The 886,825-nt window shown below is 42.5% G+C and overlaps 5 protein-coding genes and 1 long non-coding RNA gene across 13 annotated transcripts; 3 read left to right on the plus strand and 3 right to left on the minus strand.

The window, feature by feature from the left end:
• The first annotated feature begins 39,990 nt into the window (after nt 1–39,990).
• Nucleotides 39,991–130,590, plus strand: LOC132379136 (annexin A4-like). The gene is made up of 15 exons (XM_059946744.1): nt 39,991–40,147; nt 77,660–77,783; nt 84,194–84,291; nt 86,354–86,740; nt 94,494–94,581; nt 99,591–99,685; nt 100,480–100,593; nt 101,545–101,635; nt 103,162–103,241; nt 108,451–108,507; nt 118,227–118,320; nt 121,371–121,466; nt 127,475–127,533; nt 127,983–128,105; nt 128,760–130,590. The coding sequence occupies exons 2-15, from the start codon at nt 77,669–77,671 to the stop codon at nt 128,817–128,819; spliced, it is 1,557 nt and encodes a 518-aa protein (XP_059802727.1). The 5' UTR covers nt 39,991–40,147; nt 77,660–77,668; the 3' UTR covers nt 128,820–130,590.
• Nucleotides 130,591–132,079: 1,489 nt separating this feature from the next.
• Nucleotides 132,080–214,421, plus strand: polr3a (polymerase (RNA) III (DNA directed) polypeptide A). Of its 2 annotated transcripts, XM_059946745.1 has the most exons (31): nt 132,080–132,239; nt 133,541–133,676; nt 135,415–135,552; nt 138,045–138,216; nt 145,728–145,882; nt 147,513–147,752; nt 152,718–152,880; nt 154,261–154,397; nt 154,481–154,584; nt 158,464–158,605; nt 158,916–159,056; nt 163,121–163,190; nt 164,469–164,596; nt 165,552–165,690; nt 168,898–169,062; nt 170,057–170,229; nt 170,953–171,064; nt 180,274–180,392; nt 180,502–180,639; nt 182,190–182,360; nt 185,297–185,410; nt 193,450–193,536; nt 193,748–193,830; nt 198,099–198,269; nt 200,398–200,491; nt 205,938–206,030; nt 206,644–206,808; nt 208,696–208,860; nt 212,262–212,393; nt 213,433–213,565; nt 213,678–214,421. In XM_059946745.1, the coding sequence occupies exons 1-31, from the start codon at nt 132,196–132,198 to the stop codon at nt 213,824–213,826; spliced, it is 4,173 nt and encodes a 1,390-aa protein (XP_059802728.1). In that variant the 5' UTR covers nt 132,080–132,195; the 3' UTR covers nt 213,827–214,421. The 2 variants fall into 2 exon arrangements, with proteins under 2 accessions (XP_059802728.1, XP_059802729.1); XM_059946746.1 differs by lacking the exon at nt 133,541–133,676 and having other exon boundaries at nt 132,106–132,239.
• A 408-nt stretch (nt 214,422–214,829) lies between these two features.
• LOC132379139 (2-hydroxyacylsphingosine 1-beta-galactosyltransferase-like) lies at nt 214,830–244,939 on the minus strand. Of its 3 annotated transcripts, none has more exons than XM_059946747.1 (6): nt 244,670–244,939; nt 231,430–232,261; nt 219,931–220,070; nt 217,882–217,958; nt 216,268–216,487; nt 214,830–215,295 (listed from the first exon to the last, which is right to left on the minus strand). In XM_059946747.1, the coding sequence occupies exons 2-6, from the start codon at nt 232,258–232,260 to the stop codon at nt 214,968–214,970; spliced, it is 1,596 nt and encodes a 531-aa protein (XP_059802730.1). In that variant the 5' UTR covers nt 232,261; nt 244,670–244,939; the 3' UTR covers nt 214,830–214,967. The 3 variants fall into 3 exon arrangements, with proteins under 3 accessions (XP_059802730.1, XP_059802731.1, XP_059802733.1); XM_059946748.1 differs by lacking the exon at nt 244,670–244,939 and adding an exon at nt 244,202–244,329; XM_059946750.1 differs by lacking the exon at nt 244,670–244,939 and adding an exon at nt 233,267–233,623.
• A 10,862-nt stretch (nt 244,940–255,801) lies between these two features.
• nolc1 (nucleolar and coiled-body phosphoprotein 1) lies at nt 255,802–298,768 on the minus strand. 4 transcript variants are annotated; one of them, XM_059946751.1, is made up of 14 exons: nt 298,610–298,768; nt 292,685–292,740; nt 285,464–285,597; nt 281,622–281,746; nt 280,260–280,407; nt 279,915–280,027; nt 277,706–277,880; nt 275,952–276,269; nt 266,422–266,526; nt 264,785–265,507; nt 261,679–261,776; nt 261,463–261,495; nt 259,855–259,941; nt 255,802–256,378 (listed from the first exon to the last, which is right to left on the minus strand). In XM_059946751.1, the coding sequence occupies exons 1-14, from the start codon at nt 298,715–298,717 to the stop codon at nt 256,220–256,222; spliced, it is 2,382 nt and encodes a 793-aa protein (XP_059802734.1). In that variant the 5' UTR covers nt 298,718–298,768; the 3' UTR covers nt 255,802–256,219. The 4 variants fall into 4 exon arrangements, with proteins under 4 accessions (XP_059802734.1, XP_059802735.1, XP_059802736.1 ...); XM_059946753.1 differs by having other exon boundaries at nt 256,241–256,378; nt 259,855–259,915; XM_059946752.1 differs by lacking the exon at nt 261,463–261,495.
• Nucleotides 298,769–412,587: 113,819 nt separating this feature from the next.
• Nucleotides 412,588–881,353, plus strand: camk2g2 (calcium/calmodulin-dependent protein kinase (CaM kinase) II gamma 2). 2 transcript variants are annotated; one of them, XM_059946757.1, is made up of 20 exons: nt 412,588–413,000; nt 413,461–413,555; nt 594,424–594,483; nt 650,383–650,437; nt 704,048–704,113; nt 728,788–728,860; nt 733,229–733,331; nt 744,370–744,453; nt 749,910–750,004; nt 764,880–765,002; nt 767,506–767,589; nt 785,711–785,753; nt 798,968–799,008; nt 816,156–816,224; nt 821,896–821,940; nt 825,813–825,861; nt 856,605–856,680; nt 875,622–875,716; nt 877,219–877,464; nt 878,957–881,353. In XM_059946757.1, the coding sequence occupies exons 1-19, from the start codon at nt 412,936–412,938 to the stop codon at nt 877,449–877,451; spliced, it is 1,554 nt and encodes a 517-aa protein (XP_059802740.1). In that variant the 5' UTR covers nt 412,588–412,935; the 3' UTR covers nt 877,452–877,464; nt 878,957–881,353. The 2 variants fall into 2 exon arrangements, with proteins under 2 accessions (XP_059802740.1, XP_059802739.1); XM_059946756.1 differs by lacking the exon at nt 412,588–413,000 and adding an exon at nt 413,194–413,330.
• Nucleotides 695,862–711,215, minus strand: LOC132379142 (uncharacterized). Its single transcript, XR_009507310.1, has 3 exons — nt 711,122–711,215; nt 708,610–708,791; nt 695,862–696,106 (listed from the first exon to the last, which is right to left on the minus strand). It is a non-coding gene; the product is annotated as an uncharacterized LOC132379142 (long non-coding RNA).
• Nucleotides 881,354–886,825: the final 5,472 nt, after the last annotated feature.

Below are 886,825 nucleotides of genomic sequence, written 5' to 3' on the forward strand. Positions count from 1 at the left end.
TCTGCTCCTGGTCTGGCCCCCCTGTCAAATTTTAGAACCCTTTGTGGCCCTCAAGTCAAAAAGTTTGCCCACCCCTGTCTTAGACCATGCCCACGGATACGACACAACCATGACCTTAGACCATGCCCACGGATATGACACAACCATGACCTTAGACCATGCCCACGGATACGACACAACCATGGTCTTAGACCGTGCCCACGGATACAACACAACCGTGACCTTAGACCATGCCCACGGATACAACACAACCATGGTCTTAGACCATGCCCACGGATACAACACAACCATGGTCTTAGACCATGCCCACGATACAACACAACATTGACCTTAGACCATGCCCACGGATACAACACAACCATGGTCTTAGACCATGCTCATGATACAACACAACCATGGTCTTAGACCATGCCCACGGATACAACACAACCATGGTCTTAGACCATGCCCACGATACAACACAACCATGACCTTAGACCATGCCCACGGATACGACACAACCATGGTCTTAGACCATGCTCACGATACAACACAACCATGGTCTTAGACCATGCCCACGGATACAACACAACCATGGTCTTAGACCATGCCCACGATACAACACAACCATCAGCTTAGACCATGCTCACGATACAACACAACCATGGTCTTAGACCATGCCCACGGATACAACACAACCATGGTCTTAGACCATGCTCACGATACAACACAACCGTGGTCTTAGACCATGCCCACGGATACAACACAACCATGGTCTTAGACCATGCCCACGGATACAACACAACCATGGTCTTAGACCATGCCCACGATACAACACAACCATCAGCTTAGAGCATGCCCACGGATACAACACAACCATCAGCTTAGAGCATGCCCATGGATGTGACACAACCATCACCTTAGACCATGCCCATGGATACAACACAACCATCAGCTTAGAGCATGCCCATGGATACAACACAACCATCAGCTTAGAGCATGCCCACAGATACAACACAACCATGGTCTTAGACCATGCCCACGGATACAACACAACCATCAGCTTAGAGCATGCCCACAGATACAACACAACCATGACCTTAGACCATGCCCACAGATACAACACAACCATGACCTTAGACCATGCCCACGGATACAACACAACCATGATCTTAGACCATGCCCACGGATACAACACAACCATGACCTTAGACCATGCCCACGGATACAACACAACCATGACCTTAGACCATGCCCACGGATACAACACAACCATGACCTTAGACCATGCCCACGGATACAACACAACCATGATCTTAGACCATGCCCGCGGATACAACACAACCATGGTCTTAGACCATGCCCACGGATACAACACAACCGTGACCTTAGACCATGCCCATGGATACAGCACAACCATGGTCTTAGACATGGTCGGATACAACACAACCGTGACCTTAGACCATGCCCATGGATACAACACAACCATGGTCTTAGACCATGCCCGCGGATACAACACAACCATGGTCTTAGACCATGCCCACGGATACAACACAACCGTGACCTTAGACCATGCCCACAGATACAACACAACTGTGACCTTAGACCATATATGGTGGTACAATAATACAACTGTGAGCAAAAATATAAAATTTGACATCCCTCGTATTTACATGCATTCTCAGTGACCACTTTATTAGGTACCTCCTGCACTTATATATATAGTTGCTGAGTGTTTGTGGACTTTGACTGATGTAGCCTATCCTCTCCAAGGTTTGAAATGTTGTGCATTCAGAGATGCTTTTTTGTATGCCACTGTTGTAACTCATAGTTATTTGAGTTATTGTCACCTTCCTGAAAGCTTGAACCAGTCTGGCCATTCTCCTCTGACCTCTCTCATTAACAAGGCAATTTCTCCCTCAGAACTGCCACTCACTGGATTTTTTTTTTGTTTTTCTTACCATTCTCTGTAAACTCTAGAGACCATTGTGCATGAAAATCCCAGAAGATCAGCAGTTTCTGTGATACTCAAACCACCCCATATGGCACCAACAATCATTCCACAGTGAAAGTCCCTTAGATCACACTTTTCCCCCATTCTGCTGTTTAGTCCGAACAACAACTGAACCTCTTGACTATGTCTTCCTACTTTTATGCATTGAATTGCTGCCACATGATTGGCTGATTAGATATTTGCATTAATGAGCAAGTGTACAGATGTACCTAATAAAGTGGCCACCGAGTGTACTTTGCTCATTAAGAAAGTAAATCTTGAGTTGTAAGTTTAACCTATGAATTGGGTTTCATATTCTCTATGATCTGTGTAATTGCTGGTTTTATTGCTGCTGGTCTGAGAGACTCTGCAGATGTTGGTGCAGCTGCTGGACTCATGAGTGATCACATCTTGTCACTCAATTTCTGTGTCGACATGACCTTTCAAGTCACATTAATTTCGGACTCTCAATCCTCCTCACTGTTTCTTTAGATGCCTGGCTGTGAGGTTGAGTGTGACCCTTTCCCAATCCCTCAACAATTCTAACAAACTGTTTACTGGAGAAACATGAAGGAACTCAGCACGTTGAGCAGTGGGGGAAAGGAATTGATTCAGATTCAGATTTATTTATCACAGGTACATTGAAGGTTGCAGTGAAATTTGTTTTAACAATCAACACACCAGAGAACTAAAGCGAAACAAGCCCCTTTGAGACCCTCTACCTTTGGACCTCTGGTCCTTGGCCTCAGACTCACAGATATTAGGTTTTCAACATATATTCCCTGACCCAGACTCAACCTTCAAGCTTTTACCTCCAGACTTGCTGACTTCAATCTTCGAACTTATGGGCTTTCTATCTCTGGACCTTCCAACATTGTTCTTCAACATTTTGGGCATCCTATCTCCAGACTGACTAAGCTCTGAAATTTAATCTTCAGATGTGCCCTCTGGACTTTACTGACCTCTGGGTATCAAACCCAGGACTCACCGATCACGAGTTTGACCTTTGGGCCTTGCTGGGAATCGTCAACGTTTCAGGTGAAAGTCCCGGAGCAGGACAGTGTTTCAGCCCAACACATCAGCAGTTCCTTCCCGTCAACCCACTGAGTTCCTCGAATCGGTTATTGTAAATGCACTGTCTTGTGTCTCCAAGATATTTCTTGGAAACACTTCAGACTTTGGAGTCCACGTTCAAAGATCCCTCAAAGTTGTAGTGCAAATCGAGGGACAGATTAAGAAGTCCTATGTTGTGCTGGCCTACATAAGACCATAAGACAAAGGAGCAGAAGTCGGCCATTTGGCCCATCGAGTCTGCTCCGCCATTTCATCATGAGCTGATCCAATCTCCCCTTTAGTCCCATTAACCCTCTCATTCCTGGAATCATTCTAGTGAATCTTCTCTGAACCCTCTCCAACGTCAGCACATCCTTTCTTAAATAAGGAGCCCAAAACCGCACACAGTATTCCAAGTGAGGTATTACCAGTGCCTTATAGAGCCTCAACATCACATCCCTGCTCCTATACTCTATTCCTCTAGAAATGAATGCCAACATTGCATTTGCCTTCTTCACCACCGACTCAACCTGGAGGTTAACCTTCAGGATATCCTGCATGAGGACTCCCAAGTCCCATTGCATCTCAGAACTTCGAATTCTCTCCCCATTTAAATAATAGACTGCCCTATTAGATGGGGATTGAGTAACATTGCAGCTATATAAAACTCTGGTTGGACCACACTTGGAGAATTGTGTTCATTTGTGATCACCTCATTGTAGGAAGGAAGTGGGGGCTTTAAGAAGGGTGCAAAGGAGATTTATCAGGTTGCTGCCTGGATTAGACAGCATGTCTGATAGGGAAAGATTGAGTGAGCTAGAGCTTTTCTCTTTGGAGTGAAAGAGGATGAGAGGTGATATGATAGAGTTGGATAAGATGATAAGAGGCATAGATCGAGTGGATAATCAGAGACTTTTTTTCCCAGTGCAGCAATGGCCAATATGAGAGGGCATCATTTTAAGGTGATTGGAGAAAAGTATAGGCAGAATGTCAGAGAATTTAAAGGTGATTGATGGCAGATTGATGGAAGGTATGAGGAGGGATGTCAGAGGTAGGGTTTTTTTTACACATAGTGGTCAGGGCATGGGACATACAGTCAAGGGTGGCAGTAGATGCAGATACGTTAGGGGAATTTAACAGACTCTTCCATGGATAAAAGAAAAATGGAGGGCTATGTGTGAGAGAAGGGTTAGATCGATCTTAGAGTGGGCTGAAGGGCCTTTCCTGTGCTTTGGTCTTCTGTGCTCCACAGATGCTCTGACATTCCATCTCTCACCTGCCTGGAAATCAATATCATCTCATCTAAATTCCTTCCTGCCTCACAGGACCCTTCAGGTGACTCCAGTTCACAGTAAAACTCCCTTGATGAGCAACGGACCCTATCAAGTTCCCTTCCTCTGCTTTCCTTTCCCACTTTGGCTGTACCTGTGGCAGTTCCCTACGCATCAGCTCCTCCCTGACTCTACCCTGTGGCCGTGTGATCTCACCATCCGTAACACCGAAGAGGGTGTGGGAACAGATGTTTCGTAGCAACATTTGATCTGATTTTGGTAAGTCTCTTCCACTGTTCCATCTGCTCTCTCCATTTGAGGCTGGATATTGGGAAGATATGATCCCATTTTGTGTTACACAGTTTAAATGTGTGAACAGGATTGTGCTCTACTTTCTAATATAATCCCCTTGGGGAGATTAAGTGTAACTAAAGTGAATTGAGTCCATTATTGTTCAAAGTAAATTATTATCCAAGTACATAATGTATATGTCACAATATACTATCCTGAGATTAATTTTCTGGCAATTATTCACAGTAAAACAAAGAAATACAACAGAGTCGATGAAAATCTATACACAAACAATTAATGTGCAAATGAAATCTGTCTAAATACAAAAATAAATCAATAATGCTGTGAACATGAGTTGTAGAATCCTTGAAAGTGAGTCCGTAGGTTGTGGAATTAGTTCAGTGTTGAGGTGAGTGAAGTTATCCACGCTGGTTCTGGAGCCTGATAATTGAAGGATAATAGTTATTCCTGAACCTGGGGGTGTGGATAATAACAACACGCACAAAATGCTGGTGGAACGCAGCAGACCAGGCAGCATCTATCAGGAGAAGCACTGTCAATGTTTCGGGCTGAGACCCTTCGTCGGCCCGAAACGTCGACAGCGCTTCTCCCTATGGACGTTGCCTGGCCTGCTGTGTTCCACCAGCATTTTGTGCATGTTGTTTGAATTTCCAGCATCTGCAGATTTCCTCGGGTGTGGATAGCAACCAGGTTAGTAACCTAACTACTGATTACTTCTACATGGCCGCACCCTCGCTGCTCCCGGGTTGTGAATGTCAGTCTGCTGGACCTCACCTTCCTCACTACCCTTTGTAGACGACTGCCATGAGCTCAAAGGGAAAATGGAGTTAGAGAGAGTGAATGTAAAGTACATCAGGTGTGAAAGAGCAAAGAGAAGTGCTGAGAGAGTGAAAATGTTAGGGACAAAGGGTCATTATCCTGGGCACCAGATGTAGAACAGAGACTGTAGAGGCCAACCATGTCTGTGCTGACCATTGTGACAAATCAAACTAATCTCATGTGCACATAATCTGGGTGGTGGTTGTTCACTGAGTCCAACAATGACAGGAAATCTGTGCCGGACAGTTTTTAAAGTAGAAAAGCCGTTGTATTGGGGCAGTTCCACTCTCTCGACCTCAGATGTACGGGTGCAGTGGTACAAACAGGTGTCACAAGCCAGACTCTTCCTTGGTCGCAGTGGATGACCGTGACGCCTTCTGTGCCTTCGCTCTCCATGGAGTGTTGCATTACCACCTTCCTGGCCATTGGATCTCACTGTAGATCTCATCTGCCCCGTCCACTGGAGCTCACTTCACCTGCTCCAACAGGCATGTCCCTAACTCTCACTGGGGTATGAGGCCCGCCAGCTACCCTTGCCTGTGGTTGCTGTCACATGCAAACAGCTACTGGGAGCCATGGGAGAGCTGAGTGTCCGGTGGGGACCAAAGCTGAGTGGGCTTCCTCAGAATGAACACAACAAGTCCCTTCACCAGAGGGGCTACCCCTCCCTGGACACCCCATACACCCCACACTTTATCTATATAGATCTTACCTATATTGGTTTTACAGCAGAATGAGGTTGAGAGGGATAATAAATCAGCCGTGATTGAGTGGCAGAGCAAGCTGACTTTGCTGAATGGCCACATTCTGCTCCTCCGTCATATGATCTTATATCCCCCTGTTTCTGGCATAAAGGTGAGAGAGGAAAAGTTTAAGAGGAACTTCAGGGGGGAACCTTTTTACACATAAGGGTGGTATCCCTGTGGAATGAGATGCCAGAAGAAATGGTTGAGGCTGGTACAATAGCAGCTTATAAAAGGCAGTTGGACAGGTGCGTGGACTGGAAAGGTTTAAAGGTCATGGGTCAAACATTGGCAAATATGATTAGCTTGGGTAGGCATGGTCAACATGCATTAGATGGGCTGAAGGGTCTGTTTTCGTGCTGCATGACTCTGTAACTCAATTCCCAGCTGGCTGAAAGGAAAAGAGTAGCACACAAACTGCTGGAGGAACACCGAGCTCAGGCAGCATCCGTGGAGGGGAATAAATAGTCAACGTTTCAGGCTGAGACCCTTCATCGCGGTAGCATAATGGGTAGCACGATGCTCTACAGCATGGGTGACCCAGGATCAATTCCCGCCACCGCCTGTGAGGAGGTTGTACATTCTCCCCATGACGACGTGTCTTCCACCGGGAGCCCCGGTTTCCTCCCGCAGTAAACTGTCCCATGATTAGGCTCGGATTGCTTGAAGTGCTGAAAGTGCCTGTTTTATTTCAATAAATAAAACTCAGGACTGGAAAGGAAGGGAGCAGTTTGTTTCCCAGGGTTGACGGATCAAGAACAAAAATGCAAACACGAGGAAATCTGCAGATGCTGGGAATTCAAACAACATGCACAAAACGCTGGTGAAACGCAGCAGGCCAGGCAGCATCTATAGGGAGAAGCACTGTCGACGTTTCGGGCCGAGACCCTTCGTCAGGACTCGGAATGAACACACCTCCCTGGTGTATGGGGTATCCAGAGAGGGGCAGCACCTCCGGCAAAAGGGCTTGTTGTGTTTATTCCGAGTCCTGACGAAGGGCCTCGGCCCGAAACGTCGACAGTGCTTCTCCCTATAGATGCTGCCTGGCCTGCTGTGTTCCACCAGTGTTTTGTGTGTGTTGCAAGAACTAGAAAGCATGGGTTTAAGGTGGTGGGGGGGAAGATTTAATAGGAACTTAAGGGACAATGTTCTTGTATATGGAGTGAGCTGTCAGAGGAAGTATTTGAGGCAGGGACACTAACATATTTTCAATTACAGTTGGACAGGTAGATGGATAGGAAAGGTTAATGGGGTGGCAAATCTTTCAAGGAGTGTGTGCCCAAATTGGTGATAGTCCAAAAAATTCTCTCCCATGTCCTGGTAAATTAGAGCAGTGATCATCATTGATTAATGAATTAGTAACAATAATTACGGATTTGTTTAAGGAAGAAGGATGGGTCCTGCTGCTTATTTACGTGTATTCATTGTTTTACTAGAACCAAAAGAATTACAGAGACAGATTGAAATAAAGGAAGCATTTTAGAAAACCTATTGAAAATTTAATCTTTTAAAAAGAGAATTGGAAAATAAATATTCATGGAGGCACTAAACACAATATAGCTTCTGGCCTCTATCCTCTTTCTTCTCAGTCTTGATGAAGGGTCTTGGCTTGAAACATCAACTGTTAATTTATTTCCATCGATGCTGCCCAATCTTCTGAGTTCCTCCAGCACTCTGTGTGGTTGCTTTGGATTACCAGCATCTGTCGACTTTCTCGTGTTTGTACATACAGTACTTGCCAATGTTATCACTGACAAATCATTCACTCACAAATCACAGAAGAAAACATGGAAGCAGAGTGAAGCGGATACCGACTGGTCCAACCATTTGCTGTCTGAATACATACATAAGGTCTGTGAGGATTTCAAATTGTCCCCTCTCACACAATTGCTCAGGGTGAACTGCAACACAGACCCTTGCATTTTTAGAATTCTGCAACACAAACTGGCCCTTCAGCCCATCTAGTTCATGTCAGATTATTATTCTGCCTAGTCCCATTGACCCACATCTGGACTATAGCCCTCCATACCCGTCCCAACCATGTACTTATCCGAACTTCTCTTAAATGTTGAAATCGAACTCTCATCCACCACTTCTGCTGGCAGTTCATTCCACACTCCCACCGCTCTCTGAGGGAAGAAGTTAGCACAGCATTTACAATAGCAAGCTATTACAGCTTGGAGTGTCAGAGTTCAAGTCCGGCATCCTCTGTTAGGAGTTTCTATGTCCTCCCCGTGGATTATATGGGTTTTATCCAGATGCTCTGGCTGTATCTCTAAATAACTTAAAAAGTTCCCTTTCATGTTCTGGTTAAACATTTCACCTTTCACCCTTAACCCATGATTTCTAGTTGTAGTCCCACCCAACCTCAATGGAAAAAGCCTGCTTGCATTTACCCTACCTGTACCCTTCATAGTTTTGTATACCTCTATCAAATCTTCTCTCAATCTTCTAAATGCCAGGGAATAAAGTCCTAACCTATTCAACCTTTCCCCAAAACTCAGGTCCTCAAGTCTCAGCAACACCCTTCAGTAGAAAAAAGAGAGAGAAAGGGGGGAATAATAAATAAGGGATGGGGTAAAAAGGGGGACCCCACCCCTTATTTATTTATTTATTATCCTTTCCCCTTCCCCCCCCCCCCACAACCTATGGACTTAACTTCAAAGATTCTTTGCTTGCTTATTTATTATTATTTTGTTTGTGTTTTTTTTCTTCTTGTATGTTCAGTTGACCTTTTGCTGTTTGATTGTTTTTGTCACACATAGTTTTTCATTGATTGTATTGTGTTTCTTTGTTCCACTGTGAATGTCCATAAGACAATGCATCTCAGGGTGCCATATGGTGACATAAGTACTTTGATCATGAATTTACTTTGAACCCAGTTTGCGTCTCAGGACTGTTATAATACATACAAGTACTCATGGGTACCCTCGTGGAGGAGGCTTCTGCATGTTGTGCTTTCCTTACTGATTGGCATTGACTCAATGCAGATGAAAAAGAAGCAAATAAATTCGAGGTTTACTTGGTCATCGAGTTAATTGAAGGCACACCAGTCTATCAACCCCACATGTTTTCAGTTTAAACACATGACAGTATCTGATTACTGGAAAAGGAAATCCCACATCTAATCTGCCTGAGTTCATTATGAACTGTTATGTGAATACATTCATGTCTAGACAGATCGAAGCCCCTTCATATGATTTTATTGAAAACAAACTAATTGATCTCAGATTTATTTTTTTTTAAGTGCACTTTTCCCCTAACTTTGTTAGCTGCTACTTTTGAGATGCGACCCCACCTAACGAATGGAAAAGTTGAGGGAGAAAAGCGAATTGTGTGGCCAAAATGGTGGGGGTTTGGGCAGCTTTTAAGTGGACAACATGTGGCAAGGCAGAGGGGTTGGGAGAGGGTGGCTGCCACCTCTACTGAAAGTGAAAGGAGGAGGATGGGGGGGGGGACTCTCACTGAACCAGTGTCGAGGAACAACACCCATCAGGATACAGTAGCAGAGAAATTACATTCTAGGGCTGAGAGGCAGGAGTCTAGAGTAATGATCTTGAGTTGAGATCCCACTATGGGTTGCCATGGTAGGATAGTGGTTAGTGTGATGCTATTACTGTGTCAGAGTTCAGAGTTTAATTCAGGTGTCTTCTGTAAGCAAGTGAGCTATAATTTACAATAATAATTATATATACAAAAAATTAAATTATATAGTGCAAAGAGAGAGCAAAAAATGGTGAGGTAGTGTTCGTGGATTCATTGTCCATTCAGAAATCTGATGGCGGAGGGGAAGAGGCTGTTTCTGGAATATTGCATGTGTGTCTTCAGGCTGCTGTACCTCCTCCCTGATAGTGGCAATGAGAAGAGGGCATGTCCTGGGTGGCCCTTAATGATGCCACTTTTTTGAGACATCACCTTTTGAAGATGTCCTCAGTGCTGGGGAGGCTAGTGCCCATGAAGGAGCTGGCTGAGTTTACAACTGACTGCAGCTTTTCCTGATCCTGTGCAGATGCCCCTCCATACCAGATGGTGATGGTAGTTAAAATATCCTCCTGTAAAAAAATTTGCAAGTGCCTTTGGTGATATACCAAGCGTCCTCAAACTCCTAATGAAATATATCTGCTTTTGTGTCGTCTTCATACTGGCATCAATATGTGGGACCAAGGATGTTGTTCCCTGATCGGGTTGTCAGTCAGCTGAAACAACAACCACTCAGCACTGCCCGTGCACAGCCATCCCTGAGCTCAGGATGGTGCCTATCGACGTCGAACACCTCAGCTTGAAAGGTATGGACCAATATCATCAACATGTGTCACCTTGACGCAGTGGAAAAAGAAGGGAGATCTTGGGGATCTTTGAAAATCGAGCCAATGTTGTTCAGTAGGAAAACATGGCTCTGTGTGTGTGTGTGTGTGTGTGTGTGTGTGGAGGATATCCCAACAATATCTATGGAAAGAACAGACGGTCCTCCAGCTTATCAGGGTGGAGGAGGAATTAGCAGCCTGGAACAAACATAAGAAGGAAGAGATATGGGAAGAAGGCAGGAGATTGGGGCTGAGAGGAAAACTGGATCAGCCATGATGGAATGGCAGAGGAGACTCAATGGGCTAAAAGTCCTAATTCTGCTCTTGTATCTTATGGATACCCAGGAATTTGAAACTGCTCACCCTTTCCACTGTTGGCCCCTCAATAAGGATTGGCATGATTTCCCCCAGCTTCTCCTTCCTGAAGTCCGCAATCAATTCCTTCATCTTACTGACATTGAGTTCAAGGTTGTTGTTCCAACACCACTTAACTAGCTGATCTATCTCACTCCTGTCTGCCTTTCTGCTCACCAGCTGAAGTTTTCCTAACCATGATTGTGTCTCAGCAGATTTATAGATACCACTTGAGCTGTGCCTAACCACGCAGTTGTGGGTGTGAAGAATGTAGAGCAGTGGGCTATGCACACATTCTTCAGGTGTGCCGGTGATGGTTGTCAGTGAGGAGGGGATGTTATTTCTAATTCGTACTGACTGTGGTCTCCCGGTGATAATGTGAAGCATCCATTTGCAGAGGGAGGTACAGAGGCCCAGGTTTGGAGCTTGTTCATTAGAAGTGAGGGTTTGGCTGTGTTGAATTCTGAGCAGTAATCAATAAACAGCAGATTAAGGTATTGCCCAGGTGATCCAAGGCTGAGCCAGTGAGATTGCATCTGCTGAGGACCTATTGTGCTGCTAGGGGTCCAGATCCTTGCTTACGATGCAGTTGATTCTGGCCATGACCAACCTCTCAAAGCACTTCATCAAGAAAGTCACTGGGCCCTGTTCGACTTCTTTCTGGAGCGGGAGATCACAGAATGCTTTGGAGACACCTCTTTGCGGGATTTACTTACCAGTTTTACAAGGTAAGCAGGGCCTGTTAGTTCTTGTCTTTGGAGCAGGAGATTGCTTGGTTAATAGTAACCAGAGTTAATTAGCAAGAGCCATTTTTAAAAGGAAGCAGAGTTTGTGTGGAGTGGCCAGCGTGTGACTGGACAGTGGTCAGGCTTTGGCTGAACTGGCTCGCTGCAAACAGGTGCAGCATAGAACTTGCCCCAGGCACGTATATAGCTCAGGTGCCCGAGACTTCTGCACAGTACTGTACCTCTAGTTACTAATTCTATGTACCAATTAAGGAAGCTTTGCTGAACACATTTGACAAACTCTTCGCCATCCAGCCCTTTTGCAGTGTATGAATCCCAGTCAATACATAGAAGATAGAATACCCTTCTGTCACAATCTTATTTTTCATATAACAGTCTACAAACTTGCTCCCCTTTGTCCTGTGGACTGTTGGGTGGTCTATAATATGGTCATACATTCCTTATTCGTCAGTTCCACCCCTAAAGCCTCAGTAGACAGGTTCTCCAGTTTGTCCTGACTGACTGCCTTGACAACAATAACTCCTTGCATTGAAGTATTTGTATTCCCTCTGTGCCCAACCTGTTCCTGACTTTGTATAAAGGCTTAACTATATCTTTCTGCACAACCACTCAACTTTCTGTACTGGTACTCTGGTTCTCACCCCCCTGCAACTTTAGTTCAACCCTCCCCCCTGCCCATGCAGTACGAGCAAACCTTCCCACCTTCCCTGGAAGAGAGCCCAATGATCCAAAAATCGGAAGCCCACCCTCCTCCTCAGCCATGTGTTTAAACTGTATGATCTTCCCAGTTCCAGCTTCACGAGCACTTGGCAAGGTTAGCAATCCCGAGATCACAGTCCTGCAGATCCTGTCCCTTATCTTGGCACCCAACTCCCTGAACTTGCCTGCCTACCCATGTCTTAGGTACCGATGTAGACCATGATTTCTGGCTGCTCTCCCTCCCACTTCAGAATGTTGTGGACTGTCTCCAAGATGTCCCTGACCCTGGTACCCAGGTGGCAACATGCCATCTGGGAATCTCGTTCTCATCCATAGAACCATCCTATCTGTTCCCCAACCAACAAATCCCTAACAGCTCACCTCTTCTTCCACTGCCCCCCCCCCCACCTTTCCTTTTGAGTCACAGGGCCAGACTCCATGCCAGAGGCCTGACTGCTGTGACTTTCCTCAGCTAGGTCATCCCCACTCCCCCAGCAGTTTCCAAAGCGAAACACTTGTTGATGAGGGGAATGGCCAAAGGTGTTCTCTGCACTGGCTGCCTATCACCTTCCCCTCTCCTGATGGGGCATTTGCACCTTGTGTTTAACTAGCCCCCTATATGGCCTATCTGTCACCCCCTCAACCTCCTGAACAATCCAGAGTTCATCCAGTTCCAGCAAGTCCTTAATACCATTGGTCAAAAGCAGCAAGAGTACATCTCCCTGCCTTGTCACAAAATCAGAACCAGAATCCAGTTTGATATCACCAGCAGCAGTACAATGCAATACATAATAATGGAGAAAAAATATGAATTACAATAAGTATATTAGTTAAGTAAGTAGTGCAAAATGCAGACTTTTAAAAAAAGAAGTATTGAGGTAGTGTTCATAGGTTCAATGTCCATTCTGAAATCAGTTGGCAGAGGGCAAGAAACTGTTCATGAATTGTTCAGTGTGTGTCTTCAGGCTGCTGTACCTCCTTTCTGAAGGTAGCAATCAGAACAAAGGATGATCTGGGTGTTGGGGTCCTGAACGATGGATGCTGCCTTTTTGAGGTATTGCTCCTTGAAGATGTTCTGGATATGACAGAGCCTAGAGCGGAATAAGTTTACAACTCTCTGCAACTTATATACAGGAGCAACCCCCCCCCCCCCACCCGCCCTTTACCAGATAGTGATGCAGCTTGTGTCTTTGGTGACATAGCAAATCTTCTCAAACTCCTAATGAAATACAACCAATGAGATGCCTTCTTATATATTGGATTCTCGGAGATATTGACACCCAGGAATTTCAAATTGCTCACTCTTTCCACTGCTGATCCCTTTATGAGGACAGGGCTGCCTGGGGAGAATGCAGAGCAGTCAGGATACAGGAGGACCCGGATTCAGTTCCGAGGAGGTGGTCTGGGTGCAGACCGTGCTGCTGCCTGATGCTCAAAGGCACCAAAGTTGGTGAGTGAAGGCAACATGCAGTGAAACCGTGAGAGATTGTCTTGGATATTTCTCGTGCAAATATAAGACCCTGTTGGACATTGACTGCTGCAGGCCTTCTCTCCTTGTTTAGTGGAGATATAGGTGGAGAGGCAGCAAAGCAGCCTCAGTTGTAGCGAGGATTAGGCCCCAAGACGCGGGCTTGCCTGTAGCTGCAGTCCTGCTGAGAAGACGCCGGAGGCTGGTCCAGTGTGTTTGGTTGGGAGTTGGCCTGTCCCACTGGTGCTGCCCTCTAGTGTTCAGTTGATGGAATGATAGACTGGATTGCGGGGAACCATCAATTATGGGACGTCGCTGAGGGTCTCTGATTTTTTAAAAAAATGTTTTCTTACGAGGCAATGTTTTTCTCCACTCTGTTTTGAATGTGTGTATATGCTTTTGCACCTTGGCCCCAAAGGAATGCTGTCTCGTTCAGCTGCATCCATGTATGGTTTGAATGACAATTAAACCTGATTTGATTTGGTGTGTGGTCCCTCTTCTTACCTTTTCTGAAGTCCACGAGTAGCTCTTTGTACCAGTAACATCAGGGAGAAAGAGTATGAGAAGCTGGAGAAATACCAGGACTTGAAAGGGCAGATAGAAAGGGTGTGGAATGTTAAAGCCAGAGTAATTCTGGTGGTGATAGAATGTATAGATACATAGAAATGTATAAAATAGTTAAATCTCAAAAATAGCAATAAGAAAGTAGTGAGGTAGTGTTCATGGGTTCAATGTCCATTCAGAAATCAGATGTACCTGAATCATTGAGTGTGTACCTTCAGGCTTCTGTACCTCCTCCGTGATGGTAGTGATGAAAACAAGGCACGACCTGGTTGTTGGGGGTCCTTAATGATGGACGCTGCCTTTTTGAGTCATCGCTCCTTGAAGATGTCCTGAGTACTACGGAGGCTAGTGTCCATGATGGAACTGACTGAGTTTACAACTCTCTGTAGCTTATTTCAATCCTGTGCAATAGCCCCAGCACACCATAATGCGGCCAGTTAGATTATATGGATGGATAACAGCAGTAGTTCAGGTGGACACTGTATTTGATGGTCATTCGTTTTCAGTCATACAGAACGGAAACTGGCCATCTGGTCTCAGTAGGTCACATTCAACCCACGACCCTCCAAGCCCCTCCACTCCATGTACTTACCCCAATGTGCCTTAAATGTTGTAGTTGTGCCTCGACCACTTCCTCTGGCAGCTCATCGCAGTTGCCCACTACCCTCTGTGTAAAGAAGTTACCACTCAGGTCTCTTTTTAAATCTCTCCCCTCTCATCTTGTATCTAGTTTTTTAATGCACTTAAACAAGGGAAAGTACTTAAAGAAATTATGAAGTATTGACAGAGGGCTGGAGTCCCTCCCTGCTAAAGATCGTGCCCAGATTAATGTATGAAGATACCTGCACCTTCCTTCAAAGGTCATGAAGGAGTCACTCAAGAACAACATTTGCAAAAATAAAACTTTACTTCAATAAAGAGATTGTTCTCTTGGTTTGCTTTCATGTGATACTTCATTTTGGATCGAGAGACATTTTCCTTGGAAAACTTTTTTCTAAATCTTGCTTCACTAAGAAATCTATTTCCTGTTCCCCATTGCTGACATGTGACCAGGGCCCTAGGAATGAATCTCGGGTCTGTGGAAGCTAAATGAGGAGAATAATTTTCCTGACGTGATTTCAAGGGAGAAGTATAGTTTAGAATGGAGAAACATTGCTTCTTGGCACGTTCCCAAGGGCAGCGAAAAAGGTTGATAAGAGTGAAAGGTGCCTGGATTTGTAATAACAATCCTCCAGACGTTTATTTGACTACTTTGCACACAACTGTTGCTTTATACTATACTTTCTCAAACTTTTATCTGCAACAAAATCTTTAAAAGCACACCCAGACTTCATAGTTTGTACATCTTAAGATCTGAACAATGTCAACCCCACCTGCATGCTTCAAAAGGGTGGCATTCATCATTGAGGACCCCCATCACCCAGGACATGCCCTCTTCTCATTGCTGCCATCAGGGAGGAGGTGCAGGAGTAAGAAGGCACAAACTCTATGATTCAGGAACAGTTTCTTTCCCTCCGACATCAGATTTCTGAATGGACATTGAACCCATGATCGCTACCTCACTACTTATTGTACTACTTGTTCATTTTAACTATTTGTCACATGTATCATACTCCACACACAAAATGCTGGTGGAACACAGCAGGCCAGGCAGCATCTATAAGGAGAAGCACTGTCGACATTTCGGGCCGAGACCCTTCGTCAGGACTAACTGAAGGGAAAGATAGTAAGAGATTTGAAAGTAGTGGGGGGAGGGGGAAATCTGAATTGATAGAAGACAGGAGGGGGTGGGGTGAAGCTAAGAGCTGGAAAGGTGATTGGCGAAAGTGTTACAGAGCTGGAGAAGGGAAAGGATCATGGGACGGGAGGCCTCGGGAGAAAGAAAGGGGGAGGGCGGAGCACCAGAGGGAGATAGAGAACAGGCAGAGTGATGGGCAGAGAGAGAGAAAAAAGAACAAACAACTAAATATGTCAGGGATGGGGTAAGAAGGGGAAGGAGGGGCATTAACGGAAGTTAGAGAAGTCAATGTTCATGCCATCAGGTTGGAGGCTACCCAGCCGGTATATAAGGTGTTGTACCTCCAACCTGAGTGTGGCTTCATCCTGATACATCATACTCACTGTAATTCAACTTTTGTTATGTATTGTAATCATACTGCTTCTGCTAAGTTAACAAATTTCATGACATATGCCGGCGACATTAAACCTGATTCTGATGAAATATTGCCATTCCTGAGCTCAACACTTAAGAGATAAAATTGGAGTGTAGCCCACAGACTTGTCTAGCCCATTCAATCCTTTTAACTGAGTGGAATTTCAGCTTTACATCATAATAGCTGTGACAACAAATTCTCTCCTAATTGGCTGCCTAATGTATGTGTGTGTGCAAAAGTTTCTCCAGCATTACCTCAAATATAACACTTGCATTTCCAGAGTACTTCTCAAAAGTGACATCAGAGGTGTCCCCCTCCTTCAAAGAATAGGGTCAGGGTTCCCCTCTCTACCCCCACCACTGATGCTGCCCTCTTCTGCATCTCCTCCACTTTCTGGACTTCAACACTCAACCCATCATCTCACCACCTTGACAGAGATAGATTTCCTCTTGTCCTCATCTATCACACGATATGAGCCTTCCCGTCCAACACATCATTCTCGGCAACTTCCTCCATCTTCAATGGGATCCTACCACCAAAGACATCTTCACTTTCCCCCTCCCCTCAATTCTCTGCGAATCTGTTGGGGCTGTCTATTGCGTCTGGTGTTCCCAATGACCAGACAAAAACAGGTCACCGTTTTGCTTTGACAAGAATCCTCACTCCATCTGCCAAAAACAGAATTTCCTGGTGGCCAACTATTGTAATATCCAACACCATTCCCATTCTGACAAGTGTCTATTGTCTTTTATTCTGCCATGAAAAGGTAATCCTCAGGTTGGAGGAGCAACACCTTGTATTTCGTATGGGTAGCCTCCAACCTGATGCTGTGAACATCAGATTGGAGGCTCATTTAATTTCCCCTCCCCCCTCCCCTTTCTTCTATTCCCCACTCTGGCCTCCTTGCCTCTTCTCCTCACCTGCCTATCTCCTCGCCCTGAAGGACCCCCTTCCCTTTCTCCTACGGTCTTCTCTCTTCTCCTATCAGATTTTTTTGTCTCCAGCCCTTTACCTTTCCCACTCACCTGGCCTCACCTCCTTCCAATTATTCTCCTTCCCCTCTCCCTCATATTTTTATTCTTCCCCCTTCCTTTCTAGTTCTGATGAAGGGTCTTGGCCTGAAACATCGACTGTATATTCCTTCTCGTAGATGCTGCCTGACCTGCTGAGTTCCTCCAGTGTTTTGTGTGTTGCATTTTTCAAAAGTTCTGGACTTTCCAGTTCTGTTTTTTATATAACCACTGGGGTATGTAATGAATTGTCATCCTCTCTGTGATGAACACACACACACTCTGCACCGTGTGGACTTCACCCATAGTCTGTGTTAGTTTATGAAAATTAACAGAGCTTCACTCTGAGACTTCGTGTGGACTCTCTGTGGGCTAATTGGTCTCCCTCCCCACCTCTTTGTCTCAAGAAAAGGCCCTTGAGGCATTGCTGTTCAAACAGGCTTTGCACACGCCACCAAGTGCCGAGATCCGCTGAGTGTTTAAAGTCAGAATGAATGCTCAGTCTTTTCCACAGAAATGGGGAATCTAGAATGAGCGGGCTCAGGTGTAGGGTGAGAGGGAAGGGATTCAATAGGAGTGTGAGGGGCAAATTGAGCAGTCGGCTTATTGAATTAGCTGCTAAAGGATGTGGCTGAGACAGGTACATTAACAACTAAAAGGTACTTGGACAGGTACGAGGATAGGAAAGGTTCAGAGCAGGGGTTCCAAACCTTTTTTATGCCATGGACCCCTACCATTAACTGAGGGCCCCAGGTTAGGAACCCCTGGTTTATAAGGATGTGGGCCAAACACAGGAAATGGGACTGGCTGAGTTGAGGATCTTGGTCAGCATGGATCAGTAGGGCCGAGTGGCCCGTTTCTGCACTTTATCACTGTCACTAGCCCAAGTGGAAGGCAGACGGAGAGAAGGAGGGAGGAAGAGAGGAGGGGAAGTAGGAGGGGGAGCCTCTCATTCTCTGTCCTTGGTTAACATGGTATGGATGCAAGCAATGTGTGTGAGTATTTCTGTTTAATAATATTTTCCTTCTAGATCTTGTTCACACCAACTATTATTTAAAATAGTTAGCTTTGAAGTCCACTTATTTTTCATTCAATTGGATGATGTGTTTGATCACTATTCAGCAAAAAAATGTTTCTGATTATTCAAAAATCATTAATTTCAAGTTTATTTTCATTGTGCAGACATACTAGGGTATTAATGCCATGAAATTAGTTTTATTTACAGCAGCAGCAGCACATGCATTACTAGCCTAAATCACATAAACTTAAATAGTATAAATCATACATAACTTACATGAAATAATAAACAAAAAAATAACATAATGACATAAATGAAAGTCAGGGGAAATATAGCCTGAGGTAGAATGAGGACTTTTCAGGCCGGTTCAAGAACCTGATGGCCCTGGTGAAGAAGCTGTTGATGAACCTTGGGTCTTCATGTTCCTCATTTGGTTGGTTTATGAAGTTTCCATAATGCATCCATTTTAATGTATAACTGATTCATAATTTGAGATTGGTGATCAATGTTCAATCTTGATCAAAGGTCACTGTGGGAATTGGTGGGTTTATAGTAAATGTCAGTAGATGGTTTTGTCTCCTGAGATGGAGACATAGAGATCCAGAGAATCATGATAGGTGGCAGAAATGGTCCAAGTGAATTTGAGGGGGAGGTTTGTAAATAAAGTTGATGAGTTCCTCACAAAAGAGGGCACATCCCTTTCAAGCCTGCTCCGTCATTCAATAAGATCATGGCTGATCTGGCCATGGACTCGTCTCCACCTACGTTACTTTTCCACATAACCCTTAATTCCCCTACTATGTAAAAATCTATCCAACCTTGTCTTAAATACATTTACTGAGGTAGCTTCCACTGCTTCATTGGGCAGAAAATCCCACAGATTCACCACTCTCTGGGAAAAGCAGTTCCTCCTCATCTCCATCCTAGATCTACTTCCCCAAATACTGAGGCGATGTAATGAATCAGATTCCTTATCTCTGTCCTATGACATTAAAGTTTTTGTTTTGGAGCAGCAGTGCAATGCAAAGAAATAAAATAGCTATAAATTATAAATAAAGATGTAAATAAATGTTCCTTTCTACAGGAGTCAATAAGATTGAAAGCCTATAGAGAAAATTTGCAAGGCAGCTGCCAGGACTTGAGAACCCAAGTCATTGGGAAAGGTTGAATAGGTTATGATTTTATTCCCTGGAACGTAGGAGAATGGGAGGAGATTTGATAGAGGTATACAAATTATGAGGGTTATAGAAAGGGTAAATGCAAACATGTTTTTTTCACTAAGGTTGGGTGATTCCAGAACTCGTCATCGTGGCTATCCCTTGAGGTCAAGGATGATGGTCTTCGTTCCGTTGATCTATCACAGAGCGAAGACGCCTGTGCGTGTATTTGTTTAACGTGTACTTGATGTTGCATCCCAAGAAGCACATGATACTTCACAAATCAACCAACTGATTCCAATGGCGTGGAAACCATGACGATTCCAGAACTAGAGGTCATAGGTTAAGTGTGAAAGGTGAAATATTGAAGGGAAACCTGAGAAGGAACTTCTTCACTCAGAGGGTGGTGGGAGTGTGGAACGAGCTACCAGCAGAAGCGGTGGATGCAGGTTCATTTCAACATTTAAGGGAAATTTGGACACGTTAATGGATGGGAGGGTATGGAGTCCTATGGTCCGGGTGTGAATTGATGAGCCTAGGTAGAATAATAGTTTGACACACTTGATGGACCAAAGGACCTGTTTCTCTGCTGTAGTGCTTGGAGTCGGTGACTATGACTAATTCTATCCCATTGCATCAGTTCTCTGATCTGTCAGTAATACATCTGCCTCTTACTTGATCAATGTGGCTTCCATCGTCCTCCAGTGTGGAGAATTTCACAGATTCATCACCCTCTTGCACCTCAGAGGAACTTAACTGACAGTTGAGCAATTTAAGACCTCGTGAGAGAGATGAAATTCAAGTCTGATGTTTTCAAGGTTCAAGTTTGCTTCATGTCATTCCCAGTACACAAGTGTAAAGGAGAACAAAGTAGTCACTTTGCATCTGATACAGCAAAAAGATAGAGAACACAATAATAATGAAAAAAACAATTGTTGGGAAAAAATAGTGAATTCTAAGAATTAGTAAATAGGGATGTGGTTTGTGTTAATAAACACAATGTGGTTTGGGTTGTGATATTCCTAATATCAGGGAACTGCAGACAAAGCTCAGAAGGAGAGAGGGTATGAGGCAGTGTTGATGTGAAAGGTTCAGGAGTTTCACGATATAGTGTGCACCCATTGTTGCAATAGAAAATTGGATTCACTATTAGACCAGTGGATAATTATTTTACTCTGTAATCAGGACCTAGTCTGCTACTTAAGTTTTCCTGTAGCCACCATTCTGTTATCAAAATGTCGTTTTGCTGGTGATCTTTTGTATGGAGAATGTAAAACTTGTGCCAAATTCATTCTCAGGTAGATCAGCTTTGACCAGTCTCCAAATTTCCCACTAATTTTTTTTTTAGTTGTGCGGACCAGTCATTGCTCCGAGCAGGAAATTTTTATGCGGCCCGAAATCTGCCAGGCATTTAATATGAAAGAAAACTCCAGCTGCACAGCAACAAAGGCTACGTGTGTGGGGGCTCTTCAGTTATTGCGCTGCCATGCAGCTGCGAGGAAACAGAGCTGGTCTGCTGCTGAACACCAGGTTTTAATAAATTACCCATTATTTGGAACACCAACTTTGTGTGATCTTCCAGCTTGTTCCTACAACAATAACTATAAATATTTAAGTTAGCTTAAAAAAATTGATCATACATCTATAAAGTGACACAATACAACTTCTTCCTTATTAGGCAATCTAAATCCCTAATTATTTTGTGGAAGAGCGGAGCTGAACTTGTGGCACTGGATGTTGCGTGACCTCAGATTCTCTGGTGAATATGAAGAGGCTCCCTGTCAAATATAAGTTTGAGGAAGTGGGCATCTCTCAGATCTGAAACGGATGCACACATTGTAGATCTGATGAAGGGTCTCAGCCTGAAACATCGACTGTATTCTTTTCCGTAGATGCTGCCTGGCCTGCTGAGTTCCTCCAGCATTCTGTGTGCGTTGCTCTGCAGTTTCTCTTGTCTGACGTTGTAGATCTAAACGGCCACTAGATGACGCTGAAACTCCAGATAATAAACTCTTGAGAATTGAAAGACAAGATCCGTGTCTGTTCCTTAAATAAAGATTAAAGATGAACCTTTATTTGTCACATGTATATCGAAACATACAGTGAAAAGTTTAGTTTCTCTCAAATCAAATCAGAGAGGATCGTTCTGGATGGCAGTGACCACAGTTTGACTATGAGCAGCTCGTATAACATGCTGACAACTACTAAAACTTACAAAGTAAATTTCATTATTAAAGTACATGTATGTCACCATATACAGCCCTGAGATTTGTTTTCTATCTATTTGATTTTGAAATGGTTCAGAATACTATCTCACTACTTTCCTCTTTTTAAATTCATTTTATCTTGGCCTTTAGTTTTTGTAAAACTTTTCAGCATGAGTTAGATCAGGCACAGTACTGCTGCACAAAATAATAAATCTTACAACATATGTCAGTGATAATAAACCTGATTCTGGCCCTCTCACAACTCAGAATCGTACTAAAGCATTTTGCAACCGATGGATGATTTTTTGAGGTCTAGAAACTAAATTATTATTATTATTATTATAAAGGATATAGATAGGGTTAATGCAAGCAGACTTTTTCCACTGAGATTGAGTGAGACTAGAACTAGAGATCATGGGTTAAAGGTGAAAGGTGAAATGTTTAAGGGGAACATGAGGGGAATTTCCACTCAGAAGATGGTGAGAGTGTGGAAGGAGCTGCCAGCAGAAGTGGTAGATGCGGGTTCAACTGCAATGTTTAAAAGAACCTTGGATAAGCACATGGATGGAAGGAGTACGGTTCAGGTACGGGTCGATGGAACAAGACAGAGTAGCATTTTGACATGGACTAGATGTGCCAAAGGGCCAGATTCTGCACTGTTGAGCTCTGTGACAGGGTGAAGCAGGGCTGCTTGTTTATATACAATATCCCACAAAATCATCTGTTTCAGAGATGGACTTCAAAGGATTTATTTTTGGCTTCATAATATTAGGATAAATTCCTGAATCTACTTTCAAACTAATTTGATGTACAGTGGATTCCAGTTAATTGGGACACATCAGGACCAGTTTGATCCATTTAAGCAGCTGCTTAACTGGGCCAAAATGTACTAGAAATGGTTAAATTAAAAGGCATAACAAAGAGAGACTATCATTTATTCGAGTAACAAATTGTGTATTTAAATGAAATATAGAGCACAGTAGAGCACTACCCATAGTACTACAATACTATCAAACTAAACGTTAGGAACTAATATACATTGACGGGAATTCGTCAATGTTCCACATGGAAGGTTAGTTAAGAAGGTTCAGTCGTTAGGTATTAATGCTGGAGTAATAAAATGGATTCAACAGTGGCTAGATGGGAGATGCCAGAGAGTAGTGGTGGATAATTGTTTATCGGGATGGAGGCCGGTGACTAGAGGGGTGCCTCAGGGATCTGTTTTGGGCCCAATGTTGTTTGTAATATACATAAATTATCTGGTTGATGGGGTGGTAAACTGGATTAGTAAGTATGCCGATGATACTAAGGTAGGAGGTGTTGTGGATAATGAGGTGGGTTTTCAAAGCTTGCAGGGAGATTTATGCCGGTTAGAAGAATGGGCTGAACGTTGGCAGATGGAGTTTAATGCTGAGAAGTGTGAGGTTCTACATTTTGGCAGGAATAATCCATATAGAACATACAGGGTAAATGGTAGGGCATTGAGGAATGCAGAGGAACAGAGAGATCTAGGAATAACTGTGCATAGTTCCCTGAAAGTGGAGTCTCATGTAGATAGGGTGGTGAAGAGGGCTTTTGGAACGCTGGCCTTTATAAATCAAAGCATTGAGTACAGAAGTTGGGATGTAATGTTAAAATTGTACAAGGCATTGGTAAGGCCAAATTTGGAATATTGTGTACAGTTCTGGTCACCGAATTATAGGAAAGATATCAATAAATTAGAGAGAGTGCAGAAACGATTTACTAGGATGTTACCTGGGTTTCAGCACTTAAGTTACAGAGAAAGGTTGAACAAGTTAGGTCTCTATTCATTGGAACGTAGAAGGTTGAGGGGGAATTTGATCGAGGTATTTAAAATTTTGAGAGGGATAGATAGAGTTGACGTGAATAGGCTGTTTCCATTGAGAGTAGGGGAGATTCAAACGAGAGGACATGATTTGAGAGTTAGGGGGCAGAAGTTTAAGAGAAACACGAGGGGGTATTTCTTTACTCAGAGAGTGATAGCTGTGTGGAATGAGCTTCCTGTAGAAGTAGTAGAGACCCGTTCAGTTGTGTCATTTAAGGTAAAATTGGATAGGTATATGGACAGGAAAGGAGTGGAGGGTTATGGGCTGAGTGCGGGTAGGTGGGACTAGGTGAGATTAAGAGTTCGGCACGGACTAGGAGGGCCGAGATGGCCTGTTTCCGTGCTGTGATTGTTATATGGTTATATGGTCTTTTGATTGACTGTAAGTGAGCAAACTCAGCACAGACACCTGGTGTAGATCATGGACGGCTTTCATTGCCTCCAAATAAAAAACAAAATTATTGAATCAGTTGTCTCAAAGGAATAACAACACAAGTACATGCAACTAATAGTATTTAAAAACTCTGATGTCTTACTGCTGTTTCTGGCAACTCCAAACCTGAATACTTTAAACTGTGGTGAGCAAAACAGTTCTGAATTGTCTTGCTGCTTATTTATAGAACATAAAATAGTACTGCACAGTACATGCCCTTCGGCCCACAATGTTGTGCCGACCCTCAAACCCTGCCTCCCATATATCCCCCACCTTAAATTCCTCCATATACCTGTCCGCTAGTCTCTTAAATTTCTTGCCAACTATCCTTGACAAAAATTGCTGCTTTCTGAACACCTGACACTATTTAAAAACTGTTGACTCCAAGCATGGTGCAGTGTCTAACAAGTCTTAGCAGCTGATGTTAGTTAGAAACTGTTAAGTAACAGTCTTCTGTCCCAAATGAAAGAAGGGAGTCCCGGCTACTTTCTTGAATTATTTTTTGTTCTTTAGGAGTTGTCTCAAAAAGGTGGCTGCCTGATTAACCAGAATTCACTGTATTTCTCTCTGGCAGAGGGACAGCGATAATTGTTCAAAACTTCCAGCAGTGTGTAAGGAGTTTGTATGCTCTCCCTGTGACCACGTGGGTTTCCTAAGGGTGCTCCGGTTTCCTCCAACATTCCATAGATGTACGGGTCACATTGGTAACTTGTGGGTATGCTATGTTGGTGGAGCAAGCATGGCAAAAATTGCAGGCGAGCACATCCTTGGACGGGGTTGGTTGGTTGGTGATGCATTTCCCAATGTATTTCGAAGTTTCAATGTGCACGTAACAAATAAAGCTAAGCATAAGACATAGGAGCAGAATTAGGCTATTCGGCCCATTGAGTCTGCTCCACCATTACATCATGGCTGATTTGTTACCCCACTCAACAGCACTCTCTTGTCTTCTCCCCATAACAATAGACAATAGGTTCAGTAGGCCATTCGGCCCTTCGATGTGATCATGGCTGATCATTCACAATCAGTATCCTGTTCCTACCTTCTCATATCCCTTGACTCCGCTATCTTTAAGAGCTCTATCTAACTCTTTCTTGAAATCATCCAGAGAATTGGCCTCCATTGCCTTCTGAGGCAGAGCATTCCATAGATCCACAACTCTCTGGGTGAAAAAGTTTTCCTTAACTCTACTAAATGGCCTACCCCTTATTCTTAAACTGTGGCCTCTGGTTCTGGACTCCCCCAACATTGGGAACATGTTTCCTGCCTCTAGCATATCCAATCCCTTAATAATTTTATATGTTTCAATCAGATCCCCTCTCATCCTTCTAAATTCCAGTGTATACAAGCCCAGTCGCTCCAATCTTTCAACATATATAAGTTATGAGGAATGTTGACGAGGGTAAGGCAGTGGATGTAGTCTATATGGACTTCAGCAAGGCCTTTGACAAAGTTCCACATGGAAGGTTAGTTAAGAAGGTTCAGTCGTTAGGTATTATTGCTGGAGTAATAAAATGGATTCAACAGTGGCTAGATGGGAGATGCCAGAGAGTAGTGGTGGATAATTGTTTATCGGGATGGAGGCCAGTGACTAGCGGGGTGCCTCAGGGATCTGTTTTGGGCCCAATGTTGTTTGTAATATACATAAATGATCTGGATGATGGGGTGGTAAATTGGATTAGTAAGTATGCCGATGATACTAAGGTAGGAGGTGGTGTGGATAATGAGGTGGGTTTTTAAAGCTTGCAGGGAGATTTATGCCGGTTAGAAGAATGGGCTGAACGTTGGCAGATGGAGTTTAATGCTGAGAAATGTGAGGTTCTACATTTTGGCAGGAATAATCCAAATAGAACATACAGGGTAAATGGTAGGGCATTGAGGAATGCAGTGGAACAGAGAGATCTAGGAATAACAGTGCATAGTTCCCTGAAGGTGGAGTCTCATGTAGATAGGGTGGTGAAGAAGGCTTTTGGAATGCTGGCCTTTATAAATCAAAGCATTGAGTACAGAAGTTGGGATGTAATGTTAAAATTGTACAAGGCATTGGTAAGGCCAAATTTGGAATATTGTGTGCAGTTCTGGTCACCGAACTATAGGAAAGATATCAATAAATTAGAGAGAGTGCAGAGACGATTTACTAGGATGTTACCTGGGTTTCAGCACTTAAGTTACAGAGAAACGTTGAACAAGTTAGGTCTCTATTCATTGGAACATAGAAGGTTGAGGGGGGATTTGATCGAGGTATTTAAAATTTTGAGAGGGATAGATAGAGTTGACGTGAATAGGCTGTTTCCATTGAGAGTAGGGGAGATTCAAATGAGAGGACATGATTTGAGAGTTAGGGGGCAGAAGTTTAAGGAAAACACGAGGGGGAATTTCTTTACTCAGTGAGTGATAGCTGTGTGGAATGAGCTTCCTGTAGAAGTAGTAGAGGCCAGTTCAGTTATGTCATTTAAGGTAAAATTGGATAGGTATATGGACAGGAAAGGAGTGGAGGGTTATGGGCTGAGTGCGGGTAGGTGGGACTAGGTGAGATTAAGAGTTTGGCACGGACTAGGAGGGCCGAGATGGCCTGTTTCCGTGCTGTGATTGTTATATGGTTATATTGTTATATGGTTATATAACAGTCCCACCATCCTGGTAATTAACTTTGTGAACCTATGCCGCACTCCCTCAATAGCAAGAATGTCTTTCCTCAAATTTGGAGACCAAAACTGAACACAATACTCCAGGTGGGGTCTCACCAGGGCCCTGTACAACTGCAGAAGGACCTCTTTGCTTCGATACTCAACTCCTCTTGTTATGAAGGTCAACATGCCATTAGCTTTCTTCACTGCCTGCTGTACCTGCATGCTTATTTTCGGTGACTGATGAACAAGGACTCCTAGATCTCGTTGTACTTCCCCTTTTCCTAACTTGACACCGTTCAGATAGTAATCTGCCTTCCTGGTCTTGTCATCAAAGTGGATAACCTCACATTTATCCACATTAAACTGCATCTACCATGCATCTGCCCACTCACCCAACCTGTCCACGTCACCCTGCATTCTCCTAACATCCTCCTCACATTTCACACTGCCACCCAGCTTTGTGTCATCTGCAAATTTGCTAATGTTACTTTTAATCCCTTCATCTAAATCATTAATGTATGTTGTAAATAGCTGCAGTCCCAGTACCGAGCCTTGCAGTACCCCACTAGTCACTGCCTGTCATTCTGAAAAGGATCCATTAATCCCTACACTTTGTTTTCTGTCTCCCAACCAATTTTCTATCCATGTCAGTACCATACCCCCAATACCATGTGCTCTAATTTTGCCCACTAATCTCTTATGTGGGACCTTATCAAAGGCTTTCTGAAAGTCCAGGTACACTACATCCACTGGCTCTCCCTTGTCCATTTTCATAGTTACATCCTCAAAGAATTCCAGAAGATTAGTCAAGCATGATTTTCCCTTCGTAAATCCATGCTGACTCAGGCCGATCCTGTTACTGCTATCCAAATGTGCCACTATTTAATCTTTTATAATTGACTCCAGCATCTTCCCCACCACTGATGTCAGGCTAACTGGTCTATAATTCCCTATTTTCTCTCTCCTTCCACTCTTAAAAAGTGGAATAACATTGGCTACCCTCCAATCCTCAGGTACTGATCCTGAATCTATAGAACATTGGAAAATGATTACAAATGCTTCCACAATTTCTGGAGCCACCTCCTTAAGTATCCTGGGATGCAGACCATCAGGCCCTGGGGATTTATCAACCTTCTGTCCCATCAGTCTACCCAACACCATTTTCTGCCTAATGTGAATTTCCTTCAGTTCCAACATTACCCTAGGTCCTCTAGCCACTATTACATCTGGGAGATAGTCTGTGTCTTCCCTAGTGAAAACAGATCCAAAGTACCTGTTCAACTTGTCTGTCATTTCCTTGTTCCCCATAATAAATTCACCTGTTTCTGCCTTCAAGGACCCAACTTTGGTCTCAACTAATATTTTCCTCTTCACATACCTAAAGAAGCTTTTACTATCGTCCTTTATATTCTTGGCTAGCTTACCTTCATACCTCATCTTTTCTCCCTGTATTGCCCTTTTAGTAATCTTCTGTTGCTCTTTAAGATTCCCAATCCTCTGGCTTCCCACTCATCCTTGCTGTGTTATACTATATTTGTCTTTGACATCCTGACTAGTCAAGAACCTATCAACTTCCACTTTAAATCTACCCAGTGGCTTGTCATCCACAATATCTGTTGCAATCAATTCCACAGGTTCATCACCCTCTGGTTGAAGATGTTCCTCCTCACCTCTGTTCTAAAGGGACACCCTTGTATACTGAGTCTGTGCCGTCTGGTCCTAGAAAACATTGTCTCCATGTCCACTCTATCTTAGTCTTTCAATATCCAATAGGTTTCTTTACCTCTATCTATACTAAAGGCAGAAAGGTTTGGGACAATATCTTGATGATAAATAGTGACTGGAGCATTTTGTGTCCACGACAACCTTGAACTAACACTAAAAGTCCACCTGGTGATTGAAACACAACACTCCCCTCAGTTTATGAATGAACGCTCAGTGGTGACTGTGAGGTGGCGTTATTAAATACTTATAGAAAAGCAATATTTTCCACCAGTCACTGAAATATGTTTCCTTAAACAACCTCAAGGGTGTATCTGGTTTATGATCTGGAAAAAATAAATCAGAAATGTCAAAGGATGGTTTAGAACTCAGGAGGTAACGTTTAGATTTGCTTGTTTGGGATTGTGAGTATTTGTACGTAAGTTTCCGTATACATTCCAACACCTACTCTGATGTTCTGTTCTGTTGAGCAGATGCACCTCCCCTCTGTGTCATTGTTTCTGCTGTTCTGACTCATCCTTGACTAAAGTTCCAGCAATGATTCCAGCACTCTGGCCTTTCTTTGGCAATTTAATGTTAACGTCCACTCTTAGCAACAAAGTGGAAGTCAATGTCAAAGGCTGGTCGATCGTCAGATGCACAAGTACACATTGTACAGATGCAATGAAAAACTCACAGCAACATCACAGGCACAAATTAGACATAGGCGCAAAATTCGGCCATTTGGCCCATTGAGTCTGCTCTGCCATTCTGTTAAGACTGATTTATTATCCCTTTTAACCTCATTCTCCCACCTTCTCCCCATAAACCGTGACACTCTTATTAATCAAGAACCTATCAACCTCTGCTTTAAATGCAGTATACCCATTGACTTGGCCTCCACAGCTGTCTGTGGCAATGAATTCCACAGGTTCACCATCCTATGGCTGAAGAAATTCCTCATCTCTATTCCAAAGGAAAGTCCTTCTATTCTGAGACTGTGCATCTGGTCCTAGACTCCGCCACCATAGGATAAATCCTCTCCACATTCGCCCTTCATCAACATTCCCTCTAAGGAACACCTCTTTTGCTACTAGTGCACGAAGGAATTTAAATCACACACAAAAGTTTGTCACCCTCTACCTCGTTGGTAGGTGAAGTATATTTCATGATCATACACAATCACATTTTCTTTTCTGGTTTCTAAGGTGAATGGTGATTACATTACAGAGTTTGGGATGATTTGTCCACTGAGTTTAGAACTGAATTATTAAGCCAGTTTTTATTGATTCGCTACGTTGAAGTGCAAGGAAGCAGAAGGTATGAAAGGGTAAAAGAACTGCTCATTCATTTATTGAGGAATGGCCAAATGAAACAGTAGGAACTGCGACACCAAATGCTTGTGAGGTCAGGAACGTGTAGATATGAGAAATATTTATATACGATACTGAAACTGGTGTTACCTGAATGTTTTGTCACAAGGCAAAAGTTGCTGGAGAATTTGCAAGTGCGAAGAAGAGGAATGCTATTCTGAAACTTGACTTTTTAAAACGTTGTTTAGCAAGCAAATCACACATGGACAGTGTGCAAAAGCTCTGGTGAGAAAACTCTTCAATACCTGCTACAAGCCTGCTATGTAGGTTTTGTGAGAGTGCAGATGAATGAGAGCGAAAGCAATTAAACCCAAAGGAGATCAAAGTTCTTATCGACAGTGTTTTGCTAGCTGTTAAAATGAAAACCACTATATATAAAATCCAGTGCACACACGTTGTTGTCTGCACAACACAAGATGTTTGTGCACACTGGTCATTACAAATTAGAGGGAACATTGCCGCTCATTCTAAACTCCAGCAAGTACAGACACAGAGCCAGAAAAAAAGGCATAAATTATACAAAACTTTTGCAGAAAAATATGACAAATCTATTTTAGTGTAAAGCGGGGAAATTAACCAATTGTCACTATGGCTTTTGCCATATTCTTTACCTTCCACTTTAGAAAGTTGTTTGACGAGGGTGTTGAGTACCGGAGTTAGATGTCAGATCGTTGGTTAAAACTCACTAAGTATTGTGTGCAGCTCTGGCTGCCACACCACAGAAAGGGTGTGATTAAGCTGGAGAGGGTGGTCAAAAAGATTCACAAGGAATGTTGCTGAGTAATGAGGATAGGCTGGGACTTGTTTCTCTGGAATGTTGGAGGTTGACAGGTGACCTTATCGTGGTTTGTAAAACTATGAAAGGCATCTGTAAAGCAGGTTCTCATAGTGCAGGGGGGGATTTTGACCTTTTTTGTGCCTTGGCCCAACACCATTAAAGCAAGGGATCTGTGGAGCCCATGTTGAGAACCCCTGGTTTAGAAGAAGGAATCTCTTCTCCTTTACACTAAGTTTCTAGCAGACTACAACTTTATTTTTAGTTGCATTTGTTAGCGCTTAAACTTGATAGCTCATGTTATTCCTCATGCCAGATTTGTTGAACCTTGGTGATATTTATAGAGGATATTTTTAGAATGGGTTTTGGAAACTGTTTCGTGATTATGTGTCTTTCAGTAACACCACATGTCCAACCCCTACAAAGCATCCCATTCACAAGACCGATGGAGATTTCTTTCCAATATATTTATACTATTGTTTTTACAACCTGATGGCATGAACATCAATTTTTCCAAATTCTGGTAAATTTTGACCCCTCTCCCTTCCTTTCTTTTTCAGTCCCCACTCTGTCCTCTTTCCTCTTGTCTGCACCTGCCTATCACCTCTCCTTGGTTCCCCTCCTCCTTCCCTTTCTCCCATGATTCACTTTCCTTTCCAATCAGATTCCTTCTTCTCCAGCCCTTTGCCTTTTACAATGATCACCTCCCAGCTTCTTGCTTCTTCCCCTTCTCACACCAGCCTAGTATCACATATCAACTCCTCGTTTGTCCTCCTTCCCCACCCCCACCCCCATCTTCTAATTCTGGTACTTCCCCTTTCATTTCCAGCCCTGAAGAAAGGTCTTGGCCTGAAACATCAACTATCTATTTCCATGGATGTTGCCTGACCTGTTGATTTCCTCCAGCATTTTCAAAGTTCAAAATAAATTTATTATCAAAGTGCGTATATGTCACCACATACAACCCTGGATTTATTTTCTTGCAGGTGTGCTTAGTAAATCCAAGAAAGACAATAGAATGAATGAAAGACCAAACCCACAAGGGCAGACAAACAACCAATGTGCAAAAGTTAAAAAAGTACAAAAGAAAATAAAGAAATAATAACAATAAATAAATAAGCATTGAATATTGAGAATATGAGATGAAGAATTCTTGAAAGTTGGTCCATAGGTTGTGAGGACATATTCAGTGACGGGGCAAGTGAAGTTGAGCAAAATTATGCCCTCTGGTTCAAGAGCCTGATGGGTGAGGGGTAATAACTGTTCCTGAACCTGGTGGTGTGGGTCCCGAGATTCGTCTTCCCACGGACAGCCACAAAACAAAGAAAACCATTAGACCATTCAAAGAAAAGACATCAAACACCCCCTGTCCCTGTGTGCGAAAAGAAATTGCACAAATGGCAACAAAAAAACAAGTGAAAACACAGAATACTAAACACAAAATCAAAAGGCATATTACAGTTCAGCTCTGTGTTCACTACCTGCAGGCTGCCCCAATTCAAAAGCACCCTAACTAGCAACAGAGGAGTGGCCAGAAAAACTAGAAGCCCGTCATACGTGAATTAGAGTCCACAATCCACAAACCGCGTCAGTTAAACCTTGCCCTGTCACCATCCTCCAATACCATCAAGGAGGGAAAGATCACTCGAATGCAAGGAGCTTTCCTCGGGAGCACTGACCGAGGAGAGAGAAACCCCCCAACACAGACACCTTCCTCCATCAGTAGTGAGTGAGAGGCTAGCAGATAGTGCTGAACTCGCCTCGATGATTTCAGTCTTCCTCAGCACTGTAATCGGCGAGATTGGCAAGAGACGGACTTGAATATGGGCTCGCGTCCTGTCTCCAGGCTTCCAGGAACCCTCTCGGAGACGGCAAAGTGCCAGATCACCCAATCGGCCCAAAATCATGCCGCCAGAATGTAGATCGCAGGCTCCAACAGCAGCAGAAGCACATCTGAAATAAAAAGAAGTGAAAGGAGTTGCTTCGTGACGCGCCTTGAGGTCACCTCCTTTGGCAGCATTGTTTGCGGTTCTTCCACCCACCTGAGATACTTATCCAGAATGCTGTTCACGCAGGGCCCTTAACATGCCAAAAATCCCTCCCGTCCGTCCAACAATCTCCTTGACACCCTATCAACTGCTAGAATGCAAAACAGCTTCCTCCCCCAGGCCATAAGGCTTCAGCACTCCCTGCCACCACCCAGGTCTCATCACGTATGAAGTGCCAGCAGTGTTTTACTGTTTGCTTTTTAACTTGTGCTGTAACTGCACCTTATTATTAAATTATTTGTGGTAATATTACTCTATGTGTTTTGCATGCATGTTGTACGCACTGTGTCGTGCACCTTGGTGCAGAAGAACACCATTTCATTTGACTGTACTGTTCAATGGCAATAAACTGAACTTGAATTTTGACCCTTAGGAAAATATTACTCCAGCAAAAGGACTCCGGTCATAAATTCCTCGGTTCTGAGATGTACCTGTATCATAGACTATCTTTTCATGGGTACAATGTAATTTAAATGCCATTTGCATAAAGTAATGTAATAAAACTGATAAAAACATTTATTAATTGTACATTTTTTTAGGATTGGTTAATAATATCTATACCTACGTACTTCTTGGAGAGTAGCTTGATTTATGAAGTTGGGATCTTTAATAATTCTGGAATTTGTATCTTTGGATGCAGAGAAAGCCTTTGATAGGGTGGAGTGGCCTTATCTATTTCAGGTTTTGAAGAGGTTTAATTTTGGTCCAGGATTTATTTCCTGGATTAAATTGATTTATCATGCCCCGGTAGCTGTGGTTATAACTAATAATCAAAAGTCTCCTTATTTTAGATTATATAGAGGAACCTGTCAAGGTTGTCCCCTTAGTCCTTTATTATTTAATTTGGCTTTAAAACCACTTGCTATTGCTCTTAGGGATTCTAATTCTGTGCGGGGTATTAAGAGAGGGGATAAATTACATAAGGTTTTGTTACACACAGATGATTTATTAGTTTACATTTCAAATTCTAGGAAATCTATTCCTTTTATGTTATCTATATTTATGGAATTTGGTATTTTTTCTGGATATAAACTTAATTTACATAAAAGTGAATTATTTCCTATTAATAATTATTCTGATTATTATGATCAAATACCTTTTAATATTGCCAAAAACCATTTCACTTACCTTGGTATCAAAATTACTAAAAATTTTAAAGACCTATATAGGTATAATTTCCCCCCGTTAGTTGAATATACTCAACAGGCGCTTTCTAATTGGTCGCCTATGTCGATGTCATTGATAGGTCGAATAAACACTATAAAAATGGTTATTCTACTGAAATTTTTATATTTATTTCAAGCAGTTCCCTCTTTTATTCCAAAAACATTTTTTGATAAACTAGATTCTATGATTTTGTCTTACGTTTGGAATAATAAAAGCTCTAGAGTGAATAAACTTTTATTGCAAAAACCAAAAAAAGATGTAGAGGAATGGCCTTACCAAATTTTAGATTTTACTATTGGGCAATTAATATTCGTTATATTACTTTTTGGATTTATGATATAGATGACCAAGATCGCCCTTCATGGTTACAGTTGGAGGAATATTCAGTAGTGGGGTTTTCGTTAGCTTCTTTATTAGGAGCTCCCCTTCCGTTTTCATTCTACAGAATAGGTAGACAAACTCTCAACCCTATTGTTAACATACTTTAAAAATTTGGTTTCAGTTTCATAGATTTTTTGAATTAAATGATTTTCTACTTTCTAGTAATATTTATTCTAATTTCTTTTTTAAACCATCAATTTTGGATAAGGCTTTTTTAACATGGAAAATTAAGGGAATAAAAACTTTTTTAGATTTGTTTTTACAGGACTGTTTAATGTCCTTTTCACAGTTAATGAATAAATATGATATCTCTAATACACATTTTTTCAGATATTGACAGGTTAGGAATTTTTTACGTGATTTTTTTACTGAATTACCCCTTGGCCTGCTCTTTAAATTTGGCTTATGCTATTTTTCAACTTAAACCTTTTCAAAAACAATTAATAGCTATCATTTATAAACAGTTAATGAATGCTCACATGTCGCCTAATGATAGGGTTCAACGCACCTGGGAAGTAGAACTTCAACATTCGCTTTCAGACAATCAATGGAGTAAAATTTATTATCTAGTCAATAATTCATCTATCTGCGCACGCCATACCTTAATTCAGTTAAGGTATACACAGGGCCTATATGTCCAAAGATAAATTGGTGCATATTTTTCCTAATATATGCCCTATTTGTGACAGATGTAATGCAGAAGTGGCTACTCTAGCCCATATGTTTTGGTCATGTGTAAGTTTAAATAATTTTTGGAGGGATGTGTTTGGAATATTATCTAGTTATAGAGATGGATGTTCAACCTAATCCACTTACAGCAATTTTTGGGATTTTCCCAGAGGAAGCAAGCAAAGTGTCTGCCTCTGCCCAACATGTGATAGCTTTTTCAACTTTACTGGCTAGGAGAGCTATTTTGCTACACTGGAAAGAATCTAACCCACCTACTGTTTTTTATTGGCTCTCCTCCATTATGTCATGTCTAAGCTTGGAGAAAATTAGAAGCCAGACATATGATACATCCTTTAATTTTGAACAAGTCTGGTGACCCTTTATTCAATATTTTCACATGATTTAATTTATTTTTTTATTTACTTATCTTTCTTTATTCTCTTTGGGGAAAATCCTTATCCGTGAAGGTTCGGAGATGACTGGAAGGATGTGTTTTTCTCTCTCTTTTTTTTAAATTTTATCCTCAATTGGACTGCCCAATCTTTCTTTTTTCTTTCTCCTTTTTTTGTTTCAGTTTAGTTAGTGGGTTTTTTCCCCTTTATCAAATCAAATTTCCAATCTTTTTTTATGATTGCTATGAGGAGTTGTAGTTTTTTTTGACTACTGTATATATAACAGCGTAACATTTTACCTATCTGATTTTGACATTATATACTTTCTGGTTTTTTTATTGCTGTTTATATGTCTTTTATATTATCTGTTTGCTAAACTCCTCCTCTGATTTGTATATTCTTTATTTGAAAATCAATAAAAAGATTGAAAAATGAAATAATTCTGGAATAATTGTTGATTACTTATTGTAATGCCTGCACTGTTTTGTGCACTTTATACAGTTCTGGGTAGGTCTATGGACTAGTGTAGTTTTTATGTAGTTCAGTGTAGTTTTTGTACTGTTTCATGTAGCACCGTGGTCCTGAAAAATGTTGTCTCGTTTTTACTGTGACTTGTACCAGCAGTTATGGTCGAAATGACAATAAAAAGTGACAACTTGAATATTGAAGTTTGGATTGAAGACCTGTTGTATTCTAGATGGTGAGTCATTTGAATGGGAACGTGATGAAGTTTTAATTATCTTGTTACCCTTCCTGTTCTTATTGGCAGAGTGTGTGAGGAAGTTTCCAGGAAGGCTCAAACATCCATGCTGACACAATGGGCCTTCAATCAGTGGCATCCAGTGAGAATCAAGCCAATCTCTTCCTTTTCTCTGGTGATGAGGGAAGCATACCTGATTATTTACCCTCCCATACACTTGATTTGTGAAAGAATGCCCCTGTATTCTGAAAGAGCCAAGAGTTGGTTGAAGAGAGCCACCTTTGAGTACATTTGCAAGGATTGCTACCACAAGAAAGTGGCATCCTTCAGCAAGGACCCCCACCATCCAGGCCATGCTCTCCTCTTGTAGTGCCATCAGTAGGAGGTACAGGAGCCTCAAGGCTCGCACCACCAGGTTCAGAAACTGTTAGTACCCTACAACAATCAGGCTCACGATTCTACATCCTGAACGTCCAATCCACAGCCTCAATTTCAAAGACTCTCTGCAACTCGTGTTCTTAGTGTTATTTTTATTTGCAGTTTGTCTTCTCTTGCACACTGGTACTTTGCCAGTCTTTGTGTGGAGTTTTTCACAAACTTCAGTTGTATAGCTTCCTGTAAATGCCTGCAAGAAGATTGATCTCAAGATCATATATGGTAACAAAAACATACTTTGTTAATAAGTTTACTTTGAACGGGTGCTGCATTCAAATTGCTTCAGAGCAGAAGATGTAAGTCCTCAAATATTAGGATTTCAGGTCACCTGACTCCCAACCCCATTTTTGGAAGGAATCCAGATTGGACGGGTTTAGTTTAGAGGGATAAAGATCAAAAGCAGCCAATGTGGCTCACTAAGATAGGCATTATGGTAAGTACGGATCGTTTGACTCTATGACTAATCCCACCCTGGGCTCTCTGGCCCTCTTCTCACTGGTCCTGAGGAGATCTGGTTTCCTGATTCTCGATCCATCCTTTCCTGCTGTAGTAGAGCAATCACTCATCAAGTGTGATGTTCTCCTAAAGCAGGGGCTCCCAACCTGGGGTCCATGGACCCTTTGCTTAATGATATTGGTCCATGGCATGAAAAAGGTTGGGAAGCCCTGTCCTAAGGGGTTGTCTATTGGTGGTTTGTAGAGGCTGATCCGGGACCCACATATTCTGGTGCAGCGTGGATACAGGTAAATGGCGGTTGTGGTTAGTGTTTTGCTTGTTCAGTCTCTCCTTTGGTTGCTGCTGCTTGTTCTCCATGGCACTGTGGAGATTGCTCATGCAACACAGCTCCCTCTTAAATAGATTTCCTCCAGGTTTATCCAATGAGTGCAAAGCCTTCCCGGTTTTTAGATGTTTCCTGTATAGATTTTTCCAAAGGAATGCAATTAACAGCAAGAAAGTAACAGTTTCCTACCATTATCATCCACAATTCAGCCATAACCATTTGAAGACAATTGAGAACTTAAGGATTTCTGTATTTTGAATTTGAAACCCCAGCCTGAGAGCAAAGGAAATAATTAGATTTCCTGGCTGAGCTGGTGACAAATGAGGTGTTGTTTTTGAAATGTTGGTTTGGGCTTTGTTTTTTTTATCCACGCCATCCCAACAACATTTATAGAACAGAAGAGTACAGCACAGGAACAGGCCCTTCAGCCCACAATGTTGTGCCCAACCAAATAAATTAGTGATCAAAGGGCCAACCAAACTAATTGCTTATGTTGTGCAATGTCCATATCCCTCCCTTTTCCTCACATTCATGTGCCATGTCACTTCAAAGTTTAAAAACTACTTTGACCATACATGGAATCGGATGGCTAGAGGTCAAACAAATGCAAATGGGGGTCTTGGTCAGCATGGATGGACTGTGCTGAAGGGCCAGGTTCCATGCTATGGTGAACTACATATACCTGTCTGGACACACCCCTCTGCTGACTGCTCCTGTGGCTCCTCCCACAGACCCCTGTATAAAGGCGATTGGAGGCACTGCTCCTCCCTCAGTCTCCAGGATGTTGTGTGGTGGTCTCTTTCTGCTGATAGTGCTCTCTTCCAGCCAATAAAAGCCTATCTCTTGCCTCACATCTCCGAAAGTTATTGATGGTGCATCACAAGCTGCGATTCTATACCACTCTTTCACTTTCAAACTGTGGATCTGTAAATGAAGTTGACTTCCTCTTGTTGACATTCAAGATCTAAGGTAACTCATGTCACAACATGTCTCCTTACCCCCTCAAAACAAACCACAACTGAACTTCCTGCCTCCACTCAGCTGCCATAGTGCCAGCAGTTACTTTAGAACTTGTGTCATAAATGCACCTTATGCTAAATGTCAATCTTTTGGAATGTATTTGTTAATTTATTTGTAATATTACTGTATGTGTTAAGTGTGAGTTGTATGTACTGTGTTGTGCACCCTAGTCTGGAGGAACATGTTTCATTTGGCTGTATACATGTGTATGGATGAACGACAATAAACAAACTTGAACAGCTGCCAAATTGGAGTAGCACGCACTAAATGCTGGAGGAACTCAGCAGGACTGGCATTTTCTCCCATGTTCCACAGTCCCCTCCTATCAGGTTCCTTCTTCTCCAGCCCTTTACCTTTTTCACCTACCACCTCCCAGCTTCTCACTTCATCCTCTTCCCCACCCACCTGGCTTCACCCATCAGAAGCCACCTTGTATTCCACCTCCCCCACCCCCCCAGCCAACTTCTTATCCTGACCACTGACCCTTCCTTCCCAGTCCTGATGATAGGTCTCAGTCTGAAACCATCTGTTTATTCCTCTCCATAGATGCTGCCTGGCCTGCTCAGTTATAACCATATAACAATTACAGCACAGAAACAGGCCATCTTGGCCCTTCTAATCCATGCCGAACGCTTACTCTCACCTAGTCCCACCGACCTGCACTCAGCCCATAACCCTCCATTCCTTTCCTGTCCATATACCTATCCAATTTTACTTTAAATGACAATACCGAACCTGCCTCTACCATTTCTACTGGAAGCTCATTCCACACAGCTACCACTCTCTGAGTAAAGAAGTTCCCCCTCATGTTACCCCTAAACTTTTGCCCCCTAACTCTCATGTCCTCTTGTTTGAATCTCCCCTACTCTCAATGGAAAAAGCCTATCCACGTCAACTCTATCTATCCCCCTCATTATTTTAAATACCCTATCAAGTCCCCCCTCAACCTCCTACGCTCCAAAGAATAAAGACCTAACTTGTTCAACCTTACTCTGTAACTCAGGTGCTGAAACCCAGGTAACATTGTAGTAAATCTCCTCTGTACTCTCTCTAATTTGTTGATATCTTTATGCAGTTCAAAACTACATCAAAATGCAGTTCCTCCTGCATTTTGTGTATTCCCAATCATTTCACTTGTCAGATCTCACCCCAACATTTAACATAGTTTCTATGCACTATGTCTTAGGTTTTCAAGTGATAAATTAGTTTATTACTGTCACATGTACTGAGATACAGTGATAAACGTGTCTTGCATACCGTCCATATGGAGCAATTCATTACACACAGCAATGAGGAAGTAAAACAATTAACAATGCAGAATAAAGTTCAAAGCTAATTTATTATCAAAGTACATGTGTGTCCGTCACCAGGTGCAGTCCTTTGATCCGTTTTCTTGCGCGCATACACGGTAGAAACAATGAAAAACTGCTAAACAACCAATGTGCAAAAGACAAAAAGTTAAAAATAATAATTAATAACTAAGGAATAAACATAGAGAACGTGAGATGAAGACTCCCTGAAAGTGAATCCATGGTGTTACAGTGTTCACAGAGTTGCAGAGGAAGTGAATTTCAGGTGCAGGGTTATGGATTGTGAGGCCGGGAGCTGGTGGGAAAGGCGAGAGTGGATGGGTGGGGTCTTTGACTGCCTCGTCGTGGCAGCGAGAAGTACAGATAAGATGCAAGTTCTCCTTGCACTTTTACACGGAAGTGAATAATAATAATAATAAACAGATTTTTTAAAAATACGCTTGCAGCTTCGGGACTTTTTTTTCCCCTGTTTTCCTCGGCTGTCTTGACGTTGCCAGTGGGAGGGTCTGATTGAGCAAGAGGTCAACACGCCTCCCTCTAGCCCGGGGGAAAGCAGCGCGGGACTGGGCGAGAAGGAGGAACTGCTCTCCTCACTTTGACTCGGCTTAAGGGGCTCACCGGGAGGTCGGAGCGCAGGTAGGTCGCAGTGTACCTTGTGCCTTTGCAGACGGGCGGTTCAGCTGAGGCTTGGCGTTACCTCCTCCATCTTCCACTCCCCAAGTAATGGCAGGGAGCCACAGGGGGAAACAACTATCCGGGGCAGATACTCGGGTGCCGCCTCGGTGAAAGTCTCTAACGGGGGTTGAACTAATTGATTAGAAACTCAGACGGAGGGAACGCGAGATCTTCGGACATGTTTTGTACGAATATGCCCCCCATGGCCAGAGTTCGGGTTGTATTAATGGGCAATCGGGCCACTTAACGCTGATTTTGATCAGCCGAGTGTCGGTGCCAGGGAACACTGCGGTGTTACCGAGGTCGCACTGCGGTCTTAATCTTTCCAAGTTCATCTATTTCTGCGCAATTAAGTATTTATTTTTAATCTCTGCTTCCGGTCCTATGCAGAAACAATAAATTTCCTAGTAGTTGCCACTTCCTGGTTTTATATTTTGGGCATGTTTATACCGCATGCGGAGTAGCGGCCAACTGGTGAAGAGAGCTAGGAACTTCCAAACTCACACGGTAGGTCAGGCAGCGTCGAGCAAAGGGAAATAGGGGTTAATCCTTCCGGTGACACAAGAAAATCTCCAGGTACTGGAAATCTTGAGCACCGCACTACAAAAGTTCGGGATGGGCTAGATGGGCCGAAGGGCGCAGTGCGCTATGTCTGTAACATGCACCAAATGCTGGAGGAACTCAGCAAGTCAGGCAGCGTCTGTGGGGAGGAACAACAGACAACGTTTCAGGCTGAGACCCTTTGTCAGGACCGAGAAGGTTCTCGGCCCCGAACTGTTGATTTCCCGCCATAGGTGTTACCTGACATGCTGAGTTGCTCCAGTATTTTGTGTTATCTTGTAATCACTTGCTAGAATTGTCCCTGACTTATTGCTGTTGAGAGAAGTTGGAGGTGAGTTGCACACCAGAACACCTGTACTCCCACGGGGTGAAGATTAGCCAGCAAACACCAGGAAATCTGCAGATGCTGGAAATTCAAACAACAACAGACACAAAATGCAGGTGGAACACAGCAGGCCAGGCAGCATCTAAAGGGAGAAGCCAGGGCAGGCTTGTATTTTTATCAGGCCTCCGTGGACTGTTTATTTCTCTCCTTCGCTGCTTCCTGACCTGCAGAGTTCCTCCAGCATTTTGTGTGCTGTTGTATAATGTTTCAGTCTAAATCTGTCTGTTTACCCTCCTGGTAGTTAAAATCTACACCAAGTCACCACCATCATCCTTTATGGTGTTAACGAATTAGATACTCGCATTATTTTGCCATCACCTCCAGTAAGTACAGTAATCTTGAATCGTCGTTTCTCTGTCACCAGTGCTTCCATTTTCCCGTGACTTCCTATCAGACGCAGATTACTATTATCAGTTACCTATCCAAAAGGTCAGGCTCATTAAAGAGTTTATTTTGATGGCAAATCTAAAAGTGAAAAATGATTGTAGCTGGCATGGTTGCGTAGCAGTTGGCGGTGCACTTCACAGTGCCAGCGATCGGAAAATCAGGGATCATTTCCTGCTGTATGGACGGGCCTGGGAAAACTTGTGTGGCCTGGTGTGTCATGTGGAGGGGAATCCGCTGCTGATAGTGATCCCATCCGCTCTGCTGTCTCTGGTCTCAGAGGCTGTGAGTTGGAGAAGCCTAGATTAGTTACATTTCAAAGTTTAGAGAAAATTTATTATCACACTGTGTATATATACCATTTGCTACCTCGAGATTCATTTTTGCAGGCATTTACAGGAAAATGAAAAATACAGTAGAATTAACGAAAAACTATACATAGAGTGATAAAAGAAGACAAAATCGTCATAGAATTATAGGGCACTACATCACAGAAACAGGCTGTTCAGCCCATCTAGTCTGTGCTGAATAAATAATACTGAGAAAGAACATGAGCCTGAATTTGCGGAATCATTTCAGAGTTGAGTGAAGTTATCCATGTTGGTTCAAGAGACTGATTATTGTAGGGCAGAGTTTCCCAACCTGGGGTCTGGGGACTTCTTACTTAATGGTGTTTGTCCATGCCATTAATAAAAAAGGTTTGGAGCCCATGTTGTTGGGTAATAACTGTTCCTGAACGTGGTGGTGTGGGACCTCGGACCCCTGTACCTCCTAAGTAATGGTAATAGCGAGAAGAGAGTATGGCCTGGAAGATGGGGGTATTTTAAGATGAATTCTGCTATCTTGTGGCAGCATTCTATGTAGGTGTGGTCATGGTAGGGAGGGCTTTGCTTGTGGAGGACCTGGGCTGTATCCACCACTTATTGTAGATTTTTCCCTTCCTAGGCACTGGAGTTCCCCTCTAATCAAAGCTGGAGCATTTTGTACATGCTGCATCTTGGTGGAGGAGTTGAATAATTATGAGGTGGTGAAGGAGCAGGTTGCTTTAACCTCACAGGCTTGAGCTTTGAGAGTTTTGTTGTGTTAGGTGTGGCGAGTGTTCTATAAAATCTCAATGAGCTCTGTTGATGGTGGAAGGTGAACCCCTTCCCACTGGATTCTCAGGACCTCGATTGAGAGCGGGACATGAAGGAAGCCCTCAACAAGTCAGACAGCATCTGTGGAAAGAGAAACAGTTAACTCTTCAAGTTAAAGACTTTCCTCAGTGCCTTGCATGTGGTTTTGTAAGTCAAAGCTGAGCTTTTTGTCACACACGTATCTACATGCACACGCAGGTGCAATAAAAAACAGACTTGAAACAGCATTAGATTCACAATAAAAACATAAACATGAATTATACACAATTTTTATAGGAGGGAATACATTTAGAACAAAAACAAGGTCCATTTTAGTGTCGAGTGGTCATTCTGTGGCTAAACTTTCAAGATTTGGTTGAGAGCACAGAAAAAGGAAACTACAGGCCAGTTAGTCTGACCTCAGTGGTGGGGAAGATGTTGGAGTCGATTGTTAAGGATGAGGTCTCAGGGTATTTGGAGGCATGTGATTAAAAATAGGCCATAATCAGCATGATTTGCTCAAAGGAAAATCTTGCCTGAAAAATCTGTTGGAATTCTTTGAAGAAACAACAAGCAGGATAGGAAAAGGAGAACCAGTTGATGTTGGGTATTTAGATTTTCAGAAGGCCTTTGACAAGGTGCCACACCTGAGGCTGCTTAACAAGCTGTGAGCCCGTGGTATCACAGGGAAGATTCTATCACGGATAAAACAATGGCTGGTTGGCAGGAGGCAAAGACTGACAATAAAGGGAGCCTTTTCTGGCTGGCTACTGGTGACTAGTGATGCTCGCCAGGGGTCTGTGTTGGGACCGATTCATTTTGTGTTTCTTTTCAATGATTTGGATAATGGCTTTGTTGCAAAGTTTGCAGATGATATGAAGATAGGTGGAGTGGCTGGTAGTTTTGACAAAGTAGGCTACAGAAGGATCTGGACAGATTAGGAGAACGAGCAAAGAAATGGCAGATGGAATACAGTGTTGTGAAGTGTATGGTCATGAACTTTGTATGAGAAATGAAAGGGTTGGCTATTTTCTAAATGGAGAGAAAGTAAAAAACCTGAGGAGCAAAGGGACTTGGGATTCCCTGAAGGTTAATTTTCAGGTTGAGTCAGTGGTGAGGAAGGCAAATGCAATGTTAGCATTCCTTTCAGGAGGAGTTGATATAAAAGCAAGGATATAAGTTGAAATTTATAAAACAGTAGTGAGGCTTCACTTGAAGTATTTTGAACAGGTTTTGGCCCCTTATCTTAGAAATGATGCGCTGAAACTGAAGAGGATTCAAAGGAGGTTCACAAAAATGATTCCAGGATTGAATGGCTTGTCATATGAAGAGTGCTTGATGGCTCTGGGCCTGTTCTCTGGAATTCAGAGCAGTGAGGGGTGTTCTCACTGAAACCTATCGAATGGTGAAAGGCCTTGATAGAGTGGATGTGGAGAGGATGTTTCCCATGGTGGGAGAATCTCAGATCAGAGGACACAGCTTCAGAACAAAAGGGAGTCCTTTTCAAGTGGAGATGAGGAATTTCTTTAGTCAGAGAGTGGTGAATCTGTGGAATTCTTTGCCACAGACAGACATAGAGGCAAATTCTTTATGTACATTGGTTGATAGATTCTTGATTGGTCAGGACATGAAGGGATACAGGGAGAGGAAAGGACACCGGGACTGAGAGGAAAATTAGATCAGCCTTGATGAAATGGCGGAGCCAAATGGCCTAACTCTGCTTCTATATCTTTTGGTCTTGTACCAGTTGGTTCAAGAACCAAATTGTTGAAGGGAAGTAGCTGTTTCTGAACCTAATGGTTTGAGACTTCTTCAGGCTTCAGTACTTCTTGCCTGATGGTATGTTCAAGAAGATGGTAGGGAACTTTGGATGTCACATTCTTGAGGCAGTGCCTGTTTTAGATACTGCCAGTAGTGGGGAGGGGTGTGCCCATGATATATCGGGCAGACTTCGCTACTCCCTGCAGCTCCTGACATGATAACAAATCCCTTAATCTTTTTAAGATAAAAGTGTGGGTGCTCTTTCCTTATGAAAGCATCCATAATTGAGCCCAGGGCAAGTCATCTTGTACGTTAATCCCCTGCAATTTAAAGCTGCTGACTCTCCCATCATTGTGAGTTTGCAATATATTGATTGCTTCCGACTGCAAAATCCAGCTGAATTTTCAGCAGTTGGATTATTTCATGCAGTCCATTAGAAAGGCAAGTTGGAACTGGTGAAGTTCACTGGCAGCTCTGTTCAGGACAGGAAGGAACCTGCTCAGAGCCAGGCAGAAGTCATTGAGTTGTTGCTGTAAGCAGCAGTCGCATGATAGGAAACTTACCGTGTTTTCCAGTGATCTCTGTATAACTTTACATTCTGTGCTCAGTCTGGATAGTTTGTGACCAAGGTCAAAGTAAAATTTATTACCCAAGTGAGTGTATTTTACCATATATTACCTTGAGAGTTGTTTTATTTTGTAGCCATTTACAGGAAAATAAAGGAATACAATAGCATTTGTGAAGAACTATACATAAAGACTGGCAAACAACCAAATTGTGAAAGTAAAAATTATAGTATTGAGAACATGTTGGAAAGGATCCTTGAAACTGAGGCTGTTGGTCATAGAATCAGTTCAGAGTTGAAGCGTTGAAGTTGTCCACGCTGGTTTAGGAGCCTGATGGTTGTAGGGTAATAACCGTTCCCGAACCTGAGACATAAGCTTCCTGCACCTCTCTCCCAGTGGCAGCAGTGGCCTTGGATGGTGGGGGGTCCTTGATGGATGCTGCTTTCTTTTGTCAGGGATCTGTGTAACTGTCAGTAATGGGGAGGACTTTGCCTGTGATGGACTGGGCTGTACCACCACTTTCTGTAGCCCTTTGTGTTCCTGAGCATTGGTTTTTCTAGTCTGGATACCCTTCACTGTACATCTGTAGAAGTTTGTCAAAAGATTCTTGGGACACGCCAAATCTACACAAACTTCTAAGAAAATAGAGGTTGTTGTGGTGGTATTTACAAGCTAGTCCCAGGACAGACCCTCGGATATAACACCAAGAAATGTACAGCTATTAAACCTCTCCACCTCCAATCCCTGAATGAGGACTTTGGGCTTCTTTCTCCTGTAGTCAATAATCAATTCTTTGATTTTGCTGACGTTGAGTGAGAGACTCTGGTTGTGGAACCCATCAACCAGATTTTTGATCTCCTTCCTTAATGCTGTATAGGTGGCGTCATGGCATCCATACCCGGACTTCAGGGTGAAAGGTCCCACGTTTGAATCCAGCCAGCTCTTCGCATGAGTTCCATCCGTGCTCGGCTGGGCATCAAGCTGGCAACTTGGCTTCGTGAAACAGACAAACGCTAACGAAATAGAAAAGTTGCCGCCCGATACCTGCCAAATGAGGCATGGGAAGAACCGTACCTTTCCCTCCTAGTTGTATACTGAGTCATCACCATCTTGGATTCGGCTTTCGATCAGTCATCTCCTAAAATAGACCACTGCAGCACAACACGAACTTTTCTATCTGTGGCCCTTCCTTGTGCAGCCATTATTTTTGTGGCATGCTAGTGTGAAGTTTCAAACCTTGTAATTTACTCAATGACTTCCTGTAAATTACTAATATTAGTCTGTGTATAGTTCAGCATGTTGGAAATTGGAAGGCCTGTGCAACCAGTCTCAGAGCAAACGTTGTTAGAGTTTCTGCTGTATGGCATCAGATTTTCCTTTCAGCCGATGATTTTTATTTGCTTAACAGCTTGAGAAAATATATGAACTAGAACAGCTCCTTTATTGAGCTGGAATGCAATTGCACATGCAGTTAAAGTTGATGACTCTTGCTAAGTTCTCTTTTGAGTACGCAACGGTACTTTGTAGTAAATGAGGGACCTATAAAGTAGAGATTACAGCTGTAATATGTAAGAAAACAGTAGACATTTTTAACACTAAGTTCCCATGAGCAGCAATGCTTAGTATGACTGAATAATTTGTTTTAAGAACTTGTAATGGACAAATACTGCCACGGGGACTCCAGAGAGACTTCCTCTCCACCCCCCACCCCCACCATCACTGTGATACTGTGGCTCTTAGCAATATTAAACATACAACACTTCAGCACAGTACAGGTCCTTTGGCATGCAGTGTTGCGGGCTAATCCATGATCAATTGAATCCCTCCTTCAAACACGCACCATAGCTTTCCATTTTCCTTTCATTCATGTGCCTATCTAAGAGTCTGTTAAATGTCCCTAATTTATCAACCTCAACCACTGTCTGGCTCTGTGTTCAATGCCCTCACCCATTCTCTGTGTTTTTAAAAAAGATAAGTCTCTGACATCTCCCCCCTAAACTTTCTCCAGCTCAACATAAAGGGATGTTCTCTGGTATTGGCCTTTGTTATACTGTGGGGGGAAAAGAAAGTGCTGGCTGTCCACTTTTCTATAACTCTTTCCATCTTAAACACCTCTATCAAGTCCCTTCTCATCCTCCTTCACTGAGAAAAGCTCTAACTCATTCAACCTCTTCTCATAAGATATGTTCACTAATCCAGGCAGCATCCTGGTAAATCACCTTTGCATCCTCTCCAAAGCTTCCACGGCCTTCCTGTAATGAGGTGACCAGACTCTTATAGAGCTGCAACATCACCTCGTGGCTCCAATTCTATCCATAAGATATAAGAGCTGAATTAGGCCATATGGTCCATTAAGACTGCTCCATCGTGGCAGATTTATTACCCTCCGAACCGCATTCTCCCTGTACATAACCTTTGATACACTTACTAATCAAGAGTCTATCAATCTGTGCTTTAAATATACCCACAGCTGTCTGTGGCAATGAGTTCCACAGATTCACTTACCCTCTGGCTAAAGAAATTCTTCCTCATCTCTGTTCTAATGAGATGTCCCTCAATTCTGGGGCCATGCCCTCTGTTGCTAGACTCACCCACTGTGGGGAAACATCATCTTCATATCTGCTGTACTAGGCCTTTCAATATTCATTAGGACTCATTGAGATCCCTCCCCCTGCATTCTTCTAAACTTCAATGAGTACAGGTCCAGAGGCATCAAATGCTCCTCACATGTTAAGCCTTTCAATCCCAGAATCATTCTAATAAACCATACCACTGTACCCTGAGTAATGAAGACCAACACTCCATAAACCTCCTTAACCACCCTATCACCTTGAAGGGCAACTTTGGGGGCATACAAAATCCTTCTGTTCCTCCACACTGATAAGAATCCTGCCATTAACCCTACATTCTGCCTCAAGTTTGATCTTCCAAAGTGAATCACCTCATATTTGTCTGGATTGAACTCCATCTGGTACTTCTTAGCTGAGCTCTGCATCCTGTCTGTGTCCCGTTGTAATCTGTAACAACCTTCCTACACTATCCATAACATCATCAACCTTCATGTCATCTGCAAACTTTTGCCTTTGGCTTTTCATATTCTGGATGGAGAAGCAGGAGGATACAAATGATAGAGTTTCCAGCAATCTGGAGTTGATCCTGGTTTCAGCTGCTTTCATTGGCGAGTTTGCATGTTCCTCCAATGACCATGTGGACCTCAAGTCTTGGAGTTCGGTAGATCTAATGATTTCTCCAGGTGAAAGTGAGTGGTAGAATCTGGGGGGGGGGGGAGTTGATGGGAGGGTGAGAAGGCTACAGCAAAAATGAGTGGAAGCATAACACTGCTGTGTGATTGACAGCATTCAGGATTTCCAATTACTGACTAAAGCTTTAGCTAACGCTATTTTATGTGAAGAGAGAAACTATAACAAACACGTTTAACAACCTTAAGCAACACGCACACAATTCTGGAGGAACTCAGCAGGTCAGGCAGCATCTACGGAAATGGATAGATAGTCGACTTTCAGGCCAAGACCTTTCTTCAGGACTGAGGAGCTGTGGTGGCAGGTCTGGGTGAATGAGTTGTTGAAGAGTCAGAGGGCAACAGTGAGAGGGTTTCACTAAACTTCCATCAAAAATTCTTCAGGGTGGGCATCACTCAAAGAGACTTTGCAGTGAAACTGCAAATCACAAGGACAAGAAAGTCAGTCAATCCAGAGCAGCACACACAATCCAGGCAGCATCTGTGGAAATTAATAAACAGTTTTGGACTGAGACACTTTTTCGTGACTGAGCTCAACCTTTTGTATTTCTGGAATATTGCTAAAATATATACAACTTTATTAGCTACACCTATACATTTTGTTAATGCAAATATCTAATCAGCCAATCGTGGCAGCAACTCCACGCATAAACGTATGCAGACATGGTCAAGAGGTTCAGTTGACCAAATGTCAGAATGGGGAAGAAATATGATGGAAGTAACTTTGTGGAATGATTTTCGGTGCCAGACGGGGTGGTTTGAGTATCTCAGAAACTGCTGATTGCCTGGGACATTCACAAACGCCAGTCTCAGAGAATAGTGTGAAAAACAAAGAAAGCATTCTGTGAGCAGCAGTTCAATGGGTTTTCTCCGGGTGCTCCAGTTTCCTCCCACAGTCCAAAGACGTACCGGTTGGTAGATTAATTGATCGTTGTAAAGTGTCCCGTGATTAGGCTAGGTTTAAAACAGGGGTTTCTGGGTGGTGTGGCTTGAAGGGCTGCTATCACATGCTGCATCTCAATAAATAAATAAATGCAAACTAGTTTTTGTGTCTCTGGAAGTGGAAGCTGATTAGGGAGTTCTGCTATTTGGTTTAATTCACCTACTGGCAACAGGGATTCATGCTATTTGATTGGACCAGTGTACCTACTGTGAATCTGAGAAAACAGTGGAATCTGTGGCAACTTCTCCTCAATATTGAGCAGTTATCAATATTTATTGTCCCTTGCTTTGCGGCCTCTATAAAGTACCAAAGGGTTATTAGTGCTTATGGGGGTATCCCAGTGATATGGGCCAGCTGTTAGGGTAAGGCAACTTCCAGTTTATTACCTTTCACTGTACATGTATCCAACCAAACAAAACAATGTTCCTCCAGACCAGAGTGCACACACGGCTTATAAAACAAGATATTACCCAGAAATAAGTTAATAAAAGATAATTCGAAGTGCATGCAGTGCGCAGCACAGGTAAACAGTAAGCAGCTCGCTGTCCTGGTGACGAGACCCCAGTGGTGGCAGGGTGTTCATGCGTCCCGTAGCCTGAGAGGCTGTTTCCAACCTGGTAGTCCTAGTCCTGATGCTCCTTTGTCAAAGACAGATCGACCCGATGCCATAACGTAAGGTACCAGGATTTCAGTAAAACCATAAGACAAGCGATACTTCGGCAAACTGCACTCTTTATTCATAGGTAGGGGAATTACAGACTGATCTCCCAAAGAAACAGTCCGGACACTGCCCTGTCTCCGAAGCACAATTCCACACAATTTACAACAGCGATCATTACAGGAAATATTATAATTACACAAGTTAATAGAGTTTTAGTATAGTTTCGATCACATGCTAAGATACAATTAGATGTAAAATCATTATTGGTTACTTATAATTATTTCTGCCAAGACTAGCCTGGGTTCAACCTAAATTCTTCATATTAGCCCCTCCCCGTGACACTTGCCCCTTCTCTCGAATGTTTTGGCCCATATTTAGTTATACCTTGAGATGCCCCTTCAATCATTCTATGTCCATATTTAGTTGTGCTTCACACTTTTAGAGAACAATGCCTAGTGTGTCACCTGTTGCCGGGTAGAGTTTCTTTTTGACTGCCCAGTAACATAAGGTACCTGTAAGACAATTTATCATAAGCTAATCATACCCCTTAATCCATTCCCCCATTTACCCATCCCTCTACCTAAGTTTACCTTTCCCTTCATCACCTGAACCTCCTTCCTGACGGCAGTAGGTCAAAGAGATTGTGAGATGGTACAACAACAGTGATATCCTGCCATTGTCTGTAAGGAGTTTGCACATTCTCCCTCTGTCATGTGAGTTTCCTCCAGAGTCCTCCCACATTCCAAAGGTCTATGCTTAGGACACATGCTGTGTTGATGTTGGAAGCATGGGAATGCTTGTGGGCTGTCCCCAGCGCATCCTCAGGCTGTGTTGGTCGTAGACACAAATGACAATTTGCTGTATGTTTCAATGCATGTGTAACAAATGAAGCTAATCTTTTTTTCTAATTTTTTTAATTTGTTGTTATTTGTGGAAGAATGGAGAGTTAGCAGATGTAACTGCCTGGTTATATTACGGGAACGGAAAGGGGTGGGAGAATATACTGAGTATAGCTTGTACCCTCTCAGAGTCATAGTTCAGTAATAAATTATAAACGCAGTTGATGAAGGGCCTTTATATCCCCCATTTGGCTCCCCTTTACCCCTTATCTTCTCCTCACCCGCCTACCACCTCCCTCTGATGTCCCTCCTCCTTCCCTTTCTCATGTGGTCCACTCACCTCTCCTGTCAGATTCTCCTTCTTCAGCCTTTACCTCTTTCTCCTATCGCAACCCAGCTTTTCACTTCGACCTCCCTCTCCCATCCACCTACCTCCCCTAACCTGGTCTTGTCTCTCACCTCCCAGCTTCTCACTTCATTCCCCCTCCTTACTCTCTCTCAGCTATCTTCCCCCTCACCTGATTTCTCCTATCACCTGCCAGCTTGTCTTCCTTCCCCCTGCCTCCACCTTCTTATTGTGACTTCTGCTCTCTTCCTTTCCACTCCTGTAAAAGGGTATCGGCCCAAAACACAGCCTGTTTATTCCTTCTATGGATGCTGCCTGACTTGCTGAGTTCCCCAGCATTTTGTGTGTGTTGCTCCCAGTAACAAATTACATATTTGCCTATCTTTGCTCACCCTTTGTTCTCTTTATATCTACAAGGAAGTTGAAATCAAAGACAAATATTAGCTTTCATCTAATCTATTGATTCCAGTGATCTCTCTGGACGCCTTGCTAATAGGTCAGTTTTTAAAAGACATGAAGCCCTTTCCATTACAACTATTTTCAGGGTTATTTCCACCAATTTAATTTGAACGATGCTTCAGAGGTGGTGACTCTTGTCCCATCTTGTCACTTTCTCCGTCCTGAAGGAGAGAGTTTGCAGAGAGTGCTAGGCATCTTGCAGAGTGCAGGTGAAATTCATGGTGGCCTGGATATGTGTAGGTTCTCGAGGTTTGGCCACAAGGTAAGTGACCTCTGTGAGCCAATGATTAAACTGCCATCCCACCTCTCGTATGTTAGAATCAGAATTTGGTTTAATATCACTGGCATGTGTGTCATGGGAAGTGTTGTTTTGTGGCAGCAGTACAGTGCAATACATAATTAAAAACTATAGTATAAATTACTATAAGAAATATATAAATTAAATAAGTAGTGCAAAAGAGAGAGCACAATAAATAGATTGATAGTGAGGTAATATTCATGGGTAAATTGTCCATTCAGAAATCTGATGGCGAAGGGAAAGAAGCTGTTCCTGAAACACTGAGTGTGTGTCTTCAAACTCCTGTACCCGCTCGCTGATGGTGGCAATGAGAAGAGGGCGTGGGTGTTGGGGGTTCCCAATGACAGATGCTGCCGTTCCAGGCTTTGCCTTCTGAAGCTGTTGGCTGTAGTGACGATGTACAATTGCATGGATTCCAGGAATCAGTGACATCTGGAGATTAAAACTGGGCACTAGGAAAGGCAGGGGAAAGATCTTTATTTTTTCAACTGTTCTGTTCTTCGGTTGGATCATAAAATAATTGGTGTTGAGGACAGGGGCCACTCTGCTGGGCCCCCAGATTGGAAGCTGGATGTAACAAGGTGAAATGTATCCACCTGCACTTGGCAATGCTTGTAATAACACACACAAATGTCGGGGAAACTCAGCAAGTCAGGCAGCATCTGTGGAGGGAAATAAACAGTCGATGTTTCGGGCCAAGAATTGAATTGAATTCAATTGACTTCATTTCTTGCATCCTTCTCATAAATGAGGAGCAAAAATATTTACGTTACATCTCTGTCTAAATGTGCAACATTCAATCAGTAATTTATAATAAATAGAACAGTCAATGTAATATAGAGTACACTCAAATCAACGTGAGTTCATCAGTCTGATGGCCTGGTGGAAGAAGCTGTCGGTCCTGGCTTTTATGCTGCAGTACCACTTCCCAGATGATAGCAGCTGGAATAGATTGTAGTTGGGGTGACTCGGGTCCCCAGTGATCCTTCGGGCCCTTTTTTCATACCTGTCTTTGTAAATGTCCTGAATCATGGGAAGTTCACAACTGCAAATGTGCTGGACTGTCCACACCACTCTCTACAGAGACCTGCGATTGAGGGAGGTACAGTTCCCATACCAGGCATTGATGCAGCCAGTCAGGATGCTCTCAATTGTGCCCCTGAAGAAAGTTCTTAGGATTTGGGGGCCCATACCAAACCTCCTCAACCGTCTGAGGTGAAAGAGGTATTGTTATGCTTTTTTCACCACACAGCTGGTGTGTACAGATCACATGAGGTCCTCAGTGATGTGGATGCCAAGGAACTTGAAGCTGTTTACGCGCTCAGCCCCAGATCCATTGATGTCAATAGGGGTTAGCCCGTCTCCATTCCTCCTGTAACCCAAAATCAGTTCCTTCGTTTCTGTGATCCTTCATCAGGACTGGAAAAGAAGCCAGAATAAGTCAGTGGAGGGAGGAGGACAGGGTGGTAGGTGATGGGTGAGGGGGAAGGAATGTGGATGGGGGAAGGTGGATGAAGTGAGAATCTGGGAGGTGACAGGTGGAAAAGGTAGAGGGCTGAAGAGGAAACCTGACAGGAGAGGAGAGTGGACCATGGGAGAAAGAGAAGAAGGAGGGGCACCAGAGGGAGCTGATTGGCAGATGAGGAGAGGAGAAAGGGCAAGAAGGGAGCCAGAATGGGGAATGGAAAGAGAGAGAAGAGGAAGAGAAGAAATTATTGGGAATCAGTGTCAGGTTGAAGGCTATGCAGATGTTGTAGTCCTGCCCTTCCAGGCAGAGTTCCTTGGAGTAGAGAATGTAGAGGAATGGTGGTAGCCGAATATGAACAGAAAACTCTTTCAGCTGTTGTGCCTCCGTCTGATATCTCCATTAGCCAGTGCTCAGTGAGTAACTATCTTGCATTGGAGTCAAGCCATTGCGTGTTCCAGTACAGCTCCTGTGCAGCATGTCACTTTGTAGGAGGGTGCAGCCCTGTGGGCCTACTAGTTGGTAGCAGGGTTTAGCCCTGCAGGCCTACCAGTTTGTAGGAGGTGTTACTATTCAGATGTGCTAAATCATGACCTTGTCCATGTTCCCATGGAGAAATACAGCATAGAAACAGGCCCTTTGGGCCATCTTGCTAGTCCCATCTCCCTCCTCCCGGACCATACACCTCTTATCAATTTGCTTATCCAAATTTCCCTAAAATGTTGAATTTGAACTGCATCTACCACTTCTACTAGCAGCTCATTCCACACTTGCAGTACCCTCTGAGGAAAGAAGTTCTCCTCATGTTCCCCTGAAACATTTCACCTTTCATCTTTAACCTATGACCTCCAGTTCTAGTCTCACTCAACCTCAATGGAAAAAGCCTGCTTGGATTTACTCTATCTATACCCCTCATAATTTTTATATATCTTGTCAAATCTCGCCTCGTTTTCCCACAATGCCAGTGTTGAATCCAATTTACTATCTCACCTTGAATGCCAAGCGACTGGATCTTCTCCACCAACTCCCCATGAGGGATCTTGTCAAAGGCCTTGATAAAGTCCATGTAGACAACATTCACTGCCGCTCCTTCATCAACTTTCCTGGTAAGCTCTTTGGAAAAACTCCATAAGATTGGTTAGACACTATCTGCCAAGCACAAAGCCATGTTGACTTTACAAACTCCTTCCAGACAGTAGTGGGGGTTGAACCCCAATCTTGCTGCTGGCTGCTCCAATTGCTGCAATACTCTTAAAGGGAGTTCTCCATGATCGCCTGCCCAGTATTTTTCCCTCAAGCAAAATCATCAAGGCAGTTGATAATCACACAAAACAGGAGCTTGCTGTGCATAAATTGTTGGAATTCCTATATGTACAGGTAACTGCTACAAAGAACTTAATTGTACAGTTTAAGGGGAAGGAAGGTCTGTCACACAATACGTGCAATCGCAAAGCTTCCTCATTGATGTGACTACTTGTTTCCATTTCTATATTTCTCTGAGCATTGTCATTGCTTCCAGGAAATTTTTGAAATGACTCTGAGTTTTTCCTGCTTGTACAGAATGTTTCTCCTCTGCCTGACTGTAGCTTGGCATCAGTGTTTGTTTTAAATTAAATCACAGTAATTGCAACAGTTGCAGATGAATCATTGAATTCAGAACATGGAACACTACAGCACAGTCCAGGCCTTTCAGCCCATAATGTTGTGCTGTTCTCCACTCCACTCCAAGAACAGTCGAACCCTTCCCTCCCGCAGAGCTCTCTATTTTCCTATCATCCAAGTGCCTGAGAGTCGCTTAAATGTCCTGAATGTGTCTGCCTCTTCCATCCACTTACCACTGTGTTTCAAAAAGAAACCCTACCTCTGAAATCCCCCTTTACTTTCCTTCAATCACCTTAAAGTTATGCCCTCTTGTGTTAGCCGTTTGTTCATGAACATTGCCTTATTATTCCTCCTCTTTTGTTGAATTTCTTTTGCAATTTATAGTAATTTTATGACATTGCACTGTACTGCTGCCGAAAAACAACAAATTTCACATCACAAACACAAGGAAGTCTGCAAATGCTGGAAATCCAAAGCAACGCACAAGATGCTGGAGTGCTCACATTATAAGACACTGATAATAAATCTTATTCCTTTGTATGCATACTCTGGTGTGTTTGGCCAATATTGTGACTCGTTGTTTAGATGAAGTCAAAGTGTCTTAAAATACAGATAGTACAAAATTCAGGCAACACACACAAAATGCTGGAGGAATTCAACAGGCCAAGCAGCATCTATAGAAAAAAGTACAGTCGACCTTTCGGTGCGAGACCCTTCAGCAGGATTTCCAGCATCTGCTGATCCTCTCTTGTTTGTGCTATCTTGTTCACAGTAAGCTCTCCCGATTGGCTCTATTCCATATTTGTATTTGGAAGTGAGCTGAAGTCATCAGATGATTCACAATAAGTGAAATAAAATCCAGCTCACTGTAAATGTACCTTAGGGTAGGGACAGATCTCTGAATAAATGTCATTAAAATGTCAAGTCCTGTCCCTTAAATAGCAAACAGCGTGGCCTTGTGGGTCGTTTATTGGTTCAAATGGAAGCATACTAGGTCAGTAAGGATAACAGAACAATAATTTTGTCTTGGTTTTTGATTTACAAACCCTATTTCCAGAAAAGTTGGGATATTTTCCAAAATGCAATAAAAACAAAAATCTGTGATATGTTAATTCACGTGAACCTTTATTTAACTGACAGAAGTACAAAGAAAAGATTTTCAATAGTTTTATTGACCAACTTAATTGTATTTTGTAAATATACACAAATTTAGAATTTGATGGCTGCAACACACTCAACAAAAGTTGGGACAGAGTTAAAATAAGATTGAAAAGTGCACAGAATATTCAAGTAACACCGGTTTGGAAGACTCCACATTAAGCAGGCTAATTGGTAGCAGGTGAGGTATCATGACTGGGTATAAAAGTAGGGTTCATCAAAGGCTCAGTCTTTGCAAGCAAGGATGAGTCGTGGCTCACCCCTTTGTGTCAAAATTCATGAGAGAATTGTTAGTCAGTTCAAAAGGAACATTTCTCAACGCAAGATTGCAGAGAATTTAGGTCTTTCAACATCTACAGTACATAATATTATGAAATGATTCAGAGAATTCAGAAACATCTCAGTGCGTAAAGGGCAAGGTTGGAAACCACTGTTGCGCGTGATCTTCGAGTCCTCAGGCGGCACTGCCTAAGAAACCGTCATGCTACTGTGACAATTATAGCCACCTGGGCTCGGGAGTACTTCGGAAAACCATTGTCACTTAACACAGTCCGTCGCTGCATCCAGAAATGCAACTTGAAACTATTACGCAAGGAGGAAGCCATACTTCAACTCTATGCAGAAACAGCGGCGAGTTCTCTGGGCCCGAGCTCATCTCAAATGGACTGAAAGACTGTGGAACCGTGTGCTGTGGTCAGATGAGTCCATATTTCAGCTAGTTTTCGGAAAAAATGGGCATCGAGTTCTCCATGCCAAAGATGAAAACGACCATCCTGATTGTTATCAGCGAAAGGTGCAAAAGCCAGCATCTGTGATGGTATGGGGGTGCATCAGAGCCCACGGCATGGGTGAGTTGCATGTATGTGAAGGTACCATTGACTCTGAGGCGTATATTAGGATTTTAGAGAGACGTATGTTGCCATCAAGGTGAAGTCTCTTCCCGGGACGTCCATGCTTATTTCAGCAGGACAATGTCAGACCACATTCTGCACGGGCTACAACAGCGTGGCTTTGTAGACACAGAGTGTGTGTACTTGACTAGTCTGCTGCCAGTCCAGATCTATCTCCTATTGAAAATGTATGGCGCATCATGTAGAGGAGAATCAGACAACGGAGACCACAGACTGTTGAGCAGCTGAAGTCTTATATCAAGCAAGAATGGACAAAATTTCCAATTGCAAATCTACTACAATAGTATCCTCAGTTCCAAAATGATTAAAAAGTGTTATTAAAAGGAAAGGTGATGTAACACAATGGTAAACATGCCTCTGTCCCAACTTTTGTTGAGTGTGTTGCAGCCATCAAATTCTAAATTTGTGTACATTTACAAAATACAATTAAGTTGGTCAGTAAAACTATTGAAAATCTTTTCATTCTACTTTTGTCAGTTAAATAAAGGTTCATGTGAATTAACATATCATAGATTTTTGTTTTTATTGCATTTTGGAAAATATCCCAACTTTTCTGGAAATGGGGTTTGTAGACTATGTTCAGTTTGTTTTGGGTTTGCTGAAATACTTTCATGGAAATGTTTAAGTCCCCGTGAGTGAGTTGCTCGCACTCGTGTGGAGCTGAAGTTATGGTGGTTAATAAATATGCTGGTGTTTTTACCCACACAAGTTTGTCTTTATTAAGAACAAACATTACAAGTTAAATTTTGAAATCCATTAAATCATCAAATTTTGAAGATTGCTCTTCAGCAATGCCAGACTTTGGAGAACTTTGAACAACTTCCAGCTATCGTCCAGCTGAGTGCTGAAGCAGCTATGTCACAATGTAAGATGTACGTACATCACCACAACTAATAATTTTAGCCACTACAGTAATGTTCCATTAATCCATCACACATAGGATTTTGGTGGTCAGTTTTCAGATATGTCTAGACCGTTGGATGTTATTCCTATTAATACTCCTTTTAATTCACTTTTTATTCATATTAATACACTTTTAATTCATACACAAAGTGCTGGTGGAACTCAGCAGGTTGGGCAACATCTATGGGGAGGAATAAAGAGTCAGCATTCAAAGTACATTTATTATCAAAGCATGTACACAGTATACAACTCTGAAGTCCGTCTTCCCCACACACAGTCAAGAAACAAAGAAAACCGTGAACTGACCTGTTCAAAGAAAAAACATCAAACCTCCCACAGGCCACCCCCAATTAGTAGTAACAATAAACAGAGCAACCAGAACTAGAACTAGAAATGGAACACGTCATAGAAATTGAATTAGTGTCCAAACCTACAGTCCATGTCAATTAAACCTTGATTCAGCCCATACTCTGACAGTATCGAGGGAGAGAGAGTTTACTCGATACAAAGGACCTTCCTTAGGGAGCAGCAGGCGAGAGATCACCACACAGAGACACCGGCAGCAGCAAGTGAGAGACTGGCAGACAGTGCTGAACACTCGCTCACCTTCTGCACCCGCCTGGATGATTTCAGTCTTCCTTGGCGCTTTAATTGGCGAGATCGGCGAGTGATGGAGTCGATTGTGGGCCTGTGCCCTGTCTCCGGGATCCCTGGCCTTCATGCCACATGTTTTGGTTGCAGCCTCGTGGAACACCCTGGAGAAAGCAAAGCGTCAGATTGCCCGATCAGCCCAAAGCTGCAATGCCAGAATGTAGTTTACAGACTCTAACGGTAGCAGAACCATATCTGAAATAAAAAGGTGTGAAGGGAATTGCCTTGTGGCCTTTGGTGGTGGTGTTTGCTGGCACATCTTCATCAGTACTGGATGCTGCCTGCTCTGCTGAGTTCCTCCAGCATTTTGTCTGTGTTTCTCTGGATCTCCAGCATCTGCAGAATCTCTTGTGCTTGTCACTTTTAACTCATGTTATGCAATAGAATACTAAACTTTGCAATGAACTCTGTAAGTTTACAAGAAACATGGAACACTAAACTTGGTGAGCTCGAAGTGAGCCCAGGATTCAACACCAGATTGGCTAGATCCTGAACTATTGGGCTTTTTAAATAGTTGGATAGTGGATTTTTGGAATTTTATGGTGGCCCCTTTTTAAAATGAGTCAAAAGGTTTACTTTTTTAAGCTGCAGTGGATCTGGAGTAACAATTATTTTGCTTTCCTTTACACTTGTGTATAGGGAATGATGTTAAACATTTTTGAATCTTCCATTATAAAATGATGGACCCGCACCTTCCTGAATTTGTGTATTTTCTGTCTGCTGTGAAAGTGCTTCTCCTCTTTGATCTCCAATGATTTAGGAAAAGCAGTAACAAGTGAGATGTTAAATAAAATCAAAGCTCCTGTTACTGATTTTTTTTTTAAAAAATGATTTTGTGGGAATGTTATGTTGAGCTTAATGTGTGGCCTACAAGTGTTGCCACAGATTCAGCTAAATATAGCATTCCCACAATGCTTGGCAGAACAATTTAGCATTCCCACAATGCTTGGCACTCTACACAATTTATGAACATGTGACTTTGAGGCATGAATAGGCCACATCCCCTTGGGTTTGCTCCATCATGGCCAGTTTGGTTATAGCCTCATCACCTCATTCTCATCTCTCATGGTAATCTTTCACACTGCTGGTTTAGTTATAAAGACTTATGCCCCCTCAAAAATTGTTTGCCTCCCCTCTTTCTTAAATGGATAATCCTCTACTTTTAAATGCTGTCCCGAATTCCCAATTCTATCATGAGAATTCTATCTGCCCAGCTGTTGTAAGACAATTGAATGGTTCCCTTAGTACAGGGGTTCCCAACCGGAGTTCAAGAACCCATTGCTTAATTGTATTAGTCCATGGCATAAAAACAGTTGGAAATCCCTGCTCTAGTATAAGATAGACTCATGACTTCATCGTCTACCTTGGTATGATCTTGTACTTTATTGTTTACCTGTCTTACTTCTCTGTAGCTGCAGTTTTTTTCTCTCCCCAATCTGTTACAATCTTCCCCATAGTATACGAGAGAGTATGTCCTGTGAGGATTGGTTTAGTGACCCTCGGGTTTCTCTTTGAAGTCAAGGAGATTGAGAGGTAACTTGATAGAGGTGCTTGAGGTGATAAGAGGCATAGATAGAGTGGACAACCAGAGATTTTTCCCCCTTGCTTATACAAGGGGTATAACTTTAAGGCAATTTGAGGGAAGTATAGGGGAATGGCAGATGTAAGAGTGTGGAACTCACTGCCAGGGTGGTGATAGAGGCAGCTACATTACAGATACTGAAGAAACTCTTAGATAGGCACATGGATGATAGAAAAATGGAAGGAAGGGTTTGATTCATGTTGGAGTAGGTTAAATAGTTGGCACAACATTGTGGGCCGAAGGATCTATACTGTGCTGTAATGTTCTGTGTTCTCATTCGCTTTCCACTGCGCATTAAGATTGTCTTTGGCTGAGTCAGTACTTGCCCTCTTCCTGATATGTTGTTCCTGAACTCAAGATTCAATATTCAGACTATAGTTATCTTTAAATGGGTCCAGAGCAATGTCAGTAACATCTGCTCATGACCAACAGATAATATTGGCATGTGAGTGATCCCAAGGAGTGTTGCTTCGTGTTGATGATAATGTGAAGCCCTTAGCCCAAAAAATGTCATTGAGGGCAAGGCAGGTGAACAGAACATGGTGGGATCATGATAAGCAAGAATGTCAAGTTCAAATTCAAGTTCGAGTTTATTGTAATCTATCTATACAGTTATACAACCAAACTAAACAACTTTCCCCTGGTGCACCCACAAAACAATGTTCTTCTGGACCACAGTGCGTTCACAAAATGTGCAGTACATCAGACACAGCACGTAAAACAAAATATTACCATAAATAAGTTAATAAAATATAATTCAAAGTGCATGTGTAGTGTGCAGCACAGGTTGGCAGTAAACAGCTTACTGTCCTAATGACGAGACCTCGGTGATGACAGAGTATTCATTAGTCTCACAGCCTGAGGGAAGAAGCTGTTACCCAGTCTGGCAGTCCTCATTCTGATGCTCCTGTCCCTCCTTCCCGATGGTTGTAGGTCAAAGAGACTGTGGGATGGGTGGTAGGGATCCTCAATAATGATTCGGACCCTTTGTCTACAATGCTCCCACTAAATGTCGCAATTTTTTTCAATACTTTGTAGGATCTTGCAGTCAGATGCCTTGTAGCTTCCGCACAACAATGATGCAGCCAGACAGGACACTCTCGATGGTGCTCCTGTAGAAAGTTGTTAGAATGGGACAGGCTTTAAGGCAAAGAGGAGGAATCTAGTAGAGCCCTCAGGAGCATGAATGCCTTTTGCTAATGCTGAGATGGACTACTCAGGAACCACGTGAACACAAGGAAGGAGTGTTTGCTGCAGGCAGAGTTCTCGATATTTCGATGAGTTAGTTGTTGTGTTGTGGCATTGAGCACTTGGTTTTCTGCTGCTGTGTGAGCCATAGGTTGTGTTAGTAGGTGTTCAGTGCTGAACTGAGTGGGCACTGTTAGTGTGATGGTTGATTTAATGATGTTTTCCTTAAGTGAGCCAGCTGCCAAAAGAGCTGAGCAATTTTCCAACCTTTACCACAAACTCACTAAGCCGATGGAAATGTCAACACACAACTGAAGCCATGTTGTCAGGCAATGACTCATTCAGTCAACTAACCAATCGTTACTGGAGTTGTACTTGCATCTCATGATGTAAGCGGTCTCAAATTAAACTCTGTGCACTTACTCCTTCGACATTTTATTCTGCAAGTACGATAATGTATGTCTGGCGCCACAGTAGTATTGTGGTTGAATGATGCTATTACAGCTCAGGGTGCCAAGCGTTCAATTCCGGCATCTTCTGTACGAAAGTTTATATGTTCTCCTCAAGTGTGCGAGAGCTTCCTCCAGGTGCTCCAATTTCCCCCCAGAGACCGAAACATACCAGTCAGTAAGTTAATTGGTCATAGTAAATCACCCTGTGATTAGGCTAGGGTTAAATCAAAGTTCGAAGTAAATGTACTATCGAAGTACGTGTATGCCAACATATGCAGCCCCGAGAGTCATTTTCTTGTGGGCATTCACAATAAATCCAATAAACATATTAGAATCAATGAAAGGCTGCACTCAAGTAAAACAGGAGGCCAAGCACACAGCCTTGTGGTTCACCTGTGCTGCTGGAGATTGTGAAGGAGATGTTGCTGCCAATCTATTCTGACTGGGGTCTGCAAGTGAGGAAATCAAGGACCCAACTGCACAGGAGGTATTGAGGCCAATGTGTGGGAGCTTATTGATTAGTTTTGAGGGAATGCTGAGCTGTAGTCAAAAAGTGCTAATCCATGTAACCAATTAAACTATTAACCCGTACATCTTTGGACTGTGGGAGGGAACGGTGCACCTGGAGGAAACCCATGTGACCTTGGGAAGAATGTACAAACTCCAAGTTCAACACACAAGTACGCCAAGTTCCTGGGATGATCTCACCTAGTCCTTTAATACCACAAGAAGGCACAGCAGCCCTCCACTTCCTAAGAAGGTTGAAGCAAGTTATGCTCCCTCCCCCCATCTTAACTGTGTTTTACAGGAGCACCATTGAGAGCATCCTGACACGTTGCATCTCCATCTAGTATGGGAGCAGCAGTGCATTGGACCAGAAGTCCTTACAAAGAACTGTGAGAATGGCCGAGAGGATCATAAAGGTCTCCTTGCCGTCCACTGGGGACATTTATCTTGAACGCTGTTTATGCAGGGCCCGTAGTATTACTAAGAATCCCAGCCATCCATCCAGCATCCTCTTTGACTTTCTACCATCAGGCAGGAGACTCCAATGCATAAAGACAAGAACGGTCAGGACGGGAAACAGTTTCTTCCCTCTGGTCATTAGGCTTCTGATCTCCCTGCCGTATTGTATTCGAAGTGTCACTGGTTACTCTGTTCCAGTGCAATATTTAATTATTAACATACTTTAGTTGTTATTTATGTGAAATTCCTCCGTAGATTTTATCCTTACCTTCATAAGATATTGTGTGTTATTTGTACTACAGTGCTTTACACCCTGGTTCAGAGAAACACTTGTCTCGTTTCTATATCCGTTATATACATGTACATAGATAAATGACAGTAAATGTGACGACTTCAGACAGTGGTGGCTGGGTTGCTGGTGCTGTCTTGCCACCCCCAGCTGAGAGACAGAGGGAAAACAAAAAAAGTAGTTCAAGGTAGTGTTGGGGTTGGCCAAGGGGAAGAGGCTGTTGCTGAGCACTGAGGTGCCTCCGCAGTTCAGGGGTAGTCACGAATGTAGGAGATGTCATCCTACGAATGGTTACTTTGAAGAAGGTGAACAAGAATGTGCTTCCCTGTCAAGTGCCCGTATTTTGTCAACAGCCACTAATTCGAGTGTTTGTGTTAGTGTGTGGGTCAAAGCAAAACTTCCCTGCCCTTCGCTGGCAGGATCCTGACACTGTTGAGAGGAACACCCAGCATAAGTTGCTCGCTGGGCCGTGCGCATGCCAACTCTGGTATTTTGGCAATAAGCCATCAGTTTAATGAGTTGTATCTGTATCAATAGCAGTTGTTACTTTAACATTCCAATGGCAGCAGTAATTGTATAAAAGTAACAATAGCAGTTGTTAGTATTACAATGAACTCGGGAACATGACCTCCTATTCCAAAGATTCAAAGTACATTTATTATGTAAGAATGTATGCAGTGTGCACTCTGAGATTCGTCCTCCCACGGACAGACACAAATCAAAGAAAGGAAATGACGAAACTCATTCAAAGAGAAATATGAAACCCCCAGTGTGCAAATCATGCAAACAGCAAAAACAAAAAGCGAGAAACACAGGATATAAAACAAACCACAACTCAGTGAACCAGTCCAGGCATCTTCAGTTCAATTTATATTTCTGCCATTCATTAACTTCAGCTCCCTTTTGCACTATTTATTCAATGTTTATATCCCAGTATATACACTCAGTGGCCACCTGTGCACCTGCTCATTAATGCAAATATCTGATCAGCCAATCATGTGGCAGCAATTCAATACATAAAAACATGTAGACACAGTCAAGAGGTTTAGTTGTTCAGATCAAACATCAGAATGGGGGAGAAATGTGATCTAAGTGGCTTTGACTGTGGAATGATTGTTGGTGCCAGACGGGGTGGTTTGAGTATCTCAGAAACTGCTGATCTCCTGGGATTTTCACGCAGAACAGTCTCTAGAGTTTACAGAGAATGGTAAGAAAAACATCCAGTGTGTGGCAGTTCTGAGAGTGGAAAGACCTTGTTAATGAGAGAGGTCAGAGGAGAACGGCCAGACTGGTTCAAGCTGACAGGAAGGTGGCAGTAACTCAAATAATCACGTGTTTACAACAGTGATGTGCAGAAGAGCATCTTTGAATTCATAACACATCGAACCTTGAAGTTGATGGGTTACAACAGCAGAAGACCACGAAGATAAACTCAGGGGCCACTTTGTTAGGTAGAGAAGGTAAATTATAATTTACATCCTGTAAAAATAAATTAAACAATTTTATAAGAACATAATGAACAAAAAACAGTGCATTTAGTGCAAAGTGGTCACAGTGCTGTTAAACTGTTTTGTAATACTTGTTTGAAAGATGAAATAACAAATGCTTCGAATAGAGACTAAAATGACAACGTTTGCGTTTTTGTTTTCCACGGCCTTGGGGCCTGGCAAACACCTTGTGGCCATTGAAGCCCTTTCATCAACACCGGGTAATTTACACGGAGCGAGCTATCATTGAGTGTCTGTGCCTGTGACTCTGGACTGGGAATGCGAACCACACCCATCTGGTCTCGAGGCAGGGGTGTTTCCACTGATCTGAGACAGACTCTGGCAGGAGTCGGCTTTGCACTAAACTCACAACTTTAATTGTGATTATTCAGTGAATCGGTAGAGTTTGAGAATTACTCAGCGCAAAGTTAAAAGTAAATTTATTATCAATGCACATATAGGTTACTATATACCACCCTGAGATTTATTTTCTTGCGGGCATTCACAGTAGAACAAAGAAATACAATAGAATCAATGAAAAACTACACACAGAGACAGACAAGCAACCAGCATGCAAAACTAGACAAACTCTGCAAATACAAAAAATAATAATAAATGAATAAGTAAATAAATAATATTGAGAACGAGAGTTGTCTTGAGGGATATTTGCACAGTTTGTTGTTTTTTACACACTGTTGGTACGGTCTTTCTTTGAATCTATTATGGTTATTCAATTTCTTGAGTATTCTGACAAGAAAATGAATCTCTGAGCAGTAAATAGTGACATACATGTAGTTTGATCATAAATTTACTTTGACTTTGAATTTTATAGAGTCCATAGGTTGCGGAACCTGACTGGTTTTGAGGTGTGAGAAGTTATCCACGCTGCTTCAGGAGCCTGATGGCTGTAGGGTAATAACCGCTCCTGAACCTGTTGGTGTAGGACCCAAGACTCCTGTACCTCCTTCCCGATGGCAGCAGAGAGCATGGAAATGTATAACATCTGAAACAGGAAAACCGTGAGGAGCTAATAGAACAGAAAACAGAATCTGTTAAATGTCCTGGATGCATCAGCTTCAACCACCAGCCTCAGTAGGGTGTTCCACCCACCCACCCACCACACTGTGTAAACATAAACTGCGTTTACCATCTCACCTATACTCTCTGCCAATCCCCTTCAAATTATGTCCCCTCGTATTATCCATTTCTGCCCTAGGAAAAAGTCTCTGGCTATCCATTCAATCTATGCCTCTTAGTATCTTGTACACATCTATCTAGTCCCCTCCCATCCTCCCTCACTCCAAAGAGAAAAGCTGTAGCTCCCTCAGTCTATCCTCAAAATGTTCTATAATCCAGGCAACATCCCGGTAAATCTCCTCTGCACCCTCTCTAAAGCTTCCACATCCTTCCTATAATGAGGTGACCAGAACTGAACACAGTACTCCAAATATGGTCTAACCTGGGTTTTACGGAACAGCAACATTTAATTTTGAATGTTTACTGGGAAATTTAACATCACGTGCATGGCATGTAAAAGAGAAAACTGTGAGGTGTTAACAGGGGCAGCATCCAGGCTTCTGGAATATCTGCCAGTCTGGCACTACCAGGTCCTGAGAGTGGCGGGTTATCAATATTTTACAGCCTCCCCTGGAGTACCCACTTCACTTCTCTACATATCACTCTTTTCAGTCCGTCACTGGGTCAAGGGTTCACACCACTCTCTAGATGGTTACTCCCACATCTCCCCAGAGGCCTGCACTTTGGGGGAGCGCTGAGGGTTGTGTATCACTGTTGGGTACGTTCAACCTACAGTATATTGCCTCAGGTTTGCAGGAAATGAACATAATTCTCATTGTCATGTTGTTTGATGTAGAAGCTTAATTTGTGCAAATAGGCTTTTTGCTGGGAAAAGGCCAACTTGTGGTTCATGAGTTTCTCCGAATCTGCCACAGATTTCAGACATCAACTCCGGGTAATGTGGTGCCTACCCGAAGTCCTTCCACCATCTCTGAGGCTGAGTGGATTTTTTTTTCTTGTCTGGATGAAGACATTTCCAACACTCTTTATGATTAACACAATTTTGGACTAGTTGACACATTTGTTTGACACACTGTCTGTGACCTTAAAACATTCAATCTCTCCACCATACTGCTGTGTGTACAGTGTACACAGTATACAGCAAAAAAGCTCGCTGGCTGCGGTCTACCATCGCTGCAGGACTTGTATGTGTCGAGGGCAAAAAGAGAACAGGCTGGCAAAATCATTGTGATACTACCCACCCTGTAAAATGACTTTTCCAGAAAAGCTCACTTCTGGAAAGTGCTATATAATACTATTAAAACAAAAGATGTTGGGATACATGGATGTTACTCCGGTTGGCAATCAGTGGTGAGCGGTGTGTCAAGGGGTCGGTGCTGAGCCCACAACTGTTCACGATATACATTAACGATCTGGAAGAGGAGACTGAGTGCAGTGTATCTAAGTTTGCTGATGATACTAGATTGAGTGGAAAAGCAAATTGTGCAGGGGATATGGAGAGTCAGAAGAATATAGATAGGTTAAGTGAGTGGGCAAGGGTCTGGCAGATGGAGTACAATGTTGGTCAATCAAGGTCATCCACTTTGGAAGGAAAAATGGAAGTGCAGATTATTATTTAAATGGTAAAAAATTGCAGCATGCTGCTGTGCAGAGGGACTTGGGAGTGCTTGTGCATGAATCACAAAAGGCTGGTTTTTGCAGGCTGTCGAGAAGGCAAATGGAATGTTGTCCTTCATTGCTAGAGGGATTGAATTTAAGAGCAGGGAGGTTATGCTGCAACTGTACAGGGTACTGGTGAGGCTGCATCTGGAGTACTGCATGCATTTCTGGTCTCCTTACTTGAGGAGGGATATACTGGCTTTGGAGGCAGTGTAGAGGAGGTTCACCAGGTTGATTACAGAGATGAGGGGGTTAGACTCTGAGGAGACATTGAGTTGCCTAGGACTGTAATCACTGGAATTCAGCTGAATGAGAGAACTTATAGAAACATATAAAATTATGAAAGGGATAGAAAAAATAGAGGCAGGACAGTTGTTTACATTGGTAGGTGAGACTAGAACTAGGGGACAAAGCCTTGGGATTCAGGAGAGTAAATTTAAGATGGAGATGAGGAGAAACTGCTTGCCCCAGAGAGTGGTGAATCTATGGAGATCTCTGCCCAGGGAAGCAATGGATATTTTTAAGATAAGGTTGGATAGATTTCTGTTTAGATGGGGAGTTGAGGGTTATGGGGAAAAGGCAGGTAGGTGGAGATGAGTCCACGGTCAGATCAGCCGTGATCTTATTGAATGGCGGAGCAGGCTCGACGGGCCAGATGGCCGACTCTTGCTCCTGTTTGTTTTGTTTAATGATGTTCTGTTGACTTCACTTTATGCTCTCCCAACTCGACTTGTGCTTCATTCTGCTGCTTCAAAGTTCAAAGTAAATTTTATTATCAATGTACAAATATGTCACCATGTACAACCTCGAGATTCGTTTTCTTCAGGGCATACTCAGCAGATCCAAGAAACACTATAGGATCAATGAAAGACGACACCCAAAAGGACAGACAAAAAAAATCAAAGCCCTCTTTGACTATCACGCATCAACTTTTGTCTGTGCTGATTTTCCCCTTGAGATCCTGGTCTTGTAAGCTGTCTGTCTATAATTGTGTTCCAATTGCTTTGCCTTGTATAGTTTTTTAAATTTGTGGTTACTTTTATGTGAATGTTGGCTGTAATGCCACAACAGTCTCTTTGTTACACATGAGCATGCATCTGCTTGGGATAATAAAGAGGACTTTGACTTTAGAATATAGCACTTAATCAGTACAGCACAATACAGACCCTTCAGCCCACAAATGATGTGCTGACCCTTTAGGCCTCCTCCAGCTGCTCCAGTCTTCATGACTATGGACTCACTTTTATTCTAAATGCTATTTGTTTGATTTTATTATTTGCATGATTTGGTTTTTTTCTCGCACTACACGTTGGGTGTTTGACAGTCTTTATGGGTTCTTTCAGGCTTCTTTGCTTTGTTGGCGGCCTGTTAGGAGACGAATCCCACGGTTGTATAATGTAACCCTAATGTGCCTATTGACAAGTCTTTTAAACGCCCCTGATCATGGGGTTCCCAACCTTTTTGATGCCATGGACCCCAGATTGGGAATCCCTGCCCAGTCTCTACCACCCCTTTGGCAGTGTGTTCCATACACCCACCACTCTCTGTGCTATACAACCTACCTCTGAAATCCCTCCAGCTCCATACTTCCCTCAATCCCTGCACCCTCTCTATAGCTTTCTCTAGAGCAGGGTTTCCCAAACTGGGGTCTATGGACCCCCAGTTAATGGTAGGGGTCTATGGCATAAAAAAGATTGGGAACTTCTACTCCAGAGAAACTTCTTTCTCCCCACTGGAGCTACATGTATTTTTCAGGACTATAATGGGCTTATCTTAAATGTCAAGGCTCGTTATTGTGGAGTAAAGTTTTCTCCCAGTGGACAATTGCTTTGTTAATCACTATCTCAATGGAAAACCATTTCAGACTGTGGTACAGCAGGCATTTTTTCTCAGCTCAGGATTTCAGGTTCAAATCCCGTTCCAGATATTTGAGTGGAAAGACCTAAGCTGGAACTCTGCAAAATGAGGCACCGCCAGAGGTGGTGTTTTTGTATATGACGTGAAGCTGTGGCCCCATCTAAGCCCACCCCTCAAATGGCGTACAAGTTTCTGTCCTGATGAAGAGTGTTGGGCTGAAAGGCGGGCTTTATTTCCCTTCACAGGTGCTGTCTGAATCTCTACAGTGCTTTGTGTGTTTTGCTCCAGGGCTCTAGCATCTGCAGAACCTCTTGTGTCAGGGTTTTATCGGCTTGCCAATGCTTGTTCCAAATTCAGCATCGCAAATCCAGATTATCCGTGCCTCATCATGTTGCTGTTTGTTAGAGCTTGTTGCATGTACATTGGCCTATAATATAGACGAATCTCATTGGTGTTACACCGTTTTAAACATATGGGTTTCCTTAGCGATACAAAGCTTTTCAAAATAGTGTGCCTTTGTACATGTGTGATTGTTCTGAAAGCTCTGCAAGGTTACAAATCTGCCTGCTCAAGCCTGCCCATACAGTGGATCTGAACGTGATGAATGAGGGTCAATCTCTACAATGTTGTACAGTTATTTAGAGATGCATCGTGGAATGGTTCCTCCTAGCCCAACGGGTTGCGCCATCCAGCAACCCACCTATTTAACCCTAGCCTGACCACAGGACAATTTACAATGACTGATTAGCCTACTAACCAGTCCATCTTTGGAATGGGGAGGGAACCAGAGCACGGGGGAAAACCCAGGTGGTTACGGAAAAGATGTACGAGCTCCATAGAGACAGTATCGGAATTGAACTCCGAACTCCACCCTGAGATGTAAAAGCACCACATTAACCACCACACTACTATGCAAAAACAGTTTCTGTAGAGAAAGTTTTTATTTGGATTTTCTGGCTAATTTTAGGGTCAGTTCAGATTTATCCATGGTAAATTGAAGATTAACAAGAATAATTAAAAACATTCAGTAGCCTCTTTTTTAAAAAAAATTTTATTAGTTTTTCAAAACATTTTACAAATTAAAAACCCCAAATCCCAATGAGGAACATTAAAACAGTGCAAAATTAAGCATACAATAACAATATGCTACAAAGGAAGAGAATTTAGCAAAAAAAAAGCACCTGAATTAAAGACAAGTAAGCTTAGTGTCTTCCCCAAGCCCCACAACACAAGAAAAAACAACAGCAACTCCAGACCAACCACAACACAATATAGAGAGTATAAGTCAGGACAGCCAAACTCCCAGACTGTGAATACACTCAGCAACAGAGGGTAATAATGCCTTCTACCAGAAAAAAAAAGGAGCTGAAAGCAAGGGACCGAAAAGAAAAAAAAACCCTAGTCAAGAGGAAGGTTATGAAAGTACTCGATAAAAGGTCCCCAGACCTTATGGAACTTTAGATCCGAATTGAGAACTGAATAATGAATTTTTTCGAGGTCCAAACAGGCCATGATGTCGTTAAGCCATTGAGCATGAGTGGGCAGGGCAGCATCTCTCCATCTGAGGAGGATCAAGCGTCTAGCCAGGAGAGAGGCAAAGGATAATATTCGGCATTTGGTCGGACCCAGACATAAATCTGTCTCGCCCCAAAAACCGAACAGAGCAATTAAGGGGTTTGGTTCTAGGTGCTGATTCAGAATACACGATAACGTAGTGAAGACATCTTTCCAGAATTTCTCCAAGCTAGGACAGAACCAGTACATATGGATGAGAGAGGCCACGCCCCTCTTGCATTTATCACAGAGCGGACTAGCTAGGGTAGAATCGAGATAGTTTAGATTTAGACAAATGGGCTCTATGAACAATTTTAAACTGTAAAAGGCAGTGGCGAGCTCAAAGAGAGGTTGAGTTAACTGATTTGAGAACTGAATCCCAGCTCTCCTCAGATAAGGAGATATTTAAATCCTGCTCCCAGGCCATTTTGATTAGCCTCTTTATTAGGTACACCTGTACACACACTCGTTCATGCAATTATCTAATCAGCCAATCACGTAGCAGCAACTCAGTTCATAAAAGCATGCAGACATGGTCAAGAGGTTTGCTTGTTGTCCTGACCAAACATCAGAATGGGAAAGAAATGTGATCTGACTGACTTTGACTGCGGAATGTTTGTTGGTGCCAGATGGGGTGGTTTGAGTGTCTCCGAAACTGCTGGGATTTTCATGCAGAACAGTCTCTTGAGTTTACAGAGAATGGTGCAGAACAACAAAAAACATCCAGTGAGCAGCAGTTCTGTGGGCGAAAACACCTCGTAAATGAGAGAGGTCGGAGGAGAATGGCCAGACTGGTTCAAGCTGACAGGAAGGTGGCAGTAACTCAAATAACCATGCATTCCAACACTCATGTGCAGGAGAGAAGAGAATCATCAAACCTCGAAGTTGATGGGTTACGGCAGCAGGAAATCACGAACATAAACTCAGTGGCCATTTTATTAGGTAGAGGAGGTAAAACATAATTTACTTGCTGTAAATATAAATGATACACAATTTTTATAAGGACATAATCTGGTGCAAACACGTTGAACCTGGAAGTGGGTGAGCTATAGCAGCAGATGACCACAAACAAGTCTGCAAATTAGGTACAGGAAGTTCCTAATAAAGTGGCCACTGAGTGTAATTTAGGAACAAATCTTTGGCTTTACACCAATCAGTTTCCATAGCAATTTGAGTCTTTCCAAAATAGAGTGAATTTGTGAATGTGTGCTTATTCTGAAAGCTTTGCAGTGACACAAACCAGGGCCTTCCTGCTTAAGCCTGCCCATACAGTAGATGTGAATGAAACGTAGTGTGATGAATGGGGCTCGATGTTTCATTAATTACTCTGTTCAGATCCACTCTTTGGGTCTATCCTCCAAGAGAACCACAACTTAGTTGTAGGGTGTGGAGGCTTCTGTGCCACAGTGCTCTGGAGGGCCATGTTGGCTGGAGTCTGGGCCTTGTGCTTTGGCTGTTTGTGGGGTCACCCATGCTGAATCGGTCAAAGAGTAGAGGCCAGGCTGAGAGAGCTCCACCGGTTCTTCAGGTTTGAGGGCTTAGCTCAGGGCTGACAACACTGATTGGTCAAAAAAGAATTGTTATAGAAACAGCAATGAAGGATCTTTCTGCATCTGTGTGCAACGGTGTGGACAGACATTGATGAAGGAGCTTCATTGCTGCCCTAAACACCAGCAGCATAATGGGCAATGAGTATGGGTATAGAGTGGATGGGCATTAGTGATGTAAAAGCCCACTGTTGGCTTTTAGTGAAAGTTTTTACTTGGATTTCAGGTTTATTTAAGGCTTGTTACAATGAATCCATTTAAACTGAGAATTAGTGATAATTCCTCCCACTGTCCAGAGATGGACTGGGTAGGTTCATTGTAAATTGTCCCATGATTTGGTTAGGGTTAAATCAGGGTTTTCGGGGGTTCCCGGGGCTGAAAGGGCCTGTTCCTGCACTGTGTCTCTATGTAAATAAATAAAAGATCTATGCAGTCAAGTGACCTGATGTAAATAATTTTAACAATGTAAAGCATTAGGGTGGATGCTTTTATTATATTGGTTTAACATAATCAGAACGGTCTATGGGTGAGTCTAACACTAAGCATGTGGTAACTGGTTAAACAGGTTTCTCTGGTGCCTTAGTGAACAGCCCTCTTACCTCCTCGGGGTCTCCTTAGGTTACTGAGTAACTTGCTTCCACTCTGGGTTCTGGAGGTGGAAGGTCTCTGAGACACAGGGTCTCCAGTCTGGGTTCTGGAGAGGGGAAGGTCTCTGAGACACAGGGTCTCCACTCTGGGTCCTGGAGGGGAAAGGTCTCTGTGACACAGGGTCTCCACTCTGGGTTCTGGAGGGGGAAGGTCTCTGTGACACAGGGTCTCCACTCTGGGTTCTGGAGGGGAAAGGTCTCTGTGACACAGGGTCTCCACTCTGGGTTCTGGAGAGGGCAGGTGTCTGTGACACAGGGTCTCCACTCTGGGTTCTGGAGGGGAAGGTCTCTGTGACACAGGGTCTCCACTCTGGGTTCTGGAGGGGAAGGTCTCTGTGACACAGGGTCTCCACTCTGGGTCCTGGAGGGGAAGGTCTCTGTACACAGAGTCTCCACTCTGGGTTCTGGAGAGGGCAGGTGTCTGTGACACAGGGTCTCCACTCTGGGTTCTGGAGGGGAAGGTCTCTGTACACAGGGTCTCCACTCTGGGTTCTGGAGAGGGCAGGTGTCTGTGACACAGGGTCTCCACTCTGGGTTCTGGAGGGGAAGCTCTCTGTACACAGAGTCTCCACTCTGGGTTCTGGAGGGGGAAGGTCTCTGTGACACAGGGTCTCCACTCTGGGTTCTGGAGAGGGAAGGTGTCTGTGACACAGGGTCTCCACTCTGGGTTCTGGAGGGGAAAGGTCTCTGTGACACAGGGTCTCCACTCTGGGTTCTGGAGAGAGCAGGTGTCTGTGACACAGGGTCTCCACTCTGGGTTCTGGAGGGGAAAGGTCTCTGTGACACAGGGTCTCCACTCTGGGTTCTGGAGAGAGCAGGTGTCTGTGACACAGGGTCTCCACTCTGGGTTCTGGAGGGGAAAGGTCTCTGTGACACAGGGTCTCCATTCTGGGTTCTGGAGGTGGAAGGTCTCTGTGACACAGGGTCTCCACTCTGGGTTCTGGAGGGGAAGGTCTCTGTGACACAGGGTCTCCACTCTGGGTTCTGGAGAGAGCAGGTGTCTGTGACACAGGGTCTCCACTCTGGGTTCTGGAGGGGAAAGGTCTCTGTGACACAGGGTCTCCACTCTGGGTTCTGGAGGGCGAAGGTCTCTGTGACACAGGGTCTCCACTCTGGGTTCTGGAGGGGAAGGTCTCTGAGACACAGGCTCTCCACTCTGGGTTCTGGAGAGAGCAGGTGTCTGTGACACAGGGTCTCCACTCTGGGTTCTGGAGGGGAAAGGTCTCTGTGACACAGGGTCTCCACTTTGGGTTCTGGAGGTGGAAGGTCTCTGTGACACAGGGTCTCCACTCTGGGTTCTGGAGGGGAAAGGTCTCTGTGACACAGGGTCTCCACTCTGGGTTCTGGAGGGGAAAGGTCTCTGTGACACAGGGTCTCCATTCTGGGTTCTGGAGGTGGAAGGTCTCTGTGACACAGGGTCTCCACTCTGGGTTCTGGAGGGGAAGGTCTCTGTGACACAGGGTCTCCACTCTGGGTTCTGGAGGGGGAAGGTCTCTGTGACACAGGGTCTCCACTTTGGGTTCTGGAGGTGGAAGGTCTCTGTGACACAGGGTCTCCACTCTGGGTTCTGGAGGGGAAAGGTCTCTGTGACACAGGGTCTCCACTTTGGGTTCTGGAGGTGGAAGGTCTCTGTGACACAGGGTCTCCACTCTGGGTTCTGGAGGGGAAAGGTCTCTGTGACACAGGGTCTCCGCTCTGGGTTCTGGAGGGGAAAGGTCTCTGTGACACAGGGTCTCCACTCTGGGTTCTGGAGGGGAAGGTCTCTGTGACACAGGGTCTCCACTCTGGGTTCTGGAGGGGGCAGGTGTCTGTGACACAGGGTCTCCACTCTGGGTTCTGGAGGGGGAAGGTCTGTGTGACACAGGGTCTCCACTTTGGGTTCTGGAGGTGGAAGGTCTCTGTGACACAGGGTCTCCACTCTGGGTTCTGGAGGGGAAAGGTCTCTGTGACACAGGGTCTCCGCTCTGGGTTCTGGAGGGGAAAGGTCTCTGTGACACAGGGTCTCCACTCTGGGTTCTGGAGGTGGAAGGTCTCTGAGACACAGGGTCTCCACTCTGGGTTCTGGAGGGGAAAGGTCTCTGTGACACAGGGTCTCCACTCTGGGTTCTGGAGAGGGGAAGGTCTCTGTACACAGAGTCTCCACTCTGGGTTCTGGAGAGGGGAGGATGTCTGTGACACAGGGTCTGCACTCTGGGTTCTGGAGGGGAAGGTCTCTGTGACACAGGGTCTCCACTCTGGGTTCTGGAGTTGGTGAATTTATGTATTTAAAAAAGAGTCAAAGGTCCAGAGATGAGGGACGAAGGGAACATGTGCATTGTTGTGTGAGGAAAGCTCCAATCAATCATTGTGTTCTTATGTTCCCTTTTGCCAATGAGCAAAATGAAACTTGCCACGCGTTAATATTTACAGAGGTATGAATGTCCTGCATGCACACACACTCCTTTACCACACAAAGAACATTGAATAGGAAGGGCCTGAAGCATTGTGGAGGACCTGCCTTCCATCCTATGATCTTTTTGACCCAGCACCATCAGGAAGGAGGTACAGGACTAGGACTGCCAGACTGGGGAACAGCTTCCCTCAGTCTGTGAGACTAATGAATACCCTGTCCCCACCGAGTTCTCGACACTGGGACTGCAAGCTGTTTACTGTTTACCTGTGCTGAATTACGTATATTTTATGAACTTATTTATGGTAGTAGTTGTCTTATGCCCTCCAAGAAGACCCCAACCGGCTGGTGGGGTAGTGGCATCTGCACCAGACTTGAGGCGAATGATCCTGAATTTGAATCCAGCCGGCTCCTTGCACGCTTTCCATCCGTGCTGGGTTGAGCGTCAAGCTAGCAACTCAGCCTCATTTTAAAAAAAAACAGGTAAAAATAAAGCTAAAGAAACGGCAAGTCTGCCACCCCATGAGCCGCAAGGCGCAGAAATGAACAACGAGAGGAGCACAACCTTGTTGTGGTTTGGAGGCTTGTGTGCCTCAGTGACCCAGAGAGCCATGTTGGCTGGAGTCAGGGCTTTATGCTTTGGCTCTTGATAGGGTCACCCATCCAAACAGGTCAAAGGGTAGAGGCCAGACTAAAAGTAGTTCACCAGGTTCAGGAGTTCAGCTCAGGGCTAACAACCCTGACTGGTCAAATATAATTGTGACGGATACAGCAATGAAAAATCCTTCTGCATCTGAGTGTGACGGTTTACCTGAGTCTGCACCTGGGACTTGCATGCCTGACAGTCGTGGCAACCGAGAGGAAGTCCTGAACACCACCAGAGAAGGAGGATCTTCATTGCTTTCCGAAACGCCAGTGGCGTAATGAGCAGTAAATTAAAAAAAATAGTTTGAAGTGCTGTGTGTTACAGTGCTACAGTATGTTTTGTGGTCTGGAGGATCTCCACTCTGAGTTCTGTAGAGAGAGAGAGATGTCTGGTTTCATTTGGTTGTTCATATGTACAGTCAGATAACAATGAACTTGAGCAAACATTCACAGTGCAAATTGCACAGGGTCAAAATCAATCCAGAGGCAAAAATCAGTCGAGGTCGCGAGCACGGCAGAATGTCACTGAGAACTATCTTTATCACTGATGTGCTGAGGTAGTCAATGATGCTTAATGTCAATTGTATCGGTTGCCAACGCAAACAACACATTTCACTGTATGTCTCGATGTACGTGTAAGAAATGAACAGTGATTAAAGTCACAGAGCACTACAGCACAGTAGTGGCCCTTTGGCCCATCTAGTCCATTCCAAATTGTCATTCTGTCTAGTCCCATCCATTTGCACCCGGACCATAGCCTTACATACCCTTTCCAACCATATACATATCCACATTTCTCTTAAGCATTGAAATTAAACCCACTTCCATTAGCAGCTCATTCTACACTCTCTGTATGAAGAAGTTCCTCCTCATTTTCCCCTTAAATGAATAAATCTGAAATCTGAAAAAAATGCAGAATGAAGTGCAACCAACAGCTGCAGAGGGAGTGCAGTGCAGGCAGGCAAGAAGGTGTAAGATAGATTGTGAGGTCAAGAATCCAATTTATCATACTACGGATCAATTTAATAGTCTAACAGAGGCGTAAAAACTGTCCTTCAGCCTGGTGGAATGTGCTCTCGGGCTTTTGTAGCTTCGAGAAAACTTGGGGAGTCCTTCCACGGGTCCAAGCCAATATTTTCTGGTGATTCTATGTGGAGTCTTCTGGGGCTGAGCTGAACTGTCTGTTTTCTTGGATTGGTAAATGAACCTTTAAATGCAAGAGATTCTGCAGACGCTGGAAAGCCAGACTAACACAAAGAGTTTGATAGATTCTTGTTTGGTCAGGGCATGAAGGGATATGGGGAGAAGATTGGGGCTGAGAGGAAAATTGGGTCAGCCATGATGAAATGACAGAGCAGACTTGATGGGCCAAATAGCCTAATTCTGCTCCTATATCTCAAGTTCGTAAAATGGTGAAGGAACTCAGCAGCTCAGGCAGCATCTATGGAAATAAACAGTCAACATTCTGGGTTGAGACCCTTCATCAGGTCTGGAAAGGAAGGGAGAAGAAGCCTGAATAAAAAGATGAAGTGGGTGGGTGGAAGAGGTAAAGGGCTGGAGGTGGAGAAATTCGACAGGAGAGCAGAGTGGACCATGGGAGAGAAAGGAGGAGGACAGGTGCTGGGGAAGTGATGGGCAGGTGAGGAGAAGAGGCCAGAGCTGGGAATAGAAGAGGGGAGGGAGAGGAAAAAGGGAAAAAAAGGAAAATTAAAAAATTACTGGAAAGGGAAACTGATGTTTATGTCATCAGGTTGGAGGCTAACCAGATGGAATATAAAACTAACCTTTATTTGCTTTAGAGTGTCCTTTCTTGAGCCTCAAAAGTTCAAGTTCATTTTAAATTGCACATGTTTGTTGTGAAAACTGTGTGGCCGAGAGGAGCATTTAAAGTTGTTTTTCTTTACAGATCTAGAAGATGAGTTATCCAGGATATCCACCAGCTCCAGGGGGATATCCCCCCGCACCAGGGGGTTATCCACCCGCATCAGGAGGGTACCCGCCAATCCCAGGAGGATACCCACCATTAACAGGTACTTCTATATTCCACACCATTTCTTGTGAGAGAGGCAGATGCAGATTTACTTACCACATGTACATCAAAACAGTGAAATGTGTCATTTGCATTAACTACCAACGCAGCCGAAGGAGGTGCTGGGAGCAGCCCTCAAGTGACGCCGCAAATTGTGGCGCCAACATAACATGTCCACAATGCTCAGCAGATCAACGCAAACAACAACAAAACAAAAACAAACCAAAAACACCCTGTATTCCGTCTGGGTAGACAACGACCTGATTGCATGAATATCAATATCTTCTTCCAGTTAACAAATTCTAGCCACCACCTTCCTCTATTCCCCACTCTGCCCTTTCACCTGCTTATCACTTCCCCTGGGTCCCCTCTTCCTTCCCTTTCTCCTATGGTCCACTCTCCTCTCCTATCAACTTCTTTCTTCTCCAGCCCTTCACCTTTCCCACCCACCTGGCTTCACCCATCACTTTCCAGCTGGCTTCCTTGCCCTCCCCTTACCTTTTTATTCTGGCATTCTTCCCTCTTCCTTCTCCATCCTGAAGAAGTGCCTCAGCCCGAAATATCGACTGTTTATTCTTTTCCATAAATATTGCCTGACCTGCTGAGTTTCTCCAGTGTTTTGTGTCTGTTGCTCCTAGCAAAAAAAAAGTCTCCTTTCACATTTGCCACCCACTCCCACAGACAGGCTAACTTTCAGCTGAAGTACGGGCTACCGCCAGAGACCTTGGCCATGGATTACAGGCCACCAATTCCTGGGCATGCCAACCCAGGGGCTTTGACTTTCTGGCAGTTCCATGCTGAAGTCCACATTGGGCACTAAAAAGAGTTTGAAGGTGTTTGCATTTCTTGAGCCTTTCTTCAGCTAGAGGGTGGTGAATCTGTGGAATTCATTGCCACAGGCAGCTGTGGAGGCCAAGTCATTGGGTATATTTAAGGAGGAAGTTTGCAGGTTCTTGATTAGTCAAGGCATCAAAGGTTATGGGGAGAAGGCAGGAAAATGGGACTGAGAGGGATAATAAATCAGCCATGATCGATGGGCGATAGGCAGAGCACGCAATGGGCCATTCTGCTCCTATGTCTTAAGGTCTAGGCACTTTACAGGACTTGAATGTTTGACGTGGAATCCTGTTTGAAGATTGGGAGTGATTACCATAATCCTGATCAAAGCGGTAAATGTTGTACCTCAGTGAAAGCCTCGGTTACATGCCTTTTTACTAAGTAAGTTACCCCAACGAGGTTAAGATAGAGAGTGGACCCGACAGGGAAGTTTACACCTACCCTGACCCAAACTTCTCTGGTTGGGTCCTGTGGAATTCCAGTGGGATGGAGATGCGTCGCAAACAAAGGCACTCCTTCCCTCCACTAGCCTGCAGGTCACCCTTCGTCGAAGCGTAGCACTTGTTTAGCCCCGATCAGGGTCATGTGAAGCCATGGGAGCAGTAGCTGAATGGTCGTACGAGCAGCTGGTCCTGGTTATGTGACCATTGACCCCAGGCAGCCAATCTCTGAAGAGTATTGATAATGGCTGGGGTCACTCGTCTTGTAAAGACACTGCACAGAAGAAGGCAATGGTAAACCATTTCTGCAGAAAAATTTGCCAAGAACAATCATGGTCATGTGATTGTAAAACCTGACTTGATTCTGAAACATCATCTGTCCATCTTGCTGCACAGATGCTGAATTCTTCCTGCAGTTCATTTTTATTTTACTCTTTTCTGTATCAAGTTGTTCAGGTTTCCCGCTTCCCAAGTGTGCAGACCCGTATCTGTACCTTTCCTGGCTTTAAAAAAGCTTCTTAGCAAGCCCACTTTGAAAGAAATTGCAGGTGAAAGCATAGAAGCAAGCACTGTGTCAGACAGACATACTTTATTGATCCTGAGGGAAATTGGGTTTCGTTACAGTCTACCTGTGACGTCAATTTCAGGGAACCCATGCGCTGATACATCGTGTAGTGGTTAGTATAATTGTTACAGTGTCAGCAGTCAGGGTGCAGTTCCCACTACTGTTTGTAAGGAGTTTGCATGCTTCCCTGTGGCCGTCTGAGTTTTCACCAGGTGCTTCAGTTTCCTGCCACAGTCCAGCAGTGTACGGATTAGTAGCTTAATTGGTCACATTTGTGATTTGGTGGCGTGGCCCAGAAGGGCCTGGTCCTACGCTGTATCTCTAAGTAAAAATAAAAAATAAATAAATGTACTTCCTAGGTCCCTCTTTTCCACAATATTCCCCAGGGCTTCTCCTTCACTGTAAAAATCCTACCCTGGTTTTGACTTCCCAAAATGCATCACATTTTGTCAGCTGAAGGATGACGGTCCAGTCTGCGTCATCTCTCTGCTGTCCCAATGTAAATAAAAATAGAGAGCTGTGAAATAGCTGCAGCCATTGGACCATCTTCCCTGCACCCACAAAGACACCACCCTGTCTGGGACTGAGTTACTTCTGCCCTCATTCATTAAAGCTGCAGCCCACTCGTTTCCCTTAACTGCAGGCATTCCTCTTGAATAATTTCCTGAAGTGCTCGTCATCCTTAAAGACCGACTCTCTATGTAGTTATTTTTTCCACAGCCCAGACAGCAGTTTGCCTTTTCATGATTTTATTGAATGCTGCTTTACATCAGCACTGTGAACCAAGTTATTTCTGTCTTACGATTAATCCCTTGAGTATGGGTCACTTCCTGGAAATGAACACAATTTGTGCTGAGGATTTCCTGATATGGGAATATGTTTTCTGTCTCTGACATTAATAACCGGCTGTTTCTCATACTACCCCAGAAGCTAAGGGCTCAAAAGTCCTAAACTTGACTCCTGTGTTGTCATTGGAATTGGAGAAACAGGTAAGATAATCTGCAGATATTGGAAATCTAGAGTAACGCACACAAAATGCTGGAGGGACACAGCAGGTCAGTCAGCATCTATGGAGAGGAATAAAATGCCAGCATTTCAAGCCAAGATCCTTCATCAGGACAATGAAAAGATTAGCTTTATTTAAATATTAGCTTTATTTGACGTTCTCATTGTGTTATGCTACTGCTACACTGCTGTGCCACCGCAATGTAGCAAGCAGGGCCTTTTACACTATGTCCAGAATGAATGACCAAGACCACATTTCTCTCCCCCACTTGAGCCAGACCCGGTCAGTATTAGAATTGGTTGATTATTGTCACATGTACGGAGATAGAGTGAAATGCTTGACTTCCCTGCTGTTTATACAGATCAGGTCATTACACAGTGCATTGAGGTTGACCAAGGTAAACTAAAACAGTAACAGAATGTGGAAATTCTGTGTTGGCACCAGAGTGGGTGGCGAAGCTTGCGGGCTATCCCCAGCACATCCTTGGGTTTTGTTGGCTGTTAACGCAAAATATGCATTTCATTGTGCGTTTCGATGCATGTGTGGTAAGTGATTGGATTTGAAGTCTTGAAAGAATACAGAATAAAGCTATGGAGAAAGAACTGTACATGTGGCAATAAGGTCAGAACGAGGTAGACTGTGGGGTCAGTATAATACTCAGGAACTATTCACCTCGGTCTGGACTATATATATGCATGTATTTTACGTAGTTGTATTTAGTTGATAACCTGTATGTGCTTGCTATCTTGTACATGTGAGCACTGGGCTTCAGGCCACGGTGCTGCCAGGAGAGAGGTGTTGCTGCCAATGCTCTCCTGTAGGAGGTGGTGTGGCATGGCACCCAGGCTGGACTTGGCACTCTTCTCTTCCCCCCCCACCGGTGTTCGCTCAGCAGAAGGCAGGCTCTGTTGTGGCTCGAGTATGGGCTGTTTTACTGCCTGGCTGTATCTTACTGATACCTTTATGTGCTTTCTATCTTATACATGCTATGTCTGCTGTGTGACTGTTGGTATTGGTCGGTACCGTGTTTTGCCCCTTGACCCCAGAGTAACACTGTCCAGTCTGGCTGTATTCATGGGTATTCATGTATAATTGACTGAGAGTTAGAATTTAACTGAACGGTGGGATAGAAGCTGTTCTTGACCCTGGTGCAATGTGCTTTCAGCCTCTTTTATCATCTGCCTGATGGGACAGGGGAGAAATGAGAATATCTGGGTGGGTGGGTCTTACCAGGGCTTTGAGAAGTAGAGACAGAGTCTATGGAGATGAAACTGGTTCTGATGATGTGTTGAAGTGTGTCCACAACTCTGCAGTTTTTTGTGATCACAGGTGGAACAGTTGCCAGTTCCTTAAAAGGTTTTCTGTGCCTTTTGTACTTGGAGCCATAGAGCACAACAGCACAGAAATAGGCCCTTTGGCCCATCTAGTCTGTGCTGAAATGTTATTCTGCTTAGTCCCATTAAAGGAATCAGATTACAAAACTTCCAGCTCTGATCATGACTCCCAACTCTCCATCCAAGTCCCTTCAGAATGGAGTAAGACCATCCAGGGAAGGTCTGCAGTGTGTACCCTGCTATCGTAGTCAACCTCTCCCTGATATCCGTCACTATAGGCACACTCAAGCTTCCTTATTTGAATCACACTGCTTTGAATATCTCAATTTCAGCAACCAAACATCACTGCATATATACACATTCCTCTATGCATATTTTCTTCTTCCAGTACCGCACGGGTTGTTATATCCACAGTGAATTTTGAAACCTTGTGTCCTGTTGATCTTGTCTTTGGTCTTTTCCTTTAACATCCATCCTTGGCCTCATGCTGTTTTAGGAATTCTTATTACATTAAATGTGGGTCAAAATGTTGTTCAATCCCCTCGTGAAGGTGTTTAATTTTTCAATAAGATTGAAAGAGTGCAGAGAAAATTGAGAAGGATGTTGAGGACCCGAGTTACAAGGAATTGTTGAATAGGTTAAGACTTTATTATTTCCAGTGTAGGAGAATGAGGGGAAATTTGATATAAGTGTACAAAATTATTAGGGGTATAGGTGGGTAAATATAAGCAGTCTGTTTCCAGTGAGGTTGGGAGAGACTACAACAAGAGGTCATGAGTTAAGAGTGAAAGGTCAAATATTTAAACACAGCCCAAGGGGGCTCTTCTTCACCCAGACGGTGATGAAAGGGAGGGTGAATGAGCTGCCAATGGAAGTGGTGGGTTTGGGTTTGATTTCAACATTTAAGAGGTTTGGATAGGCGCATTGATGGGAGGGTTATGGAAGGCTTTGGTCCAGGCGCAGGTCAATGGGACTAGGCCAGGGGTTCCCCTCTGTTTTTATGCCATACACAATACAAATAAGCTCTATGATCCTATGACTAATTACATTGACTAGATCAGGCATGGAGGATCAGCGATTTTGCCAACAAGGTGACATCTCTAACGAATTCTCTCAAACACTTACCTTCTATAACAGTTTTCCATAGACATGCAATTCCCTGTTCGTGAATCGGGGTTTGATCCCCACCAATATCTGTAAGGAGTTTGCACAATCTCCTTTAACCATATGGTTTTCCTCTGGCTGATCCAGTTTCCTCCCACGTCCCAAAGATGTACAGATTAGGGTTTGTGAGTTACAGGCATGCTAAATTGGAACTGGGATCATGGGGTTTTGCAGGCTGCCTAGCACAATTTTCACTGATGTGATTTGATGCAAACAATACAATTCACTGTACTTTTCAATGTACATGTGACACATAATGCTAATCTTTAACTTATCTCTCTCTTCTTTAACCCCCCCTTCCCCCCTGGTTATCCAGCTTCCAATATGTGATGGTGTTATAGAACATAGAATAGTACAGCACATTACAGGCCCTTCAGCCCACAATGTTGTGCCGACCCTCAAACCCTGCCTCCCATATAATCCCCCACCTTAAATTCCTCCATATACCAGTCTAAATTTCACTTGTGTATCTGCCTCCACCACTGACTCAGGCAGTGCATTCCACACACCAACCACTCTCTGAGTGAAAAACCTTCCTTTAATATCCCCCTTGAACTTCCCTCCCCTTACCTTAAAGCCATACTCTATGACCACTTTATTGGGTACACCTGCTTACTGATGCAAGTATCTAATCAGCCAATCATGTGGCAGCAACTCTGTGCAGTCATGGTCAAGAGGTTCAGTTGTTGTTCAGACCAAACATTAAAGTGGGGAATAAATGTGATCTAAGTGACTTTGAATGTTGAATGATTGTTGGTGCCAGATGGGGTGGTGTGAGTATCTCAGAAACTGCTGATCTCCTGGGATTTTCACACGTAACTTTCTCTAGAGTTTATAGAAAGTGGTGCGAAAAACAAAAATCATCCAAGCAGTTCTGTGGGTGAAAACACTTTGATCATGAGAAAGGTCGGAGAAAAATGGCCAAACTGGTTCAAGCTGACAGGAAGGTGACAATAACATGTTATAAGGGATGAAGAGTGTCTTTAAATAAGATGTCGGGTTATTAGAGCACCATTTTTTTGAAGATGACTTAAACGATGCTTGTTGCTTCTGGTATGATTTCAGGTGCACATCCCTGGGGTACCAATCTGCCTCCACCAATTGGAATGGATGCACTTTCCAACATACAAGGACACCTCAATACCTCCTACTTTGAAGGAATGGTAAGTGCGCTTTGGAAACATGTTCTGACTGGCACTGTAAGACCAGTCCAGATTTATGCCTAATTCTGCTGTAATTGTCAACCCTACAATCAGAAATGTTTGCTTTGTGTTTGTAATCTGTATTCCCACCTACAAAGGCATTTTATTAGGTGAATATTTTGTCCACACAGTAGCATGCACAAATATTAACCCCTATCTCTGCTGTACTTGACCCCTCAGCACTGCCTCTCTGCCTTCTTGAAGATGGTGAGACATACAGAGGAGTCTATCATTTGTATTAATGACCAACACAGTGGCAGGGTGTGCTGGACAACCCACAAGGGTCACTATGCTTTTGGCACCAATTTAAAGTGCCCACAACTCCCAAACTCTAACCCATATGTCTTCAGAATGTGGGAGGAAATGCATTCTGTCACAGGGAGAACATACAGACTCCTTACAGGCAGTGGCAGGAATTGACCCCATTTGGTGATTGCTGGCACAGTAAAGCACCATGCCATTCGAGCCTTTCTTTTTGTCAGATGCTGTCACTTTGTTTAACATTGATTGCCATCCACAGCTCAGTAAGAAATGTCATAGAGATGTTATTAATCTGGAGAAGAGCACAAGTTCAAGGTTAGTTTTATGGGCATACATAACTAGGATGTAAATTCCATGGAAATTAGCTGTTCATGTAGCAACACAATACATTACAAACAGCCAACATAAATTAACATAAAATAGTACAACAAAATGACATTGGTGCAAGTTGAGGGAAGTACAATCTGAGGTAGAACCAGGGTCTTTCAGGTTGTTTCAAGAACCTGATGGGAGTGGGGAAGAAACAACCAGGAGAAAAGTTTAAAGCAGGGTCTATTATGACACTTCAAAGTCAAAATCAGAATCAGGTTTAATATCACCAGCATATGTCACCAAACTTGTTAACTTAGCAACAGCAGTAAAATGCAATAGGTAATAATATAGGAGAAAAACTGTGAATTACAGTAAGTATATATGCATATCAAATAGTTAGATTAAATAATTAGTATCAAAACCGAAATTAAAAAAGTAGTGAGGTAGTGTTCATAGTTTCAGTGTCCTCCATATCGGACACAACAGATATGTGCATGGACAAGAAAGATTTAAAAGACATGTGGATAGTGTTATGGTAGTTAATAGATTAATCCTATTCCACTCAGTTAGCTACTTCCACATGGGAGGATTTCACATATTGTACAAGCAGCATTATCAATAAAGCTCAGTCGAATATCCTGCAAGGCTGGGGTCTTGGTGTACTCTGCACTGTCCCTTGGTATTGAACACAACACATGGGTATGTGGACAGGAAAGGTTTAGAAAGATGGGGGCTGAATTCAGGCATTTGGGCCTGGCTCAGATGGGCATCTGGGTTGGTGTGGACATGATGGGCTGAAGGGCCTATTTTCCGTGCTGTATTGCTCTATGACTTTGAGAGATTAACCAATTGGAATCGAGCATTAATCATTTCTGATGACAGATCTAAAGCCCCTGGTTTCTCTCTCCACACTCTCTCTTGACTTGTTGAGGACCCTCAACTACCCAGGCCATGCTATCTCCTCGCTGCTGCTATTGGTAAAGAGGTACAGGAGCCTTGGGCCCCAGGTTGAGGAACAATCATCCAGCTCCTGAACCAATGTGGATAGCTTCACTCCTCTCAAAGCTAAATGGTCTCCACAATCTATAGACTCACTTTCAAAGACTCTACAATTCATTATCTTGATATTTATTGCTTATTTATTATTATTTTCTTTTTGTTTTTGTATAATTTGTTACATTTTGCTCAGTTTATCTTCTTCGGGTGTGCTTTTTCATCGATTCAATTGTGTTTCTTTGTACTTACTGTGAAAGCCCACAAGAAAATGAATCTCTGGGTAGTATGTGGTGACCTCTGTGTACTTTATAATAAATTAACTTTGACTTTTACCTATATTAGAAAATTGATTATTCTGTTCACTTTGAGCAAAATTGAAACAAAATAAGAATTTGGCATTGCTTTGTTGTCTTGGCTTTCTAATTCCATTGCCTTGTGTATGTTACTGTTGTAGGCTCAAAACGTAATGGGTGGGTTTGGTTCTGGACCACCGAATATTGGTTTTGGGGCACCTCCCAGCCAGCAGCCAGGAGCTCCATATGGAATGTATCCAGGCCAGTCCAACCAGCCTGGTGCTCCAGGATATCCCGGATCCACACCTGGATACCCGCCAAGTTCTGGCCCTGCCCCTGGATACCCCTCCGGCCCCACCCCTGGATACCCGCCCAGCTCTGGTCCTGCCCCTGGATACCCCTCTGGTCCGACCCCTGGATTCCCGCCAAGCTCTGGTCCTGCCCCTGGATACCCCTCTGGCCCAGCACCAAGCTATCCATCCAATCCACCACAAGGATATTCAGCCACTCCTGGTTCGACAGTAACCCCCTCTGTAGCTCCTGTGAAGGTAAGGAATGTCGAGATCTGAAGAGGGTGTTTATGTTAATGTTCGGTATGAATGTTTTAGATTGACATTTTTCATCTGTTAAGTGTTTTTATCCCAACTATTGAAAGCATGAACGGTTTATGTAACAATGCCATTTGTTGTGAGAGGGGAGTGGACCTAGAAGTGGGCAGTGGCTGTCTGTAATGGGACACACATTTTAACTGCTGTGGAACGTGCACTGTCAGCACTTGAATTAATTTATTTTTATTTATAGATCCAGCACAGTAACAGCCCCTCCACCGCCAGCCCAACAAGCCTGTGCCGCAGAGTTACACCAATGTGACCAATTAACCTACTAACCCTTATGTTAGGAGCACCCTCGGGAAACCTATGCGATCACGGGGAGAACGTACAGACAGCAGTAGGAATTGAACCCCATTTTCCCAGCGCTGTAAAGCATTTGTGCTGCCCTTGATGGTGAATGAACCTACGATCACCCCTAGCTCATCACAGCAAAGGTCCACGTCCAAACACCGGGGAGTGGGGGTGGGTCGATGGGAACCTTGACTGATGATGCCCTTAAGGAGTGGTTTTTTATGCCATGGAATGAAACCATCAAGCAAGGGGTCTGTGGATCCCAGATTGGGACCCTTTGATTTAGTGGCATAGGAACCAGACTTGGGCAAGTGAAACCTTCTAGGATAGGAATTTTGGTCAGCATGGACGAGATGGGCCGAAGGGGGCGGCTTCCATACTCTGTGACCCTGACATTATGGTAGCCCTGGTGTAGAGTTGCTGAGATAATGAACAAAAATCCCTTGCATGTTCTCTCTCATGTTTCATACTCGGGAGCAATATTGCTGGAAGTGGGTGAGATCCGAGGGTATCGAGGAGATTGATGAGTGTTCATCCCTGCTCAGGGATAATTGGGAGCCCTTGAGAAAATGTCTTTCCAAACGTTAACTATGTGGGGTTTATGATTTTCTGTTCCTTGGTGTTTTATCCCAGATTGACTCAGAATTTGAGGTAAGCGTATGGACCTGTCTTTTGGATTGATTCTCTCAAACAAGTGCATGCTATGCTGTGCCAAGTCTCTGTAGGCTGATTCCCTTGTGTGCCTTCTAACTCTGGCTGAAAGGTCCCTCTTCTCGCCAAAGCAGTTGCATGAACATCTGTGGAGAAGGGGAGGGGAGCAATGTACTGCACTCCTGATGTTCCTCTAGGATATCTGATAACTGAGGGGATTGGGCACAGAGACCAAGATTGGGGAATTCCCAAAACACAGGAGATTCTGCAGATGCTAGAAATCTAGAGCAAAATCAGACACAGACACACAGGAAACGAATAAGCAATCAACACTTTGGGCCAAGATGATGTAACTATGAAAATGGACAAGGGAGAGCCAGTGGATGTAGTGTACCTGGACTTCTAGAAAGCTTTTGATAAAGTCCCACATAGGAGATTAGTGGGCAAAATTAGGGCACATGGTATTGGGGGCAGAGTACTGACATGGACTGAAAATTGGCTGGCTGACAGGAAACAGAGTAGCGATTAACGGGTCCCGTTTGGAATGGCAGGCTCTGACCAGTGGGGTACCGCAAGGTTCGGTGCTGGGACCGCAGCTGTTTACAATATACATTAATGATTTAGATGAAGGGATTAAAAGTAACATTAGCAAATTTGCCAATGACACAAAGCTGGGTGGCAGTGTGAAATGTCAGGAGGATGTTATGAGAATGCAAGGTGACTTGGGACAGGTTGGGTGAGTGGGCAAATGTATGGCAGATGCAGTTTAATGTGGATAAATGTGAGGTTATCCACTTTAGTGGCAAGAACAGGAAGGCAGATTACCTAAATGGAGTCAAGTTAGGAAAAGGGGAAGTACAACAAGATCTTGGTGTTCTTGTATATCAGTCAATGAAAGCAAGCCTGCAGGTACAGCAGGCAGTGAAGAAAGCTAATGGCATGCTGGCCTTTATAACAAGAGTAACTGAGTATAGGAGTAAAGAGGTCCTTCTGCAGCTGTACAGGGCCCTGGTGAGACCCCACCTGGAGTATTGTGTGCAGTTTTGGTCTCCAAATTTGAGAAAGGACATTCTTGCTATTGAGGGGGTGCAGCGTAGGTTCACAAGGTTAATTCCCGGAATGGCGGGACTGTCATATGGTGAAAGATTGGAGTGACTGGGCTTGTATACACTGGAATTTAGAAGGACGAGAGGGGATCTGATTGAAACATATAAGATTATTAAGGGATTGGACATGCTGGAGTCAGGAAGCATGTTCCCGCTGATGGGTCCGACTGAAGGATCTCGGCTGGAAATGTCAATATGTCCATTCCTCTCCGTAGCTGCTGCCTGACCTGCTGAGTTCTTCCAGCATTTTTTGTGAATGGAAAGTCTTTCCCTCTTGCCTCAAGTGTGGAATCTTAAAAAAATGTCTTAATGCCTTCAAAGAAGAAATGGAGAGAAGTTTTGGGTACATGACCGCATGTAACAAGTTGTGAGGAAGTCTGCTTTACTGTGGGATCACTCCATGCATGTCAGGTGTTAAGGCTGTCTCGCCATTAATAGAAGAGATTGCTTGAGATGTTACTAAGTAGTCGTGGTTATATTTGAGAGAGTTTCTCATGCATGAGTGTATGTTTGTGTGTGACGGACATACAGATACACCTTGTGAATGTTTCAGAATTAGGCATTGGCACTTGCCATAAAAATTGTTGTTTGGCCGCAACAGACTTAATAATAAAAAATAGTGGGGTAGTATTCATAGGTTCATTCTCCATTCAGAAATCTGATGGCGGAGGTGAAGAAGCTGTTCCTGAAACACTGAGTGTGTGACTTCAGTCTCTTGATGGGGGAAATGAGAAGAGGACATGTTCCGGGTACTGGGTGTCCTTAATGATATATGTGCCTTTTAGAGGCATTGCCTTTTGAACTTTAAGCTATAGTTTAAGGAGCTTAGCAGAACAAAACACAGCAGATGCTGGAAATCTGAAGTTACAACAAAAAATGTTGGAAACACTCAACATACCAAGTAGCAACATGGAGATAGAATCTGTCAGTGTTTCTAACAAGAGATCTTTGACCTATTGTAGCAACTCTGCTGCCCATCATCCTCTGTTTTTACCCAAGGAATCACTGTGCTTTCAGAATCAGAAGTCCGTAGTTCAATACCAGATCTCTTTGGTGAGGAGGCTGATGATAGCAAAATGTTAGCTTACGTTTAGGAAATGAAAATGTATCAGATTTCTTCCCTCTAATCACTAATTCTTGACTCAAGCTGATGAATGTGGAGGGGTAATGTGCTACAGTAGCTCTGGTGCCACCTATAATGATTAATCTGGGCCATCAGATGAAGAGGAACTTCTTGAGCCAGAGGCTAGTGAATCTGGATTTCATTGCCAGACACGATTGTGGAGGCCAAGTCATTGGGTGTACTTAAACCGGAGGTTGATACATACTTATTTGAAAGGGCGTGAAAAGCTTTGGGGAGAAGGCAGGAGAATGGAGTTGAAAGGGATGATAAATCAGTCATGTTCAAGTGGCAGAGCAGACTCAATGAGCTAATTGGGCTAATTGCTAACTGCTCCATTGTCTTATGGTTTTATCATTCTGATATTGGACATTGGTCTAACCCACGCGCATGAGTCAGCCCTATCCACGCCATTGGCCAGACCCATGCTTATCATCCCCATCCATGGCCATCAGTTTCATCCACGGTCATAGTGCCATGTGTGTTTTTATCTTCTCGAGAAACCCATTTGAGTTTTTAATCTTCCTGAGGAATTTAAAGTTCTTAGGGGAATGAACAGAAGGAGAAAGGACACTAAAGAAAGAGAAGAGAAATTTCTTTAGCCAGTGGTTATGAATCTTTAGAATTCTCTGACCTGGAGAGTGGTGAACACTTAGTCAATGAGTGTATTGAAGACAGAGATCACAAACGCAAGAGTTTCTGTGGATGCAGCAACACACACAAAATGCTGGAGAAGCTCAGCAGGTCAGACTGCATCTGTGGAGAAAGATAAACAGTTGACTTTTTTAGCTGAGACACTTTGATTGTTTTCTTTTGTACAGTGAGGAAATGGGCATCAGTTGAGAATATGGACAAAGCTCTGTTGTGATAATGGTTGGCTACGAGAGCAGGAGTCGAGTACCCAACACCTGCTATTTGTTTTTACCAAATCTACAAATCCTGGAATAACATAAACTGCTGGGAAACTCATCAGGCAGCATCTGTGGAAAGTGGAGCTGTTTACATTTTGGGTGGATAAATCATTTAGATGAAATATGAAATGTTGCCTTTTTTCCTCTCTGCACAAAATTTTCCTGAACTGTTGTGTGTTTTTCCAACAAGTTGTGTTTTCCTTTCTGTTTAAAGCAGATGTTAGTAATGCAGTGGTAAGTCCCAGATAAAGATCAGATTCAGTGAATGTAACTGGCCAGTACACACCTAACGTGATAGGAACACGTCTGAAGCTTGTTCACACAGTGCATTCTCACTTCCTCGATCCTCACATCAGTGTAAAATTGTGCAGTAACCACAATTCTTGGAAGGATACAGAAATTGCGCACTGCAAGAGCAGACCAGATCACTGATGTCATCTCTTTATTCAGTAGGTTTTAAAAGGTTAAGGAACTAAATAAAGTGTGATGTGAATTTTCTCTCTTACCTAAGTGGCCTGCCACATTTTGTATTTTTGTGAATTATCTCCATCACATTGCTCATCCTAAATACACAAGTTAGTTCAGGTATGTACACCATTAGCCCCCTTATTCGGTAACTGAGTGAATATTTGCAGTCTTCTGCTGCTGCTGCAGAGGCTAGTCATGTGTAGGTGAGGAGAAGGGGAAATCCTATCCTTGTTATGTCTGTGGGGGATGGGGTTAGGGTGAGATGAAGGCAGATATGGGGGAAATACAAGAAATGCAGGTGTGGGCTGCATTGATGGCAGTGGTGGGGAGGCCTATTTTCTGCAAAAAGAGGACATTTCAGATGACCTGGAATGGAGAACCTCGTCACGGGAACAGATGTGGAGGCGGAAGAACTGAGAAAAGGGAAGTGGTGTAACCAGGGTCACTCTGGGAGTTGGTGGGTATGCAGAAGACGACTGCGTATGGCTGAAGGTAAAGGCCAGGGATGGATAGGACAAGGGAAATATCTGTGTGGGGTCAGGGTTACCGTGGAGATAGTTAGAAGGTAACAAAGAAGAGGGATGAGTTGCAAATGCTGGAGGAGCTCAGAAAGGTCAAGCAGCATCTATGTAAACCAGGGGTTTCCAACCTTTTTTATGCCATGGACCCCTACCATTAACTGAGGCGTCGATGGGCCACAGGTTGGGAACCCCTGATGTAAAGTGTCAATGTTTGGGACAAGACACGTCATGAGGATGAGAACTCAAGGTTTCCAGCAACTGCAGGGTCGCCTGTGCTTATGAGGAACTGCAAATAGCAGGTTAGCGTGCAGTAGTATGTATAGGGGAAGAGATTACACAAAAAAAAGTAATTGGGAGCTGAAGAATTTGATATGGAGTCCAATATAGTAACGTGCCTAGGCAGTAGATGAAATGCTTCTTACTTTGGGCCCTATTAGAACATTGAACACTACAGCACAGTACAGTCCCTTCAGCCCATGATGTGCTGACCGTTTAACGTACTCCAAGATCATTCTAATGTATCCTTCCTACATAGTCCTCTGTTTTTCTGTCATCCTTGTTATAACAATGTAGGAGGCTACAGGTACACTTACAAAAGTCAGGCGGCATCTATGGAAAGGGAATAAAGAGTCATTCTTTTGGGCTGAGGCCTTTCATAAGACCTTAAGACGTAGGAGCAGAATTAGGCCATCTGGCCCATCGAGTCTGCTCCGCCATTCAATTATGGCTGATTTTTTTTCTTCTCTCCTCCTCAACTCCAGTTCCCGGCCTTCTCCCTGTAAACTTTGGTGCCATGTCCAATCAAGAACCTATCAATCTCTGCATTAAGTATCCCAATGACCTGGCCTCCATAGCTACACTTGGCAACAAATGTCATAAATTCACCACCCTTTGGCTAAAAAAATTTCCCCACATCTCTGTTTTAAATGGATTCCCCTCTATCCTGAGGCTGTGCCCTCTTGTCCTGGACTCCCTCACCATGGGAAACATCCTTTCCACATCTACTCTGTCTGGGCCTTCCAATATTCAAAAGGTTTCAATGAGATCCCCCCTCATCCTTCTGAATTCCAGTGAGTACAGACCCAGAGCCATCAAACCTTCCTTGTATGTTAACCCTTTCATTCCTGGAATCATCCTAGTGAACCTCCTCTGGATCCTCTCCAATGCCAGCACATCTTTCCTAAGGTGAGGCCTCACCAGTGCCTTATAAAACCTCAGCATCACATCCTTGCTTTTGTATCCTAGACCTCTTGAAATGAATGCTAACATGGCATTTGCCTTCCTCACTACCGACTCGACCTGCAAGTTAACCTCAGGGTGTTCTGCACAAGGACTCCCAAGTCTCTCTGCATCTCAGATTACTGGATTTTCTCGCCATTTAAAAAATAGTCTGCACATTTATTTCTACTACCAAAGTGCACGATTGTGCATTTTCCATCAGTCCTAATGAAGTGTTTTGGCCCAAAATGTCGACTCTTTGTTCCTGTTCCATAGATGCTGCCAGAGCTGCTGAGTTCCTCCAGCATCTTGTGTGTTGTTACTCCAGAAAATATTGATGCGTTTTATAATACTAAGTAATTCACAAACTGGTCAGCAACTCCACTAATTCACTCAGTTCTTTAACATTGTGATCTTAGTGCAAACTGTGTCTGTCTCAGATCAGTGGTCACACCCCTCCCTCCAACACCCCAGAAAGGTGTTCCTCTGGATTCCTAACATCCCTTGTGTTTTTGTGAGAGAGAGTTTAGATTGCGAGGGGGGTGTTTAAGTGGTGAACAGCAGGAAGCCTAGTGTTTTGAACACCGACCATAACTTCCAACATAACACTGAACATGTAGCAACTCTCGCTTCCATGGCCTTGCATTCTGCCTCTCACCTAGCCCAACACTCTCTGGGTGAACATAAGGTAATTATTTTTGATGCATGTGAACAGTGTGTTGGAAATTGTTTTATACAGTGTAGGGCAGTGGTTGGGTAGGGGACTGAAATTATCCCCTCTGTTTCAAGAGCCTGGTGGTTGGGGGGTAATAACTGAACCTGGTGGTGTGAGTCCCTAGGCTCCTGTGCCTTTCTCCTAATGGCAGCTGTGAGAAGAGAGCATGTCCAGGATGGTTAAGGTGCCTCGATGGTGGATGCTGTTTTCCTGTGACAGCACTCTGTGTAGATGTGCTCAAGTGGTGGAAGGGCTTTACCTGTGATGTACTAGGCTACATCCGGTACTTTCTGTAGGATTTTCTGTTCAAGGGCGTTGGTGTTTCCATACCGGGCTGTGATGCAGCCAGTTAATATACTCTCCGCCACACATCTGTAGAAGTTTGTTAAAATTTTAGATGACATGCCAAATCTTTGTGAACTTCTAAGAAAGTAGAAATGCTGCCAAACTTTCTTCATAATGGCACTTGTGTACTGGGCCCAGGATAGATCATCTGAAATGATATGTGAAGATCCATAGTGTTTGAACAAGTTTGAATGGCTGAATGGACCAGCAGATAAGGTTGTGCATGCAGCCCGAGGGGGTGAAAATCTTCCCCACAATCTCAGCTGGGGTGTCACTAGTGCTTGACGTAAACTTGAAAATGCATCTGCCTTCGCTGCTCCCTGACGTCCATGTTTTGTGTTTAGCCTGTCAACCGGGGGACTGTTAGAGAAGCAGCTGGATTCGATGCTCTGCGGGATGCCGAGGTTCTGAGGAAAGCCATGAAGGGGTTTGGTAAGTGAATTCCTATCTGTGTGTTTTCAAATTAAGCTGCAGACCAGAATGAGAAGTTGCTCAGCCTCTGTGCTACAGCAGGAAATGTCACCTGCCATTACACCTGTTGAAATAAGGTTAGCACTGTTATTGAGTCACTGACACCACAGCAAAGAAACAGACCCTTCAGCCCATCTAGTTCTTGTCAGACCATCATACACACTGGGACCACAGCCCTCCAAACTCCTCCCATCCATGTACTTAATCAAACTTCTCTTAAATGCTGCAATCAAACTCACATCTACCACTTCCGCTGGCAGTTCATTCCACGTTCTCACTGCCCTCTGAGTGAAGAAGTCAGCATAGTGGTTAACACAGCTCTATTACAGCTCAGGGTGTCAAAATTCAGAGTTCAATTCTGTCATCTGCTGTAAGGAGTTCATATGTCTTCTCCATGCAATGTGTGGGTTTCCTCTGGGTGCCCCAGTTTCCTCCCATAGTCCAAAGACGTACCTGTTAGCAGGTCAATTGTTCTTTGTAAAAAAAAAAAAAATCCCCCCACGATTCAGCTAGGGTTAAAACGGGTTGCTGGGTGGTGAGGCTCAATGGGCTGAAAGGGCCAGTCTTGAGCTGTGTCTCTAAATAAATTTTATAAAGTTTCCTCTCACACTCCCCTTAAACATTTCACCTTTCACCCTTAACCTATGACCTCTAGTTCTAGTCTCATCCAACCTCAGTGGAAAAAGCCTGCTTGCATTTATCATATCTACACCCCTCATAATATTGTAAACCTCCATCGAATCTCCCCTCAGTATCCTGCCCTCTTATAATTTTTCTGGTAGTTTAATCTTTCCTATGTCTGCTTATATTTTTATATAAATTATACAGTATACATGTATTTAGTGAAAATCTCCAGTAATTACAGTATAGCTGTTTCTTCATTCTCTCGAAGCTCCGCAGTTTTTCTGCAGCAGGGTCACACCACTTGAATCTGGCTGTTTCATAGGTTAATTGCTGTCACTGGGATGTTAGTATCTCCAGTCTGAGTGCAAGAAGGTCACACCTTTCTTTTTCTTTGTTTGTTCTTTGTTTAATGCCAAGTTTAATGTCTCATTCTTGCTTTCCAAAGAACTTCTGGATCAATATCACCAGATCCAACATCTCCTAACGATGTGCTGTGAGGTGGGGCTTGTGGATATTAGTGGGTTGGGTGTGACGCCTCCCATGGTTGAATAGCTGTTTATAACTGCTGTCAACTAAGGTGAAAGGTAACAATATAGGAAATCCTAGTGCAGGCAGTTTCCTTGGTCAGACAGGGAAACACTACACAAATCTCCATAAAACTGTACGACATAATAAGGGCAGAACTAGGCCATTCAGCCCATTGAGTCTGCTCTGCTACAGAATATCTGCCACATGAGTACAGATCATTGCCACAGAAAGCTGTGGAGGTTAAGTCATTAAAATGCAGATTGATAGTTCCTTGATTATTAAGGGCATCCTAGGTTATGAGGAGAATGAGGTTGAGAGGAAAAATAAATCACGGTTCTATAGTAGTTAACATAATGCTGTTACCCCAGTGGCCCAGGTTCAATTCCTGACACTGTCAGTAAGGATTCTCCCCATGACCATGATAGTTTCTTCTGGAGGCTCCAGTTTCCCCCCACATTCCAACGAGGTGGGTGTAATGGGCACCACAGACTCATTGGGCCTGAAGGGCCTGTTACAGTGATATATGTCTAACTGAAATAAAAATAAATAAGTCAGCCTTGACGGAATGGTAAAGCAGACTCGTTAGGCCAAATGGCCTAATTCTGTTCCACTGTCGTAGGGTCTTGTACTGTTGTCTGTGTTGATTAAATGCTAGTCCTTCTGCCTTACTCATTACCTCACCTACCGCAGTTTCTCTCTTGTGTTAGGAGCAGAAATGGATCTTCCAGATCTTGGGAGAAAAACCTATTCTATTTCTCAGTGACATTTGCATCTCACTTGTCCACACCCAGCGAGATTTCCTCTGCATTTACCTTTAATGTGTCCTGAATTGTTTTGGCATTGGGCTCGGGAAAGTTCAGTTCTCTTTGATGTTTGAACAGCTGACAGGGAGAAGTGATTTAGAGTTCAGGACGTAGAGGTGAAATGATGTGGACATTCACCACTACCCCACATTCCCCTGATCTCAACCTTCTAACAAAATACTAGCAGAGAAACAGGCCATCAGCTGACAGATGTTCTCTTCAACCCTCACTTTAACTAATCCTGCTAGTACTTCCTTCCATTCCTTCGCCTTGAAATGCTGTTCCCTTCAACCACTGCCTGACATGCTGCATTCCAAATCCCAACACTCCTTGGACAGGGAGGCTTGTGCTGGATTCTCTAACGAGTCTGGTTTTCACGATGCTGCTGAGGTCTGATGTGGAGTTGTGTCCTCACGTCATCTTTCAAAAATGCAACAATTGGTGTTCCAGGGCTCATGATACTGTAGTGGTTAGTGCGACGCTATTACAACTCAGGGCACTCTGGAGTTTGGAGTTCAATTCCAGCACTATCTGTAAAGAGTTTGTACGTTCTTCCTGTAAAGCTCATGAGTTTCCTCCAGGTGCTCCAGTTTCCTCCCAGAGTCCCAAGATGAACAGGTTGGTAGGTTAATTGGTCATATTAGGCTATTGTTAATAAGCGGGGTTGTTGGGCAGTTGGGCTCATTGGGCTGGAAGGGCTTGCTCTTCGCTGCATCTCGCAATCATCAACTAAAGGAGCTCCTTGTGGATGTAGCACAGAGGTTATGAGGCAGACATAGAACGTGGAAGTGTTGCAAAGTTGTGTTCTTCTGCATTTATGTAATTTGTTGCGATTAAAGTCAAAGGAACTTGGCCTGTTTTTACTACACTAAGTTTTGTATGTGGTAGTGTAATGCTTCACAGTGGTAGTGACCTAGCTCAGTTCCCACCACTGTCTGTAAGTTCTCCCTGTCCACCTGAGTATCTCCCGGGTGCTCCAGGTTTCTTCCCCGTTCCAAAGGCATGCGGGTTGGGTTAGTAACTTGTGGGTGTGCTATGTTGGTGCCGGAACATAGCAACAATTGCAGGCTGACCCCAGCGAATCCTCGGACTGTACTGGTGGCTGAAACAAATGATGCATTTCACTGGAGGTATGATTTGATGTACATGTGACAAATAAAGTTTATCTTTGATCTTGTAAATATTTCTACATCTGATCAAGTTAAAGTCTGCTTGTATCTGCTTATGTAACTGGATAAGGTTTGCATTCAGTTCAATAGTTAGTGATGCTGGTACTTTCTATAAAAAGGGCTTTTATCAGAGGAACTCTTCCTAGTTTTAAACCCCATCAGCCCTAGTGGGGCATGGGCCACCAACAGCATCTTGCTGGAGTCCTCTGTGGCCTGGTCTTTTCAAGTTACCCCAGTTGTGGTCCATCTTACATCTTCTAGACAGAGATCCTTGCTCTGCCAGGAATGAGGTCTTTGGAGCTTCTGATGGTGTTTCGGTAACTCTGAGTTTTTATAGGGTGGAGTTGCTAGCACCATGCCCAATCCTCCTCCTTTCGCAGCCGGGCTTGGGACCACCATGGCGGAATTCATAGGAATTCTACAGCAAGGAAAAGGATCAATTGGCTCCACCACATCCATGCAGATCAGTGGGCACCCATCCATGTTAATCCCATCTCCACACTCTTGACCTCTGACCCTTGTGATTCCATTGCTCATCTCAACACTTCCTTAAGCTGTCAGCAGCTCTACTGCCACCACACCCTCACGCAGTGTTTTTCAGGTATCTGCCGTTCTCTGGGTGAAGGTGGTCCCCTTTGTATCACCTCAGAATCTCTTCCCACTTACCCAAAAATCATGTCCTCTGGAACACAAGAAGGAAAGGGAGAGAGGGCATCAGGGTAACAACCTTTCCCTCAATGGCAGCAAACAAAAGAGCTGTTCATTGGCCTCAGGAAGAGGGGGTGGTGCACATGCTCCTGTTTACATTAATGGTGCTGAAATGGAGATGGTTGAGAGCTTAAATTTCCTAGGTTACCATTACCAATAACCTTTCCTGGTCAAAGCACATAGACGCTGTGACCAACAATGTGCAAAAGTGTCTTTACTTTCTGTTCTGCCTGGCATTGGTGGTTGCATATCTAGGACCTGTAATATACACCAGCTGCTCCCGTGGCTTCACGTGACCTTGATCAGGGAGCTAAGGACATGTTACACCTTGCCCAAGGGTGACCTGCAGGCTTCCAGAGGGAAGGAGTGTCCTACACCTCCTTCGGTAGAGACGTATCTCCAGCCTGCCACCCAGCCTCTGTTATGGGACTACTAAGTAGCTGGCAACTCACAAAAAATGCTGGAGGAACTCAGCAGGTCAGGCAGCATCAACGGATAGTCAATGTGTTGGGCTGAGACTCTTCTTCAGGACTGAGGGGGGAAAATGCCAGAATAAAAAGGTTGGGAGAGGAAGGAATGTAGCTGGAAGGTGAAGGGTGAAGCCAGGTGGGTGGGAAAGACAAAGGGCTAGAGAACAAGGAATCTGATAGGAGAAGGGAATGGACCATAGGAGAAAGGGAAGGAGGAGGGGACCCGGGGGGAAGTAATAGGCAGGTGAAGAGAGTTAAAAGGACAGAGTGGGGAATAGAGGAAGGGGAAACTAGATACTTCCCTGGTACTATAAGATGGACTTTTGACCTTACTACTACCTCACTGTCTACCTGCACTGCACGTTCTCTGTAGCCGTTAGACCTTATTCTGCATTCTGTTATTTTCCTTTGATGCTCTGTTGCAATGCACTGGTCTGCATGGACACCATTCAGTACAAAAGGGTGAATTGGTTGATGTACTGAGGCGCAGTTTGTCACTGTAGCTTGATACATGTGACAATAATAAACTAGTTTATACAGCTGCCATTGCAGAGTACAGCGCAGTTCACGTACAGCAGTCGGCAGTCATGGAGATTTTCTATGGGTTGTTATTGTGACCTGTTGATGGAGTTGTTTCCCTTCCTGATATTGAATTCTTCTGTTCACAGGCACAAATGAACAAGCCATCATAGACGTCGTTGCTCATCGGTCAAATAAGCAGAGACAACAGATTGTCCTCTCCTTTAAAACTGCCTACGGGAAGGCAAGTACCTTTCATCAGCATCAAGTCATTAAAATACACCTTTGTTTGCTCTGTATTGATACGAGTCCAACATGGATCTTTTTTTGTTACTGTAGTGGGGAATAAAGGGAAGTAACTTCAGTTCTATCACGTATCTTCTCAGATAGGTATTTTGTTCAATGAGGGGGATCTCATTGAAATCTACCAAATATTGTAAGGCCTAGTTAGAGTGGGCATGGAGAGGATGTTTCTTATAGTGGAGGGAGTCTAAGACCAGAGGACACAGCTTCAGAATAGGATGTCCCTTTAGAACAGAGATGAGGAGAAAATTCTTTCGAAGGTGGTGAATCTGTGGAATTCATTGCCACAGACAGCTGTGGAGGCCAAGTCATTGGATGTATTTAAAGCTGAGGTTGATAGGTTCTTGATGAGTCAGAGCCCCAGAGGTTACAGGGACAAGGCAGGAGAATGGGGTTGAGAGGGGTAATAAATCAGCTGTGATGGAATGGCGGAGCAAACTCCGAGGCTGAATGGAGAGGTTCTGTTCCCATGTTGTATGGCCTTATGGAAATGGACAGTCCATGTTTTGGGTCATGACTCTTCATTTAGACTGAAGGACTAATATCTTATTCATAGTTATATAGCTCGTGAATTGGTACAATGCAACAGGTCACTGCTGTTCGAATGCAAGACAAGCAGACCAGCCTACATCATTATTGTTGGCTTGACGGTATTAAAAAGCAGCTTGTGTGGTATTATGGGTTTATTTAGGATCTTGCTGTGCACCATTCTGACCAATCTCTTCCCCAATGTAGGACTTGATAAAGGAGCTGAAGTCCGAGCTATCGGGAAACTTTGAGAAGGCGGTACTGGCCCTGCTGAAGCCCCCCGCGCTCTTTGATGCAACAGAAATGAAAGAAGCCATCAAGGTTGGTGAGGAGCTGTACACACGGACCCAAGGGCACCACCGTGGCAGACTCAGGGCTCGCGGACCTGAAGCATGCTATTCAGCTCAGTGATGTCGATGCTCACACAAGTTCCCAGCCCTGCATTCTCCACTATTCCTTCCTCTCCTGCATTTGTTCTTTTATTTTTGATTAGATTTACTTATCACATGTACATCGAAACATACAGTGAAATGTGTCGTTTGTGTCAGCAACCAGTAGAGTCTGAGGATCTGCTGGGGGCAGCCCGCAAGTTTTGCCATGCTTCTGATGCCAACCTAACATGCCCACAACTTACTAACCCTAACGCTTGTGTCTTTGGAATGTGGGAGGAAACCCACACAGTCGCAGGGAGAACATACAAACTCCTTACAGACAGCGGCAGGAATTGAACCTAGGTCGCTAGCACTGTAAAACGTTATGCCAACCAGTATGCTACCACAAACAAAATTCGTTGTAGTAAAAACAGTTCCTTTGACTTCAATCGCAACAAGTTACAGAAATGCAGAAGAACGCAGCATTGCAATATTGCATGGTTGAAGCTATCCATGCCACCTCAGGAGTTGGCAGTGTTTGTTTATTTACTTAGAGATACAGTGCGGAACTGGTGCTTTCAGCCCAACAAGCTGCACCCCCCAGCACCCCGTCTATTTAACCCTAGCCTACTCACAGGACGACTTACAATCACCAATTAACTTACTAACCGCTACGTCTTTGGACTGTGGGAGGAAACCAGAGCATCCAGAGGAAACCCATGCAGACACGGGGAGAAGGTACATACTCCTTAAGGACAGCTGGGATGGAATTCTGAACTCTAATAGCATCACACTAACTGTGGCGCCCCAAAGGGTTGCAGGGTAATAACTTCCTGAACCTGGTGGGGGGGGGGGAATCACATCAAAAAAGAAGGGTGTTGACTTTTATTTTTGTCTATAGGGAGCTGGGACGGACGAGCAGTGTCTAATCGAAATCTTGGCATCTCGCTCGAACGCTGAAATCCATGAAATCAATAAGGTGTATAAAGCAGGTGAGTTGCAAGCAGTATTCTGCACAGTTACAGCCCTTCGCTCGGGGCATCAGTACACATTATTTACAGTGATGACGAATCATTCTTTGGAACTGGATTTGGATCCGTACCTGGTGGAGTTTAGAAGATAAGGAAGGATCTCATTGAAACCTATCGAATATTGAAAGGCCTAGATAGAGTGCACGTGGAGAGGATGTTTCCTATAGTAGGGGAATCTAGAACCAGAGGGCACAGCCTCAGATAGAGGGGCATCTTTTTAGAACAGAGCTGAAGAAGAACTTTTTGAGCCAGGAGGTGGTGAATCTGTGGAATTCACTGACACAGATGTCTGTAGAGGCCAAGTCATTGGGAATATGTAAAGTCGAGGTTGATAGGTTCTTGATTAGTAAGAACATCAAAGGTTACAGGCAAAAAGCAGGAGAATGGGGTTGAGGGGGGATAATAAATCAGCCATGATGGATTGGCAGAGCAGATTCAATGGGCTGAATGGCCTAATTCGGTTACTATTTCTTATGGTCTAGTGGCCAGAACTAAACAGAACACAACAAGTAACAAGCCAACAGCAAAACAAGCCCCTTTCCACCCTCCCACTCAATGCTCATACTCTGTCTTCCATCTGTAATCTACTCAACAATAAATGACTACCCCCTCACAGCAGAGGAAAGCCGTTCCCTGCAGAACACAATCTACGGCTCAAATACCCACATGATTTGTGGGAGGTTCAGGAGTGAGGCGGTCATCCTGTGGAGAGGCCTGAATGCAGGGAGGTAACTGTTGTCACATTGACTGAAGTCTTGTTCAGCCAGTCCCTCTCCCCGTGGCATTACTAAGTCTTTCCTTGCAAAACTTCGTCATTTCCCTCCCAGGTGTTATGAGTGTGCCTTCCTCCACTTCCCACTTGACAGTACATTCCCCACCCCAACCACTTACCGTGTTTAAATTTCCTCGTTCTGTCTCAGATTTCTGAATGGCCAATGTATCCATGAAAACACTACTTCCCTATTTTTTTGCTTATATTTTTAAATAAGCACATATAAAACATACTTAATATTAAATGTGTTCAGTTATTTATTTAAAAAGCACATATATATAGTGCATGCAAAACATATGTATTGTTGCAACAAATTTCACAATATATGTCAGTGATAATAAACCTGGTTCTGTAATCCAACTCTGGTCTAACATTAGTGGAGCTACGCCCTTGAACTGTTAGCTAGGCAGGTACTAGAGTTATTTTTTAAAAAGTATTAATTAAAATCTGCATTCTTAAAATGACCCAGACATTAAACTGTTAGAAATAAAACAAAACATTCCTGTCCATTTTGACTCTGAATCCTGGTCCAATCACGCACAGAGGAAGTCGACCAACTTGTAGGCCTTTTCAGAAGAGTAAGTAACTGTGGAATGAGATTGTTCTTTTGGAATCGATGGACTGAATTGCCCTCCTCCTCTATCACAAAGAGTTGAGGCAGTCGTGTTCTTCAGTGCAGCGTATTTAACACTGAACACCATGATTGTTCTTGCAGAGTTTAAGAAGACTTTGGAACAAGATATTAAGAGTGACACCTCTGGACATTTCGAGCGGCTGCTGGTCTCCCTTGTCCAGGTAATTGTGGAGGATGGGAGACACTGCTTTGATCTCTCAGTGTTGATCCTTAAGGTAGCCAGTTTACATCAACAGCTTCTATTTCAAAGTTAAAGGTAAATTTATTATCAAGGTATATACATGTCACCAAATACAACCCTGGTACGCTCAGTAAATTCAAGAAGCATAACAGTCAGTGAAAGAGCACAAGCTAACAGGACAGACAAACAAGCAGTGTATAAAAAAAACAACAAATTGTGCAAATACAGAAGAAAAAATAATAAATAAATAAATAAATAGATGGATCAATAGATAGATAGATAAATAAATAAATAAATAAATAGGCAGGCAGACAGACAAGCAAGCAATATAAGAAATAATCAATATCAAGAACATGAAATGAAGAGTCCTTGAAAGTGAGCCAGTTGATTGTGGAAACAGTTCAGTGATGGGGCGAGTGAAGTTATCCCCACTGGTTCAGGAGCCTGATGGTTGAGGGGTAATGAGTTTTCCTGAACCTGACGGTGCGAGTCGTGAGGCTCCTGTACCACCTTCTCCATAGCAGCAGTGAGAAGAGAGCATGGTCTGGGTGGTGAGGTCTCTGAAGATGGATGCTGCTTTCCTGTAACAGCACTCTGTTTAGATGTGCTCAGTGGTTGGGAGGGCATGACGCACTGGGTCGTGCTGGTATTCTTTGTGGGATTTTCTGTTCAAGGGAATTGGTGTTTCCATACCAGGCTGTGATGCAGCCAGTCTCTTCACCTCATTTATAGAAGTTTGTCAAAGTTTTACATGTCATGCCAAATCTTCACAAACTTCTAAGAAAGTAGAGGCACTGCTGTGCTTTCTTCATAAATGCACTTATGTGCCAGGACAGGTACTCTGAAATAACATTCAGGAATTGAAAGTTGCTGACCCTCTCCGCCTCTCATCCTCCAGTGAGGACTGGCTCATGGACCTCTGCTTTCCTCCTGCTGAACTCAGTAACCAGCTCCGTGGTCTTGCTGACATTACGTGAGATTGTTGTGGCACCACTTGGCCAGATTTTCAGCCTCCCCACTATATGCTGATTTGTCATCACCTTTGATTCAATAGACAATAGACAGTAGGTGCAGGAGTAGGCCATTCGGCCCTTTTAGCCAGCACCGCCATTCACTGTGATCACGGTTGATCATACACAATCAGTACCCCGATCCTGCCCTCTCCCCATATCCCTTGATTCGGCCCACAACCATAGTATCATCGGCAAACTTGAATATGGCATTGGAGCTGTGCTTAGCCGCATAGTCATTGGTATAAAGTGAGTAGAGCAGGGGGCTAAGCACACAGCCTTGTGGTGCACCTGTGCTGATTGAGATTGTGGGGGAGATGTTTTTAGGGAACACAAGAAATCTGGCAGAACACACTCAATTTGCTGAGGAAGTCAGCAAGTCAAACAGCATCTATGGAGGGGAATAAACAATCAATGTTTTTGCCTCTGTCATTTCTGGAAATAAACAGGACAGATGCTGGAATAAGACGGAAGGGGTGGGGAGGAGTATAGGTTGGGAGGTGATAGGTAGAAGAGGTAAAGGACTGAAAAAGAAATTTAATAAGACCATATTATACAGGAGCAAAATTAGGCCACTTGGCCCATCAAATCTGCTCCAACAATTCATCATGGCTGATCCAATTTTCCTCTTAGCCCCAATTTTCTGCCTTCACCTTGTATCCAATCATGCCCTGACCAGTCCTGAATCTGTCCAGCTCTGCCTTAAATATGCATAAAGACTTGTCCACCACAGCTGCCTGTGGCAAATAATTCCACAGACTCACCACTCTCTGGCTGAAGAAGTTACTCCTCACCTTTATTCTAAAGGTGGTGTCGTCTGGTTTTATACTCTCCCTTATAGGAAACATCATCTCCACATCCACTCTATCAAGGCCCTTCACCATTTGATAGGTTTCAATGAGGTTACTCCTCATTCTTCTGAATTCTAGTGAATTCAGGCCCAGAGCCATCAAACGCCCTTCATATGGCTAGCCATTCAATCTTGGAATCATTTTTGTGAATCTCCTTTGAACTCTCTCCTATTTCAGCACATCCTTTCTAAGATAAGGGGCCCAAACCTGCTCACAACACTCCAAGTAAGGACTCACCTGTGCTTTATAAAGTCTCAATATTATACCTTTGCTTTTATATTCCAGTCCTCTTGAAATAAATGCTAACATTGCATTTGCTTTCCTCACTACAAATCAGCCTGCAAAACAACCTTTAGGGAATCATGCACAAGGATTCTCAAATCACTTTATACCTCTGTTTTTTGTGTTTTCTCTCCATTTAGAAAATAGCCTACCCCTTTCATTTCTTCTACCAAAGTGCAAGACCGTACACTTTCCAACACTATTCCATCTGTCATTTTTTTGCCCATTCTCCTAAACTGTCCAAGCCCTTCTTAGCCTCTCTACTTCCTCAAAACTATCTTCTCCTCCACCTATCTTCATACCATCTGCAAACTTGGTAACAAAGCCATAAATTCCATTGTCCAGATCATTGACATATAACGTAAAAAGAATTGGTCCCACACAGACCCCTGTGGAACATTACTAGTCACTGGCAGCCAGCCAGAAAAGGCTCCCTTTATTCCCACTGTACCTTCTGCCATTCATCCACTGCATTCTCCATGATAGAATCTTTCCTGTACTACCATGGGCAGCCTCATGGGTGGCATCTTGTCAAAGATCTTCTGAAAATCCAAGTACACAACATCAAGTGATTCTTCTTTGTCTATCCTGCTTGTTATTTCTTCAAAGAATTCCAGCAGATTTGTCAGGCAAGAATTCCCTTGAAGATACGGTGCTGACTATGTGCCTACAAGTACCCTGAGACCAATTCCTTAATAATCGACTCCACCACCTCCCCAACCACTGAGATCGGATTAACTGGCCTATACAGTGCCTATAAAAAGTATTCCTCCCCCTTGGAAGGTTTTTGTGTCTTATCATTTTACAACATTGAATCACAGTGGGTTTAATTTGGCTTTTTTGACACTGATCAACAAAAAAAGACTCTTTAGTGCCAAAAGTGAAAACAGATCTCTACAAGGTCATCTAAATTAATTACAAATATAAGACACAAAGTAATTGATTGCATAAATATTTCACCCCCTTTAATATGACACAAGAAATCCTCACTGTTGTCACCAGTTGGTTTTGGAAGTCATATAATTAGTTAAATGGAGATCACCTGTGTGCAGTCAAGGTCTTCAATTGATTGTGGTAAAAATACACCTGTACCTGGTGAGTCAGTATCCTGGCAAAAACTGTACCATGCAGACAAAAGAACACTCAAGCATCTCCATAAAGAGGTTATTGAAAAGCACAAGTCAGGAGATGGATACTAGAAAATTTCCAAGTCACTGAACATCCTTTAGAGTACAATTAAGTCAATCATCAAGAAATAGAATGAATATTGCACAGCTGTAAATCTGCCCAGAGCAGGCCTTCCTCAAAAACTGAGTAACCGCACAAGAAGATGTGTAGTGATGGAGGCCACCAAAAGACCTATGACAACTCTGGAGGAGTTACAAGCTTCAGTGGCTGAGATGGGAGAGACTGCACATACAGCTGTTGCCCAGGTGCTTTGCCAGTCACAGCTTTATGGGAGAGTGGCAAAGCGAAAGCTGCTGTTGAAAAAAACTCACATGAAATCTTGGCTAGAGTTTGTCAGAAGGCATGTGGGAGACTCTGAAGTCAACTGGAAGAAGATTCTATGGTCTGATGAAACCAAAATTGAGCTTTTGGGCCATCAGACTAAACTATGTTTGGCTTAAGTCAAACACTGCACATCATCAAAAACACCCCATCCCTACCATGAAACATGGTATCATGCTGTGGGGATGCTTTGGTGCAGCAGACCCTGGAAGGCTTGTGAAGGTAAAGGGCAAAATGAATGCAGCAAGATACAGGGAAATCCTGGAAGAAAACCTGATGCAGTCTGCAAGAGAACTGCAACTTGGGAGATTTGTTTTCCAGCAAGACAATGACCCCAAGCATAAAGCCAAAGCTACACAGGAATGACTTAAAAACAAAAGAGTTAATGTCCTGGAGTGGCCAAGTCAGAATCTAGACCTCAATCCAATTGAGAATTTGTGGCTGGACTTGAAAAGGGCTGTTCACTCATGATCCCTATGCAATCTGACAGAGTTTGAACAGTTTTGAAAAGAGGAATGGGAAAAACAGCGGTGTTCAGATGTGCAAAGCTGATAGAGACCTATCGACTCAGACTCAAGTCTCTAATTGCTGCCAAAAGTGCACCTACTAAATACTGACTTGAAGGGGGTGAATACTTGGGCAATCAATTATTTTGTGATTTATATTTGTAATTAATTTAGATCACTTTGTAGAGATCTGTTTTCCCTACAAAGCGATCTAAATTAAAAGTTCCGTGGGAGGGGTGGGGGTGAATACCTTTATAGGCACTGTATGTCGTGAAACTCGTTGTTTTGGGACAGCAGTACCGTTTGTTCACTATATGACATTGCCGATCATGGTCTTTCCATTGTCATGATCTTTTTCTATAGAAGTGGTTTACCATTGCCTTCTTCTGGGCAGTGTCTTTACAAGACGGGTGACCCCAGCCATTATCAATACTCTTCAGAGATTGTCTGTCTGGTGTCAGTGGTCGCATAACCAGGACTTGTGATGTGCACCAGCTGCTCATACGACCGTCCACCACCTGCTCCCATGGCTTCATGTGTGGGGCGGGGGGGGGGGTGCCTAAGCAGGAATGACACCTTGCCCCAGGGTGACCTGCAGGCTGGCAGAGCACCTTACATCCCCTGCATAGAGATGTATCTCCACATGCAACCCTAGCAGTGTTTTTTGTAACATGTTTAATGAAAACCTAAAACAGAAGAAATGTATATTTAAAATTAAATTAAATAGCGCATAAAAGAGAACATAAATTGAGGTAGTTCAAAGTTCTGAGTACACTTATTATCAAAGTATGTGTACATTATACAATATTGATTAGGGTTGGGTTAGAAGAAAAACATTCGTTGTCTGCACAGAAATCTGATGATGGAGGGAGAGAGCTGCTGGTGAAGAGGTTATTTTGAGAGTCTGTAGAATGCACTGAGAATTCAATGAAGAATGTTTGGAATCGAGAAGGTGACTCTGTTTCATGTTCATGAGCCCTGAGCAACCCAGTGTTCTCAGTAACTGACCTTGCTTTCCTCCTGGTTTCCAGGGCAACCGAGATGAAAGTCAAAACGTGGATATAACACTGGTCAAAAAAGATGCGCAAGTAAGTCAACCGTTTTTGTCACTATCACTTTTCTAATTGTTGTGGACAATGCTGTGGTGGTCAATGCAGCTAGAACTTCATCAAATGCCCCCCATCATTCCATGTACATGACGTTCAAAGACCTTTGCCCCATTCCCCTACCCTAATGTTGTCTTCAAAAATTCCAAGCAGCTTTGTCCAGCATGACTAATCTTACCTAAACCCAAGTCGGCTAAGAATTTGTCAATGCGTTTATGTCTCTGTCCTTAATTACAGACTGAGTTTGTGTGTTTTATCTGATGCGGTGAGTCTTCGATCACATTGATTTAGTCAGATGGTTGAATTCCTTGTTTCCAGGGCTACAAGCCAACTTCAGCTGATGTTATAAATAACTTACTGGAGTTCCAGATGAAGGGTCTCGATCGCAAAGGCCAACTGTCCCTTCCCCTTCAGAGATGGTGCCTGACCTGTTAGGTCCCTCCAACACTTTCTGTGCTGCTACAGGGAATTTGGTAGATCAGGCAGCATCTGTGGAGGCAGAACGATGGTCAACGTTACAAATCGAGACCCTGGATCAGGATGAGATCTGTAGAGCAAACGTTGAAAATAGAAGTTAGAACAGCATAGCCAATTGGTTCCAGCCTTTTAACCTACTCTAAGATCAATCCAACCTTGCCCTCGGGCATAGTCTCCATTTCTTTGCTTTCATCCACTTGCCTATCTAAGGATCTCTTAAATGCCCCTAATATATCTGTCTCTACCATGCCCCTGGCAGCACATTCCACACACCCTCCACTCTCTGTGGGGAGCAGGGAATAAAAGACTACCTCTGATGTCCCCCCTCTATACTTCTCTGCAATCACCTTAAAATTATGCCATTCCACATTAGCCATTTCTGCTCTGGGGGAGAAAGTCTATAGCTATCACCTATCACCTGCCAGCTTGTGTTCCTCGACCCTTCTGTCTGCCTTCTTATTCTGGCTCCTTCCCCCTTCCTTTCCAGCCCTAATGAAGGGTCTCAATCTGGAACGTCAACTGTATTTTCCCCTTCCTAGACGCTGCTTGACCTGCTAAGTTCCTCCAGCACTTTGTGATTGTTTCTCTGGATTTCCAGCATCTGCTAAATCTCCTGTGTTTATAAAACCCAAGTGTTTTCTTTAATATTAAATTTTCCAGCTGTCATTGAGGAGCCATGATTAGGTTTATCAGTAAGCGTTTTGAATTTTTCAAATAGAAAGCAGATAGACACCTATCTGTAATGCAGCCTGTACGTGGTGCTATGTTTGACTTCCTTTTCTGTGTTCATTATATCCTGGAGCTCATTCTAATACGGACAAACTTACTGCAGTGGTGAGATTGTTTTATGCCAATTCAAAAATATCCAAACACCCTGCAGGAAGACACTAATGCAGTGTTGGAGACACAAGAGTCTGTAGGTATTGGAATCTGGAACAATAAAAGACAAACTGCTGGAAGAACTCAGTGGGTCAGACAGAATCTGTGGGAGAATCAGAATCAGGTTTAATATCACTGGCATATGTCATAAAATTTGTTGTTTTGTGGCAGCAGTACATTGCAATACATTAGAAAAACAATAAATTACATTAAAAATTGTGTATTTATAAGTCATAATCATTATCATCATCGTGTGCTGTGCTGTAAGACGTGGACGATCATGGTCTCCGTGACCATGATTGTTCTTGGCCAGTTTTTCTACAGAAGTGGTTTGCCATTGCCACCTTCTGGCTTGTATCTTGACAAGACAGTGACCCCAACCATCAGACAATCTCTCAATACTCTTCAGAGTATTGTGACCTGGGTGAATGGGGGATCCTTAATGATGGATGCCGTCTCTTTGAGGCATCGCTCCTCATCCTGGATGCTACAGAGGCTCGTGCCCATGGTGGAGCTGACTAAGTTTACAATCCTCTGCAGCTTATTTCAATCCTGTGCAGTAGTCCCCACCCCCTCCACAGTACATTGGTAGAAATTCACTAATGTCTTTAGTGACGTACCAAATTTCCTCAAACTCCTGATGAAATCTCGTTGCTGTTGTGCCTCCTTTGTAGCTGCGTCGATATGCACGTGGAACAGTATGGTGCAGTCCGTTTTGGCCCATTTTGTGCCAACCTCTATAAACCTACTCCACGATCGATCTAACCCTTCCCTTATGAGTTATAGCCCATAACCCTCTATTTTTCTCATATCCTTGTGCCTATCTAAAAGTCTTTTAAATGTCCCATTTGTGTCAGCCTCCCACCACCCCTGGTAGTACGATCCAAACACCTAACGCTCTCTGTGTAAACATAACTACTCTGACATCCCTCCAGTACTTTCCTCTAATCACGTTAAAAGGATGTCCTCTTTTATTGGTCACTACCACCTTGAGAAAAAGCACTGCCTTCCACTCTACCTGTGCCTCTCATGGTCTTATACACCTCTTATCAAATCACCTCTCAAACAACAGATTTTGCAGATGCCGGAAACCTTGAGTATCACACACAAATGCAGGAGGAACTCAGCAGGTCAGGCAGCATCTGTGGAGAAGAATAAACAGTTGATATTTCGGGTCTAAATGTTTATTCCTTTTGACAGATGTTAGCTGACTGGCTTGCAACATTCACTCTTTACTCCTCTATAGATGCTGCCTTAGCTGCTGAGACCCTCCTGTACTTTGTGTGCTCGCCTCAAACTCTGTTCCAAAGAGAAAAGCTTTTGCTCACTTAACCTTTCCCCATCATCAAGTTAAAGATGAAGTAACTTTATTTGTACCATATACTTGAAAGCATCAGAACCTTCAGCGAAATGAATTGTTTGCTTCAAATCAAATCAGCGAGGATTGTACTGGGCAGGCCACGAGAGTCACTGAGCTTCTGGTGCCAACGTACCATGCCCACGTCTTACTAGCCCTAATCCATAAGTCTTCAGAATGCAGTAGAGACCCACGTGGTCACGGGGAGAATGTACAAACTCCTTACAAGCATCTTCAGGAATTGGACCCTGATCGGTGATCACAGTTGCTGTAATAATGTTACAGTAACTGCTACACTATCACGCTGTCCTGTACTGTTAGAAAAGACTAATGACCAAAAGTCATTTGAAACGTTTAAAGGGACAGAGAGAGTCAGAGACTCTGAATCTGTGGGTACTGAGTCCTGAGACTATCTCAGGGACCTGAGCGAAGAATCTCCTTTCACGTTCCGATGAAGCACTGCTGAATTTGATGACATTAAATGATTCACATGCTGTCAAAGATTCCATGGCACCATTTAGAATTTGAGCAGAGGGCTCTTATTGCCTGTGTCTTGGCCAATATTAGAGGTGGCACGGCAATGTTGCAGTTAGTGTAGCACTACAATGGGGATTCAGTTCCCTCTGCTCTCTGTAGTGTTTGTACATTCTCCCTGTGACTCCATGTGTTTCCTCCACTATATATATACACACACACAGTATTCCATTTGTCTTTGTGGAGCGGAGAGCAAGTTTGTAAATCTGGTGGGAACAAAGATGTTTGGAATGGTAAGGGTGGAGCGCTGTGGGACAGGTGACAGAGAAGGAGTGCCAGGAGCAGGGCACAAGTACACACACACCTAGCCTGAGACACCAGGCAAGGTCATTTGATTCCAAACAATTGGTTTATTGATCATTACAAAATGTCTCTCTGGTGCTTCCCACTCTCTCCCTCTCTCCCTTCCCCTTTTCTAACCAAGATTCCCCTCTCCCTGTCACCTTCCCATTCTCGTTCCCACTCTCAGTCCACAATCAGAATCAGGTTTATCATCAGTCACATACTGTATGTCATGAAATTTGAATTTTGCAGGAACACTACAGTGCAACGCTTATAATTACTACAGTATTGTGCAAGTTTCTATATATAGGTGCCTAAGACTTTAGCACAGTACTGTACATGTGACAAGTATATTTGGCAATTATCACCATGTGGTTTATGGGACTTTGCGTGACTCACTTTCTGATTCAAGTTTATTTATTACGTGCATGTCTAAGCATACGTCATTGGCTTTAACGACCAACGCAACTAAGGATGAGCTGGAGGTAGCCCACAGGCATTGCCACACACTCTGGTGCCACCATGCTCAGCAGAACAATGGAGAGCAGAGCAGAGCACAACAAGCATACAGCAAAACAAGTTTTTATCCACCCTCCCAGTCACGCCGACACACACAGTCCTGTAACTCCAGGTCTCCAACCTTCAGGCATGAAGTTGGCTGTTGCAAAGCAATCCTTGTGGAGAGAGTGAGCAGTTCCTGGGTGTCAGTATCTCTGAGAGCCTAACCTGGTCATAACATATCGATGCAGCTATAACGAAGGCAAGGTAGTGGCTATATTTCATTAGGAGTTTGAGAAGACTTGGTTTGTCACCTGAAACACTCCATAAATCCACAACTTCCACAAATGTACCATGTAGCATGGAGAGATGGCTGCATCATCATCTGGTGGCTGAGGAGAGGAGGCAACAGCCCGTCCTGCTGAAGGGTCTCAGCCCGAAGCATCGACTGTATTCTTTACCATTGATGCTGCCTGGCCTGCTGAGTTCCTCCAGCGTTTTGTGTGTGTTGTTTGGATTCCCAGCATGTGCGGATTTTCTCTTGTTTGTGATTGGAACACATACAAAATGCTGGAGGAGCTCAGCAGGCCAAGTAATATCCATGGAAAAGAATACAGTCAGCATTTCAGGCTGAGCTCGGGTCTCGGCCCAAAACATCGACTATTTACTCTTTTCCATAGATGCTGCCTGGCCTGCTGAGTTCCTCCAGCGTTCTGTGTGCGTTGTATGTATTATGTTGTACTGCTGCCACAAAGTTAAAACTTTACGATATATGCCAGGTACTATTAAACCTGATTCCCTTCCTGCGTCTTGTTGCCAGTAAGATATGTTATGTTCAGAAAGGGACAACCAAATTGAGAAATGTTAGTCTTTCTTCAAAATGAGGCTTCTAGCTTTCTGGAGGACAAGGCAAGCACACTGGCTTAGGGACAGCCTTGGAAGAGGAAAAGAGGAAGAGACTGCAGTCAGACACTCCCTCCCAAGGAATTGCATAACTCTTCAGATCCAGGCTATAGTGCAGAAGAACCAGCAGAAACCTGGCCTTTGCCCAGCCTGTGGATTTGCTGTGCATCGGGAGGGAGCCAGAAACTGCAGCCTTGCCAAATGGGTCGACTTAAAAGCACCTCCTTTATTGCAAAAATCAGGAAAGATTCATTTTTACACAACTTACACAACTCTGGGATAAAGGTGTAGAATATCAGTTTGAATACTGTCAGTGTAGAAATATGAAAGAAAGCCATAACTGGATGTGATCCCAAATGGCAGATACTTTTGTTTCTTGGCAGTATTTTTGAATGCATTCATTAATGAAGGGAGAGGTCCAAGATTTTTTCAGTCTGCACTTGCACATTTTAAATACTGTTTCTTTTTAGATAATTATTTCCTGATTGTTGCATGGGTTTTTAGCACTGCTCAGCTATTGCATTGGAAATGATTGCAACTAGCCAATCCAGCTCCTTGTTGCTGTTTTGATAGGTAAGAACATAGAACAAGCAGGCAAGGTGAATGAGAGTCATAAGGGCTTCTACAGTTATATTAAGAGCAAATGGATAGCAAGGGACAAAATTGGTGCACTGAAAGATCTGAGGTCATCTATGTTTGGAACTGAAAGAGATAGGGGGAGAATTAAGTGGATGTTTTTCAACTGTATTTACTTGGGAGATGAGCATAGAATCTTCAGAACTGAGGCAAAGCGGCAGTGAGGTCATGGACCCTACGGTTTACAAAGGAGGAGGAGTTTGCAGTCTTGAGGCAAATCACTATTGATAAATCCCTAGGGTCTAACAAGGTGTTCCTTCAGACAGTGTAAAATTAATCTTACTGAATTTTTTGAAGAGGTTACGAGGAAAGTTGGCGAGGGTAAAGCAGTGGATGTTGTCTATATGGACTTCAGTAAGGCCTTTGACAAGGTTCCACATGGAAGGTTAGTTAGGAAAGTTCAATCGTTAGGTATTAATATTGAAGTAGTAAAATGGATTCAACAGTGGCTGGATGGGAGATGCCAGAGAATGGTGGTGGATAACTGGTCAGGTTGGAGGCCGATGACTAGTGGTGAGCCTCAGGGATCTGTACTGGGTCCAGTGTTGTTTGTCATATACATTAATGATCTGGATGATGGGGTGGTAAATTGGATTAGTAAGTATGCAGATGATACTAAGGTAGGTGGCGTTGTGGATAATGAAGTAGGTTTTCAAAGTTTGCCCAGAGGTTTAGGCCAGTCAGAAGAGTGGGCTGAACAATGGCAGATGGAGTTTAATGCTGATAAGTGTGAGGTGCTACATTTTGGTAGGAATAATCCAAATTGGACATACATGGTAAAATGGTAGGGCATTGAAGAAAGCAGTAGAACAGAGTGATCTAGAAATAATGGTGCATAGTTCCCTGAAGATGGAATCTCATGTTGATAGGATGGTGAAGAAAGCTTTTGGTATGTTGGCCTTTATAAATCAGAGCATTGAGTATAGGAGTTGGGATGTAATGTTAAAATTGTACAAGGCATTGGTAAGGCCGAATTTGGAGTATTGTGTACAGCTGTAGTCACCGAATTATAGGAAAGATGTCAACAAAATAGAGAGAGTACAGAGAAGATTTAGTAGAATGTTACCTGGGTTTCAGCATCTAAGTTACAGGGAAAGATTGAATAAATTAGGTCTTTATTCTTTGGAGCGCAGAAGGTTGAGGGGGGTCTTGATAGAGGTATTTAAAATTATGAGGGGGATAGATAGAGTTGACGTGGATAGGCTTTTTCCATTGAGAGTAGGGGAGATTCAAACAAGAGGATGTGAGTTGAGACTTAGGGGGCAAAAGTTTATGGGTAACACGAGGGGGGATTTCTTTACTCAGAGAGTGGTAGATGTGTGGAATGAGCTTCCAGTAGAAGTGGTAGAGACAGGTTCAATATTGTCATTTAAAGTAAAATTGGATAGGTATATGGACAGGAAAGGAATGGAGGGTTATGGGCTGAGTGTGGGTCAGTGGGATTAGGTGAGAGTGAGCGTTCAGCACGGACTAGAAGGGCCGAGATGGCCTGTTTCCATGATTTAATTGTTACATGGTTATATATGGACCCTGTGGGAGGCTGGTGCAGAAATTGCAGGGGCCCTAGCAAAGATATTTAAAGCCTCTTTAACCACGGGTGAGGTGCCAGAAGCCTGAAGGATAGCTAATGTTGTTCCATTGTTTAAGAAAGGCTCTAAGAATAAGCCAAGGAGGTACTCTGACATCAGTAGTGGGAAATTTCTTCTAAGGGACTGGAAGAAATATAAGTGGATAGGCAGGGGCTGATTAGGGATAGTCAATGTGGCTTTATGTATGGTAGGACCTGTCTAACCAATCTCAGTTTTACAAGGAAGCTACCGGGAAAGTGGATGAAGGCATGGCAGTGAATGTTGTTTACATGGACTTTAGCGAGGCATTTGACAAGATCCCACATGTGAGGTTGGTGAAGAAGGTTCAGTCGCCTGGTATTCAAAGTTCAAAGTAAGATTTATTATCAGATGTCGCCATGTAGAACCGTGATATTCTTTTTCTGTGAGCATACTTAGCAAGTCTACAGAACAGTATCTGTAAACATCAGGAACTGTAAACTGTAACCAAACTCTGCAAATACAGATAAAAATACATAGCAATAAATAACAAGCATGAAATAACATCCATCAATATAACAAATCAACAGAGTCCTTAACTGAGTGTAGTTATCCCCTTTTGTTCAAGAGCCTGATGGTTGAGGGGTAGTAACTGTTCTTGAACCTGAAGGTGCAAGACCTGAGGCTCCTCTACCTTCCACCAGATGGCAGCAGCGAGAAAAGAGCATGGCCTGGTTGGGTGGTGAGGATCTTTGATGATGAATGCTTATTTTCTATGGCAATGTTCAGTGTTTGGGAGTGTTTTACCCATGATGTACTGGGCTGAATCCACTACCTTTTATAGGATTTTCCACTCAAAGGCATTAGTCTTCCTATACCAGGTCATAATGCAGCCAGTCAGCACATTTTCTACCACACATCTATAGAAGTTTGCCGAGACTGTTGATGACTCGCCGAACCTCCGCAGACTCAAGATGAGGGAGTAAATTGGATTACACATTGGTCTTGCAGGAAAAACCAGGGAGTGGTAGTAGATGGTTGCCTTTCTGAGTGAAGGCCTGGAACTAATGGTGTGCTGCAGGGCTCAGTGCTGGGTCTGTTGTTGTTTGTCATCTACGGGTATATCAATGATCTGGATGATAATGTGGTTCACCGGATCAGCAAATTTGTGGATAACGCCAAGATTGCAGGTGTAGTGCACAACGAGGAAGACTTTCGAAGCTTGCAGCAGAATCTGGACCAGCTGTGAAAATGAGCTGAAAAAATGGCAGATGGAATTTAATGCAGACAAGTGTGAGATGTTGCACTTTGGAAGGACTAACCAGGGTAGGAATTACACAGTGAATGGTAGAGCAATGAGGAGGACAGCAGAACAGAAGGAATACAGATCCATAATTCATTGGAAGTGCCGTCACGGGTTTATGGGTCCTAAAGAAAGCTTTTGGCACATTTGCCTTCATAAATCAATGTATTGGAGTACAGGAGATGGGATGTTGTGTTGAAATTGTATAAGCCAGTGGTGAGACCTGATTTGGTATATTGTGCACAGTTTTGGTTACCCACCTTCAGGAAAGACGTAAGTAAGGAGAGACGTAAGGAAAGACGTAAGTAAGGAGAGACGTAAGGAAAGACGTAAGTAAGGAGAGACGTAAGGAAAGACGTAAGTAAGGAGAGACGTAAGGAAAGACGTAAGTAAGGAGAGACGTAAGGAAAGACGTAAGTAAGGAGAGACGTAAGGAAAGACGTAAGTAAGATTGAATATTCAACCAACCACCCCTGGATTCCAGCACTCACACACTTTGTGTATATACAAAAAACTTACCTGTGACATATCCCCCCCCCATTCTTTCCTCCAATTACCTTAAAATTATGCCCCTCTTGTTAGCATTAATTAAATTAATTTGAGAAATGATAATGACACATTTAAAACCAACATTGTGCCTGCCTGTTGTAATGCCTTTCTCATTGCCCATCACAGTGTGTTCTATCAACCACTTCTGCTGGCAGCTCATTCCATTTATTCACCACCCTCTGTATGGAAAAAGTTACCCCTCAGCTTCCCCTCTCACCCTAAACCTGTGCCCTCTAGTTTTATCATCCCTTACCCTGGGGAAAAGACTTTTACCATTTGCCTTATCAAAACCGCTCATAATTTAAAGACTGAATGTAAGAATGAAAAGGAATTAAACTGTTTATTCTTGTCAGTAACTTTTTATTATGAATAAAGTTTATTTTGATCATTTAAAAGCCTGATACGAGGTCATCCCTCAGCCTCCTACATACAAACCGAGTGTCTTGGGTTAAGGATGAATCCCACTGGCACAAGCCAAAATATTAGATTATTTTCTGTGTATTTCAAACACTTCCTCTTCAGTGAAAACTGGCTTGAGGTTTCACCATTTTCCTTTTCTAAGGTCAGAGATTAATTCCTTGACTTTGATTTGACCTTTCTGCATTAATGTAACCATTGTGGTTAAAAAGGAGACTTCCCAGTAAGTGTTGATGCTTGTTTTCTGAATGCATTTCAGTCCAGCGGTGAAGAGGTTTATTACAATGAAGGCCCAATCTGTTTTATATTTCTTTCTCAGGATCTGTACAATGCAGGAGAAGGACGTATGGGAACAGATGAGTCGAAGTTTAATGCTGTTCTCTGCTCCAGAAATCGATCCCATCTGAGAGCAGGTAGGAGGCTTCATCAACAGCTGTACACAGTGCAAACTCCTGCGCAAACTAACCGGAATCAGATTTCGCATCACTAGCGTGTCGTGAAATTTCTTGTTTTGCGACATAGTACATGGCAAAACATAATTTTTAAAAACTATAAATCACAATAAGAAATATGAATATTTCAGAAAAAAATTAAGTAGTGCACAAAGAGAAGAAAAACAGCGAGGTAGTGTTCAGGGGTTCATTGTCCATTCAGAAATCTAATGGCGGAGGGAAAGAAGCTGTTCCTGATGGTAGCAATGAGAAGAGTGGATGATGGGGGTCCTTATAGATCAGGAGTGGCCAACCTTTTACATTCTATGCATCAATTTTTTCATGCATGAGTTCAGATGCACCATACAACTCTGGTACTCCCATTCAATTCTTGTAAAAATATTTTAATATAGACATATTTAGCATTTTACATGATATATTGATTTGATATAAAATCAAGATAAACATTACGTACCTTAATGAGAATTTTAACAATTTTGTCTTCTTTTGATTTCTTACTTTTTCTTAATCACATATTCTTTCCATAACTCAATCCCAACCACTAGCTTCAGTTTTCCTTCTATTTCAGTCTGATGTTGTGTTTTATAGTGTCTATTAAGATCATAAGACAAAGGAGCAGAAGTTGGTCATTCAGCCCATTGAGTCTGCTCCGCCATTTCATCATGAGCTGATCCAATCTCCCCTTTAGTCCCATTCCCCCGCCTACTCACCATAACCTTTGATGCCCTGACTACTCAGATACCTATCAATCTCTGCCTTAAATACACCCCATGACTTAGCCTCCACTGCCGCTTGTGGCAACAAATTCCATAAATTCACCACCCTCTTCTTTCGCATCTCTGTTCTGAATAGGCACCCTGCAATCCTCAAGTCATATCCTCTCGTACTAGACTCCACCCACCATGAGAAACAACTTTGCCACATCCACTCTGTCCATGCCTTTCAACATTTGAAATGTTTCTATGAGGTCCCCCCCCCCCATTCTTCTAAGCTCCAAGGAGTACAGTCCAAAAGCAGTCAAACGTTCCTCATATGTTAACCCTGTCATTCCCAGAATCATTCTGGTGAATCTTCTCTGAACCCTCTCCAATGTCAGCACATCCTTTCTTAAATAAGGAGCCCAAAACTACTCACAGTATTCCAAGTGAGGTCCTACCAGTGCCTTATAGAGCCTCAACATCACATCCCTGCTCCTATACTCTATTCCTCTAGAAATGAATGCCAACATTGCATTCGCCTTCTTCACCACCGACTCAGCCTGAAGGTTAACCTAAAGAGTTATCATGTCTTCTATTATGTGAGAAAGTGTTTTCACAAACAATGCACAACGGTTTTCCTGACGGACCCGCTACAAATAAGAACTCATTTTCCCACAGTTCATTGAATTCACGCTTACTATCACTTTCTGCTTTTCTTTTGCTCATTTTCTTTTGCACTGTGATGGGTAACTGAATGTAAAAGCAAGACTTAATCTTCAAAAAAATACAAAACTGCAAATGTTCACAAAGGACAAACAAAGCGCAACTCTGTAGCACCCGATTGTCAATCGTAAACTGACTGGCAAACACCTGCGACACACAGCTGGTGCAGACCAGCTCTAAGCTACTTGAATTCCTGTTTTAGATTTTTTTTCTACCAATCGGTTTTTGGCTAATACTTTCTGTATGAGTAGGCTTCCTTTTTTTTTATTATTATTATCACTGGGGTGCAATGTGCCACTTCTAATCATCCAATGCACCACTTCCGGCGCATGCGCCATAGGTTGGCCATCCCTGTTGTAGATGGATGCTACCTTGTCGAGACATCAGGTTTTGAAGGTGTTCTCAATGCTGGGGAGGCTTATTCCTGAATTTACAACTCCTGGCAGCTTTTTCCAATGCCCCTCCATACCAAATAGTGATGCATCCAGTTAGAATGCTTTCCGCAGTATGTCTGTAGAAATTTGTGAGTGTCTTTAAAGACACACCAATTCTCCTCAAACTCCTAATGAAATGCCGTGCCTTCTTTGTAATTGCATCTGTATGTTGGGCCCAGTATAGATCCTTAGAGATGTTGACACGCAGGAACTTGCAACTGCTCACCCTTTCCATTTCTGATCCCTCAATGAGGACTGGCATGTGTTCCCTTGACGTCCCCTTCCTTCAGTCCACAATCAGTTTCTCCATTGGATTGTCACACTAATTTCTTGTTTTGCAGCCTTTCTCTTCACTGTCTTGTCTAATCGTGTGTAATAAATGACCTGAAGGTTGTCTGTAATGCTTTAAGGTTCAGGAACAGTTATTAACCCTCAACCATCAGGCTCCTGAATCAGAGAGGATCACTTCACTCACCTCAACACTGAACTGATTCCACAACCTACAGACTCTACAATTCATGCTCCCATATTATTTGTTTGCACAATTTGTCGTCTTTTCCACATTGTTTGTCAGTCTTTGTTTACAGTATATGTAATTTTTTTCATCAATTCTGTTGTATTTCTTTATTTTCCTGTAAATGCCTGCAAGAAAATTAATCTCAAGATAGGAAATGGTAACATATACATACAGTACTTTGATAATAACTTTTATTTTGACTTTGACGAGACAACAATGGTCTTTTCTTCCCTCAGCACTGTCTTGAATAATTTATGTATAGTTTATATTCTATACCTGATCTGTACTGAGGTGCCTGTGATCCTGCTGCAAGTGATCTTTTCGTTTTTCTGGAACTACACTGTACTCGTGCACACAACAATTAGCTCACCATCCGCTAAGATCTCAGAACTATCACCCACACAACGGTACACACACACGCACACTCCTCACTCATTCATTCCTACCTCTTTACGTTCACGTTAACCGACTCTTGCACACGTGCTCGTAAAGATTAAAGGTTGGAACTGGAACTTCCGTGTGTGGCCCAACACTTGCAATATAAACCATCTTAAGATGATTTAAGATGGTGTTTGCTTTTCATAAATATCATTTTAAGACGTTCTGTGACTGAAAATTCTGCTTTTATTTCTATTTCAGTGTTTGAAGAGTATCGCCAGGCGTGTAAGTACGATATTGAGAAGACAATCGCCCGTGAGATGTCTGGGAATCTGGAAAGAGGCATGGTGGCAGTAGGTGAGGAGTCCTTGTCTGTACCATCAGCGAACCCACACCGTTCCCTTTATTTACTCTCTCTGCTGCGATGAGATTAGGTAGATAGAGAAGGTCTTCAATCAGTAGGCAACAGCAGTCACATGTAGGTTGGAGTTGGGAGTAGGAAAATTTAATTCATTGAGATGACTTCCCAGAATCCAGAGCACAAAAGAAGGCACTTGGTCAACACAGATGAGTTGGGCTGAAAGGCCTGTTTCCATTCTATATTACTCTATTAAATTCTCAGTGGAGTTTTCACATTGCTTGTTGCTTCAGATTCCAGCATCTGCAGTCTCTTGTATCTCCTTTTCATATGTTCCACACCCTGCAAACTCATCAGGTTCAGTCCAACAGGCTCCCTAGTTACTGAGCTGAAGTGTTAACCCAAGACAAGTTGTGGAGCATGATTTCAGAGACTGGAGTGCAGTCACATTGAGCCAGTCTCACAATTTTATTTATATCTGCATTTGCATGTCCGTTGTCCTTAAGAACAGTAACCATAAACTAGGTTTGCTAATTATGTCCGCAGAAAAAGAATCTCAAGAAGTGTATATAGTAACAAGTATGTATACTGATAATAAATTTTACTTTGAACTATGAATTGCTGATACACAGGCAGATATTTTCCTTGCTGAACGATCCTGATGAAGGATCTCAGGCCAAAACGTTGGCTCTTTATTCTCTTCCATAGACGCTAGCTGACCTGCTGAGCTCCTCCAGCATCTTGTGTGCTGTTCAAGATTTCCAGCATCTGTAGCAACTCTTAAGGCGTTTTTCTTCATTTTTCATGAAGTCCTGTTGAAAGAGGGTTTTGAGACTGCAGCACTGCTGTCTTTCCTGTGCTATCATTGAGCCTGGTAATACAGAGTCCCAGTTTAGAATGAAGAGCACAATTGTTGACCTGCAATTCGGTAGACATTCCCCTCCAGCCACTCTGTGCAGCTGTGGGACAGGTTTAAGAGCAGGGAAGTTATCAAGGTGTTATTAATCAATTACACGTAATGCTTTTGCTGGTGTTGTTCCCTCTCCCATGCTTTCTGGATTCACAGTTTGTGGGTTAGTACAGTATTTTGATACTGCTGGCCTTCTGTTTGTCCACATGCATGTGTGTGTCTTCCTGTCTGTCTGTGTGGCTGTCTACAACTGGGATATTTGAAGGGGTATTCCCCTTGTGAAAGGATATTTACAAATCAAACGAATTGAAATAATCTTCACAGTTGAACAAACTGTGGATTGTAACAGTGTATGTTGCATCTTGCTCCTTTTTTTTGCTTTCTTTTCACACTAATTTAATTATATGCAGAGGATTCCGGTTAATTGGGACACATTAGGACTAGTACATTTTGACCCAATTAAGTGGCGGCCTCAATTAGCTCCAATTTCATGGAAATAGTTAAAAATGTGTAAAAAAAAAGGCAAACTACCATTTAACTGAGTAACAAATTATGTAGTTAAATGAAATATCGAACAAATTAAAACACTATCAATACTGTTACAGTAATATAAAACAACATGTCCTAACAGTTAACAGAGAAATTATCCAGTGTACACTGTCACGTTCTTTTAATTGACTGTAATTGAACAAAATCAGTGCAGACACTATGTGTAGATAATAGTTTGCTTTCATACGATGCTCTCGATTATTGCGTCCTCCAACTCTTCATTTTCATTGTAACATTTAAGATGATTATTAATGCCTTCAAATTTTTCATAGCTCCTAACTTATTGAAGCAATGAAATCGTTCCATTTTCACTCTGAGCTGTTTCTGGCATCTTCAAGTCTGAATGCTTGAAACCGCAGTGAACAAAACAGTTCTGAATTGACTTGCTGCTTATTTCTCACCAACTATCAGTGGCAAAAATCACTGCTTCTTGAACACAGACACACACAAGTGTTTTAAAAACTTTGCTGTAACAATGGTGTAGTGTTAACTGTGACACAAGTGCCCACGACTTGCAAGTTTAAAAACTGTTGGCTAACAGTCTCCTGCCAAAATTAAGCGACGCTGTGTCCCAAATAAACAAAGGGAATTCAGGATATTTCCTCAATTAGTTTTTGGTCTTTAAGAGTTGGATTAAATAAGTGGCTGTCCTGATTAAGAGATGGTCCAGTTAACTGGAATCCACTGTGTGTATGTGTGTATATGCATAAGGCCTTTGTAAAAGTATTCAGCCCAACCCTATGTTCACATAACTGAGTATTACCACCAGGGATTTTGATCAATTTAACAGAGGTTTTTTATTTGTGATCACTTTCTCCCTTTTTACACAGTAGATCCCAAAAAAAGCAGGGAAAGTTGTAAAAGTAAAATTTCAAAAACTGTTATGTTGGCAGTTCAAAAATATCCATTCGTCTTTGGTCAGTACTTAGTTTAAGAACCTCCAGTAGCCAGTCAGTGGTCTTCTAGGATAAGCCTGTATTGGCTTTGCACAATGCGATGGAATAAGATTTGCCCATTCCTCCTTACAAAATTGCTCAAGCTGTGCCTGGTTATTTGGGAAGCAACAGTGGATAGCAATCCTGAGGTCTTGTCAGAGATGGTTGATCATATTAAGGTCCGGACTCTGACTGGGCCACTCAAGGGTATCAGATTTCTTAATTTGAAGCCACTCCATGGTCCTGGCAGCATGCTTTGCATCATTGTTTTGTTAAAAGACAAACTTCCTTCCCAGTTTAAGCATTCTGGCAGAGACTAACAGGTTTTTAATCCAGGATCTCTCTGTATTTAGCAGTGTTGACCTCCCTCTCAATCCTGACCAGATTTCCTGTCCTTACTGCTGAATGATGCTACACCCACCATACTTTGCAGTAGGAATGGTTTCCTGGCAGTTAGACCATTAGCATTACTGTATTAGACTGTGCTGCATCTCCAGTTACAGCTGTTGACTTCTGCAGCTCACTCAGAGTGACTGTTGGTATCTTACAAGTGCCATTCTTCTCTAGCAACTAAGTTTAGAGGGGCAGACTGACCTAAGCAGTGTGGCTACGGTTTCATATTTTTCCACTTTTTACTGAGCTCCGTGGTATGTTCAGTGCCTTTGAGATGGTCTTGTACCCTTCCCCAGATTTGTGCTTCTCTCTTATCATTTCCCTGATTTGTCTTGAATGCTCTTTTGTCTTCATTTTGGTTTGACCTGTTGAAAATCTACCATACTGTTGGACCTTAGAGAGAGAGGAGATATTTGCAGTATTCTTATGAATTCATTAAAAACAATGTTGGTTTTAAATTTTTAGTAAATTGGTAACAGGTTTTGGAATTTTCTTTGCATTTGATATGATGCACAATGTTTTGAAGATTAGCTCAAAAAAGCCTACTTCAATATATTTAATATTTAGAAAATGAGACAGTTAAATGTGGAGTAGAATATGAGACCAGCCGAAGGGGTCTCAGCCTGAAATGTCCACAGATGCTGCCTGACCTGCTGATTTCCTCCAGCATTTTGTGTTTGTTGCTTGGATTTCCAGCATCTGCAGATAGAATTTATCTTGTCAGTAAAATCTAGAAATAGTTATAGGGCCTGAATAGTTTGTTTGTTTGTGTGTGTGTGTATTTCTTCTTGTAATTTATAGTGTATTTTGCACTTTACTGTGGCAACAAAACAACAAACTTCACAACACATGTCTGTCAGTGTCAATAAACCTGATTCTGATTCCCATGTTTGTAGCTGGGTTCAAGTTAATTTATTAGCAAAGCACATATGTCACCATACACAATCCTGAGATTCATTTTCTTGTGGGCACTCACAGTAGAACAAAGAAACACCATAGAATCAATGAACAACTACACACAAAGATTGACCAACAACCCATGTGTCTTAGAGGGAAACTACTGGCTGCAGATTGCAGGTTCTTTCAAAGATTGGAAGTACATTTATTATCAAAGTATATATGTAGTATTCAACCCTGAGATTAGTCATTCTACAGGCAGCCGCAAAGCACAAAAACAACATGGAACCATTCAGACAAAATATGGAACACCCATTGTGCTGAAAAAAAGAACAAATTGCACACATAGCAAAATAAGTGAGTGAATAGCACATAGAAATTAAACAGGAAGCCACAGTCTAGCAACATTCAGGGCTGTTTAGCATTTGTTGACTGCAGGTCGCGGTGGCTGTCTGAGTCAAAGCACCCCAAACAGAATCGCTCAGAAATAGTATATCTATATCGTGGTTTTGGATCACTGGCATCAAGTCTCACAGCTGCAAGCCCTACCCAACATTTTAAACCCTGGTATGAAAACACCAATGTCTTTGAACAGAAAATCCTACAAAAAGTAGTAATGGATTGGGCCCAATATGTCACTGGTAAAGCTCTCCCAACTATTGAGTACATCATCTTCATGCAGTCCTGTCGTAGGAAAGCAGCATCCATCATCAGGGATCCAGACACCCAGGCAGGCCATGCTCCCTTCTCCCTGCTGCCCCCAGGTAGAAGGTGCTGGAGCCTCAGGGCTCACACCACCAAGTTCAGGAACAGTTACCACGCCTCAACCATCAGGCTCCTGAACAAAAGTGAATAACTACACTCACTTGCCCCATTGTGATGTTTCCACCACCAATGATCTCACTTTAAGGACTTTCTACCTCATGTTCTTGTTATTTATTTATATTTGCATTTGTATAGTTTGTTGTCTTCTGCACTCTGGTTGATCTTTCATTAATCCTGTAATAGTTACTATTCTATATTCTATGCCTCTGGTGTTGAGAGACAGAGTGAAGTTGGGGTATGAGCAACCCTCTGGTAGTTGATTTGAAGGAATTGCCTCATTCGAAAGCTAGCTCAACCAAAAAGGGGCATAAGAAAAACTGTGAGGAGCTGGGGCTCTTTTCCACACTGTGGTCTGGGAACTGATTGGATTGCTCACTGGTTGAAGACTAGTATATGCGATGCTGCAGTCTAGCACCAGTTGACACCCACAGCCTTGGACAATGACTCCCTGACCTCATTAATGTAATGAGGCCCCCAGCTAATGCTGACTCCTTCAGTAGTTCTCTAAGCCCTCCCAGACTAACCTTTTCTACCTGTCCTAACAAATGTTTTCATCTATAATCTATCAGCAAACGGATATTAGTTGTTTGTGCATGTTATACCGTGTGTGTTGTTGAGTGTGGTATAACACATTTTCATATGTAATCTATCAGCAAATGGATATTGGCTGTTTGTGCATGTTATACCGTGTGTGTTGTTGAGTGTGGTATAACACATTTTCATATGTAATCTATCAGCAAATGGATATTGGCTGTTTGTGCATGTTATACCGTGTGTGTTGTTGAGTGTGGTATAACACATTTTCATCTGTAATCTATTGACAAATGGATATTGGTTGTTTGTGCGTGTTATACCGTGTGTGTTGGCTGTGGTGTAACGTTTTCATATGTAATCTATCAGCAAACGGATATTGGTTGTTTGTGCATGTTATACCGTGTGTGTTGAGTGTGGTGTAACGTTTTCATCTGTAATCTATTGACAAAGGGGATTTTTTTGGTGTGTTATGACAATGTTTCCATCTGTAATCTATTGGCTGCGTATGTGATTATATACATCGAAACACACAGTCAGAGTGTTGTTTACGTCAATGATCAACATAGTCTGAGGATATGCTGGGGGCAGCCAGCGAGTCTCTCCACACTTCCGGCACCAATGTATCACACCCATCACTTATTAACCCTGGCCCGTACATCTTTGGAATGTGGGAGGAAATCCACGCAGTCACAGGGAGAACTTAGAATCTCCTTACAGACAGCAGCAGGAATTAATCGTACAACAGGCACTGTACAGCATTCTGCTAACCACTACACTACTGCACCGCCCCTACGCTTTTTTAGGTCAATTAATTAATAGAGAGGGAGAGCCAAGTTGACTGCATTTCGCCTCACTGACCATGAGGTGTGTGTTAAAATGTTTTTTTCTGTATTCTCTTACCATACTGATATTGGGTGTTTGAGTGTGCCCTACCCTGCTGATGACCAATATGTTCTCTTTGCAGTGAAGTGCCTGAGAAACACTTCGGCGTTCTTTGCTGAGAGGCTGTACAAGTCCATGAAGGTAACTTCCAGCGGCTCTCACTGCTGGGGTTGTGCATCCAGGTAGTCTTCAGGAGAAACGGGTGTTGGGAGGGCAGGACAACAGCCGGCTGCTTCCTTGTCACGCACCAGAAGCTGAAGTCTCCTGTGCTTTGAAACCCCAAGGGCAAAAGATAATACATGAGCTTTACTCGTCACGAGTACATGGAAACTCAGTGAAATGTGTCGTTTGCATCAACGACCGACACAGTCGGGCATGTGCTGAGCGCAGCCTGCTGGTGTTGCTGTGCTTCTGGCACTGAAATAGCATGTCGACAACTTTCTAACCTTAACCCCTATATCCTTAGAATGAGGGAGGAAACTGGAGCCGGTACTGGGGGGTATAGGATCTGACGGAAAGAGTGTACTGGGGAAAGGGAGGTTCTTGAATCTCATGTTGAGGTGTGACTCTTCCCTCCCTTCCTTCTCTAGGGACTGGGTACAGATGACAGGACCCTGATTCGCATTATGGTGTCCCGCTGCGAAGTTGATATGTTGGACATAAGGGCTGAATTCAAGAGGATGTATGGGAAGTCGCTGTACTCATTTATAGCGGTAATTATATTTCTATATTTAAATGTGCAAAACAAAAATTAGCTTTGTTTACCATGTGTACGTTGAAAGGTACAGGGAAATGTTGCTTGTATCAACACATCCCAAGTACACTAAGTTCAACACCTGTACTCAGTGCCCTGATTTGATGAAGGCCAAGATGCCAAATTCTTTCTTCACCACCCTGCAGGCCTGTGTCCCCACTTTACCTGTACCTTGGGTCTCCAGATTATTAATTGGACATCTCCTAAACTGCTGTGGGATTTGACCTTGTAGGTTTTCACAAATAAAACAGCAGAGACATTTTATGCTTAGGAAAAAAAACTCAAAGCAAATCATTTATTGAACACCAAAAAACTGAACACAAAATGCGGTAAAAGTACGTAATTACCTCATCACGTCAGACCAGCCCCTTGAAGTGAACCCCAACCCAATGTCAGCGGTTGTGAACTATGTACGGTTACACCCGTTACATTACCCTACAACCTCAAGCCTCTGAGTGGTTTCTGCAGGTCCCAGTGAGGTGGCTTGGCCTCTGCAGTCCGTAGCACCAATGCAGCCCTGCAGTACAACTGACACCGCTCGGTCTAGGTGTAGGTTCAGGCTGTGGCCAGGTGTTTTATTGTCTAATCATTCCTTTGTTTCTTCTGTTGCCAGGACGACTGCTCCGGTGATTACAAGAAGTTGTTGCTGCAGCTTTGTGGCTCAAATGACTGAGGGAGGACAGCGGGGTTTGAGCTGGTGGAGCTTTGAGCTTCCACCTGTCATAGAGCAGGGGTGTCCTCAGCTTTCTTTTGTTTAATTTCCTTTTCTGTCAGCTTGTAAATGTAATCCTGTGCATTGCCATGTTCAATATGTATTTGTTCAGCTGAAGTTTGAGATGGTATTGGGGGGCTTGGTAGAGATTTGCCCTATTGTATTTCCAAGGGCAATGTTTGTTTGAGGGTTTTACCCCCACCAACTTGCCTCTACTAACCTTTGCCTCTTCTGTAGAACTCTTCAGTTTGATTTGATCTCGGAAAAGATCACACTCATTTAAAGTTCAATGTACATTTATTATCGAACATTTATTATAGGCCATTGACAACCTTGAGGTTCACCTTCTTGCAGGCAGCCACAAGACGAACAGACAATGGAATCCACAAAAAAAATCCCACACACTGCTAATGACAAACTCCCACCCCATTGCGTTTCACTTTTTGAACTTTCTCTGACTGCCTAGACAATCATTGCCGTCAATCAGCCCTTTCATGGCTGAGTTGAAATGTAGATAAGGTTCTTGGTTTCCTCTAACTTCCAGCAATTTCTTCCTCCTCCCCTTCTTACTTTTTCCATTTCCCACTGTGACTTCCCCTTACCCCTCACCTGCTCCCTCTGGTTCACTGACTGCTTCAAGGCTTGGAACAGTTTGCGTTACTTGTATTTTATATCTTTTTTGTAAATTTGCATATTGCGTGCCAATATAACCGGCATTCACCTTTTGCCATCTTGTCCAGTTCTTAGGAACTGTCAAATACAAAGTGTTTCCTTATCACCCTTAATTAGTGATCAATGTGCATTGACAAGGCTTATAATTCATAACTCGAACAACACACAAACTGCTGGAGGAGCTCAACAGTTTGGGCAGCATCTGTGGAGGAAATAAACGGTCAGTGTTTTAGAATGAAACCTTTCATCAGGACTGGAAAGGAAGGGGGTGGTGGAAGAAGCCTAGCTTCAAGATTTCCAGCATCTGCAGAATCTCTTGTGTTCAGTCAATAGTCTTAAATTGATCTTTCTAATTTCCGGTAATCTTCTCCTCCTCCCCTTTTCTTTTCTCCATTTCCCACCGTGACTCCCCCTTACCCCTCACCTGTTGCTCTGGTTCCCTACCTCCTTCCCTTTCTCCCATGGTCCACTCTCCCTTCCTATCAGATTACTCCTTCTTCAGCCCTTCACCTTTTTGACCTATCACCTTCCAGCTTCTGACGTCATCTCACTCACCTGCCAACTTGCACTCCTTGTCCTCACCCTACCTTCTTATTATGGCATCTTCCCAGTCCCAGTGAAGGGCCTCATGTCGAACGCCTCTCTATAGATGCTGTCTGACCTTCAGCACTGTGTGTGTTACTCTGGATTTCCAGCAGAAAGTCTGGATTTGTTAACTCGAACCAGCAGTGAGGCCATTTTTGGTGGCCAAAATCAGGAATTTTCATCCTGTGTACAACTTGAGGGTGATGTTTCCAATGCAAGTATCTGCTTCTCACACCTTCAGTCTTACTGACCAAAGAATCCACACGTGCCCCCTCAGGCTTCAATAAGGCCTCAGGACTACAATACGAAGATAGAGAGTTGGTGTCTCTGAATTATCTGTGAGACACTGTCTGTCCCAAAGAGCCGATTGCTGGCAAAGGCCACCGTCAGGAATTGGAGCGAATGGAAGAAGGCAAAATATAATATGCTCAGAAATGTAAATGAATAAAGATAAATACTATGCAACTAATCTACAGCTGTGTCTCATTCAATCATTTTTTAAATATCCATGGAATTTGTTAAGGTAGAGGTTGATAGGTTCCTGATTAGTCAGGACATGAAAGGATACAGGGAGAAGGCAGGAGAATAGGGCTGAGGGGGAAATGGATCAGCGATAATGAAATGGCAGAGCAGACTCAATAGGCCAAATGGCCCAAATTCTGTGACGTTATCAGTAAATCTAGAGGAGATAGTGAGATTTTGATATTCTTATAGTGATTTATCATTGTTACACCATACTTGGCATGCAGGCTCTAATGCTAAGGGGTTGGTTCTCTATCACTGCACAACCCTTCCCACCATGACATCTCCATGGTGGTATCCATCACTGAGGGCATGTCCTCTTCTCATTACTACCTCCAGTCAGGAGGTACAGGAGCCTGAAGACCCCACACTCAAACATTCAGGAACAGCTTCTTCCCCTCTGCCATCAACCCATGAACACTTACTCTTTTTTGCACTGCACCATGTATCTAAGTGATAATAAACCTGATAATTGCACAGTGAAAAGCTTTTGTTTGTGTGCCATCCAGTCAGACCACTTATTTATTTAGAGAGACAGTAGTCTGCCGAGCAGTAAATCTGTTTTAACCCTAACCTAATCACAGGACAATTCACAACGACCGATTAACCTACTGGCCAGCACGGTTTTGTTTCGTGGGAGGGAACCGGAGCAGGTGGAGAAAACGCACACGTTCCGCAGTGAACTGAACTCTGAATTCTGATTTCTGGCTGTGATAGCGTGGTGCTAAGCTCCCGAGGCCATACCGTACACAGGTATACAGAGGTGGTAAAACAATACGGGAGATGTGGAAACGAGTTTGGGGTTTGGATTCTTCCGAAGAAGTTTGAGCTCCTCCTTCTGATCAGTGTTCAAGTAGTGCTTCTGTCTCTTGTCTCCCTCCAGTGGTAGACATTTATTAAACGGCAAAAAAAAGGGTTTTTGAGGTAAAGCCTATTTTGCATTAACTGCTCAATGGATGAGCTATCATACCTCCGAAAGTTATTCCTATAACATCTTCTTCCTTCCACCATTTAAAATTCTCTTCAAGACTTTGACTTTAGTATGTAAATAATAGACAGTTATTGGGAGATCAGTTATTGAGTATTTTTTCACATTAAAATTTTTCCCATTTACACTTGAAAAGGAAAGAGGACGCGTGGTAGTTTAGAGTTTCCCCCGATGGTAGCTGAGATCCTACAGCCCTTGGTGTTAATCCAACACACTGTAAGGACTTGCAGTGAACGCCGGGCGCGGGCGGTGCCGCTGTAGCGGGAGGGTAGGGATACGAGGTGGCGCTGTAGTGGGAGGGTAGGGATACGAGGTGCCGTCTGCGGGTGGCGCTGCAGTGGGAGGGTAGGGATACGAGGTGCCGCCTGCGGGTGGCGCTGTAGTGGGAGGGTAGGGATACGAGGTGCCGCCTGCGGGTGGCGCTGTACAGGGAGGGTGGGAGTGCGAGCCGGTGCCTGCGGGCGGTGCTAGGACGTGAGGGCGGAGCTGGGCCGTGAGTTGGGCTGTTGGTGGTAGGTGAGGTGAAGGGGGTGTTCGGGGAGACCGGGCACTCGTTCGGCCGTTGCCACCATGGTGAAGGAACAGTTCCGGGAGACGGATGTGGCGAAGAAAATGTGAGCTCGGGGTCAGAGCGACGGAACAGTGGGTGGGGAGGGGTGGTGGTGATGGGGTACACGTGGAGCTGGGTGTGGGGTTCATGTGCAGGGAATGGTGTTAGGGTATTAATGTGGGGAATTGCTGGGTGTTAATGTGGGAGGGGAGTCGGTGTTTGAGGGGTTAATCTGAAAGTGGTATTTGGGGCTTAATATGGGGTCAGTGTTTGAGTGGTTAATCAGGTATTTCGGGGTAATATGGGGCCAGTATTGGAGGTTGGCTTAATGTGGGGTTATGCGGTGGGGAGACTACAGGGGGAGTCACTGGAAAGAGTGAGGGGAGTTAATGAGAGTGAGATGGTTTCTGTGTGGGGTTAACCCGGTTAAAGTGATGGGTGTATATGGGCAAATGATGCAGTCACAGTCTGGAGCAACACACACACACACACACACACACACACACACCCACACACCCACCCACCCACCCACCCCTGGAGGAACTCAGCAAGCGGTTTCAGCCCAAAACATCAACTTTACTCTTTTCCATAGATGCTGTCTGGCCTGCTGAGTTCCTCCAGCATTCTGTGTATGTTGAAGGGGAGCACTTGAGGTATTTTCAGAAGGTAGTCATTACTTCTTCGAGAATCATCACCTTCTTGTGGTGAATCCTGGATCAGTCTCTAACCACCTAAAGACTTGCTAACCCCTTTCGAAAACACCATACTCTGCTCGAGTGATCCCACTATTACTATGGTTTAAGAGGACTGATGCTGGAACAGTAGCAGAGAATATGCAGATTCCGCATATTGATGACTGTTTTGGGGTGACATAGAGGCACCGTGGTGTTCAGTACCTGCCTCGCTGCTCCCGAGGCCCATTCTTTCTCTGTAGCTAGTACTCTCTCTTTTTATCGTGGATTTTGCCTGGTGCTCTGCGTTCATCCCACATGCCAAGGGTGTGTGGGTTGGTAAACTCATTGGCCCTGTAAATTTGTCGGTGGTGTAGATGAATTGGCGGGTAGGGATGGCATGGAAGTCAGTTTGAATGTAAGAGGGAAAATGGATTTAGTGTTGAGGCCTTGAGTCTGTGCTGTGTGGCTCTTTGGCACACTTTCTTTCCTTACGCCCACTTCCCAGAATTAGCTAGAAGGTTTGAGCCATGAATGGGATATGTGTATGGAGAACTTTGGCACGGTAGTGTAGGTGTTAGCGTAACATTGTTACATCTCTGACACAGGTTCAATTCTGCCACTGTCTGTAAGGAGTTTATATGTTTAATCTGTGAAATTTATATAACTGCCCCTGATTTGGTTCCTCACATAGAAGCCACATCTGCTTTGGAATGAAATCAGCAAAAGAGATGCGACAGCAGGCGCACATTCAGGTGGTCAGTAAGAATCTGTACAGTCAGGATAACAGTCACACCCCTTTGTCACACGGTGTGCTGGATCATCGCATGGTAAGCATGGGATCTCTTCACTCTAGTATCGGGGCAATAAGATAGACTAAGAAGTTCAAAGTACGTATATCTCACCAAATGCTACCCTGAGATTTGTCTTCTTACAGGCATTCACAATAGAACAAAGAAATACAGTAGAGTCAATGAAAAACTACACAAACAACCAATGTGCAAAAGGAGAGACTCATGCAAATACAAAAGTAAAAGTACATAAGTAAGAAATAATACTGAGACCATGAGTTGTAGAGTCCTTGAAAGTGAGTCATAGGTTGTTGCCAAGGCCTCTGCTTGAGAAACAATCTCCATCATCACAGGGCTGTGAGGTTAGCCCCCTGCTCTACTCGCTTTACACTTGTGACTGCGGAGCTAAGCAGAGCTGCAATGCCATATTTAAGTTTGCTGATGACACCACTGTTGTGAGCCAAATTGAAGGTGGTGACAAATCAGCATATAGAAGGGAGATTGAAAATCTGGCTGAGTGGTTCCACCACAACAACTTGTTACTGACTGATTGACTTTGGAAGGAGGAAGCTGCAGGTCCACGGGCTATTCCTTCAGCAACTTTAAATTCCTCAGTGATATCATTTCAGAGTACTTCTCCTAGACCCACCACATAAAGTGCAATTATGAAGAAAGCATGGCAGAGAAGTTTGCAAAAATTCAGCTTGACATCTAAAACTTTGACAAACTTCTATAAATGTATGGGGGAGAGGAGATTGACTGGCTGCATTGGTATGGAAATACTAATGCCCTTGAACAGAAGTTCCTTCAAAAGTAGTGGATACAGCCCAGTCAATCATGGGTAAAGCACAAGCACATCTACATGTATGTTGTCACAGGAAAGCTGCATCCATCAGAGACCCCTGCCATTTAGGTCATTTTCTTTTCTCATTGTTGCCATCAGGAAGAAGGCACAGGAGCTTCGACTCTCACCAACAGGTTCAGGAATAGTAATCAGCCCTCAACTATCAGGCTCTTGAATCAGTGGCAGTTAAGTTCATCGGCCCCATCACTGAACTGTTCCCACAGCCTATGGACTTACTGTCAAGGACTCCTGATCTCATGTTCTCAATACTTGTTGCTTATTTATGTATGATTTCTTCTGTTTTCTTTTGTATTTGGAGTTTGTTGTCTTTTGCAATTGGCTGTTGTCAGCCCTGGTGGGTGCAGTCTTCCATTGATTCTGTTATGGTTCCTGGATTTACTGGGTATAATTGCAAGAAAATGAATCTCAGGATTGTATATGGTGACATGTATGTACTTTGATAATAAATTCTACTTTGAACTTTGAGGGAAGCCTGTTAGTGTCGCTACTCATTTCAGTGCCAACATAACATGCCCACCATCCTCAGCAGAACATAACAACAGCAAAACAAGCCCCATTTCTTCCTTCCTTACACACACTCATGCATGCATGCACACTCCTTCAATCAGAGGACAGGCTGTCTTCAGCCTCCAGCTTTCAGTAGACTCAAGCAATGGACCTGAGACTCGCCAAGATTCACAGGCTCGGGGGGTGGGGGTGGTGTCTGGTATTGACTGCAAAACTGGAGTTCATACTTCTTTAAATTACAACACCTATGCACGTGGGCATGTTATCAAGAAAATAGTGTTTTGTATGTCCAGGAAGAAGTTGCACTTGCCTTACTGAATTTTCTGATATAATTGATCTTAAACATGTTCTGTGCATGAACAGTTATTAATTGTTCTGAAAATTGTAATTCTTATACATCAATAGGGAACCAGTGAGAAAGACCGTCCATGTGAAACGTGTGGGAAGAATTTGGCTGACTGCATTGGACACTATGGTTATATTGATCTGGAGCTGCCTTGTTTCCATGTTGGTTATTTTAAAGCCATTATTGGAATATTACAGGTAAGCAGAAATAGCATTCAGCTATGAGACGTACTAATACTACAAATGATCACCAATGCACTGTCATTCTTTGCTATAATTGTCAGAGCGACACAGTAGCATATTGGTTAATAAGCATTATTGCTATTTAATTATCTTAAAAAATCGAATAAAAATATATTAAAAAACATAAGCATTATTACAATGCAGCTCATGTCTGTAAGGAGTTTGCAATGTTCTCCTGTTACCACTTAGGTTTCCTCTGGTGTTCCAATTTCCTCCCACTTTCCAAAGGCATACAGGTTGGTAGTAGTCCCATGGGTGTAATAGGGTGGCACGGGCTCGTGGGGCTGGAAGGGCTTGTTACCGTGCTGTACCTCTAAAAAATTTTCATTGATTCGTTTTCTTGATTTAGTGTGTTTGTGCAGATGCCCATGTGTATGGTGGTTATACTATTTGGAACATTGACTGGTTGTTCATGAGTTTCTCAGGTTTTGTAGGTGATCGTGTTAAATGCGGCCATTTCATTTCCTAGAGGTTATGTTTAGGTCTGATCAGCAGCTCTGTGAGTTTTGATATTTTTCTGTAAAGTTGACTAAAATTGTAATTGTGCATCAGACTAAACCAGGTGAAGATGTCTGTCTTGAGAAGGTTGATAGAAGTGAGATGGTGTCAAATATATAATGCTGATACTATCACCCGGTTAACTTCCTAGAATTTCAGAGATATATGGTGTAGTTCACAGATACCTAAAGGTTGGTAGTGTAGATTGTGTAGTGGGTAACAACAGAACATTGCAGGATGCAGAGTTGGTCTGAGATGTGTGAAGTGATCACTTTGAAGTGAATTTCAAGGCAGAATACAGGATTCTTAGTGGTGTGAAGGAACAAAGGGATCTTGGGGTCCATGTCCTTAGATCCCTCAAAGTTGCTGCACAAGTTGATAAGGTTATTAAGAATGCATGTGGTATGTTGGCCTTTATTAGTCAGGGGATTGAATTGAAGAGCTGTGAGGTAATGCTGCAGCTCTATAAAGCCCTGGTTAGACCACACTTGGAATATTGTGTTCTGTTCTGGTCGCCTCATAGGAAGGATGTGGAAGCTTTAGAGAGAGTGAAGAGGAGATTTATTAGAGTGCTGTCTGGATTAGAGAGCATGTCTCCCAAAGAACGTGTTGAATGTTTTTGCAATGCAAAGATTCGTCAAAACTCAAGAATGAGGGAAAAACTCGTTGCTTATGGTCATTTTATCAAGTATTACAATAGTGAAGAAGCCTGGTGAGAGACAAAGGAAAGAGAAAGATTAAAAGTATTGTGGTCTTTTCATACCAGACCACTGGTAACAAATTCCATTGATAACAGTTAACAAATTTGACAGCCAGATTCAAGAAATATGACACCCATCACTGAAACCACAAAATTTCTAGAAAAATACACAGGCAACTTGCACTGCATTACTGCAACATTTGCTGAACAATCATATGTACCTAGGTGATTATATACAAATATAATTCAGGTCATTTACATGGACAGGTGTGTAAAAAGGACCCATAGGATCATTGGAGACCCAAGTCACCCCAACCACAATCTATTCCAGCTGCTACCATCCAGGAAGCGGTATCACAGCTTAAAAGCCAGGACCAACAGGATCCAGGACAGCTTCTTCCACCAGGCCATCAGACTGATGAACTCATGCTGATTTGACTGTACTCCATATTACATTGACTGTTTTATTTATTATAAATTACAATGATTGCACATGCCACATTTAGATAGAGATACAACTTAAAGATTTTTACTCCTCATGTATATGAAGGATGTAAGAAATAAAGTCAATTCAAATACAAACAAGCATAGGAAAGATCATCTTCTTAAGCCCATCATCCCTATTGGAGCATAGTCCTCCGGCAGCATCTGTCCTGGGCTAGTCTTTCAAATTGTCTCCAGGTGTAGCCCATTTTCTAGATTACTCTCTCAGGGACGAAGTTTTGTGGAGCTTTTGGCATTTCTGTAGCACTTAAAAAACAGCCCCATGCACAAACCTCCTTTCACAGTCAGGCTTGGGACTCCCCATGGCAGAGTTGACAAGAAAATTAAAGTTACAAGATAAACAATTCTATATCTCAACCCAACAAAGGATTGAGCTATCTAGAGCTTTTCTCTTGATACTTGCAGACGTGTGTTGTGTTTTAGATATAGTGCAGGCATTCAGCCCATGACGTTGTGCCACATAAACTTACTCCACCTAGCCCTTCACTCCTGCACAGCCCGTAATCCTCCATTTTAGACTGCAACAGAGTACAGTGCTTGGAATGCTGGCATTTGTTTGTCATGAGCTGAAGTTTCATGGCATCTCTTAGATATTTTGCCAAGTAATTTGGTTTCTTTGATAAGAGTCTGGTGTTGGTACTGTACAGGTTTGTATCATGATGACCAACAAGTGTTGAGGCAGTTGCAAGTGATTTTAGTTACAGTGTTCACGGGTGCCCCTCTGCCCTCGTTTGCTTTTCCACAGATGATCTGCAAAATATGTTCTCGTATCATGCTGTCACAAGAAGAGAGGAAAACATTTCTGGATGCGTTAAAAAAGCCTGGCTTAACCTATCTTCAGAAACGCGGCCTAAAAAAGAAAATATCTGAAAAATGCAGGAAGAGGACGTACTGTCTATTCTGTGGATCATTTAATGGTAAAAGCTCATTACAAAAATATAGCTGCTATTTAATAGATAAAGAACAAAACACATCACTTGCAAATTGTGTGTCTCACTTAAATGATGCATAGATGTTGAATGGAAAAAAATGAGTATTTACTTTGTTTTTCCTGCTGTAACCTCTGCGTTCTAGCTGGGTAGTGGTGTATTCTGCATAAGTGGAAATATGTGTTAGTATGTTTGCAGATGACACAAAAGCTGATGATGTTATGGATAGTGTACAAGGTTGTCATAGGTTACAGTAGGGTACTGACTGGATGCAGAACTGGGCCAAGAAGTGGCATGGAGTTCAATCAGAAAAGTGTGAAGTAATACTCTGGAAGGTCAAACTTAAAGGCAGAGTACAGGGTTAATGTCAAGATTCTTAGCAGTGTGGAGAAACAGGAGATCTTGGTGTCCAAGTCTAAAGATCCATCAAAGTGACTGTGCAAGTTTATAGGGTGATTAAGAAGGTATATGGTGTATTGGCCTTCATTAGTTGGGAGACTGAGCTCAAGAGCCACAAAGCAATGTTGCAGCTCTATAAACCTTTGAGATCACATTTGGAGTATTATGTTCATACCTAGTTGCTTCATTATAGGAAGAATGTGAGAAGCTTTAAAGGGTGCAGAGATTTACCAGGATGCTATTTAGGTTAGAGAGCATGTCTTATGAGGATAGGTTGAGATTGCTGCGGCTTTTCCCTTTGGGGTGAAGGATGATGAAAAATGACTTGTTAGAGGTGTACGAGATGATAAGAGCATTGATAGAGTGGACAGCCTGGAACTTTTTCCCAGGTGAAATACAAGGTCTGTGTAAGATGATGAGGGGCATTGATTGTGTGGATAACCAGAGACTTTTTCCTAGGGCTGAAATGGCTAACACAAGGGGGCATAGTTTTAAGGTGCTTGGAAGTAGGTACCAAGGGGATATCAGGGTTAAATTTTTCATACAGCGGGCGGTGGGTGTGTTGAATGCACTGCCGGTGGCAGTGGTTGAAGCGGATACAACAGGGTCTTTTAAGAGCCTCTTAGATAGGTACACGGAGCTTAGAAAAATAGAGGGATATCTGCTAGGGAAATTCTAGGCAGTTTCTAGAGTAGGTTACGTGGTTAGCACAACATTGTCGGCCGAAGAGCCCGTAATGTACTGAAAATTTCTGTTTTATGAGATGGCTAATACAGTTAGGTATAATTTTAAGCCAGTTGGAGGAGAGTTTAGCAGAGATATCGAAGTTGGGCTTTTTAACTTTTTTTTACACAGAGCCTTGGGTAATTGGAGCATGATGGTAGGGTTAGTGGTTAAGGCAGATACTTTATGAACATTTGAGTCCCTTTCATAGGCACTTGGATGAAAGAAGAATGGAGGGATATGTGGGAAGGAAGGGCTAAATTGATCTAGTAGTAGGTTAAAAGTTCAACACAACATTGTGGGCCGAAGGGCCTGTACTGTACTGGTCTATGTTCTATATACTTTAAATGTGAACTGCATTGAAGGTCATTGTGTTGAACTGAGGAAGAACCTTGCACAAGACAAACTTACCCATAACTTCAGGTTAATTAGGACATTTGTGAGATTGAAGAGCAGATTTAGAATGTTGGAAGTGTAATCTGAGCTCATACAAAACATTTTCTGCTGAGCTAAATGATTATAATTTGAACACAGTGTCCTATTGACTTCATGTCTTCAATTTTGACCTTTTAGGGATGAGCTGACCAAGGTGCTATCAGTTTGAAGGTGATCATTTCTGGTGTGTAAGGAAAAAAATCTGCTAGGACTTCAGGAATAGTTGAAGGAAAAATGTTTTCAGTGTGGACTTAAAACTATTTAAAAACGAGTGGAAGGTTTTAAATTAGGTGTTTCACCTCAATCAAATTAGGGAAGTTCTAAATGTAAACTGGTAATCTATTTTACACAAAAAAATGGTGGAGGTTTTCAGCAAGTTAGGCAGTATCGACGGAGGGAAACAGTCAAATTCAGTCCCTGAGGAAGAGTCTTGGCCAGAAATGTTGATTACTTATTCCTTTCCAAGTTCTTCCAGCATTTTGTATGTGTTGCTGTGGATCTCCAGCATCTGCAGAATCTCTGAGTCTCATATTTACTTGTGCTTGTGACGTTGAAAGCCTTTATCTGTTGTAGCCTTTGTAACAAAAAGTTGAGGCAGACACATGCGATGAGCTTGATCTGCAAACAATCGGATGTTCTTAATGTGTTCATAGGATCCCTGCTTGAAAGCATACAATTTGGAAATGAATAACAATTCTGATAGAGTATCCTTGACTTTATGAAGTTTCATTGTAAAGTGATCGTTGTTTCTTTTGTTTCTGAACCAAAAGGGTAAAGGGACCTGATCACCCAGGTCATGTGCCACCATTGGGGAAGAGGTACAGGAGCCTGAAGGCATGCACTCAACAATTCAAGAACAGCTTCTTTCCCTCTGCCATCAGATTTCTGAATGGACATTGAAACCATAAACACCACCTCACTATTTTTTTCTATTTTTGCACTACTTATTTAATTTAAGTTTTTTATATATCATGCCTATCAGTGTATTCAACCTCTCCCACAAAAAGTTTACAACATTGAATCACAGTGGATTTAATTTGGCTTTTTTGACACTGGTCAACAGAAAAAGACTTGTGTCAAAGTGAAAACGAATTTCTACAAGTTGGTTTAAATTTATTACAATTATCAAACACAAAATAATCAATTGCATAATTACTCACACCCTTCAAGTCAGTATTTAGTAGTGGCAGCAATTACACCTTTGAGTCTGTGTGGATAGGTCTCTTAACAGCTTTGCACATCTGGACACTGCAGCTTTTCCTCATTCTCTTTACAAAACTTCTCAAGCTCAGTCAGTTTGCATGGTGATTCTGAGTGAATTTTTCAAGTCCAGCCACAAATTCTGAATTGGATTGAGCTGTGGATTGTGACTGGGCCACTCCAATACATTAAATTTGTTGTTTTTAAGCCATTTCTGTGTAGCTTTGGCTTTATTCTTAGGGTCATTGTCTTGCTGGAAAACAAATCTCCCAAGTCGCAGTTCTCTCACAGACTTCATCAGGTTTTCCTCCAGGGTTTCCCTGTATCTTGCTGCATTCATTTTACCCTCTACCTTCACAAGCCTTTCAGGGCCTGCTGCAGTGAAGCCTCCCTGCAGCATGATGCAGCCACCACCATGCTTCATAGTACGGATGGTGTGTTTTTGATGAAGTGTGGTGTTTGGCTTATGCCAACCGTAACATTTAGTCTGATGGCCAGAAAGCTCAATTTTGGTTTCATCAGACCATAGAACCTTCTTTCAGCTGACTTCAGTCTTACATATGCCTTCTGGCAAACTCTAACTGAAATTTCTTGTGAGTTTTTTCTCAACAGTGGCTTTCTCTTTGCGGCTGCCCCAATTGGTTGAAGTTTCATGAGAATAGCTAAAAGATACTAAAAAAAAGACAAACTACCACTTAACTGAGTAAGAAGTTACGTTTTTAAATGAAATATAGAACAAATTAGAATGCTACCACTATTTCTACTATGCTATTAAACTATATTAGTGCCTATTAGCTAGGAACAGAGGAATTCATCTGCTATAACACATGCAAAATGCTGGAGGAATTCAGCAGGCCAGGCAGCATCTATGGAAAAGAGTAAACAGTTGATGTTTCGGTCCGAGACCCTTCATCAGAACACAGCTGTATTCGTTTGATTGGCTGTAAATGAACAAAATCAGCACAGACACCTGGTGTAGATAATGGGCTACCTTCATACAATACTTTAGACCAGGGGTCAGCAACCTTTACCACTGAAAGAGCCACTTGGACCCGTTTCCCACAGAAAAGAAAACACTGGGAGCCGCAAAACCCGTTTGACATTTAAAATGAAATAACACTGCATACAACGTTTTTTTTGCCTTTATGCTATGTATAAACAAACTATAATGTGTTGCATTTATGAAATTGATGAACTCCTGCAGAGAAAACGAAATTACATTTCTGCATGCAACAAAAACATTTTGAACTCCGAAAAAAAGACGTTGGGTTGAAGGTTACTTTTAAGTAAAATACTCAACGTCTATTTGAGTCCTTCTTGTATTTATGAAAAACGCCAAACTTAAATTTGCCGCCAGCAGCAAACCAAAAATAACATCAGCCAGCTGTCAGCCTGAAAAATAAAAGGACTATTTCACTGAACAATGAAAAAATATGAATATACATAAAATAATAGGCAATTAAAATATTTATCATACTTGGTTAATGGGATTTCTGCTCCTGGACCTCAGCGCACAGCGTCTGCACATCAGGGCTGTATGACGTCACCTTCATCTTTACACAGGATCGCAAGCTGTCATCTGTGAGGCGTGCGCGATGTTTGTTTTTAATAAAGTTCATGTTGGAGAACACCTGCTCACATACATATGTGGATCCAAAGATCGACAGGACTCCAAGCGCATACTTTTTCATGTTTACATAAATGTCGGGCATAGCATTCCATGTTTCGAACACAAGTTTGTCCGGTTTTGGAAGGTTTTCAATATCACTCCATTTGTGATTCTGAGCAAGAACGGCCTTCTGACGGGCAACATCTTCAAGGTCTGCTGTCAAGCGTCTAAACTTGGACACCCATATGTCTTTGTCGGCTATGTCGGCCAGTTCCATCTCAAGATCAGGTTGACTCACACCTGCCAATGCAGTCGTATTCAGTAGGGAAGGATCGATGTTTAAGGGAGTGACCGGGAAGGATAATGTGTTTTTTTCCTCTCTGAACTCACAGAAGCGTTTCCCAAACGATGTTTGCATTGCGATGATTGCAGAATGTAAATACTCCGAAATTATCATGTCGTGACCTTGTTTGAACTCTCTCAAATTGGGGAAGTGAGACAAAGTGCCTTTCTGTAAATCTCTGGCAAGCACTGTCAACTTGCGCTCGAATGCCAAAACATCCTCCAACATGTGCAGGGCTGTGCGTCCTTTCCCCTGAAGAGCTGTGTTCAGCGTGTTCAGGTGCGCTGTCATGTCTACCATGAAGTGTAGCTTTTCCAGCCACTCTGGCTGTTCCAGCTCAGGAAAGGTGAGCCCTTTGCTGCCCAGGAAAGTTTTCACTTCTTCCAGACACGCGACAAAGCGTTTCAGCACCTCCCCTTTGGACAGCCACCGGACTTTGTTGTGCAGCAGGAGATCAGAATATGCGCTTTCCATCTCGTCCAGTAACAAACGGAATTGACGGTGATTTAAACTTTTTGCCATTATTTTATTGACAATCTGAATGACAACATCCATTACTTCTGTGCATTCTGGAGGAAATGTTTGAGCGCACAGTGCCTCTTGGTGCAAGATGCAGTGAAAAGTCAGCAGCTTTCTGTCCAGCGACTTCTGCAGTAAAGCCACAAATCCCTTGTGCGTTCCCGTCATATTCGGAGCCCCATCAGTAGCTACTGACACCAGATGGGTGGTCTTTATTCCTTTGGCTCTTAAACAATTCAAGACAGCCTCACAGATGTCCTCCCCCCGTGTTTGGTCTTTTAGAGGTATCAACTCAATCAGTTCTTCCTGTGGCCCGGCAGAGTTTACATACCGGCAGAACAACGCTATTTGTTCAATATCACCTTTGTCTTTAGACTCGTCACAGGCAATCGAGTAGGCCACAGCTGAATTGATGTCTTTAATTTGCTGTCTTGTGATGTCTTCTGCCATTTTTATGGTTCTGTCTTTGACAGTCTTTGCAGAGAGGGGCATATCCCTGATTTTCTGCACAATTTCACTCTTGTTTTTAAAGTCCGTGAATAGATGTTCTGAAATCTTAATGAAAGATTCTTTTATATATTCACCATCTGTAAACTGCTTCCCGTGCCTGACTATTTCCTGAGCGGCAATATAACTGGCGTATGTCGTTGATTTTCCAGACTTCATCCATTTCTGGAAATGATTTTTGCTCAGATCAACCTTCCGCATCAGTTCCGAAACGGCTTTTTTTCTCTCATCTCCATCCGGATATTTTTGAGCAAAGGCTGCGTGTTTACTCTGGAAATGCCTTGCGACATTTGACTTTTTGTTGTTTGCTAGTTTCTCATTGCATATTAAGCATACCGGTAAACCAGTCTCGTCAACAGTGAAAGCAAATGAATCTGTCCACGTATCATTAAACGTTCTGTTTTCTTCAGTCACTTTTCTTTTTTTAGAATTCTCCATAGTTGGCTTACCTTGGATCGAAAAATTAAAGAAATCGCGCACTGGCGGGTGTCAGGTATTGGCAGTGGTGACGTATATTAATAGCGATAAAAACACGTTGTAGCGGTGTGCTCACGCAGTCAGTAAACTGCAGTCGAATAACTTTATTCGAACTAAACAGCCTTGCTTTTAAGCCTCCCTCAACCCAGCCCCCATGGACGCAGATGCTGCAAAAGACGCGTACTCACAAACCCCCGTAGGCTATCTCCCTTAGCCGGAATGCTGGCTAATTGTGAGCCGTTTCGGATGTGCCAGGAAATGTGTCGCCACACTTAGATTGTACAAGATCACCATAATCTTCAAATTTAGAATTACATTTCAAAAGCTAACAAACTAACATAAAATACATTTTAATTAAATACTGACCAATTATTTCCCAAAGCCACAGGGAGCCGCAGCACAGAGGTGAAAGAGCCACAAATGGCTCGGGAGCCGCAGGTTGCCGACCCCCGCTTTAGACGGTTGCATCCTTCAAACCTTTATTTCATTGTAATATTCAAGATGGCTGTCGATACCTTCGTAATTCCTAACTTGTTGAAATAGTGAAATTGTTTCATTTTCCCAACCATTTCTGGGCATCTCCAAGCCTGAATGCTTGAAACTGCGGTGAGAAAAACAGTTCTGAAAGGTCTTAACTGCTTATTTTTCACCAATTGTCAGTGACAAAAATCATTGCTTTTTGAACACGAGCAGACACTACTGACATTATTTAAAAACTTTTCAGTCTAAGCATGGTGCAGCGTCTAACAACCATGCAAATGCAAGCGACAGATGCTGATTAGAATCTGATCAGCAGCAGTCACCTGTCCCAATTAAGCAGCATATTATCCCAGATAAATGAAGGGAATCCCAGCTATTTCTAGATTTAGTTTTTGTTCTTTTAAGAGTTGTCCAAAATAAATGGCTGTCCCAATTAACTGGAATCTACCATATAAGTGCACAGTATATAGAATATATATAAATATATCAGATTGAAGTATGTAAATAGGGTATTTTAAATATATTGTATATAAGGTGATATATAGGGTATTATAAATATATTTATATAAGGTATATAAATAGGGTATTTATAAACATACACTATACAGGGGATTGCACTGAAAATTGTATATGTCAGAGTACATGACAGTTCAACAAGGAACAACTGAGGGACTTTCTGGAATATGATAAAAGCATACTATAAATCCAAGCTTTTCTATTTTATTCTGGTTTAAAGATGAATGATATATATTTTATACTTAAGTAGTGCTCAACAGGTTAAAAGTTTTGGTCCTCTGTTTTAAATAGGTCCAGTGAAAAAATGTGGTTTGCTAAAAATTATCCACGAAAAGTACAAAACCAACAAGAAAGTAGTGGATCCTGTGGTATCCGATTTTCTGCAGTCCTTTGATACAGCCATTGAACACAACAAAGAGGTGGAGGCTTTGCTTGGAAGAGCACAAGTTAGTACTGTTGAATCTTCTTGAACATATTCTTGACTATTTGCAGAAATAGATTTTGAACCTTATTTTTAATTGGTGCAGTTGATTTGTCGAGTATGTGAGACATACATTTGCAGTTTATGCTTGCTCTTCATTGTAAACTTTTTTACGTATGTCATTGCTTTATTATCTTTGTCAATCAAATCATAGAGTCTTACAACATTGAAACAGGCCACTCAGACCCACTAGTCCGTACTAGTTGCCTGGTGATCTAGTCCCATCTCCCTGTGTCTGATTCTAGCCTTCTAAACTTTTCCCATCCATGTACTTATTCAGATGGCTTTAGAATATCGCTGTTGTACATGCCTCAATCATTTCTGGCAGTTCATTCCAAATACCTACCACTCTTAGTGTGAAGAGGTTGCTTCCCCCATGTCCCCTTTAAACCTCTTGCCTCTAATCTTAAATTTACATCCTCTTGTTTTTAGCACTTACTCCCTGGAAAAAAAGACTTTGTGCTTTCACTCTGAGTACCCTTCATGAACTTAAAAAACCTCTGTCAAATAGCCCCTCAATCTCCTGCGTTCCAAGGCATAAAATCCTAGTTTACACAATCTGTCCTCGTAACTTAGGCCATCAAGTCCAGATGATATCCAAGTTCCCAGGAGTAACATCACCAATAACTGCCCTGGTCCAACTAAGTAGATGCCATAGCCAAGGAAGTTCATGAATGGCTCTACTTTCTCAGGAGGCTAAAGATATTCGGCATGCCCCTTTTAACCCTTAACAATTTTTATCAATGCACCATAGAATGCATCCTGTCTAGATTAATCACGGCTTGGTATGACAGCTCCTCTGCTCATAACCGTAAGAAACTACAGAGAATTGTGGACGTGGCTCAGCAAAGCATGGAAACCAGCATCCCCGCCACAGACTTTGCCTATACCTCCTGCTACCTCAGTAAAGCAGCCAACATAATCAAGGATCCCGAGCATTTTCTCTTCTCCCCTCACCAGTTGGGAAGAAGATACAAAAGTCTAAAAGCACATGCCAGCCCGTTCAAGAACAGCTTCAGTCCTGCTATTATAAGACTCATGAATAGCTCCGTTGTATGATTTACATAACAGCTTGAACTTCTATGTGTCCGTGACAAAGAAGCTGACAGGAAAAATATTGCGGACACTACCCAACCTGCAAACTATCTTTTCCGAAAGATCCATTGGGTTATTAAAATAAAAACCATACCATTTTAAAAGTTTCTTGCCATAGGCAGTAAATCTGATCAACCATTCCAGTTAGGCTCTCTCCACACACACCCCCCTCCCCAATCTTTTCCCATGTCATTACACTGCAACCACATTAATCCACTTTTTATCTTGCTGTTTACATTGTAAGTACATGCTGGTATTAATCTATGCACATTTTATTCTGTATCTGCCCTTTAATCTCTAATTTTATTTTTTCTTTAATTTCTTATTCTGTATAATTGTTGAATATTTTTTGGTGCATGTTATGCCCTGACTACCACACCATAGCAAATTCTAATACATGTAAATGTATATAGCAAATAAAGTTGATCCTTGAGCAACATAGATTACATGCCCTAAAATCTAGCAAAAGGTTGCTGCAACTTGCTATATTTATTTTCCAGGAGAATCTCAATCCCCTTGTGGTTTTGAATCTATTCAAACGAATTCCCTCAGAAGACATCCCGCTGCTCCTCATGAACCCAGAGGCCGGGAAGCCTGCCGACCTGGTCCTCACTCGGTTATTGGTTCCTCCACTGTGTATTCGCCCCTCCGTGGTGAGCGACTTGAAATCGGGCACAAACGAAGATGACCTAACCATGAAACTGACAGAAATTATCTTCTTAAATGATGTCATTAAAAAGGTTTGTTAATGTTTCTAGAATTTGAATTATAAATGAATGAAATACAATTTTCGATGATGATTGGCATGGTTTAAGATGTAAAGCTAAAATCAGCTCATCAGAGGTCCAATCTTAACCAGTACAGCCCTGGGCCTTCGGTGGGGTTTCACAATAAACAACAAAACTCTTAAGAAAAAAAATCTGTTATGTTACATTTATTAAGTATGTTAACTCTGTGTTTATTTTTATTTTTGTCCCTCCATACTACACTGCCCAGTAACCACCTATTTAACCCCAGCCTAATCACAGAACCATTTACAATGACTAGTTAACCTACTAAATGGTACGTCTTTGGACTGTGGGAGGAAACCCACGTATTCCACGGGGAGGACATACAAAGATTCTTTACAGATGACGGGGGAGTTAAACTCCAAAGTCCAATACCTCAAGCTATAATGGCGCCGAGCTAACTGCTATGCTACCAAGGGGCCCAGAGTTTTGGTAGAAGCAGCAAAGCCCGAAATAGCCATGGTAACATTGTGGTTAGTGTGGCACTATAACAGTTCAGGGCTTTGGAGTTTGGTATTCAAATCTGGTGCCATCTGCAAGGAGTTTGTACATCTTCCACGTGAACCACGTGTGTTTCCTCCGGATACTCTGGTTTCCTTCCATGTTCCAAAGACATACAGGTTAGTAGGTTAGACCATAAGATATAGGAGCAGAATTAGGCCATTTGGCCCATCGAGTCTGCTCTGCCATTCAGTTATGGCTGATCCTTTCTCCCCCTCTTCAGCCCCACTCCCCAGCCTTCTCCCCGTAACATTTGATACTGAGTCCAATCAAGAACCTATCAGGCTCTGCCTTAAGTACACCCAACGACCTCATCTCTACAGCTGCCTGTGGTCACAATTTCCACAACTTCACCGCCCTCTGGTAGCTAATGAAATTCCTCCGTATTTCTGTTTTAATTGTTTGGCACAACTTTGTGGGCTGAAGGGCCTGTACTGTGCTGTAGGTTTTCTACGTTTCTGTGTTAAATGGATGCCCCTCTATCCTGAGGCTGTGCTCTCTCGTCCTAGACTCTTTCCACATCTACTCTGTCTAGGCCTTTAAACATTCAAAAGGTTTCAATGAGATTTCGTTGTTTCCCCCCCCCCCCCCCCACCAAACCCAACCTTCTAAATTCCAACGAGTACAGACCCAGAGCTCTTAAACTCAATCCCATGATTGATGAAGGCCAATGCACCGTATACCTTCTTAACCACAGAGTCAACCTGCATAGCAGCTTAGAATGTCCTATGGACTCAGAACCCAAGATCCCTCTGATCCTCCACACTGCCAAGAGTCTTACCATTAATGCTGAATTTTGCCATCATATTTGATTACCAAAATGAACCTCACACTTATCTGGGTTAGACTCCATCTGCCACTTCTCAGCCTAGTTTTACATCCTGTCAATGTCTCGCTATAACCTCTGACAGCCCTCCACACTATCCACAACACCCCCAATCTTTGTGTCATCAGCAAATTTACTAAGCCATCCATCCACTTCCCTCATCCAGGTCATTTATAAAAACCATGAAGAGTAAGGGTCCCAGAACAGATCCCTGAGGCTCGCCACTGGTCACTGACCTCCATGCAGAATATGACCCACCTACAAACATTCTTTGCCTTCTGTGGGCAATCCATTTCTGGATCCACAAAGCAATGTCCCCTTGGATCCCTTGCCTCCTTACTTTCTCAATAAGCCTTGCATAGGGTACCTTATCGAATGCCATGCTGAAATCCATATACACTACATCTACTGCTCTACCAATGTGTTTAGTCACACCCTCAAAAAATTCAATCAGGCTCATAAGGCACGACTTGCCTTTAACAAAGCCATGCTGACTATTCCTAATCATATAATGCCTCTCCAAATGTTCGTAAATCCTGCCTCTCAGGATCTTCTCCATCAACTTACCAACCACTGAAGTAAGACTCACTGGTCTATAATTTCCTGGGCTATCTCTACTCCCTTTCTTGAATAAAGGAACAATATCCGCAACCCTCCAGTCCTCCGGTATATCTCCTGTCCTCATTGATGATGCAAAGATCATCGCTAGAGGCTCAGCAGTCTCCTCCCCCACTTCCCACATTAGCCTGGGGTACATCCCGTCCGGTCCCAGTGACTTAACCAACTTGATGCTTTCCAAAAGCTCTAGCACATCTCTTCCTTAATATCTATATGCTCAAGCTTTTCAGTCCGCTACAAGTCATCCCTACAATTGCCAAGATCCTTTTCTATTCCAAATACTCAACAATTAAACATAACATTGTGCCCTTGTCAAACATGCCTTATGCTACTTGAGAATGAAAAGAATATATAACATGCTGATGGTTTGGCTTATGAATTTTGGGAGAAATTTGAGTGTACAGTCACAACTATATACTGTAATGATTTATTTACTATTGAGATGCAACGTGTTAATTGGCCCTTTGAGCTGTGCTGCCCAGCAATCCCCCAATTTTGAATCCTAGCCTAATCACAGAATAACTTGCAATGACCAATTAACCTTCCTACCAGTGAGGCTTTGAACTGTGGATGGAATTTCATGTGGCCATGGGGGAAATGTACAAACTCCTTACAGGCGGCAGCAGGAATTGAACCTGGGTTGCCTGTACTGAAAAGCATTGTGCTAACCACCGCACCATCGTAACAGTGATAATGGCAGAGTGAAGACCCAGTGTCAGACGTCAGCATGTAAAGTTGAAAGCAGGACTATTGGCCTGAAGTATGGACATCAGGGTGATATAGCGGCTTGAGTAGATGATGGAGGTTTACGTAGGGAGAAATGTAGTGATATTCTCAGAATGATATTCATCCTCTTGGCTGACCTATATTGTTTACATTGAAATGTGGAGAACTTATCTACACAATAGAGCTGTGTGATTTTGTTTGACAAACCCATTAGTGTAGGCTGCGATTTGGACCTAGCATACAGCGGTGGAAGTCCTATATTTAAACTCAGCATAATAAAACTGAGCGGGGAATGATGTTCTACTGCAGAGTGCACTTTGAAAGCTTTTGAATTATTACAACAGTAAGGAGATGTAGTATTAAATCTGGTTAAAGGCAGTGTCTCTTAATTGTATACAATAATGTTTGCGTACACCACATAATATTGTATATCTTAATGCTGAAAGCTATATTGGGTTCTGATGTAATTTATTATTGGCAACTCAGTCTGGTGCATATATCTGGAATTTAGTTTGGGTTTCTTCTGGATAGAGTACATGGGCACCATCTTGTGGTCATTGTGAGTAACCTTCCCCACTTTACCATCTCTGTACAATACAGTATCTTACAGCCGCTTCAAATAATTTGCACAAAACCTGTTGTTTTTTAACTTTCTTATTTACTAGTGGAGGTAAGTTTCTACCAAAGGAAGCGTAAAGGCGCTTCTCTCTGTTAGCCTACAGGGTGTGGTACATGTTTAGCACCCCCCCCCCCCCCCCCCCCACCACCACCACCACCTCGATCAGGGTCATGTGAAGCCATGGGAGCAGGTGGTGGATGGTTGTATGAGCAGCTGGAGCTGGTGCATATCACAAGTCCTGGTTATGTGACCACTGACACCAGGCAGACATTTCTGAAGAGTATTGATAATGGTTGGGGTCACCTGTCTTGTAAAGACACTGCCCAGAAGAAGGCAATGGCAAGCCACTTCTGTAGAAAACTTTGCCAAGAACAATCATGGTCATGAGATTGTGATTGCCCATATCATGCGACATGGCACATAATGATGATTAACTAGAACTTTGTTCTTTCAACTTCTGCCCCCAAGTTATTTTTCCATATTTAATGCTCAATTTCCTCCCTATTGGTTTGGTCTTATCCACTGTCACAATTTAGCTACATCCACAATCTTTTTGTCTGGTATGGTACTGTGTGGCTTGGACCTGAGTCACATTCCTGGCCTAACCTTTTGTTTCACGTGTGTTCTGGCAATTGCCAGAAGCCTTTTCACCTGATCCCAATGTACAATGGCCCTTCTTTGTTCTGCACCATGGTCTTTAAAAAAGTAACTTGTTATGTACATAACTAGTACATAATTAGTGGACATTATATTTTTGGTCTTTGTATTAAATCTGTGAAACGTTAGGTAATATACACAATGCAGAAGAGATGAGAAGCAGCAAAAATTAGAAAACCTAGGTCAAGTTATGAGGGAAGGAAAGTTAAAGATAAATGTTAACTGTTGGCATGTGTACCCCTGTCAAATATGCTTTGTGTCATAACATGCTGATGGTTTGACTTCTGAATTTTGGGAGGAATTTGAGTGTAGAGTCGTGACTATGTTGATGGTGTTCATGACAGACTGAAGAAAGCTGGAGAAGTTATGTTTAAACTTTGAAAACTGTAGTGATGAATGATGTGCATTTGATGGCATTTGCGGGGGAGGCGGGAAAGAGCATCTGAGCTAGTATTGTGAAAGTATAGATTGTAAAAAAAATTTTACAAAAATTGAACAAGTCGAGGTGGGGGATAACTCATCACCTTCTACCTTAGGCCACGAGCTTAATCAATCACCCCTGTTATTAACTTCAAACTTTCTGCATAATCTCACAAAGAGTTGAACTGCATGTGCATGTAACGAAAGCTGTATAACTCATCTCCTTCTACCGTAGACCACGAACTTATCAATCACCCCTACTGTGGACACTTTCTGGAGGTCCAAGATCAGTATGCTCATGGCCACTGGACTAAGTGTGTCCTTTCCTAGGACTATGTTGAAAAATAAATGTGCTAGTTTTTAAAAAAATTGACTCCTCCTATCTTAGGCCACAAACTTATCAATCACCCCTCATAACATGAGCACAGCATTGTGCAGGGGAAAGAGAAGGAAATGGTTCTGTTGCCATATAGAATAACTTCATACTGGTAATTTATCAGTAGTTTCCCCTTTCAGATCATAATCTGTTAATGAACCCTTGTGTCCTCAGCATCGCATGTCTGGAGCGAAGACTCAAATGATCATGGAAGACTGGGACTTTTTACAATTGCAGTGTGCCCTATATATCAATAGTGAGCTTTCTGGCATTCCTCTCAACATGGCACCAAAGAAGTGGACCAGGGGCTTCGTGCAGCGGCTGAAAGGAAAACAGGGTAAGTTGCTTAGACTGTATGTCTGTCTATCTAAATGCTCAGAGAAAATACTGGTAATAATCAAGTCAAAGAGTTGTGAATGAAGTTATCCACGCCAGTTCAAGACCCTGATGGTTGTAGGGTAATAACTGTTCCTGAACCTCGTGGTGTGGGACTCAAGGATTCTGTACCCGCTTCCCCAATGTAGAAGGGAGAAGTGAGCATGGTCTGGATGTTGGGGGGGGGTCCTTATGATGGATGCTGCTTTCTTGAGGTAGCACTCCCATGTAAATGAGCTCAATACCGGGGAGGATTTTCCCTGTGATGGACTGAGCTGTAGCATTTTCCATTCCTGGTATGATATTTCCATACCAGGCCATGATGCAGCCAGTTAGGATGATCTCCACTGTGTACCCATAGAAGTTTGTCAGAGTTTTTGGTGATAAACTGAATCTGTGGAAACTTCTAAGAAAGCAGAGGTGCTGTTATGACAAGTGATAGACCCGGAGAGCTGTTGGCCACCAGTCCTGGTATGAAATTAACCAACAGGCATGTAAGTTATGTAGAATGAAGTATACAAAGAAAAACTTAATTATCAAAACAAATATGTAGATGTTTTCCGTAGCTGAATGAAGTCAACATTGATATCAAAATACAGTGAGGCCTAAAGACTCTCATAGGAAATTAGAATAACTTAATCCAAAATGTCATTGCTTTGGGTACAATTGATAGGAGCATTTATTTAATGAAATAAGAAGTCCCAAACTTTAGAGTCCAATAATGAGTGAATTGAAAAAGGTAATTTTCACTTCTGTCAGGAATTTTCAACTCCTCTGACAAAGTGTTGTTACAATAATATAACATCTGTATCTCCAAACTAAATTTCATTCTGTCTGGATCTTGGGCAGCATGGTAGCATAGTGGTCAGAGTAAAACTTTACAGCACCAGTAATGCACATTCAGTACTGGTCACTGTCAGTAAGGAGTTTGGTTGTCTCCCTGTGACCCCATGGTTTCCTCCAGGTACTCTAGTTTCCACACACATTCCAAAGGCATACAGGTTAGGGTTAGTGAGTTGTGAGCAGGTAATGTTGGTGCTAGGAGTACTAAGACTGCCACCCGCATACCCTTGGACTATGTTGGTTGTTGACAAAAATGATGCATTTCACTGTATGCTTTGATGTACATGTGACAAATAAAGGCATCATAAAATGTAACTGCAAGCTGTTCCAGTTCAGATCCTGAGCCAAAGTAACAATGAACTCAGGCAAGCTGCATACAGTATTTGTCATATTGAATTAGCTATCAAATAATAAGGCCGTCAGGAAGATTTAAAAAAAAACCCTTATAATCATACCTAAAGATTTAATAATAATTAACCCTCCATTCAAAACACTTTAGGTCGATTTCGAGGCAATTTGTCTGGGAAAAGAGTGGATTTTTCCAGCAGGACTGTAATTTCTCCTGATCCAAATCTGCGTATAGATGAAGTAGCGGTTCCAGTGCATGTGGCAAAGATCCTGACCTATCCCGAAAGAGTGAGTTCTCTTTTTAAGGTACTTTTTTCCTTGTTTTGGAAGGAGTATGTTAATACACATAAACTTGGTTATTTTTACTGCAGGTGACAAAGGCTAATCTGGGATTAATGCAAAAACTTGTGCGTAATGGGCCAGAAGTACATCCAGGAGCTAACTTCATTCAGCAGCGGCATACAAATTTGAAGAGGTGATGATCTATTCCCCACTCGGACCTCTTATCTCTTCTCGCCTGCCTATTACCTCCCCCTGGTGCCCCCCCCTTTCCCTTTCTCCCATGGTCCACTCAGATTCCTTCTTCCACAGACTTTTAACTTTTCCACCCACCTGGCTTTACTATTACCTTCTAACTTGTACTTATTCCGCTCCCCCTACCTTTTCATTCTGACATCTTCCCTTTTCCTTTCCAGTCCTGATGAAGAGTCTCAGCCTGAAACATTAACTGTTATTCATTTCCATGGATGCTGCCTGACCTGCTGAGTTCCTCCAGTATTTTGTGTCTGTTGCTTTGGATTTCCAGCATCTGAAGAATCTCTTGTGTTGATGATTTCATCAACAGTTTTGTTTCATATCAGAAGAAATTCTGATTCTATTTAGTCTTGATTTAGTTTGGATGACCCTATACTTAATTTGCTGTCTATGACATTTTAACAGCTAGGTGACCTAATTTCACATTTCCATCATCGGTTTGTATGCTTCGATTCCAATATTTAAGTATATTTTATTTATGTACAGTAAAACTCCAATACGTACATTTAGCAGCAACATACAAATGTTGATTTCCTTGGAATTTTGTTTTACAACAAAAGGAATTCTTATTTTGTTTTCAATTTCCTATTCAGGTGGAACAGCTCATTGGGCCAGAATAGCCTGTTCCATTAAATTAATACATTTTAAATACTGTTAATTTATTTTAGGTGTCCCTGTGCTTGATTTGCTGTCTACAACATTATGTCAAATAGGTGACTTAATTTCACATTTCCATCTTCGGTTTGTACCCCTTAATTCTGATGTTACTGTATTTTTATAGTGGCATGCAAAAGTTTGTGCATCCTTGGTCAAAATCTCGTCGTTACTGTGAATAGTTAAGTGAGTAGATGATGAACTGATCTCCAAAAGTCATAAAGTTAAAGATGAAACATTCTTTTCAACATTTTAAGCAAGATTAGTGTATTATTTTTGTTTTGTGCAATTTTAGAGTGAAAAAATGGAAAGGAGTACCATGCAAAAGTTTGGGCACCCCAAGAGATTTGAGCTTGCAGATAACTTTTACCAGGTCTCAGGCCTTAACTAGCTTGATAGGGCTATGGCTTGTTTATAGTCATCGTTAGGAAAGGCCAGGTGATGCAAATTTCAAAGCTTTATAAATACCCTGACTCCTCAAACCTTGTCCCAACAATCGGCAGCCATGGGCTCCTCTAAGCAGCTGCCTAGCACTCTGAAAATTAAAATAAATGATGCCCACAAAGCAGGAGAAGGCTATAAGAAGATAGCAAAGCGTTTTCAGGTAGCTGTTTCCTCAGTTCGTAATGTAATTAAGAAATGGCAGTTAACAGGAACGGTGGAGGTCAAGTTGAGGTCTGGAAGACCAAGAAAACTTTCTGAGAGAACTGCTCGTAGGATTGATAGAAAGGCAAATCAAAACGCCAATTTGACTGCACAAGCCCTTCAGGAAGATTAGCAGACCCTGGAGTGGTGGTGCACTGTTCTACTGTACAGCGACACCTGCACAAATATGACCTTCATGGAAGAGTCATCAGAAGAAAAACTTTCCTGCATCCTCACCACAAAATTCAGCGTCAGAAGTTTGCAAAGGAACATCTAAACAAGCCTGATGCATTTTGGAAACAAGTCCGGTGGACTGATGAAGTTAAAATAAAACTTTTTGGCCACAATGAGCAAAGGTATGTTTGGAGAAAAAAGGGTACAGAATTTCATGAAAAGAACACCTCTCCAATTGTTAAGCACGGGTGGATCGATCATGTTTTGGGCTTGTGTTGCAGCCAGTGGCACGGGGAACATTTCACTGGTAGAGGGAAGAATGAAATCAATTAAATACCAGCAAATTCTGGAAGCAAACATCACATCATCTGTAAAAAAGCTGAAGATGAAAAGAGAATGACTTCTACAACAGGATAATGATCCTAAACACACCTCAAAATCCACAATGGATTACCTCAAGAGGCACAAGCTGAAGATTTTGTCGTGGCCCTTACAGTCTCCCGTCCTAAACATCATCAAAAATCTGTGTATAGACCTCAAGAGCAGTGCATGCAAGACGGCCCAAAAATCTCACAGAACTAGAAGCCCTTTGAAAGAAAGAATGGGCAAAAATCCCCCGAACAAGAATTGAAAGACTCTTAGCTGGCTACAGAAAGCGTTTACAAACTGTGATACTTGCTAAAGGGGGTGTTACTAAGTACTGCCCATCTAGGGTGCCCAAACTTTTGCTTCGGGCCCTTTTCCTTTTTTTGTTATTTTGAAACTGTAAAAGATGGAAATTTAAAAAAATCATGCTTAAAATATTAAAGGAATGTGTCAACTTTAACTTTATGCCTTTTGGAAATCAGGTAATCTTTTACTTGCTTAGCTATTCACAGTAACAGAAATTTTGACCAGGGTGCCCGAACTTTTTCATGCCACTGTAAAGGTTTCAATAATCTGGCATCCTTAGGACTTTGGTGCTGGACTGTTGGATGTTTCTTCTATTAATACTCAAGTACATTTTGATTTCACTTGTGCTTTTACCCTTTGTACTGTGCAGTGAGCTGGCAAGTTTAAAGTAAGCAGAAACTGCAGGTGCTGGAGGAACTCAGTCGGTCAGGCATCATCTGTGGAGGGATAACGGACAGACTACTTTTTGGGTCAGGAACCTTTGTCGTGATTGTCAAGCTGAAGGGTCTCAACCCTGCTGGAAAACTGACCATTTGAGGATGAAGGAGCAACCAGGGTGTCACTGAGATCCTGGACTCCATGGAAATATGACACTCAGAATGTAGAATGAGCCAACTATGCCTCTTCATAGACCATCCACAGCTGTTCACACCTCTGGACCTCCTGTGGCAGAGGTTGCAGAAGCAAGTCATCCTGATTCCAAGGATCCTCCTAAGAAAAAATGTTTGTTCTTAATAACATTTTGGATTGGTGTTGGTTTATTGTTGTGTTAGGTACCAAAATACAGTGTTGCATACTGGTCACACAGATCAAATCATCACACAGTGCATTGAGCTAGAACAAGGTAAAACAATAACATTGCAGAATAAAGTGTAAAATCTATCAAAAGAGTGCAGTACAGGTAAACGATAAAGTACAAGATGATAACAAAGTAGATTGTGAGTCCAAGAGTTACTTATTGTACAAAAGATCCATTCAAGTGTTTGATAACAACAGAATAGAAGCTGTCCTTGAGCCTGGTGGTAACGCACTTTCAGGCTTCTGTATCTTCTGCCCATAGGAGAGGGGAGAAGAGAGGATGTCCAGAGTGAGTGGGGTCTTTGATTACGCTTGCTTTACTGAGGCAGTGGGCAGTGTAGACAAGAGTCCGTAGAGGGAAGCTGGTTCTTGTGATATTCTGAGCTGTGTCCACAACTCTGCGTTTCTTTTTGTGTTCACGTGAAGATCAGTTGCCAGTACCAAGCATTTTGCATACAGCAAACTCGAGGAAATCTGCAGATGCTGGAAATTCAAACAACAACACACACAAAATGCTGGTAGAACACAGCAGGCCAGGCAGCGCTGTCGACGTTTCTCCCTATTTTGCATACAAAATGCTTTCTGTAGATCGTTGATAAAAAGTGTTAAGTGTCAATGGGGATATGCTCTAATTTCTTTAGCCTTCTGAGGAAATAGAGGTGTTGGTGAACACACTTGGCCATGTTCACACCTAGGAACTTGAAGCTCTCAACTTCAACTCCACTTATGTAGGCAGAAGCATGTGCACTGCTCCTTCCCCACCTCTGAAATAAGAGACAAACTGTTTTGTAATCAAAATGCTAATGTCCACAAGTCTTTATTTTTGCTTATGTTTCTCTGAGTGCATGCTTAATTTTCTTGTTTCCTTTAAAAACAGGTTTCTGAGGTACGGAAATAGAGAGAAAATGGCACAGGAACTGAAATATGGTGACGTTGTGGAAAGACATTTAATTGATGGCGATATAGTGCTGTTCAATAGACAGCCATCCCTACACAAATTGAGCATCATGGCCCATATAGTAAGTGTTCTGTAAAAGCATGAACCACTGTGAAACATGTATTTTTCATACGCCAGGTTCTCAAATTATTGGAGTATATAACATCAACAAACCTTTCACATCAGTTAATTGGATACAATACTGCAAAAATAATTAGACAAATGTGTTATTTTAAACCAAGCTAATATTTTGTGCTCTTGATTGTTTTGACATCTCTGCAAGATGTGAAAAATGTAAGAAGAAAAGCATAGCCAATATATAGCACCAAATAATAAATGTTGACAAGATAATAAAAATTATAGCTGCAATTGCTCTATCGATTTTATTTCAGGCTAAAGTGAAACCACACCGTACATTCAGATTCAATGAATGTGTTTGTACACCATATAATGCTGATTTTGATGGTGATGAAATGAACCTTCACCTTCCTCAAACTGAGGAGGCCAAAGCTGAAGCTCTTGTCCTTATGGGGGTGAGTACAATTTGAAGATACTATATATTTTGTTCTTGTGGCTGTGATTTAACAGGATTAAGCCCTTATTTAGCTAGCATTTATAAAGACTTTATTTATAGGGAGAGATTGGATAGACTGGGCTTGTTTTACCTGGAGGAAAAATTTGAGGGATGACCTGATAAAAGTAAGATTATGAGAGGAGTGGATAAGGCAGGTAGTTAAAACTGCTCAATGCTGGACTTTACTGGAATAAAGGTGAATTGAATTGTAATTGCAAAGCCAAAAATTGCAGATGCTGGAACTCTGAAATAAAATCATTCACTCATGACCACATTATTAGGTAGAGCACCCAAGCAAGGCTGCAGGCCCAGATGGTGTCAGCCCCAGGGTGCTCAAAACCTGTGCTCCCCAGCTATGTGGAGTACTTCACCATATCTTCAACCTGAGCCTGAGTCTCCAGAGGGTGCCTGTGCTGTGGAAGACGTCCTGCCTCGTCCCTGTACTGAAGACGCCGCGCCCCAGTGGCTCCAATGACTACAGACCAGTGGCACATCATGAAGACCCTGGAGAGACTTGTTCTAGAGCAGCTCCAGCCTATGGTTAGGCCACACTTAGACCCCCTCCAGTTCACTTACCAGCCCGGACTAGGAGTTGATGCCATCGTCTACCTGCTGAACTGTGTCTACGCCCACCTGGACAAGCTGGCGAGCACTGTGAGCGTCATGTTTTTTGACTTCTCCAGTGTGTTCAACACCATCCGCCCTGCTCTGCTGGGTGAGAAGCTGACAGTGATGCAGGTGGATGCTTCCCTGGTGTCATGGATTATTGTTTACCTGACTGGTAGATCACAGTACGTGCGCTTGCAACACTGTGTCAGACAGAGTGGTCAGCAGCACTGGGGCTCCACAGGGGACTGTCCTGTCTCCCGTTCTCTTCACCATCTACACCTCAGACTTCAACTACAGCACAGAGTCTTGCCATCTTCAGAAGTTTTCTGATAACTCTGCCATAGTTGGATGCATCAGCAAGGGAGATGAGGCAGAGTACAGGGCTATGGTGGGAAACTTTGTCACATGGTGTGAGCAGAATCGTCTGCAGCTTAATATGAAAAAGACTAAGGAGCGGGGGGTGGACCTGAGGAGGGCTAAGGCACCGGTGACCCCTGTTTCCATTCAAGGAGTCAGTGTGGACATGGTAGAGGATTACAAATACCTGGGGATACGAATTGACAATAAACTGGACTAGTCAAAGAACACTGAGGCTGTCTACAAGAAGGGTCAGAGCCGTCTCTACTTCCTGAGGAGACTGAGGACCTTTAACATCTGCCAGACAATGCTGAGGATGTTCTACGAGTCTGTGGTGGCCAGTGCTATCATGTTTGCTGTTGTGTGCTGGGGCAACAGGCTGAGGGTAGCAGACACCAACAGAATGAACAAACTCATTCGTTAAGCCAGTGATGGTGTGGGAGTGGAACTGGACTCTCTGACGGTGGTGTCTGAAAAGAGGATGCTGTCCAAGTTGCATGCCATGACAATGTCTCCCATAATGTACTGGTTAGGCACAGGAGTACATTCAGCCAGAGACTCATTCCACTGAGATGCAACACTGAGCTTCATAGGAAGTCATTCCTGCCTGTGGCCATCAAACTTCACAACTCCTCCCTCAGAGTGTCAGACACCCTGAGCCAATAGGCTGGTCCTGGACTTATTTCCACTTGGAATAATTAACTTATTATTTAATTATTTATGGTTTTATATTGCTATATTTCTACACTATCCTTGGTTGGTGCGACTGTAACAAAACCAAATTTCAATAAAGTATGTCTATCTGTCTCTGTATACCTATAAAGTGGACATAGGAGTGGGACCTGATGTGATCCTCTGCTGCTATAGCCCATCCACTTCAAGGTCTGATGTGTTGTGCATTCAGAGATGCTCTTCTGTGCACCAATATTGTTACATGTGGTTATTTGAGTTACTGTCGACATCCTGTTGGCTTAAACCAGTCTGGCCATTCTCCTCCGACATCTGTCATCAACAAGGTGTTTTCACCCTTAGAACTGCAGCTCACTGGATGTCTTTTGTCTTTCACACTATTCTCTGTTAATTTTAAACAGTGTGTGTGAAAATCCCAGGAGATCAGCTGTTTCTGAGATACTCAAATCAGCCCGTCTGGCACCAACAGTTATTCCACAGTCAAAGTCACTTAGATCACATTTCTTCCCCATTCTGATGTTTTGTCTGAACAATAAATAAACCACTTGACTATGTCTGTATGCTTTTATGCATTGAGTTGCTGTCACATATTTGCATTAACAAGCAGGTGTACAAATGTACGTAATAAAGTGGCCACTGTGTTAAATGTGTTGGCAATGTTCAGCAGGTCAAGCAGTCTCCAGAGAGGGAAGCATTTAACATTTCAGGTTGATGACCTTTCATCAAGATAAAAGTTAAAAAGGATATTTAAGGAAGGGTGGAGGCAATGGGGATAATGTCTGTTTCAAGATAGTATTATTAAAAGTATTAATCATTAAAGTTCTTTAAGCTTTATCCCTCTGTAAATGTTGCATCCAGTGTTTCTTGAAGGTGAAATCAACAACTCTGTATTTCAAAGGACAACCAATAATGTCAAGTTTACGGAAAAGTATAGTTTCTGCTTGATGAACCCTCTGTACTTTAGACCCTGTAGGGTCTTCTGGATAATATTTAACACAGTGGTTCCAGGATTAAGGCCTTAGCTATAAAGATCAATTTATTTTCCTACAAGAAACGAATATTACAATACTTGTATGATGTAGGCTTTGACAAATACAAATAAAATAATGAATCTGAACAGATTATTTTTACTGGACATCTCTAGAAAGAAAAAGTTAAGGTTTCAAAGTTAATTTGACAAGGAAATGAAGGAAATACACTTGTCATTTGAAGTAAAATTGGATAGGTATATGGACAGGAAAGGAATGGAGGGTTATGGGCTGAGTGCGGGCCAGTGGGACTAGGTGAGTGTAAGCGTCGGCACAGACTAGAAGGGCTGAGATGGCCTGTTTCTGTGCTGTAATTGTTATATGGTTATAATATCAAACCCAGCAGATATGATTGTTAGGACCATAAGATATAGGAGCAGAATTAGGTTATTTGGCCCATTGAGTCTGCTCTGCCATTTCACCATCACTGGTATATTTTCCCTCTCAGCCCCAATCTCCTGCCTTCTTCCCGTGTCCCTTTATGCCCTGGCCTATCAAGAATCTGTCAGCCTCTGCCTTAAATATACCCAATGACTTGACCTCCACAATCACCTGCTGCAACAAATTCCATAGATTCAATACTCTCTAAAGAAATTTCTCTTCATCTCCGTTCTGAAAGGACGCCTATCTATTTTGAGGCTGCGTCCTCTGGTCTTAAGACTTTCCCACCAAGGGAAACATCCTCCCCACAACCACTCTATTGAGGCCTTTCAACATTTGATAGGTTTCAATGAGGTCAGCCCTCTTCTGAATTCCAGTGAGTATGGGCACAGAGCCATCAAACGTTCCTCATAATATCAAGCCTTTCGATCCCAGAATCATTTTTGTGAACCTCCTTTGAACCTAATGTCACCACATCCTTTCTTAGATAAGGAGCCCAAAACTGTTCACAATACTCCAAATGAGCCCTCACCAGTGCTTTATAAAATTTCAACACTTGTCCTCTTGAAATGAATGCTAACATCTCATTTGCCTTCCTCACTTCTGACTCAACCTGAAAACAAACCTATAAGGGATCCTGTAGGTTAATTGTTAGGAATCCTACTTTATATGTATCAAAATGATGTAGTGTGGAAAGAAAGAAATGTAATGAGGAACCCAAGTAAGTAAAATAGCTTTCAATTTTAACAGCAATTTCCTTTGAAACAAGTTGTTAAAAACGCTTGAACCTGAATTTTGCTTTGCTGATCTTTGATTGGATTCTGCATTCTAAGCCACTTCGTTCTCCTTAATTTTATGTACTTGTTTCTCATATGACTAGATTAATTTCACTAATATTTTATCAGTCTGTTAAACCTTTAAGGTGCACAGTTCGTTATTGGCTTTCTTTTCCCTCTAGACAAAAGCCAACTTGGTAACTCCAAGAAATGGGGAGCCACTAATTGCTGCAATACAGGACTTTCTGACAGGTGAAGTAAAGTTGAGCATTTTCTTGTCAAAATGGAAGATTTGATTGAACAGCATTGACAGGGATAATGGAAATTCAATGTGCAAAGGCTTGTGAATGTTTCAAGCTTTATGTTCTCTCAAAATTAAGCAGAAATTAAATCAGGACAGCTCCATGTATTCTTTATTTTTAATTTTTAACTCCTTTTGAGTGGACTTGCAACCTTACTTCCTTTTGAAAATTTGTGTAATGGAATTTGCTGTTAACCAGAGTAATCATTTTTAATTTCTGTTAAGATTTATTGTTAAAATGCTTATATTTTTAAATTCTGTTGTAAATATATTCATAGAACATTACAGCACAGTACAGGCCCTTCGGCCTACAATGTTGTACCGACCTCATAACCAATTCCTAAGATCAATCTAACATTTGCCTCCTACATAACCCTCCATTTTTCTATTCATGAATCCATTTTTAAATATGTAATTATTGACAATTTAATTCTCAATGTCAAATATTTTCTGTGCTGTATTTTTGTTAATATCTAGTTAGGAAGTGAGAGAACACAGAGAACTAGTTGATTACACTTTACCCAAGTCAAATTCCTATACTTGTTTTAGTAGAGTTGACCATATAAGTTTTTAAACTTAGTGAACTTCTTATTCTGTAAGCAAATGTTAAACTGATCCAAACTAGTTTTCCGGTTTCAATTTCAGGTTGATCTTGAATCAACTATGGGAGTTGTCAAATACCACTTTAACAAATGCCTTTTCCTGAGTCATTCTGTATTTCCAGTATTTAGTGTCTTTGTCTTTGTCCAGTACTTAAGTTATTTTGATTTCCCAGTTTTTGTTGTGATTTCCAGCTTGTTGTCTTCTGCACACTGGTTGAATGCCCAAGTTGGCATGGTCTTTTATTGATTCTGTTATTATTATTCTATAGTATTTATCAAGTATGCCAACAAGAAAATTAATCTCATGGTCGCATATGGTGACATATTTGTACTTTGATAATAAAATTTACTTTGAATTCTAAACTTTATTTACTTGATGGTTTGAGGCTAGCCCTATTAATCAAGGGCATTTAGATCTGTTGAAGTTGGAATTCCAACACCCATCCTGATGTTTCTGGAGTGGGAATCCCTGATTCTCCCATCATTGAGAGTTAAGTTGACGAATTCAGTATTTGAACATTCAATGTCAGTGTTCGGGCATTCAATGAGATGAAGTCCAACCTTGTGACTTGGCAGCTATGTTTCTAGTAACTCTACTTACTGGAAAATATCTCCTTGTCTCTGCAGGTGCCTATCTACTTACCTTGAAAGACACTTTTTTTGACAGAGCAAAGGCATGCCAGATTGTGGCTTCCATTCTTTCAGGGAAAGATGAGCGAATCAAAATCACTCTACCATATCCTGCAATCCTGAAGGTAATTGAACATATTTATATTCAGATATGAAAATTAACCTGGAAGTTTGGAAATTGCTGTAGTCTTTTTTTCTCATAGTTCTTAACATGTTTTATTAACCACAAGTTTGGGTAAGGCACTGTCATCCATCATTTCCATGCCAAATGTCTCCCAGAGTAACTAACTCACTCTATCCCATGGCCCCTTATCTGTAGAAGTGCAAGTTCTTGTTCACCATATGTCAGTGATTTGAATGAAAATGTAGATGGGTGGATTAGACTATTAAACCATAAAGTCATGGGAGCAGAATTATGCCATTCAGTCCATCGAGTTTGCTCATCCATTCGAACATGGCTTATTTATCTCCTCAACCCCATCCTTCTGCCTTCTCTCTTTAACTTTTGAGGTCCTGACTAATCTGGAACCTATAAAACTCCACTTTAAATATACCTAGTGATTTGACCTTTACAGCTGTCTATGGCAATGAATTCCATAGATTCACGTTTCTCTGGCTGAAGGAATGCCTCCTTGTCTCTGTTCTAAAGGAACATCTTTGTATTCTGAGGTGTGCCTGCTGGTCAACCTTATATTTTCTTAAATAAGAGGCCCAAATCATCACAATTTCCTATAAATAAATAAATGCATTTATTTAAATTGAAACTGTTTTCTCCTTTCTGAATGTTTTATGACGTATGTAATGAGGAAAGAAATTGTCATTTATAAATCCATCTTAGCAATTGAGACACAAAATGCTGGAGAAACTCAGCAAGTCAGGCAATCTCTATGGAAGAGAATAAATAGCCAATGTTTTGGGCCAAGACCCTTCATTAGGGCAGGTATCTCTCGAGTTCCTCCAGCATTTTGTGTGTATGTTACTCTGAATTTCCAGCATCTGCCAAATCTATTGTGTTCAGTATGAGAGCTGAGTATGATCTGTGCTAATGTGCAAGATAAAGTCAAACTGTTTTCTTTACAGCCTGTAACTTTGTGGACAGGGAAGCAAATTTTTAGCCTCATTCTCAAACCAAACAAAGACTGTACTATTAATGCCAACTTGCGCACCAAGGGGAAGCAGTACTGTGGAAAAGGTGAAGATCTCTGCTCCAATGACTCCTGTAAGTCATAAGGCATCTTACTGTCATCAGAACTGAATGGAAAGTTGGAAATGATTTTTTGAAAATGATTTTTCATGAGATCAATTTTGGTACTGATTGCTCCAGATATGGTATTATTCAGACTGGCATCAAATAAAATTTGCAGGTTTAATTTTAAGTCTTTTTTCATTGTAAGTTTTAGTTTCCTGCAGTGCATTTGGATGTGATTTTTGTTTTACAAAATAGCATTCATTTAAAATTTAATTTTGAACCCAGTGGAACATAACACGCTGTATTCTGAGCAACATGCACAAAATGCTTTAAGAACTCAGCATGTCAGACAGTATCTATTGAGGGGAATAAATAGTTGGCTTTTAGGGCCGAGGCCCTTCATGAGGACTTGATTCCTGATGAGGTCCTAATGAAGTGTCTCAGCTAGAAATGAAACTTCATTCCCTCCATGACCTGCTGAGTTTCTCCAGTTTTCTGTGTATTGTTCTGGATTTCCAGCATCTGCAGAATCTCATGTTTATGCACTGTACTCCGATCATTTGATTTCTAATTGCGTTTTCCAGGATTGTTGTAGAAATCAGACCCAGCGTTCTGTGCTAGAGCGAATAACGAGGCAGAGGAATACACAAGTCAGTTGCTGAAGAGTTGATTGATACAGTCATAGAACATTACAGCACAGAATTACGCTCTTTGACCCATCTAGTGTGTGCCAAAATATTATTCTGCTGAGATCCATCAACAGCACCTGCAACTTACTCATTCATACCCCTCCCATCCATGTACCTATCCAAACTTCTCTTAAATGTTGAAATTGAACCTGCTTACATATTTATGTGTACATACTTTCTAATTCTTTTCTGAGTTATTCTTGGTATCATATTTGCTGAGACAGCAAGAATATATCATAAAATCCCCTTAAGCTAGTTGCACTTTCAGTAAAATCAGAACTGATTTTCTTATTATCTCCATAACACTTGAATTTTTTCTCAGTTTGATACCAGTGCCATGTAAAATTTGTATAAGTACAATAATGAGAGATATGTAAGAGAGTTTGGTACAGCTGCGGGCAGTATTCAGAAACAGATTTATCATCACTCACTTGCATAGAACGGTATAGAACAGGCCCTTCAGCCCACAATGTTGTACTGACCTTTTAACCTATTCCAAAATCAATCTAACCCTCCTCCATTTTTCTGTCATCTATGTTCCAATCTATAGAACATGTTGTGAAGTTTGTTGTTTTGCAGTAGCAGCATCGTACAGAAGTATGCACTTAGTATGAATTAAAAAGTAGTGTGAAAAAACTAGGCAATATTCCCTGGGTTTCAAGGACCATTCAAAAAGTTCAGAGTAGATTTATTATCAAAGTACATATATGTCACCATATGCAACGCTGAGATTTTGTTTTCTTGTGGGCAAACTCAATAAATCCAAGAACCGTAATAGAATTATTGAAAGACCGCATGAACTGGGTAGACAACCAGAGTGCAAAGGACAACAAAATGTGCAAATACAAAAAGAAAGGAAGATACAAAATAATTAATAAATAAACAAGCAAGCAAGCAATAAATGTCAAGAACATGAGTTGAAGAGTTCTTGAAAGTGAATCCTTAGGTTGTGGGAACAGTTCAATGATGAGAAAAGTGAAATTGTGCCCACTAGTTTAAGAACCTGATAGTTGAAGGGTAATAACTGTTCCTCAAGCTGGTGGTGTGAGTCCTTAGGCTCCTGTACTTTTTTTCCTGATGGCAGCAGCATGAATAGAGCATGATCTGGCTCACACCTTTCTCCATTGTCCAGCCTTGTGGGATTTTACTGTTTTGGCTCTGCTCAAAACCCATTGTAGCACCTCTGATCCATAAAGTGCTGTACAGATCTAACTTGTTTAAATTATATCCTAGTAGTCAGCAATGTTAGATCCCCAAAAAAAAGGCAATGTTCTCAAGTGGGAACCTATAATTTTAAAGCTCACTTCAAGTTCCAATCAAATGTCTTAAGTGGCATGTTAGTGAGTTTAATTGAAACTTGTCTGTTGGTGACTGTGGCCCATTATACTTGGAATTATAAAAATGCAAGAAGTATTTAGGTAGTGTCGTTGACAGTAAAGATGGTTATCATGATTTACAGAGGGATCTTGTTCAGCTGGGTAAGTGGGCAAAGGAATGGCAAATGGAGTTACGTTTTGGGAAGATGAATGTGAGTTAGACCTTCACAGTGAACGATAAGGCCCTGTGGGAGTATTGTAGAACAAAGTGCAGGTATATGGATCCCTTGAAGGTAGATAGGATGGTGACAAAGGCTTTTGGCACACTAGTTTTCATCAGTCAGGGCATTCAGTAGAGAAGTTGAGATGTACATGTTTCCATTGTACAAGGCGTTGGTGAGGCCGTATTTAGAATATTGTGTGTTGGTGACCCTGCTGATGGAACGAAGCCATTAAATTGGAAACATGCACAGGAAGTTTACGAGGATGATGCTGGGACTCAAGGGACTGAATTATGGAGAGATTGAGCAGGTTGGGATTTCTTTCACTGGAGCTTAAGAGAATGCGCAGAGATCTAATAGGGGATGTAGATAGAGTGAGAGGGGGGAGAGATTGAATAGGAAGCTGAGGGGTAACATCTTCACCCAAGTGAGAATCAGTATATGGAATGAGCTGCCAGAGGACATGCTTCAGGCCTGGTACATTAACAACATTTTACAAGGACATGGATAGAAAAAATTGGAAGGATATGCACCAAACACAGGTCAGGGTTATACCAGTTGGACCAGTTTTATGATACTTAGATTCGGGCCGCACTATGGTCCTTGGAATATTCAGTGATCATAAGTTTTTGTACTCATTAAATTTTTTTAATATATCCTTTATATTTGGATGTGATTTTTTTTTTGTAATTCTTCATTGATTAGAGAGACTAGTTCAAATGTAGGTTCTGTCTGTATAACATACAATATGTTCTTGTATCACTTTAAGTTTCTCAAATGATATAATGGATAATGTGCAAAACCAATTCAATCTGTTGGAATGCTCGTAAAAGTGCAGGTCTTTATTTCTGTTGTCACTGAGCCTACATTTGTTCAGAAGGGCTCTCTCACTAATATAAGGGCAACATGTGTAGTTACAGCATTCCAACTAAGGCTACTCATGTTCCCCTAACAAATGTTTTGAGCTGTTACCCTTTCTGCGTAAGTGCAAATTTTATTTATCATCTGCAGTCGTCGTAATCCAGAACAGTGAACTGATGGCTGGGAGCCTGGATAAAGGAACTTTGGGATCAGGTTCCAAGAACAACATCTTCTACATCCTGCTGAGAGACTGGGGGCAGATGGCAGCTGCAGATGCTATGTCTCGTCTTGCTCGCCTGGCTCCTGTTTATCTCTGTGAGTATTTGCAAGTAGTAACTTTGCTATAAAATCCTGTTGCCTGAATAAGTGTTGAATTTATACATTTAATAATTTTAATGTTCCAGTTACAGGCAACAAAATTAATGATCAATGCCTGTTATCTTTTCATTTTTACCTAACTTAATAAATACACATCAAAATGATAAGCAATTGTTCAATCCATTTTAGTTATAATTAATTTGGGCCAAAATGTGACCAGTTTATTTTTGGAAAATAAAATAATTTCTGATGTAAGCAGTCCCTCAAAGTGTATTCTTTATCTGATTACATCCTTATTTGCTTACAATTTTTAATGCAACAGTATTTTAAATTCTACTGCTATAATGTATCTTATTTCCCAGGAACTTATACTGTCTTACCTCATGTTGTAACTGCGCTTTCTCAAAGTTCAAATTAAATTTGTGTGTTTATGTCACCATATACTACCCTGAGCCTTTTTTTCTTGGGGGCATTAACAGTAGAATAAAGAAATGCAATAGAAGCAATGCAAATCTACACACAAAGACTGGGAAGCAATCAGTGTGCAAAAGAAAAAGAAAAATATAGATAAATAAATAATTTTGAGAACATGAATTGCAGAGTCCTTGAAAGTTGAGCCCATAGGTTGAGTTGAGTTGGAACTTGTTGATTAGTTTTGAGGGGATGATGGTGTTGAATTCTTCATATCAGAAGCCCGCTGTATTATTTTGAATATACCAGACAATAAGAAAGTTATTTTGCCAACTTTGTGTTCAACGTTAATACTTGTTTTCCTTGTTGTTTCCACACTTTTTCTGTTCTGCTGTATAGGTATTTTGTGCAATTTTAAAGGAGTAAATCTTGTAAAGAAAACTTTTTACATTAAAGTAATATCAGTCAAGAGTAACATTGAATCAAACAGTTGCCATTGCTGGAAATCTGAAATTAAAAAAGAGAAAATACTTTTGTTTTAAAGCTTAATTTTATCTGTTTACGTTTATTTAAAACTTAGCCAATCGAGGATTTTCCATTGGTATTGGTGATGTTACGCCAGGGCAGAGACTCTTGAGAGCCAAGCAGGAGCTACTTGATGCTGGCTATAAGAAATGTGATGAATTTATTGAAGCACTCAATACAGGCAAACTTCAGCAGCAGCCTGGATGTACAGCAGAAGAAACATTAGAAGTAAGAGGGCACAAATACTTGCATAGTTTAAAAAAAAACATTTAAAACTTCTTCTTTATTGTCTATGTCAAGAACAATTTATTCCCTTTAACAATAAAAATGTAATTCCTAAGGAATGCAAAATACATTGGTGTTGACATTGTAAAAGCAGAATGGTTGCGGTATTTAATGAAGAAATTTGTCTGCCAAAATGATTCTCCTAAGTAATGTGGATGCGGCTCTTTCCTGACATGTTCCTTTTTAGCTGAAACCATTTCCAGTGAATATTCAATTCTTAATGAAAATGACTGGCTTCACTTAATGCCAAAGCTGCCAGTAATGTTGATTTATAAGAACATGGGAAATTGTTTGGTGATCTATATAAACACTGATGACAGTTGAAGCCGTAAACTTCTAATTTGTATGAGTTAAAGTTTCAAAGGATTAATGGTTTGATTACCTTGATTTCATTGGCTGGTATTTTATTCTGAAACACCTGTCTGCATTATTGTTGCTGGAGATCAGTTAGTTTACTTTGTTGCTATTGCTTAGTGAAGCTGGTTTTAAACAATATTATTCTATGTCAAAGTACAAATCTATTAAGAGATATAAAGATGTATGTCTGATCATTATACTTGAATTAGAATGATATTTGGCTGTTTTATTTTCATTTCCCTGCTTGATCATATGCAAAGAAAAATATACATTTCATCTGAACTGATTTGACATTTTTATCACTTCCAGGCCCTGATTCTTAAGGAACTTTCTGTAATCAGAGACCATGCCGGCAGTGCATGCCTCAGGGAGTTGGATAAAAGCAACAGTCCACTCACCATGGCTCTCTGCGGTTCTAAAGGTAACGGGGAAAGGTACTCTTCTTCAAGCTGAACGTGGGTAGAAAGCCATTTCATAGATCAGGCTTGGTCATTACCCACACAGTTAAAGAAATCCTGAAAATTTTGAGCTGTCAATGTAAAATTTTAAACACAACAGATTCTGCAAATGCTGGAAATCAGTCAATGCAGTGTTGACTCCTTTCCATAGATCACTGCCTGACCTGAGCTCGAGCTCCTCCAGCATTTTGAAGTAAAAAACATTACTTTTATTTATTTGCATTAAAAATTGTTCTGCAATTATGTATTAGTGGTATGTATTTTAAGTCCATGTGCTCTCAAGATGTAGGGAACAGTTAGATCATAAATGAGATAGTCTTTATAAAGAATAGTAACTTCTAGAATACAGTACTTTGAGGAGTGTGGCTGAGTATATTGAAGGCTGAAAAAGAGATTTTGGAAATTGGAAGAGGTGAAAATGGTGGATAGCATGGGAATTAAGCTGGAGACACAGAATGAACCATAATATTGTTGAATGGCAGGTTATCTGACCACTTTTTTCCTCTGCCATTTGATTATATGATGCAACCTTTTAGGTAGATTTTTATTTATTTTTAATTTGAGATACAGTGCGGAACAGGTCTTTCCGGTCCAACAAGATGTGACACCCAGCAAACCACTTATTTAACATTAGCCTAGTCACAGGACTATTTACAGTGACCAATTAATTTATAGTTGCAAGAAAAGGTAGTGTGAACCCCTTGAAATTACTTGGTTTTCTGTATTAATTACTCATAAAGTGTGATCTGATCTTCGTCTATGTCACAATAGTAGACAAACACAATCTGCCTAAACTAATAACACACAAACAATTGTACTTTTCATGTTTTTATTGAATACGTTGTTTAATCATTCACAGTCCAAGCTGGAAAAAGTATGTGAAGCCTCGTATTTAATGACTGGTAAAACCTCCTTTAGCAGCACTAACCTTCACCAAATATTTCTTGTAGCAGCTGATCAGACTTGCACAACAGCGAGGAGGAATTTTAGACCATTCCGCCATACAAAACTGTTTCAGTTCATTAATATTTCTGGGATACTTTGCATGAACAGCCATCCTAAAGTCATACCACAGCACCTCAGTTGGGTTAACCAATTGAGCTAACTTAGCCATTCCAAAATATGAATTTTCTTCTTTTTAAGCTTTTCTGTTGTTGATTTACTCTTGTGTTTCAGATTATAGAAGCATAGAAAATAGGTGCAGGAGTAGGCCATTGGGCCCTTCGAACCTGCACCGTCATTCAGTATGATCATGGCTGATCATCCAACTCAGAACCCTGTACCTGCTTTCTCTCCATACCCCCTGATCCCTTTAGCCACAAGGGCCATATCTAACTTCCTCTTAAATATAGCCAATGAACCGGCCTCAACTGTTTCCTGTGGCAGAGAATTCCACAGATTCACCACTCTCTGTGTAAAGAAGTTTTTCCTCATCTCGGTCCTAAAAGGCTTCCCCATTATCCTTAAACTGTGACCCCTCGTTCTGGACTTCCCCAACATCAGAAACAATCTTCCTGCATCTAGCCTGTCCAATCCCTTTAGAATTTTATAAGTTTCAATAAGATCCCCCCTCAATCTTCTAAATTCCAGTGAGTATAAGCCTAGTTGATCCATATGAAAGTCCTGCCATCCCAGGAATCAATCTGGTGAACCTTCTCTGTACTCCCTCTATGGCAAGAATGTCTTTCCTCAGATTAGGGGACCAAAACTGCACACAGTATTCTAGGTGCGGTCTCACCAAGGCCTTGTACAACTGCAGTAGAACCTCCCTGCTCCTGTACACAAATCCTTTTGCTATGAATGCCAACATACCATTCGCCTTTTTCACCACCTGCTGTACCTGCATGCCCACCTTCAATGACTGGTGTACAATGACACCCAGGTCTCGTTGCATCTCCCCTTTTCCTAATCGGCCACCGTTCAGATAATAATCTGTTTTCCTGTTCTTGCAACCAAAGTGAATAACCTCACATTTATCCACATTAAATTGCATCTGCCATGAATTTGCCCACTCACCTAACCTATCCAAGTCACCCTGCATCCTTTTAGCATCCTCCTCACAGCTAACACCGCCACCCAGCTTTGTGTCATCCACAAACTTGGAGATGCTGCATTTATTTCCCTCGTCTAAATCATTAATATATATTGTAATCAACTGGGGTCCCAGCACTGAGCCTTGCGGTACCCCACTAGTCACTGCCTGCCATTCTGAAAAGGTCCCGTTTACACCCACTCTTTGCTTCCTGTCTGCCAACCAACTCTCTAACCACATCAATACCATACCCCCAATACCATGTGCTTTAAGTCTGCACACTAATCTCCTGTGTGGGACCTTGTCAAAAGCCTTTTAAAAATCTAAGTATACCACATCCACTGGCTCTCCTCTATCCACTGTACTGGTTACATCTTCAAAAAATTCTTTAAGATTCGTCAGACATGATTTTCCTTTCACAGATCCATGATTTCACCTCCATGATTGTCCAATGATTTCACCTCTTTCCAAATGTGCTGTTATCACATCTTTGATAACCCACTCTAGCATTTTCCCCACCACCAATGTCAGACTAACCAGTCTATAATTCCCTGGTTTCTCTCTCCCTCCTTTTTTAAAAAGTGGGGCTACATTAGCCACCCTCCAATCCTCAGGAACTAATCCAGAATCTAAGGAGTTGAAAAATTATCACTAATGCATCTGGCCCTGGGGATTTATCTGCCTTTAATCCCTTCAATTTACCTAACACCACTTCCCTACTAACATGTATTTCCCTCGGTTCCTCCATCTCACTAGTCCCTCGGTCCCTTACTATTTCCAGAAGATTATTTATGTCCTCCTTAGTGAAGACAGAACCAAAGTAGTTATTCAATTGGTCTACCATGTCTTTGTTCCCTATGATCAATTCACCTGTTTCTGACTGTAAAGGACCTACATTTGTCTTGACCATTCTTTTTCTTTTCACATATCTATAAAAGCTTTTACAGTCAGTTTTTATGTTCCCTGCCAGCTTTCTCTCATAATCTTTTTTCCCTTTCCTAATTAAGCCCTTTGTCCTCCTTTGCTGGTCTCTGAATTTCTCCCAGTCCTCAGGTGTGCCGCTTCTTTTTGCTAATTTATATGTTTCTTCTTTGGACTTGATACTATCCCTAATTTCCCTTGTCAGCCACGGGTGCACTACCTTCCCTGGTTTATTCTTTTTCCAAACTGGGATAAACAATTGTTGTAGTTCATCCATGTGATCTTTAAATGCTTGCCATTGCATATCCACCGTCAACCCTTTAAGTATCATTTGCCAGTCTGTCTTAGCTAATTCACGTCCTATACCTTCAAAGTTACCCTTCTTTAAGTTCAGAACCTTTGTTTCTGAATTAACAATGTCACTCTCCATCTTAATGAAGAATTCCACCATATTATGGTCACTCTTACCCAAGGGGCCTCGCACGATAAGATTGCTAACTAACCCTTCCTCATTGCGCAATACCCAATCTAGAAAGGCCTGCTCTCTAGTTGGTTCCTCGACATGTTGGTTCAGAAAACCATCCCGCATACATTCCAAGAAATCCTCTTCCTCAGCACCCTTACCAATTTGGTTCACCCAATCTACATGTAGTTTGAAGTCACCCATTATAACTACTGTTCCTTTATTGCACGCATTTCTAATTTCCTGTTTAATGCCATCCCCAACCTCACTACTACTGTTAGGTGGCCTGTACACAACTTCCACCAGCGTTTTCTGCCCCTTAGTGTTATGCAGCTCTACCCTTATCGACTCCACATCCTCCAGGCTAATGTCCTTCCTTTCTATTGTGTTAATCTTCTCTCTAACCAGCAATGCTACCCCACCTCCTTTTCCTTCCTGTCTATCCCTCCTGAATATTGAATATCCCTGGATGTTGAGCTCCCATCCTTGGTCACCCTGGAACCATGTCTCTGTGATCCCAACTATATCATATTCATTAATAACTATCTGCACATTCAATTCATCCACCTTGTTACGGATGCTCCTTGCATTGACACACAAAGCCTTCAGGCTTGTTTTTACAACACTCTTAGCCCTTATACAATTATGTTGAAAAGTGGCTGTCTTAGCTTTTTGCCCTGGATTTGCCTGCCTGCTTCTTTTACTTTTCACCTTACTACTTTTTGCTTCTACCCTCATTTTACACCCCTCTGTCTCTCTGCACTTGTTCCCACCCCCCTGCCACATTAGTTTAAAGCCTCCTGAACAGCAATAGCAAACGCTCCCCCTAGGGCATTGGTTCCAGTCCAGCCCAGGTGCAGACTGTCCTGTTTATACCAGTCCCACCTGCCCCAGAACTGGTTCCAATGCCCCAGAAATTTGAATCCCTTCCCCTTGCACCATTTTTCAAGCCACGTATTCATCTGAAATATCCTCCTATTTCTACTCTGACTAGCACGTGGCACTGGTAGTAATCCAGAGATTATTACCTGTGTGGTCCTACTTTTTAGTTTATCTCCTAACTCCCTAAATTCACTTTGTAGGACCTCATCCCGTTTTTTACCTATATCGTTGGTACCTATGTGCACCACAACCACTGACTGTTCACCCTCCCATTCCAGAATGTCCTGCAGCCGCTCAGAGACATCCTTGACTCTTGCACCAGGGAGGCAACATACCATCCTGGAGTCTCGTTTGCGGCCGCAGAAACACCTAGCTATTCCCCTAATCAAATCCCCTATTATAGTCTTGTTGCATCATCCAACTTATATTAAATTTCAAGTGATGGACCACTATTCTGAAAATCTCCAGTAAAATGTCTTGATATGATTTTGAATTCATTGTTTCCTCAATGATTGCAAGCCGTGGTTTCCTCTGTGGTGGCCTTCCATGAGCATCATTCTTGTTCAGTCTTTTTCTTATAGTGGACATATGAACAGAGACTTTAGCAAGTTATAGAGTTTTCTGCATGTCTTTTGCTGTTACCCTTGGATTATTTTTCACCTCCTTCAACGGTACACATTGTACTGTTGGTGTGATTTTTGCAGAACACACACTCCTAGGGAGAGTGACAATTGTACTGAATTTCCTCCATTTGTAGACACTGTGGGTTGAACACTCAGGCCTTTAGAAATGCTCTTGTAGCCTTTTCCAACTTCATGCATTTCTACAATTCTTCTTCTGAGGTCCTCTTCTAAGTTGTTTTGATCAAGGCATAATGCACATAAACAGATCTTTCCTGAGAAGAGCAGGCTCTGTCAGTAACCTGATTGTTTTTATAGGGCAGGACACCTCTGCATCCCACACATCCAGTCTCATTTCATTGATTTGAACACCTGACTCTAAATAGCTTTCATAGAGGACATTGACCCAGGGGTTTACATATTTTTTGAACCTAGACTGTGATTGTTTAAGTGGTGTACTCAATATTGATGAGAAAAAGTACAATTGTTTGTGTGCTCAACCAACGCATGCAAATATCGACTGTTTACTCCTTTCCTTAGATACTGCCTGACCTTCTGTGTTCCTCCACCATTTTGTACGTGTTGCTTAGATTTCAAGATCAGCAGATTTTTTTCTTGTGTGTTTAGGCAGATTATTTTTGTCTATTATTTTGACTTGATGAATATCAGACCGCATTTTGAGTAATGATTGTAGAAAACCAGGTAAATGCAAAGGGTTCACAAACGTTTTCTTGCAACTATACGTCTTTGGAACATGGGAGGAAACTGGAGCACCTGGGGGAAATCCAAGGGATCATGAGAAAATGTACAAATTCCTAACAGATGGCACAGGAATTGAACTGTGAACTTGGGAATACCCTAAGATGGAATAGTGTTGTGCAAACTGCTTTGCTACAGTGGTTGCAAGGGAGGGATGGCTTGTTTTCCTGTTGTCATTTTGTTGCTGCACTGTGACCTTTTTTGTGTATCTAATTCATCTACGTGGGATAAGTTAATGTTTGGTTTTAGGTGATAAAGAAAGTCTGTTCACAAGGATTATGAATTATATGCGAAAGGAATATTAGAAAAGCAAGAATGTTGATAGTTTAATTGTGCTCCTGCATCATTTACATGAGTATTATACCACTCATTTGAGAGTTTCTAGCTTTACAATCAGATCGTCCTTTGCACAACACTGCTGCAGCTGAGACATTTTCCCAGGGTGCTGGTTGGTATCTGGTACTATATCCATGCGGTTTAGCAGTAGAAAACTAAAAAACAGCCACGTTTTCTGTTTCTTAATGCTGTCCTAACTTGTCCTATGGGCAGCCAGGAGATGCAAGTGAGAAGAAGAGAACAACTGGGACCGGGCGTGTTGTACCCCAGGCTCCTGTGGGAGGCAAGGGAGGAGATTGCTGATCCTCTGGCGATGATCTTTGCATCATCAGTATAAACCCTCAGGTTCTGGAAGGTTGCAGATGTTGTTCCATTATTCAAGGAAGGGAGTAGAGATAGCCCAGGAAATTATAGACCAGTGAGTTTTACTTCAGTGGTTGGTAAGTTGATGGAGAAAATCCTGACAGGTAGGATTTATGAACATTTGGAGAGGCATAATATGATTAGGAATAGTCAGCAGATTAGGAATAGTCAGCATGGCTTTGTGAAAGGCAGGTCATGCCTTATGAGACTGACTGAATTTTTTGAGGATGTGACTAAACACATTGATGAAGGTACAGCAGTAGATGTAGTGTCTATGGATTTCAGCAAGGCATTTGACAAGGTACCCCATGTAAGGCTTATTGGGAAAGTAAGGTGGCATGGGATCCAACAGGGCATTGCTTTGTGGAACCATAACTGGCTTGCCCACAGAAGGCAAGTGTGTTTGTAGATGGGTCATATTCTGCATGGAAGTCAGTGACCAGTGGTGTGCCTCAGGGATCTGTTCTGGACCCCCTACTCTTTGTGATTTTTATAAATGACCTGGATGAGGAAGTGGAGGGATGGGTTAGCAAATTTGCTGATGACACAAAGATTGGGGGTGTTGTGGATAGCGTGGAGGGCTGTCAGAAGTTACAGCAGGACATTGATAGGATGCAAAACTGGGCTGAGAAGTGGCAGATGGAGTTCAACACAGATAAGTGTGAGGTGGTTCATTTTGGTAGGTCAAATATGATGGCAGAATATAGTATTAATGGTAAGACTCTTGGCAGTGCGGAGGATCAGAGGGATCTTGGGGTCCAAGTCCATAAGACTCTCAAAGCAGCTGCACAGGTTGACTCTGAGGTTAAGAAGGCATACGGTGCATTGGCCTTCATCAATCGTGGAATTGAGTTTAAGAGACAAGAGGTAATGTTGCAGCTACATAGGATCCTGGTCAGACCCCACTTGGAGTACTAGGCTCAGTTCTGGTTGCATCACTACAGGAAGGACATGGAAACCATAGAAAGGGTGCAGGGGAGATTTACAAGGGTGTTGCCTGGATTGGGGAGCATGTCTAATGAGAATAGGTTGAGCCAACTCGGCCTTTTTTCCTTGGAGCGATGGAAGATGAGAGGTGACCTGATAAAGGTGTACAAGATGATGAGAGGCATTGATCGTGTGGATAGTCAAATGCTTTTTCCCAGGGCTGAAATGGCTAACACGAGAGGGCACAGTTTTAAGGTGCTTAGAAGTAGGTACAGGGAGATGTCAGGGGTAAATATTTTACGCAGAGTGGTGAGTGTATGGCATGGGCTGCTGGCGATGGTGGTGGAGGCAGATACGATAGGATTTTTTAAGAGACTTCTGGTCTGGTACATGGAGCTCAGGAAAATAAAGGGCTATGGGTAACCCTAGGTAATTTCTAAGGTAAGGACATGTTCAGCACAGCTTTGTGGGCCGAAGAGCCTGTATTGTGCTGTAGGTTTTCTATATTTCTAACTTCTTCCAACTATAATGGAATGGAATACAATTCTTTTGAGTTTGGTTGGTGTTATGGAAAGAGAAAGAGAATACTACACAGGAAGTTGTAGCAAACCTCTATGATTCACTAAACTGATAACAAAATTAAATAGAAGTTTTAGGCATTGTTGCTCTCCCAGTCTGCTTGTTTGAGGCTCCTGATTCAACAGCAAACAGTGTCACCTTTACTCTTCATGGCATCGGTTGTGATTAGTCCTTGATGAACTCCGATTACGGAATATTCCCAAGTTTCTTATATAAAGTTTTTCTGGTCAACTTGTAAAGTTGAGGTGGTTACCCTTCAGTTAATTATCCTGACTCCTTAACCATCCATATCTTATACTTTCCACAGATAGGGATTCAGTCAGGGCTACAGACTTTTCTCTGATTAATCATAAACAGTGAAGAAGATAACTATAACCATTAAACATTGTGAGATACGAGCTAAAACGGAGTCATAATCAGTGAAGTAGGTACTTTATCCCTTGGAGGCATGAGAGACTACAGATACTGGAAATCTTGAACAACACATGCTAAATATTGGAGGAACTCAGCAGGTCAGCAGCATCTATGGAAAGACATGAACAGTCAGTATCTGGATCTCATCCTGAAATGATGGCTGTTTATTTCCCCCACAAAGTGCTGGAGGAACTCAGCTACCTAGTTTGCTGAGTTCCTCTGGTATTTTGTGTGTGTTGCTCTACTTTTAAGCCTTGCATTGCAGTGACATTATCACATGAGGAATAACTGTCTGTGTAAGGTATTGATGGGCTGTCACCCCAATGGGACCATATTCCCATCAGAGAAGTGTAAACAGCGTGTTTGGTAGGTGGGACTGACCTTGAGTTTTGCACTTGGAATAGATCAAGCTGACAAGGTTAAGAATAAAGGTAATTTATGACATCACCTGTCTCACCATTGTAAACAGATTTTTCCATGGTCTTTGCCACAGCAGATGGATTGAGGTTAGTTTGCTTCTTTTCTCTTGGAGGAACTTTGTCTCCTTTTAGTGTTTCGGCATGACATTGTCATAATTCACTGTCTGCAGGAAGCAACGTGCAGATTTAGTGCTCCAGTTAAACTGCAGTTTGTAACCTTGACAATTGAATCTTGGTGTTTTTCCCTCAGAATCATAGAACACTACAGCACAGAAACAGGCCCATCAGCTCATCTAGTTTGTGCCAATTTTGCCTAATCCCATTGACCTGGAACCTGACCATCCCATACATGTACCTATTCACATTTCTCTTAAAAATCTGACATAATGATAAACTCAGATGTTTTAACTTCAGTCTGTTATAACATACTAACTCAGATGTAATGTACTCTTAATAGGCTCCTTCATCAACATCTCCCAGATGATTGCCTGCGTAGGACAGCAGGCTATTAGTGGATCTCGTGTTCCGGATGGCTTTGAGAACAGATCTCTACCTCACTTTGAAAAGCATTCCAAGGTGAGCTAATTATTTAAACAGAGCTCTGATCAATACCTGGATTCTCGATATTGGTAATAATACATAAATTTGGCAACTTCTAATTATATTCACAATTTTCTTTCTGCAGCTTCCAGCAGCAAAGGGTTTTGTTGCAAATAGTTTCTATTCTGGCTTAACACCTACAGAATTTATCTTCCATACGATGGCTGGCCGTGAGGGCCTGGTTGATACTGCTGTCAAAACAGCAGAAACTGGATATATGCAGGTAATGGCAGTGTTGCACATTGTTGTAGCATTGACAACTTTGGTAATGTTGAGGGAACAGAGCGATTGAATACATGAAGGTGAAGGGTCTTGGCCCGAAATGTCAATATCTATTCCTCTACATAGATGACCTACTGAGTTCCTCCAGCATTTTGTGTGTTTGCTCTGGATTTCCAGCATGTGCAAAGTCTATCATGTTTAAGATTAAATATAGAATCTTACACACTTCAATGTTTTTTGCAGCCAGTAAGACCAAAAGAAACAAGATCAGGAGAGCCCTTACCAGAATTTAGGTTTGAGAGGGAAGCTCATGGAAATATGTTGAATATTGAAAGGCCTAGAGAGAGGGCACAATCTCAGAATAGGACTCCCTTTAGAACAGGGATCAGGAGGAATCTCTTTATCCAGAGGATGGTAAATCTGTGGAATTCATTGCACAGGTGGCTGTGGAGGCCAAGTCATTGAATATATTTAAAGCAGAGATTGATAAGCTCTTGATTAGTAAGAGCATCAGAGCTTATGGGGAGAAGGCAAAAGAATGGTGTTGAGAGAGATAATAAATCAGCCATGATGAAATCGTTTGATATGGGATTTGTTTATTTATTGAGATACAGCTTGCAATAGGCACCTTGAGCCACACTACCCAGCATTCCCCTGTTTTTAATCCTAGCCTGATCACAGGACAATTTATAATGACCAATTAACCTACCAACCCATACATCTTTGGACTGGGGGAGAAAGTCAGGACACCCAGAGTAAACCCATGCGGTCACAAAGAGACAGGTAGTGGCGGGAATTGAATCCAGGTTGTCTGTCCTGTACCATGCCTGATATATCTCCACTTCAGTAGAGATGCACTACTGTTAGTAGTAACCAGTACTGGAGGGTAACCTCTAGTAACAGTTCCAGGACAGACTTTGTTCCATCATATTGACTTCGCCATCCAGTGTGTCTAAGCCTTTACAAAGGCCTGTTACCTAGCAGCAGAGCTGATGAGCCAGCCCAAATCCAACACAATCTGCTATACATACTGAATGTGTCTCGTATTTGGGCTCACCCATGCTGACTTAGACTAAATGTACCTGAGTACCAGCAAGTCTTCATTTAGTGTACATTTTCAGCTTCATTGGGATTACCCTGTAAAAATAGTATGGGTGAGTTTAGTCTGTTTTTGGCAATGCTTGGGTCAGAGCCTGTTGGCTGAGGTGATTGATGTTTGTATTGGCTGTGGTAAGTCCAAACCAGGCCAGTACACCTTTTCCTACCCCCATCTTCTCCTGCCCCCACTATACCCCTTCCTGGTCAAGTAAATTCCAGCAATGTATGCATTTTAAATAGATATTCTACAGAGAAGGTAAGATCTCTTATTGCTGAAATTTTTGTTATGTATTAAAGAAAGCCATGACCGATATCTCTGAGTTTGCCACCACTCCATTTTTCTTCAATTTTGAAACTTATTTTTGGGGACATTTCGTTAAGGATGGTGAGTACAGTTTAAATATGGTAGCCTGTTTTTCTTATTTACTCAATTCTGGGTTTTTTTTTCCCCAGAGACGTCTGGTAAAATCTTTGGAGGATCTTTGCACGCAGTATGATCTAACTGTTCGCAGCTCAACTGGTGACATTATCCAGTTTATCTATGGTGGAGATGGTTTAGATCCAGCAGCTATGGAAGGCAAAGATGAGCCATTGGAGTTTAAACGGGTTCTGGATAACATTAGGGTAATGAGAGTGTTTTTATAACTTGTACCATACTGTGATGTGTTTGATTTTGGTTAGTATACAACAGAATACTACAGCACCCTTTTAACTTACGCTAAGAACATTCTAACCCAGGGGTTTCCAACCTGGGGTCATGATCGCTTGGTTAATGAAAGGGGGTCCATGGCATTAAAAATTATCTAACCTTTCCCTCCTACATTTTTCTATAATCAATGTGCCTAAGAGTTTCTTAATTGTAACTAATGTATCTGCGTCTACCTTCACTCCTTACAGGGCATTCTACACACTCATCACTCACTCTGTTTAAAAAAAATACTTCTGACATCCCTCCCTATACTTCCGTCCAATCACCTTAAAGTTATATTCCCTGGTTTGAGCTGTTTCCACTCTAGGAATAACTCTCTGGTTATCCACTTGATCTGCGCCTCATCATGTTGTACACCTCTATTATGTCGCCTCTTATCCTCCTTCACTCCAAAGAGAAAAGCTTTCACTTGCTCAATCTATCCTCATAAGATATGCTCTCTAATCCAGGCAACATCCTGATAAATCTCCTCTGCACCCTCTCTAAAGCTTCCCCATTCTTCCTATAATAATAAACATTGAAATATTGCTTCTACAAATTATGTCCTTGTAAGCTTAATGTTAAATATATGCAAAAACTGCCCTTACTTTAATTTCAGTAGTTAAAATGTTGGCATTTATTGCCAACTTTTATCAGTCAGTGGCTAGAGTTGACGCAGAACATATGAAGTCTGTGGCACAACAGTGTAAATTTGCAGTCTGAGAGTGCTGCAAATGGAAACTACAGTAACTTCTCCCAGTAGCGCAGGGTAAATTCATCTGAAAGAATGCACTGCAGAGAATATAGATGCATAGATCTTCTCCATAAAATTTACATCTCAAAACAGCAGTGTCTTTGCCATGATGGTCTAAGTATCTCACTGTTGTTTGTGGAGTTGTCACTATAGGTAGTTTCAAAATGGCTTTCAATTTTTAAAAAAATCTGAAGTTAATTACAGTTGCATCTAAATTACAGACAGACATACTTTATTGATCCCGAGGGAAATTGGGTTTTGTTACAGTCACACCAACCAAGAATAGTACAGAAATATAGCAATATAAAACCAAAATTGAAATATCAAGATCCCGTGATGGCTCTAAAACCTTCTGTTCTTAATTGTACAACTATCAAACTAATTTTATTCTGAGAATTGTAGATTTTTCCCCTATGTTGATAAAAACTTAAACTGATAAACTGAGGTAAATGTTCAATTTTGAGACTAGTAGTGTGCAAGAATGATTTTTCCGGCAGAATATTTAATATCACAATTTTCTCAGGTATTTGTCATTGTCCACCTCCAAAAGGCAGCCTCTTTATCTGTATTGCTGTCAAACCACAATCAGGACTATCTGATCTGTAAAAGTGCATGACAGTTTATGAGTAAAGGTTTTTCTTCAGGCTGAAGCACATGCTAACATGTTGAATCTGCAGCAACAAAATGAACATAAATGCGACTTTTTCTCTTGAGCTTAGGAGAAGGCAGAAGACTGGGGCTGAGAGGGAAAATAACCAGCCAAAGTTGGATGCCAGAGCAGGGTCAATGGCTTTAACTACATCTATCTTCATATTAAATAATACAATATGGCTGATACCTTTGATCTTATAGTTATGGAGTTCTACAGCATGGAAGCAGGCCCTTTAGCCCAACTTGTCCATGCTGAACAAAGTGCCTACCTATCTAAGTTGATCCTATTTGCCTTCATTTTGCCCATATCCTCCTAAACCAGAGGTTTCCTATCTCTTTTATGCCATGGACTTGTACTATTAAACTAAGGGTCCGTAGGTCCCAGGATGGGAACTGCTGCTTGAAATATTTCTTATCCTTAAACATCCTTAAGCATCTTTTACACATTGTAATTGTACCTGCCTCTAACACTTCCTCTGGTACCTTGTTTCATGAAACCAGCACCTTCTGTGTAGAGAAAGTTGCCCTTCAGGTCTCTTGTAAATCTTTCACTCCTCACCTTTAACCTAAACCCTTTGGGGGAAAGGCTGTGATCATCCAATTTATCCATGCCCTCATGATCTTAAATGCCTCTTTCAAGACACCCTTCAGCTTCCTTCACTGAATGGAAAAAAGCTCCAGTCCATCCAGCCCCTCCTTATAACTGAAGCCTTCCATTCCACTTAACATCCTTGTAAATTTTTTCTTCATCCTCTGCAGCTTAATGACATCCTTTCTATACCTGTGTAAGCAGGTCAGCACACAGTACACCAAGTGTAGTCTAATCAATTTCTTGTACAGCTCATGAGAACAACCTCCACTGTGCCACAGAGAACAAGCAACAGCTACGAAAGGAGAGACTGAACAAGCAAAAACTCAACCACTGACCACAGCAACCAAATACTCTTGCCCACACTAAACCAGAATATGTGGATCCTGAGCAGCCACCACAGTCACCTGGGGACCCACCAAAAGACAAGTCCACAGGAGAGCATCAAACTCAACTCAAGAGGTCATACTACTATGACAGCTCTTGTACTCAGTACCCTGACAGCTGGGGGCAACTGTGCTAAATGCCTTCTCCAGCACCCTGTCTATGTTCAATATGTTGCTATTCTTAGGGAACTGTATCCTTTCCCCTCACCTCACGGTTCTACAGCACTCTGTATAGCTGTGTCATTTACTTCACAATTCCTGTCCAGGTTTAATTTGCCAAAATGCAATGTAATTTCAAAGTATTTATCACTTGTGCTCTTATTATCACTGGAGGCAACTTATTCATGTGGTTGTTCTTGGAAATCTTTGATCACCATCTATAAAAGTAACCATAGAATAGATGTGTTATTTAAATATCAAACCATTTCCTTCGAAATTACATTTCAAAAAGAGATACTGTCTTCTGATATCTAACTTTTCTTTATTTCCTAGGCCATTTATCCATCTCCCAATGAACCACCTCTGAGTAAGAATGAAGTGATTCTGACTTCTGAGGCAATTATGAAGAGAAGCGAGTTCATGTGTTGTCAAAATGAATATCTGCAGGTTTGCAAAATTCTTATTCTTTCTTCAAAGCACCCTGTATATTGTAAAGAAAAGAGATTCTACAGGTGGTGGACATGCAGAGTAACACACACAAAATGCTGGAAGAACTCAACAGGTCAGGCAGCATCTGTGGTGAGAAGTAAAGAGCCGTCTACTGTATCTGGTGTTCCTTCCGCAAATTTCTCTTTGTGAGACCCGACATAGATTGGGGGACTGCTTTGACAAGCGCCTTTGTTCAGTCGTAACTGGAAGAATTACCCAGTGGCAAACCATTTTAATTCCACTCCCTATTCCCATTCAGGTATGTTGGTCCATGGCCTCCCTACTGCCGCGATATGGCCACTCCCAGGTTGGTGGAGTAACACCACACATATTGTATGGATAGCCTCCAAACTAATGGCGTGATCCTCGATTTTTCTCATTTCTGGTATTTTCTCCCCCTCATCCTTCTTTCATTTTCCGTTCCTTATTCTGGTTCCTCTGTTATCTATTCCCTTCTCCTCACCTGCCTATCACCTCCCTCTGGTGCTCCTCTTTCCCTTTCTCCTATAATCCACTCTCCTGTCCTATCAGATCTCTCCTCCTCCAGCCTTTTAAGGTTTCTATCTGACACCACTCAGTTTCTCACTTCACCCCCTCCCCACTCTCCAACCTTCTTATTCTGATTTCTACTCCCTTCCTTTCCAGTCTTGATGAAGTGACTCAGCCCAACATGTCATTTGTTTATTCCCATCCATAGATGCTGCCTGATTGCTCAGTTCCTCCATCATTTTGTATATTTGATGGAAATGTAGCTCATGTCTACTTGTGACTTTATTTTCCTACACTGACTCTATCCCATTTCTAAAGGCTCTGACAGGGACCAGTTATGAGAAGTTCATTGAGGTAATGATCATAGTTGTGTGGCTTGTGTATTTTTGTCTTTGCGACTTGTAAATGCCACCATTATTGGTTTTGATACTAATTACTCATTGTATCTGACCAAAGTAATTTAAAGCATTTACAAAATAAAACTAGCAACACATACAAAATGCTGGTGGAACGTAGCAGGCCAGGCAGCATCTATAGGAAGAAGCACAGTTCCGGGCGGAGACGTTGACTGCTTCTTCCTACAGATGCTGCCTGGCCTGCTGCATTCCACCAGCATTTTGTGTCTGTTGCTTGAATTTCCAGCATCTGCAAATTTCCTCGTGTTTGTGCTTTTTAACAAAATAAAACTACTTAGAATTGTCACTTCTTTAAACCCTATATCAGCATGTTTTGATACACTTTGCTGTTCATATATTTTTTATAAAGAGTGCTGTTGGGTAAGAAGTTGGAGGAGTTGTGAATGGAGCTGCAGGTTGTCGAAGGTTACAAGAGGATATAGATAGGCTGCAGAGTTGGGCAGAAAAATGGCAGATGGAGTTCAATCCGGACAAGTGTGAGGTGATGCATTTTGCAAGCACAAACCAGAAGACTGAGTACAGGATTAATGGTCAGTTACTTAAGAGTGTGGATGAGCAAAGGGACCTTGGGGTTCAAATCTATACATCCCTCAAGGTCACTGCCAGGTTGATAGGGTAGTTAAGAAGGCCTATGGGGTGCTAGGCTTCATTAACGGGCATTGAGTTCAAGAGTAGAGAGGTCATGTTGCAACTCTACAAATCTCTGGTGAGACGTATTGTGTTCAATTCTGGTCACCTTATTATAGGAAGGATGTGGAAGCTATGAAGAGGGTGCAGAGGAGATTTACCTGGATGTTGCCTGGTTTGGAGAACAAGTCATATGAAGTAAGGTTAGCAGAGCTGGGACTTTTCTCTTTGGAGCGTAGAAGAATGAGAGGGGACTTGATAGAGGTCTACAAGTTATGAGAGGCATAGATAGGGTGGATAGTCAGTACCTGTTTCCCAAGGCACCAATAGCAAACGCCAGAGGGCATATGTACAAAATTACGGGAGGGAAGTTTAGGGGAGACATCAGGGGTAATTTTTTTTTTTACACAGAGGGTTGTAAGTGCCTGGAATGACTTGCCAGGGATGGTGGTGGAGGCTAAAACATTAGGGGTATTTAAGAGCCTCTTGGACAGGCACATGGATGAAAGAAAAATAAAGGGTTATGGGGTAGTATGGGTTTAGTACCTTTTTTTAAGGATTATATGGGTCGGCACAACATGGAGGGCTGAAGGGCCTGTACTGTACTGTAATGTTCTATGGTTCTAAGTTATTTTGCTGCTGATCTAAATCTTAAAATGTCAGTCCAGGTTTGTCATGAAAGTTTATAAAGTTAAAGATTTTTATAAAGATGAGTTTTCTCACCTGTACATCAGAACATCTTTAGATGGAATGAAATGTGCCGTTTGCATCAATAACCAACACAATCCAAGGATGTACTGGGGGTGGGGAGGGTGCTTCCAGTGCCGACATAGCATGCCTACAACTTACTAATGTGGGAGGAATCTGGAGCACCAGGAGGAAACCCATCCAGTTACAGCAAGAACATAGAAACTTTCTACAGATAATGGTGGGAATTGAACCCCAGTCACTGGCACTGTAATAGCATTACACCAACAACTACAGTACTGTGCCACCTATTAATGGTGGTGGTGGCATCCGTCGGACTCGAGAGACCATGGATCTGCGCCTGGGGTTTCCAGGGCACAGGCCTGTGCAGGGTTGTATGGGAGACCGGCAGTTGTCCAAGCTGCAGGCCTTCCCCTCTCCACACCACCGATGTGTCCAAGGGAAGGGCACTAGGACCCCTGCAGCTTGGCACCAGTGACATCGCAGAGCAATGTGTTGTTAAGTGCCTTGCTCAAGGACACAAACACGCTGCCTCAGCTGAGGCTTGAACCAGTGACCTTCAGGTTACTAATCTGATGCCTTGCCCACTAGGCCACGCGCCAACACCACCTATTAATAGATATTAAGAATTACATTCTTAATTATCTTTAATCTTGAAAGAAAACTCTGGGGGACTAGATCCCTTTCGTTCCTAAAACTAACAAGAAAAGGCTTACCATAAAATATAGGAGCAGAATTAAGCCACTCAGCCCATCGGGTCTGTGCTGCCATTCCATCATGACTGATTTATTATCTCTCACAACCCATTCTTCTGCCTTTTTCCTGTATCCCGACGTTTTGACCAACCAAAAGACTATCAACCTCAGCTTTAAATCTACTCAATGACTAGACCTCCACGGCTGTCCGTGGCAATGAATCAATGAATGCCACAGATTAACCACCCTCTGGCTAAAGAAATTTCTTCTCATCTTTGTTCTAAATGGATGTCCCTCTATTCTGAAGCTGTGTCCTCTGGTCTGAGACTTGCCCGTTAGTAGACATCCTCTCCACATCCATTCTTCTAAACTCCAGTGAGTACAGACCCAAAACATCAAATGCTCCTCATGCTTTAACCGTTTTATTCCTGGAATCATTCTTGTGAACCTCTTCGGGACCGTTTACAATACCAGCACATATTTTCTTAGATCATCATCATTATGTAAAAATGTCATATGACGTGTCATATCACCTTCAAGACCATGATTGTTCTTGGTAAATTTTTCTTCAGAAGTGATTTGCTATTGCCTTCTGGGCAGTGTCTTTATAAGATGGATGACCCCAACCATTATCAATACTCTTCAGAGATTGTCTGCCTGACATCAGAGATCCCATAACCATAACTTGTAATATGCACCCACTGCTCATACGACCATGCAGCTCCTGCTCAAATTGCCTCATGTGACCCCTATCAGGGGTGGGGGGGGGGGCTAAGCAGGTGCTACACCTTGACCAAGGATGACCTGCAGGCTAGTGGAGGGATGGAGCACCTTACACCTCCTTTAGCTGGCATGTATCTCCATCCTGTCACTTAATTTCTTCGAAAATGGCCACAAAAGTGTTCAGAATACTCCCAAGTGTGATCTGACCAGTGCCTTAGAAAGCCTCAGCATCACATCTTTGCTCTTCTATTCTATTCTATTCTATTGCATTTAACTTCCTTACCACTGACTCAACCTGCAAATTAACCTTTAAAGAATCCTACACAAGGACTCCCAAGTCTCTTTGCACCTCTGATTATTGAATTTTCTCCTCATGTAGAAAATAGTCTACGTTTAGATTCCATTTGCCACTTCTTTGCTTCTTTGCCTGTTCTCCCAATCTGTTCAAGTCTTTCTGCAAACTCCCTACTTCCTCAATGCTACCTGCCCTTCCACTTGTCCTGCTATCATCTGCAAACTTTGCCACAAAGCCATCAATTCCGTCATCCAAATTGTTGGCATACAATGTGAAAAGAAGCTGTCCCAATGCTGACACCAGTGGAACATCACTTGTCTCTGGCAGCCAACCAGAACAGTCCCCCTTTATTCCGACTCATCCTCTCCTGCAATCTTCTATCCATGCTAGTATCTTTCCTGTAATACTGTGGGCTCTTGTTAAGCAGCTTCCTGTGCAGCACCTTGTCAAAGGCCGTCTGAAAATTCAAGTAAACAACATCCATTGACTCTCTTTTGTCTATCCTGTTACTTCCTCAAATAATTCCAACAGATTTGTCAAGCAAGACTTTCCCTTAAGGAAACCACGCTGACTTTGGCCTATTTTATCATGCACGTCCAAGTACACCAAAACCTCATCCTTAATAATGGACTCCAACATCTTCCCAATCACTGAAGTCAGACTAACTAGCCTATGATTTCCTTACATCTCAGAATCAGAATCAGGTTTATTATTACTGGCATGTGTCATGAAATTTGTTAACTTAGCAGCAGCAGTTCAATATAATACATGATATAGAAAAAATAAAATAATAATAAATAAGTAAATCCATTACAGTATACATATATTGAATAGATTAAACATCATTCAAAAACAAATAATATATTTAAAAAGTGAGATATTGTTCAAGGGTTCAATGTCCATTTAGGAATCGGATGGCAGAGGTTTCCTAAATTGCTGAGTGTGTGCCATCAGGCTTCTGTACCTCCTGCCTGATGGTAACAGTGAGAAAAGGGCATGCCCTGGGTGCTGAAGGTCCTTAATAATGGACTTTGCCTTTCTGAGACACCGCTCCTTGAATATGTCCTAGGTACTTTGTAGGTTAGCACCCAAGATGGAGCTGACTAAATTTACAAGCCTCTGCAACTTCTTTTGGTCCTGCGCGGTAGCCTACCCGCCCCTCCCCCGCATACCAAACAGTGATGCAGCCTGTCAGAATGCTTTCCACAGTACATCTGTAGAAACTTTTGAGTGTATTTGTTGACATACTAAATCTCTTAAAACTCCTAATGAAGTATAGTTGCTGTCTTGTCTTCTTTATAACTGCATTGATATGTTGAGACCAGGTTAGATCCTCAGTGATCTTGACACCCAGGAACTTGAAACTGCTCACTCTCTCCATTTCTGATCCCTCTATGAGGATTGGTATGTGTTCCTTCATCTTACCCTTCCTGAAGTCCACAATCAGCTCTTTCGTCTTACTGCCGTTGAGTGCCAGGTTGTTGCTGTGACACCACTCCACTAATTGGCATATCTCGCTCCTGTACTCCTTCTTGTCACCATCTGAGATTCTACCAAGAATGTTTGTATTATCAGCAAATTTTTAGACGGTATTTGGGCTAAGCCTAGCCACACAGTCATGGGTATAGAGCGAGTAGAGCAGTGAGCTAAGCACACACCCCTGAGGCGCACCAGTGTTGATTGTCAGCGAGGAGGATATGTTATCACCAATCCACACAGATTGTGTTCTTCCAATTAGGAAGTCGAGGATCCAGTTGCAGAGGGAGGTACAGAGGCCCAGTTTCTACAACCTCTCAATCAGGATGGTGAGAGTGATGGTATTAAATGCTGAGCTATAGTCAATGAACAGCATCCTGACATAGGTGTCTGTGTTGTCGAGGTGGTCTAAAGCCGTGTGGAGAGCCATTGAGATTGCATCTGACATAGACTATCGTAACATGCAAATTGCAGTGGGTCCAGGTCCTTGCTTAGGCATGAGTTGATTCTAGCCATGATCAACCTCTCAAGGCATTTCATCGCCATACATGTGGCTGCTACTGGACAATAGTCATTAAGGCAGCTCACACTACTCTTGAGCACTAGTATAATCATTTCCTGGTGTTTGTTGGAATGGAGAATAGCTATAAAGGAAGCATGTTCGGTTAATTTTTTTCCTTAATGAATTGGGCTCAGCTAAATGTTATTACTTTTTTTAATACTTTTTGAGTTTTTATGTGCTTCAATACAACCAGAAATAACATTTGTGGACTGCCCCCAGCACATCCTCGGACTGTGTTGGTCATAGATGTAAACAGCAATTTCACTGTTTTGATGTACATGTGACAAATGAAGCCAATCTTTAATCTTGTTAAATTTTGGATGATGTTGATATCCTGCTACCCAAGGAGATGTCCTCCTTCTTCAAAGAGAGAGAGTTCCCTTCCTTCATTAACGCTGCCCTCAACGGCATCTCTTCTATTTCACACATGTCTGTTCTCACCCCATCCTTCTGCACCCTACCAGGGATAGTAGGTAGGTCCTCACCTACTGCCCCACAAGCCTCTGCATCCAGCACATAATTCACCACAACTTCCACTATCTTCAACAGGATCCCACCACCAAGCAGATCCCCCTCTCCCACCCCACTTTCTGTTTTCCACAGTGATCACTCCCCACACAACTCCCTTGTCCATTCGTCCCTCCCCACTGATCTCCCTCTTGGCACTTATCCTTGCAAGGGGAATAAGTGCTACCCTGCCCCTTCATCTCCTCCCTCACTACCAGTCATGGCCCCAAACAGTCCTTCCAGGTGAGGCAACACCTCGCTTGTGAGTCTGTTGGAATCATATACTGTGTCTGATGCTCCTGGTGTGGCCTCCTGTGTATTGGTGAGACCCAATGTAGATTGGGAGACCCATTGGCTATCCATTTTAATTCCACTTCTTTTCCCATTCCAATATGTCTATCCATGCCCTCCTCTACTGTCATAATGATTCATAATGAGGCCATTGGAAATGATGGAAGTTGTGGAGAATTTTGTTCTGGGTGCAGGTTTGAGGAACAACACCTTGTATTCCATCTGGGTAGCCTCCAACCTGATGATATGAACATCGATTTCTCAAACTTCCGATAATGGACCCCGTCTTCACCATTCCCCATTCCCTCTCTCACCTTATCTCCTGCCTGCCTATCTCCTCCCTCTGGTGCTCCTCTCCCTGCAACCCCCCTTTCCTTTCTTCCCTGGCCTCTGATTCTTCTATTAGATCCCCACTTCTTCAGCCCTGTATCTCTTTCACCAATCAGCATGCCAATTCTTGACTTCATCCCTCCCCCTCCTGGTTTCACCTATCATCTTGTGTTTCGCCCTCCTCTCACCCTTGGATCAGGTTAAAGAATTGACAGCACATCGTGGGCCGAAGGGGCTGTATTGTGCTGTATATTATATGTTCTAGTGAGGAGTGGGTAATGTAATCATACAAAATGGCAAGGAGGTTCTGTTATAAATGTTTAATCATACAGCTTGTGGACAATTCAATCTCTGCAATAAGTTCACTCTCATTGTTCACCTAGTTACTGGTTTCTTCAAATCTTAGTGTTAAGTGTTAGTCATCAGATTGGTATGTTAGAATAAATAAAAGCTGGGATTTGATTCAGGTGCAGTGAAAAATGGGAAGTGCGTGAATGTCTTGACTTCGCATGGTGCTTTGAAATAACTTAGTTGTGACACTGGATGAGTAATTTTGATGCATCTTTTGTACATGAAATGCCAATTAATTTGATATGTGAATGAGCAATAAAGCATCCTCTATGGTTTGCTCTAAATGTACATCTTCTCTACAATAACTGGTGTGAATTTCTAGGACTAGCCTCTATTCTTCTATCTAATCTTCTTTTGTGCGTGTATGAAATAAAATTCCAACACCTGACAAACTATATTGTAGATCTGTGACATTATCAGCGAATAAGAGATTAAGTTATTCATCTCTGCATCAATAATAAATAATTGGATTTCTTACAAAATGCTTAAAGTTGAACTATTCTGCTTTCTATATTGCTTTTTTTCAGGCAATCAGGAATTTTCTTAAGGATTTTTCTGATAAAATCAAGAAAACGAGAGATAAATACGGCATTAATGACAATGGAACCACTGAGGTACTGTTCTCTAATGTCTGGAATAGGTTTGTCACAATGCAAAGTGGAAGAAGATTTGATCTTTTAATCTATTAAATTCAAATGCTCATGATTTATGGCTATATAATCAATAAACTTACAAAAATGTATTTACTTTAGATCCTGTGGGATTGCTATTAAAACAAAAGCCTTTTGGTTACTAAATTTGGTTACTAAATTCTCATTTCTTTAGCCTAGAGTTCTGTATCAATTGGACAGAATAACACCTACGCAAATAAACAAATTTCTAGAAACCTGCAGGGACAAGTACATGAGGTGAGATATCTGCTGTTCTGTTTTAAGTGTAAATTGTCATCAATTTTCAGCATTCCAATCAAAAAGTAGTTTCATTCTAACAATGTATTCTTTGGGTAAAATCATATGTTATTGTTACTGCACTTTGGTTTTTTTTCCACTTTATTTGGGGAACATTTGTAATCTTCAGCTAAAATACTAATTCTGAAGTACATTTTGTCAAAGCATTGTATTTTCTTTTTCTGGCTTAATGTATTTCTCAAAAAAACTTTTCACATTTGAGAATTTTTAGTTTTGAAAATGGTCCGTTAAAGAGTAAAGCATAGTGATGAAAATATAATTTTGCTTGAAAATTTTGATACAAGTTTTAAAGCTTGGTTTGTTCAGCTATCAGATTGAAGTGTTTCTAATCAACATCTTGCTTGAGAAGAGGCATGTTTGAAGTTTGGTGCAACCACAATGCCAAATCTGCATTGTCATATCCCCAATAGTACTGATATATTTAATGTATATGGCTGTCATATGGAATTTATTTGTCAGCATTCTAAATATGTTTAGATTTAATCCTATCTAATGTGTAATCATAGAGAGGAAGAAAGAAAATGTCTTTAAATGTTAAACACGAGATTCTGGGGATACTGGAAATCTTGAGCAACACACACAGTATGCTGAAGGAACTCAACAAGTCAGGCAGCATCTGTGGAGGGAATGAACTGTGTTTAGCCCGGATGAAGGGTCTTAGCCCAAAATGTTGACTATTGGCTCCTCTCCATAGAGACTGCCTGACTTGCTGAGTTCTTCCAGCATCTGTAGAATCTTTTGTATTTAGTCCTGATGAAGGGTCTCGCACAAAATGCCAACTGTTCCTCCTCCGTAGATGCTGTCTGACCTGCTCAGTCCCAACATGCTTTAGAGAAATCAAGTTGTTTGAAAGTGTAACGTAAGGAATAGTGTCCATAAAGATCAAAATAAATGGAGATTAGTGTTTAAATTATGTTAATATTGTTGATTGAATAACTGTAAGTTGGAAACCAGGCACCATTGTGGGAGGACAGCTTTCATGCTCCTATATAAGTAGAATCATGGAATCTGTCATTGGCTGAAAGAGCAAACAAGGTCTTGGTTTAATCTGCTATCCAAAAGATGATACCTTAAGCAGTATGGCATTTCTTTGATACATAAGCATAAACCATGAACATGTTATGAAGTCATCTATGGTCAGAACCAAGGGCCTTTATATAAGTTTTCAGTCTCAGACATGTATTTCTAAATTAAATGTTAATATATAGGCTGTTTGCATCATGTTCTTCAAGATAAATGCAATTTAGATAGACACCAGCAGATGGAGCAAGAACCTTCATAATTTACATAGTCTATCACTGGGTGAAACCCTCTCACCGTTGAGCACATCTACGAAGTGTGCTGCTCTTGTGTGAAGAAGGTACAGGGGCCTCAGGAGCCACATCACTAGGTTCAGGAACAGTTATTACCCCTCGACCATCATGTTTTTGAACCACAGGGAGTAACTACATTCAAATTAATTTACCCCTGTTCTCGATATTTATTGTTTATTTATTTTTATTATAATTTTTTTCTTTTCATATTTGCACAGTTTGTTGTCTTTTGAACATTGGTTTGTTTGTCTGTCTTGTGTGCGGTTTTTCATTGAATCTATTGTGTTTCTTTGTACTCACTGTGTGTGCCCAAAAGAAATTGAATCTCAGGGTGTTACATGTTACCATATATGTACTTAGATAATGAATTTACTTTACATTGCCTGCCAATCTATGATGCTGGCACAGTCCTGCCTTTTAAAAATAACTTTTTAATTGTGTTGAATGGCAGCAAGTTATTGTCTTCAATAAACTGAATGCATGGTGGAAGCAGATTTCATTTTAAATCTCAGAATAACTAGTGATGGAAAACTTTATATAAAAACAAATACTGATTTCTATTGGTCCTTAAGCGGAGCAGATTGAAGCAAGATTTGATAAGTGTTCAAAATCCTGAAAAGGTTAAACGCAGAGCACAGATGTACAGTGATTGCCAAAACGAAGATCAAAAATAACAAGCAGAAAGTGTTTTTTATTCACACGGTGTGTTGTTCATGATCCTGTATTGAAAGGTTGGTGGAATTGGATTCAGTTGTCATTTCAAATGTTGATTGAATAAGCATTTGAAAGGGGAAATGTATTGAGCTATAGTAAAAGAGCAGAAATGTGTGACTGCTTGGATGGTTCTTTCAAATAGTTTCTGATTTATATCTGAAATGACTGTCACTTTAATTCAGTGAGATGGGTGTGAATCAATTTACCACCAATCAGACCCCATCATTATACACTGTCCTCAGAAAATCTTGAACAGTATAAACTTGTGTCTGATTGCAACCTCAGTTTTTCATTCTTTTTAGATAAACACAGCTTCAGTAAGATGAACTTGAGGAAAGTACTCATACAAGATATCTAAAGGTCCATAAGACATAGGAGCAGAATTAGGCCATTTGGCCCATTTGATCTGCTGCATCATTCCATCATGGCTGATTTATGTCTCTCTGTACCCCATTGTCCTTCCTTTTCCTTATAACCTTTGACAGTTTTACTAAACAAGAACATTTCAACCTCCACTTTAAAGATACCCAAAGACTTGCCCTCCACAGCCATCTGTGGCAATGGATTTAATAGATTCTCTACCCTCAGGCGAAGCAAATTCCTCCTTGTAGTGGTAGTTAATAGTGTTATTTCTATGCCACTCCGTTAGCCACTCCCACATGGGAGGAGTTCACACATTGTACAAGCAGAGTTATCAATAAAGTTCAATTGAGTATCCTGCATGCTGGTATCCCAGTGAGCTCTGAACTATCCCTCAATAACAAACACAACACTCCTCACCTCTTTTCTAAAGGGATGTCCTTCTATTCTGAGGCTGTGCCCTCTGGTCCTAGGTTCCCCGTTATAGGGTACTCTTTCTCCATGTCCAAAGGCCCCAGTATGGGGAAGATGTTTCCCTTAGATAAAGAGTCCTGAGCCAGGGGTCACAGACAAGTTATGGAGTTGGCCATGATTGACTGAAATGATGAGAAATTCCTGCACTCAGAAGATGGTGTATCTCGGAAATTTGTATCCTGAGGATTGTGAAATTCAGTTTTTGATTGCACTTTATACCAAAATCAGTCAGTTTCTGGAAACCAAATAAATGAAAGAATGTAAGGGTAGGGCAGGAAGATGGTGTTGAGATAAGAGATCTTCCATGATATCTAATTACTGAGCAGCTTGAGGAGTGAATGAACTTCACTTTCTGAATCCTTATGTTGCAATTCTTACGTTATGTTAATTTGAAGTTTTGTGAGTATTTTTGGGCCTCATATCTCAGAAAGGATTTGTTGAACACCTCTGGCTCCATCAGCCAAAAGCGGAATTTCTCAGTGGTCAAACCATTTTAATTCCTATCCCCATTCCTGTTTTGACTTGCTGGTCCATAGCCTCCTTTTTTGCCACTCTCAGGGTGGAGGAACAACACCTCATATTCCATCTCGGTAGCCTCTATCCCGATGGTATCAACACTGATTTCTCGTTTTGGTATTTTTTCCCCTTTAAGGTCATGGTCTTTATAAGGCTTTGGTCAAACTATACAGAGTATTGTGAGCAGTTTTGGGCCCCATATCTCAGAAAGGGTGTGCTGGCATTGGAGAGGATCTGTGGAGGTTCACGGAAGTTATCCAGCAAATGAAAGGTTAACACATGAGAAACATTTGATGGGTCTGGGCCTGTTACTTGCTGGAGTTTAGAAGAATGTGGTGGCAGGGGTAGGATTTCATTGAATCCAACTGAATATTGAAAGGCCTTGATAGAGTGGAGAGTGTCTATGTTGAGTCTACATTAGCAAAAAGAACAGAAATACCACTTTATACTCTCAGGCTTTGGAGAAGACAGGAGACAGGTGTTCCAGGGTGGAGAAAAATATCAGCTATGATGGAATGACGGAGAAGACTTGATGGGCTGAGTGGCCTAATTCTGTTCCTTTGGTTTACTGTCTTATGACACATTCAGAGATCCCTGAGGTTGTTGGCAAATCTGTAACGGGAGTGGATTGGATGTTTAATGAGCCTATTAGATGGTTTCTTCACAGGTGTAAGGATGTTCTGGCTGGTGGAATGGCCCAATTCTGCTCCTTTGTCTTTATGGTCTGAACAGCTTATTGGTATTTTGCCAAGCATATAATCTCTTAAATTAAAATTCATTGATGTAGGAAGTGTGTTTTTTCCTGATATCTTCCCTGTTTCTCTGCTGAAGAGCTCAGATGGAGCCTGGTTCTGCTGTTGGTGCTTTGTGTGCACAAAGTATAGGAGAGCCGGGCACACAGATGACATTGAAGACCTTCCATTTTGCTGGCGTTGCTTCCATGAACATCACTCTGGGTGTACCCAGAATAAAGGAAATCATCAATGCATCAAAATCAATAAGGTAAATTCACAAATAGTTCCATTACCTTGCCTTTTATTCAAGGGTCAACAGGTCTTTTATTAGGAATTTGCTGTACTGTGTCAGTACAACATGCAGTAAGAAACAATATTCAACAATTATAATAAAGTACAGATATGTGATAACATGCATATATATTTGAATACCAGTGTATGTTTAAAATGTAAACAGCATTATAAAAAGTGGTTTAAAGTGTTTACAGTACCATGACTGGGGTAGTAGATAAGAGGGGTTGAGGAGGTGGTCTAACTAGAATGATCAGATTGACTACCTGAGGTAATATTTAAGGTGGTGTGAAGTTTTTGTTTTAATAAACATACAATGCTTTTCAGAAGGGAGCTTTTGCAGGATCACTTTGTAATTTGTAATTCTAATATGAAAGCAGCTTGCATACAAGAGGTTGTAAATTCCAGTATGCACTGGCTCTCTTTTGGAATAACCTGTTATGCATTGAGTTAGGAATTAAACTTTTATTTTCATGTCCATTCTTTTCTGTGTGCATATTTTGCTACAACTCTGTTATTGAGGAACGAAGGGATGCTGGGAAATGCTAATAAAGTGATGAACAAGGGGGATGCTGGAACGTCTTGGTCATAGATTGATTCCTGAAACACCAAATGTGCTTTTTATTGCAACCAAGAGCCTATAAAGATCAAGTCAGTGGCTGCTTTTCACACCTTTTCCAGATTCATCAACAGATACTGAAATTTCCCAAACCACATCTGTTTATGGATTGTTCCAGTACTTTAATTACCTGACTAACATTTTTGTCACATGTACATCAAAATATATAGTGAAATGCATCGTTGTGTCAACAACCACACAGTCAAGAGGATTGTGCTTGGGGCAGCCCACTATTGTCGCTGTGCTTCCAATGCCAACATAGCATCCCCATAACTTACCTAACTCTAACTCATATGTCTTAGAATGAGGGAGGAAACCAGAAAAAAAACGAGAGGCGTTATTAATTGGATGGTAGAGAGCAGCAACAGAAGGATTTATGTCGATATGTGTTTGAAAGATAGAAAGGCACATTTGAAAGGAGTTAAATACAGATTAACTAATCCTGTGATTCAGACTCAGAGAAAGATAAATTTGTAAGAAATATTGATCAGAACTACTTGGAAGTCCCAATTCTGGTTACCTCACTGGAAGGAGGTTATGATAATTTTATTAAAGGCCCTACAAAAGATTTAATACCGTTGTTCATGGGCTGAGGATGTTCAGCTTTGGGTTAAACTAGAGAGACTGGGGGATATCCTTGTTGGAGCAAAGGAGATAGAGAAAAGCATTAATCTCTTTCTTTTCTGGCATGGTAAAGTAAAGGTTGGCATAATGCTACTACAATGCCTGCAATCAGGGTTCAATTCCCACCATTGTGTGTAAAGAGTTTGTATGTTCTCCCCATTTCCTCCAGATGAGCCAGTTTCCTCCAAATTCTAAGACATATGGGTTGGGTTAGGTAATTTGTGGACATGCTGTGTTGGTGCCAGAAACATGGCGACACTTGCAGGCTGCTTGTTGACATAAATTGACATATTTTGCTGTGTGTTTCAACATATGTGCAACAAATAAAGCTAACCTTTATGGGGACAGCAAAATACCATAGCTATTGCAGTACCAGTGGGTTTCTTCTGGGTGCTTGGGTTTCCTCCCACACTCCAGGGCGTACCAGTCTGTAGATTAATTGGTCATGAGTGTAATTGGGTGGCATGGGCTCATTTGGCCAGAAGGGCCACTTACGTGCTGTATCTCTAAATAAAGTCAATAAAATAGTGTAAATGGAGGGCAGCGTTCCCATTTGTGGATGGTCCTAGGACCTAAGGCCACAATTTTAATTTGCCTAAAAGAATGCAAGGAAAATTTGTCTGCTGAATGTAATCAAGATCTGGAACTCACTACCTGTCGGGGTTGTCAATGAGGGATTTCAAAGGAGATTTGGATTGGCACCTCAAAGGTGAGGGGAGCTGTTGGGATTGTACTGGATGCTAGCACCAATCATTTAGGCTAAGTCATCCACTTCCTGTGCTGTAGCATGTCAGTCACCTAAGCTTATCATCTAGTTTTTTCTATCAGTGTGTGACTGATTATGGTTTCGCTCTGTTTGCAGCACCCCGATTATCACAGCACATCTTGATCAAGACGACAATGCTGATTTTGCTCGACTGGTGAAAGGAAGAATTGAAAAGACTTTGTTGGGAGAAGTAGGTTAACTTGTGTTCAAGGTTTAATCTCAAATGATCAAGGTTTAATCTCAAATGTCTTGAATTTTAATTAATGTGTGCAACCATCATGAAGTGTTTAAATGTTAAATACGTTTTAGTTACATCTTCCCCAAACTAGAAAACGTATCTTGATTATGTCCATTGTATACCCTTGAGGCAGCACAGTAGCGTAGCAGTTAGTAAAATGGTATTATAGTGCCAGTGACCTTCAAGACAGACACCACCCTGACTTGGAAATTTCACATCCTGAAACTCTCCCCAAAGGCCATGTGGGGACACATGGAATGCATGCAGTGGATCACCTCCACTTTATCTGCAGACATAAAGATTAGATTTATTTATCACATATACATAAAAAAATGTATCGTTTACATTAGTGACCAGCACAGGGTGTGCTGGGGCAGCCCACAAATTTTGCCACACTCTGGTGCCAGTATAGGATACCAACAGCTTACTAACCCTAACCCTTATGTCTTTGGAATGTGGGAGTCACAGGAGAGAGCGTACAGGCTCCTTACAAACAGCAGCAGGAATTGAATCCCAAAGTGTTGAGTTAACCACTACGCTACCGAGCTGGTTATTTAAGATGGTGGTTTGCACAAGTTGTCAGCTTCATCTAAAATTTCATAGATTCAAGAACAGTTTCCGCAGATTAGAATCTGAAAAAAATGGAAGCAGAGACAAAGCTAGTTAGCCTGATGCAGGCAGTATGACTAAGAATAAGATCAGGTGTACACTCAGACCCTGCTTAACGCTGAGGATGTGTTCCTCGGAGGTGGTGCACTATGTAAATTAGCACTATGTGAGGTCACTATAACATTATGTAAATGGACATGTGTGCCTGATAAGAAAAATCGATAATATATGTTAGTAATTTATGTATACATATTAATTTGTGGAGTAACAAACACGCAAATAGGCCTAACCTATTAGTATATCAGTGGAGCAGCAACACATCGCAGCAGGAGAGGAGGGAAGCGAGTGGTGGTTACATCTTAGTGGAGGGACCAGGCTGTGAGTCCCCCTCTAACTTTGGCTTCTTCTTCAAGTGGACGTCGAGATTTGACTGTCTTCTTAAGTTCCCTCTCATGAAGCAGTTCTTGGTAGCAGGAAATCGTATCGAGAACTGCTTTATTCCTTCACTCCCAGTTAGGGTCAGGATTTAGGTGATCATGGTGGTGCCAGTGCTGAGAAGTTTGTGGTGAGTTTTCTTGCTGATCTTTCCTCTTCTCAATCCGTGTCCTCAGATTTACTCAGGCTGTGTTGCTCTGTCAATTCTCGAAGCTCTCCGTTATTAAGACTCTCACCATGAGAATGCAGCAACACTGCCATCATTAACATTCTCTAATCCCACTTCATTGGCCAGTTCAATGATATTTTGGATGACTGGTTCTGCAAGAAACCCTAGGTTGTTGGTGCATGCTTCTAGTTGTGGCTTCTTCCACACTCCATTCATGCAGTTTGAAGTTACTTCATCCCAGGCTGCTCTGATATTGTCTCCAGCTTTCATGATGTTGTAGATTTTCCAAAATTGCCTGAGGATTGTTAATCTTGACTGTTTCCCTCTACAAGGTGCTTGAATGCGTGGTGAAGACAGTAGGCTTTAAAATTCAATATTACTTCTTGATCCATTGGCTGGAATAATGGAGTGGTGTTGGAGGAAGGTCTACAGGAATGCAGGTCCAAAGCATATGAAGATTCTTAGGGTGGCCTGGGGCATTATCAAGCACCAATAATGCTTTAGGTTCAAGGTCATGTTCCTCACAATACCACTTCACTGCTGGACAAAAACACAAACCAATTTGGGAAAACCTCAATCATCACCCAGACTCTCTTGTTTGTTTTCCAAATCACTGGTAGAATTTAAAATGCCTTTCATTGCTCATGGTCAGAGAGATACACAATCATAGCCTTTAACTTAAAGTCACCTTTAGCGTTGCTTCCTAGCAAGAGAGTTAATTGGTCCTTAGCAGCCATGAATCCAGATGCTCGTTTCTCTTCTCGTGAGATGAAAGTATGAGAAGGCATTCTTTTCCAAAATAGGCCCATTTCATCCACATTGAAGACAAACTTGTCCTTTTTGATTATGGCCTTCAGTGTTGCAGGAATATCCTGGGCTGCCTTGCTGTCTGCATAGCCACTTCACCAGAGATACATATGCTATGGAGGTTGCAGCTCTGTTTAAGTCTATCAGTCCAACCTCTGCTGACTGAATGGTACCAACATATCTTCTTCATCTTCTTAAATATGTTTGAAGATGCTTCTCGTCTTTTCCGTTATTATCAATTGGCTTAGGGGCATGTTTCTTTGAGTTTGATCAACCACCCATGTATTTAGTATATTTTCCATTTTTTCAAGCAAATAGCCCGTTGAATGATCAGTTCAAAGTAAAATGTATTATCAGAGTCACCTTTGTTGATGATAACTTTGAGGTCATCGTTGCAGAAGCTTTTGCCTTGTCTGCATGTTTTATAATTGTTCTGATCATCAATGTAGCCAATTTCAGAGAAATGCCAACATCATCCTGACACTCACCAGCTTCTAAACACCATTTCACTTGTAGCTTCACATCCATGCCAATGCTTTTCTGAGATATCTTAAATGTACTACCCTCACTAGAAGTTGCAGGCCGTTTTCCAGACTTTATGGGTGAAAAAAATAGAATAAATTGGCGAGGAAGCAAGAATGTTTACACATGCAGGGAAGGCAGAGCACTAATACATGATTGGCTGTGAGTGGCTCAGAGCCTACAGTATGTAAAGTGCTCTCATTGGCTGATTGAATGTTTACTGTAATGGTGGCTACTCTTAAGTTTTAAGTGTTGTTTAAAATGAATTTGTCACTTTTTAAAATTTCAATAAAAAATTAACGCGTTAGAACAAATCAGCGCTATGCGAGGTCTAAGTGTAATCCTATTTATGAAAGGAAACTTATTTTTGAGAGTTTGTAAATAGCAGAATAAATGAGAGCAAATTAGTGAGCATAGTATATTTTGATTTTTGGACAGGTTTCAATGAGAAGTTTATATAATAAATAACTACATGGTTTGGTGATCATATGCAAGTATGCGTTAAAGATCGGGCCGGAAACAATAGGAATTAATGGACACAGATATGTCTAGTGGGGTCTTCCTCATACTGCTGCTGGGCCTGAGAGCTGTCCACAATGTATGAGAGGACAAAGTATAATATATTCAGGCTTGCCATGAGGAGGATGCAGAGGAGCTTCAAGGGAAATGGACAACAAAATAAATAAAAGTTCAAAGTAAAATGTATTGTCAGAGTACATACATGTCACCGCATACAACCCTGTGATTCTTTTTCCTGAGGGAATACCCAGTAAATCTATCAAACAGTAGCTGTAAACAGGATCTGTAAATTATAGACATCAGGAACTGTAAACTGTAAACAAACTGTGCAAATGCAGATGTAAATAAATAGCAATAAATAACGACCATAAAATAACAAGATAAAAGTGTTCTTAAATGAGTGTAGTTATCCCCTTTTGTTCAAGAGCCTGATAGTTAAGAGGTAATAACTGTTGTTGAATCTGGTGATGCAAGTCCTGAGGCTCTTGTACCTTCTACCTGACAGCAGCAGTGAGAAAAGAGCATCAGAATCAGGTTTATTATCACCAGCATGTGTCGTGAAAGTTGTTAACTTGGCATGACCTGGGTGGTGAGGATCTTTGATAATGGATGCTGCTTTTCTGTGGCAACAATTCATGTAGATGTGATCAATGGTCAGGAAACTTTTACCAGTGATGTACTGGGCTGAATCCACTACCTTTTTCCACTCAAAAGACATAGCAGGCCTTAATGCAGCCAGTCAGCACAGTTTCCACCACATATCTAGAAGTTTGCCAAGATTTTTGATGACATGCCGAACCTCCACAGACTCCTGAGGAGGTAGAGGCACTGTTGTGCTTTCTTTGCAATTATATTTATATGATGGGTCCAGGACAGGTCCTCTGAGATACTGACACCCGGGAATTTAAAGTTGCTGACCCTCTCCACCTCTGAATTCCGGTGATTACTGGCTCATGGACTTCTGGTTTCTCTCTCCTGAAGTCTACTATCAATTCCTTGGTCTTAATGACATTGAGTGAGAGGTTATTATTGTGACGATGATTTCATAGGTGATAGGTCATAGGTGTTAGAACTGTACTCAGCCACACAGTCATAGGTGTAAAATGAGTCGAGCAGGGGGCTAAACACACATCCTTGTGTTCCTTTGCTGATGGTGATTGTGGAGGAGATGTTGTTGCCAATCCAAACTGATCAGTTACATAGTAGATAAAATAATTTGTGGATAAATATGAGATCAGCAAACAAAATCCTGGAAGAATTCAGCAGGTCCAGCAGTATCTATGAAGAGAAATGAACATTCGACCTTTCAGGCCAAGACCCTTCATCAAACCTGGACCATATACATGGACTGTTTATTTCTTTCTGTAGATGCTGTCTGACCTGCTGAGTTCCTCCAGCATTTTGTGTTTGTTGATCTCATATACATATTCTATTATATCTACGATGTAACTGCCTATTTATTTGATGGTCTGTGTCCACTTGAAGCTGTCTGCATCCTCCTCATGGCAGGTTTGGATATATTACACTTGGTCCTCTCATCCACACATTGATACTCTGTGTGCTGCTCTGGATTTCTGCAGAATTTCTTTTAAAGTGAGGTCATCCATTTTGGTAAAACACAATGTTAACTTGACTGCGGCTGAAATATGCTGGTGTTAAGAGGACCTGAGTATTCTTGTACATAAATCAATGAGAGTCGGTTAAGCATTATTGGGGCAAACAATATTGTCTCAAGTACGAGAGGAAAATTGTCTTCCTGCAATTATATAGTTATGGTGACACATTAGAGGTCTGGTCTCTCTACTTAAGAAAGGATCCACTTAAGGCAGTGGAACGCTAAAGGTGGCTTACTAGATTGACTTCTGGAGTATGGAGTTGCTCATCAGGGAGAGATGAAGGTGCTTCAGAGCATCAGAGGTGAACTTATTGCTTCATTTCTTCTGAAGAGTGATAACTAGATGTAGAGATTATGTTTTCCCTATAATTTACTCTCTGCCAGTAAGTTAAGGAAATGGCTGCTTTTGAACTGTTCTAGGAACCATTAAAAACCCTACAGAGGGGTTTTCACCTAATGAACAACAATACCTATACCAGCAGTATCTTGCAAATAGGAAAGGGAAAGGCAAAGTCACTGTGGAATTATTCACACACCTGCAAAGGGAGATAGCCACCACAAAAACTGAACACCACGAACTAGGGAGAATCAATTCAAATATATGTCCTGCTGGTTTTATAAAAATTAGAATAATGTGTCCTACTGGAAAACACATGCAGTGTCTTGACTGAAACCGGTAACCAGCAGCAACCTTTATCAGTCTAGTTGTCTCCAATTTGCAGATCTCAGAGTACATTGAAGAGGTTTTCCTGCCTGATGACTGCTTCATTCTCATCAAGCTTTCCCTGGAGAGAATCCGATTACTGAGACTGGAGGTAAATAACACGTGTCAAAAACAAAGAGTACGTGCTAGAAATGGCTGACTCAAGCAGCATCGCTGGAGAAGGAGGAAGAGCTGACGATTGAGGTCATTGGGCTTTCATTTGCTGCTTGGGCCAAAACTGATTTTGAGGTTTAAAAACTTGATGAAAATGGATTGCCAGAGAATTTTTACCAGGGTAGAAATGGGTGTTTGGAGGAAAGTATGGAGTGGGGGTGGGGGTAGGGCAGTGTCAGAGGCAAGCACACAGAGCATGTTAGTTGTGTGGAACACACTGTCAGGCGCGATAGAGGCAGATACTTTAGGAACAGTTAAGAAACTCTTAGACACATGAATGAAAGAAAAATGGAGAACTTGTGGGAAGGACAGATTAGATTGATCTTGAACTCGGTTAAAAGCTTGGTCAAAGGGCCTGTACTGTGCTGCAGTGTTGTATTTCTAAACAACTTTGGGGTGTCCTGTACCTTTGTACAATCATGGTTAGCTGAAGAGGTTAACAAAACATTGTGGGACGAAGGGCCTGTACTGTTGTATGGTCCATTTGGCCAAATAGTGGCAGTGTCTAGCACCATGAGTCGAGGCGTTTTTAACTTTCCTTTGCTTTCAAGGTAAATGCGGAAACTGTGAGATACTCCATTTGCACATCGAAACTGCGGGTGAAACCAGGAGATGTTGTGGTTCACGGTGAAGCAGTCGTGTGTGTCACACCTCGAGAGAACAGCAAAAGTTCAATGTATTACGTGCTTCAGTATCTAAAAGAAGAGCTGCCAAAGGTCAGGTGCAAAGACAAACTAAATTTATTATCAAAGTACATATGTGTCACCATAGAAGCCTGAGATTCATTTTCCTTGCAGACATTTGCAACAAATTGCACACAAGCTGGACAAAAAAAAAACTGTGCAAAAGACAATAAACCATGCGAAAACCAGGTAGAAAATATAGTAACAAACACAGAATGCTGGAGGAACTCAGGAGGTCAGGCAGCATCTATGGAGATGACTAGATAGTTAATGTTTTGGGCTGAGGCCTTTCTTCAGAACGGAGAAGGAAGGGGGAAGATGCCAGAATAAAAAGGTGGGGGAAGGGGAAGGAAGCTACCTGGAAGGTGAAAGGTAAAGCCGGGTGGGTGGGAAGAGACAAGGTGCTGGAGAAGAAGCAATCTGATAGGATAGAAAAATAGATCATAGGAGAAAGGGAAGGTGGAAGGGACCCAGAGGGAAGTAATAAGCACGTGAAAAGAGGTAAGAGGTCAGAAAAGGGAATAGCAGAGAGAGGGTGGATTTGTTTACCGGAAGGGGAAATCGGTATTCGTGCCATCAAGTTGGAAGCTATGAGGACAGAATATAAAGTGTTGCTCGTCCACCCTAAGGGTGGCCTCATCTTGGCACAAGAGGAGGCCATGGACTGACACGTCAGAATGGGAATTGGAATTTAAGTGTTTGGCCGCCAGGAAGTCCTGCTTGCGGTAAATGATGCAGAGGCGCTCAATGAAGCAGTCCCCCAATTTTAAAAAAAGAATAAATAATTAAGTAATTAATATCAAGATGATGAGATGAAGAGTCCTTGAAAGTGAATCAGTCGGTTGTGGGAACATTGATGTGGTGAGTGAGTGGGGTGAACCCTCTGGTTCGAGGGCCTGATGTCAGGAGGTGATGACTGAGCTTCAGATAGCAATCTGAACCTCTCTCTCCTCAGCAGGCTTATTGGCCAAAGGGAAAATATCAACAAATTTGTAAATACAGATTGGTATACCTTACTTTTGAAGTAAACTGAAGTGTATAATTCAAAGTAAGTTTATTATTAAAATACGTACAGTATATGTCACCACTTTTTTGAGATTTATTTTCTTTCAGGCATTGTAGGAAAATAAAGAAATAAAATAGAATTTATGAAAAATTCTACTTAGCAATGACTGACAAGCTACGAGTGTTTGCAGAAGAGGGAAAGGACAAATAGGGCAAATAATGAAAAATAAATAAATAATGCTGAGATAATGAGTTGCAGAATCCTTGAAAGAGAGTCCATAGATTGTGGAGTCAGTTTAGTGTAGAGATGAATGAAGTTATCTATGCCTATTCAGGAACTTGATGATTGAAGGATAATAATTGTCAGGAAAAGAGAAGGGAAATTTATTATTATGCTGAGATGTAATGTCAGTCATCTATCAAACTGTAAGAAAATGTTGGAGAATTGTGACAGATGAACTTGGAATTATTATAGGAGGCCATTCATGCCAACAAGTCCATGTTGGCAACCTGTTGAGTATTCAAATCACTCCTATTTCCCCCACTCTTTCCCCATGATCTGACAGATTAGTTTCTCACAGTTCCCCTTTTGAGAATCAGAACTTTCAACAACCTTAGACCTCAGAAGTAGAGAGTTCCAGATCAGAACAATCTCTGCTTAGAATAAAAGTGCTTTTCCTCTCATACCTTGTGTCTTGCGCTGGAGTAAATAGCAAGTTTACGGCACTGAAGTTGGATTCACATGTGGGGAATATCCAAATTTGTGGTCACATTCAGTGAATCTTTTGTGTGATGCTTAAAGATAAAAATGGATATGGTACCTTGGGTATTTAAATTTGCATGTGTGCTTTGCCAGCACTTTACTGTGTGATAAAGCATTGAAGAAAATCCATCTGACACAGTGAAATGTTTCAGATTGTTGTCCAGGGCATCCCAGAGGTCTCCAGGGCAGTCATTCATATTGATGAGCAGAGCGGAAAGGAGAAGTACAAACTACTGGTGGAAGGAGATAATTTGCGTGCTGTCATGGCAACCCATGGGGTTAAAGGAACACACACGACATCAAACAACACTTATGAGGTAAGGTTGTTCACAACTCTTCTTAGTTTCATACCCTGTGTCTGCACTACATTCTGCAATGATTGGATGCTGAACACGAGATTCCAAAGATGCTGGAAATCCAAAGCACAAAATGCTGGAGGAACTCAGCTGATCAGACATTACCTATAGAGGGGAATAAAAGGTCAATGTTTTGGACTGAGACCCTTCTTCAGGACTGGAAAGACAAGGAGTTGAAGCTAGAATAAGATGGGGACAGGTGAAGCCAGGTGAGGGGGAGGGGGAAGTTAGAAACTGGCGGATGATAGCTGGAAAAGGTAAAGGGCTGAAGATAAGCAATCTGATAGGAGAGGTGAGTGGACCTTAGCAGAAAGGAAAGGTGGAGGGGCACCAGGGAGAGGTGAGCGGAAGGAGGAAAGGGGTGGAGTACTTGCTGAAAGAAATCCATGTTCAGGAATATGGTTTCAAGGTTATTCAGGTGCAATATAAGGTGTGTATTTTGTTATTTAGAAATCCAGCATGGGAGCAGGTCCTTCTGGCCCAATGAGCCCACGCTGCTCAACTAACTTACTGTCCCTTACATCTTTTGGAATGTGGGAGGAAACCGGAGCATCCAGAGGAAACCCATGCAGTCACAGGGAGAACGTGCAAACTCCTTACAGACAGCAGAATTGAACCTGGGTGCCTGGTGCTCTAATAGCATGACACTTACCACTATATTACCATGCCGCCCCTAACTGTGGGAACTTTCTTGCATCTAGTGGAGAGCATCCATCCTTTCATTCAGTCACCAGTAACTGAGTTACTGTACTCGGCAAAGTTTATGTCTTCTCATCCTGTGCTTGATCCAAAGCTGAATCAGTATAAATCTGAAGATGGCCTGCTGAAATCTGAAGATTTACCTTGAATACTTGTTTTTGTTCTTGAAGACACGATGTGAGAGGGTGTTTCAAAAATGGAATTTAAACAACAGAGATAGGTGCCCTCTGGTCAGCATGAACACTGTGAGCCAAATGATCTGTTTCTGTGCTCTGACTCGAAGCCAAATCTGGTATTAGCAATGAAAGAAACAAAAATTAGAATAGTTCTTGCATTTTTATACAATTCCTATATCCTGCCATAGAGCAATTCACCTCAACCACTCCGTGCCAATTATAATGCCCACCTAGCTAGTTCCAGTTACTTACCCATATCCCTTCTAGCTTTGCATGTACCCCTCCCAAGTGCTCCTTTATTGATACTATTGTATCTGCCTCAACCACTTCCTCTGGCAGCTGGCTCACTCCATATGCTCACCATCCTCGGTGAAAAATTTGCCCTTCAGGTCCCTTTTAGATCTTTTTCCTCTTGTCCTAAATTGATGCCTGTTAGTTTTGGCCTGCCTCACACTGGGGAAAGACTTGTCCATCTATCTTACCTATGTCTTTCATAATTTTAAATATTTCTATTAGGTTTGCCCTTCATTCTCCTTTGTTTCAAGGAATAAAGACTTACCCTGGCCAGCCACTCTTTAGTCCTGGCAACATCCTTGTGAATCTTTTCTGCACTCTTTGCAGTTTAAACATACCTTTCCTTTAAGAAGGTAACCAACACTGTATACAGTACTTCAGGTGCAGCCTCACCAGTGATGTATACAACTGAAACATAATAGAGTCATAGAGCAATACAACACTGAAAAAGCCCTTTTGCCTATCTGGTCTATGCCAAACTGTTAGTCTGCCTAGTCCCATGAACTGTACTCAGATCGAGATCTCCATACCCCTGTCATCCATGTATGAAACTATCCAAACTTCTCTTAAACATTGCAGTTGAACTTGTAGCCACATCTGGTTGCAGCTCATTCCACACTCTAACTGCCCTCTGAGTGAGGAAGCTTCCCCTCAGGTTTCTATTTAATATCATCTTTCACCTTTAACTGATGACTTCTAGTCCTTGTCTCATCCGGCATAAGTGCTCGCATTTTCTTGATTTATACCCCTTGTATTTTGTATAACGCCCCAGCTCTTTTATCCATGCCCTAATGACAGCTAGCACGCAAAAGATTTTTATCACTGTCCTGTATACTGTGATGCTGCTTTCGAGCAACGGTGCATTTGTCCTGTTCTATCCCTCAGTTCTATGTTATGGGTGAAATGATGACTTGGCCACTTTATTAGGTACAGGAGTGGAAAATGTTGTGGTGTGGTCTGCTGCTGCTGTAGTCCATCCACCAAGGATGTAGTCCATCCACCAACACGTGTGTGTTCAGAGATGCTGTTCTACACACCCCTGTTGAATTGTGTGGTTATTTGAGTCACTGTCACCTTCCTTTTAGCTTGAATCAGTCTGGCCATTCTCCTCTGACCTCTCTGTTTAACAAGGTGTTTTCACCCACAGAACTGCTGCTCACTTGAAATTTTTTTATTTTTCACACCATTCTCCGTAAACTCTAGAGACAGTTCTGCATAAAAATCCAAGGAGATCAACAATTTCTGAAATATTCCAACCATCCCATCTGGCACCAACAATCATTTCATGGTCAAAGAGCACTTGAATTTCATTTCTTCCTCATTCTGATGTTTGGTCTGAACAACAACTGAACCTCTTGACCATGTCACTAGACAGACTAGTACTGTGGAGTGTTTCAAACACTTCTAAAAATCTACATTTTAAATTTGGTCTTCTTGTAGGATTACGTAATGCCTGTTGATGTTGATCTTATAATTTGGTATATTCAATTACATTTTATTCTATATAATGCTTGTCTTTACTTAGAATAATTTTGTCTCCTATTTTTATGACTATATTGATTTACCTTTACAATCTATATAAAGCATTTTGAGCCTGTGTCTTAGTGTTTGAAAGTTGCTATATAAATAATTATTATCATTATGTCTGCGTACTTATATGCATTGAGTTGCTGCCACATGATTGGCTTATATTTGCATTGATGAGCAGGTGTACCTAATACAATGGCAACTGAGTGTAGTGAGCAATACCGGAGTAACCAGAAAGAGAAGCTTACCTATTTATTACAAATAATGTTCCAGCAATGAAAACCATCACATAGAACTTCTATTCACAATTTATTTTAGCAGTGTGATTATTGTGTGCATCTAACTTTTAATAAACACCCTCATTTGATGTGTTTAACATAGAAAACCTTTTGTGAGGATAACTAAGGAAAGTGGAGTCTGCTCCATTGCAGATAATGGGGATGTGTAATAGTGTGTAGGTGTATTTATAAGATTGTATCAGTTTAATTATCATCTCCTATTTGCAAGAGCCATCTTCAAATATGAGTGAACAGGCATCTTTGTAATTATCTTTGTAGCACCCCCCCTAATAGGCCTTGTCAGGGTGTTCAGCTCAAATCTTTTGAAGAGTCATTTAGAAATGTTAATACTTCTGCTTCTCAGTTCATATTTTGAAATACTTTGCAGGTAGAGAAGACATTGGGTATCGAAGGTGCTCGATCCACCATCATTCATGAGATCCAATACACAATGAAAAATCATGGGATGAGCATTGACAGAAGGCATGTCATGCTGTTGTCAGACCTAATGACTTACAAGGTAATTAACACAACAAGAGGCATTGCAGAGGAGCCAGTTTTAATCCGTATTCGTATCCCAGTCCTAAACTTTACTGATGAATATTCTTCAGTTTTAACAAGAAAACTATTGGACAAAACTTTGCCTTTAACTAGGAAGAATTCAGTATCTATGCCTGGTCAATGTAGTGATGTATAATAAACAGGTAACTCTACTTTCCACCAGGCTTCATGTATTTATTGTTAGAATAAGGTTTTGTGGATGCCAGTCTTCTTTAGTATACCTGACGAAGGGTCTCGGCCCGAAATGTCGACAGTGCTTCTCCTTATAGATGCTGCCTGGCCTGCTGCGTTCCACCAGCATTTTGTGTGTTTAGTATACCTCTGGTTTTGCATTGCAAAGATGCATTTACAAAAAATCCTAATACAAAAATAGACGTGCTTGAAGTGGAAGCCTTGTGTGTCTTCACACAGAATTTGATTGACTGAATTAGGGCTTTTCTCTTCAGAGCAAAGGAGGACGCAAACTAACTTGATAGAGTTGTACATGATGTTAAGAGACATAGACTGAGTGGACAGTCAAATCTTTTTCCCAGTGCAGAAATGGCTGATACAAGGGGACATAATTTTAAGGTATTTGGAAAAAAGTATTGGGGGTTGCCAGAGGTAAATTCTTTACACAGAGTGGTGGATGTGCGCCCTGCCAGGAGTGGTGGTAGAGGCAGATATATTATAGGCAATTAAGAAACTTTTACCTTGGCACATGGATAATAGAAGAATGGAGAGCTGCATAGATGGGGACTGCTGAGTGGGTTAAAAGGTTGCTCATCATGACGAATCACAGGTCTGTATGGTGCTGTTCTGTGTTCTAGAATGGGTTTCCAAATTCCTTCGTTTTGAATTTACAAAATGCCCTCCCTTCCATTTGATTCTCCCAGAAGTTTGCTCTACTTCCAAAATTGATCCAAAATTTAGTTCACAAATTAGGAGTTTTGAACAAGTGTACATTATTGAGGTTAAAGATAATGACATGTTTCATTTTACTCTCCTTAACGTTGTAGGGCGAAGTGCTGGGAATAACACGGTTTGGCTTAGCAAAAATGAAAGAAAGTGTCCTGATGTTGGCGTCATTTGAGAAAACTGCAGATCACCTCTTTGACGCTGCTTACTTTGGGCAGAAGGACTCCGTCTGTGGTAAGCAGGTCATATTGTGTCAGAATTGATTAACCATATCTATGACCACAATATTTAGCCATCAGTCTTCATCCTTTCGGATCTTAACAACCTCTTCCTTTTCTTTCTGAAGGTGTGTCTGAATGCATTATCATGGGAATCCCGATGAACATTGGAACAGGACTATTCAAGCTACTCCACAAAGCTGACAAGGACCCAAACCCACCTAAGAGACCTTTAATTTTTGACAATAATGAATTTCATATCCCATTGGTTACGTAGCAACAGATGCACAGACTGCTTTGAACCAGAGAATTAGGCAAAGGCAGCGATAGCATCCTATGTTATGTCTCAAAATCTACAAATGAGGTTGGAATTTTTATTCAAAAAATTCAGACCAAACTCTTCAGAAACATCTGAACAGAACACCAGAAAATGAGACAGGAAAGCTGAACAACAGAAGAAAGACCTGGTAAAAGGATACCGTTGTTGAGTGGCTGCTAAAGAGAGATTAATTTCATTGTCATAATGTTTATTTTAAACCTGATCATGGATTTTTCATGAGCTCGTGGGTTTGTTAACATTATTTATAACTTCAAGCTATTAACAGTGGCAAAACCTATTAACATGTGATCGATACAAGCTGGTAAATGGGCATAGTTTTTGAGGTGTGAGCCGGTAATAATGTTGACCAACCAGAAATAGTCGAACATTCAAAAGGCAATGAAGTTCTCAGACACTAATGGCATCATCATTCAGGTGGCAAACTTGGTGCTTGCAACATAGTTCTGGTCTGCCTGCATTTGGATAGATTTTGAAGGGTTGTAGAGATGTTTAAACAGTGTGTGTGTGTGTGTCTGAATAAACCCACTTCATTTAAACATTACTATCTTATGGTAATTTCTGAACAGAAGTAAGATCACCTGCAAAGGGTGGTACAGTTGATTGACTTTGATAAACAGGGCCTCTTTCTGTTCCAGACTCAACATTTAATGTGTTGGTGCTCAGCCCAGTTGAAGTGCCCACAGAGCACATACTAGTTGGGCCAAAGGGCCTGTTTCCATGGTGTAGTGCTCTGTGACTGTCCCAGCTGAACACTCACTGAAGATCTGCACATTATTAAGGTTTTCAGGGTGTGAGAGGAGATCCACACTTGTCTGGATTCCTAGTAAGGTGTACCATACAGCCATTCTCAGTTCAGTTAACAGCTCGTCTTGAAGCCACCTTGCAGAGAAGGAATCAGCAGATAATAAGTGAAACACCTTTAGAAACCACCAACTTATAAAGATAATTTTTATTATATAAAAAATTCAGTAGAAATAACATTAGGCTAACAAAATACTTATGCAACTGAGTTTCAGGTGTTAAGAAACCCAATTGAGGTATCTGTTTCCCACTGTGGTCTGAAAATTGGTAAACTGGATTACTTATTTTTTTTTCCGTGTGATACGGAATTTCTGTTCTGAAAACCATTCTGCATTTGACTACTTTTAACCTGTGGCAATACCCTTTCTTTTAATTTTCTTAACACTCTGACTAAAGAATAGCAAAGTACTATCACACACGTAGTGAAAATAACCACCACGTCCAGCATGTAATACTGATAGAAGGACATTTCATATAGGGTAGGGCGTAGGTGTGGTGCTCCATCGTGTCGTAGTACATAGTCCAGCCAGTAGACTGTGCGGTTGACTGGGTGAAGAGCTTGATCCCGAAACAGCTTGGACAAGTACATAGCCTGCTTCTTGTACCTGGTGATCAGAGCAAATTGATTTCAGTGAACTGTGTTTATACATCATCCAGAAGTAGAATCCAGCCATTTGGCCCATTGAATCTGTTCTATTATACAATCATAGCTGATTTTTTTTTTATTCCAACCCATTCCCCTGCAATCCATAACCCCTTTACTCCCAAGGCTCTGACTTGGCCTCCAGTGCCCTCTAGCAACATATTCCACATCCCTTTAATCTGAGATTGTGCCCTCTGATCTTAGACTCTTCCACTAATAGTAATATCATCTGCACATTCACTCTATCCAATATCTCGTAGGTTTCAATGAGATTTCCCTTCTCCTTCCCCTCAGTAACCAGCCTTCTGATCTCCATTGAGTACAGGCCCAGAGCCCTCCCATGCTCCTGGAATGTTAAACCTTTTTCATCGGTATCAAGTTTTTGCTGTCCTTAAGGTAGACTAAAGCTTGTAATTCAGGAGTTAATGCAGTAGTGACTGCCAACAAACAGCATCTCCAGTCTTAAATAAAACTAGCTGTCTCTGTTAAGCCCTGGTGAGGTGGTGGATATAGACTCAAAGACATTTGGGAAAGGTGAAAAAAAGGAAAAGGTTTGGATAGAGACAGAAAACTGGAACTAATTGGGCTGCTCATAGAAAGTGCTGAGCTAAGTGGTCAGTCTGGCTGTACCATTGTACAGATTGGCTTTATTTGTCACAGGTAAGTGAAATGCATCATTTGCATCAAATAAATCAGCAAAGATTGAGCAGAGGGCAGCCTGCAAGTGTCGTCACACAAACATTACATGCCCACAATTCACCAACTCTAACTGTACATCTTTGAAATATGGAGGAAACCAGAACACCAGGAGGAAACTAGCACAGTCAGAAGGGGGAAAAAAATCACAGACAGTGACAGGGAGTAAACCCCAATCTTACAGCATGCGTTGTAAAACGTGCTAACCACTAGGCTACCGTGCCAAATGGATTCTTACCTTTGATCCGTGAGAACTGTGGTAAGGGCTTGATAAATATCCTCTGTTGTCATTCTGTTCCAGGATAGATAAATCCCCATTCCTTTGGCATGAATTCTTGTCATTACATCATAATGGTCACCAAAGAATGGTATCCCTACCACTGGCACACCATGGTAGATTGATTCATAGATACCATTTAACCCTCCATGGCTCAGAAACGCCTTCACATTCTGGTGACCTAAGTAGAATATCCCAATGTCAATATAACTAGCATTGTCAGGAAAAACTGTTCTGGCTTGATATTTGTAGAGACATACAGCACTGAAACAGGTCATTCATAAACAAGAAATGCTGCAAATCTAGAGCGACACACAAGATTCTAGAGAAACTCAGCAGGGACCTTTCTTCAGGACTCAAGCAACTATCTGGTGTCGGGCCAGAACCAGTGCGGATAATTTCACTCACCTCAACACTGAACTAATTCCACAACAGACTCTAGCAACTATTTATATTAATCTGGTATCGGGTATACAGTAGACAAAACTTCATGGCTCCAGTGATCCAGGTTCAATTCCTGCTACTGTCTGTAAGGATATTGTATGCTCTCCTCGTGACCACATGGGTTTCCTCCCACATTCCAAAGGCATGGGTTAGTAATTAATTGGTCAAATTTAGTGTTATTTGGTGGCACAGGCTTGCTAGGCCAAAATGGTGATTCTCTGCTAAACCTCTAAAATTTAAAAAAAATCTTAACACTAATCCATTTTTATTTTCTCTGCATCTCCATCAACTACACATTAGGGCAGGGGTTCTCAACCTTTTTTATGCCATGGACCACCTTCACAGAAGGAATTTGTGGATCTCAGGTTGGGAACCCCTGCATTAGTGGCAATTTGCAATACTAATTAACCTATCAACCTGCAGGTCTCTGAGAAGTAGGAGAAAACCCATGTGGTCTCAACAAGAAAATGCAAATGCCTCAACAGCACCCACCCAATGTCCGGATCAAACCTGGGTCACTGGAGCTGTTAAGTGACAGCTATGCTGTCCAGAAGAATTTTGGGGTTGAATTACCTACAGGAATAGACTCATACACAACCCATGCTCGATGACTGAATCCAAAAGAGGTCTAAAACAGATCTGTGCATTCGTAGAGAGCATTTCACAGGCCACCTCCCAAGTAGTTTTATGACATGTAATTATTATTTCAGTATCAGGAATGTGAAAGCCAATTTGCCCTCATCATGCTCCACCCAACAGGCAGCATAGCAGTTTGACAAACAAATCCTCTGCCTTGAGGTACCAATGGCCCAAGCTTGATTTCATCCTCTGATAATGTTGACATCAAGTTTGTATTGTTCTCACCAGGGATTTTTAGGAAGTACGCTAGTAGAGAGTTGATGGGGATATAGGGAGAATCAAGATGGTTCAGGTTAAATAGGTGTCTCATGGTCAGTGCTGACTCACTGGGCTGAAGTGAGTTTGTTTACTTATTTACCTTCCTGATGCTGAATGGGAGAGAAATGCTTCAATTAATCCCACTGATCTTTTACTGACGCAGGGTTTAAATATCAAATGAGTGAAACTGATTATAAATGTATTGTGGACTGTTGCCAAACTGTTCACACATACCCAATAGATCATTTTGTGGGATCCATTCCATCAGCTTTGTATTACTGCCCAGGCTACGGGGCTTTTTCCCAAAATACCTGAGGAGTGAAGATCAAAGATGAATCATCTTTCAATCCCGTTACCCTCCCAGGAACAACATCAGTGCATTTCCCTCCCTTTTCCCCTACTTTCTTCCCCCCCCCCCACCTCATCCTGCGAGAAGTGCATCCAGCTTCTAGCTTCTAGCAATCTGCATGTAGGAGTTGGAGCTGGAACTGGATGAACTCCAGATCAGTCAGGAGGCTGAAGGGGTGAGAGATAGGACATACAGAGAGGTAGTTACACTCAAGGTGTAGGAGACAGGAACCTGGGCGACTGCAGGAAGGGGAAAGGGGTTACAGAGCCTTTGCAGAGTATTCCTGTGGCTATCCCCCTCAGCAACAGGTACACCACGTTGGATACTGTCGGGGGGGTGAAGACCTAACACAGGAAAGTCACAGCGGTTGGATCTCTGGTACTGAGTCAGCCTCTGTGACTCAGAAGGTAAGAGGGTAGAAGAGGCACGCTGTGGTGATAGGGGATTCATTAGGAGAATGGGCAGGAGGTTCTGTAGGCGAGAACAAGATTCTCATATGGTATGTTGCCTCCCACGTGGCAGTGTCCGGGATTACTCGAATGGGGTCCTCAGCATTTTAAGTGGGAGGGTGAACAGCCAGAAGTCATGGTCCATGTAGGTACCAAGTGACGAGGTTCTGCATAGGGAGTTGGGTGCTAATTTAAAGGGCAGGACCTCCAGGGTTGTGATCTCAGGATTGCTACATGCTAGTTAGGCCAGAACTAGGAACATGTGGCTAAGGAGTTGGTGTAGGAGGGAGGGCTTACTATATTTGGAAGGTGGTTCCTGTACAAAAGGGATGGTTTGCACCTGAACTGGAGGGGTCTTGTATTCTATCGGGAAGGTTTGTTAATGCTGCATGGTAGCAAAAAGGAAACTATAGTTCTGTTAGCCTGACATCAGTGTTTGGGAAGTTGTTGGAATTGATTGTTAGGGATGAGATTACGGAGTACCTGGAGGCACATGACAAGATAGGCCAAAATCCTGCCCAGCAAACCTGCTGCAATTTTTTGAGGAAATTACAAGAGGGTAGACAAAGGAGATGCAGTAGATGTGGTATACTTGGATTTTCAGAAGGCCTTTGACAAGGTGGCACACATGAGGCTGCTTAGCAAGATAAGAGCTCATGGAATTACTAGCATGGGTGGAGCATTGGCCCATCAACAGAAAACCAGAGAGTGAAAGTAAAGGGACCCTATTCTGGCTGGCTGCCAGTTATCAGTGGAGTTCCAGTGGGGTCGGTATTGGGACCACTGCTTTTTATGATGTACGCTATGTCAATGATTTGGACTACGATGGGATAAATGGATTTGTGGCTAAATTTGCCAATGATACAAAGATAGGTGGAGGAGCAGGTAGTGTTGAGGAAACAGAGTGTGCAGAGAGACTCGGAAAGAAGTGGCAAATAAAATACAATGTTGGAGAAGGCAGGGGAGTGGGGATAACTGGAAGAATTGGATCAGCCCAGGATTGAATGGCAGAGCAGACTCAATGAGCCAAATGACCTACTTCTGCACCTATATCTTATGGTGGGGTTTAAACTAGAGTTGCAGAGGGATGGGAACAGAGTACCATTACTTATATGCACTTTGGTAGAAATAGTAAATGGCAGACTATTATTTAGATGGGGAGAGAATGAGCTGCCAGTCCCATTTGCCCATATCGCTTTTAACCTGTTTGATGGCACTGGGTCTGTATCCATTAGAATTCAGAAGAATGAGGGGTGACCTCATTGAAACCTATCAAGGTGAAAGGCCTTGTTGAGTGGAGGTGAAGAGACTGTGTCCCATGGTGGGAGAGTCTAAGACCAGAGGATACAGCCTCAGAATAATAGAGTATCCTTTTAGAACAGGGATGAGGATTTTCTTTAGCCGGAGATTAGTGTCCCTCCCTCTCCCCATTCCCTCTTCACTCTTTCCCCCGTCCTCCTCATCCACACCCCACTTCCCCCTTACCTCCATATGACTCTCTGGCGTAGGCGACCAAGAGCAGCTGCTAACTTTGTGGTTAAATCTTCAGACAGGTACTTGACTCCAGCACCGAACGACACGACCACCACCCCATCCGTCGCGTCCTGCACCCAGGCTGACAGTACCTTCAGACAAAGCACATCTGTTGGACACCTCGGCAGAGTTGAGCACTCCATTCTCAGCTCTCTTTTCTGAGAGATTGTTTTACTAATCCTAAGGCATCATTACATTTGGACTTTTTGATAGCCCACAGCAGAAATAAAAGCAGTGCTGTTTCCCCAACCTCTGTTGTTGTGGTACTTCCACACTAAACATCTGATGCTTGATTCTGAAAATCTTCCCCACGTGCATTAACATGGTTAGCCGAGTGGCCTGTTTAGCTACTTACACAACTCCATGAACCCTAGATTAAATCATTTCATGTCTGTTCTATCACCTCTCACATTTGTTAACTCTAGATCATGGAACCACATCCTTTGTCAACCCTCAGTGATAGAATCCCCAATCCAAGGAAAATCTACTGAATCTTCATTATATGCCTTCTGTAACAAGTATACCCTTCATAGCACAGTTCTGGTGTACCGTTCTTCCCTCCCTCACTTTCATGCTAAGTCATCACAGAAGCTGCAGAATTATCAACGACGATCTAACCAGGCCCTCCATTGTGTCAACAGCCACCACCTTCTAATCTCAATCTTAGTGAAGTTAGATTTCTCCCCCAAGAGCCTTTTGGTACTTCTTGCACAAATTCTGCCCTTAGCAAACATGAAAATCAGATTTACTTCATCCTGTATCTCAATAAGTAAATATTCTTAAGATCAAAGGTTACAGCAGGTGAGTCAATCCAATTCCAAGAGCTACAATGACATTGTACTTCAATATTTTTGGGGTCTTATTATTTCTGCTGAGTTCCACATAGAACACTGTGGCAAAGTATTCTTCAGAGATTGCCTGGTGTCAGTGGTTGCTAACCAGGACTTGTGATATGCAGTAGCCCCTCATATGATCATCCACCACCTGCTCCCATGGCTTCACATGACCCTGATCAGGGTGGGGAAGGAAAGGAGTGTCTTATACCTTCTGTGGTTGGGATGCATCTCCACCCCTTCACTCTCCCTCCTACATGGACCTCCATTTTTCTGTCAACCATGCGCCTATTTAAGAGTTTCTTAAATGTCCCAAAGTATCTGCCCAGGTATATCTACAAAGTGCAACACAAGGTGGTCCAAAAGCTTCTGAAGACATTGATGCCAGTTCCCAGAACTAATGCTGTGAGGGCCGACTCTCTGAGTACACAAATGTCCCAACAAATATGCCTCAGACCATGTTTGATGTGCTACTTGATGCTCATCTGCCTGGTCTATGAAATTCCTAGGAGTTAAGTCACCATGTTGCAAAACAAATTCAGCCCACATGCCTGATTTGATGCCAGCCAGTTACCACATCCCCAATGACTTGCATTGAACTGATTATGTATCATGGTCATCTCACTTTGCAAACCATATCCCTCGAGCAGCCAACCACTTACTGTGAGACAGCTGCCTGCTCTGTCGACAGTGCATCTGATAACAAAGCTGTCCTTTTAACTTTAAACTGTTCACTGCATGCAATTGACACTAAGAACTGAAGACAGATTCTTATTTAAATCAACAACTGTGCATTCACATAATTCCATAACATCTGAATTCCTAACACCAAACTAATTGTAAAAACTCAGTATTACTAAAGAACAGAGACACGTGGTCAGGCCAAGAAATATTCTCCACACATTCTCATCAAATGCTCCCAGACCCTACCATTCATCTGCATCTTAAAGGGAACTTACAGTTGTTAAGGACAGAAAGCAACACTTCCACCATGATTATTCTCAACCCTGCGACCTCAGCCACCTGTCCACTCACGGATTCTACTGCAAATCCATCTACATGATTGCCAAAATAATGATAACTTATTTATAGAGCACTTTCCACACAAAGTAATTAAAAGTGCTTTACAATGGGATAAGCTGCAAACATGAAAATGAAAGACAAAAAGATGTTAGTTAAAAGTAGGGTTAAATAAATAAAGTTTTGTGTTGGTGTTTAAAAGTGTCAACTGATTCTGCATCCTTACAGTTTTAGATACTGACTTTCCAAAGTTCCAAAGCGTAGTTCAAAACAGTTTACCTGCCAATTATCTTTTGAGGGTAATTGTTTAATTTTAAGAGACCGATAGAATATGACCAGAGAGACTGGGCAGGATTGTAAAACAAAAATGTGCAGAGTTGTGGACACAACTCATTACAACACAGGAAACCAGCCTTCCCTCTGTGAAGTCTGCCTACACTTCTCACTGCCTCCGTAAAGGACCCTTGGACCCTAAAGAAGCCAAGATAATCAAAGACCCATAACACCCCCCCCCAGATATTATATATTCACCCCCACCACCCACCGGGCAAGAGATAATTTTTAAAAAGCACACATCACTAGGGTGAAGGACAGCTTCTATCCTACTGCTTTAAGATTATTGAACAATCCCCTAGTTAGATAAGAATTTTGTCCTCACAATCCACCTTGTTATGATCTTTCCAACTACTTGTCTACCTGCATTGCATTGCACTTTCTCTGCCGCTGTTACACTTTAATTTGCATTATGCTATTCTATCTTCTAATAGCTCAATGCACTATGTATTGAGTTGATCTGAATGAATGGTATGCAGGACAACTTTTTCCACTGTACCTCAGTACATGATAATAATACATTAATTTAACTATTTATCATTCACCTTGTCTTTGGAATGTGGAAGGAAGCCCAAGCTGTCTCAAGGAGAAGCCGGCGCTCTCCACCGGGGCGGTGTGGTCCAGGCTGGAGTCGCTACTGCTCTCTCCTCCCCCACCCACCAGAGGACAAGCTGTATTGCGATCAATTTCCCCCACCCGCCAGAGGACAAGCTGTATTGCGATCAATTTCCCCCACCCGCCAGAGGACAAGCTGTATTGTGATCAACTCCCCCACCTGCCAGAGGACAAGCTGTATTGCGATCAACTCCAGACTTCTGCAGCGTTCACGGTAAATCTCCTTTAAGGTAGTGTACAACATCAATGGCAGGATTCTTAGCAGTGTGGAGGAACAGATGGTACTTGGAGATCCCTCAAGGTTGTCATACAAGTTGTAGGGTGGTTAAGGCGGCAGATGGTGTGTTGGCTTTCATTAGTTGAAGGATTAAGTTCAAGAGTTGTGAGATAATGTTGCAGCTCTATAAAACCCTGGTTAGACCACACTTCGAACATTGTGTCAGTTCGGGTTGCCTCACTATAGGAAGGATGTGGAAGCTTTAGAGGGTGCAGAGGAGATTTACCAGGATGCTGCCTGGATTAGAGATCATGTCTTTTGAGCATACATTGAGCAGATTAAGGTTTTTTCCTCTTTGGAGTGAAGGAGGATAAGAGGTGACTTGATAGAGGTGTACAAGATGTTAAGGGACAGAGGTAAGTAAGAGTGGATAAACAGTACCTTGCTGGTTGTCCACTCCCAGAGCAGAAGCAGCAAATACAAGAGGATATAATTTGAGGAGATTGGAGGAAAACATAGCGGGCATGTTAGTAGTCTTTGAGTGTGTGGGTGCATGCGACATGTTGCCAGCGTGATGGTACAGGTGGACACATTAGAGACATTTAAGAGACTCAGACACATGGATAAAAGAAAAATGGAGGGCTGTGTGGGAGGGAAGGGTTGATATTGAATTCGGTTAAAAGATTAGTTCAGCTTTGTGGGCCAAAGGGCCTATACTGTTCTATATTCTATAACTATTTTTATCTATGTCTAAGGATTGAAAAAGACAAACACTGGCTTCTTCTCCTCTCAAGGACACAGATGTTAATTTCAACACCCTGAGGGACAGAGTCCTCAATGCTCGTTCTCACACTGCAGTGACACACACAGAATAGTTTCCACTCTTTCATCAGCACATCACCACTTTAATTAACCACCCTCCACATTATCCATCCGTCACCGTTCACTTCAAGCTGCCTGCTCACCGTGCCTCTGAAGCAGTTGCTGTATTTACAGGAGCAGCTGGGAGTGTGCTGGACTGGATCGGCATTGCCCCGGCCTTCCCACGTCACAGACCAGCTGACACGGCAGCCCACGAGCCTCCCCGCAAATGAAACCCCGTGAGTGCTCACAGCTACAGTGATGGTCAGCCTCCTGGCCTTTTCAGCCAGAGAACCATTACACAGCAGAGCAGAATTAGGCCATTCAGCCCATAAATTCTTCTCCTCTAGATCATGGCTGATCTATTATCCCTCTCAACCCCATTCTCCTGCTTCTCCTAATAACCTTTGGTGCCCTGACTATTCAAAAACCTATCAACCTCCACTGTAAAGATACCCAGTGACTCAACCTCCACTGTAAAGATACCCAGTGACTCGACCTTCACTGTAAAGTTACCCAATGACTCAACCTCCGCTGTAAAGATACCCAGTGACTCGACCTCCACTGTAAAGATACCCAGTGACTCAACCTCCGCTGTAAAGATACCCAGTAACTCGACCTTCACTGTAAAGTTACCCAGTGACTCAACCTCCGCTGTAAAGATACCCAGTGATTCAACCACCACTGTAAAGATACCCAGTGACTCAACCTCCACTGTAAAGATACCCAGTGACTCAACCACCACTGTAAAGTTACCCAGTGACTCAACCTCCACTGTAAAGATACCCAGTGACTCAACCTCCGCTGTAAAGATACCCAGTGACTCAACCTCCACTGTAAAGATACCCAGTGACTCAACCACCGCTGTAAAGTTACCCAGTGACTCAACCTCCACTGTAAGGATACCCAGTGACTCAACCTCCGCTGTAAAGATACCCAGTGACTCAACCACCACTGTAAAGTTACCCAGTGACTCAACCTTCACTGTAAAGATACCCAGTGACTCAATCTCCACTGTAAAGAGACCCAGTGACTCAATCTTCACTGTAAATATATCTAGTGACTCAACCTCCGCTGTATAGATACCCAGTGACTCAACCTCCACTGTAAATATATCTAGTGACTCAACCTCCGCTGTAAAGATACCCAGTGACTCAACCACCACTGTAAAGTTACCCAGTGACTCAACCTTCACTGTAAAGAGACCCAGTGACTCAATCTCCACTGTAAAGAGACCCAGTGACTCAACCTTCACTGTAAAGATACCCAGTGATTCAACCTCCGCTGTAAAGATACCCAGTGACTCAACCTCCGCTGTAAAGATACCCAGTGACTCAACCACCATTGTAAAGATACCCAGTGATTCAATCTCCACTGTAAAGATACCCAGCGACTCAACCTCCGCTGTAAAGATACCCAGTGACTCAACCTCCACTGTAAGGATACCCAGTGACTCAACCTCCACTGTAAGGATACCCAGTGACTCAACCTCCACAGCCATCAGTGGCAATGAATTCCACAGATTCACCGCACTCTGGCTGAAGGAAGGCTCGAGAGACAAGCACCCAATACTTTTCAGTACCTGATGTGGGCTTTAGCTGGAACCCCAGGTACAGAGGGCAGCACGTTCAGTGGGGTTTAAAGCACCCACTGCAAATTGGCTCTGCACTTTTGTACCTACTAGCACTCTACTGTGAGAGGTAATTTCATCACCAGAGACTTGTTGAGGACCCACAAACAAGGAGAAATTACACTTGCATTTGCCCACTCTCTAACCACAAGGCCATTAATTAACTATCGTTAAATTGTCCACGAATATGGGTTCGATTAACAAGCAGAACAAGTGGACAAGCAGCTTCAACACTTCTACAAAATGCCACTCAACCTCACCAGAGCTGACCCACATACAACTAGGACAAGTGTCAACTTGACATGGAAAAGCTTCGTCACTCAGTACAAGTCACTTAACCATTTGTGCTTCAGAATCAATGCAAAGCACAAAAAAAAACTATTGAAATGTATTTTCCTATTTGTTGTTTGCATGGGTACCATTAACCACTTGAATCAAGACTGCATCATTAAACTCATTATTGTGCCACTGTACCGATCACTGGGACAAGCCTGTCTCCACACTCCAGGCCCAGCTCTGCCAGCAAGTTGGCATGGCAACATCTATGACAGCAGAGAACATGTTTAACAACACGTTCATCCAAGTAATCAGGAAGATTGAAAGCTCCACATTAAAACTGAGTAGGTGTTGTTTTGCTTTGAATGCTCTGTTATAAGACAGAGTCATAGAGCACTACAGCACAGAAACAAGACATTCAGCCCATCTAGTCTGTTCTAAATAACTATCCTGCCCTAGTCCCATCTGGGCCATCCCTCCATACCCCTCACATCCAAACTTCCCTTGAATGTTAAATATAAGAACATGGTTCCCTGAAAGCAACATTACAGGTAGACAAGGTGGTGAACGGTTTTGGTACACTGGCCTTCATGTCTATCAAACATGTGAGCTGTTGCAGTTTTACAAGATATTGGTGAGGCTGCGTTTGGAGTACAGTGTTTAGTTTTGATCACCCTACTATGGGGAAGATGTCATGAAGCTGAAGAGAGCAGAGGAGATGGAAGAGGATTTTACCAGGAAGGACTGAGTTTTCGAGAGAGGTTGGGACTTGATTCACTGCAGCATAGGAGAATGAGAGATGATCTTATGGGGATGTACAAAATCATGAGGGGCAGAGACAGGGTGAACATATTTCTCCCAGAGTTGTGGAATCAAAAACTAGAAAGCTTAAGTTTCATTTGAGAGGGTAGAGATTTTATAGGAAGCTGAGGGGTAACCTTTTCCACACAGAGTGTGGTCAGAATATGGAAGGAGTTGCCAGAGGAAGTGCTTGAGGGAGGGACATTGGACAGGTACATGGATAGGAAAGGTTAAAAGCAATGTGGGCAAGTGGGATTGGCTTAGATGGGAATCTTGATCGCATGGACCCGTTGGAACAAAGGAGCTGTTTCTCATTTTATAACTCTAATAATTCATGGACAAAAGAATCCACAGCTACTTTTGACTTTCATATATGTTAGACACCACAATCAGTAACCTTTCGGTATCCTCAGTACAGCCTCTGTTCTGGACTATGGGCAGTCACCATTCCAACCCCAGCATCTAGTCATCACGAGGCCCCACCACCCAGGACGAGCCCGCTTCTCATTCCTACTGTCGGAGAGGACGTACCAGAGCCTGAAGACACACATCCAATGTTTCAGGAACAGCTTCTTCCTCTCTGCCATGAGATTTTTGTACGGTCCATGAACACTACTCCACTGTTCTTGCTCCCTTCTTGTACTTTTTTTTTGTTATTACCAGTGTTTCTTATAGTAATTTATAGTATATTTTATGTCATACGCTGTACTGCTGCCCAAAAGAGAACAAATTTCACGACACGTCAGTGATAATAAACGCAATTCTGATTTGCACACAGGTCCCTTTACGCAGATTGGTTCTTTCCAGGAGATACCTGTCCGACCTGCCCCTGACCTTCCACCATACACACCACCAGTAGGGGCAACACTTGTGTAATAAATAGCACAAGAAATCATTGTGACAACTGCTGTCAGATTTCCGAATCAGTCACTTCTTTGACAATGGGCACCACAGTCACGTAGCAGTCAGCGTGACGCCATTACAGCTCGGGCCATCAGAGTTCAATTCCGACACAGCCTGGAAGACGTTTGTACCTCCTTCCAGTGACGCACAAGTTTCCTTCCACATCCAAAGGCATATCGGTTGGTAGGTCAATTAGTCATTGTAAGTTATCCTGTGATTAGACTAGTGTTAAATAGCTGGGTTGCTGGGTGGTGCAGCTTGTTGGGCTAAAAGAGTCTTTTCTGGGTTGTATCTTTAAATAAATAAACTAGTGTGGCCACGTTCTCGAACGTGCCACACTAACTCTTCCCTTATTGTCACTAACATTTCTTTCAGCTCTCCATAAGACATAGGAGCAGAATTAGGCCATTTAGCCCATCAAGTCTGCTCCACTATTTCATCATGGGTGATCCCAGATCCCATTCAACCCCATACATCTACCTTCTTGCCATATCCTTTGATGCCCTGACCATCAGGAAACTAACAATTTTCACTTTAAATATATCCACAGTCTTGGTCTCCACAGCAGACTGTGGCGGAACAATCTACAACTCACCACTCTCTGACTGAAGTAATTCTCCCTCACCTCTGTTCTAAAGGATCACCCTTCAATATTGAGGCTGTGCCCTCTAGTTCTGGACATCCCCACCACAGGAAACATCCACTCCACATCCACCTTATCTAGTCCTTTCAACGTTCAGTAGCTTTCAATGAGATCCCCCTGCATTCTTCTAAATTCCAGTGAGTACAGGCCCAAAGCTGCCAAACACACCTCATATGTTAACTCCTTCATTCCCAGAATCATCTTCATGAACTTCCTTTGAACTCTCTCTCATGACAACATATCCTTTTGCAGATACGGGGCTCAAAACTGTTGACAATACTCCAAATGCAGCCTGCCTAGTGTCTTACCCTCAGCATTATCTCCTTGTTTTTATATTCTACTCCCCTTAAAATTAATGCCAACATTGCATTTGCCTTCTTTACCACAACTTGTAAATTAACCTTCTGGGAGTCTTGCACAAGGACTCCTAAGTCCCTCTGCAGCTCCAATTTTTGAATTTTTTCCCCATTTAGATAATATTCTTCACTTTTGTTCCTTTTATCAAACTGCATTATCACACATTTCCAAATACTGTATTCCATCTGCCATTTTTTGCCCATTCTTCCAATTTGTCTAAGTCCTGCTGCAATCGCATTGCTTCCTCAACACCACCAACCCCTCCACCTATCTTCATATCATCTGCAAACTTTGCCACAGTGCCATCAATTCTACTATCTAAATCACTGACAAACAATGTGAAAAGTAGCAGCCCCAATACTGACCCCCAAGGAACACCACTCGTCACCGGCAGCCAACCAGAAAAGACCCCCTTTATTCCCACTCACTACCTCCTGCCTGTCAGCCATTCCTCTATCAGTGCCAGTATCTTTCCTGTAATGGCATAGGATTTTATCTTGTTAAGTAGCCTCCTGTGAGACACCTTAACAAATGCCTTCTGAAATTCCAAGTAAATGACATCCACTGCCTCTCCTTTGTCCACCCTGATTGTTACTTCCTCGAAGAACACTAACAGATTTGTCAGGCAAGATTTCCCTGTACAGAAACAATGCTGCTTTTGACTTAGTTTATCATCACTCTTCAAGTACTCCGTACTAATAGACTCCAACACTTACCCAGTCACAGAGATTCGGCTGACAGTAATTTTCTTTCTTTCACCTTCCTCCCTCTTAACATTTGTAATCTTGTAGTCCTCCTGGACCATGCCAGAATCAAGTGATTCTTGAAAGTTTATAACCAATGTACCTGCTATCTCTTTAGCAAACAACACACACAAAATGCTGGTGGAACACAGCAGGCCAGGCAGCATCTATAAGGAGAAGTACTGTTGACGCTTCGGCCCGAGACCCTTCGTTAGGACTAACTGAAGGGAAAGACACTAAGAGATTTGAAAGTAGTGGGGGGGAGGGGAAAATGCGAAATGACAGGAAAAGACCGGAGAGGGTGGGATGAAGCGAAGAGCTGGAAAGGTGATTGGCAAAAGTGATACAGAGCTGGAGAAGGGAAAGGATCATGGGATGGGAGGCCTAGGGAGAAAGAAAGGGGGAGGGGGGGAGCACCAGAGGGAGATGGAGACAGGCAGAGTGATGGGCAGAGAGAGAGGAAAAAAAACAAACAACTAAATATGTCAGGGATGGGGTAAGCAGGGGAGGAGGGGCATTAACGTAAGTTAGAGAAGTCAATGTCTATCAGGTTGGAGGCTACCCAGATGGAATATAAGGAGTTGTTCCTCCAACCTGAGTATGGATTCATCTTGATAGTAGAGGAGGCCATGGATAGACATATCAGAATGGGCAACTTCTCAATTAGCACCTCTCCAACTCCTGCAAACTCTGCACCATTCTATTGTTCCTTGTATTTGATATTACCATGGACACTGTTTACTCTGTGTGCTTCACATAAACAAAGCATTTCATTGCACCTGGTGTATATGACAAGAAACTTATTGGAGTTTTCCTCAAACATGGTGTGCAAACCTATTTACAGTCTGAACTCCCTTTTAAAATACTTTTATTTGAACTCATTTCTGATGCCTCATTATAGGACTGACATGGAAGCTTTAGAGAGGGTGCAGAGGAGATTTACCAGATTGCTGACTGGTTGAGAGCAAGTCTATGAAGATAGGTTAAGCCAGCTTGGGAGTGAAGGAGGACATGAGATGACTTGGTGTACAAGATGCTAAGAGGCTTAGATAGAGTGGGCAGCCAGAGACATTTCCCCCCAGAGCTGAAATGGTTAACATGAGAGGGCATAATTTTAAGTAATTGAAGGAAAGTATAAGGAGAGTGTCAGAAGTATTGTTTTAACTGTCTGAGTTACAGTTTTTTAAACTGTTTTACTTCCTAAGTTATAGGCTCCAACACTCCCCCCTCCTCTGCTTCATAACTTCAGATTGGGTCACTTTCCTCCCTCAGAAGATACCACTTAATCTCAGTGTCTTCAGCATCCAAAATAGAGTTTATTTTCCTCCTTTTTGTTTAAATTGCAAATCCATACTTGGTCTCATTTTTCACCTCAGGGGTTAAGCTGTCTGGGACTTGACACTCTCTTCTTCTCAATGCCCATTATTTGAAACTGTCTAGTTTGCACCGTGTGTATCATTACAGCTCCTAGAGTCATACAGCATGGAAGCAGGCCATTCAGCCCACCTAGTCCTTGGTCAACCAAGATTCCCTTTTGAGTTAGCTCTATTTGCCCACATTCAGTCCATATTCCTCAATCTTTCTTATTCACGTACCTGTGCAAGTGTCTTTCAAATATCGTTAATGTATCTGACTCAGTCACTTCCTATGGCAGCTTATTCCATATACAATAAGAGATAGGAGCACAATTAGGCCAATCGGCCCATCAAGTCTGTTCTGCCAATCCATCATGGCTGATTTTTTTTAATGCATTCCAATCCCATTTTCCTTTCTCCTCCCTGTAACCTTTGACACCCTGACTCACCAAAAACCTATCAACCTCTGCATTATATATACCCAATGACTTGGTCTCCACAACCATCACAGATTCACTGCCCTCTGGCTAAAGAAGTTCCTCCTCATCTCTGTTCTAAGGGCGTCGCTGTATTCTGAAGCTGTAATACTGGCCACCTTCAGGGTGAAAATGTTGTCCCTCAAATTCCAATGAAATCTCTCCTCTCTCACCATAAACCCATGCCTTTTAATCATTTATTCCTCAAACGTGTGAAAAAGACTGTGCGCATTCACCCCTTCTACAACCCTCACGGTTTTATAGACCTCTGTAAGTTCACCCTTCAGTCTTCTATGTTCAAAGAATAAAGTCCCATCCTGCTCAAGCTCTCTCCCTCAAGACCTGGCAAAATGGGGCCTTTGGTTGAAGAGTGATTGGTGTAACTCACCTCTGACAGGGGGTTTGCCTGCCTGGTGAGGATTCCTCCCACAAATGCAATTGTGGGCAGAGTGGGACGCGGAAACTCCAGAGCCACATCCGTGCAGAGAAGGAACATGCTCGAGCCTTGGACAACCTCCATCATCGACCTGGAGGGTCCCACTTTGTGCTTCTGCACAATTGCATCGTATTTTGGAAGGATGGCCCATCTGGTGCCTATGCGGCTGACAATGTAAATCAAAGCGTTCCATGCACGTTCCAAGAGGTCCATCCGATCGGTCATGAGAGAATTAAATTCCGGGACGTAGGAAATAGGTGCAGGAGCCCCGAGCTCCGCTGGGAACCACAGCCCAGTGGAAAATGTCACGTGTTTTAAGCCCAAGATCTCAGCATAGACGTAGCCACACATTTCATTGGGGTCCACCAGTAACAGATCAAACTTCTCTTCCCTCAGACGACTCTCCAATTCTCGATTGCCCACCATCCTGTCACAGTTTGCCGTGTAGGATTCCAGAATGCCGAACAGTTCCAGGGAGGTCAGCCTACCAGAGAAGATGTTCCTCATTCTCTCCTGCAGGAAGTTGTCAGCAGTCTGACTGGTGAACATCCCAGGGTACAGCTGAGACCGATAGTATGGAGACTGCTCAATTTCTCGCCCCTCGGACACCACAAGGACTACCTCGTGCCCTCGGCTGTGCAGAGCCTTGGCCAGCGTCCGGAATATCTGCAGGTGGCTCTCAAACATGATGGGTGGAATAACCATTACCTTGGCCCCGGCGGAGATCTTCAAGGATACCAAAGACAACAGGAGGAGGAAAAGGGGAACAATCAGCAACTTCATTCTGCAGAGAGCAAAATAAGTCTGTTAACATTCTGACAGTGTAGATGAGCAGAGGGACCTAGGGGTCCAAGTTCACAGTTTCCTGGAAGTGTCTACACAGGTTGATAGGATGGTTAAGAAGGCATTTGGCATGCCTTCCTTTATTAGTCAAGGCACTGAGTTCAAAAGTCAGGAAGGTATGTTGGCAGCTTTTAAAACTCTGGTCAGGCCACATCTGGAGTACTGAATACAGTTCCCATTAAAGGAATGATGTTGAGGTTTTGGAGAGGATGCAGAAGAGGTTTATCAGGATGCTGCCTGTATTTGAGGCCATGTGCTATAATGAGAGGCTGGACAAACTTGGCTGTTTTCTCTGGAGCAACAGAGGCTGAGGGGAGATCTGACAGACGTTTGTAACATTATGAGAGGCATAGGTAGAGTTGACAGGGAGCTTCAGCTTCCCAGGGTTGAAATGTCTAATACCAGAGGGCATATATTTAAGGTGGGAGGGGGCAATTTCAGAGGAGATGTGAGGGGCAGGCTTTTTAAAAATCAAACAGGGAGGTGGGTGCCTAGAGTGTGCTCTCTGGGGTGTGGTCGAGGCAGATACATTAGGGAAATTTAGACAGACACGTGAATGTGAGGAAATAGAAGGTTATGATCACGGTGTCGGCAGAAGGGATGAGTTTAGTTGGTCATTTAATTACTAATTGTTTGGGCACAATGTTGTTGTTCAAAGTACACTTATTATCGAAGTACGTACACATAATATGCTTGAAATTCATCTCCTTCAATGCAGCTACAAGAAACCAAAAGAACCCATTTAAAAAAGACCGACAAACACCCAACATGCAGAGAGAGAAAAAAAACAAATCACGCAGTCATTAAAAATAAGCAAATAGCATTTTGGACAGAAGTGAGTCGTCAGCTTGAGGCCTAGAGCAGCCAGAGCAGGCCCGAAGCCTCAGTGCAGTGAAGGGCAGAGCAAGCATCACAGGGCAGTGAGCAGAACCGGTCCAACCCTCACCTCTGATCCCGACACCCTGCTGTTTCAGTCCATCTGGCCCAGCATTTAAATTGAAGCACCTCTTCCTGTGCAGCACTATTCTGTGTTCTATTCCCAACTCTGATGGCCGCAAATTCTCAGATTCATACTCATTTCTTTCATTTATTTATCACACGTGCATCAAAACATACAGAAAAATGCATAAGCACAAGATGGCTGCAGATGCCGGAAATCTAGAGCAACACACACAAAATGCCGGAGGAACTCAGCGGGTCAGGCAGCATCAACGGAGAGGAATAAATAGTTAATGTTCTGGGCTGAGCCCCTACATCAGGACTGTCAGAGATCACAGAGAGGGAGCACTAGGTGAAAGTCTCACTGAACTCCCATCAAAGAGAAAACATACCCTTCTTCAGGGTAGACAACCCTCGAAGAGGCTTCACAGCAGAGCAGCAAATCATAAAGGCAAGAGGTTCTGCAGATGCTGGAAAGCCAGAGTAACACACACACACACACACACACACACACACACACAAAATGCTGCAGGAACTCAGCAGGTCGGGCAGTATCCAAAACAAATAAATAAACAGTTGACGTTACAGACCAAAACACCTCATCAGGGCTTGAAGATATTCAGTAACTGAGCTTCCGTAGGCCTCTTGGGCAGAGGGAGAATTCTGAAGAATCTTCAGGCAGAATTCCAAAGGTTTATTACCCTCTGGGTGAAGACCCTCCAGACACCTCAAACAGGGAAAGCCACGCCTATTTGTCAAGCGTAATAACGATTCTAAATGTTTCATTTCCTTGACACTCATCCTTCTGAACTTAAGGAAGTATACCTTCAGGAAGTTTGCTCACCTATTCCTCGGACAACCATCAGAAATCCCAGGGATTAATCTGATGAATCTAATGCTCCAATCCCTCCGCTGGACATCTATAAACGAGGCCAGGCCTGGGATCAATATTCCAGGAGCATTTTCACCATATAACTGGAACACATACAACTGGGTACCCTTGTACCCAGATGCTCACTGTTCACAATCATGAACAGTGCCATGTAGCAGTTTCTGTACAAGAACCCCAGCAGCACTAACTCAAAGAATGTGGAAATACAAAAAGAAAAAAAACAAGATAATAACAATAAATACATAAGTAATAAGTATCTAGCTGTACAGTCCTTGAAAATGAGTCTATGGTGTGTGGAATCAGTTCAGCGACGGGGTGAGTGAAGTTACTACAAACCCTTAGCATTTAAAAAATATTAAAGAAGAAAGGGGCTTGTTTTGTTGTTGTTGTTTGTGTTGTTCTGCCGAACATTGTGGACATTCTGCGTTGATACTGGGAGTGAGACAACAATTGCGGACTGCCCCCAGCACGTCCTCGGAATGTGTTGGTTGTTAAATCAAATAACGCATCTCACATCCACATCTTTCAATGCTCGACAGGTTTCAAAGAGATTTCTCCCCCACCCCATTCTTCTAAACTGTAGTGAGTTCAAGCCAGCAGCCATCAAATATTCCTCATATGTTGACAGTTTCATTCCCAGAATCATTCTCCTGAGCCTCCTCCGGACCCTCTCCACTGCCAGAAAATCTTTTCTTAGATAAGTGGCATAAAACTGCTCACAATACTCCGTGTGATCTGTCCAATGCCTCAGCATCACATCCATTCTCTGATTCCAAGAGGACTAGACTATAAATGCTAACATCACATTTGCCTTGCTTACCAGTGACTCAGTCTGCAAGTTAACCTTTAGGGAATCCTGTACAAGACATCCCAAATTCCTTTGCATTCCTGATGTTTATATTTTCTCCCCGATTAGAAAATAGTTTATGCCTTTATTCCTTCTACCAAATTGCATGACCGTACACTACTCTGCACTATATTCCATTGCCATTTCTTTGTCCATTCTCCCAATCTGTCTAAGTCCTGCGGGCTCCCTGCTTCCTGAAAACCACCTTCCTCTCCCACTATCTTAGTATCATCTGTAATCCTGGCGACAAAGCAATCAAATTCTTCATCCAAAGCATTGGCATGTAATATGAACAGAAGCAGTCCCGACACTGGACCCTGTGGAACACCACCGATCACCAGCAGCCAACCAGAATAGGCCCCCTTAATTCCAACTCTTTGCTTCCTGCTAATCAGCTAATCTTCTATCCACACTTGTACCTTTTCTACAATACCACAAGCTCTTGTCTTGTTAAGCAGCTTCAAGTGCAGCACCTTGTCAAAGGCCTTCTGAAAAATTCAAGTAAACAACATCCATTGACTCCTTTGTCTATCCTACCTGTTAATTCCTCAAAGAATTCCAACCGATTTGTCAAGCAAGATTTTCCCTTCAGGAAACCACGTTGACTTTGGCCTATTTTATCGTGTGCCTCCAATAACTTCAAAACCTCATCCTGAATAATGGACTACAACATCTTTCCAAATACTGAAGTCAGCCTATAATTTCCTTTCCAATGCCTCGCTCCCTTCTTAAAGGGTAGAGTAATATTAACAATTTTCCAATCCTTCAGAACCATTCCAGAATCTAGTAATTATTTAAAGATAATTTCTCCACAAACGAATGTCTGCACAATATCTTCAGCCACCTTTTTGAGAATGCTGGGGGTTCATCCATCTGCTCCAGCTGACCATCAGACCTTTCAGCTTCCCAAGTACCTTCTCCTTAGTAATAGCAACCACACTTACTCATGCCCCCTGACATCTTTGAAATTTCTGGCACACTAGTGTCTTCCACAGTGTAGACTGATGCAAAATACTTGTTGTCTGTCATTTCTTTTGCCTCCATTACTACCTCTCCAGTATAATTTTCAATATAACCATATAACAATTACAGCACAGAAACAGGCCATCTCAGCCCTTCTAGTCCGCGCTGTGCAATATTCACTCTTGTTGCTCTTTTATTCTGTATATATCTGAAAAAAATTGTGGTATCCTCTTTGGTATTTTTGACTAAATTCATATTTCATCTTTTCCCTCCTTATGGTTTTTTTTAGTTGTTTTCTATTGGGTTTTTTTGACACTTCCCTAATTCTCTGACTTCCTACTAATTTTTGCTCAAATTATATGGCTTCTCTTGCTTTTAAATTGCCTTTGACTTCCCTTGTCATCCACGGGTGCCTCATCCTCCGTTTAGAATACTCCTTTCATCTTTGGGCTGGATCTATCCTCACCTTCTGAACTGCCCCAGAAACACCAGTCACTGCTGTTCTGCCAGTGTTCTTTTCCAACCTATTTTGACCAGCTTCTCTTTAATCCACTGTAATACGGATACAACTATCTTTATCTTCTCCCTCTCAAACCACAGGGTGAATTGAATTTGAATATGAATTTATTTAAATCTTACATCCAACCTACAACGTGAGGGAGTAAACATTTTTGCATTATGACTCCATTGCAATGACATATGAATTTAAAAGTCCAGTGGCTTGTAGAAAGAAGCTGTCCCGTAGCCTGTTGGTCCTGGCTTTAGTGCTGCGGTACCATTTGCCAGACAAAAGCAGTTGAAACAGTTTATGGTTGGGGTGACTGGTGTCCCCGATGATCTTCCAGGCCTTCTTTCTGTACCTGCTGCTGTAAATGTCCTCAGTGGAGGGAAGTTCACATCCACAGATGCGCTGGGCTGTCCATACCAGCTCTGCAGTGCCCAGCAATCAAGGTTGGTGCAGTTCCCGTACCAGGCAGGGATACAGCCAGTCAGGATGCTCTCAATGGTGCCCCTGTAGAAGGTCTTGAGGATTTGGGGGCTCACGCCAAACTTCTTCAGTCACCCGAGGGGGAAGTGATGCTGTTGGGCTTTTTTTGCCACACAGCTGGTGTGTACAGTTCAGGTGGGATCTTCGGAGATGTGTATATTGAAGAGCTTGGAACTACTCACCCTCTCTACTGCAGTCCCGTTGATGTTGATCAGGGCAAACCCGCCTACATGCCTCCTGCAATCCACCATCAGCTCTTTTGTTTTTGGACATTGAGGGAGAGGTTGTTATCTCAGCACCACTGTGTCAGGGTGTCAAACTCTCTTCCCTGGGCTGTCTCATCGTAACTGCTAAAAGGTCAGTCAATATCCTGTCATCTGCAAATTTGATCAGCAGATTGGAGCTGTGAGTGGCAGCACAGTCGTGGGTGTAAAGGGAGCAGAGGAGGGGGCTTAGGACACAATCCTGGGGGCACCTGTGTTGATCATATTATGATCACTGCCTCTCAAGAATTTCTTTACTTTAAGCTCCCTAATCAAATCTGATTCATTAGAAAACACCCAGTCCCAGGATGGCTTTTCCCCTAGTGGGCTCAACAACAAGCTGCTCTGAAAACCCATCTTGTAACCCATCTTTGTATTCTACAAATTCCCTCTCTTGGGATCCAGCGTCAACCTGATTTTCCCAATCTACCTGCATTTTGAAATTCCCCCATGACTATTGTAACATTGCCTCATTATTAATGCCTTTCTATCTCCCATTGAAATTTATATCCCACTTCCTGGTTATATTTTTAAAAAACTCCATTCAGGGTCTTTTCACTCATGCAGTATCTAAACTCTACCCACAACAATTCTACACCTTCAAGTCCTATGTTGCCTCTTTCTAAGGATTTGATTTCATTTTTTACCAACAGAGCCAGCCCACCCACTCTGTCTACCTGCCTGTCCTTTCACTACAAGGTGTATCCTTGGATGTTAAACTCCCAACTAAGATTTCCTTTCAGCCACGTCTCAGTGATACCTACAACATGATACCTGCCAATCTTTAAGATTACAAGATCATCTACCTTATTCCATATACTGTGTGCATTCAAATGTAAGCCTTCGTCACAGCGTTCGTCATCTGAGTGGACATCTGCAGGGTGGTGTAAACCGTCACAGCGTTCGTCATCTGAGTGGACATCTGCAGGGTGGTGTAAACCGTCACAGCGCTCGTCATCTGAGTGGACATCTGCAGGGTGGTGTAAACCATCGTCACAGCGTTCGTCATCTGAGTGGACATCTGCAGGGTGGTGTAAACCGTCACAGCGCTCGTCATCTGAGTGGACATCTGCAGGGTGGTGTAAACCGTCACAGCGCTCGTCATCTGAGTGGACATCTGCAGGGTGGTGTAAACCTTCATCACAGCGTTCGTCATCTGAGTGGACATCTGCAGGGTGGTGATCTTAAGGCTTTAGCTTGTCAAGACTTCCGCAAAGGACAGAAAAGCTCAAGTTTTCTCGTTCTCTTTGTATCTTCTCACCTAGGTAGAGATGCCAGGCAGGATAGTGAAATGCTCCTCCTGAGGGATGTGGGAAGGCAGGGAGAACTCCAGTGTCCCTCACCAATAAAACTGTGAGGTGCATCCAGCTGCAGCTTCTAACAAACCACATTAACGAGTTGGAGTTGGAACTGGATGAACTCCGGATCATTCAGGAGGCTGAAGGGATGATAGACAGGACATATAGAGAGGTAGCAGGACACAGGAAACCGGGTCAGAGTCAGGAAGGGGAAAGAGATTAAGGAGCCAGTGCAGAGTAGCCATCCCCCCTCAACAACAGGTATATCACTTTGGATACTGTCAGGGGGAGGGGACCTGTACAGAGGGAACAGTTTGCACCTGAACTGGAGGGGACTAATATCCCAGCAGGAAGCTTTGTTAATACTGCACAGTGGGGTTTAAACTAGAGTTGCAGAGCATTGGGGACCAGAGTGCTGGAACAGTTAGTGGGAGGTTGTGAGGCAGATGTTGGTAGGACCTCAGACGAAGTTAGGAATCAAAAGGTTGAGCTTGGCGTGACTTTTTTTGAAAAGGGTGAATACAGGACTGAAAGTATTGTATCTGAATGCACACAGCATGCGGAATAAACACAGAAAACCTACAGCACAGTACAGACCCTTCAGCCTACAATGCTGTACCGAACATGGGCTTACTTAGAAATTACCTAGGGCTACCCGTAGCCCTCTATTTTACTGACCTCCATGTACCTAGTTCCATGCATCCAGGAAACTCTTAAAAGACCCTATCATATCTGCCTCCACCACCGTTGCTGGCAGCCCATTCCATGCACTCACCACTCTCTGAGTAAAAACTTACCCCTGATATCTCCTCTGTACCTACTCCCCAGCACCTTAAACCTGTGTCCTCTTGTGACAACCATTTCAGCCCAGGGAAAAAGCCTCTTACCATCCAATGATCAATGCCTCTCATCATCTTATATACCTTTATCAGGTCACCTCTCATTCTCTATCACTCCAAGGAAAAAAGGCCCAGTTCACTTAACCTATTCTCATAAGGCATGCTCCCCAATCCAGGCAACATCCTTGTAAATCTCCTCTGCACCCTTTCTATGGTTTCCACATCCTGCCTGCAGTGAGGCGACCAGAACTGAGCACAGTACTCCAAGTGGGGTCTGACCAGGGTCCTATATAGCTGCAACATTACCTCTCGGCTCTTAAACTCAAGCCTTTTCTCCTCGGAGCGACGGAGGACAAGAGGTGACCTGATATAAGTGTTTAAAATGATGAGAGGCACTGATCACGTGGATAGCCAGAGGCTCTTTCCAAGGGCTGAACTGGCTAACATGAGGAGCACAGCTCGAAGGTGCTTGGAAGTAGGTACAAGGGGGATGTCAGAGGTAAATTTTTCACACAGAGAGTGGTGGGTGCGTGGAATGCACTGCCGGTGAAGGTGGTAGAGGCAGATACAATAGGGTCTTTTAAGAGACTCATAGATATGTACACGGAGCTTAGGAAAATAGAGAGGTATGCGGTACTGAGGTTCTAGGCAATTTCTGGAGTAAGTTACCTGGTCAGCACAACATTGTGGACCAAAGGGCCAGTAATGTGCTGTAGGTTTCTATATTCTATCCTCCCTATACCTTCCACCAATCACCTTGAGATTATATCTCCTTGTATTAGCCATTTCCTCCCTGGGAAAAAAGTCTCTGGCTCTCCACTCAATCTATGCCTCTTATCATCTTGTATATCTCTATCAAGACACCCCTCATCCTTCTTTGCTCCAAAGAGAAAAGGCCAAGTTCACTCAACCCATCCTCATAAGACATGCTCTCTAATCCAGGCAACATCCTAGTAAATCTCCTCTGTACCCTCTCAAAAGCTTCTGCATTCTTCCTATAATGAGGTAACCAGAACAGAACACAAAACCAGAAGCCAGAACAAACTTTTTTAGTCCAGCTTCTGCCACCTTCCTTTCCAGTCCTGAAGAAGGATCTTGGCCCAAAATGTTGACTATTTATTCCTTTCCATGGATGTTGCCTGACCTGCTGAGTTCCTCCTGCATTTTGTATTTGAGACACAAAACCAGTTCAACTAGAGGAGTTTCTTTTAGAGCAAGAACATGTCTTATCACAGGTCCAGAATCAGAATCAGACCCTAACACAGGGGTGGCAAATCTTCGAGAGCAAATTGTGCAATAATCTTCTAAAAAATTCTCTTGTATACCACAGTAACATTGATTAATAATAGTAACAATAATTATGGACTCGTTTAAGAACAAAGAAGTCCTGCTGCTTATTTATGAGTATTGTTTTACTAATAATAAAAGAATTACAGAGACAGATTGAAATAAATGAAGCACTTTAGACACCATCATCATCATTACGTGCCAAATTGTATGACATGGCTGATCATGGTCTCATGACCATGAATGTTTTTGGCAAATTTTTCTACAGAAGTGGTTTGTCATTGCCTTCTGCACAGCCTTTTTACAAGCTAGGTGATCCCAGCCATTAGCAATACTCTTCAGAGATTGTCTGCCTGGCATCAGTGGTCGCATAACCAGGGCTTCTGATGTGCATCATACGACCATCCACCACCTGCTCCCATGGCTTCATGTGACCCTGATCAGAGGGCTAAGTAGGTGCCACACCTTGCCCGAGGGTAACTTGCAGGCTGGTGGATGTAAGATTGCCTTACATCTCCTTTGGTAGAAACATATCTCTACCCCGCCACTCAATTTTAGAAATGCTGTTCTAAACTTCGAGGGACGGAGTGAAGTGATGATGGTGCTAAATGGTGACTCCTTCGCTCACATCTTCGGAAACAGCTCTATTTCCATCTTTGACACCTCTTTTTCTTCCTTTTCAAGGTTCTTCTGAAGACCCTGACCTGGAGTTACACCCTGACTTTGGTTCTTTGCAGGAATGGGACCCGCTCTCAGGGACACTTTTTGATATCCCAAGGAGGCAGCCTGGAAGAAGAGTGTGCCTTCAGGGTGCCTGGTTTTCGTGGCTCTGGAGATGGGCTGATTCAAGGCCGGTGCCCCTGACAGAGGCGTCATGGAAGAACACAGAACATCAGGAGCAGCAGGTTAGCTGCCATGGGCTGTGTGTCCGAAGACCTGAGCCTTTTTGGGACAGACTCTCTGGGAATCGAGAGAGTGGCGCTGCACGCCACATACCCACAAAATTTGGGCACAAGTGCCATAGATTTGCCACCCCTGCCCCAAGGGTAGCAGACCAAGTCCAGGTATCTGGAGTGGCCTCACAGTCCGTCTCTAGCAGATACCTTGAGCAAGGCTGAGGGCTCGACTTCAGACTGGCCAAGAACCTTGAGGTAGGGATGCCTCACATTCTCAGTCTGAAAGCAATGTGCGAAGATAAGAAGAAACAGTCATCCCAACTTACAACAATACTCTCCCACTCTGTAACAAAACTCCTGTCATTAAATCGATAATAGGGGTGCCACAGTAGCATAGCGGTTAGTATAACCCTACTGCAGTGCCAGCGACCTGGGCTCAATTCCCACCGCCAACGCTAAAGTTTACACATTCTTCCTGTGGCCATGTAGGTTTCCTCCAGATGCTCCAGTTTTCTCCTACATTCTAACAATGCACAGGTTGCTGGGTTAATTGGTCACATGGGTGTAATTGGGTGGTGTTGGCTCATTTGGGCAGAAGGGCCTGTTACTGTGCGGATCTGTAAATCTAAATCTTAAAAAAAACTTTTAAAAACTCTTAAAAATTTCAATCCAAAAAGTATAAATTAATTCTTCATTCAATTCAAAGTAATTCATTAAGTCCGCCCTTTTGTCCACACAGATGAGGTTTATATCTCTATCAGTGCATAAGCTTTCATTACAGTTAAGGGGCCTGCGGAGCGTAGTGGACACAGCCCAGTCCACACTGGCATAGCCCTCCCCACCACTGACAGCATCTACAGGGGCGCTAGTTCAAGATGGCAACATCCATCATCAACGATCACCACCATCCAGGCCATGCCCTCTTCTCACTGGTACTGTGTGAAGCTGGAAGTCCCACACCTGTTTGGGAACAGCTACAACCATCAGGTTCTTGAACCAACCTGCACAAACGTAACCCTACCTCAGCAATGGAACACCACACATCACCTCTGTATGGCCTCATCTCTGATGGTGTCCTGCTTTAGCATAGCTTGTTTTCACTGTATGTACAGTATTTTTATGTATATCTGTACCTATGTGCTTGTGATGCTGCTGCAGGCAATTTTTCGTTGTACCAGCACTTCACCATATTTAGTGCATGTGATTATAAACTTCCTAGGAGTGGATGTCACCAATAGCCTGTCCTAGTCCAACCACATCAACACTATGGCTAAAAAAGCTGACCGACACCTCCAATTCCTCAGGAGGCTAGAGGAATCTGGCCCGTTCCCATAGGCCCTTCCCAGATTTTAGAAGTGGACCACAGAAAGCATGCTCTCGGGATGCACCGCAGCTTGGTTTGGCAACTACTCTGCCCATGTCCACAAGGAAGTGCACAGAGTGTGAACACAGCTCAGCACGCCACAGAAACCAGCCTCCCCTCCATGGGCTCTGTCTCCACCTCAAGAAAGCAGCCAGCTTAATCACAGACCCCACCCGCCCTGGACATTCTCCCTTCTCCACCCTCCCATCAGGCAAAACATACAAAAGCCTGAAAGCACATACCACCAGGCTCAAGGACAGCTTCTCTCCTGCTGTTGTCTGGCTACTGAATGGTTCCCCATACAATAGGCAGACTCTTTACTTCACAATCTACTTTGTCATGATCTTGCACTGTACTGTCTGTCTGCCAGCTCTGCACTTTCTCTGTAGCTGTTACACTTTATTCTGCATTCTGTTACTGTTTTACCTTGTTCTACCTCAGTGCACCGTATAATGATCTGATCTGTATAAACAGTATGCAAGACAAGCTTTTCACTCTATCTTGCAACAGGTGACAGTAATAAACCAATTCCAAACCTGATTCCAAAACTCAACTAGGCTGTACAACGCTTAACAGTGAAGATGACCGGGGTTCAATCCCTGCCTTTGCCTGCAAGGAGTTTGTGCATTCTTGTGACCACGCGAGTTTCCTCTGAGTGTTCTGGCTTCCTCCCACAGTCCAAAGATGTACAATTTGGTTGATTAATTGGTCATTATAAATTGTCCCGTGATTAGTTCAGATTGAACTGGGGAATTGTTGGGCAGCGTGGCCCAAGAGGCTGATTCCACAGTGTGTGTGGACAGGTGGATAGATACAGAAACAGCTTCCAAAGTCAGGGAATCGCAGACAGATAGACATCTAGAAACGAGGACCGAAACTTTCAGAGAAACAGTCCCAAGCCTGGCTGCAAAAGGAGGAGGTTTGGGCAAGGGGCGAGCAATTGCCTCCCGTAAAAACCCAGCACTACAGAAACACCAACAGAAGCTCCAGAGACTTCACACTTGGGAAAGGAAGGGTCTTCGCCTGGAAGACTTTTGGAACTGTGTGGTAAAAGCTGAGGTCACAGAGCCAATCAACCTTCAACTCAGGACTGAGGACTCTGGCGAAATGCGATGTGGCCTACGCCCTTCAGGGAATCACCAGAGTCAAGACTCAGCACTCTCTCACACACACTACCAGGCCAAACGTTCACTCTAAACCCGAGGATGATCTATCTCTTAACCAAAGTTTCTAAGGAAATGGAAGCCATTGTGGGATAGAACAGACTCAAAGGGCTGAATGTTCACCTCCCAATTCATACTCCTACCAAACTCTGGTGAAATATCCTCTGCTATTCCTTCACAAGCCAGCATTTTTCTGCAGATCCCAGTCTGTTAAACCTGTGACCTGGAGACTGTCCCGTGTTAAGAGGGCGTTACACAACCCTTTTCCGTACCATGCGCCGGAAAGCTACTTGGGATCAAAATGCAAATTCCACCCGAGTGGGACCAACTTGTTTGGAACCGGTTACTTACACCCGGTATTTTTAAAGGAATCACGTGAACTGCAACCGCTGGAAAATGTTTGTCGCCGAGTAACAGACTCAACATTAAAACGACGACCGAAAGCTCAGAAACTAGTTCTGAAGAAAGGCTGCAGTCAGCGCGTTGCGCTGGGTTTAACCAACACAGGAAGCCGGCCGTGGTTAGTTTGACCAGCGTCGATTCAAGTGGTTACAACACTGGTCTTGCTGCAGATAGTTAACGACAGAGACAGACACAGCGTGACCGCTCACCTGACCGGCCGAGGGTTCCGAGCGGCCTCTCCTCCGCTCGCTGAATCCGAGCTCTTGCTCAAGCGTTCGGTTTCACTTCCTACCTGCGGGCTCCGCCCCGAGTCACAACCGGCTCAACTGGAACCGGAGTCAGCGGGTGGGAAACGGACCGCACCGCCCGTCAACCTGCGCCCTGTTTTCCGGTTAGAACCAGCATCCCTGGAGTATTTTATGGGAATGTATTTCCTGGAGAATGTGCTTCAGTTTCATTAGTAACGCACACAAAGTGCTGGAGAAATTCTGCAGGTCAGGCAGCATCCATGCCTTGGAATTAAATGAGTCGACGTTTTGTGTGGAGACTCTTCAGATTGTTTCAATTTTTTCACTCAAGTTGTATCCCGCACTGTTTCTATACATGAAGTCGGAAGAGTAACAATATATTTATATTTTAATATTCATTTTTAGAAGTTTTTTGTCTTAGTTTATTAAGATAGCCTACTGTACATAATAAAGTGGCCACTGAGTGTAAATGTGTGCTCTTCTGCTGCTGTAGTCCATCCACTTCAAGGTTCAAAATGTACATTCAGAGATGCTCTTCTGCACACCACTGTTTTAGTGCATGGTTATTGGATCTAGTGTCTCCAGCCTGTCGCTTGAACCAGTCTGGCCAATCTCTGCCGATCTCTCTCATTAACAAGACATTTTCACCCACAAAACCGCCACTCTGGATTTTTTTTTTTGTTATTCATACCATGCATTCTCTGTAATCTCTAGAGACTGTTGTGCTTGAAAGGCCCAGGATATCAGAATTTTTTGAGGTACTCTTACCACCCCGTCCGGCACCAGCAATCATTCCATGATCAACATCACTTAGATCACACTTATTCCCCATTCTGATGTTTAATCTGAACCACTTTACCACATCTGCATTTTTTCATGCATTGAGTTGCCAGATGATTAGCTGATTAGATATTTGCATTAATGAACAGACCTGCCTAATAAAGTGGCCAGTGGTGAGTGTATTACTTTTTATAATGATTGCCCTCGTCTCCAAATCATAAACATAAGAGATTCTGCAGATGCTAGGGATCCAACATAACACACACAAAATACTGGAGGAACTCAGCAGATCAGGTAGCATCTCTGGAGGGGAATAAGCAGTCAATGTTTTAGGCCAAGACCCAAAGCCTAATGTCTTGATCTGGATCCTGTACAGTACAAGGTCCAGATGAAGGTTGCATAGAAGCTGCCTGACCAGATGAGTTCCTACAGCATTTTGTGTTTGGTACACTTGTTTCCAAAGCTTTATAGCATTCTTGTACCTGAGGAGGAGGAGGCCCTCCACTGGTCAGGGTCTACCGTTGATGTTGTGTCTACCTGCCTGTGTTTGATACACAAGCTAGGGCAGTACAATATGGAGAGTAAGCTGTTACCCATGCTGCAGGCTCCCCCCCTCTCCCCACAGCTGATGAATCCAAAGGACCAGCAGAGACCAATACAGTTTGGCATCAGTGGTGTCAGAAGAGATGCCAGTGAGTGTTGAACTCAACATAGGGCTGCCTTAGGGAATCCAGCTCTGGATTTTTCTTTGGGGATTACTCCTGAAGTCCTCATCTTGAGTGGGTATAGCCACAAGATGGTGAAGGTTTGAGATCAGAGTTCTCCTTCTCCTTCGACTGAAAAGCCCCATTTGCCCAAAAGTAGTGGCATATAATCTAAGTAGTGTTGGTGCATGGCCTAGTGGTTAAGCATCGGACTAGAAATCTGAAGGTCACTGGTTCAAGCCTCACCTGAGGCAGTGTGTTGTGTCCTTGAACAAGGCACTTAACAACACATTGCTCTGCAATGACACCGGTGCCAAGCTGCTTGGGTCCTAGTGCCCCTCCCTTGGACAACATCGGTGGCGTGGAGAGGGGAAGGTTTTTGCAGCTTGGGCAACTGCTGGTCTCCCACACAACCCTGCCCAGGCCTGCACCCTGGAAACCTTCCAAGGTGCAAATCCATTGTCTCACGAGACTAACGGATGCCTATTCCTATTCCTATTCCATAATCCAAGTAAACTGATGCTTGATCATGGTGTGACAAGTGAGGAGTCAGAATTAGCTCAAAGTGTTCCAAATAACAAATCTCTGCATTATCCTGTACTTGTGAAATAACTTAGAGGAAGTAGAATAATTATTCTATTGTGATATCATGTGGTGAGGTTCCTCCTTGCAATCAATATTAAACACAGAACAGTACAACATGGGAACAAGCCCATTGGCCCACTGTGCTAAACACAATTCCAAATGAAATTAATCCTTTCAGCCTCCACATGATCCATACCCCTACATTGGCTGCATGTTCATGTTGCAGTCAGCTTTAATATCACTGGCTGGCATTGTATCATGAACTGTGTTGTTTTGTCGCAGCAGAACAGTGCAATGTTCAAAAAGCTACAAATTACATTATCATAATGTACATTGTTTAAAAGCATTGTTTTAAATGCATTTAAGGCTAAAGTTATAGTTTAATCATTTGCATTTTTTAACAAATGCGTGTATTTTTCACAGTAGGGGTGGTTCAGCAGTTACATACATCTTTTCATTTCTCATTGGCTAAGTGTTAGCACTTTACCCACGTGATGTAATTGTGCAACCAGTGATTGGTTTCTTCTTATCTAAGGAATTTCTGTTAGCTCGATTATAAAGGTGATGGATTTTTCAGCAGCATCATCTTTTCTTTCCTCTTTATCTTCGCCCCCTTTGCTTTTCAGCTCTTTACTTGGATGAACTGAGAGTGTGGATCAATACGTGGAACTATGACGTTGTGACCATTACAGAGAGTGGGATGTCTCAGGAGCAGGAATGGCTGTTGAGTGTGCCAGGCTTTAGATGTTTAAAAAAGAACAGACAGGGAGGCAAAAGAAGTGGGGGGATTGGCATTGCTAATTAGGGACAGTGTCATGGAGGATGTTCTACTGAGTCAGTGTGGCTGGAAGTCAGGAACAGGAAAGGGGCAATAACTCTATTGGGTGTTTTTTATAGACCCCCCCCCCCCTCCAATAGTTACAGGATATTGAGGAGCAGATCGGGAGGCAGATTATGGGATGGTGCAACAATAGCGTTGTTGTGATGGGAGATTTTAACTTTCCTAATATTGATTGGCATCTCCTTAGCACAAGGGGTTTAGATGGGGTGGAGTTTGTTAGGTGTGTTCAGGAAGGTTTCCTGACACAATATATAGATAAGCAAACTAGAGGAGCGGCTGTAATTGATCTGGTGTTGGGAAATGAGTCTGGTCAGATGTCAGATCTCTCGGTGGGAGAGCGTTCTGGAGGTAGTGACCTCAACTCTATCTCCTTTACCATAGCACTGGAGATGGTTAGAAGCAGACAATTTGGGAAAACATTAAATTGGGGTAGGGGGAAATATGATGCTATTAGGCAAGAATTTGGGAGCGTAAATTGGGAGCAGATGTTCTCAGGGAAATGCAAGGCAGAAATTTGGCAAATGTTTAGGGAACATTTGCATGGAGTTTTGCATAGGTATGTTCCATTGAGACAGGTAAAGAATGGTAGGATTAAAGAACCATGGTGTAAAAAGGATGTAGAAAATCAAGTTAAGAAGAAAAGTTCAAGAAACTAGGTACTGTTAGAGCTCTAGAAAATTACAAGGTTGCTAGGAAGGAGCTTAAGAATGGAATTAAGGGAGCTAGAAGGAGCCAGGGGAAAACCTTGGTGAGCAGGATTCAGGAAAACCCCAAGGCATTCTACGTATGTGAAGAGCAAGAGGATAAAGTGAGAGAATAGGAGCAATCAGGTGCAACAGTGGAAATGTGTGCATGGAGTCAGTGGAGGTAGCAGAGGTACTTAATGAATACTTTGCATCATCATAGGGATAGGAGAAGTACTGGATGATTGGAGGGTTGCAAATGTTGTTCCCTTGTTCAAGAAAGAGAGTAGAGATAACCCAGGAAATTATAGACCAGTGAGTCTGACTTCAGTGGTGGGCCAATTGTTGACAAATCCTGAGAGGCAGGAGTTATGAACATTTGGAGAGACATAAGCTGGTTAGGGATAGTCAGCATGGCTTTGTCAAGGGTAGGTTGAGCCTTACAAGCCTGATTGAATTCTTTGAGGAAGTAACAAAACACATTGATGAAAGTAGAGCAGTAGATGTAGTGTATATGGATTTCAGTAAGACCTTTGATAAGGTTCCCCATGCAAGACTCCTTCAGAAATTAAGGAGACATGAGATCCAAGGAGACCTTGCTTTGTGGATCCAGAATTGGCTCGCCCACAGAAGGCAAAGAGTGGTTGTAGATGGGTCATATTCTGCATGGAGATCAGTGACCAGTGGTGTTCTGTTCTGGGAACCCTCTTCTTTGTGACTTTTATAAATGACCTGGATGAGGAAATGGAGGGTTGGGTTAGTAAGTTTGCTGATGACACAGATGTTGGGGGTGTTGGAGGGTTGTCAGAGGTTACGGTGGGACATTGGTAGGATGCAGGACTGGGCTGAAAAGTTGCAGATGGACAACCCAGATAATTGTGAATTGGTTCATTTTGATAGGTCAGAATTTTAAAACAATATAATATTAATGGTAAGACTCTTGGTAGTGTGGAGGATCTGCGAGATCTTGGGGTCCATGTCGATAGGACATTCAAAGCTGCTGTTCAGGATGACAGTGTTGTTAAGAAGGCATACCGTGTATTGGCCTTCATCACCCTTGGGATTGAGTTCAAGACCTGTGAGTATTATTACAGCTATATAAGACCTTGGTCAGACCCCACTGGGAACACTGTGTTCAGTTCTGGTCACCTCACTACAGGAAGGATGTGGATACTATAGAGAGAGTGCAGAGGAGATTTACTACGATGTTGCCTGGATTGAAGGGCGTACCTTAAGAGGCTAGGTTGAATGAACGTGGCCATTTCTCCTCGGAGTGACGGACGAGAGGTGAGCTGAGTGAGGTGTATAAGATGATGAGGGGCATTGATCGTGTGGATAGCCACTGGCTTTTTCCCAGGGCTGAAATGGCTAACACAAGGGGTCATAGTTTTTAGGTGCTTGGAAATAGGTACTGAGAGGATACCGGGGTGAGTATTTCACACAGAGTGGTGGGTGCATGGAATTAACTGCCAGCAGCGGTGGTGGAAGCATCTACCATAGGGTCTTTTAAGAGCCTCTTATATAGGTACATGGAGCTTAAAAAACTAGAGGGCTTTGCGCCAGGTAAATCTAAGCAGTTTCTATTGTAGGTTACATGGTCGGCACAACATTGTGGGCCAAAGGGCCTGTAATGTTCTGTAGATTTATATGTTCTATGTTTACTTAGTTTGCTTAGTGTTTGTATGTTTGTAGTTTAAAATTAATGATAGATAAGAATTAAGACTGCTCACTATTCTTGACCCCCGCAAGAACCCTAAGGATCAGGAAAATAGCAGAGATCCAAAAGAATATATAGGTAGATAGATTAAATTAAAGAAGTAGTGCAAAAATTTGAGCCAAAAATAGTGAGGTAGTTGTTATGGGTTCATTGTCTGTTCATAAATTTGATAGAGGAGGGGGAAGAAACTGTTCCTAAAACATTGAGTATATGCCCTTAGTCTTCTGTACCTCCTCCCTAATTGTAGCAATGAGAAGAGAATATTTCCTGGGTGATGGGGATCCTTGATGATGTATGCCACCCATCTAAATGCCTCTGAAACATTGCTGTCTCCTCCTCCACCCCTGCAGCAACTTCCAGGCACCCACCAACTTCTGTGTAAAACAAAAATTTGCCCCACACATCCCCTTTAAAATTTCCTATCTCCCCTTAAACCTAATCCCTCTAGGCATTGATCAGGATTAATTAGATTGATCAGCTTTATTTGTCATATGTACACATTGAAACACACAGTGTTGTTTGCATCAACAACCTACACAGTTCAGTGATATGCTGGGGGCTGCCTGCAAGTTTTGCCATGCTTCTAGAGTCCACAGTTTACAAAATCTAATCTGTATGTCTTTGGAATGTGAGGGGAAACCAGAGCATCCAGAGGAATCTCAGAGACCCGAGGATCTAACCTGGTCCCAACATATCGATGCTGCTAACAAGAAGGCAAGACAGAGGCTATACTTCATTAGGAGACAGCAGCAGGACTAGGCAGGACTTACACCAACCGCTAAGCTCCCTTAGTGCCCTTTTCCGCAGGTTTGAGATTTCAGGCCAGTGCAAAAGACTCCATTGACTCTATCTGTGTCTCATAAGGCATGCTCCCCAATTCAGGCAACATCCTTGTAAATCGCCTCTGCACCCTTTCTATGGTTTCCATATCCTTCCTATAGTGAGGTGACCAGAATTGAGCACAGTACTCCAAGTGGGTTCTGACCAGGGTCCTATATAGCTGCAATATTACCTCTCGGCTCTTAAACTCAATCCCACGATTGATGAAGGCCAATGCACTGTATGCCTTCTTAATCACAGTCAACCTGCGTAGCAGCTTTGAGCATCCTATGGACTTGGACCCTAGGATCCCTCTGATCCTCCACACCGCCAAGAGTCTTACCATTAATGCTATTTTCTGCCATCATATTTGACCAACCAAAATGAACCACCTCACACTTATCTGGGTTGAACTCCATCTGCCGCTTCTCAGCCCAGTTTTGTATCCTATCAATGTGCCGTGTAACCTCTGACAGCCCACCACACAATCCACAACACATCCAACCTTTGTGTCATCAGCAAACTTACTAACCCAACTCTCCACTTCCTCATCCAGGTCATTTATGAAAATGATAAAGAGTAGGGGTCCTATTCTCTCACTTTTTACCCTCATTTTCTTCACATACTTGTAGAATGCCCTGGGGTTTTCCTTAATCCTGTCCACCAAGGCCTTCTCATGGCCCCTTCTGGACCTCCTGATTTCATTCTTAAGCTCCTTCCTGTTAGTCTTACAAACTTCTGGATTCATATAATTACCTAGGTTTCTGAACCTTTTATAAGCTCTTCTTTTCTTCTTGACTAGATTTACAACTGCCTTTGTGCACCATGGATCTTGTACCGTACCATCCTTTCCATGTCTCATTGGAATGTACCAACTCAGAACCCTATGCAAATATCTGCTGAACATTTGCCACATTTCTTTGGTACAATTCCCTGGGAACACCTGTTTCCAATTTATGTTTCGAAGTTCCTGTCTGAAAGCCTTACAGTTCCCCTTACTCCAATTAAACATTTCCCTAACTTGTCTGTTCCTATCCCTCTTTAATGCTATGGTAAAGGAGATAGAATTGTGATCACTGTCTCCAAAATGCCCTCCCACTGACCAGGTTCATCTCCCAATACCAGATCAAGTACAGCCACTCCTCTTGTAGGCCTATCTACATATTGTGTCAAGAAACCTTCCTGAACACACCTAAAAAACTCCACTCCATCTAAACCCCTCACTCTAGGGAGATGCCAATCAATATTTGGGAAATTAAAATCTCCCACCACAACCCTGTTATTATTACTCCTTTCCAGAATATGTCTCCCTATCTGCTCCTCTATGTCCCTGTTACTATTGGGTGGTCTATAAAAAACACCCAGTAGAGTTATTGACCACTTCCTATTCCTAACTTCCACCCACAGAGACTCCGTAGACAATCCATCCATGACTTCCTCCTTTTCTACAGCTGTGACACTATCTCTGATTAACAGTGCCACACCCCCACTTCTTTTTGCCTCCCTCCTGATCCTTTCTGAAACATTTGAAGTAACCATTCCAACCCCTGCACCATCCAAGTCTAAGTAATGGCCACAACATCATAGCTCCAAGTGCTGATCCACGCTCTAAGCTTATCTGCTTTATTCATGATACTCCTCGCATTAAAATACACATATCAAACTGTCGGACTGAGCAAGTCCCTTCTCTATCATCTGCCTATCTTCCCTTTCACACTGTCTCCAAACTTGCTCTAAAAGGACGTTAGAATACAAGATCCATGGTGTACAAAGGCTGTTGTAAATCTAGTCAACAAGAAGAGCTTATGAAAGGTTCAAACAACTGGGTAATGATAGGAATCCAGATGATAAGACTAGCAGGAAGGAGTTTACAAATGAAATTAGGAAAGCCAGAAGGGGCCATGAGAAGGCTTTGGCAGAAAGGATTAAGGAAAACCCCAAGGCATTCTACAAGTATGTGAAGTGCAAGAGGATAAAGCGTGAGACAATAGGACTAATCAAGTGTAACAGCGGAGAAATGTGTATGCAACCTGAGGAAGCATCAGAGGTACTTAATGAATACTTTGCTTTAGTATTCACTACAGAAAAGGATCTTGGCGATTGTAGGAATGAATTGCAGTGGACTGAAAAGCTTGAGCATGTAGATATTAAGGAAGAGGATGTGCTGGAGCTTTTGGAAAGCATAAAGTTGGATAAGGTCACCAGGACCAGATAGGATGTACCCCAGACTACAGTGGGAAGCGAGGGAGGAGATTGCTGACCCTTGGCAATGATCTTTGCATCATTAATGCGGATGGGAGAGGTTGTGGAGGATTGCGGATATTGTTCCCTTATTCAAGAAAGGGAGTAGAGATAGCGCTGGAAGTTCTAGGCCAGAGAGTCTACTTCGGTGGTTGGAAAGTTGATGGAATATATCCTGAGAGGCAGGATTTATGAACATTTGGAGAGGTGTAATATGATTAGGAATAGTCAGCATGGCTTTGTCAAACGCAGGTCGTGCCTTATGAGTGTGATTGAATTTTTATGAGGATATGAGTAAACACAGTGATGAAGGTAGAGCTGTAGATGTAGTTAGTGTATATGGATTTTAGCAAGGCATTTGATAAGGTACCCCAGACTTATTGGGAAAGTAAGGATGCATGGGATCCAAGGGGACATTGCTTTGTGGATCCATAACTGGCTTACCCACAGAAGGCAAAGAGTGGTTGTAGACAGGTCATATACTGTATGGAGGCCAGTGACCAGTGGTGTGCCTCAGGGATTTGGTCTGGTACCCCTACTATTTGTGGTTTTTATAAATGACCTGGATGAGGAAGCAGAGCGCTGGGTTAGTAAATTTGCTGATGACACAAAGGTTGGGGGTGCTGTGGATAGTGTGGAGGGTTTGTCAGAGGTTACAGTGGGACATCAATAGGATGCAGAACTGGATTGGGAAGTGGCATATGGCGATCAACCCAAATAAGTGTGAGGTGATTCATTTTGGTAGGTCAAATATGATGGCAGAATATAGCATTAATGGTAAGACTCTTGGCAGTGTGGAGGATCAGAGGGATCCTAGGGTCTGAGTCCATAGGATACTCAAAGCTGCTACGCAGGTTGACTCTTGTTGTTAAGAAGGCATACAGTGCATTGGCCTTCATCAATCGTGGGATTGAGTTTAAGAGCTGAGAGGTACTGTTGCAGCTATATAGGACTCTGGTCAGTTCCCATTTGGAGTACTGTACTCAATTCTGGTCCCCTCACTACAGGAAGGACATGGAAACCATAGAAAGGGTGCAGAGGAGATTTACAAGTATGTTGCCTGGCTTGGGGAGTATGCCTTATGAGAATAAGTTGAGTGAACTTGGCCTTTTCTTCTTGGAGCCACGGAGGATGAGTGTTGACCTGATAGAGGTGTACAAGATGAGAGGCATTCATCGTGTGGATAGTCAGAGGCCTTTCCCCAGGGCTGAATTGGCTAGCATGAGAGGGCATAGTTTTAAAGTGCTTGGAAGTAGACAGAGGAGATGTCAGGGTAAGTTTTTTTTTAAAAACGCAGAGAGTGGTGAGTGTGTGGAATGGGCTGCTGGCAGCAAAAAGGGAATTTTAAGAGATTGCTAGATGGCTATATGGAGCTTAGAAAAATAGAGGGCTATGTGTAAAGCCCAGGTAGTTCTAAGGTAGGGACATGTTCGGCACAGCTTTGTGGGCCCAAGGGCCAACATTGGGTGTAGGTTTTTCTATGTTTCTAATTTAAATGTAGTTATTGAATATATTTATATAGAGCTTTGCATAGAGACAAAATTAATATTTTCAAGCATATCTATTTATTAAGAACAATACAGCAGAGAGACAGGCCCATGGTGTCTATCAACCACAATAATTTAAACTCCCATTTCTTTGCTAATTTAGATTAGATTTTTGGGTTCCTAGTAAATTAAAGTACATGTCAAAGAATCAGCAATGACCAAAGATCTAATGGTTTAGTGAAAACCTCAGTTACTCACTACAGCGACTTTGCAGAGATCAACAAAACACTAAAATTATCAAGCAATTTTAAGTACTCCACAGAAGATTGGTAACACTGATCATTACAGTACTCGATGGGCAAATGCCATACCCTTCACTACTTTTCTCCAGTGGCCCCACAATCCTGACTTTTCCCTCCCACCCTTGGCTGCTTCCACAATCAAGTCATAATCATACATCACAGAAATATGCCCTTTGACCCAAATGATCCATGCTGACCAAGATGTCCCAGCCATGTTAGCTCTATTTGCAAGCATTTAAACCTTTGCACTTCATGTATGTGTCCAACTGTCTAATCTCAGTAAGTTCTTGATCATAACTGCTGAATGGAAACTTTTTGATTACCCCCCCCCCCTTGCAGGGTGCCTGTTCCCTCCCACCCCCCAAAGACCTACCAGTTAGGTTAACTAGTCATTGTAAATTGTCCTATGATTAAGTTAGGGTTAAATGGGGGGGGGGGGGGGGGGAGAGGAGGAGGAGGAGAAAGAGTTGCTGGGTGGTGCAAAGGGGCAGAAGAGCCCATCCAAATGCCTTTTTAAGAATCCTGAATATACCTGCTTCGACCATCCTCCCAGGCAGCACATTCCTGGCAACCACCGATCTGTAAAAAATTTGCCTTGCACATCTCGTTTAATAACCCTGTCAGTGCATTCCTTCTGGGACATTTTGACCCTGGGACAAAGATACTGTCTGTCTACTCTATCTATGCCTCTTATAATCTTATAAACCTCTATCTGATCTCCCCCAGCTTCTGCTGCTCCAGAGAAAACCCATTTATCCAATGTCTCAGCACATGCCCTCTAATCCAGGTAGCATCCTGGTAAACCTCTTCTGTACACTCTCCAAAACCAACACCCTTCCTATAATAGGGCGACCAGAAATGTGCAGTTATGTATGTGCTGATTTTTTGAAATTCTTGTTTTGAAAGCAAGTCATACAAAAGATTAATCAAAGAATGAAAACTGAAGATAGTTTTATTAAAAAAAATTAACTCACATGTTTTATTCAATGAGCTGCTTATGAAGCATCCATAATTGTTGCTTTTATAGAATCTCATACAGAACAAACATTGAAATGCTGATACGCAAACTGGACTAAAATACAAGAACTTTTTTTTTAAAAAAGATAAATCTCTAGCGTGTATTTGCAAGTTTTCCATTAGATATATTTTACATTAAATATGTATTTCAATCAAAAACAATTTATTTTAAATACCAACTTGGCCTGGAAAGAATGATACATTTCCAGAGAATTCACTAGAGATTTCAAACATAAAAAAGTACTGAAACTACACACTCTTGAGTTAAACCATTTATATTAAAAAAAATGGACTTTTGTAAGTTGACTACTAATTGGGTTAAGCAGTTAGAATGTTCATTCACTGTCAAATTTGATGGAGTTCACAGTCATGGCAATGGAACCACCACGATAGCTTCCACGTTTTTTCTTTGTTTTCTCGTGCCTGAAAGATTTGCCTCTTGTGAACTTTAAGTCATGATTTGCTTTCTCACCCCAGTCTCCTGATGCCCCTCTCTGTAAATAAAAACGACCAATGAAAGTCCTGCAGGAATTCAAAGACTGCTTTTAAAAAGTTCCAAATCCTCAAATGCCCGATACTGTCCAGATTTTACAGTTCTCTGATGTACAATGTGCTCAGTCAGGTAAACTATTCAAACCACAACAACTTAGTCAGTGATACCAAGGTTAGATATTGAGGAGAGAAAGATTCAAGATTGTTTGTCATTCTTCAGTACGAGTGTAAAGAATAAAATGATTGTTACCCTGGATCTGACGCAGGATAAAAAAACATAATAAATATAAAACAATGTACAAATATCTATTAGACTGTGGCTGTTGAGATTAGCTATATCCATAGACTGATTGTACATACATAAAGTGACACTAGTGGCTAGTACATAAGGTAACTGAAAGGAAATGATAAAACGACAAAGTGACTCTTTGCAAAAAGCATTAAAAGTAATCAAATAACTTTCTTTTAAGGTTTTGATAGGCCCCTAACCCACAGAAGCATGTTGATCAGCACTTGTATGCACTCTAAAATTATGGGTAAATTTTAAATTGGATATAAGTAAATTAATTTAATTGTAGGAATAAATTCACAGGATGCTCACCTAGCAAATCTAAGGACCCCATTCCCTCACTTACATTCATCACCATATCTTCACACTGCAGATTAATCACCTGTGTAACCTGGGCATCTAGCCTTTTCAGATATTATGTGAAAAGATGTACAGTGACATGCAAAAGTTTGGGCACCCCGATCAAAATTTCCATTACTGTGTATAGTTAAGTGAGAAGATGAACTGATCTCCAAAAGTCATAAAGTTAAAGATGAAACATTCTTTTCAACATTTTAAGCAAGATCAGTGTATTATTGTATTATTTTTCTTTTGTACAATTTGAGTGGTGGGGGGGGGGGGGGGGGGGGAGGAAATGAGCACCATGCAAAAGTTTGGGCGCCCCAAGAGATTTGAGCTCTCAGATAACTTTTACCAAGGTCTCAGACCTTAATTAGCTTGTTAAGGCTATGGCCTGTTCACTGTCATCGTTAGGAAATGATGCAAATTTCAAAGCTTTATAAATACCCTGACTCCTCAAACCTTGTCTCAACAAAACCAGCAGCCGTGGGCTCCTCTAAGCAGATGCCTAGCACTCTGAAAATTAAAAATAAATGATGCCCACAAAGCAGAAGGCTACAAGAAAGCAAAGCGTTTTCAGGTAGCCGTTTCCTCAGTTCGTAATGTAATTAAGAACTGGCAGTTAATAGGAACGGTGTAGGTCAAGTTGACATCTGGAAGACCAAGAAAACTTTACGAGGGAGCTGCTCGCAGGATTTCTAGAAAGGCAAATCAAAACCCCATCAGACTGCAAAAGACCTTCAGAAAGATTTAGCAGACTCTGGAGTGGTGGTGCACTGTTCTACTGTGCAGCGACACCTGCACAAATATGATCTTCATGGAAGTCATCAGAAGAAAACCTTTCCTGTGTCCTCACCACAAAATCCAGCGTCAGAAGTTTGCAAAGGAACACCTAAACAAGTCTGCTGCATTTTGGAAATAAGTCCTGTGGACTGATGAAGTTAAAATAGAACTTTTTGGCCGCAATGAGCAAAGGTATGTTTGGAGAAAAAAGGGTGCAGAATTTCATGAAAAGAACACCTCTCCAATTGTTAAGCATGAGGGTGGATTGATCATGCTTTGGACTTAGTGTTGCAGCCAGTGGCACGGGGTACACTTCACTGGTAGAGGGAAGAATGAATTCAATTAAACACCAGCAGATTCTGGAAGCAAACATCACGCCGTTTGGAAAAAAGCTGAAGATGAAAAGAGGATGGCTTTTACAACAGGATAATGATCCTAAACTCACCTGAAAATCCACAATGGGCTACCTCAAGAGGAGCAAGCTGAAAGTTTTGCAATGGCCCTCACAGACCCCTGACCTAAATGTCATTGAAAATTTGTGGATAGACCTCAAAAGAGCAGTGCATACAAGACGGCCCAAGAATCTCATAGAACTAGAAGTCTTTTGCAAGGAAGAATGGACGAAAATCCCCCAAACAAGAATTGACTCTTAGCTGGCTACAGAAAGCGATTACAAGCTGTGATACTTGCTAAAGGGGGTGTTACTAAGTACTGAGCACTCAGGGTACCCAAACTTTTGCCTCGGGCCCTTTTCCTTTTTTGTTTATTTTGAAACTGTAAAAGATGGAAATAAAAAAGTAATCTTGCTTAAATTATTAACGAAATGTGTCATCTTTAATTTTATGCCTTTTGGAAATCAGGTCATCTTTTACTCGCTTAGCTATTCACAGTAACAGAAATTTTGACCAGGGGTTCCCAAACTTTGTCACTGCATTTATCATCTACCAAAAAGGTATAGGTAGTTAGGAACTATGACTAGGATTAGGCCACTCAGCCTCTCAATTCTGCATTACCTTGAATCTACTCATCTCTGCTTTAAAAATGTTCAAAAATTAGATTCATTAATAGTCACATGTCCATCAAAACATAGCAATATGTCATTTGCACCAGCAGTCTAATTTTGTGCAGGGTGTATTCCACAAGTGTCGCCATATTTCTGCTGCCAACATAGCAAGCCCACAGCTCACTAACCAAAGGAAACACAGACAGTCATGGGGAGAATGAAAAACAAAAAAATCCCTATAGACAGCAGGAGCTAAACCCAAATCGCCGCCACTGTAAAGTGTTAAGCTGGTGTGACAGTGCTATCCTCTGCTTCAATGCCCTCAGGGAGGACTCAGTATCGGTGGTGATGCTTTATTTTCAAAAAGAGATCCTTGAATTTTCACACACGAGGAAAAATCCCTCCAAATCCATTCTCTCAAGGTCCTCAGAATCTTACTGTCAAATCTCCTCTCACTCTTCTAGACTCCAGAACACAATGAAGATACACAGCCACGAATGAAAATTTTCCACAAATATATTAATTTTTGAACCACACACTACAATTTCATTGGGGAAAATGTTAATGTTGCTCAGTTGTTTTTTTCTGTTCATTCAGTGTGTGACAAGACAGGTAATTATTCTTCTCCATCAACTGTCCTGGCATCAAGAGCCTTGTGGGCAATATTTCAGGGAGAAAGTTCACCACAGTCACAATCAGCACGTAAAAACTCCCAGATCTGTTTCCCAAAAGAGATCAGTGAAGCAGAATACAATCTGGTAGCGTCCCTGTCACACTTGATCTATATTGCTATGTTGGTGCTGGAATGCGTGGTGACACTTGTGGGCTGCCCCCAGCACACCCTCAGGGGTGTACAGTTCTAATGTAAATGATGCATTTCACTGCATGTTTTGATGTACGTGTGATAAATTAAACTTGAATCTTGAATATTTCTGATGTGACAATAATGAGCTAGCATTTTCAGATTAGTAATCCTTAACTTATCAAGCTTCAGTGCTATGACTAGCAGTAAATTATAACTTTAAATATGGAGCTTTCAAAGTACAGCCCCAATACAAACTTACCTTCGCAGCAAATGAGTTATTTGAAAACCGTGGATCAATTTCAACGTCATCTTCTCTTACTCTACGGAAAGGAGTATTAGGTTGAGGCTTGTTTATACAAAAGAAAAATAGGGAACAAAGCATATTAACACAATACACATTTTACACTTAAGGGTAAGCAAGTAAGGAAATCATCCACCCACTCTTCCCATCATCACAAGAAGCTGCAGTTTAGTGCTGTATTAAACTGTGACAGCAATTTTCACCAGCCACACTGTAATGATTCCTTAATACTAACTCTGCAAATTAAGGCAAAACATTTTGACTCAACTGCATTCTACTGGAAAGCCAATGCTACATGTGACAAGGCAAGTAAGAGGAAAAGATAATTCACTGAAGATTCCTGCTCATTAAATATTTTTCATAGGCACAAAATTATGCACGACAAATCATATCTACACACTGAAATCAAATACTTCAAGACAAAATGGCTGCATCCATCACTTACAATTACTCAACTGATTAAGTACATTTGCAAAAAGGAACTACAGAGATTGTAGCTGTCACCATTTACTTCAGTCTTTTTGCTATTTGATACTATTCGGTTCTGAAGATGCAGTTTTAGCTGGTAAAGGTATAACACAGTAACCTCAGATCTGTGAATGTTATAGCAGAATGTACACACAGTGGCCACTTTATTAGCTACACCTGCTTGGTCATGCCAATATCTAATCAGTCAAACATGTGGCAGCAATTCAATGCACAAAAACATGCAGACAGGGTCAAGAGTTCTTGTTCACCCCAAACATCAGAATGGGGAAGAAATATGATCTAGGTGACTTTGACCATGGCATGATTGTTGGTGACAGATAAAAGTGGTTTGAGTTTCTCAAACTGCTGATTGCCTGGGATTTTCAAGCACGATAGTCTGGAGAGTTTACAGAGAATGATGCAAAAAAACATAAAACATCCAGTGAGTGTCAGTGCTGTGGGCGTTAATGCCATGTTAATGAGAGGTCAGAGGAGAATGGCCAGACTGGTTCAAGCTGACAGGGGGGGTTACAGTAACTCAAATAACCATACAATAGTGTGCAGAACAGCATTCTGAACGAACATGTCGAACTTTGAAGTGGATGGGCTACAGTAGCAGAAGATAGCATGCAGAAAAATACTCAGTGGCTACTTTATGAAGTATTTCTGAGAGCATTTCCCCACCGGAACCCCTAAATAATCATGAAGAAAAGTAATGTTATGGATATGACGTAAAACAAAAAGTTAGATGCTCTCGAGCAGACAGCCTTGCAGAATGTGGATATGAAATACATTTGAACAAACCAATGAGGCGACAGTGTCAACATGCAGTCAACAGCTAATTACACTCAATGATGTTATCATTGGTTATGGTTGTCCCCTCCCCTTAAGTTATGGAAATTTAACAGTGCATATTTCCATTTTCCATCTACTCCGTTGCTAGAAGCTGGCAGGCAAAAATGTTCTCTTGAAGAATGCAAAAGATGCAGCCTTTAAGTCAAGGTACTTAAGTCCAGTGGAAGTGCAAGCCTTTAAAAAGGCAGATAAACATAATGCTCGAACAAATGGGGCAAAATACATAATCATAAGGAATCCAACCTTAGTTCCAGGCGTTATCTTGGTTTGGGTTTTCTAAAAACAGTGATAAAATTAGCGTTATATTGAATGATAGGTTCAATCCAATACTTCTACAGAAAACAAACAGATGTCTCTTTATTCAAAATCTGATCTCCATTCACGTTTTAAACTCATATTAAACCTATTTTTACTTCCAAAGAAAAATTTCAAAATGAAATATTCTCAACATGCCCTCACCTTTTTTGCTTTTGGAACTGTGTTTGGAGCTTTTTGCACTTTCTGGCTTGCTAAATTCACATTGCCTGAAGATGCCTTCGCTTTGCTATTTACTGTATCTGAGGAAAAATACAATTACAACTATTACAGACAAGTAAGAAACCCATGTACAGCTATTTCTTACCTAGGAGGCAATAATTCACAACCGGCTTAGATGGCACACGCTCACTGGACCATGGTATTTCTGTCAGACTATTATTAAAAAACGTAAGTGATAGTAACGTAATAATGGTCCTTTACTCCCAGTTGAAGCAAGGACAGTGAGCCCCTGTTGGGCAAAGGAAATGCTTCAGAGATAACATCAAAATTGGCTTGAAGAAATTCAACATTACATATAACACCTGGAGGAAATCTGCTCAAGGGGGATTTGTGCTACATAGGAACGACCTCCGCTGTGCTGCAAAGAACAAGCAGCTGTGAAAGGGGACTGAACAACCAGAAGACCCAACCACTAACCAGTCACCACTTACTCATGCTCACAATGCACCAGAATATGTAGATCCTGGATTGGCCTTTACAACCACCTGAGGACCCACCAATAAACAACCCCTTAGAAGAACATCACACTTGACTCAAATGATCATACTACTACTACTAGCGGTGGTAAATAAGGATCATTTGGACCAACTCACCCACACTATGTTGGCCCAGCAGTGTTCCCTCTAATTTTATTTCTACAGCTGTGCTGACCAACCATTGCTCTGAGGATTATTTTTTAAATAAATACAGACTGATAACTATACAGCACTTTAAACATCTTCTTTGTAATAAGAGTATTTAGAATAAAACTGAAAAAAAATCACATCCTTTTAAGAATATAACACAGTACAAGGAAAATCTTTTATGTTGCATACAATGGGATAGCGGTTTAAAACAATGAACTACTGACTTCTATTCTGTGCTTATTGTTGCAATTTGTAAGTGTTGTAAGTCGGAACACTTGCAATATAAATACATTGAAACTCTAGTCTAAAATACTTTAAAGGTTGTCACATCTTTATTATTTGCTGAGAGGGAAGTGTGCTCAGTATGTTTGTCATATACACCCAGGATTGGTTCAAAGCCCTTTAAACTCCTCCTATCCTTGTGTGTGGATTGCACCAAAATGGTGTTCAATTTTATGAATTTTGAAGAAAACAAAGTAGAGAATTTCTTTAGATCTTTGATCTCGTTTTCCCTTTTCAGAGCTCTTCTGAAGGCCCTGACCTGGAGTTACATGCTGACTTCGGTTCTTTGTGGAAATGGGACCCACGCTCAGGGCCTCATGTCGGTTGCCTTTCAATATGTCAAGAACATGGCCTGGAAGACTAGCACGCCTTCAGGGTGCCGGATTTTTGTGGCTCTGGAGGCAGGTGGGTGCCGCTGCCTGATGTAACATGGGAGTACAAGGAAGATTGAAAGCAGCAAGCTGACACAGTGCTCAGAAAAAGCAACGTAACAGACTTTTAACACCATAAATCAGTGAGTTGTTTTGTTCTGTCTCCCCTCTCGCTGTGAAACGGGGACAACTCTTTTCCCAAGGGGGATGGAGGGAGGGAGAGAGAGGTATATTGAATTACCAGGTGAATGAGTAGTCTTTGGGGTACTGCAAGTCTGTGTCTTTATTGATGCTTTTCTGCATGTTTGAGTGCTCAGTCAAGGGTGCAGATGCTGTTTTGCTGGTGGGGAAGGGGAGGACATTGGGGTTCTAACACCTAACTGTCATCCATTCTTTGGGGCACCCCTCTGTTTTCATGGATGTGAAGAAGAATTTCAGGATATATATTGCATACATTAAAAGTACCTATTGAAACCTACTGAATATTAGCAGAATACAGTAATTGAAGTCCTCAAATCAGCTCCACAAAACAGAGTGCTGTAACCCTGTCAGTAACTGCACAGAAAATAATTTGTACACTAGCACAATAGCTCCCCATTAGATTAATTTAAAGGATTCCCCATATGATCAACAGCATCCATTGATCAAAAAATAACTCAGATTAATTAAACTTTCTACATAGCAAAAAGCCCCCAAATCCAGCAGTGTCTTCATAAATCTCCTTTGTATCCTCTCCAATACAGTTCCTCTAGTAATATAGTTATCAGAACCAAAAGCTAGGGAGGGGTTCCCAATGTAGGGTCCATGGACCACTTGGTTGATGGTAGGGATCTAGACATAAAAAAGATTGGGAGCCCCTCTCAAAGCTGTAGTTAATCTGCAGCTTTAGCATGATCTGTTTTTGTGTTTCCCTAGAAACCAGTCCGGAAAACATGCACAGAAGAAGATGGGCAAATCACACTCACAATTCACAGTATTGATCCATTTAAATGTCACCGTCATTTAAACTTATGACTGAGGCTAAACACAGCTCCAATGCCATATTCAAATTTGCTGACAACACCTCTGTTGTTGGCCAAATCAAAGGTGGTAACAAATCAGCATACGGGAGGCAGATTGATAATCTGGCCAAGTGGTGTCACAACAATAACCTCTCACTCAATGACAAGATCATCAAGCAGCTGATTATTGACTATAGGAGGAAGAAGTCAGCAATCCTAAATTCCATGTTATCATTTGAGAGGATCTGTTCTGGGTCCAGCATGTAAGAGCATTAAAAAAGATGCACAGCAGTGTGTCTACTTCTTAGAAGATTGTACATGTCATCCGAAACTTTGACAAACTTCTGTAACTGTGCAGTGGAGAGTATATTGACTGGTTATATCATGGGAACACCAATGCCCTCAAACAGAAGAGCCTGCATTTCATTGTCTTTTGCAAGAGTAGTTTGTCTGTTGTGTTGGGTGTGATCTTTTATTGATTCTATTGCATCACTTCGTATTTACTGAGTATGCCTGCAAAAAATGAATCCCAGGTTTGTGTATTGTGACATATGTACTTTGACAATAAATTTACTGAACTCCTTGAACATTTTTTCTAGTTTTAACCTAATGCTGTAGCCCATCTTTAGAACTACCCAAATGGAGCAAAGCCAGATTTTGTGCCCCAGCTTCACCTTGACGTGTCAAGCACCAACTTTCCATTTTACCCAATTGATATAAAAAAAGACTATACAGGTATAAAGCTCACCATTTACTGACTTGGTGTTCTCCTCCTCATCGTCGTCAGAAGAGTCTTCTTCAGAGCTGGTCTCTGCTGTCTTCTTTGCAGGGACTATGGTGGGTGTTTTCACATCATTGGGAACAGTTGGCCTACCTTTTGGCTTCTCCTCCTCTGAATCTGACTCAGAACTATCTGAGCTGCTGCTGCTTTCAGCTTTCTTGGCTGCAGAGTTCGCAGCCACTGGAGTAGAAGTGGCTTTTACTTTTTTTACTTGGGCCACTGGTGTTTTTGACTGAGGCTCATCATCACTGGAAGTTTCTTCAGAACTGCTGCTTTCATCTTTCTTCACCACCGAGGGTTTAGCTTTTCCTGCTGCTGCCAGTGAATTGGTTTTTGCTGTCACAGCTGCAGATTTGGCTGTCACCCGGATTGGAGCTTTAGCTGGAGTTTTAGCCTCTTCCTCACTGCTGGAGTCTTCTGAATCTGAACTGCTTTCTTCAGCTGCTGCAGCCACCTTAGTTGCTGAAGTGAGTTGCTTCATTGGTTTCCCAGGTGCAGCAATGGCTTTGCCAGCTGGTTTGGTGGCCACAGCAGTCTTGCTCTTCTCGTCAGAATCATTGGAACTGTCTGAGTCAGAGTCCGAGCTGCTCTCTGGTTTCTTCGCTTGGGCTGTGGCTGTTTTCTGCAGGGGGTTTGCAGCAGTTTTCAATGCAGGATTTGATTTGGCCTCCTCTTCAGAACTATCAGAGTCTAAACATTAGAGATTGCTATTATTATTCTTTCAGTAACAAAGACTTATAATCACATTCAACGTCAGCTGTCTATCTCTGAACCAAAAAGTGTTAAAAGTCAATCCATTTTCTTCCTGCTGTGTTCTGTCAGTCATGCAGCAAAACCAGCACTCAGAATTGGAATTAGTTTTTTATCGTAACATGTAGAGGTACAGTATAAGGCTTGTCTTGCAAACTGTCATATCATTACATAGTGCATTGAGAAAGAAAAGCACTTCACCATCAAATGAAATCATACACGGTCTTAGAGAATAGCTTGAACCCACAACCTACTGAATCAAGACTATGGTACCAGTACCAAGCCAACACTAACACCCACAAATAAAAGAACTTCTTACCAGCAGTTTGCCATTGACACAAGTATGAACTGTGGCTATCCCCCGGTGATCTGCTGCCACCCAGCTGTTGCCTAGTGCCTCCCCAAGCAAAATGGCAAGATAAGCTCTGCCCATGAGAGGACTAAATGTACTGATAGCTAGTAAAAGTTTCTTAAAGTCCATGGCAATCAAAAGTTACTATATGTCAGCTAAATAATATAAAATGTGAACATTAAAGATTAAAATCAACTCGACTAAAGTAATATGTATTTCCTTTAAAGATACCCTCTCTCTTGTGGCTGTCCTCCCAATTCAAATGAATGAACTACTTTTTGCACAGTGGACAGAAACCACAGCTTAAACCCCAACAAGGAACATTTAACCAGAATGTTGGGGTGGTTGGTGAATGGTTAGGTGCTGTATAAGCTATAAGTGTTGCCAGCAAACTCTTTTCCAAAGTGATTCATTTCCCAAAGGGAACACTTGCACACCAGAAACAACGATGACTTGCACCTCCTCCCCCTTTGGGAGAACAGATTTTTCCACATTCTCTTACCGGACTCACTATCTGAGCTGGAAGAAGCTTTCTTGGCTGTAGGTTTCTGAGCAGCAGCAGCTTTTTTGGCTGGCATGTGGCCAGTTTTTGCCTGTGCAATTGTTGCTGTTAGGAGGAAAGTAGAGAGTCAGAGTGTAATTTTTTAAATCTCATGTTCTAAAACACAGCATGACAGGAGGATAGAGTACAGTAGAGTCCAGAGTAGACAGTTCAGCCAGTACACTTAACTTATTTAGAATATACCAACTATAAGATTTGTCATTTTGCCAGTTGTAGGCTTTTGTATTTTCAAGATTCTTATTTTTATCTAATACAAAGAATTTGTGTCAACAGAAGTACCACCAGTATCCAAATTATAACCACAGCTGATTAAATAATTGAAATCTTAATCAGTTTCTTGAAACCATGATGTACAGGATCCCCTTGGAGACTGTGATGCAATCTATTTTTCCCTTGCTGTGTAGTGTTACTTGTGCTCTCTCTCACCTGCTTCCATATGTTAATACACCTTTTATCTCCCATCTTGTGAGCTACCTTACTGCTTGTAACTTAATTTCATGGTTTAACCCTAAACATATGGGCGCCACAGTTAACGTAGTGGCTAGCACAATGCTACTACTGCTTGGGGTGTTGGATTTTGGAGTCCAATTCCGGCATCAGCAAGGAGCTTGTACATTCCTCTCTGTGAACCATTTGGGAGTTCTCTGGATGCTCCAGTTTCCTCTGATAGTCCAAAGATATGCAGGTAAGTTGGTTAATTGGTCACTGTAAATTGTTCTGCGATTAGGCTAGGGTTATATATAGGTGGGTTCTTAGGCAATGCAGCTCGTTGGGCCAGAAAGGCCTGTTCTGTACTTATCTCTAAACAAACAAACATTTCTTTGGCAGAATGAATTGATCCTCATTATTTACTGTCTCACAGACTGAACAACTCAAGTGAGATCTTGCATTCTGCTACCAATGTCTTTTGTTTAAACGACATGACAATTTGGGAAGTCTCCATAGTTCTCCCTCTCTTAATCTACATTTGGCCCCTAATTTATTTAAACCAAGAATCACACTTCTTGGTAGGCTTTTCAATAATGCACTTCTTCTGTCCCCAGTTACCAGTCTGATTCAAACAAAACAGAAATGTTAGTGTCCTAATGTTCACAATCTGCCAGTTTTAAACATATTCTAGTTCTGGTACATAGCTTGCAGTAAGGAGTGCTTGACCATCACAGATCTCCTTGATCGTATATACATATATTGAGTTAATACAAGTTGTTTTTGCTTCAATACTACCTGCTAACAGCAGCACTGCTAAAACACCATTACACATCAGAAACACTTTGCAGAGGTGTATATATTTAAAAACTGTTTAAGCTCTTTCACTGTTCACAAAGCTATGGTCACTTCGTGAAGTACAAACATTCCTCAAAAAATCTTCCAAACTGTTTTCTTCATATACAACTCCAGCCTTGCAATCATTGGTGAAAAAATGAAACGTTCTTAAATTGGTTCATTATTGTCACATGTACCAAGATACAGTGAAAAGCTTGTCTTGCAGATACAGGTAACTGTGTATTGAGGTAGTACAAGGTAAAATAACAGGATGCAGAATAAACTTAACAGTTAGAGAAGTGCAGTGCAGGTAGACCATAAGATACAAGGTAGATTCAGGTCAAGAGTCTATCTCATCATACCACGAAACAGATGAATAATGGGGTGGGATCAACAACGACCCTGGAGTAATGTGAAGGTTTAGATTACTAGTTGGTCGAAAACCGTTTCTGGCACGCCGGTAATCAATGGCCCATTCGAAGGATGCAGCAGCTCTTTCCCATTGTGCCATGGCACCAGTGTCCAGTTTTAGGTGCCTCAGGGAATCTTTGTGTCCAGGCATTCATCTTCATATTGAGGTCATGTCCAGTGCTGAAGAACCACTGGTAAAGTATGACACAGATATAGGAGGGCCCACGTGCATTTTAAGTGTTGGTTTGTTGAATGTTTGCTCTTACAATTGTGCAATTTGGGAAGACTTAATGAGGTACCTGTTGAGTTTGAAGCATTACTGAATGTTTAGTATCGTAGATTTTGTAACATGGGGGTGGCTTAGATGCTTGATTGAATGTTCCACTGTTTGTAAATAAATGTTTAATGAACTTATTCATAATCTGTGTCTTGTCACATTTGCCAAACCCATGAAACTGCTTCCTTGAAACACCTGGTGGTATGTGGTTCATGCTTTTCAATTTCCTGCCCTATTAGGGTTGGTGGGAGAAAAGAAATAAGTCCAGGATGGATGAGGATCTTTGAGTATGCTGGCTCCTTTATTAAGTCAGCAAGAAACATAGAAAGAGCCTACTTTATTACAGAAAAGACTAGGTTTCTGTGATGCACTGAGCTATGCCAGTTTTTTGCATTCATGGGGGTCAACGGAGACACAGCAAATTCCCTTCATCTGCAAAAAAGGTGGAGGTGCTGGTGAGCTTTCTTGGCCATGGCATCAATGTGGTTCGATTAGGACAGGCTACGGGGGACGTTCACTCCCAGAATCTTGCAGCTCTCAAACCATTACATAAAACAACCACCATTCTTAACATAGAAAACCTACAGCACAATATAGGCCGTTTGGCCCACAATGCTGGACCGAACATGTACTTACTATAGAAATTACCTAGGGTTACCCATTGCCCTCCAGTTTTCTAAGCTCTGTGTACCTATCCAGAAGGCTCTTAAAAGACCCTATCATATCCGCCTCCATCACCATCGCAGGTAGCCCATTCCACGCACTCACCACTCTCTGCATAGAAAACTTACCTGAAACCTCCTCTGTACCTACTTCCATGCACCTTAAAACTGTGCCCTCTTGTGTTAGCCGTTTCAGCCCTGGGAAAAAGCCTCTGACTATCCACACAATCGATGCCTCTCATCATCTTATACACTTCTCATCCTGTCTCTCCAAGGAGAAAACGCCAAGTTCACTCATTCTCATAAGGAATACTCCCCAATCCAGGCAACACCCTTGTAAATCTCCCTGCACCCTTTCTATGGTGTCCACACCCTTCCTGTAGTGAGGCGACCAGGACTGAGCACAGTACTTTAAGTAGAGTCTGACCAGGTCCTATATACCTGCAATATTACCTCTTGGCTCTTAAACTCAATCACAAGGTTGAAAGCCAATGCACCATATGCCTTCTTAACCACAGAATCAACCTGCATAGCAGCTTTGAGTGTCCTATGGACTCGGACCCCAAAATCCCTCTGATCCTCCACACTGCCAAGAGTCTTACCATTAATACTATATTCTGCCATTATATTTGACCTACCAAAATGAACCATCTCACACTTATCTGGGTTGAATGCCATCTGCCTCTTCTCAGTCCAGTTCGGCATCCTATGATGTGCCGCTGTAACCTCTGACAGCCCACCGCACTACCCACAGCACTCCCAACCTTTGTGTCATCAGCAAATTTACTAACCCAACCCTCCACTTCCTCATCCAGGTCATTAATAAAAATCACTAAGAGAAGTGGTCCAGAACAGATCCCTCAGGCACACCACTGGTGACTGACCTCCATGCAGAATATGACCCGTCTACAACCACTCTTTGCCTACCGTGGACAAAGCCAATTCTGGATCCACAAAGCAAGGTCCCCTTGGATCCCATGCCTCCTTACTGTCTCAATAAGCCTTTCATGGGGTACCTTATTAAATGCCTTGCTGAAATCCATAAACACTACATCTACTGCTCTATCTTCATCAGTATGTTTAGTTACTCAAAAAATTCAATCAGGCTCGTAAGACTTGACCTGCCTTTGACAAAGCCATGCTACTATTCCTAATCATATTATGCCTCTCCAAATGTTCATAAATCCTGCCTCTCAGGATATTTTCCATCAACTTACAAACCACTGAAGTACTCACTGGTCCATAATTTCCTGGGCTATCTCTACTCCCTTGCTTGAATAAGGGACCAACATCTGCAACCCTCCAATCCTCCAGAACCTCTCCCATCCCCATTAATGATGCAAAGATCATTGCTAGAGGCTCAGCAAACTCCTCCCTCACCTTGCACAGTAGCCTGGGGTACATCTCGTCCAGTTCCAGTGACTTATCCAACTTGATGCTTTCTAAAAGCTCCAGCACATCCTCTTTCTAGATATATACATGCTCAAGCTTTTCAGTCTGCTGCAAGCCATCCCTACAAATGCCAAGATCCTTTTCCGTAGTGAATACCGAAGCGAAGTATTAATTAAATGCCTCTGCTTCTGCTGTCTCCTCCTGTTCCATACACACTTTTCTACTGTCACACTTGACTGGTCCTGTTCTCTGATGTCTTATCCTCTTGCTCTTCACATATTCATAGCATGTCTTGGGGTTTTCCTTAATCCTGCCTACCGAGGCCTTCTCATGGCCCCTTCTGGCTCACCTAATTTCATTCCTAAACTCCTTCCTGTTAGTCTGATAATCTTCTAGATCTTTATCATTACCTAGTTTTTTTTAAACCTTACATAAGCTTTTCTTTTCTTCTTGACTACATTTATGACAGCCTTTGTACACCATGGTTCCTGTACTCTACCATTCTTTCCATCTCACTGGAAGGTACTTATGCAGAACACCAAGCAAATATCCCCTGAACATTTGCCACATTTCTATCGTACATTACCTTAAGAACCTCTGTTCGCAACTTATGCTTACAAGTTCCTGACTGATAGCCTCATATTTCCCCTTGCTTCAATTAGACACTTTCCTAACTTGTCTATTCCTATCCCTCTACAATGCTATGGTAAAGGTGATAGAATTGTGATCACTGTCTCCAAGATGCTCTCCCACTGAGAGATCTAATACTGGACCTGGTTCATTTCTCAATACCGGATCTTGTAGGCTTATCTACATATTGTGTCAAGAAACCTTCCTGAACACACCTAACAAACTCCACCCCATCTAAACTCCTTGCTCTAGGGAGAGGCCAATCAATATTTGGGAAATTAATCGCCCACCCTATTATTGTTACACCTTCCCAGAATCTGTCTCCCTATCTGTTCCTTAATGTCCCTATTACTATTGGGCAGCCTATAAAAACACCCAGTAGAGTTATTGACCCTTACCTGTTCCTAAGTTCCACCCAGAGAGACTCCATGGACAATCCCTCCATAACTTCCTCCTTTTCTGCAGCCATGACACTATCTCTGATCAGCAGTGCCACACCCTCACCTCTTTTGCCTCCCTTCCTGTCCTTTCTGAAACATCTAAAGCCTGGCAATCTAAGTAACTGCTCCTAAGCCATCCAAATGGCCACAATATCATAACTCCAAATACTGATCCATGCTCTAAGCTCATCGGCTTTGTTCATAATGCTTCTTGCATTAAAACAGATACATCTCAAACCATCGGTTTGAGTGCATCCCTTCTCTATCACCTGCCTATCCTCCCTCTCACACTGTCTACAAGTTTCCTCTATTTGTGAGCCAAAAGCCCCTTCCTCCATCTCTTCAGTTCGGTTCCCACCCCACAGCAATTCTAGTTTAAACTCTCCCCAATAGCCTTGGCAAACCTCCCTGCCAGGATATTGGTCCCCCTCAGGTTCAAGTGCAACCAGTCCTTTTTGTACAGGTCTCTCCTGCCCCAGAAGAGGTCCCAAAGATCCAGAAATCTGAATCCCTGCCCCCTGCTCCAATCCCTCAGCCATGCATTTATCCTCCACCTCATTCTATTCCTACATTCTCTGTCACATGGCACAGGCAGCAATCCCGAGATTACTACCTTTGAGGTCCTGCTTGTTAATTTCCTTCCTAACTCCCTGTAGTCTGTTTTCATGACCTCCTCCCTTTTCCTACCTATGTCGTTGGTACCAATATGTACCACGACCTCTGGCTGTTCTCCCTTCCACCACAGGATATTGTGGACGCAATCAGAAACATCCCGAACCCTGGCACCTGGGAGACAAACTACCAACCGTGTTTCTTCCCTGCGTCCACAGAATCGCCTGTCTGACGCCCTAACTATAGAGTCCCCTGTCAATGCTGGCATCCTCTTCCTTTCTCTACTCTTCTGAGCCACAGGGCCAGACTCTGTGCCAGAGGCACGGCCACTGTTGTTTCTGCCAGGCAGGCCATTCCATCCCCCCACCCCAACAGTACTCAATCAGAAGTACTTATTGTTAAGGGGGACAGCCCGGAGGGGTACTCTCTAGTATTTGACTCCTGCCCTTCCCTCTCCTGACTGTTACCTACTTATCTGTCTCCCAAGGCCTCAGTGTGACTACTTGCCTACAGCTCCTGTCTGTCACCTCCTCACTCTCCCTGATCAGGCAAAGGTCATTGAGATGCATCTCCAGTTTCCTAACCCAGTCTCTAAGGAGCTGCAGCTCGATGCACCTGGTGCAGATGTGGCCATCTGGGGAGGGGCCTCACACACATACTTCCTGTTTCTATTCTTCACAAGTAACTCACCCTGCCTCGACCCATTAACGTGTAAGCCGTTAAGCCAAAGCCCTCCTACTCTGTCGCCCGCTCTATAAAGGTGTCTTCCTTCTAAATTCTTCCCGCTGTTCAAACTTGCTGACATCCACACACTTGTGCAGTCGTGTCTTCAAGACATAAAATTACTAAGTCCTCTATCTGCCACCTATACACTGACTCATGGTTATTTGGGACATGGTGCACTATGGTGATGTCATCTGCAAACTTGTAGAGTTAGAGCAGAACCTGGGCCATGCAGTCATGAGGTATAGCGAGTAAATAGGCTGAGGATGCAGCCTTGTGGGACACTAGTGCTGAGAACAATCAAAGGAGATGTTTTGCTGCCTATCCTTATTGACTGCAGAACGCTGGGCCGGAAGTCAAAGATCCAGTTGCAAAGGGAGTATTGAGTCTCAGGTCGAGGAGTTTGGAGATGAGTTTGCTTGAAACTTAGTACTGAAGGCCAATATGTAATCTACAAACAATAGTTCAACACAGGTGTCTTTACTATTTAGATCCTCTAGAGATGAGTATAGACCAGGGAGATGGCATTAGTGGTAAGCAAACTGAAGTGGCTTGAAATTGCCTTACAGGCTGGAGTTAACGAGTCCCAAGACCAGCTTCTCGGAGTACTTAATGATGGCGGATGTCAGAGCTATTGGGAAGTAATCATTAAGACACATTACCATGCTTTCCTAAGGTACTGGGATGATAACTGTCTTCTTAAAGCAGGTGGGAGCTTCATTTACTTGTGGACCTGGAAATACCTCCAATGTCCTGAAGTCTGCCAACTATGTGAAGCCAGCTTACTTCAGGATAATGTATTAGACTGAAACAGGGAAAGGCTAAAAATATCTGCAAATAGCCCCCAGCTTATCGTATAGGATCTAAGGACATGGCCAGGGCAGTTGCTTTCTAGGAAACTGTAATGATGTCTGTGGGTACAGGTGCACTGGAGGCTGTGTGTGGTGATATTCCAATCCCCTTCTGTACAAAACCTGCAGAAAATACGTTCTCATTGAGAAGGCTTGTAGGCTGTTACAGTATGCAAGCCCTGCCACAACTAACATGGTTTGGGACCCAACCATGGTATCCATTACATCTTTATTGAAATCTTACTTCAGTATCTAGTAACGGTCAGGGTCACCAGATTTGAATGCTGCAGTCCGAGACTTCAGTAGGGAGTAGTTCTCCCACTCCAGCCACGGCTTCCATTTAGGAACACCTGGATTGCTCTCTATGGTATACAGTCATCAACCAGCTTGCTGATAAATGTGTAAAATGAACTTAACACATAAGGAACACCTTTCACAGAGCTCAAAAACTTTACAACTCAAGTATTTTCTGAAGTGCTGTTAGTCATAATATGCAAAACATGATTGACAAACACAAATTCCCACAATGACCTGATTAATGTGTTTTCTTTTGAATGAAGGATAGCCATTTAGGATAACTGACTCATTTTCCCATAAGACACAGGCCCATCAAGTCTGCTCATGGCTGATTTATTTTCCCTCTGAACCCCAATCTCCCTGTAACATTTGACACCCTTATTAACCAAGAACCTATCAACCTCTGCTTTAAACATACTCAATGACTTGGCCTCCAAAGTCATCTATGGCAATGAATTCCATAGATTCACCACCCTCTGAATAAAGAAATTCCTTCTGCATGGCTTTTTAATATGTGTCTTCTGGTCCAAAACTTTCCCACTATTAAAAACATCCTCTCCATGTCCACTCTAGCTAAACATTCAATATTCAATAGGTTTCAACCAGATTCTTCCTCTTTCTTCTAAACTCCAGTGACTACAGGCTTAAATCCATCAAACACTGCTATTACATTAACCCATTCATTCCAGAATCATTCTTGGATACTTCCCCTGGGCCCCCTCCTTTGTAGCCCCTATTATTTTCTTTGAACTCACTTTACACCACACGCTGTCAGAGCAGTGCTGACAGGATAATCAAGGACACGACCCACCCAGCCAACACACTTTTTGTCCCTCTTCCCTCCGGGAGAAGATCCAGGAGCATGAAGATTCATAAGGCCAGATTTGGGAACAGCTTTTTTCCAAATGTGATAAGATTGCTGAACAGATCCTGACCCGGATCTGGGCCGTACCTTCCAAATATCTGGACTTGCACTACCTTACTTTCCGTTTTCTATTTTCTAATTATGATTTATAATTTAAATTTTTATTATATTTCATTTGATTTGTACTTCAGGGAGCGCAAAGCGCAGAGAATCAAATATCGCTGCGATGATTGTACGCTCTAGTATCAATTGTTGGTGACAATAAAGTATTAAGTATTAAATAATATTATCAACCTTTCACAACAACCTGATGGAGCAAACTGAACCGTGGCAACATCTCAACTGAAAAGCAACACCACCTCACAATTCCTGAAGCCTAGATCTTTACTATACCCCAGCATTTGGAGAATACCAAGGCCATATGCTTCAGTTTTAGAAGAACTGTTAAAAAAAAGAGATGGGTACAACTGCAACACATAAGAAGCATTTGGATAAGTACATGGAGGGGAGGGAGTTGGAGGGTTATGGGCTGAACGTAGGAAACACTGGCAGAGATGATGCTGTGGTTGGAATGGACTGGTTGGGCCAAAGGGCCTGTTTCCATGCTGTACCACTCTAAAGAACAAGGTGGCTCACTAACAGGAAAATAAGCAGATTAGTCACATTATCAGAACATGCATACACCATTCTTTCCCCACAGCAAAACACATACTTAGCAACACTCAAAATGCTGTAGAAACTCAGCAAGCCAGGCAGCATGTATGAAGCAGAGTAAAAACTCGATGCTTCAGGCCGAGACCCTTTATCTGGGCTCAAAACATTGGCAGATTTTGTTGTGTTTGAGAACCCATACTTAACAGATTTTGGTGGAACATTAACAAAAGAGAAATTGGTGTGAGATTGTTTTAAGAGATAAAGATTTCACAGAGGACCACTAACAAGGTGGACAACAATCTCAAAGAAAAAAATCAGGGGAAAGTTGAAACGATAGCATTACAAATAAGAGTTTATAATCTACACTATTTACCAATCTAGCCTGATACTTACTGGCAGGTTTCATGGGTGTCTCTTCATCACTGCTGTCTGAGCTGTCATCTGATGATTCACTGATTTCCATTTTGGTCACACCTGCAGATGGTGTCTTCTTGGTCACCTCTTTTGCTGGTATCTTTTTGGCTGTATCCTTAGCCAGTGTCTTCTTGGACGCATCCTTAGTTGGCGCCTTTTTGGCAATCCCCTTAGCTGCCACTTTCTTGGTTGCCTCTGTTGTTGGTTTCTTTTTGGCCACATCCTTTCCCAATACCTTCTTTGCTGCACCTACCTTCACATTCTGATTCTTGGGAGGTGGTACTGCATTGTAGGAACCTAACGGGGTAAAGACCAATATCAAAACCTTACAATATTGCTTTTAGACAACTTTTATTCCCTCCAACATTGGTACAGCTGTAAACATTGTCCACAAGGATTTTAGAAGGGCACTTGACCAGGCAGCTACACCATGGATGGTCCCAAGCTCGGCTGTGAAAGGAGGTGACCTAGGCATGGAGCTAGCAACCCCATCTTGTAAAAACCCAGAGCTACAGAAACATCAACAGAGTTCCATAGACCTCACTCCTGGGAGAGGAAGAATATTCACCTTAAAGGTGTATGAAGTGATGTGATGAAAACTGAAGCCACAGGACTGATCAACCTTCTATAGGCCCAGGACAAAGGACTTTGGTGAACTGCTATCTGCAGTCTATGCCCCCATATGGGCTATAGAAGAACCTGACAAGGTCCCTATTGGGAGGATCACCCAGAGATTAAGGTGTATGAAATCCAGGGTGAATTGGGCATTCGTATTCAGATACGGCTTGCCCATGCGTGTCACAGGATAGTCGTCAATGGAACCTATTCTGCCTGGAGGTCCGTGACTTGTGATTTGCAGAGACTTGTATCAGGACTTCTGTTATTTGTGAAATACTTTATATGACCTGAATGAAATGTAGATGGGTGGGTAAATATGCAAACGATTCAAAGATAGCTTAGAAGATTGCCTAAGGATACAGTGCAGGATTATAGATCAGTTGTAGATATGGACAAATAAATAACAACTGGAGATTAACCCAGCCTAATGTCAAGTGTTGCACTTATCTTTTTCCCAGGGCTTAAATGGCTTATACTGAAATCATATAGTAGTCTTCTCCTTATCATCCCTATTGGGGATGACTCACCAGAGTCCTCTGTCCTTGGGCTCGTCTTTCAAGTTGCCCCTAGGTGTAGACCATCATTGAAGATCCTTCTGCCTCCCATGCTTCTGCTGGCATTTCTGTAACACTGGGAACAGGATGGTACTGCTAGCCCCATAATCTAACCCTCCTCTTTTCACAGCTGGGCTTAGGAAAGTCCATCGTGGAGTCATACAATAAACAAGGTGGGAGCGGGCAAATTCAAGATGTGCGGGCAAATTGTTTTTTATATAGAGTGAATAGAATGTGCTGCCTGGGGTGTTGGAGGCAAACAATACTGTGGTGCTGATGCTCTACACATGCACATGAATGTGCAGGTGATAAAGCATACATTGTGTTGGCAGAAGGAATTAGTTAGCCTGACTCTACACTGGTTGCTCCTGTGCTGTACTGTTCTAAGATTTCTTTTCAATTCATGTACAGGTTACTTCATCATAAAGCTTGAGATTTATCACTGATTACGGACTTTCTGCTAACTAGATTACGTCATTCTCCATATACCTAATGTTATCTGCTGTATAAACAAACTGTGCTCTGGGTATAGATGTGATTATACTGAACCATTTTCTTCACCTTGTTGTGCTTTAGTTTTTGCAGTAGGTGGCTCATCATCTGAACTGTCGGACTCTTCACTGCTTGAACTTTCTTTTGTTGTGGCTGTCACTGGTTTAGCTGGGATTGCGGATTTTGGATTTGGTGCCTTTCCAACAGGAGACTTGGTTGGCTGAGCTTTCTTTTGCACGATTTTCTGTTAATATGAGATAGTTTATCAACACATGAAAAAGAACAAATGCCTGTAACCAGAAGATTTTCACATCACACCAGTATTCTTATAGCACTGTAAATCCACCCAAATAATTAACAGTAAACAGAAAGATCTTTGCAAACATTGTCAACAAGAATAAATAAGAACAAATCATAGGAGTGCTATTAACTTCAAGCTCTACACATCTCAGGGCTAAATATTTACTTATGATTTGATTGTCAGCACCATGTACACTATGTCCACAGAGAGTGATTTTAGAATATTAACCTCCCTCACCTCTTGCTTGGAGCCCCTGAACAAAAGTGCCTTTATACAAGCCTTGCAGATCACTTGCTTGGGCTCAGATGGATTACTGTTAGGACCAGAGAAAGGATGTAAAATATAATCTAACCAAAATAAAAGCAGAGAATTCTTTTGTTATGAAAAAGCATGACTGATATACAGAAGCAGGTTCTGTTTTCCTCAGTGACAGAAGAGAATGTCTAGAATTGAGGTATTCTGCTAAGAATGGATGTGAATGAAATGACTGCCAATGCAGAAGGATCATAGTCATAGAACATGATGTGCCGAAACAGGATCTTCAGCCTATCTTGTCTTTGACGAACCACTAACCTGCCTAGCCCCATCCACCTCCACACAGACTACAGCATTCCATACATGTACCTACCCAAATTTCTCTTAAATGTTAAAACTGAACCCCACACCCATTTGCACTGGCAGCTTGTTCCACACTCTCATCACCCTCTGAGTGAAGAGACCCCCACCCCCACCATTCCCCCGAAGTATTTCACCGTTCACCCTTAACTCATGAGATCCATTTGCAGTTTCACCCAACCTTAGTGGCAAGTCTGCTTGTACTTACCCTATCCATATCCCTCAAATTTTTAACTTCAAGGAATAAAGTCCTGATCAATTCAACCTTCCCTATAACTCTAGTCCCTAAGTCCCAGCAGCATCCTTGTATACTTTCTCTGCACTCTTTCAATCTTACGTACTTTTTTCCTGCAGGTAGGTGACCAAAACTACATTCAATATTCCAAATTAGGCCTCACCAGCGTCTTACATGATTTCAACAAAACGTCCTAACTCCTCTACTAAATAAATTGTTTTAAGAAGGCCAATGTGCCAAATGCTTTCTTTACAACTCTATCTACCCGTGACTCCACTTTCTAGGAATTATGGATTTGTACTCCCAGATCCCTCTGTTCTACTGGAATCCTCAGCGCCCTACCATTCACTGTGTAAGACCTACCCTGGTTGGTCCTTCCAAAGTGCAGCACCTTAAACATGTCCACATTAAATTCCATCTGCTATTTTTCAGTTCATTTTTCCAGCTGGTACAGATCCCACAAGCCATGATAGTCTTCCTCACTGTCCACAATACCCCAAATCTTAGAGTCAGCTGCAAATTTGCTGATCCAGTTTATCACATTATCATGCAGATCATTGATATTGACGACAAATAACTGATCCCTGTGGCACTCCACTAGTCACAGGCCTCCAGTCAGACAGGCAACCATATACTACCACTCTCTGGGTTCTCCAGTGAAGCCAATGTCTAATCCAATTTACTACCTCATCTTGAATGCTAATACACTGAACTTTCCTGACCAAACTCCTATGCCAGACATTGTCAAAGGCCTTGCTAAAGTATGCATAGGCAACAATCACTGTCTTGGCTTCATCAACTTTCCTAGCAATATCCTCGAAAAAACTATAAGATTGGTTAGACACAACACACTTATCTTTGCTCATCTTTGGAATGTGGGAGGACACCAGATCACCTGGAGGAAACCCAGTCACTGGAAGAACATGAACTATCCTAGTACAAGATGACCTTAAGTAGACCAGACATGACAGGCATATAGAGAGAGTGGAACAGATGCAAGCAAGATACTTGACTGCCTGGTTGCACTGTGGACTCTCAGAAACATCACAAGGCAGGCTTGTTAAAAGCCTTACACTAAGAATGAATGTTTATCAATGCCACAGATCAGAGAAAATTAAAATATTTACTTGTGCAGATACTGGTGGTTTATTTGCAGCTGAGTCAGAGTCACTTGAGTCATCACTGGAATCATCTTCACTACTGTCATCGGCTGCTTTAGTGTCAGCTTTTGGAGGGATCCCTGAAAACAAAATAGAGCTCAGTAGGAAGACATTACAACTTAAGAGGTAACAATTCCGCTTACATTACTAAGATTTCTTAAGGTCTACAGTGCTGGATATACACAAGATAAACATGAATCCAGGGATTGTGGGCAGACTTAGTTTAAATGACTTTATTTAACTGCCTAACTCCTCTGCCAGCCATAGGCAGCTAGCTCAGTAATGGTTATGGTTACCAGAGTTTGGCTTTACCTGGTTTCACAGAAGCTTTTGCAGGTTTCTCATCCTCTGAGCTGTCCGAATCTTCACTACTAGAGCTTACATCTTTCTTCCTGGCAGCAGGTTTGCTGGCTGGAGCTGCTTTATTTGCAGGGGTCGCACTTTTAACAGTGACAGCCTTCTGATAAAGCACAAGAATGCAAAAGAAAAAAAGGTTAAAACAAATCTTTGAAAGGAACCAACTTAATAAACTCTCTAAATAATTCTAACAGACCTAGAAAAGAAAACATGCAAAACAATGTTTTTTTTTAAAAAAAAGTTTTGCTGAAAGGAAAATGTCAAGTTGTCCCAGACCAAGAAACACGAAATACAATCTTGCAATTGCCACAATATATATCAATGGAAAAATAATTATCATCAGTGTTAACCAGAGGTTTCTTAAGCAACCCCTCGAGATCCAGGGTGACTTGATTCCAATTTGCTTTTGTGGATACTGATACACTCTTCCCATAAATGGGACAGGATGTGCCCAACAGGATGAATGGATCCGCAATTTATAAGATGATACACTTCTTCAGTTAAAGATATGAGTTTGGCCCATCAAATTTTCTCCACCATTAGATCACGGCTACTTTATTTTCTCTCTTAACCCCATTCTTCTGCCTTTTCCTATAACCTCTGATGTCCTTACTAACCAAGAACCTATCAACCTCCACTGTTATTTACTGTCCGTTACACCACGAGCATTTATTGCAGCAATGAAGGCCCTCCATCTTTTCTACTGTGCCCCTGGTTTGGTTCAGGGTCCTCATTCTGCCTCTGTGGTACAGCTCCAAGTTATCTTTGTGTCTGAAATTACCCTCCATTTTAGACATACATCCAATCCACAGCCATCTGCTCAATGAATTCTACAGATTCACCACAATCTGGTGAAAGATATTCCTCCTCATTTCTGACGTTCCTCTATTCTGAGGATGTTAACAAGAGCTTTTCAAAACCATTCCCAATGCTCTTCCTCCACTTCGTGTGGTTGCACTGACCCACGCTGACTAAATTGGAGACATCAGATGAGGACAGGACTGGAACCAGGGACCCCTATGTCACTGCTTGCCATTCTCCATTTCGTTATGACCTTGGCAAAGCATCTTATAACAATTACTAAATTAATAACTCAACAGCACTTACACACTCGTATTATACCAAACACCCAGCTTATTGTGATAAAGAAACACATTGATTCTTGTGATTCCAATCTCTTACTCCAGCACATAATTTCAGACAATTCCGTGACAAGTCATATCCCATTGTAGCACTGATCTTATTTAGAACCAGCAATCAAACATTGCCAACTCTGAGGCAGGACCATCACATAAGGAGACTGTTTTGAGTCCTCACCTGTGCTGGCTTCATTTCTTCCTCCGAATCTGAAGAACTTGAATCTTCACTGCTGCTGCTTTCCTTCTTTGTCACAACATTTTTGGCAGCAGGTTTACTTACGGCAGAGGTTGGTGGTTTGCTCACTACATAAATAACACAACAGCAGTGTTAAGCTAGTGATTTTTCACCACAGATTTATGGCATCATATTTATGTATCCACCAAAAAATTTTCCTTGCAGAGTGCTAAAGGAACTCAGCAGGTCAGGCAGAATCTACAGAAAGGAATAAACAGTCAACATTTCAGCTCAATATGTTAATAGTTTATTCCTCTGCACAGAAGCTGCCTAACCTGAGTTCCTCAGCATTTTGTGTGCACTACTCTGGATTTCACACATCTGCAGAACCCCGTGATTAAAAATTGTTCAATTTGCAACAATTTTAAGATGAAAGATTAGCTTTAATTGTCACATGTAACATATAACCATATAACAATCACAGCACGGAAACAGGCCATCTTGGCCCTCCTAGTCCGTGCCGAACTCTTAATCTCACCTAGTCCCACCTACCCGCACTCAGCCCATAACCTTTCCTGTCCATATACCTATCCAATTTTACCTTAAATGACACAACTGAACTGGCCTCTACTACTTCTACAGGAAGCTCATTCCACACAGCTATCACTCTGAGTAAAGAAATACCCCCTCGTGTTTCCCTTAAACTTTTGCCCCCTCTCAAATCATGTCCTCTCGTTTGAATCTCCCCTACTCTCAATGGAAACAGCCTATTCACGTCAACTCTATCTATCCCTCTCAAAATTTTAAATACCTCGATCAAATCCCCCCTCAACCTTCTACGCTCCAATGAGTAGAGACCTAACTTGTTCAACCTTTCTCTGTAACTTAAGTGCTGAAACCCAGGTAACATCCTAGTAAATCATCTCTGCACTCTCTCTAATTTATTGATATCTTTCCTATAATTCGCTGACCAGAACTGTACACAATATTCCAAATTTGGCCTTACCAATGCCTTGTATAATTTTAACATTACATCCCAACTTCTGTACTCAATGCTTTGATTTATAAAGGCCAGCATTCCAAAAGCCTTCTTCACCACCCTATCTACATGAGACTCCACCTTCAGGGAACTATGTAATGTTTTTCCTAGATCTCTCTGTTCCTCTGCATTCCTCAATGCCCTACCATTTACCCTGTATGTTCTATTTGGATTATTCCTTCCAAAATGTAGAACCTCACACTTCTCAGCATTAAACTCCATCTGCTAACGTTCAGCCCATTCTTCTAACCGGCATAAATCTCCCTGCAAGCTTTGAAAACCCACCTCATTATCCACAACACCTCCTACCTTAGTATCATCGGCATACTTACTAATCCAATTTACCACCCCATCATCCAGATCATTTATGTATATTACAAACAACATTGGGCCCAAAACAGATCCCTGAGGCACCCCGCTAGTCACCGGCCTCCATCCCGATAAACAATTATCCATCACTACTCTCTGGCATCTCCCATCTAGCCACTGTTGAATCCATTTTATTACTCCAGCATTAATACCTAACGACTGAACCTTCTTAACTAACCTTCCATGTGGAACTTTGTCAAAGGCTTTGCTGAAGTCCATATAGACTACATCCACTGCCTTACCCTCATCAACATTCCTCGTAACTTCTTCAAAAAATTCAATAAGGTTTGTCAAACATGACCTTCCACGCACAAATCCATGCTGGCTACTCCTAATCAGATCCTGTCTATCCAGATAATTATTAATACTATCTCTAAGAATACTTTCCATTAATTTACCCACCACTGATGTCAAACTGACAGGTCTATAATTGCTAGGCTTACTTCTAGAACTCTTTTTAAACAATGGAACCACATGAGCAATACGCCAATCCTCTGGCACAATCCCCGTTTCTAATGACATCTTAAAGATCTCCGTCAGAGCTCCTGCTATTTCTACACAAACTTCCCTCAAGGTCCTGGGGAATATCCTGTCAGGACCCGGAGATTTATCCACTTTTAAATTTCTTAAAAGCGCCACAGTACTTCCACCTCTTTAATTGTCATAGGTTCCATAACTTCCTTACTTGTTTCCCACATCTTACACAATTCAATATCCTTCTCCTCAGTGAATACCGAAGAGAAGAAATCGTTCAAAATCTCTCCCATCTCCCTCGGCTCCACACATAGCTGACCACTCTGATTCTCTAAGGGGCCAATTTTATCCCTCACTATCCTCTTGCTTTTAATATAACTGTAGAAACCTTTCGGATTTACTTTCACCTTATTTGCCAATCCAACCTCGTATCTTCTTTTAGCTTTTCTAATCTCTTTCTTAAGATTTCTTTTACATTCTTTATATTCCTCGAGCAATTCCTTTACTCCATGCTGCCTATATCTATTGTAGACATCCCTCTTTTTCCGAACCAAATTTCTAATATCCCTTGAAAACCATGGTGCTTTCAAACCTTTAACCTTTCCTTTCAACCTAACAGGAACATAAAGATTCTGTACCCTCATAATTTCACCCTTAAATGACCTCCATTTCTCTATTACATCCTTCCCATAAAACAACTTGACCCAATCCACACTCTCTAAATCCCTTCGCATCTCCTCAAAGTTAGCCTTTCTCTAATCAAAAATCTCAACTCTAGGTCCAGTCCTGTCCTCCTCCATAATTATATTGAAGCTAATGCTAATGTGATCACTGGACCCGAAGTGCTCCCCAACACATACATCTGTCAGCTGACCTATCGCAATCCCTAACAGGAGATCCAACACTGTATGTACTTTGAAACATACAGTAAAATGTGCTGTTTTAGTTGAGAATGTGCCGGGGGCAGCACGCAAGTGTTGCCACGGCTCTTGTGCCAAAGTAGCATGCCCATAACTAAATAAACTTAACCTGTACATGTTTAGAATGTGTGAAGAAACTGGAGCAACCAGAGGAAACTCATGCAGTCATGGGTAGAATGTACAAACCTATTGCAGATGATGGTGGGAATTGAACTTCAAACTCACAGCTGGGGCTGTGAAGTATAATGCTATACACAACATTACCATGCCAGCTGCTATGCTCTACTGGTGCCAGCTGCAGTCAGATACCTTACCCGTTACCTTTTTGTATTGATGCTATTAGACACACTATTGAATGGAACCTGTTCAACATAATTATCTCATTAACAAAATCTAAAATTCAGGGATTTCTGACCCCTATCTCAGAGGCATCAATGCACAAGAGGCTGTAGAGGGCAGTAGACTCAGCCAACTCCCCACTACTGAAAAAATCATCAGGTAGTGCTTCAGAAAGGCAGCACACATTATTGAGGACCCTCACCATCCAAGACATGTCCTCTTGTTACTCTCATTGAGGTGCTGCTTCAGGAGCTCAAAGACTGGCACTCAGTGTTTCAGAAACGCTTTCTCCCTCCTGCCATCAGATTTTTGAAGAACAGTCCATGAACATGAGTGCTCCTTTGTTCTTTCTCAGCACTATTTATTTTTGTAATTTATATTTTTTTCTGTCTACACAATACTGCCACTGCAAAACAACATTTATATAATACAAGTTCATAATAAATATGACCCAGATATTGAAATCATGGCTATTTTCCCACAGAACAAATGACCCAGCAGCTGAATTGTAGATTCTGTTACCACTAACCCTTAATAATATTCCACTGTGCACCAGAGTCAAGTATCAGTCTGGATGAATTCATTCCTCTTTATCGTGTATCAACTGTGTATTCTGAAAAATGATTACCAAGCAGTGCCTGCTGAAACCATGTGGATATCTATAAGTGTTTTTTTTAAATAAAGTTTGCCATGCTTTGAAATACCTAGCTTCTTTGGAGTAGGTTCTTCCTCAGAACTGTCCGAGCTGTCTGAACTACTAGAAGATACATCTTTCTTGGCCTTTTTTGCAGGAGGACCGTTAGGTACAGCCTGCCTTTTCTTCGCTTTCCCCGAGGATCTGTAGAAAAGTTTTAATAAAACAATCAATAACGCACTTACAGAACATTTCCACTGATACAATTTCAGCGTGAAGGGTACAAAATTTCCAACAGTTGCTCGAGGATTATGAAAACTCATGTTATAAAACAGCCAGTACCAAAATGTTACAGAACCCCAAAATGTTGATCAGCTCCATTTAGGGAAGGAAATACATCACCTATAACTAAACTGTCTCTCTGAAACTCCACAACCACAGCAACATAGCTGATTTGTGAGAAGGATCGCAACATATAGTTCAAGTGAGTTAGAACTGGATTCCAAAGACAAGCCTGATGCCAAATGCCTTTACATTGCTAATTAAACTTCAATAAATGATACATCAGGAAATTAGGGACTCTTTAAACTAAGCAGTCAAATTGAATGCTCAACGCACAAGGCACAGTGGAAGATGTTTCTACCAGAACCTTCACTTTGAAAGGTATAATGTTTATTTCAATTGTAATGCACATATTCTAATGAATTTTTTCAGGTAATGCGTTGAAACATAAAAGCACATTCATTTTCTTGAGATTCTAGATTCTAGAAACACGTGAGATTCTAGAGATATTGGAATCTCAAAGTAACACACAAGGTGCTGGAGGAAGACAGTAGGTCAGGCAGCATCTATGGAAAGGAATAAACAGTTGATGTTTCAGGCCAAGACCCTTCATCATTCACTTTCTTCCTAATTCAACACATCTGATAGGTCAAACTGAACCTTTAACTGCATTTCCCCCCCTTGTATGCCACTTGATCTGTTGAGCATCTCAACCTTTATTTCCAACACTTAACACCTCCTTATTTATTTTCCTTTATATATTTGGCCCTCCTTATCCACAGTGGACTGGTTCCAAACCCCCCCCCCACCCACCCCCCATGGGTACCAAAAAACACAGATGCTCAAATCTCTCACTTAACCTGTCTCAGTGCAATGACAGGATTTTAGAACCCGGCATAGCTCAGGACCTACTGCCAGCAGCTGCTTTCTGTTCCGTTGACGGAAAATGATCACAATTGAAAATAAAGTGGAAATAACAAAACGATCAGAAAGAGGTGAAACGCCCTCAGTCATTGGAAAAGCGTTAGGCTACAGTCGGTCAATGATCAGAACGATTTAAAAAGAATAAGGTGAGAATGACGGAGCATGTGAAGGCCCTGCCCCGATGAAAGCTACAATTATTACTAAGCAACGCAGTGGTTTAATTATTGAAATACATACCTTTCTTAAGTGTTTTATATGCATAGAAAGGTAAAATATATACTAAGACAAATGTTTGACTAACTGACGCTAAGTAATACTGGACGTACCTGTTCCAACTTGAGAACTTCCGTGTTTTTTTTCCCAATTCCTGATCCATGGTATACTTTAAATCATCTCTAGATTACTTATAATACCTAATACAATGTAAATGCTATGCAAATAGTTGTCCTACTGTATTGTTTAGGGAATAATGACAAGAAAAATGCCTGTACATGCTTAAACAAGTGCTGGAGGAAGAACTTCCGGGTTTTCCTGATCCGCGGTTGGTTCCCGCGGATAAGGAGGATTGACTGTACGTTGCAGTCAGTTTACAAATCCATATTGTTACCTCTAGAACATTCAGAATCATAACTGCCCAAGTTCATGAGTGGTTCATTTATTACTAAATCATAAACCATACTCATTTCACATAAGTTTAGTAAGTAAAGAAAAAAAATTCTTTCAAACAACAAAAGTCTGCAAAGTAACCATATAACAATCACAGCACGGAAACCGGCCATCTCAGCCCTCCTAGTCCATGCCGAACTCTTAATCTCACCTAGTCCCACCTACCCGTACTCAGCCCATAACCCTCCACTCCTTTCCTGTCCATATAACTATCCAATTTAACCTTAAATGACACAACTGAACTGGCCTCTACTACTTCTACAGGAAGCTCATTCCACACAGCTATCACTCTCTGAGTAAAGAAATAAATACCCCCTCGTGTTTCCCTTAAACTTTTGCCCCCTAACTCTCAAATCATGTCCTCTCGTTTGAATCTCCCCTACTCTCAATGGAAACAGCCTATTCACGTCAACTCTATCTATCTCTCTCAAAATTTTAAATACCTCGATCAAATCCCCCCTCAACCTTCTACGCTCCAATAAGTAGAGACCTAACTTGTTCAACCTTTCTCTGTAAATTAAGTGCTGAAACCCAGGTAACATCCTAGTAAATAGTCTCTGCACTCTCTCTAATTTATTGATATCTTTCCTATAATTCGCTGACCAGAACTGTACACAATATTCCAAATTTGGCCTTACCAAATTACCATCAGTACCAAAGTACCATCAGGAAAGACCTGTCAGAATAGCACAATGGCACCCATGACAAAGAGAGCAGTAAGCGGATGGAACATTTGGTCAGTAGCTAACCAACAGAGAAATTCCTTCACATTTTTCTATGTTAAACAGGGACAACTATCAAGGATGATAGAGAGCTCTGAGACAGTGTTGAACTGTCACTTCTCCCCAGGGCCACATGGGTTTCCCTCAGGCCCAAAGGCTTCCTCCTCCATCACAATTTTGTGAATGCTGAGAGATTAACTGGCCACACTGTATTTTAGACTACAAAATGTAGGAGCAGAATTTGGCCTTTTGGCTCATTGAGTCTGCTCCATCATTTCATTATGGCTGATCCAATTCTCCTCTCAGCCCCAACCTCCTGCCTTCTCCCTGTATCCCTTCATACCATGACCAATCAGGAATATATCAATCTCTGCCATATATATACTTAAAGACTTGGCCTCCACAGCTGCCTATGGCAAAAAATTGCACAGATTCACCATTCTCTGGCGAAAGAAATCCCTCATTTCCATTCTAAAAGGACGCCCCTCTATTTTGAGGCTGTCGCCTCTGGTCTTAAGAAACTCCCACCAAAGGAAATATCCTCTCTACATCAACTTTCACCACTTTCAACTACAATGCCTTTCACCATTCAATAGGTTTTAATGAGGTCACCCCTCATTCTTCTGAATTCTAGTGAATACAGGCCCAGAGCCAACAAGTGCTCTTGATTATGACAAGCCATTCAATCCCATAATCTCAAACTGCAGGACACAGGAAACTGGGTGACAGCCAGGAAGGGGAAACAAGAACAAGATTCCTAGATGGCACGTTGTGTCCTGAGTCCCAGGGTCCAGGTTACCCTGTATTGAGACACCAGCATTCTTAAGTAAGAGGGTGAACAGCCAGAAGTCATGATCCATATAGGTACCAATGACAAGGATAGGATGAGTGACGGAGTTCTGTATCGGCAATTCAAGGAGTTAGGTGCCAAGTTAAAAAGCAGGGCCTTCAGAGTTGTGATCTCAGGAACGTTACCTGTGCCACGTGCTAGTGAGGCCAGAAGTAGGAAGATTATACAGTTTAATACTTGGCTAAGGAGTTGGTGTAGGAAGGAGAGCATTAGATTTTTGGATCATTGGGCTCTTTTTCAGGGAAGATGAGACCTGGACAGAAGGGACAATTTGCACCTAGAGGGGAAGTAATAGACAATAGACAATAGGTGCAGAAGTAGACCATTCGGCCCCTCCAGTCTGCACCGCCATTCTGAGATCATGGCTGATCATTCACTATCAATACCCAGTCCCTGCCTTGTCCCCATATCCCTTGATTCCCCTATCCATCAGATATCTATCCAGCTCCTTCTTGAAAGCATCCAGAGAATTGGCCTCCACCGTCTTCCGAGGCAGTGCATTCCACACCTCCACAACTCTCTGGGAGAAGAAGCTCTTCCTCAACTCTGTTTTAAATAACTGACCTCTTATTCTCAATCCATGCCCTCTGGTACTGGACTCTCCCAACATCTGGAACATATTTCCTGCCTCAATCCTATCAAATCCTTTAATTATCTTAAACATTTCAATCAGATCCCCTCTCAATCTCCTCAATTCCAGCGTGTACAAGCCCAATCTCTCCAATCTCTCTGCGTAAGACAGCCCTGCCATCCCAGGAATCAACCTAGTGAATCTACGCTGCACTTCCTCAATTGCCAGAATGTCCTTCCTTAAACCTGGAGACCAAAACTGTACACAATATTCCAGGTGTGGTCTCACCAGGGCCCTGTACAAATGCAAAAGAACATCCTTGCTCTTGTATTCAATTCCCCTTGTAACAAAGGCCAACATTCCATTTGCCCTCTTCACCGCCTGTTGCACTTACTCATTCACCTTCATTGACTGGTGAACTAGGACTCCTCGGTCTCTTTGCATTTCTCCCTTACCTAACTCGACACCGTTCAGACAATACTCTGCCCTCTTGTTCCTGCTTCCAAAGTGGATAACTTCACATTTATTCACATTGAATGACATCTGCCAAGTATCTGCCCACTCACTCAGCCTATCCAAGTCTCCCTGTATTCTCCTAACATCCTCTTCGCATGTCACACTGCCACCCAGTTTAGTATCGTCAGCAAACTTGCTGATATAGTTTTCAATGCCCTCATCTAAATCATTGACATAAATCGTAAAGAGCTGTGGTCCCAATACAGAGCCCTGTGGTACCCCACTAGTCACCTCCAGCCAGTCTGAGAAACACCCATTCACTGCTACCCTTTGCTTTCTATCTGCCAACCAGTTTTCTATCCATGTTGAAACCCTGCCCCCAATGCCATGAGCTCTGGTTGGTGCTAGATTATAGGAGGGAGAATTTCTAGAGTGCCTACGAGTGGGCTTCGTAGAGCAGCTCATCATTAAGCCCTCTAGAGAATTAGGTATTCTGCATTGGGTGTTGTGCAATGAACCAGAACCGATTAGCAAGCTTAACGTAAAAGAAACCCTCTGCGGAAGTGATCATAATATGATTGAATTCACCTTGAAATTTAAGAAGGAGAAGCTAAAGTCAGATGTATCAGTATTGCAGTGGAGTAAAGGGAATTAGAGGCATGAGAAAGGAGCTGGCCAGAATTGATAAGAAAAGAACACTGGCAGGGATGATGGCAAAGTAGCAATGCCTGGAATTTCTGGAAGCAATTTGGAAGGCACAGGATATACAGAAACTGAAGAGGACGAAGTATTCTAAAAGGATACTTTTAGATGACACAACCATGGCTAACAAGAGTAGTCAAAGCCAACATAAAACCCAAAGAGAGGGCATATAATACAGCAAAATTTAGTGGGAAGTTAGAGGATTGCAAAGCTTTAAAAAAAAATCAACAGAAGGCAACTAAAAACATTATTAAGGTGAAGATGGAATTCGAAAGTAAGCTAGCCAATAATATTAAAGAGGATATATAAAGTGCAAAAGATAGGCGAGAGTGGATATTGAACACTGAAAAATAATGCTGGAGAAGTAGTAATAGGAGACAACGAAATTGGGGGATGAACTGGATAAGTATTTTGCTTGTGGAAGTATGGTGGAAGTTCCAGATGTCAGGGAGCATGAAGTGTGTGACGATACCATAACTAGACAGAAGGTTCTTGGGAAACTGAAAGGTCTGAAGTTAGATAAGTCACCTGGACAAGATGGTGTTCACCCCAAAATTTTGAAAGAGGTGGCTGAAGAGATTGTGGAGACATTAGTAATGATCTTTCAAGAATCACTAGATTCTGGAAGACTGGAAAATTGGAAATATCACTCCACTCTTCAAGGAGGGGGAGAGCCAAACAGTCTTACCTCAGTAGTTAGGAAGATGTTGAAGGAAGTCAATGAGGTCTCAAGGTACTTGGAGGCACATTGTAAACTAAGCCATAGTCAGCATGGTTTCCTCAAGGGAAAATATTGCCTGTTAAATCTGGAGAATCTGTTGATATTGTGTACTTGGATTTTCAGAAGCCTTTGACAAGGTGCCACACTTGAGGCTACTTAACAAACTACAAGTCCATGGTATTACATGGAAGATTCTAGTATGAATAAAGCAGTGGATCATTGGCAGGAAGCAAAAAGTGGGAATGAAGGGAGCCTTTTCTGGCTGTCTGTCAGTGACTAGTGGTGTTCCACAGAGGCTTGTGCCAGAATTGATTCTTTTTACATTATGTCAATGATTTGGATAATTTAACTGATGGCTTTGTTGCAAAGCCTGCAGACAATATGAAGATAGGTGGAGGGGTAGGTAGTCTTGAGGAAGTAGAGAGGCTACAGGAGGACTTAAGACAGATTGGGAGAATGGGCAAGGAAATGGCAGATGGACTACAGTGTTGGGAAGTGTCTCGTCACGCACTTTGGTCAAAAAAATGAAAGGGTTGACTATTTTCTAAATGGAGAGAAAATGCAAAAAAACTGAGTTGCACAGGGACTTTGGAGTCATTCTACTGGATTCCCTGAAGGTTAATTTGCAGGTTATGTCTGTGCTGAGGATGGCAAATGTAATGTTAGCATTCATTTCAAGAGGACTAGGATATAAAAGCAAGGATGTGTTGAAAATTTACAAAACACTGCTGAGTCCTCACTTGGGAGTATTGTGAGTAGGTTTGAGCCTCTTATCCTAGAAATAATGTGCTGAAATTGGAGAGGGTTCAAAGGAGGTTCACAAAAATGATTCCAGGATTGAAAGGTTTGTCATATAAAGAGCGTTTGATGGCTCTGGGCCTATAGCAACTAGAATTCAAAAGAATGAAAGGTGACCTCATTGTAATCTATTGAATGGTGATAGGCCTTGATAGAGTTGATGTAGAGAAGCTGTTTCCTTTCAAGGCCAAGTCTTTAAGTATATTTAAGGCAGAGATTGATATATTCTTGATTGGTCAGGGCACGAAGGGATACAGGGAAAAGGTAGGAGGTTGGGGCTGAGAGGAAAATTGGACCAGCCATGATGAGATGACTGAGCAGATCCAATGGGCCAAATGGTCTAAATTCTACCTCTTTATCTTATGGTCTTTTGGAATCATTTTTGTGAACTTTCTTTGAATCATCTCCAAGTAATCTTAATAAAAGAAGCTGTGCATTAATTGCACTGAGGGGATAAAATAAGATTAGCTATTTAGGTTAGTCTAAATGAGAGTTTGTTGGTCAGCGTGGACAGTGGGCCCAAGTGCTTGTTTCTCTGTTGTAGTCCCAGAATAAGTCACAAATCAAAGATGAAATGAAAACCATAATTTAGAACTTACTTCACCCAAAAGTCAAAAATGTCCACAAGAGAAGGTGACTTTATATCCGGAATTTTCTAAAAGACAAAAAAAAGGAGGGAAATGTTAGATTGATCTTAGAGTAGGTTAAAAGGTTGGCACAACTTCAAGGGTTGAAAACCTGTAGTGTGCTGTGATGTTCTAGGAATCCAAATAAATAGCTTTCATTATTAAATCAGGCAATTCAAATTTACTTCATTTTTTGGAAGATTCCATACATCTTTATATTCCTAAAAACCTATGTTAATTTAATAAGGTAGCTTTTGTTAAATTGAAACAATCATTGATTTGAAGGAATCTGAGAGAAATGATGGCTGGCAGAGACTTGAAGACAACAGGTATGGTACCTTTATTCAAGAAGGGATAAGCCTGGTCACCGATGTCTACCATCGGTGGCAGGGAAAATTACTGGGAAAAATTGTGAAAGACAACTGGATTAATCAGTATTTGCAAAGGCAGGAAATACATTAATTTCTATTTATTTGGAGAACAGGCCCAATAAGTCATGCCTCCCAGCAATCTATCTACATACACCTAGCCTAATTATAGGACAATTTACAATGACCAATTAACCCACTAACCAGCAAGTCTTTGGACTGGGGAAGGAAAACAGAGCACCCAATAGGAAACTTCTGTGATCATGGGGAGAATGTACAAACTCCTTACAGACAGCACCAGAACTGTATTCCAACATTCCTAGCTGTAATATTGTTGCACTAAATGCTACACCATAGAGCCCAGGGATAGTATGCAGGTTTTGTCCAATTTGACTGTATGTTTTAGAGCAGTATCAATGAGGAAAATGGTTGATGTAGTACTTTAATAAGATATCTGACAAATATCCACATGGGAGATTAATCCAAAAGAGAACTCGAGAATCTTGGGCAATTTGGCAAACTGGGATCCAACTTTAGCATAGCGATAAGCAAAAGACATCAGCCAAGCATTGCCCATGCAATTGAAAAGTGAGATACTGCAGGGTTTGTATATGCATATATATGTAACATATACATTTCGGCCCATGGATTATGATTCAGAAAGCAGTGAGGAGTGATTTTTGATACATTTTTCTAATTTTGACTTTAAAAAAAAATTAAGAAACCCTTTCCAAGATGCCACAAACATATTTAACATTATCCAAAAAACTACCCTACTGGACCAAATTAAAAGCCAACCACCTAACACCAATCATCATCAGCTGGCAGAGATGACTGAGTACCAAAATTTACAATTGCACATTTGACACATCAGCAAGATAAACTAAGAAAGGGCATTACTCAAGGGAGAACAACGAACATTGCAAAAACAGAAGCGTGAAGGATCCAGATGTCGAAGAGGCCCTTAATGCTTTTTCATTGTAACCGGATGAGGTGGACATGTCAGCGGACCAATGTTAAAAGTCAGAGGAGTTCCCCAAGTGGCTGCATAATGAAGATTTTAAAGCAACAGATGGTTGATTGTCTCAATGAAATGGAGACACCACATTAAATTCAAGAAAGCACATGGCGAGAAAGGTAATACTGACGCTGTAAGTGCAGAAACATGGAAATCAACAAAACTTGACTTGCTTCAAAATTTTTTTTTAAAACAGATATCTACAAAGCTGATGAAAGTCCTTTTATTTATCATGCCAAATGGATCCCTTTGCTACAAACACGCAACACTATCAGGTTCAAAGAAAGCAATGGATCACAACTGCGTTGTGCAAATATATCAGGAACTGATAAAAATAAATTGTTGATGATTGGGGAAAAAATTAAACCACAATGCTTTCAGGGGCTTAGAATGGATAGTTTACCAATTGAGTACTGTGCTATTAAAAATACAAGGATGGCTTTCAAATTTTTAAAGAAATGGTTAATGAGTTGGGATAGGGACCTACAGTGGAAATCAAGCAATGTTAATATAGAACATACAATAGTACAGCACATTACAGGCCCTTCAGCCCACAATGTTGTGCCGACCCTCAAACCCTGCCTCCCAAACCCCGCCCCCCTTAAATTCTTCCATATACCTGTCTAGTAGTCTCTTAAACTTCACTAGCGTATCTGCCTCCACCACTGACTCAGGCAGTCTATTCCACACACCAACCACCCCGAGTAAAAAACCTTCCTCTAATATCCCCCTTGAACTTCCCCTCCCCTTACCTTAAAGCCATGTCCTCTTGTATTGAGCACTGGTGCCCTGAGAGGAGGCGCTGGCTATCCACTCTATCTATTCCTCTTAATATCTTGTACACCTCTATCATGTCTCCTCTCATCCTCCTTCTCTCCAAAGAGTAAAGCCCTAGCTCCCTTAATATCTGATCATAATCCATACTCTCTAAACCAGGCAGCATCCTGGTAAATCTCTTCTGTACCCTTTCCATGTTCTTCTGCTTGTTTACAATTGTGCAGCACACCATAATACAGAATGCTTGAGAAACACCTAGCTGAATTTTCTACCCGCCAATACAACATTCTTGGTGCAGCCAACGGATATGGGAATGGTAAAAAATGTAAAGATGGTACATTGTGGAAAGTTGGTGAATCAAATTCTTGAAATAACTGATGAAAATCTACTGTTGTACACACTGTGTGCGCGCGCATGCTGTATGCGCCTTTACTTCCTGCAAAAGCTTTGGAAATATGGCCTGTCCCCTAAAACCCTCACTAATTTTTATAGATGCACCGTAGAAAGAATTCTTCTAGTGTGCATCACAACCTGGTATGGAAGTTGTCCTGTCCAAAACCAGAAGAAGCTGAAGAAGATCGTGAACATAGCCCAGCACATCACACAAACCGATCGTCCATCCTTGAACTCACTTTACACCAGACACTGTGCTGCCAGGATAATCAAGGACGCGACCCACCCAGCCAACACACTTTTTGTCCCTCTTCCTTCTGGGAGGCTCAGGAGCTTGAAGATTCATACGGCCAGATCTGGGAACAGCTTCTTTCCAACTGTGATAAGACTGCTGAATGGATCCTGACCCAGATCTGGGCCATACCTTCCAAATAACTGGACCTGACTTGCTTTTCTATTTTCTAATTATGACTTATAATTTAAATTTTTATTATATTTACTTCGATTTGTACTCCAGGGAGCGCAAAGCACAGAATCAAATATCGCTGTGATGATTGTACACTCTAGTATCAATTGTTTGGTGACAATAGAGTACATGTAAATTAATTCCAAAAATACTGTCATAGCACATTTTGGAATGACTAACACCAGCAGCAGATATACAATGAAGAGTAAGGAATTCTGAGGAACATAAGGTCTGTGGTTACACATTACCAAGCATCCCTGAGGCAACAGCTGAAACATGTTTAAAGTGGCATACAAGATACTTGCCTTCAGTGGCAGAGGATAGAGAACACCAGAATAGGAAGTTTATCGTACTATTAAGCAAAGAGGAAGGTTAAAGCATCGAAGCGAGCACTAACTGCCTATCTATTGATTAGTACAGGAGGGCCTGCTACTGCACTCAGAGAGTGTTGCACAGGTTTTTTCTGCATTTTGAATGTGGACTTTGGATTATATACTCTATTTTTCAGTCTTACAGTTTTTAAATTGTGTTTTATCAAACAATCTTCTCGATTTTTCTTGGGCAGGGAGGGAGATTTGCCGGTCAATGTACCTGATCTGTTTTGTTTGTTTTTTGACAGGAAGAGGAATTTGGGAGTTGATGTGCCTGTTCCGTTTTTGTTCTTATTTTTGCAGGCAGGTGGGACTTGGGGGTTGATCATCATGCTGCCTTTCTTTTTCTTCACTTCATGGTTACCCAGAGAATTGAAGAATTTCAGTTATATACTTTGATAATAAATGAACTACATAAATTATTAGCTTGGATGCAGATGTGCAGTTTTGACTATGATATCACAGGAAGGATGTGATTACCAAGTCAGCAGTGCTACAGTTATGGGTATAACTGGGCTGACATTGGGTATACTAGCATTTTTTTTAAACCAACATCTGTCAAATAAACAAAGTTTTAATGTACACTGTTTTGAGCAGTGGTTAAGAATTAGTATTAAGTAACACATCAGGAGAATCGACTGGGTCTTTTAAAAGTCAACAATTATAAATTCCTCAGTGTTATTATTTCAAAGGACCTGTCATGAGCCTAGCACGCAAGTGTAATTACAATGAAAGCAGGACAGTGCCTCTACTTCCTTCGGAGTCTGTGAAGATTTGCCATGACATCCAAAACTAAACTTTGACAAACTTATATAGATGTTGGTGGAGAGTATACAGACAGACAGACATACTTTATTGATCCTGAGCGAAATTGGGTTTCATTACAGCTGCACCAACCAAGAATAGTGAAGAAATATAGTACTATAAAACCATAAATAATTAAATAAGTTAATCATGCCAAGTGGAAATAAGTCCAGAACCAGCCTATTGGCACAGGGTGTCTGACACTCCGAGGGAGAAGTTGTAAAGTTTGATGGCCACAGGTAGGAATGACTTCCTATGACGCTCAGTGTTACATCTCAGTGGAATGAGTCTCTGGCTGAATGTACTCCTGTGCCTAACCAGTACATTATGGAGTGGATGGGAGTCATGCAACTTGGACAGCATCCTCAACGGTATCACAGCCTGGTATGGAAACACCAATGCTCTTGAATGAAAAATTCTACAAAAAGTAGTGAATACAACCCAGTCCATCACAGGTAGAGCTCCCCCAACCTTCAGCACAGGTACATGAAGTGTTGTTGCAGGAAACCAGCATCTGTCATCAGGGACCCCCACCACCCAGATCATGCTCTCTTCTCACTGCTGCTAACAGGAAGGTGATATAGGAGCCTCAAGACTCATACTACCAGGTTCAGGATCAGTTACTACCCATCAACTGTAAGGCAACTGAACCAAAAGGAATAACTTCACTTGTCCCATTCATCATTGAACTGTTCCCACAACTTACAGACTCACTTTCAAGGGCTTTTCATCTCATGCTCTCGAAACTTACGGTTATTTCTTTCTCTCTGTATTTGCAGTTTGTCTTTTGCACACTGGCTGAATGCCCAAGTTCTTTCATTGATTTTATTATGGTTATTATTCTATTATCCAGTAGGGTTGGATCTTAGGAGAGAGTGTGTGAGTGTGAGTATACGTGTACGTACACACACTTTGATAAGAAATTTACTTTGAACTTTTAAATGTGACATATGCGCCTGAGAAGGAAAATGTGGTCCTACAAAGATGGCACCAAAGAACACACCATTAAAATTGTCAAGATATTCACACAGCCCACGAGTTGATCCCAATGATTTAGAGCCTTGTGATTGAATAGATCCAAATAAAAACATCTGAAGTTAACTGATGGAGATCAGACATCCCTCCAAGCCAGCTGAGATGTAATGCAAATAATTCACCAACTAACCACCACCGAGTTGCTCTTACTCCCTCCAATCTCGGAAGTGATGGCTTGGGAGGCTAAACTATGCCCAGCTTCCCGCCTAGCCCATTCACTGATTTCATTTGCACCCAATGGCTGTGTCCACAAAACCACCCCATTAAGTCTGATCAACATTTATCCCTGTTGAAGTCACCCAACAGAACAACTTTAGAAGGACCAACATTTTTTTTTGGGGGGGGGGGAAGTGGGTGCTTTAAACACCCCTTCGAGGACGTGCGCACACGTAATGGGGGAGGGGCACCTACACGTGGAACGCCAATGCTCTGGGGCGCGTGCACGTGGCCTTTAATTACCTCTGGCGCGCGTGCACATTGACGACCGCCAACCCCTCCCTCCACCCCCCCCCCCCGACACACACACACACACACACACACACACAGCGCGCGCGCACGTGGTCGGCCTAGGCCCCGAAGACGCGCACGCAGGGGAAGGAGCTCTCCGGCCTCACGTGCACCGGCGGACAGCAGGAAAGCCTGGATTCGGCTAGGAAGAGAGCTTACCACGTTGGACTGCTTCAGGAAGGCTTTAGCTGCCTTGTCGAACTTGTTCTCCCGCAAGAAGCTATAGACCTGTGGGTACAGATCACTCGGCACTGCTCGCGGCTCCATCGTTCCTTCCTCCACCACCCGACTGCGCAGGCTCGCGCGCACCGCCTCACGGGAGTCATGTTACCACGTGGTTCAAACATCCGCCGGGCGCCGTCGAGCATGCGCAGAGTGCAGCACCCTGCCCGAGCTCACAACTGCGCGTGCGCAATTGGATTCTGCCCAGTTTGTAATGTACTGGATGGGTAAATGCTGAAATTTGGTCTCATGGACCACGATCACCAGTTTAATCGTAATTGCAGAGAAAATTTACAAGGATGTTGTCAGGACTTGAAGATCTGAACTACAGGTTGAATAGGTTAGGACTTCATTTCCTAGAGCATAGGAGAATGAGGGAAGAGGTATACAAAATTATGAGGGGCATAGATAGGGTAAATGCAAGCAGGCTTTTTTCCCCACTGGGTTTGGGTGAGACTAGAGCTAGAAGTCATGGGTTAAGGGCAAAAGGTCAAATGTTTTGAGGGCAACATGAGGGATCTTTTTCCTTCATGTGGATTCAGCCCAATGCATCTCAGGTAAAACCCTGCCAATCATTGGGCACTTCTACATGAAACATTGCTGTAGAAAAGCAACATTATTACCAAAGTTCCTCACCACCCAGTCGATGCTCTTCTTACTGCTGCCATCAGGTAGACGGTACAAGAGTCTCAGGACTTGCACCACTAGGTTCACTAGGAACAATTACTATTCCTCAGCCAAAAGGGGACGAGTACACTCACTTAAGGACTCTTTTATCTTGTTATTTCATGTTATTTATTGCTATTTATATCTGCATTTGCACAGTTTGTTGTCCATTGATCCTGTTCACAGTTTTTCCTGTTCTATAGAATTGCTAAATACGCCTGTAGAAAAAAGAACCTCAGGGTTGTATGTGGTGATGTGTATGTACTCTGATAATAGGTTTTACTGAACTTCCGCTCGGAGGGTGGTGAGAATGTGGAATCAGCTTTGATTTCACTATTTAAGAGAAATTTGAATAGGTACATAGATGGGAGGGCTTTGGTCTGAGTGCAGGTTGATGGGATTAGGCAGATTAACAGTTTAGCATGGATTAGATTAGCCAAAGGACCTGTATTGTAATGTTCTATGACTATGACACAGCAACAGGAGTGTACAATATAGTGAAGTAATTGTGCTCAATAAGTTGGCATAAGATTGCCATAAAATAATTTCTGTGCTTTTTTAAAAGGAAATCTCTTATTCTTTTAGATTTTGTGACTTCTGTTCTATGACTCCAAAAGAGTAACAATGTGGCTGACAATGACTGAGATCAGTGGTACCAAATTGTCGAAGTATGCAGACCTTAATTTCTGCATCTAGATGCAGAATCTCAATCCAAAACAACAACTGTTGTTTTCCCTCTACAGATGCTGCCTGACCCACTGAGATCCTCCTGCACTTTGTGGCTTGTTTCAGATACCAGCATCTGCACAATCACTTGTCTCTTGAACGCTTGCACAGTTTCAGGATTGACAACCATGGGTGGATTTCTTCCCCAATGTACTTACATCCTGTGGTGTATAAACACACTGGACCAGATGAACCATTTTTGTGCATCAAAAGAAATATAGTGATATAGGATACATGGAGGCCATTTGGCTCCTTGTGCATGTCTGATTCTTTTGAAAAGCTATCTGAGTTAATTAATTCCCTGCAATTTTCACATACCCCGGTGTAATCATTTTCTTTCTCAGGGATTTATCTAATTACATTTTGTAAATTGTCATTGATTATACTTCCATGACCTTATCCGAGGGTGTCTAGAGATCACAGTCGTTATCATCGTTATGTGCTGTGTTGTACGATGTAGGCAATCATGATTGTTCTGGGCACGTTTTTCTACAGAAGAGGTTTACCATTGCCTTCTGGGCAGTGTCTTGACAAGATGGGTGACCCCAGCCATTATCAATACCCTTCCGAGATTGTTTGCCTGGCGTCAGTGGTCGCAGAACGAGGAGTTGCTCCCATGGCTTCACATAACCCTAATCGGGACCTAAGCAGGTGCTATGTTTTGCCCAAGGGTGACCTGGAAGCTAACAGACAGAAGAAGCACCTTACATCTTCTTAGGTAGAGACATATCTACACCCTGCCACTCAAAGAGATCTCAGTACTCACTGGATAACCCTAGTTTTGTGAGTTATCTTTTGCATATTGGTCCTCCTTATGCCTATTCCATTCCCCATTCTAGTTTCACTTTCATCCCTTTGCTTTTCCTCACCTGCCCATCACCTCCATCCGGTGTCCCTACTCCTTCCCCTTCTCCCATGGCCCACTGCCCTTTCCTTTCAGATTCCTTTTTCCTCAGCCCTTATCTTTTCCACCTATCACCTCCCAGCCTCTTACTTTGTCACCTCCATCCCACCCACCCACTTCCTCCTCACTTCTCCTTCTTGGGCCTTTAGCTTCCAGGCCTTTAATGACCTCCAGTCTCCATTGTCCAAAGTGGATAGTATGGTTGCATTTTATCAATGTTTCTGGAATTCATTGAATCCACCATACAGGGGATCGGCCTTCACCAGAGCCCTGTTGGCCAGCCATACACATTTCCACCTCTCACACACAACAGGGATGTAGGGTTGGACTTTGAGAGGCTCCCTCTCATTTGCTGTCTCCTATCACCTCCCAAATTATTCACCTTCCCCTACACATATTTCTTATTCTGGTTTCTGCCTTCCTTTCCATACCTGATGAAGGATCTCAGCCCGAAACATATGGTTATATTGGGCTGAGTGGGGGTAGGTGGGACTAGGTGAGATTAAGAGTTCGGCACGGACAAGGAGGGCCGAGATGGCCTGTTTCCATGCTGTGATTGTTGTATGGTTATATTGACTGTTTATTACCCTCCATAGATGCTGCCTGTCTTGCTAAATTCCTCCAGCATTATATCTGTATTGCTCTGGATTTCCAGCATCTGCAGAATCTATTTTAGAGATACAGCACAGCAACAGACCATTCCAACCCAACGAGCCACACCACCCAATTATACCCACGTGAACTTACTAACCGGTCTATCTTTGAAAGGTGAGAGGAAACTGGAGCACCCGGAGAAAACTCATGTAGTCAGAGGGAGAACGTACAAACCACTTACAGACAGGAGCGGGAACTGAGCCCCGGTCACTGGTGCTACTGAGCATTAACCACTATGCGACTGTGCAATCTTTGTTTATATAGTTTTTCATAAATTTTCTTGTATTTCTTCATTTTTTTCCTATAAATGCCTGTGAGGAAATGAATCTCAGGGTGGTATATGGTAACATATACACACTTTGATTACAATTTTACCTTGAACTTAGTTTGCCAACTTTTTCCATTTACGTAATTCTTTATCCCAGGAAACAGACCAGCAAATTCATTTGCACTTCAACTTGTCTGTCATTCTCTTCGGTTTGTCAGTAGTTGCAAAAGTGAGTGGTGCTCCCCAGGAGCTTGAAGGTGCAGTTTAAAATATGCAGTGAGCAGGATTAAGGCAGCATTCAGCTAATGATAACTGTTGGATTGCCACAGTTCTCAACCAGAAGTCAGGTTTTTATTCACTAGCACAGAAGAGGGCAGGACAGAACAATGAGCAGAACAAAAAGGGAAAGTAAAATTACAGTCTGTTGGGGAGCAGATGATCTTAGCAGGTGGCTTACTTAACATAGAGCATAAGAGAACACACAGCACAGGGACAGGCCCTTTGGCCCACAGTGTTGTGCTGAACTGTGAACATTAAATGGCTAATACAGGAATAGTAGCAAGTTAATATTTGGTAATTGGTTTATTACTGTCTCATGTGGTGAGATGCAGAGGAATTTCTTTAGCCAGAAGGTGGTGAACCTGTGCAATTCACTGCCACAGATGGCTGTGGAGACCAAGTCATTAGAATCAGAATCAGAATCAGGTTTATTATCACTGGCATGCAACATGAAATTTTTTAACTTAGCAGCAGCAGTACAATGCAATACATAATATAGAAGAAAAGAAACACAAAATAAAATAATGAACTAAATCAATTACAGTATGCATATATTGAATGGATTAAAAATTGTGCAAAAAAACAAAAATTCTGTATCTTAAAAAAGTGAGTTAGTGTCCAAGGGTTCAATGCCCATTTAGGAATCGGATGGCAGAGGGGAAGAAGCTGTTCCTGAATCGCTGAGTGTGTGCCTTCAGACTTCTGTACCTCCTACCTGGTGGTAACAGTGAGAAAAGGGCATGCCCTGGGTGTTGGAGGTCCTTAATAATGGATGCTGCCTTTTTAAGACACTGCTCCATAAAGATGTCCTGGGTACTTTGTAGGCTAGTACTTAAGACGGAGCCAACTAAATTTACAATCCTCTGCAGTTTCTTTTGTTCCTGTGCAGGATCACCCCACCCCATACCAGACAATTATGCAGCCTGTCAGAATGCTATCCACGGTACTTCTATGGAAGTTTTTGAGTGTATTTGTTGACATACTTAATCTCTTCAAACTCCTAATGAAGTATAGCTGCTGTCTTGCCTGCTTTATAACTGCATTGATATGTTGGGACCAGGTTAGATCCTCAGAGATCTTGACACCCAGGAACTTGAAACTGCCCACTCTCTCCACTTCTGAACCCACTAGGAGGATTGGTATGTGTTCCTTCGTCTTACCCTTCCGGAAGTCCACAATCAGCTCTTCTGTTTTACTGGCGTTGAGTGCCAGGATATTGCTGCTCCACTAGTTGGCATATTTTACTCCTCTCGTCACCACCTGAGACTCTACCAACAACGGTTGTATCATCAGCAAATTTATAGATGGTATTTGAGCTATGCCTAGTCATACAGTCATGGGTATAGAGAGTAAAGCAGTGGGCTAAGCACACACCCCTGAGGTGCACCAGTGTTGATCGTCAATGAGGAGGATATGTTATCTCCAATCTGCACAGATTGTGGTCTTCCGGTTAGGAAATTGAGGATCCATTTGCAGAGGGAGATACAACTTCTCAATCGGAATTGTGGGAATGATGGTATTAAATGCTCAGCTATAGTCAATGAACAGCATCCTAATGTAGGTGTTTGTGTTATCCAGGTGGCCTAAAGCCGTGTGAAGAGCCATTGAGATTGCATCTGCCATTGACCTGTTGTGGCGATAGGTAAATAGCAGTGGGTCCATGTCTCTGCTGAGGCAGGAGTTCAGTCTAGTCATGACCAACCTCTCAAAGCATTTCATCACTATAGATATGAGTGAGACCGGGCGATAGTCATTAAGGCAGCTCACATTATTCTTCTTGGGCACTGGTATTGTTGCCATTTTGAAGCAAGTGGGAACTTCCTCCTGTAGCAGTGAGAAGTTGAAAATTAGGCATATTAGGAGGGTGACAGATTATTGATTAGTAAGAGCGTTAAAGGGAATGAGAATGGGGTTGAGAGGGATAATATATCAGCCATGATGGAGTGGTGATGCAGACTCAATGGGCCAAATGACTTACTTCTACTCCTATGTCTCATGATCTTATCCTCTTGAAAGCTTCAGTCATCAGTACATTGAGGTAGCATGAAGTAAATTTATTATCAAAATACGCATATTTCACCAGAAACAACCCTGAAGTTCATTTTCTTGCAGGCATTTATTTACACTGCCATGTTCTTTTGATTGTCTGTAAATGAACAAAATCAGTGCAGACATATAGTGCAGATAATGGACTACTGTACCTTCAAACAACAATTTTGATGATTCAAGATGTACAAAAATGCTGGATGAACTCAGCAGGTCGAGCAGCATCCGTTGAAAGAAGCAGTCAACATTTCAGGTCGGGACCCTTTGTCCTGACCACAGCATCTGCAGTGTACTTTGTACAATTTTGATGATTGCCTCCTCCAAACCTTCATTTTCATTGTGACATTCAAGATGATTGTTGATATCTTCAAATTCTTTGTAGTTCTGAGGATCTGTCCTGCTCCAAGCATATTGATACAATTACAAAGAAGGCTATATTTCATTAAGAGTTTGAGGAGAGTTGGTATGTTATCAAAGACACTCGCAAATTTCTATCGATTTATCGTGGAGAGCATTCTGACTGATTGCATCACCATCTGGCATGAGGAGCCACTGTACAGGATCAGAAAAAGCTGCGGAGAGTTGTGAGCTCTGCCAGCTTCATCATGACCACTAGTCTTCCCAGCATCCAGGACATCTTCAAAAGGCAATACCTCAAAAAGGCAGCATCTATCATCAAGGACCCCCATCACCCAGCTCATGTCCTCTTCTCATTGCTTCCATTAGAGAAGTACAAGAGCCTGAAGACACACACTCAGCATTTAAGGAACAGCTTCTTCCCCTCTGCCAGCAGATTTCTGAACGGACAATTAACCCATGAACACTACCTCACTATTTTCCCTCTCTTTTGCACTATTTCTTTAATTTATTTTTATATATACTTATTATAATCTATAGTTTTTATTACTGTATTGCTGCCACAAAACAACAAATTTCATGAGAAATGCCAGTGCTATTAAACTTTTTTCTGTGCTGGATGTTTCCAATACAAGGGAAAAAAAAGAATCTATGCATTTGGAACTTGGAACATGTAAGAATTTTTGAGACATTTGATTAGTAAAATGTGACACTTATGACATATTGTAACTTTAGTTGGAGCATCTGTTCCTCTACACAGATAAAAACAATTTCTTCCTGTCATCAGTAAAGATGTAGTTGGTACAAATGGGGATTATATGACTGAACATGCCCATTGTTACCTATCTGGTTCAATGATATCATGTTACTATGTAAACAAACTGTAATAAATGTTCATTCATCTGTAAAAAGGCCTTCTTTTCTCTCTGGAAGTGAAGGAAATTACCAAATTATTTGCTGGGAGACTCACCCTGCTCTGAATTTGGCAACTTACACATTCTATTCAAGATTGTTTTATGTCATTTCCAATACACAAGTGTAAAGGAGGATGAAAAATAATTCCAGATCTGATGCAGTACAAAAAAAAATTACACTAAGATGATGTTATGTTTGAGAGACTTCAATAGTCCTGATGAAGGGTTTCCACCCAAAATGTTGACTGTTTACTCTTTTCCAGAAATGCTGCCTGGCCTGCTGAGTTCCTCCAGTATTTTATGTGCTTTCATTGATGTAATGTGGAAGCAGGTTAACGGATTTGGTGAGTAAGACAAAAATCACTGACTGTGGATAAGCATATTCATTTACAAGCAGTAAAAAAATTGACCAAAGATTACACATTACACAAGCTACAGAACTAAATGTTTAATAAATAGATACTTAGCTAAAAGTGTGTGTGGCACATACCTTCCCAATGGTTCTGTGAAGTGTGTCCTGGAGACAAAGGAAAGAGAGAGAGAGAGAAAGCCTCCTGTACACACTACTTTATGAACCCCAGGTGCCTAGAACCGAAAATTGGAGTCGTTTGGAACAACATGGAAAATTGGAGCAAGCCAACCAATGCGAAAAGGTGGTTGCAGTTTTTAAAGTGACCAATTAACGATTGATTTGGTGGAAGCAGATTTCGACTAACAAATAAGCCACACCCCCACATGACAGATGAAGAACCCAATAATAATAAACAATAAATAATAATAATAACAATAAATATAAGTGCTGTGGATTCCAGTTAATTGGGACCAGTACATTTCAGCCCAATTAAGTAGCTACCCCAATTAACTGAAGCCTCATAGAAATAATCAAAAAATATAAAAAAGACAAATTGAGTAACAAATTATGTATGTAAATGAAACACTGAACAAATTACAAAACTACCAGAAGTACTACAATACTATAAAACTGTGTCTAAGTTCCTAATATTTATCAACTGAGGAATTCATCCAGTGTAAGCTGTCATGGTCCCTATTGTTAATTCCCTATCTTTCTCCTAATTTCCTTTGATTGTGCCATGGTTCCGACTGTTAATTCCACATTTGCTTTTAATTCTCTTTGATGACAGCACACCTGGTTTCCATCAAGACCTGCAGCATAAGAACCCCGGCGTTACAACCACTAGTTGCCAGATCATTGGTTTTGCCTGTGTGGTAATTAACACTTCCCGGCCACTTAGGACCGTGTGCTCTAAGTTTTGCTCCAGTTTAAGGTTTACCTATGGAACACCATCTCTCTGAGTCAAGACTCTGTGTCAAGATCCCACCTGTTTGCTGTTCAATGTTCACGCCCGCGTAAGCATCCTAACTCAATCTCTGTGCCTGTGTCCTGCACTTGGGTTCACTTCATTCACTCATTACAACCTATGCAAAGAGCAAAATCAGCTCAGACAATCTGGTGTAGATAATGAACTGCCTTCATACAATGCTATCTATGATGGTACCCTCAAAATTTTCATTTTCATTGCAACATTCAACATGATTGTGGATACCTTCAAATTTTTCATAGTTACTAACTTGTTGAAGTAGTGAAATTGGTTCATTTTCACCTCCGTATGTTTCTGACTTCTCGTATGCTTGATACCACAGTGAGCAAAACAGTTTGGAATTGTCTTACTGCATATTTCTTGTCAACTATCAGTGACATAAAAATCACTGCAAAAATATTTAAAATCTGTTTGCTCTAAGCACGGTATCGTGCCTAACAGCCACTCAAGTGTACGTTATTGGCGCTAGTTTGGACATGTTCGGAAAGTCTTCCCTCCCAATTAAATGGCATATTGTTCCAAATAAATGAAGGGAAGCCTGCCAATTTTTTTGATTAGTTTTTGTTCATTAAGAGTTGTCTGAAATAAGTGGCTGCCTCAATTAACCAATGGTTCAGTTAACCAGGATAGCTTATATACATAGACAAATTGCAGGTCCAAAAAGTGACACTAGGCATAGGACTGTCTGGATGTAACATAAGGTGACTGACAGGAAATGATAAAGTTGTGGTTGGGGTGTGGCGTGTGGGTTATTGGGTGGAATCATTGATCAGCTTTACTGCTTGGGAAAAGGAACTGTTTTTGAGTTTGGTGGTCCTGGCGTGGATGCAATGCAGATACCTCCCGGATGGAGATGGGACAAACAGTCCAAGAGCAATGTGATTGGGATTTTTTTTAAATAACTTCCATGGCTTTCTTTATTTTGTGGCTATCTGGAGAAGGCAAATCTCAAGAGTTGTTTCCTGCACACATACTTTGATAATAAATAAACCTTTGTACCTTTTGAACCTTGAGCCTGCAAGAAAATGTATCTCAGAGTTGTATATGGTGACATATGTGTACTTTGATATTAAATTTACTTTGAACTTTGAATAAGCCATAGTAAAAACAGTTACTTGTACATTGTGTTCTATAAGATTGCTTTTATATATTTATTTTGGTTTTCTGAGTTATTTTATTGTGTTCTTTATTCTTATTGTGATATTTTATGCTGCATGGAATCTGGAGTAACAATCATTTCATTCTCCTTTGCACTTGCATACTGAATAATGACAATAAACTATTGTGAATCTTTTGTAACAAACCAAAGTTCAGACTATTTGGGAACAACTTCTCCTCCACCACCAGATCTCTGAACAGTCCATGAACCCATCTACCTAAGTATTTTTTTATTTTCTTGCACTTTTAATTTCTCTAATATTATGTCTTTTAATTTTGTATGTATTTTATGTCTAATGTGGAGCAACAGGTCAACAGCAGATGCCACTCTTCACTCAAACCTGGAACATCTGGACAGCAAAAATGTATTGTACGTCAGGATGCTACTTATAGACTACAGCTCAGCATCTAATACCATCACCCCCTCAAAACTAATCATTAAGTTTCATGACCTTGGGCTCAATACCTTCTAATGCAATTGGATGCTCAATTTCTTCACTTGCAGTCAATTCGGATTGGCAACAACACCTCCTCCACGATCTCCATCAATACAAATGCACCACAAGGCTGTGTGCCTACCCTAGCCCCTTGCTCTATTTGCTTTACACGTCTGAGTGTGTGGTTAAACACAGCTCCAATCCACAGCTTTAATGGAGTACAATGTTGGTAAATGCAAGATCATCCACATGAAAGAGCAGATTATCATTTAAATGGTAAAAGACTGCAGCATGCTGCTGTGCAGAGGGACTTGGGAGTGCTTGTGCATGAATCACAAAAGGTTGGTTTGCAGGTGCAGCAGGCTATCAAGAAGGCAAATGGAATGTTGGCCTTCATTGCCAGAGGGATTGAATTTAGACAATAGACAATTTAAGAGCAGGAAGGTTATGCTACAACTGTATAGTGTACTGGTGAGGTCGTGTGTGGAGTACTGCATGCAGTTCTGGTCTCCTTACTTGAGGAAGGATATACTAGCTTTGGAGGTGGTGCAGAGGAGGTTAACCAAGTTGATTCCAGAGATGAGGGAGTTAGACTATGGAGAGATTGAATCGCCTGGGACTGTATTCACTGGAATTCAGAAGAATGAGAGGAGATCTTATAGGAACATATAAAATTATGAAAGGGATAGATAAGATAGAGGCAGGAAAATTGTTTGCACTGGTAGGTGAAACTATAATTAGGAGACATAGCGTCAAGATTGGAGGGAGTAGATTTAGGATGGAGATGAGGAGGAACTGCTTTTCCTAGAGAGTGGTGAATCTGTGGAATTCTCTGCCCAATGAAGCAGTGGAAGTTTCCTCAGGAAATATATTTAAGACAAGATTGGGTAGATTTTTGCATAGAAGGGGAATTAAAGGTTATGGGGGAAAAGGCAGGTAGGTGGATGATCTTGCTGAATGGCCGAGCAGGCTCAACAGGCCAGATGGCCTACTCCTACTCCTACTTTTTATGCTCTTAAGTTAACTTTGCTGTCATAGGCCAAATCATAGGTGATGATGAATTAGCATACAGGAGGGAGATTGAAGGTCTCACTGAGTGGTGACATAATAACAACCTCTCACTCAATATCAGCAGGACCTATGAGCTTATTATTGACTTCAGGAGGAGGAAGCCTGCGTCATTTCAGAGGTTCATAGATGGAGAGGGTCAGCAACTTTAAATCCCTCAGAGGACCTGTCCTGGGCCCAGTACATAAATGCAATTATGAAGAAAGCATAGCAGTGCCTCTACTTCCTTAGGAATTAGTAGGGATTCGGCATGACATCTAAAACTTTGACAAGTTTCTATAGATGTGTAGTGGAGGGTATATTGATTGGCTGCATCACAGCCTGGTATGGAAACACCTTGAATGGAAAATCCTACAAAAAGTAGAGTATCATCACAAGTAGAACCCTCCCCACCAGGTCATGCTCCCTTTACACTACTGGCATCAGGAAGAAGGTACAGGTGCCACGGGACTCACACCACCAGGTTCAGAAACAGTTAATACCCTTCAGCCATCAAGCTCTTTAACCAAAAAGGGTAACTTCACTCAGTTTCAGTTGCCCCCATCATTGAACTCTTCCCACAACCTATGGACTAACTTTCAAGGATGATTCATCTCATGTTCTTGATATTTATTGCTTATTTATCCATTATTCTTTATTTCTCTTTGTGTTTGCACAGTTTGTTGCCTTTTGCCCACTGGTTGAACAAAAGACCAATAGTCTTTCATTATTCCATCATAGTTATCATTCTATAGATTTATTGAATACGCCTGAAAGAAAATGAATCTCAGGGTTGTATATGTTGACAAGCAACAAATTTTATGTCATATAAGTTTAAAGTTCAAAGTAAATTTACTATTAAAGAACATATTTGTCACCGTATGCAGTCTTGTGGGCATACACAGCAAATCTAAAGAACACAGTAGAATCAATGAAAGACTGCTCCCAACAGGATGGGCAAATAAACGACAATAAACTGTGCTAACACAGAAAAAAAAGAAAGTAATAATTAATAAATAAGCAACATAGAGAACAAGACGCAGTAATAATGAATAAATTGGATTCAGAAAAAATGTTTGAAACATATTTGAATTCCTTCGATCTCTGTTCATGGAATTAAATACTTGCAAATACCTTCTCATTTATCTCTATTGATTGGGATTAACACTCTTGTATTATTGCATAGCTATGAGGAATGGAATAATTGGACTATTGGGTGTAGACATGATTCGGTTTCCTGCATAGAATTGCCAACTCTGGATGGAGCAGTTCATATTTAAATGAAAATTGACTCCCCAAGAGTGTCTATAAGCACTTAAGAGCTGCAGTAAACTCTCAAACAACTGCAGTGTATGGTGCAATGATAAATCAAATGTCATATCCGACAGCACACACTGTTCTTAGAAGTACACCTAGAGCTTTATATAGAGCACTTAACTTCTCCATTAAAAATGTGCATTTATCTACTATTTACATAGATAAAATTATTCAATTATCTATTTCTACGTATGAAATTACACAATTATTGAACAACTGGAAAATTGACGGGTGAAAATGTGGATGAGTGGGTTAGTAATTCTGTAGACAATGCAAAGATTGTTTGATGAAGGATCTCAGCCCGAAATGCCTCAAAAAAAAACAACCCAAAGAAATTTGATTCTTTATTCCTCTCCAGAAACGCTGACTGACCTTCTGAGTTCAAGTCAAGTTGCTTTATTGTCATTTCAACCATAACTGCTGGTACAGTACATAGTAAAGACGGAACAACTGTAGTGATGTACTACATACAGAGCTAGAGACAACGACACGCAGTCGGTAAGTCATTTCGAGACTAGTTTATTCAAACTTCACGGCGCTGGCATTTAATTCCTAGCGCCTGCCCTCTCCGGGCGGAAATGACATCAGAGGTGCATTACCAAAGTCTCTCCTCGCGCACTTGCTATTTGTGAGCCGGTTCGCCTGCGCAGAAAGTGGGTCGCCACACAATGTTCCTCCAGCGTTCTATGCATCTTACTCTGGACTTCCTGCATCTTCAGAGTCTCTTGTGTTAAAGTCTGTAGGAGTTGCAGAGGTTGTCAAAGGATACAGCAGGATAATGATCAGTTACAGATTGGGTGGAGACAAAGCAGAGAGAGTGTATTTTGGACAAGTGTAAGGTGTTGCAATTTGGGAGAGTAAATGTAAGTGTCAGTAAAGTGTGTAATAAATGGCAGAACCCTCAGGAACACTGAATTACCAGCTGATTTGATGGGCTGAACAACCTAATTCTGCTCTGATGTCCTATAGTCATTTGGTACAAAGGGGCATGAGGGTCAAAGTCTGTAGTCACTGAAAGTGACCACGCAAGTAGATAAGGTGGTAATGAAGGTTTATATCATGCTTGCCTTCGTTGTATGGAGCTTTGTGTATAAAAGTGTGGAGGTAATGTCACAGTTAAATAAAACTTGGGTTAAGCTGCATTTAATGTGTTTGCTTTTGGTCACTGTTACATGAAGGATGAAGTGGCTTTGGTGGTGCAGAAGAAGCTTACCAGGATGCTGCCTGGATTAGAGACAATTTTGGGTTGTTTTCTTTGATGCATTGGAGGCTGAGGGGGAGATCTGATAGAGATTTATAAGATTATGAGGCATAGATAGCGTAGATGGTCAGAATCTTTTTCCCCAGATAGATCACTGAATACATCTACACAGAGTATTGTCACAGGAAAGCAGCATCCATCATCAAGGAGCTCCACCACCCAGGTTGTGCTCTCTTCTCACTGCTGTCATCAGGAAGAAGTTATAGGAGACTCAGGACACACACCAACATGTTCAGGAACAGTTATTACCCCTCAACCATCAGGCTCTTGAACCAAAGAGGGTAACTTCACTTGCCCCATCACTGAACTGTTCCCACAACCTATGGACTCACTTTCAAAAACTCTCCATCTCGTTCTCGATATTCATTGCTTATTTATATATCATTTTTACTTTTATATTTGCACAGTTTGTTGTGTTTTGCACACTGGTTGTTTCTCCATCCTATTGGGTGCGGTTTTTCATGGCTATTGGATTTACTGAGGATGCTCACCAGAAAATCAATCTCAGAGTTGTATAGGGTGACATATACATAGTTAGATTTTTGAACTTTGTATTTTGAAATATCGAATACTAGAGAACATACATTTAAGTTGAGACGTGAATTTATAAAAGATGTGTGAGGCATGTTTTTTGCACAGAGGGGCATCATGGTAGTGTAGCAATTAGTGCAATACTTTACGACGGCACCAGCGATCACTGAGTGGGGCATATCTCCCACCCTGCCTGTAAGGAGTTTGTATGTTATCCCCGTAACTGCATGGATTTCCTCTGGGTGCTCTGGTTTCCTCCCACATTCCAAAGATGTGCAGGTTAGGGTTATTGTGACAAATAGAGCTAATCTTTGTTGAGGTCAACTTCCAACAGGTGCTTGGAACGGGCTACGAGGAGTAGTGGTGGAAGTTGATACAACAGTTGCATTGTTGTATTTAAGAGACTTTTAGATAGGCACATAAATATTCAGGGACTGGAGGGTATGGATCTTATGCAGACTGAATTGTTGCTTTACTACACCACACACACTTAGACCCTAGACCATAACATGAGCCATCAGAATTTGCCCAACTGTATCAGTAAAGATAGTGTGCAGTCAGACTGTCAGGAAGGGCAGGCAGGTGATGGTACTCAGTTGCAGCCAACAGGCTGGGTATCAAAATGTTAGGGATGCAGAATTCGAAAGGATAGGAAATACATTACTCAAGATGTTGAATCTAAATGCAATTAGTATAAGAAATAAGGTGGATGATCTTGTTGCACAATTACAGATTGCCGGGTATGATGTTGTAACCATCACTGGATCGTGGCTGAAGGATGGTTGTAGTTGGGAACTGAATGTCCAAGGTTACACATTATATCGGAGAGATAGGCAGAGGGGGTGATCTGGCTTTACTGGTAAAGAATGGCATCATATCAGTAGTGATCAGATGTGATATAGGATTGGAAGATGTTGAATTCTTGTGGATTGAGTTAAGAACCTGCAAGGGTAAAAGGATGCTGATGGCAGTTATATACTGGAGTCCCAACGGTGGCTGGGAGGTGGACCACAGATTACAGCAGGAAATAGAAAAGGCGAGACAAAAGGGCAATGTTATGGTAGTCATGGGAGAATTTAACATGTTTAACAAAATCAGGTTGGTAATGGACCTCAAGAGAGTGAGTTTGTTGAATGTTATATGGTTATAAGGTGAATTTTATTTCAAAGTACATCTACAACCCTGAAATTCATTCTCCTGCATGCATACACAGCAAATCTATTGAATAGTAACTATAACAGGATCAATGTAAGATCAACCAGAAGACAACAAGCTGTGCAAAAGCAAATATAAATAAATAGCAATACATAATGGGGACATGAAATAAAGCATCTTTAAAGTGAGATCATTAAAGTTGTAGGAACATTTCAATGATGGGGCAACTGAGTGTAATTAGCCCCTTTGTTCAAGATCCTGATGGTTGAGGGGTAGTAACTGTTCTTAAACCTGGTAGTGCAAGTCTTGAGGCTCCTTTACCTTCTACCTGATGGCAGCAGTGAGAAAAGAGCATGACCTGGGTGCTGGGAATCTTTGATAATGAATGCTGCTTTCCCCCGGCAGCATTTCATCTATATATGCTCAATGGTTGGGAGGGCTTTCCCCATTATGTACTGGGCCAAATCCACTACCTTTTGAGGGATTTTCCATTCAAAAGCATTGGTGTTTCCATACCAGGCCATGATACAGTCAGTCAATGCACTCTTCACGACACATCTATAGAAGTTAGTCCAAATTTCAGACGTCATACTGAATCTCGGCAAACTCCTAAGCTTGTCGTGCCTTCTTCATAATTGCACTTATGTGCTGGGTCCAGGACAGGTCCTCTGAACTAGTAACATCCAGGAACTTAAAGCTGCTGACCCTCTCCACCTCTGATCCTCTAATGAGGACTGGCTTGTGGACCTCTGGTTTCCCTCTCCTGAAGTCTACAATCCGTTCCTTGGTCTTGCTGACATTGAGTGAGAGGTTGTTGTTATGACACCTCTCAGCCAAATTTTCATTCTCCCTCCTGTATGCTGATTCATCACTACCTTTGATACAGCCCACAATAGTGGTGTCATCAGCAAACTTATATATGGTGTTGGAGCTGTGCTTAGCCACACAATCATAGGTATAAAGCGAGTAGAGCGGGGAGCTAAGCATATGTCCCTGTGGTGCACTGGGCTGATGTGAAATAATAGCTCTCTCCACCAATACCACCTGACCAGCTGTGTATTCTTCTACTTCAATATACTTACATTTCATTTATTCTTGCAGAATGCACTGCAATGGGGAGGCTTTTTATTTCTCCCTCGCGTTGATAATGTAGTAGTGAATGCCTTGTTTACCAATTACTTCTGGAACTGAATGGCTCATTGAAAGGAAGCGGGAAAAAAAAGAACATTGTCTATAGATAATTTTTTCATCTTTATAAGATCTTTTTATGCTATAATTTCTATAATTCTTAAATCGCAGTGCAAAAAGAAAGGCAAAATGGAAGCCTAATAAGAAAATGAAATCAGCATCACATTTTATTCAATAAACTTAATTAAATATACAAAGGCAGAATTTATCACAGAAGGTCATGTACACTCATTTAAATCTGAAATAAACACTTGCATAACAATAATATTTATAGCACACCCTCAGAGTGCTGGTCATTGACACAAATGCCGCATTTCACTGTATCTTTTGATGTACATGCAACAATCTATTCTTTAAAAAATATGTATATCTGAATCAGAATCCGGTTTAATTTCACTGGCATATGTTGTGAAATTTGCTGTTTTGCAGTAGCAGTACATTGCAGTATACAATAATAAAAATGATAAATTACAATATGAAGTACAAACACTTGTACATATACTGTGTATTAAATTAAATTAAATTAAGTAAGTAGTGTAAAAAGAGAGTGAAAATGTACTGAAGTAGTGTTCATTGGTTCATTGTCCATTCAAAAATCTGATGGCGGGGGGAAGAAGCTGTTCCTAAAACATTGTGTGTGACTTCAGGCTCCTGTACCTCCTCCCTGATGGTAGTAATGAGAAGGGGGCATGTTCTGGTGATGGAGGTCCTTAATGACAGATGCCACCTTTCTGAGGCATTGCCTTTTGAAAATGTCCTCCACCACACAGGCCATGCTCTCTTCTCACTTGTGTTCCTTTTCACATCAGGCAGAAGATACAAGAGTCCCAAGACTCGCACCACCAGGTACAAGAAGAGTTACTACTCCTCAATCATCAGGCTCTTGAATAGAAGGAAATAACTACACTCACTTATCCCATCATTGAAAAATTCCCATACCAATGATCTCACTTTAAGGACTCTTTATCTCATTATTTCATGTTCTCGTTATTTATTTATGTTTGCATTTGTACAGCTTGTTGTCTTCTGCACTCTGGTTGATCTTTCATTGATCCTGTTATAGTTACTATTCTATAGATTTACTGAGTATGTCCACAGGAAAATGAATCTCAGGGTTTTATTATATGATAATAAAATTTAATTTGAACTTTGAGCTTTGAAGCAGGGAAGACTAATGCCCATAATGGAGCTGGCTGAGTTTACAACTTTCTGATTAAATGAAGGAATTTATTGGTAAATAGATGTGTTGGTAGAATGATTTCTGTCTGTTTCAGTCACCCATCTGTTATATTGGCTAAGTCTGTTTTATTTTTCTTCCTTTTCTCCCATTTTTTTCAAAACTCCTTTCCCTCTGGCTTGGAGGATGTGCCCAGCTTGATTGCTTGGGACATCTTCCTGCACCATATTTCACAGCTCCTTTGTAATGAGTCCCATGTTCCTACTCTCGATGTTCGCCTTCACTCATTGACCTGATAACCTTGTCCCCATGGTCACTACATCTTTACCCTGTCAGGAACAGCCACCAGTGTCCTGCACTACTGCAACTTAATGAATATTTATTACATCATAAAGCAAAACTGCATGGATGCAAACCCTTCGGCCCATCCAGCCCATGGTGCCCAGCCATCTTATCCCAATTTCCTGCATTTGGCTCAAATCCCTCCAAGCCCTATTCTCTACTAAGTACTTCTTAAATGATACTATTGTACCTGCTTCAACCACATCCATTGTCAGCTTGTTCCAACCCCTTTTAATTTTTTCCTCTCTTATGCCTCCTAGTTTAGTCCTCCCCCACTTTGGGGCAAGGTCTGTTACTATCCAGTTTACTTATGTCTCTCATAATCTACAACACTCTATCAGGTCACTTCATAAATCTTTTCTATACTCTTTCCAGTTTAACCATGTCTTTTCTACACCAGAGCAACCAAAATTATACACAGTACTCCATGTGTGGCCTCACCAGTGACTTTTACAACTGCAACAGCATGTCCAAACTCAGCACTCAGCACCCTGACTGATGAAGGCCAGTGTGCTAAATGCTTTCTTCACCATTCTGTCTGGCACTAACTTCAACAAACACTTTGGAATGGAAACGTCTTCAAAAGAATGGTGGATACAGCCCAGTCTATTGCAGGCAGAGCCCTCCCCATCAATGAGCACATTTACAAGGAGTGCTGACACAAGACAGCACTCAAGGTCCACCCACCATCCAGGTCATGCTCTCTTCTCACTGCTACCATTGGGAAGGAGGTACAGGAGCCTGAAGTCCCACACCACCAGTTTCAGGAACAGTTATTACCCCTCAACTGTCAGGCTCCTGAAACAGCATGGATAACTTTATTCACCTCAACACTGAGATGATTCCACAACTTATGGATTCACTTTCAACGTTCTACAACTCAGTATTTTTTTTATTTCTTGCACATTGGATGTTTCAGTCCTTGTTATTTATGGTTTTTCATAAATTCTATTGTTTTTCTTTATTTTCCTGTAAATGGCTGCAAGAAAATAAATCTCAAGGTAGTATATCGTGACAGATACTTTGATAATATATGTACTTTGAACTATCAAAGTTCAGTATAAAATTTATTTTCAGGATACATACATAATAATACATCAGTTCCTTGGTCTTGCTGACCTTGAGTGAGAAGTTGTCCTTACAACACCACTCAGCCAACCTTTCAATCTCTTTCCTGCATGCTGATTTATCACCACCTTTGATATGGCCCACAACAATGGTGTCATCAGCAAACTTGAATATGGTGTTGGAGCTGTGTTTGGCCACACAGTTATGAGTGTAAAGCGCTGGTACTGTTTGGTCCATCTGTTCCATTACAGTCTGACTCAGTTCTGATGAGGGTGTATAACCTGAAACATTAAATGATTCTATTCCCACATATGCAGCCTGACCTGCTGAGGTCACAAACTGTCACAAACTTTCACAAACTGTCTGTATTTTAGATTCCCAGCATCGGATTTTGTTTTGTTGACCTGTTTGTCTGCATGTAAAATGTTATGTGTTTGTCCACAGGATGGCGCCATTTACACTATATCAATTCTATCATTGCAATAACAAGTTGACCTCCAGGGACCTTCATCCAACAGCTCATAATGGGTGTTAAAAAAAACAAACTGCTCAAGATCTCACTGGAACAGGAGATAGAGAGATGGTCAATGATCCAGGTCTGATGCAAGACCTCAATCCATAATATTGACCAATGCTCTGCCTCCACAGAGGCTACCTGACCCTGTGAGAACATCCAGCAACTTGCTGATTTGGCTCCAGATTGCAGCACCTGCAGTCTCTTGCTTCTTTCATGGGTTGATAATACAGTTTAGATGCAAGCTCCAGAGAGAACTATGGAAGCATGCACTCACTTAGCACATCAAGCATCCGACCATCCAGCATGAGGTATAGAAGCCTGAAGTCCTATGTCAGCAAGTTCAAGAGTCTAATCCTAAAAATATTCAAGAGCTTGAACCCCAGTTACTACAGTCTAGCAACTTTATGACCACTTTGATCACCTTGCACTGAAATGGATTTTCCTTGCTTTAATTGTGTTCTTTTCTTGTAAAAATGTGTATAATTTATGTTTAGACAATAAGACATAGGAGCAGAGTTAGGTCACTTGGCCCTTCGAGACTGCTCCGCCATTTCATCATGGTTGATCCAATTTTCCTCTCAGCCCCAACCTTCTGACTTCTACTTGTATCTCTTCATGCCCAGACGAATCAAGAACCTCTCAACCTCTGCCTTAAAAATACATAAAGACTTGACCTCCACAGCCGCTGGTGGCAAGGAATTCCACAGATTCACCACTCCCTGACTAAATTCTCTGTTCTAAAAGGACACCCCTCTATTGTAAGGCTTTGTCCTCTGGTCTTAGAAACTCCCACCATAAAAAACGTCCTCTGCACATCTCTATGGGCTCATAGCTTGTTAAGCAGCCTCGTGTGTGGCACCTTGTCAAAGGCCTTCTGAAAATCCAACTACACAACATCAACCAATTCTCCTTTGTCTACCCTGCTTGTTATTTTTTCAAAGAATTTCAAAAGATTTGTCAGGCAAGATTTTCTCTTGAGGAAACCATGCTGACTATGGCCTATTTTATCATGTGCCTCCAAGTACCCTGAGATCTCATCCTTAATAATTGACTCCAACATCTTCCCAACCACTGAGGTCAGACTAACAGGTCTATAGTTTCCTTTCTTCTGCCTCTCTCCCTTCTTGAAATGTGCACTGACATTTGCAATTTTCCAGTCTTCTGGAACCATTACACAATCTAGAGATTCTTGAAAGATCATTACTGATGCCTATGCAATCTCTTCAGCCACTTTTTTCAGAACTCTGGGGTGTACATTATCTGGTGCAGGTGACTTATCTACCTTCAGACCTTTCAGTTTTCCAAGAACTTTCTCTCTAGTTATGGCAATTTCATACCCTTCAAGATGCCTGACACCTGAAATTTCCACCATACTGCTAGTGTCTTCCACAGTGAAGACTGATGCAAGATACTTTTTCAGATCATCTGCCATTTTGTTGCTCCCCATTACGACCACTCCAGCATTGTTTTCCAGCAGTCCAATATCTCCGATCTCACCTCTCTCTTACACTTTATGTATATGAAGAAACTTTTGGTACCCTCTTTAATATTGTTAGTTAGCTTACTTTCATAATCCATCTTTACCTTCTTAATGACTTTTTAGTTGCCTTCTGTTGGATTTTAAAAGCTTACCAATCCCCTAACATCTCACAATTTTTGTTCTATTATACACCCTCTCTGTGGCTTTTATGTTGGCTTTGATGTCTCTCGTTAGACACAGTTCTGTCATCCTTCCTTTAGACTATTTCTTCTTCTATGGGATGTATATTGACTGCGCTTTTCAAATTGCTTCCAGAAATCCTGGCCATTGCTGCTCTACCATCATCCCTGCCAGTGTTCTTTTCCAGTTAATTCTGGGCAACTCCTCTCTCATGCCTCTGTAATTCCCTTTACTCCACTGTAATACTGGCACATCTGACTTTAGCTTCTCCTTCTCAAACTTCAGGGTGAATTCTATCATATATTGATCACTTGCTCCTAATGGTTCTTTTACCTTAAACTCTCTACTGAATTCTGGTTAATTGCATAACACTGATCCCCTAGTGGGCTCAACCATGAGCTGCTCTAAAAGCCATCTCATAGGTGCTCTAGAAATTCCCCCTCCTATAATCCAGCACAACCCTGATTTTCCCAATCTACCTGCATATTGAAGACCCCCTGACTATTGTAACATTGCACTTTTGGCATGCATTTTCTATCTCCCTTTATAACTTGTAGGCCACGTCCTTATTACTGTTTGGGGGTCTGTATACAACTCCCATCAGGGTCTTTTTACCCTTGCAGATCCCTAGCTCTCTCCACAATGATTCAACACCTTCTGACCCTATGTCACCTCTTTCTAATGATTTGATTTCATTTTTTACCAACAGAGCAACACCACCCCCTCTGCCTTCCTGCCCGTCCTCTTGATACAATGTGTACCCTTGGTCATTAAGCTCCCGGCTATAATCTTCCTTCAGCCATGATTCAGTGAGGCCTACAACATCATACCTGCCAATCTGCAACTGTGCAGCAAGTTCATCGACCTTATTCCGTATACCGCACACATTCAAATGTAACACCCTGTATTCACCCTTTTCGATTTCATCTGCCTTTTACATTGCAACTCATCCTGTTGACCACAATTATGCCCTATCAACCACCTCTCCTCACTACACATTGCCTCTGTTTGTAACCCAGCTACTCAAATTCAGCACTATTATCCGCCTTTCCTATGATACTTCATGCATTGAAATATACTTAGCTCAAGACACCAGTCTCACCATGCTCAACCTTTTAATTCCTAACTTTGTCTGAGGTGTTACCAATATCTGCCTTCATAACCTCTCCACTAACTGTTCTGGCACTCTGGTTTGCATCCCCCTGCAACTGTAGTTCATACCCCACCATGAAGCATGAACAAAACCTTCCTGCTAGGATATTAGTCCTCTTCCTGTTCAGGTGCAAACCATTCCTCCTGAACAGGACCCATTTTTGCAGAAAGAGAGCCCAATGATCCAAAAATCTTATGCCCTCCCTCCTACGCCAACTCCTTAACCACGTATTAAACTAAACAATCTTCCTAGTACTAGCCTCACGAGCACATGGCACAGGTAGCAATCCTGAGATCACAACCCTGGAGTTCCTGCCCTTTAACTTAGCACCTAACTCACTAAACTCCCTATGCAGAACCTCGTCACTCATCCTACCCATGTCATTTGTACCTAAATGAACCACAACTACTGGCTGTTCACCCTCCCACTTAAGAATGCTGAGGACCCGATCTGAGATATTCTGGACCCTGGCACCCGAGAGACAGCATACCATCCAGGAATCTTGTTATCGCCCACAGAGCCTCCTGTCAGTTCCCCGAACTTATGAATCCCCTATCACCACAGCGTGCCTCTTCTCTCTGCTTACTTTTTGAGTCGCAGAATGAGATTCAGTATCAGAGACCCGACCACTGTGACTTTCCACTATTAGGTCACCCTCCTTGAAAGTATCCAGAGTGATATACCTGTTGTTGAGGAGGATGGCCACAGGAATACTCTGCAATGGCTCCTTTACCCCTTTTCTCTTCCTGACTGTTACCCAGTTTGCTGTGTCCTGCACCTTTGGTGTAATTACCTCTCTAAATGTCCTATCTATCATCCCTTTAGTCTCTCAAATGATCCGGAATTCATCCAGTTCCAGCTTTAACTCTTTTATGTGGATTGTTAGAAGCTGCAGCTGGATGTACTTCTTGCAGTTGTAGTCATCTGGGACACTGGAGGTCTCCCTGCCTTGCTACATCCAGCAAGGGGAGCATTCAACTATCCTGCCTGGCATCTCTACTATCCTAGCTGAGTTGATATAAAGAAGGGAAGGAAAAACATCTTGAGCTTCTCTTTTCTTTTGCTTTCTCTGAGTGAAGCCTCTCTGATTAATGAGCTAAAGCCTCAAGATCACCACTCTGACTCTGTCCATTGGGCGACTGCCTCTGTGATGATATCCTTGCCACTCCCTTCCTTTAATTTGCTCTTGCTGATCAATCCCAAATGCTGATTGGATGCTGGTCAAAGCTCTTTGTTGTTGTAGTGATCTTTTGTACTCAGGCATTGGACCTGTTTGAAGTCCCCTCCTCTCTGAACTTCCGATGTTGGGATTGTCCACCAGTCCAAGCTCCTTTTTGTTTTTAGTTTTTGTTTTTCTGGTGAATTCTGCTTCTCTTTTGCTATGAGCCTATGATGCAGATGGAAGTAAGTGCACAGAGGTACTTGAGCATATCACAGTAAACTTGACCCAGACTTAAAGTCATAGAGTCAAAGAATAGTACAGCACAGAAACAGGCTGGTCAGTCATCCAGTCTGGCCGAACTATTTAAACTTCCTACTCCTATCGACCTGCACCCGGACCGTAGCCCTCCATACACCTACCATCCATATACCTATCCAAACTGCTTTTAAAGGTTGAAATCGTACCCACATCCGCCACTTGTGCTGGCAGCTTGTTCCACCCACTCACCACCCTCTGAGTGAAGACGTTTCCCCTCATGTTCTCCTTAAACTTTTCACCTTTCACCCTTAACCCATGATCTCTGGTTGTAGTCCCACCCAACTTCAGTGGAAAAATCCTGCTTGTATTTACCCTATCTATATCCCTCATAATTATGTATACGTCTATCAAATCTTCTTTCAGTCTTCTATGTTTCGAGGAATAAAGTCCTAACCTATTCACTTGTTCCTTATAACTCAGGTCCTCCAGACCCAGCAACATCCTTGTAAATTTTCTGTCTACTCTTTCAACCTTCTTGAACATAAAGCAGTGTTTGGAATCACATGTAAATGGATTACGAGCCCTTTTCCCACTCACCCCATACCCTCACACACTCAGACAGGCCACCAACCCCAGGACAGGACTCCTCTGGGCCTCCAGTCCTTGCCCCTGAAAGATCATAGCAAAGAAGAAGACTGACACGCTACCAACGTGTAAAAGAAGACAAATGGTGCAAATTAACATGAGTTGTAGAAGGGAGTCTTCAGGTTGTGGAATCAGTTCAGTGGTGGGGTGAGTGAAGTTATCCATGTTGGTTCAAAGACATGATGGTTGAGGGGTAATAACTGTTCCTGAACATGGTGACATGGGACCTAAGGTTTCTAGGTTACTGGTGTTCTCTTCGTTCCTTTCCCCACCGAGAAATGCGAAGTTAAAACTATTGTGCGCAATTACTGATTTTTTTTTAAATCATGCAAATCAGAGCATTATAATTTGCATTAATTGACATAAATTGAAAAATAAAGTATTTTTCCCAAGATGGATGCACCTTCAAAGAAATTGAAATGAAGCTTTTACAAAAATATGAGTATTATCATGTGAGCAGTTTGCACCTGAAGTATTTTCCAGTTATTTGTTGGTTCCCGAAAGATAAACTAAATTAGGATTTAGCCAACAAATCAATTGAACAGAGCAAAATTAATTATACAATATTTTAATTTAACATGGATGAATAAATTGGAATAATTCAAATAAAGAGTCAAATAGCCCAGAGCAAAGCCCTCATCGTTCGAAGCTGATTGGTATTTACATGGGAAATTACAAAGACAAGGCCTTGTGGTCTTGTGTCTCTTGCTGTTTACTTCAAATTAAGAGGGATTTAGTAGAGAACACATTCAATGGCTACTTTATTAAATCCAGGAGATACCTAATAAAGTGGCCAATGAGTGTATATTCATGGTCTTCTGCTGCTGTATCCTATCCTCTTCAAGGTTCAACATGTTGTGCATTCGGAGATGCTCTTCTGCACACCACTGTTGTAATGAGTGGTTATTTGAGTTACTGTCATCTTCCTGTCAGCTTAAGCAGTCTGTCCATTCTTCTCTGAGCTCTCTCATTAACAATGCATTTTTGCACACAGAAATGCCAGAGTTGAGCAGTTTCTGAGATACTCAAACCTGCCTGGCACCAACAATCATTCCACAGTCAGAGTCACTTAGATCACATTTCCTCCCCATTCTGATGTCTGGTCTGAACAACAGCTGAACCTCTTGACCGTGTCAATATGCTTTTATGCGGTGTGTTGCTTCACATGATTGGCTGATTAGGTATTTGCACTAACAAGCAGATGTACCAGTGTACTAATAAAGTTACCACTGAGTGTAACCGTAATCCAGTTGTAGGCCTGTCCTTGGACTGAAGATTTGTGTGAGTCTCAGGTCTGCATAAAAATGTAAAAAAACAAGTATAACCTCCTCCTCTCTTGAAGCAGTTATATTGCTGTTGTTTTATCAAGAACATGGAACATACTGTAGAACATTACAGCACAGTACAGGATTTTGGCCCATAATGTTGTGCTGACCTATTAATCTACTCGAAGATCAATCTAACCCTTCCCTCCCACATCATCCTTTTTTTTCTTTCATCTATGTGCCTACCTGTGAGTGTCTTAAATGTTCCTAATGTATCTTCATCTAACACTACCCTTGGTGGGGTGTTCTATGCACCCCCACTCTCTGTGCAGAAAAAAAATCTACCTCTGACATCTCCCTCTATACATACCTACTAAGAAATCTATTAAGTGCAGCAATGAGAATCTGCCAGTAAATCAGGGGTTCCCACCTTTTTTACGTCATGGACCTTCACCATTAACTGAGGGGCATCCGTGGACCCCAGGTTGGGAACCCTAAGGTAGTTCTGGGATAATACAACCGGCAGCATGATAGTTGAGTACTTCGTGCAATTGCTTTACCACACCAACTGTAAGATTGGGGTTTGATCCCCGTGGCTGTCTGTAAGGACTGTGTATGTTCTCCCTGTGACCGCCTAGATTTCCTCCAGGTATTCCACTTTTCTCCCACATTCCAAAGATGTACTGGCTCGGGTTAGTAAGTTCTCGGCATGTTATATTGGCACCGCAAGTGTGGTGACATTTGCTGGCTGTCCAGCACAATCCTCACTGATTTGACTGGACACAAATGACACATTTCACTCTATGTTTTGTTGTACATGTGTCAAATAATGTTAATCTTCAATCTTCAATTTTCTACATTTGTGTTTATTGCCCATTTAGCCTGCTCCATTTGCCCTCAGTAAAGTGGTGTGGAATTGCTGAGTTTACCTGGTGAGGGTATTTGACATGACATTTTAATGTTACAGAACTGTAGGATCTCCAGTGGATGACTGTGAAAGCATGGTGGCTCGTGTTGAAGTCAGTGGGACAAGTGACTTGAAGGGCAACTTGGACATGATGGAAGTCTCAAACACTCGTTGTCTTTCTCACTTCGTGTCAGAAGTAAAGGGGAAGGGGTTGGTTTCTGCAAGGCATTGTAGGTAGATCAGTGGTGCCGAAATTATGCCTTGATGTCTATTACATCTCTCTCATCTCACATAAAATGATAGTTGAATGGATTTCTTTGTGCTGGATAATGACAGCTCTATGAATGTTGTCACAACTTCTATCCAACTGCTAGAAGACTAATGACTAGTTCTCTAATATGATAAAATACCTTGTTATGGCCTTGCACCTTATTGTCTGCCTGCAGAGTGTTATGAACATAACCCAGTACAACATAAAAAAGCAGCCTTCTCTCCATGGACTCTGTCTATGCTTCCCACTGCCTTGGGAAAGAAGGCAACATAATGAAAGACCCCTCCCACCTTGAATATTCTCTCTTCACCCTCTCCCAGAAGATACAACGCCTTAAAGCATACATCTGAGATCTAGAACAGCTTCCATCATGTTGGTATAAAACTATTGAATGGTCCTCCAGTTCAATAAGATGAACACTTCACTTCACAATCTATGACACCATGGTGGTGCGGAGGATGCCAAAGAGGTTTACCGGGATGTTGTCTGGATTAGAAACCATGCGTTATAATGAGAGACTGGACAAACCTGGGTTGTTTTCTCTGGAGCCGCAGATGCTGAGGGGAGATTTGATAGAGGTTTATAAGATTATGAGAGGCGTAGATACTGGGGGTAACTTTTACCCAGGTGCTGAAACATCAAATATCAGAGGGCATTCATTTAAGGTGATAAGGGGTAATTTTAAAGGAGATAGAAACATAGAAAATAGGTGCAGGAGTAGGTCATTTGGCCCTTCGAGCCTGCACCGCCATCCAGTATGATCATGGCTGATCATCCAACTCAGAACCCTGTACCTGCTTTCTCTCCATACCCCCGATCCCTTTAGCCACAAGGGCCATATCTAACTTCCTCTTAAATATAGCCAATGAACCGGCCTCAACTGTTTCCTGTGGCAGAGAATTCCACAGATTCACCACTCTCTGTGTGAAGAGGTTTTTCCTCATCTTGGTCCTAAAAGGCTTCCCCTTTATCTTTAAACTGTGACCCCTCGTTCTGGACTTCCCCAACATCAGAAACAATCTTCCTGCATCTAGCCTGTCCAATCCCTTTAGAATTTTATATGTTTCAATAAGATCCCCCCTCAATCTTCTAAATTCCAGTGAGTATAAGCCTAGTCGATCCAGTCTTTCTTCATATGAAAGTCCTGCCATCCCAGGAATCAATCTAGTGAACATTCTCTGTACTCCCTCTATGGCAAGAATGTCTTTCCTCAGATTCGGGGACCAAAACTGCACACAATATTCTAGGTGCGGTCTCACCAAGGCCTTGTACAACTGCAGTAGAACCTCCCTGCTCCTGTACACAAATCCTTTTGCTATGAATGCCAACATACCATTTGCCTTTTTCACTGCCTGCTGTACCTGCATGCCCATCTTCAATGACTGGTGTACAATGACACCCAGGTCTCGTTGCATCTCCCCTTTTCCTAATCGGCCACCATTTAGATAATAATCTGTTTTCTTGTTCTTGCAACCAAAGTGGAAAATCTCACATTTATCCACATTAAATTGCATCTGCCATGAATTTGCCCACTCACCTAACCTATCCAAGTCACCCTGCATCCTCTTAGCATCCTCTTCACAGCTAACACCGCTGCCCAGCTTTGTGCCATCTGCAAACTTGGAGATGCTGCATTTAATTCCCTCGTCTAAATCATTAATATATATTGTAAACAACTGGGGTCCTTGCGGTACCCCACTAGTCACTGCCTGCCATTCTGAAAAGATCCCGTTTACTCCCACTCTTTGCTTCCTGTCTGCCAACTAATTCTCTATCCACATCAATACCATACCCCCAATACTGTGTGCCTTAAGTTTGCACACTAATCTCCTGTGTGGGACCTTGCCAAAAGCCTTTTGAAAATCTAAATATACCACATCCACTGGCTCTCCCCATCCACTCTACTAGTTACATCTTCAAAAAATTCTACAAGATTCGTCAGACATGATTTTCCTTTCACAAATCCATGCTGACTTTGTCCGATGATTTCACCTCTTTCCAAATGCGCTGTTATCACATCTTTGATAACCGACTTTAGCATTTTCCCCACCACCGATGTCAGACTAACTGGTCTATAATTCCCTGGTTTCTCTCTCCCTCCTTTTTTAAAAAGTGGGGTTACATTAGCCACCCTCCAATCCTCAGGAACTAATCCAGAATCTAAGGAGTTTTGAAAAATGATCACTAATGCATCCACTATTTCTTGGGCTACTTCCTTAAGCACTCTGGGATGCAGACCATCTGGCCTGTGACGGGTAAGTTTTTTTGCATAAAAAGAGGTGAGTGCCTGGAATGCATTGCCTGGCTGGAGGTAGAGGCAGATACATTAGGGACTTCTAAGAGATGTTTCGACAGGCACATGAATGTGAGGAAAATGGAAGGATATGGATATTGTGCAGGTGGGAGGGGTTAGTTTATCTAGTCATTTGCTTCCAAATTTAATTGCTTTGGTACATTGTGGACCAAAGGGCCTGTCCCTGCTGTGTACTATTCTATGTTCATGGCCTTGCACCTTATTGTCTACCCGCACCGCACTTTCTCTCTGACTGCAGCACTTCATTCTACATTCTGTTCTTGATTCCTCCATGGACCAGTGCAAGTGCTTCTTAAGTGGTAACATTGTACCCACCTCTGCCACTTCCATTGACAAATCATTCTATATACTCACCTCCGCACGAAAAAGTTGCCGCTCAGGTCCCTTATAACATATTCTCCTCTCACTTTAGACTTACGTCCTCTAGTTTTGGATTACCCATCCCTCGGGAAAGGACCGTTACCATCCAGTTCAGCTATGACAAATATGCTGATGGGTAAGTACACGACTACAGACAAACAGACAGACATACTTTATTGATCCTGAGTGAAATTGGGTTTCGTTACGGCCGCACCAACCAAGAATAGTGAAGAAATCTAGCAATATAAAACCCATAAATAATTAAATAATAATAAGTTAATCGTGCCAACAGGAAATAAGTCCAGGACCAGCCTATTGGCTCAGGATGTCTGACACTCCAAGGGAGGAGTTGTAAAGTTAGATGGCCACAGGTCGGAATGACTTCCTGTGACGCTCAGTGTTACATCTCGGTGTCATGGTTGGAGGAGACTGGGAAGCCTCCAACCTGATGGTATGAACATTGATTTCTCTAGCGGTATTCTTCTCTCTCTTAACCTTCTCTTTTTTTCCATTCCCCATTCTAGTGTCCCTCTCACCCCTTCTCGTCTCCTTACTTGCCCCTGGTGCCCTTCCTCCTTCCCATGGTCCGCTCTTCTCCCCTATCAGATTCCTTCTTCTTTAGCCCTTTTCCAACTGTTGCCTCCCAACTTTTCACTTCATTACCCCCCACCTTCCCCTCCAAACTAACTTTGTTCTCACCTGGTCACAACTGTCATCTGACACCTTGTTCTTCTTGCCCTCTCTCCACCTTCTTATTCTAGCTTTTTGCCCCCTCCTTTCCTTTCCAATCCTGATGAAGGGTCTTGGCCCAAAACATCTGACGTTTATTCCCATCGATGCTGCCTGACCTGCAGAGTTCCTCCAGCATTTTGTGTTTGTTGCTCTGGATTTACAGTATCTGCAGAATTTTGTGTGATTATGACCAGGAGCCCATGGTGATGCAGCTCTGTAAAGCCAATGCCAGCAAGGAACTGCAGCCTACTGGAGGGATGAAGAGATAAGGAGGGGTGGGGAAGCAAATTCAAGATAAAGCAACAAGAAGGTAGATGAACAAAAGGTTATAATTCACAGTATGTTGAAAATAAACCGCCTTCATAATACAAAAATTTCAAACCCCCAAAAATCATCTAACTTGTGTACAGAAATACAGAGCAGACTTGCAAGAGTAATTTATATCCAAATTTACAAAAAAGGTTATATTCAAACAATGCTGGAGTGTGACGGGAGTGAAGCAGTCATTAACAGATTTTTTTCATTCTCTGATTTGGCAATTGCAGACAGGCTGCCCTCCTCCTCCTCCTCCCCTCCTCCTCCTCTCCCCCTCCACCTCCTCTCTCCAGCAATCCATCCAAGAATATGCTCTGCTGAAAAAATTGCAGGAGAATATTTGCTAACCCTTTCAGTGCAATAGAGCCTTATGCCTTATGCAAGAAATCAATAGTATTTATTATTTTTATTTATTTAGATAAGCTGTGTGAAAAAGGCCCTTCCGGCCCAATGAGCCGTACTCCCGGCAGCCCATTGATCTAACCCTAGCCTAATCACAGTTCAATTTACTATGACCAATTAACCTACTAACCAGTACGTCTTTGGACTGTGGTCGGAAACTGGAGCAGCCTGAGGAAATCTACACTGTCACAGGGAGAACATACAAACTCTGTACAGAAGACATTGGAATTTAACTCCCAACTCTGACACATTGAGCTGGAATAGCATCGCACAAACCTCCACATTACTGTTGCTCTGATTGAGTTACTGAGAGATCCAACATGGAAGCTGGCCTTTCAGCCTACTGAGTCTGTGCTAGCCATCAGCCACTCAGTTGCACTAATTCCACTGAATCCCATTTTTATGCTGCCAACGTTTCATCAACTCTCCCCAGATTCCACTTCAGGAAATTTTTTGATGGCCTATAATCCTAACAACCTGTAAGTCTTTTGGATGCGGGAGCATCCGGAGGAATCCCATGAGATTACAGACCTGATACTGACAACGCCCAAAGGGTTCTGGTGCAGTGAGGCAGTGGCCCTACCAGATGCACAGTCACACTGACCACCAGTCAAATGCCACTGAACTCTTAATGACCTCCATGTAATGAGTTTTTCAGGCCTGTGGAAGGAGCCGGAGAGCGATGGCCTCTGAGGATTTTAGAGCACCTGAACTGGTTAATTGTTGATTGACGAAAGTTGTTAATCATTTAGAGTTCCTTGTGTTCTTTTTGAATGACTTGCTCTTTGTAATGCGGTTTCCCGGTGCCTTCTGTTTAAGCGTGCTCTTTCTGATATTATTCAAGCAGATGTCTGATTAGTGCTAATCACAGGGCCCTAATTTTGAGAATGTTACTTCTCAGGGTGTTGCTTGGCCAGGCCACCGATATTCATTTGGGATTATTATGAATAAACTCTTGTTGCTATTAGAGTCTCTCTTTACCCTGCATTTGGGTTCCAATATTGCCAGTTCATATTGCGACACTCTCTCAAAGACAATCTCTTAGCAAACAGAGCTTGATATTTACTGGGAGTTTTGTAGTCAAAGGCCCTGAAGCATTGTTGAGGATCCCTACCACCCATCCCACAATCTCTTTGACCCGCTGCCATCAGGAAGGAGGTTACAGGAGCATTTGGGTTAGGACTGCCAGACTGGGTAACAGCTTCTTTCCCCACCTTGTGAGAGTAATGAATACCCTTCCACCACTGAGGTCTCATCACTAGGACAGTGAGCTGTTTACCTTTTACCTGTGCTGCACGCTGCATGCACTTTGAATTATACTTTATTAACTTAATTATGGTAATATTTTGTTTTATGAGCTGTGTGTGATATATGTTTTGTGTGTGCACCATGGTGTAGAAGAACGTTGTTTCATTTCTTTGTATACACATCTTTAGAAACTTACAAACAATTTATTGTCTTCTACACTTGTGTGTTCTTCCATCATTGAAAGTGAAGATGTTCATAGAACTGTCTCCTCTCATTAGCTGCTTAATTTTCAGAATACAGTGGATTCTGGTTAATTGGATCTTTGGTTAATTGGGTCAGCTGCTCATTTGGGACAACTCTTAAAGATCAAATACAAATCGAGAAAATAGCCATGATTCCTTTGGTTTATTTTGCTCTAAGAAAGAATATGTTGACATTGGAGAGGGTTCAAAGGAGGTTCACAAAAATGATTCTGGGATTGAACAGCTTGTCATATGACGAGCTTTTGATGGCTTGGGTCTCTACTCACTGGAATTCAGAAGAATGAGGGGTGACCTCATTGAAACCTATTGAATGGTGAAAGGCCTCAATAGAGTGGATGTGGAGAGAATACTTCCTATAGTGCAGTAGTCTAAGACCAGAGGAATCAGAATCAGGTTTATTATCACCGACATGTGTCATGAAATTTGTCAATAGAAGCAGCAGCAGTTCAATGCAATGCATAATATAGATGAAGAAGAGAATAAATAAGCAAATAAATAAAACATAGTAAGTAAATCAGTAAATCAATTACAGTATACGTATAATGAATAGATAAAAATCGTGCAAAAACAGAAATAATATATATTTGAAAAAGCAAGGTAGTGTTCAAAGGATCAATGTCCATTTAGGAATCGGATGACAGAGGGGAAAAAGCTGTTCCTGTATCACTGAGTGTGTGCCTTCAGGCTTCTGTATCTCCTACCTGATGGTAACAGTGAGAAAAGGGCATGCCCTGGGTGCTGGATGTCCTTAATAATGGATGCTGCCTTTCTGAGATACTGCTCCCTAAAGATGCCCTGGGTACTTTGTAGGCTAGTCCCTAAGATGGAGCTGACTTGATTTACAACCCTCTGCAGCTTCTTTGGTCCTGTGCAGTAGCCCCCCCCCCCACCCCAACCCCCATACCAGACAGTGATGCAGCCTGTTAGAATGCTCTCCATGGTACGTCTATGGAAATTTTTGAGTGTTTTTGCTGACTCACCTAATCTGTTCAAACTCCAAATGAAGTATAGAACCTGTCTTGCCTTCTTTGTAGCTGCATCGATATGTTGGGACCAGGTTAGGTCCTCAGAGATCTTGACACCCAGGAACTTGAAATAGTTTGCTCTCTCACTTTTGATCCCTCTACGAGGATTGGTATGTGTTCCTTCGTCTTACTCTTCCTGAAATCCAAAATCAGCTCCTTCATCTTACTGACATTGAGTGCCAGGTTGTTGCTGCAACACCACTCCACTAGTTGGCATATCTTGCTCCTGTACGCCCTCTCGTCTCCATCTGAGATTCTACCAAAAATGGTTATATCATCAGCAATTTTATAGATAGTACTTGAGCTATGCCGAGCCACTCAGTCATGGGTATAGAGAGAGTAGAGCAGTGGGCTAAGCACACACCCCTGAGGTGCACCAGTGTTGATTGCCAGTGAGGAGGAGATACTATCACCAATCCGCGCAGATTGAGGTCTTCTGGTTAGGAAGTCAAGTATTCAATGCAGAGGGAGGTACAGAGGCCCAGGTTCTGCAACTTCTCAATCAGGATTGTGGGAATGATGGTATTAAATGCTGAGCTGTAGTCGATCAACAGCATTCTGATGTAGGTGTTTGTGTTTTCCAGGTTGTCTAAAGCCATATGGAGAACCATTGAGATTCTGTCTGCCATTGATCTATTGTGGTCATAGGCAAATTGCAATGGGTTCAGGTCCTTGCTGAGGCAGGAGTTCAGTCTAGTCATGACCAACCTCTCAAAGTATTTCACCACTGCAGATGTGAGTGCTACTGGGCGATAGTCATTAAGGCAGATCACATTATTCTTCTTAGGCACTGGTATCATTATTGCCTTTTTGAAGCAAGTGGGAACTTATGCCCTTAGTAGTGAGAGGTTGAAAATGTCCTTGAATACACCCACCAGTTGGTTGGCACAAGTTTTCAGAGCCTACCAGGTACTCCTTGGGGACCTTGCATCTTGCCTCAGAATCGAGAAGTGTCCTTTTAGAATAGAGATGAGGAGGAATTTGTTTAGCTAGAGGGTGGTGAATCTGTGGAATTCATTGGCACAGGCAACTGTGGAGGTCAAGTCATTGGGTATATTTAAGGCAGAGGTTGATAGATTCTTGATTAGTCGGGGCATGAAAGGATACGTGAAGAAGTAGGAGAAGGGGCTGAGAGATAGATTAGATCAGCCATAATGAAATAGTGGAGCACACTGCATGGGACAAATGGCCTAATTCTGCTTCTATACCCTATGGTCTTATGGCCTTATTTGTACACTCAGATGACAATAAATTTGAACTTGAAGAGATGCGAAGATGTACATGTGGTTTATTTAATTCTAACTTGTTTGCTGTCTTGCTTTTTCCTTGCACTATAACTTGCATGTCCCAGTTTATCATTTGCTTGCAACACACACAAGATGCTGGTGGAACACAGCAGACCAGGCAGCATCTATAGGAAGGAGCACTGTCGACAGCTTCTCCCTATAGATGCTGCCTGGCCTGCTGTGTTACACCAGCATTTTGGGTGTGTTGCTTGAATTTCCAGTATCTGCAGATTTCCTCGTGTTATTATTTGCTTGCACCGCTTATACCGAATGTGTCTGTTTCTGCTTGATGTCACATCCCTGAGAAACAAGTTGGCTTATTTGGCCTAAATTGAAGAGTTGCTCCTCCCTCCTACCCCTGGGATTATATTCTAATGTGCTTTTCTAAAAGCCAGAATCTGAACCTTAGATACTCTGCTAATGTTTGCCCCGTACTGACCCCTAAGGATACATAGTGAACCAGGAATTCTACCCAAAGTACAGTGAAAGGGTGGTCACCATGTGACCAAGGGCTAACACCATTTCACAATGACAGTTTATGATGTTATTCTGTAATGCAGTCAGTGGCCACTTTATTAGGTACATCTGGGTACATCTGTACATCTGCTTGTTAGTGTAAATATCAGCCAATCATGTGACAACAACTCAATGAATAAAAGGATGCAGACATGGTCAAAAGGTTCAGTTGTTGTTCAGCCCAAACATCAGAATGGGGAAGAAATGTGAGCTAAGTGATTTTGACCATGGAATGATTGTTAGTGCTAGATGAGGTGGTTTGAGTATCTTATAAACTGCTGATCTCCTGGAGTTTTCACACACAAGCCTCTAGAGTTTTACAGGAAATAGTGCGATAAATATAAAAAGCATCCAGTGAGTGGCAGTTCTGTGTGCGAAAATGCCTTGTTCATGAGAGAGGTCAGAGGAGAATGGCCTGACTGGTTCAAGCTGACAGGAAGGCGACAGTAACTCAAATGATCATGCATTACAATGGTGGTGTGCAGAAGAACAAATCTGAATACACAACGTCGAAACGTGAAGTGGACTGGCTACAACAGCAGAAGACCACGGACATACACTCAGTGGCTACTTTGTTAGGTACAGGAGGTATCTGATAACGTGGCCACTGAGTGTATACTGGTGCTTTTGAAAGATGCTTTTAACCAGCATTGATAAACATTTCAAGTAGTGTTAATGCAAGGTAACTAGTGTGAACAATAAGCACCTTAAGCAAGCAGGCAACCTGTGGATGCCAAACTTCTCCTGAGCCCAGTGGAAAGATGTTGGAGGAGTGGCACCCCTTTGACCTATATGCTGTGTCAAATCCAAGTGCAGGTAGCCCACAGACATTATGTCGCAAGGTTTCAGCTGAGGAAATTGTGTCTCCTTTGATAGCAAAAAAGACTTGGCCGAAGATGTACTTTTTGCGACAGATGGTAAAATTCCATCTTCCCCAGAACCTTCTGGTGTAGTTCTCACATCAGCCATTACTGTCTGATTTGGTTTGGTACAGCATCCTCTCAAACAATGTAAAACTACATTGAACTGTCAGGTTAGCAGAAAAGGTCGTAGTCTACAGTCTAGCATCACTGCAGGACCTGTGTGTATCCAGGACAAAGAACTGGGCAGGAAAATCATTGCAGGCACTACCTATCCTGAAAACTGTATTTTCCAAAACCTCCCTTCTGGAAAGTGCTATAGGGATATTGATGCACCATCAATAACTCTCGGAGACTGGAAGTGAACGGTAGGCTTTTATTAACAGCAAAAAGGGAGCACGACATCTCGGAGACTGAAGGAGGAGCAGTGCCCCAATCGCCTTTATACAGGAGTCTGTGGGAGGAGCCACAGGAGCAGTCAGCAGAGGGGCACGTCCAGACAGGTATACATAGTTTACCACAGATATTTAAACAAAAACTTTACGTCGTCTTAAACGTTTCTTTTCACATCAGATCAACAATTCTAGTTAGCCCCCCTCCTCTTCTATTTATTACCCTGTCACTGCACTGTAAAGACTTCAAACAATTTTTATAATGATAAAAGATCTAGTGCTTTCCTAGCATATACAAACTCTGCCTGGGCATGTCTAGTCCACTGGTATTTATACCCCCTTGTTCCAACTCTCCTCATTGGTTAGTCCCCATCCAATCAGGTTTCTTCTCTCACACCTTGTTTACAATCGAATTCCAGTTCTTACTTAGAGTGAGATTTTTGTCTTTGTTAAAATTCTTTTCCTCTTGTTTTATTTCAATGGCTTCCTTTACCAGGTGGTCCTAAAAACCATTGGTGTGGTCAGTAGTTTTATGCCATTGAAGTCAATCCTATGGCCATTGCAAACACAGTGTTGTGCTACCGTCGATTTTGCCTCATAACCCGAATGGATACAACTCCTGCGCTCCTTGATGCAGGTTTCCACTGTGCGTCCCGTCTGGCCGACTCTGCATAAGCTGCTCTGCATTCACAGGGAATCCTGTAAGTGCCAGCCAACCTGATACCTAGAGTTTGTGGATGGTATTAACCATAGAACCATAGGACACTACAGCATAGTACAGGCCCTTCAGCCCTCCATGTTGTGCTGACCCATATAATCCTTAAAAAAAAGTACTAAACCTGATCTTTCCGGCATTACTTTTTATAAAGCTTTTTATAAAGCTGTTTTTATAAATAGATGCTGGTATTCATATATTTATGCACATTTTCTTCGAAATCAATACTTTAACTTTTCTCTGTTTTCTATGTTTTTCCATGTTTAACTAAGTTTATTTTTATAGAGTTCTTTATTCTTTATAATTATTGAATGTTTGTTTTAGTTGCACGACCAACACAACACTGCAAAGTATTTGGTGAGTAAAGGTGATGCTTGGCTCTGGGCTCTCGGTGACATGTTCATCCTGATGGAATCCATCCTTTGACTATCCCGTATGTTATGCAGTGGTTCCGAGAGACCTATGGAGACGCTGCTGGCAGATCCAATTAATTCTTTGTGTCTAACACTTTATGACAAGAAGAGTCATTACAGCCAAGTAGAGTCATGGTTCAATGCAGCTTGATGAAGGTGGACAGATTAATCCAGTTCACAGAACACAGAGAAGAGCTGCACAGTATGGATTCCAGCTCGACGTTATGCTGACCTATTTAAATTTGCCCACGATCAATCTAACCCATCCCTCCCTCTTTCTTACTTCCACGTACCTTTGAAAAAGTTTCTTAAATGTCTCTCATGTATCTACCTCTACTTCCACCCTTGGCAGGATGTTCCACGCACCCACCACTCTCTGACATCTCCCCTAAACATTCCTACAATAACCAAAATCAATGGTTCCATACTTGGAGTCCACAGACCCCTTCCATAGCATAAAAAATGGTTGCGAATACTTGCCTCAACTGGGTGTCCTCTGATATAGTTTACTGCCACCCTGGGGCAAGTGCTGGTTGTCTTTGGCTCTCATCGTCCATCACTCAAAAGAGAAAAGGCTTAGCTCACTCCACCTTTCTTCATAAGACATTTCTCTAAGCCAGTCACCATGATGGTAAATTTCCTCTGAAGCTTCTCTATCCTTCCTGTAATGAGACAACCAGAACTGAACATAGTATTCTAAGTGTTGTCTAACCAGGGTTTTATAGAGCTGCAACATTTTGCCATGGCTCTTGAACTCAATAGCTTGCCTAATGAAGGATGTCCAAAGAAGTTCAAAGTACATTTATTATCAAAGTATGTATACATTATACAACCTTGAGATTTGTCTCCTAACAGGCAGCCACAAAAGAAAGAAGCCCAATAGAACCCATTAAAAAAGACCATCAAACACAGTGTGCATAGAGGAAAAATCAAATTCTGCAAACAATAAACACAAGCAAATAACATTCTGAACTGAAGTGCTCAAAAAGAGTTTGTCCACTGACCCTTGGTTCAGCGCAGAGCTGAGCAGCGAGCTGAACAGGCTCAACGCTCACCTTGGGCTCCAACACCCTGACCTTTTCAATCTGGCCCAGCATCTAAATCAGCATCCAAACATTGGTTCAGTCATCTAGATATGCTCTGGGGCCTGGCCCTCTGCACCTCAATTCAGCCTGTACCTGACCTTTCTGATTTATCGCGGTGCTTAAATCGTCCAAACATCGGGTTCAGCACACCATGTGCCTTTTTAACCACTGTATCAACTTGCATGACCATTTTTTGAAGCATCTGTGGGAATGGACCCAAGATCCTTCTGCTCCTCCATACTGCTAAGAATCCTGTCATTAACCCTGTACTCTGCCTTCAAGTTTGAGCTTCCAAAGTGAATCACTTCACACTTTGCTGGAGAGGTTTGGTCCAGTTCAGCTTACACGCTCTTGGCTGGTGCATGGTACATTAGAATTTGTCAATAATATCTCCAGAACCCTAGCTTGCATTTTAAAGAACACGATCTTTCATTTCCCCAAAGGTTGCAGATTGCGCTTTAATTTGAAATTAGTCACTGTATAATTATTAAATTCTGCCTTTATTCTACTCGAACCAATTTCTAACTAATTATTGCAGGCACGTGGGTGGAAAAGGATAACTATTTACTCGTTCTTTTTGTTCAAAATAGAAATCCAAGTCTCAAGTGATGAAATGGAAGCATTGAGTCAGAAATCTGTACTGCAGGCGTCAGTATACAGTCATTATTTATTTAGAGATACAGCATGGACAGGCCCTTCAGGCCCAGCAACCCACCTGTTAACCCTAGTCTAATCACAGGACCCAGGACAATTTACAATGACCAATTAACCTTCTAACCAGTACGTCTTTGGACTGTGGGAGAAAACTGGAGAACCCAGATGAAACCCACGCGCACACAGGAAGAACATAGAAACTTCCTTACAGAGAATGCCGGAATTGAACTCCAAAATCTGATGCTCTGAGCTGTAATAGCGGGGTGCTAAATACTGTGGCGCTGCACGTTTCCTTAGGCACAGTGGCACAATTACCGCTGCCTCACTGCTTCTGTGACCGAGACTCAACACAAACCCCCCCCGTGTTTGTGGCATTTACATGTTCTCCCTATACCACAAGGATTTCTTCCAGTGCTCCTACACATTTCAAAGTGTTTCTGATTAGGATAATTGGCCACTGTAATTTGCTTCAAACTTAGGAAGCTATGGGATGGAAAATGGCGGGGGGGGGGGAACAGAAGGAGTGTGTTGTTATTTGGTGTTCTGATAAAGGTTCTTGGCCTGAAACATTGACTGCTTATTCCCTTCCATTGATGCTTTCTGACCTGCTGAGTTCCTCCAGCATTTTGTGTATGTTACTCCAGATTTCCAGCATCTTCAGAATCTTGTGTGTTATTTATTGATATGTGTGAGAGACCGAGTACCAAGGAATGAAGACTATAAGACCAAAGCAAACAGGAGCTGAATTAGACCAATGAGTCTGCTCCATCATTCCATAATAGCTGATTTATACATCTCTCAAACACATTCTCCTGCTTTCTCCCCATAACATTTGATGACTCAGCTCAACACATCATGGGCACCTCCCTCCCCCACCAATGGTGGTACCTACAGAAGAAATGGAGGATTGAAAAAGATCAAATGGTTCAAATGGTTCCATTTATTATCAGAGAATATATGCAGTATACGACCTGAAATTCTTACTCTTTGCAGACATCCATGAAACAAAAAACCCTAAAGAATGATTAACAGAAACATCAGAACCCCAAAGTCCCCCCTCCCATGCACAGGCAGCAGCAGAAACATCGCCCCTCCCCTCCCTCTCCCTCCACTTGCACTAGGAAAAGCTTCAACAACTCCCACTCCCTCATCACCATGCAAGCAATAGCAAGTCCTGGTCTGAGTCCTGGAATAAACTAGGTGTCTTTTCTAAATATGTCATACAGCGGACATGTCTATTTATATCATGGATGAACTTATTGCTTCTGAAGTGAATCTCTTGTGATACTTTATCCCCATCTCTGACTGATGTGTGGAATTTTACATCATCTCTGTGCCTTCTAGTTGTTTCTGTTGCCTTTGGACCAAAGTTATCTTAACTCGGTTACTTGGCCATTATACCCTCCCCTCCCAGACATCTCCTCTCTTTCCTCTTGGTCCTAAAAAAGGATGTTGGCCCAAAATGGTGACTGTTTACTCTTTTCCACAGATGCTCCTTCCTCTAAGAGGACCACAAACTTATCATGGGGTTTGGAGGCTTGTGTGCCTTAATGGCCCAGAGAGCTGTGCGGGCTGGAGTCAGGGCTCAATGCTTTGGTAGGGTCACTTATGCTAAGCAGGTAAAAGGGTAGCACTGATCCTCCAGGTTCAAGGGTTCAGCTCAGGGCTAACACTCCTGACTGGTCAAACAAAACTGTTATGGATACAGCAATGAAGAATTTTCTACCTCTGAGCTTTATGGTATTCCTGAGCTTCCACCCAGAATTTGCATGACTGTCAGCAATGAAAACCGAGCTACTGACACAATGAAGGAAATCCTGAACACTACCAGGGATGGAGGATATTTATTGCTGCCCTGATCCCCAGTGGCGTAACAGGCGGTAGAGGTAGATGCTACCTGATCTGCTAAGTTCCTTCAGCACTTTGTGTGTGTTGCAACAGGTTAGTTAATTGATGTAAGAGATGGCAGAATTTTACATACATTGAGTTGAATAGTCCCAATTTTTCTCAAGTTTTTAAATGCTCCTGAACGAGGAGCTGTCTGCTGGACCTTTCCAAGTTCGTTATCTTGCCCTTCTGAAGGGACAAAAATGGGCAATGTACTTTGATTGTGAGACCTAAAGTAATGTGCAGAATCTTTAGGCACATGTATATATGTATATATAGCCAAGGTGCCTAGGAGTTTTGCACACTTTTGTCAACATGGAACAGAGAACAAGTTTGTAAATCTGGTAGGAGCAAAGGATTTTGGGAATGGTGAAGGTGGAGTGCTGTGGGAGGGGTGTGAACAGGTGGCAGAGGAGGAGTGCTAGGGATAGATGGTGGTGCGGGTGCAGGAACACCCAGCCTTGAGACACCAGACAAGATCATTTGATTCCAAACAATGACTTTATTGATCATTACAGAATGCCTCTCTGGTGTTTCCATTTTCCCATACCTCTCCCTTTCTTCTTTCCCAACCATGATTCCATCCTTTCTGTCCCCTTCCCACTCAGTCCACAATAGAGACCCATATCAGAATCAGGTTTATCATCACGCATGTACTGTATGTCATGATATTAGTTTTTTTGTGGCAGCAGTACAGTGCAATACATAAAATTACTACAGTACTGTGCAAAGGTCTTAGGCACCTAGCTACATTTATGTACCTAAGACTTTGCACAGTACTGTATGTCCTGTTAAAATAGTGTACTTTATTACAGCATATATTACCAATGCTATAAGCAAAATAATTGGATTTGGGATGAAAGAAGGCACGGGTTCACTTAGAAACACAGAGATTAAAGTCAAAGTCGAAAGCTCTGGTCCAGATGTGCACAGGTACAATGAAAAACGTACTTGCAACCAACATCATAGGAGTATAGCATCAGAGAAGCCACATTCACATGAAAAACATAAATTAAGCACATCGTATACTCTATTTTTACAAGAAATTAAGACAAAAATGTTTGGTGCAAGTTTTTGCTAAATGTTAGTAATTAGGGGTTGTGCTGGTTGGTTCAAGAATTGAATGGTTGATGGGAAGTGGCTGTTCTTGAACCTGGTGGTGTGGGACTTCAGGCTTTTGGTCCTCCTGACCAACTGTACCAGTGAGAAGCTGACATGGACCAGATGGTGGGGATCTTTGATGATGGATGTTGCCTTCTTGAGGCAACTACAAAAGAAAAAGAAATTCAATTTACTCAGAAATCATTGATTTCAGGTGCAGAGAAAACTGGACCAACATCTCCCAGAAAAGCAGAACCTTCCCCCCCCCCCCCCACCAAAAAATGCCCTTATATAAGAACAAGTTGGAAACTCCAGGCGCAGATCCATGGTCTCTCGAGACCGACGGATGCCACCAACAAGAACAAGTTGCATAAAAAGAATCCCAGTCATGTACGATTTGTGATCACTGAGTTTGGGCAATCAGTCTACTCGCTTCAGAGTGTATGGTTAGAGTATCTTCATCATCTCAAAGTTCAAAGTAAAATTATTATCAAAGTACATATTGTACACACCTTTGTATACTGCCCTGAGAGTTCTTTTCTTGCAGGCATACTCAGTAAATCTAAGAAACATAATGCAATCAGTGAAAGACCACATCCAACATACTGTTGTCGAATGTTACCTGCGTTTCAGCACCTAAGTTACAGAGAAAGGTTGAACAAGTTAGGTCTTTATTCTTTGGAGCATAGAAGGTTGGGGGGGGGGACTTGATAGAGGTATTTAAAATTATGAGGGGGATAGACAGAGTTGACGTGGATAGGCTTTTTCCATTGAGAGTAGGGGAGATTCAAACAAGAAGACATGAGTTGAGAGTTAGGGGACAAAAGTTTAGGGGTAACACGAGGGGAAACTTCTTTACTCAGAGAGTGGTAGCTGTGTGGAACAAGCTTCCAGCACAAGTGGTAGAGGCAGGTTTGATTTTGTCATTAAAAAAAAATTGGATAGGTGTATGGACAGGAAAGGAATGGAGGGTTATGGGCTGAGTGCAGGTAGGTGGGACTAGGTGAGAGTAAGTGTTCGGCATGGACTAGAAGGGCCGAGATGGCCTGTTTCCATGCTGTAATTGTTAGATGGTTATACTGCTTAAACAACCAATATGCAAAAAACAACAAACTGTGCAAATATAAAAGGAAAAGAAAATATTCATAATAAATAAATAAACAATAAATATCAAGAACATGAGATGAAGAGTCCTTGAAACTGAGTCCATAGGCTGTGGGAATAGTTTAGTGATGGGATGAGTGAAGTTGAGTGAAGTTATCTCCACTGGTTCAAGAGTCTAATGACTGAAAGGTAATAACTGTTCCTGAACCTGGTGGTGTGGGTCCTGAGGGATCTGTACCTTCTTCCTGATGGCAGCAGCAAGCAGAGAGTATGGCCTGGATGGTTGAGCTTTTGATGATGGATGCCGCTTTTCTGTGATAGCTCTCTGTGCAGATGTGCTCAATGATGGGGAGGGTTTTACCCATGATGGACTGGGCCCTATTGACTACTATATTGTAGGATTTTCCATTAAAGGGCATTAGTGTTTCTGTACCAGGCTGTGATGCAATGAGTCAGTATACTTTTTTGTTTGTGAGTTATATTATAAATGCAACTGAGTACAAATATTTTCAACTAAAGTATTTGGATCAGCTGTTTTCTGTTTTGGTTCCTGCAAAAGCTGCAGATGTGCAAGACATTGGTGAGGCAGCTTTTAGAACATTGCATGCAGTTTTGGTCACCCTGATATAGCAAAGATGCCATGAAGCTGGAAAGAGGACAGAAAAGGTTTATGATACTGTTGCCGGGAATAGAGCAACTGACTTACGGAGAAGTGTTGAGCTGAGATTTTATTTTCCTGGAGTGCAGGACATTGAGAGGTGATATAATAAAGGTGTATGAGGTCATGAGAGAAATAGTGAGGGTAAACATACTGTCTTTTTCCCAGATGTGGAGAAACAGGAATTCAAGGTCAAAGGTTATGGGTGAGACAGGAGAGATTTAATGAGGGGCAACTTTTTCAGACAAAGGGTGGCTTGTGCATGGAATGAACTGCTGGAGGAAGTGACTGAGGCAGGAATATTAACAACATTTAAAATACACGAACAGGTACATGAATAGGAAATATTTAGAAGGATGTGGACCAAACAGGACTAGCTTACAGAGGGAATTTTATTGGCAAGGGGCAATTGGACTGAAGAGCCTGTTTCTATGTGGAATGGCTCTCTGCTTCTGAATGGAGTATGTCTTGGCCTCATCAATAGAGTCATAGAGCAATACAGCACATAAACAGGCCTTTCAGCCCATCTATTCTATGCTGAGGGTCCCTTTGACCCTCACCTGGACCATACCTCTCCATACCCCCTCCCCAGCATGTACTTATCCAAATTTCTCTTAAATGCTCAAATCAAACCCGCACCCACCAGTCCTGCTGGCAGCTCATTCCACACTCCCAGAATCAGGTCTAATATCACTCAAGTATGTCGTGAAATTTGTTGTTTTGTGGCAGCAGTGCATTGCAATGCATAATATACAAAGAACTATATATCATAAGAAATATATATATAGATATAAAATTCAGTAAGTAGTGCAAAAAGAGAGCAAAAATCATGATGTAGTGTTCATGGGTTCATTGTCCATTCAGAATTCTGATTCTGGAGAGGAAAAAGCTGTCCTTAAATCATTGAGTGTGTGTCTTCTGGCTCCTGTATCTCCTCTCTGATGGTAGCAATGAGAAGAGGGCATGTTCTGCATGAGAAAGTCCTTACCAGGTGGTGATGCAACCACCAGCCTCTGAGTGAAGTAGTTCTCCCTCAGGTTCCCCTCAAATATTTTCCCTTTCAACCTTAATCTATGACCTCTAGACCTAGTCTCTCCCAACCTCAGTGCTGAGTGCTTTTACTTGTATTTACCTATGGGCTGACTTTCAAGGACTCGCCATCTTATGTTCTCAACATTTATTGCTTATTTATTATTATAATCTTTTTCTCTTTGTATTTGCAGTTTGTTGTCTTTTGCACATTGGTTGTTTGTCTGTCATGTTGGCAGCAGTCTTTCATTGATTCTAGTATTTTTTGAATTTACTATGAATGCACCAAGAAAATGAATCTCAGATTTGTATATGATGACATATATGTACTTTGACAATACATTAATTTGAACTTTGTACTTTGAACTTTGAATTTTGTATACTGTTGTGAATTTATTGGAATTGAACATTACGTGACTCTTTCTGTTAGCCTATTGAACCTTTTTTGCTCTAGATGACACCCACTACAGTCTCAGACCTTGCACAGATCTTTGTGCCCCCTGCAGACTGTACATTCCTCCCAATCTCTCTGTCCAGGTCATTAATAAGGACGACAATGAATTGGGACTTCAGATCAGTGCCCAGGAGACTAATGAGGGAAGGGCGAGAGAACTAGGGCTTTTCTCTTTGGAGAAAAAGAGGTTAAGAAGTGATTTTATAGAGGTGTATAAGATGATAAGAGGCATATATTGAGCAGACAGACAGCAGTTTTTTCCCTAGGGTGTCAATGGTTAATACTAGAGGACATTCTTTAAGGTGATTGGAGTAAAGTATAGCGGGGGTGCGGGTGTCACAGGTGGGCTTTGTTTACACAGAGAGTGTTAGGTGTCTGGAGTGCACTGCCAGGGGTGCTGTATGGACATTCAAGAGATTCTTAGATAAACTCATAGATGGAAGAAAATGGAAGGGATGAACTCATAGAGCAGCACATACAGCATCTCCCAAAAATACTTGACATCCAGTACAGGTCCTCTGGCCCATCCAGTCTGTACTGAATACATTGTCCACCCAGCTAGTCCCAGTTCCCTATGTTCAGTCAATATCCAAGTAGGAGGGAAGGGTTAGAGAATCCTGGGATAGGTTAAAGGGTCGGCACAACATTGTGGGTGAAGGGCCTGTAGTGTGCTGTACTGTATTCAATGTACTACATTCTATGTTCTATGTTCAATATGCTATGTTCTATGTTCTGTGTTCAATATGCTATGTTCTATGAGACTCCTGTAGCAGCAACCATTTCCAGTAGGTACATCAAGGTTCAAGCAATTTTGTATGCTAACTTTTCAAATTTCCCCTGATCCTACCCTATTATGTAAAGATTTTACACCAGGAGATAACTCCAGGTGAGACAATCTGTCAAATATATTCTAAAGACCTATGGATTTTCAATTTCCAGCACCTAGCATATTCTCAAGAAATCATTATCAAATTTATGTAGTCAGACCTGAATTTAATAGCTAATTAGAAAAAGGCATCTTTTACAATCTTCTTAATAATAGATGCTACTCTTACATAACACCGTTTCAAAGAAATTCATGTGTTAGAAAAAACTTAGAAATGTTCTTGTATGTTGTGTTATATAAATGTATCTATTTTCAGAATTCTGTTATTAGATCTTATTTTTCAAAGGACTGTGTCTGTTATTGTTTATAATGATCTACTTGTTAATCAATACCTGAAGAATGTCAATGCTGTGTTCATGTTGAGGTAGAGGGTGAAGTATAATTGGTCTAGACAATTTAGATACAACCTCATCTCTGCTTCAGACTCATACCTTCCATGTCGAGGGATGAACTCCATGGAGCAGCACATACAGCATCTCCCAAAAATACTTGACATCCAGTACAGGTCCTTTGGCCCATCCAGTCTGTACCGAATACGTTGTCCACCTAGCTAGTCCCAGTTCCCTGTGTTCAGTCAATATTTCTCTAAGCTTCTTCCCTACTTGTAACTGTCCAAGTGCTTCTTAAACTCTGCAATTGTATCTTCCTTAACCACTTTGTTTGGCAGCTTGTTCCATATACTTGCCAACCTCTGTGTGAAAAAGTTACTCCTTATATTTCTTTTAAACCTTTTCCATCTCTCACCAAATCTATACTGTCCTAAACATGGTCTCCACGATGCTGCTACCATCCAGCTGATCAATGTCCTTCAGGATCTTACAAACCTCTATAGGTCACACAAGGATTTAGTATTATTTTAAAGCAGCAGTCTGTGAATCTCATTGGTGATTGGGCGGGGTGGGGGGAACATATGTAAAGCAGAACTGATTTTGTGTGGGATGATTTCCACGAGCCATACTGGACAGCTGAAAAACTGCCCTCCATGCTCTACTGCCATGATGAGGTCACTCTCAGGTTGGAGGAGCAACACCTCAATTCTGTTTGGGTAGCCTCCAACCTGATGGCATGAACATTGATTTCTCTAACTTCCAGTAATTTTAAGACCATAAGACCTAGAAGCAAAATTGGGCCATTAGGCTCATTGAGTCTGCTCTGCCTTTCCATCATGGCTAATTTATTATCCCTCTCAACACCATTCTCCCACCCTCTCAACATAACCTTGATGCTCTGACTAATCAAGAATCTATATACCTTCACTTTAAATATACTTAATGGCTTGGCCTCCACAGCCATCTGTGCCAATGAATTCCACAGAATCACTACCCTTTGGCTAAAGAAATTCCTCCTCATCTCTGTTCTAAGTGGACTCCTTCCTAACCTGAATGTGTGCCCTATGATACTAGACTCCCCCGCTATTGGAAACATTCTCTCCACATCCATTCTCTCTAGACCTTTCAATATTTGATAGGTTTCAATAAGATGCCTAAACTCCAGCAAGTGCAGGGCAAGAGCAGTCAAATGCTCCTCATATGTTAACCCTTTCTCGTGCACCTCGGTCTGGACCCTCTCCTACACTAGCGCATCCCTTCTGAGACATGGTGACCAAATCTGCTCACAATACTCCAAATGTGGTCTGATCTGTGTCCTATAAGGATCTCTTCTCTGTGAATCATCACCTTGTCGTGGTGGAGAGGCTTGTGAGTTACTGAGATCCTGAGAGTGATGCTGTTAGCTCCTGATAGGTTCACCCACAGTGGTCAGGACAAGGGATCCAGATAAAGAGCAATCCAACCAAGTCCTCAACAGCAGAGTTGGTGGAAGATAATGACAGTGAAGGTGGAGGAGGGCTGCAACAGTGAAGGGTTGCACTCCATGCTACTGGGTCCTGACCCTGTTCATGTGGTGGCTGCCCATGTATTAGCTTCCCCACATTAAACAAAGGCACACATAGGCATTCTCCATTTAGGGAATAAACCCTGAAGGGAACACCATACTCGACTCGAGAGATCACACTACTGTAAAGACCACGAGCTCGAGGACTATTCAGCCCACAGGTTTCCTAGTTCTAAACTCCCTGACCAAGGAAGTAGCTTCTCAACTTCCAATCTGTCAAGTCTCCAAAGAATTTGATCGGTTTCAACGTGAAGTAATTTTTTTTTTTGTCTATGAAGCTGACAGCATCTAATCCACCTGTCAGTCAATTCCTCATTCTCAATGTGTGAAAACTCTGGAGGTTCAGCAGCTGTGACACAGAAATTATTGTAGGATTAATTTTCAATTGATTACTAGTGCATCTTACAATCAGTGTGTACAGTGCAATATAATATGTCATTATTCTAATCTGATATATATCCCACATTAAACAGTAAAGCCTACACATAAAAGATTGTCATTAACTATTAAACTAAAAAGCAAAGTTAACAGCTTTAGAAAATGATTTGAAGACGAGAAATGAAATTGAATTTTTCAGTCTACAAAAAAGTTACTGAAGAAAGATAAGGAACAGCTTTTATTCAGTTGGAAGCGTTTTTCATGAATAGCATTCAATAAGGTCATGGGAGAGAACTTGTGTTTCTATATTCCTGCCCAATTCCCACTTCTCTTAAAAATCCAAACAAAGTTCAAAGTAAATTATCAAAATACACGTATGTCACAATACACGTACTCGTTTTCCTGCAGACATTCTCAGCAAATCTATAGAATAATAACTATAACAGAATCAATGAAAGATCAACCAGAGTGCAGAAGACAACAAACCATGTAAAAGCAAATATAAATAATAAATAGCAAGAACATGAGATAATGAGATGAAGAGTTCTTAAAGTGAGATCCTTGGTTGTGGGAACATCTCAATGGATGAGCAAGTGAGTGTAGTTACCTCCTTTGTTCAAGTGCCTTATGGTTGTGGGGTAGTCTGATGTTGCGAGAATTGAGGCTCTTGTATCTTCTACCTGAATGCAGCAGCAAGAAAAGAGCATGGCCTGGGTGGTGAGGATCTCCGACGATGAATCAACACAGACAAAATGCTGGAGGAACTCAGCAGGCTAGGTAGCAACTAGGAAAAGAGTACAGATGACCTTTCAGGCCGAAACGCTTCAACAGGACTGGAGAAAAAACCTAGGGGAGTAAATTTAAAGGTGAGGGGAGGGGAGAGAGAAACACAAGGTAATAGGTGAAACCTGGAGGGGGAAAGATGAAGAAAAGAACTGGGAAGTTGATTAGAGAAAGAGACAGAAAGCCATGGAAGCAAGAGAAGGGGGAGGAGCACCAGAGGGAGGCAATAGGCGTTCAAGGAGATAAGATGAGAGAGGAAAATAGAGATGGGAAATGGTGAAAGAAGTGGGGGGCATTACTGGAAGTTTGAGAAATCAATGTTCATGCCATCATGTTGGAGATCACCCAAATGGAATATAAATTGTTCCTCCAGCCTAAGTGTGGCCTCATTAAGACAGTGGAGGAGTCCATGGATAGACAAATTGGAAGGGGAATGGGAACTGGAATTAAAATGGGTGGCCACTGGGAAATCCCATTTGTTCTGGCGGAATTAGTACTCTGGCGATGGATGGTGCTTTCCTACGATAGCATTTCGTGTAGATGAAATTACAGATGCTGGAAATCTGGAATAACAATGGAAAATGCTGGAGATATTCTGTAGATCATGCAGTATTGCTGGAAAGAGAAACAGAATTAATAACATCATTGACAGTGTGTTGCCAACATTTTCGGTTTTTAGCCCAGATTCTTTTGATTGTCAAGTTTTGATCAGTTGCACTCTCAGTGTAAAGAAAGGCAAAGATTCTAGCTGACTGAGCTCCCCTCTTAGGTCAGACCTAAGTAACAACTGCCTTATCCAGAAATCATGGCCCAGACAGTAATGAAAGAAAGCCAATGGTTAGGGAAGGATTCAGAGAAGAGAAATTATGTTAATTTTTTTGTATGGAACAAGTTACTGAACAAAGACTAAGGAACAGCTTTTATTCATAGAACATAGAACATCATTGTATCATCTTTCAGTTAACACAGAACACAGAACATTACAGCACAGTATAGACCTCTCAACCCATGGTGTTGTGCCAATCTTTTAACCTACTATAAGATTAATCCAACCCTTCCCTCTCACTTAGAACTCCATTTTTCTTTCATCAATGTTCCTACCTAAGAGTCTCTTAAATGCTTTTAATGAATCTGCCTCTACTATCAACCCCCTCCCACCACTCTCTGTGCAAAAACCTTACCTCTGACATTCCCCCTATACTTTTCTTCATTCACCCTAAAATTGTGCCCCTCGTATTAGTCATTTCCACCCTGGGAAAAACTCTCTTGCTGTTCACTCGATCTGTGCCTCTTATACACAAACAAGACTCTCGGTCTGAAGCATTTTTACAGGGGAACTTAGTAAAGATCTATTCCAAGAACGTATTCTTTCTTTGGAATGTGGGTGTTCTGGGCAAGGTCAATACATTGCTTGTCTCCAATTGCTCTTGAGACAATAAGTTGCCAACTTGAAACTGCTGCAATCCTTCTGGAGAGGGTATTTGCACAGAGTTGCTGGGCAGGGAGTTTTGGATGTTAGATCAAGAAAGCATGAAGGATCAAGGATATATTTTAAACTCAGGACAGTGTGTGACTTGGAGGGAAACCTACAGATGGTGGTGTTCAATTGCACCTGCCGCTCCAGTTCAGCTACAGGTAGAAGAAGCCAATGAGCCAGTCCTTATCAGGGGATTAGAGGTGGAATGGGTCGGTAGCTTTAAATTCCTTGGTGATATCATGCCAGAGTAACTGTCCTGGGACCAGCACAAAGAAGACACCAGAGCACCTCTGCTTTCTTAGAAGTTTGCTTAGATTTGGCATGTCTTCAAAAACTTTGACGAACATCTAAAGATGCACTGTGCAGAGTATCCTACCTGGTTGCACCATGGCCTGCTATTGAGACATCAGTGCCTAGGAATGGGAAACAAGAAGTCTTAGATAAGCAATGGATGATAGAAAAATGGAAGGTTGTAGAGGAGAGAAGGTGAGATTGATCTTAGTGTAGGTTCAAAGGTCAGGACAATGTTGTGGGCTGAAAGGCCTGTACTGTGCTGTAGTGTTTTGTGTTTGATAATCCACACGTTAATTGCCAGCAAAGAGAGAATAACAACACTGGACAGGTACATTGATAGGAAAGGTTTCGAATAACACATGTTTATCATCAATCCCAGGACAGATCCTCTGATATGATAACACCAAGGAATTTAAAGCTACTTCTGATCTCCAAATGAGGACTGACTCATGGACCTCCGGATTTTCTGCCTGTAATCGAACAAGAGCAGCAGACTGAACATCACCATCTGCAGGTTCCCCTCCAAGTCACACACTATCCTCACTTGGAACTCAGCACGTCAAGCAGCATCTATGGAGAGGAGTAAAGAGTGGATATCTTGGGCCGAGGCCATTCACCAGGACCGGAAAGGAAATGAGAATGAGGAGGTGGGTGGAGGGGAATTTTTTTTTTCCACCTGCTTGGAGAGTCTTCTTCAAAACTGAAGAGAGAAAAGAAGCTGTAGGAAGGGTGGGAAAGGGTATTGTCTCTGGTAGGGCTAAACTGTAGCACACACAAAATGCTGGAAGAACTCAGCAGGTCAGGCAGCATCTATGAAGAGGAATAAACAGTTGATCTTCGGGCCCAAGACCCTTCATCAGGACTGGGAAGGAAGGGGGCAGAAGCCAGAATAAGAAGGTGGGGAAGGGAGAGGAGTACAAGCTGGCAGGTGATACATGAGATCAGGTGATGGAAAAAGTGGATGGGGGAGTTGAAATGAAGTGAGAAGCTGGGACGTGATAGGTAGAAGACATAAAAGGTTGAAGAAGACGGGATCGGATAGGAGAAGAGAGTGGACTATGGAAGAAAGGGAAGGAGGAGGGGAATAAGAAGGAGGTAATGGGCAGGTGAGGAGAGAAGAAAGGGTAAAAGGGAAGACAGAGTTGAAAATGGAAAAGCAAAGAAAAGGGGAAGGGGAGAAATTACCAGAAGTTATACAAATCGATATTCACTCTATCAGATTGGAGGCAACCCAGAGGTGTTGTTCCTCCAAACTGAGAGTAGCCTCATCATGGCAGCAGAGGTAGGCATGGACTGACATGTCGTAATGGGAATGGGAGTCAGAACTGAACTGAATGTGGCAGGACAATTCTATTTTGTGTTTCATATTCCGGGTTTTTCACTTGTTATTTTTTCTATTTCGCTGTTTGCGTGATTCGTATTTATTAACGTGTGGGGTTGGGGGGGGGGGGATGTTTTTCCTTGAATGGGTTCCAGGGTTTTCTTTCTTTCATGGCTGTCTATGGGAAGACGAGACTCAGTATGTATGCTGCACATATAGTTTGATAATAAATGCACTTTGAATCTTTGAACCTGGTGGTTCAGTTTACATCAAGTATCTGCTGGATCTCTTAAACTCCATAAAAGGCAGACCAAATTAAAAGACATATGTATTGAGAAGATAAGCTTCCCATACTGGTAAAGTGAGATTGATTGTGTAGTTGGAAGGTGCAGTTAGTCAAAAGGTAAACTCGATAATATATAGCTATCTCTGGTTGACAGGTGTGCGAGTTTTCAGCCAACAGTATTAATGCCATCTAATCTATTCATTTTGTTGCAAGCAATGTCTCCTTCTGTGAATAATGTCAGGCTTAAAGATAGGTTTCTTAATGAAGGTACAAATGTAAGAAGATCAATTGTTTCGTTATTTACAAATTGTGACATTACACCACAACTCGAGGATAATTAGGAAATGCCAGCTACAAGGATAAAGATTAGTACTATTTGTCACATTGAAAGTTTGAAACATACAGTGAAAGGCATTTGGTTGCATCAGTGATCAACATAGTCCAAGGATGTGCTGGGGGCGGGGGCAACCTGCAAGTGCCACCATGTTTCAATATAGCATTTCCACATCTTACTAACCCTAACCTGAACATCTTTGGAATGTGGGAGGAAACTGGAACACCTAGAGGAAACCCATATGAACACAAGGAGAACATACAAGCTCCTTACAGACAGCAACGGGAATGGAACCTCAATCATTTGTGGGAGGAGTGAGAAAAGATGGCGCCAACGGACTTATTCCGGTTCATCTATGAAACAGCTTATTTCTCTTCTCTTATGTCTTTCTTTTCTTTTCAAGGTGGTTGTGCTTCTGATGGAGTCTGGGATCTGCAATTATTTTCAAGCAGTGGGTTTTCAGACCAATTGCGTGACCTTGTCTCCAGGAACGGCCAGAAAGACGTGTGCTTTTGAGGCTGTCAGGTGGGAGTCAGGGAGCAGCCCCATGGTCAACCCAGTTCCTTACTGACTTCGCCAGCTGAAGTGTCATGGCAGACTGAAACATCGAGTCAGCAGGTGGTGTGCTTGCTAATCACCGGCTGCTGTCAGAGGTAGGCCCTGTACTCGAGCGATCCCTCTTTTGTTGGAGAGAGAATGCCTGCTGGTCGATGAGATGGGGGGGCTTGGAGAAGCGAAGCAGAAGATTGTACCATTGCTGGTCTCCACTCTCATTGTTGCAGAAGCAATCTCTCTCTCCCTCGGTGGAGAGAGAGGGAGCCTGCCTAAGATACCAAAGTGCTGGGTTATGGATTGTGTTTGATGAACTTTGGATCAAGGACTCTTTGGTGCTTCTGCTGCTGCTGGCAAGGTAGGGGGATGGGGGGGGGTCAGTGCTTCTGCTTGTGCAGAAGGTGAGACAGTGCTTTGATGTTTCTGTCATTGTGTGGGGTTTCTTTGTTTTGTGGCTGTCTGTGAAGATGATGAATTATACATTCTTAGAGTATACATATCCTGTTACTAAATGTACCTTTAAACCCTGAATCACTGGTGCTGTTAGAGCATTACACAAACCCCTTTGCTACCATGCCATCCAAATGCCAGCTTTACCAGTAATGCCCACATCCCAAATGTGAATTAAAATAGAGTGTTATTTTTAACAGCATGAGCACAAGAGATTCTGCGAATGCTGAAAATCTTGAGTGACACACACAAAATGCTGGAGAAACTTAGCAACTCAGACAGCATCTATGAAGACAAATGAACAATGGATATTTCGGAACAAGACCCCTCATCAGGACTGGAAAGGAAGGGGGAAGAAGCCACAATAAGAGGGTTGGCGAGGGGAAGGAGCACAAGCTGGCAGGTAATAGATGAGACCAAGTGAGGGGAAAGATGGAGAGAGGATGAAGCAAGAAGCTGGGTGGTGATAGGAGGAAGAGGCAAAAGGTTGAAGAAGAAGTAATTTGATAGGAGACAAGAGTGGACCATGGAAGAAAAGGAAGGAGGAGGGACTCCAGAATGAAGTGATGGGCAGGCGCAGAGAATAAATGGGGTAAGAGGGGAGTCAGAATTGGGAATGGGAAAAAAGAAAAGAGGGAGGGGTTAAAAAATTACAAGTTAGAGAAATCGATTTCAAACTGTCAGGTTGGATGCTACCCAGATGGAATATGAGGTATTGAGCACTGCCAAATATCATGGATTTAAAATTATTTATTGAATTATTATCCACTGATTTTGTGGGAGAGAATTTTATACTTCCATCCCCCTTTGTGTGTAGGCTGTCCTAATGTCCCACTGGAGTGGCTTGGCTTTGATTGAAGTCATTTTCCTTGACAATGCCAAAAACAGAAACATCTCTATGTCAACCTCAATCTAAAAGAATGCAATCTGATTGTTTAGGTGATTTCTGGTGGCAGCACACTTGGTCACAGCAGCCTCTCTGGGTCCAACAAATGCTGTAAACATGTATCTTAACTGTTTTTCCTTTGATTGTAAGACCCTGTTGGATATTGGTGATATAAAACACTGCAAACCTGGTTCACTGGTGAAGTTGATGGTGAGGAAGCAGCGTGGCTTCAGCTGTGGTGTGGACCAGGTCCTCATGGTGTGACGTTGCCTGTTACAGCAACCCTGGGGAGGAGACACCAGAAGTGGTGTGGGAGAAAACAGAGGCACAGTGGGCACTCTTGAAATATCATCTGTACTGGGTTGGGAGCTGGCCCCTCCCATTGTTGCTGCTCTCCAGTATTCGCTCCATGAAAGACAAGCTGACTTGCCTTCATCTGCTGAACCAGCATGAGATGAAGAACTACTGTGTACTTGTTCTTGCAGAAACATGGCTCCAGAGCAACATCCAATACACCATCAATCTTCAGGCCATGCCACTCAGGGACTTGTGTTAATATTGTTTTTTGTGTCTCTACATGCTATGGTAACAGTGTGTCTGTATGTTGCGTATGACTGTATTTATGTGCTATGGTAATGATATGTCTGTTTGCTGTGTATGACTGTATGTACATGCTTTGCATCTTAGCTGCGAATGAGCACTACCTGGGTATAATTAAATGACTATTAAGCTTGAACTTGAACAAGCTACCTTCTGGCACAGAGGCATAGCTGGTAGAGCTGCATTCTCACTGCACCAAAGACCCAGGTTCAATCCTGACCTTTGATTCTGTCTGTGTGGAGCTTGCAAGTTCTCCCTGCAACCAGAAACTTCTTCCCAGGGCAGGATCCTTCCAGGTTCTCCAGTTTTCTCCCATTCCCAATGAAAGGTTGATGCTTTAATTTCCCTCTGTGGAATTGCCCCTCATATGTGGGTGAGTGATGGAATCTAGGGGGAGAGGATGGGAGTGTGCAGAAATTAAGAGAGATGAGGTTATAGTGGCGGCCAGGAAGAACATAAGATACAGGAACAGAATTAGGCCATTTGGCCCATTTGGTTTGCTCTGCCATTTCGTCATGACTGATCCATTTTCCCTCTCAGTCTCAATCTCCTGCCTTCTTCCCGTATCCCTTCATGCCCTGACCAATCAAAAATCAATTCACCTTTGCCTTAAATATACATAAAGACTTGGCTCCCATTGCTGCCTGTGGCAATGAATTCCACAGTTTCTCTACTCTCTGGCTAAAGAAATTCTTCCTCATCTTCATTCTAAAATGATGTCCCTTTATCCTGTGTCTTCTGGTCCTAGTCTCTCCCACCATAGGAAACATCCGCTCCACATCCACTCTGGAAGGTTGAGTTGAGAGAGCCAGGGCTTTCTCTTTAGGGTAAAGGAGGATGAGAGGTGACTTGATAGAAGTGTACAACATGATGAGAGGCATAGACAGTGTTGACAGCCAGAGATTTCTTCCCAGGTCAGAAATGGCTAATATGCAAGGATATAATTTTAAGGAGATTGGAGGAAAGTATAGGGTGGATGTCAGAGTTAAGTTTTCTACACATAGAGTGATGGGTGGTGACAGAGGTTGAAACATTAGGGAGATTTAAGAGACTTTTAGCATGTGGATGAAAGAAAAATGGAGGACTGTGGGAGGGAATGGTGAGATTGATTTTGGAGTAGGTTAACAGGTCAGCACAACGTTGTGGTTCGAAGGGCTGTACTGTGTTGTGCAGTTCTATATTTTTTGTAGGACCGTGATGAAGTGCTTTTGAGAGTTTGGTCATGGCTAGTATTAACTTCTTCCTGAGCAAAGCCCTGCAACCGCTGCAATTTGCCTATTGCCCCAATAGGTCTACAGTGGATGTGATCTCACTGGCTCTTCAGTGGGGTGGCGTGATAGCATAGTGGTTAACACAACACTTTACAGTACCAGAGACCCTTGCTCAATTACCCGCTGCTGTCAGTGAGGAGTTTGTACAGTCTCTCTGTGACTGTGTTGGTTTCCTCCGGGTAACCGGTTTCCTCACACATTCCAAAGACATACCAGTTGGTAGGTTAATTGATCATTGCAAATTGTCCAGTGATTAGGCTAGGGTTACATTGGGAGGTGCTCAAAGGGCTGGAAGGGCCTATTCTGCGCTGTATCTCAATACATAAATAAATAAATAGCTGGTAGCACCACTGTTGTTGGCAAAGTCTCAGATGACGATGAGGATGAGATGGCGTATTGGAGTGAAGCAGATCGTTGAGTGGTGTCACAACAACTACCTCACACTCAACATCAGCAAAGCCAAGGAATTGACTGTCAACTTCAGGAAGGGAAAGTTGGGGAAGCACACACCAGTCCTTGTCGAGGGATCAGCCATGGACTGGGGGAGTAGATTCAAGACCCTACGTACCATTTTCTCAGAGGATCTATCCCAGGCCCAACATATTGATGCAATCACAAACAAGGCTCTACTTCATGACAATTTTTGGTATATCACCAAAGACTTGATTTCTACAGATGTACTGTGGAGAGCATACTAACCAGTTGCATCTCTGCCTGATATGGAGGCTCTAATGTAAGGGATTGAAAGAGGCTACAGAAGGCTATAGACTTAGTCAGATCCATCACAGGCAAAACCCTCCCCACCACTGAGGGCATCTTTAAGAAGTGGTGCCTCAAGTAGGCAGCATATATCACTAAGGACCCTTGCCATCTTGTGGGCATGCTGTGTTGGCACTGGAAACATGGCAATACTTGTGGGCTGTCCCTACACTTGGTCATTGATGCAAACATCGCATTTCACCATGTTTCAATGTATACACATGCGACAAATAAAAAGTTAATCTCCCTCATCTTGTTCTTGCCATTAATGCAATTTACAATAGTCTGCTATTTTAAATTGTGCTGCTTCCTTGTCAGCTCTGCTTAACATTTCTCTCGGTGACTACAACATTTCCTGCCTACACACATACACAATGTCTCATGTTGCGTTCAATTTATAAGGAACCTTGGCTGGCTCACACTGTGCTGGGTAGGTTGTGCAGAGATCTGATAAATGCAAAGTAGATCATGACAGGTTTAGAGACAGCAAGTGAATGGAGGCTGGTTAAAGGAGTGGGCTGTATCTGGGTAAAAGACACAAGGAAGATTTCAGGAAAACCCTATTTGTGCAGAGAGCTGATACGATCTTAAATTCACAGCTGATAAGAGTAAAATGGTTTCTTAAGGTGCCATAGTCAGTGGAGACAAGCTCCCACTTCCTATTAAATGCTCCCAATGGCGTGTGCCTCAAGTAACCTCTGACAACCAAGTCCAGCTCCTGATCTTCACTTGTGGCTTAGCTACTAAGCCTGGCTGAACTGTTTCTACTGACAGGAGAAGGGGCAAAGGTGGATTATTGGTGTTTTAAAAGCAATTGCTTCAGGCAGATGGGGAAAGTCAGCCCTGATTGGTAGTTCATCTAAGAGAAGGGAAACTCTGATCTCAAGCCTCTGCTGCTTTGCAGCTATACCCATTCATGAGGAAGGCTTCAGGAGGAAACCCCGAGGAAAAATCCAGAGCTGGAGTCCCTAAGGGAATCCTGTGTTGAGTTCAATGCTGACTGGCAACTCCTACGATGCCGCTGGTACCAAACTGTATCAGTCTCTGCTGTTCCTTTGGATTCATCAGCTGTGTGGAGAGGGGGGAGCCTTGTGCATGGGCAACAGCTTGCTCTCCATATTGTACTGTCCTGGCTTGCTCATCATGTATGCAGCTGGGACACAGCGTCCATCGTCCAAAGACAATATCCCCAGGAGAGGGAGAATCTTTGAAGATGGGCTACAACTCAGGACAACTTGAAAAACTGACCCAAGAAAAAAAGATACTGTTAGTTGCTTTCAACAGCCTGTGCCCCGGTAGGGGTGATGGGCTCACTAACTAAGTTGGTAAATTGGTTTATTATTGTCATATGTACCATACATTGGGGTCACTTTACACTAACCAATCAGCACGTTTGTGAGAAATAAAAATCTTGTTGGAATTCTTTGGAGAAATATCAGGCAGAATAGACAAAGGAGAGTCACTGGATGTTGTTTACTTGGATTTTCAGAAGATCTTTGAAAAGGTACCTCACATGAGGCTACTAAACGAGGTAAGAGCCCAAGGTATTACTGGAAAGATACTAGCATGGATAGATTGGCTGAATGGCAGGAGGCATAGAGTGGGAATAAAGGGAGCCTTTTCTGGTTGGCTCCTGATGACTAGTAGTGTTCCACAGGTGTCAGTACAGGGACCGCTGCTTTTTACATTATATGTCAATGATCTAGATGATGGAATTGGTAAATTGGTTTATTATTGTCACATGTACCCAGATGCAGTGAAAAACAATGGAAACAGAATTGATGAGAGATCTCAAAAGGGAATTAGATATACTTTGAGAAATGAGACCTCTGGGATTATTCTGGCAGAAGCCAGCAATGAGGACATCTCCAAGAGGCAGCACCACAGGAAGATGGCATCTGTCACGAAGGAACCTCACCTTCCTGGAAGTGGCCCTTTTCTCCTTACTACCATCAGGGTGGAGGTAGAGGAGCTTGAAGACTCACAGTCAAGTCCCTCACTGTTAATATCTCTGAGGACCATTCCTGGTCCAACACAACGATGCAGCTATATTTCATTAGGAGTGTGAGGTGATTTGTATGCCATCTAAAACACTCACAAATTACTACAGATGTACAATGGGGAGCATGCTAATTGGCTGCATCACTGCCTGGTATGGGGGAGGGGTGGCTACGGTACAGGATCGAAATAAGCTGCAGAGAGTTGTAAAATGAATCAGCTCCATCTTGGGTTCTAGCCTCCATAGTATCCATGATGTCTTCAAGGAGCGGTGCCTCAAAAAGGCTGTGTCCATCATTAAGGACCCCCCCCCAATCACCCAGACATGCCCTCTTCTCATTGTTACCATCAGGAAGGTGGTACAGAAACCTGAAGGCACACACTCAACAATTTAGGAAGAGCTTCTTACCTTCTACCATCGGATTTCTGAATGGACATTGAACTCATGAACACTACCTCATTACTTTCACTACTTTTTAATTTTACACACACACACACACACACACACACACACACACTAATTCAAGCTTTTTTCTATGTTATTGTGTATTGCATTGTACTGCAATGAATTTCACGACATATGCCTTTGATATTAAACCTGATTGTGATTCTATAGTGTAACAATTCTGATTTTATGATTCTGTCTCCTTATTCCAAAGGAAAATGTTTTAAGAATTGCTAATCAAACTGATAAGTAGAAAGTATTAAAGATTGCATCACCATTATAATGGAGAAACAACTCTTCTGAGTTGCCATGAAATGTATTTGAAAAAGTGGAACTGGATAAGGAATGGAGAGTGACCTTTGACAAGGAAAGGTTCATGGGTGACCTGATAGAGGACTTTAATGTCATGCACTGGTTTGAAAGATTGGCATTGAAAAGGTGTTTCCGCTTGTGGGGAACAATTCCAAAATTAGAGTCATTGATGAACGCAATGAGGAATTTGGGATAAATTTCTCTCCCTACAAGACAAGAATGTAAATCTCTGAAGAATGGTGGAAGCAACTAGCACGGATGAACTCAGAATCAGAAACGGTTTAATATCACTGACATATGTCATGAAATTTGTTGTTTTGTGGCAGCGACAGAGTGCAATACATAAAAACAAAAAACTATAACTTACAATATGAAACACATATAAAAATAATTAAATAAGTAGAGCAAGTCAAGAAAAAATAGTGAGATAGTGTTCATGGGTTTAATGTCCATTCAGAAATCTGATGGCGGGGGGAGAAAAGCTGTTCCTGAATCATCGAGTGTGTGTCTTCAGGCTCCCGTACCTCCTCCCTGACAGTAACAATAAGAAGGGCGTGCCTTCGGTGATGGGGGTCCTTAAGGATTGAGTGGATGTGGAGAGGATGTTTCCTATGGTGAGAGAATCTAAGACCAGAGGACACAGCTTAAGAACAGAGGGGCATCCTTTTAGAAGGGAGATGAGGAGGAATTTATCTAGCCAGAGAGTGGTGAATCTGTGGAATTCTTTGCCACAAGCAGCTGAGGAAGCTAAGACTTGATGGATATTTATGGCAGAGGTTGATAGATTCTTCATTGGTCAGGGCATGAAAGCATACAGGAGAGAAGGCAGGAGCTTAGGTCTGAGAGGAAAAATGGATCAACCATGATGAAATGGCATTCAATTGGCCAAATGGCCTAATTCTACTCTTGTATCCTATGATCTTATGGTCTTAATTTAAGTAAGTGTGAATGAATGCAGGAGGGAAAAATCAATTGATGTTTGTAGGTGATTGGTGGAAATTGGCTGCGATTGATGAGAACATAAGGACAATACAGAAAATAGGTGATGATGACTGTAAACTCAGTGGTGTTGGATTGGGTGTAGAATTATGTTTTATCTTATAGTTTAACATGCTTGCTTATAATTTTATATAGTTGCCTATATACATGTATGGGTAGTGTAAGGCACTCTTTCACTCCTATAGGTCACCCATTGGGCAAGGTGTAGCACCTGCTTAGCCCTCCCCTCCCCCCACCCAATCAGGGTCAAGTGAAACCATGGGAACAGGTGTGTGGATGGTCATATGAGCAGCTGGTCCTACTGCTGCCTGTAAGGAGGTTGCATGTTCTCCCCGTTACCATGTGGGTTTCCTTCGGTGCTCCAGTTTCCTCCCACAGTCCAAAGATGTACTGGTTGGTAAGTTAATTTGTCATTGTAAGTTGTCCCATGAGTAGGCTAGGGTTAAATCAGGGGGTTGCTGGGCGGCGTGGCTCGAAGGGCCGTAAGGGCTTATTCTGCACTGTATCTTAATAAATAAATCCTAAGTCCTATTTAAGCAGCAAGTGATGCCAGGCAGACAATCTCTGGAGAGTATTGATAATGGCTGCGGTCACCTGTCTTGTAAAGACACTGCCCAGAGGAAAGCAATGGCAAACCAATTCTGTCGAAAAATTTGCCAAGAACAGTCATGATCATGAGACAATGATTGCCCATGTCATGTGACACGGCACATAATAATGATGATATATACTTGCAGCTTGCAATTGTTCAGTGAAATTTCAAGTTGCTTCTGTATTTTTCTAGAACCTTCTGAGTTTTCAGTAGTAGGATGACATGCCACTTGAAAGTGGCTATTTGATAAGTTAATTGTTATCACCCAGAATTTTTGGTCATCTCTAGTTTGTGTATGAGATGACCGCAACTGCTTTTGCCTTTCCTTTGTTCTCTTGACACTTCTTCTTTGTTTTTCTTTGCTTTTGTAATAGTTAACTAAATGATCATAAGCAGCAAGCTTTCTGCCTCATTCTTGATCTCCAAAGAACCTTTGGACCACAAAAGCATCAGAGTTCAACAGTAAGCTTAAGAATTTACTTCACACTTTATCTTTTGATATCCCTCTGATTTCGAGGCATGCTGATACAATCAGTGTATTCTGGTGCTTGTTTACAGTTCAATAATACACCTTCCATTGGACTTGGCCAGATGTCTAGTGAGAATTATTGCAATCACTTGATGCACTTGCACTCTGGATTCTGGGTGGGATTCAATGAAGAAGTGAGGAAGGAAGGTTCCCTCTGGGATTAATGCCAGCATTAGCCAGATGAGTGAGTGTCCTGTCTCTGTCCTATCAAAAGTAGCTCATTCTGAAGACACTGGATACCTGCTTTACAGTTACATTAACAATACGTCTCATTAGTCGCCAGCATTTCAATTCAGTCATGTTTTACTCTTGCAAGTAAGTTTCACGATATCTCATAAGTAGACATCTCCTCTTTAATTAAAGGTTTGATTTATTTGTCATTTGTGTGCACATTGAGACATACAGTGAAATGTCATTTGCATCAACAACCAGCACGGTCCGAGGATGTGCTGGGGGCAGCCCGCAAGTGTCACCATAACATAACATAACATTCCACAACTTACCCGTACATCTTTGGAATGTGGGAGGAAACCGGAGCTCCCAGAGGAATCCCATGTGGTAACAGGGATTCCTTACTTGCAAACTCCTTACAGACAGCGGCAGGAATTGAACCTCAGTCGCGAGTGGCATAAAGCATCATGCTAGGCTATGGTATTGCCCACCCCCACCCCCAGTGATATTGAAGAGATGGTAACAATGAACTGACACACAGACAGATACAGAAACAGCTGGTGAATAATGTGATAATGTGCAGGCTGTTGGTGTGAGTTAAGTTGGCATTATGGTCAGTACAGATATGATGGGTTGAAGAGCCTGTTCCTGCACTTCACTGCACAGAAACAGGCTCAATTACACCCATGTAACCAATTAACCTACTAACCCTTACGTCTTCGGAATGTGGGAGCAAACTGGAGCACCTAGAGGAAACCCATGTGGTCACAGGGAGAACATACAAACTCCTTACAGCATCAGAAATTGAACCCAGACCATAAGTGCTGTAATGGCATTGTGCTAACTGCTACACTATTGTGTACTATGTTGTATGTGATCAGAATTAGAATGACTCAACATTAGATAATCTTAGCACAGATGACCCGCTGAACATTGGGCGAGTTTAATGTCATAATCACCCTTTGAACCTCATCAGCACCATCACGGAAACCTCTATTTCCAACTGCCCCACCCCCGTGAAACCTGGCTTCATTTCACCTGTAGTTCAAACCTTTATACTTCCAGTTTTTTTCTGTTCCAATGTGCTTCTGATCACACCCTTTCCTTTGTGAATATGAAGACATTTCTTGCTTCTACCTCCTCCTAACGTACATCACTTCCCTTATTTATTGTGGGCTCCTCACTTGTGATTCACACTTGCCTTCATTTACTCTGCCTCAGCCTGGCATGGTTTTAATAATCTCTGTTTGAGCCTCCTCCCCTCTGTGCTTTGGACATCCATGGATCTGACTTTCACAATATGAACTGAGAATCCCTACACCCGAAGATTCAAGAACCGATCAGCATATCTCTGCTGCAACCTATATTTATCTGAGGTGTTCACACCCAGCACTACGCACCTAAGAAACATGTCAGTACATAAAACTCAGTGCAAGGGAAATGTGCAACCATGGTTACCTGCTTGGATGATGGATTAAAGGATATAATTACACCCTGGGAAACAACTTTTGTTCCATAAATATGTTCATTTATTTCTCCAATGGTTCCTTAAGGTTGTCATAGCTGGGGGTGGTAATGGGGACAAGCTCCCACTACCCATCAAATGTTCCCAATGCTGTGTGCCTCAAATAGCCTCTGACAACCAAGTCCAGCTCCTGGTCTTCGCATATGGCTTAGCTACTAAGCCTGGCAGAACCATTTCTGCTGACAGGAGAAGGAGCAAAGCCAGGTTACTGGCACCTTAAAACCAGTTGTTGGGCAGATGGGGCTCATCAGCCATGGTTGGCAGCTCATTTTGGAATAGGAAAACTCTGATCTCAAACCTCAGCTGCCTTCCAGCTACACTCACTCATGGGGAAGGCTTGCGGAGTAAACCCAAGGAAAAAATGTGGAGTCCCTAAGGCAGTCCTACATTAAGTTCAATGCTTACTGGCAACTCCTGCAACACTGCTGGTGCCAAATTGTATCAGTCCCTGCCATTCCTTTGGTCTCATCAGCTGTGTGGAGAGGGGGAGCTTGTTCTCCATATTGTCCTGCCCTGGCTTGTGTATCTAGATAGCCAGTATGCAACAACCATGGTCGACTCTGACAGATGGAGGCCTCAGATTTCTCCAATAATGATGAGTCTCCTCTTTTATAGTGACATCCTTTTGGAGGTGTTGAGAGGGGTTTGGAAATATTTTGAGAGGCTAGTTACCGCACTATAGCCTTGACTCTGAGGGTGACACGGTAGTGCAGCAGTTAGCACAAGGCATTACATCACTGTCTGTAAGATTGGGGCTCAGTTCCCATCGCTGCCTGTAAGGAATTTGTACATACTTCCCGTGACAGCGTAGTCTCTTTTGGATGCTCCGGTTTCTTCCTACATTCCGAACACATATAGTGAGAGTTTCTGAGTTGTGTGCATGCTAGCTGGTGCTGGAAGGACGGCAACACTTATGGGCAGCCCACCACCTTCTCAACATAAACAATGCTTTTCACTACATGTTTGATCAATAAAGTTAATCTTTACATAACAACACACACAAAATGCTGGTAGAACACAGCAGGCTAGACAGCATCTATAGGGAGAAGTGATGTCGACATTTCGGGCCGAGACCCTTCATCAGGACTAACCGAATGGAAAGATAGTAAGAGATTTGAAAGTAGAAGGGGGAGGGGGAAATGCGAAATGGTAGGAGAAGACCGGAGGGGTTGGGATGAAGCTAAGAGCTGGAAAGGTGATTGACGAAAGTGATACAGAGCTGGAGAAGGGAAAGGATCATGGGATGGGCCTCAGGAGGAAGAAAGGAGTGGTGGGGGGGAAGCACCAGAGGGAGATGGAGAACAGGCAAACAACTAAATATGTCAGGGATGGGGTAAGAAGGGGAGGAGGGGCATTAACAGAAGTTAGAGAAGTCAATGTTCATGCCATCAGGTTGGAGGCTACCCAGCTGGTATATAAGATGTTGTTCCTCCAACCTGAGTTTGGATTCATTTTGACAATAGAGGAGGCCATAGATAGACATATCAGAATGAGAATGGGACGTGGAATTAAAATGTGTGGCCACTGGGAGATCCTGCTTTTTCTGGCGGACTGAGCATAGGTGTTCCACGAAATCGTCTCCCAGTCTGCGTCGGGTCTCGCCAATATATAAAAGGCCACACCAGGAGCACCGGACGCAGTATACCACACCAGCCGACTCACAGGTGAAGTGTCGCCTCACCTGGAAGGACTGTCTGGGGCCCTGAATGGTGGTGAGGGAGGAAGTGTAAGGGCAGGACGAAGGAGATGTCTTCCTTTTTTAAGCAAAGGGGCTTCCCTTCGTCCACCATCAACTTTGCTCTCAAACAGATCTCTCCCATTTCCCGCACATCTGCCCTCACCCCATCCACCCGCCACCCCACTCGGGATAGGGTTCCCCTTGTCCTTACCTACCACCCCACCAGCCTCCAGGTCCAACATATAATCCTCCGTAACTTCTGCCACCTCCAATGGGATCCCACTACCAAACACATTTTTCCCTCCCCCCCCCTTTCTGCTTTTCGCAGGGATCGCTCCCTATGCGACCCTTGTCCACTCGTCCCCCCCCATCCCTTCCCACTGATCTCCCTCCTGGCACTTATCCTTGTAAACGGAACAAGTGCTACACCTGCCCTTACACTTTCTCCCTATAGATGCTGCCTAGCCTGCTGTGTTCTACCAGCATTTTGTGTGTGTTGTTGTTTGTATTTTCAGCATCTGCAGATTTCCTCATGTTTAATCTTTACATAAGTTGTTGCAACCCAAGGAACAACTTTTGGTGGATACACAAATACGATGCAATAAATGTGTGGTGGAATATCACCAGCTTGACACTGCTGTAGTGAGCAAACCACCAACCTCTGCCGTAAGCAAACCTGCTGCCAAAAATGTTGTGACAAAGAAGGAAAGCAGCAGCAGTGAAGATTCAAGTTCTTCAGATTCGGAGGAAGAAATGAAGCCAGCACAGGTGAGGACTCAAAACAGTCTCCTTATGTGATGGTCCTGCCACAGAGTTGGCAATGTTTTATTGCTGGTTCTAAGTAATATCAGTACTACAATTGGATATGACTTGTCATGGACTTGTGTCTGAAGTTACATACATCATGCTCTGTCCATGATCACAGGAAACTACAGAGCTGTGGGCACAGCTCAACGCATCATGGAAACCAGCTTCCCTTCCATGGACTCTGTCTACTCTTCTTGCTCTCTCAGTAAAGCAGACAATATAATCTAAAGCCTTATCCATCCAGACATTCTCTCTTGTTTCCTCTCCCATCAGGCAGAAGATTCAAAGTAGCATGCAACCACAGACAGCCACAAAACAAAGAAAGCCATGGATAAAAAAATCCTGAAAGCACGTACCACAGGTTCAAGGACAGCTCTATTCCATCATGATAAGATTATTGAACTGAAATACAGTACCTCAGAATGGAACCCCGTTATTAAGGACAAACATCACCCAGGACATGCTCTCTTTTCATTGCTGCCATCAAGACGTAGGGTGGCATGGTAGTTATCCCTGAAGAAGATGGCAGAGTTTGTCATTGAAATGTTGGTAATAATAGATACTTTTACCTGGCTGGAAGCCTGAGAAGAGTTTATTTGTCATATATGCCAAGGAAACATGAGATCCTTTTAGTTTAAAGTTTTTCACTGTACCTTGGTAGGTGACAATAAGAAACAATAATAAACCAATTATTGTTTTCTGTTCTCTCTCTCCCCCCCCCCCTCACCAGAAGGGTGTGGAGAAGCATATGACCAGCATTTATCAGAAGCACTGTGTACGCAGGGCCCTTAGTGTTATTAAGGATCCCAGCCATCCAACCTGCATCGTCTTCATCTTTCTACTATCAGGCAGAAGACTCCAATGCATAGAAACAAGAACGGTCAGGATGAGAAACAGTTTCTTCCCCCAGTCCATTGGGCTTCTGAACTCCCAGCAGCAGTGATACATAATTTAGCAGAGAAAAAAATACCACGAATAATAATAAATAAAAAAAATAAACAAATAAATCAATTATAGATATTGAATAGATTAAAAAGTGTGCAAAAACAGAAATACTGTATATTAAAAAAAGTGAGGTAGTGTCCAAAGATTCAATGTCCATTTAGGAATCGGATGGCAGAGGGGAAGAAATTGTTCTTGAATCACTGACTGTGTGTCTTCAGGCTTTTGTACCTCCTACCTGATGGTAACAGTGAGAAAAGGTCATGCCCTGGGTGCTGGAGATCCTTAATAATGGACATTGCCTTTCTGAGACACTGCTCCCTAAAGATGTCCTGGGTACTTTGTAGACCAGTACCCAAGATGGAGCTGACTTGATCTGCAACCTTCTGTAGCTTCTTTCAGTCCTGTGCAGTTGTCCCTGTATACCAGACAGTGAAGCAGCCTGTCAGAATGCTCTCTACGGTACATCTATACAAGGTTTTGAGTGTTTTTGTTGACATACCAAATCTCTTCAAACTCCGAATGAAGTATAGCCGCTGTCTTGCCTTCTTTATAACTGCATCAACATGTTGGGACCAGGCAAGGTCCACAGATATTTTGACACTCAGGAACTTGTAACTGCTCACTCTGTCCACTTCTGATCCCGCTATGAGGATTGGTATGTTTTCCTTCGTCTTACCCTTCCTGAAGTCTGCAATCAGCTCTTTCGTCTTACTGACGTTGAGTGCCAGGTTGTTGCTCCACTAGTTGACATATCTCACTCCTGTATGCCCTCTCGTCACCACCTGAGATTCTACCAACAATCGTTGTATCATCAGCAAATTTATAGATGGTATTTAAGCTATACCTAGCCACATAGTCATGTGTATATAGAGAGAAGAGCAGACACCCCTGAGGTGTACCAGTGTTGATTGTCAGCGAGGAGGATTTGTTCCCACCAATCTGCACAGATTGTGGTCTTCCAGTTAGGAAGATGAAGATCCAATTGCAGAGGGAGGTAGAGAGGCCCAGGTTCTGCAACTTCTTAATCAAGATTGTGGGAATGATGGTATTAAATGCTCAGCTATAGTTGATGAACAGCATCCTGATGTAGGTGTTTGTGTTGTTCAGGTGGTCTAAAGCCATATGGAGAGCCATTGAGATTGCATCTGCCTTTGATATATTGTGGCAAAAGACAAATTGCAATGGGTCCAGGTCCTTGCTGAGGCAGGAGTTCAGTCTAGTCATGACCAACCTCTCAAAGAATTTCATCACAGTAGATGTGAGTGTACTGGGCAATAATCATTAAGGCTCACATTATACTTGTTAGGCACTGGTATAATTGTTGCTTTTTTGAAGGAAGTAGGAACTTCTGCCCATAGCAGTGAGAGGTTGAAAATGTCCTTGAATACTCCTGGTAGTTGGTTGCCACAGGTTTTCAGAGCCTTACCATATCTCACAATATTTAATATTAATGCACTTTGGTTTGTTATTTATGTGTGATTCACCTGCAGATATTATCCTCCCCTTCATAAGTTATTAGTGTATGTGTGTTATGTGTATTACTGACCTTTACATCCTGGTTTGGAGAATAATTTCATCTCTACATACATTAAATGGTTATATGCATTATATATGTGTGTATAGTTAAATGACCATAAATTTGACCTGACTTGACTTCTGGGTGCTCATGAATCTGTTCTGATGGTCCAGGAGCCTGGAGTATTTTTGCAGTTACCAGAAGCCTTTCTGTCAGATCTGGAAGTTCCCTGGTTTATTTCCCAAACCTGTCTAGATGAATTGAAAACAGAAGACTTTCCAGAATTTAAAGAGTTGAGTTTTCTACATGTATAAATTGAATTCCGCTCCCTTCTCTCCAGGGGTGCTGAGGGGGTGGAAGGGAATGGGGTTTTAGCCCTCACATTTTAGTACCAAAGGCTGCTCTTAAAGAAGTCATGCATACATAAAAGCAGCAGTCCACCAAAAAATCTGATGAGTCAAGAGGGCAATCCAATTCTCAGTGAAAACACGTAGCTTCTTAATTGTAAAAATCTGTCAATTAAAAGTGAAACGTAGATTGAGACTCTGCTACTGTTGTTTGGTTTAAAAATCAATACTAGAATGTCACAGTGATTCCAAAAATATAAATGCATCAGTCATAATTATTAATAAACTGAAATTGCGGGCTGCTATATTCCACACAAAGAAGCTTAGTCTCCGTGGAATAACTGCAGACACACACTGTTTAAAATTTAATGACAGGAATCGTAATCTCTTTTTCTCTGTTAATTTCTGTCAGATTTCATTTGGGTTTGGAAAATAGTTCTCATTACTACCAACAAGGAGGAGGTGCAGGAGCCTGAAGACACACTCAATGTTTCAGGAACAGCTTCTTCTCCTCTGTCATCAGTCTTAATTTAATCACACACCCACGCACACACACACACACTCTTGTGTGTGTGTGTGTGTGTGTGTGTGTGTGAGTAAAATTAAATTAAATAAGTAGTGCAAAAAGAGAGCAAAAATAGTGAGGTAGTGTTCATATTTTTCATAGTATTAGTAGTAATTTTTTATGATAAATAAAATATATTTTGCCATGGTAGTGAACTTCCATTGCTCATTTGTGGCATGTGAATGGTCACTGTGAAGGCCAATGTTTCATTCTAATTGCCTTTAGACTGTGGTGGGGAGTTACTTTCCTTGACTATTGTGGTCCTTCTGGTGAAAGAACAGAGGTGTGGCATCTGGAGTTCCCGGATTTAGACCCATGAATGATGCAGGAGCGGGAAGGTATTCCAAATCAGGATGGGGTGTGGCTTGGAGGGAAGTCTGTGTGTGATGATACTCTATTGCTTTTCGGAGTCATGGGTTCAGGGAGTGCTGTTACAGGAACCTTGCTCTTGGTATGTTTACACAGAGCAGATTGCAGAATAAATAGATAATTTGAGGAATTCTGGTAACCTGTGAACAATACTAAGGCACCAGGATATTATAGGATGGGCACATATTTTCAGCCTGACTAGTGCTTTATAAAGACTCAGCATTACCTCCTTGCTTTTATATTCCCCTTGAATTAAATGCCTTCTTTATCACAGACTCAATCTGTAAAGTAATCTTCTGGGAGTCTTGTACGAGGACTCCTAAGTCCCTCCGCATCTCTGATGTTTGAACCTTCTCCCCATTTAGATAGTTCCACACTATTGCTTATTTCACCAAAATGCATTACTATACATTTCTCAACACTGTACTCCATATGCCAATATTTTGCCCATTCTTCCAATCTGTCTGAGCCCTACTGAAATCATTTTGCAGAGGGGTCAACTGAACATCAGAGTACTCAGTCAAACTCCAAGCTGTAAGTCACAGGCTCAAACGGTTTCCAAAACACAACTAAGATTGGAAGAATATGAAGAAAGTGTAGAAAAGTGAAATAATTGACTGTAACTGGAAGATGTCACCTAAGGAATCATTGTTCGGTGGTGCCACCTTGACTGGACAAAAATTTAAACATTTAAGAGACCTTTGGATAGGTACATGGATGGCAAGGGTATGGCAGGCTACGGTCCCAGTGCAGGTCGAATGGTTCGTTTAAATGGTTCAGCGCAGACTAGATGGGCTGAAGGGCCTGTTTCTGACTCTTTTCTATGACTCTAACTCTATGACCAGGGTGTGAGGGTTCCTCGATCACATTGGCCGCATTCACAAGGCAGGTGGAAGGGTGGAAGTGTAGATGAGGTCAGTGGAGGGCTGGTTCCTTGGAGATTGAGCAGAAATTTATATATATATAAAAACCACCATATACAACCCTGCAATTCATTTTCCTGCAGGTTTACTTAATAAATCTATAATAGAATAATAACCATAACAGAATCAACGAAAAACCATCTCGGGTGTTCAACCAATGGCAAAAGACAACAAACTGTGCAAATACAAATAGAAAGAAATAATAATAATGAAACTCTCTGGTTCTGTCAGCTGCTTAAGTCTCGGGAAGATAAACTCCGGCCCCAACAAACGTGTGAGATTGAGGTGCGGAAACTCAAAACCCCGTGTGTGGATGCTGCATGATGTGTTCCCCTGTTACAAATCAGTACCACGAAATAACAGATAGTACACTGCATACAATCAAATGATTTAGCTTTATAATTCTTAATTTGACTAAAGGGTTGTTAAAGAAAAAGCAAAAGAAAAGGGCCCATTTTAATGAAACAGTCTAACATGCCCAAGTTGGAGCTCATGGTTTCCCTTCCGCCGGTCCTCCATCGATCTTCATCAGATCATGGCCCCCCCTCCAGGTCGAGTTATATGGCTTCGGGTGTCTTCCCTCTTCACCCCCCACCGAACAAAAGACCCAGCTCATACCGATGTCCAGCACATAACACGAAAACACACTCCCTTCACTGGACGGCTCACATTCCAAAGCACCCGTTATCTCTAACCATAACCTAAACACTGCTTCTACAGAAAGACCATTATGTTAGCAATGAGACCTTTCCCAGGGTGTTACTATAATAAACAAATAATCAATAAATCTTGAGAACATGAGATGAAGAATCCTTGAAAGTGAGTCTATTGGTTGTGGTGTCTATTGAGGTGAGTGAAGTTTTCCCCTTGGTTCCAGTGCTTGATTATTGGTGGGTAATAACCGTTCCTTAATGTGCTGGTGTGAGTCCCGAGGCTCTTGTACCTTCTTCCTGATGTCAGCAGCAATCATGGGGATGATGTGCAAACTCCTTACAGACAGTGGTGGAATTGAACCCAGATCACTGGCACTAAAGCATTACGCTAACCGCTATTTTACCATACCGCCTTTCTTTAAATTATTCCCAGTGGGATTGAGGGATTGCTCCATTGGAAACCCTCCAGTATTAGTTCACAGACACAACAAGGAAATCCTGATTACCTGGATGTGGATAGATAGAACATAGAACATTACAGCTCAGTACAGGCCTTTTGGCCCAGGATGTCATGCCAACTTCTAAACCTACTTCAAGATAAATCTAACTCTTCCCTCCTACATAGCCCCACATTCCAAAGATGTACTGGTTAGTTAGTTAATTGGTTATTATAAATTGTCCTGCGATTAGGCTAGTGTTCCATAGGTGGGTAAAGTAAAATATAGATAAATAGCCCACCATATTTCTTTCATCCTATCTAAAGGTAGAACAAGCAGTCAGTCCCATGTTATGACAGGGTAATGTTCCTGAAGTGTGCTCGTAACCTCAACTGTTGTTTCAGTAAGGAGCACTAACGGTGTGAGGGAGAGGAACACCGAGTCAGTGGTGACAGGAAAGTGAGCAAGCACAACAGGAGAGGCTTCCTGAGAGGCTTCCCAGCTCTGCTCAACTCTACCCAGCCCCTGATTATCGTGGCTTGGGAAATGTGAGGGAATGCATGCAGGTATGTCTTATTCCCACCTGGCCGGAGATCCCCGCAGCCCCACAGCAGCCGACTAATCCCTCCCGTCCATCTTGCCTCATTGGTATAGATGGGTTGTCAGAAGTCAGATGTTTTAAACCTGCTGAGGACCAGTATGAAGAAGCACTTCCTCACTCAGGGTTTGCAGCCGTTCCTGTAATCAGGATGGAAATGGACCTCTCTTCACCTGTTGCTCTGGGGAATCCAGAGGTTGAAGGTCCACTTCTAGTTATTTTTAAATTCCCTCAGACTGTGAGTCCCATTGGCACAACCATGATTTACTGACCAGATTCCCTCAGACTGTGGGTCTTGTTGGCACGATCTTGATTTACTGACCAAACTCCCTCAGACTGTGGGTCTTGTTGGCACGATCTTGATTTACTGACCAAACTCCCTTGGAGATTGGGTCTTGTTGGCTTGACCATGATTTACTGCCCAAATTCTCTCAGAGATTGGGTCTTGTTGGCTCAACCATGATTTACCAAACAAAACTCTTTCCGTTTGAACTGAAAGGTTCACTTCTCCATTTCAGAAGGCTGTTAAGAATCAATTGTACATTGGATAGGGGCTGTGGATTTCCTTCCCCAAACAATGATAAGCTGTTGTTGGGGAAGTGTAACATGTAAGCCTTTGAGGTATGTGGTTGCCTCTTAGCTTGTAATTGGCGATGCACAAAAAATACCGCTGTTGCAGTGGTATCTACATCTCGGCAGTGGATGAATAAAAAAGAACTTTATAACTTGGATAAGCTTGCTGTAAGCTAACGCAAACAATGGCTGCTTTCTCTATTACCACATCCAAAGTACTGGGCATACTCCGACCGCCTTAAAAAGGAAATATATATTGTATTGTTAAAAGGGAAATATGCTAATATCATAACAAAAGCAGCACCACAGTGAGCGAGTGGTTATAACAATCTGGTAGTTTCATCGTCACCATTAGAGACACTACAGTTTCTTTCTATAATAATTTAAATAATGCTGAATGTTATATTACTGGTATCTGAAGCCTTGCCTCAGCATTATTTGACCAGGACTGCAGAATGGTAGTTCAGTAATATAACCACACTCCCACACTGCCCTTAAAATTTACAATATACTGTTCCAGTCATGTACCCAGAGTTAGAGATATTATCACCAACATATGACATGAAATGGGGTGTTTTGTGGCAGCAGTACAGTGCAACACATAAAAATCTATAAGTTCCAAAAATAAATACATAATGCACGAAGAAGTGTAATGAAGTTCTGTTCATGGGTTCATAGACTGTTCTGTAATTTGATGGCAGAGGGGAAGAAGCTGTTCCTGAAACACTAAGTGTGTGTTCTCAGACCTCTGTACTTCCTCCCTGATGGTAGCAATGAGAAGCGGGCACGTTCTGGCTGATGGTGGTCCTTAATGATGGATGCCACCTTCTCAAGATATCACCTCTTGAAGATGCCCTCGATGGTGGGGGGGGGGTGGAGCTGGGCGAGTCCCCAACCCTCTGCAGTCTCTTGCGATCCTCTGCATTGAAGGACCAATACCAGGCAGTTGTTGCAACCGGACAGAATGATTGCCATTGTACAACTTTAGAAGGTTGTAAGAGCCTTTGGTGACAAACCGAATCTCCTCAAACTCCTAACGAAGCAGGGACACTCTTCATGATTGCATCGATGTGTTGAGCTCAGGGTAGATCCTCTGAGATGTTGACACCCAGGAACTTGAAACTTCTCACCCTTTTACATATCTAACCATCTTCTACCTGAACTGATTTTTTATTCTTCCTTGCTGCAAATATTAACTAGCTAGCAACTAGTTACATCGGTGTTTTATTTACAAAGCTATATTAGTAATTATAAGATCACATGGCACTAAAATGGACTTTGTTTTCTTTTGTTCGGATTCTGTTCTTTCTTGTAAAAATTACGGATAATTGATGTTTAATTTATGTTTTTCTAGTGAATGCTGCTTATCTGATGCTCTGTGGCTGTGATGCTGCTTGGTTTTCCTCCTGTTTTTGTTCTGTGTGGCTCTATGATTTTAAATAAAATTCATCATTGACAACAAGCAAGAAGCGAGCTGCTGGAGGGAGATACTCAGCAGGTCAGGCAGCGTCTGTGGAAGGAGATGGATGGCTGCTGCCTAACCTGCTGATTTCTTCCAACAGCTCATTCTCTGCTCCAACATCTGCAGTTTCTTCTGTCTCCTGTCATCACCATCTACAATGTTAGAACTTGCAATAGGCCATTCAGCCCACTGTCTGTGCTGAGCTGGATGTCAAATTAAACTAATCCATTCTGCCTGCTCATGATCCATAACCATCCATTCCCTGCACAACCATGAGTCTTTTTGAAAGCTCTTAAACTTCTCCATCATATCTGCTTCCTCCACTACCCAAACAGCCCTTCTCAGAGCCGCTTCACTCCCTGCGTAAGAAGTTGCCCTCCTCATCATTTTGGACCTTAAATGCACACTCTCTGGTATTAGACATTTCGACTCTGGGAAAAAGATTGTTCTATCTGTCATAGCTGGCTATGCCTCTCATAATCAGTCCAGCAGTTTGTTATGTTATCTGCACTTTCTTAGTTTCAGAGAGATGGTTTTGTGGGACAGAGAGTGGTTAGGAGTCAAATTAGGATTTAAGAAAGTTCGAAGTTAGAGCATAGGGGAATAGAGGTCAGGCCAGAGCCTTGGCTTTAGCCTCTAGTTCTTTATTCATGGGATGAAGGACAAGCGTGGTTGGGCCAGCAGACCAGTAAGGACAAGGGCTGGTATCCACCCCAGCTCAGTGTTATTGTTGGGTTATAGGAGACAGGAGTGACAGTAGCCCCAAAGTTCGCAAGTCAGCGAGACTGGACGCCATAAAATATCGGAGCAAAATTAGGCCATTTGGGTTATTGAGTCTGCTCCATCATTTCATCATTGGTGATCCAGTTTTCCTCTTAGCCCCAATCTCCTGTTTCTCCCTGTATCCCTTCATGTCCTGACCAATCGAGAATCTACCAACGTCTGCCTTAAGTATACATAAAGACTTATGTATAAAGAAGTACACATAATTCATTGTCATCAGCAAGACCTGGGGTCGCACAGTGGTCTGTGTGTGTGAGTCTACTGAAGGCTGGAGGCTCAGAGACCTGTCTTGGGGTTGGAGGTGTGTGTGTGTGTGTGTGTGTGTTGTGTTTCTGGTTATTTTTTATAGCTATTTTGATTGGGGCGGACTGACTCTGCCGCCTGCAGTCAACAAACAACACAGTGCCAAATTGAACTGAATGGAACTACACTGAACATTTCTAAAAATGTTTCAAGGATTCTGTGGTCTGATATTTTATATCCTGTGGGCTTTTTGCTAATTTTGTTGTTGTCTGCATGATTTTTTTTTGCGTCCTTTGATGTTTTGCTTTGAACGTGTTCCATGGTGTCTCTTTTTTTTGTGGCTGTCTGTGGGAAGACAATTGTCAGGGTTGTATACTGCATACATACTTTGATAATAAACAAATCATTGAATCTTTGATGAAGGGTCTCAGAACAAAACATGGACTGTTTGGTCCTCTCCATAGATGCTGCCTGACTTGCTGAGTTCCTCCAGCATTTTGTGTGTGCTTCCCTTTTGCTCATTGCTCACTGAACGAGCGAACATTGCTTCCCTTGTGCTTTGTCCCTGCGGTTGTAAAACAGGTTTTGTTCATGTTAGCAATGAATAAAAATGCTAACTGCCAAAAATGTTAAAGGAAGCACTTATTGTCTAAAGGATTTCATGGTTGTACAGAAATAGTTTAAATGATCCAGTGCCAGCTGATTTATTATATCGAAACAGAGGAGCTGTTCTCAGTGAGGAGAAGTCAGATCATAAGATCTTAAGAGGAGGATGTGCAGTAAGTGGATCAGACACCCATTGAGCTATTAAGGTCCAAGTGCAGAAGCATAATTTTCTGAACAGTGAGTGGAGCTACAATGGTGCTCGAGAGCAGTTTCTCCAAGCTCATCTGCAAAAACAGCTGAATTTCCACCTCTATTGTCTCTTTTTTTCCTTTTCAACTTGGATGGTGTTCTGTCGAAGTCCCTGACCTACAGCTGTATTCAAACTTCAGTCCTTTACAGCGATGGTTCCCACTCCAGGGTCTTACCAACCAGCCATTTATCAATATAGGCCATGTCCTTGGGATGCTGAGGCGCTGCAGCTCTGGGGACGAGCCAATGTCATGCTGGTGTCACCGACTGAAGTTTTGTGGGAGGAAACAGGATATCGGTTACAAAGGACTGGCTGTCTGAGGCCTCAGTACTCAGATCTCTCTCTCTCTCTCTCTCTCATTGATAGGGTGAGTTTGTTGCTGATTCTTAAATCAGAGAACTTGGAAAAGAAAGTGATTGTGGCAGAATTTTATATCACAATTCAGCCAGTTGGTTTTTTTTTGTCATGTTAGTCTTCCCTCTCGCTGTTTGCCCCTTTATTAGGTAGAGAGAGACAGACAGACAGAGACAGAAAGCCTGTGGTATATCAAACTGTTGGGTGAACGAATAGTTTTTGTTGTTCTGCAGATCATGTTCTTTCTTGGGGGTATTGCCTTTGCATGCTTGGTGGGAGGAGGGTGCTGATACTTTTTGCTGAAGTAAGTAGGGGAGAGTCGATGCTTTGTTACTTCTTGTGCATGGGAGGGGAGGGAGTGGAGGCGCTTTGAGGTTCTAACATTTTTACAGTCACTCATTCTATGGGGTATTCTGTTTTCGTGGATGTCTGTGAAGTACAAGCATTTCAGGCTGTATATTGTATACATTCTCTGATATTAAATGGAACTATTGAACAACTGAATCTTGACAAAGATTCTTGTCCAAAACCTCAACTGCTAATTCCTCTCCATAGATATTGCCTGACCTGCTGGGTTCCTCTAGGATTTTCTGTGTGTTACAGGTTCCTAAGGTTGTCATAGCTGTGGTGGTAGTGGGGGTAAGCTCTTCCTACCTATAAAATGCTCCAAATGGTGTGCAATTCTAACAGCTTCTGACAACCAAGTCCAACTCTTGGCCTTCACGGGTGGCTTAGCTACTAGACAAGAGAAGAGGCAAAGGCAGATCACGGGTGCCTCAAAACCAGTTGCAGGTGGGGCTCGTCAGCCTTGGATGGCAGCCCCTTTAGGAGAAGGAAAACTCTGCTGCCTTGCAACCATATGGGAAAGGCTTCAGGAGCAAACCCTGAAGAAGAAATTGAGCCGGGGTCCCTAAGGCAGTTTGATGTTGTTTACAACTTCACTCTGGCAACCTCTGCGACGGCACTGATGCCAAGGTGTATCAGCGCTTGCACTTCCCTTGGACCAATCAGTGACATGGAGAGGGGGATCCCACTGCATGGACAACAGCCGGTTCTTCAAATCTTCCTGCCCAGGCTTGCAACCTGGAGAAGACACAGCCCACCAGAGGCACAAATCCATGATCTCCTGGGATCGATGGCTGCCTATTACATGTATTAGGAATTTGCTGTGGTGTGTTGCTGGAGGATTTGAAGAACCAGCTGTTAGTGCAAGTCTCTGGGTTCCTAATCCAGTGATATGACTACTGCACCACATGAAAACAGATAATACTGAGAATGGGATTGTACACTGGTGATTCATAGAGCTGTAGCATATGGAAACAGGCTCTCGGACCCTCTGCCTATGCTTGGCCCTGATACTTTTAAACCTTTTTAATTTTATCGATGTCTTTTAAACATTGTAGTTGCACCTGAAGAGTTTTGCTAATGTCTGGGATTACCCGTCTTGTAAAGACACTGCCCAGAGGAAGGCAATGGCGAAGCACTGCTGTAGAAAAATTTGTCAAGAACAATCATGGTGATGAGACCATGATTGCCCGTCATATGACATACCACATAATGACAATGATGAATTGTTCCTGCTTCTCCAGATTCCTCTGGCAGCTTGTTCCACGTACCCTCCACCTTCTGCATGGAAATCCTGCCCCTCAAGTCCCCCTCGACTTCCGGTAAGCTGGCGATTGCTTAGCTGCTTCGAACTTTTGCTCCGTTGTTTTCCCTATCTTTGCACTATATGTCTACATTCTTGGGCCCCTCAACTCCCTTTTAACTCTTTGCCCACTCACCTCAAGTCTGTGTCCTCTAATTTTAGACTCCTCTACCCTGGAAAAAAGGCTGTGACCATCCATCTGATCTAGGCTTCTTGGGATTTTATACACCTCTACAAGGTTAGCTCTCAACCTCTAACGCTCTAGGGGGGAAAAAATCCCTCAACCTATCAAGGCTGTCCTTACAACTCAACCCTATGTCCTGGTAACATCCTTCACAGTATCATTAGCTCTCTACTAAACAAGCCTCGGAATAGTGTCTTCATAATTGCAGGAGACTTCAATTATGTTATTATTGTGTTCTTTATGCTTATATTTTTTATGCTGCATTGGACCCAAGTAACAGTCATTTTGTCCTTTACACCTGTGTACTGAAGAATGACAATAAACTATCTTGAACCTTGAAGCCTTGTAGATCTTTTCTGCTCATGTTCAGATGAATTTAAATTCAAGGTGGCAATGTAGTGTAGCGGTTTGCATGATACAATTACAGTTTGGACAGTTGGAGTTAGGAGTTCAGTCCTGGCTCTGTCTGTAAGGAGCTTATATGTTCTCCCTGTGGCTCCCTGGGTTTCCTTCAGGTGCTCCGATTTCCTTCCACAGTCAAACAATGCACTGGTTAGTTGTTTAACTGGTCATTGTAAATTGTCTAGTGGTTGCTGGGTGATGCAGCTCATTCGGCCTGGAGAGCCTGTTCTGCACTATATTTCTATAAATCAGTGAACTTTTCTTTAGCAGATTGAACTGATCCTCATTATTTATCATCTCATAGATTGAACTGATCCTCATTATTTATCATCTCATAGATTGAACAAGATCTCCTTAATCACCTTGCATTCTGTTACCAATGTCATTGCTTTGGAAGGGCCTGTTCTGCGTTGCCATTGAATCATAGAAAAGTACAGCACGGAAACTGGCCCTTCAGCCCATCCAAAACCACTTAAACTGCCTCATCCCATCAACCTATACTGGGACCATAGCCCTCCATAACCCTCCCATCCATGTACCTATCCAAACTTAGCTTAAGTATTGAAATTGAGCTCACATGGACCACTTGTGCTGGCAGCTTGTTCCACACTCTCGTGACCCTCTGAGTGAAGAGGTTTCCCTCATGTTCCCCTTAAGATTTTCATCTTTCACCCTTAACCCATGACCTCTAATTCTAGTCTCATCCAATCTCAGTTGAAAAAGCCTGCTTGCGTTTACACCATCTATACCCTTCATAATTTTGTATACCTCTCTTAAATCTCCCCTCACTCTCCTACACTCCAGGGAATAAAGTTCTAACTTATTTACCCTTTCCCTATAACTCAGGTCCTCAAATCCTGGCAACATCCTTGTAAAGTTTCTCTGCACCCTTTAAATCTTATTGATAACTTTCCTGTAGGTAGTTGACCAGAACTGCAGGCAATACTCCAAATTAGGCTTCACCACTTGTCTTATACAACTTCAGCATAACATCCCATCTCCTGTACTCAATACAGTGATTTATGACCTATGTGCCAAGAGCTTTCTTTACGACCTTATCTACCTGTGACACCACTTTCAATGGATTTTCCAGATCCCAGATCCTAGATACCTTTGTTCTACCACACTCCTCAGTGCTCTACCATTAATTGTGTAAGGTTGGTCCTACAGAAATGCAACACCTCACACTTGTCTGCTTTAAATTCTATCTGCTGTTTTTCAGCATATCCAGATCCCTCTGCAAGCCATGATCACCTTCCTCACTGTTCACTACACCCCTAATCTTGGTGTCATCTGCAAATTAGCTGATTCAGTTGACCACATTATCATTCAGATCATTGATGTGGATGAAAAACAACAACCCCTGCCTGTAGCACTCCACTATTCACAGACCTCCGCGCCTAGACTGTGGAACAGCATTCCCCCACCCCCCCATCAGATCTGCCCCCTCCATTGACTCTTTTAAATCCAGGCTCAAAACTTACCTTTATTCACTAGTGTTTGAATCTTCCTGATGTGGTTGATTTTTGGCTTGTGCCTAGGCTGATGTGTAGTTAACACAAAGTACACTGCAGATGCTGTGGTCAAATCAACACGTACAAAATGCTGGAGGTACTCAGCAGGTCGGGCAGCATCCGTGGAAACGAGCAGTCAACGTTTCGGGCCAAGACTCTTCGTCATGTGTTATTTTTGCCTATAAGCTGAGTGCCTTGTTGTTTAAATCTGTGTTTCTTGTATTTGTGATATTAGCTACCTGTTATGGTTTGTACAGTACGTTGGTCAACATGGGTTGTTTTTAAATGTGCTTTATAAATAAATTTGACTTGACTTGGCTTGACTCCAGTTAGCAAAGCAACCATCTACTACCACTGGTAGTCCTGCCGAAGGGTTTTGGCCTGAAATGTTGACTGTACTTTTTTCCATAGATGCTGCCTGGCCTGCTGAGCTCCTCCTGCATTTTGTGTGTGCTGCTCATCTACTACCACTCTCCAGCTTCTCCCACAAAGGCAATGTTTAATCCAATTTACTACCTCAATTTCCAATTTCCGATTTAAGATGGCACTGCTGAAGGCGTGCAATAGCTTACAGGTGATTTGAAAACAAAGAAATTTGATAAAAAATTACTAATAACCCTTTTTTTGAAGTAAATTGGGGTAAACTGCCACCGCAAACAATGAAGAGGTGAGGGAGGTGAAGCAAATTTGAGAGAAACACCCTTGCTCGTGTGCTGCAAAATTGAAGCACTTGCAGTTGGAGCTGTGGCGGTTGGAGTGAATGATTCGGAAGGGAAAGTCAAGGCAGAGAAGTTTCGATGCCTGTTTAACTAACCCAGGTGTGAGGGTGAATCACTCTAAGAGCTGAGCTGATTTGGAAAGGTCGAGAATGGCTTCTTCACTAGCAAAATCTAGGCCTGAAGCGAATTGCTGGGCGGTGTGTTCTAGGCCCAGAATGAATTACCGTGGCAGAACCTGGGACCTAATGTGAGGCATGATCCATTGTTTAGACGATTTTAAAGCTGGCTAGATGGACTGGGGGATCCTTTCTCTGTGATGCTGAGGCTATGAGACTGCCACCAGCTGCATCTGCTTCATGTCTGCAAATGTTGTGATGATTTGCCCTGCTGATATGATGAACTGAATACCGAGGCTGTGGGCCCAATCCAAGCTGCTCTAGGAATTGGATCTATGGACTCAGTTTGGTCCGGAATGCTGTTGTTGTTGCTCGCTTCTATTGTTTGCATGATTTGTATTTTTTCCTTTTTCTCTGTGCATTGGGGATTGGTCTTTATTTTTTTATTGGGTTCTTTTGGGTTTCTTGCTTTGTAGCTACCTGTGAGAAAACAAATCTCAAGGTTGAATAATTTATACATCCTTTGGTAATAAATGGACTTTGAATCTTTGAATCATCTTGAATTCTGACCATCTGAACCTTCTTGATCAACCTACCATACAAGACCTTGTCGAATGCCTTGCTAAATTCCATGTGGACAACATCCACTGCCTTGCCTTCATCCACTTTCCAGGTAACTTCTTTGAAAAATTCCATAAGGTTGGTTAGACACAACCTACCACGCACAAAGCCAAGCTAACTATCAATCTATGTCTATCCAAAAACTTATATATCCAGTCCCTTAGAATACCTACCAATAACTTTCTCACAACTGATATCAGACTCACCAGCCATAATTCCCTGGTTTCTGTTTAGAGCCTTATAACCAATATGGAACAACATTGGTTTTCCTCCAATCCTCTAGTACCTCTCCTATTGCTAAGGATGTTTTGAATATCTCTGCTAGGGCCCTGGCAATTACTGCATCTGCATGCAGAAGGGATCTAGGAACACAGGTGGAAAATTTGTTGAAAGTAGCAACACAGGTAGATAAGGTCGTAAAGAAAGCTTTCGGCACATTAGCCCTTCATAAATTGAAGTATTGAGCACTGCACAAAGTAGGGTCAGAGGGAACACGTTGTCAGGCCCAGTGGATTTATCCACCCTGATTTGCCTCAGGGCAGCAAACACCTCCTCCTCTGTAATCTGTATAGGGTCCATGAAGCTGATGCTGCTTTGCTTCACTTGTATGGACTGTGTCTGTCTGCTGAGTAAATACAGATGCAAAAAGATGATTTAAGGTCTCCTCCACCTATTTTGGCTCCGCACATGGATTCCCATTCTGGTCTTCCAGAGGATCAGTTTTGTCTCTTGCAATCCTTTTGCTCTTAACATATCCATAGAAACCCTCAAGATTCTCCTTCACCTCATCTGTGAGAGCAACTTCATGCCTTCTTTTAGCCCTCACGATTTCTTTCTTAAGTGTTCTCTTGCATTTCTTATACTCCATAAGCACCTCCTTTTGTTTTCTTAACCAGGGCCTCACTGTTTCTTGAAAACCAAGGTGCCCTACACTTGTTAACTTTACCTTTCATTCTTACAGGCACTTACAAACTCAGTACTCTCAAAATTTCATCTTTGAAGGCCTCCTACTTACAAAGTACACTTTCGCTAGAAAACTATGTTCCATTCCACACTTGCTAAATCATTTTTGATATCATCAAAATTGGCCTTTCTCCAGTTTAGAAGTGGAACAGATGTATTTTTTTGCATATTTACTTTGAAACTATTGGCATTGTGATCACCAGAAGCAAAGTGTCCCCCTACACAAATTTCTGTCACCTGCCCTTTCTCAGGTCTAACAGCAGATACAGTATCATACACTCTCTCAATGGGACCTCTATCTACTGATTAAGGAGACTTTCCTGAACACATTTGACAAGCTCTATCGCATTTAGTCCTTTTACAGTATGAGAGTCCCAGATAATATGTGGACATTTAAAATCACCTACCTTATGTTTCTTGCAACAGTCTGCGATCCCTTGACAATCTTTTTCCTTTAAAACCCTTGGACTGTTGGGTGGTCTGTAACATAGCCCCATTAATGTGGTCATAATTTTATTATTTCTCAGTTTCAGCCTTAATGCCTCAATCGACTAGTTTTCCAGTCTGGCCTGAAGGAGCACTGATGTGACATTTTCCCTGACTAGTAACACCACTGCTCCTCCTTTCATCCCTCCTGCTCTGTCATGTCTGAAACAACAGAACCCCAGAATATTGAGATGTCAGTCTGCCCCTCCTGTGGCTACAATATGATAATTCCTGGCATTGATCCACGCCCTGAGCTCATCGGCCTTTCCTCTGATACTTCTCGCATTGAAAAATACACAGCTCATGATGCTAGTTGCACCGTGCTCAGCCTTGTGATTCCTGACCTTCTGTGAGGTCTTACCAACATCTGCTTCCAGATACTGGCACTCTGGTTCCCATCCCTCTGCAACTCCAGCTTAAACCCCACTAGTACAGCACTAGCAAACCTTCCTGCTAGGATATTAGTCCTCCTTAGTTCAGGTGTAAACTATCCCTTCTGTACAGGTCCCACTCTCCCCAGAAGAGATCCAAAAATATTCTGCCCTCTCTCCTACACCAACTCCTTAGCCACATGTAAAACTATATAATCTTCCTATTTCTGGCCTCTATTCTATTTCTATATCTCTAAATAAAACATTTTTAAAAAATCACTTGTATTACTAATGCAGGAAGATCCAAAAGGGATCACTTGAAGCAGTGTAGGGATGATGCTGGGCATCTCAACTCTTTGTGTGAATTCCTGTGAGAGAATTGTGAATGTCCAATCCAGGAGAGTGCAGGGTCATGAATAATCAGTGTGCTTCATCCCTTGTCTTAGCTGAATCATCCGGTGGGCTGGAATCTTCATGTTTTGAAATGATGTTAACTTGCCAAACCACTGTTGAAATTTGCAGGCTCAACCCTCAGTCTCTGCCACTTCTTGCCCTAGTTTCCTCACTCCATGGTGCACAATACTGTAGGTGGAGGGGCAGGTAGGGTCAAGGAAGCAGGGAGGCTGCAGAAAGACCCAGATAGATTACAAGAATGAGCAAAGAAGTGCAGTTGGAATACGGAGTACGCTCATACACTTTGGAAGAGGCAATAAAGTCCGTGACTATTTTCTAAATGGGGAGGAAATTCAGAAATCAGAGGTGCAAAGGGACTTAGGAGTCCTGGTGCAGGATCCTCTAAAAGTTAACTTGCGGGTTGAGTCAGTACTAAGGAAGGCAAACGCCCAGAGGACTAGAATATAAAAGCAAGGATGTAATGATGAGGTTTATAAGGCATTGGTCAGACCATACTTGGAGTATTGTGTGCAGTTTTAGGCCCCTTATCTAAGAAAGGATGTGCTGGTATTGGAGAGAGTCCAGAACAGATTCACAAGAATGATCATGGCAATGAAAGGATGAAGAGCATTTGATGGCTCCAGTCCTATACTCACTGGAATTTAGAAGGATGGGGGTATGTTGAACCCATTGAACATTGAAAGATCTAGATTTAGTGGCCATGGAAAGAATGTTTCCTATAGTGGGGGAGTCTTGGATCTGAGGGCACAGCCTCACAATAGAAGGACATTCCTACAGCAGAGATGAGGAGGAATTTCTTTAGCCAGCAGGTGGTGAATCATTGGAATTCATTGCCACAGATTGTCAATCATTTGGCATATATAAAGTGAAGGTTGAAAGGTTCTTGATTCATCAGGGCCATAAACTTTACAAGAGGAAGGAGGGAGAACAGGGTTGATAATAAATCAGCCATGATCGAATGGAGAGCAGATGATGGGCCAAACGGCTTAATTCTGCTCCTGGTCTCAAAGTCGCCTAAAGGTTCAGCTCAGCTGCATCCGAAACCTTCATCCTTGCCTCTGTTGCCTCTGTATACGACCTTTAATTGCTTTTTCAATAGGTTTCAATTTCAGCCAATTGTTCTCTTGAACCCACTGCTGCCTGTGTCCTACAGCAACTCCCATAGACCTGTGGAAGTTGCAGTAAGGTAAGAGTTAAAATAACATCCAGGCAAGGATGGATTGCAAGCAGAGTGAAGACAGTTTAGGAAAGAAAGGTCTTTGAAACACATAGCTTCCTTTTACATGGCAGGTTACTGGAGCTATTTCACTTACTGGAGACAAGATACGAATGCAATAGAAGAATGTGAAGCACAGACACCAACTAAAGGACAAATACTTTACTAACCAAGGTATTATCAGTTGTTAGCTTGAAGTTTCTATTGACTTCTGACACCTGTATTCTAAATGGCAATTGATCTTGCAAGTAAGGAATTTGAACATATTTTGTTTTACCAAACAGTCAATATCTATAACTGCCAGTCAATTCTGTATGAAAATGGCATTTCTCTGTTCAGAATTCAGAACAGTTTGGTGACAGGAGCCATGTTGTTCTCACTGTGCACAAGTCATTAATGAGTGCAAGTTTTTAGAGTCCAGTGAATTGGTGATCACGGACCCATCTCTCTTTGACTGATGGAGATTTCACACCAGCAATGTTTCAAGGAGAAAATTGTCATTGAGTTGAAATCCCCTCCTGTTCTTCACTACTGACCACATCAGTAATCTTCACTGGTACGACAATCCTCTAACACAGGGGCTCCCAACCTTTCTTATGTTATGGACCAATACCATGAAGCAAGGAATCCATGGACCCCAGGTTGGGAACCACTGCTCTAATTATTATTAATGGAGAATGTGTGGAGCAGGTTAAGACCTACAAGTATCTGGGAGTGCAGTTAGACGAGAAGCTAGACTGGACTGCCAACACAGATGCCCTGTGCAAGAAAGCACAGAGTCGACTGTACTTCCTCAGAAGGCTGGCGTCATTCAATGTTTGTAGTGAGATGCTGAAGACGTTCTATCGGTCAGTTGTGGAGAGCGCCCTCTTCTTTGTGGTGGCGTGCTGGGGAGGCAGCATTAAGAAGAGGGACGCCTCACATCTTAATAAGCTGGTAAGGAAGGCGGGCTCTGTCGTGGGCACAGAACTGGAGAGTATGACATCGGTGGCAGAGAGGAGGGCGCTGAGTAGGCTACGGTCAATCATGGAAAACCCTGAACATCCTCTGCACAGCACCATCCAGAGACAGAGAAGCAGCTTCAGCGGCAGGTTGCTGTCAATGCAATGCTCCTCAGACAGGATGAAGAGGTCATTACTCCCCGACGCCATTCGGCTCTACAATTCAAGCACCAGGGGCAAGACATGTTAAAGTGCCGGGGTTAGGACTGAGCTTAAGTTACCACTCAATGCACTTTAGTAAACTATTTAAGAACTTTTAAAAAGCTATTTATTAATGCTTTTTGGGAGGGTGATTTTAGATGCATATCATATTTATACTGAGTTAAATACTGTATGTAATTAGTTTTGCTACAATAAGTGTATGGGACACTGGAAAAATGTTGAATTTCCCCTTGGGGATGAATAAAGTATCTATCTATCTATCTGTCTATCTATCTAATAAACCTACACTCCTTGATTCATCACCTTGAACATCACCTGTTTTCATGTGTCTCTAAATACACTGGGTAACAAATTTTTTCGAAAGTGTTGCTTCCTCAGAAATTTCTTGGTGTTTATGATAGACTGCTTGAAGCTGAACACAAATATAATTTCAGAATACTTGTATCATGTAGGAGTTTGGAGAAACACAAAATTAACTTTTATTGAATATAATGCATTTAATTGCATAATGGTGCTGATGCCTTGCAGCTATTCAACTAAGCTAAAAAAATGTTGTTGATGATTTTCGTTTGTACTCAGTGCCTGCAGCTTCTTGCTTAAGTGCCCAAAAACAATCAGCCAGCATTGATGGATTCCAGTTGTCCTGGTATCATTTCTCCATGACCATGATGTCCTGGTGAAATCTTTCACCATGCTCGTCACTGCCAGCACCAAGATTTGCAAGGGAGACGTCTAAATGGGAATGTAGTAAATTAGTCTTTAGTGACATGTTGCCCTTCATGGTTTGTATGCTTGAAGCATGTTGCCAACCAGCTGTATGTAGTTTGGTGCTCTGTAGCTGTCAAGAAAATTTTCAACAACATTCTTGAATGCCTTCCATGTGGTTTTCTCTGGTCCCACTAGGAGTTCTTTGAATTACCTGTCATTGATGACCTGTTTGATTTGTAAACCAACAAAAATGGCTTCCTTCATCTTGGCATCAGTTATTCTGAGGAACATCTGTCTTAAATATTAAAATATTCAAGGAACTTTTGTGCCTGCTGACAGCACAAAAGCTTTTACAGCTTTTCACTGTACCCTATCTTGCAGTCTTGAACACAGTAATTTTGTTTTTTCCTCTGACAAACCCAGGTCTTTGACCAGATTAAGTTATTAGATGAGGCTAACTCAACACAATGGGTGCAAAATCTGTTTCAGTGTCAGTGTCATTTTCCATTCCTGGCTCATGCAACATGGCATCTTTGCCTGCCTGCTCTAGATTCCATGTCTCTGGTGGCTTCGTACAGGAAGAATTTTCTCTTGCAGCACAGTTCTCACAGCTGAAGGGAGGTTGGAGTATTCAATACATTTCTTGTTTTTAGCTGAGAAACCAGACACACTGGTCAGACATCAGTCGCAGTTTGTCACATGCTCCCACCATATCATTGGGACAGCGAACAGCATTGACTTCAGAGCACCTCCAAGACAGAGCATGTTGCACAACAAATGTGAGGAGCCCAGGCTTTGTCTTGGTTGCCAATTTTGCACCCAAAGTAGAGCTCATCGGCTTTCTTAATAAGAGGAGCCATGGTCCATCTTTGAGATTTAAGTGTATACTCACCACAACTATAACGGGGAGTATTGTGACTGTTGCAACATTGGTGAGACATTTTGCTATCAGAGATACTCCTGAAAGTACAATTACTTTATTATAGTGAGTACACAAAATATTCTGTGTGTGTAGAGCATGCGCATCAATGTGATTGCAAACCGTTATACATGAACGGAGTGTGCATGATACATCTATAGCCTTTCTAACACCTGCCCTGACCTGCAGCAGCCATCCTGCCTTACCATGCCCAGCCATGCCAAGACAAGATAGAAAACTTTTCAGCTTACGTTGTGGACAACTTGAATTATGAACTGAAATAATAAATAAAGGTGATTTTTTTTAAAAATGGTGCATTATAAGGAAATTTCTTGGTGATTTTCATGATCACTTGCCCAAAATCCCATAAGTATTCAGGAAGCAAAATTGTTGTTGTCCAGTGATATTAGTTTTGCAAATTCACTCAACCTACTTTTGTGATCAAGTTACTGTGTTATTCCTCATGTAGTGTCCCTTTTATTGTAAAAGTCCAATAGAATGCTTTCATTCAGTGTGTGACGTAGGCAATCAATGCACTGTGTTATGATCTGTTCTGTATGAACAGCAGGCAAGACAAGCTTTTCACTGTACCCTATCTAGTATGGGTGACAATAATAACTCATTAGCAATTCAGTTCCCTCTTCTACAATAAAGAATTCCTGATCTTACAGTCTGCCTTGTCATGGTCCATGCACTTATTGACTGCCTGTACAGTACTTTCCCTGTAACTGTGCCACTATATTTTGCATTCCATTGAAGTTTTTCCTTTAGTACCACCTTGATGTATTTCTATATAGAATGATCTGCCAGAGTGCTATGCAAACAAAAGTACACCCATGACTCCATGTTCAGGCACCCATGATTGTGTGGTCATCTATAAATTCACTGATGACAGAACTGTTGTTGGCAGCATCTCAGATGGTGAGAAGGAAGTGTACAAGAGTGAGATAGATTGGCTGGTGATGAAACAACAATCTTGCACTCAATGTCAGTAAGGTCAAGGAATTGACTGTGGCTTGCAGGAAGGGGAAATCAGGAGAACACACACCAGTCCTCTTCAAGGGTCAGCAGTGGAAAAAGTGAGCAGCTTCAAGTTCCTGAGTGTTAAGATGCCCAACAGATTGATGCAGTCATGAAGAAGGCATGCTAGCACCTATATTTCAGTAAGACTTTGAGGAGATCTGGTATGTAACCAAAGACTTGGGAAATTTTCTACAGATGTGCTGTGGGGAATATTCTAACTGGTTATATCACTGCCGGATATGGAGGGGCCATTGCACAGAATTGAAAAAAGCTGCAGAGGGTTGATAACTCAGCCAACTCCACCATGGGCACTAGGCTCCCAACATTGAGGACATCTTTAACAAAAGATGCCTCAAGCAGGTGGGATCTATGTTCAACAACATTCCCTCTAACTTTTTTTTACGGCTGCATGGACCAACCATTGTTCAGAGCAGGACTTTTTTTTTCACAGTCTAACCACTGTACAGCACTTTAAATGTGATTTTTTTTTTGTAGACAGTGCTGGCATTCGGCAGGCCAGCTGTTTATTAGCATTGAGCTGCTGACTTCCATTCTGTGTTTATTGTTACAATTTGCAACAGAGTTGTAACTTGAAACACTGACAGTGTAAGTACGTTGAAGCTCTAAAATATTCCAAAGTAAAGATTGTGTTGCATTTATTATTTAGAAAATTCCTGGATCATATTCATTAACACATAATTAATTACAGGGCATCTCACAATTACATTAACACAGATTTCAAAGTTACATTAACATTATATGAAAGGAAATTCCATCTGCACAGCAATAAAGGCTATGTGCGCAGGAGCAATTCAGTTACCATGCGGCTGCATGCCCGCATGACTTATAGGGAACAGTGACCATTAAGGAACACCTCCCCCCCCCCCCCCACCACCAATCACCCAGGGCTTGCCCTCTTCTCATACCTACCATCAAGGAAGAGGTACAGGAACCTAAAGACATACATTTAACATTTCAGGAACAGTTTCTTCCCCTCTGCCATCTGATTTATGAACATGCAACACTGCCTCACTATTTTGTTCTTATTTTATACTAGTTGGTTATTCTTTATATATTTCTTAATTTTGATTTAGAGTAATTTTTATCTATCGCACTGTACTGCTGCCACAAAACAATTGATTTCACAACATATGTCAGTGATAATAAAGCTGATTCTGATTTTTGTTCACTCTATCTCAGTAGATGTGGCAATAATAAACCAATTATCAACTATCAATTCAGTCTAGCCTTCCATGACGGACAGCTTGATTTAGCAGATGTTGTAATCAGTTCAAGAATGGTTTGGAATTGACAGGAAGAAATTTGGCCCAAATGGCCAGTGTTTATATTCCTAAAGGTTTCCTTCTAGCTTAGAAGATCTCAGTTAATCAATAATAGTCATCAATTGGAAATTGAAAATACATGCCAAAAGGGCCATGTGGGACTTCAATATGCAGGTAGGTTGGGAAAATCAGGCTGGTACTGGATTATAAACGGAGAAATTTCTAGAGTGCCTATGGAGATGGCTTTTTAGAGGAGCTTGTGGTTGAGCCCACTAGGGGATTAGCTATTCTGGATTGGCTGTTGTACAATGAACTAGAATTGATTAGAGAGCTTAAGGTAAAAGAACCCTTGAGGGATAGTGATCATAAAATGATCAAGTTCTCCCTGAAATTTGAAAAGGAGAAGCTCAGATGTATCAGTATTACAGTGGAGTAAAGAGAATTACAGAGGCAAGAGAGGAGATAACCAGAATCGATTGGAAAACCTCACTGGCAGGGATGATGGCAGAGCAGCACTGACTAGAAGGCACAGATTACATACATCCCAAAGAAGAAGAAGCATTTGAAAGGAAAGATGACATTACCATGGCTAAGAAGAGAAATCAAAGCCAACATAAAATCCAAAGAGAGGGCATATAATAGAGCTAAGATCAGTGGGAAGTTAGAAGATTGGGAAGCTTTTAAAATCCAATAGAAATCAACTAAAAAGTCATTAAGAAGATAAAGATGAATTACAGAAGTAAGCTACCAATAATATTATAGTGGATACCAAAAGATTCTTCAGATACATAAAGTGTAAAAGAGAGGTGAGAGCGTCTATTAGACTGCTGGAAAACAATGCTAGGGAGGTAGTAATGGGGGATAATGAAATAGCAGACAAACTGAATAAGTATTTTGCATCAGTTTTCAGTGCTGGCAGTATGGTGGAAGTTTCAGGTATCAGCAGGCATGAAGTGTATGAAGTTACCAATAACTAGAGAGAAGTTTCTTGGGAAGCCAAAAGGTCTGAAGGTAGTTAAGTCACCTGGACCAGACAGTGTACACCCCAGAGTAATGAAAGGGGTGGCTGAAGAGACCATGGAGGCATCAGTAATGGTCCTTCAAGAATCATCAGTTTCTGGAATGGTTTAAGATGACTGGAAAATTGCAAATGTCACTCCATTCTTCAGGATGGGAGGGAGGCAGAAGAAAGGGAACTATAGGCCAGTTAGTCTAACCTCAGCGGTTGGGAAGATGTTGGAGTCGATTATTAAGGATGAGGTCTCAGCGTACCCAGAGGCACATGATAAAATAAGCCATAGTCTGCATGGTTTCCTCAAGAGAAAATCTTGCCTTACAAATCTGTTGGAATTCTTTGAAGAAGTAACAAGCAGGATAGACAAAGAAGAATTGTTTGATGTGGTGTACTTGGATTTTCAGAAGGCCTTTGACAAGGTGCCACATATGCAGCAGTTTAATAAACTATGAGCCCATGATAATGCAGGGAAGATTCTAGCATGGATAAAGCAGTGGCTGATTGGCAGGATGCAAAGAGTGAAGATAAAGGGAGCCTTTTCTGGCTGGCTGCCAGTAACTAGTGGTGTTCCACAAGGGTGTTTGTTGACCGATTCTTTTTATATGTCAGTGATGTGGATGATGGAATTGCCGGCTTTGTTGAAAGGTTTGCAGATGATATTAAGATAGGTGGAGAGGTAGGTAGTTTTGAGGAAGTGGAGAGGCTACACAAGGACTTAGACAGATTAGGAAAATGGGCAAAAAAATGCCAGATTGGATACAGTGTTGGGAAGTGTATGGTCATGCACTTTGATAGAAGAAATGAAAGGGTTAACTGTTTTCTAAATGGAGAGAAAATACTAAAACAGAGGAGCTAAGGGACTTGGGAGCCCTTCTGCAGGATTCCTTAAAGGTTAATTTGCAGGTTGTGTCTGTGATGAGGAAAGCAAATGCAATGTTAGCATTCATTTCAAGAGGACTGGAATATAAAACAAGGATGTAATGTTAAAACTTTATAAAGCACTGGTGAGGCCTCACTTGGAGTATTGTGAGCAGGTTTGGGGTCCTTATCTTAGTAAGGATGTGCTGAAAATGGAGAGGATTCAAAGGCGGGTTCGCAAAAATTATTACAGGATTGAAGGGTTTGTCATATGAAGAATGTTTGATGACTCTGGACCAGTATTCACTGGCATTCAAAGAATGAGGTTCGACCTCATTGAAACCTATTGAATGGTGAAAGGCCTTGATAGAGTGGACGTGGAGAGGATGTTTCCTCTGGTGGGAGAGTCTAAGACCAGAGAACACTGCCTCAGAATAGAGGGGCATCGTTTTAAACTGGAAGTAAGGAGTAATTTCTTTAGCCACAAAATGGTGAATCTGTGGATTTCTTTGCTATATGCAGCTGTGGAGGCTGAGTCTTTAGGTAGATTTAAGGCAGAGGTTGATAAATTCTTGATTGGTCAAGGTATGAAGGGTTACAGGGAGAGGCAGGAGACTGGGGTTGAGAAGAAAATTGGATCAACCATGATTAAATGGCAGAGCAGACTAATGGGCCAAATGGCCTAATTCTGCTATGTCTTATGGTCTATTCTTCAATTGGCTTAGTCTCAATACAGTCCCATCTATTTACCAGCATGAGTGCAGCTCTATGCCTACAAGGATCCTGATACCATCTACCATGCTAACACTTACCTTCTTCCACACTGGAATGCTAAGTCTTGAGTGCATAACATCTACAGCATCCTCTTCAGTTATTCTGGTTTTTACATAGCATCTTTCTAATCATTAGACTTTATCACCAAGATAGAGAAGGTTGGGGTGGATGGGAGTAGAACCACCAATCACATGTTGTGTTTATTGTGGGGAAAGGTGGGGAAGTGCGAGGTCATGGAAGGTTGGCTGGGGGTCTGCATGCAGGATCCCGAAATGTTAACTTGCTGGTTGAGTCGGTGGCAAGGAAAGCAAACACAATATTAACATTCATTTGGGGAAGACCAGAATATGAAAGCAAGGACGTAATGCTGACTCTTTATAAGTCAATGGTCAAACCGCAGTTGGAATATTGTGAGCAACTTTGGGCTCCTTATCTAACAAAGGATGTGTTGGTATTGGAGAGAGTCCAGGTTCACAAGAATGATCGCGGGAATAAAAATATTAACGTATGAGTGGTGTTTGATGAATCTGGGCCTCTACTCACTGGAGTTCCAGATAAATGAAAGGGTTTTTCATTGAAACCTATCAAATAATGAAAGGCCTAGATAGAGTGGACATGGAAAGGATGTGTCCTATAGTGCGGGAGTCTAGGACAAGAAGGAATAGCCTCAGAATAGATGGACCTCCACTTGGAAGAGATACGATGATGAATTTTTTTAGCCAAAGGGTGGTGAATGTGTGGAATTCATTGCCACAGATGGCTGTGGAGGCCAAATCACTGATTATATTTAAAGAAGAGGTACTTGATTAGTCAAGGCTTCAAAGGTTATGTGGAGAAGGCAAAAAAATACAGTTGAGTGAGATAATAAATCAGACGTGATTAAATGGTGGAGCAGACTCAATGGGCCAAATTCTGTTCCTATGCCTTATGGTCTTATGCACATTGGTCAGAAAAATCAAAAGGCTTATGATTATCTCAGAGGAGGGAGACCGCAAGAGGTGTTCCAGTTCATAAATCGCAAAAGGGTAGCTAGCAGGTCCAACAAATATTGAAGGTAACCTAAGACTTTTGTTGCAAGGGGTTGAAATGTAAAAATAGAGAGGATTTGTTAACACAAGAAAATCTGCAGATGCTGGAAATCCAAAGCAACAGACACAAAATGCTGGAAGAACTCAGCAGGTCGGGCAGCATCTATGGAGGTGTATAAACAGTCAACATTTTGGGCCAAGACCTTTCACGATGACCGAAAAGAAAAAGGGTAAAAACCAGAAATATGTGGTGGGGGAGGGAATGGGGACAAGGTAGGATGTGATAGGTGAAGCAAAATGAGTGGGGGAGGAGGTATGAAATAAGAAGCTGGGAGGTGATGGGTGGAAAAGGTAAAGGGCTCAAGAAGAAGGATTCTGATAGGAGAGGAGAGTGGACAATAGGAGAAAAGGAAAGAAGAGGCACACCAGGAGAAGTGATAGGCAGGGGAGGAAAAGAGGCACCTTGTGAACTATTTCCAGAAACTTCAGCCACGTTTATTCTGCCATCATCCCTGCAAGTATTCCCCTCTAATCCACCTGGGTAAGCTCCTCTCATGTTTCTGTAAATCCCTTTATTCCATTGTGATACAGATACATGTGAGTTATGCTTCTCTCTTTCAAATTGTCTTTATGTATATTTAAGGAAAAGGTTGATTGATTCTTGACTGGTCAGGGCAGGAAGGGATACAGGCAGAAGGCTGGAGATTGGGGTTGAGAGGAAAAATGGATCAGTCATGACGAAAGGGCAGAGCAGACTCAATGGGCTGAATAGCCTAACTCTGCTTCTATATTGCTATGGTTTTATGGTTCTATGGTCTAAAAAAAAGGTACCATCACATTGGAGACAGTACAAAGGAGATTCATTAGGTTAATCCCAAAGATAAGTGGGATGATTTATCAAGGGACAGCAAGGGCTTGTATTCCCTGGAGTTAAAAGAATGAGAAGGGACCTTATCGCAAGGGGATTTGATATGACAGGTGTGGGAGAATCTTGAAAAGGGGAAACATAACCATAAAGTTCAAAGTTAAAAGTAAATTTATTATCAAAGTACAAATGCTTGTACATATATGTCACTAAATACTACCCTAGATTCATTTTCCTGTGGGCATCACAGTAAATACAAAGAAACACAATAGAATCAATGAAAAACTGCACACAACAAAGGTGGACAAACAACCAGTGTCCTAAAGGCAACACGTTGTGCAAATACAAAAAGAAAGAACAAATATATCAATAAGTAAGCAAAGAATATCAAGAACATGAGTTGTAGAGTCCTTCCAAGTGAGCCAACACGTTGTGGAATCAATTCATTGTTGAGGTGAGTGAAGTTGTCAAAGATGTTTCAGGAGCCTGATGGTTGAGGGGTGGTGTGAGACCTAAGGCTCCTGTACCTCCTGCCTGATGGCAGCTGAGAGAAGAAAGCACAGCATGGATGGTGAGAGTCCTTGATGTTGGATGCTGCTTTCCTGTGACAATGCTGCTTGTAGATGTGCACAATGCTGGCAAGATAATGGGCTAGTCTCATCAAACTGAGAGATGTAGAAATTTAGTCTCGCAAACGGTGTTAAATGTCTGGAATTCTCTGCTTGACTGGGTGGTGGAAGCTGGATCACTGAAAATATCTAAAGTGGAGGTAGATAATATTTGACAGATCAAGGAATGGAGGAGAATGGAAAAGCGACAAAGAGGTTTTGAGGCCTTTATAGATCTCCCATGATCATGTTAATGTTGAGGCAGGCTCCAAGGGCCTGATGGCCTACTTCTGTCCCTATTTTCTTGAGCTCTTCTATTCTCTGGTTCTTCCAGAGAATAAACTGTAACCAGTTCTTCCCAGTTTGCTGTTCAAAGCTCTGGAACTCCCTACACAAATGCAGAGTGTGATTACCACCTGAAAGTGTCAAAAATGGGGATGGGAAGTGAATGCTGTCCAACAGATGAAATAAAATACGTACACTCAGTGGCCAGTTTATAGCCACCTCCAAATGAAGTGGCTACTGAGTGTATTTCTGTACACTCGTCGTCTTCTGCTGCTGTAGCCCATCCACTTCAAGATTCGACATGCTATGCATCAGAGATGATCTTCTGCACACCACTGTTGTAATGCGTGGTTAGTTAAGTTACTGTCACCTTCCTGTCAGCTTGAACTAATCCGGTCATTCTCCTCTGACCTCTCTCATTAACAAGGCATTTTCGCCCACAGAACTGCCACTCATGGGATGCTTTTCACGCCATTCACTGTAAATTCTACAGACTGCTGAGCATGAAAATCCCAGCAGTTTCTGAGATACTGAAACCACCCAATCGGGCACCGTTAATCTTTCCACAGTCAGAGTTACTTAGATCACATTTCTTCCTCATCCTGATGTTTGGTCTGAACAACAACTGAACCTTTTGATCATGTTTGCATGCTTTTATGCATTGAGTTGCTGCCACGTGAATGGCTAATTACATATTTGTATTAACAAGCAGGTGTATATGTGTACCTAATAACTGGCCACTGAGTGATAATATCTTCCCAACCCTTTTCAATGTATTCCGACTTGGGAAAAGAGAACATTGAAAAGTTTCTTCTTATTTATTTATTGAGCTATAGTGTGGAGTAGGCCCAATTAATCTACCAGCTGGTACATCTTTGGACTGTGGGAGGAAACCAGAGCTCCCAGAGGAATTCCATGCAGTCACGGAGAGAATGTGTCCTTAATGACAGTGGCGGGGATTGAGATGGGGTACTTGGAAAGGGAAGGGAGTGTATAGCCCAGTATAGACTAGCTGGGCTGAATGGCCCTCTTCTATGCTGGTTATCCTTTTAATTCTACCATCATTCTGAGGCTCTATGCTGAACATGTTTATCACACAGAAGATTCATTTGTTTCCCTTTGAAACATCCAAATAATTTCCCTGCAAGATTATTCAGTACATATTCATCCAAGCTAAATGTCAGCTCCAGCTTTCTTTGTTTAAGGTACTAATTTATTTTCAATCCCTTCCTCTGTCTTTATCTGTCATGCATGTGCCAAGCCCTGTGAGGCTTAGACCAGATGAGATATCTGCCTCTGTGTAATGCCAACCCGGCTTCGTAACCAATGGCAACCAAGGCTCTAAGGAGATAAGCTCCCTCATTCCTTGAGGGAAAATATTTAGGAAGGAGGCTAAATACATTTGCACCTTAAATTGGGCACAGGGGACTTTGGTATGTGGGAACGCACGGAGTGGGAAGGAGCTGCAGGTTACTTGTTCACCTGTGTGATTGTCAAGTCCCCCCCACCATCCTACCACCCCTCGAAGCTTTGGCTTTTCCCCACATCTCGCGCCCCCCCAACATGGAAAACTGCAATTTCCTCTATCCCCATTGTGTCTATTCACAGGATGAAGCTTTCCGTCCCAGAACATCAGAGATGTCCTCTTTTTTCAAAGAACCAAATTTCCCATCTACTACCACTGGTGCTGCCCTTACCCAGACATCTGTCCTCAGCCTGTCCTCTTGTCGTCATGACAGGGATAAGATTCCCTTTGTCCTTTTCTACCACCCCATGAGCCTCTGCAACTAGCACATTATTCTCTGTAACTTCTGTCATCTACAATAGGATCCTACCACTAAGCACATCTTTCTCTTCCTCGCTCCCTGCTTTCCATAGGAATTGCCCTCTACATGACTCCCTTGTCCACTAGTCCCTCCTCGCTGAATTTCCTCCTGCTACTTATCCCTGCAAAGCAGGACAATTGCTACACCTCTCCCCTCACCACGATTTGGAGACCCAAACAGTCCTTCCAGGTGAGGCAACACTTGGCCTGCAAGCCTGCCAGTGTTATTTACTGTATCAGGTGCTCCCGGGGTGACGTCCTCAACGTTGCGAGATCCAAAGCAGATTGGGACACCATCTTATTGAGCACCTTCACTCTGTCCACTGCAAAAAACAGAATATCCCAATGGCCACCCAATTCAATTCTACTTCACATTAAATTTCCGACATGCCCTCACTTTTTCCTCACCAACCTGTCATCTCCCTCTGGTTCACCTCCTCTTTCTCTTTCTCCCATCGTCCATTCTCCTCTCCTACTAGATTCCTTCTTCTTCAGACCTTTACCTTTTCCACTGATCTGCTCCCAGCTTCTCACTTCATCTGCCACTCCCCCACTCACCCACCTTTCCCCTCACCTGGTTTCATCAATCACCGGCAAAGCTTGTACTCTTCCCTCTCCCCCATCTTCTTATTTTGGCTTCTGCTCCCTTCTCATCCAGTTCTGATGAAGGGTATTGGTCTGATACACAATTGTTTATTCCTCTTCATAGATGCCATCTGACCTGCTGAGTTCCACCATCATTTTGTGTGTATTACTCAGGATTTCCAGCATCTGCAGAATCTCTGGTGTTTATGATTCATTAGCTGGATTACTCAGCAATGGGTAACACTGAGAGTGGCTTAGAACAATTAAATCCGTAATGTTCAAAGGGAGATTTATAAATATGCCAGAAGTCATGGGGTGGCAAAGGGAGATGACAGACAAGGTTAACAGTCACTGTGCCCTTATACTCAGTGATAGTGACCATAAATGCAGTATTAGGCCATTCAGCCCATTGAGTCTGCTCCTCCATTCCACCATGGCTGATTTATTATCCCTCTCAACCCTATTTTCCTGCCTTCCCACTGTAATCTTTGACACCTTTACTAATCAAGAACCTATCAACCTCTGCTTAAATAGACCCTCCACAGCCGTTTGTGGAAATGAATTCCTCAGATTCACCAGCCTGGGGCTAAAGAAATTCCATCTCTACTCTCTTCTCGTGGGATAGCCTTCTTTTCTGAGGCTGTGCGCTCTGGTCCTTGACTCTCTCACTACAGGAAACATCCTCTTTACATCCAGTCTATCTAGGCATTTCAGAGGTCTTCAAACTCTGAGCTCCAAACTCTGGTACGCCCCGATAACCACTATGCCAGCAAGGCTTTTCAACGAGATCCACCCTCATTCTTCTAAACTCCAGTGAGTACAGGCCCAGAGACATCAATTGCTCCTCATGCATTAACCCTTTCATTCCCAGGATCATTCTTGCAAACCTCCACTGGACCATCCCCGCTGCCAACATATCCTTTTTCTTGGATTTGGACTCACGTGGGCAATGATCACCCACTCATACAACACAGCTCACAATGAATGAATGACAGCACAGTAACAGGTCCTTGCGCCCCATGTGACCAATTAACCTACTAACCCATATGTAGAAGCACCGGGAAGAAACCGACATGGTCACAGAGGGAACATACAAACTCCTTGCTCTAATGAGGTACTGTACATCACATCAAACAGTCTTTGTCAAAGCTGGAGACCAACCGCAGCTCAGCCCAGATGACCAGCAGGCTTGCTCACCACAGTGTCTGACTGGCAATGAACGTTGATTTGGCAAGCAATTAAAATTGCCTGACTTCATCTCCTCATCACCCCTGAGGCCTGACTTGGTCATTCTGCCAGTAACCTCAAAGCAAGTGCTCATGGTAGAACTGTCAGGTCCATGGGAAGATTGGATTGAGAAGGCATTTGAGCGTAAGAAAGCCAAATACCAGGAACTGGTAGAGCAGTACCAGAAACAGGTATGGAGGGCATGATGTGAGCTTACAGAGGCGGGGTATAATGTTTTGCTGGCTGCTCACTGTGTGGAAGCTGCTCTCTCCTTGGCATGATGTGGGCTGCAAAGAAAAGAGCCATCAGGACTGTCACAGAGGCTGCTGTCTGAGCCTCATGATAGCTATGGATTAAGAGGTATGACCCATGGACCAATGCTGCTGGGACACAAGCCAGGGCCTGATCAGCCCTGGCTGGGTCACCTGGGTGAGAGTGTCTGATTGTTGAAAGACCCAAAACACCCAATGATCCCAGGTTACATCACTGATGATGCATCCCAGCACCTCCTGGGGTGTATCTTTGCATCAGTATTTTATGCAGAATCCTTCAGATAAATTACCAAACCATGACAATTTCTTATTTATTTCAATAATAATGCTGGAGTTCTATATTTCTAGGATAAATTGTATTAATGTAAAATAAAGTGACAAATAAATCAAATGAATAACTGCACTCTCCATGTGAAGAGCCAGATCTTCAAAGCAACTGTTACTGCTCTTCACCCAGTGACTTCCTGGCCCTTATCTACACAGGAATGAACTAAAAATGTCTTTTCACACATATTTTACATAACACTTGAGATGAAATTCATTGTTCGAGCTTATTTTAATAAAAATAACAAACCGTCTCTAATTTTTGCTGGTTGCATGGGAGTTCTGATAGCGTAAAGAATGGGCCAACAAGAGATTGTTCTGCACAGAGGCTGCTGTCCGAGCCTCTTGTGTGTTGTGTCTTCGATGTTACAAGGCCTGAATGATTCATTGAAACAATAATAGTGTGATGCTATTACAGATCCAGACCTTGGACCTCAATTCTGGCAGCATCGAAAAGGGGATTGTACATTCTCCCTGTGACTGCATAGATTTCCTCCAGGTGTTCTGGTTTCCTCCCACAGTCCGAAGACGTACTGGTTAGTAGGTTAATTGGTCATTGTCCTAGCTGGGTTTCTGGGCAGTGTAGCTCCATGGACAGCTGTGAAGGACAATTCATTGTATAGATTTAAAGCAGGGGTTGATAGGTTCCTGGTTAGTCAGAGAGTCAAAGGTTTCAGGGAGAAGGCAGGAAGATGGGCTGAAAGCAATAATAAATCAGCCAGGATGGAATAGCGGAGCAGATTTGAGGGGCTGAGTAGCCTAGTTCTGCTCCTATGTTTTATGGCCTTATGGCCTGTTGGGTCAGAAGGCCTGTCAATGCTGTATCTCTAAATAAAAATATCTTAAAAGTGGGAAGACATTTCAAGGCGGGGGGACTTTCAAAAAGGTTAGTGTCTTGGTAGCAGAAGGCATTGTTGTCAGAGAAGGAATGATTATCCTCACAGATGAGATGGAGGACAAACCTGGGGGAGTGAAGGTATACTCAGTGGCAACTTTATTAGGTACACCTGCTTGTTAATGCAAATATCTAATCAGTCATTCATGTGGCAGCAACTCAATGCATAAAAGCATGTAGACATGGCCAAGAAATGTTGTTCAGACTAAATATCAGAATCATGAAGAAATGTGATCTAAGTGACTTTAACTGCGGAATGATTGTTGGTGCCAGATGGGGTGGTTTGAGTATCTCAGAAACTGCTGATCTGGAATTTTCACACACAACAGTCTCTCGAGTTTACAGAGAATGGTGCAAAAAAACAAAACTCATCCAGTGATCGGCAGTTCTGTGGTCTTGTTAATGAGATCAGTCAGAGGAAAATGGCCTGACTGGTTCAATCTGACAAGAAGGTGACAGTAACTCAAATAACCATGCCTTACAACAGTGGTGTGCAGGAGAGCTTCTCTGAATGCACAATACATTGAAATTTGAAGTGGATGAGCTACAGCAGCAGAAGACCACAAGCATATACTCAGAAACACTTTATTAGGTGGAGGAGGTACCTTATAAAGAGGCCACAGGATGTATGTTAGGGTGTTATGGGGATGAAGGAGATACCAAAGGTGGGAAGCTGTTAAATTAAGCAAGGATTTGAACAAAGAATGCTAAAATTTTGGTTTTATATGGTGGGTATGCTGTTGAATAAAATCTGAAATTCGGCCTTGTTTTATTCTGCTATTAAAATAACCCACAATACAAAATGTGTAAAAATATTTCAGATAATGACTTATTCATAGCTAATAAAACTACTGAATCACACAAAGCTATACCAACTTTAAAATATATTGAATCTCAATACATTACTGTCAAAAATATGTGGTACATTAATATCAATTTGTTTTTCAACCTGAGTATTAACTTTGATTAGATGCAATTTACCATGTTACCAAGGTAAAGGTAGACTTTATACACCTCCTCCCTCACTTACGTTCAGGGCCTCAAACAGTCCTTCCAATGAGGCAACACTTCACCAGCAAATCTGCTGGGGTTGTGTATTGTCTGGTGCTGCCGATGCAGCCTCCACTACATTGGTGATACCCATCAAAAACTGGGAGACAGCTTCGTCAAGCACCTCCACACCATCCACCACAAGCAGGCCTTCCCGGTGGCCAAATATTTTAATTCTGTGGTTAATAAATAATGGGTGTTTTTTAGGCTTTTGAATCTTCTGCCCGATGAGAGAGAGATGGGAGAAGAGAGGATGTTTGAGGCAGGAGTGTTGGAAAACCGATGGACCTCGAAAACATTAATTGCCTGGAAGTGGTGTTGCAGTTAGATAAGATAGCAAAGAAGGCTTTTGGCATGCTGGCCTTCATCAGTCAGGACAGTAGGTATAGAAGGTGGGATGTTGCAGTCGTACAAGACATCGGTTAGGCTGTTGTTGGAGTACTGCATTCAGTTTTGGTTACTCTGTATAGAGAACATACTGTACCTTTACGCACAAAAGAAATGAGATTTACCAGAACAAACATGAAGAAATCTGCAGATGCTGGAAATTCAAACAACACACACAAAATGCTGGTGGAACACAGCAGGCCAGGCAGCATCTATAAGGAGAAGCACTGTCGACATTTCGGGCCAAGACCCTTCGTCAGGACTAACTGAAAGGAAAGATACTAAGAGATTTGAAAGTAGGAGGGGGAGGGGAAAATGCGAAATGATAGGAGAAGACCGGAGGGGGTGGGATGAAGCTAAGAGCTGGAAAGGTGATTGGCAAAAGTGATACAGAGCTGGAGAAGGGAAAGGATCATGGGACAGGAGGCCTCGGGAGAAAGAAAGGGGGAGGGGGGAGCACCAGAGGGAGATGGAGAACAGGCAGAGTGATGGGAAGAGAGAAAGAGAAAAAAAAACAAAGAACTAAATATGTCAAGGATGGGGTAAGAAGGGGAGGAGGGGCATTAACGAAAGTTAGAGAAGTCAATGTTCATGCCATCAGGTTGGAGGCTACCCAGATGGAATATAAGGAGTTGTTCCTCCAACCTGAGTGTGGCTTCATCTTGACAGTAGAGGAGGCCATGGATAGACATATCAGAATGGGAATGGGAATGGGACGTGGAATTAAAATGTGTGGCCACTGGGAGATCCTGCTTTCTCTGGTGGACCGAGCGTAGATGTTCAGTGAAACGGTCTCCCAGTCTGTGTTGGGTCTCACCAACATATAGAAGGCCACACTGGGAGCACCGGACGCAGTATACCACACCAGCCAACTCACAGGTGAAGTGTCGCCTCACCTGGAAGGACTGTCTGGGGCCCTGAATGGTGGTGAGGGAGGAATTGTAAGGGCAGGTGTAGCACTTGTTCTGCTTACAAGGATAAGTGCCAGGAGGGAGATCGGTGGGAAGGACGGGGGGATTTACCAGAATATTGCTGGGACTGGAGGAAGTGAGTTAAGGAGAGAGGTGAGCCAGTTGCGACTTCTTTCATTTGAGCATAGGAGGAACAGAGGTGTATAAAATGATGAGGGACATAGATAGATTAAATGCACAGTCTTTTTCCCTAGAGTTGGAGAATCCATGGTTAGTTTATGGAATGAGCTGCTAGAGGAAGTGGTTGAGGTAGATATATTAACCACATTTGAAAGGTCTTGTATAGGTACGTAAATAGGTAAGTTTTTCAAAGTAAATTCATTATCAAGTACATATACGTCAACATATGCTACCCTGAGATTCATTTTCTTTTGTGCATTCATAGCAGGACAAAGAAATACAATAGAATCAATGAAAAACTACACACAAACAAAACTGACAAGCAACCAGTGAGTAAATAATGTTGATGTTATGACAATGTTATGAGGAATATAGACACAGGATGGACAAATATACCTGGCTTAGGCAGGCATCTTGATCAGTGTGGACCAGTTGGCTGAAGGACCCGTTTCTGTGTAGTCGACTCCATGACTCTGTGATAAAGGTTGAAAATGGAAAAGCCTGCAGACAGTGGTGGATACAGCTCAGTCCATCGCCGGAAAAGCCCTCCCCACCATTGAGCACATCTGCAAGGAGCTCTGCCTCAAGAAAGCAACATCCATCATCAAGGACCCCACCACCCAGCCCATTCTCTCTTCCTACTACTGCCATCAGGAAGGAGTCCCACACCATCAGGTTTGGGAACCGTTATTACCCTTCATCTGTTAGGCTCCTGAACCAGCAAGGATAATTTCACTCCTCTCAACACTGAACTGATTCCACAACCTATGGTCTTTCAAGATTCTACAACTCATGTTCTCAGTATTGTGAATTTATGTATTTATTTTTTTTCCTCAGCTCAAGCTGGTAAAACTTGATGTATGGGCATAGCCAAGCAAGCTCATTTGTCAATTGCGAGAAGCTTTCAGACTCTTCTAGTGGTGTTTAGTATTGTATCTTTTTGAAGATTCACATAGGTATTACTGTGTAGCCCTAATTGTTTAATGCTATTGTGTAGTGACTTTGGGATGATACCAGTTGTAGATATTACTATCGGGACAATGTATACCCTGTTCATGTTCCAAAGTCTTTCACTTTCCTCTTTTAATTCAGTATGTTTCTAGTGTTTTTTCACTTACTGATTTCTCTAAGTAATGTGTGTTTGGAATGGCTATATCTACAGTACCGATAAAAAGCATTCACCCTCCTTAGAAATGATCAAGTTTTATTGTTTTATAACATTGAATCACAGTATGTTTAATTTGGCTTTTTTAACACTGATCTACAGAAAAAATTCTTTCATATCAAATGAAAACAGATCACTACAAAGTGATCTAAGTTAATTACAAATATAAAACACAAAATTTGCGTAAGTATTCACCCCTTTCAAGTCAGTATTTGGTTGATGCACCTTTGGCAGCATCTGCAGTCTTGAGTCTGTGTGGATAGGCCTCTATCAGCTTTGCACATATTCACACTGCAATTTTTCCCCATTCCTCTTTACAGACCTGCTCAAGCTCTGTCAGATTGCATGGGGATCATGAGTGAATCTTTACAAAACTGCTCAGCCTCTGTCAGATTGCATGGGGATTGTGAGTGAACAGCCCTTTTCAAGTCCAGCCACAAATCCTCAATTGGATTGGGGTCTGGACTGTGATTTGGCCACCCCAGGTCATTAACTTTGTTGTTTTTAAGCCATTCCTATTTGGCTTTGGCTTTATGCTTGGTGTAATTGTCTTGCTGGAAAACAAATCTCCCAAGTCACAGTTCTCTTGTAGACTGCATCGGGCTTTCCTCCAGGATTTCCTTGTATTTTGCTGCATTCATTTTACCCTCTACCTTCACAAGCCTTCCAGGGCCTGCTGCAGTGAAGCATCCCCACAGCATGATGCAGCCACCACCACAATTCTTGGTAGGGATGGTGTGTTTTTGATGATGTGTAGTGTTTGGCTTATAACAAACATAGCATTCAGTCTGATGGCCAAAAAGCTTAATTTTGGTTTCATCAGATGATCGAAGCTTCATCCAGCTGACTTCAGAGTCTCGCACATACCTCTGGCAAACTCTAACTGATATTTCATGTGAGCTTTTATTTCCAACAGTGGTTTTCTCTTTGCCACTCTCTCATAAAGCTGCGACTGGTGAAGCACCTGGACAACAGTTGTTGCATACACAGTCTCACCCAGCTCAGCCGCTGAAGCTTGTAACTCCTCCAGAGTTGTCATAAGTCTCTTGGCCTCACTCACTACTCCCCTTCTTGCAATTTTTTGAGGACTGCCTGCTCGAAGCAGATTTACAGCTGTGTCATATTCTTTCCATTTCTTGATGATTGACTTAACTGTACTCCAAGGGATATTCAGTGACTTGGAAATGTTCTTGTATCCATCTCCTGACTTGTGCTTTTCAATAACCTTTTTACAGAGTTGTTTAGAGTGTTCTTTTGTCTTCATAGTGTAGTATTTGCCAGAATACTGACTCACCAGCAGTTGGACCTTCCAGATACAGGTGTATTTTTACTACAATCAATTAAAGCACTTTAACTGCACACAGATTTATATATAGCTAGGACACCTTAACCAATTATGTGACTTCTAAAACTAATTGGCTGCAACAGTGTTGATTTGGTGCGTCATATTAAGGGGGGGGGGGTAAATCCTTATGCAATAAGTTATTTTGTGTTTTATATTTGTAATTAATTTAGATCAGTTTATAGAGATATGTTTTCACTTTGGCAGGAAAGAGTCTTTTTCTGTTGATCAGAGTCAAAAAAAAACAAATTAAATCCATTGTGATTCAATGTTGTAAAACAATAAAACATGAACCCTTCCAAGGGGTGTGAATACTTTTCATAGGCACTGTATTAAGTAAGTTTTTCTTGCCTGTTTATCTGGTATTATAATCTCCGGAGGGTTATTATAGATTGTCCTATCTGCGATAACTGATCAGTCATAATGCAATTGGTGGTATTCTGACTCTAAAACTGGATCAGGCTGATATTTATAGGAAGGTGTGATTTCACTTATTATTTGTAATTGCATGGTTTGTCTTCTTTTGCATATTGGCTGCTTTTCAGTCTGTGTGAAGTTTTTCATTGATTCTGTGTTATTTCTTTGTTCTACTGTGAATGCTTGCAAGAAAATGAATCTCAGGGTTGTATATGGTAGCATGTCCATATTTTGATAATATATTTACTTTGAAATTTGAACATAGAAAGGATGAGGAGGAGGCCAGAGTGGAGGATAAAGTCTGGCAGAGACCCGTTGGTCAAATGGCCTGTGTTTGTCCTGTAAACTTTATGCAGTTCCATATCAATTAACTCTCATTCCACACTGAGTCCTGATGTTGTGATACATTGCTCCAGAGTGCCTTTTCATTATTTTAGACTTTCTTTGAGCTAATAACTGGTAATTAGTGGCATTCAATACTATAAAAGGTACACTCTGATACCAATTATACACAGAGAGTGAGTTTATTTTTTTAAAACAAAATGGTTTTTAAAAGCTTGTCCTTCTGCCAATGAGTTTGAGGTAATGTATGTGCTGTAGGATGTGTCAGATTTTCATCGAGAGAAACGGCTTCCAACCAAGCACCTCATGAATAGACTGCCTAAAGATACTTAACCAACTTAAAAACAAACCTTGCATCTAACCTTTGTTCTGTAAAAATATTCATTCAGAAGATGCAGTTATTTCTGACTATCCCAGTTGCTTTTTACCCTTCTCCCATTGCCCCTGGTGTGAATGGAATTCTAATATCTTCTGGCATTTTCCAGTAAGATTGCCTCCCAGGTGCCAGGGTCCAGGGATGTTTCAGATCGCACCCACGATATCCTGCAGTGGGAAGGAGAACAGCAAGAGGTCATGGTACATGTTGGTACCAACGACATAGGTAGGAAAAGGGAAGAAGTCCTGAAAACAGACTACAGGGAGTTAGGAAAGAAATTGAAAAGCAGGACCACAAAATTAGTAATTTCAGGATTACTGCCTGTGCCATGCGGCAGTGAGTATAGGAATAGAATGAGGTGGAGGATTAATGCATGGCAGAGGGATTGGAGCAGGGGGCAGTGATTCAGATTTCTGGACCATTGGAACTTCTGTTGGGGCAGGTGTGACCTGTACAAAAAGGACAGGTTGAACTTGAATCCCAGGGGGACCAATATCCTGGCGGAGAGGTTTGCAAAGGCTATTGGGGACAGTTTAAATTAGAGTTGTTGGGGGGTGGGAACCAAACTGAAGAGACTGGGGAAAGAGACAGTTGGCTCACAAGTAGAGAAAGCTTGGAGACCGTGTGTGAGGGAGGATAGGCAGATGACAGAGAAAGGACATGCTCAGACTGATGGTTTGAAATGTGTCTATTTTAACGCAAGGAGTATTGTGAACAAAGCGGTTGAGCTTAGAGTGTGGATCAGTACTTGGAGGTATGATGTGTTGGCCATTACAGAGACTTAGATGGCTCAGGGACAGGAACGGTTACTTGAAGTGCTGGGTTTTAGATGTTTCAGAGAGGATACGGAGGGAGGCAAAAGAGGTGGGAGTGTGGCACTGTTGATCAGAGATAGTGTCACAGCTGCAGAAAAGGTGGACGCCATGGACAGAGTCTCTGTGGGTGGAAGTTAGGAACAGGAAAGGGGTCAATAACTTTACTGGGTGTTTTTTATAGGCTGCCCAATAGTAACAGGGATATCGAAGAGCAGGTAGGGAAACAGATCCTGGAAAGCTGTAATAATAACAGAGTTGTCGTGATGGGAGATCAGGAACTACTGTGTTTATCCTTGGAGAAACATGGCTCCAGGACAATGTCCAATGCACCATCAATTGACAGGCTATGCCACTTATGGGGTTGTGCAAATATTACTTTTTGTGACTATTGCTGGGTCGTTACTGTTTGTGCTGTATGTGTCTCCATGTACTGTGTTTTGCACTTTGACCCCGGAGGAACCTGTTTTGTTTAGCTGTATGCAAGTGTATAGTTGGATGACAATTAAATTTCAACTTAAACTTGAATAGTTTAGTGCAATCGGTTGAGTCAAGTATGTTGTTCTCCTCAGAGATTGTCTATTGGTGATTCTTCATGTGGCTGCAGAGGCCTATCCAGGTCCTCGTACTCTGATGTAGTCTGGGACTAAGGGCATCCAGCCCTCATAACCCTGCCTCTTTGCCACTTGCTGATGGCCATGGGATCCCTTAATGGAGAATGCCTGTGTGTGACTTGGTTTAATGAGGGTAACTCCACACAGTCAGGGTCCTGTGGCATGGAGTGCAAAACGTCACTGCTGCACCTTCCTCCACCTTCACCGCTGTTGTGCTCTACCATCATCTTCCACCAGCTCCACTGCTGAGATGTTGGTTGTCTAGAACCTTCCCCTTGCCCTTACAGCCATGGATAACTGTACCAGGAACTAAACTCAGGATGATGTCTGATTCAGGAAGTCACAAGCCGCTCCACTATGATGAGGTGACGATCCTTGGAGAAGAATGGAATACCGAGCCATTTTGGAGGGGAGTTATCACCACCATATTGTGGGTCATCAGTTATCAAGCTGGAAGACAGATTTCCATAATACCATAAGACATTGGAGCTGGATTAGGCCATCTGGCTCATCACATCTGCTCCACCGTTTGATCATGGCTGATTTATTATCCCTCTCAGCCTCATTAGAGTCATAGAGTCATAGAAAAGTACAGTACCGAAACAAGCCCTTTGGCCCATCTAGCCTTTGGTGAACCATTTAAACTGCCTAGTGCCATCAACCTAACTCTCTATACCCCTACCATCCGTGTATCAATCCAAGCTTCTCTTAAACATTGAAGTGGAGTTTATTTGCATTGGCAGCTCATTCCATATTGTCATAACTGTCTAAATGACGATGATTCCCCTCATGTTCCCCTTAAACTTTTCGCCCTTCACCCTTACCCTTGACCTCTAGTTGTAGTCCCACCCACCCAAGTACTGTACATGGTCCATTCTCCTCTCCTATCACATTCCTTCCTCTCCAGCCCTTTCACTTTCCTATCGACCTGGCTTCAACGTTTAAGAGAAGTTTAAAAGATACAAAGATGGTAGAACTATGGTTGTTGGGAGTAGGCTGTCTAAATGGTTTGGCACAGGCTAGATGGGCTGAATGTCCTGCTTCTGTGCTGTATTTTTCTAGGACTCTGTGACTGATAGGAATTTGCTGTGGTGTGTTGACGAGACAGGAAACAAAAACAACACTTTAACATTTCAACACTTAAAGAATTATGTAAAAAATAAGATTAGAAAAAGTACAAATATGGAATAAAATGTGCACAAATACATAAATACCAGCAAGTATTTACAATGTAAACAGCATTGTAAATAATGCTTCAAAGTGTTTACAATCCAGTGACAGAGTAATGGATAGAGAGGGGTGGGGGCTAATTAGAGTGATTGATCAGTTTAACTGCCTGAGGGAAGAAATTTTTAAGATGATATGAAGTTTTTGTTTAAGTAGTCCTATAGCACTTTCCAGAAGGGAGACTTTGGAAAATGCAGTTTGCTGGGTGTTTTGTGTTTGCAATGATTTTTTTCTGTCTGCTTCTTTTGTCCTGGACAGAGACAAGTCCCGGAGTGAGGGTTGACTGCAACCAATGATCTTTTCTGCTGACCTGACAGTTTACTGTAGTTTTCATATATTGGAAGAGGATGCTGCACCAAAGCAGACAGTAATGGTTGATGTGAGGATGCTCTCTATGATGACGGTGTAGAATTTCACCACTATGGTCAATTCAAACAGCAAGATATAACCCACTACACAGCTGGACAATCAGTGAAAGTTACCAATTTTTACAATATATGCTGAAGGTGATCAAAAACTCTCCTTAAACATGAAGGAAGCATCACAGTAACACCCACAAAATGCTAGAGGAACTCAGCAGGCCAGGCAACATCTATAGAAGAGAGTACAGTCAGTAGCTGAGACCTTTTGGCAGGACTGGAAAGAAGGCTGAGGAGTGGTTTTAAAAGCTGGAAGGAGGGAAGGAGAAACACAAGGTGATAGGTGAAACCTGAAGCGGGAGGGCTGCAGTAAAGAGCTGGGAAGTTGATTGGTGAAAGAGAGCTGGTGAAGTGGGGGTGGGGGTCTGATAGAATAGGACAGAAGGCCATGGAAGAAAGAAAAGGGGAGAAGCATCAGTGTGAGGTGCTGGGCAGGCAAGTAGATAAGGTGAGGGAGGGAAAAGGAGATGGAGAATGGTGAAGGAGGGCAGGGATCACTTCCAGTAATGTCAACTGTATTCTTTTCCGTAGATGCTGCCTGGCCTGCTGAGTTCCTCCAGCATTTTGTGTGTGTTGCTTGAATTTCCAGCATCTGCAGATTTTCTTTTGTTTGTGAAGAATCACAGTGTCTCATAGCTGATACAGTTATCCCTCTTCTGCCTTTTCCCTGTAACCTTTGACACTTGTACTAATCAAGAACTTTTCAACCTCCACTTTAAATATTCCCAATGACTTGGCTTCCACAGCTGCCTGTGGCAACAAATTTCTCAGATTCATGACCCACTAGCTAAAAAACTCTTCCTAATCTCAGTTCTAAAGGGATGAGTTGACCTGAACTGAACACAATATTCCAAGAGCCCTCTTGAGAAAGTGTCACATTTAGTTCTGTAACTCAAGACAATCCCTGAGCCTTGCTTGACAGGAGTAACTTCTGGGAAACTACTTTAACCCTTTCCAAACTCTATCAGATCTATAGGTGTAATTTTTAATGTGAGATCTCCTGTAATTTCTGTATTCTGTATTTTTCTAGAAGCTTCTTAGTTTGTCTGCAGCAGGCATCATGCCTCTTGAATCTAAGATCCCAGGAGATCTGCAGTTTCTGAGATACTCAAACCACACCATCTGGCACCAACAATCATTCCACAGTCAATGTTACTTACATTGCATTTTTTAACCATTCTAATGTTTGGTCTGAACAACAACTGAACCTCTTGACTATATGGGAATGCTTTAATGCATTGTGTTGCTGCCATTCAAATATATATATTTTATCTTCATTTATTTTATTTTATTTTGAGATACAGCATGGAGTAAGCTCGTCTGGCCCTTCAAGCCACGTTGCCCCAGGAACCCCAACAACCCCAGTTTAACACTAACCTAATCACGGGCCAATTTACAATGACCAATTAACCTACGCGGTATGTCTTTGGACTGTGGGAGGAAACAAGAGCACCTGGGGAAAAGCTACACATTCTCCAGGGAGAATATATGAACTCCTTACAGAGGATGCCAGAACTGAACTCCAAACTCCACCTAAGACTTATCCATAAGATACGGATGCATAGTGTTGGGGGTGATGTATTAGCATGGATAGAGGATTGCTTAACCAATAGAAAGCAGAGAGTTGGGATACATGGTTGTTACTCTGGTTGGCAATCAGCGGTGAGCAAGGTGCCACAAAGGTTGGTGCTGGACCCACAATTGTTCATGATATACATTAAGTGTATCTAAGTTTGCTGATGATACTAAGATTGAGTAGAAAAGCAAATTGTGTAGAAGATATGGAAAGTCTGCAGAGAGATATAGATAGGGTAAGTGAGTGGGCAATGTTGGTAAATGCAAGGGAAGAAAAAATGGAAGAGTGGATTTATATTTAAATGGTAAAAAAAATTGCAGCTGTGCAGAAGGACTTGGGAGTGCTTGTGCATGAATTACAAAAGGTTGGTTTGCAGGTGCAGCGGGCTATCAAGATGGGATGTTGACCTTCATTACTAGAGGGATTGAATGTAAGAGCAGGGAGGTTATGCTGCCACTGTACAGGATAAATGGGCGGCTGCATCTGGAGTACTATGTGCTGTTTTGGTCTCCTTACTTGAGGAAGGATATACCGGCTTTGGAGGCAGTGCAGAGGAGGTTCACCAGGTTGATTCCAGAGATGAGGGGGTTAGACTATGAAGAGAGATTGAATCACCCGCGACTGTACTCACTGGAATTCAGAAGAATGAGAGGAGTTCTTATAGAAACATATACAATTATGGAAGGGATAGATAAGATAGAGGCAGGAAAGTTTTTTCCACTCATAGGTGAGACTGGAACTAGGGGATATAGTGTCAAGGTTTTGGGGAGCAGATTTAGGATAGAGATGAGGAGGAACTGCTTTTCCCAGAGAGTGGTGAATCTGTGGGATTCTCTGCCCAATGAAGCAATGGAAGCGAGCTCAGTAAGTATATTTAAAACAAGGTTGGATAGATTTTTGCATAGAAGAGGAGTTAAGGGTTATGGGGAAAAGGCAGATAGGTGCAGATGAGTCCACGGTCAGATCAGCCATGATATGGTGGACAGACTTGATGAGCCAGATGGTTGACTCCTGCTCCTGGTTCTTATCTTCTTATAGCTCCTTCGCCTTGAGCTGTAATAGCGTTGTGCTAACCGCTAGGCTACCGTGGCCCCAAAATGTTCCTAGATCATTACATCACCGTACAGACCCTTCAGCCCACAATGTTGTGCCAACCTTTTAATCCAATCTATAATTAATCTCTCCTGTATAGCTCTTTGTTTTCCTTATTGTAATTTATAGTATTTTTTATCTATTGCACTGCAAAACAACAAATCTCACCCCGTATGTCAGTGATAATAAAGCTGCCTCTGACATGACCAGGGTTCATCAACCCCATCGGGACCTGCAGAACTCAGGGAAGGAAGTCACAGCCGACTTCAATCGAATCAGAGATAGTTTCACCAGCAGTAGCCTGACTTCACGAGTCTAGATCCAGCTGGCTGAGTTAGCAGTGGTCGTTCCAAACACACCCAGAAATGCTTCTTTGTTCTCCCTCACTCCCACCCCCTTCCTTTCCAGTCCTGAAGGATCTCGACATTGATGTTGCCTGACCTGCTGAGTTCCTCCGGCATGTTGTGTACGTTACTCAGAAACACTGGCTCCTTCCAGGGTATCCGCTCACCTCTCTTTCCCCATCCAAGTGACAGCTCTGACTTAACCGTGACATTTCCTCTTTTGTTTTGAGTATGTTGTCTCCCGTCCAATGCAAAAAAAAAATAGGGGAAATACAACTTATCCTCAGTACAGTAGTGTCGAAACTGTCCAATAACACAGGACTCCTCGGACATTCCTTTAAAACATGTGATAGGTGTCTCAAATGCACGCTTGTTTAACAACTGCCAGAGTATTTGCAGAAAACTTAATCCGAAGAAATAGAACTACGTGAGTATATTTATTACTCTAAATATATTTGATATGAACTTGTCTTGGTGCAAAGGTTGTTCTAACAGAAACAGTATTCAGGGTTGAAAGTAAGTTTGCGGGTAGTGTCAAAGCAACGCCGTCGCCGCTGAGATCCGCTCACGTCCTGAGCTGCGAGCTCTTCCCTCTCTCTCTCGTAATCTCGCGTTAGCGGCGCTACATTTGTCCTCTCCTGCTACTGACAGGCGAGTGCACGCGAACCCATTTCCAGGTTTTCCATTTCAACATGGCCACTACCGCAACGTGTACCAGGTTCAGCGAGGAGTACCAGTTATGCGAAGAGCTTGGAAAGTATGCCTTCCTCGCCCTTCCTTCAAATAATCGCCCCGGTTCTTTTGTATTTCAGTCGCTCCACACCCTTTCCCCTGTCTTTCTGCACTACAATCCTGTTTCTCTCTCTCTCTCTCTTTCTCTCTCCTAGGGGGGCATTTTCCGTTGTTCGCAGATGTGTGAAATTATCCACGGGGCAAGAATATGCCGCGAAGATCATTAACACCAAGAAGCTGTCCGCCAGAGGTGAGTGACCCCGGTGTGTTGAGGGCGTGGGGAAGGGTAGGATAAGGAGGGGGCAAGAAGGTGCAGCGGTTGGAGGTTTCTATGGACTGCAGAATGGGGGCATGTGACAATGAGTGGGGGTAAATGTTGCAGAGGAGTTGGGGGGAACACTCTCTGTAAAAACAACCTTATAATAATAAAGGGTGATGGCAGACGGGCGCCTGACACGAGAGATACCTCAAATGTATCTGTCCAGCCTTTGAAGCGATGCTTCTGCCTTATGTTTTAATTGAAGTGTGAATATCATTTTAATGTTCAGCGCTGTGTGCGGTGGTTTGCATTTTATTGGGTTATAGGTTTCGTCTGCCCGGTGTTAAATTATGTCTGGGCGAGTTATTGATGCGGTGTCCACAGTTATAGCGGCAATTGTAAAACTTTGTATAGGAAAGATGTAATAGACAGCCCTTCGGTGTGCGTGCGTGTGTGTGTATAGAAAATATGGGTCGAGTAGCCGGATTTATTTCGTTAGAACTGGAGGAGTGGAATTGGGATTAGTTTAGGGATAACAAGGTTCCCCGCACCAGTTTGTATGTGCGTTGGGAGGAGAGATCCTGCTGTTGGGGTGAGGGTAGGTGCTTGCGAGCACCGAGATGCACCTAATTGTGGCGTTAAACACATTGGGGGTTTGTTTTGCGCTGTGGTTTTCGGAATAAACTCAAACCTCTGGTCAAACAAAAGAAAATCCAGCTCCTGAGCTAACAAAACCGTCTTTAAATAATTTACAGAGCCCGCAGGAATCAATGGTGACCGGAACTAGGTACATATTTACTGTCAGATGGATTAGTTATGCCAGAATCGTATTGCAGTTTCAACTTTATACACTGTGGTTTCAGACCAGTAAATACTTGCTTTGCAACTTGTGTGTATGGTGCATGCCACTTTTTAAATGGTACAGTTGTACTTGGGATTGCTGTTGGCACAAACTGAGTCCTGTACACTGAGCTGGTAACGTCTTCCAAAAGAAATCCGCGCATTGCAAGTTTAACCACTGCCCAGGCCAGAGGGGTAGACAACAGACACAATTTTGTGTTGGTGTCAAATAGTAGACGAAACGTTTTAAAGCAGCGTTTTCCACAATTGTCTCTGTCTTGGCAAGAAAAAAAACAAAAGTTCGATGCGTCGCGGAAATCAGCCACTTGACAAGTGGTTATTGTCCGGAGTAGCAGTGATCAACTATTAAAGTGACCTCGATACACCTTCAGAGCAATGTTTTGGTTTTTAAGATGCGTGGGACTGTGAAGTAAAGGTCAGAGACATTGCTCTCTTTAATGTGTGTAGCCTCACTGATTTGGGGTATGAGGTTGCGTAGGGGGGAAGAGGGGAGATCAATTCTCTGGCTGTTTGGGAGGGAGGGGGTCACTTCAGCCGCAATGCAGGTGTCGGTTGTACATCAGGGAGGGGTCAGTGAATTATTGGTGTGACTGTCAAAAAAAAATAAGAGAACATATTTGCGAAAAGGAGCCCCGAGTTGCAGCGTTGCATTTTGCAGTGTAATAAATTAACAAAAGATATGCCGCGTGTCTCTTTCTTATCCTCCAATCTTTCGGCCTCAGGTGATGAATCACACTGTCCACATCTAAATCACGCACTTGCTGCGACACAGCCGGCTATTTTTAGTCCTGTCTTCCCGGCTATTTTGTTCAGCCGGGCCACAAGCTGTAAATGTCATTCGCAGGCTTCGCTCTATCTTGTGCGCGCCACGTTTGCAGTGAGGTGTCATTGTCTTTCATTCTCTTTAAGGAAAGAACTGCTTAGATTTCAAATATTTTTAATGAAATGTTGCCTTTTTCTGAAATGGGCTCTTTGTATTAAAGTGGCGTGGTTGGTCACCTCCTCTGTTCCCTCCAGCTGCTCTCACTGCTCTTCAGAAAAGGCTGGTTTAATGTCAAATGCTAGATGGCATGAGTTGGGAGATGCAGGCAGGGACTGACTTCCTGGCGTTTTCTGGGTGAGCAAGTGTTTTTATTCACCCTCGAGGTAATATTAAAATACAACGGTAGGGGGCACTCTTCTCGTCCATCACAGTTTTATAAGGGTAGCGCGCTGCGTTGCCTTCTGACACTTTTGTGTAATAGTGTTTGTTTAAAGAGTATTTTAAAAAAAATATATTGCAAACGCATCTGTGTGTTTCAGCATCTGGAAGTAATCCCCGCAGCTTTTTTTTCCAAGTAGCTAAAGCCATTTCAGGATTAGCGTAGATCCACTTTACAAGTCCGGTGTGCATTGTTAACCTTTTAAAATTCCCCACTTGAATTTTTTTACACCATCTGCAGTGCTGTGTTTTGGCAGAATACTTGTTAGGCAAGGTCAGGCAAAGTGGTCTGCACCGGGTTTTTTGTTTCTTCGGCTGAGAGGCAGCTCAGTGCGGCGAACCTGGATCTCTGCACATGGTGCAATGCACAAGCTACCAGCCACCAGCTACCAGCCACTGCTGCATATCCACCTCTCTGGTTCTTCCCTTGCCTTCTGTCCAGTTGTGGCAGCTGCCTGTCATGACTGGTGTAAGGTGGGCAGACCCATTCAAGTTTATTGTTACCAGAATTCATATCCATGGTAGAAATACCAAGACAATTAGCTTTTTAGAGATACAGCATGGTATCTGGCCCAACAAGCCTGTGCTGCTGGATTACACCAGTGCCAGAATCAGAAACAGGTTTATGATTACTGACCTGAGGAGCCCAAGGTTCCCGACCACTAGATTCATGAACAGTTGTTACCCTTAAACATCAGGCTTCTGAATGAGCGTGAAAAACTTCACTCAGTTCAACACCAAACTGATTCCACAATCTATGGACTCTATAACTCATTTCTCAATATTATTTAGTATTTATTGTTATTGTTTTGATTTTATTTTTGCCTTTGCATGATTTGTTGTCTTGCACCTTGGTTGTTTGTCCGGAGTCCTGAAGAAGCATCTCGGCCTGAAACATTGATTGTTTGTTCCTTTCCGTAGACTCTGCCTGACCTGCCGAGTTCCTCCAGCCATCTGTGTATGCTACTCTGGTTGTTTGTCCATCTTTGTGCACAGTTTATCATTGGTTCCATTGTGTTTCTTTGTAACTACTGTGAATGGCTGAAAGAAAGTGAATCCCGGGGTAGTTCATGGTGACATATATATACTTTGATAATAAATTTAGTTTGAAAAATGACTGTGGACACCTCACTGCTGCAGCTTTCCTTCGCCTTTGTGATGTGCCAGCTCCACCATAGAGGTTTTGTTTGGATCTCTGTTTGTGTGGAACCTCCCCCCCCCCCCACCCCCGTTGTCCTGACCGCCATGGGTGACCCTAGTAGGCACTAAGCCCCAGATGGCTAAACTCCAGATGGCATTGCTTTCGGGATCTCTGGACCACACAGGCCTCCCCACCATGACAAAATGACGATCCTCAAAGAAGGCCATCACGTGACCCCGTTTATGTCTGTAATTAGAATTCTTTGTGGAGGGAATGCAGTTTCTAAGACATTAACTGGATACCTTATCTGCTCTGTAGGGTGAATGCAAAAGATCCCATGGTGGGAGAGCGGGGGGGGGGGGGGGGCAGTTCCCCTGAGGTTTTATTGGACTAATAGTTAACTCTCAGTCTGCAGCACTAAAGAGGAAAGCCTCCTGTCTGTCTGTCTCTGTTCTTTGAGGATTTTCAGTATAGAAATTGTCTGTCACATCTCCTACAATATTGACTGCTCATCAAAAGTACTTAATTGTTTTTGGCAGAGCCCTTGACCAGGGATCATCACTGTATGAGTCTTTCAATCTTGCTTATTGTGCAGGCTCCCTGACAGAAAAACTCTTCATACGAGGGGTGGAAGCTTTCCTTTGGGGCTTAAGTTTATATTTTTCCATTTGGGAATCAGATATTTTACAGTTTGAGAGTGTGGACTGAAGATCGCCCAGTGTCTTTTTAATTAAAGCATCCTAGCTGAATGCACCATGGCTTGGCAATGGCAACTGCACTGCCCCTGACCACAAACAGCAGGGAGTTGTGGACACAGCTCAGCACATCATTGAAAGCAACCTTCCCTCCACGGACACTGTCTGCACTGCTCGGCGCCTCAGGAAAGCTGCCGGTATAGCCAAGGACCCCACCCTCCCTGGGCATTCTCCCTTCTCCCCTCTCCCATCACACAGAAGATACAAAAGCCTGGAAGCGCCTACCTCCAGGGTCAACGACAGCTTCTACCCTACTATTGAACATTCCCCCTAGCACGATATGATGAACTCCTGACTTCACAATCTACCTTTCACTTTATTGTCTGTCTGAACTGCACGTTCTCTGCAACTGTAACACTTTATTCCGCATTCTGTTGTTGTTTTCCCTTGTACTACCTCAATGCACTGTACTGCATTGTTGACAATAGTGCCTTTAAGCCAAGTCGTAGGTCTCTTGTGGCAAAGACGGAGAAGATCCATGGTCTTCCCTGCTCTCTTTGTTCTGTAGATAAATATTAAGTCTATTCATTTTGTCACATTTATTAAAGTTTGATTATTGACGTTTGTGCATGTGACTGTTCTGCTAATTGTTGATTGCTCATGGCTGTTTGCACAATTGTCTTGTAAATTGTTGGTTGCTGTAGTGTTGTCTGTTATGGTATTGTATGCTTGGCACTGAACCACAGTCAATTCTGGTAATAAAGTGATTCTGGTGGGTGCAGCATAATGAAATTAGCAGTGGTTGTGTTCAGGAGCAAATTGTTCAGTTTAGGGCTAGTGGAAATCTTTGTAACCATAAATAAGATAGCATCATTAAACATATTGTTCCTGTGGCTGTAAGCTCATAAACCAAATTACTTGCTTTTCTTTAAGGGCTGGTACTTGTTACTGTTCTGTGAAAGCTTGACTTCATGGCGTCTTTTGCCGAGCGTAGTCATGGCTCTAACCCGAGCTTTGTTTCCAAGACCCAGAGCATTAAATGCTGCAGTTTTCACGTTATCTGCTGGAATTCGATGCAGTCCATTAAAATCTCTGCACAGAATTCTACATGTGGCTCTTGGCACTCTTCCCAGTTTGTTTCACCTGCAAACCATGAGCTAGTCAACCCTACTCAGCCAGCTTCAATATTTCATAATACTTGGAAAAACCGAATTTGAGCTCAGCACAAAAACAAGCCCTTTGGCCCACTGAGCCACTTTGTCTAATCCTATCTTAATCTCATTTTTTTCTCTGTTCTGTCCAATGTCCCTGTGATTTTTCCTCTTCCCGTATGCTAAAGGCAATTTGCAATGTATAAATTGGGCCAACTAACCCAATGGTCTGTATACTTCAGAGATTTATTGATTTATTTAAAGATACAGTGTGGAACAGACCCATCTGGCCCAATGAGCCTCACAACCCAGCAATCCACCTATTGCTAGCCTGATCATGGGCTAGTGATACATCTCAAAAATAAAGGAGACATTGGCTCACTAATCCACCTGACAAAGAGGACATTGGGATGTCATTTGGACTGGAAAATGTAGTGAAAAGAAGCAAACTTATCAAGACTGAAGAAGTTGATTTGCCTGAAGGCCACATACCAGACGTACAGGACATGGAAGCCACGACGAAGACACAAGGAAAGCTGCAACATCCAAGTAGCTCTGAAGAGTGAGACAGGCCCACTGAATGGGAAGAACAAGATCAGAGCCATTGACCATTCACCTTACCACCTCCCAGTCATCAGATACCCAGCCACAGTAGTGTGCTGGCCAAGGAATGAACTGGAGGCCGTTGATATCAAGACCTGGAAACTACTAACAGCACATGGAGGATTCCCTCCAAAGTCCTGTACACCCACTGGAATAAAGGAGGACGGGGACTTGTAAGTGTCACAGTCCTGGAAGACGTGCGAAACATCCATGAATGTGTTAGGAAGATGGCCCCTAAGGATGACCTGCTTGGAGAGTACCTCAGACAGCAGGCAGGGGATATGGAAATGGAAGTGGGTGAAGCAGAGGACCAGAGGCCATGACAGGACAAGCCACTGCACGGGGTGAACCATCGCCAGATATCAGAAGGAGCTGACATAAGAAAGTCCTACCAACAGCTGGAACAAGAACAGATGCTGAGCACAAGAGCAATAAAAGCAGCGGTCTCTCACTACCAGACAAGGCCTAGAATGCAGATTGTGCAAGGAATCCACTGAAACCATCCAGCACATAGTAGATGCAGCACACTGCAAGATGCAGGCAGGGACAGCATACATTGAACGGCACAACCAAGTTGCAGGAATTGTATACAGAACATCTGCACTGATTATGGATTGGACACTCCTAAGTTCAAATAGGAAGCACCTGAAAAGGTAGTGGAGAATGACGGAGCTAAGATCCTCTGAGGAGGGGAAATGAGGTAGTGTTCATGGAACTGAAGCTCTTTACAGATGGCACCAAATTAAACTCTGAACTCCAGAACGCTCCAAGCAGTTAATTGGAAACTATTCCAACTATGCTTCATGCGTTGTGAGAGGAAACTGGAGCACCCAGAGGGAAACGCAGTCCGCCACAGGAAACACGTGCAAATTCCACACCTGATGTCAGGATTGAACCTGTGACTTTGGTACTATGAGGCAGTGACTCTGTGAGCTGGGCCACTTTAGAGAGGCAAGGTTTCATAATTAGCAAAGTCTGATTTTGATATCTCTGAAGGACTCCACAGCGATGCTTTTACCTCAGCCATATGATCTTTGTCAATGCAGATATGGAATTCTAGTAGTAAAATCCAAAGTTCATACAAAACACTGAGGTTCATTTCCTTGCAGGCATTTACAAGAGAATAAAGAAATGCTATGTAAATTATAAATAGCAAAGACTGACAAGCAACCAATGTACAAAAGAAGATACACCATGTAAATAACAAAAATAAGGTAAATAGATAATAGCGAGAGCATGAATTGTAGAGTCTTTGGAAGTGTGTCCGTAGTTGTGGAACAGTCAGTGTTGAGGTGAGTGAAGTTATCCTCCTTGGTTCAGAAGCCTGATAGTTGTAGGATAATAACAGTTCCTGAACCTGGTGGCTTTTGTACCTCCCACCTGATGGCAGCAGTGAAAAGAGAACATGATGTGGATGGTGGGGGTCGTTGATGATTGATGCTGCTTTAGGCCAGAGGATGTAGGAGGAGAATTAGGCCATTTGGCCCATCAAGTGTGCTCCACCATCCCATCACGGCTGATTTATACTCCTCCCCTCCCTCCCCATTCTCCTGCCTTCTCCTTGTAACCTTTGACTAATCAAGAACCTATCAGCCTCTGCATTAAATATTCCCAATGACTTGGTTTCTCCAGCCATTTGAGATAATGAATTTCACAGATTCACCATCGTCTGTTGAAAGAAATTCCTTCTCATCTCTGTTTTAAATGGATGTCCTTGTATTCTGAGGCTGTGCCGTCTGCTCCTAGATTCCCCCACTATAGGAAACATCCTTTCCATGTTTACTGCTTTCAATATTCAAGGAGATCCCCCTTCATTCCAATGAAACCTAATATTATGAATGGCTGTGATGTTTCACTCCCAGATGAGTTCAATGCCTTTTATGCACACTTTGAAAGGGAGCACAAAACTATACCTGTGCGAATCCCTGCAGCATCCGGTGACCCTGTGATCTCTAGCACAGAGGTTAATGTCAGAACATCTTTCAAGAGGGTGAACCCTCGCTAGGTGGCAGGACCCGATGGCATATCTGGTAGGGCTCTGAAAACTTGTGCCAACCAATTGGTGGGAGTGTTCAGGACATTTTCAATCTCTCACTGCTGCAGTCAGAGATCCTCACCTACTTCAAAAGGGTGACAATCACACCAGTGGCCATGAAGAGCAGGGTGAGCTGCCTCAAGAACTATCACCCAGTGGCACTCACATCTACTGTGATGAAGTGCTTTGAGAGGTTGGTGATGGCTGGAATCAGCTCCTGCCTAAGCAGGTAACTGGATCCACTGTAATTTGCTTATCACCACAATAGGTCTACAGTAGATACAAATCTCACTGGTTCTTCGTTCAGCCTGGATCATCTAGACAACAGTAATGCTTGTGTCAGTCTGCAGTTTATTGACTACAGCTCAGCGTTCAACACACTCATACCCTCAGTTCCAATCAACAAGCTCTAAAACCTGGGCATCTGTACCTCCCTCTGCAACTGGATCCTTGACTTCCTCACTGGGAGACCACAGTCATATAGAGTTATACAGAAGTACAGTACAGAAACAGGCCCTTCAGCCCATCTAGTTCATACCAACCCATTTAAACTTCCTACTCCCATTGAGCTGCACAAAGACACTAGCCCTTCATACGCCTACCATCCATGTTCTCTTAAATGTTGAAATCAAGCTCACATGCACCACTTGTGATTGCAGCTCATTCCATTTGTGTGGATTGGAGGTAACATCTCCTCGCTGACAATCACCGATGCCGCACCTCAAGGATGCGTACTTAGCCCACTGCTCTACTCTCTCTACACCCATGATTGTGTGGCCAGGCACAACACAAGTGCCATCTATAAATTTGCCAAGGACACAACCATTGTTAGTAGAATTTCAGATAGTAGCAAGGTGTTGTACAGGTGTACCTTCCACACTATCCACAACTCCACCAATCTTTGTCATCTGAAAACTTAGTAACGTACCCTTCCAGTTCCTCATCCAAGCCATTTATAAAAATGACAAGAGGGGGAGAACAGATCCCTGCGGAACACCATTGGTCGCTGACCTCCAGGCAGAATATACTCTGTCTGTTACCACCCTTTGTCATCTGTGGGCAATTCTGAATTTATACACTCAACATCAGAGGGATAGGTGAGTGGTAAAGGGGCGAATGAAGTGAGAAACTGTGAGTGATACCTGTATTTATTCGGCAATTTATTCTGCATCCTGTCATTGTTTAACAGGATGCTACCTCAATGCACTGACTGGTGTAGCAAATTGATCTCTATGCACAGTATGCAAGACAAGCTTTTCACTGTACTGCAGTAGAAGTGACAATAATAGGCATTCTAATTAATTTACGAAGGCCCAGAATGCAGTTAGTGAAATCTTCCCTCTTTCAGTTAAAAAGCTTTTAGATTTCTCTTCACTGATACTAACTAAAAATTCTCAAGAAATCCATTTTTTAGTAAGTCTATTTTGTGCCTGGTAATTTTATCTTTCTTGAGATCATTGTGCTTGAACAAGCGATTCATTCTAATTAGCATTCTCAGGCTGTCTGAGTGAGTTAGTAGAGGCCGCTAACTCTGTCTTGCATACATTCTTTTCCATTTGTCCACAGCAGACTGTTTCCTGTCTTTTGAGTACAGTATCTGACTTTGTTTGGCTTGTTAGATACATATGATTCATTAAAGGGCCACACCTTGTTGAATGAGCCAACCTGTTTCTCTTGCTGTAGTCAGAACTGGTTGGGTACTTGAGGGAGCAGGTAATGTTATTGTCACAAGATGCTGAGACCTATTTCAGACATTGAATCAAGATCAGGTTTAATATCACTGATACATGTCATGACAATTTTTGTTTTGCAGCAGCAGTATAGTGTAATACAGAAAAAAAACTGAATTACAATAAGAAAAGCATAAAAAAATTAAATAAGTAGTGCAAAGAGAGAGCAAAGATGGTAAGATAATGTTCACAGGTTGGTTCATTGTCTGTTCAGAAAACTGATAGCAGCGTTTTTAAAATGTTGACTGTGTCTGTTCAGACTCCTGTAGCTCCTCCTAGATGATAGCAGTGAGAAGAGGGTTTGTCCTGGGTGATGCTGTCTTTTTGAGGCATCGCCTTTTGAAGGTGTCCTCGATGCTGGGGAGGCTCGTGCCCATGATGGAGCTGGTGGAGCTTGCAACTTTCTGCCGCTTTTTACGATCTGGTGCAGTGACCTCTCCCTACCAGGCAGTGATATGGCCAGTTGGAATGTTCTCCATGGTGTTTCTGTAGAAATTTGCTTGAGTCTTTGATGAGATAAATCTCCTCAAGCTCCTAAATAGGTATAGCCATTTAAATACCTTCTTCGTAATTGCATCAATATGTTTGGCCCCAGATAGCTCTTCAGAGATGTTGACAACCAGAAACTCACCCTTTCCACTGTGATCTGACTATGAGGCCTGGTGAATGTTCCCTACCTGAAGTCCACAATCAATTTTTTGGTCTTGCTGAGGTTGAGTACAAGCTTGTTGTTGTGATGCCATTCAAGCTGCTGATCTACCTTGCTCCAGGTCATCTCCTCATCAGCATCTGAGGTTCTGCCAACAACAGTTCTGTTTTCAGAGAATTTATTGACGATGTTTAGGCAATGCTGAGCCATACAGTCGTGGATGTGGAAAGAGTAGAGGAGTGGGCTAAACGTGCATCCTTGAAGTTCACCTACGTTGATTGTCAGTGAGGAGGAGAGGTTACTTTTGATCTGCCGGTACTGCCGTCTTCTGGTGAGGAAGTCAAGGATCCACGATAAACCTTCAATTTACAGCTCGCTCCCAAATAGAACTCTCTTCCTTTAATCAAGCATTGGCTGAACATTCATTTGAGAAAACGATTGTAAGGATAGGGATAAGCTGTGAGAAGAAACATTTCCTTAGGTTCAAGTCAAGCTCAAGATTCAAGTTTGTTTATCACGTGTACATGGAAACGCAAGGTGGAATGTGCCATTTGTGTTCACAACCAATGCACACTCGGGTGCCAGTGTCGCTACCCATTCCAGTGCCAACACAGCATTCTCACAACGCTCAGCAGAACAACACAAAACACAACAACTAGCAAACTAAGCCCCATTCCTCCCTCCTTCCCAAGCAGATGCACAGTCATTTAACCCCAGGGCAGGCCACTAGCATCCGGCCTGTGGTGGACATGGGTTTGGGCCTGCAGACGCAGGGCTTTGAACTCCTCAGTGGACTCGGCTCTGGCCAAAGGGCCTCAATGTTCGAACTTCAAATTTGTCCTCAGGTGTGCATCTGATCAATATCCCTTTGTAACCTGTGACAACCTTCCACACTATCCACAACTCCACCAATCTTTGAGTCATCTGAAAACTTACTAACATACCCTTCCAATTCCTCATCGAAGTCATTTATAAAATTGACAAGGGGGGGAGAGCAGATCCCTGCGGAACACCATTGGTCACTGACCATCAGGCAGAATATACTCTATACCAGGGGTCGGCAACCCGCGGCTCCGGAGCCGCATGCGACTCTTTCATCTCTGTGCTGCGGCTCCCCGTGGTTTGTTAGTTTTTGAAATGTATTTCGAAATTTGAAGATTATGGTGATCTTGTACAATCTAAAAACGTTGAGGAGACCCCATTTCCTGGCATATCTGAACCGGCTCACAATTAGCCACTGTTCCGGCTAAGGGAGATAGCCTACGGGGGTTTGTGAGTACGTGTCTTTTGGAGCATCCGAGCCCATGGGGACAGGTTGAGGGAGGCTTTAAAGCAAGGCTGTTTAGTTCGAATAAAGTTACCTTTGACTGCAGTGTCTTTATTTCAGCGCTGCGTGTAGCACACCGCTACAACGTGTTTTTTATCGCTATTAATATACATCACCACTGCCAATGCCTGACACCCGCCAGTGTGCGCTTTCTTTTAAATCTTCGATCCAAGGTAGGCTAACTATGGAGTAACCTTCAACCCAACGTCTTTTTTTCGGAGTTCAAAATGTTTTTGTTGCATGCAGAAATGTAATTTCATTTTCTCTGCAGGAGTTCATCAATTTCATAAATGCAACACATTATAGTTTGTTTATACATAGTATAAAGGCAAAAAAAACACGTTGTATGCAGTGTTATTTCATTTTAAATGTCAAACGTGTTTTGTGGCTCCCAGTGTTTTCTGTGGGAAATGGGTCCATATTGGCTCTTTCAGTGGTAAACGTTGCCGACCCCTGCTCTGTACCCTTTGTCATCTGTGGGCAATTCTGAATCTATGTAGTGGATCCCATGTCTCCTGACCTTCAGAATGAACCTGCCTTGTCAAATGTCTTACTAAAATCCATATCCACGCATCCTCTGCTCTACCTTCATCAATATATTTTGTCACTTCCTCAAAGATTTCAGTCTGGCTCATGAAGCACAACCTGCCCTTCAAAGCCATGACTACCCCTAATCAGACTGTGCTTCCCCAAATGCTTGAAAATACCTGTCTGTAAGAATCATCTCCAATAATTTGCCCACCACTGATGTAATACTCCGTGGTCTATAATTCTCAGGATTATCCAGACTACGTTGAATAAAGGAATAACATTTGGTACCATTCAATCCCTTTATCTGTAACTGTAACTCTTCTATTCCGGTTATGTTATTGTTTTCCCTTGTGCTACCGCAGTGTATTGATGCGATGAAATGACGTGTGTGGCTGGCAAGCAAAACCAAGTTTTCCCACTGCAGCTCAGACACATGTGATAATTGAGGGCCCTCCGTTGTTTGACCGTGGACATTGTATCTGAGCTGTTTATGTTTGATACACAAGCCAGGGCAGTACAAACTGTTGCCCATGTGGCAAGCTTCCCCTCTCCCTGTTGAATCCAAAGGAACAGTAGAGACTGATACAATTTGGTACCGACAGCATCGCAGGAGTTACCGGTCAGTGTTGAACTCAACATAGAGACAACTTAGAGACTTTATCTCTGGGTTTTTAATTTGGTTTACCCCTGAAGCCTCCCTCATGAGTGGGTATTGCTGCAAGGCAGTGGAGGTTCGAGATCAGAGATTTCCTTCTCCTAGATGAGCCCCAACTGCCTGAAGCAGCTGGTTTTAAGACACCAGTAACCTGCTTTTGCCCCTTCGCTTGTCATTAGAAACAGTTCTACATTGCTTAGTAGCTGAACCACACATGAAGGCTTTGAGCTGGACTTGGTTGTCAGAGGCATGCCATTGGGAGCTTTTAATAGGTAATAGGAGCTTCTTCCCACTAACTCCCCCTCCCCCCAGCTATAACAGCCTGAAGGAAGGAACATGTGACAATAATAAACCAATTTACAAACATTGACGTTAGAACATGCAGGTAATCTATGTTTCTTCCATGTTGATAGATTAACTATTAACCAGAAAACTGAAGAGCACACTTTGTTCAAGTTTTGCTTTGGGCTCTTTCATGTTTACACAAGAGGCTTATGTCACAGCTAAAACTCATTACCGTCAGCAACGCCGCACATCCTCTGTATTGCGTTGGAATCAGCTTGGCTCTTCAGGCACAGATCTGTGGAGTGGGACTCGAACGCACAATCTGCAAGGCTACCTACTGAGCTACAGCTTCAAGGATCAGTTCTATTCACCGTATACATTTACACATATTGGCACGACATGCAACAAACGGCATTCAGCAACTGCACCAAATAGGAATTTATAAAAAAAAATAGAGTTAGAAGTACAGATATGGAATAAAATGTACCTAAATACCAGCATGTAAACACCATTATTGGAAGTGTTTTAAAATTTTTACGGTGCAGTGAGTAGGGTAATAGATAGAGGGGGTGGGGCTAACTAGAATGATTGATCAGATTCACTGTGTGGGTGAAGAAATTTTAAAGATGGGTGAAGTTTTTGTTTCAATAGTCTGACAGCACTGACAGGAGGTTTTTCCTGCCAGTTTCTTTGTCCCGGACACAGACAAGTCCTGCAGCGATGGTAAACTGCAGCCAATGACCTTTTCTGCTGACCTGACAGTTTGGCATAGTTTATGTATACTGTGAAAAGATGTTGCACCAAACTAACACTTTCCTTCCAGTCCTGGTGAAGGGTCTTAAACTCCTCCACAGATGCTGCCTGACCTGCTGAGTTTCTCCAGTATTTTGTGTGTGTTGCTGTAGATTTCCAGCATCTGCAGATTCTGTTATGTTTATCTGATACTGCTGTCTGCTCTTTAAGTGCTGTGTTGTGATTTGTGGTTGCAAAGATACGATAGAACTCCTTTTCTTACAATATGATTTTCAGTGTGTTTATTCAAGGCATATGTCACTGGCAAGGTCAGAATTAATGATCACTCTCCTTGTCTCTGAATAAGCAGAGTTAAGTCTTTGCTGAAGTGCTGGCAAATGGGTGGTTGACACAGGTATCCAACACACTGTTAGTCAAGAGTATGGGTTTAGATTCAGCAATGAAGATGGAAAGAACACACAATATTATAGTATAGGAACAGGCCCTTCAGCCCATAATGTTGTACCAAATTAATTAAACAAGCCCTTGATGAAGTGTCTCAGCTTGAAACATCAGCTTTTTATTCCTCTTCATAGATGCTGCCTGATCTGCTGATTTCCTCCAGCACTTTGTGTGTGTTGCTGTGGATTACTGGCATCTGCAGAATCTTGTATTTGAGATCTACTTGGAATTGATTTATTATTGTCATGTGGACCTTGGTGACCACAGTAACACCTAGAAAAGGAATGGGGAAGAGGGAAGAAGCCAGAAGCCAGACAAACTTTATTTGTCACATGAACACCAAAACATTGCAATACATATTGACATGGACCCCACACCACCTTATTCTGGTTTCTGCCCCCTTCCTTTCCAGTCCTGCTGAGTTCTTCCAGCATTTTATGTGTATATGTTGTTCTGGATTTCCAGCATCTGCAGAATCTCTTGTGTGTATGATAAGCTAGTCCCCTTTATCTATGCAGTCATATCCCTGCATTTGTTATTAATTCAGAAATCCAGCATAGCAACAGGCCCTTCTGGCCCAATGAGCCTGTTTACACCCATGTGACCAATTAACCTCCTAACTTGAACGTCTTTAGAATGTGGGAGGAAACCTACATACAAACTCCATACAGACAGCGATGGGAATCGAACCTGAGTCACTGGTGTGTAATAGCGTTTCTCGAATTGCTACACTGTCATGACACCCCATTTTCTGAACGTTCAGGAGCCTATCTACAAGCCTTTTAAACATCCCTGCTGCCGTATCTGCCACCTCTGGCAGCACATTCCAGCTCTGCATTTTTTAACCCCCCCCCCCCCCACACCCCCCCATCCTTTGAGCATACCCTCCTCTCACCTCAAATGCAGGTCCTGTAGTGTTCAGCATTTGGACCCAGCCTTTAAAGGTGATATAATGCCAAGTCAGCAATGTGTGTGACGGGGAGGGGAGCTTCCAAGTAGTCACGTTCCCTCACATCTCCTTTGGTTGTTCCTTGTACAGTAGGTGACACCAGTCTTGGGACTTGAGAAGAGTTAATGATGCAGTTTTTCTTTGATAGTACACACTGCATCCCTACTGTAATGATAGTGGAGTTACTGACAGTTTAAGATGTTTAAAATGCACTGTCGAAATAGAGTGTAAAATTGTTATTTTAATTGTAGTTTAACTTTTCCTATTCTGGCGTGTAAGGGATAATAAATTGGCCATGGTTGAATGGCAGAGCAGACTCAGTGGGCCGAATAGCCTAATTCAGCACTAGAGGTGATCAACTGACCATGTCTTCCTGTTATAAGACATGGTCTTATAATCACCTCCAGATGTGTAATTGTTCAAGTGAATTTTGCAGTAATCCTACATTCTGTACTTTTTCTCCAGTTGGTATCACCCCTCCTCTCGTATCTTCACTTAGTGGCCATCTTATCGGGTAACTCCTGTACCTGATAAAGTGGCCATTGAGTGTATGTGGTCTCCTGCTGCAGCAGACCATTCACTTCAGTGTTCGACGTGTTGAGCATTCAGAGATGTTCTTCTGTGCACCACTGTTGTAACACGTGATTATTTGAATTACTGTCACCTTCCTGTCAACTTGAAACATTCTGGACATTCTCCGCTGATCTCTCTCATTAACAAGGCGTTTTTGCCCACAGAACTGTTGCTCACTGTATGTTTTTTTGTGTTTTGCACCATTCTCTTTAAACTCTAGAGACTGTCATGAGTGAAAATCCCAGGAGATCAGCCCTTTCTAAGATACTCAAATCACCCAGTCTGGCACCTACAATCATTCCACGTTTAAAGTCATTTAGATCACATTTCCTCTCCGTTCTGATGTTTGGTCTGAACAACTGATCCTCTTTACCATGTCTGCATGCTTTTGTGCATTGAGTTGCTCCACATCATTGGCTGATGAGCAGGTGTACCGAATAAAGTGGCCACTGAGTGTATTTCATAGGAAGTCTAGTTATCTTTATAGCTTAAGATAGTCACTACTTTATCTTTGTCCTTTGATTAATACCTCATTCTTGAAACACAATAAATGGCCATATGCAGCAAGTCTTATGACGTATCCTTAATTTTCGAAGAACATTTGGATTGCAAAATCACCAAGTTCCAACAACCCTCTTAATTCCACATTTGGATAGGTGGGTGCAGTGTGGCATTTATTCACTGTAATCATTGGTTTAAGCTCCTTTTGGAATCACGCAATTTTTTGTAATACACTCTGCATTAGGTACACCTGTACTTCTGGTTAATACAGAGATCTAATCAGCCAGTTGTGTGGCAGCAACTCAAAGCATACAGCATGCAGACATGGTCAAGTGGTTCAGTTGTTACCTCACTACTTCCTTATTTCTGTTTTTGCACTACTTATTTAATTTAACACACATCTATATGTTTTTTTTTCTATATTATCGTGTACTGCGTTGTACTGCTGCTGCAAAGTTAATACATTGCACGACATATGCTGGTGATATTAAATCTGATTCTGTTTTTCAAACCAATTATCAGAATGGGGAAGAAGTGTGATGAAAGTGGCTTTGACCATGGAATATTGTTGGTGCCAGACGGGGTGGTTTGAGTATCTCAGACACTCCTGGGATTTTCACACACAGCAGTCTCTGGAGTTTACAGAGGATGGTACAAGGGACAAAAGAACATCCAGTGAACAGCAGTTCTGTGGGCAAAAATGCCTTGTTAATGAGAGAGGTCAGAGGAGAACGGCCAGATTGATTTAAGGTGACTCAAATAACCACATTGCAACAGTGGGGAGTGGTGTATAGAGAACATCTCTGAATGCACAATTTGTCAAAGTTTAAAGTGGATGGGCTATAGCAGCAGCAGAAGACCATGGACATAAACCCAGTGCAAACTAAATGCATATTGATTCAATCAGCAGATATATTCTGAGACATCAACGTTCTGGAGCGTTAAACTCCAGAGAGTGGGGACCACCCTCTGTGTGGCTTGTATTTAGACCTTATAAACATAGCCAGAAATTCTGATTGTAGTAACAATTTGGCTGCATTGATTGAAGTGTCACTGGAGCATACATTTTTTCCTAGTAATGCTTCTACTGTTTTAGTGGAATTGGTTAATACGGAAATTGCTCTTCCCATGTGATACTTAAGTACAGAAGAAGAGGCACCTATCCTTAATACTTCCACATTCAGATACATGATATTTACAGTCACAGAGCAGGCCCTTCAGTCCATCTACTAATGCGCCTAGTCCCATCGACTACCACTGGGACCATAGCCCTCCATACCCCTCCCATCCATATATCTATTCAAACTTCTCAAGTGTTGAAATCAAACCCGCATCCACCACTTCTGCTGGCAGCCTGTTTCTCACTCCCACCACCCTCTGAGTGAAGACATTCCTCCTGAGGTTCCCCCTTAAATATTTCACTTTTCACCCTTAACCCATGACCTCTGGTTCTAGTCTTACCCAAGCTCAGAGGAAATAGCCTGTTTGAGTGTCTAAACCTCAGGTAGTTGTTGGGATGTACGGTGCAAGAATTGCTGTAAACCTGTGGTAGCTAGAGCAATTCATCTTCCATGCCTGTTCGTTGATTGGAGCCTAATCACGCTCTCGACTTGAGGCACAAATTCTTATGACAGTTTCTGGTTAAAACGTTGTGATGAGCTTGGTGTTTGAGTGTGCATTATTTTATGTATTTCACTTTCCTGGCGTGGGCTCAGAAATTCCTGAAGGTTGGGTTATCTCAGCCAATGTACCTTTACTAGAAGTAGTACAAAGTAGCACAAATTGTCTTGTCTTCGCGTTCTTGCAGAGTTCCAGAGCTGTTTTTTTATCTTGCAGTAAATACCGTTGTTTAGTCATGTCTGCGGGCGTTTTGGTGGATGCAGTGACCGGGCTCTGCACAGCAACATCCCACAGCCAAAGAGAGGACGGTGAACTTTTATTTTAGTGGTGTTGGTTGATAGGGGCCTGTCCAGTCCTCAAACGCTCAACCCCAGGGAATCATCTTTTAACTGTTGGTGAGGACGTTTTTGACTGTGTGCGAAATCACTGGGTGACACTGAAGCTGGTGATATAGAAATTTTTATTCAGCAGAACATGCAGGCATCATAAAGGAGACTCTCTTTTTAGAAGAGGCCTCCTGACCCAATATTACATGACATTTTGATATGCTCATGATCAAAGGTAAAGGCAGGACAATTTTATAGTTACAATTTATCTGCAGTACTTCCTTTGAATTACATATAGCTTTGAAACACCTAGATTTTCATACCATCACCCCAGACGCCCAAAATGAAAGCTAATCACTGTTGACTCTGAGCTGCATTCATGCATATGGAAACATCTCAGGCCAATGTGGTGTTTTACAGTCGAACCCAGTCTGCAGCTCCAAGAACACCATTGTTCTGTGCTGCAATTCTAAATCCAGTCTGCAGTCCATGTTCATGTCTGAAGACTGGTTGCTGTTAAAGTTATATTCCATTCCAGAATATGCCTGAACAGGGACTCATGTTGATAAAAGACCAAAAGACAAAGGAAGAAAATTAGACAATTTGGCTCATTAAGTGTGCTCTGCCATTCAATCATGGCTGATTGGGTTTGAGAGGGAAAATCAATCTCCTGCCTTCTCCCCATAGTCTTTGATGCCCTTACTAATCAAACCTATCAACCTTTGCTTTAAATATATCCAATGACTTGGCCTCAGGGGACATTCTATTCTGAGACTGTACCCTCTGGTCCTAGACTCACCCACTAAAGGAAACATCCTCTGCACATCCACTCTCTCTAGGCCTTTCAATATTCAGTAAGTTTCAGTTAGATTCTTCTAAACTCAAGTGAGCATAGGCCCTGAGCCATCCAACACTCTTCATACGTTAAACCTTTCATTCCTGGGGGAGTTTTCTCATAAATCTCCTCTGGATCCTCACCAATGCCAGCACATCCTTTCATAAATAAGGGGCCCAAAACTGCTCACAATACTCCAACTGCGGTCCGTCCATGCCTTATAAAGCCTCAGCACAACATCCTTGCATTTATATTCAAGTCCTCTTAAAATGAATGCTAACATTGCATTTGCCTTCCTCGCCACTGACTCACCCTACAAGTTAACCCTGAGGGAATCCTGCATGAGGACTCTCAAGTCCTTTTGCTCCTCCTGTGAATGTGAATGGATCATAGTGTTGTGGGCACTGATTCAGGAACCCACTAACTCTATGCGGACTCTCAGTGACCATTTGCACCAATACCATTTTGTTTTCCTGATATTCCTGTCAACACCACCCACCCTAGTTTTACTACTGGCCTTGAGGCAGCCGAGGTGAAGATGGTAGGAGTTGCAACTGATACTGGGATCCAGATGGCTGATTCGCCTTTTGGGAAAAAAATGATCTTGAATGTAGTTGAAATTAATGTGAAGTGGATTAGGACTTCTGAGGAAACGTGAAGGTGTTTGCCATTTACAAAGGCAGGAATTGTGGTTTACGCTTGTTGCAAATTTCCCTGAAGTACAAGGATTAATGTGGGTCATTTTCTTCCTCATTGTGACTGCAATCTTATTGTTTTTCAGTTTTAAGATGAATGTAATCCACAGACAGCAACCTACGTAATGTAAGTGTGTGTCTCAATTTGTTGTAATTACAGCTGTCTGTAGTAAAATGCAGTACATGTTCCTTAGCCATTGACGTAAACAATTACAGGATTACTGGATGAGTCATGGATGAAGCTTCCCTTGCACTGACAGTGTCTTTATGCAGTTGTTGCCTCTTAGGTTGTGGGGGTTGGGGAGAGGAGTGTTTAAACCCAGTCACTTCCTGTGCCACATTACTTCCAGAAGAACAGGCCAGATTGTGCAAAAATCTGTTATGAGGGAACAAACCCAAAATCTCAATCTCCCAGTTTCTCCATTAAATTTAGAGTGCTGCTCTTTTATTGACTTTTTATGACATGAAATTTCAAGAACAATCATCTCTGTAATTAGAATCAGGTGTATTATCATTGATAGACTCTACAGCATGAGATTTGTTGTTTGTGGTAGCAATACAGAGCAATAAGTAAAAAAAAAGAAATACACTGGACTTCAATGTTGTTTCTTGAATACTTTTGGGTGTACCTTATGGATTTTGGGCTGTTGATCATGAAAATCACCATGAAATTGTCCTATCATGCATCATTTTTTTGAAATCACCTATATTCAATTCATAATTCAAGCCAGAATAACAGATGCCAAGATTAAGGAAGGCATTTTTGATTTGTCCACATATCAAACATGTCAACAATGACAGGCATTTCAAAGAACTTCTATTGGGACTGGAGAAAATCGCATTGAAATCATTCAAGGATGTTGTTGAAAATTCTCTTGACATCTACAGAGCACCAAACTACAGGCAGCTGGTTGACAGAATGCTTCAAGCATACAAAACCATAAAGAGCAACATGTCACTAAAGATTCATTTTCTACTTTCCCATTTAGACTTCTTCCCCACAAATCTTGGTGCAGTCAGTGACGAGCATGGCGAAAGGTCTCACAAGGACATTGCAGTCAAGAGAAACTATATCAGGGCAGCTGGAATCCTTCAGTGCTGGCTGATTATTGTTGGTCAATCAAGAAGTCTCAGACAAATGAAAATCATCAACAAAACATTTTTAGCTTAGTTGAACTACTGCAAAGTGCCAGCACCATTATGCAATTAAACACATTATATACATAAAAAGTTAATTTCTTTTTTCTCCAAATTCTAGGTGATACAACTAGTCTGGAATTATATTTGTATTTGGCTTCAAGCAATCAATAGGTACATTTAATGTCAGAGAAATGTATAAACCATAAACAAAAAAAATTCAGAGGAAGCAACACTTTTGGGGGGGAATACTGTTGTCCAGTGATATATTTTTTTTAAAAAGTGCAAAAAGAGAGCAAAATAGTGCAGTTGTGTTCATGGACTGTTCAGTTCATTGTATCAGTTCATACGTGGCACACAGTGGCCTAGGTCTTTAAAATTAAGATTTTCTGTGTCCAGGCAGTTAATCTGATTGACCATTCTAGTTAGCTCCCCGCCATCCACCTCTAAACGTTACTGTTACTGCACTGTGAGCACTTAACACCACTTTTTATAACGCTGTTTATATTGTAAATACATTTGTTATTTGTGTATTTATGCACATTTTATTCCATATCTAAACTTTAACTTATTTTTCTATTCTTTATTCTTTATAATTGTTCACACCAACACACCACATTTCTAATACATTTAAATCTATATGGTGAATAAAGTTGATCCTTGATCCTTTCAAACACATTTAAACAGATGCCACGCTCGTGTAGCAGTTAGTACATCACCATTACAGCTCGGGGGGGGGGGGGGGGGTTAGAGTTCAATTCCAACATCATATAAGGAGTCTGTGCATTCTCCTTGTAAACAGTTGGGTATCCTCTGGGTGCTCCAGTTTCCTCCCTCATTTCAAAGATATACCAGTTAGTATGTTAATTGCTCATTGTAAATTGTCCTCTGATTAGGCTAGGGTTAAATCGAGGGTTGCTGGGCAGCATAACTTGAAGGGACTGCTCCATTTCCGTACTGCATTTCTAAAATAGAAAATAAAATTAAATGTCCCTGATGTTTCTGCCTCTACCACCACTGCTGCCAGGTGATCCATGCACCCACCACTCTCTTTGTACTAATCTAACTGTGACATCCCCTTTTTACATTCCTCCAATCGCCTTAAATTTATACCCCCTTGTCTTAGATGTTTGCTGTTTAGTGGAAAAAGTCTCTGTCAATCCACTCTATCTGTTCCTCTTGTACACTTGTATCAAGTCACCTTTTGATCCTCCTTTGCTCCAAAGAGAAAAGCCCTTGCTTGCTCAATTTTTCCTCATAAGATGTGCTCTCTAGTCTAGGCAGCAACCTTCTACCCCAGTCTTTCAAATCTTCATAGACTCTGCCTCCACTGACCTTTGTGGATGGAAGAAAGTTCTGTTGACTCATGATCCTCTGAGAGGACAAAAAAGCACTTGTCTCATCTTGGTCTTTTCCGGGAGACATTTTATTTTTGAATGTGCCGTCTAGATTCTCGCATAAAAGGGCATGTTGGCACGGCAGCGGTTAGCACACTGTTTTAATATGCTGGTGATCTGGATTCATTTCCCATTCTGTCTGTAAAGAGTTTGTGTGGTCTCCCCGGAACCATTGAAGTTTCTCCTGGGAGCTGCAGTTTCCTTCTACGTTCCTAAGAGACGTGCAGGTTGGGGTTAGTAACTTGTGGGCATGTTACGTTGAGGCTGGAAGCACGGCTGCTCTCAGCAATTTGTGATGCCAAAGACACGTTGCATGTGTGTGTTGATGTATGTGTCAAATAAAGCTACTCGTTAAATCTAATCTTTAAAAACACGTCCTCTCAACATCCAACATGCCACGATGCCTCAGGATCTTAATCGTTTCAATCAGGTTGCCTTGTGTGTTTTAATGTCAGGCACAGCCTAACCTTACCTCTTAAGGCAGCCGGCCCACTTCCAGGTTACAGACTAGTGAACCTTCCATGAATTGCTTCGAGTGCATTGCCATTGTACCTTGGAGACCATTACGATACACAGTACTGGAAGGTACAGTCTCCCTTCTACCCGAAAGGTCTGAGTTTTACCTTCTATTTTTGTGTTCAGTGTCTGATTGATAAATGGTAACATTCTTTTCCGTAACAATTATTTTGTTCTCCTTTACACTTGTGTACTGGAAATCATATTAAACAATCCTGAATAATCAATCACCTGTTACACCTGCAGACAGGCCTTTTATGAATCCTGCACAAGGACACGCAGATTCCTCTGCAATTTCCACACATTTATTTTGATTGTTTCTTTTATATTTTTCTTGTGAATGCTGTGTTTATGATGCTGTGTGCCTCTGCGGCTGTAAGTAAGTTTTTCATTGCACCTATGCAGTCATGTGCTATAGCATGTGACAGTAAACTTGACTTTGACTTAGCTCGCACTGCGATTCCCTTGTCCAATTGTCCCTCCCCTCTCACTCCGGGCACTTATCCCTGCAAGGTGCCCAAGTGCTACACCTACCATTCACCTCCTCCCTCACCTCCATTTTTGGTCCCAAATAGTCCTGCCGGGTGAACAGTCCCTCCTGCTGGGGTCATCCGTTGTGTCTGATCCTCCTGATATGGCTTCCTCTACATTGGTGGGACCCGCTGTAAATTGGGGAACTGCTGTGTAGAGAACCTCCGTACTTTCTTCCACAAGTGGGACTCCGCCAAACATTTGAATTCCAGTTTTCATTCCAGAGTGTCGGCCCATGGCCACTTCTTGTGCCAAGATGAGGCCCCCTTCAAGGTGGATGAGCAACACCTTATATTCCATCTGGGTAACCTCCAACCTGAATATCGACTTCTCTTTCTGATAAACAAATTCTGCCCCTCTATTCCCCACTCTGACCCTTTACTTATTCTCACCTGCCTATTACTTTCCCTTGTGACCCCTCCTCCCCTTTTGTCTATGGTCTACTCTCCTCTCCTATCAGATTCTGTTTCCCCAACCCTTGACCTTTGCTACCCACCTGACTACACCTGTCACCTTCTAGATATGTTCCTTCCCCTTCCGCTGCCTTTTTATTCTGGCATCTACCCCCTTCCTTCTCTATCCTGAAGAAGGATCTCGGTCTGAAACATCAACTGTTTATTCATCTCCATAGATGCTGCCTGACCTGCTGAGTTCCTCTAGCATTTTGTGTGTGTGTGTTGCTTTGGATTTCCAGCATCCAAAGACTTTCTCATGTTTTTGATTTTGATTTGTACTTTTATTTTTCCTGCTAATACAGGCAATTTCACTTTTTTTCCTACCTTGTAATTTGTTTGCCAGTTTCCCATTCATATAATTGACCTCTATCTCTTAGAAGGCTTTAAGTCTTTGTTAAAAAGCTATTTTCCCACTGATTTCAGCGTTGTGAATCAATTTAGCAAGAATACCTTAGCTGACTGCTTCCCAGTGATAAGACCATGAGACACGGGAGCAGAATTGGGCCATTCAGCCCATCTAGTCTGCTCTGCATTTCTATAATGGCTGATTTATTATCCCTCTCAACTCCATTTTTCTGCCTTCCCCCGTACCTTTGACACCCTGACCAATGAAGAACCCATAAATCTCAGCTTTAAATATACCCAATAACTTGGCCTCCACAGCCATCTGTGTCAGTGAATTCCACAGATAATTCCTCCTTGTCTCTGTTCTGTAGGAAAGTCCTGTTTTCTCTGGTCCTAGACTCTCCCACTATTAGAAATATCGTCTCCACTATTCTCTTCATGCTATCTAGTCCTTTCAGTTTTTGGTGGGTTTCAGTGAGATCCCTCCTCATTCCACTAAACTCCAGTGAGTACAAGCACAGAGCCAAAAAACGCTCCAGATACATTAACCCTTTCATTCCTGGGTTCATTCTTGTGAACCATCTATGGAGACCCACCAATGCCAGTACATCCGTTGTTAGAGAAATGGCCCGAAATTGCTCACAATTCAATTAAAGTAATGATTATAACTTTAAAAAAATTTGATGACCCATCACTGATTTCGCTGGTATAGCACTTGTCACATTTTGTCAACTAGTAAATGGCCTGATTTATATCTTCACTGATTCCTATCCGCCAGCTGTGTTTCTACCCATGTTGATACTTTACCTTTTTTACCATGTGCCTGTGTTTTCTGAAATTACTTTGGGTACATCACCTTATCAAGTGCCTTCTGGAAATTTAAGTATACAGTGTATCCCAGTTAAATGGGACACATTGTGAACAAATACATTTTGGCCCAGTTAAATGGCTGCCCAGTTAGTTGAAGTTTCATGGAAACAGTTAAAAAGGTATTTTTAAAAAAGATAAGCTACTGTTTAACTGAGTAACAAATTATGTATTGAAATGAAACACAGAACCAATTAAAATACTACTGATAGTACTACAGTATATTAAAACTTTTTATTAGTTCCTAATAGTTATTGACGGAGGAATTCATCCAGTGTATACCACTGCATTCTTTTGATTCACTGTAAATGAACAAAATCAGCATAGACAGATAATGAACATATAATGCTTTTAATGATTGCATCCTCCAAATCTTCAGTTTCATTCTAACATTCAAGATGATTGTCGATACCTTCAAATTCTTCGTAGTTTCTAACTTTTTGAAGTAGCAAATGTTTGTGACTGCAGGGAGCAAAACAGTTCTGAATTATCTTTACTGGTTATTTCTCGCCAACCACCAGTAACAAAAAGAACAGCGTTTTGAACACAATTTTACACAACTGACGCTATTTAACAGCTGTTCACTTTAAGCACAGTGTAATCCAAATATTCGGCAGAAGTTTCCTGGCCCAATTAAGTGGCATAGTGTCTCAAATAAATTAAGGGAATTCTGGTTATTTTGTCACTTACCTTTTGCTTTTTAAAAGTTGTCCCAATAAGCGCCTACCAATGATTCAGTTAACTGGAATCCGCTGTTCATTGCTTCTCTTTCAACCACAGCACAAATGACTTCATCCAACTCCAATAATTTGTCAAACATGATTTCCTTTTCACAGATCCCGATTACCTTAAATTTTCCCAAGTACCCTGCAGTAATGCTTTCAAAGATAGTTTCTAACTTGTTCTGTATGACAGACGTTAAGTTAACCAACATTTGGTTTTCTTCTTTCTGTCTCACTCATCTTCAGATTAGAGGAATTTTAATTTGTTATTTTTCCAAATCCTCCTGAATCTGGTGTGAGTTTTGGAAAATTTAAAATCAAAGCATCAACTTTCTTTTTGGATGCAGCTCCAGCTTGTTCAGTGCTGTTTCTCTTCTGAGGGCAATCTTATGGATTTCCTCCCTATTCCCAACATGCGGCGTTTCTGGAATGTTGTTTTCCTGTAGTGAAAGTGTCACAAAAGACCTGTTGAATTCCTTGTTTTTGCTTTCCGTTATCAATTCCCCAGGCTCGCTTGCTAATGACCCAGTGCTCATGTTCTTAACCTTATAATAGAAGCTCTTAATACTTGTTGTGTTTCCGGTGAACTTGATCTTGTAGTCTAGTTTTTCCGTTCTTATTAAAGAGCCCCCGACAATCGCAACTAACCCTAACCTAATCACGAGACAATGTACAATGACCAATTAACCCTCGTGGTGTGTTTTAGGCTTGTGGGTGGAAATTAGAGCACCTGAAGAAAATCCATGCATTTCATAGGGAGGCCATACAGAGACTCCTTACAGAGGATGCCGGGATTGAACCTTGAACTCTGGAATGTCCTGAGCTGTAATAGTGTCAAGTTAACCACTATATTACTGTGGTACCTTCTGTAGAAAGATTGATCCGTTTGACTATCTAGATAAGGTCATTACAATCATCATGAAAATGGCACAGGGCAAATTGTTGGATCTGTTGACGGAGAAATCTCCAGGTCCAGCTACCTTACATATTCACTCTTGTGACAGAACTCTTGTATTATGTTTTTTTCAACCCTGCAACCAAAGGCTCATGGATTTTTAGGTTCACCAGATGTGTGATAACAAGCCTGAAGGAATGAGCAATTTTTACATGTTAACTACTGGTAAACAGTGATGTTACCTTAGGTGAAAGTGTGCCTTCCAGTCCTTCCTGAGAAGGAGGGGGAGAGAGGGGGAGGGGGAGGGGGAGAGAGAGAGAGAGAGAGAGAGAGAGAGAGAGAGAGAGAGAGAGAGAGAGAGAGAGGAGAGAGATTGAAGTTGATGTTTTCTCGTTAAAAGTATTCTTTCGGTTTTTTCTTCACATTGTCTTGAAAGTTTCTGCCCCCAGGCAGTTAACCTGATCAACCATTCTAATTGGCCGCCCTCTGTCCATTACCCCTTCACTGCACTGCAAATGTAAACACTTTAAACCACTTTCTATAATGCTGTTTACATTGTAACTACAAGCTGGTATTTATGCACATTTTATTCCATATCCACAATTTCACTTCTAACTTAAATAACGTAATTATTTATTCTTTGTAATCGTTGAATGAGAGATTCTGCAGATGCTGGAAATCCAGAGCAACCCAGCAGGTCGGCAGCGTTATGGAGTGGAATAAAGAGTCAATGATTCGGACTGTGACTGGAAAGGAAGGGGGAAGACACCAGAATATTAAAATGAGGGGGAGGGGAAAGGGTACAAGCTGGGAGGTGAGAGGTGGGAAAAGAAAAGGAAGAATTTGATAGAGGAAGTGGACCATGGAGAAAGAGAAGATGAAGGAGCACCGTGGCCAGGTGAGGAGAAGAGAAAGGGTAAGGGGGGAGCCATTGGAAAAAGAGAGAAAGAAGGGCAAGGGGAGAGAAATTAACATTCAAGTCATCAGCTTGGAGGCTGATATTCCATCTGCGTCGCCTTTAACCTGAGAGTAGTCTCATCATGGCAGTAGAGAAGGCTGTACACCGATGTGTCACAGTGGGAATAGGAATTGGAATTAAAATGGTTGGCCACCGGGAATTCCTGCTCGTTGCGGATGGAGCGAAGGTGGTCGATGGAAGGACATGGTTGACTTTTGAGGTTTGGAGGAGGCGGTTGAAGGCACAACTGACAGAGACAGAGCCTCAGGAGCCCAGAAGGCTAGAGTTGGGGTGCTTTGGTCTGGAGGAGGATGCAGATTTAAGGAGGGATGGTTGTTATGAAGGGATGAAAATGACACATGCTAATTTGTTGACCAAGATCTCTGAAGTGCAAAGGGTGTGTGATCTAAAAACAGAAGGTAAAAGTTAGACAGTTGTTTGTTTCTTTTGAACGAACTCGTATCCTTACGTGATTGTTCTAATCGGGACTTGTATTTATGTTTTTTTTTGGAGATACGACGTGGAACAGGCCCTTCTGCCCCAACAAGCCATGCTCCCAGGGAGAGTGCACAACCTTCTTACAAACAGGATCCCACCACCAAACACATCTTCCCCTCTCCCCCTTCTGCTTTCTGCAGGATCGCTATCTATGCGACTCCCTTGTCATTTGACCACCAACCCCCCACCCCGTCCCTTCCCACCGATCTCCCTCCTGGCACTTATCCTTGTAAGCGGAACAAGTGCTACACCTGCCCTTACACTTCCTCCCTCACCACCATTCAGGGCCCCAGACAGTCCTTCCAGGTGAGGTGACACTTCACCTGTGAGTCGGCTGGTGTGGTATACTACATCCGGTGTTCCCGGTGCAGCCTTTTATATATGGGTGAGATCTGACGCAGACTGGGAGACAGTTTCGCTGAACATCTACGCTCTGACCGCCAGAGGAAGCAGGATCTCCCAGTGGCCACACTTTTTAATTCCACGTCCCATTCCCATTCTGATATGTCCATCAATGGCCTCCTCTACTGTCAAGATGATGCCACACTCAGGTTGGAGGAACAATACCTTATATTCCGTCTGGGTAGCCTCCAACCTGATGGCATTTCTCTAACTTCCATTAATGCCCCTCCTCCCCTTCTTACCCCATCCCTGATTTATTTATTTATTCACCCCCTCCTTTTTTCTCTCTCCGCCCATCACCCTGCCTGTTCTCCATCTCCCTCTGGTGCTCCCCTCCCCCTTTCTTTCTCCCTAGGCCTCCCATCCCATGATCCTTTCCCGTCTCCAGCTCTGTATCTCTTTTGCCAATCACCTTTCCAGCTCTTAGCTTCACCCCACCCCTCTGGTCTTCTCCTATCATTTTGGATTTCCCCCTCCATCTCCTACTTTCAAATCTCTTACTATCTTTCCTTTCAGTTAGTCCTGACGAAGGGTCTCGGCCCGAAACGTCGACAGTGCTTCTTTCTATAGATGTTGCCTGGCCTGCTGTGATCCACCAGCATTTTGTGTGTGTTGTTTGAATTTCCAGCATCTGCAGATTTCCTCGTCCTTACAAATGGCGTCAGTTTTGAACTCTGAACTCCGAAGTCCAGAGCTATAATAGTGTAGCGCTAACCGCTATGCTATCATGGCGTACCTTTCCCTGTCACCCCACTGCAAGAAATATAGGCTTTGTTAATTATGAGAGTCCCAGACATTTGTTTTCATGCAAAAGGCTATTGTACTTAGGTACACCAGTGTTCTCAGGCTTTTAATGTGGGAAATGAAACTAAGTGTGGTTTTGAAGACTGCAACGTGGAAGGTCAGAAGTGTGCTACATAATATAGTCAGCAGCTGATTGCTGTAACTTTTGTCTTGATGTACTCCTGTCAGATATGAACTCTGAGCAGCAAACAGTTTGCCGGAGGAACTCAGCTGGTGGTGAAATGAATTATCAACGTTTCAAATCAAAACCCTGCATCATTCCTCCCACAGATGCTGCTTGACCTCCAGCAGATTGTTTCTCCAGATTCCAGCATCTGCTGTCTCAGATATGAGCACTGAGCAGGTTTGAAGGAAATTTTGTCTATATCCAGCTGATAAACACAGGAGATTCTGCAGATGCTGGAAATCCTAATCAACACACACAAAATGCTGGAGGAACTCACTAAATCAGGCAGCAGAATAAAACAGTTGATGTTTTGGGCTGAGACCCTTCATCGAATTGGAAAGAAGGGGAGAAAATGTTAGAATAAGAAGTTGGGGGAGGGGAAGGAGTACAAATGAGAAAGTGATAGGTGAAACCAGCCGAGTGGGGTAAGGGGGCTTGAGGTAAGAAGCCGGGAGGTCATAGGTAGAAAAGATAAAGGGCAAGAGAAGAAGGAATCTAATAGGAGTGGAGAGTGGACCATGGGAAAAATAGACACTCTGACCTGCTGAGTCCCTCCAGCATTTTATATGTGCTACTCAAATTCTAGCTTTGTATATTGTTAATTTCTCAATTCTTTCCCAGCATAAAGACCTTGATAACCCACTTATGGTTTACTGGTAAGTTCTATCCATGATATGTATGCAGGTGTGTGACTTGCAGGCTAAAATGTTCGTAGATGCTGCCTGACCTGCTGAGTTCTTCCTGCATTTTGCGTGTTGCTCCAGATTTCCAGTATTTGCAGTCAATCGTGTCTTAAAGTATCTGGGTGGCAATCAGGAAGGGGAAAGGGGTTAAGGAGCCAGTGCAGAGTACCCCTGTGGCCATCCCCCTCAACAACAGGTATATCACTTTGGATACTGTCCGGGGATGGGGGATGACCTAACAGAGGAAGTCACAGTGGTCAGGTCTCTGGCACTGCATCTGCCTTTGTGATTCAGAAGTGAGAGGCAAGAGAGGCACACTGTGGTGAAGGGGGGTTCACCCGTTAGGGGAACGGACTGGAGGTTCTGTGAACGAGAACAGGATTCCCAGATAGTACGTTGCCTCCTGGGTGTCAGAACCCAGGATATCTCCGATCGAATCCTCAGCATTTTTAAGTGGGAGGATGAACAGCCAGAAGTCGTGGTCCATTTAGGTAACAATGACAGGAGTAGGGCGAGTGACGAGGTTCTGCATAAGGAGTTCAGGGAGTTGGGTGCTAAGTGAAAGGGCAGGAACTCCATGGTTGTGATCTCAGGACTGCTACCTGTGCACATGCAAATGAGGTTAGAATTAGGAAGACTATACAGTTTAATACATGGCGAAGGAGTTGGTCTAAGAAGAAGGGTATAATATTTTTGGATCGTTGGGCTCTCTTCTAGGGAAGATGGGACCTGTACAGAAAGGACAGTTTGCACCTGAACTGGAGGGGTTCTAATATCCTAGCTGCATGGTGGGGTTTAAACAAGAGTTGCAGGGGGATGGGAACCAGAGTGTCAGAACAGATAGTGGAGAGGATGTGGAGGCAGATGTTAGTAATGTCAGATCTCAGACAAAGTTAGGAAGAAAGATTGAGCATGGTGTGACAACATTAAAAAAGGTGAATACAGGACTGAAGGTGTTGTAACTGAATGCATGCAGTATATGGAATAAGGTAGATGAACTGGCAGCACAGTTACAGATTGGCAGGTATGATGTTGTAGGCATCACTGAATCATGGCTGAAAGATTATAGCTGGGAGCTTAATGTCCAAGGATCCTGATTGTCTCAAAAGGTCAGGCAAGAAGGCAGAGGGGATGATGTTGCTCTGCTGGTAAAAAATGAAATCAAATCTTTAGAAAGGTGACATAGGTTGGAATGTGTTGAATCATTGTGGATAGAGGTAAGGAACTGCAAGGGTAAAAAGACCTGGATGGGAGTTGTATATAGACCCCCAAACAGTAATAAGGATGTGGCCTAAGAATGACAATGGCAGATAGAAAATGCATGCGGAAAGGGCAATGTTACAATAGTCATGTGGGACTCCAGTATGCAGGTAGACTGGGAAAATCAGTTTGGTGGTAGATTATAGGTGCAGGAAATTCTAGTGTGCCTAGAGCAGCTCGTGGTTAAGGCCACCAAGGATCACCTGTTCTGGATTGGGTGTTGTGCAATGAACCAGAATTGATTAGGGAGCTTAAGGTAAAAGAACCCAGAGGGAAAAGTGATTATAATATGATTGAACTCACCCTGAAATTTGAAAAGGAGAAGTTCAAGTCAGATGTATCAGTATTACAGTGGAGTAAAGGGAATTACAGAGGCATGAGAGAGGAATTGGCCAGAATTAACTGGAAAAGCACACAGACAGAGATGACAGATGGAATATTGGACCGCTGGAAAATGATGCTGGAGAGATAGTAATGGGGAATAATGAAATAGCAGGCAAACTGAATAAGTATTTTGCATCAGTTTTCACTGCGGAAGGCGCTGGCAGTATGGTGGAAGGTCCAGGTGTCAGCGGGCATGAAGTGTGTGGAGTTACCATAACTCGAGAGAAAGTTCTTGGGAAACTGAAAGGTTTTGAAGGTAGATAAATCACCTGGACCAGATGGTGTATACTGCAGAGTTCTGAAAGAGGCGGCTGAGAGGTTGTGGAGGCATAATGATCTTTCAAGAATCACTAGATTCTGGAAAGGTACTGGAAAACTGGAAAATAGCAAATGTCACTCCACTCTTCAAGAAGGGAGAGAGGTAGAAGAAAGGAAACTATAGGCCAGTTAGTCTGACTTTAGTGGTTGGGAAGATGTTGGAGTCGATTATTAAGGGTTCTTGGAGGCACATGATAAAATAGGCTGTAGTCAGCATGGTTTCCTCAAGGAAAAATCTTGCCTGACAAATCTGTTGGAATTCTTTGAAGAAATTGCAAGCAGGATAGACAAAGGAGAATAGGTTGAAGTTCTGCACTTGGATTTTCAGAAGGCCTTTGACAAGGTGCCACACATGGGGCCGCCTAACAAGCCATGAGCCCGTAGTATTACAGGAAAGATTCCAGTGTGGATAAAGCAGTGGCTGATTGGCAGGAAGCAAAGAGTGGGAATAAAGGGAAACTTTGCTAGTTGGCTTCCAGTGACTCATGTTCCACAGGGACCTTTGTTGGGACTGATCCTTTCTGCATTTCTTTTCAAGTTTTTTTCCCAATGATTTGGATGATGGAATTGATGACTTTGTTGCAAAGTTTGCAGATAATATGAAGATAAGTGGAGGGGCAGGTAGTTTTGAGGAAGGAGATAGACTACAGAAGGACTAAGATGGATTAGGAGAATGGACAAAGAAATGGCAGTTGGAATACAGTGTTGGGAAGTGTATGGTCATCCACTTTGGTAGAAGAAATACAAGTGTTGACTGTTTTCTAAATGGAGAGAAAATACAAAAAAACTGAGATGCAAAGCGACTTGGGACTCTTGTAGGATTCCCTAAAGGTTAATTTGCAGGTCGACTCAGTGGTGAGGAAGGCAAATGCAATGTTAGCACTCATTTCAAAAGGTCTAGAATATAAAAGCAAGGATGTAATGTTGAAACTTTATAAAGCACTGGTGAGCCCTCACTTGGAGTATTGTGAGCAGTTTTGGGCTTCTTAGAAAGGATGTGCTGAAACTGGAGAAAGTTTAAAGGAGGTTCACAAAAATGATTCTAGGATTGAATGGCTTGTCATATGAAGAGTGTTTGATGGCTCTGGGCCTGTAATCAGTAAAATTCAGAAGAATGAGGGGTGACCTCATTGAAACCTATTGAACAAATGGTCAATGTGAGCAGTTTTGGACCACTTATCTAAGAAAGGAAGTGCTGGCATTGGAGAGGATCCTGAGGGGGTTCATATGAATGATTCTGAGAACGAAAGGGCTTACATACAAGGAGTACTTGATGGCTCTGAGCCTGTACTCACTAGAGTTTAGACGGATGAGGGGGATCTCATCAAAACCTATTAAATATTGAACGTCCTCAATGGAATGGACATTTGAGGGAATATTTCCTGTATTAAGGGTGTCTAGGACAAAGGGGCATAGCCTCAGAATAGAAAGGTGTTCTTTTAGAGTTGAGACGAGGAGGGATTTCTTTAGCTAGAGGGTGGTGAATCTGTGGAACTGATTACCACAGAGGGCTGTGAAAGCCAAGTCATCAGGTATATTTACATTGGAGGCTGATGGGTTCTTGATCAATAAGCACATCAAAGGTTAAGGGGAGAAGACGAGGAAATGGGATTGGAAGGGATGACAAATCAGCCATGATGGAATGGCAAAGCAGTCTTGATGGGCCAAATGGCCTAATTTTTTTCCTATGTCTGATGCTCGGGGTGTGTAGGTGTTGGAGTGAGATGTGTCAAGGGCACCCTTTTGTAGCTTTCACAGTGTTTTGAAGTAAATGCCAAGTTATATTTAAGGATGTATGGATTTACTGTCCTGCATCTGAACTGTGTTGAATGTTTTATTTGTTGAGACTTGAGAAATGGAGGATTTATGGGCTGCTGTTATCTGCTCAGTCAATCGTGCGCATGTACACATTTGTACCTTCAGAGTCATTTATATTGGATTATTATCCCCGAGCACAAAGAATTTGCCACACTATTACTACTGTGCGATCTGTGTGTGTGTACGTGTGTTTGTGTATGAGGTTGCTTCATGAACTCATTACATGTTTGCATTCAATTTGAGCACCTGTTTCTCAGTGCATGAGTACGAAAATCTCCTGGCTTTTGTTGGTCTTGTGTTGAGGAAACGGAAACCGATCTCCTGCCAGTTAAATAGAAATAACAAATCCCTCTGAGAAAACACCACCCAATTTATCCAGTTGATTTTTTTCATTTTTCTTGAAAAACGGCAATGCTGTTTGAATAAAATATAGTGGATTCTTGTTAATTGGGCTGTCGGTTAATCAGGGCAGCCACTTATTTGGGATAACTTGTAAAATTGAGAGCCTGGATTCCCTTCCTTTATTTGGGACACTATGCCACTTATTTGGGGCAGGAGATTGTTGCTGAACTGTTCCTAACTAGTGTCAGTCGCGTGCACATTGTACGTGTTTATGTTCAAAAAGCTGCTATTTTTGTTACTGATAGTTGTTGAGAAATATGCAGTAAAAAAATTCAGAACTGTTTCACTAACTATAGTTTTAAGCATTCAGGCTTGGAGATACCAGAAATGGCCAGGAGGGAAAATGAAATTATTTCACTACTTCAACAAGTTAGGAATTGTGAAGAATTTGAAGGTATCGACAACATCTTGAATGTTACAATGAAAATGAAGATTTGGAAGATGCCATCATCAATAGTATTGTATGAGAACATTATCTGCACTGGGTGTCTGTGCTCGTTTTCTTTATTGTGTACACTGGATGAATTCCTTTTATAAATTCCAACTGTTAGGAGCAAATGCATAGTTTTAGAGTACTGTAATACTATTTATAGTGTTCTAATTTGTTCTGCATTTCATTTAAATATGACATTATTACTCAATTTGTCTTTTTTATATCTTTTTAACTATTTCCATGAAATTTGATTAATTGGGGCAGCCACTTAATTAGGCCAAAGTGTACTCGGCCTGATGTGTCCCAAGTCCACCGTACTACAGAAGTTAAGTAGGATTTGAAAGTTCAAAGCAGCAATGTTCCATTGTATTTCACTGAAATTTCTCCAGGATCAGCTTTATTCACCATATACAGTACATTCGAGTTTGTTTGTCATTCAACTGTGCACATGTATACAGCTAAACGAAACATTGTTTCTGTGGGACCAAGGTACAAAACAGTCCATACAGTCATTAACAGCAGATTTAGTTACAATCCAGCACATACAGACACAAATTCATGTTAGTACAAACCCCTGAGCAGCATGGCCTGAAGGTTGATGGTGCATAAGATGTAGTCCAAAAGCTACGTCTAGGACCAGAAGGGACAGTCTCTGAATCAAGGGACATCCCTTTAGAACAGAGTTGAAGAGAATGTTTTTAGCCAGAGGATTTTGAATACATGGAAGAAATTGCTACAGATAGCTGTGGAGGCCAGGTTATTGGGTCTGTTTAAAGCAGAGGTTTTTGATTAGTCAGGCCATGAGCGGTTATGGGGAGTAGGCAGGAGAATGGGGAAGAGGAGCGAATGATAAATCAGCCATGATGGAATGGTGGAGTAGACTCGATGTCTGCAAGGCCTGATTCTGCTCCTCTGTCTTGTGTCTTAAGAACATTCAGCACTCCTGTCCTTCGAAGAGTACCCTCTGGTTTTTGATCATTCTGCCAGAAAGAGCAGTTTGGTGGAGCATTTCCTCTTTTGTCCCTGAGGATTTCCTTCTCACTGTGAATCACTTTTGTGTGCAGTGCAGTGTTATAAAAGAGATGTGCCCTTTGTAAAACTATACATGAGCCACTTACTTACCTTGAAAGGCATTGGTTTAAAGTCAAATTGTAATTTGTTCTAATTCTTCCTAAAGTTAGATAATTATTACTTTTTGACCCATCTAATACTAGCAATATTATGCACTGACTTTCGAAGACCTTCAGTTTCTTACATAATGTTTCTCATCTGGGCTGTGATTTTTATTTCTGGGTCACTATTTTGGTCCTAGGGTCTTGGCTCAAAGCATCAATGTTTTTTTTCTTCTCTGTAGATGCTGCCTGACCTGCTGCGTTCCTCAGTCATTTTGCATGTGTTGCCCTGGATTTCCAGCATCTGCAGAACCTCTTGCATGTGTTATTTTTAGACTTGGTGGTGACCTTGCACTCGTATGTTATTTCGTAGCTTGTGTCAAAGTGAGTTTCTGTGTCTGGCAGAGACATTGCAATGACATCAACTTGTCCAATGCAAGGCTGCAGAGTCATGACTAATGGGTCTGGAAGCTTCCTTCCATTGCAGGATAACAGATGATGTACGGTGACCTTTGTCTTCCTTCACTATATAGTTTAATATGGTGTCAGTTCACTCGAGAGGATGGCTCAGCATGTATCTAAAAGTTGGAACGTTAACTTACTGAAACAAGCAAAGAGTTTTGGAGAGGGTCTTGGCCCAATGCATCAACTCTTTATTTGTCTCTGGATGTTGTCTGACCTGCAGTGTTCCTCCAGCATTTTGTGTATGTTTCTCTGGATTTCCAGCATCTACAGAATCTCCTTTGTTTAAGGTTAGAAAGATTAGCTTTATTCGTCAAATGTACATCAAAACATGTGGCATTAGTGTCAATCAAATCAGCGAGGATTGTGCTGGGGGCAGACCTCAAGATTATGCTTTTGGCTCCAATATAGCAACACCCACAGCTCACTAACCTTAACCCTTATGTTTTTGGAATGTGGGAGGAAACTGGAGCACCTGGAGGAAACTCACGATCACAGGAGTATGTGCAGACTCCTTACAGTTAGCAATGGGAAATAAGTCCCAATTTTAAGTGGGCGCTGTAAAGTATTGTGTTAACTGCCATGCCAAAGTGCAGCACTCATTCACTTCTACAGATTGCAAGGATGGCTAAAGTTTGTGATTTAGTTTTCCTTAGCCCCTCCCTATTTATTCAGCAGTTTGTGAATCCCATGTCCCACATCTGCCTGTTCCTGAATATCAGCATCAAAATGAGTAGAAATATTGAATGTTGTTCGGCAACCTATCTGTTCTGCGTTTGATTGGCATTGGGTGTCGGGTAGAAGGGGAGAACTTGTTTGCTTTTTATTTATTTAAACATACAGCACGGAACAGACTATCCAGCCCAATGAGCCTCGCCACCTAGCAACCCACCTTTTTAACCCTAGCCTAATCACAGGACAGTTCACAGATAACCTACTAACTTTGGCTTGTGGGAGGAAACCAGAGGACCCAGAGCACACGGTCATGTGGAGAATGTACAGGTGATGTTGGAATTGAATCTCAGGAAAGTTCTGAGGTGTAGTAGCATTGTGCTAACTGTTATGCTACCGTAGTGCCTTTTATCTTAAATCCTATGTCTTAAATCCGTTTGATTTATTTAGAGATGAGGGACAACAGCTTCCTTGACAACAAGTGAAGAATTTTGACATCCTGAGCAGCACATGGTTGTAGTATCATACAAGCGCTCACTCATATGGACAGTACGTAAGTCAGGTGTTTGTAAGCTGTGGACGACTTCACACGCTCAACAGCTTTTCCCCTCTGCCTTCAGATTTCTGAATGGATGGTGAACCCATGAACACTACCTCATTTATTTTATGTCTCTATTTGCATTATTTAGAGCATAGAACATACAACGGCCCAGGGACAAGCCCTTTGGCCCATGATGTTGTACCGAACCATTTAAATTCGTAATCAAATGGCCAGCTAAACTAATCCCTTCTGCCAACACAATGTCCATATCCTTCCATTTTCCTCACATTCACGTGCCTATCTAGGCATCTCTTAAAAGCCCCGAATGTTTCTGCCACTACCACCCATTCTGATGTTCGGTCTGAATAACATCTGAATCTCTTGGCCATGTCTGCATGATATCTTACATGGTGTTGCTGCCACACAATCGGCTGATATTTGCATTAACGAGCTGGTGTATGTAATGAAGTGTCCACGGTGTCCGCTGACTGCACGTATTAACAGTGTGGTTGTGTTTGTGTTATGGGAGAAAGCAGAGTTGTACCCAGGCTGATGTTTACCTGGGCTCACCTCACTGCAGTTAGAACAAACTAATCTCACAGCTATTGTGAAATAATTTTGTAATGGCACATATCCACTTTGGATTCTAGCCTGTGTTTTTATTTTTCACTTCCTTGGCTAACATAGGTGCTTAGCAAGCTGGTCTGCAGGATGTTTAAACCCTCAATGGTATCAGTTGCAACAGCAGTGAGGCAAAGTGTGCAATTCTGCGCTGACTTGACAAGTAAATCAGCCCGGTAATGTAATGGTTAGCGTTGTACTTTACAGTGACAGCTGGTCAATTCCTGCCGCTGTCTGTAAGGAGTTTGTGCGTTCTCCCCGTGACTGCGTGGGTTTCCTCCCACATCCCGAAGGTTTACTGGTTAGGGTTGGTAGGTTGTGGGCATGCCGTGTTGATGCTGGAAGTGCAGCAACACCTGTGGGCAGACTGCGGTGTTTATTGACGCAGATGATGCATTCCACTGTTTGTCTCGATGTATATGTGACAAATAAAGCTCATGTTTAAGTGAGTTCCTTGGAACTCTACTGCCTCTTTGTAAATTTGCCTTGGTGGTGTTGGTGATGCCAGTAGGGATCTAGTTCTTGCAGAGGGAATTAAAAGTCAGCTGTATTGTCTAGCGTCTAGGATGAGGTGGGTCGGTGGTTTCCTTCTCTGGACCATGGCATCTGGGAGCCAGTGAGGATTTCAACTTGACTTTTGTTGGAGGGAAAGGATGTGGAGCGGTTGGTGGTCCTGTTTGTTAACAAAACAAAATCTGCAGGTGCTGGAAATCCGAGCAATACACACAAAATGCTGGAGGAACTCAACGGGCAAGGCAGCATCTATGGAAAAGAGAACAACCGACATTTCACGCTGAAACCCTTCAACAGGACTGGGGAGAAAAAGCCTCTCCCCACCCCCCCACCTTTTAAATCTACTTCTCAGTTTTTTTTTCTCCAGTCCTCCTGAAACGTCGACTATATTCAAGTAATTCAAGTTCTAATTTGATTGTCTTTCAATCTACACATGTATACAGCTAAAAGAAACATTGTTCCTCTGCTGCCAAAGTGTAAAATACAGTACATTCGGTCACACGTGGCACATATAACAGTACATACAGTCACACACCTCACATACATACAGTCACAAGGTAATATTAGCACAAGTCCCTGAGAGCCATGGCTCTTCCAGGGAGCGAACACTGGAGAGTAACACCAATGGGAGAGCTGGCCTGCAGGGCGGCAAAGAAAGTCTTCTACTCCTCACTGTTTGGGATAATTTCTGTAGAATATGTTCTGTGTGTGGTCTGTGCCTATATGCCCATCATATTGCTATAAGCAGGTTTTTCTTCATATCTGAATCTCATAGTACTTGTACATGTGACAGTAAACTTGATTTGACGAGTGGACTAATGATTGATGCAAACTACATGTACAAAAGCTCACCAACTTTGTGCAAACATTAAGGCCATCAAGGATGCTGGGCCACTTTATTAGGTACACCTGCACACTTGCTCATTAATGCAAATATTTAAACAACCAGTTATGTGACAGCAACCCAGGGTATGAAAGCATGAAGACATGGTCAAGAGGTTCAGTTGTTGTTCAGACCCAACATCAGAATGGGGAAGAAATAATTATCTAAGTGACTTTGTGGAATGATTGAACACAGTAGGCCAAGCGGCATCTATAGGAAGAAGCACTGTTGACGTTTCAGACTGAGACCCTTGATGAAGGGTCTCGGCCGGAAACGTCAACAGTGCTTCTTCCTATAGATGCTGCCTGGCCTGCTGTGTTCCACCAGCACTTTGTGTGCGTTGCTTGAATTTCCGGCATCTGCAGATTTCCTCATGTTTGCTTGTGGAATGGTTGTTGGTGCCACGTGGGGCTCATTGAGTATCTCAGAAACTGCTGATCTCCTGGGATTTTCACACACAACAGTCTCCAGAGTTTACCGAGAATGGTGTGAAACACAAAAAAAAGAACAATCCGTTGAGTGTCAGGTCTGTGGGCGAAAATGCCTTGTTAATGAGAGAGGTCAGAGGAGAATGACCAGACTGGTTCGAGCTGACAGGAAGGGACAGTAACTCGAATAACCAGGCGTTACAACAGTGGTGCGTAGAAGAGCATGTCTGAATGCACAACATGTCGGACCTTGAAGGGGATGAGTTACAGCAACAGGAGACCATGAACATACACGTAGTGGCCACTTTATTAGGTACAGGAGGTGTGGTTGATATTAGAAGCATTGTGGCAGCCAGTCTCTTTGGTGTTATTAATTGTTTGCAGAGAAATTAACTTTACAGATTACCCATGTGGCTTGTTGGTGAATTGCATTAAGAATCAGTATCTAACTGTGCAGACAAAAGCCATGACCTGAAATGGCTCTAGGCTGCAATAAATGATATTCAAAATTAGTCAGTGAGGACTGGCAGCCACTCAGTCCTGGGATAAATGAAGCCCACTCGATGAGGGAGGGGCAGCAAGAACTTGGCATCTTTTGGACGGAGCTTGGAGGAAATAAGTGAAATGAAATGGTGGTGCTGCTGGAGAGAATAAGTCCACAGCGAACAAGACGTCCTGGCAGGCGGAATCAAACAGCTCTCTCTGCACCAACTAAAGAACTGCTTTTCAAAGCCTGATGGGTCATCAGAAGTTGGCACCCACACGAAAGCACCAATCGGTCAAATCATGAAGGCACAGCATCCTCCTTTTAATTGGTCAGAATTTCGGCACTGATTGGGACCTAGAGTGAGGCCCCGTTTTCTTTTTAACATGGCATGGGAGATGTTGGATCATGATGCCTTCGAGACCCAAAGGTCAAAGTGTGATGCTTAAACCTTGTTGCTTACAATTGTTTTATTGAATGGTACAGAAGCAAAGAAGGAGCAGCAGAAGAAGAAGCCTGGTGGGAGACAAAGAAAAAGAGAAAGACAGAAGTAGTGATGGCCTCTCATGCTAGACTACTGATCACAGCAATCCCATTGATTACAACTAGCCAATAAGACATCCAGATTCAAGTATTGTGACATCCACCACAGAAACCATGAGGTTCCCAGAAAAATGCAGAGGCAACTAACCAATTACATGTATATAGGTAATTATATAAAAATGCAAACAAGCATAAGAACTTTAAACTACAAGGAAAATATCAAATCTATACCCCAATCCTGGTGAGGGTACAATAATTCAAAGTTCAAAGTAAATTTATTATCAAAATACATATATATATGTCAGCATATACAGTCCTGAGATTCATTTGCGACTGGGCATACTCAGTAAATCCATAATAGAATAATAACCATAATATAATCAATGAAAACTGCACCAATGCGGGCATTCAGCCAGTGTGCAAAAAACAACAAATTGCAAATACAAAAAGAAAGAAATGGTAATTAATAAATAAGCAATAAATATTGAGAACGTGAGATGAAGGGTCCTTGAAAGTGAGTCCATTGGTTGTGGGGACATTTCAGTGATGGAGCAAGTGAAGCTGAGTGATGTTATCTGGTTCAAGATCCTGATGGCTGAGGGTAATCACTGTTCCTGAACCTGGTGGTGGGGTCCCTGATGATGGACGCTGCTTTCCTGCAACAGTGTTTCATGTAGATGTGCTCAGTGGTGGCGAGGGCTTTACCTATGGTGGACTGGCCTATACTGTATCCACTACTTTTTGTAGGATTTTCCATTCAAGGGTATTGGTGTTTCCATACCGGACTGTAATGTCACCAGTCAATATATTGAAATCAATGTGGACTTGCCCTGAATTAACCATTTTAAGATTTTGGTTGTCCAACCCACAAACACCCCCTTACCCATTTTGCGCTCTTTTTACGCTATATATTATAAATGAAAGGTAGTATATGGTGACATTTTTTTATAATAAATTTACTTTGAACTTCTGAACTTGTTTCTTATTGTAATCTATAGTACATTTTCAACTGCACTGTAATTTTTTCATCATCATTCTGTACTAGTATGATGTGGGAGATCATGGTCTAGTGACCATGATTGTCCTTGGCAAATTTTTCTACAGAAGTGGTTAGCCATTGTCTCCTTCTGGGCAGTGTCTTTACAAAACTGGTGACCCCAGCCATCATCAACGCTCTTTTCAGAGATTGTGTGCCTGGCATCAGTGGTCACATAGCCAGGACTTGTGATACGACTATCTGCCACCTGTTCCCATGGCTTCATGTGACCCTGATCAGGGTTGGGGGGGGCGTAACAGGTGCTACACCTTACCCAAGGGTGACCTGCAGGCTAGTGGAGGGAAGGAATGCCTTACACCTCCTTTGGTGGAGACGTATCTCCGCTTCACCCCCAAATTGCACTGTACAGCTGCCACAGAACTAGTTTCATAAGGTATGCCAGTGATATTAAACCTGATTCTGATTTTGAAATGAGAACATACAGCTACCCCTTTGATCACCACTGTCTCTTGTGAGCAGTTTCTCATGCTAGTGACCAGATTTGACTGCAAGCTGGAGCTCCATTATTTTGCCAACATCACAGTCTTCCTCTCCTTTAGCCATTGTATTGGCACTTCACTCCCCTTGCCTAGACCCTAGCAGATAATCACCTCGGAGGGGAATGAAATAGACCCTTCTGAGTTGCACCTCCATTTATCTTAAATCAGATGATGAATATTTTACTGAGTTCTTCTATAAACATGTACACAGAGATGCTGTTTATTCATAACAAGGCCTTGTTATTCACTGGGCTTGGGTGAGTGCACAGTTCTAACACCACGTGCAGGATTTGCAGCTGATTCCCATCATAACCACGTTGTACAAAGAAAAGTATTTAAGGAAGTGTAGAGTAAAATAATCAGTTCCGAGAGCATTTAGAATAATGAGAAGTGACACAGGCAGATTTGAATAAAGACTGATGGGGTGGATGCTAAGATATAATTTCCTTTAGAATGCAGGGAGCCATTGACTCTGGATAAAGGTATGGTCGGTCAGGACTAAACAGGAGAAATATCATCTGTTGAGATGTTGTATATCTCCACAGAAAGCTGTGGGTGCCCTGTCAACATGTACAGTCAACGATGAGACTGCTAGATTTTTTTTTAGATACAAATGAAATCAAGAAATATGATAATTAGATCATTGAAAGTTCAGGCCCTCTCACCCCATTTCACTCCAAAAGGAAAGGCTCTAACTTTCTCAACCTTTGCTCATAAGCAGCCTCAAGACACATTCAATGATTCAGGAACAGCTTCTTCCTCTCAGCCATCCGATTTTTGAATGTTCGTTGAACCCATGAACACCACCTCACTTCTTTTTCATTTCTATCTTTGTACTATTATTTTACGTAATAATTTTATACTGTATATGACATATATACTTACTGTAATTCAGTTTTATCTCTATTATTATGTATTGCATTGTACTGCCGCCACAAAGTTGACAAGTTTTATGACATATGCCAGCAATATTGGACCTGTTTTTGATTCTGATTTTCTCATCCAGGTAGCATCTTGGTAAATCTCCTCTGTACCCTTTTTAATTATAAATTATTTTTTTGTTTTTGTAATGTGCTATTGCTGCAAAACAATAAACAATCTCGTCATATTAGTCAACGATAAGAAAACTATTTCATATTTTTGAAGTAGAGGCATGGGATGAAGTACTTCCTTAAAAATAATCAGAATCAAGTTTAATATCACTGGCATGTGTAATGAAACAGCAGTACAGAGCAATACATAATAAATTGCTATGAATTACAATAAGAAGTATGTACTGTATTAAAAATGTAAGTAGTTTGTGCCAAAGAAGTGCAAGAAAGAGTACAGACAAGGTAGTGAACAGAACTTCTTTGTCTGTTCAGAAATGAAGGCTGACAATTACCCTCGTTAATGCAGTCACTGATCACCGGACAGAGAGCTGAAGATGCAGGAAGTGGGTAAAATCCAGGGAAATGAAATATCTCAAATTACTCATCTTCTGTAATATTATCCCTCTTGGATGGTTGAGATAAAGCTTCATCTCATTTTGGACAGCAAATATTGATCTGCTGTAGTCCAAACATGTTTTAGTGAAATTGATATTCCGGTGTTTGTTACAGAGATATGGAGGCACTTTAAAATATTGCACCCCATTCTGTGTGCATTACTCTGAGGAGCTGAACACTAAGGTAATTTTGAAATGGTTTCAATGATCTATTTACATTAATTGTATTAACAACATTTTTAAATATAAGATGCCACTTTATTAGGTACACTGTACACCTGCTCATTCATGTCAGTATCTAATAAGCCATTCATATGGCAGCAACTCAATGCATAAAAGCATGCAGATATGGTCAGGAGGTTCATTTGTTTAGCAGACCAAATATCATAATGTGGAAGAAATATGATCCAAGTGATTTTGACCGTGGAATGATTGTTGGTGCCAGACAGGGTGGTTTAAGTATCTCAGAAGCTGTTGATAATCTGACATTTTCAGGTACAATGTACCTGAAAGCAAATACTTCAAATATCATTGTCAAATATCTCTTTGGTGGAATGTCTAGGGGAGTGGGTAATGTCAGAAGTAGTTTTTTTTTATTTAGAGAGATGTAAGTACGTGGAAATTGCTGGCAGGCTGGTGGGAGGGGCACATACATTAGGTAGATTTAAGAGACTTTTAGGTAGGCAGATGAATGGTGGAAAAGTGGAGGGCCATGTGGGAGGGAGGTTTGGACTGATCAGGTTAAAGGGTCAGCACAACATTGTGGGCTGAAGTGGCTGTACTGTGCTGTACTATTCTATGCTCTGTGTTCTATCATTGGGATGTGGGGGAAGCAGAACCACTTGGGGAGGGGGACACCCACACTGTCACAGGGAGAACTTGCAAACTCCACACAGACAGCATTGGAGGTCAGGACTGAACCTGGGTCACTGGCTCTGTGAGGCAGTGGCTTTACTAAAAGCAGAGCTCAAAATGCCTCAAAAATTTGGCATCCATCATTAAGGATCCCCATCCCCCAGGACATGCCCTCTTCTTATTGAGGAGGATATACAGGAGCCTGAAGGCACACATTCAGCACTGTAGGAGCTTCTTCTTCCCCTCTGCCATCAGATTTTTGAATGGACAATGAACCCATGAACACCACCTCACTACTTTTGTTCCCTCTTTCCACTACTTAATTTAATTATTGATGTTTATGTGTCATTGTAGTTTAAGCCTGAGGTTCAGGAAAGCAGCATCCACTGCCCAGGCCAGGTTCTCTTCTCAATGCACACCACCACGTTCAAGAGCATTTATTACCCCTCAACCATTAGGCTTTTAAACCAAAAGGATAACTTCATTCAATTTTGTTTGCCCCCATCTCTGAACTTTCCACAATCTATGGACTCACTTTCAAGGACTGTTCATCTCATATTCTCAATGTTTAATTCTTATTTATTTATTTTTTTCTTTCTTTTTGTACAGTACTTGCACAGTTTGTTTTCCTCACACTGGTTGTTTTACTGTCCTGTTGGGTGCAGTCTTTCATTGATTCTATTGTATTTACTGTGAATGCCCACAAGAAAATGTATCTCAGGGTTGTATAGGGTGATGTATGTGTACTTAGATAATAAATCTACTTAGAACTTTGAGATATATTTTATGTATTGCACTATACTTCTGTTGCGCAACAGCAAATTTCATGATCTATATCAGTGATATTAAACTGATTCTGACTCTGATTTGGATTTGAATTACTATACTGTGCTGCCCTGCCAATGACAGTGAACCTGATTCCGATTCGTATTCGGACTGTTTCTGATAATCATTTGCTTCCCTCTGCATCAAGAGTTGTTGCTGTCTTTACACTGCTGAATATTTCTATTCTAAATCATTTTACTGTTAAGTCGCCATCTTACCCAATTGTTTCTGATTCAGTAAGTTTGGAGTAGTTTGCTGATTTTACAATCCCATACGCAAAGTAGGAATGCTTTCACACTTGAGAAGTTCAAAGAGATCAAGATCAGCTTTATTTGTCACATGTACATTGAAACATACAGTAAACTTAATACCATCATCCCCTTAAAACTAATCAGTAGACTCCAAGACCTGGGCCTCAATATCTCCTTGTGCAGTTGGATCCTGGATTTCCTCACATAGATACCATTTGTTTTGGATTGGTAACAACATCTCCACAATCTTCATCAGCACAGGAGCACCACAAGGATGTGCATTTAGCCCCTGCTCTACTCACTTTACAGCTACAACTAAGTACAGCTCCAACACCATATATAAGTTTGCTGATGACACCACTATTGTGGGCTGTTTCAAAGTGGTGATGAATCAGCATACAGGAGGGAGACTGAAAATTGGGCTGAGTGGTGTCATAACAACTCTCACTCAATGTCAATATGACCAAGGAACTGATTGTAGATTTCAGGAGAGGGAAACCAGAGGTCCATGAGCTGGTAGTCAGAGGTGGAAAGGGTCAGTAACTTTAAATTCCTGCTGTCACTATCTGAGAAGACCTGTTCTGGACCCATCTTATAAATATAATTGCAAAGAAAGCTCAACAGCGCCTCTACTTCCTCAGGAGTCTGTGGGGATTTGGCATGTTAACAAAAACCTTGGCAAACTTCTATAGATGTGTGGTGGAAAGTGTGCTGACTGGCTGCATTACGGCCTGGTATGAGAAGACCAATGCCTTTGAGTGGAAAATCCTACAGAAGGTAGTGGATTTGACCCAGTACATCATGGGTAAAATCCTCCTAGCCATTGAGCACATCTGCATGAAACATTGCTGTAGAAAAGCTGCATCTGTCATCAAAGATCCTCACCACCCTGGCCATGTACTTTTCTCACTACTGCCATCAGGTAGAAGAAGATACAAGAGCCTCAGGACTTGCACCACCAGAACAGTTCTTAGCCCTCAACCATCAGGCTCTTGAACAGAAGGGATAACTACACTGCTGGTGTTCCTACAACCGATAGGCTCACTTTAAGGACTCTTTGTCTTCTTATTTCATGCTGGTTATTTATTGCTATTTATTTATATGTGCATTTGTACAGTTTGTTGTTCATTGATCCTGTTATAGTTACTCTTCTATAGATTTGCTAAGTCTGCCCACAGGGAATGAACCTCAGGGTTGTATATGGTGATGTGTACGTACTCTGATAATAAATTTTACTGATAATACTCTAATACAAGCAACATCCTGATGAACATAATAAATTTTACTGATAATAAATTTTACTGATAATACTCTAATACAAGCAACATCCTGATGAACCTTTTCCACACCCTCTCCAAAACCTTCTACAATCAAAGAACATATATGTCACCATATACATCCCTGCCTGATATTCATTTTCTTGTGGGCATACTCAATAAATCTATTAGCCATAATAGAATCAATGAAAGACTGCACCGACAGGGCAGACAACACTGTGCAAAAGACAACAAACTGTGCAAATACTAATAGAAACAAGAAAAAAAGAATTAATAATCATGACAAATAAATAATAAATATCGAGGACATGAGACGAACAGTCCTTGAAAGTGAGTCTATATCTTGTGGGAACAAGACTGCAGCACAGAAGCGATGGAGGAGAAGAGGCATGCAGCCCTGGGAGTCCAGGGGTTTAGTATGATGGAGCTAGAGATGTCTCTGCCAACGTGGACTGACTGGCCTCTGTCAAGAAGTACAGGAACCAGTTACAGAAAGAGATTGAGTGAGTGAAGTTGAGTAAAATTATCCCCTCTGTTTCAGGAGCCTGATGGTTGAGGGGTGATAATTATTCCTGAACCTAGTGGTGTGGATTTGAGGCTCCCGCACCTCTTCCTGATGGTAGCAGTGAGAGGAGTGCATGGGGAGAATGTACGAGCTCCTTACAGACAGCAGTGGGAATTAAACCGCAGTCCTTGGCACTGTAACACGTTACGTTATCCATTGTGCTAATGTGCCATTTCATGTGCCGCGGTGACCTTCTTCAGAAGAATAATTTTCGGTCTGCAGGATTTGCATTGCTTCTTTCACAGAGCACACAATGATGTTTTGAGCACTGTTTCCTGAGGAGACTCATTTAAATTGGCTCCCTGTCTGTTCTCTAATTGTGACAAATGCTGATGCCTTTCCCAGGATGAATCCTGTTTATTATTCATCTGCCTAGAACCTCGAGGACTCTCCTTAGGGAGTACAAGTGCAGAGCAGGTGAAAAGTGCACAAGTGAAGTAGATGTTTTTATTTCGACTCTGGAAGATGCTGGTCAAATAAACTCAAGTTTATTGTCGTGTGCACAACTACAGTGAGGTTCAGGTTCAATGATGAACTTGTAACAGCATCACAGAGATGTAGGTACAGACAACAGATGGGTGGTACATTGAAGATTTTGGCATCCAGATGTTGCAAAATTTATGTCCAAATACAGTTAAAATTGAACTCCATTGCTGTGTTCTCGTTTCATTAGCATGAGGGAGGAAGTACAGGAACCTGAAGACCTCACACTCAAGGATTCAGAAGACTCCTTCCCTCTGCAATCAATTAAACCTGTTATTCCTTCTTTCTTTGAAATATTTATTTGCAATTGAAAGCAGGAGTAATTTTATTGAGTCATAGAGGACTACAGCACAGAAACAGCAGAGCGGAAGAGGCATGCAGCCCTGGGGAGTGTCGCTGTTCAGTGTGATGGAGCTAGAGATGTTTCTGGCCTTCCTGTCAGGAAGTCCAGGATCCAGTTACAGAGAGAGGTGCTGAGACCCAACAAGGAGAGTTTACCCACCAGCTTCTAAGGGATGATGGTATTCAGTGATGTGCCAAGGTGAATGAACAGCATCCTGGCATATGAGGCACCGATTTCCAGGTGGGAGAGAATGGAGTAGGACTGATTTAAGCAATAAGTGAACAGAAGAGGATCTTATGCAGTACAAAGATGCGACTTAATGCAGACCATAAATAGCCTCTCAAAGCATTTCATTTTTGTTGTAGTCGGTAGCCACTGGACAGTAGTCAGTACCTCCTTGTTGGTGATGCTGCTACGAGTTCAGTGATGACTTCTTCCCTTCCACCATCAGGTCCATGAACCTATGATCACTACCTTGTTATTCCTTTCTGCACTCTCTATTTATCTTGCAATTTATAGTAATTTGTACCATAATCTTGTCACAGTATAACAATTTTCATGTGATCTAATTCAGTGATAGTAACTCTGACTCTAAAGGAAGAGATTTGTCTTTATTTGCTGACGTTACTTGTGTGTGTTAACCATCTCTGACGAACTTTTACACTGACCTCAGTGGATCCGAGTGGCTTGGGTTGAATCTACTTCACACCAATACTCGTGACCAAAGCTGAATTTGACCCCTGTGTTTTGAAGCACAGGGGACAAGGACAGGAGCAAGGGTTCCCAATCTTTTTTATGCCATGGACCAATACTATTAAGCAAGATTGGGAATCTTGAGGCACATTCCCAGTTGTGTTTGTGGAAGTGAATGATTAATTGCCAGTCTATGAAGGGATCCAGAGGCCTTGGCAATTAATTTGGAAATGGGTTCAGATCAAACCAAGGTGATTTAAAGAATTTTAAGTAATTAACTAATTTGCTTAAGCGCATCGCCCCTACTGGACATAGGCCACCAACAGCAGCTTGCTCAACATCCTCTGTCCTGGGCCAGTCTTTTGAGTTATTCCCAATGCTATGTTTTGTAACTCCAGAAACTAATTGAAAGAGAAACACAGGAGCCAGGATATCTGTCTATTTAGTTTTTCTTTTCTTTTTTTTAGTGAAGATCTCACTTATGACATGGTGGCATAATGATGTATGTCGTTCGCTACTTTTACATATAACCTGTAATTAATTATGTAAATGAACAAAAATAGTTAATCAAACAATATATTTACAATATTACTCAAATTACTGAAATATTAAATATACTACATCCAGGTGTAGTCCACCTCTAAGGTTGTCATAGCTGGCTCCCACTACCTATAAAATGCTCTAAATGGCGTGTGTCTCTAACAGCCTCTGACAAAAAGTCCAACTCTTGGCCTTCACGTGTGGTTAGTGACTAGGCCCGGCAGAACTGATGAGAATGGGTGAAGGCAGACCAGTGGCACCTCAAACCCAGTTGCTTCAGGCAGGTGGGGCTCGTCAGCCTTGGACGGCAGCCCACTTAGGAGAAGGAAGACTCTGATTTTAAACCTCTGCTGCCTTGCAGCCATACCCACCCATGGGAAATGCTTCGGGAGTAAACCCCGAGGAAGAAATCTGAAGCCAGGGTCCATAAGGCACCTTCACGCTAGCAACCTCTGAGATGACATTGGTGCTAAGCTGTATCGGTGCTTGCCCTTCCCTTGGACTACATCGGTGGCGTGGAGAAGGGGATCCCACTGCATGGGCAACAGCTGGTTCTTCAAATCTTCCTGCCCAGGCTTGCGCCCTAGAGATACAGTCCACCAGAGGCACAAACCCAGGATCCCCTGAGATCGACGGCTGCCTACTAAACATCTCTGAAGATCATTCCTCACCCAGCTATGAGGTTTTTGGATCTGTCACCAGGTTTGGATATGGCCCAAGTGCGGAGTGAGAGACACTGAAGCAGGTCGATAGTTTACAGATTTTAATGCGAACAGTGTTAAAGGGAAAAGAAAACAATAAACGCTGGGCCAAACAGGACCATTAACTAGAGCTCTCAAATGGAAAACAAAGCCTACACTGCGGCTGAAAATAACAACTAAGAATAAAACAAGTCCCGCTAGTCTTCAGAGTCAGGTGACTCGACAGTCCAATTTCTCAGCCAAGGCCGAATGCAAGCAGGCAGCGAAGTGTTGCTGTGTCCAAGTGTCGACAAATACTGCGATGGAATGAAAGGAGTTAAACACTATCACAATGAAATAATAATTAGCTGACACATGCTTATTCATAAGCACCATTGCCATATCTACTGCACTGCTGAATCCGTGGTTGTGACAGGATCTTCTGTTGGCATTTCTGTACCGTTGTGTTTTTATGGGATGGGATTGCTAGCCCCATTCCCAACCCCCCTCCTTTTGCAGCGGGGCTTGTGACCACCCATGGGAGAGTTTTAGTAAACCAAGTTGGAATAAAATGATGGTGATAATAAGGTGAGCAATTATTATTAAAACAAGTCTGATTCACTGGTGTTCTGCGGTGACAAAAATCTGCTGTCCTCAGCCAGACTGACTGACCTGAGATTCAAGGACCAGGACAATATGGCTGATTCTTGATTTTGGCCCGAAATGTTGATTGTTTATTCATTTCCTTTGATGCTGTCTGACGCATGGCCCATTCAGTGCAGTCACAGGGAGACGCAGAAAGAGGCCCTTTGGCCCATTCAGTCTGTGCCAGCTATCAGTCACCCACTTAACGCTAATCCTACATGAATCCGCACCTGGACGAAGCTCCACACAGACAGCACCTGAGGTCAGCACAGATCCAGGATCAGTGTTGCTGTGAGGAGCTGTGCCACTGTTTTCAAATTCAGAATTGAAATGATTAATTTTCGATAATTTTTCTGCTTTTCATTCTGTTGATTCATTTCTCCTTTTGCTGTGATCCTGAGTTTGGCTCTTCATTCTGTTACGTATGTTATTATTATTTATATATTTTTAATTTTGAGATACGGCGTGGAACAGGCCCTTCTGGCCCAAAGAGCCACACCACCCAGCAGCCCACCGATTTAACCCTAGCCTAATCACAGGACAGTCTACAATTAATCCCCGGAGCACCCAGAGAAAACCCGTGCATTTGTGGGTAGAATGTACAAACTCCTCAGGGATGGTTTCAGAATTGAACTTGCAACTCCGAGGCCCTGATCTGTAATAGTGTCGTGCTAACAGCTACGCTACTGTGGCACCCATCTTTCCTGAGTTGTTCCTGACACTCTGTAAAACAATCCTCTCAGTTCCATTCTTTGCCTCCCTAGAGCCCTGCAAATTATTTTCCCAAGTATCTATCAAATTCCCCTCAGTAAATCTTCAATGACAGTTTTTCTGTAACCCTTGCAGGCCATGTGTTATAGATCAGAACCAGTCTCCGTGTACTTGAACATAAGTGGATTTCGTTGAATCCTCTTGGACCCCTTTGTCCAAAGTTTTAAATTTATGGCCCATGAATCAGAACTGCTTCTGTCTGTTTACTGTGACTAGTCATGCTGTCATTTGTTTTATTATCTGTTCTCTCACCATGTTCTGCCACTTCCAAGAACTTATGCACGTTCTAACAATAGAAGCAATTTAACTGCTAAGATCTCCTCGATCCACTGTTTTCCCCACATGAGAGGAGAACATGGAAGGCAAAATTAATCTGGAGAGTGCAGTCCAATTTATTCAAATAGTAGTTTTCCTGCCTTCTCTCTCTCTGCTGCGTCATCTTCACCTTTATCACTCACAGCCTAGTTTTCTCATGCTCCCTCTTTTAATCACTCCGCATTGCTTCCTCTTGACTCCAATGTCTATTTAGCTTTCTATTGCCACTGCGTGCTTTTCTTCATTTTCCAACTGCTCCCAATTTGCTTTTACAGAGCCATGAACATGGAAAGTAGAACAGTATGGTTACAGGCCCTTCAGCCCACACTGTTGCGCTGACCTTTTAACAAAAATGGAATCAATCTAATGCTTCCCTGCATTTCTCTTTCACCCACGTGCCTATCAAAAAGTCTCTTAGATGTCCCTAATGTACCTGCCTGGTGGATGGTGAGTTGGAGGTGTGTCTCTATCAAGGGAGGTGAAAGGCACTCCTTCCCTCCGCTAGGCTGAAGGTCACTCTTGGGCAAAGTGTAGCACCTGCTTAGCCCCCCCTCCCCACCCGATCAGGGTCAAGTGAAGCCACGGGAGCAGGTGGTGGATGGTCGTATGAGTAGCTGGTGCACATCACATGTCCTGGTTCTATGACCACTGACGCCAGACAGGCAATCTCTGAAGAGTATCGATAATGACTGGGGTCACCCATCTTGTAAAGGCACTGCCCAGAAGAAGTCAATGGAAAACCACAAACCACTTCTGTAGAAAAATTTGCCAAGAACAGTCATGGTCATGGAAAGATCATGATCACCCACGTTGATGACATGGTATATAACAAATAAACTCTACCAACACCCCCCCCCCCAATGTAATTCATGCAATTATCACTTTCAGTGTATTTTTTTTTAAAAACTGTACGTTCTCCCCATGACCATGTGGGTTTGCTCCTGGTGTAATAACAGCATCAATAACACACAATACTGATCAGGAGGTACAATTGCAGGAAATGGGGAGAGTGGAAATTAATTCTGCAGTTTGGTGGAATTAACGTATGTATGTCAGACTTCAGAATTTAATAATATTATGAGGAGCTTGTTCATATCTCAGAATCAGGTTTAATGTCATTGGCATATGTCATGAAATTTGCTGTTTTGTGGCAGTAGCACAGTGCAAGACAAAAATACTGTAAGTTACAATAAGAAATATACATGTAATGTTTATTGCAAAAAAGAGCATTGGTACTTTGTTCAGAAACCTGACGGCAGAGGGGAAGAAGTGTGTGTCTTCTGGCTCCTGAACCTCCTTTCTGTTGGTAGTAATGAGAAAAGAGCATGTCTTGGGGTCCTGAGTGCTGGGAGGTTCTTAATGATGGATGACCATAAATCTGGTTTTCAAAACCCAGAGATGGCCTGTATCCAGTTCCTGCTTCACGTCTTCATGTTTGGAAATAACTTCACCTCTTTAGATCCCTCCCACACTTGGTGGTGTGACCCTTTAGGCTCTGCTATCTGCATCCCATCATGAGCATCAGTTTTAGAGCAGAGTTTGTGGGACAGATGTCCCTGGCAGCTTGTGCTCTGTGGAGCCATCAGCTCCCTGCTGCTTATAAAATTGAGCTGCGTTGGACTTTGGGCAGTGCTTGTTGATGCTGGCATCTGTTGGATTGGGGTGTAGAATTTGTTACTTTTCTTGTAGTTTGACATTCCTATGCTTGTTTGTATTTGTATATCATCACCTATAGACATGTAATTATTTAGCAAATTTTCCAGTAATTACGATGGATTTGCCTCAGTATTTTTCTGGAAATGTCTTGATTCCAGTAGCAGGTGTCACACTTCTGGAATTTGGCTCTTTTATTTATTATCAATGGAGTTGCTATTATCACTAGTTTGGTACGAGAAATCCATGACTACATCTTAAGCAACACACACAAAATGCTGGTGGAATGCAGCAGGTCAGGAGGCATCTATAGGAAGAAGTACAGTCGATGTTTCGTCCTGATGAATGGTCTCAGCCCGAAACATCGACTGTACTTCTTCCTATAGATGCTGCCTGGCCTGCTGCATTCCACCAGCATTTTGTGTGTGTTGCTTTTCTTTTGTTACCCTGCCTGTATATAAGAGAAAGCCATTTGTTTCTGGTTGATGCTAACTCAGAGAACTCCCAGCATACTAGCCATCCCTTCCTCCCACACCCCCCGCCCCCAGACTCTTCTAATATCCAACTGAGTTGTTTTTTGTGTACAGTAGGTAGGTATTACTGACAAGACTGACCCTAATAATGCTTGAGCAGGTGGTGTTGTACCTGCCCTTTGATCCTTGGCTGATGGTGCTGCAAAGCGTTCTCGGGTGTTGTTGAGTGGGGAGCACCAGGCGTATGAAGGAACAGCGATTTATTTTTATTCTGGTCAGAAAGGTGTGTGAGCTCAATAAGACCTCTGTTTGTGAAGTCTCATTTTTACTATGTACTTTAGCAGCAGTTATGGTCGAAATGACAATAAAAATGACTTGATTTGACTTGACTTGACTTGACTTCAGCTGTCCTCATCTTTTAAGGTGGCATATCAGATTGATTGGAGAATGTGGCAAGAAGATGTGGCCAATTGATCAGTTGAACAGTCTTGTTCCATGCATACGTAACAATTCCAGATTTGCAAGGTGCTAGCAAAGTACCCTCAGTTGCAGATGGTACTCGCTGTGCTCAGAGTACATTATGAATGGAAGGAGAGAGGTGGGTAAGGTGACAATTAAGTGGATAGTTTCTATTAATAAGATTGGGGTCTATTACAGTTGTCAATGGGCAGCTAAATACCTGGAGTAACACAAAGTGCTGGAGGAACTCAGGTGGTCAGGTAGCATCTATGGAAAGGATTAAACAGTTGATGGTTCGGGCTGAGACTCTTTGTCAGGGCTTGAAACAGCTGCAGAGTCTCTTGTGTTAATAATATGGAGATTTCAATTTGTACACTGATATTTTTATCATTGATTCCAAGCACTGAAACAATTTCACCAACCACATTTATTTGTACACCATCTTTCACACAGCAGAAATGTCTCGAGGCACTTCACAGGGCATTCTCTAACAAAATGTTGATGTCAGGCCACTCAGCATTGTGGAAACTTAGCCAAAGGGTCCGTGTTAACAGAGGGCAGAGAATGACATTACTTAAACAGGAATTCGTCGTTGTGGCTATTCCTCGAGGTCGAGGATGGTGGTCTTTGTTCCATTTCCACAGAGCGAAGACGCCTGTGCATGTATTTGTTTAACGTGTACTTGATGTTACAATCCAAGAAGCACACGATACTTCACAAATCAACCAACTGATTCCAATGGCATGGAAACCACAATGATTAGAGCTGATGGATTTGTTGCAGCCTTCATCCACCTTTCCAGCCATTGAGCTCGAAGCAACTTTGTCCGCTTGTTCCACCATTGAGGTCTCGGTTGGATTGTTCTTTGTCAGGGATCTCACTCTCGACCTTACCGCCATGAGTGACCCTACCAGGAGCATAGCTCCAGACGGCATCGCTCTTGGGATCTCAGGGCCACGCAAGCTTCTTCACCACAACAAGGTGACAATCCATGGAGAAGACAGGAATTGGCATAGGTCAACAAGTGGATGTATGGGAATAAAATTGGTCCACCAGGGTCTTGGGTGGTTTTGAGTTCACTGAGAGTTGAACAAGGAAGACCCATTTGGATCGGCCTGCCAGTAGATGGATGGGGGTAAAAACATTTCAAAGTGAGAACATGCCAGTCCTGAGTTTCTGAAATATTTAAGTTCATGTGATGCACCATCAATAACTCTCGGAGACAGGAGGCAAACGATAGGCTCTTATTAGCTGCAAAAGTGACCACAACTTCTTGGAGACTGAGAGAGGAGCAGTGCCTCCAATCGCCTTTATACAGGGGTCTGTGGGAGGAGCCACAGGATCAGTCAGCAGAGGGGTGTGTCCAGACAGGTATACATAGTTTACATCATGTTTATTGTCACTCAATTGTACACATGTATACAGCTAAACCAAACAATGTTGCTCAGGGAACAAAGTGCAAAACAAACAACATATATCAAATACAGCACATAAAATAATAACACAGATAATAAAAATATTCTGTAGATGTACAAATTGACAGAAAGATCATATACAAGATACAGTTAAATATACAATAGTATGGCAATATTACTGTTACTGGCACTGTCATAAGTAGTGTGTACTGGGGGGGTCGTAAGTGTTCTGGTTCCTGGGATAATTGGGCTGCATCTGCCACTTCTTGGGGTTTTTTCCATTTCTGGACATTGGTGTTTCTATACCAGGACATGATGCAAACAGTCAGAATACTCCCCACTGTGCATCTATAACATGTAAGGAGGCTAAAGTGGCTTTGTGCTGCTTTCTGACCTATAAATAATTTGCTAAGGTAAAGGAAATCAGTCAAACAGCAGCAAAAGAAATTCCTGCCTACTTGAGAACAAAACAAGTCTTTAATACTCATTTAAGGCATTGGATTAATGTGGAAATGGAGCATTTTATTTTTATCTGAACTACTTGCACTGCATTTCAAATTATGGTATTCTAAATTGGTAAAGTGATTCTTGTCAACAATAACCCTGTTTAACATTCAACGGTGATTTAAAGTTTTTAAGTTACAGCAAATAGCCGATTGTAAATCTGGCCACATCATATCTAGTTCGCATGCAAAAATCCCAATAAAGTACTTTATGGTTCCCATAATTAAAGAACTAACCACTTTCTGGATAAATAAAATAGTTTTCATTTGTGATCAATTCAGAACATTGTTCTTGTTTTGTTCACTCACAGTCATAAGGTTTGGGTCCATCTGGAGACCCAACATTGGTTGTAAGACCATAAGACAAAAGAGAAGAATTAGGCCACTCAGTCCACCAAGTCCTGTTGGCCATTTCATCATGGCTCCTTTATTATCCCTCTCAATGCCATTCTTCTGCCTTCTCCCCATAACCTTTGACGTCCTTAATAATCAACAACCTATCAACCTCTGCATTAGGTATACCCAATGACCTGGTCTCTACAGCCACCTTTGGCAATAGATTCCACTAATTCACCATCCTCTGGCTGAAGAAATTTCTTCTTATCCCTCTATTCTGAGGCTCAGATCTAGACTCACTCAGTCTTTGTGTGTAGTTTTTCATTGGTTCTATTTTATTTTCGTTCTGTAGTGAGTGTCTGCAAGAAAATAAATCTCAAGGTAGCGTAAGGTAACGTAAACATGTTTTGATGATAAATTTACTTTGAATTTTGAGAGGAATGGCTGACAGCTTATTGGTCTGTACTCTAGTGTTATAGATGGTAGGGGTGAATTTTGTTGAGGTCGGGATCTATTTTTGCACTCAAATGTATTAATATGTAGTGTTCAAGCTGCTGAGCATGAAAGTAGACCTCTTTAAATATAGTGCTGCCTTCATTTGGATATTAAAAAGGAATCTAAGAAGTTCTAACAACCATATTAGTTTAATACCCAACAAAGACCCTTTAATTTGATTTATGAGTCTACAATTGGGTCAGTTCTCTTTCTTGCTGAAGTTTTGAGAATTTGCCAAAACAAAGGGCCCTGCTTGGTATTCTGAAATGTTGAAGTAGATTGTGAAAATAAGATAATACTTTGTGAATGTCTGTTGTGGCTGTATTCTTTCTAATCTCAGGGTTAATTCCTTTGCATGTTGCCACACGGAGGAAGCTGAGTAATACTTCGATGCAGCACAGATGTTGATCTGCACTTGGTTCATTCCAGCTGAATGTTGGTGGTTTTTCTGCACCGGGAAACAATGCTGCCAGCCACAGGATGGTCATCTGAATCAGAATATTTCACCACACAATCCCTTAGTTAAAATCTGTGCATTCCTGAGGATGGTGTCACAACCACAGAAAATACCTTATACAAAAGGATGCCGCTGCGCACCTTTTTGATTGGCCCAAATGTAAAAAAGTCCTCCAGCCTAATCCTGCCTTCCTGCACCTTGCCAGTGACTCTTGAAGCAACTTTTAAATGTGATGAGGGTTCTTGCCTCATCCAATCCTTCCCCTCACTGCTCTGTATGGAATAGATATTTCCTCATATCCCATCTCATCTTTCTGACAATTACTTTAATTCTGTACTCTGTGAAGAGAAAACAGTCTTTTTCTATTTATGAGGCACCTCATAATTTTAAACATTTCAGTTAAATTTCATTCCAGTTTCCCCTTGTACAACATGAGTATATTCATGTTTTCTTGCAAGCCATGGTTCACAGTTCCAGTCACATCCTTATAAGCTTACTGTGACTTCTCCAGTCCAGACACAACTTTCTCATAATGTAGTAACAAGAACTGAAAATGTCGTATTTTGGTAGAGGATATTAAACTGATGATCTATCTACTATCTTGGATGAATGCAGAAGATCACAAAATAGTTTTGAAGAAGTTCTCCACAATATTGTAGTTGGTATTTATCACCCAAAATTAAATCTTCTGGTCATTTCAGTATAAACTTGAGGATGTTGCACAGATATAAAACCATAAGACAGAGGAGAAGAATTAGTCCATTCAGCCCATTGAGTCTGCTCCACCATTCCATTGTGGCTGATTCCGGATCCCACTCAACCCCATACACCTGCCTTCTAGCCATATCCTTTGATGCCCTGACCCATCAGGAAACGATCAACTTCTGCCTTAAATATACACACAGACTTGGCCTCCACCACAGTCTGTGGCAGATCATTCCACAGATTTACTGTTCTCTGACTAAAAAAAAATTCTTCCTTACCTCTGTTCTAAAGGGTCACCCCTCACTTTCTCCTCATAGGAAACATCCTCTCCTCATTCACTCTATTCAGTCCTTTCAATGTTGGTAGGTCTCAATGAGATCCCCCTATGTTCTTCTAAATTCCAAAGAGTATACTCCACATACATTAACCCCTTCAACCCTGGAATCATCCTAGTGAGCTTCCTTTGGACTCTCTACAATGACAACACATCCTTTCTGAGCTACGGGGTCTAAAACTGTTGACAGTGCTCTAAGTGTGGCCTGACTAATGTCTTATAAAGGCTCAGCATTATCTCTTCCTTTTATCTTTTGTTGCCTTGAAATAAATGGCAACATTGCATTTGCCTTCTTTACCACAGACTCAACCTGTAAATTAACCCTCTAGGAGTCTTGCATGAGGGCTACGAAGTCCCTTGGCACCTCATGTGAAGGAAGAGGTTTTTCCCCCACAGTTGGAGAATCAAGAGCTAGAGGGCTCAGATGGGAGAAATTTAATAGGAATTTGAGGGGCATCTTTTTCACACAGTGAGTGGTTCCTATATGGAACAAGCTACCAGAGGGAAAAGTTGAGGCAGGTACATGGATAGGAAACATTTACAATGATATGGAACAAACACAGGCAAATAGGGCTATCTACAATGGGTATTTTGGGCCGATAGGATGAGCTATGATAGGTATATTGGCCAGCATTGACTACTTGGGGTGAAGGAGCCACCTCTGCTCTTTATGACTCTGCTGCTCAGCAATGGGTTGCCCTCAGTAACAGTGGTTCATTTTAGTAAAAATCATCGAGATGGTATTCAATCGTGAAAAGTAAACACAGGAGATTCTGCAGATGCTGGAAATCCAGAGCAACACAAACAAAATAGAGTGGCATCAGAATAGAGGAGCGCCCTTTAACAACGGAGATGAGGAGGAATTTCTTTTGCCAGAGAGTGGTGAAGCTATGGAATTTATTGCCATAGGTGGCTGTGGAGGCCAAGTCATTGGGTATATTTAAGGCAGAGGTTGATAGATTCTTGATTAGTCTGGGTATCAAGAGATACAGGAAGAAGGCAGGAGGGTGGGGCTGAGAAGGAAAATGGATCAGCCATGAAGAAATGATGGAACAGACTTGATGAGCCAAACAGCCAAATTCTGCTCCTCTATCTTAAGGGTTTAAAATGCTGGAGGAGCTTAGCAGGTCAGGCAGCATCTATGGGGGGGCGGGGGGGGGGAAGAATAAATAGTCAGCTTTTCAGATTGCAACCCTTCATCAGAACTGGAAAGGAAGGAGGCTGATGCCAGAATAACCTTATCACCTCACAGATTCTTACTTCATCCCCCTCCTCCCTCACCCATCCACCTACCCCCTTACCTGGTCTCACTTGCCAGCTTGTACTCCCTTCCATCCTCCACCTTATTCTGACTTCTTTCCCCTTCCTTACCCATCTTGATGAAGGGTCTTTGCCTGAAACATCTACTATTTATTCCTCTCCATAGATGCTGCCTGACCTGCTGTGATAACAAAAGACTCTGCAGAATTACAAGTTCTCTGTGGTATAAAAATGAGCTTTCTTGAATAAATATTGTTCCATGGTCGAATTGATCAAGATAATCAAAATCTCATATTATTTTAAATAAGATCTTATTTTAGCTAAAGGACCACTTAAAATGCATAGTTAAATGCAACAGGCAATATTTTACTGGAAGTGATTAGGTTGTTGTTCAATAGTAAGGACTAGTGATCTCACTGTGGTCAGTAACAGACATTAAATTTATGCACAGAAAGTTTAGGCAACTATTCTCCAGAAAAACTACAGTGAGTGGAGATATTGTCCTGCTTTTATGGGGCGAGGTTGCTGTAGTTTCTGTTTCTTCTGCTTTTTATCAAACATTTGTTTTTTATCACATACAGTCGATTGCTAGCTGGTCACTTTTTCGCCAGCCCGCCTCATGATCATTAGCTCAAAGTTCAAAGTAAGTTTATTATCAAAGTACAAATCTCATGAAAATCAGGAAATACAATAGAATTAATGAAATTCTGTATATAAAGACTAATAAACAACCATTGAGCAAAAGATGACAAGTTGTGTAAATAAAAAATAAATAATACTGTGAACAAGAGCTATAATGCCCACCCCCCACTTTTTTATTCTGGTGTCTTCCCTCTTTGTTCCTCAGTCTTGTAGAAGTGCCTCCGCTTGAAACATCGACTGTTTATTCATTTCCATAGATGCTGCCTGACCTGCTGAGTTCCTCCAGCGTTTAGTGCAACTTGGCTCTGGATTCAAAGCATCTCCAGACCTTCTCATGTTGATGAGTTTGTAGAGCTTTTGAAAGTGACTCAGTAGGTTGTGAAATCAGTTGAGGTGACTGAAGTTATCCATGCCTGACTATTGTAGGGTAGTAACTGTTCCTGAACCTGGTGGTGTGGGTCCTGAGTCTTCTCTACCTTCTTCCTGCTAATGCTGTTACATCAGAGACTGAAAATAAAAATAAGAAAAGCTGAAAAACATGATATGACATGAGAAACCACCTTAACCGTTTCAGATTGATCTTCTCAAATACTTCTTGCTCAGTTTCCAGCACCCTACTGTTTGATTTCAGAGTTATATCATATTTATTTAGAGATACAGTGCAGAACAAGCTCTTCTGGCCCATCATGCCATACCACACAGCAGCCTACCTATTTAACTCTGGGCTAATCACAGGACAAGTTACAATGATCAATTAACCTATTAAAATGTTTCAACTTTGCACTATGAGGGGAAACCCGGAGGAAATCCACACACACACAGGAAGGCCATAGAAACTTTCTTAGAGGATGGGCAGTGTTGTTAATTTGTTGTTTGAGTAGCCATTGCATATGTTGCTTCTAAAACTAGATGCTTATGTCGAAAGTCTTTGCATACTTTTAACTGAAAAGGACTGAAAAATGAATCATAGAGGCTTCTCGCTTAACTGGTATACTTAAAACAAAGATGCTGAAGGGTGGTTTAGATTGTCCATTGCTGTGTTTAGTATTCATAAAGGCACTTATCAGAATTTTAGTCATCTCTGCCATTTTCAGTAAGCTTTTGCTTTGAATTCATGTATCTTGCTAACTGCACCACTTGGCAAGCAGCATGAATGATGTGCACAGAATGTCAATGAAGCAGATGGTAAAAAGACTATAAACACAAGATTCTGCAGATGCTGGAAATCCAGAGTGAGCGAGAGAGAGAGAGAGAGAGAGAGAGAGAGAGAGAGAGAGAGAGAGACACACACACACACCCCGCCCCCCTCCCCGAGAAACTCGGCAGGTCAGGCAGCCTCCATGGAGAGGAATAAACAGATGATGTTTCAGTCCAAGATCCTTCATCAGGACTGGAAAATGAGGAGGCAGAAGCCAGAAAAAGGTTGGGTGAGGGGAAGTACAATCTAAAAGGTGATAGGTGAGACCAGGTGGGTGGAGAGGGGGGATGAAGTGAGAAGCTGGGAGGGGATAGGTGGATAAGGTAAAGGGTTGAAGAAGAGGCTGTCTGCTAGGAGAGGAGGGCGGACTGTGGAAGAAAGGGGAGGATGAAGGGAACCAGAGGGAAGTGATGGGCGGTTGAGGAGAAGAGAATGGGTAAGAATTGAACCAGAATGGGGAATGGGAAGAAAGTGAGTGTGGAGAGGAGGAAATTACCAGAAATTGGAGAAATTAATGTTTGAGAAATGGCTGTGAGAAACGGCTGATAAAAAGTATGGTGTTATCCAAATCAAAAATGCAAAATGCTACCCAGGAGAAAAATGCAGCAGAAATCATCTGGTTTCTTTCCCTCATTCTCCACTGCTGTCTTTGTCTGAATTTTCTCTACAGCTTCCCTTTGATGTCACTTAATTATATTTTAACATGATGGAAATTGCTGGCAGGCTCAAGCCTATTTCCGTTCGCTCTTGTAGCATCATGGTTAACAGAATGCTGCAATGCCAGCAATTGAATTCTGATAAAGGGTCTTGACCTGAAAAATTGGCTCTTTATTCCTCTCCGTGGATGCTGCCTGACCTGCTGAGTTCCTTCAGCATTTTGTGTGTGTTACTCTGGATTTCCAGCATCTGAAGAATCTCTTGTGTTAGCATATTGGAAGGTCACTCTGCTCTATTGTACTGTGCAAGAATAATGCCACATCTTTATCTTTTCCACCATCAAGATCCAATTGTATAGAAATCATTAGCTGTCTTGTTTGTAAAATTTATAATGTACCAAGCATGAAGCTTGAGGATGGAGTTTTGTTATGAGTTTGAGAAGATTGCTCTGTCACAAATCGTAAAAATATCTAGAAAAGTATAGTGGAGAGCATTCTGTCCAGTTGCATTGTAGTCTGGTTATGAAGGATGCAATGCACAGGGTCAATGGAGGCTGCAGGGGCTTGTAGACTCTGCCAGCTCCATCAAGGGTACAATTCACCTCACCATTGAGGGCATCTTTAACAAGCAGTGCCTCAAGAAGGTGGCTTCCGTCACTAAGGACCTTCGCCATCCAGGGCATGCCCTCTTCTCATTACTACCTTCAGGGAGGAGATATAGGAGGTTGAAGACACACAGTTAATGACTCAGGAACAGCTTTTTTTCCCTCTGTCATCAAATTTCAGAAGGGTCTGTGAATGCTGCCTTACTTCAGTCCTGTTCTGACATGTTGATCCATGACGTCTTCTTGTGCCAAAATGAGACCACCGTAAGGATGGAGGAGCAACACCTTATATTCCATCTGGCTAGCCTCCAACCTTATGGCATGAATATCGATTTCTCCTTCTGGCTAAAAAAGTAAATTCCTCTCCCCCCCCCCCATTCCACACCCTGACCTTTTACCACTTCCCACCTGCCTATTACCTCATCCAAGTCCCCTTCTTCTTCCCTTTCTCCTATGTTCCACTCTCCAGCCCTTGACCTTTCTCTTCTACCTGCTTTCACCTATCACCTTCTATTTGCCTCCACCCCCTTCCCCCCCCCCCACCTTTTTATTCCGGCATATTCCCCTTCCTTCTCCTGAAGAAAGGTCTCGGCCCAAAACATTGACTGTTTATTCATTTTCGTAGATGCTGCCTGACCTGCTGAGTTCCTCCAGCATTTTGAGCATGTTGCACTGGATTTCCAGCATCCATGGGATCTCTTATGTTGATAACCTCACATTATTTTGCTATTTATTTACCTTGCTAGCTTATAGTATTTTTTTGCCTTTGCTGCCACGAAACAGCGAATTTCATGTCATTGTTGTTACTGATAATGAGCTTGATTTCTCTTGTTTGGTTTCCTGACTGACTGATTAGTGACTGGAGCAGTGTGTTTCTCAGTGGCTGATATTAATGCATACTACACTCCTTTCGATAGAAGCATACGACAGTTTAACAGAGGTCAATAGTTTGCAAAATCATGACTCTAATCCATGTATAATTAGTTTCAGGAGCACATTGAAATGTTGATTGTTATATAACAGCAATTGAATTAAAAATGAATCACAGATTGGGAGTTGCAAGCTGAATTTTAATTGTAAAAGTATGCATTGCTATTGAGGCATGTCAGATACATTTTTTCATTGTTCTGGGCATTTAAGCACAGAGCGATGTTGCAAATTACGAGAAGATTGTAGATGATGTAGAACAGTATAGCATTGTTCAGGGTCTTGCCTACAGTGTGTCTGTCTGTGATCTACTTACTGTCTGTAACGCCACCAGGCAGCAATGAAGGTCCTCCACCTCTGGTGGTGTTCAGGGCTTCCTTCATCGTGTCAACAGCAGCTTCCTCTGTTTTCACGAATGCCAGTCATGCTAGTCCTGGGTGGAGGCTCAGGAATGCAGTCACACTCAGCTGGAGAAGGATTCTTTATTGCTGTTTCTGTAATAATTTTGTTTAGCCAGTCAGGCCTGAGGTTGAACCCCTCCCCGAACCTGGAGGCTTGGTGGACCACTCTGTCTGGCCACTACCCTTTGACTTTTTTAGCATGGGTGACCCCACCAAAACTCAAAGCACAAGGCCCTGACTCCAGCCAGCATAGCTCCTTGGATCACTGAGGCACACAAGCCTCCAAACCCTACAATACGGTCATGGTCCTCTTGGAGGTGCCTTTGATCTACAGTGTTCTAAAAGGGAATAGATATTAAAACTGTTATATTTTACCTAAAATTTAATGGAACAGTTCCTGTAACCTAAATCTGTGCGTTTTAATATTTGGTGAGATTCTGTGTTAGTGGAATCTGATACAACAGGGACATTTAAAAGACTCAGACAGGCAGATGGATGCAGTAAGTATGGAGGGTTATGGGCTGTATAGGAGGGAAGGTTTCGATCAGGGGTTACCAACCTTTTTTATGTCATGGACCCCTAACATTAACTGAGGGGCCTATAGACACTAAGTTGGGAAGACCTGGTTTAGATTGATCGTGTAGTACGTTTATATAGGTGAGCTGAAAGGACTGCATAGTGCTGTATTGCTTTGATACACTCTTCAATGTTATGCCAACACATTTATTTATTTAGAGATCCATCACAAAACCATCCAAACGAGCTGTAATGCCCAGCAACCCAATACATAACACTATATGATCATAGGAGGATTTTCAGTGGCCAGTTAACCTACTAACGTCTTTAGCCTGTCGGAGGAAACTGCAGCAACTGGAGGGGAGAAGGGGAAGTAGCAAGTCTGAGGTGACTGTTAGACTGATGGGGGGTATAAGGTGACAGGTAGGGGAAGGGAGGAGGATGCAGTCAGGACATTGGGACAGGGGATTGATAGATGGAGGCAGACAGAGGCGTGATCCTGCTACAAGAAGACGTAGGAGCAGAATTAAGCTATTCAGCCCGTCAAGTCTGGTCTGCTACTCGATCCTGGCTGATTTATTATCCTTCTCAACCCATTCTCCTGACTTCTCCCTGTGACCCTTGACACCCTTACGAATCAAGAGCATATCAACCTCTGCCTCTAAGATACCCAATGACTTGGCCTCCACAGCCACCTGTGGCAATGAATTCCATAGATTCACTATCCTCTGGCTAAATAAATTCTTCCTCACCTCTGTTCTAAAGGGCCGCCCTTCTGTTTGGAGTCTGTGCCCTCTTGTCCTGGACTCCCCACTATAGGAAACATCCTCTCCATGTTTACTGTATCTAGGCCTTTCAGTATTTGATAGGATTCAGTAAGACCCTTCCCACTTCATTCCTAAACTCCAGCAAGTACAGCACCAGGTCCATCAAACGCTCCTCATATGTTCATCCTTTCATTCCCAGGATCATTCTTGTGAACCCACTCTGGACCTGCACCAATGCAAGTGCATCCTCTCTTGGGTAATGGACTCAAAACTGCTCAAGACACTCAATGTGATCTGACCAATGACTTAAAAAGCCTCCGCATTACATCCTTGCTCTCAGTCCCCTTGAAATTAATGTGAACATTGTGTTTGCCTTCCTCACCATGGGCTCAACCTGCAAGTTAGCCTTCAGGGAATCCTGCACGAGGACTCCCAGGTCCTTTTGCACCTCAGACTTTTTGAATTTTATCCCCGTTTAGAAATAGTGTATGCCTTTATTCCCTCCACCAAAGTGCATGACCAAATGCTTTCCTACATTTTATTCTATCTGCCACTACTTTGACCATTCTCCTAATCTAAGTCCTTCTGTAGACTTGCTACTTCCTTAACAGTACCTGTTCCTCACCTATCTTTGTACTGTTTGTCAATTTGGCTACAAAGTTAGCAAAGTCATCAATTCCTTCATCCGAATTATTGACATTGACAATCATTGTTAATGATGAACTCACAACACCAGCCCCTGTAAAAACACAATTAGTCACCATCAGCCAACCAGAAAAGATTCCTTTTATTGCTACTCTTTGCCTCCTGCCAGTCAACCAATCTTCTATCCGTGCTAGTACATGCTAGTACGTGCCATGAGTTAAGCCTTGTTAAGCAGCCTCATGTATAGTTCCTTGTCAAAGCCCTTCTGAAAATCCAAATAAACAAAATCAACTGGCATCCACTTTGTCTGTCCTGCTTGTTATTTCTTCAGCCTCATTTTGTTTCTCAAAAATATGCTGATAGGTTTATAAAAACACAAAATGCTGGCTACCTCCTCGTCGCTACCTCCTCGTCACTACCTCCTCCCATAGATGCTGTCTGGCCTGATGAGTTCTGCCAGCATTTTGTGTTTTTATTTATTTCCAGCATCTGCAGATTCACTCGTGTTGCCTGATAGGTTAATTGTTTGGTGTACGTGATCTTGATGTACAGTACTGTGCAAAAGTTTTCGGCGCATGTAAAAATATTTTCTAAAATGAAGATGCTTTCAAAAAATAATGAAATGGAAAGTTTCTAAATCTCAAAAAAAACTACTATAAAGAGCAGTCAGTAGTAAAAATCTAAGTCAAATCAATATTTGTTGTGACCACCCTTTGCCTTTAAAACTGCATCAATTCTCTTAGGTACACTGTTGTGCAGTTTTATAAGAAAATCAGCTGCTAGGTTGTTCCAAGTATCTTGAAGAACTTGCCATAGTTCTAGTGCAGACTTTGGCTGTCTCACTTGCATGCATCCCTCTAGGTAATCCCAGACAGCCTCGATGATGTCGAGATAAGGGCTGTGTGGAGGTCACACCATCTGAAACCATATAAAAATCTCGGGTGCCCAAGACCTTTGCACAGTACTGTAGATGAATGGTAGAACAAGGAGCAGATGGAGACAGAGTGGAAATAAGATGCAGTGGCATTGTAAAATGAAAGGAGGAACTTGACTGATGGCATTGGTGTGCTAGGAGATAGCATGGATCCAATGGGTTGAACAGTCTCCTCAACTAAGATAAATTTGCGCCATTTCTTTAAAAAAAAGGTATAAATCACGCATTATCAGCACAATTTGAGGATGTTTGGTTCTTATTTCCAGCAGAAATCTTGCCCGGTGAGAAATTTGATCAGGAGCTCTTGTTCTGATTCATTGGTAGATGAGACTCAATTAATGTCTCGGCAACAGAAATTAGATCAGGAGGTCGTAACCTCAACCCTTCATATTGAAGTCAGGATTAAGCAAGGCTGTCATCACAGAGAGCATGAGTGATTTAAATGGGATATCTTGTATTTGATAGCTTACCAAATGTGAATTTGATAGTATTAACAACACAAGTCTTTGCAGAATGGGTACAAGACACAGGTCTCCCCTGGCAACACCCAGCTCCCAGCTCATTCAGATTGTTTCCTAGCTAGGTACCTGGGAACAGTGTACAGAAAGAAGTGGATACAGCCCAGTCCATCGCTGGCAAATTCCTCCCCATCATTGAGCACATTTACACGGAGCGCTGCCACAGAAAAGCAGCACCCATCATCAAAGACACCAGCCATCTAGGCTATGCCCTCTTCTCGCTACTGCCATCGTGCAGGAGGAACAGGAGCCTCAGGTTCTACACCACCAGGTTCAGGAACAGTTATTACACTTCAACCATCAGGCTCCGGAAAGCCAGTGTGGATAACTTCTCACCTCAACTCTGAACTGATACCACAACTACAGACTCACTTTAAAGGACTCTACAGCCTGAGTTCTCAGTATTATTTTTTAAAATTTGCACATTTTGTCTTCTTTTGCACACTGGTTGTTTGTCAGCTTTTGTTTCTGTATAATTCATAATGAACTCTATTGTATTTATTTTCCTGTGTATGCCCATAAGAAAGTGAATCTCAAGGTACGCACTATGATGATAAATTTACTTTGACTTTAGTAGGTGGAGTCGCCTTATCTCACCCATTGACTTATTGCACAAAAGATACGTGGTCTCTGTCATGAATGGACTTGCGTAGGGACCTGAAGTACATCACGATGCACGTAGATAATCTGTAGATCTGATGTATTTTTAGCTATTAGGTTTCCCATGACCTCGTGTCTTCTTGAATTAAGTCTCTTATCTGTACAGATAAATATGATAATCTTTGTAAATCTCTCTGATCATCTGTTTGTTTTTCTTCCTCTAGTTTTGGGAGTGGGGAGGTGATTCTGAGCAGGATGTGACTGGGCCTGTGCACTCAATGTCATGGCTTTGTGTGTGTCCCCACCTCAAAGCCATGGAATAGACCAAGTGCGAGGGCTGCACTTTGGGAGGACGTACCAGGGTATGACGTACAGTGAATGTTAGGGCACTGAAGAGTGTGGTAGAATGGAGGAATCCGGGAATACAGATCCATAATTCCTTGGAAGTGGTGTCACAGGTAGACAGGGTTGTAATGAGAGCTTTTGGCACATTGGCCTTCATAAATTTAAGCTCTGAGCACGGGAGCTGGGATGTTATGTTGAAGTTTAATAAGATATTGGTGAGACCAAATTTGGAGCATTGTAGCAGTTCTGGTCACCTGCAGACAGGAAAGATATCAATAAGATTGAACAGCTACAGAGAAAATTTAAGAATGTCATGGAATGCTGGCTAGCCACTATGTGGTTATGCTAACTGCTACAATACTGTGGGCACCACAGTAGTGAAGTGGTTAGCATGAAGCTATTACAGGTTGGGGCATTGAGGTTTGGAGATCAATTGCAACGCCATCTGTAAGGAGTTTGTATGTTCTCCATATGGAATGTATGGGTTTTCTCTGGATCCTCCGGTTTCCTCCCACAGTCCAAAGCTATATCGGTTAATTGGTCATTGTAAATCGTTCAGTGATTAGGTTAGGATTAACTCTGGGGTTGCTGGGCAGTGCAGCTCGAAGGGCCTGAAGTGCTTGTTTCATACAATATCTCTAAATAAAATAAAATAAACAAATAATACACTACTCTGCCAGCCTGGTATGGTAGAAATCAGGATCCATAGTTTTACTCTCCAAACAGCTTCTATCCCACCTCCTGAACAACGTAAGAAAAGAAATGCTGGTCATACTGAGCAGGTCAGTCAGCGTCTGTGGAGAGAGAAGCATTGTTATGCTTCAGATTGGTGACCTTTCTCTGACCTGGGATGGAATCCTAGAGCATTGCGACATAGATACAGACCCCCTCAGCCTAATCAGTCCATGCTGACTGAACTCCATAGTTGCATCATGAACTGATGAGTATTTCAAAAGGTTTTTGTCTTCATTTTGGGTTTCCAGCATCTGTAGTATTTTGCTTCGGGTAATCTGTGTTGATCCTGTGCAATCCCCTTGATTGTTTTAAGCTTCTCCAATCAGGTTACCTCTCTTCCTTCTGAATACAAGACTGGACTGGAAGGGTCACTGCAAAAGATCGGAAAAGCTGCAGAGGATTGTAAACTAAAACAGCTCCATCATGGGGACTAACCTCCCCACCATCGTGGACATCTTCAAAATGTGATGCTTCGAAAAAGCAGCATCCATCATTCAGGCCTTCCCTATCCAAGACATGCCCGCTTCTCATTATTACCATCAATGAGGAAGTACAGGAGCCTGAAGACCCACACACAATGTTTTAGGAACAACGTCGTCCCCTCAGCCACCAGATTTCTGTATTGCCCATGAACACTACCTCACTATTTACTTTATTTACGCAGCATTTTGTTTCAATTCCTTATTCTAACAGAATAATTATCACTACCGCAAAACAACAAATTTCACAAAATATATTAGTGATAATAAACCTGATTCTGATAAATCCAATTTAGGCAACCCAACCTCAGAATTAAATCTTTAAATTCTGGCATTATTATTTGGTGTACCCAAAGAGTTCTCCATCTAAGTAAAGAAATGCCCTCTAAATACTGAATCAGGTATTTCTAGGCCCTGCTCAGGTCTCTTGACTTTGTCCCAATCCTGTCCAAAGCCAATGAAGATGAATTTTAGCAACATAATCTTTTCCTCTGGGTTGGAAAGGAATTTTGGATGCCAGTGAGAGTATATTTTGACTTTTATAAATATGCTTACTGTATGTTATAGGATATTCTCGTGTGCACTTGTGTAATTAAAATGCATCTTTCCAGTATCATAAACTGGATTATTCTGGTAACAGCAGATCACAGGACATAGAAGGTTAAACAATTTTTCCAGTATATTGTATGATATTCCAAAACAATGAAATATGGTCTTTTATCTACGTATTTCATATTGAAACAGTTGTTTATCCATAAAACCCTAAAACAAGAGATTCTGCAGATGCTGGAAATCCAGAGTAATACACACAAAATGCTGGAGGAATTCAGCAGGTCAGGCAGCATCTATGGAGGGGAATAAATGGTCGATGTTTTGAGCCGAGACCCTTTGTCAGAACAAACAAAAGATGGGCCCTTCTTCTTGTTTGTTTTGAATGGCTGAATTCTTATTTTGAAACTGATTTTTGGTCTAAACACTCATCACCAACCCTATCTTAAGGAGAAGAGACTGGGCATTGTAACTGAAGTGACTGACTGCTGAGGCTTTGTAAGACATTGGTCAGACCACATTTGGAGTATTGTGAGCAGTTCTTGTTCCCTTATCTAAGAAAGGATGTGCTGGTATTGGAGAGGGTCCAGAAAAGGTTCACGAGAATGATCCCAGGAATGACGACGTATGAGGGGCATTTGATGGCTCTGCTCTATACTTACTGGAGTTTAGAAGAATGAAGTGTGATCTCATTTGAACCTATTGTTCATTGAAAGGCTGAAACAGAGTGAATGTGGAGAGAATGTTTCCTATAGTGTGGGTGTTGAGGCCCAGAGGGCACTGCATCAGAATAGAAGGACGTTGTTTTAGAACAAATATGAGGAGAAATTACTTCATCCAGAGGGTGATGAATCTGTGGAATTCATTGCCACAGATGGCTGTAGAGGCCAAGTCATTCGATGTATTTAAAGTGGATGTTGGTAGTTTCTTGATTAGTATGGGCATCAAACATTGTGGGAAGAATGCAGGAGAATGATGTTGAGAAGGAAAATAAATCAGCTGTGATTGAATGGCTGAGCAGACTCAATAGGCTGAATGGCCTAATTTGTTCCTGTCTTATGTCAAGCCCCATAAACATTTTCAATATTTTAATGCAGTCACACCTCTGTCCTGGGAACTCCAGGAAGAGGAGGCCCAGTATGCTTAAACTCAATCAGAAAAAAAAAGCCTCTTCAGCCTTGGAACCAACTTTGTAAACATTTCACTGTATTTTCAATTCAACGTGGTGTGTGACATAAGGAGACGGAGAGATGATGGTCTTTTCTTACATCTGATGGTCCAGCTCCTCTGAGTGGGAGAGATGTTGAGTTTGGCAGATATCTTGCCAATGTTTAGTGGGTGGCATGCAAAGCAGCAGTTGGGCATGGCTGCATCTGGGGTATTGCATTCATTTCTGGTCCCCCCATTATAGGAAGGTTGTGAAGGCTTTTGAGAGGGTTCAGAAGATCTAAACCAGAAAGCTTCTGGATTAGACAGCAGGTGTGTTAGGAAGAGATTGGGCAAACTTGGGTTGTTCTCACTGGAGTGGCAGAGGCCAAGGGCACACCTGATAAAAGTTTATAAGGTTGTCTATCTATTCCACTCAGTCGGCATCTTTTTCTACCAAGGGCAAATTTTCTTGTAGCAGAGGACATGTATTTAATGTGAGAGTGGGTGAGGTGAAAGGAGGTGCGCAGGACAAATGTTTTTAACCCAGGGAGGTGGGTGCCTGGAATGTGCTTGCCCGGGGTGGTAGTGGAGAGAGATGAAACAGAGCTGTTTCAAAGGGTTCAAATTAGCATTGTTCACTGGTTCCATCTTCCAAAAGGCTCTTAAATAGACACATGGATGTGCGGGTAATGGGGCATCTGAGTACCGTGTGGGCAGGGGTAACGCATCGTGAGCTGAAGAGCTTGTTTCTGTGCCGCACTGTTCTACGTTCAATCATGGTTCACTGCTAAGCGCGGGACAATGCACGCTTTTCTTAACAGTCACGTCCAAACCTTGTTATGTGATTTTAAAAAAAGAAATACAAACAAAAGAAAATCTGCAGATGCTCAAAATCCAAGCAGCACACACACACGCACACAAAATGCTGGAGGAACCCCACAGGTCAGGCAGCATCTATGGAAAAGAGTAAACAGTCAACGTTTCAGGCCAAGTTTCTTCATCAGGACCGGGAAAAAAGATGAGAAGTCAGAGCAAGAAAGTGAGGGGGATGGGAGGAAGAAGCACTAGGTGATAGGTGAAATCAGGAGGGGAAGGGGTGAAGCAGAGAGCTGGGAAGTTGATCATTGAAAGAGTTAAAGGGCTGGAGAAGGGGGAATCTGATAAGATAGGGTAGAAGACCATGGAAAAAAGGGATGAGGAGGAGCAATTTTCTTGTAGTCCGTTCAAGTATCTGGAGATCCCAGTCTGGCCTCCTTTATAGCAGCGAGACTGCTTTACTGAGCACCTACACTCTTTCCACCAGAATTTATCCTTGCAAGCAGCACAAGTGCCATACCTGCACCTACACCTCCTCCCTCACTACAATTCAGGACCCAAAACAGTCTTTGCAGGTGAGCCAACACGTCACCTGTGAGTCTGTTGATGTCATCTACTACATCTGCTCCTGATGTGGCCTCTTGCTTTGTGGATCCAGAATTGGCCTGCTCACAGAAGGCAAAGGCTGGTTGTAGATGGTTTTTATTCCGCATGGAGTATGATGACCAGTGGTGTGCCTCATGAATCTGTCCTGGGACCCCGCTTTGTGATTTTTATAAATGACCTGGATGAAGAAGTAGAAGGATGGGTTTGCTGATGACACAAAAATTGTGGGTGTTTTAGATAGTCTGGAGGGTTGTCAGAGGTTACAGCGGGGCATTGATAGGATGCAAATTGGGCCAAGAAGTGGCAGATGGAATTCAACCCAGATAAATGTGAAGTGATTCATTGCAGTAGGCCAAATTTGAAGACCGAATATAAGACTTATGGAAGATCAGAGGGATCTTGGGGTCCATGTCCACTGGACACTCAAAGATGCTGCTCAGGTTGACAGCTTTGTCAAGACGGTGTATGGTCTGTTGGCATTCATCAACCATGGGATTGAGTTCAAGAGCCGTGAGATAATGTTTCAGCTACATAAGACCATGGTCAGACCCCACTTGGAGTACTGTGTTCAATTCTGGTCGCCTCACTACAGGAAGGATGTGGATACTATAGGGAGTGCAGAGTAGATTTACAAGGATGTTGCTTGGATTGGAGAGTGTCTTATGAGGATAGGTTGAGTGAACTCAGCCTTTTCTCCTTGGAGCGACGGAAGATGAGAGGCGACCTGATAGAGGTGTATAAGATGGTGAGAGGCATTGATTGTGTGGGTACCCAGAGGCTTTTTCCCAGTGCTGAAATGACTAACACAATAGTTTTAAGGTGCATGGAAGTGAGTACGGAGGGGATATTAGAGGTAAGTTTTTCCACACAGAGTGGTGGGTGCGTGGAGTGCACTGTCAGTGGCAGTGGTAGAGACAATAGGGCCTTTTGAGAGACTCTTAGATAGGTACTTACAGCTTAGGGAAATAGAGGGCGATGTGGTAGGGTAATTCTAGGCAGTTTCTAGAGTAGGTTACATGGTTGGCACAACATTGTGGGTGTGCTGTGGATTTCTATGTTCTAATTCTATATCAGTGAGACCCAGTGTAGATTGGGAGACTGCTTTGCGAAGCACCTAGGCTCCATCTGCCAGAAAAAGTGGAATTTCCCTGTGGCCACCCATTTCAAACCTAATTCTCATTTCCATTCCGACATGCCAGTCCATGGCTTCCTCTACTGCTGCAATGAGGCCATGCTCAGGTTGGAGGAGCAGCACCTTGTATTCCATCTGGGTAGGCTCCAAGTTGATGGCATGAACATCGATATCTCTAACTTCCTGTAATTGCCTCCCCCCCCCCCCCCAACACCTTCATGGTTGTAGGATCATCTCAGTGTAATTATCCTCTATTATTCAAGAACCTAATGGTTGAGGAGTAGTAACTGTGCTTGATCCTGGTGATGAGAGTCCTGAGGCTCTGATACCTTCTATCTGATGGTGGCAGCGACAAGAGAGCATGGCGGGGGTCCCTGCTTTCCTACTACCAGATTAGAAAATTTTTAAAAATCTATTGAAAAAGAAGTTTAACCTTCAATGTCCTGTAATCTGTTATCACTAGAGTAATCCCGTTTAGCAATACGGGAATGATCTAGTTTAATTATATTAGTAATATAAGATATTCTTTGTACGTAGGTGGGCAGATTAGCTGCTGCCTGTCTATTCAAAACAAATTCTGGTTTAAAATTTGTCTTTAATTCTTCTCTGAGTGAGAATGATGTCTTTTAATCTCTATCTCAAGGGACTAGAAAATCATGGAAGTATAAAGTGTCTTGGGCATATCTTCATTATAGAACTGGAAAGAGTGCAGTAAGCTTTTTGAGAACATTGCCAGAACTTGAGGGTTTGAATTATAGAGCATAAACAGAAAACAATACAGTATTGTACAGGCCCTTGGGCCCACAACCTTTTAACCTACTCCAAGATCAAGCTAACCTTTCATTTCCATGTTGCCCTCCATTTTTGTCTTCCTATCTAGGAGTCTCTTAAATTGTACTCTACTGCCCCTGCACCACTCACCTTTTAAAAATACAGTCGGCCTTCCTTATCCGTGGGGGATTGCTTCCGGGACCCCTCGCGGATACCAACAAACGCAGATGCTCAAGTCCCTTATTTAACCGTCTCAATACGGTGGACCTTAGGACCCAGCGGAACCCCGAACCTTATTTAATCTGTATCAGAGCGGTAGACTTCAGGGCCTGGCGCAGCTCTGAATCCGCAGGGTTTCTGTTCACGAAAATAATCACGATCACGATTGAAAATAAAATGGAAGTAATAAAGCAATCGGGAGGAGGTGAAATGCCATCAGTCATTGGAAAAGCGTTAGACTACAGTCGGTCAGCGATCGGAACAATTTTAATGGAGCATTTGAAAGGTCCTGCCCTGATGAAAGCTACAGTTATTACTAAGCAACACAGTGGTCTAATTATTGAAATACATATGTTTCTGAAGTGTTTTATATGCATAGAAAGGGAAAATATATACTACATACTAAGACAAACGTTTGACTAACTGACGCTAAATAATACTGGATGTACCTGTCCCAACTCCAAATCTGACTTAAAGATGGACTCAGGAACGGAACTCATTAATAACCTGGAGACTGCCTGTACTTTAAAATCATCTCTAGATTACTTATAATAGCTAATACAATGTTAATGCTATGTAGATAGTTATACTGTATTGTTTAGGGAAAAATGACAAGAAAAAATAGTCTGTACATGCTCAAACAATGAGTGCTGGAGAGAGAACTTCCGGGTTTTCCTGATCCGCAGTTGGTTGAATCCGCGGATGCTAAACCCGCGGATAAGGAGGGCGGCCTGTAATTTCCCCCACGTACTTTCCTCTTGTCACCTTAAAATGATGCCCCCTGATTTTAGCCATTTCTGCCCTGGGGAAAAGGTTTCTGATCATACACTCTGTCTATGCTTCTTATCATCTTATGGTGAGGATGGGGAGGTTAGAACCTTAGGGTGAATGCACACAGTCCCTTCCCAGGGTTGGAGAACAAGGCTAGAGGCTATAGGTTTAAGGTGAAAGAGGAGAGATTTAAAAGGATCTTGAGGGGCAATCATTTCATCCAAGGGACGGTACTGATGTGGAACAAATTGCCAGAGGAAACGCTTGAGGCAAGGTGCAATAAAATTTAGAAGACACTTGGACAGATATGTGGAATTAAAAGGTTTAGAACAGTAATTCCAAACCTGGGGTAAAGCTCCATGGTATTAACAGGTTCGGGAACCCACGGGTGAGTTGGGCCGAAGGGCCCATTTCTTTGTGGTACGCCTCTGAGAGGCAGAAAACATTCAGGATAGTAGATGGTTCAGGACAGTGGGCATGTTCGGCGCAGCTTTGTGGGCCGAAGGGTCTGTATTGTTCTGTAGGTTTTTCTATGTTTTGGATCACATTTGCTTGGAAGTGGAAGTCCCATCCCTTGCAGTGTCACTCAGAATGTTGTGTAGTATCATCAAGGTCCTTTATCCCTGAACTTCTTTACATTGGCTTCCAGCACTGATTACAGAACACTGAAGCTGCTTTATGGTGTACAGCAATATCTTTTGGGGGATGAATTTTCAGCAAAATGTTACACCTGTCAGGGTGTCAAAGCCCCTAGTTTAAGCTTAAGACCATTGATCATACATGCAAATTCAAAACCACTAGAAACTTTACCATTAAGGAGTTAGAATGTTGAACTTGCTGACGTGATTATTTGCTGGGAAGATTCCTTTAAAGGAAGTCAAACACAAAGATGGGTCCTTATTTTGAGTCTGCAATTCCTAGTTCTGGGGACTCCTGCAAGGAAAACATCATCTTGGAATCTATCTTGTCAGCAGTCAAAACTTTCAGTGAAATTACTACTCATTCTTCTATTCTCCGGAGAGTGTAGGAATAGGCTGTTAAATCTATACACTTACAACTCCCCTCCAGGAATCAGTCTGCTGAATATTTATCACATTTCTACAGCTGCAAGTATAAAGTTAGGTAGGGAGATTGGTCATGCACTCAGTGTTCCAGAGTCCTGTATAGTTTCTGTAGGACACTTGGGCAAACAGGTAATGGAGAAGAGAGTCATAGGCATGGGATTCTGCAGTTACTCAATGTCAAAGTAAATTTATTATCAAAGTACATATGTTACCATATACTACCTTGAGATTAATTTTCCTGCAGGCGTCCACAAGAAAATAAATACAAATGAAATTTAAGACAAACAGTACATAATAAATGTGCAAATGAAGATAAATTGAGCAAATAAATAAATAAATAATGCTGAGAACATGGGTCCTTATATTGTAGAATCGCAGTACAAGAATTGTCATTCTACAGGACTTGGAATTCCAAGTATTCTATGAGTATATCGTGGGATTGGTAGGGTGTTCAGATGAGTGAAGTTGTCGACACTGGTTCAGGAGCCTGATGGTTGAAGAGTAATGACTATTCCTGAAACTGGTGGTGTACTACCCAAAGTTGGAGACTGGGATCCCTGCAGTGAGCAACTTCCCAAAGTCCGTCCACTGTCTCCAGTCGGCCCTGACAGGGCACTCTCTGCTTGCCTGGCAGAGAACAGCTTCAACAGGACTTGAGAAGCTTAGCAGCACACAATACATAGTAGCTCTTATTATAGACACCATTCACAACCATTTACTCTCTCCACCACTGACACACAGTAAAGGCAGTTTGTACTGTCTACATAACACCCTACAGCAACTCACTGAGACTCCTTGGCACCTTCCAAGCCCCTCACCCTCTACCTGCTGGACAAGGGCAGTAAAAGCCTTTGAACATCTCCTCCTGGAAGTTACCCTCCAAACCACTCACCATCCTGATTTGGAAATACTCTCAGTGGCCACTTTATTAGGTACACATGTACACCTTGTTAATGCAAATATCTAATTAGCCATTCAGGTGGCAGCTACTCAAACCTCCAGTGAACAGCAGTTCTGTGGGCAAAATTGCATTGTTAATGAGGGAGGTCAGAGAAGAATGGCCGGGTTGGTTCAAGCTGACGGGAAGGTGACAGTGACTCAAATAATCACGTGCTACGACAGTGGAGTGCAGGAGAGGACCACTGAATGCACAACATGTCAAACTTTGAAGTCAATGGGTTACAACAACAGAAGACCATTGCCAGGTTCCAGACTTGTATCTAATAATCTTGGTCATCCCCTCTGCTGACTGGTAAGGAGGTACAGAAGCCTGAAGTCCTACACCACCAGGTTCAGGAACAACTACCTTCCCACAGTCATCAGGTTCTTAAACTGACGTGCACAATCGTAGCCCTACCGCAGCAATGGAACACTACACACCTCTTACACGCCCATACACTTGTCCGGTTTATTGTGCATGAAGGTTTTTTTCTCCATAGTCCTTTTTTCCCTCTTCATTGTCTCGTATAATTTGTATTTGGGATATTGTCTAAACAAACTGTATATGCCTGTGATGTTGCTGCAAGCAAACTTTTCAATGTATTTTACCCTACTTATACATGTGAGGTACAGGAGGGAGGAAGTATAGGACACACTCAATGTTTTATGAGCAGCTTCTTCCCCTCCACCATCAGATTTCTGAATGGTCTATAAATGACATATAATTAGTTACAGCCCATTATGCTGCTGGTCTTTAGGGCAGCAATGAAGGTCCTCCACCTCAAATTGTCCATACCATCGCACGCAGATATAGAAGGACTCCTCATTGCTGTTTCCATAACAATTTCTTTGACCAGAGAGGGTTGTTGGCGCTGACCTGAACCCTTGAACCTGGAGAACCAGTGGACCACTCTTTATCTGGCTCTGCCCTTTGAACTGTTTGGCATGGGTGTCCCAACCAAGAGTCAAAACACAAGACCCTGACTCCAGCCAAAATAGCTCTCCAAGTCATTGAGGAATGCAAGCCTTCAAACCCTACCACAAAGTTGTGGTTCTCAGAGGAACCATAAATACAACCACACTATTTCACTCTTTTAGGCCATAAGACACAGGAGTAGAATTAATCTCAGGATTTGCTCTCAGGATGAGGCTTTTCATTTCAGGACGAAGGAGATGTCTTCCTTTTTTAAACGAAGGGGCTTCCCTTCGTCCACCATCAACTCTGCTCTCAAACGCATCTCTCCCATTTCCCGCACATCTGCCCTCACCCCATCCACCCGCCACCCCACTCGGGATAGGGTTCTCCTTGTCCTCACCTACCACCCCACCAGCCTCCAGGTCCAACATATAATTCTCCGTAACTTCCACCACCTCCTACGGGATCCCACTACCAAGCACATTTCCCCCCCCCACTTCTGCTTTTCACAGGGATTGCTTCCTACATGACTCCTTTGTCCACTCGTCCCCCCCATCCCTTCCCACCGATCTCCCTCCTGGCATTTATCCTTGTAAATGGAACAAGTGCTACACCTGCCCTTACACTTCCTCCCTCACCACCATTCAGGGTCCCAGACAGTCCTTCCAGGTGAGGCGACACTTCACCTGTGAGTCGGTTGGTGTGATATACTGTGTCCGGTGCTCCCGGTGTGGCCTTTTATATATTGGGAGACCGTTTCGCTGAACACCTATGCTTGGTCCGCCAGAGAAAGCAGGATCTCCCAGTGGCCAAACATTTTAATTCCACGTCCCATTCCCATTCTGATACGTCTATCCATGGCCGCCTCTATTGTCAAAATGAATCCAAACTCAGGTTGGAGGAACAACACCTTATATACCGGCTGGGTAGCCTCCAACCTGATGGCATGAACGTTGACTTCTCTAACTTCCGTTAATGCCCCTCCTCCCCTTCTTACTCCATCCCTGACATATTTAGTTGTTTGCCTGTTCTTTATCTCTCTCTGGTGTACCCCCCCCCCACCTTTCTTTCTCCCAAGGCCTCCCGTCCCATGATCCTTTCCCTTCTTCAGCTCTGTATCACTTTTGCCAATCACCTTTCCAGCTCTTAGCTTCATCCCACCCCCTCTGGTCTTCTATCATTTTGTATTTCCCCCTCCCCCCCACTACTTTCAAATCTCTTACTATCTTTCCTTTCGGTTAGTCCTGCCTGAGGGTCTCGGCCTGAAATGTCGACAGCGCTTCTCCCTATAGATGCTGCCTGGCCTGCTGTGTTCCACCAGCATTTTGTGTGTGTTGTTGTTAGTAGAATTAATCCATGCAGTTTGTCAGGACTCCTCTGCCATTCAGTCATGGGTGATGTATTATCCCTCTCAACCTCGTACTCCTACTTTCTCCTTTGTATTATCTGCAAACTTGGTCACAAAGCCATCAATTCCATCATCCAAATTATTGACATATAACATGAAAAGGAGCAGTCCCAATATTGACCTGTCTGGAACATCTCTGGCAGCGAACTAGAAATGACCCCCATTATTTCCACTACCCCCTGCCTGCCAGTCAGCCAATTATCTATCCATGCTAGTATCTTTCCTGTAGTACCATACATTATTATCTTTTTAAGTAGCCTCATATGTGGCACCTTGTCAAAGGGCTTTTGAAAATCCAAGTGCACAACATCATCCAATTCTCCTTTGTCTATCCTGCTTGTTACTTCTTCAAAGAATTCCAACAGATTTGTCAGGCAAGATTTCTCCTTTAGAAGATCATCCTTATTTTATCATGTGTTTCTAAGTACCCCAAAACCTATTCCTTAATAATGGACTCTAGCACCTTACCAACCACTGAAGTCAGGGTAACTGGCCAATAACTTCCTGTATTTCTCTCTCCTCCCATCTTAAAGGGCGGAGAGACATTTGCAACTTTCCAATCCTCCGGAACCATTCCAAAGTGTAGTAATTGGTGAAAGATCATTACTTATGTCTGCATACTCTCTTCAGCTACCTCTTTCAGAACCCTGGTGTGTGGTCCATCTTGTTCAGGTGACTTATCTGCCTTTAAACCTTTTAGAGTCCCAAGCATCTTCTCCTTAATAATTCCTTAATAATAGTAACTGCATCCACTTCTGCCCCCTGACACGCTTGAAATTCTGGCATACTGTTGGTGTCTTCCACAGTGAAGACTGACACAAAATACTTACTGAGTTTGTCTGCCCTTTCCTTGGCCTCCCATTGCTCTCTCTCCAGCGTAATTTTCTGGTGGTCCAATACCACTCTCGCCTGTTTTTTACTCTTTATATATCTGAATACACATAACAAATATTTGCACTACTTAGTTTTAGATATTTTTTCAGAATCAGAAGCTGTTTTCTGCTCCATGCATTGGGTGGCAACCTTGCTGTTTATTTAGCAATTGTCTGTTTTTTGTGAGGCCGAGTTGTGAGCTTGACATTTAACCTAGCATGGATGGAAAGCATGCAAGGAATCAGCTGGATTTGAACCCGGGATCATTCGACTTGAAGTCTGGTGCTGATGCCACAAACCACTGGCCAGCCAGAAGCAGAATTAGGTTTAATATCACTGGCACACGCCGTGAAATTTGTTGTCTTTGGGCATTGTTTTGTCTGTGCCTTTAGGCTTTTGTACCTCCTTCCTGATGGTAGCAATGAGAAGAGGGTGTTTGCTGGGTGATGAGGGTCCTTAATGATAGATGCAGCCTATAACAGTATTATTGTGCCAATAATTTTTTAACACCACAAAACAGAAAATTTCATGTCATATGTCAGTGAGAATAAAACTGATCCTGACATAGCAGTAAACTTAGCTTGACTCTGTCTTTTGAAGTTCAGCACAAACACTCAACTTCTGCAACGTGATCAGGTTATAGGTTTAAAATTAATTAGGCCTATATTATATACAATTAATTTGATTCGTTAAACCATAATCAGCATCTGCAGCTCTTGTAAAAATAAATCAGCTTCCAAAGACAAGTTTAAATTTGATTAATGCTTTGTGGAAGCAGTGAAAGGTACTCTATTAAAATTGCACAAGTAGTCCTTTGAGGCTGGTGTCACAGTCTCTCAAGGCCTTGATTTAAACGTGAAATTTTTAATCATCTTGCTCTCTTCCCACACTCATTGTGCTTACAATTGATGCGAAGCATTTGGGATGCCGGCACTGACCTCTGGGTATCTAAAGGTTGTGGGGCTTGGGCTTTCCTGTCTTAGTGGCTGTGAAATGTGTTAGTGGGCAGTGATTACTGATACAGCAAATGCACTGAATTAAATCAGAAACTGTTTTATTATCACTGACGTATGTCATGAAATTTGTTGTTCTGTGGCAGCAGTACATTGCAATGCAAAAAATGTATAAATTTTAATAAGCTATACAGTATTGTGCAAAACGTTGTACAAAAATGAGTGGAAAAAATGCTGAATTACTGTTCATGGGTTCATTGTCCATGCAGAAATCTGATGGTGGAGGGGAAGAAGCTGTTCCTGAAACGTAGAGTGTGTTGTCAGGCTCCTGTACCTCCTCCCCAATGGTAGCAGTATTGGACGCCCCGGTAGCATAGTGGTGAGCATGAGACTATTACAGCTCAGGTTGGCAGAGTTTGGAGTTAATTTCCAGCATCCTCTGTCATTGTGTGTGTGTGTGTTGTAATTTATTGCTCTTATTAGTTTGAAGTCAATTTATTATCAAAGTACGTATACATCACCATGTACTACCCTGAGATTCATCTTCTTGTGGACATTCAAGAAACAAAAGAATGCATGAAAATCTACACACAGACATAGACTGGCCAAAAATCAATGTGCTAAAGAAGACCATCTGTGCAAATAAGTAAATAAATAAACAGTACTGAGGACATGAGTTGCAGAGTCCTTGAAAGTGAGTCTGTAGGTTGTGCCATCAGTTCAAGGTTAAGCTGAGTAACATTATTCACGATGGTTCAGGAGTCTCTTGCTTGAAGAGTAATATCTGTTCCTGAACCTGATGGTGTGGGACCTATGGCTCCGGTACTTCCTTCCCAAGTTGTGATACTTACAGATAGAAAGATAGCTCCCCACCTTTCTCTCTCCCACCTCTCTGTCCCACCTCTCTACCCCCCACCTCTCTCTACCCCCACCGCACTACTTCCACACTCTCCCACCCCTCTCTCCCTCACCCTCTCTCTCACCCCCTCCCCTCTCTCTCATCTCTCTCACTCCAGTCTCTCTCCCTCACCCACACCTTCTCTGCCTCTCCCTCACCCTCCCCCTTGCACCCCTCCCTCTCCCGCACCCTTCTCCCTCTCTCGCACCCCCTCTTTGTCTCTCCCTCCCTCATACTTGTCAAAAGTTGCTCATTCACATTTCGATGTTTCAGCTATAATTTTGTGCCGATTGCTCCATTTTGTGAAGTACCAATTCTTCCCTATAAATCTCCCATTTGTATTCAACTCAGACTGTCAACTTCCTATTGTCAGGTGTTGAAAAAATCCTCACATATATACTTACTTTGTCATTTTCTTGTCAAATAGATCAAACCCAGTGCTTATTCCTCCTTGAGAACAGATGACAATCAAAATCCCCACTGGGTTCTAGCCGTAGTAGTTACAGTGAAGTGGGTAGTCACTCTGCACTGTCAGACCATGATAACGGCAAATTAGAAGTGACATGTAACAACAATGCATTTTGTTGCAAAACTTCAAAAAAGTTATTTGAGGTCCTGGATACACTTCTGCCTCACTTTAAAGCTGTTGAAAGAAATAGTCATCTATTACTTCTTGTATTACCTCACTTGTATTCTGTGAAGGTTAGAAGAAAGAGGGGTGGCCACAGGAAAATGTACAAAATTCTTACAGGCTCTCAGTTTCCCTTGTTAGAGCCAGGAAGCACTGCCTCAGTTAAGGGGTCAACCATTTAGTATTGAGAGGTGGAAATATTTTAAATTTTGCTTTTATTCAGAGATGCAGCATGGTAACAAACTCTTCAGGTCCAACAAGCCCAAGCCACCCATGTGACCAATTAACCTATGTATTTGAGATTAGGAGGAAACCCGCGTGGTCACAGGAAGAATGTACCAACTCCAGCGGCAGGAATTGAACCCGAGTTGCTGCCACTGTGATAGCTTTACATTAACCGCAGTGCTACCACACCCCTCAAGATTCCTTCACAGTAGGTTGTGGTGGAGCTATTCAAAACTGAAATCGGTAAGATTCCTGGTTATTATGGTGGTTTTCCGTCTTATCCGATGATGACGGAGACCTGTGCAGGGCTGTTTTTAAAGTGGAAAAGCCGTAGCACTGGGGCAGTTCCACTCTCATGACCTCTGAAGCCTGGGTCCAGTGGTACAAACCAGCTTCACAAACTGGTGTCGTCTTTGGTTGTAGTGGCTGATCATGGCATCTTCTGTGTCTTGTCATGCCTTTTGCTTCTCAGTTTTTACAGTCTCTTGCCTTCACACGTTGCCCTTGAGATGGTGGTGGCGAACCACAGCAATCTGTTAGGTGTGGGTAGACCTACAATGGTGTGAGGGTGGGAATTCTAGGATTCTGACCCAACCATGGTGAAGGATGGTGTTTGGTTTGAAGGGCATCATGGTGGGGGGCGGTGGAGATGGACTGGTGAGGGGGAGACATAGAGATAGACTGTCAGGGAATGACAAACAGAATGAGAAAGACAGCCATATAGAAACATAGCATTCTGTCCATGTTGATTTTATCGGGAAACTGGCTGTTTGGCCAATGGGTTTTTGGTTGCTCAGATTGGAGTGTGGCTTGCAGGGTAGCTTCCAGGAGCTGTTGTTCAAGGGCTTTTGCTGCCTTTGTTCTTCCAGCTGGTGGACATGGAGGTTTGGATGGTGCTGTATGAGGAGCCTCAGTGAGTTGCATTATGATACAAGTGGACATCGACAGTGCCAAGCTTCTTAAAGCAGGGGATCCCAACCTTTTTATGCCATGGACTGAAGGGTCCATGGATCACAGGTAGGGAACCCCTGTTTGAGTGTTTTTGAAGCTTCACTCATTGAGGCAAGCAAAGAATGTTCCATCATATGAGCCTTGTAGATGGTGGACAGGCTTTAGGGGGTTAGCAGTGAGTTACTGGAGAATTCCTCAGACCTGCTGCTGTGGACATGTTTGAATGACTATTCCAGTTCAATTTCTAGGCATCATAACTTGGCCTGTTCCTTCCTAAAGAGATTCCCAGATGCTAATACCAGCTTGTCTTCATTACCTCCCCCCCCCCATTCTGGATTCTTCCCCCTTCCTTTCCAGTCCTGATGACGGGTCCTGGTCTGAAATGTCAACTGTTTACTCCTCACCATAGATACTGCCTGACCTGCTGAGTTCCTCCAGCATTTTGTGTGTTTGGTGACGATGCCTCCAGATCTGCCCCAGAATGGCTTTCAGAAGGATTAAGTGAACAGCGGCCTGACTTTTACAGTTTGACTTGGAGCAAAGAAGATTGGACTCAAATCGAGCCATCAATCACTTCTGTCCTTACTGCAACGGTTGTTTGGTTATAAATGTCAGATTAAATTCATTTGTGACCTCACCCTGAGAACTTAGTGTCCTTATATGGTCCATGTAGATCAAAGCAAACTGCGATGAAAATTCAGACAATTACTGTTAACCCTTCATTTGTGTATTTATGTGGGGAAATGAATTACACCACGCTGCAGGCTATGCTGGCTGAGTGAAAGAGTAGTCTAGTAGCTTCACACTATTAACCCTAACCCCACACTCCTGCCCCATCCCACAGTCCTGAAGTTCTGTTTTCTCTCAAGTATAACAAAATCTTGTCAACATAATGGAATATGACAGGCATGCAGCACCTACGGTGCATCGAAAAGCAGCCACAGATTTTTTCACAAGCTGTCAATTAACTTGGACAGAATGGTGCATTTCTATGTAGTTCTCCTTCACTGTCTGCTTGCTTTGTCCGCCTGTGTGTCCATCTCTTCTCCCCCCTTCCCTTCCCTCATCCCACTCCCCTGTCCCCTCTATCTCCCACTCCACCTCCCATGCAACTCGCACTCCTGCCACTCGCACACCCTCACATCACCTCACCCCTTCCTCACACCTCCTTGCCCCACACTCCTCCTCACTCCACCTCGCCCCCTTCCCACTCCACTTTGTCCCTCCCTTTCACCACCTTGCCACCCATTCCACCTTGCCCCCCTCACACCACCTCACCCCCCACTCCACCTCACTACTTCCTCACACCACCTCGCTCCCCCACTCTGCCTCAACCCCTGCCTCGCCTTCCCCTCTGCCTCGCTCCATATCACATCACCCCTCCACTCCACCTCGCCCCCCCACCACCTGGCCCCCCCCTCTGTTACCTCACCACCTCCTCACTCCACCTCGCCCCCTTCCCACTCCACTTTGTCTCCCTCACACCACCTCACCTCCCCTCACACCACCTCATCCCTTCCTCACACCACCTTGTCCCTCACATCACCTCGCCCCCCACTCCACCTCGCCCCCCCACTCTGCCTCGATCCCTGCCTCGCCCCCTTACATCACATCGCCCCTCTTCACTCCACCTCCGCCCCCCCACCATTTTCCCCCCTCACTCCACCTTCCCCCCTCACTCCACCCTCCCCCCCACTCCACCTCGCCCCCCACCACCTGGCCCCCTCACTTACTTTGCCACCTCCTTACTCTAACTCACACCCCCCTCACTCCACCTCGCCCCCTCCCCATCCTCTTTGTCATGGTTTCCTTTGAGTATCACTCTCCTAAAACATAACTAATTTCCAAAAAGCTTAGTTACATGAATTCATCTAAGGATACTGATTTTATGCAACAACAGAGGAGTGATTATGTAAAAATAAAAATAGTGTGTAATTAAGGTTAAATTGTTTGCTCTGTACTGCTGATTTCTTTTGGATAACTGTCAATTAGGAAACGTTGGGAAGGTAGCAGCTGACATTTTGTAAAACTAACAGAGTGTCAGTGCTCCTTCTCGTAGTGTGCAAGAAAAGTTGTTTCTACCTGAGGTGAATCATCTCCGGTGAATTCTGATCAACTGGTCCATCAGTTAATTGGGGCAGCCACATATTAGCGTAGCAATTACCGCGACCTTACGTCTTGGAACATGCCAGAGTTTGGAGTTCAACTCCAACTCTGTCTGTACATCAGTTGTGGAATGCATGGGTTTTCCCCTGTTGCTCCACTTTCCTCCCACAGTCCAAGGAAATACTGGGTAAGTTCCACAGTCCAAGGAAATACTGGGTAGGTTCATTGTTCATCGTAAATCATCCCATGTGGAGCTCCTGGGGCGGCCTGGCTCGAAGGCTGCAGGAGCCTGCCCTGCGCTATATTGCTAAGTAAATAAATAAATTCCTAAATAACCAAAACTAATCGAGAAAATAGCTGTGGTTCCCTTTGTTTTATTTTGGACACCATGCCACTTAATTGAGGCAGGAGACTGTTGACAAACATTTTCAAACTGGAATCAGTAACATGGCTTGCTGGCTGTTAGACATTACGGAGCGAACAGATTTTAAATAGCGTTAGTTGTGTGTGCTGGTGTTCGAAAAGCAGTGATTGTTTTGTCATTGATAGTTGGCGAGAAATAAGACAATTCGGAACTGTTTTGCTCACTGTGGTTTCAAGCATTTAAGTTAGGAAAGGCCAGAAGTGGCCTTTACACATTACAAAGCAAATGGTTTTTCAATAGTGTCAGTTGTGCGTGCTTGCATTATGTTATCAGTTTATGGGTTTGCAGGTTAATTGGTCACATGTGTTATTCAGCTTGTTATATCAAAATGGCCTGTTACAATGTTGGATCTTTAAATAAAAACAATATGTAAAATAAAGTTAATAGCAATGGTTGGGTCATAAACACAAGAGATTCTACAGATACTGGAAATTCACAGCAACACTTAGAATACTGCAGAAACTCAGCATCTGTGGAGAGGAATATCAGTTACCATTTTGGGCTGAGACCCTTCAACAATGTTGTCAGCTTTGGTTTAGCAACAATGTACAGATTCAGTGAATCGGAGTTGTCAGGGGTTGCTGGAGCACAAAGGGCCAAAAGGTCCTATTCTGAGCTGTATCTCTGAATAATTCAATAAAAATGGAGATGTAGTCAGTAATCTCTGCCCTGAACTGGCACTAAGGTATGGGAAATGTTTCTGAGAAGTGTGCAGCCCAATCCAGATGCACGTCATCTGCTACTCCTGCCTCAAGATTTGAATCCCATCCTGTCACAACCTCGTGTTCTGTCTGGGTTGCCTGCAACCTGACAACACGAGCACTGACTTCTCCAATTTCTTTCCCCTCCCCCTTTTCTCTTCTCTCATTTCCCACTTTGGCCCCTCTCTTACCCTCAAACAAAAGAATATTCACAAGTGCTGGAAATGTGAGCAACACACACAACGCTGGAGGAACTCAGCAGGCCAGGCAGCATCTATGGACAAAAGTACAGTTGGTGTTTCGGGCTGAAACCCTAACGAATTAAATGCCTGACTAAACTAATCCCTTTTGCCTGGTACATACACTAAGGGTAGCAAAATGCTTTGTAGTGCCAGCGATCGGAAGGTTGGGGCTCAATTCCCGGTGCTGTCTGTAAGGAGTTTGTACGTTCTCCCCATGAACGTGTGAGTTCCCTCCCACATTCCAAAGATGTACTGGTTAGGATCAGTAAGTTGTGAGCGTGCTACATGGGCGCAAAAGCTTAGCAGCACTTGCCAGCTGCCACCAGCTCATCCTGTGTTGACGCAATCAACGCATTTCTCTGTGTGCTTCCATGAGAAAGTGACAAATAAAGCTGATCTTTAATTTTTGCACAACGTCCTTATCCTTCTTTGGCTGCATGCTCATCAAACTCGATTTCACAAAGTATCTTCAAATCCAAGGGGTATAGATGATGTCTGCATAAATCCTAATTAATACTCAGCCAGCACTGTGAAAAATAGATTAACATCCTTTAATTGTGTTTGAAATGTCTGTGGAAACTTGTGGATGAATTGGCTGTTGTATTTTCCAACATAACAGCAGCGATTCCATTTCAGAATTAACCTTGAATTGTCAAAGGCATGTAGGATGTCCCTTACATCTGCTAAGGTCTTCTATAAATGGATTTGGTTTCTTGGTTAGTTCTGATGGAGCACTGTTCACTGGGATTTGTTACACAAAGAAGGCATAGTGTGAAAATGCTGAAATAGTCTTACTCAATATCAGTCTACATAGTGGTTAGCGAGACGCTATTAAAGCTCGGGGCGTAAGTTTACCAATGCCCTCTGTAAGGAGACTCTGCACGTCCTTCCTGTAGACTGATTGGGTTGTCTCCGGGTGCTCTGGTTTCTTCCCACAGTCCAAACGTACTGGTTAGTAGGCTAGTTGCTCATTAGAAATTGTCCTGTGATCAGTTTAGAGTTAAATCGGGGTTGCTGGGGCAGTACGGCTTGAAGGGTTAGAAAGGCCTTTTCTGTGCTCTGTCTGTAAATAAATAAAAATAATAAATAAGTCCTCGCGTAATTCAACATAAATTTCTCCTACTTTCCCTACTCTGGAATTTTCTAGATTATTTTTTTGCCTCTGTCTTGCTTGCATCAGTCATTTCATATGGTCACAAGATCCACACAGGAACTGCTGGGTTAAAGAAGTCTAACGAGTAAAAACTTAGAGACATGGAAACTGCTGATGCTGGAATGTGGAACAACCCACAATTCTCAGTGGGTCAGGCAACATCTGTGGAGGGAAATGGTCAGTCAACATTTTGGGTTGAGACCTTTCAGATTTAGGTAAGTTGCTTTATTATTGTAACATGTATCAAGGTACAATGAAAGACTTTGGTTTGTATGTCACCCATGTAGACTATTTCATCACGTCAATGCATTGAGGTAGTACAGGGGAAAGTCAGTAACAGAATAAAGTGTTCCAGTTGCAGAGAGAATGCAGTGCAGGTAAATAATAAGGTGTAAAGTCAGGGCTTGTGCCAAGTTTTCACCTGTTTGCTGTCGCCCAGGTGAGAGGTGTCACCTGTTTGGTGTCGCCCAGGTGAGAGGTGTCACTTGTTTGGTGTCGCCCAGGTGAAAGGTGTCACCTGTTTGGTGTCGCCCAGGTGAGAGGTGTCACCTGTTTGGTGTCGCCCAGGTGAAAGGTGTCACCTGTTTGGTGTCGCCCAGGTGAGAGGTGTCACCTGTTTGGTGTCGATGCTGCTCTCCAGTGTTTGCTCGGTGGAAGGCAAGCTTGATTGTGATGGTCTACAGACTGCTGAGGGCTTGCACTTTCTGACAGCATTCGTGGTGTCAGGCACCTGGGCTGTAACATACATGTTTTGTGTGAGTATGTTTACTGCTATTTGTATGTGCTTTGTGCTGTGTATGACTGTTGGTATTGTGTTCGGCAACTTAGCCTCAGAGGAATGCTGTTCTGTTTAGCTGTATTCATGTATGGTTGAATGACAGTTCAACTTGAACCTGAACAAGGTAAGTTGTGAACTCGAGTAAAATGAAAGTTCTCAACCAAAATGTTGGCTGTCCTTTGCCTCAATAGATGTCCTTTGACCCGCTGATGTCCTTCAGGGCTTTGTGTGTTAAGAAACTTGGCGCTGCTTCGCCACTCTATAAGGTGTGTGGCTAATGGAGTAGCTCTCTCCCTCTCAGCCTGCAAGCTGTGGGTTTAAACGTCACTTCATAGACTTGAGTGACAAAAGAAACAATAGATAGGAATATGATCTGCTGAAAAAAAATCATAAACAAAAGAGATTTTGCAGATGCAGGAAATCCAGAGTAACACACACAAAATGCATCAATGGAGAGGGTTAAGGAGTCAATGTTTTAGGAGAACACGTGAAAACGATGACTGTGGTCAGGTCAGCCATGCAGATCTGACAGCTGGGTGGACTGCTGTTATGAATTTGCTGCCATTGAGTGAGAGGCTGTTGTGGTGGTGCCACTCAGCCAGGATTTTCAATCTCCCTCATTGCCAATTCATCACCGTCATTGATTCGGCCGACAACAGCGGTGTTGTCAGCAAACTTAAATATGGCTGTGGAACTGTGCTTAGTCTCACAGTCCTAAGTGTAAAATGGGTACAACTGGGGGCTATGCACACAGCCTAGTGCTGATTGTGATCGTCAAGGAGGAGTCAAGGAGCACCTTCGGAGAGGAATAAAGATATGACGTTTCGGGCCAAGACCTTTCATCAGAACAAACCTCTCAAAGCCATTTCAGTGTAATATCATAGAGCATGACATAGGAGCAGAATTAGGCCCAATTCGGAACATTGAGTTATTCTATCATGGCCGATTTATTATCCCTCTCAGCCCCATTCCTATGCCTTCTCCCTATGACTAATCAAGAATCTATCAACCTTTGCTTTAAATATACCCAATGACTTGACCCCCATGGCTATCTGTGACAGTGAGTTGCACAGATTCACCACCCTCTGGCTAAAGAGATTGCATCTTATTTCTGTTCTAAATGTATGTCCCTCTATTCTGAGGCTGTGCCGTCTGGTCCTAGACTCACCAACTATTGGAAACATACTCTCCATGTCCACACTATCTAGGCCTTTCTATTCAGGTGCTGCCTGGTTAAGATGAAGATCAGGAAGAATTTATTCTTTTGAGGGTGATGATTCTTTGAAACAGTTTACTTCAAAGAGCAAAGACCGCTGGTTGATAAGTTGTTGAATATATTTAAGATGAGCCAGGAAGATCTTCACTTTATTGGGGATGAAGAAATATAGAGAACAAGCAGGCAAGTAGAGTCAAGTTCGCGTTCAAGTTTATTGTCATTGGACTGTACATATATACAACCAAACAAAACAACATTCTTCTGGACCATGGTGCACCCACAAAATGTATATCAGACACAGCGCATAAATCAAAATATTACTGTAAATAAGTTAATAAAACATAATTCAAATGCATAATGCACGTAAGCAGCTCACTCTCCTAGTGACGAGACGTTGGTGGTGGCAGGGTATTCATTAGTCTCACAATTTGAAGGAAGAAGCTGTTACCCAGCTTGGCAGTCCTCGTCCTGATGTTCCTGTACCTCCTTCCTGATGATGGTGAGTCAGAGAGATTGTTGGATGGGTGGTAGGGATCCTCAATAATGCTTTGGGCCTTTCATCTTTAACACTCCAAGTAAGTGTCACAAATAGGAGAGAGGGAGGCCCCAGATATCCTCTCAGTGTTCTTTTAAATCCTCTGTGGGGTCTTATGGCCTGATGCCTTGTAGCTTCCGTACCTCATGATGATGTAGCCAGATGTGTCACTCTTTTTCCACTCCTGAAGAAAGTTGTATGAGTAGGGGTGGGGAGCCTTGTACGCTTCATTCTCCTCAGAAAGTGTAGACTCTGCTGTGCCTTCTTGAGAAGTGAGGTGGTGTTATTGGTCCAGGTTAGATCGTAGGTTACATGCACACCAAGGAACTTTGTAATCTTCACTCTCTCAATGGCAGAGCCATTGATGTGCAATGGAGAATGGTCAACCTGTGCCTTCCTGATGTCCACAATCATCTCTTTTTGTCTCGTCCACGGTAAGACTCAAGTTGTTGTTCTCTCACCACTGGATAAGCCTGTCTACCTCCTCTCTATATGCCGACTCATCATTTGTGCAGCGAGAGCAGGCAATGTTGTGTCGTCAGTAAAGTGGATGATGTGGTCTGAGCTGAATCTGGGAGTGCAGTCATGAGTGAGCAGAGTGAACAGAGGTGGGCTGTGTTAAAGCAAAGTTAGTTCATTCATGATCTTCCTGAAGAGTGGAGCAGATTGGTTTACAACTCTCAAACCACCCTGTCTGGCACCAACAATCATTCTACTGTCAAAGTCACGTAGATCACATTTCTTCCACATTCTGATGTTTGGTCTGAACAACAAGTGAAGCTCTTGACTATGTCTCCGTGCTTTTAAACATTGAGTTGCTGCCACATGAGTGGCTGATTAGATATTTGCATTAACATGCTGAATAAAGTGGCCACCGCGTGTATTTTGAGTTTGTTAGTAGTATTCATCACATCAATTATCATTGTTAATTTCTTTTCATCTTCTAGTTCCTTCTTATTTTTGTTGACCCATTTGAGGAAAAATGTCTAAAATAATCCCAAGGTAATATACAATACTGATACAAGACTCCATTAGCCACAAGTAACTCAGCTCAGTTTTTCAACAGTTGGTGTTTGGGAAGAGGGAATTATTTCCTTAACTCTTAGCCCGTTAAATATTAGGGCACAATGGTAATGTACTGGTTAGCGTAATGTTGTTATAGGTCAGGGCTTTGGAGTTTGGAATTCAATTCCAATGTCATACGTAAGGAGTGTGTACGTCCTTCCTGTGGAATGTATGGGTTTCCTCTGGGTCCTCCGGTTTGCTCCCACAGTCTAAAGGTATAGAGTTTAATAGGTTAATTTCTCATTGTAAATAGTTCCATGATTAAGCTAGGGTTAAATTGATGTTCTATAAAGCACTGGTGAGGCCTCACCTGCAGTATTGTGAGCAGTGTTGGGCTCCTTATTTAAGAAAGGATGAGTTGACATTGGCGAGTTCTCAAAGGAGGTTCATGGAAATTATTCTGGGAAGGTAGCGATTCTCATATGAGGAGCGTTTACTGGCTCTGAGCCTGGACTCACTGGAATTCAGAAGTACAAGGAGGGGTCTCATTAAAACTTATCAAGTATTGAAAAGCCTCGAAGGATTGGATGTAGAAGGATATTTCCTATGGTGGGGGAGTCTAAGACCATAGGACACAGCTTCAGAATGGAGGGATGTCCATTTAGAATGGAGATGAAGAGAGAGTTCTTTAACCAGAGAGTGGTGGATCTGTGGAATTCATCGTGACAGGCAGCTGTGGAGGCCAAGTCATTGGGTTTACTTAAGGCAGAGGTTGATAGATTCTTGATCAGTCAGGTTGGTGAGTGGCGCAGTGACATCAATGCCAGACTCCAGAACAGAGGTTCCCGCGTACGAATCCAGTTGGGCCGTTCCCGAGTACACTTTCCATCCGTGCCGGGTTGAGTGTTGAGCTCGCAACTCGACCTCATAAAATAAAGAAAAATACTGTGAAATGTCTGTGTGAGGAGTGGTGCGCCACACAGTCTTTTATTCTGCGCCTTGTAAGGCATGAAAATGCCTGATGCTGGCCTCTCAGGTCTGAGTCGACATCATATATATGATCAGTCAGGGCATGAAGGGATATGGGCAGGAGAATGGGGCTGAGAGAGAAATAGATCAGCCATGATGAAAAGGCAGAGTAGACTTGATGGGCCAAATAGGCCTAATTCTGCTCCTATATCTAATGGTCCTAAGTAGGTGGGTTCCCTAGTGGTATGGCTCAGAGGGCCTGAGTTGCACTTTATCTCAACAAATAAATAAATGCATGCTTCCTTCCCCAGAATGGAATTTGAAAGCATAAAATAGATTATTTTAAGGGGGTATTTCAGAAGAATGCAGGGCTGAAAGGAATTCGTCAATTCGAGTGTATATTCATTGCTGATATTACCCAACCTGAATTTTTCTTGTACTTGGAGCATTACTGTAGACTTTCTGGGAATGGTTTAAAATCCGCAGACAGTCTTAAATCACATATCCAGCAGCAGATATCCTTTGCTGGAACAAATCACTGCAAGTTGAAATTTACAATTTTTAGTTTCATGCTTAGCATTGCTAACATTAGTGGCTAATTCCAGATTTATTTAATTAAACATAATTAAATTCCCTAGCTGCTTTGATGACATTGAAGCATACTGTATTTCTCTGATATTAATCCAGACGTCTGAATTTCCAGTACAGCACCATAATGCTTCTGAATCCGGATTAGATAATCAATGGCAGGGGGTGGCTTGTGCAGACCAAAGTAAAGCTGACATTACCACTTGGAACAAATATCCATTTCTGTGCTGTATCCAATGTCAAAATGTATTCACTGAACCGTGTGCATCCGAGGAACTCTGTGCCCTTGTCTGCATCCTTCCTTCAGTATCACTTCCTCCTGTGCCTTGTTCTCACTTTTCCTCTTTGTTCATGTTTATTGTTTTTGTACTTTAGTGTGTGTGTGTGTGTGTGTGTGTGTGTCTGTTTCTGTCTTTGGTGGGCAAGTTTTTCATGTATTTCATGTCCCCATCTATATGCTTCATCTGTTGTTGTTTCTCTCTCTCCCTCTGTCTCTCTGTCTGTCTCTCTCTCACTCACTTTTTTTCTCTCTCTCTTGCTCTGTCTCTGTCTTAACCCTTAAATCTCTCTCTCTCCCCCTCTCTCTCCCTCTCTCTCCCTCTCCCTCCCTCTCCCTCCCTCTCCTTCCCTCTGTCTCTTTGTCTCAACCCTTAATTTTCATTTACCTTCAATAGTTGATGATTGTGACCTCAATGGAGAATTTGGGTTTCCAATTCTTGGTGAAAATAAACATCTTATTTTTCAGGCAAGCCACAAAGCACCAAGACAAAGATTCTGCACCAGGCTCAGTACAGGAAATTATTTGTAATCAAATTCCCTTTTCAACCCACCTCGCCTTTGTACTTATTGTGAATGAATTGTTTCCCCATTTTGTGATTCAGTACTGGTTGATGGATGCATCCTTGTTTCCTCTGCAGTCAGTTCAGTTTTCAGTGGTGGATGTATTGGGATGTATTTCATGCAGAATGCCCTGTGCATATCTGTATATAACAGATGCAGACAACTGAAGAAAACAAAGCCAGCGATTGTTCACTGTCTCCTTGAGCTGCTGAAGCTCCTCATGGTTTGCCTGTGATATTTTGCTCGTCATTTATTATGTGACCCATTTTCAAATCCTCTCATGCTCTTGCCTTCTTCTGTCATTTTCCAGAGGTCTGTGGTCCTCAGAGTGCATTTTGCAATCTGGTGTTTTTTTTTTAATACCTTTGAATTTAGTTCATTATGGACCCCCACCATCCAACCTATGCTTTCTTCTCACTGCTGCCATTGGAAAGTGGGTACAGGAACCGCAGGTGCCACACCATCGGGTTCAGGAACAGTTATTACCCACCAACCATCAAGCATCTGAACCAGAGGGAATAACTTCATTCAACTCAACACTGAACTGACTCCACAACCAATAGACTCACTTCCAAGGATTCTGCAACTCATATTCCCAGTGTTACTTATCTATTTATCTAATCTTGTCTTTGGCCCAATTTGTCTTCTTTTGCACGTTGGTTGTTTGTCAGTTCATTTATATATAATTTTTCATGAATTCTATTGCATTACTTTCTTTATTTTCCTGTAAACACCTCAAAAAGATCAGAATCAAAATCAGAATCAGGCTTATTATCACCGGCCTGTGTCATGAAATTTGTTAACTTAGCCGCAGCAGCTCAATGCAATACATAATCTAGAAGAAAAATAAATAAATTACTGTATGCATATATTGAATAGATCAAAAATTGTGCAAAAAACAGAAATAATTTATTTTTTAAAAAGTGAGGTAGTGTTCACAGGTTCAATCTCCATTTAGGAATTGGATATCAAAGGGGAAGAAGATGTTCCTGAATCGTTGAGTGTGTGCCTTCAGGCTTCTGTATCTCCTACTAGATGGTAACAGTGAGAAAATGGCATGGCTTGGGTGCTGGAGGTCCTTAATAATGGATACTGCCTTTCTGAGACACCGCTCCTTGAAAATGTCCTGAATACTTTGTAGGCTAGTACCCAAGATGGAGCCAACAAATTTACAACCCCCTGCAGCTTCTTCCGGTCCTGTGAAGTAGGCCCCACCTCCCCTCCCATACCAGACAGTGATGTCAGAATGCTCTCCATGGTACATCTGTAGAAGTTTTTGAGTGTATTTGTTGACAATCTCCTGATGAAAGTATAGCCACTGTCTTGCCTTCTTTATAACTGTATCGATATGTTGGGGCCAGGTTAGATCCTCAGAGATCTTGACACCCAGGAACATGAAGCTACTTACTCTCTTCACTTCTGATCTCTCTATGAGAATTGGTATGTGTTCCTTTGTCCTACCCTTCCGGAAATCCATAATCAGCTCTTTTGTCTTACTATTGTAAGACAAAATGAATCTTCGGGTAACATATGTTGACATATCTTCACTTTGATAATAAATTTACTTTGAACCACTGTAATTCCTTCATACCTGGAGGTCATTCCTGAGGTCAGGGATTTCCCGGGACAAGGTTTTGACCCAATTCACATGTCTCCCTTCTCCTGCACAGATGCTTCTTGACTTGCTGATTGTTTGTTGCCTAGGAATTTCTTCCCCGGTTGTTTCATTCCTTGTCCAATTCTGTCCTTGAAAACCACCTCAGCTTTTAAAGTTTTTGATTACCTGTCTTAATACTTCCCTACTGTTATTCTCTTTTCCTCTCCCACACAGTCCTGTTTGTTTTAAGCAGCTTATAACAAAGGAGGAATAGCTATGAACACTCTAGAGAGGTGCTGAAGATAATCAGCAAGATGCTGCCTGGATTAGTGGATGTGAGTTGTAAGGAGAAGTTAGACAAACTTGGGTTGCTTCCTGTGTTATGTTTTAGGCTGAGACGAGACCCGATAGAAGTTTATAAAATTACCAGAAGCCTAAATTAGAGTTGACAGCTGGTCCCCTTTTCCCAGGGTTGAAATGTCAAGCGCTGGAGGATGTACATTCAAGATGAGAGGGGGTTATGTGTGTCAAGTTTTATTTTTACTGAGAGTGGTGGGGGTCTGGAATCTGCAGCCAGGGTTAGTGGTGGATACATATATGACGATGGCATTCAGGAGACTTGTATTTGTAGGGAATGGAGGGATCAGTATTATGTGCAGAAGGTGTTAGTTTAATTTGGATCCATGCACGCCACAGTCTTTGGGCCAAAGGGCCTGTTTCTGTTCTGGGCTGAAGGGCCTTTTGCTATTCTGTACTGCTCCATAGCCTCAGATCTACTCCTGTTTTGTTTCTGTTGAGGACTATAGAAATGACAAATTCTATTTATGCATCATCTTTGACATTGCAAAATGTCCCAAATGCCCCACTGATTTCGACAAGCAAGGCCCTCAGAGTGATATGAGGAGATGCTAATGCCTGAAGCTACAATCTAGGTCAGAGTTGGCTGTTGGGAAAAGTTGTGGTAAGGTATTCCAGAAGTTAGGGTTAACAGCACACTTCCCAGTAATCAGGTCATCACTTACAGAGCTGAGCAGAGAACTTGTGCTGCAGGAGCATGGGAATACTACAGGGGTCCTGAGGGACTCGACATGTTTGATAACGTGTGGGAGAATCTCCATTGTGGGTGGGGTGTTATTACAAGATCAGGGGCTGCTCATTTAAAACAGAGCTGCAGAGAGTGGTGAATCCTCTAGAACTGTCTGTCCTTGAGAATATGGAGGTCAGATAGAAACGTAGAAAACCTACAGCACAATACAGGCCCTTTGGCCCACAACACTGCGCCGAACATGTCCTTATCTTAGAAATTACCTGGGGTTACCCATAGCCCTCTATGTTTCTAAGCTCCATGTAGCTATCCAGGAGTCTCTTAAAAGACTCTATCATTTCCGCATAAAAAACTGTCACTGGCACCCCATTCTGTGCTCTTAACCCTGACATCTCCTCTGTACCTACTTCCAAGCACCTTAAAACTGTGCCCTCTTGTGATAGCCATTTCAGTCCTGGGAAGAAGCCTCTTAACCACAGAGTCAACCTGCGCAGCAGCTTTGAGTGTCCTATGGACTTAGATCCCTCTGCTCCTCCACACTGCCAAGAGTCTTACCATTAATACTGTATTCTGCCATCATATTTGACCTACCAAAATGAACCACCTCACACTTATCTGGGTTGAATTCCATCTGTCACTTCTCAGCCCAGTTTTGCATCCTATCAATGTCCCGCTGTAACCTCTGACAGCCCTCCACACTATCCACAACACCCCCAACCTTTGTGTCATCAGCAAATTTATTAGCCCATTCCTCCACTTCCTCATCCTGGTCGTTTATAAAAATCACGAAGAGGAGGGGTCCCAGAGCAGATCCCTGAGACTCACCACTGGTCACCGACAGATGACCAGTTGTGGACAGATCATTAGGAATATTTAAGTGAAGTAGATACATTTTTGAAAGCTTGGGGGAATTGAGGCCCAGGTACGGTTGAAGGCTGAGGTAGGTCAGCCATGATGGTATTGAAATACAGGGAGGCTTGAAGGGCCGAATGGTCTACTACTGTTGTTCTTTGTGTTCTTGTGATGGAAAGAAGTGAAAGAACAATAATAGTTGAAATCAAGAAAGAAGATACAGTGGGTTCTGATTAATTGGGGCAGCTGCTTATTTGGGACAATACTTAGACAACAAAAACTAATTGGGAAAACAGCCAGGATTCCTTTTGTTTATTTGGGATATTGCTGCTTAATTGGGGCTGAACATTTCTGAACGAGGTTCAGTTGTGTGCACATTATGTGGTTATTACACACAACTCTGTGCTTAGATTTTTGTCACTGATAGTTGGCGAGAAATAAGCAGTAAGGCAATTCTGAACTGTTTTGCTCACTGCAGTTTCAAGGCTTGGAGATGCCAGAAGTGGCCGGGTGTGAAAATGAAACAATTTCACTACTTCAGCAAGTTAGGAACTGCGAAGAATTTGAAGGTATTAACAATCATCTTGAGTGTTACAGTGAAAATAAAGTTTTGGAGGTTGCAATTGTCAATAGCATTGTACAAAGACAGTCCATCATCTGCACTAGGTTTCTGTGCTGATTTTGTTCATTTACAATCAATCAAAAGAACACGGCAGTGTACGCTGGATGAACTCCTCTGTCGACAACTGTTCAAATACAGTTTTACAGTGCTGCAGCAGTACTGGTAGTTTTCTAATTTGTTCTGTATTTCTTTTTAATATATAATTTGTTAATCAGTTGGTGTTTTATTCTTTTTTAATTATTTCCTTGAAACTTCAGTTAATTGGGACAGCTGCTTAACAGGGCCAAGATGTACTGGTCCTGATGTGTCCCGATTAATCAGAAACTGCTGTATTAAAAATTAGATATAGTGTGGCCGTTGACAATCATGTGGAGGGTGGAAAGAAATAATACAGTTGCTGAGAGTTTGTTTTGCTGTGATCCAGGGAACCTATTGCAGCTTTTTAAAAAAGAGTATGAAAGATAAACGTTTGAGATGCTGGGACACTTTGGGCAACGGGGAGGGAGGAGGGACGGGTGATATTTGAGCAAAACAAATACAGCTTAGTCGCAGTGCGCTTTGTGGCTGTAACTCTTCCTGTTACCTGGTATTGTGAAACTGTTTGCAAAGGATGGTTTTATAATTAGGAATAATCTGTGAGTGCGGAGAAAGTAGGAGCCAGTTGCTGGAGGAAATGAATTTTAATTCTTTCTTGGATTGATTGCTGCAAGAAAGGATAATTGATCGCTGCTGTTGTCTCTTTTAGCCACTGGAGAGGAACAGCTGGAGATCTTGCTTGCATTGTGTGAACTTTTCCAATTGGTCATGTCTTCCCCTTAACAGGAGTGTTGCCAACTGTGGTGCGAGACAAGGACACAGCTGTAGTGGTTCGCAGGGCTGCTGTTTTCTTGCTCTGTTTGAAAGTAGCACAATGCAGCACAAGTAACCTGCTTGCACTCACGCCACACTGCATCAGTGTCCCTGCGTTACATAACTGGGGACTGCAGGCTACCAGACTCCGGAGGTAGAAAATATCCAGGATAACGTAAAGTCATACAGCCACGCAGCATGGCAACAGGCCATTCAACCCGACTTGTCCTTGCTGACCAAAGTGCCTATCCAAGCTAGTCCTGTTTGACACGTATCCCTCTAAAAATCTTTTCAGCCCATGAACGTGTCCAAGTGCCTTTTAAATGTAATTGTACCTGCCTCATTCTGTGTACCCCATTTAGAATTTACACTTCTTTAGGTTCTGTTGGATTTGGCTGTAAATTTGTTATTTTTATTTTCTTGTAGTTTAACTAATTTTATTATTCCTTGTATTTTTATATAATCACCAATATACACATGATCAGTGAATTTTTCAGTAATTATGGTGTATTTGCCACTGTGCATCCATTACTATCGATCCCCATCATCCAGGACATACCCTCTTCTCATCAGGGAGGAGGTACAGGAGCCTGAAGAGACACACTCAACATTTAAAGAACAGCTTCTTCCCCTCTACCAGCAGATTTCTGAATGGACAGTGAAACCTTGAACATGATCTCTTTTTTTTTTGCACAGTTAATTTTAATTTTTTAATGCACACTTATTGTACTTTGTATTTTTTATTTTTATGTATTGCATTGTACTGCTGCCTCAAAACAAATTTCATGACGTATGCCAGTGATATTAAAACTGGTTCTGAATCTTTATTTTTCTGGAAACTTTGTGTATTCAGTGGTGGGTGTCACATTACTTGAATCAGGTTATTGCATCGATTAACTGTTATCACTCGGCTGGTAACACTACTTTTGAGTCTTTTCCTTTCATTGTCTCTCACCAGGCTTCTTCTTCCTCTCTTAGCTCTTGTAACACTCAATGAAGTGATTGACCACAACAAGTTTTCTGCCTCATTCTTGATTCCCAAAACAGCCTTTGGATTGCAAAAGCATCAGGATCCAACAATTCCCTCTTCTCGTTCTTCCCACAAAGACGCACTACTTCATGATTTTCAACATCAAGTTTCATCTGCCATCTACATGTCCATCTCATAAGTCCTACTATTTTGTCAGGTCTCTCACCAGCTTTCCCACAGTCCTCCCTACCTTCTCCAAATTTGTATCAGTGTGCCCTGAACAGCCAAGTCTGAATAATTAACATATTTATACAGTGTTAAAAAACTGAAGTCCCACTCTGATGTCTGTAAAGATTTCTGGTTGAAAGTATCCTTACTGGTTGTGTTGTGGCCTGGTCCAGCAATTCCAATACACAGAAACCCAAGTGGCTGTGGAGAGTAGTGAACGCAGCCCAGTCCATCATGGGCACAGCCCACCAGACCACTGAAAACAGCCTCCAGAAGATGGCACCTGTGATCTTAGAACCCCACCGTCTGGATCACACCCTCTTTTCACAGCGACCATCAGGCAGAAGGTATAGAAGCCTGAAGTCCCACGTGGCAAGGTTCAGGAGCAGCTACTCTTCAACCATCTGGTTCAAGATTCAAGATTGTTTAATGTCATTTCTTGTCAACAAATGTAAGGAGATTGAAATAATAAAGTAGTGGTCCATGGACATAGTGGGTGGAGTATCAAAATACGCACATGATACCCTGAGGTTCATTTTCTTGAACTGACCTGCACAATCCTATCCCTACCGCAGAGAACGAACATTATAAAACACCTCTTGCTTGACAATGGACTTTTTTTTTCTTTCTCTTCACCGTCTTGTGTAATTTAAGTATCACTCATATTCTGTGGATTGTCTGTACCCACGTGTCTGTCGGCTGCTGCAAGCAGGTTTTTCATTGTACCTGTACCTCACCATACTTGTCCACGTGACAATAAACTTGATTTGACTTTCAAAGTTCTAAGTAAATTTATTATCAAAGTATGTTTATGTCACCATATACAACCCTGAGATTCTTTTTCTTGCAGCCATTCACAGTAGAAAAATATAGATACAATAGAATCAAAGAAAAACTACACTCAAACACTGACAAATAACCAATGTGCAAAAGAAGAAAAACTGTGTAAGTACAAAAAAAAACAAACAAAACGAAGAAATAATACTGAGAACATGAGTTGTAGAGTTCTTCAAAGTGAGTCCATAGGTTTTGGAATCAGTTCCATGTTGAGATGAGGTGAACCCTCTGGTTCAGGGGTAATAGAAACATAGCAGTTCCTTAACCTAATGGTGTAGGACCGCAAGCTCTTGTACCTCCTTCCTGATGGCAGTAGCGAGAAGAGAGAATGGCCTGGGTGACGGGGGTCCTTGATGTTGCTTTCTTGTGGCAGTGCTCTTTGTAGGTGGCTCAATGGTGGGGAGGGCTTTTCCTCTGTGATGGACTGGGCCATATCCACCACCTTACGTAAGCTTTTCCACATGGGTAAAATACACAGCAAGCTACATGTTAACAATAAGATTACTTCCATTTGAATTGATTTAATTGTCTACACATTGACGAGGGGAATTATTGCTGGTTACAGGCTTTTACTTTGACGATTTTCTGCATGAAAAATTTGGCCAAAGAGGGAGATTTAATCTATCGGCAGGTGGATCAGTAATCAGAGATTGAAGTTATTACCAGAAGTTCCCACAGCAGGGTGAAGAGATTTACTTTAAATGCACAGTGTGACCTGGAGCAGACTGATTGAGAGCACTGAACGAGTATGTCCAATCATCACTTTCTGGGGAGAATTGTTAAATACCGGAAAGGAAATAAAATCTCGGAGATATGAGTAAAGCGGAGAGGAGGGCCACAGCAGCGTAATGGTTAGTGTAACACTATTACAATGCCAGTGGCCCAAGTTCAATTCTCACCACTGTCCACAGGGACTTTGTGTGTTCTCCCCGTGACTCTGGGGATTTCATCCGAGTGCTACGCTAGTAGGCTAAATGGTGGCATGGGTGTAATTGGGCAGTCTGTTACCGTGCTGAATCTCTGAATCTAAGCTAAAATCACTCTCAGTGGGCCAGGACAAGTTCAGCTCTTTTAGAAAAAGACTTCATAATAAAGTTCATGCTGGGATTTCAATAGTTCATAAAGTGTGGCTAATGTGGATTTCTCGGTACAAAATGAATCAGAATACAGTTCAGCTGTCGCCATTATAAACCAATCCATTACTGATTGACAATGAGTGACAATTCATGAGCATATCATGGAAACCAGTCTTCCCTCCATGAAATCTATGTACACTTCCCACTGCGTCGGTAAAAGAGCCAGCATAATCAAAAACCCTACCCATTCCTCATATTCTCTCATTTCCCCACTCCCATTGGGCAAGGATACAAAAACCTGCAAGCACGTACCACCAGACTTAAGGACAGCTTCTGTCCCATTGTTCTGGCACTAATGAATGGTTCCCTAGTATGATAAAGTGGACTCCTTACCCCACCATCTAACTTTTTAAAACATTGAATTAATGTCTACCTGCCCTGTACTTTCTCTGCGACTACACTCATTGGCCACTTTATTACTTCCTGTACCTAATAAAGTGGCAACTGAGTGTATGTTCATCGTCTTCTGCCACTGTAGCCCATCCACTTCAAGGTTCAATGTGCTGTGCAATCAGAGATGCTCTACTGCACATCATTGTTGTAACATGTGGTTATTTGAGTTACTGTTGCTCTCCTGTCAGCTTGGACTATTCTTCTCTGGCCTCTCTCATTAAAAGGCGTTTTTGCCCATCGAACTGCCACTCAATATGTTTTTATTTTGTTTTTCTCACCATTCTCAGTAAACCCTAAACTGTTGTGATTAAAAATCCCAGGAGGCCAGTGGTTTCTGAGATACTCAAACCACCCCATCTGGTGCCAACAATCATTTCACAGTCAAAGTCACTTAGATCACACTTCTTCCACATTATGATGTTTAGTCTGAACAACAACTGAACCTCTTGACCATGTCTGCATGCTTTTATGCATTGAATTGCTGCCACATGATTGGCTGATTAGATATTTGCATTATCAAGCAGGCGTAGCTAGTAAAGTGGCCACTGAGTGTATAACACTATATTCTGCATTCTGGTATTACTTTGTACTAAGTAATTGATCTGTGTGGATGGTATGCAAGACCAGCTTCTCACTGTACATCAGTAATAAGTCAACTTACTGATAGCTGGTGAAAAGTAGAACCTTTCCTGCCATGCCATGCTGTGAATAGCCAGCTATTTACCTTCTCTCATAACCTTGACAGTTTATACCATTTTCCCACCTGTGGGTTACAAACTCAATGCCTTCAGACCGGAGGGCTTTCCCTCAGAATACAAGGAGGTCTCTTTAGAATGGAGATGAGGATGGCTGTGGAGGCCAAGTCATTGGGTATATTTAAAACAGTGTTTGGCAGTTCTTGATTTGTCAGGGCTTCAAAGGATATGTGGAGAAGGCAGGAGAATGTGGTTGAGAAGGAAAGTAAATCGGTCATGTCAGGATAGTGAAGCAGATACAATAGGCTGAATGGCCTAATTCTGCTCCTACATCTTATGGACAATCAAGGCCCTTCAGACATCTGGAACTAGAGTCGGGGAACAACAAACAGGGAACAGAGTCCTATTATTCAATCTCAGAGTCTTAATGTAACATCCTGCTGTGTCCACTTAAATTAGTAGCATTTTGTTTTAGAAAAAGACTTCATCATAAAATCCGTGCTGGGAATTTAATAGCTTTTTTGTTGGCAAAATCACTTCCTGCCCTGGAGCAAATGCATCCCATGGTACCAGCACCTTCAGTGAGAGGAACACATGACTCTTATATGCCTGACAGTCACTGCTTTGGAGAACATTGCTGTGGTTAAAAAGGCGATACGCAGAATACATTTATCATCACAGGGTTTCCTGAACTGTCCTGCATTCAAATTAACTGAAGGTTGCATGGACTCAAGACATTCAAAATTCTTTAATGTTAGTTCTGGTACAGAAGTGTAAAGGAGAACAAAATTATTGTTGTTCCGGATCTGAAGCAGCACAAAAAACACACAATCAGATAGAGAACATGATAATAAAAATACACAATAAATATAAATATATATGATAGCTTATATACATAGATTGTCTGTACATAAGGTGACACTGACAGGAAATTATAAAGTAGTGGTGTTTGGGTGTGTGAAGGGGTGGGTTAGTGGATGGAGATGTTGATCAGCATCAGTGCTTGGGGAAAGTAACTGGTGGTCCTGGCGTGGATGCTCCATGGCCCCTTCCCTGTTGGGAGTGGGGTAAACAGTCCATGAGCAGGGTGGGTGGGATCCTTCATGATGTTACTGGCCCTTTATGTAAATAAGTCCCTGATGCCAGGTAGGCTGGTGCTGGTGATGCAATGGGCAGTTTTGACTACCCATTGGGGAGCATTCCTGTCTGCTGCAGTGCAGAGTAATACAGTGTTACAGAAACAAGCCCTTCAGCCCAGCTCATCCATGCTAACCAATTTATCCACCTTAATTAGTCCCATTTGCCAGCATTTCACCTGTATCGCTCTAACCCTCTGCTATGCATGTACATATCCAAATGACTTTTAAATGTTTTCATTGTACCTGCCTCAACTAATTCCTTATATGCACTGTGGAAGGTGTGGTAAGGCAAGTGTTAACATAATCAGAATCAGGTTTAATATCACTGGCATATGTTGTGAAATTTGTTGCCTGTTTGGCAGCAGTACTATGCATTACAGTGCCTAAAAAAAGCAATCACCTCTCTTGGAAGATTTCACGTTTTATTGTCTTACAACATTAATTTGGGTTTTTTGACACTGATCAACAGAAAACGGCTTTCGTGTCAAAGTGAAAGCAGATTTCTACAAAGTGATCTAAATTAATTACAAATACAAGACATTAATTGATTGCATAATATGACAGACCAATTGGTTTTAAAAGACACACAATTAGTTAAATGGAGATTAATCAAGATGTTTCAATTGAATGTAGTAAAAATACATCTGCATCTGAAAGGTCCAACTGCTGGTGAGTCAGTATCCTGGCTAAAACTACAGTATGAAGACAACAGGACACTCCAAGCAACTCTGTGAAAAGGTTATTGAAAAGTTCAAGTCAGGAGATGGATACAAGAAAATTTCCAAGTCACTGAATATCCCTTGGAGTACAGTTAAGTCAATCTTCAAGAAATGGATAGAGTATGGCACAGCTGTACATCTGTCTAGAGCAGACCATCCTCAAAAACGGAGTGACCGTACAAGAAGAGGACTAGGGAGGGAGGCCACCAAGAGACCTATGACAACTCTGGAGGCTTCAGTGGTTGAGATGGAACAGACTGTGCATAAAACAACTGGTGCTTCACCAGTCACAGCTTTATGGGAGAATGGCAAAAAGAAATCTCTATTAAAAAAAAAACATGTGAAATTTTGGCTAGAGTTTGCCAGAAGGCACGTAGGGAGATTCTGAAGTTGACGAAGAAAGTTGTATGGTCTGATGAAACCAAAATTGAACTTTTTGGCCTTCAGACTAAACACTATGTTTGCCATAAGCCAAACACCACACATCATTAAAAAACATACCATCCCTACCGTGAAGCATGGTAGAGGCTGCATCATACGGTGGGGATTCTTCAATGCAGCAGACCCTGGAAAGATTGTGAAGGTAGAGGGTAAAATGAATGCAGCAAAATACAGGGAAATCCTGGAGGAAAACCTGATGCAGTCTGCAAGAGAACTGCAACTTGGGAGAAGATTTGTTTTCCAGCAAGACAATAACCTCAAGCATAAAGTCAAAGCTACAAAGGAATGGCTTAAAAACGAGAAAGTTAATGGCCTGGAGTGGCCAAGTCAGAGTCTAGACCTCAATCCAATTGATAATTTGTGGCTGGACTTGAAAGGTTCACTCATAATCATCATGTAGTCTGACTGAGCTTGAGAAGTTTTATAAAGAAGAATGGGGGAAAACTGCAGGGTCCAGCTGTGCAAAGCTGATAGAGACCTATCCACACAGACTCCAGGCTGGAATTGCTGCCAAAGGTGCATCTACTAAATACTGAGTTGAAGGGTGTGAGTAATTATGCATCAATTACTTTGTGTTTAATAATTATAATCAATTTAGACCAATTTGTGGAGACATGAAAGAGCCTTTTCTATTGATCAGTGTCAAAAAAGACAAATTAAATCCACTATGATTCAATGATGTAAAACAATAAAACATGAAAACTCTGGCGGGGGAGTGAATACTTTTTGTAGGCTCTATACACAGTATTAGAAAAAAATGTGAATTGCACCAAGATAAGTTGTGTGTGTGTATCTCTCACTCACTGAATCACACACACCCTCGTATGTGGTTATTGTAGTGCAAAAATAATTTAAAAAGTAGTGAGGTAGTGTTCATGGGTTCAATGTCCATTCAGAAATTGGATGGCCGAGGGGAAGAGGCTGTTCCTGAATCTTTGAGTCTGTGGTGAACTGTTATTCTGCCTAGTCCAGTCCACCAATTGACCAAGACCATAGCTGTCCATACCCCCTCCAAGCATGTACTTATCCAAGTTCTCTTAAATGCTGCAGTTGACCCCACGTCCACCACTGCTGCTGGCAGCTTGTTCTACACTCTCACCACCTTCTGAGTGAAGAAGTTCCCCCTCGTGTTCCCCTTAAACATTTTACCTTTTACCCTTAATCCATGACCTCTAGTTTTAGTCACACCCAACTTCAGTTTTTAAAATCCTGCTTGCATTTGCTTTATCTATACCCCCTCATACCTCTATCAGATCTTCCCTGAATCTTTTACGTTCTCAGGAATAAAGTCCTAACCTGTTCAGTCTTTCCATATGACTCAGCTCCTCAAGTCCCAGCAACGTCCTTGTAAATTTCTTCAGAACTCTTTCAATCTTATTTACATTTTACCAGTAGGAAGGTGACTAATATTCTAAATTGGGCCTCACTAATGTCTTATACAACTTCAACATAACATCCTAACTCCTGTACATTGAATTATGAAGGCCAATGTGCCAAAAGCTTTCTTTATGACCTTATCTATCTGTGATACCACTTTTAAGGAATTATGGACCTGTATTCCCAGATCTCTCTGTTCTACCACACTCCTCAGTGCCCTACCATTCACTGTGTAAGTTCTACCCTGTTAAGTCCTCCCAAAGTGCAACACCTCACACTTGGCTGCATTAAATTCCATCTGCCTTTTCTCAGCCCATTTATCTAGCTGTTTCAGATCCCATTGCAAACTTTGATAGTCTTCCTCACTGTCCACTGTACTCCCAATCTTGGTGTCATCCACAAATTTGCTGATGCAGTTTAATATAGATGACAGACAATGAAGACAGCACCAATCCCTATCGCACAGCACTAGTCACAGGCCTCCAGTCAGAGAGGCAACCATCTACTATCATTTTCTCTGGCTTCTTCTATCTAACCAATTTAATCTCCCAATTTGAATGCCGAACTGAACCTTCTTGGCCATCCTCTCATGCAGGACCTTGTCAAATGCTTTGCTGAAGTCTATGCCAACAACATCACTGCATTGCCTTCATCAACTTTCCTGGTAACTTCCTCGAAAAACTCTGTAAGATGTAGACACAGAAACACACAGTCACAGAAACAAATACACACACACACACACACACACACACACACACACACAAACACACACAGACGTCTGTGCACATAAGACACAGACTCAGACGCATACACACACCAACTCTGGCACGCGCACGCACATACACCTGCAGGCGCACACTCCAGGAAATGGCCACAGTGTTCGCATAGCAGCTAATTGTGACGCTAACGTTTGGGATTATGTCATCAGATGATTCATGGGAGGCTGCACTGCGGCTCTTTAAATAACATCTCATTAAGTAACAATGATGCAACTCCATACTGTGGGTGTCTGGAGTGGTGCCATGCAGCACGGGTCTTGTGCAGTTACACTCCATGAATTGCTGCTCCTTTTAACCATATAATACCCTCTTTCTGTTTGAAAGGGAAGAGACTGTAATTCATAAAACGTTTAGAGCAAACGCCATGTGTTGTATACGTAATTTAATGAGATTTACACAACAGGATGTCGGACTAAGTACAAACCTGGACTAATTAATAGTCTTTAGTGATGAGACTGAATCCAGTCACAACCACCAGAGAATTTACGTCCAGTTGGTTGAATAAATCTGGAATCAAACATGTGTATAATGATTGTGAAAGTATTGGATTGTTGTACAAGTGTAGTAAACTCTCGTGTCTTTTGGAAAATCTGTGTCTTTCTCAGTCTGGCCCAGGTTTGGCTTTAGAACCCTGACAGAGTGCTTGATTCATCAAAATCATAGAACAGGACAATACAGCACAGTAACAGGCCCTTCGCCCGCACTGTTATGCCAAACCAATTAAATTAGTAATCAAATGTCTAACTAATCTCTTCTGCCTACACAACGTCCATACCCTTACATTTTCCTCACATTCACGTGCCTATTTAAACACCTCTTGACAGTCTGTCGTGTACTTGCCTCTCCACCACCCAGACAGTACATCCAGCCACTCACCACTCTCTATGTGTAAAAAAGGCCCTCTCATCTCCCTTGAAATTACCCCTCTCACCTTCAATGCAAGTTCTCTGATATTTGCCATTAGGTCCAAAGAGTGGCTGCGTCCTGATTGAATTCAGGGTAGGTAGGAAATGCTGGGCTTTGCTTTTGGTTGTCTACTGCATGAATTGCAAAGCATCTGATGCAGGGCTGCTGCGAGGATCACTGGGGTCTCACTTCCACCCGTCAGAGTGCTGAGTGTGCAGTTGTTAGGATTGTCAGTGAGCCTTCTCATCTGTCCAACAATCTCTTTGACCACTACCATCAGGCAGGTGACACCATAGCATTACAAACAGGGCTCTCTGGATGGCCGTGAGACTACTGAACTTCCTGCCACCACCCAGGTCTCATCACCCACATCGCACCAGTACCGTTATACTGGTTACTTTTTAACTTGTGTCATAAATGTCCTTTATTTGTTAATTTATTTGTGGTAGTGCTATTTTGTGTTACGTTTAAGTTATACGTTCTGTGTGTGCACCTTAGTCTGAAGGAACTGTGTTTCATTTGGTGATGTACATGTTTACAGTTGAAATGATGGTAAACTTGAACTTGCCTGTACTTAATGTGACAGAGCAAAGCAGAGGATCTGACAGGGTTGGAAACTCAAAATTAAAAAAGTCAAGTTGATAGACATATTCTCTACCAGCTCTGCACTTTCTCAGTCACTGTTACACTTTATTCTGCATTGTTACTGTTTTACCTTGTTCTACCTCAGTGCACTGTGTAATGATCTGATCTGGTTGAACACTATGCAAACCCAGCTTTTCATTATATCTCAGTACAGCACTTGAACAGGCCCTTCGGCCCAAAATGTTGTGCTGAACTCATTTATCTTGTAATTAATATTAATAAATAATTGACTTGTAATTAATTATTGATCCCTTTTCTATCACAATCCTTGATTCTCCCCCCCCCCCCCATTTCCAACTACTATTCAAGTGACCGTTAGGATAGGTGATAACAATAACACAGAATCCTGGAGGAACTCAGCAGATCAGGAGGCATCTGTGGAAAAGAATAGAGTTGACGTTTCGGGCTGAGACCCTTCATCAGGACTGAGAAAGGAAGGGGAAAGAAACCAGAATAAGGGGGAGGAGTACAGGCTGGTAGGTGATAGGTGAATTTAGGTTGGTAGGGGAAGAGGATGGAATAAGAAGCTGGGAGTTGATAGGTCGATGAGGTAAAGGGCTGAAGAAGAGGGAATCTAATAGGAAGAAGGATAGACTTTGGAAGATGGGGTAGAATGAGGGGAACCCGAGGGAAGTGGTGGGCGGGTGAGGAGCAGAGAATGGGTAAGAGGGGAACCAGAATCGGGAATGGAAAGCAAGTGAGTGGAGAGAGGAGAGAAATTACCAGACATTAGAGGAATCAATGCTCGAGAAATGAAGCAAGCTGCAGTCTTTGGAATGCACTATTGTCTACACGTAAATTATAAACAGTTTTACAAGGAAGAGCATAATTTGAAAGAAAAAGCGTTTTCGTGCAAGGTGATCAAGGAGGTCACCGTGCTGTTAGACTGTAACGTTTGAGCAGATGGTACTGGAGGGAGATGACACTTCGGCAGTGAGCAGGAAATTAATTTGTTGGAAGTGGGTGTAACAGAATCAGAGTCAGGTTTCATATCACTGGCACGTAGTACGTCATGAAGTTTGTTGTTTTGCGGCAGTAGTACGTTGAAATACGTCTTTTAAAAACACTAAATTGCAATGACTACTGTACATACAGTACTTTGCAAAATTCTTAGGCACATATATATAACTAGGGTGTCTAAGACTTTTGCACAATAGTGTACATGTAAATTAAATATGTAGTGAAAAATGAGAATAAAAAAGAAGAAAGTAATAGTGAAAGTCGTCCATTCAGGAATCTGATGGAGGAGGGATAGAAGCTGTTTCTGAAACATTGAGTGTGTGTCTTCAGGCTCCTGTATCATCTCCGTGATGGTAGCAATGAGAAGAGGGCATGTCCTGGGTGATGGGGGTCTTTAATGATCGATGCCAGCTTTTTGAGACTTCACCAGACAAGGAGGGTTATTTTTTTTCTCAGTTCATTGCTCTCACCACCCTTGGGACAAGGTATCACAGGGCATGGTGCAATGTAGATTCCACCAGATTTTCCTTCACTCTGTGAACATAATGTTGGTTCAGTGAAGTTCAAAGTAAATTTATTATTTAAGTACCTTTATGTTGGCAGATACATCCCTGAGATTAATTTTCTTGCAGACCTTCACAGGAAAATAGAAAAATACAATAGAACTAATGGAAAAAACTACATAGAGTCTGATAGACAACCAGTGTGCAGAAGAAGACCAACTGTACTAAATAAATAAATAAATAAATAAATAAATAAATAGATAGTACTGAGAACATGATTTGTAGGGTACTTGGTAGTCTGTAGAATCAGTCCAGTGTTGAGGTGAGTGAAGTTGTCAATGCTGCTTCAGAAGACTGATGGTTGTAGGATAATAATTGTTCCCGAAGGTGCTGTTGTGACTTGAATGCTCCCATATCTTCTACCCAATGGCAACAGTGAGCAGAGAGCATGACCTGGAGAGTGGGGGTCTTTGATGATGAACGCTGCTTTCGTGGTAGTGCTCCTTGAAGATGTGCTCAAAGGTGGGGAGAGCATTTCCTGTGATGTACTGGGCTGTATCCAGTCACTACACTCTCAGGGCTCACTAGAGTCCCTGCTCTCTCACCAGCAGACAATATTAGCCCCATGAACATACCATTCTAAAAATCATGGGCCTTCATTATAAGGTGATGGTTATAGAACAAACTAGGCCTTTCGGCCCTTTGAGTCACTAACAACCACCAAATGTCCATTTAGATCCGTGGTTCCCAACTTGGGGTCCACGGACCCCTTGGTTAATGGCAGGAGTCTGTGGTCCATATTCAGACCATTTGATGATTTACTTTGAACTTTGAAAATACATCACCTCATACTCGCAAAGTTAAAATCTATTTGCCATTTGTCAGACAATCTCCCTAATTGATCAGGATCTCTTTGCAATTCATTGTAACCTATTTCATTATCACCTAATTCAGTGGCATTAGCAAACTTACTAATCATGCCATGTACCAAATTATTTATGTACATGAATCACAAATAACAGTTCCCAACACTGATTCCAGGGGCATTTGTTGGACAATTAGCTTACCAATCCAAACGCCTTTGGGATGTGTGAGAAGCAAATGTGGTCACAGGGGTAACATGCAAACTCCACACAGACAGCACCCAAGGTCAGGGTTGAACCTATGGGTCTGGGGCACTGCAAGGCATCAGTTCTATCTGCACAACTGTGCCACCCTGTAGAGGTCAATACTGACAGCTACGTCTATGGTCTGGATTGATGAAGGTTGCACTTGAGAAGGAAATCTGGAGGAAATCTCTAAAATCAGATACGCTCTAAATAAGTCAATGTATTGCGCACAGGAATTGAAATGCTTTGTTGAATTTGTATAAGATGTTGGTGAGGCTTAACTTAGAGAATTGGGTGCGATTCTAGTCAACTACCTACAGGGAAGCTATCAGTAAGATTGCAAGAGTTCAGAGAAAATTTACAGGGGTATTGCCAGAGATTGAGGACCTGAGTTAGAGGAAAAGGTTGAATAGGTTATGACTTTATTCACTTGAGCGTAGGAGAATGGGGGGAGATTTAATTGAGGTATACAAAATTATTTATAGATAGGGTAAACACAAACAGGCATTTTGCATTGAGGTTGGGGGAGGCTGGAACTAGAAGTTACAGGTTAAGGGTGAAAGGTGAAATATCTAAGGGGGACAGGAGGGGGGAGCCTTTGCACTCACAGGATGGTGAGAATGTCAGTGGAAGTGGGGGATGCGGGTTTGATCTGAACATTGTGGAGAACTTTGGGTAAGTAGATGGATGGAAGGTATAGAGGGCTATGGTCCAGGTGCACGTTGATGGGATGAGGCAGGTCAATAGTTCATCATGAACTCGATGGGCTGAAGGGTCTGTTTCTGTGCTATAGTGTTCTGTTGCTATGAAATAAAGGTGACACTTCCTGTTTATTACAGTTGGGAGTGCTTCTGCTCTCAGGGAAGGGCGATAAGATAGCTGATAGGGCAGGATTTCTGTCTGGATTGCTGCACTGCAGATATTGCAGAACCATGGTTTTGTAAGTCATTGTATACGCCTAGCGTGGACCTCACTGGCTCTGTCAACCTACTGTTGATAATCGAACACAATGGTCCTGCACCACCAGGTTCAGGAACAGTTATTATCCTTCAACTATCAGGCTCCTGAACCAGACGGATAGCTACTCTCAACTGTTACCACAACCTATAGACTCACTCTCAAAGGATTCTACCACTCATTTTCTCACATGTATTGTTATTTTATTTGTTATTAGTATTTCATTTTTTTCAGCTTGATATTTGCATAGTTTGTTGTTTTTTTGCACATTAGTTTGCCCGTCCTGTTGGGTGCAGCCTTTGATTCTATTGTGTTTCTTGTACTTACTGTGAATGGCTGAAAGACGAGGAATCTCAGGGTTGTATACGGTGACATATATGTACTTTGATAATGAATTTAGTTTCAACTTTGAAATTGGAACTGAGGGAATCGTCTGAATCAGAATTAGGTTTAATATTATTGGCATATGTCATGAAATTTGTTGTCTTTGTGGCAGCAGTACAATACATAATAATATATAAAAATGTGAGTTACAGTAAGTAAATCAGTAAGTTAAATAAGTAGTGCAAAACTAGAAATTTAAAAAAAATAGTGAGGTAGCATTCGTGGGTTCATTGTCCATTCAGAAATCGGTTGGCAGAGAGGAAGAAGCTGTTCCTGAAGCATTGAGTGTGTGCTTTCAGGCTTCTGGACCTCTTTCCTGATGGTAGCAATGAGAACAAGGCATAACCTGGGTGATGGGCGTCCTTAATGATAGTTGCTGACTTTTTGGGGCATTGCTGCTTGAGTGATGGTTTAAGAATTTTCATTGGGAGTTAACTTTCTTCTGTTATTCCAGATGATGTTTTTACATCCATTTGACACAATATTTTTATAAGAATGGTAAGCCCAAAAATCAAAAATTGTGAAGGAGGAGTATTTACCTTAGTCCAGTGATAAAACTATTATAAATTTATTAATTTCTTTAGCCAGTGGGCGGTGAATCTTCAGAATTCATTGCCACAGACAGCAAAGTAAATTTATTATAAAAGTACACATATGTCACCATATTTACCCTGAGATTCATTTTCTTGCAGGCATTCACAGTAGAATATAGAAATTCTGCACTTAAAGACTGACAAACAACCATTGTGCAAACTGTGCAAATACAGTAAGTAAGCAAAGATATAGATAAACACAAGAGATTCTGCAGATGTTGGAAGTCCATAGCAACACATTCAAAATGCTGGAGGAACTCAGCAGGTCTATGGAAATTAATAAACAGTCGACATCTTGGGCTGAGACCCTTCATCAGCACTGAAAAATAAGGGAGGAAAGACACCAGAATGAAAAGATGGAGAGAGGAGAAGGAGGACAAGCTAGAAGGTGATTGGTGAAGCAAGTGGGTGGGAAAGGTAGAAGGCTGGAGAGAAAGGAATCTGATTGGAATGGAGAATGGACTGTTGGAGAAAGGGAAGGCGGAGGGTACCCAGACCAGTAAGAAGAGGTAAAAGACCAGAGTGGGGAATAGAAGAAGAGAGGAGGGGGTGGGAAAAAATTTTCCAGAAGGAGAAATCGATATTCCTGGGATCAGGATGGAGGTAGATAGATAAATAGACAGATGGTAAGTACTGGGAAAATGAGTTGTAGAGACCTTGAAAGTGAGTCTATAGGTTGCGGAATCAGTTCAGTGCTGAGTTGAGAGAAGTTATCCACATTGGTTCAGCAGTTTGAAGGTTGAAGGTTAATAACTATTCTGGAACCGCCTGGTGTGGGACCGAAGGCTCACGTACCTCCTGTCTGATGGTAGTAGCAAGAAGAGAACATGGCCTGGATGGTGGGTTCCTTGATAATGCATGCTGCTTTCTTATGACAGCACTCTTTGTAAATGTGCATAATTATGGGGAGGGTTTTTGCTCTGATGGAATGGGCTATATCGCCCACCTTTTGTAGGCTTTCCCAATCATGAGTATTGGTATTTCCAAACCAGCTGTGATGCAATACATCAAGAAACAAATCTGAATGAAATTGCACTGAGCTGTTCTGCAGTCGTATTAAGGTACCATGTGCTCTGTTTCATGATGTGATGTTTTTGCAGTTTTGGTCACAAACACTATTTGTTGTGGTTGTCTGAGACTATTTTTAAATAGAGTCTGTGGACTGTTTGCTGTGGTACATTGCTTGTAGAATTTCTGAGTCTTGTCCACTGTTCTCCCTAAGCTGCGTAGGTGCGCAGTAACTGAAATGCTGCTGTGAACGTGGCCTTTGTTGGTGCACAGTTGGAATTGGACACAGCTAGAAAAAGTACACGAAACGTGAAAGAGTTTCTTTGTTGTTTTCATTATAACCTCCAATTCATAAATAAAAACAAAAGTATGTGATTTTCCAATTTTCATTGTAAGTTTTTATAGAATGCATATAATATATAAAAATGTTTAAAGTGCGGTTTACTTTTCAGGCAGTGTTAAGATTTCCTGCTCAGGGCAGTGGTTGGGCTGTGCAGCTGTAAAAAAAAATAGAGGGAATGTTAGTCTTATCATGCCTCCAACTGATTGGCTGGGGTGGTGGTGCCGGTAGATGGACTGATTGGCTGGGGTGGTGGTGCCGGTAGACGGACTGATTGGCTGGGGTGGTGGTGCCAGTAGATGGACTGATTGGCTGGGGTGGTGGTGTCAGTAGACGGACTGATTGGCTGGGGTGGTGGTGTCAGTAGACGGACTGATTGGCTGGGGTGGTGGTGTCAGTAGATGGACTGATTGGCTGGGGTGGTGGTGCCAGTAGTTGGACTGATTGGCTGGGGTGGTGGTGCCGGTAGATGGACTGATTGGCTGAGGTGGTGGTGCCGGTAGATGGACTGATTGGCTGAGGTGGTGGTGCCGGTAGATAGCCCAATGTTTAGCTTTGGATTCAGACTGATTTATCACATAGAAATGTACCATGTTAACGGACAATGAAATGTGACATTTGCATTAATGAGCATCACATGTATGGTTGTGCTGGGAGCAACCCGCAAATGTCACCACACATACCAGTGTCCATATAGTGAGTCCACAATGTTCAGCAGAACAACATAGACAACAAAGAGCAACAAAGCAACAACAGCACGATAACCCTCCTTCCTTCCCCAACACCTAGACAGTTCTCCAACTCCTGGAGAGGCCTCCAGTCTCCAGGCTTCGACTTCCGGACTTCTGATGGACTTTCAGGCTTTGTCCTGTAGAATCAATCCCTGGACTAGTTGATGACAGGAAACTGAATTCCTGGTTTAAAATCTTTAACTGATCCTGTTCCGAATTCAGAGGCAAAGGGAAGATTCCCAATCAGATGTTGAGACCATTGTCCTGGTTTGAATTTGGTGGTAAATAAGCAGGACGCCCCTTGTATTCAAGGAGTGCAGAGAAAACTTACAAGGACCTTGCTGAGACCTGGGAACCTAGTTTCAGTTTCCCCATTGGCCTACCTCTTCCCACATCACCTGAACCAATGATAAAAGATATCTGGTTCAGCAGTGTCCTTTCGAGATTCCCACCTGTTCTGATCTGTTTGTGACTCTACATCTATATGTTGGGGCATAAGGTGTTGGTGAAGCCTGATTTTGAGTATTGTATGTAGTTCTGCTCACCTTCCAACGGGAAAGATGTCAACAAGATTGAACGAGAGCAGAGAAAGTTTAAAAGGTTGCTGGGACCTGAGGACTTGATTTATAGAGGAAATTTGAATAGATTAGGACTTTATTCCCTAGAATGTAAAATGTTGAGGGGAGATTTGATAGAGGTATGCAGAATTATGATGGGTATAGATAAGGTCAGGCTTTTTTCACTGAGGTAGAGTGAGACTAGAATTGGAGATCATGGGTTAAGGGTGAAAAGTGAAATATTTAAGGAGAATCTGAGGGGCATTTCTTCACACAGGAGGATATGAGTGTGGATCGAGCTGTCTGTGGAAGTGGTGGACATGGGCTTGATCACAACACGTAAGAAAATTTTGAGTAAGTACATGGGTGGGAGGGGTTTGGAGGGCTATGGTTCAGGTGCAGGTCTATAGGACGAGGCAGAATAGCAGTTCAGCATGGAATAAATGGGCAGAAGGGCCTGTTCCTGTGTTGTAGCACTCTATGGCTCAATATTTCTTGGAGACAGAAGAGACTGCAGTTGCTAGAATCTGGAGTGTGAACCAAGCTGCTAGTGGAACTCAGTGGATCAGGCAGCTTCTGTGGAGGTAGAGAGAAAGTCAGGGTTTCATGTTGTGGCCCAGCATCAAGGTAAAGAATTCTGCTTTCATCTATCATCCACCATCCGCTGTCTCCCAACTCCACCCTCAATGCTCTCCTCTAAGATGTAAATCTACTCATCAGCATACACCCCTCCTCAGTCTACCAATCTCCTCGGGCTGCCCACTCCCCCACACCCCATGGTTGTACCAGCCAACTCTCCTCTCTACAATCAGTCCTTTAGCAAGGTTTCAACTCAAAGCATCAATAATTCCTTTTGCCTCCACAGATGCTGCTTAACCTACTGAGTTCCTTCGGCAGCTTCTTGTTTGTCCAAAGATATTAGACCTTAAGACATAGGAACAGCATTAGGCCATTCAGGCCATCAAGTCTGCTCTGCTTCATCATGGCTGATTTATTGTCTCTCTCAACCCTGTTCTCCTGCTCTCTCCCTGTAACTTTTGGCGCCCTTATTACTCAAGTACCTATGAACCTCTGCTTTAAGTATACCCAATGATTTTGCCTCCACAGCAATGAATTCCACAGATTCACTACCCTCTGGCTAAAGAATTCCCTCATCTTCTCTATTCAGTGGGACTTCCTTCTATTCTGAGGCTGTGCCCTTTGATCTTAGATTTCCCCACTCTTGGTGGATGCCTGATGCTCAACGCAATTGGTGGGTGGAAGGACTCTTTTTATGCTGTATGACTCCAGGGCATAGCATAGTAGTTAGCACAATGCTTTACAGTACCAGCGATCCGGGTTCTATTCCCATCGCTGCCTGTAAGGAATTTATACATTCTCCCTGTGATTGCATGGGTTTCCTCCAGATGCTCCAGTTTCCTCCCACAATCCAAAGACATGCTTGTTGGTAGATTAATTGATCATTGTAAATCGTCCTGTGATTAAGCAAAGAATAAATCGGGGGATTGCTGGGAGGCACGACTCAAAGAGCTGGAAGGCCCTGGTCCTCACTGTATCTCAATAAGTGAAGAAAGAAACAGAGTCTATTGGAAACACGTGGCAAGGTATAATTTTGCCCAGAACATAGGGATTTTGAAGCCATCTGTGCTTCCAGTATTCGGTATTTCAAATTTTCAGCATGTAGAGTTCTTTATTCTTTTTTTAGGAAGTGGTTAAAGGGAGCTGAAAATCCCCTCTTTTTCACGTGACAATGCCACTTCCTGGAAGTTGGTTTAGTCTTCTGAGGGTGGTCAACGCATGAAAACTGTTAAAAGGGTTTAACCGCCCAGAGTAAGGGAGTAAACCGTTGCAGCTCACCCTGTTCCTGCTTCACTGTTCAGTACACTTAGCATTTCCTACCTGTGATTACTTAGGATACACAGCCCAGAACAGGCCATTCAGCCCATGCTACTGATTCTACCTCAGCTTTCACCCATCTCCTGTCAGCAAAATCTATTAAAGCAACTTCTTCTCCGTCATAAACGAGAAAACCTGCAGATGCTGGAAATCCAAGCAACACACATAATATGCTGGAGGAACTCAGCAGGCCAGGCAGCATCTATAGAAAAGATTATAGTCGACGTTTCAGGCCAAGACACTTTGGCAGTCCTGCTGAAGGGTCTCAGTCCCAAACATCAATTGTACTTTTTGCCATAGATGCTGACTGGCCTGTTGAGTTCCTCCAGCATTTTGTGTGTGTTGCCCTTCTCCGTCATTTCCTTGTCCAGCCTCCCAGTATCCATTATACTCTTCACTTCAATTGTGCTCAACTTTTTGTGGGGAAAGACATTTGTTCTGAATCGTTTATTGTACTTGTTGTTGAACATCTTGTAACAGGTGCTCTCTGCCATGGTCTTCCTCATGTGAACGCATTGCTTCTGTATTGACTCTTCCACAAACCTTTCCTGGATGGCCCACTGTTTGGGTCATGCCATCTCCTCACTACTATCATCAGGCAGGAGGTACAGAAGCCTGAAGTTCCACACCACCAAGTTCAAGAACAGCTACTTCCCTTCAACCATTTGTTTCTGAGCCAGTCGGCAAAGCCTAATCTTTGCACACTGTGACCCCTTTGCACTAAAATGGCCTTTATTTCTCTTCTAATTATATTTTTACTTGTTAAAAAGAAGTATGCTTTCTGCTTTTTCCTGTGAATGCTGCTTATGTGATGCTATATGCCTGTGATGTTGCTGTAAGCTTTTCATTGCAACTGTGGAGATGTGGTCTTTTGCAGAAGACAATAACCTCAATTTTGACTCTCTACACCTCTGTTAGGTCACCTACATTTTATGAAGCAGTGGTCCTGTGGCCCAGTTTTCATTCTGCTGTTTGTATCTCTCAGCTTCCTTTTGGCTAACAATCCCAGTGACCTGACAAATGAATAACACCAGACAGTTGGTAATCCATAATTCTCTGGGATAGAGAATTCCACTGATTTTGGAAAGGGATTCTGCCTTTCCTCCAGAAAATGACTCATTTGCACAGAGCAAATAAATGTCTCGCTCAGTGTATACCCCATATTACAACTAAATTAGAATTGCAAACAAATATATTGTTTTAACCTTGTTTATGGATTAAGATTGAAAGTTTTATTTTTGGCAAAAAATGCAGAATAAATTCTAAATCAGTGCAGTTTAAGATTAAATCTCACTCATTGATCACTACCGACTTTGTGCTGGTGATGTGGCAGATTGGTCTTGTTTTGTGAGTAACGACTTCATCACCGGATTCCGTGTCAGTTGATGGAGCAATATGTCGGTGACTCTGACATTGACACCTTTCTGTTAAGTTAACGGAACCTTATAAAAAGGCGTGAAATTAGTTTTCCATAGCAACTTTCCATTGGAGACACAGAAGTTAAAGTTTGTGTAGATGCTCTGATGTTCTGTAATCTAGACTCCGGGTTAACTGTACACTCTCTGTTTTTGTTCTGTTTTCTTCTACTTCAAGCCAATTCACATCTTTGATGATTTGTTTGAGGCAGAGTCACTTGCCCTCATCCACTCTGTTGTGACTGTGATTGAAGTCACTGGGAGGCACCAAAGCTGCTGATATAGAAGTCTTTATTCATCACAACAAGCAGGCAGTCTTGAAGAGGCCTCCTGACCCAATATTTATATGCTAAAGATTAAAGGTAATGGTGAAATTATATAGTTATGATGTATCTACAATGCTTCCACTGAATTACGTATAATTTTCAAACACCAACACTCCAGATACCCAAAGTGAATGCTAATCACTGTTGTCTCTGAGCAGTATTCATGCATATGCAGACAACTTAAGTCAATGAGGTGTTTTGTGACCCCAGTCTGCAACTCCAAGAAAACTATTGTTCTGAGCTGCATTTGAATCTCTATCTATAGCCTACATTCTGACCGGAAGACTGGTTGCTGTTGAAATTAATATTGCGATATTCCATAACTCCAGAATATGTTCCAACATACTCCATCAACAGGATTACCTTCCTCCATCTTCAAGAAATCATGGTATCATCCTCCTGGCTTTTGAAACATTCATCCCTGCCTTCCTACTTCCCCTTTCTACTAATACAATGCTGTCTTCACATGCCTCCCATTTTGTTGTGTTCATATGTAGACGCCAAGTCGTTGGGTATACTTAAAGCAGGTTTAAGATTCAAGGTTGTTCAATGTCAATTACTGTACACAGATTTAAGGAGAATTAAATAATTGTTACTCTGGATCTGATACAGAGAAAAACATATAAAGATAAAGAACATAATAATAATAATACTTAAAACACACAATAAATATGAATAAGATAGCATATTGATTGTACATTGGGACAAATGATATAAACAAATACACAATAAGTATAAATACATTTCATAGCTGGTATACCTCGATTGATTGTATGTCCATAAGGTGATGCTAGGCTGTACATAAAGTGACTGACAAAAAATAATAAAGTAGTGGTGGAGTTAGTGGGTGGACGTGTTGATCAGCCTTACTGCTTGGGGGAAGTAATTGCTTTTGAGTCTGGTAGTCCTGGCAAGGATGTTACGTAGCCTCCTCCCTAATGGGAGTGCAGGTAACAGTCCATGAACAGAGTGGGTGAGATCCTTCACAATGTTAGTGGCCCTTTTCCGGCACCACCCTGTATATATGACCTTCATGGTGTGTACGCTGGCGCCAATGATGTGTTGGACAGTTTAGACTACCTATTGTAGAAGCTTCCTGTCCACTGCAGTGCAGTTTTTTTACCGAACTGTTTGTCATAATGCTTTCTATTGCACATCTGTAGAATGACATGAGTATAGATGTGCAAAGTCCAGCTCTCTTCAGCCTTCTCAGAAAGTAAAAGAGTTGGTGAGCTTTCTTGACATTGTAGGATGTGTTCTGGGACCATGAGAGGTTTGTAAAAGGATGTGAGTATAGATCAGGCATGGGCAAACTACGGCCCGCGGGCCATAGGCGGCCCATTAAGCTTTTTAATCCGGCCCACAGAACTTGATGAAATTATATTAATAAACGTTAAAGTTTTTCCCCCGCAATTCTGGCGTTTTCCCAATAGGTGACACACTCTATATACATTTGTGGCGACCCATTTCCTGGCACATCCGAACCGGCTCACAATTAGCCAGCGTTCCGGCTAAGGGAGATAGCCTGCGGGGATTTGCGAGCACAGAGCTTTGGAGCCTCTGCGCAGGGGGGCAGGTTGAAGGAGGCTTAAAAGTGATGCTGGGGATTTCGAATAAAGTTTTTTTTCTTCGACTGCAGTTACCGACTCCGTGTCGTAATTTTAGCGCTGCATGTAGCACACCGCTACACATTGACCTTTGTTGAGGTGCAGCGTATTACTCCACATTTGCGCTTTACTCTTTGTTCGGCTCGACCTATTTGTGTGAACAGGCGTTCAGCGTCATGAACATCAACAAAGCCAGCCACAGATCCAAGTTAACTGATCAACACCTCAGATCCATCCTGAGAATCGCCACAACAAAACTAAATCCAGACTTTGATGCGCTGGCTAAAAAGGGAGACCAACAACACTGTTCCCACTGAAATTAAAAATAAGTTTCTTCGTTGTGTTATGTAAAAAATGCATTTGAAAATATTTTTTTCAATAAGCCTTACATGTTACATGTCATTTCTGTTAAGTGATGGACATGAATAGTGCGCAGGTGCACGTACGTTCTCAAATAAAAAAATGCGCTCCAGAACAAATAACGCGCTCCGCATACTGGCGCGCTCTCATTGTTCTGTCCTTGTGCTGGTCGTTGTTGAGTTTTGGCACAGGGGACAATTGAATAAGAAGGAGCAGGACAAGTAGACCTGCATTTCCTACCGTTTTTGAAATAAAGACAGTCAGGAGGAGAGTGATGATGATAATATCTTGAAGGATAACAGAATTTTCAGTGCTTTAAAATAATAACTGTTACTATTAAAAAAAGCTGTATTTTATTCATTTAATTTTCAGTGTTTTAAAAGTCATTTCAATAAATAGCTAAATACCATGGGACTTCAAAGACAGATATTTTGTTGTAATTCATTTGTTCATTTTCAATTGAAATTAAAGCACATGTTTTCTACATATCCCATGATATTTTATTTTCTCTTATGAGGTGTATTACCAAAACACTCCGTCCATCTGCTCCTGGTCTGGCCCCCCTGTCAAATTTTAGAACCCTTTGTAGCCCTCAAGTCAAAAAGTTTGCCCACCCCTGGTATAGATAGTATACTCATTGGTAGTATTTTCATGGACAGTGAATATCGGAGAGTATTAATAACAAACTCACCACACTAATATATTTTAAAAAATCAGTAGAATGGAAAATCTCTGTTTGAAACTCCTTAAGCCACTTCTTCTTTCTCGCAGTGTTTTTTTCTTCTGAGTATTAATCTAAAATTCCTGAGAGCTCTGGGCAGTCCTGCAATCTTGAAACTAAATGCATACCAGAGACGAGGCCTGCATGAGAGGTTGAGGGGGTGAAGAAGGAACAATGCCATACAATTAAGTAAGATTGCTGCAGTGAATTGTTTCAAGAGCAGCAACATTACAGCTGAAATTCATTATAGTCTATTGAGCTTCAACAGTACCACAGATTACAGGCTTTCAAACTCAGGGCACAGTGAGGAAGGAGATTATCAGATGTACCTGTAGGTTAGAATGTATGAAAGCATTGTTTTGGTATGTACATAGAATGGAACATAGGCATCTACAGCACATTACAATCCATTAGGCCCACAATGTTGTGCTGACCATGTTACTTACTCTAGAATTTCCCTAGAGCATACCCCTCTATTTTTCTAAGCTCCATGTACCTATCTTAAAAGACCCTATTGTATCTGTTTCCACCATCGCCGCCAGCAGTGCATTCCACACACCCACCATTCTCTGTGTAAAAAAAAACTTACTCCTGACATCCCCTTGGTGCCTTTTTCCAAGAACTTTAAATCTGTGCCCCCTCATGTTAGCCATTTCAGCCTTGGGAAATAAGCCTGTGGCCCTCCACATAATCAGTGCCTCTCATCATCTTATATACCTCTATCAGATCTCCTATCATTCTCTATCGCTCCAAGGAGAAAAGGCCAAGTTCACTCATCTTATTCTCATAAGATATGCCTTCCAATCCAGGCAACGTCCTTGTAAATCTCCTCTGCACTCTCTCTATAGTATCCACTTCCTTTCTGTGGTGAGGTGACCAAAACTGAACACAGTACTCCAAATGGGGTCTGACCAAGGTCTTGTATAGCTTTAACATTACCTCATGGCCCTTGAACTCAATCCCATGGTTGATGAATGCCAACACACCAGAATCAGAATCAGCTTTATTATCATCAGCATGTGACATGAAATTTGTTAACTTAGCAGCAGCAGTTCAATGCAATACATAATCTAGCAGAAAAAGAAAAAAAACAAAAAATACATAATAATAAATAAACAAATAAATCAATTACATATATTGAATAGATTTTTTTAAACTTGCAAAAACAAGAATTCTGTATATTTAAGAAAAAGTGATGTAGTGTCCCAAGCTTCAATGTACATTTAGGAATCGGATGGCAGAGGGGAAGAGGCTGTTCCTGAATCACTGAGTGTGTGCCTTCAGGCTTCTGTATCTCCTACCTGATGGAAACAGCGAAAAAAGGGTGTGTCCTGGGTGCTGGAGGCATATGCCTTCTTAACAACACTGTCACCTGTGCTGCAACTTTGAGTGCCCTCTGGACACGGACCCTAAGTTCTCTCTGCTTGCTACACTGCCCAGAGTCTTATCATTAATATAATATTCTGTCTTCAAATTTGATGTACCAAAATGAATCACTTCACTCTTATCTGGGCTGAAGTCCATCTGCCAATTCTCAGCCCAGTTCTTCATCCTATTGATGTCCCACTGTAACCTCTGACAACCCTCCAGACTATCCACTGCACAACATCAATGTGTGATGCTTTTGTGCCAACATCCTTTTTGTGTTTCATTGCAACATTCACAGGTGGCCTCTTTTAATAACGACTGCTTTTCTGTATCCTTCGTTTACATCATACTAAATGTAATTCATAGAGTCATTGATACATAGTCATACTGCATGGACACAGGACCTTCAGCCCAGCTGGTCGGTGTTAGCCAAGGTGTCTAATTGAGCTAGTCCCATTTGGTCCATATCCCTCTGAACCTTTCGTATCTGTATACCTATCCAAATGCAATTAAAAAATTTTGATTCCACCCAGCTCTACAGCTTCCTCAGACAGTTTGTTCCACGCAGCCACCACTTTAGAAACATAGAAAACCTACAGTACAATACAGGCCTTCCGGCCCACAAAGTTGTGCCGAACATGTCCCTACCTCAGAAATTACTAGGCTTACCTATAGCCCTCTATTTTACTAAGCTCCACATACCTATCTAAAAGCCTCTTAAAGGACCCTATCATATCTGTCTCCACCACCGTTGCTGACAACTCATTCTCAACCCATACTCACCATTCTCTGAGTAAAAACTTACCCCTGACATTTCTTCTGTACCTACTCCCCAGCACTTTGAACCTGTGTCCTCTTGTAACAACCATTTTAGTCCTGGGAAAAAGCCTCCGACTATCCACACGATCACTGCCTCTCATCATCTTCTACTCCTCTATCAGGTCACCTCTCATCCTCCGTCACTCCAAGGAGAAAAGGCCGGGTTCACTCAACCTATTCCCATGAGGCATGCTCCCCAATCCAGGCAACATCCTTGTAAATCTGCTCTGCCCCCTTTCTATGGTTTCCACATCCTTTCTGTAGTGAGGCAACCGGAACTGAGCACACTACTCCAAGTGGGGTCTGACCAGGGTTCTATATAGCTGCAACATTACCTCAGCTCCTAAATTCAATTCCACGATTGATGAAGGCCAATACACCATACGCCTTCTTAACCACAGAGTCAACTTGTGCAGCTGCTTTGAGTATCCTATGGACTCGGACCCCAAGATCAATACTATATTCTGCCATCATATTTGACTTACTAAAATGAACCACTTCGCACTTATCTGGGTTGAACTCCATCTGCCACTTCTTAGCCCAGCTTTGCATCCTATCAATGTCCCACTGTAACCTCTGACAGCCCTCCACACTCTCCACAACACCTCCAACCTTTGTGTCATCAGTAAACTTACGAACCCATCCCTCCACTTCCTCATCCAGGTCATTTTTAAAAATCACGAAGAGTAGGGGTCCCAGAATAGATCCCTGAGGCACTCCATTGGTGACCGACCTCCATGTAGAATATGACCTGTCTACAACCACTCTTTGCCTTCTGTGGGCAAGCCAGTTCTGGATTCACAAAGCAATGTCCTCTTGGATCCCATGCCTCCTTACTTTCTCAATAAGCCTTGTATGGGGTACGTTATCAAATGCCTTGCTGAAATCCATATGCACTACATCTACTGCTCTTCCTTCGTCAATGTGTTTCTGTGTGAAAAAGTTGCCCCTCAGTTTTCATGAGACATAGGAAAAGAATCAGGCCATTTAGTCCATCAAGCCTTCTCCCCATAATCCTTGGCATAATTACTAATAAAGAACCTATCAAATTCGTCTTTAAATATACCCAATCACTTGGCCTCCACAGCCGTCTGTAACAATGAATTCCACAGATTCAGCATCCTCTGGCTAATTCTCCTCATCTCTTTTTCAGAGGGGTCATCTTTCTATTCTGAGGTTGTGCCCTCTAGTCCTCAACTCACCCACTATTGGAAACATCCTCTCCATAATTACTCAATCCAGAACTTTCAATATTCGGTAGGATATTCCCCATTTCAGTTTCCCTTTAAACTTTGCCCCTCTAATGGGAATGATTCCAGGAATGAAACATACGAGGAGCATTTGATGGCTCTTGGCCTTCATTCTTCTAAATGCTAGAAAGTTAAGGGATCTCACTGAAGCTTTTTGAACATTGAAAGGCCAAGATAGAGCAGATGTAAAAATGACGTTTCCTTCTAACAGATGAGTCTAAGACCAGAGGGCACAGGCTCAGAGTAGAGGGATGTTCATTTAGAACAGAGATGAGGAGGAATTTCTTTAGTCAGAGGGTGGTGAATCTGTGGAATTGATTGCCACAGACTGCTGTGGAAGCCATATTTGTGGTATATTTAAAGCAGAGTTTGATAGGTTCCTGATTAGTCAAGGTATCAACGGTTATGGGGGAGAGAGCTGGAGAATGAGGTTGAGAGGGATAATAAATCAGCCATGATAGAATAGTGGAGCAGACTCAATGAGCTGAATGGCCTAATTCTGTTCCTTCAGTACTGTGCAAAAGTGTTAGCACATATACAGTATATAGCTAGGGAGCCAAAAACATTTCAACTGTACTGTAGTAATTTTATGTATTGCACTGTACTGCTGCAGCAAAAAAAAGCTTCATGACATGAGTGATGATAAACCTGATTCTGATATGGGTCTCAGTTGTGGACTGAGAGTGGGAAGGGAACAGGGAGCAAGGAATCATGTTTGGGAAAAGGGCAAGGGAGAATGGAGGGAGTGGAAGCACTGAAGTGTCATTATATAATGATCAATAAACCAATTGTTTGGAATCAAATGACCTTGCCTGGTTTCTCAAGATTGGGTGTGTCTGTGTCCATGTCACCTCCTTTGGCCTGGCATTCCTCCTCTGCCACCTGTCCCATACCCCTCTTATGGTGCTCCACTCTCACCTTTCCCAACACTTTGTTCCTGCCAGATTTACAAACCTGCTCTCCACTCCACATTGACAAATAGAGTACTGTACAAGACTCTTAGGCACGCTAGCTATATACATGTGCCCAAGGCCTTTGCACAGTACTGTATGTCTTATGGTCTTTCACCATTATGCTGCTCTCTGTCTGACCCTCCTGTCTGTGGATCCTTCCCCTGATCAATCCCCCTCGATGTTTGAATGTCTCAATTAAATTTTCCATTCACCTTCTCAAAACAGGCCATTGCAGTGCGGTTAAACTTTGGCCCTGGTTAAGAAAGTTAAATGTGCAGGGTACCTGAAGTTTGCCTGTGTAAAGGTTGATGTTGCTTTGAAGTCAATGTCACTATGATTGCTGTGTCACTGGCAGTTTGTGTGATTTGTTTGTTTTTTTTGCATAAGGGCTGGGGGGGGGGGTGGTTGGGGTTTGATGTTCTAGTTGCCGTCTGTACAATTTGTATTTTTGCGCATGGTGGGGGTCGGGGGTGGTCAATGTTTTTGTTGTCATTCATTTTTTGCGGGGGGGGGTTGATTTTCTTTGAATGGCCTCCATGGTTTTCTTTGTATTGTGGCTGTCTGGATGAGATAAGTTTCAGAGTTGTATACTGCATATATACTTTGGCAATAACTGGCCCTTGGACTAGGGTGACATGCTAGCATAGCGATTAGTGCAAAGCTTTACAGCGTCAGCTTTCATGATTGGGGTTCAATTCTCACTGCATCCTGTAAAGAATTTGTACGGTCTTCCTGCCAGTGCGCTGGTTTCCTTTCACATTCCAAAAATGTACGCATTTGTGCTAATAGGTTGTGAGCATACTATGTTGGCACCAGAAACCTGGAGACACTTGTTGGCTCCCCAAGTACATACTTGAACTGTGTTGGTTGTCGATGTAAATGGTGCATTTCACTAGTTAACACACACACAAAGTGCTGGAGGAACTCAGCAGGTCTGGCAGCATCTATGGAAAAGAATAAACAGTCGATGGTTCAGGCCGAGACCCTTCTTTAGGACTGTTATCATTTCACTATATGTTTCGATGTACATGTGAAAAATAAAGCTAATCTCATAAAACTAATCTTATATCACACAGAAGCAGCCAAGGGATTACAAGAATAACAGGAAAATAGGAACAGGCATGTGAAGAAGAGTTCATATTATTCTTAACTCTGCAAAATGTAAATCACTGACACAGAGCAAGAGGATTGTCATGTCACCAGGACAACTGATACAGGCAGTGACTTGGTAGGCAGTATGCTTGACTCACAGTGAGCAGCTCGTGTCCCACTGCAGAAGATCAGTGCAGCCTTCACTGATCTGTTCAGCACTACACACACAAGCTCCTGGAGGAACTCAGTAGGTCAAGCAGCATCCATGGAAATGATTAAACAGCATTTCAGGCTGAGACCCTTCAGGACTGGAAAGGAAGGGGGGGGGGGAAGATGACGGAATAAAAATATGGGATGAGGGGAAGGAGGACAAGATAGAAGGTGATGGGTGAAGCCAGGTGGGTCGGAAAGATAAACAGCTGGAGAGGAAGGAATCTGATTGGAGAAGAGAGTGGATCATGGGATAAAGGGGAGATGGGAGGGGCAGGGGAGGTGATAAGCAGGTGAGGAAAAGAGGTAAGAGACTGCAGTGGGGAATAGAAGAAGAGGGAAGGGGGAGGAAAAAATACTGGAAGGTGAAATCTATGTTCATGTCGTTAGGTTGGAGGCTACCTGGACAGAATACGAAGTGTTGCTCCTCCACCCTGAGCGTGTCTTCATCGTGGCCGGACGGGATGGCATGGATCTGCCTGACCTGCTGAATTCCTCCAGCATTTTGAGTTTGTTGCTCTGGATTTTCTGCAGCTGCAGAAACTCTTGTGTTTATGATCTGTTCAGCACTGTTGTGAAGGTTTGAATGAAAACTGTAACTCGGGTCCCATCAGTCACAACCCAAGGAATAACTGGTGTCCCGGTTGTAACTTGGTGACAAGTTACAAGGTAGTACCTGGACCATTGTTCATCCTTCAACACTACAGGGACCCCCACACTTAGTTATCAACCTGTTATCTGTGAGAGGGGGTGTTGGCTGTCAAATTTCCTACACAAAGAGAGGCAGAGAGACTTATGGAACAAATTTCAGAGAGTCTCAAAAGCTAAAGGTATAGGTTGTAAAGGTTATGGAAGCGGTTCTGATGGAGATCAAAGCCACTTGTACCCAATTTTGATAAATATCAGCACACAAATAAGGAACTGTTTACCGAGAATCAGGTTTATTATCATTGACATATGTTATGAAATTTGTTGTTTTACAACAGCAGTACAGTGCAATACTTAAAATATACTATAAGAAATATATATATTATATAAGAAGTGCAAAAAGAGAGCAAAAATAGTAAGGTAGGTTTCATGTGTTCAATGTCCGTTGAGTGTGTGTCTTCAGGCTCCTCTACCTCCTCTCTGACAGTAGAAATGAGAAGAGGGCATGCCTTGGGTGATAGGGGTCCTTAGTGATGGATGTTGTCTTTCTGAGATGTCACCTTTTGAAGATATCCTTAAAGATGGAGAGCACCAATCGGAGAGCTCTTCAAAGGAGGTCTAGCATGAACATGATGGGCCAAATAGCTATGGGATTTTAATGAAATTCAAGATTGTTTGAGATTCAAGTGTAGCGATGTACTACATACAGAGCTAGAGATGACACGCAGTCGGTAAGTCGTTTCGAGACTAGTTTATTCAAACTTTGCGGTGCTGGCATTTAATTCCTAGCGCCTGCCCTCTCCGGGCGGAATTGACATCAGAGGTGCATTACCAAAGTCTTCTCCTGCGCGCTGGCTATTTGTGAGCCGGTTCGCCTGCGCAGAAAGTGGGTTGCCACACAAGATAGTTTAATGTTATCTCCAGTGCACTAGTGTAAAAAAGTGTATACAAGTGTATATAATGCAGAGTCCTGATTGGCTACCCCTTCAGTTGGCTTTTGAATTCTATTGGCTCGCATTTCTTTGGCTCTTAGGGGGTTTGTAGATGGTGTCTGTTTCAATATGTTTGTTTACGGAGTTATCAGAAGAGAACAAAGCTTCTAAAAGTTTTCATGCTGCTTTGTGTTTAGTCCTGCCAGAACCTCCATGGTGTCCCAGTTAAAGTGGTATCCTACTCTCTCTTCATGCACTGAGATCAACGACAGCAGATCATGTCTCCATTCTGTCAGTTTATGTTCCCCTAAGTGATTACTCCATAAACAAGCCTATTGAAATATACACCAATAGAATTGAAAGGTCAACCGAAGGCATGACCAATCAGGGCTGAGGAAAGCGAACGTGAACCTATACATATGCAAGTACTCCCAGAGAGAAACACCAACAACTGTGCACTGAGGATGTCACCTCGACTGGTGATGAAATGTCTGTAAGCTGATTGCCAACCTCAGCAAATACCGCAACATCGAGTGCCTCAGCCCAAGCTACCAATATTTACCATCATTCTAAACAGGAGTGTCTGTACATAAGGTGACTCTGACAGGAAATGATAAAGTAGTGGTGGTTGGGATGTGGAGGAATGGGTTATTGGGTAGAGGTGTTGATCAGCCTTACTGCTTAGGGAAAGTAACTGTATTTAAGTCTGGTGGTCCTGGCATGCATGTTACATAGCCTCATCCCCAATGGGAGTGGGATAAACAGTTCATGACCAGGGTAGGTGGGATCCTTCATGAACAATCAGTCCACAGTACAGTTGTGTCCTGCTGGGTTTTAATGTTCTTCCCCACACTTTCTGTAATTTGGGATTTGTGTCTGACACTGCCTGATATCCTAATGTTCCCCTCATTATAAAACTTGTTTTACTTGTTTGCAACAATCGGGACTCATTGTTCTCCTTAGCCACAGGCAAGTTACAAAGCAGTGCTTTGTGCTCACCAGCATGAGGAAGAAATGTGGTCACCTGTAATGGGAACATTGCTTCCTTGCCATCTCCGTCATCACACAGGGGTCCATTGTGATTCCATGGGAACTGCTGATTCAGAGCTATCAAGATTGAAAAACATTTGAAATCATTGATGTTGAACAGAATAATCTGACTGTGAACTCGGTGTTCATTTGGTCTGTCCAGCTCACTTCATCCTTTCATCCTGCACTTGTTATGTGGCAAGTTACTACTTCCTGCAACAGGGGACTCTGAAGCCTTCTCGGTGGCTCTAAGAAGATTCTGAATGTTTCTGTGCAATGCATTTAGCTGGGCAGTGCTCAAAATGTGGGAAAAGAGTGTAACCAGGGCTTCTACGACACAGGACTTGGAGCAGAGAGCGATATGGTCAAGGGTCAAGACCTCTTCTAGTCAAGGTGGGATATTGAGGACCAGATAGGGAAACAGATCGCGGAAAGGTGTAATAATCAAGTCGTCAACTTTTATTGTCATTTCGCCCATAACTGCTGGTACAGTGCATAGTAAAAATGAGACAACGTTTTTCCGGACCATGGTTTACATGACACAGTACAAAAACTAGACTGAACTAAGTAATAAAAAAAAACACAGAGAAAGCTACACTAGACTACAGACCTACACTGGACTGCATAAAGTGCACAAAAACAGTACCGGCATTACAATAAATAATAAACAGGACAGTAGGGCAAGGTGTCAGTTCAGGCTTTGGGTATTGAGGAGTCTGATAGCTTGGGGGAAGAAACTGTTATATAGTCGTAAGAGCCCAAATGCTTCGGAGCCTTTTCCCAGACGGCAGGAGGGAGAAGAGATTGTATGACGGGTGCAAGGGGTCCTTCATAATGCTGTTTCCTTTGCGGATGCAGCGTGTAGTGTAAATGTCCGTGATGGCGGGAAGAGAGACCCCGATGATCTTCTCAGCTGACCTCACTATCTGCTGCAGGGTCTTGCGATCCGAGATGGTACAATTTCTGAACCAGGCAGTGATGCAGTTGCTCAGGACGCTCTCAATGCAACCCCTGTAGAATGTGATGAGGATGTGGGTGGGAGATGGACTTTCCTCAGCCTTCGCAAAAAGTAGAGACGCTGCTGGGCTTTCTTTGCTATGGAGCTGGTGTTGAGGGACCAGGTGAGATTCTCTGTCAGGTGAACACCAAGAAATTTGGTGCTCTTTACGATCTCTACCGAGGAGCCGTCGATGTTCAGTGGGGAGTGGTCGCTCCGTGCCCTCCTGAAGTCAACAACCATCTCTTTTGTTTTGTTCACATTAAGAGACAGGTTGTTGGCTCTGCACCAGTCCATTAGCCGCTGCACCTCCTCTCTGTAAGCTGAGACGTCGTTCTTGCTGATGAGACCCACTACGGTGGTGTCATTGGCGAACTTGATGATATGGTTCGAGCTGTGTGTTGCAGCACAGTTGTGGGTCAGCAGAGTGAACAGCAGTGGACTGAGCTCACAACCCTGGGGAGCCCCCGTGCTCAGTGTGATGGTGTTGGAGATGCTGCTCCCGATCCGGACTGACTGAGATCTCCCAATCAGGAAGTCAAGGATCCAGTTGCAGAGGGAGGTGTTCAGGCCCAATAGGCTCAGCTTTCCAATCAGTTTCTGAGGGGTGATTGTGTTGAATGCTGAACTGAAGTCTATGAACAGCATCCGAACGTATGCGTCTTTTTTGTCCAGGTGGGTTAGGGCCAGGTGGAGGGTGGTGGCAATGGTGTCATCTGTTGAGCAGTTGGGATGGTACGCAAACTGCAGGGTCCAGTGAGGGGGGCAGCAGGGTCTTAATATGCCTCATGATGAGCCTCTCGAAACACTTCATGATGATGGATGTAAGTGCAATGGGATGGTAGTCATTCAGGCAGGACGCTGAAGACTTCTTCGGCACGGGGACGATGGTGGCGGCCTTGAAGCACATTGGAATGGTGGCGCTGCTCAGGGAGATGTTGAAGATGTCAGTGAGAACATCTGCTAACTGGTCTGCACATCCTCCGAGCACTCTACCAGGGATGTTGTCTGGTCCAGCAGCCTTCCGTGGATTGAACCTGCACAGGGTTCTTCTCACGTCGGACACGGTGAGACACAGGAGCTGGTCATTCGCAGGAGGGGTGGACTTCCTCGCCGCCACGTCATTTTCCGCCTCAAACCAGGTGTAGAAGTTATTCAGCGCATTTGGGAGGGAGGCATCACCTTCACAGTCAGGTGATGTTGTCTTGTAATTGGTGATGTCCTGGATGCCCTTCCACATGCACCGCGTGTCATCGCTGACCTGGAAGTAACTGTGGATTAGCTGGGCATGTGCACGCTTTGCCCCTCTGATGGCTCAGGACAGTTTGGCCCTTGCTGTTGTTAAAGCTTGTCACCTGCTCTGCAGGCGGAGTCGCGGGACCTCAGCAGCGCACGCACCTCTGCGGTCATCCATGGCTTCTGGTTGGCACGTATAGTGATGGTCTTGGACAGAGTAACATCATCAATGCACTTGCTGATGTAGCTGGTCACTGATGCAGTGTAGTCGCTAGAGTCGCCATCAGTTGCAGCCTCCCTGAACATGTGCCAGTCAGTGTGCTCAAAGCAGTCTTGAAGAGCAGAGATGGCTCCTGCTGGCCAGGTTTTCACCTGCTTCTGAACCGGTCTGGAGCACCTGACGAGCGGTCTGTATGCTGGGATTAGCATAAAAAAGATGTGGTCTGAGTATCCGAGGTGGGGGCGGGGCTCTGCCCGGTATGCGTTGGAAATGTTTGTGTAACCCAGGTCCAATGCATTCTCCCCCCCGTTGCAAAGTCCACATACTGATGGAATTTGGGGAGCACTGACTTAAGGTTCGCGTGGTTAAAATCACAGGTGACAATAAACAGATCATCAGGGTGTGCGTTCTGCTGTTCACTAATAGCAAAGTTGTCATGATGGGAGATCTTAATTTCCCAAATATCGATTGGCATCTCCCTAGGGCGAGGGGTTTAGATGGAGTGGAGTTTGTTAGGTGTGTTCAGGAAGGTTTCTTGACACAGTATGTAGATAAGCCTACAAGAGGAGAGGTTGTACTTGATTTGGTATTGGGAAATGAACCTGGTCAGGTGTCAGATCTCTCAGTGGGAGAGCATTTTGGAGATAGTGATCATAATTCTATCTCCTTTACAATAGCATTGGAGAGAGATAGCAACAGACAAGTTAGAAAAGCATTTAATTGGAGTAAGGGGAATTACGAGGCTATCAGGCAGGAAATAGGAGCTTAAATTGGAAACGGATGTTCTCAGGGAAAAGTACGGAACAAATGTGGCAAATATTTGGGGGATATTTGTGTGCGGTTCTGGGTTGGTATGTTCCAATGAGACAGAGAAGTTATGGTAGGGTACAGGGACTGTGGTGTACAATGATTGTAATAAATCTAGTCAAGAAGAAAAGAAAAGCTTACAAAAGGTTCAGAGAGCTAGATAATGTTAGGGATGTAGAAGATTATAAGGCTAACAGGAAGGAGCCTAAGAAGGAAATTAGGAGAGTCAGAAGGCGCCATGAGAAGGCCTTGGCGGGCAGAATTAAGGAAAACCCCAAGCCATTCTACAAGTATGTGAAGAGCAAGAGGATAAGACATGAAAGAATAGGACCTATCAAGTGTGACAGTGGGAATGTGTGTATGGAACTGAAGGAAATAGCAGAGGTACTTAATGAATACTTTACTTCAGTATTCACTATGGAAAAGGATCTTAATGATTGTAGTGATGACGCAGCAGACTGAAAAGCTTGAGCATGTAGATATTAAGAAAGAGGATGTGCTGGAGCTTTTGGAAGGCATTAATTTGGATAAGTCGCTGGGACCGGATGAAACGTACCCCAGGCTACTGTGGGAGACGAGGGAGGAGATTGCTGAGCCTCTGGCGATGATCCTGGCATCATCAACGGGGACAGGAGAGGTTCCGGAGGATTGGAGGGTTGCAGATGTTGTTCCTTTATTCAAGAAAGGGAGTAGAGATAGCCCAGGAAATTATAGACCAGTGAGTCTTACCTCAGTGGTTGGTAAGTTGATGCAGAAGATCCTGAGAGGCAGGATTTATGAACATATAGTATTAATGGTAAGACTCTTGGCAGTGTAGAGGATCAGAGGGATCTTGGGGTCCGAGTCCATAGGACACTCAAAGCAGTTGCACAGGCTGACACTGTGGTTAAGAAGGCATATGGTGTATTGGCCTTCATCAATCATGGAATTGAATTTAGGAGCTGAGAGGTAATGTTACATTTATATAGGTCCCTGGTCAGACCCCGCTTGGAGTACTGTGCTCAGTTCTGGTCGCCTCACTACAGGAAGGATGTGGAAACCATAGAAAGGGTGCAGAGGAGATTTAGAAGGATATTACCTGGATTGGAGAGCATGCCTTATGAGAATCAGTTGAGTGAACTCGGCCTTTTCTCCTTGGAGCGAAGGAGGATTAGAGGTGACCTGATAGAGGTGTACAAGATGATGAGAGGCATTGATTGTGTGGATAGTCAGAGGCTTTTTCCTAGGGCTGAAATGGTTGCCACAAGAGGACACAGGTTTAAGGTGTTGGGGAGTAGGTACAGAGGAGATGCCAGGGGTAAGTTTTTTTACTCAGAGAGTGGTGAGTGCGTGGAATTGCCTGCTGGTAACGGTGGTGGAGGTGGATACGATAGGGTCTTTTAAGAGACTTTTTGATAGGTACATGGAGCTTAGTAAAATAGAGGGCTATGGGTAAGCCTAGTAATTTCTAAGGTAGGGACATGTTTGGCACAGCTTTGTGGGCCGAGGGGTCTGTATTGTGCTGTAGGTTTTCTATGTTTCTATGGTGCCAAGCTGGATTAGAAGATTGCAACGCAGTACAGTCTCTTTGGCCCATAATGTTGTGCTGACCTTTTAACCTACTCTAAGTTCAGTCTAATCCCTTTCTCCTACACAGCCTCCATTTCTCCATCATCCATGTGCCTATCTGAGATTTTCCTAAGTGCCCGTTATGAATTTGCCTCCAGGATCACCAGGACGTTCAAAGTAAATTTATTATCAAATGATTGTACGTCAACAAATACTACCCTGAGATTCATTTGCAGGCATTCACAGTGGAGCAAAGAAACACAGTAGAATCAATGAAAAACTACAAAGACTGACAAATAACCAATGAGCAAAAGCACATTGGTTCCACTCACCCACCACTCCCTGTGTCAAACAAGGAAACCTACCTTTGATATCTGTCCCCCCCCCCCATAATTTCCTCCACTCACCTTAAAATTATGCCCCTCATATTGGGCATATCCACCATGTGAAAAAATCTCTGGCTGTGCTGTCGATCTGTGCCTCATCATCTTGTACGTGTGTATCAGGTCATCACCTCTTGTGGGAAGTGGTTAATTTTGTGGTCTCTGCCATTCCCTGATGTCTTTATTTATTGACATACAGTGTGGAACAGGCCCTTCCGGCACTTCACGCTGCACTGCCCTGCAGCACACTCACCTACTTAACCCCAGCCTAATCACAGGGCAACTTACAGCAGCCAATTAACCTACTACGTCTTCTGAATGTGGAAGGAAACCAGAGCACCCAGAGGAGACCCACGGGGATGGTACAAACCCCTTGCAGGCAGCAGCAGGAACAGAGTCGGTTTACTTGGAAAGAGAAAGGGAACGTGTAGAATGCAGGTGTTTATAGCCAGCGGCAGAATTGAACCCGGGTTGCTGCTACTAAGAAGTGCTATGCTGACCACTACACAACTGTGCCAGTTAGGCTGTTTTCCTCCTCCATAAGTACAGGCAGGTGATCTCAGTGTTTGAAAAGACAGACTTGTTCATTTGGTTTGGTTTATTATTGTTGTCACCTGTACCAAGACACCTAAGGATATGCTGGGAGCAGCCCACAAGTATGGTTATATACTCTGGTGCCAACATAGCATGCCCACAAAGTTCAACACAACACAACACACAACAACACAGCAACACAACACAACACAACACAACACAACACACAACACAACACACAACACAACACAACACACAACACAACACACAACACAGCAACACAACACAGCAACAAACACACAACACAACGCACAACATACAACACAATGCACAACACAACACAACACAACACAACAACACACAACACAACACAGCAACACAGCAACACAACACACAACACAGGAACACAACACAACAACACAGCAACATAACACACAACACAACGCACAACACACAACACAATGCACAACACAACACAGCGCACAACAACACAGCATCACAAGTAGCAATAGAACAACACAGGTCAACAGCAGCAAAACAAGCTATTCCCCCTTTCCACATACCCACAAACACACGCTCTCTGCCGTTGCTGTCTCTCTCTGCTTCTGCATTTTCTCTCTCTCTCTGCTCTCTCTCTTCCTCTCTCAACCTCTGTGTGCTCTCTTTCTCTTTTTTACCTCTGTGTGCTTTCTCTCTCTCTCTCTCTCTCTCCCCCCCCTCCCTCCCCACTGGCTCTCTCTTTCCCTCTTCTCTTTCTTTCTCTTTCTCTCTTTCTTCACTCTGTCTGCCTCTGCAATCTCTCTGCTACTGCATTCTTTCTCCCCTCTGCACACTCTCTTTCAGTTGTATCATGGAGAGCATTCTGACAGGCTGCATCACTGTCTGGTATGGAGGGGCTACTGCACAGGACCAAAAGAAGCTGTAGAAAGTTGTAAATCTAGTCAGCTCCATCTTGGGCACTGGCCTACAAAATACCCAGGACATCTTTAGGGAGCGGTGTCTCAGAAAGGCAGCGTCCATTATTAAGGACCTCCAGCACCCAGGGCATGACCTTTTCTCACTGTTACCATCAGGTAGGAGATACAGAAGCCTGAAGGCACACACTCAGCGATTCAGGAACACCTTCTTCCCCTCTGCCATCTGATTCCTGAATGGACATTGATCCCTTAAACACTACCTCACTTTTTTTTTAATATACAGTATTTCTGTTTTTTGCACATTTAAAAAAATCTATTCAATACATGTAATCAATTTACTTATTTATTATCATGTTTTATTTTATTATTATTTTCTCTCTTCTGGATTATGTATTGCATTGAACTGCTGCTGCTAAGTTAACAAATTTCACGTCACATGCCGGTGATAATAAACCTGATTCTGATTCCCTCTCTCTCTCTCTCTCTCTCTCTCTGCGCTCTCTTTCTCTCTCTGCGTGCTCTCTCTTTTTCTCTCTGTCTCTGTCTGCCTGTCACTTTCTGTTTCTTCCCCACTTTCTCTCGGCATACGTTTGCTCTGTTGAAATGCGACATGGTGAATTAAGGTTGAGTCGCAGAAGTCACTGATTTAACCTGCCTAGGAGCACAATCACTGTCCTGCGTGTCTCCTTGGCAGGTCAGTCTGCCTGATACAGAACGTGGGACATTTGGCTGCTTAGACTGACAGACTGTTTTCACTAAAAAATAGCATGATGACCTTGTTCTTAAAATAACCAAGCAACTCAATCCATTATTACAGATTGTTTAAAGATCTTAAAGCAGCCACATTTTAGGGCTTCGGGTTCTTGATGGGCATCCATGTGTTGAGTTAGAGACATAGACTTGTACGGCGTGGCAGCAGGGCTTTCAGCTCATCTCATCCGCGCTGACCTGAGCTAGTCCCATTACCGCTGTTTGGCCCATATCCCTCTCAACCTTACCAGTCCAAACGTTTTTTAAATATTATAATTGGACCTACCATCAGCACATTCTCTGTGTGAGAAACCTGCCTCCAGATACCATAAAATATAGGAACAGAATTAGGCCATTTGGCCCATCGAGTCTGCTCCACCATTTCATCATGGCTGATCCACTTTCCTTCTCAAACCCAGTCTTCTCTCATATCCCTTCGTGCCCTGAACTAATAAAGAATCTATGAACTTCTGCCTTAAATATACCCAGTGAGTTGGCCTCCACATCCTCCAGTGGCAATGAATTCCACAGATTTGGCACTCTCAGTCTAAAGAAATTCCTCCTCATCTCTGATCTAAAATGACATCCCTCTATTAATACCCTCTAAATATTTCTCTCTCGTATATACTTGTGCCCTTCAGATGGCAAATCTGTGGAATGCGTTGCCCCAGAGTGCTGTGAAGGCCAAGTCATTGGGTATATTTAAGATGATTTGTTTGGTAAGTGGGTTAAGAGTTACATTGGCAAGGCAAGAGAACAGGATTGAAAACAGTGATTGAAAAGAGGAGCAGACTTGATGGATCAAATGGCCTAATTCTGCAGCCATGTGTATCCCTGCATCAGCCCTCAGATCATAGACTTTCCTACTAATAAAACCTTTACTTTCTTAGGCATCTGCGGAGCTTCAGCATGACATCTGAAACTTTGACAAACTTCTATTGATGTGTAGTAGTGAGTATATTGACTGGCGGCCTTATGAGCTGGTATGGAAACACCATTGCCTTTGATTGGAAAATCTGCAAAAGGTAGTAGATTTGGCCCAATATACCCAGTAAAGCCCTTCCAACAATTGAACACCTCTATATTATTCAATGTCATAGGAAAACAACATCCATTATCAGAGATCCCCACCACCCAGGTCATGCTGTCTTTTCGCTGCTGCCATCAGGTAGAAGGTACAAGAGCCTCAGGGCTTGCACCACCAGGTTTAAGAATAGTCTCTACCCCTCAACTATCAATCTCTTGAATAAAACGGGATACTTACTTGCTCTATCTTTGAAATGTTCTTACAACCAATTATCTTACTTTAAGGACTCTTTATCTCTTTATCTCATGTTCTCTTCATATATTGATATGTATTTATGTTTGCATTTGTACAGTTTGTTAACTTCTGCACTCTGGTTGTTCTTTCATTGGTCCTGTTATTGTTACTGTTCTGTAGATTTGCTGAGTATGCCTGCAGGAAAATGAGTCTCAGGGTTGTATTTGGTGACATAAATGTACAGATGTGTCGTGAACAAGGTCACTGGAGAGACACTACAGCTAGTGGATGCAGAAGTGTTTTATTCAACAAAAATGAGCAGCAGGCATCATATTGAGACACTCTTGGAGGAAGAGGCATCTCGACCCAATAAAAAATGATATATACTAAGATTAAAGGTAACTGCAGGACAGTTCTATACGTCTAAGATATTTACAATGCTTCCTTTGAATTACGTATAGTTTCACAACTCCTTTTTTGCACCCACACTCCAGACACCCAAAATGAATGTTAATCAGCATTGTCTTGTTTGATATCAATTCCAGTCCACAGTACCAGGAAAACTACAGGGCTGCATTTTAAATTTAATCCATAGTCCACATCAAATCTGAAGATTGGTTGCTGGTGAAATTAATATTTGCTATACATATACCCTAACTCCAGAATAATTTGAGAGTAAAATTTACGTTTGACTTTTTGACTTTGAACCACCCTCTCCTTACCCACTCCATCTAATTCTTTCAGGACATTTTATCCTTGATATAGGCTATATATTGCTTTCTTGTTTCTCCGTTTATGTTGGTAAGTAGATTGCTGACTTGTACCTGAAATGAAAGTACTAGAAATCTGAAATTTAAAAAGTGCTGCACATACTCAGAGGTCAAGCAGCATCTGTAAAGAGAGAAACAGTTAGATTCCGACAACTTCAAACATTACCCCTGTTCCTCGCAGCCTATGACCTGTTAGTTATTTCCACATAGGCTGGTGCACATGGGTACAATGCAGTCGGTGTTTAGTGAAACTGCTGGCAATCTCAGTTGAATGCAGAAACTGGGGAGTTTCTCACAGTATCCAGATCTTCTTCAAGGAACAATGCCTCAGAAAGGCGGTGTCCATCATTAAGGACCCTTATCATCCAGGTCATGCCTTTTTCCCGTTGCTACCATCAGGCCGGAGGTACAGAAGCCTGAAGACACAGACTCAGTGATTTAGGAAGAGCTTCTTTCCCTCTGCTATTCAATTTCAGAATGAGCATTGAGCCCATGAACACTACCTCACTACTACTAAAATGTACTTACTAAAATTCACAGTATTTTTCTCTTTATTATTATGTATTGTACTGCTGCCACAAAGTTAACAAATTTCATGACATACGCTGACGATATTAAACCTGATTCTGAGTCCCCTCTTTCAGTCTTCACTGGAGGTGGAATTAGCAAATTCAAAAACATTGGTTTTTAATCCACCCACCTCTACAAAACAAAAAGCTGTGGAAACGTTGACCCTTGTTGAGTGAGGTAAGTTTCTGAGCATTTGATCAAAGTCATATTTAGTGCTGAGCAGCCTCTGTGACCCTGAAAAGATAGATACACACATGGAAATCTTTTCTCTTTTCCAGAGAAAAGTTCCATAGGTCCTTTGAAAAAAAATGTTTCTAAATTTTGATATTTCAATATCTTCCTTAGATGCATGTATGTGACCTGTCATCATTGTTTGTTTCTACAAAGATGAGAGAGAGAAATTTGTAGTAACACACACAAAATGCAGGAGGAACTCAGCAGGTCAGGCAGTATCTATGGAAATGAATAAATAGTTGACATTTCACGCTAAGACCCATTATGAAGATTGGCAAGAAAGGGGAGAGGGTGAAGAAGCCAGAATCAGAAAGTGGGTTGGGGAGGGGGGAAGAGGAGAAATAGTTCAAGGTAGTAGGTGAGGGGGAAGTTTGGTGTGTGGGAAAGGGAGGATGAAGTGAGAAGCTGGGAGGAAAGCTTAAAGGGCTGAAGAAGGAAGAATCTGATAGGAGAGTGGACCATGGTAGAAAGGGAGGGAGGAGGGGGAAGAGGCACCAGATTGACGTGATGAGCAGGTGAGAAGAGCAGAAGTAAGATGGAAGCCACAACAGTGAGGAAGCCATGGACCAACATGTCAGGTTGGGCGTTCAATTTATAATAACTCGCCACTGGGATTGCAGGCCTTTTGGTGCAGATGGAGCGAAGGTACTTGATAATGCAGCGAGATCTATTAGCTGGTCTGCTACAAATCTTCAAGGTGATAGGCTGCAACATTAGATTGATTATGTCAGCTGTGCTGGGTTTCTGTGATCCATCTCAGAGGTGCCCACAGCAGTAAAGTTCACACCACTTCTCCATGAGAAAGTCAGTGGCAAGTGCTTTTAAATCCTGGTTTACCAGAATACCTAGCCCAGTAACTTCAGATTCAGATTTATCTATCGCATGTATACAGTGAAATGTGTTTACATTAACAACCAACACACCCAAAGATGTGCTGGGGTCAGTTTGCAAGTGTCACCACACATTCCAGCACCAAAATAGCATGGCCACAACATGTGAAGAACACCACTGAACATAACAAGCAACAAAACAAGCCCCATTCCTCCCTCCATCCTCCCTCCAAGACAAGCCTCCAGTCTACAGGACGGGTCTCCAGGATCCAGCTTTTGACCATTGGGCTTCAACTCAAAGATTGAATCCAAGATGGCGGCACGACGCAGCTTGCAACGGCCACTCCAGAGCTGATTATCTGTTATTTGTGAAGTGGGGTGCCATGCGCAATCATAATCGGATGAAAAACGGACGTGGGAGCACAGAGGAACATCTGAAAATCTCCAGGAAGACCTTCTTCATCATTGCTGCTGCTGTGAGGTCCGGGTCTCTGCTGGGAAGACAGGCCCCCAGTCCTTGGGGTCACGTTGCTGATGGCCGTTGGCGGGGTCATCTTAATATGCTCAGCAGAGGTTGGTGCTCGGAGAAGCTGTGCTGAAAGTCAGAGGCTCGGAGGTTTGACGGACTCAGAGTCCGCTGCAGTCAGGTTGCTTTCGATGTGTGCTGCATCTGCGAGGCTGAGTCGGGCGGTGCCGTGGAAGTCCATAGTGGGGGTATTCCCTTCTGCCACCAGTGTGGGATGACGAGTCAATCGGGGATCCTTGAGGACCTGTGGAAACTGTGTGGTGGTTTCTTTCGAACTTATAGTCTTTTAACATCTTTGGACTATTTTTACTGTGCCCATGGTCTGTTTTTTTAATCAATTGTGCTATTGTTTGCACTGTTGTAACTATATGTTGTAACTATGTGGTTTTGTGCAGGTCTTGTAGCTTTAGTTTTTGGTCTTGTTTGTCTGATGGGATTGGAGCTCCTTTCTGGGGAATGCGCTAAGACGGTAGTGCGATATTAATATGTAGCAGCCTCTCCGGACTCTGGATTGGGGATTGCCAAGCGTTATGTGGATTTTCTGGTGTAGTCTGTTTTGTCATGTATTTTTGTGATATTATTCTGGAGGAACGTTGTCTCATTTTTTAACTGCATTGCATTTGTGGTTTCTAAATGACAATAATCTGAATCTAAATCTGAATCTGACTCCTGGACTTGCGATCAACATTCATGCTCCAATCTGCACATGGAGAGGATGTTTTCAAAAGTGGGTAAGGCTAGGACCAGAAGGCACAGCCTCAGAATAGAAGGATGTCCCTTCAGAACAGAGATGAGGAGGAAACCAAGAAATAGGATATATTTAAAGAGGGGTTTGATAGGTTCTTGATTAGTGAGGGCATCAAAGGTTATGGAGAGAGGCAGGAGAATGGGGTTCAGAGGGATAATAAATCAGAATGGTTGGGCTGAGTGGCTAATTCTGCTCCTATGTCTTATGGTCTTTCCACTCAATGGGTGTTACCATCACAGTGTCCCTGACCATTAGCTTCCTGTAGGATAAGGTTAACCAGGAACTTAAGTACCAGGCTACAAGAGTAGGTCAGTGGATGGATCCTAGTGATAAATGATGTCCTTTTGGACTTTCCAAAGCCATCTATAGGGCATATCAGGAGAGTTAAGGAAAAATGCTCATCTTGTTTGCTCCAATGACACTAAAGAAGCTTCACAATCTGCCTTGTTATGACCTTGCACCCTATGATATACATGTCCTGCACTTTCTCTGTAGCTGGTAAGCTTTATTCTGCATTCTGCTATTGTTGTATCTTGTACACTTCATTATTATTGTGATCCAACGGCTAGGAAGGTGGTTCTTCAATGCTTCATGGAAAGCGAAGGGTATGCCAAGGGACAGAAGTAATGGTCGGCCATTGCAACTGAGGAAGACCCCAGTTATGATGACAAGTCGTATCACTAAACCCAGACTACTGAGTCGAGAGAGTGGAACTGCCCCAGTGCAACTGCTCTCCCACAAAGATTTCTTTGTGTAATTCACATCACGAGAAGAATTGCACAGATTTAACTGTCATTGTGACTGACAGGAAGTAATAAAGTTGTGGTGGTTTAGTGGGGTGCAGGTGTTGATCAGCCTTACTGTTTGGGGAAAGGAGCTGTTTTTGAGTGTTGGTCCTGACGTGGATGCTACGTAGCCTCAACCCCGATGGGAGTGGGCCAAACAACCTGTGAGCAGGGTGGGTGGGATCATTCATGATGCTACTGGCCCTTTACCTTAGCTTACGGTATGTATGTCAGTGATGGAGGGGTAGGTTGGGGCTGGTGGTGCGTTGAGCAGTTTTGACTACCTATTGTAGAGCTGTCCTTCCACCACAGTGCAGTTCCTGTTCCAAGCAGTGAGGCAGCTTGTTAGGCTGCTCTCTACTGCACATCTGTGCAATGACATGAGTATGGATGTGCAAAGTCCAGCTCTCTTCAGCCTCCTCAGAAAGTAGAGGCATTTGTGAGCTTTCTTGATGGTGTAGGATGTGTTCTGGGACCGTGAAGGGTTGTGTGTGATGTGTACTCCCAGGAGTTTGAAGATTTTACTGCTGTGCACTGGTGTAAGGGGGGGGGGGTGTTGTGAGTGGTGCGATTTCTTCTGAATGTTGTGGTTCTCAGTACAATAAGAAATATACCAAAATAAAAAAGTAGGGCAAGAAAAGAGGAATTTTATATTTCAGTTTGTCGGGTCCGTTTGATTGATTAGTCAAAGCTTGAGAGGTGCTCTGAAGTCACTAATACTTTGTGACCTGGCCTACAGGAATAAGGATAAAATAACTGTGATCATTACATTTGAAATCTGGATCACAATGTCCTTCTGTTAAGCTCTTTGCCTTTGCAGGTTGCTGTCAATGGAGGTAAATTGAATTTGTCGTGTAACTTTAGGCAGTCGGAATGATTTAATTTCATTCTGCTGTGAAACAGCTTGCTTTGAGTTGGTGCTTGTGAAATGAGGAAGTGTTCTTGCACTGATCGGAAAAGAAATGAGAAAAATGGAAGAGGTGATATTTGATTTTGTACTGCTGCCACAAAATAACAAATTTCATGTTGTATTCACAGTATCGAAGTGGTTAGCACAACGCTTTACAGTACAGGCACCCCACGTTCAATTCCTACTGCTGCCTAGTGAGTGAGTGAGTGAGTGAGTGAGTGTGTGTGTGTGTGGTGTGTGTGTGGTGGGTATGAGTGTGTGTGTGTGTGTGTGTGGTGGGTATGAGGATGTGTGTGTGGTGTGTGTGTGGTGTGGGGGTGTGTGTGTGTGTGTGTGTGTATGTGTGGTGTGTGTGTGTGTGTGTGTGTGTGTGTGTGTGTGTGTGTGTGTGTGTGTGTGTGTGTGTATGTGTGGTGTGTGTGTGTGGTGGGTGTGTGTGTGTGTGTGTGTGTGTGTGTGTGTTTCTTCCAGCTATTCCGGTTTCCTCCCACAATCCAAAGACAGTTGGTAGGTTCATTGGTTGTGGTAAATTGTCCAGTGATTAGGCCAGGGTAAAATCGGGCTGGAAGGGCCTGGTTCATGCTATATCTCAATAAATAAATCAACAAATAAACCAACAAATAAATATCAAAACTGATTCTGATTCTAATTGAGAATCTGATTCAGATTCTGATGCTGTTGCTGACTTTCTCACTGAAGGAGTGAGCCAGAATGCTGTCTGGTGTTTTGTTCTGATGCTGGCCACATACTTGTTTACCAACATAACCCCAATTAACGGAAAAGTGTGCTTGCTGTAACTGGGCTCTCTGAAGGAAACTATCACGCTGTGGAACATGGGTCAGGAGAGATCAGCTCGAGAAGCAGCCTGATGACACTATACGATGAATCTTTACCCGTGCTCTTGTTGTAGTGTTATGAAAATGTCCAGCTGTGTTACTTTAGCAAAAAAGGAACATCTTCATTCTGAAGAATAAGGATCCTGCATTTTTATAGTAACGTGTATCAGAGCAACATGGCAGTGTAGCAGTCAGCAGGACTCTATTACAGTTTGGGGTATCAGAGTTCGGAGTTCAATTCCGGCATCCTCTGTGAGAAAGTTTGTACATTTCTCGTGTATGCGCATGGTTTTCTTGCTGTTGCTCTTGTTTCCTCCCATAGTCCAAAGACCTACTATCTGATAGGTTAATTGGTCATTGTAAATTGTCCCGGTGATTAGACTAAGATTAGATCAGTTGGTTGCTGGGCAGTGTGGTCTCTGTTGTATCTCTAAATAAAAATATTAGGCTCTTCGGCCCATCGAGTCTGCTCTATCTTAACATCATTGCTGATTTATTATCCCTCTCAACCCCATTCTCCTGCCTTCTCTCTGTAACCTTTGACATCCAGACTAATCAAGAATCTATTGACCTCTGCTTTAAGTATACCCAATGGCTTGGCCTCAACAGCCTTCTGTGGCAATGAATTCCACAGATTCACCACCATCCGGCTAAAGAAATTCCACCTCATCTCTGTTCTAATGCGACATCCTTTTATTCTGAGTCTGTGCCCTTTGGTTCTAGACTCTTCCACTATTGGAAACATCCTCTTCCCACCTACTCTCTCTGGACCTTTCAATATTTTGGTAGGTATGAATAAGATTCTCCCTCATTCTTCTAAGCTCCAGCAAGTACAGGCCCAGAGTCCCCAGATGCATCTCATATGTTAACCCTTTCATCCCAGGATCATTCTTGTGGGCCTCCTCTGGAGCCTTTCCATGGTCAGCACTTCCTTTCTTAGATACGGGGCCCAAATCTGCTCACAATACTCGTGTGGTCTGACCAATACCCTATATCATCTGCTGTCTGTATGTGTTTAAGCATTGCCAGTTCTGTTCCCCTTAAAAGCTTCTTGAGATATTTTTGCCTCTACTTGTAAAATAAATCTTCTCTGTGTATTGGACCAGTTAATGTCCAGTTTAAAATTGGGCATAGGGCCCAGTTTATCAGGAATCGAGGGGTAATTGGATCAGCAGTAATGGTTCTGTAGTGTAGCGGTTAACATGGCCCTATTACAGCTCAGTTTTACAGGGGTGTCAGAGTTCACAGTTCAGTTTTGACATCATCTGCAAGGAGAATGTACATTCTCCCTGAGTTTTCTCCGGGTTCTCTGCTTTACACTGACAGTCCAAAGACGTACCGTGATTAGTGTAGGGTTAATTGGGTTTGTTGGGGGTCGCTAGGCAAACGGCTCGAGGGGTCAGTGGGGCCTGTTCTGTGCTGTTTCTCTAAATAAATAAATACTGTGTTATAAAGTCCTGCCTTTACTCTTAAATGGAAACTTAATATTAATGGGGCACCACAGTAGTGTAGTGGTTAGTGTGATGCTATTACAGCTGTGGCATGGGAATTCGGAGTGCAGTCCTGGTGCCGTCTGTGTGGAGTTTGTTTGTTCTCCCTATGACTGCGTGTTTTTCCCATTTGCTCTGGTTTCTTCCCACATTCCAAAGACACATTGATTGACGTCTTGACAAAGGGTCTCGGCCCGAAACGTCGACTGTACTTCTTCCTATAGATGCGGCCTGGCCTGCTGCGTTCCACCAGCGTTTTGTGTGTGCTGCTTGATTGATGTAAGGATGAGCTGCAGCATCACCAATGGTTGTATTGTGTAACTACAATGTGACTGTTTACATATGTTATTTTCATTGTACGTTTGAACGGGGATTAAGTTGAAACAAGAAATCGACAAAATGTAACACTGATTGTATTATAGCTGAGAGTTGAAAAGAAATCGCCATGGATGGAAAGTAGTTGGCAGACAATCAATTCAATTGACATTAATTATTAGGAGCTAGAACATTACAGCACAGCACAGGCCCTTCAACCCAAAATGTTGCCTGGATTGGCGTACCTTATGAGAATAGGTTGAGTGTACTTGGCCTTTTCTCCTTGGAGCGATGGAGGATGAAAGCTGACCTGATAGAGGTGTATAAAGATGATGAGCGGCATTGATTGTGCGGCTCGCCAGCGGCATTTTCCCCAGGCTGAAATGGCTAACATGAGGGGCATAGTTTTAAGGTGTTTGGAAATAGGTACCAAGGGCATGTCAGGGGTAAGTGTTTTACACAGAGTGGTGGGTGTGTGGAATGCACTGCTGGTGGTGGTGGTGGAATCAGATACAATAGGGTCTTTTAAGAGCCTCTTAGATAAGTACATAGAGCTTCGAAAAATAGAGGGCTATGTGCTAGGGAAATTCTAGGCAGTCTCTAGAATAGGTTACATTGTGGGCCGAAGGGCCTGTAATGTGCTGTAGATTTCTATGTTCTAATGTTGTGCCGACCTTTTAACCTACTCTCAGGTCCTAATCATTCCTGCTTACACAAACTTCCATTTTAACTTTATCCATGTGCCTGTCTAAGAGTCTTTTAAATGCCCCTAATGTATCTGCCTTTACCACAATCTCTGGCAAGGCGATCACTACACCCATCACTCTGTGTGCCAAACCTACACTGACATCCCCCCCCCCCCCAATATGTATAATGCCCTTACAATTATAGCCCCTCGTATTAGCCAATTCTGCACTGGGAAAAAGTCTCTAACTATGCCTCTTATCACTTCAATTTTCCAAAGAGAAAAGACCTAAATGTTAGCAGAATTCAGCTGAAATTCCGTAAAATCTGCATGTTCTGTCAATTGGATTTTTGGCCAGGCCATAAACAACAGAGAAAAAAGCTGCACACACACACACACACACACAGGTTAAATGTTTGATGAAAGAGGATTGTTTGAAGAGACCTGTGAGCCATATGGCCTATTTCTTTGACGCTCAGAAGAAACGTTTACACTGACAGTTCTAATCATTATCCATAAAATTTTGCAAGGAACCAAAGCAAGAGGCCTGTTTATTGGCATTGTAGGAGGGGAGGGTATATTACACAAACACTTTAAAAATTGTCTTTTTCTGTTGGATATCTGGACACTGGTGTAGCTCTGGGCTAAGACAGAGTTTTGAGTATTCGTTGAATGGTTGAAATATTTGCAGATAAGTGTTTTTATTTCGACTGCTCTTAAGAATCTAGTTACAAAAACTTTTTTGATCTGGTAACCATAGCAGAGCTTGTGGTTAGCAACTGATGGAGTATGTGTAGCCCTAACCTGCAAATCATTAAATCAGCTTGACAGGCTGCTTCTGGCATGACCACCTCTGCTTGCAGCACTACAGGTTTAGTGCACAAGGATATCACTTAACTTCACCTCAGCTGAGGTCACAGATGGGTTAACATTGTGGTTCACTGTGTTGCACCTGACACAAATCCCTTTAGCCTCATGAAAATAATTTACTGCAATATAAACTAAACCTTAGAGTTGCAATACAGTTTGTCAGTAATGTGCCAGCAAGTGCATTTTCTCAGTAGTTGTGCCTTCTAGTTTGTACTCCTTCCCTCTCCCCACCTTCTTATTCTGGCTTCTTCCCCCTTTCCTTCCAGTCCTAATGAAGGGTTTCTGCCCAAAGCATTGACTCTTTATTCCTCTCTATTGATGCTGCCTGACCTTTCGCGTTCCTCCAACATTTTGTGGATGTTTCTCAGATACGTATCCCTTTGTAGTCTTCTCCCTGTTGCTACCTTAGACAAGCACTGGATAGATTCCATTTTGCCTGGGGGAGGGTCAATATATTAACGTATTTAATAACAGAGTTGGGTGTTGAGAATGTGTGTGTATTGCAAATGGTGAGAGTTTTGTGATTTGCATCTTTATCTGGGTTGGGTTTACTTTGCTTGTTGAAGAACTGTTGATGAGCAGAGGGATCTTGGGGTCCAAGTTCATTGCTCCCTAAAAGTGGCCACACAGGTTGATAGGGTGGTTAATAAGGCATACGACATGCCTCTCTTTATGAGTCGAGGCATTGAATTCAAAGGTCAGGAAGTTATGTTGCAGCTTCCTAAAACTTCGATTAGGCCTCATCTGGAGTACAGGCAGTCCGCAGGTTACGTACGAGTTCCGTTCCTCAGTCTGTCTTTAAGTTGGATTTGTATGTAAGTCGGAACAAGTACATCCAGTATTATTTAGCATCAGTTAGGCAAATGTTTGTCTTAGTATATGGTATATATTTTACCTTTCTATGCATATAAAACACTTAAGAAACATACGTATTCCAATAATTAAACCACTGCGTTGCTTAGTAATAATTGTAGCTTTTGTTGGGGCAGAACCTTTCACATGCTCCATTATTAGCACTTTATCCTTTAAAATTATTCCGATCATTGACCGACTGTAGCCTAACACTTTTCCAATGACCAGTGGCGTTTCAACTCTTTCCAAATGCTTTATTATTTCCACTTTATTTTCAATCACGATCGCTTCCCATCAATGGAACAGAAACACTGCAGGTGGTGGGTCCCGACCTCCGCCGGCTCCCGAGGTCCACTGGGTCCTAAAGAGCACCGCACTGAATTCCCCAGGTCCGAAACTCCACCGCACTGAGACAGGTTAAATGGGACAAGTAGGGGCTGTACTGGGTTTGGGTATTTGATCCTCCACAATATTCCACGTGGGAATTTAAACTGGAGGTGGCAGTGTTTTTTTATGAGGTTGAGTTGCGCGCTCAACACCAACCCGGCACGGATGGTACAGGAGTCACTGGATTGACATCAACCTGGCACGGGAGCGGTCTGTCACTGGATCAAACTTGGGAAACTCTGTTCTCCAGCCTGGTGCTGATCTCACTGCGCCACCAGCTGACCGGAACTGGGGGCGGGGGGTCGGGGTCAGGGTGAGTCTTACTAAGAAAAATTTAAACCAAATTCAAAGTTACACACTCAACACAGTGTCAACGACAACAACTTAAAATGGCAGACGGCGTTCTCCTTCCTCGGTTCGTAAGTACGAGTTGTCTGTAAGTCGGACGTCCGTAACTCGGGGACTACCTGTATTGCACACAGATCTGGTCACCCCACCATAAGAAGGATGTGGAGGCTTCGGAGAGGGTGCAGAGGAGGTTTACCAGGATGCTGCCTGGTTTAGAGGACATGTGCCATAATGAGAGGGTGGACAAACTTGGGTTGTTTTCTCTGAAATGTTGGAGGCTGAGGGGAGATCTGATCGAGGTTTATCGAGACCGGGTGTATCTGTTTCCCAGGGTTGAAATGTCTAATACTAGAGGGCATGTGTTCACTGTGAGAGGGGGTAATTTCAAAGGAGATGTCAGAGGCAAGTTTTTTACAGAGTGTTGGTTGCCGGGAATGCACTGCCTGGGGTGCTGGTAGAGGCAGATACAGTAAGCACTTTGCTTAATGGTGTTCCTCCATGGCACAAAAAAGGTTGGAAACCCGTGGTTGAGATGGAATATGTTCCAAATATGGGCAAATGGGTAATTTGAATGGGCACATTAGCCAGCATGGCTGAAATGGGCCTAAAGGCCTGTTTCTGTGCAGTTTTATTCTATTTCCAGTAACTGCAGATTTTTACTTTTCATTTTAAAACAAAAATGATGTGTTCTCCAAAGAAGCTTTATAAACACAAAAGATTCTACAGATGCTGAAAATCAAGCAACACATGCAGTGTGTTTGAGGAACACAGCAACTTAGGCAGTGTCTTTGGAAGGGAATAAACAGTTGATATTTTGGGCCAAGGCCCTTCATCAGGACTGGAAAGGAAGGAGGGTGGGGTGGAAGAAAGTGAGGGGAGGGGAAGGAGTACAAGCTCACAGGTGATAGGTGAAAACCAGGTGAAGGAGGGATGGAGTAAGAAACTGGGAAGTGATAGATGGAAGAGGTAAAGGGAATCTGGTAGGAGAGGAGATTGGACCATGGAAGAAAAGGAAGGAGGAAAGGCACCAGAGGGTAGGTGGTGGCATCTGTTAGTCTCGCGAGATCATGGATCTGTGCCTGGAATGGTTTCCAGGGTGCAGGCCTGGGCAAGGTTGTATGGAAGACCGACAGTTGCCCATGCAGTGAGTCTCCACCACCGATGTTGTCCAAGGGAAGGGCAAGGACCGATACAACTTGGCATCAGTGTCGTCGCAGGAGTTGCCAGAACAAGGTTGAAGACAACGTCGGACTGTCTTAGGGACTCCAGCTCCAGATTTGTCCTCAGGGTTTACTCCCGAAGCCTTTCCCATGAGTGGGTATGGCTGCAAGGCAGCGGAGGTTTGAAATCAGAGTTTTCCCTCTCTTAGGTGGACTGCCTTCCCAGGCTGATGAGCTCCATCTACTCAAAACACTGGTTTTTGAGGGTAGGTGAAGACAAAGGAAAAGGAATGGGAAAAGAGAGAAGGCGAGGGAGGAAAATTACTGGGAAGAAAGTACAAACACATCTTGCTCTGATACAACCCTTCAGGGAGAATATAAAGATTTTATAGAAACAAACTGCTGGAGGACATCGTCAGTGTCTGTGGAGGAAAGGGTCAATATTTTTGATCCTCCCACAGATGCTGCTTGACCCACTGAGTTCAGTTTGATTTTTTTTGCTCCAGATTCCAACATCTGCAGTGTCTTGTGACTCTGTGATGCAGATTAATCTGGAAGATCTCAAACAGGTCCACAATTTAAATGAAATGTCAGGACAACAGGTCCATATTTTCCCATTTATTGGTATCAGTGGTAGAGCCCTGGGTTAATGCCAAGGTGGATTTACTGCTTTGTTGCAAAGTTACAGACCTGTTCATCATTACCTTGTTACAACGGCAGACTATCATCTCTCCGTGTAGCTCTGAAAACACAAAAGCAGCATTAGATGCTGATTAGACCACATTTGCAGTATTATGTTCAGTTCTGGTCGCCTAATTTTGGAAGAATGTGGAAGTTTTTGAGAAAATGCAGAGGAGAGGATGCCCTCTGGATGAGTGAGCATGTTTATGAGGATAGGTTGATCAAGGTAGGGCTTTTCTCTTTGAAGAGAAGGAGGGTGAGAGGTGACACAATAGCAGTGTACAAGATGGTAAGAGGCATAGATCGAGTGGATAAGCAGAGACTTATCCAAAGGGGGAAATGTCTAATACCAGGGTGCAATTTTAAATGGATTGGATGAAAGTATGGGGTGATGTCAGAGATACGCTTTTGTGCACAGGGAGTGGTGGATGCATGTAATGTGCCTTTAGGAAACTCTTAAATTGGCGCATGGATGATTTGAGATGTGGAGGGCTACGTAGGAGGGAAAAGTTAAGTAGACCCACTTACTTGGTATCAGTGATTTCACTGTTCTGTAAAAGAAATTCCTCATCTCAGCTCTGGTGGGACACCTCTTTATTCTGAGGCAGTTCCCTCAGATCCCAGACTCTCCTGTTAATGGAAGCATCCACTCCACCCAGGGACTTCGTGTAATGGGAAGAGATGGAAGAACAGTATCAGTCAACAGAACTATTACCTTCAGGTATCATGTTATTGCTGCACATACTGAAATTGAGATGTTCTTACTCTCCAGAGGATGCAAACAATAGTCCGATAAGGTACTGCCTGAGAAATTTGGAACATCAGATTGTGTGTGTTATGAGGAAAGATGTCAATGAATGGCAATGAATTATAACAAGCCACTGTATGTTATTACCAACAGTTTGCTTAAAACAACATCCTTGAGCTAATAGTGAAAGCCAGGCCTGTGCATCTCCCCACAGTGAAGCAGGGACTGAAGAGATCAAGGTTAATCCTAACCTTGAAATAATTGCCTCCTAGCACCTGAGGCATTCTGAAGATGAAAGAGAAGGAGCGTTGTGCTGTACAGATACTCCTGGCAGCAAGATGGTTTTAAACTATGCAAAAATGATCAGAAATCCTGTGCCAGGTTTCTCCTGCACCTGTTTTGTATTTGCATGCTTTCTGGTAGTCCTTTCTTGTACTTTGAACTCACAGCATCATGGAGATATTGGAGCAAAGAGTGAGGCCTTTCAGCCTACCACATCTGTACTAACCCTATGAAAGAACAGTTGGGCTAGTCCCAATTGCAATCCCTGATGTAGTAATTAGATGCTACTACAGTCAGGAAGGAGGCGCAACCTTCATCACCAAGGATCCCCACCATCCAGGCTATGCTCTCTTCTCACTGTCACCATCCGGAAGGAGGTACAGGAGCCTCAGGTTCCACACCACCAGGTTCAGGGACAGTTATTACAGCTCAACTATCAGGCTCCTGAATCAACGTAGACAACTTCACTCACTTCAAACCTGAACTGATTCCACAACCTACGGGACTTAACTTTGAGGACTCTATGAAGTTCTCAGAAGTATTTTTTTATTTTCGCAATTTCTCTTCTTTTGCACATGATTGGTGGTCAGTCCTGGTCTGTTTATGTATACTTTTATTTTGCTAAATTGTATTTTTTTCCCTGAGAATGCCTGCAAGAAAGTGAACCTTAAGGCAGTATATGGTAACATACTTTGAACTTTGACTGCCATGAAAGAAAAGTAGAAGCTGGCAGGTGATAGGTGAGATCAGGTGAGAAGGAATGTGGGGGAGGGGGAATGAAGTAATGCAGGGCTATGATAGGTGGAAGAGGCAAAGGACTGTAGATGAAGGAATCATGCTTCTTCCCCTTCTCTACCATGGTATTCCCTCCCACTTTTGCAGTCCTGATGAAGTCTAGACCTGAAGCATTGACTGTTTATTCCCCTCCATGGATGCTGCCTGACCTGCTGCATTTTGTGTGCGTTGTTCTGGATTTCCAGTATCTGCAGAACCTCTTGTGTTTATGATATTTGAGAAGTGTTTAGACAGATATGCACACAGACAGGAAATAGAAGGTTAGGGACCAATGCAGGCAGACGAGATTAGATAGATTGGTATCATGATTGGTACAGACCAGATGGGCCAAATGGCCTGCCTTTGTATTGTTCTTTATTATAAAACCAGCGGTGAGAGACGCAGTGTGACTTTGATCTTCTCTGTGGCTGGGATCAGTATAAGACGTGGAACCAAGAAGTCGTCCATCTGTGGATGGGTAATTAATTCATTTTATTCCTGCTTTTCACTGTATCTCAGAACATGTGACAGTACTAAACCAATTCTAATGATCTTTTAATTGACTGTTTGCTTCAGCTCCCTCGACTTTCTTCTAGTTTGCATTTACCACTGCTGCCGGTCCCCAAAGCATCCCCACTGGAATGCTCTGCTGACCCTCTCTAGGCAGGGGGCGGTGAATCTGTGGACTTCATTGATGCAGGTGGCTGTGGAGGCCAGGACATTGGGAATGTTAAAGCAGAGGTAGATAGGCTCTTGATTAGTCAGGGTGTCAAATGTTACGGGGAGAAGGCTGGAGAATGGGGTTGGGAGGGATAATAAATCAGCCACAATGGGATTTCAGAGTAGACTTGAGGGACTGAAAGGTCTAATTCTTATGGTCTTAACATATTGTTAATGGGGTATACCCCCATAATAGGTAATTGTCCATCCAGCTTTGCAATGCAAGTCAACAATTAAAATGCCAAGTGGAGGGAGGGTTTCTATGTGCTTTCAGAAGCAAAAGTGATCTTGCATAAACATGTTTACTATTTTGCTTCTAAAGGCATGCCAAAAACAAATCTCTTCCCAGTGGAAGAGCGGCTGGTGTGACAGCAAAGGAACTGACTCTCATTCTTATCAACAAAAACATCATTCAGTAATGTGCGCTCGTTACAGTGAGCTGAAAAGAACACTGCTATTGGTCAGCTGACAACCTATCCCAGGCTGAATATCACTAATTGATCATCGTTCCAATCATTGACTTGGATGTTCTTTGGGTAAACATGCTTCAGGATGTATGGTGAAGTTTTGAGATTTGTAGTTGCGTGATTTCACTGAATAAAGGAGTATTTTGAGTTCCAGCTTTGTCCTTTCTTCTGGTTTTGGGTCTCATCAGTAGTTATAGATGTACAAACACAACAGGGCTGATTGGGTTGTTAATATCATAGTTAAACTGGCCGCAGTGCTGTCCGGGACAAATCTCCAAAAGCAGATAAAGCTGCAGGTGGAGAGGTGGAGACTGGGCAGAAATGTTGACTGCTGCACACTGGCTCAGTGGGTTGTCACATTCTGCTTAAATGGGAAAGTGGATATAATTTTTTATCGTAATTGGTTAACCCAGCAAGAATCAGCAGTCTGTTTTGTAAAGGAAGTAGCTCCAGTCTGGATATGAGGACACGTTGAAGCTTTTTACAGACCATGCTTAAGCTGATTAGTACTACGATCAGAAAAGCGTCAATTACATGTGTTTGTGTTAAAAAAAAACAGTGATTTTTTTTGTCATTGATAGTTTCGAGAAATAAGCAGTAAGACAATTCAGAACTGTTTGGCTCACTGTGGTTTCAAGCATTCAGATTTGCAAATGCCAGAACGGCCAGGAGTGAAAATGAAACAATTCCATTACTTTGGCCACTTAGGAAAGAAAGAATTTGAAGGTATTGCCAATAACTTTGAATGTTACCTTTGGTCCCTACCAGACACTCAGCTCTCACCTGTGGTCCCAAGTAACTGTTTGCATGTGACAGTAGCCCCAGCCGAGTACACTGCTTCAACAGGTGAGGATAGCCAGCAGGCTTCATACCCCAGTGAGATAGGACCACGTCTATCCTAGCACGTGAAGTCAGCTCCAGTGGACTGGGTGGATAAGCTCTTCAGTAAGATCCAACGGCCATTGAGGCTCTGTGGAGAGCAAAGGGGATGCCAAGGAACAGAAGTCATCATCGTCATCCACTGCAACCAGGGAAGACACAAGTTGTGACATCTACTCGTACCACTGGAGTGGACTTCCGAGATTGAGAAAGTGAAACTGCTCCAGTGTGATGGTTTTCCAACTTTGAAAAACTCTCCCACGCAGGTTTCCTGTCAGTGTCAGATACAACAAACAACCACCAGTAGTGCTGGTAGTGTTCTAATTGATTATGTATTTCATTTAAATATATAATTTGTTACTCAGTTAAACAGTAGTTTGTCTTTTTGATACTTTTTTAACTATTTCCATGAAACTGGCTAATTGGGGCAGTTGCTTAATTGGGCCCAAATGTGCAGATTAATGCGTTCCAATGAATCAGAATCCACTGATTTGAATTTCACAGCATGACGATGTCCAAATAACTTCCCCGACAATTAATGACTTTTGAAGTATAATCCTTATATTTTATATAGTTTTGTTTTTTTTGTAACATAGGAGGCCATTTGGCCTGATGAGACTAAACTACAAGCATTCCCATCAGTCTCTCTTGCTCTTTAGTTCTTTGTACACGCTCTTCTTTGCGAGTTTATTTCTTTGTAATGTGCCCATGATCACTCCCAACATCCCCCCCCCCCCCACAAGCAACTCTTGGTTGTCCTCCCACCCTCCTACGCAAAAGACCTAACTAATTAACTCCCAGTGCAACTCTGGGATCTGGGAGGATAGAACAGCACCTGGGAGAGCATGCAAGCTCCACATAGTCAGCACCAGAGGTGAGAATTGAACCAGGGTCGCTGGAGTGATTCACTGCTGGCCTCCTGCTGTCCCAGAGTGCTAACCAGGAAAGTCAGACACTTCATGTTCGCATAAACAGAAAAATGATCATTCTAATTCAGAGTCAGATTCATTTATCACGTACGTTGAAACATGTCGTTGGTGTTAACAACCAACACATTGTGCTGCGGGCAACCCCAAAGTGTCACCACACATTCTAGAACAAACATAGCATGCCCACAATACTCAGCAGAACAATACAGATCACAACAAGCAACCCACACAGGCACACAGTTGTCCAATTAATATATATATAATTTTCTTTCAGTGATGTTGGTTAAAGTCTTAATATTGATGAGCACTGTGCAGGGGACAGTCTCTGACCCAGTGCAGAGGATTTCACCTATTAATTCTGTGTCATCTATAAGCTTACTGATCAAGCCTTGTGCATTCCCTCTCTTGGTGATGCAAGTTCACTGCAAATAGCATATGCCATCTCCTTGCTTTTTTGACTATGTTCAGCGTGGAACAGATAAAGAAATCTGATAGGTAATAATCAGTAGAAGTTTCCTTGTCCAGTTTTGACCTGGTGCCATTACCAGTGTTAATGATTTTGAAGACCGTTCTCTTCTGGTCATGGCCCTAGTTCTGATGTGTTAGCACAGAGATTAGTTCTCCTTGTACAGAACGATATCAAGGATCAACTTAGTTCGCCTTATACATTTACACTCTGTGACCAATTTATTAGGTACAGGAGTGTTCTTCTGCTGGTATATCCCATCCACTTTAAGGTTTGATGACATGTAGAGATACTGTTCTGCAAACTACTGTTGTAATGCGTCATTATTGGAGTTACTGACACCTTCTTGTCAGCATGAACCAGTCTGGTCATTCTCCTCTGACCTCTCTCATTAACAAGGTATAACCCACGGAACTGCTGCTCACTGGATATTTTTGCACCATTCTCTGTAACCTCAAGAGACTGTTGTACATAAAAATCACAGGAGATCAGCAGTTTCTGAGATTCTCAAACCACCCCACCTGGTACCAGCAATCATTCCACGGTCACTTAGATCACATTTCTTCCCCATTCTGGTGTTTGGTCTGGTCAACAACTGAACCTCTTGACCACGTCTACGTGCTTTTATGCATTGAGTTGCTGCCACGTGATTAGCTGATTAACGTAAACGTGCAGTGTTAAAAATCTGAGTGCCATCTCAGCAGCCAAAAACAATGAAAGCTTTTCTGGCTGGTCCACTGCTCCTCCAGCCACTCCGAAGTCCTGCAGTCTAAAGATGTACCGGTTGGTAGATTAATTGCTCATTGTAAATTGTCCTGTGATTAGCCTAGGACTAAATATAGGTGGGTTGGAAGGGCCTGTTCCATGCTGTATCTCCAAATAATTAATTAGATAAATAACTAAGTAGATAAATAATAAACAAGCCTGCATGTAAGTAAATGAATAAATGGACAAATAAATAGATATACTGTAGGTAGATAGATTAACGGCTACGTTATCATGGTGTAGACATGTGTGCAAGGTACATTTCCCAGCACCTTGTAGTATTTCAGATCAGACAGCTTTATGTGGCTTCACCTGAGTTGAATTCTAATCTGGATGTGTGGTAAGGCTGTGGGCACAGATACACACAATCTCAAATCCCATCCCTTGGCAGCTCCAGCCAAGGAGACAAGATATTATCCTGCATAGACTAATGACTGATCAGTACTTTCACACAGTTGCTCGGTGGGGCTCAATGAGAAATCTATGCACCATCATTTCAAAGGCCATGTTTTAGCTGGAAGGAATACATCTTTCTATTCAAGGATACCTTGCATCTTAATGATGCTGCAATAGAGAGATTTTTATTTTAATGATAAAGAGAAATCTAGACACTTCATCGTTTTCCTATCTGACCCAGCATTCAGAATTTATAAGCAATTATGTGACTCATGTCTGCAAGTGTTCAGCTGGATTCCCAGAGGGAGTTTTTGCTTGAGCAACGTTCCTGAACTAAGACAGCAGGATAGTAAATAAGCAGCAAAGCCATGCTAATGATATGTGGAGCCTTTTGAAGATTGTACTGACAGAGTTGTGGAGCAAGTAAATATTAACTATATCGATCGAGTGGAAAACCAGAGACTCTCTCCCAGGGCGGAAATAGCTAATGCAAGAGGGAGCATAATTTTAAGTTGAATGGAGAAGAGTATAGAGGGGATGTCAGTGGTAGGATTTTTATACAGAATGCCCCACCAGGAGTGCTGGTAGAGGCAGATACAGTACATTAGGGTCATCTAAGCACAAGAGATTCTGCAGATGCTGGAAATCCAGAGTGACATACACAAAACACAAGAGGAACTCAGCAGAACAGGCAGCAGTCATGGAAGTGAATAAGCAGTGGACGAAGAGTTTTGGTCTGAAACGTTGACTTTTTATTCATTCCCATAGATGCTGCCTGACCCGCTGAGTTCCTCCAGCGTTTTGTGTGTGTTATTTAGCGACATTTAAGAAACTCTTGGATAGGCACATGGATGAAAGAAAAAATGGAGGGTTATGTAGGAAGGAAGTGTTAAATGATAATAGAGCAGGATTTGTTATTGTTGGCACAACATCACAAATGACCTGCTTGTTTTATGACCTGCTGTGAGATGTCAGCAAAGCCTTGAACCCCATAGAACATAGAACAGTACAGTACAGTCCACTCGGCCATGATGTTGTGCCGACCTTTTAACCTGCTCTAAGATCAATCTAACCCTTCCCTCCCACATAGCCGCCATTTTCTGGCATCATGTGCCTATCTGAATGTCTCTAATGTACCACCTTTGCCATCACTCCTGGGAGCACACTCTGTGCACCCATCACTCCCTGCGAAAAAAAGCTTACCTCTGACATCCCCCCCATTATATTTTCCTCCAATCACTTTAAAGTTATGCCCCCTGATATTAGCCAAAGTCTCTGGCTAACCACTCGATCCATGCCTCTTATCATCTTGTACATCTCAATCAGGTCACCTCTTCTTTGCTCCAGAAAGGAATACCACAAATCACTCAACTTTTCCTCATAAGACATGCTCTCTAATCCAGGCAACATCCTGGTAAATCACCTCCGCACCCTAATTTCCCCAAATTGAGGAACACTTTGAGCCATTTCAGAAGATGTATGTGTCAACCACATTACACTGTGGTCTGGAGTCCCAGAGAGGGAGTTGGGGAAACGAGTGGTGACCTGGATGGGGATATGTTTGGACACTGAGGAAATCATGGTTATTAGAATCAAAGTTTAAAGTATATTTATTATCGAAATACGTATATGTCATCATATACAACCATGAGATTCATGTTCTTGCAGGCATTCACAGTACAACAAAGAAATACAATAGAATCAATGACAAGCTATTCACAAAGACTGATAATGTGCAAAAGAAGACAAACTGTAAATACAAAAATATAAATAAATACATAAATATAAAAATAGCACTGTGAATGTGCATTGTAGAGTCCTTAAAAGTGAGTCCATAGGTTGTGGAATCAGTTTAGAGTTGATTTGAGTGAAGTTATCCACGTCGGTTCGGGAGACTGATGGCTGAAGGGTAATAACTGTTCCTGAATCTGGTGGTGTGGGACATAAGGCTCCTGTTCCTTCTGCCCAATGGTAGTAGTGAGAAGAGAGGATGGAGGGGGGTACTTGACAATGCATACTGCTTTCTAGTGGAAGTGCTCCTTTTCCTGTGATGGACTGGGTTTGATCCAGTGTGTTTTGTGGGTTTTTCCTCTCAGTGAGGAATTTGCCAGGAGTGGGGCCAAATAGCCTGGTCCAACATCCATTCACCTGCCCTCAGCAACAGTCAGATGCAGGGGCCAGTGGTAGGTATGTTGGCCGAAAAGAGATTCAGTCTGAAGGAGGGTCAAAGACTAGTGAATATTTGATGTTGCAGTGTTTGCCAAGCTTGGCATTTAGCTTGCAGATATTTCATCACCTGTCTAGGTGACATCCTCAGAGCACAGTTGTGCATGTTTCTCTTTAACTGGGACACCACAGACGTTCTGGTGCAGGCAAACATGAAGCAGGCACGAGAATTTTTAGGAGCATGGTTCTCTTCTGATAACACAGTATGCAAGCATATCAAAATAGACACCATCTGCACACCCCTTAGAACCAAAGAAACATGAACCAATAGAGTTCAAAGATCAACTGAAGGGGTAGCCAATCAGGGTTGAAGTAAGCAAATGGGGGCCTTTATAAACGTGAGCACTTCCGAGAGAAACACCAATAACTGTGCACTAAAGGTGTCACCTTGAGTGGTGATAAAACACCTGCAAGTAAATATCCTCGAGCTTTTGCAGTGTCTGGTCCCAGCTGAACTGGGTAAGGATGGCAAGTTTTCTTCCCTGAAGATTGTTAGTGAATTGGATGGGTTTTTGCAACATCTGCATGCTTCATGGTTACTTTATTCCAGATTAATTTAATTCAGTTAACTGAATTGCAATTTCCTAGTTGCTGTGGGGGATTTAATCCTGTCTGTCTAGATCCGATATCTGGTCCTGTGATTACGAGTCCATTCACATAACCACCATCCTACACGAGTAAAATTACACAAATACCTGCAGGCAAAAAGCAAAATACTGAAGATGCTAGAAATACGAAGGAAAAGCAGGGATTGCTGGGAGTAGTCAGTGGGTCAGACAGCGTCTCTAGAGATAGAAACAGTTAACGTTTCATCAGAACATTAGGATGTGCTTATATTGATCGTGAGCTGGAGGTGTGTTTTGGCATGGGAGAGTTGTAGTCATCAAGGTGAAATAGGAAGGGATGTCAAATCAGAAACACAAGATTCTACAGAAGATGTAAATCCAGACCGACACACACAAAATGCTAGAGGAACTCAGCAGGTCAGATAACATCTATGGAGAAGAATAGATTGTTGATGTTACAGGTGAAGATCCTTCATCAAAACTGGAAAGGAAGGGGGATGAAGCCAGTATAAGAAGGCGGGGGGGGGGCAGGAGGAGGAGGTGTATGATTTCTTTCCTCTTCCACCTATCACCTCCCAGCTTCTTACTTCAATCCCCCTCCCCCACCCACTCACGTTCCCCCTCATGCGCTCTCACATATCATCCACCAATTTGTACCCCCTCCCCTTCCCACACCACCTTATTTTGGCTGCTTCCCCCTTCCTTTCATGTCCTGATGAGAAGTCATGGCCCAAGATGACAACTGTTTATTCCGCTCCATAGATCATAGATGTTGCCTGACCTGCTGCCTGCTGAGTTCCTCCAGCATTGTGTGTGTGTGTGTGTGTGTTGCATGAGGGGGGAGTGACAGGAATTCAGAACCCTGATCAAAAAAAAAAGTGATCTATATTCAATAGTTCACACATACATTAAAGCAATGCTTGCTGAATGTTGGTGACACCAGCACTAGCCAAGGCTTGGCTGGGAGCTCTGTGTTCAAGCCCCACTCCAGATCCTTGTACGCTAAGTCCAGGCTGACACTCCAATGCATTTCTGAGGAACTCTGCACTTTCAAGGAGATGATTAACCTCATTCCCTCTTTGCTGGATGCAACACGGCCCCTGGTATTATTTCCAAATAAAGCTGTGGAGATTTTCCCAATGTCCTGCCCAATATTTATAAAGTTATCATTCAGGATTCTAAATTCAGACTGTTTATTGTTGGTCTTCCATGCATGAATATAAAGGAGAACAAGATGATTGTTACTGTAGATCTGATGCAGCATGAAGAAGACACAGAAGCATAAAGAACACAATAAATATAAAAACATGAGACAGCTTTATACATCGATTGATTGCATGTCCATAAAGTGACGTTAGGCACAGGAGTGTCTGTACAGATGGTGACTGACTGGAAGTGATAAAATAGTGGTGGTTGGGGTGTGTGGAGTGGTGGAGTTGGTGGTTGAGGGGTTGATCAGTTTTACTGTTTGAGGAAGGTAACTTTTTTTTAGTCTGGTGGTCCTGGAGTGGATGCTATGTAGCCTCCTCCCTGACAGGAGTGGGACAAACAGTCTATGAGTAGAATGGGTGGGATCCTTCATGAAGTTGCCGGTGTTTTTCCAGAATCTTTCTGTACATATATCCTTGATGGTGGGTAGGCTGGTGCATTACCCCATTGCCGCTTATGCTGTAAAAGTCCTCCTCTCCCCAACACTGCAGATTGAGAGGTGTTTGTCAGTCTTTGTTTATGTGTAGCTTTTTCATTAGTTCTATTCCACTTCTTTGTTCTATTATGAATGCCTGCAAAAAATGAATCTCAGGGTGTTATATGGTGACATATACGTACATTGATAATAAATTTACTTTGAATATTGAACTTTGGATTCTAAGATGCTATAGAACATTCTTAAAGGACTTTGCCAGTTCCTCCTGGGGGCAAGGCTGTCACATTTTCCAGTGACCAGCTTTAGAGCTGTTGGCACTGTGTTTTGGCAGCTTTTTATTAAATGAAGATTATATCCTTTCATCTGTGAAATATTTTCAATGGAATCAGTCCACCTTAATCTGATCTGCTCCATTAGCTTCAAATTTGCACCTCTCTTACATCGTATTGTAAAATAAAAACACTTACACAAAGTGAAGCGTGGTCATTTTGCCGTGTGTAACTGCATCATGCTGTTATGAGCAGAGGACACATGCCATTTCCTTCTTTGCTTGTGAAAGCTTAACCTTTGCTTCATTTCAAAGAAGCAGGCTTTGCCCAGTTAACAGCAGATGAGTGACGAAGTTCTGGTTTGCAGACAACATAGAACATTACAGCACAGTACAGGCCCTTTGGCCCACAATGTTGCGCTGACCATTTACCTACTCAGATCAGTCTAACCCTTCCCTCCTACATAGCCCTTCATTTTCCTGTCATCTATATGCCCATCTCTTAAATGCCCTTATTGCATTGGCTTCCACCACCAACCCCTGGCAGGGCACCACTCATTCACGCACCCACCAATCTCTGTATAAAAATCTTACCTCTGACATCCTCCCCCATACCTTAAAATCTCCAATGACCTTAAAATGATGTCCCCTCATATTAGCCATTTTGCCCTGGGAAAAAGGTCTCTAGCAATCCATTCGATCAATGCCTCTGATCATCTTATACCGCTCTGTCAAGTCACCTCTTGTGGGAAGTGATTAACTGTGCTTTCCCTGCCATTCCCTTATGCCCTGTGGCAGTCTTCCTTCAATGTAACTGGGTAGAGACAGGTGATGACCCTACTGTTTACAGACAGTGGCAGGGATTGAACCCAGGTTGCTGCTCCTGTAAAGTGTTGTGCTAACCACTGCACTAACATGCTGCTTAGGCTGTCTTCCTTCTACATAAATAGAGACAGGTGATGACCCTACTGTTTGAAAAGATGGGCTTTAATTTCGTTTGGATAGGATTATTATTGTCACATGTACCAAGTTACAGTGAAAAGCTGGTTTATACAGATCAGATCTTTATACCTCCATCAAGTCAAGTATTAAATCTGACTTGGTTTGTTGTACCTCCCTCTCTAGTGCTTGTAAATTGGCCAAGTTATATTTGGCCACGGACATTTCCACCGCCATGATCAAACAGCTGATGCATTGGCAAGATGTGCTCATGGCATAGTAGCATAGCGGTTACCACAATGCTTTACAGTACCAACGACCTGGGTATCCTCCGCTGTCTGTAAGGAGTTTGTACCTTCTCCCTGTGACGGCTTGGGTTTCCTTCCTGGTGTTTCATTTTCTTCCCACAGTCCAAAGATATACTGGTTGGTGGATTAATTGGTCATTGTAAACTGTCCTGTGATTAGACTAGAATTAAATTGGTAGATTTCTGGACAGTGTACTTTGAAGGGCCAGTAGGGTCTATTCCACACTGTATCTCAATAACTCAATGAATATGGCTTCAATGAAGTGGTGGTGATACTGAATTTCAAGTAAGCCATTGGGCTGATGTAGGAAAGACCATCTATGGGATGGGAGAGGACAGAGTTGGTGTGCTTTTTGTTCAGAAAGAAAGAAAGAAAGAAAGAGAAGGAATCAGTTTAGATTTTCAACAACTAGTAATACACAATAGAGAGTATCCTGACTGGTTTATCATGGCCTGGTATGGAAACATCATTGCCCAAGAATGGAAAAGCCTGCAGCCCAGTCTATTACAGGCAAAGCCCTCCCCATCAATAAACACATTTACATGGAGCACTGCCACAAGAAAGCAGCATCCATCATCATGGACACCCACCATCCAGACCATCTCTCTCCTAACTGCTGCCATCAGGAAGGAGGTACAGGAGCCTGAGGACTCACACCACTAGGTTCAGGAACAGTTATTACTCTTCAATCATCAGGCTCCTGAACCAGCGTGGATAACTTCACTCACCTCAACTCAGTGATTCCACAACCTATGGACTCACTTTCAAGGACTCTACAGCTCATGTTCTCAGTATTATTTATTTATTTACTTATTTGTTTAGTTTTTTGTATTTGCTCGGTTTGTCTTCTTTTGCACATTGGTTGTTTGCTAAACTTTGTAGTTTTTCATTGATTCTGTTGTATTTCTTTTTACTACAGTGAATGCCTGCAAGTAAATGAATCTCAGGGTTGTATGTGGTGACATATATACATTTGATAATAGATTTTTGTTGAACTTTGAACTTTAATGCAGCCTGGTTAACTGGACAAGGCAAAATGAGACACAAACAAAATGCTGGAGGAACTCAGCAGGCCAGGCAGCATCTACGGAAAAAAGAACAGTCGATGTTTCAGGCCAGGACCCCTCATCAAGGGAAGTATCAACTGTTTAGTCATTTCCATAGACGCTGCCTGACTTGACGAGTTCAGGGTTGGTTCATTGTCCATAAGAAATGGCGGCAGAGAAAAAACACTGTGGCTGATTTGGGAATCGCTCAGGTTAGAGTTTACTCTGGCTCTTGCAGTCAGTTTATCCCATCGCTTTGCTCTTACCCCAAAGCCTGACAAAGTTTTCTCCCTCAAATGTACCTCCAATTCTCCTTCAAAACCCTTCCACCACTCACTCTCAGGCAGTGAGTTACGAGACAGACTGAATCCAGGACTACTGTATCTTCTTTCACTCTTATCTCTGTAGGCATAAATCTCAACTCCTTATCCTGCAGAATACTGCACTTCCGCCAATAGAAACCACCCTTGCCTACACCCTTAATTCTTCTGGATGTCTCCATGGAAACATTAGACAATATTTGAAGCAACAGTAATGACTGTTCTGGCTGTGTGAGCGTAAAATCTCCAGCAAATGAGAATCCCAACATTTTTCAACCAAAGCACAGAGAAATAATCTCAACGCGAAGATGAATTTGGGAGTCAATCATCAGCTGTAGCTCAGGTGACATGGCAGTGCAGCAGTTTACGTAATGCTATTATGATCCTCGGAGAAGACTGGAATGCCATGGCACTCCTGAAGGGAGTCAACACCACACTGTTGTGAGCCAGCAGTTACCAAGCTGGAAGACAGATTTCCATAAGACTATAAGGTATAGGAGTCAAATTAGGCCATTCAGCCCATTGTCTGCTCCACTATTCCATCACAGCTGATTTATTTTCCCTCTCAACCCCATTCTTCTGTCTTTCCCCCCCCATAACTTTTGACAGCCTAACTAATTAAGAACATATTAACATCCTCTTTAAATATACCCAATGACTTGACCTCCAGAGCTGTCAGTGGCAATGAATTCCACAGATTTACCATCCCCGCCTAAAGAAATTGCTCATTATTTCTGTTCTAAATGGATGTCCCTCTATTCTGAACCTGTGCTCTCTGGGCCTAGACGCTCCCACTATAGAAAACATCCTCTCCACGTACACTCTATCCAGGCCTTTAAATGTTCAATAGATTTCAATGATATTTCCCCTTCATTCATCTAAACCAGTGAATACAGATCCAGAGCCATCAATGGTCCTCATAAATTAACCCTTTCATTCCCAGAATCATATTTGGGAATCTACTCTGGTTCCTCCCAATGCCAGCACATCCTTTCTTTGATAAGGGACCCAAAACAGCTTATAATACTCCAAGTGCAGTCTGACCAATTCCTTATAAAGCCTCCGTATCACATCCTTGCTTTTATGTTCTTGTCCTCTCGAAATGAATGCTAACATTGTATTTGCCTTCCTCACCACAGACTCAACCTGCAAGTTAACATTTCACACGGACTCCCAAGTCCTTTTGCACTTCTGATTTTTGAATGTTCTCCCCTTTTAGATGCATTTGAGTGTCAAGTCCAAATCTTTAAATCAGCCGTGTGTCCTCAAGCAAGGCAGATCTCTCTTCCAAACTTCAAAGCTGTCAGGGATTTCATTCATGGGAAAAGAATTCATGTTGCTTTGCTGGACATCAAGCAGCCTGGGGCTTTGCCTTCAGCATTTTCCTGTCCCTTCAGTCAACAGCAATCTTGAAAATATTAATACACACAACTCACAAAATCACTGGGGACTCCAATAATCCTCATTATCAGAAGCACATTACAAACTGGATTTAAATGAACTGTCACATTTATGATAAGATGGACTCTTGACCTCACAATCTACCTCATTAGGACCTTGCACCATATTGTCAGCCTGCATTGCATTTCATAAAGCTGTTACACTTTATTCTGCATTCTGTTACTGTTTTACCTTGTTCTACCTCAGTGCACTGTGTAATGATCTGATCGGTACGAACAGTGTACGACAAGTTTTTCACTGTATCTCAGTACATGTGATATCTCAGTTTTTGAACCAAAAAGTTCAATAATTTTTATCAACCCACCGTGACCACAAGAAACTGTAGAGAGTTATGGGCACGGCTTAGTACAGGCTGGAAACCCACCTCCACTCCATGGACTCTGTCTACACTTCTTGCTGCCTTGGTAAAGCACCCCGTCGACCCCAGACATTCTCTTTTCTCCCGTCTTAGATGGACCTTTGATCTCACAATCTACATTGCTATGATCTTACATCTCACTGTCTACCTGCACTGTACTTTCTCTGTAGCTGTTACACTCTATTCTGCATTATAGTATTATTTCACCTTGTACTATTTCAATACACTATGTTATGATCTGAACTGTATGGACAGTATGCAGGACAAGCTTTTCACTGTATCTTGGTATGATAAACCAATGCCATTCCACATTTTAAAGCAGAGATTGGTAAACCTTTGATAACTAAAGCAATGGACACAAAATGCTGGAGGGACTCAGTCAGTCAGGCAGCATCTATGGAGAGGAATAAAGAGTCGACGGTTCGGGCGAGACTCTCCTTCAGGACTGGTAACTAAAGGTGGTTCAGGGGCTTGGTGAACATGGGAGATATGGATCAGGTCACAAAGCAGATGTGATCTCCTTCAATTAACAGACAGGATGGTCTTCCTATGTTTCTCTTGGAGGTCTGCTTGTGTATAAACATAAATAGCAGAGCAGACCGCAGTCAGATTAAAGATTGACTTTGTTTGTCAGATGTACATCGAAACATGGAGTGAAATGTGTCATTTGACTGATCATCCTACTAACTCACACATCTTTGGAATGTTGGAGGAAACCAGAGTACCGGGAAGAAACTCAAGTGGTCACGGGGAGAACATACAAGCATTTTACAGACAGCAGCAGGAATTGAACCCAGGTCGCTGGCGCTGTAATAGTGTTAGACTCACTGCTATGCTATCATGCTGTTATGAATCATCTGCCTGTAGAAATGATGGAAATAGAATCAATCAGTGCATTGAAAAGGGAATGAAATAAGCATCCTCTTTTCTGAATATATTGCAGCAACTTGAGCAAATGGCTCGAGCAGGGTGGGCATCATTTTCAGTACAAATGAGATGGGCTGAAGGGCCTGTTTCTATGCTGTATTGCTCTATGACTCTTATTTAGTCTGACTCTTTTTTAAAGACCAGTTCAACGAAAATTGAAATCTCTTGTTCAAACTGGAAGACTCAGGGTTTAAAGGAGATTATCATGATTTGTTGCTGAGTGCTGTTTAAAACCATTAAGATTAAAATCTAGCTGGATTAACCAACTATTATGCACATCTACAAATGAAACACAAGGACATTTATTGATCAGAGGCAGGATTAATAACATCCTGGCTGATTTCTCTCGACTTGAAGAAGTAACCATGGCTTCATTGGAGAGAGTGCTGAATCCATTTCAAAGGATTCCTATACAAATATGGGTTACAATAATATTTATTTACAATCTAGCTGCTTGTGATTATTCTTCATCAGTCGCTACCGACCTATTCTCTGGCAAAAAGGCACATGCTGTTGTTTACAGAGGCCATCTACTGGAAGAATTATGTTAATGGTTATTGAGCTTTGTGCTTTGATACGATGTATTGGGTAGTTCGCTTCAAGAGCAAGAGGATAATTCTTAACCTTCTCCTGTGTGAATGAACTGATTATTAACTGCTTCATTTCCAAGAATGCTATGGTGTGTTTGAAGACCAAATATCAGATACAACACACAAAAATGCAGAGGAACTCAGCAGGTCAGGCAGCATCTATGGAGGAAAATCCAGTGTTTTGAGTCTAGATGAAGGGTCTTAACCTGCTGGAAGAGTCAACGGTCATTGTTTCGGATTAGAGAAGATCTGAGAATTTCTTTTCCATCAGAGAGTGGTTAGAGTCTAAAACACACTGCCTTAAACCTGTGCTCCCTAGTTTTTTATTCCCTAGCTGTGGGAAAAGGGCTGTGCACATCCACCCTATCCATGGCCTTCACAATTTTATACAATCACCTCTCATTTTCCTCCATTTCAACAAAAGCAGTCCAAACCTACTCAACCTTTTTTCTGTAGCTCAGTCCCTCAAGTCCCAGAAGTAACATAGTAAATCTCCTCAGTCCTCTTTTCAGCTTAATGGCATCTTTCCTACAGCAGGTTAATCAAAACTGAAAACAATATTCCAAATGTGGCCACCCCAATGTCTCATCCAGCCTACAACATAACATTCCAGCATCTGCAGAATATCTTGCATTGATTGCAATTTCTGTTACTCATTGCCCTGACGGATGAAGGTCAACATGCCAAAAGCCTTCGTTCTGGCTGCAACCCCACTTTCAGAAACCATGTACTTCGAATTCCCTCTGTTCTGCAGTACTCCCCAAGGCACCAGAGGGGCTGCTTCAGAATAGAATAATGTCCCTTTGGAACAGAGCTGAGAAGGAATTTCTTTAGGCAGAGGGTGGTGAATCTTTGGAATTCATTGTCACAGATGGCTGTGGAGGCCAAATCGCTGGGTATAATGCAAGCAGAGGTTGAAAGGTTGTTGATTAGTAAGGGCGTTGAAGGCAGAAGAATGGGGTTGAGAAGGGAAATAAATCAGCCCCAATTGAATGGTAGTGTGAACTTGATGGACTGAATGGCCTAATTCTGCTCACCTGACTTTTTTTGACCTGGGTCAAAATTATGTTTTATGGCACTACCATTGAAAGTCCTACTCTGAGCTGTCTTCTCAAGACACTCAACTCTTAATGAAATTAAATCTGAATGCCCATTAATTGGTGGCTGAGACTGGCTCTCAGACAGACTTAGCATCTCTGTAACAGGAATAACAATTGCCACGACATTACCTGACATTACAGCTGTCTGCATTTACTGGTTGTCGTTGCAATGCTATTCAATTTAACCTGGGCTTCCCTCTTGTCAGGAAAGTATTAATCTAAATAGGAGATTTTCAATATAGCAAAACCTCCTAATCTGTTTCACTTGAGCATTACACTAAAAACAATTTACATTGAACACAAGAAGAGGCAGCAGGACAGGTGAACTTGAATGTGAAAGGGTTAATGTATGAGGAGCACTTGATGGCTCTGGGCCTGTACTCACTGAGTTTAGAAGAATTGGGTGGGGTGGGGGGTGTTCCCACTGAAACCTATCGAATATATCCACTCCACATGTTCAAAGGCCTGGAGAGAATGAACATGGAGAAGGTATTTCCTATAGTGGGAGAGTCTAGGACCAGAGGGCACAGTCCCAGATAGAAGGACATCCCTTTAGAACAGGGGTGAGAAGGAATCATTTATTAGCCACTGGGTGGCATTCATTGCTTCAGATGGTGGTGGAGGTCAAGTCAATTGGTATATTTAAAACAGAGGTTAATAGGTTCTTGATCAGTAAGAGCATCAAAGGATACGCGGAGAATGGGTTTCAGGGAGATTATAAATAAGGCCAAAAAGGAATGGCGGAGCAGATTCAATGGGCTCAATGCCCCAATTCTGCTCTAATGTTTTCTGGTCTAGGTCAAAAGTTCCCAACCTGGGCTCCACAAATCCCTTGGTTAATGGTAGGGGTCCATGACATTAAAAAAAGTTGGGAATCCCTGGGCTAGGTGAACATTATGGTCAAAGAGATTTTTAAGAAGACACAGTGGTTTGGAGATGTATATTTAAGTAACACAGATAGGAGCGGAGGAACTCAGTGGGTCAGGCAGATTCTGCGGGGGGACATTTTGCATCAGGGCTCTTCAGCCAGGCTCATGGGCTGCTCTAGTACGATAAGGTGGACTCTTGACCTCACATTCTGCCTTGGTATGGTCGACACTTGCTCTCTAGCTGTTTCACACTTTATTCTGCGTTCTGTTATTTTTACCTTATACTTCCACATTGCATTGAGTAATGATCTGATCTGGATGAACTATATGTAGGGCAAACGTTTTGGTACATATGACAATGATAAACCGATTCCAATTCCAATTGGACTGGAAGACGGAGAGGGAGAGAGCTCCTCTAAAGAGGTGAGGGGAAGGGATGGAGCAAGAGCTGGCAGCTGATAGGTGGATCAAGGTGTGGGGATTTCGGGAATGATGTCAGAAGCTGGGCGGTGATGGGGGAAGTAACAAATAGCTGATGATCATGGCATCTAATAGGAGAGGAGTAAAGGGAAGGAAGTGGGGAGGGGGCCCAATGGGAGGGTGTGTGGGTGACTGACAGATAGAGAAGATGGGGCAGGTGAATCATGAGGAGAGATAGAGGAAAAGATAGAAATGAGATGGGTGGGGATGTTAAGGGGCTGTTCCTGGAATTTTGAGAATTTGGATTCATGCCACCACATTGGAGTCTGCCTAGCCTGAACATGAGATGCAGTTCCTCTGATTTGTGTTTAGCCTGAACCAGATTGTAGAGGGGGCCTTGGACAACATGCCTTGGGAATGGAGTGATGGGATGCAGTTGACCACCAGGAGATTCTGACTAGCACACAGAGCGAATGCACTTGGCAAAGCAGTCACCTGGCCTGCTTCGGGCTTTTAGGGACCCTGTTTAGGTAGGGAGAGATCTGGAAGTATTCTGAGCCTAAAGTATGTTCAGGCCAAGTGATTTGCTGTACATCAGAAACATACCAGAATTGACTGTGGTCAGTGCCAAGCATAAAACACAAGGCAATACCATAACAGACAACACAATAGCAACCAACAATTTACAAGACAACAGTGCAAACAGTCATGAGCAATCAACAATTAGCAGAATGGTCACATGAACAAACGTCAATAATCAAACTTAAATAAATATGAACAGACCCAATAATTATCACAGAACACGGAGCGCAGGAAAGGCCATTTCACGGATGTTGTGCAGGGGCAGTCAGGGTATCACACCTGCGTAAGGTTTGTTGAAAAGCTGGATAGCTACTGGAAAGAAACTTCAGAGATGACGTGTAGTCCTGGTGGTGATGAGCATGCTGAATGCCTGGAAATGCATTACCTCCGCTGGTGGTTGAGGCAAATACAATAGAAGTGTCCAAGAGGCTCCTGACTAGACCATAAAACCATAAAATTTTGGAACAGAATTAGGTGATTTGGCCAGTTGAGTCTGCTCCACCATTTCATTATGGCTGATCCATTTTCCCTTTCAGCCTAGCAAGCCTGCACAACCTAATTACACCCAAGTGACCAATTAACCTACTAACTCACTCTTCTTTGGAACTTGGAAGGAAACTGGAGCACCAGGAGGAAATTCACACGATCGGGGGGTGGGGGGCACATACAATCTCCTTACAGATGCTGGCAGGATTTGTACCTTGATTGCAGGAACTGAAATAGTGTTAGGCTAACTGCTAGACTACTGTGTTGCCGTAGGAATCAAATAAATATTTAATTAATTTGGCACAGCATTTTGGGATGAAGGGCCTGTTCTTGTGTTGCTCCAGTCAATGTTGTTGAATAACAGAGGACCAGAGATGGTAGATGATCTAGAGGCCAAGAATGGAGGATTTAGACATCTTAACTGTCAGTTGGAAGGTTACATAGGTAGAAGACCGTCGTGGAAAAGAGGATCCATTATTATGGACCCCCACCACACAAGTCATGCTCTTCTTTCACTGCTACCATTGGGAAGAAGGTACAGGAGTCTCAGGGCCTGCACCGTCAGGTTAAGGAACAGTCATTACCCCTCAACCATCATGCTCTTGAACAAAAGGGGATAACTTCACTTCATCATTGAAATTTTCCCACAACCAATGGACTTATATTCAAGGACTATTCATCTTATGTTCTTGGTTTTTGCTCCTTATTTATTTATAAATAATATTTCTTTCTTTTTGTATTTGCACAGTTTGTTGTCTTTTGCACACTGGTTGAATGCCCAAGTTGGTGCAGTCTTTCATTGGTTATTATTTCTGTAGCTTTATTGAGTGTGCCTGCAAGAAGATGAAGAAAATGAAACTCTTGTGGTATACAGGGCAGTGCGGTAGCATAGTGGTTAGCACAATTCTTTACAGTCCCAGTGATCCTGGTTCAATTCCCACTGCTGCCTGGAAGGAGTTTGTATGTTCTCCCCATGACTGTGTGGGTTTCCTTCGGGTGCTCCAGTGCCCTCCCATAGTACAAAGACGTACCAGTTGGTAGGTTAGTAGGTCACTGTAAATTGTCCCGTGATTAGGCTGGGGTTAAATTGAGGGATTGCTGGGTGGCACGGTTCAAAGGGCCGCAAGGGCCTGTTCCACACTGTTTTAATAAATAAACAAACAAACAAACAAACATGGCAACATATATGTACTTTGATAAAAAATTACTTTGAACTTTTTGATCCTTGGAAAGAGTTTGAAGCAATTTGAAGATAAAGTTGAAGAGCTTTTGAAAAGTTTCACTGGGAATTAAGAGAGGCTGGTAATCGCAGAAAGTGGGTGGACCCTGGGGAAGTTGTGGGAAGATGTGGTTTCGTGGTGCTTGTGACCATGGATGCAGGCAGCAAAGCCTGGCTGGATTCAAATAGCAGCCCTGACAAACGTCCTCACAAAGTGTTTATTACATTCCCAGTAGAGCAATGTATATTTAGCCTGCGGGTCATCTTTAACCTGAAGTTTAGAGGTAATTAATAGCTGGAAAATATTACACAATAACAGGTGCTTCTGAGGAGCATGCCACAAGGGATGTAAGTTAAACAACGTCCAGAGCAGCTGACTGCTGCATGGACCGTCCCTCGTATCCCATTACTAAGGCCTGTGGCCTTCAGGGGGCCTCCAGTGAAGGAAGTGCTGCTTCCAGGCAGTTCAATGTTAGCTTATTATCAAAGTACATGTATGTCATCATATGCAACCCTGGGATTCATTTTCCTCACAGTAAATGCAAAGAAGCACAATAGAATCAATAAAAAGACCATACACAACAAAGATGGACAAGCAGCACACACAAAATGCTGGAGGCACTCAACAGGCCAGGCAGCATCTTAAGGAAAAGAATACCGTTGATGTTTCGGGCCGAGATGCTTCATCAGGACTGGAGTAGAGTTAAAAGGTGGAGGGAGGGGAGGGAGAAACACAAGGTGATAAGTGAAACAGGGTGGGTAGGGGGTGAAGTGAAGAGCTGGGAAGCTGATTGGTGAAAGAGATACAGGGGGATCTAGTAGGAGAGGAGGGAAAGCCATGGAAGAAAGAAAAGGGGGAGGATCATCAGAAGGAGGTGATGGGCTGGTGAGGAGATAAGGTGAGAGAGGGAAAAGGGGATGGGGAATGGTGAATGGGGTGGGGGGGGGGGGATACCGGAAGTTTGAGAAATCAGTGTTCTTGCCAACAGATTGGAAGCTACCAGATGGAATATAAGATGTTGTTCCTCCAACTTGAGTGTGGCCTTATCATGACAGTAGAGGAGGCATGGACAGACATATCAGAATGGGAATGGGAAGTGGAATTAAAAAGGGTGGCCACTGGGAGATCCGGCTTTTTCTGGCAGACAGAGTGTAGATGCTCAGTGAAGTGGTCTCACAGGAGGCCACACGGAGCACCGGACACAGTATATGATCCCAACAAACTCACAGGTGCCGTGTCACCTCACTTGGAAGAACTGTTTGGGGCTCTGACTGGTAGTGAGGGAGAAGGTGTAGCAGTTGTTCTGTTTGCAAGGATAAGTGTCAGGAGGGAGATCAGTGAGGAAGGACAAATGGACAAAAGGAGTCGCTTAGTGAGCGATTCCTATGGAAAGCACAAAGCGGGAGAGGGTGGGGTGGGGAGGGAGGAAAAGATCTACTTGGTAGTAGAATCCTGTTGGAGACGGTGGAAATCTGCTCTCATCCCATCCTCCCACCACTCTACAAGGGATAGGGTTCCTCTTATCCTCATCTACCGCCCCACCAACCTTCGCATCCAGTACATAATTCTCGACAACTTCCACTATCTCCAACCATTGAGGTCACACTCAGATAGGAGGAGCAACACCTTATATTCCATCTGGGAGTCTCCAACCTGATGGCATGAACATAGATTTCTCAAAGTTCTGGTAATGCCCTCCCCCACTTCACCATTCCTTATCCCATTTTCCCTCTTTCACCTTATCTCCTTGTCTGCCCATTGCCTCCCTCTGGTGCTCCTCCCCTCCTTCTCTTTCTGTTCTATCTTATTAGATTGCTCCTTCTCCAGCCCTGTATCTCTTTCACCAATCAACTTCCTAGTTCTTTACTTCACCCATCACCTTGTGTTTCTCCCTCCCCTCCCTCCACCTTTTAAATCTACTCTTCATCTATCTTTCTCCAGTCCTGCCAAAACGTCAACTGTACTCTTTTCTGTAGATGCTGCCTGGTCTGCTGAGTTCCTCCAGCATTTTGTGTTTGTGTTGCTTGGATTTCCAGCACCTGGAGATTTTCTCTTGTTTGTGAAACAACTGGAGTGCAAAAAACAAACCTGCAAATACAAAAAAAAATGATAGTAATAATAATAATCAATAAGAAATAAATATCATAATAAATAACATGAGTTGTAGAATCCTTGAAATTGAGTTCACAAGGTAGGATGTAGATCCTTTCACTGGCCTTTGACCAGCCTTCTTGTAGTCCAATTTCCTCAAAAGTTGGCAGAGTCAAGCTTCTGAGATGGGGACTGTTAAGTTTTGTAACTTCAAACTGTTAAACTAATTCAAGGGAAGGCACAGGGGTCCAAAGAGTCTCACTTTGGGATGTGCACATGTAAAATGGTAGCATGATGATGTATGCAGTTAATGAATTTTTACGTATAACCCATAATGTATTACATAAATGAACAAGAATGTTAAATCAGCCAATATATACACACAGTATTGCTGAAATATTAAATATACACCTGAGCCACTGAAATAAAGCAAGTTGGACAGGTGGCCCTGTCGGCTCTGCAACTAACTGGAAACCCTGTAGTGTGGATGTTGGAACAAGACAGCACCGTGTCTACTTACCCCACAGGACAGCACCTTATGTGTCTCCCTGCACTGCACTTTCTCTGTAATTCCATAACTTGCTCTGTATGCTCTTTGTAACTGCAGACCACCCATGGAATCTTATGTTCAGTCTGGTTTCCTTATTGTAGGAGGGATGGGGAAGCTTTGGAGAGGGTGCTGAGGGGATTTACCAGGACACTGCCTGGACTAGACAGCATGTCTTAATGAGGAAAGGCTGAGCAAGTCATGGCTTTTCTTTTCGGAGCAAAGGGGGATGAGACGTGACTTGATACAGATGTTACAAGATGTTCAAAGGCATAGATCGAATGGACAGCCAGATACTTCTTCCCAGGGCAGAAATGGCTAATACGTGGGACCTTCATTTTAAGGTGATTGGAGGAAAGTATAAAAAGGTTATCAGAGGTAGGTTTTGTTTATACAGAGGGAGTGGTGGGGCGTGGAACATGCAGCCAGGGCTGGTGGTAGAACAAGTATATTAAGGGCATTTATCACATGGATGATAGAAAAATGGAAATGAAAATAAGTGGGAATGGTTAGCTTGATCTTAGAGTAGGTTAAAAGATCAGCACAATATCATGGGTTGCAGGGCCTGTACTGTGCTGAAATGTCTTATGTTCTATATTGTGCAATCGATGTTTTAAATCTAGTCCCTACTATATATTTATAAACTTCAACAACTTCTTCTTCCTCTCCTCATACTCATCTTCATCTCCATCCCATTCAGATGAAGACCCTCGACCTGAAATGTTGACTGTCCATTTCCTGACTTACTGAGTTCCTCCAGCATCTAGTGTGTTGGTTTGGATTCCAGCATCTACTGTCTCTTATGCTGCATTCTTTACTACCTCGATGTGGTTATGTTTGGCATGATCTGTCTGGATGGCATGTAACATGAAGTCTTTTCACTGTGTTTTGGTACATGTGACAATAATAATCTAATACTGACAGCTGAGAGTTACACACTTAGTACATTCTTCAGACTGTAATGTAGAGGTGCAGAGTTGGGCCATTTGGCCCATCATTCAATCATGGCTAATATTTTTTCTTCTCTACTCCATTCTCCTACCTTTTCCCCTTAACCTTTAGCTCCCAACCAACCAAGAATCTATTAATCTCTGCCTTAAATATACCCAATACCTACCCCACTATGGCTGTCTGAGGCAATAAATTCCACAGATTCACCAGTCTGTCAGTCTTTATTTAGGTATAGTTTTTTTTTGAAAATTCTATTGTGTTTTTCTGATAATGCCTGTAAGAATGAATCTCAGGGTGGTTTATGGTGACATATACTTACTTCGATAATTAATTTACTTTGAACTTTGACTTTGATTTTCTTTCTCTATTTCTGCCAATTCTTTCCCTTCACATCCTATCAGTTCCTTTAATAAATTTTACTTTGAACTTTGAACTTCTAAAAGATTGAAGTTTAAGAAGAGACTACTGTAATTTATTTTATTTTGTGACTGTGTGTGCTGGATTGTTAACACATATGCTGTGTGTGACCCCAGGTTTAGGTTTAGGTGTATGCATGTGGATGGTTCAATGACAATATACTTGAACTTAAATAAAGAAGATTGGGAATTATAGGTTTTTTTTTGCATTTAACACCTATCTGTCAAAGCTCTTGAACTGAATGTGTGAATCAGCAATTTTAGAGGACATTTTAACAGTGAACTTGATTCTTAATTGTCCTCTGAAGAATGCAGCTCAATGAAAGGGAATGGTCAATAAATGCCAGCCTTCATTTCGAGAAGCAATGTAGCATCAATCTTGTACGAGATTGGATTGTCTGTAGGTTAGAGGTGACTAGTTGCCTTCCTGAAGTAAACCATTTGGGTTTTATGTGACTGTCATGCAGTGTTAATGCTCATATTTTTTGGGATCATATTTAATGAATTCAATTTCACAACTCGGATTTGAACTCACAACCTCTGGATCACTAATTCATTACGATAATCGCTGCACCGTTATCCTCTCTACACTTTGAAGCCAGCTCAAGTGCAGCAAATTTAATGGTTGGGCAACATTTGAACTGATGAATGATGACCTATCATTGGTTTGGCTTTGAAAGCAATGTTTCTGCAAATATTTCCCAGTTGGACAATTAACATGATAACCCTGAAGCTGCCTTTATCTATTTTCACTGTTGAACTTCAACGATAAAGATTACTTGAATGCAGCTGTAATACTATCATGTGTCTGTCGTAAAGTAATGGGTTATAATTGTGGTCATTACCTCCTGCTTTTATTACAATCTTTTTGTTTGCTTTTTCAACCCACAGACCACCAGAAGCTGGAACGCGAAGCCAGGATCTGTCGCCTCTTGAAACATCCCAATATCGGTAGGTCTTTTCAGGATTGCTGTGTTGCTTGGCTAATATTGGAGAGCCACTGAGGGAGACTCGGCCCCAGGTTATTGGAACCCACAAAGGGCATGGAATTTGTGACATGGGAGCAAAGGAGTGGGGCTGTGAGGCAATAATTTGTCATCTCGGAACCATTCTTGTCGATTTGTGGTGAATTTCCTGGAACCCCACAGAGGTGGTAATCTCTATTGACCTTGGTCTGAATGCCTCCTATACTCAGCCTCAGGATCATATGTCTGCACGATTCATCGTTGGAAGTGCGTGCATGTTGCTTAGGTACAATGTGCCAAATTCTCAGAGTAGGAGCTGTGGGAGATATTGTCACAGTTGTACGAAGGATTTGTATGTCCAGTGTCTTGATACGTCTTCATTTATTACACTCCAGTGTGTAGGAAGTGAAATATTGGATAGTGAATATGTTTTGGTTAACTGGCTTTGATAACATTGTGAAAGGATTCACATATATGTTTATACTGTAACATGCAAGTCAAGGTATTTTAATTTTGCAATATTTTGGTTTGGCATTTCTAGATCCTGTGTGTGTGTGTTTTTTTTGACTTTTCATGGACAGATTGTGTCATTATTACAGTGTACGGTGGAATCTCAGACGTACTAATAATGAGTTTTTCCGATTTGTGGTCCTCAACGATTCATTAGGTTGAAGCCCCAGTGCTGCACCTTTACTGCATTTAGTCTTTAATGCATTAGTAGGGAGGAGGATGTCCTAATTAAACTGCTCCTGGGGCAAGCTAAGATAGCTGTGCATGGGTCCTGGAGATGGATGGTACAGGGTCCCTCCTGGGCTAACTACCTTGCAATATTCAGGGGTTACGTCCATGCCCGGGTAAGTGTGGAAACTGAACATGTGGTGTCCATGGATAACATAGATGTGTTTCGAGACTGTGTGGGGAATAAAGGCATCCTTGATGAGGATGGGAATGTGTTAATTTAGTCATGATTTGTCTGGGTTTTCTTTGTACCATGAGTGTACAATAGTACTGTAGTGGGTTCAATGTATAATAAATGTATTTTTGTAAATAAAAGACTGCGGAGTGTTTAATACATTAGTGCAGTATTGTGGGAGAGCTGCGTTGTTGCACTGTCATCAGCTGATGGAAATGACACTGGTTTTAGAAAGGTGAGGTAGTTATCCTGTTCACCACTCAGTCAGCGTTAATGGAAACCGATTCTAGGTGACGCGTGTCCAGCTATACATATGAAGGAGCACTTGGAAGCTCGGTGGGATAGGTTTATTGGTTGCTTGGGAGCCTGGTTCACAGCCCCCTTCCGGACTTGCAGACTGTCCGGATTGCAAACTGTTCGTAGCAATGGAACCCTGCTGTAGTCTGAGGACGATCTGTAACTGTTTATTTCACATCTTGTTTGGAGACATTGGCGCACCTTGTTTGGGTATTATACACTCAGAGTGACTCAGTGTCCACTTTATTAGACACTGATAATGCAAAATTTAATCAGCCAATCATGTGGCAGCACCTCAATGCATAAAAGCATGCAGTCTTGGTCAAGAGGCTCATTTGTTGTTCAGACCCAACAGCAGAATGGGGAATAAATTTGACCTAAGTGACTTTGACCATGGAATGATTGTTGTTTGAGTATCTCAGAAACTGCTGATCTCCTGGGATTTTCACGCACAATGGTCTCTAAAGTTTACAGAGAATGGTGCAAGAAACAAGAAACATCCAGTGAGCAGCAGTTCTGTGGATGAAAATTTGTTAATGAGAGGTCAGAGGAGAGTGGCCAGACTGGTTCAAGCTGACAGGAAGGTGACAGTAACTCAGATAACCACACGTTACAACAGTGGCATGCAGAAAAGCATCTCTGAATGCACAGCATGTTGAACGTTGAAGTGGATGGGCTACAGCAGCAGAAGAGCACAAACGTACACTCAGTGGCTCGTTTATTAGGTAAGGGAGGTACTGAATAAAGTGACCACTGAGTGTATTTGGTATTGTGTAGTGGCAATAACACTTTGGAAGTCACTTGCTACATCAAACAATATGTCCAGGAGACATTAGGTTTTACTGGTTATGGAACAGCTTCAAGGAAGAATAGAAGCATAGAAAACCTTCGGCCAACAATGCTGTGCCAAACATGTCCTTACCTTAGAAATTACCTAGGGTTACCCATAGCCCTCTATTTTTTGAGCTCCATGTACCTGTCCAGAAGTCTCTTAAAAGACCCTATTGTATCAGCTAAATGATAGACTCCCCTAAAGAATGACACCCCCCACCACCACAGGGATCCAGTGGCACCGTATGAACGCTGGCAGTCTAACATCCAGACATGCAAGTTTGTCACCTTCCAACAGGGAAATTAAATACAGTGGATTCTGATTAACTGGGACACATTGGGACCAGTCTTCTTCGGTTGTCCATCAGATTCCGATGACGACGTCTACTCCTTTAACGGTGAGACCTTTGATGACTATACAGTCCTATCCTGGACCCACAAGCTCTATTGCAGGTGGGACATGTATATGTGGTAGTGGTGGTAGTGATGGCAACCATGGCTGTGTTTCTCCTGGCTCCCTTCTGCTGTCTTCTGGTTGTACTTTCCATCTCCAGAATACGAACCCCGTCCGTACACAGCTGTTGCCAAGTGTTATGGTCAGCAGCAACAATCCGCCACATCCTCGGGTCTGATGTTGCACTTTTTTAAAGCATTATATTTTGGCAATTATGTGGACCAGTACATTTTGGCAATTATTTGGGTACCCCAATTAGCTGAGGTTTCATGGAAATAGTTAAAAAGGTATAACAAACTACCATTTAACTGAGTAAATGATTATGTATTTAAATGAAATACAGAACAAATTAGAACACTGTCAATACTATTCCGGTACTCTAAACCTGCCGTGTTCTTTTGATTGGCTGTCAATGAACAAAATCAGTGCAGCCACCTATTGTAGATAATGGACTGCCTTGATTGCATCTTCCAAATCTTCATTTTCATTCTAACATTCAAGATGATTGTTGATACCTTCAAATTCTTCATAGTGGCTAACTTGTTGAAGTACCAAAATTGTTACATTTCCACTTCTGGCCATTCTGGCATTTCCAAGCCTGAATGCTTGAAACCACAGTGAGCAAAACGGTTCAGAATTGTTTTACTGCTTATTTCTTGCCAACTATCAGTGACAAAAATCACTGCTTTTTGAACACAAGCTAGCACAACTGATGCTATTTAAAAACTGTTTGCTCTAAGCACAGTGCAGAGTCTCACATCACATAAGTGCGCACATCTGACGCTAGTTACAAACTAATAGGCAACAATCTCCTGCCCTTATTAAGCAGCATAGTGTCCCAAATAAACAAAGGAAATCCCAGTTATTATCCCAATTAGTTTTTGTTCTTAGAGAGTTGTCCCAAATAACCAATGGCCCAATTAACCAGAATCCTCTGTACATAAATTAAATAAATCTCGAATAAATACGAGCATGAAAATATACGATCTTATCTGATCTTGGAAGCAAAGCGGGCTTAGGCCTGGTTAGGTACTTGGCTGGGAGACAGCCTGGGAATATCAGATGACACGGTTGCACAGTGGTGTGTGTAATGCTATTACAGCATCAATGACATGGGTTCAATTTCCAGCACTGGCTGTAAGCGGTTTGTACATTCTCCCCATGACTGCATGGGTTTCTTTTGGGGGGTTCCAGTTTCTTCCCACATTCCAGTGATGTATGCATCAGTAGGTTAATTGGTCGCACTGGGTGTGATTGGGTGATGTGGGCACTTGGCTGAAGGGCCTTTACTCTGCTGTAGTGTTCAATGTTCTATAACCATAAAGTTACTGGATTGTTTAAAGATCTATCTGACTTGCTGTGCTTCAGGGGAGGTGGTTTGTGCTTACCTTGCCCTGTCCAGTCTATGCGTGACTCCAAATTCACCAAAATGGCCTAACAAGCCCATCATTTCAGAGGTCAGTTGGGTCTAGGGAATAAACTGATGTCATTTAAAAATATTAACTAATCAGTGATTTCCCATGAGGTTTGCAACTTGAGAGTCCGAATCAAAAGTGCAAACCTCAATTTTCCATTAATTAGGATATCATTCATTTATTTTTTTAGAGATACAGCACAGCATAGGCTCTTCAAGCTCCACCACCCAGCAATTGCTGAAACCCCCAATTTACCCCCAGCCTAATCATGGGATAATTTACAGTGACCGATGAAACTACCCAGTATGTCTTTAGACTGTGGGAGGAAACCAGAGCACCCGAAAGAAACCCGTATGTTCCTGGGGAGGAACATACAAACTCCTTTCCGATGATATCGCAATTGAACTCTGAACTCTGACATCCCGAGCTGGAATAACATCATAGTAATCACTGTGCTACCATGGAAACAAAATGATGCCATTACTTGTCTAGGGAATCAATGATGTCATTATCAGTGGGATCCACTTACATAAATGAATACATTAAAATAAGAACTAATCAGCAGTTTCCCACTTGGTCTGCAGCTTAAGAGGCTGAATCAAAAGTATAGACTTCAATTTTCCATTAAAAGGACATAGAACAGTACAGCACAGTAGAGGCCCTTCAGTCCACGATGTTGTGCTGACCTAACCCTTTCCTCCTTCATACCCCATTTTTCTATCATCCATGCATCTATCTAAGAGTTTCTTACAGGCCCCTAATGTATCTGTCTCTACCAGTACCACAGGCAGAGAATTCCAGGGAACTACTAATCTCTGTGTAAAAAAACCTACATCTGACATCCCCAATACATTCCTTCAATCATCTTAAAATTATGCCCCTCGTATTAGCCATTTCTGCCCTGGGAAAAAATGTCTGGCTGTCTACTCTATCTATGTCTCTTATTATCTTGTACAGCTCTATCAAGTCACCTCTCATCCTCCTTTGCTCCAAAGAGAAAACCCTTAACTTGCTTAACCAAAACTGTGTCATGAAGAAGCTGTTGTCATCGATTTATAGCCATTCAAATGTCCTACCCGGTGATCGCGTGCGTACCTGTGACTGTGAGGAACATCAAAAACAGAAACTGCATTTTTTGGGTCTTGAGTCATCGTTTGGTTTGATTGTTGACACTGTGGTGTTCTTCCTGATCTAGACAAGGTTCTAGGAATGAAGCAGCAGATTCTTGGAACTTGGACTCGAAACTTGTCAGCTGTGAGCCTTGCTGCCAAGATCTAGATTGATGAGTTGGTTGGGGTTGGCAATGGAATGTGGAAACTCCTTTATGGTTTGAATGTCTCTATTGATATCTGCTGTCAGAACACTTGCCAGGACCAAGAGCCAAAGAATCGGAAAGTATTAAACAGCTTCCTCAGGAAGGTCTTTGCATTGTATGTGTCAGTCGCAATGGCGAACACGCCCAGATAGTCTTCTAATGTTCCTATTTCTTTCGTATGTCCCGAATACTTGCAAAGTGCTCAGGTACCTGATAATTTATCCAAAAACTTTTCAATGTCTGTCAGAGATTAATTTTATGTATATACAGTTCAAGATGTAGTGCTGAATAGAAACCTAATCCTCAAATGTCTAAATGAAGCCTAAAAACAACATTGATTGGTTCTATAAGATTAGAGCATTGAGAATAAGGCCACAAGGTCCCTGTTAATTTAACCCAGATTGCCAACGCTTCCACACTCCCAAATACAAAATGGACCCCAGAAAACTACACAAAGGCAGGTCATGTACACACCCGTAGATCACCCTCCACAGATATCCCCCACCCCAATGCAGTCCAATTCACATGGTACTCCACCCCATTCCACAGCTAAATATACCTGTGCTCCAGGGCACCTGCTCTCTAAGCAGGCCAGGCATAAACCTTCTCAGCGAGAACTCTCCTCCTCCACCTCCCTCTTGTCCATCCAGCCCCTCTCCTCCACCAGACCTTTCCTCTGCCAGTCCCCACTTTCTTCCACCCCCCTCTTCTCCAAACCCCTCTCTCCACCAGACTTCTCTCTCTGCCAGCTTCCTCTCTCACCCCATCTTCCCGTCAGCAAAACAGGGATAGAATTCCTCTTGTTCCTACCTACCACTCCATGAGCTGCTGCATCCAACACATCATTGTCTGCAGCTTCTGCCATCTTCAGTGGGATCCTACCAGTGATCACATCTTTACCTCCCCCTACTGTCCACTTTCCACAGAGATCGCTCCCTCCATGAATCCCTTGTCCACTCATCCCTCCCACCAATCTTCTACCTGGCAAGCAACAGAAAATACTACACCTGCTAATTCACCTACTTCCTCAGCTTCATTCAGTGCCCCAAACAGTCCTTCCAGGTGAGGCAACACTCCATCTGTGAATCTGTTCAGGTCGTCTATTGTATCTGGTGCTCCCTATGTGTCCTCCTCAACACTGGTGAGACTCAACGTAAATTGGGGAACTGCTTAGTCAAAGGCTTCTGCTCCATCACACCAGAAGTGGAATTCCCAGTGGCCAACCATTTTAGATCTTATCCCTATTCCTGTTCAGGTATGTTGGTCCATGGCCTCTTTTGCTCCTCAGACTGGAGGAGCAACACCTTATATTCTTTCTTAAGTAGCCTCCAACCTGATGGCATGAATATTGATTTCTTCTTCAGGAAATTTTTCCCCTACCCCTTCCCTCTTCTTCTATTCCCTTCTCTGGCCTCTTATCTCCTCTCCTCACTGGCCCAAAACCTCCCCTGGTGTCCCTCCTTCCCTTTCTTCCACAGTCCACTCTCCTCTCCTATCAGATTCCTTTCTTTTTACCTGTCCTACCCACCTGGCTTCACTTATCACCTTCCAACTGTCTTCCTTCCCCTCCCCCACCTTTTTATTCTGGCGTCTTCCCCCTTCCTTTCCAGTCCTGAAAAAGGGTCTAAGCCTGAAAAGTCAACTCATTTCCATAGATGCTGCCTGACCTGCTGAGTTCCTCTAGCATTTTGTGTGTGTTACTTTGGATTTCCAGCATCTGCAGAATCCCTTCTGCTTATTTGTACTCAATGGATGATGGTTGTCTAATTAATTTGAATATTTTTCTCACTTTATACCATCCAATAGAAATTTTAGATATTGCCTGTTTGTGGAAAGATTTTTTTAGATACTTGTAAACAGACTGGGTCACAGTTTGGTTAGGATATCTGAAACATTTTTGGCTTATGTATTCCAGAGATGTGGGTGTCACTAGTGATGCCTGCATTTATTATTCTCCTTGAACTCAGGAGACACAGAACGTAGAAGAGCACAGCACAAAGCAAGACCCTTCAGCCCGTGATGTTATGCCGCCCTTTTAATTTAACCTAAGATGACTTCTAACCCTTCTCTCCCACATAGCCCTCCATTTTTCTTTTATCCATGTACCTAACTAAAGGTTTTCTAAATGTCCCTATTGTATCTACCACCACTGACAGGGCATTCCATGCATCTGCCACTCTTCATAAGTAAAATCCCTCCTATACTTTCCTTCAATCAACTTAAAATTATGCCCCCTGATATTAGCCATTTCTGCCCTGAGAAAAGTCTCTGGCTGTCCATTTGATCTATGCCTCTGTTCATCTTGTACACTTCTGTGAAGTCACGTCTCAGACACCTTTGTTTCAGAGAGAGAAAAGCCCTAGCTCACCCAACCTACCCTTATAAGACATGCTGTCCTGGTACATCTCCTCTGCACCCTCTCTAAAGCTGCCACATCCTTCCTATAAAGATGTGACCAGATCTGAACACATTTGATCAGAACTGAACTCAGTTATGGGTTAAGTGTTCCTGGAGTCATGTATAAGGAAGGTTGATTTCTCTTCCAGAAGGATCACTCGTTCTCCCATGCTCCAAAGAATAAAGATCCAACGTGACCAACCTCTCCATTAGCTCAGGGCCTCAAGTCTCATGGAACCCTCTTGGAGACAGCAAAGCACCAAGTGGCTCAATTGGCCCAAAAACACAGCACCAAAATGTAGATCACAGGCACTGGACAGTAGCAGAACCACATTTGAAAGAAAAAGAAGTGAAAGAAGTAGTTTAGTGAACCAGCTTGAGATGTGACCCTTGGTAGCGTTGTTCACTAGCGCCATCTTCTTCCAGACCCTGTTAGATTTAAAGCATTTTTCAAGTGGATGTAAATAATTAAAAATATAAATATAATTAAATAATTTCGAGTTCTACAAATTAATTAAAAGAATTGGATTCAAATAAAATAATATTTATCTATTCAGTCAAGGTCACTGACTCTATTCAATGAATGGACCTATGGTATGGAGCATATCAGCTCTCCCAGTGTGGCAGACTTTGCTTCTGCCTGTACGTGACATCCAGCTCGTCTCTAGTTTCTGTGTGGCAAAGTGCAAGTGTGGGAGTCTGTGAAGAGCTGACCCTTACACTGGCGCTGTTCTGTAAGGAGTCTGCTGATTTCCTAGAGAACCATCAGAGCTTTGGAGAATAAGGGGCGAGCTTACAGAAAGATTTGAAGTTATGAGAGGTTTAGATTAGATAAGTTAGACAGTAGCAGTCATTTCCCTAGGGTAGGGGAGACCAAAACTGTGGGGGAGAGGAATGGACAGAATTAGAGTGAGTGAGGAAAGATTTAAAAAGGTCCTGAGTGACAACTGCTTGATGCAGAGGATGGTGTGTATATGGAACCTGCTGTCAGAGAAGGGCTGAGGCAGCTACAATAACCACATGTAAAAGACACTTGGACAGTACGTGGACAGAAAACATTTAGAGGGATATTGATCAAGTTACATGATAGTGAAACAGTTAGCGTGATGTTATTGCAGCTTGGGCTGTTCTGGAATTCGGAGTTCAATTCCTGCCACATTCTGTAAGGAGTCTCTGTGTGTCCTCCCCGTGGAATGCATGAGCTTTCTCCGGGTGCTCTGGTTTCCTCCCACAGTCCAAAGGCGTACTGACTAGCTTAATTGGTCATTGTAAATTGTGTGATTAGGTTAGGGTTTTTCAGGGCTGTGGAGTTGCTGGGGTCTGCTTGGCTCATAGGGCCGGAGGGACTATTCTGTGCTGTATGGCTACATAAGTACATATAATGTGGCCAAATGGGATACTTAGATGGGCATTGTGGTTGCCATGGACAGGCTAGGCTTATGGGGTGCCTGGTAGTTGGCAACATTGGATTAGCTGGGGGAAGGTAATAGTTCCCAAAATAATGGCAGGTCTTGCTTCTCTTTCAGAGCATTAAGTCCTGGTGATTGTGCTTTGTAGGGAATATTTTTAACGTAAAGTATTATCTATTTAGGGTTACTGAGAACTCAGCAAAAACTCATGTCTTCCAAAGAATGTTTCGGATAGCAAGTATGAGTAATGGGCTTGCTGTTTTGAAGAAAGTACATCCCAAAAATGGAGACACCAAGTTGGCCATTTGCAATTGGTTCGCTTTTTACTGCTAAATGTCAGTACGTGGACATAATCGCCTCTTACTCTGCAGAAAATCTGAGGATAACTGTAGACAGGCAACTTGCTTCTGAAAATAAAACCCACATTTTGAAGTTCAAAGTAAATTTATTATCTCAGTACATATATGTCACCATTTACAACCCTGAGATTCATTTTCTTGCAGGCATTCACACTAGAACAATAGAATCGATGAAAGACCGCACCCAATAGGATGGACAAGCAACCAGTGTGCAAAAGACAACAAACTCTGCAAATACAAAAAGAGAAAAAGAAATAGTGATAATAAATAAGTGGTAAATATGGAAAACATGAGATGAAGAGTCCATAGATTGTGGGAACATTTCAGTGATGGGATGGGTGAAGATGAGTGAAGTTGTCCCCTCTGCTTCAGGAACCTGATGGTTATAGGTAATAACTGCCCTTGAATCTGGTTGTGTGGGTCTTGAGGCTCCTGTATCTTCTTCCTAATGGCAGCAGCGAGAGGAGAGCATGGCCTGAGTGTTGAGGGTCACCGATGATGGAATATTTTGAGAAGTTTGTCATAATTTAGAGAGAAACTCTAAAGCGTCATACCATTGTAACGCCTGCACTGCTTTTGTGCACTTTATGTAGTCCTGTGTAGGTCTGTAGTCTAGTGTAGCTTTCTCTGTTTTTTTTATTACATAGTTCAGTCTAGTTTTTGTACTGTGTCATGTAACACCATGGTCCTGAAAAACATTGTCTCATTTTTACTATGCACTGTACCAGCAGTTATGGTTGAAATGACAATAAAAGTTGACTGCCACAATGAAGCCACTCTCACTTTAGAGGAGCAACATCTCATATTCCATTTGTGTAGCTTCCAATTTGATGGCATGTTCGTTGATATTTCTAGCTTATAGTAATTTCCCCTCTAACCCCTTCTGTCCTTTCCCATTCCCCATTCTGACTCCCCTCTTACCCCTTCTGCTCACCTGGCTATCTTCTGGTGCCCCTCCTCCTCCCTCCCCCCTTTCTCCCCTGGTCCACTCTCCTCTCCTATCAAGTTCCTTCTTCTTCAGCCTTTTATGTCTTCCACTTATCACCTACCAGTTTCTCACTACATCCCCACAACCCCCTTCACCCAACCTCCCCTTCACCTGGCTTCACCTATCACCCATCAGCTTGTGCTTCTTCACCCTCCCCCCACCTTCTTATTCTGATGCACGCCCCTTTCTGTTCCAGTCCTGAAACGCCTACCGTTTATTCTTCTCAATCAACGCCGTCTGACCTGCTGAACTCCTCCAGCATTTTATGTGTGTTTCTCTGGATTTCCAGCATCTGTAGAATCTCTCAAGTTAATGTATTGACTGCTTTCTTTTTTGTACATCACCACAGTTCATTTATTCAGGAAGAATAAATCTTGTGTAAAGATCAGAAAAATAATTTTGAGTTCTTTGAGCGGGTTGGTTCCATGGTTCTTTGTTTTGTGACTGATTGTGGGGAAGATGAATTTCAGGGTTGTTTACTGCATACATATTTTGATAATAAATGTACTTTGAATCTTGATGTTCTTGCCATTTGCACAATTTGTTTTTCTGCGTGGGGGTGTTGATGCTCTTGTTGCCATTTTTGCAATTATTTTTTCGCGTGGGGGTGTTGATCATTATGTTGCCATTTGCGTGCTTTCTTTCACATGGGGGGGTTAATGATCATATTGCCATTTGCGAGGTTTGTTTTTCGTTTTGCAGGAGGAGATGTTGATTATTTTCTTTGAACGACTGCCATGGTTTTCTTTCTTTCTTTGTGGCTATCTGGAGAAGACAAATCTCAGAATTATATACTGCATACATACTTTGATAATAAATGAACCTTTGAATATTTTTGAATCTTGAATCTCTTGAAGTTGAGATTAATCCAAGTCCACTTTTGGGCCATGAATGGGCCGAATGGAATGCATGCCATAAAGTTCAATGATTTGCGTAACTGCGTGGATAATCGTCGGCATAGAAATCAGGTGCCAAGGGGCTGTATCCAAGTTGACTAACTCTGTGAGAACCCCAGATTCACAGAGAAAACGTGCAACTTTCACCCAGACAACACCCAAGTTCAGGATTGAACCCGGGTCACCGGAACTGAGGCAGTAACACTGCCTGCTGCACTAATGTCACCCAAACCCAGTGAAGATGCAAACAACGTGATCAAATATCCCTGGCAGTTGGCCTGCTGGATTTGCTGATGTGTTTGGAAAAAAATATTTAATGGCTGTAATTCATTTATTTCATTCATTCAGAAAACACGTGTGCTACTGGCAAGAGCAACGTTAAGTGCCTGTATTATTCCCTTCTGTTTTGGAAGCAGGTGCCTTTGACAAGACCGTGATTTATAGTGCGTTCCTCATTACAAGGCCAATTCAGTTAAGTTCAAAGTTCAAAGTGAATTACCACTTACCACATGCCCAGATGTCAACTGGTTTTCCGTACAGATCTTTCCTTAAAACCTCCGGGGAAAGGTATTCAGGAGTCCTCACAAATCTTACAAGGGATTAAAAGAAAGATCCACCATATGTTTCTGTCCAACATTTTACATCTGCTCTTACAACGAATTTACTCCCTGAGCTGAATGCAAAGGCAAAGTCAAAATAAATTTATGATCAAAGGGCATATATGTCACCATATACTACTCTGAGATTTGTTTCTTGCTGGTATTTACAGGAAAATGTAGAAATATAATAGAATTTATGAAAACCAACCAATGAGGACAAATTGTACAAATATTACATTTTAAAAACACAATAAGTAAGTAATATTGAGTTGTAGGGTCCTCAAAAGTGAGTCTTTAGGTTGGGAGTCATTTCAGCATTGAGATGACTGAAGTTACAATGTACAATATTCAACAAACTGTGCAGATACAAAAAAAGAGAAAATAAGTAATAACAACAATAAATAAAGAAATGTTGGGAGCATGAGTTTTAAAGTGACTCCATAGGTTGTGCAATCAGTTCAGTACTGAGATGAGCGAGGTTATCCATGCTGATTTAGGAGCTTGATCATTGAAGGGTAATAACTATTCCCAAAAGTGGTGTGGGACCCAGGACTGTTGTGTCTTCTGCTCGATGGCAGCAGTGTGAAGAAAGCATGGCCGGTATTGTGGGGTTTCTTGATGATTGATGCTGCTTTCGTGTAACAACACTCCTTATAGATGTATTCAATGGTGGGGGGGTCTTTTCCTGTGATGGACTGGGCTGATTCCACCACTTTTAGTAGACTTCTGCACTGCTAGGAAATGCTGTTTTCATGTCAGGCTGTGATTCAACTGGACACGAGACTCATTGAAAGATGAGGGTGCAGATGCTAGAACAAGGGTGGGCAAACTTTCTGACTTGTGGGCCACAAAGGGTTCTAAAATTTGACAGGGAGGCCGGACCAGGAGCAGATGGACGGAGTGTTTTGGTAATACACCTCATAAGAGAAAATAAAATATCATGGGATATGTAGAAAACATGTACTTTAATTTCAATTGAAAATGAACAAATGCATTACAACAAAATATCTGTCTTTGAAGTCCCGTGGTATTTAGCTATTTATTGAAATGACTTTTAAAACACTGAAAATTAAATGAATAAAATACAGCCTTTTTTAATAGTAACAGTTATTTTAAAGCACTGAAAATCCTGTTATCCTTCAAGATATTATCATCATCACTCTCCTCCTGACTGTCTTTATTTCAAAAACGGTAGGAGATGCAGGTCTACTTGTCCTGCTCCTTCTTATTCAATTGTCTGCTTTGCCACAACTCAACAACGACCCGCACAAAGACAGAACAGTGACAGCGCGCCAGTATGCGGAGCGCGTTATTTGATCTGGAGCGCATTTTTTATTTTGAGAACGTACGTGCACCTGCCCACTACTCATGTCCATCACTTAACAGAAATGACATGTAACATGTAAGGCTTATTGAAAAAAATATTTTCAAATGCATTTTTTACATAACACAACGAAGAAACTTATTTTTAATTTCAGTGGGAACAGTGTTGTTGGTCTCCCTTTTTAGCCAGCGCATCAAAGTCTGGATTTAGTTTTGTTGTGGCGATTCTCAGGATGGACCTGAGGTGTTGATCAGTTAACTTGGATCTGTGGCTGGCTTTGTTGATGTTCATGACGCTGAATGCCTGTTCACACAAATAGGTCGAGCCGAACAAAGGGTAAAGCGCAAATGTGGAGTAATATGCTGCACCTCAACAAAGGTCAATGTATATAGAGTGCGTCATCTATTGGGAAAACGCCAGAATTGTGGGGAAAAAAACGTTAATAAGGTTTATTAATATAATTTCATCAAGTTCTGTGGGCCGGATTAAAAAGCTTAACGGGCCGCATATGGCCCCCGGGCTGTAGTTTGCCCATGCCTGTGCTAGAATCTGGAGCAGCACACAAAACACTGGAGGAACTCAGCAGGTCAGGTAGCATCTGTGGAAAGAAATAGACAGCTTAGGTTTTGGGTCAAGTCAGATGAAAAGTTTTGACCTGCGATGTCAACTGTCTATTTCTCTTCTTAACTGCCACCTGACCTGCTGAGTTTCACCAGCAGTTTGTGTGTTAGATATGAATCAGTCACATTGCCGACCAAGGAATCAAATGTCAGCCACACAGGGGAAGGGCTGGCAGATTTCCTGCTCTGAAACACATTAGATTTTAGAGCAGTCCACTGGTTTCATGGCCAACTGATTGAAGTTAAGTATCATTGGCTGACTTGCTGGTATTGGAACTCTAGGTCAATTGTTCAGACCTCTGCATTACAGTCCAATAACGTAACCGTGATAAGACACCATATTTCTGTGATTACCAACTTTGTTTTAAAAGTGATTGCTGTTTATGTGTGACACATGACCACCATTATGGCTCTGAATTGACACTGACAATAATTTATGCTTGATGTATTGTTGTTTAGCAACTATTTTTATTAACAAACTGTTGATAAGTACCAAGCTCACTTGTGAAACTTTACCAAACTGTGGAGGTCTTGGAACACAGCCAGGTAATTACACAGCATGGCTTGACCCTTGAAACAACATGGTTTTCAGAAATGCACCCCAGTAGCTAACCACAGCCTCCCCTCTGTGGATACTCCGTAGACCTTTGGCTGCCTCGGTAGTGCGTCCAACAAAGACACCTTCCACCCTGGACAATAATCTACTAGCAGGTTTCTTCCTTGTGTGCTTAGCCAAACAATCTATATCCCACAGTTCCATGAACCAGGTTCGACCCTGAGCTCTGGTGCTTCCTCTGCAGAGTTTGCAATGTTCTTCCCTGATGCACTATCAATAACTCTCGGAGACAGGAAGTGAACGATAGGCTTTTATTAGCAGCAAAAGGGACCACAACTTCTCGGAGACTGAGGGAAGAGCAGTGCCCCAATCGCCTTTATACAGGGGTCTGTGGGAGGAGCCACAGGAGCAGTCAGCAGAGGGGCGTGTCCAGACAGGTATACATAGTTTACTGCATCCCCGTCACTGTGTGCTCAAATTTCTTCCCACAACCTCGTGAGGAGAAGTTAGGTAAACCTGGGCTGTTTTCTCTGGAGTGGCAAAGGCTGTGGGAGATCTGACAAGTTTATAAAATTATGAAATGCATGGGTGGAATAGACTGCTATCCTGTTATGCTGCTGGTGTTTAGAGCAGCAGTGAAGGTCCTCAATCTCTGTCGGTGTTCAGGGCTTCCTTCATTGTGCCAGTAGCTTCCTCAGTTTTCACTACTATCAGTCATGCAAATCCCGAGTAGAGACTCAGGAATACCTTTGCACTCAGACACAGAAGGATTCTTCATTGCTGTTTCCATAACCATTTTGTTTTACCAGTCAGGGTTGTTAGCCCTGAGCTGAACCCCTGAACCTGGAGGACCAGTGAACAACTCTTAGCCTGGCCTCTACCCTTTGACCTGTTTGGCATGGGTGACCCTACCAGGAATCAAAGCATAAGACCTGACTCCAGCCACCATAGCTCTCTGGGTCATTGAGACACACAAGCCTCCAAACCCAACAACAAGGTTGTGGTTCTCTTGGAGGACACACTGAATAGGAAAAGTTAAACTACAATTAAAATAACAATTTTACACTCTATTTCGACAGTGCATTTTAAACATCTTAAATATTCAGTAATTCTACTATCATTACAGTGGGGATGCAGTGTGTACTATCAAAGAAAAACTGCATCATAAATTCTTCTCAAGTCCCAAGACTGGTGTCACCTACTGTACAAGGAACAACCAAAGCAGATGTGAGGGAACATGACTACTTTGAAACTTCCCTCCCTGTCACACACATTGCTGATTTGGCATTATATCACCTTTATATGCTGGGTTCAAATGTTGAACACTACAGGACCTGAATTAAGGCAAGAGGATGATACACTCAAACGATTAGGGGGTGGACAAGTTTTTTTTTAAACGTAGAGCTATGGGTGCCTGGTATGTGCTGCCAGAGGTAATGGTGGAGGCAGATTCTAATACTAGAGGGCATTATTTATGATGGGACAGCAAAGCTTAAAGGAGATGTGTGAGGGAAGTTTTTTTTTACACAAGAGTGACGGGTTCCTGGAACAGAGTGTCTGGGGTGGAGGCAGACACAGTAGAGGTAGTTAAGAGGCTCTTCAGTAGACACATGAATGTGTAAAGAATGGAGGGATATAGACCATGTACAGGCAGAAGTGATTCTGTGTCATTAGTTTAATTAGTTTTTCACAACATCATGAAGGGCCTGTTCCTGTACTGCACCTTTCTGTGTTTTCTTGGTATAGCTCAGGCCTGGAGCTCAAGTTGGTGAGTTCAGGCCCGAGACTGGAATTAGAAGGCCTGAATGTTTATCCTAATGATAAGCTGGGAAGGTAATTGTCTGCTTTTAATCAGTACTAATGTTACTGAGTGCTGGCTGGTGGCGTAGTGGCATCAGTGCTGGACTTTCGAGCAAGAGGTCCCAAGTTCGAATCTGGCCGGCTCCCCTTGCATGTTCTCCATCTGTGCCTGGGTTGAGTGGTGAGCTAGCAACTCGACCTCGTAAAAAAATAACCTGGAGAGGGATGGGCTCCGCCAGGTTTCAGATGCCCAAGACGAGCAATCACCAAAAAGAACGGTGCAAAAAGCTTGTCATGACGGCACCACAACAACTCCACCAGGAGCTAAGGGCACACGCACACATAATGTTTCTGAATGACAAAAAAGAACAAAAAAGTGGATTTGCATGATGGAGGGAGAATAAGTGGATGGATACAGGGAAAACCAAAGGAGGAGAATGGGACTGCTGAGATTGCCACCATGGGTGCTCTAGCCAATGACACATGCCCATGAATGGAAAAGCCTACAAAAGGTAGTAGTGGATACAGCCCTGTCCATCATTGGAAAAGCCCTCTGCACTATTGTGTGCATCTACAAGGAGTGTTGCTACAAGAAAACAGCATCCATCATCAAGGATTCCCACCATCCAGGCCATGTTCTCTTCTCACTGCAACCATTGGGAAGGAGGTACAGGGTTCAGGAACAGTTATTACCCTATGACCATCAGGCTCCTGAACCAATGTTGATAACCTCATTCACCTCAACACTGAACTGATTCCATAACCTATGGACTCATTTTCAAGAACTTAACATCATATTTTCTCAATATTTATTCCTTTTTTATTATTATTATTACTTTTTTTAAAATCCTTTTTTGCATTTGCAGAGTTTTGTCTTCTTTTGCATATGGGGTATTTGTCAGTTTTTTTTATGGATAGCTTTTTATTGATTCTATTGCATTTCTCTGTTGTACTGTGAATACCCATAAGGAAATGACTCTCAGGGTAGTATATGGTGACATATACATACTTTGATAATGAACTTACTTTGAACTTTATGGTTTCTGTGCCATAATAAGTGAGTCTGCAATATGCATCTCCATTCCCTGTGTGAGTGAGTTCCAAGACTCACCAGTCCTTACACATGGAATTGCTTTAGAATTCCCTCTGAACACTGTTGGGCTCTAGCACTCCAATAGAGGTGGAAGCCAGTAGACTTTCAAAAGCTAATGACAGAGGATTCAATCCCTGTCTCTGCCTTCCTCCCATGTCTTGTTCGGCATGTTTGGCCTAATGTTTATCCAGGCAAGGATCAATAATAAGTAGGGCCAAGCCATCTACTGTTCATTCAACACCACCTGAGGAATCTTAACTGGTTCACTCAGGATGCTTTCAGTAATTCACACTGTATGTCCAGAAACAATTACATTAATATTCATTAGTGAATGTATGCATTCTTTGGAGAGTCTCTGTCAGTCTTTTATCCCAGGCAGTGCTATTTTAATTTGGTCATTCGCTTTCTATGAAAATCAGGTGATGAGAGATGGGGGAACAGAGATCATCACAAGTACATGTTAAATATGACCTCAGGCTGTGTGCTTGTAAGATTGGTTACTGCACCATGCCAACTACGTACATTTAATGAACAATGAGCTGGGTGAAGGTTACAACATGGCCGCAACATCTTCTGGATTCACAGGCTACTGTAGGCCCTGGAATCCGGAACGCCTCACAAGATGCTAGACCACAAGGAAAAAGGAGCAGAACTAGACCATTCAGCCCAGCAATTCTGCTCCGCTATTTAATCATGGCTGATTTATTTTCCATCTCAACCTCAGAGATGAGGAATTTCTTTAGCCAGTGGGTGGTATATCTCTGGAATTCATTGCAACGTATGGCTGTGGTATCTTGGGGTCTATTTAAAGCAATGGTTGATAGGTTCTTGATTAGTCAGGGCATCAAAGGTTACGGGGAGAAGGCAAGAGAATGAGGTTGAGAGGAAAATAAATCAGCCATGATGAAATGACTGTTCATTTTGCTCCACAACTGCTGCCACATCTGCTGAGTTCCTCCAGCAGTTTCTGGTTGTTTTTGCTTCGGATTCCACCATCTGGATTCTCTTGTGTCTCTCACTTTGCACCGTTCCGGAGAAAACCCAGGCAGTGAGGATAACGATGGGTGGGAATTGGAAACCCCCGGCAGTGAGGATGACGATGGGTGGGAATGGAAAATATTTCACACATTGTCTTATTTCATCCTTGTTTGGTGCAGGGGAGGTCAGGAACAATTGTGTTCTCAAGTGTTGTTCTGATAACTTTGCATAACTGCAAGCATTAAGGTGATTAGAGTTCAGACTGTTGTGGGTATGAAACAGGAAACATTGGTTTAAGCTTTAAGACTGTCTGTCTCTTGTCTGTACACACAGCTTCTGTATGATTTGATGACTAGCAAGGACCAGCATAATCAATACTAATAAGGCCTTTCAAGCTGATATCACTTACCTTTCAAACAATGCTTTCTGAAATACTGTTTATAATTCTCATTGCTTGGAAAGTGCTTCTGGAAGTTAGTGAATGAATACATGTCCTTGCTAAATTCCTTTTTCTTATACATTCCCTGGATGCAGACGATAGTGTCTGGTGGTTGTCTGTCCATGACTACTCTGGGTAAGATCATGGTTTCCATCCCCTGAACTCTGCGACACTTCATCCATTTCAGAAGGTGGTTATTCAGAAGGCCATGAGTTTATGTTCCTTTCCAGAGACTCGGGCTTGCACGCACAGGTCAGTGTAAGTAAAGAAGGGCAATTTCTTCACTCAGAGGATGGTGTGAGTGTGGAATGAGCTGCCATCGGAAATTGTGGATGTGGTTTTGATTACAAATTTTAAGAAAAGTTTAGATAAGTACGTAGATGAGGGGGGTATGGAGGGGTTGTGGTTCTGGTGCAGCTCAATAGGACTAGATAGAATAACAATTCAGCACAGACTAGATGGGCCAAAGGACCTTTTACTATACTGTAGTGCTCTATGGCTCTATGTCCCTGAAGAATGCTGGTGAAGCAGGTGGCATTTTAGGATCATCTGTTCTTTTCATACTTGCCATTCTTATCATAGGTTTGTTTCCCAGATTTATTTAACTAACTGAGTTAAAATTCTCAATCTGCTTTGGGATGTTTGAACCCATTTCTCTGGATTAATGAGCCACTGGTAACAATGAGAGAATGTCCTTTTTGTCACACCATCGAGCATATCTACATGGAGCGCAGTCACAGGAAAGCGGCATCCATCATCAAGGACCCCCACCATCCAGGCCAAGCACTCTTCTCACTGCTCCCATCAGGACACAGGTACAGGAGCCTCAAATCCTGCACCAGCAGGTTCAGAAACAGTTATTACACCTCAACCAGAGTGGATAACCTCACTCACCCCATCATTGAACTGATTCCACATCCTAATTCCATAAGTGAGGCCTATGGACTCACTTTTAAGTACCCTACAACTTGCACCTGCAATATTTATTATTTATTTATTTATCATTCTTTTTCTCTCTCTCTCTCTCTCTCCCCCCCCCCCTCTAGTTTGTATTGTACAGTTTGTTGTGTTTTGCACGTTGGTTGTTTGTCTTTGTTGTGTGTAGTTTTTCATTGATTTTATTCTGTTTCCATGTTCTACTGTGAATGCCTGAAAGAAAATGAATCTCAGGGTTGTATGTGGTGACAGGTATGTGCTTTAATAATTAATTTTTCTTTGAACTTTGTTGAATCTTAAAGGGCAAACACTTGACTTAATGTCTCTGTTAATACAGGGCAGAAAGATTTCCCACAAAATATTATAAGTCTTGTAGTGGCCACCATTAGAGAAGCTTCAATGGGCAAAATCACAGGGCTCATGAGTGAATTATAGCAGTTTGATAGTCACTTGGATGAGAACTAATTAAATGGAAAAGCTTTATTACACACTAAGTGGATACATTATTAGGTACCTCCTTTGTCTAATAAAGTGGCCACTGGTAGTATGTTTGTAGTCTTCTGCTGCTGTAGCCCACACAAAACGCTAGAGGAACTCAGCAAGCCAGGCAACATCTATGGAAAAAAGTACAATGTTTTGGGCCAAGACCCTTTGGCAGGCCTAGCCAACTGTCCTGTCGAAGGGTCTCGGGCTATAATGTCGACTGTACTTTTTTCCACTGATGCTGCCCGACCTTCTGAGCTCCTCTAGCATTTTATATGTGTTCCTCGAATTTCCAACATTTTCAGACTTTCTTGTGGTTGCTGCTGTAGCCTATCCACTTAAAGGCTGCATTAACAAGCAGGTGTACAGCTGTACCTGATAAAGTTTCTGTTGAGTGTATTTCAGTGATAATAAACCTGATTCTGATTGTGACAGTCGGCTTGGACTGCTACTGCCAGTGGTGATGTTACCACTAGCAAGAGGGTTGGATAGAGATGGAGATGCCAGTGAATGTGTGGTCTGAGCACATGTAGAGCTGGAATGCAACACAGTTGAAGAATGGTGCTGGTGATCAGAATAGAATGCCCTTCAAAAGAACCTGGTGTCAATGAACAGCACTAAATAGTCAAATTAAATCTCTTCATTCAGCTGAGCAGTGCGTATCGTGTTAGTGGATACCAGGCTTGAACATAAACCATGGAGCAGCACAGCACAGCACAGTACAGGCTCTTCAGCCCACGCTGTTTTGCTAATCTTTTAACCTACTCTAAGGTCAATCTGAACCTTCCCTCCCACATAGCCCCTCCATTTTTTTAATCATCCATGTTCCTATCTAAGAGTCTCTTAAATGTCCTGAATGTATCTGCCTCTGCCACCACCTCTGGCAGGGCGTTCCAAGTACCCACGCCCTGTGTACTTTGCTGTGTAAAGAAATCTACCTCTAACATCCCCTTATACATCCTCCAATCACCTTAAAATTATACTCAGTGGCCACTTTATTCAGTTCACCTGTACACCCACTCGATAACCAGTCAATGCACAAAAGCATGCAGACATGGTCAAAAGGTTCAGTTGCTGTTCAGACCAAACATCAGATGAAATTTGATCTTCTGTGACTTTGACTGTGGAATGATTTTTGGTGCCAGATGGGGTGGTATGAGTATCTTAGAAACTACAAGGATTTAAGCACACAACGATCTCTAGAGCTTACAGAGAATGGTGCAAGAAAAAAGAAGCATCCAGTGAGCAACAGTTCTGAGGGAGGAATGCCTTGTTAATGAGAGTGGGTAAGTTGGTTCAAGCTGACAGGAAGGTGACAGTAACTGAAATAACCACACATTACAAAAGTGGTGAGCAGAAGAGCATCTCTCTACGTACAATGTCTCGAACCTTGAAGTGGACCATGAAGATACAGAAATACACTCAGTGGCCATTTTATTAGTTACTGTACCTCCTGTACTGAATAAAGTGGCAATTGGCATGTGTCTTCTTGTGTTAGCAAGGTTAGCGGTTAGATTATGTTCCATCGCATCTTGGACAGCTGGAACAGACTGGCAGTGAAATTACCTCATTGTCATTACTTTGTTGTCAGCACTTCTTGACCCTCCCAAATTGACCCTCAGCTGAATATCTTGTAGGGCATTTTTGAGGCTAATTAACAGTGAACCTGGAATCATTGACAGGTCAGACTGGGTAAAGCTGAGAGATTTGTTCCCTGAATGAAATATACCTTTTACAATATTCTGCTAGTTTTGTGGTCACCATTGTCAATACTATCACACCCTGATTTCTAAATTAATTTAGGTATGTGAATTTGTCTTACTCATGCCTGTTCAGTTTTCCAGATGTGCAGAAAAGATACTCAGATTGCTTGCTAAAGATTAGCTCTATTTGCCACATTGAACTCCAGTTGTTAGCTGTGTAATCCGTTACATTACACTATCTGCTACTCCACTGTAATATGCTATTGTGAAAGGCAAATCAGTATCAGCATTAGCCCTTCCAAAACCAATTTTGATTCTTACAGCAAAGGTAACTAGACAGGTAGGCCAATTGTAAAGGGCAAGACCCTTAACAGTGTTGAGGAGCAGAGGGATCTTGGGATCCAAGTCCACAGCTCCCTGAAGGGGGTGCCACAGGTCGATAGAGTGATTAAGAAGGCATATGGGATGCTTACATTTATTAGTCAAGGCATTGTGTACAAAGGTCAAGAAGTTATGTTGCAGCTTTATAAAACTCTGATTAGGAATAACACCACTATAGGAAAGATGTTGAGGCTTTGGAGAGGGTGCAGAAGAGGTTCACCAGGATATTGTGTGGATTAGAGGCCACATGCTATAACGAGAGGTTGCACACACTTGGGTTGTTTTCTTTGGAGAATCCGTGGATGAGGGGAGATCTGATAGAGGTTTATAAGATTATGAGATGCACAGATAGTGTAGACAAGCAGTATAATTTTCACACAGTTGAAATGTCTAATGCCAGAGGGCATGCATTAAAGACGAGAGGCAACAATTTCAAAGGAGATGAGCGGGGCAAGTTTTTTTTACACAAAGAGAGGTGGGTGACTGAAAAGCACTGCCTCGATGGTGGTAGAGGCAGATACATTAGGGACAGTTAAAAGATGTTTAGATAGGCACATGAATGTGAGGAAATTGTAGTTTAGTTGGCCATTTGATTAACGATGTAATTAGTTTGGCATAGTATTGTGGGCTGAAGGGCCTGTTCCTATGCTGTACTGTTCTATCTTCTATGTTAAAACATTGTCATGGATTTGAATGTAGGTGGGGACATAGTCAGCATGGTTATCTCAAGGGAAAATTTTGCCTGACAAATCTGTTGGAATGTTTTTTAAGAAATAACAAGCAGATTAGACAAAGGAGAATCAGTTGATGTTGTGTACTTGGATTTTCAGAAAGCCTTTGACAAGGTGCCACACATGCAGCTGATTAACGAGCTACAGGCCCACGGTATTTAAGAAAAGATTCTAGCATGGACAAAGCAGTAGCTGATTTGCAGGAGGCAAAGATTGGGAATAAAGGGAGCCTTTTCTGGTTGGCTGAAGGTGACTAATGGTGTTCCACAGGGGTCTGTGTTGGGACTGATTCTTTTGTTATGTTATATGTCAATGATTTTGATGATGGAATTGATGGTTTTGTTGCAAAGTTTGCAGATGATATGAGGATAGGTGGAGGGGCAGGTAGTTTTGAGGAAGGAGGGAGGCTACAAAAGGAATTAGACAGATTAGGAGAATGGGCAAAGAAATAGCAGATGGAATTCAGTGTCAAGAGTATATGGTCATGCACTTTGATAGAAGAATTGAAAGGGTGGACTATTTTCTAAATGGAGAGAAAATACAAAAGCTGAGGTGTAAGGAGACTTGGGAGTTCTTGTGCAGGACTCCCCAAAGTTAAATTTGTAGGTTGTGCCTGTGGTGAGGAAGGCAAATGTGATGTTAACATTCATTTTAAGAGAACCAGAATATAAAAGCAAGGATGTAATGCTGAGACTTTATAAAGCACTGGTGAGGCCTCACTTGAAGTATTGTGAGCTGTTTTGGGCCCCTTGTTTTAGGAGGATGTGCTGAAACTGGAGAGGGTTCAAAGGAGGTTCACAAAAATGACTCCAGGATTGAATGGCTTGTCATATGAAGAGCGTCTGATTGCTCTGGGCTTGTATTCACTAGATTTCAGAAGAATGAGGATTGACCTCATTGAAACCTATCGAATGGTGAAAGGCTTTGATAGAGTGGACGTGGGAGGATGTTTCCTTTGGTGGGCTAATCTCAGAATAGAGAGACAACCTTTTAGAGCAGAGATGAGGAGGAATTTCTTTAGCCAGAGAGTAGTGAATCTGTGGAATGCTTTGGCACAGGCTGCTGTGAAGGCCAAGCCTTTATGTATATTTAAGGCAGAGGTTGATAGATTCTTGATTGGTCAGGGCATGAAGGGATATAGGGAGAAGGCAGGAGATTGGAGCTGAGAGGAAAGTTGTATCAGTCATGGTAAAATGGCGTAGGAGACTCAGTGGGCCAAATGGCCTAATTCTGTTCCTATATCTATGGTCTTATACATTCTGTAGTCCTTTGTTTTGAAGTTCTTATGTTCTTGAGGGAGTGAGGGCTTCGGGTGGTTTGTCAGCGATTACACCCAAGTCTACGTTCAACAGTGGTGCACAGAAGATCATCTCTGAATGTACAACACGTCGCTCCTTGAAGTGGATGGGCACAAACATCCACTCATTGTACTTAATTAAATACTGAGTGTATTTAGTTAATAAATTGGCTGCTATTTTCCCAATGTTACAATTACAATGCACCCAGTCCTTCTTCCATGGTTGCGGAATGAATAACTAGAGAGCTTAGGTTTAAGGTGAGAGGGGAGATATTTAATAGGAAACTAAGGGCAACCTTTTTCAATCAGGGTGGTCAGTATACGGAAGGATCTACCAGAGGATGTAGTTGAGGCAGGCACAGAAACAACAATTAAAAAACACTTGGATAGGAAGGTTTTAGAGAGATATGGGCCACATGAAGGGAAATGGAACTATTTTAGATGGGGCACACACAAAATTCAGGAGGAGCTCAGCGGGTTAGGCAACATAGATTGAGGGAGACGCAAATCAATGTTTTGGATCAGGATTCTTTATTGGGATTTTGAACCATTGAGTTCTTCCAGCATTTTAGTGTGTGCAAATTAATGTCTTGCTAAGAATTGGAAAACAATTCCTGTACATCCTAAGGACATAGGATAGGATTATATAAATGCAGGTTGCTTATTTTACTGTGATCTTTTAACATCAGCTGTTAGTAAGGAAAAGTCGCTGCTGTGCATGTAGTAAGCCGCATCACTGAAAGCTCATGAATGCAGGGGTTAGAGATGATTCCAGGTTGGAACAGTGAATGAAAATAAATACAGTGGATTCCAGTTAATTAGGCCATTGGTTAATAGGGACAGCTGATTATTTGGTACAACTCTTAAAGAACAAAAATTGATCAAGAAAATAACCAGGATTCACTTTGTTTATTTAGGACACTATGCTGCTTAAATGGGGCAGGTGTCTGTTGCTGAACCGTTTCTAAATCAAGTAAGACACATACGCCTGCATAGCCATTAGACACACACAACACTCTGCTTCATGTGAACAGTTTTTAAATAGCGTTAATTGCATGTGTTTGTGTTCAAAAAGCAGTGATTTTTGTCAACAATGGATGAGAAATACTATAAACAGTAAGACAATTCAGAATTGTTTTGCTCACTGCTGTTTCAAACATTCAGGCTTGGAAATGCCAGAAACAGCCAGGAATGAAATGAAACAATTTCACTACTTCAACAAGTTAGCCACTATGAAGAATTCGAAGGTTTTGACAATCATCTTGAATGTTACAATGAAAATGAAGGAGGATGCAATCATTGAAAGCAGTCTTGAAGGCAGTCAACACAGTCTTGAAGACAGTTTGGCCTGCTGAGTTCCTCCAGCATTTTGTGTGTGTTGCTTGGATTTCCAGCATCTGCAGATTTTCTCTTGTTTGTGTATGAAGGCAGTCCATTATCTGCACCGGGTGTCTGCACTGATTTTATTCATTTACAGTCAAAAGAATGCAACGAGAATGAATAGCCCCATTGATGAGTGTTAGGAACTAATATACAGTTTTATAGTGCTGTAGTAGCAATTGGTAGTGTTTTAATTTGTTCTGTATTGCATTTAAATTCATAATTTGTTACTCAGTTGTTTTTTTTTACCTTTTTAACTATTTCCATGAAGCCTCAGCTAATTAGGTCAGCCACTTAATTGAGCCAAAATGTACTGGTCCCAATGTGTCCCAGTTACTCAGAATCCGCTGTACATCCTGCTGTTTGAGAACCCATTGATGATGCCGGTTTCCCCAAATGCGTCCACTTAAAATAGAACAAGGGTCCTATTATTGGAAACTTCCAGGCAATTTGAGAGGCTCCACACCCAGTGTTTGTGCCTCTGTTAGATCAGGGGTCATCGCCTTGGGTAAATTAGTGATTCATTCCCTTCCATTCTTAGGCCAAATGTTTGGAAGCAGCTGCAGCGTTATGCTCTGCTAACACGTGTGCAGAGGTCAGCAACAGAAAAACTTTAGCTTTGGCCTTAATTGTGAAGAGGTCAGAAAAGATTTCCTATCCACACAACACGGGCTTTAACACAATTAGAGCTGTCAGGGTTTCGCAGAAATAAATAGTGTTTTTGTCAAATCTTGTTCCTGGACACATCCCTGATCTACCTTAAGTACAACCTCTTTCTGCTTACTTGTCAGTAATCTGTGAGAGGAATTGGCTAAATCCTGTTTTTTTTTTGGTTTATTTTCTAACCTCTCTTAACCTATCAGCCATGACTCACTGCATTACATTCCTAATTCTAAAATTTGTGGAGAGTTCAAATCCCACTGTGGAAACTTCAGTTCAAAGATTTGATGGAGGTATACAAAATTTTGAGGGGGAGAGGTAGGGTAAATGCAAACAGGCTTTTCCATTGAGGTTGAATGGGACTACAACCAGGGGTCACGGGTTAAGTGTGAAAAGTTTAAGGGAACATGATGGGAAGCTTCTTCACTCAGACAGTTATGAGAGCATGGAATGAACAGCTAGCTCAAGTGGTACATGCAAGCTCGATTTCAATGTTTACGAGAAGTTTGGTGGATACATGGATGGTAGGGTTATGGAGAGCTGTAGTCCCAGGGTCCCAGGGTCAATGGGAGTCAGCAGTTTAAATGGTTTGGCACAAACTAGATGGGCCACAGCACATGACGAATGTTAAGCTCTATGACGACCTACCGATGCTCACTACTAAAATCGAGGCGAGAAGACTGCAACCAGCGGGGCACTGTCTACGCCACCCTGAGCTACCTGCCAGCCTAGTCATCACATGGGAGCCCAAGCACAGGAGGATGAACCCTGGGCGCCCTCTCAAGACTACGGTCAACACGCTCCTAGAAGGTCGCGGAGTGGCTAATGTAGATGAACTGAACACACTGATGAGGGAGAGGAGAGAAAGTCTGTTATCATGCCCTGACACTGGCCCCCTAGGCCTGAGTTGACGAAGTAGTAGTAGTAGATGGGCTGAAGGGCATATTTCTGTGCTGTACTTTTCTCAGACTCTTGTGTTAGGTAACTAATGGCTTTGGAGATCACATTAAATCCCCAGCAATATATCCAGGAACTGAACACTGAGGGGAGCAGAGAGAAAGAGTACATATAAGACTTATAGAAAATCAATAAACTGTAGCTGCTGGCTGTGTGATGTGTGTGCAGTTCTGGTCATGGAAGGGTGGAAGGTGAAATATTTAAGGGGAACTTGAGGGGAATCTTTTAGGTGGTGCAAATGTGGAATAAGCTGCGATCAGAAGTGGTGGATGTGGGTTTAATTGCAACATTTAAGAGAAGTTTGGATAGGTCAATATACGGGAGAGGTTTGGTTGGGTCAATGGGATTTGACAGAATAACAGTTTGGCAAGGAATAAATGGACCAAACGGGTCCATTTAGTCCATGGGCCTGTATGCTGAGGAGCTCTATGACTCTTTGATTTATTTTACTATAAACCACCATCTGATCATTCAGAGATCCTGATGGTTCCATGTCAGACTCACCAGGGAATTGCTTGGTGGAAGCACAAGAGATTCTGCAGATGCTGGAAATCCAAAGCAACACACACAAAATACGGGAGGAGTTTGCCAGATCAGGCAGCGTCGATGGAGATGACATTTCAGGGCAAGAGTCTTCATTAGGGCTGCAAAGGAAGCAGACAGAAGCCAGAATGAAAAGGTTGGGAACAGTCTGGCAGGACAGGTAGGTGGGCAGAGGAAGGAGGATGAAAGGGAATGATCTGAGAAGCTGGGAGGAAGAGAAAAAGCACAGAAAAAGAAGGAATCCGGTAGGCGAGGATACCAGACCATGGAAAAAAGGGAATGAAGTGGGGAGTCAGAAGGAGATGATGGGCAAGTTGTGAGGACTAGGGAGAGAAAAAGAAGGGATGAGAGGACCTCCGGAATGAAGGATACAAGGAAAACAAAGTGGAGTGGTTACAGTATTTAGGGAAAGAATGTATACATCACAGGTAAAGCCCTCCCAACCATTAAGCACATCTACATGAAATGCTGTGGTAGAAAAGCAGATTCTTCATCAGAGATCCCTACCACCTCTCTTCTCACTGCTGGATTCGGGACTCGTACCACCAAGTTCAGGAATAGTTGCTACCCTTCAACCATCAGGCTCCATAACTACACTCACTTGCCCATTCATTGAGATGTTCCCACAACCAATGACCTCACTTCAAGGACTCTTTACCTTGTTATTTCATGTTCTTGTTTTTTATTCTGCACTCTGTTTGATCTTTCATTGATCCTTTTATAGTTACTATTCTATAGATTTGCTGAGTATACCTACGGGAGAATGAATCTCAGGGTTTTATATGTTGACATATATGTACTTTGAATATTAAATTTACTTTGAACTTTAAGCTTGAAAACTACCTCCCTCCTGCCTCAGGCCTCATTGGGGTAGTAAACAAGACCATGGACAAACATCTTCGTGTGGGAATCAGAACTGGAAATGAAATGGGTGGTAAGAGGAAGTTTACGAGAAGGTATTTCCAGGAACACTAGCTGTAGTAGTTCAGCTGTGAAATACTTGGAATGTTGCTTCAGTTCTGATCACCTCATTAGTGGGAGGATGTGAAGCTGTAGAGAGAGTGCAGAAGGATTTACCAGGATGCTGCCTAGATTAGAGAACATGTCTTACGAGAATAGGTTGAGTGAGCCAGGGCTTTTCTCTTTGGAGCTAAGGAGAATAAGAGGTGACTAGATACAGGTGTACAAGATAATATGAGGCATAGATAGAGTGGACAGCCAGAGACTTTTTCCCAGGGCAGAAATGGTCACTATGAGAGGGAAGCATAATTTTAAATGATTGGAGCAACGTATAGGTGGGAGAGGGGTAATGTCAGAGATGGGTTTTTCACACAGAGAGTTGTAATTGTATGGAACATGCTGCAAGGAGTGGTGATAGAGGAAAATACTTCAGGGGCATTTAATAATTTCTTAGATCGGTGCATGCATGATAGAAAAACAGAGGGCTATGTGAGAGGGAAGCTTTGGGCAGAAACTCTGCACAACAGTGTGTCGAAGAGTCTATACGGTGCTATAATGTTCCATGTTCTATGAAATATTACTGGTAAGAACAGAGTTTTAATACTTTACCAAAAGTAGGATCCAATCCCTTGATATTGGTCAATCCTTTCACTGATAGCACTTTCAGTTCAATGATTAAAGTTCTAAGTTTGATTGGGGGTCAGAGGTCAATGAGCAGTTGTCTCCTGGACTGTGAGTGTTGTTTCCTGTGGCTAAAATACCATAAATAACTCCGGCTCCTAGGTTGTTCTGTCATTTGGGCATTGCATGAGAATTTCCACTTAAGAGTTGGTTGGCTGTTTTCATAACCCTTCATTTTACAGCTTTGTGTCTCCCTATCAGATCTGCCCCCTCCATTGACTCTTTTAAATCCAGGCTCAAAACTTACTTTTATTCATCAGCATTTGAATCTTCCTGATGTGGCTGATCTTTGGCTTGTGCCTAGGCTGATGTGTTGTTTATTTTTGCGGATAAGCTGAGTGCCTTGTTGTTTATATCTGTGTTTCTTGTATTTGTGATTCTAGCTACCTGTTATGGTTTGTACAGTACTTTGGTCAACATGGGTTGTTTTTAAATGTGCTTTATAAATAAATTTGACTTGACTTGACTTGACTATGATAACACCAGAAGCTAAATCAGTCCCACAGGCTCCCACAAAGTGAATCTAAAACAACGATCTGGAAGTAGCGATATCATGGGGAATATATTATTTGTCTGTATTGATAGCCAGAAAGAGCTACAGTCTACAAATCAGTCAATAAGAATGAGGCAGGGCTGGTGGAAACAGGCAAAATAAAGTCCTTATTATTGCTATTGTATTTTGTAACTCCAAAACATAAAAACTAATTGAAGGGAAAAGAAGAGAACCAGAGGTGTTTCATGTACACATGACATGGGGCATGATCAATACGCCATTCATTTACCATCATATATAACCCATAATGAATTATGTAAACAAACAAGAAATGCTTAAACATTATATTTACAAAATTACTCAAATATTACTGAAATTTTAAATACACAACACTCCTCCCTGATAAGTCATAAACTCCAATTCAATATAGAATACATCTCAATCTATACGTGTATATATCCTTACCCTTGTGGAATAATGTCTTTCCTGACAAGGGGGATAACTCTGCTTGGCAAGTGAGACTTGTGGCTGTGAAACAGTCTCAGGTTCTGGTCTCTCCTCCGTGCTGGTTGTAGAAGTTGACTCGGGGGCTGCAGGAGGTAGTTCTGACAGCTCTGGACAGCTGTCTTCTCCTTTCTCCAAGATGCTCGATAATCATCATTTCCATGATTAGTTGTCCTCTTGAATTTAATTTTATCATTGTGTCCTCCAAGGAACAGAGCCTATGTCAGCATTCATGCAGCTGCTGTTAGTGGACCACCCTCTGTGGACTGAAGCAAGGTGTATGATTATTCCATTCATGTCCTATTACATATAAACCATAATGAATTATTTAAACAAAGAATGCTTAATCAAATGACATATTTAGAATATCACTCAAATGTTACTGAAATATTATATAACACTTGCCATGTGATGGCAGGATTTGTGGAGGCCATTTTGTGAGACTGTCCTTGCATCTGGTGAATTGATCCTTGCTCCAGGATTACGTACTCAGAGCTGTTGAATGTGGACACATGGAGGCTGTCCTGATGATCTGCTAAACCTAAGATCATTCTCAGATAAGAAGCTTTTCATTATATAAAATGGCAGGTTTTCAGAAGGAACAGTCTGTGATTTGGTCAGATGATTGGATGACCTGGTCAGACTGGTTTGAACTAATCTGAGTTGGGAATAAACAAAGGAAATCACATAAGCACAAGGCTCAGGGAAACAGTGATAAAGTAATACTGCTTCTAGCTCTTGGGTACATCCAATGAGAACTAACACAGATCAGTCGATGACCTCAAGCCAGCAAAACTGAAACACCATAGATTGATCTGATAAGAAAAAAGAATAAGAAAGGAGGATTCTGGACATACAGGCAGTGACAACTCTCTGGAGACCAATCATCATGAATATGGAGGACCCCTCATCAGACAGGTGGAGATCACTTCGGGACCATGAAGAACACCTGGCCAGCGAAAACTCCTCCTGGTGTTCTGACTGTGAACGAAGTCACTGAGAGACACCGAAACTGGTAATATAAAAAGTATTTATTCAGCATACAAGCAGGCATCTTACTGGACACTCTCTTAGAAGAGGCACCCTGATCCAATATTACATGACATTTTTAAATGCTAAAGAGTAAAGGTAATGGCAGGATAATTCTATAGTTACAATGAATCTACAATGCTTCCTTTGAATGACATATAAATCTTCAAATGCCTAGATCGTCACAACAACACTCCAGACACCCAAAATTAATGCTAATCTCTGTTGTCTCTGAGCTGTATTTATGCATATGCAGGCATCTCAGGTCAATGAGTGTTTCTTAGTTTGCAATCGACCCCAGCCTGCAGCTCCAAGAACACCATTGTTCTGAGCTGCATTTTAAACTCAATCTACAATCCACATTCTGATCTGAAGACTGGTTGCTGTTGAAATTAATATTTCCTATATTCAAAATCAGAATCAGAATATGCCCTAATGCCTGGGTTCTACCTTTTTCCTTCTTTGACAGTTCATGGAGGGTCAGGAAAACCTAGTAGGTTGTGCATACAGCTATTCAGTTGTATAAATTCAGGAGCTTGTCATTGAGACAATAAATACAGATCTCTTTATGCCTACCTGATCATTATTGTTGAGGATTAATACTACTTACTTACTTATTGCTTATTACGCTACTGGAGTTTATGGCAGCAAGGAAGTCCTCAATCTCTGATGGTGTTCAGGGCTTCCTCTTCACGTCAGTAGCTTCCTCTTGGTTTTCACTACTGTCATGCAAGTCCCAGGTGGAGACTGAGGAATACTCTCACACTCAGATGTAGAAGGATTCTTCATTGCTGTTTCCATAACAATTTTGTTTTACCAGTCAGGATTGTTAGCCCTGAGTTGAACCCCTGAACCTTCAGGACCACTGATACACTCTTAGTCTGGCCTCTACCCTTTGACATGTTTGGCGTGGGTAACCCTACCAAGAGCCAAAGCACAGAGCCGTGACTCCAGCCAATTTAGCTCTCCAGGTCATTGAGACACACAAGCCTCCAAACCATGACAAGGTTGCAGTCCTCTTGGAGATTGAGGGTTAATACTTAAGGGTTAATTTTTGTAATGTTATGAATGTGCCACAACTCTTGAGGGGCCGAAGTGTACAAAGTAGCCCCCTCCTTTTTGAGAATCGCACGATCACTATTAAGTCAGTTCAGGAGACCCAGGAAATGAGAGAAAGACATGCAGAATCCACAAAGAGTTTGGAATATGTCCTGGCCTCCGAAAGGCGGAACCATTGATAACGGCTATTGTCTCTTGGAGACAGAATTGTGTATTGAATACTGTACGATGCATTGAAGCCCCCAGGCAATGAACCGAGGGGGTTGGTGGAGGGATTGCATCATCCCAACCTGATTGACATCTGAGACCCTGTGAGTCAGGATAAAAGAGGGTCTGGGGAACAGCCCCTTCAGACGCACCAGAAGAAATGCTAGAACTCCTGTAACAGCGTAATAGCGAAAGCCGGTGGAAAGCCCACGTGCGTCTTTTTCCATTTGTCTCAGAATCGGTGGGTCTTTACCACGGAAGTAAGGCTTTAGCTAACCACAAAAGGGGAAATCAGTCCCCCAACGACTGTCGAAGGATTGACATCATAAAAGGAATGGGCAAGTTAAACCTCCGTCTTTCTCTCCAACCAAAAAACTGCAGCTTGAATGAGCTTGAGTGACTTTTATATTTCTATCAGACAATACATTATCCCCTAGACAATGATAGAGCTATTTCTTATTGATTATTATTATACCCGCGCTTTTAGATTTAGTATTGACGATGTATATTATCTGTATGTTTGCATTGATATTATTTTTGTGTATTTTTATCAATAAATATAGTTAAAAATATGTTAAAAATAGTACCATCAGACTTCATCGGACCTCTCTATCTTTGCTGCTAAGTGACCCAGTTACGGGGTACGTAACAGTAACAGTATCATTTATCAAGAATATGTTGGAAACTTGTTTGTACATCAAACATTACAGCACAGTTTAAGAGCCTATTTACGAGAAAAGCTGGGACAAACAATGGTGATGCCAAAACCTAGTGAAATAGAAATATTGATTCAGAAAGGAAGAATTAAAAAATTTACATCTTGTATGTATAATTTGATTCAAAAGCAAATAATTAAATTAGGAATTCATAAATCAAGACAAAAATGGGAATCTGATTTGAACGTTAAAATTGATGGGAAAAACTGGTCAAGATTATGTTTTGATAGTATGAGAAATACAATAAATGTTGGACTTAGATTAATACAATATAATTTTTTACATCAATTATATATAACACCACAGAAAATAACTAGATTAAATTCAAATATGTCTGACGAATGTTTTCGATGTAATCAAGAAATTGGTACCTTTTTACATTCTACTTGGTCTTGTTTCAAAATTCAACCATTTTGGATAAATTGAAGACTTTTATTGGAACAAATTACTGGAATACAACTCCCACATAGTCCACTATTATTTTTATCAGGAGACATTGAAGGGACAATACCGAAACTTAAATTGAACAAGTATCAGAAAAAATTTATAAAAATTGCATTGGCAGTAGCCAAAAAAGTTATCACAGTTAGTTGGAAATCTGATTTATATTTAACTATGGATCGTTGGAATAATGAAATACATAGTTGTATTCCATTTGAAAAAATTACGTATTTTGAAAATTTGGCTCCCATTCTTACAAAAGGTAGGATTAAATACATAGGTCCTTTGAAGATAAAATTATAGTAATTGGGGAAAGTAAAAAATAAATATCAAAAATTATTTTGAACTCCATGGAACAATAGACAATAGGTGCAGAAGTAAACCATTCGGCCCCTCGAGTCTGCACCGCCATTCTGAGATCATGGCTGATCATTCACTATCAATACCCAGTCCCTGCCTTGTCCCCATATCCCTTGATTCCCCTATCCATCAGATATCTATCTAGCTCCTTCTTGAAAGCATCCAGAGAATTGGCCTCCACCGTCTTCCGAGGCAGTGCATTCCACACCTCCACAACTCTCTGGGAGAAGAAGCTCTTCCTCAACTCTGTTTTATATAACTGACCTCTTATTCTCAATCCATGCCCTCTGGTACTGGACTCTCCCAACATCTGGAACATATTTCCTGCCTCAATCCTATCAAATCCTTTAATTATCTTAAACGTTTCAATCAGATCCCCTCTCAATCTCCTCAATTCCAGTGTGTACAAGCCCAATCTCTCCAATCTCTCTGCGTAAGACAGCCCTGCCATCCCAGGAATCAACCTAGTGAATCTACGCTGCACTTCCTCAATTGCCAGAATGTCCTTCCTTAAACCTGGAGACCAAAACTGTACACAATATTCCAGGTGTGGTCTCACCAGGGGCCTGTACAAATGCAAAAGGACATCCTTGCTCTTGTACTCAATTCCCCTTGTAACAAAGGCCAACATTCCATTTGCCCTCTTCACTGCCTGTTGCACTTGCTCATTCACCTTCATTGACTGGGAAACTAGGACTCCAAGGTCTCTTTGCATTTCTCCCTTACCTAACTCTACACCGTTCAGACAATACTCTGCCCTCTTGTTCCTGCTTCCAAAGTGGATAATTTCACATTTATTCACATTGAATGACATCTGCCAAGTATCTGCCCACTCACCCAGCCTATCCAAGTCTCCCTGTATTCTCCTAACGTCCTCTTCGCATGTCACACTGTCACCCAGTTTAGTATCGTCAGCAAACTTGCTGATATAGTTTTCAATGCCCTCATTTAAATCGTTGACATAAATCGTAAAGAGCTGTGGTCCCAATACAGAGCGCTGTGGTACCCCACTAGTCACCTCCAACCAGTCCGAGAAACACCCATTCACTGCTACCCTTTGCTTTCTATCTGCCAACCAGTTTTCTATCCATGTTGAAACCCTGCCCCCAATGCCATAAACTCTGATTTTACTCACCATTCTCCTATGTGGCACCTTATCGAATGCCTTCTGAAAATCTAGGTACACAACATCCACTGGCTTACCCTTGTCTAACATCCTTGTTACACCCTCAAAAAACTCAACAGATTAGTCAAGCATGATTTGCCCTTGGTAAATCCATGCTGGCTCGGCCTAATCCTATTTCTGCCATCAAGATATGCCACTATTTCGTCCTTAATAATGGACTCAAGCATCTTCCCCACGACTGACGTTAGGCTAACAGGGCGATAGTTCTCCGTTTTCTCCTGCCCTCCCTTCTTGAAAAGTGGGATAACATTAGCCACTCTCCAATCTTCAGGAACTGATCCTGAATCTAAGGGACATTGGAAAATGATTACCAATGCATCCGCTATTTCCTGAGCCACCTCTTTTAGAACCCTCGGATGCAGACCGTCTGGACCCGGGGATTTATTAGCCTTCAGCCCTACCAGTCTACTCATCATAGTTTCTTTCCTAATGTCAATCTGCCTCAATTCCTCTGATATCTTATGACCCTGGCCCATCCATACATCTGGGAGATTGCTTGTGTCCTCCCTGGTGAAGACAGATCTAAAGTACGCATTAAATTCTGTTGCCATTTCCCTGTTTCCCATAACAATTTCCCCCAATTCATTCTTCAAGGGGCCAACATTGTTCTTAACTATCTTCTTTCTCTTCACATAGCTAAAAAAGCTTTTGCTATCCCCTTTTATATTCCTGGCTAGACTGAGCTCATACCTGATTTTTTCTCTCCGTATTGCTTTTTTAGTTAAGATCTGCTGTTCCTTAAAACTTTCCCAATCATCTGTATTCCCACTCATCTTAGCCCTGTCATACTTCTTTTTCTTTAATGCTATACAATCTCTGACTTCCTTTGTCAACCACTGTGGCCCCTTCCCCCTCTTTGAATCCTTCCTTCTCATTGGAATGAACTGCTTTTGCATCTTTTGTATTATCCCCAAGAATATCTGCCACTGCTGACACACTGTCTTTCCTGCCAGGGCATCCGCCCATTTAACTTTGGCCAGCTCTTCCCTCATGGCTTCGTAGTCTCCTTTATTTAATTGCAACACTGACACCTCTGATCTGCCCTTATCCCTCTCAAATTGTAGATAAAAACTTATCATGTTATGATCACTACTTCCTAATGGCTCCTTTACTTCAAGATCACTTATCAATTCCTGTTCATTACACATCACCAAGTCCAAAATAGCCTCGTTCCTGGTTGGCTCAAGCACAAGCCGTTCCAAAAATACATCCCTTAGACACACTCCACAAACTCCCTATCCTGGGGTCCAGCACCTACCTGATTCTCCCAGTCCACCTGCATGTTGAAATCTCCCATAACGACTGCATTACCTTTAGCACATGCCAATGTTAACTCCCTAATCAACTTGTACCCAATATCCACGCTACTGTTTGGGGGCCTGTACACAACACCCATTAGGGTCTTTTTACCCTTACTGTTCCTCAGCTCAATCCACACAGACTCTACTTCCCCTGTTCCCAAGTCACCTCTTGCTAAGGACTGAATCTCATTCCTCACCAAAGGGCCACCCCACCCCCTCTTCCCATATTTCTGTCTCTACGATAGCACGTATACCCTGGTACACTCAATTCCCAGGCCTGATCCCCTTGCAGCCATGTCTCTATTATCCCAACAATATCGTAGTTCCCCATTTTCATCTGAGCTTCCTCATCTGTCTTATTTCTGACACTACGCGCATTCAAGTATAGAATTATGAGCCCATTCCTCCTCTCTTTGCTTAAAACACTGTCTACCGTACCTAACCCAGCTCCTTGAACTTCCATCGGGCTAATTGCACCCTGAATTTTGATGACCTTCTCAAGATCACCCAAACCTTTTACACATTTAACCCCATGCTCCTTCTGACCAACCCTCTGGATCTGGATCCCTGCCCCCTGCACATCTAGTTTAAACCCCCCGAGCAGCACTGGCAAACACTCCTGCAAGAATGTTAGTACCCCTCCGGTTCAGATGTAGACCGTCCCTTCGAAACAGATCCCAGTGTCCTTGGAACAAAGACCAATTATCCAAAAACCTGAACCCTTCCTTCCTGCACCATGCTCTCAGCCTCGTATTGATGTGCATAATAATTCTATTCTTCGCCTCACTCGCACTTGGCACAGGTAGCAATCCCAAGATTGTCACCCTGGAGGTCCTGCCTTTCAGCTTCACTCCTAACTCCCTGAACTCTCTAAGCAGGACCCCCTCACTCACCTTACCTACATCGTTGGTCCCTACATGGACCACTACATCTGGGTTCATGCCCTCGTTCTCAAGAATAGCCTGCACCCGATTTGAGATGTCCCGGACCCTGGCACCAGGGAGGCAACATACCATCTGAGACTCCCAATCTGCCCCACAAAATCTCCTATCTGCCCCCCTGACTATAGAATCCCCTAAAACTATCACTCTCTTCTCTTCCCTCCTCCCCTTTCTAGTTGAGGGTTCAACCTCTGTGCCAGAGGCAGGACCACTACAACTCATTCCTGGTAGGTCATCCCCATCAACAGTATCCAGTACGGTATACTTATTGTTAATGGGAATGGCCGCAGGGGTGCTCTGCTCTCTCTGCCTGCTCCCCCTGCCCCTCTGGACCGTCACCCATCTGCCTACTTCTTGGTTTTTTGGTGTGACTACCTCCTGATAACTCTTATCTATCTCTGCCTCAGCCTCCCGAATGATCCGTAGTTCATCCAGCTCCTGCTCCAACTCCCTAACTCGGGCTGATAGGAGCTGCAGCTGGACGCACCTCTTGCAGGTGTGGACATCAGGGAGCATGTGGGGATCCTCCGATATCCAGGCAATCTTTCTCTTCTTTCTTCTTTTTTTTCCCTTTAGATAAGGGTTAAGGGGGGGAGGGTTAAGGGGAGGGGGGGTTAATATTATCTTTCTTACTATTTTACTATTACATTTATTCTTTGTAATTTCTAAAATTAAATAAATAAATAAATAAAACATTACCGCACAGTATAGGCCCATTGGCCCATGATGTTGTGTTGACCTTTTAACCTACTCTAAGGTCAATCTCACCCTTCCCTTCCACATAGCCCTCCATTTTTCTTTCACCCATGTGCCTAAGAGTCTGTTAAATATCCCTAATGTTTTTGCCTCAACCAGTACCACTGGCAGGACGTTCCACACACTCCCCACTCTGTGAAAAAAAACTGCCTCTGATATCTTCCCTACATTTTCCCCCACTCACCTTAAAATAATGACCTGTCAGCCATTTCCACCCTGGGAAAAGTCTCTGGCTTTCTGCTCGATGTATGCCACTTATCATCTTGTATACGTCTATCAAGTCACCTCTCGCCATCCTTCACTCTGAAGACAAAAGCCCCAGCTCACTCAGCCTATCCTCACAAGGTATGCTCTCTCATCCAGAAAGCTTCCTGGTAAATCTCCTCTGCACCCTCTTTAAAACTTCTCCAGCCTTCTTTTAATGAAGGGAAGAGAACAAGCCCAGAGGAGAGCAGTTTACCCGAAGTTGGAGGAGTCCATGTTCATACCTTTGGATTGTAGGCTACCCAGGCAGAATATACTCAGCTGCTGCTCTGCATCTTCTGTGTTGCTATGTCATTATTTATTTCCAACAGAGCAAGCGAACTGGCCATGTTTAACTCCTTTAACTCCATGATCGCTCCTCATATACATGATATTGGCAATAGAAGGGTTTAATTAAAATTTAAAGGAAGTCTGTGAGTCTTTGGCAAAGACTTGAGAGTGGGGGCCTGGAAGAAGCCTGTCCTGGAGTGTGAGGCCTGGCTGTGTGTCTGAGTAGGTGGGAGGGTGGGAAGGGGGCTTATTCTGCTTGTGTTGTTCTGCTGAACTTTATGAGCATGTTATGTTGTGTTGGTTGTTACCACAAATGACGCATTCACCGTATGTTTCAATGTGTGTCTGATAAATAAATTATTCTGAAGCTGAATGTGAATATATACATTGCCACTTAGCATTATAGTGGTAGTGAGATCACTTGAGGCGAGTGTGATGCTCTCCTGAGGGGTTGTGTATTGGTGGGCCCTCAGGTGACTGTAGAGGCTGACCTGGTATCCACATATTCTGGTGCAGTGTGGGCAAGGTTAAGTGGTGACTCTGGTCAGTGGTCAGGTCTTTTGGTAGTTCAGTCTCTCCTTTCACAGCCGCCACTTGTTCTCTGTGGCACAGCAGAGGTTGTTCTTATGCAGCACAGCTCCCTGTTGATCAAATTTCCTCCAGGTGTATCTGTTGAGTGCAAAGCCTTCCCAGTTTTTAGATGTCATGTTGAATTTCTGATTTTGATGTTCTCATCAAAGCATTTCCTTTGTCCTCCAGGGGCTCATTGACCTTCCTTCCACTGGAAGTAAAGGATTTGTCTGGGGAGACATGAGTTAGGCATGCAGATGCTAGGCTGGTAAAACCTGAGACACAGGCATAGCCAAGCACACTCCTTTCTCAGTTGCTAGAAACTTTCGGACTCTTCGAGTGGTGTTTAGTATTGTGGCTTCCCAGAAATTTACTTAATATTACTGGAGAAGAAGGAATCTGATAGAAGAGGAGAGTAGACTATGGGGGAAAGGGAAGGAGTGGGAGGTGATAGGCAAGTGAGGAGAAGAGGGGTGCTGCAGTGGGGAATGGAAGAAGAGGGAAGGGGGTGAGGGGGGAAAATGACTATGTTAGGGAAATCAATGTTCATGGCATCATGTTGGAGGCTACCCAGACGGAATTTGAGGTGTTGCTCCTCCAACTTGAAAAGGCCTCCTCATGTCAGTAGAGGAGACCATGGACTGACATGACAGAATGGGAACAGGGATAGGAATTAAAGCGTTTGGACAGTGGTTAGTTCCCCTTCCTCCCTCTTTTTATTCTGGCGGCTTCTCTCTTCCTTTTCAGTCTTGAAAAAGGGTCTCAGCCCAAAACGTCAACTGTTTATTCATTTCTGTAGATGCTGCCTGAACCACTGAGTTCTTCCAGCATTTTGTATGTGTTGCTCTGGTTTTCCGACATCTGCAGAATCTCTCATGTTTAGGAAATCCTGCTTCTTGTTCTGTAGTTTATCCTGTACGCTTTTCAGTTTGATTCCTCCTTTATTTCTAGATCCTTTGTTGCACATATATGCAATTAAGCTGTGCATCTAATAAAACTTGTTCAAACCAGTTAGGACTGGCAACTCCTTATCGGCACAGAATAATCTCAAGGGACATGTCCCTGGCTGCTAATTGTAAACAATTATCCCCTCAGACATGCCTGTACACGCAGCCTCCTGTCCTGCCTGGGTCAGCAAGACACCACTGGAAGAATGTCACCTTGAGGTTTATTTTCTTGCAGGCATTTACAGGAAAGAATTTATGAAGAACTATACATAAACCGCCGTTAGAAAGTCAGGTCATGAGACTAGAATTATAGTTTGCATATGTATAAAGTTCAAAGTAAATTTATTATCGAAGTACATATATGTCACCATATACAACCTTGAGATTCTTTTTCTTGTGGGCATACTGAAGAAATCATAATAAAATTAATAAAAGATCGCAGCAACAGGACAGACAATCAGTGTGCAAAAGTCAGCAAACTGTGCAAAAACAAAAAGAAAGAGGAAGAAAAAGGAATAATAATAATTAAGCAATAAATATCGAGAACCTGAGATGAAGAGTCCTTGAAAGTAAGTCCATAGTTGTGGGAACCGTTCAGTGATGAAGCAAATGAATTTAAGTGAAGTTATCCTCCTGGTTCAAGAGCTTGATGATTTTAAGGTAATAATATACCAGCTGATGGAGGTGCTGACGGATGTATTCAACATCTCGCTGAATCAATCCATTGCCCTCTCAGTTTTCAAGGTGGCAACCATCATTCCAGTGCCAAAGAAGATGACAGTACCCTGCCTAAATGACTATATCTGGTGGCATTAACATCAAACATTATGAAATGCTTTGTACAGCTGGTCATGGAGCACATTAAAGCCTTCAGTTGGCTACATTGGACTCTTTCCAATTTGCTTGTTGCTCAGATTGATCCGTTGACGATCCACTAACCTCTGCTCTCCACTCTGTCCTCGCTGGGTCTCAGCATCTCCCTCTGCAATTGGATACTGGACTTCTTAACAGTAAGACCACAGTCAGTCTCCCTTGTCCCATTACGCTGAGCGCTGGTGCTCCCCAGTGCTGTGTGCTCAGCCCGCTGCTGTTCACACTGCTGACGCACGACTGTGTCACAGGATCCAGCTCAAGCTATGTCGACAGACTTGTGGATGACACAACAGTGGTTGGCCTTATCAACCATTGGAGAATAGAGAGGAAGTGGAGTGGCTGATGGACTGGTGTGAGGAGAACAACCTAAGCCTGAGTGTGGAGAAGACAAAGAAAATCATTGCGGACTTTAGGAAGGTGGAGACAAACCATCACCCTCTGCTAATACATGGCTCCACCATAGAGAGAGTTAAGTGCACCAAGTTCATAGAACTCACCTAGTCCCTTAATCTCACCTCCCTGAACAAGAAGGCACAGCAGCACCTCCACTTCCAAAGAAGATTGAAGCAGCAATCCTCCCCCCCATCTGAACCATGTTTTACAGGAGCACAATTGAGAGCGTTCTGACACGTTGCATCTCCATCTGGAATGGGAGCAGTCAAGCATCGGACCAGAAGTCCCTACAAAGGACTGGGAGAACCCCTGAGAGGATCATCCATTGGGGACTTTTAACAGGAACACTGTGCACGCAGGGCCCTTAGTATTATTAAGGATCCCAGCCATTCATCCAGCCTCCTCTTTGACTTTCTACCATCAGGAAGAAGACTCCGATGCATAAAAACAAGAGCGGTCAGGATGAGAAATAGTTTCTTCCCCGAGGCCATTAGGCTTCTGAACTCCCTGCTGCGTCATATTCGAACTGTCACTGGTTAACCTGTTCTGTACCTGACAATATCTAATATGAGTTTGTTATTTATGTGTGATTCAACTGTAGATTTTATCCTTATCTTCACAAGTTATCATGTGTTATGTGTACTACTGTGTTTTAAACCCTGGTTTGGAGAAATGTTGTCTCATTTCTATATACATTATATGGTTATGTACGTTATATACAAGTATATCGTTAAATGACAATATCATTTAATGACAATAAACATCACTTGACTAACTGTTCCTGAACCCAGTGCTGTGGGTCCTGAGGCTCCTGTACCTTTCTCCTGATGGCAGCAGCTAGAAGAGAGCATGACCTGGGTGTTAGCACCTTCAGATTAAAGCATCTCAAACTGTTTTGTGTGAGTGCAATCAAACAGATATCAGGGACACAAGAGGCAGTAGATGGAATCTGGAGCAACAAACAATCTCTTGGAGGAACTCATCTGAGGGGGAATCAAGTAATTGGTGTTTCAGGTCAAAGCCCTGCATCTGGGCTGATGCCAGCATGGAGTCACATGCTTCTCAGCTTAGTCAGAAAGAGGGGCTTTGATGGATTTAGGTGTCAAAATCAAACTACATTTATTGTTAAATTTATTATTATTGAAGTATGTATATAGTTGCTGTTTTATTAGGTATGCCTGCTCATCTGTTCATGAATGCAAATATCTATCAGCCAATCACGTGACAGCAACTCAATGCATAAAAGCATGTAGACACGGTCAAGAGGTTCAGTTGTTGTTCGGACCAGACATCAGACTGGGGAAGAAATGTGATCTAAGTGACTTTGACTGTGGAATGATAGTTGGTGCCAGATGGGGTGGTTTGAAACTGCTGATCTCCTGGGGTTTTCATGTACAAAAGTCTCTTGAGCTTACAGAGAATGGTGCGAAAAACAAAATAACAGCTTGTGAGTGGCAATTCTGTGGGCGAAAATGCCTTGTTAATGAGAGGGGTCAGAGGAGAATGTCTAGACTGGTTCGAGCTGACAGGAAGGGACAGTAACTCGAATAACCAGGCGTTACAACAGTGGTGCGTAGAAGAGCATGTCTGAATGCACAACATGTCGGACCTTGAAGGGGATGAGTTACAGCAACAGGAGACCATGAACATACACGTAGTGGCCACTTTATTAGGTACAGGAGGTGTGGTTGATATTAGAAGCATTGTGGCAGCCAGTCTCTTTGGTGTTATTAATTGTTTGCAGAGAAATTAACTTTACAGATTACCCATGTGGCTTGTTGGTGAATTGCATTAAGAATCAGTATCTAACTGTGCAGACAAAAGCCATGACCTGAAATGGCTCTAGGCTGCAATAAATGATATTCAAAATTAGTCAGTGAGGACTGGCAGCCACTCAGTCCTGGGATAAATGAAGCCCACTCGATGAGGGAGGGGCAGCAAGAACTTGGCATCTTTTGGACGGAGCTTGGAGGAAATAAGTGAAATGAAATGGTGGTGCTGCTGGAGAGAATAAGTCCACAGCGAACAAGACGTCCTGGCAGGCGGAATCAAACAGCTCTCTCTGCACCAACTAAAGAACTGCTTTTCAAAGCCTGATGGGTCATCAGAAGTTGGCACCCACACGAAAGCACCAATCGGTCAAATCATGAAGGCACAGCATCCTCCTTTTAATTGGTCAGAATTTCGGCACTGATTGGGACCTAGAGTGAGGCCCCGTTTTCTTTTTAACATGGCATGGGAGATGTTGGATCATGATGCCTTCGAGACCCAAAGGTCAAAGTGTGATGCTTAAACCTTGTTGCTTACAATTGTTTTATTGAATGGTACAGAAGCAAAGAAGGAGCAGCAGAAGAAGAAGCCTGGTGGGAGACAAAGAAAAAGAGAAAGACAGAAGTAGTGATGGCCTCTCATGCTAGACTACTGATCACAGCAATCCCATTGATTACAACTAGCCAATAAGACATCCAGATTCAAGTATTGTGACATCCACCACAGAAACCATGAGGTTCCCAGAAAAATGCAGAGGCAACTAACCAATTACATGTATATAGGTAATTATATAAAAATGCAAACAAGCATAAGAACTTTAAACTACAAGGAAAATATCAAATCTATACCCCAATCCTACACAGAACTGGTGAGGGTACAATAATTCAAAGTTCAAAGTAAATTTATTATCAAAATACATATATATATATGTCAGCATATACAGTCCTGAGATTCATTTGCTTCTGGGCATACTCAGTAAATCCATAATAGAATAATAACCATAATATAATCAATGAAAACTGCACCAATGCGGGCATTCAGCCAGTGTGCAAAAGACAACAAATTGCAAATACAAAAAGAAAGAAATGGTAATTAATAAATAAGCAATAAATATTGAGAACGTGAGATGAAGGATCCTTGAAAGTGAGTCCATTGGTTGTGGGGACATTTCAGTGATGGAGCAAGTGAAGCTGAGTGATGTTATCTGGTTCAAGATCCTGATGGCTGAGGGTAATCACTGTTCCTGAACCTGGTGGTGGGGTCCCTGATGATGGACGCTGCTTTCCTGCAACAGTGTTTCATGTAGATGTGCTCAGTGGTGGCGAGGGCTTTACCTATGGTGGACTGGCCTATACTGTATCCACTACTTTTTGTAGGATTTTCCATTCAAGGGTATTGGTGTTTCCATACCGGACTGTAATGTCACCAGTCAATATATTGAAATCAATGTGGACTTGCCCTGAATTAACCATTTTAAGATTTTGGTTGTCCAACCCACAAACACCCCCTTACCCATTTTGCGCTCTTTTTACGCTATATATTATAAATGAAAGGTAGTATATGGTGACATTTTTTTATAATAAATTTACTTTGATCTTCTGAACTTGTTTCTTATTGTAATCTATAGTACATTTTAAACTGCACTGTAATTTTTTCATCATCATTCTGTACTATCTTGTATGATGTGGGAGATCATGGTCTAGTGACCATGATTGTCCTTGGCAAATTTTTCTACAGAAGTGGTTAGCCATTGTCTCCTTCTGGGCAGTGTCTTTACAAAACTGGTGACCCCAGCCATCATCAACGCTCTTTTCAGAGATTGTGTGCCTGGCATCAGTGGTCACATAGCCAGGACTTGTGATACGACTATCTGCCACCTGTTCCCATGGCTTCATGTGACCCTGATCAGGGTTGGGGGGGTGTAACAGGTGCTACACCTTACCCAAGGGTGACCTGCAGGCTAGTGGAGGGAAGGAATGCCTTACACCTCCTTTGGTGGAGACGTATCTCCGCTTCACCCCCAAATTGCACTGTACAGCTGCCACAGAACTAGTTTCATAAGGTATGCCAGTGATATTAAACCTGATTCTGATTTTGAAATGAGAACATACAGCCACCCCTTTGATCACCACTGTCTCTTGTGAGCAGTTTCTCATGCTAGTGACCAGATTTGACTGCAAGCTGGAGCTCCATTATTTTGCCAGGGCTCGAGGGACTGGGTTACAGTGAGGGCTTGGGCAGGCGAGGACTTCATTCCTTGTAGGAGTAATCTTGTGGAATCATGCGGGGCATAGATAGGGTAAATGCAGACAGTCTATTTTGCCACACACACAAAATGCTGGTGGAACACAGTAGGTCAGGCAGCATCTATAGGGAGAAGTGCTGTCGACGTTTCGGGCCAAGACCCTTCGTCTGGACTAACTGAAAGGAAAGATAGTAAGAGATTTGAAAGACAATCATTCCTTTCTTACTATCTCTCCTTTCAGTTAGTCCTGACAAAGGGTCTCGGCCCAAAACGTTGACAGCGCTTCTCCCTATAGATGCTGCCTGACCTGCTGCGTTCCACCAGCATTTTGTGTGTGTTGCTTGGATTTCTAGCATCTGCTGATTTTCTTGTTTGTGAAATAAATCTCAAGGTAGTATGCGGTGACATACACTCAATGGCCACTTTATTAGGAACAGGAGGTACGTAATAAAGTGGCCACTGAGTGTATGTTTGTGGACTCCTGCTGCTATAGCCCATCCACTTCAAGGATTGATGTGTTTTGCCTCAAGAGGTGCTCTCCTGCACACCACTGTTGTAACATGTGGTTATTTGAGTTACTGTCACCTTCCTGTCAGTTTGAACCAATCTGACCATTCTCCTCTGACCTCTCTCATTAACAAGGCATTTTTGCCCACAGAACTGCCAGTCATTGGAAGTTTTGCTGTTTATCGCACCATTCTCTGTAAGCTGTAGAGATGGTTCTGAGTGAAAGTCCCAGGAGATCAGCAGTTTTTGAGATACTCAAACCATCCCATCTGACACCTACAATTATTCCACAGTCAAAGTTACTTAGATCACATTCCTTCTCCATTTGGATGTTGGGTCCGAACAACAACAGAACCTCTTGGCCATGTCTGCATGCTTATATGCATTGAGATGCTACCACATGATTGACTGATGAGATATTAGCATTAACTAGCAGGTGATGTGTGTACCTAATAAAGTGACCCCTGGGTACATGTGGATCAGTGATCAGGTTGGCAGCACAGTAGTGTAATGTTACCAAAGCGCGAGCGACCCGGGTTCGGTTCCATTGCTGTCTCTAAGGAGTTTGCTCATTCTTCCTGTAACTATATGGGTCTCTTCCACATGTTCTGGTTACCTCCCACAATCCAATGGCATACAAGTTAGTAGGCTAATTGGTCACGTAGAGGTAACTGGGTGGTATTGGCACGTTGAGCTGGAAGGGCCTATCACTGAACTGTATCTCTTAATAAAATAAATCTTGTTGAAATTAAGTATAAGTTTGACAGGTTGAAAGGCCACGGGCCAATTTTCATGTTGCTTTCCAATGCTAATGCCCTGGAGTGAATGATGTCAATGGGGGCAAGAAAAATCAATTGGACTTGTAAAAGTGATAAAGGTATTGGAACAAGGAAGGAGGTGCTGACATTGGAGAGGGTCCAGAAGAAGTTCACGAGAATTATTCCAGGAATGAAAGGGTTAATGTATGAGGAGCATTTGGTGGTTCAGGGCCTGTACTCACTCGAGTTTAGAAGAATGACAGGGTACCTATTTGAAACTTATGGAATATTATGTGGAGAGGGTGTTTCCCATAGTGGGGAAGTCTAGGATCAGAGAGCATAGCCTCAGAATGGAGGTACATCCATTTAGATCAGAGATGAGGCGAGATTTCTTTAGCCAGAGGGTGGTGAGTTGCCACAGACAACTGTGAAAGCCAAGTCATTGGGTGTGTTTAAAGAAGAGGTTGATCGTTTCTTGATTATTCAGGGCATCAAAGGTTATGAAGAAAAGGCAGGAGAATGGGGTTCAGGGAGATAATAAATCAGCCATAGTAGAATGGTGGAGCAGATTCGATGGATCAAATGGCATTATTCTCCTCCCATTTCTCATAGACTTACGGACTTCATTTAGTCCCAATGAAAACGTACACTTCCCTGTCACGTGCTCAGTGACCTGTTGGACAGGACTGACATGACTGCTCGTTTTTATGCAAATATCGAGTCACAGACTCAGATTTTGGCATAATGTGGTTTTCTGTATTTTGTGATTTTCTTAGACTGCTAAGCCTTTGCATTGCAGTAATTGGAGGTATTGATTTCAATCTAGATTGAGGGGATAGGACACACTGTGGAAGTGTGTGCGGACTCCAAATACAGGCAAATCCCTGCCCTACAGAGACCTTTCCCTCAACCTTCAGAATTGGAACGTCACTTGCTCGAAGCCTGGAACTACAGGTGATGCTGGCTTCATAAAGCAGTTCACCTGTTGCCGTGGTAACTGTGAGCATCCACGCTATGCCAGAGCTAAGTGTTAACCCCGTCAGCACCATGTTCCCCTCTGACTTTCTCCTGCCTGAGTGAAAATCCAAGCCTTTATATTACTGGAAGTGTTTATCACACAAAAGGTGGTGGGTATGTGAACGAGCTGACAGAGGAACTGGTAGACACAGGAACAATGATAGTTAAAAGACATTTGGACAGGTTCATGGAGGGATAGTTTCTGAGATGTATGAGCCAAATATAAGCATATGGGAATACAAGAGTCTCTGGAAATGGGGCAACCAAACATCTACTGGAGGAACTCAACGGTTCAAGCAGCATCTGTGATTGCAAATGGACAGTTGATATTTCGAGTCAGACAAATGGGCTAGCTCAGAAGGGCATCTTGGCTAGCATGAATAAGTTAGGCTGAGTGGCCTGTTGTTCTGCTGTTTGACTCTGGACTTATTTTAGATCACTGCCTGTGCCTTTTGGAAATTGCTGTAAACCTCCTTGGATAGAATGGCTAAGAAAGTGTATGGTGCCTTGGCCTTCATTAGTCAGGGAATTGAGTTCAAGAGCCGTGAGGTAATTCTGCAGCTTTATAAGTGTAGTTCGACCCGCACTTGCCGTATTGAGCTCAGCTCTGGTTGCCTCATTATTGGAAAGATGGAAGCTTCAGAGAGGCTGTAGAGGAGATTAGAATCAGAATTATAATCAGGTTAATTATCACCAGCATGTAACGTGAAATTTGTCAACTTAGTAGCAGCAGTTCAATGCAATATATATATATATAGAATAGATTAAAAGTCATGCAAAATAACAGATATACTATAGATCAATAAAAGTGAGGTAGTGTTCAAGGGTTCAATGTCCATTTAGGAATCGGATGGCAGAGGGGAAGAAGCTGTTCCTGAATCACTGAGTGTGTGCCTTTAGGCTTCTGTACCTCCTCCCTGATGGTAACAGAGAGAAAAGGGCATCCCTGGGTGCTGGAGGTCCTTAATAAGGGATGCTGCCTTTCTGAGACACCGCTCCTTTAAGATATCCTGGGTGTTTTATAGGCTAGTACTCAAGATGGAGTTGACTAAATTTATAACCCTCTGAAGCTTCTTTCAGTCCTGTGCAGTAGCCACCCCCCCCCCATATCAGACAGTGATGTGTCAGAATGCTTTCCACAGCACATCTATAGAAGTTTTTGAGTGTATTTGTTGACATAGCAAATCTCTTCAAACTTCTAAAGAAATATAGCTGCTGTCCTGCCTTCTTTATAACTGCATCGATATGTTGGAATCAAGGTTAGGTCCTCAGAGATCTTGACACCCAGGAACATGAAGCTGCTCACTCTTTCCACTCCTGATCCCTCTATGAGGATTGGTATGTGTTCTTTCGTCTTACCCTTCCTGAAGTCCACAATCAGCTCCTTCGTCTTCCTGACGTTAAGTGCCAGGTTGTTGCTGCGGCACCATTCCACTAGTTGGCATATCTCACTCTTGTACGCCCTCTTGTCAACACCTGAGATTCTACCAACAATGGTTGCATCATTAGCAAATTTATAGATGGTATTTGATCTATGCCTAACCACACAGTACTGGGTATATAGATAGTAGAGCAGTGGGCCAAGCACACACCCCTGAGGTGCGCCAGTGTTGATCGTCAGCAACGAGGATATGTTATCACCAATCTGCACAGATTATGGTCTTCCAGTTAGGAAGTCGAGGATCCAATTGCAGAGGGAGGTACAGAGGCCCAGGTTCTGTAACTTCTCAATCAGGCTTGTGGGAATGATGGTATTAAATGTTGATTATAGTTGATGGACAGCATCCTGACATAGGTGTTTCTGTTGTCCAGGTGGTCTAAAGCCGTATGAAGAGCCATTAAGATTGCATCTGCCGTTGGCTTGTTGTGACGGTAGGCAAATTGCAATGGGTCCAGGTCTTTGCTGAGGCAGGAGTTCAGTCTAGTCATGGCCAACCTCTCAAAGCATTTCATCACTGTCGACATGAGTGCTACCGGGTGATAGTCATTAAGGCAGCCCACATTATTCTTCTTAGGCACTGGTATAATTGTTGCCTTTTTGAGGCAAGTGGGAACTTCTGCCTATAGCAGTGAGATGTTGAAAATGTCCTTGAATACTCTCACCAGCTGGTTGGCAAAGGGTTTCAGAATCTTACCAGGTACTCCATCAGGGTTCGCTCTCTTTAGAGACAGCCTGACATCGGTCTCTGAGACAGTGATCACAGGGTCATCAGGTGCAGCAGGGATCTTCACAGCTGTAGTTGTATTCTCCCTTTCAAAGTGGGCATAGAAGGCATTGAGTTCATCTGGTAGTGAAGCAACACTGCCATTCATGCTATTGGGTTTTGCTTTGTAAGAAGTCATGCCTTGCAGACCCTGCCAGAGTTGCCGTGCATCCGATGTCGCCTCCAACCTTGTTCGAAATTGTTGCTTTGCCCTTGAAATAGCCCTCCGCAAATCATAGCTGGTTTTCTGGTACAGGGCTGGGTTGCTAGACTTGAACGCCACAGATCTATACTTCAGCAGATGATGTACCTCCTGGTTTATCCATGGCTTTTGGTTTGAGAATGTACAGTAAGTCTTTGTAGGCACACACTCATTCTCACAGGTTTTAATGAAGTCAGTAATAACTGCAGCATACTCATCCAGGTTCGAAGATGAATCCCTGAATACAGTCCCATCCACCGATTCAAAGCAGTCCTGTAGGCGCTCCTGTGCTTCTCTTGTCCATACCTTCTTGGTCCTCACTGCTGGTTCTGCAGTCTCTGCCAATATTCAGGTAGTAGAAGCACAGCCAGGTGATCAGACTTCCTGAAGTGAGGGTGTGGAATAGCAAGGTAGGCATTCTTGATGGTGGTGATCCAGTGTGTTGTTTCCTCTGGTATTGCAAGTGATCTGTTGATGGTGACCAGGATGCTGCCTGGATTAGAGAGCATGTCTTATGACGATAGTTTGAGCGAGCTAGGGCTTTTCTTTTTGGAGTGAAGGAGGATGAGAGGTGACTTGATAGAGGTGTACAAGAGGAATGGATAGAGTGGGCAGTTAGTGCCTTTTTCTTAGGGCAAAAATGGCTAATATGAGGGGACATGACTTTAAGGTGATTGGAGGAAAATGTCAGGTTTTTTTTGCACAGAGAGTGGTGGGTGCATGTAATGCACTGCTAGGAGGGTTGATAGAGGCAGGTACATTCAGGTCATTTAAGGGACTCTTAGATTGGAACATGGATGAATGAAAAATGGATGACTATGCGAGAAGGAAAGGTTAAATTGACCTTGGAGTAGGTGGAAAGGTTGGCAAAACATCATAAGCCAAAGAGCCTTAACTGTACTGTAGTGTTCTATCTATCTATCAAAAAATGGGTGATGCTGGGATTTTGTGGGGGAGGGTGAGGAGGCATTCGCAGTCTTCAGACTCTTCATTCCTCTGATACCTTGGCTCTGTGGCTGGTGCTGAATCTTCTTCAGACCAAAGATTGTGGGTTCAAGTTCTGCTTCAAACTGATCATCCCACTGAGGAAGGGCTGCATTGTCAGTTGTGTTGGGTGAGGATTGACCTGGTGTCCCTCTCTCTTCAGGCAGAAGGAGCTGCTTGTATATTTAGGTTAGTAAGTATGCAGGTGTGTGGTGGGGAATGGCACCTGGGTGCTTTGTGGTTTAGGTTGTGGATACACTGCACTCTCACAACAAATATCAAGATGGTGGGCCCCATCAAGGTCATGACTCAGAATTAGTTGTCTTTTAGGTTCATTGGAATGGCTTTGGGGAGAGACAGGAGAGTTAGGAGTCAGGTTAGTGTTTAGGGGCAGGACTGTGGGCAAGTTAGAGGTCAGGCTGGAGTCTAGATCTCCACTGTGCTGTGCAATCGAAGCCCAGCAACATGGAGATGTGACTTCTTTCTCAAATGCTCTTGAAGTTCTGTTGTGTTTATTGTCCTGTGTACAAGTACAGTGATATACAGTATAATGAAAACTTCCCTTAAACCTATGGCCTTGTATTTTCAATATCTCCTTATTAATATATAAGAAGTGTTTGATGTCTCTCAGCCTATACTTGATGGAGTTCAAAAGGATGAAGGGTGAACTCACTGAAACCTTCTGGATATTCCAAAGCCTAGAGAGAGTGGATGTGGAGAGGAATTTTCATTAGTAGAGGGGTGAGGGATCTGATGGCATAGCTTCATTCTTTTAAAAGTGAGAAAGTGGTGAATCTGCAGAGTTTATTGCTACAGAGTTGGAGACTAAGTCATTGGGTGTATTTAAAGCAGAGATTAATAGGTTCTTGTTCAATAAGGAGATAAGGATTATGGAGAGAAGCCAGGAGAATGGGGTTGAAAAAAGCATTGACCACAATTGTTTGGGGGAGCAGCCTGGATGGGTCAACATGCCTAATTTTGCTCTTATGTCTTATGATCCCATTATGACTGTCGGCCTTATCCACTCCTCTCATCTCTGAGGAGGATTTATCTTGCACCAAAATGTTGATGTAATTACTAAGAAGGCACAACAGTGGCTGTATTTCATTGGGAGTTTGAGGAGAATTGGTATGTCAACAAAGACACTCACAAATTTCTGTAGATACATCATAGAGAACATTTTAATTGGTTGTGTCACTGGTATGGAGGGGCCACTGCACAGGATCGGAAAAAGCTGCAGAGGGTTATAAATTATTTTTTGTAAACTCTGCTGGCTCCATCATGCACACTAGCCTTCCCAGCATCAAAGACTCCTTCAAAAGGCAATGCTTCAAAAGGGCAACATTCTTCCATTAAGGACTTCCATCGCCCAGAATGTGCCTTCTTTTCATTCATTCCATCAGAGAGGACATACAGGAGACTAAAGACTCCCATTTAATGATTCAGCAACAGCTTCTTTCCCTTCACCATAAGGTTTCTGAATGGACAACAAACCCATGAACACTACCTCAGTATTTTCCCTCGCTTTTTGTACTACTTACTTAATTATATATATATAAAATTTCTTGTTGTATTCTGTAGTTTTTATTATCATATATATATTGCAATGTACTGCTGCTGCAGAAGACAAATTTCACCACCTATGCCAGTGATATTAAACCTGATTCTGTTTCAATGCTTCTATCTGGTCACCCCTCAAACTTACTCACTCCAGGGAAAATAAGCCTGGAAGTATCCAATCTCTGCCATAACTTGAGTCCTCCAGTCCAGGCTGTGTTTGCTCTGGACATGGGAGTAATCGATTTCCTGCAGTATAGTATCGGCTTTGGTCACATGAAGGACAGGAATGATGAACAGTGTGGTTGAATACCCAGAGCTTTGGGAAATCGGCCGCATTTCCTGGGGCTTCATGGCTAGTAATGAAATTCCTGCTGAAATCTCTCTCAGTAATCCCTGCTTCCCCAGATCACTTGATGTCTGTTCTGCTCCTGATAAAACATTAGCAGCCTGAAGTTGCAGATACTCCTTTGAACTTGCTTTTCATGCAGGTGAGACTTTGTGTGGAAGCAGAATTTAATCAAGTGTCCCTTCTGATGCTCTACAAGGATGTGTAGAGGTTGTCAGAATCACGTTTGTTAATTCATTTGAAATCAGCATGAAATGTAAAATGCCGCCAATACTAACTAATATCTCTGTAATTATCAGAAAAAAGGGTAAAAAAATTTCTGTTTGAAAATATTACGACATGGATTCTCACCTATGAGTACATGGAAAGCAAGTTCAAAGGAGTACTCATGACTTCAGGCTGCTGGTTCCTTGGTATGCACAGAACAGATGATCTAACCTGGACCCACAACGCCTCCTCATTACTCAAGAAGGCAGAGCAGCGTCTCCTTTTTCTGAGGAGGGTGAGTTGTGCCCCGCCTCCATTCTAACAACTTTCTGAAGCAACATGGAGAGAGCCCTGGAAGCTGCAGGGTATCCGACCGCAATACCCTACAGAGGATAGGAAAAACCACTGAGAAAAAGCACCTAAATGCCCACAATTTACAAACCCTAACCCAGACGTATTTGGAACGTAGGTGGAAACTGGAACACCTGGAAAACACATGTGGTCACAGGGAGAACAAACAAGTTCAACACAGACAGGCTGGCGATTGAACTCGCAGTGATTAGAGACTGGTGATCGTTGGCGCTAACTGCTACGCTGCCCTATACTAACCAAAGGTTAAATATCACTAGTCACTGAAAAGTGTGCCCATGTCTATCTTTTTGCAGAGACAAGGAGTCTTATTACACAGCTCCATCACATCCAATAACATGTCTTTATTGTTATGGTCCTGAGATAACTGTAGCTAATCATAAACACAAGAGATTCTGCAGATGCTGGAAATCTTGAGCAATATACACAAAATGCTGGAGGAACTCAGCAGTTCAGGCAGCATCTGTGGTGGGAGGGGATTAATGAAAGGTCTCAGCCCAAAACATTGACTATTTATTTCCTTCTAAAGATGCTGCATGATTTGCTGAGTTCCTCCAGCAATATGTGTGTGTAACTAGCCAGCTTGCTCTTTGTAAGACCATTGCACTTTTAAACAAAGCATTCCAGGCCATCAGACTGATTAATTCACGCTGACACTACTGTATTTCTATGCATATTGACTGTCCTGTTGTACATACTACTTATTACAAATTACTATAAATTGTACATTGCACATTTAGACTGAGATGTAATGTAAAGATTTTTACTCATGTATGCGAAGGGTATAAGAAATAAAGTCATTTCACTTCAATTCAATTCAATTCCCGAGGTCAGTGAGTAGCTACATCCAGAGTAGCTTCTGATGTTTTAGGAACTGAGAGGTCTGTATTTCATAAGGAGCTTGAGGAGATATGGTATGTCACCAAAGCTGGCAAATTTCCACAGATGTACAGTGGAGAGCATTCTGAATGTTTGCATCACCGTCTGGTATGCAGGGGCCACTATATAGGATCAGAAAAATATGTAGAGGATTGCAAACTCAGCCAGCTCCGTCATGGGCACTTGCCTCCCCAACAGCAAGGACATCTGAATTTCTATCCTGGGCCCAACATATTGATGCAATTACAAAGAAAACTAGCCAGTGTCTCCATTTCATCAGCAGTGAGGAGATTTTATATGTCACTGAAGACTCTGTAACATTTCTACAGAAGTACCGTGGAGAGCATTCTAACTGGTTGCATCTCTGGCTGGTATGGAAGCTCCAGTGCACAGGATTTTAAAAAGCTGCAGAGTGTTGTAAACTCTACCAGATCCGTCATGGGCACTAGCATCAAGGACATCTTTAAATTGCCATGCTTCAAAAGGGTGGCACTCGCCATTATAGACCCCGCCTTGAAAGACATGCCCTCTTTTCATTGTTACTATCAGGGAGGAGATGTAGGAGCCTGAGACAAACACTCAATGTTTTAGGAACAGCTTCTTCCCCTCTGCCATCACATTTCTGAATGAACACTGAACAACCCATGAACACTACCTCATTAATTTTGCTCTCTTTTTGCAATACTTATTTAATTTAATTGGTTTAATATATTTCTTATTGTAACTGATGAAGGGTCTCAGCCAGAAATGTCGTACGTTTATTCCTCTTCGTAGATGCAGCCTGACCCACTGAGTTCCTCCAGCACCTTATGTGTGTTGCTCTGGAGTTCCAACATATGCAGAATCTCATTTATTTATTTCTAATTTCATTTTATGGTTTTTTAATATGTATTACATTGTACTGCTGCGTAATACAAAATATTTCACCACATATGTTAGTGATATTAAATCTGATTCTGAGTCCTTGGTATTGAGGTTTGAAAAAAACCTACGGGTAAATAACTGGTTCTGTTTCCATTTTCTGATACAGTTAGCTTAAAAGGAAATGACAGTAATGTACCTGAGACAATCTATCATTCTTAAACATAGTTATCAACCAAGATGATCCTAAATGCTCTTCTTTCTCTTTCAGTGCGTCTCCATGACAGCATATCAGAAGAAGGATTTCATTACCTCATATTTGACCTGTAAGTAATTGCATGCTCACTCACAATAACTACAATTTGTTGTATATATTTCTGGTGTACTGAGGAAGAAGCTGACTACAAGTTGTACCTTATTGCTAAACCTTTCAAGGTAATGGAGCCATTTGTGGTGGTTCTTGATGTGAATGGGAGAAGAGAAACATTTGAACAAAGCACGTATGCAAAATAATAAACACAAGAAGTTCTGCAGAAGCTGGAAATCCAGGGCAACACACGCAAAATGCTGGAGGAACTCTATGGAAATGAACAAACAGCCAACATTTCAGGATGAGACTGTTCTTCAGGGCCGGAAAGGAAGAGAGGAGATGCTAGAATAAAAAGGTGGGAGAGGGGAAGGAGGACAAGCTAGAAGGTGAGAGGTGAAGCCAGGTGAGTAGGAAGGTTAAAAGGCTGGAGAGGAGGAATCTGTTATGAGAGGAAAGTAGAGCATGGGAGAAAGGAAAGAAGCAGGGACACCAGAGACGGCTGAGATGAAGAGAAAAGAGGCCAGAATGAGGAATAGAAGGGGGGGGGGTGGGAGTTTCTTTAACTGGAAGGAGAAATCAATTTTCATACCATCAGGTTGGAGGCTACGCTGATGAAATATAAGGTGTTGCTCCTCTACCCTGAGGGTGGCCTCATCATGGCACAAGAGGAGGCCGTGGAATGACATGTCGGAATGGGAATGGGAATCAATTTGTTGGACCAGCAGGAAGTTCTGCTTTTGACGGATGGAGCGGAGGAGCTCAATGAAATGATCCCCAAATTTATGATGTGTTTCAGTAATGTAGAGGAGAGAGCATCGGATTGAATAGGCGACCCCAACAGATTTCCAGGTAGTGTTTCCTCACCTGAAAGGGCTCACACAAAATGCTGCAGGATCTCAGCAAGTCAGCTAGTATCTTGGAGGGGAATAAACAGAGGGTGGTGAATCTGTGGAATTCGTTGCTACAGTCAGCTACTGCGGCCAAGTCATTGGATATATTTAAAGTGGATTTTGGTAGGTTCTTGATTAGTAAGGATATCAAAAGTTACAGGAAGAATAAGTTTGAGAGGGATGATAAATCAGCCATGATGGATTGGCAGAACAGACTCAATGAGCCAAATAGTTTAATTCTGTTCCTATGTCTCATGGTCAATAGATGTTGTTTCAGCGGAGACCCTTCATCAGGACTGGAAATGAAGGGGGAAGAAGCCAGAAAAAGAAGGGGGGGGTGGAAAGGAATACAAGCTGGAGGGTAATAGGTAAGACCAGGTGAAAGGCAAGGTGAGCGGGTAGGGGGTAGGAGATAATGAAGTGTGAAGCTGGGAAGAGAAAGGTGGAAGAGTTAAAGGGCTGAAGGAGAAGGAATCTGATAGGGAAGGAGAGTGGACCATGGAGAAAGGAAATGTGATCCTTGTGCATTTGAGCCTCTGTACCAGTCAGAATGCTCTCCATTGAACATCCGTAGAAGTTTGAAAGTCTTTGGTAACATTTTACAGTTAGATTAGATGATCTCACGATTTTAGGGAGTGCAGCTACAGGTTTCTTTGCAAAAGGAATCTTTTGGCAAGCATTGAAAATTTGTTGTTTGTTTTCCTTTGCTCGATGTCTCTTGCTCAAAAATTTCATTTCTGCATCACTGATCATCTTGTTCTCCTTGCGGGGACGTCTCCATTCCAGGGTAATTATTATTTCTATAATATAATTTCAGATAATTAGGGACAGTTCAACCTAAACCTCAGTGCAATGATAAAGTGCTGATAATTAACATAGTGCAGCTCAAGGCAGTATTTTGAGGACAAGTTTAACATTGACTCTTGGTAACATGCCCTAGATGTGCACTTTAATTAACTGAAGTTAGATGACAAGTTTTCTTTACCATTCAAGTCAGAATTCCCTCCGAATTTGAAAGCCACTGAAGATAAGTGCAGTAAAGATTAAAGATCTAAAGATTAGCTTTATTTGTCACATGTACATCAAAACATCAACACACACAGTGAAATGGGCCGTTTTCTGTATCTCCATAAGACTGTGAGATATAGGAGCAGAATTAGGCCATTTGGCCCACTGAGTCTACTGCTGGCTAATTTATTTGCCCTCATCTCCGTTCTAAAAGGACGCCCCTCTGTTCTGAGGCTGTGTCCTCTGGTCTTTGACTCCCCCACTGTAGGATACATCCTCTCCACATCCACTCGATCAAGGCCTTTCAACATTCTATAGGTTTCAATGAGGTCACCATTCATTCTTCTGATGTCAGATCAGATCAGTGAAGATCGTGCTGTGCCATGCTTCTGGCACCAACATAACATGCCCACAACTTACCAACCCTAACCTGTATGTCTTTTTTTTTTGGAATGTGGGAGGAAACTGGAGCACCTAGACGAAACCCACATGGTCCCAGGGAGAAGTATTGTACAAACTTCTTACAGATAGTGGTGGGAATTGAACTTCGAAAGCTGGTAGCGGTAAAGTGATGCACTAACCATTGTGTTACCATGGCGTCCTGTAAAAGTTCACACCCAGTGCCTGTTGTGTTTGGTGTGTTCCAGTTAAACAAGACTTAACCCAGCTCTTCCCTCAGCATTGTCCCACACCATAAACACAAGAGGTGTGATAATGATGTGGTGACTTCCAGTAAGGCGGCAGCAGCCAGTCCAGGTCCAATCAAAGGTATATTTGTTTGTCTTGTATGTCTTTGCTATAGTCGCAAGTCATTGCAGGACAAATTGCTCAATAGTAATGAAGATGGACTTACTGTTGTTCTGTTGTTGCCTGGACTTGGCGTGCACCGTTGGATAATGCGCAGTGCTGGTGATTGTCCTGGACGTTTCTACTGTGACTGCAAGTCCCTGCTGGACATTAGTAACTTGGAATGCAATAAGTCTGGTTCACTGGTAAGACCAATGGTGGGCTAACTCTTTTGCCTCGGTTGGCCTGAAGACAAGGCTGAAGCAATTGGATTAGCTGTTGCAGATGACCAGGAGAAGAGAGACCAATTCAGTGTGGGAGAGCCCCTGCAGGATGCACTTGAATACATATTTAGCCTGCCCTATTGATTCTGTCCCCAGTGTTCTCCCAGTGCTACCCTCTGGTGTTTGCTCAGTGCTGCTCTCCAGTGTTCACTCAATTGAAGAACAAGATGGACCAGGATAACTTACCATTTATTCTACAATCATGCCACTCGGGGACTTGAGCTAGATATTTTTTTCTTTGTGACTATTTTCTGTAATTGGGATAAGTTTGTGCTGTTTGTGCTATTTGTGCTGTGGGTAATGTGTTTTGCAACTTGGCCCTGGAGGAGCACTGTTCCATTTGTCTATATTCATGTACGGTTGAATGATAATTAAACTTGAACTTGAACTTGATTTTGCAGACGCTGGAAATCTTGAGCAACACACACAAAATTCTGGAGGATCTTAGCATATCAGGCAGCATCTATGGAGGGAATATGCAGTCAGCATTTTGAACTAAGACCTTTTATCAGGACTGGAAAGGAAGGGAGCGGAGGCCAGAATAAGGAGGTGAGGGAGGGGAAGGAGGACAAGCTAAAAGCTGATAGGTAAGACCGGGTGAGGGGGAAGGTGTGTGAGTGGCGAGGAGGTAAGGAGTTGTGAGGGGATAGGTAGAAGAGGTGAATGGCTGAAGAAGAAGTGGTCTAATAGGAGAGGAGAGTGGACTATGGAAGAACTGGGAGAAGGAGGGGAACCAGAGGTGGTTGAGGAGAAGAGAGTAGGTGAGAGGGTAACCAGCATGAGGAATGTAGAAAGAGAAGGATGAGGAGAAATTACTGGCGTATCGAGAGGTGCATGGTCACTGTCCTGAAAAATTCACAGCATTGTTTCAATTAGAGTCAACAGTGTGGAATACTGGTCCATGCCAACCAATGATCCAGGCTAGTCCCATTTGTCTATGCTTGCCTTATATCCCTCTCAACCTTTCCTGTCCATGTACAGTACTGTGCAAAACTCTTGTATATAGCTGGGTGCCCAAGACTTTTGCACAGTCCTGTATTTGTCAATGTGGAGTGGAGAGCAAATTTGTAAATCTGGTGGGAGAAAAGGATGTTGGGAATGGCGAGGGTGGAGCATCTTTTAAGTTCCTCGGTGTTCAGGAATATATATTTTGTGATATATATGTACTTTGATAATGAATTTACATTCAATTTGAATGTAAGATTTCTTTTAGGTTAAGCATAAGTGGGAAATCCAGAGCAACACTTTGTAAATGCTAGATGAACACACAGCAGGTAAGGCAGCATCTGTGAAAAGGAATAAACAGGCGATGTTTTGGGCCAGTACCTTTCATCAGAACTGTATTCTAGGCTTCCTCTGTCTGTACTTTAACATGTCCTTTTTAAGTGTTTAATCTGACATCTAATACTTGAAGAGAATTCCATGCCAGATTTAACTGAGCTAGGAGCCTTGATGTCTTGTCAGTTCTTGAATACACAGAATTGCTTATATGCTGTAGTTGTGACGACACACAGCAAACACATCAGGAGACCACTTAGCCCCAAATGTCTAATTTTGCTCTGAGATTCATTTTGTGTCTCGTGAATCAGTTGCAGAAACATCTGAATATATCTAACATGGCCTCGGTATTTGATTCCGCTGTTGATGTGTCTCAGGACCATGGGATATATACAACACACAGCTGGGAGATGGGGGATAAGAAAACATTAACCTGTGAGTCAGACAATGTTTTATTAACAGACTAGAGAGGATCAGGCTAAATACGAGAGAACACAGCTCTAAGCCAAATTCCAAAAGGCATTACAACAGGAAGATTAAACCTTGCTGACTTTTCAGTTCTTTTGTTTGTGTCTTGTTGATGTTTTAAAGACCATTAGACGTAGGAGCAGAAGTAGGCCATTCAGCCTATTGAGCCTGCTCCGCCATTTCATCATGGCTGATTTATTGTCCCTCTCAACCCAATTCCCTTGTCTTCTCCCATAACCTCTGATGCCCTACTAATCAGAAACGTATTAACTTCTTTAAATGTACCCTATGATTTGGCCTCCACAGCAATCTATGGCAAAGAATTCCCCAGATTTTCTACTCTCTGGCTAAAGAAATTCCTCCTCCATCTCTTTTCTAAAGGGACATCCCTCTATTCCTGCTCCTAGACTCCCACACTATTGGAAACATCCTTTCCACATCCATTCTACCACAGCTTTTCTTAAAAAGGTGTTTTCCTTTACAATGAGCCAGGCTCTGTGTTGGTTCATTGGTGGAGCTCTTTCCTTTGAGTTAGTTCAACCATGGTTTCAATTCCCACCCCACGAGTCAACAGTGTGAGGTGGACTAATATTCTAGTGCAGCAGAACATGAGAACCAGAACGTGGCATAGGCCATTCAGCCCCTCTTGCCTCTGCTACCTGCCAGTGATGCTGCGGCAAGAAAATTTTTCATTGTCCCTCTACCTCACTGTATTTGTGCACATCATAATGAATTCACTGTGAAAATAGAACTGAGGTTGAGATTGAAAGAGTGATGCATTTACAGAATGGTGGAGCAGGTCTGGGCCATGTAGCATATTCCAACTTCCCAATTCCTATTTCTTATACTGTAAGATGGAAAATTAGTTTTATTTGTCACAATACACTGAGACATTGAAACTCACAGTCAAATGTGTTGTTTTCATCAACAGCCAATAACCATGCAAGAATGCGTTGGGTGCAGCCTGCAGGTGCTGTGGTACTTCTGGCATTAAAGTAGCATGTCCAAAACACACAGGCTCCAGCCCATGCATAACTGGACTGTGGGAGAAAACGGGAGCAGCCAGAGGAAACCCACACAGTCACTGGGAGTAAGTGCAAACTCCTTACAGACAGTGACGGGAATTGATTCCACGCCACTGGTGCTGTCAAGCGTTGTGCTAGCCACTGCGCTACAGTGCAGCTCGTATGTTTCATTAGTGAAGGGCAACACTGCTTTGTTGGGCATTCCTTTGCTTTATATTGGGCAGTTCTTTAAGTTCTGGTTATATACCATGTTATACGACATGGGTGATCATGGTCATTCCATGGCCATGATTGTTCTTGGATGTGTTTCTACAAAAGTGGGTTACCATTGCCTTCTTCTGGGCAGTATCTTTATAAGACGGGTGACCGCAATCATTATCAATACCCTTCAGTGATTGTCTGCCTGGTGTTGGTGGTCACGTAACCAGGACTTGTGATATGCACCAGATGCCCATACGACCATCCACCACCTGACCCCATGGCTTCACATGACCCTGATTGGGCTAAGCAGGTGCTACACCTTGCCCAAGGGTGACCTGCAGACCAGCGGAGGGTAGGAGTACCTTACGCCTCCTTTGGTAGAGACTGATCTCCACTCCATCACCCATAGTTACGTAAGTGGGCCCATTTACGCCATCTCAATGGGAGGGGAGGCGAGAAACTGCACAGCAGAGGATGGCAGTGCACAGTATAAACTGCAGCCCTGCTTGAACGAGAAACTTGGAGGAAGGAATTTTCGAAGGAGTATTTGAGGTTGCCCCCTGGAGCTCTGTGATTTCACACCAGCTCGACACATAACCATGCAGCAATTCTGTAGGAACACATCCATTGACACTGGTGTCAGAAAGCTGTGACTCTGCATGCCTGAGGTGTCAATGCAATGCTTCTGATTACCTGAAATATTTCCTTTCACCTTTGATCGCAAAGAGGGAGTGTGATAATCTACACTCAGTAGCCACTGAGCGTGCATACAGACTATAAAAAATTAAATAAGTTGTGCCAAAAGAGAGCAAAAGTAGTGAGGTTGTGTTCATGGGTTCATTGTCCAATTAGATATCTGATGGTGGAGGGGAAGAAGCTGTTTTTAAAACATCGAGTATGTGTCTTCAGGCTCCTGTACCACCTCCTTGATGGTAGCATGTCCTGGATGTTGAAGTTCCTTAATGATGGAATCTACCTTTTAGAGGCATTGCATTTTGAAGGTTTCCTGGATGTTGGGAAGGCTAGCATACATAATGTTGCTGGCTGAGTTTGCAATCCTTTGCAGCTTTTTCCAATCCTGTGCAGTGGTTCCTCTATGCCAGTGATGCAACCAGTTAGTATGCTGTCCATGGTACAACTGTAGACATTTTCAGTGTTTGCGGTGACATTCCAAACCTTCTCAGATTCCTCATGAAGTATAGCCACAGTCATGCCTTCTCCGTAAATCCATCAATATGTTGGGCCCAGGGTAGATCCTCAGAAATCATAAGACCATAAGATGTAAGAGCAGAATTAGGCCATTTGGCCCATCAAGTCTGCTTCACCATGTCATTAATCATACAATCTGTACACTCATTGTGTGAGGGAAGTGGTGGGCAGGTGAGGAGAAGAGAAAGGGTGAATGGGAAATGGAAAACATGGGAAGGGAAAGTTGGGAAGAACTCGAAGATCATACCATTAGGTTGGAGGCTACCTTAATGGAATATGAGTTGGTGCTCCTCCAACCGTCTCATTGTGCCAGTAGTGGAGGCCATGGACAGTCATGTTGGAATGGGAATGAGAAGTCGAATTCAATTTCTGTAGCCTCTTTGGAACTATCGGGAATAACCTGCACCTGGGGTTTAGTTACAGCATAGGGGGCAACAGCGATCTCCCATATATCACAGCACACTGAATTTCAGTCAGATTAGAAGCTGACAGTTCACGCAACGGGGGAAAGTGGGATGTCAGCCAGACTTCAGCCGCTGAAGCCAGATTCCATTAAAGGTGGTTGTGTCAGTAACTTCCCGTATTTCATGTTAAAGAACACAGAGCTGCTCGAGTGAGCCAGGTCGTTCAGCCCATTGATTCTGCTCTGCCATTCCATCACAGCTAATTTACTATCCTCTTCAACCCCTTTCTCCTGACTTCTCCCCATAACCTTTGACACACTTACTAATCAACAATCTCTCAACCTGCACTTTAAATATACCCAGCAACTTGGCCTCCACAACCGTAGGTGGCAATAAATTCCACCACCCTCTGGCTAAAGAAGTTCCTCCTCATCTCTGTTCTAAAGGGACGTCTCTGTACTCTGAGGCTGTGAGTGAAGTAGGAAGCAGACTTTCTTCAGACCCACGATCTCTAAGAACAGCACAGTCTGTTTTAAATCCAGTATGTGTGTTAGTTAATTGTGTACAGTGGACAAGAATCCCAAACTGACGGCATTTGGAATGAATAATTCAAGTGCCAACAATGTTCTCAGAAATGACATTTAAATTAATCAACAGAGGAACGGTGCACTCTAATTTTGTACCATCATTTCTTCATCTTGGCAGCAGGTTAACAATTTGTGCTGTCACGAGAGGGTTGCAATTATACCTACTGTATGTTAAGGAAATTAAGTGTATGTTTTTCATTATTGTCAGTTCTTTCATTTTAATGTATTTTTAACTAGACCTCTGCAATGTCAGTGGTTTAAGAGACAACTCCAGTTAATAAACTATCACCTTCTTGATGTTGTGATGATTATTTTGAGGTAAATTAGACCAATAGCTTTTAGCTTTAACATTGCATTAGCTGTGGTTCTGTGAGTAGTATTTTCTGCTTGTTTTTGTTTGTTTGTTTAACTACCTATCTATCTCTCTATCTTTCTATATATTTATTGAGATACAGTGTAGAATATGCCCTTCTGGCCCTTTGAGTCACACCACCCAGCAGTCCCCCATTTTAACCCTAGCCTAATCACAGCACAATTTACAATGATTAATTAACCTACCAACTGGTACGCCTTTTGACTGTGGGAGGAAACAAGAGCACCTGGAGGAAACCTGCACAGTCACAGGGAGAATGTACAAACAGCAGTCAACTTCTGGCATAAACCTTTAGGCTCCTGAACCAGACGAGATAAATGTTTACAGACATTCTTAGTCACCCCCTCTCCCAGTGAAGAGTGCCCTCCTGCTTCAAAACATTCACCATTGTTCGGGTACCTAAAAAGACCAAGGTAACATGTTGGAACGACTGGCGTCCTTTCGCTCTCACCTCAATAGTAAACAAATGTTTTGAGGGCTGGTCAAGGACTACATTTGCAGCATGCTACCACCCACACTGGACCCCCTACAATTCTCCTACCGACACAACCGAACGACAGGTGATGCAATAGCCACAGCTCTACATACCGTTCTTACACATCTGGAGAAGGATGCTTATGTAAGAATGCTGTTCTTGGACTGCAGTTCAGCATTCAACACCATAATTCTCAGCAGGTTCGACAAGAAGCTCAGAGACCTTGGCCTTCACCCTACCTCGTGTAGCTGAATCCTGTATTTCTTGTCAGATTGCCAGCAGGTGGTAAGAGTGGGCTCCCTCACCTCTGCCCCTCTGACCCTCAACACAGGAGCCCCCCCAGGGCTCTGTCCTAAGCCCCCTCCTTTACTCTCTATATACCCATGCCTGTGTTGCCACGCACAGCTCCAATCTGCTAATTAAATTTGCTGATGACACAACATTGATTGGCCTAATCTCAAATAATAATGAGGCAACCTACAGAGAAGTCTTCACCCTGACACAGTGGTGTTAAGAAAACAACCTCTCCCTCAATGTCGCAAAAACAAAGGAGCTGGTTGTGGACTACAGGAGGAATGGATACATGCTAACCCCTATAGACATCAATGGATCTGGGGTTGAGAGGGTGAACAGCTTTAAGTTCCTCAGCAAAAACATCACTGAGGGTTTCACGTGGTCTGTACATACCAGCTGTGTGGTGAAAAAAACACAATTGCACCTCTTTCACCTGAGATGGTTGAAGAAGTTTGGTATGGGTGCCAGAATTCAAAGAACTTTCTACAGGGGCATCACTGCCTGGTATGGGAACTGTACTTCCCTCGATCGCAGGATTCTGCAGAGAGTGGTGTGGGCTGCCCAGCGCATCTGTAGATGTGAGCTTCCCACTATTCAAGACATTTACAGAGACAGGTGTGTAAAAAGGGCCCGAAGCATCATTGGGGGCCTGAGTCACCCCAACCACAAACTGTTTCAGTTGCTTCCATCCAGGAGGTGGTACCGCAGCTTAAAAGCCAGGACCAACAGGCTTCAGGAAGCTTCTTCTATCAGGCCATCAGACTGATTAATTCATGCTGACACAACTGTATTTTCGTGTTGTATTGACAGCCCTGTCGTACATACTATTTATGATAAATTACTATAAATTGCACATTGCACATTTAGATGGAGACATAACGTAAAGATTTTTACTCCTCATGTAAGTAATAAAGTCAATTCAATTCAATTCATTTCACTCAACTTCACTCGCCTCATCACAGAACTGTTCCTACAATCTATCGACTCACTTTCAAGGGCCCTACAATCTCATGTTCTCGATATTTATTGCTTATTTATTTACTATTATTTTGTCTTTTCTTTTTTGTATTTGCATGATTTGTTATCTTTTGCATAATAGTTGTTTTTTCATCTTTGTTGTGTGTGGGTTTTAGTCATAGAACAGTACAGCACAGAAACAGGCCCTTCAGCCCATCTAGTCCATGCCAAACCATTGACCTGCAATGGGACCATAGCCCTCCATGTACCTATCCAAACTTCTCTTAAACATTGAAATTGAGCTCACATGTACCACTTGAACGAGCAGCTCATTCCACACTCTCATGACCATCTGAGTGAAGAAGTTTTCTCTCATACCCCTTAAACTTTTCACCTTACACTCTTGTCATGACCTCTAGTTGTATTCTTGCCCAACCGAGTGGAAAAAGCCTGCCTGCATTTACCCTATCGATACCCCTCATAATTTTGAATACCTTTATCAAATCTCCTCTCAATCTTCAATGTTCTAAGGAATAAATTCCTAATCTATTCAATCTGTCCTTATAATTCAGGTCCTCCAGACCCAGCAACGTCCTTGTAAATTTTCATTGTACTCTTTCACCCTTATTTACAACTTCCCTGTAGGAAGGTGACCAAAAATGCACACAATATTCCAAATTAAGCCTGACCAATGTCTTATGCAACTTAAACATAACATCCCATCTCCTGTACTCAATACTTTTGATTTATGAAGGCCATTGTGCCAAACACATTCTTTAGGATTTATCAATCTGTGACAGCACTTTCAATGAATTATGGGCCTATATTCCCAAATCCTTCTGTTCTTCCACTCCCATCAGTGCTCTACCATTCACTGTATAACACCTACCCTGTATAACACCCACACCTACTGAAAAGCAACACCTCGCACTTGTCTGCATTAAATTCTATCTGCCATTTTTCAGCCCATTTTTCCAATTCATGCAGATCCCACTGCAAGCAAAGATAGTCTTCTTCGCTGTCCTCAACATACCCAATCTTGGTTTCAGTCGCAAAATTTTTGAAACAGTTAATCACATTATTATCCAGATCATTAATATAGATGACAAACAACATTGGACCCAGCACCAATCCCTGCAACACTCTGCTTGTCACAGGGCCCCGGTCATAAAGGCAACCATCTACTACCACTCTCTGGCTTCTCCAACTAAGCCAATGTCTAATCCAATTTCTGTCCTCTCCTATCAGATTCCTCCTTCTCCAGCTCTTTCACCAATTGACTTCCGAGCTCTTCATCCCTCCCCCCTCCTGATTTCACTTGTCACCTACTACCTACTCTTCCTCCCCTCACCCCACCTACTTACTCTGACTTCTCATCTCTTTTTTCCAGTCCTGATGAAGGGTTTGACCCAAAATGTAGACTATTTACTCGCTTCCATAGATGCTGCCTGGCCTGCTGAGTTCTTCCAGCATTTTGTGTATTACTTTGATATCCGGCATCTGCTGATTTTCTCTTGTTTGTAATTTTAAGAAAGGTTTTTGAAGAGCAGAGCTTCTCTTTTTGCAGCAGGTGACTGGCCATTTGACATTCAGAGTCAAGATAAAGATGTACAGTAATCAAAGGTACACATGGCACAAAGAGACAATTACTAATTTTGTCATCCTCCAGCCCTACCTTTCTTTCTCTTTTATTTCCCATAATTCTCCACCTTCCCCCAGCCCATTTCCCTCCAACCTATCACTTCCTAGCTCTCTACTTTATCCCTCCCCCCACTTCTTATCCCCCCTTGACCATCCCACGTTACTTCACTCCTGATGAAGGGTTTCAGCCCGAAACGTTGTCACTACCTCCTCCCACAGATGCTGTCTGGCCTGCTGAGTTCTGCCAGCATTTTGTGTTTTTATTCAAAGTATCATCAGTTGGTTAAACTTCAGATTCAGTTTATTGTCATTTATAAGCCACAAATACAATGCAGTTAAAAAATGAGACAACGTTCTCTGGAATGATATCAGGAAAAAGCACAAAACAGACCACACAAGAAAAACCACATAATGTTTGGTAATCCCCAACCCAGAGTCCGGAGAGGCTGCTGCGTATCGATATCGCGCTACCGTCTTAGCACGTTCCCCGCAAAGGAACTACAAACCCAACAGACAAACCTAAAGCTACAAGACCTACACAAAACCACATAGCTACATATAGTTATAGTTAACATATAGTTTCAACAGTGCAGACAATACCGTAATTGATAAAAGACTAACTGACAAAGATCACATAATTATAACACATAGTTTCAACAATGCAAAGCAATACTGTAATCTGATAAAGAACAGTCCATGGTACAGTTTAAAAGAAAGTCTCAAAGTCCCGACAGCCTTACTTATCTTGGAATTACAGTCACAAGGAAGTTTAAAGATCTCTTTCGTGAAAACTTTGCCAACCTTTCATATGCTATAAAACAGAGTCTGGTACAATGGTCACCTCTATCTATGTCTTTGGTCGGTCGTATTAATGTTGTTAAAATGTATGTTCTCCCCAAATTTTTATACCTATTTCAATCTATCCCAATTTTTATTCCTAAATTTTTTTTGATTCCTTAGACTCTATTATTTTGTCATATCTGTGGCAGAATAAGCGCTCTAGAATTGATAAAATCCATCTCCAAAAATCTAAAAAAGAGGGTGGCAAGGCTTTACCTAACTTTCGTTTATATTATCGGGCAGCTAATATACGTTGTGCTACCTTCTGGTCTTTCTTCCATGGCCAACCCGAGTGCCCTAACTGGGTGGCGATGGAGCTGAGCTCCACTAAAGAATTATCTATCTCTGCACTTCTTGGCTCTGCACTCCCTAGTAGTCTGCCCAGATCAATAGCTAATCCTCTTGTTAGACACACTTTGCGTATATGGGCTCAGATCAGGAAATGCTATGGTTTCCAGGGGTTTTCCATTTCCAGCCCTATTGCTCATAATCACCTTTTTTTACCTACTACATACGATTCAGCATTCCAGGTTTGGTATAGGAAGGGCATTAGACATTTTGAAGATCTTTTCATTGATAATCGCTTCGCTTCTTTTCAGCAGCTCTCTGTTAAGTTCAATCTGCCCAATGCTCATTTTTTCAGATATCTCCAAATCCGACACTTTATTGCTCCTTTAATTCCTAACTTCCCTGAAATGCCTGCGAAAAATGCTATGGACCTATTTCTTTCCATGAATCCATTAGGTAAAGGCTTATTATCAATCATCCGAGATAAACTAGCGGCCTTACGACGTGTCCCCATGGATAAAATCAAAATGGCCTGGGAGCAGGATTTAAATATCTCCTTATCTGAGGAGAGCTGGGATTCAGTTCTCAAATCGGTTAACTCAACCTCTCTTTGTGCTCGCCACTGCCTTTTACATTTTAAGATTGTTCATAGAGCCCATATGTCTAAATCTAAACTATCTCGATTCTACCCTAGCGTTAGTCCGCTCTGTGATAAATGCAAGAGGGGCGTGGCCTCTCTCATCCATATGTACTGGTTCTGTCCTAGCTTGGAGAAATTTCGGAAAGATGTCTTCACTACGTTATCGTGTATTCTGAATCAGCACCAAGAACCAAACCCCTTAATTACTCTGTTCGGTTTTTGGGGCAAGACAGATTTATGTCTGGGTCCGACCAAATGCCGAATATTATCCTTTGCCTCTCTCCTGGCTAGACGCTTGATCCTCCTCAGATGGAGAGATGCTGCCCTGCCCACTCATGCTCAATGGCTTAACGACATCATGGCCTGTTTGGACCTCGAAAAAATTCATTATTCAGTTCTCAATTCAGATCTAAAGTTCCATAAGGTCTGGGGACCTTTTATCGAGTACTTTCATAACCTTCCTCTTGACTAGGGTTTTTTATTCTTTTTGGTCCCTTGCTTTCAGCTCCTTTTTTTTCTGGTAGAAGGCATTATTATCCTCTGTTGCTGAGTGTATTCACAGTCTGGGAGCTTGGCTGTCCTGACTTATTCTCTCTATATTGTGTTGTGGTTGGTCTGGAGTTGTTGTTGTTTTTTCTTGTGCTGTGGGGCTTGGGGAGGACACTAAGCTTACTTGTCTTTAATTTAGGTGCTTTTTTTTGGCTTAATTCTCTTCCTTTGTAGCATATTGTTATTGTATGCTTAATTTTGCACTGTTTTAATGTTCCTCATTGGGATTTGGGGTTTTTAATTTGTAAAATGTTTTGAAAAACTAATAATAAAAAAAAAGTCCCAACAGCCCATCATCTCACGCAGTTAGTAGAAGGAAGAAAAACTCTTCCTGCCATGATCCTCCAGCGCCGCAGCTTGCCAATACAGCACTTTGGCAGCTCCGACCACAGCCAAAAACTTTGAGCCTCCGACCAGCCCTCCGACACCGAGCTCCGAGCACCATCTCTGCCAAGCGCTTTGACCCCGGCCCCGGCCACCAAGCAACAGGCAAAGCCAAGGATTCGGGGCCTTCCTGCCGGAGATTTTTCGATCGCACAGTAGCAGCGGCAGCGAAACAAGCATTTCAAAAGTTTCACCAGATGTTCCTCTGTGCTCCGCACGTCCGTCTCCATCAAATCAGGATTATACATGGCCCCTACTTATAGATAACAGATATTCATTCCCGGAGTGGCCGCTGCGCGCTGCATCAAGCCGCCATCTTGCATCAGAAACTTGTAGTTTCTGTTGACTTTTAACACCTCTATTGTGAATGTAATGAGTGGTGGGGTGGAGATATGTCTCTACCAAGGAAGGTATATGGCGCTCCTTCCATCTGCTAGCCTCCAGGTCACCCTTGGGCAAAGTGTAGCACCTGCTTAGCCCCCCCTCCCCACCCGATCAGAATCACATGAACCCATGGGATCAGGTGATGAATGGTTGTGTGAGCAGCTGGTGCATATCATAAGTTTTAGTAGTAAAGACACTTCCCAGAAGAAGGCAATGGAAAACCACTTCTGTAGAAAAATTTGCCAAAAAAAGTCATGATCATGAGACCAAGATCACCCATGTCATATGACACAACACATAATGATGATAATGATGATGATTGTGAATGACGATTGATCTGGCAAATAAAGAATTTCAACATGCCCAGTTGACCAAATGATCAACATTTGTAACTGCTGGTCATTACTACATAAAATGTGGCATTTGTCTGTTTAGACTTCGGAAGAGTATGCTGATGGGGGCCAGGCTGTTTGCCTTGTACACAATTACATAAAGTGAGATTGAAGAACGAGTGTGAGTTTTCAGAATCCAATTAATCAGACTCTGAAAAGTGAGACGACACAGTTTGTTGTCTTTTGCACAATGGTTGTTTGTTCGTCTTTGTTGCGTGCTTGCTGTGCTCAAGTACGTGTGTTTGCTGCCCATCCTGATTGGCAAAAGTAGCCTTTCCTGCTTTTCATTTTGTCACCACCTCGCACTACTTCTCTAATTCCTTGTTACTGGGAAGGTCTCCTTCTCCTCTGTTATTCTCTTTTCTGCATCTCATTTCTCATTCCCATCCCTACCCTCATCTGTTCGTTCTACTGGTCATAAGCTGGAGGTCTCTCTTCAATTAGGTTCCTGTTGTAATGGGGGACACCACCTCATGAGTGAGAAAGCATAAACCCTTATTTTGTGGAAGATATAACAACAACATGTTTGTCCTCTCTTTAAACAAAAGATAAGTCCATCTAATATAATCCTCTACTGATCACTAACAGAATGCAAAATAAAGAGTAATTACAGAGTAAGTGCAGTGCAGGAAGACAATAAGGTGAAAAGGCCATGATGAGGTAGACTGAGACTGAGAGTCATGTTATCGTACTAGGGGAGTTGTTCAATAGTCTTTATAAGAGTGGGGCAGAAGCTGTCATTGAGCCTGTTGTTACGTGCTTAAAGACTTCTGTATCTTCTGCCTGATGGAAGTGGGGAGTGATGCCTAGCTTCATGGCTGTAGATGCACTTTTGTAAAACTTCAGTTCTGAATGCTACTTGCTTACTTTCATTGCTTACACGATTTGTTTTTGAAAACCTGAAAAATCCATAACACTACCTCAAGCTACATTCAGTGGCCACTTTATTAGGTAAATCTGTTCATTAATGGAGATATCTAATCAGCAAATCCTGTGGCAGCAACTCAATGCACAAAAGCATGCAGACATGGTCAAAAGGTTCAGTTGTTGTTCAGACCAAAAAACAGAATGGGGAAGAAATGTGATCTAAGTGACTTTGACTGTGGAATGATTGCTGGTACCAGATGGGGTGGTTTGAATATCTCAGAAACTGCTGATCTTTTGGAATTTTCACGCACAACAGTCTCTAGAGTTTACAGAGAAATGTGCAAAAAACAAAAAAAGTATCCAGTTAGCAGCAGATTGGTGGATGAAAGCACCTTGTTAGTGAGAGAGGTCAGAGGAGAATGGCCAGACTGGTTCAAACTGAGGGAAATGTGACAGTACCTCAAATAACCACATGTTACAACAGTGGTGTGCAGAAGAGCATCTCTGAACATACAACATGTCAAACCTTGAAGTGTATGAGCTACAGGAGCAGAAGACCATGAAGATACAGTACATGAAGGTACAGGAAGCACCAAATAAAGTGGCCACTGAGTGTATGTTTCTTTTTTTCTCTTAGTCTTGCACTTATGTCATTATGTCTAATTTGTTGTTTACTTTTGTGGATGTGTAAGTTATACATTATTGAGTATATTTGAAACATGGGCTGATAAGTTCGTCATTATTCAGGGTGTCGACGGTCACTGGGAGAAGGCAGGAGAATGGGGTTGAGAGAAATAATAAATCAGCCATGATGGAATGGCATAGTAGACTTGATGGGCCAAATGGCCTAATTCTGCTCCTATATCTTATGGTCTTATGGTGCAAGGACATCTGAGGGAGATGGGGATTGTGTTGGAAGATGGAGATGAGTTATGTTCTTGATGGACGGTGAGGGAGGCTGGAAAGGCCACTTTCCTCCTGCTCCGAATTCTTACGTTGAAGAGTCACTGGAAAAGCCTACAAAAATAACCATCTAAAAATACACATTGGTAAACACAGGTCACAAGAGATTGTTCTGAGTTAATATTCTTTATATCTACAATTCATGATCCAGTTATAGAATGGCCTCTGTGGAGAAATTTTACTTTGATGCAAGAATAGATTGAATCATTTAACACCAATACGAAAAATTTGTTAAACAAAAATTAGAAAGCTAAAATTCCAAAGGAGCAGACAATTTGGTGTTCAAACGCACCTGTGTTGTACAGAAGAAAGCTGAGTAATGTAATTAGATCATTTGTGTGTCACTGTGATATATCGAAATTTTGTTCTTCCATTTAATGGAAGCAGTTACAGTCGGTGGCCACTTCATTAGGTATACCTGTATACCTGCTCATTAATGCAAATATCTAATTAGCCAATCATTTGGCGGCAACTCAATGTATTAAACCATGCAGACATGGTCAAGAGGTTCAGTTGTAATTCAGACCAAATATCAGAATGGGGAAGAAATGACAATGACTTTGACTGTGGACTGATTGTTGGTGCCAGATGGGGTGATTTGAGTATCTCAGAAACTGTTGACCTCCTGAGATTTTCACATACAACACTCTCCGGAGTTTGCAGAGAATGGTGCAAAAAACAAAAAATATCTGGTGAGCAGTAGTTCTGTGGGTGAAAATGCCTTGTAAATGAGAGAGGTCAGAAGAGAATGGACAAGCAGGTTCAAGCTGACAGGAAGGCAGTAGTAACTCAAATAACCACATGTTACAATAGTTGTGTGCACTTCTTGAGCTTCTCTGAATGCACAACACTTTGAATTTTGATGTGGATGGAAGGCCACACGGTGTTCAACTCCTGTACCTAATAAAGTGGACACTCTATGTATATTTCTTCTTAACCCAACAATAATTTTTACATTCTCGGTGTGATGGTTTAGTTGGTTTAATTATCAAACAGTGTCCTAGTTGAAATTTGGGAGGGTTTCTGAAGGAGAGTGGGCCTGAAGTAAATACTGATTATTTGAGATAGGATTCATATATCTGACTCACTAAGTTAGGGGTCCATTTACTTAAAAGAAAATGTGAAAGATCCCATGTTGCTCTCTGAGCAAATCTTTTGTCTTTATGCCCTCAAACAGATTGACCTTACAACCAACCCATGAGTTTAAGACAAGGCAGCACATAATAGTTTCTGACACAGATTTTTGGATTTTGTCAGCCACGAGTGATGTACCAGAAGACCAGACATTAATTGGTGCTGCCTCTTACTCAGAAGGGCAAAGGGGAAAAGCCTAGAAACCATGGACACTGAGCTGTACTTCAGTGGTAGTGGAGTTGTTGGAGAAGGCTCTGAGCACGGGATGTATGTTCACATAGAAAGGACTGATTAGGAAGTATGAGCACAAATTTGTCCAGGGGAGATCATATCTCACTAATCTGAAGAAATACCGTAACTAAGGAAGGCAGTGTAGTAATTAAGCCAGCGTGGTAGATGTGGTTTACAGGGAATTCAAGCAGAGGATAGTTTTGTATGATTCTTCGATTCAGCATTTTTATTGCTGATCTTATTTTTTATTAAAATATGCAGTACATTTGGATTGATAATTTAATCGGTTCAGTATAATATTGTGGGCCAAAGGGTCTGTACCTGTGCTGTACTGGTCTGTGTTGTCTGTTCTATTTCCAATGTTTGATTGCACTGACTGAAGAAAGGATTTGCAATTCGAACCTGTCTTTCACTCTCCAGAAGACTTCAGAATTGATCAGGTACATGACTCTGTTAATGGTCAGGCAGCAAGTTTGAACTTCAAAGTAAATGTACAATCAAAGTATGCATTTATCACCATATACTACATTGAGATTCATTTTCTTGCAGGCATTCACAGGAAGATAAAGAAATGCAATATAATTTGTGGAAAATTGTTCTTAAAGACTGACAAAAAACCAACGTGCAAAAGAAGCTAAATTGTGCAAATAAGTAAATATTACTGAGAACACGAGTTGTAGACTCCTTGAAAGTGAGGCTGCAGGTCATGGAATCAGTTCAAAGTTCTGTTGAACATAGAAAACCTACAGCACAATACAGGCCCTTTGGCCCACAAAGCTGTTACGTTAGAAATTACCTGGGGTTACCCATAGCCCTTTATTTTTCTGAGCTCCATATACCTGTCCAGGAGTCTTTTAAAAGACCCTATCGTATCCGCCTCCAGCATGGTTGCCGGCAACCCATTCCACGCACTCACCACTCTCTACGTAAAAAACCTTTACCCCTGACATCACCACTGTTCCTCTTGTACATCATCTTGTACACCTCTATCAGGTGACCTCTCATCCTTCGTCGCTCCAAGGAGAAAAGGACGAGTTCCCTCATCCTATTCTCATAAGGCATGCTCCCCAATCCAGGCAACATTCTTGTAAATCTCCTCTGCTCCCTTTCTATGGTTTCCACATCCTTCCTGTAGTGAGGTGACCAGAACTGAGCACAGTACTCCCAGGTGGAGTCTGACCAGGGTCCTATATATCTGCAACATTACCTCTCGGCTCCTAAACTCAGTCCCACAATTGATGAAGGCCAATGCACTATATGCTTTCTTAACTACAAAGTCAACCTGTGCAGCAGCCTTGAGTGTCCTATGGACTCGGACCCCAAGATCCCCCTGACCGTCAATGCTACCAAGAGTCTTACCTTTAATACTATATTCTGCCATCATCACTGTGTTTAGTCACAACCTTAAAAAATTCAATCAGGCTTGTAAGGCACGACCTGCCTTTCACAAAGCCATGCTGACTATTCCTAATCATATTATGCCTCTCCAAATGTTCATAAATCCTGCCTCTCAGGATCTTCTCCATCAGCTTACCGACAACTGAAGTAAGTTATAGTTCCATTTCCCCATATGAGTTCTTCAAACACAATCCTAACTTTTAAATTATACAGTCTTGTTTATTAATCCTCATTACAAACATTGTGTTGGGAAATGATTACGCCTGTGCTTTCTGTACACACCTGGTTTGTGTTTAAGTCGCTGTGAATTTTGCCCATTCAGGTTTTTGAGGAACCTGAGAGCTGCAGGTGTGTTATCAACAGAGTGATGAATGGAGCTCAGTCAACAGCTCTTTAGATAACGTCATAAACCAGAGATGATTTATCGTATTAAATAGCAACATCAGCATTCTCCAGTACAAATTATTGATCAAGAAGGATTAACAGCTGACTTTATTGAGGGGGTAGCACGGCAGCATGGTGTTAGCAAAGTGCTTTACAGTCCAAGCAATCAATCAATCAGAAGGTCAGGGTTCAAATCCCACTACCGTCTGTAAGGAATTTGGGTATTTTGGTTTGCTGCCATATACAGGTTAGGGTCAGTAAGTTGTGGGCATACTATGAAGCATGATCTGATTATGTCAAGCCTCTGCCCTGATAGTGAGGCCTCCCCTGGTCAGGGTCAACCATGGATGTTGCATCCTAGCTGTCTAGACACTCAAGCCAGGGCAGTATGATACGGAGAACAAGCTGTTGCCCATGTAGCAATCTCCCTCTCTGCATGTAATCTGATGAACCCAAAGGAATGGCAGAGTCCGATACAGTTTAGCACCAGCAGCGATGCAGGAGTTGCCAGTTAGCATTGAACTCAACGTAGGACTGCCTTAGGGACTCCTGCTCCAGATTTTTCCCTCTGGGTTTACTCCTGAAGCCTTCCCCATGAGTGGGTATAGCCACACAGCAGTGGAGGTTTCAGATCAGAGTTTTCCTTCTCCTACAGTTGACAAGCCCCATCTGCCCAAAGCAACTGGTTTTAAGGCACTTGTAACCCACCTTTGCCCCTTCTCCTGTCAGTAGAAACAGTTCCACCAGGCTTAGTAGCTAAGCCACATGTGAAGGCCAGGATATGGACTTGGTTGTCAGAGGCTATTTGAGATGCAAGCCTTTGGGAACTTATCGACTATATCGAACTTAAGGAACCTCACCAATAGTAAAATCTACTGTACCGAAGAGAACTTGTAGATAGAAAGGGAGCTGTGGATGGGCTGGACTGACTGAATATCATCCTCCACATGCTGATATTAAGTACCTAAAATAGTATATTTATAATCAAAAATTTTCATTTCTGTAGTGCCTTTCTCATCTTAAAGACAGACCAAACTGTTTTGTAGCCAATGGGGCATTTTGAATTGTAATCACTGTCTTAATGTTGGGAGTGTGACACACTCCTAGGAATGATGAAGGTCAGAATTCTGATGAAAAGTCATCAGATTTCAAAGTTCAAAGTAAATTTATTATCAAAGTACATATATATTACCATATAAAACCCTGAGATTCATTTTCCTGTGGGTACACTCAACAAATCTATAGAATGGTAACTCTAACAGGATCAAGGAAAGAACAATCAGAGTGCAGAAGACAACAAACAGAGTGCAAATGCAAAAATCAATAAACAGCAATAAATAAAGAGAGTGTGAGCTGAGATAAAGAGCTCTTGAAGTGTTACCATTGGGTGCGGAAGCATTTCAATGATGGGGCAAGTGAGTGTAGTTATCCCCTTTTATTCAAGAGCCTGATGGTTTAGGGGTAGTAACTGTTCTGGAACCTGGTTGTGCAGGTCCCAAGGCTCTTATACCTTCTACCTGATGACAGCATCAAGAAGAAAGCATGGCCTGAGTGATGCAGTCTCTGATGATATTGCTTTCCTACAACAGCGTTTCATGTAGGTGTGTTCGATGGGGGGAGGGCTTTACCTGTGATGTACTGGGCTGAATCCAATATATTTGTAGGAATTTTCCTTCAAAGACATTGGTGCTTCCATACAAAGCTGTGATGCAGCCAGATTCAGATTTATTTATCACATATACGTCAAGACATGCAGCAAAATGTGTCATTTGCATTAACAACCAAAAAAGTCCAAAGGTGTGCTGGGGACAGCTGGCAACTGTTGCTGCACATACTAGCGACAACATAACATAGACACGAGGAAATCTGTAGATGCTGGAAATTCAAGCAACACACGCAAAATGCTGGTGGAACGCAGCAGGCCAAGTAGCATCTATAGGAAGAAGCACAGTCAGCATTTCAGGCCGAGACCCTTTGTCAGGATGAACAGAAAAAAAAGATAGTAAGAGATTTGAAAGTGTGAGGGGGAGGGAGAGACCTGAAATGATAGGAGAAGACAGGAGGGGGAGGGATGAAGCTAAGAGCTGGAAAGTTGATTGGCAAAAGGGATGCAAGGCTGGAGAAGGGGGAGTATCACAGGACGGAAGGCCTTGGAAGAAAGAAAGGAGGAGGGGAGCACCAGAGGAAAATGGAGAACAAGCAAGGAGTTATTGTGAGAGGGAAAGAGAGAAAAAAATAAAAATTAGGGATAGGATAAGAAGGGGAGGAGGGGCATTAACAGAAGTTAGAGAAATCAATGTTCATGCCATCAGGTTGGAGGCTACCCAGACAGAATATAAGGTGTTGTTCCTCCAACCTGAGTGTGGCTTCATCTCGACAGTAGAGGAGGCCATGGATTGACATATTGGAATGGGAATGGGACGTGGAATTAAAATGTGTGGCCACTGGGAGATCCTGCTTTCTCTGGCGGACAGAGCGTAGGTGTTCAGCGAAACGGTCTCAGTCTGTGTCGGGTCTCTCCATTATATAGAAGGCCACACTGGCCACATAGCCACCAAGTTTGGCAGAACAGCACAATGAAATAGAACATAGCAAGCCACAAAGCATCAAAGTTCAAAGTAAATTTATTATCGAAGTATATATATGTCACTATATACAACCTTGCGATTCATTTCCTTGCAGGCAAACTCAAACAATCCAATAACCATAGTAGAATCAATGAAAGACCACACCAACAGGGCGGACAACCAGTGTGCAAACGACCACTCAATACCACTTAATGTCATTTCAAGATTGTATGTTTGCTAATTGCTAATAAAGACTTGATTAAGGATTCAACTCTTTGGAACAGTCATTTTATTAGAACAGAGGATGAGTCATAAAAGTATAACAACTCCGTGGCCATTGCAGGCTGGCAGCAATTGTTTTGTTTGGATTTTGGATTAATTTTTGCCACTAGTGAGTCCGTAGTTTGTGGAATCAGTTCAGTGTTGATGTGAGTGAAGTTATCCATGCCTGGTGATTATGGGGCAATAACTGTTCCTGAATCTAGTGGTGCAGTGAAACATTAAATCTATTTCTCTCTGCAGTGGGGCTGATAGTAGAGCTGGTGGTCTGCGCAGACAGTTGGGCCAAAGCAATATTCCTGTGCTAAGTGACTCCCTGACTTGAATATTCCACAACACCCGCTGTGCAGTGCCAGCATTTGCTGCTTTCTTATTGCAGAATTTCTGACGTTTGTGGTATGTTCCTTTCAGAGTGCTTTGGTTAGTTGGTTGAGACACAAAAGCAAACTGCCAGAGGAACTCTGCGGGCCAGGAAGCATCTGTGGATGCAGAGGGATGGTCAGTGTTTCAGGCTGAGACCCTTAACTCACCTCAACACTGAACTGCCCTACAGACTCACTTTCAATGACTCTTTACACTGTTATTTAATAGCAGGCCTTGTCTTCTTTTGCACATTGGCTGTTTGTCAGTCTTTGCTTATTTATACTTTTTCATAATTTCTATTTTAATTCTTTATTTTCCTGTGAATGACTACAAGCAAATAGTGACATAAACGACTCAGATAATTTGATGAAATGCTTTGAGAGAGACTGAACTCTTGCCTCAGCAAGGACCTGGACCCATTGCAATTTGTCTATTGCCACAATAGGTAAATGGCAGACGCAATCTCAGTGGTTCTCCACATGGCTTTAGACCACCTGGACAACACAAGCAGCTATGTCAGGAGGCTGTTGATTAACTATAGCTCAGCATTTAATACCATCATTCCCAGAATCCTGATTGAGAAGTTGCAGAACCTGGGCCTCTATACCTCCCTCTGCATTGAATACTTGACTTCCTAACCAGAAGACCACAATCTGCGCGGATTGGTGATAGCGTATCCTCCTCACTGACGATCAACACTGGTGCACCTCAGGAGTGTGTGCTTAGCCCTTGCTCTACTCTCTATATACACATAACTGTGTGGCAAGGCATAGCTCAAACACCATCTATAAATATTACCTACAATACAACCATTGTTGGTAGAATCTCAGATGGAGATGAGAGAGCATACAGGAGAGAGATATGCCAACTAGTGGAGTGGTGTCGCAGCAACAACCTGGCACTCAATGACATTAAGATGAAAGAGCTGATTGTGGAGTTCAGGAAGGGTAAGATGAAGGAATACATACCAATCCCCATAGAGAGATCAGACATGGAGAGAGTGAGCAGTTTCAAGTTCCTGAGTGTCAAGATCTCTGAAGATCTAACCTGGTCCCAACACATTGACGCAGTTACAAAGAAAGCAAGACAGTGACTGTACTTCATTATAAGTTTGAAGAGATTTGCTATGTCAACAAAAAACACTCAAAACCTTCTATAGATGTACCGTGGAGAGCATTCTGATAGGCTGCATCACTGTCTGGTGTTGGGGTGGGGGTGCTACTGCACAGGACTGAAGCTGCAGGGGGTTATAAATTTAGTCAGCTCCATCTTGGGTACTAGCCTACAAAGTACCCAGGACATCTTCAAGGAGCAATGTCTCAGAAAGGACCTCCAGCACCCAGGGCATGCCCTTTTCTCTCTGTTACCATCAGGGAGGAGGTACAGAAGCCTGAAGGCACACACTCAGTGATTCAGGAACAGCTTCTTCCCCTCTTCCATCTGATTCCTAAATGGACATTGAACCCATGAACACTACCTCACTTTTTAATATATATATATTATTTCTGTTTTTTGCACAATTTTAATCTATTAAATATATGTATACTGCAATTGATTTACTTATTATTGCTAGTATTTTTTTCTTCTTCTGTAGTATGTATTGCATTGAACTGCCGCTGCTAAGTTAGCAAATTTGGTGACACATGCTGGTGATAATAAACCAGATTCTGATTCTGATGGGCTGATTAGACTATTTCTACTCCTGCGTTGCATGGTTTTATTCGGCACATGAAAGGTTACGGGGAGAAGGCAGGAGAATGAGATTGAGAGGGAATTGGATCAGCCATGCTGAAATGGTGGAGCAGACTCTTGGGGCTGAATGGCTGCTGTGTCTTATGGTCTGACTTTCACTGTATCAAGGCTGGGAGTGGAGATGGGAGACAGACATTATAAAGAGGTTAGGAAGAGGGACAAGGCAGGGGCTGGAGTGATAGGTGGAACCAAGTGAGGTGGAGGATGATGGGCACTCAGAACCAGTGGGGGAGAGGATAGTGTGTTTGCCAGGAACTTGTTTTGTCAGTAATAGTACTATGTGATCTTTAGGTTTGTATATGCAGGGCCTTTAACACCTCCGACAAAAGACACTTCTGCAGTCCTGGTCACCCCTATACAGGAAGGAGTTGTAGGCTTTGGGTGGGGTTTAGAAAAGGTTCATCAGGATGCTGCCTGGATTAGAGAGTATTGGCTATAAGGAGAAGTTGGACATACAGTCCGCCCTCCTTATCTGTGGGGGATTGGTTCCGAGACCCCCCCACGGATACCGAAAATCGCGGATGCTCAAGTCCCTTATTTAACATGTATTAGTGCGGTGGGCTTTAGGACCCAGCGGAACCCCGGACTTTATTTAACATGTTCAGAGCAGTGGACATTAGGATCTGGTGTAGCTCTGAATCCGTGGTGTTTCTGTTCATGAAAATAGTCACGATCGTGATTGAAAATAAGGTGGAAGTAATAAAGCAGTCGGAAAGAGGTGAAATGCCATCGGTCATTGGAAAAGCGTTAGGCTACAGTCGGTCAACGATCGGAACAATTTTAATGGAGCATTTGAAAGGCCCTGCCCCAATGAAAGCTACAATTATTTCTAAGCAATAAAGTAGTATATATTGAAATACGTATGTTTCTTAAGTGTTTTATATGCATAGAAAGGTGAAATATGTACTATATGCTAAGAAAAACATTTGACTAACTAACGCTAAATAATACCAGATGTACCCATTCTGACTTCAAATCCGACTTAAAGACGGACTCAGGAACAAAACTCATTCATAACCTGGGGACTACCTGTACTTTTAAGTCACTTCTAGATTACTTATAATACCTAATACAATGTAAATGCTATGTAAATAATTGTTATACTGTATTGTTTAGGGAATAATGACAAGAAAAAAATAGTCTGTACATGCTCGAACAACGAGTGTTGGAGAGAGAACTTCCGGGTTTTCCTGATCTGCGGTTGGTTGATTCCGCACATGCGGAATCTGCGGATAAGGAGGGCCAACTGTTCTTGGATTGGTTTCTCTGCAGCATCAGAAACTGAGGGTTAAAATTATAAACTAATGATTGAAATTTATCAGAATCATGTTTATTATCACTGACGTATGGTCTGTTGGGTAATTGATTGTTTTTGGTCAACAGTACAGAGAAATACATAAAAATTACTTTCTTATATTGACATATAAAAAATAAATGAGTAGTGCAAAAAAGAGAACAAAATGGGAGATAGTGTTCATGGGTTCATAAAATCTGATGGCTGAGGGGAAGAAGCTGTTCCTGAAACATTGAGTGTTGTCTTCAGGCTCCGGTACCTCCTCCTTGATGGCAGTAGTGAGAAAAGGGTATGTCCTAGATGATGTTTTCTAAGAATATGAGATGCATAGATATTGTAGACAGTCAGAGTCTTTTCTCTCAGGGTAAAAACATCAAATGCTAGAGGGCATAGCATTAAGGCGAGTGAGTGGACATTTAAAGGGGGTGTCTAGGCTAAGTTTTTTTACGCAGAGTACACGCTGGGATATGTTGCTGTGGTGTGGAAAGATAGGATCATAACAATCAAGTGATTTTTATGTCGACTGTTTTCCACTCTTTTTTTTTGCCATTTGCGCAATTTGTTAATTTTTTGCACGTCGGTTGGTTGACATTTATCTTTGAACGGATTCCATGATTTTCTTTGTTTCAGGGCTGTCTATGGGAAGGTACACCTCAGGATTGTATGCTGCATATGTACTTTGATAATAAATATACTTTGACTTTGACATGGAAGGACATGGATCATGTTTAGGCAGAAAGGCTTTAATTTGGCGTCATGCCTGGTATGGGTATTATGGGCCGAAGGGCTATTTCTGTTTGTTTTGTTCTATGTACCTGAATCTTTTGTTTATCCCACTGGACTACTGGTGTACATTTCAGTGTTTAAGATCATTCATGTGAAGCCTTTAGACCCAGAGGATGAGTGTGACCTACTCAAAGTTAATGCAAGGCAACCCATTACCTCCTGCAGATTAGAGTTAACATTCAAAGCCAGCTCCCATTTACACATTGGTAGGAAAAGAAACTGCGCGTTTACTCAAAACATGATTGAGAATTATTTTAGAATATTATGATATATCGAGTCAATTTAAAAGAAATAAAGCTTGAAAAATTACCCACACTTCATTTAAGGCATAATGGACTGATTCAATAACTTTGGTGAGAATGCTTGAGATAGAGGGATGTTACTTCTAATGATATGTTCCAACATTAATTATTCATATGTTAATAACTGATGTGTAATATTTGGATTATGAACTCAATTTTTTTAAAATAAGGCAATAGATTGACAATTTATTTTAGGTTTCTATTGGTGACGGCCAGCTTGTGGTCCTTTGTCTAACCTCCAATCAAATTTAAGTGTTTTAAAGTAGAGTTTGAAAAATCTAAATTATTCACATCTGGGACAAGCAATTTGATAGGCAAGTCGCCAATGAATTCTTCATGAGGGGTCAGAAATGAACATGGAACATAAAAAGATCTTCAGCCCACAATGTTTTGTTGAACTTTTAACTTACTCTAAAATTAATCTAACCCTCCTCTCCTACATAGTCCTCCATTTTTCTATCATCCATGTGTCTATCTAAGAATTTCTTAAATGCCTCTAATGTATCTGCCTTTGCCACCACCCAGGCAGGTGTTCCTTGCACCCACCACTCTGTGTAAAATAAAACTTACCTTGGACATCCCCCTATACTTTCCTCAAATCACTTTAAAATTATGCCCTCTCATATTAGCCATTTCCACTTTGGAAGAAAATCTCTGGTTGTCCTCTCAAAATATGCCTCTTATTTTCTTGTATACTTCCATCAAATCACCTCTCATCATCCTTCGCTCCATTGAGAAAAACCCTAGTTCATTCAACCTATCTTCGTAAGACATGCTCTGTAATTGAAGCAATATCCTGGTAAATCACCTTTGCACCCTCTCTAAAGCTTTGACATCCTTCCTCTCATGAGGTGAACACAGTACTCCCAAGTGTGGACTAAAATGAATATCTGTTTTAGAGCCTTGAGGGCTAACGTCTGGTGAGGAAATGCTACCTGGTTGGAGGTGTTAACCCAGTATCACTCCCAGATGGAAGGAGATGACTCCTCTGCAACATCTTATAGATTATTCTAATAATCTGTTCAATCTTCATACCTGTGCCAACAGCTGAGATTGCAAGAAACTGCCAAGAGTTGTGGACACACCTCAGCACGTCTCTGGGTCTAGCTTCACCTCTGTGGACTCTGTCTACATTTCAGTAAATCATCAAACATAATCAATGAACCCTCCCATCTCAGATATTCTCTCCTCTCCCTTCTGCTATCGGATAGAAGATACAAAAGTCTGAAAGCATTTACCAGCAGGCACAAGGACAGCTTCTATTCTGCTGCTACTAGACTCTAGACGGACTTGTTGTACGATAAGACCTTGCCTGGGTTGGAAAGCACGCCATATGAGAATAGGTTGAGTGAACTTGGTCTTTTCTCCTTGGAGTGACGGAGGATGAGAGGTAACCTGACAGAGGTGCATAAGATAATGAGAGACATAGATCGTGTGGATAACCAAAGGCCTTTTCCCAGGGCTGGAAAGGCTAGCACGAGGGGTCATAGTTTTAAGGTGCTTGGAAGAAAGTACAGGGGGGATGTCAGAGTTAAGTTTTTCACACAGAGAGAGGTGGGTGTGTGGAATGCCCTGCCAGTGACAGTGGTAGAGGCAGGGTCTTTTAAGAGAATCTTAGATATGTACATGGTGCTTAGAAAAATAGAGGCCTATGCAGTAGGAAAATTCTAGACAGTTTCTAGAGTAGCGTACCTGGTCAGCACAATATTGTGGACTAAAGAGCCTGTAATTTTAAAATTGGATAGGTATATGGACAGGAAAGGAGTTTAGGGTTATGGGCTGAGTGCGGGTAGGTGGGACTAGGTGAGATTAAGGGTTCGGCACGGACTAGGAGGGCCAAGATGGCCTGTTTCCGTGCTGTGATTGTTATATGGTTATATGTGCTGTAAATGTCTATGTTCTATGTTCTGTGTTCTAAGGTGGACTCATAGCCTGTCAGTCTAACTCATTAAGATCTGGCACTCTATTACTTATCTGCACTGCACTTTTTCATAAGCTTTTGCACTTTATTCTGCATTGTTGTTGTTTTAACTTATTCTAGGTGAATGCTCTGTATAGTGATTTGATGAGTATGCAAGATAAGCTTTTCACTGTATCTTCTTACTTATTAGTTTCATTTAGAGATACAGCATGGTCACAAGCCCTTCCGGCCCTGTGAGTTCGTGCTGCCCTTTGCACCCATGTGACCAATTAACCTCTATGCCCTCGGTGTGTGGGAGGAAGCTGGAACACTCAGGGGAAAACCACGTGGTCACAGGGAGAATGTACCAACTCCTTACAGACATAGCGGGAATTGAACCTGAGTCATAGAAAAGTACAGCACAGAAACAGGCCCTTTGGCCCATCTAGTCTGTACAGAACCATTTAAACAGCCTACCTCCTTCAATCTGCACCAGAACTATAGCCCTCCATACCCTTCCCGTCCATGTACTTATCCAAACTTCTCATAAATGTTGAAATCAAGCTCCTGTGCACCTCATGTACTGGCAGTTTCTTCCACACTCTCATGAGTGAAGATTCCCCTCTCCTTTTCACCTTTCACCCTTCAGAATCAGGCTTATTATCACCAGCATATGATGTGAAATTTGTTAAATTAGCAGTAGCAGTTCAATACAATACATAATCTAGCAGAGAAAAAGATAATAAACAAGTAAATCAATTACGTATATTGAATAGATTAAAAAACAGAAATACTGTATATTAAAAAAAGTGAGGTAGTGTGCAAAGATTCAATGCCCATTTAGGAATCGGATGGCAGAGGGGAAGAAGCTGTTCCTGAATCACTGAGTGTGTGCCTTCAGGCTTCTGTACCTTCTTCCTGATGGTACCAGTGAGAAAAGGACATGTCCTGGGCGCTGGAGGTCCTCAATAATAGACCCTTAATCCATGACCTCTAGGTGTAGTCCCACCGTGTTATGCTAACCTTCGTGCTATGTGCCACCCATGTGCAACAGTTGACTGTCTCACTTATCACACCAAAGAGGCCAATTTTTATTGGTAACAAGACACCTTGGCAGGTTGTTGGGTTAAACGTGCTGTCGGAATAGATGTTTTAGTTGGAATATTATTGTCACCACAACAACTAATGAGACTTTCCTAGCTTGAGAGTTTTGAGCTTTAGGAGAGAGTTGGACTCATTGGCACTGAATTGGAATTATATATGTTGGTTAACATAGCTGAACATTGGCTGATGTACAGCTGTTTCCACATCAGGGCATGAAACATCTCGGTTCTAATCACTGTCAATCACTCTGATATCTTAACTCTGAATCCATCACGTGTCTGTGCACACATGCATGTGCCCAGTCCCATGCAAGCACTCACTCATGCCTCTCATATCTGAATAAACACTCTCACTCACACTCCTGCTGCACAGGATCTCACCATCAACACGCTGTAAGTCACAAATGTGGGTACAGTCGGCCCTCCTTATCTGCGGGGGGGGGGGGGATTGTTTCTGGGACCCTCTGCAGATACCAAAAAACACGGATGCTCAAGTCCCTTATTTAACTCATCCAGTGCGGTGGTCTTTAGGACCTGGCACAGCACTGAATCCGCAGTCTTTCTGTTCACGAAAATAATCACAATCACAATTGAAAATAAAGTGGAAGTAATAAAGCGATCGAAAAGAGGTGAAAAACCATCGGTCATTGGAAAAGCGTTAGGCTACAGTCGGTTAGCGATCGGAACAATTTTAATGGAGCCTGTGAAAGGCCCTGCCCTGTTGAAAGCTACAATTATTACTAAGCAACACAGCATTTTAATTATTGAAATACATATGTTTCTTAAGTGTTTTATATGCATAGAAAGGTAAAATGTATACTATATACTAAGACAAACATTTGACTAACGTTTAAATAATACTGGATATACCTGTTCCGACTTCAAATCCGACTTAAAAGGTGGACTCAGGAACGGAACTCGTTCATAACCCGGGGACTGCCTGTACTTTTAAATCATCTCTAGATTACTTATAGTACCTAATACAATGTAAATAATTGTTATACTGTATTGCTTAGGGAATAACGACAAGAAAAAAATAGTCTGTACATGCTCAAATAATTAGTACTGGAGAGAGAACTTCCGGGTTTTCCCAATCCGCGGCTGGTTGAATCCGCGCATTCAGAACCCGCGGATAAGGAGGGCCGACTGTACTTGTGTACAATTGACATGTCACTCCTGCACACACATCACGTTCACTAATCCCCTTTCACACATCACACATCAACACTCTCACATCAACACTTACATCCTGCGAACATTTGCACATTTTTGTATAGACAGTGTGATTATTCACAGTGCTCTTACACACACACACACACACACAAAATTACCATCCTCCCTCTTTCTCTCTCTCTCTCTTTCTTTCTCTTATTTCTCTCTCCCTCCTTCTCTCTTGTCTCTCTTTGCTCTCTCTCCCTCTGTCTCTCTTTTTTTCTCTCTCTCCATCTTTCTTTCTCTTTCTCTCCCTCTCTTTCTCTCTCCCACTAACACCCCCACCACCACCCACCTCAGCCATTAACCTCTTTTCTCACTCACTCGCATACAGAATTATATCTCCAGAGAAGCTTAGGTGCGTTAAATTCTGGATGAAAATGAAATTTAATGCCTCTGTGTAAACGTACATTGAAATATTTATCAGCTCCTGTGGCTTTCTGAACTTCTGGATATTAATAATAGTAAGGGCTAACTCCAACAGTTTCCTCTGTAGCACAGGGATCTTGTAAACTTTTCCAGAAGTCTAATTATTTAGGTTTGCTCACCTCTGAGCTTTTGCTTTGTTTGTAAAAAAAATATTAACTTTCTTTCCTACTGAATAGGGGGCAAAATTTTGTTGTGTTGGTAAATTTGTTTGAAAATATAAAACTATTCCAACTTGGTGGATCAGTTAATTATATACCATGTAAACCCTTGGCTTCATCTTCATCAAACAGCTGAGAGCTGTGTGTCTGGTGAGATCAACGGTAAGTGACCTTCCCCAGATTGGACATGACAAGCCCCTTCACCTGCCCTGGACATATTTGGATATGACCTGTGAGCTAACAACCCTCTCTTATACATTCCCTTCTGCTCTTTATTACTGGCCATTAGTCCAGATAAAGGGACTCAACCTGAAATCTTGATAGTAGCTTGTCCTGCACTGCTCAACCCCCTGAGTTCCTCCAGCAGTTTGCTTCCTACTTCAGCTTCCAGCTTCTGCAGTCTCTTGTGTCTCCTTAAAGTCTAACGACCATAAGATGTAAGAGTAGAATTAGGCCATTCAGCCCATCAAGTTTGCTCTACTATTTCATCATGACTGATTTATTATCCCACTGAACCCCATGCTCCTGCCTGCTCCCTATAACCTTTGATGCACTTACTAATCAATAACCTATCAACCTCTGCTTTAAACATACCCAATGACTTGGCCTCTGCAGCCATCTGTAGCAATGAATTCCATAGATACCCTGTCCTCTGGCTAAATAAATTCTTCCTCTTCTCTGTTCTAAAGGACATTCTTCTATTTTGAGGCTGTGCCCTCTGGTCCTGGACTCCCCCACTACAGGAAACATCCTCTTCATGTCCACTCTGTCGAGGCCTTTCAGTATTCCATAGGTTTCAATGAGATCCCTCCTCATTCTTCCAAACTCCAGTGAGCACAGGGCTAGAGCCATGAAATGCTCCTTAACCCTTTCATTCCCAGCATCATTCCCATGAACTTCCTGAGGATCCTCTCCAATGCCAGCACATCCTTTCTTAGATAAGGGCTCCAAAACTGTGCATCGTATTCCAAGTGGGGTCTGACCAATACCTCAATAAGCCTCAACGTTCAAAGTATAAATTATTATCAAAGTACTTACCATTAACTACCTTGAGTTCAATTTCTTGAGGTGTTGACAGGAAGATAAAGAAATACAATGGAATTTATGAAAAACTATTAAGGCTGATAAACAACCACATGTAAAAGAAGACAAACTGCACAAATAAAAAGTTATATAACACTGCAAACATGAATTATAAAGAGCCCTTGGAAGTCAGTCTGTAGGTTGTGGAATCAGTTCAGAGTTGTGGTGAGTGAAGTTATCCACAAAACAAAAAAATAAAATCGTGACTAATGTTAGTAAAAATAAGCCCATTAAGACACAGAACATAAAACAAATTCAGTACAGTACAGGCCCTTTGCTCATGACCTTTTAACCAATTCCAACATCTTCTGCATAGCTCTCCATTTTTCTTTCACCCATGTGTCTGTCTAAAAGTTTTTTTACATGTCACTAATGGATCTGCCTCTACCGCCACCCCTGGCGTGATATTCCATATACACACAACTCTCTGTGTAAAAACCTACCCCTGACATCCCCCTATACTTTCCTCTAGTCACCTTAAAATTATGCTCCCTCTTATTAGCTGTTTTCCACCCTGGGAAAGTCTATGCCTCTTATCATCTTGTACACTTCTATCAAGTCGCCTCACATCCTCCTTTGTTCTAAAGAGCTTAGCTCTTTCAACCTTTCTTCATAAGATGTGCCCTCTAGAGCAACACACACACAAATGCGGGAGGAACTCAGCGAGTCAGGTAGCTTCCATGGAGATGAACGTTTCGGGCCTTTCTTCGGGACTGGAAAGGAAGGGATAAAATGCCAGAATAAAAAGACAAAGGAGAGGAAGGAGAATAGCTAGAAGGTGTTAGGTGAAGCCAGGTGGGTGGGAAATGTAAAGGACAAGAGAAGAAGGCATCTGATAGGAGAGGAAGGTGGACCTTTGGAGAGAGGCAAGTAGCAAGGAACCCAGGGGAGGTGATAGACGGATGAGGACAAGAGGTAAGAGGCCAGAGTGGGGAATAGAAGAGGAAATAGGATAGGGAAAAACATACTGGAAAGAAAAATCGATGTTCATACCATCGGGTTGGAGGCTACCCAGATGGATTATAAGTAGTTGTTCCTCCAACCTGAGAGTGGCCACAGACCGACATGTCAGAACGGGATTGGGAATAAGCTTTTAATGATTGCCCACATTTATCGATACCTCCACCTTTTTATTCTGGCATCTTCCCCCTTCTTTTCCAGTCCTGAATGAATGATCTAGCCCTGAAATATCAATCATTTATTCACTTCTAAAGATGCTGCTGAGTTCCTCCTTCATTTTGTGTTTGTTGCTCTGGATTTCCAGCATCTGCAGAATTTCTAATGTTTATGGCATGCCTTCTAGTCCAGGCAGCAACCTGGTAAATCTCTTCTGCAGTCTCTTAGGTTTCCATATCCTTCCTATAATGAGGCGACCAGAATGCAACATAATATTTCACTGTTTTATAAAGCTGCAATATTACCTCATGGCTCTTGAACTCAGTTCTAAGTCTGCTTCTGATTCACCTATGTCCTTATAAACTCCAGCAAGTACAGACCCAGAACCACCAAACGCTCCTCATACATCAACCCTCTCATCCCTGTATCATGACTTTCCATGCTGTACTGTAAAGCTTCATCATCTGCACATGTATCAAGGAAAACAAGTTAGAAAAAGTTAGAATTTGTTTTTATTTACTTACTTTTTCTTTCCACATAACCTCTGTGAGAGCAAACTTACTCCATCATCTCAGATATCTTTGGCGGTGTTTTATGAATTCTGTAAGGACAATTTCCATAATCCAAATGACTGGTAGGGGCCAGGTTGCCTGTATGAGGAAATCCTCACTCGGAAGGGACTGAGAGCATGAAACTTGTTCCCTGTTTGGTTGGTGGAAGCAGAATCAATCAGCATTTTATGAAGGAAACTAGGTGGTTGGGAGAATAATTTGTTCTGCAGTGGGGAAATAAACAGGAGGGAATGTGAACGAAAAGATTTCCATACTAGGAGCTGGCACAGACTGAATGGGCCAAGTAGCATTTTGTATGCTACAGCACAAGAATGGGCTCCTTTGGGTCACAATGTTGTGATGAACTAATTAAATTGGGGTGCATTGGATAGTGCAGTGGATAGCGTGACACTATTACAGCTCTGGTCATCAGAGTTCACTATCTGTAAAGAGTTTGTACATTCTCCCTGTAACTGCGTGGGTTTATTCCAAGTGCTCCAGTTTCCTCCCATTGTCCAAAGACAATTGGTTAATAGACAATAGACAATAGGTGCAGAAGTAGACCATTCGGCCCCTCGAGTCTGCACCGCCATTCTGAGATCATGGCTGATCATTCACTATCAATACCCAGTCCCTGCCTTGTCCCCGGTCATTGTAAATTGTCCTGTGATTCAGCGAGGATTAAATCAGTGGGTTGCTGGGCTGTGCAGCTCGTTGGGGCAAAAGGGCCTGCTTGTGATGTATCACCAAATTTAAAAATAAATGCCAAACTTGACAGGGATGAGGAAAAGCTGCTTTCCTCAGAGAGTAGTGAATTTGTTTAATTCTCTGTACAGGGAAGCAGTAGAGGCTATTTAATTAAATATATTGAAGAGACAGTTCAATAGATTTTTGCACAGCAGGAGAATTAGGGGTTATGGGGAGCTGAGTCCACAAGAGCACGGCCAGATCAGCCAGGGTCAATGGCGGAGCCAGCTTGATGGGTCAGGTGACCTCATCCTACTCCTAGCTCTTATGATTTTATATTCAAACTAATCCCTCTGTATACACAATGCCCCCACCCCTCCATTGTCTGCATATTCATGTACAGTACCTATCTTGTACACCTCTGTCAAGTCATCTCACACCCTCTTCGCTCCAAAGAGAAAAGCCCCTGCTCATTCCGCCTACCTTTTCAAGACATTTAGTCCCTCCCCTCTCAACTTTCCCCACTTGCTGAGCCCCACAAGCTGCTTCAGCCCAATCACCAGAGCAAAGCCACCTCTCACTCAACTCAGCAACATCCCCAACCACTGATCACCTCCACCCTGCTGGTTCCAGTAACCACACCACCAACTAGCCCAAGCAACACAAAATGCTGGAGGAATGCAGCAGACCAGGCAGCATCTATCGGAAGAAGTACAGTTGACATTTCGGGCTGAGACCCTTCGTCAGAACTAACTGAGCCCTTGAGTTAAACATGTAGTCATCATTTAACATGAAAGGTATTCCAGTACGTATATTCTTACTTTTATTTGGAGATACAGCATGGTAACAGGGTCTTCCAACCCCTGCTGCCAAATTACACCTGTATGACCACATCACCTGCTTATCTGTCTTTGGAATGTGGGAGGAAACCAGAGCACTGGGAGGAAACCTAAACATTCCCAGGAAGAACAAATAGCAGTGGGACTGAACCCAGGTTGCTGGTACTGTGATAGTATTATGCAAGCCACTAGGCTGCTATGCTGTTCCAACACTACCCCCACCCCCAAGATGGGATGTTTATCGGGGGAATGGTGTGGGGGTCAGTTTGGTGGACATCTGTTCTGCTCGTCAGAGACTTGCCAAGCCTGGAAGTCAGAAGCAGATGAAGCAATTAGTGCCGAGCAGTCTGGGGTAGGGGACATGATGGTGTGAAACCACAAGTGAAGCTTATGCTGCCTGATGTAGGTGGTTGTCCCCAGAACGGGATTGCAGTCTTGGTAATTGGTTTATAACCCTTACTTGTACTGAGTTCTAGTGAGAAGCTCCTGACAATCCAGACAGATTATCAAAGCATCAGTAAATCGAGGTAGCACAAAAGGACAAAAATAACACAGAAAGAAGAATGTAGTGTTCCAGTTACAGAGGAAGTGCAGAAAAGGTGGACAAGCAGATAGATGAGCATTTGATGGCTTTGGCCTGTGCCTACTGGAGTTTAGAAGAACGAGGAGGAAAAATCTCACTGAACCACCAACAACTTCAGGTCAGTTTCAGGAACAGTTATTATTCCTCAACCATCAGGCTCTTGAACCAGCATGGATAATTTCACTCACCCCAACACTGTACTGCTTCCAAAAGCTATGGATTCAATTTCAAGGACTCTACAACTTGTGTTTTCGATACTTATTTCTCATTTATTTATTTTTTCTTTTCCTTTTGATTTTGCACGGTTAGTTGTCTTTTGCACATTGGTTATTTGCTTGTCTCTGTTGTGTGTGAAGTCTTCCATTGAATCTGTTGTGTTTCTTTTTATGTACTGTGAATATCGGCAAGAAAATGAATCTCAGGGTTGTATATTGAGGCATATATGTGCTTTGATAATGAGTTCACTTTGAACTGTCTGTAAGGAGTTTGCACATTCTCCCCGTGACCATATGTGTTTCCTCTTACATTGCAAAGACTTGTGGGTTAGGGTTAATGATTGTGGGCATGCTATATTGTCACCGGAAGTGTAGTGACTTCCTCGGTCTTGCTGATTGTTGACGTAAACAACACATTTCACATCATTTCCATTTACATGTGACAATTAAAGCTGATAGTTAATCTTTATGTTATTGTCACGTGCTGGGGTACAGTGAAAATCTTTGTTTTGATGCCATCTGTATGGGTCATTTCATCACATTGATACACTGATGCAGTGAAAGGGAAGACAACCACAGAGTGCAGAATAAGGGGTTATACTGTAGTTATATAGAAAGTGTAGTGCAGGCAGGCAATAAGGCAGGGTATAATGTGATGTCAAGAGACCGCCTTATTGCCCTGAGGACTGTTCAGTAGTCTTAGAACAGTGGGGCAGAAGCTGTTCTTAAGCCTGGTGGTATGTGCTTCAGGTTTTTGCGTTGCCTGCCCAATGGGAGAGGAGAAAAGAGGGAATGACTAGGGTGGGAGAGGACTTTGATTATGTTTGCTGATTTACCGAGTCAGCAAGAAGTATAGATAGAATCCGTGGCTTGAGTTCCTGTCACTTCTCTGTGGGGTGGTAGTGAAAGCCATATGCTTCAGAACAGGTACCAACTGTTTGGTTAATTACAGCTTCAGACCTGTGATCAGCCACTTAATTGCTAGCAGCCACTTCAGGACCCAACATACAGTACTGTCCTTGCCAGTTCTGAGACCCAGAAAACAACTTGCATTACAGTCTAGCCAGAAGTGCATCTACATCTTGCATTCTCACCTCCTGTGTATCCTTGATGCCAGTTCAGCCACTTAGAGTAAAGTGGGAGCAATTTTCCAGCCAACTGATGCCTGGAGTCACATCGAATCAAGTCCAGACCCAACATGTTCATTAGGTCTTCATTTCCTTGTGGAATTTTTTCTTGTTTTGAAGTATTGCATAATAACACGCGGCTGGAGACATGAGCAGCTCGGAGCCACTATAAATTCTTCTGATATATAAACTTGTTATCATAGACGGTACCTTAAAGACATCAAAGTATTTTTCCATTTTGTGAACTTTCTACACTGATTTCACAGAATGGAGAATGTTAAATTAAGTTTCAAATTCAGACTTTCTTTCATGACAAATTAACTTAAAGCAATTTTGATTGGAAGGGTTCAGAATGAAATTGGTTCAAAGAGTCAAATAGAAGTGTTGGCCCTAACTCTTGGAGAGCTTCTTAACTCTAAAAATAGTTTTGTACAAGGTTTATCATATGTACATCAAAACATGTACCGTTTGCATTAACAGCATTTGGATACGCTGGGGGCAGCCCACAAGTTTCTCATCATACATTCTGGCACTGACATAGCATAAACACTAAAGATTCTGCAGATGCTGGAAATCCAGAGCAACACAAACAAAATGTTGGATGAACTCAACAGGTCAGGCAACATCTGTGGAAATGAATAAACAGTCGAAGTTTCAGGCTGAGATCCTTCAGGACTGGAAAGCAATGGAGAAGATGCCAGAATAACAAAAAAGTGGAGGAGGGGAAGGAGGATAAGCTGGAAGGTGATAGGTGAAGCCAGGTGAGGGAGAAAGGTAAAGGGCTGGAGTAGAAGTAATCCAAATGGAGAGGAGAGTGGACCATAGGAGAAAGGGAAAGAGAAGAGGTGCCAGGGGAAGGTGATAGGCAGGTGAGGAGAAGAGTTAGGAGCCCAGAGTGGGGAATAGAAGAAGAGGGAAGGGGTAGAGTAAAAAAGAGAGAGAAAACAATAAATTACTGGAAGGAGAAATCAATATTCATGCCATCAGGTTGGAGGCTACCTAGACAGAATAAGAAGTGTTGCTTCTCCACCCTGAGAGGGGCCTCATCATGACAGAAAAGGGGGCCAAGGTCCAACATATCAGAATGGGAACAGGTATTGGAATTAAAATGGTTGGCCACAAGGAAATTCTACTTCTGGCGGATGGAGCATTTTCACAGATACGGCTTGACCTGCAGAGTTCCTCCAGCTTTTTGTGTGTGTTGCCACGTAGCACGCCCACCAAAACACACAAGCCACAACAACAGCAGCAAAGCAACAACAAAACAAGCCCCATTACCGACGCACACACAGAGACAGTCCTCTAACAGGGTGTCTCCAGGTCTCCCACAGATTCATGGACCCAGAGACATTGAGCCTTCGACTTCTTCAGTGCACTTTCAGACCCGTACCAGTAGCGTGGTAGTGCAGAGGTTAAGTTACTGGACCAACAGCCAGATTATTGACCAGATTTGGGATTTCGAATCCTCTCCTTGGCAGCTGGAGCATTTAGGTTCAAGTAATTAGATAACACAGGATAAGAAGTCTGGTATCAAATTCGCTGATCACAGAGCAAGTAGTACAGAGGAACTCGGGCATCCATAGAGGGAAATGGACAGTTGAGATTTCTCTTTTTTCCTTTTCTAGAGATACAGCACAGAATAAGCCCTAGGGCCTGTCAAGCCACACTGCCCAGCAACCCCCAACAACCTCGATTTAACCCTAACCTACTCACAGAACAATTTACAATGACCAATTAACCTACCTGGCAGGTCTTTGGGCTGTGGGGGTAAACTGGAGGACCCAGAGAAAACCTACACAGTCCATGGGGAGGACATGCAAGCTCTTACAGAGGATGCTGGGATTGAACTCTGAATTCCCATGCTCTGAGCTGTAATAGCATCAGATTAACTGCCATGGCCACATTGATCACATTGCACCAAAACAAGTCTTGTTTTATTTTTGTTCTAATTGTGGGATGGAGTCAGGTGGTAGGGGGAGGAGTAGGGATAGCAACAGAGGCTGAGATGTGATCATACAACTTCTGGGATCCCATACAAGAGTAGTTCAGGGTAGAAAATCAATCCACGGCGTTTCTGTAATCCAAGACTAACACCAGTGTGGTCAAACTGGCCCATGCGGCGCGCTGTTCAAGGCTAGTTGAGAATGACTAAGACATCACGTGCATGAGAAGGTAAAAGAGCAAACTGTGTGTGAGCTTCTCAGCAGGTCCTTTGGGCCTCCTGTGATCATTGGCTTTGCATTTGCTTTTGATGAGTTGTTTCAGGAGCGGTGTGAGAGTGTAATCCAGAACATCGCAGGAGCAGATCTGTGCACCACAACATGCCTTTATAAAGTTCGTGTTGGAAAGGAAGAGAATGCCCAAGAGGACCTTGGCAAAAACATCTGATCCCTCAATGCTTTGGTGCTTCCAAACCAAGCAGTCATACTTGTTTCCAAATGAGAACTCCCATATCCCTAGATGATTAGTTCAGAGTTTAGAAAAGTCAATTTCTTTTTAAAGATTAGCTTTATTTGTCAGATATACACAAAAAAAAGCACTGAGGTGCTGCTTAACCATGAGCTGATGGGTAAACTGGATGATCACCTCCAGCTCCTTCTTACCAAGTCAAAAAATGCCATTATTGGCTTTTGAATAATGCATCAGAAGAGATGAAGCCATCCATCTGATTATTGAACCCTAAAGTGAATGACCTGAAATGAACTTGAAGTAATCGGAGCAACTTAATCTGTTGTGAGCATTTGCCTGTTTAATTTTTTATGAGGGTTTTTGCAAAGTCTTTCTTGGAGACTGCCCTTGCATTAACTATTCTTGCACTAAGTGCTCCCATCCCTTGTCCCTTGGCATTCAGCTCACACTGGAGGCTAATTTGCAGAGGCTGAGTGGATTTGTAATCTTCACTGGATATTTGTTCTGCTGGCAGCTGTGTGGTATCTCCTGCTGGAAGTGGGCTGTTCAGGTCACTGCCTCACTGACCACAAATACACCAGAGGGACGGCTTCAGAATGAAAGGGCATTGTCATTAGAAAAGAGATGAGGAGGAATTTCTCTAGACAGAGGGTGATAATCTGTGGAATTCATTGCCACAGACAGCTATGCTGGCCAAGTCTTTAGGTATATTTAAAGTGGAGGTTGATAGATTCTTGATTACAAGGGGCATCAGAGGTTATGAGGAGAATGGTGTTGAGAGGGATAATAAATCACTGCATGGCAGAGTAGGCTCAATGGGCCAAATGGCAAAATTCTGCTCCTATGTCTTATGATCTACACATCTCAGGCCTCCGTTGATCAGGGTTGACTATGGATGTTGTGTCCTAGCTATCTAGGTACACAAGTTGGGGCAGTAAAATATGGAGAACAAGCTGTTTCCCGTGTCGTAAGCTCCCCCTCTCAATGCATCTGATGAACCCAAAGGAATAGCAGAGACTGATACAATTTGGTAGCAGCAGCTCAACAGGAGTTGCCAGTCAACACTGAACTCAGCATCGGACTGCCTTAGGGACTTCCCAAAACCTTCCCCATGGGTAAAGCTGCAAGGCAGTGGAGGGTGATTCTCCTAGATGGGCAGCCAAGCATGGCTGATGAGCCCCATCTTGCCAAAGTTACTCATGTTAAGGCACCAGTAGCCCGTATTTGCCCATTCTCCTGTCAGTAGATACGGTTCTGTTAAGCTTAGTAGCTAAGACATGTGAAGGCCAGGAACTGGATTTGGTTTTGAGAGGTGATTTGAGCCACACGCCATTGGGAGCATTTAATAGGTGGTGAGAGCTTATTCCCACTACCACCCCCCCCCCCACCCCCGTTTATAACAGCCTTAAGGAACTGGTCTACACATATGGAGTCTGATAAAAGCTCTGTGGGCAAAAGTCCTGCTTTATCAACCTTCACAAAGGCTGTGAGGGCTGAGAAAAGTAAGAGAACAGAAGCAAGGGTGTGGATTTTGATATCCCCTTTCATGGTCACAGAACAGAACAACAAGAGGAGACTGTGATCTGTGATGTACAAGATGGTACTGGCCAAACATGCTGACGGTTTGCGACAACTAACAAGACTACTAACAATTCAGCTAAATACACTTCTTCTGCTCTACGATCCCTGCAATCTGCAGCCTGTAACACTGGACAACAATTTCTTTTGAAAATGTTGCTTCCTTGGAATTTTGTTTTCATTTATGATAGATGCTTGAAGCTGTATACAAATATAATTTCAAACTTGTATCATGTAGGAATTTGGAGAAACACAAAATTAAATTTATTGAACATAATACATTGAATTGCATTACAGTGCTGATGCTTTGCAATCATTCAACTAACTAAAATTGCGCTGAGGCTTCTCGCCTAAGTGTTCAACAGTAATCAGCCAGCATTAATGGATTTCAGTATACCGTTCCTCCGTGACCGCAATGTGCTGGTGAAACCTTTCAGTGCCAAGATCTGCAGGGAAAAAGTTTAAATGGGAATGCAGAAAATGAATCTTTAGTAACATGTTACACTTCATGGTTTTGTATGCTTGTCAACCTGCCACATGTACTTTGGTGCTCTGTAGTGGCCAAGAAAATTTTCAGTGACATTCAGACCGGTTAGCCTGACGTCAGTGGTGGGAAAGATGCTGGAGTCAATTATAAAAGAGGAAATTACGATACATTTGGATAGCAGTAGAAGGATCAGTCCGAGTCAGCATGATTTATGAAGGGGAAATCATGCTTGACTAATCTTATGGAATTTTTTGAGGATGTAACTATGAAAATGGACAAGGGAGAGCCAGTGGATGTAGTGTACCTGGACTTCCAGAAAGCTTTTGATGAAGTCCCACATAGGAGATTAGTGGGCAAAATTAGGGCACATGGTATTGGGGGCAGAGTACTGACATGGATTGAAAATTGGCTGGCTGACAGGAAACAAAGAGTAGCGATTAATGGGTCCCTTTCGGAATGGCAGGCTGTGACCAGTGGGGTACCGCAAGGTTCGGTGCTGGGACTGCAGTTGTTTACAATATACAATAATGATTTAGATGAAGGGATTAAAAGTAACATTAGCAAATTTGCTGATGACACAAAGCTGGGTGGCAGAGTGGAATGTCAGGAGGATGTTATGAGAATGCTGGGTGACTTGGACAGGTTAGGTGAGTGGGCAAATGTATGGCAGATGCAGTTTAATGTGGATAAATGTGAGGTTATCTACTTTGGTGGCAAGAACAGGAAGGCAGATTACTATCTAAATGGAGTCAAGTTAGGAAAAGGGGAAGTACAATGAGATCTAGGTGTTCTTGTACATCAGTCAATGAAAGCAAGCATGCAGGTACAGCAGGCAGTGAAGAAAGTTAATGGCATGCTGGCTTTTATAATGAGGAATTGAGTATAGGAGTAAAGAGGTCCTTCTGCAGCTGTACAAGGCCCTAGTGAGACCCCACCTGGAGTATTGTGTGCAGTGTTGGTCTCCAAATTTGAGGAAGGACATTCTTGCTATTGAGGGAGTGCAGCGTAGGTTCACAAGGTAAATTCCCGGAATGGCAGGACTGTTATATGTTGAAAGATTGGAGTGACTGGGCTTGTATACACTGGAATTTAGAAGGATGAGAGGGGATCTGATTGAAACATATAAGATTATTAAGGATTGGACACACTGGAGGCAGGAAGCATATTCCCGCTGATGGGTGAGTCCAGAACTAGAGGCCACAGTTTAAGAAAAAGGGGTAGGCCATTTAGAACAGAGATGCGGAAAAACTTTTTCACCCAGAAAGTGGTGGATATGTGGAATGCTCTGCCCCAGAAGGCAGTGGAGGCCAGGTCTCTGGATGCATTCAAGAGAGAGTTAGATAGAGCTCTTATAGATAGCGGAGTCAAGGGATATGGGGAGAGGCCAGGTACGGGGTACTGATTATGTATGATCAGCCATGATCACAGTGAATGGCGGTGCTGGCTAGCAGGGCTGAACGGCCTACTCCTGCACCTACTGTCTATTGTCTATTGTCTTGAATTCCTTCCATGTGATTTTCTCTGGTCCTACTAGAAGTTCTTGGAATTCCCTGTTATTGATAACCTGTATGATTTGTAGACCAACCAAAGATGCCTTCGTTAATTTTGCCATTGTGGAGAGCATTCTAACTGCTTCATCACTGTCTGGTATGGGGGGTGGGGGGGGGGGGAGGGCGGCTACTGCACAGGATCGAAGTAAGCTGTAGAGAGTTGTAAACTTAGTCAGTTCCATCATGGACACTAGCCCCCACAATATCCAGGACATCTTCAAGGAACGATGCCTCAAAAAGATGGCATCCATCATTAAGGACACCCATCACACAGGACCTGCCCTCTTCTCATTGAAACCATCAGAGACAAGGTACAGAAGCCTGAAGACACACACTCAACAAATCAGAACAGCTTCTTCCCCTCTGTCATCTGATTACTGAATGGACATTTAACCCATGAACTACCTCACTACTTTTTTAAAATTTCTATTTTTGCATTACTTATTTGTGTGTGTGTGTGTGTATATATATGTGTGTGTGTGTGTGTGTGTATATATATATATGTGTGAGTGTGTATTTATACACTGTATATATATATATATATTTACTGTAATCCACAGCTTTCTTCTCTATTACTGTATTATGTATTGCATTGTTTTACTGCAGCAAAGACAACAAATTAACTACAACATATGCCAGTGATATTCAACCTGATTTTGATCAATTATTCTGACTTGAATTATGAATTGAAATAACAAATACAGATGATTTTAAAAAGACTGTGCGTGTTAGGGAAATTTCTTGTTTATTTTCATGATCAGCAGCCCAAAATCCATACGATACACTTGACAGTATTCAGGAAGCAAAATCTTTGTTGTCCAGCGTATTTACCCTTTGGGAGTTCTGTATGATGTGTTCTTAGCAGTAACCTGAAGGTTTCAGAGAACTGGACCTCAGGAATGCAGGTACAGCAGTGATGCCCATTTCTGAAGTGGATTTGAGGCCGGTTTAAAACTTTGTGCTGGGTTGAAGTCCTGGGGCCTAAACCAGAAAACAGACCGATAATTAGCCGATTTTAACGCTGAGCCAGATTAACAGGATTAAGGCGCCGAGGGCAAAGGACGAACTGGTGTTAAACTCACTACTCTGTGAGTACTTTCCTCCCCTTGGCACGGAACTGACTCTGCAGCTGTGGACTCAACTTTGAGGTCTCTGCAGTTCATGTTCTCTGTGCGATTTGTTTATTTTTAAAATATTTGCACAAATTGTTTTATCTCTTTTGCACATTGGATTGTTTGGCAGTCTGTTTTCATAAATTCTCTTGTGTTTCCTTGTTTTGTGACTGCCTGTAAGAAGCTGAATCTCATGGTTGTATTCAGTATACATACTTTGAGCTTTGATTGAAATTTTGACCAGCAGTGATACCACAGGGAGAAGTGTTGGTACCCTTCATGTTAAATCTTATGTGAACATCAGAGATATCATTGGTAAGTTTGCAGCTGACATGAGAAGTGCTGGAGGTGTTGATATTGCGAAGGGTTACCTCAGACTTCCCAAGTGAAGAGGAAGTTTCCATCAGTAGGAACATCTAGAATCCAAGAGCGCAGCCTCAGAATAGAGGCACGTACATTTAAAACTGAAATGAGGAGGGATTTCTTCAACCAGAGGGTCATGAATCTGTGGAATTCGTTAACACGGAGGGCTGTAGAGGACAACTCATTGAGTGTATTTAAACCATAAGTCATAGTCCATTGAATCTGCTCCCCCATTTCATCATGGCTGATTTATTATCCCAATCAACCCCATTCTCCTGCCTTCTCCCCATAAGCTTTGATACCATTGCTAATCAAAAACCTTTCAACCTCCACTTTAAATATACCCAATGACTTGACCTTCACAGCCGCCTGTGGCAATAAATTCCACAGATTTACCACCCTCGTGCTGTAGAAATTCCTCCTCATCTCAATAGTAAATAATGTCCTTGACTAAAAGGTACAGTGAAAATCTTGTTTTGCCATTCATCCAGATCAATCCATTACAATGGTGCATTGAGATAGTACAAAGTAAAACAATAACAGATTGTAGAATAAAATGTTACAGCTACAGAGAAAATGCAACTTGCAGGGAGACAGGTAGGTGCCAGATTATGAGTCCACCTTATCACATTAGAGGACTCCGACTTCGGGCCTCCAATCCCAGCATGTGCTGACCTCAGGCCTCCAATCTAAGGGTTCTCTGACCTTGGGCCTCTGACCCCAGGGTAAGAGAACCTCAGGGATTACTGGGCCTTGCCGCCAAGGGCCCAACAGTCCTCCAGTTCCTGAGTGTGCTTGCACTGAGCTGGAAACAGCGATAAATCTCTTAACAAACTTGGAAGGTTTGTTGAAAATTGCCAGTGATAAGTGGGTCATGGAGCGATACCTACAGGCTTCATTGAAGGTCATTCATTCGTGCAAGGAAAATACTCCAATATCTTGCAGCTGTCTGAGCAAACGTTGCAAGTTCCCTTCTGTTGTCTTCTATCGTTATCTCCTTTTTCTCCATCACTGCCATCACTGTTTTCTATTTCTATTTATCCTTAGCTTTTTTTAAAAAATTCTAGTGTATTGTTCAATTTTTGCCCGTCTTTAATTGATCCCTGGAAGTGTCTGTGAGCCATTTTCTCGAGCAGCTGTGGTCGGTTTGGTAGAAGCCCTCCCGTGGTGCTTTGGCTCGAGTGTTGCAGAATATAAAGTCAGTGATGATGGTGATCTGTCTCCCTGTCAGGAGTAGGAGGATAACTTGTCTTTCAGGGCACTAGACACATGTTTATAACTGTGTAACATTAAGAGAAAGCAAATTAATTGCCGTTGTTTTATTTTATTTGGAGATACAGCATGGTAGCAGGTCCTTCTGGGCCAATGAGCCCCACATCACTCAATTACACTCATATGACAAATTAACCTATTAACCCTAACCTATACATCATTGGGACATGGGAGGAAGCTGGAACACCTGGAGGAAATCCACACAGTCATGGGGAGAACTCCTTATGGACAGCACCTGGCGGAATTGAAACCAGATAGAGCTGCTGTTATGACATTACACTAACTGCTCTGCTACCAAGCCACACTATTGCAATCCCACTCCAAATCTGCATAGTGCCTTGATAAATTTTCCAGTACACCGGGTTCCAAGATACCAGGCATAAAGCCTTTTTAGTAATTTGAGTCAAGTGGCAGTCTTTAGGACAACACACACACACATGCGGGCGAGTGCTGGAGGATCAGGGGGCAAAGTACTGGAAGCTGGAGAAACTGATATTCATGCTTTCACATTGGAGGCTACCCAGATGGAATCTGAGGTGTTGCTTCTCTCACCGAAGAGCCTGTCATCGTGGCAGTAGAGGAGGTCATGGACCAATGTGTCAGGATTGGGAACGTGAATTGAAATGGGGTGGCCACTGGGAAATCATTGTTGCTGCGAATGGAGCAAAGATGCTGGACAAAGTCGTCTTCCAATCCAGAGGTCGGGTTTCACCGACGTAGAGGAGGCTGCACCAGGAACACCCGATGCAGTAGATGACCCCTACAGACCTCATGATGGGATATGAATTATTGATCCTCCAAAAGCAGAATAGGAGGGAACAGCAGGAAGAAAAGTGAGTGAAAATTCCGTTCAGATGCCAGGCCCCATTTGCTATTGGGTTTATCACGTTTGAAGATGTTCAGCCAACATTTTGGGTACATTTGTTGGCACAGCAGAAATAAGCAGTGCAGTGGCCTTTCTCAACCAATTATTTGTCTTGTTGGTATGCAAAGCTTGAAGGCTGTGTCAGCAGGCCCAAGAAAGCAGACCATAAATCTAGCTCTGTTTTGTTGCCTTGTCTAGCTGTGTGAGAAAAGTGGAACAACTTCTATCTTGGTTACTGTGCAAGTGAACCACCCCTGTACAAGGATTCAGAAAGGCCTTTTCAAAGTAAAGTTTGCAAAAGCAAAAACTTTGTTTTTCAAGGCACCAGGCAACAGCTCAGGAAGAAAACACAGAGGATTGTGGTATCAAGAGATCTGATCTCCCAGCAGAGAGAGGAACTGTTGGAATTTCTACCTCAAATTGGTTTCAAAAGCATACCATAAATAGTCATTGAAGAAGCATTTGAAGTTTCATAAATCATCCTGCTAAATTTTCTGTCAATCTGTTCAAGAGTGAGCCAATTTAAAGTACACTTCCTTGCATTCATCATGCACAAATGAACGAAACAGTTTCTCACCCTCTGGTAGGCGAGGACCTTGTAGATGCTGCTCACTGCCAAATATCAAACCCACTGGTGTGACCACTGTTTCTTAATCCACAACACAATATGGGACTTAACCCATTTAAACACACACTGTGTTTGTCAAAGAGTCATAGAGCACCACAGCACAGAAACAGGCCCTTTGGCCCATCTAGTCTGAGCCAATTTATTGTGCCTAGTCCCATCAAATGAAACTTGACTGTAGTCCTCCATACACTTCCCATGCATATACTTATAAAAGCTTCTCTTCAATGTTGAAATCAAACCCACATTCACCACTTATTCTGGCAGCTTGTTCTACACTCTTACTACCCTCTGAGTGAAGAAGTTTTCCCTCAGTCTCTCCTTGAACGTTTCACCTTTCACCCTTAACCCATGACCTCTAGTTGTAGTCTCACCAACTTCAGTGGAAAAAGCCTGCTTGCATTGATCCTATCTATACCCTTCATAATTTTGGATACCTCTATCAAATCTCCCCTCATTCTCCTACACTCCAGGAAAAAAAGTCGTAAACTATTCAACAGTTCCCTATAACTCAGGTCCTTAATACCCAATTTCCCTCGGGATCAATAAAGTATGTCTGTCTGCCTTAAGTCCCAGCAACATCCTTATAAATTTTCTCTGCACTCCTTTAATCCTACTGATATTTTACCAGTAGGTAGATGGCCAGAACGACACACAAGACTCTAAATTAGGCCTCACCAATGTCTTATACAACTTCAACATAACATCCCAACTCCTCCACACACTACTCTGATTTATGAAGGCCAATGTGCCAAAAGCTCTCTTTATGACTCCTAGCTACTTGTGATGCACTTTCTATGAATTATGGATTTGTATTCTCAGATCCCTCTGTTCTACCGCAGTCATCAGTGCCCTAGTTTTCATTATGTGAGATCTACCCTGGTCGGTCGCCTTGTCAGCTTGAACATTCTCCTCTGACCTCTCTCATTAGCAAGGCATTTTCACCCACAGAATTGCTGCTCACTGGATGGTTTTTGTTGTTTTAACACCATTCTCTATAAAGTCTAGGGACTGTTATGCATGAGAATCCTAGGAGATCAGCAATTTCACAGATACTTAAACTGCCCTGTCTGGCACCAACAATCATTCCATGGTCAAAGTCACTTAGGTAACATTTAATTAATTTGTTTAGTGTGGAACAGGCCCTTTGGGCCCAATGAACTATACTGCCCAGCAAACCACTTATTCAACCAGAGCCTAATCACAGGGCAATTTACAATGACCCATTAACCTACTAACCAGTGTGTCTTTGGAATGTAAGTGGAAACCAGAGCACTGGGAGGAAACTCATGTGTTGATGGGGAGAACATTTGAACTTCTTACAGACAGCATTGAAATCAAACTCCGATATCCCAAGATGTAATAGCATCACGCTAGCTGCTGCCTGAGCTTGGCTCCCCGTTATGATGTTTGCTTTGTACAGCAACTTATCCTTTTGACCATGCCGGCATGCTTTTATGCATTGAGTTGCTGCCACATGATTGGCTGATTAGACATTTGCATTAACAAATGGGTGTGCCTACTAAAGTGGCCACTGAGTGTATATTCAGCATATCTTTGGCTCTTTTAGAAGAATAGGGTGGGAGTGTAATTGCTGCTCTTGTGTAGATTAGCAGGATGTGCTCCATTTCCAGGGACTTGAGTACATAAAGTAAGCAGCACTGAGGGGGTGCTGCATTGTCAGAATCACTGCCATTACAAAGAGACATTCAACCGAGACTCCCTTCCATTTGTACAGAAGACATTCCCTCGTCCGATTTTGAAGAGAATGAAGATATTCCTTGGCCCTATCTGGAAGAAAATGAAAATATTCCCCAGCCTAGTCTCGAAGAGAATGAAGTGTTCTTCCTGGTCTCCAAGCCAATATATAAACATTAGCTCTGATCACTAGAAGCAACTGGTCATTGTGTTTCTCGGACAAGTTAGACACTGTCGCAACATTGGATGTGTGGCAGCCAGTTCATCCACAGCGATCTGTCACTAACAGAAATGGGGTAAGGACATAGTTATTGTAGGAGGAGGACGAGGAAGTATTTCAAGTCAAGTCAAGTCACTTTTATTGTCATTTCGACCATAACTGCTGGTACAGTACAGAGTAAAAGTGAGACAACGTTTTTCAGGACCATGGTGTTACATAACACAGTACAAAAACTAGACTGAACTACGTAAAAAAAAAAACAACACAGAAAGCTACACTAGACTACAGACCTACACAGGACTACATAAAGTGCACAAAAATAGTGCAGGCATTACAATAAATAATAAACAGGGCAATAGGGCAAGTTGTCAGTTCAGGCTTTGGGTATTGAGGAGTCTGATAGCTTGGGGGAAGAAACTGTTACATAGTCTGGCCATGAGGGCTGGAATGCTTCGGAGCCTTTTTCCAGATAGCAGGAGGGAGAAGAGATTGTATGAGGGGTGCATGGGGTCCTTCATAATGCTGTTTCCTTTGCGGATGCAGTGTGTAATGTAAATGTCCATGATGGCGGGAAGAGAGACCCCCGATGATCTTCTCAGTTGACCTCACTATCCACTGCAGGGTCTTGTGATCCGAGACGGTGCAATTTCCAGGCAGTGATGCAGCGATGCAGTGATGCAGCTGCTCAGGATGCTCTCAATACAACCCCTGTAGAATGTGATGAGGATGGTGGGTGGGAGATGGACTTTCCTCAGCCTTCGCAGAAAGTAGAGACACTGCTGGGCTTTCTTTGCTATGGAGCTGGTGTTAAGGGACCAGGTGAGATTCTCCGTCAGGTGAACATCAAGAAATTTGGAGCTCTTCACGATCTCTACCGAGGAGCCGTTAATGTTCAGCAGGGAGTGGTCGCTTTATGCTCTCCTGAAGTCAACAACCATCTCTTTTGTTTTGTTCACATTCAGAGACAGGTTGTTGGCTCTGCACCAGTTCATTAGCCGCTGCACCTCCTCTCTGTAAGCTGACTCGTCGTTCTTGCTGATGAGACCCACCACGGTCGAGTCATCAGCGAACGATGATATGGTTCGAGCTGTGTGTTGCAGCACAGTCATGGGTCAGCAGAGTGAACAGCAGTGGACTGAGCACGCAGTCCTGGGGAAAGGAAACTGTGTCACTCAGACTGTGGAGTGAGTATGGAAGAAGCTGCCAGTGGAAGTGATGAATATGGGTTTGTTGTAACATCCAGGAGAAGTTTGGATAGGTGCATGGATGGGAGGGTTTGGGGAAGGATATGATCTGGAGGCAGGTCGATGGGACAAGGTGGAAGGTCAGGTTGGCATGGACTAGATAGGCTGAAGGGGCTGTTTCTGTGCTGTAGTACTCCAGGACTGGAGGAACTTAGTGGGTAACATTGCATCTGTGGAGGGAAGTGGGCAGTTGACATTTTGTGTCAAGACCCTTCACAATCTGCTGAATTCCACCAGCGGCTGAACGTGTTGCTCCAGATTCCAGCATCTGCAGTCTTTTATGTCTCCACCTCACAGGGGGAACTGGAAATCCGTACCTTCAAACAGCCCTGCTTCAAAGAATTTCAGCTGTTTCTGCTTCTGACTCATGCTGGCAAACTTCAGTTATTTAATGTACTAGATCTTGAGAGGAATTCTAAAGTGTGCAGGAGGGGATTATGCATAATAATAAATCCTCATCCTGAACTACAACTTTACAATAACAATGCTACAGAGTTTGAGTGGAATCATTGATTCTAATATTGAGTGCTCAGTGATTTGATTTGACCATAGACCATCAGACGTAAGAGCAGAATTAGGCCATTCAGCACATTGAGTGTTCGCCATTTGATCATGGCTGATTTATTATCCTTTTAATCCCATTCTCCTGTCTTTTCCCCTTGAACTTTGACACCTTTACTAATCAAGAACCAATCAGCCTCCACTTTAAATATACCCAATAACTTATCCTCCACAGCCATCTATGGCAATGAATTCCACAGATTCACCATTGTCTGGGTTGATAAATTGTACCTCACCTCCATTCTTGTATTTTGGGGCTGTGCTCTCTGATCTGAGATCCACCCACATCCTTTCTGCTTCCACTTTATCTAGGCCTTTTGATATTCAGTAGGTAGATTTGGTCAGACTTCCTTTTGTCAGGAATTATTTTTAAGATATCATTAATGACCCAGTCCTCCCTGCATCAACTTTTGACAGTTGCCAATAATACTGTCAACTCCCAGGAGGGGATGGAGCTGAATAAGTTGAGGAACAGTCGATCATTGCCATGGGGGAGGAGTGGGGGGGGGTTGTTGATTGACATTGGGTCTGATCTAGGCCAGATAGTTGTTCAGGGATGTTTCACAAAAGCCAGAACAGTGCGGGAGAGAGCTCTTCCAAAATGCACAGTTTTATTCAGTTCAATATTCAAGATTGCTTAATGTCATTCTCAGTCCACATGTGTAAAGAAGAATGAAATAATTGTACTCTAGGCTTGAATTGCCACTAAAAAATATAATAAAATACATAGGGTAGCTTATGAACATCAATTGATTGTATGTCCATAAAGTAATGCTAGGCAAAGGATTATCTGTACATAGGGTGACTCTGACAGGAAATGATGAATTTGTGGTGGTTTGGGGTTGTCAAGGAGTGAGTTAGTGGGTGGAAGTGTTGATCGGCCTTACTGCTTGGGGAAAGTAATCGTATATTTCAAGTACTTTTTTCATACATACACTGCTTACATTTTTTTTCATTTGCAGGGTCACCGGTGGAGAACTGTTTGAAGACATTGTGGCCAGAGAATACTACAGTGAGGCAGATGCAAGGTGAGTTGCCAACAAGTCTGCAGGAGTCTGCTCTCTTCCTCAACAAATTTGGCAATTTGTACAGTCGAGCGAGAATCGGAAGCATCAAACAGTCTTCCGGTGGAACTCAGCCGGTTGAACAGCATTTGTGGGACAGGAAGGATTTGTCAACGCTTAGGGCTGAAACCCTGCATCAGTACTGACATTACTTCAAGTTCAAGTTTATTGTCATACACATGTCTACAGCGAAATGAAACATCGTTCCTCTGGGGCCAAGCTGCAAAACACGGGTCCCTGAGTGGCATGGCCTGTGGATTTATGGTGCATGGAATGATGTCCTGGAGCTTCATTTCTGCAAGAACAAGTGCACCGCAGTTCCCCTTCTCCCCCATTGTTCAGAAGGTTCAGTTCAGTGACTTGTTACCCAAGAGGTTACAGATAACAAATTATCAGGATTGATGCAAAACTTCCTTCCCCCTCAGAGATGTCACCTGACATGCTAAGTTCCTCCTGCAGACTGCTTGTTGCTCTGGATTCCAAAACCTGCAGTCCTTTGACTGTCCTAAGAAGGATCAGAGATTTTTTCATCATATTATTAACCTGTAAAAGCCCATTGAAGTAGGTTGGCTTTCTGCTGCAAAACAAATTGTAGACATGGGCTCACATTTTTGTGTGAATGTGTTACTGTTTGAAATACTCACCAGATCAGGCAACATCAGTGGACAGGGGAACAGAGTAAACAATAGTTACAATTGATATAGTAGTCATGGGGGACTTCAGTATGCAGGTAGATTGGGAAAATCAGGTTGGTGCTGGATTACAGGAGGTGAATTTCTAGTATGCCTATGAGGTGGCTTTTTGGAGCAGCTCCTGGTTGAGCCCACAAGGGGATCAGCTATTCTAGATTGGGTATTGTGTAATGAACCAGAACTGATTAGAGAGCTTAAGGTGAAAGAACCTTTAGGGGATAGTGAACAGAATATAATCAAATACACTCTGAAATTTGAGAAGGAGAAGGTAAAGTCAGATGTAAAGGGAATTAAAGAGGCATGAGAGAGACATTGGCCAGAATTGATTAGAGAAGAACACTGGCAGAGATGATGGCAGAGCAAAAAAGGCTGGAATTTCTGGAAGCAATTCAGAAGGCACAGGATATATACATCCCAAAGAGGAAGAACTATTCTAAAGGAAAGATGCCACAATCGTGGCTGACAAGAGAAATCATAGCCAACATAAAAACCGAAGAGAGCGCATATAATAGAGCAAAAATTAGTGGGAAGTTAGAGGATTGGGAAGCTTTTAAAAACCAATAGAAGCTTAAAAAAAAAGTAATTGAGAAGGTAAAGATGGAATGCAAAATTAAGCTAGCCAATAATATTAAAGAGGATACCAAAATATTCTTCAGATACATAAAGTATAAAAGAGAGGTGAGAGTGTTTGCATTGCTGGAAATGCTGGAGAGGTAGTAATGGGGGACAAGGAAATGGCGGGCAAATGGAATAAGTATTTTGCATCAGTCTTCACACTAGTGGTATGTTGGAAGTTCCAGGAGTCAAGGGTCATGAGGTGTTAGAAATTATCATTACTTGGGAAACTGAAATATCTGAAAGTAGATAAGTCACCTGGACCAGATGGTTTACACCCAAGGGTTCTGAAAGGAATGGTTAAAGAGATTGTAGAGGCATTAGTAATGATCTTTCAAGAATCACTAGATTCTCTAATTGTTCTGGAAGACTGGAAGATTGCCAATGTCCCACTCTTCAAGAAGAGAAAGGCAGAGGATAGGAAACTATAGGCCAGTTGGTCTGACCTCTAATAGATTTGTCATTGGTTGGGAAGACGTTGGAGTTGATTATTAAGGATGAGGTCTCAGGGCACTTGGAGGCACATGATCAAATTGGCCATAGTCAGCATGGTTTCCTTAAGGGAAAATCTTGCCTGACAAATCTATTAGAATTCTTTGAAGAAATAACAAGCTGGATAGACAAAGGGGAATCAGTTGTGTTGTGTACTTGGATTTTCAGAAGGCCTTTGACGAGGTGTCACACATGAGGCTGCTTAACAAGCAATGACCCCATGCTATTAGAGGAAAGATTCTAGCATGGATAAAGCAGTGGCTGATTGGCAGGAGACAAAGAGTGGGAGTGAAGGGAGCCTTTTCTGACTGGCTGTCAGTGAATAGTGGTGTTCCACAGGGGTCAGTGTTGGGACCGATTCTTTTTACTTTATATGTCAATGATTTGGATGATGGAATTGATGGCTTTGTTGCAAAGTTTGCAGATGATATGAAGATAGGTGGAGGGGCAGGTAGTTGTGAGGAAATAGAAAGGCTACAAAAGGACTTAGACTAGGAGAATGGGCAAAGAAATGCAGGTGGAATACAGTGTCAGGAAGTGTCTGGTCATGCACTTTGGTAGAAGAAAAGGAGAGAAAATACAAAAAAGTGAGGCGCAAAGGGATTTGGGAGTCCTTGTGCAGGATTCCCTAAAGGTTAATGTGCAGGTTGAGTCTGTGGTGAGGAAGGCAAATGTGACGTTAGTATTCATTTCAAAAGGACAAGAATATAAAAGCAAGGATGCAATGTTGAAACTTTATAGAGCACTGGTGGAACCTCACTTGGAGTATTGGGAGCTGTTTTGCGTGCCTTATCTCAGTAAGGATGTGTTGAAACTGGAGAGGGCTCAAATGAGGTTCTCAAAAATGATTCCAGGATTGAATGGCATGTTATATAAAGAGCTTTTGATGGCTCTGGGCCTGTATTCACTAGAATTCAGAAGAATGAGAGGTGATCTCATTGAAGCCTATCGAACAATAGAGTGGATGTGTAGAGGATGTTTCCTATGTGGGACAGTCTAAGTCCAGTGGACACAGCCTCAGACTAGAGGGTGTACTTTTAGAACGAAGATGAGGAGGAATTTATTTAGCCAGAGAATGGTGAATCTGGAATTCTTTGCCACAGACAGCTGTGGAGGCCAAGTCTTTATGTATATTTAAGGCAGAGCTTGATAGTTTCTTGATTGGTCAGGGCATGAAGGGATACGGGGAGAAGACAGGAGATTGGGGCTGAGAGGAAAATTTGATCAGCCATGATTAAATAGTGGACCAGACTCGATGAGGCAAATGGCCTAAATCTGCTCATATATCTTATGGTCCAAACAATCTCCTAGGGCGACATGGTAGTGTAGTGATTAGCACAACGCCTTAAAGTACCAGCAATCTAGGTTCAATTCCCGCTACTGTCTGTAGGGAGTTTTTACGTGACTATGTGGGTTTCCTCCCACAGTCCAAAGACATACTGGTTGGTACATTAATTGGTCATTGTAAATTCTTCTGTGATTTAGGCTAGGGTTATATCAGGGATTGCTGGGCCAGTAGGGCCTATTCCATGCTGTACCTCAATAAATAAAATAAAAGTGAATATTTCAGTTTGATAACTCTCCATTAGAACCAGAGAAAGAACGTCGGCCTTTTTGAAGTTGCAGAGGGAGCAACATACACAAAATGCTGGAGGAACACTGCAGGTCTGCAGCATCTATGAAAAGGGATAAATGGTCAGCGTTTCAGACTGAGACCCTTCATCAGGACTGGAAAGGAAGGGGGAATAAGCCAGACTCGGGCAGAGGGAGGGTTAGAGGAATGTCTGTGACAGAGCTGTAGTCACTGACAAACATGATGTACATCCTATCACACTGTTCTCTCCACCCTTCTGCCCAAGGTTAAGACTCCGCAATTAGCAACAAGGAAAAAACTATAACAGAGATTCTAACAACTTATTAAGGATCATTCTTCACAGTGGAAGGCACCTAAAACATCCCAATAATAATAGATCATCATGGGGGCTGCAGGGAGAGAACTTCAACCATTTTTCTGATTTATCTAACTTCCAGTAATTTCTCTCCCTCCCCATTCTCTCATCTTCCATTCCCCATTATGTCTCCACTTACCCCTTCTTTTCTCTTCACCTGCTTATCACCTCCCTCTGATGCCCGTCCTCGTTCCCTTTCTGCCATGATCTCCTTTCAAATTTCTTCTTTTTCAACCCTTTATCACCTCCCAGCTTCTCACTTCATCCCTCCCTCTGCCATCCACTCACTTCCCCTATCACCTGCCAGCTTGTACGCCTTCCCCTCCGCCCATCTTCTCATTCTAGCTTCTATCCCCTTCCTTTCCTGTCCCGATGAAGGGTCTTGGCTCAACATGTTAACTGTTTATTCTCCTTCATAGATGCTGACTAACCTGCTACGTTCCTCTCACATTTTGTGTGTCTGGCTCTGGATTTCCAGCATCTGCAGAATCTTTTGAGTTTAAACCATTCTGTATCACGGTGGGAGGTGGGGGGGGGCAGGGTGGTTGGATGTGGTGTACAAGGCAAAGAAATGGAGCACAAGAGTTGAGTCTATTACTCTATTTATTCAATTTCCTTGTGTGCCCCTGTTGTAACTGCTTCCATCATCCTTTCAGACAGCACATTCCCAATTACCGCAGTTTACCACTTTAAAAGTAAATTCTCCCTTCACCTGTCCCAATAGACTGTCTTGGTCTGAGACATCGACCATCCCTCTGCCTCCACAGATGCTGCCGGACCTGCTGATGTCCTCCGGTAGTTTTCTTTTTTAACCCCAGATTCTGGCATCTACCCTGTCTTGGGTCTCGCCCTCTCTCACATTTCCTTGATCAGTCGTCTCGAAACAGCAAATTACTAAAACAAAATAGATCATAAAATTATCACAAGCTAAAAACATATGCTTTATTTTATCAAAAAATATAGTGGTTAAATATGTTTTTAATCAAATGTAAATTTCTCCTCATGTTTCTAACCTCTTAACTGATCCGATTATGGATTGCCTCTGAATGAAAGAAGCAAAATGTTTATTAGAATTGGAGCTACTCAAACCTGGTGTAAAATTCCTGTCTTTATTGTGTGTAGCTATCACAATTGATGGCATTGGTTCAATTACAATGACTCACATTTGTAAGGATGTCAAAGTTCCTTTCTTAGCTAAACCACACCCTGTCCCCTGCTGTATCCAAAGCCTCAGACACAATAGGTTCATGACTTTACCTCAAGTGCACAAAGATTTTTGCAGGTGGATTTTCTATTTATAATGTTGAGGTGGTCCTTTCAGATAACTGAAGAACTGGTAAAAGGTAGGGCTTAGAATGGCTGATGTTAGATATTCATTGTTGGACATACCTTACTCTGTGAGGGCCACTTGCTTTGGACCAGAAGAGATTAGCCCTGGCTCAGTATCTATTGATTCCACCAAGAAGCAACATCTCACTGAGTTGCAGAGCACAAAAGAAAGCACAAAAATGGACCCATCTCATTATCGCAAGTTGTAGAGTTTTGTGGGCAGAATGGTAGTGTAATGGTTAGCACAGTTGCTTTACCATGCCAGCTGTAAGATCAGAGTTCGATTTCCACCACTGCTAGTCAAGAGTTTGTATGTACATTCTTTCTATGACCATGTGGGTTTCCTCTGTGTGCTCTGATTTCCTCCCATTTTCCAAAGATGTGCGTGTTGGGGTTGGTGAGTTGTGGACATCCAATGTTGGCACCAGAAGCATGGCAGCCCAGCACAATTCTCACTGATCTGACTTGATGCAAATGATGCATTTCACTGTATATTTTGATGTCCACATGATAAATAAAAGCAATCTTTCAACAAAAAATCTTTAAAAAGGACTGAGTTATGGGAGAAAACATCTCTTACTTGCAGCCCGAGCTTGATATCTGTTGGTCTCACTGTGGAACAGCATCTCATAGCATTCCAGAGCTGTACAATGCAGAAATGGTTCTACCTTGTTCACACCTGCTGTTAAGGATCCATCCACACTAATCCTACAGTGACACCATTCAATCCAGTGAGGGGGACTCACTCCTTATATCGAATCTGCAGACATCCCACCTTTCTCAGAAGTTCCGGGAGTCTCCCGCAAATTGATAGTGGCTCCATGATACCCGCAAATGATATACAATATCCCAGAAATCAATTTTTGGGAGAGCGAGAGTGAGAGAGCAGGAGAGGTGAGCTTAACAGGCATCATTTGTTCATTAGCATAGCTAACGTTATTTAAGCTAGCTGGCTAGCTGCTAAGGAGCTATTCTATTGCAAACATTCCACCTTTCCTGGGAGTCTCCTGTGAACTGATGGCACTACCTCCCTGAAATGAGTTTTTGCAGGGTGGGACGTCTGTATCTGCTCTTTTGGAGAGGACATCCTGCCATTGTTCAAGGCCAGAGTACCATCGAGCTATTGTAGTCTTTCCTAATGGTACAGTGCTTGCTTTGGACGTTCTACTCTTTCTTTGAGACCATGTACCAAACCTTAACTTTCAAGTGGCCTAAATTCTGCTGCAAGTGGGATAGGGGATACACATTAGGGTGCGAAGGTGGATAGTCATAGAGAAATACAACTGGCATACAGGACCAACCAGTCCACAGTGACCACGGTGCCTATCATTCACGGCGCAGATACAACACTGTCGTAGGTAGCAAACATGAAACGGGCCCAGCGATGGTGCAATCTGATAAGGGGGGGAATCTCATTGAAAGGCTGACACAGAGTGTACTAGGAGAGGATGCTTCCAGTGATGGGGGAGTCAAGGACCAGAGGGTGCAGCCTCTGAATAGAGAGATGTCCCTTTCGACATTGATGAGGAGGAATATCTTTAGTCACAGGGAGGTGAATCTGTTGAATTCATTGCTACAGACCAAGTCATTGGGTATATTTAAAGTGGAGGTAAATAGGTTCTTGATTAGTAAGGGTGTCAAAGGTCACAGGGAAAAGCAGGAATGTGAGCTTGAGAAGAATAATAAATCAGCCATGATGGAATGGCAGAGCAGACTTGATGGGCTGAATGGCTTAATTCTCCTCCTATGTTCAAAAGACTTACGTGCTCTATGGTCTAATCCACCCTGAAGGCTGAAACTCTTTTACACAGCACATCTCTCTAATCCAGGCAACCTTTTGCTTTGCAGTTTCCGTAATAGTTCGGCAGTTAATGTGAGATCAGTAAATCACTCACTGTTGTGCCTGTAATCGAGCTGATCAAAACTTCTGTGTGCTGGTCAGGAATTCACCATCATTAAAGGCCTTGGCCACTTCCTATACCATCCAAGGTCACCTCAAGCAGAGGTCAACCATTTCCTTCACAAAGTATATGACGTTTCAACAAGGCTCTTTGAATTCTTATAAATGTAACAGATACATTTCAAACAGGGTTAACCAAACAGAAGCATTATTAAATTCATGTTAAACATTCTGAAGTGGACGATAGTATCGATAGCATTTTATAAGAAAATGTCCAGAATGCACTAAAAGCAAGAGAACAAGTATATATATATATTTCCTTTAAAATCCCTCAAAATAACTCAAGCAGAACAAAAAGGGATTTAATCAGCAGCGTGCATTGCCATGGCAACCAAATTCAATCTAAGCACTTTGTGTTTATACGTGGGCCTTCCAAGAATCGGGGGTGGATCACAGCTGGGAGTACAAGACCTTTTGATTTATAATAAAATAGAAAAATAGAATTGGTTTGTCAGAGAGAAGAAACAAATTCAGCAGAAGAAAATATTCTTAATCATACTGATGTGCATTGCCCCGGCACACAGATGTAACCTTACAAACAAGCATTAGAACAAAATGCTCTATGTTATAAATTGCATTATCAGTTATAATTCTCTGCGACGCACATGCCTTTAGTTATAGAACCATACAGTGTGGACACGTGCCCTTCGGCCCAACTCATCCATGTATTCCCCTGTGAGCTAGTCCCATTAGCCTACTTCTGTCCCTTAGCCCACTAAACCTCTCCTATCCATGTTCTTATCCAGATGGCTTCTAAATGTTGCTAATGGGCCCACCTCAACCACTATTTCTGGCAGCTCATTCCAAAGGCATACCACCTTGTGTGGGAGAAAGCTGTTCTGGCACCTTCCCCCTTCCACTTCAGTCCTAATGAAGGGTCTTGGCTCAAGACGTCGACTGTTTATTCATTTCCATAGATGCTGCCTGACCTATTGAGTTCCTCCGGCATTTTGTGTGAGTTGCTCTGCATTTCCAGCATCTGCCGATTTTCTCGTGTTGATAATGTGTTAATAGTCTTTTTATATCCCGGAGCGTTTGATGGCTCCGGATCTCTACTCACTGGAATTCCGAAGAAGTGGAGTGACCTCATTGACCCCTATTAAATGTTGAAGGGCCTCGATAGAGTGAATGTGGAAAGATGTTTCCTATGGTGGGGAGACTAAAACCAGAGCACCCAGCTTCAGGAAAGATGGGCGTCCTTTTAGGATGGAGATAAGGAGGAATTTTTTCAGTCAGAGTGTGGTGAATCTGTGGAACTTGTTGCCAAGAACAGCTGTGGAGGCCAAGTCATTGGGTATATTTAAAGCAGAGGTTGATAAATTCTTGATTAGTCAGGGCATGAAGGGTCACGGGGAGAAGGTGGGAGATTGGGACTGAAAAATAGCAGAGCAGACTTGATGGGCCAAATGGCCTAATTCTGCTCCTATGTCTTATGGCCTTAAAATTTTTTATTAAGTCTCCCCTTACTCTTCTACATTCCAGGGAATAACCTCCTAATTTTTACAATCTTCCCCTTTTACAAGATGATATGAAACAGAGATTGAGTGTCAGCTGATATTTTTTTCCGAGTTTGCAGATGATTAATAGAGGAGGGCACACATTTAAGGTGAGGGGGTAAGTTTCAAAGCACGAGTACAGGACATGTCTTTTTACACAGAGAATGGTGAGCGTCTACAATGGGCTAGTTCTAGAGGCAGATGTATTAGGGACATTTAAGAGACTCTTAGATTGGGTCACGGATAAAAGAAAACTGGAGGGCTATATGGGAGGAAAAGGTTAGATTGATCTCAAAGTTGGTTAAAGACTTGGCACGACCCTTTACTGTGCTGCACTATTCTATGTACTATGATAGTACAACTAGTTTGAGGAGCTGAATGGCCTTTGCCTTGTACTCTCATTAGCATCACAAATGGACCTGTGCCAATGCACAATTCCACTTGCATTAAAAATAGAGTCATAGAGAGAATTATGTCTTGCCCTTATCATGGGAGTTTGGTGCTTTAGCAGGAATGCAAGTAGGGAGATTTTATATCCCTTTAAGGGAAAAATGGTCATCTGTTTCTGTCCACAGTTGCTGGAGTTTTACACGGTGAAGCCCATTTTGGGGACTGGTTAATGCTTTGTGAAACTCTGCTGCTCGATACCACTGCTGTAAAGGTTCACAATCTGCAAGGTTCAGTCATCAGGGTCATCTCTGTACAGTGTACACTTGACCCCGAGACGCATTGGTGGAATTCTGGGACTTGTTCTACTTGTAGTAGAGGAGGGAAGAGTCTTATTAGCACTCCAGATTGTATCTTTTGATAACTTGACTAATCAAGAACATAATAACCTCCACTTTAAATATACCCAATGACTTGTCCTCTGCAGCCGCCTGTGGCAATGAATTCCACATTTTCACCACCCTCCGGCTGAAGAAATTCCACTTCATCTCTGTTTTAATAGGATAATCTTGTATTCTAAAGCTATGCCCTCTGATCCTAGACTCCCTCACTATAGAAAGCATTCTCGACACATCAACTCTGTCTAGGCTAGGGGTTCACAACCTTTATTATGCCATGGACCCCTACCATTAAAGAGGGATCCATGGACCCCAGACTGGGAACCCTTAATCCAGGTCTTTCAATATATTCAGTAGATTTAATTGCAATCCCCGTTCGTTATTCTTATGGTCTTATGAAAACACACAGTAAACACACCCAGGGATGAGCTGGGTGCAGCCTGTAAGTGTCACCACACATTCCAGCGCCAACGTAGCATGCCCACCATGTTTAGCAGTGGTTTACCATTGTCATATGTACCAATTCAGAATGAAGACGCTTTCATTTTATGCACCATCCAGACAGGTTACACCATGCGTAAACCCATCAAGGTAGTAAAAAAAAATCATAACTTAGGTGCAGAATTGGCTCATTCAGCCCATCGAGTCTGCTTTGCCATTCCATCAGACTGATTTATTTTACCACTCAACCCCATTCTCCTGCCTTTTCCCCATAAGAAATCAGAATGCAGAATATATTGTTGCAGTTACTGAGAAAATACAGTGCAGGTATCAGAACCAAACTTACTATCACCAGCATATGTCATGAAATTTGTTTAACTAGTTAAATAAGTAGTGCAAAAATAGAAATAAAAAACGTAGTGAGATAGTGTTCATAAGTTCATTGTCCATTCAGAAATTGGATGGCGGAGGGGAAGAAGCTGTTCCTGAATTGCTGATTGTGTGCTTTCAGGCTTCTGTACCTCCTTCCTCATGGTAGCAATGAGAATAAGGCATGTCCTGGATAGTGTTCATGATAGAATTGACTAAGTTCACAACTCTCAGCAGCTTTTTGATCCTGTGCAGGAGCCCCCTCCATACCAGATGGTGATGAAGCCAGTCAGAATGCTCTCCAAGGTATATCTGTAGAAATTTTCAAGTGTTTTTGGTGACAGACCAAATCTTCTCAAACTTCTAATGAAATAATAGCCGCTGCAATGCCTTCTTTGTAACTATGTTGATATTTTGAGTCCAGGTTAGATCCTCAGAGATATTAACACCCAGAAACTTGAAATTGCTCACTCTCTCCACTTCTGATCCCTTTATGAGGACTGACATGTGTTCCCTCGTCTTACCCTTTCTGAAGTCCACAATCAGTTCTTTGATCTTACTGACATCGAGTACGTTGTTGCTGCAATACCACTTAACTAACTGATATATCTCGCTCCTGTAAGCCCTCTCATCACCATTTGAAATTCTGCCAACAATGGTTGTATCATCAGCAAATTTATAGGTGGCATTTGAGCTGTGCCTAGCCACACAGTCATGGGTATAGAGCAAGTAGAGCAGTGGACTAAACTCACATCCTTGATGTGTGCCAGTGTTAATTATCAGCGAGGTGGAGATGTTGCTTCCGATCTGCACAGTTTGTGGTCTACCGGTTAGAAAGCTGAGGAAGAGAAAGTGCAAAGGCTATGACGAGATAGAATGGAGATCAAAAGTTCATCTCTTAGTGTCTGAGAGGTCCAGTCTTATCGAGCCAGGAAAATATATACCAGAATGTTGGGTAAGATCATGTGTATAGGAGAACTTTATCAGGGGGCTGGCATGGGGGCAGCAGGCTGAATGGTTTCCTCCTGCACTGCACAGCTCTCTCGTAGTCATTCCCCAGATAATTATAGATCTCTCATGCAAGACGTTTATATGGTACGCAGTGCTTAAAGCAACGTCATGATTACTGGCTTCCACAAGCCATTCTGCCTGGATCTCCTGCAAATTTCTTGCTGGTGAGTGGGTCCACAGTGAGAGCTGATGTTTACCCATTCCTGCACCCATCTCCTGAGAGTGAAGCTCCATCTGCTAAAACCTGGCGAAAAATTAATCTGAAGCACTTGTGCCTCCTCAGCTGAAAACAAAACCCACTCCACAGGCTGTGCCCAATATGGCTTCTGTCAAGTAGATACTACCTGTGCACAATATTTGCCTCATAAAATCAAAGGGATATCTTCCTGACAAGTTTGTGTGGAGGCCCACCAATTGAATTTTACACTGCAGTTGATATAGAGGAATAGGATAAATCTTTTGTTGCTGAAAGAACAGAATAATTTCCACTGGCAAATCACTATTAACAGTGAAGAGATTACAAAGGGCTTTATTGGAAGATCATTAAAGGCAGTTGAAGTCAAATTCAAGATTATTGTCATATGCATGAGTGCCTGTGTGCACAGGTGCAGTGAAAAGCTTGCAGAGCATCACAGGCACATAGCATCAGATAAACAGCATCCGCATGAAAAACATAGCCTAGTGGTTAACCCAGCGTTTTACATACCAGTGACCTGGGTTCAATTCCAAAGACTTACCAAGTAGGTTAATTGGTCATTGTAAATTGTCTTGTGGTTAGATTGAGGTCGTCAGGGATTGCAGGTCAGTGCAGGTAGAAGGGCTAGTAGGGTTTTTTCTGAGCTGCATCTAGAAATTAATAATAATAATAAGTATACCTTCATATACTTAGCCTAACTGGAGCAATATGGTACCATAGCGATTAGCATAGTGCTTTACAGTATCAGCGACCAGGTTTAATTCCCACAACTGTCTGTAAGGAGATTGTGTGTTCTCCCCATGACTGCGTGGGTTTCCTCTGGAGTTTTTTTTGTTTTCTTCCACAGTCCAAAGATGTATCAGTTGGTAGGTTAATTGGTCATTGTAAATTATCCCATGATTAGGCTAGGGTTAAATTAAGGGTTTCTGGGCAGTACAGTTCAAAGGGCCACAAGGGCCTATTCTGCACTATACTTCAATAAATAAATAAAACAAATCATACAAGAAAGAACTCAATTATAACAAAAAAAAGTCCATTGTAGTGCAAAGCGGCCATAGTGTTGCTTTAGTGAGTAGTGATGTGCAAGAACCAGATGGTTGTAGGGAAGTAACCATCACTGAACCTTTTAGGAAACTCAGCGTAGTATATGGTGACTTTTTTGTACTTTGAACTTTGGTGTTATGGGTCTTCAAGCTTCTGTACCTTCTGGTGGATGCAAGAAGATGGTGTGGCCCCAATGGTGGAGATATTTAATGATGGATGTTTCCTGTTTGAGTCATTGCCTCCTGTAGATAGTACCAATAGTGAGGGGCAAAATATGCCCCAGTCTTTGTAAGGTGACATCAGGATTGGTGGCATGAAGTTCAGTCAAAGGGTTGAAAGGCTGGTGTAGATTATGGAGAGTTTGAAGTGTATGGAACTTTTCAAAAACAAGGTCAGTTTTGAAAATGAGCATCTCTTTATGCAGGATTTGGTGTGGGAGATGGATGATGGATGAATAGGTTTGGTGTAAGTTAGACGAGGTGGCGGCTTTTTTTTTCCCAGTAAGTGAAAACAGATCAAATTGCAGATGTTGGATAAACAGAGATGCTGGATGAACTCTGCCACTCAGTGGCATTTATGTAAGAAGAAACCAGTAATGCTTTATAGTACTAGCAACCCCGATTCAATTGCCGCTGCTGCCTATAAGGAGTTTGTGCATTCTGCCTGTGACAGAATGGATTTTCTCTGGGTGCTCTGATTTCCTTCCACTATCCAAAGACGTCCCAGTTGGTAGGTTAATTGCATATTGTAAAATGTCCTCAATTAGTCTAGGATTAAATTGGGGGAATTGTTGGGCAGCGTGCCTCAGTGGGACTGAAGGGGCTATTCTGCTCCCTATCTCATTAAATAAGTAAGTAGTACGGCACAGGAACAGTCCTTCAGCCATGATGTTTCCGCATAACTGGGGGCATGAGTTGGGTGGTTATGGGGATGTGGGGCAGAGTCATATCTAAGTCTAAGTGGAGACAGGTTGACAGATGAGGTTTAGGTTCATTGCATGTAGATTATTGCAATGAAGAGTTTGTCTTGCACACTATTCCTGCAGATCAGTTCATTACACAGTGTACTGAGCTGGTGGTTGGTGGGTGTCCGTCATGTCTGACGATGACAGGAGACCTGTGTGGGAGGGTTTTAAAAGTGGAAAAGCCATTGCACTGGGGCACTTCTTTCTTAACCTTGGATGTCCAGGTCCTGTGGTATAACCAAGCAGCACAAACTGAGGTCTTCCTTGGTTGCAGTGGATGACCATGGCATCTTCTGTGCCTTTTCCTGCCTTCCACTTTCCACAGAGCACTGCAGTATTGCCTCCCTGCTGTTGGATCTCACTGTAGATCCCACTCGCCCAGTCCGCCACAGCTGATTTCACACCCTAGGACAGACATATCCCTGCCTCATTGGAGTATGAAGCTGCTGACTATGGTCACCTGGTTCAGCCCACCTGTTCAAGCAGTGTGGCTGCTGTCGCATGCAAGCAGCTACTTGGAGGCACAGGTGAGAGCTGAGTGGCCAGTGGGGACCAAAGGTGAGTCAGCTTCACCTGTGGTTCTACCCCTCCCTGGATACCCCAGGAAGTACACAGTAGCTAGTACATGGTAAAACAATAACAGCACATAATAAAATGTAACAGCTACAGAGAAAGAGCAGTGAGGTAGACAATAAGGTGCAAGGTCATAACAAGGTAGGTTGTGAGATCTAGAGTCCATCTGTGATACCAGGGAACCATTCAGTGGTCTTATAACCTGGTGGCATGTGCTTCCAGGTTTTTATATCTTCTGCACAATGGTAGTGGAGAGAAGAGGGAATGTCTGGACAAGGTGTTTTCATTGTGTTGGCTGCTTTGCCGAAGCAGTGAGATCAGGCAGAGTCAGTAGAGGAACAACTGGTTTTTGTGAAGATGTTGTGAACCACTGGCCATTGGAGAGGATGAGAAAATGACATAAACATGCTGATGGGAAATGAAGAGAGAAAAGTTTCTCTGAGTTCATTCCAGAAGATTGCCAAGTGCCATAGCAGAAGGCAGAATGTTGTTCTAGCTTACATTGTGTTTCACCATGGTAATGGAGGAAAGCCCAGGTTATAGTGTTGACTTCAATCAGCTTGGACACCACAGTGCCACAGTGCAAGGGAGTAGAAGCAAAATAAGCTACTATTACAGTGGGGCACTAGAAGACATTGTGGGCAAACTGAGGGTTGGGTGTGTCCTCCTTCACCCCACTCCCAACTTACTGCTCAAACCCAACTTTCACAATGCATGTCCCCACCCAACAATCTCCCAGACAACTCAGCAGGTCAGGCAGCTTCTATGAAGAAGAATAAATCAGGTCTGCAAAGTCTCAACCAGAAATGACGACTGCTTATTCTGCTCCGTAGCTGCTGCCCGACCTGCTGAGTTCCTCCAGTATTTTGTATGTGTGTTGCTGTGGATTTCTAGCATCTGCAGAATCTCTTGCTTTTAAGCTTCTCAAATATACTACTCACATGAGCTGGGATAGGTACTGTTGGGACACTGAACTAGTCAATGTCTTTGGGAGGACAGGAGGACAGTTATTTGATAGAGGATGGGACAATCATAGTTGTGGTGGGGGTGTGAGGGATGGTTTTTCATACAATTCAGTGACTGTAACATTGTCTATCTTTAGACTCCACTCATTTTTTAATATTGACTCACAACAGAGGCAGCATCGATGCTGGGAGAGTGACAGCAATCTGCGATGTGAGACTGCAGAGCCTGGAAGTGCTACTATAATCGGTCTAGTGGGTGTCAAGTAACCACACAATTTCTTTGCTACTCGAGCACCTGGTTGCACAGAATGAGAAAAACTGGAGTCTATTACCTTGGTTCTGTGTAGTGACATCATCCAATAGAAATAGAATCACTGGATGACTATCACTAATCACCCCCACATAATTCACAGTTCTATTCTCTCTCATTAGATGCTTACACATGCTATTATGTGGTTTATTGTACTAGCACCAGTTGCATAGATAACAAGATACTGGAGCAGAGTTAGGCTGTTTATCCTGTCAAGTCTGCTTCACCATTCAATCATGACTGATTATTTTTTCCAAATAAGTGTGTAAGATGGTGAGAGGTATTGATCATGTGAATAGCCAGAGACTTTTTCCCAGGGCTGAAATGGCTAATATGAGGGGCATAGTTTTAAGGTGCTTGGAAGCAGGTACAGAGGAGATGTCAGAGGTAAGTTTTTCACACAGAGAGTGGTGGGTGTGTGGGAATGCCAGCCAAGGTGGTGGAGGTGGATTCAATAGGGTCTTTTAAGAGACTCCTGGATAGGTACATGGAGCTTAGAAAAATAGCTATGTGGTAGGGAAATTCTAGGCAGCTTCTAGAGTAGGTTACATGGTCGGCACAACATTGTGGGCTGAAAGCCCTGTAATGTGCTGTAGATTTTTATGTTCTAACTCATTCTCCCACCTTCTATAGACAATAGATCATTACAGTACAGTACAGGCCCTTCAGCCCAGGATGTTGTGCTTTGTCGCTGCTTCTGAGTGGGAAGGGGGAAGAGGTCTTTGGGGTTGTAATGTTTTTCTGTCATTCATTCTTTGGGGTTTTTCTTCTGGTTCATGGATGTCTGCAAAGAGTAAGAATTTCAGGTTGTGCTCTGTATACATTCTCTGATATTAAATTGAACCATTGAACCACTGACTTTTTAATCCACTCTGAAATAAATCTAATCTGTCCCACATAGCCCTTCATTTTTTTTCTGTCATCCATTTACCTATATAAGAGCTTCTTAAAAGCCTCTAATGTGTCTGCCTCTACCACCATCTCTGGCAGGGTATTCCATGCACCCACCATGTAAATGACCTGCTTCTGACATCATTCCTATACTTTCCTCCAATCACCTTAAAATTATGCACCTTTGTATCAGCCATTTCTACACTGGAAAAAAGGCTCTGGCTATCCGCAATATCTGTACCTCTTATCATCTTGTACTTCTCTATCGGGGTGGCAGGATGGAGATAAGTCTCTACCAAAGGAGGTATAAGCTGCTTCTTCTATCCCCTAGCCTGCAAGTCATCCTTGGGCAAAGTGTAGCCCATGATCAAGGTCACATGAAGCCTTGAGAGCAGGTGGTGATGGTCATATGAGCAGCCGGTGCATATCATTAAGTCCTGGTTTTGACCACTGATGCCAGGCAGAGTATTGATAATGGCTGGAGTCACCTGTCTTGTAATGACACTGCCCAAAAGAAGGCAATGGTAAGCCACTTCTGTGGAAGAATTTGCCAAGAACAATCATGGTCATGGTAAGTCCAGGATTGCCTAAATCATATGATATGGCACAGAATGATGATGATGCCTCCTCTATCAAGCCACCTGTCATCCTCCTTCACTCCAAAGAGAATAGCCCTCACTCACTCATCCTGTCTTCATAAGACATGCTCCCCAATCCAGACAGCATCCTGGTAAATCTCCTATACACCCTCTCTGAAGCTGCCACATTCTTCCTATAATGAGGTGACCAGAAATGAACACGATACTCCAAGTGTGGCCTAAACAGGGTTTTATAGAGCTGCAACATTACCTTGTTGCTCTTGAACTCACTTCCCTGACTAGTGAAGGCCACACACCAATCACCTTCTTAACAGCCTTACCAACTTGAGTGGGAATTTTGAGGTTTCTTTGGATGTGGGCAGCAAGCTCCCCCTGTTTTATTCTGAGGAATCTCTGGATGTGGGCTCCAAGAAGCCCTGGTCTATTATCTTATTTAGAGATACAGCATTGAACAGGCCCTTACAGCTCACTGAACCACACCACCCAGCAACCCACCGATGACAGGATTCTGTTTCTCCACACAGCTAAGAATCCTGCCATTAATCTTATATTCTGCCTTCAAATTTGACCCATTCAAATGAATCACTTCCCACTTTTGTGGCTAAACTCCATCTGCTGTTTCTCAGCCCAGCTCCTGTGGTTACCTAAAACAACCTCCACAACTTGGTTTGTCAGAATTCAGTTCTTCATAATGATCTCTACAATAACCTTTCACCTCAATCAGGCTGGACCCTCGGCCTTCCCTTTTCAAGTGAGAAGAGACGCTGTTTAGATCTTCCTAATGTATAGGCCCTGGTTGTCTAACCTCCTCTAACATGAAAACACAAAATGACACTGAAAGAAACTTATTTGACCATGAAGAAAATCTCCAAATTAGTTTGCCTGTATCTTGGCTCAGAATACTGTTCGATAAGATGACTCCTGACCTCATAATCTACCTTGTCATGGTTAGTTAGTTGCTGCCTGTTATGCTGTTGGAATTTAGGGCAGCAAAAATTCTTCATTGTTATTTTGTAACAATTTATTTTGACCAGCCAGGGTTTAGCCCTAAGCTGAACCCCCAAACTGGAGGACTAGTGGACCACTCTTAGTCTGGCCTCTGCCCTTTGACATGTTTGGCATGGCTGACCTGACCAAGAGCCAAAGCATAAGGCCCTGACTCCAGCCAGCATAGCTCTCCGGGTCTGAACCCAATGACAAGGTCCCCTTGGAGGAACTTGTCACGGCCTTACACCTTATTGTCTACCTACACTGCACTTTCAAAGATTCAAGGTGTATTTACTATCAGCAAGTGTATAAATTATACAACCTTGAGATTTGTTTACTTAACAAGCAGTCACAAAGCAAGAAACTTGAAAGAGCCCAATTTTAAAAATAAGACCAAACTCAGTGACTGCAGAGAAAGAGGGAAAAAGCAAATAAATCATGCAAACAATAGAAGCAAGCAACAACACCACCATTCCAAACCAAACTGAGTCCTTAGATCCAAATTCCCAGAGCTGCCCAGAGTAGGCCCAAGCCTCAGCATTCAGTTCATCATATCCGTAGGGCAAGTTGCCCCAAAGTTTGCAGACATGAAACACAACAGCCAGGGCAGTTTCACAGCCTTAGCGTTGCTGAGAAAGACGTCCCAGACTATCTGGGCCGGCAATAAATGGTCCGAACCTCACATAGGGAACCGGGCCTTGCTGCAACGCATCACTCCAGGCCTAGAGCACACCACCCAGTGATTTGTTTCTGACCTGGATTTCGCTGCCGAAAAGCTGTTCTCAACCTCTCCGAGTCGGCTCGGCACATAGAGCAATCCATCCTCACACCTGGTTAAGTTGGACCAGCATTGGAACTCCACTGCCGTGCAAATCTTTCACTCCAACCAGTATGGCTCCAAATCTTTGTGTCTTTACTTTGCCCTTGTTCGCCTCTTCGTTGTTTGCGGTGATAGTTTACCAAAATTTACTTCAAAAAAGCTGTTACTATAACATTTTTAATCAAATTCCTTTGCTTTCCAACCACAAGTAAGCTGCTGTTGCATGTCTTTGGTAGAGCCATCTTAAACCAGAAGTTCTCTCTGTAACTGGAACAATATGTTTTGCATTCTGTTGTTTTTTTCCCTTGTAGTACCTCAAAATATCGAGGTGATGAAATTATCTTTATGGATGGCATATGGGGTCATAAACGTGAAGTGTTTGGAGGAAAGAATGGGGGGGTGGTGTCGAAGGTAGGTTTTTTTTACGCAGGGAGTGGTGAGTGCATGGAACGCCCAGCCAGGGGTGGTGATAGAGACGGATACATTAGGGGCATTTAAGAGACTCGTAGACAAGCACAAGGAAGAAAGTAAACTGGAGAGGGAAGGGTTAGGCTGATCTTAGAGTAGGTTAAAGAGTCAGTATAACATTGTGGGCTGAAGGGCCTGTTCCATACTGTTTGATGATCTCTATGAAATAAAGATTTTCACTGTTCCTGGGTACATGTGACAATGATATACCAATTTACTTCCTGTTAGCTTTTCAGCTCCAGGGCCAATGAAAATATCTTACTGTACAAGATGTGAAAATGAGTGATTTCCTCCTCATCCCTCAAGCCACAGCGGTTGACTCAAACCCATGGGCTTGTTAATGATATAAAAAATGAGCCCTAGACTGTGATTTATGTAGGAACTAAAGTGTAGTGTGACCATTTATTGCAGGGAACTAGAGGCACAAAAAGAAGCCCTGATTTGCTGATGTGTTGAAGTGATCTGTATGGATGGCATTCAAAACAATTCTTTCACGCTCTCTCGGGACACAAGACAATAATATTAAACCATTTACCTGGTTGAGTTTGGTCATTGGGTAAATCCTCTTAGACAAGCTGCATTACGAGCTGAGAACAAGGTTAGCATCAGTGGGCGTTCTTTATCTATGCTGTTTGTTGGATAACATGGGGAAGAAATGGAGTTGCATTTGCTGATTGAGTTGGATCAGGTTTAATGTTGGCCTGTGTGTGGATCATTAAAGTCAGACATGGTAAATGACCAGTTTCTATTGGGAAAATACTCTGTTCTTTTAGGAATAAATCCATTGATTAAACTTTAGAAAGAGTTACAAGTGGTAGAAAAGTTCTTTATGTTCCTTACTATATAAAATCTTGAGAAGCAATAAAGAAGTGTACTTTGTGACTCCAGACCCATCAATGTTGACTCCAAACCATCGTTAAGGATGGTCAATAAACTCTGCAGTTGCCACAGTGTTCGTGCTCCATCAGTGAATCAAAGAAATTGGTACTGCCACCTTCACGTGGACTTGCCCTCACTGAGTTAACCAACCTGTTCATTAAAATGGTCTCTCTTTGTTTACCTGTCCCACCAGCCATCTTTTCAGTGTTTATGTTCTCTTGATATTTACGTGGACCTGTTGGTGAAAAGGGCCTGTTTTTGTGTTCTGTGACCCCATGACATCCCTATTTTCTGTTAATTAATTAATCTTTTGAGAAGCTCCAGCCAGAAAATCAGACAGTCTCTGATACCGGTTTCTACCATTCCCAACAATTGGTTTAGCAAAAAAATTGAAATCTAATATAACAAATTCAAAATGACAGCTGAGTTCTTGATTTCAAATACACTATTAATTAATGTTTTCGAGATGAAAAGTGGTTGTGATAACATACTTCACTCAAGAATTATTTGTTTTTGGCACATAATTAGAGAAGCAAATTGCAATAACAACAACACGGTAAATTATCTTCAGTGCTGCCATTTGGAAGACCTTGCTATGTGCACATTGTACAATTTGAAGAGGGTCTTTAGTACAGTCCAAGTTTATTGCCATTCAACTGTATATAGTACATATGTAGCACCAAATGAAACAGCATTGCTCTTGACCAGGGGATTCCCAACCTTTGTTATGCCATGGATCCCTACCATTAACCAAGTGGTCCATACACCCACTGCTCTGGACCAAGGTGCTCAACACAATTAATATAACTTACACACAACACAAAGCTAATATTACCACAAATAAATTAACAAATAATGATGTGCATCTATGACATAAGTCGAAAAGTAAAGAGTATACGCTACTGGTATTTCATTGGTTGGAAAACACTTTGGGAGGTTCTGAGGTCATTCCAGGTGCAGCAGAATTGCAAATCGTTCTTTTTAAATGAGAACCAATCAGTTCCAAGGACTTCAAAATCTTGCGAAGTCCATTCTTTTTCTTCTGACTGATTCCGTTGGCTTCTGTTCGGGGGAGCTTATTGCAAAATTCAAAAACAAATGGTCAGAATTTCAAGCCTGCTGGAGCTTTCTTGTCCAACTGATTCTTCGCACTGTTGAAATATCTTACAGCTATAAATTACTTTTGCCATTTAGAGTCATAGAATCACTTTTGTTTCAGATGTTCATTTAATGAGTGTGTATTCATGTCCAATACATTGTTCAGGATGAAAAGATACCCTTTGTCCCACCTCCATTTCAGGGTTGAGGATAGCTTGCCCTTGTAGTGTTTTCTCTGCTCTCATGGAAGCTTCTTCATGGGACAGAGCTGAGAGTAGAGTGCTTGCTTTAGGAACTGATGCTGGATGTGGGCCAGGGATTCCCTAGGGTCGTTGAGCATGTTATACTTTTTCAAGAACATCCTGGCTCATTTCCAGCTGCTCACCTGCTCATCTCGTGCTGTGATGGAGACAAGAATGGAGCATCTTTTCCAGGAGTCTAGTGTCAGCGTGTGAGTGAAGTGGCTACCCACCAGAGTGTAATTGGGAACTTGAAACTGGAGATTTGCCTCTCCTATCAATGGACTTGGTGGAACTAGGAAACCAGCGTTGGTTGAGGGTACAACTGTAAGTTGTCCATGATTCCGATACATGAGGAGGACGGGGTTAAAATCAGGTTGCTGATGGGTGTGGTGTCACTTTTGTGATCTGGGTCATTAGAACCTGTTGGCCAAAGATTGAGCTGGTGTAATGGAGTCACGGTCAACTTTGTCATCCGTCAACATTCCTGTGGTGATGTTGGAATGATGCACAACAGATAGGCCCCATTGGCACCAAGGTTTCTTGTCACCATCTATTTTCAAATATGTTCTGGTGGACAAATGAAGCAACGGCACATTCATGTAGCAGCTAGTGTAACACTTTACAGTGCCAATTCCTGCCGCTGCCTGTGAGGAGTTTGTACATTCTCATGACGGCGTGGGTGTCCTCCCACATTCCGAAGACAAATGGGTTAGGATTAGTGAGTTTTGGGCATGCTATGTTGGCACCGGAAGCATGGTGACACTTGTGAGCTGCCCCCAGCACGTCCTCAAATGTTTGAAATGCAAAAGGAAGCATTTCACTGTATGTTTCAAAGTTTCGATCTACAGTATATATGACAAATAAAGCAAAGCTCCAATCTCTCTTTATATGTAATAAAGTTAATTTGTATCAAGAATGTGTAACAACATCAATGACTCAGTTAGAAAGTGGTCCAAAGCCAGCACCTTGTCCATGGTGCTGAGGAATGAATATCTCAGAAAAGGCAGAAAAAGTTATTTCATTGGGATTTCAGTGAAAACATACTGCCTGGAGCTCAGGAAAGCTTGAAGTCAAATTTGGTGTGAGACATGAACAGTAACCGCCTTCAAATCTTGGCGTTGTATACCCTAGTTTGAGAGATTCCTGGAGTCTAGAGCTCTTGTTAGAGTCATAAAACAATGGAGTAGAGATACAGACCCTTTGGGCCAACCACTCCATTCTGGCCACATTGTCTACCCAACTAATCCCAATTTCCTGCGTTCGGTTCGTATAGCCCCTCCCTCCATGTACCTATCAAGAGTTTCTTACATGATACTGTTGTATCTGTCTCAACCACTTTCTCTGGCAGCTCATTCCATGTACTCACCATCTTCTGCGTGAAAAAATTTCCACTCAGGACCCTTAATTCTGTGTCCCCTAGTTCAGGACTCCCCTACCCTGGGGAAATTTCAAAATTCAGAGTACATTTATTATCAAAGAATGTATAAACTATACAACCTTGACGTTCATCTCATTACAGGCAACCACAAAACAAGAAACCCAAAAGAATCCATTAAAAAAAGACCAGCATACACCAAAAGTGTAGAGAGAGAGAGGAAAAAAATCATAAATCATGCAAAGAATAAGAGCAAGCAACAGCTTTCAGAACAAAAATTAATCCATAGACACGAAGCCTAAAGTAGGCCGCAGCCTCAGCCTCAATACAGTGGAGTGAACTATTATCGTCCGCTTTATCTATGCTGCTGATCATTTTAAATAATTCTACAAAGTCACCTTTTATTCTCCGACATTCCAGGGAATAAAGACCTTCTTGGCCAGTATCTCCCTATAATTCAGGTCTTCCAGTTCTGGCGATATCCTTATGGATCTTTTCTCCACTCTTTCCATTTTAACCATGTCCTTCATAAGGTGACCAAAACTGTACACAGTACTCCAAGTCCAAATCCAATACATTTCAGTTTAGCACTTATCATTACCACTATGGAAATGCCAATGCCCATGAACGTAAAATCCTACAAAATATAGCGGATATAGCCCAATTCCTCATGGGTAAAGACCTCCCCACCATTGAGCAGAGTGTTGTTGCAGGAAAGCAGCATCCATCATTAGGGATTCCCCCCCACCACCACCACCACCACACAGGGTCATGCTGTCTTCTGACTGCTGGCATTGGGAAGAAGGAACAAGAGCCTCAGGACTTACATGACCAGGTTCAGGAACCATTATTATCCCTCAACCATCATCCTCTTAAACCAAAGGAGATAACTTCACTTTCCCCCATCATTGAGATGTTCCCCAAACCAATGGACTCACCTTCAAGAACCCTTCATCTTATGCTCTCAATAGTTATTGCTTATTTATTTATTGTTATTCTTTCTTTCTTTTTGTATATGCAGTTTGTTGTTTTTTGCTCTCTGATTGAATGCCCAAGTTAGTGTGGTCTTTGTGGTTATTATTCTATTATGAATTTATTGAGTATGCCCAGAAGAAAATGAATCACAGGATTGTATATGATGATGTAGATGTACTTTGACAATGGATTTACTTTGAACCTTGATGGCAAGAAGTTTGTTGCACGTTGAAAGGTGATTTCTCAGAACTTACAAGTTCAGCAGAACTGTTATACCTGTGAGTCTTTCAACTCTCCCAAATCCAAGTTTTTCTACATTGCAAAACTAGCACTTTATTTTCAGAGTCAGGAAGCAAGAGCCCAAAATGCAGAAGGATATGAACTGAATTAGGATCAGCATCAGGTTTAATATCACTGGCATGTGATATGACATCTGTTGCTTTGCAGTAACCAGTACATTGCAATGCATAAAAAACTATAAATTACAATAAGCTAATGTACAGTATATATTTCTAAATAAATATAAATATAATTAAATTAAACTGTGCAAAAAGAGAGTGAAATGAATGCTGAGTAAGTGTTCATGGGTTCATTGTCCATTCAGAAATCTGATGTGAGAGGGGATGTAGCTATTCCTGAAACATTGATTGTGTGGCTTGAAGAATCTGTACCTCCTCCCAGAAGGATATGTGGAAATACAGAGTGATGCTGCACATGACAGGAGAAATGTTGAGGGTTAATAAAAACTGCTCTGTTAATTCTGTGTTCTATCACTGCAGGAAAGTGGAACAAGAAGATTATGTTAGCAAAGTTCAAAAGACAGATGGGCAGAAGCACCTGCTTGTCATAAACTGCAGAGCTGTTGTTGAGAAATGAAGATTAATAATTCTGCAGGAATCTTATAATAGTCTGTTGATTTACCACAATTTCATTAGCCAGATCCTCTGTGAGTTCGTCAAAAAATATATATATGCCAAATGCCCTTGCTATCCTGAGAAGTATGAGAGTCACAGGCACTGTGACAGTTACTTATTTCTGTAATAGCTTGCCATTCATGGACTCTGTTGTTTCTCTTTTCTCTCCTTCGTCCATCACCTTTCCCCGGTTTTACAGTCAGTGCATTCATCAGATCCTGGAAAGTGTCAACCACATCCATCAGCATGACATAGTGCACAGAGACCTCAAGGTCAGTATTTGCTAATGCAAGCACAAGGGTGAATTCATCTCACGTGGGGGGAGTCAGTGTGGCCCCTAGCTGTTGCCTGTTCTCTCGTACTGTTCAGAAGTTCCAGTGCGGTTATTTCTGTTATGACTAGTGGCTGGCTGTGGGATCACCCAGAGAGCACGCTCAGTGCCTGAGCACCCAGCGATGTGCGTGCTGCTCTCTAACAGAGATTTACTTCACTGAGTTCTGTGAGTTTTCTATGTTCTGGTCCCTGCATTTGCTGAACTGTCACATGGACACTAGGGCAAGAGTGGAAGCTTTGCGTTATGTTTCTGCACACTTATGTTTGACTTGAGACACTGATGTCGCACATCTTTGGAACCAGTTAGTCCAAAATTTCGATCACTTTGACTGCTTTTCACTGTCAGAATACAATTGGAAAGCATCAATATTGTGAATCTCTGGATTACTACCAGTGCCACGTGTTAGTCAGAGTAGAAATAGGAGGATATTTCAGATGAATACATGGCTTGAAAAATGGTGCAAGGGGGAGGGATTCAAATTTCTGGGGCATTGGAATCATTTCTGGGGGAGGTGGGTGTGGTGAACTACGTGTGCCTGTCTGGACATGCCCCTGCTGACTGCTCCTGTGGCTCCTCCCACAGACCCCTGTATAAAGGCGATCTGAGGCCTATGCTCTCTCTCAGTCTCCAGGACGTAGTATGATGGTCACTCACTCCTGGTTCCTTCTTCCAGTCAATAAAAGCCGATATCTCGCCTTACGTCTCAGAGTGAGTTATTGATGGTGCATCAGTGGGACCGGTATAAACAGGATGGTCTGCACCTGGGCTGGACTGGAACCAATGTCCTAGGGGGAGCATTTGCTACTGCTGTTCAGGAGGCTTTAAACTAATGTGGCAGGGGGATGGGAACAAGTGCAGAGAGACAGAGGGGTGTAAAATGAGGGTAGAAGCAAAAAGGTAGTAAGGTGAAAAGTAAAAGTGGCAGGCAGGCAAATCCAGGTCAAAAAGCAAAAAGGGCCATTTTTCAACATAATTGTATAAGGGCTAAGAGTGTTGTAAAAACAAACCTGAAGAGGCTTTGTGTGTCAATGCGAGGCGCATTCGTAACAAGGTGGATGAATTGAATGTGCAGATAGTTATTAATGAATATGATATAGTTGGGATCACAGAGACATGGCTCCAGGTTGACCAAGGATGGGAGCTCAACATCCAGGGATATTCAATATTCAGGAGGGATAGACAGGAAAGAAAAGGAGGTGTGGTAGCATTGCTGGTTAGAGAGGAGATTAATGCAATAGAAAGGAAGGACATTAGCCTGGAGGATGTGGAATCGATATGGGTAGAGCTGCATAACACTAAGGGGCAGAAAACGCTGGTGGGAGTTGTGTACAGGCCACCTAACAGTAGTAGTGAGGTTGGGGATGGCATTAAACAGGAAATTAGAAATGCGTGCAGTAAAGGAACAGTAGTTATAATGGGTGACTTCAATCTACATATAGATTGGGTGAACCAAATTGGTAAGGGTGCTGAGGAAGAGTATTTCTTGGAATGTATGCAGGATGGTTTTCTGAACCAACATTTCGAGGAACCAACTAGAGAGCAGGCCATTCTAGATTGGGTATTGAGCAATGAGGAAGGGATAGTTAGCAATCTTGTCGTGCGAGGCCCCTTGGGTAAGAGTGACCATAATATGGTGGAATTCTTCATTAAGATGGAGAGTGACATAGTTAATTCAGAAACAAAGGTTCTGAACTTAAAGAAGGGTAACTTTGAAGGTATGAGACGTGAATTAGCTAAGATAGACTGGCAAATGATACTTAAAGGGTTGACGGTGAATATGCAATGGCAAGCATTTAAAGATCGCATGGATGAACAATTGTTCATCCCAGTTTGGCAAAAGAATAAACCAGGGAAGGTAGTGCACCCATGGCTGATAAGGGAAATTAGGGATAGTATCAAGTCCAAAGAAGAAACATATAAATTAGTAAAAAAAAGCGGCACACCTGAGGACTGGGAGAAATTCAGAGACCAGCAAAGGGGGACAAAGGGCTTAATTAGGAAAGGGAAAAAAGATTATGAGGGAAAGCTGGCAGGGGACATAAAAACTGACTGTAAAAGCTTTTATAGATACGTGAAAAGAAAAAGATTGGTCAGGGCAAATGTAGGTCCTTTACAGTCAGAAACAGGTGAATTGATCATAAGGAACAAAGACGTGGCAGACCAATTGAATAACTACTTTGGTTCTGTCTTCACTAAGGAAGACATAAATAATCTTCCAGAAATAGTAAGTGACCGAGGGTCTAGTGAGATGGAGGAACTGAGGGAAATGCATGTTAGTAGGGAAATGGTGTTAGGTAAATTGAAGGGACTAAAGGCAGATAAATCCCCAGGGCCAGATGGTCTGCATCCCAGAGTGCTTAAGGAAGTAGCCCAAGAAATAGTAGATGTATTAGTGATAATTTTTCAAAACTCCTTAGATTCTGGATTAGTTCCTGAGGATTGGAGGGTGGCTAATGTAACTCCACTTTTTAAAAAAGGAGGGAGAGAGAAACCGGGGAATTATAGACCGGTTAGTCTAACATCAGTGGTGGGGAAAATGCTAGAGTCGGTTATCAAAGATGTGATAACGGCACATTTGGAAAGAGGTGAAATCATCGGACAAAGTCAGCATGGATTTGTGAAAGGAAAATCATGTCTGACGAATCTTATAGAATTTTTTGAGGATGTAACTAGTAGAGTGGATAGGGGAGAGCCAGTGGATGTGGTATATTTAGATTTTCAAAAGGCTTTTGACAAGGTCCCACACAAGAGATTAGTGTGCAAACTTAAAGCATACTGTATTGGGGGTATGGTATTGATGTGGATAGAGAATAGGTTGGCAGATAGGAAGCAAAGAGTGGGAGTAAAAGGGACCTTTTCAGAATGGCAGGCAGTGACTAGTGGGGTACCGCAAGGACCCCAGTTGTTTACAATATATATTAATGATTTAGACGAGGGAATTAAATGCAGCATCTCCAAGTTTGCGGATGACACGAAGCTGGGCAGCGGTGTTAGCTGTGAGGAGGATGCTAAGAGGATGCAGGGTGACTTGGATAGGTTCGGTGAGTGGGCAAATTCATGGCAGATTCAATTTAATGTGGATAAATGTGAAGTTATCCACTTTGGTTGCAAGAACAGGAAAGCAGATTATTATCTGAACGGTGGCCGATTAGGAAAAGGGGAGATGCAACAAGACCTGGGTGTCATTGTACACCAGTCATTGAAGGTGGGCATGCAAGTACAGCAGGCGGTGAAAAAGGCAAATGGTATGTTGGCATTCATAGCAAAAGGATTTGAGTACAGGAGCAGGAAGGTTCTACTGCAGTTGTACAAGGCCTTGTTGAGACCGCACCTAGAATATTATGTGCAGTTTTGGTCCCCTAGTCTGAGGAAAGACATTCTTGCCATAGAGGGAGTACAGAGAATGTTCACTAGATTGATTCCTGGAATGGCAGGACTTTCATATGAAGAAAGACTGGATCGACTAGGCTTATTCTCACTGGAATTTAGAAGATTGACGGGGGATCTTATTGAAACTTATAAAATTCTAAAGGGATTGGACAGGCTAGATGCAGGAAGATTGTTTCCGATGTTGGGGAAGTCCAGAACGAGGGGTCACTGTTTAAGGATAAAGGGGAAGCCTTTTAGGACCGAGTTGAGGAAAAACTTCTTCACACAGAGAGTGGTGAATCTGTGGAATTCTCTGCCACAGGAAACAGTTGAACCCGGTTCATTGAGGAAGTTAGGTATGGCCCTTGTGGCTAAAGGGATCAGGGGGTATGGAGAGAAAGCAAGTACAGGGTTCTGAGTTGGATGATCAGCCATGATCATACTGAATGGTGGTGCAGGCTTAAAGGGCCGAATGGCCTACTCCTGCACCTATTTTCTATGTTTCTATGAGCTTCAATTGATACAGTCTTGAGTCTGTTTCCAGTTCTGTGCAGATGAGCTACAGCTGTGCTTCCTGGTGCGGGTGTGTTAGTTGTCTCAATGTTACTGACTGCGTGTTTTGCTGAGGGCTGCCATGTTTTCTATGATCTGGTTCCTACATTTGCTGAACCATCATACTGGCATCAGGACACCAATTAGTTGAAAATTCCCATCATTTTGACCATCTTCACTATCAAAGTAATAGTGATCTGTTTTCTATGTTCTAAAACATTTAATACAGAAGATCAGATAGAAACAGGGCATTGACCAACAATGGCAAAGACTGAGCCATTAGAAGCAAACTTAATTACTGACCAATGCTTCTAAAGTGTCACTGTTCCAGTGTTGTGCCTTGCTTTGCCCATAATCACCTCTCTGATTGTTTCCACTCCTGAAGCCAGAGAACTTGCTGCTTGCAAGTAAATGCAAAAATGCAGCCGTGAAGCTAGCTGACTTTGGATTGGCGATTGAAGTTCAAGGTGATCAGCAGGCATGGTTTGGTAAGTTCCTGAATTACTTGTTACAACTACATGTAAAATCTATCAGAATGTCTTTGAGCATAAGGTATGGTGCAGCTTCCATCACTTTTATGATGTAAAAAGTGTTTGTGGCACTTTATGCTCAGCGGCCACTTTATTGGGTAAACCTGTACACTTGCTTTTAAATGCCAAGACCTAATCAGCCAATCAGGTGACAGCACCTCAATGCATAAAAGCACACCGACATTGTCAAGAGGTTCAGTTGTTCAGACCAAACATCAGAATGGAGAAGGAATGTGATCTAAGTGACTTTGATTGTTGAATAATTGTTGGTGCCAGATGGGGTGGTTTGGGTATCTCAGAAACTACTTATTTCCTGGGATTTTCACACACAGGTATCTAAATTTTACAGAGAGTGCTATGAAAAACAGAGGGAAATTATCTAGTGAGTGGCAGTTCTGTGGGTAAGAACACCTCGTTAAATGAGAGAGCAGAGGAGAATGGTCAGACTGACAGGACGGTGACAATAACTCAAATAGCCACATGTTACAACAGTGATGTGCAGAAGAGCATCTCCAAATGCACAACACGTCAAACCTTGAAGTGGATGGACTACATTAGCAGAAGACCACAAACGTACACTCAGTGTCCACTCCATTAGATATAGGAGGCAACTAATAAAATGGCCACTGAGTGTAAGATCCCTATTTACCAAATAGTCAATGAATCGCAGGAGGGTTGTTCTACAAAGATCTCAGATCACAAAATGAATGAATAAATCACCATTTCAGCATCCTTAGTTTAGTAAACCAAGAGATTCTGCAGATGCTGGAAATCCAGAGCAACGCATACAAAGTGATGGAGGAACTCAGCAGGTCGAGCAGCATCTATGGACAGGAATAATGAAAGGCCTTGATCCGAAATGTTCACAGTTTATTCCCCTGCATAGAGATGCTGCCTGACCTGCTGAGTTCCTCCAGCATTTTGAGTGATACACGGCATGGTTTTCATCAATAAGAATCTTGCTATAAACTGACTGCAGGGAAAGAATCTCAGTCTATTTTGTGACAGAAAGGAATGCCACCTGATCTAACCCATAATTCAGGAACAGTCATTGACACAAATACCATCAGCTCCAGTCAAAAGAAAGTGACAGCGTAAAGTTTATTTTTGTTCATTTTGAGTCAAGGAGCTTTGAAAGTCAAGTTATTTCATATGCACAGGTGCAGTGAAAATCTTACCTGAAGCAGCATCACAGACACATCGCATATAAACAGACACATTGCATAGTAACAGTCATGTCGCATACGAACAGACATGTCGCATGTAAACAGACACGTCGCATATAAACAGGCGCTTAATATATAAACAGACTTGTCCCATATAAACAGACACATTGCGTTACATGTAAACCAATGCATTGCATAGAAACAGACACGATACATATAAACACCATTCACAAGATTGAAAGGGTTAACATACAGGGAGCGTTTCAGTGCTCTGGACTTATACACACTGAAGTTTAGAAGAATGGGGAGAGGATCTCATTGAAACTTATTGAATACTGAAAGGCCTAGATAAAGCAGATGTTTCCTATATTGGGAGTGGACTTGGACCAGAGGGGGCAGTTTCAGAATTGAAGAACATCCCTTTAGATCAAGAAATGAGAAGGAATTTCTTTAGCCAGTGGCTAGTAAATCTGTGGAATTCATTGTCACAGGTGGCTATGGAGGCCAAGTCATTGAATACATAGATAGGTTCTTAATTAGTAAGAGCATCAAAGGTTCTGTGGAGAAGGCAAGAGAATGGGATTTAGTTAATGATGGAATTAGCCATGATGGAATGGCAGAAAAACACAATGGGCCAAATGGCCTAATTCTGCTCCTCTGTCTTAGGTTATTAAGAGGACTGGAATATAAAAGCAAGCATGTAAAGCTGAGGTTTTATAAGGCAATGGTCAGACCACACTTGGAGTACTGTGAGCAATTCTGGCCTCTTTATCTAAGAACGGATATGTTGGCATTGGAGAGGGCCATGAGGAGGTTCATGAGAATGATACCAGAATTGAAAGGGTCAACATTTGATGGCCCTGGGCCTGTACTGAGATTCAATGAGGGAATCTGATTGAAACCTATTGAATATTGAAAGACCTGGACAGAGTGGATGTGGAGAGGGTGTTTCTTACAGTGAGGGAATCTAGGACCAAAAGACACAGCTTCAGGACAGAAGGGTGTCCCTTTAGAATAGTGGTGAGGAAGAATTTCTTTAGCAACACACACCAAATGCTGGAGGAACTCAGCAGGTCAGGCAGCATCTTCAGGAGTGGAAAGGAAGGGGGGAAAATGCCAGAATAAAAAAAATGGTGGGGGGGGGAGAAGGAGGACTGGCAAAAAGGCAATTGGTGAAGCCAGGTGGGTGGGGGAGATAAACAGATGGAGAGGAAGGAATCTGATTAGAGAGGAGAGTGGAAAATAGGGGAAATGGAAGAGGAAGGCACTAGGGGAGGTGATAGGCAGGTGAGGAGAAGAGGTAAGAGGCCAGACTGAGAAATAGAAGAAGGGAAGGGGGAAAAAATTACTAGAAGGAGAAACTAATGTTCATGAAATCAAGTTGAAGGCTACCCAGACTGAATATGAGGTATTGCTCCTCCATCCTGAGGCAAAAGAAGGGTCTCAGCCTGAAACTTTAATAGTTTATTTGTTTCCATAGATGTTGCTTGACCTGCTGATTTCCTCCAGTGCCTTGTGTGTGTTGCTCTGGATTTCCAGCATCCAGTGTTTAGGAACTTCTTTCACTAGAGTGTGGTGAATCTGTGAAATTCATTGCCACAAGGGGATGTAAAGGACCAATCACTGAATATATTTAAAGCAGAGTTTGATAGGTTCTTGATTCGCAAGGGCATCCAAGATTACAGGAAAAGGAGAATGGCCATTGAGAGGGGCAATAAATCAGCCATGATGGAATGGTGAAGCGGACTCGATGGCCAAATGGCCTAATTCTGTTCCTACATCTTCTGGACCTGTGTGAATACAGAGTTAAATTATTTCTGCCTTGACCCACATCCGTCCTCTCTGGTCTGCACTAGATGTAAGTCCAGCTGTGTTTGCCAACATCTGAATACCTTGCAGCTAAAATACCCAGTTAGTCTTTTGTCAGGTAAAATAATTATATTAACAAGGTTGCAAGCAATGTGGAAGAGATAAGTGCTGCTTAAGTAAATTGAAAGCATACACTTGCACCCTGTAGTGTCATGAGTAGACAGCCTGCAAACTGCAACACTTCTCTTGATCTTCCTGTTAGAAATTCAGTCTGTTAGTGGAAAGGAAGCCTGAATCATCTCTACGTGTTAGACTGTTGTAGAGTACATTTGCCAACCAAACTGGAGCTAATTAGTCAATTGTCACCATTTTTCCTCAGTAGTTTCTACTTATAGGCTCATACAGCACAAAAACAGGCTCTTCAGCACACCTTGTCCATGCCAACTAAGATGACCATCTAAGTCAGTCCCACTCGCCCATATTTGGCCCATATCCCTCTAAACCAGGGGTTCCCAACCTATTATCCATGGACTCATTGCTTAATTGTGTCAGTGCATGGCATAAAAGATATTGGGGACCCCTTGTCTAAACCTTTAATATTCACACACGTACCTGTCAAGTGCCTCTTCAACCTCCTTCTCTGGCAACTCATTCCATTTACCAGCTACTCTCTGGTGACCCTTTGTCAGGACACTCTTCAGCCCTGAGGAAGGGTCTTGGCTTGAGACCTCAACTGTTTATTTATTTTCAAAGACCTGTTGAGTTCTTCCAGCATTCTGTATACGTTGCTCTGGGTTTCCGCTATCTACAGACTTTCTCGTGTTTATGTTGCCCTTCAGGTTCCTATTAAACCTCTCCCCTCTGACTCTAAATCTGTGCTTTCATGGTTGATTCCCCAACCCTGAGAGAAAGAAGGAGGGGATCTTATGGATGGTGATAACTAGCAAGCCCACACTCCTCCCGAGTGCAGTGTATTGCATTGTGGGTAATTAAATGAGGGTAGGACTTATCACTGTGAATGGTAGGCCCCACAGAGTGTTATAGAACAGATAGTCTAAGAGTGGTTCCTGTAGTCAAGTGGTTCGGATAATGCTTTACAATGCTAGCAACCCGGGTTCAATCCCTGCCACTGTCTGTAAGGAGTTTACTCGTTCTCTCCAGACCACATGGGTTTCCTTCAGGTGCTTGGGTTCCCACTGGTGTACAAGTTAGTGGGTTAATCAGTCTCATGGATGCAATTGAATGGTGTGGGCTTGTTGGGCTGGAAAAGGCATGTTAAGGTTCCAGATCTTTAAATAAAATAAAATAAATTTGAAATCATTCCTATAAACATCCTAATTCGTATGCTAATAAAATGACATCCCTATGTTTTTTTGACCCAGAGCTAGCAGGTTTATTCTATCTGAAAATTATTGTATCTGAAATTTTAAGCATTAATACTAATTAAATTCATAATTACAATCTTAGTATAGCAGAGATTTCCTCCTGGAGTTCGGGGCCCTGCAGATTACAATGGTTTTTGCTCTGACTTCTTGTGACTGGGATGAATGAGGAGATCTCACTTGGGGATGTTAAGGATACAACTGTCAGTCCTGGGCTGCAAGGAAGGAAGCAAGTCACTCCGAGATGCCAGGCAAATTTTCTTACCTATAATTGGCCTTGTGTACTGCTTTGTGTTTAACTTTCATCCCAGTGTTCTGGTGGAGTGGCAGTTGTGTCCCATGAACCAGGATGCTCAAGACCTGATGGCCCAGTTGGGTCTTTCCTGTTTCTAGTTCCTGCCCACCTGAGCTTACAAACTGGTCCCTTTTCCAGCCAATCATTTGTAGACAAGTCTCCAGCATTCCTTCCCATTACTTCTGCACTTTGGTTGTTTGTCAGTCTTTATAGTTTTTCATTGGTTCTATTGTGTTCCTTTGTACTTACTTTGAATGCCTGCAAGAAAATGAGTCTCAGGCTAGTACAGGCTGACACATACATACTTCAATAATAAACTTAATTTGAACCTTAGAACTTTACCACCATCTGGTTTCTCATGCCCCACACCTTCCTACAAACTCTTTTGGACTGAGCTTTTTATCAAGATGCTGGAGGGACTCTGCAGATCAGGCAGCATCTATGAGACCCTTCATTCGGATCTGACAGTTGATGGGTCTCCACCTGAAACGTTGACTGTCCATTTCCCTCCATGGATGCTGCCTGGCCATCTGAGTTCCTCCAGCATCTTGTCTGTTGCTGCAAAGAGCCATAAAGTAGTACAGCATGGAAAAGGCCCTTTGGCCCATCCTTGCCCTGCTGACCAAGATGTATATGAAAGCATTTGGCCCATTTCCCTCTAAGCTCCAGATTCCAACATCTGCAGTCTCTTATGTTACCATCTATCAAGTTTTTCTAAAAACCTTCTTCCTTGATTCTTTGTTTCTGTTGGCCATTCCCTCTGTGAATTGCTCTGTGGGCTGAGCACCAACAATGATGAGACGGCCTACAGAGAGGAGGTGAACGAGCTCAAAGCCTCGTTCCAGCAAATAACCTCTTCCTTCATATCTACAAGACAAAGGAGATGGTTATCAACTTCAGAACTTGCTGCACTCACAGCACCCTTTATGATGGTGTCTGTATATACTAAGTTTATATACTAACATCATGAAGGATCTCATCCACCCTGCTCATGGTTTGTTTGTCCCAATCCCATCAGGGAGGAGGCTACATAGCATCCTCATCAAGACCACCAGACTCAAAAACAGTCAGTTTCACCAAGCAGAATCTGAATCAGGTTTATTATCACCAGCATGTGTTGTGAAATTTGTTAACTTAGCAGCAGTTCAATGCAATACATAATATAGAAGAAAAAATAATAATGATAACAAATAAATCTATCAATTATGTATACATATATTGAATAGATTAAATATCATGCAAAACAGAAATAATATATATTTAAAAAGTGAGGTAATGTTCAAGGGTTCATGTCCATTTAGGAATCAGATAGCAGAGGGGAAGAAGCTGTTCCTGAATCACTGAGTGTGTGCCTTCAGGTTTCTGTACCTCCTACCTGATGGTAACAATGAGAAAAGGGCATGCCCTGTGTGCTGAAGTTCCTTAAAAAGGGCTTCCTTTCTGAGACACCACTCCTTGAAGATGTCCTGAGTACTTTGTAGGCTAGTACCCAAGATGGAGCCAACTAAATTTACAGTCTTCTGCAGCTTCTTTTGGTCCTGTGCAGTAGCGCCCCCCCCCCCCCCCCCGCCCAAACCCAGCCCGTCAGAATGCTCTCCATGGTACAACTATAGAAGTTTTTGAGTGTATTTGTTGACATACCAAATCTCTTCAAGCTCCTAGTGAAATAATGCTGATCAACACATCCACCCGCTAACTCCACCACAACTTTATTATTTCCTGTCAGTCACTTTCGGTACAGCCTAGCATCATGACGTATAACTTCATGACGTAAAATCAGTCGATGTATATAGGCTATCTTATGTACTTAGATTTGTTGCATGTTTTTTTAATTGTTGTTTGTGTTCTTTATCTTTTGTGGGGGTTTTGTGCTGTACCCATGATTTATATTCTTCTTTACATTTTTGTATGGAAATGATAGTAAACAATCTTGAATCTTGAAAAACTATTGATGAGTAAGTTAGCTGTGATTCCATGCTGATCATTTCCTGGTACACTTGGGATTCAGATAAGGAATGAAGATCAGGAACACTGGTTGTGGAGTGTCAGTTGGAACCACTATATGCGGATGACTGTGCTCTTCTCTCACACACACACACAGAGGATATGCTACAGGCTACAGTCACTAAGTTTGTCAAGGCTGCAAAGGCTTTTGGTTAATGGTCAGTCTGAAGAAAACAATGATCCTCCATCAGAAGCCCCCATATGCTTACAACCCACCTCAGATCACCATTGGCAACCACCCTCTCATCACCTGCCTGGGCAACATCCTCTCCAACGAAGCTACAGCAGTAAAGGACACTGACAATCAGCTTGCCAGAGCCAGCAGTGCCTTGGGCACCTCCAGAAGCGTGTATGGAAGAACCAGCAACTGTGTCTGTCCACAAAACTCCTGGTGTACACTGCTGCTGTCATCACAACACTGCAATACAGCTCTGAAGCCTGGGTCTTGTACCGCAAGCAAGTCCAGTTGCTTGAGCGCTTCCATCAGCACTGCCTCTGATCCATCATGGTTATCAGCCGTCAGGATTGTGGCTCCAACAACAGGGTCCTGGAGAAGGCTCAACTCCCAAGCACTGAAGACACTTTGCTGCTCAGGCAGCTTCACTAGTCAGGCCACGCATCCTGCATGGACAACTCCAGGTTACCGAAAGCAGACCTCTACGGAAAACTCTCTCAGGGCAAGAGAGATTGTAGTGCTCCGCACAAGGGGTACAAAGACCAACTTAAGCAGCAGCAGTTCTCTCAGGCAAATATGGTGGTCAATGAGTGACAGCAGTTGGCTTGTGACAGAGACCGCTGGAGAACACTGATCTATGGAGCAGCCAAGGATTTTGAGGAATCCAGAACAGTGACTGCTGAGGAGAAGAGGAGACGCAGGAAGGAACCTACTACCCAAGTGCCCACATCCCAGCTGTTCCTGTATCCCTGTTGCTCCACAATCTGCAGATCCAGACTTGGCCACTATAGCCACCAATGATCGTGCCATGGTAAATACATGGTAAATGGTAGGGCATTGAGGAATGCAGTAGAACAGAGTGAATTAGGAATAATGGTGCAGAGTTCCCTGAAGGTGGAATCTCATGTGGATAGGGTAGTTAAGAAAGCTGGCCTTTATAAATCAGAGCATTGAGTATAGGAGTTGGGATGTAATGTTAAAATTGTACAAGGCATTGGTGACGCCAAATTCGGTCACTGAATTATAGGAAAGATGTCAACAAAATAGAGAGAGTACAAAGGAGATTTACTAGAATGTTACCTGGGTTTCAGCACCTAAGTTACAGAGAAAGGTTGAACAAGTTAGGTCTTTATTCTTTGGAGCGTAGAAGGTTGAGGGGGGGGACATGATAGAGGTATTTAAAATTATGAGGGGGATAGATAGAGTTGACGTTGACAGACTTTTTCCATTGAGAGTAGGGGAGATTCAAACGAGGACATGAGTTGAGAGTCAGGGGGCAAAAGTTTATGGATAACACGAGGGAGGATTTCTTTACTCAGAGAGTGGTAGCTGTGTGGAATGAGCTTCCAGTAAAAGTGGTAGATGCAAGTTTGATATTGTCATTTAAAGTAAAATTGGATAGGTATATGGACAGGAAAGGAATGGAGGGTTATGGGCTGAGTGCAGGTCGGTGGGACTAGGTGAGAGTAAGCGTTCGGCACAGACTAGAAGGGCCGAGGTGGCCTGTTTCTGTGCTGTAATTGTTTAAATGCTTATATGGCTCCTGAGCACTCTTCTTCCCTCCTGATCTTCACAAGCGAAGAACCTGCCATCATCATCCGGAACCACATCCTAATGAAGAAACTCAGAGCAACACTGCCAAGTTGTGGTAAGGGAAGACTACACTGTGGCACCATGAGCTATCAAACCAAGATCTCTTCCACCCTGGTTACAGGTTGGCTTCTTAAATCAATGTTTAGAATTAGCTGGATATCCACAGATCAGAATTGCCCCAGATCCCCAATCAGCTCACTGGTGGTCTTGAAGATTTTGCTATCTGCACAGTGAGTACAGTCTTTGCTGATCCAACACCAAACTCAGCACAGCAGAGTAATTCAGTGCTTGAGGTGCTTGTGACATGCGATAAACCACAAGATAAATGGAAGTCTTTCATCTCAGTTTAATTAACTGGATTTGAACTAGTTGTCAGATAAACATTTAATTTAACGCTTCTTTCCTTGTCACAACAGTTCTGCAGCAGAATCTCTTGCAAAGCGGATTTTGTTTCTCTGAATTCGGTCATTGATGCCAGAGAAAGACGCAGATAATCTCACAATGGCTTAATTGAAGCTACTAGAAGCCACCAGCTGGTAGCTAGATTCCATCTTAGTGAGAAGACCTTCAGGGGAGGAACTGTTAAATCATTACCTTGTCTACACGTGACTCCAGACCCAATCCATGTGGTTGACACTTAATTCACTCATTTGTATCTTTACTGCAATGTTTAAACTGATCTGATCGCCTGTCATTGACCTAAGTGCTGAAATTAGACACAGCAAAGTGACTCCCTGGCAAGTTCTTGTCAAAGGCACTGGGGGCTAGGTGTCTACATTAGGACAGCTGTCCCACAGTCAAAGTATCTATATAATAAAAGTATGTATAATCCCACCATACACTACCCTGAGATTCATTTTCTTGCTGTCATTTACAGTACATACTTAAAATAAAGAAATACAATAGAGTTCAATTTCATTGTCAGCTGACTGTAGATATATTCAAACAAATGAAACAATGTCCTCTGGACCACAGTGTATCCACAAAACATATATCACACAGAGTATGTAAAACAAAATATTACCATAAATAAGTTAATAAGATATCATTCGAAGTGCATGTAGTGTGCAGCACAGGTAAACAGTAAGCAGCTCACTGTCCTGGTGAAAAGACCTCAGTGGTGGCAGGGTGTTCATTAGTCTCACAGCAAACTATTGATGAAAACTATATATAAACAAAGACTGACAAACAACCAATGTGCAAAAGAAGACAAGTTGTGCAAATAACCAAAATATTGAGAACTTGAGTTGTAGAGTCTTTGAAAGTGAGTCTGTATGTTGTGATATCAATTCAGAGTTGAGGTGAGTGAAGTTACTCACACTGGTTCAGGATCCTGATGGTGATAGCTGTTCCTGACTGGATGGTGTGGGACCCAAGGCTCCTCTATCTCCTTCGCAATGGTAGTAGTGAGAAAAGAGCATGGCTTGGACAGTGGGGGCATCAGCACCAGAGGTGAAAAGCAACAGCCTGACATAGTCTTACCTTACAGAGAACGAAGCAGGTTCCACCATCACTTTCCCTTGATACATCTTGTCCTGCTAGCAGGATGGATCCATCAGAGTTGATGGCTCGGTGGATTACAGGTGAGACAGAATTACCTTCAGGAGTCCAAGACTGACCCTAGCCCCCATCAGGTCAAATGTAGGGAAGGAACCTTCTTCTTGATACTGCTTCCTATCCTCTCTCAGCTAACTAATCAAGGCTTAAATACTCACCGAAAGTAGCAAGGAGAACAGAATTCTTGTGTCCAACGCCGAGTGCTTTGGTAAAGCTGACTTAATTCACTAGTGGGGTAATAGGGCCAGGGGCCACAGAATCAGAATACAAGAGTATCCCTTTAGAACAGAGATGAGCAGGAATGTCTTTATCCAGAGAGTGGAGGAATTTGTGGAATTCATTGCCACAAGTGTCTGTGGAGGCATCTGCGGTACCCAGCAGAAATGGAAGTATATGTGAACCCCACGCCTTCCAGCAGCTGAGATCAGGATTGGATTTAGGACCTTGAGGTCTTGAAGCAGCAAGTTTAGAGTTCAAAGTAAATTTATTATCGAAGTACATTTCTGTCACCAAAAGAAGATTTGTTTTCTTGTGGACAATCACAGTAAATATAAGGTGTACTGAATGCTGGGGAGGGCTGTATCCACTACTTTTTGTAGGCTTTTCCATTCAAGGGCATTGGTGTTTCCATACCAAGCCATGGAGCAACCTGTCAGTTACTCTCCACCACACTTCCATAGCAGTTTGTCAAAGTTTTAGATGGCATGCTAAATCTTCACAAACTTCGAAGAAAGTGGAAGCACTGCCATGCTCTCATCATAATGACGTTTGCGTGCTGGGCCTAGGACAGATCCCCTAAGGTGATAACAAAGAGCCCTACAAGTTGCACCACTCAGTCACCCAAGGGCAAGAGTTGATCCCTGGATCCAAGGGTAGTACACTGTATATGCACTTCGGTAAATTTATTTTGACTTTGCCACTGCATTCAGCTCAGAGAGTGAATTGGTTGTAAGAGCAGATGTAAAATGTCAGCCAGTAACATCACATGTTTGATCTTTTTGTCAATCTCCTATAGGGTTTGCGGGGACTCCTGGATACCTTTCCCCAGAGGTTTTAAGGAAAGATCCGTATGGAAAACCAGTTGACATCTGGGCATGTGGTAAGTGGTGAAGTGACTTGTTATGAGTGAACTAGAGGGTGCAGAGACATGAGGAAGAATTCAGTCGTAGAGGTATATAACACAGATACCAGCCCTTCGACCCGTCTGATACAAGTTGGCCAAGATTCTCATCTAAGCTACTTTCATTTCCCTGTGTTTGTCCCATGTCCTCTAAACCAGGGGTTCCCAACCTTTTTAAATTTCATGGATCCCTCCCATTAACCGAGAGGAACCCCTGCTCTAAAACTTCTTGTCTATATACCAGCGCAAGTGTCTTTGAAATGTTGTTAGTGTATCTGCCTCAACCATTTCCTCTGGCAGCTTATTCATACACTGACCATCTTCTGAGTAAAGAGGTGATCCTTCAGGTTCCTATTATATCTCTTTGCCCTCTCACCTTAAGCTTATACCCCCTAATTCTTGATTTCCCAACCCTGGGAAAACAACTGCACATTCACCCATCTGTGCATCTTGTTATTATATACACCTCTATAAAATCACCTCATTCACCTCATTCGAGGTGAAATCATCAGACAAAGTCAGCATGGATTTGTGAAAGGAAAATCATGTCTGACAAATCTTATAGAATTTTTTGAAGATGTAACTAGTAGAGTGGATAGGGGAGAGCAAGTGGATGTGGTATAATTAGATTTTCAAAAGGCTTTTGACAAGGTCCCACACAGGAGATTAGTGTGCAAACTTAAAGCACACGGTATTGGGGGTATGGTATTGATGTCGATAGAGAATTGGTTGGCAGACAGGAAGCAAAGAGTGGGAGTAAATGGGACCTTTTCAGAATGGCAGGCAGTGACTAGTGGGGTACCACAAGGCTCAGTGCTGGGACCACAGTTGTTTACAATATATATTAATAATTTAGACGAGGGAATTAAATGCAGCATCTCCAAGTTTGCGGATGACACGAAGCTGGGCGGCAATGTTAGCTGTGAGGAGGACGCTAAGAGGATGCAGGGTGACTTGGATAGGTTAGGTGAGTGGGCAAATTCATGGCAGATGCAATTTAATGTGAATAAATGTGAGGTTATCCACTTTGGTTGCAAGAACAGGGAAACAGATGATTATCTGAACGGTGGCCGATTAGGAAAAGGGGAGATGCAACGAAACCTGGGTGTCATTGTACACCAGTCATTGAAGGTGGGCATGCAGGTACAGCAGGCAGTGAAAAAGGCAAATGGTATGTTGGCATTCATAGCAAAAGGATTTGAGTACAGGAGCAGGGAGGTTCTACTGCAGTTGTACAAGGCCTTGGTGAGACCGCACCTAGAATATTGTGTGCAGTTTTGGTCTCCTAATCTGAGGAAAGACATTCTTGCCATAGAGGGAGTACAAAGAAGGTTCACCAGATTGATTCCTGGGATGGCAGGACTTTCATATGAAGAAAGACTGGATCGACTAGGCTTTTACTCACTGGAATTTAGAAGATTGAGGGGGTATCTTATTGAAACGTATAAAATTCTAAAGGGTCTGGACAGGCTAGATGCAGGGAGATTGTTTCCGATGTTGGGGAATCCCAGAACGAGGGGTCACAGTTTAAGGATAAAGGGGTTTAGGACCGAGATGAGGAAAAACTTCTTCACACAGAGAGTGGTGAATCTGTGGAATTCTCTGCCACAGGAAACAGTTGAGGCCGGTTCATTGAGGAAATTAGATATGGCCCTTGTGGCTAAAGGGATCAGGGGTATGGAGAGAAAGCAGGTACAGGGTTTTGAGTTGGATGATCAGCCATGATCATACTGAATGGCGGTGCAGGCTCAAAGGGCCAAATGGCCTACTCCTGCACCTATTTTCTATGTTTCTACACTCCAATGATAAATTGTTCCAAACTGCACAACCTCTCTCTATAACTCAGTCCCTCAAGTCTCAGCAACATCCTTGTAAATCTCCTCTGCACTCTTTCCAGCTTAATGGCACCTTTCCTATAGCAGGGCGACCAGACCTGAAACAATATTCCAAATGCAACCTCACCAACGTCTTGAACATCCAACCTTGCCCTGACTATTGAAGGGCAGTGTGTCACCACCCTGTTTATCTGCAGGGCCACTTTCAGAGAACCATGTCATGTAGTTGTGCTCCTCTGCTCTGCAATACTTCAGGCCCAGTTGTTCACTATGAAACTCCTACCCTAGTTTTTCTCCCCAAATGCAACACTTTCCTCTCATCTGAATTAAACTCCATTTGCCATTCCTCAGCTCACTCAATCAGATGAACAAGAACCCTCTATGAATCCTGACAACCATCTTCACTCTCAATGACACTGTCTCTTTTAGTGTCATCCTTAGAACCTTCACCATTCAGTGATTTCATGGCTGTTCTCCTTGCCTAGGGTAAAATGGGGATGCACTAATGATTACACAAATCTGTGAGTCTTTCTAACTAAATCACTTCAATATTTTTTTCATAAAAATGGATAAAAATATACTTGGTGTGTTGGCTGCCCAGCTGAAGGGCTGCTTCTGGCTACCCGAATCCCTGGGACAGTCCCAACTTCTTGATGTCTTTGGGCATTTACTGGAGCAAGGCGGTGAGGAACATGAAAGTTCTTTTGGACCACAAGCAAGTGGGGCTTCAGTCAAAAAAGATTTGGAGGCAGAGGACTGAGAGGATTGAGGTGAGGAACAACTTCTCTCAGAATCCTTGGAAATCTCTTCTCTTGAATGAAGTGGAGGCAGATAGTCAAAGTAGAGGTAGATGGTTGGACTGGAAAGAGATGAGGGGAATTTGAGAAGAGGCAAGTGTCTGGTGGCAAGGCTGTGAGTTTATTGAATGAGTTTGAAAAGCTCGGAGATCCATTGCTGGTTCTGTTGTGTGCACCTTTACCAGTGTTCATCTTCGTGGCTGGAGAATGGTGGAGATGTTGATAATAGAGCAAAAAACAGGAAAAGCTGGGAATACTCAGCAGGTGAGACGGAGCTGGAAACCAATAACTTTTGGTGATTGGCGTGGTTATTTTTCTATCCTCCACTGCTCCGGCCTAAGTGTTTCTGGCACTTTCCAGTCTTCCTTCCAGTGTCCAACATGGAATCAGACAGCTCAGAAACAGGTCCTTCAGCCCAATATGTCCATGGTGACTGTGACCATCTGCCTGCATTTGGCCCATGACTCTCTAAACCTCTCTGATCTTATGAACTTGCCTCAATGGCTTTTAGATGTTGCTAATGTGCCCTCCTCAACCACTATATCTGGCAGCTGATTCCAAATATGCACCATTCTTTGCATGAAGAAGCTGCCCCTTGATGTTCCCTTTAAATCTTTCACACCTGATCTTATACCTAATTCCTTGTGTTTTTAGCTCCTCCTCCGTGGAGAAAAGGCTATGTTCTTTCACCCTGTCTATGACCTTCATGCTCATATACATCTTTGTAAGATCACCTCTCAGTCTCTTACACTCCAAATCCAAGTCTGTCCAACCTCTCCCTGTAAAATCAATCCCCTTTCAAGTCCTTGCAAGATCCTTATAAGTCCTTTGTGTACTCATAAACTCAGGAGATTCTGCAGATGGTGGAAATCCAGAGCAGCATGCATAAAATGCTGGAGGAACTCCTCAGGTCAGACACCATCTATAGAGATGAATAAACAGTCAACATTTTGGTCTAAGGCATTTCTTCAGGACTGAAAAGGAAGGGGTAAGATACGTTTAAAGAGGTGGGGGGAGGGAAGGATGGCTAGAAGGTGATGGGTGAAGCCTGGTGGGTTGGAAAGTTCTGCTTTTGGTGGATGGAGCAGAGGTGCTCAATGAAGTGGTCCCCCAGTTTGTAGATGAGGTTGTATTGGGAGTATTGGACACAATAGATCAGCAGGTGAAGTGTTGCCTCATCTGTAAAGACTGTTTGGGATGAGGGAGGAGGTGAATGGGCAGCTTGCAGGTATAAGTACCAGGAGAGAGATTAATGGAAAGGGATGAATGGACAAAGGAATCATGGAGGGAGAGATCACTGCGGAAAGCCACTTTGTCCACTCTTTTTAGTTTAGTAACATCTTTTGTACAGTATAGTGACCAAAGCTACACTATACCCCAACTGCAGCCTCACCAATGTCTCATACAACTGCAAGCAGCTGCAATATTTTTATGTTTCTTATGCATTTGGTTTACACCTGCTTAAAAATAATTAAATGTTATTGGAAGCTTGGTGTTCACTCTAGTCATGGACCTAGATCAAGGGTTCCCAACCTTTTTTATGCCATGGACCCCTACCATTAACCAAAGGATATGTGGAGCCCAAGTTGGGAACCCCTGATGTAGAGTGTCCAAGACCAGATCCCAAAATCTTTTCTCTGGTCATGGACCTGTGGGCTTGAGAGATTGTCCACTTACAAACATGCTGGCTACTTGTGATAGTTCTTAACCAGCTCATTGGATAATGTTAGAAATTCCATGGTGATCCAGTGTTCCCTAATAACATGACTAGATGGAAATTTCTCTTGCACACACTTCACACTATTCAAATCATTATCATAAGTCATAGGAGCAGAATTAGGCCATTTGGCCATTGGAGTCTGCTCCACCATTTCATCATGGCTGATTTATTTTCCCTCTCAATACCATTCTCCTGTCTTCTCCATGTAAACTTTGACATCTTTACTAAGAACCTATCACCCTCCACTTTAAATATACCCAATGACTTAACCTCCACAGGTGTCTCTAATTCCACAGATTTACCACCCTCTGGCTATAAAAAATTCATCTCCTTCACAGTTCTAAAGGGTGGTCTTTCTATTCTGAGGCTGCGTCCTCTGGTCCTAGACTCCTCCACTTTTGGAAATATCCTCTCCATGTCCATTCTATCGAGGCACTTCAGTATTCTGTAGTTTCAATGAACCCACCCCCCACCTTTTTCTAAACTCCTGTGAGTAAAGACCCAGAGCCATCCAACACTCCTCATACATTAACCCTTTCATTCTCATGATCATTCTCCTGAAGCTTCTCTGAACCCTCTCCAATGCCAGCACACATTTCCTTAGATATGGTACCTAAAGCTGCTTACAATACTCCATATACTCTGATTAATTTCTTAGAGAGCCTCAGCATTGTATCGTTGCTTTTATAATCCAACCTTCTCAAAATGAATGATAGCACTTTGGTTCCAAACCTCTGGTCCTAGGGTCCCCCCACTATAGGAAGCATCCTCTAGGCCTTTAATAGTCTATAGGTTTCAATGAGAACCCATCATTCTTCTAAGCTCCAGTGAGTACAGGCCCAGAGCCATCAACCGCTCTTCATCCGTTAACCCTTTCACTACCGGGATCCTCCTTGTGAACCTCCTCTGGGCCCTCCCCAATGCCAGCACAATGCATTGAGGCAAAACAGAGCAAAACAATAACAGACTGCAGAATAAAGTGTAACAGCTATAGAGAAAATGCATTGCAGGTAAACAATAAGATGGAAGACTTTTTATCTAGTGGATTAATTCATATTCAGTTTCTCACTTGTTGTGTTTCAGGAGTCATCCTCTACATATTACTAGTTGGCTACCCTCCCTTCTGGGATGAGGACCAGCATAAGCTTTATCAACAAATTAAGGCTGGTGCTTATGATGTAAGTACAATTAGAGTTTGGGAACAAGTTTTGTTGCTTGTTGTGTTCAGTGTTGTTCTGCTGCCTCAGCACTCACCTCAACACAGACCTGATTCCATAACCCATGGACTCAATATCCAGGATTCCACAACTCATGTTCTCTGTATTATTTATTTGTTTGTTTGTTTGTTATTTTTATTTGCACAGTTCATCTTGCTTTGCACATTGGTTGTTAGTCAGGCTTTGTAGTATTTCATTCATACAGTTGTATTTCTTTGTTTTGCTGTGAATGCCTGCAAGAAAATGAAATTTAGAGTAGTATATGGTGACAGATATCTACTTTGAACTCTGAACTTTGAGCATTGTGGGCATGCTATGTTGGTGTCAGAGTGTGCAGCAACACTTGCGGGCTGCCCTCAGTATATCCTCAGGCGTTTGGTTGTTAACGCAAATGATGCATTTCATTGTATGTCTCGATGTACACATGATAAATAAATCTGAATTTTGAATCTTGAATATTCAAGGCTTTAATAGATCGATTTCCTCAACAACTTCTACAGTCCACATATGCATTTAAATATTAAATGTTGCTGTCAGTGTTTCGTCACTGGAAGCATGTTTTCCAATGTCATCCACAGAAAACATTCATCCTCATAGTAAATGTTGCTGTATGAAGTGCAACTATGATTTTAGTAGTCTATTAAGAGCAGTATTGCTCACTCACCTCCCGAGCCAAGAAAGGTATTCTATCTATGGATTAACTCTCACAAACTGCTGGAGGAACTCAGCAGGTCAGGCAGCATCTATGGAGAGGAACAAACAGTCAATGCCTGTGGATTGCAGTTTATAAGAGAATATTTCAAAATCATATAGCTTTTCAAAATGTTTTTCTCTAATTTCTCAGTTTATAATATTTAAGCCTTTGCTTTTAGCTCATAAATCCATGGGGTGCCACGATAGCATAGCGGTTAGCACGACACTATTGCAGCTGGAGTTCAATGCCGCTACTGTCTATAAGGAGTTTGTATGTTTTCTCCGTGACCACATGGATTTCCTCTGGGTGCTCCAGTTTCCTCCCACAGTTCAAAGATTTAGTAGGATAATTGGTCATTGTAAATTGTCCTCTGATGAGGCTAGGGTTAAATTGGTGGTTGCTGGATGGTGCAGCTTGTTGGGCCAGAAGGCCTTTTCCACATTGTACCTCTAAAATAAAAAAAACACATTTGCACTCTAAACTTCGTAAACAATTTAGTTCAGTGATTTTCCTTTCTAGTTTACTGCCTGTTTGGTGAATCAGAATCAAGATTGTTATCACTGACACATGTTATGAATTTTGTTGTTTGCTGCAGTGGGTCGTGCAATACATAAAATGCAATATAAATTACAACCGGAAATATATCTTAAAATCTTATTTTAAGTAATTATTGCAAAAAGAGAGCGAAAATAATGAGGTTCATTGTCCATTCAGAAATCTCATTGCAGAAGGGGAGAAGCCATCCGAATCAGTGGAAAAGCAAAACAGAAGGCATGTAATAGAGCAAAAATTAGCTGGAAGTTAAAGGTTTGGGAAACTTTCAAAAACCAATAGAGGGCAACAAAAAAAAATCCATAAAGAGAGAAAAGATAAGATATGAAGGTAAGCAAGCCAATAATATAAAAGAAGATACCAGAAGTTTTTTCAGATATATAAAGATAAACAAGTGGTGAGAGTGCATACCAGATGGCTGGAAAATAACGGTGGAGAGGCAGTAATGGGGACAAAGAAAAGGCAGGCAAGTTGAGTAAGTACTTTGTATCAGTCTTCACTGTGGAAGACACTAGCAGTGTGGCAGAAATTTGAGAGTGCAGGGGCAGAAGTAAGTGTAGTTGCTATTACTAAGGAGAAGGTGCTTGGGAAACTGAAAAGTCTGAAGGTAGATAAGTCCCCTGGACCAGATGGTGTACACCCCAGGGTTCTGAAAGAGGTAGCTGAAGAAATTGTGAAGGCATTAGTAATGATCATTAAAAATCAATAGTACTGAGGAAGCAGGAAATCTGCAGAAGGATTTGGACAGATCAGGGTAATGGGGCAAAGAAGTGTCTGATGGAATTTAGTGTAGAGAAGTGTATGGTCATGCATTTTTGTAAAATGAATAAAGGTCTAAACACTAGACACTAGACACTAAACAGGGAGAGACTTCCAAAATTAGAGGAGAAAAGGGACTTGGGAGCCCTTGCAACACACATAAAATGCTGGATGAACTCAGCAGGCCAGGCAGCTTCTATGGAAAAGAGTATAGTCGACATTTCAGGCCGAGACTCTTCTGCAGGACTGGAGAAAAATAGTTGAGGAATAGAATTAAAAAGTGGGGGGAGGGGAGAGAGAAACATGAGGTGATAGGTGAAACCTGAAGGGGAGGGATGAGCAACAGTAGAGGAGGCCATGGATTGACATATTGGAATGGGAATGGGAAGTGGAATTAAAATCGGTGGCCACTGGGAGATCCCACTTTTTCTGGCAGAGGTGTTCAGTGAAGTAGTCTCCCAATCTACGCTGGGTCTCACCGATATACCAAAGACTACACCTGGAGCTCCGGACACAGTATATGACCCAACAGACTCATAGGTGAAGTGACGCCTCACCTGAAAGGACTGTTTGGGGCCCTGAACAATAGTGAGGGAGGAGGTGTAGGGGCAGGTGTAGCACTTGTTCTGCTTGCAAAGATAAATGCTAGGAGGGAGATCAGTGGGGAGGGATGAATGGACAAGGGAGTTGCATAGGGAGTGATCCCTGTGGAAAGCAGAAAGTGGGAGGGGGGAGGGACAGATGTGCTTGGTGGTGGGGTCCTGTTTGGAAATTACAGAGGCTGGTGGGGTGGAAGATGAGGACAAGGGGAACCCTGTCCCTCGTAGGGTGGCGGGAGCATGGGGTGAGAGCAGATGTGTGTGAAATGGAAGAGATGTGGTTGATAGCAGCATTGATTGTGGAGGAAGGGAAGCCCCTTTCTTTGAAGAAGGAGAAAATCTCCTTCATTCTGGAATAAAAAGCCTCATCCTGAGAGCAAATGCAGTGCAGATGGAAAAATTGAGAGGAGGGGATGATATTTTTTTTACAAGTAACAGGGTGGGAGGAGGTATAGTCCAGGTAGCTGTGAGAGTCCATGGGTTTGAAATAGACATTATGAGATAAGCTGTCTCCAGGGATAGTGACAGCAAGATTGAGAAAGGGGAGGGAGGTGTTGGAAAAAGACCAGGTAAATTTGAGGGCAGGGTGGAAATTGGAGGTAAAGTGGATGAGGTGGACAAGTTCAGCACGGTTGCAGGAAGCAGCACCAATGCAGTTGTCAATGAAGCGTAGGAAAGTGCAGTACGGTCGCCAGTGTTGGCTTGGAACATAAGAGTGTTCCATGTAGCTGACAAATAGGCCGGTATAGCTGGGACCTGCATGAGTGCTCATGGCTACACATTTTGTGTGAAGGAAGTGGGAGGAGACAAAGGAGAAATTATTTAGAGAGAGGACAGGTTCTGCTAGGCAGAGGAGAATGGTGGTGGAGGGGAACTGGTTGGGTCTGGTGTCCAGAAAGAAATGGAGAGCTTTGAGGCCTTTCTGCTGGGGCATGGAGGTGTATAGGGACTGGACATCCATTGTAAAAATAAGATGATGCAACCAGGGAACATGAAATCATTGTAAAGATTCAGAGTATGTGAACTGTCATGGATGTAGGTAGGAAGGGACTGGACTGGGTGGGCGGATAAGTCAAAGAATGGAAGTCCTTGTGCAGGATTCTCTGAACGTTAATTTGCAGGTTCGGTTGGTGGTAAGACCACAAGACCATAAGATATAGGAACAGAAGTAGGCCATTTGGCCCATTGAGTCTGGTCCACCATGTAATCTTGGGCTGATCCAATTCTTCCAGTCATCCCCACTCCCCTGTCTTCTGCCCATACCCTTTGATACCCTGGCTAATCAAGAACCTATCTATCTCTGCCTTAAATGCACCCAATGACTTGGCCTCCACAGCTGCTCATGGCAACAAATTCCACAGATTTACAACCCTCCAACTAAATAATTTCTCCATTTCTCTCTTCTAAATGGATGTCCTTCAATCCTGAAGACGTGCCCTTTTGTCCTAGACTCCCCTACCATGGAAAATAACTTTGTCGTATCTAATCTGTTCAGGCCTTTTAACATTCAGAATGTTTCTGTGAGATCCCCCCTCATTCTCCTGAAATCCAGGGAATACAGCCCCAGAGCTGTCAGTCGTTCTTCATACGGTAAACCTTTCATTCCTGGAATCATTCTCATGAATCTTCTCTGAACCCTCTCCAATGTCAGTATATCCTTGCTAAAATAAGGAGCTCAGAACTGTACACACTACTCCAAGTGTCATCTCATGAGTGCCTTATAGAGCCTCAACATCATATCCCTGCTCTTATATTCTAAAACTCTAGAAATGAATGCCAACATTGCATTCACCTTCTTCACAACTGACTCAACCTGGAGGTTAACCTTCAGGGTATCCTGCACAAGGACTCCCAAGTCCCTTTGCATTTCTGCATTTTAAATTCTCTCCTCATCTAACTATTAGTCTGCCTGTTTATTTCTTCCACCAAAGTGCATGACCATACATTTTCCAACATTGTATTTCATTTGCCACTTCTTTGCCCATTCCCATAAACTATTCAAATCTCTCTGCAGGCACTCTGTTTCCTCAACACTACCTGCTCCTCCACCTATCTTTGTACCATCACCAAATTTAGCCACAAATCCAATAATCCCATAGTCCAAGTAATTGACATACATCATAAAAAGCAGCGGTCCCAACACCGACCCCTGTGGAACTCCACTGGTAACCGGCAGCCAGCCAGAATAAGATCCCTTTATTCCCACTCTCTGTTTTCTGCCAATCAGCCAATGTTCCACCCACACTAGTAACTCTCCTGTAATTCCATGGGCTCTTATCTTGCTAAGCAGCCTCATGTGCGGCACCTTGTCAAAGGCCTTCTGAAAATCCAAGTACACCACATCTACTGCATCTCCTTTGTCTACCCTGCTTGTTATTTCCTCAAAGTATTGCAGTAGATTTCTCAGGCAGAATTTTCCTTTCAGGAAACCAAGCTGGCTTTGGCCTATCTTGTCATGCGCTTCCAGGTACTCCGTAATCTCATCCCTAACAATTGATTCCAATAACTTCCCAACCACTGATATCAGGCTAACAGGTCTATAGTTTCCTTTCTGCTGCCTTCCACCCTTCTTAAATAGCGGAGAAACATTTGCAATTTCCCAGTCATCTGGTACAATGCCAGAATCTATCATTGTTAATGCCTCCGCAATCTCTCCAGGTACTTCCTTCAGGACCCAAGGGTGCATTTCATCAGGTCCAGGAGATTTATCCACCCTCAAACTATTAAGCTTCTTGAGCACCTTCTCAGTCATAATTTTCACTGCATAAACTTCACTTCCTTGACACTCTTGAATGTCCAGTATACTGCAGACATCTTCCACTGTAAAGACTGATGCATAATATGCATTGAATTCCTCTGCTATCTCTGCATCTCTCACTACAGTATCTCCAGCATCATTTTCTATTGGTCCTATATCTACCTTCGACTCTCTGTTACCCTTTATATACTTAAAAAAAGCTTTTAGTATCTTCTTTGATATTAATCACCAGCTTCCTCTGATAATTCGTCTTTTCCTTCTGAATGACCTTCTTAGTTTCCTTCTGCAATTTTTTTTAAAGCTTCCCCAATCATCTATCCTCCCATTAGCTCTGGTTTCCTTGTCTGCCTTCTCTTTTGCTTTTACTTTGGCTCTAATTTCAGTTGTCAGCCATGGTAGTATCCTTCTTCCCTTTGAAAATCTCTTCTTATTTGAAATATATCTGTCTTGCACTTCCCTCATTTTTCAGAAGGCAAATACAATGTTAGCATTCATTTCAATATAAGAGCAAGGATGGAATGCAGGTCAGAATGCCCCTTATCTAAGAAAAGATGTGTTGGTACTGGAGAGAGTCCAGAGGAGAGTTACAAAAATAATTTCAAAAATGAAAGGGTTAATGTATATTGTAAGGAGTGTTTGATGGCTCTGGGCTTGTTTTATCTGAGTTTAGAAGGATGATGGCAGTTATTTAAATCAAGCAAATACTGAAAGGCCAAGATAGAGTGGATGTGGAGGGGATGCTTGCTGTGGTGGTGTAGTCTAGAGCCAGGTGATGCAGCCTTAGGATAGAAGGACATCTCTTCAGAATAAAGATGAGGAGATATTTGTTTAGCCAGAGGGTGATGAATCTGTGGAATTCATTGGCACGGACTGCTGTGGAGGCCAGGACATTTGGTATATTTAAAGCAGAGTTTGATAGATTCTTGATTAGTAAGGGTGTCAAAGGTCATGAGGAGAAAGCTGGAGAATGGGGTTGAGAGGGAAAATAAATCAGCCATGATGGAATGGCAGAGCAGACTCGAAGAGCTGAGTGGCCTAATTCTTATGGTTACAGGCACTGAGCATGAGTCCGTGGTACAGAAGGGAAAGAGAGAGAAGGAGGGAGTGGTAGTGATAGGGGCTCGATAGTGAGGGGAACAGACAGGAGATTCTGGGGACAATAACAGGACACCTGGATGGTATGTTGCCTCCCAGGTACCAGGGTCAGGGATGTCTCAGGTCTCGTCCACAACATTTTGAAGAGGGAGGGGGAACAGCCAGATGTCTTGATACGTATTGGTACCAATGACATAGGAAGGAAAAGTAATGAGATCCTGAAAAGAGAATTCAGAGAGCTAGGTAGAAAGCTGAGAAGCAGGACCTCCCAGGTAGTAATTTCTGGATTGCTGCCTGTGTCACGTGCCAGTGAGGGTAGAAACAGGATGATTTGGCAGATAAATGTGTGGCTGAGAAGCTGGGCTTCAGTTTCCTGGGTCACTGGGATCTTCTTCTGGGGGATCTCTCCTGTTCAAAAGTGACCAACATTCTGATGGGCAGGTTTGTTAGAGCTGTTGGGGAGGACTTAAGCTAATTTGGTAGGGGGGTGTGAACCACAGTGAAAGGACTCAGGATAGGACAGATGGTAAAAAAGTAAAGATAGTGTGCAATCAGACTGCCAGGAAGAGCAGGCAGGTGATGGGACTTAGTTGCAGCCAACAGGCTGAGTATCCGATCATCAGGGATGCAGAATCAGAAAGGATAGCAAATACAGTATTCTAAATGTGCATAGTATAAGAAATAAGGTGTATGATCTTCTTGCACTATTACAAATTGCCAGATATGATGTTGTGGCCATCACTGAATCGTTGCTGAAGGATAGTTGTGGTTGGTCTAAGGTTACACATTACATCGGAGGGATAAGAAGGTAGGCAGAGGGGGTTGTGTGTCTCTATTGGTAAAGGATGGCATCAGATCAGCAGAAAGATGTGACATAGGATCAGAAGATGTTGAATCCTTGTGGGTTGAATTAAGAACCTGCAAGGGTAAAAGGACTATTGATGGTAGTTATATACAGGCCTCCCAACAGTAGCTGAGAGGAGGACCACAGGTTACAACAGGAAATAGAAAAGGCGAGTCAAAAGGGCAATGTTATGGTAGTCATGGGAGATTTTAACATGCAGGTCGATTGGGAAAATCAGTTTGGTAATGGATCTCAAGAGGATGAGTTAGTTGAATGCCTAAGAGGTGGCTTTTTAGAGCAGTTTGTCATTGAGTCTACTAGGGGATCAGCTATACTGGATTGGGTGTTATGTAATGAACCGGAGAGGATTCAGGAGCTTAAGGTAAAAGAACTCTTGGGCACCGGTGATCATAATATGATTGAGTTCAACTTGAAATCTGATGGGGAGAAAGTAAAGTCTGACGTAGCAGTATCTCAGTGGTGTAAGGGAAATTACAGTGGTTATGAGAGAGGATTTGGCCAGGATAAATTGGAAGGAGCTGCTGGCAGGCAATGTCATGCGTTCCTGGGAAAAATGAGGAAAGTGCATGATAGGCAGGTGTGGGAGGGAGGAGTGTGGGAAAAATGTAAGAAGCTGGTTGATGATAGGTAGAAGTGAAAAAAGGTTAAAGAAGATGGAATCTGATAGGAAAGGACAGTACCTGTGGAATAACAGGAAAGAGTTTGTTGGGTCTGGTGATTTTGCAATTTAAAGTTTCTTCGAAAGTCAAGAATGAGGCTTAAAATTTGTTTATTAACTTTTAGAAGAACAAAGACAAAAAGCAAAGATATTGTGGTTGTCTTATACTGAAAAAACTAGCACAGAATAGATGACAGACATTCCAGTGATTAATGGCTGACACATGCTACAGAGAAGCTTCAAGAAAAATACAGTATCAGCTACACTGCAATTATTGAAAAACTCAATGAACAAGCAAGCATAGGAAAAGTTAAATCACAAAAAAACAAATTTACACTCTTATCCAACAAGGTGGTGAGGGGAAGAGGGGAGTGTGCTTTTCAAGTTAAGTGTTTTATAGTCCAATTGAAACACACATTAGGTTTTGGTTTTTAAGGTCTCCAATCCAAAGATAGATTTATGGGCTGATTATTTTTTCTCGGTTCTGTATTGAATAAAATCTAAAACACATTTTAACTGTACTCAGTGGCCACTTTATTAGGTACACCTGTACACCTGCTCGTTAATGCAAATATCTAATCAGCCAATCATGCGACAGCAATTCAGTGCTTAAAAACATGCAGATACGGTCAAGAGGTTCAGTTGTTATTCAGACCAAATATCAGAGTGGAGTAAAAATGTGATCTAAGTGACTTTGGCCATGAAATGGTTGTTGGTGTCAGTCAGGGTGGTTCGAGTGTCCCAGAAACTGCTGATCTCCTGGGATTTTCACACACAACAATCTCTAGAATTTACAGAGGATGGTGTGGAAAAACAAAAACATATCCAATGAGTGGCAGTTCTGTGGGCGAAAATACCTTGTTAATGAGAGCAATCTGAGGAGAATGACCAGACTGACAGAAAGGTGAATAACCAAGTGGTGTGCTGAAGAGATGCACAACACATCGAACCTTGAAGTGGATGGGCTACAGCAGCAGAAGACCATGAACACACGCTCAGTGGCCATTTTATTGGGTAGAGATGGTGCCTAATAAAGTGGCCACTCAGTGTACATTTTAAATACGTAGCATTAATTATGTAACGGGCCATCATGAGACTTACCACAACTTGGGTATCAAATTGCTTCTCAGTTCGTCAATTAGTCTTGCTGGCAGAAGCAATTATCTTCCTTCCTGTGGATTAGAATGCAACATGAAACCTTTAATGCAATATATTGGAGACTATTTTCTGGATGATATCTGTGCTGAACAATCTGAGTGATGTTATTTCTGAGAAATCATGACATAGTGGTCCTTTAAAAACCTGTCATCTCTGTGAAAAGATGATCAAGTTATTTGCACTGTCCTCCTTTCTCTGCAACACTACCTACCTCCCATTTGCTGTCTTTTGTGCTATTTATTGATATTTTTACGTATTATTATTGTAATTTATAGTATTTTTTTCTGTATTGTTCTTAAAAGAACAAAAGATTACCTTGATTTGTCATGTCTACATCAAAAATTGTACCCATTGAATACTGAAAGACCTAGATAGAGTGGATGTGGACAGGATGTTTCCAATAGTGGGAGAGCTGAGGACGAGAGGGCACAGTGTCAAAACAAAAGAACATACCTCTAGAACAGTTATGTGGAGGAATTTCTTCAGCCAGGTGATGGTGAATCTGTGGAATTCATTACCACAGACCAGCTGTGGAGACCAAGTGGAAGTACTTAAAGGGGAGGTTGAGTAAAGAAGTCAAATATTGTGAAAAGATAGGAGAATGGGGTTGAAATGGATAATAAATCAGCCATGATGGAGAGAGCTTGATGGGCCAAATGGCCTGATTGTGGTCCTATGTCTTACAGTCTTATGGTCTCAGGGAACATTGAAGCAATCAGTATGATGCATTATTTGCATTAATGACCAACATTACACTGTACTGCTGCCACAAAACAAATTTCACAACGTATGTTATTGACTATAAACCTGATCCCGATTATGGACAGCCTGTAAGACTGGTTTCTAATTCAAGAATTCATCTGACCCCCTATTGGGTGTTTTTAGTTAACTGGTTTCCTCCATCCTTCTGGTAAATTCACGCAAGACCATGATGATTTGGAGGAGCTCTCTCTCCTCCTTGCGTTTACTTTTAATTGGCAATTCTCTGAAATCTGCAGACACCAGTCCTCTTGCTGTTGGTGTCAGCAGGAAACTGGAGCGTACTGCACCTGTGTTTTCACCATGCAAACGGTGCGTCAAATTATTTTTGCGCTGTTTCTTTTATATCTTGGTGCTCATTTCCAGTTGAAGTCTTGTCCTTTGGAAAGTTGGGCCACGCTCTTCTGGGTGTGATTTACCCAAGCACAGCTGTCTTTTCTCCAGCATCATTCCATTAGGGCCATAGACAAATACCCAAAGGTTAGTTTGCAGGTTAAATCGGTGGTAAGGAAGGCAAATGCAATGTTAGCATTCAGTTCAACAATATTAGAATATAAGGGCAAGGATGTAATGCTGAGGCTGCATAAGACACTGGTGAGGCCTCGCTTGGAGTATTGTGAGCTGATCTGGTCCCCTTATCTAACATTGGAGAGGGTCCAGAAGAGGTTCACGAGAATGATTCCAGGAATGCAAGTGTTATGTGAACAGATATTGAAGGCTCTGGGCCTGTACTTGATGGTTTAGAAACATAAGGGAGGATCTCATTGATACTTATCAAATGTTGAGAAGACAGACGAGAGAAAATCTGCAGATGCTGGAAATTCAAGCAGAAGGGTCCTGCTGAAGGATCTTGGCCTGAAATGTTGACTGTACTCTGAGTTTCTCCAGCATTTTGTGTGTGTTGAATGTTGAAAGCCCTTGGTAGAGTGGAAGTGAAGAGGATGTTCCCGGTTGTGAGGAAGTCTAAGACCAGAGAGCATAGCCTTAAAATAGAGGGATGTCCGTCTAGAACAAAGATGAGGAGGAATTTCTTTAGCCATAGAGTGGTAATTTTGGAGAATTCATTGCCACAGGCAGCTGTGGAGGCCAGGTCACTGGGTGCATTTAAGGCAGAGGTTGATAGGTTCTTGATCAGTCAGGGCATGAAGGGATACATGGACAAGGCAGGAGATTGGGGCTGAGAGAAAAGTGGATCAGCCATGATGAAATGGCAGAGCAGACTCAATGGACTGATTGGCCTAATTCTGCTCCTATGTCTTATGGTCTTATAATACAGCACAGACACAGGCCTTTCTGCCCAGTGAGTCCATGCTGACCAGGGTGCTCACCATTGTTCAACTTTGCTAGTAGAATCTGATGTTCAGTCAATTTAAAAGGGATCTGAGGGACACTTTCTTCATTGAGTGTGTGGTAGGAGCTGCCAGAGGAAGGTACAGAAACCACCTTGAACGTCACCTAGACATGTAGGATATACTTAATGTGAGGTGGACACCTTGGTCAGCATGGGCAAGTAGGGCTGAAGGGCCTTACCTGTGCTGTATTACTCGATGATTCCATGAAATGGACTTTTAATCACTGCATTTCAGAAGAATGAGAGTGGATCTCATTGAAACGTATCGAATATTGAAAGGTCTAGATGGAGTGGACATGAAGAGGATTTTTCCTATAGTGGAGAGTCTAGGACCAGAGAGCACAGCCTCAAAATATAGCAATGTCTCTCTTTGTGCTTGCCATTGCCTTTTACAGTTTAAGATTGTTCACAGAGCCCATATGTCTAAATCTAAACTATCTCAATTTTACCCTAATATTAGTCCTCTTTGTGATAAATGCAAAAGGGGCGAGGCCTCTCTTATTCATATGTACTGGTTCTGTCCTAGCTTGGAGAAATTTTGGAAAGATGTCTTCATAACTTTATCTTATATTCTGAATCACCACCTAGAACCTAACCCTTTAATTGCTTTGTTTGGTTTTTTGGGTGAGACAGATTTACGTTTGAGTTCGACTAAGTGTCAAATATTATCTTTTGCTTCTCTCCTGGCTAGACGTTTAATCCTCCTTAGATGGAGAGATGTTGCCCCGCCCACGCATGCTCAATGGCTTAATGATATTATGTCCTGCTTAGACCTTGAAAAAATTCATTATTCAGTTCTTAATTCGGATATAAAGTTCCATAAGGTCTGGGGACCTTTTATTGAGTACTTTCAGAACCTTTCTCTTAACTAAGGTTTTTTTTTCGGTCCCTTGCTTTCAGCTCCTTTTTTTTTTGGTAGTAGGCATCAATATCTTCTGTTGCTAAGTGTACTAAGTGTATTTACAGTTCTGGGGGTTTGAATGTCCTGATTTATATTCTCTATATTGTGTTGTAGTTGGTCTGGAGTTTTTTTTTGTTGCGGGGCTTGGGGAGGACACTAACTTCAATTTGGGTGCTTTCTCAATTATCTTTTTTGTATTATATTATTATTGTATGTTTATTTTTGCACTGTATTAATGTTCTTCATTTTGATTCGGGTTTTTTTTCTATCTGTAGCGATGTAGAAAATGCATAAAAAACTAATTTAAAAAAATTAAAAAATATATAGCAATGTCTGTTTAGAACAGAGATGAGGAGTAATTTCCTTAGCCAGAGGGTGGTGAATCTGTGGAATTCATTGCTACAAATGGCTGTGGAGCCAAAGTGATTGGGCATCTTTAAAGGAGAGGTTAATAGGCTCTTGATTAGTGAAACCATCAAAGGTTATGGGGAGAAGGCAGGGAGAAGGGAGTTGAAAGGGATAGTAAATCAGCCATGATAGAATTGTGAAGCAGAGTCGATGGGCTGATGGCCTAATCCCGCTCCTGTGCCTCGTGTTCATTCACTTGGTGGAGGATCTATCTGACAGCCCAGTAAGGAGCTGGCTCCTGTTTGAAGGCAGCTTTCTACCAAATGATTTGTATGTTGCAATCCACTTTTCCATTGGCGAGATAGTTAACAGAAAGCTATGAAACTTACAAGGAATATACAATTTCATTTCTGCACCAGAGGGTTGGGAAAATGTCAATATTCATCAGCTCGTTGATTTATTTGGTTTTGACAATGCCATGCGTAATTATTTTCTTATTGAAACAGTCAGCGTCTTGCTGAGACACAGAGGGCTGTGTAACACCCAATCAAAATAGCCTGCCATTCTGCCGAATAAATAGTGTTCTTTAAAATTGATTTAATAAAATATCTATTAAGGTTTCTGTAGTGAACCAGAGGGGAGAAAATAAATGGTTACTGTAGCATTTGCTGTGTAAGGACTTGAATTGTTGTATAAATCATTTTGAGTCCCTAATGCTTTGATTGCCTTTCAGAACATTTTAACATGAATTTTTTGAACAAGGCTGAACAAGCTCTTTATGACTATTTCATTTAAGTTCAAGTTTACATGTATACAACCAAAGAAAACAACATTCCTCCAGCAAACGGCACACCCGCACATCATATATCACACACAGCACATCAGACAAACTATTACCGTATGTAAGTTAATAAAATACAAAATTTCAAAGTGCATATAAACAGTACAGTTCATGGTAGCACAGTGGTTAACATGATGCTATTACAGCTCAGGTCATCGAAAGTTTGGAGTTCAATCCCAGCGTCCTCTTTAGGAAGTCTGTGTGCATCCTCCCCGTGTAACACAGAGGTTTTCTCTGGGGCTTCCAATTTCTACTCACAGTCCAAAGACATGCCTTGTAGATTACTTGGTGATTGTAATTTCCCTCCATGGTTATGTTAGGGTTAATCAGGGTTGCCAGGTGTTGCTGTGTCAGCGCAGCTTGCTGTCCTAGCAACAAGGCCTTGATGGTGTAGCAAGGTGTTCATTAGCCTCGGAGCCTGAGGGAAGAGGCTGTTACCCAGTCTGGCAGTCCTACTGATGCCCCTGTACCTCCTTCCTGTCAGCAGTGGGTCAAAGGTTGTCGATGGGTGTTTGGGATCGTCAAGAATGCTTTGTCTACAATACTCCCAGTAGATGTTACAAACAGGTGGGAGGGTGATCTTAGTGATCCTTTTAGCAGTTTTTACTGTATCGGAATGAGCATCCAGAGGCTAGGACTATTGAACAGAATACATTGTGCAAATCCTACCATGGTAGTTTAAAAAAACCAAACTCCTGGGGACAATATTCAGGAGAAGACTGAGCTAGTATCAACAATAGAGTCATAGACACTACAGCACAGAAACAGGCCCTTTGGCCCATCAAGTCCATGCTGTAGTATTATTCTGCCATAGCCTTCCAAACCCCTCCCATCCATGTACTTATCTTAACTTCCCTTAGATGTTGAAATCAAACCTGCATCCACCACTTCAACTGGCAGCTCATTCCGTATTCTCACTACCGATTGAGTGAAGAAGTTCTCCCTCATGTTCCCCTGAAATCTTGAATCTTTTACCCTTAACCCATAACATCTAGTTCTAGTCTCACCCAGCCTCAGAGGGAGCTGTTGACAATGGGCTGAACTGAAATTGCCTGAGCAGGTTACACATTTAGCAACAATAAACTGAGAAGTTGAGGTGGCTCATCTGAGAGCACCCTAACTCAACTCAAAGCACATGTACACCCTCCTACCCCTCATTTCATTCCCCCTCACCCCCTCCCCTTATTTATTTAGAGATACAACACAGAAACAGGCCCTTCCACCACAGCGAGTCCCTGCTTCCCAATTACACCCTTGTGAGCAATTAATCTTTGGACTGTGGGAAGAAGCTGGAGCACCCGGAGGAAACTCACGCCGTCATGGGAGAATGTACAAACTCCTTACAGACGGCGACAGCAATTGAACCTGGGTCACTGGGGCTGTGATAGTGTTGTGCTAACCACTACAGTGCCCTGCCATATACATTTCCAACATTTTACATGATCAGTGATCTTGACCTAAGGGGCAGGAGATACTCACTCTTCATTTTCTCTGGCAGTTTCCCTCTCCAGAATGGGATACCGTCACCCCAGAAGCCAAGAACCTCATCAACCAGATGCTAACCATCAATCCAGCCAAGAGGATCACAGCAGCTGAGGCCCTGAAGCATCCATGGGTCTGCGTAAGTACCAATTCCAGCCTGACAATCATAATCAATTGGGCGTTTGTTAGGTTTGTCTGCACTTTACTGTGCCCTTGAGCCCTGAAAAACAAGGCGAATTGGATCATCCTTTTACATCTAACTCAGGAAGTTGTCCACCTCTTAGTTTTACATATTCAATGAAAATATTTTTAATACTTGCAGTAATATTATGAGAGCATATAAGGCATCGGTAAGACCACACCTGAAGTACTGTGAGCAGTTTTGTGCCTCTTATCTAAGAAAGGATGAGCTGGCATTGGAGAGGGTCCAGAGCAAGTTCATGAGAATGATTCTGGGAATGAAAAGGTTAAAGTATCCAGATGTTTAGAAGAATGAGGGGGGAATTTCATTGAGACATATTGAATATTGGAAGGGTTACATAGAGTGGACAAAGAGAGGATATTTCCTGTAGTGGGAGAGTCTACGACCAGAGGGCACAGTCTCAGAATGCCATGCCATCACTTTAGAACAGAGATGAGGAGGAATTTCTTCTTGATATCACATGGAGTGAATCAGATTGGCTGCATACTTACATCTGGGATGCTGGGGAGTTCTTAAGGAGGCCGAGCTGGATCATCGACTTGGCACTTCTCACTGAAGATTGTTACAAATGCCAGTTGTCTGTGGCAATGAATTCCTCAGATTCACCAACCTTTGGCTGGCTGAAAGTTCTGGATACTGTGAAGGCTATGGGCCCAGACAAAATCCCAGCAATAATCCTGAAGACTTGTGCTCCAGAACTTGTCGCATCGCTAGCCAAGCTGTCCCAGTGCAGCTACAACACTGGCATCTACCTGGCAATGTGAAAAATTGTCCAGTTATGTCCTGTACACAAGAAGCAAGACAAGTCCAACCCAGCCAATTACTGCCCTATCAGCCTACTCTCAATCAACAGCAAAGTAATGAAAGGGATCATTAACAGTGCTATCATGCAGCACCTAGTCGACAGAAACCTGCTTACGGATCCCAGTTTGGGTTCTGTCAAGGCCACTGAGCTCCTGACCTCATCACCTCCTTGGTCCAAACATGGACAGAGAGTTAAATACCAGTGGTGAGGTGGAGTGATAGCCCTCGACATCAAGGCAGCATTTGACCGAGTATGGCATCAAAGTGCCCTGGCTAAAATGGAGTCAGTGGGAATCAGGGGGAAATCATGCCTGACACAAAGGAAGATGGTTGTGGTGGCTGGAGGTCAATCATCTCATCCTCAGGACATCACTGCAGGAGTTCCTCCGGGAAGTGCCCTAGGACCAAACATCTTCAGCTGCTTCATCGATGACCTTTCTTCTGTCATAAGGTCAGAGGGGGGATGTTTGCAGATGACTGCACAATGTTCTGCACCATTTGTGACTCCTCAGACAGTGAAGCAGTTCACACACAAATGCAGCAGGATCCAGGCTCGGGCTGACAAGTGGCATTAGATTAGTGGCAATAGTACCAAGTAGCATTCAAGCCACATGAGTGCCAGGCGATGACCATCTCCAACAAGAGAGGCTCTAACCATGGACCCTTGACATTCAGTGGCATCACCATCACTGAATCCCCTACTATCAACATACTAGGGGTTACCATTGACAGGAAACCGAACTGCTCTAGCCATATAAACATTATTGCAGGTCAAAGGCTAGGAATCCTGTGGCACGTAACTCACCTCCTGACTCTCCAAAGCCTGTCCACCATCTACAAGGCCCAGGTCAGGAGTGTAATGGAATACTTGACATTAACCTGGATGAGTGCAGTTCCATCAACACTCAAGAAATTTGACACCATCCGGTACAAGGCAGCCCACTTGATTGGTACCCCTTCCATAAGCATCCAGTCCCTCCATCATCAACGAACAGTTTTAGCAGTGTGTACTATCTACAAGATGCACTGCAACAACACACCAAAGTTCCTAAGGCAGCACCTTCCAGACCCACGACCACTACCATCTAGAAGGACGAGAACAGCAGATACCTGGGAGCACCCCCACTTGGAAATCCACCTCCAAAGGGCCTGTACTGTGCTGTAATGTTCTGTGCTCTAAAAGGTGAATAAGTGGTGACAAATAGGTGTGAAATTGTTCCATAACTGTCCCACCAAACACTATGTTATATAAATATCCTTTATATAACAATCTATATATAATTTATATAATTCATAAGATAATTATAACATTTTTATATAATGAATACTGAGCTGAACAGAAGTATGCCTTTTGATTTCATGTTTTCACTCGTTTTACCCTCGCCGTTTTGCGCAATTTGTTTTTTGCGCTTGGAGAAGGGGAGGGGCCATTTGATGTCCTTCTTAAACAGGTTGCTTCCATGGTTCTTTGTTCTATGGCTGTCTGTGGGGAAGAGGAGTTTCAGGATTGTATGCTGAATACTTACTTTGATAGTAAATATACTTTGAATATTGAATTGGAATTTATACAAGTTAATAAATAAAAGTGACTCTTTTTCTGATCATATAATGCTGAACTTACCACTTTCTCTTTCAGCAACGTTCAACCGTAGCATCAATGATGCACCGTCAAGAAACAGTGGAGTGTTTGAGGAAGTTCAATGCCAGGCGAAAGCTCAAGGTACGGTTTACTCGTATTGACACTCCACAAATTCCTCTTCCACAGTAGATCAGGGTTTCTCTACTGCTCTCTTGTGAGATCCCACATGTGGGGATGACACTTAATAGCCTGACCTAGAGATCAGAGATTTTAATTTATTATCAAAGTACATATATGTCACCATATACTTCCCTGAGATACATTTTCTTGCAGGCATTTGTAGTAAATGGACAGAAATGCTATAGAATCAAAGAAAAAACGCACACAACAGAGACAGACAAGCAACCAATGTGTAGAAGACAGCAAATTCTGTAAATACAAAAATAAAAAAGTAATAATGATGATAGTCACTACTTTCCTATGATAATGCCTCTTGTAAATGTGCTCAGTGGTGGGGAAGGCTTTACCTGTGACGGACTGGGCTGATCTAGGGATTGAACAGCCCAGTCTATCAGTCTGTTAGCTGACAATTAACTTTGTTTGATGTATCTCCTGTGCCTGTGTATTTGGCCCTCTGCATTATTATACTGTTTCATCAGAGAGCATTAACAAATAGGCTGAAGAACACAAGAACCTGGTAATCCAGAGTAACACATACAAAATCCTGGAGGAACTCTGCGGATCAGGTGGCATCTTTGGAAAAGAACAAATAGTTGACATTTTTGGCCAAGACTATTCTTCAGGACTGGAAAGGAAGGGGGAAGAAGCCAGAATAAGAAGGTCGGGGAGGGGGGAGGAGCACTGTCCTTCTCTCCAGCAGGTGATAGATGAAACTTCCTCCTTCCCTTTCTCCAATTGTCCACTCTCCTCTCCTATCCAATTTGTTCTTCTTCAGCCCTTTACCTTTTCCACCTATCACCTCCCAGCTTCTTACTTCACCCCCGCCTTCCCCACCCACCTACCTTCCCATCACCTGGTCTCACCTATCACCTGCCAGCTTGTACTCTTTCCTCTCCCCTCACCTTTGTCTTCCCTCTTCCTTTCCAGTCCTGATGTTAAGGGTTTGAAATTCCATAACCAGTGAAGGGTCATCAATAAGGAAATGTGAGTTGTTTTATTTTACAAATTCTGTTCAATAATTCCCTTTTTAAACATTTTCAAATCCCTTTTTTACCTCCCTCCACCCTGATCTTGTATTCTCGTCTTGTCTTGTCCTTACAAATTAACCGCATTCTAACTTCACCTCCCAGATTTTAATTGCAACAGAACTAAGAACCTTATGTTCAAAAGCCCTGGTCTCAGGGTCTCCATTTCCCTTCCCTCTCTCTCCTTTTAAAACACTCCTTAGAGCTTTGAACTTCACACATCAAACGAACATCTGCTAATGAAAACTGTTGGGCTTTTTCACTTCTGTTTTGGGATGTTTTGCGATGTTAAAAGATTTAAATAATTGGAAGGAGGTGTGGTTACATGATCTTGTCCAGCATATGAAGTGTTCATGAAAAGTGTTCAGAATGTAATGGGGAAAACTGCTGCACCACATGAAGCATTCTCTCAAAAACAACAAGAAGTCATGACTGATTTCTGCTGGTGTGGAATCTTAGTGACATGGTTGGCAGCATGTCTGCAAATCCTTGAGTCTGCTGGAGGACAAAGTTGTCCTGGCCTGGGGTTAGAGGACTATGCATGTGGGTGGGAGGAACATCTTGCTGCTGTTGTTTTCTTGCTCGTTGTGTTGTGTGTTGTTCTGCCGAGGACTGTGTGCATTCTGTGGTGTTGCCAGAATGTGTGCCGACAGCTTCGGGCTGCCCCCAGCGCATCCTTAATGTGCGTTGGTTGTTAACACAAATGACGCATTTCACTGTGTTTCCATGTACATGTGATAAATAAATCTGAATCTGGATTCTGGTTCTGCGGGGAGTTAGAGAGAAATCTCTGGCCTCCTGGTTATTCAGTGAGTCCACAAAATATAGTGTGAATGTTGTGTATGTAAAGAGGGAGGGTAGACAGTGCCTGAGAGAGTGGTTCAAGCTGAGTCACTAACAGTATTTATGTACCTAGATGAGCAGTTGAAACTGTCACCCTTAGGGAACAGTGATCACAATATGATCGAGTTCACTTTGGAATCTGAGAAGGAGAAACCAAATTCCAATATTTCAGTATTTCAGTGGAATAAAGGAAATTACAATGGCATGAGAGGGGAACTGACCAGGTTTGACTGGAAAGGGACACTAGCAGGAAGGACAGCAGAGCAGCAATGGCTGGAGTTTCTGTGAAAAATGAGGGAAGTAAGAAGAAATTTTCAAATGGAAGAAGGACACTACCAATACTGACAAGTGAAGTCAGAGCCAAATTAAAAGCAAAAGATAGGGCATACAAGGAAGCCAAAAATAGTGGGAAGAAAGAGGTTTGGGAAGCTTTTAAAAACTTGCAGAAGGAAACTAAGAAGTTCATTAGGAAGGAAGAGATGAATTATGAAAGGGAGCTGAAAGGAAGAAGATACTAAAAGCTTTTTTAAGTATATAAAGGGTAAAAGAGAGTTGGGGGTAGATATAGAACCAATAGAAAATGACGCCGGAGACATTGTAATGAGAGATGCAGAGATGGCAGAGGATCTGAATGCATATTTTGCATCAGTCTTCACGGTGGAAGACATCTGCAGTATAGCAGACATTCAAGAGTGTCAGGGAAGTGAAGTATGTGCAGTGAAAATTACGACTGAGAAGGTGCTCAGGAAGCTTAATGGTCTGAGGGTGGATAAATCTCCTGGACCTGATGGACTGCACCCTTGGGTCCTGAAGGAAGTAGCTGGAGAGATTGTGGAGGCATTAACGATGATCTTTCAAGAGTCAATAGATTCTGGCATTGCATTGAATAACTGGAAAATTGCAAATGTTTCTCTGCTATTTAAGAAGGGTGGGAGGCAGCAGAAAGGAAACTATAGACTAGTTGGCCTGACATCAGTGCTTGGGAAGTTGTTGGAATCAATTGTTAGGGATAAGATTACAAGTACCTGGAGGCACATAGGCCAAAGCCAGAATGGTTTCCTGAAAGGAAAATTCTGCCTGACCAACCTACTGCAATTTTTTGAGGAAATTGCAAGCTGGATAGACAAAGGAGATACAGTAGATGAGGTGTACTTGGATTTTCAGAAGGCCTTTGACAAGGTGCCGCACATGAGGCTGCTTAGCAAGATAAGAGCCCATGGAATTACAGGGCAGTTACTAACATGGGTGGAGCATTGGCTGGTTGGCAGAAAGCAGAGAGTGGGAATAAAGGGATCTTATTCTGGCTGGCTGCCGGTTACCAGTGGAGTTCCACAGGGGTCGGTGTTGGGCTGCTGCTTTTTATGATGTATGTCATTGACTTGGACTATGGGATTCATGAATTTGTATTAAATTTGCTGATGAAACAACAGTAGGGAGTCAGCTGGAGACGCTCATGGAGTGAGTACTGTTTTGGATTCGCTCCATAACCTTTACTTTTTTTAACCTTTGATCACCCTTATTCAGCTTATTTTTACCTATACCGAAAGTTTCTTTGTTAATTTTTTTTTGGATTTACTGCTAAGAGTTTGTTGTGAACTTTTGAAGATATGCAAACAGAAATGTCTCTCAGGTCTAAGGGACAGGATCCCGGACGCAATCCGAACGGTAACGGAAAAAAGCAGGCTCCGCCACAACAAACTCAATTAACTTTTGAATTGTTTATGGAGGTTTTGGATAAAAAATTTGCTGAACTACAACAATTTTTTAAAGAAGATATAAAGGCTTTTCAAGAGTACATGGTTAAGACGGATTTAGTAATTAAACAGCAACAAGATCTTATTGCGTCTCTGCAAGAAGAAGCTCGGAAGCAAGATTTGACTATTGAAAAACTGCAACAGGATTTAATTTCGACCATTAAGCTGATGGAAGCCCTTAAAGCCAAGAGTGACGATTTTGAGAATCGGTCCAGAAGACAGAACTTACGTATACTTGGTCTTCCAGACGGCATAGAAAAAGATGACCCTTCGAAATATTTTGCTCAACCTTTAAAAGAAGCGTTTCCGACGATTTTCCTGAATAACCCTCCTTTATTGGATCGGGCACATAGAATTTGGCGTCGATCACCAAGTGTTACAGACAAACCTTCGGTGGTAATTGTCCGGTTCCATTATGTACATGACAAAGAACAACTTATAAGAGCAGCTCATCGAGCAGGAATGATTAAATTCAAAGAATTTTGCTTCCGCCTGGTCGAAGACTTTAGTCCTGACCTTTTAAAAAGAAGGCTTCTTTTTAAACCGTTGATGGCTGAATGTTATGAGAAAAATCTGAAACCTGAACTTCTATATCCTGCGAAGCTCCAAATTTCTCCGTCGAATGCTCCACGACAGGTTTTCATTTCAACTTCAGAAGCGAGAAAATATCTGGAGGAGAACTTCCCTACTGCTACAGACACCAGTCTCTAATAAATGAACAATTCTGATCGTGTAAGATGGTTCTCGATCTCTTAAACCAGAATTAAAATCTGGTTATTGGTGTAGGTTCATCCTTTACTTTATACTTAAGTTAAAGTGTGTTTGCGTCATATTAATTGTTTTGCCTTATACACTTTAATCATTTAACTACATACTTGTCCATTAACTTTGTTCCTTCGAAGGTATATTTTTAATTCTTTGAGGGTGAATTTTTCTTTGATTAAGGTGGTGGTATTTTGAAAAAGATTTTTGGTTTTGCTTAAGATGGCGTTATGTTTTTATTTTTTTCGTCTCTTCCCTACAATGCATCACTTATCATAGCTTAAATATTTTTTGTTTTGTCTGGGCTAGAGCCCGATTTATAATTTTTTTTAGTGATTATATTTTTATTCTTTTTACAACTAACTATACTTAGAAATTTGGTTTTTATTATAGCGATTTTAATTTTTAAAGTTGGGGTGATTCTTTTATATATATCCTTTATATATGGAGTGTTCTTCAGCTGACATGGGGGTAGGATTAGTTTTTCCCTTTTTAAGTCATATTTTGGCTTTTTCTCTTTTTCTTTGGGGGTGGGGGGATGGTCTGTTTTCTAATTCTATTTTTTTTTGTACCAGTTTATGTTAGTTTTTTTAGTTGGGCTGTTTTTGAACTTCAAATATGTCTGTGTTGTCATCACTTCCGGGTCTTCTCATTACTTTTGTTCCTCTTCCGGGTGCATGAGTTTAGAAGTTGGTTAACCCTTTCTATACCAAAGGGTTGATTTTAGAATTATGGCTCAGACCATTAATTTTGTGTCTTGGAATACTAATGGTTTAAATCATCCAATTAAACGAAAGAAGATTTTCAAAGTATTCCAAAGACTTAATGCTCATATCATTTTTGTACAAGAAACTCATGTGAGGAAGGAGGACAAATTTCGTTTTTTTAGATTTTGGCAAGGTCAACAGTATCATGCAAATTCGAATGCTAAAGTAAAAGGAGTTTCAATTTTTATTGACTCCTCTATTTCATTTGTTCAACATGATATTTTTTCAGATCCGAATGGCAGATTTTTGTTAATTACGGGTTTACTTTGTAATAAAAAGGTTGCTTTGGTTAATGTTTATGCTCCAAATGTGGATTGTCCTGACTTTTTTAAGTCTTTATTTACTTCTTTACCCAATCTAAACGAATATAAGTTAATAATGGGTGGTGACTTTAATTGTTGTTTAAATCCTCCGATGGATAAATCTTTATCTATTCAGACTTTACCTAATAAGTCGGCCACTTGTATTAACTCTTTTTTGACTGACAATGGAGTTTTTGATATTTGGAGATTCCGGCATCCTAATGACAAAGAGTTTTCTTTTTTCTCACATGTTTATCACTTTTATTCGAGAATTGATTATTTTTTTGTAGACTCTTGTTTTATTCCATTGGTAATCGGTTGTAACTATGATATTATAGCTATCTCTGATCATGCTCCATTATTACTTTCTATGAAATTTACGAATACAGCTTCTAATGCTAAACAATGGCGATTTGACTCTACCTTGTTGCAAGACTCTGACTTTATAAAATTTATGGAGGAGCAGATCGACTTCTTCTTTTCAACTAATTCTACAGATGATATTTCCTGCGGAACAGTTTGGGACACTTTTAAAGTGTATATACGTGGACTGATTATTTCTTATTCTGTTGGTTTGAGGAAACATACTAAGATGGAAACTCTTTTATTGGTTAATAAAATTAAAGAGATTGATAAGAAATATTCGATTGCTCCTATTAAGGAGCTTTACAAACAAAGGGTTGAACTTCAAATGGAACATAGTTTATTACTTACATCCTCGATTGAAAATCAATTAATGAAAACTAAATCTGATTTTTATATACATAGTGATAAATCTGGTAAACTGTTAGCTAGTCAATTGAAGGATGCTTTGGTTAAACGTCAAATCACTAAGATTGGTCAGCAGAATGGGAATCTGACAGTTAATCATGATGAGATAAATAAGGCATTTCAAGATTTCTATACCTCCCTGTATCAATCTGAATTTCCTCAAGATCATAATACCATGTCTGATTTTCTTGGGAAATTAAATTTTCCAAGATTATCATCTGATGATCTTATGATATTGGATACTCCTATTACAGATGTAGAAATTAAGGGGGCTACTTCCTCAATGAATTCTGGGAAAGCACCGGGTCCAGATGGTTATACAGTTGAATTTTTAAAAAAATTTTCCGCTACTCTTTCCCCTTGGTTAGGTAAGGTTTTTGAGAAAGCCATTAGATTGGGGGATTTGCCACAATCTTTTTATAGAGCTTCCATTTCTCTAATATTGAAGAAAGATAAAGACCCTACTAACTGTGCTTCTTATAGACCTATATCTTTATTGAATGTAGACTCCAAGATTTTTTCCAAGTTACTGGCATCTAGATTGGAGAAGGTATTACCCAAAATTATTTCAGATGATCAAACTGGTTTTATTAAAAATTGTTATTCTTTTTTTAACATTAGGAGATTGTTGAATATTGTTTATACTCCCTCACATGACACTTCAGAATGCGTGATTTCATTAGATGCGGAGAAAGCATTTGATAGAGTTGAATGGCCTTACTTATTTAATGTGTTGGAGAAGTTTAATTTTAGTCCGATATTTATATCATGGATCAAATTGATTTATCATACTCCAGTAGCCTCAGTGTTTACCAATAATCAAAGATCTCCCTTTTTTCACCTATTTCGGGGCACTAGACAAGGATGTCCTCTTAGTCCATTACTATTTAACATTGCCTTAGAACCTTTGGCAATTGCCATCAGACAATCACAGGATATTTTGGGTATTAATCGTGGGACAGATATTCATAAGTTATCTTTGTATGCAGATGATTTATTACTATTCATTTCTAACCCGGAGAAATCCATTCCAGCAGTTTTATCATTATTGGCTCAATTTAGTGAGTTTTCTGGGTATGTTAAATCTTAATAAAAGTGAATTGTTTCCGTTGAATAAACGGGTCCCAACTTATGGAAATTTACCTTTTAAATTAGTTAATGACTCTTTTACTTATTTAGGGATCAAAATCACAAAAAACCATAAAGATTTATTTAGATTTAATTTTTTACCCTTAATTGATCAGATTAAAGGTTTGTTTACTAAGTGGTCACCTTTATCTTTATCCCTAATAGGTAGGATTAATGCTATTAAGATGGTTATTTTACCTAAGTTTTTATATATTTTTCAAGCGATACCAATTTTTATCCCGAAATCTTTTTTTACTAATGTTGACTCTAAAATTTCTTCATATATATGGCAGAATAAAAATCCCAGGTTAGGTAAAACATATTTACAGAAGACCAAAAAGGAAGGCGGGTTAGCATTACCTAATTTCAGATTTTACTATTGGGCAGTTAATATTAGATATTTGTTATGTTGGTTGAAAGATGGGGGTGGATCTTTTGGCCCTTGTTGGGTGAGTTTAGAAACTAAATCAGTATCAGCTTATGTTCTGGGTTCTATTTTAGGGACTTCTCTCCCTTTTGCTCTTTCTAAATTGCCGAAACGAGTTGACAACCCGATAGTTAAACATACTTTGCGTATATGGTTTCAATTTCGGAGATTTTTTGGGTTGACTCAATTCGTTTTAAATAGTCCTATTGTATCTAATTGTTTTTTTCACCCTTCCATTATAGATCAAGCTTATTCGGCTTGAAAAACTAAGGGACTACTAAGATTTTCTGATTTATTTTTAGACAATTGTTTCATGTCTTTTGAGCAATTATCCAACAAATATAACTTGCCGAGATTTCATTTTTTTAGATATTTACAGATTAGACATTTTTTAAGTTCTGTACTCTCTACGTTTCCAAATTTTGTGCCTTCAGATATTTTGGAGAGTTTATTTGAATTAGACCCTTTTCAAAAAGGGCTTATTTCAAAACTTTATAATATAATTATGAAGATATGTTCAGAGCCTCTTTATAAGACTAAAAAGGATTGGGAAAGAGAGCTTAGTCTTAGTATTTCTAGTGAGAATTGGGATAGAATTCTTCAATTAGTTAATACATCATTGTTATGTGCCAAACATTCATTAATACAATTTAAGGTCGTACATAGGGCCCATATGTCCAAGGATAAATGAGCTCATTTTTACTCTCATATTAGTCCTATTTGTGATAGATGTCATTCTGAAATTGCGTCTTTAACTCATATGTTTTGGTCGTGTTCATTTTTGGAGAAATATTGGAAAGATATTTTTGATATTATTTCTGCGGTTTTGAATATCGATTTACAACCTCATCCTATTACCGCAATTTTTGGTTTACCAATGTTAGACTCACTGCATTTATCTTCTTCTGCCCGTCGAATGATTGCATTTCTAACTCTGATGGCTAGAAGATCTATATTGTTGAATTGGAAAGAAATTGATCCTCCCACAGTATTTAATTGGTTCTCTCAAACTATGTTATGTTTAAATTTAGAAAAAATTAGAAGTGGTACTTTTGAGACTTCTATTAAATTTGAAAAGTTATGGAGACCATTTATTCAACATTTTCATATGATGTAATATGACCCTGTGCCAAGTTCATTTGATTTCCCAGCTTTTAGCTTATGTATTTTGAGAGGACCAGAAGTGACGGCATTGATGAATACTTATTTTTGTGAGATATTATAAACAGCCCCCTTTTTTTTCTCTTTTTTTGCTTCTTTTTTCTTCTATATTACTTATTAGTTATAGTTATTAGATTAGATTAGCTAGTTTTGCATTATATAAATTTTTTTTGTTTTTTTCTTTCTTTTTTCTGTTTTCTTTATATCATACATTATAAAATATTTAGACTTACTATGTTCATACATATATTTTATGGCTTATGTCTTGGTAAACTCATTTATATTGTAACTATTATGTATGTTTTTTTCATATGTAATGGAATTTGTATGTTGGTAATTTCTTTATCAATATATCATTTGTATTCTGTCCATATTACTAATATTAATAAAATGATTTAGAAAGAAAAGAAAGAAACAACAGTAGGTGGAGGAGTGGATAGTGTTGAGGAAACAGCGAGACTTGGATAGTTTAAGGGAATGGGCAAAGAAGTGGTAAATGAAATTCAATGTTGGAAAGTGTACGGTCATGCATTTTGGTGGAAGAAATAAATGGGCAGACTAATTATTTAAATGGGGAGAGAATTCAAAATGCAGAGATACAAAGGGTCTTAGGAGTCCTTGTGCAGGATACCCTAAAGGTAATCTCCAGGATGAGTCGGTGGTGCAGAAGGCCAATGCAATGTTGGCATTCATTTCTAGAAGTATAGGATATAAAAGCAGAGATGTGATGTTGAGGCTCTATAAGGCATTCGTGAGACCACACTTGGAGTATTATATGCAGTTTTGGGCTCCTTATTTTAGAAAGCCTATATTGATATTGGAGAGGGTTCAGAGAAGATTCACGAGAATGATTCCAAGAATGAAAGGGTTATTGTATGAGGAACATCTGGCAGTTCTTGGGTTGTATTTCTTGGAGTTCAGGAGAATGAGGGGGGATCTAATAGAAACATTCCAAATATTAAAAGGCCTGAACAGATTAGATATGACAAATTTATTTCCCATGGTAGCGAAGTCTAGGACAAGCGAGCACGACTTCAGGATTGAAGGACGTCCATTTAGAAGAGAGAAATGGAGAAATTACTTAGTCGGAGGGTTGTAAATCTGTGAGCATCTGTGGAGGCCAAGTCAGTGGGTGCATTTAAGGCAGAGATAGATAGGTTCTTGATTAGCCAGGTAGGGGCATCAGAGGGTATGTGGAGAAGGCAGGGAAGTGGGGATGAGTGGAAGAATTGGATCAGCCCATGATTATATGGCGGAGCAGACTCGATGGACGGAATAGCCTGCTTCTGCTCCTTTATCTTATGGTCTCAGCACAGAGAACTATTCAAGATTCAAGACTCAAGATCATTCAATATCATTTCCAGTACACTAGTGTAAACAAGAACAAAATCATTGTTACTCCAGATCCGACGAAGCACAAAAATAATAAGATAAAGAACACAATAATAAAAAAACACAATAAATATAAATATATAACATAACTTATATATGTAGTTTGACTATATGTCCACAAAGTGACACTAGGCCAGGGTTTCCCAACCATTTTTATGCCATGGACTAATGGGGTCTGCAGACCCCAGGTTGAGGACTCCTGTGCTAGGCACAGAAGTATCTATACATCAGGTGACTGACAGGAAATGATAAAGTAGTGGTGTCTGGGAATGTGGGGAGTGGAGAGCTGGGTTAGTGGGTGGAGATGTTGATCAGCTTTACTACTTGGGGAAAGTAACTGTTTTTGAATCTGGTTGTCCTGACATGGATGCTACGTAGCCTCCTCCCTGATGGGTGTGGGACAAACAGTCCATGAGCGGAATGGTTGGGCTGCTCCATGATGTAACTGGCCTTTTTTCTGACAACTTTCTGGATATATGGATCAAGTGCTGAGTGGTGACATTAATACAGAGAGATGCCCACTGGTCAACATAGATAAATTGGACTGAGTGGCCTGTTTCTTTGCTGTACAATTCCACAAGTATGTAGAATGGTCTGACCAGGATGAAAAAGAGTTCTCCACGTAGCCAATTTGGTAATCATTTGGAAGGAGATCTATGTGGATATGAGGCTGGTTTAGAGCAGGCATTTTATGTTACCTACGCTGTGTGGATTTTGATGACAGGTCTGGAATTGTAAGATACTAGGCAATTAGACTAACTAAATACACCATCAGGCCAGAATTAATTCTTTGCGCTGGATGCAATCATCTGTGAGACTTGAGACGCCAGAATTAATAGCTGTGTATATCACAGTGAGGAAGATTAATTCAGGTGTATTTTTCAATAATAGACATAATTAAAATTTGCAAAGGGCTCCTGCTTGGAATTTTGTTGCTGTCCTGACAGGAGGAGAGAAGCTTGTGTTTAGTGATGTTCACTCAAGGCATCTCAAAACATTTGACAAGCAGTGAAGGTTGGTCACAGAAAGCAGGGACCACAAGACAGAGGAGCAGACTTGGTGCATTTAACCCATCGAGTCTGTTGCACCGTTCCATCATGAGGCCCTCAGTTGATCCAGGTGGACTACAGATATTGCATCCTTGATGCCTACGTTGTCGCCATCAGTCAAATTGCAAGCTAGAGCAGTACAATACGGGGAGCAAGCAGTTGCCCACTCAGCTGTTGAATCCAAAGGAACTGCACAGACCGATACAGTTTGGCACCAGTGGCATCCCAGGAGTTGCCACTCAGCACTGACTCAATGTAGGACTTCTTGAATTTTTCTCCTGGGATTTACTCCCAAAGCCTTCCCCATGTTGCAACAAGGCAACAGAGGCCTGAAATCTGATTATTTTTCTTTTCCTTGATGAGCTACCATCCACGGCTGACAAGCACCATCTACCCGAAATGATTGGTTTTAAGGCACCAGTAACCCGACAGGCCCCTTCTCCTGTCAGTAAAACATGGTTCTGCCGGAGCTTAGGAGCTGAGCCACACACATGTGAAGTCCAGGAGCTGGACTTGGTTGTCAGAGGCTGTTTGAGACACGTGCCTTTGGGAGCATCTAACAGGTAGTGGGTGCTTATTCCCACTACAATAAACCGCCCCCCCCCCGCTCCCAGTCATTAACCATCATTCTAAATATGGCTAATTTATTATCCCTCTGAATTCCATTCTCCTGCTTTCTCCTCATAACCTTTGACAGCCTTACTTGTCAAGAACCTATCAACCTCTACTTTAAGTCTACCCAATAATTTGGTCTCCACAGACATCTGTGACATTGAATTCACCATCCAAGAAATTCTTCCTCATCTCTGTTCTATAGGAACATTCCTGTACTCTGAGGCCGTGCGCTGTGGTCCTAGGCTCTCCCACTATTGGAATCATCCTCTCCACGTCCACTCTATCTAGGTCTTTCAAAATTTGATAGGTTTCAATGAGATACCCCCTCATTCTTCTAAACATCAGTGAATACAAGTCTAAGGTCATTAAACTCCCTGATACATTAACCATTTCATTGCCAAGATCATTCTCATGAACCTCCTCTGGACCCAACCTAATGCAAGCAAACCCTTTCTTATATAAGGGGCCCGAAACTGCTCACAGTACTCCAAATGTATTGTGGATTATCTGGCCAATATCCTATAAAACCTCAGCCTTGCATCCTTGCTTTTATATTCTAGTCCTCTTGAAATGAATGCTAACATTGCACTTGCCTTCCTTCCTACTGACTCTACCTGTAAGCTAATCTTTAGGGAATCCTGCTGAAGGTATTCCAAGTCCCTTTGTGCTTCCTATTTCTGAATTCACTCTCCATTCAGTAAATAACCTACACCTCTATTCCTCCTATTAAAGTCCGTAACTTTGCGCTTCCCTTCAGTGGTTGCTCTCTGAGTCAATTTGTTTCTTCTTATTAATGTTTCACGTCTCTCTGAAGGTAAATTAAGGATTCCCTAAAGCAGGGGTTCCCAGCCTAGGCTCCACAGACCTCTCAGTTAATGGTCAGGGTCCATGGCATAAAAATATTGGGAACCCTGCCCTAAAGGATTCCAGATTTTCCTGGTCAGGCCCTGGAGATAGGTCTACCTTCACACCTTTCAGGCAAAGAGCACCACCTCCATCTTCTAAAAGATGCTGTTTCCCCTGGTATAGCTGCTCCTCAGTACTACACATTCCAACTGACCTATTATTGGAAAGTGGGGTTAGACTGGGCACCACGTTTTAGACTAACACAACAGATTGAATGTCCTCCTCTTTTGAGAAAAGTTTTCTCTCAATCAGTGAACTGGTATATAACTTGAGGTTATGTGCTCATGTCTTAGGACTGAAATTTGAATCTCAATCCATAATTTTTTTTTTATTTAGGGACGCAGCACAGTAACAGGGCCTTCCAGTCCATGGTCCTCGCTGCCCAATCACACCCATGTGACCAATTAACCTACTAACCCGTACATCTTTGGAAAGTGGGAGGAAATCAGAGCACCCACGCAGTTATGGGGGAGAATGTACAAATTCCTCATAGACAGCAGCAGGAATTGAAGCCGTCTTGTGGGTACTGTAATAGTCTTGGGTCCACTGTGCTGCCATGCCACCTGATCTTCTGACTCAGATTGTGCATCAAATGATTGGCAAGAAGTGGAAGCCCCACTTATCTACGTAATAAGCTCCAGTCCATTCATAACTGCCTGATGACAATGTGGGCCATGCTTTTTATTTGGTTAAGATCTTCCAAATGGTTTCTTAGGATAATAAGCAGCTCAAGAACTTGAGTAATTAGTGTGACAAGTCCATTTTTACTTAATGCTTTTTTTTGTTAAGCTTCATTCAGATTTCAGATTCAGATTCAGTTTATTGTCATTTAGAAACCACAAATGCAATGCAGTTAAGAAATAAGACAAAAAGCATATGACAAAATAGACTACACCAGAAAATCCACATGACGTTTGGCAATCCCCAATCCAGAGTCCAGAGAGGCTGCTGCATATTAATATCGCGCTACCGTCTTAGCGCGTTCCCCGGAAAGGAGCTCCAAATCAATCAGACAAAACAAGACTAAAAACTAAAGCTACAAGACCTGCACAAAACCACATAGTTACAACAGTGCAAACAATAGCATAACTGATTTAAAAATACAGACCATGGGCACAGTAAAAATAGTCCAAAGATGTTAAAGGACTATAAGTTCAAAAGAAATCACCACACAGTTTCCACAAGTCCCCAGGGTCCCGACAGAATCGCCATCCCACACCGGCAGCAGAAGGGAATACCCTTGCTATGGACTTCCATGGCGCCGCCCGACTCAGCCTCACAGACACAGCACACACCGAAAGCAACATGACTGCAGTGGACTCCGAGTCCGTCGAACCTCCGAGCCAATGACCATCCCCTCCATCACAGCTTCTCCGAGCACCATCCTCTGCGGAGCGTATTAAGACGGCCCCGCCAACGGCCATCGGCAACGCAACCCCGAGGACTGGGGGCCTGTTCTTCCCAGCAGAGTCCCGGACCTCACAGCAGCAGCAGCAATGAAGAAGGTCTTCCTGGAGATTTCCTGATGTTCCTCCATGCTCCCACGTCCGTTTTCAATCAATTGAAAACAATTGAAAAAATCAATTGAATCGCACGGCACCCCACTTCACAAATAACAGATAATCAGCTCTGGAGTGGCCGCTGCAAGCTGCCTTTGATGAATTACCTCAACGTTATGAAAGACTCGCAGATCCCCTGCAAGCACTGGTGTTGCCCTGAGATAAACCAACACTCCAGACTGGAGTTACTGAACTAGGAATGTCTTCAGCAGTTTAATTAATAGTATTGGTACCAATTTATTGTGGGCACATCAGAACTGGGTTTATTCTCACTGACATGTTCAATGGATTACAGTTAATTGGGCCATCGGTTAAATGGGGCAGCCATTTAGTTGGGATAACTCTTAAAGAAAGCAAACTAATCAAGAAAATAAACAAGATTCTGTAATTTATTTGGGCCACTATGCCACTTAGTTGGGCCAGGAGATTGTTGCCGAATAGTTTCTAACTAACGTCAGTCACATGCACTTCTGAGCCATTAAACACTAGACCAGGGGTGGGCAAACTTTTTGACTTGTGGGCCACAAAGGGTTCTAAAATTTGACAGGGGGGCCACACCAGGAGCAGATGGACGGAGTGTTTTGGTAATACACCTCATAAGAGAAAATAAAATATCATGGGATATGTAGAAAACATGCACTTTAATTTCAATTGAAAATGAACAAATGCATTACAACAAAATATCTGTCTTTGAAGTCCCATGGTATTTCGCTATTTATTGAAATGACTTTTAAAACACTGAAAATTAAATGAATAAAATACAGCTTTTTTTAATAGTAACTGTTATTATTTTAAAGCACTGAAAATTCTGTTATCCTTCAAGATATTATCATCATCACTCTCCTCCTGACTGTCTTTATTTCAAAAACGGTAGGAGATGCAGGTCTACTTGTCCTGCTCCTTCTTATTCAATTGTCTGCTTTGCCACAACTCAACAACGACCAGCACAATGACAGAACAGTGAGAGCGCACCAGTATGCGGAGCGCGTTATTTGATCTGGAGCGCATTTTTTATTTTGAGAACGTACGTGCACCTGCGCGCTACTCATGTCCATCACTAAACAGAAATGACATGTAACATGTAAGGCTTATTGAAAAAAATATTTTCAAATGCATTTTTACATAACACAACAAAGAAACTTATTTTTAATTTCAGTGGCAACAGTGTTGTTGGTCTCCCTTTTTAGCCAGCACATCAAAGTCTGGATTTAGTTTTGTTGTGGCGATTCTCAGGATGGATCTGAGGTGTTGGTCAGTTAACTTGGATCTGTGGCTGGCTTTGTTGATGTTTATGACGCTGAACGCCTGTTCACACAAATAGGTCGAGCCGAACAAAGAGTAAAGCGCAAATGTGGAGTAATACGCTGCACCTCAACAAAGGTCAATGTATATAGAGTGCGTCATCTATTGGGAAAACGCCAGAATTGCGGGGAAAAAACGTTAACAAGGTTTATTAATATAATTTCATCAAGTTCTGTGGGCCGGATTAAAAAGTTTAACGGGCCGCATATGGCCCCCGGGCCGTAGTTTGCCCATGCCTGCACTAGACTGTCCTTAAAGCAACCAGCTGTGTCAGTTGGGCGTGCTTGTGTTACAGTATTCATTTGGGCTGTTGATGCTGAATGAAAGAACAATGCTTTTTGGAACTACTTCATGTAGGAAGGTAATAAAGGAATCCATTATCTACACTAGGTGTCTGCACTGGTTTTGTTCATTTACAGCCAATCAAAAGAACACGGCAGTGTACTCTGGATGAATTCCTCCATCGACAACGATTATGAACTAATACACAGTTTTGTAGTACTGTAGTAGCATTGGTAGTGTTCTAATTTGTTTTCTATTTCATTTAAATTAAAATTTCTTACTCAGTTAAACAGTAATTTGTCTTTTTACACCATTTTAACTATTTCCATGAAAGCAGCTAATTGGGGCAGCCGCTTAATTGAACCAAAATGTACCTGTCGTGATGTGTCTCGATGAACTTGAATCCATTGTGTTGTTGTTTTGGGCTGAAGGGCCTGTCCTGTGCTCTACTATTCTTTGTTCTGTGTTCAGCACTGAGAGCAGATGGAGTTTCCATTGAATATCATATCCAAGAGCTGGGAACCTGAGAAAGCAGTACTCCCTCGGGAACAGACAGAATATCAACACGGATTGAAATCATAATCTCTGGCTACACTGGAGTACAATTCAGTCAGCCCCTTGAATGTAATAAGATAGAAAGTAATTAGGGCAAATATTCCCTTTTACCGGATATATCCATCACTGTTGTTGAAGCTGACATATGCAAGGTGTGTTTTGCTACTGCTCTCTTGTAATGAAATAGAGAGTGAGGGTGGTTTTAAATTCATTTGAAGAGGGGGAGTTTCTGAATCAGAATCAGGTTTATTACACTGACATATGTTATGAAATTTATTAGTTTGTGCCAGCTGTATATTGCAAGACATAAAAAACTATAAGTTATAATAAGAAGCATAATGGATAGATAGCAAAATAAGTGCAGTAGTGTTCATGAATTCATGGACCATTTAGAAATGTGAGGGCAGAGGGAAAGAAACTATTCCTGAACTATTGAGTGTCCGTAATGATGGATACCACCTTTCTGAGACCTTGCTATTTGAATATTTCCTCAATATTGTTTTGCAGCAGCAGTATAGTACAATACATAAAATTTACTATAAATTACAGTAAGAATATATAAAAAATAGTGCAAAAAGAGAGCAAAATAATGAGGTAATATCCATGGACTCTTCAGAAATCTGCTGGTGAGGGGAAGAAGCTGTTGGTACACTGTGAGATTGTGTATGCATCTTCAGGCCCCAGTACATCCTTGTTGCTGGTTCCAGTGAGAAGAGAGGATGTCCTGGATGGTGAGGTCACCAAGTACCAATCCTGATGTACAATCATGTGCCAAGATGCAGTGAAAAGCTTTTGTCTGTGTGTCTTCCAGGCAGATCGTGCCAAAGAGAAAGGAAGTGCAGAATTAAATGCTGCACCCACAGAGCAATCGCAGTGCAGGAAAACAAAGTGCAAAGGTCACAATAAGGGAGTTAAGTAACTTTATTCAACAAAAGGATCAATCAGTTTTGTTGGTCCCTGTTCAGAATCGGAATCAGTTTTAATATCACTGGCGTATGTTGTGAAATTTGTTTTGTGGCAGCAGTACAATGCAATACACGATAATAAAAACTGTAAATTACAATAAGAAATGCAGCATATATAAAAAAATTAAATAAGTAATGCAAAAAGAGATGGAAAAAAACAGTACTGAGGTAGTGTTCATGGGCTTATTGACCATTCAGAAATCTGATGGCAGAGGGGCAGAAGCTGTTCCTGAAATGTTATGTATGTGTCTTCAGGCTCCTGTACTTGGTGGGAGCAATGAGAAGAGGGCGGAGCTAAGAGTTGTATAACTAATATAACTTGTCCTGATGAGGGGTCCCAAAATGTCAACTCTATTCCCCTCTGTGGATGCTGCCTGACCTGCTGAGTTCCTCCAGCACTTTGTGATACTCTGGGTTTCCAGCATCCGCACAATCTCTTGTGTTTATAGCTAATTTTTGTTCTTTGTTGAAAGGGCAAAATGCACACATTTAGTAACCAATCTTTTTTCTGATTTAGGGTGCCATTTTGACTACGATGCTCGCAACAAGAAACTTTGCAGGTACGTTCCTCTAAGGCATCACTCTGTCACATGCCAAAGCATGTAATGAAGGAACCACAAACCGCAGTTGATGGACAAACATGGAAATGTTTATAAAACATTGTTGTGTGTTATTTTAACACAGCATTAATCCGTGCAAATACATTAAAATATTTTATGCAAAACAAACTTTTCAACATAAAAGACAGTAATGGTAAACCTGTTTCTGATTCTGAAAGAGCAGATAAAGCAACTTTGAAAAGTTAATTTGTGTTTGTCTACCAACTGTCACAAATTCTAGGTTTAAATCAGTTGTTCTGGATAGTGGAATAGATCTCCCTTTAGGATTCAGGGAACTTGCTGAGACTTATTTGAACTTTGTGCTTAACATAATGATTGCCTATTGATGTTTTTCTACGCCGATAGCAACTTGCAGGGGTAATGATACATGTGCAGTGCGCTCATGGAAGCTCAGCAGTCTGGGTTTCCCCAATTCCATCCAAGTGTCAGTTTGTGCAAGGCAGTGGGGAAGCTGTAATTTTGTCAACTGCTACAAGATTTTCTCTTTACTCACTGCATGGATTCAGTCTGTGCTCCACACTCAGTGAACTCCGGTGGTCCACATCTCCACAGCATTGTTGGGTCAGAAGTCCAACATCCCATGAAGGTGATATTGCTTTAACTGTGACCTTTGAACAACATTAGTTGAAATCTGTTATTCTTCTGCTGTCGAGCCATTATATTCACTGGTTAGATTTCAGTGCACCAGCCTTCCAATTTCCTGTACTTCCTTCCCAAATCCGCCACTGAGATTTCCATTGGAGTTGATGGTGTTTCGGTATAATTCCAGGGTCGTTTTTTGGAAAAAGAAGAGCACAATGGCATAGCTTGCAGTAGAAGAGGATAAAATTTCCCCATGTGCATGAGAAGAGGAGAGCTTGGGATAAATTTACAGCTATGCTTGGGAAACAAAGTTCAAAGCAAGTTTATCATCAAAGTACACGTAGGTCACCATGTACTACCTTGAGGTCCTTTTTCTGCAGGCGCTTATAGGAAAATGAAGATATAATACTGAGAGCATGAATTGTAGAGTTCTTTAAAGAAAGTTTGTTGATTGTGGAGTCAGTCAATCAGTTCAGAGTTGGGGTGAGTGGCGTTATCCATGCTGAATCAGGGGCCTGATGGTATGGTTGAGGGGTAATAACTATTCCTGAACTTGGTTGTGTGGGACCTAAGCCTCAGGACAATTTTGTTAAACAACCTCACCAATGGTGATGGGATGGAGAGAGATGAGGAGAACTATGTGAGGGGATGGGGACATCAACAACTGTATCCATAGCAAACTTCCACACAATTAATGGATGGAGAGGTAATGGCTGCTGTCAGTGTATGCTGTCGGTGTACAGTTCTGGTCACCGAATTATAGGAAAGATATCAATAAATTAGAGAGAGTGCAGAGACGATTTACTAGGATGTTACCTGGGTTTCAGCACTTAAGTTACTGAGAAAGGTTGAATAAGTTAGGTCTCTATTCATTGGAGCGTAGAAGGTTGAGGGGGGATTTGATCAAGGTATTTAAAATTTTGAGAGGGATAGAAAGTGTTGACGTAAATAGGCTGTTTCCATTGAGAGTAGGGGAGATTCAAACGAGAGGACATAATTTGAGAGTTAGGGGGCAAAAGTTTAAGGGAAACATGAGGGGGTATTTCTTTACTCAGAGAGTGATAGCTGTGTGGAATGAGCTTCCTGTAGAAGTAGTAGAGGCCAGTTCAGTTGTGTCATTTAAGGTAAAATTGGATAGGTATATGGACAGGAAAGGAGTGGAGGGTTATGGGCTGAGTGCGGGTAGGTGGGACTAGGTGAGATTAAGAGTTCGGCACGGACTAGGAGGGCCGAGATGGCCTGTTTCCGTGCTGTGATTGTTATATGGTTATATGTTTCATTAATTTATTGAGATACAGCGTGCAATAGGTCCTTCCGGCACCCAGCAAACCCTAGATTTAATCCCAGCCTAATCACGGGACAATTTACAATGACCAGTTAACTTACTAACCTGTATGCCTTTGGACTGTGAGAGGAAACAAGAGCACCATGGTCACGGGGAACATGTACAAACTCCTTACAGGCAGCGGCAGGAATTGAACCTGGGTTGCCTACATGTAAGCCATTGTGCTAACCACTACGTTACTGTGCCGCCCTATGTTTAAATACAGGAAAAGCAGTTTTCCATGAAAATTAATCCTTTCTGAAAGACATTGAAGTGTTTGGTTGCACTTCAAGTTTCCCCATGATAGGCTCATTCAGAAAGTCAAGAGGCATGGGATCCAGGGAAACTTGACTGCATGGATTCGGAGTTGATCTGCCCATAAAAGGCAGAGGGTGGTAGTAGATGGACGTATTCTGCCTGAAGGTAGGTGGCCAGTGGAGTTCCACAGGATCCCTGCTCTTTGTGCATCTTATAAATGACTTGAATGAGTAAGTCAGTAAGTTTTCAGATGGCACGAAGATCGGTGGAGTTGTGGATAGTGTAGAAGGTCGTTGCAGGTTACATCAGGGCATTGATAGGATGCAGAGCTGGGCGTCCTTTGGAAGGTTGAACTTGAAGGCCATGTGCAGGATTAATGGCAGGATTCGTAGCAATTTAGAGGAACAGTGGGATCTTGGGATTCACATTATAGATCCCTCAAAGTTACTGTGCAAGTTGATAGGGTGGTTAAGAAGCTGTTTGCTGTGTTGATCTTCGACAGGTGGAGAACTGCGTTCAAGAGCCACAAGGTAATGTTGGAGCTCTGTAGAACTCATGTGAGACAGCTAACATGGGGAGAATTCTTTTCAGCTCTGGTTGCTTCATTGCAGAAAAGATATGGAAACTTTAGAGAAGGTGCAGAGGAAACTTGCTAGGATGCTGTCTGGATTAAGGAGCATGTCTTATGAGGAAAGGATGAGCAAACTGGGGTTTTCTCTTTGGAGTGGAGAAAGTTGAGATATGACCTGATAGAGGTGTGCAAGATGATAAGAGGCCAGCCAAAGACTTCTTCCTAGGGAAGATATGGCTGAAAGGTTAAAAGGTTGGCAGACATTGTGGGCCAATGGGCCTGCACTGTGCTGCATCATGCTGTGCATTGGAAGGTTAAGTTCATTTCAAAAGCCTCTCAAGCAGCAGTATTCTAAACTGTTGGTGTTTTCCACAAAATTTCCATTGTTCTATGGACTTGCACATTATTGGAGTTCAGCGAGGGGGCGAAGGGAGTTGGAATGCCAATGAACTGAGACCAAACTACTCACGGAGGTTCTGAAGAAGAAGAGGAGAGAGCCATTTCCTATCATACAGTGGAGAAGCGAGACCTGGATCTGTCCTGTTTTGGGAAATACAGTCCTTGTCTGCACAACCTCTCCTAGTTTTATTCATATCCGAGGTTGGGATTTTTGAAAAACCATGGTATTTATATTTCAAAAGTTTGGTGAGTGGTGACTTAATGGGGGTGTATGTAAGGATGGGAGCATTGATAGAATAGATAGCACCTTTTTCCCTGAGAGGAAATGGCTCATATGAGAGGCAATAATTTTAAGATGATTGGAGGAAAGTATAGGGGGTTGTCAGAGGTAAATGTTTTTTTTTTACACGGATTGGTGAGTGTACGGAATGTGCTACTGAGAGTGGTGGCAGAGGCATACATTAAGGACATTTAAGAAACTTTTAGATAGGCATATGGATGTTAGAAAAATGGGGGGGATAAGCAGGAGCGAAGGGTTGAATTGATCTTGAAATAGGTTAAATGGTTAGTACAACGTTGTGGGCCGAAGGACCTATGTTCTTTGTTCTCTCTGTGAGCTGATTTGTGGAGCATCTGCCCGATGCTTTTAATTAGTGTTAAAAGCTCCTCTGATGTCAGTGCTTTGAGCAAACAGTACAACAGTGTATTCAGTATATCAAAATGCAGAGATTCAGGTTCATAAATCGGCTGATGGATTTAGGTCAGTTGTGGGCGGCACTGTCAGTTTCCACGTAAACCCTGCTGTGCCGAGCGAGTGGTGGGAGGGCTTGGAGAGGGAGATGCATGGTCACCATAACGACGCAACAAAGAAGTTGGCAGATGCCAGATCCTCCCTTTGGCATCCGTCACTCCCCATGCAGTGGTGACTAACGGCAACATTAATCCATCTTTAGTAGCAGGAGGGACGGCTGACGGTCATAGAAGTGATTGGACGGGGTCTACAGCATCTTAAAGCAAGGAGGAAGTTGCTTATCATAACCTGATGTACTTTCTGGAGTCCCCAGTACTAATCTGTGTCTAAGTAAGTTGAGTTTCTTGTTTGCAGTTTGTCTTACCAATTTGGTACAAGAACCAGAGGGGAGATGAGATCTTTCCATAACGATTTCCCTACTATGTAGGTGATCTCTTTGCAGTGTTTAAAATCATGAGGGACATAGATAGGGTGAATATGCACAGTGTTTTACCCAGGGTTGAGGAATCGAGGACCAGAGGGCATAGGATAAAATTTAATAGGTGCTTGAGAGGCTATTCACGTTGGCATGATAGCGTAGTGGTTAGCACAATGCTATTACAGCTGGGGCACTGAAATTCAATTCCAGCGCCTGCTATAACTCATGTGACCACGTGGGTCTCCTCTGGGGGCTCTGGTTTCCTCCCACAGGCCAAAGGCATACAGGTGAGTAGGTACGTTGTCATTGTAAATTGTCCTGTGATTCGGCTCGGGTTAAATCATTGGGTTGTTGGACGGTGCAGTCATTGAGCCAGAAGATACCTATTCCGTGCTGTATCTCTAAATGAATAAATAAATTGGTGTCTAGTTCCCACCACCGTCCATAAGGAGTTTGTACATTCACCCTGTGAATGTGTGTGTTTCGTCCACATGCTTCAGTTTCCTCCCATGTACAGGTTAGGGTTAATAAGGTGTGGGCGCCAACAGTGTGGTGACGTTTGCAGGCTGCCCGGCACAATCCTCACTAATTTGATATGACGCAACTGACGCATTTCGCTGTTTGTTTTGATGTACATTTGACAAATAAAGTCAGTCATTAACTTTTTTACACAAAAGGTAGTATTTATGTAGAATGAATTGCAAGGTAAGTAGATGAGGCAGGTCTAATAACAATTTCTAAAAGACAGTTGGACAGGTACATGGATTGGAAAGGTTCAGCTGGTTGTGACTCAAACACTGGCAAATTAGATCAGCTTGGATAGGTATCAAGGTCAGCATGCACTAGCTGGGCTCAAGGCTCTGTATTCATACTGTATACAACTCTATTCTCCTTTCACCCAACTAGAAATGCTGGAGGAACTCTGCAGGTCAGGTAGCATCTAGTTCACATTCAAGCTGAAACCCTTCAAGAGGACCAGGAAGGAAGGGAGCAGGAGCTAGAAGAAGAGGAGCGGAGGGAACCTTTCTTTCATGGTCCACTCTCCTCTCCTCTCCTCTCCTGTCAGATTCCTTTTCATTAAGCCCTCTACTTTTTCCACTTATCACCTGCTAGTTTCTTCATCCCCCCCCCCCCCCACTAACCCACTTTCTCCCTCACCTATCCTGTGCTGTTGTTGTTAAACTTTATTCTAGGCTAAACTCAAGAGATTCTGCAGATGCAGGAAATCCAGAGCAACACACACAAAATGCTGGAGGAACTTAGCAGGTCAGGCAGCATCTACGGAGTGGAATAATCAGTCGCCGTTTAAAGCTGAGATCCTTCTTGCGAACTGGAAAGGAAGGGGACAGAAGCTAAATAAGAAATGAGGGGAGGGAGGGAAAGGTAAACAAACTTTTGTTTCACAGGCCTTCCACGAACACCTCTGTCCTTTCTCAGCTCATTTATAGACAGTATTCAGTTATAGGCCGGTGCCGCCTGCCCATGAAACTTCCCAGCGGGATGTTGCATTCCACACTACAGGCAGAAGAAGCCAGAGGTCTGTGAGCCAGTCCTTATTTGGGGATCAGAGGTGGAGAAGGTCTGTCTTACTTACTGCCCTGTTTAGGGCAGCAATGCAGGTCCTCTGCTTCTGTCAGTGTAGAAGGATTCTTCATTGCTGTTTTTATAACAATTGTTTTTTGATCAGTCAGGGTCATTAGCTCTGAGCTGAACCCCCGAACCTGGAGGACCGTTGGACCACTCTTAGTCTGACCTCTACCCTTTGGCCTATCTGGCATGGGTGACCCTATCAAGAGCTAAAGCACACGGCCCTGTCTCCATCTGGTTCATTGAGGCATGCAAGCCTCCAAGCCCTACAACAAGTTTGTGGTCCTTTTGGAGGGTGGAGAAGATCAATAAATTCCTTCGTGTTATCATTTTAAATGATCTGTCCTGGGTCCAGCATGTAAGTGCCATCACAACGAGGCACAATAGTGCTCCACTTTCTTAGAAGCTTGCACAGATTTGGCATGTCGTCTAAAACTTCGACAGACTTGTGATTGATTGTATCATGTTTTGGAAGCACCAAAGCTCAAAAATGAAAAAGCCTACCAAATGTAGTAGATACAGCACAGCCCATCACAGAAAAAGTCCTTCCCACCTTTGAGCAGATCTACAAGGAGTGATGCTATACAGAAGCAACTTCCATCATCAAGGACCCCCACCATCCAGGCAATGCACTCATCTCACTCATGAAGGAAGTACAGGTCTTAGATCCCACACCCCGAAGTTCAGGAACAGTTATTACCTTTCAACCATCAGGCTCTTGAACCAGCGGGGATAACCTACGGTCTCACTTTCAAGGACTCTACAACTCATGTTCTCAGTATTATTGATTTATTTGTATTTACACAGTTAGTCCTCCTTTGCGCATTGGTTGTTAGCCAGTCTTTGTGTATAGGTTTTCATTGATTGTATTGTGTTTCTTTGTTCTCTGTGAATGCCTGCAAGTAAATGAATCTCAGGGTTGTATATGGTGACATGTACATACTTTGATAACAAATTTGCCTTAAACTTTGAGCTTTGAACATTGGAATAAACTGCTGGAGGGTGTAAGAGCAGGAGGATGGGATTGGTGCAAAGATGGACAGGTATTTCCGAGCAATGAAATTCCACGAACTGGAAATACATTGTTTATTGTAGTTTTGTATCACAGACAAATTGTGTTCCAAACTCTAAAGTTCAAAATAAATTTATTACCAAATTACATATATGTCACCATATACAACCCTGAGATTAATTTTCCTGAGCGCATACTTAGTAAATCCAAGAAAGATAATTGAATCAATGAAAAACTTTTGTTTCCATAAAGATGAAGCCTAGTTTTCTAAACAGGGAGCAGTACATGATGACTGACACCAGTGCACATTTAGCAAAGACCCATTTCTATCAATAATTTTCAGGGCTTTAGAGGTGCAGATGAGATTTACCAGGATGCTGCCTGCATTAGAGAGCATGTCTTATGAAGAAAGGTTGAGCAAGTTAGGGTTTTCCTCTTTGAAGTGAAGGAAGATGAAAGGTGACTTGACAGAGATGTATAAGATGACAAGAGGCATAATCGAGTGGAAAATCAGCACCTGGTCTGCAAGGTGGAGATGGCTAGTATGAAGGGACATAATTTCAAGGAAGAAAGCCCAGGAGGGATACCAGAGGTAGATTTTTACACAGAGTGGTGCGTGCATGGAACACGCCGCCAGGCCTGGTGGTTGTCTAGTGCATAGATGGAAGAAAAATGAATGGCTATGTGGGAGGGAAGGGTTAGATTAATCTTAGAGAAGGTTAAGGGGTTGGCACAACATTGTGGGCTGAAGAGCCTCTACTGTGCTGTATGTTCGGTGTATAGGAAGGCTAAATTCATTTCAAAAGGCTCTCAAGCAGCAGTACACAGGAGTGATCCATGAGGAAGCTGTTGGAGTTTTCCATTGAATTCCCATTGTTCCACAGGCTTGTAGGTTAATGGTGTTCAGTGAGGAAGGGGGAGGGGTGGAGTGCAAATAATCTGAGACCAAAGTACTCCTGGAAGTTTGGAAAAGAAGAGAAGGGAGTCATTTCCTCTGGTGGTAGAGGCACTTAAGAGTCTCAGAAACACTGACCAAGCGAGGGGGGGGAGGGGGCTATGTGGGAGGGAAGAGCTAGATTGATCTTGGAGTAGGTTAAAACATTGTGGGCCAAAAGGCCTTTACTGTGCTGGACTGTCTTACATTCTATTAAAAAAGAGAATAGCTCTAATAGAGAGATGGCAGAGCCACATGACCTCCACAGCCATGAATGCTTCTGAAAGTTAGATTATTTTATCAGTTAACTGTGAGGAGGAGTCAGGGTATGTAAACGGAGTGAAAAGAGTTAAAAAATTGATCTTGACAAAGGTTAAAATGTCATTGTGGGCTAAAGGCCCTGTACAGTGCTGCAATGTTCTACGCTCTAACTCCTTGTGTGTTTTGAAGATAGACTTGGGTGTAAAAGGAAAGCCGTGAATTCGAAGGGGGAAAATGGGAGGGCTTTTAAAACACATGGGCTTTGCGGTTCCTCTTTTAACCTTTCGAGCCTTCTCGGCTCCTGTCACTAAATCCTTCCCTTCGATAGTTGGCAGGCAGTCCACAGCTCCAGCTGCAGCAGCCACAGCTGCTGCTGGTCTGGCTGAGCAAGGTACGTGCTATCGAACACCACTGTGAAACGCAGCATGCCGACTGAGTGCTTTCACCTAACGCGGAATGACTCATTTAACCATCGCTCATCATTGCTCATTGCAGTTACTTTTCCCTTTAAGAAAGCAATAAAGGTGTGTGAATTTAAAAAAAAACACAAATGTACTTGTACCATAGATACATCTGTGTGTCTGCCTACACACACAACCACCAGCGAACATTCAGACACACATAAATTTGAGTATACACCCCAGCCTATATATATACATGTCGGGGTGCAAGAATTTAAGTTGGACACCATATTAAACAAATAGTTTATACACATATATGACCATCTTTATGATCCCATGCTGGAGTCCAATTCTATTACACACCACCACTTTATAAATTAATATGCACGCACGTATTCGATCATCTGCGATTTATAACACACTCTGACCGATTTGGCACATGGGGTTAACATGTTCTGACTAAATTGGTGTTTACATTGCAAATGAACAGCGATTTGAAAGAAGCCGGTTAAGAGCACACTGCAGACACAATGGTGAGGATTGGGAAACAGTTTCACAGCCCCGGAACAGACAGACGTTCACTGATCTGCTGTATCTATTGTTTGTTTCTCATTTCCAGCTCTGGCAGCACTATGCTGTTTGTAGTGTCGGTGTGTGTGCTAATACTGCCTGAGCCTGTCAAAGTGTTGTGCGAATGCCTGGATTGCAGTGAAGAGCACATTCTACTGTAGAATTGTTTTTTGAGTGGAAAGTGTTTAATGCCAGGAGCCTCAGATGGTGAAGAGAGAGAGGAACAATTACTTTTTGCCCAAACAAATCAAGACAAGATCATATAGGCACTACACTCCTCACTTGCCCACACACCTATTTCTGGAAGAACTGTAATGGAGTGAGTTTTTTTTTAATAGAACAACACACACAATGTGCTGGAGGAGCTCAGCAGGTCAGGCAGCATCTATGGATGGGAATAAACAGTTGACGTTTTTGAGCTGAGACACTTCGTCAGGACTGGGAAGGAAGGGGGAGGATGCCAGAATAAGAAGGTGGGGGGAGGAGAGGAAGAAGTGCAAGGTGGCAGGTGATGGGTGAGTCCAGGAAAGGGGGAGGGATGAAGTACAGAGCCGGGAAGTTAATTGGTGGAAGAGATAAAGAATTAGAGAAGGAGGGATCTGATAGGAGAGGACAGAAGAAAGGGAAGGGGGAGGAGCACCAGAGAGATGTGCTGAGCAGGTGAGAAGGGAAGGTGTAAGAAGGGAACAAGAGTGGCAAATGGTGAAGGAGAGGAGGGAGGTGGGGGGAATTACCACAAGTTTGAGAAATCAGTGTTCATGACGTTGGGCTGGAGGCTACCCAAACAGAATGTAAGGTGTTGCTCCTCCAACCTGAGGAGAACATTTTGGATAAAGACTTTGACATGATTCAGATTTATTTGACACATGCGCATGGAAATACACAGTGAAGTGCACGGTTTGCATTCACAACCAATGCACCCACAAGAGCCACCACACGTTCCAGTGCCATCATAGCATCCCACAAAGCTCAACAGAACAACACAGAACACAACAAGCAACAAAACAACAGCAAAACAAGCCCTTCCCTTTCTTCCCTTACCTTACCCACCCACCCATGTACGTACAGTACAAAGTGCTCTATCCCTAGACAGGCCATCTTCACTGGCCTCCAGCAGACTCATCAATTATTTACAAACATTATTTTAAACAGAAGGGAACATTGAACTCTCTGCATGCAATGTACAGGGTATTAAACAAAAATTAGTGATAATCTCCTTCAATCGGAGTGCAGGGTTCATTTCACTGCTCGGTGACTATCAATTGGTATTCGTAACAGATACGTGGAGAAACATGGAGAGAGCCTCGTGGTTCTTTGCATAGAAGCAGTACGCAAGTGATTTTGAAGGCAAGTTGGGATAATGAGGTATAAAACTGAAGAAAAAAATTGGGGAAGAAAAAGGCAACAGGAAGGATTAGAATTGTCAGCTTTGGTGTGGTACCTGAGCACTAGTACCAGCAGAGTGGACCAAATAGGTGAGGTTGTCATTCTCCAACAACTAGGATAAATGTCTAAAAGGCAAACTATCAATAATTACCACAGATGAGCTTATAAAAATCCCTTCACTTGTGTTTTTTTTCCAAGTATGAAACCCAACAATTGGAATATAAAACAGTCCATTCACTGGACAAATTGCAAAAGGGCAGATAATGAGTAACTCTTCCTCTTCACAGAGAGCTCATTCACCAAAACATCCAGGTTTATGGTGAGCGTTAGGAGATTTAACGGAGACTTTGGGAAGATGGTCTTTACCTTCCAGGATGGTTGACATCTGGCTTTTACCAGTTGAAGACAGATATGCACACAAACACTGATGAAGTATTCAGGCAAGCACTTGACATGGAAGGTAACAGGCCATGTAGTAACAAATGAGTTCAGTCTAGATGGCTACTCGATGGCCGGTGGGGTGGAGAACCCACTTCCTTGTCCTATACTCTACAGAGACTTGCAACTCCATTCTTCTGCACCAGAAGTACATTTGACCACCTCCGCCTCTAGAACACAAACAAGAGTAACAGTCAATATTTTCCTCACATACAAGGCCATAGAACATTGAAGCAGAATTAGGCCATTTGGCCCATCGAGCCTTCTCCAGCATTCCATCAAGGCTGACTTTCTCCTACATTTTCCTGAAAATCTTAACTCCTAAGTTACAAACATGGGAACTAAGGAAGAGATAGCGCAGGGGTGATTTTGTGGCATGTATGTTTCCCATTGTTATATTTTAAAAAATCAAGATCAGGGTAAAATGAAAGCTAAATGTCCATTGTCTCAAGTCCACATTCAATTTTATTGTTATTCAAGTGCATAGATAAACAGTGCCAAACGAAACAATGTTCCTCTGGATCAGGTACACAACACAGTACGTATAATTCGCACACAACACCACAAGTAAATTAACAAATAATAAAGTATATTTGATAAGATTGACATTTAGTATAAGGTTTGCAGTCCTTTTTTCTTTGAGCTCAGATTCTCATCTCCTTGGACATTCCCAGTTTCCAGATTTTGACACTCACCAGCACTATGTTATTTCAATCAGCCACTCTGTTAATGTTCAGGCAAGGCATGCTACGCTCTCCCACATGAGAAACATGAGGCGACACAAGCATTTACTGAACTGTAAAGGACAATACTTGCCCATAGTTACCAACATGAGGAATTCTTCTCTGAGATACCTTATCACTGACTGTCTGCACATGGATTTACCACAGGAGAAAAGTACTTCACCTTACTCAACTTTAGAGGACCTGCATAGGTATTGAGGGGTTGGGGAAAGATAGGCGGCACTCCAAAGCAATCTGCATTCAAAGAACTAGCTGAAAAATGTGTTATAACTATTAGGCAATTAAAATAAATCATCTCCAGTCCTTTCATTTGCGCCATGTACTAAGAGTGTGTTGCCCACATCACATGCCCTTGCCTCTGCGTGCCTGCATGAAGATGAGTTGCCTGCCTATTACCTTCCATCCTGTGACCAGCAAGAGGGCCACTCCTCTGCTGCGCACGCACGTGTGTGATCTATATTGGAACAAAAGCTGTGATTCATGTCCCGACATTTCACCCATGGATCCAGTCCATTCGGAATGTGGAGACGCAGGGAGGAATATAGGAATGAGCATGTTGTTTCTGCTGAGAGTTTGTGTTCCTCATGGCAGGCCCTTAGGAAGCACTTGCATGTCACTTACATCCCCTGGTCTCCTGTAATTATTCACCTCCTGTCTTCCTCTTTTGCTGTTCCCAACTCCACCCTAACCTTTGTCTTACGGTGGTAACTTGGTCCCCAGGAAGAACTGACATTGCTAGTTTCTTCATTCTGTGTCAGCCCTACTGGGTCATTGGCCGCCAACAGCAGCTCGCCACAGTTCTCCATCCTGGGCCAGTCTTTCAAGTTGTCCCCAGGTGGAGCCCATCTTCTCCCAGGTGCGAGGTCTCTAGCGTTCCTGTTGGTGTTTCTCTAACTCTGGGTTTTTACGGATACCCAACTCTCCTCATTTAGCAGCTGGGCTTGGGAACGTTCATGATGGAGTTATTGTTAGTTTGTAACCCTTCTATTTCTGCCACCCAGTGTTCACCTTCGTCTTCCAGCATTCTTAGCTGTCACGGCGTCTGTCTGACTGGAAACGTGGCAGTGTATGAAAGTCAAGGACAGATCCCAATTCTAGCTGCTGGGGCCAAAACTGTACCAGTCTCTGTGGTTCCTATGGACCTGCCTCATGCCATTCCCAACATTTAACCCATACACCGCATTTGGAATGAAATTGCTATGAGAAACAAAAAGTATTGACTGTTACAACTCAAACATCATTCTTTCTCCTCTATATTTCACTCTATTCTCTCTACTTTCTCTGTGTAATCCATACGAGGTAAGATCATGACAGTAATTTCTTATATTTAACGAAAAATGCTTGAATTTGCCCTTTGATTCAGGGTTTACTGTAATACTGATAATTTTCTTTTTGATGATTACAAAATAAATTCTTTCAAAAGTGTTCTTCTGCTGAATAGAACAACAAAGCAATGCATTGCACAGTGTTAGTCCGTAATGCGATGAATATTCACTCTACTTGTCATTTGATTTTACAGCAGCTAAGAATTTGCTTAACAAGAAGACAGATGGGGTCAAGGTAGGTTGAAGGTTTTGATTGAAGTTCGTTTGTATGTTATATGTGTATAATCTGTCTCTGCATATCTAATGTGGGGGATACATTATGAACTCCATAACAAGATTAAAAGAGTGCAGAGAAAGTGTACAAGGATGTGCCAGGTCTGGAAGACCTGAGTTATAGTGAAAGGTTGAATCGGTTAGGACTTTATTCCCTGGAGCATAGGAGAATGAGAGGAGATTTGATAGAGGTATACAAAATTATGAGGGGTATAGAGAGGGTACGTGTAAGCGGCCTATTTCTGCTCAGGTTGGGTGTGACTAGAACTAGAGGTCATGGGTTAAGGGTGAAAGGTGAAATATTTAAGGGGTATCTGAGGGGGAGCTTCTTCACTCAGAAGGCAGTGCGAGCTGCCAGTTGAAGTGGTGGATGCGGGTTCAATTGCAATGTTTAAGAGGTGTTTAGATATTGATGGGAGTGGTATGGAAAGCTAAGGTCCAGGTTCAGCTCAATGGGACTAGGCAGAATAACAGTTCAGCACAGAGTAGATGGGCCGAAGGCCTTTTTTCTGTGCTGAAGTGTTCCATGACTCTGGGTGGCGCCTCTGCTCTTGTCTCAGATTTGATACAGTATCTGCGCATGCTTGTTTTGCTTGTGGTGTGTGAAGGTATAGAGTCGGGGAGTCATAGGTGGGGAGGTTCCTGCTCAGTGTGTTGTGTGTGGGCATTTGTGTAGCGTGTGTGATTCGCACACAAAAGTGTGTCGTGCAGTTGGAGCACATGCATGTTCGTTGCATGCATTTGAAGTAATTGTGTATGTGTTGTATTTATTAAGGAGAGATTTTCTGTGTGTGTGGAAAGTGCAGATTTGTGTTGTGTGTGTAGGGCAGGTGCAATAGTGTATTATCGTGTGTATGTGAGAGAGAGAGAGAGAGAAGTGGGTGTGTGTGTGTGAGAGAGAGAGAGAGAAGTGGGTGTGTGTGTGAGAGAGAGAGAGAGTAGTGGGTGTGTGTGAGAGAGAGAGAAGTGGGTGTGTTTGTGTGTGAGAGAGAGAAAGAAGTGTGTGTGTGTGTGTGAGAGAGAGAGCGAGAGAGAGAAATGGGTGTGTGTGAGAGAGAGAGAAGTGGGTGTGTGTGTGTGAGAGAGAGAAGTGGGTGTGTGTGTGTGAGACAGAGAGAGAGAAGTGGGTGTGTGTGTGAGAGAGAGAGAGCGAGAGAGAGAAATGGGTGTGTGTGAGAGAGAGAGAAGTGGGTGTGTGTGTGTGAGAGAGAGAAGTGGGTGTGTGTGTGTGAGAGAGAGAAGTGGGTGTGTGTGTGTGAGACAGAGAGAGAGAAGTGGGTGTGTGTGAGAGAGAAAAAGAAGTGGGTGGATGTGTGTGTGTGAGAGAGAGAGAGCGAGAGAGAGAGAAATGGGTGTATGTGTGAGAGAGAGAAATAGGTGTGTGTGTGTGAGAGAGAGAAGTGGGTGTGTGTGTGAGAGAGAAAGAAGTGGGTGGGTGTGTGTGTGTGCGAGAGAGAGAGAGCGAGAGAGAGAGAAGTGGGTGTGTATGTGAGAGAAAAAGAAGTGGCTGGGTGTGTGTGTGTGTGAGAGAGAGAGCGAGAGAGAGAGAAATGGGTGTGTGTGAGAGAGAGAAATAGGTGTGTGTGTGAGAGAGAGAGAGAGAGAAGTGGGTGTGTGTGTGAGAGAGAAAGAAGTGGGTGGGTGTGTGTGTGTGCGAGAGAGAGAGCGAGAGAGAGAGAAATGGGTGTGTGTGTGAGAGAGAAATAGGTGTGTGTGTGTGAGAGAGAGAGAGTTGGGTATGAGGGGAGGGCTTTTGATTTGATTATATGGTGGGGGTGAGTGTGCATGTGGGGTGATCTGTGTGTATGTAGGGTGAGTATGTATGTGAGGAGGTATTTCTGTGTGAATGTATGTGTAGGAGGGGAGTGTGTATGTGGGGGGACAGTGTGTATGAGGGGGGTGGGACAGTGTATATAACCGGGTGAGCGTGAATTGGAGGGCATGTATGTCTGCTTTATTCTCCTAAGATTATTTCAAATTCATACAAATCCTGACTAATATGGAGAAAGCAAACATTTTTGGAGCTTCAAGATGAGGAATTGAACCTCAGCTTTCCCTGAGGGCGGAAACAAAGCATCACAGATGTAAGTCCAAATGAAATCAGAACACAGGTGAGCTGCATCTGTGGGGAGAGAAGCGGTGTTAATGTTGCAGCTGGAATACCTCTAATCAGAGTGGACACCTTGTACCTGAAACACTAACTTTGCAGACATTTCCACCAGTTTCTGAAAGAGATTCCTCTCACTCCCCATGCTAGTTCTGCCTCCTGCTTCTGAACAGAGGAGATTTGGTAAACCACACACCCTATTTCAGTCTTATTTAGCCATAACTGTGCAGCCAAGTGCACATTTTTTAGACTAGTTGATCAATCCTATCTGTACCAGTCTGCCTTTCTTTAAAGGTTGAGTGAACTCAGCCTTTTCTCCTTGGAGCGATGGAGGATGAGAGGCGACCTGATCGAGGTGTATAAGATGATGAGAGGTGACCTGTTTGAGGTGTATAAGATGATGAGAGGCATTAATAGTGTGTATAGCCAGAGGCTTTTTCCCAGGGCTGAGATGGCTAACACAAGAGGGCACAGCTATAAGGTGTTTGGAAGTAGGTACAGGGAGATGTCAGGGGTAAATATTTTACCCAGAGAGTGGTGAGTGTATGGAATGGGCTGCCAGTGACGGTGGTGGAGGCAGATACGATAGGGTTTTTTAAGAGACTCCTGGATAGGTACATGGAGCTCAGGAAAATGGAGGGCTATGGGTAACCCTAGGTAATTTCTAAAATAAGTCCATGTTCAGCACAGCATTGTGGGATGAAGGGCCTGTATTGTGCTGTAGGTTTTCTATGTACTTTTTTTTATAAATTTTGCCAAGATAAAACCCCATCTGAGCAGACAAATGTGTCTTTAAAAATGTCTTTTGCTGGGGGGGAGGGGGGGTTATTATTGATGTGTCTGAATAACAAACCAGGAAGATTTATACTTCAAATATGTAAACTTGGGTTTATAAAAAGTTGATAGGTTCTGGAGTGCAAAAAGGCCCTTTTCAATATGCATTGCTCATATGTGCCTTAAGGATCTAGTTCCAGGATTTCAGGATCTAATCAGATCCATCTTCCCTCCCCTGTAATGACCTTTAGTCGGCAGCCATTTTGTAATTAGACTCTGTGTTTTCAGAATTGTTTGTTAGTTGTAGAATGGTAGAGTGATGTTGAAATCAAAGTGACTGTTTAGAGAATTCTGCATCTTTCCCATCAACTACATTTAGAATTGAGATTACTCTTTAGATTCTGTAATGCAATAACTAAGATAGTTGTGTTTAGTCCTGGGTATGGATATGATTCAATGAGTGTCCTACATCTAGTCCAAAAGTCCACTGAAGAGTTGGTGGTCTTGGGGAATTAGATTGTGACTGGCTTGTTGAGGGAGTTGGGCATTAATGCTCATTAATGGAGTTTTGCTTTGCGAGTGATATGATAGCAAAGTGGTTAATGTAACGCTATCACAGTGCCCGCGACCCAGATTCAAATCCCACTACTGTCTAAGGAGTTTGTATGTTCTCCCCATGTCCACGTGGGTTTTCTCTGGGTGCCCCTGTTTCCTCTCATATCCCAAAGATGTATGAGTTAGGGTTGGCAAGTTGTGGGCATGCTATATCGACGCAGAAAGTGTGGCAACACTTGCAGGCTTCTCCCAGCACAATCGTCACTGAATTGATTTGACGCAAATGACACATTTCACTGCATGTTTCGATGTACATCGATGTGACAAATTTTGCACAATCTGGTACAATAGCATAGCATATTGGAGCATTTGATGGCTCTGGGACTGTATTCCTGGAGTTTAGAAGAATGAAGGAGGATCTCATTGAAACCTATGGAATATTGAAAGGCCTAGACAAAGTGGATGTGGAGAAGATGTTTCCTATTGCGGAGGAGTCTAGGACCAGAGGGCAAAGCTACAGAATAGAGGGATGTCCATTTAAAACATAAATGAGGAGGAAATTCTTTACCAGTGAATCTCTGGAATTCTTTGCCACAGACGGCTGTGGAGACCAAGTCAGAGGTTGATAGGTTCTTGCTTGGTCAGGGTGTCAAAAGCAGGAGAATGGAGTAGAGAGGGAGAATAAATCAGCCACAATGGAATGGAGTAGACTTGATGGGCTGAATGGCCCGATTATGCTCCTATGCCTTATGATCTCACAGTGTAAATTCAACTGAAAATCTAAAGGAAGATTTAAAGATATTAGAGTACAAGTAACTCCACATTGTAGCAAATAATGTACTAACTAAATAAAGTGCTACTAGCTTATGAGAATAGATTGCCAGTATGTTATGTTAACCTGGCAAGTTAATAGTGATTCCCAGGAAAAAAGGTATAAGTATCTATACAATTCACTACATTTTCCTGGCATATTGAATTTTTCATACTTTTATTATTAAGCTCCATTTTGCTTTTGTGACCACTGTCTATTGCTTTTGTGCTGTGTATCCATGGTAACCAAGGCAGCCAAACCCACAGCTCACTAACCTTAGTCCTAACCATGGTGTACAGGAGGAAACCCACAGTCACTGTGTCCCACTCCCATCAGGAGCAGACTATGTAACTTCTATGCCAGGCCCACCACGCTCACAGTTACTTTCCCCAAGCAGTAAGGCTGACCAGCACCTCCACCCACTAACTCCACTACCACTTTATTATTTCCCATCAGTCACCTTACGTACAGCCCAGCGTCACTTTACGGACATACAGTGAATTTATGTATATAAGCATCTATCATCAGGAGAGTACAGGCCCAGAGTATCAAAAACTCCTCATACAATAACCCTTTCATTCCCAAAATTATTGTTGTGAATCTCCTTTGGAGCCTCTCCAATGCCTTTCATGCCAGCACAAAATTGCTCACAATACTCCAAATGCATTCTGATCAATGCCTTATAAAGCCTCTGCATTACATCCCTCCATTTATGTTCTAGTCCTCTCGAAATGGCTGCTAACATTGCACTTGCTTTCCTTAACAACGACTCAATATGCAGGTTAACCTTCAGGAAATCCTGCACAAGGACACCCTTACAACATCCCAGCTGTGTTACGGAAGATCTGTGCTCCACGTCTAGCTATGGCTCCAGCTAAGTTAAGAGAGTAGCAACACTGCCATCTACCTAATGATAGGAAAATCCAGAATCAGGTTTATTATCACTGACGTACTGTAGGTCGTGAAGTTTGTTGTTTTGCGGCAGCAGTACTTTGCAACACGTCAAATGTTACTATAAGTTACAATAAATAATATATTAAAAGTATATAAGAACATATTAAAAATAAATAAGTAGTGCAAAAAAGAGCAATAAGTGAGGTGGTGTTCAAGATCCAAAGAAAATATATTATCAAGATACATTTATATCAATCCTGAGATTAATTTTCTTGTGGGCATACTCAATACAAGAAACATAAAATAATCAATGAAAGACCGCACCCAACAGGAAAGGGAAACAACCAATGTACAAAAGGCAACAAGCTGAGCAAATACTAAAAGAAATAATAATAATAATAATAATAATAATAATAATAATAATCAATAAATATCAAGAACATGAGATGAAGAATCCCTGAAAGTGAGTCCATAGGTTGTGGGAACAATTCAGTGATGGGGTGAGTGAAGTTGAGTGCATTTATTCGCTCTGGTTCAAGTGCCTGATGGCCCATTCAGGAATCTCATGGCAGAGGGCAAGAAGCTGTTCCTAAAGCAGCAGTGTGTCTTCTGGCCGCTATGCCTCCTCCTTCATGGTAGGAGTGAGAAGGGGGCATGTCCAGAATGGTAAGGGTCCTTAATGATGGATGCTGCCTTCTTGAGGCATTGCCTTTTGATGTCCCCGATGATGGAGATGTAAGTGCCCATGACGGAGCAGGCTGAGTCTACTACCCTCTGGAGCTTTTTTGATATGTCCTGCTTACAGAAACTAGGAAGCTCCAATCCAGCTAATTAGTTCCCAATCAGCCAGCTGTTAACCACCAGCAAAGTAATGGAAGGAACATCATTGATGTCCTAAAAGGGGCACTAATTCACCAATAATCCTCCCACTTATGCCCAATTTGGGTTTAGTTAGGATCATCCAGTTCCAGACCCCATAATGGTCATGGTCCAAACACAGGGAAGGTACAGAATTCCAGAAGTGGTGGAGTTACTGTTCTTAGCAACATCCTGGAATAACCTGGTAAGTAGCAACTCACATGTGGACCACATAAGCACAAGAGATTCTGCAGATGCATTTACAAAGAATGCATGCCAGCAGCTATGGTTCGTTCGGAGTGTAGAAATTAAGATTAGAAACTTCCAAGTTTCTCTGTTAACCATGAAATTGATAGTGGACTTCAGGAAGGGGAACATGGGAGAACACACACTAGTTCCCATTGAGGGATGAGCAGCTTCAAGTTCTTGGGCATCAACATCTCTGAAGATCTTTCCTGGGTCCAACATATTGGTGCAATTTATGAAGAAGGCATGCCAGTAGCTCTACTTGACAGAATTTGAGGAGATTTGGTACACCACTAAGACCAGCAAATTTCTGCAAATGTGCTGTGGAGAGCATTCTAACTGGCTATGTCACTGATCACAAAAGGCTACAGGGGGTTGTTAGCTCAGCCAATCCTATCATGAGCACTCGCCTCTCCAGCATCGAGGACATCTTCGAAAGGTGATGCCTCAAAAAGGTGGCATCCGTCAGTAAGGACCCCATCACCCAGGACATGCCCTCTTTCTCATTACCATCAAGAAGCTACAGAAGCCTGAAGACAGGTTGAACATTTTAGGAACAGCTTCTTCTTCTCCGCCATCAGCTTTCTGAATGGACATTGAACCCATGAACACTACCTCTCTGTTTACATATTTTATATATTACTTATTTGCTTTTGAGCAGACTGCTGAAGGAAGACGTTAGCCTCTGCGCATTGTGTAGAACCAGTTCACAATGCTGGTTTTAAGATTCGATGGTGGTTTCTTTTGGAATAGAGCTATAATTTAAAACTTAATTTGTACTAGTCTGCTTTCAGAGGAGTGGCCAAGAACCTAAATATTAACACTTGATGGAGGATTTTAGATCAAATTAACTCTTGTCACCAGAAGCAGCAGAGCTGAGAATTATAAATGTGTAGTGCAGGCTAACATAGTGCAAATTAATAGATTATAATAGATTAATAGATTATTTCTGATCGCGTCCAAGATATCCTGAAGTGGGAGGGTGAAGAGCCAGAGGTCGTGGTACATGTAGGTACCAATGACATAGGAAGGAAAGGGGAAGAGGTCCTGAAATGAGAGTATAGGGAGTTAGGAAGGCAGTTAAGAAGAAGGACCGCAAAGGTAGTAATCTCGGGATTACTGCTTGTGCCACGCGACAGTGAGAGTAGGAATAGAATTAGGTGGAGGATGAATGCGTGGCTGTGGGATTGGAGCAGGGGGCAGGGATTCAAGTTTCTGGATCATTGGGATCTCTTCTGGGGCAGGAGTGACCTGTTCAAGAAGGACGGGTTACACTTGAATCGTGGGGGGACCAATATCCTAGCAGGGAGGTTTGCTAGGGCTACAGGGCGGACTTTAAACTAGTAAGATGGGGGGGGGGGCGGGAGACTATTTGAGGAGACTATGGGAGAGGAGGTTAGTTCACCAGTGGAGCAAGTAAATAGACAGTGTGTGAGGGAGGAAAGGCAGGTGATGGAGAAGGGATGCGCTCAGCCCGAAGATGTAGGGGAGAAGAAAGAAAAGGATAATAAATTTGAATGCATTGTTAGGGATGGAAATAGAGGAGGAGATGGAGAGTATCTTAAATGTATCTATTTTAATGCTAGGAGCATTGTAAGAAAGGTGGATGAGCTTAAAGCGTGGATTGATACCTGGAATTATGATGTTGTAGCTATTAGTGAAACATGGTTGCAGGAAGGGTGTGATTGGCAACTAAATATTCCTGGATTTAGTTGCTTCAGGTGTGATAGAGTAGGAGGGGCCAGAGGAGGAGGTGTTGCATTGCTTGTCCGAGAAAATCTTATGGCGGTGCTTTGGAAGGATAGATTAGAGAGCTCCTCTAGGGAGGCCATTTGGGTGGAATTGAAGAATGGGAAAGGTGCAGTAACACTGATAGGAGTGTATTATAGGCCACCTAATGGGGAGCGTGAGTTGGAAGAGCAAATGTGTAAGGAGATAGCAGATATTTGTAGTAAACACAAGGTGGTGATTGTGGGAGATTTTAATTTTCCACACGTAGACTGGGAAGCTCATTCTGTAAAAGGGCTGGATGGTTTAGAGTTTGTGAAATGTGTGCAGGATAGTTTTTTGCAACAATACATAGAAGTACCGACTAGAGATGGGGCAGTGCTGGATCTCCTGTTAGGGAATGCGATAGGTCAGCTGACAGATGTATGTGTTGGGGAGCACTTCGGGTCCAGTGATCACAATAGCATTAGCTTCAATATAATTATGGAGAAGGACAGGACTGGACCTAGAGTTGAGATTTTTGATTGGAGAAAGGCTAACTTTGAGGGGATGCGAAGGGATTTAGAGAGAGTGGATTGGGTCAAGTTGTTTTATGGGAAGGATGTAATAGAGAAATGGAGGTCATTTAAGGGTGAAATTATGAGGGTACAGAATCTTTATGTTCCTGTTAGGGTGAAAGGAAAGGTTAAAGGTTTGAGAACACCATGGTTTTCAAGGGATATTAGAAATTTGGTTCAGAAAAAGAGGGATGTCTACAATAGATATAGGCAGCATGGAGTAAAGGAATTGCTCGAGGAATATAAAGAATGTAAAAGGAATCTTAAGAAAGAGATTAGAAAAGCTAAAAGAAGATACGAGGTTGGTTTGGCAAATAAGGTGAAAGTAAATCTGAAAGGTTTCTACAGTTATATTAAAAGCAAGAGGATAGTGAGGGATAAAATTGGCCCCTTAGAGAATCAGAGTGGTCAGCTATGTGTGGAACCGAAGGAGATGGGAGAGATTTTGAATGATTTCTTCTCTTCGGTATTCACTAAGGAGAAGGATATTGAATTGTCTAAGGTGTGGGAAACAAGTAAGGAAGTTATGGAACCTATGACAATTAAAGAGGTGGAGGTACTGGCGCTTTTAAGAAATTTAAAAGTGGATAAATCTCTGGGTCCTGACAGGATATTCCCCAGGACCTTGAGGGAAGTTTGTGTAGAAATAGCAAGAGCTCTGACAGAGATCTTTAATATGTCATTAGAAATGGGGATTGTGCCGGAGGATTGGCGTATTGCTCATGTGGTTCCATTGTTTAAAAAGGGTTCTAGAAGGAAGCCTAGCAATTATAGACCTGTCAGTTTGACATCAGTGGTGGGTAAATTAATGGAAAGTATTCTTAGAGATAGTATTTATAATTATCTGGATAGACAGGATCTGATTAGAAGTAGCCAGCATGGATTTGTGCGTGGAAGGTCATGTTTGACAAACCTTAATGAATTTTTTGAAGAAGTTACGAGGAATGTTGACGAGGGTAAGGCAGTGGATGTAGTCTATATGGACTTCAGCAAAGCCTTTGACAAAGTTCCACATGGAAGGTTAGTTAAGAAGGTTCAGTCGTTAGGTATTAATGCTGGAGTAATAAAATGGATTCAACAGTGGCTAGATGGGAGATGCCAGAGAGTAGTGGTGGATAATTGTTTATCGGGATGGAGGCCGGTGACTAGCGGGGTGCCTCAGGGATCTGTTTTGGGCCCAATGTTGTTTGTAATATACATAAATGATCTGGATGATGGGGTAGTAAATTGGATTAGTAAGTATGCCGATGATACTAAGGTAGGAGGTGTTGTGGATAATGAGGTGGATTTTCAAAGCTTGCAGGGAGATTTATGCCGGTTAGAAGAATGGGCTGAACGTTGGCAGATGGAGTTTAATGCTGAGAAGTGTGAGGTTCTACATTTTGGCAGGAATAATCCAAATAGAACATACAGAGTAAATGGTAGGGCACTGAGGAATGCAGAGGAACAGAGAGATCTAGGAATAACTGTGCATAGTTCCCTGAAAGTGGAGTCTCATGTAGATAGGGGGGTGAAGAGGGCTTTTGGAACGCTGGCCTTTATAAATCAAAGCATTGAGTACAGAAGTTGGGATGTAATGCTAAAGTTGTACAAGGCATTGGTAAGGCCAAATTTGGAATATTGTGTGCAGTTCTGGTCACCGAATTATAGGAAAGATATCAATAAATTAGAGAGAGTGCAGAGACGATTTACTAGGATGTTACCTGGGTTTCAGCAATTAAGTTACAGAGAAAGGTTGAACAAGTTAGGTCTCTATTCATTGGAGCATAGAAGGTTGAGGGGGGATTTGATCGAGGTATTTAAAATTTTGAGAGGGATAGATAGAGTTGACGTGAACAGGCTGTTTCCATTGAGAGTAGGGGAGATTCAAACTAGAGGACATGATTTGAGAGTTAGGGGGCAGAAGTTTAAGGGAAACATGAGGGGGTATTTCTTTACTCAAAGAGTGATAGCTGTGTGGAATGAGCTTCCTGTAGAAGTAGTAGAGGCCAGTTCAGTTGTGTCATTTAAGGTAAAATTGGATAGGTATATGGACAGGAAAGGAGTGGAGGGTTATGGGCTGAGTGCGGGTAGGTGGGACTAGGTGAGATTAAGGGTTCGGCACGGACTAGGAGGGCCAAGATGGCCTGTTTCAGGGCTGTGATTTTATATGGTTATATATGGTTATATGGTTATAGAAACAATAGATAGCAAAAAGTAGAGAGGGTGCAGAGGAGATTTACCAAGTTGCTGTCTGGATTAGAGAGCATATTTTATGTAGATAAGTTGAGCGAGTTAAGACTTTTCACTTTGGAGCAAAGGATAGTTGACTTGATAGAGGCATGGATTGAGTGAACAGTCACACTTTCCCATAGTGGAAATGGCTAACAAGAGGGGGCATAATTTTAAGGTGTTTTGAGGGAGGTATAGGTGTGGAGGTTAGAGATAGGTTTTTTTTGCACCAAGGGTGGTAAGTACGTGGAATGCCTCACTAAGGGTGGTGATAGAGGCAGATACATTAGGGACAGTTCAGAAATGTTTAGATAGACACATGAATGATAGAAAAATGGAGAGCTGTGTGGGAGGGAAGAGTTCGATTAGAATTGGTTAAAGGGTCAGCACAACATTGTGGGCTGAAGGGCCTGTACTGTACTGTACATTTCTATGTATAAACTGCTTCTGGATTTAAGTAGTGACTGCAGATGCTGGGAACCTAGAACAACACACGCAAAATTCTGGAAGAACTGTGTCGAAGAATGAAATAAAATATCAACTGTTTGTTTCCCTCCTGAAATGCTGCCTGACTTGCTGAGTTCCTCCAGTGTTTTGTGTGTGTTCTTCTGGGTGTAAGTTTGCTGATTAGTGGTATTGAAAGTCTAAAGTAGTCTTTCAGTCATAATCAGGAGTGGGATTATTGGACCATACGGAGGATCTCAAGCCATATGCTCTGCTCTGTTGCATTGATAACCATGCCAAGTCTCTCATTTTAATTGTTGTAGACTCTCTCCATGCCTCCCGAGTCCCCATTTTAAACATAAGAAACCCCTTGGCTTCAAGTGCTTCTGTTACACCAATGTTAACCATTACTGTGACTATGTCTTTGGCAGATTCATTGTTAACTGTCCCACCACAAGTTTTCTGATGCCCAGTCACCCGCTCCCAAATTTAATTCCAGTTTCTTCATCAATGCTCCCCCTCGTCCTCTGGTGAATAAACCCTTGACTTGTAACAACTGTGGCAGTTTGGGAAGGCAGATGAGCCATATTCTTTTGCAGTACTGCTCGTATCTGCCCGTGCTTGAGAAACGTACAGTGAACGAGAAGGTGGCTTTGATATTCCCATGTTGTAATTGCAATCCATCTGACCCTCCTCAAACCCTTTGTGCTTCTCCTATCTAACCAGTGGAAATGTTTTGTTCTTTCCCTCCTCTTGCATTGAACTGTTCAGAAAAGGAAGTCCAGTTCCAGTGTTCCTTTAATGGTGAGGATCTTTTCCGACTTCAACATTTTCACCTCATCTTCCACGCATTGTGCTCGCTGAGTATACGCTCCATTCCGCTGTGTGCTCCAACCATCTGTTGGTGTAGCTGGGGCAAATTGAAGAGTGCCTGTTCTTCATTGTCCATCACCATCCCTCATCCAGCCTCATGTTGTCTTGTGTGCGCTTACCCGCTGTCGCTGTCCTCCAGTGTTTTATAAGCACCAGTCTTGAGATTACGCTGATGCTTCTACCTTACTTAAAATGAAGTCCTATTCCTTCAGACCTGATGAGAGTACTCAAGAATCCTGCATGTTTTGATCCTTTGAAGACCATGGAAATATTTTTTGCATTGTTATCAATCTGTAGGCTTGTCTACTTAGCAAACAGCATAATTTCACAGGACCAAGAACCCAATGCCTGACATTCCTTCACAAGTGGTAAGAAATTAGATGTAGTTTATTAAGTTGTATTACTTCTAGAGAGGATTATGACAGTTGCTGATAGAATGTGTACATTTAAGTAATGGAATGAATTTCATCTCTATTGGTCAGAGGTGACCATGGATATTGTGTCCTAGGTAACTACGTATATGCAGACAGTAAGCAAACCAGGGCAGTACGCTATGGAAAGCAAGCTGCTGCCCATGAAGCAGGCTGCCTCTCTCCACACAGTCTATGTCCTCTAGTATTTGGCATTTCTACTGTGGGAGGAAGACTAACTTTCTACCCTAAATATGCAGCTCATAATTTTATCAACTTCTATCTGGCCTCCCCTCAGCTTTCCACACTCCAGAGAAAAATCAAATATGGTCCAACCTCCCCTTATGGTTAACACTGTCTTACCCAGGCACCATCCTGATGATCCTCCTCTGTGCCCTGTCCAAAGCTTCCACATCCCCCAGTAATGGGGCGACCAGAATTGCACACAGTTTCATTGTTGTTCTTACAGTAATGCTTTTTGGCAGAAACAATGGCGTGTAAGTCCTCCATTGGTTGGGGTCAACCATGGATGTTGCATCCTAGCTGCCTACATTAGTTGATACGTAAGCCAGGGCAGTACGGTATGGAGAGCAAGCTGCTGCCTGTGCACCAGGCTCCTCTGGCTCCCCCTCTCCACGCAGCTGTTGAATCCAAAGAAACAACAGAGACCGATACAGTTTGGCACCAGCAGTATTGCAGTTGTTGCCAGACAGCGTTGAACTCAACATAGGACTGCCTCAGGGATTCCAGCTCCACATTTTTCCTTGAGGTTTACTCCCGAAGCCTTCCCCATGAGTGGGTATAGCTGTAGGCAGAGGAGGTTTCAGATCAGAGTTTTCCTTCTCCTCAATGAGTTGCTATTCTCCCTCACATTCCATGAGTTTCCCCTCGACTTACCTCCAACATTCAAAGCATAGATTAATTGGGCCCTGTCATTTGCCCCTAGTGTATAGGTGAGTGGTTAAATCTTGTGGGGGGGATGCACAATAAACTGGGGTTATTGTAAATGAATAGTTGGCGATCTACACGGATATGGTAATCAGAGGGGTTGTTTCTGGACTGTTCTCTTTCAGTTAGGGAATCAATTGAAGATTTTGGAACTGAGCTTGAAATATTCTGTTTGGCTTACATGAATTGGCTTAAAGATTTGGTGTAATATGTTGGAGGAGGAGCCCAAAGAGTGTTTTCTCCACCTACCCCTGGATATGCCAGGTCACAGATGCCAATGGTGGTCACATTAGCTGTAAGATGCATGTGGAGCTCCCACCCCTGGGCAACCCAGGCTACAGCAGGTATATCCATCTTCAGATTCAGATTCGATTATTTATCACATGTACATCAAAACATAGTGAAATGTACTGATCTCATTGAAACCCAGTGAATACTGAAAGCCCTAGATGGAGTGGACATGGAGAGGATGTTTCCAATAGTGGAGGAGTCTAGAATCAGAGGGCACAACCTCAGAATAAAAGGATGTCCCTTTGGAATAAAGGTAAGGAGGAATTTCTTCAGCCAGAGGGTGGAGAATCTGTGGAATTCATTGGTGCAGATGGCTGTGAAGGCCAAGTCACTGGGTATATTTAAAGTGGAGGTTGATAAGTTCTTAATTTGTAAGGGTGTCAAGGGTTACAGGGAGAAGGCAGGGGAATGGGGTTGCAAGGGAAAATAAATCAGCTAAGATGCAATGGTGGAGAAAGCTTGATGGACTGAATGGCCTAATTTTGCCCCTAAATTTTAAGGTCTTATGGTTTAATTTTATGGTTTGTGTTAATAACCAACACACGTCTGTAAACACAAGGATGTTCTGGGGGCAGCCTGCAAATTCCAGCACCAACGTAGCAGGTCCACAGCGATCAGCAGAACAACACAAGCAACGACAACAAAACAACAGCATAACAAGTCCGTTCCTCCCTCCCACCCACCCAGAGAGGTGCCCAACCCCAGGACATGCTGCCTTCGGGCCTCCAGCCTCATAGACTCAGTCATCAGGCCTCTGACTTCCCGAGTGGATTCACAGACTTGCAAGACCCAGAACTTGGCCATCTGAGCCTTTGGGTCTCAACTACAGGATTTCTGATCGACTTCCAGGCTTTGATCTGCAGTATCATTCTCTTTGCATTCCAGAAGACTCAGTGACCAGTTTTTGTACATTCCCTGCAGGGTCCTTAATCTAGGTGGGCGCTTGTCAGATTAGCGGAAGAATCAAGCCTGTGCAAACCCGGCTATGTCAGATGAATTATTGACTATTTTAGTGCATTTAGGTGTCAAATCACCAGTTAGACCTTTCAACCTTTGCACTGATGTTCACCAGATGCCAACATAGGTGTGATCTGATAAAACACACGGACCTCTACAATTGCAGATGTCATTTAAATAGGACCAAACATATCGCTGTCAGCCGATTGCAAACATTTTAATCACTGTACTAGACTTATTCTGTAAAGATTTACACGGAGCAAGATTTAGATTCACATCACTTTATCTCATGTACATTGAAACGTACAGTGAAATGCGTCATTTATGTTAAAACTCAGCATAACCTAGAACTGCCTGCGAGGGTTGCCACACATTCTGGCACCAACATAGAATGCCTGCAATGCTCGACAGAAGAACACAGAACACATCAAGCAACAAAGCAACAACAGCAAAACAGGCCCCATTCATCCCTCCAAGTATTCCAGTAGAATTGCTTCAAGATTCAGATTTATTGGTCACGTTTATTGGCTTTACCTGTAACGGACATGGCTATATCTGCTAGCAGAGGGAAGGAGCGCCTTACACCTCCTTTGGTAGAAATGTGTCTCCACCCCACAATTCAGCTAAGTAAACCGTTCTATCCTTCAATAAGGCTCAGCTGTTGTACCTGGGAACATTACACTATGGTACACATTCCTCAGCAAGGAACTTCTACATAACTGGCATACTCAAATAGGCAGGTACATGTTTCGAACACTGTAGGAGCTGTTTACTGGAAGAGACTAAATTCAGATTCGTTAATTTACTTATCTGATGTACATCAAGACATACGGTAAAAAAATGTCATCTACATCAACAACCAACACAGACTGAGGGTGTGCTGGGGGCAGCCCGCAAGTGTTACCACATATTTCGGTGCCAACATAGCATGCCAACCACGTTCAGCAGAACAACACAGGACACAACAAGTAATGAAACAACAGCAAAACAAGGACCCTCCCACCCACCTACATGTTCTGTAGCCATGTGACAATCCCAGGCACTACCTGAAGGTGATGTTGATTGAGGATTAAATGTCAGCCATCATAAAGAAGAGAACTGCTGATTGTGATCTTTATGGTTTATCTCATACACCCAGTTGGGGTCTCCGTTATCTCAGTTGAAAATAAATAAATGGTATTAAAAAAAATAGTAACACATTTTTGTTAGTATCTGTCATCTTTTGAAGGTGAGAGATGAACTCGTGCATAAAGATTGAGTCCATGAGTATATTGGAGCAGGAGTAGGCAGGCCTCTCGGCCTCAAGCCTGCTTCTCATACAGTGTGATCATGGCTGATCTACCCAATCCCTCAGCTCTTCTTCTGTACCAGTTCCTGACCTTTCAAATCTTTATCTGTCTCCTCGCTAAATACCTCCAGATCGAGCCACCACAATCCTTTCTGCCAGTGATTTCTGGAGATTCACAGTTCTCTGTGAGATGAAGTTCCCACACAATTCATTTGTAATTGCATATATCCTTGAAAACTCTCCCCCAAGTAGAAACTTTTCAGCACCTACCCTGTTATGTCTGCTTGGCATCTTATGTTTTAACATGATTGCTTCTCATTCTTTAAAACTCCAAAGAATATCATTCTAACTTCTTCAGCCGTCATGGTTGGACAAACCTCTCATCCCAGGAATAAAAAACACAAGAGATTCTGCACATTGTGGAAATCCAGAGCAACACACACAAAATACTGGAGCAACTCAGCATGTCAGGAAGCATCCATGGAGAGGAATGAACAGTCGAAGTTTCAAGCTGAGACCCTTCATCAAGACTCTTTCTAATGAAAGTTGACTGTTTATTCCTCTTCTACCTGACTTGCTGAGATCCCAAGAATTAGCATCATGTGTCTCCTCTGCTATTATATTCTTCCTTAAATAACAAGACCAAAACCTTGCTGGTATCTGATACAATTGTAGCATTACGTCCTCACTTCCAAATATCAGCCTTCTGGCTCTATTACAATGTAAACAGCATTTTTAAAAAAGTGGTGATTTAAAGTTTTTTTTGTGTATCAGATGTAAAGATACTGGGATTAAATCAAAGTGTTGGCAGGTCTGTGGTCCCAATGCTGAGAAAGTTTGGAGTGACTCCAACTCACTTGTTATTCAGGCACAAAATTTCTTTTATGTAGATATTATCAGTGATCAGTTTCTGAGCTCTCCCTGGAATGCGCCGTGTACCCCTCCAGAGTATGGTGTTTTATTTGCTTGGTAACCATCGATGAAATGGCTGGTAAATCTAGTGGCTAGCCTTCCAAAAGAAAACTTCATTCTTTACCTTCCCTCTGTCAGACACTTGAAGATAGCAAAATGCAGCTCCTTCGGGGTCTGAAGATGTCTGACAGTAACAGATCTGCTTCTGGGTTGTGCTAACCTGTTCCTTTCTGTCTCCTCAACAGGCACAGACTAACAACAGCAAAAACAACGTAGTCAGCGCCCCAAAGGAGCCCGCCCCTTCAGCCACAATGGTAACTGTCAACTTCCTTCATCTCACTTCGCCATGGATGTGTTTCTCTGTGCAGTGCCAGTTTATTTGTTCCTGAGATCTCATACAGCTGTTATTATTCTGTCTTGTGTAATGAATTGGTACTGGCTTCTAACTTCCCTGCCAGAAAGGATTTAATAGCCTGTTAGTTCAGGTGAGTGAAACTATACATGCTGGTTCACAACCATCAGGCTCCTGAACCAGTGTGGATAACTTCACTCACCTCAACTCTGAACTGATTCCACAACCTATGGACTCACTTTCAAGGATTCTACAACTCATGTTCTCAGTATTATATATCTATCCAGAGTATCCATCTATCCCCACCTTTTTATTCTGCCATCTTCTCCCTTCATTTCCAGTTTTGATGAAAGGTCCTAACCCGATATGTTGGCTGTTGATTCATTTCCATAGATGCTGCCTGACCTGCTGAGTTCCTCCAGCATTTTGTGTATGTTGTTCTGGATTTCCAGAATCTACAGAATTTCCCATGTCTACCAATTATTTATTTGTCTTCTTTTGCAAATTCATTGTTCGTCAGTATTTGTGAGTTTTTTTATTGATTTTATTGTATTTCTTCTGTTTTACTGTGAATGCCTTCAAGAAAATTAATCTCAGGGTAGTATATAGTGTATATTATACATTGATAATTAATTTGTTTTGACCTTTGAACAAATTCAGATCAAATCAAATTCGGTCCTGAACTGGAATGAGACACGTAGCAGACGCAAGGGTTCCTGGGTTACAAATGTCAAGGATCTCAGCTCCTTCCGCAAAAAGTGGAATTTCCCAGTGGCCAGCCATTTCAATTTCAATCCCATTTCCCATGTTGGTTCCTTGGTTCATCTTCTGCCACAAAGAGGCCACTCTCAGGTTGAAAGAGCAACAACTCACTTTGTGTCAACGTAGCTTCCGACCTGATGGCATGAGCACCAAGTTCTCCAACTCTGCATGTATCTTTCTTCCCTTTCTGCCATGATCCACTCTCCTCTCCTATCAGATTCCTTCTTCTCCAGCCCGTTGCCTTTTCCACTTATCAGCTCCCAACTTCTGGCATGGTGGCACAACACTTTACAATACTTGTGACCTAGGTTCAATACCCACCGCTGTCTGTAAGGAGATTATACTTTCTTCCTGTGACTGCATAGGCTTCCTTCGGGTGCTCCAGTTCCCCTTCATGATCCAAAATTGTACTGGTTGGTAGGTTAATTGGTCATTGTAAACTGTTTCGTGATTTGGCTTAAATTGGGGGTTTCAGAGCTAAATAGCTCGATGGACCAAAAGGGCCTGTTCCATGTCGTATCTCAATAAATAAATAAATACTTCATTCCCACCCACCCCCACCCCACCCAGCTGGCTTCACCTATCATCTTTTAGCTAGTCCTCCTACCCCTCCCTCCACCTTCTTATTCTGGTATCTTCCTGCTTCCTTTCCAGTCCTGAAGAAGGGTCTCAACCCAAAATGTTGACTGTTTATTCATTTCCATAGATGCTCCCTGACCCGCTGAGTTTCTCCAGCATTTTGTGTGTGTTGCCCTGGATTTCCAGAATCTGCTGAATCTCTTGTGTTTATGACTTGTGGAAGTCCAACTTTACACAATTTCTTCCACATCAAAAATACTTCTGGCTCCTGTTCATCCTCTTGAAGAGATTTACTGTAACCTTCTTTTGATGATTTTTCTGATTAAAATCTCAACTCTACCCAATATGATCATAGGAACTAGACTGTAAGGAACTGTAGAGACAGTGATCAGGGTCAGAATCTGAATCAGGTATATTATCATTGGCATATATTGTGAAATTTGTCATTTTGCGGTATCTGTCAATCTGATTACTGACAGCAGGAACAGCTGAAGTTTGATGCAGACAAATGCAAGGTGTTGCACTTTGAACATAGAACAGTACAGTACAGTACAGACCCTTTGGCCCACAATGTTGTGCCGACCCTCAAACCCTGCCTCCCATATAACCCCCTACCTTAAATTCCTCCATATATCTGTCTAGTAGTCTCTTAAACTTCACTAGTGTATCTGCCTCCACCACTGACTCAAGCAGTACATTCCACGCACCAACCACTCTCTGAGTGAGAAACCTTCCTCTAATATCCCCCTTGAACTTCCGTCCCCTTACCTTAAAGCCATGGCCTCTTGTACTGAGCAGTGGCGCCCTGGAGAAGAGGCACTGGCTGTCCACTCTGTCTATTCCTCTTTATATCTTGTACACCTCTATCATGTCTCCTCTCATCCTCCTTCTCTCCAAAGAGTAAAGCCCTAGCTCCCTTTATCTCTGATCATAATCCACACTCTCTAAACCAGGCAGCATCCTGGTAAATCTCCTCTGTACCCTTTCCAATGCTTCCACATCCTTCCTATAGTGAGGCGACCAGAACTGGACACAGTACTCCAAATGTGGCCTAACTAGACTTTTATAGAGCTGCATCATTACATCGCGTCTCTTAAACTCTATCCCTCGACTTATGAAAGCTAACATCCCATAAGCTTTCTTAACTACCCTATCTACCTGTGAGGCAACTTTCAGGGATCTTTGGACATGTACCCCCAGATCCCTCTGCTCCTCCACACTACCAAGTATCCTGCCATTTACTTTGTACTCTGCCTTGGAGTTTGTCCTTCCAAAGTGTACCACCTCACACTTCTCCGGGTTGAACTCCATCTGCCTCTTCTCAGCCCACTTCTGCATCCTATCAATGTCTCTCTGCAATCTTTGACAATCCTCTACACTATCTACAACACCACCAACCTTTGTGTTGTCTGCAAACTTGCCAACCCACCCTTCTAACCCCACATCCAGGTTGTTAATAAAAGTCGCGAAAAGTAGAGGTCCCAGAACAGATCCTTGTGCGACACCACTAGTCACAACCCTCCAAACTGAATGTACTCCCTCCACCACAACCCTCTGCCTTCTGCTGGGAAGCCAATTCTGAATCCACCTGGCCAAACTTCCCTGGATCCCATGCCTTCTGACTTTCTGAATAAGCCTACCGTGTGGAACCTTGTCAAATGCCTTACTAAAATCCATGTAGATCACATCCACTGCACTACCCTCATCTATATGCCTGGTCACCTCCTCAAAGAACTCTTATCAGGCTTGTTAGGCATGATCTGCCCTTCACAAGACCATGCTGACTGTCCCTGATCAGACCATGATTCTCTATATGCCCACAGATCCTATTTCTAAGAATCTTTTCCAACAGCTTTCCCACCACAGACGTAAGGTTCACTGGTCTATAATTACCTGGACTATCCCTACTACCCTTTTTGAACAAGGGGACAATATTCACCTCCCTCCAATCCTCTGGTACCATTCCCGTGGACAATGAGGATATAAAGATCCTAGCCAGAGGTTTAGCAATCTCTTCCCTTGCCTCGTGGAGCAGCTTGGGGAATATTCCATCAGGCCCCGGGGGACATATCCATCCTAATGTATTTTAACAACTCCAACACCTCCTCTCCCTTAATATCAACATGCTCCAGAACATCAACCTCACTCATATTGTCCTCACCGTCATCAAGTTCCCTCTCAGCGGTGAATACCAAAGAGAAGTATTCATTGAGGACCTCGCTCACTTCCACAGCCTCCAGGCACGTCTTCCCACTTTTATCTCTAATTGGTCCTACCTTTACTCCTGTCATCCTTTTGTTCTTCACATACTTGAAGAATGCCTTGGGGTTTTCCTTTACCCTACTCGCCAAGGCCTTCTCATGCCCCCTTCTTGCTCTTCTCAGCCCCTTCTTAAGCTCCTTTCTTGCTACCCTATATTCCTCAATAGACCCATCTGATCCTTGCTTCCTAAACCTCATGTATGCTACCTTCTTCCACCTGACTAGATTTTCCACTTCACTTGTCACCCATGGTTCCTTCACCCTACCATTCTTTATCTTCCTCACCGGGACAAATTTATCCCTAACATCCTGCAAGAGATCCTTAAACATCGGCCACATGTCCATAGTACATTTCCCTGCAAAAACATCATCCCAATTGACACCCACAAGTTTTAGCCTTAAGCCTCATAATTTGCCCTTCCCCAATTAAAAATTTTCCTATCCTCTCTGATTTTATCCTTTTCCATGATAATGCTGAAGGTCAGGGAGCGGTGATCACTGTCCCCCAGATGCTCACCCTCTGACAGATCTGTGACCTGACCCAGTTCGTTACCTAATACTAGATCTAGTATGGCATTCCCCCTAGTCAGTCTGTCAACATACTGTGACAGGAATCCATCCTGGACACACTTACAAACTCTATCCCATTTAAACCCTTGGAACTAATCAAGTGCCAATCAATATTAGGGAAGTTTTGGGAGGACAAACCAGAATAGGATTTACACAGTGAACGGTAGGGCACTGAGGTACATGGTAGGACCAAGAGACCTGGCAATAAAGATACTTAAGTTCTTGAAAGTGGCATCACAGTTAGGTAGGGCTGCAAAGAGAACTTTTGACACATTGGCGTTCATGTATTGAGTACGGGAGTTGGGATGTTATGTTGAAGTTGTAGAAGACATTGGTGAGGCTTAATTTACAGTATTGTGTGCATTTTTGGTCACCTACTTACCAGAAAGATGTCAATAAGATTGAAAGGGTACAGATGAAATTTACAAGAATATTGTTGGAACTTCTGGACCTGAATTATGGGGAAAGGTTGAACAGGTTAGGATTTCATTTTCCAGAGTGTAGAAGATTTAGAAGAGATTTTATTGGGGTATACAAAATTATGAGGGGTGTAGACAGAGTAAATGCAAGGTTTTTTCCACTGAGGTTGGATGAGACTGCAACTAGATGTCATTGGTTACAGGTGAAAGATGAAATATTTAAGGGGAACCTGAGGGGGAACTTCTTCACTCAGGGGATGGTGGGAGTGTGGAATGAACTGCCAGTGAAAGTGGTGGATGCAGGTTTAATTTCACCATTTAAGAGAAGTTTGGATAAGTTCATGGATGGTAGGGGAATGGAGGACCGTTGACCAGCTGTGGGTCGATGAGACGAGGCAGAATAACAGTCCAGCATGGACTAGATGGGCCAAAGAGCCTATTTCTGTGCTGTAGTGCTCTATGGCTCTAAGTGGTCTTGGAACTGTGTGAATGTGAATCTGTTAATGTAACCCAGTACACAGCAGGTTTGCAGTGAATTCCACAGACCAGTGATTTTAAAGTGAGACGCGTGTAACCCCTTCAGAACCAACCCACCTCCTCACTTTGTTTTTAAATCTCTATAACCACAGTGACAGGAAGGGATCGAGACCACAGAAGTGTAGCCATTAGCAAACCACTTTCAGAGTTCAGGGCATCAAAGTTCGGAGTTCACTGCCAGCGTTCACTGCAAGAAAGTTTGTACATCCTTCCTGGGTGTTCGTGGGTTCTTCCAGGAGCTCCAGCTTCCTCTCACATTCCAAAGATTTGTAGACTAAAAGGTCATTGTAAATTGTCCTGTGATTATGCTAGGGTTGAATCAGGGGTTGCTGAGTGGCGAGGCTCAACATACCAGAAAGCCCCATTCTGCACTGTATCTCTAAATTTGAAAAAGTGTTTAACTGCAAAAATAATATGTCTGTTTTGTTAACAAAATGCATATACCACAGATGTGCTGGGCCAGTGTTTCAGCCCAATAACCTGTCTTCATCTCTTGTTTATTTAGGAACCACAGACGACAGTTGTCCATAATCCTCCAGATGGCATTAAGGTACAAGTTTAATGTCTAATCGTTATAAACTGTTCCTGCTTCCAAACTTTTTGTGTGATTGATTTGAGTGGTGTTGGATCCTGATATTTTGGTGATCCAGGGTTCTTTGGAAGTTAAGAATGAGATATAAACTTGTTGCTTACAATTGTTTATGAAGCTCTGCAAGAACAAGAAGGGGAAATGAAGATAGTGGAGAGTAAAAGAAAAGGTTAGTAGTATGGGGAGAGAGAGGCCCTCCATTGGTTGGGGTTGACCATGGATATTGCATCCTAGCTGTCATATGCTGGCCAGGACAATACAATATGGAGAGCAAGCTGTTGCCCATGCAATAGGCTCCCCCTCTCTACGCAGTTGATGAATCCAAAGAGACGGCAGAGTCCAAATCAGTTTGGCACCAGCTGTGTCACTAGAGTTGCCAGTGAGTGTTGAAATCAGCATAGGACTGCCTTAGGGACTTCGGCGTCAGATTTTTCCTCGGGGTTTGACTCCCAAAGCATTCCCCATGAGTGGGTATAGCTGCAAGACAGCGGAGGTTTGAGATCAGAGTTTCAAAGGGGAAGAATGAAGGCAAAAGGCAAAGTTCATTCCATTCCAATTCCAAATACACTGGAATTTAGAAGGATGAGAGGAGATCTGATTGAAACATATAAGATTATTAAGGGATTGGACACACTGGAGGGAGGAAACATGTTTCCGCTGATGGGTGAGTCCAGAACTAGAGGCCACAGTTTAAGAATAAGGGGTAGGCCATTTAGAACAGAGATGTGGAACAGAGACTGGTGGATATGTGGAATGCTCTGCCCCAGAAGGCAGTGGAGGCCAAGTCTCTGGATGCACTCAAGAGAGAGTTAGATAGAGCTGTTATAGATAGCGGGGTCAAGGGATATGGGGAGAGGGCAGAAACGGGGTACTGATTGTGTATGATCAGCCATGATCACAGTGAATGGCGGTGCTGGCTAAAAGGGCCGAATGTCCTACTCCTGCACCTACTGTCTATTGTCTATTGTCCATTGCAAGAACAAGCACACAACAATTCCTCATCTCAGGCCAGACGCACTCCAGCTTGTCTTCCAGGGAGTGATTGCTGGAGAACAACACCAATGGGAGATCTGGCCTGCAGAAGTTAGATTCTACCAGCATGGATTCCAGTCTGCTTTCCCCACTTTGGCTCCCTCCCACTAGAGGCATCGCAAGTTGCAGGAAATCCCAAATCTGTATTAGATGAGGTTTCATCAAATTCCATTTCCCTCCATTGATGCTGCCTGACCTGCTGAATTCCTCCAGCTTTTGTACGTTGTTTCTATTCCCGAGAGCGTAGAACAAGAAGTGACCTCACTGAAATATGTAAAATTGTTCAAGGTTTATTACCCTAAGTACACGTATGCACAGATGCAATACTTGTAGCAGCGTCACAAACACCTAGCATCAGATACACAACAATCACAAGAAAAACATAAATTAAAAATAAATTATATAAGAAAGAACACAATTGTTCTACGTTGAAAATATTTATTGAAATTTGATTCTAGAATATTTCTGTACAAGTTGTACATTCAGTCCCAAAATAGAAATAATTGTGCTTTGTGACAAGTTGTCTTGGGTTATCTCAGGAATGTTGAGGTTTTGTATAATGAGCAGGCTGTACCTCAACAAACTTTTCCAGATGCATGTTTCACTGAACTGGAACAATTATACCCAGATCCTGATAAACAGTTGAGAGCCAGAAGCCAATTTAACCAGCAAATACTCCTGTACCTCTAGTGATAAAGTTGATTAGTAAATCACACAGTCTTCATTTAGGGGATAATTATTGCTATGCAATCGCAAAAACAATTTGTTGCTTCAGAGGCAGTTGACCTCCATAGCTGTACCTGTAACCATAGCAACAGTCGTACATTAATAACATCATAAGATTAGCTGGAATGGTACATTGGTCTGTGGCCAAAAATAATCTTACAGATCTAGATTTTAATAAGAGTCTTCTCTATTCACTCCAGTATGCTGGAAACTAGACTCACCTTTATGACAAGATTAATCTGACTTTATTTATTCAGAAATACAACATGGTAACTGGTCCTTCCAGCCCAATGAGCCCATGTTTCCCAATTACACACATGTGACTAACTAAAATACTAACATCTACATCTTTGGAATGTGGGAAGAAACCCCCTCGGTCATGGGTAGAACATACAAACTCCTTACAGACTGAGGCAGGAATTGAACCCAGGCACTGTAAAGTGTAATTCTTACTCTACTGTGTAATTTCTATTTGTTACAGTTTGTGGGGACCTGTTTAAAATAGTATAAAATAAGTGAGTCCCCTTTAGTCTCCTGCTCATTGACAGAAATAGTGGTGTCATTGGACACTGTGACCAGTGAGACACAATGTCACTCACCACATCACACCAAACCCATATTAATTGTCGTGGAGACCCATCATCATTACTGCCATTGGGGAAGAGGTACAGGATCAAGAATGTCCACACTCAACCATTCAGGAATAGAATAACGCACACAAAGTATTGGGGGATCTCATCAAATCAGGCAGCATCTATGGAAATGAATAAATAGTTGATGCTTTGGGCTGAGCCCCTTCATTCACAATTAGTTTCTTCCCCTTTGTCTTCAGATTTACAAATGGTCTATGAATCCATTAATCAGAATCACAATCAGGTTTAACACTGACTTATGTAGTGAAATTTGTTATTTTGTGACAGCAGTGCAGGGCAATAAATAAAATACCACTATAAATATAAATAAGGATTATATATTTTTGAAAAACAGTATCTTGCAAAAAGAGAGCAAAAATAATGAGATAGTGTTCATAGGTTCAGTGTGTGTTCAGAAATCAGATGGCAGAGGGGAAGAAGCTGTTCCTGAATCACTGAGTATGTGCCCTTAGGCTTCTGTACCTCCTTCCTGGTAGCAATAAGTAGAGGGCATGTCCTGGGTGATGAGGATCCTTAATGATGGATGCCTCCTTTTTGAGATATAGCTCCTTAAAGATGTCCTGGAAACCACGAATGCTGGTGCTCATGGTGGAGTTAACTGAGTTAACAACTTTCTGTAGCTCCTGTGCAATGCCCCCCATCCATACCAGCTGAGGTTACATTCCATGGCACATCCGTAGAAATTTGTGCGAGTCTGTGGTGACATACCAAATCTCCTCAAACTCCTAATGAAGTATAGCCCCTATTGTGCCTTCTTTGTAACTGCATCAATAATGTTTGGCCCAGGATTGATTTTCAGAGATGTTGACACCCAGGAACTTGAAATTGCTCACTCCTTCCATGTCTGATCCCTCTATGAAGACTAGTGTGTGTTCCCTTGTCTTACCCTTTCCGAAGTCCACAATTAGTTCTTTGGTTTTACTGATATCGGGTGCAAGGTTGTTTCTACAACACCACTCAACTAGCTGGTATATCTCACTCCTGTACACCCACGTCACCGTCTAAAATTCTGCCAACAACAGTTGATTCTGGTTCTGAGCAATGCTGGAGGAACTCATCAGGTCAGGCACCCTCTATGCAGGGGAATAAACTGTCAATGTTTTAGGCCAAGACCCTTCATCAGGATCCCACCATCCCGGTGAAGATTCTTGGCCCCAAACATCATTTGTTTATTCCCCTCTAAAGATGCCGGCTGACCTGCTGAACTCCTCCATCATTTTGTGTGTGTTGCTGAAGATTTCCAGCATTTGCAGATAGCTCCAGTTGAAGTAGATTCAACGCCATAGATCATGGGAGAGTACCCTGCCTGATACTTCCTTAATTTTGAGGCCAATACAACCTTCAATATCCCTCATCCTAATGGTCCACCAGCTGACCAATATTGGGATCAAACTAATGTTAAAAAATACTTCTCATTCACAGGGTTCAACAGAGAGCTCCAATACGACCACTGAAGATGAAGAAGGGAAAGGTAGGTTGTTATTTATACCAACCTGGTACTTTAATGATACCATTTGTGCAACAGAATTTTCTAACAAATGAGACAGACTGAAGCTATTCATTTTTTTGTGTTGTTATCCAAGTGACTTTGACCGTGGAATGATTGTTGTGCCAGATAGGCTGGTTTGAATATTTCAGAAACTGCTGATCTCCTGTGATTTTCATGCACAATAGTTCTGAGGGTGAAAACACCTTGTTAATGAGAGAGCAGAGGAGTATAGCCCAGTCTGGTTCACTCAAATAACCACACATTACAACAGTAGTGTGTAGAAGAGCATCGCTGAATGCACAACATGTTGAACCGTGAAGTGGATGGGTTACAGCAACAGAAGACCACTCTAATAAAGTGGCCAAAGAGTGTACATAATGGGTAAATAAATGTTAAAAATTTGGGTGCATGAGTTTTGAGGGGACATATTTACCTCTCCTCTCCATCTAATGTATTGAGAGTGAGTTTCTATGGCAGATTCCACCCCCTGCTGCTTATATGAGGTATCCAGACTCTGAGAAGTTCTTTGATGAAGTCGGTATCCATGCAACCATGTGTCTCTACACCCACATTGTCTGTCCACAGTCTCTGTCTTTGCTGTCTGCTCTTAATTTTGCTTCTAATTATTCTGAGCTTAGTTTGATGGTGCTTGCAGTTCTGGGAGTGAGCTTCAACACAGAACATAACCTTTAGTCCGCGCTTGGTGTGTAGGCTGCAGCTGACTTATCTCGAGTAGCTGTGGCTGCTGTCTCTCGCTCTGAGGAGGGAGATGTTCATGCTGCGGGACGAGCACCAAAGCTGAACTGATGTAGTTTGTAACCAAGGTCTGTGTTGTTAAGTGTGTTACAATGAATCACCAGATGCAGGTGATTTATGTACCCCATATGCTGAGTTAACTATGGTAAAGCATCAGCCAATTTGGATCAAACATTAATGAAACATCACTATTATCTGTAGAGTCTAAGAGTAAGTGACTTTGCCACAGATTCTTGGGCAAGTGTTTTGGGGATTTTTTTTGTTAAAAACGCAAGAGATTCTGCAGATGCTGGAAATCCAGAGAAACAAACAAACAAACACATACACACACACAAAATGCTGAAGGAACTCAACAAGTCAGACAGCATCTATGGAGGACGATTTAGGCCAAGACTCTTCAAGAGGACTGGAAAGGAATGGGGAAGATGCCAGAATAAGAAGGTGGGGAGAGGGGAAGGAGGACTAGCTAAAAGATGATAGGTGAAGCCAGGTGGGTGATAAAGGTAAAAGGCTGGAGAGGAGTGCACCATGGGAAAAAGGGAAGGAGGAGGAGACCCTGGCAGGTGAGGAGAAGAGGTCAGAGGCCAGAATGGGGAATAGAAGAAGAGGCTTTTTTTAATTAAAATTCTAAGTTGGTTAACTAAATTAAATGGGAATATTGAATTAATATTGTCATGTGTACTGATGTAGTGAAAACTTTGTATTGTACACCATCCATACAGATCAAGCAATTACAACAGTGCATTGAGATGGTACTGGGGAAAACAAAAACAGAATGTAGAATAAATTGTTACAGTTACAGAGAAAGTGCAGGCAGGCAGACAGGTACAAGGCTTTGACAAGTAGGTTGTGTGGTGAAGCATCACTGAATTCTGTAGAGTCTAAGAGTACATGAATTTGCCACCGATCTTCTCTAGATTCTTGGACAAGCATTTAAAGATTGTTTTATTAATTTACAAGTTGGTAAATTAAACTAATTTGGCCAATTGGTTTATTACTGATGTAGTGAAAAATTTGGCTTTGCATGCAATCCCTAGAGATCAATTCATTACAATGGTGCAGTACAAGAAGTTCAAAGTAAATTTATTATCAAAGTACATATATGTCACCATGTACTGCCCTGATACTCAATTTCTTGTGGGCATTCACAGCAGAACAAAGAAATACAGTACAATTAATTTTTAAAAACTATATACAAAGACCAAAAAAAACAATCAATGTGAACTAGAAGACACACTGTGCACATACAAGAAATAAATAACATTAATAAATAGTACTGAGAACACAAGATATAAAGTCCTTGAAAGTGAGTCCACAGATTGTGGAATCAGTTCAGTGTTGAGGTGAACAAAGTGAGGCTTATCCACGCTGGCGGAGGAGACTGATACGAAAGAATACAGAATAAAGTGCTACAGTGGCAGAGAGGGTGCAGTGCAGACAGACAATAAGGTGCAAGGCTGTGGTGAGGTGGACTGTGGAAGTTGCTGGCATTCATCACCCATGCCTCATGGCTAATGTGTTTGTCAACTGTTTGATGGTGTTTCTCCTGCAGTGTTGTTGGGGGAAGCACTCCAGGATCAAGACCTGGTGATGCTGAAGGAACTGCTATGCATTTCCAGTTTTCTAGGATGCTATGCAGTTTGAAGAGGGTCCTGGAGGGGTGGTTTGCTGCTCCGCAGTGATAGAGGCATGGGTCTGGGTAAAGCCTGGCAAGTCCATTTTGTAGCTAAGACCTCCTGAAGCCACTGTGCATTAGTTGGTGTGAGGGTTGAATGCTTGTTGTGGACAGGGTACCTGTTTTGTTCTGAATGGCATTGATCTACAATTCATCCAGGCATGTGGAGAGTCCTCCAGTGGGCTCCTGACTTCTGCCTTATTGCTGACATCAAACCTTTGAGATGTCACTTGCTACCAGATGCTCTTCATGGCCTCAAACTTGGTTGGCTTGGCTGGTCCTGTTACCTTCTGTTTTCTAATGACTACCTAGAATATCAATAAAGTGATACTCAATGATGTTAAAGACTTCAGTATGTAGGGGGCACAAGAGGTTCTGCAGATGCTAAAAATGTGGAGCAACGCACGCGAGATGCTGGAGGAAGTCAGCCTGTCAGGGGAATAAGCAGTCGAAGTTTTGGGAGGGGATACATGGGTGTTACTCTGGTTGGCAATCAGTGGTGAGCGGTGTGCTGCAAGGGTCAGTGTTGGGCCCACAACTGTTCACGATATACATTAACAATCTGGAAGAGAGGACTGAGTGTAGTGTATCTAAGTTTGCTGATGATACTAAATTGAGTGGAAAAGCAAATTGTGCAGAAGATAAGGAGAATCTGCAGAAAGATTTAGATAGGTTAAGTGAGTGGGCACATGAAGCACAATGAGGGTAATGTGAGGTCATCCACTTTGGAAGGAAAAATGAAAGAGCAGATTATTATCTAAACGGTAAAAGACTGCAGCATGCTGCTGTGCAGAGGGACTTGGGAGCGCTTGTGCATGAATCACAGAAGGTTGGTTTGCAGGTGCAGGAGGCTATCAAGAAGCCTTTTGGCATGTTGGCCTTCATTTAAGATTATGAGAGGCATAGATAGGGTGGATAGGTTTCCCAGGGCACCAATAGCAAACACCAGAGGGCACATGTACAAAATTAAGGGAGGGAAGTTTAGGGGAGACATCAGGGGTGAGTTTTTTACACAGAGGGTTGTGAGTGCCTGAAATGACTTTCCAGGGATGGTGGTAGGGGCTAAAACATTAGGGGTATTTAAGAGCCTCTTAGACAGGCACGTGGATGAAAGAAAAATAGAGGGCTATGGGGTATTGTGGGTTTAGTACTTTTTTTAAGGATTATATGGGTTGGCACAACACGGAGGGCTGAAGGGCCTGTACTACGCTGTAGTGTTCTATGGTATTGCTAGAGGGATTGAATTTAGGAGCAGGAAGGTTATGCTGCAACTATACAGGGTACTGGTGAGGCCGCAACTAGAGTACTGTGTGAAGTTCTGGTCTCCATACTTGAGGAAGGATAGACTGGCTTTGGAGGCAGTGCAGAGGAGGTTCACCAGGTTGATTCCAGAGATGAGGGTGTTAGACTATGAGGACAGATTGAGTTGCCTGGGACTGTACTTGCTGGAATTTAGAAGAATGAGAGGAGATCTTATAGAAACATATAAAATCATGAAAGGGATAGATAAGATAGAGGCAGGAAAGTTGTTTCCACTGCTAGGTGAGACTTGAACTGGGGACATAGCCTCATGATTCAGGGGAGTAGATTTAGGATAGAGATGAGGAGAAACTGCTTTTCCCAGGGAGTGGTGAATCTGTGGAATTCTCTGTCCAATGGATCAGTTGAGACTACCTCAGTAAATATATTTAAGTCAAGATTGAATAGATTTTTGCATAGTAGGGGAATTAAAGGTTATGGGGAAAAAGATGAGTCCATGGACAGATCAGCCATGATCTTATTGAATGACGGAGCAGGTTTGATGGGCCAGGTGGCCGACTCCTGCTCCTATTTCTGTTGTTCTCTGGCAGCTCACTCCATAGACACACCACTCTCTGTGTGAAGTTAACCCTTTGATCCCTTTTATATCGTTCTCTCTCACTATCAGCCTATCCCCTCTCATTTTTCATTGTCATTCCCGGGAAAAGACTGTGTGCATTCACCCTATCAATACACCTCATAATTTTATACTCTTCTTGAAGGTCACCCATCCGGGCTCCGAACAGTGACATCCTAGTCTGCCCAACTGTCCTGTAATCAGGCCCTTGAATCCTGACAAATCATCATAAATCTCCATTGCACTCTTTAAAGTACGACAGAATGGAGAGACCAACTAGCATAGGTTTATTTAAGTGACATTACAGACTGAAAGGAGGGAGCAGTCCCTTGTCTCTCTGGCTTTGTGAGTTTAGCCTGTGCAGCAGGTTTCTGTTCAGATGGAGCACTCACAAAGCATTGAAAACTCCTCGTGGGAATGCAAACAGACAATGGCACTCTTGTGTCACACTGACTGCCCGTGTACGTCAGAGTGACAGTGCAGAGGAGCAGAGAGGCACAGGCACGGGGTGATCTACGTCAGACCCAGGCATCTGAAGACTGAAAGTAATCTTTTGTTTCCACTTCAAAAAAAATGAAATTGCTGATTAAATTAAGGGAATGACTCAAACTAATTTTAGGATGAAAGAAACAATCTGATAGTTCAAACTTCGCTTCAAGCCGGCAACTTTTTACTCATAGCAGAATTGGGTAATACAAGAGGGGATACGTTTAAGATGATTGGAGGAAAGTAAGAGGGGTGTCAGGGTAGATACTTTACATGGAGAGTGGTGGGTGTGTGAAACACGCTGCTGGGGATGCTGGTAGAGGCAGATACGTTGCCATTTGAGAGACTCTTGGATCAGCGCATGGGTGAAAAAGAAATGGAGAGCTGTGGAGGAAGGGAAGGGTTAGATTGATCTGAGAGGAGGTTAAAAGGTTGGCACATCATGGGACAGAGGACCTGCTTCCTCTTGCACTGTTCATACAGGGATCTTGGTCATTTGCCTGAAGCTAGGATTAATCAGCAGGTGTTAAAATTGCTCTGAATCTTTATCATGTGGTGCAGTCAACAACAGCCAAATGATAAAAGAAGACTAAGCCAGCAATTAGGAGCAATTTACACACCAGATGGCTAGAGTTGCTTCTCCCAAATACACTGACCACAGGGATGTATAAAGGCAGGCAGAAATGCATCCAGGAGCTGGAAACCCTCAGTTATTGAAACTTAGTGACTGACAAGGCATATATCATTCCAAATGTTGTCACTCAGTTGTTCCTGCTGTTTAAAAGTTAAAATTAAAGATATTGAATTTCTGAGCAATCTGCCATACAATAATTAAGTAACCCATTGGCCTGCAATAATGGGAGAATTGTTAATTGGTTTAATTTTGTCACATATACCAAGATACTGAGTGGTCGGGTGAAGGTACGTCTATAGCAAAGGAGGTGTAAGTAGCTCCTTCCCTCCACTACTCTGCAGGTCACTTTGGGCAAGGTGTAGCACCTGCTTAGCACCCCCCCTCCCCCCCCATCGATCAGGGCGTGTATCACAAGACCTGGTTACATGATCACTGGTGCCAGGCAGACAATCTCTAAAAACTATTAAAGACACTGCTCAGAAGAAAAATTCTGTAGCAAAATTTGCCAAGAACAATCACGGTAATGCAAAGACCATGATCACCCACACCATACGACACGACACATAAAGAAACTAAGATACAGTGAAAAGCTTTTTGTTTGCATGCCATCCTGGCAGATTATTTCATGCATAAGTGTATAGAGGCAGGACATAAGGGGAAAGGGGTGGGGGAAGAAAGCTAAATATAGTGTTACAATTACAGGGAATGTGATGTGGGCCAACAAACTAGGTCAAAAGGCAATTTGGTGAACTGAGAGATCAGGGGTTCATCTATAGCATATAAAAGGCCATTTAATAGCAGAGTAGAAGCTGTCTTTGAACCTGGTTGTGCATGTTTTCTGTATCTGTATCTTCCACCCAATGGAAGGGGGAGAAGAGAGAATGACCAGGGTGGTGTGGGTTTCAGATTATGTTCACAAGAAAGTCCAAAGATGCTGGAAATCCAGAATAACACACATAAGACGCTGGAAGTGTTCAGCAGGTCAGGCAGCATCTGTGGAAATTAATAATTGACATTTCAGGCTGAGACGTCAACTACCTATTCATTTTCATAGATGCTGAGTTCCTCCAGCATTTTTTATGTATTGCATTTAATTATGTTGCTGCCTTCCCAGTGCAGTGAGAAGTGCATATGGAATCTATGGAGGGCAGGCTGGTTTCTGTAATGGACTGGGCTATGTTCACAACTTGCAATTTCTTGTGGTCACGGGCAGGGAAGCTGCATAACAAGTTTGGCAGTACAGTAGAGCATAACGCCATTGTCGAGCCAGCAACCTGGGTTTGAATCTACCACTGTCAATAATGAGTTTGTGCATTCTCCCTGTGACCCCATGGGTTTCCAACGGGTGCTCTGGTTTCCTCCCACAGTCCAAGGATGTATGGGTTAATGAGTTAATTGGTAACATGGGTGACGTGGGCTCATTAGGCCAGAAGTGTCTGTTACTGTGCTGTATCTCTAGATAATTAAAACAAAATTCCACCCAGGCCCCTACAGAATTCAGTCAAATAGAATGTGAAGTTAATGTTAGTCATTCGGACCACGTAAAAACACAATCCTTCAAAATTCACCGATCACTGTGTACATCCAGATCTATGTCACTGTAGTTGGTATTACAGTAATTCTAAATTGGCATGGCAAATCACTCAAGTGGCAAGGAAGGATAGCAATTTGCATAAACTGTCGATAATTTTTTTTAATGTAGCGTTGAGGTGGGTAGTAGAGGGATCATATTGAACATAGAACACTACAGTATAGTACAGGCTCTTCGGCCCAAAATGTTGTGCTGACTGTTCAACCTGCTCTAACCCTTCCCTCCCACATTGCCCTCCACCTATCTAAGAGTTTTTCCAAATGTCCCTAATGTATCTGCCTCTGTCACCGCCTTTGGCACTGTGTCTCACGCACCCACCTGTGAGAAACCTGCCTCTGACTTGCCCTCCCCCCAGGCATTCATCCATTTGAGGACCTGATTATAGGGAAAGGCTGTATCTGTTAGGAATTCATTCCCTGGAATGGAGAAGATTGAGAGGAGACGAGAAAATCTGCAGATGTTGATGAAGGTGAAGAGACCTAAAGAAGTGTTTTGGCCCAAAAAGCCGATTGCTTACTCTTTTCTGCCTGGTCTGCTGAGTTCCTCCAGTATTTTGTGTGTGAAGATTGAGAGGAGATTTGATTGAGATATACACAATTATGAGGGGTATAGATAGGGTAAATGCAAGCAGACTCTTTCCACTGAGATTGGGTAACATTTTATTTATTCATTAATTAACATTTAGAGATACGGCGTGGAGCAGCCCAACGGGCCCACTGAGCCACACCGCCCAGCAACCGACCAATGTAACACTAGCCTCCTCACAGAGCAATTTACAATGACCAATTAAGCTACTAACGGGTACATCTTTGGACTGAGGGAGGAAACCAGAGCACCCAGACGAAACCCAGGTGGGTCACAGGGAGAAGATCCCTTGGATGGCGTCAGAATTGAACTCCTCAACAGACCAAGCTGTAATGTCGGCACACTAACCGCGATGAGGATCAGTCAGAAAGGACAGAAACAGTTTCCCAGGGCAGATGTGTCAAATACTAAAGGGTGTAGCTTTAAGGTGAGACAGGGAAAGTTTATATGAGATCTACAAGGCAAGTCTTTTTATGAAGTGTACTAAGTGACTGGAACGTATGCTCAGGGAAAGTTGGGGAGGCAGGTAGGTGGCTGGAAAACCCTACCAGAGAAGTTCTAGTTCTACTGCCTGATACACCACTGGCAGTTAGGGCAGCAATGAAGGTCCTCCATTTCTGGCAGTGTTCAGGGCTTCCTTCATCATGTCTGTAGCTCAGTTTTCACTACTGTCAGGAATATCATCACACTCAGATATAGAAGGATTCTTCATTGCTGTTACCATGACGATTTTGTCTTACTAGTCAGGGTTGTTAGCCTGTGATGAACCCCCGAACCTGAAGGACTGGTGGGCCACTCTTAGTCTGGCCTCTACCCTTTTACCTGTCTTGCATGGGTGACTCTATCCAGAGCAAGGCATTAGGCCTTGATTCCAGCAAACATAGCTCTCCAGGTCATTGATGCATGCAAGCACCCATACCTTACAACAGGGTTGTGGTCCTCCTGGGGGTTCCTGGGAGATGATGGATGCAAATATAACGGAGGTGCTTAAGAGGCTTTCAGATAGGCACATGGATGTGCAGTGAATGGAGAGGTAAAGGTCAGGGGCCTAGACCCTGGAGGTGTGTGTGTGTGTGTGTGTGTGTGTGTGTGTGTGTGTGTGTGTGTGTGTGTGTGTGTGTGTGTGTGTGTGTGTGTGTGTGTGTGCGTGTCTGTGTATCTTAATCTCTCCCTCTCCCTCACCCTCTCTCTCCCTCTCTCTGAAATAAGTATGTGTTAAGCCATTTTATTTGTATGTTTCATGTTTTTGCTCAATGATGATGTCATTGCATGCCAGCGGACCCCCTCGATCTAACCGAGAGTCAGTCAGCTACCACGGACACTTTAGAGTCAGTTGACGTTGACCACACTCCTGAGGTGACAGCGTGTAAGTGTGCAGTGATCCTTGTTAGCTGCCATTTTGGTGTGCTGTGTGATACCACTCTGCCCTTGCATGGAAGGGTAAACCATAACTGGTGGATGAGCTTTGTAAGTGTGTAGTTAGTGGCAGACTTACAAAGGTGTACAGATTGATGTGGAGAAGTGTGTAGAAGCTACTAGTTTGTGGCTTCCTTTTCAGTACTAAACCCACTAAAATACAAAAATACATACCGATCTCCCCATCTACAAACGTTCAAAGTCCAATATCTGCAGTGCTATGGAGGAGCACAGAGTGTGTGTGTGTGTGTGGGGCGGGTTGTCCTAAATGCTGGTTCTTCTGTGCATTGTCTGCTGGCCATATTACAGGATGGAGTTTCCAGAAGCCATTCCTACCAACACCGCATTCTTCAGAGCAAAGAGAGGGGGAGGAACAAAAATTTAAATAATTAACAGTTGTGTATCAGCTGTTGTCTCTTAGCTTCTCTCTCCCTTCTCAGTCTGCCTGTCCGTCTGTCTTGTCTGCACTCCCCCCATCCACTTCCCCGCTTTTACCCCACTCACTCCCATGCACTCCACACCCTCCCTCTACCCTACACTCTCCTTTCCATCCCATGCCCTCTCTGTACCAGACTCTGTCTCTCTCTCTCTGCCGCACTCTCTCTTTCTGTCCCACTATACATCTCGCTGCCCACTCTCTCTCTCTGCCCCACACACTCTCTCTACCCCATTCCCTCACATGTGCCCCACACCCTCCCTTCCACCACACCCTCTCCCTGCCCCATTCTCTCTCTCTCTCTCTCTCTCTCTCTCTCTCTCTCTCTCTCTCTCTCTCTCTCTCTCTCTCTCTCTCTCTCTCTCCTCTTGATCCAACTACGATGAAACACTTTCAGCAGCAGCAGAGGTATGTAGGCATGTATAGCCTTATGAAGGATTACCTTTTAAAAGACAATTCTAATGTGAAGTGAGGAACTTATCCACAGCTGTTTGGTGATGTTTGATAACATCCAGAAAGCGAGAATGGAAAGCCAACCATCGATCTTTGATGGGACCTTTCTTTACGTTGAAACAAATAGCCTGTTAGAAAAATACCATGTGAGGAGAAAATGGTGGTACTCAGTGAAAAGCACTTATTGTCCTGGACACACATGCACAGGGTATAAACACCATAAAAATTAGCTTTTTGCAGTACATTACAAGCATAACAAACATAAATTAATTAACTTAAATTAACATAAGTAATACACCATTGAGCACATCTACAAGGAGCACTGCCACAAGAAAGCAGTGTCAATCATCAAGGACTCCCACCATCCTCTTTTCCCACCACTACCATAGGGCAGGAGGTACAGATCACCAGCTTCAACAGCATTTATCACCCTCCAACCACCAGTCTCCTGAACTGATGTGGATAACTTCACTCACCTCAACTCTGAACTGATACTACAACCTACATGCAGATTCACTTTCAAGGACTTTACAACCGAAGATTAGGATGCCTGGGCTCCGTGGTGAATTGCCCACAGAAGGCAGAGAGTAGTGGTTGATCTAACTGGAGGTCTGTGATCAGCAGGTTTCTGCAGGAATCTGCACTGGGACCTCTGTTGTTTGTGATGTATATAAATGACCTAGATGAAAATGTAGATGGGTGCTTTATTAAGTTGACTGATGTTGTGAATAGTGTAGAAGACTGGCAAAGATTACAGCAGTTGCAGATATGGGTGGGGAAATGGTAGATGGAGTTTAACCTGGCAAATGTGAAGTGTTGCACCTTGGTAGGTCAATTATAAAGATACAGTACACTGTTAAGGGCAAGATCGTTAACAATGTTGATGAGCAAAGAGATCTTGGGGTCCAAGTTCATTGGTCCCTGAAAGTGGCTACGCAGGTTGATAGGGTGGTTAAGGAGGCTTACAACATGCTTTCCTTTATTAATCGAGGCATTGAGTTCAAAAGTCAGGAAGTGGTGTTGTAGTTTTATAAAACTCTAGTTAGACCTCACCTGGTGTATTACATACAGATCTGGTCACCTTATTTTAAGACAGACAGACAGACATACTTTATTGATCCCGAGGGAAATTGGGTTTCGTTACAGTTGCACCAACCAAGAATAGTGTAGAAATATAGCAATATAAAACCATCAATAATTAAATAATAATAAGTAAATTATGCCAAGTGGAATGTAGAGGCTTTGGAGAGGGGGCAGAAGAGGTTTACCAGGACGTTGCCTAGATTAGAGGCTATGTGTTATAACAATAAGATAGACAAACTTGGATTGTTTTCTCTGGAGCGACGGAGGTTGACAGGAGATCTGAAGAGGCATAGACAGAGTAGACAGAGAGTAACTTTTTTCCAGGGTTGAAATGTCTAATACCAGAGGGAATGCACTTAAGTTGAGAGGGAGCAATTTCAAGGGAGACGTGAGGGACACATCTATTACACAGAGCGTGGTGGATGCCTGGAATGTGCCTGGACTGGTGGTAGACGCAGTCACATTACCAACTTTTAAGCAACATTTATATAGGCACATATAGGTAAGGAAAATGGAGGGATATGGAAATTGTGTAGGCAGAAAGAATGAGTTTGATTGGCCATTTGATTACTAAATTATTTGGTATGGCTTAATATTGTAGGCTGAAGGGTCTTTTCCTGTGCTGTACTGTTCTGTATTCTAACTCATGTTCTCAGTATTATTTTTTTGTGGTTTGTCAGCTTTTGCACGTTGGTTGTTTGTCAGTTTATATATGTTTTTCATAGGTACTTTTATATTTATATATTTCCTGTAAATACCCACAAGAAAATGAATCTTAAGGTAGTCTATACTGTGATAATATACATAGTGTGATAATAATTATAATTTTTTAAGCAGAAGAGAGAGATCAAGTAGTTTCATTTTTCAGACATAATGATTATTAAATCTCGGTGCAGCATGGTGGCGTACCAGTTAACACAATCGCTTTACAGCAACAGTGATCGCCAGACGGGGTTCAGTTCCTGCCGCTGCCCTGTAAGGAGTTTGTACATTCTCCCTGTGACTGTGTGGATTTCCTCTGAGTGCTCTGGTTCCCTCCCACGTTCCAAAGGGTTCAACGATAGGGTTAGTACGTTTCAGGCATGCTGTGTTGCCCCGGAAGCTTGGCAACTCTTGCACATCCTCTTGTTGATCGCTGACACAGAATGGTGTATTTCACTGTATGTTTCGATGTACATGTGACAAGCAAAATTAATCTTTATCTTCAGACTTCGATAGGCTGAACAACCTTCTTATGTGCATTAGCAATCTATAGAAAGCTTCCCGTAAAATCAAAGTTCACCGTAAATTTGATATCGAAGTACTTATGTGTCATCATATACAGCTCTGAGATTCGTTTTCTTGCAGGCATACTCAATAAATCCAAGAAACACGAAATAATCAGTGGAAGACCTCAGCTAGCAGGACAAACAACCAACGTGCAAAAAGACAACAAACTGCAAATACAAATGAAAAACAAAGGAAGTAATAATAATAAATAAGCAATAAGTGTTAAGAACTTGAGATGAAGCATCCTTCAAAGTGAGTCCATAGGTTATGGGAACAGTTCAGAGATGGGGCAAGTGAAATTATCCCCTCTGGTTAAAGAGCATGATGGTTGAGGGGTAATAACTGTTACTGGACCTGGTGGTGTGAGTCCTGAGGCTCCTGTGCCTTCTTCCTGAAAGCAACGGAAAGAAGAGTGCATGACCTGGGTGGTAGGGGTCCCTGATGATGGATGCTGTTTCCCAGCAACAGGGCTCTGTATAGAACCACTCAATGGTGGGGAGGGCTTTACCCATGATAGATTAGGCCATATCCATCACTAATTGTAGGATTTTCTGTTCAAAGGCATTGGTGTTTCCATACCAGGCTGTGATGCAACCAGTCAATATATATTCCACTACATATCTATAGAAGTTAGTCAAATTTTTAGAATTCATGCCAAATCTACTCAAACTCCTACAGAAGTAGAGGTACTACCATGCTTTCTTTGTAATGACACTTACCATCAGACCATAACATATAGGAGCAGAATTAGGCCATTTGTCCCATCGTGTCCGCTACGCCATTTCATCACAGCTGATCCAATTATCCTCTCAACCCCAAATTCCTGTCTTCTCTCTGTATCCCTTCTTGCCCTGACCAATAAAGAACCTTTCAACCTCTGCCTTAAATATACTTAATGATTTGGCCTCCACAGCTGCTTGTGGTAAAAAATTCCACAGATGTGCTGAGCCCTACACAGATCCTCTGAAATGTTAGCGTCGAGCAATTTAAAGTTGCTGACCTTCTCCAGCTCTGATACCCCAGTGAGGACTGGCTCATGAACCTCTGGTTTCCTCCTCTTGAAGTCAATGATCAGCTCCTTGGTCTTACTGACTTTGAGTGAGAGGTTGTTGTTATGGCACCACTCAGCCAGATTTTCAATCTCTTTCCTTTATGCAAATTCATCACTGCCTATGACAGTGGTATCATCCACAAACTTGAGTGTGGATTTGGAGCTATGCTTTAGAGCAGGGGGCTAAGCACACAGCGCACCTGTGCACCTGTGCTGATGGAGATTGTACAGATGGAAATTGTGTAGGTGATGTAAAATCAAAATAATCCCAATACATAACATTATAAAAGCATTAGACATAGGAGCAGAGTTAGGCCAATTAGCCTATTAAGTCTACTCCGCCCTTCCATTAAAGGTGACTTATTATCTCAACTCCTTTCTCCTTCCTTCTTCCTGTAACCTTTGACACCTTTAATAATCAAGAAAATACAGCAACTTGCTCTGAAAACATCCTTTTAATTCCTCCTGCCAGTTACCCTTCCCTGTACAATTTATTCACTGTTCTAAATCAGGCCATTATAAATATTCAATTCCAGAACCGTTTTAATGATTGGAAAACAGTGATTCATATTTTACATAGAAAGCAATTTAAAATCATACTTATTGTTAACTCGCACTCAAGGATGATTTTCCGCCCTTGCAAATAACACCATCCCAGGGCATGTTTTATGGTTGTTGATCATGAAGTATGAAAGCTAGTTTATGGTGTCATCTCCCCATCAGACTTCTCTGCCACACACCAGCTCCCACATAAATGAGCGATACCCAAAGCTCTTCATTTTTACGATGCTGTTGATGAAAGCTTGCTTGGTCAGCACATTTTAGGCCAAGTGACCCAGAAGAGGAATTATTTATTAATTGATTATTATTTATTAATTTGTGAATTATTAAATCATATTGTATTATTTGATTGATTAATTGTTATAGAACTGTACAGCACAGAAACAGACCCATTCAGCCATCTAGTCCGTGCCAAGCTGTTATTCTGCCCAATCTCATTGACCCTCACCTGGATCATTGCCCTCCTTACACTTTGCATCTCTGTACTTATCCAAACTTCTCCAAAATCAGAGGTTCCCAACCTGGGGTCCACAAACCTCTTGCTTAATTGTCTTGGTCCATGGCATAAAAGAGGTCTTAAGTGCTGAAACCAAACTTACATCCACTGCTTCCACTCAGGCTCCTCTTGAATATTTCACCTTTCACCCTTAACCCATGGCCTCAGAGAAGAAAAGCCCGACTATACCCCTCACAATTTTGTATACCTCTATCAAAACAGGGAGAGGGAGTGGGAAGAGAGAAAGGGGGAGAGAAATAGAGAATGAGAACCAAGGGACACTTAAAGGTGTGAAGTCCCACTCAGTACCACAGGAGGTGCCCATCAGTTCAGACAGATACAGCACAGAGAGAATAACTGACTTACAGTTGCAGACGGATAACCACCAGCAGAAAACCTGATGCAGATGAGGGGCTACTTCATATCTTTGACTTTCATATCGAGTCCTGATGGCTGCAGTTTGGCTCGACAGTCCATGTTCAAAGTTCAATGTAAATTCATTATCAAAGTCAAGTTTATTGTCATTTAACTACATACATGTGTATAACATATATAACCATATAATGTACATTGAAACGAGACAATGTTTTTATGCATTGGAGTCTCCTGTCAGATGGCAGAAAATCAGAGAGGATGCTGGTGGGGTCCTTAATAATACTAAGGGCTCTGAGTATGCAGTGCTCCTGATAAATGTCCACAGTGGATGGTAGGGAGACCCCTATGATCCCCTCAGCTATTCTCACAGTCCTTTGTAGACTTCTGATCTGATGCTTGGTTACCATATACAACCCTGAGATTCTTTTTCTTACAAGCATTTACCAAGAAAATGAAGAAATACAATAGAATTTCATGAAAAACTATACATGAACACACAAGGCCCACAGATAGCCAATAGGCAAAAGAAGACAAAGTAAGAGAAAATAATGCTGAGAAGATGAGTTGTATGGTCCTTGAAAATAAATCTAGAAACATAGGAAGAAGCATATAAAACCTACAGCACAATACAGGCCCTTTGGCCCACAAAGCTGTGTCGAACATGTCTCTACCTTAGAACTACCTAAGCTTTACCCATAGCCGTCTATTTTTCTAAGCTCCATGTAGCCGTCCAGGAGTCTCTGAAAAGACCCTATCATATTCGCCTCCACTACTGCCGCCAGCAAACCATTCCATGCACTCACCACTCCCTGCATAAAAAAACTTATCCCTGACATCTCCTCTGTACTTCCAAGCACCTTAAAACTATGCCCTCTCATGCTAGCCATTTTAGCCCTGGGGAAAAGCCTCTGACTATTATCTTGTACACCTCTATCAGGTCACCTCTCATCCTCTATCGCTCCAAGGAGAAAAGGCCAAGTTCACTCAACCTAATTTCATAAGGGATGCTCCCCAATCCCGGCAACATCTCCTCTGCACCCTTTCTATGGTTTCCACATCCTTCTGTAGTGAGGCAACCAGAACTGAGCACAGTACTTCAAGTGGGGTCTGACCAGGGTCCTATATAGCTGCAACATTACCTCTCAGCTCTTAAACTCAATCCCACGATTGATGAAGGTTGTAGAATCAGTTCAGAGGCAAGGTGAGAGAAGTTATCCACACCAGTTCAGGAACCTGGTGGTTGTAGGGTAGCAACTGTTCCTGAATCTGGTGGTGTGGGCCAGAGGTGTGTTGGAACAGTTCAGGGAGCCACAGACAAGGAGTTCTGACTAGGAGTGAGAAGGAAAATTGTCAGGCAACAGTAAGCTTCGGGTCACCCCTGGGGACTGAACAAAGGTGCCCTGTGTACTAGTCATTACCCAATCAGTATTTAGTTTCTCTTAACACAAAGGGGACTGTATCTTGGGCACAAGAGGGTCTTCCACAAACCATAGAACCTGGAATATTACAGAGCTAGACAGGCCATTCAGCCCACAATATTGTGTTGATCTTGATTCCAATTTATACAAAATGTTCTCCTCCTGTGTATCATCCATATCCCTCCCTTCCTTTCTTTCCTCCCCAATCTTAAAAACATATCTCTGGTGTTTGACATTTCTAGCCTGGGGAAAGATTCTCACTGTCTACCCTATTATTACCTCTCATGATTTAAAACCCCTTAATCAGGTCTCTCCTCAGCCTCCAACACTATAACAACAACCCAGGTTTGTCCAACCTTTTCAACATAACTTATATTCTCTAACCCAGCTGCAGTTTATCGATTTTCTAAAACTCTCATATGTACTCTTCCTCTCTGCTCCACTCAGTGTTCTGTTCCTGGATACATTGCTGGAGATCTAATGTGATCTCCAAAGCCACTGGTTACCCTACAGAGAGGTATAGAAAAGTACAGCAGATAAACAGGCCCTTCAGCCCATCTAATCCATGCTGAACCATTTAAACTGCCTACTCCTATTGACCTGCAATGGGACCATAGCCCTTCATACCCCTACCATCCATGTCCCTATCCAAACTTCTCTTAAACTTTGAAATCAAGCTCGCATGCACCACTCACAACCCTCTGAGTAAAGAAGTTTCCCCACATGTTCCCCTTAAAACTTTCACCTTTCACCCTTAACCCATGTCCCATCCAGCCTCAGAGGAAAAAGCCTGCTTGCATTTACCCTCTCTATACCCCTATAATTTTGTATACCTCTATCAAATCTCCCTTTACTTTCCAAGGAATAAAGTCCTAACCTATTCAATCTTTACTTATAACTCAGGTCCTCTAGACCCTGCAACAGCATATACTATAATATTTCTCTGTACTCCTTCTACCTTATTTACATCTTTCCTGTAGGTAGGTGAGCAAAGTTGCATACAATACTCCAAATACACACAATACATGCCAAACCTTGTAGTGCAGTGAGCAGTGGCCGTCAGAAAAGTATGTGGCTTACCTGACTGACTGCAGCTTGGTTTTCCAGTCTAAAGCTTCCAGCTGCCCGTGGGTGACAGAAAAAAGGGGAGCTATGTGGGAGGGAAGGGCATGGGTTCATCTTAGAGTGGGTTAAAAGATCAGTACAACATCAAGGGCCAAAGAGTCTATGCTGTAGTGTATAATGTTCTATGTACACAAAGCATTAAAAGCAATTAATGTGTTCAGGGTAAACATCAATAAGAGATTCTGCAGATTCTGGAAATCTGGGTAACACACCACAGAATTCTGGAGGACTTGGCAGGTCAGGCAGCATCTATGGAGAGGAATAAAGAGTCAACTTCATTCAGTCCTGATGAATGGTCTCTGCCCGAAACATCAATTCGTTATTTGTCCCCATAGATATTGCTTAAGCTTACTCTGTATTTCATCGTGGCCAATCCATTTTCCCTCTCAGTCCCAATCTCCTGCCTTCTTCCCATATCCTTCTTGCATTGACTGATCAAGAGCCTATCAATCTCAGCCTTGAATACAACCAATGACTTGCCCTTCACAGTTGCCTGTGGCATCAATTTCCACAGATTAACTGCTGTCTGGCTAAAAAAATTCCTCCTCATCTCTGTTCTAAAAAGATGACCCGCTATTCTGAGGTTGTGTCCTCTGGTCTTAGACTCCCCCACTATCAGAAACATCCTGTCCATGCCCACTCTGTCGTGGCCTGCTCAGTTTCAGCGGAATTCTGTATGTGTTACTCAAGGTAATACCAATGTATTTTCCAATGCCCCACTAAATTTTTCCTTTGTGTTTGCTCCCAGAAATTAAATATAATTTCCAAAGATTCCTGGTAATCCTACAAGTTAGCATTGCCAATGTAATTAGGAATGTGGGAGGATAATTGACGAGTGTAGGAGAGATGAGGGAGCCATCCATTCACATCTCGTAGGATTGCATGGCACTGCAGTGTTGTGTGTTGTTTTTATCATTAAGGCCCAGGCTTGTTTGCCTGTGTGTGGATATTTTATACACTTTACGTTTGTGTTTCTCTTTCTCCCCCGCCCACTTTGTGTGTTCAGCCACAGAGAGTGTGGAGCTCATATGCGCAGTGAATCACACCAACAATTCACGGCTGTTTCCAGCTACGTCTCCCACGCAGTGTAAGTCAAGCAGTGGCTCGAAATCACTCTCTGAATTTGCTGGAGGGAATCATGTAAATCTTCTCGTGTACGTCCTACTAAAAAAATAGCATTAACAAGCACAGAAATTTGTCTACTTGCATATTAATCTTCACTTCTTTAAAAAAAATCACCATTCTAAGGAAAACTCCTATACCTTATAAAGGAGCCACTGTGACAGTCTTTTTCCCAGGGTCCAACACTAGAGGGCATAGAGTTTAAGTAAGAGACAAAACGATTTGAAAGTGATCGAAGAGGTGAGTTGAACCTGGTGGTGTGGGACTTCAGGTTCCCAGTGGTTGCAGAGAGGAGAGGGAATGATCTGGACAGGGGGACCCTCGGTGATAGCTGTCACCTTCTTCAGGACAGTAAACAGGAGCAGAGTAAATGAAAGATACTGTGCAAGAGCTCTATGAAAAATTCTTAAGGACCGATCTCCTCTCATGACCAAAAGCAAAGACGCAGCAATAATAAAACTAGCCAAGCAAAGTTGCCTTGTGAAGGCTAACCAGCTGTCCTTTTGTAGTAACAACACAGGAAATCTTCTGTTTCTCTGACAAGTATGTCTTGCTGTGTGCCAAATGGGAGTATGTACACTCAGTGGCCAATTTACTAGATATCTCCTCTACCTAATAAAGTGGCCGTATGAGTGTTAAGTTCATGGTCTTCTGTTTCTGTAATCCATCCACTTTCAGGTTCAATGTGTTGTGCATTCAGAGATGCTCTTGGGCACATCACTATTGTAACTCGTGGTTATTTGAATTACTGTCACCTTCCTGTCAGCTTGAACCAGTCTGGCCATTCTCCTCTGACCTTGCTCATTAAGAAGATGTTAATGCTCTCTGAATTATTTTTATTTTTCACACCATTTTCTGTAAACCCTCGCATGAAAATCCCAGGAGATCAGCAGTTTCTGAGATACTCAAACAAACCTTTCTGGCACCAACAATCATTCCACGGTCAAAGTCACTTAGATCACATTTCTTCCCCATTCTGATATTTGGTCTGAACAACAACTGAACCTCTTGACCATGTCTGCATGCTTTTATGCATTGAGTTGCTGCCACATGATTGGCTGATGAGATATTTGCATTAACCAGCATGTGTACCTAATAATTTAGCCACTGAGTGTATGTGGAAATTTTCATTATTTCTAACATTTACCTTTCAAAGCTAAGAACTGCCATAAGAACAACTGAACAGATTGAATTCAAGTAACCCATGATGATAATTATTTGAGTTGTTAACATGAGCAAAGAGTGTTTGGAATTTGTTTTTAAGTATTGGAATGGATGTATTTGCCATCCAAGATTAATGTGGATATTACCTAACAAGAGACTGCAGAGCAGGGTCAGTGTGAACTCAACACTATTACGTCTTGAGGCATTGGAAGTTTGGTGTTCAAACCTTGTGTCCTTCGTAAGGAGTCTTGACGCCCTCCCCATGGAATGTGCGGGTTTTTCCCGAGTGCTCTGGTTTCCTCCCACATTCCAAAGCCATACCAGTTAGTAGGTTGATGGTCACTGTAGGTTGTCCCGTGATTATATTAGAGTTAAATTGGGGTTGCTGGTGTGGCTCGAAAGGCCAGAAAGGCACAGCGCTTCTAACAAAACAATAGATAGATAGATAAATAACTACGATGCAGATTACAATATGGATCTCACAATTCCTCCCCCTTGTAAATCCAAGGAAGAGTCACTTGGTGGCAATTCCTAGTCCTGTGGAATATCTTCCTGCCTTATCCGATTACTGTGGCATCTTTGAGGTGGCTGTTATATTACAGTAAAGCACCTAAGCACTTAAGACTCCAGGGCCATGTCCATGTCCAAAACACACACACAATGCATCAATATTTCAGGATGAAACCCTTCAACAGGACTGGAAAGGAAGGGGGTAAAAGCCAGTGGTGGGGAGGGAGAGGAGAATCGTGCCCAAGATTTTCAATGGAGTTTGGATCAATAAAAATCTCAAGAAATCCCTTTTCAAATGGTTAAGGGAAATATTTCACAAGATGCCTTTGTAGTGTTATGCATGGTATCAACTACAGACTCAGTGAGAATTAAACATTTAACTGTTTTTTTTTCTTTTAAATAGTCATATCTAAAGGCTTTGTAGAGCAAGAGGGATTTTAAAATGAAAAATTCTGACACTTTCATTTTAAAAGAAAACAAATCCATAATTTCTCTGTATGCTGTTGTTATTATGTACTGGTATGTGTTGTACATGTGTCAAGGTGTTTCCTCATTCTTCGTCCTCCCACGTAGCCATTTGTGAATGTGATGGAGAGGACATTTGTTTCATTTAGTGATACAGTATGGAGTAGACCCTTCCAGATCTTCGAGCCGCACCGCCCACAATCCCTAAACCTAATCACAGGCCAATTTACAATGACCAGTTAACCTGCCTGGTATGTCTTCAGACTGTGGGAGGAAACCAGAGCACCTGAGGAAACCTGTGCATAAGACAGGGAGGACATACAGAGACTCCTTTAAGAATGACACTGCAGTTAAACAACAAACTCCAGAATGACATGAGCTGTAACAGTGTTATGATAACTAGTACACAACTGTGGCGCATATTTGCCAGTATGCTACCAGGATTAGAGAGCATGTCCTATGAGGGCAAGCTGAGCGAGCGAGGGCTTTTCACTTTGGGCTGAAGGAGAATCAGAGGTGACTTAATAGAGGTTATACAAAATGATAAAAGGCATTGATAGGGTGGTTAAGCAGAAACTTTTTCCCAGAGCGGAAATGGCTAAAACAAGATGGTATGATTTTAAGATGATTGGAGGAAAGTACAGGGAGAATCTCAGAGGTAAGTTCTTTACACAGAGAGTAGTGGGTGCATGGTTCATTAAACACAGAGAGCAGTGGGTGCATGGTTCATTATACACAGAGAGTAGTGGGTGCATGGTTCATTATACACAGAGAGTAGTGGGTGCATGGTTCATTATACACAGAGAGTAGTGGGTGCATGGTTCATTATACACAGAGAGCAGTGGGTGCATGGTTCATTATACACAGAGAGTAGTGGGTGCATGGTTTATTACATACAGAGAGTAGTGGGTGCATAGTTCATTATACACAGAGAGCAGTGGGTGCATGGTTCATTATACACAGAGAGTAGTGGGTGCATGGTTCATTATACACAGAGAGTAGTGGGTGCATGGTTCATTATACACAGAGAGCAGTGGGTGCATGGTTCATTATACACAAAGAGTAGTGGGTGCATGGTTCATTATACACAAAGAGTAGTGGGTGCATGGTTCATTACATACAGGGAGTAGTGGGTGCATGGTTTATTATACACAGAGGGCAGTGGGTTCATGGTTCATTATACACAAAGAGTAGTGGGTGCATGGTTCATTATACACAAAGAGTAGTGGGTGCATGGTTCATTACATACAGAGAGTAGTGGGTGCATGGTTCATTATACACAGAGAGTAGTGGGTGCATGGTTCATTACATACAGAGAGTAGTGGGTGCATGGTTCATTATACACAGAGAGTAGTAGGTGCATGATTCATTATACACAGAGAGTAGTGGGTGCATGGTTCATTACATACAGAGAGTAGTGGGTGCATGGTTCATTACATACAGAGAGTAGTGGGTGCATGGTTCATTACATACATAGAGAGTAGTGGGTGCATGGATCATTATACACAAAGAGCAGTGGGTGCATGGTTCATTATACACAGAGCAGTGGGTGCATGGTTCATGATACACAGAGAGCAGTGGGTGCATGGTTCATTATACACAGAGAGCAGTGGGTGCATGGTTCATTACATACAGAGAGTAGTGGGTGCATGGTTCATTATACACAGAGAGTAGAAGGTGCATGGTTCATTATACACAGAGAGCAGTGGGTGCATGGTTCATTATACACAAAGAGTAGTGGGTGCATGGTTCATGATACACAGAGAGCAGTGGGTGCATGGTTCATTATACACAGAGAGTAGTGGGTGCATGGTTCATGATACACAGAGAGTAGTGGGTGCATGGTTCATTATACACAAAGAGTAGTGGGTGCATGGTTCATGATACACAGAGAGCAGTGGGTGCATGGTTCATTATATACAGAGAGTAGTGGGTGCATGGTTCATTATACACAGAGAGTAGTGGGTGCATGGTTCATTATACACAGAGAATAGTGGGTGCATGGTTCATTATACACAGAGAGTAGTGGGTGCATGGTTCATTACATACAGAGAGTAGTGGGTGCATGGTTCATTACATACAGAGAGTAGTGGGTGCATGGTTCATGATACACAGAGAGCAGTGGGTGCATGGTTCATTATATACAGAGAGTAGTGGGTGCATGGTTCATTATACACAGAGAGTAGTGGGTGCATGGTTCATTACATACAGAGAGTAGTGGGTGCATGGTTCATTATACACAAAGAGTAGTGGGTGCATGGTTCATGATACACAGAGAGCAGTGGGTGCATGGTTCATTATATACAGAGAGTAGTGGGTGCATGGTTCATTATACACAGAGAGTAGAAGGTGCATGGTTCATTATACACAGAGAGCAGTGGGTGCATGGTTCATTATACACAAAGAGTAGTGGGTGCATGGTTCATTATACACAAAGAGTAGTGGGTGCATGGTTCATGATACACAGAGAGCAGTGGGTGCATGGTTCATTATACACAGAGAGTAGTGGGTGCATGGTTCATGATACACAGAGAGTAGTGGGTGCATGGTTCATGATACACAGAGAGCAGTGGGTGCATGGTTCATTATATACAGAGAGTAGTGGGTGCATGGTTCATTATACACAGAGAGTAGTGGGTGCATGGTTCATTACATACAGAGAGTAGTGGGTGCATGGTTCATTACATACAGAGAGTAGTGGGTGCATGGTTCATGATACACAGAGAGCAGTGGGTGCATGGTTCATTATATACAGAGAGCAGTGGGTGCATGGTTCATTATACACAGAGAGTAGTAGGTGCATGGTTCATTATACACAGAGAGTAGTGGGTGCATGGTTCACTATACACAGAGAGTAGTGGGTGCATGGTTCATTATACACAGAGAGTAGTGGGTGCATGGTTCATTACATACAGAGAGTAGTGGGTGCATGGTTCATTACATACAGAGAGTAGTGGGTGCATGGTTCATGATACACAGAGAGCAGTGGGTGCATGGTTCATTATACACAGAGAGTAGTAGGTGCATGGTTCATTATACACAGAGAGTAGTGGGTGCATGGTTCACTATACACAGAGAGTAGTGGGTGCATGGTTCATTATATACAGAGAGTAGTGGGTGCATGGTTCATTATATACAGAGAGCAGTGGGTGCATGGTTCATTATACACAGAGAGTAGTAGGTGCATGGTTCATTATACACAGAGAGTAGTGGGTGCATGGTTCACTATACACAGAGAGTAGTGGGTGCATGGTTCATTATATACAGAGAGTAGTGGGTGCATGGTTCATTACATACAGAGAGTAGTGGGTGCATGGTTCATTACATACAGAGGGTAGTGGGTGCATGGTTCATTATACCAGAGAGTAGTGGGTGCATGGTTCATTACATACAGAGAGTAGTGGGTGCATGGTTCATTACATACAGAGGGTAGTGGGTGCATGGTTCATTATGCCAGAGAGTAGTGGGTGCATGGTTCATTACATACAGAGAGTAGTGGGTGCATGGTTCATTATACGCAGAGAGCAGTGGGTGCATGGTTCATTATACACAGAGAGTAGTGGGTGCATGGTTCATTATACACAGAGAGTAGTGGGTGCATGGTTCATTATACACAGAGAGTAGTGGGTGCATGGTTCATTATACACAGAGAGCAGTGGGTGCATGGTTCATTACATACAGAGAGTAGTGGGTGCATGGTTCATTATACACAGAGAGTAGTGGGTGCATGGTTCATTACATACAGAGAGTAGTGGGTGCATGGTTCATTATACACAGAGAGTAGTGGGTGCATGGTTCATTATACACAGAGAGTAGTGGGTGCATGGTTCATTATACACAGAGAGCAGTGGGTGCATGGTTCATTACATACAGAGAGTAGAGGGTGCATGGTTCATTATACACAGAGAGTAGTGGGTGCATGGTTCATTATACCAGCGGTGGTGGTAGAGTCAGGAACATTGAGAACATTTTAGAATTTCTTAGATGATCGATAAATGTAGGGTTATGTAAGAAGGAAGGGTTAGATTGATTTTCGAGTATGTTAAAAGGTTGTACAACATAGTGGACTGAAGGGCCTGTACTGTGCTGTATGAATGTGACTAACAGTCGGTGAAGCACTGTCGGAATGCACACGCTTCTGTAGTGCATTTGTGAGCAGCAAGCTCTCACAGGTGGTGATGTAATAGGCTTCTTTAGAAAGGTGCCCTGCGAAATAAAAGAACAATATCATGAGTCAAAGGGCCAGTACTAAGCTGTAATGTCCTGATTGTAATATCTACTTTTTAAAACTGGAGTCGAGTCTCCTCTAGAACACTGACACCCATAAAGTAAGTGGGAGTCTGGCCAGCTGAGGCAAGCTCCAGTATGTACATCACATCTGGTGCAGGTTTGGTCAGGTCTGTGCTCCGATGAAACATTTCAGGATGACTCATCTCAGTGGCCGTCCAGTTTAGCACCACAGCCTGCCCTCTGTTCTCTTGACAATGCGAGTGCAGCATCACCAGCCTGTTTTCCCCTTTAATTCAAGATTCAAGATCATTGAATGTCATTTCCAGTACATGAACAAAATAATTGTTACTCTGGATCTGATGGAGCACAAAAAAAACACAAAAGATAGAGAGCACAATAATAAAAAAACACAATAAATATATACTTAAGATAGCTTATATACATAGATTGTATGTCTATAAAGTGACACCAGGCATAGGAGTGTCTGTATATAAGGTGACTGGCAGGAAATGATAAAGTGATGGTGGTTAAGGTTGTGGAAGGGTGAAGTTGGTGGATGGAGTTGTTGATCAGTCTTGCTATTTAAGGAAATGGTAGGGCATTGAGGAATGCAGTAGAGCAGAGTGATCTAGGAATAATGGTGCATAGTTCCCTGAAGGTGGAATCTCATGTGGATAGGGTGGTGAAGAAAGCTTTTGGTATGCTGGCCTTTATAAATCAGAGCATTGAGTATAGGAGTTGGGATGAAATGTTAAAACTGTACAAGGCATTGGTGAGGCCAAATTTGGAGTATTGTGTACAATTCTGGTCACTGAATTATAGGAAAGATGTCAACAAAATAGAGTACAGAGGAGATTTATTAGAATGTTACCTGGGTTTCAGCACCATTTTTTTAAAAAATGGATAGGTATATGGACAAGAAAGGAATGAAGGGTTATGGGCTGAGTGCAGGTCGGTGGGACTAGGTGAGAGTAAGCATTCAGCACGGACTAGAAGGGCCGAGATGGCCTGTTTCCATGCTGTAATTGTTATATGGTTATATGAAAGTAACTGTTTTTGACCCTGATGGTCCTGGGTGGATGCTATGTAGCTTCCTCACTGATGGGAGTGGGACAAACGGTCCATGAACAGGGTGGGTGGGATGGAATCCTTCATGATGTTACTCCTTTCTGTAGAAATGTCCTTGATGGTGGGCAGGCTGTTGTTAGTGATGTGCCAGCTCATATAAGAAGTAGAATGAAGCCGTAAGTCATCAGATGCCAGTTAGTTTGAGTTTGGGATTAGTTTTACTTTCATAACCGAAGGCAGCCCCTGTGACAGAGATAATCCATGGTGCTAACAGTGAGGCCATCTCAGGTTGTTAACCGTGATAAAGTCAGACTAGCGGTAATAAGCCTGCTGTATCGTTTATAACCCTGTGCCCTAGCCCTTACTAAAGAGCACAAGTCATTATTTTAGGCAGTCGTGTCAAGGAAGCTTTGACGTGTTACTCCAGTACGTCTTGTTGACTTGGCATGTTTTGTGACTGTAGTGTACTCCTGCTGGCAATAAGCATAGAACTGTAAAACACCGAAACAAGCTCTCTGGCCCACAGTGTTCCTGACCAACCTTTTGCCCATCTATGTAAACTTATCCCATTTGCCAGCATCTATACCTTACCCAGTCCTGTGCCTGTGTTGTCATCCATAATAAAATAAAATAACTGAGCCCAGAACACACTCAATCTTACCACTCAACCACACTTTATTTTACTTGTGCTCAAGGAGAACAGCATGGTCCCTGACACCCACCCTGTTCTAAAGGCTGAACAGAAAACTGTTATTTTTATACAGAATTGGGTCATCAGTTATGGATATTGACCACTTGGTAACTTGTATACGTTTGAGATCATTACTTTCAAGATCAACCATGATTCAGAGTTGAGGTTTTAAAAGTCAATCAAAACTTCATGCTGACATCCAACGATATTTTGAAGTTAGTACAGCTATTGTCCCATAGTTGTTTAATGCATTTCATTTGTCTCCAGCACCCTCTGCTGTGTAAAGGTACTCTGTTCTTCTAGGCTGGCACAGTCATTCTCACCTATCTGTCTGCAATGGGCAAGGATGGCTCCAGCGGTCTCACTTCAAAGGTCCCTCTTCTCTGGGTTTGACTATAACCTGCGCAGTCACCCTTGGTTGGATGTTGTCTTTAATCATTGTGTACCACAACTTCCACACCCATCCTCATGTTTCTTTTAAAAGTCCCATTTACATCCGATTCCACCATGTTCTCTAGCAGCCCAGATTAAAGATTCACTTTATTGTCACATGTACTTCGAACCCTACAGTGAAATGAGACACTTTGTGTCGAATCAAGTCAGTGAGAACTGTGCTGGAGAAAACCCATGTGGTCATGGGGAGAGCATGCAAACTCCTCACAGACAGCAGCAGGAATCAAACCCTGATCAGTGATCACTGGTGCTGAAAATTGTAAAATTTACAATCTGAAATACATCACACCCTCTTGAGGGCCAATATATTCACACACAGTTCCTATTTCCAGTGATTTTCATGTCACCATCTAACCAAGGTCTAAGTACGATTTTGTACGACTAGAGCATATACATTTGTAATCCAGTCCTCTAGATAGAAAGGCCCATGATCCAATCAGACCTTTAGTTTATTTTTTTCCGTGACATATTAATGACCTGTGTCCAAAAGGAGGCTTTATTGTTTATCATCTTTGTTCCAAAAGTTGGATTAATCAGTTGTATTAAGATGAAAGCCCTGTCAAAATGCATCATTTTGGCAGAGATTATAGCTGGCTGGCTTTGGTAGGAGCTCTAATCCTCTGCTGCGTTCAAGTATTGATTTTAAATATTTGAAAATATTGATAGCAAGTGCCACGGTAGTGTAGCAGTTAACACATTGCTCTTTCAGCTCAGGACATCCAAGTCTGGATTTCGATTCTGGTCTCCTCTGTACGTCCTCCCTGTGACCGCGTGGGTTTCCCCCAGGTGCTCCAGTTTGCTCCCACCATCCAGATATGTACTGGTCAGTAGGCTTATTGGTCATTGTAAATTGTCCCGTGGTTAGGCTAGGGTTAAACTGGGGGTTGTTGGGTACTACGGCTCAAAGGGCCTGTTCTACGCTGTATCTCTAAATAAATTGATTGAAATAACTTCTTTATCCAGAACTTATCTGACAAAAGTTAAAGCCCTTTTTTAATTCTATTGAATTAATAGCCATTCAAATGTAAGAAAGGTTCGACATTTGTTCCTCAACCTTAATTGCCTTGAGAAGCCCAAGGAAAAGCGATCTTACATCCTGATCTTAGTGCACAGCTAAACAGATAGAGTTAATTAATTTAGAGATACAGTACAATAACAGGCCCTTCCAGCCCTTTGAGCCACGCTGCTGCAGCCAGCATTCCTGCAACCGTGATTAACCCTAACCTAATCACAGGAAAAATTACAATGACCAGTTAACCTACCTGGTACGTCTTTGGACTGTGGGAGGAAACCGGAACACCCAGGGAGAGCGTGCGCATTCCACAGGGACAGGACGTACAGAGGCTCCTTACAGAGCAGTGCTGGAATGGAATTCCGAGCTCCAGAACACCCTGAGCTATGATAGCATCGCGATATCCACTACGCTACTGTGGCGCTCATTAACCCGTACATCTTTGGAATGTGGGAGGAAAGCAGAGCACACGGAGAGCTGCACGTGATCACGGGGGAATGTACAGACAGTGGCGGAGCTGAATCTGGATTGCTGGTACTGTAGTAGTGTTACGCTAACCGCTACACCACTCTACCATCCCATGTTAGGTCTTCCTAGCTGTCAAGTGAGAGGGGGAAGTTTCGGGGTGATGGGCGGGGCAGTTTTTTAACATTGAGTGTGGTGGGTGTCTGGAACATGGATGTGAGTAGAAGCAGATTCAATAGTGGTGTTTAAGAGGCTGTTAGATGCGTGAATATACAGGCAGTAGTGGAAAGTGGATCATATGCAGGCAGAAGGGATTTAGTTTAATTTGGCATTATGTGCAGCACAGGCATTGTGGGCCCAAGCGCCTGGTCCTGTTCTATATTCTACAACCTTTGGTTAAATGACAGGTATGCGGTGTTGACGTACCGATAGGTCCTTGTGTTGGCGTGCTGGGGCAGAGTGCACAGAATGTGGAAAGGATCCATTTGGGATGCTTGAAATCTCATCTATATAATGTAAGCTGTTCCTCCGCATGGCTAGTAGAAGGAGACATAGCCAAGGTTTGCTTTAAGAAACAAATCCAGTTAGGAGTATTATACCCCCTCGCCAATACGTTTAAAAGGATTGAATTATTGAGCATTGGTCCTTGTATGATGTCAGGAGTTTTATCAGTGAATCAGAATATCCAGTTGTCTAGATTGCCGGCACAATTGGAGTATTATGAGCAGTTTTGGATGCCATGTCTAAGAAAGGATGTGCTGACATTGGAGAGAGTCCAGAGGAGGTTCACGAGAATGATCCCAGGAATGAAAGAGTTAACATATGTGGAGTGTTTGATGGCTCTAGGCCTGTACTCACTGGAGTTGGGAAGAATGAGGGGGAATTTCATTGAAACCTACCAAATAGTAAAAGGTCTAGATACTGTTACATAGTAATATATGAGTAGACATGGAGAGGATGTTTCCAATAGTGGGGAGTCTGGGACCAGAAGGCACAGCCTCAGAATAGAAGGACAGAGTCGAAGAGGAGTTTCTTTAGCCAGAAGATGGTGAACCTGCGGAATTCTTTGCCACAGACGGCTGTGGAGGCCAAGTCATCGGGTATATTTAAAGCAGAGGTTGATAGGATCTTGATGACTAAGGATGTCAAAAGTTATGGGGAGAAGGCAAGAGAATGGGGTTGAGAGGGATAATAAATCAGCCATGATAGCATTGTGTGACAGACTGGACAGGCTGAGTGGCCTAATTCTGCTCCTATATCTTATGGGTTTATGGTTTTCTGAACTTTTCAAAGCCAAGATAAACAAATGGAGTCTAATAGTAATTCATATTTAAAGTAATTTAGAACCATGCTTTCAAAGTTTAAAGTAAATTTATTATCAAAAGATCACTATGTACTACTGTACCTTGAGATTCATTTTCTTCCAGGCATTCACAGCAGAACAAATAAATCAATGAAAACCCACAGACAAAGTCTAACAAACAACTGATGTGCAAGAGAAGACAAACCATGCAAATAAAACAATTAATAAGTAAATAAATACTACTGAGAACGAGTTGTGGAGTTGTTGAAAGTGAGTCCATAGGTGGTGGAATCAGTTCAGAATTGAGGTGAATAATGTTTTCCATGATGGTTTAGGAGCCTGATGGTTGAAGGGTCATAACTATTCCTGAACCTGGTGGTGTGGGACCTAAAGTGAAGACACTAAGGTTAATACTGGACAACACACTTCAGAATCAGAATCACTTTATTGCCAATGTGTGAAACATACCAGAATTGATTGTGGTTTGGTGCCAAGTATAAAACTCAGGACAATACCATAACAGAAAACACAATAACAACCAACAATTTACAAGACAATAGTGCAAACAGTCATGAGCAATCAACAATTAGCAGAATGGTCACATAAACAAATGCCAATAATCAAACTTAAATAAATATGAACAGTCCCAATAATTATCACAGAACACGGAGAGCAGGAGAGTCCATTTCACAGATGTTGTGCAGAGACAGTCAGGGTATCACACCTGCGTGAGGTTTGTTGAGAAGCTGGATAGCTACTGGAAAGAAACTTCAGAGATGATGTGTAGTCCTGGTGGTGATGGACTTGCAGTGTCTCCCTGATGCCAAGTGTGCCCATCACATAATAATAACTTTTTTCTTTGCACAGAAGCTTTTCTAAATACCTAGTCTCTGAGAATCTCTATTTCACTAACCCGCATTTTTAATTTTTTCCATTATATTTTTCATGGATTTCAGCACGCAAGCAAGACATCATCAAGATCACAGAGCAACTCATCGAAGCAATTAATAATGGAGACTTTGAAGCTTACACGTAAGTTCAGGATGCCCCAGGACAGTGAGACGAGGGTATGCTTTAATATGGCTTTCTCACCAATTAATTACCTCCCTCAGTACGATCGATTACATAATAGAGTTGTAACCTCCCTGCTGTACTCATGAAGTTGTAATAGGCCATTGATCCCCTTAAGCCAGTGCTATCTGCTGTTTACTGCCCAAACCCCACGTCCCATATTTGACTTAAGAGTACAAAGGTCCCAAAGATGTGTTCTGGGGTTGGACTATGGTCTCTGTGTGTGAGTGGGTGGAGAGAGGAGTGGGGCTTGTTCTGCTGTTGTTCAGCCAAGCATGTTGTGGACCTACGCTGGCACTGGAATAGGTGGTAACACTATCGGGCTGCTGCAGCACATCCCCGCATTGTGTTGGTTGTTACTGTTCAGGACACATTTCACATCACGTTGTAATCTACATGCGATAAATATATGAATCGAAATCTCTCAACCAAACATAAGACCATTAATTGAGATAACAACAGCCTTCTGGAGAACAGAAAGCTAAAGATTTGCATTTCTCACACACAATAAGGATTTTACAATGCCAGAAATGGCTGACACCTTATCTTGAGGCAAAGACCCCCAAAATAAATTTCTTTTCAGTTTTATAAAGATGTAGCACCATTTGAAGTTCTCTCTCCCTCTCTCACTCTCTCCCTTTCTCTCTCTCTCTCTCTCTCTCTCTCTCTCTCTCTCTCTCTCTCTCTCTCTCTCTCTCACTCTCTTTCCCACTCTCTCTATCTCTCTCTCCCCCTCTCCCTCTAGAAACAATAAATCAAAGCCACTCTCAGGTTGGAGGAGCAACACCTCATTTTCCATCTGGGTAGCCTTCAGCCTGATGGCATGAACATTGATTTTTCTAAAACGCAGTTATTTCTCCCCTCTCCCCTTCTTTCTTTCTCCATTCCCCATTCTGGCTCCCACCTCACCCTTTCTCTTCTCCTCTGGTGCCCTTCATCCTTCCCTTTCTCCCAGGGACCACTCTGCTCTTCTTTCAGATCCCATCTTCTTCTTCAGCCTTTACCTTTTCCACCTATCACTTCCCACTTCCTCACTTCATCCCACCATTTTTCCCCCTCACCTGATTTCATCTGTCACTTGTACTCCTTCCCCTACCCCCAACTCCCTTCTTTTTCTGGCTTCTCCCCCCTTCTGTGTGAGTCCTGATGAGACGTCTCAGCCCAAAACATCGACTGTTTATTCATTTCCATAGATGCAGCCAGACCTGCTGAGTTTGTATGTGTGTCTCAAGGTCCTGTTCATTCTCATCTAGATATTGCAGTAATCCCCCTAGGATCTGTAACGAAGACCCAGAGAGTTTTATGCAAAATAGTTTTATCCAAATAAAATCAAGAGGCTGCTGAACTCAGCAGGTCAGGCAGCGTTTGCAGAGGGAAATAGACCGTTGACAGTTTGGGCCGAGACCCGAGACTTCAGCTACCAATTTCCTCCAACAATGTGTTTCCTACTGTAGATTCCAGTGTCTACAGCACCTCGTATCTCCACATTGGAGCTTTTTCCCTGTTGTCCTGGCTAATGTTCACCTTTCAACCAACAGCACTAAGCTATTTGTTGTTCCTTTTCTCACCTTATGGCACAATGGTGGAATTTTTGCTATTTCCGTGACATTTGGTTGTTCTTTATGGGGCAGAGTTACTAGCTTGATGCTCAACTGAGCACAGATGGAAAGTTGTCAAAGAACCAGCTGGATTCAAACTTGGGACCATTTGTCTCGAAGTCCGATGCCACTACCCCAGTGGCCAGCTACTAAACATGTTATTGAATCGTTAACAGAATAGAAGGACGTCATTTTGAACAGAAAAACTGGCAATTACACCACGGGCATTTAGGGCAGCAATGAAGGTCTTCCATCTCTGGCAGTGTTCAGGGCTTCCTTCATCATGTCAGTAGCTTCCTCTTTGTTTTCAATACTGTCAGTCATGCAAGTCCTAGATGAAGACTGAGGAATACCATCACACTCGTATGTAAAAGAATTCTTCTTTGTTGTGTCTGTAACAATTTCAGTCAGGGTTTTTAGACCTGAGCTGAAGCCCTGAACCTGGAGGACTTGTGAATCACTCTTAGTCTCACCTCTATCCTTTGACCTGTTTGGCATGGGTGACCCTACCAGGAGCCAAAGCATAAAGCCCTGACTCCAGCCAAAATAGCTCTCCAGATCAGTGAAACATGCAAGCCTCCAAACTGCAACAAGATTGTGGTCCTCTTGGAGGTTCTTTAACCTGAGGGTGGAACTTATTGCCACAGATAGCTATAGAAGCCAAGCCAGTGGGTATATTTATTATGCATTTCATAATGGCACCTCAAATGCTCCACTGAGCTTTCATTCATAAACTGGAAGGAGTGTCATGTTCTAACGGCCGGGTGTACTTTTAGTGTTATATTAAGATTATCATGGACACAATATGCTTCAGTCACCATTTGTCATGAAGGCATTACTTAAAAACTTTCTGCCTAGAATAAAGAGAAAGATAAAGAAACCTATCAAATATTGAAAGGCCTGAATAGAGTGGACATGGAGAGGATGTTTCCTATAGTGGGTGAGTCTAGGACTAGAGAACATAGCCTCAGAATAGAGGGACATCCATTTTGAACAGAGATAAGGAGGGATTTCTTTATCCAGAGGGTGATGAATCTGTAGAATTTATTGCCACGGATAGCTGAGGAGACCAAGTCAATTGGGTACTCCATGCATCTAAGGTCAAAACCAAGTACTCCAAGGACACATGAGGCAGTTTTAGTAGCAGTATACATTTCAAGGCCCTGTAGTGGCTGGAGTTTTGCTCCTATGGTACATCCTGATTCTGCTCCTATATCTTATAAGGCAAAGATTTATAGGTTCTTGATTGGAAAGGGGATGAAGGGTTCCTGGGAGGAAGAGGAGAATGGGGAAAAACGAGTCACGTTTGAAAGGCAGAGCAGACTCTCAATAGGTCAAATAGCCTAATTCGGCTCCTGTAATTATTGGTCTTCTTAAAGTGAAAGTTGAGAGGTTCGTGATTAGTTAAAGATCAAAGATTATGGGGGAGAAGGCAAGAGAATGGAGTTGAGAGGGAAAATAAATCAGCCATGAGTGAATGCCGGTGCCAAGTCAATAGGCAGAGTGGCTTAGTTCTGCTCCTGTGGTGTATGGTTATCGTGTTGCTGTTTATGGGGGCTTGCTTTGCAGAATCTGGTTACTACTTTGCCACACTGCAACAGTGACTACACCTTGATGATACGTAATGTAATGTGCTATAATTATTCTCAGTAAAGTTTGGAGAATGTTGTGAAAGAGAGAGGTACAATCATTTTTTACGTCTGATGACAAATATAGATCTGTTGGCTGAACCCTCTGAGTTAAACTGTAGTGGTGGCTCCAGTAAAACTGCAAGAGAATGCAAAGTAACACACCAAATGGTGGAGGAACTCAGTGGGTCAGGCAGTATCTATTCAGTATCAAATGAATAGATAGCTAATATTTCAGACCAAGACCCTTCATCAGGTCCTGAAGAAGGATCTCAGCCCAAAACATCGACGACCTATTCATTTGCATAGATGCTGCCTGGCCTGCTGAGTTCCTCCAGCATTCTGTGTGTGTTACTCTGGATTTCCAGCACCTACGGAATCTCTCTTAAGAGAAAGTAGAGGAGCCAGATTGAATATGGGCAATTGTTTTAACAATGGGAGGATGATATTGGAGTTACGGAAAGATAAAATGGTGGATTAAAAACTGAATGGCTTGGAAAAGAGCTGTTATTGAAAGTGCAGGGTGGGGAGTGTTGATCTCATAGATTCTGTTCACTCAAGACATCAGAGAGCTGGAAACAGAGTCCACATCTACAAACTGTAAAAGGAGTTCAGAATGCCTTTACATAGCATCTTCCACATCCCTTTCAGAATGTGGATGATAGAAAGATAGAGGACTCTGTGGGAGCAGAGAGTTAGATTGATCTTAGAGAAGGTTAAAATGTCAGTACTATTTCATGTGCTGTACTGTTCTATATTCAAAATTAAAGTAAGATTTATTATCAGAGTACATACATGTCACCACGTATAACCCTGAGGTTCATTTCCATAGGCATACTTAGCAAATCTATAGAACAGTAACTGTAAACAGGATCAATGAACAACAAACTGTGAAAATGCAGATATAAGTAAATAGCAATGAGCATGAAATAACAATATAACAGAGTCCTTATAAAAGAGTAATTATCCCCTTCTGTTCAAGAGCCTGATGGTTGAGGGGTAGTAACTATTCTTGAACATGGTGGTGCGAGTCCTGAGGCACCTGTACTTCCTCCCTGATGGCAGCAGCGAGAAAAGGGCATTGCCTGGGTCACGAGCATCTTTGATGATGGATGCTACTTTTCTACGGCAATGTTTCATGTAGATGTGCTCAACGATTGAGAGGACTTTACCCGTGATGTACTGGGCCGAATCAACTAACTTTGGTGGGATTTTCAGCTCAAAGGCATTGGTGTTCCCTTACCAGGCCTTAATGCAGCCAGTCAACACACTTTCCACCACACATCTATAGAAGTTTGCCAAGGTTTCTGACAACACGCTGAACCTCCTGAGCAAGTACAGGCACTGTCGTGCTTTCTTCACAATTGTATTTATATGATGGGTCCAGAATAGGTCCACTGAGATAATAACACCCAGGAGTTTAAAGTTACTGACCCTCTCCACCTCCAGCTCATGGACCTCTGGTTTCCCTCTCCTGAAGCCTACAATCAGTTCTTTGGTCTTATTGACATTGAGTGGGAGGTTGTTGCTATTACACCACTCAGCCAGGTTTTCAGTTTCCCTCCAGAATGCTGATTCATCACCACCTTTGATACAGCCCACAATTGTGGTGTCGTCAGCAGACTTGTATATGAAGGTGGAGCTGTACTAATAGCCACACATTCACAGGTGTAAAGTGAGCGGAGCAGGGGGCTCAGTACACATCCCTGCAGTGCTCCTGTGCTGATGGAGATTGTGGAGATGTCTTTGCCAATCCAGACTGACAAGTGAGGAAATCCAGGATCCAATTGCACAAGGAGGTATTGAGGCCCAGGTCTTGGAATTCTGTAACCTATGTTCCCTTTCTCTCTCAAACTGGGATCCTGTGGTCTGACTGAGAATGACTGTTCAGGGGTGGTGACAGAGGCAGGTACATCAGGGACAACTAAGAAACTCTTAGGTAGGCACATGGATGACAGAGAAAGGGAGGCTTATGTAGGAGGGAAGTATTCGATTGATCTTAATGTAATAGAAGACTACAGCACAGAAACAGGCCCTTTGGCCCATCTAGTCTGTGCCAAAACATTTAAACTGCATAGACCCATCGACCCGCACCAGGACCCTAGCCCTCCATATCCCTGTCATCCATGTACTTATCCCAACTTCTCTTAAGCATTTAAATCAAAACCGCATCCATCACTTGCGCTGGCAGCTCATTCCACATGCCCGCCACCCTCTGAGTGAATAAGCTTACCTTCATGTTCCCCTTAAACATTTCACCTTTCACTTTGTAGTAGGTTAAAAGGTCATCACAACATGGTGGGCCAAAGGGCCTGCGCTGTGCTGTAGTGTTCCATGTTCTGTGTATATGTGCAGACAAAGGGCCCTTGGCTATGTTAAGGATCACTACCACCCATCTCACAATCCCTGTTTACCCACTACCATCAGGAAGGAGGTACAGGAGCATCAAGATTAAGACTATCAGACCGGGAAACCGTTTCTTCCCTCAGGCTGTGAGACTAATGAATACCTTGCCACCACCGAGGTCTCATCACTGGGACTGTGAGCTGCTTCTTGTTAACTGTTTACCTGTGCTGCACACTACATGCATTTTGAACTATATCTTATAAACTTATTTCTGGTAATATTTTGATTTCTGTGCTGTGTCTGATATGTTTTTTGTTGGTGCATGGTATGCTGGAAGAACATTGTTTTGTTTGGTTGTGTATACATACAGTCAGATGACAATAAACTTGAATTTGATTTCTGTGAGATCTCCAGGGACCAGCCCCTGATGGTGGCCTCATGTGCTGGGCAGGTTGCTTACTGTCTGGACAGATACTGTATGAGATGGGTGTTCATTTTGTGTCAGGGATTGAAGTACTTCACAAATCAACAGAAGGTTTTGTTTAGCAGAAGTGAATCAGTTGTGGTGAGTGGGTGTGGAAGGGGTGGATTTCTTGTAAGTGAAAAGCCCATCAGACATGGCGCCATTTCCAACCCTGTACCAGTGAGTAGGACTCGTCAGTACTTGTAAGCACAAAATTAGCAAATGATGCTAATTATCGTGTGGGAGGATTCGATGGGGAGAGAAAACAGGATAGAACGTATTGTGCTGGAGTTCCTAGCAGCCTTGCCAACACTCTGAGCCTACACATAGGCTTGGTTCCAACATATTAAAGAGAATAATTTTCATTTAAAATCATCGCTAACTTACCAACATAGAATAGTTTGTTTTTAACACCTTAACAAAAAGAAAATGAAAGATGAACAACGAAGACAAGATAGTCAAACATTAATTGACTATTCTTAATTATCCCAAGCAATATCACAGTCTATGAACAACACCAGATGGGCAATAATGGCTACATAGTTCCTCGGGCTGGAGTACAGCAATTAGTTAGAGTTATGGAGTAATAAGCAATTGGAACTAATTTTTGTGGGCGGTCATGGGTTCGATTATACTGTGGTGAAAGCATGGATAGAATATACACTCAGTGGCCACCTGTACACCTGCTCGTTAATGAAAATTTCTAATCAGCCAATCCTGTGGCAGCAATTCAATCCATAAAAGCATGCAGACAAGGTCAAGAGGTTCAGTTGTGGTTCAAACCAGACATCAGAATGGGGAAGAAATGTGATCTAAGTGACTTTGACTGTGGATTGATTGTTGGTGCCAGACCGGGTGGTTTGAGTATCTCAAAAACTGCTGATCTCCTGGGATTTTCACATGTGATAGTCTCTAGAGTTTACAGAGAATGGTGCAAAAGACAAAACATCCAGTGAGCAAGAGTTCTGTGGGTGAAAACACTTTTTTAATGAGAGAGATTAGAAGAGAATGGCCAGACTGGTTCCAGTTGACAGAAAGGTGAATGTAACTCAAATACTCACACGTTATAACAGTGGTGTGCAGAAGATCATCTCTGAATGCTTAACATGTCGAACTGTGAAGTGGATGGGTTATAGCACCAGACGACCACACCAGGTTGTACTCCTGTGGCAGATAAAATGGCCACTGCCTGTGTAGTCACACTCCTTTCCCAAACATCAGAATGGGGAAGAAATGTGATCTAAGTGACTTTGACTGTGGATTGATTGTTGGTGCCAGACGGGGTGGTTTGAGTCTCTCAAAAACTGCTGATCTCCTGGGATTTTCACACGCGATAGTCTCTAGAGTTTACAGAGAATGGTGCAAAAGACAAAACATCCAGTGAGCAAGAGTTCACTGGAGGGCATCGGCATTCAGTGAGAGACACAACAATCTGAAGGACATCTAAGAGATGAGTTTTTCCTGAATCTGCTGGTGTTGGACTTGAGGCTTCTGTGCCTCCAGCCCAATGGTAGCAGCAAGAAGAGGGAACAATCCAGATAGTGGGGGTCCTCAATGATAGATGCTGCCTTCTTCAAGACAATGAACAGGAGCAGAATAAAAAAAATCCTGTAGGAGTACTATGAAATATTTCTTAAGAGCCAATCTCCACACATGAGCAAAGACAAGAAACAACATTAATAAGACCAACCAAGCAAAGCTGCCTCGTAAAGGCTAAACAGCTCTGCCTTTCTAAAGTAACATCACAGGAAATTTTCTGTTTCCATGACAAGTTATCTCTTGCTGTGTTCAAAATGGGAGTACATACACTCAGTGGATATTTTATTAACTCCCTCCTGTTATTAATAAAGTGGCCACTGAGTGGTCTTCTATGATTTTCTACTCCTGTAGCCCATCTGCTTCAAGGTTCGATGTGTTGCCTGTTCAGAGAGCTCTTCTGCACACCGCTGTTGTAACATGGTTCTTTGAGTTACTTTTGTTTTTTTGTCAACTTCAACCAGTCAGGCCACTCTCCTACGACCTCTCTCATTAACGAGGTGTTTTTACCCACTGAACTGCCGCTCACTGGATGTTTTTGATTTTCTGTAAACTCTAGAGACTATCGCGTGTGAAAATCCCAGGTGATCAGCAACTTCTTAGCTCCTATAACCACCCCATCTGGCACCAACAATCATTCCACAGTCAAAGTCACTTACATCACATTTCTTCCCCATTCTGATGTTTGGTCTGAACAACAACTAAACCTCTTGACCATGTCTGCATGCTTTTTTACATTGAGTTGCTGCCACATGATTGGCTGACTAGATAATTGCATTAACAAGCAGGTGTACCTGATAAGGTAGTGACTGAGTACGTTTAACAAGGAAAAAGGTAGTTTCTAATGTTTCATTGCTGAGAGGGGAATATCCCATCAGAAATAAATAAAAGTTAGAATCCAAACATACCTTAAGAGAGGTGAGGTGGAGGAAATGAATTCATGCTCATCTCAATGATAATATGAACTCTTCTCTGCTTTCCAGTATACCCTGACAACACCTGGGGAGCAAATTGAAACAGACTTTTAAGTGCATAACCAGGTGACTTTCCAGTAACTATGTGTGAAATTAGATCAGGGCCAATCGACCAAAAATTGCTGCAAGAAAATTACTTTCTGACCCTAAAGCAAGTATTTTGGGTTATCAGAAAGAAATAGCAGATAGTTGTATAAAATTGTTTTAGAAGTTTTAACTTGTTACTAAGCCCAATGTATCAAAACTATCAAAGCACATTTAACTTGATAGAAGGCTATGTATAAGTAAGTTTGGTTTCACTTTTGCAAATTTGCATAATTTTAATATTTATGCAGTCATTTATGTGAAGTTTATTCACCTGTGGGCAATAAATATAACTTTTAAGGCAGGATAATTACAGTTCCAGCATTCTCAAATGATATGGAGAATATTTATATATCATAGGGTTGAAGTTCATATTAATATTTAAATTCTCAGCCAAATAAACATGAGGAAAACTGTCAGCTCATAAAAGGAATGTCAAATTAATTTTCCTGTAAATGCTAGCAAGAAAATGAATCTCCCATGGAATCAGTTTCAAAGACATTTCATCTGATGTTTTCAATGTTTATTGCTTATTTATTCATTATTATTATTATTTATTTTCTTTTGTATTTGCACAATTTGTTCTCTTTGCACATTGGTTGTTTGACCATCCTGTTGAGTGTGGCCTTGCATTGATTTCATTATGGTTCTTGGATTTACTGAATATGCACACAAGAAAATGAATCTCATGGTTGTATGTGGTAAGATATATGTACTTTGATAGTAAATTTACTTTGACTTTAAAATTTTATTAAATGAATGTAAAGAAAGTGTTGCCAAAGATCGTTGAAAGATATAATGGACTGGAGGGAATCATCAACATTATGTTGTATGATGTTGGCGATCATGGGCTTCCATCTGTCTTTAATCTGAGAAGATCTAATAAGCTCTTCAGAACTTTTGCCCATCCATCCCTTGATGCAACTCATGAATGTTGTACTCTGTTGACCGAGACTTTTCTTTTCATCAATTGTTACCGTCACTGCAAGATGTTTATCAAGCTTATTGTGGAGATGCTGTGCATGTTGACCTCCTCCAGTACACTGGTGTTAGTGCGTCTGTCCCTCAAGCTGATCCTCAAAATCCTTTGTAAACATTTGTAATGTTATTGTTTCAGCAGGTGGTCTATTATTCAGCTCCATACAGTAATGTAGCAAAGTCAACCAAAGCCCTTTCAGGGCAATGACATAAAAGCTCACTAATCTGCCTGTTGCAGTGGTGATGAAGTCATCCAAGGCACTGATAACTCACTAAACTTGTTTGAGGCAGACCCAGGAGATTTTATTGTACACTCACCCAGAATAGGTTGAGCGAGATAGGGCTTTTTTCTTTAGAGGAAAGGAGAATGGAGAATGACATGATAGAGGTGAAACAGATGATAAGATGCATAGATTGAGTGGATACCCAGAGACATTATCCAAGGATTAATATGAGGGAGGAAAGTATAGGGGTATGTTTTTTTTACATAGAGATGGAACGCCCTGCCTGGGGTGGTGGCAGAGGCAGATACATCAGGGACATTTAAGAGACCCTTAGATAGACACATCGATGATAGAAAAATGGAGGGGCTATGTGGGAGGGAAGGGTTAGATTAATCTTAGAGTAGGTTAAAAGGCTAGCACAACATCAAGGACAAAGGGGCCTGTGCCGTGCTGTAGTGTTCTGTGTTCTATGTTGACCTCAGAGAGCAGATGGAGTTTCAGTTTAATGTCTCGTCCAAGAGATGGGAACCTGGGAAAGCAGTACTCCCTCGGGAACAGACAGAATATCAACACGGATTTTTGTGGGACTTGAAATCATAATCTCTGGCTACACTGGAGTGCAATTCAGTCAGCCCCTTGAATGTAATAAAATAGAAAGTAATTAGGGCAAATATTCCCTTTCACTGGATATATCCATCACTGTTGTTGAAGCTGACATATGCAAGGTGTGTCTTGCTACTGCTCTCTTGTAATGAAATAGAGAGTCAAGGTGGTTTTTAGTACCGTTGAAGAGGGGGAGTTTCTGAATCAGAATCAGGATTATTACCAGTGACATACATCTGTTGTGAAATGTGTTGTTTTGTAGCAGCAGTAGAATACAATACATTAAAAAAATTACTATACAATAAGAAATAGATAGAGAGCAAAAAATTGTGTTTGTGGACCACTCAGGAATCTGATGGCAGAGTGGAAGAAGCTGTTCCCGAAATACCGAGTGTTTGACCAGTCTCCTGTACCTTCTCCCTGATGGTAATTAGAAGAGGGCATGTCCAAGGTGATAGAGCTCCCAAATGATGGATGCTCCATTAAAACCGCATTTGGTTTAGTTGGCAGCGACTACACATTCGATCCATTTGGTCTGACCATTCCATCACTGAAATCTAATCCCTGCTGACCCACATTGACAAGACATTTCACATCTAATTGTCATTAACCATGTCCCACTGCAGAATGTGCTGGTGAACTGCAAAACCCTGATGTTTGGTGCAGTAACTGTTCCTGAACCTGGTGCAGTGGGATCTAAGGCTGCTGTAGATTAGAGAGCATGAGCTGGATATCCAGGACATCTATTCCAACCTCATTTCAGAACTCTTTACTCATATGCTTCCATACTCTTTTTTCTTTTTCTTTTTACAGATCCCTTACAAAAAAAAATCTGATTAATCTGGTCCCCAGCATTCAAACTTCACCTGTAAGAACACATATTGTTAAAATCAAGCCAACCTGTTCATGTACTTAGTATTAGGTTACAGAATTCAGCAAGGCTAAATGTGAACCTATTAATCCACTTTTTTGTCACCAGGCTCTCTCTGCCCCACCACTATTTGCGATATTTACCAGGAATGTTGTATAAAAAGGGCCTGAAGCATTGTTGACCACCCCTCCCACCATCTCTTTGACCCCTGCCATCAGGAAAGAGGTACAGGACTGGGACTGCCAGACTGGGTAACAGCTTCTTCCCTCAGGCTGTGAGACTAATGAATACTCTGCCACCACCAAGGGCCCGTCACTAGGACAGTGAGCTGTTTACTGTTTACCCCACTGAGCACTACATGCATTTTGAATTACAGTATATTTTATTAACTTGTAATAATTTGTTTTACATGCTGTGTTTAATGGGTGCACGATATTCCAGAGGAACATTGTTTCATTTGGTTGTATCTATGTACAGATGACAAGAAACCTGAACTTAAACTTGACTGTTCATGCTCATGGGAGATGCCTTTATGTTTGTTTAACGGGAACGTCACAGGCTGTATATTATTGGTATGGTACACATCAAAACCCTCCAGCTAACAAAATCAGCCCATGACATGTATCTTAATGTATGATTCTCTCTTTTGTAAAAACCTGTGCTTTGGGCAGCTGCTTGTTTTCTTTTAAAGACGACATACGGATTATATTTTATCATACAGCGGAGAATTCCTCATTCTAAACTCTCTGAGAATGTGTTTTCTAATCTACCCTTCAACAGGAGGTTCTGTGGGCAAGAACGTGATTCCCAGATGGTATGTTGCCTCCCAAATGCCAGGGTCTGGGATATCTCTGATTGAGTCCTCTGCATACTTCAGTGGGAGGGTGAGCAGCCAGAAGTTGTGGTCTACATGGGTAGCAATGATATGCGTAGGATGAGTGACAAGGTTCTGCACAGGGAGTTAGGTGCTAAGTTAAAGAGCAGGACCTCCAAGGTTGTGATCTCAGAATTGCTACCCATGCCACGTGCTAGTGAGTCTAGAACTAGGAAGGCTATATAGTTTAATACTTGGCTAAGGAGTTGGTGTAGGAGGGAGGGCATAAGATTTTTGGATCACTGGGCTCTCTTCCAGGGAAGCTGGGACCTGTACAGAAGGGACGGTTTGTACCTGAACTGGAGGGCAACTAATATCCTAGTGGGAAGGTTTGTTAATGCTTCATGGTGGGGTTTAAAGTAGAGTTGCAGGGGGATGGGAACCAGAGTGCCAAAACAGTTAGTGGAGAGGTTGTGGAGACAGATGTTGGTAAGATCTCAGACAAAGTTAGGAATCAAAATGTTCAGCATGGTGTAACAAAATCGAAAAGGGTGAATACAGGCCAGAAGGTGGCGTAACTGAACACACACGGTATAGGGAGTAAGGTAGATGAACTGGCAGCACAGTTACAGATTGGTAGGTATGATGTTGTAGGCCTCACGGAATCATGGTTGAAAGATTATAGCTGGAGCTTAATGTCCAAGGATATACATTGTATCAAAAGGACAGGCAGGAAGACAGAAGAGGTGACATTGCTCTGTTGGTACAAAATTAAATCAAATCTTTAGAAAGAGTTGGCATAGGGTCAGCAGGTGTTCAATCTTTGTGGATCGAGTGAAGGAACTACAAGGGTAAAAAGACCCTGGTGGAAGTTGTATACAGACCCCCAAACAGTAGTAAGGATGTGGTCTAAAAATTACAATGGGAGATAGAAAATGCATGCCAAAAGGGCAAGGTTACAATAGTCATGGGAGACTTCCATATGCAGGTAGATTGGGCAAATTAGGTTGATGCTAGATAACAGGAGGGGGAGTTTCTAGTGTGCCTATGAGATGGCTTTTTAGAGCAGCTCATGGTCGAGCCCACTAGAGGATCAGTTATTCTGTACTAGGTGCTGTACAATGAACCAGTTGATGGAAAGCTTAACGTAAAAGAACCCTTAGGGGCAAGTGATCATAATATAATATTCTGCCCAAAACATCGACAGTGCTTCTCCCTATTGATGCTGCCTGACCTGCTGTGCTCCACCAGCATTTTGTGTGTGTTGCTTGAATTTCGAGCATCTGCAGATTTCCTCGTGTTTGATAATATGATCAATTTCATCCTGAAGTTTGAGAAAAAGAAGCTCAAGTCAGATGTATCAGTATTACAGTGGGGTAAAGGGAATTACAGAGGCATGAGAGAAGAGTTGGCTAGAATCAATTGGAAAAGAACACTGGCAGGGATGATGGCAGAGCAACAATGGCTGGAATTTCCGGAAGCATTTCGGAAGGCACAGGATATATACATCCCAAAGAAGAAGAAGTATTCAAAAGGGAAAATGACACTGTTGTGGCTGTGCACAACTACAGATCAATTAAATAAAACCACACACTGGTGTATTCACATTACAGCGAGAGAGAGAGAAAAATGTGCATGCACAGACAACAGATCAATCAATACATAGTGCTAAGGGGTATTGCTCTAAAAGAAATAGATCCATCCATTACACTTCCTCCCCCTTTAGATTAATGCAACTTAAAACTGTAAATGTACAAACCTTCCAATTTCTCAAATCCATATTCCAAATAAGCATGCTTTCACAATTACAATCCATAACTAACTTCACAGTTCTAAAGGTTCAGTCTTCTGGTTGGCGCTCTGTTCGTTTCAGGATAGTGTCTCTGGATCTGTGATGTGGCATCAAGTTTGGTAGATGTTTTGTCTAAGACAAAGTTCTCGGTTTCCTATGTCACATTGTGGTCAGTGACATGATCATCACTGAGAGGTAAGTCCGGCAACTGTAATGTGTCCGTCTTGTTGGATGCAAACGACTCAGGTTTGTCCTTCAGTTGAGCATCCAGTATCTGGTCCACATGACGTCTCCCTGTCTGATCTCCAACATCCACTGTGTACATCAGTGGTTCATTTCTTGTTGCTATCCTGCTGTGTGTCCACTTGTCTTCTTGGTAATCACACACAAGGACTCCCTGTCCAATCTCGAAGCTCCTTGCTGCTTCACTTGGCAACTGGCTGAACCGTTTATTCTGCACTTCCCTTCATAGATCTGGTTTCAAGAGTCTGTGCAAGATTTCAGATTTCTGTTCATGAAAAGCATTGCAGGTGTTTCATTTGTCCTTGCATGAACAGAGTTCCGATATACAAAAAGGAATTTTACTACCTTGTGCTGCAGAGAAATGTCCATCTCTTTAATGGACTTCTTAAAGGTTTGGATAAATCTTTCAGCTAACCCATTCGTTGCTGGGTGGTGAGGAGCTGACTTGAACTGTCTGATGCCATTTTTCTTCATGAATGGTCTGAATTCTTCTGATATGTATTGTGGTCTGTTGTCACTTACAATTGTCCTGGTGAAGATAGGCCTCATCACAGAGACAGTCTTTGCTGAGCTGTTTGACTTCATCGGTATGACCTCTGGCCACTTCAAATGGGCAGCCACGGCAATTAGAAACATAGAGTCCATGAATGGCCCAGCAAAGTCAATATGCACCCTTTGTCATGGTGACAACGACCAATCCCATGGGTGTAGCAGTGCCTGTGGGGGTGCATCTTGAACTTTTTACCATCCTGAACAGCTTTTGGCCAAGTCTTCAATCTGTTTATCTATTTCTGGCCACCACACATAGCTCCAAGCGAGACTCTTCATCTTGATTGTACCCAGGTGCGCTTCATGCAGATTCTCTAACACTCTGGTGCACAGTTTAGAGGAAATCACAACGCAAGATCCACACATCAGCATTCTTTGACATACCGACAGTTGGTCTTGTCTCACTGAGAACTCTGGAAACATCGGGCTACCAAGAGCTGGCCATCCTTGCATGCTGATTTCATAGACTTTCGACAATATCAGGTTGTTCTCTGTTTCCCATTGTATTTCAGAATTTGTTACTGGGAACTAGTCCACCAATGCAGTGTTGAGTACTTCTCCTGGGTCACAGTATGAAGACTTCTTTTCTTCAGATGCCAACAGTAGAAGCCGTGACAAGCCATCAGTGTTGCTCTGTTGTTTGGTAACCTTGAACTCCATGTCCTAAGAGTGGTATCCTCAGAATAGTACCCAACATTATAACTGGTCAGCAGTCTTCATTGTAATTCCCTTACTGGGATTGAAAATGGACACAAGAGGTTGGTGATCTGTCACTGGTGTAAACTTTTGTCTGTTGAGGTAGTGGTGGAACTTCTTTATTCCCCATACAAACTAAAGGCTTCTCGGTCAATCTGTGCCTAGTTGCATTCTGTGCTCATCAGTGATCTTGAAGCAAATCCATCCTTCATAGTGTGTGACAAAACAGCTCCAATGCCATCACATGTCAGTCTGATGAGTGGGGATGGGTCATAATGGGTGAACAGTTCATGTGATGTCATTATTCAGATTCAGATTCAGTTTATTGTCATTTAGAAACCACAAATGCAATGCAGGTAAAAAATGAGACAACGTTCTCCAGAATGATATCACAAAAAAGCACACAACAAAACAGACCACACAAGAAAAACCACATGATGTTTGGAAATCCCCAATCCAGAGTCCGGAGAGGCTGCTGCGTATCGATATCGCGCTACCGTCTTAGCACGTTCCCCGGAAAGGAGCTCCAATTGCATCAAACAAAACAAGACTACCCAGACACACCAAATCAAGAGTCAGCACTACCAACCAACAAACCAAAAACCTACACAAAACCACATAGTTATAGTTAACATTTAGTTGCAACAGTGCAGACAATACCATAATTAATAAAAGACTGACAAAAATCACATAATTATAACATATAGTTCTAACAGTGCAAAGCAATACCGTAATCTGATAAAGAGCAGACCATGGCACGGTAAAAAGTCTCAAAGTCCCGACAGCCCATCATCTCACGTAGACGGTAGAAGGAAGAAAAACTCTTCCTGCCATGAACCTCCAGCGTTGCAGCTTGCTGATACAGCACTTTGGGAGCTCCGACCACAGCCAATTCTGAGTCCGTCCGAAAACTTCGAGCCTCCGGCCAGCCCTCCAACACCGAGCACCATCTCTGCCAAGTGCTTTGACCCCGGCCCCGGCCACCAAGCTACAGGCAAAGCCGAGGATTCGGGGCCTTCCTCCCAGAGATTTCTCCGATCGCATAGTAGCAGCGGCAGCGAAACAGGCATGTCAGAAGTTTCACCGGATGTTCCTCTGTGCTTCACTCGTCCGTCTCCATCAAATCAGGATTGTAGACGGCATCTTACTTGACAGATTACAGATATTCATCCCGGAGTGGCCGCTGCGCGCTGCTGCATCGCGCCGCCATCTTATCGATATTAAACCACGACATTTAAACCATGATCTTTGGAAATTGCCAACAGGAGACTATTATTGTGGAGTATTGTGAGCAGTTTTGGGCAGCTTATCTGAGAAAGGACGTGTTGGCATTAGAAAGGATCCAGAGGAGGTTTGTGAGAATGATCACAGGAGTGAAAGGGTTAACATATAATTGGTGGTTCTAGGCCCTGTACTCATGGAGTTTGCAAGATGGCGGGGGGGGGGGGGGTAAGGAATCTCATTGGAACCAATCAAATATTGAAAGGTCTGGATAGAGTGGGCAGGATGTTTCCTGTAGTGGAGGAGTTTAGGACCAGAGGGTACAGTCTCAGAATAGAAGGATGTGGAGGAACAGAGATGAGGAGCAATTTGTTTAGCCAACAGTGGTGAATCTGTGGAATTCTTTGCCACAGAAGGCTGTGTAGGCCAAACTATTGGGTATATTTAAAGCAGAGGTTGAGGGGTTCTTGCTTAGACAGGGTGTCAAAGGTTACAGGGAAAAGCTAGGAGATTGGGGTTGAGAGGGGGATATTAAATCAGCCATGATGGAATGATGGAGCAGACTTGATGGGCCATTCTCTTGTGGTGCAGCTGGGAGAGGTGCTGCCTCACAGCGTAGGAGAGATTCAAGTTCAATCCCGACCACAGGTGCTGTCTTTGTGGAGTTTGTACACTCACCCTGTGACAGTGTGGGTCCCCGCTCTCCGGGTGCTCTGCTCTCCCCTCACATCCCAATGTCATGCAGGGTGGTGAGTTAACTCAGAAGTTAAAAGTAATTTTATTATTATAGTATCAAAATACTTCCTCAAGATTCATTTTCTTGCGGGCATTCACAGTAGAACAAAGAAATACAGTACTGTGCAAAATTCTGAGGCACGTATATATAGCTAGTGTGTCCAAGACTTTTGCACTGTCCTGTAGTAACTGTAGGCATTGCACTGTACTGCTGCCACAAAAAACATGACATGTGAGTGATGATAAATCTGATTCTAACATGGAGTCTCTGTTGTGGACCGAGAGTGGGAAGGGGTCAGGGAGAGGGGAATCACGGTTGGGAAAAGGGGAAGGGAGAGGGAAGTACCAGAGAGACATTCTGTAATGATCAATAAACCCATTGTTTGCAATCAAATGATCTTGCCCGGTGTCTCAGGGCTGGGTGTGTCAGCACCTGTGCCACCCCCCCCCCCCCCCCCACTACTGACACTCCTTCTCTGCCACCTGTCCCACACCCTTCCCATGACACTCCACCCTCACCATTCCCAACATCTTTGCCTCCTGCCAGATTTACAAACTTGCTCTCTGCTCCATATTGACAAATACAGTACTGTGCAAGAGTCTTAGATACCTGTGTACAAATAAATGAGTGAATAACACTGAGAACATGAGTTGCAGAGACTTGAAAGTGAGTCTATATTCTGTGGAATCAGCTCAGAGTTGAGGAGAATGAAATTATCCACACTGGTCCAGGAGCCTGATGGTTGATGGGCTGTCAGATTTCTGAATGGGCAATGAACCTATGTACACTAACTCACTATTTTTATTTTGCTCTCTTTTTGCACTACTCATTTAATCCAATTTATATACAGTAGCTTTCTGTAATTAGTGTTTTTATTATTATGTATTGCACTGTACTGCTGTTGCAGAACAATACATTTGACGATATTAAATGGGATTCTGATTCTGATTGTGAACCTGATAGTGTGGGTCCCAGGCTCTTGTACTTCCTTCTTGTATCCTGTAAATTTCCCCATGTTTTGGGGGGAGAGGTACAATCTGGGGGATGGTTGATGGGAATGTGGGGAAAATTGTAAAATCACTTCAAATCCCTCTTCCCCTACCCACCCACTCTAACCCTCGCCTGGCCTCACCTATCACCTGCCATCTTGTGCTCCTTCCCCTACCCACCCACCCAACCCCTCGCCTGACCACCTATCACCTGCCATCTTGTGCTCCTTCCCCTACCCACCCACCCAACACCTCGTCTGACTTCACCTGCCATCTTGTGCTCCTTCCCCTCTCCCTTGGGCTGTGGGAGGAAACCTAAGCATCTGGGGGAAACTGTCACAAAGCCGGCAGACTCCACACAGACAGCGCTGGAAGTCAGCAGTGAACCTGCGTCTTTCCGTCTGTGAGTGGCCCCACTGTCAGTTGTCAGCCCAGATGTAGATGCTTTATCTTTTAAAATACAAGTTACTCTTGTTTCTTAAAGTCTGCCTGAAATACAACATCATATAATATTTTTTGGGAATCTTGAGTATAAAACAATGTTATGTTCCTTTCAGGAAAATCTGTGATCCAGGTCTTACCTCCTTTGAACCTGAAGCACTTGGAAACCTCGTGGAAGGGATGGATTTCCACAAGTTTTATTTTGAAAATTGTAAGTATGCAATTTCCTTTTGAAATGCAAATAATGGTGACTTTCTTCCAGACCTGACGTCCATTGATTTCTTGAATTAGTATTTACTTGATCATTGGGGGTGGGTCAAAGGTTACGGGGAGAAGGCAGGAAAATGAGGTTAGGAGGGAAAATAAAACAGCCATAGTGGAATTTGAAGAGCAGTGGGCCAAATGGCCTAATTAGACTCCTATGTCTTATGGTGTAATAGGTCCCGAGTCCAGCACTGTCCATCTCACTGCATCAAATAATCAACTTGTGGGCAAATTGAGAAATGTCAAAAAGGTTTATTCTTCACAAAAAGATTTGAGGTTAGTTCATGGATTGAAGTTATATAGAACAGAACAGGGGACAAAGAGAGGAACGGGGTTTTTCAGCCCACAGTATCATGTTGTCAGATGAAACTAATACTCTTTGCTGTACCTGGTCCATATACAATGTTCCCTCTGATTTTTATTTACAACACTACAGTATTCAGCAGCTGAGAGCAGATCTGATTGGGGTTTCAAAGTGCGAAGTTCAAAGTAAGTTTATTGTCCAAGTACATATACATTTTCTTGCAAACTTTCACAGTAAATACAAGGAAACATAACAAGATCGTGAAAAACCACACACAAGATGGAGAAGACAACAAACTGAGCAAATACAAAAAGAAAAACCGACAAACAAAATAATAATAAGTAAATAAGCAATAAATATTGAGAACCTGAGATGTAGAGTCCTTGAAGGTGAGTCCGTAGGTTGTGGGAACAGTTCAGTGATGGGGCAAGTGAATTTGAGTGGAGTTATCCCCTCTGGTTCAGGTTGAGGGATGATAACCTGGTGGTGTGAGTCCTGAGGCTCCTGTACCTTCTTCCTGAGCAGAGAGCTCGACCTTGATACTGGGGTCCTGATGATGGATGGTGCTTTCCTGCAACAAGATGTGCTCAGTGGTTTATAAGATTATGAGAAGCACAGATAAAGTAGACAGACAGTTTCATTTTCCCAGGGTTGAAATGTCTAATACCTGAGGACATGCAAGGGGTAAATTCAAGGACAATGTGCGGCGCAAGTTTTTTTACACAGGGATTGGTGGAGGCAGATACAACAGGAGTGTTCAAGAGGCTTCTAGACAGGCACATGAATGTGCGAAGAATGGAGGGATATGGGCATTGTGTTGACAGAAGGGATTAGTTCAGTTATGTATTTAAGTGCTAGTTTAATTAGTTTGGTGTGTATTTGTAGGTTGAAGGGCCTGTTCCTGTGCTATACTGTTCTGAGTTCTAGTACTTTTCTCCTTTGTGTCTGAATAGACATATGAAAACTTTTCGAGTTCCCAGAATGCTGGAGGAGCTCAGCAGGTCAGGCAGCATCTACAGAGAGGAATAAACAGTCGACTGGCCTCTTGAGATCCTCCAGTATCGTGTGTGTGTTGCTCAAGATTCCCAGCATCTACAGAATCTCGTGTTCAGGTTTTCAATTTACACACTTTTCCACTCCCTCAGTGTTGTCGAAGAACAGTAAGCCGATCCACACTACAATTCTCAACCCTCACGTTCATCTAATCGGAGAGGATGCTGCGTGCATCGCCTACATCCGCCTAACGCAGTACATCGACGGCCAGGGCAGGCCAAGGACCACACAGTCGGAGGAGACTCGAGTCTGGCACCGTCGCGAGGGCAGGTGGCAGAACATACACTTCCATTGCTCAGGAGCCCTCGCCGCTCCACTCCAGTGAACACCCTGTGCAGGTAGGAGGGCTTCCCCCCTCATCCTCGGCAGTAGGGATGTAACAGGGGTGGGGCGGTAGTGTTGCAGTTAGCGTAATGCTATTCCAGCACCAGTGACCCTGGTTCAGTTCCTGCCGCTGTCTGTAATGAATTTGTTAGGTCTCTTCGTGACAGCCAGGGGCTCCGGTTTCCTCCCACATTCCGAAGACAGGCCGGCAGGTGAACTGGTCACTGGGCTGTAACTGGGCAGCGAGGGGTCACTGACCAGAAGGGCCTGTGCTACGGTGAAGTATCTTCAAATAAAACCAAGAGAAGAAACTTGGGCATGCCAAAAGAATTAGAAATGAAAAGAGTGACTGTCTTGGTTTGGGTTATTTATTTGGGAACAGGAGGCTTTCCTACTCTTTCCAAAACATTCCTGCAGGAAGCTCTTGCCTGTCTGACCTCTCCCTTTAGCTCAGTGCCTCACGTCCGGGCGGCATCCTTGTACCCATTCCAGTTTAATCACAGCTTTCCTGGATCAGTGTCATTAAAACTGGACACAATACTCCAAGTGTGGCCTCACCAACCTCTTGTACAACTGCAGCCTGGCCTCACCAACCTCTTGTACAACTGCACCCTGGCCTCACCAACCTCTTGTACAACTGCACCCTGGCCTCACCAACCTCTTGTACAACTGCACCCTGGCCTCCCAACCTCTTGTACAACTGCACCCTGGCCTCACCAACCTCTTGTACAACTGCACCCTGGCCTCCCCAACCTCTTGTACAACTGCACCCTGGCCTCACCAACCTCTTGTACAACTGCACCCTGGCCTACCCGACGCCACCTTTCCCTCCCTGTCTGCCTGTGCCTCCATTTTCAGGGACCGTGCACCTGAATTCAAAACTCCCTCTGTTCTACATTACCCAGGGCCACGGGTATTTACTATGGAAGTCCTGCTTTGCATCTGTCCAAAATTCTGAGAGTCCTTGAACAGCTTTCTCTTAGTAGAGAGATAGGAACTGGAATGGCAAGTATTGGATTTTGGTCACGCGGCGCATCACAGGATGATGGATGAAGGAACTGGGGAAGGGGGATGGTGTGGAGGTGGTTAGAGTCGTTGAGTCCGAAGGCAGAGGCCCCAGAGTTGAAGCCCGTGGGTCAGTTTGACTGGAGGTCAAAGGCCAGATGTCTGCAAGCCCGAGGCCAAGGACTGTATGTTGAAAGCTCAAGTCTGTGAATTTGAGATTTCAGAACTAAGGACTGGGGGTCTGGAGGCAGCCTATCATGGGGTTGGAGGCCTGTCTGTGTGCGTGAATGGGGAAAGGTCTTGTTTCATTGCTGATGTTGTTCTGATGAGCACAGTGGGCGTGCTATGTTAGCACTTGAATGTATGGCGAGCTGCCCCCAGCACATCCATGGCTGTTAACGCTATCAGTGCATTTCACTGCGTGTTTTGACGTACACGTGATAAATAAATCTGAATCTGAATTGTGAATGCAGAGTGAAAGCCCTTGTCCTTTTATTTCAGCTTGGAGATGCTGGAGTGGACTTCTCGTCTAAACAGTGGATTGAAGCCGATCACTGTCATGGTGAATTCTTGAAGACCAACAGCGCCATGCGCCAGCCTGCATGTGTATGATGCTGTGGTGGCTGACTATTTGTTGTTTCCATGGATCCATCGTGTTTGTTTCTGCTGTATGGGAGATGTACAGATAAAAATGGCTGCTGTATATGTTCCTGATAACTCTAGTCTGATAGCAGAGGTTCGACTGAAATAGAGTCTGAACCCATTACTTGCCAAAGTATGGAGATCCGTCCTTTCAACTTAAACTAGAAGAAACTAAAAAAAATCATTAAAAAATTAACAGGTTGCAGTAGTGCTCAGATTTTTTAAAAAAAAACAAGTATGCCATTCTTGTCAAGATTTATTCGAGATTACGTTAACTCTGGACCGTTAATTGTCAGTCTGAGAGTAATGTTGTTACAGTAAGCTCAGTTGAAGAGTGTGTAAAGGAGGATGCCTCTGCTCCTTCTGTCAGTGAGAGGTAAGGCATAAACTGCTGAACCACTAACCTACTTGGAGGTTGATGAGCAACATGTGTTGAAACTCAAAAGGCTAAGACTATGACCTCGCTGCTCTGCAAAACTGTCTGAGACACATAAAAAAAATACTTCTAGGTGATCACATTTTTAATCTTCTCTCTCTCCTGCCGATCTGTTGCAAAGTGAAGCTGTGATCTCATTTATTGAAATGGACCACACGTAATAAAGTATTCCTTTCTCATCTGTTCACATTTCTTCCAGTGTTTTTCTGCAGCAAGGTTAATATGAATGTATAATATTGAAGTTTTTTGTCGTGCCTAAGTGCAGTAATATTATCTTTGGTTTTACACAAAAAAAATTGCATCCACAGGTTTGCAGTATGTTGTAATCTAGTTACTGATCACAGCTTTTTTGAACTGTCTGGTGGTTATACTCTGCCTTGTGTCTTTGAGGTATGGTGTAGGTGTATATAGCCAGATAACCTTATTTTAATGAGAGTACAAGATCAAACATGAGACGCGCAGTGTTGGCCTTTCTCAACATCGCTGTGCTGCTGGGAGGAAAACTCGTCACCCTTGGATAAAATGGTCACAACGTTTAAAACATATATGCAGTTTTACAGAGGTTATGCATGTGTTGTTGTCGGTCAATATTTTCACTGTACGTGTTTACTTGACAAAAAAATAATGATGTACCTAGTTCTGCATCTTTAACAATCTTGCACAGTCTTGGACAGTATGTACCACATAATTTAAGCCTAAGCTTGATATGATAAATTCCTGTTTAAAAATAAATTAATTAATTGCATTGTTACTGTATCTTATGGGGCTAATATCTTATAGTTTTAATTGAGGCAATCGATGCAGAATTTTGCATGATATATATTACAAGGAAAATACCCAGTGTTTGTTTGTTATGAATGTTGGTAGATCTTCATAGCTTTGTTACTATAGGACTTGATCTTAAAAAAAGTATTTAATAAAATGAATACAAACTATTGCATCTTGTTTTAACTGCAGCGTTTTGTGGATTGTCTACCCTTAAGCCTGCGTGAACTTGTCGTCAAAGAGCATTCTCAAAATGCGGTATTCAGTGTTTTCAGTTATTTCATTTAATGAGTCACAAAATATGTGAAGCTGGACGTTAAACTTCTCTTGACCTAAACCATCTCACAGTCTGTATCTGGGTTAGCTCTAGTTGAATCAGAACTCAAAAGGCAAACACGCCCAAAACCTCTCCATTCTTAGCCAACCAGGCCTCCCCACCCCACCAGCCAGTCCTCACATCATACCCGAACTAGTCTCGTGGAGAGTTGATAGCACAGAAGGTGGCCGTTCAATCCATTGTGTCCATACTTTGCTCTGCTTCAAACTGCCCACTGGTCAGTTCCCTCGAACTTAACTGTACAGGGTTATCCTCACCGGGGTTTATATTGTCTGTCCTTAAAAGTCCCAGGGCTTGTTTTATCCTCACACAGCATATCTTCATCAACATTTAGAGGAACTCCTGAAGGAGGAACAGTATTCAGATGTGAGTCTGGCTGAAGTCCTTTACACAGACAAAGGTAAAATTTAGACTTTTCATTGGTTCAGATCAGAACTCAAAAGCAAACATGCCCAAAGCCAACATTCCAAGCCAACCAGGTTATCATCCCCACCCACCCCACCACCAGCCCTCCCATCATATCTGAACCAGTCTTATAAAAAGTCAATGGTACAGAAGAAGGCCGTTCAGCCCATTGTGTCATGCTGGTCAAAAAGAGCAACCTCACAAAGTTTCACCAATTTTGAGACTCGATGCTTTCAGTTACCTTTTTTCAATGTAATCTGTTTCTGTGTGTCTGGCACTTTTAAAGAAAAAAAATAAACACGCACTCTGTGTACCTATGTGTGTCTGTTTTCTGTCTCACCCCAGTGCCTGTCTGTCCCACCAGCTGAGCAGAGCCTGTAATCGCTGAAGTGGGCTGGTCACACTAGTGTGGAGTTTTTGCAGAACACTCAGTTTTTAATTCAGCAATTAAACATTTTGCTTCAGGAGTTTTAACAGTATCGCCAACAATGGACTGGAGTGCAAACACAAACATTCTCATGAATTGGTAGACCATGTTCATTAACCCGACAGATCCTTGAGAAAATATTTATTTATTTTTATTTAGAAATACAGCGTGGAACAGGCCCTTCCAGCCCAACGGTCTATGCCACCAATTAACCCATCTATTTAACAGTAGTTTAATCACAGGACAAATTACAATGTCCAATTAACCTCCTAATACATACATCCTTGGACTGTGGGAGGAAACTGGAGCACCCAGAGGAAACGCACATGATTCATGGGAAGAACGTACAAATTCCCTACGGATGGTGTCGGAATTAAACTCTGAGCACGGAAACACCCAAGCTGTCATGTCGCTGTGCTAACCACTACTGTTATCAGCCCAGCTTGGATTATTGTGACAGACGGACCAGGCTGATAGAATAAATCTTACTAGGAACCCAAATGGATTTTTAACTCAGCTGGAATTGTTTAAACTGCAGGATTTAGTGCTTCCTTGTGAATTGGTTTTACCTTACAGGATCACTTAAGTGGTGATCTGTGACCAGGGAAACTCCTCGCAGTATTGTTTACAGCCACCAAGAAGGCAGGAACATGGAAGCAGATGAGTTAGGGGCAGGAGATCGGCCATTCCTCCCTTGGGCCTGTTCTACCATTCTATACAAGCCTAGGCGATCTTTCACTTCACCTTCTCCCCATGTCTCTTGATTCCTTTAACATTAAAAAAAATGCTCAAGGAACATTTTATTAGGTACCCCCTCCACCTAATAAAGTGACCACTGAGCATAAGTTCATGGTCTTCTGCTGCTGTAGCCCTTTCATTTCAAGGTTGGCTGTGTTGTGCATTCAGAGATACTCTTCTACAAACCACTATAGTAACACATGGTTATTTGAGTTACTGTTACCTTCCTGTCAGCTTAAACCAGTCTGGCCATTCTCCTCTGACCTCTCTCTTTAACAAGGTGTTTTCACCCACAGAACTATCGCTCACTGGATATATTTTTGTTTTTCATACCATTCTCTGTAAACTCTAGAGAATGCTATGCATGGAACTCCCAGGAGATCAGCAGCCTCTGAGATACTCAAACCACCCCATCTGGCACCAACAATCATTCCACAGTTAAAGTCACTTAGATCACATTTCTTCCCCATTCTGATGTTTAGTCTGAACAACCATTGAATCTCTTAACCATGTTTGCATGCTTTTATACATTGAGTTGTTGCCACAAAATTGGCTGATTGGACACTTGAATTAATGAGCAGGTGTAGCCACTGAGTAAAGTAGCCACCAAGTGTATATCTCCCTCCTCAAATATGGTTAATGACTTGATGCCCTTGCTTCTGTGATAGAAAATTCCTCTGGTACCTCACCCCCGGGTGAAGAAATTATACCTGTCGTATCCTGTGTCTGGAACCCTAGCTTCTGAACTTCACAGTCTTTGGGAACATTCCCACTTCATCAAGTCAAATATTTCATAGTTTTCAGTGGGATCCACTCTCAAACTTTAAAGTAAATTTATTACCAAAGTACATATGCTACCTTGAGATGTTTTATTTTAGGCATGCAGAGTAGAACAAAGTAGAACAAAGAAATACAGTAGAATCAATGAAAAACTACACACAAAGACTGACTACCAATGTGCAAAAGACAAACTACAAATACAAAAATCTGCGGAGTCCATAAGCAGTTCAGTGTTGATTTTTATTTATTTATTGAGATACACCCTTCAAGCCCAATTTAACTGCTGCCTAATCACAAGACAATTTACAATGACCAATTAACCAACTAACTGGTAGGTCTTTGGATTGTGGGAGAAAACCGGAGCACCCAGCGGAATCTCATGCAGTGCACCGGGAGAACTTTAAAACTCCTTACAGTTTAGTGGTGGGAATTGAACCCAGGTCACTGGTACTGTAAAGCGTAGTGCTAATCAGTAAGGTGAGTGAAGGCTGAAGGTTGATCATTGTTCCTGACTCTCAGTATTCCAGTAAACATGAGTCATGGAGTCGTACGTTGAATCATACATCACTTCTGCTGAACTTGTCCATGCTAAACAAAACTCCGACCTGAGCTGCTCTCATTTACCTGCGCTTGACCCACAATCCCTCTCAGTCTTTTCTATGCATGTGGGTATCTGTCCAAGTGTCTTTAAAATTGTACCCACCTCTGGCAGCTCATTCCATATACCCACCACCCTCTACGTGAAAAACATGTTAGACAGGTGTCCTTTAAATCTCTCTCCACTCACCTTAAACCTATGCCCTCTAGTTATCCTGGGAAAAAGACTATCACCATCCAACTTTATCTGTGTCCCTCATGTTTTTAGGAATCTTTGTGACATCACACCCCTCATTCTCCTCCACACAGGAGAAACAGCCCTGGGATTGCTCGAGAATGTCAGCAACCCCAGAGAGAGTGTGGAAACCCTAAGATCAGCCAACACAGAATCATAGACCCCAGGATTAGCCATGAGAGGGTCAGAGACCCTGGGACAGACCAAGAGAAAGTCAGACACCGAGAGGAGCGCATCTAAAATTTCCATCACATCACAACTTAGGTAAGGCCTTTTTAAGAATTTTATACATCTCAGTTAGGGATGTATAAATCACAGGTTATACTCTTGTAGTCCTGAAGGCCTTTTTTGGTGACAAGCATCTGATTTGCTGACAAAAGTAAAAATAGCGAAAGTCCCGTTAAATAACCCGAGTATTGTGGGTGATTTTCGAGCTCCGTCCCTGTACTGCTTGTCATTACCCAGAATGAGATACTGAGATACAGAAGGTGCACTACATTTGTGTTGAGATGCGTCAAAGTGCTGACAGCAGTCTTGAACAGAGAGCCGTCACAACTGTCAGTTAGCCTTTGCAATGATGGAGTTCCTGCTCTCATACCCTCTAAGCAATAGACTTTTAACATCGTAAACCAGCGAGTTGTTTGTTATGTCTCCCTTCTCGCTGTGAAGCGGAGACATTTCTTTCTCCCTTATTGGGGAGAGAGAGAGCCTGTGGTATGTCGAATACCGGGTGAACGAGTAGACTTTGGGGTACTGCAAGTCTGTGTCTTTATTGATGCTTTGCTGCACGCTTCAGTGCTCGATAGGGGGTGCCTATGCTTTTTTGTGCTGGTGGGGAGGGGGGATTGTTGTTTTGCTGCTGCTTACATGTGTGGGGGGAGCCGGGGGGCTTTGGGGTTCTAACATTTAAGTGTCATTCATTCTTCAAAGCACTCCTCTGTTTTCGTGGACGGTTGTGAAGAAAAAGCATTTCAGGATGTATATTGCATACATTTCTCTGACATCTTTGAAACCTTGAAACCTGACAGCCTGAACATCGATTTCTGAAGCTTTCAGTAATGCCTCTCCCCACCCCACCTTCACCATTTCCCATCCCCTTTTCTCCTTGCCCACCCATTGACCCTCTCTGGTTTTCCTCTCCCCTTTTCTTTCTTCCATGGCCTTCTATCAGACTCCCAGTTCTCCAGCCTGTATCACTATCACCAATCAACTCCCTGGCTCTTTACTTCCCCCTTTCTGGTTTCACCTGTCACCCGGTGCTTCTCTCTCCCCTCCCACCTTTTAAATCCCACCTTTTTATTCTCCAGTCCTGCCAAAGGATCTGGGCCCCAAACGTTGACTGTACTCTTTTCCATTGATGTTGCCAGACCTGCTGAGTTCCTCCAGCACTTAGTGTGTGTTGCTAGGATTTCCTGCATCTACAGATTTCCTCGTTTCTCATATCTTCCAGGTGTTTTTATACACCTTCAGTACTAAACTGATCCCAATCATCATGAAGTGCTTTGAATATATCAAAAACACCATTCCTGCCACACTGGACACTCACCAATATGCTTATCAACAGAAGCACTCTACTACAGATGCCACAGCATCTTCACACACCTGACCCTAACACGCCTACAGAACAAGGACCCTTATGTCAGACTATTGTTTCTGGATTTCAGTTTGGCTTTCAATGCTATTGTCCCACAGACCTCGGTGAACACACTCCCATTTGTCCATCTCGTGAACAAATTTCACGACTTGTGTTGGTGATATTAAATCTGATTCTGATTCTAAATGCACCACTCTGCAACATGACCTTTGTGGTTGCACAACTGGGATTTTCTTTGATATTATGTTTTATATTATACATGGTGGAATCTCATGCAGATAGGGTGGTGAAGAAAGGTTTGGTATGCTGGCCTTTATAAATCAGAGCATTGAGTATAGGAGTTGGGATATAATGTTAAAATTGTACAAGACATTGGTGAGGCCAAATTTGGAGTATTGTGTACAGTTCTGGTCACCAAATTAAAGGAAAGATATCAACAAAATAGAGAGAGTACAGAGGAGATTTACTAGAATGGTACCTGGGTTTCAACACCTAAGTTACAGAGAAAGGTTGAACAAGTTAGGTCTTTATTCTTTGGAGCGTAGAAGGTTGAGGGGGGACTTGATAGTGGTATTTAAAATTATGAGGGGGGATAGATAGAATTGACGTTGATAGGCTTTTTCCATTGAGAGTAGGGGAGATTCAAACAAGAGGACATGAGTTGAGAGTTAAGGGGCAAAAGTTTAGGGGTAACACGAAGGGGAACTTATTTACTCAGAGAGTGGTAGCTGTGTGGAATGAGCTTCCTGTAGAAGTGGTAGAGGCAGGTTTGATTCCGTCATTAAAAAAAAAATTGGATAGGTATACGGACAGGAAAGGAATGGAGGGTTATGAGCTGAGTGCAGGTCGGTGGGACTAGGTGAGAGTAAGCATTCAGCACAGCCTAGAAGGGCCGAGATGGCCTGTTTCTGTGCTGTAATTGTTATATGGTTATATAATGCTATCAGGCAGGAATTTGAAAGCATAAATTGGAAACAGATGTTCTCAGGGCAACGTACCGAAGAAATGTGGCAAATGTTCAGGGGATATTTGTGTGGGGTTCTGATTAGGTACATTCCAATGAGGTGTGGAAAGGAGGGTAGGGTACAAGATCCGTGGTGCACAAAGGCTGTTGTAAATCTAGTCAAGGAGAAAAGAAGAGGTTATGAAAGGTTCAAAAAGCTAGGTAATGATAGGAATCTAGAAGATTATAAGGCTAGCAGGAAGGAGTTTAGGAATGAAATTAGGAGAGCCAGAAGGGGCCATGAGAAGGCCTTGACAGAGAGGATTAAGGAAACCCCAAGGCATTCTACAAGTACCTGAAGAGCAAGAGGATAAGATATGAGAGAATAGGACCCATCAAGTGTGACAGTGGAGAAGTGTGTATGGAACCAAAGGAAATAGCAGAGGCACTTAATGAATACTTTGCTTCAGT

The sequence above is a fragment of the Hypanus sabinus genome, chromosome 21 (genome assembly GCF_030144855.1).
Source record: "Hypanus sabinus isolate sHypSab1 chromosome 21, sHypSab1.hap1, whole genome shotgun sequence".
NCBI classification, from domain to species: Eukaryota; Metazoa; Chordata; class Chondrichthyes; order Myliobatiformes; family Dasyatidae; genus Hypanus; species Hypanus sabinus.

Coding starts and splice junctions, on each gene's coding strand:
- LOC132379136 (XM_059946744.1), top strand. CDS start 77,669: ATGAGTTATCCAGGATATCCACCAGCTCCAGGGGGATATCCCCCCGCA. Junction 100,594..101,544: donor AAATGAAAGAAGCCATCAAG/GTTGGTGAGGAG, acceptor TTTTGTCTATAG/GGAGCTGGGACGGACGAGCA. Junction 121,467..127,474: donor AAGAGGCATGGTGGCAGTAG/GTGAGGAGTCCT, acceptor TTCTCTTTGCAG/TGAAGTGCCTGAGAAACACT.
- polr3a (XM_059946745.1), top strand. CDS start 132,196: ATGGTGAAGGAACAGTTCCGGGAGACGGATGTGGCGAAGAAAAT. Junction 154,398..154,480: donor TCCTGACCTATCCCGAAAGA/GTGAGTTCTCTT, acceptor TTTTTACTGCAG/GTGACAAAGGCTAATCTGGG. Junction 159,057..163,120: donor AAGCTCTTGTCCTTATGGGG/GTGAGTACAATT, acceptor TTTTCCCTCTAG/ACAAAAGCCAACTTGGTAAC.
- LOC132379139 (XM_059946747.1), bottom strand. CDS start 232,260: ATGAAGTTGCTGATTGTTCCCCTTTTCCTCCTCCTGTTGTCTTTGGTA. Junction 217,959..219,930: donor CGCCAGAGAGTCATATGGAG/GTAAGGGGGAAG, acceptor TTCACTCCTCAG/GTATTTTGGGAAAAAGCCCC. Junction 216,488..217,881: donor CCCACAAAATGATCTATTGG/GTATGTGTGAAC, acceptor TATTCTACTTAG/GTCACCAGAATGTGAAGGCG.
- nolc1 (XM_059946751.1), bottom strand. CDS start 298,717: ATGGAGCCGCGAGCAGTGCCGAGTGATCTGTACCCACAGGTCTATAGC. Junction 280,408..281,621: donor AAGAAATGAAGCCAGCACAG/GTGAGGACTCAA, acceptor GTGCTTTATCAG/AAGGCTGTCACTGTTAAAAG. Junction 261,777..264,784: donor GAACACCAAGTCAGTAAATG/GTGAGCTTTATA, acceptor ATTTTTCCTCAG/ATACAGTAAATAGCAAAGCG.
- camk2g2 (XM_059946757.1), top strand. CDS start 412,936: ATGCACGCTTGTTTAACAACTGCCAGAGTATTTGCAGAAAACTTAATC. Junction 750,005..764,879: donor TTAAGGCTGGTGCTTATGAT/GTAAGTACAATT, acceptor TTTCTCTGGCAG/TTTCCCTCTCCAGAATGGGA. Junction 821,941..825,812: donor ATCCTCCAGATGGCATTAAG/GTACAAGTTTAA, acceptor TCTCATTCACAG/GGTTCAACAGAGAGCTCCAA.